This window comes from Somniosus microcephalus, chromosome 7 (genome assembly GCF_052327205.1).
Source record: "Somniosus microcephalus isolate GS21.2 chromosome 7, FLI_Smic_1.0, whole genome shotgun sequence".
In the NCBI taxonomy this organism is placed as follows: Eukaryota; Metazoa; Chordata; class Chondrichthyes; order Squaliformes; family Somniosidae; genus Somniosus; species Somniosus microcephalus.
Window position 1 is genome coordinate 153,676,928 of NC_140993.1, and position 1,153,433 is coordinate 154,830,360.

Consider the following 1,153,433-nt stretch of genomic DNA (forward strand, 5'->3'; position numbering starts at 1 on the left):
TCAAGCAAACACAAACCACATTTATGCAAACTGTCCTCATAATTTAACTCTGATAATCTGGTGAACCTGCATTGCATCCCCTCTAATATCTTTCCCAAATCTGAATATAGTACTGCAGATGGGATCTGACCAAGGCTCTTGGCAACTTCAGCATCAATTCCTCACTTTTGTATTCCAACCCCCTTAAGATGAGGCCAACATCCCATTAGCCTTTTTGATTACTTTCTATACCTGTGCAGTAGATTTTAGTGATTTTTGCACTCAAATCCTTTTGCCCCTCCGCAGCTCCAAGTCTCTCACCATTATGAAAATATTCCGATTTGTCTTTGTGACATGGAGCCTTGACCACTAACAGTGCATATTGAAGGATTATGCTTGCGATTTCCCGATATGCACTCCTGTCAACCAAGGTGCCATGCCAGGAGTGGGCATTTGTAAAATTGGCTGTATAATAACAAATTTTAACAGTCACAAGTAAAACTCAAAATAGGGATTTACAAGGCTTCATAATAATCAATATTCACTGAACTACAGTGGATGCACTGGTATTAATCTTTCACAGTTCCCTAGATTCTAGAACAGTTCCCAAGGATTGGAAGATAGCAAACATAACCCCGCTATTTAAGAAAGGAGGAAGAGAAATAATGGGGAACTATAGGCCGGTTAGCCTGACATCAGTAGTAGGCAAAATGCTAGAATATTATTAGGGATGTGGTAACAGGGCACTTAGAAAATAATAATATGATTAGGCAGAGTCAACATGGTTTTATGAAAGGGAAATTGTGCTTGACAAATTAGAGTTTTTTGAAGATGTAGCTAGTAGGATGGATAAGGCGGAACCAGTGGATGTAGTGTATTTGGATTTTCATAAAGCGTTCAATAAGGTGCCGCACAAGAGGTTATTACACAAAATTAGGACTCATGGGATTGGGGGTAATATATTAGCATGGATTGAGGATTAGTTAATGGACAGAAAACAAAGAATAGGAATAAACGGGACTTTTTCAGGTTGGCAGGCTGTAACTAGCGGGGTACCGCAAGGATCAATGCTTGGGCCTCAGCTATTTACAATCTATATTAATGACTTAGATGAAGGGACTGAGTGTAATGTTCCAAGATTGCTGATGATACAAAGTTAGGTGGGAAAGTAAGCTGTGAGGAGGACGCCAAGAGGCTGCAGAGAGATATAGACAGGTTAACTGAGTGGGCAAGAACATGGCAAATAGAATACAATGTGGGGAAGTATGAAATTATCAACTTTGGTAGGAAAAACAAAAAAGCAGAATATTTTTAGAATGGTGAGAGACTGGGAAATGTTTGCATTCAGAGGGACCTGGGTGTTTTTGTACATGAATCACAGAAAGTTAATATACAGGTACAGCAAGCAATTTGGAAAGCAAATGGTATGTTAGCTTTTGTTACAAAGGGATTGGGGTATAAGAGTAAAGAAGTCTTACTACAATTATAGAGGGCATTGGTGAGGCCACACCTGGAGTACTGTGTACAGTTCTGGTCTCCTTACCTGAGGAAAGACATACTTGCCTTAGAGGGTGTGCAACAAAGGTTTACTAGACTGGTTCCTGGGATGGGGGTATTTTCCTATGAGGAGAGATTGAGTAGACTAGGCCTATATTCCCTAGAGTTTAGAAGAATGAGTGGTGATCTCATTGAAACATATAAAATTCTTAAGGGGCTTGATAGGGTTAATGCTGAGAAAATGTTTCTCCTGGCTGGGGAATCTAGAACACAGTCACAGAATAAGGGGTTGGCCATTTAGGACTGAGATGAGACATTTCTTCACTCAAAGGGTTGTGAATCTTTGGAATTCTCTACCTCAGAGAGCTATGGATGCTCAGTCATTGAGTATATCTAAGACAGAGGTCAATACATTTTTGGGAACTAAGGGAATTAAGGGATTTGGGGATAGTGCGGGAAGGTGGAGTTGAGGTAGAAGATCAGCCATGATCTTGTTGAATGACGGAGCAGGCTCAAATGGCCTACCCCTGCTCCTATTTGTTATGTTCTTATGTACTTATTGTTGCTTTGAATGTCAACTGTAAATAATTTATGGACTAAAATCTTTAGTGTGCCAAAAACTGCCGGTGCTACCGTGGCCCACAGTTAATGGCTGCTCAAATTAATCGTGCAGGCAGCACTGGTATTTTGGTGCTGCCTGCTGTTTAACATTAGCACAGCGCTAAACCTACCATGTAAGGCTGGTTTTCGGGCACTACTCTCAACAGGAGGCCCAATGTAGTGTGGCCGTTGCGTCCCTGGAGCAAGAACAGCGTTCTCTTAAAGCTAGCCTGTCATTTTAGAAAGCACTTTCAGTCCCTAAAAGAGGACCTGCCTTCTAAAATGAAAAAAATAAAATTCATGTTTTTAATTTTTTTATTCGATCATGGGATGTGGGCGTCGCAGGCAAAGCCAGCATTTATTGCCCATCCCTAAGTTTCCTTGAGAAGGTGGTGGTGAGCCGCCTTCTTGAACCGCTGCAGTCTGTGTGGTGAAGGTACTCCCACAGTGCTGTTAGGGAGGGAGTTCCAGGATTTTGACCCAGCAACGATGAAGGAAAGGCGATATACTTCCAAGTCAGGATGGTGTGTGACTTGGAGGTGAACTTGGAGGTGGCGGTGTTCCTATGAGCCTGCTGCCTTGTCCTTCTAGGTGGTAGAGATCGCGGGGGTCGGGAGGTGCTGCCGAAGAAGCCTTGGCGAGTTGCTGCAGTGCATCTTGTAGATGGTACACACTGCAGCCACGGTAGAGTGGAGGGAGTGAATGTTTAAGGTGGTAAATGGGGTGCCAATCAAGCGGGCTGCTTTGTCCTGGATGGTGTTCAGCTTCTTGAGTGTTGTTGGAGCTGCACTCATCCAGGCAAGTGGAGAGTATTCCATCACACTCCTGACTTGTGCCTTGTAGATGATGGAAAGGCTTTGAGGAGTCAAGAGGTGAGACACACGCTGCAGAATATCCAGCCTCTGACCTGCTCTTGTTGCCACAGTATTTATGTAGCTGGTCCAGTTAAGTTTTTGGTCACTGGTGACACCCAGGATATTGATGGTAGGAGATTCGACGATGGTAATGCCGTTGAATGTCAAGGGGCGGTGGTTAGATGCTCGCTTTTTGGAGATAGTCATTGCCTGGCACTTGTAAGGCGCGAATGTTACCTGTCACTTATCAGCCAAAGCCTGAATGTCATCCAGGTCTTGCTGCATGTGGGCAGGGACTGCTTCATTATCTGAGGAGTTGCGAATGGCACTGAACACTATGCAGTCATCAGCGAACATCCCCATTTCTGACCTTATGACGGAGGGAAGGTCAATGATGAAGCAGCTGAAGATGGTTGGGCCCAGGACACTGCCCTGAGGAACTCCTGCAGTGATGTCCTGGGGCTGTGATGATTGACCTCCGACCACCACAACCATCTTCCTTTGTGCTAGGTATGACTCCAGCCAGTGGAGAGTTTACCCCCCGATTCCCATTGACTTCAGTTTTACTAGGGCTCCTTGATGCCACACTCAGCCATATGCTGCCTTGATGTCAAGGGCAGTCACTCTCACCTCACCTCTGGAATTCAGCTCTTTTGTCCATGTTTGAACCAATGCTGTAATGAGGTCTGGAGCCGAGTGGTCCTGGCGGAACCCAAACTGGGCATCAGTGAGCAGGTTATTGGTGAATAAGTACTGCTTGATAGTACTGTCGACGACAGTGATGATGATTGAGGGTTGACTGATGGGGCGGTAATTGGCTGGATTGGATTTGTCCTGCTTTTTGTGGACATGACATACCTGGGCAGTTTTCCACATTGTCGGATAGATGCCAGTGTTATAGCTGTACTGGAACAGCTTGGCTAGAGGCACGGCTAGTTCTGAAGCACAAATCTTCAGCATGACAGCTGGGATGTTGTCAGGGCCCACAGCCTTTGCTGTATCCAGTGCGCTCAGCCGTTTCTTGATATCACATGGAGTGAATCGAATTGGCTGAAGACTGGCTTCTGTGGTGGTGGGCACCTCAGGAAGAGGCTGATATGGATCATCCACTCGGCACTTCTGACTGAAGATGGTTGCAAACGTTTGAGCTTTGTCTTTTGCACTCACGTCTTGGGCTCCACCATCATTGAGGGTGGGGATATTCATGGAGCCTCCTCCTCCCAACAGTTGCTTAATGGTCCACCACCATTCATGACTGGATGTGGCAGGACTGCAGAGCTTTGATCTGATCTGTTGATTGTGGGATTGCTTAGCTCTGTCTATAACATGCTGCTTTCGCTTTTTAGCATGCATGTAGTCCTGTGTTGCAGTTTGCCCAGGTTGGCACTGCATTTTTAGGTACGCCTGGTGCTGCTCCTGGCATGCTCTTCTACACTTGTTGTTGAACCAGGGTTGGTCCCCTGGCTTGATGGTAATGGTAGAGTGAGGGATATGCCGGGCCATGAGGTTACAGATTGTGGTGGAATACAATTCTGCTGCTGCTGATGGCCCACAGCACCTCATGGCTGCCCAGTTTTGAGCGGCTACATCTGTTCTGAATCTATCCCATTTAGCACAGTGGTAGTGCCACACAACATAATGGAGGGTGTCCTCAGTGTGAAGATGGGACTTCGTCTCCACATTGACTGTGCAGTGGTCACTGCTACCAATACTGTCATGGACAGATGCATCTGCGACAGGTAGATTGGTGAGGACGAGATCAAGTAGGATTTTTGCCTTGTGTTGGTTCTCTCAACACCTGTCGCAGGCACAGTCTGGCAGCTGTGTCCTTCAGGGCTCGGCCAGCTCGGTTAGTAGTGGTGTTACCGAGCCACTCTTAGTGATGGACATTGAAGTCCCCCACCCAGAGTACATTCTGTGCCCTTGCTACCCTCAGTACTTCTTCCAAATGGTGTTCAACATGGACGAATACTGATTCATCAGCTGAGGGAGGGCAGTAGGTGGGAATCAGCAGGAGGTTTTCTTGCCCATGCTTGACCTGAAACCATGAGACTTCATGGGGTCTGCAGTCAATTTTGAGGACTCCCAGGGCCACTCCTTCCCAACTGTATACCACTGTGCCGCCACCCCTGGTGGGTCTGTCCTGCCGGTGGGACAGGACATACCCAGGGATGGTGATGGAGGAGTCCGGGACATTTGCTGAAAGGTATGATTCTGTGAGTATGATTATGTCAGGCTGTTGCTTGACTAGTCCGTGGGACAGCTCTCCCAATTTTGGCACAAGTCCCCAGATGTTGGTGAGGAGGACTGGGCTGGGTATGCCTTTGTCGTGTCCATAGCCGGTGCCGAGGTCGATGCCAGGTGGTCTGTCCGGTTTTATGCTTCTTGTTTTTCGTTGCAGTTTTTTACAACTGAGTGGTTTGCTAGGCCATTTCAGAGGGCAGTTAAGATTCAACCACATTGCTGTGGGTCTGGAGTCACATATAGGCCAGACCAGGTAAGGATGGCAGATTTCCTTCCCTAAAGTACATCATTGAACCAGATGGATTTTTACGACAATCTGATAGTTTCATGGTCACCATCACTGATACTAGCTTTTTTTTAAATTATTTTATTTATTTATTTAACTGAATTTAAATTCCCCAGCTGCCGTGGTGGGATTTGAACTCACATCGCCGGATCATTAGTCCAGGCCTCTCGATTACTAGCCCAGTAATATTACCACTATGCTACCAAAAATAGGTAAAAGTGCTTCAGCACTAACACAAATGGCTCAACAAGCCAGGGAAAGGGGCACCCAGGGTCTCGTACGCGACACTCCAGCTTTGTGCAGGGGGTCAACGCTGCAAGAGAAATCATCTACCCACAGAGGCCAGGAGGTCCCCCAGAAAGAATGTGGGACCAGATCACCAACGCAATCACTGCCAGCAGTGCCCAAAGAAAATTTGTGACCTCAGACCACAGGTCAAAGTCAGTGAATGCATTTTCAAAAGCTGTTTCCGACCAGCGTCACTAGCCTCGCACACTGCTCATAGCCCCCCTTCCCACAGCCCCCCCTGCCCTGCCCATCACTCACCTCCCAACAATATATACTAAACACGAGGCACACCTTCCATTCCTAGCAACACCTCACCCCCTTGGAGGAGACGGTGCTGGTCATTCTTGACAGGGGCATGGCTGAGCCCTTGGCCAGCAGCGGGGCTGAAAGGAGAGATGTGCAACCTAGTGGAAACTCAAGGCCATGTCTGCATTTATTTTCAAGGTTTTTCTTGCATTTTCCTGTGTACCGATCTGTCTTTCTTGAATTGACAATGGAACATCAATTTGATTTTTTTGCAGTCTTTATCAATGTTGGCTCTGTCCAGCCTCTACCCAATATTTAAAGAATTAGGGAAAAAAATGAGAGAATAGGACCAAAAAGTAACAGGACAGGATGGATGGGTTTATACAAAAGCAAAATACCGTGGATGCTGGAAATCAGAAATAAAAACAGATAATGCTGGAAATACTCAGCAGGTCAGGCAGCATCTGTGGAGAGAGAAACAGAGTTAATGGGCTCAAATTTCACAGGGCCGTGGAGGTGGGAATGGAGGCGTGTGGGGTGTTAAAATTGCAAAAAGTGGCGGGCGGGCCCAACCCTGCCTCCATCCCACCTCCAAGCAATTTTCTAGAAATCGTGTTTACTGCTCCCGTCTCTGTCCCGCCTCCAAGAGGCAGGATAGGCCCTTAAGGCCCGTAACAAGCACTAAATTGCCTCTATTATCCCATTTTGAAAAGCCTTGATGATTTTAACCCTTTTCTGACGTGAAGCACGCCTGCTCTGAAACACGACGGTGAAACCTGGTGGGAGCACAATTGGATTGGTGACTATTAGCTGCAGCTCCACCATTAAATAGGATATTTGATCAGCCATCATTTGCAGGTGGCAGGACTTTGTTGTCTCAGGTCTGGGGGAACTTTTAGAAGGCATAACCACAGCTGTGGAAGTTTGGAGCCTGACACCCATCTCCAGTGTGACCTCCTGGGAAATCCCTCTCGCCACCTTCACTGAGCGCTTCCTCAACTGAGGCATATACCAAGTAATCCTAAGCCCTCAATGTGGAAGTCCCATTAGCGAAATGACACACGCCACAACTGCAGCAGTCGCCATCAGATTTTTTATTTACAGTAACCATCTGATGGCTTTTTAATATTAAACACCAAATTTCACCCAAGTGACTACCCTTGTGACTATTTGTGCAGTATCTTTCTTTTACGCGTGCTCCTACGTGGTGCTTCCCCTGTGGCTTCAGCAGATGTGGAGGCCCCTTGCTCACTTTCTTGCTGCTCCTGTCTCGACACCTTTGGCGGGCATCCTCTGGGGTTGCGAACCTGTGAGGGCTCGCCAACAGTCTGCTGCTCCTGCGGCTGTGCAGGGGTTGAGACACCCATCTCAGTTGGCTGTGGGGCTCTGACCGAGGGTTCTGCAGTGGCATGGAAGTGTGAGCGCTTGGAGAGGAGCCCCCACTTCCTTGATGTCTGCCACCAACTTCCCTCTCATGGGTCAAGTCCCCCTCAGTGTTTGCAAGTGGCTTGAGGGGGGCCATGGGGACCCGTATCTGCACTGGCAGTCCTACTCAGAAGGACTTCCATGAAGGTCTGGTTTCTCTGTTGAATAGATGACCATCGATCCTCCAGAGATGTCAGTCTATTCTGAACACTCACTGACGTAAGAAAACTACTAGGCACTTGGTCTGAGTATTAAACAAGGCTTTAATCAACTGTTCCACAACATGGAAGTCTAGTTGTCCTTCACTAGTTCCTGTTTACAAAATGTCCTGAGCAAGCTGGGCCCGTGCCCGAGTATTTATACTCTCCCTGGACAGCGCCACCAGCAGGCCACCCAGTATTATTTCATAAGTCATTTCTACATGAATGGCAAGATTCATGTCATTCTTCCCGCCTGAAAGATTGGAAGTCCGGCGGCTTCTTTCTACCGAATTAATTGGACTAAGAATAGACGCAGTAGTTTGGATCTCCGTCGGTGGCCAGAAGGCACATCTCCTCGGACCGTGTTTTGGTCCCTGGGTCGCTTAGTTTGTACTAGCGAGCTGGCAGAGTCCGTGTCATCTTGATTGACCTGAGGGGGACTGGGGAGATCGTGGTTCTGGGTGCGTTTGTATCTCCGTTGGTGGCCGGAAGGCACGTCTCCTCGGACCATGTTTTGGTCCCTGGGTCGCTTGGTTCATACCAGCGGGCCGGCAGAGTCCATGTCACCTTGATCGACCTGAGGGGGACTGGGGAGATCGTGACTCTGGGTGCGGGCCCCCACAGGCGCAGAGCTGGCTTCACCCTGCCCAGTAGTCAGTGACTGACTGGCGTCCTGGCTTTGGGTGGCCTTCCCACGGGGAGCGCTCTGTTCCCCGGGTTGATCCGGCGGAATAGCTGGCAGACCCCTTGACATCCTGGGTAGGGCATCATCCTCCGAGGAGCGCAGGGTATCGGCGTCATTAATACGGATCCCACTATCGATTGGGTCCGTGGGACCGGTTGGGCAGGGAGACAGATGCTGAAGAGACACTGCGGATTCCCGGCCATCAGGGTACCGCATGTATGCGTACGTGGGATTGCCGTCCGTCAGTTCCACTTTGTTGATGAGGGGATCACTCTTAGAGGATCAGACGAATCTTCGGAGCAGCACGGGGCCAGGAGCTGCCAACCATGATGGTAGGGACGTCCCATGAGTGGAGCGACGCTGGAACCCGAAGAATCATTCGTGAGGAGTAACATTGGTGGATGTAGAAAGGAGAGACCTGATGGAATTCAATGCGTCAGGGAGCATAGTTTCCCACTGCTGGTCTGATAGGTTGCGTGACCTCAGTGCAAGAAGAACAGCGTTCCAAATGATAGCGTTGTATCGCTCAACCTATCCGTTTCCAATAGGATGATACGGTGTCGTTCTACTTGTGGCGATTCCCCGTTGGGAAAGATAACTTTTGAGTTCGCTTGGCATGAAGGAGGGACCCCGATCAGAGTGGATAAAATTGGCCGTACCGCAAAGGGAAAAGACCTGATCGAGGCATTTGATCACTGTGGAAGTAAGCATATTGGGACAGGGGAAAGCAGAGGGAAAGCGTGAATATTCGTCCACAATAGTAAGCAAGTAGGTGTTTCGCATTGAGGAAGACAGTGGCCCTTTAAAGTCAATGCTGAGTCGCTGCATAGGCTGTGTAGCATGTATGAGCGAGCCATCCGACGGACGGAAGAATTGCAGTTTTAATTCTCCACAAATTCTACAAGTGGAGTAAGTTCTTTTCACGTCTTCCGTAGAAAATGGGAGATTTTTAGATCGCACAACGTGTAACATACGGGTAACGCCAGGATGGCATAAGTCAGTATGAAGATCCACAAGAGTCGAAGTTGACATGGAAGAGCAGAATGCACGCATGAGGGTATCCGGGGCCACATTCTCTTTGCCGGGTCGATAATGTATGGTGTAGCCAAAGGCAGCCAATTCCATCCTCCAGAGCTGTATTCTTGATCTTAGTGCATTTCCGGTTATCCAGCATAAAGGCCACGGAGCGTTGATCGGTTATAAGCGTGAAATGGCGACGAGCGAGAAAATGACTCCATTTACGTACTGCTTCGATGATAGCCGTAGCCTCCTTCTCGACAGGAGGATAATGGAGCTCGCTACCCTGCAAAGTTCTGGACAGAAATGCAACGGGTCGACCGCCTTGATTCAAGGTAGCCGAGATTGCCACCTCCGATGCATCATGTCATGAATCTTACCATTCATGTTGAAATGACTCATGAGATAACACTGGGCGGCCAGCTGGTGGCGCCGTCCAAGGATAGTATAAATACTCAGGCGTGGGCCCAGCTTGCTCAGGATGCTTTTGTAACCAGGAACTAGTCATGTAACTAGAACTCATGGTTGTGAAACAGTTAATTAAAGCCTTGTTTTATACTCAAACCAAGTGCTTAGTTGTTTTCTTACGTCAATTTAATCAACTGTATCGGCTCCACTCTCTGAGTGATTTCGGGAACAGCCAGCAACGACTTCAACTGTAGAAGGGAGCTCCGACATAGTAATAAATCCATCATGGACAAACTACTTAGCCCCGCCCGTCTTGACCTGGACCCGAATTCACCTACAACTGCGAAGGTATGGAAACATTGGTATCATACCTTCAGTAACTTCCTCAGGGTGTGTGGTGAAAATATTTCTGATAAATTAGAGATACTTGCCAATTATGTATCTCCTCATGTGTTTGACTATATCGAAGACTGTGTAGACTATGTCTCCACTATACTAATATTACAGCAACTATATGTTAAGGCCCCAAATGAAATTTTTGCTCGGCATCTACTGGCCACAACTCGACAACAACCCGGGGAATCACTTGACGAATTCCTTCAAAAGCTTCGCAGGCTCAGCAAGGATTGTAATCTTAAAGCTGTCACAGCTGAGCAGTACCACACACAGAATCACAGAAACCCCACAGTGCAGATAGAGGCCATTTCGGCCCATCGAGCCTGCACCGACACATATCCCACCCGATCCCAGTAACCCCTACACCAACACATATCCCACCCTATCCCCGTAACCCCACGTATTTAATCCCCCTAACACTAAGGGTCAATTTATCATAGCCAATCAACCTAACCCGCACATCTTTGGACTGTGGGAGGAAACCGGAGCACCCGGAGGAAACCCACGCAAACACGGGGAGAATGTGCAAACTCCACACAGACAGTCACCCGAGGCCGGATTCGAACCCGGGTCTCTGGCGCTGTGAGGCAACAGTGCTAACCACTATGCCACCGTGCTGCCCCAGGAGGAGTTAATTCGTGATTCCTTTATTAATGGGATTGCGTCACCCTTCATACGCCAGCATCTGTTGGAGAATGAAACCCTCGAGTTACAGGCTGCCTATGACCAGGCATGTTCTCTGGACTTAGCAAAGAGGAATGCAGATACCTATCTTTTACCACGTGCATGGGCTGCTGCTATCACTTTTAGTGACTCCTTCGATAGGCCTCGGGCGGAAGCCCTCACAGATGATGACTCTAGCTTAGCTGATGACAACCCTACCCTAGAACCCTTCACTGATGATGACCCTGCCCTAGCAACATCTTGGCAATCTGGAAAGAAGTGTTTCTTCTGTGGAGGTGCATTCCACTATAGGAAATTTTGTCCTGCTCGTAACGCAACCTGCAATCACTTTTCTAAGGTATGCCAGTCAAGAGCCTCTGTTAGTAAGAAAGGGTACTTTTCTAAGGTAGACCGGTCGAGAGCCCCTGTTAGTTTTGCAGCTACTATCTATAAAGCTGCTCCTCCCCCAAGAGCCACTACTAAGGTTACAGCTGCTATCTATAAAACTGCTCCTCCCCCAAGAACCACTACTAAGGTTACAGCTGTCAAGGGTAAAACTGCTCCTCCTCCCATCACAGCTGTTTTTCCCCAAAGTCTGTCCCATGCAGCCACGAAGGTTTCGGTAAATGGACACATTCTGAGTGCACTAATCGACTCATGCAGCTCTGACAGCTTCATTAGTGAATGAGCTGTCAGTAAGTTAAAACTGCGTATTTACCCCTCGGACAGGGAAATTGCAATGGCTCTGACGACACTGACCACCAACTCTTCCGGCTTTTGTCTTGTCGACCTTATTTTCAATGGCCGCACTTATTTCTCCACCCGGCTCGGGGTGCTCAAAACCTATGCAGTGATGTGCTCCTGGGACAGGATTTCCAGAAACAACACAAAAGACTCACTTTCGAGTTTGGAGGGGCAAGGCCGGAGCTTAATATTTCCAAAGTACCGTTTTGTGCGCTTTCGGCGGCTTCACTCAACGAGCCCTCCTTGTTTGCCAATCTTTCCCCCCTGATGTAAGCCCATAGTCACTAAATCATGACGTTTCAGCCAAGATGATCTATCCTTTATCGAGGCAGAGATCTCTCGCCTTCTAGCTGATGGTATCATTGAGCCATGTTTATCTTCCTGGCGGGCTCAAGTCGTCGTTGTTAAAAATCCTCTGAAGCAACAGAAGAAACGACTTTGCATCGATTGCTCACAAACTATTAACCAGTATACCGACCTGGAGGCCTACCCACTACCACGCATTGATGACATGTTCAATAACCTTGCCAACTACAAGGTATTTTCAACTTTTGACTTAAAAAGCGCGTACCATCAAGTACCGCTAAAAGACTCTGACAAAAAGTATACGGCCTTTGAGGCCAATGGTCGGCTTTAACAGTTTTGTCGCCTTCCATTTGGGGTCACCAATGGGGTGACCGTCTTTCAACGGGCAATGAATAGCCTAGTCAAACAGGAGTACTTAACGGACACTGTTCCATATCTGGATAATATCACCATTGCTGGTCATGACCAGAAGGAGCATGACGCCAACCTCCAGAAATTTCTTGACGTTCTCCTTCGTCACAACTTAACCTTAAATGAGTCCAAATCTGTGAAATCAGTACCATCAGTCAACACCCTTGGCTACTGGGTGGGCAATGATGTAATCAAACCGGATCCGGAGCGACTTCGTCTGCTTCAGGAGTTCCCTCCCCCTACGAATCTTGGCTCTCTTCATCGGGCTCTCGGCATGTTCGGCTATTATGTGAAGTGGACACCCACTGCTCCGACAAAGTCAAGCCCCTGCTTCACGCGAAGCCATTTCTGTTGGAGGCAACGGCTATTTCAGCTTTCAACCTCCTCAAGCAACAACTGGAAAAAGCCACGCTTCGTTCCATTGATGAAAATCTCCCTTTCGTGGTCGAGTGCGATGCATCGGAGGTGGCGATCTCGGCTACCTTGAATCAGCGTGGTCGACCCGTTGCATTTCTGTCCAGAACTTTGCAGGGTGGCGAGCTCCATTATCCTCCTGTCGAGAAGGAGGCTACGGCTATCATCGAAGCAGTACATAAATGGAGTCATTTTCTCGCTCGTCACCATTTCACGCTTATAACTGATCAGTGCTCCGTGGCCTTTATGCTGGATAACCGGAAATGCACTAAGATCAATAATAACAAAATACAGCTCTGGAGGATGGAATTGGCCACCTTTGGCTACAACATACATTATCGACCCGGCAAAGAGAATGTGGCCCCGGATACCCTCACGCGTGTATTCTGCTCTTCCATATCAACTTCGACTCTTGCGGATCTTCGTACTGACTTATGCCATCCTGGCGTTACCCGTATGCTGCACTTTGTGTGATCTAAAAATCTCCCATTTTCTATGGAAGACGTGAAAAGAACACGTTCCACTTGTAGAATTTGCGCGGAATTAAAACCGCAATTCTTCCATCCGTCGGATGGCTCGCTCATACACGCTATACAGCCTATGCAGCGACTCAGCATTGACTTTAAAGGGCCATTGCCTTCCTCAACGTGAAACACCTACTTGCTTACTATTGTGGACGAATATTCACGCTTTCCCTTTGCTTTCCCCTGTCCCAATATGCTTACTTCGACAGTGATCAAATGCCTCGATCAGGTCTTTTCCCTTTGCGGTACGGCCAATTTCATCCACTCTGATCGGGGTCCCTCCTTCATGTCAAGTGAACTCAAAAGTTATCTTTCCCAACGGGGAATCGCCACAAGTAGAACGACACTGTATCATCCCATCGGTAACGGACAGGTTGTGAGATACAACGCTATCATTTGGAACGCTGTTCATCTTGCACTGAGGTCACGCAACCTACCGGACCAGCAGTGGGAAACTGTGCTCCCTGACGTGTTGCATGCAATCAGGTCTCTTCTTTCTACGTCCACCAATGTTGCTCCTCACGAACGATTCTTTGAGTTCCAGCGTCGCTCCACTCATGGGACGTCCCTACCATCATGGTTGGCAGCTCCCGGCCCCGTGCTGCTCTGAAGATTCGTTTGATCTTCCAAGAATGATCCCCTCATCGACGAGGTGGAACTAACAGACGTTAATCCCACATATGCGCATGTGCGGTACCCTGATGGCTGGGAGTCCACCATTTCACTCCGAGATCTGGCTCCCTGTCCAACCGGTCCCATGGACCCCACCGATAGAGGGATCCATAGTAATGATGCCGATACTCTGCGCTCCTTTGAGGATGACGCCCTACCTGGGACATAAGGGGATCTGCTGGCTACTCCGCCGAATCAACTTGGGGAGCAGAGCACTCCCCACAGGATGGCCACCCGAAGCCAGGATGCCGGACAATCACCAGCTACCAGGCAAGATGAAGCCAGCTCTACGTCTGTGGGGACCCACACCTGGAGTCACGATCTCCCCAGTCCCCCTCAGATCCATCAAGGCAACACTGGCCCAGTCGATCTACCTGTATGAACCAAGTGACCCAGGGACCAAGACACGGTCCGAGGTGATGCGCCTTCCAGCCACAAACAGAAATCGAAACGACTGCGGCTCCTCGTGGTCCGTCTAATCCGCTAGAAGTCGTCGGACTTCCAAATCTTTCGGGCGGGAAGAATGTCATGAATCTTACCATTCATGTAGAAATGACTCATGAGATAACACTGGGCGGTCAGCTGGTGGCGCCGTCGAAGGAAAGTATAAATACTCGGGCGTGGGCCCAGCTTACTCAGGACATTTTTGTAACCAGGAACTAGTGATGTAACTAGAGCTCATGGTTGTGAAACAGTTGATTAAAGCTTTGTTTTATATTCAAACCAAATGCTTAGTAGTTTTCTTACATCACATCGCACTCGACCACGAAATGGAGATTTTCTTCAATGGAACGAAGCGTGGCTTTTTCCAGTTGTTGCTTGAGGAGGTCGAAAGTCGAAATAGCCGTTTCCTCCAATGGAAATGACTTCGCGTGAAGCAGGGGCTGGATCTTGTTGGAAAAGTGGGGTATCCACTTTGCATAATAGGCGAACATGCTGAGGGCCCGACGAAGAGAGCCGAGATTCGTAAGAGGAGGGAGCTACTGAAGCGGATGAAATCACTCTGGATCCGGTTTGATGTCACCATTGCCCACCCAGTAGCCAAGGATGTTGACTGATGGTACTGATTTCACAGATTTGGACTCATTTAAGGTTAAGTTGCGACGACGGAGAACGTCAAGAAATTTCTGGAGGTTGGCACCATGCTCCTTCTGGTCATGACCAGCAATGGTGATATTATCCAGATATGAAAAAGTGTCTGTTAAGTTCTCCTGTTTGACTCGGCTATCCATTGCCCGTTGGAAGTCGGCCACCCTATTGGTGACCCCAAATGGAAGGCGACAAAACTGGTAAAGCCAACCATTGGCCTCAAAGGCCGTATACTTTTTGTCAGAGTCCTTTTACGGTACTTGATGGTACGCGCTCTTTGGCCTAGAAATTGGGTTGGGGCGCCAAAGTGGCGCAAAAGTCGCCTGAGTGCAGAATTTAGCGCAGCATTCGAGGCTTTAGCGATCGTCAGATATTCAGTTTCATTGCCCCTCGAGGGAGACGGGGCGAGGCTCGAGGCGCTCCGTGTCCCTCTTAGGGCGCTGAAACTGAATATCACAGCGCAACGTGCCGCAGCGCCACACGCTGCGGCACGGCACGCTGCGGTACTGCAGGCCTTCCTCCCACTGTTAAGGGGGAGGTGCCTGCAAAAGCGCGATCCCCGCTCGCGAGTGCCGGCAAACGAGCCCGGCACCAAGGAGAAGTGCCGGGCTCTCGGGAAACAGCCTGCAATGCCGTGGGGGGGGGGGGGTGGGGGTTAGGAGGCCGGGGACGGAGGTGCTGGCAGGCGGCTGCCGAAAAAGGCGGCCGCCCCACACCTCCACCTTAACCTGCGCCGCTGCCGGCACAGTAAGGCCCCGTGAACTGGACGCGGGTAGCGAACGGTGCAACTGTGCCGTTCGCTACCAAATATCGCGAACGGGGCGCGAATGGGGCGCTGCGCACACCGATGACATCATCGGTGGCGGCGCAGCGCAAAAGACTAACGCCACCATTATTGCCCCAACTCAATATCGCGGGAGGCGCAGCCAGTGGCGCTACAGCCACTGCCTGCCTCTTTAGGCGCTAACAAGTGGCGCTACTCACCCAATTTCTCCCCCAATTTAAGTCAAAAGTTGAAAATACCTTGTATTTGGCAAGGTTATTGAACATGTCATCGATGCGTGGTAGTGGGTAGGCATGCAAGTCAGTATACTGGTTAATAGTTTGCGAGTAATCGACGCAAAGATGTTTCTTCTGTTGCTTCAGAGGATTTTTAACAATGACGACTTGACCCCACCAGGAAGATGAACATGGCTCAATGATACCATCAGCTAGAAGGCGAGAGATCTCTGCCTTGATAAAGGATAGCTCATCTTGGCTGAAACGTCATGATTTAGTGACTATGGGCTTACATCCGGAGGAAAGATTGGCAAACAAGGAGGGCTTGTCGTGCGAAGCCGCCGAAAGCGCACAAAACAGTACTTTGAAATAGTAAGCTCCGGCTTTGACCCTCCAAACTTGAAAGTGAGTCTTTTGTGTTTCTGGAAATCCTGTCCCAGGAGCACATCACTGCATAGGTTTTTGAGCACCCCGAGCCAGGTGGAGAAATAAGTGCGGCCTTTGAGAATAAGGTCGACAAGACAAAAGCCGGAAGAGTTGGTGGTCAGTGTCGTCAGAGCCATTGCAAATTCCCTGTCCGAGGGGTAAATACGCAGTTTTAACTTACTGACAGCCTGTTCCCTGATGAAGCTGTCAGAGCTGCATGGGTCAATTGGTGCACTCAAAATGCGATATTTACTGAAACCTTCGTGGCTGCATGGGACAGGCTTTGGAGAAAAACAGCTGTGATGGGAGGAGGAGCAGTTTTACCCTTGACAGCTGTAACCTTAGTAGTGGTTCTTGGGGGAGGAGCCATTTTATAGATAGCAGCTGTAACCTTAGTAGTGGCTCTTGGGGGAGGAGCAGTTTTATAGATAGCAGCTGCAAAACTAACAGGGGTTCTTGACCGGTATACCTTAGAAAAGTGACCTTGCTTACTAACAGAGGCTCTTGACTGGCATACCTTAGAAAAGTGACCTTTCTTACTGCAATGATTGCAGATTGCATTACGAGCAGGACAAAATTTCCTGTAGTGGAATGCACCTCCACAGAAGAAACACTTCCTTCCAGATTGCCAAGATGCCGCTAGGGCTGGGTCGTCATCAGTGAGGGCTTCTAGGGTAAGGGCATCATCAGCTAGGATAGAGTCGTCATCAGTGAGGGCTTCCGCCCGAGGCCCATTGGAGGAGTCACCAAAAGTGATAACAGCAGTCCGTGCACGTGGTAAAAGATAGGCATCTGCATTTTTTTTTGCTACGTCCAGAGAACATGCTTGGTCATAGGCTGCTTATAACTTGTGGGTTTTATTTGCCAACAGACGCTGGTGTATGCAGGGAGACGCAATTCCATTAATAAAAGAATCACAAATTAACTCCTCCTTGTACTGCTCAGCTGAGACAGCTTTGAGATTACAATCCTTGCTGAGCCTGCAAAACTTTTGAAGGAATTCATCAAGTGCTACCCCGGCCAGTAGATGCCGAGCAAAAATTTCATTTGGGGCCTTAACATATAGTTGCTGTAGTATTTGGATAGTGGAGTCATAGTCTATACAGTCTTCGATATAGTCAAACACATGTGGGGATACATAATTGGCAAGTATCTCTAACTTATCAGGAACATTCTCACCACACACCCTGAGGAAGTTGCTGAAGGTACGATACCAGTGTTTCCATACCTTAGCAGTTGTAGGTGAATTCGGGTCCAGGTCAAGACGGGCGGGTCTGAGTAGTTTCTCCATGATAGATTGATTACTACCTCTGGTTCTCTTCTGCCATTTGAGTCATAGCCGTCTGTTCCCAAAACCACTCAGAGCGTGGAGCAAGTTCAGTTGATTAAATTGATGTAAGAAAACTACCAGGCACTTGGTCTGAGTATTAAACTAGGCTTTAATCAACTGTTTCACAACATGGAGGTCTGGTTGTCCTTCACTAGTTCCTATTTACAAAATGTCCTGAGGAAGCTGGGTCCATGCCTGAGTATTTATACTCTCCCTGGACAGCGCCACCAGCAGGCCACCCAGTATTATTTCATAAGTCATTTCTACATGAATGGCAAGATTCATGTCACTCACCATGTTTTCTGCACTCTGGCGACTTATCACTTCCATGGAGGTTGCCATCCTTTCCATGGTGATGCATTCATGTGCCAATGACTCCACAAAGGCTCTGCTCATGTTCGCAATGGACTCCTCCGTTCGCTCCAGACTCACAGCGACCCTGGAGACAAAACCTGCCAGAGACTCCTGCATCTTTTCCTGGAGTGCCAGCACCACTGATCTTGTGGATGGACCCAGAGGCAGAGCGTTGACATGCAGCTGAGCAGAGCTGGCCTCCGACGAGGACTCTCCACTGCTGTCCCTGTCTCTACCATCTGCTGATGCTCACTTGTGAGCTGTGATACACCAGGTGACAACACTATTCTATCTCGTGAAGGTCCCACCAAGGTGTGAGTGTCTGTGCTGGTGCTGGATGCACTGAATTCTGCTGATGCTGCGCCCTCAGAGGTTGCAGCATCCTCTTATCACCCAATCTGCGTTTGGTCTCCCCAATGTAGAGGAGACCGCATCATGAGCAGCGAATTCAGTATACTAAATTGCAAGAAGTACAAGTAAATCACTGTTTCACCTGGAAGGACTGTTTGGGGCCCAGGTCGGTGGGAAGGGAGGAGGTAAAAGGGCAGGTGCTGCACATCCTGAACATGTACGGGAAGGTGCCGTGAGAAGGGGAGGGGTGTTGGGGGTGATTGAGGAGTGGACCAGGGTGTCACGGATGGAGCGGTACCTTTGGAATGCTGAAAGCGGAGGGGAGGGGAAGATGTGTTTAGTGGTGGGATCACGCTGGAGGTGGCAAAATGGCAGAGGATGATCTGTTGAATTTGGAGGCTGGTGGGGTGAAAGGTGAGGACAAGGGGAACCCTATCATAGTTCTGGGAGGGAGGGGAACAGGTGAGAGCAGAAGTGCAGGAAATGGAACAGACACGGTCGAGGGCCATGTCAACCACGGTAGATGGGAATCCTCAGTTGAGGGAAAAGGAAGACATACTGGGAGCACTGTAATGGAAGGTGGCATCGTCAGAACAGATGCGATGTAGAGGGAGAAACTGGGAGAATGGAATAGAGTCCTTACAGGAAGCAGGGTGGGAGTAAGTATAGTCAAGGTAGCTGTGGGAGTCAGTGGGCTTATAGTGGATGTTTGTTGCCACGCCAAGAAAACAAAGGAAATAATCGTGGACTTCAGGAAGTCCAAAGGCGGAAGTCACACCCCCATCCACATCAATGGGGCGGAGGTGGAAAGGGTGGCCAGCTTTAAGTTCCTCGGAGTCCACATCACGGAAGACCCCTCCTGGTCCCTCAACACCTCCTCTCTGGTGAAGAAGGCCCAGCAGCGCCTATATTTCTTGAGGAGGCTGAAGGGATGTAATCTGTCACCCCTGATCCTCTCTAACTTCTACCGCTGCACTATAGAGAGCATCCTGACAAACTGTATCACGGTATGGTATGGCAGCTGTAGCTCCCATGACCGGAAAGCCCTGCAGCGGGTAGTCAAAACTGCCCAACGCATTACCGGCACCCGGCTACCGACCATAGAGCATATATATCAGAAACGCTGCCTACGGAGGGCACGGTCCATCATCAAAGACCCTACCCACCCCAGCCACAGTCTGTTCGCCCTCCTACCATCTGGAAGACGCTACAGATGCATTTGCACCCGTACGACCAGATTTAGGAACAGCTTCTTTCCCAGGGCTGTCATCCTACTGAACTCCACAAATAAACACTAAAGCCTGCACATCTGCCAATGCACTTTATTATGGTCATATTTATGCTAATATACTGCAAGCCAAATGTATAAATGTATGTTGAATGTTTAAGTGTCCTAATCCAAATTGTACACTCTCGGGAGCCGCAAGCCTACATTTCGTTGTACTGCACTTGTGCACTAACAATGACAATAAAAGTTGATTTGATTTGATTTGATTTGATTTTGATTTGAAATGGAGACAAAGAAGTTAAGGAAGAGTCGGAGATGGACCATGTGAATGTGAGGGGAGAGTGGAAATTGGAAGCAAAGTGAATGAAATTTTCCAGTTCAGGGTGTGAGCAGGAAATGGCACCGATACAGTCATCAGTGTACTGGAAAAAGAGGTGAGGGAGGGGACCCGAGTAGGATTGGAACAAAGAATGTTCCACATATCCCACGAAAAGGCAGGCATAGCTCGAACCCATCCGGATTCCCATAGCAACACCTTTTATTTGGAGGAAGTGAGTGGACTCAAAGGAGAAGTTGTTCAATATGAGAACAAGTTCAGCCAGCTGGAGGAGGGTGGTGGTGGATGGTGACTGTTTGGGCCTCTGTTCAAGGAAGAAGCGGAGCACCCTCAGGCCGTTCTTGTGGGGGATGGAGGTGTAGAGGGATTGGACGTCCATGGTGAAAAGAAGACGGTTGGAGCCAGGAAACTGGAAACTGTTAAACTGGCCAATGACATCGGAAGAGCCATGGATGTAGCTGGGAAGAGACTGGATAAGTGTTCAAACTGAGTTCCTCTAGGTTGAACTGATAATTAATAAGGAGTTTATAACTATTGTAGCAAGGATTCTTCTTCTTAGGCAGTCCCTCGGAACCGAGGATGACTTGCTTCCACACTAAAAATGAGTTCTCAGGTGACTGATGGGTCCAATGTGGGACCTACATCATCAACATCTGCCCTTGTTGACAGTAGGCTCCCGAGGTATGGAAAGTGGTTCACGTTGTCCAAGGCCTCGTCATGGATTTTGATAATCGGGGAGTAGTACTGTGTGTTGCCGGCAGGTTGGTAGAGGACCTTTGTCTTATGGATGTTTAGTGTAAGGCCCATGCTCTCGTACGCTTCGGTGATGATGTTGACGATGGTTTGGAGTTCGACCTCCGAGTGTACGCAAATGCAAGCGTCATCTGCATACTGTAATTCGATGACAGAGAATGGGATAACTGATCAGTGGATCTCCAAGTACAGATTCAGTCAGAATCATTTATATATTGTGATTGACATCAAAGAAGGTAATTATAGCTAGCTGCCAATCGCCTGTCAGTACCATTAGTAATTAATTGGATTAATTACCATATTGATCTATATGCAGAATGAAATATGAAAACTACTATTCTATATTTTAGTTGTTCAATGGCACAGATGGGTTGAAGAGATGCATTCTTATCTTGCGTATGTGCCTTCAATAAGACTAGTGGTACTGACAGGCAACTGAAGGGGTTAAGAAATCTCTGTGCATAAGAGAGCAGCTAGCTATAATTACTTTCTTTGATTTCAATCACAATATATCAACTATTTTGACCTGAATCTGTACTTGGAGATCCGATCAAACCATATAATTTATAATAATGGCGTCTCACATGTGATGTGGATATTTACTAGTCTTTTTAGCGCTGCCACTTTGAATTTGATTCTTTTGCAGTGAACTGAAGGAGGAAATCTCATCAGAGACTAATAAACTAAAATCGCTATTTATTGTATTAATATTTTAATCAATATATGTGTGAAACATAAAAATATGCTAAATGTCTTTTTTCCCAATGGAAGTATATTTGTGTGTTTTGTAATTTTTTAAATATTTATTCATGGGATGTGAGCATCGCTGGCAAGGCCAGCATTTATTGCCCATCCCTAGTTGCCCTTGAGAAGGTGGTGGTGAGCCGCCTTCTTGAACCGCTGCAGTTCATGTAGTGAAGGTACACCCATAGTGCTGTTAGGTAGGGAGTTCCAGGATTTTGACCCAGCGATAATGAAGGAATGGCGATATACTTCTACGTCAGGATGGTGTGTGACTTGGAGGGGAACTTGGAGGTGGTGGTGTTCCCATGCGCCTACTGCCCTTGTCTTTCTAGGTAGAGGTTGTGGGTTTGGGAGGTGCTGCCGAAGAAGCCTTGCTGAGTTGCTGCAGTGCATCTTGTAGATGGTACACACTGCAGCCACGGTACACCGGCGGTGGAGGGAGTGAATGTTTAAGGTGGTGGATGGGGTGCCAGTCAAGCGGGCTGCTTTGTCTTGGATGGTGTCGAGCTGCTTGAGTGTTGTTGGAGCTGCACTCATCCAGGCAAGTGGAGAGTATATCATCACAATCCTGACTTTGGCCTTGTAGATAGTAGAAAGGCTTTGGGAAGTCAGGAGGTGAGACACTCGCCACAGTATTTATGTGGCTGGTCTAGTTAAGATTCTGGTCAATGGTGATCCCCAGGATATGATGGTGGGGGATTCGCCGATGGTAATGCCATTGAATGTCAAGGGGCAGTGGTTAGACTCTCGCTTGTTGTAGATGGTCATTGCCTGGCACTTGTGTGGCGCGAATGTTACCTGCCACTTATCAGCCCAAGCCTGAATGTCGTCCAGGTCTTGCTGCATGTGGGCATGGACTGCTTCATTATCTGAGGAGTTGCGAGTGGCACTGAACACTATGCAGTCATCATTGGCACAGCGTCAAACCTACCATGTAAGTCTGGTTTTCGGGCGCTACTCTCAACAGAAGGCCCAATGTAGTGTGGCCGTTGCATCCCTGGAGCAAGAACAGTGTTCTCTTAAAGCTAGCCTGTCATTTTAGAAAGCAGTTTCAGTCCCTGAAAGAGGACCTGCCTTCAAAATGAAAAAAATAAAATTCACATTTTTAATTTTTTTATTCGATCATGGGATGTGGGCGTCGCAGGCAAAGCCAGCATTTATTACACATCCCTAAGTTCCCTTGAGAAGGTGATAGTGAGCCGCCTTCTTGAACCACTGCAGTCTGTGTGGTGAAGGTACTCCCACAGTGCTGTTAGGGAGGGAGTTCCAGGATTTTGACCCAGCAACGATGAAGGAAAGGCGATATACTTCCAAGTCAGGATGGTGACAAGCCAAGCTCGGCCCCCATTTCATTTTCTCTTGTAATTGTTCCACTCCTTTCCACCCCCCCCTTTCCTTTTGTTTCTCTCTCACACCTGGCAGCTATCTTTTGCCCTGCCAGTACACTTTACACCTAATCCCAGCCTATTACCATCTCGTCTAGCTTCTAATCTCTTTTACTTCTTTTGTTTCTTTTATTCTTTTGTCCGATCGCAGCCCTGCCTTCGATCTAGTTTCTTTTCTTTCCAGTTTTGAAGAAGGGTTCAACCCAAAACGTCAACTCAAATTTCTCTCCACGGATGTTGCCTGACCTGCTGAGTTTTTCCAGCATTTTCTGTTGTTATTCAGGATGGTGTGTGACTTGGAGGTGAACTTGGAGGTGGCGGTGTTCCTATGAGCCTGCTGCCTTGTCCTTCTAGGTGGTAGAGATCGCGGGGGTCGGGAGGTGCTGCCGAAGAAGCCTTGGCGAGTTGCTGCAGTGCATCTTGTAGATGGTACACACTGCAGCCACGGTACACCAGTGGTGGAGGGAGTGAATGTTTAAGGTGGTGGATGGGGTGCCAATCAAGCGAGCTGCTTTGTCCTGGATGGTGTTGAGCTTCTTGAGTGTTGTTGGCGCTGCACTCATCCAGGCAAGTGGAGAGTATTCCATCACACTCCTGACTTGTGCCTTGTAGATGGTGGAAAGGCTTTGGGTAGTCAGGAGGTGAGACACACGCCACAGAATATCCAGCCTCTGACCTGCTCTTGTTGCCACAGTATTTATGTAGCTGGTCCAGTTAAGTTTCTGGTCACTGGTGACTCCCAGGATATTGACGGTAGGAGATTCGACAATGGTAATGCCGTTGAATGTCAAGGGGCGGTGGTTAGATGCTCGCTTTTTGGAGATAGTCATTGCCTGGCACTTGTAAGGCGCGAATGTTACCTGTCACTTATCAGCCCAAGCCTGAATGTCATCCAGGTCTTGCTGCATGAGGACAAGGACTGCTTCATTATCTGAGGAGTTGCGAATGGCACTGAACACTATGCAGTCATCAGCGAACATCCCCATTTCTGACCTTATGACGGAGGGAAGGTCAATGATGAAGCAGCTGAAGATGGTTGGGCCCGGGACACTGCCCTGAGGAACTCCTGCAGTGATGTCCTGGGGCTGTGATGATTGACCTCCAGCAATCACAACCATCTTCCTTTGTGCTAGGTATGATTCCAGCCAGTGGAGAGTTTCCCCCCTGATTTCCATTGACTTCAGTATTACTAGGGCTCCTTGATGCCACACTCGGTCAAATGCTGCCTTGATGTCAAGGGCAGTCACTCTCACCTCACCTCTGGAATTCAGCTCTTTTGTCGATGTTTGGAGCAAGGCTGTAATGAGGTCTGGAGCTGAAACTGGGCATCAGTGAGCAGGTTATTGGTCAGTAAATGCTGCTTGATAGCACTGTCGATGACACCTTCCATCACTTTGCTGATGATTGAGAGTAGACTGATGGGGCAGTAATTGGCTGGATTGTATTTGTCCTGCTTTTTGTGGACAGGACATACCTGGCCAGTTTTCGAAATTGACGGATAGATGCCAGTGTTGTAGCTGTACTGGAACAGCTTGGCTAGAGGCGCGACTAGTTCTGGAGCACAAGCCTTCAGCATGACAGCCAGGATGTTGTCAGGGCCCACAGCCTTTGCTGTATCCAATGCGCTCAGCCGTTTCTTGATATCACATGGAGTGAATCGAATTGGCTGAAGACTGGCGTCTGTGGTGGTGGGGACCTCAGGAGGAGGCTGATATGGATCATCCACTCGACACTTCTGGCTGAAGATGGTTGCAAACACTTCAGCTTTGTCTTTTGCACTCACGTGCTGGGCTTCACCTTCATTGAGGATGGGGATATTCATGGAGCCTCCTCCTCCTGTTAGTTGTTTAGTGGTCCATCACCATTCACAACAGGATGTGGCAGGACTGCAGAACTTTGATCTGATCCGTTGATTGTGGGATCGCTTAGCCCCGTCTATAGCATGCTGCTTCCGCTTTTTAGCATGCATGTAGTCCTGTGTTGCAGTTTTACCAGGTTGGCACTGCATTTTTAGGTACGCCTGGTGTTGCTCCTGGCATGCTCTTCTACACTCCTTATTGAACCAGGGTTGGTCCCCTGGCTTGATGGTAATGGTAGAGTGAAGGATATGCCAGGCCATGAGTTTACAGATTGTGGTGGAATATGATTCTGCTGCTACTGATGGCCCATCGCGCCTCATGGATGCCCAGTTTTGAGCTGCTAGATCTGTTCTGAATTTCTCCCATTTAGCATGGTGGTAGTGCCACACAAAACAATGGAGGGTGCCCTCAGTGTGAAGACGGGACTTTGTCACTGCTGACAATGCTGTCATGGACAGATGCATCTGCGACAGGTAGATTGGTGAGGATTAGGTCAAGTAGGTGTGTGTGTGTGTGTGTATATATTATATATCTATATATATATATAAATAATTATAAACGCCAACATATCTCCATAGAAATTGCAATCAGCATCCTTCAAGAGGCGTTAGGCCCTGATTTGCGTATTTAAGTTGTTTCTTGCCTGTTTTGGTTGGGGGTGCTGCACGGCCATTTAAAGGCCTACCTGAAATTGAATGAGGCAGGTAAATGGTTGCACAAGTTCCCCAGCAGATTTTTCTCTGCCAGTTTTCCACTTTTCCGTGAGTAATGGGCAGCGGCAAGTGAAAATACAGGAAACTTTCGATTAACCGGCCACTAAATAACCGGAACGCTCTATCCACCGGCAAAATTCAGGAGTCGGTTCAGATAACTTTTTTTACTTTCAGTTACTTTTTTTACTCATTTGTGGCTGTGCAAGCGTGTAGCTAAAGCTGTTGCTAAGCTACAGAGATGCTTGCAAGCTGTGCCGATTGTTTTGAAGCAACAGGGTTTGTTGCTTTAGACGGAGCTCTGAGCTCCGTATGTTTTAACTATAGCGTTCGGTTATCCGGCATTGTTGATGGACCCGCACCAGGTCGGTCCCGTCCGTGCCGGATACCAGAAAGTTTCCTGTACTGAGCCAATCGACAGATGCTGAGGGTGTGAGCTGGGGTTTGAACTCATCCAGCGGAAGGGGTACTTGGAATGCATTGAGCTGAAGCAGCTAACAGTCTTTGTGTTATTTTGCAGTTGACTTTCTTGAATAAATTGTTGGTGACAGTATATTAATCAAAAGTCATTTTTATTCTAATCAATTTCACTTTCTTTTATTCGTAATGAGATAGAGGAGATGATTACAAATCAGCTGGTGTCAAGTAGCAGCTCAAAACATTTATAATCGACATTTGATATATTGATATATTTTTAATCTTTAAAAAATAGAAAAGACAAAGTGACATTTGTATTTGTATTCGACCAACCAGACCATTGCTTCCCCAAAAGCTACCTTAACATGTTACTCTCCTACATCTAACCTCTTCCTGCTCAGTCAGGGGAGGCCTAAACTTTCCCTGCCAGGCCCAGACGAGCACACATGCTCCTCTTGGCCCCATGAGGAAAGTAAATCAAAAAACAATTAAAATTACTATTTTAGGCCCATTCTTGTCCGGAATCATCATTCTGCTAGGTTTACCTAGCAGGAAAGCTACAATGAGCTCCCCACTCAGGCCACCGGTTAAAATAGCATTCGTGTCCTAATGATGTAAATGGAGCCCGATCTGCATATTTGAAGAAGGACACATCATGTTTTTGGCTCCTGTCCTTACCACTTGCTCAGAAGAGCAGGATAAAATTAAAGACTGCGGGAAGAGAGCTGGACCTTGGCAGGTAAGTCTTCTGGTCAATTTTAACTGCCTTCCTGACGGGCAGGTGGGGTTAAAAATGAATCTAAAAATGCAGGCAGTCGAATACAAAAGAACCTAATATGTAAATATTAAAATTCACATATCTTAATTTTGCAGTAGCTAAGCTATTTCAGCATGAAATTTGGCTCTGTACTGGCTGTTTTTTAGGCGCTAATTGGCCTCCTGAAGGTTGAAAATCGGGCCCTAGATACGCACTCACGCACGTACGCACACTTCCAACGGGAAGTTAGCTGCCAACCTAAACGTTCGATACATTTGCGGATTTGTCAGTGGCTGGAAATGTGACTGTGTGCGTCTCGCATTCCACGATTCTCATAAGCAGCATAACACCTGTTAGGTGAGTCACACATGGCATTAGTATTGGAAGCCACAAAGGTATCTCTGACCCATTCTCTCACTATCTGAGCTAAATAAAAATTGTAGAAATTTAAAACTGAGAATACTCATTCAACAAAATAAAGGGAAATTATACATCGAGACATATGTTTAATTCTGATGAGAGATTTTTGGGAAGGTTGGTAGTTTACATGGACTCATATTTGCTTCTCTCAAAGTCACTCATTTATGAGAACTGAGTGATGAATGTTCTCTTCATAGACTACACCTGACAAGTGTCATGAGTGCAAATCAGCAGACAGGATAGATGTTTCTGCTGACAGAAGACCCAGTTGGACTGCTGGGCAGTGAGCCAAAATGGTTAAAGATTGACTAAGACAGCCAATACAATTTACTTAGAGGTGAAGTAAAAGGCATTTCATTTCTAAAAAATGAAACATTTTGTTTGCTACAAAAATTTTACCACTTTTTAAAAATAGACCAAATTAGTTTCCCTACATTACAACAGTGACTACACTTCAAAAGTGCCTCATTTAGCTGTAAAGTGCTGAATGTCCTGAAATAGTGAAAGGTGCTATATAAATGCAAGTCTTTTTCTTTATTTTATTGTTTTTCTTTATTTTATTGTCAGAATTCAATCTTGTCTTACCTCTTAATTGGTGAGACAAGCAGTCTGGACATTTTTTTTTAATTAGTCTGTTTTTCAAGTTGAAAAACTGTTTGAGGATGCACTGGCCATTTTATTTTCATAATGTTATATGTACTAGCAGATCTCCTGTGGTGTTGCTCAAAGTAAGTCAGTAAATACATTGTGTTGTAAGGACAGATGGGTTATACCATGTAATGCACATTGTGTTATTTTGCTGCCAAGGTGGACCTTGACCCTTTAAGATCATAGAGTCTAATTTCTATAAATAGGCACATCCTAATGCTAATTAATGGCCAATTCCTCTTATGAATATTGCAAGTCAATTAAATAGCAATTGTTTCCCTGTAGATTGGCAGTTGGTTGTAAATTATTGCCCCACCCCCGACCAAATCACCAAGTTCAGAAAAACCAGGAGTTACTGATTGGCACATTTTCTCTTTTTGAAGACACTTTCTTTCAAACATTGTTTTTACATCTCCAACCAAATATGGTACTTTGAAGTGTGACATTTGAAATGTGATAGATTCAAAACTTGAATCTATAATATATTAAACTATTATGTGCACAAACACTCCATACTTCACATTTACCCCTTGTATTACAATTTTGTCACGCTTCTTCATCTCTCTAAGTAAGCTGAACTATCCAGATGTACCATTACACTTCGCTTTCAGTCCTCCCTACACTAGGCTTTTCTGTTTTTATTTCAGATTTCTAGCATCCGCAGTATTTTGCTTTTGTACTGGGCGATGCTGTTGTCTCTACACTGCATCACACGACTTTATCTACAACCAACTTTTCTGTTTTGTTATATTTTAAGAATTAATGGAACTTTTAACTGTGGGACGAGTCTCAAATTAGTGAAATAAATGTACCCTCAGCAGATGGAATCGGGCTTCAGGTGAGCTGTGCCAGCTGCAAATCAATTAAATAAATGTGGCCTCAGAACTCAAGTTGGACTTCAGTGGGGCCAACTAACTTCAAATTAATGAAATTAATAAATGTTCCCTGACTAAATGGAGTTGGACTTCAAGGGGAGTAGGCCAGCCATGAAGTAATGAAACAAATGTGCCCTTAATAGATGGGATTGGGCTTTGGGGGAGCCAGCCAGCCGGCCTTGAATTAAATAAATAAATGTGCCTGTTGTCTGTCTTGTTTTGCACACTTTGTACAAAAATAATAAATTGCAGGACAACGGAGTATTACAGTTTAAACTATTTTAATGAAGCATTAGGTCTGATCTTACTCACAACAGTACAGCACCGTGTGGACAAGATGGAGTCTGGACCCTGGGTCTTCCAAAACAATAGCAGTCCTTACAGATGCCTGCAGGCCAATGACAACTCAGCATGTGATCACATGTGAATATAATAGGTACTCCTTACAGATGCCTGTGGGCCAATGATAAATCAATATGCAAATGTTACATCCCCTTTTAAAAGAAAAATGTTATGCATTACTTTTGAACCTTTCTTCTACATAATGTTCTCAGTAGCATCAACTTATAAGTAAACTCAACATTTAACTAGCACTGAAAACATCTCAACGTTTCAATAACGATGTTCAGTTTTTTTTAGGGCAGCGATCCGCCTACACCCTTTGACAGTTTACAAGTCAAGGATAACTCTAGGCTTCACCTCTCGTCAGAATGACGGTGTTGTTCCTTGGTGTTCAGGAGGTGCCTGCGATTGTGGCGGTACACCTGTCCTCTGGGGTGCGGGCGTGATACGATCGCTCAGTGTCAGCTGGCTGGATGATGACTGCTGGCTTCCAGTAGTCATGCTCCTGGATTCTGATGGATTCTCCATTGTGCAGCGGCGGCAGTAGTCTAGCTGACCTGTCACAGTATCTCTTTTGGTGTTGCTGTCTCTGTACATGTTTTGCATGCACTTGCTTGCAGCTGACGACCTGCCAGGGCCTGTCTGGGATACGGTGAGGTATCATGGGCTCTTTGACATTTGATGGGCAGCGTTCTAGACAAATGGAACATTTTCCGACAATGTCCTCCATGTGTTTGCACATTCTGGGCCAAAACATAATGCCACGTGCTCTTTGTTTGCATTTTTCCATGCCCATATGTCCAGCATGAATTTTTGTCAACATCTCTTCTCTGAGACTGGTAGGAATGATGATTTTCTCCCCTTTGAAGATGATTCTGTTGATTTGTGACAGTTCGTCTCTGTGGTTCGAGAATTCAGATATGCTCTGAGGGCATTTCCTCCTTTCTTCAGGCCATCCTTCATGTATGACTTTGCTCAGCAGTGTGAGTTGTGCATCTTTCTCTGTTCCTGCTTGGATCTCCTTCAGTTTTGAGTCACTCACAGGTAAGCTGTTGCACACCATGTGCACCTGCACATCCATGCCTTCACTGAGGCTGCTGTCCTGGTAGCTAAGAGACTTTCTGGAGAGCGTGTCTGCGACAGGAATGTCTTTGCCTGGACGGTGAATGATTGTGAAGTCATACTTCTGTAGCTGAAGGATCATTCTCTGTAGCCTTGGTGGGGCTGCGGCTAGTGGTTTCCTCATGATTGACTCGAGGGGCTTGTGGTCGGATTCCACAATGACTTGTCGGCCATAGACATACTGGTGGAAACACTTACATCCAAACAGAATTGCGTATAGCTCTTTCTCGATTTGAGCATAGTTGATTTCACTGTCTGAGAGAGATCTGGAAGCGTAGCCGATGGGCTTTCCTTCTTGCAGTAATACTGTGCCTAGTCCGTACTTTGATGCGTCCACTTGTAGTCTGAGCTTTTTGTTGGGGTTGAAGTAGGCAAGAACTGGTCCTGGTTCTCTGGTGATTAGGTCTTTCATTTTCTGAAATGCTGTGTCATGTTGTTTGTCCCACAGGAACTCATTGGATTGTTTGAGCAACTGACGCATGGGTGCGTTGATTTCGGAGAGGCTCGGGTCAAACTTGGCTAAGTAGTTAACCATGCCTAGTACTGTCTCTAGCTCTGCGCGGTTCTTCGGCGGCTCCATCTTCTTGATGGCAGAGATTTTCTCTGGATCCGGCTTAATGCCATCAGTTGAGAGGCAATGCCCGAAATAACTGATCTCGGTGGATCCGATTATGCTTTTCTCGGGGTTGAGCCGGATACCTTTCTCCCGTGATCTTTGTAGCATCGCACGGAGGTTCCTGTCATGTTCCTCTCTATTCCTGCCATAGATGAGGATGTCGTCTATGATTGTGACTACTCCGTCGAGGCCTTCATAGGTTTAGTTGATCTTCTGCTGGAATTCCTCCTGAGCTGAGATAAGACCAAATGGTAAACGCAGAAATCGGTAGCGTCCAAATGGTGTGTTGAACGTTGTTAGCTTAGATGACTCTTCTGTGAGCTTGGTGACTCAACCGTGGCTAACAAGGGAAATTAGGGATAGCATAAGATCCAAGGAGAGGACATATAAATTGGCCAGAAAAAGCAGTAAACCTGAAGATTGGGAGCAGTTTAGGATTCAACAAAGGAGGACAAAGGGATTAATTAAAAGGGGGAAAATAGAGTATGAGAGTAAGCTTGCCGGGAACATAAAAACTGACTGTAAAAGCTTTTATAGATATGTGAAGAGAAAAAAATTGGTGAAGTCAAGCGTAGGTCCCTTGCAGTCAGAATCAGGGGAATTTATAATGGGGAACAAAGAAATGGCAGACCAATTAAATACATACTTTGGTTCTGTCTTCACAAAGGAGGACACAAATAACCTCCCAAAGATGTCGGGGAACATAGGGTCTAATGACAGGGAGGAACTGATAGAAATCAGTATTTGTAGGGAAATGGTGTTAGGGAAATTGATGGGATTGAGGGCTGATAAATCCCCAGGGCCTGATAATCTACATCCTAGGGTACTTAAGGAAGTGGCCCTAGAAATAGTAGATGCATTGCAGGTCATCTTCCAAAATGCTGGAACAGTACCCATGGATTGGCGGGTAGCTAATGTCACCCCACTGTTCAAAAAGGGTGGTAGAGAGAAAACGGGGAATTACAGACCGGTAAGCCTGACATCGGTAGTGGGGAAAATGCTAGAGTCCATTATAAAGGATGTAATAGCAGAACACTTGGAAAAAAGTGACCGGATCGGACAAAGTCAACATGGATTTACAAAAGGTAAATCGTGCTTGACTAATCTACTGGAATTTTTTGAGTATGTAACTGGTAGAATAGATAAGGGAGAACCAGTGAATGTGGTGTATTTGGATTTTCAAAAGGCTTTCGATAAGGTCCCGGATAAGAGATTAGCGTGTAAAATTAAGGCACATGGGATTGGGGGCAAGGTATTGACTTGGATAGAGAACTGGTTGGCAGACAGAAAGCAAAGAGTTGGAATAAACGGCTCTTTTTCCAAGTGGCAGGCAGTGACTAGTGGGGTACCGCAGGGATCGGTCCTTGGACCCCAGCTATTCACAATATATATTAATGATCTGGATGAGGGAACTAGATGTAATATCTCCAAGTTTGCAGATGACACAAAGCTGGGTGGGCGTGAGTGCTGTGAGGAGGATACCGAGAAATTCCAGTATGATTTGGACAGGTTGGGTGATTGGGCAGAAGCATAGCAGATGCAATATAACGTGGATAAATGCGAGGTTATCCACTTTGGTGTCAAAAACAGGAAGGCAGATTATTATCTGAATGGCAATAGATTGGGAGAAGGGGAAGTGCAACGAGACCTGGGTGTCCTTGTGCACCAGTTGCTGAAAGTAAGCATGCAGGTGCAGCAGGCGGTTAAGAAGGCAAATGGTATGTTGGCCTTTGTAGCAAGAGGGTTAGAGTACAGGAACAAGGATGTCTTGCTGCAGTTGTACAGGGCCTTGGTGAGACCACATCTGGAGTATTGTGTGCAGTTTTGGTCGCCATATCTGAGGAAGGATGTTCTTGCCATGGAGGGAGTGCAGCGAAGATTCACCAGGCTGATACCTGGGATGGCAGGAATGACGTATGAGGAAAGATTGGGTCGATTGGGCTTGTACTCGCTGGAGTTTAGAAGAATGAGATGGGATCTCATCGAAACTTATAAAATTCTAACAGGACTGGACAGACTAGATGCTGGAAGGATGTTCCTGATGGTCGGGGAGTCCAGAACCAGGGGTCACAGTCTAAGGATAAGGGGTAAGCCATTTAGGACAGAGATGAGGAGGAATTTCTTCACCCAGAGAGTGGTGAACCTGTGGAATTTTCTACCACAGAAGGCAGTAGAGGCCAATTCATTAAATATATTCAAGAAGGAGTTGGATATATTTCTTAAGGCTAAAGGGATCAAGGGATATGGAGAGAAGGCAGGAACAGGCTACTGAATTTGGACGATCAGCCATGATCTCATTGAATGGCGGAGCAGGCTCGAGGGGCCGAATGGCTTACTTCTGCTACTATCTTCTATGTTTCTATGTTTGATAGTCCAGTATCCTGATCGTGCGTCCATTACACTGAAGTAACGTGCTCCCACTAGCTTGGGTGTGATGTCATCTAGCGTTGGTAGAGGGTAGTGAGGGCACTTGATAGCCTTGTTCAAACCTCTGGGGTCGAGACAGACTCTGAGCTTGCCTGTATGTGGTTTCTCAACCACTACTAACACGTTGACCCACTCTGTCGGTTCTGTTTCCCGGACGATGGTTTCTGTATTCTCCATGCTCTGCAGCTCCTCCTTCAGGCAACTACGTAGAGCAAGGGGTATCCTTCTCGGTGGGCAAACCACAGGGGTTGCTGCTGGGTCAAGGTGAATAGTGCCTTCACCTGGGAATAGTCCGATTCCTTTGAAAACATCAGCAAACTCCTCCATGACTGTCTGCTTCTCAACTGGTGATGTCAATGATAGCACTAGCTTGACGAGGTCCATGTGTAAACATGCCTTTAGACCTAGCACTGGAGGTGCTTGAGTGTCAATAATGTAAAAGTCCAACATCATGTCGCTTTCTTTGTACTTGCATTTCATCACGCATGTGCCTTTTACAATGAGCTGCTCACCCCCATAGCTGGTCAGTCTGCGTGAAGTGGGCTGTAGCTCACACTCATCCTTCAAGCTGTGATACTCACTCAGAGGAATTACATTAAACTGAGATCCAGTGCCTAGTTTAAACTTAAGCTCTTTGCCCTGTTTTCCTACCTCAATATCAGCAAAAGCTTGCTCAGTCTCTGAAATCTGTTTTTTGTGTGACACAGAATCAATAAACAGCTCCTCTGCATTTGGCTCTCTATCTGGCATTTGGCTGTCACTCACTGTGTGTACTGTTTTTCCGATAACAGCCCTGCCGACTTTAGCAAAGTGGTTCCGTTTACCACATTTAGTACATTGCCTTCCTTTGGCAGGGCAGTACTCCTTTTCTCCATGCCAGTTGTTTCCACAATATCCACAGTTTTTGAAGCGTTTTATGTCTGTGTTGCCCATTTTTAGAACTCTCGCTGTTCTTTCTGTTCTGAAACATGCTCTCTGGGCGGTGTTCTTTGGTGTGTGTCTATTAACTGCGTGCACTGTCTGTTCACTCGAGCTTCTCGTGGCACCGGTTATGGTTTTCAACTGTGCTTGGGCTATCTCGTGCGTTCTAGCTATGTCTATAGCTTTGTCCAGCGTTAGCCCGGACCCAACATTCAGAAATTTCTCTCTCACTTTAGCTGAATGTATTCCAAACACGATGCGGTCTCTCACCATCTCATCTTTATCTGCATATGCACAGGCCTAGAAATTCGGTTGTTAGCGCCAGCGGTTAGCGCCTAAAGAGACCGAGAATTGGGGCGTTACCCAATGTTGGGGCAGGCGCAATGAAGATAGCGACAACTCCCATATTGACTATAGATTTAACGCCTGCGCTAAGTGTTTGCGCGCGCCCGCGTGCGCAAGCAGATCATGACGTCATTTCAGTGTGCAACGCCTTTTAGGTGCCCCTGACCGGATATTGGGTGGCGCCCGGAACCTTTACGCCTAGCGCTATTAGTGACAGTTCGAAGGAACATTAGCAGGCCCTTCTCGTAGTCGGGGGGCGCTATTTAAAGGGGACAGCTCTAGTATAAAAGCTGCAGCCACTTGGCCTGTTCATTGCGATCGTTGGTGGAGAGAGTTGGTGAGCTACTGTGGAGCAGAGTTTTTGGAATTTAGCATTGGAGTACTTGGGACCTTCAAACCTGTCCGGAGCAGTTGGAGCACTAGACCTAACAGCCTTTTGACCAACTGGCATCGGAATGGGAGCTGCTTTGGAGGGCGATGGCCTCATGGCCGAACACTATGAAGGGGCAGAGAGACGGCAGGAGAGAGGGCTGGGATTGGCCAGAAGGAGGAGGGGCAATGGAGGTCGGCCAATCCGAGGGTATGCTGCGAGGGTCTTTAGGCAGCAGGTGTCATACCTTGACATGTCGGAGGAGCAGTGTGTGCGAAGGCTCCGATTCGGGAGGGATGTTGTTACTGAGCTGTGCCACCTGCTTGCTGAGGATCTGCAGCCGCGTCTACGGTGCAGGACCTCTCTGTCGGTGGCCGTTAAACTGACTGTTGCCCTCAATTTTTATGCCACCGGATCCTTTCAGTCAGCCACTGGGGACATTGCGAATATCTCTCAGTTTGCAGTCCACTGTTGCATCCGGCAAGTTACAGCTGCCCTTTATAGGCGAAGGCGTCAATTCATCACCTTCCCTCTGACCCTGGAGAAGCAGGCGGAGCGCGCGCAGGGCTTCGCTGCTATTGCGGACTTCCCCATGGTGCAGGGGGCGATTGACTGTACACACGTGGCTTTGAGCGCCATTCCAGAATCCTGAGGACTTCCGCAACCGCAAGGGGTTCCACTCCCTCAACGTGCAGCTGGTCTGTGACCACCACCAAATCATCATGGCAGTCAACGCCCAATTCCCAGGGAGCAGCCACGATGCCTTTATCCTGCGGCAGATCTCAGTTTGTGACCTTTTTGAGGGGCCGGCTCGACCACGAGGCTGGCTTATTGGGGACAAGGGCTATCCTCTCTGCCCATGGCTGATGACACCACTCCGTCTGGCCGCCACCCCAGCAGAAGAGCTGTTCAACAGCAGCCATCAGGCGACCAGGAACATTGTAGAGCAGACTATTGGTGTGCTCAAGCAGCGTTTCCGATGTCTGGACCAGTCGGGTGGAGCCCTGAAGTACTCGCCGGAGCAAGTGGGTCACATCGTCGTCGTCTGCTGCATGCTCCACAAGTTGGCGATTCGACGCACCCAGCCAATTCCAGCTGTCCCTCAACGACCAGCAGAGCAGGCGGACGAGGAGGAGGAGGAGGAGGAGGAAGAGCAGGCGGAGGAGGAGGAGGAGCATGCGGATGAGGAGGAGGAAGAGGAGGAGGAGGAAGATGGAGGGGCTCCTGAAAGTGGAAGGGCCATCCGTCAGAGGCTCATCAGGACTCGTTTCGAGGCCCCTCTGGCGGAATGATGGGTGTCTTTACTCCTGCGCACTTTGGATGTTTGAAAGCCTCTGAAGGCCAGCATCACTGTAATTAGTCACGTGTACCATAGCACATTAAAACTTTTCTTTATTGTCACAAAAGCCTTTCATTACAGCAAAACAACGTCATGTCAACAGAAACCATAACTAACAAAATAACAGTTAACTCTTCGGCAAAGCCGCAAAACTCAACAAACCATTTCCAACAATTACAACAGGTGAGGGTGTCCTTGAATTTGGCCAAAGAAACGTATCAGCACCTCCCTCTACTGCTGGCCCCTTGATGGAGAACGACTTCTCTTTCGCGGTCGGCCCCTTCCCTCCCTGCTGCTCCTACGTAATTGAACCCCAGTGGCGGGGTCAAGGCTGGGGGACGCCTGCTGACTGTGTGGAAGCGCAGAAGCCCCTGAGGGACGGCCTGGCCAACCTCTGGGCTTGGAGGGTGTGGACGCAGGATGCTTGATCTGAGCATGGCTGGAAGCAGTGTGCCCTGCAGGTGGTGGCAGCTGCACTGCAGACGTACCAGCGCTGGCATGCGCAATGGTCACCTGCCGAGAGCGGACACCTGCACCATGGTCGGACGACACACTGGCTCTCTGAGGGGACCGGCTCGGCTCATCTGCCACAATTGCATGCTCCACTGATTCCTGGCCTTGTATGGGACTGGAAGGGCCCGGGGTGATCCTAGCTGATGCAGATAGGGTGGCTGCAGTGAGAGTTCGCGTTGCCTCAATCTGGGTGTGGACGAGGCCGGCAAGTGACTGCGTGGCAGCAGTGAGGACCTGTGTGGCAGGTGCCAGTGCTTCGGAGAAGCCCTGGACAGTTCTTTCCATTGCTTCGGACAAGGCCGGAGCAGTCCGTTCCACTGCCTCGGACAAGCCCTGGACAGACCTTTCCAGGGATTGTCCGAAGCCCTGAACAGTCCTTTCCATAGTGGCCTCGAAGCCCTGGACAGTCCTATCCATTGTTGCCCCGAAGCCCTGGAGAGTCCTCTCTATTGCTGCCCCGAAGTCCAACACACTCTTTGCCAGTGTATCTATTGACTGAGGCATCCTCCCCACTGCAGCGATCAGCTCAGTGTGCTTGAGCCGGGCCTGGGTGCTCATTTCAGCCAGGCGACGCACCTCCTCTGCACTCTGTGCAGCAGTCATCACTACCTGCCTTGCCCTCCAGGGAGACGGTGGCTGAACTTGCCTACCCCCCTTGCGTTGCTGCATGCCGCTTGTTCTGGCAACTGGCTCATCCTCAGAGCCCCCCCGTCCCCTCCAGGGAACTACTATCCCCAGTCTGCAGATGTGTATGCTCCCCTGAGATTGGAGCGGATGCTCCGGCTTCCTCCTGATCCTCGCCTCTGGAGGCACTGGCACTGGCAGCTTCAGGGCGTTGAGCCCGAGTTGGTGATGAATCATCTGAAAGCAGGGAGGTGGAAGATTGGCTTTAGCAAAAGGACAGGTTGGCGGAAAGGCATGCCAGATTGCGGCAAGGCTCTGACATGGCTGCACACTGAGGAAGCATGCTGGCGGGGGGACCAAGTGGAAGGAAACAGCTGGAAAAGGTGAGAGCCTTACCCTCACTGTCGGAAATGGGGTCGGCAGCTGCAGTGGTAACAGGACCACACAGACGTCCTCCAAGAATCTGGTGCACTCTCTCCTCGAGATCCGTGAGAGTGACAACTTGTGGAGGCCCGCCACCGGTTCGACGCTGGTCCTTTCGCATCGCCGCCAGCTTGGACTGCAGGGGAAAGAAGGGGAAGCTCTGTAACATGAGGCCTTGAGAGATCATTGCATGCCCCCCATGGTGCAAGAGCCCTTACATGAGGCCTTGAGAGACCATCTCATGCCCCCCATGGTGCAAGAGCCCTTACATGAGGCCTTGAGAGATCATCGCATGCCCCCCATGGTGCAAGAGCCCTTACATGTGGCCTTGAGTGAAATGTCTATGTGTGTGCCCAGAAAGGGCCATGGGTGCTTGCTGACAGATGGCCATTGGGGCATCATGGCAACAGGGTGCTCGAAGTCAGGTGCAGATGGAGGGAATCAGAAGTTTGCATAAACAACACTCACCCTAACGACCCGAGTGAGGTCGTTGAATTTCTTCCTGCACTGAACAGGGCTCCTGGTTGCCATGCTGCTGGAGTTGACCCTCAGAGAAACCTCCCTCCAAGATCGCCGGTAATCCTTTTGATTTGGCCTCCTGCCATTGTCAGGATACAGAACATCTCGACGGCGCTCCACTGCAGACACCAACTGGTCCAGAGCCTCAGTGCTGAAGCGCTCTGCTCTCTGTCTCACCTTCTCCATCCTGACCAAGTTTTTTGCGCGAGTGAAGGGCGAGCGCTGATTCTGAGGCCTACAGGGCGTTGAGTGTGGCAGCTCAGGCTGACTGACCCACCCCTTTAAGAGCCGGCCGGCGCCTGGAAGTCTCGTGGTTTTCGGTAATTGAGATCACCTGCGCTGCGCCCGTCCGCGCCGATATTGGGTAGCGCCTGAACTTTTGCGCCTTAGGAGCCCCGTGCAACGTCTGAATTCGCGCCTCAATCCCCTTTGGGGGCGATGCAACCCAATATCGCGCCAGGCAGCGATAAGTTTCGTCTGGCTATGAACTTTGCGCAGCGCCAGTTCTAACGCCTCAAGCGGGGCTATACCCAATTTCTAGGCCACAGTCTTTTACCAGCAGTTTTAACTCCGTCATGAACTGTTCAAACGACTCACTAGCTCCTTGTACTTTCTCCTGAAACTTGTACCTAGCGAATATCGTATTTGTCTTGGGCATCACGTATGATTCAAAACGGTCAAAATAACTTTTCAGTACCTTTGCTTCATCTGCGGTGAGAGACCATGTGTTAAAAATGTCTCTCCCTTTTTCTCCGATCCGCAAGAGTAGATAGCTGCATCTTTCTTCCTCCCCTTTGCTTTTCAGTGGACCCGAGAACATCAACTACACATGTTGCTTGAACTTGCTCCATTCTCTAGGTAAGTTCAAAGATTCCCAATTCATTCGGGGTAAGGGAGCTCCAATGATGTCCATTTCAAATCCCTGTTCTGACACCATGGCCTAGAAATTCAGTATAGCCACGTTTGGGGCGCTACAGCCGGGCGTTCGCTAAATTTTGCGCCGGGCGCAACTTAGCGCCACCTTCGCCGATATTCAGTTACATCGCTCCAAGGGGTTGCTGCTGCGCTAAAGCAGGCGATGCACGACTATCATAAGGCGCTAAGCCGGCAAGCCGGGGCGCTACCACCGAGGGCGGGCGCAGCGCAGGTGCGGCGAGTTGCTGATTGAAGGCAGACACGCTGGCGCCGGTCAGCTCTTAAAGGGGGAGGGTGGATTTGTTTGGCTGCCACGCCCTGCATACTGCAGCCCTGAATCAAGGCCTGAACATAGCTGCTTCAACAGTTCAACGCCCACGACTATGGAGAAGGCTAGGGAGTGAGCGCAGCGCTTCAGCGAGGGTGCCCTGAAGGTACTGGTTGGCGCAGTGGAGCGCAGGCGACTTGTCCTCTTCCCTGATAGTGGCAGGAGGCCGCTGCCCAGTGAGTATCGAAAAGCCTGGAGGGAGGTGGCAAACAGGGTGACCTCCAACAGCATGGTTGGCAGGACTCCTGTGCAATGCAGAAAAAGTTCAACGACCTCACTCGGGTTGTCAGGGTGAGTACCCTTTCCAGTATCCTCCTCATCCCTGCATGTGCACCTCACTTTATAGCCAAAGGGACCTGAAAGCCCTAATGCCCAGCCCTCATCCAGCTGCTATGGGACTGTCATGAAAATCACTTGCACATTCAGCACTTTACATACTGTCAGGGCTATTCCACCATGGGAGCAGTGCAGGCAAGATCAGCACTTGACACTGTCAGGGCTATTCCACCATGGGAGGCAGTGCAGGCAAGATCAGGGCTTGACACTGTCAGGGCTATTCCACCATGGGAGGCAGTGCAGGCAAGATCAGGGCTTGACACTGTCAGGGCTCTTCCACCATGGGAGGCAGTGCAGGCAAGATCAGGGCTTCACACTGTCAGGGCTATTCCACCATGGGAGGCAGTGCATGCAAGATCAGGGCTTGACACTGTACTTAGAAGCCGTCCTTTCTCTTGCAGGGCAAGCTGGCCCACAACCGCAGGCAGCAGCGACAGACCGGGGGAGGCCGTCCTGACCTCAAACTGCTCAGCAACCTGGAGTAGCGTGTGGAACGCATTATGGCAGGCCGGCTGATTGGCACTGTCACCAGTGGAGATGCCAACCCTGTTCTGGGCCCCAATGGTAAGGTCATCACCTTTTTGACCTCTCTCTTTCCACTTGCGCCTCACACCAGCATCCTTTGCCACTATCGAACCAATGCAGTGCATAGCAGCACTCATGCCTCCCTCGCTGCCGCCCTGTCCTCACTCTAAAGCAACTCTTGTGCCTCCCTGCTTTCAGATGGTGAATCGCCAGGTGAGGAGGCGAGCCCTGAAGCTGGCACTGTGTCTGATTCTGAAATCGAGGAGGAGGAAGAGGAAGCCGGCCCATCAGTGGCACCCTCAGCCGAGGCAGCCCATGGCCATGATGGGGACATGTCTTCCCTGGAGGGAAGCAGGGGGGAAGAGTCTGAGGAGAGTGAAGCTCCAGGGCCCAGCAGGCTGCAGCAACGTGGGAGGGGTGGGGAAGCTCGGCGGCTTTCTCCCCGGAGGGAGAGTCTGGCCTCGAGTCCTGCTACGGTGAGCGCAGAGGACGTGCGGCTCCTTGCTGAAATGGGCGCACAGGCTGAGCGCAGGCACACTGAGCTCATGGCTGCAGTGGCAAGGATGCCTGACTCCATAGAGTCATTGGCAAGGAGTGTACAGGAATTCGGGGCAGCACAGGCCAGGAGTCTGCAGGACTTCGCAGCAGCACAGGCCAGGAGTCTGCAGGACTTCGCAGCAGCACAGGCTAGGAGTCAGCAGGACTTCGCTGCATCACAGGCGGCTTCCAGCCAAGTGCTCAGTCGTGCCGTGCATTCACTGGCTGGTGTGATGCAGACACAGACCAGGGCCACACGGGCACTAACTGCTGCCACCCTCGCTGGATTGGCCAGGCATCGACGGGGCCCTCTCCGCGCCGCAGCAGCCCAGCAGTCTGTGCTTCAGCAGATTGCTGCGCATGCTGCAGTGCTGGCCCGAGCAAGTGCCAGTGTATCAGCCGACCAGGGAGTGCCTGTGCTCTGTCAGGTTGACATCATTCCTGCAGCCAAAACTGTCACTCCTCCACTGCAGCTGCCACCACCTGTAGGACAGACTGCTGCCGCCCATGCAGAGTTGGAGCAGTCAGCAGCCGGCCCCTTTAGGCCCAGAGCTGGTCCACGCCGACCCCCAAGGGCATCTGCCGCCTCACCATCTGACCCTCAGCAGCCTTCCCCCAGCCTTGCTGCAGCCACTGGGGTCCCATTGAGGAGGAGCTGCAGGGCAGGAAGGGGCCACTCGCGGAAGCGAGGCAGATCACCCTCGCAGGGGAAAAAGTAGAAGGTGTGGCCAAATGTTTTTTTTATATATGAGGACGAGAAGGTTTTTTGATATGTGAAGGCTGAGACTGCTGTGTTTTTTTATATATGAAGGCCGAGACTGTTGTGTTTTTTGATATATGAAGGCCGAGACTGTTGTGTTTGTTTTTTATAAAGGCCGAGGATCATGGTCACTTTTGTTTAACTGCTTTTGGCATTTTCTGAAGGTTGTGAGAGCCAGTTATGTCTCTGACTGTTTTTTGGGGGGTTTCTCTGAATTAGTTTGTCATGCGGGAAGGGCACAGAGTTTGCACAGTAAAAAATTTTCTTTAATCGCATTGTCCATGTTTGCTTTTGGAAGTATTTGTTGCCTTGACCGGCTGAGGGCTTGCAGAGTGGCTACATTCATCTTCTTTCATTGGCACAAGCCATTCCCTGAGAGGGGGCCTAGAACCGAGTTGCAATCAGCCGCCGACGGACAGCCCTTGCACTTTGTGCTTCCCTCCCGTGTTGGTGCTCCTCCTCCTCCTCCTCCTCTGCTGGTCCTCCAATGTCTGCTGGCAGTGGCTGAGTCCTGCGGATAGCCAGGTTGTGCAGCATGCAGCACACTTTAACGGAATGGGAAACTCGCTCAGGCGAGTACTGTAGGGCTCCCCCGGAACCATCCAGACAATGGAACCATTGCTTGAGCATGCCGATTGTGTGCTCAATGATGTTCCTGGTTGCTTGATGGCTGTCATTGTATCGCTCTTCAGCAGGGGTGCTGGGCGCACGGAGCGGGGTCATCAGCCAGGTGCACAAAGGATAGCCTTTGTCCCCGAGAAGCCATCCTCGTGGGTGAGCCTGGGCTTCGAACATGTCTGCCACAGAAGTCTGGCGCAGGATGAAGGCATCGTGGCTGCTGCCTGGAAAGCGGACATTGACAGCTAGTATGAGCTGCCTGTGGTCACACACCAACTGCACGTTGAGCGAATGGTAGCCCTTCCGGTTGCGGTAATCCTCGGCATTCTGTAGAGGTGCCCGCAAAGCCACATGCGTGCAGTCAATGGCGCCCTGCACCATGGGGAAGCCCGCTAATACTGCAAATCCCATTGCACGTTTTTGCTGCTTGTCCAGGGTCATGGGGAAGGAGATGAACTGACGTCTCCTTCTGAAAAGGGCATTGGTCACCTGGCGGATGCAGCAATGTACAGCTAACTGGGAGATGTTGGCAATGTCCCCAGTAGCAGATTGGAAGGAGCCGGTGGCACAGAAGTTGAGAGCCACCGTCACCTTCACTGCCACCGACAGAGATGTCCTGCTCCTCAGCTGTGGCTGCAGATCCCTGCGAAGCAAGTGACAGATCTCAGTGACCACCTCCCTTCTGAATCGCAGCCTCCAAACACACTGCTCGTCAGACATGTTCAGATATGAGAACTGCTGGCGGTATACCCTGGGTCTGTAAGGCCTCCTGTGCCGATGCCTGTTGGCCCTTCTCCATCTGGCCATGACTGGCACTCTCTCACGGCGTCTCTGAGCCCTTTGAATGCAATGCAGTAAGCCAACGTTTCCACCCATTGCAGCCCCCATTATATGTGTCGAATCAAGGCTATGGCACTGAAAGTTAAATCCAAGTGCAAAGCTCTGGCCTGAAGCCAGAAGTACCTGTGCGAGCCTTGAGTCAAACCAGAAAGCTCTCTCGCTTTGTCTCTCTCCAAATATCCGTCTCTCACAAAAAAGGAGTGGAACAAAATGGCTGCCACTTATACTGCAGGAGGAGTCCCCTTTAATTAGTGCCCCCCGCGCCCCGCAGCGACTGGGAACCGTTCCCCTCTACCTGTCGCTGGGGGCGCTAGGCGCACAGAAGGGCGGCGCCACTGTAGTTCCGGTTCGGGGCGCACAAGGGTGTTGCACCATGAAATGACGTCAGGATCTGCGCGCGCAGCTGAGCGGGCGCTGCGGTTTTGTGCCGCCACTAAATCTTGAGTGAAGTTCGCGAGAGACGCAGATCACGCTGCGCCCGGGCGCTAGCCGCTTAGCGCCCACTTCCCCTCCTCCTAAGGCGCTAGCAGCTGGCACTAACAACTGAATTTCTAGGCCCATGTCTTGTTTTGCACACTTTGTACAAAAATAATAAATTGCAGGACAACGGAGTATTACAATTTAAACTATTTTAATGAAGCATTGGGTCTGATCTGACTCACAACAGTACAGCACCGTGTGGACAAGATGGAGTCCGGACCCTGGGTCTTCCAAAACAATAGCAGTCCTTATAGATGCCTGCAGGCGAATGACAACTCAGCATGTGATCACATGTGAATATAATAGGTATTCCTTACAGATGCCTGCGGGCCAATGATAAATCAATATGCAAATGTTACACTGTAATCGGGCTCCATGCAGAATGGGCCATCTGCAAATTAATGGGTTAAATAAATGTGGCTTGAATAAATGTGAATAGGCTTCTGGGGGAGCAGGCCAACTGTGAATTAATGAGTTAAATAAATATGCTCTGAATAAATGCAATTGGGCCGGCCAGCTACAAATGAATGAATTATATAAATTGGGGCTGAATACATGAAACTGAGTTTCAGGAGAGCAGGCCAGCTGCAAATTGATTAATTAAATAGACATGCAGAACAAATCGAATTAGGTTTTGGCGAGCATCAGGAAAACCACAACTAATTCGTTAACTAAATGTACCCTGAATAAATGCAGTGTGGCTTTGGGGGTGGAGTCGGCTAGCTAAAAATGAATTAGATAAATAAATGGAGGCTGAATCAATGAAATTGAGCTGTCTGATCCTCTAGTACAATCTCATTTCATCCTTCATTTGTAAAAACAATTGCCTCCACCATACCTTCAACCTCGACAATTTCACTGCATCCTTCATTTATGAGCAGACTTACCTGCTCTTTAAATATTATTTTGATTTTTATATGTTTATAAAAAGTCTCACTAACCTTTTTTCATATTCCCTTTTAGTCTTTCTAATCTCCCTTTTCACTTCGCTACTACACTTTCTATATTCTTCCTAATTATCTTTTGTCTTATGACCTTACCTTTGTTATATGTATCCATTTTAAGTTTCTGTTTACTTTTAATCTCTCTATTTATCCATGGAACTCTCTACTTTGATGCACCCCTATTTGCTTTATAGAAATATATTGATTTTGTCCTCTATCTATCTTGTATTTCAAGATTCCCACTGCTGATCCATTGACCTGTTTGCTAACTTTTCAGCACAGATAATTAGGGCCAGATGCCTTCTTATCTCACTGAACATTGCTTTTTTCAGTCCAGCCCCCTTATCTTTGACTCTTTACCCTTTTATATTCTTGTATTAGACCAAACTATGTTGTGATCACACTTCCCAATTGTTCTCTTACTCTCACATCGATTATTTGTCTCATTTCATTTCCAAGAATTAAATCAAGCAATGCTTCTTATTGGACTAGAAACACACTGATCTAGGAAGCAGTCCTGGATGCATTCTAAAAACTTTCCCCATTTTAATCACATCCATTGGCCCATAATTTACAGTCAGCGGCGAAGCACAGATCTCGCGATCTCTGTGGTGAGAAGTTCGGCTTTTCCAACGTGCAGTTGAAATCAGTGCAAGTTAATGGGGAATCGATAACTCGAGCTGCTGTGACATCAACAAGCTATCTAAGCAGCCAATCACAATGCAGAATTCTCACAGAATGAGAACCAGGAAGTGAGTAATAACAACAGGAAATGTTGGAAAAACTCAGCAGGCCAGGCAACATCCGTGGAGAAATAAATATGGAGAAATAAATAGAGTCAACGTTGCAGGTCGAAACCCTTTGTCAGGACTCAGACCGCGATTTTTCCTATCGATGCGGCTTGGGTGCGGGATAGCTGCCTTCCGGGTTCCAGTCCCGCCCCCAATGACATCAGATGCACAGATGCGATTTTGCGTCAATTGACCTTGTTAAGCCCACCCTGCGGGCTGCCGGCCAATTAAGAGGAAGCCGGTGTCAGATGATGGCAGTTGATGACGCGTAATCTGCCGGTTTTCTTAAAGGGGCCACGCACAATTTTTTTTGACAGCTAATTTTTCAGTGTTTGACAGCATTGAGGTGCTGCAAACACTGACAATCACTGTACAAAGGTGAACCCAGGCTCTGCAGTGACTCCCTCCTTAGGCTAGAATAGATGGCAGCTGCAGGTCAGGTTACAGAAGCGATCTGTCACTGGTGAGAGAGGGTCTCCCAGTGAGGTGGGACTATACACACAATTCAAAACTTGTTACCTACAGAAAAGTGTAAATGCATTAAAAATTATTTTCCCAACATTTTCTTAGCTCTGAAACTCACCAGTGTACCATTGGATCCTTCACACCACTTCTGCAGCTGTCATCAACGCAGAAACATTACAGTAGACCCACAGCATGCCACACTTAACTGGCGTGGTGTCCGGACGTCGGGAAGCCCGCAGTAGACCTGTCTAAATTGCAAAAAGTCTCTTAACTGCCTGTTAACAACCTGTTAACAAGCAGTTAAGTGCATATAATCCTCTTCCCGCCGCTGAGTGTCGGGTCCATGCGCAAATTGGGGACCTGACTCCTGGGAAGATTGTTTGGAGGCTGCTTGACAGCAGTTTCCAACCCGCTGTCAATCTTTGAGATTTTTTCAGATGTCCCGCCTCCAAACCTGCCCCCTGAGCGCCGGCAAAATTCAGGCCAAAGTATTTGTTTAATTTCTCTGCCATTTCCTTATTCCCTGTCTCAGCCTGTAAGGGACCCACATTTACTTTCGCTAATCTTTTCCTCTTTACATACCTATAGAAGCTTTTACAGTCTGTTTTTAAGTTTCTTGCTAATTTACTCTCATATTCTATTTTCCCTTTCTTTATCAATTTTTTGGTCCTCCTTTGCTTAAATTTTTCAGGGCCATAACATTTGTTTTGCAGTCAATACACTGTTAAAACCGCAGTTACACCTAATTCAAAAAGGTCTAACTTTTAATGGGGTATTTAACAGCGATAATACTGTGGAAGACCTGAAGTTTTTTGTCAGTCTCCCTGATTTGCCTGATTACATTGATTACTGGCTGTGGTGGGAAGGGCTACAGCGCAGCCAGTGTCAGAGCAATGAATGACTGGTCACAACTTCAGGATTTCCGTGTTAGGATGCGCTACATCCTGAAGTTGCGGTCAGTTTCAAAAGGGGAATTACAGAATGCTGTTCGTTTGCTGTTATTACCCATCGCAAATTCTGGGCCATTACCTTTATCTCCGTCTATTTAGGGATAGTTAAAATCGCTCAATATTATTTGCCTGTTGTTCTTGTGTATCTCTCTGAACTGGATGGACATCTCCCCCACTTTCTCCTCTCCACTGTTTGATGGCCTGTATGCATCCCAAGAATTGTATCACTTCCCTTCCTATTTCTTAACTCTATACAATGGACTCTGCTTTAATGCCAGCCCAAAAGTCATAATGGACCATAATTTGCTATCAAAATAATGGCGAGGCTAATGCCGTTTGCTGTTATGTATGTACAGATGGTACAGCAACTTTAGGCGAGGGGCAGATGCGTGGTTCAGCTCAAATATCCAAAATTTGCTGTCCGAGTTTCTTTGCTAGTTTCACAAAAACAGCATCTCGCTTTCTGCTTCGCCATTGAAATGCATGAAGTTGCTGTATTTGCCTGGTAGATATGAACTAAACTCGCCACAGAAAGTTATGTCTTGTTCATTTTAGTCTAAGTGCCCTTTTAACGATGTGATAAATGTTAATTACTGCCAGTCAACCACTTTGACATTGAAAATTAACTCTTACAAGTGTGGAGTCTCATTCATTCAGGTTTTAAGTGTTGTTGGAGATTTTACAAATGCAAATTCTTTAATTTTAATTATTTTTTACTTTCCCTTTCTGTCTCTTTTTTTCTGTCTCTTAATCCAATCTTTTTTTCCTCTCTCTAGTTCTCTTTCTGTACCTGATTTGAGATTGAATTCAGCCACTCTAATTTCCTTCTCAGTCCTTGCGCTATTAATTTCACAATCCTTCAATCTGATTGGTTAAGGAGATACATAGTGGCTTGTCCTGCTCAGGTACCAGATGCCTGGTTTCCCTCACTGCAACATTTTCAACAAATTGCCACACAAAAAATGTAAACGCTTAAACGTGCAAGGGCCAGTCTAACTAATGGCAGACTCTGTTAGATGCCCTGCCACAGCAAATTATGGCCCCTTATGCTCTAGTGCTGTGATGGAGCTTTTCATTAATGCAGCCACCCCACTCCCCTTTTTTCCTTTCCTATGTCTCCTGAAAATGTTATAACCAGGAATTTGAGTTTCCAGTCTTGCCCAAACCTAAGCCGCATCTCCATTGTAGGTACTATGTCATATCCCTCCATAGTTATTTATGCTTCAAATAATTTTATTTTGAATGCTTTGTGCATTCACATACAAATCAGTTAATCGTGACTCCAATTATTTTGATAATAATTGACCCTTATTCTTTTTCCAGATTTTCTCGTTTTATTTTTTGAAGACCCTCAGTCCTTCTCCAACAGTGTATTTATCTCTCAGACTCAGAGCCTGTTTATTTCTCTTCTCTAATATTTCTCATATTTATTTCAGCAAAGCCTGCCACCTCTATTCTAAGAGCTTTATTAATCCTGCTCTTCCTCTCTAGATTCAAATCTGCACTTTCCCCACATCTGCCATATTAGTTTAAATTCTGTTCCACTGCACTGCTCTATTTATCCTCTCCACAAAGACATTGATGCCACTTCAGTTCAGGTGAAGGCCGTTCCTTAAATGTTACCTTCCCTTGTTCCAGAACTTGCTCCAGTACTCCAAGGATGTGAACCCCTCCTTCCAGCTCTGCAGCTATGCATTGACCTTCCTAATCTTCCTCTCCTTAACCTGTCCAGTGCCTAGCACAGGAAGCAATCCAGAGGTTACTGTCCTTGCGATCTTGTTTTCATCTAGTGGCTAACTCCTTAAACTCCTTCTGAAAGACCTCAAATGTACCTAATATACCGCTATCTCTGTCATTGTTTCCACATGGACCTGCCCTTCCCAGAAGTTTTTCGAATCATTCTGTGATGCCCTTCACCTTGACACTAGGGAAGCAAGTCTTCTTAGGCAATCCCTCGGAACTGAGGATGACTTGCTTCCAGACTAAAAATGAGTTCTCAGATGACTGATGAGTCCAATGTGGGACCTACAGTCTCTGTCACAGGTGGGACAGATGGTGGTTGAAGGGGCGAGTGGGTGGGGTGCTTGGGTTGACTTGCGCTCCTTGCGCTGCCTGCGCTTGGCTTCCGCTTGCTCCCGGCGAAGAGACTCAAGGTGTTTGGTGCCTTCCCGGATGCTTCTCCTCAACTTTGTGCGGTCTTGGGCCAGGGATTCCCAGGTGTCGGAGGGGATGTTGCACTTTTTCAAGGAGGCTTTGAAGGTGGCCTTGAAGCATTTCCTCTGCCCACCTGGGGCTCTCCTGCTGTGTCGGAGCTCTGAGTAGAGCACTTGTTTTGGGAGTCTCGTATCGGGCATGCAGACGATGTGGCCCGTCCATCAGAGCTCATCGAGCGTGGTCAAAGCTTCGATGCTGGGGATGTTGGCCTGAGCAAGAACACTGACGGTGCGCCTATCCTGCCAATGGATTTGCAGGGTCTTGCGGAGGCAGCATTGGTGGTACCTCTCCAGTGCTTTGAGGTACCTGCTGTACATGGCCCATGTCTCTGAAGCATACAGGAGGGCAGGAATCACTACTGCTCTGTAGACCATGAGCTTGGTGCTGCGTTTGAGGTCCTGGTCTTCAAACACTCTCTTCCTCAGGTGACCGAAGGCTGCACTGGCACACTGAAGGTGGTGTTGGACTTCATCATCGATGTCTGCCCTTGTTGACAGTGGGCTCCTGAGGTATGGAAAGTGGTCCACGTTGTCCAAGGCCTCGTTGTGGATTTTGATAATCGAGGGGCTGTACTGTGTGGCGGGTGCAGATTGGTAGAGGACCTTTGTCTTACGGATGTTTAGTGTGAGTCCTATGCTCTCGTACGCTTCGGTGAAGGTGCTTACGATGGTTTGGAGTTTGACCACCGAGTGTGCGCAGACGCAAGCGTCATCTGCGTACTGTAATTCGATGACAGAGGATGGGACGACCTTGGATCTGGACTGGAGGGAACGGAGGTTGAATAGTTTCCCGTTTGTTCTGTAGATTAGCTCCACTCCAGCGGGGAGCTTACTGAGGGTGAGATGGAGCATTGCAGCAAGGAAGAACGAGTACAACTGCAATAAACACTGTCCCTACCTCTGACTATAGAATCTCCAACTAATAACCAGCCCCTATTCTTGTACTCTACCTTCTTCTTGCCCACTGAATCGTCCCTTGCTCCATGGTGCTGCATTCTTACTCAGATCACCCTCCTCGGAGTCACTGTGACTTCCATCTCATTGTTGTCCAACACTATGGGGGAATTTTAATTCCCACTGCCCAGGTGGCACAGAAGTTAAAATCTAATCTACACTTAATGACACGGAGGTTTTCAGAGGTAAGTGTAAAAAATATTATTGTGAGGCCAGAAGGTGCAGGAGTGCTCCTCTGGACCCCTCAAAGGAGGTCAGGCACGCCGCCCCCGCCAACTCTGCGAAACCTCTTGAACTTAAACTAAGTGCCAGCCGGGCAGCCTGTATATCCGCCGGCCAGAACTCGGCAAACTGGCACATCTGGTGGGCAGCTCGGTGCATCTATCTTAATGAGGTTTGGCTGTTAAAATGGACTGGGCCTCTCGAAGCACCTCCCAGGTGGCAGGTCTGCACGTTCCGTTGGCCGATTACCCCAGAGTTAATATGACCCCTTATGTATTCCTGCACCTCTGAGTCCTATCTCCCTCTGCTGGCCGTTAGGATGGTCCCCCATTACTCCCCCCCTACACTATCCCCATGTCTTGAACCGTCCAGTGCTGTCTCTTAGATGACATCATTCTGGACAATATTACCCAGAAACCCCTCCTCCTCTCTGCTGCTAAAACTTATAATGAATTACTATGAAGTGGAGGGGAGAATTTTGCCAGCCCTGGGGAGGTGGGTATGGAGGTGGGACTGCTGGGAAAATGGCAGAAACTGGGAGCGGGTACCGAACCCGCTCCCAACCCACCTCTGTGCCACCTTCCCGGGAGGTGGGTCCCTGACTCGCGCAGGGACCCGTCTCCTCGAGACGGGAAGGGGATTACAGCCACTTAGCTGCCTGTTAACAGGTAGTTAACAGGCCGTTAAGAGGCTTATCCCCATTTCACCCCTGCAAGTGCGGGTTTCCCGATGGCTGCGAACCTAGCCAAGGTCAGCAAGGCGAACAGTGGGTCTGCGGGGGTGAGAGGGATCGAAAAGTGCGCTGTGGTGGGGACAAGTGTGGAGAGTAAGTAAGAGAGGTGAGTGCAAAATGTTAGAAAAAGTTTACTTACCTTTGCTTCTTCCTGCAGGCTTCAACCCTTGAGGATCCAGAGGTGCCTCATCTCAACGGCAGAGATGACAGAATGGCTGCTGCATTCTCAGATGCAGCAGCCATCTGATTTCTGCTGAGGAAAGAGGTTTAGTGAGTCTTCAGTACAAGGGCTCAGCTTAGAACAGAGATTGTCAGTGTTTGACAGCTTCTTAAAGCTGTCAAATGCTGACAATGCATCTGTCAAAAGATGAAATGTCATACGCTGACGTCCTCTGTCACTGGCTTTCCCCTAATTGGCTGGCTAAGCCCGCAGGGCGGGCTTAACAAGCTCAATCAAGGGAAAATAGCGTGGATTGGCCGGACGTCGTTGAGGGCGGGACTGAAACCTGACAACCAGCAGTCCCGCCCCCAATGCGCCCCCATTGAGAAAATCCAGCCTGCAGTGACTGTTGCTATGTTGGAAAACACAGCAGCTATTTCATGCACAGAAATATTTATAAAGAACAATGAAACAAATGACCAGTTAATCTGTTTCTGTGGCATTGATTAAGGGGGAAATGTTGGTCAGAACACTGGGACCAGTGTGCATTAAATGGTCATTATATTTAGTTTTAGTAAACTAATCTTATTTGTGTGGTGAGTATGATTTGTGAGTATTAAAATAACGATGCAGCATTTTAGCATTGAGATGTGCAGCAACTATTGGAGACTCTTGGAAAGTTTAGAGGTAGGCCGATGAATTAGATTAACACTCTCATAGTCAGTTCCAGGAAAAGCCATTGGAAGCTTTCCTCCAAAATAGAGGCCAAAACCCCCCAGCCATTTGGTGAATTCCTTTATACTAATGCTGCATCAGCCACTGAAAGGTGACCGGTAAAAATAGTAAACTTGAATTTTTTTCAACCAAGTTGGATAGCAGGAGCTGAACCTAATGTTACTCAGGAATTCCTCACGAGAACAAGTCCATTCATTTAGTGCAGATGTTACCAAGCTTTGGAGATTCATGTACCATTCATACCACTGCTTTTCCCTCAGGAGCTGCATATTGTAATCCCTCAAGAGGATGGCAGAGTTCCATCCTATTGATTTTGAAAATTAGGAGAAGAAATTGAGAGAAGTTCAAAATGCTCACCCTGCTTTCAGTCATGTAAGGATTGTTAGCCTCAAATGGCGAACTACTTCAAGGATCTCTATCTTCACGCAACAGTCAGGAGATGTCACAGAAGTGTCTTTCATTTTAACTGATACAGCCTCACAGAGCCAGAGGAGCTGCATTGTGGGGTGATCCTAGCACAGGGAAGTGGACATTGGCCCCATCTGGTACACAGTAACTGATTGCTGTTGTACCTGAACCATCTCTAATAGATCAAATGTCCACTTGTAGAGAAACAGTGGAGATTCAAACATCCTGCGATGTGCTGTGATCACCCTATAATGCATTTCCTCTGGCTATCTCTGTAACCTCCTCCAGCCCTACAACCCTCTGAGAACTCTGCGCTTCTCCAATTCTGGCCTCTTGCTCCACCATTGGTGGCCGTGCCTTCAGCTGCCTAGACCCTAAGCTCTGGAACTCCCTCCCTAAACCTCTCTGCCTCTCTACCTCTCTCTCCTCCTTTAAGATGCTCCTTAAAACCTACCTCTTTGACCAAACTTTTGGTCACCTGTCCTAATATCACCTTATATGACTTGGTGTCAAATTTTGTTAACACTCCTGTGTAGCGCCTTGGGATGTTTTGCTATGTTAAAGGCGCTATATGAATGCAAGTTGTTGTGATGTGAGGCTGTATCAGTGACTCTTGTTCTTGGCCAGCCCGTCCTCCTTATGCCCCCCCCCCTGCCTATAACCTCATCGTGTCTCCCCCAAGGGAGGCATGCTCCCCAGTTTGGGAACCTCTAATTTAGTGCATAGCTGTAGGTATTCTGTCTAACCTAGCATTGTGCAGCCTTGCACGTTTACAGTACCCTTTGCACTGTGTGAAATCATGGTTCTTATGAATTACTTCCAGTGGGAAATGCGTAACCATGTTATCTCCTTTAAAAACAATAAAAAGAATGGGATCAAATTGCCTTGAGAGACTTGAAATCACCTTCTGATTTGCTGCCTTTGCTTCTTATTGGTCAGTGTCAGAAGTTTGACTGAGATAGATTACTGTATGTTTTGTATTGGGTGGTTGCAGGCTGTGAAAGCGCACTGTCTGTTTTCATCAAAATGTCCATAAATCACTATGGCCCAGGGGTTCAGTGCAGAACAAAATGAAGAAATTATTTATCACGACCAATCTTGATTTGAAGATGGTGTCTATTTAAGTCATTCTCTAATAAATTATCAATGAGCCATGAGCCAGTGACAGGTTTTTTTGCTTTAGTAGAATTTAAATATATTTGCTGTTGCACTAATTAAACAGCCATATCTGATTAGTTTTATTTCTAGTTGCATCTTTATGTAACTATTTTCAAATCGATTGAGCCAGTAAGTAATGTTAAATAATCATCCTGGGAAATAAAGCTACATCAGTTTAAGTAGTGTGTAATTGTACATTAGTGGTGGTCTCACTGTGTTGGCACTGAATGCATATGCTTTTCTATCTGTAAAGTACAGTTTATAAGAGACCTTCCATAAAAGAAAAAAAAGATGGAAGTGCTTAGATTGAATCCAAGTACTTCCATCTTTTTTTTCTTTTATGGAAGGTCTCTTATAAACTGTACTTTACAGATAGAAAAGCATATGTGAGGGAGAAGGGAATAGAGGGTTATGCTGATAGACGAGAGGAGGCTCGAGTGGAGCATAAACACTGGCAAGGACTGGTCGGGCCGAATGGCCAGTTTCTGTACTGTATACCCAATGTAATATTTCCTTTAATTCTAATTAATAGGTTTCTATTATCACAAGCCTGAAATATTGTCATATTTGTACTTTTCTGAGCTTATGCTATATGTAATAGTTGGGTGAATTGAATTGAACCTGTATACTTGAATTACAGTGAATAGATTGGTATGACTGGTGGATTATTGATGACTAGTTAGTTAAGCTGATAGATTGTCACTATGCCCAAACACTTTTTACTTGGAAATTTTTTTGTCAGCTCTTTTTTTCTCTTCTTTTCTTGCTGTGGCGGTCATGATGCTCATGTTAACTCCTGAGGTGTGAGGGTAGCAAGTGACCTGCTCCAGAACCTCCAGCAATGCTGCTTTTTGATCACTCACAAGGTAGCAGGCAACAGGGAGTCAAATGGAGCCAAATTAGAGCAGAGCAAAATGAGAGAGGGGGAAAAAATGAACCCAAACATCAGGGGGAGAGAAGCAGCAAATAACAGAAAGACAATATTGGAGCCAAAGAGCAACAAAACAAAAAAAAATCAAATTGGGGAGAGAAACCGACAATGGGGGAGAGAAACCGACAATGGGGGAGAGAAACCGACAATGGGGGAGAGAAACCGACAATGGGGGAGAGATGTGGAGGCACGGGAGAAAGAAACACAGAGCTATGGAATATGAGATTAACAATAGGAGAAAGCAAGGCAGTGGATAAAACAGGACAAGTACGTTAGTCTATAAATAACAATAGAGAAAGTGAGCATGTTGTCTTACACAATAAATATATGTGTTCTGTCACAAGTCAGTACAAATGCCTTTACTTTCCCACTGTTAGTCAGAGATCACTCAGAGAAAGGATGAATGCAATTTAAAAAAATGTTTGCTCAGCTCAGTTGGTAGCCATCTTCCCTCTGGGTTAAGACCCATTATGTACTTCAGTACAGTACTGATGGAGTGCTGCATTGTTGAAGGTGCTGAATTTTGGATGAGGCATTTGAGACCACGGGCTCGATTTTGCTAGTGTGGGCGGGCTGGAGCGTGTCAGGTGGCATTCGTGTCAGGACCCCGACTCCGAAGTGAAGTGGGGAAAAAGTGCGATTTTCCCCTAGTTGGGCAATTGATTTCCAGCATGTGGGAACCCCTGGCCCAATGAGTCTTTTCATACAGAAAGTCACCTCCGATGACTTGGTTATGTTTATGTTAATGTATTACAAGCCAAATGTATGTTGAATGTTTAAATGTCTTAATCTAAATGTACACTCTCGGGAGCCGCAAGCCTACATTTCGTTGTACTGCACTTGTGCACTAACAATGACAATAAAGTTGATTATTATTATTATTATTATTATTATGACGTGATCAATGCTGCTGGATTTAAGGCCTGCAAGCAGCCTTGCTTCTTCTGGAGACTGCAAACTTTATGGTGATTTTAGTAAGGAATTCATTGATCGACTATGTCCAGCAGTAGGCCAAAGTGTGCTCCACGCTTCGATGAGCCCTCCCTCCAAGCTCTGGTGGAGGGAGCAAGATCCAAGATGGAGGTGCTCTTCCTTTCCTCAGGGAGAAAAAAGCCACCTCAGCAGACTAAAGCTGTGTGACTGCAAATGGCCCAGGAGGTCAACTTCATATCGATGAGCCGCAGAACCTGGCTGCAATGCAAGAAGAGGCTTCATGACCTTCTCCGCACAGGAAATGTGAGTATGACTTTCCTATCTCACTCAATCTGATCCCCATCGCCTCTCCTCACCAGCACTCTGCTTTGCAAACCTCTTCCTCCACATCCCACTTGACACTTATATCCCTGCACCCTTACCCATTGCCTCTCTCTCTATGGTCACATTCACTTAACTATTCGATCATGTAGTCCTCACACTCCCTATCACTGTGATGCTGCAACAACAACAACTTACAACACACAGGGAAGGCCCTTTGTCTCCTTCTAAGTATCTGTGCTATGCATTCTCTACACTCACTCCTTCATTCTCACTCAAACTCCACTTGTGTCCCTCATTGCAGGAAAAGAGAGCCCACAATAAGAGGGAAAGAGCCATGACAGGAGGAGGACCACCCTCAGTAGCCCAGCTCACCGCCTGGGAGGAGGCGGCCCTGGAAATCGCCGGGATCAAGGAGGATTCCCAAGTGGGGGATGGACAGATGGTGCCTCACAGCAAGCTGTGACAGAATAGTTTGGCACCTCTCTCATTGACATTGCATGAGTCACTGATAATGAATCTAATGCTGTAACAGATTGACTTATGATCATCTGCACTATTCAATGTGCATGTAACCTTGACCTCACATCTCCAACTCGTTCCTTTACTCCCCCACAGGACCATCGAAAGCCCCCGACCCCACTGTCCAGGAGGAAGAGCCTGAGCTTCCAGACTCCTCAGAGGAAACTGCAACCTCTGAGGGCATAGCATCAGCAGAATTCAGTGCACCGAGCACCAGTGCAGACACTCACACCGCGGTGGGACCTTCACGAGATAGAGTAGTGTTGGCATCTGGTGTATCACAGCTCACAAGTGAGCATCAGCAGATGGTGGAGGCAGGGACAGCAGTGGAGAGTCCTCGTCGAAGGGCGCAGGATTCTGCCAGCCCGGCTCAGCTGCATGTTGACCGTGTGCCTCCGGGTCTATTCAGAAGGAGAGTGGTGCTGGAACACCAGGAACAGGTGCAGGAGTCTCTGGCAGGTTTAGTCTCCAGGTTTGCTGCGAGTATAGAGCGAATGGAGGAGTCCATCGCGAACATGAGCATAGCCTTTGTGGAGGCATTGGCGCATGAACGCATCACCACGGAAAGGATGGCAACCTCCGTGGAAAGGATGGCTAACTCCATGGTAAGGCTGGCTACCGCAGAGGAGAGGGTGGCTACGGTAGAGGAGAGGATGGCTACGGCCATGGAGGAGCTTAGTCACCAGGGCCTTGAAAACATGGTCATTTTTCAGAATAGAATGATATCGCTTGAGGTGCGATGGTCAGCTATTGAGCAAACAAACCAGACCTTCATGGAAGTCCTCTGGAGTAGGACTTCCAGTGCAAAAACAGGTCCTCATGACCCCCCTGAAGTGCAGCAAGGTGCTGTCAAGCCATTTGCTAGCTCTGAAGTGGGGCTGACCCATGAGAGGGATGTTGGTGGCAGACAACAAGGAAGTGGGGGCTCCTCTCCCAAGCGCTCACACGACCATGCCACTTAAAGCCCTCAGTCAGAGCCCCACCAGAGTCCTCACCCAACTGAGATGGGCGTCTCAGCCCCTGCACAGCCGCAGGAACAGCAGACTGTTGCTGAGCCCGCACAGGTTCTCAACCCCAGAGGATGCCCACCAAAGGCGTCAAGACAGGAGCAGCAAGAAAGTGAGCAAGGGGCCGCCACACCTGCTGAAGCCACAGGGGAAGCACCACGTAGGAGCACGCATAAAAGGAAGATAATGCACAAGTAGTCACAAGGGTAGACACTTGGGTGCTGTGATGTATTGTATTTGGACCAGCCATCCTTGTCATGGTATCATAAACAGATTTGATGGCAATCTGTTGAAGTTGTTGCCTGTGTCATTTCGCAAATGGGACTTTCACATTGAGGGCTTAGGGCGACTTGCAATTCTCAGTATGGTGGTCAGAGTGAAAGGAATCCGCAGGTTCTTGTCCATTGTCAATGCTCTGGTAAGAAGGTGCGAGACAAAAGTGTTTGATTGTGCATGCTAAGCAAATCTGGCCAACATGAGTGCGTCCCTTGCATCCTGGGCAACAATGTGGTCGCACTCTGGCGCCTTCTGGCCTGTGCAGTTTCAGGTGGGTGAGCAGCGACTTGGCGCTCCTGTTGTTGCTCCTGCTGTTGGTGCTGCTGTTGTTCAGGGTTCTGCTGGTGCCGCGGCTGATCTTCGTCTGAATCTGATGTTCAGGAGGAAAGGAAATAAATGGTTCCCATGCTTCGGGTATATACCTCAGTTGAGGAAGCACTCAGTCAAGGTGGGGAGAGGGGTTTCCCAGGCGGTCACACTGGAGATAGGTCTCAGGCTCCAAACTTCCACAACAATGAGTAGGCCGCTAAAAGTTCCCCCAGACCTGAGACAACAAAGTTCTGCCACCTGCAAATGATGATTGCTGAAAACTCCTTTTTAATGGTGGAGCTGCAGCTGTTACTAAGCAATCCACTTGTGAGGCCGCCAGGATTACCTGGCATGTTCCAGAGGAGGCATGTAGGATGGGGGAAATGTCTAAATATCAGAAAGGCCTATCAAAATTGCATTATAGAGGCAATTAAGTGGTTGTTAAGGGCCTTAAGGCCCTATTCCGCCTTTTGGAGGCGGGATGGAAACGGGATCTGAAACCCCGATTCTGGGAAAATTGCTCGGAGGCGGGATGGAGGCAGGATCGGGCCCATGTGCCATTTTTTGCGATTTTAACACCTCACACTCCTCCAATTCTGTATCCTTGGGCCTGGCAAAATCGAGCCCCATGTCTACCTGTTCAGATAGATGTATAAGATTCCATGGCACACCTGAGAAGAACAGGGAAGGTGCCCCCGTATCCTGGCACATATTCAGCCCTCAATCGGTGGTGCCAAAACAGATTACGTGGTCATTTATCTCATTTGCCTTTTATAGGACCTTGTTGTATGTAAACTGGGTGCTGTATTTGCCTACTTAACAACAGAGAGCACACTTCAAAAACGTAATTCATTGGCTGTGAAGGACTTTGGGACATCCAAAGTATATAAAAGGTGTTATACATATGCAAGTTCATTTTATTTTCCTAAAGGACGTAAAGGAATCAAAATTTTCACAGTATTTCAAAGTGGATATTTTATTTAATTCCACAGCATTTTAGTAAATTAATAAATACATTTAGTATCTATATAGATAAAAGGATACATCTGTCTGTCTGTCTGTCTATCTGTCTGTCTGTCTGCCTGTCCTTCAGTGTGTCTGTCCGGCTATACACTCTCAAGTTATAGAGCGTACCTACACGTGCGTTACATCAAAAGAAAGCTTACGATTCCAGAACAGTCGTAAGCGTATTTACGTTTCGGTGAGACAAAAATTGCACCCGTGGTATCCAAAAAACGTTCAAAATTCCGCTCATTATCTGCTCATTAGCATTGAGTGACGTCGAGGTCGACCAATCGTATGGTCGAGCGACCCGATGGTCGACCAATCGCTGCGTGGCGGGGGCGGGTTCCTGGTGCGTGCGGGCCCTCCTAGAGTCGAGTGACGGGACAATTGGCCAATCCTACACTTCGGTGACCTGACGGTCGACCAATCGGTGCGTGTGTGGGCGGGCCTTATCATTCTGAACCGAGGTGAGTCGCCGCCATCTTGATTCCAAACTTTTCATTTCTTTTTCCCGCTTTCTGCGTGTTTCTTTTCAAATCTACATTTCCACCAAAAAAAAAGTTGCTTTTAAAACACAAATTGTTTTTAAAAAAAGTTAATTCATTTGTAAATCTTTTTTCTAACCTTTATAATTTTCCTACCTTTCACCGTTTTTCCAGGCAGGCCTCAAAGCCTGGGCGTCTGTTGCCCAGCCACGCCCGAGCTACGCACCGGCCATCCCGCTGGGCCCAATTCCGAACCAGCGGCCAGCCATCTTGGTAAAGGCTGGCTGGGCTCACTGCAAGCTCCTCGCTCGCGCTGCACGGCGCACGCGCACCTCCACACAGATCGTGGCCAGAGGGAAGCGAGCAGGTTAGCGGGGGGGGGCGGGGCTCGGGAGGGGAGGGGGAGCGGAGAGGGTTACCCCGGCAACCGGGCTCACCAGCCGCAATCGGCCGTCTCAAGCCACTCAGGCCTGGTCCCGGAGATCGGGAGGTGGAGAGGGGAGGAGGGTTACCAAGGCAACTGGGCCCGGCCAGCCGTAATCGGCCATCTCAGGCCCGGCCTCGGGAGGGCGGGGCTCGGGCTCACCGGGGCGAAGCGCTCGGCATGTCAGTGCGTGGGGCGGCACTGAGCTCAGCGGAGCCATCGCCGGCAGAGGGGAGAGGGTCTGCTGGCTCCCCCACTCCCTTTCTCCCCCCTCCTTCCCCCACCCCTCCCCTCTCCCCCTCCCCTCCTCTCCCACTCCCCTCTCCCCCTCCCCCCTCCCCCCTTCCCCCTCCCCTTCCCTCCCCCTCCCCCTCCCCTTCCTACCCCCCTCCCCTCCACCTCCCCTCCCCCCTCCCCTTCCTCCCCCCCCTTCCTCCCCCCCTCCCCCTCCCCCCTTTCCCCCCCATGCTCCCCCCCTCCACCCCTTCCCCACCCCTTCCCCCCCCAGTTGCTCTCTCTCTTCCCCCCCAGTCGCTCTCTCTTTTCCCCCCCCAGTCGCTCTCTCTCTTCCCCCCCAGTCGCTCTCTCTCTTCCCCCCCGTCGCTCTCTCTCTTCCCCCCCAGTCGCTCTCTCTCTTCCCCCCAGTCGCTCTCTCTCTTCCCCCCCAGTCGCTCTCTCTCTTCCCCCCCCAGTCGCTCTCTCTCTTCCCCCGCAGTCGCTCTCTCTCTTCCCCCCCCAGTCGCTCTCTCTCTTCCCCCCCAGTCGCTCTCTCCCTTCCCCCCCAGTCGCTCTCTCTCTTCCCCCCCCAGTCGCTCTCTCTCTTCCCCCCCAGTCGCTCTCTCTCTTCCCCCCCCAGTCGCTCTCTCTCTTCCCCCCCAGTCGCTCTCTCCCTTCCCCCCCGTCGCTCTCTCTCTTCCCCCCAGTCGCTCTCTCTCTTCCCCCCCAGTCGCTCTCTCTCTTCCCCCCCCAGTCGCTCTCTCTCTTCCCCCCCAGTCGCTCTCTCTCTTCCCCCCCCAGTCGCTCTCTCTCTTCCCCCCCAGTCGCTCTCTCCCTTCCCCCCCGTCGCTCTCTCTCTTCCCCCCCAGTCGCTCTCTCTCTTCCCCCCAGTCGCTCTCTCTCTTCCCCCCAGTCGCTCTCTCTCTTCCCCCCCAGTCGCTCTCTCTCTTCCCCCCCCAGTCGCTCTCTCTCTTCCCCCGCAGTCGCTCTCTCTCTTCCCCCGCAGTCGCTCTCTCTCTTCCAACAACAACATGCCCTCGAAAAAGCCTCGGCACTGCCAGGCACTCCAGCTAGTTCTTAATAAATAAAACAAACAGAGTGGAGGAATTGAAGAGAGACAATTACAGGGGAGTAAAAATGAGGGATAATTTTGAGAAAAAAAATTATGAAGGGGCTAACAGTGGAAAATAACAACAGAGTTAGAAATAGAAATCATGGCATGAAAAGTTGAATTAAATTTCTTTTGGTGCACAGAGTCACTGATTTTCTCAATTACTCGTGTAAATGGGTTTCCTCTGCACTTACGGTGAAGTTACAGCAGCGGAGTGAGAGCAGCTGGGAGGAAATTCTGGCCCAATATCTAAGGGTAGATTTTTCTGCCTTCACCTTGGTGCCAGACAGGAATAATGAACCTGATGCATGTTGCTCCTGTCCAGGCCCAAGAGTACTGGGATTTCTTGACTGTGTCATTAACCTCCCTGGTGCAGGTTGCCTCCTGGCAGGGACTAGCTGTGGTAGAAGGGGCAGGAATGTAATGGACAGCTGTAGCCCTCTCAGGCCTGCTGCTGCGTGTTGGGCATCATAGGTTGGGTTTTGTGTGACTGATGGAGCTCAGTAAGGAGTCAGAAAGTTGTGATTGCGTGTGTGTGTGTGTATCATGGACGGTTGTTAAAAAAGAATTAAAATTGACCTAGTTTGAAGCCTTTGGCCTCGCCATGGAACCTCTGCAGAAACTCTGACCATCAAGGGTTGGGGCAGGCTACAGCACCGTGCTTTTCTGGGCATGCAGCCAGTGATTCTTAATGGAGGCCAGGAACACCCCTTCCTGCCTCATTAATATGGCTCTGACGAGGTTGAGCTTACTGCAATTCCAAGCCTACATCTTCCCCTCCACTGTTGAGGCCCTTGAAATTCTTGACCTTTGCAGTAGAAAGCTAGCATAACGTTGATGCGCCATCAATTACTCAAAAGACTGAGGTTGAGCGAGTAACAACCAGGCTTTTATTAACTAAAGAATGAAGGTCTTGTCTCGAGTGGTCGACCCGTCCAGAATACTAAGGGACTGGGAGGTAGTCACTTATATACCTGGAATAGTGGGAGGAGTCAGCCGAGGCATGTCCAGACCTGTACCTAGTGGAATACACATACAGACACAGACAGGTATGACAGTGGTTTACCACAAACGTAAGAGGAACATCCTCTCGATCTGCAAAGACCTATTATTTTTCAATTTAAACTACATATATTGGTCCTGCTTTAGCAATGGGTAATGAGTCTAATAAACAGTACAGACATATGTTCAAAAAAATTACAAAATATAAAATTGGTACTTAATGCAATTAGTGGTCTGGGCATATTACAGTATTTCTCCTTTCACTATTTCTGATTTGCGCTCAAGGAAATTAATCATTCCCTGGGGCAAGGTTCAGAAAAATCCACCCTCTAATACGTGATAAGGCATTTTATATACACAGTAGTTTTACATATGCTGTGCAACGTGCCGTGTATTGTGTTATTGGAAAACTGTCAACATTTTACCTATTGCTCATATGTTAAATAAATAAAATTGAAATAGTCAAGCCTGGAGGTAACAAAAGCATGGATAAGGGTTTCGGCAGCAGGCAGGGTTGGCGATGGGCTGTTATGGAAGTGGAAATAGGTAGTCTTTGTGATGGAGAGGATATGGGTTGGAAACTCATCTCAGGGTCAAATCGGACACCGAGGTTGTGAACATTCAGCTTCAACACAAGACGGTGGTTAGAGAGGAGGATGGAATTGGAGACAAGGGTACAAAACTTGTGGCGGGAACCAAAGATGTTGGTTTCGGTCTTCCCAATGTTGAATTGGAGAAAATTGCAGCTCATCCAGGACTGGATGTTGGACAAGCAGTCTGACAACACATGCAATGGAGGGGCCAAGGAAGGTGGTGGAGCAATTAGAGCTAGGTGTTGACAATGTACATGTGGAACCTGACATGTTGTCGGATATCATTGGATGATGTCACTAAGATTTGCAATATTTGCAAGATCCGAAAGGTACCTTTAAATTGTCCGTGACTATAACAGACCACTCCTGCTACAGGTATATTGTGTATAACAGATTTATTAAGCACTTTACAGCCAGTACAAAGAAATAATACTTAACAAGGTGATAGTCGCAATCTGTTCCTTGGAACCCCAACGTGCCCACCAGGTGACTGCCGCATTGTCTCTTTTCTCAGTCTTGCTGTGTTCTGTTGACTGACGTTTCTCTTCCTCTGGTTTCATGCTGCCTTCAGTGTTCAATAGCTGTTCCTTTTTCCCTTTTTTTCCCCTTCAAAATACATAGCAACTTGCAGCTGATTGGGCTATCTCACCATTCTGACCTTTAATAGTACGGTCTATGATTTCCTCCTTTTTCTCCTGTGAGCTTTGAGTATAAGAACTTTTACATAGCCAGACTTCCCACAAATTACGGCAGATGTCTTTTGCCTTTCCCATAGCCCATTTTCTAGCTTTTCTGAAACTTCAGCGATAAGGGATGTTAGGTGATGAAAACCCCTATTCTACTTTAAAATATAAGTAAATATTTGTTCTTCACTGGCTTCTTGTTTTTAATATAACAGAAAAACTACACTACTTCAGCACTATTCTTGCAGTTAACATAATGTTGGCTTAATTTTACCATCATGCTTTGCTTCTCAGCCTTGTGTCTTTTTAACTAAGGTTATACATATTGTAACAAAGATTTTATGCTTCTAACATGCATTATTATATATCATAGTAATTCTCAGAAAAGCATTACATTTAAAACATTATAAAATCATACAAATAAGCTCTATTCTACAATATCCCTTCCTTGAGAGCGAGGCATTTTTGCCGATTTCGGATATCATTGTATGATGTCACTGATGGGCAGCATGTAGATGAGGAAGAGGAGGCGATCAAGGATATATCCTCGGGGAACTCCAGATGTAATGGTGCGGGGGCAGGAAGAGATGCCATTGCTGGTGATGCTCTGGCTACAGTTGGACAGCTAAGAGTGGAACCAGGCAAGGGCAGTCCCATTCAGCTGAACAACGGAGGAGAGACATTGGAGGAGGATGGTGGTGTTGACTGTGTCGAAGGCTGCAAAAGGGGTCCAGAAGGGTGAGAAGAGATCGTGCACCAAGGTCACCATCAGAGAGGATGCAATTCGTGACTTTGATTAGAGCCATTTCAGTGCTGTGGCAGTGGCGGAAACCTGGAAAAGATGGACATGGATTTGGGGGTGACAACATGTTCAAGGACTTTAGAAAGGAAAGGGAAGTTGGAGATGGGGTGGTAGTTTGCAAGGGCATAGGGATCGAGGATGTTTTCTTGGCGGAGGGGTTGATAATGGTAGTTTTAAAAGGGGCTGGGATCATACCTGAGGGGAGGAAACTATTTACAATATCAGTTAGCATGGGAGCCAAGAAAGGAAATATAGTGGTCAGCAGTTTCGCAGGAATAGGGCCGAGAGTAGAAGATGGGTTTCATGGACAGGATAAGCTTGGAGAGGGCATGAGGGGAGATAGGAGAGAAACTAAAGAAAGAGGTGGGTTCAGAGTTAGGGCAGGGGAGGACCTTAGGGGAAGTTTGGCTTGGTGGGAAAGGAGAAGCAGGGAGCAGAGACCGCTGAAACAGATGAGTCTCAATCCTAGCAACAAAGATGTACATGGGCCCCTCGCATGTTGTTGGAGGTGAGGGCAAATGGGGCAGGGGAGAGGGGTTTAAGGTGATGTTTTGTCATGTTAAAAGAAGCCGAGAGTTGTCTTTGCATTCCAAGATGATCCTGGAGTAGTGAATAGTTTTGGCAGAGGGGGGTAGGGCCCAATAATCCTTGATGTGGTCCAGGTAGATCTGGCAATGGATGGTTAAACCAATTGTGTGCCAACTATTTTTCAGACTGAGCCAATTTGATGAGGGAGTGAAGATGGCAGCCATACCAGGGGGAACAACCAGGATGGGAGATGGTAACAGTTTTACTGGGGATAAGGGCATCACAACCACGTAAAGCTGTCATAGATGACAGGGTCCTGCAGCATGAGCTTTCCGTACCCACACTGTACAAACACTAGGATCAGTACCTGATGAGGATATTTATCAAGGGCATCAGACAAATCTTTAACCTCTTCACCTTAACTCCTCATCAAGGAACCGCCCGTCTAGGGTTTACCACTCAGTCTATGACTAGGAGTGAATGATGCCAAAACATGGCTCACTAAACTGTCTTGCATCAACTAATTGGATTACATTACCAATACCATTAGGATCCACAGAGGCTGCTGAGTTAATGAATTAACCCTTTCTTGCCATATCATCAAAGAAAAAGGCAGATAATAAAGTTGTGAACTAACATTATTTATTAACCTCAGAATCGTAATTAGCAGTACTTAATCATTGACTATGCAGACTCTTAGTAGAAAGTATTAAAAGACAAAATGAATAACAGAGGCTACAAACACAATTCAGTAATGTAGCTTTTATTTGACAGTTGGTAGCTGATGTGTGAATGGATAGCCAGTCTAGTGAGCAATGTCTCTAGAACTTGTACAACTTCACTTTAAGAGCTGGTTGCCTGGCCTTCCTCTGGGATGATGGTTTTAACCTTCTGAGACTTCACATTGATGAAACTGCTTTGTATCGGTGTTTACTAAGGAGGTGAATGCTGACAAAATATCGGTAGCAGTGGAAAAAGTAGAAGCAATGGAAGGGGTGAAAATTGATAGACAGGATGTACTAGAAAGGCTGGGTATGCTTAGAGTGGATAAGTCGCCTGTCCAGATGGCTTGCATCCCAGATTGCTAAGGGAATTGGGGGAGGAGATAGCGGATCCAATCTTCCCTAGATGCAGAGGAGGTGCCTGAGGATTGAAAAGTGGCAAATGTGACACCATTGTTCAAGAAAGGATGTAAGGACAGTCCTAGTAACTACAGGCCAGTCAGTTTAACATCAGTGGTGGGTAAAGTTTTAGAAACAATAATCAAGGAAAAAATTAACGGGCACTTGGAGAGGTTGAAGCTAATTAAGGAGAGCCAACACAGATTTGTAAAAGGCAGATCATGTTTGACTAATCTAATTGAATGTTTTGATGAAGTAACAGAGAGGATTGATGAAGGGAATGCAATGGATGTTGTCGACATGGATTTTCGGAAGGCGTTTGACAAAGTACCACATAGAAGGCTGGTTAACAAAATTGAGGCTCATGGAATAGGTGGGTCAGCGGCAGCTTGGATAAGGAATTGGCTTAAGGACAGAAAACAGCGAGTTGTGGTAAATGGCTGTTTATCAGACTGGAGTATGGTAGACAGTGGTGTTCCCTAAGGGTCAGTGCTGGGGCTGTAGTGTATGTACCTTTAAGAGGAACTATGTTTTTGAAGCCCCTGTATACTGTAGTACCAGTAGTGACCACTCGGGTATATAAGCCTGTGTAGCATCTTGTGTTGTTAGTTCACCTCCAGACTTTGTTCAGTAAACACTTGTTAAATCAACTCCTGCATTCCGTGTCTCCATTAACACATGGATCTAACAGTGGCGACGAGTTAGAAACGAAATTACCTGCAATTCGGCAACACCTCAAGGGGATCGATTCCTCAGACGAAGGTCGAAGCCAGAAGCAAGAAAAAAAATAAATAAAAATAACTCGAAGAAACTCGAAAACGAGGGCCAGGCTTGGTCTCCAGTCTGTGGTTTCCCCAGCTAAACGGGCTGGTGGCAGGTAGTGCACTGATCCTTCCTGGGCTGCGGCGGGCTAGAGCTCGATCGGGTGGCTCTGCAACGGGGCCGGGCAGCGAGTCGGGAAGCAGAAGCAAAGAGAGAGAGAGGGTGGAGCACTCAGGGCGCGGCTGGTGCTGCAAAGCAGGTCGGCGTTCGGACCAAGCAGAGGGAGGGGAAAGTCCCAGAGGGTCCGCTCCACGACGGGAACGGTTCTCCAAGTAACGGAGAAACTATTGAAGCGATATATAAAAAAAAATAGAAATACCGCGAAAAGCTGCAGGTCGCAACGGGAACCGCGGAGAACAGCGTTGGCAACAGCGGCAGCGGTGGTAAAGCGCGGGAGGCGCCATCTTAACTCGGCGGGGAAGAAAGAAAAGCGCGGGAAGCGCCATTTTAGATTTTCAAGATGCCGAAGACTGGCAATATTACTGCTTTCGATAGTGATATAGAAGATTGGACCACATATGTGGAAAGAGTGGAGGTATATTGCAAGGCGAATGAAGTAGCGGATGATGAAAAGGCATCGGTACTTCTAAATCTGATGGGCGAAAGGACATACGGGCTGTTACGAAACTTGATCACTCCAGCCAAACCGATGGACAAGAATTTTAATGAGGTTGTTGATACCTTACAGGTGCACTTAAACCCAACACCGCTGCTGATAGCGGAACGATTCAAATTCTTCAGGAGGAATCAGCACAAGAATGAAAGTAACGCTGATTACCTCACCGAATTACGAAAGCTGTCAAAGCACTGCCAATTCGGGGCAGGACTGGCAGATTCTCTACGAGACAAATTCGTCTGCGGTCTCCTAAGCGAAGGAACACAGAAAAGACTACTTTCTGAGAAAGATTTGACACTGGACAAGGCTTTCAGTATGGCTGTATCATACGAAGCAGCAGCAAGAGGAGCTGCAGAGATACAGCAAAAGCCACAGGACTTCGGCACCCATGAAATGACACGGGGTTTCGAGAGATGTTATCGCTGCAGCAGATCCACCCATGACCAGAAGGACTGCTGGTTCAAGGACAAAGCATGCAGGCAATGCGGAAAGATGGGACACATTGCACGTGTATGCAGATCTGGAAAGAAACCCGCTGACAGTAAAAAGGTCAACAAGGAAAAGTACAGAAAGGTACAAATGATGACGGACAGTAGCTCCGAAGACCAGAAGAGCGATAGCGACTCCGGAAACAAGAGACTAAGCTGTCTCAAATTACATAATGTAATTGCCAAAGAAGATTACCAGACCATTTGGGTTACCCTCACGATAGCGGGGTCCCCAGTCAAAATGGAGCTAGATACAGGATCAACTCTGACCGTCATGAGTCGACGGGATTACGAGCGGCTATTTCCGCATATACCTTTGAAAGACACATCCATTGTCTTGAAGACATATACGGGGCAGAAAGTATACCCCAGAGGGAAAATAAGGGTGCCTGTTGTATACAACGGCAAGGAAATACAGAAGTTGTATTTATACGTTCTGCAAGATGGTGGTCCACCGTTGTTGGGACGTGAATGGATCAGAAAGATACGTTTAGACTGGCACTCCATTCAGACACTGACGGTGACCAGTAAGAAAAAAAACGATGATGACGTCATACCTGGACGATTAAAAGAAATCTTGGCTAACGCCAAAGAAGTGTTTCAACAGGAACTAGGAACCCTGAAAGGCGCCACCGCCTCAATAAAAGTGGAAGATGCGGCAATTCCCAAGTTTTTTAAGGCAAGGCCGGTGCCATACGCAATTCGTCCAGCCGTCGAGGCAGAGCTGGAGAATTTGGAAAAAGCAGGCGTGTTATCCAAGGTAGATTGGAGCGAGTGGGCAACACCCATCGTCCCGGTCATGAAGAAAACGTTGAATAATGATAAATCTGAAGAACAGAGAAAAGTTCGCATCTGTGGAGACTTCAAGGTGACTGTAAACCCAGTTCTTCACACGGTACAGTATCCTCTTCCGAGGATAGAAGATATTTTCGCCTCACTATCCGGAGGGAAACGTTTCACCAAAATTGACTTAGCACAGGCATATCTACAGATGGAGGTTGAGGAGGCCTCTAAAAAGTATCTCACGATAAACACACACAAAGGCCTGTACCAGTACAATCGACTGGTTTTCGGAGTGGCATCAGCTCCGGCTATCTGGCAAAGAGCTATGGAGCAAGTCCTGCAAGGGATTCCGGGGACTCAATGCTACCTAGACGACATCCTTGTAACAGGAGAAAACGACAACGAGCACCTTGCCAACTTGGAGCAGGTGCTCACGAGGCTGAGAGAATGGGGCCTACAAGCAAATCGCCCCAAATGCGAATTTTTCCAGAAACAAATATCATATTGTGGCCATGTCATTAATGAAGAAGGGTTGCATAAGTCACCTGAAAAAATTGAAGCGGTCGTAAAGGCCCCAGCGCCAGAAAATGTCTCACAATTAAGGTCGTTCCTGGGATTAGTAAATTACAATCATAAATTTTTACCAAACTTGTCGACGGTTCTGCACCCGCTTAACGCACTGCTCCAAACGGGAGTAGTTTGGAAATGGAGCGAAGACTGTAAACATGCCTTCCATAAATGCAAAGGCTTGATCACGTCCAGGGAAGTGTTGGCTCATTACAACCCATCACTGCCAATCAGACTGGCGTGCGATGCATCCCCTTACGGCGTGGGAGCGGTATTATCGCATAGATTCCCTGATGGCTCGGAGCAGCCGATAGCTTTTGTGTCACGCTCATTGAACTCAGCTGAGCGTAACTATGCCCAGATCGACAGGGAGGCACTCAGCCTGGTGTGGGGGGTGAAGAAATTCAACCATTACCTACACGGACAAAAGTTTACCTTGTTGACTGACCATCAACCCCTCGTCTCCATATTCAACCCTAAAAAGGGCGTTCCCATTATGACAGCGCAAAGGCTACAGAGGTGGTCCCTTTTCCTAGGGGCACACCAATATGACATAGAGTACAAAGGAACAAAACAGCATGGGAATGCTGACGGGTTATCGCGTCTACCGTTGCCAACGGTGGAAGAGGCGCCTACAGTGGACCCAGTGGAGATATTCCACTTGACCATAGTGGAATGCCTACCGGTGACAAATTCTACCATTGAAAAGGAAACGCGAAATGACCCGACTCTCTCATGAGTCTACGATTTAATGGTGAAGGGATGGCCAGCACATGGCGAACCACTGTTGCCAGCATTCTTGCAAAGAAGAGAACAGCTGTCAGTGTGCCGAGGAACCTTGATGTGTGGATCCAGAGTGGTGATTCCACCCAAACGCAAGGATAGAGTGCTAAAGGAGCTTCATGAGGGGCATCTGGGTGGAGTGAAAATGAAGAACTTAGCCAGAGCGTTTGTGTGGTGGCCAGGTATCGATGGAGACATCGAAGAAATGACCAAGAGCTGTCTAGGATGCCAGAAGGTCCAAAACGCCCCACCACAAGCCCCTCTACATCCATGGGAGTGGCCCTCATCTCCATGGCAAAGGGTACATATCAACTTTGCTGGTCCTTTTATGGACTCAATGTTCTTAATTGCGGTGGATGCACACTCCAAGTGGCCGGAGGTAATAAAGATGTCCTCCACCACCACAGAAAAAACCATCACAGTATTAAGGACCATATTCGCCAGGAATGGGCTGCCTGAACAGATCTGTTCTGATAATGGACCACAATTTGTATCCGAAGAATTCAGGAAGTTCTTAAAAAACAATGGGGTTAAGCACTACACGTCTGCCCCATACCATCCCGCCACCAATGGATTGGCTGAAAGGTTTGTCCAGACCTTCAAGAAGGCCATAAAGGCCATGGGTAATGAAGACATAAATCTACAACATAAGGTAGATAACTTCTTGTTTGCGTACAGGAATGCAACACATGTGGTTACAAACCAAACCCCCGCCATGATGTTTTTCAATATAAGACTAAGATGCCGGCTGGATTTGGTCAAGCGAAACGTCAGAAGGGACGTAGAGAACCGGCAATTTCAAAGCATGAATGAAAGGCCAACTAGAACCTTCCAGATAGGTCAACCAGTTTTGGCCCGGGACTACCGTACCGAGAAATGGCAGCCTGGAACTATTTGCACACGACTAGGACCGCTGATGTATACCGTGGACATTGGAGAAAGCATAATAAGGCACCATGCTGACCAGGTCATAGAGTCATCCAAAAAAGGACAACCTACACCACAACTCTATACGCCTAGTGATGAAGCAGAGATACCCATAGTATCTACCTCCGATCCGGTGATACTGGAACCAGATGAACCCGACACTAGCATTGAAGCCGAATCGACCTTGCCAAAAGAACCTACTACACCACCGAGGCGTTATCCAGACCGAGTCAGGAAGCCTCCAGAGAGACTGAATTTGTAATTGATTAACTTCAGCAAATGTGTATATTATTGTTCTTGTAAAAATGTTATTTAATGATTACTTAAAATGTAATGTACTATTTATCTAAAAGGGGAGGAATTGTAGTGTATGTACCTTTTAAGAGGAACTATGTTTTTGAAGCCCCTGTATACTGTAGTACCAGTAGTGACCACTCGGGTATATAAGCCTGTGTAGCGTCTTGTGTTGTTAGTTCACCTCCAGACTTTGTTCAGTAAACACTTGTTAAATCAACTCCTGCATTCCGTGTCTCCATTAACACACAGATCTAACAGGGGCCACTGCTTTTTTTGTAATATATAAATGAACTGGATATTGGAATACAAAGTAGAATTTCTAAATTTGCCGATGACACCAAACTTGGGGGTGTGGCAAACAGTGATGATGATACCAATCAACTGCAACAGGACTCAGAAAGGCTAGCAGAATGGGCAGACAAGTGGCAGATGTAATTTAATACAGAGAAGTGTGAGGTGATGCATTTTGTCAGAAGGAACAGGAAGAGGCAATATACACTTAATGGCACAGTTTTAAAGAGTGTGCAGGGGCAGAGTGACCTGGGAGTAAATGTGCATAAGTCCCTGAAGGTGGCAAGACATATTGAGAGAGTGGTTAGCAAAGCATATGGGATCTTGGGTTTCATAAATAGAGGTATTGAGTAAAAAAGTAGAGAAGTTATGCTGAACCTGTATAAAGTGCTGATTAGGCCACAACTGGAGTATTGCGTCCAATTCTGGTCACCACACTTTAGAAAGAATATGCAGGCCCTTGCAAGGGTGCAGAGGAGATTTACCAGAATGGTTCCGGGGATGGGGGAACTTAGCTACAAGGACAGGTTGGAGAAGCTGGATTTGTTTTCATTAGAGCAAAGGAGATTGAGGGGTGATTTGATAGAGGTGTACAAGAATATGACGGGTTTGGATAGGCTAGACGGGGAAAGGCTGTTCCCATTAGTTAATGGTACAAGGACTAGTGGACACAGATTTAAGGTTTTGGGCAAGAGATACAGGGGGGATGTGAGGAAAAACTTTTTTACGCAGCGAGTGGTGAGGACCTGGAACTCGCTGCCGACGGAAGTGGTAGGAGCGGACACACTCAATGTTTTCAAGGGGAGTCTGGATAGGCACTTGAGGGAAATAAACTTGCAGGGCTACGGGGATAGAGCGGGGGATTGGGACTGACTGAATTGCTTTACAGAGAGCTGGCACGGACTCGATGGGCCGAATGGCCTCCTTCTGTGCTGTTATGACTATGACCCTGCTCCTGGGTAAATTCACCTGGTAGCTGTATCTGGACTAGTTGGTTTAAGTCTCCCTTCCCTTGATCTAAAACCTGAAGACTTCACTTAGAGTATTGTGTGCAGTATTGAGCTGCACACTAAAGGAAGCATATTGAGGCCTAAGAGAGTGTACAACACTGATTCACGAGAATGCTGCCTGGTACGAGGAAATACAAATATGAAGAAAAACTTGAAAATTGTGTCTTTCATTAGAACAATGCAGGTTATGGGGCAATATAATAGAATTGTTTAAAAATATGAAAGGATGGGATTGGGTATCATAGAATCACAGAATAGTGCAGCACAGAAGGAGGCCATTCGGCCCATTGAGTTTGCACTGGCTCTTTCGAAGAGCAATCCAGTTAGTCCCACTCACCCACTCTTTCCTGATATCCCTGCATTTTTTCTCCTTCAAGTATTTATCCAATTCTCTTTTGAAAGCTACTATTGAATCTGTATCCACCACCTTATCAGGCATTGCATTCCAAATCTGAACCACTATTTGTATAAAGAAGTTTTTCCTCATGTCACTTCTGGTTCTTTTGCCAATCACCTTAAACCTGTGCCCTCTTGTTATCGACCCTTCAGGCATTTGGAAACTTCTTGGCTTTTGTACTCTATGCCTCTACTTATAAAGTCCAGGATCCCATATGCTTTATTAACTTGCTTTGTTAACCTGTCCTGCCACCTTCAAAGATTTGTCCACAAATACCCCCAGGTCCCTTTCTTCTTGCACCCCCTTTAAAATTGTACCATTTAGTGTGTATGGTCTCTCCTCATTCTTCCTAGCAAAATGTCTCACCTCACACTTCTCTGCGTTGAAATTCATCTGCCATGTGTCCGCCCATTCCACCAGCCTGTCTATGTCTTCTTGAAGTCTATTACTATCTTCCTCACTGTTTACTACACTTTCAAGTTTCGTGTCATCTGCAAATTTCAAAATTGTGCCCTGTAGTCCCAAGCCCAAGTCATTAATGTACATCAAAAACAGCTGTGGTCCTAGTACTGAGCCGTGGGAACCCCACTGTATACCTCCCTCCAGTTCGAATAACAGCCATTCACCACAACTTTCTGTTTTCTATACCATAACCAATTTTTTATCCATGCTGCTACTGGCTCTTTTATCCCATGGGCTTCAATGTTGCTAACAATCCTAATATATGGTACTTTATCAAATGTCTTTTGAAAATTCATATACACATCAATTCATCAAAAAACTCAATCTTAAGTTAGGCAAACATGATTTGCCCGTAACAAATCCACGCTGGCTCTTCATCATCCAGGGAGCTCTGGCTTTGGTTGCCCTTCCTTTCCCCCTTGTAGGAATATACCTCAATAGTACCTGAACCATCTCCACTTTAAAGGCTGCCCATTACTCCATTACATTTATGCCTACCAGTCTTTGAGTTCAATTTACTCGGGCCAGATCCCTTCTCAATTCGCTGAAATTAGCTCTCCTCCAGTTTTTTTATTCTAGATTGCTCCTTGTCCTTCTCCATAACAAATCTAAACCTTACAATACTATGATCACTATTCCCAAGATGCTGTCTAACTGTAACATTCTCCACTTGACCCACTTCATTCCTCAGGACTAGATCTAGCAATGCCTCCTTCCTTGTTGGGCAGGAAACATACTGATCCAAGAAAATTCTCCTTAACACACTTCAGAAATTCCTCCCCTGCTCTGCCCTTAACACAATCACTGCCCCATTCAATATTGGGGTAGTTAAAGTCTCCCATTACTCTACTTTCTCATCTACTCTATAGTTCTTGCAGCCCTCAGTAATTTCTTCACAAATCTGCTCCTCTATCTCCTTCTCACTATTTGGTGGCCTATAAAATACACCAAGTAGCTAATAATTCCTTTATTGTTCCTCAACTCCAACCAAATAGATTCTGTCTTTGATCCCTCAAGGACATTCTCTCTATCTAGCACTGTAATATTTTTTCCTTAGTCAAAACTGCTACCCCTCCTTTTTTCCCCTTCCCTATCTTTCCTGACTACCTTGTACTCGGGAATATTAAGCATCCAATCCTCCCTTTTTTGTGCCAGGTCTCCATTATTGCCACTACATAGAAACACAGAAACATAGAAGATAGGAGCAGGAGTAGGCCATTCGGCCCCTCGAGCCTGCTCCGCCATTCAACGAGATCATGGTTGATCATCCAAATTCAGTACCCTGTCCCTGCCTTTTCCCCATATCCCTTGATCCCTTTAGCCTTAAGAAATATATCTAACTCCTTCTTGAATATATTTAATGAATTGGCCTCTACTGCCTTCTGTGGTAGAGAATTCCACAGGTTCACCTCTCTCTGGGTGAAGAAATTCCTCCTCATCTCTGTCCTAAATGGCTTACCCCTTACCCTTAGACTGTGACCCCTGGTTCTGGACTCCCCGGCCATCGGGAACATCCTTCCTGCATCTGGTCTGTCTAGTCCTGTTAGAATTTTATAAGTTTCAATGAGATCCCCTCTCATTCTTCTAAACTCCAGCGAGTATAAGCCCAATCGACCCAATCTCTCCTCATACATCATTCCTGCCATCCCGGGTATCAGTCTGGTGAATCTTCGCTGCACTCCCTCCATGGCAAGAACATCCTTAGATAAGGCGACCAAAACTGCACACAATACTCAAGGTGTGGTCTCACCAAGGCCCTGCACAACTGCAGCAAGATATCCTTGTTCCTGTACTCAAACCCTCTCGCTACGAAGGCCAACATACCATTTGCCTTCTTAACCGTCTGCTGCACCTGCATGCTTACCTTCAGCAACTGGTGCACAAGGCCACCCAGGTCTCGTTGCACTTCCCCTTCTCCCAATCTATTGTCGTTCAGATAATAATATGCCTTTCTGTTTTTGCCACCAAAGTGGATAACCTCGCATTTATCCACATTATACTGCATCTTCCATGCTTCTACCCAATCACCCAACCTGTCCAAATCATACTGGAGTTTCTCGGCATCCTCCTCACAGCACACACGCCCACCCAGCTTTGTGTCGTCTGCAAACTTGGAGATATTACATCTAGTTCCCTCGTCTAGATCATTTATATATATTGTGAATAGCTGGGGTCCTCGGACCGATCCCTGCAGTACCCCACTAGTCACTGCCTGCCACTCGGAAAAAGAGCCATTTATTCCAACTCTTTGCTTCCTGTCCTCCAACCAGTTCTCTATCCAAGTCAGTACCTTGCCCCCAATCCTATGTGCCTTAACTTTACACGCTAATCTCTTATGCGGGACCTTATCGAAAGCCTTCTGAAAGTCCAAATACACCACATCCACTGGTTCTCCCTTATCTATTTTACCAGTTACACCCTCAAAAAATTCCAGTAGATTAGTCAAGCACGATTTACCTTTTGTAAATCCATGTTGACTTTGTCTGATCCTGTCACTGTTTTCCAAGTGCTCTGCGATTACATCTTTTATAATGGACTCTAGTATTTTCCCCACTACCGATGTCAGGCTTACCAGACTATAATTCCCCGTTTTCTCTCTACCACCTTTTTTGAATAGTGGGGTAACATTAGCTACATCATATCCCCACATGGCTATTTGCCCCTGCAGCCCACCGACTTTATTAACCACATTTTGTGCATTTACGCCCTTGTACTCCAAACCTAACTTAGACCTCTTTGTATTTTCTATGGTCCCACCTAATTCTGTATTATTTCTAACTCTAACTGTCTCTCCCAGTCCTCTGTGCACTTTGTTTCTACTTTTTAATACTACACCCTGGCGTAGCATGGCTGAATTAGTTTAAACCCACCCCCACAGTACTAGTTAACTGTCCGCAAGGATATTAGTCCCAGCTTTGTTCAGGTGCAACCCATCCATCTTGAACAAGTCCCTTCTGCATCAGATCTGATCCCAATGTCCCAAGAATATGACGCCCTCCCTCCTGCACCATGTCTCTAGCCACACAGTAACCTGCCATATCTTCCTATTTCTACTCTCATTAGCACAGGTAGAGAGAAGCAGACTTTTTCCAGTAGTTGAGGGGTCAAGAACAAGGGGCTGTAGATACAAAATTAAATGCAAGAGATTTCGAACAAGAGATTTAGAACAGAGGACAGGAGCAACATCTTTACACAGAGTTGTGAGGCTGTGGAATTCACTTCCAGGGTTAGTGGTTGCGGCAGAAACTACATCAACATTCAATGATAGGTGGATAAAGGAAAAGGGAATAAAGGGATATGAGAGCAAGGCACGTAAATGTGATTAGAACTATTTACTCATGTGGAGGCTAATTGCCAGCATGAACTGATTGGGCTAAATGACTTGTTTCCATGTTGTAACTTATGTATTTCTATGTTTAAAGGAAATCTGTAAATATAAGTGATATACTTGGCTGTTACATCTGAACAACCTTAATCTCTTTCTCTCCCTTCCCACTCTCTCCTGTCAGAGGATGAGGGCTGACTTGCCCAGAGATGCTCTTTCTGGCCTTTAAAGAAACATTTCTATTTACTCTAAATAAAGAACTTCACTACTATGTAAATATTAAAGCCAACCAAACATTTATGCACTTCTATTACTACTACAAGAACTACTAACATTTTTAGTGTCAAAACACCATCTTGTATATCCTTTATTCTCGATGAAAACTCCTTGATTTTATGAACCAATCTGAATGACACATGTCAGAAGGGTTCACTCCTTTTGGTGTCAATAACCTCAAACAGCCATGTTGTTACCCCTGGGAACCTCCGGTTAATGAAGCATCAGCATTCAAACATGCCAGGCCATGCTTGCACTCCCCTAACTTCTCAATTTTTTTTACCTTCAAAACTCCCCTCTGCATGGACTCTCCAATGCAGACAGAAACCCGACTGAACATATTTAAATGAGATTGAAGCTGGGCAATGTGCCTCAATTGTGCAGGTAGATGTCCTGCTTCACTACACTTACCTCTGTGTGACATAATAAAACTCACTACGCACTTGGTTCGAGTATAAAGCAAGGCTTTAATCAACTTGTTTCAAAACATGGAGGTCTAGTTGTACTTCACTAGTTCCTGTCTTACAAAATGTCCCTGGGCAAGCTGGGCCCACGCCCGAGTATTTATACTCCTTGGACGGCGCCACCAGCTGGCCGTCCAGTGTTATTCCATGAGTCGTTTCTTCATGATGATGAGATTTATAACATTCTTCCTGCCTAAAAGATTTGGAAGTCCGTCGACTTCCTCCTAACGGATTAGGCGGACCATGAATAGCCGCAGTCTTTTAGATCTTTGTTTATGGCTGGAAGGCACGTCTCCCCGAACTGTGTCTTGGTCCCTGGGCCTCTTGATCCGTACTGGTAGATCGACAGGGCCCGTGTCGCCTTGATCGACCTGAGGGAGACTGGGGAGATCGTGACTCCGGGTTCGGGTCCCCACAGGCGCAGAGCTGGCTTCATCTTGTTTGATAGCCGGGGATTAACCGGCATCCTGGCTTCAGGTGGCCATCCCACGGGAAGCGCTCGGCTCCCTGAGTGGATCCGGTGGGGTAGCCGGCAGATCTCTTGCTGTCCCAGGCAGGGCGTCATCTTCAAAGGAGTGCAGAGTGTCGGCATCATTACCATGGGTCCCTCTATCAGTTGGGTCCGTGGGACCGGTTGGACAGGGAGCCAGATCTCAGAGCGAAACGGTGCACTTCCGGCCATCAGGGTACTGCACGTGCGCGTACGTGAGATTAACGTCCGTGAGTTCCACCTCATTGACGAGGGGATCGTTTTTGGAAGATTGGACAAATCTTCGAAGCAGCACAGGGCCGAAAGCTGCCAACCATGACGGTAGGGACATCCCATGAGTGGAGCGACGCTGGAACCTGAAGAATCGCTTGTGAGGCGTGACATTGGTGGACGTAGAAAGAAGAGACCTGATGGAATGCAACACGTCAGGGAGCATAGTTTCCCACTGCTGGTCTGGTAGGTTGCGTGACCTCAGTGCAAGATGAACAGTGTTCCAAATGATAGCGTTGTATCTCTCAACCTGTCCGTTACCGATGGGATGATACGGTGTTGTTTTATTTGTGGTGATTCCCCATTGGGAAAGATAACTTTTGAGTTCGCTTGACATGAAGGAGAGACCCCGATCAGAGTGGATGAAATTGGCCGTACCGCAAAGGGAAAAGACTTGATCAAGGCATTTGATCATTGTGGAAGTAAGCATATTGGGACAGGGGAAAGCAAAGGGAAAGCATGAATATTCGTCCACCATAGTAAGTAAGTAGGTATTTCGTGTTGAGGAAGACAGTGGCCCTTTAAAGTCAATGCTGAGTCGTTGCATAGGCTGCATAGCATGTATGAGCGAGCCATCCGATGGACGGAAGAATTGCAGTTTTAATTCTACAGGAGGAGCATGTTCTTTTCACATCTTCAGTAGAAAATGGGAGATTTTTAGATCGCACAAAGTGCAACATACGGGTAACGCCAGGATGGCATAAGTCAGTATGAAGATCCGCAAGAGTAGAAGTTGACATAGAAGAGCAGAATGCCCACGTGAGGGTATCCGGGGCCACATTCTCTTTGCCAGGTCGATAATGTATGGTGTATCCAAAGGCAGCCAATTCCATCCTCCAGAGTTGTATTTTGTTATTCTTGATCTTAGTGCGTTTCTGGTTATCTAGCATAAAGGCCACGGAGCGCTGATCAGTTATAAGTGTGAAATGGCGACGAGTGAGAAAATGACTCCATTTACGTACAGCTTCGATGATGGCCATAGCCTCCTTCTCGACAGGAGGATAATGGAGCTCGCTACCCTGCAAAGTTCTGGACAGAAATGCAACGGGTCGACCACCTTGATTCAAGGTAGCAGAGATCGCCACCTCCGATGCATCACACTCGACCACGAAAGGGAGATTTTCATCAATGGAACGAAGAGTGGGTTTTTCCAGTTGTCGCTTGAGGAGGTTGAAAGCTGAAGTAGCCGTTGCCTCCAATGGAAATGACTTCACGTGAAGCAGGGGCTGGATCTTGTCGGAGAAGTGGGGTATCCACTTCGCATACTAGGCGAACATGCCGAGTGCCCGACAAAGAGAGCCGAGATTCGTAGGGGGAGGGAGCTCCTGAAGTGGACGAAGTTGCTCCGGATCTGGTTTGATGACACTGTTGCCCACCCAGTAGCCAAGGATGTTGACTGATGGTACTGATTTCACAGATTTGGACTCATTTAAGGTTAAGTGGTGACGACAGAGAACGTCAAAAAATTTCTGGAGGTTGGCATCATGCTCCTTCTGGTCATGACCAGCAATGGTGATATTATCTAGATATGGAAAAGTGTCCGTTAAGTTCTCCTGTTTGACTTGGCTATCCATTGCCCATTGAAAGACGGCCACCCCATTGGTGACCCCAAAAGGAAGGCGACAAAACTGATAAAGCCGACCATTGGCCTCAAAGGCCGTATACCTTTTGTCAGAGTCCTTTAACGGTACTTGATGATATGCGCTCTTTAAATCAAAAGTTGAAAATACCTTGTAGTTGGCAAGATTATTGACCATATCATCAATGCGTGGTAGTGGGTAGTCATCCAGGCTGGTATACTGGTTAATAGTTTGCGAGTAATCGATGTAAAGACGTTTCTTGTGTTGCTTCAGAGGATTTTTAACAATGACGACTTTAGCCCGCCAGGAAGATGAATATGGCTCAATGATACCATCAGCTAGAAGGCGAGAGATCTCTGCCTTGATAAAGGATAGCTCATCTTGGCTGAAACGTTGTGATTTAGTGACTATGGGCTTACATTGGGGGGAATGATTGGCATAAAAGGAGGGCTCGTCAAGCGAAGCCGCCAAAAGCGCACAAAACGGTACTTTGGAAATAGTAAGCTCCGGCTTTGACCCTCCAAACTTGAAAGTGAGTCTTTTGTGTTGTTTCTGGAAATCCTGTCCCAGGAGCACATCGGGGTTTTTGAGCACCCCGAGCCGAGTGGAGAAATAAGTGCGGCCATTGAGAATAAGGTCGACAAGACAAAAGCCGGAAGAGTTGGTGGTCAGTGTCGTCAGAGCCATTGCAATTTCCCTGTCCGAGGGGTAAATATGCAGTTTTAACTTACTGACAGCCCGCTCACTAATGAAGCTGTCAGAGCGGCATGAGTCGATTAGTACACTCAGAATGTGTCCATTTAGCGAAACCTTCATGGCTGCATGTGACAGACTTTGGGGAAAAACAGCTGTGATGGGAGGAGGAGCAGTTTTACCCATAACAGCTGTAACCTTAGTAGTGGCTCTTGGGGGAGGAGCAGTTTTAGAGATAGCTGCAAAAGTAACAGGAGCTCTCGACCGGTATACCTTAGAATAGTGGCCTTTCTTACTAACAGAGGCTTTTGACTGGCATACCTTAGAAAAGTGACCTTTCTTGCTGCAATGATTGCAGGTTGCGTTACGAGCAGGACAAAATTTCTTATAATGGCACGCACCTCCACAGAAGAAACACTTCCTTCCAGATTGCCAAGATGCTGCTAGGGTGGGGTTGTCATCAGTGAAGGCTTCTAGGGTAGGGTTGTCATCCGCTAGGTTAGAGTCATCATCAGTGAGGGCTTCCGCCCGAGACCTATCAAAGGAGTCATTAAAAGTGATAGCAGCAGCCCATGCACGTGGTAAAAGATAGGTATCTGCATTCCTCTTTGCTAAATCCAGGGAACATGCCTGGTCATAGCCAGCCTGTAACTCAAGGATTTCATTCTCCAATAGACGCTGGCTTATGAAGGGAGACGCAATCCCATTAATAAAGGAATCACGAATTAACTCCTCCTGGTACTGCTCAGCTGTGACAGCTTTAAGATTATAATGCTTGCTGAGCCTGCGAAGTTTCTGAAGGAATTCGTCAAGTGATTCCCCGTATTGTTGTCGAGTTGTGGCCAGTAGATGCCGAGCAAAAATGTTGTTTAACATATAGTCGCTGTAATATTAGGATAGCGGAGTCATAGTCTACACAGTCTTCGATATAGTCAAACACATGAGGAGATACATAATTGGCAAGTATCTCTAATTTATCAGGAACATTCTCACCGCACACCCTGAGGAAGTTGCTGAAGGTACGATACCAGTGTTTCCATATCTTAGCAGTTGTAGGTGAATTCGGGTCCAGGTCAAGACGGGCGGGTCTGAGTAGTTTGTCCATGATGGATTGATTACTACGCCGGAGTTCCCTTCTGCAGTTGAAGTCGTAGCTGGCTGTTCCCGAAATCACCCAAAGCGCGGAGTCGATATCAAGTTGATTAAATTGACGTAATAAAACTCACTACACACTTGGTTCGAGTATAAAGCAAGGCTTTAATCAACTTGTTTCAAAACATGGAGGTCTAGTTGTACTTCACTAGTTCCTGTCTTACAAAATGTCCCTGGGCAAGCTGGGCCCACGCCCGAGTATTTATACTCCTTGGACGGCGCCACCAGCTGGCCGTCCAGTGTTATTTCATGAGTCGTTTCTTCATGATGATGAGATTTATAACACTGTGTAACTGTCACAGAGGAACATTTACTCTGATCTTAAATGTCATCTGTAAGGCTTGGGCTTCTTTAAACTGGTTTAAAGTAATTTTCCTGGTCTTGCAGCCTTTGCCTGCACTCAGACCAATTCCAAATAAAGCAATTTTAAAACAGCGGTTTCGAATCGCTACTCCACCTTCCAGTTCTGACTGCAGGGCTTATAATTATTGATATTAAAACAGACACGCAGTTTGGATGAGAGAAAAAATCAAGTTTTATTACCTAAATAAACTACAATCCAAGAATAAACTATACCACACGAACACAGTAATTACAGTAAAACTATATAACAGGGGGTTGCAGACGGCGAAAACGAGGGATACAATGACTACAATGTTATTTAAACAATCTTAGCAATTACCCTCAATTCACCACCCCAAACTCCTGCTAGGTTGCCTTGTTGAGGAGTCAGAACACCCTGCTCACCTGTGGTCCAGCGAAGTAAGAGAGAGAGATAGCTTCTCAGCAGCTATCTTTATACCTGGTCAGGTCCTGCCATTCTGCCCTGCAAGGGCTGTGTGCAAAATTCCCCGCCCAAAGGGTCCAATACACAAAAGAAAGCTGTGATTGGCTAACTCAAAGTGGTTAGACTGGGTTAATGTGTCTTCCGGAGCTCCCTGGGCTGAAACAAAAGAGAATGCAACAGCCCTATTGTCCAGTGCTGGGTGATTTAAAAACCCATTCAATTCCCATTAAAGGTACAAAAGCCTCTTCTGCAGTTTAGATGTATCCACTCGATATACAAACAAATGCTAATAGCATTCAATTGCTTTGTAAACAAAGCATTGTCCTTTGTCTTCGGCCATGTGGTGACAGCCATTTTTTATCCCTGGAAATTTAAAAGCACAATGCCCAGGGATTCTTTAATCCAAAAAATTGATCTTCAGAACTGTAAATTATTGCGAATTCTTACACATCCACCTCTTTTATTTTACATAAGAACATAAGAAATAGGAGCAGGAGTAGGCCAATCGGCCCCTCGAGCCTGCTCCACCATTCAATAAGATCATGGCTGATCTGATCCTAACCTCAAATCTACTATCACTCTCCATCCCACCCGAACCCATGTGATCTCCCGGGAGAGGCGAAAAACCAGATAAAGACCCAATGGCCAATTTGGGAGAAAAAAATCTGGGAAATTTTCTGTGCAATAGAATGTCTTGCACTCATGTGTCATTCTGAAAATTTAAAGTGATTAGCCCAGGTTGAGAATAAGCTACAAGAGATCAATATATCAACAGCTGTTGCTTTACATAATAAGCGTTCCACAGACAAATTAACTACCAGTTATTGGGGAAAAGTTATGTGAGATTCATGTTCAAAAATTGAAGACCATCAAATTGCAAAGCCACTGAATCATACATAGTATTGTTAACATTTCAGAGTGAGGTACATTAGAATAGGTTTAGGGGAAGATTTCCTTTGTGCACTAGGAATAGTGAAATTGTAATCCTGTATATAAAGAACACACTTCACTTAGTGGACAGAGAAAATGTCACACACACCTATGTTTTTAAATTAAAATAAAGAAATCTCAGTCCAAATGAGTGATACATCTGCTGACCACAGCCATGGTTTTTTAACGTTACTCACCTGAGAAACTTCTTGACTGCAGTTTACTTTAAGACACAGAGGGAGACACACTGCATACCATCACAGTTGTCTTCTCATATGGAGATTCGATACTTTTTAACGCTTCCAAGATCTGTTCTATGTGATTAAATGAGAAAAAAAATACCACTAGCAATGGCCCTAATGTCAAATATTACATGCTTGCTTTTTGTAAGCGAGCAGTAGGTCTTGTGCAGAATTAGTGTCTGTATTGTGTGTGAATAATTTGTTTGTTTTTGTTTTGTGTTTTAGGCAGTCCCTCGGAACCGAGGATGACTTGCTTCCACTTTAAAAATGAGTTCGCAGGTGACTGATGAGTCCAATGCAGGACCTACAGTCTCTGTCACAGGTGGGGCAGACGGTGGTTGAATGGGCGGGTGGGAGGGGTGCTTGGGTTGAAGTGCACTCCTTGCGCTGCCTGCGCTTGGTTTCCGCTTGCTCCCGGCGAAGAGACTCGAGGTGTTCGGCGCCTTCCCGGATGCTTCTCCTCCACTTTATGCAGTCTTGGGCCAGGGATTCCCAGGTGTCGGTGGGGATGTTACACTTTTTCAAGGAGGCTTTGAGGGTGTCCTTGAAGCATTTCGTCTGCCCACCTGGGGCTCTCTTGCCGTGCCGGAGCTCTGAATAGAGCGCTTGTTTTGGGAGTCTCGTATCGGGCATGCGGACATGTGACCCATCCATCGGAGCTGATTGAGCGTGGTCAGAGCTTCGATGCTGGGGATGTTGGCCTGAGCAAGAACACTGACGTTGGTGCGCCTATCCTGCCAATGGATTTGCAGGATCTTGCGGAGGCAGCGTTGGTGGTACCTCTCCAGTGCTTTGAGGTGCCTGCTGTACATGGTCCATGTCTCTGAGGCATACAGCAGGGCAGGTATCACTGCTGCCCTGTAGACCATGAGCTTAGTGCCGGGTTTGAGGTCCTGGTCTTAGAAACATAGAAACATAGAAGATAGGAGCAGGAGTAGGCCATTCGGCCCTTCGAGCCTGCTCCGCCATTCAATGAGATCATGGCTGATCATCCAAATTCAGTACCCTGTCCCTGCCTTCTCCCCATATCCCTTGATCCCTTTAGCCTCAAGAAATATATCCAACTATTTCTTGAATATATTTAATGAACTGGCCTCCACCGCCCTCTGTGGCAGAGATTTCCACAGGTTCACCACTCTCTGGGTGAAGAAATTCCTCCTCATTTCAGTCCTAAATGGCTTACCCCTTATCCTTAGACTATGACCCCTGGTTCTGGACTCCCCAGCCATTAGAAACATCCTTTCTGCATCTAGTCTGTCCAGACCTGACAGAATTTTATAGGTTTCGATGAGATCCACTCCCAATCTTCTATACTCCAGTGAGTATAAGCCCAATTGACACAATCTCTCCTCGTACGTCATTCCTGCCATCCCAGGTATCAGCCTAGTGAATCTTCGCTGCACTCCCTCCATGGCAAGAATGTCCTTCCTCAGGTAAGGTGACCAAAATTGCACACAATACTCAAGGTGCGGTCTCACCAAGGCCCTGTACAACTGCAGCAAGACATCCTTGTTCTTGTACTCGAACCCTCTTGCTACGAAGGCCAACATACCATTTGCCTTCTTAACCGCTTGCTGCACCTGCATGCTTACCTTCAGCGACTGGTGCACAAGAACACCCAGGTCTCTTTGCACTTCCCCTTCTCCCAATCTATTGCCATTCAAATAATAACCTGCCTTCCTGTTTTTGCCACCAAAGTGGATAACCTCACATTTATCCACATTATAGTGCATTTGCCATGTTTCTGCCCAATCACCCAACCTGTCCAAATCGTACTGGAGTTTCACGACATCCTCCTCACAGCATACCCTCCCACCCAGCTTTGTGTCGTCTGCAAATTTGGAGATATTACATCCAATTCCCTCGTCCAGATCATTAATATATATTGTGAACAGCTGGGGTCCTAGGACCGATCCTTGCGGTACCCCACTAGTCACTGCCTGCCACTCAGAAAATGACCTGTTTATTCCAACTCTTTGCTTTCTGTCCGCCAACCAGTTCTTTATCCAAGTCAATACCTTGCCCCCAATCCCATGTGCCTTAATTTTGCACGCTAACCTCTTATGCGGGACCTTATCGAAAGCCTTCTGAAAGTCCAAATACACCACATCCACTGGTTCTCCCTTATCTATTTTACCAGTTACATCCCCAAAAAATTCCAGTAGATTAGTCAAGCATGATTTACCTTTTGTAAATCCATGTTGACTTTGTCCGATCCTGTCACTGCTTTCCAAGTGCTCTGCTATTACATCTTTTATAATGGACTCTAGCATTTTCCCCACTACCGATGTCAGGCTTACCGGTCTATAATTCCCCGCTTTTTCTCTGCCACCTTTTTTGAATAGTGGGGTAACATTAGCTACCCTCCAATCCATGGGTACTGTTCCAGAGTCTATCGAGCTCTGGAAGGTGACCAGCAATGCATCTACTATTTCTAGGGCCACTTCCTTAAGTACCCTGGGATGTAGATTATCAGGCCCTGGGGATTTATCGGCCTTCAGTCCCATCAATTTTCCTAACACCATTTCCCTACAAATACTGATTTCTTTCAGTTCCACCCTTTCATCAGACCCTATGTTCCGTGGTATTTCTGGGAGGTTATTTGTGTCCTCCTTTGTGAAGACAGAACCAAAATATGTATTTAGTTGGCCTGCCATTTCTTTGTTCCCCATTATAAATTCCCCCGATTCTGACTGCAAGGGACCTACGCTTGACTTCACCAATCTTTTTCTCTTTACATATCTATAAAAGCTTTTACAGTCAGTTTTTATGTTTCCTGAAAGCTTACTCTCATATTCTATTTTCCCTTTCTTAATTAATCCCTTTGTCCTCCTTTGTTGAGTCCTAAACTGCTCCCAATCCTCAGGATTATTGCTTTTTCTGGCCAATTTGTATGTCCTCTCCTTGGATCTTATGCTATCCCTAATTTCCCTTGTTAGCCATGGTTGAGTCACCTTTTTTGTTTTATTTTTATGCCAAACTGGGATGAACAACTTCTGTAGTTCATCCATTCGGTCTTTGAATGTTTGCCATTGCCTATCCACCATCAACCCTTTGAGTGCCATTCCCCAATCAATCCTACCCAACTCGCTCCTCAGACCATCATAGTTTCCTTTATTTAAATTGAGGACCCTAGTTTCTGAGTCAACTACTTCATTCTCCATCTTAATGAAGAATTCGATCATATTATGATCGCTCCGACCCAAGGGGCCTCGTACAACAAGATTGCTAATTAATCCTTTCTCGTTACACAATACCCAGTCTAAGATGGCCTGATCTCTGGTTGGTTCCTCGACATATTGGTCCAGGAAACCATCCCGTAAACACTCCAGGAATTCCTCCTCCACAGTATTGTTACTAATTTGGTTAGCCCAATCTAGATGTAGATTAAAGTCACCCATGATGACTGCTGTGCCCTTATTGCACGCTTCTTTAATTTCCCTTTTAATGCCATCCCCAACCTCCGCCTTACTGTTTGGAGGTCTATATACCACTCCCACTAATGTTTTTTTCCCCTTAGTATTTCTCAATTCTACCCATACAGATTCCACCTCATCAGAGCTAATATCCTTCATTACAATTGTGTTAATCCCTTCTTTAACCAGTAATGCTACCCCTCCTCCCTTTCCTTTTTGCCTATCTTTCCTGAATATCGAATACCCCTGGATGTTGAGTTCCCAGTCTTGGCCGTCCTTGAGCCATGTTTCCGTAATCCCAACCAAATCATATTCGTTTACCTCTATTTGCGCAGCCAATTCATCCACCTTATTACAAATGCTCCTCGCATTAAGACACAAAGCCTTCAGGCTTGTTTTTTTAACGCTCTTAGACCTATTAGAATTATTATTTACTGTGGCCACGTTTGATTTAAACCGTTGATTTCTCTGACTGCCACTTTTGTTTTTCTCCTTCCTATCTTTTGCTTTTATCCTTGTTTTCCCTTTCCTCTGTCTCCCTGCTCAGGTTCCCAACCCTCTTCCATTTTAGTTTAAACCCTCCCCCACAGCACTAGCAAACACTCCCCCTAGGACATCAGTTCCAGTTCTGCCCAGGTGCAGACCGTCCGGTTTGAACTGGTCCCACCTCCCCCAGAACCGGTTCCAATGTCCCAGGAACTTGAATCCCTCCCCCTGGCACCATTCCTCTAGCCACTTATTCATCTGAAGTATCCTTCTATTTCTACTCTGAGTAGCACGTGGCACTGGTAGCAATCCTGAGATTACTACCTTTGAGGTCCTGTTTTTTAATTTACCTCCTAACTCCCTATATTCTGCTTTTAGGACCTCATCCCGCTTTTTACCTATATCGTTGGTGCCTATATGCACCACGACAACTGGCTGTTCACCCTCCCCTTCCAAGATGTTCTGCAGCTGCTCAGAGACATCCTTGACCCTTGCACCACGGAGGCAACACACCATCCTGGAGTCTCGTTTGTGGCCGCAGAAACGCCTATCTATTCCCCTTACAATTGAATCCCCTATTACTATAGCTCTACCACTCTTTTTCCTCCCATTCTGTGCAGCAGAGCCACCCCAGGTGCCAGGAAGTTGGCTGCTGCTGCCTTCCTCTGATAAGCCATCCCCCCCAACTGTACTCAAAGTGGTATATCTGTTGGAGAGGGGGATGGCCACAGGGGACCCCTGCACTACCTACCTGCGCCTAGTACTCTGCCTGTTGGTCACCCGTTCCCTTTCTTCCTGTCCAACCTCTACCTGCGGTGTGTCCAACTCCGTAAACGTGCTATTCACGATGTCCCGAGCATCGTGAGCGCTCCAGTATGCATCCAATCGCAGCTCCAGTGCCGCAATGCGGTCTGTCAGTAGCTGCAGCTGGGTGCACTTCCTGCACATGTAGTTGTCAGGGACACAGGAAGTGTCCCTGAGTTCCCACATCTCGCAGGAGGAGCAGATCACGGGGCCGGGCTGTCCTGCCATGACTTACCCTTTAATTAATTGAGTTTAAATTAAATCAACAATCCCACTAATTACACTACAGTTAAATAGTTTTCCAACAGTCCCCGCTACACCAGAGAGACTTTAGAAACTATAAAACAGAGTTAAAGTTTAAAAAAGAGAGAAATACTCACCAACCAATCACTTACCTGCTTCCTGCTGACGTTACACTTGGATTACTTTTTACCTCTCTCCCGGAACCTGGATTGGTTGGGCCTCTGGTGATCCCTCGCAGGTCCGCTTCCTCTCCGGTCTCGGGGCTCTGGGCCTCACTGCCTCGGGCTGCTGTTTAAGTACCTCCGCCGCCTCTGGTGACCCCTTGCAGGTCCGCTGCCTCTCCGGTCTCGGGGCTCTGGGCCTCACTGCCTCGGGCTGCTGTTTAAGTAGCTCCGCCACCTCTGGTGATCCCTCGCAGGTCCGCTGCCTCTCCGGTCTTGGGGCTCTGGGCCTCGCTGCCTCGGGCTGCTGTTTAAGTACCTCCGCCGCCTCTGGTGATCCCTTGCAGGTCCGCTGCCTCTCCGGTCTCGGGGCTCTGGGCCTTGCTGCCTCGGGCTGCTGTTTAAGTACCTCCGCCGCCTCTGGTGATCCCTCGCAGGTCCGCTGCCTCTCCGGTCTCGGGGCTCTGGGCCTCGCTGCCTCAGGCTGCTGTTTAAGTACCTCCGCCGCCTCTGGTGCTCCCTCGCAGGTCCACTGCCTCTCCGGTCTCGGGGCTCTGGGCCTCGCTGCCTCGGGCTGCTGTTTAAGTAGCTCCGCCGCCGCTGGTGCTCCCTCGCAGGTCCGCTGCCTCTCCGGTCTCGGGGCTCTGGGCCTCGCTGCCTCGGGCTGCTCTTTAAGTAGCTCCGCCGCCTCTGGTGCTCCCTCGCAGGTCTGCTGCCTCTCCGGTCTCGGGGCTCTGGGCCTCGCTGCCTTGGGCTGCTGTTTAAGTACCTCCACCGCCTCTGGTGATCCCTCGCAGGTCCGCTGCCTCTCCGGTCTCGGGGCTCTGGGCCTCGCTGCCTCGGGCTGCTGTTTAAGTACCTCCGCCGCCTCAGGTGCTCCCTCGCAGGTCCGCTGCCTCTCCGGTCTTGGGGCTCTGGGCCTCGCTGCCTCGGGCTGCTGTTTAAGTAGCTCCGCCACCTCTGGTGCTCCCTCGCAGGTCCGCTGCCTCTCCGGTCTCGGGGCTCTGGGCCTCGCTGCCTCGGGCTGCTCTTTAAGTAGCTCCGCCGCCTCTGGTGCTCCCTCGCAGGTCCGCTGCCTCTCCGGTCTCGGGGCTCTGGGCCTCGCTGCCTTGGGCTGCTGTTTAAGTACCTCCGCCGCCTCTGGTGCTCCCTCGCAGGTCCGCTGCCTCTCCGGTCTCGGGGCTCTGGTCCTCGCTGCCTCGGGCTGCTCCTTTTATCCTCCGCCGCCTCTGGTGATCCCTCGCAGATCCGCTGCCTCTCCGGTCTCGGGGCTCTGGGCCTCGCTGCCTCGGGCTGCTGTTTAAGTACCTCCGCCGCCTCTGGTGATCCCTCGCAGGTCCGCTGCCTCTCCGGTCTCGGGGCTCTGGGCCTCGCTGCCTCGGGCTGCTGTTTAAGTAGCTCCGCCGCCGCTGGTGCTCCCTCGCAGGTCCGCTGCCTCTCCGGTCTCGGGGCTCTGGGCCTCGCTGCCTCGGGCTGCTCTTTAAGTAGCTCCGCCGCCTCTGGTGCTCCCTCGCAGGTCTGCTGCCTCTCCGGTCTCGGGGCTCTGGGCCTCGCTGCCTTGGGCTGCTGTTTAAGTACCTCCACCGCCTCTGGTGATCCCTCGCAGGTCCGCTGCCTCTCCGGTCTCGGGGCTCTGGGCCTCGCTGCCTCGGGCTGCTGTTTAAGTACCTCCGCCGCCTCAGGTGCTCCCTCGCAGGTCCGCTGCCTCTCCGGTCTTGGGGCTCTGGGCCTCGCTGCCTCGGGCTGCTCTTTAAGTAGCTCCGCCGCCTCTGGTGCTCCCTCGCAGGTCTGCTGCCTCTCCGGTCTCGGGGCTCTGGGCCTCGCTGCCTTGGGCTGCTGTTTAAGTACCTCCACCGCCTCTGGTGATCCCTCGCAGGTCCGCTGCCTCTCCGGTCTCGGGGCTCTGGGCCTCGCTGCCTCGGGCTGCTGTTTAAGTACCTCCGCCGCCTCAGGTGCTCCCTCGCAGGTCCGCTGCCTCTCCGGTCTTGGGGCTCTGGGCCTCGCTGCCTCGGGCTGCTGTTTAAGTAGCTCCGCCACCTCTGGTGCTCCCTCGCAGGTCCGCTGCCTCTCCGGTCTCGGGGCTCTGGGCCTCGCTGCCTCGGGCTGCTCTTTAAGTAGCTCCGCCGCCTCTGGTGCTCCCTCGCAGGTCCGCTGCCTCTCCGGTCTCGGGGCTCTGGGCCTCGCTGCCTTGGGCTGCTGTTTAAGTACCTCCGCCGCCTCTGGTGCTCCCTCGCAGGTCCGCTGCCTCTCCGGTCTCGGGGCTCTGGTCCTCGCTGCCTCGGGCTGCTCCTTTTATCCTCCGCCGCCTCTGGTGATCCCTCGCAGATCCGCTGCCTCTCCGGTCTCGGGGCTCTGGGCCTCGCTGCCTCGGGCTGCTGTTTAAGTACCTCCGCCGCCTCTGGTGATCCCTCGCAGGTCCGCTGCCTCTCCGGTCTCGGGGCTCTTCAAACACTCTCTTCCTCAGGCGACCGAAGGCTGCACTGGCACACTGAAGGCGGTGTTGGACTTCGTCGTCGACGTATGCCCTTGTTGACAGTAGGCTCCCGAGGTATGGAAAGTGGTCCATGTTGTCCAAGGCCTTGTCGTGGATTTTGATAATCGGGGGGCAGCACTGTGTTGCGGGGGCAGGTTGGTAGAGGACCTTTGTCTTACGGATGTTTAGTGTAAGGCCCATGCTCTCGTATGCTTTGCTGAAGGTGTTTACAATGGTTTGTGTTAAATCCGTGTATCTTGATGTATGGTGTCCTTCATAAATAGACAGAGACTGCAGATAACAAACAACAGGTGTTTACTGGATGAGGGTTACTCTAAAACTAAAAGTACAGATCCCTACTCAGGGTTTATATACAGGTGTGGTCACTGCCGGTACTACAGTATACAGGAGCTGTAAAAAGTAGTTCTCCCCTTAAAGGTACATACACTACAGTTTGGAGTTTGACCTCCGAGTGAGCGCAGAGTATTGTTAACATTTCAGAGTGAGGTACATTAGAATAGGTTTAGGGGAAGATTTCCTTTGCGCACTAGGAATAGTGAAAATGTAATCCTGTATATAAAGAACACACTTCATGTAGTGAACAGAGAAAATTTCATGCACACCTATGTTTTAAAATTAAAATAAGGAAATCTGAGTCCAAATGAGTGATACGTCTGCTGACCACAGGCATGGTTTTTTAACGTTACTCACCTGAGAAACTTCTTGACTGCAGTTACATAGAAACATAGAAACATAGAAGATAAGAGCAGGAGTAGGCCATTCGGCCCTTCGAGCCTGCTCCGCCATTCAATGAGATCATGGCTGATCATCCAAATTCAGTACCCAGTCCCTGCCTTCTCCCCATATCCCTTGATCCCTTTAGCCTCAAGAAATATATCCAACTCTTTCTTGAATATATTTAATGAACTGGCCTCCACCGCCCTCTGTGGCAGAGAATTCCACAGGTTCACCACTCTCTGGGTGAAGAAATCCCTCCTCATTTCAGTCCTAAATGGCTTACCCCTTATCCTTAGACTATGACCCCTGTTTATAGGTTTCGATGAGATCCCCTCTCAATCTTCTAAACTCCAGTGAGTATAAGCCCAATCGACACAATCTCTCCTTGTACGTCATTCCTGCCATCCCAGGTATCAGCCTGGTGAATCTTCGCTGCACTCCCTCCATGGCAAGAATGTCCTTCCTCAGGTAAGGTGACTGTTCTGGACCGATGGACATTATGTGACATTCTGGACATTTTTGCATGCAATAGCACCCTCTGGTGGCGGTTATTGTGTTAACAGTTTGTATGCTGGAAAGGTCATCTGATCTTTCTTCCTGTGTGAGGTCATTTGACCTTTGTTCCTTTCTTCCTGTGAGAGGTCATTTGACCTTCCTACCTTTCTTCCTGTTGATCCCAGGAAGCAGTTTTGCCAGGAAGAACCTGACTTGAGTAATGAAGAATCTGCCATGAGAGGTTCCATTTACAATCCAATGTAATCTGATTTCATATGTTAGGCCAAGCGCAATATCTGTGAGTATCTTTGGTTCTTAGCATAATAGCAATGTTGTCAGAGTAATATTTTGATAATACTATGTTTATAAAAGGTTAATATTTGATAGTTATAGAAGTTAGTTAAAATGTTAGTTAGTTATACAATTAGTCTATTCTACTGTTGTAAATATGTTTATATCTTATGTAATATCGAATATATAGTACTCAGTTTATGTACAAAACATACTTTGTCTTTGTTTACAGTTTCACAAATTTGTTCAAGTAAAAGCTTCAAAACAGCAACCGCTTCAGAAGAATTATTTTTGAATGAGTGTCTAACTTGCTGGATAGCTAGATAGGAGCACGTCTAGCACGGCCAGTACAGTGACCAAAACTGTACACAATACTCAAGGTGCGGTCTCACCAAGGCCCTGTACAACTGCAGCAAGACATCCTTGTTCTTGTACTCGAACCCTCTTGCTACGAAGGCCAACATACCATTTGCCTTCTTAACCGCCTGCTGCACCTGCATGCTTACCTTCAACGACTGGTGCACAATAACACCCAGGTCTCTTTGCACTTCCCCTTCTCCCAATCTATTGCCATTCAAATAATAATCTGCCATCCTGTTTTTGCCACCAAAGTGGATAACCTCACATTTATCCACATTATAGTGCATTTGCCATGTTTCTGCCCAATCACCCAACCTGTCCAAATCGTACTGGAGTTTCACGACATCCTCCTCACAGCTTACCCTCCCACCCAGCTTTGTGTCGTCTGCAAATTTGGAGATATTACATCCAATTCCCTCGTCCAGATCATTAATATATATTGTGAACAGCTGGGGTCCTAGGACCGATCCTTGCGGTACCCCACTAGTCACTGCCTGCCACTCGGAAAACGACCCGTTTATTCCAACTCTTTGCTTTCTGTCTGCCAACCAGTTCTCTATCCAAGTCAATACCTTGCCCCCAATCCCATGTGCCTTGATTTTGCACGCTAATCTCTTACTTTAAGATGCAGAGGGAGACACACTGCATACCATCACAGTTGTCTTCTCATACCATGGAGACTCAATACTTTTTAACGCTTCCAAGATCTGTTCTATGTGATTAAATGAGAAAAAAAATACCACTAGCAATGGTCCTAATGTCAAATATTGCATGCTTGCTTTTTGTAAGCGAGCAGTAGGACTTGTGCAGAATTAGTGTCTGTATTCACAGAATCACAGAAACCCCACAGTGCAGATAGAGGCCATTTCGGCCCATCGAGCCTGCACCGACACATATCCCACCCGATCCCTGTAACCCCTACACCAACACATATCCCACCCTATCCCTGTAACCCCACGTATTTAATCCCCCTAACACTAAGGGTCAATTTATCATAGCCAATCAACCTAACCTGTGTGAATAATTAATGCTGCGATTTTACTACAAGTACCTCCTCCAGCCCTACAACCCTCAGAGAACTTTGCATATCTCCAATCCTGGCCTCTTGTGCACTCCCTCCATTGGCAGCCATGCCTTCAGCTGTCTGGGCCCTAAGCTCTCAAATTATTTCCCTACACCTCTACATTTCTCTCCATTAAGACATTCCTTAAAACCTACCTCTTTGACCAAGCTTTTTGGTCACCTGTCTTCATGTCTCTTTATGTAGCTCGGTGTGAAATTTTGTCTGATAACGCTCCTGTGAAACGCCTTGGGACATTTTACGACATTAAAGGCGCTATATAAATGCAAGTTGTTATTACTGTTGTACCATTTGAGAGTAGTACCTACTCTTGAGGGAAGTGTTAGCTGGCAGCACTGTGCAATATTACTGGCTCCACACTGTTCTCAAACTGGGGAGTAGCAAAGCACGATGCATGCACATTTAAAAATGTAAAGTTCTGCTTATCACTGACTGAATGCAGGGGGAATTTTAGTGTTGGTAAAGGGTTGATTGCTCTTTACTAACGTTAAATTGGTTTCCTTAAATTTCAATTAAAACTTTAAAGTTCCCATTGGTTGCAGTTACACTGCAGCCGATGTTAAGCTGAGGTGGTGTGAAGCTATCTCCTTGAGCTGCACTTGTATCCAGAGTTAAAGCCTGGACTTGGCTGCAGTGCTTTGTTCAGTATCTGCTATAAAGCAGAAATTGCTTCAAGGCAACCAAAGTATGTAGTATAGCTGGACTAGATGCTAATTTACTCACAGCGCAACATTCAATGGGGGAGAAATTCAGTACCTTAGTGCCTCCGGGGGGCGCTACCGGCTTAGCGACTGTGTAACCACTAGCGCCACGCTCTCCTGCAGCCGGAGATCATGACATCATCCGGCTGCACAGCACCCCAGCTCAGAAATTCACTCTCGCCCCCTGCCTGAACCCGTTAGCAACAACAGGTAGAGGAGGCGGTATGCAGTCGGGTGAGCGCTGGAGGAGCGCTATATAAAGGCGTCAACATCCAATTTATTTTTAGTTGGCAAAAAATGCTGCCATGTCAGTTTGACATAGGCAAAGCGGCGTTTTGAGTGATTTCAGCATTTTTCACTTGAAAGAGTCTTCTACCTCAGAAAAATTACTCACTTTCATTTAGGTGAGATTTTAAAGTGCAACATTTCCATACTTTAATGGGGGCTGTACTGGCACTGGACTTCGCCCTCCAGCATCAACGTCGGAGGCAGCGAAGGCAGAGAGAAAGATTGCAAAATGTGGCCAAATGGGAGGAGGGCCAACAGGGCTCTCAACAGGATGCCTTACCCTCCCAGGGTATTCCAGCAGCATTTCTCCTACATCAATCTCACTGAGGAGCAGTGTCTTAGAAGGCTCTGCTTCACCAAGGATGTGGTCACAGAGCTCCACCACCTCCTGCAGCCAGACCTCGAGCCTCACATCAGGAGCACCACGGCTCTCTCAGTGCCAGTCAAGGTCACAGTCACCCTCAATTTCTACGCCAGTGGATCCTTCCAGTGTGCAACAGGAGATATATCTAACATATCGCAGTTTGCCGTCCATTGCTGCATCGGCAAGGTTACAGATGCTCTCATGATCGTGGCCGGCACCCCTCATGAGGAGGTGAAAGGGGGCAGGTGCTGGCAGGTGGCCCAAAAAAATGGCCACCTGGCACCTTCCCTTTAATTAGCGCCGCCGTGGCCACAAAAACGCCACCCTGACCCTGTCGGACATATCGTCCAGCGGTAGGTCGGGGGCGCGACCAAAGTTTGTGGCCGAGGCGCTGCGCACACCGATGATGTCATCGCTGGAGGTGCAGCACCGCGGGGCACTACCAGCTACCGTCGCCGCTAACCTCCCGCTGAATTTCGTGGGAGGCGTTAGCGGCGCCGCGCCCAGGTGGTAGGTGCTTCACAAAACAAAGCAACCCAATTTTTCCCCCTTAAACTTAAATAAAGCCAATTACATAGGTATGAGGGGTGAGTTGGCAAAGGTAGATTGGAAAAATAGATGAAAAGGTATGGTGGTAGATAAGCAGTGGCTAGCATTTAAAGAAATATTTCATAATTCTCAATAAAAATACATTCCATTGAGAAACAAAAACTCCACGGGAAAAGTGATCCAACTGTGGCTAACTAAAGAAGTTAAGGATAGCATTAGATTAAAAGAAGAAGCTTATAATGTTGCAAAGAATAGTAGTAAGCCTGAGGATTGGGAGAGTTTCAGAAACCAGCAAAGGATGACCAAAAAATTGATAAAAAGGGAAAAAATAGAATGAGAGAGAACTAGCAAGAACTATAAAAGCAGATTGTAAGAGCTTCTACAAGTTTTTTTTAATTTGCTTATGGGAGGTGGGCGTCGCTGGCAAGGCCAGCATATATTGCCCATCCCTAGTTGCTCTTGAAAAGGTGGTGGTGAGCCACCTTCTTGAACTGCTGCAGTCCGTGTGGTGAAGGTACTCCTACAGTGCTGTTAGGTAGGGAGTTCCAGGATTTTGACCCAGCGACGATGAAGGATCGGCGATATACTTCTAAGTCAGGATGGTGTGTGACTTGGAGGAGAACTTGGAGGTGGTGGTGTTCCCATGTGCCTGCTGCCCTTGTCCTTCTAGGTGGAAGAGGTCGCGGGTTTGAGAGGTGCTGCCAAAGAAGCCTTGGCGAGTTGCTGTACTGCATCTTGTAGATGGTACACACTGCAGCCATGGTACGCCAGTGGTGGAGGGAGTGAATGTTTAAGGTGGTGGATGGGGTGCCAATCAAACGGGCTGCTTTGTCCTGGATGGTGTCGAGCTTCTTGAGTGTTGGTAGAGCTGCACTCATCCAGGCAAGTGGAGAGTATTCCATCACACTCCTTACTTGTGCCTTGTAGATGGTGGAAAGGCTTTGGGGAGTCAGGAGGTGAGACACTCGCCACAGAATACCCAGCCTCTGACCTGCTCTTGTTGCCACAGTATTTATGTGGCTGGTCCAGTTAAGTTTTTGGTCAATGGTGACCCCCCAGGATGTTGATGGTGGCGGATTCGGTGATGGTAATGCCGTTGAATGTCAAGGGGAGGTGGTTAGACTCTTGCTTGTTGGAGATAGTGATTGCCTGGCACTTTTGTGGGGTGAATGTTACCTGTCACTTATCAGCCCAAGCCTGAACGTCGTCCAGGTCTTGTTGCATGCAGGCATGGACTGCTTCATTATCTGAGGAGTTGTGAATGGCACTGAACACTGTGCAGTTATCAGCGAACATCCCCAAGTATGTAAAAAGGAAGAGAGTAGCAAAATTAAACGTTGGTCCCTTAGAGGCTGAGACAGGAGAAATTATTATGGGGAATAAGGAAATGGCAGAAACGTTAAACAAATATTTTGTACCTGTCTTCACAGTAGAAGACACAAAAAGCATACCAAAAATGGTGGGGAACCAAGGGTCTAATCAGGGTGAGGAACTTAACATAATTAATATAAGTAGAGAAAAAGTACTAGAGAAACAAATGGGACTAAAAGCCGACAAACCCCCTGAACCTGATGGCCTACATCCTAGGGTTCTAAAAGAGGTGGCTGAAGAGATAGTGGATGCTTTGGTTTTGATCTTCCAAAATTCCCTAGATTCTAGAATGGTCCCAGTGGATTGGAAGGTTGCAAATGTAACACCGCTATTCAAGAAAGGAGGGATAGACAAAACAGGGAACTACAGGCCAGTTAGCCTGACATCAGACATCGGGATAATGCTGGAATCCATTGTTAAGGAAGTGTTATCAGGGCACTTAGAAAATCATAACATGATTAAACAGGGTCAACATGGTTTTATGAAAGGGAAATCATGTTTCACAAATTTATTAGAGTTTTTGAGGATGTAACTAGCAGGGTAGATAAAGGGGAACCAGTGGATGTAGAATATTTGGATTTCCAAAAAGCATTCGATATGGTGCCACATAAAAGGTTATTACACAAGATTAGGGCTCATGGGGTTGGAGGTAATATAATAACATGGATAGAGGATTGGTTAATGGACAGAAAACAGAAAGTAGGCAAAAACGGATCTTTTTCAGGTTGGCAGGCTGTAACTAGTGAGGTTCCACAAGGATCAGTGTTGGGGCCTCAGCTATGAGTGGGCAGTAAGGTGGCAGATGGAGTATAATGTAGGGAAATGTGAGGTTATTCACTTTGTTAGGAAGAAAAGAAAAACAGAATATTATTTAAATGGTGAGAAACTTTCAAATGTTGGTGTTCAGAGCGATTTGGGTGCCCTCATGCAAAAAACACAGAAAGCTAGCGTGCAGGTACAACAAGCAATAAAGAAGGCAATTGGCATGTTGGCCCTTATTGCAAGGGGTTGGAGTATAAGAGTAAGGAGGTCTTGCTACAATTATACAGGGCCTTGGTGTGACCACACCTGGAGTACTGTGCACAGTTTTGGTCTTCTTATCTAAGGAAGGATATACTTGCCTTGGAGGCGGTGCAACAAAGGTTCACTAGATTGATTCCTGGGATGAGAGGGCTGTCCTATGATGAGACATTGTGTAGAATGGGCCTATACTGTCTGGAGTTTAGAAGAATGCGAGGTGATCTTATTGAAACATACAATATTCTGAGGGGATTGACAGGGTAGACGCTGAGAGGTTGTTTCCCCTGGCTGGAGTGTCTAGAACTAGGGGGCATAGTCTCAGGGTAAGTGTCGGCCATTTAAGACTGAGATGAGGAGGAATTTCTTCACTCAGAGGGTTGTAAATTTTGAAATTCTCTGCCCCAGAGGGCTGTGAATGCTGAGTCTTTGAGTATATTCAAGGCTGAAATAGGTAGATTTTTGGACTCTAGGGGAATCAAGAGATATGGAGACCGGGGGGGGGAAAGTAGAGTTGAGGTCGATGATCAGCCATGATCTTGTTGAATGGCAGCGCAGGCTCGAGGGGCCGTATAGCCTACTCCTGCTCCTATTTCTTATGTTCTTATGCTCCACTGACCCACTCCCACTCCCCCGGGGCAGCACTTCAGCATCCCTACCAATCTGCTGGAGCACAGATTGATGGCCTGCTGCAACACCGTGAGATCCCCGGTGGACTGTGGTGGATCCAGCGATGATGGCAGCAGTCAGAGCTTGTGTGGCATCAAGCTGAGACTGCACGAGAGCAGTCAGATTTTGCGTCGCATCCACCTGTGCTGCAATGGAAGCTGCCACACCGCCCACGCCATACGTCATGAGATCTGGATCCGCACGGTCTCTCTGGAAGTCCACCATCCTCTGCACAGTGGAAATGATGGGCTCCATGGTGTGCACAGAGCTCAGTGCAATGTTGGAGGCGGACTCCTCCACGCTCCTTACCATTGCCAAGAGGCTGTTGGGCACCCTTGCCATTGCACCTATCATCTCGGAATGCATGGCCATCACCCTACTTGTGAACGCCTCCCCATCGAGGTCCTCATCTGAGTCCTTTGCAGCAGAACTCGTGCTCGAACTCGCCCTCCGAGGAGCTGGCTCCCGAGCTACCCTTTCCCCCTGGCCTTGCTGTAGCCCGCTCATCCCTGTAATGATATCAGCAAATAGTGATGGTATTTGCCTGTTTGATTATGATGCCTTACCAGCATGTTTGCCTGATTGATTACTTATGTCTGACCAGCAGAGGTCATGTGAGAGACAAGCAGTTGAGTTTAGTTTTGGTTTAGTTTTAGATGGATTTCTAGCATGGTGTCTCCTGTAAGGCTGTTAACCAGAGTTGAACAAACTTTAGATTAAAAGACATTCTCTTTCATAAATGTCTCGTCATTGAACCCACAAAGAAATCAATACAATCCCTAGTGCATCACCCAGTGCAGAGCCCTCTACTAAAGTTGCCTCTATAGGTTGTTTACTGCCAGTATCTGAGGTGGTGCCTGTGGGTGAGAGATGCAGTGACGCGGTGCTTTGCTCCTCCTCCTCTTCTCCTTCCTCACTCTCAGTGATGGGGGGGGCTCAGGAATAGGCTGGTCATCTGGTTGCTGATTCTCTGAAAGCATAAAGGCACAAGACTCATGTTAAGGTGGGTTCAGGGGAGTAGGAAGGGAGCAAGGAATACAGATAGCATCAGGAGCTGGAAAGTGGGAAAGGCTTGTGGTGTGAGGGGGAAGTGGGATGAGAGAAGGAGAGGGGCCGAAGATACCATTGTTGACCCCAAGGGGGTGGACATTGCCGACAGCCATGCCGCCCACCACCTGCTGCCCAATGAGTCGCAGCACTCGCTCCTCCAGGTCTGAGAGCTGCTGGAGCTGCACATCACCCATGCCTGTTCTCTGCTGCTCCCTCCTATTGTGGGCCATCTTGGCCTGCAAGAGAAACAAATGTGAGTGAGTCAGAGTCCAGCTATGTGTTTGGGAGATATGCTTGCTGTAGTTGAATAGCTGTGATTGTAGGCAAGGCGTGTGATGTGGATGTGAGTTTGAATAGGTGCAGAAGCTTGGTGGGTGAGTGGTGGGGATGTGGTGGTTTGTGCAGTGTGTACAGACTGAGGTTCAGATGCTGGTAGGACCTGGTGAAGCATGTACTCACCTTGACCACCCGAGTGAGATCGTTGAATTTCTTCCGGCACTGTGTCAGGCTGCGTACGACCACACTACTGGCTGAGACCTCCTGGGCCACTTTCCTCCACATTGCCCTGAAGACCTGGGGCAATGGACTCCTTCCAGTGTCCAGGAACAGCACTGCCCTCATTCACACCACTCCCACGATCAATGCCTCCAATGCCTTGTCTGTGAAATGATGAGCTCTCTCCCTGGGAGTGGAATCAGCCATCATGATCAGGGGATTGAGTTGTTAGCAGGTCGCCTTCACCGCCAGCAATGCTGATAATGAGGATCTACACAATGATGCAACCTCCCCTTTAAGAGCTGGAAGGGGCCAGTGTGAAGGATCATTCCTAATTGCATATCATCTGAAATTCATATCGCTCTGCTGGTAGCACCCCTTTTAGGTCATTAGCGCTTGATTTAGCGTTCCAGTTCTTTCCAGGAGCACTAACAGCCAATTTAGGGGCAGATCAGAGTCATTAGCGCCTGACGCTAATTTTTCACTATTTCAAAAATTAGTGCCCCAAACGAGGTGATACCAAATTTCTCCCCCAGTGTTTCTAAGTTAATAATGTAACATGTTCCACTTTTGACAAACGTTACATCTCATAACAGTGGATCCAGCATTTGCAGGTTCCAAGCCAAAAGCCAGAGTTCCTGTTCTGTATGGAATCTACAAGCTGCAACTTCCAGACTAGACATTGATACAAGTTTTGTGTGCAAAAATATTGGTATTATTGAACATATTTAATAAGACTATTTCTAATAAAGTATTCTTAGACAATCAATCTCACTGAATCCATACACAAAGATAACTGAAATTGTGTTCCGTGTTAAGCAAAAAAAAAGGTTTGAAGTGACCCGATTATTTCAAGTGAAAAACTGTGTTAAAAAGCTTTAGTATAAATGTGAAATAGTTGTTCATGGTCCTTTACTGTTTGAAGTTATTCTGGGGACAGTCTCCAGGGATCTGTGGCACTCCCAACCAGTTTGGCTTTGGATCAATGTAAATGACACATTGTAATTAAGATTAAGTCACCAGAGAACGATGCAGAGCTGGCAATGATTCTCAAGTCAGCCAGTCCATGTCACTCTAAGAGGATACATGTTTTAAAGGGTGCCCCAAGATGTCAGCTGCAACATAAGTTGGAGTCAGTTGAATAGTCTTAGAATGATCTATTGTACAGCAGTGGAAAGAAGGAGCCATTCCATTGTGACTTCTAATTTATAGTTCAGTCGTTGGCCGTGAAATTCGGCTCCTTTGTGTCTGCCGTTCGCGCCTCCGGGGGCACAAATGGGGCAGAAAGGGCTTATCGCCCGGGCGGGGGTGCTAATAGCGCCCCCCAAGAAATTCAGCGGGGCGCTACTGAGACGCTACCCGATAGAGGCGCGCCTCCACGGGTAGCGCCCAGGCCGCTGTGCCACTGGCAATGATGTCATCGCCGTGCGCCACAACCCCCTAGTGCCCCGTGGCAGAAATTCAGCTGCGCCCCGTGAGGCTGCCGTGGGCGGTGTCAGCGCTAGCCTCGCAGTTCGCGAGCTAGGCCGACCTCTGCTTGCGGGGCGCTAAATAAAGGGAAGTGTGGCCGCGACCTGTGCCGCCATTTATTTTTTGGCCGACCTCCAGGCCGGGCCTCCGTGGTGACCCTCGGCGTGGTCATTGGCCACCAGCACGCAGCCACGGCACCACGCCACCCTGGTGGGCAAGTGTGGGCCATCGGAGGCCCTGCAGATCTCACAGCATCCCTCCCCTTTAACAGAAGGGCAGGGGCATTGAAATGCGACAGTGCTACATGGAGCGGCCGCGTAGCACTCCGACGCTACCGCGCTTTGCACCCCCGACACCGTTCCAAGAGCAAGTGGCGCGCCCGAGATAGTGCTCCGCTTCCTCGCCAGGGCAGTAAGCCGAATTTAGCGGCCGGGGTGGCACTTCCGCGTTGGGCGCTAAATCTCCGGCGATAATTCGGTTACCGCCCCCAAACGGGATGTAACCGAATTTCGCCACCCTTGTCTTTAACTGGTCCCTGACTATCACTGGGGGCAGCAGAGACTCCTGAGGTGACTTTTAACATCAGTAATATTTGTGCCATGCTTTCTTCCTCATAGCTTATTATAAATCAGCAATTTATGTCAAATGTATATAAATATAATCAATGCTATTACTGAAACTTTAAATTGTGATTCCAATTGGTTTTTTTTTACTCCCCCCAACCCCCCGAATCCCAAGTGGATTCTTTAGCTGTTGTGTTCATTGTGATTATATAGCCTCCATTGTATGTTAACCTGAGATATGTTCATGCATCAGTAGCCATAAAGAAAGAAAGACTTGCATTTATATTGCGCCTTTCACGACCACCGGACGTCTCAAAGCGCTTTACAGCCAATGAAGTACTTTTGGAGTGTAGTCACTGTTGTAATGTGGGAAACGCAGCAGCCAATTTGCACACAGCAAGCTCCCACAAACAACCATGTGATAATAACCAGATAATCTGTTTTTTTGTTATGTTGATTGAGGGATAAATATTGGCCAGGACACTGTGGATAACTCCCCTGCTCTTCTTCGAAATAGTGCCGTGGGATCTTTTACGTCAGATGGGGCCTTGGTTTAACGTCTCATCTGAAAGATGGCACCTCTGACAGTGCAGCACTCCCTCAACACTGCACTGGAGTGTTAGCTTAGATTTACGCTGGAGTGGGACTTGAACTCATAACCTTCTGACTCAGAGGCGAGTGTGCTACCAACTGAGCCACAGCGTAAAGTATTGATCAAGTAAAGTTTATTGGTCAGGATCCCTGCTGGGCTTTATAGAACAACAGACACATTTGTATATGTTCAGCAAATAACAATGTGGCAAAAGATGTACAAGTGGTGGTGATAAGTCACATATTTCAAACAGCCATTTTTCCTTTTCTTTTTTTCCACTTAGGAGATGATGACAAAACTGATAACGGAGACACCTGATCAGCCAATTCCATTTTTAATAAGTCACCTGCAAAATAAGCAAGGAAGTCCCAGCCAGCTACAAAGAACACTTTCAGGCTCAGCTGCTCTGTGGGCTGAAACTGGTAATGACAGAAACTGTCTTCAGTACAGTTCTTCAAACATGTAGAGTATTAACTGTTATAGTAATCCTTGAATATCTTTCTTTCCTCAAGAGTAAAGTTTAGTTCACACAGCAACAGGTCACCTTACTATCTTATGGCTTTGTTGTGAAATTAAATTATGTAAAAGAACACTGGACTAGAAATGCCACACTATCATGAGGCTGAAATCCCGTGTACTGGCAGTGGAGAGACAGGAAATTGAGGCAGAACCCATTTCTGCTGGGTTTCTACCATTTTTGGCACCCATGTGAACTTCTGATGGAAAGCAGGGGTGAATGTTTCTTTCCTGCCCCTTTTAGGGGTATCTGGCAGGATCCTGGGCCCTCCCGGAAATCCTACCAGTTACATCTCCTGCACAACCAGTAAGTACAGCTGCATGAAGCAGGCATACCTGATGTATTGGGCTGGCCATTGAGGCTTTTATTGAAGAACTGGAGGCTATATGCAGGGACATAGGGCTGAAGGAGATCAGAGGTAAGGAGAGGCATTTGAAGGTGATTATAAGAATGTTAAAGTTGATTCTCTGAGATGCAGGAAGCCAGTGGAGCTTGATGAAGGTGGGCTGATAGGAACACTGTCCTTACTGTAGCATTTTACATTACTTTTTGAAGCAGGGAGGCCAGCAAGGAAAGTACTAGTGATAAAAACATGGATCCTCATTTCAGCAGCAGAGGTGAGAGATGGGGCAGAGGTAGTGACATTGAGGAGTTGATGGAAAATGGTCTTAGTGACAGATTGGGTATGGGCCAGAATTTTGGCTCAGGGTAGAGCATTGTGCCAATGTAACATCTCACCGGAGGTGACGGCCAGGGAGCGGGATGAAGTCGAAGCTAGATATGCATATGTGTTTGTGGAAGCCAAAGAGAATTGTTTCAATTTTATCAACATTAACCTGGTGGAAGTTTTGTTTCATCCACGTTTTAATGTCAGATAGCCAGTTGGAGAGGATATGAAGGCAACAGGTGTGGGGTCGATGAAGGAGGTGATGAAGTAGAGCATATACATGATGGCTGACTGTACTCCAAGAGATAACATGTAAGCGATGAAGAAGAGGGAGTCAAGGATTACACCAAAGGTGGGCACGGGAGGAGGAACAATTGGAAGTGAAGTAATGTGTACAGTGTGATAGATAGAAATAGATTCAGGAGAGAGCAGCGCCACACAGTGGACTGTGGAAGAGAGACATTCGAGGAGTATGGAATGGTCGACAGTGTTGAAATGCGAGCTTGCAGCCATAATCATCATTCTCATTTTACTAATTTCAAACATGTGATTAGTAAATCTGTTTTAACAAACGATGTATCTTGCTATTCCTAACTCACCAACTGTATGATAGACTAATCTCACTTCTCGCCATGAACACAAAACTACTTTTGCTAATTTACCACAAGAGATCATCATAAAACAATATTTTTGGTTAGTTATGATGGAAATTTCTTTGAATTCTAGTTTCCGCAGCACTGAGTACCTGCCTTTGTCCTATCTCCATATTGTGGCAGAGTATAAAGTGTGGCTTCAATTGGCTTGGTGACTTCAGATGGCTGTCAAATTACTCTGAATCATGCTCAAGTCTAGGAAAGTAAAGCCCAGCCATGTGGAGGAGAAAAGAGGTCACTGGCTATCAATTATGCATGGGAACCCTTGCTTTTTTGCTGCCTAGTCTAACGATGCTGAGGGCAACTTTTATCACTTTTCACTCTGGCTAGCTCAAAGCCGAAGGATTGAAGGACCATCCAGGCCTGTATTCATGGACTATGCAGTGTTTTTACCTACTGAACCATAAAGGGAGTGCCATAAGAAGTGCATCACATATAATTAAGCAAGCGTGGCTGCTGCTCATTCTTTGCTGCACATTGGCTGCTTGCTCCAGTTGCAACATTTGGAATGCTAGAACTTAATATTGAATGATTGTGAGAAGTCACACAACACCAGGTTATAGTCCAACAGCTTTATTTGAAATCACAAGTGTAGTGTATGTACCTTGAAGAAGGAACTATATTCTGCAGCCCCTGTATACTGCGGTACCAGTAGTGACCACCCCTGTATATAAGCCTGTGCAGTAACTTTGTATAGTAGTTCCAATTTTGTCTCCATTCAGTAAACACCTGTTATAACCAACTTCTGCAGTCCGTGTCTCAATTACATACGGACATTACATTGGCGACGAACAGATCCGAACTTACCTACAGTTCTGCACCACCTCACGGGGATCCATCCCTGAAGCGAAGTTATTAGAGGTCGAAGCCAGAAGGAAGAAATCCAAAAAGAAAAAGAAACAAACAGAAGAAACGGGCGTCGACCGTGGGCAACCGCCCTCTGATTCATCGAATTCGAAGATTTGCAGGAGAGGCTGTCGAGAGCTGGGTTTGATTCTCCAGTCTATGGTGTTCCAACTAATCGGGCTGGTGGCAGGTAGTACACTGATCCTTCCTGGGCTGCGGCGGGCCAGAGCTCGATCGGGTGGCTTTTCAACGGGGCCGAGCAGCGTTGTCGGAAAGAGGAGAGAGAGAGAGAGGGTGGAGCACACAGGGCGCGGCCGGTGCTATGAAGCCGGGCAGCGTACAGACCCGAGAAGAGGGAGGAAAGTGTCCCATAGGGTCTGCTCTGACAACGGGAAAAGTAATTAAAATAAAAGAAAAAGAAATTAGAAGCGCAGAAAGCCGCGAGGAGCTGCAGTTTGCCACGGGGACCGCGGAGAGCAGCGTTGGCAGCAGCGCGGGGGGAAGCACGCAAAGACCATAGGGCGTCGCCATCAAGGCATAAAAACGCCAGCAACAGCGTTGGCAGCAGCGGAAAAGACAGAAAGCGCGGGAGGCGCCATCTTAATCCAGCGGGGAAGAAGGAAAAGCGCGGGAGGCGCCATTTTGTTCAATCGGGGAAGAAGGCAAAGCGTGGGAGGCGCCATTTTGTTCAATCGGGGAAGAAGGCAAAGCGCGGGAGGCGCCATCTTAGATCTCCAAGATGCCGAAGACTGGCAATATCACTGCCTTCGATAATGAAATAGAAGACTGGACCACGTATGTGGAAAGAGTCGAAGTATATTGCAAGGCAAATGAAGTAGCCGATGAGAAAAAGGCATCGGTACTACTAAACTTAATGGGCGCAAGAACGTACGGCCTATTGCGGAACCTGATCACTCCAGTCAAACCGATGGAGAAGAGTTTTAACGAAATTGTTGATATCCTACAGGAACACCTAAATCCTACACCGCTGCTGATAGCAGAAAGATTTAAATTCCACAAGAGAAATCAGCATAAAGATGAAAGCAATGCTGATTACCTTACGGAACTATGCAAGCTATCAAAGCACTGCCAGTTCGGAGCAGGACTGGCAGATACCCTACGGGACAAATTTGTCTGTGGACTCCTGAGTGAAGGAACCCAGAAGAGGTTACTCTCAGAGAAAGAGCTGACGCTAGATAAGGCTTTCAGCGTGGCAGTATCGTACGAAGCAGCAGCAAGGGGAGCTGCAGAAATACAGCAAAAGCCACAGGAATACGGCACCCATGAAATGACACGGGGATTTGAAAAATGTTATCGCTGCGGCAGAACAACCCATGACCAGAAGGACTGCTGGTTCAAGGACAAAACATGCAGGCAATGCGGAAAGATGGGACACATTGCACGAGTTTGCAGGTCCGGGAAGAAGACTAACGACAACAAAAAGACTACTAAGGAAAAGTACAGGAAAGTACAAAAGATGACGGACAGTAGTTCCGAAGACCAGAAGAGCGATAGTGAATCCGGGAACAAGAGACTAAGCTGTCTCAAATTACACAACGTAATCGCAAAAGAGGATCACCGAACCATTTGGGTCACCCTCACGATAGCAGAGTCCCAAGTCAAAATGGAATTGGATACAGGATCAGCCCTGACCGTCATGAATCGATGAGACTATGAGCGGCTATTCTCACACATACCCTTGAAAGACACATCCATTGTCTTGAAGACATATACGGGGCAGAAAGTATACCCCAGAGGGAAAATAAGGGTGCCTGTCGAATACAACGGCAAGGAAATACAGAAATTGTATCTGTACATACTGCAAGATAGTGGACCACCGTTATTGGGATGTGAATGGATCAGAAAGATAAGTTTAGACTGGCACTCCATTCAGGCACTGACTGTGGCTGGTAAAAAGGATGACGACGTCACACCTGGACGATTGTCAACAAATCTTAGCTAACGCTAAAGAGGTATTTCAACAAGTACTGGGAACTCTTAAAGGCGTAACCGCCTCGATAAAAATAGAAGAGAATGCAATTCCCAAGTTTTTCAAAGCAAGACCGGTACCGTATGCAATTTGCCCAGCCGTCGAGGCAGAGCTGGAGAATCTGAAGAATGCAGGCGTGTTATCTAAGGTAGACTGGAGTGAGTGGGCGACACCCATCATTCCTGTCATGAAGAAAACGTTAAACAATAAGTCTGAGGAGCCAAGGAAGGTTCGCATCTGTGGGGACTTCAAGGTGACTGTGAACCCAGTCCTTCACACAGTACAGTATCCTCTTCCGAGGATAGAAGATATTTTCGCCTCACTATCTGGAGGGAAACGTTTTACAAAAATTGACCTAGCGCAAGCATATTTGCAGATGGAGGTTGAAGAATCCTCTAGGAAATATCTCACGATAAACACTCACAAAGGTCTTTACCAGTATAATCGACTGGTATTCGGAGTAGCATCAGCTCCGGCTATATGGTAAAGAGCGATGGAACAAGTCCTGCAAGGGATTCCGGGGACTCAGTGTTACTTGGACGACATCCTAGTGACAGGTGAAAATGACAGTGAACACCTTGCCAACCTAGAGCAGGTGCTCACTAGACTAAGAGAACATGGGCTATGAGCCAATTGCCCCAAGTGTGAGTTTTTTAAGAAACAAATATCGTATTGTGGCCATGTGATTGAAGAAGAGGGGTTACATAAGTCCCCTGACAAAATTGAAGCGGTAGTTAAGGCTCCAGCGCCTGAAAATGTGTCGCAACTGAAGTCATTCCTCGGATTGGTGAATTACTACCATAAATTTTTGCCGAATTTGTCCACAATTCTTCACCCACTGAATGCCCTGCTACAAACTGGAGTAGCATGGAAATGGAGCGATGAATGTAAGCGGGCCTTTCAGAAGTGTAAAGGCCTGATCACTTCAAGAGAAGTATTGGCTCACTACAACCCATCACTACCGATAAGACTGGCGTGTGATGCGTCTCCCTACGGCATTGGAGCGGTACTGTCACATAAATTCCTTGATGGTTCAGAGAGGCCGATAGCTTTTGCGTCACGCTCGTTAACTTCAGCTGAGCGTAACTACGCCCAGATTGACAGAGAGGCCCTCAGCCTGGTGTGGGGGGTGAAGAAGTTCAATCACTACCTGCACGGACAGAAATTTACTCTACTAACTGATCATCAACCTCTTGTCTCCATTTTCAACCCTAAGAAGGGTGTCCCGATAATGACAGCACAACGGCTACAGAGGTGGTCCCTTTTCCTAGGGGCACACCAATATGACATAGAGTACAAAGGAACTAAACAGCATGGGAATGCTGATGGATTGTCGCGCCTACCGTTGCCGACGGTGGAAGAAGCACCTGCAGTGGATCCTGTGGAGATATTCCACTCGACCATAGTCGAATGTCTACCTGTGACGAATGCAAACATAGAAAAGGAAACACGAAATGACCCAACACTCTCCAGGGTCTATGATTTAACGGTGAAGGGATGGCCAGCACATGGCGAACCACTGCTGCCAGCATTCTCGCCGAGAAGAGAACAGCTGTCAGTGTGCCGAGGAACCTTGATGTGTGGATCCAGAGTAGTAATTCCACCCAAATTGAAGGATAGAGTGCTCAATGAGTTTCATGAGGGTCATCTGGGAGGGGTAAAAATGAAGAACTTAGCCAGAGCATTTGTGTGGTGGCCAGGAATCGATAGAGAAATCGAAGAGATGACCAAGAGCTGTACAGGATGCAGAAGGTCCAAAATGCCCCACCACAAGCCCCTCTACATCCATGGGAGTGGCCCTCATCTCCATGGCAAAGGGTACACATTGATTTTGCTGGTCTGGACTCGATGTTTTTAATTGCGGTGGATGCACATTCAAAGTGGCCAGAGGTAATAAAAATGTCCTCAACCACCACAGAAAAAACTATCACAGTCTTACGAACCATATTCGCCAGAAATGGGCTGCCTGAACAGATTTGCTCCGACAATGGACCACAGTTTGTGTCTGAAGAGTTCCGGAGGTTCTTAAAGAACAATGGTGTTAAGCATTACACATCCGCCCCATATCATCCAGCCACCAATGGATTGGCTGAGAGGTTCGTTCAAACATTCAAGAAGGCTATCAAGGCAATGTGTAATGAAGACATACCCCTACAACACAAGGTGGATAACATCTTGTTTGCCTACCGGAATGTGACACATGCGGTTACCAACCAAACTCCAGCCATGATGTTCTTCAATCGAAGACTAAGATGCCGCTTGGATTTGGTTAAGCCAAACATCAGAAGAGATGTGGAGAACAGGCAGTTTCAGAATATGAATGAAAGGCCAACCAGGAGTTTCAAGATAGGTCAACCAGTTTTGGCCCGGGACTACCGCACAGAGAAATGGCAGCCAGGAACGATCTGCACACGGCAAGGACCTCTAATGTATACCGTGCACGTTGGAGAGAGTATTGTAAGACGCCATGCTGACCAGATTCTAGAGTCACTGGAAAATGTCAAATCTACACCACGATCCTATACACCTGGTGATGAAACCGAAGTACCAATTGCATCTACCTCAGAATCGGTGATATTGGAAGCAGACGAACCAAACAACGACGTTGATCCCGAATCAACTTTGCCAGAAGAACCTGATACCCCAAAGAGGCGTTATCCGGACAGAATCAGGAAGCCTCCTCAAAGACTGAATTTATAATTGATTAACTTCAGCTAATGTATATAGCAACTGTAATTGTAAATATGTTATTTAATTATTAATCGAATGTTATGTACTGTTTAGCTAAAAGGGGAGGAATTGTAGTGTATGTACCTTGAAGGAGGAACTATATTCTGCAGCCCCTGTATACTGCAGTACCAGTAGTGACCACCCCCGTATATAAGCCTGTGTAGTAACTTTGTATAGTAGTTCCAGTTTTGTCTCCATTCAGTAAACACCTGTTATAACCAACTTCTGCAGTCCGTGTCTCAATTACACACGGACATTACAACAAGCTTTCGGAGCGCTGCTCCTTCGTCAGGTGAAGTGACGAAGGAGCAGCGCTCCGAAAGCTTGTGATTTCAAATAAAGCTGTTGGACTATAACCTGGTGTTGTGTGACTTCTCACAATTGTCCACCCCAGTCCAACACCGGTATCTCCACATCATTAATATTGAATGAACTGCAGTTGGACATTTAGGCTGGCACTCAGGGTTAGATTCTCCTCTGCAGTGGAGAATGAGGGAGAATTTGGGCGCTGAAGCCTACCGCCGCCTCACCGCCCTGACCTGGACTTCCCTCCCCTTGTTGAGACTGCTGCTGGCTGTTCCTTCCCGCCCACCACATTCAAAAGGCAGCAGGGAAACTGATGCAGAGCCCCGGCAGATTATCCTGGCTTCACTTACTGCTGCTTCCCAGGGCAGCCATGTGGAATGTGGCATTGGGTTCTGGGAAGGGGTGGCAACAGTTTGAGATCCCCTAGTGGGGGAACAGGGCCTCCTCCCCATCCAGTCATGCTCCCAATTATCTTCTTTTATAGGCCTTGATCTCTGCTGAGGCCTACAAGGCAGGTGACTTTAGAATCTTTAGGGTTCTTCTGTCCCTTTTAAATGCCAGGCCACCTCTTTTGGTGCTGCAGCAGTAGCTTTTAAAGGGGCAGAAATATTTTTGGCCGGCCACTTGAAGGCTCCGTCATGGTAGTGGGAATCCCAGCGGAAATCCACCATGCATCTTGATTGACCTCCGACCCCAGAAAATGACTTGGGGTTGGGTCAGCTTCAGAGGGACAGGTGGATGTCTACCCTACAGAGGATTAACCAGCCCATAAGTACTGAAAATATCTGATGTAAGGAAGGAATTTTATAATGACATATAGCTGGAATATTGAACAGTTTGGGGATACAGTTGGCCCCATAAATAATTTTGCATCAAAATTTCTGAGTATAATAAGCATGTATAAATATCCACAGATTACTTATTTAATAAATGGTATATTAGTTTAACCAACTTCCAGTTCCTTCTTGCTGATTTATTGTTTGCTTTACTTTCAGAAAACAAAGGGACACGGCGAGATTGTAGAGGTTATGATAAACCGTGGCTAACAAATGCCAAAAAACCGAAAAAGTCAAAAAGTGACCTTGCTGTCTCCAACATATCGCCACCATCACCAGAATCAAAGTCCTGTAAGCATGTTTTCATTTAGTTGCTCTTCCTTTGGATTATTCATTTAGTTTTAGTTGTTAGTGCTGCAGCTCTTGTGACCTATTGTAATCAAACCTGATATATCTATATGTCTGATATTTTGGGATTATTGGAATATTATACAATATTGAAAAATAGAAATTTCTTGCTACTGGTTATTTAGAGAGGTTCTTCTTTGTCTGGCTGGATTCCAGAACAATTCAATGGGTTGAGCTAGCTTGAAATTACCAATGATGCTGTAGATGACACTGATAGTGAGCCAATTAGGTTATGTATAAGCTGTCATTCAGACTCAAAATTGAATTATATTATTGATGTTTGAAAACTAGGGCAAGTGACTTCTAAATAAAGCTTCTGAAAATATTATAACCAGCAGGATGGTGCTTGAGGTAAAAAGAAGACAATTCACATAGATGAAATAATGTACATAACCCTGTAAATCAGAAGTTAGATTATCTTTTAGACAACATTCTCCTCTTAATGCAAATATTTACAAGCTTTATGCAAATACATACAGATAGATAAAACTAATTTGAAATCCCATCTTTCCATTTGGGACTGATGTTGCTGACCGTGCATTGTTCAGTTAAATTAATTATTGCAATAGTGTCAAGCAAAGTTAAACCTATTAATGAGAAAATATGCATAAATGTCAGTGAGAAGCAATGAGGAAAAGCTGTTGACTGTACTTATACTTTCCTTAATGTTTGCAGTACCAAGGTCAATAGAACATGCTGCATGGGACTGGCGAACAAAACCAGAAAGCCACAACTTTGATGAACTGAATCACATCCTTCAGGAAAGCAAGAAGTTAGGCAAGGCCCTGGAGAACCTCTCTCGTAGTGAGTATTATTTGTTATGATTAGCATAGTGACAGGAAGTCACAACCACCCTTTTTAACAGGAAACCACAATCACCCTATTTGTGTCCTACAAGATTGATTGATACAAAATACTTTTACACTGGGCTGGAGCTTTATTTTAGTAAGATACTGTGATGTTTTTGTGCTTGTTTGTATGCCTGTGTATGAGTGAGAAGGGGAAAAAGACTAAGTATAAGATGGTATTAACCCTGAGCTGGCAGAGAACTCCAGCTTCACCTTCCCCATTCCCTTGATATCCTTCTAGGCAGGGATGTTCAGAAGGATTTACTCAAGGGAATCAAGAGCTTGTAACTTTGGGACCCTTCTCTACTTTGGGTGTTCCCCTTTAGGATGTGCCGTTTTGTCCTGCAAGCAGAGATAGTAGTCTTGAATGTTGTAAATTTAAGGAGCACATGCAGTGATTGACCAACATGCAGCCCATCCTGTGTCTGTAACTGAACATACAGCTAGTATATGCTGCATTAAGTACCTTTAAGATTTCATTGCGACAGTTTTAGATGCAAGTTTCAGCCTGTAAATGTGCCATGCTGCTGCTAAGCATTGAACGGGCTGAGAAAGGTGACAAGCAACAACTCAAACTTTTACAAAGAGTGAGAAATGTCTCCTTTACTCCCAGGCTAGTCTTGTGGAACTCTAGGTAATAATCTAACACTACAAACTATTATTCTACCTGTCCCAACTGTATTCCACAATTGTATTGCCATGGTGCCAGGATCATAGAGCACTTGATTGTCTATGTCTCTATTTATGCCTATGTCCTTTTTCCTAAGGGCCTAATTAACAGAACATCAGCTAGTTTTGGTGGGAGTCTATTTTACTGTTGCTTTGGATCTCTCATCTCACTTGAGAGATGATCATTTTCTACTTGTGCCCTCCAGTTCTGCAACCACAGTTTTAATAACCTGCTTACATCTGGGACAAAGCAGATTGGCTGTCCCAGCAAGCGGCTGGTACACTGCTGCAGTAATTTGGGTTTTTATTGAATAAATCAGGATTTAGAGAGCCACTTAAAACTGGGTCCTGCTTCTGCCACATGCTATGGGTTAACATTTTCAGTTATTTATTTAGCTTAAAACTAGTTTTGAGCTTGTTTTTTGATATGTAGGTTCTTTATGTGTCCTGAGTATGGTCTGATGTCTTCAATAATTCCTTCAAGAATACACCAGGCACGCACATCAGCACACATATAAGGGTTCTCACTACATTTATTGTTGTCACGATAATCAATATTATCAACATTTTATACTGAGCCTGGCCACAATATTGAATACTCTGATTATCTTAATGCTGTTTATTTCAATAAAAGTAATGGGGTCTATGTTAATTGAAGCTGTCAGCAGTGAGACCTATCACTCATCCCATCTCAAACAATACGTAATTCCTAGTGCACAAGTCAGCATCAGAAATGTAATAGGAACTTATTAGACAAGCAGCATCCGCCGATCAGACTGATAGATTAATAAAGATGGTTATAATCAGAGAGATTGACTATTTAGCTCCTTTACTAATGATTTTTTTTTAAAGTGTACTGTAATTGGTATTTCTGATGTTTTGCTTGCAGACACTATTATTTTCATTAGCTGAGTTATCTAAAGGATTGGCTAGCAATTGAGTGGAAAAAAGTCCAGAATTTTGGAACAATAATACCCACTGCATTTCAATAACACTGTCACAATTTTAATTTATGTATTTAATAATCATTATAGTAAATGCTAAAGCTTGTTTTATATAGAGGATGCTGGCAATTATGCTTTAATCAGTTTTTAGTCTCCTATTCCAGTGCAAAAATATGGAACTTTCAGTGTTCCCATGTTAGAATCATAGAATCATATAACGGTTACAGCACAGAAGAAGGCCATTCGGCCCGTCGAGCCCGTGCCGGCACTCTGCAAGAGCACTTCAGCTAGTCCCAATCCCCGCCCTTTTCCCATAGCCTTGCAAAATGTTTTCCTTCAGGTACTTATCTTATTCCCTTTTGAAAGCCACGATTGAGTCTGCTTCCACCATCCTTTCAGGCAGTGAATTCCAGATCCTAACCACTCATTGAGTAAAAAAGTTTTTCCTCATGTCGTCGTTGGATCTTCTGCCAATCTCCTTAAATCTGTGTCCTCTATTTCTCGACCCTTCCACTAATGGGAACAGTTTCTCTCTATCTACTCTGTCTACATCCCTCATGATTTTGAACATCTCTATCAAATCTCCTCTCAATCTTCTCTGCTCTAAGGAGAACAACCATAGCTTCTCCAGCCTATCCATGTACCTGAAGTCTCTCATCCCTAGAACAATTCTTGTAAATCTTTTCTGCACCCTCTCTAAAGTCTTCCCATCCTTCCTAAAGTGCGGTGCCCAGAATTGGACACATTATTCCAGTTGTGGCCGAACCAGTGTTTTCTAAGGGTTCATCATAACTTCCTTGTTTTTGTACTCATTGGGGGCGATTTTCTGACGCTGGAGGAGGCGGGTTTGGAGTCGGGAAAGGCGGGAAAATTCGAACTACTGAGGCCGGGTCAGAAACCTGACTCCAACCTGCCTCTGTGGGATTTCACCAGTGCCAGTTTTGGTGGTCGGGAAACGCTCCCACCTCCAGCTGGCCATAGCATTAATTAACTACTGCAAATGCTTGTTAAGGGCCTCTCTAATCCTATTTTGAGAGGCCCTCCTGAATTTACCATCATTTCGGCCTGCTTCACGCAACTTCTGAACCACGCCAGGTAAACCAGGCGGGTTGACTCGTGGGTGGCCTCCTCACTGCTGCAGGTCTAACAAGACCTCGTTCACTGCAGCAAGGCTTACTTGCAGGCGCCAGACCTTGGCTTTAAAAGGTCTCTGAGCACTTTTAGAAGGCCTTCCGAAGTCGGAGGTGCTACAGCTTGACTCCATCAACTGTGGGACCTCCTGGGAAGAACCTCACCCTGCTTACAATGAGCGCTTCCCCAGAGGAGGCATCTGCAAGCAGAATGGGAAACACTCATTTCCTTTCACCTTGGACCTCAGATGAGGATGAGGATGAGGAGAAGAAGAAGGCTGAGGAGGATGATGATCTGGAGGAGGAGCAGGAGGAGGAGCAGCAGGAGGAGGAGGAGGAGCAGGAGGAGGAGCAACAGGAGGAGGAGGAGGAGCAGGAGGAGGTCAGAACGCCGGTGTTTCGACTAGTGGCAGTGGCAGCATGTGAGCACATGGCTGCTAGGGATGCAAGGGATGAACTTATCATGGCCAAATTTGTATAGGTTGGCCAAGTTGACACATGTCCTTGGTTCCATCCTAAGACATCATTGACAATGGACATGACTCTCTGGCCTCCTTTCAGTCAGGCCACCAACCTGACAACGCAAGTGTGGCATTGCCCGCAATGTGGAGCTGCCTAAGGCTAAGTAACAGATGGCATAACGCCAACATTTTGGCATCAAATCATGTTAATGCTTTCCAACAGGATGGCATTTCATCAATACACAGAAGCAGTCTTCCAATCTACACACAGATCTGGAGGTTATATCCCTTGCCAGCTGCACCCACACGCCTTGGTTTCTTTGGCAGGCCTCTTCCTCTGAAATGAGTGGAAGAGGACCTCCATGCTAGTTCTCACCCTCTCTAACAACATTTGCAGTGCCTCATCTGAGAGCTTCGGGTAGGCCCTTGCCTTGGAATTGGATATTCGGATCTCAAAAGATGTTGGAGGTGGTGCAGGAGAAGCAGAAATGCTGTGGAATGAGCCAAGGGAGTAAAAAGCCATAAAATCAGACTGGAAAAGTGCTGTCAACAGAGACAAGTTTCAGTCCCAAAACACTAATTGAGCAAGGGCATCCCACACCTCTGAAATCAAGTGGCCAATCATCGGAAAATTTCAATGTTTTGAAAACTATCAGTGAAGGCGAGTTTCTGACACACCCAAGCCGAAACCCGCCTCCATCTCGCCTCCAGTGAGAAAATCGCCCTCATGCCTCTATTTATAAAGCTCAGGATCCCATAACATTAGTTACATATAGAATGTTCTAAACCACATACTCCCAATAATTATGAAATATTTTAAGCTAGTCTACTTAAGTATCAATACCTGTGCACAGTATACATAAAAACATAAGAAATAGGAGCTGGAGTAGACCATTCGGCCCTTTGAGCCTGCTCCGCCATTCAATATGATCATGGCTGATCTTTTATCTCAACTCCACCTTCCTGCACTATCCCCATATCCCTTGATTCTCTTAATATCCAAAAATCTATCGATTTCTGTCTTGAATATACTCAACGACTGAGCCTTGAATGCTTTTTGAAAATCCAAATAGACGACATCCACTGGTTCCCCCTTATCGACTCTGCTAGTTACAACCGCAAAAAACTCGAGCAGATTTGTCAAATACGATTTCCCTTTCATAAATCGGTGTCGACTCTGCCCAATCCTATTATGATTTTCTAAGTGCCCTGTTACCATGGCCCTAACAATAGATTCTAGCATTTTCCCTGCTACTGATGTCAGGCTAACTGGTCTATAGTTCCCTGTTTTCTCTCTCCTTCCTTTTTTGAACACCAGGGTTACATTTGCTGCCTTCCAATCCGCGGAGACCATTCTAGAATCTAGGGAATGCTTGAAAATCAAAACCAATGCATCCACTATCTCTGTAGCCACCTCTTTTAAAATCCTATGATGTGGGCCATCAGGTCATGGGGAATTTGTCGGCTTTTAGTCCCATTAATTTCTCCGGTACTATTTCTTTATTAATACTAATTTCTTTATGTTCCTTATTCACACTAAACCCTTGGTTCCCCACTATTTCCAGAATGTTTTTTTGCTATTTCTGCACCTGATCCAATTCCGAAGCCTATAAATCTGAAGCTTAAAACTGAATGATCAAGACCTGAGTAAATTTCAAACTTGTCGTCACAGTAAGGGTACTGGAGTCATTCTGTGTATTGCTGCAAATACTGAAAGACCCCAGGGATAGTAAGAGAATCAAGGATTCGAAAAGAATACAGATTAGATGCAAATTAGTGATGATTAACTTTGAAATACATCTTTTGCCGAGACACCTTAATCTTAATAATGTGCAGTTTGAAATTGGGAATGTATCTGAAAGGGAGAGGGTGGCTATCTGGAAGGAAGCTTTAAGAAAGGGGAGAGGAAGGTCTGAAATGCAATAGTGATGAGTATTCAATAGTTAGGCGAACAGACAGGCATTTCTGCAGCCGCAGACGTGATTCCAGGATAGTATGCTAGCTCCCTGGTGCCAGGGTCAAGGATGTCACTGAGCAGCTGCAGGACATTCTGAGGGGGGAGGGTGAACAGCCAGAGGTTGTGGTCCATATTGGTACCAATGACATAGGTAGAAAGAGGGATGAGGTCCTGCAGGCAGTTTTTAGGGAGCTCAGAAAGAGATTAATAAGCAAGACCTCAAAGGTAGTAATCTCCAGATTACTCACGGTGCCACGTACTAGTGAGTACAGAATTAGGCGGATTGAGCAGATGAATGCATGGCTGGAGCGATGGTGCAGGGGGGAAAGCTTTAGATTCCTGAGGCGTTGGGACTGGTTCTGGGGGAGGTGGGACCTGTACAAGCTGGACTGGTTGCACCTTAACAGGGCCGGGATCAATATCTTCCTGGGGAGGTTTACTAGTGCTGTTGGGGAGGGTTTAAGCTAGCTTGGCAGAGGGATTGGAACATGAGCATAGATTCAGAAGGGAGAGAAGCAAAGCTGGAAATGGAAGGCTCAAAATTAGTGAGTGAGTTTGGAAGGCAGAGGAAACAAAGGCTAGAAAATAGACGACAAAGGGTTTGGGAAGTGTTTAATGGTATATACTTCAATGCAAGGAGTCTAATGAATAAGGCAGATGAGCTGAGGGCACAGATAGACATGTGGAAGTATGATAGCATAGCTATTACTGAAACATGGCTGAAAGAAGGGCAGGAATGGCAGCTCAACATTCCTGGCTACTATGTTTCAGACAAGATAGAGAGCGGGATAAAAAGGAGGGGGGTGGGGGGGGTGTCGTAATATTGGTGAAAGAGACAATTACAGCTGTGAGGAGGGATGATATATTAGAAGGATCATCAAATGAGTCCATATGGGTTGAACTGAAGAACAAAAAAGGGGCAATCACACTGCTGGGAGTGTACTATAGACCCCCAGATAGTCAGAGGGAGATATGTAGGCACATTTCTGAGAAGTGCAGAACAATAGGGCAGTAATAGTGGGGGATTTTAACTATCTTAATATTAACTAGGATAGAATCAGTGTAAAAGGTACAGAGGCTACAGCATTTTAAAACACATTCAGGAGAACTTTTTTAGCCAGTACGTAGCAAGCCCAACAAGAGAGGTGGCAGTTCTGGACTTAATTTTAGGGAATGAAGCTGGGCAGGTGGAAGGGGTATCAGTAGGAGAGCATTTTGGTGGTACTGATCATAATTTAGTTCGATTTTGAGTAGTTATGGAAAAGGACAAAGATAGACCAGGAGTAAAAGTTCTCAATTGGGGAAAGGCCAATTTTGCTAAGCTGAGATGTGATTTAGCAAAAGTGGACTGGAAACAGCTACTTGAAGGTAAATCAGTGTCAGAGCAGTGGGAGGCATTCAAGGAGGAGGTAGTGAGGGGTAAGAGCAAATATGTTCCCACAAAGAAAAAGGGTGGGATTCCCAAATCTAGCGCTCCCTGGATGTCAAGGAGCATACAGGGTAGGAAAAGGCAAAAAAGGGAAGCTTAGGTCTGATACTGAGTGCTAAATACTTTAGAAAGCCTAGAGGAGTATAGAAAGTGCAGGGGTGAAATAAAAAAGGAAATTAGGAAAACAAAGAGAGGGCATGAAAAAATATTGGCAGTAAAATCATGGAAAACCCAAAGATGTTGTATCTGTCTGTCTGTCTGTCTGTCTTTCTGTCTGTCTGTCTGTCTGTCTGTCTGTCCATTCTCTATATGTTCGAAAGTTATAGAGCGTACCTACACGCGCGTCACATCAAAAGAAAGCTTACGATTACGGACCGGTCATAGGCGTATTTACTTTTCCGTCAAACAAAAATCGTGCCCACGGTATCCAAAAAACATTCAAAATTCCGCTCATTAAACGGGAAAAGTTCCGCTCATTTGCTCATTAGCATTGAGTGACGTGAAGGTTGACCAATCGTGCGGTCGAGCGACCTGACAGTTGACCGACGGTTGACCAATCGCTGCGTCACGGGGGCGGGTTCATTGCGCGTGCGGGCGGGCCATCCTACAGTTGAGTGTTGAGTGACTTGACGATTGACCAATCCTACAGTTCAGTGACCTGACGGTTGACCAATCGGTGCGTGTGTGGGCGGGCCTTATCATTCTGAACCGAGGTGAGTGGCCGCCATCTTGATTCTTCGCGATTTTTTTTCCACACTTTCTGTGTGTTAGGGAACTAAGGAAAATAACAATTTATTTGAGTTTTAAATTGTATTTAGCAACAGGAGGAAATGAAGTGATCCCCTGCCCTTCGCCCGAGGCTCGCCTACTTTGACGGCCATTTCGAGCGGCTGTGCCGGCGCCGGGCGCGGCCTAGCAGCCCAGGATGCCTGGGCCTTGAGTTGCGAGCTGTGCCGGGAGCCGCCGCACACAATACTTCCCCGCGGCATCAACAGCCCCGCCCCAGAGCCCGACCCAAAGCCACCAGGTCACTGGCCGCGGCGGGCCGTGCCGGGAGCTGCCGCGCACAAAACTTCCCCGCGGCGTCAACAGCCCCGCCCCAGAGCCCAACCCAAAGCCACCAGGTCACCAGCCGCGGTGGGCCGTGCCGGGAGCTGCCGCGCACAAAATCTCCCTGCGGCGTCAACAGCCCCGCCCCAGAGCCCGACCCAAAGCCATCAGGTGAGCGGCCGCGGCGGCCCAGTCTCTCTCTCTCTCGCTCTCACACTCCCAATCTCTCTCTCTCTCACTCCCAATCTCTCTCTCTCTCACACTCCCAATCTCTCGCTCTCACACTTCCAATCTCTCTCTCTCTCACACTCCCAAACTCTCTCTCTCTCACACTCCCAATCTCTCTCTCTCTCTCACACTCCCAATCTCTCTCTCTCTCACACTCCCAATCTCTCTCTCTCACACTCCCAATCTCTCTCTCTCACACTCCCAATCTCTCTCTCTCACATTCCTAATCTCTCTCTCTCTCACACTCCCAATCTCTCTCTCTCACACTCCCAATCTCTCTCTCTCTCTCACACTCCCAATCTCTCTCTCTCACACTCCCAATCTCTCTCTCTCTCTCACACTCCCAATCTCTCTCTCTCTCACACTCCCAATCTCGCTCTCTCGCTCACTCCCAATCTCTCTCTCTCTCACACTCCCAATCTCTCTCTCTCACACTCCCAATCTCTCTCTCTCACACTCCCAATCTCTCTCTCTCTCTCACTCCCAATCTCTCTCTCTCTCACACTCCCAATCTCTCTTTCTCACACTCCCAATCTCTCTCTCTCACACTCCCAATCTCTCTCTCTCACACTCCCAATCTCTCTCTCTCTCACACTCCCAATCTCTCTCTCTCACACTCCCAATCTCTCTCTCTCACACTCCCAATCTCTCTCTCTCACACTCCCAATCTCTCTCTCTCTCACACTCCCAGTCTCTCTCTCTCTCACACTCCCAGTCTCTCTCTCTCACACACTCCCAGTCTCACTCTCTCACACTCCCAGTCTCTCTCCCTCACACTCCCAATCTCTCTCTCTCACACTCCCAATCTCTCTCTCTCTCTCTCCCTCACTCCCAATCTCTCTCTCTCTCACACTCCTAATCTCTCTCTCTCAATTCAATTCAATTCAATTCAAATCGCTTTATTGGCATGATAAGGTACATCTTATGTTGCCAAAGCATCAAAATACATTTATGGTTGAACACATAAACGCAGTTCTATTCATACAGTGTATAAACAGGTATATCCCTGAGTGTATAAATATACATTCGCATTATTTATATATACTCTTTTCTTAGGTTTACTGGTTGTCCCTCTGTTCATGGCAAGCTGTAACATAGTGTGCCGCCAGTGCTACACAGCTTCTCTCCTCCCCCAGTAGGTATGTGAGTTTTTGGTCGTCATTCAGATTTCTGAATTCAGGGCATATTTGTGAGAATTTTTGGTAGAAATTCTCCCTGATGCCCTGATATTTTCCACAGGCTGTGAGGAAGTGCATCTCTGTCTCCACTACTCCCTGACTGCAGTGAGAGCATATCCTGTCCTCTCTTGGCAGCCTGGTCTGCCTGTGTCTGCCTTTTTCGATCGCTAGGCTATGTTCGCTAAGTCTGTACCTTGTCAAGGTTTTTCTCAGTTTGTTATCCTTTACCATGTTCAGGTACTCAGCCATGTTGTATTGTCTGTTTAGGGCCAAGTAGCAATTGAGTTTGCTTTGGGTTTTTGTTGTTTCTGCCCAATATGACAGGTATTTTTCCTTTTGTTTAGTGACAATTGTGTTGGGTCGAATTCTCTCTGCTACGATGTCACTGTCCTGGGGCTGGTTATTGTTAGTAGTGTTAGTGGTTGCTTCACAGAGTCCCAGGACTAGTTGACTGAGGGAGTTATTCTTTATGGTCCTCTCTTGGCATTTCAAGGCTTCGTGATGATAGCAGTGGGGGTTGCTCATTTTTAGGTGTTTCCAAAATTTGGTGGCTCTTTTTTGGATAGTAATTATTAGTGGAAATTGGCCCAGTTCTGCCCTGCATGCATTGTTTACGGTTTTCCTTTGAGTCCGGAGGATACTTTTACAGAATTCTGCATGTAGGATCTCAATTGGGTGTTTGTCCCATTTTGCAAAATCTTGTTGTGTTAGCGGTCCCCACACTTCACTGCCATAGAGTGCAATTGGTTCAATTACTGATTTGAAAATTTTGAGCCAAATGCTAATTGGGATTTCTATTTGGATTGATCTTTTAATGGCGTAGAAAGCCCTTCTTGCTTTCTCTTTCAGTTCATTCACAGCCAGTTTGTAATTTCCCGTAGAGCTGATTTTTATGCCCAAGTATGTGTAGTTAGTGGTTTGTTCGATTTTAGTTGTTCCTAGTGTGAGATTTATTTTGGGTCCCTGATGTCTGGATCTTTGTTGGAACACGAGGACTTTGGTTTTTTGGAGGTTTATTGTCAGGGCCCAGGTCTGACAGACTGATTCCAGCAGATCCAGGTTCTGCTGTAGACCCTCCTTAGTTGGTGACAGCAGAACCAGGTCGTCTGCATAGAGGAGGAATTTAACCTTGGATTCATATAGGGTGAGGCCGGGTGCTGTAGATTGTTCAAGTAGTTTTGCTAATTCATTTATGTAAATATTAAAGAGTGTCGGTGAGATTGGCGAGCCCTGCGTCATCCCCCGCCCCTGTGGGAAGTATTTTGTTTGTTTGTCTCCAATTTTAACTGCACATTTGTTGTTTGTATACATTGATTTAATTACATCATGGCCTAGAAATTCAGTCTGGACACTTTTGGGGCGCTAAAGTCGGGCGTTCGCTAAAGTTAGCGCCCGCCGGAAAGTGTAGGCCACTTCGCCGAAATTCAGTAGATTTGGCCAAGAGTTTGGGCAAGCGCTGAAACTGGCGTTGCAATGCTATCTTCAGGCGCTAAGCCGGAGATGCGGCCTGATAACGCCGAGGCCGGGCGCAGCGCAGGTGCGGGCATGTTTTGATTGACAGCAGACACCCTGACGCCGGCCAGCTCTTAAAGGGGGAAGGGTCGACTTTGACTGCTGCCACGCCCTGCATAGTGGAGCCCTGCAGCTAGGCCTCAACACTGCTGGTGGGCCAAAATAGCACCTGAAGCCATGGAGAGGGCCCGTGAACGAGCGCAGCGCTTCTCAGAGCATGCTCTGAGGGTGCTGGTTGATGGTGTGGAAAACAAAAGAGAGATCTTGTGCCCGGACAGTGGCAAGAAGGCTCCCAGGAGGCAGTACAGGAAAGCCTGGAAGAAAATTGCCCGCGGGGTGTCATCCACCTGCGATGTCCCCAGGAGTGCGGACCAATGCCGGAAGAAGTACAACGACCTCACTCGGTTGGTGAAGGTGAGTACCCTTTCCAGTTTCCTCCTCATCCTTGCATGTGCACCTCACATTATGGGCAAAGGGACCTCAAAGGCCTAATGGGCAGCCCTCCTCCCGCAGCTATGGCACTGGCATGATCATCAATAGCACTTTCTGCACTTAACACACTGGCCAAGCTATTCGACCATGGGAGGCAGTGCACACAGCAACAGGGCACCACACTGGCCAAGCTATTCCACCATGGGAGGCAGTGCACACAGCAACAGGGCACCACACTGTACTTACAGGCCGTCCTTTCTCTTGCAGGCCAAGCTGGCGCGGAATTTGAGGAGCCAGTCTGTCACCGGTGGAGGCCGTCCCGAGTACCAGGCGCTCAGTGAGCTGGAGGAGAGCGTGGCTCGACTCATGCATGGCCGGGTGACTGGCCCTATTGCCATCGGAGATGCGGACCCTGTACTGGGGCCCACTGGTAAGGACATGACCGGTTGGACCTCTCTCGTTGCCCTTGCGCTTCAGATCTACATCCTTTCCCACTGTCCGACAAATGCGCATAATGCCACCACTCAGGCCTCCCTCGCTGACGCCCTGTCCTCACTCTAAAGCTACTCTTGTGCCTTCCTGCTTTCAGCTGGTGAGGAGGAGGTGGTCCCTCAAGCTCAGAGTGCCAGGCCCTTGGAGGAGGAGGACGACGAGGACCAGGAGGAAGGCGGCACATCGGGGGAACCCTCATCCGCGCCAGGGGATGGCAATGGAGGGGAGACGTCTGGCCTGCAGGAGAGCCAGGGGGACGTGTTGCAGGGGAGGGCAGTTCCTGGGCCCAGTGGTGTTGATGCACGCGGGAAGGGTCGGGCAGCACGGCGGCCTTCTCCCCAGAGGGGGGAGGTGTTGCAGGGGAGGGCAGTTCCTGGGCCCAGTGGGGTCGACGCATGCGGGAAGGGTCGGGCAGCTCGGCGGCCTTCTCCCCAGAGGGAGAGTCCGCCCTCCAGTCCGGAGACGGTCCTCGCCCAGGAGGTGCGCCTCCTCGATGAGATGTCGGCGGCGTCGGAGCGGCGCCACCAGGAGTTCATGGGGGTTGTGCAACAGATGCCTCAGGCCATTGAGTCCCTGGCTCATAGTGTGGTCGCTTTCGGCGAATCACAGGCCAGGGGGGTCGAACAACTCGCGGCAGCGCACGACAGGGGTGTCCAGCAACTCGCGGCAGCGCAGGACGCGAGTCGCGAGTACATGAGTGGTGCCGTCCAGACACTGGCAGAGCTGATGCGGGCACATACCAGGGCAGTTCGGGCACTCACTTCTGCCACACTCGCTGTGGCGCGGAAGCATCACCAGGGCACCCGCCGCCCTGCTGCAGCACAGCGGTCTGGCCTCCACCAGCTTGCTGCGCTTGCTGCACTGCCAGCCCGGCCGAGTGCCAGTGTCTCTGGCGAACAGCGCGCGCCTGCCATCAGCCAGCTTGCCCCCATTGGTGCAGCCGACACTGCCACTCCCCCAGCCAAGGTGCGACGAGCTGCTGCTGAGACTGATGCTGGCCAGCCACAGCTGCAGCAGTCACCAGCCGGCCCCTCCCGGGCCGGGCCTCGTCTAGGCCGACCCCCAAGGGCATCTGCCGACACGCATTGTTGCCCTCATGAGCCTTCCCCCAGCCTTGCCACAGCCACAGGGCCCAGGTTGAGGCGGAGCAGCAGGTCGGGCAGGGGCCGGAGAAGCCTGTCTAAGGACTCTCCCTCTCGGCACACCCAGTAGAGTGTGGTGATAGCAGTTTTTTTTATATGGGGGGGCTTGTGTTCTGGGGGGGGATTATTTTGGTAAGGCCGAAGATCAAGGCATTTTTTGTTTTTATGGGGGTGTTTGTGTTGTGGAGGGGGGGGGCTTATTTTTGTAAGGCCGATGATGAAGGCCATTTGGATGGGCAAGTTTTGTTAGCCCTCCCCAGGTTTTGGGAGTGACAGATGTTTTTGACTGTTTTTTGGGGGTCTTGTCTGTTTTTCTGTTTCATGTGGGAAGGGCCCTGAGTTTGTGAAATAAAGCTTTTTATTTATTCAGCATGTCCAGGTGTCATGTTTCAAGTGGTTGTTGCGTTAACCGGCTGAGGGCTTGCGGAGCGGCTGCCTTCAGGTGCGTTAATTGCCACAGGCCATTCCCTGACAGGGGGCCTAGAAGTGTCGTTCAATAAGCCGCCGGCGGACGGCCCTTAGACCTTGTGGCTCCCTCCTGGGCTGGTACTCCTCCTCCTCCTCCTCATGGTCCTCCTGCTCGTCCTCCTGAGGTGGTGGTGCAATGTCAGGTGGCAGTGCCTGAGTCCTGCGGATAGCCAGGTTGTGCAGCATGCAGCACACGACGACGAACTGGGAGACTCTATCCGGCGAATACTGTAGAGATCCGCCGGAACGATCCAGGCAGCGGAACCATTGCTTGAGGATGCCTATCGTTTGCTCTATGATGTTCCTTGTGGCTTGATGGCTTTCGTTGTATGCCTCCTCCGCTGGGGTCCTGGGCGCGCGGAGCGGGGTCATGAGCCATGTACACAAAGGGTAGCCCTTGTCCCCGATAAGCCATCCCCTTGGTGGAGGCTGTGCCTCGAACATGTCAGCCACAGTAGTCTGGCGCAGGATAAATGCATCGTGGCTGCTTCCTGGAAAGCGGGCATTGACAGCTGGGATGCGCTGCCTGTGGTCACACACCAGCTGTACATTGAGGGAATGGTAGCCCTTCCGGTTGCGGTAATCCTCGGCATTGTCGATAGGTGCCCGCATAGCCACATGCGTGCAGTCAATGGCGCCCTGCACCATGGGGATGCCCGCGATCCTGCCAAATCCGACTGCACGCTGCTCCTGCCTCTGTAGGGTCATGGGGAAGGAGATGAATTGGTGTCTCCTCGCGAAAAGTGCATCGGTGACCTGCCGGATGCAGCGATGCGCGGCGAACTGGGAGATGTTCGCTATGTCCCCTGCAGCGGCTTGGAAGGAGCCGCTTGCATAAAAGTTCAGAGCCACCGTGACCTTCACTTCCACCGAGAGAGACGTCCTGCACATCAGCTGTGGACGCAGATCTCTGTGAAGCAGCTGGCAGATCTCTGCAACCACCTCCCTTCTGAAGCGCAGCCTCTTAACACAATGCGCCGCAGTCATGGTGAGATAGGACACCTGCTGCCGGTATTGCCTGAGTGGGTAAGGCCTACGTTGCCGACGCCTGATGGCCCCTCTGCGTCTAGGCATGGCTGGCCCTCTCTCACAGCGTCTGCGAGCCCTTCGCACGTAATGCTGCAACTGAGGGTTGCACCCCCATACAGCCCCCATAATAAAGTTGCAAACAGTGAAATCACAATGATTCAAATGTCAAAGCTCTGGCCAGAAGCCAAAAATACCTCTCCTATGTTGTCCCAAATCAGTAAGCTCTGTCCCTTGGTCTCTGTCCAGAAATCCAAAGCAGTAAAGTCATTGCAGCAAAATGGCTGGGCTTTATAGGTCAGTGTAAGTGCCCTTTAATTAGCGCTCCCCGAGGCCCACAGGGCCTCTGTTGCGTTCCACTTCACATTTCTTAACAGCGCCACGTCCACATTGGGCGGGCGCCACTGAATTTCCGGTTTGGGGCGCACAAACAGCGTTGCACGACGAAATGACGTTATAAGCTGCGCGCGCAGCTGAGCGGGCGCAAACACTTTGCGCCGGCGCTAAATGTCAACTGAATTTGGGCGTAGGCGCAGATCGGTCTGGGCCCGGGCGCTAAGTGCCTAGCGCTGGAAATATACCCCTCTTATGACGTTAACGGCTGGCGAACGCAACTGAATTTCTAGGCCATGATCTGATGTTCTATAGTTTGGCAGGAATCCAATTTGGCTTTTACTCAAGACATTGTGCTCCTCAAGGAAGTTTATAAGTCTTTTGTTTATGATACTACTGAAAACCTTTCTCTCTCTCACACTCCCAATCTCTCTCTCTCTCACACTCCCAATCTCTCTCTCTCTCACACTCCCAATCTCTCTCTCTCTCACACTCCCAATCTCTCTCTCTCTCCCACACTCCCAATCTCTCTCTCTCTCACACTCCCAATCTCTCTCTCTCTCACACTCCCAATCTCTGTCTCTCTCTCACACTCCCAATCTCTCTCTCACACTCCCAATCTCTCTCTCTCTCTCACACACTCCCAGTCTCTCTCTCACACTCCCAATCTCTCTCTCTCTCTCTCACACTCCCAATCTCTCTCTCTCTCACACTCCCAATCTCTCTCTCTCACACTCCCAATCTCTCTCTCTCTCTCTCACACTCCCAATCTCTCTCTCTCTCTCACTCCCAATCTCTCTCTCTCACAATCCCAATCTCTCTCTCTCTCTCACTCCCAATCTCTCTCTCTCACACTCCCAATCTCTCTCTCTCTCACACTCCCAATCTCTCTCTCTCTCACACTCCCAATCTCTCTCTCTCACAATCCCAATCTCTCTCTCTCTCACACTCCCAATCTCTCTCTCTCTCACACTCCCAATCTCTCTCTCTTTCACACTCCCAATCTCTCTCTCTCTCACACTCCCAATCTCTCTCTCTGTCATACTCCCAATCTCTCTCTCTCTCTCACTCCCAATCTCTCTTTCTCTCACACTCCCAATCTCTCTCTCTCTCACACTCCCAATCTCTCAAATTCAAATTCAAATTCAAATGCTTTATTGGCATGAAAGTTTACAGAGAACCATATTGCCAAAGCTTACATAGCAAAAAGGTACATTTTCAAACATTCTGTAGGTGTCAATCGATTTGACATTTGTTGGGTACATACAATATTACTTTTAAACAATATTAATTTTAAACAGTCTTTGTACTTCATTTGGTACGTTCAATATTCATTTTAAACAGTCTTAATTTTAAACAGTCCTCAGGTTGTGACATATTGTTACATATTTGGCCCCAAGGCCTGTCTCCTTCTCCTAGGACTAATCTCAATTTTGACAGGTCATCTAATTCCTTGAAATCTGGGGTTGTTTGGCTTAGCTTGTTGAATAATATGTTTCTTGATGTGTTGAATTTTTCGCATTTTAGGAGGAAATGCATTTCTGTTTCAACCTCGCCAGCCAGACATTGATCGCATATTCTATTCTCTCTAGGCTGCCAGGATTTCTTGTATCTGCCTTTTTCAATTCCAGTTGGTGGTCGCTTAGTCTGTACCTGGTGAGGGTCTGTCTCTGTTTTGTGTCTCTGATGGTCGTGAGGTAGTCTGCCAGTTTATATTCTCTTTTTAGGGCCCGGTAACATTCTAATCTGCTTTGGCGTTCGGTTATTTTGTTCCAATGTTCCAGGTAGGTTTCTTTGCATTGTTTAATGATTTGGTTCACTCGGATTGGTGTTTGGACGGCTGTGTTGGTCTGGGGCTGGTCAGGGTCCGGCTGAGTACTTAGTTTCAGTAGCAGCTGACTCAGGGGACTCTTTTCTGGGTTTAGCTCTTGGGTCTGAAAGGCTTTGAAATGAAGGGTGTCTGGGGAGCTAGATTTGAGGTGATTTAGGAAGTTTAGTGCTCGTTTTTGGATGTTTATTATTAGTGGGTATCTGCCTAGTTCGGCTCTGCATGCATTTTTTGGCGTTTTTCTTTGGATGCGAAGGATGCTTCGGCAGAATTCTGCATGTAGGGCTTCTATTGTGTGTTTTTCCCATTTAGTGTAGCTTTGGTGATTTAGCGGGCCCCATACTTCACTACCGTACAGTGCAATGGGCAGGATTATGCTGTCAAATATTTTGAGCCAGATTTTGATTGGGATTTGGATGTTGTAGAATTTTCTTTTTATTGCATATAGGGCTCTTCGGGCTTTTTCTTTTAGTGCATTCACTGCTATGTTGAAGCTCCCTGATGCTGTAATAGTTAGACCAAGGTAGGTGTAGCTCATAGTGTGTCCTATAGTGGTATCACTGAGGGTAAACTGGTATTTGTTTTCCTGACATCTGGGCCTTTTTTGAAAAATCATGATGTTGGTTTTTTTTAGATTTACTGTTAGAGCCCAATTTTGGCAGTATTTGTCGAGTAGGTCTAGTTGTTGCTGTAATCCCTGTTCTGCGGGAGACAGCAGAACCAGGTCGTCCGCATAGAACAGGGATTTCACTTCTCTATCCAGGAGACGGAGACCTGGTGACTCGCTTTGCTCCAGCATGTCTGCTAATTCATTTATGTATATGTTGAACAGGGTCGGGCTCAAATTGCAGCCCTGCCGGACGCCTCTTCTCTGGGTGAAGAAATCGGTGCGTTTGTCTCCAATTTTGACCCCGCATTTGTTTTTCAGATACATTGATTTAATAAGGTCATAGACTTTGCCCCCTATTCCACACTGAAGAAGTTTATAATAGAGCCCTTCGTGCCATATAGAGTCAAAGGCTTTCTTGAAGTCGATGAAACAGGCGAATATTTTCCCATTTTTGTTTGGTGTATATGTTTTTCAATGAGGGTGTGAAGGGTATAGATACGGTCGGCGGTGCGGTGTTTTGGAAGAAAGCCTATTTGGTTTTTTCTGAGGATATTATGTTTGTTAAGAAAATCAAGTAATCTACTATTTAGAATACTGCAGAATAACTTCCCTAGACAACTGTTGACACAGATGCTGCGGTAGTTATTTGGGTCTGATTTGTTTCCACTTTTATATATGGGGGAGATTAGTCCTTGGCACCAGATATCGGGAAAACAGCCTGAACGTAATATGATGTTGAATAATTTGAGTACCGCACCCTGCATCTCCATATTGCTGAACTTGAGCATTTCATTTTTGATGTTGTCTGGGTCACAGGCTTTCTTTAGGTGGAGAGATTTTGTTTTTGTGGCCAGTTCTTTCCATGTGATTGGGGAGTCTAGAGGGTTTTGGTTGTCTTTAATTGTTGCTTCTAATGTGTGGAGTTTTTCTGTGACCTGATGTTGACTTGGGTTTGTTTCGTTTATTGGGATGTCTTTGTAGAGGTTTTCAAAATGTGTTCTCCAGATGTCGCCATCTTGGATTGGTAATGCTTGCAATTGTGTTGTACTCAGGTTATTCCACATTTCCCAGAATTGTTTTGGATTGGTGGAGTTTTCAATTTCTTCGAGTATTTTGTGGGTATAGTTTTGTGTTTTGTTCCTAATGGTGTGTTTATATCTTTTGAGGGTTTCATTGTATCTAGTACGTAGGTCCGGATTGTTTGGTTGGCGATGCTTTTGGTTTGATATTTTTCTCAGGTCTTTTCTGGCATTTTTGCATTCGTGGTCAAACCATTTCTTATTTTTATTTTGTCTTTTGTGACGCTTCCTCTTCTGTTTCACAAGGTCGGCTTTTACAGCTGCCTCATGGAAGATCATATTTATATCCTCTATGGCCATGTTTACACCATCTCTGGTGATCTCGTATAGATTTTCTTTAAATTTTGATATTTTACTTGTGAGATCTCTCTCACACTCCCAATCTCTCTCTCTCACACTCCCAATCTCTCTCTCTCTCCACTCCCAATCTCTCTCTCTCTCTCACTCCCAATCTCTCTTTCTCTCACACTCCCAATCTCTCTCTCTCTCACACTCCCAATCTCTCTCTCTCACACTCCCAATCTCTCTCTCTCTCTCACTCCCAATCTCTCTTTCTCTCTCACTCCCAATCTCTCTTTCTCTCACACTCCCAATCTCTCTCTCTCTCACACTCCCAATCTCTCTCTCTCTCTCACTCCCAATCTCTCTTTCTCTCACACTCCCAATCTCTCTCTCTCTCTCACTCCCAATCTCTCTTTCTCTCACACTCCCAATCTCTCTCTCTCTCACACTCCCAATCTCTCTCTCTCTCACACTCCCAATCTCTCTCTCTCTCTCACTCCCAATCTCTCTTTCTCTCACACTCCCAATCTCTCTCTCTCTCTCACACTCCCAATCTCTCTCTCTCTCACACTCCCAATCTCTCTCTCTCTCATACTCCCAATCTCTCTCTCTCTCACACTCCCAATCTCTCTCTCTCTCACACTCCCAATCTCTCTCTCTCTCACACACTCCCAGTCTCTCTCTCTCTCATACTCCCAATCTCTCTCTCTCTCACACTCCCAATCTCTCTCTCTCTCACACTCCCAATCTCTCTCTCTCTCAAACTCCCAATCTCTCTCTCTCTCTCACACTCCCAATCTCTCTCTCACACTCCCAATCTCTCTCTCTCTCACACGCCCAGTCTCTCTCTCTCTCACACTCCCAATCTCTCTCTCTCTCACACTCCCAATCTCTCTCTCTCTCACACTCCCAATCTCTCTCTCTCTCACACTCCCAATCTCTCTCTCTCTCACACTTCCAATCTCTCTCTCTCACACTCCCAATCTCTCTCTCTCTCACACTCCCAATCTCTCTCTCTCTCTCACACTCCGAATCTCTCTCTCTCTCACACTCCCAATCTCTCTCTCTCTCACACTCCCAATCTCTCTCTCACTCACACTCCCAATCTCTCTCTCTCACACACTCCCAGTCTCTCTCTCTGTCACACTCCCAATCTCTCTCTATCTCACACTCCCAATCTCTCTCTCTCTCACACTCCCCATCTCTCTCACTCTCTCTCTCTCTCACTCCCAATCCCTCTCTCTCACACTCCCAATCTCTCTCTCTCACACTCCCAATCTCTCTCTCTCTCTCCTTCCCTCTCTCTCTCTATCTCCTTCCCTCTCTCTCTCTGTCTCTCTCTCCTTCCCTCTCTCTCTCTCTCTCTCCTTCCCTCTCTCTCCTTCCCTCTGCCTCCCCTCTCTCCCTCCCCTCTCTCCCCCTCTCCTCCCTCCCCCACCTTCTTCCCCCTCCCTTCCCTACCACCCCTTCCCTCCCCCCTCCCCTCTCCCCCCTCCTGCTACCCCTTTCCCTCCCTCCCCCTCCCTCTTCCCTCCCCCTCCCCCTTCCTCCCCCTTCCCTTCCCCTTCCCCTCCTCCCCTTCCCTTCCTCCCCCTTCCCCTTCCTCCCCCTTCCCCCCAGTCCTCTCTCTCTTCCCCCCCAGTCTCTCACTCTCTCTCTCTTCCCCCCAGTCTCTCGCTCTCTCTCTTCCCCCCAGTCTCTCGCTCTCTCTCTTCCCCCCAGTCTCTCGCTCTCTCTCTTCCCCCGTCTGTCACTCTCTCTCTTCCCCCCAGTCTCTCGCTCTCTTCCCCCATCGCTCTCTCTCTCCCCCCCCCGTCGCGCTCACTCCCCCCGTCTCTCGCTCTCTCTCTTCCCCCCCAGTCGCTCTCTCTCTTCCCCCCAGTCGCTCTTTCTCTTCCCCTCAGTCGCTCTCTCTGTTCCCCCAGTCGCTCTCTCTCTTCCCCCAGTCGCTCTCTCTCTTCCCCCCAGTCGTGCTCTCTCTTTCCCCCAACTTGCCCTCTCTCTTCCCCCCAACTCACTCTCTCTCTCTCTTCCAACAACAACATGCCCTCAAAAAAGCCTCGGCACCGCCGGGCACCCCCAGCTAGTCTATATATATATATATAAAAGACCTCGTCTGTCTGTCTGTCTGTCCGTTCTCTATACGTTCAAAAGTTATAGAGCGTACCTACACACACGTCACATCAAAAGAAAGCTTACGATTACGGACCGGTCATAGGCGTATTTACTTTTCCGTCAGACAAAAATCGTGCCCACGGTATCCAAAAAACGTTCAAAATTCCGCTCATTAAATGGGAAAAGTTCCGCTCATTTGCTCATTAGCATTGAGTGACGTGAAGGTTGACCAATCGTGCGGTCGAGCGACCTGACAGTTGACCGACGGTTGACCAATCGCTGTGTCACGGGGGCGGGATCATTGCGCGTGCGGGCGGGCCATCCTACAGTTTAGTGTTGAGTGACTTAACGATTGACCAATCCTACAGTTCAGTGACCTGATGGTTGACCAATCGGTGCGTGTGTGGGTGGGCCTTATCATTCTGAACCGAGGTGAGTGGCTGCCATCTTGATTCTTCACGATTTTTTCCCCACACTTTCTGTGTGTTAGGGAACTAAGGAAAATAACAATTTATTTGAGTTTTAAATTGTATTTAGCAACACTAGGAAATGAAGTGATCCCCTGCCCTTCGCCCGGAGGCTCGCCTACTTTGACGGCCATTTCGAGCGGCTATGCCGGTGCCGGGCACAGCCTAGCAGCCCGGGAAGCCTGGGCCTTGAGTTGCGGGCCGTGCCGGGAGCCGCCGCGCACAAAACTTCCCCAAGGCGTCAACAGCCCCACCCCAGAGCCTGACCCAAAGCCACCAGGTCACCGGCCGCGGCGGGCCGTGCCGGGAGCCGCCGCGCACAAAACTTCCCCGCGGCATCAACAGCCCCGCCCCAGAGCCCGACCCAATGCCACCAGGTCACCGGCCGAGGCAGGCCGTCCCGGGAGCTGCCGCGCACAAAACATCCCCGTGGCATCAACAGCCCCGCCCCAGAGCCCGACCCAAAGCCAACAGGTTACCGGCCACGGCGGGCAGTGCCGGGAGCTGCCGCGCACAAAACCTCCCCGCGGCGTCAACAGCCCCGCCCCAGAGCCCGACCCAAAGCCATCAGGTGAGCGGCCGCGGCGGCCCAGTCTCTCTCTCTCTCACACTCCCAATCTCTCTCTTTCACACTCCCAATCTCTCTTTCTCTTTCACACTCCCAATCTCTCTCTCACACTCCCAATTTCTCTCTCTCACTCTCCCAATCTCTCTCTCTCTCTCACTCCCAGTCTCTCTCACACTCCCAATCTCTCTCTCTCACTCCCAATCTCTCTCTCTCTCACACTCCCAATCTCTCTCTCACTCCCAGTCTCTCTCGCTCTCACACTCCCAATCTCTCTCTTTCACTCCCAGTCTCTCTCTCTCAAACTCCCAATCTCTCTCTCTCACTCCCAGTCTCTCTCTCTCACACTCCCAATCTCTCTCTCTCACTACCAGTCTCTCTCTCTCTCACACTCCCAATCTCTCTCTCTCACACGCCCAATCTCTCTCTCTCTCACACTCCCAATCTCTCTCTCTCTCACACTCCCAATCTCTCTCTCACACTCCCAATCTCTCTCTCTCTCACACTCCCAGTCTCACTCTCTCTCACACTCCCAATCTCTCTCTCTCTCTCACACTCCCAATCTCTCTCTCTCTCACACTCCCAATCTTTCTCTCTCTCACACTCCCAGCCTCTCTCTCTCACTCCCAGTCTCTCTCTCTCTCACACTCCCAATCTCTCTCTCTCACTCCCAGTCTCTCTCTCACACTCCCAATCTCTCTCTCTCACTCCCAGTCTCTCTCTCACACTCCCAATCTCTCTCTCTCACTCCCAGTCTCTCTCTCTCTCACACTCCCAATCTCTCTCTCTCACTCCCAGTCTCTCTCTCTCTCACACTCCCAATCTCTCTCTCTCACATTCCCAATCTCTTTCCCTCTCACACTCCCAATGTCTCTCTCTCTCACACTCCCAATGTCTCTCTGTCTCACACTCCCAATCTCTCTCTTTCACACTCCCAATCTCTCTCTCTCTCACACTCCCAGTCTCTCTCTCTCTCACACTCCCAGTCTCTCTCTCTCTCACACTCCCAATCTCTCTCTCTCTCACACTCCCAATCTCTCTCTCTCTCTCACACTGCCAATCTCTCTCTCTCTCACTCCTAGTCTCTCTCTCTCTCTCTCACTCCCAGTCTCTCTCTCTCTCACACACCCAGTCACTCTCTCTCTCACACTCCCAATCTCTCTCTCTCTCACTCCCAGTCTCTCTCTCTCTCACACTCCCAATCTCTCTCTCTCACTCCCAGTCTCTCTCTCTCTCACATTCCCAATCTCTCTCTCTCTCACAATCCCAATCTCTCTCTCTCACACTCCCAGTCTCTCTCTCTCTCACACTCCCAATCTCTCTCTCTCTCACACTCCCAATCTCTCTCTCACACACCCAGTCTCTCTCTCTCACACACTCCCAGTCTCTCTCTCTCACACTCCCAATCTCTCTCTCTCTCACACTCCCAATCTCTCTCTCTCTCACACTCCCAATCTCTCTCTCTCACACTCACAATCTCTCCCTCTCTCACACTCCCAATCTCTCTCTCTCACACTCCCAAACTCTCTCTCTCTCACACTCCCAGTCTCTCTCTCCCACACACTCCCAGTCTCTCTCTCTCACACTCCCAGTCTCTTTCTCTCTTTCTCACTCCCACTCTCTCTCTCTCTCACAGTCCCACTCTCTCTCTCACACTCCCTCTCTCTCTCTCACACTCCCAGTCTCTCTCGCTCTCTCTCTCTCACACTTCCAGTCTCTCTCTCTCTCTCACACTCCCAGACTCTCTCTCTCTCTCACACTCCCAGTCTCTCTCTCTCTCTCTCTCTCACTCACTCCCAGTCTCTCTCTCTCCCTCTCTCTCTCTCACTCCCAGTCTCTCTCTCCAATTCCAATTCCAATTCAAATGCTTTATTGGCATGAAAGTTTACAGAGAACCATATTGCCAAAGCTTACATAGCAAAAAGGTACAGTTTTCCAACATTCTGTAGGTGTCAATCGATTTGACATTTGTTGGGTACATACAATATTACTTTTAAACAATATTAATTTTAAACAGTCTTTGTACTTCATTTGGTACGTTCAATATTAATTTTAAACAGTCTTAATTTTAAACAGTCCTCAGGTTGTGACATGTTGTTACATATTTGGCCCCAAGGTATGGTCTGTCTCCTTCTCCTAAGACTAATCTCAATTTTGACAGATCATCCAATTCCTTGAAATCTGGGGTTGTTTGGCTTAGCTTGTTGAATAATATGTTTCTTGATGTGTTGAATTTTTCGCATTTTAGGAGGAAATGCATTTCTGTTTCAACCTCGCCAGCCAGACATTGATCGCATATTCTATTCTCTCTAGGCTGCCAGGATTTCTTGTATCTGCCTTTTTCAATTTCCAGTTGGTGGTCGCTTAGTCTGTACCTGGTGAGGGTCTGCCTCTGTTTTGTGTCTCTGATGGTCGTGAGGTAGTCTGCCAGTTTATATTCTCTCACACTTCCTGTCTCTCTCTCTCTCTCTCTCACACTTCCAGTCTCTCTCTCTCTCACACACTCCCAGTCTCTCTCTCTTCCCCCCAATCTCTCTCTCTTTCTCTTCTCCCCCCATCTATCTCTCTCTCTTCTCCCCCAGTCTCTCTCTCTCTCTCTCTCCCCAGTCTCTCTCTCTCTCTCACCCCGTCTCTCTCTCCTTCCTTCTCTCTCTCTCTCCTTCCCCCTCTCTCTCTCTCTCCTTCCCCCTCTCTCTCTCTCCTTCCCCCCTCTCTCTCCTTCCCTCTCTCTCTTTCCCTCTCTCTCTCCTTCCCTCTCTCTCTCTCTCTCCTTCCCTCTCTCTCTCTCTCTCCTTCCCTCTCTCTCTCTCTCCTTCCCCCTCTCTCTCTCTCCTTCCCTCGCTCTCTCTCTCCTGCCCTCTCTCTCTCTCTCCTTCCCTCTCTCTCTCTCCCCTTCCCTCTCCCTCTCTCCTTCCCTCTCTCTCTCGCTCCTTCCATCTCTCTCTCTCTCTCCTTTCCTCTCTCTCTCTCCTTCCCTCTCTCTCTCTCTCTCCTTCCCTCTCTCTCTCTCTCTCCTTCCCTCTCTCTCTTCCCCCCAGTCGCTCCCTTTCTCTCTTCCAACAACAACATGCCCTCAAAAAAGCCTCGGCACCGCCGGGCACCCCCAAATAGTCTATATGTATAAAAGGATACATCTGTCTGTCTGTCATTCCATCTGTCTGTCTGTCTGTATTGAATAAACTCGAAAGTTATGGAGCGTACCTACACGTGTGTTACATCGAAAGAAAGCTGACGATTCTAGAACTGTCATAAGCGTATTTACGTTTAGGCCAGACAAATATTGCGCCCGCGGTATCCAAAAATCTTTCAACATTCCGCTCATTATCCGCTCATTAGCATCGAGTGACGTCGAGGTCGACCAATCGTACGGTCGAGCGACCCGACAGTCGACCAATCGCTGCGTGGCGGGGGCGGGTTCCTGGCGCTTGCGGGCGAGCCCTCCTAGAGTCGAGTGACGGGACAATTGACCAATCCTCTGCTTCGGTGACCTGACGGTCGACCAATCGGTGCGTGTGTGGGCGGGCCTTATCGTTCTGAACCGAGGTGAGTCGCCGCCATCTTGATTCCAAACTTTTCATTTCTTTTTCCTGCTTTCTGCGTGTTTCTTTTCAAATCTACATTTCCACCAAAAAAAAAGTTGCTTTTAAAAGACAAATTGTTTTTTAAAAAAGTTAATTAATTTGTACATCTTTTGTCTAACCTCTATAATTTTCCTACCTTTCACCATTTTTCCAGGCCTCAAAGCCTGGGCGTCTGTTGAACAGCCACGCCCGAGCTAGGCGCCTCCCGTCGCAATCGCCAAAAGTCCAGCGATCGCCGCCATCTTTGTGAAGGCTGGAGGGGGCGGGCCTGAGCCGAGCGTCGCCACCGCCGCTATCTTAGTAAAGGCGGGTGGGGCGGGAGTCAGCGTCCGCGTCATCTTCCGCCCAGAGAGCGACTTGAGTCTGGCCGGGCCTCACGCGGTAGGTTGCGCGGCGGCGTCTGTCTGGTCTTGAAGCCGGCCCGGGTGGGGGGCGGGGCTCGGGAAGGCGGAGCTCGGGAGGGCACGCGCGCGGGGCTCGGGAGAGCGGCAGCGTGGGCTCGGGAGGGCGGCAGCTTGGGCTCGGGAGGGCGGGGCTCCAGAGAGCAGGAGGGCGGGGCTCCGGAGAGCGGGAGTGCGGGGCTTGGGAGGCTGGTGCTCGGGAGGGCGGGTCTCGGGCTGAGCAATGTCAGTGCGTGGGGCGGCACGGAGCTCCACGGAGCCATCGGGTCTGCTAGCTGCCCCCCTCCCTTTCTCCCACCACAACACCCCCTCCCATCCCCTCTCCCCTTCCTCCCCCACCTCCCCTCCCCCCTCTCCCCCTCTCCCGTCTGCCCCCTCTCCCCCCTTCTCTCCCCCCCTCTCCCCCCCACTCCCCCCCTCTCCCCACCGCCCCTCCCCTCTCCCGCTCCACCTTCCCCTCCCCCACTCACCCCCTCCCCACCCCCCTCCCTTCCCCCTCCCCCTTCCACCCCCCTCCCCTCCACTCCCCCCATTCCCCCCCTCTCCCCCCCTCCCATTTCCCCCTCCCCCTCCCTCCCCTCCCCTCTCCTCCCCCCTCCACCCCTTCCCCCTCCCCCCTCCTCCCCCTCCCCCCCACCCTCCACCCCTTCCCCCTCCCCCCTCCCCTCCCCCCCACCCCATCCCCCTCCCCCTCCCCCCTCCTCCCCCTTCCTCCCCCTCCCCCTTCCTCCCCCCTCCCCCCTTCTCCCTTCCTCCCTTCCCCCTCTCCCCCTCCCCCTCCCCTCCCCCCCACCCCCACCCCCTCCCCCACACCCCCACCCCCTCCCCCACCCCCCCACCCCAACCCCCTCCCCCTCCCCCCTCCCCCTCCCACCCTCCCCCTCCCCCACCAGTCGCTCTCTCTCTTCCCCCCCAGTCGCTCTCTCTCTCCCCCCCAGTCACTCTCTCTCTTCCCCCCAGTCGCTCTCTCTCTTCCCCCCCAGTCGCTCTCTCTCTTGCCCCCCAGTCGCTCTCTCTCTTCCCCCCCAGTCGCTCTCTCTCTCTCTTCCCCCCCCAGTCGCTCTCTCTCTCTCTTCCAACAACAACATGCCCTCAAAAGAGCCTCGGCACCGCCGGGCACTCCAGCTAGTCTATCTATATATATAAAAGGATACACCTGTCTGTCTGTTATTCCGTCTGTCTGTCTCTCTGTATTGAATAAACTCGAAAGTTATAGAGCGTACCTACACGTGTGTTACATCGAAAGAAAGCTGACGATTCCAGAACCGTCCTAAGCATAATTACGTTTCGGCCAGACAAAAATTGCGCCCGCGGTATCCAAAAAACTTTCAACATTCCGCTCATTATCCGCTCATTAGCATCGAGTGACGTCGAGGTCGACCAATCGTACGGTCGAGCGACCCGACAGTCGACCAATCGCTGCGTGGCGGGGGCGGGTTCCTGGCGCTTGCGGGCGAGCCCTCCTAGGTTCGAGTGACGGGACGATTGACCAATCCTACGCTTTGGTGACCTGACGGTCGACCAATCGGTGCGTGTGTGGGCGGGCCTTATCGTTCTGAACCGAGGTGAGTCGCTGCCATCTTGATTCCAAACTTTTCATTTCTTTTTCCCACTTTCTGCGTGTTTCTTTTCAAATCTACATTTCCAGCAAAAAAAAAGTAGCTTTTAAAAAGCAAATTGTTTTTTAAAAAAGTTAATTAATTTGTAAATCTTTTGTCTAACCTCTATAATTTTCCTACCTTTCACCATTTTTCCAGGCCTCAAAGCCTGGGCGTCTATTGACCAGCCACGCCCGAGCTAGGCGCCTCCCGTCGCGATCGACAAAAGGCCAGCGATCGCCGCCATCTCTGTGGAGGCTGGAGGGGGCGGGCCTGAGCCGAGCATCGCCACCGCCGCCATCTTAGTAAAGGCGGGCGGGGCGGGAGTCAGCGTCCATGTCATCTTCCGCCCGGAGCGCGACTTGAGTCCGGCCGGGCCTCACGCGGTAGGTTGCGCAGCGGCGTCTGTCTGGTCTTGAAGCCGGCTCGGGCGGGGGGGCGGGGCTCGGGAAGGCGGAGCTCGGGAGGGCACACGCGCGGGATTCGGGGCTCGGGAGAGCGGCAGCGTGGGCTCGGGAGGGCGGCAGCGTGGGCTCGGGAGCGCGGGGCTCCAGAGAGCGGGAGGGCGGGGCTCCGGAGTGTGGGAGGGCGGGGCTCGGGAGGCCGGTGCTCGGGAGGGCGGGGCTCGGGCTGAGCCATGTCAGTGCGTGGGGCGGCATGGAGCTCCGTGGAGCCATCGGGTCTGCTAGCTCCCCCCCTCCCTTTCTACCCCCACACCCCCCCTCTCCCCTCCACCCCCCTCCCTCCCTCCCTTCCCCCCTCTCCCCCCTCCCCTCCCCCCTCCCCTCCCCCCTCTCCCCCCTTCCTCTCCCCCCTCCCCTCCCCCCAATTCCCCCCTCCCCTCCCCCCTCCCCTCCCCCCATTCCCCCCTCCCCTCCCCCCCATTCCCCCCCTCCCATTCCCCCTCCCCCTCCACCCCCCTCCACCCCCTCCCCTCCCCCCTCCCCTCCCCCTCCCCCCTTCCCCCCTCCCCTCCCCTCCCCCTCCCCCCTCCCCTCCCCCCCACGCCCCCTCCCCCCTCCCCCTCCCACCCCACCCACTTCCTCCCGCCCTCCCTCCCCCCTCCTTCCCCCCTCCCCCCTCCCCTCCCCTCCCCCCCAGCCCCCACCCCCTCCCCCTACCCTCCCCCCTCCCCTCCCCTCCCCCCCACCCCCTCCCCCTCCCCCCCTCTCCCTCCCCCCTCCCCCCCCACCCTCACCCCCCAATCGCTCTCTCTCTTCCCCCCAGTCGCTCTCTCTCTTCCACCCAGTCGCTCTCTCTCTTCCCCCCAGTCGCTCTCTCTCTTCCCCCCCAGTCACTCTCTCTCTTCACCGCCCCCCCCCCAGTCGCTCTCTCTCTCACTTCCAACAACAACATGCCCTCAAAAGAGTCTCGGCACCGCCGGGCACTCCAGCTAGTAAATACATAAAGAGCAAGAGGCTAACTAAGGAATTAGTAGGGCCTATTAGAGACCAGAAAGATAACCTGCGTGTAGAGGTGGAAGATGTGGACATGGTTCTTAATGAATACTAAGGGCTGGATTTTGCCATTGATGTCGGGCTGGGGCGTGTCAGGTGGTTATTGTGTCAGGACCCCAACTCCGATGTGAAGTGGTAAAAAAGTGCGATTTTCCCCTAATTGGGCACTGATTTCCAGCTTGTGGGAACCCCTGGCCCAATTAGTCTTTCCATCCTGAATGTCGCCTCCTATGATGCCATCAGTACTGCTGGATTTAAGGCCTGCAAGCAGCCTTGCTTCTTCTGGAGACTGAAAACGCTTTGGACATTGTGTGAAGGACTTCATTTACCGACCATGTCCACCAGAAAGCAAAAGTGTGCACCTCGCTTTGATGAGCCCTCCCTCCAAGCTTGCTTCTTCTGGAGACTGCAAACTTTATGGTGATTTTAGTAAGGAATTCATTGATCGACTATGTCCAGCAGTAGGCCAAAGTGTGCTCCATGCTTCGATGAGCCCTCCCTCCAAGCTCTGGTGGAGTGAGCAAGATCCAATAAGGAGGTGCTCTTCCCTTCCTCAGGGAGAAACAAACCACCCCAGCAGACTAAAGCTGTGTGGCTGCAAATGGCCCAGGAGGCCAACTCCATCTCTATGTGCCGCAGAACCTGGCTGCTGTGCAGGAAGAGGTTTCATGACCTTCTCCGCACAGGAAAAGTGAGTATGACTTTCCTATCTCACTCAACCTGATCACCATTGCCTCTCCTCACCAGCACTCTGTTTTGCCAACCTCTTCCTCCACATCCCACTTGACACTTACATCCCTGCACCCTTACCCATTTCCTCTCTCTCTCTATGGTCACATTCACTTAACTATTCGACCATGCAGCCCTCACACTCCCTATCACTGTGATGCAATGACAACTTACAACACACAGGGGGGCCCTTTGTCTCCTTCTAAGCATCTATGCTATGGAATCTCTATACTCACTCCTTCATTCTCACTCAAACTCCACTTGTGTCCCTCATTGCAGGAAAAGAGAGCCCACAATAAGAGGGAAAGAGCGAGGACAGGAGGAGGGCCACCCTCAGCAGCCTGTAACATTTGCATATTGAATTATCATTGGCCCGCAGGCATCTGTAAGGAATACCCATTATATTCACGTGATCACATACTGAGTTGTCATTGGCCTGCAGGCATCTGTAAGGACTGCTATTGTTTTGGAAGACCCAGGCTAGGGGTCCTAACTCCATCTATTCCCCACTGTGCTGTATGATTGAGATCACAGACCTGATGCTTCATAAAAGAGTTTAAACTGTAATACTCCGTTGTCCTGCAATTTATTATTTTTGTACAAGGTGTGCAAAACAAGACATAGCCCAGCTCACCACCTCGGAGGAGGCGGCCCTGGAAATTGCTGGGATCGAGGAGGATTCCCAAGTGGGGGACGGACAGGCAGGCGCATCACAGCAAGCTGGTGACAGAATAGTTTGGCATCTCTCTCATTGACATTGCATGAGTCACTGATAATGAATCTGATGCTCTAACAGATTGACTTATGATCATCTGCAATATTCAATATGCATGTAACCTTGACCTCACATCTCTAACTCTTTCCTTTACTCCCCCACAGGACCATCGACAGCCCCCATCCCCACTGTCCAGGAGGAAGAGCCTGAGCTTCCTGACTCCTCAGAGGAAGCTGCAACCTCTGAGGGCGCAGCGTCAGCAGAATTAAGCGCACACATCACCAGCGCAGACACTCACACCTTGGTGGGACCATCGTGAGATAGAGTAGAGTTGTCACCTGGTGTATCACAGCTCACAAGTGAGCATCAGCAGATGGTGGAGACAGGGACAGCAGTGGAGAGTCCTCGTCGGAGGGCGCAGGATGCTCCCAGTTCAGCTCCGCTGCATGTTGACCCTGTGCCTCTGGGTCCATCCAGAAGGAGAGCGGTGCTGGAACTCCAGGAACAGGTGCAGGAGTCTCTGGCAGGTTTTATCTCCAGGATCGCTGCGAGTGTGGAGCGAATGGAGGAGTTCATCGCTAACAAGAGCAGAGCATTTATGGAGGCGTTGGCACATGAACGCATCACCACGGAAAGGCTGGCAACCTCCGTGGAAAGGATGGCTACCTCCATGGTAAGGCTGGCTACCATAGAGGAGAGGATGGCTACGGTAGAGGAGAGGATGGATACGTCCATGGGGGAGCTTCGTCGCCAGGGTATTGAAAACATGGTAATTGTTCAGAATAGACTGACATCTCTTGAGGAGCGATGGTCAGCTATTGAATAAACAAACCAGACCTTCATGCAAGTCCTCTGGAGTAGGACTTCCAGTGCAGAAATGGGTCCTCATGGCCCCTCTGCAGTGCAGCAAGGTGCTGTCCAGCCACTTGCTAGCTCTGAAGTGGGGCTGACCCATGAGAGGGATGTTGGTGGAAGAGAACAAGGAAGTGGGGGCTCCTCTCCAAGCGCTCACACGACCATGCCACTGCAGAGCCCTCGATCAGAGCCCCACCAGATTCCCCACCCAACTGAGATCGGCGTCTCAACCCCTGCACAGCCGCTGGAGCAGCAGACTGTTGCCGAGCCCTCACAGACTCGCAACCCCAGAGGACGTCCGCCAAAGGTGTCAAGACAGGAGCAGCAAGAAAGTGAGCAGGGGGCCTCCACATCTGCTGAAGCCACAGGGGACGCACCATGTAGGAGCACGCGTAAGAGAAAGAGAATGCACAAGTAGTCACAAGGGTAGTCACTTGGGTGTAATGTGTTTATTTTTAAAATGCCATGAGTTGCTTATTGTCACAAAAAATTCTGATGGCAAACTGTTGCAGTTGTGGCATGTGTCATTTCGCAAATGGGACTTCAACATTGAGGGCTTAGGGCGATTTGCAATTGTCAGTATGGTGGTCAGAGTAATAGGAATCCACAGGTTCTTGGCCATTGTCGATGGTCTGATAAGAAGGTGCGAGGCCAAAGTGTTTGATTGTGCAGGCTAAGCAAATCTGGCCAAGATGAGTGTGTCCCTTGCATCCCGGGCAGCAATGTGGTTGTGCGCTGGCGCCTTCTGGCCTGTGCAGCTTCAGGTGGGTGAGCAGCAGCTTGGCGCTCCTGTTGCTGCTGCTGCTGTTGGTGGTGCTGTTGTTCATGGTTCTGCTGCTGCCACGGCTGGTCTTCATCCGAATCTGATGTCCAGGAGGAAAGGAAATAAATGGTTCCCATGCTTCTGGTATATGCCTCAGTTGAGGAAGCGCTCAGTCAAAGTGGCGAGAGGGGTTTCCCAGGAGGTCACACTGGAGATGGATGTCAGGCTCCAAACTTCCACAACAATGAGTAGGCCTGCTAAAAGTTCCCCCAGACCTGAGACAATAAAGTTCTGCCACCTGCAAATGATGATTGCTGAAAACTTCTTTTTAATGGTGGCGCTGCAGCTGTTAATAAGCAGTCCACTTGTGAGGCTGCCAGGATTACCTGGCGTGCCAGAGGAGGCATGTAGCAGGTGGGAAAAGTGGTAAAATCAGAAAGTCCTCCCAAAATGGGATTATAGAGGCAATTAAATGGTTGTTAAGGGCGGGATGGAAACGGGATCAGAAAACACGCATTTGGAAAAATTGCTCGGAGGCGGGATGGAGGCGGGATCGGGTCCGCCCTCCATTTTATGCAATTTTACCACCTTACACGCCTCCAATCCCGCCTCCTCGGGCCTGGCAAAATCGAGCCCTTTGTGTCTTCCTTCACAGAAGAGAGGGACGATGCAGACATTGTACTTGAGGAGGAGTGTGAAATATCAGGGCATAAGGGAGAATTTCTACCCAAAATTCACAAAAATATGCCCGGAATTCAGAAATTTGAATGACGACCAAAAACTCCCATACCTACTAGGGGAAGAGAGAAATTGCATAACACTAGCGGCACACTATGTTACAGCTTGCCATAAACAGAGGGACAACCAGTAAATATAAGAAAAGAGTATATATAAATTATATGAAAGTATATATTTATACACTCAGGGATATATCTGTTTATACACTGTATGGATAGATCTGTATTTTTGTGAACAAACATGAATGTTTTCCGATGCTTTGGCAACATAAGATGTAACTTGTCATGCCAATAAAGCGATTTGAATTGAATTGAATTGAATTGAATTGAGTGAGGAAAAATTAAGGGGTTTAGCATCTTTGAAAGTAGATAAATCGCCAGGCCTGGATGAAATGTATCCCAGGCTGTTAAGAGAAGCAAGGGTGGAAATAGCGGAGGCTCTGACCATCATTTTGCAATCCTCTCTGGCTACAGTTGTGGTGCTGGAGGACTGCTAACGTTGTACCATTGTTTAAAAGGGGAGAAAGGGATCAACCGAGTAATTAGAGGCCAGTCAGCTTAATCTCGGTGGTGGGCAAATTATTGGAAAAAATTCTGAGGGACAGAATTAATCATCATTAATCAAGGACAGTCAGCATGGATTTGTTAAGGGAAGGTCATGTCTGATTAACTGGATTGAATTTTCTGAGCAGGTAATGAGGAGGGTCGATGAGGGTAGTGCATTTGATGTAGTCTACATGGATTTTAGCAAGGCTTTTGACAAGGTCCCACATGACAGACTGGTCAGAAAAGTAAAAGCCCATGGGATCTAAGGGAAAGTGGCAAGTTGGATCCAAATTCGGCTCAGTGGCAGGAAGCAAAGGGTAATGGTCGACGGGTGTTTTTGTGACTGGAAGGCTGTTTCCAGTAGGGTTCTGCAGGGCTCAGTACTAGGTCCCTTGCCTTTTGTGGTATAAGTGATTTAGGCTTCAATGTAGGGAGCATGATTAAGAAGTGTGAGGTAATGCATTTGAGGAGGGCGAACAAGGCAAGGGAATACACAATAAATGGTAGAATACTGAGAAGTGTAGAGGAACAGAGAGACCTTGGAGTGCATGTCTATAGATCCCTGAAGGTGGCAAGACAGGTAGATAAGGTGGTTAAGAAGGCATACGGGATATTTACCTTTATTAGCTGAGGCATAGAATATAAGAGCAGGGACGTTATGCTAAAACTGTATAAAACACTAGTTAGGCCACAGCTAGAGTACTGCGTGCAGTTCTGGTCACCATGTTACAGGAGAGATGTGTTTGCACTAGAGAGGGTACAGAGGAGATTTACGAGGATGTTGCCAGTACTGGAGAATTTTAGCTATGAGGAAAATTGGATAGGCTGGGTTGTTTTCTTTGGAACAGAGGCAGCTAGGGGAGACTTCATTGAGGTGTATAAAATTATGAGGGGCCTAGATAGAGTGGATAGGAAGGACCTGTTTTCCTTAGTGGAGAGGTCAATAACCAATAGGGAGCATAGATTTAAAGTAATTGGTAGGAGGATTAGAGGGGAGTTGAGGAGAACTTTTTTCACCCAGAGGGTGCTGGGGGTCTGGTACTCACTGCCTGAAAGGGTGATAGAGGCAGAAACCCTCATCGTATTTAAAAAGTACTTGGAGATGCACTTGAAGTGCCGTAACATACAGGGCAACGGACCAAGAGCTGGAAAGTGGGAGTAGGCTGGATAGCTCGTTTTCTGCTGGCACAGACACGATGGGTCGAATGGCCTCCTTTTGTGCTGTGAATTTCTATGATACCTTGGGGGGAATTTTCCCAGCCCTGGGGAGGCAGGTATGGAGGCGGGACTGCCGGGAAAATGGCAGAAACTGGGAGCGGCTTCCATGCCATCTTTCCGGGAGGTGGGTCCCTGAGTGTCCTCGAGGCGGGAAGGGGATTAAAACCAATTAACTGCCTGTTAACAGGTAGATAATAGGCAGTTTTGAGGCTTATCCCCATTTTACGCCTGCAATTGCGGGTTTCCCGACAGCTGCGAACCTCACCAGGGTCAACGAGGTGAGCCGTGGGTCTGTGGGGGTGAGAGGGGTCGAAGTGTCAGCTGTAGAGGTGAGTGATGGGTGCAGGTGTGGACAGGTAAGTATGAGAGGTGAGTGTAAAGCGTTGGAAAAGATTTCTTTACCATTGCTTCTTTCTGCAGACTTCAACCTTTGAGGATCCGGAGGTACCTTATCTCAACGGCAGAGATGACAGAATGGCTGCTGCATTCTCAGATGCAGCAGCCATCTGCTTTCTGCTGAGGAGAGAGGTATTAGTGTGCCTGTGTGCAAGGGCTCACCTTTAAACAAGGATTGTCAGTGTTTGACAGCTTCTCAAAGCTGTCAAATGCTGACAATTCATCTGTCAAAAATTTTTGACAGATGAAGCATCATACGCTGACGTTATCTGTCACAGGCTATCCCTTAATTGGCCGGGGCTTAACAAGGCCAATCAAGGGAAAATAGCATGGGTTGGTCAGACGTCGCTGGGGGCGGGACTGAAACCCGGAAACCAGAAGTCCCGTCTCCATTGAGAAAATCCAGCCCTATGATTCTACATGATCGATTCTGACACCAAGGGATTGCTGTACCATTGGAGGTGACATCCTTCAGATGAGATATTAAACTAAGGCCACATCTGCTCTCTCAGGTGGACGTAAAAGATCCCATGGTGCTATTGAAAGAAGTGCAGGGGAGTTCTGCCATTGCCCTGGCTAACATTAATCCCTCAATCAACATCTAAAAAACAGATGACCTTGTGGCGTACCGATCACAGAAAGGACACAATCCGCTTTCCGGTCCGTAGACTATAAATCAGGCGTCATGCCTTTAAGAAGGATCACACCTTTAAGAAACTCGATCTGCAACATAGTTAAGCCCAGAGTGGGGGAGGGGCAGTCGAAGCTGTGCACTGATGAAAGGCAGTCGTACTTTGTGTAGTCTCTGACTCCATTTTGTGTTCAGCATGCAGCCTCAACAATTAAACCTTTTCTGTTGAACCTCTCCGAGTTCAGTATTTTTTGCTAGGAGTACGTAGACTCCTACATTGGTGACCCCGATGCTCAGGACGACTCCTAAGCGTAACCATGGCTGACACAAACGCAGTTTCTGTGAAGCTGCCGGAGTTCTGGGAGCACCTGTCCACCGCCTGGTTCCTTCAAGCCGAATCGCAATTCTGACTCCGCAGCATCACCGCCGACGCAACGATGTACGACTACCTCCTCGCCTCCCTGGGCAGCTCCACAATCACGAAAGTCTGGACAACACTACAAAACCCTCCGGAGGAAGGCAAGTACGCACATCTCAAGGCCGCGCTCATTAAAAAATTCACAGCCTCCCAATTCTTGCGCAACTGCCACCTCCTCGACCTCCCGGGCCTCGGTGACTCCACGCCGTCAGACTTGCTCTCACACATGCTTGCTCTGACCGACGAGAAACCGCCCGGCTCCCTCTTCCGCACGCTCTTTATCCATCAACTACCTCCCAGCATCCGCCCGGCGATCGTGGCATCCAGCCTCACGGACCTCGAGGCCCTGGCCGACGAAGCCGATAAGCTCCTGTCCGCCAGCTCCAACCACGCCATCACCCCCGACCTGGCCTCCGCAGCGTCAGCGCGCGCTCCACCCTCTATTGCGCGGCCACACAGCTCAGCCACGAGGCCCCCCAGGCCCCCACGTCCCCCAAGCCCTCTGACCCAGGGCTACTGCTACTTCCATACCCGGTTCAGTGCACGGGCACGCCGCTGCAGCCATCCCTGCACGTTTCCAACCGCCCCCACACCGGCCTACACGATGGCCGTGGGGCAAGCAGGCGCGCTGCTGTACGTTACAGACAGCGCCTCCGGACGCCGTTTCCTATGCGACACGGGCGCGCAGCGTAGCATCATCCCCTCGTCCGCCCTCGAGATCCAGCAAGGCGGCCGCGGCCCTGCGCTGGCTGCCACCAATGGCACTGACATCGGGACGTACGGCACCCGCACCGTCACCATCGACCTCGCAGGCCGCCGCTACCACTGGGAGTTTATCACCGCCAAGGTGCTCTCCCCGCTCCTCGGTGCGGATTTCCTGTGCACCCACAGCCTGTTGGTCGACATGCCTCGGCGCCGCCTCGTGGACATGAACACCATGTCACCTATCCCGGGCGCCATGGCCCCCCCAACCCGCCGAAATGGCGTGGCAGTGCCGCGCCCGCTCAACGGACGACTACTCAGCACCCCTGGCTGATTTCCCAGCCCTCACCAACCCGACCTTCTCCGCGAAGGTTGCTAAGCACGGAGTAGAACACTTCATCCCCACCACAGGCCCACCGGTGTATGCCCATGCCCGCAGGCTGGACCCAGCCAAGCTGGAGATCGCGCGGGCCGAGTTCGCCACAATGGAACAGCTCGGCATCATCCGCCGCTCCAACAGCCCCTGGGCCTCCCCACTCCACATCGTCACCAAACCCGATGGGGGATGGCGCCCCTGCGGGGACTACCGGCGCCTAAACGACGCCACCACGCCGGATCGGTACCCCATACCGCACATTCAAGACTTTCGGCTAGACTGGCCGGCCGTTCAGTCTTCTCCAAAGTTGACCTGGTGCGCGGTTACCATCAGGTGCCAGTCCACCCCACGGACGTTCCCAAGACGGCCATAATCACCCCTTTTGGGCTATTCGAGTTCCTCCGAATGCCCTTCGGCCTCAAAAATGCGGCCCAGGCCTTCCAGCGGCTCATGGACTCGGTCCTCCGGGACCTGAAGTTCCTCTTTGTCTATCTGGATGACATCCTGGTAGCTAGTTCCTCCAAGCAGGAACACATTGAGCACCTCCGCACGCTGTTCCAGCGGCTCAGTGAGCACGGGCTCATCATCAGCCCAGCCAAGTGCCAATTCGGCCTCAGCAGGATCGAATTCCTCGGCCATCACATCACGCAGGACGGAGCCATTCCTCTGCCCGCCAAGGTGCAAGCCGTCCAGCAGTTCCCCCAGCCTACCGACATCAAAGGCCTCCAGGAGTTCTTGGGGATGATCAACTTTTGCAACCGCTTCATTCCCGGAACGGCCTCCCTCATGCGGCCCCTATATGAAGCCCTGCGGGGTAAGAAAGACAGAATGGCGATCGAGTGGTCGGCGGACATGTTGACCGCTTTCGACTCGACCAAAAAGGCGCTCGCTGACGCCACCATGCTCGCTCACCCAAAGCCCAATGCCAGGGTGGCCCTCACCACGGACGCCTCTGACCACGCGGTCGGCGCCGTGTACGAACAGTGGGTCAACGGGGCCTGGCAACCGCTGGCCTTTTTCAGCCGCCAACTGCGCCCCCTGGAGGCCAAATACAGCGCCTTTGACCGCGAGCTCCTCGCACTGTACCTGGCAGTCCGCCATTTTAGATTTCTTCTGGAGGGCCGCCCCTTCACCGCGTTTGTCGACCACAAACCCCTGACATTCGCGATGGCGAAATCTGCGGACCCGTGGTCAGCCAGGCAACAACGCCAGCTCGCCGCGGTGTCCGAATTCACCATGGACATCTGGCACGTCTCCGGTCGAGACAATGTGGTGGCTGACTGCCTATCCCACCCCGCCGTCCACGGCGCCCACCTGGCAGTGGACTATGCTCAACTGGCAGCGGAGCAATGCACCGACCCCGATCTGCTCTCCGCGCCCACAACCCTCCCAGGGCTGCGACTGACCGACGTCGCCTGCGTCCTGTCCGCCGTCACAGTCAAATGCGACACCTCCTTGGCGCAACCCCGCCCCGTAGTCCCGGCGTCCTGACGAAAATGGGTGTTCGACATCGTCCACGGCCTCTCACACCCCGGCACCCGCGTGTCCATTAGACTGGTGGCCAACCGATTTGTCTGGCGCGGCCTGTGCAAAGATGTGCGCGTCTGATTCAGATCCTGCATAGCTTGCCAGCGTGCCAAAATCCACCAGCACGTCAAAGCCCCACTCGAGGAGTTCACCGTGCCAGAAAGAAGGTTCGACCACGTCCACATCGACCTCGTCGGCCCCCTGCCGCCATCACAAGGTCACACACACCTGCTGACAATTGTGGACCATACCACCCGCTGGCCCGAGGCCATTCCACTGACATCCACCACCACCGCCGACATCGCGAGGGCGTTCATCGGTACCTGGGTCACTCGGTTCGGCGTCCCCTCCGACATGACGTCGGATAGAGGCCCGCAGTTCACCTCTGATCTGTGGGCCGCCATTGCCCAAAACCTCAGGGTGGCTGTTCACCGCACCACGGCTTACCACCCCCAAGCCAACGGACTGTGCGAGCGATTCCACAGGTCCATGAAGGCATCCCTCCGTGCCAGCCTCGCGGACGAGGCTTGGATCGACCGCCTCCCGTGGGTGCTACTCGGCCTACGCTCCGCGGTCAAGGAAGACCTGCAAGCCTCGGCGGCGGAACTCGTGTATGGCTAGCCGCTGCGCGTACCCAGAGAGTTCCTGCCCACCGCCACGACCCTCTGGTCGGCTGACCAGCAACGCCGCGCTTTCGCCAACCGAGCACAACAGATCGCTCCGGTACCCACCGGCCAGCACGGCGAACCAGCAACCCGCGTACCACCTAGCCTGCACATGGCCAAATTTGTTTTCGTGTGCCATGATGCCCACCGAGGACCTCTACGGCCCCCATACGATGGACCCTACAAGGTATTCCAGACGGGGAACAAGTTCTTCCTCCTCGAAGTGGGCGGCAGAACTGACAAGGTGTCGGTCGACCGGCTCAAGCTGGCGCACCTAGAGCCTGACGAACCCGTTCAAGTGGGCCAACCCCCACCGCGGGGCAGACCGCCTAAGAGCCCGACGCGTCCGACCGCCCCACTCCCGACACCAACCGGCAAGAGCCGTTCCGGCCGTGCCATCAAGCCGCCACGCCGGTTCGTACACTCCCTACTAGCGGATTCTGGGGGGCGCTGTGTGGCGTACCGATCACAGAAAGGACACAATCCGCTTTCCGGTCCGTAGACTATAAGTCAGGCGTCATGCTTTTAAGAAGGATCACACCTTTAAGAAACTCGACCTGCAACATAGTTAAGCCCAGAGCGGGGGAGGGGCAGTCAAAGCTGTGCACTGATGAAAGGCAGTCGTACTTTGTGTAGTCTCTGACTCCATTTTGTGTTCAGCATGCAGCCTCAACAATTAAACCTTTTCTGTTGAACCTCTCCGAGTTCAGTATTTTTTGTTAGGAGTACGTAGACTCCTACAATCTGGTAATTTATTTCATTGCTGTTTGTGGGAGCATACTATATGCATATTGGCTGCTGCGTTTCTTACATTACAACAATAATTCCACTTCAAAAGTACTTCATTGTCTGTAAAGTGCTTTTAGCTTAAGCTTCTGACTTCTTTCTTCATAGTTCAACCCTGCTACACTTGGGAGCAGTGTTGTTTCTCTTCATTGCACATTCTGTTTTACCAGTTTCACTTTACAGGAGAAGCTGGAATAACCCTGCCTCCTAATGGTAATGTTCTCTAATATTCAGTGTCAGATTACAAGAACAACAGACAACAGGGGGTCGTAGCAATAGGCGCAGGCCCAATGTATTCTTGCAAATGAAGTGGGAGGGAGAATTCCAGTCCTCCTGCTTCAATTTCCTGTCTGTGTGGATCTTGGGTGCTCTAACGCACTTATATCCTTTAAAACTGGCAATGTTGTCTTTTGCCAGGACCCTCCTCAGGGTGAAGGGTCTAAGGGGGCCTGGTAGCAAGGCCAAGAGTGGCTCAAATATAAGTGGGCCTTGTTTTTGAAGATATAGAAGGTTTCTGGCTGTTCTCAAGCATCATCCAGAGGCCCTATGGATAGCAGGCAGATAGGCCTGCTCCTTTTTCCGGCCTGAATTACCAGTGGAAAGTCCTGATGGGATGGGCCTGTGCCAGGGGATGTGACCAAGTGCAGCCTAGATAAGTGCTGTACACTTTAAGCTGTCCAGCGCTGGGTAGATGGGGCCAGGAAAGTTGGCCCCCAGGTATATATTGAAACAAAACTGGCAAATACAATGAATTGGAAGGGAATATGCAGTTAATCCAAAGGGAGCGGGTTAGATGCAGAATAACTGGAGCTAGGTCTGAGAGGCATTAGATGCATGAGAGCGAACATGGGCGTATTAGGGGCATGGAGTGAAGGAACAGTATTGGAGATAGATATATATGTAATAATCCTAGCTGTGGTGACTCAAGGTAACAGTAAAAGCAAAGGTGTGGAACTGAGTGTGAGAAATGTAGGAAACTACAGAAAAAGTAAAAGAACTAAAAAGAACAATGCAAATTTGCAAAGAGAAACAGTAAGTGAGAAATAAAAGAACCAAACAGCAAAGAACAGCCAGGAAAGTAAAAAAGCAAAAAGCAAGCAGAGGTGCAGAAGGATGGCTATATAACAGGTACTAATAAGGTCTGATTTTTATTTTTTTAACAAGTAAATTAGTGTTACCTTACATGTATGAGTGAGAACATGTAATGAAAAGCATAGAAGCAGCACTCCTTTATATACTGGAAGAATACTAGAAAATACCCAGGAAAAATGGAACAGAAATAGAGAGGAATAGAGTGTGATCAGCTTGCAGAGTCTGATCAGGATATACAGACATTGCTGTTTGCCACTAGGGAGGTCCTTCATTTTGTATCACTCATACGAATGACACTGCTTTAGTCAAGCCGCATGCAGAATTCAATTATTGTCCGATTAATACTGAACAGTAGTGTAATGCATATACCTTTAAGAGGGGAACTATCTTTTACAGCTCATCTATACTGCAGTACCAGCAGTGACCAAACCTGTATATAACACTGAGTAGTAATCTGTACAGATCAGTTGCAGTGTGAGCCACGTTGAGTAAACAGCTGTTGTACCGTTCTCCGCAGTCTGTGTCTTATTATACACAGACGTAACATTGGCGACGAGGCAGGTTCGAACCTACCTGCAACTCTGCATCACCTCCCAGGGATTCGTTCCTGGAGATCAGTGGATTGGAGGTCAAGGCCAGAGACTCAGGCATCGACCATGGGCAACCGCCCAGTCATCCAGCAGAGACTCGAGAATTGCGGGGGAGGATGTCGAGAGCCAGGCTTGGCTTTCCAGTCGAGGTGGTCCAGCGAAACGGGCTGGCAACAGGCAGTGCGCAGACCCTTCCCGGACAGCGGCGGGCTAGAGCCCGACCGAGCGGCACAGCAAAGGGCCGAGCAGCATCGATGGGGGAGAGAGAGAGAGGGCAGAGCGCACAGGGTGCAGCCGGTGTTCAGGGGCCGAGCAGCGTCGGAGAGAGGGAGAGAGAGACGCGCAGAAACCCGCGAGGCGCCGCCATTGCCACGAGGACCGCCGAGAGCGGCATTGGCAGCAGCGCAGGAGAAGCGCGCGAAACCTACAGGGCGCCGCCATTGCCACGAGAACCACCGGGAGCGGCGTTGGCAGCAGCGGGGGAGGAAAGAAAGCATGGGAGACGCCATTTTAAGCCATTGGGAGACGCCATTTTAAACCACACCCAAAATGCCGAAGAGTGGCAGTATCACTGCATTTGACAATGAAGTCGAAGATTGGACTACATATGTCGAACGAATAGAGGTGTGCTACAAGGCAAATGAGGTGTCAGATGACAAAAAAGCGTCGGTATTGTTAAATTTAATGGGTGCAAAGACGTATGGTTTATTATGAAATCTAGTAACCCCAACGAAGCCAATGGAAAAGAGTTTTGAAGACATAGTAACGATTCTAAAGGAACATTTAAACCCCACACCGCTGCTGATAGCAGAAAGATTCAAGTTTCACAAACGGAACCAGCATAAGGATGAAAGCAATGCTGATTATTTAACAGAACTGCGCAAACTATCGAAACACTGCCAGTTTGGAGCGGGACTGGCAGATACCTTAAGAGACAAGTTTGTGTGTGGGCTTCAAAGTGAAGGAACCCAGAAACGGCTTTTATCTGAAAAGGACCTTACGCTGGAAAAGGCTTTCAGCATTGCAGTATCATATGAAGCAGCAGCACGGGGCGCTGCAGAGATACAACAGAGACCGCAAGAATATGGCACAAACGAAATGTCATATGGAACAGAGAAGTGCTATCGCTGCGGCAGAACAACACATGACCAGAATGATTGCTGGTTCAAAGACAAAGTGTGCAGACAGTGTGGAAAAGTAGGACACATAGCACGAGTCTGCAGGTCGGGAAAGAAAACCAGCAATAAGAAACCTACCAAAGGAAAGTACAAGAAGGTACATAAGATGATGGAGAATAGTTCAGACGAACAAAAGAGTGATAACGACTCCAAAAGCAGGGAACTGAGTTGTCTGAAACTACATAATGTGATCACAACGGAGGATCACCGAACCATTTGGGTCACTCTCAAGTTAGCAGGAGTCCAGGTAAAGATGGAATTGGACATAGGATCAGCCCTAACAGTCATAAACCGATGGGACTACGAGCGGCTATTCTCACACATACCCTTGAGAGACACAAAAATTATTTTGAAGACGTACACGGGGCAAAAAGTCTACCCCAAAGGAAAAATAAGGGTGACTGTTATATATAACGGTAAGGAAACACCAAAACTAGACCTGTATGTATTGCAAGATGGAGGACCACCATTACTGGGACGTGAATGGATCCGGAAAATACAACTGGATTGGCATTCCATACAGGCTGACAAAAAGGATGACGACGTCACACCTGGGCGACTGTCAAAGATCCTAACTGACGCGAAAGAAGTGTTCCAGCAAGGACTCGGAACACTAAAAGGCATGACAGCGACGATTAAAATTGAAGAAAATGCAAGCCCAAAATTTTTTTAAGGCCGGACCGGTACCTTATGCGATCCGCCCAGCCGTCGAAGCAGAGCTGGAGAGTCTGGAATGTTCAGGTGTACTGTCCAAGGTAGACTGGAGCGAGTGGGCTGCACCCACCGTCCCTGTGATGAAAAAGTCATTGAGCAGCACTCCTGGGGAACCAAGGAAGGTTCGCATCTGTGGGGTCTTTAAGGTAACAGTGAACCCGGTCCTTCACACCGTACAATATCCACTTCCGCGGATTGAAGATATTTTCGCCTCGCTATCTGGAGGGAAACGCTTCACTAAGATTGATCTGGCCCAGGCGTATCTGCAAATGGAGGTAGAAGAAGCATCAAAAAAATACCTCACAATCAACACCCGTAAAGGTCTCTACCAATACAACCCGGCATTACCAATTCGGTTGGCATGTGATGCGTCACCCTACGGCATTGGAGCGGTGCTGTCGCACAAATTCTCGGACGGCTCAGAGAGGCCAATAGCCTTTGCATCACGATCACTAACCTCAGCCAAGCGTAACTACGCCCAGATTGACAGGGAGGCCCTCAGCCTAGTGTGGGGAGTGAAAAAGTTCAATCACTATCTGCACGGGCAGAAATTCACCTTGCTGACTGATCACCAGCCTCTTGTCTCCATTTTTAATCCGAAGAAGGGCGTTCCGGTGATGACTGCGCAACGACTACAAAGATGGTCACTTTTTCTAGGGGCGCACCACTATGAGATTGAATATAAGGGCACGAAACAGCATGGAAATGCTGATGGGCTATCACGCCTGCCACTGCCTACTGCGGAGGAAGCACCAGCAGTGGATCCTGTCGAAATATTCCATTCGACTATAGTTGAATACCTACCGGTAACTAACGCTTGTATCGAAAAGGAAACCCGAAATGACCCGACACTGTCTCGGGTATATGATTTGACGGTGAAGGGATGGCCAGCACATGGCGACTCACTGTTGCCAGCATTCTCGACAAGGAGAGAACAGCTGTCAGTGTGCCGGGGGACCTTGATGTGTGGATCCCGAGTGTTAATTCCACCCAAGTTAAGGGATAGAGTGCTCAATGAGCTTCATGACGGTCATCTGCGAGGGGTAAAAATGAAAAGCCTAGCCAGGGCTTATGTGTGGTGGCCGGGAATCGATAAACAAATCGAGGACCTGACCAAGAGCTGCTCAGGATGCCAGAAAGTTCAAAATGCACCACCACAGACCCCTCTACACCCATGGGAGTGGCCCTCATCTCCATGGCAACGGGTGCATATAGATTTTGCTGGTCCATTCATGGACTCAATGTTTTTAATCGCCGTGGATGCGCACTCGAAATGGCCTGAGGTCATCAAAATGTCCTTCACCACCACGGAGAAAACTATTGCAGTCCTACGGACCATTTTTGCCAGGAATGGCTTGCCAGAACAGATTTGCTCCGACAACGGACCACAGTTTGTGTCCGAAGAGTTCCGGAGGTTCTTGAAAAAGAATGGGGTAAGGCATTACACATCCGCCCCGTATCATCCAGCCACAAATGGATTGGCTGAGAGGTTCGTACAAACCTTTAAGAAGGCAATAAAGGCTATGTACAATGACAACATTCCGCTGCTGCACAAGGTGGACAATTTCCTGTTCGCCTACCGGAATGCGACACATGCAGTCACCAACCAGGCCCCAGCCATGATGTTCTTTAACCGAAGGTTAAGATCTCGCCTGGATTTGCTCAGACCAAACGTACGAAGAGATGTTGAGAGTAAGCAATTCCAGCACATCCATGAGAAGCCAACAAGGAGCTTCAATGTAGGGCAACCAGTCTTGGCCCGCGACTACCAAACAGAAAAATGGCAGCCAGGAACGATATGCACACGGCAGGGTCCACTAATGCACACAGTGGACATTGGGGAAAGCATCATGAGACGCCATGCTGACCAGATCCTAGAGTCACAGGAACAAGTCAACCCCATGCCTCGCCCATACGTACCTGGTGATGAACCCGACGCACAGGTCACATCTACCCCAGAAACAGTAGCATCGGAAGCTGATGAACCAACCGACGACAGGGTGCCAGAATCGCCTCCGCACCAAGAGCAAGACACTCGGGAAAGGCACTATCCAGAAAGGATCAGGAAGCCTCCCCAAAGACTGAATATATAAATGGACTATTTTCAGCTAATGTTGCATGTTAAAAGTGTTAATTGTAATTAGTTTGATATTTAATTGTTAAATGAGTGTTATGGTACTGTTAATCTAAAAGGGGAGGAATTGTAATGTATGTACCTTTAAGAGGGGAACTATCTTTTACAGCTCATGTATACTGCAGTACCGGCAGTGACCACACCTGTATATAACACTGAGTAGTAATCTGTACAGATCAGTTGCAGTGTGAGCCACGTTGAGTAAACACCTGTTGTACCGTTCTCCGCAGTCTGTGTCTTATTATACACGGACGTAACAAGTAGGTCAAAGTTTTGGTTTCTGTGAATAGGGCAGACAGTGTACATGTTTATGAGCCCTTCACTCAAATTGTGTCTGCAATTTGTCCAGAAAATCATGCCTGTAGGTTTAAGACTTCTCAAATTAAAATTTGCATATTTTAGAATTTTTTTAAATACCTCATGGTTTGGACAGTGTTGTCGACATTTGAGTACAAAATTAGTTGTTTAGAAAATTATGTTGAACATGTTAAAACAATTGAGATAATATAAGAGGCTGGTGAAGGTTAGATTTCTCAATACCTGCTCAGTCTTCATAGTTATCTCTAGCGATACTTGCTTTTTATATTATAAGCCTAGGAGAAATCATTTTCTTGCAGATATTAAGTTTTGTTATAATTGCAGTCCCAGAACAAGTGCTAATATATTACCATATATTTCATAATCAGTTGCTTACTACCTTAAGGATTTTAATAGAAATCAGAATTGTCCTGAATGTTAAAAAAAAATACTAAGGGCCTTTATTTGCAGTCCTTACGGGTGTGTACGAGGTTGGTACTTGACAGATCCAACGCATCCCCGGGAAGAGGGCATCCAAGGGTGGATAGTTGCGTTATTTGCCCAACTTCTGCCCATCGAATGTCCGTGAAACTCTAACATCTGGTAAAAGCAGGCATAAGGTCTGTTTTTACCAGCATAAGAGTTTAAAAAAACATAAAACTAAATTTTTTTCAATCATTTATACATTAAAAAACCTGTACAATAAGGTAAGGTTATTTGTAGCCCCTTTGAAACATTTAATTTATTTTAAAAAACATTTTTTGTTTTAAATATTTAATTATATGGCATAATAATTAATTTTAAATATGTAATGGTTTTTTAAAATTTATTTGACGTGTAGATGTATTTTTTTTGGGTATTCCCATTCATACTTATGGCATTTCCGTACATACGGAATTCCCATAAGCATAAATGGGGATTCCCTTCATTCATTCGTTGGGCCAGCCTACGTGATCCCAGGGGCGCTCGCGAACCGCCTGCGCCCCTGGGGTACGTGGGCCTCTATCCGCAGGTACCCAGAGAGGCCCAGGACAGCGAATCTCCGTACCTCCCGGACCACCAGGTACACGGGCATTTTATTTGCAGATTGGAGGCATTTCCCCGCGGGAAGCCTCCGACCACAAATTCAGGGCATTAATGTCAAATTAATGTCAATATCAACAGGACTGTCATCATCTATTTGCTTTGCAGGGATACCATTATTGTTTTCATCATATAACAACGTACAGTACTTGTAACCCCAAGCATGGAGACCTGGCAGCAGCTTCTGAAAAATTTATCTCATATTTTAGATTCATCCTTTTTACTTCACTCAGGCTTGTTTAAGAGCTGTATTTCTGAACCTTGCCAACTGACATTATAGATAATTCAGTCAGACCCTTTTCATTTGGTTGAGTTTATCTCTGCTCTGCACCTGCCATGTGACTTCTGTTGTTCTATTACTGAGTGTTTCATACTGTGAGATGCAGTTCAGTGTTCACATTTTACGATATTTGTGATATCTCCGGCAGAAATGAGTGAAGATGTTCAGTGCTTAAATACAGAGGAAATCACAATCCTAAGGATTTAAAGCCCTGCCATGGTCATCAATGGTACAATCTGAAGCTGCATTTTTTTTTGTCTGAATCAGACTCTGAACATGAGCTCTTACCGAAAACCAGGTCATGTAATTAGGGACCAATCTTTTGTAGGTTTGTAATGGACCATTCATTTCACCTAGCTTTTATTGATTTGTGTACATGGACACCTAAATTCTTTTGCCCCTCCATAGCTCCTAGTCTCACACCATTAAGAAAATATTCTGATTTATCTTTCTTGCATTCATTACATTTTCCTGCATTGAACTCTATCTGGCATAGTTTTGCCGCTTCACTTAGTCTGCCTATGTCCCTTTGTAACTTTCTGCTCCCATCCACAAAACTTACTGTCCCTTCTAACTGAGTGTCATCTGAAAACTTAGAACTCTCTGGGGGCTAAATTCAGTTGATTTGCGCCTCCCGTTAGCACCCTAAGAGGGCGTTAACGGGGTGCAAATCAACTAGTGCCTGGGTGCGGCGCCGCTAACGCCTCCCGTGAAATTCAGCGGGAGGTAGCGCCGCCGGCGATGAAGTAATCGCCGTGCGCAGTGCCCCGCTTCTGCCCCGGCTGCAATATTAGGTGGCGCCTCCTGACTTACTGCTGGACGCTATGTCCGCCGGGGTCAGGGGGGCCTACCTGCGGCCGGGGTGGCGCTAGTAAAAGGTGAGGTGGTGGGTGGCCATTTCTGTTGCTGGCCGCCTGCCAGCACCTGCCCCCGTTGCTGTCCCCGGCCCCCGTGAAGCCCCCCTGCCCCCGCGGGGTGCCGGCTGCTCTCCGTGAGCCCGGCACTCCTCTTGAGTGCCGGGCTCATTTGCCGGCACTCCCGATCCCTGGTGGCCCAGCTGGGCGCCGAGATGCGCTGCGCCAGGCCACTCCCATTTAATAAGGGGAGGAAGGCCTGGAGTACAGCAGCACGTAGCGCCGCGATATTGGCTCGCAGCGCCCCCAAGAGGGAAGCGGGGCATTTCCAGTAGCGCCCCTCCTACCTCTCGGTGCGCTACCTGGGAAAATCGCCTGCGGGGACGCTAACTTTTTCAGGACGCTAAAATTAGGGGGCGCTACCCAATTTTTACCCCTCTATTCCTTCATCAAAGTCCATAAAATAAATGGTGAAAAGCTGAGGCCACAGTACAGATCTCTGGGGATTAATCATCAAACCTGCTGACAAGGGTGGCACTGTTGTTGTTTGGTGAACCGACCTCTACCTTGCGGAGGCTGAATTCCAACTCTCTGACATCTCCTCCTACCTCCCGCTGGACCATGACCCCACTACCAAACATCAAGCCATCATTTCCAAGACTGTCACTGACCTCATCTCCTCTGGCGATATCCCTCTATGGCCTACAACCTCATAGTCCCCCAACCCCGCACAGCCCGCTTCTACCTCCTTCCCAAGATCCAGAAACAGGACTGCCCTGGTAGACCCATCCTTTCAGTCTGTTCTTGCCCCATGGAACTGATTTCTTCTTATCGCGGCTCTTTTTTCTCCATTTGTCCAGTCTCATCCCACCTACATCTGTGACTCTTCTGATGCCCTCCGCCAAATGGCCTACTCCTGCTCCTATTTCTTATTACTAATGTTTAACAGTTTCCAGTTTCCTGGCCCTAACTGTCTCCTTTTCACCATGGACGTCCAATCCCTCTACACCTCCATCCCCCACCAGGGGCCTGAGGGCGCTCCACTTCTTCCTTGAACAGAGGCCCAACCAATCCCTATTCACCACTACCCACCTCTGCCTGGCTGAATTTGTTCTCATATTGAACAACTTCTCTTTTTACTCCACTCACTTCCTCCAAATAAAAGGTGTTGCTATGGAAACCCGCATGGGTCCTATCTATGCCTGCCTTTTCGTGGGATAGTGGAACATTCTTTGTTCCAATCCTACTCAGGTCCCCTCCCTCAGATCTTTTTCCAGTACATTGATGACTGTATCAGTACCGTTTCCTGCTCTTGCCCTGAACTGGAAAATTTCATTCACTTTGCTTCCAATTTCCACCCTTCCTTCACCTTCACATTGTCTGACTCTTCCCTTCCTCGACTTCTCTGAGTCCATTTCTGGGGATAGGCTATCGACCAATATTCACTATAAGCCCACTAACTCCCATAGCTATCTTGACTACACTTCCTCCCACCCAGCTTCCTGTAAGGACTCTATTCCATTCTCCCAGTTTCTTCCTACCAAAGTGAATAACCTCACATTTCCTCACATTATACTCCATCTGCCACCTTATTGCCCACTCACTTAACCTGTCTATATCCCTTTGCAGGCTCTTTGTGTTCTCTTCACAGCTTACTTTCCCAACTATCTTTTTATCGCCAGCAAAGTTGGATACATCACACTTGGTCCCTTCATCAAAGTCATTAATATAGATTGTAAATAGCTGAAGCCCAAGCACTGATCCTTACGGCACTCCACTAGTCACAGCCCACCAATCTGAAAATGACCAGTTTATTCCTACTCTCTGTTTTCTGTCCGTTAACCAATCCTCTATCCATGCTAATATATTACCCCCAACCCCATGAGCCCTTATCTTGCTTAGCAACCTTTTATGTGGCAGCTGATTGAATGCCTTTTGGAAATCCAAATATACCACATCCATTGGTTCCCCTTTATCTACCCTGCTAGTTACATCCTCAAAAAGCTCTAGCAGATTTGTCAAACAAGTAACATTCGCGCCATACAAGTGCCAGGCAACGACTGTCTCCAACAAGCGAGAGTCTAACCACCGCCCCTTGACCTTCAATGGCATTACCATCGCCAAATCCCCCACCATCAACATCCTGGGGGTCACCATTGACCAGAAACTTAACTGGACCAGCCACATAAATACTGTGACTACAAGAGCAGGTCAGAGGCTGGGTATTCTGTGGCAAGTGTCTCACCTCCTGACTCCCCAAAGCCTTTCCACCATCTACAAGGCACAAGTCAGGAGTGTAATGGAATACTCGCCACTTGCCTGGATGAGTGCAGCTCCAACAACACTGAAGAAGCTCGATACCATCCAGTACAAAGCAGCCCGCTTGATTGGCACCCCATCCACCACCTTAAACATTCACTCCCTCCACCACCAGCGCACCGTGGCTGCAGGGTGTACCATCTACAAGATGCACTGCAACAACTCACCAAGGCTTCTTCGACAGCACTTCCCAAACCCACAAACTCTACTACCTAGAAGGAAAAGGGCAGCAGGCACATGGGAACACCACCACCTCCAAGTTCCCCTCCAAGTCACACACCATCCTGACTTGGAAATAAATCGCTGATCCTTCATAGTCACTTGTTCAAAATCCTGGAACTCCCTCCCTAACAGCACTGTGGGAGTACCTTCAAAACGCAGATTGCAGTGGTTCAAGAAGCCGGCTCACCACCACTTTCTCTAGGGCAATTAGGGATGGGCAATAAATGCTGGCCTTGCTAGTGGCGCCCACATCCCAGGAACAAATAAAATAAAAACTGGAGGGCTCCTTCCGAGTGGTTATGGCAGCGGAACCATTGCTTTAGCACCCCGATGGTCTGCTCAATGACGTTCCTCGTGGCAGCATGGCTGTCATTATATGAGTGCTGGCCACGAGTGGTGGGGAGCCATCAGCCAGGTGTATAGCGGATAGCCCTTATCTCCGAGCAGCCACCCTCAGGTTCAACATGGTGGCTGGAAGATTGCTGGCACACCGGACTGGCGCATCATGACTGCTGCCGGGTTACCAGGTATTCACCATAAGGATGCGCTGGGCTTGGTCGCACAACAACTGCACATTAAGTGAGTGGTAGCCATTGCGATTGCGGTACATCTCAGGATTGGTATGTGGCACCCGCAAAGCTACGTGCATGGTGCCCTGCACCATGGGGAAGCCCGATCTCCTAGCAAAGAGCGAAGACAATGAAGTCCCTTCTCCTGGAGTACAGAGCCTCTGTGACCTCCTGGATGCAGCGATGGATGGCAAACTGGGAGATGTTAGCTATGTCTCCTGCTCCTCACTGGAAGGATCCGGTGGCGATAAAATTGAGGACAACGGTAGCCTTGAGGGCCACTAGGAGATCCGTCTTTGCCCTGCCCTGAGGCTGCAGGTCTGATTGCAGGAGGTGGCAGAGTTCTGTAACCACCTCCTTGGTGAAGTGGAGCCTCCTAATACATGGCTCATGGCTTAGGTGTAGGTGGGAGAGGTGCTCTCGGAAGACCCTAGGTGGGTAAGGCCTCCTGCTGAGAGCCTTCCTGCCCCTCCTCCTCCTCCCTCTGCGAGCATCTTGTCCTCTTCTGCGCTGTCTCCATTCCATCTCCCTGTCATACTCGAGCGCGAGGGACCTGCAGGCAGCGCCACCATGACTGGAAGTAAGTGGTCTGAGCAGAACCCTTTAAATGAGAAACAAGGCATTCTCCACTTGCAGCAACACTCCCTGTCACCCCAGCACTTTTAAAGTACTCTAGAAAGCTGCAACCAGTTGCACAAACTTAGACAGAGCCAGTACAAATCAAAAAGCAAGTCAGCTGCAAGTGGTACTCTTTATGATACTTTAAATAGTGCTGCTGTTGACTTCCTGCTGCTGAAAGCATGGTCAGCTGGTTGTGATTAGAGGGCGTTAAATGGAGCAGCGACGTCGAAAATGGCAGATCATGCGTCAAATCAGCGTTGCATGCTCATTGATGTCATGATCTGCCTCAGCTACATATCTGCAGAAGCAAAGCAGCCGCCATTTTTTCTTTAAAACTGTCCTGAATGTCCAGTACTAAAGGCTCCAATTGCGTGGCCGCAGACTCCAATAGTTAAGCCAAGCTAATGTGAGTGGTGTTACTTGATTAGAGCACAAATAGATGGATCAGGCATGGAGGCAGCCAATTCACAACACTCCTCTAACTTTCAGTTCATTGATTCTAATGGTTGGAAAATTGAGAGCTCTGTGAATCAGACAGGCACACTCTGCTCCCCATTCTCCAATCTTCTTTCCTGTCAAGTGAGACTCTGTATGAGGAGTGGATTTTCATAATTTCAGGGTTATAGGAAATAGATCCAATTGCAACATTTAAATCTTTGTTGCAAATGGTTTGAGTCAAGCCCCATGAATATATTAATGATAGCAGGACTCACGGGATAAAACAGCACCACATGTAACTGAATATTCCAGAAACTGGCAATTGCACCCAGGAGAATGAACAGGCAAAATGCCAAAGGGCTCAAATCTATACATAAAATGAGAATGAAAAATTGATGTTGAAAATATTACTTCAAAATAATTAAGTTTCCTCATGCAGTGTTTGCAAAGCCATAGTAGATCTATTCAATTTTGATAGCTTTAACTGAAACAAAATGAGTAAAATAAAACCAGTTTCACCAGTATTATTTAAGTGTGATGTATATTTTAAAATGTGTAACTTTGTTCTATTCATAGGTTTACAGAGTACTGGTTGATGAGTTTTTGGGATGATTCAACACATAAATGATCCTTTACAATGTGTTACTTGGATCATCTTTGCCATAGAAGTGTGAAATTCAGGCCCCATAGTCTCCCCAGAAAGGTGTTCAGTTGACTTGATGGTGTTCTAAATGGCAGCATATTGGAGCAGTGGAGAGGAAATTTGCTGAACTTATGCGCGTGTGGTGAGTAGATTGATCAGTGAACCAATCAATTCTACCAATTCTGCCCAGCCAAACTGCATACCAAGTTATTGTACACCTGGATATTTCCAGACTGCACAATTGTATGGACATTGTCAGTGGTCTGATGAAAATACTTGTAGTTAAGTGCCAGGATCTATCTTGTATGACTGACATGTACCATGGTCTGTGATTGTATAGCCTCAGGTCTGTATAACATATCCCAGAGAAGACCCTAGGAAGGACAGGGTGACAGAGGAAGGGTCTTCCTGCTACTTGACAACACAGCATGACTTCCAATCTCTGGATGGTGTGCTTTTGATAGCTGTTTTTGGTTCCGCTAACCCTCTTGAGCCTTGTAACTACTCTTCTCAGATGGTAATTGTATCAGGGTTGGATTCGGCAAAGCTGGACAGAGATTTATTTGTCAAGAGAAGAATGGAGTCCAAAACAAAAGTGCAAATATGTCCATTTTTTTCAGAAGCTGAACTCCTTATCCTTGTCAAAAAGTCATCAAACATAATATTGCTTTATTCTGCACAACAAATGCATTATCAACCACAGAAGCCTACACTTCCCCAGCTCCATTAATTACTTTGGACTATCCCTTCAATCACTCTTGAACTACTCCTCAACCCCACTATCCTCCCTCTTCTTTGCTGCACTGTAACTTGCCTCATTCTTAACCCATCATCCTGTCTTATCCACTCACTTTCACTGAGTGGGTGCTGAGTGTTAGATCCGTGGTTCAGTGGATAAATAATTACAAGGATGCTGTACATAAACAAATAACAGGTCTTTACTGGAGGAGGGTAATCTCTAGACTGGGGTACAGAGGCATGCGCACAGCTTATATACCGGTGTGGTCACTGCCGGTACTACAGTATACAGGAGCTGTAAAAAGTAGTTCTGACTTAAAGCACATACACTACAATTCCTCCCTTTTTAGATTAATAATACCCCCTTAATATTCAAATAACAATTACATTTTTACATGTACATTCAATAACAAAAGTCCATTCATAGATTCGGTCTTTGGGGCAGCTTCCTGACCCTTTCGGGATAGCGCCTTTCCGGAGGTTCTTGTTCTTGGTGCAGAGGTGATTCTGACCCCCTTTCATCGAGTAGTTCATCGGGTTCCACTGCTACTGGGTCTGAAGTATGTCGGGTTCATCCCCAGGTACTCGAGACATGGGGTTGACGCATTCCTGTGATGCTAAGATCTGATCGATGTGGCGTCTCACAATGTTCTCCCCGACATCCACTGTGTACATTAATGGCCCCTGCCTTGTACATATCGTTCCGGGTTGCCACTTCTCTGTTCGATAGTCCCGGGCCAAGACTGGTTGCCTGACGTTGAAGCTCCTTGTTGGCTTCTCGTTGATGTGCTGGAATTGTTTGTCCTCAACATTTCTTCGCACATTTGGTCTGAGCAAGTCCAGACGAGATCTCAACCTTCGGTTAAAGAACATCATGGCCGGGGTCTGGTTGGTAACTGCATGTGTCGCGTTTCGGTAGGCTAATAAGAAATTGTCCATCTTATGCTGTAGTGGAATTTCCTCGTCGCACATGGCCTTTATCGCCTTCTTAAAGGTTTGTACGAACCTCTCAGCCAATCCAATGGTGGCTGGATGATATGGGGTGGATGTGTAATGCCTTACCCCATTCCTTTTCATGAATTTTTGGAACTCGTCGGACACAAACTGTGGTCCATTATCAGAGCAGATCTGCTCTGGCAACCCGTTTCTGGCAAATATGGTCCGTAGGACTGCAGTCGTTTTCTCTGTAGTGGTTGAAGACACCTTTATCACCTCAGGCCACTTTTAATGAGCATCCACTGCTATTAAGAACATTGAGTCCATGAATGGACCAGCGAAATCAATGTGCACCCGTTGCCATGGAGAGGAGGGCCACTTCCATGGGTGCAGAGGGGCATGTGGTGGTGCATTTTGGACCTTCTGGCATCCTAAGCAGCTCTTAGTTAGGTCTTCGATTTGTTGATCGATTCCCGGCCACCACACATAAGCCCTAGCAAGGCTTTTCATTTTCACTCCCCCCAGATGACCTTCATGTAGCTCATTTAGCACTCTCTCCCTTAACTTGGGTGGAATCACCACTCTGGATCCACACATCACTGTCCCCTGGCATACTGACAGCTGATCTCTTCTGGATGAGAATGCTGGCAACAGTGAGTCGCCATGTGTTGGCCATCCCCTCACCGTCAATTCATATACCCGTGACAGCGTCGGATCATTGCGGGTCTCCTCTATATCCGCGTTTGTTACTGGCAATCGTTCAATTATCGACGAATAAAATATCTCGATAGGGTCCACTGCTGGTGCTTCCTCCACAGTAGGCAGTGGCAGGCGCGATAGCCCATCAGCGTTCCCATGCTGTCTCGTGCCTTTATATTCTATTTCATATTGATTCGCCCCTAGAAACAGGGACCATCTTTGTAACCGCTGTGCAGTCATTACTGGCACGCCCTTCTTAGGATTAAAGATGGAGACAAGTGGTTGGTGGTCAGTCAGCAAGGTGAACTTCTGTCCATGCAGATAGTGGTTGAATTTTTTTACTCCCCATACTAGGCTGAGGGCCTCCCTGTCAATCTGGGCGTGGTTGCGCTCAGCTGAGGTTAGTGACCGAGACGCAAAGGCTACTGGCCTCTCCAACCCGTCTGGGAATTTGTGCGACAGCACCGCTCCAATGCTGTAGGGTGATGCATCACATGCCAAACGAATTGGTAGTGCTGGGTTGAAATGGGCCAACACCTCTTTTGATGTGATCAATTCTTTACACTTCTGGAAAGCTCATCTACGTTCGTCATCCCACTTCCATGGTACCCCTGTTTGCAGTAGGGTGTTCAGCGGGTGTAATACTGTAGACAAATTTGGTAAGAACTTGTGGTAATAGTTTACCAGCCCGAGGAACGACCTCAGTTGTGACACATTTTCCGGTGCTGGAGCCTTGCCTACTGCCTCTATCTTGTCAGGGGACTTATGTAACCCCTCTTCATCGATGACGTGGCCGCAATACGAGATCTGTTTCTGGAAAAACTTGCACTTGTGGCGATTAGCTCGAAGCCCATATTCCTTTAATCTGGCGAGCACCTTCTCCAAGTTAGCGAGGTGATCACCGTCATTTTCTCCCGTGACCAAGATGTCGTCCAAATAACACTGGGTCCCTGGAATCCCTTGCAGGACCTGATCCATCGCCCTTTGCCAGATAGCCGGAGCCGAGGCTACTCCAAACACCAGCCGGTTGTATTGATAGAGACCTTTATGGGTGTTGATCGTAAGGTAATGTTTCGAAGCTTCTTCTACCTCCATTTGCAAGTACGCCTGGGCTAGATCAATTTTGGTGAAGCGTTTACCACCAGATAGCGAGGCGAAAATATCCTCAATTCGTGGAAGCGGATGTTGCACCGTGTGAAGGACTGGGTTCACTGTCACCTTAAAATCCCCACAGATGCGGACCTTCTTTGGCTCCCCAGGCGTATTACTCAACGACCTCTTCATTACAGGAACGATGGGTGTAGCCCACTCGCTCCAGTCCACGTTGGACAGTACTCCTGAACGTTCCAACCCTTCCAGCTCTGCTTGAACCGCTGGTCTGATCGCATAAGGCACTGGTCTGGCCTTCAGAAACTTTGGGCTTGCATTTTCCTCTATTTTAATTGTTGCTGTTATTCCTTTTAGTGTTCCTAGTCCCTCCTGGAACACTTCTTTTGCATCAGTTAGCATTTTTGACAGTCGTCCAGGTGTGACGTCGTCATCCTTTTTGGCCTCCACCTTCAGTGCCTGTATGGAATGCCAATCTAAATGTATCTTCCGGATCCATTCACGTCCTAGCAGTGGTGTTCCTCCATTTGGCAATACATATATATCCATTTTAGGAATTTCCTGACCTTTATATGTCACTTTCACCCTTATTTTTCTTTTGGGGTAGACTTTTTGCCCCGTATACATCTTCAAGACAATCTCTGTAGCTTTCAAGGGTATGTGTGAAAATAGCCGCTTGTAGTCTCTTTGATTTATGACTGTTAGAGCTGACCCTGTGTCCAATTCCATTTCCACTTGGACTCCGTCTATCTTGAGTGTAACCCAGATAGTCTGGTGATCCTCCATTTCGGTTACATTATGTAGTTTCAGACAACCCAGCTCCTTGCTTCCGGAGTCTGTGTCACTTTTCTGTTCATCTGAACCACTGTCCATCACCTGGTGTACCTTTTTGTACTTCTCCTGTGGAGATTTCTTACTGTTGGTTTTCTTCCCAGACCTGCAGACTCTTGCTATGTGTCCTGCTTTCCCACACTGTCTGCACACTTGGTCCTTGAACCAACAATCTTTCTGGTCATGTGTTGTTCTGCCGCAGCGATAGCACTTCCCTTTTCCATAGGTCATTTCGTTGGTGCCATATTCTTGCGGTCTCCGTTGTATCCCTGCAGCGCCCCTTGCGGCTGCTTCGTGTGATACTGCCATACTGAAAGCTTTGTCCAGCGTAAGGTCCTTTTCTGGTAGAAGCCGTTTCTGGGTTCCTTCACTTTGTAGCCCACACACAAACTTGTCCCTTAACGTGTCTGCTAGTCCCGCTCCAAACTGGCAGTGTTTCGATTGCTTGCGTAGTTCCGTTAGGTACTCAGCATTGCTTTCGTCTTTGTGTTGATTCCTTTTATGGAACCTAAATCGTTCTGCTATCAGCAGCGGTGTGGGGTTTAAGTGGTCCTGTAGGATTTCTACTATGCTTTCAAAATTCTTGTTTACCGGCTTCTCTGGGGTTATTAGATTTCGCAGTAACCCATAAGTTTTTGCACCCATGGAATTTAACAGAACCAGTGCTTTATTAGCATCTGGCACTTCATTCGCCCTGCAGTACACCTCAATACGTTCCACATATGTCGCCCAATCTTCGACTTCATTGTCGAATGTAGAGATACTGCCACTCTTCGGCATCCTTGGTTGTGCGTTAACTATCCCCAATGGCGCCTCCCGCGCTTCCCCTTCTCCGCTGGCACAAAATGGCGTCTCCCGCGCGTTCCTTCCTTCCCGCGCTCGCCCGTCTTCTCCGCTGCGGCTTCGCAAAATGGCGTCTCCCGCGCTCTTCCTTCTTCTCCGCGGCTCAATGGTGCCTCCCACACTCTCCCTGCTTCTCCGCGGCTCAATGGCGCCTCCCGCGCTCTCCCTGCTTCTCCGCAGCTCAATGGCGTCTCCCCTTGCTTCGCCCCGCGGACCCTGATCAGCCCGTGATCCCTGGCTGTGCTCTGCGCGTTCTTCTCTTGATATTTGTTGACGCCGCTCAGTCTAGAACCCGGCTGTTTCTTACCCTCTCTCCGGTTTGCGGTATTTTTCCTCGACGCCGCTCGGTGATCAACCCCCGGCTGCGCCCTGCTCTTTTCACCCTCTTTTTTACCCCATCGACGCTGCCCGGCTCTCTCTCTCTGCCGTCGGTTGACTCCAGCCGCTGCTGCTCGGGAAGGGTCTGCTTTGGACCTGTCGTCGGTCTCTTACTGTTCGTTGTGGCTGGGGAACCAAGCCCGGCTCTCCACAGCCTCCCCAGCGAAGTTGGATCTCTGCCTGACTGCTGGGCGGTTGCTCGCGGTCGATGCCCGTGTTCCTGGACTCGACTATTTTTTTTTATGTTGCAGCTAGATTCGCATCAACACTCGTCGCCACTGTTAGATCCGTGGTTCAGTGGATAAATAATTACACGGATGCTGTACATAAACAAACAACAGGTCTTTACTGGAGGAGGGTCATCTCTAGACTGGGGTACAGAGGCATGCGCACAGCTTATATACCGGTGTGGTTACTGCCGGTACTACAGTATACAGGAGCTGTAAAAAGTAGTTCTGACTTAAAGCACATACACTACAGTGGCCGGGCTTCCCACACCCGTAACACACTCCCCTCTTAATGGACTGGTGCTTGCCCTCCTGATACCATTCCCTTTTTGGATTAGGGTTTGAGTGCACTTCGTGCACTTGCCCCTTTGTGGGTTTATCCAGCTTTTCATCTGAGGTTTCCCCGTTACGCTGGGTAACCGACATCCTTTCCGCCACCGCCTCTTTGGTGAGGTTAGGGTCTCTGGGGTTGAACCAGAGATCTGCCCGGGTCTTAATACAGGGCAGACTGTTTGCGATAATCATCCGGAACCACGCTTCACGCTGGTCCGCTGTAAGAGCCCTTCTATCCAGGATATTGCCACAGGCTGCACGGTACACCGTCCACAGCCTGTCCACGTATACCTGCGGGGCTTCCCCAGGTAACTGGCTGGTCTTGTTGAGCCTGTCAAGGGGGTTCCCATCGTTGCACCCCAGGGCTTCTAAGATGGCCCGTTGTAACCGCTCTGGGGTAACCTGCCCCGTTCTACAGGCTGTTGGGAGGGCCTGGTACACCCTCCCCTCTATTGAGAATAGCAGCATCTTTACTGCTTCTTGGTCGTCACAATTGTTCATTTCCACCGCCTGCGCGATGTTAGAGAAATGTACAGATGGATCTCCCCCCCCTCTGGTGAGCGTGGGGATATGTGCAATCATGGCCTTCAGAGCTGGAGCTGCGTGCGGGACTACAAACTCACTGTCCAGTGGCCCACGGGCCTGTGCACCTTGTGGAGGCCTGTACTTTTTCTGGACCACTGGACACATAGGTCCCGCCGCAGACTCCGTAGCTGGGGTCCCTATTTCCTCTACCTCCTCTTCCTCTGCCTCGGATTCTGATCCTACAGACCCAACTCCTTCTGTGGGTGACCCATACCCCTTGGGCTGGGCCGGACCTCCCTGTCCGGTCCCCCGCCCTGTGGGCTCCCTGGTCTGCACCCTTGTATCCTCCCATGGCTCAACTGGACCTACCGGTGCTTCGGGAAGCGGTTGGCTGTCCTTCGCAGCCGGGTCCTCTACTATTCCCCAATACTCCGATCTGTTGTCAGCCCTCTTTGGCTCTAACAAACAGATCGTGCCCTTCGCCCTGGCAAGAGATTGGAGCAGCGACTGAACCCGTTCTCTGCAAGGCCCGTGATCTGTTTTCTCAAAACCCTCCTTGCAGTTAACTCTATATGCCGCCTGCAAATCTTTCAGCTGGCCTTCCAGCTCTTCGATTTTCTGCGCATAAGTCACGTTCAACTTCTTAACCTTGCGCTCCCCAGCCTTAGCCTCAGTCACCTGCCCCTGCAGGTACTGTTGCTGGCTGCGGGAGGCTTCCTCCTCTTTGGCCCTTATTTCCCTTTCCTCAAACAGCTCTAACATGATCCTCTGCCCTGTAGCCTCCCTAGCTTCTGAGGTGAGCAGCGCCTCTCACAGCTCCTCGCTAAGCCTGGCTATCTCGCAGTCCGATGCCCGGACCTGCCTTGTCAGACATATGAGCCAAATTGCCTTTTCTATCTTCTTATTATGCTTTGATCCTGCCGTCCACTGGGCCACCGCGTCCACGGGACGTGGCGCCCTGCTTAGGTTCTGTACCCATTCCTTTGTGAAGTTTACCTTGGAAATAGCATAGGCGGAGATTCTCTTCTCCATCTTAGATTTGCCAAAAACCACTGTTTCCGAGGTCGTGCATTCATTCACCCACTGGAGTCCTGCCACGGTCGCCATTGTGTAGGGGGTTTTGCTCTGCCCAATTACAGGGGTCTTTAGTGCCTGTTAATGTATTGGGCCTCTGTCTCCTTTATACCCTTGCAGCTTATGTTAGCCTGCAGGTCGGGTGTCACTAAACACCCTCTAAGGAGATAGAGAACAACAGCTTATAGTGGAGGACTAGAATATGGTGACGACCCGCACAGTTTATACCTAATCTGCGGGGTACTCCTGAGCCCAAGGGCCCCTATAGTCCTCTCTCTTTTTCCCTAGCCTGCTGTTCCCTTGTTTGGTGGGTTCGAAGCGCCCTAATGCCCCTATCTGGTTCTAACTCCAGAATTATGATGGAAAACGATGCACTTTAAATAGACACTCGGAGACAAGTAGTCCTTGGAAAAAACAGGTGACAACCAATTTTATTTGGTTCTACCGCAAACGTAATAAACACACACACTCTATAACTATAAATAAAATATGGGAAAGAACGGACATAACAAAAATGTTTTACACTGTTTTAGCTTTACCAAGTCCAATCCCACCAACCCACTTTCCTACCTAGACTAGACTGACAGTTGCAGGCCCTTGGATTATACTCACAGCCTATTTTGAGTGCGGTTGTTGGGTTGTTGCTGTTGTTGGTTGGTTTGTGCTTGATGGAAAAGGCTCCCAAAATAGCGGGAGTGATGCCGTCTTCCACAGCCACTTCGGTCGTTGGTGTCTTCTTGTTGATGTCCCCGGGACGGGAGTCGGTATATGGTGCGGTTTCTTGCGGTGATGTTGCGCCGTCTGGTAGCGGAGTAAACTTTCAGTATGCCGATTGAGTCTGGGGCCTGATGGTGGATCTTCTCATCAGCGTGGTTGGAGTTCTTTAGATGGTAGTTCACCCCAGCTCGTCTCTCCCTCAGCTTCTTAACTCGCTCTCCTGCTCTTTCTTCTGGTCACCTAATAATCTCTTGGTTCTGTATTTTATACCCAATTCCATTTCGGCCTCTTCGCGCCCAATTAAATTGGTGTTTACAAGTGTGAGGGCAGGGGTATTGTTTTGAGTGCACATCGGCTCCTCCAAGTCTGCTGTCCCATTGTGTCAGTCCTGGGACTTGATTATTTTAGGCCACCTCTTAACTGTAGTGATCCCAAAACTATTGTCCCTAGTCCGAGTTGATTAAGGTGATGATGGCCTGTACTCATAGCTCGATTAGGGGTGAGTCACATATTCAAACCTGGGCCGGGTAGTCCCCATTGGCCGGGGATTTCCTTGCTTCAGGCCCGACTCAGTCCCCTGATTGGCCTTTGAGAATGCACTTTGTTTCGATTGGCCGACATCTATGGCTCGCTTCTGAGCCACAGTCCCCTGTATTCAGATATCCCAGCCTGCTTTTCGGGACCACTGCATTGGCCGAAAATGTTGGTTTTAAACTGTATAGGGCAATCCAATTTTGGTCACCTTGCCCTTAGAGGGCTCCAATAAAACGTGGTTGTGGATTTTCAAACCCTACACATGACAACAGTGACTGCACTTTATAGAAACATAGAAGATAGGAGCAGGAGTAGGCCATTTGGCCCCTTGAGCCTGTTCCGCCATTTAATGAGGTCATGGCTGATCATCCAAATCCCTGCTTTCTCCCCATATCCCTTGATCCCTTTAGCCTTAAGGCATATATCTAACTCCTTCTTGAATATATTTAATAAGTTGGCTTCATCTGCCTTCTGTGGTAGAGAATTCCACAGGTTCACCACTCTCTGGGTGAAGAAATTCCTCCTCATCTTAGTCCTAAATGGCTTACCCCTTATCCTTAGACTGTGACCCCTGGTTCTGGACTCCTCCACCATCGGGAACATCCTTCCTGCATCTAGTCTGTCTAGTCCTGTTAGAATTTTATACGTTTCAATGAGATCCCCTCTCATTCTTCTAAACTCTAGCGAATATAAGCCTAATCGACTCAATCTCTCTTCATAAGTCAGTCCTGCCATCCCAGGTATCAGTCTGGTGAATCTTCACTGCACTCCCTCCATGGCAAGAACATCCTTCCTCAGATAAGGTGACCAAAACTGCACACAATACTCAAGGTGTGGTCTCACCAAGGCCTTGTACAACTGCAGCAAGACATCCTTGCTCCTGTACTCAAATCCTCTTGCTATGAAGGCCAACATACCATTTGCATTGTGCACCTACATGCTTACCTTCAGCGACTGGTGCACAAGGACACCCAGGTCTCGTTGCATTTCCCCTTTTCCCAATCTATTGCCATTCAGATAATAATCTGCATTCCTGTTATTGCCACCAAAGTGGATAACCTCGCATTGATCCATATTATACTGCATCTGCCATGCATCTGCCCAATCACCCAACCTGTCCAAATCATCCTGGAGTTTCTCTGCATCCTCCTCACTGCACACATACCCACCCAGCTTTGTGTCATCTGCAAACTTGGAGATATTACACCTAGTTCCCTCGCCTAGATCATTAATATATATTGTGAATAGCTGAATTCCTAGCACCGATCTCTGCGGTACCCACTAGTCGCTGCCTGCCACTCGGAAAAGGACCCGTTTATTCCAACTCTTTGCTTCCTGTCTGCCAACCAGTTCTCTATCCAAGTCAGTACCTTACCCCCAATCCCATGTGCTTTAAATTTGCACGCCAATCTCTCATGCGGGACCTTATCAAAAGCCTTCTGAAAGTCCAAATACACCACATCCACTGGTTCTCCCTTATCTATTCTACCAGTTGCATCCTCAAAATTTTCGAGTAGATTAGTCAAGCATGATTTACCTTTTGTAAATCAATGTTGAATTTGTCCAATCCTGTCACTGTTTTCCAAGTGCTCTGCTATTACATCTTTTATAATGGACTGTAGCATTTTCCCCACTACCAATGTCAGCCTTACCAGCCTATAATTCCCCGTTTTCTCTCTACCACCTTTTTTAAATAGTGGGGTTATATTAGCTACCCTCCAATCCATGGGAACCATTCCAGAGTCTATAGATTTTTGGAAGATGACCAGCAATGCATTTACTATTTCTAGGGCCACTTCCTTAAGTACCCTAGGATGTAGATTATCAGGCCCTGGTGATTTATTGTCCTTCAATCCTGTTAATTTCCCTAACACCATTTCTCTACAAATACTGATTTCTTTCAATTGCTCCCTCTCATTAGACCCTATGTTCCCCGAAATCTCTGGAAGGTTATTTCTGTCCTCCTTTGTGAAGACAGAACCAAAGTATGTATTAAATTGGTCTGCCATTTCTTTGTTCCCCATTATAAATTCCCCTGATTCTGACTGCAAGGGACCTACACTTGACTTCACCAATCTTTTTCTCTTCACATATCTATAGAAGCTTTTACAGTCAGATTTTATGTTCCCTGCAAGCTTACTCTCATATTCTATTTCCCCCCTCTTAATTAATCCCTTTGTCCTCCTTTGCTGAATCCTAAACTGCTCCCAAGCCTCAGTTTTGCTGCTTTCTCTGGCCAATTTATATATCCTCTCCTTGGATCTTATGCTATCCCTAATTTCCCTTGTTAGCCACAGTTGAGTCGCCTTTTTTGTTTTATTTTTATGCCAAACAGGGATGAACAAATTCTGTAGTTCATCCATGCGATCTTTAAATGTTTGCCATTGCTTATCCACCGTCAATCCTTTAAGTAATGTTTCCCAATCTAAGATGACCTGATCTCTAGCTGGCTCCTCGACATATTGGTCCAGGAAGCCATCCCGTATACACTCTAGGGATTCCTCCTCCACAGTATTGTTACTAATTTGGTTAGCCCAATCTATATGTAGATTAAAGTCACCCATGATAACTGCTGTGCCCTTATTTCACGCATCTCTAATTTCCCATTTAATGACATCCCCAACCTCTGCATTACTGTTTGGGGGTCTGTATACAACTCCCACTAACGTTTTCTGCCCCTTGGTATTTCTCAGCTCTACCCATACAGATTCCACATCATCAGAGCTAATATCCTTCCTTACTATTGTGTTAATCTCCTTTTTAACCAGCAATGTTACCCCACCTCCTTTTCTTTTTTGCCTGTCCTTCCTGAATATTGAATACCCCTGGATGTTGAATTCCCAGCCTTGGTCACCCTGGTCAATTATATCATATCCATTTACATCTATTTGCGCAGCTAATTCATCCACCTTATTACGAATGCTCCTCGCATTAAGACATAAAGCCTTCAGGCTTGTTTTTTTAACACTCTTAGTCCTTTTAGAATTATTATTAACTGTAGCCCTGTTTGATTTACACCCTTGATTTCTCTGCCTTCCACTTTTGCTTTTCTCCTTCCTGTCTTTTGTTTCTATCCTTGCTTCCCTTTCCTCTGTCTCCCTGCACAGGTTCCCAAACCCCTGCCATTTTAGTTTAAACACTCCCCAACAGCACTAGCAAACACTGCCCCTAGGACATCGGTCCTGGTCCCGACCAGGTGCAAACCGTCTAGTTTGTACTTGTCCCACCTCCCCCAGAACCGGTTTCAATGTCCCAGGAATTTGAATCCCTCCCCCTTGCACCATTCCTCTAGCCACATATTTATCTGAAATATCCTTCTATTTCTTATAAGTAATCCATTGGTTGTAAAGCACTTTGGGTTATTCTGAAGATGTGAGATAAGGTGCTATTTTAATGCCAATTCTTACCTTTATCATTTTGAGAACTATTATTTTCCAATATTAGTTCTCCAAACTTTGGAACATTTCTTATATTAAAAGCACTATATAAATACAAGTTGCTCTTTTTGTTATATCATATACCTAGGTCTAGAAATTCCTTAACTGAGTGCCAGCTGTTAACGTGGTTCTCTGGAAAAAAATGGCAGCCACCTCCGGCGCGGTGGTGCAGTTGGTAGGAGATGGCTTTTGAAGATGCATTCACTGATGTTGATCACTGGTCTGAAGTCATGAAACTTCTTTGGGCACTGGAGCCAGGTCATGGGTGCAACACTACTGACAGCGATGGCCTCGGCAATTTGGTCCTACATCGTTCTTTCTGGAGGGCCTCCTGGCCCCTGTGGGTAGAGGACCTCTCTTTCAGTGTTGACCCACTGCACAAAGCTGGAGTGCTGCATGGGAGCCCCTGGGTGCTGCTTCCCTGGCTTGTCGAGCCATTTGTGTTAGTGCTGAAGCACTTTTACCATTTTATTATATGAGGAAGGCAGTTCAGCTTTAAGAGCTGAAGACTGCCATTTCGGAATTATTTTTCAAGTTTTTTTCAGAAGGCAGTTGAGCTCTAAGGGCTAAAGACTGCCTATTTTTAAATTATTTTTATTTTTTACATTTTAGAAGATTGTTCCCCTTTAAGGGACCGACACTGCTTTCTAAAATGACAGCTTTGCTTTAAGACAACGCTGCTCTTGCTCCAGGGATGCTACGGCCACACTACATTGGGCCTCCTGCTGAGACTACCACCAGAATAAAAGTGTTGCACTCCAGGTTCTGTGCTGCGCTAATGTTAATCAGCAGGCAGCACCAAAATACCGTGCTGCCTGCGCTATTATTACGGGCAGCCTTTAACTTTGCCTCACGGTGGCACCAGGTTTTCAGCCTACTCGAATTTCTAGGCCCTACTATTTAAAGCAGAAGGCTGTATTTTGCACAAACTCATTATGAATTTTTGCTAAAGTAAGATTGATTGATTTGTTTATTAAAGTCCTAAATGGAGCAATATAACATTTAGGTGGTAAAGGGCTTTATTACTGTTACATTGGCCCGTATTTTCCGATGCCTGTGGGTGTGTACGCACTGTGTACACACCCGTAGGGACATCGGAAAAGCCGGTTTCAGGTATTCGAAGCGCATGTGCTGAAAACCAACATTTCCGATCTGTCAAGAATGCTCTTGACAGATCGGACGCCTGCCCTAAAGAAGAGCCTCTGCGGGCGGATAGTTCCACTTTCTGCAGAACCTCCGCCTGCAGAAAACCCTTAGAAATCTTACGCCTGGTAAATAATTTTTTTTCACTCATTTATAATTTTAAAATACTTAGCCCCGTTAAAAACTTTCATTATTTTTTTCAAAAAATTAAATTTTTGTTTAAAATATTTAATTTAATGTAATTGTAACTCATTTTAAAAATGGGATTTAAAAAAAAATTATTTAAAGTTTTAGTATTTTTGGGGTGATCTCCATTCATATATTTGATGGGTCTATGTCAAAAGTATGAAGGGAGATTCCCTTCTCCTATTGGCTGGCCTGGCCCACGCGATCCCAGGACACTTGCGAACTGCCTGCGCCCCTGGGATATGTGGGCCCTGCGCATTCGACTGTGGAAAGGCCCAGGAGATGAAGTGTCCAGACCTCGGGAGCCCTCAGGTAAGAGCGTAGATTTTTTTCCGATAGGAGGCACCCGCATGCAGGAAGCCTCCTATCGAAAATTACGGGCCATTGTATTTTTCTCTATTTCTATTACCATGTGCTGTTCCCAGGCCAACTTTACTATTTGCTGATGGAACATAGGTTTGGCTTTTATGATTCCTCCCTTCTGCCATTTTTCCACCATTTGCCCTGTATGTCAAAGTTCCTTTTTCTTTATTGCTTCTTCATCATCATTATGTTTAGGCTTGGCTTAATTGGTAGAACATTTACTGTAGGATTAGTAAGTCATGAGTTCAAGCCCCTTTCCAGGGTTTGAGCTCACAATCTGGCTTAACACTTCAGTTATGTACAGAGAGGCTGCAATATTTTCGGACGAGATGTTAAACTGAGGCGCAGTCTGTCTGTTCCTATGATTTGGGTGACTGCCAAAGATCTCATGGCACTATTAGAAGACTAGCTAAATCTTTTGATCAACATTCCTCTTTCAGCTAATGTGATATCTGAGTGGTAAAGTCAGAAACTGAGAGAAGCGAGATATTAGGAACAAAACCCAACTGTTTAATTACACACTGTAGCAGAGAAACATCTCTTACAGGCTGCAAGCAAAGCACACAATTCTTACTGCACGATGGCAAGATGGAGGATTCACCTCGGAGTCATACCCATAATGCAATGCCACATTACCATATAAACTGGTGTACCAGGACATTGAATACATGACCCATTACCTTAAAAACTGGTGAATGTGAACCCTTAATATTTGGCTCCATCTGGTGGATAACTTAAACATTACATCCCAGATTACTATAGCTAATACCACCAAAAAACAGACCAATTGGGCATTCACCTGATTGTTGTTTATGGGATATTGCTGGTGCTGTATGGTTGCCCATTTACCAACATAACGGCCAACAACAACAACTTGCATTCATATAGTGCTTTTAACATAGAAAAACATCCCAAGAGGCTTCAGAAAGTAATCACAGAAAAATGGATGCTGAGCCAAAGAAGGGGATTTTAGAAGGAGTGACTAAAAGCTTTCTCAAAGAAGTGGGTTTTAAGGAGGGCCTTGAAGGAGGTAGAGAGGTTCAGAGAGAGAATCGTAGGGATCAGACAGCTGAAGTTACTGTGCTTCAAAAAATAATTCAGTGTGTAAAGAGCTTTCAGATGTTTGATGTAATGAAGCTCTATATGAATGCATATACTATTTTATTATATTTTGTGCTTTCCAGTTGTTCTTGTTTATGCCTTTAGTTAGCTGTTGGGTGTGTATATATCTGGATTGGTGACCCCCTCTTGTGGACAGGCACATAGTCTGCTTTGAAAACAGTTGAAATGCCGCTTTTACAAGTTATATACCCACTACAACTATTACATAGGAACATAGGAATTGCGAGATTAAAAAAAAACAAGGTCCATCTAGTTCGCCTTCTACTATACTGGTAGTTGCATGATACAATGATAATGGAATTGTTGACTAATCATAGCAAACAATCTCTATCAATTATTATACAACAAACTCAGACATGACGTAGTAGAGAACTTTGGGAACCATAGGCCCAAAGTCACCTGTTCCTCCCAAGCATGCTACACATACCACATGTTATGCCTCAAATTACTCATGTACTGTATCCCAGAATGTTATTTTTTGAAAGAAATCTGTACAAATGCGAGTTTTTCCAGAAGCAGATCTCGTATTGTGGCCATGTTATTGATAAAGAGGGATTACATAAGTCCCCTGAAAAGATTGAGGCAGTAGTCAAGCCTCCAGCACCGGAAAACGTGTCACAACTGAGGTCGTTCCTCGGGCTGGTGAACTACTACCATAAGTTCTTGCCGAATTTGTCTACCGTAGTACACCCACTGAACACCCTACTGCAAACGGGGGTACCATGGAAGTGGAGTGACGAATGTAAACGAGCTTTCCAGAAGAGCAAAGCATTGATCACATCAAAAGAGGTGTTGGCTCATTTCAACCCAGCACTACCTTAAAGTCCCCACAGATGCGAACCTTCTTTGGTTCCCCAGGCGTATTACTCAACGACCTCTTCATTACAGGAACGATGGGTGTAGCCCACTCGCTCCAGTCCACTTTGGACAGTACTCCTGAACGTTCCAAACCTTCCAGCTCTGCTTCGATGGCTGGGCGGATCGCATAAGGTACCGGTCTGGCCTTAACAAACTTTGAGCTTGCATTTTCCTCTATTTTGATCGTTGCTGTTATGCCTTTTAGTGTTCTGAGTCCCTGCTGGAACACTTCTTGTGCGTCAGTTAGCATTTTTGACAGTCGTCCAGGTGTGACATCGTCATCCTTTTTGGCATCTACAGTCAGTGCTTGTATGGAATGCCAATCTAGCTGTATCTTCCGGATCCATTCACGTCCTAGTAGTGGTGGTCCTCCATCTGGCAATACATATAGGTCCATTTTTGGTGTTTCCTTGCCGTTATATATAACGTTCACCCTTATTTTTACCTTTGGGGTAGACTTTTTGCCCCGTGTACGTCTTCAAGACAATCTTTGTATCTCTCAAGGGTATATGTGAGAATAGCCACTTGTAGTCCCTTCGGTTTATGACTGTTAGGGCTGATCCTGTGTCCAATTCCATTTTCACTTGGACTCCTGCTATCTTGAGCGTGACCCAGATAGTTTGGTGATCCTCCGTTTTGATCACATTATGTAGTTTCAGACAACCCAGCTCCTTGCTTCCGGAGTCTGTATCACTTTTCTGTTCGTCTGAACTACTCTCCGTCACCTTATGTACCTTCTTGTACTTCTCCTGTGGAGATTTCTTGCTGCTGGTTTTCTTTCCTGACCTGCAGACTCTTGCTATGTGTCCTACTTTTCCACACTGTCTGCACACTTTGTCCTTGAACCAGCAATCATTATGGTTATGTGTTGTTCTGCCGCAGCGATAGCACTTCACTGTTCCGTATGACATTTCATTTGTGCCATATTCTTGCGGTCTCCATTGTATCTCTGCAGCGCCCCGTGCGGCTGCTTCGTGTGATACTGCAATGCTGAAAGCCTTGTCCAGCGTAAGATCCTTTTCTGATAGAAGCCATTTCTGGGTTCCTTCACTTTGAAGCCCACACACAAACTTGTCCCTTAAAGTATCTGCTAGTCCTGTTCCAAACTGGCGGTGTTTTGATAGCTTGTGCAGTTCCATTAAATACTCAGCATTACTTTCATCTTTATGCTGGTTCCTTTTGTGAAACTTAAATCTTTCTGCTATCAGCAGTGGTGTGGGGTTTAAGTGGTCCTGTAGGATTGACACTATGTTTTCAAAATCCTTTTCTACTGGCTTCTCTGGGGTTACTAGGTTTCGTAGTAAGCCATATGTTTTTGCACCCATTGAATTCAACAATACCAGCGCTTTCTTGTCATCTGGCACTTCATTCGCCTTGCAGTATACTTCTATGCGTTCGACATATGTCGTCCAATCTTCGACTTCATTGTCGAACGCTGTGATACTGCCACTCTTCGGCATTTTTGGGTGTGGTTAGACTGGCTTAAAATGGCGTCTCCCGCGCTTTCCTTTCTTCCCCGCTGCGGCTTAAAATGGCATCTCCCGCGCTTTCCTTTCTTCCCCACTGCGGCTTAAAATGGCGTCTCCCGCGCTGCTGCCAACGCCGCTCTCGGCGGTCCTCGTGGCAAATGGCGATGCCCTGTGGGTTTCGTGCGCTGCTCCTGCGCTGCTGCCAATGCCACTCTCTGCGGTACTCGTGGCAATGGCAGCGCCTCACGTTTTCCTGCGTGCCTCTCTCCCCCGTTGACGCTGCTCGGCCCTTGAACACCGGCTGCGCTCTGCTCTCTCTCGTCTCTCTCCCCGTTGACGCCGCTCAGTCCTGAACACCGGCTGCGCCCTGTGCGCTCTGCCCTCTCTCTCCCCCGTCGACGTTGCTCGGCCTTTTTCTGTGCTGCTCGGTCGGCTCTAGCCGCCGCTGTCCGGGAAGGGTCTGCGCAGTACCTGTTGCCAGCCCGTTTCGCTGGACCACCGTGACTGGAAAGCCAAGCCTGGCTCTCGACAGCCTCCCCTGCGATGCTCAAATCTCCGCTGGATGACTGGGCGGTTGCCCGTGGTCGACGCCCGTGCTTCTGGACTCGACCTCCTTCCACTGTTCTCCAGGAGTGAATCCCTGGGAGGTGATGCAGAGTTGCAGGTAGGTTCGAATCTACGTCGTCGCCAATGTTAGATCCGTGTATCTTAATGTTGTGTCCTTCAATAATCAGACAAAAGACTGCAGGGAACAATCAACAGGTGTTTACTGAATGAGGGTTACTCTAGAACTAACTGTACAGATCACTACTCAGGGTTTATATACAGGTGTGGTCACTGCCGGTACTACAGTATACAGGAGCTGTAAAAAGTAGTTCACCCCTTAAAGGTACATACATTACAAATTTGCATTTAAATGAATCAATACTGTTTCCACCGTCTCACTGGAGAGCCTGTTCGATAGATTGACCACTCGTCCACTGAAATACTGTTTTTGCAGATTAGTTTTGAATTTGAATTCCCCTTCAAGCGCAGGCTGTGTCCTCTGGTTCTACTGTTCTGGACAAGGTGAAATAACTTGTCACGGTCTACATTATCTAGTCCCATCAGAATCCTAAAAACAACAATTATACCAATCATATCCATCAACATTAAAACTAAATTAATATGGCAAAATTATTGGTAAATGTTATTAAACCCAGACACACCTTCTTTGCAAGAATCTGATATTCAGAGCTCCAGTCATCGACAGAATACATAATAACACTACAATTGTTGATTCATTCTTCCTTTAGCTATTGACTAGTCCAAGCTTCAGGCTTGTGTGCAAATACAGAGATTATGATCGGTTCTTTTTTAATCATAAATCTCAATATGACCTGACAGATAATTTGTTATTGTTTCTCAAAAAAGTTTTAATATATGTCAAATATAAATGAAGATGTTGAAGGGTTATCGAGACAGTTATCATGAGTGAATACAACTAACGGGCTTAGCTAAAGCCTTGCTTTTCAGCTGCACTAGCTAATGGCAAGTATTCCAAGTCTGCATAATTAGATTTTGCCTTATTTCTGTCTTTGTTTAATTGTGCTTTTCTTTGTAGTTTGTTAATCTTCATAGGAGCAGGAGCAGGCCATTCAGCTCCTTTAGCCTGTTCCGCCAGTCAATTACTGATCTGCATCTTAACTCCATCTACCAGCCTTGGTTCCATAACCCTTAATACCCTTGCCTAACAAAAACCTATCAATCTCCGTTTTGAAACTTTCAATTGACCTAGTCTCAATAGACTTTTGGGGAAGAGAGTTCCAGATTTCCGCTACCCTCTGTGTGAAGAACTGCTTTCTGACATCACCCCTGAATGGCCTAGATCTAATTTTAAGGTTATGCCCCTTTGTTCCGGACTCTTCCACCGAGGTAATAGTTTATCTCTATCTACCCTATCATCTCCTTTAATTATCTTAAACACTTCAATTAGATCACCCCTTAATCTTTGATATTCAAGGGAATACAAGCCTAGTCTATGCAACCTGCCTTCATAATTAATCCTTTTAGCCCCAGTATCATTCTGGTGAATCTGTACTGCATCCCCTCAAAGGCCAGTATATCCTTCCTGAGGTGCCCAGAACTTAATGCAGTACTTCAGATGCAGTCTAACCAGGGCTTTGTATAGCTGTAGCATAACATCCTCCGCTTTATATTATAGAAACGTAGAAACATAGAAGATAGAAGCAGGAGTAGACCATTCGGCCCCTCGAGCCTGCTCCGCCATTCAATGCGATCATGGCTGATCATCCAAATTCAGTACCCTGTCCCTGCTTTCTTCCCATATCCCTTGATCCCCTTAGCCTTAAGAAATATATCTAACTCCTTCTTGACTATATTTAATGAATTGGCCTCAACTGTCTTCTGTGGTAGAGAATTCCACAGGTTCACCACTCTCTGGGTGAAGACATTCCTCCTCATCTCAGTCCTAAATGGCTTACCCCTTATCCTTAGACTGTGACCCCTGGTTCTGTACTCCCCCGCCATCGGGAACAGCCTTCCTGCATCTAGTCTATCTAGTCCTGTTAGAATTTTATAAGTTTCAATGAGATCCCCTCTCATTCTTCTAAACTCTAGCGAATATAAGTCTAATCGACCCAATCTCTCTTCATACGTCATTCCTGCCATCCCAGGTATCAGTCTGGTGAATCTTCGCTGCACTCCCTCCATGGCAAGAACATCCTTCCTCAGATAAGGCGACCAAAACTGCACACAATACTCAAGGTGTGGTCTCACCAAGGCCCTGTACAACTGCAGCAAGACATCCTTGCTCCTGTACTCGAATCCTCTCGCTATTTTAGCCCTCTTGAGAAATAGCCCAACATTTCATTACCCTTTTTAATCATTCTACCTTTTTTCCAAGTTAATCTGTCTTCCTTCATTTTTCCCTCCTATCCCAAACTGGTATCAGAATGATATTAATAAAGGAATGTTACTGTTATACTCAGCTAATCAGGAAAACACTATCCGCTTACTAGAAAGTCTGTCTCAAGAGCCTGCTTTTAAAAACAAGCGTCAGCTGCCAGATAGAAGAGTTATGGGAGTTGGTTCTTCCCAGCTGACTGCAGCCAATTTTTGGTTCCTTGTCAGTTTTGAGCACTGCCAGGCATGCATTTTGTTAGGTTTGCCATATTTTGCTGTCATTGTACGAGATGTGGCGATTTCACAGGTAACCCATACAATGCAAGTCATCTAATAAGGCTGTGATTAGTGGGGTACTGTTTAAATGCTGAATTATTCAGGATGGGAAGAGTCAACACTTCTTCTCTGATGGAATAACACATATAGGGATGTGCTGAATATGTTTGATCTTCTCAATATGTTTGTTCTGCTAATGAAGAAAATAAAGTGATCAGGATCCAGCTTTTGTGGAGCTGCTCTTTAGGAACACAAACAATGCAATTACGCTTAATGATTTCAGAATACTGGCGATGGTAAATATCACCCTTCTGATATTCATGTACTGTAATTCCATTACAGTACTTATTTCTAGATTCTTTAGACTGACATCAGAATGACAACACCTTGAAATATAATTTTCCAACTACCCAATGATACTTTTTCATTAAGCTTTCATCCAAAATGCACTCTTCTGCTGGCTGTGTGGTTAAATGCACTGCCAGGTTGGTACTGAGCCATACTAGGAAGGTCACCAGTCTGTGCTAAGTTAGCTGATCTCAGCCATTGCAGAAATGGAGATGTTACAATTTGTTTCAATGGCCCTTGGATGGGAGATGAAAAATCAGTCAGGATTTTCATCTTCTGGTGTCACTTCTGCTGGGTGCCAGAAGTGCCCAATCAAATAAGGACAAGTGTATTCTAACAAGGTGGTATTGATGGAGTGATATCATATGCCATTTTCCATCTTTAATAACACTGGATGCTAGTCATGCCTGTATAAAATTGAGCAACAGGAGAAGCAGTGGCAACTTTATAATAACACAGCAGGCAGGCACTTAAAATAAGAGAGGGATGTTCCATTTAAAGTCCCTTACCAGCTGCGGTAAATTTTCAAAATGGAGACAGCTGGATGGGGAACTTCAGGGATTTTGTGTGGCCCTTTAAACAGCTTCTGGCATTTCAATTCTGTAGCCCCAGCTATTGCCCACCCCACCCCTCTTGGTGAGCTCATAAGCTTAGCAACACAGACAAAAAAACAAATATACCACACAAGAGTATTTCAGAAGTATATCTTTTCAGACCTTGTTAATGGGGTCCATGAGTTAACCGCAAGTTATTATTCTAGTTGAAATAGCAAGTAAGGCAATCATCAGCACTAGCAATACATCAGGAAACAGTGATGGTAAAATATGCAAACATACTTTGGCCTAGAAATTCATTGTAGCCACTTTTGGGGCGGTAAAGTCGGGCGGCCGCTAAAGTTTGCGCCCGGCGCAAAATCGAGGCCACTTCTCCGATATTCATTAGCTTCGCCCTAAGAGTTTGCTCGAGCGCTAAAACTGGCGCTCCACGCCTCTCTTTAGGCGCTAAGCCGGAGGTGCTGAGCGAGAGCGCCGAGGCCGGGCGCAGCGCAGGTGCGGCCATCTCGTGATTGACAGCAGACACCCTGGCGCCGGCCAGCTCTTAAGGGGGAAGGGTCGACTTGGTCTGCTGCCACGCCCTGGATAGTGGAGCCCTCCAGCTAGGCCTGAACACTGCTGCTGGACCCAAATAGCGCCTGAAGCCATGCAGAAGGCCCGTGAACGAGCGCAGCGCTTCTCAGAGCTTGATCTGAGTGTGCTGGTTGGTGGTGTGGCGAAGAGGCGCCATATTTTGTACCCGGACAATGGCAGGAAGGCGCCGGTCCGCGTCTACCGGAGAGCCTGGAGGCATGTCGCCAGCAAGGTGTCAGCCAACAGCGAGGTCCCCAGGACCGGTGTCCAATGCCGCAAAAAGTTTAATGACCTCACTCGGATTGTCTGGGTGAGTACCCTTTCCAGTGTCCTCCTCATCCTTGCATGTGCACCTCACATTATGGGCAAAGGGACCTGAAAGCCCTAACGGCCAGCCCTCATCCAGCAGCTATGGGACAGGCATGAACATCAATTGCACATTCTGCACTTAACACACTGGCCAAGCTATTCCACCATGGGAGGCAGTGCACACAAGATCAGGGCGACACACTGGCCAGGCTATTCCACCATGGGAGGCAGTGCACACAAGATCAGAGCGACACACTGGCCAGGCTATTCCACCATGGGAGGCAGTGCACACAAGATCAGGGCTACACACTGTACTTAGAGGCCGTCCTTTCTCTTGCAGGCCAAGCTGGCCAATAATAAGAAGAGCCGGACTGCGACCAGGGGAGGCCGACCCCAGATCCAGCCGCTCACCGAGCTGCAACATCGCGTGGAGTGCATCATGGGTGGCCGGGTGATTGGCCCCGTTGCATGTGGAGATGCCGACCCTGTTCTGGGCACCAATGGTAAGGACATCACCTTTTGGACCTCTCTCGTCCCACTTGCGCATCAGATCTACATCCTTTGCCACTGTCCGACCAATGCGCTGAATGCCACCACTCATGCATCCCTCGCTGACGCCCTCTCCTCACTCTAAAGCTACTCTTGTGCCTTCCTGCTTTCAGATGGTGAGGAGGAGGTCCCTGAACTTGCCAGTGACAGCCCCTCAGAAGAGGAGGAGGAGCAAGAGGAAGGCGGCCCATCAGGGGAACCCTCAGCCGCGGCAACCCATGCGAATGTAGGGGACACGTCTTCCCTGGAGGGGAGCGTGGCGGAAGTGTCGGAGGGGAGGGGAGCTCATGGGACCTGCGGCCTGCAGAAACGTGGGAGGGGGGTGGAAGCTCAGCGGCCTTCTCCCCAGAGGGGGGAAGGGTCGGAGGGGAGTCCAATTGCTGGGCCCAGCGGCGTCCAGCAACGCAGGAAGGGTCGGCCAGCTCGGCGGCCTTCTCCCCAGAGGGGGGAAGGGTCGGAGGGGAGTCCAATTGCTGGGCCCAGCGGCGTCCAGCAACGCAGGAAGGGTCGGCCAGCTCGGCGGCCTTCTCCCCAGAGGGAGAGTCCGGCCTCCAGTCCGGAGATGGTCTTCGCTGAGGAGATGGAAAGCCTCGAGGACTTGTCCGCGGACTCGGAGCGCCGGCACACGGAGCTCATGGGGGCAGTGGCACGGTTGCCTGAGGCCATCGAGTCCCTCTCTCGGAGTGTGACCGACGTCGGGGCCTCACAGGCCATCAGTTTGGCGGAATTCGGGGCAGAGCAGGCAGCGAGTCGGGCAGCATTCGGGGCAGCTCAGGCAGCGAGTGGGCAGCTGATCAGTGGTGCCATGCAGTCACTGGGTGCTCTGATGAGGTCACTGAACAGGTCAACACGGGCACTCACTGCTGCCACACTCGCTGTGTCAGCCAGGCATCGCCAGGGCACCCGGCGCGCTGCAGCAGCACAGCGGTCAGTCCCTCGGCAGATTGGTGCGCATGCTGCAGTGCTGGCCCGGGCGAGTGCCAGTGTCTCAGGTGACCAGCGAGCGCCTGCCATCCGCCAGCTTGCCCCCATTCCTCCAGCCGCCACTGCCACTCCCCCAGTGGAGCTGCCAGGAGCTGCTGCAGCGACTGATGCTGGCCAGCCACAGCTGCAGCATTCAACAGCCGCCCGCTCGACGACCAGACCTCGACTAGGCCGACCCCCAAGGGCATCTGCCGTCACAACACGTGCCCCTCTGCAGCCTGCCCCCAGCCTTGCAGCAGCCAATGGCCTTACTTTGAGGAGGAGCAGCAGGGCGGGCATGGGCCACACAAAGATGGCCAAGGCATCCCCCTAGCGGGCCAAAAAGTCGAATGTGTGGCCAGTTGTGTTTGTTTTTTGAGGCCGAGAATTGGATGTTTGTTTTTTGAGGCCGAGAATTGGATGTTTGTTTTTTGAGGCCGAGAATTGGATGTTTGTTTTTTGAAGGCCGAGGATGTGATGTTTGTTTTTTTACAAAGGCCGAGGATGACGGCCATTTTAGTTGCACTGTTTTGTTAATCCTCTCCAGGTTGTGGGAGTGAGTAATGTGTTTGAGTGTTTTTTGGGGGTTTCGTCTGTTTTTGGTTTTCATGTGGGAAGGGCCCTGAGTTTGTACAATAAAGCATTTTATTTATTAACATTGTCCATGTTTGATCTTTGAAGTGTTTGTTGCCTTAACCGGCTGAGGGCTTGCGGAGCGGCTGCAATCATGTTCTTTCATTGGCACAAGCCATTCCCTGACAGGGGGCCTAGAAGTGACGTTCAATAAGCCGCTGACGGGCGGCCCTTGGACCTTGTGCCTCCCTCCTGGGCTGGTACTCTTCATCCTCCTCCTCCTCATGCTCCTCCTGCTCCTCCTCCTGAGGTGGTGGTCCAACGTGAGGTGGCAGTGCCTGAGTCCTGTGGATAGCCAGGTTGTGCAGCATGCAGCAAACGATGACGAATTGGGAGACTCACTCCTGCAAATACTGGAGGGCTCCCCCGGAGCGATCGAGACAGCGGAACCGTTGCTTGAGGACGCCGATTGTTTGTTCTATGATGTTCCTAGTCGCTTGATGGCTCTCGTTGTATGCCTCTTCAGCAGGGGTCGTGGGCGCGCGGAGCGGGGTCATGAGCCAGGTACACAAAGGATAGCCTTTGTCTCCGATAAGCCATCCTCTTGGGTGAGGCTGTGCCTGGAACATGTCAGCCACAGTTGTCTGTCGCAGGATAAAGGCATCGTGGCTGCTGCCTGGAAAGCGGGCATTGACAGCTAGGATGCGCTGCCTGTGGTCACACACCAGCTGTACGTTGAGGGAATGGTAGCCCTTCCGGTTGCGGTAATCCTCGGCATGCTCCAGAGGTGCCCGCAAAGCCACATGCGTGCAGTCAATGGCGCCCTGCACCATGGGGAAGCTCGCTATTCTTGCAAATCCCACTGCACGCTGCTGCTGCTTGTCCAGGGTCATGGGGAAGGAGATGAATTGATGTCTCCTTCTGAAAAGGGCTTCGGTCACCTGGTGGATGCAGCAATGCACGGCGAACTGGGAGATGTTAGCGATGTCCCCAGCAGCGGATTGGAAGGAGCCGGTGGCATAGAAGTTGAGAGCCACCGTCACCTTCACTGCCACCGACAGAGACGCCCTGCGCATCAGCTGTGGCTGCAGATCTCTGTGAAGCAGCTGGCAGATGTCTGCAACCACCTCCCTTCTGAATCGCAGCCTCCTAACACACATCACGGCAGACATGGTCAGATAGGAGGACTGCTGGCGGTATACCCTGGGTGGGTAAGGCCTCAGTTGGCGACGCCTGTTACCCCCTCTGCGTCTAGCCAGGGCTGCCACTCTCTCACGGCGTCTGTAAGCCCTTCTGGCATAAGGCTGAAAGTCAGCGTTGGCACCCAATGCAGCCCCCATTATATGCTGGCAAACACTGAGCTCTCAATGAAGGCAAAGATAATTGCTAAGCTCTGGCCTGAGCCAAAAATACCTGTCCTAGTGTTGGTCCAAACCAGTAAGCTCTCCTCCTTGGTCTCTCTCCAAAAAACCGTTGCACAAGAGTGAATGCTGCAAAATGGCTGGCCTTTATAGTGCAGGGTAGGTGCCCTTTAATTAGCGCTCCCCGCGGCCCGCCTCGGCTGTGTACCGTTCCACTTCACAGTCGTTAGGGCCGCCTGGCGCACAATGGGCCGGCGCGAGTGAAGTTCCGGTTCAGGGCGCACAAAGGGCGTTGCACGACGAAATGACGTCATGATCTGCGCGCGCAGCAGGGCGCGCGCTAAGACTTTGCGCCAGCGCTAAATGTGTACTGAAGTTGGGGCGAGGCGCAGATCGCGCTGCGCCCGGGCGCTAAGCGCCTAGTGCTTGAGATCTACTCCTCCTAAGGCGCTAACGGCTGGCGCGCCCAACTGAATTTCTAGGCCTTTATATCTTATTGCTTTTGTAATTTAGAACTATAATGTTCTCTCACCTAATAGTGGGGACAGATTAGATGTTAATCCAGCAGGAAATCCAATAGATTATGGCTCCTGTCCTGAACTACAATATTCCCAACTAGTTTGTCACTCTTCATCATCATTAAACTGGTTTAATTTCAGCTTAGTTTAAGAACATAAGATAACATGACTTTTGTTATGAAAGTTTAATGTTGTTCTTTGTAAAGGCAGGCAAATAGTTTGGGAATTGGTGGGATAGAATATAAGAACATAAGAAATAGGAGCAGGAGTAGGCCATTTGGCCCTTCGAGCCTGCTCCGCCATTCAGTAAGATCATGGCTTATCTTCTACTTCAACTCCACTATCCTGAACTATCCCCATATCCTTTGATTTCCTTAATATTCACAAATCTATCAATCTCTGTCTTGAATAACACAGAAATTTTGGGCTGGATTTTATCAGCCTGAGGAGGCATGTCTGGAGGTGGGACAGCTGGGAAAATCCCCCAAAATGGGAGCGGGTCCCAAACCCGCTCCCAACCCGCCTCCAACCAATCTTTCCGGGAGTCGGGTCCCCGATTTGCGCAGGGTCCCGACTCCTAGAGGCGGGAAGAGGATTATAGCCACTAATCTGCTTGTTAACAGGTAGTTAGCAGGCAGTTAAGAGGCTTTTTCCCATTTTTCGACTGCTGCTGCAGGCTTCCCAACGTCAGGGAACCCCACCAGGGTAAGTGAGGTGTGATGTGGGTCTACTGTAATTTTTGTGTATATGACAGCTGCAGAAGTGGTTTAAAGGATTCATTGGGACACTGGTGAGTATCAGAGCTAAGGAAAAGTTATGAAAGTAATTTTTTATGTGTTTAGATGTTTCTGTAGGTGACAAGCTGTGAAGTGTTTGTGTAGGCTCATCTCATCGGGAGAAGTGACAGATGGCTTCTGCAATCTCAGCTGCAGCTGCCATCTGTTTTATCCTAAGGAGCGAGTAATTGGAGAGCCTGGGTGAAAGGGCTCACCTGTGTGCAGTGATTGTCAGTGTTTGACAGCACCTCAATGCTGTCAAACACTGTCAAATCATCTGTCAAACAAGTGTGGTTCATGTGCCTTTAATAAAACCGGCAGGTGAAGCGTCATCAACTGACATCATCTGACACCGGCTTTCCCTTAATTGGCCGACAAGCCCGCAGGGCGGGCTTAACAAGGCCAATCAGGGGAAAATAGCGTCAGCTCGTCAGACGTCACTGGGGGTGGGACTGGGACCCGAAAACCAGCAGTCCTGCCTCGAACTCAGCCTTCCAGGTAAGATTCCGCCCTCCATGTTATTATTAAAGTAGTACTGCTGAAGTTCGCGGCACTACGTAAAGGAGAAGGACCTAGCGCTGCACACAATGGGGTTCTGCTGGGCCAGCAAGGTGCCGTGAAAACAGCCTGGCCCTCAAGAGGAGGGCTGGGCTAAGTGATCGCGGCTGGCACCCCGCATAAAAAAGGGAAAGGGGTCAGGTGCTGGCAGTCGGCCAAAATAAAAATGGCCATCCAGCACCTGCCCTTTAAGTAGTGCCACTGCCACTGCAAAAAATGCCCTCTGACCCTGTTGGACATATCATCCGGCGATAGGTCAGGGGGCGCAAGGGAAGTTTGCGGCCAGGGCGCGAGTGGGGCGCTGTGCACAGCGATGACATCATCGCTGGTGGTACAGCACTGCGGGGAGCTACCGGCTACTGCCGCCGCTAACACCTCGCTGAATTTCGCTGGAGGCTTTAGCGGCGCTGTGCCCGGCCGCTAGGGTATTTGCGTCCCATTTGCACCCCGTTAGCGCCCCCCGGAGCAGGTGTGAGGATATGGAGTGATTTGAACTCCAGGATGAGAATAAGAACATAAGAACATAAGAAATAGGAGCAGGAGTAGGCCAATCGGAGTTTTGGGGCCATTGTAGGTCACCAAGAACAGGGGTGATAGGTAAGCATCACCTAGCATATGAGAGAGATAGGGTATGGGCAGCAGAGTTTTGGATGAGCTTAATAAAGAGAGGGAAAGAAAGGTATAATTAAGAGAGCGAGAGAAAAAAAGAGACATAGTAAAAAAAATCTGACAAGACATCTTTGAAGTATGCTTCCATTGAAATTATCTTGGCAGCTGCTAGATGCAAAAGGACTGGAGTCTGTTTGAAGTTGGTTCTTACAGCAGGTAAAATGCAACAGTTTGGAAGTGGAACAAATCCCAAATTACTTGCAGATCGACATTAATAAATGCATGCTGACCAGTGTGGAACACTAATCTGAGTCAGTATGGCCAAATTAATTCATTTTCCAGGGGAAAATGTTGCCACCAATTAAACTTTGATTAGCTTGTATGTTAGGTTTGGCATTGTGCTCATCTCTGCAATAAAATGCATGAAAGTGGAACAGGTATTAAACTTTATTTGAGCTCTGACGCAGGTTTGAAATCTGACCTATATTTCTCAGTTGCAACACCAGCTCTGCATTGTACCCTAGAATGATAATGTTCCTGCCACTTCTGAATGGCAGGATTTATACAGTTTAATTTAATGTAAACATTGAGTACAGAAAATGTTATACGTTGCTATCCATTGACCCATTTTGAAATTGTTATTGTGGTACAATCACCTTTTGCCTTGTGTTAAACAACTTTTTCAAAGCTCCATGTTATAGTCTGTCAACTAATTTACATTGTTTATGAGCTTCAGTAAACGGCAATAAATCTTTGGATTGTGTATCGGAAGGAGAGCGGAGGTGGACTGTGGGGGTGGGGGGGGGGGGAAGTAATTCTTTGATGGATACAAAGTTATAGTAGTTTTCAAAAACATTTATAGCTACAAGAGTGCTTGAACAGGATGATGAGAAATGAGCAATAGGTTTGCAATTTAATTTTAAGAAAGTAAAACCTATTGCTTTTGATGCTGGTATGAGGTCTCTTCCCAATACTCCAGTAGCTGGGTCTGTGTGACAAAAAGGGTTGAAATATTAATATATTTTTTGCAGCTTCTGGGATCTGTCACTCGTACTTCATCACAGTATTCCTGTTGACAGTAGGAATCACACAAATGCCACTGGCATTGTTAACAATTCATTTCAATTTGTTAAATTTAAAATAAGAATTTTACACATGATTCTAAAACAGTGCAATCTGTTTGTTAAAAGGGCACAACCTTTTAACTTTATTTTAATTTTAATTTTTTCTCTTTTTTTGTTTGGCCAGGTATTGCTACTCCTGATGAATTTGATCAGGTAAGTGCTGGTTTTTGTACTTTAATTTCATAAAACAGGAATAAAATATTGTAAAGGTTCATTATTTTCACTGACGTATTCTAGTTATGTTGCAAACTTTTAAGCATGGATGTTAGTAACTAAATGTTACAAACCAAGAGTAAATCTTCATATTTTGACAACTTGTTCGAACTGAACTAATAATACTTTTAAGTGTTGCCGTGGACTATTTTGTGCAGTCTGGGGTAGGGACTGGAGGATGATACATATGTTTAACAGCTGCCAATAAATATGGTTGGTGCTCCAGATTTTACTTTGGCTGGTTGTATCCAACACAAATTCAAAAACAGGAATAATAGAAAACTGGCTAGTCATTACATATACATTTAGAGCTGGATTTTGCCATTGGTGGCGGGTTGGGGGCGGGTCAGGTGGTCGGCGGGTTCTGCTCCCGCCTCCGATGTCAGGCGGGTTAATTTAGCTATTTTGCCCTAATTGGGCAATTGATTCCCAGCGTGTGCACACCCCTGGCCCAATGAGTCTTTTGGCCCTGAAACTCACATCCGATGACGTCATTTATGCAGCTGCATTTAAGGGCTCCAAGCAGCCTTGGTTCATTTTCTGCCTCAGAACTTTTATTTGCTAATTTCCTAACGGTTTTGTCCTCTTGAAATGTCTAGTTCAAGGTCCAAGGCCGTACCTCGGTTTGATGATGACTCCCTCCATGCTCTGGTGGAGGGAGCCAGAGCTCAGAAGGAGGTGCTGTTTCCTTCCTCTGGGAGAAAAAAACCTCCCCAGCAGACAAAAGCTGTGTGGCTGCAAGTGGCACAGGATGTCAGTTCGAGATCAATCTGCAGCAGAACCTGGCTGCAGTGCCGGAAGAGGTTTAATGACCTTGTCCGCACAGGAAAAGTGAGTATAACATCCCCATGACCTCAATCTGCTCCCCATCGCCTCTCATCACCAGCACTCTGCATTGTCAAACTCTTCCTCCACATCCCACTTTACCCTTACATCCCTTGCACCCTTAACCATCCCTCTCTCTCTATGTACACAATCACTTAACTATTCGACTATGCACCCCTCACGCTCCCTATCAATGTCATGCTATGACAACAACTAACAACACACAGGGAGGGCCCTTGGTCTTGGGACCTCACTCCATCTTTGTGTCCTTCTAAGCATCTATGGTATGGATTCTCTGCATTCACTCCATCATTCTCACTCAAATTCCACCTGTGTCCCTCATTGCAGGAAAAGAGAGCCCACAATAGAAGTGAAAGGGCAAAGACAGGAGGAGGGTCACCCTCAATAGCCCAGCTCACCAGCGCTGAGGAGGTGGCCCTAGCGATTGTGGGAGCCGAAAGGATGTGCAAGTGGGGGACGGATAGACGGGCGCATCAGAGCAAGCTGGTGACAGAATAGTTTTGCATCTCTATCATTGACATTGCATGGGTGACTGATACGGCTTCTGATGCTGAAACAGATTGACTTATGATCATCTTCACAATTCCATGTGCATGCAACATTTATATCACATGTCTAACTCATTCCTTTACTCCCCCACAGAACCACCGACAGACCCCCTCCCCACTGTCCAGGTGGAAGAGCCTGAGCCAGCAGACTCCTCAGAGGAACCTGCAACCTCTGAGGGTGCAGCGTCAGCAGAATCAAGCGCACCCAGCACCAGCGCAGCCACTCACACCTCGGTGAGACCTTCGGGAGATAATGTAGTGTTGTCCCCTGGTGTATCACAGCTCACAAGTGAGCATCAGCAGATGGTGGAGACAGGGACAGCAGTGGAGAGTCCTCGTTGGAGGCCGCAGGATGCTCCCAACTCGGCTCAGCTGCATGTCGACCCTGTGCCTCCGGGTCCATCCAGAAGGAGAGCGGTGCTGGAACTCCAGGAACAGGTGCAGGAGTCTCTGCAGGTTTTGTCTCCAGGGTCACTGCGAGTGTGGAAAAGATGGAGGAGTCCATCGCTAACATGAGCAGAGCCTTTGTGGAGGCATTGGCGCATAAACGCATCACCACGGAAAAGATGGCAACCTCCGTGGAAAGGAAGGCTCCCTCCGTGGAAAGAACGGCTATGGTAGAGGAGAGGATGGCTACAGCCATGGAGGAGCTAAGTTGCCAGGGTCTTGAAAACATGGTGATTGTTCAGAATAGACTGACATCTCTGGAGGAGCAATGGGCAGCTATTGAGCGGAGAAACCAGACCTTCATGGAAGACCTCAGGAGTAGGACTGTCAATGCAGAAACGGGTCCTCATGGCCCCCCTGAAGTGTAGCAAGGTGCTGTCAAGCCACTTGCTAGCTCTGAAGTGGGGCTGACTCATGAGAGGGATGTTGGTGGCAGAAAACAAGGAAGTGGGGACTCCTCTCCAAGCGCTCACACTCCCATGTCACTGCGGAACCCTTGGTCAGAGCCCCACCAGAGTTCTCACCCAACTGAGATGGGCGTCTCATCCCCTGCACAGCCGCAGGAGCAGCAGACTGTTGGCGAGCCCTTATATGCTTGCAACCCCAGAGGACGCCCGCCAAAGGTGTCAAGGCAGGAGCAGCATAAAAGTGAGCAAGGGGCCTCCACACCTGCTGAAGCCACAGGGGAAGCACCATGTAGGAACACATGTAAGAGGAAGATAAAGTACAAATTGTCACAAGGGTAGTTACTTGGGGGTTCTGTTGTGTTTAATTGTTAAATGCCATCCTTTAGTCTATGTAATAAAATGAAGTGATGGCAAACTGTTGAAATTCTGGGCTGTGTCGTTTTGCTAATGGAAGTTCCACATTGAGGGCTCAGGGTGACTTGGATTTGTCATCATGGTGGTCAGAGTGATAGGAAGCCACAGGTTCTTGTCCATTGTCTATGGTGTGGTAAGAAGGTGCGAGCCAAATGTGTTTGATTGGGCAAGCTAAGCAAATCTGGCCAAGATGAGTGCATCCCTTGCATCCCGGGCAACAATGTGCCCATGTACTCCTGCCACTGGTTGTTGCGCCTTCACAAGATCTTTGTTCTTGCTCTCCTCCTCCTCATCCTCATCTGAGGAGGCTATGTGCTGAGCCACTTGTCCCTCAAGCAGCTGCAAGCCACGATGCTGTGTGAGGTTGTGAAGTGCACAGCAGACCACGACGATTCTGGAGACCCTGGCTGCTGAGTACTGCAGGGCTCCACCTGATCTATCAAGGCATCTGAATCGCATCTTCAGCAAGCCGATGGTTTGCTTGATAATGGATCTGATCAAAATGTGGCTGGAGTTGTAGCGCTCCTCAGCTTCGTTGGATGGCCTCCTGAATGGCGTCATTAGCCACGTCTTCAGGGGATAGCCCTTGTCTCCAAGTAGCCATCCACAAAGTTGGTTTGACGGATTGAGGAGCGAAGGCACACTAGACTGCCGCAGGATGAACGAGTCATGGCAATTGACAGGGTACTCAGTGCAAACATGCAAAATTTCCTTCTTGTGGTGACACACCAGCTGCATGTTGAGGGAGTGGAAGCCCTTGTGGTTGACAAAAAGAGCTGGATTGTGATGGGGTGCCTTAAGGGCCACATGTGTGCAGTCTACTACGCCCTGCACCCTTGGCGAGCCTGCCATATTTGCAAATCCAACTGCACGCGCGGTTATATTTGCTTGATCCTTGAGAAGTTGATGTAATTGTGCGCCTTGGCAAAGAGGGCATCAGTAACCTGCGTGATGCAAGTGTGTGCAGCTGACTGGGAGATGCCGCTGATGTCTGCTGTTGATCCTGGAATGAGCCTGAAGCAAAAAAGTTGAGTGCGGTGGTGACTTTTACGGCCACTGGTAAGGGGTGTCCACCCGCTCCTCTGGGCTCCAGGTCTTGCTGCAGCATTGCGCAGATGTCACCCGCTACCTCTTGCGAAAGTCTCAGCCTCTTTTGGCACTGCTGCTCAGTCATGTTGAGGTAGCTCATCCTCTGTCTGTAAACCCTGTTTTGGGCGTATCTCCTGTGGTGATGTGCTTCCCTGCGCTGGCGCCTTCTGGCCTGTGCAGCTTCAGGTGGGTGAGCAGCAGGTTGGCACTTCTGTTGTTGCTCCTGCTGTTGGTGCTGCTGTTGATCCGGGTGCTGCTGCTGCCGCGGCTGGTCTTCGTCTAAATCTGAGGTCCAGGAGGAAAGGAAATAAATGGTTCCCATGCTGCTGGTATATACCTCAGTTGAGGAAGCGCTCAGTGAATGTGGGGAGAGGGTATTCCCAGGAGGTCACAGTGGAGATGGATCTCAGCTTCACCACTTCCAAAATCAGTAGACCTGCAAAAAGTTCTCCAAGACCTGAAAAAACAAAATTCTGCCACCTGCAACTGATCCTCGTTGAAAACTCCGTTTTTATGGTTGAGCTGCAGCTGTTAGGAAGCCAGCCACTTGTGAGCCCGACGGGATTAGCTGGCGTGTTTCAGGAGAAACATGCAGCACACTGGAAATGTGGCAAAATTTGAATTGGCCTCTCAAAATGGGATTACAGAGATTGTTAAGTAGCAGTTAAGTGCCTTAAGGGCCTTCTCTCGCCACTTGGAGGCGGGACTGAAACGGAGTCTGCAAGCTCGCATTTGGGAAAGTTGTGCAGAGGCGGGTCGACGGCGGAATCGGAACCCGCCGCCATTTTTACAAATTTCCCACCTGACCCGCCTTCACATCCGCCTCCTTGGGGCTGGCAAAATCCAGCCCTTAATGTTCATCTCATGCTTCTCAAGCAGCTAAATTGGCGTGTAAATGGCAAAACTGGTGAATATTTTGTTCAATAGCAAAATACTGCGGATGCTGGAAATCTGAAATAACAACAGAAAATGCTGGAAACACGCAGCAGGCTAGGCAGCATCCGTGGAGCGAGAAACAGTGGTAACGTTTCAGGTCGATGACCCAATATTTTGTTCACCCGTTTGCTGATTGTGAAAGCTTAAATGGCTTAAGAAAGAGGCCCATTTTATAAACTAAGGGGGGCAATTTTTGCTGAATACTTTAGCTGCTAAAGAGCCTCCAAGGTGGCCAAGATGGGGTCTTATGCTGCAACGCCGGATTAGCCCACATTTAGTGCAAGACTCCATCTTTGTAAAGGAGTTGAAGTCAGCCCTAGAAACGGCCGCCTGGATGCTCGTTAAACAACTGATTATGACTTAAAATGCCCGCTAGCGCTCATAAAAGAGGCTGCATGGCATTGTGCTGGCTAGTGCTTGAACTTGAGGTTGAATCTATCTGATTTAGCACGGTGGTAGTGCCCCACAACAGGGGGTGTCCTCAGTGTGACGACGGTACTTCGTCTCCACAGGGACTGTGCACTTGAGGTACGGTAGCATAGTGGACTAGTAACCCAGAGGCCTGGACTAATAATCTGGAGACATGAGTTCAAATCCCATCACTGCAGCTGGGGAACTTAAATTAGGTTAATTAAATAAATCTGGAATAAAAAGATATATCAGTAATGGTGACCATGAAACTACTGGATTGTTGTAAAAACCCATCTGGTTCACTAATGCCCTTTAGGGAAGAAAATCTGCCATCCTTACCTGGTCTGGCCTATATGTGACTTCTTTCTTATATGTGACTCCAGACCCACAGCAATGTGGTTGACACTTAACTGCCCTCTGGTACTCAGTTGTACCAATCCGCAATAGAAAACAATAATAAGAATAAAACTGGATGGACAACCGGCAGCGACCTCGGCTTCGGATACGGCAAAGGAACACCCAGCTCAATCGACCTTGCAAAGTCCACCTCACTAACATCTGGGGACTTGTGCCAAAATTGGGAGAGCTGTCCCACAGACTAGTCAAGCAACAGCCTGACATAGTCATACTCACAGAATCATACCTTTCAGCCAATGTCCCAGCCATCACCACCAGCAGGACAGACCCACCAGAGGAGGCGGCACAGTGGTATACAGTCAGGAAGGAGTGGCCCTGGGATTTCTCAACATTGATTCCAGACCCCACGAAGTCTTAAGGCTTCAGGTCAAGCACGGGCAAGGAAACCTCCTCCTGATTACAACCTACTGCCCTCCCTCAGCTGAAGAATCAGTACTCCTCCATGTTGAACATCACTTGGAAGAAACACTGAGAGTAGCAAGGGTACAGAATGTACTCAGGGTGGGGGACTTCAATGTTCATCACCAAGAGTGGCTCAGTAGTATCACTACTGGCCGAGTCCTGAGGACATAGCTGCCAGACTGGGCCTGCAGCAGGTGGTGAGAGAACCAACATGAGGGAAAAACCTACTTGACTTCATCCTCACAAACCTACCTGTCACAGATGCATCTGTCCAAGACAGTATTGGTAGCAGTGACCACCGCACTTGTGGAGGCGAAGTCCCGTCTTCACATTGAAGACACCCTCCATCGTGTTGTGTGGCACTACCACTGTGCTAAATGGGATAGATTCAGAACAGATCTAGCAGCTCAAAACTGGGCATCCATGAGGCGCTGTGGGCCATCAGCAGCAGCAGAATTGTACTGCACCACAATCTGTAACCTCATGGCCCGGCATATCCCTCACTCTACCGTTACCATCAAGCCAGGGGACCAACCAGTGTGGAAGAGCATGCCAGGAGCAGCACCAGGCGTACCTAAAAATGAGGTGCCAAGCTGGGGGTGATGCAACACAGGACTACATGCATGCTAAAAAGCAGAAGCAGCATGCCATAGACAGGGCTAAGCGATTCCACAAACAACGGATCAGATCAAAGCTCTACAGTCCTGACACATCCAGTCATGAATGGTGGTGGACAATTAAACAACTAACTGGAGGAGGAGGCTCCAGGAATATCCCCATTCTCAGTGACGACGGAGCCCAGCACGCGAGTGCAAAAGACAAGGCTGAAGCATTTGCAATCATCTTCAACCAGAAGCGCTGAGTGAATGATCCATATCGGCCTCCTCCTGAGGCCCCCACCATCACAGAAGCCAGTCTTCAACCAATTCAATTCTCTTCATGTGATATCAAGAAATGCTGAGTGCACTGGATACAGCAAAGGCTATAGGCCCGGACAACATCTCGGCTATCGTGCTGAAGACTTGTGCTCCAGAACTAGCCGTGTGTCTAGCCAAACTGTTCCAATACAGCTGCAACACTGGCATCTACCCGACAATGTGGAAAACTGCCCAGATATGTCTTGTCAACAAGAAGCAGGACAAATCCAATCCGGCCAATTACCGCCCCATCAGTCTACTCTCAATCATCAGCAAAGTGATGGAAGGTGTTGTCGACAGTGCTATCAAGCGGCACTTACTCACCAATAACCTGCTCACCGATGCTCAGTTTGGGTTCCACCAGGACCACTAGGCTCCAGACCTCATTACAGCCTTGGTTCAAAAATGGACAAAAGAGCTGAATTCCAGAGGTGAGGAGAGAGTGACTGCCCTTGGCATCAAGGCAGCATTTGACTGAGTGTGGCATCAAGGAGCCCTAGTAAAATTAAAGTCAATGGGAATCAGGGGGGAAACTCTCCATTGGCTGAAGTCATACCGAGCACTAAGGAATTTGGTTGAGGTTGTTGGAGGCCAATCATCACAGGCCCAGGACATCGCTGCAGGAGCTCCTCATGGCAATTTCCTAGGCCTTCCCTCCATCATAAGGTCAGAAGTGGGGATGTTCACTGATGATTGCACAGTGTTCAGTTCCATTCACAACTCCTCAAATAATGAAGCAGTCCATGCCCACATACAGCAAGACCTGGACGACATTCAGGCTTGGGCTGCTAAGTGGCAAGCAACATTCGCGCCACACAAGTGCTAGGTAATGACTATCTCCAATGAGGGAGAGTCTAACCACCGCCCCTTGGCATTCAATGGTATTACCATTGCCGAATCCCCCACCATCAACATCCTGGGGGATCACCATTGACAGAAACTTAACTGGAGAAGCCATATAAATACTGTGGCTACAAGAGCAGGTCAGATGCTGGGTATTCTGCGGCGAGTGTCTCACCTCCTGACTCCCCAAAGCCTTTCCACCGTCTACAAAGCAAAAGTCAGAAGTGTGATGGAATACTCTCCACTTGCCTGGATGAGGGCAGCTCCAACAACACTCAAGAAGCTCAACACCATCCAGGACAAAGCAGCCCGCTTGATTGGCACCCCATCCACCACCTTAACATTCACTCCCTCCACCACTGGCGCACCGTTGCTGCAGTATGTACCATCTACAAGATGCACTGCAGCAACTCACCAGTATTTATTAATGACTTAGATGATGGCATAGAAAGTCATATATCCAAATTTGCCGATGACACAAAGATAGGTGGCATTGTAGTCAGTGTAAATGAAAGTATAAAATTACAAAGGGGTATCGACAGATAAAGTGAATGGGCAAAACTGTGGCAAATGGATTTCAATGTAGGCAAATGCGAAGTCATCCACTTTGGACCTGAAAACGATAGAACAGGGTTGTTCCTAAATGGTGAAACGCTAAAAACAGTGGAGGTCCAAAGATCATTAAAATGTCATGAACAGATACAGAAAGTAATTAAAAAGGCAAATGGAATGCTGGCCTTTATATCTAGAGGACTAGAACACAAGGGGGTAGAAGTTATGCTGCAGCTATACAAAACCCTGGTTAGACCACACCTGGAGTACTGTGAGCAGTTCTGGGCACCACACTTTAGGAAGGATATATTGGCCTTGGAGGGAGTACAGCATAGGTCTACCAGAATGATACCCGGACTTCAAGCGTTAAGTTACGAGGAGCGATTACACAAATTAGGCTTATATTCCCCAGAATTTAGAAGGTTAAGGGGTGATCTCATCGTAGTTTTCAAGATATTAAGGGGAACAAAAGGGTAGATAGAGAGAAACTATTTCTGCTGGTTGGGGATTCTTGGACTAGGGGGCATATTCTAAAAATAAAACAAGCCAGACCTTTCAGGCGTGAAATTAGGAAACATTTCTACACACAAAGGGTGGTAGAAGTTTGGAACTCCCTTCCACAAACGGCAATTGATGCTAGATCAATTGTTAATTTTAAATCGGAGATTGATAGCTTTTTGTTTACTAAACGTATTAAGGGATATGGACCAAAGGCAGGTTGGTGTTAGGTCGCAGATCAGCCATGATCTCATTGAATGGCGGAACAGGCTCGAGTGGCTGAATGGCCTACTCCTGTTCCTATGTTCGCCAAGGCTTCTTCGATAGCACCTCCCAAACCTGCGACCTCTACCACCTAGAAGGACAAGGGCAACAGATGCATGGGAACACCACCACCTCCAAGTTTCCCTCCAAGTCACACACCATCCTGACTTGGAAATATATCACCGTTCCTTGATCCTGGAACTCTGTCCCTTACAGCACTATGGGAGTAACTTCACCTTACGGACTGCAGCAGTTTAAGAAGGCGGCTCACCACCATCTTCTCAAGGGCAATTAGGGATGGGCAATAAATGTTGGCCTTGCCAGCGACGCCCACATCCCAGGAATGAATAAATAAAAAAGAACTAATGCGTTCTCATAACAGTGAGCAGCTGTTTGGGAGTAAATAGGACGTTGATGTCAATTTCAAGCTCTACTTCAAGGGATACTCACCATTCATGTTTATTGCTGCTGGAGCTGTGAAGAGGACCTCTGAAACACCTCGGGAGACTTTCGGCGACACTTTGTCAAGACTTCACTAACACTCGAGCAACATCTTTTATGAAAATTCTCTGAGGACTTCACCTAAAAAGAGTGAATGCTCTACCTTATTGGACACCTGATAGGAGTCACCAGAAGAAAGGGAGCGCTTGGTCATGGGCATCTTGGTAGGGTCCCCCTTGGTCTGGACAATGAATGGGAGGAGGACATGAGGCCAGGCAGAGCAGCACCAGCTGCTGCATAAGAGAGGGACAAGAGGGCGAGGTGGACTCCTTCCCCCTGCGGGTACAGGTCAGCCCTTCTTCTCTGGACCACCTCCACCAAGACCTCCAGTACAGCATCTGAGAACCTGTGCGCCCTCCCTGAGCCATCCTGAAACCTGCTTCTGTGTGCCAGTCAGCACACTTCACACTTTCAATGGAAGTGGGTGGATGGAGCCTACATATACTCCTCCATAAATTGCTTCTAATCTACGCTTGAATGCAGTAATGACTTGTTTACTCCCTATCAGCTGGTTGCTATTAGGAAAGTGCATTAGGTCAAACGCTAGCCACCAAAATGCCATGCAGCCTCCTTAATGAGCGCTAGCAGGCAATTTAAGTGAGAATCAGTCCCTTAGTGATCATCCGGGCAGCCGTTCCTAGCGCAAGATTCAACTCCTTTACCAAGATGGCATCTTGTGCTAAATGTGGGCTAAACTAGCGTTTTAGCGCAAGACCCCATCTTGGCCACCTTGGAGGCTCTTTAGTGCCTGAAGGAGCCGTTGAAAATCGCTCCCTATATGTCATATGGAATTGTTGACTACCCTGTTTATTTTATGAAAAGATAGAACTTGCAAATGACAAAATTTGAAAGTGAGTTATGTGGATCTTATTGAGTGGAATAATTGTATGATATTCTATCAAAATGTGTTGTAGTTTTATATTATTTTATTAAAAAGTTAAAATAAGCTAAGTTTTTAGTAATAGAATTGTGGTCAGATATGGTGGTCTCTGTTGTGCAATGCAGAGCCAGGATTGCTGTTAATTATGTCAATGGCAGTCTCCTTTGCTGGTGTGAGCACATGCATCAAGGAAGGATCTCCTCTTGACATTGTACTCTCCTCCCTATTGCAAGTTGTCTTTCAAGAATTGTGGAGGTAGGTTAGTGTGTGCCCTGTTAAAGGGTTTTTAAGATGTATGAGGCAGCTTAGCATAGTGTATATGATAAGAGGAAGAAGCAGTAGGTGTGGGGAAGAGGGGGAAGTAGTTGTGGGAACAGCAAGTCGTGAGTGTGCACGTGCATACAGAAGTAGATGCAGTGAAGTGTCCTGCTGTGATTGCAGAAGTGGCATGGGAAGCTGGGGAGGGATGTATTGGTAGGGACTGAAATAGGGTGGTGCAGGACTGTACAGAGAGTAAGAGGGGTGTGAAAAGGAGTCTAACCTTAGCAGTCCTGGTAAGGTCATTACATTTCTTCCTGCACTGTTGCCAGATCCTGGGAACAATGCTTCTGGCATTTACATGTTCTGTCACCTCTTCTCATTGCTGCTAGGAAAATTGCCTGCACACGCATCAGCCATCACTGGGGAACACAACCTCTTTTCTGCTGCTCACTTGCTTTATGAGCACCTCCACTACGCCATCTGAAAACCTGAGATCCCTGGCTGCAGTCATCAGCAGAATGTGAAACATGAGTTCTAGTATCCAGCATATGAAAATTACACCTTTCCTTAAAGAGATTCAGGCTGCTTTAAAATGGAAACATCTCCACCAGATTTTCCACCTACCCAATCAGTGAGCTGACTATAGGGAATGCAAATAACGCTGGAAACTCACCCTGAATATAATGAGGAACACACATGAAAATGAAGCACACCTCCCATTGACTTCATCAGGTAGGCAGAATGGACAGCTCGCGCACCCCCTGCCCGTGTACGCAAAAGATAAGAAACAGTGCCATTATATCTACACTGCAGGCACATGTACAGTGCCCAGTTTTGCCCTATAAGGCACTAATGAAATATTTATTGTTCTGAAATTGCAACTATGATTTAAAATACTCACTAGATAGCCACTAGGTTTACAGAACGTTGCCTTAGGCCTACAGCTATTTTGTGTTGCAATAATATCATGCCAGAGTATATTAAGCAGTTTCTTAAGTAAATTCTAATGTTGCTTCTGGCAATAGAAATGCATTTTAAAGAAGAAATTCATGACTAATCATAATACTGGAGGCTGCATTGTGTATACAATGGGCTGGATTTTGATACTGGAGGCGGGCTCAGCAGGCCAATTAAGGGCCACCCGGCAGCAGGTGACGTCACAGATTGCCATTTCATCTGTCAAGAGCTTTTGACAGATGAAATATCAGCGTTTGACAGCTCTTTGAAGCTGTCAAACACTGACAATATGTACACTAAGTTAATTCCTTCCTCTCAGGCTGATTTAGAGATCTCTCCAGAACAGAAAGCTGAATGCTGCAACTTTTGACAGCTCGCGGCAATTCTGCTTTCTGTGCCGGTGAGATGAGGGACTCCCGAGACCTGAAGGAAGGAAGGCTGTAAAGGTAAGTAAAGGTAAGTTAAACTTCTTTAAACACTTTACACACACCAAACACACCTACCTCTGCACTCATGCACACATGACTCACCTGAACACCGGACATCTCGAACCCTCCAAGCCCTTCAGCCCGACGGTCTGCCTCGCTAACTTGGCGTGGTTTGGAGCCGTCAGGAATAAAAATAGGGATTAGGCTAAAAGCTGCCTGTTAACTACCTGTTAACAGGCAGTTAATTGGTACGAATCCCCTTCCCGCCTCGGGGAGGCGGCTCCCAGCACAGGTCGGGTATCCGCCTCCTTTGAAACTGGCATGGAGGCGGGTTGGGGGCGGGATGGGTTCCTGCCCCCCGATTTCGAGATTTTAACCCCCCACACGCCTCCAATCCCGCTTCCACGGCCCAATGAAAATCCTGCCCAATGTGTGCAAGGCATTGGAAAATGTGAAATGAAACCTATATGTCAGGCTGATGAAATGTTTAAGATCAGGGAAAAGGAGCGGATGCCTGAATATTAATCCGGGCCTGCATTTGTGCATTCTGAACTCCTCGATTCTAGATTAAGAAAATTCCCAAACAGAGTTTGAAATCTGAATAGGAGTATAAATTCATATTTTACTTTCAAAATGATAAATGGAAAGTGATCAATTCAAAAACATTTAAATCTTCTGAATATATTAAAGGAAATACTTTATTTCATGCATAATGCTGCAGTAGTTATTGATATTTTATTCAAATTATGTTATGTCATTATTTTGGACAATTGGGTGGTGTGTGAGTAATGAATATTGTTCCATTATATCTTCTGTTAATTGGGTGTCAGTATTTATATGAATATCAACAGCAACAAACTGAATACATTTAATGCTTTTAGTGACAGAATTAATTATCTCCTGATGGCTGCTGTGTTTTGTAGTAGTCTCACTTGGCCCTTATGCATGAATGACTTTAACTGAGAGAGATGTTAGAAAAATACATAGTTATTCTGCTGTGCATGCAAAAGGAAATATTTGTAAGGTTCATAAATGAGCAATCCTGTAAAATATGTAAGAAATATTAAGGCATATTTTTCTGGGTTTAGTGTCTAAATAGTTTCTAAAATATGAGTATTATGCACAGGTAAATTGGGCACTAATCTTTTGCCAGTTCTGCACCTGAATAGCACTGCGCCTGAATTTCCTGTATGGTTTTTAGGTGACTGATGAGCCCTCTTCAGGCAATGTAAATTACATGCAAATGAATGTCAGGTGCCTTTGTGCATACATTTCCTGTAATAGCGCTGGGTGCAGTTCAGGGGTAGACTGCTTCCAGAAAAAAAACTGCTGCTACTGTTTCCAGAGCTTCTGTTTAGGTTTTAAGAAACAGGCTGTTCTTTAGAGTTCTGTTTTGAGACCGCTTCTATTCACTGCGATCATCAATGATTTGGATAATGGGCTAGAGGGAGTGATGTCCACATTTTCAGATGATACTCACATAGAAGCTATAGTAAGTAATTCTTAGGACCAAAAGAGGTTGCAAGGGGATATTGATAAGATGGTGGAATGGACAAAAAAGTGGCAGATAGAATTCAATATCAGTAAATGTGAGGTGGTACATATTGGTTAAAAAATGTTATAATTATACTTAGGGGAAAGCTGGGTGACATAGAAGAGCAGAGAGATTTGGGGGTTCAGGTTTACAAGACATTAAAAGCAACATCTCATGTGGATAAGGCCATAAAAAAGCTAATGGAATATTGGGTTTTATGGTGAATCTGTATAAAACCTCAGTAAAACCACAGTTGGAGTACTGTGTGTAGTTGTGGGCACCACACTATAGGAAGGATGTTGAAGCAATTGGGGCGGGGTACAGTACAGATTCACTAGGATGCTGCCTGATATGAGTAAATAAAAATATGAAGAAAAACTTGAAGAATTGGGGCTGATTTCATTAGAAAAGATGAGATAAAGGCGTAATTTGATAAGAATTGTTTAAAATTATGAAGGGATGCGACAGTAGAAAGAAAGAAACTGTTTCCCAGTAGTTGAGGGGACTGAAATATAAACTATTAAATGTTTTAGGAGATTTAGGACAGTGAGCAGGAGAAACTTTTCACAGAGAGTTGCGAGGCTGTGGAATGCACTGCCAGCGACCGTGTCAACATTTATGCATAAGTTAGATAGGTGGTTGAAGGAAAGAGGGACAAAGAGATATGGGGACTGAGCAGGCACATGAAAACAGGACTACATTCATGTGGAGGATAGGTACTGACATGGATTGAACAGCCAGTTTCTATGTAATTTACTTTTTAAGTTTATTCTTTCAAAGTTCTATCTATTATTTTGCGTAGAATTTCAGTTTAAATCCTGCAATGTATTTTTTATGGACTTGCAAAAGTCTTACCATTCTGTAAACTTACTTGAATTTCACGGTGAGAATAAGGGAGAATGTTGTGTTCATTTGAGTGTTGTTTTGAGTCCACTCTACTTACATGTGCAGAATGGACAGTTACTCCTATGGTAGAAAGATCAGTTTAAGGTATGTTTCCAAATACACCATTCTTAAAGGCATCTTGAATTCCATTACCAAGGCTGGACATGTTAGGTTTGATTTATGTGTAATGATTATATTCAATATTTAGAATCTCTTCTAAAATGATTGGATAAAAAAGATTTTCAAATAACCCATTTCTATTTCACTGGCTCTGCAAATCATAATGACAAAGGGAAGATAATTCTGGATTGTGCAATAGTTCAGCACAAATGGAAGAAGGTTGTGCAGGCAAGAGGATTTTCATGTTCTTTTGGCCTGTTTTCAAACACTAGAACACTTAAGTTGTACGTTGCTGTTCTTCTCTGGCCTTCCATCCACGATCTCCCCCCGACCTTCCCCGACCTTCCATCCACGATCACCCCCTGACCTCCCATCCACGATCTCCCCTGACCTTCCACACACGATCTCCCCTCGACCTTCCATCCACGATCTCCTCTGACCTTCCAGACACCATCTCCCCTCGACCTTCCATCCACGATCTCCCCCCGACCTTCCATCCACGATCTCCTCTGACCTTCCATCCACGACCTCCCCCCGACCTTCCATCCACGATCTCCCCCCGACCTTCCATCCATGATCTCTCCCCTGACCTTCCATCCATGATTTCCTCCGACCTTCCATCCACGATCTCCCCCGACCTTCCATCCACGATCTCCCCCCGACCTTCCATCCACGAGCTCCCCCCGACCTTCCATCCACGATCTCTCCCCTGACCTTCCATTCACGATCTTCCCCAAGCTTCCATCCACGATCTCCCCTCGACCTTCCATCCACGATCTCCCCCTGACCTTCCATCCACAATCTCTCCCCGACCTCCCATCCACGATCTCCCCTCGACCTTCCATCCACGATCTTCCCCGACCTTCAATCCACGATCTCCCCTCGACCTTCCATCCACGATCTCTCCTCCGACCTTCCATCCACGATCTCTCCCCTGACCTTCCATCCATGATTTCCTCCGACCTTCCATCCACGATCTCCCCCGACCTTCCATCCACGATCTCCCCTCGACCTTCCATCCACGATCTCCCCCAGACCTTCCATCCACAATCTCTCCCCGACCTCCCATCCACGATCTCCCCTCGACCTTCCATCCACGATCTTCCCCGACCTTCAATCCACGATCTCCCCTCGACCTTCCATCCACGATCTCTCCTCCGACCTTCCATCCACGATCTCCCCCCGAACTTCCATCCACGATCTTCCCCGACCTTCCATCCACGATCACCCCCGACCTTCCATCCGCGATCTCTACCCCGACCTTCCATCCACGATCTCCCCCCGACCTTCCATCCACGATCTCCCCACTGACATTCCATCCATGATCTCCCTCTGACCTTCCATCCACGATCTCCCCCCAACCTTCCATCCACGATATCCCCTCGACCTTCCATCCACGATCTCTCCTCCGACCTTCCATCCACGATCTCTCCCCGACCTTCCATCCACGAGCTCCCTCTGACCTTCCATCCACGATCTCCCCCGACCTTCCATCCACGATCTCCCCCTGACATTCCATCCACAATCTCTCCTCCGACCTTCCATCCACGATCTCCCCCCAACCTTCCATCCACGATCTCCTCCGACCTTCCATCCACAATCTCTGCTCCGAACTTTCATCCATGATCTCCCCCCGACCTTCCATCCACGAGCTCCCCCCATCTCCCCTGACCTTCGATCCATGATCTCCCCCCGACCTTCCATACACGATATCTCCCCTGACCTTCCATCCACGATCTCCTCTGACCTTGCATCCACGATCTCCCTCGACCTTCCATCCACAATCTTTCCCCGACCTTCCATCCACGATCTCCCCCCGACCTTCCATCCACGATCTCTCCTCTGACCTTCCATCCACGATCTCCCCACCGACCTTCCATCCACGATCTCCCCCCGACCTTCTATCCACGATCTCCCCCCGACCTTCCATCCACGAGCTCCCCCCATCTCCCCTGACCTTCGATCCATGATCTCCCCCCGACCTTCCATCCACGATATCTCCCCTGACCTTCCATCCACGATCTCCTCTGACCTTGCATCCACGATCTCCCTCGACCTTCCATCCACAATCTTTCCCCGACCTTCCATCTACGATCTCCCCTCGACCTTCCACACACGATCTCCCCTCGACCTTCCATCCACGATCTCCCCCTGACCTTCCATCCACAATCTCCCCTGACCTTCCATCCACGATCTCCCCTCGACCTTCCACACACGATCTCCCCCCGACCGTCCAGCCACGATCTCCTCCAACCTTCCATCAACGATCTCCCCTCGACCTTCCATCCAAGATCTCCCCTGACCTTCCACCCACGATCTCTCCTCCGAGCTTCCATCCACGATCTCCCCCCGACCTTCCATCCACGATCTCTCCCCGACCTTCCATCCACGATCTCCCCCTGACCTTCCATCCACAATCTCCCCTGACCTTTCATCGACGATCTCTCCTCCGAGCATCCATCCACGATCTCCCCCCGACCTGCCATCCACGATCTCTCCCCGAACTTCCATCCACGATCTCCCTCTGACCTTCCATGCAAGATCTCCCCTGACCTTCCACCCACAATCTCCCCTGACCTTCCACACACGATCTCCCCCCGACCTTCCATCCACGATCTCCCCCCGACCTTCCATCCACGATCTCCCTCTGACCTTCCATCCACGATCTCTCCTCCGACATTCCATCCACGATTTCTCCACAATCTTCCATCCACGATCTCCTCCGACCTTCCATCCACAATCTCTCCTCCGACCTTCCATCCATGATCTCCCTCTGACCTTCCATCCACGATCTCCCCCCGACCTTACATCCACGATCCCCCCTGACCTTCCATCCACGATCTCCCCCCGACCTTACATCCACGATCCCCCCTGACCTTCCACCCACAATCTCTCCACCGACCTTCCATCCATGATGTCCCCCCGACCTTCCATCCACAAGCTCCCCCCATCTCCTCTGATCTTCCATCCACAATCTCCCCCCGACCTTCCATCCACGATCTCCCCCTGACTTTCCATCCACCATCTCCCCCCGACCTTCTATCCACGATCTCCCCGCCGACCTTCCATCCACGATCTCTCCCCAACCTTCCATCCACAATCTCCCCTCGACCTTCCATCCACGATCTCCTCCGATCTTCCATCCACGATCTCCCCCGACCTTCCATCCACGATCTCCCACGAACCTTCCATCCACGATCTCCTCTGACCTTCCATCCACGATCTCCCCCCGACCTTCCATCCACGATCTCCTCTGACCTTCCATCCACGATATCCCATGACTTTCCATCCACGATCTCCCCCCTGACTTTCCATCCACGATCTCCCCTCGACCTTCCATCCACGATCTCCTCCGATCTTCCATCCATGATCTCCCCCGACCTTCCATCCACGATCTCCCACGAACCTTCCATCCACGATCTCCTCTGACCTTCCATCCACGATCTCCCGCCGACCGTCCATCCACGATCTCCCCCTGACCTTCCATCCACGATCTCCCTCCGACAATCCATCCACAATCTCCACGACCTTCCATCCACGATCTCCCCTCGACCTTCCATCCACGATCTCCTCCAACCTTCCATCCACGATCTCCCCCTGACCTTCCATCCACAATTTCGCCTGACCTTCCATCTAGGATCGCCCCTCGACCTTCCACACACGATCTCCCTTCGACCTTCCATCCACGATCTCACCCTGACCTTCCATCCACAATCTCCCCTGACCTTCCATCCACGATCTCACCCTGACCTTCCATCCACAATCTCCCCTGACCTTCCACACACGATCTCCCCCCGACCGTCCATCCACGATCTCCCCTGACCTTCCACCCACGATCTCTCCTCCAAGCTTCCATCCACGATCTCCCCCCGACCTTCAATCCACGATCTCTCCCCGACCTTCCATCCACGATCTCCCCCTGACCTTCCATCCACAATCTCCCGACCTTCCATCCACGATCTCTCCTCCGAGCTTCCATCCACGATCTCCCCCTGACCTTCATTCCACGATCTCTCCCTGACCTTCCATCCATGATCTCCCTCTGACCTTCCATCCAAAATCTCCCCTGACCTTCCACCCACGATCTCCCCTGACCTTCCACACACGATCTCCCCCTGACCTTCCATCCACGATCACCCCCCGACCTTCCATCCACGATCTCCCCCTGACCTTCTATCCACGATCTCTCCTACGACATTCCATCCACGATTTCTCCCCAAACTTCCATCCACGATCTCCTACCACCTTCCATCAACAATCTCTCCTCCGACCTTCCATCCATGATCACCCTCTGACCTTCCATCCACGATCTCCCCTGACCTTCCACACGCGATCTCCCCTGACCTCCCATCTACGATCTCCCCCCGACCTTCCATCCACGATCTCCCCCTGACCTTCCATCCACAATCTCTCCTCTGACCTTCCATCCATGATCTCCCCCCGACCTTCCATCCACAAGCTCCCCCCATCTCCTCTGATCTTCCATCCACGATCTCCCTCGACCTTCCATCGACGATCTCTCCCCGACCTTCCATCCACGGTCTCCCCCCGACCTTCCATCCACGATCTCCACCTGACCTTCCATCCACGATCTCCCCCCGACCTTCTATCCATGATCTCCCCCCCGACCTTCCATCCACGATCTCTCCCCGACCTTCCATCCACGATCTCCCCACCGACCTTCCATCCACGATCTCCCCCCGACCTTCTATCCACGATCTCCCCCCGACCTTCCATCCACGATCTAACCCCGACCTTCTATCCACGATCTCCCCCCGACCTTCCATCCACGATCTCCCCCCGACCTTCCATCCATGATCTTCCCCCGACCTTCCATCCACGATCTCTCCCCTGACCTTCCATCCACGATCTCCACCCGACCTTCCCTCCACGCTCTCCTCCGACCTTCCATCCATGATCTCCCCCCGACCTTCCATCCACGAGCTCCCCGCTATCTCCCCCGACCTTCCATCCACGATCTCCTCCGACCTTCCATCCACGATCTCCACCCGACCTTCCCTCCACGCTCTCCTCCGATCTTCCATCCACGATCTCCCCCCGACCTTCCATCCACGATATCTCCCCTGACCTTCCATCCACGATCTCCTCTGACCTTCCATACACGATCTCCCTCGACATTCCATCCACGATCTTTCCCCGACCTTCCATCCACGATCTCCCCCCGACATTCCATCCACGATCTCCCCGCCGACATTCCATCCACGATCTCTCCCCGACCTTCCATCCACGATCTCCCCCCTGACATTCCATCAACGATCTCCCTCTGACCTTCCATCCACGATCTCCCCCTAAGCTTCCATCCACGATCTCCCCACCGACCTTCCATCCACGATCTCCCGCCGACCTTCGATCCACGATCTCCCCCCGACCATCCATCCACGATCTCCCCCGACGTTCCATCCACAATCTCGCCCCGATCTTCCATCCATGATCTCCCCCCGACCTTCCATCCACGATCTCTCCCCTGATCTTCCATCCATGATCTCCCCCCGACCTTCCCTCCACACTCTCCTCCGACCTTCCATCCATGATCTCCCCCCGACCTTCCATCCACGAGCTCCCCGCTATCTCCCCCGACCTTCCATCCACGATCTCCTCCGACCTTCCATCCACGATCTCCACCCGACCTTCCCTCCACGCTCTCCTCCGACCTTCCATCCATGATCTCCCCCCGACCTTCCATCCACGAGCTCCCCGCTATCTCCTCTGACCTTCCATCCACGATCTTCCCCCGCCCTTCCATGCACGATATCTCCCCTGACCTTCCATCCACGATCTCCTCTGACCTTCCATCCACGATCTCCCTCGACCTTCCATCCACGATCTTTCCCCGATCTTCCATCCACGATCTCCCCCAGACCTTCCATCCACGATCTCCCCCCCGACCTTCCAACCACGATCTCTCCCCGACCTTCCATCCACAATCTCTACCCGACCTTCCATCCACCATCTCCCCCCTGACATTCCATCCGCGATCTCCCCCTAACGTTCCATCCACGATCTCCCCTCGATATTCCATCCACGATCTCTCCTCCGACCTTCCATCCACGATCTCCCCCCAGACATTCCATCCACGATCTCCCCACCGACCTTCTATCCACGATCTCCCCCCGACCTTTTATCCATGATCTCCCGCCGACCTTCCATCCACGATCTCCCCCCGAACTTCCATCCACGATCTCCCCCGACCATCCATCCACGATCTCCCCCCGACCTTCCATCCACGATCTCCCCCCGACCTTCCATCTACGATCTCTCCCCTGACCTTCCATCCACGATCTCCTCCGACCTTCCATCCACGATCTCCCCCCGACCTTCCATCCATGATCTCCTTCGACCTTCCATCCACGATCTCCCCCCAATCTTCCATCCACGATCTCCCCTCGACCTTCCATCCACAATCTCCACCGACCTTCCACCCACGATCTCCTCTGACCTTCCATCCACGATCTAGCCCCGACCTTCCATCCACGATCTCCCCTCGACCTTCCATCCACAATCTCCCCCGAACTTCCATCCACGATCTCCTCTGACCTTCCATCCACGATCTACCCCCGATCTCCCATCCACGATCTCCGCTCGAACTTCCATTAACGATCTCCCCCGACCTTCCATCCACGATCTCTCGTCCGAATTTCCATCCACGATCTCCCCCTGACCTTCCATCCACGATCTCCCCTCGACCTGCCAACCACGATCTCCTCTGACTTTCCATCTACGATCTCCCCCCGACCTTCCATCCACGATCTAACCCCGACCTTCTATCCACGATCTCCCCCCGACCTTCCATCCACGATCTCCCCCCGACCTTCCATCCATGATCTTCCCCCGACCTTCCATCCACGATCTCTCCCCTGACCTTCCATCCACGATCTCCACCCGACCTTCCCTCCACGCTCTCCTCCGACCTTCCATCCATGATCTCCCCCCGACCTTCCATCCACGAGCTCCCCGCTATCTCCCCCGACCTTCCATCCACGATCTCCTCCGACCTTCCATCCACGATCTCCACCCGACCTTCCCTCCACGCTCTCCTCCGATCTTCCATCCACGATCTCCCCCCGACCTTCCATCCACGATATCTCCCCTGACCTTCCATCCACGATCTCCTCTGACCTTCCATACACGATCTCCCTCGACATTCCATCCACGATCTTTCCCCGACCTTCCATCCACGATCTCCCCCCGACATTCCATCCACGATCTCCCCGCCGACATTCCATCCACGATCTCTCCCCGACCTTCCATCCACGATCTCCCCCCTGACATTCCATCAACGATCTCCCTCTGACCTTCCATCCACGATCTCCCCCTAACCTTCCATCCACGATCGCCCCTCGACATTCCATCCACGATCTCTCCTCCGACCTTCCATCCACGATCTCCCCCCCGACCTTCCATCCACGATCTCCCCACCGACCTTATATCCACGATCTCACCGCGACCTTCCATCCACGATCTACCCCCGACCTTCCATCCACGATCTCCCCACCGACCTTCCATCCACGATCTCCCCACCGACCTTCCATCCACGATCTCCCGCCGACCTTCGATCCACGATCTCCCCCCGACCATCCATCCACGATCTCCCCCGACGTTCCATCCACAATCTCGCCCCGATCTTCCATCCATGATCTCCCCCCGACCTTCCATCCACGATCTCTCCCCTGATCTTCCATCCATGATCTCCCCCCGACCTTCCCTCCACACTCTCCTCCGACCTTCCATCCATGATCTCCCCCCGACCTTCCATCCACGAGCTCCCCGCTATCTCCCCCGACCTTCCATCCACGATCTCCTCCGACCTTCCATCCACGATCTCCACCCGACCTTCCCTCCACGCTCTCCTCCGACCTTCCATCCATGATCTCCCCCCGACCTTCCATCCACGAGCTCCCCGCTATCTCCTCTGACCTTCCATCCACGATCTTCCCCCGCCCTTCCATGCACGATATCTCCCCTGACCTTCCATCCACGATCTCCTCTGACCTTCCATCCACGATCTCCCTCGACCTTCCATCCACGATCTTTCCCCGATCTTCCATCCACGATCTCCCCCAGACCTTCCATCCACGATCTCCCCCCCGACCTTCCAACCACGATCTCTCCCCGACCTTCCATCCACGATCTCTACCCGACCTTCCATCCACCATCTCCCCCCTGACATTCCATCCGCGATCTCCCCCTAACGTTCCATCCACGATCTCCCCACCGACCTTCTATCCACGATCTCCCCCCGACCTTTTATCCATGATCTCCCGCCGACCTTCCATCCACGATCTCCCCCCCGACCTTCCAACCACGATCTCTCCCCGACCTTCCATCCACGATCTCTACCCGACCTTCCATCCACCATCTCCCCCCTGACATTCCATCCGCGATCTCCCCCTAACGTTCCATCCACGATCTCCCCTCGATATTCCATCCACGATCTCTCCTCCGACCTTCCATCCACGATCTCCCCCCAGACATTCCATCCACGATCTCCCCACCGACCTTCTATCCACGATCTCCCCCCGACCTTTTATCCATGATCTCCCGCCGACCTTCCATCCACGATCTCCCCCCGAACTTCCATCCACGATCTCCCCCGACCATCCATCCACGATCTCCCCCCGACCTTCCATCCACGATCTCCCCCCGACCTTCCATCTACGATCTCTCCCCTGACCTTCCATCCACGATCTCCTCCGACCTTCCATCCACGATCTCCCCCCGACCTTCCATCCATGATCTCCTTCGACCTTCCATCCACGATCTCCCCCCAATCTTCCATCCACGATCTCCCCTCGACCTTCCATCCACAATCTCCACCGACCTTCCACCCACGATCTCCTCTGACCTTCCATCCACGATCTAGCCCCGACCTTCCATCCACGATCTCCCCTCGACCTTCCATCCACAATCTCCCCCGAACTTCCATCCACGATCTCCTCTGACCTTCCATCCACGATCTACCCCCGATCTCCCATCCACGATCTCCGCTCGAACTTCCATTAACGATCTCCCCCGACCTTCCATCCACGATCTCTCGTCCGAATTTCCATCCACGATCTCCCCCTGACCTTCCATCCACGATCTCCCCTCGACCTGCCAACCACGATCTCCTCTGACTTTCCATCTACGATCTCCCCCCAGATTTTCCATCCACGATCTCCTCCGACCTTCCATGCATGATCTTCCCCTGACCTTCCATCTACAATCTCCCCGCAACCTTCCATCAACGATCTCCCCCTGACCTTCCATCTACGATCTCCCCCCAACCTTCCATCCATGATCTCCCCCTGACCTTCTATCTACGATATCCCCCAGACCTTCCATCCACGATCTCCTCTAACCTTCCATCAATGATCTCTCCTGACTTTCCATCCACGATCTCCCCCGACCTTCCATCCACGATCTCCCCTGACCTTCCATCCACGATCTCCCCCGACCTTCCATCCACGATCTCCCCCGACCTTCCATCCACGATCTCCCACCGGTCTTCCATCCACGATCTCCTCCGACCTTCCATGCATGAACTCCCCCTGACCTTCCATCTATGATCTCCCCCCAACCTTCCATCCACGATCTCCCCCTCACCTTCCATCTACGATCTCCCCCCAACCTTCCATCCACGATCTCCCGCTGACCTTCCATCTACGATCTCCCCCAGACCTTCCATCCACGATTTCCTCTGACCTTCCACACACGATCTCCCCCCAACCTTACATCCATGATCTCCTCTAACTTTCCATCCACGATCTCCCCCGACCTTCCATTCACGATCTCCCCCGACCTTCCATCCACGATCTCCCCGCAACCTTCCATCCACGATCTCCTCTGACCTTCTATCCACGATCCCCCCCCGACATACCATCCACAATCTCCTCTGACCTTCCATCCACGATCTCCCATGCCTTTCCATCCACGATCTCCCCCCTGACCTTCCATCCACGATCTCCCCTCGACCTTGCATCCACGATCTCCCAGCGACCTTCCATCCACAATCTCCCCCTAACATTCCATCCACGATCTCCCCCCGACCTTCCATCCACGATCTCCCCCCGACCTTCCATCCACGATCTCCCCTCGACCTTCCATCCACGATCTCCCCCCGACCTTCCATCCACGATCTCCCCTCGACCTTCCATCCAGAATCTCCCCCTGACGTTCCATCCACGAGCTCCCCCCGACTTCCATCCACGATCTGCCCCGACCTTCCATCCAAGATCTCCCCTGACCTTCCACCCACGATCTCTCCTCTGAGCCTCCATCCACGATCTCCCGCCGACCTTCCATCCACGATCTCTCCCCGACCTTCCATCCACGATCTCCCCTGACCTTCCATCCACAATCTCCCCCCGACCTTCCATCCATGATCTCTCCCCGACCTTCCATCCACGATCTCCACCCAACCTTCCATCCATGATCTCCCCCTGACCTTCCATCCACGATCTCTGCTCCGACGTTCCATCCACGATTTCTCCCCAACCTTCCATCCACGATCTCCTCCGACCTTCCATCCACAATCTCTCCTCCGACCTTCCACACGCGATCTCCCCTGACCTTCCATCCACGATCTCCCCCCGACCTTCCATCCACGATCTCCCCCTGACCTTCCATCCACAATCTCTCCTCCGACCTTCCAGCCATGATCTCCCCCGACCTTCCATCCACAAGCTCCCCCCAACTCCTCTGATCTTCCATCCACGATCTCCCTCGACCTTCCATCCACGATCTCTCCCCGACCTTTCATCCACGATCTCCCCCTGACCTTCCATCCACGATCTCCCCCCGACCTTCTATCCACGATCTCCCCCCCGACCTTCCATCCACGACCTCTCCCCAACCTTCCATCCACGATCTCCCCTCGACCTTCCATCCACGCTCATCTCCGACATTCCATCCACGATCTCCCCCGACCTTCCATCCACGATCTCCCCCGAACCTTCCACCCACGATCTCCTCTGACTTCCATCCACGATCTCCCCCCGAACTTCCATCCACGAACTCCTCTGACCTTCCATCCACGATATCCCATGACTTTCCATCCACGATCTCCACCCTGACCTTCCATCCACGATCTCCCCCCGACCTTCCATCCACGATCTCCTCGAACCTTCCATCAAGGATCTCTCCTGACTTTCCATCCACGATCTCCCCCGACCTTCCATCCACGATCTCCCCTGACCTTCCATCCATGATCTCCCCCGAACTTCCATCCACGATCTCCCCCGTCCTTCCATCCACGATCTCCCCCAGATCTTCCATCCACGATCTCCTCCGACCTTCTATGCATGAACTCCCCCTGACCTTCCATCTATGATCTCCCCCCAACCTTCCATCCACGATCTCCCCCTCACCTTCCATCTACGATCTCCCCCCAACCTTCCATCCACGATCTCCCCCTGACCTTCCATCTACGATCTCCCCCAGACCTTCCATCCACGATTTCCTCTAACTTTCCATCCACGATCTCCCCCGACCTTCCATCCACGATCTCCCCCGACCTTCCATCCACGATCTCCCCCCAACCTTCCATCCACGATCTCCTCTGACCTTCCATCCACGATCTCCCCCCGACATTCCATCCACAATCTCCTCTGACCTTCCATCCACGATCTCCCATGCCTTTCCATCCACGATCTCCCCGCTGACCTTCCATCCACGATCTCCCCTCGACCTTGCACCCACGATCTGCCCCGACCTTCCATCCACGATCTCCCCCCGACCTTCCACCCACGATCTCCCCTCGACCTTCCATCCACGATCTCCCCCCGACCTTCCATCTACGATCTCCCCTCGACCTTCCATCCACAATCTCCCCGACGTTCCATCCACGAGCTCCCCCGACTTCCATCCACGATCTGCCCCGACCTTCCATCCAAGATCTCCCCTGACCTTCCACCCACGATCTCCCCCCGACATTCCATCCACAATCTCCCCCCGACCTTCCATCCACGATCTGCCCCGACCTTCCATCCACGATCTCCCCCCTGACCTTCCATCCACGATCTCCCCTCGACCTTGCATCCACGATCTCCCCACGACCTTCCATCCACAATCTCCCCCTGACGTTCCATCCACGATCTCCCCCCGACCTTCCATCCACGATCTGCCCCGACCTTCCATCCACGATCTCACCCCGACCTTCCATCCACGATCTCCCCCCGACCTTCCATCCACGATCTGCCCCGACCTTCCATCCACGATCTCCCCCCGACCTTCCATCCACGATCTCCCGTCGACCTTCCATCCACGATCTCCCCCCGACCTTCCATCCACGATCGCCCCTCGACCTTCCATCCACAATCTCCCCCTGACGTTCCATCCACGATCTCCCTCTGACCTTCCATCCACGATCTGCCCCGACCTTCCATCCACGATCTCCCCCCGACCTTCCATCCACGATCTCCCCTCGACCTTCCATCCAAGATTTCCCCTGACCTTCCACCCACGATCTCTCCTCCGAGCATCCATCCACGATCTCTCCCCGACCTTCCATCCACGATCTACCCCTGACCTTCCATCCACAATCTCCCCTGACCTTCCATCCACTATCTCTCCTCCGAGCTTCCATCCACAATCTCCCTCTGACCTTCCATCCAAGATCTCCCCTGACCTTCCACCCACGATCTCCCCTGACCTTCCACACACGATCTCCCCCCGACCTTCCATCCACGATCTCCCCCCGACCTTCCATCCACGATCTCCCCCTGACCTTCCATCCACGATCTCTCCTCCGACCTTCCATCCACGATTTCTCCCCAAACTTCCATCCACGATCTCCTCCGACCTTCCATCCACAATCTCTCCTCCGACCGTCCACACGCGATCTCCTCTGACCTTCCATCCACGATCTCCCCCCGATCTTCCATCCACGATCTCCCCCTGACCTTCCATCCACAATCTCTCCTCCGACCTTCCATCCACGATCTCCCCCGACCTTCCATCCACGATCTCCTCCGACCTTCCATCCACGATCTCCCCCGACCTTCCAGCCACGATCTCCCCCGAACCTTCCATCCACGATCTCCTCTGATCTTCCACCCACGATCTCCTCCGACCTTCCATCCACGATCTCCCCCGACCTTCCAGCCACGATCTCCCCTCGACCTTGCATCCACGATCTCCCCCGACCGTCCATCCACGATCTCCCCCTGACCTTCCATCCACGATCTCCCCCCGACATTCCATCCACAATCTCCCCTCGACCTTCCATCCACATTCTCCCCCTGACCTTCCATCCACGATCTCCCCCCGACCTTCCAGCCACGATCTCCCCTCGACCTTGCATCCACGATCTACCCTGACCGTCCATCCACGATCTCCCCCTGACCTTCCATCCACGATCTCCCACCGACATTCCATCCACGATCTCCACGACCTTCCATCCACGATCTCCCCTCGACCTTCCATCCACGATCTCCTCCGACCTTCCATCCACGATCTCCCCCTGACCTTCCATCCACAATTTCCCCTGACCTTCCATCCACGATCTCCCCTCGACCTTCCATACACGATCTCCCCTCGACCTTCCATCCACGATCTCCCTATGACCTTCCATCCACAATCTCCCCTGACCTTCCATCCACGATCTCCCCTCGACCTTCCACACACGATCTCCCCCCGACCTTCCATCCACGATCTCTTCTGACCTTCCATCCATGATATCCCATGACTTTCCATCCACGATCTCCCCCCTGACCTTCCATCCACGATCTCCCCTCGACCTTCCATCCACGATCTCCTCCGATCTTCCATCCATGATCTCCCCCGACCTTCCATCCACGATCTCCCACGAACCTTCCATCCACGATCTCCTCTGACCTTCCATCCACGATCTCCCGCCGACCGTCCATCCACGATCTCCCCCTGACCTTCCATCCACGATCTCCCCCCGACATTCCATCCACAATCTCCACGACCTTCCATCCACGATCTCCCCTCGACCTTCCATCCACGATCTCCTCCAACCTTCCATCCACGATCTTCCCCTGACCTTCCATCCACAATTTCGCCTGACCTTCCATCTAGGATCTCCCCTCGACCTTCCACACACGATCTCCCTTCGACCTTCCATCCACGATCTCACCCTGACCTTCCATCCACAATCTCCCCTGACCTTCCATCCACGATCTCACCCTGACCTTCCATCCACAATCTCCCCTGACCTTCCACACACGATCTCCCCCCGACCGTCCATCCACGATCTCCCCTGACCTTCCACCCACGATCTCTCCTCCAAGCTTCCATCCACGATCTCCCCCCGACCTTCAATCCACGATCTCTCCCCGACCTTCCATCCACGATCTCCCCCTGACCTTCCATCCACAATCTCCCGACCTTCCATCCACGATCTCTCCTCCGAGCTTCCATCCACGATCTCCCCCTGACCTTCATTCCACGATCTCTCCCTGACCTTCCATCCACGATCTCCCTCTGACCTTCCATCCAAAATCTCCCCTGACCTTCCACCCACGATCTCCCCTGACCTTCCACACACGATCTCCCCCTGACCTTCCATCCACGATCACCCCCCGACCTTCCATCCACGATCTCCCCCTGACCTTCTATCCACGATCTCTCCTACGACCTTCCATCCACGATTTCTCCCCAAACTTCCATCCACGATCTCCTACCACCTTCCATCAACAATCTCTCCTCCGACTTTCCATCCACGATCTCCCCTGACCTTCCACACGCGATCTCCCCTGACCTCCCATCTACGATCTCCCCCCGACCTTCCATCCACGATCTCCCCCTGACCTTCCATCCACAATCTCTCCTCTGACCTTCCATCCATGATCTCCCCCCGACCTTCCATCCACAAGCTCCCCCCATCTCCTCTGATCTTCCATCCACGATCTCCCTCGACCTTCCATCGACGATCTCTCCCCGACCTTCCATCCACGGTCTCCCCCCGACCTTCCATCCATGATCTCCACCTGACCTTCCATCCACGATCTCCCCCCGACCTTCTATCCATGATCTCCCCCCCCGACCTTCCATCCACGATCTCTCCCCGACCTTCCATCCACGATCTCCCCACCGACCTTCCATCCACGATCTCCCCCCGACCTTCTATCCACGATCTCCCCCCGACCTTCCATCCACGATCTAACCCCGACCTTCTATCCACGATCTCCCCCCGACCTTCCATCCACGATCTCCCCCCGACCTTCCATCCATGATCTTCCCCCGACCTTCCATCCACGATCTCTCCCCTGACCTTCCATCCACGATCTCCACCCGACCTTCCCTCCACGCTCTCCTCCGACCTTCCATCCATGATCTCCCCCCGACCTTCCATCCACGAGCTCCCCGCTATCTCCCCCGACCTTCCATCCACGATCTCCTCCGACCTTCCATCCACGATCTCCACCCGACCTTCCCTCCACGCTCTCCTCCGATCTTCCATCCACGATCTCCCCCCGACCTTCCATCCACGATATCTCCCCTGACCTTCCATCCACGATCTCCTCTGACCTTCCATACACGATCTCCCTCGACATTCCATCCACGATCTTTCCCCGACCTTCCATCCACGATCTCCCCCCGACATTCCATCCACGATCTCCCCGCCGACATTCCATCCACGATCTCTCCCCGACCTTCCATCCACGATCTCCCCCCTGACATTCCATCAACGATCTCCCTCTGACCTTCCATCCACGATCTCCCCCTAACCTTCCATCCACGATCGCCCCTCGACATTCCATCCACGATCTCTCCTCCGACCTTCCATCCACGATCTCCCCCCCGACCTTCCATCCACGATCTCCCCACCGACCTTATATCCACGATCTCACCGCGACCTTCCATCCACGATCTACCCCCGACCTTCCATCCACGATCTCCCCACCGACCTTCCATCCACGATCTCCCCACCGACCTTCCATCCACGATCTCCCGCCGACCTTCGATCCACGATCTCCCCCCGACCATCCATCCACGATCTCCCCCGACGTTCCATCCACAATCTCGCCCCGATCTTCCATCCATGATCTCCCCCCGACCTTCCATCCACGATCTCTCCCCTGATCTTCCATCCATGATCTCTCCCCGACCTTCCCTCCACACTCTCCTCCGACCTTCCATCCATGATCTCCCCCCGACCTTCCATCCACGAGCTCCCCGCTATCTCCCCCGACCTTCCATCCACGATCTCCTCCGACCTTCCATCCACGATCTCTACCCGACCTTCCCTCCACGCTCTCCTCCGACCTTCCATCCATGATCTCCCCCCGACCTTCCATCCACGATCTCCCCTCGACCTTCCATCCAAGATTTCCCCTGACCTTCCACCCACGATCTCTCCTCCGAGCATCCATCCACGATCTCTCCCCGACCTTCCATCCACGATCTACCCCTGACCTTCCATCCACAATCTCCCCTGACCTTCCATCCACTATCTCTCCTCCGAGCTTCCATCCACAATCTCCCTCTGACCTTCCATCCAAGTTCTCCCCTGACCTTCCACCCACGATCTCCCCTGACCTTCCACACACGATCTCCCCCCGACCTTCCATCCACGATCTCCCCCCGACCTTCCATCCACGATCTCCCCCTGACCTTCCATCCACGATCTCTCCTCCGACCTTCCATCCACGATTTCTCCCCAAACTTCCATCCACGATCTCCTCCGACCTTCCATCCACAATCTCTCCTCCGACCGTCCACACGCGATCTCCTCTGACCTTCCATCCACGATCTCCCCCCGATCTTCCATCCACGATCTCCCCCTGACCTTCCATCCACAATCTCTCCTCCGACCTTCCATTCACGATCTCCCCCGACCTTCCATCCACGATCTCCTCCGACCTTCCATCCACGATCTCCCCCGACCTTCCAGCCACGATCTCCCCCGAACCTTCCATCCACGATCTCCTCTGATCTTCCACCCACGATCTCCTCCGACCTTCCATCCACGATCTCCCCCGACCTTCCATCCACGATCTCCCCCGACCTTCCAGCCACGATCTCCCCTCGACCTTGCATCCACGATCTCCCCCGACCGTCCATCCACGATCTCCCCCTGACCTTCCATCCACGATCTCCCCCCGACATTCCATCCACAATCTCCCCTCGACCTTCCATCCACATTCTCCCCCTGACCTTCCATCCACGATCTCCCCCCGACCTTCCAGCCACGATCTCCCCTCGACCTTGCATCCACGATCTACCCTGACCGTCCATCCACGATCTCCCCCTGACCTTCCATCCACGATCTCCCACCGACATTCCATCCACGATCTCCACGACCTTCCATCCACGATCTCCCCTCGACCTTCCATCCACGATCTCCTCCGACCTTCCATCCACGATCTCCCCCTGACCTTCCATCCACAATTTCCCCTGACCTTCCATCCACGATCTCCCCTCGACCTTCCATACACGATCTCCCCTCGACCTTCCATCCACGATCTCCCTATGACCTTCCATCCACAATCTCCCCTGACCTTCCATCCACGATCTCCCCTCGACCTTCCACACACGATCTCCCCCCGACCGTCCATCCACGATCTCCTCCAACCTTCCATCAACGATCTCCCCTCGACCTTCCATCCACGACCTCCCCAGACCTTCCATCCACGATCTCCCCCTGACCTTCCATCCACGATCTCTCCCCTGACCTTCCATCCATGATCTCCTCCGACCCTCCATCCACGATCTCCCCCGAACTTCCATCCACGATGTTTGCCGTCCTTCCATCCACGATCTCCCCTCGACCTTCCATCCACGACCCCTCCTCCGACATTCCATCCACGATCTCCCCCCGACCTTCCATCCACGATCTCCCACGAACCTTCCATCCACGATCTCCTCTGACCTTCCATCCACGATCTCCCCCCGACCTTCCATCCACGATCTCTTCTGACCTTCCATCCATGATATCCCATGACTTTCCATCCACGATCTCCCCCCTGACCTTCCATCCACGATCTCCCCTCGACCTTCCATCCACGATCTCCTCCGATCTTCCATCCATGATCTCCCCCGACCTTCCATCCACGATCTCCCACGAACCTTCCATCCACGATCTCCTCTGACCTTCCATCCACGATCTCCCGCCGACCGTCCATCCACGATCTCCCCCTGACCTTCCATCCACGATCTCCCCCCGACATTCCATCCACAATCTCCACGACCTTCCATCCACGATCTCCCCTCGACCTTCCATCCACGATCTCCTCCAACCTTCCATCCACGATCTTCCCCTGACCTTCCATCCACAATTTCGCCTGACCTTCCATCTAGGATCTCCCCTCGACCTTCCACACACGATCTCCCTTCGACCTTCCATCCACGATCTCACCCTGACCTTCCATCCACAATCTCCCCTGACCTTCCATCCACGATCTCACCCTGACCTTCCATCCACAATCTCCCCTGACCTTCCACACACGATCTCCCCCCGACCGTCCATCCACGATCTCCCCTGACCTTCCACCCACGATCTCTCCTCCAAGCTTCCATCCACGATCTCCCCCCGACCTTCAATCCACGATCTCTCCCCGACCTTCCATCCACGATCTCCCCCTGACCTTCCATCCACAATCTCCCGACCTTCCATCCACGATCTCTCCTCCGAGCTTCCATCCACGATCTCCCCCTGACCTTCATTCCACGATCTCTCCCTGACCTTCCATCCATGATCTCCCTCTGACCTTCCATCCAAAATCTCCCCTGACCTTCCACCCACGATCTCCCCTGACCTTCCACACACGATCTCCCCCTGACCTTCCATCCACGATCACCCCCCGACCTTCCATCCACGATCTCCCCCTGACCTTCTATCCACGATCTCTCCTACGACCTTCCATCCACGATTTCTCCCCAAACTTCCATCCACGATCTCCTACCACCTTCCATCAACAATCTCTCCTCCGACCTTCCATCCACGATCTCCCCTGACCTTCCACACGCGATCTCCCCTGACCTCCCATCTACGATCTCCCCCCGACCTTCCATCCACGATCTCCCCCTGACCTTCCATCCACAATCTCTCCTCTGACCTTCCATCCATGATCTCCCCCCGACCTTCCATCCACAAGCTCCCCCCATCTCCTCTGATCTTCCATCCACGATCTCCCTCGACCTTCCATCGACGATCTCTCCCCGACCTTCCATCCACGGTCTCCCCCCGACCTTCCATCCATGATCTCCACCTGACCTTCCATCCACGATCTCCCCCCGACCTTCTATCCATGATCTCCCCCCCGACCTTCCATCCACGATCTCTCCCCGACCTTCCATCCACGAGCTCCCCACCGACCTTCCATCCACGATCTCCCCCCGACCTTCTATCCACGATCTCCCCCCGACCTTCCATCCACGATCTAACCCCGACCTTCTATCCACGATCTCCCCCCGACCTTCCATCCACGATCTCCCCCCGACCTTCCATCCATGATCTTCCCCCGACCTTCCATCCACGATCTCTCCCCTGACCTTCCATCCACGATCTCCACCCGACCTTCCCTCCACGCTCTCCTCCGACCTTCCATCCATGATCTCCCCCCGACCTTCCATCCACGAGCTCCCCGCTATCTCCCCCGACCTTCCATCCACGATCTCCTCCGACCTTCCATCCACGATCTCCACCCGACCTTCCCTCCACGCTCTCCTCCGATCTTCCATCCACGATCTCCCCCCGACCTTCCATCCACGATATCTCCCCTGACCTTCCATCCACGATCTCCTCTGACCTTCCATACACGATCTCCCTCGACATTCCATCCACGATCTTTCCCCGACCTTCCATCCACGATCTCCCCCCGACATTCCATCCACGATCTCCCCGCCGACATTCCATCCACGATCTCTCCCCGACCTTCCATCCACGATCTCCCCCCTGACATTCCATCAACGATCTCCCTCTGACCTTCCATCCACGATCTCCCCCTAACCTTCCATCCACGATCGCCCCTCGACATTCCATCCACGATCTCTCCTCCGACCTTCCATCCACGATCTCCCCCCCGACCTTCCATCCACGATCTCCCCACCGACCTTATATCCACGATCTCACCGCGACCTTCCATCCACGATCTACCCCCGACCTTCCATCCACGATCTCCCCACCGACCTTCCATCCACGATCTCCCCACCGACCTTCCATCCACGATCTCCCGCCGACCTTCGATCCACGATCTCCCCCCGACCATCCATCCACGATCTCCCCCGACGTTCCATCCACAATCTCGCCCCGATCTTCCATCCATGATCTCCCCCCGACCTTCCATCCACGATCTCTCCCCTGATCTTCCATCCATGATCTCTCCCCGACCTTCCCTCCACACTCTCCTCCGACCTTCCATCCATGATCTCCCCCCGACCTTCCATCCACGAGCTCCCCGCTATCTCCCCCGACCTTCCATCCACGATCTCCTCCGACCTTCCATCCACGATCTCTACCCGACCTTCCCTCCACGCTCTCCTCCGACCTTCCATCCATGATCTCCCCCCGACCTTCCATCCACGAGCTCCCCGCTATCTCCTCTGACCTTCCATCCACGATCTTCCCCCGCCCTTCCATGCACGATATCTCCCCTGACCTTCCATCCACGATCTCCTCTGACCTTCCATCCACGATCTCCCTCGACCTTCCATCCACGATCTTTCCCCGATCTTCCATCCACGATCTCCCCCAGACCTTCCATCCACGATCTCCCCCCCGACCTTCCAACCACGATCTCTCCCCGACCTTCCATCCACGATCTCTACCCGACCTTCCATCCATCATCTCCCCCCTGACATTCCATCCCCGATCTCCCTCTGACCTTCCATCCACGATCTCCCCCTAACGTTCCATCCACGATCTCCCCTCGATATTCCATCCACGATCTCTCCTCCGACCTTCCATCCACGATCTCCCCCCAGACATTCCATCCACGATCTCCCCACCGACCTTCTATCCACGATCTCCCCCCGACCTTTTATCCATGATCTCCCGCCGACCTTCCATCCACGATCTCCCCCCGAACTTCAATCCACGATCTCCCCCGACCATCCATCCACGATCTCCCCCCGACCTTCCATCCACGATCTCCCCCCGACCTTCCATCTACGATCTCTCCCCTGACCTTCCATCCACGATCTCCTCCGACCTTCCATCCACGATCTCCCCCCGACCTTCCATCCACGATCTCCTTCGACCTTCCATCCACGATCTCCCCCCAATCTTCCATCCACGATCTCCCCTCAACCTTCCATCCACAATCTCCACCGACCTTCCACCCACGATCTCCTCTGACCTTCCATCCACGATCTAGCCCCGACCTTCCATCCACGATCTCCCCTCGACCTTCCATCCACAATCTCCCCCGAACTTCCATCCACGATCTCCTCTGACCTTCCATCCACGATCTACCCCCGATCTCCCATCCACGATCTCCGCTCGAACTTCCATTAACGATCTCCCCCGACCTTCCATCCACGATCTCTCGTCCGAATTTCCATCCACGATCTCCCCCTGACCTTCCATCCACGATCTCCCCTCGACCTGCCAACCACGATCTCCTCTGACTTTCCATCTACGATCTCCCCCCAGACTTTCCATCCACGATCTCCTCCGACCTTCCATGCATGATCTTCCCCTGACCTTCCATCTACAATCTCCCCGCAACCTTCCATCAACGATCTCCCCCTGACCTTCCATCTACGATCTCCCCCCAACCTTCCATCCATGATCTCCCCCTGACCTTCTATCTACGATCTCCCCCAGACCTTCCATCCACGATCTCCTCTAACCTTCCATCAATGATCTCTCCTGACTTTCCATCCACGATCTCCCCCGACCTTCCATCCACGATCTCCCCTGACCTTCCATCCACGATCTCCCCCGACCTTCCATCCACGATCTCCCCCGACCTTCCATCCACGATCTCCCACCGGTCTTCCATCCACGATCTCCTCCGACCTTCCATGCATGAACTCCCCCTGACCTTCCATCTATGATCTCCCCCCGACCGTCCATCCACGATCTCCTCCAACCTTCCATCAACGATCTCCCCTCGACCTTCCATCCACGACCTCCCCAGACCTTCCATCCACGATCTCCCCCTGACCTTCCATCCACGATCTCTCCCCTGACCTTCCATCCATGATCTCCTCCGACCCTCCATCCACGTTCTCCCCCGAACTTCCATCCACGATGTTTGCCGTCCTTCCATCCACGACCTCCCCTCGACCTTCCATCCACGACCCCTCCTCCGACATTCCATCCACGATCTCCCCCCGACCTTCCATCCACGATTTTCCCCGACCTTCCATCCACAATCTGCCCTCGACCTTCCATCCACGATCTCTCCCCCGACCTTCCATCCACGATCTCCCCCCGACCTTCCATCCACGATCTCCCCCCTGGCATTCCATCCACGATCTCCCTCTGAGCATCCATCCAAGATTTCCCCCGAACCTTCCATCCACGATCTCCCCTGACCTTCCACCCACGATCTCCCCTGACCTTCCACACACAATCTGCCCCCGACCTTTCATCAACGATTTCCCCCCAACCTTCCATCCACGATCTCCCTCTGATCAACCATCCAAGATCTCCCCCTAACCTTCCATCCACAATCTCTCCTGCGACCTTCCATCCATGATCTCCCCCCGACCTTCCATCCACAAGCTCCCCGCTATCTCCCCTGACCTTCCATCCACGATGTCCCCCCGACCTTCCATCCACGATATCTCCCCTGACCCTCCATCCACGATCTCCTCTGATCTTCCATCCACGGTCTCCCCTCAACCTTCCATCCACGATCTCCCCCAGACCTTACATCCACGATCTCTCCCCGACCTTCCATCCACGATCTCCCCCCGACCTTATATCCACGATCTTCCCCGACTTTCCATCCACGATCAACCCGACCTTCCATCCACGATCTCTACCCCGACCTTCTATCCACGATCTCCCCCCGACCTTCCATCCACGATCTCCCCACTGACATTCCATCCACGATCTCCCTCTGACCTTCCATCCACGATCTCCCCTCAACCTTCCATCCACGATCTCCCCCCGACCTTCCATCCACGATCTCCCCCCGACCTTCCATCCACGATCTCTCCCCTGACCTTCCATCCACGATCTCCTCCCACCTTCCATCCACGATCTCCCCCCGACCTTCCATCCACGATCTCCTCCGACCTTCCATCCACGATCTCCCCTGACCTTCCATCCACGATCTTCCCCGACCTTCCATCCACGATCTCCCCTCGACCTTCCATCCACGATCTCCCCCGACATTCCATCCACAATCTCCTCTGACATTCCATCCACGATCTACCCCCGACCTTCCATCCAATATCTCCCCTCGACCTTCCATTAACGATCTCCCCGAACTTCCATCCACGATCTCTCCTCCGAATTTCCATCCACGATCTCCCCCTGACCTTCCATCCACGATCTCCCCTCGACCTGCCAACCACGATCTCCTTTGACCTTCCATCTACGATCTCCCCCCAGATCTTCCATCCACGATCTCCTCCGACCTTCCATCCACAATCTCCCCCTGACCTTCCATCTACGATCTCCCCGCAACCTTCCATCCACGATCTCCCCTGACCTTACATCCAAGATCTCCCCCGACCTTCCATCCACGATCTCCCCCGACATTCCATCCACGATCTCCCCCCAACCTTCCATACACGATCTCCTCTGACCTTCCATCCACGATCTCCCCCCGACATTCCATCCACAATCTCCTCTGACCTTCCATCCACGATTTCCCATGACTTTCCATCCACGATCTCCCCCCTGACCTTCCATCCATGATCTCCCCTCGAGCTTGCATCCACGATCTCCCCCCGACCTTCCATCCACAATCTCCCCCTGACCTTCCATCCACGATCTCCCCCCGACCTTCCCTCCAGGATCTGCCCCGACCTTCCATCCACGACCTCCTCCGACCTTCCATCCACGATCTCCCCCGAACCTTCCATCCATGATGTCCTCTGACCTTCCAGCCACGATCTCCCCCCGACCTTCCGTCCACGATCTCCTCTGACCTTCCATCCACGATCTCCCATGTCTTTCCATCCACAATCTCCCGCCTGACCTTCCATCCACGGTCTCCCCTCGACCTTGCATCCACGATCTCCCCCCCAACCTACCATCCACGATCTCCCCCGACGTTCCATCCACGATCTCCCCTCGACCTTCCATCCACGATCTCTTCCGACCTTCCATCCAGGATCTCCCCCGACCTTCCATCCACGATCTCCCCCGAACCTTCCATCCACGATCTCCTCTGACCTTCCATCCACGATCTCCCCGCGACCTTCCATCCACCATCTCCTCTGACCTTCCATCCACGATATCCCATGACTTTCCATCCACGATCTCCCCCCTGACATTCCATCCACGATCTCCCCCCGACATTCCATCCACAATCTCCACGACCTTCCATGCACGATCTCCCCTCGATCTTCCATCCACGATCTCCTCCGACCTTCCAACCACGATCTCCCCCTGACCTTCCATCCACAATTTCCCTGGAACTTCCATCTACGATCTCCCCTCGACCTTCCACACACGATCTCCCCTCGACCTTCCATCCACGATCTCCCCCTGACCTTCCATCCACAATCTCCCCTGACCTTCCATCCACGATCTCCCCTCGACCTTCCACACACGATCTCCCCCCGACCGTCCAGCCACGATCTCCTCCAACCTTCCATCAACGATCTCCCCTCGACCTTCCATCGAAGATCTCCCCTGACCTTCCACCCACGATCTCTCCTCCGAGCTTCCATCCACGATCTCCCCCCGACCTTCCATCCACGATCTCTCCCCGACCTTCCATCCACGATCTCCCCCTGACCTTCCATCCACAATCTCCCCTGACCTTTCATCCACGATCTCTCCTCCGAGCATCCATCCACGATCTCCCCCCGACCTTCCATCCACGATCTCTCCCCGAACTTCCATCCACGATCTCCCTCTGACCTTCCATGCAAGATCTCCCCTGACCTTCCACCCACAATCTCCCCTGACCTTCCACACACGATCTCCCCCCGACCTTCCATCCACGATCTCCCCCCGACCTTCCATCCACGATCTCCCTCTGACCTTCCATCCACGATCTCTCCTCCGACATTCCATCCACGATTTCTCCACAAGCTTCCATCCACGATCTCCTCCGACCTTCCATCCACAATCTCTCCTCCGACCTTCCATCCATGATCTCCCTCTGACCTTCCATCCACGATCTCCCCCCGACCTTTCATCCACGATCCCCCCTGACCTTCCATCCACGATCTCCCCCCGACCTTACATCCACGATCCCCCCTGACCTTCCATCCACAATCTCTCCACCGACCTTCCATCCATGATGTCCCCCCGACCTTCCATCCACAAGCTCCCCCCATCTCCTCTGATCTTCCATCCACAATCTCCCCCCGACCTTCCATCCACGATCTCCCCCTGACCTTCCATCCACCATCTCCCCCCGACCTTCTATCCACGATCTCCCCGCCGACCTTCCATCCACGATCTCTCCCCAACCTTCCATCCACGATCTCCCCTCGACCTTCCATCCACGATCTCCTCCGATCTTCCATCCACGATCTCCCCCGACCTTCCATCCACGATCTCCCACGAACCTTCCATCCACGATCTCCTCTGACCTTCCATCCACGATCTCCCCCCGACCTTCCATCCACGATCTCCCCCTGACCTTCCATCCACGATCTCCCCCCGACATTCCATCCACAATCTCCACGACCTTCCATCCACGATCTCCCCTCGACCTTCCATCCACGATCTCCTCCAACCTTCCATCCACGATCTCCCCCTGACCTTCCATCCACAGTTTCGCCTGACCTTCCATCTAGGATCTCCCCTCGACCTTCCACACACGATCTCCCTTCGACCTTCCATCCACGATCTCACCCTGACCTTCCATCCACAATCTCCCCTGACCTTCCATCCACGATCTCACCCTGACCTTCCATCCACAATCTCCCCTGACCTTCCACACACGATCTCCCCCCGACCGTCCATCCACGATCTCCCCTGACCTTCCACCCACGATCTCTCCTCCAAGCTTCCATCCACGATCTCCCCCCGACCTTCAATCCACGATCTCTCCCCGACCTTCCATCCACGATCTCCCCCTGACCTTCCATCCACAATCTCCCGACCTTCCATCCACGATCTCTCCTCCGAGCTTCCATCCACGATCTCCCCCTGACCTTCATTCCACGATCTCTCCCTGACCTTCCATCCACGATCTCCCTCTGACCTTCCATCCAAAATCTCCCCTGACCTTCCACCCACGATCTCCCCTGACCTTCCACACACGATCTCCCCCTGACCTTCCATCCACGATCACCCCCCAACCTTCCATCCACGATCTCCCCCTGACCTTCTATCCACGATCTCTCCTACGACCTTCCATCCACGATTTCTCCCCAAACTTCCATCCACGATCTCCTACCACCTTCCATCAACAATCTCTCCTCCGACCTTCCATCCATGATCTCCCTCTGACCTTCCATCCACGATCTCCCCTGACCTTCCACACGCGATCTCCCCTGACCTCCCATCTACGATCTCCCCCCGACCTTCCATCCACGATCTCCCCCTGACCTTCCATCCACAATCTCTCCTCCGACCTTACATCCATGATCTCCCCCCGACCTTCCATCCACAAGCTCCCCCCATCTCCTCTGATCTTCCATCCACGATCTCCCTCGACCTTCCATCGACGATCTCTCCCCGACCTTCCATCCACGATCTCCCCCCGACCTTCCATCCACGATCTCCACCTGACCTTCCATCCACGATCTCCCCCCGACCTTCTATCCATGATCTCCCCCCCGACCTTCCATCCACGATCTCTCCCCGACCTTCCATCCACGATCTCCCCACCGACCTTCCATCCACGATCTCCCCCCGACCTTCTATCCACGATCTCCCCCCGACCTTCGATCCACGATCTACCCCCGACCTTCTATCCACGATCTCCCCCCGACCTTCCATCCACGATCTCCCCCCGACCTTCCATCCATGATCTCCCCCCGACCTTCCATCCACGATCTCTCCCCTGACTTTCCATCCACGATCTCCACCCGACCTTCCCTCCACGCTCTCCTCCGACCTTCCATCCATGATCTCCCCCCGACCTTCCATCCACGAGCTCCCCCCTATCTCCCCCGACCTTCCATCCACGATCTCCTCCGACCTTCCATCCACGATCTCCACCCGACCTTCCCTCCACGCTCTCCTCCGATCTTCCATCCACGATCTCCCCCCGACCTTCCATCCATGATATCTCCCCTGACCTTCCATCCACGATCTCCTCTGACGTTCCATACACGATCTCCCCCCGACATTCCATCCACGATCTCCCCGCCGACATTCCATCCATGATCTCTCCCCGACCTTCCATCCACGATCTCTCCCCAACCTTCCATCCACGATCTCCCCCCTGACATTCCATCAACGATCTCCCTCTGACCTTCCATCCACGATCTCCCCCTAACCTTCCATCCAAGATCGCCCCTCGACATTCCATCCACGATCTCTCCTCCGACCTTCCAAGCACGATCTCCCCCCCGACCTTCCAACCACGATCTCCCCCCCGACCTTCCATCCACGATCTCCCCACCGACCTTATATCCACGATCTCCCCCCGACCTTCCATCCACGGTTTCCCCCGACCTTCCATCCACGATCTCCCCCCGACCTTCTATCCACGATCTCACCGCGACCTTCCATCCACGATCTACCCCCGACCTTCCATCCACGATCTCCCCACCGACCTTCCATCCACGATCTCCCCCCGACCTTCTATCCACGATCTCCCCCCGACCATCCATCCACGATCTCCCCCGACGTTCCATCCACAATCTCGCCCCGACCTTCCATCCATGATCTCCCCCCGACCTTCCATCCACGATCTCTCCCCTGATCTTCCATCCATGATCTCCCCCCGACCTTCCCTCCACACTCTCCTCCGACCTTCCATCCATGATCTCCCCCCGACCTTCCATCCACGAGCTCCCCGCTATCTCCCCCGACCTTCCATCCACGATCTCCTCCGACCTTCCATCCACGATCTCCACCCGACCTTCCCTCCACGCTCTCCTCCGACCTTCCATCCATGATCTCCCCCCGACCTTCCATCCACGAGCTCCCCGCTATCTCCTCTGACCTTCCATCCACGATCTTCCCCCGCCCTTCCATGCACGATATCTCCCCTGACCTTCCATCCACGATCTCCTCTGACCTTCCATCCACGATCTCCCTCGACCTTCCATCCACGATCTTTCCCCGATCTTCCATCCACGATCTCCCCCAGACCTTCCATCCACGATCTCCCCCCCGACCTTCCAACCACGATCTCTCCCCGACCTTCCATCCACGATCTCTACCCGACCTTCCATCCACGATCTCCCCCCTGACATTCCATCCCCGATCTCCCTCTGACCTTCCATCCACGATCTCCCCCTAACATTCCATCCACGATCTCCCCTCGATATTCCATCCACGATCTCTCCTCCGACCTTCCATCCACGATCTCCCCCCAGACATTCCATCCACGATCTCCCCACTGACCTTCTATCCACGATCTCCCCCCGACCTTTTATCCACGATCTCCCGCCGACCTTCCATCCACGATCTCCCCCCGAACTTCCATCCACGATCTCCCCCGACCATCCATCCACGATCTCCCCCCGACCTTCCATCCACGTTCTCCCCCCGACCTTCCATCTACGATCTCTCCCCTGACCTTCCATCCACGATCTCCTCCGACCTTCCATCCACGATCTCCCCCCGACCTTCCATCCACGATCTCCTTCGACCTTCCATCCACGATCTCCCCCCTATCTTCCATCCATGATCTCCCCTCGACCTTCCCTCCACGCTCTCCTCCGACCTTCCATCCACGATCTTCCCCCGCCCTTCCATGCACGATATCTCCCCTGACCTTCCATCCACGATCTCCTCTGACCTTCCATCCACGATCTCCCTCGACCTTCCATCCACGATCTTTCCCCGATCTTCCATCCACGATCTCCCCCTGACCTTCCATCCACAATCTCTCCTCCGACCTTCCATCCATGATCTCCCCCCGACCTTCCATCCACAAGCTCCCCCCATCTCCTCTGATCTTCCATCCACAATCTCCCTCGACCTTCCATCGACGATCTCTCCCCGACCTTCCATCCACGATCTCCCCCCGACCTTCCATCCACGATCTCCACCTGACCTTCCATCCACGATCTCCCCCCGACCTTCTATCCATGATCTCCCCCCCGACCTTCCATCCACGATCTCTCCCCGACCTTCCATCCACGATCTCCCCACCGACCTTCCATCCACGATCTCCCCCCGACCTTCTATCCACGATCTCCCCCCGACCTTCCATCCACGATCTACCCCCGACCTTCTATCCACGATCTCCCCCCGACCTTCCATCCACGATCTCCCCCCGACCTTCCATCCATGATCTCCCCCCGACCTTCCATCCACGATCTCTCCCCTGACTTTCCATCCACGATCTCCACCCGACCTTCCCTCCACGCTCTCCTCCGACCTTCCATCCATGATCTCCCCCCGACCTTCCATCCACGAGCTCCCCCCTATCTCCCCCGACCTTCCATCCACGATCTCCTCCGACCTTCCATCCACGATCTCCACCCGACCTTCCCTCCACGCTCTCCTCCGACCTTCCATCCACGATCTCCCCCCGACCTTCCATCCATGATATCTCCCCTGACCTTCCATCCACGATCTCCTCTGACGTTCCATACACGATCTCCCCCCGACATTCCATCCACGATCTCCCCGCCGACATTCCATCCATGATCTCTCCCCGACCTTCCATCCACGATCTCTCCCCAACCTTCCATCCACGATCTCCCCCCTGACATTCCATCAACGATCTCCCTCTGACCTTCCATCCACGATCTCCCCCTAACCTTCCATCCAAGATCGCCCCTCGACATTCCATCCACGATCTCTCCTCCGACCTTCCAACCACGATCTCCCCCCCGACCTTCCAACCACGATCTCCCCCCCGACCTTCCATCCACGATCTCCCCACCGACCTTATATCCACGATCTCCCCCCGACCTTCCATCCACGGTTTCCCCCGACCTTCCATCCACGATCTCCCCCCGACCTTCTATCCACGATCTCACCGCGACCTTCCATCCACGATCTACCCCCGACCTTCCATCCACGATCTCCCCACCGACCTTCCATCCACGATCTCCCCCCGACCTTCTATCCACGATCTCCCCCCGACCATCCATCCACGATCTCCCCCGACGTTCCATCCACAATCTCGCCCCGACCTTCCATCCATGATCTCCCCCCGACCTTCCATCCACGATCTCTCCCCTGATCTTCCATCCATGATCTCCCCCCGACCTTCCCTCCACACTCTCCTCCGACCTTCCATCCATGATCTCCCCCCGACCTTCCATCCACGAGCTCCCCGCTATCTCCCCCGACCTTCCATCCACGATCTCCTCCGACCTTCCATCCACGATCTCCACCCGACCTTCCCTCCACGCTCTCCTCCGACCTTCCATCCATGATCTCCCCCCGACCTTCCATCCACGAGCTCCCCGCTATCTCCTCTGACCTTCCATCCACGATCTTCCCCCGCCCTTCCATGCACGATATCTCCCCTGACCTTCCATCCACGATCTCCTCTGACCTTCCATCCACGATCTCCCTCGACCTTCCATCCACGATCTTTCCCCGATCTTCCATCCACGATCTCCCCCAGACCTTCCATCCACGATCTCCCCCCCGACCTTCCAACCACGATCTCTCCCCGACCTTCCATCCACGATCTCTACCCGACCTTCCATCCACGATCTCCCCCCTGACATTCCATCCCCGATCTCCCTCTGACCTTCCATCCACGATCTCCCCCTAACGTTCCATCCACGATCTCCCCTCGATATTCCATCCACGATCTCTCCTCCGACCTTCCATCCACGATCTCCCCCCAGACATTCCATCCACGATCTCCCCACTGACCTTCTATCCACGATCTCCCCCCGACCTTTTATCCACGATCTCCCGCCGACCTTCCATCCACGATCTCCCCCCGAACTTCCATCCACGATCTCCCCCGACCATCCATCCACGATCTCCCCCCGACCTTCCATCCACGTTCTCCCCCCGACCTTCCATCTACGATCTCTCCCCTGACCTTCCATCCACGATCTCCTCCGACCTTCCATCCACGATCTCCCCCCGACCTTCCATCCACGATCTCCTTCGACATTCCATCCACGATCTCCCCCCTATCTTCCATCCATGATCTCCCCTCGACCTTCCATCCACAATCTCCACCGACCTTCCACCCACGATCTCCTCTGACCTTCCATCCACGATCTACCCCCGACCTTCCATCCACGATCTCCCCTCGACCTTCCATCCACAATCTCCCCCGAACTTCCATCCACGATCTCCTCTGACCTTCCATCCACGATCTACCCCCGACCTCCCATCCACGATCTCCGCTCGAACTTCAATTAACGATCTCCCCCGACCTTCCATCCACGATCTCTCGTCCGAATTTCCATCCACGATCTCCCCCTGACCTTCCATCCACGATCTTCCCTCGACCTGCCAACCACGATCTCCTCTGACTTTCCATCTACGATCTCCCCCCAGATTTTCCATCCACGATCTCCTCCGACCTTCCATGCATGATCTTCCCCTGACCTTCCATCTACAATCTCCCCGCAACCTTCCATCAACGATCTCCCCCTGACCTTCCATCTCCGATCTCCCCCCAACCTTCCATCCATGATCACCCCCTGACCTTCTATCTACGATCTCCCCCAGACCTTCCATCCACGATTTCCTCTGACCTTCCACACACGATCTCCCCCCGACCTTCCATCCACGATCTCCTCTAACCTTCCATCAATGATCTCTCCTGACTTTCCATCCACGATCTCCCCCGACCTTCCATCCACGATCTCCCCTGACCTTCCATCCACGATCTACCCCGACCTTCCATCCACGATCTCCCCCGACCTTCCATCCACGATCTCCCACCGATCTTCCATCCACGATCTCCTCCGACCTTCCATGCATGTACTCCCCCTGACCTTCCATCTATGATCTCCCCCCAACCTTCCATCCACGATCTCCCCCTCACCTTCCATCTACGATCTCCCCCCAACCTTCCATCCACGATCTCCCGCTGACCTTCCATCTACGATCTCCCCCAGACCTTCCATCCACGATTTCCTCTGACCTTCCACACACGATCTCCCCCCAACCTTACATCCATGATCTCCTCTAACTTTCCATCCACGATCTCCCCCGACCTTCCATTCACGATCTCCCCCGACCTTCCATCCACGATCTCCCCCCAACCTTCCATCCACGATCTCCTCTGACCTTCCATCCACGATCCCCCCCCGACATTCCATCCACAATCTCCTCTGACCTTCCATCCACGATCTCCCATGCCTTTCCATCCACGATCTCCCCCCTGACCTTCCATCCACGATCTCCCCTCGACCTTGCATCCACGATCTCCCAGCGACCTTCCATCCACAATCTCCCCCTAATGTTCCATCCACGATCACCCCCCGACCTTCCATCCACGATCTCCCCCCGACCTTCCATCCACGATCTCCCCTCGACCTTCCATCCACGATCTCCCCTCGACCTTCCATCCAGAATCTCCCCCTGACGTTCCATCCACGAGCTCCCCCCGACTTCCATCCACGATCTGCCCCGACCTTCCATCCAAGATCTCCCCTGACCTTCCACCCACGATCTCTCCTCTGAGCTTCCATCCACAATCTCCCCCCGACCTTCCATCCACGATCTCTCCCCGACCTTCCATCCACGATCTCCCCCTAACCTTCCATCCACAATCTCCCCTGACCTTCCATCCACGATCTCTCCTCCGAGCTTCCATCCACGATCTCCCCCCGACCTTCCATCCACGATCTCTCCCCGACCTTCCATCCACGATCTCCTCCGATCTTCCATCCACAATCTCTCCTCCGACCTTCCACACGCGATCTCCCCTGACCTTCCATCCACGATCTCCCCCCGACCTTCCATCCACGATCTCCCCCTGACCTTCCATCCACAATCTCTCCTCCGACCTTCCAGCCACGATCTCCCCCGACCTTCCATCCACAAGCTCCCCCCAACTCCTCTGATCTTCCATCCACGATCTCCCTCGACCTTCCATCCACGATCTCTCCCCGACCTTTCATCCACGATCTCCCCCTGACCTGCCATCCACGATCTCCCCCCGACCTTCTATCCACGATCTCCCCCCCGACCTTCCATCCACGACCTCTCCCCAACCTTCCATCCACGATCTCCCCTCGACCTTCCATCCACGATCATCTCCGACATTCCATCCACGATCTCCCCCGACCTTCCATCCACGATCTCCCCCGAACCTTCCACCCACGATCTCCTCTGACTTCCATCCACGATCTCCCCCCGACCTTCCATCCACGAACTCCTCTGACCTTCCATCCACGATATCCCATGACTTTCCATCCACGATCTCCCCCCTGACCTTCCATCCACGATCTCCCCCCGACCTTCCATCCACGATCTCCCCCCAACCTTCCATCCACGATCTCCTCTAACCTTCCATCAATGACCTCTCCTGACTTTCCATCCACGATCTCCCCCGACCTTCCATCCACGATCTCCCCTGACCTTCCATCCACGATCTCCCCCGAACTTCCATCCACGATCTCCCCCGTCCTTCCATCCACGATCTCCCCCAGATCTTCCATCCACGATCTCCTCCGACCTTCCATGCATGAACGCCCCCTGACCTTCCATCTATGATCTCCCCCCAACCTTCCATCCACGATCTCCCCCTCACCTTCCATCTACGATCTCCCCCCAACCTTCCATCCACGATCTCCCCCTGACCTTCCATCTACGATCTCCCCCAGACCTTCCATCCACGATTTCCTCTAACTTTCCATCCACGATCTCCCCCGACCTTCCATCCACGATCTCCCCCGACCTTCCATCCACGATCTCCCCCCAACCTTCCATCCACGATCTCCTCTGACCTTCCATCCACGATCTCCCCCCGACATTCCATCCACAATCTCCTCTGACCTTCCATCCACGATCTCCCATGCCTTTCCATCCACGATCTCCTCGCTGACATTCCATCCACGATCTCCCCGCTGACCTTCCATCCACGATCTCCCCTCGACCTTGCATCCACGATCTCCCAGCGACCTTCCATCCACAATCTCCCCCTAACGTTCCATCCACGATCTCCCCCCGACCTTCCATCCACGATCTGCCCCGACCTTCCATCCACGATCTCCCCCCGACCTTCCACCCACGATCTCCCCTCGACCTTCCATCCACGATCTGCCCCCGACCTTCCATCTACGATCTCCCCTCGACCTTCCATCCACAATCTCCCCGACGTTCCATCCACGAGCTCCCCCCGACTTCCATCCACGATCTGCCCCGACCTTCCATCCAAGATCTCCCCTGACCTTCCACCCACGATTTCCCCACGACATTCCATCCACAATCTCCCCCCGACCTTGCATCCACGATCTCCCCACGACCTTCCATCCACGATCTCCCCCCGACCTTCCATCCACGATCTGCCCCGACCTTCCATCCACGATCTCCCCCCGACCTTCCATCCACGATCTCCCGTCGACCTTCCATCCACGATCTCCCCCCGACCTTCCATCCACGATCGCCCTTCGACCTTCCATCCACAATCTCCCCCTGACGTTCCATCCACGATCTCCCCCCGACCTTCCATCCACGATCTGCCCCGACCTTCCATCCACGATCTCCCCCCGACCTTCCATCCACGATCTCCCCTCGACCTTCCATCCAAGATATCCCCTGACCTTCCACCCACGATCTCTCCTCCGAGCATCCATCCACGATCTCTCCCCGACCTTCCATCCACGATCTCCTCCGATCTTCCATCCACAATCTCTCCTCCGACCTTCCACACGCGATCTCCCCTGACCTTCCATCCACGATCTCCCCCCGACCTTCCATCCACGATCTCCCCCTGACCTTCCATCCACAATCTCTCCTCCGACCTTCCAGCCACGATCTCCCCCGACCTTCCATCCACAAGCTCCCCCCAACTCCTCTGATCTTCCATCCACGATCTCCCTCGACCTTCCATCCACGATCTCTCCCCGACCTTTCATCCACGATCTCCCCCTGACCTGCCATCCACGATCTCCCCCCGACCTTCTATCCACGATCTCCCCCCCGACCTTCCATCCACGACCTCTCCCCAACCTTCCATCCACGATCTCCCCTCGACCTTCCATCCACGATCATCTCCGACATTCCATCCACGATCTCCCCCGACCTTCCATCCACGATCTCCCCCGAACCTTCCACCCACGATCTCCTCTGACTTCCATCCACGATCTCCCCCCGACCTTCCATCCACGAACTCCTCTGACCTTCCATCCACGATATCCCATGACTTTCCATCCACGATCTCCCCCCTGACCTTCCATCCACGATCTCCCCCCGACCTTCCATCCACGATCTCCCCCCAACCTTCCATCCACGATCTCCTCTAACCTTCCATCAATGACCTCTCCTGACTTTCCATCCACGATCTCCCCCGACCTTCCATCCACGATCTCCCCTGACCTTCCATCCACGATCTCCCCCGAACTTCCATCCACGATCTCCCCCGTCCTTCCATCCACGATCTCCCCCAGATCTTCCATCCACGATCTCCTCCGACCTTCCATGCATGAACGCCCCCTGACCTTCCATCTATGATCTCCCCCCAACCTTCCATCCACGATCTCCCCCTCACCTTCCATCTACGATCTCCCCCCAACCTTCCATCCACGATCTCCCCCTGACCTTCCATCTACGATCTCCCCCAGACCTTCCATCCACGATTTCCTCTAACTTTCCATCCACGATCTCCCCCGACCTTCCATCCACGATCTCCCCCGACCTTCCATCCACGATCTCCCCCCAACCTTCCATCCACGATCTCCTCTGACCTTCCATCCACGATCTCCCCCCGACATTCCATCCACAATCTCCTCTGACCTTCCATCCACGATCTCCCATGCCTTTCCATCCACGATCTCCTCGCTGACATTCCATCCACGATCTCCCCGCTGACCTTCCATCCACGATCTCCCCTCGACCTTGCATCCACGATCTCCCAGCGACCTTCCATCCACAATCTCCCCCTAACGTTCCATCCACGATCTCCCCCCGACCTTCCATCCACGATCTGCCCCGACCTTCCATCCACGATCTCCCCCCGACCTTCCACCCACGATCTCCCCTCGACCTTCCATCCACGATCTGCCCCCGACCTTCCATCTAAGATCTCCCCTCGACCTTCCATCCACAATCTCCCCGACGTTCCATCCACGAGCTCCCCCCGACTTCCATCCACGATCTGCCCCGACCTTCCATCCAAGATCTCCCCTGACCTTCCACCCACGATTTCCCCACGACATTCCATCCACAATCTCCCCCCGACCTTGCATCCACGATCTCCCCACGACCTTCCATCCACGATCTCCCCCCGACCTTCCATCCACGATCTGCCCCGACCTTCCATCCACGATCTCCCCCCGACCTTCCATCCACGATCTCCCGTCGACCTTCCATCCACGATCTCCCCCCGACCTTCCATCCACGATCGCCCTTCGACCTTCCATCCACAATCTCCCCCTGACGTTCCATCCACGATCTCCCCCCGACCTTCCATCCACGATCTGCCCCGACCTTCCATCCACGATCTCCCCCCGACCTTCCATCCACGATCTCCCCTCGACCTTCCATCCAAGATATCCCCTGACCTTCCACCCACGATCTCTCCTCCGAGCATCCATCCACGATCTCTCCCCGACCTTCCATCCACGATCTACCCCTGACCTTCCATCCACAATCTCCCCTGACCTTCCATCCACTATCTCTCCTCCGAGCTTCCATCCACAATCTCCCTCTGACCTTCCATCCAAGACCTCCCCTGACCTTCCACCCACGATCTCCCCTGACCTTCCACACATGATCTCCCCCCGACCTTCCATCCACGATCTCCCCCCGACCTTCCATCCACGATCTCCCCCTGACCTTCCATCCACGATCTCTCCTCCGACCTTCCATCCACGATTTCTCCCCAAACTTCCATCCACGATCTCCTCCGACCTTCCATCCACAATCTCTCCTCCGACCTTCCATACGCGATCTCCTCTGACCTTCCATCCACGATCTCCCCCCGATCTTCCATCCACGATCTCCCCCTGACCTTCCATCCACAATCTCTCCTCTGACCTTCCATCCACGATCTCCCCCGACCTTCCATCCACGATCTCCTCCGACCTTCCATCCACGATCTCCCCCGACCTTCCAGCCACGATCTCCCCCGAACCTACCATCCACGATCTCCTCTGATCTTCCACCCACGATCTCCTCTGACCTTCCATCCACGATCTCCCCCGACCTTCCATCCACGATCTCCCCCGACCTTCCAGCCACGATCTCCCCTCGACCTTGCATCCACGATCTCCCCCCGACCGTCCATCCACGATCTCCCCCTGACCTTCCATCCACGATCTCCCCCCGACATTCCATCCACAATCTCCCCTCGACCTTCCATCCACATTTTCACCGACCTTCCATGCAAGATCTCTCCTCCGACCTTCCATCATCGATCTCCCCCTGACCTTCCATCCACAATCTCCCCTGACCTTCCATCCACAATTTCCCCAACCTTCCATCTACGATCTCCCCTCGTCCTTCCACACACGATCTCCCCCCGACCTTCCATCCACGATCTCCCCCTGATCTTCCATCCACAATCTCCCCCCGACCTTCCATCAACGATCTCCCCTCGACCTTCCATCCAAGATCTCTCCCCGACCTTCCAGCCACGATCTCCCCTCGACCTTCCATCCACGATCTCTCCTCCGACGTTCCATCCACAATGTCTCCTCCGACCTTCCATCCATGATCTCCCTCTGACCTTCCATCCACGATCTCCCCTGACCTTCCACACGCGATCTCCCCTGACCTTCCATCCACGATCTCCCCCCGACCTTCCATCCACGATCTCCCCCTGACCTTCCATCCACAATCTCCCCTGACCTTCCATCCACGATCTCTCCCTGATCTTCCATCCACGATCTCCCTCTGACCTTCCATCCAAGATCTCCCCCCGACCTTCCATCCACGATCTCCCCTGACCTTCCACACACGATCTCCCCCCGACCTTCCATCCACGATCTCCCCCTAACCTTCCATCCACGATCTCTCCTCCGACCTTCCATCCACGATTTCTCCCCAACCTTCCATCCACGATCTCCTCCGACGTTCCATCCACAATGTCTCCTCCGACCTTCCATCCATGATCTCCCTCTGACCTTCCATCCACGATCTCCCCTGACCTTCCACACGCGATCTCCCCTGACCTTCCATCCACGATCTCCCCCCGACCTTCCATCCACGATCTCCCCCTGACCTTCCATTCACAACCTCTCCTCCGACCTTCCATCCATGATCTCCCCCCGACCTTCCATCCACAAGCTCCCCCCATCTCCTCTGATCTTCCATCCACGATCTCCCTCGACCTTCCATCCACGATCTCTCCCCGACCTTCCATCCACGATCTCCCCCCGACCTTCCATCCACGATCTCCCCCTGACCTTCCATCCAAGATCTCCCCCCGACCTTCTATCCACAATCTGCCCCCCGACCTTCCATCAACGATCTCTCCCCGACCTTCCATCCACGATCTCCCCACCGACCTTCCATCCACGATCTCCCCCCGACCTTCTATCCAAGATCTCCCCCCGACCTTCCATCCACGATCTCCCCCTTACCTTCCATCCACAATCTCCCCTGACCTTCCACCCACGATCTCTCCTCCGAGCTTCCATCCACGATCTCCCCCCGACCTTCCATCCACGATCTCTCCCCGACCTTCCATCCACGATCTCCCTCTGACCTTCCATCCACGATCTCCCCTGAACTTCCACCCACGATCTCCCCTGACCTTCCACACACGATCTCCCCCGGTCCTTCCATCCACGATCTCCCCCCAACCTTCCATCCACGATCTCCCCCTGACCTTCCATCCACAATCTCTGCTACGGCGTTCCATCCACGACTTCTCCCCAACCTTCCACCCACGATCTCCTCCGACCTTCCATCCACAATCTCTCCTCCGACCTTCCACACGCGATCTCCCCTGTCCTTCCATCCATGATCTCCCCCCAACCTTCCATCCACGATTTGCCCCTGACCTTCCATCCACAATCTCTCCTCTGACCTTCCATCCACGATCTCCCCCCGACCTTCCACCCACGATCTCCCCTGACCTTCCATCCACGATCTTCCCCGACCTTCCATCCACGATCTCCCTTCGACCTGCCAACCACGATCTCCTCTGACCTTCCATCTACGATCTCCCCCGACCTTTCATCCACGATCTCCACTGACCCTCCATCCACGATCGACCCCCGACCTTCCATCCACGATCTCCGCTCGACCTTCCATTAACGATCTCCCCCGACCTTCCATCCACGATCTCTCTTCCGAATTTCCATCCACGATCTCCCCCTGACTTTCCATCCACGATCACCCCTCGACCTGCCAACCACGATCTCCTCTGACCTTCCATCTACGATCTCCCCCCAGATCTTCCATCCACGATCTCCTCCGACCTTCCATGCATGATCTTCCCCTGACCTTCCATCTACAATCTCCCCCCATCTTTCCATCCACGATTTCCTCTGACCTTCCACACACGATCTCCCCCCAACCTTCCATCCACGATCTCCTCTAACCTTCCATCAATGATCTCTCCTGACTTTCCATCCACGATCTCCCCCGACCTTCCATCCATGATCTCCCCTGACCCTCCATCCACGATCTCCCCCGACCTTCCATCCACAATCTCCCCTCGACCTTCCATCCACATTTTCACCGACCTTCCATCCATGATCTCTCCTCCGACCTTCCATCCACGATCTCCCTCCGACCTTCCATCCACGATCTCCCCCTGACCTTCCATCCACAATTTCCCCGACCTTCCATCTACGATCTCCCCTCGACCTTCCACACACGATCTCCCCTCGACCTTCCATCATCGATCTCCCCCTGACCTTCCATCCACAATCTCCCCTGACCTTCCATCCACAATTTCCCCAACCTTCCATCTACGATCTCCCCTCGTCCTTCCACACACGATCTCCCCCCGACCTTCCATCCATGATCTCCCCCTGATCTTCCATCCACAATCTCCCCCCGACCTTCCATCAACGATCTCCCCTCGACCTTCCATCCAAGATCTCTCCCCGACCTTCCAGCCACGATCTCCCCTCGACCTTCCATCCACGATCTCTCCTCCGACGTTCCATCCACAATGTCTCCTCCGACCTTCCATCCATGATCTCCCTCTGACCTTCCATCCACGATCTCCCCTGACCTTCCACACGCGATCTCCCCTGACCTTCCATCCACGATCTCCCCCCGACCTTCCATCCACGATCTCCCCCTGACCTTCCATCCACAATCTCCCCTGACCTTCCATCCACGATCTCTCCCTGATCTTCCATCCACGATCTCCCTCTGACCTTCCATCCAAGATCTCCCCCCGACCTTCCATCCACGATCTCCCCTGACCTTCCACACACGATCTCCCCCCGACCTTCCATCCACGATCTCCCCCTAACCTTCCATCCACAATCTCTCCTCCGACCTTCCATCCACGATTTCTCCCCAACCTTCCATCCACGATCTCCTCCGACGTTCCATCCACAATGTCTCCTCCGACCTTCCATCCATGATCTCCCTCTGACCTTCCATCCACGATCTCCCCTGCCCTTCCACACGCGATCTCCCCTGACCTTCCATCCACGATCTCCCCTCGACCTTCCATCCACGATCTCCCCCTGACCTTCCATTCACAACCTCTCCTCCGACCTTCCATCCATGATCTCCCCCCGACCTTCCATCCACAAGCTCCCCCCATCTCCTCTGATCTTCCATCCACGACCTCCCTCGACCTTCCATCCACGATCTCTCCCCGACCTTCTATCCACAATCTGCCCCCCGACCTTCCATCAACGATCTCTCCCCGACCTTCCATCCACGATCTCCCCACCGACCTTCCATCCACGATCTCCCCCCGACCTTCTATCCAAGATCTCCCCCCGACCTTCCATCCAAGATCTCCCCCCGACCTTCCATCCACGATCTCCCCTGACCTTCCACACACGATCTCCCCCCGACCTTCCATCCACGATCTCCCCCTAACCTTCCATCCACGATCTCCCCACCGACCTTCCATCCACGATCTCCCCTGACCTTCCACACACGATCTCCCCCGGTCCTTCCATCCACGATCTCCCCCCAACCTTCCATCCACGATCTCCCCCTGACCTTCCATCCACAATCTCTGCTACGGCGTTCCATTCACGACTTCTCCCCAACCTTCCACCCACGATCTCCTCCGACCTTCCATCCACAATCTCTCCTCCGACCTTCCACACGCGATCTCCCCTGTCCTTCCATCCATGATCTCCCCCCGACCTTCCATCCACGATTTGCCCCTGACCTTCCATCCACAATCTCTCCTCTGACCTTCCATCCACGATCTCCCCCCGACCTTCCACCCACGATCTCCCCTGACCTTCCATCCACGATCTTCCCCGACCTTCCATCCACGATCTCCCCTCGACCTGCCAACCACGATCTCCTCTGACCTTCCATCTACGATCTCCCCCGACCTTTCATCCACGATCTCCTCTGACCCTCCATCCACGATCGACCCCCGACCTTCCATCCACGATCTCCGCTCGACCTTCCATTAACGATCTCCCCCGACCTTCCATCCACGATCTCTCCTCCGAATTTCCATCCACGATCTCCCCCTGACTTTCCATCCACGATCACCCCTCGACCTGCCAACCACGATCTCCTCTGACCTTCCATCTACGATCTCCCCCCAGATCTTCCATCCACGATCTCCTCCGACCTTCCATGCATGATCTTCCCCTGACCTTCCATCTACAATCTCCCCCCATCTTTCCATCCACGATTTCCTCTGACCTTCCACACACGATCTCCCCCCAACCTTCCATCCACGATCTCCTCTAACCTTCCATCAATGATCTCTCCTGACTTTCCATCCACGATCTCCCCCGACCTTCCATCCATGATCTCCCCTGACCCTCCATCCACGATCTCCCCCGACCTTCCATCCACGATCTCCCCCGACCTTCCATCCACGATCTCCCCCCAGATCTTCCATCCACGATCTCCCCCTGACCTTCCATCTATGATCTCCCCGCAACCTTCCATCCACGATCTCCCCCTCACCTTCCATCTACGATCTCCCCCCAACCTTCCATCCACGATCTCCCCCTCACCTTCCATCTACGATCTCCCCCAGACCTTCCATCCACGATTTCCTCTGACCTTCCACACACGATCTCCCCGCAACCTTCCATCATCGATCTCCTCTAACCTTCCATCCACGATCTCCCCCGACCTTCCATCCACGATCTCCCCCAACCTTCCATCCACGATCTCCTCTGACCTTCCATCCACGATCTCCCCCCGACATTCCATCCACAATCTCCCCTGACCTTCATTCCACGATGTCCCATGCCTTTCCATCCACGATCTCTCCCCTGACCTTCCATCCACGATCTCCCCTCGACCTTCCATCCAAGATCTCCCCTGACCTTCCACCCACGATCTCTCCTCCGAGCATCCATCCACGAGCTCTCCCCGACCTTCCATCCACGATCTACCCCTGACCTTCCATCCACAATCTCCCCTGACCTTCCATCGACTATCTCTCCTCCGAGCTTCCATCCACGATCTCCCCACGACCTTCCATCCACGATCTCTCCCCGACCTTCCATCCACAATCTCCCTCTGACCTTCCATCCAAGATCTCCCCTGACCTTCCACCCACGATCTCCCCTGACCTTCCACACACGATCTCCCCCCGACCTTCCATCCACGATCTCCCCCCGACCTTCCATCCACGATCTCCCCCTGATCTTCCATCCACGATCTCTCCTCCGACCTTCCATCCACGATTTCTCCCCAACCTTCCATCCACGATCTCCTCCGACCTTCCATCCACAATCTCTCCTTCGACCTTCCACACGCGATCTCCCCTGACCTTCCATCCACGATCTCCCCCCGACCTTCCATCCATGATCTCCCCCTGACCTTCCATCCACAATCTCTCCTCCGACCTTCCATCCACGATCTCCCCCGACCTTCCATCCACGATCTCCTCCGACCTTCCAGCCACGATCTCCCCCGAACCTTCCATCCACGATCTCCTCTGACCTTCCACCCACGATCTCCTCCGACCTTCCATCCACGATCTCCCCCGACCTTCCATCCACGATCTCCCCCGACCTTCCATTCACGATCTCCCCTCGACCTTGCATCCACGATCTCCCCCCGACCGTCCATCCACGATCTCCCCCTGACCTTCCATCCACGATCTCCCCCCGACATTCCATCCACAATCTCCCCTCGACCTTCCATCCACATTTTCCCCGACCTTCCATCTACGATCTCCCCTCGACCTTCCACACACGATCTCCCCTCGACCTTCCATCATCGATCTCCCCCCGACCTTCCATCCACGATCTCCCCCTGACCTTCCAGCCACGATCTCCCCCCGACCTTCCATCAACGATCTCCCCTCGACCTTCCATCCAAGATCTCCCCCCGACCTTCCATCCACAAGCAACCCGAACTCCTCTAATCTTCCATCCACGATCTCCCTCGACCTTCCATCCACGATCTCTCCCCGACCTTCCATCCACGATCTCCCCCCGACCTTCCATCCACGATCTCTCCCCAACCTTCCATCCACGATCTCCCCTCAACCTTCCATCCACGATCTCCTCCGACATTCCATCCACGAACTCCCCCGACCTTCCATCCACGATCTCCACCGAACCTTCCATCCACGATCTCCTTTGACCTTCCATCCACGATCTCCCCCCAACCTTCCATCCACGAACTCCTCTGACCTTCCTTCCACGATATCCCATGACTTTCCATCCACGATCTCCCCCCTGACCTTCCATCCACGATCTCCCCTCGACCTTGCATCCACGATCTCCCCCCGACCGTCCATCCACGATCTTCCCCTGACCTTCCATCCATGATCTCCCCCCGACATTCCATCCACGATCTCCTCCAACCTTCCATCCACGATCTCCCCCTGACCTTCCATCCACAATTTCCCCGACCTTCCATCTACGATCTCCCCTCGACCTTCCACACACGATCTCCCCTCGACCTTCCATCATCGATCTCCCCCTGACCTTCCATCCACAATCTCCCCTGACCTTCCATCCACAATTTCCCCAACCTTCCATCTACGATCTCCCCTCGTCCTTCCACACACGATCTCCCCCCGACCTTCCATCCACGATCTCCCCCTGATCTTCCATCCACAATCTCCCCCCGACCTTCCATCAACGATCTCCCCTCGACCTTCCATCCAAGATCTCTCCCCGACCTTCCAGCCACGATCTCCCCTCGACCTTCCATCCACGATCTCTCCTCCGACGTTCCATCCACAATGTCTCCTCCGACCTTCCATCCATGATCTCCCTCTGACCTTCCATCCACGATCTCCCCTGACCTTCCACACGCGATCTCCCCTGACCTTCCATCCACGATCTCCCCCCGACCTTCCATCCACGATCTCCCCCTGACCTTCCATCCACAATCTCCCCTGACCTTCCATCCACGATCTCCCCCTGACCTTCCATCCACAATTTCCCCGACCTTCCATCTACGATCTCCCCTCGACCTTCCACACACGATCTCCCCTCGACCTTCCATCATCGATCTCCCCCTGACCTTCCATCCAAAATCTCCCCTGACCTTCCATCCACAATTTCCCCAACCTTCCATCTACGATCTCCCCTCGTCCTTCCACACACGATCTCCCCCCGACCTTCCATCCACGATCTCCCCCTGATCTTCCATCCACAATCTCCCCCCGACCTTCCATCAACGATCTCCCCTCGACCTTCCATCCAAGATCTCTCCCCGACCTTCCAGCCACGATCTCCCCTCGACCTTCCATCCACGATCTCTCCTCCGACGTTCCATCCACAATGTCTCCTCCGACCTTCCATCCATGATCTCCCTCTGACCTTCCATCCACGATCTCCCCTGACCTTCCACACGCGATCTCCCCTGACCTTCCATCCACGATCTCCCCCCGACCTTCCATCCACGATCTCCCCCTGACCTTCCATCCACAATCTCCCCTGACCTTCCATCCACGATCTCTCCCTGATCTTCCATCCACGATCTCCCTCTGACCTTCCATCCAAGATCTGCCCCCGACCTTCCATCCACGATCTCCCCTGACCTTCCACACACGATCTCCCCCCGACCTTCCATCCACGATCTCCCCCTAACCTTCCATCCACGATCTCTCCTCCGACCTTCCATCCACGATTTCTCCCCAACCTTCCATCCACGATCTCCTCCGACATTCCATCCACAATGTCTCCTCCGACCTTCCATCCATGATCTCCCTCTGACCTTCCATCCACGATCTCCCCTGACCTTCCACACGCGATCTCCCCTGACCTTCCATCCACGATCTCCCCCCGACCTTCCATCCACGATCTCCCCCTGACCTTCCATTCACAACCTCTCCTCCGACCTTCCATCCATGATCTCCCCCCGACCTTCCATCCACAAGCTCCCCCCATCTCCTCTGATCTTCCATCCACGATCTCCCTCGACCTTCCATCCACGATCTCTCCCCGACCTTCCATCCACGATCTCCCCCCGACCTTCCATCCACGATCTCCCCCTGACCTTCCATCCAAGATCTCCCCCCGACCTTCTATCCACAATCTGCCCCCCGACCTTCCATCAACGATCTCTCCCCGACCTTCCATCCACGATCTCCCCACCGACCTTCCATCCACGATCTCCCCCCGACCTTCTATCCAAGATCTCCCCCCGACCTTCCATCCACGATCTCCCCCTTACCTTCCATCCACAATCTCCCCTGACCTTCCACCCACGATCTCTCCTCCGAGCTTCCATCCACGATCTCCCCCCGACCTTCCATCCACGATCTCTCCCCTGAACTTCCACCCACGATCTCCCCTGACCTTCCACACACGATCTCCCCCGGTCCTTCCATCCACGATCTCCCCCCAACCTTCCATCCACGATCTCCCCCTGACCTTCCATCCACAATCTCTGCTACGGCGTTCCATCCACGACTTCTCCCCAACCTTCCACCCACGATCTCCTCCGACCTTCCATCCACAATCTCTCCTCCGACCTTCCACACGCGATCTCCCCTGTCCTTCCATCCATGATCTCCCCCCGACCTTCCATCCACGATTTGCCCCTGACCTTCCATCCACAATCTCTCCTCTGACCTTCCATCCACGATCTCCACCCGACCTTCCACCCACGATCTCCCCTGACCTTCCATCCACGATCTTCCCCGACCTTCCATCCACGATCTCCCCTCGACCTGCCAACCACGATCTCCTCTGATCTTCCATCTACGATCTCCCCCGACCTTTCATCCACGATCTCCTCTGACCCTCCATCCACGATCGACCCCCGACCTTCCATCCACGATCTCCGCTCGACCTTCCATTAACGATCTCCCCCGACCTTCCATCCACGATCTCTCCTCCGAATTTCCATCCACGATCTCCCCCTGACTTTCCATCCACGATCACCCCTCGACCTGCCAACCACGATCTCCTCTGACCTTCCATCTACGATCTCCCCCCAGATCTTCCATCCACGATCTCCTCCGACCTTCCATGCATGATCTTCCCCTGACCTTCCATCTACAATCTCCCCCCATCTTTCCATCCACGATTTCCTCTGACCTTCCACACACGATCTCCCCCCAACCTTCCATCCACGATCTCCTCTAACCTTCCATCAATGATCTCTCCTGACTTTCCATCCACGATCTCCCCCGACCTTCCATCCATGATCTCCCCTGACCCTCCATCCACGATCTCCCCCGACCTTCCATCCACGATCTCCCCCGACCTTCCATCCACGATCTCCCCCCAGATCTTCCATCCACGATCTCCCCCTGACCTTCCATCTATGATCTCCCCGCAACCTTCCATCCACGATCTCCCCCTCACCTTCCATCTACGATCTCCCCCCAACCTTCCATCCACGATCTCCCCCTCACCTTCCATCTACGATCTCCCCCAGACCTTCCATCCACGATTTCCTCTGACCTTCCACACACGATCTCCCCGCAACCTTCCATCATCGATCTCCTCTAACCTTCCATCCACGATCTCCTCTAACCTTCCATCCACGATCTCCCCCGACCTTCCATCCACGATCTCCCCCAACCTTCCATCCACGATCTCCTCTGACCTTCCATCCACGATCTCCCCCCGACATTCCATCCACAATCTCCCCTGACCTTCATTCCACGATGTCCCATGCCTTTCCATCCACGATCTCTCCCCTGACCTTCCATCCACGATCTCCCCTCGACCTTCCATCCAAGATCTCCCCTGACCTTCCACCCACGATCTCTCCTCCGAGCATCCATCCACGAGCTCTCCCCGACCTTCCATCCACGATCTACCCCTGACCTTCCATCCACAATCTCCCCTGACCTTCCATCGACTATCTCTCCTCCGAGCTTCCATCCACGATCTCCCCACGACCTTCCATCCACGATCTCTCCCCGACCTTCCATCCACAATCTCCCTCTGACCTTCCATCCAAGATCTCCCCTGACCTTCCACCCACGATCTCCCCTGACCTTCCACACACGATCTCCCCCCGACCTTCCATCCACGATCTCCCCCCGACCTTCCATCCACGATCTCCCCCTGATCTTCCATCCACGATCTCTCCTCCGACCTTCCATCCACGATTTCTCCCCAACCTTCCATCCACGATCTCCTCCGACCTTCCATCCACAATCTCTCCTCCGACCTTCCACACGCGATCTCCCCTGACCTTCCATCCACGATCTCCCCCCGACCTTCCATCCATGATCTCCCCCTGACCTTCCATCCACAATCTCTCCTCCGACCTTCCATCCACGATCTCCCCCGACCTTCCATCCACGATCTCCTCCGACCTTCCAGCCACGATCTCCCCCGAACCTTCCATCCACGATCTCCTCTGACCTTCCACCCACGATCTCCTCCGACCTTCCATCCACGATCTCCCCCGACCTTCCATCCACGATCTCCCCCGACCTTCCATTCACGATCTCCCCTCGACCTTGCATCCACGATCTCCCCCCGACCGTCCATCCACGATCTCCCCCTGACCTTCCATCCACGATCTCCCCCCGACATTCCATCCACAATCTCCCCTCGACCTTCCATCCACATTTTCCCCGACCTTCCATCTACGATCTCCCCTCGACCTTCCACACACGATCTCCCCTCGACCTTCCATCATCGATCTCCCCCCGACCTTCCATCCACGATCTCCCCCTGACCTTCCATCCACGATCTCCCCCCGACCTTCCATCAACGATCTCCCCTCGACCTTCCATCCAAGATCTCCCCCCGACCTTCCATCCACAAGCACCCCGAACTCCTCTAATCTTCCATCCACGATCTCCCTCGACCTTCCATCCACGATCTCTCCCCGACCTTCCATCCACGATCTCCCCCCGACCTTCCATCCACGATCTCTCCCCAACCTTCCATCCACGATCTCCCCTCAACCTTCCATCCACGATCTCCTCCGACATTCCATCCACGATCTCCCCCGACCTTCCATCCACGATCTCCACCGAACCTTCCATCCACGATCTCCTTTGACCTTCCATCCACGATCTCCCCCCAACCTTCCATCCACGAACTCCTCTGACCTTCCTTCCACGATATCCCATGACTTTCCATCCACGATCTCCCCCCTGACCTTCCATCCACGATCTCCCCTCGACCTTGCATCCACGATCTCCCCCCGACCGTCCATCCACGATCTTCCCCTGACCTTCCATCCATGATCTCCCCCCGACATTCCATCCACGATCTCCTCCAACCTTCCATCCACGATCTCCCCCTGACCTTCCATCCACAATTTCCCCTGACCTTCCATCTACGATCTCCCCTCGACCTTCAACACACGATCTCCCCTCAACCTTCCATCCACGATCTCCCCCTGACCTTCCATCCACAATCTCCCCTGACCTTCCATCCACGATCTCCCCTCGACCTTCCATCCACGATCTCCCCCAACCTTCCATCCACGATCTCCCCCTGACCTTCCATCCACAATTTCCCCTGACCTTCCATCTACGATCTCCCCTCGACCTTCCACACACGATCTCCCCTCAACCTTCCATCCACGATCTCCCCTGACCTTCTCTCCACGATCTCCCCCAAACCTTCTATCCACGATCTCTCCCCGACCATCCATCCACGATCTCCCCCTGACGTTCCATCCACAATCTCCCCCCGACCTTCCATCCATGATCGACCCCTGACCTTCCATCCACAATCTCCCCTGACCTTCCATCCACGATCTCTCCTCCGAGCTTCCATCCACGATCTCCCCACGTCCTTCCATCCACGATGTCCCTCTGACCTTCCATCCAAGATCTCCCCTGACCTTCCACCCACGATCTCCCCTGACCTTCCACACATGATCTCCCCCCGACCTTCCATCCACGATCTCCCCCCGACGTTCCATCCACGATCTCCCACTGACCTTCCATCCACGATCTCTCCTCCGACCTTCCATCCACGATTTCTCCCCAACCTTCCATCCACGATCTCCTCCGACCTTCCATCCACAATCTCTCCTCCGACCCTCCACACGCGATCTCCCCTGACCTTCCATCCACGATCTCCCCCCGACCTTCCATCCACGATCTCCCCCTGACCTTCCATCCACAATCTCTCCTCCGACCTTCCATCCACGATCTCCCTCGACCTTCCATCCACGATCTTTCCCCGACCTTCCATCCACGATCTCTCCCCGACCTTCCATCCACGATCTCTCCCCGACCTTCCATCCACGATCTCCCCCCTGACATTCCATCCACGATCTCCCCCTGACCTTCCATCCACGATCTCCCCTCGACATTCCATCCACGATCTCTCCTCCGACCTTCCATCCACGATCTACCCCCCGACCTTCCATCCACGATCGCCCCACCGACTTTCTATCCACGATCTCCCCCCGACCTTTTATCCACGATCTCCCCCCGACCTTCCATCCACGATCTCCCCCCGACTTTCCATCCACGATCTCCCCCGACCTTCCATCCACGATCTCCCCCCGATCTTCCATCCACGATCTCTCCCCTGACCTTCCATCCACGATCTCCTCCGACCTTCCATCCATGATCTCCCCCCGACCTTCCATCCACGATCTCCTCCGACCTTCCATCCACGATCTCCCCCCAATCTTCCATCCACGATCTCCCCTGACCTTCCATCCACGATCTCCCCTGACCTTCCATCCACGATCTTCCCCGACCTTCCATCCACGATCTCCCCTCGACCTGCCAACCACGATCTCCTCTGACCTTCTATCTACGATCTCCCCCCAGATCTTCCATCCACGATCTCCTCCGACCTTCCATGCATGATCCTTCCCTGACCATCCATCTACAATCTCCCCCCATCATTCCTCCATGATCTCCCCCTGACCTTCCATCTACGATCTCCCCCCAACCTTCCATCCACGATCTCCCCCTGACCTTCCATCTACGATCTCCCCCAGACCTTCCATCCACGATTTCCTCTGACCTTTCACACACGATCTCCCCCCAATCTTCCATCCACGATCTCCTGTAACCGTCCATCAATGATCTCTCCTGACTTTCCATCCACGATCTCCCCCGACCTTCCATCCACGATCTCCCCCTCACCTTCCATCCACGATCTCCCCCTCACCTTCCATCTACGATCTCCCCCCAACCTTCCATCCACGATCTGCCCCTGACCTTCCATCTACGATCTCCCCCAGACATTCCATCCACGATTTCCTCTGACCTTCCACACACGATCTCCCCCCAACCTTCCATCGACGATCTCCTCTAACCTTCCATCCACGATCTCCCCTGACCTTCCATCCACGATCTCCCCCGACCTTCCATCCATGATCTCCCCTCGACCTTCCATCCAAGATCTCTCCCCGACGTCCATCCACGATCTCCCCCTGACCTTCCATCCACGATCTCTCCTCCGAGCTTCCATCCACGATCTCCCCCCGACCTTCCATCCACGATCTCTCCCCGACCTTCCATCCACGATCTCCCCCTGACCTTCCATCCACAATCTCCCCTGACCTTCCATCCACGATCTCTCCCTGACCTTCCATCCACGATCTCCCTCTGACCTTCCATCCAAGATCTCCCCCCGACCTTCCATCCACGATCTCCCCTGACCTTCCACACACGATCTCCCCCCGACCTTCCATCCACGATCTCCCCCTGACCTTCCATCCACGATCTCTCCTCCGAACTTCCATCCACGATTTCTCCCCAACCTTTCATCCACGATCTCCTCCGACATTCCATCCACAATCTCTCCTCCGACCTTCCATCCATGATCTCCCTCTGACCTTCCATCCACGATCTCCCCTGACCTTCCACACGCGATCTCCCCTGAGCTTCCATCCACGATCTCCCCCCGAACTTCCATCCATGATCTCCCCCTGACCTTCCATTCACAACCTCTCCTCCGACCTTCCATCCATGATCTCCCCCCGACCTTCCATCCACAAGCTCCCCCCATCTCCTCTGATCTTCCATCCACGATCTCCCTCGACCTTCCATCCACGATCTCCCCCCGACCTTCCATCCACGATCTCCCCCTGACCTTCCATCCACGATCTCCCCCCGACCTTCTATCCACAATCTCCCCCCCGACCTTCCATCCACGATCTCTCCCCGACCTTCCATCCACGATCTCCCCACCGACCTTCCATCCACGATCTCCCCCCGACCTTCTATCCAAGATCTCCCCCCGACCTTCCATCCACGATCTCCCCCTAACCTCCCATCCACAATCTCCCCTGTCCTTCCACCCACGATCTCTCCTCCGTGCTTCCATCCACGATCTCCCCCCGACCTTCCATCCACGATCTCTCCCCGACCTTCCACCCACGATCTCCCTCTGACCTTCCATCCAAGATCACATCTGAACTTCCACCCACGATCTCCCCTGACCTTCCACACACGATCTCCCCCCGACCTTCCATCCACGATCTCCCCCCAACCTTCCATCCACAATCTCCCCTGACCTTCCACCCACGATCTCTCCTCCGAGCTTCCATCCACGATCTCCCCCCGACCTTCCATCCACGATCTCTCCCCGACCTTCCATCCACGATCTCCCTCTGACCTTCCATCCAAGATCTCCCCTGAACTTCCACCCACGATCTCCCCTGACCTTCCACACGCGATCTCCCCTGACCTTCCATCCACGATCTCCCCCCGACCTTCCATCCACGATTTCCCCCTGACCTTCCATCCAAAATCTCTCCTCTGACCTTCCATCCATGATCTCCCCCCGACCTTCCATCCACAAGCACCCCCAACTCCCCTGATCTTCCATCCACGATCTCCCTCGACCTTCCATCCATGATCTCTCCCCGACCTTCCATCCACGATCTCCCCCCGACCTTCCATCCACGATCTCCCCCCGACCTTTCATCCATGATCTCCCCCTGACCTTCCATCCACGATCTCCCCCCGACCTTATATCCACAATCTCCCCGCCGACCTTCCATCCACGATCTCTCCCCAACCTTCCATCCACGATCTCCCCTCAACCTTCCATCCACGATCTCCTCCGACATTCCATCCACGATCTCCACCGAACCTTCCATCCACGATCTCCTTTGATCTTCCATCCACGATCTCCCCCCGACCTTCCATCCACGAACTCCTCTGACCTTCCTTCCACGATATCCCATGACTTTCCATCCACGATCTCCCCCCTGACCTTCCATCCACGATCTCCCCTCGACCTTGCATCCACGATCTCCCCCCGACCGTCCATCCACGATCTCCCCCTGACCTTCCATCCACGATCTCCCCCCGACATTCCATCCACAATCTCCACGACCTTCCATCCACGATCTCCCCTCGACCTTCCATCCACGATCTCCTCCAACCTTCCACCCACGATCTCCCCCTGACCTTCCATCCACAATTTCCCCTGACCTTCCATCTATGATCTCCCCTCGACCTTCGACACACGATCTCCCCTCGACCTTCCATCCACGATCTCCCCCTGACCTTCCATCCACAATCTCCCCTGACCTTCCATCCACGATCTCCCCTCGACCTTCTATCCACGATCTCCCCCCAACCTTCTATCCACGATCTCTCCCCGACCATCCATCCACGATCTCCCCCTGACGTTCCATCCACAATCTCCCCCCGACCTTCCATCCATGATCTACCCCTGACCTTCCATCCACGATCTCCTCTGACCTTCCATCCACGATCTCCACCCGACATTCCATCCACAATCTCCTCCGACCTTCCATCCACGATATCCCATGCCTTTCCATCCACGATCTCCCCGCTGACCTTCCATCCACGATCTCCCCTCGACCTTGCATCCACGATCTCCCCGCGACTTTCCATCGACAATCTCCCCCTGAAGTTCCATCCATGATCTCCCCCCGACCTTCCATCCACGATCTCCCCCCGACCTTCCATCCACGATCTCCCCTGGACCTTACATCCACGATCTCCCACTGACCTTCCATCCACGATCTCCCCTCGACCTTCCATCCACAATCTCCCCCTGACGTTCCATTCACGATCTCCCCCCGACCTTCCATCCACGATCTGCCCCGACCTTCCATCCACGATCTCCCCCCGACCTTCCATCCACGATCTCCCCTCGACCTTCCATCCAAGATCTCCCCTGAACTTCCGTCCACGATCTCTCCTCCGAGCCTCCATCCACGATCTCCCCCCGAACTTCCATCCACGATCTCTCCCCGACCTTCCATCTGCGATCTACCCCTGACCTTCCATCCACAATCTCCCCTGACCTTCCATCCATGATCTCTCCTCCGAGCTTCCATCCAAGATCTCCCCTGACCTTCCACCCATGATCTCCCCTGACCTTCCACACACGATCTACCCCCGACCTTCGATCCACGATCTCCCCCCGACCTTCCATCCACGATCTCCCCCTGACCTTCCATCCACGACCTCTCCTCCGACCTTCCATCCACGATTTCTCCCCAACCTTCCATCCACGATCTCCTCCGACCTTCCATCCACAATCTCTCCTCCGACCTTCCACACGCAATCTCCCCTGACATTCCATCCACGATCTCCCCCCGACCTTCCATCCACGATCTCCCCCTGACCTTCCATCCACAATCTCTCCTCCGACCTTCCATCCACGATCTCCCTCGACCTTCCATCCACGATCTTTCCCCGACCTTCCATCCACGATCTCTCCCCGAGCTTCCATCCACGATCTCTCCCCGACTTTCCATCCACGATCTCCCCCCTGACATTCCATCCACGATCTCCCCCTGACCTTCCATCCACGATCTCCCCTCGACCTTCCATCCACGATCTCCCCACCGACTTTCTATCCACGATCTCCCCCCGACCTTTTATCCACGATCTCCCCCCGACCTTCCATCCACGATCTCCCCCGACCTTCCATCCACGATCTCCCCCCGACCTTCCATCCACGCTCTCTCCCCGACCTTCCATCCACGATCTCCTCCGACCTTCCATCCACGATCTCCCCCCGACCTTCCATCCACGATCTCCTCCGACCTTCCATCCACGATCTCCCCCCAATCTTCCATCCACGATCTCCCCTGACCTTCCATCCACGATCTCCCCTGACCTTCCATCCACGATCTTCCCCGACCTTCCATCCACGATCTCCCCTCGACCTTCCATCCACAATCTCCCCCGACCTTCCATCCACGATCTCCTCTGACCCTCCATCCACGATCTACCCCCGACCTTCCATCCACGATCTCCGCTCGACCTTCCATTAACGATCTCCCCCGACCTTCCATCCACGATCTCTCCACCGAATTTCCATCCACGATCTCCCCCTGACTTTCCATCCACGATCTCCCCTCGACCTGCCAACCACGAGCTCCTCTGACCTTCCATCTACGATCTCCCCCCAGATCTTCCATCCACGATCTCCTCCGACATTCCATGCATGATCTTCCCCTGACCTTCCATCTACAATCTCCCCCCATTTTTCCATCCACGATCTCCCGCTGACCTTCCATCTACGATCTCCCCCAGACCTTCCATCCACGATTTCCTCTGACATTCCACACACGATCTCCCCCCAACCTTCCATCCACGATCTCCTCTAACCTTCCATCCACGATCTCCCCCGACCTTCCATCCACGATCTCCCCCGACCTTCCATCCACGATCTCTCCCCAACCTTCCATCCACGATCTCCTCTGACCTTCCATCCACGATCTCCCCCCGACATTCCATCCACAATCTCCTCTGACCTTCCATCCACGATCTCCCACCGACCTTCCATCCACGATCTCCCCTCGACCTTCCATCCACAATCTCCCCCTGACGTTCCATCCACGATCTCCCCCCGACCTTCCATCCACGATCTGCCCCGACCTTCCATCCACGATCTCCCCCCGACCTTCCATCCACGATCTCCCCCCGACCTTCCATCCACGATCTCCCCCCGACCTTCCATCCACGATCTCCCCCCGACCTTCCATCCACGATCTCCCCTCGACCTTCCATCCACAATCTCCCCCTGACGTTCCATCCACGATCTCCCCCCGATCTTCCATTCAAGATCTCCCCTGACCTTCCACCCACGATCTCTCCTCCGAGCTTCCATCCACGATTTCTCCCCGACCTTCCATCCACGATCTCCCGCTGACCTTCCATCCACGATCTCTCCTCCGACCTTCCATCCACGATTTCTCCCCAACCTTCCATCCACGATCTCCCTCGACCTTCGAACCACGATCTCTCCCCGACCTTCCATCCACGATCTCACCCCGACCTTCCATCCACGATCTCCCCCTGACCTTCCATCCACGATCTCCCCCCGACCTTCTATCCACGATCTCACCCCGACCTTCCATCCACGATCTCCCCCTGACCTTCCATCCACGATCTCCCCCCGACCTTCTATCCACGATCTCCCCCCCGACCTTCCATCCACGATCTCCCCACCAACCTTCCATCCACGATCTCCCCCCGACTATCTATCCACGATCTCCCCCCGACCTTCCATCCACGATCTACCCCCGACCTACCATCCACGATCTCCCCCCGACCATCCATCCACGATGTCCCCCGACGTTCCATCCACAATCTCTCCCCGACCTTCCATCCATGATCTCCCACCGACCTTCCATCCATGATCTCCCCCGACCTTCCATCCACGAGCTCCCCCCTATCTCCCCCGACCTTCCATCCACGATCTCCTCCGACCTTCCATCACGATCTCCACCCGACCTTCCCTCCAAGCTCTCCTCCGACCTTCCATCCATGATCTCCCCCCGACCTTCCATCCACGATATCTTCCCTGACCTTCCATCCACGATCTCCTCTGACCTTCCATCCACGATCTCCCTCGACCTTCCATCCACGATCTTTCCACGACCTTCCATCCACGATCTCCCCCCGACCTTCCATCCACGATCTCTCCTGACCTTCCACCCACGATCTCCTCTGACCTTCCATCCACGATCTCCCTCGACCTTCCATCCACGATCTTTCCACGACCTTCCATCATCGATCTCCCCTCGACCTTCCATCCAAGATCTCCCCTGACCTTCCACACACGATCTCCCCCCGACCTTCCATCCACGATCTCCCCCCGACATTCCATCCACAATCTCCTCTGACCTTCCATCCACGATCTCCCATGCCTTTCCATCCACGATCTCCCCCCTGACCTTCCATCCACGATCTCCCCTCGACCTTGCATGCACGATCTCCCCACGACCTTCCATCCACAATCTCCCCCTGACGTTCCATCCACGATCTCCCCCCGACCTTCCATCCACGATCTGCCCCGACCTTCCATCCACGATCTCCCCCCGACCTTCCATCCACGATCTCCCCCCGACCTTCCATCCACGATCTGCCCCGACCTTCCATCCACGATCTCCCCCCCGACCTTCCATCCCCGATCTCCCCTCGACATTCCATCCACGATCTCCCCCCGACCTTCCATCCACGATCTGCCCTCGACCTTCCATCCACAATCTCCCCCTGAAGTTCCATCCACGATCTCCCCGCAACCTTCCATCCACGATCTGCCCCGACCTTCCATCCACGATCTCCCCCAGACCTTCCATCCACAATCTCCCCTCGACCTTCCATCCAAGATCTCCCCTGACCTTCCACCCACGGTCTCTCCTCCGAGCTTCCATCCACGATCTCTCCCCGACCTTCCATCCACGACCTACCCCTGACCTTCCATCCACAATCTCCCCTGACCTTCCATCCACGATCTCTTCTCCGAGCTTCCATCCACGATCTCCCCACGACCTTCCATCCACGATCTGTCCCCGACCTTCCATCCTCAATCTCCCTCTGACCTTCCATCCAAGATCTCCCCTGACCTTCCATCTACAATCTCCCCCCATCCTTCCATCCACGATCTCCCCCTGACCTTCCATCTACGATCTCCCCCCAACCTTCCATCCACGATCTCCCCCTGACCTTCCATCTACGATCTCCCCCAGACCTTCCATCCACGATTTCCTCTGACCTTCCACACACGATCTCCCCCCAACCTTCCATCCACGATCTCCTCTAACCTTCCATCAATGATCTCTCCTGACTTTCCATCCACGATCTCCCCCGACCTTCCATCCACGATCTCCCCTGACCTTCCATCCACGATCTCCCCCGACCTTCCATCCACGATCTCCCCCGACCTTCCATCCACGATCTCCTCCCAGATCTTCCATCCACGATCTCCTCCGACCTTCCATGCACAATCTCCCCCTGACCTTCGATCTATGATCTCCCCCCAACCTTCCATCCACGATCTCCACCTGACCTTCCATCTACGATCTCCACTCGACCTTCCACACACGATCTCCCCTCGACCTTCCATCCACGATCTCCCCCTGACCTTCCATCCACAATCTCCCCTGACCTTCCATCCACCATCTCCCCTCGACCTTACACACACGATCTCCCCTCGACCTTCCATCCACGATCTCCCCCTGACCGTCCATCCACGATCTCCCCCTGACCTTCCATCCACGATCTCCCCCCGACATTCCATCCACAATCTCCCCTTGACCTTCCATCCACATTTTCCCCGACCTTCCATCCAAGATCTCTCCTCCGACCTTCCATCCACGATCTCCCCTCGACCTTCCATCCACGATCTCCCCCTGACCTTCCATCCACAATCTCCCCTGACCTTCCATCCACGATCTCCCCTCGACCTTTCACACACGATCTCCCCTCGACCTTGCATCCACGATCTCCCCCCGACCGTCCGTCCACGATCTCCTCCTGACATTCCATCCACGATCTCCCCCCGACATTCCATCCACAATCTCCCCTTGACCTTCCATCCACATTTTCCCCGACCTTCCATCCAAGATCTCTCCTCCGACCTTCCATCCAAGATCTCCCCCTGACCTTCCATCCACAATTTCCACGACCTTCCATCTATGATCTCCAATCGACCTTCCACACACGATCTCCCCTCGACTTTCCATCCACGATCTCCCCCTGACTTTCCATCCACAATCTCCACTGACCTTCCATCCACGATCTCCCCTCGACCTTACACACACGATCTCCCCTCGACCTTCCATCCACGATCTCCCCCTGAACATCCATCCACAATCTCCCCTGACGTTCCATCCACAATTTCCCAGACCTTCCATCTACGATCGCCCCTCGACCTTCCACACACGATCTCCCCCCGACCTTCCATCCACGATCTCCCCCTGACCTTCCATCCACGATCTCCCCCCGACCTTCCATCATCGATCTCCCCTCGACTTTCCATCCAAGATCTCTCCCCGACCTTCCATCCACGATCTCTCCCTGAGCTTCCATCCACGATCTCTCCTCCGAGCTTCCATCCACGATCTCCCTCTGACCTTCCATCCAAGATCTCCCCTGACCTTCCACCCACGATCTCCCCTGACCTTCCACACACGATCTCCCCCCGACCTTCCATCCACGATCTCCCCCCGACATTCCATCCACAATCTCCTCTGACCTTCCATCCACAATCTCCCATGCCTTTCCATCCACGATCTCCCCCCTGACCTTCCATCCACGATCTCCCCTCGACCTTGCATCCACGATTTCCCCACGACCTTCCATCCACAATCTCCCCCTGACGTTCCATCCACGATCTCCCCCCGACCTTCCATCCACGATCTGCCCCGACCTTCCATCCACGATCTCCCCCCGACCTTCCATCCACGATCTCCCCCCGACCTTCCATCCACGATCTCCCCTCGACCTTCCATCCACGATCTCCCCCCGACCTTCCATCCACGATCTCCCCTCGACCTTCCATCCACAGTCTCCCCCTGAAGTTCCATCCACGATCTCCCCGCAACCTTCCATCCACGATCTGCCCCAACCTTCCATCCACGATCTCCCCCAGACCTTCCATCCACAATCTCCCCTCGACCTTCCACCCACGGTCTCTCCTCCGAGCTTCCATCCACGATCTCTCCCCGACCTTCCATGCACAATCTACCCCCGACCTTTCATCCACGATCTCCCCTCGACCTTCCATCCACAATCTCCCCCTGACGTTCCATCCACGATCTCCCCCCGATCTTCCATCCAAGATCTCCCCTGACCTTCCACCCACGATCTCTCCTCCGAGCTTCCATCCACGATTTCTCCCCGACCTTCCATCCACGATCTCCCGCTGACCTTCCATCCACGATCTCTCCTCCGACCTTCCATCCACGATTTCTCCCCAACCTTCCATCCACGATCTCCCTCGACCTTCGAACCACGATCTCTCCCCGACCTTCCATCCACGATCTCACCCCGACCTTCCATCCACGATCTCCCCCTGACCTTCCATCCACGATGTCCCCCCGACCATCTATCCACGATCTCCCCCCGACCTTCCATCCACGATCTACCCCAGACCTTCCATCCACGATCTCCCCCCGACCATCCATCCACGATGTCCCCCGACGTTCCATCCACAATCCCTCCCCGACCTTCCATCCATGATCTCCCACCGACCTTCCATCCATGATCTCCCCCGACCTTCCATCCACGAGCTCCCCCATATCTCCCCCGACCTTCCATCCACGATCTCCTCCGACCTTCCATCACGATCTCCACCCGACCTTCCCTCCAAGCTCTCCTCCGACCTTCCATCCATGATCTCCCCCCGACCTTCCATCCACGATATCTTCCCTGACCTTCCATCCACGATCTCCTCTGACCTTCCATCCACGATCTCCCTCGACCTTCCATCCACGATCTTTCCACGACCTTCCATCCACGATCTCCCCCGGACCTTCCATCCACGATCTCCCCTGACCTTCCACCCACGATCTCCTCTGACCTTCCATCCACGATCTCCCTCGACCTTCCATTCACGATCTTTCCACGACCTTCCATCATCGATCTCCCCTCGACCTTCCATCCAAGATCTCCCCTCGACCTTTCACACACGATCTCCCCACGACCTTCCATCCACGATCTCATCCTGACCTTCCATCCACGATCTCCCCCCGACCTTCCATCCACGATCTCCCCTCGACCTTCCATCCACAATCTCTGCTCCGACCTTCTATACCCGATCTCCCCCTGACCTTCCATCCACGATCTCCCCTCAACCTTCCATCCACGATCTCTCCCCCTGACCTTCCATCCACGATCTCTCCCCCTGAACTTCCATCCACGATCTCCCCCCAACCTTCCATCCAGGATCTCCCCTCGACCTTCCACCCACGATCTCCCCCATGACATTCCATCCACGATCTCCGCTCGACCTTCCATCCACGATCTCTCCCCCTGACATTCCACACACGATCTCCCCTCGACCTTCCATCCACGATCTCTCCTCTGACATTCCATCCACGATCTCTCCCCTGACCTTCCATCCACGATCTCCCCCCGACCTTCCATCCACGATCTACCCCGACCTTCCATCCACGATCTCCCCCGAATTTCCATCCACGATCTCCTCCGACCTTCCATCCACGATCTGCCCCTGACCTTCCATCCACAATCTGCCCCCTGACCTTCCATCCATGATCTCCCCTCGACCTTCCATCCATGATTTCCCCTCGACCTTCCATCCACGATCTCCCCTCGAACTTCCATCCACGATCTCCCCTCGAACTTCCATCATCGATCTCATCCTGACCTTCCATCACGATCTCCACCGACCTTCCATCCAAGATCTCCCCTCGACCTTCCATCCACAATCTCTCCTCAGACATTCCATCCACGATCTCCCCCTGACCTTCCATCCAAGATCTCTCCCCGACATTCCATCCACAATCTCCTCTGACCTTCCATCCACGATCTTCCATGCCATTCCATCCACGATCTCCCCTCGACCTTCCATCCAAGATCTCCCCTCGAACTTCCATCCATGATCTCCCCTCGACCTTCCACACACGATCTCCCCCCGACCTTCCATCCACGATCTCATCCTGACCTTCCATCCATGATCTCATCCTGACCTTCCATCCACGATCTCCTCCGACCTTCCATCCAAGATCTCCCCTCGACCTTCCATCCACAATCTCTCCTCTGACATTCCATCCACAATCTCCCCCTGACCTTACATCCAAGATCTCTCCTCGACCTTCCACCCACGATCTCCCCCCACATTACATCCACGATCTCCCCCCTGACCTTACATCTACGACCTCCCCTGACTTTCCATCCACGATCTCTCCCCCGACCTTCCATCCACGACCTCCCCCGACCTTCCATCCACGATCTCCCCCCTGACCTTCCATCCACAATCTCTCCCCTGACCTTCCATCGACGATCTCCACCCGACCTTACATCCACGATCTCCTCCGACCTTCCATCCACGATCTCCCCCCGACCTTCCATCCACAATCTCCCCCTTGACCTTCCATCCATGATCTCCCCTCGACCTTCCATCCATGATCTCCCCTCGACCTTCCATCGACGATCTCCCCTCGAACTTCCATCCACGATCTCCCCTCGACCTTCCACACACGATCTCCCCCTGACCTTCCATCCACGATCTCATCCTTACCTTCCATCCACGATCTCATCCTGACCTTCCATCCACGATCTCCTCCGACCTTCCATCCAAGATCTCCCCTCGACCTTCCATCCACAATCTCTCCTCCGACATTCCATCCACGATCTACCCCTGACCTTCCATCTACGACCTCCCCTGACTTTCCATCCACGATCTCCCCCGACCTTCCTCACACGATCTCCCCTGACCTTCCATCCACGATCTCCCCCTGACCGTCCATCCACGATCTCCCGCCGACCATCCATCCACGATCTCTCTCCGACCTTCCATCCACGATCTCACCCCAACCTTCCATCGACGATCTCATCCTGACCTTCCATCCACAATCTCATCCTGATCTTCTATCCATGATCTCTCCTCCAATCTTCCATCCACGATCTCCCCCTGACCTTCCATCCATGATCTCTCCTCCGACTTTCCATCCACGATCTCTCCTCCGACCTTCCATCCACGATCTCCCCTCGACCTTTCACACACGATCTCCCCACGACCTTCCATCCACGATCTCATCCTGACCTTCCATCCACGATCGCCCCCCGACCTTCCATCCACGATCTCCCCTCGACCTTCCATCCACAATCTCTGCTCCGACCTTCTATCCATGATCTCCCCCTGACCTTCCATCCACGATCTCCCCTCAACCTTCCATCCACGATCTCCCCCTGACCTTCCATCCACGATCTCTCCCCCTGAACTTCCATCCACGATCTCCCCCCGACCTTCCATCCAGGATCTCCCTTCGACCTTCCACCCACGATCTCCCCCCTGACATTCCATCCACGATCTCCGCTCGACCTTCCATCCACGATCTCTCCCCCTGACATTCCACACACGATCTCCCCTCGACCTTCCATCCACGATCTCTCCTCTGACATTCCATCCACGATCTCTCCCCTGACCTTCCATCCACGATCTCCCCCCGACCTTCCACCCACGATCTCTCCTCCGAGCTTCCATCCACGATTTCTCCCCGACCTTCCATCCACGATCTCCCGCTGACCTTCCATCCACGATCTCTCCTCCGACCTTCCATCCACGATTTCTCCCCAACCTTCCATCCACGATCTCCCTCGACCTTCGAACCACGATCTCTCCCCGACCTTCCATCCACGATCTCACCCCGACCTTCCATCCACGATCTCCCCCTGACCTTCCATCCACGATGTCCCCCCGACCATCTATCCACGATCTCCCCCCGACCTTCCATCCACGATCTACCCCAGACCTTCCATCCACGATCTCCCCCCGACCATCCATCCACGATGTCCCCCGACGTTCCATCCACAATCCCTCCCCGACCTTCCATCCATGATCTCCCACCGACCTTCCATCCATGATCTCCCCCGACCTTCCATCCACGAGCTCCCCCATATCTCCCCCGACCTTCCATCCACGATCTCCTCCGACCTTCCATCACGATCTCCACCCGACCTTCCCTCCAAGCTCTCCTCCGACCTTCCATCCATGATCTCCCCCCGACCTTCCATCCACGATATCTTCCCTGACCTTCCATCCACGATCTCCTCTGACCTTCCATCCACGATCTCCCTCGACCTTCCATCCACGATCTTTCCACGACCTTCCATCCACGATCTCCCCCGGACCTTCCATCCACGATCTCCCCTGACCTTCCACCCACGATCTCCTCTGACCTTCCATCCACGATCTCCCTCGACCTTCCATTCACGATCTTTCCACGACCTTCCATCATCGATCTCCCCTCGACCTTCCATCCAAGATCTCCCCTCGACCTTTCACACACGATCTCCCCACGACCTTCCATCCACGATCTCATCCTGACCTTCCATCCACGATCTCCCCCCGACCTTCCATCCACGATCTCCCCTCGACCTTCCATCCACAATCTCTGCTCCGACCTTCTATACCCGATCTCCCCCTGACCTTCCATCCACGATCTCCCCTCAACCTTCCATCCACGATCTCTCCCCCTGACCTTCCATCCACGATCTCTCCCCCTGAACTTCCATCCACGATCTCCCCCCAACCTTCCATCCAGGATCTCCCCTCGACCTTCCACCCACGATCTCCCCCATGACATTCCATCCACGATCTCCGCTCGACCTTCCATCCACGATCTCTCCCCCTGACATTCCACACACGATCTCCCCTCGACCTTCCATCCACGATCTCTCCTCTGACATTCCATCCACGATCTCTCCCCTGACCTTCCATCCACGATCTCCCCCCGACCTTCCATCCACGATCTACCCCGACCTTCCATCCACGATCTCCCCCGAATTTCCATCCACGATCTCCTCCGACCTTCCATCCACGATCTGCCCCTGACCTTCCATCCACAATCTGCCCCCTGACCTTCCATCCATGATCTCCCCTCGACCTTCCATCCATGATTTCCCCTCGACCTTCCATCCACGATCTCCCCTCGAACTTCCATCCACGATCTCCCCTCGAACTTCCATCATCGATCTCATCCTGACCTTCCATCACGATCTCCACCGACCTTCCATCCAAGATCTCCCCTCGACCTTCCATCCACAATCTCTCCTCAGACATTCCATCCACGATCTCCCCCTGACCTTCCATCCAAGATCTCTCCCCGACATTCCATCCACAATCTCCTCTGACCTTCCATCCACGATCTTCCATGCCATTCCATCCACGATCTCCCCTCGACCTTCCATCCAAGATCTCCCCTCGAACTTCCATCCATGATCTCCCCTCGACCTTCCACACACGATCTCCCCCCGACCTTCCATCCACGATCTCATCCTGACCTTCCATCCATGATCTCATCCTGACCTTCCATCCACGATCTCCTCCGACCTTCCATCCAAGATCTCCCCTCGACCTTCCATCCACAATCTCTCCTCTGACATTCCATCCACAATCTCCCCCTGACCTTACATCCAAGATCTCTCCTCGACCTTCCACCCACGATCTCCCCCCACATTACATCCACGATCTCCCCCCTGACCTTACATCTACGACCTCCCCTGACTTTCCATCCACGATCTCTCCCCCGACCTTCCATCCACGACCTCCCCCGACCTTCCATCCACGATCTCCCCCCTGACCTTCCATCCACAATCTCTCCCCTGACCTTCCATCGACGATCTCCACCCGACCTTACATCCACGATCTCCTCCGACCTTCCATCCACGATCTCCCCCCGACCTTCCATCCACAATCTCCCCCTTGACCTTCCATCCATGATCTCCCCTCGACCTTCCATCCATGATCTCCCCTCGACCTTCCATCGACGATCTCCCCTCGAACTTCCATCCACGATCTCCCCTCGACCTTCCACACACGATCTCCCCCTGACCTTCCATCCACGATCTCATCCTTACCTTCCATCCACGATCTCATCCTGACCTTCCATCCACGATCTCCTCCGACCTTCCATCCAAGATCTCCCCTCGACCTTCCATCCACAATCTCTCCTCCGACATTCCATCCACGATCTACCCCTGACCTTCCATCTACGACCTCCCCTGACTTTCCATCCACGATCTCCCCCGACCTTCCTCACACGATCTCCCCTGACCTTCCATCCACGATCTCCCCCTGACCGTCCATCCACGATCTCCCGCCGACCATCCATCCACGATCTCTCTCCGACCTTCCATCCACGATCTCACCCCAACCTTCCATCGACGATCTCATCCTGACCTTCCATCCACAATCTCATCCTGATCTTCTATCCATGATCTCTCCTCCAATCTTCCATCCACGATCTCCCCCTGACCTTCCATCCATGATCTCTCCTCCGACTTTCCATCCACGATCTCTCCTCCGACCTTCCATCCACGATCTCCCCTCGACCTTTCACACACGATCTCCCCACGACCTTCCATCCACGATCTCATCCTGACCTTCCATCCACGATCGCCCCCCGACCTTCCATCCACGATCTCCCCTCGACCTTCCATCCACAATCTCTGCTCCGACCTTCTATCCATGATCTCCCCCTGACCTTCCATCCACGATCTCCCCTCAACCTTCCATCCACGATCTCCCCCTGACCTTCCATCCACGATCTCTCCCCCTGAACTTCCATCCACGATCTCCCCCCGACCTTCCATCCAGGATCTCCCTTCGACCTTCCACCCACGATCTCCCCCCTGACATTCCATCCACGATCTCCGCTCGACCTTCCATCCACGATCTCTCCCCCTGACATTCCACACACGATCTCCCCTCGACCTTCCATCCACGATCTCTCCTCTGACATTCCATCCACGATCTCTCCCCTGACCTTCCATCCACGATCTCCCCCCGACCTTCCATCCACGATCTACCCCGACCTTCCATCCACGATCTCCCCCGAACTTCCATCCACGATCTCCTCCGACCTTCCATCCACGATCTCCCCCCGACCTTCCATCCACAATCTGCCCCCTGACCTTCCATCCATGATCTCCCCTCGACCTTCCATCCATGATCTCCCCTCGACCTTCCATCCACGATCTCCCCTCGAACTTCCATCCACGATCTCCCCTCGAACTTCCATCATCGATCTCATCCTGACCTTCCATCATGATCTCCTCCGACCTTCCATCCAAGATCTCCCCTCAACCTTCCATCCACAATCTCTCCTCCGACATTCCATCCACGATCTCCCCCTGACCTTCCATCCAAGATCTCTCCTCGACCTTCCATCCACGATCTCCCCCCACATTATATCCACGATCTCCCCACTGACCTTCCATCTACGACCTCCCCTGACTTTCCATCAACGATCTCTCCCCGACCTTCCATCCACGACCTCCCCCGACCTTCCATCCACGATCTCCCCCCTGACCTTCCATCCACGATCTCTCCCCTGACCTTCCATCGACGATCTCCACCCGACCTTACATCCACGTTCTCCTCCGACCTTCCATCCACGATCTCCCCCCGACCTTCCATCCACAATCTCCCCACTGACCTTCCATCCATGATCTCCCCTCGACCTTCCATCCATGATCTCCCCTCGACCTTCCATCCACGATCTCCCCTCGAACTTCCATCCACGATCTCCCCTCGACCTTCCACACACGATCTCCCCCTGACCTTCCATCCACGATCTCATCCTTACCTTCCATCCACGATCTCATCCTGACCTTCCATCCACGATCTCCTCCGACCTTCCATCCAAGATCTCCCCTCGACCTTCCATCCACAATCTCTCCTCCGACATTCGCTCCACGATCTCCCCCTGACCTTCCATCTACGACCTCCCCTGACTTTCCATCCACGATCTCTCCCCCGACCTTCCATCCACGACCTCCCCCGACCTTCCATCCACGATCTCCCCCCTGACCTTCCATCCACGATCTCTCCCCTGACCTTCCATCAACGATCTCCGCCCAACCTTCCATCCACGATCTCCCCCCGACTTTCCATCCACGATCTCCCCCGACCTTCCTCACACGATCTCCCCTGACCTTCCATCCACGATCTCCCCCCGACCTTCCATCCACAATCTGCCCCCTGACCTTCCATCCATGATCTCCCCCTGACCTTCCATCCACGATCTCCCCTCAACCTTCCATCCACGATCTCTCCCCCTGACCTTCCATCCACGATCTCTCCCCCTGAACTTCCATCCACGATCTCCCCCCAACCTTCCATCCAGGATCTCCCCTCGACCTTCCACCCACGATCTCCCCCATGACATTCCATCCACGATCTCCGCTCGACCTTCCATCCACGATCTCTCCCCCTGACATTCCACACACGATCTCCCCTCGACCTTCCATCCACGATCTCTCCTCTGACATTCCATCCACGATCTCTCCCCTGACCTTCCATCCACGATCTCCCCCCGACCTTCCATCCACGATCTACCCCGACCTTCCATCCACGATCTCCCCCGAATTTCCATCCACGATCTCCTCCGACCTTCCATCCACGATCTCCCCCCGACCTTCCATCCACAATCTGCCCCCTGACCTTCCATCCATGATCTCCCCTCGACCTTCCATCCATGATTTCCCCTCGACCTTCCATCCACGATCTCCCCTCGAACTTCCATCCACGATCTCCCCTCGAACTTCCATCATCGATCTCATCCTGACCTTCCATCACGATCTCCACCGACCTTCCATCCAAGATCTCCCCTCGACCTTCCATCCACAATCTCTCCTCAGACATTCCATCCACGATCTCCCCCTGACCTTCCATCCAAGATCTCTCCCCGACATTCCATCCACAATCTCCTCTGACCTTCCATCCACGATCTTCCATGCCATTCCATCCACGATCTCCCCTCGACCTTCCATCCAAGATCTCCCCTCGAACTTCCATCCATGATCTCCCCTCGACCTTCCACACACGATCTCCCCCCGACCTTCCATCCACGATCTCATCCTGACCTTCCATCCATGATCTCATCCTGACCTTCCATCCACGATCTCCTCCGACCTTCCATCCAAGATCTCCCCTCGACCTTCCATCCACAATCTCTCCTCCGACATTCCATCCACGATCTCCCCCTGACCTTACATCCAAGATCTCTCCTCGACCTTCCATCCACGATCTCCCCCCACATTACATCCACGATCTCCCCCCTGACCTTACATCTACGACCTCCCCTGACTTTCCATCCACGATCTCTCCACCCGACCTTACATCCACGATCTCCTCCGACCTTCCATCCACGATCTCCCCCCGACCTTCCATCCACAATCTCCCCCTTGACCTTCCATCCATGATCTCCCCTCGACCTTCCATCCATGATCTCCCCTCGACCTTCCATCGACGATCTCCCCTCGAACTTCCATCCACGATCTCCCCTCGACCTTCCACACACGATCTCCCCCTGACCTTCCATCCACGATCTCATCCTTACCTTCCATCCACGATCTCATCCTGACCTTCCATCCACGATCTCCTCCGACCTTCCATCCAAGATCTCCCCTCGACCTTCCATCCACAATCTCTCCTCCGACATTCCATCCACGATCTACCCCTGACCTTCCATCTACGACCTCCCCTGACTTTCCATCCACGATCTCCCCCGACCTTCCTCACACGATCTCCCCTGACCTTCCATCCACGATCTCCCCCTGACCGTCCATCCACGATCTCCCGCCGACCATCCATCCACGATCTCTCTCCGACCTTCCATCCACGATCTCACCCCAACCTTCCATCGACGATCTCATCCTGACCTTCCATCCACAATCTCATCCTGATCTTCTATCCATGATCTCTCCTCCAATCTTCCATCCACGATCTCCCCCTGACCTTCCATCCATGATCTCTCCTCCGACTTTCCATCCACGATCTCTCCTCCGACCTTCCATCCACGATCTCCCCTCGACCTTTCACACACGATCTCCCCACGACCTTCCATCCACGATCTCATCCTGACCTTCCATCCACGATCGCCCCCCGACCTTCCATCCACGATCTCCCCTCGACCTTCCATCCACAATCTCTGCTCCGACCTTCTATCCATGATCTCCCCCTGACCTTCCATCCACGATCTCCCCTCAACCTTCCATCCACGATCTCCCCCTGACCTTCCATCCACGATCTCTCCCCCTGAACTTCCATCCACGATCTCCCCCCGACCTTCCATCCAGGATCTCCCTTCGACCTTCCACCCACGATCTCCCCCCTGACATTCCATCCACGATCTCCGCTCGACCTTCCATCCACGATCTCTCCCCCTGACATTCCACACACGATCTCCCCTCGACCTTCCATCCACGATCTCTCCTCTGACATTCCATCCACGATCTCTCCCCTGACCTTCCATCCACGATCTCCCCCCGACCTTCCATCCACGATCTACCCCGACCTTCCATCCACGATCTCCCCCGAACTTCCATCCACGATCTCCTCCGACCTTCCATCCACGATCTCCCCCCGACCTTCCATCCACAATCTGCCCCCTGACCTTCCATCCATGATCTCCCCTCGACCTTCCATCCATGATCTCCCCTCGACCTTCCATCCACGATCTCCCCTCGAACTTCCATCCACGATCTCCCCTCGAACTTCCATCATCGATCTCATCCTGACCTTCCATCATGATCTCCTCCGACCTTCCATCCAAGATCTCCCCTCGACCTTCCATCCACAATCTCTCCTCCGACATTCCATCCACGATCTCCCCCTGACCTTCCATCCAAGATCTCTCCTCGACCTTCCATCCACGATCTCCCCCCACATTATATCCACGATCTCCCCACTGACCTTCCATCTACGACCTCCCCTGACTTTCCATCAACGATCTCTCCCCGACCTTCCATCCACGACCTCCCCCGACCTTCCATCCACGATCTCCCCCCTGACCTTCCATCCACGATCTCTCCCCTGACCTTCCATCGACGATCTCCACCCGACCTTACATCCACGTTCTCCTCCGACCTTCCATCCACGATCTCCCCCCGACCTTCCATCCACAATCTCCCCACTGACCTTCCATCCATGATCTCCCCTCGACCTTCCATCCATGATCTCCCCTCGACCTTCCATCCACGATCTCCCCTCGAACTTCCATCCACGATCTCCCCTCGACCTTCCACACACGATCTCCCCCTGACCTTCCATCCACGATCTCATCCTTACCTTCCATCCACGATCTCATCCTGACCTTCCATCCAAGATCTCCCCTCGACCTTCCATCCACAATCTCTCCTCCGACATTCGCTCCACGATCTCCCCCTGACCTTCCATCTACGACCTCCCCTGACTTTCCATCCACGATCTCTCCCCCGACCTTCCATCCACGACCTCCCCCGACCTTCCATCCACGATCTCCCCCCTGACCTTCCATCCACGATCTCTCCCCTGACCTTCCATCAACGATCTCCGCCCAACCTTCCATCCACGATCTCCCCCCGACTTTCCATCCACGATCTCCCCCGACCTTCCTCACACGATCTCCCCTGACCTTCCATCCACGATCTCCCCCTGACCGTCCATCCACGATCTCCCGCCGACCATCCATCCACGATCTCTCTCCGACCTTCCATCCATGATCTCACCCCAACTTTCCATCGACGATCTCATCCTGACCTTCCATCCACAATCTCATCCTGATCTTCTATCCACGATCTCTCCTCCAAACTTCCATCCACGATCTCCCCCCTGACCTTCCATCCACGATCTCTCCCCTGACCTTCCATCGACGATCTCCACCCGACCTTACATCCACGATCTCCCCTCGACCTTCCATCCACGATCTCATCCTGACCTTCCATCCACGATCTCCCCCCGACCTTCCATCCACGATCTCCCCTCGACCTTCCATCCACAATCTCTCCTCCGACCTTCCATCCACGATCTCCCCCTGACCTTCCATCCACGATCTCCCCTCAACCTTCCATCCACGATCTCTCCCCCTGAACTTCCATCCACGATCTCCCCCCGACCTTCCATCCAGGATCTCCCCTCGACCTTCCACCCACGATCTCCCCCCTGACATTCCATCCACGATCTCCGCTCGACCTTCCATCCACGAGCTCTCCCCCTCACATTCCACACACGATCTCCCCTCAACCTTCCATCCACGATCTCTCCTCTGACCTTCCATCCACGATCTCTCCCCTGACCTTCCATCCACGATCTCCCCCCGACCTTCCATCCACGATCTCCCCCCCGACCTTCCATCCACGATTTCCCCCCCCGACCTTCCATCCATGATCTCCCCCAACCTTCCTTCCATGATCTGCTCCGACCTTCCATCCACGATCTCCCCCGACCTTCCATCCACGATCTCCCACCTGACCTTCCATCCACGATCTCCCCCCTGACCTTCCATCCACGATCTCCCCCCCGACCTTCCATCCACGATCTCCCCCCGACCTTCCATCCACGATCTCCCCCGACCTTCCATTCACGATCTCCCCCGACCTTCCATCCACAATCTCCCCCCGACCTTCCATCCTCGATCTCACCCTGACCTTCCAACCACAATCTCCCCCGAACTTCCATCCACGATCTCCCCCGACCTTCCATCCACAATCTCCCCCCAACCTTCCATTCTCGATCTCACCCTGACCTTCCTTCCACGATCTCCCTCGAACTTCCATCCACAATCTCCACCCTGACCTTCCATCCATGACCTCCCCTCGACCTTCCATCCATGATCTCCCCTCGACCTTCCATCCACGATCTCCCCTCGAACTTCCATCCACGACCTCCCCCGACCTTCCATCCATGATCTCTCTCCGACCTTCCATCCACGATCTCCCCCCGACCTTCCATCCACGATCTCTCCTCCGACCTTCCATCCACGATCTCATCTTGACCTTCCATCCACGATCTCTCTCCGACTTTCCATCCACGATCTCCCCCGACCTTCCTCACACGATCTCCCCTGACCTTCCATCCACGATCTCCCCCTGACCGTCCATCCACGATCTCCCGCCGACCATCCATCCACGATCTCTCTCCGACCTTCCATCCACGATCTCACCCCAACCTTCCATCGACGATCTCATCCTGACCTTCCATCCACAATCTCATCCTGATCTTCTATCCATGATCTCTCCTCCAATCTTCCATCCACGATCTCCCCCTGACCTTCCATCCATGATCTCTCCTCCGACTTTCCATCCACGATCTCTCCTCCGACCTTCCATCCACGATCTCCCCTCGACCTTTCACACACGATCTCCCCACGACCTTCCATCCACGATCTCATCCTGACCTTCCATCCACGATCGCCCCCCGACCTTCCATCCACGATCTCCCCTCGACCTTCCATCCACAATCTCTGCTCCGACCTTCTATCCATGATCTCCCCCTGACCTTCCATCCACGATCTCCCCTCAACCTTCCATCCACGATCTCCCCCTGACCTTCCATCCACGATCTCTCCCCCTGAACTTCCATCCACGATCTCCCCCCGACCTTCCATCCAGGATCTCCCTTCGACCTTCCACCCACGATCTCCCCCCTGACATTCCATCCACGATCTCCGCTCGACCTTCCATCCACGATCTCTCCCCCTGACATTCCACACACGATCTCCCCTCGACCTTCCATCCACGATCTCTCCTCTGACATTCCATCCACGATCTCTCCCCTGACCTTCCATCCACGATCTCCCCCCGACCTTCCATCCACGATCTACCCCGACCTTCCATCCACGATCTCCCCCGAACTTCCATCCACGATCTCCTCCGACCTTCCATCCACGATCTCCCCCCGACCTTCCATCCACAATCTGCCCCCTGACCTTCCATCCATGATCTCCCCTCGACCTTCCATCCAGGATCTCCCCTCGACCTTCCATCCACGATCTCCCCTCGAACTTCCATCCACGATCTCCCCTCGAACTTCCATCATCGATCTCATCCTGACCTTCCATCATGATCTCCTCCGACCTTCCATCCAAGATCTCCCCTCGACCTTCCATCCACAATCTCTCCTCCGACATTCCATCCACGATCTCCCCCTGACCTTCCATCCAAGATCTCTCCTCGACCTTCCATCCACGATCTCCCCCCACATTATATCCACGATCTCCCCACTGACCTTCCATCTACGACCTCCCCTGACTTTCCATCAACGATCTCTCCCCGACCTTCCATCCACGACCTCCCCCGACCTTCCATCCACGATCTCCCCCCTGACCTTCCATCCACGATCTCTCCCCTGACCTTCCATCGACGATCTCCACCCGACCTTACATCCACGTTCTCCTCCGACCTTCCATCCACGATCTCCCCCCGACCTTCCATCCACAATCTCCCCACTGACCTTCCATCCATGATCTCCCCTCGACCTTCCATCCATGATCTCCCCTCGACCTTCCATCCACGATCTCCCCTCGAACTTCCATCCACGATCTCCCCTCGACCTTCCACACACGATCTCCCCCTGACCTTCCATCCACGATCTCATCCTTACCTTCCATCCACGATCTCATCCTGACCTTCCATCCAAGATCTCCCCTCGACCTTCCATCCACAATCTCTCCTCCGACATTCGCTCCACGATCTCCCCCTGACCTTCCATCTACGACCTCCCCTGACTTTCCATCCACGATCTCTCCCCCGACCTTCCATCCACGACCTCCCCCGACCTTCCATCCACGATCTCCCCCCTGACCTTCCATCCACGATCTCTCCCCTGACCTTCCATCAACGATCTCCGCCCAACCTTCCATCCACGATCTCCCCCCGACTTTCCATCCACGATCTCCCCCGACCTTCCTCACACGATCTCCCCTGACCTTCCATCCACGATCTCCCCCTGACCGTCCATCCACGATCTCCCGCCGACCATCCATCCACGATCTCTCTCCGACCTTCCATCCATGATCTCACCCCAACTTTCCATCGACGATCTCATCCTGACCTTCCATCCACAATCTCATCCTGATCTTCTATCCACGATCTCTCCTCCAAACTTCCATCCACGATCTCCCCCCTGACCTTCCATCCACGATCTCTCCCCTGACCTTCCATCGACGATCTCCACCCGACCTTACATCCACGATCTCCCCTCGACCTTCCATCCACGATCTCATCCTGACCTTCCATCCACGATCTCCCCCCGACCTTCCATCCACGATCTCCCCTCGACCTTCCATCCACAATCTCTCCTCCGACCTTCCATCCACGATCTCCCCCTGACCTTCCATCCACGATCTCCCCTCAACCTTCCATCCACGATCTCTCCCCCTGAACTTCCATCCACGATCTCCCCCCGACCTTCCATCCAGGATCTCCCCTCGACCTTCCACCCACGATCTCCCCCCTGACATTCCATCCACGATCTCCGCTCGACCTTCCATCCACGAGCTCTCCCCCTCACATTCCACACACGATCTCCCCTCAACCTTCCATCCACGATCTCTCCTCTGACCTTCCATCCACGATCTCTCCCCTGACCTTCCATCCACGATCTCCCCCCGACCTTCCATCCACGATCTCCCCCCCGACCTTCCATCCACGATTTCCCCCCCCGACCTTCCATCCATGATCTCCCCCAACCTTCCTTCCATGATCTGCTCCGACCTTCCATCCACGATCTCCCCCGACCTTCCATCCACGATCTCCCACCTGACCTTCCATCCACGATCTCCCCCCTGACCTTCCATCCACGATCTCCCCCCCGACCTTCCATCCACGATCTCCCCCCGACCTTCCATCCACGATCTCCCCCGACCTTCCATCCACGATCTCCCCCGACCTTCCATCCACAATCTCCCCCCGACCTTCCATCCTCGATCTCACCCTGACCTTCCAACCACAATCTCCCCCGAACTTCCATCCACGATCTCCCCCGACCTTCCATCCACAATCTCCCCCCAACCTTCCATTCTCGATCTCACCCTGACCTTCCTTCCACGATCTCCCTCGAACTTCCATCCACAATCTCCACCCTGACCTTCCATCCATGACCTCCCCTCGACCTTCCATCCATGATCTCCCCTCGACCTTCCATCCACGATCTCCCCTCGAACTTCCATCCACGACCTCCCCCGACCTTCCATCCATGATCTCTCTCCGACCTTCCATCCACGATCTCCCCCCGACCTTCCATCCACGATCTCTCCTCCGACCTTCCATCCACGATCTCATCTTGACCTTCCATCCACGACCTCCCCCGACCTTCCATCCATGATCTCTCTCCGACCTTCCATCCACGATCTCCCCCCGACCTTCCATCCACGATCTCTCCTCCGACCTTCCATCCACGATCTCATCTTGACCTTCCATCCACGATCTCTCTCCGACTTTCCATCCACGATCTCCCCCGACCTTCCTCACACGATCTCCCCTGACCTTCCATCCACGATCTCCCCCTGACCGTCCATCCACGATCTCCCGCCGACCATCCATCCACGATCTCTCTCCGACCTTCCATCCACGATCTCACCCCAACCTTCCATCGACGATCTCATCCTGACCTTCCATCCACAATCTCATCCTGATCTTCTATCCATGATCTCTCCTCCAATCTTCCATCCACGATCTCCCCCTGACCTTCCATCCATGATCTCTCCTCCGACTTTCCATCCACGATCTCTCCTCCGACCTTCCATCCACGATCTCCCCTCGACCTTTCACACACGATCTCCCCACGACCTTCCATCCACGATCTCATCCTGACCTTCCATCCACGATCGCCCCCCGACCTTCCATCCACGATCTCCCCTCGACCTTCCATCCACAATCTCTGCTCCGACCTTCTATCCATGATCTCCCCCTGACCTTCCATCCACGATCTCCCCTCAACCTTCCATCCACGATCTCCCCCTGACCTTCCATCCACGATCTCTCCCCCTGAACTTCCATCCACGATCTCCCCCCGACCTTCCATCCAGGATCTCCCTTCGACCTTCCACCCACGATCTCCCCCCTGACATTCCATCCACGATCTCCGCTCGACCTTCCATCCACGATCTCTCCCCCTGACATTCCACACACGATCTCCCCTCGACCTTCCATCCACGATCTCTCCTCTGACATTCCATCCACGATCTCTCCCCTGACCTTCCATCCACGATCTCCCCCCGACCTTCCATCCACGATCTACCCCGACCTTCCATCCACGATCTCCCCCGAACTTCCATCCACGATCTCCTCCGACCTTCCATCCACGATCTCCCCCCGACCTTCCATCCACAATCTGCCCCCTGACCTTCCATCCATGATCTCCCCTCGACCTTCCATCCATGATCTCCCCTCGACCTTCCATCCACGATCTCCCCTCGAACTTCCATCATCGATCTCATCCTGACCTTCCATCACGATCTCCTCCGACCTTCCATCCAAGATCTCCCCTCGACCTTCCATCCACAATCTCTCCTCCGACATTCCATCCACGATCTCCCCCTGACCTTCCATCCAAGATCTCTCCTCGACCTTCCATCCACGATCTCCCCCCACATTATATCCACGATCTCCCCACTGGCCTTCCATCTACGACCTCCCCTGACTTTCCATCAACGATCTCTCCCCCGACCTTCCATCCACGACCTCCCCCGACCTTCCATCCACGATCTCCCCCCTGACCTTCCATCCACGATCTCTCCCCTGATCTTCCATCGACGATCTCCACCCGACCTTACATCCACGTTCTCCTCCGACCTTCCATCCACGATCTCCCCCCGACCTTCCATCCACAATCTCCCCACTGACCTTCCATCCATGATCTCCCCTCGACCTTCCATCCACGATCTCCCCTCGACCTTCCATCCACGATCTCCCCTCGAACTTCCATCCACGATCTCCCCTCGACCTTCCACACACGATCTCCCCCTGACCTTCCATCCACGATCTCATCCTTACCTTCCATCCACGATCTCATCCTGACCTTCCATCCACGATCTCCTCCGACCTTCCATCCAAGATCTCCCCTCGACCTTCCATCCACAATCTCTCCTCCGACATTCGCGCCACGATCTCCCCCTGACCTTCCATCTACGACCTCCCCTGACTTTCCATCCACGATCTCTCCCCCGACCTTCCATCCACGACCTCCCCCGACCTTCCATCCACGATCTCCCCCCTGACCTTCCATCCACGATCTCTCCCCTGACCTTCCATCAACGATCTCCGCCCAACCTTCCATCCACGATCTCCCCCCGACTTTCCATCCACGATCTCCCCCGACCTTCCTCACATGATCTCCCCTGACCTTCCATCCACGATCTCCCCCTGACCGTCCATCCACGATCTCCCGCCGACCATCCATCCACGATCTCTCTCCGACCTTCCATCCATGATCTCACCCCAACCTTCCATCGACGATCTCATCCTGACCTTCCATCCACAATCTCATCCTGATCTTCTATCCACGATCTCTCCTCCAAACTTCCATCCACGATCTCCCCCCTGACCTTCCATCCACGATCTCTCCCCTGACCTTCCATCGACGATCTCCACCCGACCTTACATCCACGATCTCCCCTCGACCTTCCATCCACGATCTCATCCTGACCTTCCATCCACGATCTCCCCCCGACCTTCCATCCACGATCTCCCCTCGACCTTCCATCCACAATCTCTACTCCGACCTTCCATCCACGATCTCCCCCTGACCTTCCATCCACGATCTCCCCTCAACCTTCCATCCACGATCTCTCCCCCTGAACTTCCATCCACGATCTCCCCCCGACCTTCCATCCAGGATCTCCCCTCGACCTTCCACCCACGATCTCCCCCCTGACATTCCATCCACGATCTCCGCTCGACCTTCCATCCACGAGCTCTCCCCCTCACATTCCACACACGATCTCCCCTCGACCTTCCATCCACGATCTCTCCTCTGACCTTCCATCCACGATCTCTCCCCTGACCTTCCATCCACGATCTCCCCCCGACCTTCCATCCACGATCTCCCCCCCGACCTTCCATCCACGATTTCCCCCCCCGACCTTCCATCCATGATCTCCCCCAACCTTCCTTCCATGATCTGCTCCGACCTTCCATCCACGATCTCCCCCGACCTTCCATCCACGATCTCCCCCGACCTTCCATCCACGATCTCCCACCTGACCTTCCATCCACGATCTCCCCCCTGACCTTCCATCCACGATCTCCCCCCCGACCTTCCATCCACGATCTCCCCCCGACCTTCCATCCACGATCTCCCCCGACCTTCCATCCACGATCTCCCCCGACCTTCCATCCACAATCTCCCCCCGACCTTCCATCCTCGATCTCACCCTGACCTTCCAACCACAATCTCCCCCGAACTTCCATCCACGATCTCCCCCGACCTTCCATCCACAATCTCCCCCCAAACTTCCATTCTCGATCTCACCCTGACCTTCCTTCCACGATCTCCCTCGAACTTCCATCCACAATCTCCACCCTGACCTTCCATCCATGATCTCCCCTCGACCTTCCATCCATGATCTCCCCTCGACCTTCCATCCACGATCTCCCCTCGAACTTCCATCCACGACCTCCCCCGACCTTCCATCCATGATCTCTCTCCGACCTTCCATCCACGATCTCCCCCCGACCTTCCATCCACGATCTCTCCTCCGACCTTCCATCCACGATCTCATCTTGACCTTCCATCCACGATCTCTCTCCGACCTTCCATCGACGATCTCCCCCCGACCTTCCATCCACGATCTCTCCTCCGACCTTCCATCCACGATCTCCCCTCGACCTTCCATCCACGATCTCCCCTTGACCTTCCATCCACAATCTCTCCTCCGACCTTCCATCCACGATCTCTCCCCCTGACCTTCCATCCACGATCTCTCCCCCTAAACTTCCATCCACGATCTCCCCCTAAACTTCCATCCACCATCTCCCCCCGACCTTCCATCCACGATCTCTCCTCCGACCTTCCATCCACGATCTCCCCCGACCTTCCATCCACGATCTCCCCCGAACTTCCATCCACGATCTCCTCCGAACTTCCATCCACGATCTCCCCCCGACCTTCCATTCACAATCTGCCCCCTGACCTTCCATCCATGATCTCCCCTCGACCTTCCATCCATGATCTCCCCTCGACCTTCCATCCACGATCTCCCCTCGAACTTCCATCCACGATCTCCCCTCGACCTTCCACACACGATCTCCTCCCGACCTTCCATCCACGATCTCATCCTGACCTTCCATCCACGATCTCCTCCGACCTTCCATCCAAGATCTCCCCTCGACCTTCCATCCACAATCTCTCCTCTGACCTTCCATCTACAATCTCCCCCTGACCTTCCATCCAAGATCTCTCCTCGACCTTCCATCCACGACCTCCCCCGACCTTTCATCCACGATCTCCCCCCGACCTTCCACACACGATCTCCCCCCGACCTTCCATCCACGATCTCCCCCCTGACCGTCCATCCACGATCCCTCCCCTGACCTTCCATCCACGATCTCCACCCGACCTTCCATCCACGATCTCTCCCCAACATTCCATCCACGATCTCCCCCGACCTTCCACACACGATCTCCCCTGACCTTCCATCCATGATCTCCCCCTGACCGTCCATCCACGATCTCCCGCTGACCTTCCATCCACGATCTCTCTCCGACCTTCCATCCACGATCTCCCCCAACCTTCCATCGACGATCTCATCCTGACCTTCCATCCACAATCTCATCCTGACCTTCCATCCACGATCTCCCCCTGACCTTCCATCCATGATCTCCCCTCGACCTTCCATCCACAATCTCTCCTTCGACCTTCCATCCACGATCTCCCCCCGATCTTCCATCCACGATCTCTCCTCGACCTTCCATCCACGATCTCTCCCCCTGACCTTTCATCCACGATCTCTCGCTCTAAACTTCCATCCACGATCTCCCCCCGACCTTCCATCCATGATCTCCCCTCGACCTTCCATCCACGATCTCCCCCCTGACATTCCATCCACGATCTCCGCTCGACCTTCCATCCACGATCTCTCCCCCTGACATTCCACACACGATATCCCCTGACCTTCCACACACGATCTCCCCTCGACCTTCCATCCACGATTTCTCCTCTGACCTTCCATCCACGATCTCCCCCGACCTTCCATCCACAATCTCCCCCCGACCTTCCATCCTCGATCTCACCCTGACCTTCCATCCACAATCTCCCCCGAACTTCCATCCACGATCTCCCCCGACCTTCCATCCACAATCTCCCCCCGACCTTCCATCCCCGATCTCACCCTGACCTTCCTTCCACGATCTCCCTCGAACTTCCATCCACAATCATCACCCTGACCTTCCATCCATGATCTCCCCTCGACCTTCCATCCATGATCTCCCCTCGACCTTCCATCCACGATCTCCCCTCGAACTTCCATCCACGAGCTCCCCCGACCTTCCATCCACGATCTCTCTCCGACCTTCCATCCACGATCTCCCCCCGACCTTCCATCCACGATCTCTCCTCCGACCTTCCATCCACGATCTCATCCTGACCTTCCATCCACGATCTCTCTCCGACCTTCCATCGACGATCTCCCCCGACCTTCCATCCACGATCTCTCCTCCGACCTTCCATCCACGATCTCCCCTCGACCTTCCATCCACGATCTCTCCTCCGACCTTCCATCCACGATCTCTCCCCCTGACCTTCCATCCACGATCTCTCCCCCTAAACTTCCATCCACGATCTCCCCCCGACCTTCCATCCACGATCTCTCCTCCGACCTTCCATCCACGATCTCATCCTGACCTTCCATCCACGATCTCCTCCCGACCTTCCATCCACGATCTCACCTCGACCTTCCATCCACAATCTCTCCTCCGACCTTCCATTCACGATCTCTCCCCCTGACCTTCTGTGGTGATTATTTTTTATGTTTAGTAAGAAGTATTGTGATTGGTTGTTTGTTTCCTGCCTTGGGATATATGCTGTAATCTCATTGGTAGTTGATGTCATGTGATTTGTGGTGGCCATCTTAAATTCAGTTCTTTCCAGCCTTTAGTTGGGACTGGGTGTTGAAAGATGTGCTACAGGATTTTTAAGTTAATAAAGCCTAGATTAGAAAGGCAAATCTATTCTTTATTTCACCTTCCATCCACGATCTCTCCCCCTAAACTTCCATCCACGATCTCCCCCGACCTTCCATCCACGATCTCCCCTCGACCTTCCATCTACGATCTCCCTCCGACCTTCCATCCACAATCTCCCCCCTGACATTCCATCCATGATCTCCACTCGACCTTCCATCCACGATCTCCCCTCGACCTTCCATCCACGATCTCCCCCTGACCTTCCATCCACGATCTCCGCTCGACCTTCCATCCACGATCTCTCCCCCTGACCTTCCACACACGATATCCCCTGACCTTCCATCCATGATCTCCCCTCGACCTTCCATCCATGATCTCCCCTCGACCTTCCATCCACGATCTTCCCTGCCCTTCCATCCACGATCTCGTCCGACCTTCCATCCACGATCACCCCTGACCTTCCATTCACGATCTCCCCTCGACCTTCCATCCACGATCTCTCACCCTGACCTTCCATCCACGATCTCCCCCCGACCTTCCATCCACGATCTCCCCTCGACCTTCCATCCACGATCTCCCCCCGACCTTCCATCCACGATCTCCCCTCGACCTTCCATCCACGATCTCTCCCCCTGACCTTCCATCCACGATCTCCCCTCGACCTTCCATCCACGATCTCTCCCCCTGACCTTCCACACACAATATCCCCTGACCTTCCATCCACGATCTCCCCTGACCTTCCATCCACAATCTCCCCTGACTTTCCATCCACAATCTCCCCTGACCTTCCATCCATGATCTCCCCTCGACCTTCCACACACGATCTCTCCCGACCTTCCATCCACGATCTCCCCTGACCTTCCATCCACGATCTCCCCTGACCTTCTATCCACGATCTCTCCTCCGACCTTCCATCCACGATCTCCCCCCATCCTTCCATCCATGACATGCTCCTCCCTCCTCTCTGCTCCTTGGCTGTTGCACACCAGCACAGGCTAGCCTACCCAACAGCTAGTCAGCCTCTCAATCCGGATGGCTGCTGGGTGGGATATGGAGGAAATTAAGTTAAATGAGGTCCTGCCATTTAATTTGGCAGGATTCCGTTTTACCCGCATTTCCAGTTTTCCCGGCTGCTCCGACCATGCTCCCTCCCCATCATCTGTAAATACTAGGGCCATTGTATCCACACTGAAAGATTCAGGACTGTGACTGTCAGCAAGAAATAATTTGTAGTTGATAACGATATTCAATCATGTAGTCATGTTGTGACAACAACGCTGCCCAACATTGCATTCTTGATGCGGCCATTGCAGAGAAGGCAGATTTGGGCCCCAATATTGCTCAGCGTGGTTTGTGATCAGTTATCAGGATAAACCTTTTCCCAATCAGGAACTGTTGGAATTTCTTGATTCCAACTATAGCGAGTGCTTCCTTTTCAATTTGCGCGTAGTTTCTTTCACTCTTTGTGAGGGTTCACGATGCAAATGCGATTGGTTTCTCTTGGCTGTCATCCATTACGTGGCTTATGACAGCTCCCATACCATAGCTGGAAGCATCACATGCTAACTTAATCTCACGCTCTGTGTCGTAGTGCACAAGTAGAGCATTGCTAGAGAGATTTCTCTTACAAGCGTCGTAAGCTTCCTGTTGTGCCGTCGTCCACTTTCACTGGACATCCTTCTTGAAGATCTCGTGCAATGGAGCTAACATGGTCGCTAACTCAGGTAAGAAATGTGCGTAGTACTGGACCATTGCAAGGAAAGATCTTAACTCAGACACGTTCTATGGCTTTGGAGCATTGATGACAGCATCAACTTTTTCCTTCACTGGTTGCAAGCCATTTGCATCAACTTTCAGACTAAGGTACACAACCTCAGGCTGCACAAAAGCACATTTGACGTTGTGGGCATTCAACCTTTGAAGCACTATATCTAACACTTCTAGATTTTCTTCCTCGCTGCTTGTTGCAATCAGCACATCATCTTGATCGCATAAGCAATTTGGAACTCCTTGCAAAATCTTATCCATCGTAGCCTGGAAGATTTTGGGGGAGGACTTTACACCATACGGCAGCTTGGTGTATGAGTACAGTCTCTTGTGTGTGTTGATGGTGGGATACTGTTGACTCTCTTTGTCAACATTCAGCTGAGCGTAAGTGTGCGACAGGTCAAGCTTGGAGAAAACCTTTGACCCAGAGAGGGCTGCATACAAATCTTGCGATGTAGGTAACGGGTACTGCTCATTGTCAATTGCTTGGTTGATAGTTACTTTGTAGTCACCGCACAAGCGTACAGTTTTGTCTGCTTTGGGCACTATCACAATCGGGGTGGCCCATTCACTTTTGTCAGTTTTTACTAGCACTCCGTTCTCTCTGAGCTTCACTAGCTCTTCCTCCACCTGACTTTTCAATGCTTAGGGGACCAGCCTTGCCTCACAATAGACAGGCTTTGCGTTGGATTTGATGTAGATATGCGTGTCATACCCAGTGATGCCCTCATAACTGTCTGTGAACATGCTTTCATACTTGTTCAGCAGTGTTGAGTTGCTTCTTTGAAGCAGCTAAACTGAAGATGTTTTTCCAGTCTAGTTTTAACTTTTTCAACCAGTCTTTGCCCATGAGAGTTGGCCTGTTTTAGTTTGCTACAATAATAGGCAGTTTTACTGATTGGCCATTGTGTTGAACTGTACATTCCATTTGTCCACATGTCTCTCGGATTTTTCCAGAGTAGGTTTTGAAACTCTACGGTACTTTTTGTAAGTGGTATTTAATTTAACTTACTCTCAAATGTGTCCTTACTCATGATAGAGCAGTCCGCCGATATGTTGTTACACATATCAATATATTGCTCATTTGTCAAAAGTTTTGTATGGAAGTCTTTCTCATGACTGCTAGTGTTGCCACTCATGGCATAGATACTGTAGATGCCTAGTTCTTCAACATCACGTGCATTCACTTCAATATCACTCCTCCCTTTTGTTGTTGCTGCTTTGCTTTGCCAATAGAATGGTTCTTACTTCCTGCTTTAGATCTAGCTCTGCAAGCTGTTGAAATATGACCTTGCTTCTGGCAGTGAAAACACTTCGCATTTCTGTATTGGCAGGACTGTGGTGAGTGATTTCCATTGCAGCGATAACAAATCACTGAACTGCTCTCACCGACATGCTTTTGACTCAGTCTCACATCTTTAGGTTCGGCAGTGGCTTTGTGACTGTAGACCTCAGTTGCACTAGTCACTTGAGTTGGATGGAGCTCCCTAGCATTCTTAGATGTCATCTCCATAGATAGGGCAATTTTGCATGCTATGTCAAACGTTAGGTTCAGAGTGTTCAGTAACTTAGGCTGTGTGCGCTTATCCACCAGTCTACACACAAACTTGTCTCGCAATGCACAATCCAAAAATGTCCCTAAGTTACAATGCAAAGACAGTTTCTTAAGAGCTACAATGTGCTCACTGATGGTTTCACTTTGTTTTTGGTTTTTCGTATCAAACTTATAACTCTCTGCTATTTCTAACGGCTTTGGCTCGAAATGGTCCTCGAGTTTCTCGACAATGTCTTCAAACGACACATCCTTCACTTTCTCTAGCACGAGTAGGTTTGTCAAAGTTCCATAGATATCTGGCCCGATCTCCGTTAGAAAAATTACTTTTTTACATTCACGAATTACTTTATTTTGAGCTTGAACACTCTCATCTGCACCTTCGGTCTCAATAATGTTATTGGCCCTAAAAAAAATCTCCATCCACTCAATGTAAGAACTGAAAGGTTCGTGAGCTTAGTCATACATGCCGAGGCTGCCGATGAATCCCTTAGGCGCAGCTATGATTGTCCCGATCCCGTCGAACAGTGACTCAGCACACTACCTGTGTACATGTGCGAATCAACGCCACTGTTGCTGTGTATACATGCATGCAAAGGTGAAGCACAGATGATTCTGCATGAGCATTAACGGTAAAACATTGCAAAAATTCAGTTTACGTGACACAAATTCACCTTAAACTTGTCCACTCAAAGGGTGAACACTGTGTCCTTCCATGATCCCTAAAAATTTATTTTTTGGGATCCCATCTTCATCGCCAAAATATAATAGCCCTGAAATTAGGATCGGGAGCTTGCCGCGCGTGCAAGCCCCCGATGTGCACTTACCCGACGCGCTGACATTTCAATCCTGGCCCGCATTGCATTTCCTCTCACTGGCCCGCTTGAGGTCCTGCCGCGCTGTGCGTGCGTGACCCAGCGGCGTACTTAGTGCGATGAGCCGGCTGGGATCACGTGAGCACAGGGCAACCAATGGGAGGTTGCAAAAGTTCATTCATGAGTTTGTTAGTGAGAGCTGTCAAACTCATGAAAACTCCTGGCCCCAAAACACTACTTAAACTTGAAAGAAAATTAAAAAAAACATTGCACTACTTAAATGAACCATAAATAACTGTAAAAAACTATTTTAAACAATAATTTTAAAATTTGAAAAAAAGTTATATAAAAAATCGGGGCTAAAACTAAACTTACCTTACTGTAAATTCTTTAAAAATAATAAACCTGTGGAAATTTTTTTTATACATTGTATTAATAGACCACTTACCTGTAAAACTAAGTATTTATGTGTGGTTTTTCAATGCGTAAAAACCGGAGGCCTTTACACATGCGCAACTCTCTAAAAATAAAGGAAATCAAAGTCGCACGCGCTGCCTGTGTAGTCGCACGCGTTCAGCCTCTTAACCCCTTGGGTCAGAGGAGAGGAAATGCCGGTTTTCCCCGCATGCGCTGTGCATGCTGAAAACCAGCAATTCCTCCGGGCACACGCGTGAGTACCCTGTCCGTACTCACGCGTTGGGAGAGGAATTACTGGGCCAATATACTTGGGCAGAACAAATGAAAGACAGAGACACGATGAGTTGCTAGTCCATATGCTTGCTTTATTAGGCCAGAGTGAACTGAGTATGCTCATACCAAACCATGTGATAATACATTATACTTATGCAAAGGAGGGACAGTATAATCATACACTACAATGAGTCAGTATCTTCAGCAGAGGAGGAATGTAAACCACGAAGGGATGGAATTGACCAAATATTGTAGATGTAATCTCTAAGTTAAATACTGAAATACAAAGTCAAAAGGTAATTAGCTTATCCAATGAGTCATTTTGATTTCCTGATGTATCTATTTACAGTGGAGTACGATTTGCCCACTATCTAGGTTATGTCTTTGTGATTGGATATATCCAGATGAAACCTTTATTGGTGTGATAACCTTTGAATACTTCTAACTAAAGAACTTACAGTTGCAGAGTACATATAATGGGTTAACTTTCACAGATTGATTTGGTTTAGTGGCTAGATAGTGAGTGCTAATCTCATTGGCATTTCTGAAGGCTTATCTTAAAACTGCACCTTAAAGTAGATGAATGCAATCTGTCCATACTTTTTCAGTAACCTCACCGCTGGTATACGCAGTATAATTTTTTCATACTTTTATACTAGTACTAGTACTTTATTTTCCTCTGAATATGTCTTTGCTTGCTTTAGCTTTAAAGCAACTCCTCCTCACCAATTTGTCATATTGCTAACTCTGCACTGAGTACGTGAATTTATTGGATCATTTCAAATATGTGGCCTAGGTTAAGGATACAATAAGAACTTTTTTTTGCAAAGGATTGCATGCGTGAATTTATAAGCATATTAGGAATAATGTTTCATATATAAATGACTACTTCAAGAGGACATTCTCTTTGATTATACATTGCTTTTTCATGCTCAATGCACCCATGAGTATCCCACTCATCTCTGGCAGCAGGGTTTTAAACCAAATAAAACAAATGAGTCGGAAATTAAATTGTCTTAATCTGCATCAAACTGCGTTCACTTTATCCCACCATTGGGACCTCTAACTTTAACTCTGGACTCCCTCCTATTGTCTCCTACCTATTCCCTGTTACTACCAGGAAATATGTATTCTAATCATTGCTACATAACCAGTCCTATGTAACTTGAGTTTTCCCTGTGTCCATTCACATGCGCATTTTGGCTGCCGCTCCGGACCCGAGCTGATCACCTCTATTTCCACATTTTTCTCCCCCTTTTTCTTTCTCTCCAGCCCGCCTTGACTGCTCCCTCCTGTCGTCATGCCTCCTTTCATTTCTCCTCTCTTCGGTACTCTGCCCTATCAAATCCCTACCCCAACCCTTCATTACTCTTCCACCTTCCTACTCTCCTGCTCCATCTCAGGTTTGACTCCCTCTTAGATAAGCCTACAGCTTCCCTCTGTGCCTCTCTTGGCATCTTCCGAATGGTCCATCGAGGCACTCGTCGCTGCCTGCTCATGAGCAGCAACCCCAACTGTATCATCTTAATCTCTCACCGATCTTCTTACCCAGTGCGCCCGCTGGGGGCTAATCTTGCCAATCTCCTCCCCATCCAACTCACCCCTCCCAGTGCTGACCCTGTAGATTCGACAGCGGATCAGCTATCACCGCCCCTCTCTGCATCTTCCTCCAGACTGCCCGTTCATTTTTGAACAACACCCTTGTCATCTATTAGCTTATCGAGGCTGATTGCATCCGCATCATGACCTTGACAGAAACCTGGCTGAGTGGTGATGACACCTTACCCCTAACTGAAGCCTCACCACCTAGCTATACCATCCACCACTTGCCCCGCCAGACCATCGCGGTGGCAGTGTGGCCCTTATCAGCAAATCACACCTTGGTCTGTCCCCCTACTCCTCTGGCACTTTCTCCTCCTTTGAGCATCTCACCTTGCTCCACCCCTCTCACCTCTCATTTAAAAACCTCGTTCGTTCCTTTTATATTTGTTCCTGGGATGTGGGCGTAGCTGGCAAGGCCTGCATTTATTGCCCATCCCTAATTGCACTTGAGTTGGTGGTGGTGAGCCGCCTTCTTGAACCGCTGTAGTCCATGTGGTGATGTTATTCCCACAGTGTTGTTAGGGAAGGAGTTCCAGGATTTTGTTCCAGCGACGATGAAGGAATGGTGATATATTTCCAAGTCAGGATGGTGTGTAACTTGGAGGGGAACTTGCAGGTGATGTTCCCATGCGCCTGCTACCCTTGATCTTCTAGGTGGAAGAGGTCGCGGGTTTGGGAGGTGCTGCCGAAGAAGCCTTGGCAAGTTGCTGCAGTGCATCTTGTAGATGGTACACACTGCAGCCATGGTGCGCTGGTGGTGCAAGGAGTGAATGTTTAAGGTGGTGGATGGGGCACCTATCAAGTGGGATGCTTTGTCCTGGATGGTGTCGAGCTTCTTGAGTGTTGTTGGAGCTTCACTCATCCAGGCAAGTGGAGAGTATTCCATCACAGTCCTGACTTGTGCCTTGTAGATGGTGGAAAGGTTTTGGGGAGTCAGGAGGTGAGGCACTCACTGCAGAATAGCCAGCTTCTGACCTGCTCTTGTAGCCGCAGTATTTATGTTGCTGGTCCAATTAAATTTCTGGTCAATGGTGACCCTCAGGATGTTGATGGTGGGGGATTCAGCGATGCTAATGCCGTTGAATGTCAAGGGGCGGTGATTAGACTCTCACTTTTTGGAGATAGTCATTGCCTGGCACTTGTGTGGCACGAATGTTACTTGCCACTTATCAGCCCGAGGCCGAATGTCGTTCAGGTCTTGCTGCATTCGGGCATTGACTGCTTCATTATCTGAGGAGTTGTGAATGGAACTGAACACTGTGCAATCATCAGCGTACCTCCCCATTTCTGACCTTATGATGGAGGGAAGGTCATTGATGAAGCAGCTGCAGATGGTTGGACCTAGGACACTGCCCTGAGGAACTCCTGCAGCAATGTCCTTGGGCTGGGATGATTGACCTCCAACAACCACAACCATCTTCCTTTGTGCGAGGTGTGACTCCAGCCAGTGGAGAGTTTCCCCCCTGATTCCCATTGACTTCAATTTTACTGGAGTTCCTTGATGTCACACCCGGTCAAATGCTGCCTTGATGTCAAGGGCATTCACTCTTACCTCACCTCTGGAATTCAGCTCTTTTGTCCATGTTTGAACCAAGGTTGTAATGAGGTCTGGAGCTGAGTGGTTCTGGCAGCACCTAAACTGAGCATCGGTGAGCAGGTTATTGGTGAGCAAGTACCACTTGATAGCACTGTCAACAACACCTTCCATCACTTTGCTGATGATTGAGAGTAGACTGATGAGGTGGTAATTGGCCGTATTGGATTTGTCCTGCTTTTTGTGGACAGGACATACCTGGGCAGTTTTCCACATTGTCGGATAGATGCCAGTATGGTAGCTGTACTGGAACAGCTTGGCTAGAGGTGTGGCTTGTTCTGGAGCACAAGCCTTCAGCATGACAGCTGGGATGTTGTCAGGGCCCACAGGCTTTGTTGTATCCAGTGCGCTCAACATTTCTTGATATCACGTGGAGTGAATCGAATTGGTTGAAGACTGGCTTCTGTGATGGTGGGGACCTCAGGAGGAGGCCGATATGGATCATTCACTCAGCACTTCTGGTTGAAGATGATTGCAAATGCTTCAGCCTTGTCTTTTGCACTCACGTGCTGGGCTCCGTCATCACTGAGGATGGGGATATTCCTGGAGTAGCCTCCTCCTGTTAGTTGTTTACGTGTCCACCACCATTCATGACTGGATGTGTCAGGACTGCAGAAATTTGATCTGATCCGTTGATTGTGGAATCGCTTAGCTCTGTCTATAGTATGCTGGTTCAGCTGTTTAGCATGCATGTAGTCCTGTGTTGCAACTTCCCCAGGTTGGACCTCTTTTCTTTTAAGTACGCCCGATGCTGCTTCTGGCATGCTCTTCTACACTCCTCATTGACCTGGGGTTGGTCCCCTGGCTTGATGGTAATGGTAGATTGAGGGATATGCCGGGCCATGAGTTTACAGATTGTAGTGGAATATAATTCTGCTGCTGCTGATGGCCCACAGCGCCTCATGGATGCCCAGTTTTGAGCTGCTAGATCTGTTCTGAATCTATCCCATTTAGCAAGGTGGTAGTGCCACACAACACAATGGAGGGTGTCCTCAGTGTGAAGACGAGATTTCATTTCCACACGGACTGTGTAGTGGTCACAGCTACCAATGCTGTCATGGACAGATGCATCTACGACAGGTAGATTGGTGAGGATGAGGTCAGGTAGGTTTTTCTCTTGTGTTGGTTCTCTCACCACCTGCCGCAGTCCTAATCTGGCAGCTATGTCCTTCAGGATTCGGCCAGCTTGGTCAGTAGTGGTGCTACCGAGCCACTCTTAGTGATGGACATTGAAGTCCCCCACCCAGAGTACATTCTGTGCCCTTGTTACCATCAGTGCTTCTTCCAAGTGGTGTTCAACATGGAGAGGACTGATTCATCAGCTGAGTGAGGGCAGTAGGTGGTAATCAGAAGGAGGTTTCTTTGCCCGTACTTGACCTGAAGCCACGAGACTTCATGGGGTCTGGAGTAAATGTTGCAGACTTACAGGGCCACTCCCTCTCGACTGTATACCACTGTGTCACCATCTCTGGTGGGTTTGTCCTGCCCGTGGGACAGGAAATACGCAGGGATGGTGATGGAGGAATCTGGGACATTGGCTGAAAGGTATGATTCTATGAGTATGACTATGTCAGGCTGTTGCTTGACTAGTCTGTGGGACAGCTCTCCCAATTTTGGCACAAGTCCCCAGATGTTAGTGAGGAGGACTTTGCAGAGTCGACTGGGCTGGGTGTGCCGTTGTCATTTCTGAAGCCAGTGCCGAGGTCGATGCCGGGTGGTCCGTACATGTTTTTTTTTATTTTTCTCTTCCACCCATCCAAGTACCATAAAAATGTTCTCACCATGATATCTTCACTGATTTTCTCCCTCTGCACCGAGCGATTTATCATCCTCGGTGATTTCAACCTCCATCTGAATTCATCATGCTCTCTCTCCTCTGAGTTCACTGCCCTCCTATACTCCCTTAATCTCTCCCTCTCTGTAAACTCTCCAACCCATATACACGACCTCCCCCTTGACCTTACCATTTCATGTGGCCTCGCCACTTCCATCATGTCAATCACATATAAGGCCATCTCTGACCACATTCTTGTATCGCTCTACACCCACATCCCCCTTTCCCCCCACCCCCCTGTCACCCCAACCCTACTTCCTTCTGTGTTCACCCCAGGAAAAACTTCTCTCCCAACTCACTTATAACTGCACTTACAAAATCCCAACTGTCTAGCCTTTGGCCCTCCATTCACCATGACATTTCTGCAGTTACCGATCTGCTCAACCACACCCTCACCACCACTTTTGGTGGCCTAGTCCCTATTAAAACCATTACTCTCTCTCACTCTGGCCGTTCCCCTGGTATGGCTCTCATCTCCACTACCTTAAGTTCAAGTGACGGAGGCTTGAACGATATGGTGGACAACTGGTTTAGCCATTCACCGCCAGATCTAGCTGGACCACGTAAAGCACTATCGGGTCCTGCTTTCATCTGCCAAAACTGCTCACTATTCCAGGATCATTCTAGAATGCAAAGATACCCCCCGGCTTCTATTCTCTACTGCTAACCATTTTCCTAAACCCCTCTCCCCTGTCTCCTCCACCCTCACCTCCGACAACAAGTGCAAGGAGCTCATGGACTTCTTTGTCTCTAAGATTGAGACCATCCAATCAGCTGCCTCTGCCACTTCCCTTCCTTCCCCTAGCCCACCGGGCCAAACCTTTTCTAAGATTTCCCCCTGCCCTAGCCCTGAATGCACACCTTCCTCCAGTTTCTCGCCGATCTCTCCTCATGCACTCTCTGAGCTCATCTTGTCCATGAGACCTACTTCCTGCTCCATCGACCCTTTTCCCATTAAACTGCTGACCACCCAACTTCCTTTTCTGACTCCCATGTTAGCTGATATTGTTAATGGCTCTCTCTCCTCAGGTACTGTTCCCCTCTTCCTCAAATCTGCCGTCATCACCCTGCTCTTCAAAAATGAACCCTTAACCCCTCCGTCCTTGCAAACCACTGCCCCCATCTCCATCTCTAAATTCCTTGAATGTGTTGTCACCTCCCAAATCCGTGCCCATTTTCCCCGGAACTCCATGTTTGAATCCCTGCAATCGGGTTTCCGCCTCTGCCACAGTACAGAAATGGCTCTTAACAAAGTCACAAATGTGACTGTGACAAAGGTTAACTATCCCTCCTCTTAATCTCAGACTGTCAGCAGCCTTTGACACAGTTGACCACTTCATCCTCCTCCAAAGCCTCTTCACCGTCATCCAGCCGGGTACGACTGCACTCGCCTGGTTCCATTCTTATCTATCTAATCGTAGCCAGAGAATTGCCTGCAATGGCTTCTCTTCCCACTCCCGCATCGTTACCACTGGTGTCCCCCAAGGATCTATCCTTGGCCCCCTCCTATTTCTCATCTACATGCTTCCCCTCAGTGACATTATCTGAAAACACAACGTCAGTTTTGACGTGTACGCTGATGACACCCAGCTCTAAGTCACCACCACTTCTCTTGACCCCTCCACGTTGTCTAAATTGTCAGACTGCTTGTCCAACATCCAGTACTGGATGAGCAGAAATTTCCTCCAACTAAATATTGGGAAGACCAAAGCCTTTGTCTTCGGTCCCCGCCATGAACTCTGTTCCCTAGCCACTGACTCCATCCCTCTCCCTAACATCTGTCTGAGGCTGAACCACACTGTTTGCAACTTTGGTGTCATATTTGATCCTGAAATGAGCTTCCGACCACATATCCGCGCCATCACTAAGACCGCCTGTTTCCCCCTCCGTAACATCGCCCGGCTCGACCCCGCCTCAGCTCATTTGCTGCTGAAACCCTCACCCGTGCCTTTGTTACCTCGAGACTTGACGATTACAACGCACTCCTGCCGGCCTCCCTAGTTCTACCCTACGTAAACTTGAGGTCATCCAAAACTCTGCTTTCCGTCCTAACTTGCACCAAGTCCTGTTCACCCATCACCCCTGTGCTCGCTGACCTATATTGGCTCCCGGTTAAGCAACGCCTCGATTTAAAAATTCTCATCCTTGTTTTCAAATCACCCCATGGCCTTGACCCTCCCTATCTCTGTAATCTCCTCCAGCCCCACAACACCCCGAGATATCTGCGCTCCTCTAATTCTGGCCTCTTGAGCATCCCTGATTATAATCGCTCAACCATTGGTGGCCGTGCCTTCTGTTGCCTAGGCCCTAAGCTCTGGAATTCCTTGCCTAAACCTCTCTGCCTCTCTTTCCTCCTTTAAGACACTGCTTAAAACCTATCTCTCACCTGCCCTAATTTCTCCTTATGTGGCTTGGTGTCAAATTTTCGTTTATAATACTCCTGTGGAGCACCTTGCGATGTTTTACTACGTTAAAGACGCTATATTAATACAAGTTGTTGTTGTTGCATCAAGATGTGTTGTGTCCCCAGTCTTCCCTAGCTAGTGCTGACAGAGCTTGGAGGGCATTGTTTCAAAGCCAGCAAATTGCAGAATCTAGATCTCTATCAAAATGAAACAGCAATTTGTTCTGCTGGATCTCTTTTTCTTGCATTGTATGTCTGGCTGTCATTGCAGCCTATGACTAAGCAGATTGTCCTGCTTCTGGGAACAGCTACTGTAAGCATTAACCTGTCTAGCAAATATCAGTGTAGCACAGGGGTGTCAAACATCTTGCCCGCGAAACAGTTTCATCCAGCCCACAGTATGCTCTGCTGTGCTGCATCACCTGGAATGGGTCATGAATTTCCCGGGCACCCAAATATTGGTATACGTTGAACCCATTTTACGCCCAAAATTCAGGCAAATCTCATACCAATTTCTACCCAGTGCGTCAAATTAATGTTTGCTGAATGTGGCCCACGCCAAGTACTGAGATGTTGGATCAGCCCCACCACGTAAATTGAGTTCGACGCCCACAGTGTAACATCTTTATCATGGCTCCCTCAGCAACAGCAACAACAACTTGTATTTATATAGCGCCTTTAACATAGTAAAACGTTCCAAGGCGCTTCACATAAGCGTTATCAAACAAAATTTGAAGCCGAGCCACATAAGAAGATATTAGGGCAGATGCCCAAAGGCTTGGTCAAAGAGGTAGGTTTTAAGGAGCATCTTAAAGGAGGAAAGGGAGGTAGTGAGGCGGAGAGGTTTAGGGAGGGAATTCCAGAGCTTCAGGCCTCGGCTACTGAAGGCATGGCTGCCAATGGTGGAGCGATTGTAATTGGGGATGTGCACGAGGCCAGAATTGGAGGAGCGCAGATAATTCAGAGGGTTGTAGGGCCGGAGGAGGTTACAGAGATAGGGAGGAGCAAGGCCATAGAGGGAATACAATCATTTAACTCAGAAGTGTTAATTTGTTTAAAGTTTTTTTATTAATTATATAAGTAAGGACTCCTCTGTGAGCCTTTCAGCTTTGGGCCCTAGGTGAAATTCCAGCCAAGAGAGATAATTTTTTAAAATTTGTTTATGTGATGTGGGCGTTGCTGGCAAGGCCAGTATTTATTGCCCATCCCTAATTGCCCTCGAGAAGGTGGTGGTGAGCCACCTTCTTGAACTGCTGCAGTCCATGTGGTGAAAGTACTCCCACAGTGCTGTTAGTTAGGTATTCCCAGGATTTTGACCCAGCGATGATGAAGGATTGGCGATATACTTCTAAGTCAGGATGGTGTGTGGCTTGGAGGGGAACTTGGAGGTGGTGGTGTTCCCATGTCCCTGCTGCCCTTGTGCTTCTAGGTGGAAGAGGTCATGTGTTTGGGAGGTGCTGCCGAAGCAGCCTTGGCGAGTTGCTGCAGTCATCTTGTAGATGGTACACACTGCAGCCACGGTACGCCGGTGGTGGAGGGAATGAATGTTTAAGGTGGTGGATGGGGTGCCAATCAAGCGAGCTGCTTTGTCTTGGATGGTGTCGAGCTGCTTGAGTGTTGTTGGAGCTGCACTCATCCATCACACTCCTGACTTATGTCTTGTAGATGGTGGAAAGGCTTTGGGGATTCAGGAGGTGAGACACTCGCCGCAGAATACCTAGCCTCTGACCTGCTCTTGTTGCCACAGTATTTATGTGACTGGTCCAGTTAAGTTTCTGATCAATGGTGCCCCCCAGGATGTTGATGGTGGGGGTTTCGGCGATGGTAATGCCGTTGAAAGTCAAGGGGCGGTGGTTAGACTCTCACTTGTTGGAGATAGTCATTGCCTGGCACTTCTGTGGCGCGAATGTTACCTGCCACTTATCAGCCCAAGCTTGAACGTCGTCCAGGTCTTGTTGCATGCGGGTATGGACTGCTTCATTATCTGAGGAGTTGTGAATGGAACTGAACACTGTGCCATCATCAGCGAACATCCCCATTTCTGACATTATGTTGGAGGGAAGGCCATTGATGAAGCAGCTGAAGATGGTTGGGCCTCGGACACTGCCCTGAGGAACTCCTGCAGCGATGTCCTAGGACTGTGATGATTGACCTTCAATCACCACAACCATCTTCCTTTGTGCTAGGTATGATTCCAGCCAGTGGAGCATTTTCCCCCCAATTCCCATTGACTTCAATTTTACTAGGGCTCCTTGATGCCACACTCAGTCAAATGCTGCCTTGATGTCTAGGGCAGTCACTCTCACCTCACCTCTGGAATTCAGCTCGTTTGTCAATGTTTGGACCAAGACTGTAATGAGGTCGGGAGCTGAGTGGTCTTGGCGGAACCCAAACTGGGCATCAGTGAGCAGGTTATTGGTGAGTAAATGCCGCTTGATAGCACTGTCGATGACACCTTCCATCAGTTTGCTGATGATTGAGAGTAGACTGATGGGGTAATAATTGGCCAGATTGGATTTGTCCTGCTTTTTGTGGACAGGACATACCTGGGCAGTTTTCCACATTGTCGGATAGATGCCAGTGTTGTAGCTGTACTGGAACAGCTTGGCTAGAGGCACGGCTAGTATTTGAGCACAAGTCTTCAGTGTAATGATCAGTAACCTGTCATTCTGGAATGGTACACTAGGTGTTGCTGTATGTACATAAGAGTGGGCTACCCATGATGCACCAGGCTACCCACAAGGCAGCAGTCAAGATGGATGCCTCTACAGATATTGTTCCTAGTCCACATGTGCTCAATAAAGTGTCTAGCAAAAGCTAGCTGTTCTTAATAAAAACGACTAGTTATTAATGAACATAACATGGTACCAGGATTGGTAAGATCTGCTGAATATTGTGCAATGTGACATGGAGAATTTGAAGCCACCAGAGCGTTTGAAACTCACAGGAAATATCAACTACAATTAGCAGACTTTTAAACAACAATTTGAACTCTACATTGCTGCCATCGGGTACGGTACGAAGCCAGATGCAAGGAAAATAGCGTTGCTGCTCACAGTTGCAGGCCCACAGGCGATAGAGGTATTTAATACATTTGTATTTAATCCAGAGGAGAACAGAGAAAATTTAGAAGATGTGCTAAAGAAATTTGATACACATTGTTCTCCCAAAAAGAATGAGACCTATGAAAGGTACGTGTTCTGTTCTCGGACACAGCGGCAAAATGAGACTTTTGATAGCTTTTTGACTGATCTGAAACGGAAAGCACAGACATGTAATTTCTCTGAGCTGAAAGCATCCATGATTCGGGACCAAATTGTGTTTGGTATTCATGATAAAAAGGTCAGGGAACGTCTGTTGAGAGAAACCGAACTAACATTGGAAAATGCTGTGAAAATATGCCAAGCCAGCGAGCTAGCTCGAAAGCACGCAAAGACTTTCAGTGAAATCAATAATGATGCGATTGTAATGAGTGATAATGCTGCTATCGGTGCTGTGTCCTACAAGGGGAAGAAACGTGGGCAGAACAGAAATGAAAAGCAATCGGAGGATGAAATTTTTAATTGTAAACGCTGTGGTTACAAACACCAGTTAAGACAATGCCCAGCATTTGGAAAAATGTGCACAAAGTGTCATGGAAAGAATCACTTTGCCAAACAATGCTTTTCAAAAGTAAAAACAAAGAAAGGGTGACGAGTTAATGTGATTGAGGACACTGATTTAAGTGAGGCATGTTTTGTAGGAATGGTGTCATGTGACAATATCAAAAAGGATACAGAAAATGTGCAGCCCTCAGGAATTAACAATGCTGAACATAAAGTTAATGCAGTAAAAGAGGACAAATGGATGATCCCACTGCAGGTAAATGGAGCATTAGTTACATTGAAACTAGACACTGGGGCAAAAGCAAACTTAATCAGTATGAGTGACATTAACAATATGAAAGAAAAGCCCAAAATACAGAAAAAGTCAGTACTACTGAAGGACTATAATGGACAGAAAATAGATAGCTTAGGTGTATGCAGACTTAAAGTGACAGTCAAAGACAAAGTGTATCATCTCATGTTTTCTGTTGTGGCTGAAGGACTTGATTCACTACTGGGTGACAAAGCTTGTGAGGACTTAGAACTGGTCAAGAGAGTATAAACTGTGCCATAAGCAGACCAGATGACTCAGTGGATTCTGTAGTAAATAATTTCCAGGATGTGTTCAAAGGATTTGGAGTTCTACCATTCACTTACAAGATCCAGCTAAAGGAGGATGCTCAGCCAGTGGTACATGCTCCACGAAGAGTTCCAGCACCCCTGCGTGACCGGCTCAAGAATGAACTGGACAGAATGACCACACTAGGAGTCATCAGGAAAGTCGAAGAGCCAACAGACTGGGTTAACTCCATGGTATGTGTAAAGAAAAAGAACAATGATCTAAGAATATGCATGGATCCAAAGGACTTAAATGCAAACATAAAATGTGAACACTACCAGATTCCCAAGCGAGAAGAAATCACCAGTGAAATGTCAGGTGCCAGATACTTTACAAAGCTCGATGCCTCACAAGGATTTTGGCAACTAAAACTGGACGAAGAGAGCACCAAATACTGTACCTTCAACACATCATTTGGCAGGTATTGTTTCCTCAGAATGCCTTTCGGGATAATATCTGCATCTGAAATCTTTCACAGAGCGATGAAACACATAATTGAAGGTTTGGAAGGAGTTCAGGTCTATGTTGATGACATCATCATCTGGGGCTCCACACTGAAAGAACACAATGAGAGACTGACTAAAGTGCTACAGAGCATACGCCGGAATGGACTGAAGCTCAACAAAGCCAAGTGTCAGTTTGGCGTCCAGGAAGTCACTTTCCGAGGAGATAATCTATCTGGTAAAGGAATAGAGCCAGATATGGAAAAGTAAACGCCATACTCAAAATGCCCCGACCCACTGACAAAAAAGGAGTGCTACGCATCATGGGGATGATAAACTTCATTGGAAAGTTCATTCCTAACTTGTCAGCCAAGACAGCCTGTCTGCGAGACCTGCTACATAAAACAAATGAGTTTGCATGGACAGAAAGACATGAACAAGAGTGGATAAACCTCAAAACAGTGCTGACAACCACACCTGTACTCACCTTCTTTGACCCAACAAAAAGAATCAAAGTGTCAACGGATGCATCAAAAGATGGCCTAGGTGCGGTCTTGCTACAAGCAGAGGGTGAAGATTGGAAGCCTGTTGCCTATGCCTCCAGGTCTATGACTGATACTGAGTGTTGTTATGCCCAGATTGAAAAGGAATGTCTAGGCTTGGTAGTTGGACTAGAAAAGTTTCATGGCTACATATATGGACTTCCCACCTTCACAGTTGAGACAGACCACAGCCCACTGGTTGCCATCATAAAAAAGAACCTGAATGAGATGTCTCCAAGGATTCAACGACTCATGATGAAGCTGCAAAGATATGACTTTGAACTGATCTACACACCAGGCAAATACATAGTGTTAGCAGATGCACTATCCCGAGCACCCACAATGAGTCATGTGAGCTCTACTGAAGAAGACGTGGATGTTCATGTGACTATGGTCACTGCTGCGCTGCCCGTGTCAGACACAAAATCAAAGCAAATAGCAGAAGAAACAGTAAAAGATACAGTATTACAAACAGTAATAGAGAACATTCATCATGGTTGGCCAAAAGGTTCCTGTCCAAAATATTTTCACATAAGGTCAGAATTGAGTGTTGCAAATGGACTATTACTAAAACAGAACAGAATAGTCATTCCACAGGCTGTACGTCAAGACATGCTCAAAAGGATTCATGAGGGACACCTCGGAATTGAAAAATGCAAAAGGAGAGCAAGAGACACTGTTTATTGGCCTGGCATAAATAAGGACATTGAGAACATGATAGGCAAATGTGAGACATGTCAGAAACACCAAAACAAACAAGCAAAGGAACCAATGATAATAGCTGACATACCAACAGCAGCATGGCAAAAGGTTGGTATGGACCTTTTTCATTTCAATTGTAAAGACTATCTAATAGTGATTGACTACTATTCTAACTATCCTGAGATGGCGCTGCTCTCAAGCACCACAGCAAGCAGTGTCATGATGCATGTGAAATCCATCTTCGCCAGACATGGAATTCCCAGGATTGCCGTTAGCGACAATGGTCCGTGCTTCAACTGTAAGGAGTGGCAACAGTTTGCAGCACATTATGACTTTCAACACATCACATCCAGTCCTTTGTATGCTCAGTCGAATGGTAAGAACATAAGAACATAAGAACATAAGAACATAAGAAATAGAAGCAGGAGTAGGCCAATCGGCCCCTCGAGCCTGCTCTGCCATTCAATAAGATCATGGCTGATCTGATCCTAACTGCCAATCCACTATCACAGAACCATCTCCTGCATCTAACAGAATTAGACACATGAAATAGGAGCAGGATCAGGCTACACGGCCCCTGGGCCCACTCCGCTACCCATAGGGCCATGACCAATCCGAACCTAGACTCATGTCCAAATTCCTGCCCGCTCCCCGCAACCCTTAATTCCCTTTACTTCTAGGAAACTGTGTATTTCTGTTTTAAATTTATGTAATGATGTAGCTTCTACAGTTTTTTGGGGCAGCATATTCCATGGACCTACCACCCTCTGAGTGAAGTAGTTCCTCCTCATCTCAGTTTTGAAAGAGCAGCCCCTTATTCTAAGACTATGCCCCCTAGTTCTAGTTTCACCCATCATCGGGAACATCTTCCCTGAATCCACCCGATCCAACCCCTTCACAATCTTATATGTTTCAATAAGATCGCCTCTCATTCTTCTGAACTCCAATGAGTAGAGTCCCAATCTACTCAACCTCTCCTCATATGTCCATCCCCTCATCCCCGGGATTAACCGAGTGAACCTTCTTTGTACTGACTCGAGAGCAAGTATGTCCTTTCTTAAGTATGGACACCAAAACTGTACGCAGTATTCCAGGTGCGGTCTCACCAATACCTTGTACAACTGAAGCAATACCTCCCTATTGTTATATTCTATCCCCCTAGCAATGAAAGCCAACATTCCATTGGCCTTCTTAATCACTTGCTGCACCTGCATACTAACCTTTTGAGTTTCGTGCACCAGGACCCCCAGATCCCTTTGTACTTCAGTACTTTCCAGTTTCTTGCCATTAAGATAATAACTTGCTCTACGATTTTTCCTGCCAAAGTGCATAACCTCACACTTTCCAGTATTGTATTCCATCTGCCAAATCTCTGCCCACTTACTTAGCCTGTCTATGTCCCCTTGAAGGTTTTTTATGTCCTCCTCACTCACTACTTTCCCCCTCATCTTAGTATCATCTGCAAACTTTGATATGTTACACTCAGTCCCCTCCCCCAAATCGTTAATATAGATTGTAAAGAGTTGGGGACCCAACACTTACCCCTGCGGAACACCACTAGTTACTGATTGCCAGTCTGAGAATGAACCATTTATCCCAACTCTCTGCCTTCTGTTAGATAGCCAATCCTCTATCCATGCCAGAATATTACCCCCAATCCCGTGATTTTTTATCTTAAGCAATAATCTTTTGTGTGGCACCTTGTCAAATGCCTTTTGGAAGTCTAAATACACTACGTCCACTGGTTCCCCTTTATCCACCCTATATGTTACTTCCTCAAAGAACTCCAGCAAATTTGTCAAACATGACTTCCCCTTCATAAAACCATGTTGACTTTGTCCTATTAAATTATGATTATCCAAATGTCCTGTTACTGTCTCCTTAATAATGGACTCCAAAATTTTACCTACCGCAGATGTTAGGCTAACCGGTCTATAGTTTGCAGCCTTCTGTCTACTGCCCTTTTTAAATAAGGGTGTTACATTAGCAGTTTTCCAGTCTGCCGGGACCATTGCCGAGTCCAGGGAGTTTTGGAAAATTATTACCAATGCATCCACAATCCCTACCGCCACTTCCCTCAAGACCCTAGGATGTAAGCCATCAGGTCCAAGTGATTTATCCGCCTTGAGTCCCATTATTTTACCGAGTACCACTTCCTTAGTGATTTTGATCGTGTTTACCTCCTCCCCCCCTTTAGCCCCCTGTTTGTCCAGTGTTGGGATATTCTTAGTGTCTTCTACTGTAAAGACTGATGTAAAATATTCATTCAGTGTATTTGCCATCTCCATATTTCCCACCATTAATTTCCCGGTCTCATCCTCTAAGGGACCAACATTTACTTTAGCCACCCTTTTTCTTTTTATATAACTATAAAAACTCTTACTATCTGTTTTTATATTTTTTGCTCATTTACTTTCATAATCTATCTTCCCTTTCTTAATCAATTTTTTTGTTATTTTTTGCTGTCTTTTAAAGTTTTCCCAATCATCTATCCTCCCACTAGATTTGGCTACCTTATATGCCCTTGTTTTTAGTCGAATACTATCCTTAATTTCTTTACTTAGCCACGGATGGCTGTCTTTTCCTTTACACCCTTTTCTTCTCAGTGGAATATATATTTTTTGGAAGTTGTAAAATAACTCCTTAAATGTACACCACTGATCATGTATCGTCTTATCCTTTAATCTATTTTCCCAATCCACTCTACCCAATTCCGCTCTCATACCCTCATAGTCTCCTTTATTCAAGCTTAGCACGCTTGTTTGAGATTCAACCTTCTCACCCTCTAACTGAATATGGAATTCAACAATGTTATGGTCACTCATTCCAAGGGGATCCTTTACTAGGACATTTTTAATTAATCTTGTCTCGTTACACAGGACCAGATCTAAGGTTGCCTGCCCCCTGGTCGGTTCAGTTACATACTGCTCAAGAAACCCATCCCTAATACACTCAATGAACTCATCCTCAAGGCAGCCCTGCCCAATTTGATTTGTCCAGTTAAGGCAGAGAAAGGTGTTCAAGTTCTCAAGTAGCTACTGAAGAAAGCAACAGAAAGCAAGTCTGATCCTTATCTTGCCCTGCTGAGCTACTGAGCCTCACCTTTAGACACTGGTTCTTCACCTGCTGAACTCCTAATGGGTCGCAAGTTGCGTACCACGCTACCCTGCTGTGCAAAAGAAAAGAAGAGTAAGGAACTGAGACAGAGACTTCAACTGTTAAAGCTGAAACAGAAATCATACTATGACAAGTCATCCAAAACTCTGAAACCATTGACAAGGGATGATGTTGTCAGGATTGAGGATCCAGATGCATGGAACAGGAAAGCTACATTTCTTGAGGAAGTATAAATTGACCCTTAGTGTTAGGGGGATTAAATACACGGGGATAGGGTGGGATATGTGTTGATGTAGGGGTTACGGGGATCGGGTGGGATATGTGTCGGTGCAGGCTCGATGGGCCGAAATGGCCTCTATCTGCACTGTGGGGTTTCTGTGATTTCTGTGAAGTAGGACCAAGGTCATACACTGTTAGAACTGAGGAAGGACAGATTCTCAGGAGGAACCGCCGTTCCCTCCTAAAAACGCAAGAGACTATCGAAGAGCAAATCGACGACAATGCCGCAACTGAATCTTGTCACTCACCACCAGAACAATCTAACACAAATACACATACAGGCTCTCATGAAAACACATCAGACTTACCTGTGCTGAGAAGATCCACACGTGAAGTAAAAAAGCCTGATAGACTTAATCTTTGAGTGCAAAGAAAACTACATTGAAAATGTATTGACTTGAAGATGTTTATGTTGTTATGATTGATTGATATTGATTGATACTGATTTTGTTTAACCTAAAAAAAGGGGGATGTAATGATCAGTAACCTGTCATTCTGGAATGGTACACTAGGTGGTGCTGTATGTATATAAGAGTGGGCTACCCACAATGCACCAGGCTACCCACAAGGCAGCAGTCAAGATGGATGCCTCTACAGATATTGTTCCTAGTCCACATGTGCTCAATAAAGTGTCTAGCAAAAGCTAGCTGTTCTTAATAAAAACGACTAGTTATTAATGAACATAACATTCAGCACGATAGCCGGGATGTTGTCGGGGCCCATAGCCTTTGCTGTATCCAGTGCGCTCAGCCGTTTCTTGATATCACGTGGAGTGAATCGAATTGGCTGAAGACTGGCTTCTGTGATGGTGGGGACCTCAGGAGTAGGCCAATATGGATCATCCACTTGGCACTTCTGGCTGAAGATGGTTGCAAACACTTCAGCTTTGTCTTTTGCACTCATGTGCTGGGTTCCACCACCATTCACGGATGTGGCAGGACTGCAGAGCTTTGATCTAATCCATTGATTGTGGGATTGCTTAGCTCTGTCTATAGCATACTGCTTCCACCTTTAGGCATGCATGTAATCCTGTTTTGCAGCTTCCCCAGGTTGGCAACTCATTTTTAGGTATGCCTGGTGCTGCTCCTGGCATGCTCTCCTACACTCCTTATTGAAGCAGAGTTGGTCCCCTGGCTTGATGGTAATGGCAGAGTGAGGGATATGCCAGGCCATGAGGTTACAGATTGTGGTAGAATACAAATCTTCTGCTGCTTATGCCCCACAGCGCCTCATGGATGCCCAGTTTTGAGCTGCTAGATCTGTTCTGAATCTATCCCATTTAGCACGGTGGTAGTGCCACACAACACGATGGAGGGAGGGTGGTAGGTGGTAATCAGCAGTATGAAGCCAGGATGTAGTGAGAATGGATGCACAGATCAAAACAAATTACCCTCGTTGGGCACTAGACAGCTGATTCTACAAAATTGTATTTCCAGTGGGGTATCATGCCTATCAGAAAATCACATCAAGAAATCATTACCTTTAATGAATGAAAAGTAATGGAGAGCACACCTACGGTTTCCTCTTATTTAGTCCCTGCGAGTGAGGCTCTGTGCTAGGAGCATTCATTTGGAAAGTAGTTCATTAATTAAGAGGATGCTGCCAATATAGCAGTAAAAGGAGGAGGCAGTAGCGATATTGGATAGGATGAAAATAGATAAAGAGGACGTACTTAAAAGGTTGACAATCCTCAAAGTAGAAAAGTCACTTGGTCCGGATAGGCTGCATCCTTGGATACTGAGGGAAGTAAGGGTGGAAATTGCAGAAGCTCTAGCCACAATTTTCCAATCCTCCTTGGATGTGGGGGTGGTGCCAGACAATTGGAGTATTGTAAATGTTACACCCCTGTTTAAAAAAGGGGAGAGGGATGAACCCGGCAACTACAAGCCAGTCAGCTGAACATCTGTGGTGGAGAAACTTTTCGAGACAATAATCAGGGACAAAATTAATTGGCATCTGAAAACGTATAGGCTAATAAATGAAAGTCAGCACGGATTTTTTAAAGGCAAATCATGTTTGACAAACTTGATTGAGTTATTTGATGAAGTAACAAAGAGGATTGTTGAGGGTAGTGCAGTTGATGCAGTGGTGTAAATGGACTTTCAAAGGGCATTTGACAAAGTACCACATAATAGACATGTTAGCAAGATTAAAGCCCATGGGATTAAAGGGACAGTGCCTGCATGGATACAAAATTGGCTAAGGGACAGAAAGCCAAGAGTCGTGGTGAACGGTTGTTTTTCAGACCGGAAGTGTATTGTGGTGTTCCCCAAGAGTCGGTATTAGGACCAATATTCCCTCTGCCTGCCGGTCCCATGCAGCCAGGGACCGGCTTTTACAATGTAAAATTTTGTTGCTCTGCGAAACTTTGAATAGGCCGCACAGTCCGTTAAAGGGACCATGCACGCAAATTTAAAATTAGGGGGAACATTGATTAGGACCACTGCTCTTTTTGATACGTATTAATGACCCAGACTTGGGTATACAGGGCATAATTTCAAAGTTTTCAGATGACATGAAACTCGGAAATGTAGTAATAAGTGAGGAGGATGGTAACAGACTTCAGGAGGACATAGACAGACTGGTAAAATAGGCAGACATGTGGCAGATGAAATTTAAAGCAGAGAAGTGTGAAGTGATACATTTTGGTAGGAAGAATGAGGAGGGTCAATATGAACTTAATGGTACAGTTTTAAAGTGGGTGCAGGAACAGAGAGACCTGGGGGTGTATGTACACAAATCTTTAACGGTGCCAGGACAAGTTGAGAAGGCTGTTAAAAAGCATATGGGATCCTTGGCTTTAGTAATAGAGGAATAGAGTACAAAAGTAAAGAAGTTATGATAAACATTTATAAAACCTGGTTAGACCTCAGCTGGAGTATTGTGTTCAATTCTGGACACCACACTTTAGAAAGGAGATCAAGGCCTTGGAGAGAGTGCAGAAGAGATTTATTTGAATTGTACCAGGGATGAGGGACTTTCATTACGTGGAGAAATTGGAGAAGCTGGAGTTGTTCTCCTTACAGCAGACAAGGTTAAGAGGAGATTTGATAGGGGTGTTCAAAATCCTAAAGGGTTTTCATAAAGTAAATAAGGAGAAACTGTGTGCAGTGGCAGAAGGGTCCATAACCAGAGGTTACATGAGGAAACATTTTTTTGCACAGCGAGTTTTTGTGATCTGGAATGTACTGCCTGAAAGGGTGGTGGAAGCAGATTTAATAGTAACATTCAAAATGGAATTGGATATCTACTTGAAGGGAAAAAATTTACAGGGCTATGGGGAAAGAGCAGGGGAGTGGGATTTATTGAATAACCAAAGAGCCGGCACAATGGGCCAAATGGCCTCCTTCTTTGCTGTAGCATACTATAGGGGATAAATTCGGTTGATTTGCGCCTCTCGTTAGCGGGTGCTAACGGGGCACAAAGCAACTAGCACCTGGGCGCGGCGCAAATAAGGGGAAGAAGGCCTGCAGTACCGCACGTAGCGTCGCGATATTCACTTGCTGCACCCCAAGAGGGAGGCAGCGCGCTTCCAGTAGTGTCCCACCTCCCTCTTGGGGCGCTACCGGTGAATTTCGGGTGCGGGGGTGTTAACTTTTTCAGGGCGCTAAAAGTAGCGCCCCGGCGAAGATAGCGCCCCAAAGAGGGCGCGACCCAATTTTGTCCCCCTATGATTCTATGAATTAGCAATCTGTGAAGCCTTAGGATGGTTGGTTTTGGTAATGGAAATTAAATTCAACGCTCACTGATGTTTGTGAAATGGGCTTGGGTTATCTCAACTCATCGCTGAGTAGGCTAGGCCCACCTCACAAAGTTGTTACTAAAATTAGCAAACTCATTCAGCAGGAAATAATAATGGCTAATTTGCAAGATTAAGGAAAAGGAAAAGGGCTTTATAAATGTTGTGTATATGGACTGCGCAGTTGATGTTAAGTATATGGACTTTCAAAAGGCATTTGATAAAGTACCACATTCTAGGCTTGTTAGCAAAATTGAAGCCCATGGGATAAAAGGGGCAGTAGCGGCATGGATACAAAATTGGCTGAGGGATAGAAAACAGAGCGATGTGGTGAATGGCTGTTTTTTGGACTGGAGGGAGGTGTACAGTGGCATTCCCACGGTTCAGTACTAGGACCACTGCTGTTTTTGATATACATTAATGACCTGGACATTGGGGTACAGGGCACAATTTCAAAATTTTCTGATGACACGAAACTTGGAAGTGTAGTAAACAGTGAGGAAGATAATAATAGACTTCGAGAAGACAGAGACAGGCTGGTGGAATGGCCGGACACATGGCAGATGAAATTCAACGCAGAGAAGTGAGAGGTAATACATTTTGGTAGGAAGAATGAGGTAAATGGTAAATGGTACAATTTTAAAGGGGGTGCAAGAACAGAGAGACCTGGGGGTATTTGTGAACAAATCTTTGAAGGTGGCAGGACAGGTTAACAAAACAATTAATAAAGCTATGGAATCCTGGGCTTTATAAATAGAGACATAGGGCAGGATTTTCATTGTGCCGTGGGGTTGGGATTGGAGGCGTGCGGGGGGTTAAAATCCCGAAATCAGGGGCCCCGACCCCTTCCCACACCCAAACCCGCCTCCATGCCAATTTCAAAGGAGGCGGATACCCGCCCCACACTGGGACCCGCCTACCCAAGGCGGGAAGGGATTAGTGCCAATTAACTGCCTGTTAACAGGTAGTTAACAGGCAGTTTTTAGCCTAATCCCTATTTTTAAGGTTGAAGTGTGTGATTCCCAATGGCTTCAAACCACGCCAAGTTAGAGAAGGTGGGCCGTCAGGTTGAAGGACTTGGAGGGGTCGAGATGTCGGTGTTCAGGTGAGTGGTGTGTGCATGAGTGCAAAGGTAAGTGTGTTTGGTGTGTCTAAAGTGATTAAATAAGTTTTACATACCTTTTCTTACCTTTTCAGCCTTCCTTTAGGTTCCGGGAGTCCCTTATCTCACCGGCACAGAAAGCAGAATGGCTGTGAACTGTCAAAAGTGACAGCCTTCAGCTTTCTGTGCAGGAGAGATTTCTAACTGAGTCTGTGGAGAAGGACTCAGGTTAGAAGTAAGACTGTCAGTGTTTGACAGCTTCAAACAGCTGTGAAACATTGATATTTCATCTGTCAAAAGCTCTTGACAGATGAAATTTCAGCCTGTGACGTCACCTGTTGCCGGGTGGCCCTTAATTGGCTTGCTGAGCCCGCTGGGCGGGCTCAACAAGGTCAATCAAGTTAAAATCACATGGATTGGCCGCATCTCGATGGAGGCGGGACTACAACCCTGAAAGTTGTAGTCCCGCCTCCAACCCGACTCCTGAGTTTAAGTCCTGCCCATAGAGTACAAAAGTAAGGAAGTTGTGCTAAACCTTTATGAAACACTAGTTCGGCCCCAGCTGGAGTATTGTGTCCAATTCTGGGCACCACACTTTAGGAAAGATGTGAAGGCTTTGGAGAGGGTACAGAAGAGATTTACTAGAATGGTTCCAGGGACGAGGGAATACAGTTACGTGAATAGACTAGAGAAGCTGGGGATGTTCTCCTTGGAGCAGAGAAGGGTAAGAGGAGATTTGATAGAAGTGTTTAAAATCATGAAGGATTTAGATAGAGTAAATAAAGAGAAACTGTTTCCAGTGTCTGAAGGGTCGATAACGAGAGGGCACTGATTTAAGGTAATTGGCAAAAGAACCAGAGGCGACATGAGGGAAAACATTTTTACGCAACGAGCTATTAGGATTTGGAATGCACTACCTGATAGGATGGTGGATACAGATTCAGTAGTAGCCTTCAAAAGGGAATTGGATAAATACTTAAAGGAGAAAAAAATTACAGGGCTATGGGAAGGAGCGGGTGAGTGGGACTAACTGGATTGCTCTTCGAAAGAGTCAGCGCAAACTCGATGGGCCGAATGGCCTTCTGTGCTCTACTATTCTATGATTCTATGATTTTATGCTGCAGGAAGGGTTGCTCTTCTGAGGTTTGGGTTAGGATAGTGTGTTGGGGTAGAGTACAGGAAACTTTACTCTGTATCTAGGTGGGCTATACCTGACCTTGGAGAATTTGATGCTCACATTGAGAGCCTGGAATAGGATGGCGTTGCCTGCACTAAAATCCATCAACTTGATAAGCTTTAAAAAGTCACCCAAAAAGCTTCTTCTGTAGTTAGATTAATAGCAGTTATATGTTTCTGGGTGTTTTGCAGTAGTTATGCAATCTAATTGACAGTACTATCAATACTTTAACAATATAATTTTCAAAAACCAATTAAGCAAATTAAAATTAATTTTAAAATTGTAATTTTCTTGTTTAATTTGAAATGTATTTGCTCCATCACAATGAATACCAAAGGCTGACTGGAAAGAGTTACTGAACCCAGCAGGGAGGGAGATGAATATATGATCATTAACCCAGGATGTTGCCATCATATGTGCATGCGAAATCAACTCCATCAAAGGTGCTAAATTAACTTGTGCATGTGAAATAACTATCACTGACATACCCTGGGTTAATGACTGTACATGCTCAGATATTCAATTTCCTCCCTGCTGAGTTCAGTGACTCCTCCCAGTCAGTCTTTGTTCAAGCATAGTGAATGCCAAATATATTTTAATTTTGATACGAGAATGAAAAGGTTGTTAAAATTAATTATAACTTGTTTTTAGCTTCGTCAGGTTGGGTCATCCCCTTCAAGTCCAGCCCATACTGATAATATAAATGAGTATGGTAAAATGGATTAAATGAGAGGGCGGAACTGTGGCAGATGGAGTTCAGTGTGGGAAAGTGAGAGGTCATCCACTTTGGACCTAAGAAAGACAGATCAGGGTATTTTCTAAATGGCAAGAAGCTAGGAACTGTGAAAAAGCAGAGAGATTTAGGGGTCCATGTACAGAAATCACTAAAATCTAGTGGACAGGTACATAAAAATATTAAAAAGCTAATGGAATGTTAGTCTTTTATCTCAAGGGGTCTGGAATACAAAGGGGTGGAAGCCATGTTACAATTATATAGAGCTCTGGTTAGACCCCATTTAGAGTATGACGTTCAGTCCTAAGCACTGTACCTCAGTAAGGATATATTGGCCTTGGAGAGGGTGCATCACAGATTCACAAAAATGATACCGGATTAAATTATAAGTACAGGTTGCATAGGCTAGTCTTGTATTCCCTTTAGTATAGAAGATTAAGAGGTGATCTAATTGAGGTGTTTAAGATGATTTAAATGATTTGATAGGGTAGATAGAGATAAACCATTTTTCAGCTGGAGAGACCAGAACAAGAGGAATAACCTTAAAATTAGAGCTGGGCCATTCAGGAGTGAAGTCATGAAGCACTTCTTCACACAAAGGGTGGTAGAGATCTGGAACTCTCTTCTCCCAAAAAGCCGTTGAGACTAAGTCAATTCAAATTTTCAAGTCTTAGATTGATAGATTTTTGTCAGGCAGGGGTATTAAGGGATATGGAACTAAGGCGGGTAAATAGAGTTCAGCTACAGATCAGCCATAATCTAATTGAATGGCAGAACAGGCTCGTGGGGCTGAGTGGCCTACTCCTGTTCCTATGTTCCTAATTCCCTTCTGCCTGTTAGGGTCGTGAGTAAAATCCTATTTTTATGCATTGGGCTTGTGTTCAGCAAGAATTGTGTTGAGACTGTCCAAACTGATTTCACTTAAAACCGTTACAACCTGACTAGAATTGTCCTTACACCCTTTCTTGAACAATGGTGTCACATTTGCTACTTTCCAATCCTCGGGCACCTCCCCTGCATCTAGGGAAGATTGGAAAATTATGGCAAGCCCTTCTGCTATCTCCTCCCTCAATTCCCTTGGCAACCTGGGATGCAAACCATCTGGACCAGGTGACTTGTCCACTCTAAGCATACCCAGCTTTTCTAGTACATCCTGTCCATCAATTTTCACCCCTTCCATTGCTTCTGCCTTTTCCACTTCTACCAATATTGTGTCAGCATCGATCTCCTTAGTAAACACCAATATAAAGTACTCATTGAGTATTCTAGCCTTGCCCTGTGCCTCTAAGCATATATCACCTTCTTTGTTCCTAATAGGCCCCACCCCGCCTCTTTCTACCCGCTTACTGTTTACATGCGGGTAGAAGATTTTTCTGTCAACTGCCATTCTACTCTCATATTCTCTCTTTGCCAATCTTATTTTCATCTTCACTTCCCCTCTCAACTTATTGTATTTAGTCTGGTTCTCCCTGGAAGGATTCACCTGACATGCATCATACACCCTCTTTTTTTGTTTCATCATCTTCTCTATCTCCCTCATCATCCAAGGAACCCTTGCTTTGGTTCCTTTACCCTTCCCTCTTGTTGGAATGTACCTAGCCTGTACTTGGAACATCTCCTCCTTAAAGATCACCCATTGTTCCATTACAGTTTTTCCTGTCAGTCTTTGGTTCCATTTTACCCTGGCTAGATCCTTTCGCATCCCATTGAAGTTAGCCCTATTCCAGTTTAGAAGTTCCACTCTAGATTGTTCCTTGTTCCTCTCCATTGCTAATCTAAATCTTATGATACGATGATCACTCGTACCCAAGTGTTCTCCCACAGACACTTGGTCGACCTGGCCCACCTCATGCCCCAGCACCAGATCCAGCAATGCCTCCTTCCTAGTTGGGCCAAGAACATACTGGTCAAGGAAATTTTCCTGAACACATTTCAGAAATTCCTGCCCCTCCTTTCCCTTTACCCTAGCATTATCCCAATCGATATTTGGGTAATTAAAGTCCCCCAATATCACCACTCCATAGCTCTTGCATATCTCTGCAATTTCCCTGCAGATTTGCTCCTCTACCTCCCTCTCACTATTTGGAGTCTTTTAAAATACCCCCAGTAGCGTGATCATACACTTTTTGCTCCTCAACTCTAACCAAATGGATTCTGTCCTTGTCCCATCAAGAACATCCTGCTTTTCCAACACTACAATGTCTTCTTTAATCAGCACTGCCACCCCACCTCCTTTTTTTCCTTCCCTATCTTTTCTGAACACCTTGTACCCTTGAATATTAAGTGCCCAGTCCTCACCATTTTTAAGCCACGTTTCCGTTATTGCCACAACATCATATTGCCACATGGCTAATTGTGCTTGTAGCTCACCAATCTTATTGACCACACTTTGTGCGTTTACGTACATGCATTCTAAACCCATTTTTGAATTTTTCATAGTCTTACTTAGTCTGTCCCTATCTAATATGGTACTACTTCCGCCTCTAGTACTATCTTCTCTAGTACTATCCAACACACTCACTCTTTTATGCACCTTATTCCTCTTTTCTACTCCTATATGCTGGTGCCCATCCCCCTGCTAAGCTAGTTTCAAACCTCCCCACAGCGCTAGCAAACCTCTCCACGAGAATATTGGTCCCGGCTCTGTTGAGGTGTAACCTGTCCGGCTGGTACAGGTCCCACCTTCCCCAGAAATGGTCCCAGTGCCTCAGGAATCTAAAGCCCTCCCTCCTGCACCATCTCTCCAGCCACACATTCATCTGTTCTATCCTCCTATTTCTGTACTCACTAGCATGTGGCACCGGGAGTAATCAGGAGATTACTACTTTTGAGGTCCTGCTTTTTAAACTCTCTCCTAGCTCCCTAAACTCTGCCTGCAGGACCTCATCCCTCTTTCTGCCTATGTCGTTGGTACTGATATGGACAACGACCTCTGGCTGTTCACCCTCCCCCCTCAGAGTGTCCTGCAGCCGCTCAGTGACATCCTTGACCCTGGAACCAGGGAGGCAACATACCATCCTGTAGTCACGTCTGCGGCCGCAGAAATGCCTGTCTGCTCCCCTAACTATCGAATCCCCATACCACTATTGCTCTTCCACTCTTTTTCATCACCCCTCGTGCAGCTGAGTCACCCGTGGTGCCATGGACTTGTCTCTGGCTGCACTCCCCAGAGGAACCCATCGCCCCCAGCAGTACTCAGAACAGAATACTGGTTGGCGAGCGAGATGCACTCCGGGGACTCCTGCACTACCTGCCTGGTCCTCCTCTTCTGTCTGGCGGTCACCCATTCCCTCTCTGCCTGCATACTCTTCAGCTGCGGGGTGACCACCTCCTGAAACGTGCTATCCACGTAACTCTCAGCCCCGCGGATGCACCACAGTGACTCCAGCTGCCGCTCAAGCTCCGAAACACGGATCTCGAATTGCCGTAGCTGGTGACACTTCCCGCACATGTGGTCGTCAAGGCTATGCAAAGTGTCCAGGACTTCCCACATGGCACAGGATGTGCGCTCCACAGGACTGAGCTGCCCTGCCATGCCTCTATTTAATAGACTAAGAACTAACTTACCAGAAATAAACTTAAAACTTAAAAAAAAACACTCACCAGCTACTCACCAATCATCTCCTTCCCTTCACGTTTTCTACTCTGACGTCAGTCTTTCGAATTCTGCCTCTGTTGAGTTGCTGCCTCTCTCGCTCTGCTCCCGCTCTGGTCACGCCGAGGTTCACTGCCTCCTCCAGCTTCGGGCCTGCATTCTGCGCTCCTTTTATTGCCGCTGCCTATCTCGCTCTGCTCCCGCTCTGGTCACGCCGAGGTCCACTGCCTCCTCCAACTTCGGGCCTGCATTCTGCGCTCCTTTTATTGCCGCTGCCTATCTCGCTCTGCTCCCGCTCTGGTCACGCCGAGGTCCACTGCCTCCTCCAGCTTCGGGCCTGCATTCCGCGCTCTTTTTATCGCCGCTGCCTATCTCGCTCTGCTCCCGCTCTGGTCACGCCGAGGTCCACTGCCTCCTCCAGCTTCGGGCCTGCATTCCGCACTCCTTTTATTGCCGCTGCCTATCTCGCTCTGCTCCCGCTCTGGTCACGCCGAGGTCCACTGCCTCCTCCGGTCTCGGGCCCGCATTCCGCGCTCCTTTTATCGCCGCTGCCTATCTCGCTCTGCTCCCACTCTGGTCACGCCGAGGTCCACTGTCTCCTCCTCTTGTACGTGTGCTTGAATTGCTGTTGTTTCTAATGGGCGGGCGAGGAAAATCGGGAGAGCTCCCACTAATCACTACCGCTTCTAGCATTTTCCATCAGAAGTAAAGACAACCTTTGGATAATACTACCCAAATATGGATGAACATGTTCAAAGTGGACTGCAATGATCAGACAACATCATAACTCCTCTTTTTTGTCATTAACGCAATGACAATGCATAGGCACAAAAGAAGTTGCTAGCAGGTGGAGGGGTATTTGAATTTCAAGAGATCCCCCTCAGGAATGCAATTGATAGCTCTCACAGAACCTGCAAGATTTAAACATTTTTTAACGAGTTCACAATCTGATTTAGCTGCGCCACATGTAGCCCCTCTGTTGCTGAAGGTGTCCATGTCTGCAGCAATCATTTTCTCTCCCTCAAGGCAGACTCCTCGGCTCAGGCATGAATCTAGCTAGGCAACATCCAGAAATATTTAACGTGGTTTCACCCCAGAGAAAATTTAACTGGGATCAATGATGGGAAAGTCAGGGGGGCGCAAGTCAGGATCTGCCAAAGTAGAATATCCTAACTTTAGGGTTATTAGAGTGATGGGCTTTGATGATCAGAAAGCCTTTTTGCACATCCATGCAGAAGTAAATGAAGTTGGTAAAGAGACCCACATTGTCTCTTTATTTGAGTAGTAATAAAAATAGTCATTGCTTCAGATCCAATACCTTTATTTCTTCCTTCAGCATGCAAAGCAATTTACAAGCAGAGTAGATTCACAGACAGAGTACAATAGATGTAAGCATGCATTCTAACATTGTATTAAACTTTAAAACAGAAGGGGGGGAAAATTTGGTTGCTTTGCGCCTCCCGTCAGTGCCACGAGTGGGTGCTAATGGGGTACAAAGCACCTAGCACCCAGGCGCAGCGCCACTAACGCCTCCCGCAAAATTCAGCAGGAGGTTAGCGGTGGCAGTAGCTGGTAGCGCTATGTGCCAATGCGCATGGTGCTACTGCATGTAGCGCCGCAATATTCAATGGGAGCTCCCCAAGAGGGAGGAGGAGCGCTTCCAGTAGTGCCCCGCCTCTTGCTTGGGGCACTGCCATTCAATTTTGGGTGCACCCCGGCGAAGTTAGCACCCCAAAGGGGGTGCAACCCAACTTTTCCCCAAAATATCTGTTTTTATATAATTCTGTGCCTGCAGTGAACTCAAATCTGCCTCTTTGATTGGATTCCTTCTGTCACCTGACTTGACATGGCCACTTCCCTCCAGTACATTTCCATTACAGCTAGCCTAACCCAAAGACTAAGGGGGAAAAATTCAGTTGGTTTGCGCCTCCCGTTAGCACCTTAAGAGGGCACTAATGGAGCACAAAGCAACTAGCGCCTGTAATGATCAGTAACCTGTCATTCTGGAATGGTGCACTAGGTGGTGCTGTATGCATATACGAGTGGGCTACCCACGATGCACCAGGCTACCCACAAGGCAGCAGTCAAGATGGATGCCTCTACAGATACTGTACCTAGTCCACATGTGCTCAATAAAGTGTCTAGCAAAAGCTAGCTGTTCTTAATAAAAATGACTAGTTATTAAAGAACATAACATGGTACCAGGATTGGTAAGATCTGCTGAATATTGTGCAACGCGACATGGAGAATTTGAAGCCACCAGAGCATTTGAAACTCACAGGAAATGTCGACTACAATTGGCAGACTTTTAAACAACAATTCGAACTCTACATTGCTGCCATCGGGTACGGTACGAAGCCAGACGCAAGGAAAATAACGTTGCTGCTCACGGTTGCAGGCCCACAGGCAATAGAGGTATTTAATACATTTGTATTTAATCCAGAGGAGAACAGAGGAAGATTAGACGATGTGCTAAAGAAGTTTGATACACATTGTTCTCCCAAAAAGAATGAGACCTATGAGAGGTACATCTTCTGTTCTCGGACACAGCAGCAAAATGAGACTTTTGATAGCTTTATAACTGATCTGAAACGGAAAGCACAGACATGTAATTTCTCTGAGCTGAAAGCATCCACGATTCGTGACCAGTTTGTGTTTGGTATTCATGATAAAAAGTCAGGGAACGTCTGTTGAGAGAAACCGAACTAACATTGGAAATTGCTGTGAAAATATGCCAAGCCAGCGAGCTAGCTCAAAAGCACGCGAAGACTTTCAGTGAAATCAATAATGATGCGATTGTAATGAGTGATAATGCTGCTGTCGGTGCTGTGTCCTACAAGGGGAAGAAACGTGGGCAGAACAGAAATGAAAAGCAATCGGAGGATGACATTTTTAATTGTAAACGCTGTGGTTACAAACACCAGTTAAGACAATGCCCAGCATTTGGAAAAATGTGCACAAAGTGTAATGGAAAGAATCACTTTGCCAAACAATGCTTTTCAAAAGTAAAAACAAAGAAAGGGCAACGAGTAAATGTGATTGAGGACACTGATTTAAGTGAGACATTTTTTGTACGAATGGTGTCATGTGACAATGTCAAAAATGATACAGAAAATGTGCAGCCCTCAGATATGGACAACGCTGAACATAAAATTAATGCAGTAAAAGAGGACAAATGGATGGTCCCACTGCAGATAAATGGAGCATTAGTTACATTGAAACTGGACACTGGGGCAAAAGCAAACTTAATCAGTATGAGTGACATTAACAATATGAAAGAAAAGCCCAAAATACAGAAAAAGTCAGTACTACTGAAGGACTATAATGGACAGAAAATAGATAGCTTAGGTGTATGCAGACTTAAAGTGACAGTCAAAGACAAAGTGTATCATCTCATGTTTTCTGTTGTGGCTGAAGGACTTGATTCACTACTGGGTGACAAAGCTTGTGAGGACTTAGAACTGGTCAAGAGAGTATAAACTGTGCCATAAGCAGACCAGATGACTCAGTGGATTCTGTAGTAAATAATTTCCAGGATGTGTTCAAAGGATTTGGAGTTCTACCATTCACTTACAAGATCCAGCTAAAGGAGGATGCTCAGCCAGTGGTACATGCACCACGAAGAGTTCCAGCACCCCTGCGTGACCGGCTCAAGAATGAACTGGACAGAATGACCACACTAGGAGTCATCAGGAAAGTCAAAGAGCCAACAGACTGGGTTAACTCCATGGTATGTGTAAAGGAAAAGAACAATGATCTAAGAATATGCATGGATCCAAAGGACTTAAATGCAAACATAAAATGTGAACACTACCAGATTCCCAAGCGAGAAGAAATCACCAGTGAAATGTCAGGTGCCAGATACTTTACAAAGCTCGATGCCTCACAAGGATTTTGGCAACTAAAACTGGACGAAGAGAGCACCAAATACTGTACCTTCAACACATCATTTGGCAGGTATTGTTTCCTCAGAATGCCTTTCGGGATAATATCTGCATCTGAAATCTTTCATAGAGCGATGGAACACATAATTGAAGGTTTGGAAGGAGTTCAGGTCTATGTTGATGACATCATCATCTGGGGCTCCACACTGAAAGAACACAATGAGAGACTGACTAAAGTGCTACAGAGCATACGCCGGAATGGACTGAAGCTCAACAAAGCCAAGTGTCAGTTTGGCGTCCAGGAAGTCACTTTCTGAGGAGATAATCTATCTGGTAAAGGAATAGAGCCAGATATGGAAAAGTAAACGCCATACTCAAAATGCCCCGACCCACTGACAAAAAAGGAGTGCTACGCATCATGGGGATGATAAACTTCATTGGAAAGTTCATTCCTAACTTGTCAGCCAAGACAGCCTGTCTGCGAGACCTGCTACATAAAACAAATGAGTTTGCATGGACAGAAAGACATGAACAAGAGTGGATAAACCTCAAAACAGTGCTGACAACCACACCTGTACTCACCTTCTTTGACCCAACAAAAAGAATCAAAGTGTCAGCGGATGCATCAAAAGATGGCCTAGGTGCGGTCTTGCTACAAGCAGAGGGTGAAGATTGGAAGCCTGTTGCCTATGCCTCCAGGCCTATGACTGATACTGAGTGTTGTTATGCCCAGATTGAAAAGGAATGTCTAGGCTTGGTAGTTGGACTAGAAAAGTTTCATGGCTACATATATGGACTTCCTACCTTCACAGTTGAGGCAGACCACAGTCCACTGGTTGCCATCATAAAAAAGAACCTGAATGAGATGTCTCCAAGGATTCAACGACTCATGATGAAGCTGCAAAGATATGACTTTGAACTGATCTACACACCAGGCAAATACATAGTGTTAGCAGATGCACTATCCCGAGCACCCACAATGAGTCATGTGAGCTCTACTGAAGAAGACGTGGATGTTCATGTGAGTATGGTCACTGCTGCGCTGCCCGTGTCAGACACAAAATCAAATCAAATAGCAGAAGAAACAGTAAAAGATACAGTATTACAAACAGTAATAGAGAACATTCATCATGGTTGGCCAAAAGGTTCCTGTCCAAAATATTTTCACATAAGGTCAGAATTGAGTGTTGCAAATGGTCTATTACTAAAACAGAACAGAATAGTCATTCCACAGGCTCTACGTCAAGACATGCTCAAAAGGATTCATGAGGGACACCTCGGAATTGAAAAATGCAAAAGGAGAGCAAGAGACACTGTTTATTGGCCTGGCATAAATAAGGACATTGAGAACATGATAGGCAAATGTGAGACATGTCAGAAACACCAGAACAAACAAGCAAAGGAACCAATGATAATAGCTGACATACCAACAGCACCATGGCAAAAGGTTGGTATGGACCTTTTTCATTTAAATGATAAAGACTATCTAATAGTGATTGACTACTATTCTAACTATCCTGAGATGGCGCTGCTCTCAAGCACCACAGCAAGCAGTGTCATAATGCATGTGAAATCCATCTTCGCCAAACATGGAATTCCCAGGATTGCCGTTAGCGACAATGGTCCGTGCTTTAACTGTAAGGAGTGGCAACAGTTTGCAGCACATTATGACTTTCAAAACATCACATCCAGTCCTTTGTATGCTCAGTCGAATGGTAAGGCAGAGAAAGGTGTTCAAGTTCTCAAGCAGCTACTGAAGAAAGCGACAGAAAGCAAGTCTGATCCTTATCTCGCCCTGCTGAGCTACCGAGCCTCACTTTTAGACTTTGGCTCTTCACCTGCTGAACTCCTAATGGGTCGCAAGTTGCGCACCACGCTACCCTGCTGTGCAAAAGAAAAGCAGAGTAAGGAACTGAGACAGAGACTTCAACTGTTAAAGCTGAAACGAAATCATACTATGACAAGTCATCCAAAACTATGAAACCATTGACAAGGGATGATGTTGTCAGGATTGAAGATCCAGATGCATGGAACAGGAACGCTACAGTTCTTGAGGAAGTAGGACCAAGGTCATACACTGTTAGAACTGAGGAAGGACAGATTCTCAGGAGGAACCGCCGTTCCCTCCTAAAAACACAAGAGACTATCGAAGAGCAAATCGATGACAATGCCGCAACTGAATCTTGTCACTCACCACCAGAACAATCTAACACAAATACAGATACAGGCTCTCATGAAAACAATCAGACTTACCTGTGCTGAGAAGATCCACACGTGAAGTACAAAAGCCTGATAGACTTAATCTTTGAGTACAAAGAAAATTACATTGAAAATGTATTGACTGTTGAAGATGTTTATGTTGTTATGATTGATTGATATTGATTGATACTGATTTTGTTTAACCTCAAAGAAGGGGGGATGTAATGATCAGTAACCTGTCATTCTGGAATGGTACACTAGGTGGTGCTGTATGTATATAAGAGTGGGCTACCCACGATGCACCAGGCTACCCACAAGGCAGCAGTCAAGATGGATGCCTCTACAGATACTGTACCTAGTCCACATGTGCTCAATAAAGTGTCTAGCAAAAGCTAGCTGTTCTTAATAAAAATGACTAGTTATTAAAAAACATAACAGTGCCCGGGCGAGATGATATCTGCGCCTCTCGCGGAATTGACCGGACATTTTGCGGTGGCACTAAACAATACCGCCCCAATCTCCTGCGCACGCAGATCTTGACATCATTCGAGCGTGCAATGCCCTTGTGGCGCCCCGGAACAGTAATTGAGTGGCGCCCCCCTCCTTTCCGCCTGGCGCAACCAATGACAGGTAGACTGCAATGCTTCCCAGTCGCTGTGGGGCTGGGGGGGCGCTATTTAAAGGGGGCCTCTTCCTGGCTTTTTGTGTGGTAGACATTTTTGCACCACTCGTTCTGAGAGAGAGAGAGAGAGATTTTGAGAGAGAGAGAAAGAGAGACTTCTGCATTGAGTCAACGCTGTGTGAAGTCGTTTTGGCTTCTGACCATAACTTTGCAGGTACTTTGGTTTTTGACCTTCATTATTTGATTGCCAAGATACTACGGGGGCTGCACTGATTGGGGGCGTCGTTCTGCGCCAGCAGATTTGGAGGGCACAGAGACGCAAAGAGAGAGTGGCAATCATGGCCAGACAGAGGAGGGCCAACAGGCCTCTGTACAGGAGACCTTACCCTCCCAGGGTATTTTGGCAACAATTCTCCTGCATTAATATGTCTGAGGAGCAGTGTTTGCGAAGGCTGCGCTTCAGCAAGGAGGTGGTCACTGAGCTCTGCCACCTGCTGCAGCCAGATTTGCAGCCTCAACTGGGGAGCAGGATGTCTCTGTCGGTGGCAGTGAAGATCACAGTGGCTCTGAACTTTTATGCTACTGGCTCATTTCAATCAGCTACTGGGGACATTGCCAATATCTCCCAGTTCGCGGTGCATTGCTGCATCCGTCAGGTCACAAATGCCCTCTATAAAAGGAGACGAGAGTACATCTCTTTCCCCATGTCCCCGGACAAGCAGCAAGAACGCACAATGGGCTTTGCTAGGATAGCGGGCTTCCCCATGGAGCAGGGAGTCATTGACTGCATGCATGTGGCTTTGCATGCTCCGCATGAGAATGCCGAGGATTTCCGCAACCGAAAGGGCTTCCATTCCTTAAACGTTCAGTTGGTCTGTGACCACAGACAGCTGATACTCGCTGTCAATGCCAACTATCCTGGCAGCAGCCACAATGCATTCATCCTGTGCCAGACTACTGTGGCAGAACTTTTCCAGGCCCCGCATCACCCCGGTGGTTGGTTTCTCGGGGACTGTGCACCTGGCTGATGACACCGCTCCGTACGCCCAACAGCCCTGTTGAGCTGCGGTACAACGAGAGCCATCAAGGTACCAGGAACATCATTGAGCACACAATTGGCATGCTCAAGCAACGGTTCCGCTGTCTAGACCATTCTGGAGGAGACCTGCAGTACTCGCCTGAGCGTGCCTCCCACTTCGTTGTTGTGTGCTGCATGCTGCATAACCTGGCAATCCTAAGGACCCAGCCAATGCCACCAGGCCTTGGAGCACCACCAGAGGAGGAGGAGGAAGAGGAGGAGGAAGATGAGGAGGATGATCATCAATAGCACCAAGGCGGGAGGGAGGCACACAATGTAGAAACTGGAAGGGCCGTCCGTCAACAGCTGATAACAAGCCACTTCTAGGCCCCTGCTGAGGAAATGGCTTCTGCCATTGAGAACAACATGAATGAAACCAACCCACAAACCCTAAGCCGGCCAAGGCAACAATAATTGCAAAGACCAAACATGTACATTTTGAATACAAAAACTTATTTCTTTCACAAACTCTGTGTGTGTCATTTCCGCATGACAAACTAATAGAAAGAAACACAAAAAAAAGTCATTAACATAACTGGTTCTCACAACCTGGAGATAATGGCCAAAACACTAAAAAAAAATTTGACCACGAACCTCGGCCTTTAATAAAAAAATGAACAACATTTTGTCACACCTCCTACTTTTTGCCCTTTGAGGGTGATCTCCTTCCCTTGCGCACTTCCCCCCTTCCCACCCTACTGCTCCTCCGTAATGGGACCCAGTGGCTGCAGCAAGGCTGGTGGAAGGCTGCTGATTGTCACAACCTGAGACTGCAGATGCCCTTGAAGGACAGCCTCGACCAGCTCTGGGCCTGGAGGGCCCGGCTGCAGACTGCACCAACTCTGCATGGGTGGCAGCAGTCTGTCCTACAGGCGGTGGCAGATGTAGTGGAGAAGTGACAGTGGTGGCAGCAGGAATGCTGTCAGCTCAACCGACACACTGGCACTCCCATGGGGCAGCACTTCAGCATCCGGAGCAATCTGCTGGAGCACAGATTGCTGGCCTGCTACGGCGCGGTGAGAGCCCCGGGGAAATGTGTCCGAACTAGCGAGGATGGCAGCAGTCAGTGCTCGTGTGGCCTCAATCTGCGTCTGCATGAGAACAGTCAGAGATGGGGTCATAGCAGACAGTGACTGAATTGCAGTGCTAAGGGCTAAAAATTCAGTTTGGGGCGCCCAGCTCGCCTGGGCGCCGGAATTACCGCTGTGCGCGGAGCCACTTGCGCCATCGGGATATTCAGTTTCAGCGCCCCAAGTGGAAGCCGGCCGCTAAACAAGGGTTTTGGCGCCCCGCTTGGGGCGCTGAAACTGAATATCGGCGTGCAAAGTGCCGCAGCGCCACCCGCTGCGGCAAGGCAGGCTGCGGTACTGCAGGCCTTCCTCCCACTGTTAAGGGGGAGGTGCCTGCAACAGCATGATCCCCGCTCGCAAGTGCCGGCAAATGAGCCCGGCACCAAGGAGAAGTGCCGGGCTCTCGGGAAACAGCCGGCAATGCCGCGGGGGGGGGGGGGGCTGTAGGAGGCCGGGGACGGAGGTGCGGGCAGGCGGCCGCCGAAAAAGCGGCCGGCCACACCTCCACCTTAACTCGCCCCACTACCGCCACAGGTAGGCCCCTGTGTACCGGTCGCTGTTTGCGGCCGGCGCGGAGTGGGCGGGCGCGACCAAATATGGCCAGCGGGGCGATAGCGGGGCGCTGCGCACACCGATGACATCATCGGTGGCGGCGCAGCGCTACAGGCTAACGCCGCCATTAGCGCCCCACTAAATATCGCGGTGGTTGTGGCCAGAGGCGCTAAAGCCTCTGAGTGGCCTCTTTGGGCGCAAACTGGTGGCGCAAGCTAGTGAATTTCTATGCCTAAGCATTTGCGCGGCATCCGCCTGTGCTACAGCAAAGTGCTCCACACTCCTTGCCAGTGATTCAATGGATTCGGGCACCCTTCCCACTGCACCCATGAGCTCAGTGTGCATGTCCACTGCCTGGGTGTTCATTTCAGTGATGAGCCGCTCCTCCTCTGTGCCCAGTGCAGCAGGACTCGCTGGCATACTCTCCCTCCGGGGAGAAAACCCCCGAGCTTCCCTACCCCCATCGCATTGCTGCAGCCCGCTGGGTCCTGGCACTTCACCCTCATCAGACCCTTTCCCCCTGCTCCTCTCCAGGGAAGGCGTGTTCCCAGTTTGGGCATGGGCTTCCTCGGGAGAGGGTGGCACTGATGCTCCGGCTTCCTCTTCCTCCTTGCCTGCAGCTTCACTCCCACTGACAGCTTGAGGACCCATCTCCTCAGCTGGTGAATCACCATCTGAAAGCAGGGAGGTACAAGAGTGGCTTTAGCGTGAGGACAGGGTGGCAGTAAGGGAGGAATGAGTGCAGCGATTTAGTAAGTTGGATTGAAAGTGTCAAAGGCTGGTATTCTGAGGGACAAGTGGAAGGAGAGAGGACAAAAAGGTGATGACCTTACCATTGCTGTCCAGAACGGGGTCAGCGTCTCCAGTGGTGACGGGACCGATCACCCGGCTTGCCACAATCCTGTGGACGCACACCTCAAGATCGCTGAGGGGTTGCAGCTGAGGCCGCCCTCCACCCGTCCGTTGCTGCTGTCTCCTATTATGAGATAGCTTGGCCTGCAAGAAAAAGGACGGCGTCTGAGTAAATATACAGCCATGGTCTTGCCTGATGTGTCTCCCATAGTTGAATAGCCCTTACTGTATGCAACCATGGTCTTGCCTGATGTGCCTCCCATAGCTGAATAACCCTTACTGTATGTAGCCATGGTCTTGCCTGATGTGCCTCCCATAGTTGAATAGCCCTTACTGTATGCAACCATGGTCTTGCCTGATGTGCCTCCCATAGTTGAATAGCCCTTACTGTATGTAGCCATGGTCTTGCCTGATGTGCCTCCCATAGTTGAATAACCCTTACTGTATGCAGCCATAGTCTTGCCCGATGTGTCTCCCATAGTTGTATGCAAAGTGTGGAATGTGCGTGTGTGTTTGGTGAAAGGGCCATAGGTGTTGGATGAGTGTTGGGCATTGTGGCTTTTAAGACCCTCTGGCCATAGAGTGAGGTTGAGATGGAGGGATGGAGAGGTATTGAAAAAAAGCCACCCACCCTGACGACCCGAGTGAGGTCGTTGAACTTTTTTCTACATTGGATATGGGTCCAGGGCACCATGCTCCTTGAGGAGACGCTCTGAGCCACCTCCCTCCACACTCTTCTGTACTCGTGCGGCAAAGGCCTCCTGCCACTCTCTGGGTACAGTGTACAGTATAGATTTTCTGCGCTCCACCGCGCCAACCAGAGCCTCCAAGGCCCGCTCGCTGAAGCGCTGTGCTTTCTCCCTGGCCCTCTCCATAGTCCTTGGCTGGAAGATTTAGCCACAGGTCTGTCGAGGCCAAGATTCAAGGCTCCAATGAGCAGGGTGTGGCTGGAGAGCAAGATCGACCCTCCCCTTTAAGAACTGGCTGGCACCAGTGTGTCTGTGTTCAATCGCTAACTGACAGCACCTGCGCCCGTGCTCTGAGGTAGCGCCTCGCTCCTTGGCCTTTGCGCCTTAAGAGAGGTGTGTAGCACCTGATTTTGCGCTCCAATCACCTCCAGGGGCGATAAAAGCCAAGTTTGCTGTCGGAGGCGATAATTAGCGCCAGGCGCTAAATTTTGCGCACAGCCGATAACGGCGCCCCAAACGGGGCGATACTGAATTTCTCCCCCTAAGCTTCATGGCATGTAACATGTCTCTTATCTCATCTGCTCCCAACTCTTAATTGGCCTGCATTTCTGTGTGAACAGTGGAGTATTACTTATTATACTGTTTGCAGTTGTATGTCCAATCTGGTTTCCCAAGCAACTATCCACAAAGGGAGGGAGTTGCAGGATTTTGACCCAACGACGATGAAGGAACGGCGATATATTTCCAAGTCAGGATGGTGTGTGACTTGGAGGGGAACTTGGAGGTGGTGGTGTTCCCATGCGTCTGCTGTCCTTCTCCCCTGTCCTTCTAGGTGGTAGAGGTCATGAGTTTGGGAGGTGCTGTCGAAATAGCCTTGGTGAGTTGCTGCAGTGCATCTTGTAGATGGTACACACTGCAGCCATGGTACGCCGGTGGTGGAGGGAGTGAATGTTTAAGGTGGTGCATGGGGTGCCAATCAAGTGGGCTGCTTTGTCCTGGATTGTGTCACGCTTCTTGAGTGTTGTTGGAGCTGCACTCATCCAAGCAAGTGGAGAGTATTCCGTCACGCTCCTTACTTGTGCCTTGTAGATGGTGTAAAGGCTTTGGGGAGTTAGCAGGTGAGACACTTACTGCAGAATAACCAACCTCTGACCTGCTTTGTAGCACAATATTTATGTGGCTGGTCCAGTTACATTTCTGGTCAATGGTGACCCCCCAGGATGTTGATGGTGGGGGATTCGGTGATGGTAATGCCATTAAATGTCAAGGGGCAGTGGTTAGACTTTGCTTGTTGGAGATAGTTATTGCCTGGCACTTGTGTGGTGTGAATGTTACTTGCCACTTATCAGCCCAAGCCTGAATGTTGTCCAGGTCTTGCTACATGCAGGCATGGATTGCTTCATTATCTGAGGAGTTGCAATTTGAACCGAATACTATGCAATCATCAGCGAACATCCCCCCTTCTGACCTTGTGATGGAGGGAAGGTAATTGATGAAGCAGCTGAAGATGGTTGGACCTAGGATACAGCCCTGAGGAACTCCTGCAGCGATGTCCTGGGGCTGAGATGAATGACCTCCAACAACCACAACTATGTTTATGGGGTATGGCAACATAGTGATTATGTTACTGGACCAATAATCCCGAGGCCTGGATAACGATCCGGAGAAATTAGTTCAAATCCTACCATGGCAGCTGGGGGATTTAAATTCAATTAATTAAATAAATCTGGAACAAAAAGATAGTATCTGTGATTGTGGGGACCTCAGGAGAAGGATGAGATTGATCATACACTAGGCACTTCTGGCTGAAGATGGTTACAAACGCTTCAGCCTTGTTTTTTGCACTCAAATGCTGGGATCCGCCATCATTGAGGATGGGGATGTTCATGGAGCCTCCTCTTCCCGTTAGTATTTTAATTGTCCACCATTCACGACTGGATGTGGCAGGCCTGTAGAGCTTTGATCTGATCCTTTGGTTGTGGGATCGCTTAGCTCCGTCAATAGCATGCTGTTTCTGCTGTTTAACATGCATGTAGTCCTGTGTTGCAGCTTCCCCAGGTTGGCACCTCATTTTTAGGTACGCCTGGTGTTGCTCCTGGCATGCTCTTCGACACTCCTCATTGAACCGGGGTTGGTCCCCTGGCTTGATGGTAATGGTAGAGTGAGGGATATGCTGGGCCATGAGGTTAGAGATTGTGGTGGAATACAATTCTGCTGCTGATGGCCCACAGTGCCTCATGGATGCCCAGTTTTGAGCAGCTAGATCTGTTCTGAATCTATCCCATTTAGCAAGGTGGTAGTGCCACACAACATGATGGAGGGTGTGAAGATGGGACTTCGTTTCCACAAGGACTGTGCAGTGGTCACTGCTACCAATACTGTCATGGACAGACGCATCTGCGACAGGTAGATTGGTGAAGATGAGGTCAAGTAGGTTTTTCCCTCGTGTTGGTTCTCTCATCACCTGCTGCAGGCCCAGTCAAAGTAACGTTGCACATGAATAAACATTTTCAAAAGAATACTATTAAATTGCACCAAAAATGTGGATTGCTTTTTATTTTGCTCATATCATTGTAAAATTTGCAAATTATGTGATTCTTCAAGTGCTGTTTAATATCTTGCATACTTGTATACTGTCAGGGCTCAGTTGCAACAACAACAACTTGTATTTATATAGCGCCTTTAACATAGTAAAACGTTCCAAGGCGCTTCACAGGAGTGTTATAAGACAAAAAATTTGACACTGAGCCACATAAGGAGAAATTAGGGCAGATGACCAAATGCTTGGCCAAAGAGGTAGGTTTTAAGGAGGTCTTAAAGGAGGAAAGAGAGGTAGAGAGGCGGAGAGCTTTAGGCAGGAAATTCCAGTGCTTAGGGCCTAGGCAACAGAAGGCAAGGCCACGAATGGCTGAGTGATTAAAATCAGGGATGCTCAAGAGGGCAGAATTTGAGGAGTACAGATATCTCGAGGGGTTGTGGGGCTGGAGGAGATTACAGAGATAGGGAGGGGCAAGGCCATGGAGGGATTTGAAAACAAGGATGAGAATTTTGAAATCGAGGCGTTGCTTAACCGAGAGCCAATGTAGATCAGCAAGCACAGGGGTGATGGGTGAACAGGACTTGGTGCGAGTTAGGACACAGGCAGCCGAGTTTTGGATGACCTCACTGCGGGCCAAGAATGGAGAGGTACTCATCAAGGGCAGAGAGACAGCCAGTGCCCGCTGGAAGGAGCACTTCGAAGATCGCCTAAACCGAGACTCTGTCTTTGACGCGAGTGTCCTCAATTCCATCCCGCAGCATGCTACCCGCCACCATCTCAGCACAACCCTAGCCCGGCATGAAGTTGAAAAGGCCATCTGACAACTGAAGAACAGCAAGGCCTCAGGAGCAGATGGAATCCCGGTCAAGGCACTAAAGCATGGCGAAGAAGCACTACTGGCGCGAATTCATGAACTCATTTCTCTTATCTGGAAGGAGGAGAGCATGCCAGGGGATCTCAGAGACGCCATAATTGTGACCATCTTCAAGAAAGGTGACAAGTCCGATTGCGGTAATTACAGAGGAGTTTCCCTGCTGTCTGCCACAGGAAAAGTCATCGCAAGAATTCTCCTCAATTGCCTTCTCCCAGTGGCCAAAGAGCTCCTCCCAGAGCCGCAATGCTAAGGGGCACAATGGACATGATCTTCACCGCGCGTAAATTACAAGAGAAATGCAGGGAACAGCACCAACCACTGTACATGGCCTTCTTTGATCTCACAAAGGCCTTTGACACTCAACCGTGAGGGATTATAGAGTGTCCTCCTCAAATTCGGCTGCCCTCAAAAGTTTGTCACCATCCTCCACCTGCTTCACAATGACATGCAAGCCATGATCCTGACCAATGGTTCCAACACAGACCCAATTTACGTATGGACCGGGGTCAAGCAAGGCTGAGTCATCACACCAACGCTCTTCTCGATCTTCCTTGCTGCAATGCTCCATCTCACCCTTAGTAAGCTCCCCGCTGGAGTGGAGCTAATTTACAGAACAAACGGGAAACTGTTCAACCTCCGTCGCCTCCAGTCCAGATCCAAGGTCGATCCATCCTCTGTCGTCGAATTACGGTATGCAGACGACGCTTGTGTCTGCGCTCATTCGGAGGTCGAACTCCAAACCATCATCAACACCTTCACCGAAGCGTACGAGAGCATGGGCCTTACACTAAACATCCGTAAGACAAATGTCCTCTACCAACCTGCCCCCGCCACACAGTGCTGCCCCCCTGAAATAAAGAGTAGATTGCCTTTCAAAAGCTAGGCTTTATTAACCTTAAAAAACCAGCAAGTACATGTTGAGCACCCAGTCTCAACCAAACTGTAGAAAACTGAATTTAAGATGGCCACCACAGGTCACATGGAATCAACTAACCAATAAGTTTACAGCATATATCTCAAGGCAGGAAAACAGGCAACCAATTACAATGCTTCTTATAAAACAAGAATAATCACCACATTCACCCCTCCTTTTAAAATATACTTCAACCTAGGTAGCCTTTACAGTTTACAATTAGTTATTTATGACTAGAGCAATACATGTATAATGCCTTCAACAATTTTAAAATTTTACTATTAAATTATTAATTATTTTAAAAGTCCATTTTTAATCGGTCGACCGGATATCTTGTTCGTGTCGACCTTCTTAGCCTTGGTGGAGTTCCTTGCCCTCCCACACCAGGAGACACAGAAATATCTTCTGCAGGGAGGCTATCAATATCCCGATTATCAACGGTTTCCGGATTGGAAGTCCCATTAGAAGGTAAACTGGGAGGGCCATGAACATCCATCGGGGGCAGACTAAGAGAATTGTAAGTGTCTGCAATAGGATTGGAAATGTTCGTAGTATCTGTGACGACATCAACATTATCTGAATTATGGCTATCGTTAATGTCCTCAGGAGAGGGCTGGCCACCACAAGGAGCTAAGGCCTAGAATTTCAGTATAGCCAGTTTTGGGGCGCTAACCTTAGCGCCCGCCCGAAGTTAGCGCCCGCCCGTAAGTTGCGCCCCGTTGCCGGAAATTCAGTGGCTTCGCCCTAAGAGGTTGTTGGAGCGCTAAAAGAGGCGTTCCACTACTATCTTTAGGCGCTAAGCCGGCGGTCCAGAGGGATAGCGCCCAGGCGGGGCGCAGCGCGGGTGCGGTCATTTTTTGATTGACAGCAGACCCCGTGGCGCCGACCAGCTCTTAAAGGGGGAAGGGACGAATTGGTCTGCTGCCACGCCCTGCACACTGCAGCCTTGCAAAGAGGCCTCAACACTGCTGCTCAGCCCCAGGGAGTCATGGCAACGCCAGAGAAGGCCCGTGAGCGTGCCCTGCGCTTCTCAGAGGGTGATCTGGAAATAATGGTCACAGCTCTGGAGCAGAGGCGCAGGATCTTGTTCCCAGAGAGTGGGAGGAATCCGAACCACCACGATTACACCAGAGCCTGGAAGCAGATCGCCCACAGGGTGACGTTCACCGGCGATGCCCCCAGGACCCACAAACAATGTCGTAAAAAATACAACGACCTGACCAGGATTGTCAGGGTGAGTACCCTTTCCAGTCTCCTCCTCATTCTTGCATGTACACCTGACATGATGGGCAAAGGGAGCTCAAAGTCCTAATGGCCAGGCTTCAGCCAGCAGCATTGGGACAGGCATGAGCATCAATTGGCCATTCTGCACTCTACACTCTGGCCAAGCTATTCCACCATGGGAGGCAGTGCACAGGACATCAGGGCTACACTCTGGCCAAGCTATTCCACCATGGGAGGCAGTGCACACTACATCAGGGCTACACTCTGGCCAAGCTATTCCACCATGGGAGGCAGTGCACACTACATCAGGGCTACACTGCGCACTTACAGCCCGTCCTTTCTCTTGCAGGCTAAAGTTGCCTATAATCGCCAGGCCCGTGCCAGGGCCAGGGGAGGACGCGCCAAGCTGCAGAAGCTCACTCGGCTGGAGGAGCGCGTGTGTGTGCTCATGGGAGCCCGGCTGATCGTCCCCACAGCGTGCGGAGTAGCCAAGCCTCCACTGCCCGGCAATGGTAAGGACCTCGCCTTTTGGCCCTCTCGCGTCGCACTTGTGCATCCGAGCTACCTCCTTTGCCACTGTCCCACCAATGCGCTGAATGCCACCAGTCCTAACTCCCTCGCTGACGCCGTCTCCTCACTCTGAAGCTACTCTTGTGCATTCCTGCTTTCAGCTGGTGACGACCAGGACCCTGAAGCTGCCAGTGACAGCCCCTCCGAGCAGGAGGAGGAGGAGGAGGAGGAGGAGCAACAGCAAGCTGGACCATCGGGGGAACACTCAGGTCCCGCAGGAGAGGACGAAATGCTTGACACGTCCTCACTGGACGAGTGCCTGGATGAGCTGTCGCAGGGGAATGCAGCTTCTGGGACCAGTGGCGTCCAGCCACCCAGGAGCCGTGCGCGTGGCCCGCGGCCTTCCCGCCAAAGGGGGGAAGGATCAGAGGGGAGTGCTGTTGATCGGCACACTCGCCGCCACCAACGTGGCAAGGTTCCCCTACTTCGGTCCCCTCCTCCCCAGCGGGAGAGTCGCGAATCCAGTCCGGACACCTTCACCTCGGAGGAGGCGCGGAAGCTGGATAAGATGGCCGAGGATTCGGACCGGCGCCACACGGAGCTCATGAGCGTGGTGGGGCGCATGCCTGAGGCCATCGAGTCGCTGACGACCAGTGTGCGCGAGTTCGGGGCATCAACTTCCGCGAGTGGCCGCATGCTGGCTGATGCCGTCAAGACCCTGGCGGGTGTGATGCGGGCGCACACCAGGACAGCAGGGGCACTCACTGCTGCCACACGCGCTGTCTCAGGCAGGCATCGCCAGGGCAGCCGCCGCGCTGGAGCATCCCAGCGAGCCGCCCCTCAGCTGATTGTTGCGGATCCTGCAGTGCGGGCCCGGCCGAGTGCCAGCGCGCCACAGCACCAGCCAGCGCATCCCAGACGCCAGCTGGCCCACATTGCGCCATCCGTCGCCGCCATTCCCCCACTGGGGCGTCAAGGGCAAGCGGCTGGAGCTGATGTTGGCCAGGCTTAGGTGCACCACTCAGCAGACGGCCCCTCGAGGCCCAAAGGCCGTGTAGGCCGCCCCCCAGCGGCATGTGGCAGAAGGACATCTGAGCCTCCGGCGCCTTCCCCCAGCCTCGCAGCAGCCACTGGGCAGAGCTTGCGAAGGAGCAGCAGGCCGGGCAGGGGAGGCAAAAGGCTGGGCAAGGTCTCGCCCTCACGGGCCACTCAGTAGAGGGTGTGGCCAGCTTTCATTTTATATGGCGGTGGCCATCTTCTTTTGCCCATGGTTGTTTGGTTCGTGGGCTTATTTTTTGCGTTAGGCCGAGGTTGAGGCCCGCGTTGTTCAAATGTGGAGTGACTCCTCCCCAGTTTGTGGGAGTGAGTCGTTTGAAGGCTTTTTGTGGGGCCCGATGATTGTTTTTGGGGATTCATGTGGGAAGGGGTTTTCATTTTTGTGTAATAAATAGTTATCGTTATTCATGCAGTCTCCATGGTTGTTCTTCTTAGTGTTTGTTGGCTTCGCCGGCTGAGGGCTTGTGGAGCAGCTGCATTCATCTTCCCTCATGGCCCCAAGGCATTCCCTGACAGGGGGCTTAGAAGTACCGTGTAATAAGGTGGCGTCGCGCGGCCCTTGGCCCTGGTCGCTCCCTCCTGGGAACGTACTCCTGCACCTCCTCCTCCTCCTCATGCTCCTCCTGCTCCTCCTCCTGAGGTGCTGCTCCAACGTCAGGTGGCAGTGCCTGAGTCCTGCGGATAGCCAGGTTGTGTAGCATGCAGCAAACTACCACAAATTGGGAGACCCGGTCCGGCGAATACTGGAGAGCTCCTCCGGAGCGATCAAGGCAGCGGAACCGCTGCTTGAGGACCCCAATAGTTTGCTCGATGATGTTGCGGGTGGTTTGATGGCTCTCGTTGTAAGCCTCTTCAGCAGCGGTCCTGGGCGCGCGGAGCGGGGTCATGAGCCAGGTACACAAAGGATAGCCTTTGTCCCCGAGTAGCCATCCTCTTGGGGGAGGCTGTGCCTCGAACATGTCATGCACAGTACTCTGCCGCAGGATAAAGGCATCGTGGCTGCTGCCTGGGAAGCTGGCATTGACAGCCATGATGCGCTGCTTGTGGTCACAGACCAGCTGCACATTCAGAGAATGGTAGCTCTTCCTGTTGCGATACTGCTCGCCATGCTCCAGAGGGGCCCGCAAAGCCACATGCGTACAGTCAATGGCGCCCTGCACCAAGGGGAAGTCCCCGAGTCTGGCAAATCCCAATGCGCGCTGATGCTGGCTCTCCAGGGCCATGGGGAAGGAGATGAATTGGCTTCTCCTTCTGAACAGTGCTTCGGTCACCTGGCGGATGCAGCGATGCGCGCCGTACTGGGAGATGTTTGCTATGTCCCCAGCAGCGGATTGGAAGGAGCCGGTGGCATAGAAGTTCAATGCCACCGTCACCTTCACTTCCATCAACAGAGACGTCCTGCACCTGAGCTTTGGCCGCAGGTCTCTGCGAAGCAGGTGGCAGATCTCTGCAACCACCTCCTTTCGGAATTGGAGCCTTCTAACACATCGCAAGGCACTCATGTTTAGGTAGGAGTGCTGCTGGCGGTATAGCCTGACTGGGTAAGGCCTACGTGGCCGACGCCTGTAGCCCCCTCTGCCTCTAGCCAGGGCTGCCCCTCTCACAATGCGCCTGCGAGCCCTACGGACATGGCGCTGCAGCTCCGCGTTGGCACCCCATGCAACCCCCATCAAATCCTGGCAAACACTCAAATTTCCAAAAGGCCACTTGCAGCGCTCTGGCCTGAGTCCAAAAATACCTGAGCTGCTGCTGCTTGAAACCAGTTAGCTATCCTCCTTGTTGTGTGTCCAGAAATGCATTGCATAAGAGTGTTTGCTGAAAAATGGCTGGCCTTTATACTGGAGGGCACGTCCCCTTTAATTTGCGCCCCCCGGGGCCCGCGCTGGTTGTGTTGCGTTCCTTTTTTCAAACGCTCCGGCCGCCAGCCGCACAATGGGGCGGTCCGACTGAAGTTTGGAATCGGGGCGGCCAAAGGGCGTTGCACGAGGATGTGACGTCATTTTCTGCGCGCGCATCCGGGCGGGCGCTAAACTTTGCGCCGGCGCTAACGGCCAACTTAATTTGGGGCGAGGCGCAAACTGCGCTGCGCCCGGGCGCTACACGCATAGCGCCCGGAATTCACTTCTCTTAAGGTGCTAACTGCTGGCGCAAGCAACTGAAAATCTAGCCCAAAGTCTTTAACTGAAACCGTACTTTCTTTCCCATCTTGGAATTGAATGTGAGCATATTGGGAATTTGCCTCCAATAGCTCCACCTCCTCCACTAAAGGATCATACTTCGACAGTCTAACATGGCGTCGGAGCAGCACAGGTCCCTGCATAGTAAGCCATGAAGGTACCGAATATCCCGTAGTGGATCTCCGCGGATAGTTGAAGAGCCTTTCATGGGGGGTCACATTAGTAGCCGTTGAAAGCAATGATCTAATGGAATGCAGGGCATCAGGCAGTACCATTTCCCACTGTGTATTCTTAAGGTTCCGGGATGTCAAAGCCAACATAACTGCCTTCCAGATCACCCCATTGTATCGTTCGCACTGTCCATTACCCTGGGGATTATACGGGGTAGTTCTGCTAGTAGAAATTCCCCGACTCTGGAGGTATTCCTTCAACTGGGAAGACATAAAAGAACTTCCCTGATCCGAATGGATATACACAGGCATCCCAAAGATGACAAAAAGTTGAGTCAGACATTTAATAACTGTAGCAGCTGATACATCTGCACAAGGAAAAGCAAAAGGGAACCTTGAAAACTCATCCACAACAGTAAATATATATCGATTCTGAGTCGTTGAAGGAAGAGGTCCCTTAAAATCAACGCTCAGGCGTTCAAAGGGAGAAGTAGCCTTTATAAGATGAGCTCGTTGAGGCTTAAAGAAATTCGGTTTACACCGAGCGCAGACAGAGCATGACGAAGTCATCCGCTTGACGTCTTCAACTGAAAAGGGCAAATTCTTACTGCGTACGAAGTGTATCATCCTCGTAACACCAGGATGGCACAAAGCATTATGAAGATTAATAGTATCTCCATGAAGCACAGAACAATAAGCCCTCAACAGCGCATCAGCGGCAACATTATCCTTCCCCGGACGATAGACTATATCGAAATGGTAACATGCCAATTCGATCCTCCACCTCATTATTTTATCATTCTTAATCTTTCCGAAATGTTTGACATCAAACATGAAGGACACAGATTTTTGGTCAGTTACTAACGTAAAATGTCGCCCAGATAAATAATGTCTCCATTTACGCAGTGCTTCTACTATTGCGTACGCCTCTTTCTCTATTGATGAATGTCTCTGCTCACTATTGCTCAGAGTACGTGAGAAAAAGGCCACAGGTCTTCCATTTTGGTTCAGGGTAGCCCCAATTGCAAAATCGGAAGCGTCCGTCTCAATCACAAAGGGAACCTGCTCATCAATAGAATGCACAACTGCTCCAAGGATATCCTTTTAAAGATGATCAAAACACATCCTGGCCTCCCATGATAGAGGATATGTCGTAACCCGAATAAGGGGCCGGATCTTCTGCGAGAAGTTTGCAATCCAATTAGAATAATAAGAAAACAGTCCAACAACTCGTTGCAAGGCCTTAGAATTAGTAGGGCAAGGTAAATCAATCAGTGGTCGCAGCCGTTCTGGATCTGGTTTAATCTTGTTTCCCGAGATAATATACCCCAGTAAATTTACCTCGGTGGTCGAAAAGATACACTTCTCTTTATTGAAAGTTAAGCCAACTTTTTCCGCAACTTGAAGGAATCTTTCTAGATTAAAATCGTGCTCCACCCTTGATTTGCCACACACCGTGATGTCATCTAAATATGAGAAGGTGTCAGAGAGAGAGTTATCACTTATAAAAGCATCCATTGCCCGTTGAAAACAGGCGACACCGTTAATAACACCGAATGGTACTCGGCAAAACTGGTACAGCTTTCCGCCAGCTTCAAAGGCCGTATATGGTTTGTCCCTCTTAGCGATAGGAATCTGATGATAAGCACTCTTTAGGTCAATAGTGCTAAAAACCTTATATTGAGATACTTTATTGATAAGCTCATCAATCTTAGGCAGGGGGTACGCATCTAATTGAGTATACCTGTTAATAGTTTGAGAGTAGCCTATCACCATTCGCTTCTTATGTCTCCCATTAGTGGTGACAACTACCTGTGCCCGCCAGGGCGAAAAACTAGGTTCAATGATTCCTTCCGATAAAAGATGTTGAACTTCAGAATTAATAAATCCTTTATCCTGACTGCTATACCTTCTTGACTTGGTAGCAATTGGCTTACAGTCCGGCATCAAATTGGAAAAAAGTGATAATGGAGAAATGAATAAAGAAGTTAATCCACAAATAGACAAAGGTGGCTTGGTTCCTCCGAAAGAAAGACTGAGGGACTCATGTAATTGAAGCACATCATGACCAATCAAAATGTCTGCACAGAGATTAGGCAGAATGGATAGGCGTATATCAGTATACGTATTACCTAGGAGAATTAATTTCACAAGGCAACAACCAGCTACTTGTGAGGTGAGAGTCGTCTGAGCCATACACACCTGATAGGAAACAGGCGAAATTTTCAAACGCTTCTCCCTCACAAACTGAAGACTTATAAAGCTCTCAGTACTGCCCGTATCTATAAGGGCCTTCACTTCTAACCCATTAACTTGGGCCATAACTATAGCTTTGTTTAAGCCATGGGAAAAGGCGGCAGAAACTGATGCAATAAACGCCCTATCTAAAGGCTGAATGGTCGCAGAGGAGGCAACCGATTTGCAAACACGCGCGTAATGACCTCCCTTGCTGCATTTACTACGCACAGCCTCCCGGGCAGGGCACTTCAGACGGGGGTGCTTGGCGCTCCCACAAAAATAACACTTCTGAATCCTAGAGGCAACAGCTGCCAAAGTAGAAACTGTTTCAGAATCTGGTAAACCACTCTTATTAAATCCACGTAACTCCCTTTCATCCAGAACTGCCGAAACCACGGTCGCAGGCCGATCAAAAAGAGCATAAGAATCCGAACTTCTCTGAGCCAAATCCAATGTAGAGGCTTGCTCAAAAGCACTCTTAAGATCCAAGATCTTATTTTCTAATAACCGCTGACGAATTGATCTAGACAGTAATCCATTAATAAATGCATCCCGTACCGACTCTTCCCTATGTTCTTCTGTAGACACGGCCTTATAATTACAGTTAGCACCAAGGTGCCAGAGTGCTTGCCTACGGGCAGATAAAAGGTGACGTGCAAATACCTCATTCTTGGGTTTAACAAAAAATTTTTCCAACGTAGCAATAGCCAATTCATAAGTTTCACAGTCCAAAATATACTTATACACATCTGGAGCAATGTAGTTGATTAGTATATCCAACTTATTTAGAGATTGCTGATCCAACACACCCAAAAAGTTTTTAAATGTACGATACCAATGTTTCCATTGACCATCCACTCCTGCAGAATTAGGGTCAGCATCAAATCGTTCTGGTCGAAGATATCGTTCCATTATAGCAAAAGGTTAATAAATTGAAATAAAGAGTAGATTGCCTTTCAAAAGCTAGGCTTTATTAACCTTAAAAAACCAGCAAGTACATGTTGAGCACCCAGTCTCAACCAAACTGTAGAAAACTGAATTTAAGATCGCCACCACAGGTCACATGGAATCAACTAACCAATAAGTTTACAGCATATATCTCAAGGCAGGAAAACAGGCAACCAATTACAATGCTTCTTATAAAACAAGAATAATCACCACACCCCCCCCCAATTATCAAAACCCACAAGGCCTTGGACAACGTGGACCACTTTCCATACCTCGGGAGCCTACTGTCAACAAGGGCAGGCGTCGATGATGAAGTCCAACACCGCCTTCAGTGTGCCAGTGTCGCCTTCGGTCACCTGAGGAAAAGAGTGTTTGAAGGCCAGGACCTCAAACCTGGCATTAAGCTCATGGTTTACAGAACAGCAGATATACCCGCCCTGCTGTATGCCTCAGAGACATGGACCATGTACAGCAGGCACCTCAAAGCACTGGAGAGGTACCGCCAACGCTGCCTCCGCAAGATCCTGCAAATCCATTGGAAGGATAGGCGTACCAACATCACTGTTCTCGCTCAGGCCAACACCCCCAGCACCGAAGCTTTGACCATGCTCGATCAGCTCCGATGGACAGGCCACATCGTCCGCATGCCCGATACGAGACTCCCAAAACAAGCGCTCTACTCGGAGCTCCGACACGGCACGAGAGCCCCAGGTGGGCAGAGGAAACGCTTCAAGGACACCTTCAAAGCCTCCTTGAAAAAGTGCAACACCCCCACTGACACCTGGGAATCCCTGGCCCAAGACCACACAAAGTGGAGGAGGAGCATCCGGGAAGGTGCCGAACACCTCGAGTCTCTTCGCCGGGAGCAAGCGGAAGCCAAGCGCAGGCAGCGCAAGGAGCGTACGTCAACCCAAGCATCCCACCCACCCGCCCCTTCAATCACCGTCTGCCCCACCTGTGACAGGGACTGTAGGTCCCGCATTGGACTCATCAGTCACCTGAGAACTCATTTTTAATGTGGAAGCAAGTCATCCTCGGTTCCGAGGGACTGCCTAAGAAGGAGAAGAGCCGAGTTTTGGATGACGTCACGTTTCTGAAAATGTCAACTTCTCAGTCTTTCCTCATAGTACAGAGATCAGCTTCATAGCTCTTCTGTGAATTGTCTCTGATATTTAAATGTCTCGCTTGTCCGTAACTGAAGCCTCCTCACCTGGCTATACTTTCCACCACCTGGCCTGCTCAAACTGGTACGGTGGCAGCATGGCCCTTATCACTGAGTCACACCTTGGCCTTTCCCCTATTCCTCTGGCACCTTTTCTTCCTTACCTTTAAAATCTCATTGTGTACCACACTCCAAATCCCACCCCACGTTTCTCACCATGATATCCTCCCTTCTTTTCTGTCCCAGCTTTGTACCAAGCAGTTCCTCGCCTCGTTGATTGAATTCACCATCTCAACTTTTCTTTCCCCCTCCGTCCTCCCTAAACCTGCCCCGCCACATAAATTTTTCTACCCACATTCATGGCCACCCCTTCAACCTCACTATCTCCCATTGCCTCAATCACTGACAAAACCATTTCCAACTATTTTCCTCATATCCCTCACCAGTCACATCCACACTTCCTTCTGCATCTGCTGTTGGAGAAACTCTCCCCCAATTCACTTACATTCATGAACCCAGTATTACTTAGCTTTTCGTTCGCCATTTGCTACAATGCCTCTGCAGCTGTTGATTTGCTCAACCACTCCCTTTTCAAAATACATACAAATACATTGAAGTTACAATACAGAAATAGGCCATTCGACCCTTTTTCAATGGTTACCCTCCATGGAGTAAGTAGTTTAAATCACAATTAGAATCTGTTCCCATATCCTTCCCATTTTTCTTCATCCACCTATCCAATTTAATCTTGAATCTTGATATAATTTCTGCCTCAACCATTAAACCTGGAAGTGAATTCCATAGCCTCACAACGCTCTGCGTGTAGAGGTTTCTCCTGCCTTGTGTTCTAAATCTCGTACAATTAATCATGGCCTAGAAATTCGGTTGGTAGTGCCAGCGATTAGCGCCTAAAGAGCCCGAGAATTGGGGCGTTACCCAATGTTCGGGCAGACGCAGTGAATATAGCGCCACCTCCCATATTTGTATCCTTTTAGCGCTGGCGCTAACTCTTTGCGCGCGCCCGCGGGTGCAGGCAGATCATGACGTCATTTCAGTGTGCAACGCCTTTTTGGCGCCCCGGACCGGATATTCGGTGGCGCCCGGAACCTTTGCGCCTAGCGCTGTTAGTGACAGTTCGATGGAACATTACCAGGCCCTTCTTGTAGTCGGGGGGCGCTATTTAAAGGGGACAGCTCTAGTATAAAAGCTGCAGCCACTTGGCCTGTTCAGTGTGATCGTTGCTGGAGAGAGTTGGTGAGCTACTGTGGAGCAGATTTTTTGGAATTTAGCCTTAGAATACTTGGGACCTTCAAACCTGTCCGGAGTAGTTGGAGCGCTACACCTAACAGCGTTTTGACCGACTGGCATCGGAATGGGAGCTGCTTTGGATGGCAACTTCCTCATGGCCGGACACTGTGAAGGGGCAGAGAGACGGCGGGAGAGAGGGCCGGGATTGGCCAGGAGGAGGAGGGGCAATGGAGGTCGGCCAATCCGAGGGTACGCTGCGAGGGTATTCAGGCAGCAGGTCTCATACCTTGCAATGTCGGAGGAGCAGTGTGTGCGAAAGCTCCGATTCGGGAAGGAGGTTGTAACTGAGCTGTGCCACCTGCTTGCTCAGGATCTGCAGCCGCGTCTACAGTGCAGGACCTCTCTGTCGGTGTCCGTTAAAGTGACTGTTGCCCTCAATTTCTATGCCACCGGATCCTTTCAGTCAGCCACTGAGGACATTGCGAATATCTCTCAGTTTGCAGTCCATTGTTGCATCTGGCAAGTTACAGCTGCCCCTTATAGATGAAGGCGTCAATTCATCACCTTCCCTCTGAGCCTGGAGAAGCAGGCGGAGCGCGCGCAGGGCTTCGCTGCTATTGCGGACTTCCCCATGGTGCAGGGGGCGATTGATTGCACACACGTGGCTTTGCGGGCGCCATTACTCAATCCTGAGGACTTCCGCAACCGCAAGGGGTTCCACTCCCTCAATGTGCAGCTGGTCTGTGACCACCGCCAAATGATCATGGCAGTCAACGCCCAATTCCCAGGGAGCAGCCATGATGCCTTCATCCTGCGGCAGACCTCAGTTTGTGACCTTTTTGAGGGGCCGGCTCGCCCACGAGGCTGGCTTCTTGGGGACAAGGGCTATCCTCTCTGCCCATGGCTCATGGCACCACTCCGTTTGGCCGCCACCCCAGCAGAAGAGCTGTACAACAGCAGCCATCAGGCAACCAGGAACATTGTAGAGCACACTATTGGTGTGCTCAAACAGCGTTTCCGCTGTCTGGAGCCCTGCAGTACTCGCCGGAGCAAGTGGGTCACATCGTCATCGTCTGCTGCATGATCCACAACTTGGCGATTCGACGCACCCAGCCAATGCCAGCTGTCCCTCAAGGTCCAGCAGAGCGGGCGGACGAGGAGGAGGAGGAGGAGGACGAGCAGGCGGACGAGGAGGAGGAGGAGGAGGAGGAAGATGGGAGGGCTCCTGAAAGTGGAAGGGCCATCTGTCAGAGGCTCATCAGGACTCAGTTCCAGGCCCCTCTGGCGGAATGATGGGTGTCATTCGTCCTGCGCACTTCGGATCTTTGAAAGGCTCTGAAGGCCAGCATGACTGTAAATAGTTATGTGTACCATTGCAAATTAAAACTTTTCTTTATTGTCACAAAAGTCCTTCCTTCCAGCATAACAACGTCATGTCAACAGAAACCATAACTAACAAAATAACAGTTAACTCTTCGGCAAAGCCGCAAAACTAAACAAACCATTTCCAACAATCACAACAGGTGAGGGAGTCCTTGAATTTGGCCAAAGAAACGTCTCTGCACCTCTCTCTACTACTGGCCCCTTGATGGAGACCGACTTCTCTTTCACGGTCGGCCCCTTCCCTCCCTGCTGCTCCTACGTAATTGAACCCCAGTGGTGGGGTCAAGGCTGGGGGACGCCTGCTGACTGTGTGGAAGTGCAGAAGGCCCTGAGGGACGGCCTGGCCGACCTCTGGTCTCGAAGGGTGCGGACGCAGGCTGCTTGATCTGAGCATGGCTGGAAGCAGTGTGCCCTGCAGGTGGTGGCAGCTGCACTGCAGACGTACCAGCGGTGGCATGAGCAATGGTCACCTGCCGAGAGAGGACACCTGCACCATGGTCGGACGACACACTGGCTCTCTGAGGGGACCGGTTTGGCTCAACCGCCACAATTGCCTGCTCCACTGATTCCTGGCCTTGTATGGTACTGGAAGGGTCCGGGGTGATCCTAGCTGATGCAGATAGGGTGGCTGCAGTGAGAGTTCGCGTTGCCTCAATCTGGGTGTGGACGAGGCCAGCAAGTGACTGCGTGGCAGCAGTGAGGACCTGTGTGGCAGGTGCCAGTGCTTCGGAGAAGCCCTGGACAGTTCTTTCCATTGCTTCGGACAAGGCCGGAGCAGTCCGTTCCACTGCCTCAGACAAGCCCTGGACAGACCTTTCCAGGGATTGTCCGAAGCTCTGAACAGTCCTTTCCATAGCAGCCTCGAAGCCCTGGACAGTCCTCTCCATAGCAGCCTCGAAGCCCGGGACAGTCCTCTCCATTGCTGCCCCGAAGCCCTGGACAGTCCTCTCCATTGCTGCTCCAAAGTCCAACACACTCTTTGCCAGTGTTTCTATCGACTGAGGCATCCTCCCCACTGCAGCCATCAGCTCAGTGTGCCTGAGCCGGGCCTGGGTGCTCATTTCAGCCAGGCTACGCACCTCCTCTGCACTCTGTGCAGCAGTCATCACTCCCTGCCTTGCCCTCCGGGGAGCCAGTGGCCGAACTTGCCTACCCCCCCTGCGCTGCTGCATGCCGCTTGTTCCGGCAACTGGCTCATCAGCAGAGCCGCCCCCCGTCCCCTCCAGGGAACTACTATCCCCAGTCTGCAGATGTGTACGCTCCCCTGAAGTTGGAACGGATGCTCCGGCTTCCTCCTGATCCTCGCCTCCAGAGGCACTGGCACTGGCAGCTTCAGGGCGCAGATCCCGAGTTGATGATGCAGCATCTGAAAGCAGGGAGGTGGAAGAGTGGCTTTAACAAAAGGTCAGGTTGGCGGCAAGGCATGCCAGATTGCGGCAAGGCTCTGACATGGCTGCACACTGAGAAAGCATGCTGGCGGGGGGACCAAGTGGAAGGAGACAGCTGAAAAAGGTGAGAGCCTTACCCTCGCTGTCGAGAAGGGGGTCGGCAGCTGCACTGGTAACAGGACCACTCAGACGTCCTCCAAGAATCTGGTGCACCCTCTCCTCGAGATCCGTGAGAGTGACCACTTGTGGAGGCCCGCTACCGGTTCGACGCTGGTCCTTTCGGATCATCGCCAGCTTGGACTGCAGGGGAAAGAAGGGGAAGCTCTGTTACATGATGCCTTGAGAGATCATCTCATGCCCCCCATGGTGCAAGAACCCTTACATGATGCCTTGAGAGATCATCTCATGCCCCCCATGGTGCAAGAGCCCTTACATGATGCCTTGAGAGATCATCTCATGCCCCCCATGGTGCAAGAGCCCTTACATGATGCCTTGAGAGATCATCTCATGCCCCCCATGGTGCAAGAGCCCTTACATGATGCCTTGAGAGATCATCTCATGCCCCCCATGGTGCAAGAGCCCTTACATGATGCCTTGAGAGATCATCTCATGCCCCCCATGGTACAAGAGCCCTTACATGATGCCTTGAGTCAAATGTGCATGTGTGTGCCCAGAAAGGGCCATGGGTGCTTGCTGACAGATGGCCATTGGGGCATCATGGCAACAGGGTGCGCGAAGTCAGGTGCAGATGGAGGGAATCAGAAGTTTGCATAAACAACACTCACCCTAGCGACCCGAGTGAGGTCGTTGAATTTCTTCCTGCACTGAACAGGGCTCCTGGTCGTCATGCTGCTGGAGTTGACACTCTGAGAAACATCCCTCCAAGCTCGGTGGTAATCCTTTTGATTCGGCCTCCTGCCATTGTCAGGATACAGAACATCTCGACGGCGCTCCACTGCGGACACCAACTCCTCCAGAGCCTCAGTGCTGAAGCGCTCTGCTCTCTGTCTCACCTTCCCCATCCTGACCAAGTTTTTTGCACCAGAGAAGGAAGAGCGCCGATTCTGAGGCCTACAGGGCGTTGAGTGTGGAAGCTGAGGCTGACTGACCCACCCCTTTAAGAGCCGGCCGGCGCCTGGAAGTCTCGTGGTTATCGGTAATTGAGATCACCTGCGCTGCGCCCGTCCGCGCCGATATTGGGTAGCGCCGGAAGTTTTGCGCCTTAGGAGGCCCGTGCAACGTCTGAATTCACGCCTCAATCCCCTTTGGTGGCGAAGCAACCCGATATCGCGCCAGGCAGCGATAACTTTCGTCTGGCTATAAACTTTGCGCAGCGCCAGTTCTAACGCCTCAAGCGGGGCGATACCCAATTTCTAGGCCCATATGTCTATAGCTCTTTGATCATGCCCCCTCAACTACTGGAAACTGTCTGTTTCTATCTACCCTGTCCACCACCTCCACCTCATCCCCAGAAAATACTTTACAATTCCTTATCCGAGTCATTCCCCAGCTTCCTTCCTTCAAGTCTTAGGGATACGAACTTGAGCGTACCTGGCTTAGCCATCCATCACCAGAACTGACTCATTAAGCACCACTAGGCCTCCCTCTCATCTGCAAAAACTGTCCACAACTCCAGTTTCATCCTGGCGGGCAATGATAACCTTAGGCTTCTTCCAACCCTCAACTCTTAACAATATGTCCAAGGAACTCATGGATTTCTTTGTTACCAAAATAGAGGCCAGCTGACATTACTGCCCACCACTGCACCCCCCCACCCTTTCCCCATTGCCCATCAAGAAAAAGCTCTCCCCAATTATCCCTAATCTTTAGTCCTGAAACCCCATCTCTTTCTAGTAATCCTCATCACTCATATCCACACTTCCTTCTGCATCTGTTCTTGGAGAAACTCTCCATTCCCTGTTCAAGCTTAGCTCATTAATGATATCTATCTCCTGCTCCCTTAACTCCATTACCACTAAATTCCTAACCATCAACTGCATTTCCTTGCCCCTATGCTAACTAACATTGTAAATGTTTCCCCCTCTTCGGGGAGTGTCCACCTCTTTTCATCATCAGCCCCCTCCTCCAAAAATCCACCGTTGACCCCTCTGTTCTTGCTAATGACTGCCCCAACGCTAACCTTCCTTTAATAATAATGATGCAATTCAATATTCTGAATAGTTGATTACTCAGTTGTTCATGTACAAGGTTGCCTCTTCGTCTAGCAGTGCATGTATGAGGATGCTTCATTTATTTACCATTATGAGTAAGTGCAATTTATATATTTGTTGGGAGCTGATAGACAGTTGCCATTTGCATTAATACCAGAATTGTGCAGGTAATTTTGCTCCAGTTGATTAAATTGAGCAACTATTTCAAGTGTTCCATTATAAAATGATGGAAGCACATATTTTGGCCTCAATTTTGAATCCCGCTGCCTGCTGGAAGTCCGGTGGGGTAAGTTAAATGGAGATGGGGACTTACCCTCTCCTTTCCTGTCCCGATCTGGCTGACTGCAATTTTAAATTGCTGGAGGCAAGAACACCCGCCCAAAGCTGGCAGGGTCCTCTTTAAAAATGCAGGTCCGTCTCCATTGGGCTCCAATCTGCAACTTTAACCTGAGGCCTGATTGGGGGAGCAGTGGTGGCTTCTCTGCCAAGCCAAAATGAATTGTATAATTTAGTCAACTATCAAAATAATATGAAAGATGAAAAATAGAAGGCTGAAGAAGTAAAATGTGAGGACTGGATGTTGCATTGAATTTGATACACTGATGTTTCACTTTCGATACCTAGGTTTAAATCCAACTAAGACCAGTGGAAGTCTCTTCTCTCTGTTAGCTGTAAGGGTCCTGTGTGAAATGAGATTTGGCCTTTATCGACTCAGTAAACGCTGTAGTGGTGTTATCAGCATTACTTTTCTCAGATTGGATATAATAGCCCTGTTGTACTGTTAATCTGAGGCAAATTATGTAAAACCAAGGGGGAAAAAATTCGGTATCGCCCATTTTGGGATGCTAATATCGGCCAGGCGCAAAGTTTAGCGCTTGGCGCTAATTATCGCCTCCGACTGCAAAATTCGCCTCTATCACCCCTGGAGGTGATTGGAGCGCTAAATCAGGCGCTACACACCTCTCTTAAGGCGCAAACGTCAGTGAGTGAGGTGCTACCTCAGAACGCTACCAAAGCTCAGGCGATGCCAATTACCATGGAAGCCAGACAGACTGGCGCCATCCCGTTCTTAAAGTGGAAGGGCCATCTTGCTGGCCAGCCACACCCTGCTCATGGCAGCCTTAATTCTCAGCCTGGCGAGACCTCAAAAGCAATTGTGTGGAAGCACTAATGGATAGGCCCAGGGAAAGAGCTCGGCACTTAGGAACCTCAAAAGTGGCGCTGAGGACCAAAACTCCTTAGGACAGCATTAAAACCAAAAATTTTGCCGAGAAGAAAAGTAGGAAGTGCTCGCTTTTAAATAGCGCTCCCCCAGCCCCTTCCCAACTTGAAAACATTCCCCTCTACCTGTCGTTCCGAGCGCCAGGCGCTAAGGCAGGGGGCACGACTCAATATCAGGTCCGGGGTGCTACTGGGGCGTTACACGCTTGACTGACATCACGATTTGCGTGCGCAGGAGATTTTGGTGGTAGTGTCTAGTGCCGCCACAAAACGACTGGTCAATTTTGCAAGCGACGCTAAAATTGCCGTGCTCGGGTGCTAAGTTCATAGAAACATAGAAGATAGGAGCAGGAGTAGGCCATTCGGCCCCTCGAGCCTGCTCCGCCATTCAATGAGATCATGGCTGATCATCCAAATTCAGTACCCTGTCCCTGCCTTCTCTCCATATCCCTTGATCCCTTTAGCCTTAAGAAATATATAGTAATCTGGGATGTTATGATTAAGGTTATCCACCAGGTGGTGCTGTAGCCAATGCTGCTACTAAGGTCAGAGGTTTGCTTCCTGTTAAGGTCAGAGGTTTGTTTCCTGTATAGGTCAGCACAAGGTGGAATGCCAGGATGCTGATGCAGGCTGTCTGTAAACGTGTTTCCCAGTTGTTAATAAAGTACTCATGTTAATTCTAACATCTAGCCTCTTTGAGTTCCTTGTTCCACTTTCTGGATTTATCACATTTGGTGACGAGGCAACTAAAGGACCCTGCATAAAGAAGAAAAGTCTGCCGGGACATTTAAACAACAAAATCACGAGCTAAAGTTAGCTACAAGCTGGAAGAGAGCATGGCTGCCATGGTAGGAACGGTCTCCGCTTTTGATATTCAAGCACAAACCTGGGAAGAATACTGTGAAGTGTTGGGTTATTTTTTCGAAGCAAATGAAATAAATGATGCCGGAAAAAGGAAAGCCATTCTGCTTAGTTCAGTGGGAAGCCAAACCTACAGTTTGATGAAAAATCTGCTCAGTCCTGAAAAGCCTGGAGACAAATCATTTGTTGAATTAGTGGCTTTGCTAAAAGAACATTTCAACCCTAAGCCTAGTGAGATTGTACAGCGGTTCAAATTTAATTCAAGGAACAGGAAAGAGGAAGAGAGCGTAATGGACTATGTAGCGGTGTTGCGTAAATTAGCACAAGATTGCAATTATGGGAACAACCTGAAGGAAATGCTGCGAGATAGACTAGTTTGTGGAATTATGGACAACCAAATGCAGCTTAGATTATTATCCGAGACTGGGCTTACTTATGAAAAAGCATTGGAACTTGCTCAAGCCATAGAGACAGCGAACCGAGATGTAAAAGAAATACAGGGTTCAGACAGGGCTAATGCTACGCAAGTTGCAGGTCAGGTTGTTGTGCACAAGTTGAACATGCGTCAGAAACCACAACGTGAGCATGTGAAGGCATGTTATAGATGCAAGGGCGATTACCTGGTGAGTGAATGCTGGTTTCTGGAGGTAAAGTGCTACAAGTGTGGGAAACAAGGACACATAAAATGAGCTTGCAAGGCGAAATCACCTGTGGAGGAATCCAAACCAAAAGGGGAAGGACAGCAAAACCAAGGGAGAGAAGTGAAAAAACATGGAGCACACCACATCAGCGGGGAAGCTGAGGAAGAAGAGGACATGTTCATAATGTATAGCATGTTAGAGAACATTCCAAAAGTGGCTCCTATCACATTGCAACTGACAGTAAATGATTCTAAGGTGAACTTTGAAGTGGATACAGGGTGCGGCGTGACCATAATGAACAAGGCAGAGTACTCAAAATTGTGGAACCGTGCAAAAGTTCCAGAGTTAAAGCTTTGCTCCCTGCATCTTAAAACATATACAGGTGAACGAGTAGCGACATTAGGTACAGCTAAGGTAACTGTGCAACACAGGGACACAGTGGAACAGCTACCTGTAGCTATAGTATCGGGTACCAGACCAAACCTGTTAGGTCGGGGCTGGATAAAAGAACTTAAATTGGACTGGGGAGCAGTACATCAAATAGATGCGGGCAAACAGTTGACTTTGCAAGAAGTGTTGAGTGAACATGAGAGTGTGTTCAAGGAGGAACTTGGCACATTTAATGGCCTCCCAGCTAAGATTTATGTAGACAAGGAGGCACCGCCAAGGTTTTTTAAACAACGACCTGTGCCTTATGCCATGAAGCCAAAGGTAGAGGCTGAGCTTGACCGTCTATTGAGAGAGAACATACTGGAGCCGGTGAAATGTTCGGAATGGGCAGCTCCCATAGTACCTGTTTTAAAACCAGACAATTCGGTAAGACTCTGTGGAGACTATAAATTGACTGTCAATCGGGTGTCCAAACGAGAGCAGTATCCTATTCCCAAAACAGAGGATCTCTTTGCAAACCTGGCTGGAGGAAAGAAATTCACAAAGTTGGATATGAGTCATGCCTACTTGCAGATTACACTGGATGACGAATCAAAGAAGTATATCACCATAAATACACACAAGGGCTTGTTTACATATAATCACTTACCGTTTGGTGTCTCATCTAGTCCAGCTATCTTCCAGAGGACAATTGAAGGTGTACTGCAAGGGATTCCACATGTTTCCATCTATCTGGATGACATTCTGGTGACGGGAAGAACCGACCAGGAGCATCTGAGCACTCTGAGAGAGGTACTACAGAGATTGGAGAGGGCAGGGTTCCGGCTCAAGAGGAGTAAGTGCACTTTCCTGGGGAATGAGGCAGTGTTCCTGGGACACAGAGTGGACGCCACCGGGCTCCATCCACTCAAGCAGAAGGTACAAGCGCTGCAGGACGCCCTTGCTCCTACAAATGTGGCTGAGTTAAAAGCTTACCTGGGACTGCTGAACTATTATAACAGGTTTTTACCAAACTTGTCAACTGTGTTAGCACCTCTTCACAAACTACTGCACAAGGAGACACAGTAGCAGTGGGGAGAGGAGCAGGGGGTTTCATTTGAACAGTCCAAGAAACTGATGCTGTCGTCGGATGTGCTGGTTCACTACAATGCAGAGAAAGACATCATTCTCTCTTGTGATGCTTCACCTTACGGGGTGGGGGCAGTTCTTTCACACTGCATGGAAGATGGAACTGAAAGACCAATAGGGTTTATGTCCCGAACTCTAACACCAGCGGAAAAAAACTATTCCCAGTTAGACAAAGAGGGGTTAGCAGTAATGTTTGGGTTACAGAGGTTCCACAAGTGCATATATGGCAGGAAGTTCACCATATGCACCGATCATAAACCTCTTCTCTCTCTTTTCAACTAAATGAAAGCAGTTCCACAGATGGTGTCACCCCGGATCCAGAGGTAGGCAGTGACGTTGAGGGCATATGAGTATGTCATCGTCTACAAGGCGGGCAAGTACCATGGGAACGCAAATGCCTTGAGCCGTCTTCCACTGCCAGGCACACCTATCCGTGCAGCTCCAGAGGACAGAGTTTTGATGTTGGAGGACACTGACACGGCACTTGTGACTGCAGAGCAAGTAAGAACATGGACAGGTAAAGATCCAGTACTGTCTAGAGTTCGAGAATATGTGGTGAGGGGATGGCCACAGCATCCAGAAGGGGCTGACTTCACACCCTACAGTGTCAGGAAGACAGAGCTGAGTGTGCAGGATGGTTGCGTGTTGTGGGGAGCACGAGTGATTATTCCACAGCCAGCACGACAGTCTATCCTAGAGCAACTACATCAGTGTCATCCTGGGGTCTCACGTATGAAAGCCTTGGCTAGGAGTTACTTGTGGTGGCCAAAGCTAGATGAGGAGATAAAAATCTAGTCAAGACATGCAGCACTTGTCAGGAACACCGGAAGGCACCAGCAGCGGCTCCTCTCCACCCCTGGGAGTGGCCGGATAAACCATGGAGAAGATTGCACTTAGATTATGCGGGTCCATTCATGGGGAAGATGTTCCTCATAATCATTGATGCACATTCCAAATGGATGGATGTTTATCCTGTAAATTCTGCTTCCGCCACTACTACTATAGACTGCCTGCATCAGAGCTTCAGTAATCAAGGGCTACCGGAGATCGTGGTGAGTGACAATGCCACTTGTTTTGTGAGTACAGAGGCAAAAGAGTTCTTGAGAAAAAATGGCATAGTGCAGGTGACCTCGCCTCCATATCATCCGTCCTCGAATGGACTTGCGGAGAGAGCCGTACAAACATTTAAGGAGATGATGAAAAAAAGTGCAGAAGGGAGTTTAGCAGCCAAAGTGTCACGGGTTCTGTTCAGCTACAGAATAACACCTCAATCCACCACAGGACTCTCTCCTGCTGAGATGTTAATAGGTCGTAGACTATGCGCCACTCTTGACCTTGTCCACCCAGACCTAAAAAGGAAAATGGAAAACAGACAAAACAAACAAAAAGAGAACCATGACAAAAGAACAAAGAGCCGAAGTTTTGGAGAAGGAGATGCGATCCTTACCAGGAATTTCAGTTATGGACCAAAGTGGATTCCTGGCTTCATAGACTCAATGACAGGTCCAGTATCATACAAGGTCATGTTGGGAGATGGTAGGGTAGTACGCAGACATGTAGGTCAGATACTTCGCAGACAAGGGGAAATTGAAATGAATGTTCCAGATGCAATGACTGAAGACAGGGTTGCCCCCAGTTATCCAAGTGCATCTGTGGTGCCACCACCAGGGACAGAGATAATTCCACAGGAACCGATCCATCAAGAGGAAACCATCGTTGCAGAGTCAGTTACTCTGAGCACTGCTCAGGAGCAGCTGGTGGCTTCACCACAAAAAAGCAGGGACTTTACTGTTAGACGTTCACAAAGGCCTCGCAAGCCACCAGAGAGATTGATACTGAACTGTTAGATTCGTCAAGTATAGAACATGATGAATGGAGACTCCTTATGTGACCCTCAGGAATGGTTGTTCGTTAAGAAATTCATACTGAAATCTTAAGGGGGGTGGGATATAGTAATCTGGGATGTTATGATTAAGGTTATCCACCAGGTGGTGCTGTAGCCAATGCTGCTACTAAGGTCAGAGGTTTGCTTCCTGTTAAGGTCAGAGGTTTGTTTCCTGTATAGGTCAGCACAAGGTGGAATGCCAGGATGCTGATGCAGGCTGTCTGTAAACGTGTTTCCCAGTGGTTAATAAAGTACTCGTGTTGATTCTAACATCTAGCATCTTTGAGTTCCTTGTTCCACTTTCTGGATTTATCACAAAATATATCTAACTCCTTCTTGAATATATTTAATGAATTGGCCTCCACTGCCTTCTGTGGTAGAGAATTCCACAGGTTCACCACTCTCTGGGTGAAGAAATTCCTCCTCATTTCTGTCCTAAATGGCTTACCCCTTATCCTTAGACTGTGACCCCTGGTTCTGGACTCCCCGGCCATCGGGAACATACTTCCTGCATCTAGTCTGTCTGGTCCTATTAGAATTTTATAAGTTTCAATGAGATCCCCTCTCATTCTTCTAAACTCCAGCGAGTATAAGCCCAATCGACCCAATCTCTCCTCATACGTCATTCCTGCCATCCCAGGTATCAGCCTGGTGAATCTTTGCTGCACTCCCTCCATGGCAAGAACATTCTTCCTCAGATAAGGCGACCAAAACTGCACACAATACTCAAGATGTGGTCTCACCAAAGCCCTGTACAACTGCAGCAGGACATCCTTGTTCCTGTACTCGAACCCTCTCGCTACGAAGGCCAACATACCATTTTCCTTCTTAGCCGCCTGCTGCACCTGCATGCTTACCTTCAGCGACTGGTGCACAAGGACACCCAGGTCTCATTGCACTTACCCTTCTCCCAATCTATTTCCATTCAGATAATAATCTGCCTTCTTGTTTTTGACACCAAAGTGGAAAACCTCGCATTTATCCACGTTATATTGCATCTGCCATGCTTCTGCCCAATCACCCAACCTGTCCAAATCATACTGGATTTTCTCAGCATCCTCCTCACAGCACACACGCCCACCCAGCTTTGTGTCGTCTGCAAACTTGGAGATATTACATCCAGTTCCCTCTTCTAGATCATTAATATATATTGTGAATAGCTGGGGTCCTAGGACGGATCCCTGCGGTACCCCACTAGTCACAGCCTGCCACTCGGAAAAAGACCCGTTTATTCCAACTCTTTGCTTCCTGCCTGCCAACCAGTTCTCTATCCAAGTCAATGCCTTGCCCCCAATCCCATGTGCCTTAACTTTACATGCTAATCTCTTATGCAGGACCTTATCGAAAGCCTTCTGAAAGTACAAATACACCACATCCACTAGTTCTCCCTTATCTATTTTACCAGTTACATCCTCAAAATATTCCAGTAGATTAGTCAAGCACGATTTACCTTTTGTAAATCCATGTTGACTTTGTCCGATCCTGTCACTGTTTTCCAAGTGCTCTGCTATTACATCTTTTATAATGGACTCTAGTATTTTCCCCACTACCGATGTCAGGCTTACCGGCCTATCATTCCCCGTTTTCTTTCTGCCACCCTTTTTCAATAGGGGGGTAACATTAGCTATCCTCCAATCCATGGGTACTGTTCCAGAGTCTATCGAATTTTGGAAGATGACCAGCAATGCATCTACTATTTCTAGGGCCACTTCCTTAAGTACCCTAGGATGTATATTATCAGGCCCTGGGGATTTATCGGCTTTCAATCCCGTCAATTTCCCCAACACCATTTCCCTACAAATACTGATTTCATTCAGTTCCTCCCGCTCATTAGACCCGATGTTTCCCGACATCTCTGAGTGGTTATTTGTGTCCTCCTTTGTGAAGACAGAACCAAAGTATGCATTTAATTGGCCTGCCATTTCTTTGTTCCCCATTATAAATTCCCCTGATTCTGACTGCAAGGGACCTACGCTTGACTTCACCAATCTTTTTCTCTTCACATACCTATAAAAGCTTTCACAGTCAATTTGTATGTTCCCTGCAAGCCTACTCTCATTACCCTTATTAATTAATCCCTTTGTCCTCCTTTGTTGAATCCTAAACTGCTCCCAATCCTCAGGTTTACTGCTTTTTCAGGCCAATTTATATGTCCTCTCCTTGGATCTTATGCTATCCCTAATTTCCCTTGTTAGCCATGGTTGAGTCAGCTTTTTTGTTTAATTTTTATGCCAAACTGGGATGAACAAATTCTGTAGTTCATCCATGTGATCTTTGAATGTTTGCCTTTGCCTATCCACCGTCAACCCTTTGAGTGACATTCCCCAATCAATCCTACCCAACTCGCGCCTCATACCATCATAGTTTCCTTTATTTAAATTCAGGACCCTAGTCTCTGATTCAACTACTTCACTCGCCATCTTAATGAAGAATTCTATCATATTATGATCGCTCCGACCCAAGGGGCCTCGCACAACAAGATTGCTAATTAATCCTTTCTCATTACATAATACCCAGTCTAAGATGGCCTGATCTCTAGTTGGTTCCTCGACATATTGGTCCAGGAAACCATCCCGTATATACTCCAGGAATTCCTCCTCCACAGTATTGTTACTAATTTGGTTAGCCCAATCTATATGTAGATTAAAGTCACCCATGATAACTGCTGTGCCCTTATTGCATGCTTCTCTAATTTCCCTTTTAATGCCATCCCCAACCTCCGCATTACTGTTTGGAGGTCTATATACCACTCCCACTATCGTTTTCTGCCCCTTGGTATTTCTCAGTTCTGCTCATACAGATTCCACATCATCAGTGCTAATATCCTTCATTACAATTGTGTTAATCCCCTCTTTAACCAGCAATGCTACCCCACCTCCTTTTCCTTTTTGCCTATCTTTCCTGAATATTGAATACCCCTGGATGTTGAGTTCCCAGCCTTGGCCACCCTGGAGCCATGTTTCCGTAATCCCAATCATAGCATATTCATTTACCTCTATTTGCGCAGCTAATTCATCCACCTTATTACGAATGCTCCTTGCATTAAGGCACAAAGCCTTCAGGCTTATTTTTTTAACGCTCTTAGACCTTTTAGAATTATTATTTACTGTGGCCATGTTTGATTTAAACCCTTGATTTCTCTGACTGCCACCTTTGTTTTTCTCCTTCCTGTCTTTTGCTTCTATCCTTGTTTCCCTTTCCTCTGTCTCCCTGCTCAGGTTCCCAACCCCCTGCCATTTTAGTTTAAACCCTGCCCCAGAGCACTAGCAGACACTCCCCCTAGGACATCGGTCCCGGTCCTGTCCAGGTGCAAACAGTCCGGTTTGTACTGGTCCCACCTCCCCCAGAACTGGTTCCAATGTCCCAGGAATTTGAATCCCCCCCCTTGCACCATTCCTCTAGCCATGTATTCATCAGAAATACCCTTCTATTTCTACTCTGACTAGCACGTGGCACTGGTAGCAATCCTGAGATTACTACCTTTGAGGTCCTATTTTTTAATTTACCTCCTAACTCCCTATATTCAGCTTTTAGGACCTCATCCCATTTTTTACCTATATCGTTGGTACCTATATGCACCACGACAACTGGCTGTTCACCCTCCCCTTCCAAAATGTTCTGCAGCCGCTCTGAGACATCCTTGACCCTTGCACCAGGGAGGCAACACACCATTCTGGAGTCTCGTTTGCAGCTGCAGAAATGCCTATCTATTCCCCTTACAATAGAATCCCCTATTACTGTAGCTCTACCCCTCTTTTTCTTCCTGTCCTGTGCAACAGAACCACCCCTGGTGCCAGGAAGTTGGCTGCTGCTGCCTTCCCTTGATAAGCCATCCCCCTCAACAGTATCCAAAGTGGTATATCTGTTTGAGAGGGGGATGACCACAGGGGACTCCTGCACTTCCTGCCTGCACCTACTACTCTGCCTGGTGGTCGCCCATTCCCTTTCTGCCTGTGCAACCTTTACCTGCGGTGTGACCAACTGATTAAACGTGATATCCACGCCATCCTCAGCATCGCGAATGCTCCAGTATGTATCCATTCGCAGCTCCAGCGCCGCAATGCGGTCTGCCAGTATCTGCAGCTGGATACATTTCCTGCACACATGGTCGTCAGGGACACAGGAAGTGTCCCTGATTTCCCACATAGCGCAGGAGGAGCATACCACGGGGCCGAGCTCTCCTGCCATGTCTTACCCTTTAATTAATTCAAATTAACTTTATTCAAATCAATACCACCAATTACACTATAATTAAATGATATATTCAAGGGCCCTTGTTTACCAACAGTCCCCGCTACACAACAGAGACCTTAGAAACCATAAACCACAGAGTTTAAGTTTGGAAAAAAGGAGAAAGAGGGAAATACTCACCAACCAATCACTTACCTGCTTTCTGGTGACGTCACACTTCGATTACTTTTTACTTCTCCATCTCCCGCTCTGAGATTGGTAAGCCTACCTGCTCCTCTGCCTCGGTTTAAATTAGCTCCGCCGCCGCTTCAACCAGGTCCGCCGCCGCTGTGGGGCCTACCTGCTCCTCCGCCTTGGTTTAAATTAGCTCCGCCGCTGCTTTACCCAGGTCCGCCACTGCTGTGGGGCCTACCTGCTGCTGCCGCCTCTTATATTCACTCCGCCGCCACCGCTCCAACCAGGTCCACCGCCGCTGTGGGGCCTACCTGCTGCTGCCGCCTCTTATAGTCACTTCTCCGCCGCCGCCGCTCCAACCAGGCCCGCTGCCGCTGTGGGGCCTACCTGCTGCTGCCGCCTCTTATAGTCGCTTCTCCGCCACCGCCGCTCCAACCAGGTCCACCGCCGCTGTTCCTAACTTTTTTCCCCCCCAAGTGAGGTGCACTAAATAAAACTGGATTGTACTTCCCACTCACATCACTTTCGCTTCCACTGAAACTAACATGACTATTATGCATATTCAGGCATGTATGAACTGTGTCATTTGTTGTATATGTACTCTTGCATACACAGTGCTGCTCTGAGTTTCAGAGGGAGTCAGAGCTCCCAATTGTGCATGGCCATTGTATAAGCGAATGTAACTCCTTTATTCAAAAAGGGAGGGAGACAGAAAGCAGGAACCTACAGGCCAGTTAGTTTAACATCTGTCATAGGGAAGATGTTAGAAGCTATTATTAAAGACGTTATAGCAGGGCACTTAGAAAAGTTCAAAGTAATCAGGCAGAGTCAACATGGTTTTGTGCAAGGGAAATCATGTTTAACCAATTTATTGGAGTTCTTTGAGGAAGTAACATGTGCTGTGGATAAAGGGGAACCGGTGGATGTACTGTACTTAGATTTCCAGAATGCATTTGATAAGGTGTCACATCAAAGGTTATTGCAGAAAATAAAAGCTCATGGTGTAGGGGGTAACATATTGGCATGGATAGAAGATTGGCTAGCTAACAGGAAACAGAGAGTAGGCATAAATGAGTCATTTTCTGATTGGCAAGATGTAACGAGTGGTGTGCCACAGGGATCAGTGCTGCGGCCTCAACTGTTTACAATTTATATAAATGACTTGGATGAAGGGACCGAAGGTATGGTTGCTAAATTTGCTAATGGCACAAAGATAGGTAGGAAAGTAAATTGTGAAGAGGACATAAGGAGGCTACAAAGGGATATAGATAGGTTAAGTGAGTGGGCAAAGAACTGGCAAATGGAGTATAATGTGGGAAAATGTGATGTCCATTTTGGCAGGAAAAATAAAAAAGAAGCATATTATCTAAATGGTGAGAGATTGCAGAGCTCTGAGATGCAGCGGGATCTGGGTGTCCTAGTGCATGAATCGCAAAAGGTTACTATGCAGGTAGAGCAAGTAATTAGGAAAGCTAATAGAATGTTATCGTTTATTGCGAGGGGAATTGAATACAAAAGTAGGGAGGTTATGCTTCAGTTATACAGGGCATTGGTGAGACCACATCTGGAGTACTGTGTACAGTATTGGTCTCCTTATTTAAGGAAGGATGTAAATGCGTTGGAAGCATTCAGAGAAGGTTTACTAGACTAATAACTTGAAAGGGCGGGTTGGCTTATGAGAAAAGGTTGAACAGGCTAGGCTTGTATTCGCTGGAGTTTAGAAAAGTAAGAGGTGACTTGATTGACTTGATTGGAACATATAAGATCCTGAGGGGTCTGGACAGGGTGGATGTGGAGAGGATGTTTCCTCTTGTGGGAGAATCTAGAACTAGGGGGTCACTGTTTAAAAATAAGGAGTCACCCATTTAAGACAGAGATGAGGAGACATTTTTTCTCACAGAGGGTCATGCGTCTTTAGAACTCTCTTCCTCAGAGGGCGGTGGAAGCAGAGTCTTTGAATGTTTTTAAGGCAGAGGTAGATAGATTCTTGGTAAGCAAGAGGGTGAAAAGTTATCAGGGGTAGGCGGAAATGTGGAGTAATTGGATCAGCCATGATCTTATTGAATGGCGGAGCAGACTTGACGGGCCGAGTGGCCTACTCCTGCTCCTAATTTGTATGTTCGTATGTTCGTAAGTGCCAGCATTGTAACATCATGGCCATCATTCTAGACTGTTGTACTAGGACCAGCTGTTGTACCACATGCAACCTTTCAACTTGGATGGTCTTTGTGGAGTCAGTACACCCAAAGTACAGTGGAATATGGCAGCTTTACGCTATCATCGTATTACAAGTCTTTTGGATTGCCTGTTGGAGCAGAGTATATTGCGTGTTCTGTGGTTGTCCAGGCCATTTCTGATACCTGCTGGAATGCAAGAGAACACTATGAAGGTGGCTAACCCAACATTCTACTCTGCCACAGGAAATGCAGTAGGGTGAGACTTCCAGCTATTAGCTGCTCAGGATGTTGGGGCCCATTCAAGTTGCAGGGACAGGATGATTTTAACATTCAGGGCAAACATCCCACAACTGTAGAGGCACCAGCTCCAAAGAGATGCCAGAAAATCAGAGTGGCACCCTGCCAGAAGCCTTTATCAGGCCAAAGATTAATAATAAAAGTAACAGCCAGTGCTATATTTACTGCCCTTCTTATTTTGAGCAGCGCCCTTGGTTGTGCAGGTGCCGCTGTTAGTCAGAGAGGACATTTATAGAGGCAGGGAGGGGGGTGAGAAGGCAAAGAGATCTAGGGAGGGAATTCACTGGCTGAAGATTAAATGAGTTCTGCAGCCATTTGCAGTAGCATTTCTTACTGGGGCCTTCTTTTTGTCCATTGTTAAATTTGAGTCTACGTTTTTGTACAATGATAAAAAAAAACATCACTTAACATTTCCATCATTTTGTTTAAGGATCTACGGGCTTATAATTCATCCCTTGTCAGACCCAGAGTGGTTGGAGAGTGGGTTGGTCGTGAGGAAACGGATGCTGATCCTTTGGCTGCAGAGATGCTGCAACCTCCAGTACCCAGAGTTAAAGATGAAAATGAGGAGGGCCACAGCCCAGGAAGGTAAACACCAGGAAATATGTTAGCAAGGCTGCTAGAGCATTATTGTTTAATCTTTTAACTGCCAGTATTTTATTGTTATAATGCCAATAAACATAATTAATGTAACAAGTTTCTATAGATAATTTACTAAACATAGCGGAGGCAAATGCTTTAAAGTGCATTGAGCACCTTGTGGACTTCTTTAGCATAGTACCAAAATATCCATGTATACACTGCACACTATGTCAAGGAGATGTGTTTACATTAATGACTATTTCATAGTTATATGTTATACTGAAGTTTATCTTATTCCATGGGCTGTATTGTTCAGCCTGTGATATAACATGCCATGAGATATGATTTTATGCTTTTAGACTGTATTTTCTCCTATGATGTCCCTTACTGTTATCAGACCTCCATCTTGATGTCTCTTCTATTAAATTTATAGCTTAAAACACAATTTAGTCAACCATGAGCTTTTGTGTTTTAAATATACTTGCATTTATTCCCGCCTCCCCCCCCCCCCCCCCGCCGCAGTGAACATTTAAAGTGTAGGACATGCCGAATAACCCCTCGCCCCGTCCAACAGGTTATAGAGTTCAGACTTGAGACTTATGAGAAATTACACCAGACACAACGATTCTGTCTTTAACCTTTTATTGTTCCTAAGACAGATTCAAAACCCCAACCACTATTCGAGCAGTCCACCAATAATGTTACAGGAAATCATACATACAACCACTCGCGGATGATCAGCCCAGCATTGATTGTAGGTCACGTCCTTTCGACTGCAGCTTTTCGAGTTGAGACAATCAACTAGGCCCCTCCTTCCGAATGCAGTGATGATATTTTTCGTCACTGGTTTTTATACTGTTTTCCTTGTTTTTTCCAGTAAATCAGTCATTCAGAAATGGTCAAATGTTCCTTTAATGTTCGACCTGAGTTGTGTGAGCTGTCAAACTTTCACACTCACACATTCTGTGTGGCTATCCATTAGTTGCCTTTATCAAAGCCCAAAATTGTTAATTCACCCATAAAGTTTACAAAGGTGTCAGTAAACCACTTGGTTGCAGTTCATGTTTTACGTCGTATCCTGCTTTTCAAAACATCAAAGGTTTGACTCCTCCCCTGTAGCCACCAAAAATCACTCTACAATCTTGTAACCTATTTTGTTGTAGACACAATGGGGGCGATTTTGCTGGCGCTCAGGGGTCGGGTTTGGAAGCGGGACTGCTGGCAAAATCAAAAAGATTGGCAGCGGGTCCCGAACCCGCTTCCAACCCGCCTCCAATCAATCTTCCTGGGAGTTAGATCCCCGATTTGTGCAGGGACCCAACTCCTAGTGGCGGGAAGAGGATTATAGCCACTTAACTGCTTGTTAACAGGTAGTTAACAGGCAGGTAAGAGGCTTTTTCCAATTTTGACACTTCTACTGCGGCTCCCAATGTCGGGAAACTCTGCGAGGGTAAGTGTGGTGTGCTGTGGGTCTGCTCTAATGTTTGTGTATAGGTAACAGCTGCAGAAGTGGTGTGAAGGATCCAGTGGGACAGTGGTGAGTTGCAGAGGTAAGAAAATGTTGGGAAAGTCATTTTTAACATGTTTAGAATTTCCTGTACGTGGCAAGTTTTGAAGTGTTTGTGTAGTCCCACCTCATTGAGAGGACCTCTCTCACCAGTGACAGCTTGCTTCTGTAACCTCACCTGCAGCTGCCATCTGTTTTAGCCTAAGGAGAGAGTCACTGGAGAGCCTGGGTGCAAGGGCTCACCTTGCTACAGTGATTGTCAGTGTTTGCAACACCTCAATGCTGTCAAACACTGAAAAAAATCATCTGTCAAAAAGAAATGGTGGTGGCCAAATCAGCAGATGACACGTCATCAACTGATGTCATCTGACACTGGGTTTCTCTTAATTGGCTGGCAAGCCCGCAGGCCAATTGACGCAAAATAGCATCTGTGTGTGGGACATCGCTGGGGGCGGGATTAGAACCTGAAAGGCAGCAGTCCTGCCTCAAACGTGCCTCTTCAGGTAAGATCCCGGCCGATGTCTGCAAATCTAAGGGGGTTTATTTATCTCTGTTGTCTATGACTACCCCCTGCAGTCACAACCATGTTTGCTGCCTTTTAGTAAAGCACATCAAAGCACATTCCAGGTCCACTTATCAGTGAAAGACCGTCTGTTACAGCTTTATTTCACTTTGAAAAAAACCTTTTGGCCTGGCAAAGCATTTCAATATAGACCAAAATTTAAAATTAAAGGTCTGTGTATGCCTACAAAAGCAATTTATAAAACTGAAATACAATGGCCTAGAAATTCAGTCTGGACACTTTTGGGGCGCTAAAGTCGGGCGCTCGCTAAAGTTAGCGCCCGCCGGAAAGTGTAGGCCACATCGTCGAAATTCAGTAGAGTTGGCCCTAAGTTTGGCCGAGCGCTGAAACTGGCGCTGAAATGCTGTGTTCCGGCGCTAAGCCGGCGATGCGGCCTAATAACGCCGAAGCCGGGCGCAGCGCAGGTGCGGTCATGTTTTGATTGACAGCAGACACCCTGACGCCGGCCAGCTCTTAAAGGGGGAAGGGTCAACTTTGACTGCTGCCACGCCCTGCATACTGGAGCCCTGCAGCTAGGCCTCAGCACTACTGGTGTGCCAAAATAGCGCCTGGAGCAATGGAGAGGGCCCGTGAGCGAGCGCAGCGCTTCTCAGAGCATGCTCTGAGTGTGCTCATTCATGGTGTGGAGAAGAGAAGAGAGATCCTGTGCCCGGACAGTGGCAGGAAGGCTCCCAGGAGCCAGTACAGGAGAGCCTGGGGCAAAATCGCCCGCAGGGTGTCATCCACCTGTGATGTCCCCAGGAGTGCGGACCAATGCCGCAAGAAGTTCAACGACCTCACTCGGATGGTGAAGGTGAGTACCCTTTCCAGTGTCCCCCTCATCCTTGCATGTGCACCTCACATTATGGGCAAAGGGACCCCAAAGGCCTAATGGGCAGCCCTCCTCCCGCAGCAATGGCACTTGCATGTTCATCAATAGCACTTTCTGCACTTAACACACTGGCCAAGCTATTCGACCATGGGAGGCAGTGCACCCAGCAACAGGGCACCACACTGGCCAAGCTATTCCACCATGGGAGGCAGTGCACACAGCGACAGGGCACCACACTGTACTTAGAGGCCGTCCTTTCTCTTGCAGGCCAAGCTGGCGAGCAATGTAAGGAGCCAGGCTGTCACTGGTGGAGGCCGTCCCGAGTACCAGGCGCTCACTGATCTGGAGGAGAGCGTGGCACGACTCATGCGTGGCCGGGTGACTGGCCCTGTCGCGATCGGCGAGGCAGACCCTGTACTGGTACCCACTGGTAAGGACATGACCGGTTGCACCTCTCTCGTTGCCCTCGCGCTTCAGATCTACATCCTTTGCCACTGACCGACAAATGCGCATAATGCACCACTCAGGCCTCCCTCGCTGACGGCCTGTCCTCACTCTAAAGCTACTCTTGTGCCTTCCTGCTTTCAGCTGGTGAGGAGGAGGTGGTCCCTGAAGCGCAGAGAGCCAGGCCCTTGGAGGAGGAGGACGTCGAGGACCAGGAGGAAGGCGGCACATCGGGGGAACCCTCCTCCGCGCCAGGGGATGGCAATGGAGGGGAGACGTCTGGCCTGCAGGAGAGCCAGGGGGAGGTGTTGGAGGGGAGGGCCGAAGCTGGTCCCAGTAGGGTGGACGCACGCGGGAAGGGTCCGGCAGCACGCCAGCCTTCTCCCCAGAGGGGGGAGGTGTTGGAGGGGAGGGCCGAAGCTGGTCCCAGTAGGGTGGACGCACGCGGGAAGGCTCCGGCAGCACGCCGGCCTTCTGCCCAGAGGGAGGAGGTGTTGGAGGGGAGGGCACAACCTGGCCCAAGTGGGGTCGACGCACGCGGAAGGGTCGGCCAGCTCGGCGGCCTTCTCCCCGGAGGGAGAGTCCGCCCTCCAGTCCGGACACGGTCCTCGCCCAGGAGGTGCGCATCCTCGATGAGATGTCGGCGGCGTCTGAGCGGCGCCACCAAGAGTTCATGGGGGTGGTCGAACAGATGCCTCACGCCATTGAGTCCCTGGCTCAGAGTGTGGTGGCTTTCGGGGAATCACAGGCCAGGGGGTTCGAACAACTCACGGCAGCGCACGACAGGGGTGTCCAGCAACTGGCCGCAGCGCACGACAGGGGTGTGCAGCAACTCGCGGCAGCGCAGGACGCGGGTGTGCAGCAACTGGCGGCAGCGCAGGACGTGACTCGCGAGATGAGTGGTGCCGTCCACACACTGGCAGAGCTGATGCGGGCACATACCAGGGCAGTTCGGGCACTCACTTCTGCCACACTCACTGTGGCACGGAGGCATCGCCATGGCACCCGCCGCCCTGCTGCAGCACAGCGGTCTGGCCTCCCCCAGATTGCTGCGCTTGCTACACTGCCAGCCCGGCCGAGTGCCAGTGTCTCTGGCGAGCAGCGCGCACCTGCCATCAGCCAGCTTGCCCCCAATGGTGCTGCCGACACTGCCACTCCCCCAGCCAAGGTGCGACGAGCTGCTGCTAAGACTGATGCTGCCCAGCCACAGCTGCAGCAGTCAGCAGCCGGCCCCTCCCGGGCCAGGCCTCGTCTAGGCCGACCCCCAAGGGCATCTGCCGACACGCTTTGTGGCCCTCATGAGCCTTCCCCCAGCCTCGCCACACCTGCAGGGCCCAGGTTGAGGCGGAGCAGCAGGTCGGCCAGGGGCCGGAGAAGCCTGTCTAAGGACTCGCCCTCTCGGCACACCCATTAGAGTGTGGTGAGAGCGGTTTCTTTTATATTGGGGGGCTTGTGTTGTGGGGGGCATTATTTTGTTAAGGCCGAGGATCAAGGCATTTTTTGTTTTCATGGGGGTGTCTCTGTTGTGGGGGGGGGCTTATTTTTGTAAGGCCGCTGTTGAAGGCCTTTTGGATGGGCAAGTTTTGTTAGTCCTCCCCAGGTTTTGGGAGTGACAGATGTTTTTGACTGTTTTTTGGGGATCTTGTCTGTTTTTCTGTTTCATGTGGGAAGGGCCCTGAGTTTGTGAAATAAAGCTTTTGATTTATTCAGCATGTCCAGGTGTCATGTTTGAAATGGTTGTTGCGTTAACCGGCTGAGGGCTTGCGGAGCGGCTGCTTCAGGTGCGTTCATTGCCACAGGCCATTCCCTGACAGGGGGCCTAGAAGTGTCGATCAATAAGCCCCCGGCGGACGGCCCTTGACCCTTGTCGCTCCCTCCTGGGCTGGTCCTCCTCCTCCTCCTGCTCGTCCTCCTGAGGTGGTGGTGCAATGCCAGGTGGCAGTGCCTGAGTCCTGCGGATAGCCAGGTTGTGCAGCATGCAGCACACGACGACGAACTGGGAGACTCTATCCGGCGAATACTGAAGAGATCCTCCGGAACGATCCAGGCAGCGGAACCGTTGCTTGAGGACGCCTATCGTTTGCTCGATGATGTTCCTTGTGGCTTGATGGCTTTCGTTGTATGCCTCCTCCGCTGGGGTCCTGGGCGCGCGGAGCGGGGTCATGAGCCATGTACACAAAGGGTAGCCCTTGTCCCCAATAAGCCATCCCCTTGGTGGAGGCTGTGCCTCGAACATGTCAGCCACAGTAGTCTGGCGCAGGATAAATGCATCGTGGCTGCTTCCTGGGAAGCGGGCATTGACAGCTAGGATGCGCTGCCTGTGGTCACACACCAGCTGTACATTTAGGGAATGGTAGCCCTTCCGGTTGCGGTAATCCTTGGCATTGTGGATAGGTGCCCGCATAGCCACATGCGTGCAGTCAATGGCACCCTGCACCATGGGGAAGCCCGCGATCCTGCCAAATCCGACTGCACGCTGCTCCTGCCTCTGTCGGGTCATGGGGAAGGAGATGAATTGGTGTCTCCTCGCGTAAAGTGCATCGGTGACCTGCCGGATGCAGCGATGCGCGGCGAACTGGGAGATGTTCGCTATGTCCGCAGCAGCGGCTTGGAAGGAGCCGCTTGCATAAAAGTTCAGAGCCACCGTGACCTTCACTTCCACCGAGAGAGACGTCCTGCACATCAGCTGTGGACGCAGATCTGTGTGAAGCAGCTGGCAGATCTCTGCAACCACCTCCCTTCTGAAGCGCAGCCTCTTCACACAATGCGCCGCAGTCATGGTGAGATAGGACACCTGCTGCCGGTATTGCCTGAGTGGGTAAGGCTTACGTTGCCGACGCCTGATGGCCCCTCTGCATCTAGGCATGGCTGGCCCTCTCTCACAGCGTCTGCGAGCCCTTCGCACATAATGCTGCAACTGAGGGTTGGCCCCCCATACAGCCCCCATAATAAAGTTGAGAACAGATAAATCACAATGAATCAAATGTCAAAGCACTGGCCAGAAGCCAAAAATACCTCCTATGTTGTCCCAAATCTGTAACCTCTGTCCCTTGGTCTCTGTCCAGAAATCCAAAGCAGTAAAGTCATTGCAGCAAAATGGCTGGGCTTTATAGGTCAGTGTAAGTGCCCTTTAATTTGCGCTCCCCGAGGCCCACAGGGCCTCTTTTGCGCTCCACCTCACAGTTCTTAGCAGCGCCACGCCCACATTGGGCGGGCGCCACTGAATTTCCGGTTTGGGGCGCACAAACAGCGTTGCGCGACGATATGACGTCATAAGCTGCGCGCGCACCTGAGCGGGCGCAAACACTTTGCGCCGGCGCTAAATGTCAACTGAATTTGGGCGTCGGCGCAGATCGGACTGCGTTCAGGCGCTAAGTGTCTAGCGCCGGAAATATAGCCCTTTTATGGCGTTAGCGGCTGGCGCAACCCACTGAATTTCTAGGCCAATGCCTTTTTAGGTACCATATTACAATTAGCATTTTTCAAGAATAAAGCTCATATAGATCTTATCAAGATCTGTTGCAGAAACTAAGATGTTAGTAGCATTCTCCCATCACGTTAACAACTATTTTGCGTTACCTGATGAGGAAGTGTAACTATTATTTGTTTAACAGAGTATAGGATCTTATAATAGTCAAAGATACAGATAGTCCAATTTATACAAACGTCAATATTAATACTACTGCAAACTCTTGTTATGCTGCAATACCAGGATTTACATCTTAATGTGGCTGAGGAAGCCCTAACCTGATTGCTCATGTTATTCTGGTAGAGATAACTTTCAGCCTCAAACATAAGAAATAAGAGCAGGAGTAGGCCATTTGGCCCTTCGAGCCTGCTCCCCCATTCAATAAGATCATGGCTGATCTTCTACCTCATCTCCACTTTCCTGCACTATCCCCATATCCCTTGATATTCAAAAATCTATCGATCTCTGTCTTGAATATACTCAATGACTGAGCCTCCACAGCCCTCTGGGGTAGAGAATTCCAAAGATTCATCACCCTCTGAGTGAAGAAATTTGTCCTCATCTCAGTCCTAAATGGCCGGCCCCTTTTTCTGAGACTGTGACCCCTGGTTCTAGACTTGCCAGCCAGGGGAAACATCCTCCCTGCATCTACCCTGTCAAGCCCTGTAAGAATTTTGTATGTTTCAATGAGATCACCTCTCATTCTTCTAAACTCTAGGGAATATAGGCCTAGTCTACTCAACCTGTCCTCATAGGACAATCCCCCATCCCAGGAACCAGTCTGGTAAACCTTCGTTGCACTCCCTCTATGGCAAGGAGACCAAAACTGTACACAATACTCCAGGTGTGGTCTCACCAGGGCCCTATATAATTGCAGTAAGATGTCTTTACTCTTATACTCAAATCCTCTTGTAATAATGGCCAACATACCATTTGCTTTCCTAATTACTTGCTGTACCTGTATATTAACTTTCAGTGATTCATGTACAAGAACACCCAGGTCCCTCTGAACACCAACATTCCCCAATCTCTCACCATTTAAAAAATACTCTGCTTTTCTATTTTTCCTACCAAAGTGGATAACTTCACATTTCTCCACATTATATTCCATTTGCCATGTTCTTGCCCACTCACTTAGCCTGTTGATATCCCCTTGAAGCCTCTATGCATCCTCCTCACAACTTACATTCCCACCCAGCTTTGTATCATCAACAGACTTGGATATGTTACATTTGGTCCCCTCATCAAAATCATTGATGTAGATTGTGAATAGCTGAGGCCCAAGCACTGATCCTTGCAGTACACTAGTTACAGCCTGCCAACCCGAAAATGACCCGTTTATTCCTACTCTTTGTTTTCTGTCCATTAACCAATCCTCAATCCATGCTAGTATATTACCCCCAATCCCATGAGCCCTAATTTTGTTTAATAACCTCTTGTGTGGCACCTTATCGAATGCCTTCTGAACATCCAAATACACCACATCCACTGGTTCCCCCTTATCTATTCTGCTAGTTACAACTTCAAAAAACTCGAACAGATTTGTCAAACACGATTTCCCTTTCATAAATCTGTGTTGACTCTGCCCAATCCTATTATTATTTTCTAAGTTCCCTGTTACCATGTTCTTAATAATGGCCCAGTAATTCGGGTCCAAATGCGTGAGTACGGTCTGGGTACTCACGCATCTGGCCGGATGAAATGCCGGCATTCAGGAAACACCGTGCATGCGGGGAACGCCGGCATTTCCAGTCCTCTGAATGAAGGGGTTCAGAGGCTGAACGCATGCGCGGTATCGGGCAGCGTGTGCGCCTTGGGATTCCTGTATTTTGAGAGAGATGCGCGTGTGTAAAGGCCTCCGATATTTACACACAGAAAAACCACACGTAAGTACTTAGTTTTTCAGGTAAGTGGTCTATTAATACAATTTAGAAATTTTTTTTCCACAGGTTTGTTATTTTTAAAGAATTTACAGTAAGGTAAGTTTGGTTTTAGCCCCGATTTTTTATAAAAATTTTTTTTTCAAATTTTAAAATTATTGTTTAAAATAGTTTTTCATAGTTATTTATGGTTCATTTAAGTAGTGCAATGTTTTTTTAAATTTTCTTTCAGGTTTAAGTAGTGTTTTGGGGCCAGGAGTTTTCATGAGTTTGACAGCTCTCACTGTCAAACTTATGAATGAACTTTTGCAACCTCCCATTGGTTGCCCTGTGCTCACGTGATCCCAGCCGGCTCATCGCACTAAGTACGCCGCTGGGTCACGCACGCACAGCGCGGCAGGACCTCAAGCTGGCCAGTCACAGGAATGTCATTGCGGGCCAGATTTCATATGTCGGCGCGCCGGGTAAGTCCACCTTGGGGCCTTGCACGCGCAGCAATCACCCGAGCCGAATTACTGCCCCATTAGATTCTAGCATTTTCCCTTCTACTGATGTCGGGCTAACTGGTCTGTAGTTCCCCGTTTTCGCTCTCCCTCCTTTCTTAAACCTTTACAAGGCTCTCTCAAACTTGAAAGAGATGTTGCTATATCTGTAAACAGTTACAAGCAATACCACTTGATTTTGAAGGACATAGGAAGTCTTGAACTGAGTTGAGTCATTGTATAGAAATTTAAACTAGATTGAATGTTACAATGTGCCTCCTGGCACTTCCAATATTTTCTGCTCAAACTGACGGGTGTATAATATATCTACCCAAATATAGGGGAGTGTACAATAATGAAAGGTAAATGACGGGAATACGTCTTACAACGTTTTCCCCATCATTTCTGCTGTAGCAACATTGGGCCTATGAGCCACAGAGAAGGGGAGGGGTTAAATTTAAAATACCAGTTTCCTCAATGAGGTTGATTGTAGAGCAGCTTGTAGCTTGTAGATTAAGGAAACTGCCATACTTGAACATGAGCACGTTTTTCAGGCCCCGAATACCTGGGGGTAGCGTGTTTCAGTGTAAATGCCAAGGTGCACCCGCCCTGATCTCTGCTGCTGACCCTGCCAAAGTTTGCAGACTCAGAGGGAGACCCCATTATTGAAATGTCTTCGGTGGACAAAGATTGCATCTTGAGTGCACCGGAGGCCTTAAAGTCTGGCCAAGACATTTCTGCTCCTCCTCCCTCACACCCTCTGGAAAGAAAAATGTAGGTGCCACTTCACAAATTTGAAAATAAATCGTGCCAGATCTTCTGGAGTCCAGGCCTCAATCCCAGCTTGGACTTCCCAGGTGGACCATACATCCCTCCTTAATCATCTGGCACATCTGGGCTCGAGGCATACTAGTTTTGACCATACACCAGATCACAAACCTGAGGCGCAGAAGCTCTGACTTTTGAAGTTCCCGGCCCCACCCCCCTTTACACTAATAACCTTGTAAGGGACCGGTGCAAGCTCTGCCCCCACAAGGCTCTCCTGGAAATGAGGATGCAAGTCTTGGGCCAGGCCTATCTGGGTCCCAGTCTAATTGTGGCAGACTCCCACTGAAGTTACAACAGAAGTCTGCTAGATCGGCCATAGATTTTCTGGGCCTCAATTTAAAAAAAAATCTTCAGCCAAAACCATGGGCCCACTTGCTCCGTGCCAACACAACACAACAATTTCCCTCCCCCTGCCCCCACCTGAGGTACGTGCCCCAGCAGTGTTGTAAATGGCTCCGGCACCCACCAAAAATATTTAAGTGCCCTTAACGCTGACAATTGGGCCAGAGTTAGGTGCACAATCAAGGGGTGGACAGAAGACAATACATAGCAAGTCCTTCAGCATCTGTTGAGTATCTGCTGCCATTGTGGTCTCACAAGAATTTCTAAGCATTGGCCTCACAATATGTCCCCATTTATGATATTTTCTGCTAATTTGGGCTGACTGCAGCCATAACTAGCATGCTCCCACAACTAATTGTCACTCCTGAGTTTTCAGCACCCTTGTCAATCCAATAACCAGTGCACCAATAGCAATTGCCATAAGGCTCATATTTTGCCAAAAAGTTATTCAAGAATTCATGTTTATTTTGTTTTTAATTCAAATGCTGTCTCCATGTTAACATTTTAAAAATTAACGCAGTTTTTCATGCTTTCATCGAAGCAGTTAAGTCAAAAATTATTCATTGTGATTATCGCTTAACAGTTAATTTGGACTACATGTTGCGGGTATACAGCATTATCATTCCAAATTGACAAGTTATTCTACAATGTTCTTGCAGCACAAAATTGGAGCAGAAGAGTAAAGGCTTAAGACAACAGCAGCAGCAGCACAAGAAGCTGTTAGCTGCAATGCTATCCCAGGATTCCTTTGACTCTGTGCACAGTAATGCACCATCTGCGGCAGAAGAAGACATAGAGGATGAGGACGATGCCATGGAATTACTGGGTAAGACACCTGGCACTATCATAACACTCGATATAGGACAACATTCACAAGTGTCAAATTACAAGTTTTATTCAAGGTATTCCACATAACCTTGTGTAGAAAAGTTAAGCTCTGTGATCCACAAGCACTACATTGTTACTGCTCTGTAAGAGGATATCTTTCATCTCAGCATGAGACCGCGCAGTATAGCACAGCACTTCTTACTTATGGTCTTCTCTAAATCATCTGTGGTCTAAGATTATTATGAAGTTTATAAAAAATTTGAACGTGCTGGAATTACATAGCAAGTCCCATCAGCATCTGGAAAGGGAAAATACAGGTTAATATTTTGGACGGAGGTGTTTCATCAGAACTCTTGCAGGAAGGCAGGAGAGGCCCCTTTTAAAGCCCGAGCAAAGCAGAAAGGAGAAAACAGTTCAAATTGACAAGTAGAGCGATGCTAATTGCAATATTGCCAACTCTTGTGATTCACATGCGAGTCTCACAATTAGCAGAATTTTTTTCAATGCCTGCGATTCATGTGAGAAATTTAAATGTAGCTTTCTGCATATTTAATTTCCCACATGAATCACCGAGTTAAAAAAACTTTTACAAATCATAGGAATTCTATGATTCTGGGTTAATAGGAAGTCAGCATTTAAAGGGTGACCCGTTTTATTTTGAGAAGTATCTTCAAATTGGGCATTTTGCTTTAGCTTTCTGTTGGTTATTGCACTGGGTGTTACTTTCAGTGATGATTTTTGTCTGTTTGCTTTTTGAGGTTTTTGGACAAGAGTTTTGGCTGGAAATATTTTTAGTTACTGCAATTATAATTTTAAAAGCTGCATACCCTCCCCTTTTTGTGTGTTATTTGGAGAATGAAGAAGACAATGAAAAAAAGGGATGTGAAACAGGTCATATTGTATATATTTATAAACAAAGCTATTCCTGCTTCTATCTGCCTATATATGATGACAATGACATGAAGTGAATCATAGTAGTCTTTCAAAATAAGCATAGCACATTCAGTACTATTATCTCCAATAACAGAGTATCTACAGTAATGGTTTTTTTTGTTAACTCCTAGTTCTTAAAACAATATTGGGAGAAATTTTAAGCTAACTCGCCCAACAGGAAAATGACTGATCAGCTGATCGTTTTACTTGCCTGATTTTACTTTCCATCGACTTCAAAATGTAAATCTTGTGCAAATGAGGCAGCGATATAGTGATACAGATCTTTTTCCTATCTCCTGTCCATCACACACATGGAACTGGCACTGATGGGTATTAGGGACATGGAAATCAGCCTGCTGTGCTTTAAACTAGGAGGACATGAGTTTGTGCCCATAATGATCAGCAGTGTGATTCTTTAATCAGTCACCAAAGAAAGAAATACAGTATTCTGAAATTTAAAAAAGGGGTGGGGCAGGAATTCAGGTTTGTCAGTTAAGCCAGAAACTTTCGTGCACTTCCTGGTAGCTGATTCAAGTTTGTGCAAGTTTGAGAGTACGTCCTCTGTTTTCTCTCTTGCCCAGTAAACAGTATGCAACCTGGAGAGAAGACAGGGGGAAAATAATTTCAAAATATGGGCAAAATATTTAAAGCAATTTTTTTTTTAAATGTTGGATTGAAATTGGTAACATGTTATGGTGTCGCTTTCTTTCACTCCTTCTTTCATATGGTACATTTGTGAAATAAGCATGCTGTTTTCAATACAGTAGGTTTTTCTGTGTCCAGTAAAAATACTAGATTTATGCATCCATTGGTGCTCAGACTAATACTTACATGTTCCTTTGATATAAATTTACAGCACTGAAACAGGCCATTCTGGTCCATGCCGGTGTTTATGCTGCCCACGAGCCTCCTCCTACCCTACTTCATCTCGCTCGATCAGCATACATTTTTTGCATATTATTGTTTAAAGAAGCCATACACATTATTTATTATTTAAATGAGGGTGCAACAATGATGAATTTTGGTCACATTTCTAACAGTAAGAAAATGTATGGGGTTAATTTTAACCTAAGTCGCTCAACGGGGATCTGCCACAACCGGATCAGCTGCCCGCCCTGTGCCCCACCAATCCTCCCCTGCATTGAAGTCAAAGGGAAATCAAATCAGGCAGGGTGCAAAATGGGTGCCTGATCCAATCCCGTCAGCTTAGATTGCACTGAGCATTGTTACCTTTGGAAATAATATTAAAAATACACGTAACAAACAACTTACAAAATTATCACAACAATTTTTCAAAGCAAGGGGTGATCCTGTGGTTCTGTTGCAGAGGCAGCAGGATCACATGACACTACCGCACTGACCTGGCCCCCACCCAAGTTCATGAGTTCAGGCAGCTAATTGATTAGAATGTGCTCCTTGGAGGGGATGGAATATCTCAATTCTCAATATGTCCTTCCTTCATGCAAAGCTCTCTGCTGGGAGCACTGAATCTTAAAACCTGCTCCAATGAGCTGTCTTCCACACCAACCTATTTCTGTGCAACATTCTTATGCAAATTCTTCTCCCGTACACATTTCAAGGCAAAGCTCCCTGGAAAATTGAATAGAATCTATATAACATAATTAAAAATCTTACATCTGCGTGCACTGCCTGTCAATTTTTCACATTATAATTTCCTATTTCCATACTTACAATGGAAATTACATGCTATAATTACACTCTCTTGCCAGTGGTGGCGCTGCAGGGTGTAATTACAAAGTGTCACGTTTATATAGGCAGTTTTCATTATAGGTCTAGACATAGATATTTTTAATGGAAAAGGTTGATAGAAAGTGCAAGATGTAAGGTCTTTAATATATTGTAGATTATAATATCAAATCAAATATTACATAAAAATAAGGGCAGGCACATGACCTTAAAACAGGGAGTTGAGTTTTTGGTTTTAACTAAGTGATGACAATTGTTGATGTCTGCCCTATTTCTGTTTCTGAGAAGTAATAATATCTAGGACTGTAGTTCCTTGCAGCAATATAAAGATTGAACTCCCTTCTCCTGACACATCTCAAAAGGCTTTTTAACTGAATTGTTTTGAAGTAAGTCCCTTAACTCCTCGGTTATACTATAGTAGAAATTCATACCCCTGTTATGATGGGTGGGGGGGGGAGCTCATTCTGCAAACATGGTAATGCTAGTAATGCCATGAAATCCCCAAATCATGTTTTAAATAGCAAAAGTGAGGGCCACTCACTCAATCCCCTCTGTGTGTAGACCTACACTAGTGTGAGTCAGTGCCTTCAGAGGAGGGGTCTAAGCAGACAATATTGAAGGAAATAAATAATTGCACCCAAGAAAAGAGATTATTTGGTCATGTTCTTTGTATGTATCAGCAAACTTTCCTTCCTTAAGCAATACAGCAGTTTAGCCGCATTTGTAAATCTATTTTAGCAAGGTTGCAAGCTAAGGTAGAAGCTGCTTACAAAACTCAGAGTTTCTCTCTTCCAGATGATTTACCAGATTGAAGTTTCTGAGAGCCTTCGTGTATGTTGAACATCGATACTTTACGCTCACAGTCACCTCTTTGGGGTCACAGTCAGTGTGTCAACATGACTCGGGCCCTTTTATCTATCCAGCTGCAAGTCCTCTCTTTCCTACTGCTTCCCGAGTTCCCACTCACCCATGAGCTTCCCTACGCTTCCATAGTTCACTGTTAATGGGCCGGAGTGGGGCCCCTATCTCATCAACATCACTAATGTAGTGATTCCAGCTGCTGCATACTGTAGCCGAGAGTTCTCATGAAAAGAGGACTTCCTGCCCACAGTATACAGTGGCAGGTATCACTACCATTAGCCAGGCTGAGGAAAGTGGGGCCCTGATTTTACCCATTAGCAATGGACTCAGGTGGAAGCAAGGAAGGGTGGGAATGGATGACAATAAGGAGTTGGAAATGGATGGCAATGAAGGGACAATGGATAACATTAAATAGGGAGTTGATGGCAGTGAAGGAGGAAATGGATGGAACTAGAGGGGAAAAAGAATGGCACTGAATATGGGCAATGGGTGGGAATGAAGAAAATAGATGGTAATGAAAGGAGAAATTAAGGGAAGAGGGAAGCAACACTTTCAGGTGGGGAAGGAAGGAGAATGCTAGATTGAAAGGGGAGTGGATAGTTTGTGTTGGTATTAATGGAAGGGGGAAAGAGTGGCAGCATAATCTCGGGGGTGGGGGGGCGGTTGTAGTAATAGTGTTGACATGAACTGAAGGGCGGAAAGTGGCATCAGCACGAACTGGGGGGAGGTGGAAATGTGTGCCGTCTTGAACAGAGAGTAGTCAGGAAGAGTGCCAGCTTGAATTAGGAGGGCATGGAAGTTGAATACCAGTCTGAAATGGGAGGGTTGAAGAGGAGAGGGAGTGGGGAGTTGGATGAGGTACAGTGCCTCTGTGAACTGGGTTTGAAGAGGGTAGAGCATCTCTTTGAACTGGGTGCGGATGAGACTTTGTGCCAGTATGACTCGATAACTTTAGGGTGCGCAATGGTTTAGTTGGTCTGTTGAAAATCTAAATGCATCTTTGTTTTTCTTTTTTTGATTCAAAATCTATTCATTGTGAAATATAAAACATGCTTATAATGAACAAGAATGCATTTTTTTTAATATAAAAAAATCAAAATTTTCCAGGAAAACGTTTTGCAGACCCACCTAGTAATACATCACAAACTTGTGCCTTCAGCATTTGTTTTCCTACTTTAGGCTTTCATGTTCTTATGCTGTTTTTTCAATACAATTAAAGGAATAATATGCCTATCTACAACTTATTGACAGAGCTTGTGTAACTACTTGTTTTTACACATCTAGACCTTAAAATCAGGGCCATTCTTGTGGTTATAAATACAAGTTGTTGTTGTTGTTTCAGCTTCTTTGAAGTTGTTGGTCATCTGTTAGTTCTCTAGCTTGGCATGTATGAACTTCTTTGATCTCCTGTGTAGTGATGCGAACATAGAACCATCCTGCAGCTGTTTCTTACACTGGTGAAGGGCAGAAATGTTTATTTTCCGGGGCCATGTCTTTTTTTCTGGGGAACAGTTTTTCCTAACGAGCAGAAAAATCTAGACCTAATACCTCCAACAACACACCATCAGCTGTGTACTACAGGTAGACTATCCTTTATCCGAAAACCTCGGGACCAGCCGTGTTTCGGTTTTAGGAAAATTTTGGTTTTCGGAAGGTGCGCGAAAACACTTCGGTTTTCAGAGGTAATTCGGTTTTCGGGAGTGCGGATAAAGGATACACTATCCCTTATCCGAAAATAACGACTATAAATACTGTAGTTACAGGGATAAATACTGTAGTACAGTTTATTTGTAAGGAAAACATTCAGTAAAACTTCAAACATGTACAGGTACAAACTAAGCTAAATACCTGTACATAAACATGCAATAAAGGTACATTACATCTGGCTTGAGGATCTTGGAGAAGATGGTACATCAGTGTTGTCATCATTGTCATCAGGTTGGAGTTGGACATCTGAAGATGGGCCAGGAACAGGATTCTCAAGTGATGAAGCAGCATTACATCTGGCTTGAGGATCTTGGAGAAGAGGATACATCAGTGTTGTCATCATTGTCATCAGGTTGGAGTTGGACATCTGAAGATGGGCCAGGAACAGGATTCTCAAGTGATGAAGCATGACTACGACAGACGGCCTTTTTAAAGACTTCTTCCAGTGTCATCTGTCTCATTAACATTGGTTTCTGTCTAAGCAGTCTCTCTTTAATTGAGTAAACTTGCATAATCTCTTGCTCACTGATAAATGCACGTTTTTCAAGGCCAGCAATTAACTGATCACACATTGTCACCATATCGTCTATGGGGATTTTTTCACCTGTGTTCACAATGTCATCATCATCATCACTACTGTCCTCATGCTTGTCTTTATTTAACACCATTTCAGCAACTTCCCCATCACTCAACGAATTCACAACAGGTGCATCATTGTCAATGTTCAGCACTTCTTCGATGTCAGCTTCCTCTAACGTATTTACACTTTCGGATGATAAACCTTTGGCGTAAGTGAGGAGGTTTGATATCATCATCTTCTCCTGACTGACAGGAAATCCTTCAAACTCATCATCTGCAGGTCCATCTTCATGAAACATCGTTGAAGGCCAAAGTCTGTGCCAAGCATTTTTTAATGTTGGTTTGTCAACATCGTTCCAAGCATTAGCAACTGCATAAATGGCATCCTTAACATTGAATTCTTTCAGGAAGCTTTGGATTCCTTCGCCTCTGTTGATTGCATCAAGCATAGAGTTCAAAAAAACGTCTTTATACTTGCTCTTCATGGAGCGTAAAATTCCTTGGTCACAAGGCTGTATTAAAGATGTCACATTAGGGGGAAAGTTAATGCCGAAAACATAACTTTTCACAAGAAGTTCAGGAGGGGGATGTGCGGAGCAGTTGTCCAGGAACAATAAAATTTTGCAGTTTTCTTCCAGTACAACTTGCCTGCAATGAGCTCGTGTCACTGGTACGAAGTGGTTATTGAACGAGTGAGAAAATATTCCTCTGGTTACCCATGCTTTCCTGCTCGCATAATAATGCACAGGTAAATTGCATACACCTTTCAAACATCTCGGATGTTGGCTTTTTCCAATCACTACCAACTTTAACTTGTGTGTGCCTGCAGCATTGGCACACCCAAGAACAGTCAACCTGTCCTTAGCATCCTTAAAACCTGCTGGTGCACTCTCATCAGCCGTTGCTAATGTTTTTCTAGGAACGTAGCGCCAGAACAGAACTGTTTCATCAGCATTGTAAATTTGTTCAGGACCGAGGTTTTCATCCGATATTATTTTTGCAAACTCATCTATGTAATTTTCAGCTGCTTCATGATCAGCAGAAGCTTTTTCACCACAGATTTTCAGATATCTTATACCATGACGCTTCTTAAATTTATGCAGCCAACCTTCTGAATATTCACACTCAACTTCAATGTTCAGTTCTTCATGGTATATTCTAGCTTGCTTCATGACCATCAAACCAGTCAGTGGCACACGTTCACCTCTGCGTTGTCGAATCCACTCAATCAGCACACGGTCAAGATCTTCATTTTTTGCCCTATGCAATGTTTTCCTAATTTTCATTAGTTTATGGTCATCACTGTCAGTGTAAAATTTCAACAACTTGTCTTTCTGTTTCTTTAAGGCATATACGGTGGTACTTCCCACACCATATTCTTCAGTAAGATGTCGCACAGACACACCACGATCAAGCTTCTGCAATAACTCCACTTTCTGCGATATCGATAATGAGCGACGCTTCCTTCTCTGCTTCTCACTGTTACCCATTGGGGTATCTGCAGCTCTTTTTAGCATTTTCACAAATTGTTAAAAGCCAGCAAATATCTAAGAGAGCAGCAAATATCTAAGAGAGCTGCAAATATCTAAGAGAGCTGCAAATATCTAAGAGAGCAGCAAATATCTAAGAGAGCTGCAAATATCTAAGAGAGCTGCAAATATCTAAGAGAGCAGCAAATATCTAAGAGAGCAGCAAATAGCAGCAAATAGCTAAGAGAGCAGCAAATATCACACAGAGCAGCATAACACCTGCGTGGGTCAAGCATCGGCAGCGTCGGGTCATGCTATGCGCCACTTTCGGCTTTCAGAGGTTTTCTGGTTTCGGATGTGTGGATAAAGGATGGTACACTATCTCTTATCCAAAATTGGGTGGGGTTCGGCGGGGGTGGGGTACGGCGGGGGGGTCGGGGGTCGTGGGGGTCGGGTTCGGCCGGGGGGTCGGGGGTGGGGGTCGGCGGGGGTTGTGGTCGTGCGCATTTTGGTTTTCAGAAGTCATGCTTTGCTCCACTTTCGGCTTTCAGAGGTTTTCTGGTTTCGGATGTGCGGATAAAGATTTCGGTTTTCAGAAGTGCGGAAAAATGCTACACTATCCCTTATCCGGCTAGGCCTGTAAGTCGTGCGCCACTCTGGTCATGTCGTGCGCACGACTTACGCTGACCGAAAAAACCTTCGGTTTTTAGAGGGTTTCGGTTTTCGGAAGTCCGGATAAAGGGTAGTCTACCTGTACTGCACACTCTGCCGGCGGTTATGTGTATCAGTAGCAATGGCTGCAGATTATCTGTCAGGCCCCACTGAAATTAATGGCGCTGCTCTGGGGTGCAAGCTCCATAGGACAGCAGTCACTACAGCAGGCATAGAGATAAGAAATTCCTCGGCAGTGGGCAAAAGCAAAGTTATTGTGATACGGGCAATAGATATATTGTACTGCATTGAAGTAATTTTGTGGGGCTCCACTGACGGTGTTGAGCTTCGCTACTGGCGAGCATAGATAGTAAAATGGGGGCATGGTGTTACATCCTTATCTCAAACCATGCTCCCGGTCACAGGAGAGCCTCGCAAAATTACCCCATATATATTGTTCAGATAGAGATGGTTAAGGACCACTTTAAACAGAAAGTACTTCCCTAGGTTTTAGTTCCCGTTTTTAAAAACAACACCAATTCTGACATTTGCTCCCAGCTATTCTACATACAGGAAACTTTCGATTAACCGGCACCTAAATAACCGGAAATGTCGGTTAATCGGCAAAATTCAGGAGTAGGTTCAGGTAACTTTTATTACTTTTTTTACTCCATTTGTTGCTGTGCAAGGGTGTGGCTGCAGCTGTTGCTAAGCTACAGAGATGCTTGCAACTTGTGGCCATTGTTTTGAAGCTGTTGCTAAGCAACAGGGTTTGTTGCTTTAGCGTTCGGTTATCCGGAATTTTTGATGAACCGGCACCACGTCGGTCCCGTCCGTGCCGGATAAAAGAAAGTTTCCTGTACTAAGACAGCAGAATATAAGATGGTTTTCCAGACTTATCTCCAGTCCACTCTGTTTTCTTTTCTCATTTTTTAAATTCAGGCTTAATATAGACAAATTTAAGAATAACTGTGTTTCAGCTGATTTTATAGGAATGCCAATGACTGGATCTATTGCTATTTAGTTTCCCTTGAAGAATACATCCCCTGCAGCCATACATGAACACCATTCCAAGGTTGTCTGAAAATTTCATATTCTAGTCCAAGGATATAATTTTTTTGTAAATATTTACAAAATGTGTTTCAAATAAAGATAAACAAACAGTTTGGATTTGGGAACCAAATACTCTGATCTGGCTGCTTTGATCTAAAAATAGTATTGCTTCCTATTTTGAAAGCCATAAGATAAACTCAAAGCTTACAGCTCAGAGGACTTGGTCCTTGTAAAGGGCACCTTGTAATACAATTGTTTGGCTTTGCTGCAAAAAATAGAAGAAATCTACAGCAGAAAATTGCACAGTTATATTGGATAATAAGAGCTATAAGCAGCCTGCTTGTCTGAGTATGTAACCAAATTCTCCACAATAATTTTCAATACTTTTCTCAGATGCACATTTTAGTGCACCTTTCATAATTTTTGTTCAGTGTTTGTTACTCCTCCTTCCCCCTTATTGGGATGGTTTGTTAAAGGTGGTATGTAAGTTGCTGTATTTAATAGAATTGAAATGTACCACAAAATGGAGATATAATTTCTTCTGTGCGTAAACTCAAAAGAAAATTTATTTTACTAATCTTAGTGATATAATTTTCCTCTAGCTTCACACACAAAGGAAATTTTTAGGGGGAAAATTGCACTTTTTGCTTCTGATGCAGCACATCGTGCTGGAAGTACATATTAGGCAGCCTGCCAGATTTTCCATCCATTTAAATTAATGGACAGAAAGTTGTGCATGTGTCTAACAGGCACATGTTCCTCTACGCCCAATATTCTGATACGTATTCTTGACATGAGATGCTCTGTGACCGGAGTGCAGAAGCGAAAATCCGCTCTTTGCTGCCATGACTTTATAAGAAATAACATCAAATTTTGCTGTTCACAGTGAGGTCTATCTGTAGTGACCACAACTTCATATGGTCTTTGCAGGGGTGGTTTCCTAATACATGTTCGTCTCTTAGCTCATTAATTAATTATTGAGGCTTAACTTTAGATTTTCAATGTAAGTTTCTGTTAGAAAGAAAATAAATATATATTTCAAATGTAAATGTATATATATGTACATAAAAAATATTTTATAGCAAACCTAATTATTGCAGATCCTCTGAGTTTAAAAAAAATCAGGGCCAACATCTTCTGTTTGAGTTAGGCTGGCTCCCTGTCTCTACCACGTACTACATTTTGCATTGGAAATAATGTCATATTGTAGAAATTAACGAATTCCAACGAATAACGGAGATCGACACAAGAGAACAACTAAACAGGTCTTTACTCAACGGAGATGCCATGAGGACTGCCTGGGCAGCCCCGTGATTTGCAATGTGACGTCATCGCGTTTGCCCGCATTTTCCCGCGCTCTTAAAGGGGCCACGCCCCGTACATGCAAATTCTATATACAAAACACAGTAATGCCTAACACAATGGTACAGGTTTAGGCTGATGTTAGAACATCGTTAAAGAGAATTATATACAGTTAGCCAGAGTCATTTAGTGGTTCTGCCACAATATGATGTATTCCCACCAACTCTTCTGCATGTCTCTGAGCTGTGGAGGATGAAATTTAATTTGAAATCCACCGAAAAGAATTGAATCAATTGGAGGTGACAAATTAAACTCCCCAGCCCCGCAATTTGAAAAAACATAAAAACAAATCTCTGCCTTTTTTCAACTGTTTCTTGGACATATTGTAACCATTCTCCGGCTGCTCCCAGGCAGGTGCAGTACAGAGGGAGTGCTGCACTCTCGGAGGTACTGTCTTTCAGATGAGATGTTAAACCGAGGCCTCATCTGCCCTTTCAGGTGGACATAGAAGATCCCATGGCACTATTTGAAGAAGAGCAGGAGAGTTCTTCGGGTGTCCTGGCCAGAAATAATCTCTCAATCAACATCACTAAAAAACAGATTATCTAGTCATATCTCATCGTTATTTGGAATCTTGCTGTGTGCAATGACTACATTTCTTACATTACAACAGTGACTACACTTCAAAAATACTTAATTGACTGTGGCCTTGGGATGTCCAGGCCAGGTGAAAGATCATATATAAATACAAGTTCTTTCTGTTGCCTTTCTATTGCAGGACTACTTCAAATGAAAGTGGTTTGATAATATTCTGAAGCTGTTGGTTCTGTGAAATGATAAATGGCCTAGAATCCACAGCACTATTGACAACCTACACAATTATTTGAGAGTTGTAAGTTCAACCCACTGGCTGGACAAGGTCTGTAATAGTCAGCAGTTAGGATCTGGTGATCCCTGCCCTGGTGAGCTGAGCTCTTGTCTGGACCACAACTAGAAACATTAACAGCCACATTGCTGGCAGAAACATTTATATTTGTGGATAGCGGCATTGCTACCTCTCGAAGCAGCTCTTGTTGCATCTTGAATCAGCAGTGCCTCCTTATATAGTTTACAATGGTGCTGCTGAAGTCACAATTGCTTTTAGCATGAGTGGAGTAACTTAAAGGGTTGTTACTTCCATTAAGTAATAGAGTTGTAACATGAAAGAGCTTCACTTGAACCAGAATTATTTCATCAAACAGCTGAAGTGATGTGTAAATGACATTGCTAATGAGGCTGATGTAGCAGACCCTCAATATTCAGATAAGAGGCTGATTACTGATAAACGGACAGTTTAAGACATTTTATGACTAGAATGTAATCCTTTTAGGCTTTTCCTAAATTGACATTACTAAAAGAAATTATCTGTCATTATCACATTATTGTTTGTGGGAGCTTGCTGTGTGCAAATTGGCTGCTGCGTTTCCTACATCACAACAGTGACTACACTTCAAAAGTACTTAATTGGCTGTAAAGCACTTTAGGATGTCCGGTGGTCATGAAAGGCTCAATATAAATGTAAGTCTTTCTTTATTTTCTTTCCAACAAATGTTCCTGATAAGAGTCAACAGGCATGCTTGTCAGGGATTTATTCAGTTTTCATTTATTTATAGGTTAATTACTACCTTACACTTCACAATGCTTTTGGGGCTCAGTGCAGATGAAACTAGTCTTTGTGTTCACACTGGATAAATTGCATTGGACAGCTCAGTAATGGCCAACATATGAATTTCATGGGCTGCCTACAGCTCTTCTGTTGCTGAAAAGCAACCCTTTGACCTTTCAATATGATTAATAGTAGTGCAGCTCTCTGATTGGGCAGTTGCAGCAGACAAACAAGATTCACTCAGAAGCAGAATTTTTTATGGTCCAGAGTTTTCAAGGGAGTGGGGCCGGAGCTTAGATAGGATGGGGCCAGCATTTATGAGCAAGACTGCAGCGGAACTGGCATTTTCTAAAGAGGGGAAAGCATCAGTCAATGTGCTAATCAGGCAGCAGTGCCAAGAGAGTAGCGGCATTGAGGGAGGAGCAGCTAGCAAACCAGGTAATTTTGCTATGGATCAAGGTTTATAAATCACTGGTTAGGCCTCAACTGGAGTATTGTGTCCAATTCTGGTCACCACACTATAGGAAGGATGTGAAGGCATTGGCAAGGTTGCAGAGGAGATTTACTGGAATGCTACCAGGGATAAGGGACTTCAGTTATGTGAAGAAATTAAAGAAGTTGGGCATGTTCTCCTTAGAGCAGAGAATGTTAAAGGGGAATTTAATACAGGTGTCCAAAATTATGAAGGGCTTTGATACAGTGCACTGGGAGAAACTGTTTCCACTGACAGGAGGGTCGATAACCAGAGGACACAGATTTAAGGGAATTGGCGAAAGAACCCGGGGGGGCTGGGGGGGGGGGAAAGGAAGATACATTTCTTTTATAAATACAGCGAGTTATGGTGATCTGGAATGCACAGCCTAAAAGGCTGGTGGAAGCAGATTCAATAGTAGCTTTCAAAAGGGAATTGGATCAATACTTGAAAAAGGAAAGTTTGCAGGACTCTGGGGAAAGAGCAGGGGAGTGGGACTACTTGGATAGCTCTTTCAAAGAGCCAGTACAGGCACGATGGCCACATGGCCTCCTTCTGTGCTGTAATATTCTATGAAATCAATAAAGGAATAGGAATGAATACTAGAACTAGGTGCTAGAAATCAACAAAGGGATAGAAATGAATAATAGAATGGCCTGCTTCTGTGCTGTACGATGCTATGATTCTAAGGTCAATATGATTTTAGCTTCAAAAGCATAGCTTGTTGCTGGTAATGATTTGCAAAGTTTTATGCTTAATATAGCCGAAATGCTAAAATGTTGATATGTCAAGTACTGTTTACTTGGAATCTTTATGGGGATTAGGAAACCGAAATGAACCCAGCCATTGAACATCAATATTTTAAACAAATAACATGATCAAAATATGAGCTTCTGTCTCCCATCCCATTATGATATAAAATGGATTCTCCTTGGATAGAAGCAATGGGCTTAAATGACACAATCTATGATGCAAAGTATTTATAAATGCTGGTGCAAATCTGAGGTCTTTCCTTTATGGAGCCTGAGGCCCAGGGTGTGCCACAGATTGTTTTAAAAATATTGGCCTAGAAATTCAGTCGCGTTTGCGCCCACTTATGGGCTATAGAGTGGTTTGCGCCGGAAGTTTTTTCGCGCCCGAAATTCAGTTGGTCCGTAACATCGACGTTAGCCGGTAGTGCTGCGCCGGCACCGATGACGTCATCGGTGTGCGCAGCGCCCTGGTTCCAATGCAATTCCGGTCCGACCGCCAAATTCAGTTGCGGCCGCCTCTCCCGCACCACATCGGGTGCCGCAGCGGCAGCTGGACGCCTGAAACTGACATTCTTCGCCCCAAACGAGGCGGCCAAACCCTCCAATAGCGCCCGCCTCCGTGTTGGGGCGGCGCAACTGAATTTCAGGCGGGCGCTACGGGAATCCGGCCGAGCGCTAAATTTCGGGCGCTAAAGACCTGGCGGGGCTATACCTAATTTCTAGGCCATTGATTTTATGTTGAATTTCAGAGGGTTGTGTCATGTGAGATTCTATTCAACAAAAATAACGTGCCATAGATGATATGGAAAATATCCATACTGTACACCTATTAACTTAAGGCACTTTTACTATAATGGAGTGCCATGAGCTGCAAATGCATAGCTCTCGAACTGTGACTGACATTCCTGAACATAACTGACCCAACCCCTGTAGAGCTGTTGGCAGTGGAGCTTCACTTATGTTGCACTCTCCCAGGACCCAAACTTAACCTAAAAGTGCTTGAACATTTGCAGCTCTTTGATAAATAAAATTGCCTTTCTGCAGCACTTGAGCTTCTTAAGGTTGGTCAACACTTAGCTATGATTGTTATAAAGCTTACAGTGCTAGATTGGAGATTCAAGAAGGAATTAGATATACTTCTTAAGGCTAAAGGGATCAAGGAATATGGGGAGAAAGCAGGGACCAGGTACTGAGTTTGGATGATCAGCCATGATCTCATTGAATGGCGGAGCAGGCTTGAGGGGCCGAATGGCCTACTCCTGCTCCTATCTTCTATGTTTCTATTGGAGACAATAAAGCTGCAGTGCTTCAGAACAAAATTTTCTCCACATAAAGTTTAATTTAAAGAAGCCTGTTTGAATTTTTTTTTAAAAGATGCATGTTTTTGCATTTTTAAATGTATTATGTTAACTAGGGATTGCCATCAGGAAGTGTGTGGTTTCTATACTTGTGGTGCTGACCTGTACCTTTTGCCTGTGTATTTTAGTTGATCTTCTGTGAAAGATTCAGTGGCTTTGTTTCTTAATTTTCTAACTGTGCTTTCCTTTGCCTTTTCTGGGATGTTTAAGAGACTAAGAGCTGGATTTTGCCAATGGGGAGCTTTTGGAGGCGGGGCTGCTGCTTGTCGGGTTTTAGTCCCGCCTCTATCGACTTCTGGCCAACCCACGCTATTTTCCCTTGATTGACCTTGTTAAGCCCGCCCAGCGGGCTTAGCAGGCCAATTAAAGGAAAGCCAGTTACAGAGAACATCAGCGTATGATGTTTCATCTGTCAAAAAATGTTGACAGATGAATTGTCATCGTTTGACAGCTCTGTGAAGCTGTCAAACACTGACATTCTCTGTAGTTTGATGAATTCTTGAATTCAAGACTCATCAAACCTCTTTCTTTCGCAGAAATTAAATGGTTGTTGCATTGGAGAATGCAGCAGCCATCTGTCATCTCTGCCTGCGAGACTCTCTGCATCCCCAACTCTTGAAGCCTGCAGGAAGAAAGAAAGGTAAGTAAACTTTTTCTAACACTTTCCACTTATCTCACATACTCACCTCTCCACACTTGCACCCACCACTTACCTTCACAGCACACCGCTCTGACCCCCGCAGACCCACTGCTCGACTCGGTGACCCTGGCGGGGTTCGCAGCCTTTGGGAAGCCTGCACATGTGTGGGTAAAATGGGAATAATCCTCTTATCTGTCTGTTAACTACCTGTTAACAGGCAGTTAAGTGGCTGTAATCCCCTTCACGCCTCCAAGAAGATGGGACCCGGCGCGGGTCAGCTACCCGCCTCCTGGCAAGATGGCACGGAGGTGGGTTGGGGGCGGGATGGGCGGGATGGGCACCCGCCCACATATTCTGCCATTTTCCTGGCAGTCCCGCCTCCATACGTGCCTCCCCAGGGCTGGCAAGATCATGCCCTAAGGGGGAAACATTTGGTACCTTAGCGCCTCCCATTAGTGCCAGCAGATGGAGCATTATTGCCGGGGCGAGGTGAATCCAATACCACACGCCAAATCCCACCCCCTGCAGCGCCGCTGCTAACAGTTATCACCAGGAGTCTCAATGCCAGGAGCCTCAACGCCAGGTGGATCGTGACGCCAGTGAGTGTGCAATGCTCACTGGCTACACGATCTGCAAAATTGATTGTCGCCACCTACTTTAGCGCCTGGACGAAACAGCGACAGGGCAAGCTGTAATGAAGCCACAGGAAACCAGCTCCAGGGACGTTATTTAAAGGGATCATCAATAATGAGTCACAGCTGTAGGTTAGTGGAGTTTCAGTGTTTTCTTGTAAGTTTCACACAGTGGAACAGTCTCATTCCATAATTTCAAGGTTATTTAGTATCAGGAGTGTTGTGGCAACTAAAATGTAGCTACATTTATTCTTTAAAAAATCAAACTGCTACACTTGGTTACATTAATGGGGGCTGTACTAGCAGTCAACCTCGTCCTCCAGGATCCATGGCGGAGGGAGCGGAGGCAGAAAGAAAGACTGGAACATGTGCCCAGAGGGAGGAGGAGGGCCATCAGGGCTCTCAACAGAAGGCCTTACCTGCCGAGGTATCCTGAGAGCACTTCTCCTACCTTCAATTCAGTGAGGAGCGGTGTATTAGAAGGCTCTGCTTCACCAAGGAGGCGGTCACAGAACATTGCCACGTCCTGCAACCAGACCTCCAGCCTCAGATCAGGATGACCACGACTCTCTCAGTGGCAGTCAAGGTCACCGTCACCCTCAATTTCTTTACCAGTGGATCCTTCCAGTCTGCAGCAGGAGACATAGCTAACTTTTCGTAGTTCGCCGTCCATTACTGCATCCGGGAGGTGACAGAGGCCTTCTACAGTAGGAGAAGGGACTACATTTCCTTCTCCATCACCAGAGAGAAGCAGGACGAGCATGCATGTGGCTTTGCCAGGTTAGCGGAATTCCCCATGGTGTAGGGCGCCATTGACTGCACCCACATGGCTTTGCGGGCACCTCATAACAATCCTGAGATCTTCTGTAACCACAAAGGCTACCACTCATTTAATATGCAGTTGGTGTGTGACCACAGACAGCGAGTTCTCAATGTGAATGCTCATTATCCTGGCAGCAGCCATGATACCTTCATCCTGTGCCAGACCGATGTGCCAGCACTCTTCTAGCCACCATGTCAAGCTCGCGGCTGGCTGGTTGGAGACAAGGGGTATCCGCTCTCCACCTGGCTCATGACTCCTCTCCACAACCCCAACACTCCTGCCCATCATTCATATAATGAGAGCCATGCTGCCAACAGGAACATCATCAAAAAGATCATCAGGGTGCTCAAGCAACGGTTCTGCTGCCTTGACCGCTCGGGAGGAGCCCTCCAGTACTCGGCTGAGCAGGTGTCCCATTTCGTGGTGGTCTGCTGCATGCTCCACAACTTGGCCATCATGAGGGCCCAGCCCTTGCTACCAGGGATTGCGAGACCACCTCAGGAGGAGGAAGAGGGAGAGGAGGAGGAGGACGATGAGGGGGAAGAGGAAGATTATGATGAGGAGGAGGAGGAACAGGAGCGAGGGAGGAGGTAGCAACTCAATCGGCCTTCCGGATGGGCGGTCCGTGATCGCCTCATCAGACTGCGGTTTGAATGAATTAAATCCCAGATCCTCATTGCTCACCATATCCCCATCATTCCATCACAGCGCAAAGCTGAAATGAGACACACTACAAAAGAATTCAAATTGAATTAATAATTTTATCAAAAATCAGTGAATACATATTTACAACAAAAATATTAACTATTCATCCTTGTGCAATCCCTTAGTGCCTTGTGTTACTGTGCCTTTGCCTACTCTAGTGCTCCTATGAAATGTTAGCCCAGTGGCTGCAGCAGAGCTGGTGGAAGGCTGCTGAGCGTCCGTGTGGGAGACTTCAGATGGTCTTACAGGACGCCCTCGACCAGCTCTGGGCCTGGAAGGCCTGGCTGTAGATTGCAGCACCTCAGCATGGATGGCAGCAGTCTGGGCTGGCTGGATGACAGGCAGCAACAAGGGCAATGGTGGAATGGCAGTGGTGAGAGCAGGAATAATGTCATCCTGAGAGAGGACAGCAGGTTCCTGCTCCACTGACCCACTGCCACTCCCCCGGGGCAGCACCTCAGCATCCCTAGCAATCTGTTGCAGCACAGATTGCTGGCCTGCAGTGACACCCTGAAAGCCCCGGTCGATGGTGGTAGACCCAGCCATGATGACAACAGTCAGAGCTTGCGTGGCATCAAGCTGAGACTGCGTGACAGCAGTCTTTGAGATTGGATGCCACCAAGCATAGACTGCATTACAGCGCTAAGACGTTGCATCGCTTCCGCCTGTGCTGCAATGGAAGCTGCCAGATCACCAATCACATGCAGCATCGGGTCTGGGTCGCCACGGTCTCTCTGGGAGTCTACCATCCTTTGCAGACTATAAATGATGGGCTTCATGGTGTACACAGAGCTTTGTGCAATGTTGGAGGCGGACTCCTCCATGCTCCTTATCATTGCTGAGAGGCTCTCGGGCACCCTTACCATTGCGCCTATCATCTCCGTGTGCATGCCCATCACCCTTCTTCTAAATGCCTCCCCATCGAGGTTCTCATCTGAGTCCTGTGCAGCAGAACTCACGTGCAAACTTGCCCACCGGGGAGCTGGCCCCCAAGCTACCCTTTCCCCCTGGCCTTGCTGCAGCCCACTCGTCCCCAGTGCCTCACCCTGTGCAGATCCCGCTGCTATAGCAGCCTCTAAAGAACGCGTAGTGCCAGTATCTGAGCTGGTGCCTGCGGGTGAGACGCGGCGTGTTCTTCCTCCTCTTCTCCCGCCTCGCTCTCTATAGTGCCCTCAGGGACAGGCTGCTCAGGTGCTTGCTGATTATCTGAAAACATAAAGGCACAAGAGTCCGGTTAAGGTGAGGGGAGGAGGGCAGGAAGGGAGAAATGCATGTGTACAGCATGATTAGCTGGAAAATGCGAAACGCTTGTGGGGTGAGGGGGAAGTGGAATTTGAGAAGAAGGAGTAGGGATGAACATACTGTTGTTGTCCCCAAGGGGGTCAACGTCGCTGGTGGCCACGGTGCCCACCACCTGGTGCCCAATAATCTCCAGCACTCTATTTTCCAGCTCAGACAGTGGTTGGGTGTCAGCTTGTCCCCCGCCTGTGAGCTCCTGTTCTTTCCTGTTAATAATTAATCTTTATTGTCATTGTACAATGAAATGTGATCTTGCAAGCTCCCATGAGTCCAGTACAAATAACATTAACAGTAAATAGCACCATCCTGGGAGAAGCAAAGCCGCTGCGTCTGTGCGCGCGCGCCGCCATTCCATTTCCACCATTCCTCCTGTCCGACAATCTTCAGCCCAACGCCTGGGCCTGCTCACCAGCCGCCCCTCCCAGGGCTCCTTCCGTGACCTTCTCACCAACCGCCCCTTCTCGGGGCTCCTTTCGTGATCTTCTGCACCTGGTCTTCCCTGCTGGTCACCCCTCTAGGTACTAACCAGGCCTGGCTCTGCTTAGCTTCCAGCCTTGCCAGTGACCCTGTCCCTAGTCCCAGGAACAGGGTTGTGAGCCACCTTGGCCTGCAAGAGAAAGGAAAGTGTGTAAGTGTGGAGCAATGTGTTTGGATGATGTGCCTGCCATAGTTGAATAGCTGTTATTGTGTGAAAGGTGTGGGATGTGGGTGTGAGTGTTGGTAGGTAGAAATTATTGGTGGGTGAGTGCTGGGGGTGTGGTGTTTTGGGCAGTGTATGAAGACTATGGTTCAGATGGCAGTATGTAGCATTTGTTGAAGTATTGACTCACCCTGACCACCTGAGTGAGATTGTTAAATTTCTTCCTGCACTTTGTGTGGGTCCTGGGGACCACATTGCTGCCAGAGATGTGCTGTGCTACCTCCCTCCACATGGTGTGGAAGACTTGCGTGAGGGCCTCCTGCCACTTGCTGGGTAGAGCATCTCCCTCCATCTCGTCACTGCGAACATCAATGCCTCCAATGCTTGACCACTGAATCTGCGGGCTCTCTCCTTGGGGCGTGGATCTGCCATGAGTACAGCTGCTTCAGTTATCCAGGTCCTTCTCCTTGACCTGCTGCTGCTTGCTGGCAAATGCACAGCCATCAATGTTGAGAATGAGGTTCTGCAGCATCAATGAACCTCCCCTTTAAGAACTGAAAAAAGCCTGTGGCAATCATGACTTGTGATTAGACTGCACCTGATATTGGTCCACCCTTTGAGTGTAACGACAATGAGCTTGGGCTTAAAGACTTGAATTAGCACCCCAATCATTTCTTTCAGGAGTGAGGAAATAGTTCAGGTATAGTTGAGGTACATTCGCACCAGGGGAAAAGGCAGGGCAACTAAAGTCAGGGCTCCCTGGATGATGAAAGAGATAGAGAATATGATGAAGCAGGAAAAGAGAGCGTATGACAGATGTCAGGTTGCAAATACATCTGAGAATCAGGCTATATATAGAAAGGTCAGAGGAGAAGTGAAAAAGAAAATAAGAGGGGGCAAAGAGAGGGTATGAGAATAGAATGGCAGCCAACATAAAAGGTAATCCAAAAGTCTTCTACAGGTATATAAATAGTAAAGGGGTAGTAAGAGGAGGGCCGATTAGGAACCAAAAAGGAGACCTATACATGGAGGCAGAAGGTATGGCTGAGGTACTAAATGAGTATTTGCATCTGTCTTCACCAAGGAAGAGGATACTGCCATAGACATAGTGAAGGAGGAGATAGTAGAGACACTTGATAGGATAAAAATTGATAAAGAAGAGGTATTAAAAAGACTGGGTGTACTTAAAATAGATAAATTACCAGAAGCGGATGGGATGCATCCTATGATGCTGAGGGAATTGAGGGCGGAAATCGCAGAGGTACTAGCCATACTATTCCAATCCTCCATAGAAACATAGAAGATAGGAGCAGGAGTAGGCCATTCGGCCCCTCGAGCCTGCTCCGCCATTTAATGAGATCATGGCTGATCATCCAAATTCAGTACCCTGTCCCTGCTTTCTCCCCATATCCCTTGATTCCTTCAGCCTTAAGAAATATATCTAAATCCTTCTTGAATATATTTAATGAATTGGCCTCAACTATCTTCTGTGGTAGAGAATTCCACAGGTTCACCACTCTCTGGGTGAAGAAATTCCTCCTCATCTCAGTCCTAAATGGCTTACCCCTTGACATGAATCTTGTCATTCATGTGGAAATGACTTATGAAATAATACTGGGCCGTCTTCTGGTGGCGCTGTCCAGGGAGAGTATAAATACTTGGACATGGGCCCAGCTTGCTCAGGACATTCTTTTACAGGAACTAGTGAAGGACACAACTAGATCTCCATGTTGTAAAACAGTTGATTAAAGCTTTGTTTAACGCTTAGACCAAGTGCCTAGTAGTTTTCGTACATCACCCCTTATCCTTAGCCTGTGACCACTGGATCTGGACTCTCCCGCTATCGGGAACATCCTTCCTGCATCTAGTCTGTCTAGTCCTGTTAGAATTTTATAAATTTCAATGAGATCCCCTCTCATTCTTCTAAACTCTAGCGAATATAAGCCTAATCGACCCAATCTCTCTTCACACATCATCCCTGCCATCCCAGGTATTAGTCTGGTGAATCTTCACTGCACTCCCTCCATGGCAAGAACATCCTTCCTCAGATAAGGCGACCAAAACTGCACACAATACTCAAGGTGTGGTCTCACCAAGGCCCTGTACAACTGCAGCAAGACATCCTTGCTCCTGTACGTGAATCCTCTCGTTATGAAGGCCTTCTTAACCGCCTGTTGCACCTGCATGCTTACCTTCAGCGACTGATGCACAAGGACACCCAGGTCTCATTGCACTTCCCCTTTTCCCAATCTATTGCCGTTCAAATGATAATCTGCCTTCCTGTTTTTGCCACCAAAGTGGATAACCTCGCATTTAGCCACATTATACTGCATCTGCCATGCATCTGCCCAATCACCCAACCTGTCCAAATCATACTGGAGTGTCTCTGCATCCTCCTCACAGCACACACGCCCACCCAGCTTTGTGTCGTCTGCAAACTTGGAGATATTACATTTGGTTCCCTCGTCTAGATCATTAATATATATTGGCCTAGAAATTGAGTTTTGGCTTAGCCAGGGCTTTAGCGCCGGAAGTTAGTGCCGGCGCTAAGTCCCCCTGCGCGCGCCAAAAATTCAGCAGTGCCGCGCCCAAACGGCTGCCGGCGCTACTGAAGGGTCTTTGCGGCGGTACATCGGCGCTAACTGCCGTTTCGCGCCGCAATTCCGGCGCTGCGGCACCCGATGCGGTGCGGCAGGCTCGGGAAGTGCAGGCCTCCTCCTTCCCTTAAGGAGGAGCTGCCTGCACCCGATCGCGGCCCACGAAAATCTTTTAAAAAATGAGCCCGGCACCTCGGACAAGTGCCGGGCTTGCTTCTGTTCCGGGGGGGGCGGGGGGAAGTCCGGGGAGGGAGCTGCGGCCAGGCGGCCGGCGGGAAAGCGGCCGGCCGCCGCGGGGCCTTTAATGCGCCGGCGCAAAGACTCGTAAGACTCTGTTGCCAGAGTCTTAGTTGCGGCTGTCACGGGCGAGGCGGCCGCAACTGAATTTCGGCGCTGGGGCCCGTCGGCATGGCAACCGGGACGCTGCGCACACCGATGACGTCATCGGTGCCGACGCAGCGCTACCGGTCTACCGCGGCGTAAGGGCCCCAGGCAATTTCGGCGCCGGCGCCAAATGCAGCGCTAGGCCCTCTAGCGCCGCAAAATCGGCGCTAAGGGCACTCAATTTCTAGGCCGGTGTGAATAACTGGGGTCGTAGCACCGATCCCTGCGGTACCCCACTAGTCACTGCCTGCCACTCGGAAAAAGACCCGTTTATTCCAACTCTTTGCTTCCTGTCTGCCAACCAGTTCTCTATCCAAGTCAGTACCTTACCCCCAATCCCATGTGCTTTAACTTTGCATGCTAATCTCTTATGCGGGACTTTATCGAAAGCCTTCTGAAAGTCCAAATACACCACATCCACTGGATCTCCCTTATCTATTCTACCAGTCACATCCTCAAAAAATTCTAGATTAGTCAAGCATGGTTTATCTTTTGTAAATCCATGAAGACTTTGTCCGATCTTGTCGCTGTTTTCCAAGTGCTCTGGTATTACATCTTTTATAATGGACTCTAGCATTTTCCCCACTACCGATGTCAGGCTTACCGGTCTATAATTCCTCATTTTCTCTCTACCATCTTTATTAAATAGTGGGGTTACATTAGCTACCCTCCAATCCATGGGAACTGTTCCAGAATCTATAGAATTTTGGAAGATGACCAGCAATGCATCTTGTAATAAAAAGTCTCACACATCAAGGAACTTTAAAGTAAGCTTTAAGCAACTTATAATTAAACTATATACAAGAGCGGTCTTCACCATGCCTCTAGGAGAAGCCCTTCTATCATACTGAGCAGTTCAGTATTTATACTAGTCCAAACACAGGAAGTGACGTATGCGCAGGAAGTGATGTATGCACAGAGTTCACAGTTCACAGTTCACAGGAAGTGATGTGCACATAACTTCCTCCGGAAGTTATTTATTATTATTACATTCTTCCCTCCTGCGAGCTTAGAAGGCTGTGGTCTTCCTTTTATTCCACAGCCGCCGAACGAGGAAGAGTCGCACCCGTTTGGGTTCCCGTCGTAGAGGGTCACTGGTCCGCTTACATGCTGTTGGCCATTGGTCAGAGTCTGTGTGGCCTGGATTACCCTGTGAAGGGTCGGGGAGATCATGGCTTCGTGTACGAGTCCCAATAGGTGCAGAGTCGGTCTGTCTCTGTTCAGAGGGAGATGCAGAGCTGGTCTGTGGCGGATCAGTACTTTGGTGTGCGGTACTGGGAGGGTCGCAACTTTGAATACGGGGTTCTACCGGCACCAAGCTAGTTGGTGTCAGATCAGGATCCTGGAGAGGGGTACCCGGTAGGTTCCAAGAGGCTCCTGGTAAAATACCATCATTCGATGTCCCACTAGGTCCTGGTGGGCAGGGAGCCAGATCCCGTAATGATACGGTAGATTCTTGGCCGTCGGGATATCGTATGTATGCATAGGTGGGGTTGACATCGGTTAGTTCGACCTCGTCTACGAGAGGGTCATTTTTAGATGTCCGAACGTATCTTCGGAGTAGTACAGGTCCAGGAGTAGTTAGCCATGACGGGAGGGATGTCCCATAAGATGAGCGACGCTGGAATCCAAAGAACCGCTCATGAGGTGTAGTATTTGTGGCTGTAGAAAGAAGGGACCGTATAGAGTGCAATGCATCCGGAAGCACTGCTTCCCATTGCTGGTTTGGTAGGCCCCGAGATCTTAAAGCAAGATGTACGGAATTCCAGATGATGCCGTTATACCTCTCTACCTGCCCATTTCCGATGGGATGATATGGCGTCGTTTTGCTTGTAGCAATTCCCTGTTCTGAGAGGTAGTCCTTGAGTTCCCTTGACATAAAGGATGGACCCCGATCCGAGTGAATGTAAGCCGCCATGCCACAGAGAGAAAATACCTGCTCAGGGCAGCAGATTACTGTGGACGCCAGCATATTGGAGCAGGGGAAGGCAAACGGAAAACGTGAATATTCATCAATCATGGTGAGCAAATATGTGTTCCGAGTTGAAGAGGGCACTGGGCCCTTAAAATCGATGCTAAGTCGTTGCATCGGTTGGGTTGCGTGCATGAGCATACCATCTGAGGGGCGGAAGAACTGAGGTTTTAATTCTGCACAAAGCCGGCATTCTGAGCACATTTTCTTTACATCTCCAGTAGAAAAAGGGAGATTCCGTGATCGTACGAAATGTAGCATGCGCGTAACGCCAGGATGACACAATCCATTATGGACATCTATGAGAGTAGAGGACGACATAGTGGAGCAGAATGCTCGTGTGGAGGTATCCGGGGCCACATTCTCCTTGCCAGGTCGATAGTGAATGGTGTAACCAAAAGAGGCCAGTTCCATCCTCCAAAGCTGTATTTTATTATTCTTAATTTTGGTTCGTTTTCGATTATCGAGCATGAAGGCGACTGATCGCTGGTCCGTGATTAATGTAAAGTGCTGGCGAGCTAGGAAATGGTTCCACTTCCGTACCGCCTCTATGATGGCTGTGGCTTCCTTCTCAACCGGAGGATAATGTAGCTCGGCACCTTGTAAGGTCCTGGACATAAATGCTACAGGACGACCTTCCTGATTTAGAGTAGCCGAGATCGCCACCTCCGAGGCATCACATTCGACTATGAAAGGGAGATTCTCATCGATGGAGTGAAGAGCCGCTTTCTCCAACTGTTTTTTGAGAAGGTTAAAGGCTGCAACAGCCGCTGTTTCCAATGGAAATTATCTAGCATGCAGCAAGGGTTGGATTTTGTCTGAAAAATGAGGAATCCATTTAGCGTAGTATGCAAACAGACCGAGAGCCTGACGTAAAGAAGCCGGAGTCTTAGGTGACGGAAGCTCTTGGAGCGGGCGAAGTCTTTCTGGGTCTGGCTTAATGATACCGTTGCCTACGCAATAGCCAAGGATGTTGATGGTCGGTTGCAACTCAACAGATTTAGATTCATTCAAAGTTAAGTTACGGTGATGGAGAGCATCCCGAAATTTTTGGAGGTTGGCGTCGTGTTCCTGTTGATCGTGACCTGCAATAGTAATGTTATCAAGATAGGGAAAAGTGTCCCTTAAGTTTTCCTGCTTAACCAGGCCATCCATCGCCCGTTGGAAGACAGCCACTCCATTAGTAACCCCGAATGGGAGGCAACGAAATTGGTACAGCCGTCCATTAGCCTCAAAGGCCGTGTACTGCTTATCTGAGACCTTCAAGGGTACCTGATGATAGGCACTTTTCAAATCGTAAGTTGAGAACACTTTGTATTCGGCCAGTTTATTAACCATATCATCAATGCGTGGCAATGGGTAGGCATCCAAGTCAGTATATTGATTGATGGTTTGCGAATAATCAATGCATAGTCGTTGTTTGTGAGGTTTTAGAGGGTTCTTGATGATGACGATTTGAGCCTGCCAGGGCGACGAACATGGTTCGGTGATATCCTCTGCTAAAAATCGAGAGATTTCAGCCTCAATAAAAGATTGGTCTTCCTGACTAAAGCGCCGCGATTTCGTTATTATTGGTTTGCATCGAGGAGGAATACTGGCAAATAATGAGGGTTCATCAAGTGAAGCTGCTGATAATGCACAAAACGGTAATTGAGACAGTATATTAGAAATAGTAAGTCCAGGTTTGGATCCGCCGAACTCAATGGTGAGTTTCTTATGCTGTTTTTGAAAATCCAGCCCTAAGATGAGATCACTACATAAGTCCTTGAGCACCAAAAGTCGGGTGGAGGGATACATGCGACCATTAAGTGTCATATCAATAATACAAAAGCCGGAGATTCTGGTATTAAGTGATGACTGAGCCATCGCAATTGCCTGGTCCGATGGGAAGATATGTAGTTTCAATTTCACAACAATCTGTTCTCTAATGAAACTATCAGTACTTCCTGAGTCAATTAAGGCATCTAAGGTATGCCCATTAATTGAAACTTTTGTAGCTGCATGAAACAGGTTCTGTGGGCAAGCAGCTGTAATTGGTGTGGTTGCACAGAGAGTGGCTGAAACTCTAGGTGTGCTTCTTCGGGAGAGAGCTCGAGAGGAAGCTTGATAGGTCCTAGCCGGAGCATCTTGATAGGCCCTAATTGGGGCAGTTCGGTAGGTCTTAGCTGGATAGGCCCTCGTAGAGGCTCTTGATTGGCAAACTTTTGCAAAGTGTCCCTTTTTATCGCAATGACTGCAGATCGCATTGCGAGCAGGGCAGAATTTCCTAGGGTGAAAAGAATCTCCACAAAAGAAGCATTCCTTCCTAGATTGCCAAGAGGCTGCTAAAGTGGGGTCATCCTCCTCTTCTTCATCAGAATTATCATCAGGATTAGATTCCTCCATGATAGGGTTCACCTGAGGCCACTTGAATCGTCTGGTTGCAGTTACAGCAGCAGATCGAGATCTGGGCAGCTGGTAGAGGTCTGCATTTTTCTTTGCCAAATCCAGAGAACAAGCCAGGTCAAAAGCCTTTTGTAGCTCAAGTGTTTTACTTTCTAGCAGACGCTGGCGTATAAATGGAGAGGCAATCCCGCAGATGAAAGCATCACGAATCATTTCTTCGCGGTACAGCTCAGCTGAGGCTGCCTGAAAGTTACAATCTACGCTGAGCCTGTGAAGTTCTTGAAGGAATTCGTTAATCGATTCCCCTGGCCCTTGTCGGGCTGTGGCCAGTAGATGTCTAGCATAAACCTAATTTGCGGTCTTGGCATATAGTTTTTTAAGTGCCCGGATCACCTCATCGTAATTATCCCATTCATCAACATATTCAAACACTGTTGGGGTCACATATTGATAAGTATCCTCAGTTTAGTAGAAGCATTCGCTTTACATTCATCAAGAAAATTCTCAAAAGTACGGTACCAATGCTTCCATACCCTGCCAACTGCTGGTGCGTTTGGGTCCAAGTCCAGACGAGTAGGTTTAAGGATCTTTTCCATGATGGGTGGTTCCCTGGATCCTTAACTCCGAGTTTGTCTGAAGGTTTAGTATTTGTGAGTGTAAATACTAAGTTGCTTAAATTGATGTAATAAAAAGTCTCACACATCAAGGAACTTTAAAGTAAGCTTTAAGCAACTTATAATTAAACTATTTACAAGAGCGGTCTTCACCATGCCTCTAGGAGAAGCCCTTCTATCATACTGAGTGATGCGCCATCAATTACTCAAAAGACTGAAGTTGAGCGAGTAACAATCAGGCTTTTATTAACTAAAGAATGAAGGTCTTGTCTCGAGTGGTCGACCCGTCCAGAATACTAAGGGACTGGGAGGTAGTCACTTATATACCTGGAATAGTGGGAGGAGTCAGCCGAGGCATGTCCAGACCTGTACCTAGTGGAATACACATACAGACACAGACAGGTATGACAGTGGTTTACCACACTGAGCAGTTCAGTATTTATACTAGTCCAAACACAGGAAGTGACGTATGCACAGGAAGTGATGTATGCACAGAGTTCACAGTTCACAGGAAGTGATGTGCACATAACTTCCTCCAGAAGTTATTTATTATTATTACACATCTACTATTTCTAGGGCCACTTCCTTAAGTACCCTAGGATGTAGATTATCAGGCCCTGGGGATTTATTGGCCTTCAATCCCGTCAATTTCTCTAACACCATTTCCTTAAAAATACTGATTTATTTCAGTTCCTCCCTCTCATTAGACCCTATGTTCCCCGACATCTCTGGGAGGTTATTTGTGTCCTCCTTTGTGAAGACAGAACCAAAGTAATTGGTCAGCCATTTCTTTGTTCCCCATTATAAATTCCCCTGATTCTGACTGCAAGGGACCTACGCTTGACTTCACCAATCTTTTTCTCTTTACATATCTATAGAAGCTTTTACAGTCAGTTTTTATGTTCCCGGCAAGCTTACTCTCATACTCTATTTTCCCCCTCTTAATTAATCCCTTTGTCCTCCTTTGCTGAACCCTAAACTGCTCCCAATCCTCAGGTTTGCTGCTTTTTCTGGCCAATTTATATGTCCTCTCCTTGGATCTTATGCTATCCCTAATTTCCCTTGTTAGCCACAGTTGAGTCACCTTTTTTGTTTTATTTTTATGCCAGACAGGGATGAATAAATTCTATAGTTCATCCATGCGATCTTTAAATGTTTGCCATTGCCTATCTACCATCAACCCTTTAAGTAACGTTCCCCATTCCATCCTAGCCAACTCGCGCCTCATACCATCGTAGTTTCCTTTATTTAAATTCAGGGCCCTAGTCTCTGAGTCAACTACTTCACTCTCCATCTTAATGAAGAATTCTATCATAGTATGATCACTCCTCCCCAAGGGGCCTCGCACAACAAGATTGCTAATTAATCCTTTCTCATTACATAATACCCAGTCTAAGATGGCCTGATCTCTCGTTGGTTCCTCGACATATTGGTCCAGGAAACCATCCCGTATACACTCTAGGAATTCCTCCTCCACGGTATTGTTACAACTGTAATTTGGTTAGCCCAATCTATATGTAGATTAAAATCACCCATGATAACTGCTGTGCCCTTATTGCACGTGTCTCTAATTTCCCGTTTAATGCCATCCCCAAACTCAGCATTACTGCTTGGGGGTCTGTATACAACTCCCACTAATGTTTTCTGCCCCTTGGTATTTCTCAGCTCTACCCATACAGATTCCACATCATCAGAGCTAATATCCTTCCTTACTATTGTGTTAATCTAATTTGTCTAATAATAATCTAATAGATATGGGGATGGTGCCAGAGGACTGGAGAACTGCAAATGTTACACCATTGTTCAAAAAAGGGTGTAAAGATAAACCCAGCAACTACAGGCCAGTTTAACCTCAGTAGTGGGGAAGCTTTTAGAAACAGTAATCAGGGACAAAACTAACAGTCACTTGGATAGGTGTGGATTAATTAAGGAAAGCCAGCACGGATTTGTTAAAGGCAAATTGTGTTTAACCAACTTGTTCGAGTTTTTTGATGAGGTAACATAGAGGGTTGATGAGGGTAATGCGGTTGACGTAGTGCACATGGATTTCCAAAAGGCGTTCGTCAAAGTGCCACATAATAGGCTTGCCAGCAAAGTTGAAGCCCATGGAATAAAAAGGACAATAGCAGAATGGATATGAAATTGGCTAAGTGACAGGAAACAGAGAGTAGTGGTGAACTGTTGTTTTTCGGACTGGAGGAAGGTATACAGTGGTGTTCCCCAGGAGTCAGTTCCAGGACCACTGCTTTTCTTGATATACAGTATATTAATGACTTGGATGTGGCTGTACAGAGCACAATTTCAAAATTTGCAGATGACACAAAACTTGGAAGTATAGTGAACAGTGAGGAGGAGAGTGATAGACTTCAGGAAGACATAGATAGGCTGGTGAAATGGGCGGACACATGGCAGATGAAATTTAACACAGAAAAGTGCGAAGTGATACATTTTGGTAGAAAGAATGAGGAGAGGACATATAAACTAAATGGTACAATTCTAAAGGGCTTGCATGAACAGAGAGACCTAGAGGTATGTGTGCACAAATCGTTGAAGGTGGCAAGTCAGGTTGAGAAAGCAGTTAAAAAGGCTTACAGGATCCTGGGCTTCATAAATAGAGGTGTAGAATACAAAAGTGTGGAAATTATGATGAACCTGTATGAAACACTGGTTCAGCCCCAACTGGAGTACTGTGTCCAATTCTGGGCACCATACTTTAGGAAGGATGTGAAGGCCTTAGAGAAGGTGCAGAAAAAATTCACGAGAATGATTCCAGGAATCAGGGACTTCAGTTACGTTGATAGACTGGAGAAGCTGGGGTTGTTCTTGTTGGAGCAGGGAAGATTGAGAGGAGATTTGATAGAGGTGTTCAAAATCATGAGGGGTCTGGACATTGTAGATAGAGGGAAACTGTTCCCATTGGCAGATGGGTCGTGGACCAGAGGACACAGATTTAAGGTGATTGGCAAAAGAACCAAAGGCGACGTAAGAAAAAACTTTTTTACGCAGCGAGTAGTTAAGACCTGGAATGCACTGCCTGAAAGGGTGGTGGAGGCAGACTCAATCTTATCTTTCAAAAGGGAGTTGGATAAATATCTGAAGGAAAAAAATTTGCAGGGCTACGGGGAAAGGGCAGGGGAGTGGGAATAGCTGAGAGTTGGCATGGGATCAATGGGCCGAATGGCCTTCTTCCGTGCTGTAACCATTCTATGATTCTATGAGCATGAATTTTGCGTGCAGTCTAAAGCATTAGCGCCAGGTGCTAATTCTTCAACTTTTCTAATTATACCGCCCATTCCTGGGCTATAATGAATTTCTAGCCCATGAGATGATTGAAGTCAAAACTGTTAATCTCAGCAGACAAAGAGGTTAAAAAGTGTAGGATCATTTGCACGTTCAGCAGTAGAGAATTTGTATTTACATAATTTGAATACTTTAGCAAAACTTTCAATGCCTAAAATGTTAATAAACATATAAACACCAAGCAAAAATGTGTGTTTGACACCCACACGTTAATCACTTATGATAATGTGTTATGTTTAAATGAATACAATTATGCCATTCTGAGTTAATTATATTTAATGGTCTTCCTCCCATTCCCTAGCATGATATCACTGTCATTATCATCTCATTTAAATATGCCCACCCATATTATGAATGCCAAAAACTCTGACACAAAACTGGGGTTGGATCCAGCATAACAGATTCCTGACCCATTTTCCCCCACCGCCTGCCCCCCTCCTCCTCCCCCCTGCATCACTGGGAAACTGGCATAAAAGTAGTAGAACTTTTCAGCCATTATGTTTTATGTGATCTGTATTTTTCTATATTTGTCATGACTACAGTATCCTGAGATTAGTGCTTATTTTGTTGAATCTTATATAATGAACATAACCTACTGCAGACCGTTAAATGCACTTCACTCAAGCACATAAGAGCACTAAGAGCAATGCATTTGTGTGCCAATTTCAGATTCAGAGAATAATTGAAGGTGCAAGTAATGTTGATTAGAAGTGGGTTTTCTTCAATTATACTTTATATATATTTCATGCTGCAAAAATGACTGAAGTGACAGCAGAAGTAATGTTTGGAAGAACAAATACTAAAATAATTCAAAGCCACAAATTTTAGTCCTTACATTTATGCTGTGTGAATATAAGTGCAACAACCTTTTAAATATTTGTATCAACTTCCTTTTTCCACTATTTAACGGAGGTTTTAGTCCATTTATTTCATTCATGCAATACAATATCAAGCCCTTATTAGGTTAGATTTCCTGATTTTTCTTACCAGTGGTGCCAGAGCGGAACAATGGGGGCCTGGAATCTGGGGCAGATATTCATCTTGCCTCATCTATGTCATTCTTGAACTGCATGTCACCTTGCAGCTGGCCTTTAAGGTCAGCCTACAGTGCTCTTACCTAAATTGCATGAAAGCTTAATCTAAATGTAATAATGCAGTGTAAAGAGATTGAATTGAGTACAGGCATGATTCCCTGATGCTCTCGCCAGCAATGTGCTCTGTATTCACTTTACCCATATTTAAAGGGAAGGCAGTTTCTGGATTGACAAGATGTCAATGTTTAAAAGGGAACCAACAGGACTTTTCTTTGGAGCACAAACGAAAGTGGACTTAACTTTGTCTTTTTAGACCTGAAATTTTCTGTGTGTTTCTTTAGAGCAGCTTGTTTATTTGTGGAGATTTTTGACAGCAAGGTTTATAATTGCCGCGATTACCAGTCTATACTTGCATCTACTTGTCCAGCAGTTATGGTTTAATTTTAAATAGTGCTAAGGATTAACCTTTCTATTCCACTTAGCATCTTGTATACCTCTGTAAGGTTCCTTCTAAATCGTCTGCTACATCATCTACTTTAAAGGCTGATGAGTCTAAATTTTTCTAACCTTTTCTCATAATTCAGTTTCCTAGGACACTAGGGATCATTCTTGGCTTTTCTTTGTACTGATTCAAGCACTTGGATGTTCCCATTATACCTCAGTAACCAGGACGTGAAATATGTGAAGGTACAGCTTGATCAGATAACGATACAGCTTCAGCATGCCGCCCTTGAACTTAAATATTGCTGATTCGGCAATGTAGCTCAGCATTATTTATTTTGTTAATTGTTCCTTTGCAATGACTGGACATAGTTGGTATTGAGTCTACAATCACTGCCAGATCTCTTTCAGACTCTCCCCGAATTTATTCAGTATCATTCATTAAGTAAGTAGATCCCTCAATTGTTTTCAAATTTATAATACTTACCTATTAAATTTCATCTCTCATAGTTCTGTCCACTTACAACTATTATCTAGTTCCTTCATCAGATTCTGCTGTTTAGTATTATCTACAAATTAAATCAACTTGCATTGTATTTCTGAAGCTAGGTCATTTTTGTATATTAGAAACAGTAGGATCCCCAACATTGATCCTTGAGGCACTCCACCCAGTACATATCCCCAGCCTGACTTTAATCCCCTAAATAGTACCCACTACCACCTCTCTTCCAGGCAATTCTTTATACACCTTCAAATTTCATCTACCATACCAACTCCATTAAGCTTGTGTAGCAGCCTTTTATGTAGAACCTCATCAAATGCTTTGTGGTAGGCACACAATATCATAGGACATTCCAACGTCAACTGGAAGTCACTTTCTGAACATAGTTAAGGAGATTGGTCAGGCAGGATCTGCACCTTCAAAAATGATGTTAAATACCACTTAAAAAGAAAGAAAGCCACTGCCCTGAATATTTATTTCTCTGGCTCATTCAAGTTACTGCAGGGCACAGCAGCAACATCAATTAATTCACTGCATGCAAATGCATCCACTAGGCTAGTGATGCACTCCAAGGAAAACACATTCATCATTTCTCACAAGAAAATCAATCATGGAATGAGATAGTTTTTCAATGTTTCCATTTCTAAGATTCTCCAGAATATAAGGGTTGATTGATGTCATCCATATGCCATCTTGACGTCTACACAGAATTCCACGATGTTCATGAACTGCAAAGGCTTCCACACGATCAATGTCCAACTGGTCAGTGACCAACAAATAAAACCTGCATCTAAGTCAGCTGTCATGACTATTTTAAGACAACCTTGTATGTGGGGACTATTTGAAGGAGAAGGAAGATTGCACGGCTGTCTTCCACCTACTATCTTCAACCCTGGCTCAGGAAATTGTCATGAACTTCAGTGCAACAAACTTTTAACCCACTAAAGGCATCTTGGACCAGCACTTCTAGTCCCTGGACATTTCATGATGTCTTGCTAGATAGGTCTGTCATTGTCTCCAAGGTTATCTAGTCTGCCACACACACAGATAAATTATTTGGGATGGATAGGGGTGGTAGTGTCAGCTGTGGCTCATGTGGTAGCACTCTGAGTCAGAAGATTGTGGGGATTCCCACTCCAGAGACTTGAGTATGAAATCTAGGCTGACACTTTAGTGCAGTGCTGAAGGAGTGCTGTACTGTTGGAGGTGCCGTCGTTCGGATGAGGTGTTAAACGGAGGCCCCGTCAGCCCTCATGGGTGGGCGTAAATAATCCCAAGGCACTATTTGAAGAAGAGCGGGGGAGTTTTCCCCAGTATTCTGGCCAATATTTGCTACTCAACCATCACTAAAACAGATTACCTGGTCAATATCATATTGCTGTTTGTGGGAGCTTGTTGTGCACAAATTGGCTGCCACGTTTCCAACATTACAACCCTTCAAAAGTACTTCATTGGCTGTGAAATGCTTTGGGATGTCCTGATGATGTGAAAGGTCCTATATCAAGGCAAGTTCTTTCTTCTAGCCCCAGAGGACATGCATACAACATATTTAAGCAAAGAGTTAGAATGGATGCCAGGAAACATTTATTTTCACAGAGGTCCATTGGCCTAGAAATTCAGTATAGCCACGTTTGGGGCGCTACAGCATGGCGTTCGCTAACTTTTGCACCCGGCCCAACTTAGCGCCACCTTCGCCGATATTCAGCTGCATCGCCCCAAGAGGTTGCTGCTGCGCTAAAGCAGGCAATGCACGACTATCATTAGGCGCTAAGCCGGCGATCCGGGGCGCAAACACCGAAGGCGGGCGCAGCGCAGGTGCGGCGAGGTGCTCATTGAGGGCAGACAGTCAGGCGCCGGTCAGCACTTAAAGGGGGAGGGTGGAATTGCTTGGCTGCCACGCCCTGCACACTGCAGCCCCAAGGCAAGGCCTGAACACTGCTTCTGGAACAGCTCCACGCCCAGGAGAATGGAGAAGGCCAGGGAGAGAGCGCAGCGCTTCGGCGAGGGTGACCTGAGGCTGCTGGTTGGCGCAGTGGACCGCAGGCGCCATATCCTCTTCCCTGAGGGTGGCAGGAGGCCGCTGCCCGCCGAATATCGGAAAGCATGGAGGGATGTGGCAAACAGGGTCACATCCAACAGCGTGGTTGGCAGGACACCAACGCAGTGCCGGAAAAAATTCAACCACCTCACTCGGGTTGTCAGGGTGAGTACCCTTTCCAGTATCCTCCTCATCCCTGCATGTGCACCTCACTTTATGGCCAAACAGGTCTGAAAGCCCTAATGGCCAGCCTTCATCCAGCAGCTATGGGACTGTCATGAAAAGCACTTGCGCAATCAGGACTTTAGACACTGTCAGGGCTATTCGACCATGGGAGGCAGTGCGGGCAAGATCAGGGCTTGACACTGTCAGGGCTAATCGAACATGGGAGGCAGTGCGGGCAAGATCAGGGCTTGACACTGTACTTAGAGGCGGTCCTTTCTCTTGCAGGCCAAGCTGGCGCATAACAGAAGACAGCAGCGACAGACCGTGGGAGGCCGTCCTGACCTGAAACAGCTGAGCGACCTCGAGCAGCGAGTGGAGCGGATCATGGCAGGCCGGCTGAGTGGCCCCATCGCCACTGGAGATGCTGACCCTGTTCTGGGCACCAATGGTAAGGTCATCACCTTTTTGACCTCTCCCTTTCCACTTGCACCTCACACCAGCATCCTTTGCCACTATCGAACCAATGCAGTGCACAGCAGCACTCATGCCTCCCTTGCTGCCACCCTGTCCTCACTCTAAAGCAACTCTTGCACCTCCCTGCTTTCAGATGGTGACTCGCCAGGTGAGGAGGCGGCCCCTCAAGCTGGCACTGTGTCCGAGTCAGACATAGAGGAGGAGGAAGAGGAAGCCAGCCCATCAGGGACACCCTCAGCCGAGGCAGCCCATGGCCACGATGGTGACACGTCTTCCCTGGAGGGGAGCAGGGGGGAAGGGTCGGAGGATAGTGAAGCTCCGGGGACCAGCGGGCTGCAGCAACGCGGATGGGGTGGGGAAGCTCGGCGGCCTTCTCCCCGGAGGGTGAGTGCGGCCTCCAGTCCTGCTACGGTGAGCGCAGAGGAGGTGCGGCTCCTAGCGGAAATGGGCGCCCAGGCTGAGCGCAGGCACACTGAGCTCATGGCTGCAGTGGCAAGGATGCCTGACTCCATAGAGTCATTGGCAAGGAGTGTGCAGGAATTCGGGGCAGCACAGGCCAGGAGTCTGCAACAATTCAGTGCAGCACAGGCCAGGAGTCTGCAACAATTCAGTGCAGCACAGGCCAGGAGTCTGCAGGACATCGCGGCAGCACAGGCTAGGAGTCAGCAGGACTTCCCTGCTTCACAGGCGGCTTCTAGCCAAGTGCTCAGTCGTGCCGTGCATTCACTGGCTGCTGTCATGCAGACACAGACCAGGGCCACATGGGCACTAACTGCTGCCACACTCGCTGGATTGGCCAGGCATCGCCGGGGCACTCGCTGTGCCGCAGCAGCCCAGCAGTCTGTGCCTCAGCAGATTGCTGGGCATGCTGCAGTGCTGGCCCGTGCGCATGCCAATGTATCAGCCGACCAGGGAGTGCCTGTGATCTGTCAGGTTGGCAGCATTCCTGCAGCCAACACTGTCACTCCTCCATTGCAGCTGCCACCAGCTGTTGGACAGACTGCCGCCGCCCAAGCAGAGTTGGAGCAGTCAGCAGCCGGCCCCTCCAGTCCCAGAGCTGGTCCAGGCCGACCCCCAAGGGCATCTGCCGTCTCATCACCTGACCCTCAGCAGCCTTCCCCCAGCCTTGCTGCAGCCACTGGGGTCCCATTGAGGAGGAGCTGCAGGGCGGGTAGGGGCCAGTCACGGAAGCGAAACGGATCACCCTCGCAGGGGAAAAAGTAGAAGGTGTGGCCAAATGTTTTGTTTTACTTATAAAAGCCGAGACTGGTGTATTTGTTTCATATATAAAGGCCGAGACTGCTGTATTTGTTTCATATTTAAAGGCCGAGACTGGTATATTTGTTTTACTTGTAAAGGCCGAGATTGGTATATTTGTTTTACTTGTAAAGGCCGAGACTGGTGTATTTGTGTTTTTGGGGGGATTTCTCTCCATTAGTTTGTCATGTGGGAAGGGCACAGAGGTATCACAGTAAAAAAAATTCTTAAATCGCACTGTCCATGCTTTCTTTTGGAAGTCCTGGTTGCCCTGCTCGGCTGAGGGCTTGTGGAGCGGCTACATTCATCTTCTGCCATTGGCACAAGCCATTCCCTGAGAGGGGGCCTAGAACCGACTTGCAATAAGCCGCCGACGGGCGGCCCTTGCACTTTCTGCCTCCCTCCTGTGCTGGTCCTCCTCCTCCTCCTCCTCTGGTGGTCCTCCAATGTCTGCTGGCAATGGCTGAGTCCTGCGGATAGCCAGGTTGTGCAGCATGCAGCACACGACAACGAAATGGGAGACTCGCTCAGGCGAGTACTGTAGGGCTCCCCTGGAACGATCCAGAGAGCGGAACCGTTGCTTCAGCACGCCGATTGTTTGCTCAATGATGTTCCTGGTTGCTTGATGGCTGTCATTGTATCCCTCTTCAGCAGGGGTGCTGGGCGCACGGTGCGGGGTCATCAGCCAGGTGCACAAAGGATAGCCTTTGTCCCCGAGAAGCCATCCTCGTGGGTGAGGCTGGGCCTCGAACATGTCTGCCACAGAAGTCTGGCGCAGGATGAAGGCATCGTGGCTGCTGCCTGGAAAGCGGGCATTGACAGCTAGGATGAGCTGCCTGTGGTCACACACCAACTGCACGTTGAGCGAATGGTAGCCCTTCCGGTTGCGGTAATCCTCGGCATTCTCTAGAGGTGCCCACAAAGCCACATGCGTGCAGTCAATGGCGCCCTGCACCATGGGGAAGCCCGCTAATGCTGCAAAGCCCATTGCACGCTCTTGCTGCTTGTCAATGGTCATGGGGAAGGAGATGAACTGACGTCTCCTTCTGAAAAGGGCATTGGTCACCTGGCAGATGCAGAAATGTACCGCAAACTGGGAGATGTTGGAAATGTCCCCAGTAGCGGATTGGAAGGAGCTGGTGGCATAGAAGTTGAGAGCCATCGTCACCTTCACTGCCACCGACAGAGACATCCTGCTCCTCAGCTGTGGCTGCAGATCTCCGCGAAGCAGGTGGCAGATCTCAGTGACCACCGCCCTTCTGAATCGCAGCCTCCGAACACACTGCTCCTCAGACATGTTCAGATATGAGAACTGCTGGAGGTATACCCTGGGTGGGTAAGGCCTCCTTTGCCGACGCCTGTTGCCCCTTCTCCGTCTGGTCATGACTGGCACTCTCTGACGGCGTCTCTGAGCCCTTTGAATGCAATGGAGAAGCCCAACGTTTCCACCCATTGCAGCCCCCATTATATGTTTCCAATCAATGCTATGACACTGAAGTTAAAGACAAGTGCAAAGCTGTGGCCTGAAGCCACAAGTACCTGTGCGAGTGTTGAGCCAAACCAGAAAGCTCTCTACCTTTGTCTCTCTCCAAAGATCCGTCTCTCAAAAGAAGGAGTGGTGCAAAATGGCTGCCATTTATACTGCAGGAGGAGTCCCCTTTAATTAGCGCCCCCCGCGCCCTGCAGCGACTGGGAACCGTTCCCCTCTACCAGTCGCTAGGGGCGCCAGGCGCACAATAGGCCGGCGCCACTGAATTTCCGGTTCGGGGCGCACAAAGGGCGTTGCACCATGAAATGATGTCAGGATCTGCGCGCGCAGCTGAGCGCGCGCAAAGGTTTTGCGCCGCCGCTAAATCTTAACTGAAGTTCGCGAGAGGCGCAGATCGCGCTGCGCCTGGGCGCTAGCCGCTTAGCACCCCACTTCTCCTCCTCCTAAAGTGCTAGCGGCTGGCGCAAACAACTGAATTGTCTTCTGGAACATAGAAACATAGAAAAATAGGGAGCAGGAGTAGGCCATTCAGCCCTTCGAGCCTGTTCCGCCATTCAATATGATCATGGCTGATCCTCTATCTCAATACCATATTCCCGCTCTCTCCCCATACCCACTTGATGTCTTTTGTGTCTAGAAATCTATCTATCTCCTTCTTAAATATATTCAGTGACTTGGCCTCCACAGCCTTCTGTGGTAGAGAATTCCACAGGTTCACCACCCTCTGAGTGAAGAAGTTTCTCATCTCAGTCCTAAATGTCCTACCCCGTATCCTGAGACTGTGGCCCCTTGTTGTAGACCCCCCAGCTAGGGGAAACATCCTCCCTGCATCCAGTCTGTCTAGCCCTGTCAGAATTTTATATGTTTCAATGAGATCCCCTCTCATTCTTCTAAACTCTAGTGAGTACAGGACTAGTCAACCCAATCTGTCCTCATACGACAGCCCTGCCATCCCAGGAATCAGTCTGGTGAACCTTCGCTGTGCTCCCTCTATGGCAAGTATATCCTCTCTTAGGTAAGGAGACCAAAACTGCACACAGTACTCCAGGTGTGGTCTCACCAAGGCCCTGTATAACTGTAGTAAGACATCTTTGCTCCTGTACTCAAATCCTCTTGCAATGAAGGCCAACATACTATTTGCCTTCCTAACTGCTTGCTGTACCTGCGTGTTTGCTTTCAGTGACTGGTGTACAAGGGCACCCAGGTCCCTCTGTACATCAACATTTCCCAATCTATCACCATTTAAATAATACTCTGCCTTTCTGTTTATCCTACCGAAGTGGATAACTTCACATTTATCCACATTATACTGCATCTGCCATGTATTTGCCCACTCACTCAACTTGTCTAAATCGCCTTGAAGCCTCTTTGCATCCTCCTCACAACTCACAATCCCACCTAGTTTCGTGTCATCAGCAACATGTAGATGTTCAGAGTCACAGCAGCCCTTTGAAAGGAAGTTTGACAAGCTCCTGAATGAAAAATAAATTTACAATTATGGGTAATTAGCTGGGATGATGATCAGTAATGGATTATCAACACAAATGCAAAATACTGTGGATGTTGGAAATCTGAAATAAAAACAGAAAATGCTGGAAATAGTCAGCAGGTGAGGCAGCATCTGTGGAGAGAGAAACCGAGTTAATGTTTCAAGTCAATGGCCTTTCATCAGAACTGGAAAAAGTTAGAGATGTAACAGGTTATAAGCAAGTACAAAGATAGGGAAAGAGGGAAGGGAAGGAAAGAATAAAAGGAAGGGCTGTGATAAGGTGGAAGGCAGGAGAGATTAAATGACAGAAGGAATGATGGTGCAAGGCAAAAGACGATGGTACTGGGACAAGTAAAGAAACAAAAGATGAGTCTAGAGGAGGTAATAGCAGGATCATTACCAACAGCTCTTGTCCAAATAAATGGGAGCAGGTGGTTATGATCTGAAATTGTTGAACTCAATGTTGAGTCCAGAAGGTTATAAAGTGCCTAATCGAAAGATGAGGTGCCATTCCTCGAGCTTCTGTTGAGCTTCATTGGAACAATGTAAGAGACCAAGGACAGAGAGGTCATAGTGGTTTGGAAAATTAAAATGACAGGCAACCGGAAGCTCAGGGTCACGCTTGTGGACTGAACAGAGGTGTTCTGCAAAGTGAGCACCTAATCTGCGTTTGGACTTCCCAATGTAGAGGAGACTACATCGTGAGCAACGAATACAGTATTAGGATTAGGTAAATTATGTCTGTGATTGTATGATTTCTAAATGGGGCGGAATTGATGGACATGATGGTCTTTTCTCATTCTTATTTTCGTACTCCTGCACCATTGCCTCTGGAGTCTCCCAATGATCTACCCTTTGGCGATATCAACCAAATTCACATTATCAGGTTCCACATGTACGCTGACAACACTCAGTTATATTTCACTACCACCTCTCTTGACCTTGTCACTCTCTCTGATTTGTCACTGCTTGTCTGACATCCAATATTGGATAAGCAGAAATTTCCTCCAATTGAATATTGGGAAGACTGAAGCCATTGTCCTTGGTCCCTGCCGTAAACTGTGTTCCTTGACCACTGTTCCCTGGCAACTGTCTGAAGTTGAGGGAGACCTTTCACAAACTTGGTGTTGTGTTTCACCCCGAGTTGAGCTTCCAACCATTTATCCTCTCCATCACCAACACTGCCTACTTCCACCTCTGTTACATTGCCCAACTCTGACCTTACCTCAGCTCATCTGCTGCTGAAACCCTCATCCATGGCTTTGTTAACCTCTAGACTTTCTATTCCAATGCACTCCTGGCCGGCCTCCCACTTCCACCCTACAAACTGGTGCTCATCCAAAATTGTGCTGCCCTTATTTTAACTCGCACCAAGTCTCGTTCACCCATCACCCCTGTGCTTGCTGACCTACACTGGCTCCCGGTCTGACAACGCCTCTATTCTAAAATCCTCATCCTTGTTTTCAAATCCCATGGCCTCAGCCCTCCCTATCTTTGTAACCTCCTCCAGCCCTACAAACCTTCGAGATTTCTGCGCTCCTCCAATTCTGGCCTCCTGCGCAACCCCGATATTAATTGCTGCACCATTGACGGCCGTGTTTCAGCTGCCTTGGCCCTAAGCTCTGGAATTCCCTCCGTAAACCTTTCTGCCTCTCTACCTCGCTCTCCTCCTGTAAGATGTTCCTTAAAACCTACCTCTCTGACCAAGCTTTTGGTCATCAGTCCTGAGATCTCCTGTGGCTCGGTGTCAGAAATGTTTTTATTGATAATGCTCTTGTTAAGCGCCTGGGGACGTTTTGCTACGTTAAAGGCGCTAAATTTAAATACAGGTTGTTGTTGTTTTATGTTTGCATGCTTCAGTTTACCATTTAGCGAGGCATGACCATGGAGCATGTTGAGGAGGAGCAACATCATATGAAGCCAAGAGCAGAGCAAGACCTAGGCATGAACCAAAAACATATATTCCTGCTAACAGTCTTCTGCAGACAGCAACAGTCATACAGCAGGTCATCATAGATTACATCTTTAGTCAAATGCCATGCTGATCCAATGCACTATACCAGTGGACAGTGCAATATCCCAATGCACCTTTTGCAACATTGGCCACTGCTCTAACCCCACGATCATGGATATTAGTCCTTTGATCTTTAGTACTTTGTTCTACACCACCAGAAGAAAACTCTGGACTCAGTTGAAATAAAGTGCAACCACATTTAATCACCCTCATGTGAATTGTGCGCATGTCTAATATGATTTTGCCCTGATGCTTCTCTTTGGTGAAAATGTATGTTTTATGTATCCTTTTGCTATACTTATAGGCACTGTCCTACTGGAAGGAGTGGGCTAGGTGGCTAGCTGCTGGATGTCAATTAGAGCTTCTTGGGACTAAGGTGGCCCTCTGCCTCCTTGTGCTGGTTCATGAAATGGTCATGCAACTGCTTCTGCCATGTCCACTTCTGCAGTGGCTGCCTTGGCTGCCAACTTTCTGGCACATCTTCAGTCTTTTGAGCGGACTAGCTGGAATGGTGTCAATGTGCCTTTGCCCTAAGAGGCAGCAATCTCATCTGTGCATGTTGCAGCAAAGCCCTGTTCATGGGCACTACTGCAGTATATCCAGTGATCTGTGTGAAAGAACTCCTCTGGCCACCAACAAGAGCAGAGAGGCCCTGCAAATTAACTTTGTCTGTCTGATCCCTAAGGAAGTTAAAATCTTCTGACTACTGAGTTCAAGGTTATTGGATAGCAGCCAGAAAGTCCTGATTGCAGCGGCCATTACCATCACTACAGGCCTGCAGCATTTCCATACCCTTTCTCAAGTCTCTGCAAGGGTGGACCTGCTCCTAGTGTGCACTGGGCCTATGCTAATAACCTGGGTTCAGGTCAGGGCAGGCAGAACACACTTTGGGTGTAGGGGCCAGAGGAAAATCAGCCTCCCTGTGTGAAGGACCTCTCTGGCTGGAACTCCAGTGCAGATGCCAGTGGAGTTACCATGCCCTTCAAGTGAACAGCTTCTCAGGTAAGTGGTCAATCCTGACTGCACAGATGCAGGTAGTAGATTCCTTCACACTCACTAATCATGACTGGGAACTAAACATACAAGGGTATTTGACAATTAGGAAGGACAGACAGGAAGGAAAGGGAGGTGGGGTTGCTATGTTAATCAAGGATGGAATCACTGCAATAGTCAGAAATGATATTGGGTCAAAGGATCAGGATAGTGAAACAGTTTGGGTGGAGATAAGGGCCTAGAAATTCGGTAGGCTTAGCGCCGCATTTGAGGCGCTAGAGGGCCTAGCGCCGGAGTTATGGCCAGTTGAGAAATTCCCTGGGGCCCTAAATCGGCGTTGCACCGGTAGCGCTGTGCCGGCACCGATGACGTCATCGGTGTGCGCAGCGTCCCGGTTGCCGTGGTAACCCGGCCCCAAGCCAAAATTCAGTTGCGCCCGCCTCGCCCGTGGCAGGCGCAACTAAGACTCTGGCAACAGAGTCTTCCCCCAGTGTGCGCCGGCGCATAAAGGTGGAGCGGTGGCCGGCCGCGTTCCCGGCGGCCGCCTGCCCGCACCTCCCTTCCCGGACTCCTGCATTCCCCCCCCGCGGCCCTGATCAGTGTCTGATGCGAGCCCGGCACTTCCCCGAGGTGCCGGGCTCAGATGTCAGGTCAATCCGCCGGACAGTTGTCGGCTGCAGGCAGCTCCTCCTTAACAGGAGGAGGAGGCCTGCAGTTCCCCCGCCTGCCGCACCGCATCGGGTGCCGCAGCGGGGGATTAGCGCCGGGAAACCCAAGTTCACGCCCGTTTTGAGGCGCTAAAGGAGGGTTTTAGCGCCCGCCGCCGTCTGGGCCCGGCGCACCCGAATTTTCGTCGCGCGCTGCTGCATTACCGCTGGCGCAAACTTTCTGGCGCTACAGCCCTGGCAAGACCAAAACCCAATTTCTAGGCCAAGGAATAATAAGGGGAAAAAGTCACTAGTGGGCGTAGTCTATAGGCCTCCTAACAGTTGCAACTCTGTTGGTCGGAGTATAAATCAGGAAATAATTGGGGCTTGTAATAAGGGAACAGCTATAATCATGGGGGATTTTAACTTTCATATTGACTGGACTAATCAAATTGGGTATGGCAGCATTGAGGAAGAGTTCATAGAGTGTATTAGGGATGGGTTCCTTGAGCAGTATGTAACTGAACCAACCAGGGGGCAGGCAATCTTAGATCTGGTCCTGTGTAATGAGACAGGATTAATAAAAAATGTCCTAGTAAAGGATCCCCTTGGAATGAGTGACCATAATATGGTTGAATTCCAAATTCAGTTTGAGGGTGAGAGAGTTGGATCTCAAACCAGCGTACTAAGCTTAAATAAAGGAGACTATGAAGGTATGAGAGTAGAATTGACTAAAGTGGACTGGGAAAACAGATTAAAGTGTAAGATGGTACAAGAGCAGTGGTCTACATTCAAGGAGATATTTCACATCTTTCAAGATAAATATATTCCACTGAGGAAAAAGGGGAGTAAAAGAAAAGACAGCCATCCGTGGCTTAGTAAAGTAATAAAGGATAGTATTCGACTGAAAACAAGGGCATATAAAGTAGCCAAATCTAGTGGGAGAATAGAAGATTGGGAAGCATTTAAAAGCCAGCAAACAATAACTAAAAGATTAATTAAGAAAGGGAAGATAGATTATGAAAGTAAACTAGCAAAAAATATAAAAACAGATAGCAAGAGTTTCTACAGCTATATAAAAAGAAAAAGGGTGGCTAAAGTGAACGTTGGTCCCTTAGAGGATGGGACCAGGAAACTAGTGGTGGGGAACATGGAGATGGCAAAGACGCTGAACAAATATTTTGTATCAGTCTTTACAGTAGAGGACACTAAAAATATCCCAACACTGGACAAACAGGGGGCAGTGGGGGGGGGGGGGAGGAGCTAAACACGATTAAAATCACTAAGGAGATGGTACTCAGTAAAATAATGGGACTTAAGGCAGATAAATCTCCCGGACCTGATGGCCTACATCCTAGGGTCTTGAGAGAAGTGGCGGTAGGGATTGTGGATGCATTGGTGATCATTTTCCAGAACTCCCTGGACTCAGGAAAGGTCCCGGCAGATTGGAAAACTGCTAATGTAACACCCTTATTTAAGAAGGGAAGTAGACAAAAAGCTGGAAACTATAGACCAGTTAGCCTAACATCTGTGGTTGGCAAAATGTTGGAGTCCATTATTAAGGAAACAGTAACAGAGCATTTGGATAAACATAATTTAATAGGACAGAGTCAGCATGGTTTTACGAAGGGGAAGTCATGTTTGACAAATTTGCTCGAATTCTTTGAGGATGTAACATACAGGGTGGATAAAGGGGAACCAGTGGATGTAATGTATTTGGACTTCCAAAAGGCATTTGACAAGGTTCCACACAAAAGATTACTGATCAAGATAAAAAATCACGGGATTGGGGGTAATATACTGGCATGGGTGGAAGATTGGCTATCTAACAGAAAACAAAGAGTTGGGATAAATGGTTCGTTCTCGGGCTGGCAATCAGTAACTAGTGGTGTTCCGCAGGGGTCAGTGCTGGGACCCCAACTCTTTACAATCTATATTAACGATTTGGAGGAAGGGACCGAGTGCAACATATCCAAGTTTGCCGACGATACAAAGCTGGGAGGGAAAGCAGTGAGTGAGGAGGACATAAATAACCTGCAAAAGGACATAGACAGGCTAAGTGAGTGGGCAGAGATTTGGCAGATGCAATATAATGTTGGAAAGTGTGAGGTTATGCACTTTGGCAGAAAAAATCAAAGAGCAAGTTATTATCTAAATGGAGAGAAATTGCAAAGTGCTATAGTACAAAGGGATCTGGGCGTCCTGGTGCATGAAACACAAAAAGTTAGTATGCAGGTGCAGCAGGTGATCAGGAAGGCCAATGGAATCTTAGCTTTTATTGCAAGGGGGATGGAGTATAAAAACAGGGAAGTCTTGCTGCAGTTATACAGGGTATTGGTGAGGCCACACCTGGAATACTGCGTGCAGTTTTGGTTTCCATATTTAAGAAAAGATATACTTGCTCTCGAGGCAGTTCAGAGAAGGTTCACTCGGTTGATTCCAGAGATGAGGGGGTTGACCTATGAGGAAAGGTTGAGTAGGTTGGGACTCTACTCATTGGAGTTCAGAAGAATGAGGGGCGATCTTATCGAAACATATAAGATTGTGAGGGGGCTTGATCGGGTGGATGCGGTGAGGATGTTTTCACTGATGGGTGAGACTAGAACTAGGGGGCATAATCTTAGAATAAGGGGCTGCCCTTTCAAAACTGAGATGAGGAGAAACTTCTTCACTCAGAGGGTAGTACATCTATGGAATTTGCTACCCCAGAGAGCTGTGGAAGTTGCAACATTAAATAAATTTAAAATGGAGATAGACATTTTCCTAGCAGATAAGGGAATTAGGGTTTACGGGGAGAGGGCAGGGAAGTGGACGTGAGTCTAGATTCAGATCAGCCATGATCCTATTGAATGGGAGCAGGCCCGAGGGGCCATATGGCCTACTTCTGCTCCTATTTCTTATGTTCTTATGTTTTCAGGGTGCTTGGCACACTCATTAATGATTGCAGCAAATATTGACACTCTGATTCTTTTAAATGAAGGCCCCATGAGATCCAAATTTCATGGCCGCGAATTTGCCAGTGCTCAGAGGGCAGGTTAGGAAACCCGCTGTCAACCCGCCTCCACACGAGTATCCCAGGTGTCGGGTCTGTCAGTGGAGAACTGACCCCACACCAAGCAGCGGGGGATACAATTGAGCTAATTAAATGGCTTGTTAAGAGCCAATTTAATACTATTTTGAGGCTTCCTTCCAATTTTACGTGCTCCCCCATGGGTTACTCGCTGCTTGGGGAACACGCCAGCTCAACCTGGTGTGATTTGAGTCTGCTCTGATGTTTCTGATATGCTGACAGCTGCAGAAGTGGTATAAAGGATGTCATGTTGCAGATGGTCAGTTTCAGAGCGCAGAAACTTTTGGTTACTTCATTTGTAATATATACAGAGATTTCATTAGCTTGCAAGTGTTTAGAGGCAACTGTATGTCCAGTGCCACCTCATTGGAACAACCTCTCTCACCATTGACAGATCGCTTCTGTCATCTCACTTGCAGCTGCCATCTATTGCAGCAATATCGGTTGAAAAAAATCAGACCTTGGTCCTCTGAATCCTTCCACGATCAGCCCCAACACCAACATCAGCAACCTTCTCCGCCATCACCTGATGCTGCACAGGACACAGGGCATCAGCCCCTGACAACATTGATGCCCAGGAGGCCAGCGATAGCATTGCCATGGCCAGATTTTCTTCACTTGATGCTGTTCACCCTGGCTGCCACATGATGCACTAAGTTGACACCATCCCACACCAGCACCATGAAGCATCCTTTTAATGTCTAAACCATTCCATGCACACTCATCACTATAGCGCGGGGGCGGGGGCGGGGACCCCTGACAACATCCCTGCTTTTGCCCTCTTGTGCAATGTGCAACCAGGCTGCGTTGGTGTTCTGGGGAGATCTCTTCCACCCTTGGAAGGGAAGGGAACCTCCCTGCGTATGGAGGGAGTCATTTGAGAGCCTGGGTGCAAGCGTCCACCTTTGTACAGTGCTTGTCAGTGTTAGCAGCGTCTCAATGCTGTCAAACACTGACAGAACAATTGTCAAACTCAATGTGGCTGTGGTCCCTTTCAGGAAACCAGCTGATGTTGCATCATCAAATTACGTCATCAGACCCGCTTCCTGCTAATTGGCTGGGAAGCCCGCAGGCCGGGCTTAACAAGGCCAATCAAGGGAAAATCCCTTTGACAGAGCGACTGCAGCCAGGATCGTGACAGGAACCCGGAAACCAGCTCCCCCACCACCATCGCGACACAGATGATAAAATCGCGGTCCATGACTCTGCAGCTAAGGAAGAATGCAAGCTGGTTCCTGCTGCTGCACTGCCACCAGCTGCGCCTGTTCATTTATGCACTGTGTTTCACCTGGTGCACTATCTTCAAACTGCTTATCTAAATCCCCAGGGTTGATGTAGCTTTGCTGACACCTGTTAGGGCAAACACTCCTTTGCTGCAGGTCCTGCAGCAGCACCTCCAAAGCTTCATCAGGAAATCAAAGTATTCTAAGCCACACCTCTGCCATTATAAGGTTTCTGCACTGCTATTATTCAGTACAATCCATATACTTGTAGTGATTACAAACATTATTATTGTCCTTGAAATCTCAAAGCAACAAAGACTGTTCTGCTGTGCCAACCCTGAACATATAACTGATCTCTGAGACAGTCACTCAGTTCTTATTTCACAAAATGCTACCATGGAGCCTCCGCATAGCCCAGTATCCCTGCTGACTACAGGCTGATTGCTGAGCTGAGCACAGGCAGCCAAATATAAGCCCATAGTCTGAAGCCCCTGGCCACAGAGCAATCCATTAAAAGGACTACAAAAAAAATCAATGTCCTTGCCACTCTCACTGACCCCAACCACACCTTTACCCCAGACACCACTGTCAATCAAACCCACTACCCCAAAAAAGACTCCCAGGATGTTAACTGCACAGGATGTTTGTCCAAACCACTTTGCTTGACCTATGATTGCTGGAAGTTAATGTGTTACCCAGCTAAATATCAAGGACAATACTCAACTTGACACCAGTGACTTTGGGCAGGATTTTCATTGCACCGTGGAGGCGCGTGGGGGGTTAAAATCCCGAAATCAGAGGGCACGAACCCATCCCTCCCCAACCCGCCTCCATGCCAGTTTCAAAGGAGGCGGATACCCGACCTGTGCTGGGAGCCGCCTCCCCGAGGCAGGAAGGGGATTCGTGCCAATTAACTGCCTGTTAACAGGTAGTTAACAGGCAGTTTTTAGCCTAATCCCTATTTTTATTCCTGAAGTGTGGGCTTCCCGATGGCTCCAAACCACGCCAAGTTAGCGAGGTGGACCGTCGGGCTGAAGGGCTTGGAGGGTTCGAGATGTCCAGTGTTCAGGTGAGTGATGGGTGCATGAGTGCAGAGGTAGGTGTGTTTGGTGTGTGTAAAGTGTTTAAAGAAGTTTAATTACCTTTACTTACCTTTACAGCCTTCCTTCCTTCAGGTCTCGGGAGTCCCTCATCTCACCGGCACAGAAAGCAGAATGGCCGCGAGCTGTCTAAATCAGCCTGAGAGGAAGGAATTAACAGAGTACAGATTGTCAGTGTTTGACAGCTTCAAAGAGCTGTCAAACGCTGATATTTCATCTGTCAAAAGCTCTTGACAGATGAAATGTCAATCTGTGACATCACCTGTTGTCGGGTGGCCCTTAATTGGCCTGCTGAGCCCGCTGGGCGGGCTCAACAAGGTCAATCAAGTGAAAATCGAGTGGGTTGGCCACAACTCGATGGAGGCGGGACTACAACCCCAAAAGTTGTAGTCCCGCCTCCTACATGCCTCCAGTATCAAAATCCAGCCCTTTGTGTTAAACCCCCTTTAGTTTGACAAGAACCAGGCAAAGATGCACATGAATGCTTTTGAAATACCAGACTGGAATACAGCTTGAAAAAACAGCTTGCAGTAATGAGTGTAACCCTGCCGTAACCAGCAAGGACAGTTACTTAATGAATTCTAACAAAGACAAAATAATGCTTTATTTTTGATCTAGCCAATTGCCAGGTCTCAGACAGATTGAAGCAGGTCTAGTTCTGAAGAGCTGCCCCTGTCTTATATTTCCTGTACCTGCTGACAGTGAACTCCCAGTGGTAGACCCAGCCCAGGGCAGGAGCTCACTGTGTATACTTGATGATGCTGACCATGCACAAAGTCCAGCACAACCTCCATGTGCGCAAAGTTCGCTTTTTTAAGCTCCAGGACTGGAAAATCTGCGCGTATTTTACTGTATCAACTTTATATTGAATCTGCATACAGTATATAAGTATGGTCAGAATATGTAGATATTCTGGCCAAGCTGCATAAAGCTAACAACAAATGACAGCAGTATTATTTTTTCAGTCTCTTCTCAGCCATAAAAGTTAATTTCTGCAGGGGCCTCATCAAGGAAGATGTGCCCTTGGGAGAGGAGATGCAGCTAGGAACAACATCAGCATTGAGCTGCCAGCAGCAACAACAGTAACGATGACATTTAACATTTTTGTCACAGGGCCCTTCCAGACAGTGGCAACAGACTTGTCAAGGATCAGCTCACTTTGCTGATTTTGCCTTTCACTGCAGTATTACTAATGTAACATCGGCCTGTTCTGTCATTGGCCTGTTCTGACATACAAAAGAAAATGAGGAAGAAAGACTGACTGACTTGCACTTACATAGCACCTTTCACAACTTCACAGCCAATGAAGTACTTTTTTGATGTGCAATCGCTGTAGGGTAATGTAGGAAACGTAGCAGCCAATTTGCGCACGGCAAGGTCCCACAAACAGCAGTGAAATACATAACCAGATAATCTGTTTTAGTAATGTTGGTTGAGGGATAAATATTGGCCAGGACATTAAATTCAGCACTGGGATGCAGCAGCAGCTGGCTCACTGGGTTTTATGAAAAATATGACATTACAGGGCTCAGTGTGCCATTGACCACACTGAGTTGGCCATTCAAGCAACTGTGCAACATTCAATGATGTTCTTTGATAGAAAAGGATGTCTATGAATATCCTAATAGTCTGCATTACTACCAAAGAATTCTCCATGTCATTTTAAAAACGATTTTTCCCCTCCCTTTTCTGAGTATTTATTTCCTCTCTTTGTGCTCGCCTACATAGGAACAGGAGTAGGCCATTCATCCCCTCGAGCCTGTTTGACCATTCAATTAGACCATGGCTGATCTGTATCTTAACTCCACCTACCCACCTTGGTTCCATAACCCTTAATATCCTTGCCTAACAAAAATCTATCAATCTCAGTTTTTAAATTTTCAATTGACCTAGCCTCAACAGCTTTTTGGGGTGAGAGTTCCAGATTTCCACTACCCTATCAATCGAACTGGTCAGATGGGCAGAAAAGTGTCAAATGAAATTCAATCCGGAGAAGTGTGAGGTAATGCATTTCGGGAGGGAAGACAAGGGAATACACAATAAATGGTAGGATACTCAGAAGTGTAGAGGAACAGAGGAACCTTGAAGTGCATGTCAACAGATCCCTGAAGGTAGCTGGTCAAGTAGATAAGGTGGTTAAGAAGGCATACGGGATACTTTCCTTTATTAGCCGAGGCACAGAATACAAGAGAAGGGAGGTTATGCTTGAACTGTATAAAACACTAGTTAGGCCACAGCTAGAGTACTGCGTATAGCTCTGGTCACCACATTACAGGAACGATGTGATTGCACGAGAGAGGGTACAGAGGAGATTTACGAGGATGTTGCCAAGACTGCAGAATTTTAGCTATGAGGAAAGATTGGATAGGCTGGGGTTGTTTTCTTTGGGACAGAGGAGGCTGAGGGGAGACTTAATTGAGGTGTATAAAATTATGAGGGGCCTAGATAGAGTGGATAGGAAAGACCTATTTCCCTTAGCAGAGAGGTCAATAACCAGGGGGAATAGATTTAAAGTAATTGGTAGAAAGATTAGAGGGGAGTTGAGGAGAACCTTTTTCACCCAGAGGGTGATGGGGGTCTGGAAGGATGGTAGAGGCTGAAACCCTCATCACATTTAAAAAGTACTTGGATGTGCACTTGAAGTGCTGTAACCTACAAGGATACGGATCAAGTGCTGGAAAGTGGGATTAGGCTGGATAGCTCTTCCTAGGCCGACAGAGGCATGATGGGCCAAATGGCCTCCTTTTGTACTGTAAATTTCTATGATTCTTTGTGTGAAGAAGTGCTTTCTGACATCACCCTGAATGGCCTAGCTCTAATTTTAAGGTATTTCCCTTTGTTCTGGACTCTTTTCTACCAGAGGAAATAGTTTCTCTCTATCTACCTTATCAAATCCTTTAATAATCTTAAACATGTCAATTAGATCACCCCTTAATCTTCTATATTCAAAGGGAATACAAACCTAGTCTATGCAACCTGTCCTCATAATTTAACCCTTTTAGCCCCTGTATCATTCTGGTGAATCTGCGTTGCCAAGGCCAATATATCCTTCCTGAGATGCGATGCCCAGAAATGAACCCACTACTCTAAATGGAGTCTAACCAGAGCTCTATATAACTGTAACATGACTTCCCCTTTATTCCAGACCCCTTGAGATAAAGGCCAACATTCCATTAGCCTTTTAAATTATTTTTTGTACCTGTCCACTAGCTTTTAGTGATTTCTGAACTTGGACTCCTAAATCTCTCTGCCCATCCACATTTCCTAAGTTCTTGCCTTTTAGAAAATACTCTGATGTATCTTTCTTATTCCAAAATGGATGACCTCACAGTTTCCCACATTGAACACCATCTGCCATAGTTCTGCCCACTCACTAAATCTATCAATGTCCCTTTGCAACTTTCTGCTCCCATCTGCACAATTTGCTGTGCCACTTAACTTAGTGTTGTCACCAAACTTAGATTTACAGCCCTCTCTTCTTTCATCCAAGTCAAATATAAATATAGTGAAAAGCTGTTGCCCCAGTAGAGATCCTTGGGGGACACCACTAGTCACATCCTGCCAATTTGAGTACATACCCATTAACAATATTTACTCTCTGTCTCCTACCTCCTAACAAATTCCCTATCCAAGCCTATAAGTTGCCCCCAATTCCATGAGCTCTTATTTTTGTTAACAATCTCTTATATGGAACCTTGTTGAATGACTCCTGGAAGCCCATATAAATAATGTCCATAGACACTCCTTTATCTACGGCGTTAGTGACCTCAAATAATTCACCTATGTTCATTAGACTTGACTTACCCTTTACAAATCCATGCTGGCCCCACTCTGATATGCTCACATTAGTCCAAATGCTCATTCACTCTGTCCCTAATAACAGATTCTAGTAATTTTCCCACAACTGACTTTAGACTTTTAGGCCTATAATTTCCTAGTTTATCTCTCTTATCGTTCTTAAATAGTGGAGTGACATTGGCAATTTTACAATCCAAGGGGACAATTCCTTTCTTATCCTTTGCCCTATTTCCTTATTTCTTGGCCTTTTTAAAAATTAATTTCCTTCATGCTTTTATTAACAATATTTACTTTCATTGACATGTTTATTTTCATTAGAATTTACATTTCTTAAGTTAAAACCAATTAAATATGTATTTACTGGCTAGAGGTTTGCTGAAGTATGCATTAATCTTAGCTAACCATTGATTCTTTATTTATCTCGTCTTCTGTCCTGTTTTCAACTTTGGTGTCTTGCACTATAACACTTAACCCTTCACCAAGCTATGTTAATTAAAAAAACTCTCATCAGTTGTAGATAATGCTAAGTATTATAATTAGACATTATGGCCTAGAAATTCAGTGGCCTGCGCCACCAGTGTGCGCCCAAAGAGGGCTTTTGCGCCTCTGGCCACAACCACCGCGATATTTAGCGGGGCACTAATGGCGACATTAGCCTGTAGCGCTGCGCCGCCACTGATGACGTCATCGGTGTGCGCAGCGCCCCGCTATCGCCCCGCTGGCCATATTTGGTCGCTGCCGCCTCCTCCGCGCCGGCCGCAAACAGCGACCGGTACACAGGGGCCTACCTGTGGCGGTAGTGGGGCGAGTTAAGGTGGAGGTGCGGCCGGCCGCTTTTTCGGCGGCCGCCTGCCCGCACCTCCGTCCCCGGCCTCCTACACCCCCCCCCCCGCAGCATTGCCAGCTGTTTCCCGAGAGGCCAGCACTTCTCCTTGGTGCCGGGCTCATTTGCCGGCACTCGCGAGCGGGGATCGCGCTGTTGCAGGCACCTCCCCCTTAAGAGTGGGAGGAAGGCCTGCAGTACCGCAGGCTGCCGTGCCGCAGCGGGTGGCGCTGCGGCACTTTGCGCGCCGATATTCAGTTTCAGCGCCCCAAGCGGGACGCCGAAACCCTTGTTTAGCGGCCGGCTTCCACTTGGGGCGCTGAAACTGAATATCCCGCTGGCGCAAGTGGCTCTGCGCGCAGCGGTAATTCCGGCGCCCAGGTGAGCTGGGCGCCCCAAACTGAATTTCTAGGCCTATGGCCTAGAAATTCAGTGGCCTGCGCCACCAGTTTGTACCCAAAGAGGGCTTTTGCGCCACTGGCCACAACCAACGCGATATTTAGCGGGGCGCTAATGGCGGCGTTAGCCTGTAGCACTGCGCCGCCACCGATGACGTCATCGGTGTGCGCAGCGCCCCGCTACCGCCCCGAGCACCATATTAGGTCGCAGCCGCCTCCTCCGCGCCAGCCGCAAACAGCGACCGGTACACAGGGGCCTACCTGTGGCGGTAGTGGGGCGAGTTAAGGTGGAGGTGCGGCCGGGCGGTTTTTCGGCGGCCGCCTGCCCGCACCTCCGTCCCCGGCCTCCTACACACCCCCCCCCGCGGCATTGCCGGCTGTTTCCCGAGAGCCCGGCACTTCTCCTTGGTGCCGGGCTCATTTGCCGGCACTCGCGAGCGGGGATCGCGCTGTTGCAGGCACCTCCCCCTTAACAGTGGGAGGAAGGCCTGCAGTACCGCAGCGTGCCGTGCCGCAGCAGGTGGCGCTGCGGCACTTTGCGCGCCGATATTCAGTTTCAGCGCCCCAAGCGGGGCGCCGAAACCCTTGTTTAGCGGCCGGCTTCCACTTGGGGCGCTGAAACTGAATATCCCGATGGCGCAAGTGGCTCCGCGCGCAGCGGTAATTCCGGCGCCCAGGCGAGCTGGGCACCCCAAACTGAATTTTTAGGCCCAAGCTTTGAGTGTGGAACAATTAAAAGGCATATGCTATTTAGTTCCCTCCTGATGGAGTAAAATGCATGGTTGCTTTATGCTTATCAGCTGAAGGTGCTTCGAAATGTAATTCATCCATTATACATCTGGTGTCAGGACAAATTGAGGTCAAGTAGGCACCATGCCAACGGCATTGCTTTGCAAATGTGGTATTACTCTCACAGTATAGTCTTGGTCTACCCCATAACCTTAGAAAAACATTCACCTTCTCTGGTATTAGTTGCCTTTTCATTCTGCGCACAATAAAATAACAGTCTGTGAAACTGAAGATTATTTCTGTGTTAATCACCCGAGGATAGAGTAAAACTGCAAATTTATTTCCCTCATGTTTCTTAATGACTCCCGGAGAAGGGAGATTGTTTAGTCTTTGTTCCTGAATTTATTTTATTTTTATAGAGGAGATGTTTACTTAAAAACATACTGGATGTGTCATTTGACAGATACTTTACAAGTACATTTTGGCCACATTATAAGTCAATAACATTATTATACTTATATATTAGTAGTTGTTCCATGGTGTTGCTAATAGTAAATCATTTTCTACGTTGAGATTTGTGTCCCACTGCTTGTTGTTTTGACATTTTTGTTTGTTATTTTTGGTCTTGATTTCTGTGTTTGTGTTTATATTGTTCTCTTGGTGTAATGTTTTGTGTTAGAAAGAAAGACTTACATTGTTATACCGCCCTTCACGACCTCAGGATGCCCCAAAGCGCTTTACAGCCAATGAAGTATAGTCACTGTATTTTAAAGCAGGAAACACGGCAGCCAAGCTGCACACAGCAAACTCCCACAAATGACCAGATAACCTGTTTTAGTGATGTTGATTGAGGGATAAATGTTGGGCAGGACACTGGGGAGAACTCCCCTGCTCTTCTTTGAAATAGTGCTATGGTATCTTTTACATCCACCTGAGAAAGCAAAAGGCAACACTTCCGACCGTGCAGCAACTCCCTCAACACTGGAGTGTCAGCCTAGATTTTTGTGTTCAAGTCTCTGGAGCTTAACCAACAATCTTCTGAGACAAGAGTGCTACCAACTGAGCCACAGCTGACACTGTGCTATGTGGTATTGGTGTCTTTCTGTGTGTGGTCTGTATTTTTATTTGTTTTGATCAGTTTGTTGCCTTTTAATTGTTCCACACTCAAGCATAATGTCTAATTATAACGCTTAGCATTATCTACAATTGATGAGGTTTTTTTAAATTAATTCTTTCTATGAATTTATGCCTTTGATCTCTCTGCAGCATCTGTGATTTGCTTATGTGTTAAAGTGGTGTGCTATGCTATCAGAATGTGATTGATATATATATTGGTGGTTGGCCGTGATATGTATTTTTTTGGTGTGATTTCTCTAACAGGGTCATTGTGTAATGTGTTTTGCTGGTGTCTTTATAGTTATTTTTATATCTTGATTTGCTGATGTTTCCTGCTATCTCTATGTTGGCCATCTGTAAATGTATCTTTTTGAAGGTATTGTGTGGCTGTTATTCTGTATGTCAATGTATTGATTTATGTCTGTGTCTATTTCTGCTCCATTTGTCTGTGCTCCTATCTGTCCGCTCTGTTTTACCCCTTCTGCTTATCTATCTGATGTGGTTGTTGGCCCCTCTTGTGTGTCAGGATATTTTTTGCATTCATTGGGTTGAACTGTAGGGTAGAGCAGTATGATATCTTCATGAATGCGATCTCTCTTTAGAAAGGTGCCCAATGTCTGCAGTGTGGGTAATGATATGTTTGGTGCTGGGAGGTAGAAAGGAGTTAGAATGGTAACATTTTAAATGGAGGCATTGGAGTTCAGGGGAAACTGAAATTGGGTGAATAGTGATGCAGGTGGTGGTAATGGGGGAAGGGGAAGCCTGTGAGCAGGTGAAGAGGAACGTAGGTAGCAGCAATGTGGGTAGAAAAGGACTGCAATCAAGTGAAAAATGGGGTAGGCGATGGCGATAGATTGAAGGAGATGCCTCGAGTGGGTGAAGTGGAGTTGGAGCAGGGAGACACTGGGCTCTGTTTTGACTTTTGGGCACCCAACCGGCAGAGCGTGCTGGTGACTGACTACCTTGTAGACCTATTCCTTGTTGAGCATTATATTTCATTCAGTAAGTGGGCTTATCCCCAGAAGTATTTAGGTTGGATTGATTACAGCACAGAGGAGGCTATTCAGCCCATGTGAAAGAGCTGGTCACATCCCCTTTAAAAGATATTATGGACTCGTACTGCCAGACAATCCATGTCTTAAAAACTCACTACATAAAAAAATTCCTAACCTCTCCCTTCATTTTTTTGGTGATGATCTTAAATTTATGCGATCTATCTACCGACCAGTGGAGATAGTTTTTCCCAATTTACTTCATCAAAACCTTTCAAAATGTTGAAGGCCTCTACCAAATCTCCTCCTAACCTTCTTTGCTCTAATTAAATGAGCCCCAGTTTCTCTTGTCATCCCTGGTATCATCTTAGTGAATTTCTTCTGAATCCTCGCCATTGCTTTTGACATAGTTCCTAAAGTAAGAAGCTGCACAGTGTCCAGAAGCTTTAATGGAGAGCTAGGGAATTATGTAGTTTCTACTTCCACCATCAGAGGCAGTGACAATGCCATGTGACATGCTGCAGTAAAATGTCAGGGCAGGTACAGCACTGCTAGTGGAATGGGAGATGATAGCTTCCTTAATTTTTTTTTTGTCACGATGTCTGATCACGTGACATGTAGGAATTAACACTAGCGGGGTTGGGGTTATTGTCTCTGGCCAGTCAGAAGCCTCTGAGCTGCTCTCGGGACCCCCGTGCGGTTTTGAAGCGCTCCCCTATTCCTGGTTCTGACTGCCGGACTTATTCGGTAGCGATGTGGACAGAAAATGTGACTCGTGGTTTGGGTGCAAAACAGACTAGTATTTATTGAAACAAAAAGAAAGAAACAACTTAAAAATAAACAATACAACACTCCTATGCTCGATACAGCACTATTGCTTAATGCAGTACACTTAGTGTCCACTAGAGCGCTCTTTGCTCAGTGCAATACTCCTTTACATACAGTACACTTTAAAAAAAAACAGCTACACAGTGTTCACTATAACACTTCTCTGCTAGTGCAACACCCCTTTTTAAATACAGTTTCAATATAGAACTCAGTGTTCACTATAGCACTTCTCTGCTAGTGCAACACCCTTTTTAAATACAGTTTCAATACAGAACTCAGTGTTCACTATAGCACTTCTCTGCTAGTGCAACACTGTCTTACTTAAAATAGGGGAGGAGAAACAGACACAACGAGGGAAAATCGACTAAAATCACAGTTCTAACAAAATTCCCACTTAATTCCCACCCTTATACCTATTCTAAGTTGCCTTGTAAAAGGCCAGAAAAATATATGCTCACCAATGAAAATGCCTGCTCCGTGCCCTGCGATCTTTGATCTTCACTGCCCCGAAGTAAAAACATCCCAGTATTTTAAAAGTAAACTGCTGGTGTTCCACTCCTTTAGGCAGGCTCCCACATTGTAGAGGCATGGAGGCGAGGCCACAGAGAGAGAGAGAGAGAGAGAGAGAGAGAGAGAGAGGAAGATGGCTTCTGAGAAGCTATCTTTTATACCCCATTTGGGGCCTGCCCAAATCCGGATGTATCTGGGCTAAACAAAAAGGGATCCAAACTGCCCCATTGTCTATAATGGGTTTGGATGAATTACCCATTCATTTAAACTGGGTTTTTTTCCAGTTTAAATGTGTCCTCATTGTCTGTGATGGTTTTGAATAAAGTTGCAGTTTAAATGTGTCCTTTGAATAAAGCTGCCGTGGTTTGAACTATTTCCTTGATTGCTTGAGTAAACAGAGTCATTGTCCTTGTGGTCAGACTGAAACCGCAGTAAATCCTTTGTGTACAAAAAGTAGCAGTTTCTGTAAACACATCGATTGTCTGCTGCAGGGAGGGGAACTCCCCTTTGATTGGCAGATTGACTGCCCCATTGAACCTTTTCACAGACACATCCAAGCTGCCTTTTCAAGTCCTTTATCTTCTGCCATGCGGTCCGACGGCCATTTTGGTCCCTGGATTTTTAACGGTATATCACCCAGGTATTCTTTAATCAAAATTAATCTTTGGAACTGTAGGAAATTTTGAAATTATTGCGAACTCCCTACAGACATCTGCAAATGTTATTGCATTTACCTTCAAGAGGTTGGAATCCCTGTAGTTGAGTATCTTTGCTCATAGTTTAACATCAGCATCTGTTGTGCGATAAGGTCCGCGAATCAGGAGACTACCTGTGAGCAGGTTAAAAAGAGAGATCAAACTTGGGGAAAAGGGGAAACCAAGGGTAGGGGCACGATTCGCAGGGAAAACCAGAGATGGGGGAAATTTGATTCTACCAATAACTAATAGTAACTCACTGAAAGTGTACCGATAACTAATTGTAATACTGGTAAAATTCAGATTTACCTCATAACCAATAGTAATATAATAACTCACTGATAATCTATATGTAACTGGTAGTAATAGATGTAACGCCCCAGTAACCAACCTGTAACTAGTAGTAATCTTAAACCCACTGATAGTAACCCTGAAACTACAGCCAGAGTCCCTCTGCACTGCACAAGGTTGGGTCAGTCTTTGGTTTCACTCAGCCTTTCACGAGCTGCTGCTCTCATGGTACTGCTCCTAGTCACCATATTGCTGCTGCTCTTGGCTCTGCAGAAAATATTGATCACCACGTCCAACCCATTCTCCTGTGTGTCTCTCCCTCTGCCCCTCCACCCCCCCAGCTTAAGCCTCAATCCCATAGTCCACAGTCTCACTCTCTTCCCACTCCTCATCACCAATCCCATTCTCTTCCCCTGAGCCCCATTTCCCAACACCCAGGGGGTGATTTTGTGAATGGGGGTGCATTGGAGGTGGGACTGCTGCTTGTCGGGTTGACAGATGAATGGTCTTCGTTTGACAGCTCTGTGAAGCTGTCAAACAGTGACAATCTCTGCAGTTTGATGAGGTCTTGCATACAAGACCTCATCAACCTTCTTTTACAGAAATGAGATGGTAGTTGCATGTGAGAATGCAACGGCCATCTCTCATCTGCAACACGGAGGTCCAAGAGTTCAGCAAAAAAGGACCAAGAGATTGATTAAGAGGGGAAAAATAGAGTATGAGAGTCAACGTACAAGGAACATAAAAGCGGATTGTAAAAGCTTCTACAAGTATGTAAAAAGAAAAGATTAGTGAAGACAAATGTAGGTCCCTTACAGTCAGAAACGGGAGAATTTATAATGGGGGAACAAGGAAATGGCAGAGCAATTAAACAAATACTTTGGTTCTGTCCTCACGGAAGAGGACACAAATAACTTCCCAGAAATGCTAGGGAACCAAGGGAGAAAAATTCAGTATCGCCCCATTTGGAGCGCCATTGTCGGCCGTGCGCAAAGTTTAGCACCTGGCGCTAATTTTCGCCTCCGATGGCAAACTTGGCTTTTATCGCCCCTGGAGGTGATTGAAGTGCTAAATCAGGTGCTTCACACCTCTCTTAAGGCGCAAAGGCCGAGCAGCGAGGCGCTACCACAGAGTGCTGGCGAAGCAAGGAAGGGCAAATCAAAATGAACCTGCAAAGTGCTGCTCAGTACCCAAAATCCTGTCACACAGCATTGAATCTCTCCAGAATTCTCTCTCTCTCTCAGAATGCGTGGTGCAAAAATGTCCCCAACAAAAAAAGACAGGAAGCGGTCACCTTTAAATAGCGCTCCCCCAGTCCCTTTCTGACTGCAAAACGCTCCCCTCAACCTGTCGTTGCTAGCGGCAGGCAGTAAGGCAGGGGGCGCCACTCAATATCCGGTCCCAGGCATTACCGGGGTGTTGCGCACTCGATTGACGTCACGATCTGCCGGCGCAGGAGATCGTGGCAGTAGTGTTTAGTGCCATTGCAAAATGTCTAGTTAATTTCGCGAGTGACGCAAATATCGCCGCACCTGGGTGCCAGTTGCTTTGCGCCCCATTAGCGCCCTCTTAAGGCGCTAACAGGAGGCACAAACAAATGAATTTTTCCCCCTTGGGTCTAGTGAGAAGGAGGAATTCAAGGAAATTAGTATTAGTAAAAAAATAGTGCTGGAGAAATTAATGGGAGCTGATAAATCCCCAGGGCTTTATAATCTGCATCCCAGAGTACTAAAAGAGGTAGCCATGGAAATAGTGGATGCATTGGTTGTCATCTTCCAAAATTCTATAGGTTATGGAACAGTTCCTGCAGAGTGCAGGGTGGCAAATGTAACCCCACTATTTAAAAAAGGAGGGAGAGAGAAAACAGGGAACTGCAGACCAGTTAGCCTAACATCAGTAGTAAGGAAAATGCTAGAGTTTATTATATAGGATGTGATAACAGGACACTTAGAAATTATCAACGGGATTAGACAAAGTCAACATGGATTTATGAAAGGGAAATCGTGTTTGACAAACCTACTGGAGTTTTTTGAGGATGTAACTGGTAGAATAGATAAGGGAGAACCCGTGGATGTGGTGTATTTGGATTTTCAGAAGGCCTTTGATAAAGTCCCACATAAGAGGTTAGTGTGCAAAATTAAAGCACACGGGATTGGGGGTAATATACTGGCATGGATTGAAAATTGGTTAACAGACAGGAAACAGAGGGTAGGAATAAATGGGTCTTTTTCGGGGTGGCAGGCAGTGACTAGTGGGGTACCGCAGGGATCAGTGCTTGGGCCCCAGCTATTCACAATATATATCAATGATTTGGATGAGGAAACCAAATGTAATATTTCCAAGTTTGCTGACGACATGAAACTAGGTGGGATTGTGAGTTGTGAGAAGGATGCAAAGAGGCTTCAAGCGATTTAGACAAGTTGGGTGAGTGGGCAAATATATGGCAGATGCAGTATAATGTAGATAAATGTGAAGTTATCCACTTCGGTAGGAAAAACAGAAAGGTAGAGTATTATTTAAATGGTGCTAGATTGGGAAATGCTGATGTACAAAGGGACCTGGGTGCCATTTTCCCAGCAGTCCCGCTGGTAAAATCATCCCCTCCAGTCTCCCTCTCTCCCCGATTCCCGACTCCAGACTCCCAAAGCCCCCGGATCCTCAAATCAATGTAATCCAATTCAGTGCAATGCTTGTAGTGGGGGAAAAAATCATAGGCTGGATTTTACCAACCTCAGCGGGTCCGTGGCGGGTGACGTCGGTGGCCCGCTGTGTTGAATGAATTTACTGTGACTGGCTTGTTAAGTCCGCCCAGCACGTTTACCGGCTAGTTGAAGGAAGTGGGTCTGTTAACATCATTTGTTGACATGTCATCAGCCAGTTTCCTTAAAGCGACCATGGCCAACGTTAATTTGACAGTTGTGCTGTCAGAGTTCTACAGCATTGAGGTGCTGCAAACACTGACAATCACTGCACAGAGGTGCACGGCTGCACCCAGGCTCTCCCATGACTCTCTCCATACGCTTATGGAGGGAGTCACAGTACGCTGGGAGGTTCTTTTCCCTTCCCATGGGCGGAGAAGACCTTCCTGTAAGATCAACGCAGATGTTGCACGTTGCAGAAGAGGGCACAAGCAGGGGGAGGAGGACCTGGGTGCAGTGCCACAAACCTTTCAATGATCTCAGTAGATCACAAAATGTTAGTACAAAGCCGCAGTCAACCTCATCCTGCTGTGCCACTCATCACATCCCCATCACTCTGCCTTCCCTACCCTACTCCTGCACATCCTTACTCACACCAACTTACCTTACAACTCCACCCATCTCTCTCTATCTACATTATCACATCCCCATCTCAATAGCCTCCCCCTCACACTCACCCTCATCCTAGTGCCATCATACCAACTAACAACACACAAGGGTAAGTACTTGGAGGTGTTTTGTACAATGTTCATGTAAAGTTTCTGTTAATGTGCTGTCAAACATTGAAACCTTTATTTTCAACACTTCTTGGACAGATTTGCGTTTGCCTTTGGAAGTGACTTAGGGGGAAAAATTTGGTTGGTTGCGCCTCCCGTTAGTGCCTTAGGAGGGCGCCAAGTGGGGTGAAAAGCAACTAGCACCCGGGCGCGGCGAAATCTGTGCCTCTCGCGAAATTGACCGGACATTTGGCGGCGGCACTAAACAATACCGCCCAATCTCCTGCGCTCGCAGATCTTGACGTCATTCGAGTGCGCAACGCCCCGTTAGCACCCCAGACCGGAAATTGAGTGGTGCCCCCTGCCTTATCGCCTGCCGCTAGCAACGACAGGTTGAGGGGAGCGTTACACTGTCAGAAAAGGACTAGGGGAGCGCTATTTAAAGGCGACCGCTTCCTGCCTGATCCTGTTCCTATTTCGTGTGTCTAATTCTGTTAGATTCAGGAGATGGTTCTGTGATAGTGGATTGTCAGTTAGGATCAGATCAGCCATGATCTTATTGAATGGCGGAGCAGGCTCGAGGGGCCGATTGGCCTACTCCTGCTCCTATTTCTTATGTTCTTATGCCTTTTTTTGTTGGTGACATTTTTGCACCACGCATTCTGAGAGAGAGAGAGAGAGAGAGAGAGACTTCTGGAGAGATTCAACGCTGTGTGAAGGAGTTTTGGGTACTGAGCAGCACTTTGCAGGTTGATTTTGATTTGATCTTCCTTGCATCGATTTAGAAGAGACTATGGGGGTTGCACCGAGCTCTTTCCCTGGGCCTCTCCATTGTTCTTTCCAGCAGATTTGATGTACAGGTCTCTCCAGACCGAGATTCAAGGCTGCAATGAGCAGGGTGTATATGGAGTGCAAGATCAACCCTCCCCTTTAAGAACTGGCCAGCACCAATGAGTCTATGTTCCATTGCTGGCTGACATCACATGGGCTTCACCAGCGATCTGAGGTAGCGCCTCGCTCCTCGGCGTTAGCGCCTTAAGAGAGGTGTGTAGCTCCTGATTTAGCGCTCCAATCACCTCCAGGGGCAATAGAAGCCAAGTTTGCAGTCAGAGGCGATAAGTAGCACCAAGCGCTAAACTTTGCGCCTGGCCGATAATTGCACCCCAAATGGGGTGATACCGAATTTCTCCCCCTTAGTGAGTTGCAGTGAATGGTGAGACATAACAGTACCCCCCGCAATGGTCATGAATGTGAAAGGAATGGCTTGGGCATTGTAAGGATGCTCTATGGTGTTGATGTGGGGTGGTGCCAACCTGCCGCATCATGTGGCAGCCAGAGTGTACAGCGTCAAGTGAAGTAAATCCCTGGCCTCCCGGGCAACAATGTGGTCGGGTGCTGTTGCCCTGTGGCCTGTGCAGCATCAATTGATTGCGGAGAAGGTTGGTGTTGTTGTTGGTGCTGCTGGTGTGCCTGATGATGCTGGTGTTGGGGCTGATTGTGGTGGGATTCTGAGGACCAAGGTAAGAAAGTATAAAGGGCACCCATGTTGATGGAATAGATGGCAGGTGAAGTAGAGATGACAGAAACGATCTGTCAATGGTGGGAGAGGTAATGAAGTCAGACTGGATGGAGACTTATGTAAATACTTGCAACATCCTGAATCTGTAGTGGAAATGCAGTTTAGAGAAGCTCGTGGCTAACAGAACATTTCTCAATCAGCTGGGAGCTTTGACTTGACATTTGAAGCTGTCAACTCATCAGGTGAAACAATGGCCACTGATCTCCTGCCTCAGCTTCACAGACAAGGCCTAGGCACAGCAGGAAACCAGTGGGCGACCTGTCAAATTCAAAGAGCTGGGAAAAAAAACATTGTTAAGTGGCTGTAAACAAGCCAATAATTATTTTAATTGCCTCCCCCGCCGCTGCATGTCGGGTCTGCTCAGCGCTGACAGACCTGACATTTGGTAAAGGCGCGTGCTGGCAGGTTGACAGCGGGTCCCAATCCATTGTTAAAAAAACCATTTTCCTACCTGACCCACCACCGATCGCGCCCGCTGACCCCCCCGCCACAAAATTCCCCCCAAGCTGTGCCTTTTGGGGGTTATTTTGGTGAAAGAGTGAAAACAGGTGCTAAATGGGTGCTGTGCTAATAAGACACAGCTGTCTGAAAGTCTGGTTTTAGCACGCAATTTTGGTCCTAATTGCTGGTTGCCATAATTTGAACATGCCTGGAGTTGCTAAAACAGAGACACCAGCAGGTTTTGCATTCAAGCACTGATTAGACCCCATGGGGGACCCCTAGCAAGATGCCGATGACCAAGATAGAACAGGTGGACATGACATCGGATCATGAGATTAGTAATGAGAAAAGTGCATTTAAAATTTTAAAAAGGGGATATATTAAATAAATTAATCAAACTCAAAGAGGATAAAACCCTTTGCATCCATGCATTTTAAAGGAATCTAGGAAAGAGATAGCAGAGACATTACTATACATATTTAATAATTCGTCAGAAAAAGGTGCAGTGCCAGAGGACTGGCGGATAGCTAACATAATACCGATATTTAAGAAGGGGGATAGAACATGTCGAGGGAATTATAGACCAGTCAGCTTAACATCAGTGGTAGGAAAAATAATGGATTGCCTACTAAAGGAGAAAATAGATCATCTAGAAACCAAAAATATAATAATGAATAGTCAACATGGATTTCAAAAGGGAAAGTCTTGCTTGACCAACCTCATTGAATTTTTTGAAGAGGTAACAGAGAGAGTAGATAATGGTAATGCAGTAGATATAATTTATCTGGATTTTCAAAAGGCATTCGATAAGGTACCCCATAATAGACTGATGAACAAGGACAGAGAATGCAGAGTCAGGGGACAAGTAGCAGAATGGATTGCTGGCTGGCTTCAGAACAGAAAGCAGAGAGTGGGAGTAAAGGGTAGCTATTCACAGTGGCGGAAGGTGGGTAGTGGTGTTCCACAAGGATCAGTGCTGGGACTACTGCTGTTCACAATTTACATCAACGATTTTGACTTAGGAATCAAACACACAATTTCTAAATTTATGAATGACACCAAATTGGGGGGGGATAATCAATACTGAGGAGGACTGCAACAAATTACAGGAGGACATTAATAAACTTGCAGAATGGGCATATAATTGGCAAATGAAGTTCAACACAGATAAATGTGAATTATTACATTTTGGTAGGAAGAATAGGGAGGTCACTTATCACTTGGAGGGTGCAAGTCTAGGTGGGGTAGAGGAACAAAGGGATCTAAAAGTACAAATACACAAATCACTAAAAAGCAAACCAAGCACTCGGGTTTATTTCTAGAGGTATAGAATTGAAAAGTAGGGAAGTTATGCTAAACCTGTATCGAACCTTGGTTAGACCACACTTAGAGTACTGCGTACAGTTCTGGTCGCCATATTATAAAAAGGATATAGAGGCACTGGAGAAGGTGCAGAGAAGATTTACAAGGATGATGCCAGAAATGCGAGAGTATACATATCAGGAAAGGATGAATTGGATGCAGCCTTCGGTCACCTGAGGAAGAGAGTGTTTGAAGACCAGGACCTCAAACCCGGCACTAAGCTCATGGTCTACAGAGCAGCAGTGATACCCGCCCTGCTGTATGCCTCAGAGACATGGATCATGTACAGCACTGGAGAGGTACCATCAACGCTGCCTCCACAAGATCCTGCAAATCCATTGGCAGGATAGGCGCACCAACGTCAGTGTTCTCGCTCAGGTCAACATCCGCAGCATCAAAGCTTTGACCACGCTCGATCAGCTCTGATGGACAGGTCACATTGTCCTCATGCCCGATACGAGACTCCCAAAACAAGCGCTCTATTCGGAGCTCCGACACAGCAAGAGAGCCCCAGGTGGGCAGAGAAAACGCTTCAAGGACACCCTCAAAGCCTCCTTGAAGAAGTGCAACATCCCCACTGACACCTGGGAATCCCTGGCCCAAGACTGCACAAAGTGAAGGAGAAGCATCTGGGAAGGCGCCGAACACCTCGAGTCTCTTCGCCAGGAGCAAGCAGAAACCAAGCGCAAGGAGCGCAAGGAGCACACGTCAACCCATGCACCCCACCCACCCGCCCCATCAACCACCGTCTGCCTCACCTGTGACAGAAACTGTAGGTCTTGCATTGGACTCATCAGTCACCTGAGAACTCATTTTTAATGTGGAAGCAAGTCATCCTCAGTTCCGAGGGACTGCCTAAGAAGAAGAGAAAGGATGAACAGGCTGGGCCTCTCTTCTCTTGAAAAAAGAAGGCTGAGGGGTGACCTAATAGAGATCTTTAAAATTATGGAAAATGTTGATAGAGTGGATAGAGAGAGAATGTTTCCACTTGTGAGGAAGGGCATAACTAGAGGCCATCAATATAAGATAGTCACCAAGAAATCCAATAGGGAATTCAGAAAAAACTTCTTTACCCAAACAGTGGTGAGAATGTGGAACTCGCTACCACAGGGAGCGGTTGAAGCAAATAGTATAGATGCATTTAAGGAGAGGCTAGATAAGCATATGAGGAAGTAGGGAATAGATGGTTATGCTGACAGATTTAGGTGAGGAAAGACGGGAGGAGGCTCGTGTGGAGCATAAACGCTGGCATGGACTGTTTGGGCCGAATGGCCTGTTTCTGTGCCATATATCCTATGTAATCATATGTAGACGCAATTTTCATGGAGCAGTGTATGTGGGCTCCATGCACCCACTTCCCATGACACTAGAGTATGCTGGCTAACACCTAGCGACAGGTTTCAGGATGGCTCAGGGACCAAATGAGGCGGCATACAGATTCTTGGATGCGGCACTGGATGTCCTGGTAGAGGAGGTCCAGAGGAGAATGGATGTCCTGTACCTACAGGGGAGAAGGAGTCCACCTATCACTCCTGTCCCTCTCTCCTGCAGCAGCTGGCACTGCTCTGCCTGGCCTCATGTCCTCCTCCCATTCCTCCTCCAGACCAAGGGGAACCCTTAGCAAGATGCCGATGACCAAGCGCTCCCTTTCTCCTGGTGGCTCCTATAAGGTAGAGTAACACAGCAATCACTCTCTTTAGGTGAAGTCCTGAGAGAATTTTCAGAATAAATGTTGATAGAATGTTGGTGAATTCTCGACAAAGTGTCCCAGAAAGTATCCTGATGTGTTTCAAAAGTCCTCTTGAAACCTCCAGCAGCAAGTGAACAGTAAAAGGTGATATACCTTTAAGTCGCGCTCAATATCCTCTGCAGCGACTAGTTTACTCCCCATCAGCTGGTCGCTGTTAGGAGAGGATGTTAGGTCAAGCGCTAGCCACTAAAATGTCGTGCAGCCTCGATAATGAGTGCTAGCAGGCAATTTAAGTGGCAATCAGCCCCTTAACAGTCCTCCGGGCGGCCATTCCAAGCGCATGCTTGAACTCCTTTACCAAGATGGCATCTTGCACTAAACGTGGGCTAAAGAATTAAGACCCCATCTTGACCACCTCGGGGGCTCTTTAGCGCCTAAAGTATCCAGGGGAAATTGCACCCTTTATCTTTGTACCTGTACCGTTACATTCAGAAAATGTAAATTAAATTTGAAATGCTGGCAAGTAATACTCCAAAAAGGAACTACAGGAAACTTTGGTTTAACCGGAGGTTGTATGTCCGGAAAACTCGCTCTACCGGCAGAATTCACCCCCCGAAAACAGCGCCTGAGTAACTGGCAATGTTGCCGGTTCCGAGTCCGAGTCTCCAACGGTTGCCGAGTTCGTCAGTGGGGGTAGTTCTACAAACTGCCACTACTCGGCCTCTTGGCGCCAGCGGAACTCGGAACACCTCAGAAACCCTGCATCAGGAGTCTCACTCTCCCACGCTGCCGGTAGCCTCTTCTGATCCGCCATTTTTTGGGGTTCCCGTACAGTACTGTGTGTCTCCAACGCTGTTGCAACTCATTGGACTGCATTATGGAAATCCCAAAAGTTGATCCAACCAAAAGGAAGAGAGTGGTGTTAACTTTAAAGCAGAAAATTGATATATGCAAACGACTAGAAATGGGAGCGAAGCGTATGCACATTATGAAAGAATTCAAAATCGGTTCGTCAACAATGTACGACATCAAAGCACAGAAGGATAAGCTGCTCAAGTTTTATGCAAGCTCGGAGACATCTAAGAGTGTAGAGAAATGGCACACACTTCGTAAGCCTAACCTTGAAGAGCTGGATACTGTGCTTTATGAGTGGTTTGCTCTGAAGCGTTCAGCGGGTGTTCCGATTTCCGGACCCATGCTAATATCAAAAGCGAAGGATTTTTATGCAAAGATGGAGCTCACTGACAAGTGTGCTTTCTCTGATGGATGGCTATTGTGCTTCAAGGCACGGCATGGGATACGACGACTCGATGTTTGCGGGGAGAAGAAATCAGCTGGTCACGACGCCGCAGAAGAATACTGCGATCATTTCAATCGGATTGTGCAGCAACATGATTTGTCGCCAGCACAGCTATACAATGCCGATGAAACAGGCTTAGTTTGGAGGTTTTTGCCAGAATCAACACTTGCTGGGGCTAGTGAGGCTAATGCTTCAGGTTACAAGAAAAATAAAGATCGTGTAACCGTGCTAACATGTGCGAACGCTGCTGGATCACACCGGGTTAAACTTCTCGCCATTGGGAAGTATAAAAATCCCCGTGCATTTAAAAATGTGAGGCACTTACCTGTTGAGTACAAAGCTCAAGCAAATGCTTGGATGGATAAGGAAATCTTTTCAAATTGGTTCCATCATACTTTTGCTCCATCTGTGAGGGAACATTTCCATAGAATAAGGAAACCTGAAGATAGCAAATGCATTTTATTGCTGGATAATTGTAGAGCCCATCCGCATGAATCCGAGTTGGTTTCTGGAAATATTTTCACCATTTATTTGCCACCAAATGTAACTTTTCTCATACAACCCATGGACCAGGGCGTTATCCAAAATCTCAAGTGTCATTACAAGAAAGACTTCCTACGTAGACTGATAAGCCAAGATGACAATACAGGTATTCAGGCATTTCAGAAGGAATACAATCTTAAAGATGCCATCTTTAATGTTGCATGTTCCTGGAAATTGGTGAAAGGTCACACTTTGAGACAAGCCTGGTGCAAATTGTGGCCTTCTGTAATGTTTGCTGAAGGTTCTTCTTCAGAGGAGGAATTTCGTGGGTTCAATGTTCATCCCAAGAGGAGTACAGTAATGGAAATGGCTGGCATGGTGAAAGATGTAGGCCCAGCAAACCCTCTACATCACCTCAGTGAAAGTGATATTGAGCAGTGGGTTGATGCCGATAGAGAAGTTGCTGTTGTGCATTTGCTAAGTGATGATGAAATAATGGAGAATGTTTTGAATCCAAGGAAAGAAAAGGAAAGTGTGATGGAAAATGAAGACGATGAGATTTCTGAAGTGAACAAGATTTCTTGGGCTAAAGCTGCAGCAGATCTTGCTTCATTCATCAAATTTGCTGAAAGCCGTTCTTGCTATTCTGCCCAAGAAGTTATGCAGCTCCATATTCTGCAGTCTACCTTTCTGCAAAGAAGGCAAGAGTCCACTAAGCACGCAGACATCCGGGACATGTTTAAGAAAGCTTCCAAAAGAGTTGGAGCACTGGAAGTGCCTGAAGAATCTGTTGAAGTGCATGATCCTGATGAACCAGTTGGCTTGGAATAAGTGTACAGTCAACCACCGTACAGTGCTTTATACTGTGCTGTACAGTCGTTTAAGTTTTGGTGCACTGCACAGTTGTTTATAAGTTTTGTTTTACTGTTAAGTCGTTTATAAGTTTTGTTTTACTGTTAAGTTGTTTATAAGTTTTGTTTTACTATTAAGTCGTTTATAAGTTTTGTTTTACTGTTAAGTCGTTTATAAGTTTTGTTTTACTGTTAAGTCGTTTATAAGTTTTGTTTTACTGTTAAGTTATTAAAGAGTTATGGATTACCATCAACTGGCAGTACTGTACTTAATCAAGCATCTTTCACCATCCATTTAACACAACATTCTGTAGGTGAGTACCCAATTACTGTATATTGCACATTTCTTGATTTTTAAATTTTTCTTAGTTAAAAACAGCCTGGGTAGATAATCCGCTCACCACTCTGGAACTTTTGATAGATCGGCATCACGCCGGTCCCGTCGGTGCCGGATATCAGAACTTTTCCTGTACTATGATTTTAGAAGGCACAGTGTACCTGTGCGAAACATATTAAATGGTGAGTAAGGCAGCAATTCATTTGAAACAATTGCTTGTGTTTGAACACAAACTCGAATTGCTAACAATCTGTCCTCATCCAATCCACAGCAACTCCACCGCGTACTTTAACTGCTCCTGGCTTGCGTACTCAGCACACCCAGGCAGCACCTTCCTCCAATACAGACTTCCAGAGTTCTGGAAGTGCGGAAAGCAGGCACAGCGGTGGTGGGGGGGCGGGGGGAGGGAGACGAACAGCTGATTGGCTGTTACACCATTTAAAAGCTTCAGCTCGGCGACCTTTGAGCCTCTCTAGCTAAATAAAATAACCTGCAACAAAGGGTAGGTCAGCACCGAACAAACTTTTCTCCCATGTTACCAGCAGCAGTGCTCGGCAGACAAAGCACCGATTTGGGGAGACTCCAGCGGGAGGGTTGGGAACTCTATATTAGATTGACATCATCTTGGCAAGTGGATGAATCCTTTTGTGAAGGAGAAAATCCAGCCACATGAACACAGAGGTAGGGATGAATGCCCCCCATGCTCCCATGCAGAAAGGGTCCGCGGAGAACAATACAATCCACACTTACAAATTCAATCAACATTAAAAAAAAACTTGATGCTTGAAGGTGCAAGTTAAATCCTGCAATTTGATTAATCTTTTAATGCTGCAATCCTGTTATTATATGTGATTGTTCGACATTTTTCATAGCATAATAGCAGTCAATATACAATGATTCAAGGGATCTGTGTACACAGTTGAAGTCTTTCAGGTATATGAAGTCTGGATTAATGAAACAGCAGCATTACATATACAGTGGGTGTTGTTTAGTGAAAATAACCTTGTGAGTTACTATTTTGATCACACTAAAGTAATAATTTTGTATTACTATCAGTGTTGATGTACCATTTCGAATGTATGATTTTGATGATTATTTTAAAATTTTCCGTTGGTTAAATATAAATTACAAATACAAAAAAATTATTTTGTGCTTTTAGTTGCATGGAGAAGTGATAACATTGAACAAGGGAATTATGCAGAGTTCACAGCCTAGGAATTTTATTGCACCATGCCTGTTTTACAGGTGTAAAATGGGGACTTAAGGGTCCAATATGGTGGGTGGCATGTGTGCGCTCATTCCGTGCCGGACATGCGCTGCCCACCATATTGGATTAAGATAATCCATAGGTGTCCAGAGCGTGTGCCAAAATAATTTAAAAGCCTCATTATCATATTTAAATGCAGCCACCAAATATCAGAAAATCACCTGGCAGCGCACCATCATTTTCCGATAAGCACTGGTTATATGCAAGGTCGTCTGCTAGCACAGGGCCTCGCAAAATGCACCCTCATATGTAAAAATGTCTGAATTTGCACAATTCATTTTATCTTCTCTAAAAAGTTACAATGTAGACACACAAATATTTTTTAATTTAAAAAGTAATAATGAATATTGGATTTGTAAGCTTCAACTGATGTAATACATAAATCCCACTTCCTACATAAACATTTCTTCAATGTTAATGGCCTTGGTTTTGGCACATTGACACCTCAGATACCTGATACACAAGTAAAATCTCACAGTTGTATGGTGATTTTTAATTTAACAGTATTCAGTAATAAAAGATGATCACTTTACGGTAGATCTTATCATTATTGACTTCTCGGGAAGCACTGATTTGATCCAGAAACCAGCACCGGGAACAGTGAAATAAACAGCAGTTTACAACCTATCAGATAGAAGTTGCCATGCTGACTGACCAGACTGAAGTGTTTAGTTATATTAGCAGTGAACTAGCTTCCTCTGGTGGTAGTGTGTGGAATGACAGCAGTGTTTAACTTCTTCAAAGTCTTCTTGGGCTTGAATTTTAGTATTTTTCTAATCACAAGATAGTTACAGATGAGGAGGGCTAAGTTACACAGGTGCCCTTTAGCAGCATTACATGGAATACTTTACAGTTTGATCATTAGTTCCTCTGACCTGTATTCTACTGTTTTAGTGATGTTCTTCAACATCGTATTAGCTGTGTTGATAGTTGTTCTGCATTGGTTGGACATGTTTAGCATCAAGTCTACAAAGACTCCTTGGTCTTTTTCAGCTTTATTCTTATCTATTTCAACCCAATCATGAAGTACGGGTGTCATCTATTTTCCCTTTCTGTGTGTAACATTTTACATTTTTCTCCATTTAATTTCACTTGCCATCGTTCTTGTGTATTTTGTCCAGCTCATTCTGTCATTTCTGAGCTGCTTCTTCCAATTTCACTGTCTCTCCTCATTTGGTAACATTTGCACATTTGACTACTTTGCATTGAGTTTCTGAATCAAGTTCATTTACGGAAATTAGAAATGGTAGTGATCCCAACAGTAAGTCTTGAGTACTCCACTGAGTAAGTCCTGAGTACTCCATAGTGCACAGCACTGGAAATGGATGATGTACTTGAGGATTCAAAGACAGAAATCTATTTAGTTAGCATGAAGGAACAATAGAGGGGCTGTTACGTTGCTGGGGGTATACTATAGGCTACCAAATAGTGGGAAGGAGTTAATGGAGCAAATTTGCAGGTAAATTGCAGAAAGATGCAAGAACTATAGAGTACTGATAATGGGAGACTTCAATTATCCTAATATAGACTGGGAAAATAACAGTGTAAAGGGGGAGGAATTCCTGAAATGTGTACAGGAGAACTTTATTGATCATTATTGTTCCAGTCCAATGAGGCAGGAAGCAGTGCTGGATCTAGTTCTGGGGAATGAAGTGGGGCAAGTGGAGCATGTTTCAGTGGGGGGGCATTTGGGGAACAGAGATCACAATATCATGAGGTTTATAGTACTTATGGAAAAGGACAAGGAAATGTGAAAATACTCAAGTGTAGGCGATCTAATTTCAATGAGTTGAAAAGGGATCTGGCCCAGGGAGATTGGAATCAAAGATTGGAAGGTAAAACAGTAAATGAGCAATGGGAGGCCTTCAAAGAGGAGATAGTTCGGGTACAGATTAGAGATATTTCCACGAGGGGGAAAGGAAGGGCATCCAAAGGTAGAGCCACCTGGATGACTAAAGATATTGCACTAAAAATTTGGGGATTTAGCGCCACCCGTTACTGCTAGATTCGGGGGGAAAATGGCGGCTGCTGCACCTACGCCCACTACCAGCCGCCATTTTCGGCTGAACGGCAGCACTGCCGATGTCCGCGCTCATGTAAGTTATGTAGATTATGCAGATCGTGACATCAGTGAGTGTGCCATTTTCAACTTCGCCACTTCACTTACCGGCATGCCTTAACTGCGACCAGCTGAGCAAGCGTTGACAAGCAGGAAGGAGGCTCCAGCAACGTTATTTAAAGAGATCATCAGCAACCACTTACAGCTGACATGTTTCTGCAGATTGAATGGCTCTGTGGAACTTTATGCAATTCCAGCAGCTTTCTAAAATTCTTCAAGGTCCTAAGGTGACAGGGAGTGTTGGGGCAAGTGGAGAATGCCTTCATTCTTATTTAAAGGCTTCTGCTCACAACACTTGCTCACAGTCATGGGGGCTCTAGTTGCAGTCCCCTTCGCGCTTGAGTATCTTCGGGAGAGGGAGCGGAGACAGCGAAGAAGAGAAGATGCATGCAGAGGGAGGAGGAGGAGGGCCAGGAGGGATCTCAACAGGAAGCCTTCCCCACCTAGGGTCTACAGAGAGCACTTCTCCTATATCCACTTAAATGAGGAGCAGTGTATTAGGAGGCTCCGCTTCACCAAGGAGGTGGTCACAGAACTCTGCCACTTCCTGAAACCAGACTAGGGCGACCTTGGCTCTCCCAGTGGCAGTCAAGGTCACCGTTGCCCTCAATTGCAACACCAGTGGATCCTTCCAGTCTGCAGCAGGAGATATAGCTAACATCTCCCAGTTCACCGTCCATTGCTGCATCCGAGAGGTCACTGAGGCTCCCTACACCAGAAGAAGGGACTACGTTTTCTTCCCTCTGAACAGAGAGAGGCAAGAGGAGCACGCATGTGGCTTTGCCAGGATAGTGGGCTTCCCTATGGTGCAGGGCGCCATCGATTAACACACGTGACTTTCCAGGCGCCTCATAACAATCCTAAGATCTTCCGTAACCGCAAAGGCTACCACTCAATATGTAGTTGTTGTGTGCTCACACCCAATGCTTCCTGATGGTCCCGCTACCCGGCAGCAGTCATGATGCCTTCATCCTGCGTCAGTCTTTCAGCCACTACATCAACCCTGAGATTGGCTGCTCGGAGAAATGGACTATTAGCTCGACACCTGCCTGATGACTCCCCTCTGCAACCGTGCCCAGCACTCATACAATGAGAGCCCTGCTGCCACCAGGAACATCATTGAGCAGACCATCGGGCTGCTGAAGTAACGGTTCCACTGCCTTGACTGCTCGGAAGGAGCCCTCCAGTACTCGGCGGAGCGGGTGTCCCATTTCGTGGTGGTCTGTTGCATGCTTCACAGCTTGGCCATCATGAGGGCACAACCCTTGCCACCAGGGATTGCAGCACCACCTCAGGAAGGGGACGAGGAAAAGGAGGAGGAGGACGAGGAGGAAGGGAGGAGGCAGGCAACAAATTAGCCTTCGGCATGAGCTGTCCGTGAACGCCTCATAAGACTCCGATTCCAGTGAGTGAAACCCCAGATCTCCATTGATCACCACATCTTCATCAACCACATCCCCATCATATCATCCCTCTGTCACAGAACATCACAGGATCCTCCTGGGCACAAAGCTAAACTGAGACCCACCACAAGATTCCTAACAAAATTATTAAAATTCATCAACAATCAATTTACACATACTATATCAACTAATCACCTTTGTGAATTCCCTTCGTGCCTATCATTTGGGTCCCCTTTCCTGATCTAGTGCTCCTACAAAGTGCTCCCCCAGTGGCTACAGCATGGCTGGTGGAAAGCTGCTGAGTTTCCGTGGCGGAGACTTCAGATGGTCTTGCAAGATGACCTTGAGCAGCTCTGGCCCTAGATGGCCCGGCTGTAGATTGCACCACCTTGGCATGGGTGGTAGCAGTCTGGGCTGGCTGGCTGACAGACAGTGGCAGGGGCAATGGTGGAGTGGCAGTGGTGGGAACAGGAATGCTGTCATCCTGAGAGAGGGCAGCAGGGTCCTGCTCCAGTGAGCCACTGCCACTCCCCCAGGGCGGTCAGCAGTGGTAAATGCAGCCACAATGGCAGCAGTCTAAGCTTGGGTGGCAACAAACGAGACTGCATGAGAACAGTCTGATCTTGCATGGCAGCAAACTGAGACTGCAGGACAGCGGTCTGCGCGTCCACTGTAGCACTAATACATTGGGTCACTTCCGCCTGTGCTGCAATGGCAGCCGCGACATCGCCATCACACACAGCATCATGTCTGGGTCAACACGGTTTCTCATTTCCAGCCTGGAAATCATGTGCTCCAAGCTCTGCGCAAAGTCCCATGCAATGTTAGAGGTGGACTTCTCCGTGCTCCTTAACATTGCCAAGAGGCTCTCTGGCAGGCTTACCATTGCACCTCGCAATTTGGTGTACATGCCCATCACCCTTCTTCTGAAGGCCACCCCATTGAGGTCCTCATCTGAGTTGTGTGCAGCAGAACTCGCTCACATATTCGCCTTCTGCGGAGCTGGCCCCCGAGCTACCATATCCCCCTGGCCTTGCTGCAGCCCACTTGTGCCCGGTGCCTCAACCTGTGTAGCTCCCACAAATACACTACCCTCTAAATTATGCGCAGTGCCAGTTTCTGAGCTGGTGTCTGTGAGTGACAGATGCAGTGATGCTGTGCCTTCTTCTCCCCCTCGCTCTCCTCCATCTCCTTGGGGACAGGCTGGGCTGGTGCTTGGTCTTGATTAGCTGAAAGCAGAAAGACACAGGAGTCGGGTTATGGTGAGGGGCTGGGGGAAAGCAAGATATGCAACACTGACACTGACCCACCTATTCCATGAGCCTCAATTTTGTTAACCAGCCTTTTATGTGGTACTTTGTCAAACGCTTTCTTAAAATCCATATAGACAACATCCACTGCATTCCCTTCATCAACCTTCTCTGTTACTTCATCAAAAATTTCAATTCGATTAGTCAAACACGATCTGCCTTTTACAAATCCATGCTGGCTCTCCTTAGTTAACTTAAACCTCAATAGTGCCTGTTAATTTTTCCCCTGATTATTATTTCTAAAACCTTACCCACCACTGATGTTAAACTGACCAGCCTGTAGTTACTAGGATTGTCCTTACACCCTTTCTTGAACAAGGGTGTCACATTTGCCACTTTCTAATCCTCTGGCACCTCCCCTTATCTAGGGAAGATTGGAAGATTATGGCAAGCCCTTCGCTATCACCACCCCCACTTCGCTTAGCAACCTGGGATGCAAGCCAGGCGACTTATCCACTCTAAGCATATCCAGCCTTTCCAGTACATCCTGCCTATGAATTTTCACCCCCTCCATTACCTCTACCATCTCCGCTTCTACCGATATTTTGTCAGCATCCTCTTACTTAGTAAATACCGATACAAAGTACTTATTAAGTATTCTAGCCTTGCCCTGCATCTCCAAGCATATATCACCTTCTTTGTCCCTAATAGGCCCCACCTCGCCTCTTACTACTTGCTTACTATTTACATGCTGGTAGAAGATTTTTGGGTTCCGCTTTATATTAACTGCCATTCTATTCTCATATTCTCTCTTTGCCAGTCTTATTTTCCTCTTCACTTCCCTTAGCAACCTGGGATGCAAGCCATCTGGACCAGGCGACTTATCCTGGTTCTCACTTCAAGAATTCACCTGACATGCATCATACACCCTCTTTTTTTGTTTCATCATATTCTCTATCTCCCTCGTCATCCAAGGAGCCCTGGCTTTGGTTCCCCTACCTTTCCCTCTTGTTGGAATGTACCTTGCCTGTACCTGAAACATCTCCTCCTTAAAGATCACCCATTGTTCTGTTACAGTTTTCCCTGTCAATCTTTGGTTCCATTTTACCCTGGCTAGATCCCCTCTCATCCCATTGAAGTTAGCCCTCTTCCAATTTAGAAGTTCTACTTTAGATTGTTCCTTGCTCCTCTCCATTACTAATCTAAATCTTATGATACGATGATCACTCGTACCCAAGTCTTCTCTCCCAGACACTTGGTCCACTTGGCCCACCTCATTCCCCAGCACCAGATCCAGCAATGCCTCCTTCCTAGTTGGGCCGAGAACATATTGGTCAAGGAAGTTCTCCTGAACACATTTCAGAAATTCCTCCCCCTCCTTTCCCTTTACCCTAGCATTATCCCAATCGATATTTGGGTAATTAAAGTCCCCCAATATCACCACTCTATAGTTCTTGCACATCTCTGTGATTTCCCTGCAGATTTGTTCCTCTCTCTCTCTCTCACTATTTGGAGGCCTATAGAATACCCCCACAATAGCGTGATCATACCCTTTTTGCTTCTCAACTCTAATCAAATGGATTCTGTCCTTGCCCCCCCAGGACATCTTCACTTTCCAAAACTACAATGTCTTCCCTAATCAGTACTGCCACCCCACCTCCCTTTTTTCCTTCCCTATCTTTTCTGAACACCTTGTACCCATGAATATTAAGCACCCAGTCCTCACCATTTTTAAGCCATGTTTCCGTTATTGCCACTACATCATATTCCCACATGGCTAATTGTGCTTGTAGCTCAACAACCTTATTCACCACACTTTGTGCATTTACATACATACATTCCAAACCTGTCTTTATATTCCTCATAGTCTTTCTTAGTCTGCTCCTATCTAATATGGTACTATTTCCTTCTCTAGTGCTATCCAACACTCTCCCTCCTTTATGCACCTTGTTCCTCTTTTCTACTTCTATATGCTGGTGCCCACCCCCCTGCCAATTTAGTTTAAACCCTCCACAACCACACTAGTGAACCTCCCCGTGAGGACATTGGTCCCAGTCCTGTTGAGGTGCAACCTATCCCTTTTGAATAGGTGCCTCTTGCCCCAGAACTGGTCCCAATGCCCCAAGAATCTGAAGCCCTCCCTCCTGCACCATGCCTTAAGCCACGCATTGACCCTCCCCATCTTCCTATTTCTACTCTCACTGGTGCATGGCACTGGGAGTAATCCAGAGATTACTACCTTTGAGATCCTACTATTTAACTTCCTCCCTAGCTCCTGAGAGTCTGACTGTAGGACCTCAATACCTGCCCTCTCTATGTCGTTGGTACTGACATGAACCACAACTTCTGGCTCATTCCCTTCCCCTGCAGAATATTCTGCACCCTCTCCCGCGATGTCCTTTACCCTGGCACCAGGGAGGCAACACGCCATGCGGGACTCATGGTGATGGCTACAGAAACGCCTGTCTGGCCCCCTAACTATGGAATCTCCTATAACGATTGCATTTCTATGCTTTGCTGTTCCTCCCTGTGCCATCCCTTGCCCATTGGTGGCATGGTCTGGACTGCACTCCTTCAAGGTGTCGTCACTCCCAGCCGTCTCTAATGCTGCTTGAGAGTGAGACTCACCTCGAAGACTCCTGCACTTCCTGCCTCTTCCTACTTGTACGGATAACCGTAGCTGTCGTAAAGACAGCAGGGTTTGATTGACAGCTGGTTGACGGCTGACGTCATATCCGGGGGTTGGATCCGACACCATTTTGGCCATGCTTGAAGTACTGTACTACGTGACACAAAGTCAGGACTGAATAAATGGCACTCCACTACAACTGCTTGGGAGACTCGTAATTACATTATTAAGGATTTATAGAACTCACGATAAGGACATACTACAACAATGGAAGGAATAAAACCTCCAGCTAGCCTGCAACTAGAAGGAAATGTGGATGAAAATTGGCGTGTTTTCAAGCAACGCTTTCTTCTCTACCTCACAGCGATTGACGCTTCGACTAGCTCTGGAACACGTAAAGTAGCTTTGTTGCTAACAGTGGCTGGCTCGCAGGCAATCGAGCTGTTTAACACATTTACGTTTGCAGCCGAAGATGATAAAAATGATCTGGACAAGGTGATAGAACGGTTCGACGAATACTGCACTCCAAAAAAGAATGAAACGTATGAGAGGTTTGTGTTTCGCTCCCGCGTGCAAAAGCAAGGAAAATCCTTTGATTTTTTTTGATGGACTTGAAAATAAAAGCACAAACATGCAACTTTAGGGACCTGAAGGAATCGATGATACGCGATCAAGTCATTTTTGGAATACTCGACAAGAAGATGAGGGAGAGAATGCTTAGAGACAATGACCTAAATTTGGATGCAGCAGTGAAAATATGTCATGCTAGTGAACTCTCAGCCATGCACACAAAAACTTTCGAAGGGAGCAGCACAGCAGCGGGCAGGAGCGCCCTGGGGCTGAAAAACCTGCCGGTGGATGTGGTACACAAAAGGGACACAAGAAGGCCCACGGAGTTCAAAACGATGATGCCTTACGAATGCAGACGGTGCGGTAATAAACACGTAGCCAGACAGTGTCCTGCTTATGAGAAGAACTGTGCAAAATGTAAAGGCAGGAATCACTTTGCCAAGATGTGTTTTTGGGAAGAGAAAACTGAAGGTAAAAAGACAGTACATGCTATTGAGACTGAAGAGACAGGAGCAGAGACTTTGTTTGTTGGAATGGTGCAAAATGAGTCAAAACAGGGCAAAAATGCTAATGAAGTGCACTCTGTAGGACCAAAGACTGAAGTTTGGATAGCTCCCTTGCTGGCAAATGGCACCATTGTTCCCTTTAAGCTAGATACAGGTGCTAAGGCAAACCTCATAAGTTGGAGTGATGCACGGAATCTCAAAGTGCGACCTAAAATACTGAACAAGACAGTGTCTTTGAAGGCATACAATGGACAAAGCATTGAAACAAAAGGAACGTGTAGGCTGAATGTTAAGGTAAAAAATCACATTCACCCTTTGACCTTTGTTATAGTGCCTGAAGGACATGAGTCACTGTTGGGGATAAGGCCTGTGTGGATTTGGGCTTGGTAAAACGAGTCTATACTATCAATGAACTGAACTGTGTGCAGAGTGCCCCCCAAGATAGTACAAATCTGACTCATGAGACTATAGCACACAAATATGCAGATGTATTTCAGGGTTTCGGAGCACTGCCCTTTACATACTCCATCAAACTGAGAGAGGATGCACAACCTGTGATTCACGCACCCAGGAGAGTTCCAGTGGCTCTCCGTGAAAAACTGAGGAAAGAGCTAGACCGCATGGAGGGACTAGCTGTCATAAAGAAGATTGAGGAACCGACTGACTGGGTAAATTCCATGGTCTGCGTCAATTCAAAGAAAACTGATAAATTGCGTGTCTGCATGGATCCCAAGGACCTTAACGCCAATATCAAAAGAGAGCACTACCAAATTCCAAAGAGAGGAAATAGTCAGCGAAATGACAGAAGCGAAAGTCTTCTCCAAGATGGATGCCTCGCATGGTTTCTGGCAGTTGAAACTTGATGAAGAAAGTGCTAAGCTGTGCACTTTTAACACCCCGTTTGGTCGATACTCCTACCAGCGTCTGCCCTTTGGTATTAGCTCCGCCCCAGAAATCTTTCACAGAGCAATGGAGCAAATCATCGAGGGCCTGGAGGGAGTGAGGGTGTACGTGGATGATCTGGTAGTATGGGGCTCCACTCAGGGGGAGCACGACACCAGACTGGAGAAAACACTTCAGAGAATACAGCAGTATGGACTCAAACTAAATAAAGACAAATGTCAGTTCAGTGTCAATGAAATCCCATTCCTCGGAGACAAGATCTCTACAGAGGGGATTCAGCCAGACAAGTCAAAGGTAAAGGCTATACATGACATGGAGAAACCAAAGGACAAGAAAGGGGTTCAGCGGGCCCTTGGCATGGTTAACTACCTAGGAAAATTCATTCCAAATCTAGCAGTGAAAACTGTTAATCTGAGAAAACTGCTGCACCAAGAGACAGAGTTCCAATGGGGACATGAACATGAGAGAGAATGGAAGGGGCTGCTACACATTCTAGCAAGTGAACCCCGACTGAAGTTCTTCTGCCCTAAAAAGAGGACAAAAGTGTCCACAGATGCCTCTAAGAATGGATTAGGGGCTGTCCTTCTACAGGAAGATGAAGGAGAATGGCGACCAGTGGCGTATGCGTCACGCTCCATGACGGCTACAGAGTGCCGGTACGCGCAAATCGAGAAGGAATGCCTTGGCTTGGCATTTGGGTGTGAAAAATGTCATACCTACATCTATGGTCTTCCCAAGGTTATCCTAGAAACGGACCATAAGCCACTGCTAGGGATCGCAAAGAAGAATCTGTGTGACATGTCACCACGGATACAACGCCTAATGATGAGACTTCAACATTACGATTTTGAGCTAACATATGTGCCAGGGACACAAATGTTCATTGCAGACACACTATCCAGGGCTGCGCCTTACGCCACACAAAACAGCGAATCAGAAGAGGATGTGGCTCTTCATATGGATATGGTCTACGCAGCATTGCCCGCCACACAGGAACAACTATCAGTGATAGTCACAGAGACATCAATGGACCCAGCCCTGAGTAAAGTAATGAGAAATCTTCAAGAGGGCTGGAAGAAAGGGTCATGTAAACAATATTATCACATTCAGTCTGAGCTCTCTGTGGTCAATGGACTACTGCTTAAGTGTGACAGGATAGTAGTGCCCACCTCTATGCGACGAGAAATGCTCAACAGGATACATGAAGGGCGCCTGGGTGCAGAAAAGTCAAAAAGGAGAGCACGTGAGGCACTCTACTGGCCAAACATGAACTCTGATATTGACCAGTTGATCAGCAAGTGTGCTACATGTCAGGAGTATCACTACAAGCAAACAAAAGAGCCTCTCATTACCACAGAGCTCTCATCACAACCTTGGGAATAGGTCAGAACTGATATATTTCACTATGAAGGAAAAGACTATTTGTTAGTTATTGATTATTATTCCAATTATCTGGAGATGGCCCTCTTGTCCAGTACCACATCAAGAGCTGTGATAACTCACCTGAAGTCAATCTTTGCCAGGCAGGGCATCCCTCTAACCCTGGTCTCTGATAATGACCCTCCCTATGCCAGTCATGAGTTTCAGTCATTTGCTTCAGAGTATGAGTTTAATCATGTAACCTCCAGTCTGCACTGTTAGATCCGTGGTTCAGTGGATAAATAATCACACGGATGCTGTACGTTAACAAATAACAGGTCTTTACTGGAGGAGGGTAATCTCTAGACTGGGGTACAGAGGCATGCGCACAGCTTATATACCGGTGTGGTCACTGCCGGTACTACAGTATACAGGAGCTGTAAAAAGTAGTTCTGACTTAAAGGCACATACACTACAATTCCTACCCTTTTAGATTAATAATACCCCCTTAATATTCAAATAACAATTACATTTTTACACGTACATTAAATAACAAAAGTCCATTTATAGATTCAGTCTTTGGGGCGGCTTCATTGACCCTTTCGGGATAGCACCTTTCCAGAGGTTCTTGCTCTTGGTGCAGAGGTGATTCTGACCCCTTTTCATCGGTAGTTCATCGGGTTCCACTGCTACTGGGTCTGACGTAGATGCTACCGTTATGTCGGGTTCATCCCCAGGTACTCGAGACATGGGGTTGACGCGTTCCTGTGACGCTAAGATCTGATCGACGTGGCGTCACACAATGTTCTCCCCGACATCCACTGTGTACATTAATGGCCCCTGCCTTGTACATATCGTTCCGGGTTGCCACTTCTCTGTTCAATAGTCACGGGCCAAGACTGGTTGCCCTACATTGAAGCTCCTTGTCGGCTTCTCATTGATGTGCTGGAATGGTTTGTCCTCAACATTTCTTCGCACATTTGGTCTGAGCAAGTCCAGACGAGATCTCAACCTTCGGTTAAAGAACATCATGGCTGGGGTCTGGTTGGTAACTGCATGTGTCACGTTTCGGTAGGCTAATAAGAAATTGTCCATCTTATGCTGTAGTGGAATTTCCTCGTCGCACATGGCCTTTATCGCCTTCTTAAATGTTTGTACGAACCTCTCAGCCAATCCATTGGTGGCTGGATGATACGGGGTGGATGTGTAATGCCTTACCCCATTCCTTTTCATGAATTTTTGGAACTCGTCGGACACAAACTGTGGTCCATTATCAGAGCAGATCTGCTCTGGCAAGCCGTTTCTGGCAAATATGGTCCGTAGGACTGCAATCGTTTTCTCTGTAGTGGTTGAAGACATCTTTATCACCTCAGGCCACTTTGAATGAGCATCCACTACTATTAAGAACATTGAGTCCATGAATGGACCAGCGAAATCAATATGCACCTGTTGCCATGGAGAGGAGGGCCACTCCCATGGGTGTAGAGGGGCATGTGGTGGTGCATTTTGGACCTTCTGGCATCCTAAGCAGCTCTTAGTTAGGTCTTCGATTTGTTGATCGACTCCCGGCCACCACACATAAGCCCTAGCAAGGCTTTTCATTTTCACTCCCCACAGATGACCTTCATGTAGCTCATTTAGCACTCTCTCCCTTAACTTGGGTGGAATCACCAATCTGGATCCACACATCACTGTCCCCTGGCATACTGACAGCTGTTCTCTTCTGGATGAGAATGCTGGCAACAGTGAGTTGCCATGTGTTGGCCATCCCCTCACCGTCAATTCATATACCTGTGACAGCGTCGGATCATTGCGGGTCTCCTTCTCTATATCCGCGTTTGTTACTGGCAATCGTTCAATTATCGACGAATAAAATATCTCGATAGGGTCCACTGCTGGTGCTTCCTCCACAGTAGGCAGTGGCAGGCGCGATAGCCCATCAGCGTTCCCATGCTGTTTCGTGCCTTTATATTCTATTTCATATTGATTCGCCCCTAGAAACAGGGGCCATCTTTGTAACCGCTGTGCAGTCATTACTGGCACGCCCTTCTTAGGATTAAAGATGGAGACAAGTGGTTGGTGGTCAGTCAGCAAGGTGAACTTCTGCCCATGCAGATAGTGGTTGAATTTTTTTACTCCCCATACTAGGCTGAGGGCCTCCCTGTCAATCTGGGCGTGGTTGCGCTCGGCTGAGGTTAGTGACCGAGACGCAAAGGCTACTGGCCTCTCCAACCCGTCTGGGAATTTGTGCGACAGCACCGCTCCAATGCCGTAGGGTGATGCATCACATGCCAAACGAATTGGTAGTGCTGGGTTGAAATGGGCCAACACCTCTTTTGATGTGATCAATTCTTTACACTTCTGGAAAGCTCGTCTACGTTCGTCATCCCACTTCCATGGTACCCCTGTTTGCAGTAGGGTGTTCAGCGGGTGTAATACCGTAGACAAATTTGGTAAGAACTTGTGGTAATAGTTTACCAGCCCGAGGAACGACCTCAGTTGTGACACATTTTCCGGTGCTGGAGCCTTGACTACCGCCTCAATCTTGTCAGGGGACTTATGTAACCCCTCTTCATCGATGACATGGCCGCAATATGAGATCTGTTTCTGGAAAAACTCGCACTTGTGGCGATTAGCTCGTAGCCCATACTCCTTTAATCTGGTGAGCACCTTCTCCAAGTTAGCGAGGTGATCACCGTCATTTTCGCCCGTGACCAAGATGTTATCCAAATAACACTGGATCCCTGGAATCCCTTGCAGGACCTGATCCATTGCCCTTTGCCAGATAGCCGGAGCCGAGGCTACTCCAAACATCAGCCGGTTGTATTGATAGAGACCTTTATGAGTGTTGATCGTAAGGTAATGTTTCGAAACTTCTTCTACCTCCATTTTCAAGTACGCCTGGGCTAGATCAATTTTGGTGAAGCGTTTACCACCAGATAGCGAGGCGAAAATATCCTCAATTCGTGGAAGCGGATATTGCACCATGTGAAGGACTGGGTTCACTGTCACCTTAAAATCCCCACAGATGCGGACCTTCTTTGGTTCCCCAGGCGTATTACTCAACGACCTCTTCATTACAGGAATGATGGGTGTAGCCCACTTGCTCAGTCCACTTTGGACAGTACTCCTGAACGTTCCAACCCTTCCAGCTCTGCTTCAACAGCTGGTCTGATCGCATAAGGCACTTGTAACGGCTTCAGCGGCACTTCTTTCTGCTCGCCGCCTGAGGGCGGTTTTTGAGGCCTCGGTGCACTGCTGCCGTGCCTTCTGGGCCCCTCTCCTCACCTGTTTCTCGAGTAATTGATCTCATCAGAATAATTAGGCTAGTTAATAAAGTTGTTTGGTCTTGTCTTGTCCCTCTTTTGGTAGGACCAATCAAAAATAAACAAATAAACTGTAACTAATAGAACTTTACATAAACGTTAATAAATCAAATTAGAATTTGGTTATCCAAATTAATTATGCACTCCAGTCCCCACGGCGCCCACCGGTCACGGAAGTCCTCGAGCGTGCCGGCGGACACCGCGTGCTCCATCTCCAGGGCCACCCGGGCGTGAACATGGCCGCGGAGGAGGCAATCTTGCTGGACGACCCCCTCGACCGCCCGCTGCCTGGACCAATTGATGGCTTTCTTAGCCAGGCCCAGGAGCAGACCTACGAGGAGGTCCTCCAACCTGCCCGCTCCCCTCCGCACCGGGTGACCGTAGATCAGGAACGTGGGACTGAAGTGCAACCAAAAATCAAGGAACAGCCCCTTCAAATAATGGAAGAGGGGCTGCAACCTCTCACACTCCGTGTAAATATGAAAAACAGACTCCTCCAGGCCGCAGAACAAACAGGCGGCCTGGGTGTCCGTGAACCTACTTAAAAATATATTGCACGGGACTGCTCCGTGCAACACCCTCCAGGCCAAGTCCCCAATAGAACAAGGGAGGACTCCCGCATAGAGAGTCCGCCATTGGGGACCTCCGCCTCCGCCAGAAGGCAAGACGGCACGCCACGGCGTGCCCGGACGGTAGGCGAAGATGACAAAGTGGAAAGTGTGCAGGAGCAGCCCGTACAGGAAACACCTCCGTGCGGAATGAAAAGGCACAGAGGGTATTTCCTCGAGACGGCTCAAGTTGTGAGGCGCCGGTTCCCGAGAGGGGTTTCGGGGCTGGGCGCCGATAAGGAATTCCGTCAGAACGGGGGAAAGCTCAGACGGGATCGCCCCACGCGCTTGAGCCGCCTCGATACACCTCGTGGTGCCGGGGCGCAGTGTCATTTTCATCGACTCGATGGCATTGACCGTGAGCTGGACGTTGGCCCAAGACATGCGCCGCGCCAACTCCTCCGGCGCCATCCAGCCCGCTCCTCCGCCATCGAGCAGGTCCCCGACTCTAGTCACCTTGCCAGGCACAGCCCTGCCCTCCACCAGCCACCCGAACCCGTAGACATGGAGGTGCTGATTCCTGAACAGCGGCTCCCGAAGGACAGCCGCCATTCCTGACGGGGGAGAGCTCCACCTGGAAGCGACGTAGTTCCAAACCCATAGCAGTTCCTGATAGAAGACAGGCAGCTCCCGCAGGCTGGCACGCGTGCCGCCCACTTCCAAAAACAGGAGCTACATGTCGTAATTGAGGCCGTGCAGCTGGCGGAAAAAATACGTCGCCAGCGCACACCATCTCGGAGGATTCTCGACGTACAGGTATCTCTGCAGCGTCTGAAGACGGAAAGTCGCAGCCTGGGTGTGGAGGCACACCAGCGCCTGACCGCCCTCCCTAAGCGGGAGACTCAGAACCACGGCAGAGACCCAGTGCTTCCTTTTGTCCCAGAAGAAGTCGACGAGCTTCTTCTGTGTCTTGGTGACAAATGCAGGGGGAGGGATCAAAGTGACGAACCGGTACCACAACATGGCGGCCACCAGTTGGTTTATGACCATCGCTCGACCCCTGTAGGACAACACTCGGAGCAATCCTGTCCAGCGTCCTAAGCGAGTGGTGACTTTGGCCTCCAACTCTTGCCAGTTCGCCGGCCAGGCATCCTCGGCAGGGCTAAGGTAGACTCCCAAGTAGAGGAGGTGTGTGGTGCTCCAGGTGAAGGGCCTGAGCTCCTTCGGCAGGGAGTCCACCCGCCACTGACCCACCAGGAGTCCGGAACATTTCTCCCAGTTGATCTTGGCGGAGGATGCGCCCGAGTAAATCTGCTGGCATTCCCGCATCCTCCGCAAGTCAGCGGGATCCGTGACTGTGAGGAGCACGTCATCGGCGTAAGCCGAGAGGACCACCTCCACGTCCGGCCCTTGCAGAGCCAGTCCCGTCAACCTCTTCTGCAAGAGGCGCAGGAAAGGCTCTACGCAAACGGCGTATAACTGGCCGGACATGGGGCATCCCTGATGCACCCCCCTCCCGAAGCGAAGGGGCGCCGTCAAGGACCCGTTAACTTTAATCAGACACTCTGCGGCAGCGTACAGAAGTCGGATCCGGGTGACAAAATGCGTCCCGAACCTGAATGCGTGCAGAGTCCCGAAGAGATACTCGTGATCTACCCTGTCGAACGCCTTCTGATCCAGGGAAAGAAAGGCGACCGACAGACCAGCCCTCTGGGAATGGTGGACCAGGTCCCGGACCAGATGGATGTTATCGTGGATGGTCCGGCCCGGGACCATGTAGGACTGGTCGGGGTGGATCATGTGGGCCAGCACGGCGCCTCGGCTAGCAGACATGGCCCTGGCAAAAATTTTGTAGTCCGTGCTGAGGAGGGAGACCGGGCGCCAGTTCTTAAGGAGGCGGAGATCGCCCTTCTTAGGCAGCAGGACAATAACCGCCCTGCGCCAAGAGAGGGGCATCTCCCCGGTCGCCAAACTTTCCCCTAGGACCTGCGCGTAGTCGCCCCCCAAGACATCCCAGAACGCCCTGTGGAACTCCACGGTCAGCCCGTCCAGCCCCGGGGACTTTCCCCTGGAGAGCTGGCGGAGGGCGCCGATCAACTCCTCCAGACTCAGAGGAGCGTCCAATTTTTCGGCGCCCTCCAGGCCAACCTTCGGCAGGTCCTCCCACAAAACTCTGCGCGCATCCTCGCTGGACGGATCCGGAGAGAACAGAGCTCCGTAATAGGCGTGGGCCTCCGCGCTGATTCCCTCCGGATCCGAGACCAGAGATCCGTCGTCGGCCAGCAGCCCCAAGAGCTGCTTACGGACCCCCCGTCTTTTTTCCAGCGAGTAGAAGAAGGGGGAGCCGCGGTCCAGGTCCCGCAGGAACTGGATACGCGACCTCACGTACGCGCCTCAGGACCCGACGAGCTGTAGGTCCTTCAGCGCGCCCTTCTTCTCTTCGTACACCTTCCGCAGGGCCGGGTCCTCGACGACTTGACCGAGACGGGACTCCAGGTCGAGCACCTCCTTCTCCAACCGCCCGACCCGGGCCTCCCGCCTCTTGGTCGACCCCTTCGCGTACTCCTGACAGAAGAGATGGACGTGAGCCTTGCCCACGTCGCACCATAGCCTCAAGGAGGGGAAGCCCCCCCCGCTTCCTTCTCCAGTTGGCCCAGAACTGACGAAACGAATCCTGGAACCGCGCGTCCTCCAGCAGCAGGTTGTTAAAATGCCAGTAAGCGGACCCCACCGCGCGCGCAGCGGAATGAGCTCCACCCACACGAGGTGGTGGTCCGTGCACGGCACCGGCCGCATGGAAGCCGCCGGAACGCAGGAGACGTACGCCCGGGAAATATAAAGGCGGTCGATTCTGGACCATCCTCCTCCAGACCTCACGCTAGTGAAGGCGCTGGAGTCGGGGTGGAGATGTCGCCAGACGTCCACCAAGTCGAAGGACCCGACCAGGTCCCTCAATTTCTCCATCGCCGCCGGGCATCGCTGGGGGGCCGAACGGCCCCTCGCCTCGTGAGTGAAGTTAAAATCCCCCCCGAGGATGACGCACTCGCCCGCGTCGATGGAGCCCAGAAGAGCGGACACTTCTTCAAAGAAACACACTTGCTGCGCACCAGCCTGAGGGGCGTACACGTTCACTAGATGGAGCGGCACGCCCCCCCAGGCGAACAGTGACCTGGAGCAAGCGGCCCGGCACATGCTCCTTGACCCCCAAGATCTCTGGCTGAAAATGCGGGGCCAGCAAGATAGCCACCCCGCTGGAAACGCTGGAGAAGTGACTCATGCTGACCCCTCCTTGCCACTCCAGGAGCCACGTGGCCTCATCTCCCGGAACAGTGTGGGTTTCTTGCAGGAAGCACACCGCATACTTCCCGTCCCGAAGGACCGAAAGGTTATTAAATCTGCGGCGAGCCTCCCTGCTGCCGTTGATGTTGAGGCTGGCTATGGTTATCTTCATATCAGAAGCATAGTGCAACCTCTACCTACACCTAACGGGGGGAGGGAGCGCAGCCGCTAGTCGACCGCCACTCCCTCAGCAGCCCAGTGAGGAACGACCTGAGCCGACGCAGCTCGAGCGGGCTCACGTCCGCGTCCGCGCCCATGGTCTTGACGGCGGCGCGGACCGACTCGATGAGCAGCGCCAGCTCCGACCACCTGGCGAGGGCCAGCCGGGTCTTGTTTTGACGACCCTGGCACACGGCCACAAAATCCCGGAGTTCCCTGACGGGAATGAGGGGAGACTCGGCAAGGGGCACGAGGTCATCCATCGCCTCGTCAGCGATGGAATCCAACTCGTCCTCCGCGCCCATCACCGAGTCCCCGTCCTCCTCCAGGGGGTCGCCACCAGCAGCCGACCCGTCCGTCGCGCAGTGCGCAGCGAATGGCTCGGCCGCATCGGCCGGCCCCGCCTCCGCCCGGATCCCACCCCCAGGATCGGTGGCAGAGGATTCCTCCCTGGGCTCCTCCGGGGGCGCCGGGCCAGAAGACGGCGGCAGTTCGGAGTCCCCCTCCGCCCCAGACGCCAGAACGCCCGGAGAAATCGGGGAGAAAACAAATTGCAATTCCTCCAGGACGTCCGGCGCCAGAGCCACAGTCAGGGGGCCTTCCTCCTCCTCGCCACCAGTTTCCGACCCAGCGGATGGGGTGTCCTGGACTAAAATTTCAGCCAGGTCGAGCAGCCCCTGGGAAATGTCCGGGTCGCATTGGGCGAGCTCAGTTTCTTCCAGCTCGCCCGACCCAGACCCCAGGCCGCCCGACCCGACGAGGGGTAACGGCACCGAAAGAATATCAATTTCTGCCGCAGGTTGTTCCGCGACCCCCCCCATGGGCAGGGTCTCGTCCCCATCCCCGGGAGGCATGTGCTGGACAGACACATCTGCCTCAGCCTCCCGAGGGACAGGCGACCCCTGCAAATCGCTGGTGATGGTGACAGCGGTGGGGGGGGGGGCGCAGTACCCGCGGCGGGCGGTGACTCCCCCTGCTCGGAGGGACCTTCCTCCTCCCAGTCCTCCTCCTCTTCCAGGGGGTCGCGCCTTCTTTTTAACGCGGAGGGAGCGAGGGAGACCTCCATGTCTGCAGGGGCCCCCTCCTCTGCTCCCTCCGGCGGAGCAGGTTTGTCGGGTCCCTTGGGCCCGAGCCCGGCCGCAGGTATTAACGTTTCTGCCTCGGCGGTCGCGACCACAGGCTCGGGCACGAGGTCCCTCCCACCCTCGTCTGCCCCGACCAACTCCGCGATGAGCGCGGGTGTCAGGGGCTCCAGGTTCAAGGGCTCGCCCTCCCCGGGGGGACCCACCCTAAGGTGTTTGGCTTTCCCCCGCGCCTTCCTTCCGCCCGGACGCACTCCCTCCCCCCCGCTGGAGGCCTTGATGGCATCGGCCTCCTCCGACGACCGCGTGTTGGTTGTTTGGGGGGCGCAGCCAGACCCGGGGAGAGGAGCAGCGGCGGCGCCCGCCTTGGCCGCACCAGACGATCCGGCGGCCTTGGAGGTGGGGCAGTTTTTCCGGATGTGCCCCACCTCCTTGCAGGCATGGCACCGCACACCGTCTGCCGTCCAAAAGGCGCGATAGGCGGTCCCCTCATGGAGCACGACAAATGCTCCGTCGGTGTCCTCCTCCCGCGCCAGCTGAATAAAGACCTGGCGCCGGAAGGAGAAGACGTGCTGAAGGCTGGCTTCCCGGCAGCCAAGCGGGATAGGTGCAATCCCCGACCTCACCTCCCCAAGTTGGCGCAAGTGGGGGAGGAGGAGCTCACCAGGAATATAGGGCGGGACATTGGAAATAACAATCCTCCGCGCGGTGGCCTCAAGAGGATCCACCGGCAGGAAGGTCCCGCCCATGGTGAGGCCCTTGGTGACGGCCAGGGACACCGCCCGCTCTGACCCCAGGAAGAACACAGCCTTCCCGTACATTTTTGAGGCGGCGAGGATGGCTGAAGGGCCGACAACCCTAGCCATGACCTTTACGCACGCCTCAATTGTCATTGTGGGGTGGGTGTAGCTCTTCACCCCAAGCTTTTTAGTTATCAAAGAGAAAGGTGACGGGGCGGCAGAAGCAGCGGGAGCAGCCGTGGCTGTGGCTGCCACTGCCGCATATGACCTAGCTGGCCCCGCCACCGGCGAAGAAGTAGACGCCATTATGGGGTGGCTTTTATAAAGGGCTACACCCACCCCAAGTCACAGGCCTTAAGGTGGTAATGGCCTCCGGTTTTTATTTAAGGCCTTCCCTTGAGCAGAGGGAGCTGTTAAATTAAAGGCACACCTCTCCCCTTGTTGAATGGAATTGGGAGAGGGGCCTTCTCCCCTCTGCTCAAGTGGCAGTTAAGAAAAAGATTAACGGAGGTGCCTCTTGAGAGAGAGAGCAGAGAGAGACAAAGAGAGAGAGAGGGGGGGGGTGGGAAGGAGGGAGGCCGCAAGCGCAGGGTTGCCACTCAGGATGGTGGGTGGGCGGGTGTCGGCAGGGGTGCACTCCCCGATGGAAAAATAAAGTCTCTGAAAGGTGTTCTTCTGGCAGGGGGAGAAGATGTCTTCGCCTGGGAAAGCTGGAGAATGCCCAGGCCCAGCCCTACACCAGGTCTTAACGATGTATTAATGATGTAAAGGCTTCACCTAGGCAGCTCCAGCTGTCCCAGGCCAGGCAATAGAAGGGGTGCTTATTAGTGGTGTGTGTGGCCTAGTATTCTACAAGAGCCACACACACACACACAGACACCCCTTGGTGTTCCGGCCGGTCTTCTTTCCTCCCCCCACCTACAATACAAAGTCTTTTGGGGAATGCACCAAATGACACCCACCTGCAGATGTTTCAGTGGAAGATGTTAGCCTTCCCTCCTTCCAGGCAGTTGATGGTTGGTGTTGATGCTGCTCCTCTCCCCTCTCTCCTTCTCCTGGAATGGAGGCCAATTTGGGGAGGCAGTGGTGGAAAGGCCTCTCCTCTTGTAGGTGTTGGCCTCCTCTTTCCCTCTGTCCTCTCTCTCTCCAGGCACCTCAGTTGTTGTTGTTGCTGGTAGATGGTAGTGGTGGTCTGTAGTCTCTCCTTCTCCTCCACTCCCTGGTCAAGGAGACCACCACTTTCCACTCACCTTCAGGATAACCAGCAGCACAGAGAGCAAGGCAGAGAATGAATAAAGTTGTTCGGTCTTGTCTTGTCTTTGTGCCTCTGGCCTCACATGTGTGTTGTTAAAGTATTTGTCTCCTGTCTCATTTGAATAATTATGTCACGTGACCACTCTGGCCTGTATTTAAGCTTCCTGTTTCCTGTCCTCTTTGGTTAGTCCAGGGTTCGCCTGCCTGCAGGTAGCAGCTCTCTCGAGTCTCTCTGTGTTTTTGAGTTTCAAGGAATCTCCTTTCGAGTGTTACCATGTCTCTGTGTTTTCGAGTCGCAAGTGAATCTCCTTTCGAGTGTTACCCTGTTTCTATGTTCTCGAGTCTCAAGGAAGCATCTTTGGAGTTCTACCCGGTCTCGAGTCCTTGGATAGGTTTCCTGCACTTGGGTCCACTACCGAAACCCAAGCAAAACAGCCCCGCGAATGCACGGCCCCGTGACAGCAGTGGTCTGGCCTTCAGAAACTTTGGGCTTGCATTTTCCTCTATTTTAATTGTTGCTGTTATTCCTTTTAGTGTTCCTAGTCCCTCCTGGAACACTTCTTTTGCGTCAGTTAGCATTTTTGACAGTCGTCCAGGTGTGACGTCGTCATCCTTTTTGGCCTCAACCTTCAGTGCCTGTATGGAATGCCAATCTAATTGTATCTTCCGGATCCATTCACGCCCTAGCAGTGGTGGTCCTCCATTTGGCAATACATATATATCCATTTTAGGTATTTCCTGGCCTTTATATGTCACTTTCACCCTTATTTTTCCTTTGGGGTAGAGTTTTTTTGCCCCGTATACGTCTTCAAGACAATCTCTGTAGCTTTCAAGGGTATGTGTGAAAATAGCCGCTTGTAGTCTCTTTGATTTATGACTGTTAGAGCTGACCCTGTTTCCGATTCCATTTCCACTTGGACTCCGTCTATCTTGAGTGTAACCCAGATAGTCTGGTGATCCTCCATTTCGGTTACATTATGTAGTTTCAGACAACCCAGCTCCTTGCTTCCGGAGTCTGTGTCACTTTTCTGTTCGTCTGAACCACTGTCCATCACCTGGTGTACCTTTTTGTACTTCTCCTGTGGAGATTTCTTACTGTTGGTTTTCTTCCCAGACCTGCAGACTCTTGCTATGTGTCCTGCTTTCCCACACTGTCTGCACACTTGGTCCTTGAACCAACAATCTTTCTGGTCATGTGTTGTTCTGCCGCAGCGATAGCACTTCCCTGTTCCATAGGTCATTTAGTTGGTGCCATATTCTTGCGGTCTCCGTTGTATCTCTGCAGCGCCCCTTGCGGCTGCTTCGTGTGATACTGCCATACTGAAAGCTTTGTCCAGCGTAAGGTCCTTTTCTGATAGAAGCCGTTTCTGGGTTCCTTCACTTTGTAGCCCACACACAAACTTGTCTCTTAACGTGTCTGCTAGTCCCACTCCAAACTGGCAGTACAGGTAGATTATCCTTTATTCGAAAACCTCGGGACCAGCCGTGTTTCGGTTTTTGGAAAATTTCGGATTTCGGAAGGTGGGTCGGCGGGGGTCCGCGGGGGGGGTCGGCGGGGGTCCGCGGGGGGGTCGGCGGGGGTCGGGGTCCGCGGGGGTCCGCGGGGGGGTCGGCGGGGGTCGGGGTCGGCGAGGGTCCACGGGGGGGTCGGCGTCGGCGGGGGTCCGCGGGGGGGTCGGCGGGGGTCGGGGTCGGCGGGGGTCCGCGGGGGGGTTGGCGGGGGTCTGCGGGGGGGTCTGCAGTCGTGGCTTGTCCGTCGCTGCTAGCCTGGAATGCAATGAAGTTCCGCATTTCCACCAACAGGTCGTCGTGCTCGGTCGGAACAGGGGCCGGCATCGCCGCGGGCTCAGAGCTCTCGTTGCTTTCGAGCCTTTGGAAGAGAGTCAGGTGGTTCCGCAGGGGGGTCGGCGGGGGGTTGTGCGCACGACTTACGCTGACCCTCTGCTCAGCGTAAGTCGGCGGGGGTCGGGGTCGGCGGGGGTCCGCGGGGGTCGGGGTCGGCGGGGGTCCGCGGGGGGGGCCGCGGGGGTCGGGGTGGTCCGCGGGGGGGTCCGCGGGGGTTCATGCGCACGACTTACGCTGACCCTCTGCTCAGCGTAAGTCGTGCGCCACTCTGGTCATGTCGTGCGCTCGACTCACGCTGAACGAAAAAACCTTCAGTTTTTAGAGGGTTTCGGTTTTCGGAAGTTCGGATAAAAGGTAGTCTACTTGTATTTCGATAGCTTGCGCAGTTCTGTTAGGTACTCAGCATTGCTTTCGTCTTTGTGTTGGTTCCTTTTATGGAACTTAAATTGTTCTGCTATCAGCAGCGGTGTGGGGTTTAAGTGGTCCTGTAGGATTTCTACTATGCTTTCAAAATTCTTGTTTACCGGCTTCTCTGGGGTTATTAGATTTCGCAGTAACCCAAAAGTTTTTGCACCCATGGAATTTAACAGAACCAGTGCTTTATTAGCATCTGGCACTTCATTCGCCCTGCAGTACACCTCAATACGTTCCACATATGTCGCCCAATCTTCGACTTCATTGTCGAACGTAGAGATACTGCCACTCTTCGGCATCCTTGGTTGTGCGTTAACTATCACCAATGGCGCCTCCCCTTGCTTCACCCCACAGACCCTGATCAGCCCGTGATCCCTGGCTGTGCTCTGCGCGTTCTTTTGATATTTGTCGACGCCGCTCAGTCTAGAACCCGGCTGTTTCTTACCCTCTCTCTCTCCAGTTTGCAGTATTTTTTCTCGACGCCGCTCGGTGTTCAATCCCCAGCTGCGCCCTGCGCTCTTCACCCTCTTTCTTACCCCGTCGACGCTGCTCGGCTCTCTGCTGTCGGTCGGCTCCAGCCGCCGCTGCTCGAGAAGGGTCTGCTCTGGACCTGTCGTCGGTCTCTTACTGCTCGTTGTGGCTGGGGAACCAAGCCCGGCTCTCCACAGCCTCCCCAGCGAAGTTGGATCTCTGCCTGACTGCTGGGCGGTTGCTCGTGGTCGATGCCCGTGTTCCTGGCCTCGACTATTTTTTTATTTTTTTTTATGTTGCAGGTAGATTCAAATCGACACTCGTCGCCACTGTTAGATCCGTGGTTCAGTGGATAAATAATCACACGGATGCTGTACGTTAACAAATAACAGGTCTTTACTGGAGGAGGGTAATCTCTAGACTGGGGTACAGAGGCATGTGCACAGCTTATATACCGGTGTGGTCACTGCCGGTACTACAGTATACAGGAGCTGTAAAAAGTAGTTCTGACTTAAAGGCACATACACTACACGCTCTATCCTCAGGCTAATGGAAAAACGGAGAAGGGGGTACAGATTGTGAAAAGACTATTAAAGAAAGCAGCACACAGCAACACTGACCCATATCTGGCCCTGATGTCGTACAGGGCGGGCCTGCTAGCAAGTGGCAAGTCTCCAGCTGAGCTCTTACTGGGTCGGAAAATTCGTACACGACTTCCCAGTTATGTCACACCTGACCACAGAGATGAGGTGTGGGCAGACAAGGCTCAGAAATTACAACAGAAACAAAAAACACTTCATGACCGCAGAGCCACTACACTAGTGCCTCTACAGGAGAAAGATATAGTTCGCATTGCAGGGCCTGAGTCATGGCCTAAACGAGCCACCATTCTACAACAGGTCGCCCCCAGGTCATACAGTGTCATGACAGAGAACGGCAATGTGTTTCGCAGACACAGGAGGCACCTACTGAAAACCACAGAGACCTTTCAGCCTCAGGAGGACAGAGAGGGTGACGAGATGAGGGAAATGCCACAAAGAGACAAGATGAGGGAAATGCCATAAAGTGATGAAGGACACAGTAGTGATAATGTGACAAGGGACCTGCGTGGTACAGACATGAACTTAAGGGATACAACTGGGGTGGTTCAGCAAACACCCGTTCAGCCACGCAGGTCACAGCGCACCAGAAAGCCTGTAGTTAAACTTGACCTGTAGACAGGGATTGATAAGACTGTAAACAGTTAATGGACTCCTGGGTGTGGGTAAGGTTTATACCTACCTGCAATTAGTTCAACGGTGTAGTTACACTGACTGTTTCTATATGATGTTAACAAGTGTTCTATGTGGTATGTTATGTTGTTACTGTGTTATGTCTTCATTGAAGGGGGAAGATGTACGGATAACCGTAGCTGTCGTAAAGACAGTGGGGTTTGATTGACAGCTGGTTGACGGCTGACATCATATCCGGGGGCGGGATCTGACGCCATTTTGGCCATGCTTGAAGTACTGTACTACGAGACACAGAGTCAGGACTGAATAAATGGCACTCCACTACAACTGCTTGGGAGACTCGTAATTACATTATTAAGATAACATTACACTACTCTTCCGGATGGCCACCCATTTACTATCCTGAACTCTCTCTGCCTGTGGGATGGCCACCTCCTGGAACGTACAGTCCAGGAAACTCTCAGTCTCCCTTATGCCCCTCAAGCTCGGAAACCCTGAGCTCGAGTTCAAGCAGCTGGAAACACTTCCTACACCCATGGTCCCGAAGTTCCTTCATGGCACAGGAATTGCAAGCAACAGGTTTCATGATCTATAAAATGTCTATTCCCTCATTCAGAAGTTAATTAGTATCTTGTTTAAACTATTAATTATAATTAATGTCTATGGATCTGAGCGCTCAGGTATCGCTGTCTCACAGTCGCTCTCTCAGACCGCTCCTTGTTTTTTAAAATACCAGAACAGCACCACTTCCCTCAATGCACCAAATTGCCTTACTCACCAAATTCTGAGTTTAATACGCTGTAGAAGCAGTACTCCATTCAACTGGACTCCATGCTACTTACTTGCAGTCTGAGCTTGCATGGCAGAGATCTGAGCTTCCACTGCTGCACCCAAACATTGGGTGGCTTCTGTTTCTACTGCAGTGGAAGCTGAGACATCGGCCATCAGACCATGGTTGGGTCCACAAGTGCGCTTAAGGAGCTGCCCATCACTTTCATGTTGGAAAGATGGGCTCCAAGCTCTGCGCAAGCCCTGTGCAAGGTTGGTGCCGGACTCCTCCATGCTTCTTGACATTGCACTTAGGCTTTCTGACAGGCCTGCCAATGCACCAAGCATTTCATTGTGTATACCCATCAGCCTTCTTCTGTAGGCTGCCCCATCGAAGTCCTCATCTGAGTCCTGAGCAGCAGAACCCATGTGCTGCCTTGCCCTCCGGGAAGCTGGCACCTGCAGTACCATTTCCCCCTGCCCTGGCTGCAGTCCACTCATGCCCGGTGTCTCATCACGTGCAGATCCCACATCTAACCTATCCTCTAAAGTACGCGGAGTGTCAGTATCTGAGCTGGTAACTGGTGGTGTGAAATCGAGTAAATGTGCATCTTCAGCATCACTGCCTTCTTCCTCTTGCAGTTCCTGCTCCTCCACCACTGCCTGGCCAGGTTGCAGTTCTTGGCTATCCGAAAGGAGAATGGTGCAAGGGTAGGGTTGCAGTGAGGCGGGGTGGTGGGGGTGCGTGGAAGCAAGAGGTGCATGCTTACACCATCTGTAACTTGTAAATCAGAAGAGATTGTGGAATATGGGGTAAGTAGGATGTGAGAAGGAGGATTAGGTATGAGGATACCGTCATCTTGCATTATTTGAGCCCCACTGCTTACCACGGGTTCAGCGATGGCCGCTCCAGTAATCTCCAGCACTGTCTCCTCCATTGGGGTTAGGTCATGCAGGCATGCCTGTCACCCTATGGGTACACCTTGCTGCCTCTGGTTATGAGCCACCTTGTCCTGCAAGAGAGAGGGAAGTGTGTCAGTGAGTGTGGTGCAATGTGTTTGGGTGATGTGCCTGTCATGGATGAATAGCTAGAAGTGTGTGCAATCTGTGAGATGTGGGTGTGAGGCTTGATGCAGTGCTAAGTGTGTGAGGGTGAGGTGAAGCTATGAATGTGATGTATGAGTTGTGATTGATAGAGATTGCTGGTAGGTGAGTGAAGCGGGGTGCTGAATTGAGCAGTGGCTGAGGCTAGTGATTCATTTGTAAGGATATGGCATTTGAGGATGAATTCACTGACCTTAGCCACTCGTTTGAGGTTATTAAACTTCTTGCGGCACTGCATCCAGGTCCTCGGGGCTACACTGCTGGCATTGACCGCGATGGCGATCTGCTCCAATTGCCTTCTCAGAGTTTGTCTGGAGGGTATCCTGGCCCCCTGTGGATACAGCACCTCTTTCCTCCTTTCCACCTCCTGCACGAAGGCCTCCAGTGCTGCATCAGCGAATCTTGGAGCCCGCTCTCTGCCCTGTTGCATCATCAGTACGTCTTCTTCTTGCTCATGCTCTCTTCCACAGCCATTTCCAGCACCTGCTACAGCCAGAAGGGACCTCCCCTTTAAGAGGTGCAGGCTGCCTTTAAGTAGTGCAGGCTAGCTTTAAGTGGTGCTAGCCACACATGAACTTGGGCCTCCTGCTGAGGTGTATAGCCACTTAGCAGCGCGTTCAATGCTGGACTGCACGCTACTATTATTTAAATTAGCAAGCAGCACAAAGGTTGCATGCTGCCTGCATCAGAAGGAACGGGTGCGGGTTGATTGTGCATCGCAATCACCGTGCTCATTTTCAGGTCTTGTCCAATTTCTAGGCCTCCATATCCCTTAATATTATATTCATTATATTCATTTCCATCCTCAGGACGTAGCCATGTTTCTGATATTCCCTGATATTACTGCCACAAAAGCCTTCAGTTCTGGCATCTTATTTCTAATGCTCCCAGAGTTCATGTATTTGCATCTTATTACAGATTTGCCTCCTCTCACATTCCCCCATGTCAGCTTATTTGTGGTCTCTGGTTTATATAAGTCTTTCTGACACCTTTGAGGAGGTCCAGTGCTCCCAAATACACAGCAGGATAATGAGTTGTTTCTTTGGTTGTATAGATACTGAACATCAAGATAATGTGCACATTATTTGTGACTGCTAGTAGAGAAGGTATTTTGTTTCTGTCAGTAGTGAATGTATGGAGAATTAAGGTTGATTATTAAAGGTTGATTACCAGATAAGAGAGATTGTACATATAGGGCCGTATTTTGTGACCCCTACAGGTGTGTACGAGGTGTGTACGCGCCCGAAGGGGCCGCGCAAGTTCCAGGTTTAGGCATGCAAAGTGCATGGACTAAAACCCGGAACTTGCAATCTGTCAAGAATCTTCTTGACAAATCCTCCGTATCCCCGGGAAAAGGGCCTCTGTGGGTGGAGAGTTGCGCTATTTGCCCAACTTCCACCCGCTGAATGCCCGTGAAATTCTTACACCTGGTAAAAAAAAATTAAAATAGAAAAATAAAATGTTATCACTCATTTGTACTTTAAAAACCCTGTCCAATAAGGTAAGTTTATTTTTAGCCCCATTAAAACATATTTAAAAAAATGTTAAAACTTACATTTTTGTTTAAAATATTAAATGGCATTTTAATTAATTTTAAATATGTAATTTTTAAAATTTATTTCAAGTGTTCGTGTATTTTTTAAGTGATCCTCATTCATACTTATGGGGATTCTGTATGTATGGAACTCCCATAAGTATAAATAGGGATTCCCTTTTATTGGTTGGGCTGACCCATATGATCCCAGGGGCGCTTGCAAACCGCATGCTCCCCTGAGATACATGGGTCTCTGCCTGCCCGGAGAAGCCCAGTATCGCAAGTCTCCATACCTCCCGGGCCACCAGGTAAATGTGTAGATTTTTTACGGGTTGGAGGCATGCGCCCGCGGTAAGCCTCCGATCGCGAATTTTGGGCCATTAAGTGAGGACAGTGCATGATTTAGCTCTAATTTCAGTGTAGTAGATAAGTATTAGCATGAATTGTATAGAAATTACAACATGGAAACAAGCCTTTTGGACCAACCAGTCCATGTTGGTCCTCCACATGAGCAGTAGTCCTAATCCTATAGAAAGAAAGAAAGACTTGCATTTATAGAGCACCTTTCATGATCACCTGGACATCTCAAAGCGCTTTACAGCCAATTAAGTACTTTTTTTTGAAGTGGAGTCACTGTTGTAATGTGGGAAACGCAGCAGCCAATTTGCACACAGCAAGGTCCCACAAACAGCAATGTGATAATGACCAGATAATCTGTTTTTGTTATGTTGGTTGAGGGATAAGTATTGGCCAGGACACCAGGAATAACTCCCCTGCTCTTCTTCGAAATAGTGTCATGGGATCTTTCACTTCCACCTGAGAAAGCAGACAGAGCCTTGGTTTAATGCCTCATCTGAAAGCCAGCACCTCCAACAGTGCAGCGCTCCCTCAGCATTGCACTGGAGTGTTAGCCTAGCTTTATGTGCTCAAGTCCCTGGTGGGACTTGAACCCACAACCTTCTGACTCAGAGGCAAGTGTGCTACCAACTGAGCCACAGAGCCTATGTGCTCATTCAGTTTCTATATCCCTTTATTTCTTTCCTTTGACCACCTATCTAACCTATTTTTAAATGTTGACATGGGTCCGGCATTTCCTCAAAACTACTCCTGCCAAGCCACTGTAACTTCACCAGATATGCATGGGGAAGCCCCATTTACATACATAGATAGGGTTTCTGCTGCACTTACAGTGAAATTCCGGGCCATGGTCTCTACTTGAATCCACAACTTCACAAAATAGATTCCCCTCCTCTCTGTCCTAAATCTCTTACATTTAATCTTATGTCCCCTTGTTCTAGACCCTCAACCACTGGAAACAGTCTCTTTCCATCTACTCTGTATTACCCTTCATAATTTCAAACACCTCTATCAAATCAACCCTTAATCTCAGAAAACGCTGGAAAAACTCAGCAGGCCAGGCAGCATCCATGGAGAGAGAAACAAAGTTAACGTTTCAGGTCTGGGACCCTTCATCAGAACTGGAAAAAGCTGGAGATGTAACAAATATCAAGCAGGTGCAGAGACGGGGGGGGGGGGGGGGCAGGTGGAGGAAGGAATTGAAGGAACATACTGTACATTTGTGGGAGGCAGATAAGATATAGGCCCAGAAATTCAGGTCTCCATGGGTGAGTACGCACGGGGTACTCACCCGTAGGCCCAATGGAAGTGCCGGTTTCCTGCATGCACTGCGCATGCGCGGGAAACCGGCACTTCCGTTCCCCTGAAAGAAGGGGTTCAGAGTTTGAACGCATGCGCCGGAGAGGCAGCATGTGCTCATTGAGGCGTAAGGCCTGCTTTTTGCAAGGTAAGTGGTGAATTAATTAAAATTAAAACATTTTTTCCACAGGTTTATTATTTTTAAATACTTTAAAGCAAGGTAAGTTTATTTTTAGCCCCGTTAGAAAATAAAATTATTTTTTCAAAAATTTAAATTATGGTTTAAAATAGTTATTTCATGTAATTTATAGTTTATTTTAAAAATGTGATGTTTTTTAAAATTTATTTGAAGATTTAGTGATGCTTTGGGGCCCGTAGTGTTTATAATGGGCATTATGAATGGGCATTCCCTGCTCCAATTGGCTCTCCATGGCCCACGTGATCCCAGGGGACGCTTTGAACTAACTGCGCCCCTGGGATACGCAAGCACTGCGCGCCGGCAGTTGGAGGAGGCCCAGGGTCGGAATTCCCTGAAGATTTAGTGATGTTTTGGGGCCCGTAGTGTTTATAATGGGCATTATGAATGGGCATTCCCTGCTCCGATTGGCTCTCCATGGCCCACGTGATCCCAGGGGATGCTTTGAACTAACTGCGCCCCTGTGATACGCAAGCACTGCGCGCCGGCAGTTGGAGGAGGCCCAGGGTCAGAATTCCACGGGGGCCCACAGCTCAACGGCCGGCGCGCAAGGTAAGTGCAGGTTGGGGCTTACACCCGCGGGAAGCCCCCGACCCGAATTTCTGGGCCATAAAATATGCCTCTGCACCTGCTTAATATCTGTTACGTCTCCAGCTTTTTCCAGTTCTGATGAAGGGTCCCAGACCTGAAACGTTAACTCTGTTTCTCACTCCACGGATGCTGCCTGGCCTGTTGAGTTTTTCCAGCATTTTCTGTTGTTATTTCAGATTTCCAGCATCCGCAGTATTTTGCTATTGCAACCCTTAATCTCCTCCGTTCCAATGAATAAGTCCCAATTTTTCAAGCCTTTCTTTGTATTTGTATTTCCTCATACTAGACAGCATCCTAGTGAATCTGCACAGAACCCTCTGTATATTCTCAGCATCCTTCCTATAATGTGGAGCCCAAAGGTGCACACACAAATCTAACTGTAGTCTTCCTAAGGTTTTATTTAGATTCACCATTACATCTTGACTTTTATATTCTATACCTCTTTCCATAAAACCCAGTATTCCATTATCTTTTTATGTCCTTATCCACTTGAGGCGCTGCCAGCTTTCACCCAGTCAAAGTATAATTATTACTTTTTTAAAACCAAAATTACATTTACTGACATTGAATCCCATCTGCCACTTTTTCGTCCAATCCCCCATCTTCTCAATATCCTCTTGCAGCTTCCTTTGTTCTTCAGAATTAATTACTATGTCTCCTATTTTAGTACTGCCTGAAAATTTGGACTTTGTTCCCTCTTTATATCCAAATGATTGCTGTACACGTGAACTGAAACAGTACCAGAACAGAATCATGTGGGACACCCCTATCTGCTTCCAAACACTCTGAGAAACTGTCCTCTCTGTCTCCTCCCTTCTAACCAGTTTTAAACATAGAAACATAGAAGATAGGAGCAGGAGTAGGCCATTCGGCCCCTCGAGCCCACTCTGCCATTTAATGAGATCATGGCTGATCGTCCAAATTCATTACCTGCTTTCTCCCCATAGCCCTTGATCCCTTTAGCCTAAAGAAATATATCCAACTCCTTCTTGAATATATTTAATGAATTGGCCTCAACTGCCCTGTGTGACAGAGAATTCCACAGGTTCACCACTCTCTGGGTGAAGAAATTCCTCCTCATCTCAGTCCTAAATGGCTTACCCCTTATCCTTAGACTGTGACACCTGTTTCTGGACTCTCCCGCCATCGGGAATATCCTTCCTGCATCTAGTCTCTAGTCCTGTTAGAATTTTATAAGTTTCAATGAGATCCCCTCTCACTTTTCTAAACTATAGCGAATATAAGCCTAATCGACCCAATCTCTCCTCATACGTCATTCCTGCCATCCCAGGTATCAGCCTGGTGAATCTTCGCTGCACTCTCTCCATGGCAAGAACATCCTTCCTCAGATATGGCGACCAAAACTGCACACAATACTCAAGGTGTGGTCTCACCAAGGCCCTGTACAACTGCAGCAAGACATCCTTGCTCCTGTACTCAAATCCTCTCGCTATGAAGGCCAACATACCATTTGCCTTCTTAATCGCCTGCTGCACCTGCATGCTTACCTTCAGTGACAGGTGCACAAGGACACCCAGGTCTTGTTGCACTTCCCGTTTTCCCACTCTATTGCCGTTCAGATAATAATCTGCCTTCCTGTTTTTACCACCTAAGTGGATAACCTCGCATTTATCCACATTATACTGCATTTGCCATGCATCTGCCCAATCACCCAACCTGTCCAAATCGTACTGGAGTTTCTCTGCATCCTCCTCACAGCATACACACCAACCCAGCTTTGTGTCGTCTGCAAACTTGGAAATATTACATCTAGTTCCCTCGTCTAGATCATTTATATATATTGTGAATAGCTGGGGTCCTAGCACCGATCCCTGTGGTACCCCACTAGTCACTGCCTGCCACTCGGAAAAAGACCCGTTTATTCCAACTCTTTGCTTCCTGTCTGCCAACCAGTTCTCTATCCAAGACAGTACCTTACCCCCAATCCCATGTGCTTTAACTTTACACGCTAATTTCTTATGCGGGACCTTATCGAAAGCCTTCTGAAAGTCCAAATACACCACATCCACTGGTTCTCCCTTATCTATTCTACCAGTTACATCCTCAAAAAATTCCAGTAGATTAGTCAATCATGATTTACCTTTTGTAAATCCATGTTTGTTATGTCTGTGTGTTCTAGTTATTGTTAATAAGAATCACTGCACACAGACCACAAGAATAAATTCAACAGGTCTTTACTAGTCGAAGGTCAGGCTGAACTGCCCAATAAATCATTACACAGCACTTATATACCGGTGTGGTCACCACCGGTATTACAGTATACAGCAGCCAAGATAAAGTAGTGCATCTCTTAAAATAGTTCTCTTAAAGGTGGAACGGTTACATACACCACAATCCTCCCTTTTTAGCTTAACAGTATATATTCCCCATTTAGCATAACATAATAACATATACACACAACTTCATGTAAAAACAGTTCACAGATTCAGTCTCTGAGGAGGCCTCCTGACCCGAGATGGATAACGCCTTTCAGGGGTCTCTGGTTCTCGTTGCTGGGGTGACTCATCTAGTTGATCCCCTATGGATAGGACATCATCATCAGGTATATTCACTTCTGAGGTAGATGCTTCAGGTTCACTAACTTCCTCCACGGTTGTCTCTGTCGTAACCATGGGCTCGACCCTTGTTCTCGATCCCACCAGTTGGTCAGCATGACGTCGCATTACGTTTTCACCAACATCTACCGTGTACATCAGGGGTCCTTGTCTGGCCCGAATTGTTCCAGATTGCCATTTCTCGTTTTTATAGTCCCTGGCTAACACCGGTTGTCCTATTTCAAAACTCCGAGTGGGCTTGTTATTGATATGCTGGAACTGTTTGTTTTTGACTTCCCTCCGCACATTTGGTTTTAACAAGTCCAACCTGGACCGCAACCTCCTGTTATAGAACATCATGGCAGGACTTTGGTTTGTTGTTGCATGGGTGGCGTTTCGATATGCCAGTAGGAAATTGTCCACCTTGTGTTGCAGTGGAATCTGATCTTCGCTCATGGCCTTTATTGCCTTTTTGAACGTCTGTACAAACCTCTCGGCCAGCCCATTCGTAGCTGGATGATATGGGGCAGAGGTATAATGTTTCACCCCATTCTTCTTCAGGAATTTCTGGAATTCCTCTGACACGAACTGTGGTCCGTTGTCTGGACATATTTGCTCTGGCAATCCATTTCTTGCAAATATCGTTCTTAGCACTGCGATCGTCTTCTCCGAGGTAGTGGTAGTCATTTTAATCACTTCTGGCCATTTAGAATGTGCGTCCACCGCAATTAAAAACATGGAGTCCATGAATGGACCAGCAAAGTCAATATGTACACGTTGCCATGGGGTTGAAGGCCATTCCCATGGATGCAGCGGTGCAATTGGAGGTGCATTTTGGACTTTTTGGCACCCTGAGCAGCTTTTCGTCAGATCCTCTATCTGTTGGTCGATACCCGGCCACCACACATAAGCCCTAGCAAGGCTTTTCATCTTGACTCCCCCAAGATGACCTTCATGTAGTTCTTTTAGAGCTCTCTCTCTTAACTTAGGAGGGATAATCACCCTTGTTCCATACATCAATGTTCCCTGACAGATGGACAGCTGTTCTCGTCTTGCTGAGAATGCCGGTAACAGTGGATCACCATGGGCTGGCCATCCCTTTACTGTCAATTCGTAGACCCGGGACAGTGTCGGGTCATTCCTAGTCTCCCTTTCAATATTTGCATTGGTGACAGGTAAACATTCGATGATGGTCGAGTGAAATAACTCCACCGGGTCAACCGTCGGTGCCTCCTCCTCAGTAGGTAGTGGCAGGCGCGACAGCCCATCAGCATTACCATGCTGCTTTGTACCTTTGAATTCTATCTGATATTGATGTGCCCCTAGGAAAAGGGACCATCTCTGGAGCCTCTGTGCTGTCATCACCGAAACACCCTTCTTAGGGTTAAAAATGGATACCAACGGCTGGTGGTCTGCCAGCAGTGTAAACTTCCGGCCCTGCAGGTAATGATTAAACTTCTTTACTCCCCACACAAGGCTGAGAGCCTCCCTATCTATCTGAGCATAGTTGCGCTCAGCGGAGGTCAATGATCTGGATGCAAATGCGACTGGCCTTTCCAAGCCATTTGGCAACTTGTGTGAGAGTACTGCTCCAATACCATAAGGAGAAGCATCACAAGCTAAACGAATAGGTAGCATTGGGTTGAAGTGAGCCAACACTTCCTCTGAGGTGATCAATGCCTTGCTTTTGCGAAAGGCCTTCTTACAGTCCTCGCTCCACTTCCATGGTACTTCTTTCTGCAAAAGAGCATTCAGCGGGTGCAGCACCGTGGATAGATTTGGCAGAAACTTATGGTAATAGTTAATCAACCCTAGGAACGACCTCAACTGGGATACATTTTCCGGAGCGGGAGCCTTCACAACAGCTTCGATCTTGTCAGGTGACTTGTGCAGCCCCTCCTGGTCAATGACATGACCACAGTACGAGATCCGTTTCTGAAAGAACTCACATTTCTGGCGATTAACTCGAAGTCCATATTCCTTCAATCTGGTGAGCACCAGTTTCAAATTTGCAAGGTGTTCCTCATCGTCATCTCCTGTAATCAGGATATCGTCCAAGTAACATTGAGTGCTTGGAATTCCCTGTAATACCTGCTCCATGGCCCTCTGCCAAATTGCTGGAGCCGAAGCCACTCCAAAAACCAGTCTATTATATCGATACAAGCCTCTGTGCGTGTTGATTGTGAGATACTGGCGCGACTCTTCCTCAACTTCCATCTGTAAGTACGCTTGCGCCAGGTCTATCTTGGTGAAGTGTTTCCCACCAGACAATGAAGCAAAGATATCCTCAATCCGCGGAAGCGGATATTGCACCGTGTGAAGCACCGGATTAACCGTGATCTTGAAGTCTCCACAGATGCGGACCTTCCCCAGTTCCCCTGGCTTGTTACTCGATGAACGCTTCATGACGGGAACAATGGGCGTGGCCCACTCACTCCAGTCCACCTTAGACAGTACTCCTGAATGTTCTAGCCCTTCCAGCTCAGCTTCCACAGCAGGTCGTATCGCATAAGGTACCGGTCTGGCTTTGAAAAATTTTGGGTTTGCATGTTCTGCAATCTTGATTTTTGCCGTAATTCCTCTCAGTGTTCCCAGTCCCTGTTGGAACACCTCTTTAGCCTCATCCAATATTCTGGACAATCGTTCAGGTTTGACATCTACCGTTATTGCTTTTAGGGAGTGCCAGTCCATATTTATTTTCCTGATCCACTCCCGTCCCAGAAGTGGTGGACCTCCCTCAGGTAGTACATATAAGTCCATTCCTTGGTGTTCTTTGCCCTTGTGTACCACCTTGACTTTTATCTTTCCGATGGGGTATACTCTTTGCCCCGTGTATGTCTGCAATACTATCTCTGTATCCCGTAGGGGAATATGTGTGAATAACCTTTTGTAATCTTGCTTATTCATGACCGTCAACGCCGATCCGGTGTCCAATTCCATCTTCACTTGGACTCCTGCTATCTGAAGTGTGACCCCGATAGTTTGTAGGTCAGCTTCCTTACTCACATTGTGAATTCTCAGACTACCCAGTTCCTTGCTGTTGGAGTCTGAATCCGAATTCTGTTCATCCGAACTCTTCTCAGCCACCTTATGTACCTTTCTGCACTTTTCCTGCGGTGACTTTTTGTTGCTGGTCTTCTTTCCTGACCGGCATACTTTAGCTATGTGACCAAGCTTGCCACATTTTCTACATTCCTGATTTTTAAACCAGCATTGGTTCTGATCGTGTGTTGTCTTTCCACAACGATAACATTTCGCTGTACCCAAAGCCATTTGATCTACGCTGAGTACCGCTGCCTTCAGCTGCATTTCCGCAGTGCCTCTCGCTGCGGCTTCGTGCGATGCTGCAATAGTGACAGCCTTATCAAGTGTAAGATCATTCTCTTCAAGCAACCGCTTTTGTGTTCCTTCTTTCGACAATCCACACACGAATTTGTCTCTCAGTGCCTCTGTCAGTCTTTCCCCAAACTGACAGTATTTCGCTAGCTTACGCAGTTCAATTAAATACTCCGCGTTGCTTTCCTCTTTCAGCTGCGTTCTCGCATAAAATTTAAATCGTTCTGCTAACATCAGCGGTGTGGGGTTCAAATGATTTCTCAGGACAGCAACAATATTAGCGAAAGCCTGATCCGCCGGTTTAGCTGGTGATAGAAGATGCTTCAATAGCCCGTATGTCTTCGCACCCATTGAGTTTAGTAAGGTTAGTGCTTTATCTTCATCTGATATTTTATTTGCCTTACAATAAATCTCTATGCGTTCTACATACGTGGCCCAATCTTCAACATCGGCATCGAAATCGTTGATGTTACCATGCTTAGGCACCCTCGCAATCTTCTTGAGAAACAAAAAGAAGTTTTTCTTTTCTTTTTTTTTTCAAAATGCCGGTTTCCCGCGCTTGTCTTCTTCCCCCGCCTACGAAAATGGCGGCTTCCCGCGTTTGCCTTTCTCCCCCGCTGGCTGTAATGGCGATTGCCGTATTGCTGCGTTCGCCCTCCCCAGCGGTTCTCAAATCGTGCCTCCCAGCCCCTCTTGCAGTCCGGTCCTTTCCCCCGGCTGCGGCTGAGTTCTCCGCGTTTTAAAAAAAAAAATTTATCCCGCGCCTCGCGGCCTCGGTAGCTGCCCGGCCTTTTTCCCCAGTCGCGGTCGAGCTCTCTCTCGACGCTGTTGCGTCCCCCAGCCCGCTTGCAGCCCGGTCTTTTACACCGGCTGTGTTTGCATTCACCGCGGCTCCCGTGCCTTACGCTGCCCCAGTCTCAGCGCCTCTGGCCCCGACTTCTGTCCGGCTCTTTTCCCCGGCCGTGGTCGAGTTCTCCGCCCTTATATCCTCCGTTTTTCCCTCCCCTACTTCACAGCCAACGTGGCCGACTTGCTGCTCGTCGCTGATTGGCTTACCCACCACCGTGGAGAAGGGATGATCACTGCCTGTTGCTGATAGAAGGCTTCGTGTCAGGATTCTTCCTTGCTCTTCAGACCCGAGTCTTTTCTCAGCAGGATGATGAGGGCGGATGCCTCTTCTCGACGCCCGTTAAACTGCCTTGGATATATCTCTGCCGCAGGGTAAGATCGCCATCGTCGCCACTGTTAAGTCTGTGTGTTCTAGTTATTGTTAATAAGAATCACTGCACACAGACCACAAGAATAAATTCAACAGGTCTTTACTAGTCGAAGGTCAGGCTGAACTGCCCAATAAATCATTACACAGCACTTATATACCGGTGTGGTCACCACCGGTATTACAGTATACAGCAGCCAAGATAAAGTAGTGCATCTCTTAAAATAGTTCTCTTAAAGGTGGAACGGTTACATACACCACAATGTTGACTTTGTCCGATCCTGTCACTGTTTTCCAAGTGCTCTGCTATTACATCTTTTATAATGGACTCTAGCATTTTCCCCACTACCGATGTCAGGCTTACTGGTCTATAATACCCCGTTTTCTCTCCACCACCCTTTTTAAATAGTTAGATTACATTAGCTATCCTCCAATCCATGGGAACTGTTCCAGAGTCTATAGAATTTTGGAAGATGACCAGCAATGCATCTACTATTTCTAATTTCTAATTTTCTACCCTCCCCCTAATTTCTTACCCCTTAATCTTCTCCAGTAGGCTCCTGTGTTGTATTTTGCCAGTCACTTTCTAAAAGTGTACACCACATCCACTGTATTTAACCCATGTACCATATCTGCCATCTTCTCAAAGTTTTTCAAGTTTAATGTTCCTTTCTGGAAGCAATGTTGGCTGCTTCTACTTATTTTCTTTTCATCTAGATATTTAGTAGTTACATCTTTAAGCAAAGACTCCAAAAAGTTCTATACTACAGATATCTCCCTTTTTGAAAATGGGTATTACATTGGCCATTCTCCAGTCCTCCAGCACACATCCACTCTTAATAGAACGCTAACATATAATTTCTAGGGCCACTGCTATTTTTTTCCAGATCCTTGGCTGTGTCCTGTCAGGTCCTGGGACTTTGTCCTCCTTTAGCTTAACTAACTTTTCCAATACTTATATTTTTTGTCTAATCTTTTAACCAATTCAGGATTTATCTCCTTCCAATATCCTCCTCTTTTGTAAACACTGAAGTGATGCACTTGTTAAGTATCCCTGCCAATTTCCATTTCTCCTTTACTAACTTACTATCCTTCCTCTCAGGGATTACATCTCTCATTTAACAATTCTCTTTTTACTGGTATATTTGATTTCCTTATACCTTTCTTAATCTTTTTCCTATTTTTGTATTCTTTCTTATTTTTATCATTGGCTTTCTTCAAATGTATTTATCCATGGCATTCTGAAACTTGAAGTAGTCGCGTTTTTAGTGGTATATATTAATTCTGAAACTTTGCCATTTCCTTTTTTTAAATATCCCATTGATCTACAGCCCTGTGTGCCAATTTCTCTTTTCCACCTCACCTCAGCTAGCTCACTCCTCCATGGAGAGAAAAATCGGGGAGGGTATATAATGTGTCGCTGATTCATTACCACCAGTTTTGTGCCCCTACCAAAGCTAAATTTTGCCCAAGTGAGTAGGTAATTAAAATTTCCTAGAACAATAATTTTGTTATTCCTACTCATCTCCCTGATGTGTCTATAGATTTACTCATCTATTTCCCTCCCACGATTAGGGGGTCTGTATTACAACCGACTAATGTAACAATCTCTTTTTTATTTTTGATCTCTAACTATATTGACTCAGTCTGAACCTGTTTGTGTACATCGGTCCTCTCTACAGCATCTATTCCCTCCTTCACCATTTTGCCATTCCTTCTCCTTATCTATTCTGTTCCTCCTAAAAATATAATAACCCAATATGTTTATTTTCCACGCCTGCCCAGTTTGCAGTCAACTTTCTGTTAGTGTTATTTAATCTGTATCTTCCTGTGACATAATTGCTTCCAATTCTCCCAGTTCATTTTCCACACTCTGAGCATTGCAATAGATGCACTTTATCTTTTTTTGTTGGCATTTAAAGCTACTCATTTTCCCTTGTTTCTTCTTGTTGAAGCTAACTCCCTAGAAATGGTGCCAATCCCCATAAAACAGAAACACTCTTCCAGACACCGCCCCTTTAGCCACACATTCAGCTCCCTAATCCTCCTATCCTTCCCTATTCTAGCACGTAGCTAAGGGAGTAAACCAGAGATTACCACCTTTGAGGTCCTGCTCCTAAACTTGTTTCCTAACCTCCTAATTCCTTTTGCAGGAATTCAGACTTTTCTTATATTATTGGCTCGTACATGGACCATGATGATTGGCTGCTATCCCTCTCCTTTCATAATTTTTTCCTGTTTTTCCAAAATGTCCATTACCCTAGCACCTGGGAGGCAACAATTATCCAAGACTCCAGGTCTGGACTGCAAAAGATAGCATCCACTCCTCTAACTATCACTATCTTATTACAGGTTGCGCATCCAAAATCCGGAGTTCCGGAGTGATGCGCTATCAGTAACTCAAAAGACTGAGATTAAGCGAGTAATTAACAGGCTTTTATTAACAAGAGAATGAAGATGTGCCTCGAGTGGTCGACCGGTCCAGAATACAAAGGGGTTGTGGAGCAGTCACCTTTATACCTGGATTCGTGGGTGGAGTCAGCTGAGGCATGTACAGGCATGTACACAGTGGAATACAAACAGTGGTTTACCACATTCACCCCTTGTTTAAAATTGAGTCCAGCGGGGTGAAGTGTATTAAAAGTTAGTGTATTGGAGTCTCTCCGGAGGTCTTGTCTGCCGCTGTGATCGACGTGGCGATGGCAGGGGTAGTGAAGCTTCCGGCGTTGAGTCCCGCGTAGGCTGGGGCACTGGTGTGTAGTCCTCGTAGATGTCGAGTGGGTCGCGGAGCCCAGGCCTGCCGTCTGCTGGGGCTGGATATCGGATCGTGGGGGGGGGTGGTAGTGGGTAGTGGGTTACTGCGGCCCCCAAGGGTGCGAGGTCTCTTATGGAGACTGTGTCCTCCCGCCCGTCCGGGTACGCAATGTAAGCATACTGGGGGTTGGCGTGGAGGAGGTCAACCCTCTCGACCAGGGGGTCCATTTTATAGGTCCTCACGTGTCTTCTCAGTACGACCGGCCCTGGGTACATCAGCCATGGCGGTAGCGATGTCCCCGATGTGGACTTCCTTGGGAAGACAAACATTTTCTCATGAGGGGTGGCGTTAGTGGCAGTGCAGAGCAGTGACCGAATAGAGTGGAGCGCATCGGGGAGCACATCCTGCCAGCGGGAGGTCGGAAGGCCCCTAGACTTTAAGGCTAGCAGGGCGGCCTTCCAAACTGTCGCATTCTCTCTTTCCACCTGTCCGTTCCCCCGGGGGTTGTAACTGGTGGTCCTGCTTGTGGCAATACCCCTAGCTAGCAGGTACTGATGGAGTTCGTCGCTCATAAACGATGAGCCCCGGTCGCTATGGATATAGCTGGGGAAACCAAACAGGGTGAAGAGGTCGTTCAGACATTTAATGACCGTGGCACTGGTCATGTCCGGGCAGGGGATGGCGAACGGGAAACGGGAGTACTCATCAATAATATTGAGGAAGTACACATTGCGGTCGGAGGAGGGGAGAGGCCCTTTAAAATCAACGCTCAGGCGCTCGAAGGGGCGAGTGGCTTTTATCAGGTGAGCCCTGTCTGGTCTATAAAAGTGCGGTTTGCACTCAGCGCAGACTTGGCTGTTCCTGGTCATGGTCCTTGTTAAGTCTGTGGGTTGTATTATAAATAATCACAGACTCCACTGTTAACAAAATAAAACACGTCTTTACTATTCAGAGGCTCGGGCGATTCTGCCCTAGTTAACGTATCACAACCCTTATATACTGGTGTGGTCACTATCGGTATTACAGTATACATGAGCCAATAGATAGTGCCACCCTAAAGTAGTGCTCTTAAAGGCGAACGGTTACATTCTATAGTTCCCTTAAAGGTAAACGGTTACATACACAACACTCCTCCCTTCCTAGCTTATTACTTACAGAATCCCGTTAAACATACAATCTTCAACTTTATATAAACAGTTTGCAGATATACTCTCGATGGAGTCAACGTCATATAACAATTTACAGATATACTCTCAATGGAGTCAACGTCATATAACAGTTTACAAACATACTCTCAGTGGAATCAGTTTACAGGTTCAGTCTCTGTGGGAACAGTTCATAAATTCAGTCTCTGGTATTAATTCGTTCCAGACAGCATCCTCCATAGCCTTTTTTTTTTAATTTTTTTTTTTAACAGCTTGTACTTTCGTCCTGTTGAACCAGCAGTGCGGACTTATACAACCCACTGGCTGTCTTGATAATGTCCCTGGATTTTTTTTTACAAATTTAGCACCTTTCGTAGTGTTCGGACTGAGGTAGTAGAAGTAATAATATTTTAAACAGTTATTATTTTCTGCTTCTTCTTTTTCTTTTCTGCCTTTTTGAAACTCTCCGAGCTCTTTTCCCGGCTGCCATCTGTAGCGCCACCAACTCTCTATGTTCCTTAGACCTTAAGTGCTTCCTCAGGATTTCAGCACTTTGGGAGTTCCCATCACAATTTGGGCAGACCACATCCTCATAACATTCGGTGTCACTCAACAGGTCAAAACCCTTCTTCAAGCAATCATATTCATCCTGCTCTTCCTCGGATGTCTGCCCTTCCTTCCCTCCTGGCCTCATTTGTGCGTTCAATCCTTTCCCTTCCTTCAGGGATTTCGTTATCAGGCTATTTAATCCTTCTACTGAAGTAGCTGTTTCCCCATTCTCCTGTTCCCCTGGACGTAATTCAGCGTACTCCTCCATTTCATCCATCATTTTCTCCAATGCTTTCATCTTCTCTTCCTCTTGTACTTTGGCTTCCAGTGCTTGGAGAAGTTGCCTCTCGATGCTCTCTAGCTCATGTTCAGGGCCCATTCCCAGTTGAAACTGTTCTTCAAGTCGGTCAACCTCGGTAATTGCCGCCTCATATTTGTCTTGGGCTTCCTTCCATATTTTTATGAGTTCTGCCATGTCTTTCACCTCTACATCCTCATCTATGTATGGAACTTCTACCGATGAGTCTGTCTTGGCCCTGAGCTCCTCAAGAATTTCCTGCAGCCTTTGGACTTCTTGCTCATGTTCAACCTTTAGTTGCTCATATACTTCCAACGAAACTAGCTTTTCGGAGGTTGCTGAGTTAACCCCCTCCAGAATTGTAGTCTGGGCCTGTTCATACTGTTTTTACAACTTCTCGCACTCTGCTTGTAAGGAGTCGTAGAGAAGAACTGGAATAAAATCCTGGCTTCCTGAAGATTCCTCTTCATTTGTTTCTTTCGCAATTTCCTGTTGGAGTTCAGCCAAGGCTGCTATGCTATCTGCCTCTCGAAGTCTCACTGCCATCAACTCTTCTTTATTCTTGCAGTCCATCTCAGCCATTTCCCGTTTACTTTCATTTAACTGAGTGAGTAGTCCCTTATTTTGGGCTGAGAGATATTGCACCTTCTCATGTAGACCCTTGCACTCCTTCTCTGCTTGACATAGCTGATTACCGCTGATTTGGTTCTGCGTTTCAAGTTCCAACATCCTTTGCTTAGCTTCTTTCAGTTTCGCCCCTATAAGCTCCTCTTGCAACATGGCCACATTATTCTCATCAGGTAAAGAAGCGTTTCTCTTTTCCATGTCCAAGATTTGTTTCTGCATCTCCTTAAGAGCACCCTGTGATTCAACTTCTCTTAACTTTGCCTGCACTAGCTCCGTCTCTAATTGCAGAACAAAATCCTCAGTGCAGCGTGATTTGCCCTTCTGCTGTATCTCTAGATCATGCAAATATTCTAACCCCTGAACATCATCAGGGAGATGTGATCGGTAATTGGTCACGATGGCTCTATGGTCGCTCTCTGCTTGAGCCAGTAGGTTCTGTTGTCTTTCCAGACTCTCCCATTCGGTGTCATAGAACTTTTTCATTGTTTTCATCTCTTGTACGAGGCGGTAACTTAATTGTTCTAATTGTTGTTGTACTTTGAAATAGCGTTGAGTTCGAGCCCGGTGTTCCTCCGTAATGCATATGTCTGTAGCTTGAACAGACTCAGAATTCTCTGTCTTTATGCACGCCATCGATTTTCCAACCTTAGTCTGTGAGTTAATGTTAACCTTGTTTTTCATACATAAGCTGGACTTATCGTCTTCCGGCTCAGAGTCTGAGCTGCTTGTCTGCACCGAGTCCTCACTCGTCATTGCTTGTCGGTAGTGCCATTCCATGTCTATTTTCTTGATCCACTCCCGTCCTAGAAGTGGTGGTCCTCCCTCAGGTAGTACGTACAAATTCATTCTTGGGTGTACTTTACCCCTATCTCTCACCTTGACTCTTATTTTCCCCATGGGGTATACGCGATGCCCCGTGTATGTCTGTAATACGAACTTGGTATTTCTTAAGGGTATGTGAGAGAATAGTCGGTGGTAGTCCTTTTGGTTGATGACTGATACAGCTGATCCCGTGTCCAGCTCCATTCGTACTTGGACTCCAGCTATTTTTAGTGTGACCCAGATCGTCTGTAGATCAGTTACTTTACCCACATTGTGGATTCTCAGACTATCCAACTCCTGGCTGTTTGGGTCTGAGCCTGAATTTTGTTCGTCTGAACTCTTTTCAGCCACCTGATGCACCTTGTTGTACTTTTCTTGTGGTGGTGGCTTCCTTTGTTTGTTGGTCTTCTTTCTGGACCTGCATACCTTCGCGATGTGACCCAGTTTGCCACATTTCCTGCACTCTTGATTCTTAAACCAGCACTGATTCTGGTCGTGCGTTGTCTTTCCACAACGGTAGCATTTGGAAATGCTTGCAGTAATTTGATCCTTCAGCACTGCTACGATCTCTTCGAAGGTCTGGTCCACTGGTTTAACTGGTGCTATTAGATGTTTCAAGAGCCCGTATGTTTTTGCTCCCATCGAATTTAACAAAGTTATTGCCTTGGCGTATATGGCTACGCAATATATTCCTATGCGTTCCCCATACGTGGCCCTGTCTTCTATTTCAGCATTAAAATCATTAATATTTCCTCGCTTAGGCATCTTCTTCTCTTTCCGAGAACAGCACAAGTATTTCTTTACTTATTATTAATTTTCTTCTCTTCTTGAGAACACCACAAGTATTGCTTTACTTATTTCTTGTTTCTGAAAATTCTAATTAATTTTCTTCTCTCTTCTTGAGAACACCACAAGTATTGCTTTACTTATTTCTTGTTTCTGAAAATTCTAATTAATTTTCTTCTCTCTTCTTGAGAATACCACAAGTATTGCTTTACTTATTTCTTGTTTCTGAAAATTCTAATTAATTTTCTTCTCTCTTCTTGAGAACACCACAAGTATTGCTTTACTTATTTCTTGTTTCTGAAAATTCTAATTAATTTTCTTCTCTCTTCTTGAGAACACCACAAGTATTGCTGTACTTATACTTATTTTCCCTCTCTTCTTGAGAACACACCAGCCTTTCTGAAAAATCTTATTACTTTCCTGAAATTCTTAATAATTTCCAAGATGGCGGTTTCCCGCTTCTTCCTTCTTCTTCAGCGGTTTCCCCGCGAAAAATGGCGGCTTTCCCGCGCTTCTCGCTCTCCCCGCCCACTTCGATGGCGGTTTTCCCGCGCTTCTCGGCGCTCTCCGCCCACTTCAATGGCGGTTATCACCCGTTCCCCGACGCTGACTTTCAGCCCGAGTGCGGCTCTTATCAGCGGATGCGATCGATGGCCCGGCTGCGCCTCGCACTTGAAAGCGGGCCCCGGCCTCTGGCTCACCCGCTCGCGCGGATCTTGCTCGCTCCCTCCCGGGCTCTGGCTTACCCGCTCGCGCGTTTCACCGCGGCTCTTATCAGGGATTGCGATCGCCCTTATCTCCCGATCGGTGGCACTGTCTTTGCAGCCAACGCTGCGGCTTACCCACGAGGTTATGGAGGCTTCAGGGTCCTAATGCCTGTCGCTTCCAGCCTGTCGGTTCCAGACTGGTGAGGATTGAAACCTCTCTTCAACGTCCTGTCTTCGGACGAAGCCGCCGTGGAACAACTGCCGCAGGGTTCGAATCCCATCCTCGTCGCCAATGTTAAGTCTGTGGGTTGTATTATAAATAATCACAGACTCCACTGTTAACAAAATAAAACACGTCTTTACTATTCAGAGGCTCGGGCGATTCTGCCCTAGTTAACGTATCACAACCCTTATATACTGGTGTGGTCACTATCGGTATTACAGTATACATGAGCCAATAGATAGTGCCACCCTAAAGTAGTGCTCTTAAAGGCGAACGGTTACATTCTATAGTTCCCTTAAAGGTAAACGGTTACATACTCCATTGAGGAGGTCAGGACTGTTGTGTAAGGCAGGTTGCGGGCCTTGATGAGGTGGAAGAGCCTGGTGACCCCCGGGTGGCAGAGGTCATTGTGGAGGGCCCGCAGTCTATCGATCTGCGCGCTGGCGCAGGTGCCACGCGATAGAGCATCCGGGGGTTCATTGAGCTTCCCGGGCCGGTACAAGATCTCGTAATTGTAGGTGGAAAGTTCGATTCTCCACCTCAAGATCTTGTCGTTTTTGATTTTGCCCCTCTGCTTGTTGTTAAACATGAAAGCAACTGAACGCTGGTCAGTGAGCAGGGTAAATCGTTTTCCGGCCAGGTAGTGCCTCCAATGACGCACAGCCTCCACAATAGCCTGGGCCTCCTTCTCAACAGCGGAGTGTCTGGTCTCCGGGCCCTGGAGGGTTCGTGAAAAGAAGGCCACGGGTCTCCCCGCCTGATTGAGGGTAGCGGCCAGGGCAAAGTCGGACGCGTCGCTTTCCAACTGGAAGGGGATGGATTCGTCCACTGCGTGCATGGTGGCTTTGGCAATGTCTTCCTTGATGCGGTGGAAGGCTAAGCGGGCCTCTGCCGTCACGGGAAAAGAGGTGGACTTGATCAGCGGACGGGCCTTGTCCGCATAGTAGGGGACCCACTGGGCATAATAAGAGAAAAACCCTAGGCACCTCTTCAGGGCCTTGAGGCAGTGGGGCAGTGGGAGTTCCATAAGGGGACGCATCCGGTCGGGGTCGGGGCCGATGACTCCGTGTTCCACAACACAGCCAAGGATGGCGAGGCGGGTTGTGCGGAATATGCACTTCTCCTTGTTATACGTCAGGTTGAGGAGTTTGGCGGTGCAGAGGAATTTTTCGAGGTTTGCGTCATGGTCCTGCAAGTCATGGCCGCAGATGGTCACATTGTCCAGATATGGGAAAGTGGCCTGCAACGCATTTTGATCGACCATCCGGTCCATCTCCCTTTGGAAGACGGAGACCCCGTTGGTGACGCCAAAGGGAACCCTAAGGAAGTGGTAGAGGCGGCCGTTTGCCTCAAAGGCAGTATACTGGCGGTCCTCAGGGCGGATAGGGAGCTGGTGGTACGCTAATTTCAGCTCAATGGTCGAGAAGACGCGGTACTGCGCGATCTGGTTGACCATATCAGCTATGCGGGGGAGTGGGTAAGCGTCCAGCAGGGTGTAGCGATTTATTGTCTGGCTGTAGTCGATGACCAGGTGCTGCTTCTCGCCGGTCTTAACGACCACAACCTGGGCTCGCCAGGGGCTGGTGCTGCCCTCAATAATCCCTTCTTTCAGGAGCCGCTCCACTTCGGTTTTAATGAAAACCCTGTCCCCGGCACTGTATCGCCTGCTCTTTGTGGCGATGGGCTTACAGTCGGGGGTGAGGTTAGCAAACAGTGGCGGGGGGGGGGGTGACTCTGAGTGTGGAGAGGTTGCACCTGGTGCGCGGCGGGCAATTTGGAAGCTGCTGGCTGCAGACTGTGAGTGGGGGGAGGGGTCCACCATACGCCATCGTAACACTTTTAAGGTGGCACTGAAAATCTAACCCCAGTAGAACAGCAGCGCAGAGGTCGGGCAGGACCAGAAGTTTAAAATTATCGTACACAGTCCCGTCTACTACGAGTGTCACCACGCAGTAGCCGCCAATGTCCGCCGACTGGGACTCGGAGGCCATAGAAATCCGCTGGTGCGCAGGCAGGACTGGGAGAGAGCAACGCCGCACCATGTCGGGGTGGATGAAGCTCTCCGTGCTCCCAGAGTCAAAAAGGCAGATTGTTTCGTGACCATTTACCTTAATGTCCATTGTGGAACTGGCCAGCTGGTGCGGTCTCGCTTGGTCCAGTGTAACGGAGGCCAGTGTAGGGGTCGGTGTGTCGCTGCGGGTATCAGATGAGGCGGTGTTGGGGGCCTGCTGCGTCCCGGCTGTCGTCCAAGATGGCGGCGTCCATGATCCCCATGTGGCTGGAGGCGTCCAAAATGGCTGCTGTTCCGGTGGTTTGCACATGGCTGGGGAGGCCCAAGATGGCGGCCCGCACGGCCCACACGCGGTGCTGCTGGGGTTCGGGGTGGCTTTGGCCCTGCAGACGCTGGCGTAGTGTCCCTTCTTCCCGCAGCCCGAGCAGATCGCATTTTTCGCCGGGCAGCGCGCTCTGGGGTGTTTGGCCTGGCCACAGAAGTAGCATTTCTGGCCTTGGGGCACTGCTGTCTGGCCTTGGGACACTGCTGCGGTAGTTGGGCCATTGCTGGGATGTGGCTGGGGTGGCACGGCGCTATGAGACGGTCCTACCGTGTCCCAGGCTGTCGTTCCCCGCGGCGTCCACGGTGCAGAGGAGTCGGCATCCATGCCCCGGTCGGCTGCGTCCAATGATAGTGCGAGTTCAGAGGCCTTGTTGAGGTCGAGGTCACTCTGCTCCAACAGTCGCTGTCGGGTGTAATTGGACCTGTGGCCCGCTACAAAAGCGTCCCGGATAAGTTCCTCTGTGTACACGGTGGCCTTTACATCCTTACAACCACAGGCCCGGCCAAGCACAGACAGTGCCTGAAGGTATTCCTCGGTCGATTCCCCAGGTTGTTGTTTACGACTCCCCAGAAGGTGCCTGGCGTACACTTCGTTCACTGGGCGCGTGTACTGGTCCTTGAGGAGCTTGATAGCATCCGCGTACGAGGTCGCGTCTTGGATGACCGAGTACACTCGGTGGTTCACTTTGGAGGTCAGGACATCCAGTTTGTCCTCGTCCGATTTGATTGCAGCGGAGGCGGTCAGGAATTTTTCGAAACACCTAAGCCAGTGAGTAAACTTGGTGGATGAGTCCGCCTCCCGATGATCTAAGTCCAGGCATGCTGGTGTGAGGATCTTCTCCATTATAAAAATCTTGTTAATAAAATTGATGCGCTATCAATAACTCAAAAGATTGAGATTAAGCGAGTAATTAACAGGCTTTTATTAACAAGAGATTGAAGGTGTGCCTCGAGTGGTCGACCGGTCCAGAATACAAAGGGGCTGTGGAACAGTCACCTTTATACCTGGATTCATGGGAGGAGTCAGCCGAGGCATGTACAGGCATGTACACAGTGGAATACAAACAGTGGTTTACCACACGGAGTCCGGAATGGTCCAGAATCCAGACTCTGGGACAATTGGTGGCAGGGTCGTCCAGAATCCGTAAAATGTTCCGGAATCCGGACACCCTGTCAAACCGCAACCTGGGCCCAGGCATTTCTGGACTCGGAACGTGTTTCTGATGTCCGAAGTCCAGAAATGCCCGAGCCCAGGTTGTGATATTTCCGGGCTTCGGAAACCAGAAACACGTTCCAAAGTCCGGAAAAACATGAAAACCGGCTCGGCCTCGGTCCCGAGGTTGCCGGATTCAGGATGCTCAACCTGTACTACTACATTCCCAACTGAATTGCTAATCTCCCTCATCCTCTTGAGCCATCTCTTGTTTTTCGTGCCACTGTAATCCATTTGATGGTCCTGCACAGAGTCCTCATCCTCCCCACAGTAAGCGAGGGCTTCAAACTTGTTGGAGAGGCTAATTTGGTCTGTGTGTCCCTGTGCCTATATCCATTCAACCCCTTTTACTTCATTCACCGATCCAATCTACTCTTGAATTTTGACATCGTTTCTACCTCAACCACTAAGCTTAGAAATGAATACCACAGCATCGCAACTCTCTGTATAAGTAAGTTTTTCTTTCTCTCTGTTCTAAATCTCTTACATTTAATCCTGTATCTATGGCACCTTGTTCTTGGCTTTACAACTACTGGAAACAGTCTGCTTCTATCGACCCTGTTCCATCCTTTCATAATTTTAAACCCTTTATCATATTGCCCCATAATCTATATTGTTCTATCAAAAATAGTAGGATAAGTATCATTTGTGTTGACAGCCCTTTGTAACATATTGAAGCAGTTGCAAGTAGTATGAAAATAACTGCAGAATATTGCAGTCCTCCATCTGATCCTTTGAAAATATGTGTGCAATGGACAAATGTCACAAGGCTTATTGCTAACTAATTTGTGAGTCTCGTATATCCTTGTAATTTTGCAAATCTTTTCATTGTCAGTTGCTGTAGTTCTAACCTCTTCCCAAAAAAATACAAATTGAGGAGAGCGATTTAAGTTCTGGCTTGTGCATCTGTAATTTTTCAAAGAAATAAAACTCCTCACTAACTTTCATCCCATTTCTTTGATGAATTACCTCTGCTTATCAGAATCTCGGTTCCTCTTGAAATACAAACTCAATCGTGGGAATGACAGAAAACCAGTTAATCACACCTGTAATAATATTGCTTTCACAATTCTCAAGCATCTAAATTGCCACTTACTTGTTATAAATATGGTTAATATTTTACTCTTCCAGCTGTGGCAAGAGAAAACAAAATGTTGTAGTGATGACTAAGTTGGCACCCAATTTATTTGAGCCAGATGCAATGATTGGGACACGGAAGCATTATGAAATGGTGCATTGCAGAATATAGGCCTGGATTTTAGCCTGGAGGCGAGTTCTGTGCGGGGGCGCTGTTGTGAGGTTCAGAAACCCGAAAGAACAGGTTTCTCGAATGTCCTGCAGAATTTAACTGCATGGCTCCTTTAAGTGGGGCTCCCACTCAGAGGCACCCTGATTGACAGGCTGGAGGCCTATCGGATGGGACGTCTGCTTCACAAGGCTGAAATCTACAAGAGCAAGTAGGTGTATTGGGGGAGTGAAAGAGATTGTGAGGGGATCCGGATCGTGGGGGTTTCCGATTGCAGGGGAGGGGTCCAATGGCGGCCTGGGGGGTCCTGATTTCAGGAGGGGTGCCCCAATGGTGGTCTGGGGGATCCCGATTGGGAGGGGTTCCGATGGTGGTCCGGGGGGTCTGATGATGGTCGGAGGTGTAGTGTCCGTGTGTAGATAAAGACACTGAAGACAGGAGTTGGTTCATAGGTATTTACTAAGCAAGTCTGGGGGGGGGTTTCTAAAGGATATACACAATACACAGGCTTATATAGCCCAAGTGGCAATTACCGGCATTACGCACACCTGGGGCTCTTAAAGGCACATACACCATAATTGCTCTTAAAGGCACATACACCACAGGAGGGTGCAGGCACATTGCGGGGAGGGGATTTTACTGGGTAGCTTCTTGGGCATGGAGGAAGCACTCCTGCTCCTTCTGGCCCAGAAACAATGCTGTAAAGGCACTTACCTCATGGATTCAGCGCTTCTTGCCTTCGTGCCAGCTGCCGAGTTTCCCCAGGCCTGGGAAATCCGGCCACCTGTAATTAAAATTCGAATCACTGTTAAAATGAAGGCAGGCAGCCTCATTATAATATTTAAATGCCCAACCCACTTCCTGCGAGCAGATTGGTCGCCTGCCCATTGTGTCCGGCTTTTCTGTATCCTTTCCCAATGTTCGACATGACTCCAATATGGTACTGTAGCGGTACCACCGAGTGTCCCTTACTTATAGGACATAATTCCCTTTACCTACGTTGTATTGAGTTTGTATGTTCGGGCCGTTGCCCCTTTAAGAACGCGAGCCGGGCCAGCTCGGCCTCCCGCTCCCGCGGCAATCGCCGGCCCAGCTCGGTCTCCTGCTCCCACGGCAATCGCCAGCCCAGCTCGGCCTCCCGCTCCCGCGACTTCAGCTGCAACGGCCAGCTCCAATGCCGGGTGCCGGGTAAATGTGATAACGCCATCACGCGAGTCACGTGACTGCCCCAAGCGTGGGCAAACGCGATAACGTCACGTCGCAAGTCACGTGACGCCCCAAGCGCGGGAAACACGAGCAACGCGATGACGTCACGACGCAAACGCGATGACGTCATCGCACAAACCTCCGGACTCCCCAGTCAGTCCTCGTGGCGTCCCCACTGGGGAAAGACCTGTTCCACGACTCTCCTGCATCGATCTACGTTGTTTGTTGTACTTCATCTAATTCAACATTAAAATCCTGTTTGTTGTTCTTCCGAGTCAAGCTTCGTTATTTGTTAGGAATACGTCTATTCCTACAGTACAGTGATATTTTATTAAGTATTACACAAGGGTCAGCACCTATATGTGCCTTAGCAGTAGTTTACAGTACAGAATGAGAATTATATCACCCATGCCATCCTGGATAGAGTTCATGCCCACTTGCTAGCAGTCTTTAAGGAAGCTTCCACCCCGCCTGGGGTCTCTTCCGCCCAACCCTGCCTGGGGTATCCTCTGTTCATTGGCCCTTGCCTTGACCTTACCTCGTCTAGGGTTTCGTCTGTTCAGATCTGGATCCTCTTCATGTGGGCCACTGTTGTCTGGTTCCTTTACAGGGCCAGCCCTTGCTCCTGGTGCTCTGCAGCCTAACTCTCATAATTGGTCTCCCTTTTATGCCACTTTTGAGGGTGGTTACAGGGGCCAATATTGACACAGGTAGCTACCCTATTGCTGTCTTTCCAAAGTGTGTGGTGACCATTAGGGCATCGAGTATCTTTCAGACAAATGGAAGAAAAGTCAGCCCACACCTTGGCCTAGAAATTCAGTTGGCTGCGCCAGCCGTTAGCGCCTTAGGAGGAGTAGATCTCGAGCGCTAGGCGCTTAGCGCCTGGGCGCAGCGCGATCTGCGCCTCGCCCCAACTTCAGTAGACATTTAGCGCCGGCGCAAAGTCATTGCGCGCGCTCATCTGCGCGCGCAGATCATGACGTCATTTCGTCGTGCAACGCCCTTTGTGCGCCCGGAACCGGAACTTCACTCGCGCCGCCCCATTGTGCGCCTGGCGGCCCTAGCGACTGTTGAGTCGAACGGTGCTCAGCCGATGCGGGCCGCGGGGAGCGCAAATTAAAGGGCACTCCTGCAGTAGAAAAGGCAGCCGTTTTGCAACACTCCTTCTTTGGGAGGAGGAGGAGGAGGAGGATGAGGATGATGATCCCCAAAACCACAAATACACTAGTCGCGGCCTTTCAAAAAAACAAATCCACCCTCCCCCATTAAGAGCTCACCGGAGCCAGAGTGTCTGCTCGCCGCACCTGCCCTGCGCCCAACTTCCGGTGTTAGCGCCCCGGGCTGCCGGCTTAGCGCCTAATGATAGTCGTGCATCGCCTGTTTTAGCGCAGCAGCAACCTCTTAGGGCGATGCAACTGAATATCGGCGAAGGGGGCTCGACTTTGCGCCGGGTGCAAACTTTAGCGGCCGCCCGACTTTACCGCCCCAAAAGTGGCTCTACTGAATTTCTAGGCCCTTATCTCTACCTTTGATAGACAAGGGGTAATTGAGTGGTCCTCAATATGCCATACCTCTTTGGCTGACCAATCATTGGCCTACAACACTGAAAAAGGCTGTTTCCCCATCTTATCTGGTCATGCTTTAGTCAGCAACTTTGGGCCCGTTATCTCACATCCCTTGGTCTCAGGCTAATAATTGTGAGGCCCTATTGTCATTAGAGACAGTTCCTTATCGTGTGGCCACAACTGAATAACTTTGATTACAGTTATGTTAGCAATGTCACGTTTTGTTAATTGCATTAAGGCGGAATGTTTCTTGCTACCTTTCATGCCTACCTAATGGTTTTGTAAAATTTGACAGATTCTAGGTTATATGGTGCCAAACACCCTTGTAGGTTAGTTACTTGTTTGATTAATACAAAAAGGTGATCATATAAAGATAGTAAAGATTACATATCAAAAACACATGTGGTACAATGAGTCAAGGTACATGTGAGGTTATAGCAGTACCTACAATCTTTAATAGTGATCAGGTACATATTTGATTAATACAAAGGTGATTTCACAAAATACATATTCGATACAGATTTAACATATGGCAGACTAGTCTTTCTATCGTCCTGCCTCCATTAAAACTGGAAGTGGGTGGGTTCGGTTCCTGTTCCAGATTCTTTGCATTTTAACCTCTGACATGACCCCAACCCACCCATTTTTGGGAGTTAAGATTCATTCCATTGTTCCCCCCCCCCCAATACACATGCAAACAAATAAACACAGCGTTCTCAAGACTTACACAGACAGTTCTCAAGCCTCAAAGATTAGTACAGGTTTACTTGCGGTTTAGTCAAGAAATTGTTTTTTTAAAATATTTTCTGGTACCTCTTGCAAGCTATTGAAATACAAAAAACAGTGTCCGTTCTAATGTTAATAACAAATATGTCCTCTCTGTGCATTCAGGATGTGGAAGTGTTGGTATAACGGGACCTATAGTCAGTCACCTTGATTTTGATTTGCTATATCACCCCAAATCAGGTGGTATAATGAACCAGCCATTTTAAAATCAAGAGGATGAACCCACATTGTACCAACCTGTGGCACAAATAGTTGGCATATCACTAAACCACCAGGCTTCCTTAGAAAGACCAGTTTGGCTGCTATGATAATAATATTGTGCTATAACAAAAGTCATCTCTGATGTGCTAATGCATGTTCTTTGAAAAAAAGTTAAGTTCCATCTTATTTTCATTTTAATCATTCTTGTAGTTCTAACTTTTCCCCAAATCTCTGAGAACATTTAAATGCAGATTTTTGCTGCCATAGCTTACATATAAATGGTAAAACCGTGCAGGGTGAATTATTCATCATAACAATTCTTCTCCCAGTTCTCATAAACTGTAATTGCTTGTGTAATGTATCAAATTTGCTCTCAGTTGCCCCAATGGTCTTCCCATCAATTTACCTACACTATTGCTGAGAACAATTATTATTTTTAATAAACTTGCCTAAGAATGTAAAAAGAAATCTGGAGTGGTTGGACAATTGGTATTTGTAGATTCCTTAGTGAGAACAATTGATTTCAAGAGGCACATAAAGATCTAGAAGAACTGATACTACCTCACTGAAGTGTATGTTAAATGCTCCAAAACCAATCAAAGTGCTCATATCTAATCAGCACTTTTCATTCCCTTTCTGCAGAAGCAACATAATTACTGCAATTCTAAACTGAAGTTTCTCTTTTTTTTGGTCTTGAAAGTATTTACAGGTTTATTTTGGATTCCCGCTTCATATAATGGAAGACATTGAGAAGACATTGCAGCTCTGCTAAAATGAAAGTTCTAATTTGTAATTTGTTAAAGAAACAGAATCAAAAACTGCTTCTACAAAATTTCAACTTCTTTACTTCTGGGTTTTGTTGAGTGAAGAGAAAAAGCAAGGCATGGAAGGTCATGGAGGATAGTTTAGTGCCAGAGGTCTTCCCTCCATATGACTGATATCCCCAAGTCCAACGGAAACCATGGAGTTGCAATAATTAAGGAAGTGCTCCATATTTCTCAGACACAGAGAGCTCGATTTTCATCGGGTCGTTGAGGTGGGATTGGAGGTGTGTGGGGGGATAAAATTGCAAAAACTGGCGGGCGGGTCCAACCCCGCCTCCAAGCAATTTTAATTAAATTGTGTCTACTGGTCCCGTCTCCGTCCCACCTCCAAGAGGCGGGATAGGCCATTAAGGCCCTTAACAAGCACTAAATTGCCTCTATAATGCCATTTTGATAGGCCTTGGTGATTTTAACCCTTTTCCGACGTGAAGCACGCCTGCTCTGAAACACAATGGTGAAACCTGGCGGGAGCACAATTGGATTTAAAAAAAAATTTATTCATTGATGGGATGTGGGCGTCGCTGGCTGGCTAGGCCTGCATTTAGTGCCCATCCCTAATTTCCCTTGAGAAGATGGTGGTGAGCCACCTTCTTGAACCGCTGCAGTCCATATGGTGTAGGTACACCCACAATGCTGTTAGGAAGGGAGTTCCAGGATTTTGGCCCAGCGACAGTGAAGGAACGGCGATACAGGTCCAAGTCAGGATGGTGTGTGGCTTGGAGGGGAACTTGTAGGTGGTGATGTTCTCATGCGTCTGCTGCCCTTGTCCTTCTAAGTGGTAGAGGTCATGGGTTTGGAAGGTGCTGTTGAAGGAGCTTTGGCGAGTTGCTGCAGTGCATCTTGTAGATGGTACACACTGCAGCCACAGTGTGCCGGTGGTGGAGGGAGTGAATGTTGAAGGTGGATGGAGTGCCAATCAAGTGGGCTGCTTTATCCTGAATGGTGTCGAGCTTCTTGAGTGTTGTTGGAGCTGCACTCATCCAGGCAAGTGGAGAGTATTCCATCACACTCCTGACTTGTGCCTTGTAGATGGTGGAAAGGCTTTGGGGAGTCAGGAGGTGAGACACTCACCGCAGAATTCCCAGCCTCTGGCCTGCTCTTGTAGCCACAGTATTTATATGGCTGGTCCAGTTCAGTTTCTGATCAATGGTAACCCCCAGGATGTTGATAGTGGGGGATTCAGTGATGGTAATGCCATTGAATGTCAAGGGGAGATGGTTAGAGTCTCGCTTGTTGGAGATGGTCATTGCCTGGCACTTGTGTGGTGCGAATGTTACTTGCCACTTGTCAGCCCAAGTCTGAATGTTGTCCAGGTCTTGCTGCATATGGACACGTACTGCGTCAGTATCTGACGAGCCTCGAATGGTGCTGAACAGTGTGCAATCATCAGCGAACATCCCCACTTCTGACCTTATGATGGAGGGAAGGTCATTGATGAAACAGCTGAAGATGGTTGGGCCTAGGACACTGCGCTGAGGAACTCCTGCAGTGATGTCATGTGATTGGATTGCTGACTATTAGCTGCAGCTCCACCATTAAATAGGATATTTGATCAGCCATCATTTGCAGGTGGCAGGACTTTGCTGTCTCAGGTCTGGCGGAACTTTTAGAAGGCATAACCACAGCTGTGGATGTTTGGAGCCTGACACCCATCTCCAGTGTGACCTCCTGGGAAACCCCTCTCGCCACCTTCACTGAGCACTTCCTCAACTGAGGCATATATCAAGTAATCCTAAGCCCTCAATGTGGAAGGCCCATTAGCAAAATGACACACACCACAACTGCAGCAGTAGCCATCAGATTTTTTATTTACAGTAACCATCTGATGGCTTTTTAACATAAAACATCAAATTTCACCCAAGTGACTACCATTGTGACTATTTGTGCAGTATCTTTCTCTTAAGCGTGCCCCTACGTGGTGTTTCCCCTGTGGCTTCAGCAGATGTGGAGGCCCCTTGCTCACTTTCTTGCTGCTCCTGTCTCGACACCTTTGGCGGGCGTCCTTTGGGGTTGCGAACCTGTGAAGCCTCGCCAACAGTTTGCTGCTCCTGCAGCTGTGCAGGGGTTGAGACACCGATCTCAGTTGGGTGTGGACTCTGGTGGGGCTCTGACCGAGGGCTCTGCAGTGGCATGGAAGTGTGAGTGCTTGGAGAGGAGCCCCCACTTAAGATCATAAGAACATAAGAAGTAGGAGCAGGAGTAGGCCATACGGCCCCTCGGTCCTGCTCCGCCATTCAATAGGATCATGGCTGATCCGAACTTAGACTCACGTCTACTTCCCTGCCCTCTCCCCGTAACCCCTTATTCCCTTATCAGCTAGGAAACTGCAGATGTGATCACCGTGAACATCAGTGGTGTCCACCAGCTCCCACATATTGCAGCAGTAACACATCACCTGCTCTGCCATTCTATGTAATTAATTAAATTTATTATTATTATTTTTAAATACCCTCTGCCCTGATTCTAGATGATGAATATCACACCTCTATTTAATTGAACTTACCAACTTATAACTTACCAACTCCTGCTCCTATCTTCTATGTTTCTATGTTTCTAAAAGGGAAGGAAAAGTACTCACCAACCAGCCAATTGCCTACCAGCTTGGCTGTGATGTCACTTTTGAATTCTGACCTCCCTTTGGAATGTTGTCTGTGGAGCCTGTTTAGGCTGCCTCGCCTCGCTGCTCCGACTCGACACCCGCTGCTGCTCCCGGCTGCCTCGACTGGGCCTCGCCTCGCTACTCCACCTCCGCGATGTCTGCTAATCCTGAGACCAAACTGTCAAAAGGCACTCTCTGCTGCTAGCACTTCCTTGATGTCTGCCACCAACTTCCCTCTCATGGGTCAGGTCCCCCTCAGCGCTTGCAAGTGGCTTGAAAGCACCTTGCTGCACATCAGGGGGGCCATGGGGACCCATACCTGCACTGGCAGTCCTACTCAGAAGGACTTCCATGAAGGTCTGGTTTCTCTGTTCAATAGATGACCATCGTTCCTCCAGAGATGTCATTCTATTCAGAACACTCACCATGTTTTGTGCACTCTGGCGACTTATCACCTCCATGGAAGTTGCCAACCTTGCCATGGTGATGCGTTCATGCGCCAATGACTCCACAAAGGCTATGCTCATGTTCGCAATGGACTCCTCCATTCACTCCACACTCACAGCGACTCTGGAGACAAAACCTGCCAGAGACTCCTGCATCTGTTCCTGAAGTTCCAGCACCGCTGATCTTATGGATGGACTCAGAGGCAGAGGGTCGACATGCAGCTGAGCCGAGCTGGCAGAGTCCTGCACCCTCGGACGAGGACTCTCCACTGCTGTCCCTGTCTCCACCATCTGCTGATACTCACTTGTGAGCTGTGATAAACCAGGTGACAACACTACTCAATCTCGCGAAGGTCCCACTGAGGTGTGAGTGTCTGCGCTGGTGCTGCATGCGCTGAATTGTGCTGACGCTGTGCCCTCAGAGGTTGCAGCTTCCTCTGAGGAGTCTGGATGCTCAGGCTCTTCCTCCTGGCTAGTGGGGACGGGTGCTTGCGATGGTCCTGTGGGGGAGGACATGCACATTGCATATTGCAGATGATCATAAGTCCATCTGTTAGAGCTTCAGAATCATTATCAGTGACTCATGCAATGTCATTGAGAGAGATGGAAAACTATTCTGTCACCAGCTTGCTGTGATGCGCCCGTCTGTCTGTCCCCCACTTGGGAATCTTTCTCCATTCCCACGATCTCCAGGACCGCCTTCTCCCAGATGATGAGCTGGGCTACTGAGGGTGGGCCTCCTCCTGTCCTCGCTCTTTCCCTTTTATTGTGAGCTCTCTTTTCCTGCAATGAGGGAGACAAGTGGAGTTTGAGTGAGAATGAAGGAGTGAGTGTAGAGATTCCATAGCATAGATGCTTAGAAGGAGACAAAGATGGAGTGCGGTGGCAAGACCAAGGGCCCTCCCTGTGTGTTGTAAGTTGTAATTGCATCACAGTGATAGGGAGTGTGAGGGCTGCATAGTCGAATAGTTAGGTGAATGTGACCATAGAGAGAGAGAGAATGGATAAGGGTGCCTGGATGTCAGTGTCAAGTGGGATGTGGAGGAAGAGATTGCTAAAGCTGAGTGCTGGTGAGGAAAGGCAATGGGGATCAGATTGAGGGTGATGGGAAATTCATACTCACTTTTCCAGTGCGCAGAAGGTCATTAAACCTCTTCCTGCACTGAAGCCAGGTTCTGCGGGTTATTGACAAAGAGTTGACCTCCTCTGCCACCTGGATCCACACAGCCTTGGTTTGCTGGGGAGGCTTCTTCCTCCCTGAAGAAGGGAAGAGCACCTCTTTGTTTGCTCTTGCTCCCTCTACTAAAGCCTGCAGGGCAATGTCATCAAAACGGGGTGCAGACCTAGGTCTCTGGCTGGCCATTCTTCCTGCAGGTGCCTCTAACAAGCAAGGGCAAAAGGTTGGCAGTCTGCAGAAGAAGCAAGGCTTGTTGCAGACCTTAAATGCTGCAGCAATGATGATGTAATCGGAGGTGACTTTCAGACTGGAAAAACTCATTGGCCATGGGTTCCCACGCATTGGAACTCAATTGGCCAATTAAGTTAAAATGGCATCATTTTCCCACATCGATTTAGAATCGGGTGGCTAACACGAAATGCGGATTACACGACCCCAGCCCGCCCCAGTATCAAAATCGAGCCCAGAGTTTTGAAAGTGCCAAGTGGCATTTTATGAAGGAAAAGACCAGAAAATGGGACAAGATGCTTTCCAAGTGCCTTATATTCATTTATTAGAATAGACAAGAGATACAGGATGCATTCCAGCAGTTTGTGACATTTTTTTCTCTCTTCGTCCATGGTTCCATTCCAGGTAGAAATGCAAAGTGGAAAATATTCACAGGCACAAAATCTAATTCTCCAACCCCATCTCCCAAGAGAAAGACTCTTGCCATCTTGAACTTGGACTCTTGCACTTTCAGAATTCAGACCAGGGCTGCTTTGCATCACTATCTACCAAGTGGGTGAATTCAGTGCACACACCTTACAATATAATGGGGAAACTACATGCACATAAAGAAGAGGTAGACTGCCAACATTTACAGACTTTCTTGGATGCTATGATGTAGTGTACCACTAGGCTGTCAGTTTTCATATCTGTGATTAGCTCAGAATATTGTAGATGCCACACAAATTACAGCCAACTGTGGGGGGAGGTCTTTCTGTCGTCCTTTTGATGAGGTACAAACTTATTGAAGAACCTATTGAACTGGCCGAAATAGCCAATGCATTTAATATATTGTAAGCGGCGCCTTTGTAATTGACTCCTATGTTGATGGTAAAGGGTTAGCACCATTTGTCCAATATAGGCGGCTGCTTATGATGAGCATGGGTGGCATAAGTGGTAGGGACTGTTTTTTTCTTGGTTACAGGCTCTTATTCTTGCTAGGGATTAATATGAACTTGAGCAGTCCTGTGCTCAGTTCTGTACTGGTTCCTAGTCAGACATGTCCCCCTCTGAAGTGCTTATGGAAGTTGCCCATGTTACCCTTAGCAATGGATGAAGGTGTAGTGGCCATTATTCTTTGAATAAAAGTAAACTCTACACAGCAGTTTACATTCTGCTTCTGATGGAATGATCTGTTGGTTTTTTGGCTGTACATATTTCCTCTATTGTGTAAATTTCAGGTTTTAACTGTATCCCTAGCTTGTGTGGAATGTTAATTCAATATCATTAGTTTGAAGGGTCATTGGGAAAGCATTCCTGTGCTGAAATGGAAGATTTGTATTTATATATAGCACCTTACCATGTCCCATGGAAATGCCTCAAAACATTGTGCAGATAATTATGTTGACATTCAATAACTGTTGTTATGTAGGCAAATTGTGACAGCCATTTTACACACCACTGAATCTCATAAATAGCAATGAGATGAATAATCAATTAATCAAGCTGGTTGAGGAAGGAACATTGACCAGGACAACTCCCTGCTGTTCTTCAAATAGTGCAATGGGATCTTGAATGTCCACCTGAACCAGCAAAGGATGACACCTCCAAGAATCCAGCACTCCCTCATTACTGCACTGAAGTAACAGTTTAAATTATGTGCTCAATCCTTGGAGTGAAGTTTGAACCTGTAACCTTCTGACTTCGAAGTAACAAGCTGACTGACAATCAAAAGGCTGCAGATGGATATGCCCTATAGATATTCAGAGAAATGGATACACAGCTTCTCTCATACCCGAGCACCAAAGAATAGACATCAATGGATCCAGATGCAGTGATTGACACTAGACAAGATGAATTTAGAGAGAATGGAGGAGCACATCTTCACAAAACAAATATAAAACAAGATCACTGCTTTCCAGCTATTGCACCATCACTGGATATGATACTGCCAATATGGTAGTACAACGCACAGAGAAAACACTATGGGCCAGTAATTCCTGTCCAAACGCATGAGTACGGACAGAGTACTCACGTGTGGGCCCGGAGGAATTGCCGGTTTTCAGCATGCACAGCGCATGCGGGGAAAACCGGCATTTCCTCTCCTCTGACCCAAGGGGTTAAGAGGCGGGACGCGTGCGAGGTTTCAGGTAGCGCGTGCGCGCTGAACTTCCTTTTTTTTTGAAGAGTTGCCTGTGGGGAAAAGACTCCGGTTTTTACGCGTGAAAAAAGCAGCCGTAAATACTTACTTTTAACAGGTAAGTGGTCTATTAAGTAAAATTAGAAAATTTTTCCACAGGTTCATTATTTTTGAAGACTTTACAGTAAGGTAAGTGTATTTTTACCCCGATTTTTTATATAATAATTTTTTCAAAATTTAAAATTATTGTTTAAAATAGTTTTTTACAGTTATTTATAGTTCATTTAAGTAGTGCGATGTTTTTTTTAATATTCTTTCAAGTTTAAGTAGTGTTTTGGGGCCAGGAGTTTTCATGAGTTTGACAGTTCTTACTATTAAACTCATGAATGAACTTTTGCAACCTCCCATTGGTTGCCCAGTGCTCACGTGATCCCAGCTGGCTCATCGCACTAAGTACACCGCTGGGTCACGCACGCACAGCGCGGCAGGGCCTGAAGCGGGCCAGTGACAGGAAATGCAATGCGGGCCAGGATTGAAATGTCAGCGCGCCGGGTAATTGCACATCGGGGGCTTGCACGCGCGGCAAGCCCCCGAACCTAATTTCTGGGCCAATAAGACATGAAAATCTACATAAATCTGGTGACAATGGTGTAACGTGATTAACAGAAATGTGATGGTAGAATTTAATGGTTATCTTGGATCATTATGGTATAAGCTTATAAAGAACTGCACGAGCCACTTAATAGTGAATTAAATTTAGTGCTTCATTGCATCGAAGTTCAGGAAAATAGTTTCTGTCAATAAATAGGTTTTGTGGTTTTAAAATTCAATGGTCTAGAAATTCGATATCCCTCGAAAACGGGCGCGGGGATCGTGATGAGATAGCAACCCCCGCCTGTTCGGAGAACTACCGGCAACACACAAAATTCGTGCTGCCTGTTAATTTACATGATTATAATGTTCATCCCAGTGCTGAACACACTGCTGAGTGGCTGAACGCGCTGCTGAGTGGCTGAATGCTCAGCCTGGGGCCCAAGTTCGTGCGAGGCTAGCACCAATTAAAGCTAGCCTGCACTACTTAAAGGCAGTCTACACCGCTTAAAGGGAAGGTGTCTTCTGCCTGCAACAGGTGATTGAAGTGACTGGGAAGACAGTGGACAAAGTTGTAATGATGGCACAACAGGGGAGAGTGTGTACACCTAGGTTCTCCGATGCAGCACTGGAGGTCTTGATCCAGGAGGTCAATTCCAGGAAAGAGGTCCTCTTTCCACAGGGGGCCATGAGGCCCTCCAGGCAACAGACCAGAATGCAGTGGAAGCAGGTAGCCACTGTGTAAATGCCAGCAGTATAGCCCTGAGGACCTGGAATTAGTGCAGGAAGAAATTTAATTACCTCAAACAAGTGATCAAGGTCAGTGAATTCATCTTCAAATGCCATATCTTATCATCTGCACCACTAGCCTCACACACTGCTCAATGCACCACACCCCCATCACTCACCTACCAACAATCTCTATCAAACACAACTCACACCTCACATTCATAGCTTCACCTCACCCTCACACACTTACCACTGCTGCAAGCCTCACACCCTCATCTCACAGCTTGAACACACTGTCAGCTATTCAACCATGACAGCCTCATCACCCAAATACATTACACCACACTCACTGACACACTTCCCTTTCTCCTGCAGGAAAAGGTGGCGCATAACTGGCGCCAGCAGAACTTAACCAGCAGGGGGCAGGCTCACCTGCCTGACCACACCCCCATGGAGGAGATGGTGCTGGCCATTCTTGGCAGGGGCATGGCTGAGCCTGTGGCCAGTGGCGTGGCTGTAAGAATACAAGATGCTGGTATCCTCATACGTTAACCTCCTTCTCACATCTCACTTACCCCTCATCCCACAATCTCTTCTGATTTACAATCTGCACATGGTGTAAGCAAGCTTCCCCCCTCCTCCCCTCACACAACCCTACCCTTGTGCCTTTCTCATTTCAGACACCCAATAAATTCAGCCTGCCCAGCCAGTGGTTGAACAAGAAGAGGGAGAGGAGAGTGAAGAAGAAGAAGAAACGCCGTCACTCAATTTCACAGTCCCAGCCACCACCTCAGATACTGACACTCTGTGTACTTTAGAGAGTAGGTTAGACACGGGATCTGCATGCGTTGAGACATGGCATGAGTGTGCTCCAGCCAGGTCAGGGGGAAAGGGGAGCGCAGGTCCCAGCTCCACAGGGGACGAAGTCGCACACGAGTTCTGCTGCACAGGACTCAGATGAAGACTTTGATGGGGCGGCCTACAGAAGAACACCGATGGGTGTCCCCAATGAAATGCTTTGGTGTATTGGCAGGCCTGCCAGAAAGTCTGAATGCAATGTCAAGGAGCATGGAGGAGTCCAGCTCCAGCCTTGCACAGGGCTTTGGGCAGAGCTTGGAGTCCATCCTTTCCAGCGTGGAAGGGCTGGGCAGATCCATTAACGCACTTGTAGACCCAACCATGGGTAGACCAAACGCAATATGGGTGACCGCTTTGCGGAACACCTCCGTTCAGTCCGTAAGTGTGACCCCGAGCTTCCGGTCGCTTGTCACTTTAATTCTCCGCTCCACTCCCACGCTGATCGCTCCGTCCTCGGCCTCTTACACTGTTCCAATGAAGCTCAACGTAAGCTCGAGGAACAGCACCTCATCTTTCGATTAGGCACTTTACAGCCTTCTGGGCTCAACATCGAGTTCAACAATTTCAGACTATAACCCCATCCCCCATTTTTTCAGGCGGCAGCTGTTGATGATTCTGCCGTCCCCATTTGCAACATTTAATCTCTCCTGCCTACCATCCTAACATAGAAACATAGAAGATAGGAGCAGGAGTAGGCCATTCGGCCCTTCGAGCCTGCTCCGCCATTCAACGAGATCATGGCTGATCATCCAAACCCTAGCACCCGGTCCCTACACCGACAGCCATCCCACCCAAGCCCTATCCCCGTAACCCTGTAACCCCACGTATTTAATCCCCCCTAACACTAAGGGCCAATTTTTATCATGGCCAATCAACCTAACCCGCACATCTTTGGGAGGAAACCGGAGCACCCGGAGGAAACCCACGCAAACACGGGGAGAATGTGCAAACTCCACACAGACAGTCACCTGAGGCCGGATTTGAACCCGGGTCCCTGGCGCTGTGAGGCAACAGTGCTAACCACTATGCCACCGTGCTGCCTAGCACAGACTGTCCCTATAGTTCCTTCCTCCCCACCGCCTCCCCCACCCCTTTCCCTGCCTCTGCACCTGCTTAAAACCTGTTACATCCCTAACTTTTTCCAGTTCTGACGAAGGGTGACAGACCTGAAACATTAACTCTGTTTCTCTCTCCATAGCTGCTGCCTGGCCTGCTGAGTGTTTCCAGCATTTTCTGTTGTTATTTCAGATTTCCTGTGTAATATCCGTGTGTAATTGAGACACAGACTGCAGAAGTTGGTTATAACAGGTGTTTACTGAATGGAGACAAAACTGGAACTACTATACAAAGTTACTACACAGGCTTATATACAGGGGTGGTCACTACTGGTACTGCAGTATACAGGGGCTGCAGAATATAGTTCCTTCTTCAAGGTACATACGCTACATCCTGCATCCGCAGTATTTTGCTATTGTATCATGCAGCATCTGATGGCCAATGTCTCAGCTTTGCAGCACAAGCAGAAACCACTCAATGTCTGAGCGCTGAAATGGAAGCTCAGACTGAAGTCACGCAAGCACAGACTGCTGCCACCATGGCTGGGTTTACCACTGTTGAAAGGGGCTTGCAGGGTGGCACAGCAGTCCAGCAGTCTGTCCGTCAGCAGATTACTAGGATTGCTGAGGCGCTGCCCAGGGGGAGTGGCAGTGGATCCTGTCGTCCTCTCTCAGGATGGCAGCATTCATACTCCCACCACTGCCACTCCGCCAGTGCCCTTGCTGTTGCCTGTCAGCCAGTTAGCCCAGACTGCAGCCGACCATGTCGAGGTGGTGCAGTCCGAAGCCGGGCCTACTAGGTGCAGAGCTGCTTGAGGTCATCCTGCCATCTGTAGTCTCGCCCACTGAAAGTCAGCAGCCTTCCACCAGCCATGCTATAGCCACTGGGGTAGCACTGCATAGGAGCACTAGGATAAGCAAAGGAACATGCAAGACAGTCACTAAGGGAATGCACAAGGGTGATTAATTGATTTTTTGATATAATATTGGATGGATAGATGTATACATTTTGATTGGAATGTTTGCTTTGTGGTGGCTTTTATTTCAGCATTGTGGCCAAGAGGATGCTGTGATGATCAGTAACAGACGGAAGGTAAGGTGTGGAACAAATGTTGAATGGGGAATTGGGGTTGCGTTCACTGGTACTGCAGGTGGATGATCCGATCCCGGATATCCCGGCCAGAAAGGGGGTGTCTGGGTTGCTTCGTTCCTTCCGCTTCTGCCTCCTCCTCTTCCTCCTCCTGCTCCTGAGCTGGTGGCCATATCCTGAGTGGCAAGGGCTGTGCCCTCATGGTGGCCAGTTTGTAGAGGATATAACAGACCACCACGAATCGGGACATGCTCTGGTGAGTACTGTAGGACTCCTCCACAGCAGTCCAGGTAGCGGAACCATTGCTTTAGCACCCCAATAGTCTGCTCTATGCTGTTTCATGTGGCAGCATGGCTCTCGTTGTATGCATGCTGGCCACGTGTGTTTGGGTTGCAGAGCGGAGTCATGAGCCAGGTGGTCAAGGGATAGCCCTTGTCACCCTGTAGCCACCCTCTGGTTTGTCTTGGTGGCTTAAAGACTGAGGGAACTGTGAGCTGGCACAGAATAAAAGCATCATGACTGCTGCCAGGATACTGGGCATTCACTATCATGATGGGGATGGTCGCACACCAACTGCACATTCAGTGAATGGAAACCTTTGCGGTTGCAGTACATCTCAGCATTTAGAAGCGGCGCCCGTGCGAGCAGTTGATGGCGCCCTGCACCATGGGGAAGTCTGCTATCCTGGCAAAGCCACGTTCTCGCTGTGTCTGCTTCTCTCTGGTCAGAGAGAAGACAATGACATCCCCTCTCCTGGCATAAAGAGCGTCTGTCACCTCTCTTATGCAGCAGTGGACGGCAAACTGGGAGACGTCACAGTTGTCGCCTGCTCCAGCCTGGAAGGATCCCAACCTGGAGAAATTCAGGGCCACGGTCACCTTCACAGCCACTGGCAGCACTGGTCTTGTCCTGGTGTGAGGCTGCAGGTCTGGTTGCAAGAGGTGGCAGAGTTCTGTGAGCACCTCCTTCGTTAAGCACAGATGCCTCATACATAGCTCCTGGCTCAGGTTGAGGGAAGGGAATTGCTCTTGGAAGACCCCAGGTGGGTAAAGCCTCCCATGATAGCCCTTCTGCCCCTCCTCCTCCTCCCTCTGCGAACAGCTTGTCTTCTTTTTTGCCGCCTCTGCTTCATTTCCCTGTCATACTGCAGGCCAAGGGGGATGACAACTAGAGCACCCATGGTTGGGAGCAAGTGGTCTGAGCAGAACCATTTAAAGGAGAAGCAAGGCCCTCTCCACTTGCAGCACCACTTCCTGTCACCTCACCAACTTTAAACAACTCGAGAAAGCTCCAATCACTTCCACAAATTTGCACAGAGCCATTTGAAATCATAAAGCAAGTTACCTGAAAGTTGGTGACGATCCCTTTAAGTAGCTCTGGTGGGGGGGCCAGCCTGTTGCCGAATGCATGTTCAGCTGTGAGAAGTTAAGAGAGGGCATAGGCTCCAGTGATGACAATGAAAATGGCAGCACTAGTGACAAATCAGCGTTGCGCGTTGATTGATGTCATGATCTGCCTACTTACCATACTTCCTGTGCACGCCCCTAACGGCCACCCTACTGCCCTCACCAAGATGGTGTCTGGCACAGCCCACACCAGAAGTGTGTGCGTACTGCTTGGATGCCATTTTGGCTCCAATTCAGCACCTGTAGCTCCTAATCAACGGGCGCTATGATACCAACTTTTAATATTCATGACAAATTTATTTAGCGTAATAAGGACAATTACAAAGTGGAAGTGCTGTAATATTCCTAATATGTCACATGAGCTGATTCCTGTCTCTCCAGGATAACTGCCTGGCATCTTAAAAATCATAATGGTGTCTCAGTTTTATTTTACCATGAATCTCAAAACTAACGAAGTTTTAGCTTAAGAATCAATGGGGAGAATTTTTACTTCCCAACACGCTGGGAGCGGGCGGGGGGTGGGGGCGGGTTCGGTAGCAGTCGGGAAACCCGGAGGTCTGGGCTTCCCCGCATGCTGTGGAGATTTAACTCACAGCGACAACTCTTGGCCCCGACAGGTTCCCTGCCCGGAAGTCAGCCTCATTGACAGGCTTGGCTTCCAGTCGGGCGGGGAGGACTCCGGAGGCCGCAGGACCAGGTAGGTCCGATCCACGACCCCGGGGTGGGAACCCGATCCTAAGGGGCTCTGATCCCCAACCCCGGAGTGGGGGGGGAGGTCCAATGACTGGCCTCTGGGGTGTCCAATCCCGGGGGGTGTCCAGTCCCTGACCCCGGGAGGGTGTTTGTATGGGGGAGAGCGGGGGGACTGATTGTGAGGGAGCTTGGGGGGCCAGGAGGAAGAATGTCTGCACCTCCTCGCCAACAAGGAGTGCTGTGAAGGCACTTACCTTCTCCTCGAGGCTGTCTGGTTTGCTGAGGCCCGGGACACCTGGCCGACCACAATAAAACCTGCAAAGCAGGTTAAGTCCAAGGCTTCCAGCCTCATTAACATATTTAAAATGCCAACCCGCTTCCTGGGAGTGGGTTGGCTGCCCGCTCCTTGTCCCACCTCAGTAAAACCAGTAAGTCAGTGAGTTGGAGCTGGCTTCAATTCAATTTCAATTTCAATTTTATTGGTCACATAACTAAATACAAGAAGTGTAATCTAGTCAGTGAAATGTTTTTTTCTTGATGAGCCGAGAGCACCAAGCAGCAAGAACACTTAGCTGCCTGGTACGCACGGAGCTCGCAAGGACGGCAGCCATCTTCATCGGCGCCATCGCAAAAAAACACATACCGACATATACACGCATACATACTTTAAATATAAATAAAGCAGACATAAAATAAATAAAAGACATAAAAAGACAGCACATAAAATGAACAAGCAATCATGTAAAAAAAGTAATTTCTACAGTAATTACATTGATATTTCTACCCAGGCTTCTAGAATAATCTCTGGTTACAGGGTGGCCGCACTGGGAGAGCATCGTGAGGAACTCACAACTTATAATTAAATACATTTAATTAATTAATTAATTAATAATTCCTGACACACTTGGAATTTTTGCTCATTTAATCCCTCCCCTGCATCCACTCCCTCCCGCTCACCCATGTTAAAATTCCCCAATATGTCACATTTGCCATCACTCTCAACTATATATATATATATATATATACAGCAGGCTAAAAGTGTAATTACCCAATGCTAGGAATAGTGGTGTTACTATATGCAGCCCCGTAACTCTGGTGCCAGACCCACGGAAACCCCGGAAACCATTTTTTAAGTCTTTCTGTGGTCCTTCCGCCAAAGTAGTGGCAACTGAGTGAGAGAACCCCTGTGGAAACTCACCTCCCGACACCTCTAACAACCAGGACATCCAACTCTATGGGGATTGCTCCTTCCTTCTATTGGACCACGACCCTTCTATCATCAAGAGGCTGTGTCAGACAGTATGTTCCTGGGTCACAGTTACAAGACATGCATCCAGTCTTCTCTCTCCCTCCCCCCTTTCGTCAGGGAGGATGTTAGAAGCAGCAAACTTCAAATATATGATAACTTTGAATCAAAATCTTTTAGCGATGTTATCCAGGAAAAATGTTGAAAAAAATCTAACTGTTAAGAGTATATTTCTCTGTCTGTTTATATTTTCAAATATGAAGAGAAATCTATAGAAAAGCCAACAAGTAAACAAAGAGAACAAGTGTCATGTCCGGGAAAATTAAGCAACTTCCATGGACAAAATGTAGTTTTTCTTGGGAAGTCCCTTGATGCATGAGTAATCACACTGCAAGACGTGGTACTGATCCATAGAGAGTAGAAAGATCCCTGGTATAATCATCGGCATACTCCAAGTTAAATTATCTCAGTTATGGTGTGATGAGGGCAGCTCATTTACTGACATCATCTCTAAGCCAGGAAAAAAATCAGCCAGAGTTCCCATTCCTGATTACTCTCCAGTAATCCTGCTGAAACAGACATATGCGTGGACGTAAGGTGATTGGCTTCTGCACTGATGCCCTCCACAGATGATTCTCCTCCAACTTCTCCTTGGTCAGGTTCACACATTGTTTAGGTTTAAACGCCCTAAGGTAAGAGCCCAGATTACCACTTCTGATCACTATTCAGTGACCCTAACTGAAAAGCATACGTGTGTGGACGTCAAATGATGACAGATTGGGTTTGATTATGATGCCCTGCCACACAAACCCACAGTTTAATAGCTTGTTAATGCTCAGTAGGCTCACGCATACGGAATAGCCGCTTGCATGAGGTACCAGAAGATGGTCAGCATCCTCTGTACCATAGTCCAGTCTGTGTCTACTGGAGAGGAAGGGTGAAAATCGGCAAATATATTTGAAAAAAAATGGCCTCTTGAATGAGGTAATAAGTTATCATCATCTGTGGATCCATTTTCAAAAGCAGAGGGGCAAGGAAAGAAACTTCAGAGGAAAGTAACATCCTGATCATGTTAACTTTCTTTTTAATTGTCAGTAAAGTGTAGTCATTCCTTCTCAGGCATCTGGCATAAAGTTGCCAGTGGAAGTGCTGTAATCCCATCAGAATGAGGCGTCTTACATTTTTATCGCAGTGGTATAATTTTTCTGCTGCTAAATCAGGTGCTGCTGATTACACAATTATCCCCTGAAGCAATAGCTATTAATACTGCAGGATCTTATGCAACTTTTTTGAGGTAATGCTTAAAGGAATTCATTAATCTACAACACAGGGCCAGAAGAATGACACACTGAAAATGATGGGGGGGGTTTCATTTCAGTTTGTAAATCCTAGTTTCTCAGTCACCTGGGAGTAGATACAGGATTTACAGTAGCCTGGTTGTCTTCGTTTCTGCCTGAGCTAAGCATATTTAATAAAGGTGAACAACCACCTTACTCTCTGGAGAGTTGTACCAGCACAATCTTCACAGAGTGGAACTGTGATTTAGTAGCGCAACTGTCCAGAATCAGATACGCGGTGTGTGTGATTGCAGTTCTGCAACAGTCCATCTAACTGGAGCCCTAACAGCACTGACTGAAAAGTATTACACATTCAGATTGTGCATGTTACATAATACGTACTGATAATTTTCTCAGTATGTTAAAAACAATCTATGATGGTAACTGATGAGAACATAAGAACTGACTGTGTGAGTGCTCTAGTTTTAGTACAGGCCCATACCTAGCATGAGTGCTGTTATGCACATCATGAGAATGAAACAAAATTTCCGATTGTAATCTCATTATATGTAGCTGCATTTCTTTTGATCAAATTCCCTTTTGCCAGTATCTGTATATTAGTAGCACTGTGATTGGTTAACTGCAACACTGTATTTACAATTAATGATTAGGTTATTGCACCTAAACAGTACTGTACTTGAGCTAGGAATGCTGAGCCTTGCCAACAGAACTCAAATGGAATCATATGATTGTAGATAATGAGCTGTGCAACTAATATTGTGGTATATATTACAAAGGTTTGGCTGAAAATCTATAGAATTGAAACTCCCAATGAATAAAAATTCAACATAGATTGTTGAAGAAAATGATCTCCTGTAGCAGCAGTCCACCAGTGGTAACAAATACATACATGCAGTGGTGCTGCAAGCTTTAGAGTAAATGGGACAATCCAGTGTATGTGGCCTGTATAACCTAACCATAAGAATCACCTATCTATCCACCAGCATACTGTCTACTGATCCTAAAGAAATAGGTCTTGTGTTGATAGATAGCTAGAGATTGTGTAATGTGCATTGTGTTCACAAGGATGAGAGAGAGTGAGAAAAAGAAACACAAGAAAGGGAATCATAGAATCATAGAAATTTACAGCACAGAAGGAGGCCATTCGTCCCACCTTGTCCGTGCCGGCCAACAAGGAGCTATCCACCCTAATCCCACTTTCCAGCACTTGGTCCGTAGCCTTGTAGGTTATGGCATTTCAAGTGCATATCCAAGTACTTTTTAAATGTGATGAGGGTTTCTGCCTCTACCACCCTTTCAGGCAGTGAGTTCCAGAATCCCACCACCCTCTGGGTGAAAAAAGTTCTCCTCAAATCCCCTCTAAACCTTCGACCAATTACTTTAAATCTATGCCCCCTGGTTATTGACCCTTCTGCTAAGGGAATTGTTCCTTCCTATCCACTCTATCTAGCCCCCTCATAACTTTATACACCTCCATTAGGTCCCACCTCAGCCTCCTCCATTCCAAAGAAAACGACCCCAGCCTATCCAATCATTCCTCATAACTAAAATTCTCCAGCCCAGGCAACATCCTCATAAATCTCCTCTGCACCCCCTCTAGTACAATCGCATCCTTCCTGTAATGTGGTAACCAGAACTGTACGCAATATTCTAGCTGTGGCCTAACTAGTGTTTTATATAGTTCAAGCATAACCTCCCTGCTCTTATATTCTATGCCTCGGCTAATAAAGGTAAGTATCCCATATGCCTTCCTTATCTACCTGTCCTGCTACCTTCAGGGATCTGTGGACATGCACTCCAAGGTCCCTCTGATCCTCTGCACTTTTCAGTGTCTTACCATGTACAGTGTATTCCCTTGCCTTGTTAGCCCTCCCCAAATGCATTTCCTCACACTTCTCCAGATTTAATTCCATTTGCCACTGTTCTGCCCACCTGACCAGTCCACTAATATCTTCCTGCAGTCTGCAGCTTTCTTCTTCATTATCAACCAATTTTTGTATCATCTGCAAACATCTTAATCATACTTCCTACATTCAAGCCCAAATCATTGATATATACCATAAAAAGCAAAGGACCCAGTACTGAGCCCTGCAGAACCCCACTGGAAACAGCCTTCCAGTCACAAAAACACCCTTCGACCATTACCCTTTGTTTCCTGCCTCTGAGCCAATTTTGGATCCAACTTGCCACTTTGCCTTTCATGACCATCTGCCATGCGGGACCTTATCAAAAGCCTTGCTAAAATCCATATAGACTACATCAAACACACTACCTTCATTGACCCTCCTTGTTACCTCCTCAAAAAATTCATGCAAGTTAGTCAGACATGACCTTCTCTTAATAAATCCATGCTGACTGTCCCTGATTAATCCGTGTCTTTCTAAATGTAGATTTACCCTGTCCCTCAGAATTTTTTCCAATAATTTTCCCACCACCGAGGTTAGCCTGTAATTACTCGGTCTATCCCTTTCTCCCTTTTTAAACAAAGGTACCACGTTACCAGTCCTCCAGTCCTCTGGCACCACACCTGTAGCCAGAGAGGATTGGAAAATGATGGTCAGAGCCTCTGCTATTTCCTCCCTTACTTCTCTTAACAGTCTGGGATACATTTCATCCGGGCCTGGGGATTTATCCACTTTCAAAGATGCTAAACCCCTTAATACTTCCTCTTTCACTATGTTTATTTCATCTAATATTTCACACTCCTCCTCCCTGATTGCAATGTCTCCATCGTCCCTCTCTTTTGTGAAAACAGACACAAAGTATTCATTAAGAACCATACCCATGTCTTCTGCTTCCACACACAGGTTACCTTTATGGTCCCTAATAGGCCCTACTCTTACTTTAGCTAAACTCTTGCTCTTAATGTATTTATAAAACATCTTTGGGTTTTCCTTGATGTTACTTGCCAATATTTTTTCATGCCCTCTCTTTGCTTTCCTAATTTCCTTTTTAATTTCACCCCTGCACTTTCTATACTCCTCTCGGCTTTCTGCAGTATTCAGTCCTTGGTATCTGTCATAAGCTTCCCTTTTTTCCTTATCCTACCCTGTATGCCCCTTGACATCCAGGGAGCTCTAGATTTGTTAGTCCCACCCTTTTACTTTAAGGGAACATACTTGCACTGAACATAAGAACATAAGAAATAGGAGCAGGAGTAGGCCAATCGGCCCCTCGAGCCTGCTCCGCCATTCAATAAGATCATGGCTGATCTGATCCTAACCGCCAATCTACTATCACAGGACCATCTCCTGAATCTAACAGAATTAGACACACGAAATAGGAGCAGGATCAGGCTACACGGCCCCTGGGCCCGCTCCGCTACCCACAGGGCCATGACCGATCCGAACCTAGACTCATGTCCAAATTCCTGCCCGCTCCCCGTAACCCTTAATTCCCTTTACTTCTAGGAAACTGTCTATTTCTGTTTTAAATTTATGTAATGATGTAGCTTCTACAGCTTTTTGGGGCAGCATATTCCATGGACCTACCACCCTCTGAGTGAAGTAGTTCCTCCTCATCTCAGTTTTGACTATTTCCTCCTTGAATGCCTCCCACTGCTCTGACACTGATTTACCTTCATGTTTCTGTCTCCAGTCCACTTTGGCTAAATCACCTCTCAGCTTAGTAAAATTTGCTTTTCCCCAATTGAGAACTTTTATTCCTGGCCTGTCTTTGTCCTTTTCCATAACTATCCTAAATCTAACTGAATTATGATCACTACCACCAATATGCTCTCCCACTGATACCCTTTCCACCTGCCCAGCTTCATTCCCTAAAACTAGGTGCAGAACTGCCCCCTTTCTTGTTGGACTTGCTACATACTGGGCTAAAAAAGTTCTCCTGAATGCATTTGAAGAATTCTGATCCCTCTATGCCTTTCACATTAATTTTATCCCAGTTAATATTAGGGAAGTTGAAATCCCCCTACTATTACTGCCCTATTTTTGCACGTTTCAGAAATTTGCCTACATATTTGCTCTTCTATCTCCTTCTGACTATTCGGAGGTCTACAGTACACTCCCAGCAGTGTGATTGCCCCTTTTTTTGTTTTTCAGTTCAACCCATATGGCCTCATTTGATGATCCTTCTAAGATATCCTCTCTCCTCACAGCTGTAATTGATTCTTTAATCAATATTCGACCCCCGCTTTTTTTATCTCCTTCCCTATCTCGTCTGAAAATCCTGTAACCAGGATTGTTGAGCTGCCAGTCCTGCCCTTCTTTCAGCCATGTCTCAGTAATAGCTATAATATCATACTCTCACATGTCTATCTGTGCCCTCAGCTCATCTGCTTTATTCCCTAGACTCCTTGTGTTGAAGTACAGGAAGCTTTGGTTTATCCGGAGGTTGTATGTCCAGAATACTCGATCTAACGGCAAAAATCAGGAGCCGTTCTCTATAAGTTTTTTTAGTTCTCGTTCTTTTTTTTTCCCAGTCAGGCACTGCAAGGTCTGTAGCTATAGCAACAGCTTCAGCTAGAGATGCTTGCAGCTGCAGCCGACTCTTTAGAAGCTGTTGCTAAGCAACAGTGTTTGTTGTCAGATACGGAGATGAAAACCTCCGTATGCTTCAACGTTAACTTTGTATGTCCGGCAGTTTTGATAGATCGGCAACACGCCGGTCCCGTCGGTGCCGGATATCACAAAGTTTCCTGTATATACCATTTAGCACTGCCAAACTTCCTTGTTGTCTATTTTCTAGCCTTTGTTTCCTCTGCCTTCCAAAATCGCTTACTAATTTTCTGCCTTCCATTTCCAGCTTTGCTTCTCTCCCTTCTGAATCCACTCTGAGGTTCCCATCCCCCTGCCAAGCTAGTTTAAACCCTCCCCAGCAGCACTAGCAAAACCACCGCGAGGATATTGGTTCCGGTCCTGTTGAGGTGCAACCCATCCGGGTCCCACCTCCCCCAGAACTGGTCCCAATGCCTCAGGAATCTAAAGCCCTCCCTCCTGCACCATCTCTCCAGCCATGCATTCATCTGCTCTATCCTCCTATTTCTGTACTCACTAGCACGTGGCACCGGGAGTAATCCAGAGATTACTATCTTTGAGGTCCTACTTTTTAATCTCTTTCCTAGCTCCCTAAAATCTGCCTGCAGGACCTCATCCCTCTGAGATTGTGTCGATTGGGCTTATACTCACTGGAGTTTAGAAGATTGAGAGGGGATCTCATCGAAACCTATAAAATTCTGTCAGGTCTGGACAGACTAGATGCAGGAAGGATGTTTCTGATGGCCGGGGAGTCCAGAACCAGGGATCATAGTCTAAGGATAAGGGGTAAGCCATTTAGGACTGAAATGAGGAGGAATTTCTTCACCCAGAGAGTGGTGAACCTGTGGAATTCTCTGCCACAGAGGGCGGTGGAGGCCAGTTCATTAAATATATTCAAGAAAGAGTTGGATATATTTCTTGAGGCTAAAGGGATCAAGGGATATGGGGAGAAGGCAGGGACAGGGTACTGAAATTGGATCTCATTGAATGGCGGAGCAGGCTCGAAGGGCCGAATGGCCTACTCCTGCTCCTATCTTCTATGTTTCCTATCTTCTATGTTTCTACCTATGTCATTGGTATCGATATGGACCACGATCTCTGGCTGTTCACCCTCCCCCCTCAGAATGTTCTGCAGCCATTCAGTGACATCCTTGACCCTGGCACCAGGGAGGCAACATACCATCCTGGAGTCACGTCACAGCCGCAGAAACGCCTGTTTATTCCCCTAACTATCGAATCCACTACCACTATTACTCTTCCACTCTTCTTCCTCCCCGTCTGTGCAGCTGAGCCACCCATGGTGCTGTGGACTTGGCTCTGGCTGCACTCCCCAGAGGAACCATCGACCTCACCAGTATCCAGAATTGAATACTGGCTAGTGAGCGAGATGCACTCAGGGGACTCCTGCACTACTTGCCTGGTCCTCCTCTTCTGTCTGGCGGTCACCCATTGTCTCTCTGCCTGCACACTCTTAAGCTGTGGGGTGACTACCTCCAGAAACGTGCTATCCACGTAACTCTCAGCCACACAGATGCACTGCAATGACTCCTGCCGCTGCTCAAGCTCCGAAACCCGGAGCTCGAGCTGCTGTAGCTAGCGACACTTCCTACACACGTGGTCATCCAGGATACGCGAAGCATCCAGGACTTCCCACATGGCACAGGATGTGCATTCCACGGGACAGAGCTGCCCTGCCATGCCTTTACTTTGAAGCCTATTAACTAAAAACTAGAAACACTTACCAGCTACTCACCAATCAACTCCTTCCCTTGTACCGACCTCACTTTTTAATTCTGACATCACTTTCAAATTCTGCCTTTGTTGAGTTGCTCCCGCTCAGGTCCGCTGCCTCTGCTCTCGGGTCTTCCTCTGCCGCGCTCTTTATTTTCTCCGCCTCCGCTCTCGCTCCCGCTCAGGTTCGCTGCCTCCGCTCTTGGGCCATCCTCTGGCATGCTCTTTATTTTCTCCACCTCCACTCTTGCTCCTGCTCAGGTCCGTTGCCTCCGCTCTCGGGCCATCCTCTGCCATGCTCTTTATTTTCTCCGCCTCCACTCTCGCTCCCGCTCAGGTCCGCTGCCTCCACTCTTGGGCCATCCTCTGCCACGCTCTTTATTTTCTCCGCCTCCACTCTCGCTCCTGCTCAGGTCCACTGCCTCCACTGAATACATTTAATGTGGCAAAAAAAAATCACAGTGCTACTATTATACAGTTATTGATGACCAGAGCAGATTGCAACTGCTTGCTCCTACCCAGCCTCAACTGATATTTTTCCATAGGTGGATGCAATATTTTTCTCTCAATCCACCTGATCAACTCTTGCTGGATATATAATAACCTAGAAAACTAGCAAAAGCTGGACGAAAAGTTTCAAAAGAGCTGAAACAGGCCCCAAAAAACTGACAAGTGAAGAACAACCCTAATTATAAGCCTATAGCCTTTGAAAACTGGTAATTACATGGCCTTTGCTTTCATAAGCTGTACATATACTCTATATTTCTTTGTTCGAATTAGAAGGAAGAAACTAAGTACATGAAAGTGTAAATGGGAACATCCAAATGTTAAAGGCACAAAATTGGCAGTGCATTTCTGTAGTCCCCATAAAATTTTGGTGCATTCCAGTTAATTTTGTTGGGGTAACAGTCGACAATAGACTGAACAGTCTTAATTAAGTCCTAAAAATGAAATGATCCTTTTAAGGGTTTCCCAGAAGGCATCTAGTAAAGCAGTTGTAGCTGCAATTCCAGAAGCCACTACTGTCCCTAGAACCTTGTTCTCCTATATCATTGTTTTTTGAAGACTGGAACCCTGAGATCTGAGTCCCAAGGTTCTTGAGCCAAGGGTAGGCATTTCTCCACCCTCCATGGTGCAATGCCTTGCACCCCCTCCCAGCTCCTGCTCACTAGTGCTTCACCCAGTAATATTCCTTCTGACTCAATAATTAAAACCTCCCAAGTGGGTTTATCTGAGCTAGCACTTGAACTTAAGGTGCATGCGGAACTGGTAAGGCTGGGGCTGGAGTTGTTGTGCTCGATGTGCCAGGCTGCTCTTCCCAGCATGCATCATCTTGTTCATGAGATTCTTTTAGCAGGGTAAAGAAAGGAAATTATTTTTCAGATTGATACTTGCATATCACTTTGAAGATGTTGCAGCTCAGTACTAGATCAGCTATAGACTTTGAACATCTGAAGATAGCAAGGCCTAGAAATTCAGTTGCGTTTGCGCCCAATTAGGGGCGAAAGAGTGGGTTGCGCCGGAAGTTGCGTCGCGCCCGAAATTAGGTGGGCCCTAACATCGGCGTTAGCCGGTAGCGCTGCGCCGGCACCGATGACGTCATCGGTGTGCGCAGTGCCCCGGTACCGCCCGAAACCACGCCGATCCCCATCTTCAGTAGCGGCCGCCTCTTCCGTGGCGGGCGCTAACAACATCGGGAGACCGGGTCCTTACTGCAGCCTTAGCGGCGCAAGTTAAGGTGGAGGTGCGGGGCGGCCGCTTTTTCGGCGGCCGCCTGCCCGCACCTCCTTCCCCGGCCTCCTCCACCCGCCCCCCCCCCCCCGCGGCATTGCCGGCTGGTTTCCGTGGAGCCCGGCACTTCTCCGTTGTGCCGGGCTCTTTTGCCGGCACTTGCAATCGGGGCTCCGGCCGTTGCAGGCACCTCCCCCTTAAGAGAAGGGGGAGGCCTGCAGTACAGCAGCCTGCCGCACCGCATCGGGTGGCGCAGCGGGACCGGGAGCGCTGAAATTCACTTTCAGCGCCCCAAGCAGGGCGGACACACCCTGTACCAGCGCCCGGTTCCGCTTTGGGGCGCTGAAAGTGAATATGGGGCGGGCACAACTGGCTCCGCGGCGGGCGCAAAATTTTCGGCGCAAACATGCTGGCGGGGCTATACCCAATTTCTAGGCCCAACAGTCTACTGTACTGTTCTGTGTCCCAGCCTTTACCAAACCATTCTTTGCAGCTTGCCTCCCACTTCCCATCTCCCACTGATTCCCCTGTGTGTCTCCTGAGGAGATGCAAAGTTTCCTCCTCATGCACTTAATGTTGGGGTAGACTTTACGCCAGTAATATCAGTGCAATCCAGGCGGAATCGGCCAAACCAGCGCGAAAGATCAGGGAAGTTTAAAAGTAAAAGAGTTACGGCCAAAACCATTCACACTCAAGTTTTCACAATCTTTTGTACTGGTTCAAGATCAGTTCAGCCAAATCAGACCCTGCCCACAAAACTGGCCACGCCCCCAGGTCAAAATTGCGGGTTTCCACTGATTGCGCTGGTTCAGGAAGGCTTTTCAAATTGCATTAATTTTTTCCATATCAAAATATATTTAATTTACTAAGAAACCGACTAGTATACACCAATGAAGATAGTACAGTAAATGCTTTAGTAAAGCTTTTTTAAGTCATTTTCAGTGATTTTAAATCACGCTACTCACAGGTGGAGGACTGGACACTCTTATTAAAAATGCTGTATTAATAAAAGGTTACCACTCTTAAATAGACCAGTGAATACTTTTTAATGGAAAGAAAAAAATGAACAATTATGTTATATTATGCTGTTCGATTGCGCTGGTTCATGGAAGATTTTACGATTGTGATTATGCAAATGATTTTTACCAGCAACTTGAACTGGAACCTAACCACCACAATTTTGAGCGCGTTTTGGCCGCAATTTCCCGATTGTTGTGATGGTGGCTGTTCCTTCCCCCTCCCCTGTGGCAGTTCTTTGGCATTGACTGTCAGCAACTTTTTCCTTTGCAAGGAGAATACGCAGTGAGAAAGAAATCTGATTGACAAATACACTTGCTTACGTTCAGGTGTCTGCATGGTGACATTACTTTCAGGTGCAGGCTGGCTTTAATCACCTCACTTTTGACACTCTCACTACCATCCTTGTGTCACTGAGAACACACTGTGGTATGGTATGAAAGAGGCGCATAAGCAACATAGCTCCTGAGATGTCCTGTGACTATTAAAGTTTTCCATTCACCCAGTTAGTTACTCTGTGAGAACACGGGACTTCCTTCCCTCATGTCCCAGGAGAGGGTCCATCCTTGACCCCATACCTGTCGGCAGTAAGTTCACTGTTGCATCAAAAAACCTGGCAACTCTTCCTGCTGTTGAACCCTGCATGGTTGTCCTTCCTTCAGTCATTCTTGCTCTCTTTCATTTCCTGTGGTGTGGTTCCAGAATTCCAAAAGGCATTTGCCCTTTAATCAGTTGTGCCATTTTAAATTCAGCCATACCACAGTATTTCCCTCCCTCCTAGCAGTGGTAAGCCTCTTAGCAGCAGTGCTATCACTCTAAACCGGCCCCATGTACGCCATCAGGCCTCCACCCCACCCCTTCCCCCCGCCCCCACCTTAGGAAAACATGGCAGGTTTCCAGCAGGGTCAGGTCACAGATGCAGGCGAAGTCTCATCCTGCCACTTTTTTTTACATTTTGATGTCACTTAGTGTTCTGAAAATAGAATTGTACAGTACCCTACAGAAGGATAATGGTGCAGTTTTTGTTATGATCACATTTGTAGCCTAATTTTTCTTATTTGGAAACAGAACAGACACAGAAAGATGTGCTGTATCAGACTGGCAAGATGCAAAAATCCTAAAAAAACTAAAAAAAAAACGAATTGGACAGATTGAAACTTTAGCAAGGCTGGATGGCAGGGATGCCTCTGCATTCCTGGCGTTCAGCATGCTATGGACAGTGGACGGGGTATTTAAATTTTAAATTCTTTAAAAGCTGTATAATTGATGGCAGGGTTATTGAATGAACTCTCTAACCCTGTGATTTTGAAAAGGTCTCCAGCTGCTCCCAGGTTGGCCCTTAGGTAGAGGCCAAGGGGGAAAAATTTGGTTGCTTTGCGCCTCCCGTTAGCGCTAAGGGGGCACAAAGCAACTAGCGCCCGGGCACATCGCCACCAACGCCTCCCACGAAATTCAGCGGGAGGTTAGCGGCGGCGGTAACCGTTAGCGTTCCGTGGTACTGCGCCACCGGCAATGACGTCATCGTCATGCGCAGCACCCCGCTCGCGCCCCGGCCGCGATCTTCGGTAGCGCCCCCTGACTTCTGACGGGGTCAGGGGGCCCACCTACGGCTGGGGCAGCGCTATTTAAAGGTGAGGTGCCGGGCGGCCATTTTTGTTGCTGGCCGCTTGCCAGCACCTGCCTCCGCTGCTGACCACGGCCTCCTGACCTGCCCCCCACCCCCCGCGGAGTGCCAGCTGCGCTCCATGAGCCCGGCACTTCTCTTGACTGCTGGGCTCTTTTGCCGGCACTCCCGATCCCCAGTGGTCCAGTTGGGCCCCGGGTCGTGCTGCACAAGGCCCCTCCCCTTTAAGAAGGGGGGAAAGGCCTTCAATACCGCGACACGTAGTGCCGCCATATTCCCTCCCAGCGACCCAAGAGGGAGGCAGGGCGCTTCCAGTAGCGTCCCGCTTCCCTCTTGGGGCGCTACCACTCAATTTCAGCCATGGGGGTGCTAATCTTTCCGGGAGTAGCGCCCCCGCGAAGTTAGTGCCCCAAAGGGGGCGCGACTCAATTGTTCCCCCCACGAGTCTCCCAAAATTATTTAAAATAACTTGACCTTGGTGTTACGACTAAGCAGAATATTTAGGCTGCCTTCTGGTAAAACTATAATAACTGGTAAAAGGAAAGAAGTCAATGGAATTGTATAACATAGCACAGATTATGCTTTTCTATAGCACGATGTAGCTATATTATGTTATGCCTATATCTATTAATAAGTAGAAGAGATAGCCTACCGATTTCAAATTGGATGAGTTAAATGAAATTGTTGCTGTTAGGTGTTGTGTATGTAACCGTTTACCTTTAAGGGAACTATAGAATGTAACCGTTCGCCTTTAAGAGCACTACTTTAGGGTGGCACTATCTATTGGCTCATGTATACTGTAATACCGATAGTGACCACACCAGTATATAAGGGTTGTGATACGTTAACTAGGGCAGAATCGCCCGAGCCTCTGAATAGTAAAGACGTGTTTTATTTTGTTAACAGTGGAGTCTGTGATTATTTATAATACAACCCACAGACTTAACATTGGCGACGAGTCAGGATTCGAACCCTGCGGCAGTTGTTCCACGGCGGCTTCGTCCGAAGACAGGACGTTGAAGAGAGGTTTCAATCCTCACCAGTCTGGAACCGACAGGCTGGAAGCGACAGGCATTAGGACCCTGAAGCCTCCATAACCTCGTGGGTAAGCCGCAGCGTTGGCTGCAAAGACAGTGCCACCGATCGGGAGATAAGGGCGATCGCAATCCCTGATAAGAGCCGCGGTGAAACGCGCGAGCGGGTAAGCCAGAGCCCGGGAGGGAGCGAGCAAGATCCGCGCGAGCGGGTGAGCCAGAGGCCGGGGCCCGCTTTCAAGTGCGAGACGCAGCCGGGCCATCGATCGCATCCGCTGATAAGAGCCGCACTCGGGCTGAAAGTCAGCGTCGGGGAACGGGTGATAACCGCCATTGAAGTGGGCGGAGAGCGCCGAGAAGCGCGGGAAAACCGCCATCGAAGTGGGCGGGGAGAGCGAGAAGCGCGGGAAAGCCGCCATTTTTCGCGGGGAAACCGCTGAAGAAGAAGGAAGAAGCGGGAAACCGCCATCTTGGAAATTATTAAGAATTTCAGGAAAGTAATAAGATTTTTCAGAAAGGCTGGTGTGTTCTCAAGAAGAGAGGGAAAATAAGTATAAGTACAGCAATACTTGTGGTGTTCTCAAGAAGAGAGAAGAAAATTAATAATAAGTAAAGTAATACTTGTACTGTACTCGAAAAGAGAAGAAGATGCCTAAGCGAGGAAATATTAATGACTTTAATGCTGAAATAGAAGACTGGGCCACGTATGTGGAACGCATAGAAATATATTGCGTAGCCAACGACATTGAGGATGACGACAAGGCAATAACTTTGTTAAATTCGATGGGAGCAAAAACATACGGGCTTTTGAAACATCTAATAGCACCAGTTAAACCAGTGGACCAGACCTTCGAAGAGATCGTAGCAGTGCTGAAGGATCACTTGAACCCCACACCGTTGATACTGGCTGAACGATTTAAATTTTACGCCAGAACCCAGAGGCAAGATGAAAGCAATGCGGAATACTTAGTCGAACTGCGTAAGCTAGCGAAATACTGCCAGCTTGGAAGGAATTTGACAGAGGCGCTGCGGGACAAGTTCGTATGCGGCTTGGCCAAAGAAGGAACGCAGAAGCGACTCCTGGAGGAAAACGACCTCACACTGGACAGGGCTGTCCTCATAGCTTCATCGCACGAAGCCGCAGTGAAAGGAACGGCGGAAATGCAGCTAAAGGCGGCGGCACTCGGGGTGGACCAAATGACTGCAAGCATTTCCAAATGCTACCGTTGTGGAAAGACAACGCACGACCAGAATCAGTGCTGGTTTAAGAATCAAGAGTGCAGGAAATGTGGCAAACTGGGTCACATCGCGAAGGTATGCAGGTCCAGAAAGAAGACCAACAAACAAAGGAAGCCACCACCACAAGAAAAGTACAACAAGGTGCATCAGGTGGCTGAAAAGAGTTCAGACGAACAAAATTCAGACTCAGACCCAAACAACCAGGAGTTGGATAGTCTGAGAATCCACAATGTGGGTAAAGTAACTGATCTACAGACGATCTGGGTCACACTAAAAATAGCTGGAGTCCAAGTACGAATGGAGCTGGACACGGGATCAGCTGTATCAGTCATCAACCAAAAGGACTACCACCGACTATTCTCTCACATACCCTTAAGAAATACCAAGTTCGTATTACAGACATACACGGGGCATCGCGTATACCCCATGGGGAAAATAAGAGTCAAGGTGAGAGATAGGGGTAAAGTACACCCAAGAATGAATTTGTACGTACTACCTGAGGGAGGACCACCACTTCTAGGACGGGAGTGGATCAAGAAAATAGACATGGAATGACACTACCGACAAGCAATGACGAGTGAGGACTCGGTGCAGACAAGCAGCTCAGACTCTGAGCCGGAAGACGATAAGTCCAGCTTATGTATGAAAAACAAGGTTAACATTAACTCACAGACTAAGGTTGGAAAATCGATGGCGTGCATAAAGACAGAGAATTCTGAGTCTGTTCAAGCTACAGACATATGCATTACGGAGGAACACCGGGCTCGAACTCAACACTATTTCAAAGTACAACAACAATTAGAACAATTAAGTTACCGCCTCGTACAAGAGATGAAAACAATGAAAAAGTTCTATGACACCGAATGGGAGAGTCTGGAAAGACAACAGAACCTACTGGCTCAAGCAGAGAGCGACCATAGAGCCATCGTGACCAATTACCGATCACATCTCCCTGATGATGTTCAGGGGTTAGAATATTTGCATGATCTAGAGATACAGCAGAAGGGCAAATCACGCTGCACTGAGGATTTTGTTCTGCAGTTAGAGACGGAGCTAGTGCAGGCAAAGTTAAGAGAAGTTGAATCACAGGGTGCTCTTAAGGAGATGCAGAAACAAATCTTGGACATGGAAAAGAGAAACGCTTCTTTACCTGATGAGAATAATGTGGCCATGTTGCAAGAGGAGCTTATAGGGGCGAAACTGAAAGAAGCTAAGCAAAGGATGTTGGAACTTGAAACGCAGAACCAAATCAGCGGTAATCAGCTATGTCAAGCAGAGAAGGAGTGCAAGGGTCTACATGAGAAGGTGCAATATCTCTCAGCCCAAAATAAGGGACTACTCACTCAGTTAAATGAAAGTAAACGGGAAATGGCTGAGATGGACTGCAAGAATAAAGAAGAGTTGATGGCAGTGAGACTTCGAGAGGCAGATAGCATAGCAGCCTTGGCTGAACTCCAACAGGAAATTGCGAAAGAAACAAATGAAGAGGAATCTTCAGGAAGCCAGGATTTTATTCCAGTTCTTCTCTACGACTCCTTACAAGCAGAGTGCGAGAAGTTGAAAAAACAGTATGAACAGGCCCAGACTACAATTCTGGAGGGGGTTAACTCAGCAACCTCCGAAAAGCTAGTTTCGTTGGAAGTATATGAGCAACTAAAGGTTGAACATGAGCAAGAAGTCCAAAGGCTGCAGGAAATTCTTGAGGAGCTCAGGGCCAAGACAGACTCATCGGTAGAAGTTCCATACATAGATGAGGATGTAGAGGTGAAAGACATGGCAGAACTCATAAAAATATGGAAGGAAGCCCAAGACAAATATGAGGCTGCAATTACCGAGGTTGACCGACTTGAAGAACAGTTTCAACTGGGAATGGGCCCTGAACATGAGCTAGAGAGCATCGAGGCGCAACTTCTCCAAGCACTGGAAGCCAAAGTACAAGAGGAAGAGAAGATGAAAGCATTGGAGAAAATGATGGATGAAATGGAGGAGTACGCTGAATTACGTCCAGGGGAACAGGAGAATGGGGAAACAGCTACTTCAGTAGAAGGATTAAATAGCCTGATAACGAAATCCCTGAAGGAAGGGAAAGGATTGAACGCACAAATGAGGCCAGGAGGGAAGGAAGGGCAGACATCCGAGGAAGAGCAGGATGAATATGATTGCTTGAAGAAGGGTTTTGACCTGTTGAGTGACACCGAATGTTATGAGGATGTGGTCTGCCCAAATTGTGATGGGAACTCCCAAAGTGCTGAAATCCTGAGGAAGCACTTAAGGTCTAAGGAACATAGAGAGTTGGTGGCGCTACAGATGGCAGCCGGGAAAAGAGCTCGGAGAGTTTCAAAAAGGCAGAAAAGAAAAAGAAGAAGCAGAAAATAATAACTGTTTAAAATATTATTACTTCTACTACCTCAGTCCGAACACTACGAAAGGTGCTAAATTTGTAAAAAAAATCCAGGGACATTATCAAGACAGCCAGTGGGTTGTATAAGTCCGCACTGCTGGTTCAACAGGACGAAAGTACAAGCTGTTAAAAAAAAAAAAAGGCTATGGAGGATGCTGTCTGGAACGAATTAATACCAGAGACTGAATTTATGAACTGTTCCCACAGAGACTGAACCTGTAAACTGATTCCACTGAGAGTATGTTTGTAAACTGTTATATGACGTTGACTCCATTGAGAGTATATCTGTAAATTGTTATATGACGTTGACTCCATCGAGAGTATATCTGCAAACTGTTTATATAAAGTTGAAGATTGTATGTTTAACGGGATTCTGTAAGTAATAAGCTAGGAAGGGAGGAGTGTTGTGTATGTAACCGTTTACCTTTAAGGGAACTATAGAATGTAACCGTTCGCCTTTAAGAGCACTACTTTAGGGTGGCACTATCTATTGGCTCATGTATACTGTAATACCGATAGTGACCACACCAGTATATAAGGGTTGTGATACGTTAACTAGGGCAGAATCGCCCGAGCCTCTGAATAGTAAAGACGTGTTTTATTTTGTTAACAGTGGAGTCTGTGATTATTTATAATACAACCCACAGACTTAACATTAGGGAACTTTTTTTAATGTAACATATGTTTCCCTCTCTTTAAAAGTAATTTAAAAACTCAACTACATGGTAGAAAAATAACTTCCTATTCATTGCCTCACCATAGCTACACGGAGGCTAGACATTAGGTTGGGTGGGGATCATGGTCAGGGAGCCACTCGACTAGCATCAGTAAATTGATTACACTACTGTATTTTTTTTTAAAAATTGAATGTTTTATTTAGAATGTTCTGTTTTAGGGAATGACGTGCTAGATTTGGGTTGCTTTTGAGGAAAAAATTTAAATTTCTGTGTATGCATTTTATTCACATTTTTCAAAAAGATAAGACTCAAGCCTCTGTAAAGTAAGTCATACTGATGCTGATACTTGCCAAATTTCTCAACAGTTTCCTTAATAGAGATGTCTACTTGCGCTTAAAAATTATTTATACTTTCATTGTTTATGATAACTCAAGTAATTTTGCACTCTTAAAATGCAATTTTGTTGTTGTTGATTTGATTTACTAGTTGGATGATTTATGCAGACAGTTAAATTGTTGTGCCCACCTCTATTAATAGACCTGCTGAGTGCCTTGCAAACTCTCTTCAACACTTGTCCTTTAAACCTAGAAATTCCGTTCCCTACGGGTGTGTACGCACTGTGTACTCACCCGTAGGGCCAATGGAAGTGCTGGTTTTACGCATGCACTGCGCATGCGCTGGAAACCGGAACTTCCGTTCTTCAAAGAAAGGGCTTCACAGGTCAAACGCCTGCGCCGGACAGGCAGCGCGTACGGCTGCAACTTCCGTTTTTTTCAACAGTTGCTTCAGTCTAGGTAAGTCTGAAACAGCTGCGCCCAGAAAAGCAGACGCAAGGCCTGCTTTTACCAGGCTAAGAGGTGAAGAAAGTAAAAGAAAACAATTTTTTCCACTGATTTATCATTTTAAAATACTTTAAAGAAAGGTAAGTTTATTTTTAGGCCCGTTAAAAACTTTAATTATTTTTTTCAAAAGTTTAAATTTTTGTTTAAAATAGTTAATTTATGTAATTTATAGTCATTTTAAAAATGTGATGTTTTTTAAAAAATGTATTTGAAGTTTTACTTATGTTTTGGGGCTGATCTCTATTCATAGATTTGACAGGTCTTCCTGTCAAATCTATGAATGGAGATTCCCTGCTCTGATTGGCTCCCCATGGCCCACATGATCCCAGGGATGCTGCGAACTAGCTGCGCCTCTGGGATACGCGTGCCCTGCACACCGGCAGTTTGAGGAGGCACATCAATGGAATTCTGCACCTCCCGGGAGCCCTCTGGTCCAGGCGCAGATTTTTCAGGATCGCAGCCCTCCACCCGTGGGAGGGCTGCGAACGGAATTTCTGGGCCATTAATTCATGAAAACATATTGGGGTAGTTAATGGTATGCGTTCCACCTATTTTACTGGGGTAAAATGGGTGCAACAATGACAAATTTAGTAGAATAGCTCACACTCAAACTGTGTGTGCAATTGAGCCATTGCTAGGTTCGACGGGCTTATTCTTTAGGCGTCCAAGGCAGCCACCTGAAACAGGCGTAAGGCGGTTAAGTAGGGGCTTAACGCCTGTTGAAGGACTCCTCTGGAAAATTTGTTTACGATGAGTTGAGCAGGAACCATGCCTGCCCCGCTCAGAATTCTTCAGTGGCAATTGCGGCCGCCAATGAAAGGTAAGTTTTTTTAAAGAGTGCTTCCCCGACTCCACAGTTGTCGCAATCACCTCCTGCCCCTTCGTTGGCCACTGCAACTCTCCTCCTGGGGCTTGCCTTTAGGCCGCTGCCAGTGAGGCAAGTGGCTGGACATTCATTCTCTTCTAGGGTTAAGAACATATACTTCTCACATTGCCACCAAAGGGAAGCACTGTAGTAGGCAACAATAGACACGCACCCAATATAATTTGTAATTAAAATTATAGTTGCACTAAAGTTGTTGTGCATGCAGGCATCGTTGTTGCAAAGGTTTGGAAGTAACTTTCATCAGCTGGTATAAATGAAAGCTTGGTGAATTGCTATACACTAATGTAAATTATGTCCTATTTGTGATGGGAAGGGGTAAGTTGTAGCTAGAACTGTTAATGCAGTGACCAACATAGAAGCCAATAGAAGATCTCTTGTATGAGAGTGTATGAGGCCAGGCTGATGAGCAGCAGTGCAAGCACATGGCACCACCCGGAGTATAGAGCCAGAGGTGCTCCTCCCAGCATTTAACTGAGAAGCAGTGTCTGGGTAGACTTTGCCATACAATGGAAGCGATCACAGAATTATGCTACATGCTGCCAGCAGACCTGCAACCCACCTCCATCATATGTGCCACTCTGCCAGTTGCTATTGTTAACACCACCTTTAACTTCTATGCATTACAAAGTCATTCTATGTTGTCATGGGAAACGTCTGTAACTTAAGCCCAACAGCTGTCCACAGATGCATCAAGCAAGTCTGAGGGCTCTGTGTCCTGCAGCAGACCTTTCAGATATTTGGTGCAACAGATTTTCATGCTCGCTAGTAACAGATCTTCTGAGGATCTCTTCCTATTTAAACTGCTGCAGACATATACAGCCTGCAGCAGCGTGCTATTTCCTCCCATTAAATGTGAGAAGCAAGGCTGAGCTTTCGTGAGAATTTCTGCTTACCTCCTTGCTTTCTCGCCACCTTTTCCTCATTTCTCCCATCATAGATTGAAACTGAAGAGGCCCAAAAATAGATTTCTACACTCACATAGTAGAGCTGTGTGGGCAATATGATAGTAAAGCTTTCTGAACAGCATGATTACTTGGTCTTAATGCTGATCAGGTCCCGTTAGACAGCCCTCTGTCCAGTTCTATTGATATCTAGCCACCTGCAGTGATTTGGTTGATATTAGTGCCTACCCTATGGAGTTATATTTCTAGCATCCCCACATCTGTATTTATTGCAAAGTCAGGTTCACATGGAAGGAAAACAAAACACACACATAAGTAGCTGCTGTTTTTGGTGCTCTGAAAAAAGCCACTGATAACTTGAAAAAAGATCAGAATCTCTAAAGTGGTGATGAGATTCTTAGAGAGGAAAGTTCATGCTGTATGAGGCATTACATCTGTTGCTCTGTAAACTTTCATAATGCAGTTTCAAGAATGTTATCTTGTTTTTAATAAAATTAAGATAAAAATAATACAATTGTAACACCAGAAATGATAGTGATGTGCTAATATCACTGCACCATAATACATACTGATTCACAGACCATAAATAGAATGGATGCAATGGATAGTAGCGTTCCTCACTAGAATCCTACAAACAGGAAGGGATGTGTAGTGATTAGGCAACTGTGGCAATTGTATTCTGGGCTGTTGCACTATTTGTGGATGAGTGACGCACATAATGTTATGTAGTGCCTTTTGATAGCTGGTACTATTTTTTAGAGGCTAAAATGCATAGTCAAACACAGATTGAAGAAGTATCTCTTTTTTTCTTGGATTTACTGGAGATTTAATACAGTTTAAAATAGCATTAGAAATTAAAAAACACTTCTTAGAAGTTAAGATGAAGGCTTATAGTTAAAGAATGTTTAATGGAAGTCTTCAAATATGAATTCTTAATTAACAATAGAAAAGATTGTTCAGTTTCAGTGAATCAGAGAATCAGCATAAACATCTCACACACAAAGGGAATTGAGGTAACATCTATTTAATTAGGATTTATATAATAGAAAAAGAGTATGTGCTGAGCTTATTTTAACTGTCAAAGTAAATAATCCTCAATTTTTAAGCTGCCTAATATTGCCACTAGAGGGAGTAATAGAATTAGTTTGGAGGGACTTTGTCTGCTTTTCTGTAGCAAATGGAATGCTCATTAAAATAGTGGATGGAGCATTTCACATTTATTACTAATATCTCACAGTATGATTTTAAAGCCTAAGAGGGTGGTAGTAATATTCTGAGCAAGTGCTGGTAGCAGAACCTCCGCTGACAGCAGATTTCGCAATGTCGGTATACACTGGGTGGGTGAAATTCCATACCACTAATGCATTCTCAGAAAATTAACCCCTATATTTACAATTTTTCTTTAAACAGAATTGTATTTTTTTCAGTTTGTTCAACTTAAGCATTTCATTCAAATGATTTGTGTTTTTTATTTAGTTGCCAATGGGACTTTCGTCCCATTGTCAAATCTATTTTATACCTTGCTCATATTTCCCTTTGAATCAGCCGTGATTACACTTCAAAAATAATTAATTGGCTGTAAAACGCTTTGGGATGTCCTCAGGTTATGAAAGGCATTATATAAATGCAAGTTCTTTCTTACATGTTGAGGACATGTGTGGCAACAAGCTTGCATCTAATCCTGGTCTCAGGCTAATCAGTTAGATATTGATCTAGCAGTACTGCTGACCTTACTATACCATTTCTATAGTTTATCATACTCACCAATTTACCCAGTGTTGTCTGTAGTTTTAGTATTGCTAGATCATGTATTGTAGATTAAGTTGTGAAGCTATTGTAAATTTTGTGATTTCACATTTGGCATTTTTATTCAATTTTGGACACTTTGGGCTGGATTTTCATTGGGCCATGGAGGCAGGATTGGAAGCATGTGGGTGGTTAAACTTGCATAAACTGGCGGGCGGGCCCAAACCCGCCTCCATCCCGCCTCCAAGCAATTTTAAATAATTTGTGTCTGATGGTCCCGTCTCCGTCCCGCCTCCAAGAGGCGGGATAGGCCGCTAAGGCCCTTAACAAGCACTAAATTGGCTCTATAATGCCATTTTGATATGCCTTTGCGATTTTAACCCTTTTCCCACGTGAAACATGCCTGTTCTTAAACACAACGGTGAAACCTGGCGGGAGCACAATTGGATTGCTGACTCTCAGCTGCAGGTCAACCATTAAATAGTAAATTTGATCAGCCATCATTTGCAGGTGGCAGGACTTTGTTGTCTCAGGTCTGGGGGAACTTTTAGAAGGCATAACCACAGCTGTGGAAGTTTGGAGCCTGACACCCATCTCCAGTGTGACCTCCTGGGAAACCCTTCTCACCACCTTCACTGAGCGCTTCCTCAACTGAGGCATATACCAGAAGCATGGGAGCCATTTATTTCCTTCCATTCTGGGCATTAGATGAGGCGGAAGACCAGTTGCGGCACCAGCAGAACCAGGAACAAAAGCAGCACCAACAGCAGCAGCACCAGCAGGAGCGCCAAGCTGCAGCTCACCCACCTGAAGATGCACAGGCCAGCAGGGGCCAGCGCATGGAAGCCCATTGGCGCAGGAGATACCCCCCAATCAGGGTCTACAGACACAGGGTCAGCTACCTCAACATATCTGAGCAGCAGTGCCAAAGGCGGCTCCGACTTTCGCGAGAGGTAGTGGGTGACATCTGCGCAATGCTGCAACAATACCTGCAACCCAGAGGACCAGGTGGACAACCCTTACCAGTGGCCGTCAAAGTCACCGCCGCACTCAACTTTTTTGCCTCAGGCTCCTTCCAGGGACCAGCAGCAGACATCAGCGGCATCTCCCATGCGGCCGCACACAAATGCATTACGCAGGTAGCCGATGCCCTCTTTGCCATCGCGCACAATCACATCCATTTCACCAAGGATCAAGCAAGTGTCACGGCGCGTGCGGTTGGATTTGCTAATCTGGCAGGCTTTCCAAGGGTGCAGGGCGTCGTTGACTGCACGCATGTGGCCCTTAAGGCACCCCATCGCAATCCAGGTATTTTTGTCAACCGCAAGGGCTTCCACTCCCTCAACGTTCAGCTGGTGTGTGACCACAAGAAGGAAATTTTGCATGTTTGTGCCAAGTACCCTGGCAGTTGCCAAGACTCCTTCATACTGCGCCAGTCTAGTGTGCCTCTGCTATTCAGTCCACCAGACCAACTTAACAGATGGTTACTTGGAGACAAAGGCTATCCCCTGAGGATGTGGCTAATGACGCCGTTGAGGAGCCCATCCAACGAAGCTGAGGAGAGCTACAACTCCAGCCACATGTCCACCAGAGCCATAATCAAGCAAACCATCGGTTTGCTGAAGATGCGCTTCAGATGCCTGGATAGATCAGGTGGAGCCCTGCAGTACTCAGCAGCCAGGGTCTCCAGAATCGTCATGGTTTGCTGTGCACTTCACAACATGGCACAGCATCGTGGCTTGCAGATTCCTGAAGACCAAGTGGCTCCTCGCATATCCTCCTCAGATGAGGAGGAGGAGGAGGAAAGCATAAACAAACATCTTGCAGAGGCCCATCAACCAGCGACAGCAGTACGCGAGAACATAGCTGCCCGGGATGCAAGGAACGCACTCATCTTGGCCAGATTTGCTTAGCCTAGCCAGTCAAGCACTTGTGCCTCTCAGCTTCTTACCTGAGCATCGACAATGGCCAAGAACCTGCTGATTCCTAGCAATTTGACCACCATACTGACAATTGCAAGTAATCCTAAGCCCTCAATGTGGAAGTCCCATTCGTGAAATGACACACGTCACAACTACAGCAGTAGCCATCAGATTTTTTATTTACATTATTCATCTGATGGCTTTTCCACATAAAACATCAAATTTCACCCAAATGACTACCCTTGTGACTATTTGAGCAGTATCATTCTCTTATGCGTGCTCCTACGTTGTGCTTCTCCTGTGGCTTCAGCAGATGTGGAGGCCCCTTGCTCACTTTCCTGCTGCTCCTGTCTCGACACCTTTGGCGGGCGTCTTCTGAGGTTGCGAACCTGCGAGGGCTCGCCAACAGCCTGCTGCTCCTGCGGCTGTACAGGGGTTGAGACGCCGATCTTAGTTGGGTGTGGACTCAGGTGGGGCTCTGACCGAGGGCTGTGCAGTGGCATGGAAGTGTGAGCGCTTGGAGAGGAGCCCCCACTTTCTTGATGTCTGCCACCAACTTCCCTCTCATGGGTCAGGTCCCCCTCAGCGCTTGCAAGTGGCTTGAGAGCACCTTGCTGCTCATCAGGGGGGCCATGGGGACCCGTATCTGCACTGGCAGTCCTACTCAGAAGGACTTCCATGAAGGTCTGGTTTCTCTGTTCAATAGATGACCATCGCTCCTTCAGAGATGTCATTCTATTCTGAACACTCACCATGTTTTCTGCACTCTGGCGACTTAGCACCTCCATGGAAGTTGCCATCCTTTCCATGGTGATGCGTTCATGCGCCAATGACTCCACAAAGGCTCTGCTCATGTTCGCTATGGACTCCTCCATTCGCAGTGACCCTGGAGACAAAATCTGCCAGAGACTCCTGCATCTGTTCCTGGAGTTCCAGCACTGCTGATCTTATGGATGGACCCAGAGGCAGAGGGTTGACATGCAGCTGAGCCGAGCTGACAGAGTCCTGCGCCCTCCGACTAGGACTCTCCACTGCTGTCCCTGTCTCCACAATCTGCTGATGCTCACTTGTGAGCTGCGATACACCAGGTGACAACACTACTCTATGTCCCGAAGATCTCACCGAGGTGTGAGTGTCTGCGCTGGTGCTGGGTGCGCTTAATTCTGCTGACGCTGCGCCCTCAGAGGTTGCAGCTTCCTCTGAGGAGTTTTGATGTTCAGGCTCTTCCTCCTGGCTAGTGGGGACAGGTGCTTGCGATGGTCCTATGGGGGAGTAAAGGAAAGAGTCAGAGAAGTGATGCCAAGGTTACATGCACATTGCATATTGCAGATAATCATTAGTCCATCTGTTAGAGCTTCAGAATCATTATCAGTGACTCATGCAATGTCAATGAGAGGGATGGAAAACTATTCTGTCACCAGCTTGCTGTGATGCACCCCTCTGTCCATCCCCCACTTGCGCATCTTCCTCCACTCCTACGATCTCCAGTACCGCCTCCTCCCATGGGGTGAGGTGGGCTACTGAGGGTGGCCCTCCTCCTGTCCTCGCTCTTTCTCGCTTATTGTGAGCTCTCTTTTCCTGCAATGAGGGAGACAAGTGGAGGTTGAGTGAGAATGAAGGAGTGAGTGTAGAGATTCCACAGCATAAATACTTAGAAGGAGACAAAGATGGAGTGAGCTGGCAAGGCCAAGGGCCCTCCCTGTGTGTTGTCAGTTGTTTTCATAGCATCACAGTGATAGAGAGTGTGAGGGCTGCATAGTCGAATAGTTAGGTGAATGTGACCATAGAGAGAAAGGGAATGGGTAAGGGTGCATGGATGTCAGTGTCAATTGGGATATGAAGGAAGAGATTGCTAAAGCTGAGTGCTGGTGAGGAATGGCAATGGGGATCAGATTGAGGGTGATGGGAAATTCATACTCACTTTTCCAGTGCACAGAGGTCATGAAATCTCTTCCTGCACTGTATCCAGGTTCTGCGGGTTACCGATAAGATAACACAAAATGCGGATTACACGACCCCAGCCCGCCCCTAAATTAAAATCCAGCCCTTTACCTTCAAAAGGGCTCTGATGTATTGGGAATGGATTTACTGTGGGGGACAATGATCATTTTGGGACTTAGAATTCTAAGTTATGAAGAAAAACCTCAAAAAGCTGAACTTGTTTTCTTGGGAGAAAAGAAGATTGAGAGAGTACATGATTAAGGTCTTTAAAATGTTGAAATATATAAGTAAGTTATTTGACTTGATGGTGAGCACAGAGCAAGCAGACACAGGTTTAAAAGAATTGAAAGAAACATTTTCCCCCCACGGAGTACCAGATATGTGGCATGGACTCCTAGTGAAATCAGTTGAGGGGCAAGGTCATAAAGGGACATTCACATGAGGATGAGAATTTTAAATATGAGACCTTGGGAACCAGGAGCCAATGTAGGTCAGCGAGAACAGGGTTGATGGGTGAGCTGGACTTGGTGCAGGGTAAGATATGGGTATCAGAGTTTTTGATGAGCTGACATTGACAGAGGATTGAAGATGAGAGAGAGGCCAGGCAGGAGAACATTGGCATTGGATAAGGGCTTCGATGCTGGCGTTCTTCTTCACACGAGCTACTTAGTCTATTCCCCTTACCTGCTTGTTCCCCATAGCCTTTAATATTCCTCTTTCTCATGTAACTATATAATTCTATTTTAAAATAATTTATTGACTGCTTCAACAATGGTTTTTGGCAAAGAATTTCACATTCTGACTGCCCTCCATGTAAAGATTTTTTTTCTGGATATTCAGTGAAACATCTAGCACAATTTACTTTATCAATAATCCTTCATAATCTTGAAAACCTCTATCATGTCACCCCTTAGTTTTCTGGCACAAGGCAGCAGTGACACAATAAGCAATACCATTGAGGTATAGGATTGAGACCTCCCATGCTCTGTGACCAATCGAGTACATTAGGCTAATGGTTGCACTGCTCCTGCCTTCAGCAGTTTAACTGGCTCCCTGTCAACTCCTGCAGCTTTGTTGTTCTTTGGCTCATTTGATGTTCTGATGTTTCTGGTAAAGGTGATGAAATCAACTGTAGTTCTCTCATAATACTTGCCAATAATGTGTTATTTATAAATTGGTTCTTATGTATTTGATTGTCAGCAATAAGAGGAATTTGTAACTCACAAGGTTTTGTATTCACTACAAATAGAAGCATCCAAATTACCCAGAAAATAATGGCTACCTGTCACAAAGTGCAAGAGCTATTGTGATTTATTACTGTCATTGAAACACTAAGGTGGGATTACAACCTGAAATCATTCCAGAAAGCAGGTTTTTCTAGAGTATACACTGATGTTTATGGGGGGGAGGTGTCTATTTGAGTCTTTTTATTTCATACCAGTGATTGTCAGTAACTTATATTACTGTGAAATAACATTGATGACAAAGAATTCAAGGGGAATTCTGAAAAAAATGTAGCAATTAAATTCCAGTTCTAGGCTTATGAAAATTCACAATTTTGGGTTCAGTTTCCTCTTCAACAGTTTAAATAAAGTGAAGCCTGTACCAAGGACAGGACGATTCATTTCAATAAGGTCCATAGACAGGCCTGGGAAAAGATCTAAAATCAGTAGACTCTTCAGAAATCACTCCATTGTCTGAATACAGGCTCCTCCCTGTAACAGATTTCACTGGCACTGCTCTGGAGAGAATCGGCCTGAAATGGTGGGTCTCCATGAGTTGAGTAAATTGACACTTGTACTTTTCTAACTTTTTTGGAAAAGGTTGTGAAAGTACTTTGAGTAAAAATGTTTAATTAGACTTTTCTTCGCCTTTAAAATTGTAATATTATTACTATAAATTAAACCTTCCTTACCAACATCTGGGACTAGAGCCCAAGTTGGGAGAGCTGTCTCACAGCCTATTCAAACAACAGCCTAACATTATCATATTCACAGGCCTGGGCCTGATTTTCATCTTATGGGGGGAGGGGGCAGGGCTGGAGCACCCACACCACACCTAGGACTCTTTGCTGCAGTTTGCGCACCCCTAGGTGCGTGGGTGTCCGCCCACTTTATTCAAATTAAGTGACAATTTTGAACTTCACAAAATTTGTCAGGTTTTTGGACCCTATGGCCCAGAGATTGGGCTACTTACTGCCATGAGTTACCACCACAATCCTGGAAAAAAATGGCAACCACCACTCTAATGCCCTTCTCTGGCACGGGACTCGTGGCCACCATTTGGTGAGGGCATTAGTTGCCCTGGAGATGCAAATATGGAGAACGTGACTTAAGTTGGGAACGTCACACTCTGCGAACTTGGACCTTAGCGCTGAGTTTAGTGCTGGGTCCTAAGCTCGCTCTGAAAAGCGAACATGCAGCAGACTGACAGAGACACTGTCAGCACTTCTTAAAGGGACACACACATCTTTCAGGTAAGTTTGCATTTCAGCTTTTGGACTGGATTTTTTATATTTTACTGAAGTACTGGCTTGGTGCAATACATGTTTAAAAAAATTAAGCGTGCAGGGAGTGCTGCTGGATGCTTGCAAGGCTTCAAATGGTAAAGGAAGGCCTCTGAGAAGACAGAAAATGCTGGAAATACACAGGCAGTGTCTGTGAAGAGAGAAACAGAGTTCACGTCTCAGATCGAGATGCTGTCTGACCTGCTGAGTATTTCCAGCATTTTATGCTTTTATTTCAGTTTTACAGTATCGGCTCGCAGAGGGAAGAGGAATATGCAGAAGAGGAGGAAGCAGAAAAAGAGGAAGCAGAAGGAAGGATGCAACCCAGAAAGCCCATTTCTGGCCGGGATATCCGGGATGGAATAATCTGCCTCCGGTACCAGTGACCACAACCCAAATTCCCCTTTCAAGATTTGTCCCATACCTTACCTTCCCTCTGTTACTGACCATCACAGCGACCTCTTGGCCACAATGCTGAAATAAAAGCCACCACAAAGCAAACATTCCAATCCAACTTTATACATCTATCCAATGTGACATCAAGAAATTAACTCATCACCCTTATACATTCCCTTAATGACTGTCTTGTGTGTGCCTTTGCCTATCCTACTGATGTCATGCAGTGCTACCCCAGTAGCTGCAGCATGGCTGGTGGAAGGCTGCTGACTTTCAGTGGGGGACACTACAAATGGCCTTGTTGGTCGACCTTGAGGAGTTGGTGGCTGGGAGTGTGAAATCGAGTGACAGTGTTTCTTCTTCTTCTTCTTCTTCTTCTTCATGCTCCTCTCCCTCTTCTTGGTCAACCATTGGCTGAGAAGGCTGCATTTCTTGAGTGTGTGAAATGACAAAGGCACAAGGGTGGAGTTGTGGTGAGGGGAGGGTGGGAAAGCAAGAGGTACATACTAGCATCTTGTATCCTTTCAGCCCCGCCACTGACCAAGAATGGCCAGCACCGTCTCTTCCAAAGGGGTGAAGTGAAGCTAGGAATGGGAGGTGTGCCCTGTGATTGGTACAGATTGTTGGTAGGTGAGTGTTTGGGGGGTGGGGGGAGTCATGCATTGTGAAGTGTGTGACGCTAGTGGTGCAGTTGGTAGGAGATGACTTTTGAAGATGCATTCACTGACCTTGACAACTGGTCTGAGGTCATGAAGCTCCTTTGGACACTGGAACCAGGTGGTGGGGGCGATACTGCTGGCAATGATGGCGTCGGTGATCTGGTCCCACATCCTTCTTTCTGAAGGCCCTCCTGGCCCCTGTGGGTAGAGGGCCTCTTTTGCAGTGTTGCCCCCCTGCACAACGCTGTGTGCGAGACCCTGGGTGCCCCTTTCCTGGCTTGCTGAGCCATTTGTGTTAGTGCTGAAGCACTGTTCCCATTTTTTTTAGGTACGGAAGCTTTAAAAGCTGAAGATTTCCATTTGGGAATTCTTTTTAATGTTAATTTCTTCCAAAATTTGATAGACTCTGGAACAGTACCCATGGATTGGCGGGTAGCTAATATTACCCCACTGTTCAAAAAAGGTGGTAGAGAGAAAACGGGGAATTACAGACCGGTAAGCCTGACATCGGTAGTGGGGAAAATACTAGAGTCCATTATAAAAGATGTAATAGCAGAGCACTTGGAAAACCAGATCGGACAAAGTCAACATGGATTTACAAAAGGTAAATCGTGCTTGACTAATCTGCTGGAATTTTTTGAGGATGTAACTGGTAAAATAGATAAGGGAGAACCAGTGGATGTGGTGTATTTGGACTTTCAAAAGGCTTTCGATAAGGTCCCGCATAAGAGATTAGCATGTAAAGTTAAAGCACATGGGATTGGGGGCAAGGTATTGACTTGGATAGAGAACTGGTTGGCAGACAGAAAGCCAAGAGTTGGAATAAACGGCTCTTTTTCCGAGTGGCAGGCAGTGACTAGTGGGGTACCGCAGGGATTGGTCCTTGGACCCCAGCTATTCACAATATATATTAATGATCTGGACGAGGGAACTAGATGTAATATCTCCAAGTTTGCAGACGACACAAAGCTGGGTGGGCGTGTGTGCTGTGAGGAGGATGCAGAGAAACTCCAGTATGATTTGGACAGGTTGGGTGATTGGGCAGAAGCATGGCAGATGCAATATAATGTGGATGAATGCGAGGTTATCCACTTTGGTGTCAAAAACAAGAAGGCAGATTATTATCTGAATGGCAATAGATTGGGAGAAGGGGAAGTGCAACAAGACCTGGGCGTCCTTGTGCACCAGTCGCTGAAGGTAAGCATGCAGGTGCAGCAGGCAGTTAAGAAGGCAAATGGTATATTGGCCTTCGTAGCGAGAGGGTTTGAGTACAGGAACAAGGCTGTCTTGCTATAGTTGTACAGGGCCTTGGTGAGACTACACCTTGAGTATTGGATGCAGTTTTGGTCGCCTTATCTGAGGAAGGATGTTCTTGCCATGGAAGGAGTGCAGTGAAGATTCACCAGGCTGATACCTGGGATGGCAGGAATGACGTATGAGGAGAGATTGGGTCGATTGGGCTTGTACTCGCTGGAGTTTAGAAGAATGAGAGGGGATCTCATTGAAACTTATAAAATTCTAACAGGACTAGACAGAATGCAGGAAGGATGTTCCCGATGGTCGGGGAGTCCAGAACCAGGGGTCACAGTCTAAGGATAAGGATAAGGATAAGCCATTTAGGACAGAGATGAGGAGGAATTTCTTCACCCAGAGAGTGGTGAACCTGTGGAATTCTCTACCACAGAAGGCAGTAGAGGCCAGTTCATTAAATATATTCAAGAAGGAGTTGGATATATTTCTTAAGGCTAAAGGGATCAAGGGATATGGGGAGAAAGCAAGGACAGGGTACTGAATTTGGATGATCAGCCATGATCACATTGAATGGCAGAGCAGGCTCGAGGGGCCGAATGGCCTACTCCTGCTCCTATCTTCTATGTTTCAATGTTAATTTTTTTTTCAGACGGCAGTTAAGGTGTAAGAGTTAGAAACCTTCATTTTACAAGGCAGTTCCCCTTTAAGGGACCGAACTACTCTCTAAAATGATGCCACGGCCACGTTACATTGGGCCTCCTGCTGAGACTAATGCCACCTTGCATGGTAAGTATAGTGCTGGGCTAATGTTAATTAGCAACCAGCGCCAATTTACAGGTCCTGCCCGCGCCATCAATTTCGATGGTCGTTAACTCCAGCCCGTGGTGGCACCGGTCGAGTTTTAGCGATCTCGAATTTCTGTGCCAAAGACCTTACTAGTTAGTTTCCCGTGGCATTGCTCACTGGTGTGTAATCTACATTAGTGTGCATATTTCCATCGGTGGTTCACCTTAGAATATAATTAGTAAGTGATCAATTGGAGTCATTTTCAACTATGCCACCTGGACACTAACATGGCGGAACAGGTTTCATTAATTTCAGTGGAATGAAAATTGAGCAAGTTCTATAATGAGCAGGTGATCCACTGCACCAGGTTACCACCCAAGGGGTGAAGTTTTAAATTAACCCATACTGAATCAATCAATCTGACAATTAGATGTTTTACCCCAACTTAGGCACTGAATTTCCATGGGGTTCAACCGGTCTCACGCGAGAACACTGGTGGGAGACCAACGAAACCCCCAGGGGAAATGGCGAAAATGGCCATTTTCAGCTGTTGATGCCATTTCCCTGCAAGACCTGTAGAACCCGTATAGTTTCTTCCAATTATATGGCCTTTAGTGCTACCGACAAAATGCTACCTAATTTCATCATTTATTATGGCCCAACTAGTCCGCTTTTGTGGTTGATCTCTATCAGTCCCATCTTCTTATTTCTCAGCAGAATTGTAGAAATGGTAGATCAGGCTTATTGTGCACCTAATTTCATGCTGTAACTAAGGTGTCAATGGGTACTGCTGACACTGAGTAACTAGTATTATCTCCAACATGACCTTTCCCACTAAATACAAAAGTCTAAAATACTCAATACTTTGGAATTAAAATGAGCAGATTTACATGTTATGTGTATATACAACATTATGCAGGCTTTACCAGATCTGTTTCAATTCAGAGTGTTCATTGAAGTATCTAGCCCATATGAAATCTAATTGCCAAATTTGTGTGCCGATTATCAGATTGGTATCAGTGCTTCACTAGAATGGGGTGCCAATAATGTGCCTTAGCTTGAATCTCAAAACATCCCACTCCACTGGTGGAAAATTTTAGTTCCAACACCAGCCATTTTTACAGCTTAACTAAGCGTTGTGCCTTTCTACTATTAAGTTGCCATTGGAGGGGTTACATCTGGTACCTCTGACCTACAGTAACAAATATACACAGTATGCACCAGTGGCAATTAGCACCAGTTCACCATTTTGGGTCTGGACTGCTAACTTCTCAGCTGTCTGACAAACCAACAATGTGTTTTTAACGCGACTAATCTGTATGGACCTTCTGCAGCATCTTCCACTTGAATGTTTGTGTAGAAAGATAGGGTGAGTTGGGCTAGTCTGGGTGTTCTCAGTCATACTTTGGGCCTTCTCCAGGCTCAGACTTGGTGGAGTTTTCTCCCACTTTCTCAATCCCAATGTACGGGGAGAGGGGGAATCATCCCCAGGCAATACCTCCGGTGCATCTGTCTGCCCCTCTCCATATTATTGTTTGCCCAACTTCCACTAATTTTTATCTTCCTACAGGTCTTCCCCGAATACCCATTCCCTCTTGTTGGGCTGATCCATCAGTGCTCTGAAAATCGCCATTTTGCCTAAAGATTTTCCAAGTATAAATTCCATGACTTGGTACCTGGTCCCAACTGCCCCTGTGAATATTGTGCCTGAATTGGCCTCTTGCTGGTCTCTTTGGCTTAGTCCTTGTTAACATTCTCAATTTTATTGTCTTACACTTGCCTCAGTCATTTGAGTGGTTACAGATTTGTAAGATTATTGTTACAATATTGTAATTCTGATGCACAGTGTGTGACAGTTGACCTCATTTTTTTCTTTATTTGTACTTTTGCTCATCTCTCTTCACATGTTGCAGCTGTTCCTATCTAATTTAAAATTCTAAAAATGATAAGTTAAAAAAAAGATTGCTATCGACTAAGAACTGAGTGGAGACTACTTAAATTAATTTCACTTAGGATCCTTATGTCCATCAGTGAGAGTGGAAGCTTTCATCTCATTAGTCTGGCTGAAGTCAAACCTAGATATAAGAATTGAATGGACAGTGTGTAAATCCAGTCTGCCACTCAGGGCTTGGATATCAAAAACGTTGGTGTGTGCAGTCACTTCAGGGTGAAAGCATTTCAGGCATTGGGCTCAGGGATGGTTTCTAGTTTCACTGCATCTTCACCCTGGATAACACTTTATTAGTGTGATGGAATGCAAAGTAAAGCCAAATAAGCTCCTTTGTGGCTTTCCAGACAGCTGACTCCCAGTAATTACTTCCTTCTGGAAATCTGACAGCTCTGGTATATTCTGAAGAAGCCTCCTACAAATGGTTACTGAATGGTTTCTGTAGTTACCAGATCACTGGCTTTCCACAATGGTTCTATTTATATCAAGTCAATAATGTTGCATTCTTTACTGACTTGTTTTAATATAGTCAGCAAGCTAGAATTCTTTTTATCAAATTATAGAAAAGATGACTTAAGACTGATCTGTAGTGTTTGCACAGATAGATATGCTGCAATCTGAGAGAACTTCATGGGACTGTTAGGAACTTTAAATCTGCAGGTACAGGAATCAAATCTGAAAGCACAGTAATCCCTTGGAGGATGATTATGTGAAGTCATTGCATAGAAATTGGTATGCACTGTGCAATTTGCGCAGGCGTTGGGCCCACTGGTAAATTTATAGCACCCGTTTTTTAGGTGTCCTGGGCCGATTTTAGTTGGCAGCAGGCCCCCACAGGAGACCTGAAGGAATGGTCCCTGGTACTTAGGTAAATGATTGGGAGGGGGCTTAGGAGGGCATTGTGGTTGGGGGAATGGGGAGGGAAGCCCAGGGTAGTGAAAGCCTAAGGTTCCTTTGTGGGTCCCAGAGGAGCACTACTGATTCTTCCCGCCCACAAGGGGGAAAAAAATTAACTTATTTATCTGGGCCACTTCTGGCCCCGGCTCCTCGTTATTTACGATAGACTTCCTTTTATCTCAATGGAAGACAATCAGTAAAAAACAACTTTAAGTATGTTCTGGGAGGATTTTTCAAGAAAATCCAAGCACTATAATTTTCCTTAGTTTGACCAAAAAAGAATATTATTTATATTAATTAAAAATGAGATGGTGCAGATTATTAAAGCAATGGCTAGTATTTTACTCCACAATTCCACCAGATCAAGTAGAATTGCAGCAAAGAATGAAGGACAGTGATACCGACCGCTGCTTCATCATCTGACCTTTAGTTCTTTGCCCACATCCCCGCCGGTACTGTTGCTGGTTGCTTTCCCCAACTGCCACAAGTAAATGGCAGTGGGGCTTGGGTCCCGCCCGCCTGTGCTATCACTGCTTCTAGGGGTTGCCATGTCCCTGCTGCAGCACTATCAGATTCTCCTCTTTGCACTGGTAGGTAGCGGTTGGTCAAACTATGGAAAATTATATTGCTTGGATTTTCTTTGATGACCCCAGCCTCGGGGAATGGGACAGATTCAGAGGACAAGTGAAAGCTCTGCCCTTCTGGAACTCCTTCCCAAAGAGGAGGATATTGGCCAATGTCCTTGTACCCCAAGCTTTTGGCAACTGTCTGAGGCTAAACCAGACTGTTCGCAACCTTGGTGTCATATTTAACCTTGAGATGAGCTTCCGACCACATATCCGCGCCATCACTAAGACCGCCTATCTCCACCTCCGTAACATCGCCTGACTCCGCCCCTGCCTCAGCTCATCTGCTGCTGAAACCCTCATCCATGCCTTTGTTACCTCTAGACTTGGCTATTCTAATGCATTCCTGGTTGGCCTCCCACGTTCTACCCTCCGTAAGCATGAGGTCATCAAAAACTCTGCTGCCCTTGTCCTAACTCGCCCCAAGTCACGTTCACCCATCACCCCTGTACTTGCTTACCTCCATTGGCTCCCGGTTAAACAACGCCTCGATTTTAAAATTCTCATCCTTGTTTTTAAATCCCTCCATAGACTCACCACTCCCTATCTCTGTAATCTTCTTCAGCTCCACTATCCTCTGAGATCTCTGCGCTCCTCCAGTTCTGGCCTCTTGAGCATCCCGATTTTAATCGCTCCACCATTGGCGGTCGTCCCTTCAGCTGCCAAGGCCCTAAGCTCTGGAATTCCCTCCCTAAATGTCTCCGCCTCTCTACCTCTCTTTCCTCCTTTAAGGCACTCCTTAAAATCTACCTCTGACCAAGCTTTTGGTCATCTGCCCTAATATCTCCTTATATGGCTTAGTATCAAATTTTGTTTGGTAACGCTCCTGTAAAGCACCTTGGGACATTTGACTACGTTAAAGGCGCTATATAAATACAAGTTGTTGTTGTTTTTGTTGTTGTTCAAACTCATCCTAAAGAGAAAAAGTTTCTTTTGTGGCTTCAATAAGACTTTCCAATGCCTGGTAGATAAATATCTGAACCTGAAGTTACCTTCACAGTTGGCACAATTTGCATTTATTTGTTAATCTCATTTAGAGCAGCCAAAAGATCTTGGGCTAGTCCTTTATAGTTAATAGGCCTATTACCGCCACATCAGCCTACTCCTAATCATCAGTAAAGTGATGGAAGCAGACATCAACAGTGCTATCAAGTGGCACATAGGCACCAATAATCTGTTCACCGATGCTCAGTTTGGGTTCCGCCAGGAGCACTCGCCTCCAGATCTCATTACAGCCTTGGTCTAAACATGAACACAGGACCTGAATTCCAGAGGTGAGGTAAGAGTGACTGCCCGTGTCATCAAGGCAGCATTTGACTGAGTGTGGCACCAAGGAGCCCTAGTAAAACTGGTCAACAGGGATCATGGGGAAAACTCTCCAGTGGCTGGAGCCATACATAGCACAAAAGAAGATCATTGCGATTGTTGGAGGCCAATCATCTCAGCCCTAGGACACCGCTGCAGTGTCCTAGACCCAACTATCTTAAGCTGCTTCATCACTAATCTTCCCTCCATCATAAGACCAGAAGTGAGGCTGTTTACTGATGATTGCACAGTGTTCAGTTCCATTCGCATTTCCTCAGATAATGAAGCAGTCCATGCCCGCATGCAGCAAGACCTGGACAACATCCAGTGGCAAGTAACATTCGCGCCACACAAGTATCAGGCAATGACCATCTCCAACAAGTGAGAGCCTAACCACCTTCATTTGACCTTTAATGGCATTACCATCACCGAATCCCCCACCATCAATATCCTGAGGGTCACCATTGACCAGAAACCCAACTAGACCAGTCACATAAATGTTTTGGCTACTAGAGTAGGTCAAAAGCTGGGTGTTCAATGGCAAGTGGCTCATCTTCTGACTCCCCAAAGCCTCTTCACCACCTACAATGCATAAGTCAGGAATTTGATATAATACTCTCCACTTGCCTTGCAGCTGCAACAGCACACTGTGCAGGAAAAAGGAATCCACTTGATTGGCGCTTCTTCCACTAACCTAAACATTCATTCTCCTTCACCACTGGTGTATAGTGCTTGTAGTGTATTCTAGCTACAGGACTCACTGCAGAAATTCACCAAGGCTTCTTTGGCAGCAATTCCCAAAACTGCAACTTCCACCACCTTGAAAGACAAGGGCAACAGGTGCAGGGGAACACCATCACCTCCAAGTTGTCCTCCAAATCACACACCATCCCAATTTGGAAATATATTGCTGTTTCTTCATTGTCCCTGGGTCAAATTCCTGGAACTCCCTACCTAACAGCATTGTGGTAGCACCTTCACCACACAGACTGCAGCAGTTCAAGAAGAAGCCCCACCATCACCTTCTCAAAGGTGACTAGGGATGGGCAATAAATACCAGCCTTGCCAGCAATGCCCACATTGCAGGAATGAATAAAGAAAATCATGGTTAATGGGCTCGTAAATGTAGCACTCTTTAGGGAACATGAGGAATGGGAAATTGCACACTGTGCTGTCTAAGATGTCACTTTTACATTCTGGTTTATGGTAGTTGTGTTTCCCCTTTCTTTCCAGTGGCCCATTGCCTCTTCTATTCTCCACAATTTCACTTATTGTGGTTTTGGCATCCTGCCACTTTCTAATTGATGAAGCCTCAGGCCCAGACGCCTAGTTGTTTGGTGATGTGGATATATGGCTATCTGTCTGATAGAACCAGATTGTAATAACTGTCTGAAAGTTAACTGTTTATTGCCTTGACAATTCTAAGATGGCCTCAAACACAAAAAGTTCTGGAGGTGTTTAACAGTTCACAAGCAGTAGACTGGGATGGTGTTCCACAGAGCTAACTGCTATGCTTGCTCCATCTAGGTACAGTACCTGGTTGCTCAACTCTGTCAATCAGGCTGAATGGTGTGCAATATCTAGTCTGGACTGATTGGCACCTTACAACTGGCTATTTCTAGCTGGATTGGCTTCTTATAACTGAACAAAATCAGTGTTTTAAGAAGGGAAGTAGACAAAAAGCTGGAAACTATAGACCAGTTAGCCTAACATCTGTGGTTGGCAAAATGTTGGAGTCCATTATTAAGGAAACAGTAACAGAGCATTTGGATAAACATAATTTAATAGGACAGAGTCAGCATGGTTTTACGAAGGGGAAGTCGTGTTTGACAAATTTGCTCGAATTCTTTGAGGATGTAACTTACAGGGTGGATAAAGGGGAACCAGTGGATGTAGTGTATTTGGACTTCCAAAAGGCATTTGACAAGGTTCCACACAAAAGATTACTGATCAAGATAAAAAATCACAGGATTGGGGGTAATATACTGGCATGGGTGGAAGATTGGCTATCTAACAGAAAACAAAGAGTTGGGATAAATGATTCATTCTCGGGCTGGCAATCAGTAACTAGTGGTGTTCCGCAGGGGTCAGTGCTGGGACCCCAACTCTTTACAGTCTATATTAACGATTTGGAGGAAGGGACCGAGTGCAACATATCCAAGTTTGCCGACGATACAAAGATGGGAGGGAAAGCAGTGAGTGAGGAGGACATAAAAAACCTGCAAAAGGACATAGACAGGCTAAGTAAGTGGGCAGAGATTTGGCAGATGCAATATAATGTTGGAAAGTGTGAGGTTATGCACTTTGGCAGAAAAAATCAAAGAGCAAGTTATTATCTAAATGGAGAGAAACTGCAAAGTGCTACAGTACAAAGGGATCTGGGGGTCCTGGTGCATGAAACACAAAAAGTTAGTATGCAGGTGCAGCAGGTGATCAGGAAGGCCAATGGAATCTTGGCTTTTATTGCAAGGGGGATGGAGTATAAAAACAGGGAAGTCTTGCTGCAGTTATACAGGGTATTGGTGAGGCCACACCTGGAATACTGCATGCAGTTTTGGTTTCCATATTTAAGAAAAGATATACTTGCTCTCGAGGCGGTTCAGAGAAGGTTCGCTCGGTTGATTCCAGAGATGAGGGGGTTGACGTATAAGGAAAGGTTGAGTAGGTTGGGACTCTACTCATTGGAGTTCAGAAGAATGAGAGGCGATCTTATCGAAACATATAAGATTGTGAGGGGGCTTGATCGGGTGGATGCGGTGAGGATGTTTCCACTGATGGGTGAGACTAGAACTAGGGGGCATAATCTTAGAATAAGGGGCTGCCCTTTCAAAACTGAGATGAGGAGAAACTTCTTCACTCAGAGGGTAGTAAATCTATGGAATTTGCTACCTCAGAGAGCTGTGGAAGCTGCAACATTAAATACATTTAAAATGGAGATAGACATTTTCCTAGCAGATAAGGGAATTAGGGGTTACGGGGAGAGGGCAGGGAAGTGGACGTGAGTCTAGATTCAGATCAGCCATGATCCTATTGAATGGTGGAGCAGGCCCGAGGGGCCGTATGGCCTACTCCTGCTCCTATTTCTTATGTTCTTATTAACTATCAAATTTCTGAGGCACCTTTTATTAAACCCATACACCAACACCTTTCGGAAACTTCTGGGAAATCTATTGAAATTAATTCAGACTTAGTTGACCTCGTCTGAGTTTGTTCCTCCTGGCCCTGAACCACTGGAGAGCCACAGGCATGGCAAACTAGAAAATTAGCAAAAGCTGACCAAAGAACTCACATAGCCCTAGAAAATTGACAACTCAAAAACAGCTTATAATCAGAGTCACTCATTTAAGTGACTGAAGAAGTCAAATTCCATTTTTATTACATGAGATTTCAGGATTTTTATGGATATTTTTGGAATCACATCCCATGATCCCCTCCATCTTTCTGTGAAAATTAAAACCCAGTGGTGTTACCTACGATTTGAAAGTGAATAGATATACAGGAAGTGCAGTAGAATATGGGCTGCAGAAAAGTCTAACATTCCTAATAGGATAGGCAAAAAAATAAACTGGGTGAAAGCGCATTTTGCGTACATTTCCTCTGTGTCTCAGCTCCTTTTTAACTCTCTCCCTCTCCACCATTAACCACTGGTCTATCCTAAGGGCAGGAAACATTCATTTTAATGATTGGAAAATTGTGGGCAACCTTCTCGCCTAACACCACAGACCCATAAAATTACCCCTATGGGGAGAGTTTGGAGGAGTGTGAGAATTTTGAATATAGATTGATTTTAGCAACAAATATGGCAGTGGACGCTGGTTCCAAAAAAAATGGTTGGCATGTATGCAGAATGCTGGTTGCCTACTGCCTTGGAACTGCCCCTGTCATTCTAGGACATTTTGCTCTGTGGCACAGCCTGGTATTTTGCCTTCATCTGTGAAAAAAAGAGGCAAAATTCTATGTTTTATTTGTTTGTGATTCATATTTTATTAAACAGCTAATGTGCTTCTGTATTGAAATGATGCTCAGTGATCGTTGATTTGTACATACTGTGCATCTTCTTTACTACATCATGCCACTATGTATGGTATAGCAGAAACTAGCTGTTAATGTAAAGTCTACTCAATTTTAAAATGTTACGGAAATGAGTGGGCTCACTTGAAACTTGTTAAAAATTGTTTAATAATTAATTCTTGCTCCACGTCTGTTACTGATACTTCAGTTTGTCATTTACTATCATGTTGATTGGCACTTTGTCCATTGAGTCTAATTTACACTCCTGAACAAAAAACCATGTTATGTGAGAACAGTGATGAGGTCCTCATTAGTGGATGATCCATCAACATGCCTTACGTGGCCCTGTTTTTTGCCAGCAAGCTTCTTGATTGGTCTACAGAAGTTATTGAATCTTTTACAACAATCATCCCTTTGACCTGGGAGGTCACAGTAATTTGGGCTGCAATTACCTCCAAGGTCCTTTTTCTTTTTATTAGATTAGGGCCTCAGTCAGAAGTACAAAATACTCTGTTGTGAACTGAATTACAGACAACCTCAAGGACTGGAACTGTTCCTCCTACACCTGAGAAGATCTCAATGGTACTAAGTTTATATGCAACAGGATTCTTCCAGGCCACTAATGGGGACATATGCCAGGTAAGATAGTCTGCATCATCACCAAAATCATCACAATCCTCTGTGTGCTCTACAGTTTTGCCATGCAAGAGGAGCAAACATGCACCAGAGCAACATGGGGCTGCAGATCCACAGGAAGAGGAAGATGACCTGGAGGGAATCTGTGTATGGGCAGGGAGACTGGTGCAGAACTCTGATCAACAATTATTTCCTGTAAAGGAAACATCTTGCCACTGGCCAACTTTGTTTTTCCTATGAAAACCCACACATTAGTGTCCTTTTTAAGTCCTGATGGGAGGCCGGTGGGAGTGGACGGCAATACAGTACAAGAGTCTTCTTGGCCTGGCAGATTTGAACTATTGGGTCTCATTTGAATGCTGCTGGTCAGCTTCTCGGCCATTTTGCGTAGCGGCCTCCAATCGGCTTGCATATTTTCAATGTGTAGGGAACATATGTAAATGATGGGGAGGGCTTGTGTGCTGATATTTGCAAGGCAAATGCTCCCACAACTGTTACGGATGTGCCTGTTCCACAGGCAACTGCAGCCTGGAATTTGATGGTCTCACAAAATTTGGGGCTCTGGGGTCCAGTGATCCCAGTTGGAAAACTTACGCCATATAGCACAACGATCTGTGCCACGGTGCTCCCCAAAAGATATATGGATTTAAGGAATACTACATTATACCATTTACCCAACACGGAAGGTTTCATTGGATGAAACAACTGTGTTTATCTTTATTTATTTCCTTGTGGGTTTGAAATAAGGACATTAAAAAAAGATTGGAAATAAAGCAAACTTTGTATCAGGAAAATTGGGGAGGAAAGATCCAATGACATGGCTACTATATAGAAAAAGGTCTGAACTTCATTTGTCTCCAGCCATAACTGATCTAGGGCACTTGATGGTGTCACTTGGTGCAAAATGAGGAAACCTTCCATTCCTCAGCACTGCCATGTTACCTCAAGGAGTGCATACTCCTCGCAGATTTATTTAATCTGATCTTTCCAAGAGAACAGAATTTTTTGTTAACGCTGAGTAATTTATTACCTTTTTAAAAAGTAAGTACACTGTAAGTTTTACTAGTAGTGCAGAGCCCTGAAATCTGTGCAGAGTATAGTTTGAAACACATTTCAGTTTAAAAAAAAAATTTGTTTATGGGATGTGGGCGTCACTGACAAGGCCAGCTATTATTGTCCATCCCTAATTGCCCTTGAGAAGGTGGTGGTGAGCTGCCTTCTTGAACCGCTGCAGTCCGTGTGGTGAAGGTACTCCCACAGTACTGTTAGGTAGGGAGTTCCAGGATTTTGATCCAGTGACGATGAAGGATCGGTGATGTGCTTCTAAGTCAGGATGGTGTGTGGCTTGGAGGGAACTTGGAGGTGGTGGTGTTCCCATGCGCTTGCTGCCCTTGTCCTTCTAGGTGGAAGAGTTTGCGGGTTTGGGAGGTGCTGCCGAAGAAGCCTTGACAAGAAACTGCAGTGCATCTTGTAGATGGTACACACTGCAACCATGATGGAGGTAGTGAATGTATAAGGTAGTGGATGGGGTGCCAATCAAGCGGGCTGATTTGGCTTGGATGGTGTCGAGCTTCTTGAGTGTTGTTGGAGCTGCACTCATCCAGGTAAGTGGAGAGTATTCCATCAAACTCCTTACTTGTGCCTTGTAGATGGTGGAAAGGCTTTGGGGAATCAGGAGGTGAGACACTCGCCACAGAATACCTAGCCTCTGACCTGCTCTTGTTGCCACAGTATTTATGTGGCTGGTCCAGTTAAGTTTCTAGTCAATGGTGACCCCCAGGATGTTGATGGTGGGGGATTCGGCGATGGTAATTTCATTGAATGTCAAGGGGAGGTGGTTAGACTCTCGCTTGTTGGAGATAGTCATTGCCTTGCACCTCTGTGGCGCGAATATTACCTGCCACTTATCAGCCCAAACTTGAACGTTGTCCAGGTCTTGTTGCATGCGGGCATGGACTGCTTCATTATCTGAGGAGTTGTGAATGGCACTGAACACTGTGCAGTCATTAGCGAACATCCCCATTTCTGACCTTATGTTGGAGGGAAGGTCATTGATGAAGCAGCTGAAGATGGTTGGGCCTAGGACACTGCCCTAAGGAACTCCTGCAGCGATGTCCTGGGGCTGTGATGATTGATCTTCAACCACCACAACCATCATCCTTTGTGCTAGGTATGACTCCAGCCAGTGGAGCATTTCCCCCCCCCGATTCCCAATGACTTCAGTTTTACTAGGGCTCCTTATTGCCACACTTGGTCAAATGCTGCCTTGATGTCAAGGGCAGTCACTCTCACCTCACCTCTGGAATTCAGCAAATTTGTCCATGTTTGGACCAAGGCTGTAATGAGGTTGGGAGCCGAGTGGTCTTGGCGGAACCCAAACTGGGCATCAGTGAGCAGGTTATTGGTGAGTAAGTGCCGCTTGATAGCACTGTTGATGACACCTTCCATCACTTTGCTGATGATTGAGAGTAGACTGATTGGGCAGTAATTGGCCGGGTTGGATTTGTCCTGCTTTTTGTGGACAGGACAACCCTGGGCAGTTTTCCACATTGTCGGATAGATGTCAGTGTTGTAGCTGTACTGGAACAGCTTGGCTAGAGGCGCGGCTAGTTCTGGAGCACAAGTTACTCTCAGTGCTTCTTCCAAGTGGTGTTCAACATGGAGGAGTACTGATTTATCAGCTGAGGGAGGGCGGTAGGTGGTAAACAGCAGGAGGTTTCCTTGCCCATGCTGGACCTTAAGCCATAAGACTTCATGGGGTCCAGAGTCAATGTTGAGGACTCCCAGGGCCACTCCTTCCCAACTGTGTGCCGCCACCCCTGGTGGGTCTCTCCTGCCGGTGGGACAGGACATACCCATGGATGGTGATGGAGGAGTTTGGGACATTGGCTGAAAGATATGATGATTCTGTGAGTATGACTATGTCAGACTGTTGCTTGACTTGGTTGTTGGACCGCTCTCCCAATTTTGGCACAAGTCCCCAGATGTTGGTGAGGAGGACTTTGCAGGGTTGACTGGGCTGGGTGTGCCGTTGCCATGTCCGTAGCCGGTGCTGAGGTCAATGCCAAGTGGACCGTCCGGTTTCATTCTTATTATTGTGTTTTGTAGCGGTTTGTTACAACTGAGTGACTTGCTGGGCCATTTCAGAGAGCAGTTAAGAGTCAACCACATTGCTGTGGGTCTGGAGTCACATATAGGCCAGACCAGGTAAGGACGGCAGATTTCCTTCCCTACAGGACATTAGTGAACCAGATGGGTTTTTATGACAATCTGATAGTTTCATGGTTTAAGTGTGCCTATTATACTTTATAAGTGACATTAAAAGTACAGAGATAACAACAGAAAATGCTGGAAAAACTCAGCAGGCCAGGCAACATCCGTGGAGAGAGAAAGAGAGTTAACATCTCAGGTCGAAGACCATTCGTCAGAACTGGAAAAAAACAGGAAAGGGGATAGATTTTAAAGCAAGTAGGGGCTGGGAAAAGGGGGAGGGGATGAAAGAACAAAAGGGAAGGTCAGCGACAGGATAGAGAGCAGGAGAGATTAAGAGACATTAAGAGACACTGAGAGACATTAAGAGATATTCAAGGAACAAAGGATGGCTCTGGATGAAGTGTGAATGGCCCTGGCAGAATGAAGGACAGCGGATTTCCAGCATCCGCAGTATTTTGCTATTGTTAAAAGTACAGAGAATTGTGCTCACTCAGAAGTTTTTTGTGATAAAAATTATTTTTTTAAGTCTCAGCTCTTGTGTGTTGTGTGATTTATAATTCTTGCTTTGACTATTTCTCCTGAACAAGTTACATTAGAAGTGATTATCCTGTTTAAATATAATTTAGCAGACTGGCCTTATTGGAAATGGCTATTGTTTAGTTATGAAGAATAGCACTGTTGGCCTTTATGAAAACTATTTCTGTTCCCTCATAAGAAATAGTAAAGTTGGCAAACACCAAGTCGGATGGTTTGACGCCAGCCCTTATCGTGGGATCCAGAAAACATCTCCGTTTCCATGAGGATTGTCCAAATAAAGTTTATCTTTTTCATCTGGCCTCCAGGTTTTAGACAAGGCAAATCTAAATAATCCTCAAAAATTGACGTCTTAAAGAACATTGTTGAAGTAAGAGGAATCAATCACCAGAGTATATATTAAATGAAGAAAAATTCCTTTTTTGAGCAGGATGAGTCATTTTGTGTTCTTTCCTGTTTATCTAACTTGCTGAAGGAATGCTGGTAACTGCAGAGATTGGTTTATGGCACCTAGCTGGTTGAAATAGGGCCTGCTAGTGATGAATTTGGACAGCTGGAATGGAAAGAGCATTGTACAGTATCATGCCAAAGCATTAATAAGAAGCAGGTGGAAGCAGTGTCCTGTAGTCCCACACCTGCTTGCTTTTATTGTTATATGATGCCTATCACTATTTGAGAAAATGAGTGCAGCAAAAGATTTTGGGATTCTACCAAAAGTAAAATATATTAGCAGGAAAACACAGTGTGTGACCTCAGCACAGGTTCAGTACAACCGATAAGCTTTTCACTCCAGAATGTATTGTTTTAATTGCTCCTGTGGGGCAGGTTGGAGCAGTGCTTTCGTATGCACTTTTACAAAAAAAGATTTTGCCTTGAGCTCTGCTTCATTTAACTTCTCATTTGAACTCTGCAGTGTTAAGCTGCAGCAGACCACTGATAGCACTGACCGTGCACAGTATCTATAGAGCAAGTGAGCTAATGTGGCTGGTGTTGCCTAATTACACTGGAAACTTCATTCCCTGGAGACTTGTGGGCTGAATCAGAGGGGACTCTAGGTATAACTATAACCTTCAGAGTTTAGATTTTACTCTGAAGCAAATCTGCAATCATTCATTTTTTGAGTATTTTCACAGACGGGTCTTTTTCCTATAGAGTTCAATCCTTTCAGTATTTACTCACAATACTTCTCAAGTATATATATGATTTAAACAAGGGGAATTATGATGCCATGAGACGGGAACTGAGTAGGTCTGATTGGACAACGTTCCTGAGAGGACTGGAGGTAGATAAACAATGGCAAACATTTAAAGATAGAATGACAAAATTGCAAAAATTGTTTATACCAATCTGGCATAAAAGGAAATCTAAAAAGGTGACTCAACCGTGGATAACAGGGGAAATTAGAGACAGCATAAAATCCAAAGATAGGGCGTATAAAATAGCCAAAAAAAGCGCCAGAGCGGAAGATTGGGAACAGTTTAAGATAGAGCAAAGGAGGGCAAAGGGCATGATCAAGAGGGGCAAAATAGCTTACGAAAACAAGCTGGCGGAAAATATAAAAACTAACTCCAAAAGCTTTTATAAATATATCAAAAGGAAAAGACTGGTGAAAACCAAAGTTGGTCCATTGCAGTCAGATACGGGGGAATATATAATGGGAAATAAGGAAATGGCAGATCAACTAAATGCATACTTTGGGTCAGTCTTTACGAAGGAAGACACAAAAAACCTCCCTGGGATATCGGGAAAAATAGGGACATTGGCAAAGGAGGAACTGACGCAAATCAATATCTCTAAGGATATGGTGTTAAGGAAGCTAAAGGGATTGAAGGTGGACAAATCCCCAGGGCCTGATAACATGCATCCTAGGGTACTGAAGGAGGTGGCCCTAGAGATAGCGGATGCACTAAGGATGATTTTTCAGAATTCATTAGACTCGGGAACAGTGCCGATGGATTGGAGGGTAGCTAACGTTACCCCACTATTCAAAAAGGGGGGTAGGGAAAAAGCAGGTAAGTACAGACCTGTAAGCCTTACATCAGTTGTGGGCAAAATGCTGGAGTCCATCATTAAGGATGAAATAGCGGAGCACTTAGCAAATGGGGACAGGATAGGACAGAGTCAACATGGATTTACAAAGGGTAAATCGTGCTTGACTAATCTATTGGAATTTTTTGAGGGAGTAACTGGTAGAATAGATGGGGGAGAGCCAGTAGATGTGGTGTACCTGGACTTCCAAAAGGCCTTCGATAAGGTCCCACATAAAAGATTAGCATGGAAAATTGAGGCTCATGGGATAAAGGGGAAAGTTTTGGCGTGGATAGGGAACTGGCTGTCAGATAGAAAACAGAGAGTTGGAATAAACGGCTCATTTTCTGAATGGCAGGCAGTAACAAGTGGGGTACCACAGGGATCTGTCCTGGGCCCCCAGCTGTTCACAATTTACATTAATGACCTGGATCAGGGAGTCGGATGCAGCATTTCCAAATTTGCAGACGACACTAAACTAGGAGGTGGGGTGGGCTCAGAGGAAGAGACCAGGAAGCTCCAGAGCGATTTGGACAGACTGGGCGATTGGGCGGATAAATGGCAGATGCACTATAATGTGGACAAGTGCGAAGTTATCCACCTTGGGTGCAGGAACGGGAGGCCAAATTATTATTTAAATGGCAATAGATTGGGAGAGGGGGAAGTACAGAGAGACCTGGGTGTTCTTGTACACCAGTCACTGAAGGCGAGCATGCAGGTGCAACAGGCGGTCAAGAAGGCAAACGGTATGCTGGCCTTCATAGCAAAAGGGTTAGAATACAGGAACAGGGATACCTTGCTGCAGCTGTACAGGGCACTGGTGAGACCACACCTCGAGTACTGTGTACAGTTTTGGTCGCCTCATCTGAGGAAGGATGTTCTTGCCATGGAGGGGGTGCAGCGGCGATTCACCAGGCTGATACCAGGAATGGCGGGAATGACCTATGAGGAGAGACTATGTAGTTTAGGGATGTACACACTGGAGTTTAGAAGATTGAGAGGGGACCTCATAGAAGTGTATAAAATTCTGACAGGTCTAGACAGACTGGATGCAGAAGGAATGTTTCCCTTGGCGGGTGAAAACAGAACTAGAGGACATAATTTAAGGATAAGGGCTAAACCATTTAGGACAGAGATGAGGGGGAATTTCTTCACTCAGAGAGTGGTGAACCTGTGGAACTCATTGCCACAGAGGGCAGTGTACGCCAGCTCATTAAATATATTTAAGAGGGAATTAGATATATTTCTACGGGCAAAAGGGGTTAAGGGTTACGGAGAGAAGGCGGGGACGGGATACTGAATTAAAGGATCAGCCATGATCTCATTAAATGGCGGAGCAGGCACGAAGGGCCGAATGGCCTACTCCTGCTCCTATCTTCTATGTATCTATGTATCTATGAAGACCTAGAACTGAAGAACCTGTGTGAGGCATGGAGCTTTTTGGTGAATTGAAGTATACAGAGGAGTTTGTCCACATTCCAGTGCCATTAACCATTTCAGTACATTCAAAACACTCGGGTCATAGAGTCATAGAGTTTTACAGCACAGAAAGAGGCCCTTCGGCCCATCGTGTCTGCGCCGCCCATCCATCCCTGTCCAGTCTAATCCCATTTTCCAGCATTTGGTCCATAGCCTTGTATGCAATGGCATTTCAAATGCTCATCCAAATGCTTCTTGAATGTTGTGAGGGTTCCTGCCTCTACCACCCTTTCAGGCATTGAGTTCCACATTCCAACCACCCTCTGGGTGAAAAAGTTCCTCCTCAAATCCCCTCTAAATCTCCTGCCCCTTACCCTGAATCTATGCCCCCTTGTTATTGACCCCCCTACTAAGGGGAAAAGTTCCTCTTTATCTACCCTATCTATGCCCCTCATCATTTTGTACACCTCAATCAGGTCCCCCCTCAGCCTTCTTTGCTCCAAGGAAAACAACCCCAGCCTGTCCAGCCTCTCTTCATAGCTGAGGCGCTCCATCCCAGGTAACATCCTGGTGAATCTTCTCTGCACCCTCTCCAAAGCAATCACATCCTTCCTATAGTGAGGCGACCAGAACTGCACACAGTACTCCAGCTGTGGCCTCACCAGCGTTTTGTACTGCTCCATCATAACCTCCCTGCTCTTATATTCTATGCCTCGGCTAATGAAGGCAAGTATCCCATATGCCTTTTTAACCACCTTATCTACCTGTTCTGCTGCCTTCAGGGATCTATGTACATGTACACCAAGGTCCCTCTGACCCTCTGTACTTCCTAGGGTCCTACCACTCATTGTGTATTCCCTTGCCTTATTTGTCCGTCCAAAATGCATCACCTCGCACTTTTCAGGGTTAAATTCCATTTGCCACTTTTCCGCCCATCTGACCAACCCGTTTATATCGTCCTGTAGCCTGAGGCTTTCCTCCTCACAATTTACCACCCCACCAATTTTCGTGTCATCTGCGAACTTACTGATCATACCTTTTACATTCTCATCCAAATCATTTATGTAGATCACAAACAACAAGGGACCCAGCACCGATCCCTGAGGTACCCCACTGGACACAGGCTTCCAGTCACAAAAGCAACCTTCGACCATCACCCTCTGCCTCCTGCCACTCAGCCAGTTTAGGATCCAACGCGCCAAGGCACCCTGGATCCCATGGGCTCTTACCTTCTTGACCAGTCTCCTATGCGGGACTTTGTCAAAAGCTTTACTGAAGTCCATGTAAACCACATCCACAGCATTTCCCTCATCCACCCCCCTAGTCACCCCCTCGAAAAATTCAATCAGATTTGTCAGACATGATTTACCCTTGACAAAGCCATGCTGACTATCCCCGATTAATCCTTGCCTCTCCAAGTGGAGACTAATTTTGTCCCTCAGAATTTTTTCCAATAATTTCCCTACCACAGATGTTAGGCTCACTGGCCTGTAATTCCCTGGTTTATCCCTGCTACCCTTCTTGAATAATGGTACTACGTTAGCTGTTCTCCAGTCCTCTGGTACATCCCCTGTGGCCAGAGAGGTTCTGAAAATTTGTGTCTTTTCTTTCTTGCAACATCTGCAAATGCAATTCTGTAAATTTCTACTGCTGCAGATCATTATATAAACCAATGGAAATGGCAGAATATTCTTCAAGGATCAGACAAGAATATCATTGTGGAATGCAGAAAAAACTAATATTGAAGTTTGTGTAACAAATTCTGCCCATTTGATAATGACAACGGTAATGGAAATTCATTTAATTTTAAAATAAATTAGTTGGATAATGAATTAAAAATGGTCCAGAATGATCATTCCAAAGTTGAAAAGGGAATTCAAAACTTTGATATACTCCATGGGTTGAACTGCTTGAGTTCACGCTATTTGTGATTCACAACAAGCAGGGATGAAGAGAGTTTTAGTAAGCATGGACACATCTTTTTGGAACATCGCTCCTTCCCTGAAGTGGGAGAATTGTCAAAAGATGGTAGAAAAGATAAAGAAACAAAACAATTGTGATCTTAAATTCAACATAGAATCATAAAGAAAGACTTGCATTTATATAGCGCCTTTCACAACCACCGGATGTCTCAAAGTGCTTTACAGCCAATGAAGTACTTTTGAAGTGGAGTCACTGTTGTAATGTGGGAAACGCGGCAGCCAATTTGCGCTCAGCAAGCTCCCGCAAACAGCAATGTGATAATGACCAGATAATCTGTTTTAGTTATGTTGGTTGAGGAAGAAGTATTGGCCAGGATACCCGGGATAACTCCCCTGCTCTTCTTCGAAATAGTGCCGCGGGATCTTTTACTTCCACCCGAGAGCAGACGGTGCCTCAGTTTAACGTCTCATCCGAAAGACGGCACCTCCAACAGTGATGTCAGTTAGCAATGGACTGGAGTGTCAGCCTAGCTTTATGTGCTCAAGTCCTTGGAGTGGGACTTGAACCCACAACCTTCTGATTCAGAGGCGAGTGTGCTACCCATTGAGCCACGGCTGACACTATTAGAATCATAGAATGGTTACTGCACAGAAGGAGGCCATTCGGCCCGTCGAGCCCGTGCCATCTCTCTGCAAGAGCACTTCAGCTAGTCCCACTCCCCGCCCTTTACGCATAACACTGCAAATTTTTCCTTCAGGTACTTATCCAATTCCCTTTTGAAAGCCACGATTGAGTCTGCCACCACCACCCTTTCAGACAGTGAATTCCAGATCTTAACCACTCGCTGCGTAAAAAAGTTTTCCCTCATGTCGCCTTTGTTTTTTTTCGCCAATCGCCTTAAATCTGTGTCCTCTGGTTCTCGACCCTTCCACCAATGGGAACAGTTTCTCTCTATCTACTCTGTCTAGATCCCTCATGATTTTGAACACCTCCATCAAATCTCCTCTCAACCTTCTCTGCTCTAAGGAGATCAACCTCAGCTTCTCTTGTCTATCCACGTAACTGAAATCCCTCATCCCTGGAATCATTCTCGTAAATCTTTTCTGCACCCTCTCTAAGGCCTTTACATCCTTCCTAAAGTGCAGTGTCCAGAATTGGACACAATACTCCAGTTAAGGCTGAACATAAAACATAATTTCATGTTTTTTATATTCACATAACAAAACAAATGAGCTATCCTTAAAGTCAGTTAATTTTGCATTTGAAAGAAAAAGTTCCATTTATGTAACACTATGGGGTCGATTTTCAGTGTGCCGTGGAGTTGGGATTGGAGGCGTGCGGGGGGGGGTTAAAATCCCAAATTCGGGGGTCCCAACACCATCCCGCCTCCATGTAAGTTTCAAAGGAGGCGGGTACCCGCCCCGCACTGGGACCCGCCGACCCGAGGCGGGAAGGGATTAGTGCCAATTAACTGCCTGTTAACAGGCAGTTTTTAGCCTAATCCCTATTTTGAGGGTTGACGTGTGGGATTCCCGACGGCTCCAAGCCACGCCAAGTTAGAGGAGTCGGGCCGTCGGGTTGAAGGACTTGGAGGAGTCGAGATGTCAGTGTTCAGGTGAGTGATGGGTGCATGAGTGCAAAGGTAAGTGTGTTTGGTGTGTCTAAAGTGTGTAAAATGTTTAAATTACCTGTACTTTCCTTTTCAGCCTTCGTTCCTCTAGGTGTCGGGAGTCCATCATTCAGCTGGCACAGAAAGCAGAATGGCTGCGATCTGTCAAAAGTGACAGCCTGCAGCTTTCAGTGCCGGTGAGGTTTCTAACTGAGTCTGCGTAGAAGGACTCAAGTTTGAAGTAAGACTGTCAGTGTTTGACAGCTTCAAACAGCTGTGAAACACTGATATTTCATCTGTCAACACCTCTTGACAGATGAAATTTCAGTCTGTGACGTCACCTGTTGCCGGGTGGCCCTTAATTGGCCTGCTGAGCCCGCTGGCCGGGCTCAACAAGGTCAATCAAGTTAAAATCGTGTGGATTGGCCGCATCTCGATGGAGGCAGGACTACAACCCTAAAGTGGTAGCCCCGCCTCCTTCCTGACTTCTGAATGAAAATCCAGCCCTATGTCTCAGAAGCATCTCAGAGCACTTGATATACAATGATGTCCAGTGATTACAGCAGTGATTAGAGCAGCAATTTGCAGACAGGAAGATCCCACAAACAGAAATGAGTGGTACTGGTTGAGGAAGAAATATAAGCCTTTTCATCTTCAAATATTGCCACACTTTCTGCGAAGCAACACCAATGGAGCAGGAGCAGCTCTAAGGAATTTCCTGACCGTTATAATTTATAGTCATTTTATTCAGGAAATTATTTTTTACCTTTTTATATATGCAGGAAGAATGGGAGGAATTATCAGGCAGATGATTTAATATCTGTGACTTTGGTTTTCTGAGAAAATGTTTATTTTCTAACAGTATAGTTATTTGATGATTGTAGTGTGGCCAACTTAATAAAAATCACATTGTTGGGAAATAAAAATTATTCATAACTATGCTCAGCTGATTCCTGTGGCAAATTGAGGCAGAGAACGAGACCATAGGGGTAGCTAACAAATGCAGTAACACAAACCCATTAGAACTGACCAGCTGTGTACTGGAAAGTCAAAGGCCTAGAAATTTGGTTGGTTGCGCCAGCGATTAGCGCCTAAAGAGGCCAAGAATTGGGGCATTACCCAATGTTCGGGCGGGCGCAATGAAGATAGCGACACCTCCAATATTGCGTATCATTTAGCGCCAGCGCGAACTCTTAGAGCGCGCCCGCGTGCGCAGGCAGTTAATGATGTCATTTCAGTGTGCAACGCCTTTTTGGCGCCCCTGACCGGATATTCGGTGGTGCCCGGAACCTTTCCGCCTGGCGCTATTAGTGACAGTTGGATGGAACGTTCCCAGGCCCTTCTCGGAGTCGGGGGGCGCTATTTAAAGGGGACAGCTCTAGTATAAAAGCTGCAGGCACTTGGCCTGTTCATTCTGTTCATTGCTGGAGAGAGTTGGTGAACTACTGTTGCGCACTATTTTTCGGATTTAGCTGTCGAAGACTTGGGACCTGCAGGCCTGTCCAGAGCAGTTGGAGCACTAGACATTACTGCGTGTTGCCCGTCTGGCATAGCAATGGGAGCTGCTTTGGAGGGGAACGTCCTCATGGCCGGACACTTGGAAGGGGCACAGAGACGGTGGGAGAGAGGGCCGGGATTGGCCAGAAGGAGGAGGGGCAATGGAGGTCGGCCAATCCGATGATACGCTGCGAGGGTTTTCAGGCAGCAGGTGTCATACCTTACCATGTCCGAGGAGCAGTGTCTGCGAAGGCTCAGATTCGGTAAGGAGGTAGTGACTGAGCTGTGCCACCTGCTTGCTGAGGATCTGCAGCCGCGTCTACGGTGCAGGACCTCTCTGTCGGTTGCCGTCAAAGTGACTGTTGCCCTGAACTTTTACGCAAGCGGATCCTTTCAGTCAGCCACTGGGGACATTGCAAATATAACACAATTTGCAGTGCATTGTTGCATCCGGCAAGTGACAGCTGCCCTCTATAGAAGGAGGCGTCAATTAATCACCTTCCCTGTGACCCTGGAGAAGCAGGCGGAGCGCGCGCAGGGCTTCGCTGCTATTGCGGACTTCCCCATGGTGCAGGGGGCCATAGATTGCACACACGTGGCTTTGCGGGCGCCATTGCAGAATCCAGAGGAGTTCCGCAACTGAAAGGGGTTCCACTCCCTCAATGTCCAGCTGGTCTGTGACCACCGCCAGATGATAATGGCAGTCAACGCACAATTCCCTGGGAGCAGCCACGATGCGTTCACCCTGCGGCAGACCTCAGTTTCTGACCTTTTTAAGGGCCCGGCTCACCCACGAGGCTGGCTTCTGGGCGACAAGGGCTATCCTCTCTGCCCATGGCTCATGACCCCACTCCGTTTGCCCGCCACCCCGGCAGAAGAGCTTTACAACAGCAGCCATCAGGCGACCAGGAACATTGTCGAGCACACTATTGGTGTGCTCAAACAGTGTTTCCGCTGTCTGGACCATTCGGGGGGAGCCCTGCAGTACTCGCCGGAGCAAGTGGGTCGCATCGTCGTCGTCTGCTGCATGCTCCACAACTTGGCCATTCAACGAACCCAGCCAATGCCAGCCGACCCTCAAGGTCCAGCAGAGCAGGCAGATGAGGAGGAGGAGGAGGAGGAAGAGCAGGTGGACGAGGAGGAGGAGGAGCATGCGGACGAGGAGGAGGAGGAGGAAGATGGGAGGACTCCTGAAAGTGGAAGGGCCGTCTGTCAGAGGCTCATAAGGACTCGGTTCTAGGCCCCTCTGACGGAATGATGGCTGTCATTCGTCCTGCGCACTTTGGATCGTTCAAAGCCTAGGAAGTCCAGCATGAGTGTAAATAGTTACGAGTACCATTGTAAATAAAAAAATTTCTTTATTGTCAAAAAAGTGCTTCCTTCCAGCAGAACAATGTCATGTCAACAGAGACCATAACTAACAAAATAACAGTCAACTCTTTGGCAAAGCCGCAAAACTAAACAAACCATCACAAACAATCACAACAGGTGAGGGCGTCCTTGAATTTGGAGGAAGAAACGTCTCAGCAACTCCCTCTACTGCTGGCTCCTTGATGGAGACCGACTTCTCTTTCACGGTCGGCCCCTTCCCTCCCTGCTGCTCCTACGTAATTGAACCCCAGTGGCGGGGTCAAGGCTGGGGGACGCCTGGTGACTGTCTGGAATCGCAGAAGCCCCTGATGGACGGCCTGGATGACCTCTGGGCTTGGAGGGTGCGGAGGCTGGCTGCTTGATCTCGCCATGGCTGGAAGCAGTGTGCACTGCAGGTGGTGGCAGCTGCACTGCAGACGTTCCAGCGGTGGCATGAGCAATGGTCACCTGCCGAGAGAGGACTCCTGCACCATGGTCGAATGACACACTAGCTCTCGGAGGGGACCGGCTCGGCTCCAGCGCCACAAGCGACTGCTCCACTGATTCCTGGCCTCGTGTGGTACTGGAAGGGCCCGGGGTGATCCTATCTGATGCAGATAGGGTGGCAGCAGTGAGAGTTCGCATTGCCTCAATCTGGGTCTGGACGAGGCCAGCAAGTGACTGCGTGGCAGCAGTGAGGACCTGTGTGACAGGTGCCAGTGCTTCGGAGAAGCCCTGGACAGTTCTCTCCATTGCTTCAGACAAGGCCGGAGCAGTCCGTTCCACTGCCTCGGACAAGCCCTGGACAGACCTTGCCAAGGATTGTCCGAAGCTCTGAACAGTCCTTTCCATAGCGGCCTCGAAGCCCTGGACAGTCCTCTCCATTGCTGCCCCGAAGCCCTGGACAGTCCTCTCCATTGCAGCACCAAAGTCCAGCACACTCTTTGCCAGTGTTTCTATCGACTGAGGCATCCTCCCCACTGCAGCCATAAGCTCAGTGTGCCTGAACTGGGCCTGGGTGCTCATTTCAGCCAGGCTACGCACCTCCTCTGCACTCTGTGCAGCAGTCATCGCTCCCTGCCTCACCCTCCGGGGAGCCGGTGCCCGAACTTGCCTACCCGCCTTGCGTTGATGCAGGCCGCTTGTTCCGGCAACTGGCTCCTCATCAGAGCCCCCCCCCCTCCCCTCCAGGGAGCTACTATCCCCAGTCTGCAGATGTGTTGGCTCCACTGCGGCTGAGTAATCATCTCATGCCCCCCATGGTGCAAGAGCCCTTACATGACGCCTTGAGTCAAATGTGCATGTGTGTGCCCAGAAAGGGCCATGGGTGCTTGCTGACACATCGCCATTGGGGCATCGCGCACCCTGTAGCCATGAAGTCAGGTGCAGATGGAGGGAATCAGAAGTTTGCATAAACACCACTCACCCTAACGACCCGAGTGAGGTCGTTGAATTTCTTCCTGCGCTGAACAGGGCTCCTGGTCGCCATGCTGCTGGAGTTGACCCTCTGACAAACATCCCTCCAAGCTCGGCGGTAGTCCTTTTGATTCAGCCTCCTGCCATTGTCAGGATAGAGAACATCTCAACGGCGCTCCACTGCGGCCACCAACTGCTCCAGAGCCTCAGTGCTGAAGCGCTCTGCTCTCTGTCTCACCTTCTCCATCTTGACCAAGTTTTTTGTGCCAGAGAAGGGCGTGCGCCGATTCTGAGGCCTACAGGGCGATGAGTGTGGAAGCTGAGGCTGACTGACCCACCCCTTTAAGAGCCGGCCGGCGCCTGGATGCCTACCCTGCATCCAAATGTATGTGTGAGCCATTGAACATACAACATGCACCTATCTTTTGTTGGAAGCTCATTTTATGGACACAACTTCAAAGATTTCCCTGCAACCATATTTGCATATCTCAGTGCCTCCTACAAAGTCTGTCCTGCAGTAATATGATCATGTATGTGTGTGATAAATCCATGTAGTGAAACAAGGAACTCGAAGAGGCGAGCTATTAGAATTAGTCCATGTACTTTATTAAACAACTGCGTAGCAAACATACAGGCCTGCATCCTTCCATTCCACCTTTGCTGACCTCAACTAGCAGCAGCACTCACTACAGCACCACCTGGTGGATAACCTTAATCATAACATCCCAGATTACTATATTCCTCCCCCCTTAAGATTTCAGTATGAATTTCTTAACAAACAACAATTCCTAAGTGTCACATAAGAAGTCTCCATTCACTATATTCAATACTTGACGAATCTAACAGGTCAGTACCAATCTCTCTGGTGGCTTGCAAGTCCTTTGTGAACGTCTAACAGTAAAGTCCCTGCTTGTTTGTGGTGAAGCCACCAGCTGCTCCTGAGCAGTGCTCAGAGTATCTGACTCTGCAACGACGGTTTCCTCTTGACGAATGGGTTCCTGTGGAATTGTCTCTGTCCATGGTGGTGGCACCACAGATGCACTTGGATAACTGGGGGCAAACCTGTCCTCAGCCATTGCATCTGGAACCTCAATTTCAATTTCCCCTTGTCTGGCAAGTATCTGATCTACATATCTGCGTGCTACCCTACCATCTCCCAACATGACCTTGTATGATACTGGACCTGTCATTGAGTCTATGAAGCCAGGAAATCCACTTTGGTCCATAACTGAAATTCCTGGTAAGGACCGCATCTCCTTCTCCAAAACTTCGGCTCTTTGTTCTTTTGTCATGGTTCTCTTTTTGTTTGTTTTGTCTGTTTTTTCCATTTTCCTTTTTAGGTCTGGGTGGACAAGGTCAAGAGTGGAGCGTAGTCTACGACCTAATAACATCTCAGCAGGAGAGAGTCCTGTGGTGGATTGAGGTGTTATTCTGTAGCTGAACAGAACCCGTGACACTTTGGCTGCTAAACTCCCTTCTGCACTTTTTTTATCATCTCTTTAAATGTTTGTTCGGCTCTCTCCACAAGTCCATTTGAGGACGGATGATATGGAGCCGAGGTCACCTGCACTATGCCATTGTTTCTCATGAACTCTTTTGTCTCTGTACTCACATAACAAGTGGCATTGTCACTCACCACGATCTCCGGTAGCCCTTGATTACTGAAGCTCTGATGCAGGCAGTCTATAGTAGTAGTGGAGGAAGCAGAATTAACAGGATAAACATCCATCCATTTGGAATGTGCATCAATGATTATGAGGAACATCTTCCCCATGAATGGACCCGCATAATCTAAGTGCAATCTTCTCCATGGTTTATCCGGCCACTCCCAGGGGTGGAGAGGAGCCGCTGCTGGTGCCTTCCTGTGTACCTGACAAGTGCTGCATGTCTTGACTAGATTTTCTACCTCCTCATCTAGCTTTGGCCACCACAAGTAACTCCTAGCCAAGGCTTTCATACGTGAGACCCCAGGATGACACTGATGTAGTTGCTCTAGGATAGACTGTCGTGCTGGCTGTGGAATAATCACTCGTGCTCCCCACAACACGCAACCATCCTGCACACTCAGCTCTGTTTTCCAGACACTGTAGGGTGTGAAGTCAGTCCCTTCCGAATGCTGTGGCCATCCCCTCACCACATATTCTCAAACTCTAGACAGTACTGGATCTTTACCTGTCCATGTTCTTACTTGCTCTGCAGTCACAAGTGCCATGTCAGTGTCCCCCAACATCAGAACTCTGTCCTCTGGAGCTGCAAGGATAGGTGTGCCTGGCAGTGGAAGACGGCTCAAGGCATCTGAGTTCCCATGGTACTTGCCCGCCTTGTAGACGATGACATACTCATATGCCCTCAACGTCACTGCCCACCTCTGGATCCGGGGTGACACCATCTGTGGAACTGCTTTCATTTCATTGAAAAGAGAGAGAAGAGGTTTATGATCGGTGCATATGGTGAACTTCCTGCCATATATGTACTTGTGGAACCTCTGTAACCCAAACATTACTGCTAACCCCTCTTTGTCTAACTGGGAATAGTTTTTTTCCGCTGGTGTTAGAGTTTGGGACATAAACCCTATTGGTCTTTCAGTTCCATCTTCCATGCGGTGTGAAAGTACTGCCCCCACCCCATAAGGTGAAGTATCACTAGAGAGAATGATGTCTTTCTCTTCATTGTAGTGAACCAGCACATCCGACGACAGCATCAGTTTCTTGGACTGTTCAAATGAAACCCCCTGCTCCTCTCTCCACTGCCACTGTGTCTCCTTGCGCAGTAGTTTGTGAAGAGGTGCTAACACGGTTGACAAGTTTGGTAAAAACCTGTTATAATAGTTCAGCAGTCCCAGGTAAGTTATTAACTCAGCCACATTGGTAGGAGCAAGGGCATCCTGCAGCGCTTGTACCTTCTCCTTGATTGGATGGAGCCCGGTGGTGTCCACTCTGTGTCCCAGGAACACTGCCTCCTTCCCCAGGAAAGTGCACTTACTCCTCTTGAGACGTAACCCTGCCCTCTCCAATCTCTGTAGTACCTCTCTCAGAGTGCTCAGATGCTCCTGGTCGGTTCTTCCCGTCACCAGAATGTCATCCAGATAGATGGAAACATGTGGAATCCCTTGCAGTACACCTTCGATTGTCCTCTGGAAGATAGCTGGACTAGATGAGACACCAAACGGTAAGCGATTATATGTAAACAAGCCCTTGTGTGTATTTTTGGTAACATACTTCTTTGATTCATCATCCAGTGTAATCTGCAAATAGGCATGACTCATATCCAACTTTGTGAATTTCTTTCTTCCAGCCAGGTTTGCAAAGAGATCCTCTGTTTTGGGAATAGGATACTGCTCTAGTTTGGACACCCGATTGACTGTCAATTTATAATCTCCACAGAGCCTTACCGAATTGTCCGGTTTTAGAACAGGTACCATGGGAGCTGCCCATTCTGAACATTTCACCGGCTCCAGTATGTTCTCTCTCAATTGACAGTCAAGCTCACCCTCTACCTTTGGTTTCATGGCATAAGGCACAGGTCGTTGTTTAAAAAACCTTGGCGGTGCCTCCTTGTCTACATAAATCTTAGCTGGGGGGCCATTAAATGTGCCAAGTTCCTCCTTGAACACATCCTCATGTTGACTCAACACTTCTTGCAAAGTCAACTGTTTGCCCGCATCTATTTGATGTACTGCTCCCCAGTCTAATTTAAGTTCTTTTATCCAGCCCCGACCTAACAGGTTTGGTCTGGTACCCGATACTATACTTACAGATAGCTTTTCCACTGTGTCCCTGTGTTGCACAGCTACATTAGCTACACCTGATGTCGCTACTCATCCACCTGTATATGTTTTAAGATGCAGAGAGCAAGACTTTAACTCTGGAACTTTTGCATGGTTCCACAATTTTGAGTACTCTGCCCTGTTCATTATGGTTACACCGCACCCTGTACCAACTTCAAAGTTCATCTTAGAGTCATTTACTGTCAGTTGCAATGTGATAGGAGCCACTTTGGGAATGTTCTCTAACATGCTATACATTATGAACATGTCCTCTTCTTCCTCAGCTTCCCCGCTGATGTGGTGTGCTCCATGTTTTTTCACTTCTCTTCCTTGGTTTTGCTTTCCTCCCCCTTTTTTGGTTTGGATTCCTCCACAGGTGATTTTGCCCTACATGCTCATTTTATGTGTCCTTGTTTCCCACACTTGTGGCACTTTTCCTCCAGAAACCGGCATTCACTCGCCAGGTGATCGACCTTGCATCTATAACATGCCTTCACATGCTCACATTGTGGTTTCTGATGCATGTTTAACTTGTGCACAATAACCTGACCTATGACTTGCTTAGCATTAGCCCTGTCTGAACCCTGTATTTCTTTTACGTCTCGGTTCGCTGTCTCTATGGCTTGAGCAAGTTCCAATGCTTTTTCATAAGTAAGCCCAGTCTCGGATAATAATCTACACTGCATTCGGGTGTCCATAATTCCGCAAACTAGCCTATCTCGCAGCATTTCCTTCAGGTTGTTCCCATAATTGCAATCTTGTGCTAATTTACGCAACACCGCTACATAGTCCATTACGCTCTCTTCCTCTTTCCTGTTCCTTGAATTAAATTTGAACCGCTGTACAATCTCACTAGGCTTAGGGTTGAAATGTTCTTTTAGCAAGGCCACTAATTCAACAATTGATTTGTCTCCAGGCTTTTCAGGACTGAGCAGATTCTTCATCAAACTGTAGGTTTGGCTTCCCACTGAACTAAGCAGAATGGCTTTCCTTTTTCCGGCATCATTTATTTCATTTGCTTCGAAGAAATAACCCAACACTTCACAGTATTCCTCCCAGGTTTGTGCCTGAATATCAAAAGCGGAGACCATTCCTACCATGGCAGCCATGTTCTCGTCCAATTGGTAGCTAACTTTAACTCGTGAGTTTGTTTTTTAAAAGTCCCGGCAGACTTCGCTTCTTTATTCAGTGTCCTTTTACCTCGTCGCCAAATGTGATAAATCCATGTAGTGAAATAAGGAACTCGAAGAGGCGAGATATTAGAATTAGTCCGTGTACTTTATTAAACAACTGTGTAGCAAACATACAGGCCTACATCCTTCCATTCCACCTTTGCTGACCTCGACTAGCAGCAGCACTCGCTACAGCACCACCTGGTGGATAACCTTAATCATAACATCCCAGATTACTATAATGTGAATATGTAAAAGAGCTGAAAGGTTGTTTGATTGCTTTTCATGCCAACCAGGTTGAGAGTAAATTCTTTGTGGTATGCATACCATCACAAATACTTTTGGAGGGCAAATGCTGGGTACTCTTATCTTTACAATCTTCATAAGGCTGCCTAACTTCTAACCCATTTACTCCCAGTCTTTTCCACCAGCTCCTCCCACATACTGCAAAGAAGCTGTTTGGTGAGGACTGTGCCATTCTGCCCCAAAGAGGGCAACTGTCACTTCCTGCACTCACTGCAGATGTGGAGTGTCTGAAAACGGGGCCATGCGATTTCTTCTTCTGATGCTTATTTATTCCATGTTCCGCAAGCAACTAAAAAATTTATTTGACAAAAAATGCTGCCCTGCAAAACCTATTGGGGGAAAAATTCAGTTGATTAGCGCATCATGTTAGCGCCCTAAGAGGGCGCTAATGGGGCGCAAAGCAACTAGCGCCCGGGCACGGCGATGTTTGCGCCGCTCGCAAAATTGACCAGACATTTTGCAGCGGCGCTAAACACTACCGCCATGATCTCCTGCGCCCGCAGATTGTGACGTCAGTCGAGCGTGCAATGCCCTGGTAGTGCCCCGGACCGGATATTGTGTGGCGCCCCCTGCCTTTCCGCCTGCCGCTAGCAACGACAGGCGGAGGGGAACGTTTTGCAGTCGGGAAGGGACTGGGGGAGCGCTATTTAAAGGCGGCCGCTTCCTGTCCTTTTTTGTCGGCGACATTTTTGCACCACGCATTCTGAGAAAGAGAGAAGGGCTTCTGGAGAGATTCAACGCTGTGTGAAGGAGTTTTGGGTATTGAACAACAATTTGCAGGTTCATTTTGATTTGACCTTCTTTACACCGAATTAGAAAAGAATATGGGGGCTGCACTGTGAGCTCTTTCCCTGGACCTCGCCATTGTTATTTCCAGCAGAATTAATGTACAGATCTCTCCAGGCCGAGATTCAAGACTGCAATGAGCAGGGTGTGGCTGGAGAGCGACATCGACCCTCCCCTTTAAGAACTGGCCGCCACCAGTGTGTCTGTGTTCCATTGCTAACTGACATCACATGTGCTTCGCCAGTGCTCTGAGGTAGCGCCTTGCTCCTCGGCGTTAGCGCCTTAAGAGAGGTGTGTAGTACCTGATTTAGCGCTCAAATCACCTCCAGGGGCGATAGAAGCCAAGTTTGTAGTCGGAGGCGATAATTAGCGGCAGGCGCTAAACATTGCGCCCGGCCGATAATTGCGCCCCAAACGGGGTGATACCAAATTTCTCCCCCATTGTGTTTTTAATCAGTAGTGCAGGAAAATTCCATCCCTGCAATCTGTGACTCCCTGTGCCATGCCCAGTCTAGTGAGTAGGTTCACAGGTCATACTTAAATGCAAAATGCACGTGTTCAGCTTATGAAAAGTCAGTAAGCCTATCGCTCATTGTGAGGCAGTTGTGTTGACTCTATGCCGGGATTGAAAATGATCCTTTCACAGTGAATCACTTTGACACTGGGCATATTTGCAAAAGGAAGAGCTTTAGTGGTAGTCAACATATCATTCCCCTTTGGACACGCACACCCACAAGTCCTGCTAAAATATTTTTCAGTCAGATGCACTTTGTTTAAATGGCCTGTCTCCTTGAGTGTTTAAAATAGGTTTATATAGTCATCTTCCTTTAAGTTTGTGCATCTGGGAAACCCACGACTGCTGCTGGTGTGGTGACGAGCACAATCAACACCAAGCAACAGTCAGTAATTCATCGCATACATTACATGGCCTGTTTACTGCCCCATACAACGAACATATCTTTCTGTGGCAGGGAGAGGTGGAGTGATTGAAAATTGTATGACAGTAATCATCTAGATTTATTCATTGGTCTAAAAGGAAAATATTATTTTTATTCTACCTGATCTCTCAAAGTTTTTGTGATGTCTTAGCATGTTTTTAGTGTTTTAGTTGCACAAAGGGTACACAGTGTAATCTTGCAAGAATGTGTTTTAACTTACGATTTTATGACACCAACTATTGCAGTATTTTTTCCTAAACATTACCTATTATCTTAAATATTTAAAGCTTTTACCTCCCAGATTGTTCTTTGTTGAATTGCTTGCTAAAAAAACTGTTACCCAGACAGCTGCAGTTAGCACAATTGTTACAGCCGCACATTTCACGGTCACGATTATTCATAAATGACTACGTTTTAGCAAATGGGCTTTTGCTTCCCGGCTCCTTGCAGCCAGTAGTAGCTTCCTATAGAGAGGTTAGAGATACAGCTCTTGTTCTGGGCCCTGATAAAATGTGTAATTATCATACCAAGATATTATTTCGTGAATTAAAAATCAGACTTTGCATATTAATATGAAGAAAAATGTCAAACATTATGGGGGGTGAAATTGACCTTTACCAGTAGCGTGAAACAGGCTCAGAGAATCGGCAGCCCGTTTTACACTGCACTCGATTTTCTTTTCCATACTCTGTCTGAAACCTTCAAGGAGAGAAAACAGACCAGATAGCTTCTGTTGAAAGTCAGAAAATCAAAGGATCACTAGATAAGAAAATCGGTTGCATCATTGTTCAGCACAAAAGTCACATAATATATTTTCTACTATTCAAAGAATGAGCTAATCTCAGTACCTACTGTAGAAGCACATCTTGATTTCAGCTACTACTCATTTGTTCTTTTGCTGTTAAATTTGTGTGGCAACAATAGCAATATACTATAGTGCCTTTAAAGCCGAAAGCCCTGAAATTCCTGGGTTACATAAGTTGCCAATAATGCCTTTACAGAGCAAGGAATTTCTGATTGGGCTGGGATTCTGGTGGAAAAGTGCCCCGGCAAAAATTCTGTTCAGTTTTAGGGTGCACCGAGGAAGCGTCGTCCACACTCCCAGTGGCAGCCATATATAGATGGCAGATTATGACAGGATGACATCACCAGTCCTAAATGCTAAGTTCTCGTTTCCCATCTGCCCTTGAGAATGTGAACCCCTGTTTAAAAGGCACAGTTTGTCATGACCCATTCAGCAAGGCAGAGTACTTGCTTGAGGAACACTGCTCACTGAGATTGATTGAGGAGACCTGTGGCCATATCTTGGGACTCACTGCGAGTATTGCAAAAAATGTTCACTCTTATATTTAGGAAGCCTTTCCCTATGTCCTGCATTACCCTTAGAAAGCATTCTATTTTGAGACAATTACTGAGCTCGGATCTGAGAGCTACCCATTGGGCCTCCCAATGGCAATCCCACTTTACATGACCTAAATGCGAGAGGAAGAGAACAGCAGGAGGCTGTAAGGGAAGCCAGATTAATCAGGCAGCACTAGAGGAGAGTCAGACCATCCCAGCACTACCCATCCAGCAGGATGTATAGACCCAGAGGCACTTTCCAAAAACTTTCCCAGGAGCCCTGTCTCAGGGGACTGCGCTTTAGTCCTGAAGCTTTGGGGGAGTCCTGTGCATTGTTGCAGCCAGATCTGCAACCAAAATCCACAGCACATGCAGCTTTGACTCTGCCAGAAAAAATTACTACAGCTCTCAGTTTTTATGCCGCAGGCTTATTCCAGGGAGCCCCATGGGATAAGTGCATGTTATTGTTGCCGCACAGATTTAACAGCAAAAGAACAAATGAATAGTAGCAGTAACGCAAGATGTATTTTTATAGTAAGTATTAAGCTTAGTTTGTTCTTTGAGTAGTAGAAAATATAAATAGTTTGTGACTTTTGTGCTATGCAGTGCCTTCTCTGCCAGGGCAGCCTAATTTATACAATTTGATGGTGGTCCCAGACAGATTTAGGGAAGGAAATCTGCCGTCCTTACCTGGTCTGGCCTTTTTGTGACTCCAGACCCACAGCAATGTGGTTGACTCTTACCTGCCCTCTGAAATGGCCTAGCAAGTCACTCAGTTGTAACTAACCGCTAACAAACATAAGAATGAAACCAGACGAACCACCCAGCATCGACCTCGGCACTGGCTACAGACACGGCAATGGTACACCCAGCCCAGTCGAACCTGCAAAGTCCTCCTCACCAACATCTGGGGACTTATGCCAAAATTGGGAAAGCTGTCCACAGACTAGTCAAGCAACAGTCTGACATAGAATCATAGAATCATAGAATCATAGAAAGTTACAGCATGGAAGGAGGCCATTTCGGCCCATTGTGTCCGCACCGGCCAACAAAGAGCTATCCAGCCTAATCCCACTTCCCAGCTCTTGGTCCATAGCCCTGCAGGTTAGAGCATCCCAAGTGTACATCCAAGTACTTTTTAAATGTGGTTAGGTTTCCTGCCTCTACCACCCTTTCAGGCAGTGAGTTCCAGACCCCCACAACCCTCTGGGTGAATACATTTCCCCTCAAATCCCCTCTAAACCTTCCACCAATTACTTTAAATCTGTGGCCCCTGGTTTTTGACCCCTCTGCAAAGGGAAACAAGTCCTTTCTATCCACTTTATCTATGCCCCTCATAATTTTATACACCTCAATAAGATCTCCCCTCAGCCTCCTCTGTTCCAAGGAAAACAGACCCAGCCTATCCAGTCTTTCCTCATAGCTAAGATTCTCTACTCCCGGCAACATCCTTGTAAATCTCCTCTGTACCCTCTCTAGTGCAATCACATCTTTCCTGTAATGTGGTGACCAGAACTGCACGCAGTACTCTAGCTGAGGCCTAACTAGTGTTTTATACAGTTGAAGCATAACCCCCCTGCTCTTGTATTCTATGCCATGGCTAATAAAGGCAAGCATTCCGTATGCCTTCTTAACCACCTTATCTACCTGGCCTGCTACCTTCAGGGATCTGTGGACATGCACTCCAAGGTTCCTTTGTTCCTCTACACTAGTCAGTGTCCTACCGTTTAATGGGGGAGAAATTGGGTTGAGCCGCAAACGGGGCGCCAAGCTCGCCTGGGCGCCAGATTTTGCGCAGCGATCGGAGCAGCAGCGATCGCCGGAAATTCAGTTGAGCGCCCCAAGAGGGACACGGGGTGAGGCTCGAGGCGCTCCGCGTCCCTCTTAGGGCGCTGAAACTGAATATCGCAGCGCCACACGCTGTGGCACGGCGCGCTGCGGTACTGCAGGCCTTCCTCCCATTCTTAAGGGGGAGTGGCCTGCACCAGCACGATGAGCGATCGCGAGTGCCGGCAAAAGAGCCTGGCACCGAGGAGAAGTGCTGGGCTCTCAGAAAACAGCCGGCAATGCCGCGGGGGGAGAACAGGAGGCCGGGGACGGAGGTGCTGGCAGGCGGCTGCCGAAAAAAACGGCTGCCCCGCACCTCCACCTTAATTTGCGCCACTGCCGCCACAGGTAGGCCCCGTGAACCGGGCGCGATTAGTGAGCGGTGCTACAGAGGCGGTTGCTGCCAAATATCGTGATCAGGGCAGTAGCGGGGTGCTGCGCACACCGATGACGTCATCTGTGGCAGCGCAGCGCAACAGGCTAACGCCGCCATTAGCGCCCCAGCTAAATATCGTGAGAGTCTAACCACCTCCCCTTGACATTCAATAATAATAATAATAATAATCAACTTTATTGTCATTGTTAGTGCACAAGTGCAGTACAACGAAATGTAAGCTTGCGGCTCCCGAGAGTGTACATTTTGATTAAGACATTTAACATTCATTTGACTTGTAACATAAACATAAACATAATAAAGTGCATTGGCAGATGTGCAGGCTTTAGAGTTTATTTGCAGAGTTCAATAGGATGACAGCCCTGGGAAAGAAGCTGTTCCTAAATCTGGTCGTTCGGGTGCGAATGCATCTGTAGCGTCTCCCAGATGGCAGGGGGGCAAACAAACTGTGGCTGGGGTGGGTAGGGTCTTTGATGATGGTCAGTGACCTCCGTAAGCAGCGTTTCTGGTAGATGTTCTGGCATTACCATCACTGAATCCCCCATCATCAACATCCTGGGGGTCACCATTGACCAGAAACTTAACTGGACCAGCCTCATAAATACTGTGGCAACAAGAGCAGGTCAGAGGGTAGGTATTCTGCGGCGAGTGTCTCACCTCCCGACTCCCCAAAGCCTTTGCACCATCTAAAAGGCACAAGTAAGGAGTGTGTTAGAATACTCTCCACTTGCCTGGATGAGTGCAGCTCCAACAACACTCAAAAAGCTCAATACCATCCAGGATAAAGCAGCCCGCTTGATTGGCACCCCATCCACCAGCTTAAACATTCACTCCCTCCACCACTGGCGTACCGTGACTGCAGTGTGTACCATCTACAAGATGCACTGCAGCAACTTGCCAAGGCTTCTTTGGCAGCACCTTCCAAACCCGTGATCTCTACCACCTAGAGGGACAAGGGCAGCAGGCGCATGGGAACACCACCACCTCCAAGTTCCCCTCCAAGTCACACACCATCCTGACTTAGAAATATATTGCTGATACTTCATCGTCGCTGGGTCAAAATCCTGGAACTCCCTACCTAATAGCAGTGTGGGAGTACCTTCACCACACGGACTGCAGCAGTTCAAGAAGGTGGCTCACCGCCAACTTCTCAAGGGCAATTAGGGATTGGCAATAAATGCTGACCTTGCCAGCGATGCCCACATCCCATAAACAAATATTTTTTTTAAATGACTGAGAGGGCCATCAAATTCGGCAGAATTTCCGGATTTTTCAGCATTGTGGGAGCTATTAGGTGGCATTGCATGGTACAAATGTAAACCTTCATATTTATATGAAGAACAAAAGATTCCATTCTCTAAATGTCCAGCTAGTTTGCGATGACGGGCATAAATAATTGTACAGGAATTCACAACATGCTGGGAGCGGTCATGATGCTTTTATACTACGTCAGTTTTGTATCTGAGCTCTATTTCAACAGCAGGGGCAAGGGCCAGGATGATTGCTGGGTGGTAAGATGTACCCAGTACTTTTATGGCTCATGACTCCTCTTCATACGACCACCAGTGCTGCAGCGAAGTGTTACAATGGAGAACTTGTGAAGGCAAGAATAAGTATTTAGCAGCAATTGGGATGCTCAAAGTAAGGTTCTGGGCTCTGGATAGGTCTGGGGATGCCTTGCAGTATTCATTCAGCACCAACTCGCAAATTGTGGGAGCAAGTTGTGTGCTTCACAGCTTTGTAGTCAGGAAGGGGCTGATGTTCGATGTCCTAGAGGGTGCCAAAGAACCTGATGATGATACTGCTGATGCTGTAGACCAGCGTATGAAGAACAGGAATCAGATGTTGTGCCAACGGCTGCAAGACAGCTAATTCCCCATTGTCATACAAGTGAACCGAACCCCAAGTCGTCCTTACATCAAATATCGCAGTGATTTATTACAACTATTTACAAACGTAGGGGGAAAAATTCGGTATCGCCCCATTTGGGGCGCAATTATCGGCCGGGCGCAAAGTTTAGCGCCTGGCGCTAATTATCGCCTCCGACTGCAAACTTGGCTTTTATCGCCCCTGGAGGTGATTGGAGCGCTAAATCAGGTGCTTCACACCTGTCTTAAGGCGCAAAGACCGAGGAGCGAGGCGCTACCTCAGAGCGCTGGCGAAGCTCATGTGATGTCAGTCAGCAATGGAACACAAACACAATGACGCCGGCCAGTTTTTAAAGGGGAGGGTCGATCTTGCTCTCCATCCACATCCTGCTCATTGCAGCCTTGAATCTCGGCCTGGAGAGACCTGTACATCAAATCTGCTGGAAAGAACAATGGAGAGAACCAGGGAAAGAGCTCAGAGTGCAGACCCCACAGTCTCTTCTAAATCGATACAAGGAAGGGAAAATCAAAATGAACCTGCAAAGTGCTGCTCAGTACCCAAAACTCCTTCACACAGCATTGAATCTCTCCAGAAGTCTCTCTCTCTCTCTCTCTCTCTCTCTCTCTCTCAGAATGCGTGGTGCAAAAATGTCACCAACAAAAAAAGGCAGGAAGCGGTCACCTTTAAATAGCGCTCCCCAGTCCCTTCCTGACAGCAAAATGCTCCCCTCAACCTGTCGTTGCTATCGGCAGGCGGTAAGGCAGGGGGCGCCACTCAATATCCGGTCCGGGGTGCTACCGGGGCGTTGCACACTCGACTGACGTCATGATCTGCCGGCGCAGGAGATCGTGGCGGTAGTGTTTAGCGCCGCCGCAAAATGTCTAGTTAATTTCGTGAGCGGCGCAAACATCGCTGTGCATGGGCGCTAGTTGCTTTGCGCCCCATTAGCGCCCTCTTAAGGCGCTAACGGGAGGCGCAAACCAACTGAATTTTTCCCCCATATTGTTTGGTTCTGTCACATGCACACCCCTTGTGACCAAATGTTATTCTGCTGCCTTACAAAGTCAAGGAGAATCCTTTAAGTATATCCAGAGGTAAAGTGCACAATGGTCTGTGAAATTAGCAACCTTGGCATTAAATAGATTAAAATAAAACATCAACATTAAAACAAAAGCAAAATACTGCGGATGCTGGAAATCTGAAATAAAAACAGAAAATGCTGGAAATACTCTGCTGTACGTAAGCTCAGGGAACAGCACCTCATCTTTCGATTAGGTACTTTACAGCCTTCCGGACTCAACATTGAGTTCAACAATTTCAGATCATAACCTCTGACCCCATTTTTTGGGATGGCAGCTGTTGATGATTCTGCTATTCCCATTTACACCTCTTTGTTCCTTTACTTGTCCTATTACCATCTCCTTTTGCCTTGCACCATCATCCCTTTTGTCTTTGAATCTCTCCTGCCTTCCATCCTATCACAGACCTTCCCTGTTGTTCTATCCTCCCCTCCCCCCTTTCCCTGCCTCTGCACTTGCTTAAAATCTGTTACATCTCTAACTTTTTTCAGTTCTGATGAAAGGTCATCGACCTGAAACGTTAACTCTGTTTCTCTCTCCACAGATGCTGCCTGACCTGCTGAGTACTTCCAGCATTTTCTGTTTTTGCATCAACATTAAATATCTTTTCTGACGAATTGTTACAAGAGTCTGCAATTATAATGACAGGGTTTGTGGCATTAAAGTTATTTAAGCCTGAAAGAAAATACGGTTAGTTAACAGTTTGCTTTTTCATAGTGCTTGTTCACATAGTGCATTACAAATCTATTTGGACAGATTCATATTTTATGTACCCAAGAAGAATTTTGGCTGGCAGTTTCAGCAAGTATAAAAAAATTAGAACATCTATACCTAGCACAGCATTTATTGTGTTATGTGTTCAAATGGAAATGACTGGATGAGGGAGAGCTACAGCAAAAGAGACTTTACTTATTCCAACCCTGGACTTATTGCATCCCTGGACTAGCTGCCATCTCATTCTCGCCAGTGGAAAATACAATGGACGGTGAGTATCAGCCATCAAAAGTAAAATTCACCTCTTTAACATTTTCTAATGCAGCCTTATTGTAATAATTCCAGATCAAACAGTTACTGTAGTATAAAAAACTGATAATTCCACATTTCATCTAAACATGCTATGATTATTTTTGCAAATTGTATATAATAGGTATAGAAACCACCAATAAATGTATACAACACTCAAAACTTGTGTTTATTTAGGGAAAAAGACAGGGGGGAGAAATTCATTATAGTCCCGTTTGGGGCATCAACTATTAAAAGTTGAGAAAATTAACGGCAGGCGCTATTGTTTCTAAACTTTAAAAAAATTTGGTTTTGAGTTCCAGGAAGGAAGTGAAGCACTAAATCAAGTGCACTACTTCCTTCTTGGAGCGCAATTGGCAGCAGGCGGGGCGGAGACTTCAGTAGCACTGCACACTGGGCCGTGCAGCGCTTCCGTGTTCAAAGGCTCCTTCCCTCCCTTAAAGGGAAGGGCCATCGCTGCAGGCTCTGCAATAGAAAAAGTATCTACCTGGACCGGGCAGGAACCTGCAAAAAAAACGGAACAAGAAAGGTAAGTATTTTTTTACTTACCTCGGCCACCTCACCTTTAATCATCGCCCCCGAAGCGGCCGGTTGCCTGATGCATGCCTCCTGCAGCTGTCGGTGTTTTCGACCGGTGCTGCTGCAGGGGGCGGAAGTCAATTTCGGGTCCAGGACACCATGATCTCCGGGCGCAATGCAGTAGCACTGCCGCAAAACTCCCGCCGAATATGGCGAGAGTTGATGTCAGTGCCACACCCGGCCGCAAAACCATTTACGCCTCATTAGCGTCCTCCAGGGGCACTAACGGGAGGCGCAAAGACACCCAATTTCACTCCCATCGGACCCGTACCCAGGGACAGGGAAGGGGAGGAGGAGGTGGAGAAACAATATATTTTGACAAATCTTCAGGTGCCCAGGCCAAGTCTGAGGCCTGAACCCATGGTGGAGTGGCACTTCCAAAGGCCAGTATGCTCCCTCCCATTCAATGTACCACCAATCACCAGATCCCAGACGAGGAATGAGGAAACTCATGGCCTGGGAGTCCCCACTCCCCAGCCACACCCTTTCGATGGGTGGAGGGGACCTTATGATGAACAGTTAGAGGTTCAACACTAAAGAAGTTCCTGTGGAAACTGGCCGTGAAGACTGGGACCTGGTGTACTCTATTTCCTCAGCCTTCCATTGCACTCCCACCTGAGTTATGGTGCGAGTCCATCGGAAGGCCCGTGGAAACTCGGGGCCGTAAGAACATAAGAAATAGGAGCAGGCGTAGGCCATTTGACCCCTTGAGCCTGCTCCTCATGGCTGATCTTCTACCTCAACTCCACCTTCCTGTACTATCCCCATATCCCTTGATTCCCTTAATATCCAAAAATCTATCGATCTCTGTCTTGAATATACTCAATGACTGAGCCTCCACAGCCCTCTGGGGTAGAGAATTCCAAAGATTCACCACTCTCTAAGTGAAGAAATTTCTCCTCATCTCAGACTTAAATGGCTGACCCCTTATTCTGAGACTGTGACCCCTGGTTCTAGACTCCCCAGCCAGGGGAAACATCGGCCTTGATTTTGCCAGCGCTCAGAGGGCAGGTTTGGAGGCGGGTCAGTAGTGAAAATCTAAATGATTGACGTTGGGTTGCGAACCCACCGCCATCCCACCTCCACGCAACTTTACAAATTGTCGGGTCTGCGAGTCCCGATCAGACCTGACACCAAGGGGTGGGAGAACCTCTGAAGACAATTAACTGCCTACATAATCTGATTTTAAGAGGCTCTTCCCATTTTACTACATTTTCAGTGTGTTGCATGTCATGCGACAAACACACCAGCTGATTGTGCCGGGATCAGCAACTTGCTGAATACTTGACAGCTGCTCCTGCAGCATAAAAGCGGACCTGTAACATGGCTGACTTTCAGTTGCCCGAACTTTGTGTTTTGAGGTTTTGGAACACATTTTGCAGGTCTATTGAGCTTGTAAGTGTTTAAGCTGAGAGCCATATGCACTGTGACCTCCTTGGAAAACCCTCGCCCCACATCTATTCCTCAACTGAGATATATACCAGTGGAATGGGAATCATCTATACTCTCTCATCCTGGTCCTCAGAATCAGAGGAAAAGCAGCCACGGCAGCAGCAGAACCAAGCACAACAGCAGCAGCAACAACAGGAGCGCCAACCTTCTCCTCAGCCACCTGATGCTGCACAGGGCAGAAGGCGTCAGCGCAGGGCTGCACCTCGCCGCAGGAGATACCCCCAACACAGGGTTTACAGGCCAAGGATGAGCTTCCTCAACATGAGTGAGCAGCAGTGCCAAAGGAGGCTGAGACTTTCACGAGAGGTAGTCGCTGACATCTGCACTGCTGCACCAACACCTGGAGCCCAGAGGAGCGGGTGGACACTTCATACTAGTGGCTGTCAAAGTCACCACTGCACTCAACTTCTTTGCTTCAGCATCCTTCCAGGGATCAGCAGCAGACATCAGCGGCATCTCCCAGTCAGCCGCACACACGTGCATCACGCAGGTTACCGATGCCCTCTTTGCAAATCGTACAATTACATCCACTTCTCCACGGATGAAGCAAGTGTAACCATGCGTGCAGTTGGTTTTGCAAATATGGCAGGCTTTCCAAGGGTGCAGGGCGTCGTAGACTGCACACATGTGGCCGTTAGGGCACCCCATCATAACCCAGCTGTATTTATCAACTGCAAGGGCTTCCACTCCCTTAATGTTCAGCTGGTGTGTAACCACAGTGTTGTGTTTGTACCGCTATACACAACTACATAAAATAATAAAGTAGCAGAGACTGAGAGTAACTTCAATTGATCTTTACTGGGTAACTGGAACTTCGGCACTGACTGTACAAATCGATACGCGTCTGTTATATACGCTCGCAACTAAGGATGTACATCCGCAAAACAAAGTAGTCCCTTCAATGTTGTATACATTACACTTCCTCCCCCTTTAGTTTAATAGTATATTAACGCAAAATTTCTATAATTAACATACAGAGCCTGTCTTTACAGTAACAAAATTCAAATTCCAACATAACATTTTATTTTGTGAACAGCCCTTTTACAAGTCAAGTCTCTGGGGAGGCCTCCTCTGCCTCTCTGGGTAACGTCTCTCCAGACTCTTTTGCTTTGGGGAATGAGACTGTACAGGTACAGTTGCATCAGATGAGCTATCAGCACAGGTAGAGCTCTCAGCTGAGGATGAGGCTGGTGCTGATGCTAATGAATCAGGAGTGTCTGTTTCCATGTCAGGTGAGTCTGGGTGAGGTATAGGGGTGTTTTCCACCTGAACGTCCAGAATTTGGTCCACATGACGTCTCAAAACGTTCTCTTCCCACATCCACAGTATACATCAGTGGTCCCTCTCTTGTGGATATTGTACCTGGTTGCCACTTTTCCATCTGGAAATCACGAGCAAGAACTGACTGTCCCACACTGAAGCTTCTTGTTGGCTTAGCATTCAAATGTTTGAACTGTTTGTTCTCTACATCACGACGTACATTCGGTTTAAGAAGGTCCATGCGAGATCTCAGGTTCCTGTTCAGAAACATCATCGCTGGAGTCTGATTAGTGGCTGCGTGTACTGGGTTCCGATAAGCAAAGAGGAAATTGTCTATCTTGTGTTGCAGTGGTAGATTCTCGCTGTACATTGCTTTGATGGCCTTCTTGAAAGTCTGTACGAATCTTTCTGCCAAGCCATTTGTAGCTGGATGGTACGGGGCAGATGTGTAGTGCTTGATTCCATTTTTCCTCGTGAACCTTTGGAATTCGTCAGAGACAAATTGTCGTCCATTGTCTGTGCAGATTTGTTCTGGTAGTCCATTTCTAGCGGACATGGTCCTCAGAACTGAAATGGTCTTTTCAGATGTGGTTAATTTCATTTCAATGACCTCGGGCCATTTGGAATGTGCATCAACTGCAATCAAGAACATGGAGTCCATGAATGGTCCAGCAAAGTCGATGTGCACACGTTGCCATGGTGATGAGGGCCATTCCCATGGATGGAGAGGGGCTTGTGGTGGTGCGTTCTGGACCTTTTGACATCCTGAGCAGCTCTTTGTCAGGTCCTCGATCTGTTTGTCAATTCCCGGCCACCACACGTAACCACGGGCAAGACTTTTCATCTTTACCGTACCTAAGTGGCCTTCATGCAGTTACGAAGCTTGGGAGGAATCACAACTCATGAGCTGCACATCAGTGTTCCCCGACACACTGATAACTGCTCCCTCCTAGCTGAGAATGCTGGAAACAGTGAGTCACCATGCGCTGGCCATCCCTTCACAGTGATGTCATAAACTTTTGACAATGTAGGGTCATTGCGTGTTTCTCTTTCAATGAGGGAGTTTGTCACTGGTAGCTGCTCAACTATTGTTGTGTGAAATACCTCTGCTGAGTCAACTGTTGTAGTTCTCTCTGAGGTCGGCAGTGGTAAACGTGACAAACCATCGGCGTTGCCATGTTGCTTGGTCCCCTTGTATTCAATGTCATACAGGTGAGCCCCTAGGAAGAGTGACCATCGCTGCAACCGTTGTGCCGTCATCACTGGAACGCTCTTCCTTGGGTTGAAGATTGAAACGAGAGGCTGGTGGTCAGTTAACAGTGTAAACTGTTGACCATACAAGTAGTGGTTGAATTTCTTGACTCCCCACACAAGGCTGAGGGCCTCTCGGTCAACCTGTGCATAATTGCGTTCAACTGTCGTCAATGATCTTGAAGCAAAGGCTATTGGTCTCTCTGAGCCATCTGGGAACTTATGTGACAACACGGCACCAATGCCATAGGGTGAAGCATCACATGCCAGTCGAATAGGTAAGGATGGGTCAAAGTGAGCTAGCACCTCTTCTGAAGTAATGAGTCTTTTACTCTTGAAAAGCTTGTTCACAGCTGTCACTCCACTTCCATTGTGACCCTGTCTGTAGCAGTGCATTTAGTGGATGTAACACTGTGGATAGGTTGGGCAAGAACTTGTGATAGTAGTTCACCAGTCCAAGATATGATCTCAACTGAGACACATTTTCAGGTGTTGGTGCATTAATCACAGCTTCAATCTTGTCTGGAGACTTGTGTAAACCGTCCTTGTCAATCACATGCCCACAGTATGAGATTTCCTTTTTGAAAAACTCACACTTGTCTCGGTTCGCTCGGAGCCCATACTCCCGTAACCTGATGAGCATCTGTTCGAGGTTGGAAAGGTGGTCGTTGTCATTCTTGCCAGTAATGATGATGTCATCAAGATAACACTGAGTACCTGGAATCCCCCGCAGGACTTGGTCCATTGCCCTTTGCCAGGTTGCAGGAGCTGATGCTATTCCGAATACCAGCTGATTGTACTGGTAAAGGCCTTTGTGCGTATTTATTGTCAGATACTTCTTTGATGCATCATCAGTTTCCATTTGGAGATAGGCCTGGGCCAAGTCAATCTTTGTGAAGCGTTCCCCTCTTGACAGGGAAGCAAAGATGTCCTCAATGCGAGGCAATAGGTACTGTACTGTGTGGAGGACTGAGTTAACAGTTACCTTAAAGTCTCCACAGATGTGCACTTTTCTTGGCTTTCCTGGTTTTGTGCTGGAGGTTTTCTTCATCACTGGAACTATAGGTGTGGCCCATTCACTCAAATCCACCTTGGACAGGACCTCTAACTGCTCCAAGTTCTCCAGCTCTGCTTCTACTGAAGGGCAAATTGCATAAGGCACTGGTCTGGCCTTATGGAACTTTGGATTTGTGTTCTCCTCAATCTTAATTTTTGCTTTCATGCCCTTAAGTGTTCCTATTCCCTTCTTGAACACTTCCTGAGAGTCAGAGAGTATTTGTGACAGTCTCTCAGGAGTGGCGTTGCTGTCCTCCTTTGCTGACACAAACAGTGCTTGGATGGTGTGCCAATCCAACTGTATTTTCCTGAGCCATTCACGTCCCAGCAATGGTAGTCCTCCATTTTCCACTACATAGAGGTTCAATTGCGGTATTTTTTTTTCTTTGTATGTCACTGTCACTTTTATTTTACCTTTGGGGCACACTCTTTGTCCTGTGTATGTCTTTAACAGTACTTTAGTTGGCCTTAGCGGTATGTGTGAAAACAGTCGTTTGTAGTCATGTACAGAGATCACTGTTAAAGCTGAGCCTGTGTCCAACTCCATTTTCAGCCTAACTCCTGCCACTTCTGGAGTAACCCATATTATTCTGTGATCCTCTGTTTCTTTCACACTGTGTAGTTTTAGACAAGCCAGATCCTCTTCCTCTGAGACTGTGTCACTTTTTTCTTTATCTGAACTGTCTCCAGTCACATAGTGTACCTTCTTGTATCTATCTTTGAAAGGTTTCTTGTTTTCAGTCACTTGGTGTGCCTTTGTATCAGTTTTCTGCTTCTTTGCTTTGCAGACCCTTTCAATGTGCCCTCGTTTGCCACATTGTCTGCAATCTTTGTCTTTAAACCAACAATCATTGTGGTCATGACATTTTACCACAGCGATAGCACATCTTTTCTTGTTTCAGTGCAGCTATGAGCAGTGGTTTGGGGCTTAAATGGTCTTGGAGTGTGTCCACTATTTGTCTGAATGTTTTGTTTGCTGGCTTTTCAGGGGTTAATAAACTACGTAGCAGCCCGTATGTCTTTGCGCCCATAACACACAGCAAAACAGTGGCTTTCTTTTCTACCTCCACTCCGTTAGCCTCAGTACAACTCCACTCTTTCAATGTAAGTTGCCAGTCTTCAATGCTGCTATCAAATGCTGCAATTGTGCCAATCATCGCCATTTTTTTTTCCAAACCCGTTTTTCTTTCTTTACTAGTTAGCTAGCGTCATGCAAGTCCTGTGCACTTTTCACTTGACTTACGTATCCCCTGCCTAGCTTAGCAAGCGTGCTCCGTTTTCTCTGCCTTCTCGCTCCTTTCTTCCAATTTCGGTGTCCTCTGGATGCGATGCCAGAATAGGAAGACGTAGGTTCATAATTCTCGTTGCCAATTTGTTGTGTTTGTACCGCTATACACAACTACATAAAATAATAAAGTAGCAGAGACTGAGAGTAACTTCAAGTGATCTTTACTGGGTAACTGGAACTTCGGCACTGACTATACAAATCGATACGCGTCTGTTATATACGCTCGCAACTAAGGATGTACATCCGCAAAACAAAGTAGTCCCTTCAATGTTGTATACATTACACACAGGAAGAACATTATGCATGTTTATGCCAAGTTCCCTGGCAGTTGCCATGACTCGTTCATCCTGCGGCAGTCTACTGTGCCTCAGCTCTTCAATCCGCCAACCCAACTTTCCGGATGGCTACTTGGAGACAAGGGCTGTCCCCTGAAGACGTGGCTGATGACACTGATGAGGAGGCCATCAAACGAAGCTGAGGAGCGGTACAATGTGAGCCACATTTCCACCAGAAGCATCATAGAGCAAACCATCGGCTTGCTCAAAATGCGATTCAGGTGCCTCGACAGATCTGGTGGAACTCTACAGTATGCACCAGCCAGGGTCTCCAGAATCATCATGATCTGCTGTGCACAGCACAACATCGCACAGCAGCGTGGCTTACCGCTGCCTGAGGAACAAGTGGTTCAGCGCACAACCTCCTCAGAAGAGGCGGCAGGTGAGGTAGACCTTGCGGAGGCAGATATGCCAACTCCACCAGCATGTGACCACATTGCTGGCCGTGAGGCAAGGAATACACTAATCCATGCCAGATTCGCATAAGTTTACGCATCAACCACATGTGGCTGGCACATTGAAATGAGTGTCTAACCAACCTTCTTAACACACCATACAGCATCTGTACAATAAACTCTGGTTTCCTATCACTCTCACCACCATCATTACAGATGAAAGGCGCCCTGACCCCTCACTGTGCAACTTCCATTTCTGAGCACACATAGGCCAACTCTTTGAAGCTTTGCCATTGCCTTTCTTTAATACAATTGAAATAATGATGAGAAACGTAACCTTGTAGGAGATCAAAACACCCAAGTGACTATCCTTGTGACTATTTGTGTGTTAACTTTCTCTTACACGTGCTTTTACATGGTGCTTCCCCTGTGGCTTCAGCAGATGTAGAGGCACCTTGTTCACTTCTATGCTGCACTTTTGGCAGGCGTCCTGTGGGCTTGGAAGCCTGGGAGGGCTCTGTAACAGTCTGCACCTCCTATGGCTGTGCAGGGGCTGAGACGGCCATCTCAGTTGGGTGGGGAATCTGGGGCTCTGACTGAGGGCTCCACAGTGGCATGGGTGTGTGAGCGCTTGGAGAGGAGCCCACACTTCCTTGTTGTCAACCATCAACATCCCTCTCATGGGTCACCCGCACTTCACTGCTAGCAAGTAGCTGGAGAGCACCTTGCTGCACATCAGTGGGGCCATGCGGACCCGTCTCTGTACTGACAGTCCTCATAACGGGGACGTCCATGTACCTCTGGTTCCTTTCCTCAATAGATGCCCATCTATCCTCCATAGCAGACCATCTATTTAGAAGAGTCACCATGCTCATTTGAGTCTGGTGATTTATGTCCTCCATGGAGGTTGCCATCCTTTCCATGGCGTCACCTACATTCGCCATTGAGTGCACCACTACATTGCTCATGTTTGAGATGGACTCGTCCATTTGCTGCACACTCGCTTTTACAGTGGTTGCAAACCTGGTCAGAGCCTTCTACACTTGTTCCTGGAGTTCCAGCACTGCTCTCTTTCTGGATGGCCCCAGAGGCACATGCAGCTGAGCAGAGCTAGGAGTGTCCTGCAACCTCCGACGAGGACTCTCCACTGTTGTGCCTGTCTTCACCATCTGCTGATGCTCACTTGTAAGCTGTGATACACCAGGTGACAACACTAATCTATCTCGCGAATGACCCACCGAGGTGTACGTCTCTGCGCTGGTGCTGGGTGCGTTGAATTCTGCTGACGCTGCTCCATCAGAGGCTGCAGCTTTTTCTGAGGAGTCTTCCAGTTTTTCCTCCTGGACAGTGGGGAGGGAGGCTCTCGATGGTCCTGTGGGGGAGTAAAGGCATGAGTTAGACATGTGATATTAACATAGCAGACATCCCATTGTGCAGATGATCAGAACTCAATCTGATAATGCACCTGAACATCAGATGCATTATCAGTCACGCATGAAATCTAAATGAGAGGGTTGCAAATCTATTCTGTCGCCAGCTTGCTCTACTGCGCCCGTCTCTCCGTCTCCCACTTCCAGCTGCTCTGCACCTCCGACGATGTCGAAAGCAGCCTCTTCAGTGGTGGTTAAGTGCACCAAGGAAGGTGGCTCTACTCCTGTCCTCCCTCTCTCCCTCTTATTATGTGCTCTCTTTTCCTGCAATGAGGGACACAAGTGGAGGTTGAGCATGAATGTTGGAGTGAGTGTAGAGAATCCATTGCATAGATGCTTAGAGGGAGACAAAGATGGAGTGAGGTGCCAATACCAAGGGCCCTCCCTGTGTGTTGTTAGTTGTTGCCATTGCATAACAGTGAGAGCGAGTGTGAGGGGTGCATAGTAGAATGGTGGAGTGATTCTGTACATAGAGAGAGAGGGATGGTTAAGGGTGCAAAGGATGTAAGGATAAAGTGGGATGTGCAGGAGTTGTTTGACAATGCAGAGTGCTGGTGATGAGAAGAGATGGGGAGCAGATTGAAGGTAAGTGTGATGTTATACTCACTTTTGCTGAGCGTAGCAGATCATTGAACCTTTTCCTGCACTGAACCCAGGTGTGTGAACACAAAGACCTGGCGTTCACCTCCTCAGCAATTTGCAGCCAGGCTGCCTTGGTTTGCTGAGGAGGCTTCCTACATCCATTTGAGGGGAACAGAACCTCTTTGCGCCCTCTCACTCTCTCCACAGGAGCATGGAGGGAGTCATCATCGAATCTTGGAGAAGTCTTGGCACTTGAAGCAGTCATTTCGCTATCAGTAACACTAAGAAGCAGCAGAATGTGAATGAAACACCACAAGGCTGCATGGGCTCCTTAAATGCAGCTGAATTAAAGAAGTCAGCAGAGGCAAGCAGCAGACCCGAACCCACTGATTGGGCCGGGTAATGCGTAAGGTGGGCTTAATAAGCCCAGTTAAGGCAAAATAGTTCTTTCAGTGCGGCTGAAATGGTCAGTGGGACCGGAACCCGCCGACCAGCCGACCCGCCTCCTATGGCAAAATCGCGGCCTACCTCCCTGCATCTACCCTGACAAGCCCTGTAAGAATTTTGTAAGTTTCAATGAGATCACCTCTCATTCTCCTAAACTCTAGAGAATATAGGCCCAATCTACTCAATCTCTCCTCATAGCACAATCCCCCCATCCCAGGAATCAGTCTGGCGAACCTTCATTGCACTCCCTCTATGGCAAGTATATCCTTCCTTAGCTAAAGAGACCAAAACTGTACATAATACTCCAGGTGTGGCCTCACCAGGGCACTATATAATTGCAATAAGATGTCTTTACTCTTATACACAAATCCTCTTGTAATAAAGGCCAACATACCATTTGCTTTCCTAATTGCTTGCCGTACCTGCATGTTAACTTTCAGTGATTCGTGTACAAGGACACCCAGGTCCCTCTGAACACCAACATTTCCCAATCTCTCACCATTTAAAAAATATTCTGCTTTTCTATTTTTCCTATCAAAGTGGATAACTTCACATTTCTCCACATTATATTCCATTTGCCATGTTCTTGCCCACTCACTTAGCTTGTCTATATCCCATTGAAGCCTCTTTGCATCCTCCTCATAACATACATTCCCACCCAGCTTTATATCATCAGCAAACTTGGATATATTACATTTGGTCCCCTCATCCAAATCATTGATATAGATTGTGAATAGCTGAGGCCCAAGCACTGATCCTTGCGGTACCCCACTAGTTATAGCCTGCCAACCCGAAAATGACCCGTTTATTCCTACTCTCTATTTCTGTCCGTTAACCAATCCTCAATCCATGCTAATATATTACCCCCAATCCCATGAGCCCTAATTTTGTTTAATAACCTCGTGTGGCAGCTTATCGAATGCCTTCTGAAAATCCAAATACGCCACATCCACTGGTTCCCCCTTATCTATTCTGCTATTAAGCACTAACATGGTTGCACATTTACACAAGGAATTGACAAAAACACATTTACATTCAGTTATTTTTGTTCATTTTTACTCTATGTTTTTGCCCCCTTTTTTAATCACTGATAAAATGTCTTGAAAGTTTGATAGCATAATGATGCAATTGAATCACTGTTAAACTGAACAACTAGATGATATTAATTACATTTGTCACACTTTGAATGCAAACTGCTGTCCAAACAACTAAGCACAAGATTCCACTGGAAAAGATATTGCACAATTGTCTCCTGCACCCAACTAAATGCATCTGAACAGTCTTTCCAAAACTGAGTCTTCTACTGAAACTTCACAGTGTGATAATATGTCATTAATAATCTCCTGGGATAAATAACCGCATAAGCTTTTTTATTTGTACCTTCTCTGATTGGGGAAAGAAGCCACACTCACTCCTTTATTTTTTTTAATAAAAAGGAAGAAACTAAATTTCATAAAAATGTGAGACCTGCAGTTTGTTGTAAGATGTTTTGATATTGATTTTATGGACTGGTCCATTCATAAGGACAATACAACTAAATAGGTCGAATTTAGTTCTCAAAAATAAACAGGCATGTCGGTAGATTTTAATCATTTTCAGATCCTTTCAAGTAATACTTATTAATTTAACTTTTGCTGTTGCTTTCTGTTTGATCCATGACCCATCTTTGTTTAAATATTTTACTGCTTTATTTTGTCAGCAGGAGTTTGCTTTAGAGTAATTACATGTAACACAAACGGAAGAGCTGATGTGATAGCAGCTAAGAATCATAATCCCCCTCAAACCTGGCTAGGGGTCAGAAACGAATGAATTGTGTGGGAAAACGCATTTGGAGTAATAACAGCTGCAAGAGATAAAAGTTCTAGCTGTTCAGAAACTTTAACCTTAATCTGCCTGATCGTTTACAGCTGTTGAAACTTAAAATGAGTTTTCCACACCTGTTCTTTGCTAATTTATTGGTGGATTTATTCAAATACTCCTCCACATTTCTATAATGTCGAGTAGATACATCTTCTGCACCCAATGGGTGGTCTCACAATATTATTCTAATTTTGTTTTATATTCTGTCTGAATTTCTGAAAATGTATTTGGTGTGAAAATGTTTAGGTTGATTTTATATCACGCTGGATGTCACATTTAAACTTCTGGGGGGAAAAATTCGGTTGATTTGCACCTCCCGTTAGTGCCCTCTTAGGCCGCTAACGGGGCGCAAAGCAACTAGCGCCTGGGCGCGGTGCCGCTAGCGCCTCCCGCGAAATTCAGCGGGAGGTTAGCAGCGGCGGTAACCGTTAGTGCCCCGTGGCGCTATGCCACTGGCGATGACGTCATCGCCGTGCGCAGTGCCCCACTCGCGCCCCGGCCGCGATCTTCAATAGGGCCCCCTGACTTACTGCCGGAGTGTATGTCCGACGGGGTCATGGGAGCCTATCTACAGCTGGGGCGGCGCAAATTAAAGGGCGTTAAGTGGCTGTAATCCCTTTCCCACCTCCTGACAAGATGGCACGGAGGCGGGTTGGGGGCGGGATGGGCACCCACTCCCAGATTCTGTCATTTTCCCGGCAGTCCCACCTCCATACCCGCCTCCCCAGGGCTGGCAAGATCGCACCCGCTGTGTCAGCTAAATGCACAGAAGCACCAGCAGGTAAAACCATATACAATTCTGGAAAATAAACAAAAAGACTCCTGAATAGATAGATGTAACCAAGTTGGTTATTTTACAGCATTTTATATTTTTAGTTTGTTCCTGTAAAGGAGGGGGGCAAACATCAGTGATTGATAATGTAGGATACAAGGGCATCTTGTAGGTGGGGAAAATATGGTAAGCTCTCTGGAAGAGTGCTGAAATGAATAATATGACTGACTTTTGTGTTGCTTGTGCAGGGAAAATACCACTCCATGTACTGCTTGCAGCTTTGCAACCAGCTACCAGTTGGTTTGTAGTCCGTCTCCTTCATTGATAGAGCAGTGGAATATATCAGACTATCCAAAATGCTTTAGAATCAACAAATTAAGTGCTGATAATTGGGAGTTCAGCAGAATGCCTCTTTTGACATTTCTAATTAGCCAGGGTTACAGCTTGCAAAACCATTCATTTATCTGTGTTTACTTTTAAGAGTGATATATATCAAAGTGAGTTGTGCTATAAAACAAAATACGCGATTGTCTTTACAAATAAGTTAGAGTGACCTTTGTTGGTTCCATGATTCCTTTGCTGTGTAAAATTGAATATTAAAATGCACCAGATGCAGTAGTTCCACACTGGCCATGAATGGGGGGAATTGAGGAATTCACCCTTAGTTCTCCCTTAACACACTAGTGCAAAATTGTATGAAAACTCATTGATTTTAAAAGGAAACTCCGGCACTTGTATCAAGATTTAACTTCTGATTGATTGTAACTCACTAATTCAAGATGGCCATCTTGGGAACTGTATGCAGGTATTCTGTGGTTGAAGTACTAGCTGCCCAATACACTCAATCAATCCCAATGTAAAAGTTGCAGAACAGCAAAGGAGAGGATCATCCACAGCAAAACACAGCATTCCTTCCATTTTGACCCTCTAAACCAATATATTTTTAATGAATTATATTAAATATTTGGCACTATATGTAGTATAAACTAGTGCTTATGTTGCAATTAAGTTATGGGTCTGGAATTTCCTTAGAGCTACTCTTACTCCACTGCAATAACTTTGCTGGAAGTGCGGCAGAAATAACGCTCACGCGGTTTCCCTGGAGTTTCCACCAGACTCTTGCCAAAGTTATGGCAGCAGATCAAGAGAACCGCTGTGGAATTTCAGGGGCCTTTACATGCTTCATATTTAACCACCCCTCCAGTGTTAATGATGATGGATTAAATAGATTTTATTTGAAAAATGTAATGTATTAATTACAATATTTTTTTATCTCAAATATGGGGCTCATCTTCTTGATATCAGCAATGTCGTATAAACTGCGTGTAGGTTGGAGCAAAGTAAACTCTTTGCAAAATGGTTTCCTTCTATGTTGCTGAAGGGACAAAGCTAACAGTCACTTGGACAAGTGTGGATTAATTAAGGAAAGCCAGCATGGATTTGTTAAAGGCAAATCGTGTTTAACCAACTTGATTGAGTTTTTTGATGAGGTAACAGAGAGGGATGATGAGGGCAATGTGGGTGACGTGTATATGGACTTCCAAAAGGTGTTTGATAAAGTGCCACATAATAGGCTTGCCAGCAAAGTTGAAGCCCATGGAATAAAAGGGACAGTGGCAGCATGGATACGAAATTGGCTAAGTGACAGGAAACAGAGAGTAGTGGTGAACGGTTGTCTTTCAGACTGGAGTAAGGTATACAGTGGTGTTCCCCAGAGGTTGGTTCTAGGACCACTGCTTTTCTTGATATATATTAATGACTTGGACTTGGGTGTACAGAGCACAATTTCAAAATTTGCAGATGACACAAAACTTGGAAGTATAGTGAACAGTGAGGAGGATAGTGATAGACTTCAAGAAGACATAGACAGGCTGGTGAAATGGGCGGACATGTGGTAAATGAAATTTAACACAGAAAAGTGCAAAGTGATACATTTTGGTAGGAATAACGAGGAGAGGCAGTATAAACTAAAGGATACAATTCTAAAGGGGGTGCACGAACAGAGAGACCTGGGGGTATATGTGCACAAATCATTGAAGGTGGCAGGGCAGGTTGAGAAAGCAGTTAAAAAAGCATACGGGATACTGGGCTTCATAAATAGAGGCATAGTGTACAAAAGCAAGGAAGTTATGATGAACCTGTATAAAACACTGGTTCGGACTCAACTGGAGTATTGTGTCCAATTCTGGGCACCGCACTTTAGGAAGGATGTGAAGGCCTTAGAGAGGGTGCAGAAAAGATTTACGCGAATGATTCCAAGGATGAGGGACTTCAGTTACGTGGATAGACTGGAGAAGCTGGGGTTGTTCTTCTTAGAGCAGAGAAGATTGAGAGGAGATCTGATAGAGGTATTAAAAATCATGGGTGGTCTAGACAGAGCAGATAGAGAGAAACTGTTCCCATTGGTGGAATAGTCGAGAACTAGAGGACACAGATTTAAGGTGATTGGCAGAAGAACCAAAGGCAACATGAGGAAAAACGTTTTTACGCAGCAAGTGGTTAGGATCTGGAATGCACTGCCTGAAATTGTGGTGGAGGCAGATTCAATGGTGGCTTTCAAAAGGGAATTGAATAAGAACCTGAAGGAACAAATTTGCAGGGCTGTGGGGAAAGTGCGGGGGAGTGGGACTAGCTGAAATGCTCTTGCAGAGAGCCGGAATGGGCTCGATGGGCCGAATGGCCTCCTTCTGTGCTGTAACCATTCTATGAGGCTTTTTTTTACAATATCCTATTTATTTAATTTTAATCTTCAGTAATGAGTTTGACTTTAGGTTTCGTTATCTGGGTTGTGATCCAGAAGACAAGGTTCGCCAATCGGCTGTGGTTGTGTTTTTCCTCCCAAATTTCTTCTGCTGCATTCCGGTTTATCCTCTTTTTCTCTCTCTCTCTACCTCTTTCTCATTTATGGCACTGCTCTGAAAATGTAACTTTCTGTGTAACATAAGTTGAAAACATAATTTATCTCAACTCAACATCGTAAACTGAGAAAGTTTCTAAAAAAAAAGAAAAAGAAAGACTTGCATTTATGTAGCATGTTTCATGACCTCTGATGTTCCAAAGTGCTTTACAGCCATTGAGAACTAGTTGAAGTGTAGTCACTGTTGTAATGTTGGAAACGCAGCAGCCAATTTGCACACAAGCTCCCACAAACAGCAATGTGATAATGACAATATAATCTGTTTTAGTGATGTTGATTGAACAATTTATATTGGCCAGGACATCAGGGATAACTCCCCTGCTCTTCAAAATAGTGCCATGGGATCTTTTACGTCCACCTGAGAGAGCAGACCGGGCCTCGGTTTAATGTCTCATCCAAAAGAAGGCACCTCCAACAGTGCAGTGCTCCCTCAGCACTGCACTAGAGTGTCAACCTAGATTTTTGTGTTCAAGTCTCTGGAGTGGGACTATGAACCCACAACCTTCTGACTCAGAGGCGAGAGTGCTACCAACTGAGCCATGGCTGACACGGCTAAACAATTACATGGATTGAAAGGCTCTTGTTAGAAGTTAAGCAATTTCATGGTTTCAGATACCTGAAGAGCACCTGTCAATTGAAAAGTGTTCTTTTTTTGGAGGGTGGAGAGGAAATAGAATAGTTCAGAACTATAGCGAATGTAGCTATAAAAATCTAGAATAGTAGGATTTGTCATGAGCAGGAGGCATCTTTGCCAAGAAACATCTTAAAGCTATCTTCCCCTTTGTAAATATTTTATTTAAAAAAAAATTATTGTTTTACTTGGGTTTCCAGGCCAAGATCCTTCTACTGCTGTTGGTTGGCTTGTGCACCTGATCTCACCAGGCATACCTCCACCGACCCTATGTCAAGTCCCTCAGAGGGTTGGGAATGTGGGAACATTTGATGTAGGGAGTCCCTGCATTTACATCACCTCTTCTGCTGATAGCTTTGTTTGGGAAAAGCAGAACCTCTGCCTCCAACAGACCATCACAAAACCTCCCGAGCAAGTCTGCGACCTTGTGTATCAAGCCCTGGCCTAATTTCCAGCCCTTCTGGTGCACTCCTTCCAAAGTCATGGTAACAGTACGCCAGATGGGCCATGGAATATTGGCCCCTAAGACTACTAAAAGACTTCATTGCTGCAAGTAGGTGCCCTAGGGAGTGAATTATCTTGAAATTCGTTACTGTTGCTGGCGATACAGCTGCCAGACTCTCCGATAGTAACTGCCCCAGGCAATACCAGTCTATGTGTGAGTCCTACCAGTGATAGTTGCCGCTTTTTATTGGCATCCCTTTGCAGGAGCTCATACATGCCAACCTCAAAAACTGATGAGCAGCTTCAAAAAGCATTCAAAAAGCTGACATCTCAAAGAGCCCTGAATATAGGCCTCTGACCAAGGCTACTGCTTTATTGTAACTAAATTAGATTCTGTTTAATTACATGCTATTCTAGAATTTTAAACAGTATTTTGAGATCACATTTCACAAGTTGGTCCCTTTTTCTGTGAAAACTGAAATATAAGAGCCTTATCCCTGATGTGAAAACAAGCAGTTATGCCGCAAGTGCAGTGGGACATATCCAAAAATTTGTTAAGTTGTATATGGCACTGATGCAAGGCTTATTTCCTAGGAGAGTCTGGAAGCAATTCCACTCCTCCCCGCCCTACCCCCAGAAACTTTTGGTCTTTGACACTCTCGAACATTTCAGCCTTAGGAGCCAAAAGTAATTCATTCTGTACAGGTTACATATATTTTAAGTATCAAAATAAAGTATTTGTTATAATTTACAATTATCTCTTGATTTTTGTAATAAAAGAAGGTAACACATAATGCGCGTAAGCAGTCCAGTTGCATTAGCACATGGGCTTCCATGAATTACAAGAGGACATGAGAGTCAGCAATGCAGAAGTTCTCTAGTCACTATCTTATCTGACGTGGACACTCATCAACAGCTTTCATTTTCGTTTACTTTTCCAGTGCATCCAAGTATTTTCATTTCGAGTATTCTTTGCAATTTTTTCATCCACTATGGTTTCATTTATTTTGGACAGAAGTTTTAATTTTTTTTTGATTACTATGCCAGGAATGGCTGGGTCACTTCCTATTTGTATTACTTTCTTCTCAAGTTGTTTTGTTTGGTGAGTGTGCAGAGGAATAGGATGCTGGATCTGTTCACCATGTTTAGTTTGCATTTCTCATTTTTAAAACATTTCCTGTCCTCAAGCTTACCACGGTTCAATTTACTGTCAGGCACTCTTCCAGGTATAGTAAACTATTCAATTGTGGCAATCTCTTTAAAATTATTTTTCTGCAGTTACCAAGTACATCAGTGCTCACAAACTCAAAAGGCAAAATGCTGACTGTCAACTTGAACTACAATAAATGCACCCATGCCAGTATAATCCACATCTTGAGAACAAATGGTAGGGGGTTTGTTATATCCATGTATCTTAATGTTGTGTCCTTCAATAATCAGACAACAGACTGCAGGGAACGATCAACAGGTGTTTACTGAATGAGGGTTCAAACTGCAACTGACTGTACAGATCACTACTCAGGGTTTATATACAGGTGTGGTCACTGCCGGTACTACAGGATACAGGAGCTGTAAAAAGTAGTTCTCCCCCTTAAAGGTACATACATTACAATTCCTCCCCTTTTAGATTAACAGTACCATAACACTCATTTAACAATTAAATATCAAACTAATTACAATTAACACTTTTAACATGCAACATTAACTGAAAATAGTCTATTTATAAATTCAGTCTTTGGGGAGGCTTCCTGATTCTTTCTGGATAACGCCTTTCCCGAGTGTCTCGCTCTTGGTGCGGAGGCGATTCTAACACCCTGTCGTCAGTTGATTCATCAGCTTCCAATGCTATTGTTTCTGAGGTAGATGCGACCTGTACGTCGGGTTCCTCACCAGGTACGTATGGCCGAGACATGGGGTTGACTCGTTCCTGTGACTCTAGGATCTGGTCAGCATGGCGTCTCACAATGTTCTCCCCAACATCCACTGTGTACATTAGTGGCCCCTGCCGTGTGCATATCGTTCCTGGTTGCCATTTCTCTGTTCGGTAGTCACGGGCCAAGACTGGTTGCCCTACATTGAAGCTCCTTGTCGGCTTCTCATTGATGTGCTGGAATTGCATACTCTCAACATCTCTTCGTACATTTGGTCTGAGCAAATCCAGACGAGATCTCAACCTTCGGTTAAAGAACATCATGGCCGGGGCCTGGTTGGTGGCTGCATGTGTCGCATTTCTGTAGGCTAACAGGAAATTGTCCACCTTATGCTGCAGTGGAATGTCGTCATCGCACATGGCCTTTACTGGTTTTTTAAAGGTTTGTACGAACCTCTCAGCCAATCCATTTGTGGCTGGATGATACGGGGCGGATGTGTAATGCCTTACCCCATTCCTTTTCATAAATCTTCGAAACTCTTCGGACACAAACTGTGGCCCGTTATCAGTGCAAATCTGCTCTGGCAAGCCGTTCCTGGCAAAAATGGTCCGTAGGACTGCAATAGTTTTCTCCGTGGTGGTGGAGGACATTTTGATCACCTCAGGCCATTTCGAGTGCGCATCCACGGCTATTAAAAACATTGAGTCCATGAATGGACCAGCAAAATCAATATGCACCCGTTGCCATGGAGATGAGGGCCACTCACATGGGTGTAGAGGGGCATGCGGTGGTGCATTTTGGACCTTCTGGCATCCTGAGCAGCTCTTGGTCAGGTCCTCGAGTTGCTGATCGATCCTCGGCCACCACACATAAGCCCTAGCAAGGCTTTTCATTTTCACCCCTCCCAGATGACCTTCGTGAAGCTCATTGAGCACTCTCTCCCTTAACTTGGGTGGAATTACCGCTCGGGATCCACACATCACTGTCCCCTGGCATACTGACAGCTGTTCTCTTCTGGATGAGAATGCTGGCAACAGTGAGTCGCCATGTGCTGGCCATCCCTTCACCGTCAAATCATATACCCGAGATAGTGTCGGGTCATTTCGGGTCTCCTTCTCTATACCAGCGTTAGTTACTGGCAAGCATTCAATTATAGCCGAATTAAATATTTTGACAGGATCCACTGCTGGTGCTTCCTCCGCAGTAGGTAGTGGCAGGCGTGATAGCCCATCAGCGTTTCCATGCTGTTTCGTGCCCTTATACTCGATTTCATATTGGTGCGCCCCTAGAAAAAGGGACCATCTTTGTAGCCGTTGCGCAGTCATCACCTGAACGCCCTTCTTTGGATTAAAGATGGAGACAAGTGGTTGGTGGTCAGTCAGCAAGGTGAACTTCTGCCCGTGCAGATAGTGATTGAACTTTTTCACTCCCCACTCTAGGCTGAGGGCCTCCCTGTCAATCTGGGTGTAGTTACGCTCGGCTGAGGTTAGTGACCGAGACGCAAAGGCTACTGGCCTCTCCGAGCCGTCCGGGAATTTGTGCGACAGCGCTGCTCCAATGCCATAGGGTGATGCATCACACGCCAACCGAATTGGTAGTGCTGGGTTGAAATGAGCCAACACCTCTTTTGATGTGATCAATGCTTTGCTCTTCTGCAAAGCTCGTTTACATTCGTCACTCCACTTCCATGGTACCCCCGTTTGCAGTAGGGTGTTCAGTGAGTGTAGTACGGTAGACAAATTTGGCAAGAACTTATGGTAGCAGTTCACCAGCCCGAGGAACGACCTCAGTTGTGACACATTTTCCGGTGCTGGAGCCTTGACTACTGCCTCAATCTTTTCCGGGGACTTATGTAACCCCTCTTTATCAATAACGTGGCCACAATACGAGATCTGCTTCTGGAAAAACTCGCATTTGTGGCGATTAGCTCGGAGCCCATATTCCTTCAATCTCGTGAGCACCTGCTCCAGCTTGGCGAGGTGATCACTGTCATTTTCACCCGTGACCAGGATGTCGTCCAAATAACACTGGGTCCCTGGAATCCCTTGCAGGACTTGTTCCATTGCCCTTTGCCAAATAGTCGGAGCTGATGCTACCCCGAACACCAGCCGGTTGTATTGGTAGAGACCTTTATGAGTGTTGATCGTGAGGTACTGTTTCGAGGCTTCTTCTACCTTCATTTGCAGGTACGCCTGAGCCAGATCAATCTTAGTGAAGCGTTTCCCTCCAGATAGCGAGGCGAAAATATCTTTAATCCGCGGAAGCGGATATTGTACAGTGTGAAGGACTGGGTTCACTGTCACCTTAAAGTTCCCACAGATGCGAACCTACTTTGGTTCCCCAGGCGTATTACTCAACGACCTCTTCATTACAGGAACGATGGGTGTAGCCCACTCGCTCCAGTCCACTTTGGACAGTACTCCTGAATGTTCCAAACCTTCCAGCTCTGCTTCGACGGCTGGGCGGATCGCATAAGGTACCGGTCTGGCCTTAAAAAACTTTGGGCTTGCATTTTCCTCTATTTTGATCGTTGCTGTTATGCCTTTTAGTGTTCCAAGTCCCTGCTGGAATACTTCTTGTGCGTCAGTTAGCATTTTTGACAGTCATCCAGGTGGGACATCGTCATCCTTTTTGGCATCTACAGTCAGTGCTTGCATGGAATGCCAATCTAGCTGTATCTTCCGGATCCATTCACATCCTAGTAGTGGTGGTCCTCCATCTGGCAATACATATAGGTCCATTTTTGGTGTTTCCTTGCCGTTATATATAACGTTCACCCTTATTTTTCCTTTGGGGTAGACTTTTTGCCCCGTGTACGTCTTCAAGACAATCTTTGTATCTCTCAAGGGTATATGTGAGAATAGCCGCTTGTAGTCCCTTCGGTTTATGACTGTTAGGGCTGATCCTGTGTCCAATTCCATTTTCACTTGGACTCCTGCTATCTTGAGCGTGACCCAGATAGTTTGGTGATCCTCCGTTTTGATCACATTATGTAGTTTCAGACAACCCAGCTCCTTGCTTCCGGAGTCTGTATCACTCTTCTGTTCGTCTGAACTACTCTCCGTCACCTTATGTACCTTCTTGTACTTCTCCTGTGGAGATTTCTTGCTGCTGGTTTTCTTTCTCGACCTGCAGACTCTTGTTATGTGTCCTACTTTTCCACACTGTCTGCACACTTTGTCCTTGAACCAGCAATCATTATGGTCATGTGTTGTTCTGCCGCAGCGATAGCACTTCACTGTTCCGTATGACATTTCATTTGTGCCATATTCTTGCGGTCTCCGTTGTATCTCTGCAACGCCCCATGCTGCTGCTTCGTGTGATACTGCAATGCTGAAAGCCTTGTCCAGCGTAAGATCCTTTTCTGATAGAAGCCGTTTCTGGGTTCCTTCAATTTGAAGCCCACACACAAACTTGTCCCTTAAAGTATCTGCTAGTCCCGTTCCAAACTGGCAGTGTTTCGATAGCTTGCGCAGTTCCGTTGAATACTCAGCATTACTTTCATCTTTATGCTGGTTCCTTTTGTGAAACTTAAATCTTTCTGCTATCAGCAGCGGTGTGGGGTTTAAGTGGTCCTGTAGGATTGACACTATGTTTTCAAAATCCTTTTCTACTGGCTTCTCTGGGGTTACTAGGTTTCGTAGTAAGCCATACGTTTTTGCACCCATTGAATTCAACAATACCGGCGCTTTCTTGTCATCTGGCGCTTCATTCGCCTTGCAGTATACTTCTATGCATTCGACATATGTCGTCCAATCTTCGACTTCATTGTCGAACGCTGTGATACTGCCACTCTTCGGCATTTTTGGGTGTGGTTATACTGGCTTAAAATGGCGTCTCCCGCGCTTTCCTTTCTTCCCCGCTGCGGCTTAAAATGGCGTCTCCCGCGCTTTCCTTTCTGCCCCGCTGCGGCTTAAAATGGCGTCTCCCGCGCTGCTGCCAATGCCGCTCTCGGCGGTCCTCGTGGCAAATGGCGACGCCCTGTGGGTTTCATGCGCTGCTCCTGCGCTACTGCCAATGCCGCTCTCTGCGGTCCTCATGGCAATGGCAGCACCTCGTGTTTTCCTGCGCGCCTCTCTTCCCCGTTTACGCTGCTCGGCCCTTGAACACCGGCTGCGCTCTGCTCTCTCTCGTCTCTCTCTCCGTTGACGCCACTCGGTCCTGAACACCGGCTGCGCCCTTTGCGCTCTGCCCTCTCTCTCTCCCCCGTCGACGCTGCTCGGCCTTTTTCTGTGCTGCTTGGTCGGCACTAGCTGCCGCTGTCTGGGAAGGGTCTGCGCAGTACCTGTTGCCAGCCCGTTTCGCTGGCACCGTGACTGGAAAGCCAAGCCTGGCTCTCGACAGCCTCCCCTGCGATGCTCAAATCGCCGCTGGATGACTGGGCGGTTGCCCGTGGTCGACGCCCGTGCTTCTGGACTTGACCTCCTTCCACTGTTCTCCAGGAGCGAATCCCTGGGAGGTGATGCAGAGTTGCAGGTAGTTTCGAATCTGCGTCGTCGCCAATGTTATATCCGTGTATCTTAATGTTGTGTCCTTCAATAATCAGACAACAGACTGCAGGGAACGATCAACAGGTGTTTACTGAATGAGGGTTCAAACTGCAACTGACTGTACAGATCACTGCTCAGGGTTTATATACAGGTGTGGTCACTGCCAGTACTACAGGATACAGGAGCTGTAAAAAGTAGTTCTCCCCCTTAAAAGTACATACATTACAGGGTTGGGGAAAGGGAGCTACACAGGAAGGGAAAGTGGGAGGCTGCTATCTAAGACACTGGGGATTGCCACTCACTGACTAGTATTTACTGTGACAAAATCTCTTGGTGCTGTTACCTTCATCAAGAATTGACATATATACCAACTGTCAGCCTTTTAAGGTAATAGTCAGCATTTCATCCCAAGTGGCAAGTTATCAGTTTTCCGAGTGGCAGGCAGTGACTAGTGGGGTACCGCAAGGATCGGTCCTAGGACCCCAGCTGTTCACAATATATATTAATGATCTGGACGAGAGAATTGGATGTAATATCTCCAAATTTGCAGATGACACAAAGCTGGGTGGGAGGGTAAGCTGCGAGGAGGATGTCGGGAAACTCCAGTATGATTTGGACAGGTTGGGTGATTGGGCAGAAACATGGCAAATGCACTATAATGTGGATAAATGTGAGGTTATCCACTTTGGTGGCAAAAACAGGAAGGCAGATTATTATTTGAATGGCAATAGATTGGGAGAAGGGGAAGTGCAAAGAGACCTGGGTGTCCTTGTGCACCAGTCGCTGAAGGTAAGCATGCAGGTGCAGCAGGCGGTTAAGAAGGCAAATGGTATGTTGGCCTTCGTAGCAAGAGGGTTCGAGTACAGGAACAAGGATGTCTTGCTACAGTTGTACAGGGCCTTGGTGAGACCGCACCTTGAGTATTGTGTGCAGTTTTGGTCACCTTACCTGAGGAAGGACGTTCTTGCCATGGAGGGAGTGCAGCGAAGATTCACCAGGCTGATACCTGGGATGGCAGGAATGACGTATGAGGAAAGATTGTGTCGATTGGGCTTATACTCACTGGAGTTTAGAAGATTGAGAGGGGATCTCATCGAAACCTATAAAATTCTGTCAGGTCTGGACAGACTAGATGCAGGAAGGATGTTTCTGATGGCCGGGGAGTCCAGAACCAGGGGTCATAGTCTAAGGATAAGGGGTAAGCCATTTAGGACTGAAATGAGGAGGAATTTCTTCACCCAGAGAGTGGTGAACCTGTGGAATTCTCTGCCACAGAGGGCGGTGGAGGCCAGTTCATTAAATATATTCAAGAAAGAGTTGGATATATTTCTTGAGGCTAAAGTGATCAAGGGATATGGGGAAAAGGCTGGGACAGGGTACTGAATTTGGATGATCAGCCATGATCACATTGAATGGCGGAGCAGGCTCGAAGGGCCGAATGGCCTACTCCTGCTCCTATCCTATCTTCTATGTTATTTCACAGGAAAAATTACCTTTGTTTACTGGGATTGGAACTTGTCCATTTCAACCAATCAGATCATTTGGAAGGCAATACTGGCACCTAGCAGAAACAATCAGATCCGTTAGATGGCAGGAGTAAAGGCAGAGAATTTTAAAAGGCTGATGGTTTCTAAGAGTCGCTGTTATAGGTGTATTTGTTTAGTCTTTGCCCCCAAAGAAGTTATACTTGACCAATAAGTTACTAAAATGCTGATTTTTTTTCATTTTCCTTAAAAGGACTCTGTGGAATATGCTTAATTGTTGTTTTATTTGAAGTATTTTCATCTTTTTTTGAGATGAGGAGGATGTTCCTTGTTGTAAATGAATTAATGGGCTTTATTTGAGCATTCCTGTCACTGCACTTGTGGAATCGGCAATGTCTAGAAATAAAATAGAGGGTGGATTGGAGTTGCAATATATTTTACTTAATTCGTGTTACACTCAGAATTACAGCAGACTCCAAAATACCCCAAATTGCACCAAATCAAGTGTCAAAAATCAAAACTTTATGCACATGGGACCAGGCCTCATTAGAAAATAAAATCTCATTCCTTCAGCACATTGCCTTTGGTAATTTCTAAGTCCATCGCTGCTGCAAGCCCTGCTTTTATGTATTTTTTGCATAAATTGAGAGAAAACCAAGGAATCAGTTTTCAAAAAATGTTAAGGTTATTGCAGTTACAAAGCTACATATTTTCAGAAGATTGTACTAATCTGGAATTGATTAGTAAGGACGCATAAAATTCATGACTTTAATGTAAGATCACATCAGATCCATGTACATAAGGCCTGAAAAGATGAGATGTTATAAGCTGAGAAGTTCCACCTTTCTAATTGCAGACTATTTCAACACACACAGGACAAACGGGTGGGAAGTCAGTCAGCAGGATTTAAATGGAGCCCAGGAGTTATCCTTTGAAAATTGTCCCTAAAGAACTGAGCATCATTTTTTCTTTTAATATTTTATTCATTGAGCTTCAGCGAAAGATCTCGCTTCTTCTTCTCCACCATCAACCGCCCCCCCCCCCCCCTCCCTTGGAGCACACCTTGGAGCTTGGCCTTATAGATCTTTTTCCCAGGGTATTACCATGACACTTTCATTTCTCACAGAGATTGATCTTTGTTTCTCAGAGATTTCCATGATGTTTCGTTTAGGGAGTTGTGATAACAATCTCATTTATCACAGGCACTGGAGAAGGTGCAAAAAGGATTTACAAGGATGATACCCCAGAACTGAGAAGTTATACCTGTCAGGAAAGGCTGAACAGACTGGGGCTCTTTTCTTTAGAAAAGAGAAGGCTGAAGGGTGACCTGATAGAGGTCTTTAAAATCATGAATTGATTTGATACGGTAGACGTAAAGAAGATGTTTCCACTTGTGGGGCAGTCCAAAACTAGGGCCCATAAATATAAGATAGTTTCTAATAAATCCAATAGTATTCAGGAGAAACTTCTTTACCCAAAGAGTGGTAGGAATGTGGATCTCACTATCAGAGGATTAGTTGAGGTGAATAGCATAGCTGCATTTAAGGGGAAGCTAGATAAAAAAAGCATGAGGGAGAAAGGAATAGAAAGATATGCTGATAGGGTTAGATGAAGAGGGGTGGGAGGAGGCTCGTGTGGAGCATGAACGCCGCATAGACCAGTTGGGCCGAAAGGCCTGTTTCTGTGCTGTAAATACTATGTAATTCTGTTTGTGAAAAGTAATTGAATTCTGTGAAGGAGAACATAGTTGAAGAGTGTGGAATTATTAGCATATTTCGATTCTGTGGAAGTGTCCAGGGAAAAATCTTGTTCAATTAGCTCTAGGTTGTCTTTGGGTTTTAAGAATGTGACTAACTTGCTTGACTAGAGCAGCAGTAACAAGACTACTAATTATACATGTAATAGATTGAATGATGCCAGAGAAATCTTCAGAAGTACAGAAGATGACAGCTACTCAACTATATTACTGTAGGCAAGCCTGTACTGTTGACCATAATTCTAAATCTATCAGTCAGCAGGTAGCTCAACCAGCATTTGTTTGCTTAGTTCAAACCTGTGTCCGATTTCTGATTCATGAAGTAAATAAACTTAGGCCGCACCTATAAACCTGCTATGAAGGTGTTTCCTATTATTTTTCGCTGGCAACTGCAACCATAGACATCTTTCCATTATCAGCATGTGTCTGGCAATGGAAAGAATTTGTGCTCTTTTATGTGATTGTGGCCCTGTTTAGACTTGTTCGCCTGGAATTTCCATAATAGTTCTCCTGATCGTCCACCATAACTTTGGTGGAAAATTGGTGGAAACCTCAGAGAAATGACCGAAACAGCTGTAGTGTGCCTCTGTTACCAAAAACGTATGCCTGGAATTTCTGCAGTGGCGTTTCCAATCTCTACCTTAACTTCAGTGAAGCTCAGCAGAAACCCTGAGAAATGGCGTAAACCTCGATATCAAACCCACACAACCCCCCTACTCCCCACCACCATGATGGGCAGGAGAGGGTTAATAATTTAAAAAGCGGGGAACACGTCCCCAATCCGCCACATTTTTACAGAGACAGTTAACGTGCCATGTGAGTGTCCCGCCCTCGAGTGGCCGGACACTTCATTAACCCATTTAAATCAGGCTCCCACAGTGTAATTACATAGATACATAGAAGATAGGAGCAGGAGTAGGCCATTCGGCCCTTCGTGCCTGCTCCGCCATTCGATGAGATCATGGCTGATCCTTTAATTCAGTATCCCGTCCCCGCCTTCTCTCCGTAACCCTTAACCCCTTTTGCCCGTAGAAATATATCTAATTCCCTCTTAAATATATTTAATGAGCTGGCGTACACTGCCCTCTGTGGCAATGAGTTCCACAGGTTCACCACTCTCTGAGTGAAGAAATTCCCCCTCATCTCTGTCCTAAATGGTTTAGCCCTTATCCTTAAATTATGTCCTCTAGTTCTGTTCTCACCCGCCAAGGGAAACATTCCTTCTGCATCCAGTCTGTCTAGACCTGTCAGAATTTTATACACTTCTATGAGGTCCCCTCTCAATCTTCTAAACTCCAGTGTGTACATCCCTAAACTACATAGTCTCTCCTCATAGGTCATTCCCGCCATTCCTGGTATCAGCCTGGTGAATCGCCGCTGCACCCCCTCCATGGCAAGAACATCCTTCCTCAGATGAGGCGACCAAAACTGTACACAGTACTCGAGGTGTGGTTTCACCAGTGCCCTGTACAGCTGCAGCAAGGTATCCCTGTTCCTGTATTCTAACCCTTTTGCTATGAAGGCCAGCATACCGTTTGCCTTCTTGACCGCCTGTTGCACCTGCATGCTCGCCTTCAGTGACTGGTGTACAAGAACACCCAGGTCTCTCTGTACTTCCCCCTCTCCCAATCTATTGCCATTTAAATAATAATTTGCCCTCCCGTTCCTGCACCCAAGGTGGATAACTTCGCACTTGTCCACATTATAGTGCATCTGCCATTTATCCGCCCAATCGCCCAGTCTGTCCAAATCGCTCTGGAGCTTCCTGGTCTCTTCCTCTGAGCCCACCCCCCCTCCTAGTTTAGTGTCGTCTGCAAATTTGGAAATGCTGCATCCGACTCCCTGATCCAGGTCATTAATGTAAATTGTGAACAGCTGGGGGCCCAGGACAGATCCCTGTGGTACCCCACTTGTTACTGCCTGCCATTCAGAAAATGAGCCGTTTATTCCAACTCTCTGTTTTCTATCTGACAGCCAGTTCCCTATCCACGCCAAAACTTTCCCCTTTATCCCATGAGCCTCAATTTTCCATGCTAATCTTTTATGTGGGACCTTATCGAAGGCCTTTTGGAAGTCCAGGTACACCACATCTACTGGCTCTCCCCCATCTATTCTACCAGTTACTCCCTCAAAAAATTCCAATAGATTAGTCAAGCACGATTTACCCTTTGTAAATCCATGTTGACTCTGTCCTATCCTGTCCCCATTTGCTAAGTGCTCCGCTATTTCATCCTTAATGATGGACTCCAGCATTTTGCCCACAACTGATGTAAGGCTTACAGGTCTGTAATTACCTGCTTTTTCCCTACCCCCCTTTTTGAATAGTGGGGTAACGTTAGCTACCCTCCAATCCATCGGCACTGTTCCCGAGTCTAATGAATTCTGAAAAATCATCCTTAGTGCATCCGCTATCTCTAGGGCCACCTCCTTCAGTACCCTAGGATGCATGTTATCAGGCCCTGGGGATTTGTCCACCTTCAATCCCTTTAGCTTCCTTAACACCATATCCTTAGAGATATTGATTTGCGTCAGTTCCTCCTTTGCCAATGTCCCTATTTTTCCCGATATCCCAGGGAGGTTTTTTGTGTCTTCCTTCGTAAAGACTGACCCAAAGTATGTATTTAGTTGATCTGCCATTTCCTTATTTCCCATTATATATTCCCCCGTATCTGACTGCAATGGACCAACTTTGGTTTTCACCAGTCTTTTCCTTTTGATATATTTATAAAAGCTTTTGGAGTTAGTTTTTATATTTTCCGCCAGCTTGTTTTCGTAAGCTATTTTGCCCCTCTTGATCATGCCCTTTGCCCTCCTTTGCTCTATCTTAAACTGTTCCCAATCTTCCGCTCTGGCGCTTTTTTTGGCTATTTTATACGCCCTATCTTTGGATTTTATGCTGTCTCTAATTTCCCCTGTTATCCACGGTTGAGTCACCTTTTTAGATTTCCTTTTATGCCAGATTGGTATAAACAATTTTTGCAATTTTGTCATTCTATCTTTAAATGTTTGCCATTGTTTATCTACCTCCAGTCCTCCCAGGAACGTTGTCCAATCAGACCTACTCAGTTCCCGTCTCATGGCATCATAATTCCCCTTGTTTAAATTCAGGACCTTAGTCTCTGAGTCAATTTCTTCGCTCTCCATTTCGAGTGAGAAATCGATCATGTTATGATCGCTCTGACCCAAGGGTCCCCGTACAACAAGATTACTGATTAGTCCCTTCTCATTGCACAGTACCCAGTCCAATATAGCCTGTTCCCGAGTTGGTTCCTCGACATATTGATCCAGATAACCATCCCTTAAACACTCAAGGAATTCCTCCTCCTCATTATTTTTACTGATTAGGCTAGTCCAATCTATATGTAAGTTAAAGTCACCTATGATGACAGCTGTGCTCTTATTGCACGCTTCTCTAATTTCCCTCGTGATGCCCTCCCTAACCTCTATTTTACTATTTGGAGGCCTATATACCACTCCTATTAATGTTTTTCGCCCCTCGCTATTTCTTAGCTCCACCCATATAGATTCTGTATTAACTGAGTTAATATCCTTCTTTTCAATTGCATTTATCCCCTCTTTTACTAGCAATGCTACCCCTCCTCCCTTTCTTTTTTGTCGATCCTTCCTAAATACTGAATACCCCTGTATGTTAAGCTCCCAGCCCTGCTCACCCTGCAACCATGTTTCCGTAATCCCAATTAGATCATAATTATTAACCTCTATTTCCACAGCTAATTCATCTACCTTGTTCCTGATGCTTCTCGCATTAAGGTATAAAACCCTCAGGCTTTTTTTATGCTCACATTTTTTATGAATTAGTTTGGCCCTTTGTTTTTTGTTCCTCACCCTTTTACCATTTATTTCTGTCTGCCTTTCACTTTCCTCTATTTCACTACATAGGTTTCTAGCCCCCTGCCATACTAGTTTAAATGCTCCCGAACTGCTTTATCAAAAATTACCCCGAGAACATCAGTTCCATCTCTGCACAGGTGTAGACCGTCCCTTTTGTATAGGTCACACCTACCACAAAACTGGTTCCAATGCCTCAAAAATTTAAAACCCTCCCTCTTACACCACTGCTCAAGCCACGTATTTAGCCTAACTATCCTGTTCTCTGTACTCTTACTAGCACGTGGCACTGGTAGTAATCCAGAGATTACTACCTTCGAGGTCCTACTTTTTAGCTTGGCTCCTAACTCCCTAAATTCTACTTGTAGGACCTCTTCCCTAATTGGGAGCCAGATTTAAATGTAACTGCCGCACGGGTTTCCCAGGGGACAGGAAATCCGGCAGTGAAATGGAGACAGGAGCCGCCAGCTCCAGAAGGCAAGTGCTTTTTAGAGCACCGCTTGTGGGCCAGGAAGAGCAAGAGCACTTTCCCGGCCTCTCAAAGAAGCCTTCGGCCTCCCCTCTACTGATCGTGGCCTTTCTCTTCCCGCTACTGCGATTGGCAACCTCCCCCCACCAAGCACCAATCTATAGCTCACACCCTCTCTATTGCCGCTCTCTTCGTTCCAAACCCCCCCATGCCCCGATCTGTAGCTCCCTCCTCCTCCCCCCCCACCAATTGCTGGTGACCATCCCCAAGGATCCTCAGCTGCGGCCTCCTGCCACTAGTTTTCCCATCCGGCAGCCTGTCAATCTGGCCGGCTGCCGGGCAGGAAACAGAAGAAGAAAATGGTAATGATATTAACTGAAGGACCTCCTTGTCCCTGGGCTTTCCGGGTTTTAGACGGTGTGGTGAAATAAGTCTTATAAGTATATACCTTATTCTACCTGTGTATAGTTTCCTATTGTAATCTATTGTAACCCTGCTGTTTTCTTGGTTGACCAGGAATGCTGATGTACTGTATACCACTCTGCTGTGCCATTGATTGTCCTGATCTGTTACTTCGCCCCTGGCTCCGCCTCCTAGTTCACTTCTGAGAAGCTGATCAGAAGGCTAACATGTGTGTTCTGTTCTGTCCAGTTCTAAGCCATTAAAAACCAACTGTTTGAGTTATAACTACCAGTCTCTGTAGCTATTTAAGGTATATCAATTTTAATAGCTTAGAACTGGACAGAACAGAACACACATGTTAGCCTTCTGATCAGCTTCTCAGAAGTGAACTAGGAGGCGGAGCCAGGGGCGAAGTAACAGATCAGGACAATCAATGGCACAGCAGAGTGGTATACAGTACATCAGCATTCCTGGCCAACCAAGAAAACAGCAGGGTTACAATAGATTACAATAGGAAACTATACACAGGTAGAATAAGGTATAATAGCAAAATACTGCAGATGTAGGAAATCCGAAATAACAACAGAAAATGCTGGAAAAACTCAGCAGGTCAGGCAACATCCGTGGAGAGAAATTTGAGTTGACGTTTCGGGTTGGACCCTTCTTCAAAACTGGAAAGAAAAGAAACTAGATCGGAGGCAGGGCTGCGATCGGACAAAAGAATAAAAGAAACAAAAGAAGTAAAAGAGATTAGAAGCTAGACGAGATGGTAATAGGCTGGGATTAGGTGTAAAGTGTACTGGCAGGGCAAAAGATAGCTGCCAGGTGTGAGAGAGAAACAAAAGGAAAGGGGGGGGGGGGGGAAAGGAGTGGAACAATTACAAGAGAAAATGATATGGGGGCTGAGCTTATGATCTGAAATTGTTGAACTCGATATTGAGTCCGGAAGGCTGCAGACTGCCTAATCGGAAGATGAGGTGCTGTTCCTCGAGTTTACGTTGAGCTTCCGTGGAACAATACAAGAGGCCAAGGACGGTGAGGTCCGAGTGGGAATGGAGCGGTGAATTAAAATGACAGGCGACCGGAAGCTCGGGGTCACCCTTACGGACTGAACGGAGGTGTTCCGCAAAGCGGTCACCCAATCTGCGTTTGGTCTCCCCAATGTAGAGGAGACCGCATCGTGAGCAGCGAATACCGTATACTAGATTGCGAGAAGTACAAGTAAATCGCTGTTTCACCTGGAAGGGGTGTTTGGGGCCCTGGACAGTGGGAAGGGGGGAGGTATAGGGGCAGGTGTTACATCTCCTCCGCTTGCACGGGAAGGTGCCAGGCGAAGAGGAAGGGCTGTTTGGGGTGATAGAGGAGTGGACTAGGGTGTCTCGGAGGGAGCGGTCCCTGCGGAATGCTGAAAGGGGAGGGGAGGGGAAGATACGTTTGGTGGTGGGATCACTTTGGAGGTAGCGGAAATGCCGGAGGATGATCCGTTGAATGTGGAGGCTGGTGGGGTGAAAGGTGAGGACAAGGGGAACCCTATCGTGGTTCTGGGAGGGAGGGGCAGGGGTGAGGGCAGAAGTGCGGGAGATAGAACTGACACGGTCGAGGGCAGTGTCAACCACAGTAGAGGGGAATCCTCGGTTGCGGAAAAAGGAAGACATGTCTGAAGCACTGGTGTGGAAGGTGGCGTCGTCGGAGCAGATACGGCGGAGGTGGAGAAACTGGGAGAATGGAATAGAGTCCTTACAGGAAGCGGGGTGGGAGGAAGTGTAGTCCAGGTAGCTGTGGGAGTCAGTGGGCTTGTAGTAAATATTGGTCGATAACCTATCCCCAGAGATGGAGACGGAGAAGTCGAGGAAGGGAAGGGAAGAGTCCGAGATGGACCATGTGAAGGTGAGGGAAGGGTGGAAATTGGAGGCAAAGTGAATGAAATTGTCAAGTTCGGGGCGAGAGCAGGAAACGGCACCGATACAGTCATCAATGTATCGGAAAAAGAGGTGAGGGAGGGGACCCGAGTAGGACTGGAACAAAGATTGTTCCACATAGCCCACGAAAAGGCAGGCATAGCTAGGACCCATGCGGGTACCCATAGCAACACCTTTGATTTGGAGGAAATGAGTGGAGTTAAAGGAGAAGTTGTTCAATGTGAGAACAAGTTCAGCCAGGCGGAGGAGGGTCGTGGTGGATGGAGACTGGTCTGGCCTCTGTTCAAGGAAGAAGCGGAGCGCCCTCAGGCCATCCGGGTGGGGGATGGAGGTGTAGAGGGATTGTACGTCCATGGTGAAAAGGAAGCGGTTGGGGCCAGGAAACTGGAAACTGTTAAAGTGGCGGAGGGCGTCCGAAGAGTCGCGGATGTAGGTGGGAAGAGACTGGACAAGGGGAGAAAAGATAGAGTCAAGATAGGAAGAGATAAGTTCTGTAGGGCAAGAACAGGCTGAAATGATGGGTCTACCAGGGCAGTCCTGTTTGTAGATCTTGGGAAGGAGGTAGAAGCGGGCTGTGCGGGGTTGGGGAACTATGAGGTTGGTGGCAGCAGGGGGAAGATCTCCAGAGGAGATGAGGTCAGTGACAGTCTTGGAAATGGTGGTTTGATGTTCGGCAGTGGGGTCATGGTCCAGGTGGAGGTAGGAGGAGGTGTCGGAGAGTTGGCGTTCAGCTTCCGCTAGGTAGAGGTCAGTACGCCAAACAACAACAGCACCACCCTTGTCAGCGGGTTTAATGACAATGTCAGGGTTGGATCTAAGAGAATGGAGTGCTGCAAGTTCAGAGGGAGGTAGGTTGGAGTGAGTGAGGGGAGCAGAGAAATGCACCTTCCCGTGCAAGCGGAGGAGATGTAACACCTGCCCCTATACCTCCCCCCTTCCCACTGTCCAGGGCCCCAAACACCCCTTCCAGGTGAAACAGCGATTTACTTGTACTTCTCGCAATCTAGTATGCTGTATTCGCTGCTCACGATGCGGTCTCCTCTACATTGGGGAGACCAAACGCAGATTGGGTGACCGCTTTGCGGAACACCTCCGTTCAGTCCGTAAGGGTGACCCCGAGCTTCCGGTCGCCTGTCATTTTAATTCACCGCTCCATTCCCACTCGGACCTCACCGTCCTTGGCCTCTTGTACTGTTCCACGGAAGCTCAACGTAAACTCGAGGAACAGCACCTCATCTTCCGATTAGGCAGTCTGCAGCCTTCCAGACTCAATATCGAGTTCAACAATTTCAGATCATAAGCTCGGCCCCCATTTCATTTTCTCTTGTAATTGTTCCACTCCTTTCCCCCCCCCCTTTCCTTTTGTTTCTCTCTCACACCTGGCAGCTATCTTTTGCCCTGCCAGTACACTTTACACCTAATCCCAGCCTATTACCATCTCGTCTAGCTTCTAATCTCTTTTACTTCTTTTGTTTCTTTTATTCTTTTGTCCGATCGCAGCCCTGCCTCCGATCTAGTTTCTTTTCTTTCCAGTTTTGAAGAAGGGTCCAACCCGAAACGTCAACTCAAATTTCTCTCCACGGATGTTGCCTGACCTGCTGAGTTTTTCCAGCATTTTCTGTTGTTATTTAGAATAAGGTATATACTTATAAGACTTATTTCACCACATTCACCCCTCCTATAAGTTAAGTCTGACCGGGGGTTTTACAGTTCGTAGTGAGCAGCGTAGCGTCGGCCGAGGAACCTCTTGGGGGACTTGCTCAGGTTCCTCCGCCGTCCCGGCGTCTGCTGGGTTTTCCAAAACGACGTTTTGTACGTCTTGTACCTCCGGGCATCCAGTCTGACTGGGGGTTTTACGTTCTTTTGCAGCTATTTTAATAGCTTATTACTTCCAGGGATGGACAGACTCCTGAAGCTGGAGCGTCTAGACAGTGATCCACATTCGGTGGACGCATCGAAGAAATTCGCACATTGGCTCCGGTGTTTCGAATATTTCATTGCATCGCTCGATGATGGGGCCAACAAACTGGGCCTACTGACTAACCTAGTAAGTCATCGGACTTACTCGCTAATCGAGGACGCTTCTACATACGAGGATGCACTCGCGACTCTCAAGGCCCAATACCTGAAGCCTGTTAGTGAGGTGTATGCCAGGCATCTCTTGGCTACCCGCAAGCAACTACCGGAGGAATTGCTGGATAATTTTCTACAGAATCTAAAGGCCCTGGCAAAGGACTGCAACTACAAGGCCATGGCAGCCATTTTGTACCAGGAAGAAGCGGTTCGCGATTCGTTTATATCGGACCTTCGATCGAATTACATTAGGCAGAGGTTGCTTGAAAGGGACACTCTGGATCTAAAGACGGCCGTGGCTACAGCTCGATCGCTGGATGTGGCTCAGAAGAACTCCGAGACCTATGCGTCAGGCCATGCGGCCCTCTCAGCCTCGTGCGCGCCGAGCGAGGAGGCGCCATCCTCTCCGCCTGGGCCTCGGACCAGCCCTACACCACGGGAGTCTCCACCCAGCCCCACCACTGCAGCGATGACCCGCGGACCAAGATGCTACTTCTGTGGCCAGCTCAAGCACCCCAGACACCGATGTCCTGCGAGAGACGCCACATGTTTCAAGTGCAAGAAACGGGGACATTTCAGCAAGGTATTTAAGGGGAATCCCGTACCTGATACAGTCTCCGCGGCCCTACACATGGTCCCAGAATTTGATACCGTCTCAGCGGCCGCCTACGGATCTACGATAGCCTCAGTCACGGTTGACCAGTCCAGACCGCATCCACTATCAAAGTCTATGATGGACGTTAAGGTAAACGGACACCCGACGAAGTGTTTAATCGATTGCGGGAGTACTGAGAGTTTTATTCACCCTAGCCTCATCAAACCGTACTCACTAAAGGTGTACCCTACCCGGAGCAAAATCGCGATGGCATCTAAGTCCCTCACTTCGGAGGTAATCGGTTTCTGTAAAGTAACACTGACTGTTAAGGGCACAGAGTATAAAGATTTTAAACTCCTTGTGTTGCCGCAGCTCTGCGTGAAACTAATTCTAGGCCTAGATTTCCAGTGCCACCACGAGAGCGTCACACTTGCATACGGCGGATCCCAACCCCCGCTCACAGTTTGCGGCCTCTCCACTTTAAAGATAAGCCCGCCATCCCTGTTTGCGAACCTCGCCCCAAACTGTAGACCTATCGCGACCAAAAGTCGACGGTACAGTTCGGAAGATAAAAAATTTATAAAAGAAGAAGTAGGAAGGCTACAGCGGAAGGGTGTCATCGAAAATAGTAATAGCCCGTGGCGTGCTCAGGTAGTGGTGGTTAAAACTAACGAAAAGAAACGGCTCGTGGTCGACTACAGCCAGACCATCAACATATATACGCAACTAGACGCTTATCCCTTGCCTCGCATCTCCGAGATGGTGAACCAGATTGCCCAGTATCGTGTGTTTTCCACTGTTGACTTAAAGTCTGCCTATCACCAGCTCCCCATAAAAGTAGATGACCGTCCTTATACGGCTTTTGAAGCAAATGGGCGCCTGTACCAATTCCTTAGGGTACCCTTCGGGGTCACGAATGGAGTTTCCGTTTTCCAACGGGAAATGGACCGTATGGTAGATGAGAATGCGTTGGAGGCAACATTTCCGTACCTGGACAATGTTACTATCTGTGGACGCGACCAACAGGAGCATGACCGGAATCTCGCTAAATTTCTAGAGACTGCCCAAAAGCTAAACCTGACCTATAACGAGCACAAATGTACTTTCAACACTATTCGTCTGTGTATTCTCGGCTGTGTGGTAGAGAATGGGGTAATCGGGCCAGACCCTGAACGATTACGCCCGCTTAAAGAACTACCACTGCCACATAACCCTAAGGCCTTAAGGTGGTGTCTGGGATTCTTCTCTTATTATGCTCAGTGGGTGGCCAACTATTCGGACAAAGCCCGAGCCCTTATCAAGTCGACGTCCTTCCCTCTATCAGTAGAAGCGCAGGAGGCATTCACCAACATCAAACGGGACATTGAAAATGTTAAGTATGTGTATTGTATTGAACAATTAACACAAAGACTTAAACGTATAACTCAAACAGGTCTTTACTGGTTGGAGGTAGGGACTATACGTAGGTCTTTACTTCATGCCCACAGGCGGGAACTGAGGGGAGATCAGTACCCACAGTACTATTTATACCCCTATGGCCAGGAGTGGTACTGCGTATCACTACGCCCTACAAGTAGTGCAGTCCTGTCCATAGGTTCAAAGTAGCACACATATTACATACACAACATTCCTCCCTTCCTAGCTTTACAGTCATCTCCCCATTTAACATAACGTAATAACATATATACATATATAACTTCAGGTTTACATAACAGAATAACATAGATACATAGATAACTTCATGTCAAAACAGATCACAGATTCAGTCTCTGCGGAAAACAGTTCACAGATTCAATCTCTGTGGTGTAGTCGGTTCACGTTGCTGGAGTGACTCATTCAATAGTCCTTCCATGGATTTAACAGTTTGAACTTCCGAACTGAATTGGCTCCGTTCGGAGGGACCACGTGTGTGATCTGGTAGAGGTAATAATGGTTCAGATGGGTCATCTTCTGTTTCGACTTTTCCTTTTCTGCTTCTTGGAGACTCTCTGGGCTCCACTGTCAGCTGCCAGCTGCATGCGCAGTTCCTCCTTCTCTTCCTCCTTTTTCCGTAGTAGAGCCACCTTCTCCCGATGTTCCGTAGACTTTCGGTGCTCCTCCATGATTTCTGTATGGTGGGAGTCGAAGTTACAAGTTGGGCAGGACAGGACATAGTAATATTCGGTGTCGTCCTGATCTAGGCCAGCGAGAGGGTCTTCTATTTCCTCCATACCCAGCTGGGCGTTAGCCAGCTTTTGTTCCAAGTCCAGACATCTTTCCTGAAGAGACTTCTTCATGCGTACCTCTTCATCCAGCTTTTTCTGGGCTTTCAGCAAGTCGTTTACTAATGACCTCATTTGAGATTTTACTACTTCAACTTCTTTTGGAGATTGATTGATCGGACTATTCAATCCCTCTACCGGAGCAGCTGTTTCAGCGGTCTGTTGTTCTACGTTGACGTGAGTCAGCGTACTTTTGGCATCCAAGGGCTGCTCTGTTGCAGTCATCTCAGTCTGTGTTGCCACCTCAGCTCTTCCAATAACCTTTGAGAGCTCCGAACCCCTTTCGTTTGAATATTGAAGTTCGTGTTCAAGTTTTTCCCATTTCAGAGTCCTGTCCTTCAGCATATGCAGGAGTTGGCTGACCGTTAACTCCTCTGACATCAGACGTTTTGTGTGCTCCTGCTCCATTTTCTCCATCAGCTGCTTCTGTTGTCTTTCCAGATTCTCCAACTCTATATCAAAGAACTCTTTCGTTGCATTCAACTCTTGCTCAAAACGGCGAAGCATTTGTTCTAATTGCTGTTGTAGTTTGAAATGGAGTTGAGTTCGAGCCCGGTGTCCCTCAGAAATGGGCACATCAGTAGACTTGCCAGACTCAGAATCCACAGTTAAACTATGTTGTTGTTGCTCAGTGGAATTCTGTGCTGAAACTTTGTCTTTTGCACCTGAGTTGGGCTTACCATCATCCGTTCCAGAGTCTGGGCCGACTATCTTCACCGAGTTCTCACTCGTTATTGTTTGTAGGAAATGCCAGTCCATATTCATTTTCCTAATCCACTCCCATCCTAGTAGTGGAGAACCTCCTTCAGATATCACATATAAGTCCATTATTTGACTGTCTTCGCCCTTGTGGACCACTGCAACCTCTATTTTCCCGATGGGGTACACTCTTTGCCCCGTGTATGTTTTCAATATAATCCCCGTATCCTGTAGGGGAATATGTTGGAATAACTTTCCATAATCTTTCTTATTTATGACCGTCAATGCCGATCCAGTGTCCAATTCCAGTTTTACTTGGACTCCTTCTATCTGAAGAGTGACCCAAATTGTCTGGAGGTCTGCACCCTTACCAGCGTTGAGTACTCTTAAGCTAGCCAGTTCATTACAGCTTAAGCTAGCCAGTTCATTACTGCTAGCGTCTGAATCGGACTCCTGTTCGGTCACCTTGTGTACCTTTGCGTATTTTCCTTGCGGTGACTTCTTGTTGCTGGTCTTCTTCCCTGACCTGCATACTCTAGCTATATGTCCAAGCCTACCACAAGTTCTACATTCTTGGTTTTTAAACCAACACTGGTTCTGATCATGCGTTGTCTTTCCACAACGATAACATTTGCCAGAACTCACACCCAATTTGTGTGCACTGAGCTCCGGTGATCGTAGCTGCATTACTGCCGTGCCTCTCGCTGTGGCTTCGTGTGCTGCTGCCATAGTGACCGCCTTCTCAAGCGTCAGCTCATTCTCCTCGAGCAGTCGCTTTTGTGTACCCTGTTTAAATAAACCACACACAAATTTGTCTCGTAGTGCATCTGTCAGTCCCGTTCCAAACTGGCAATATTTCGCTAATTTACGCAATTCCAGCAAATATTCAGCATTGCTTTCATGCTGTAGCTGCCTTCTGTCATAAAATTTAAATCGTTCCGCTAGCATCAGCGGCGTGGGGTTTAGATGATCTTTCAGGACAGTAACAATCTCATCGAACGTCTTATCCGTCGGTTCATCTGGTGATAACAGGTGTTTCAATTGCCCGTATGTCTTCGCACCCATTAAATTTAATAATGTTAGAGCTTTATCTTGGTCACGAATTTTATTGGCCTTACAATAATTTTTTACTCTTTCAACATATATGGCCCAATCTTCGAGGTCACTATCAAAGGTGCTAATATTCCCGTGTTTAGGCATTGTAGATTTGCAATTTCTCAGATTTTATTTTGTTTACTTGTTATCAAAGATGGCGGCTTCCCGCTCTTGCCGTCGTCCTCCGCCCACAAAATGGTGGTTTTCCCGCGCTTGGCGGTCTTCACCCGTCCCCCGACGCCGTCTCCCTTCAGCCCCCGAGTGCGGCCCTTATCTTCGCCGCGATCGCCCGAGTGCGGCCCTTATCAGCGGATGCGATCGCTGGATCGCGACGTGGCTCCCGACCGAAGCGGCTCTTGCTCGCTCCCTCCCGGGCTCTGGCTTACCCGCTCGCGCGTTTCACCGCGGCTCTTATCAGGGATTGCGATCGCCCTTATCTTCTCCAACTTCCCCAGCCCTGTCTTTGCAGCCAACGCTGCACGGCTTACCCCACCACCTAGGTTGAACAAGGAAACTGCAGAAAGACTTCTGTCAGTCGCTGGAAGCTGTCAGGATGGCTGCTGCACTCCAGTGCTCAGTCGCTGATGGAGGCTTCAGAGTCCTAAAGCCTGTCGCTTCTAGTGGGGTGGTGATGTTTGAAACCTCTCTTCAACTGCCGCAGGGTAAGAACCTGACTCGTCGCCAGTGTTAAGTATGTGTATTGTATTGAACAATTAACACAAAGACTTAAACGTATAACTCAAACAGGTCTTTACTGGTTGGAGGTAGGGACTATACGTAGGTCTTTACTTCATGCCCACAGGCGGGAACTGAGGGGAGATCAGTACCCACAGTACTATTTATACCCCTATGGCCAGGAGTGGTACTGCGTATCACTACGCCCTACAAGTAGTGCAGTCCTGTCCATAGGTTCAAAGTAGCACACATATTACATACACAACAGAAAAGGCCGTGGTATGTGCTGTAGATGAGAGGATACCCTTCCAGGTAGAGAGCGATGCTTCTGATTTCGCGTTGGCTGCAACCCTCAACCAGGCCGGGAGACCGGTAGCCTTCTTTTCCCGTACACTACAGGGTCCTGAAGTCAGGCATTCTTCCGTTGAGAAGGAAGCACAAGCAATTATCGAGGCGGTCAGACATTGGAGACATTATCTCGCCGGCAAACGTTTCACACTCCTCACTGACCAGCGGTCTGTGGCCTTCATGTTTAACACGAAGCAGAGAGGCAAGATAAAAAATGACAAGATCCTAAGATGGCGGATAGAACTGTCCACTTACGACTACGATATTATGTACAGGCCAGGAGCACTCAACGAGCCACCTGATGCCCTATCTCGAGGGGTATGTGCCAGCCTTAGTACTGACAAGCTCCAAAGTCTCCACGATGCACTCTGCCACCCAGGAATCACCCGATTGAATCACTTCATCAAGTCTCGCAACTTACCCTACTCCATTGAGGAGGTCCGAACGATGACCAGAGCCTGCCGCGTTTGTGCGGAATGCAAACCCCGCTGCTACAGACCCGAACAAGCTCACCTCATCAAGGTAACTCGGCCATTCGAGCGCCTAAGCCTTGATTTCAAAGGTCCTCTCCCATCGGTTGATCGTAATGTTTATTTCCTCAACGTTATAGACGAATACTCTCGTTTCCCCTTTGCCATTCCCTACCCGGACATGACCAGTGCTACGGTAATCAAAAGCCTCTGCAACTTATTCTGTCTGTTCGGTATGCCCAACTATATCCATAGCGACAGAGGGACGTCGTTTATGAGTGATGAGTTACGCCGGTTCTTACTATCAAAAGGGATTGCTACTAGTAGAACCACTAGCTACAACCCCCGGGGCAATGGGCAGGTTGAGAGGGAGAATGCGACAGTGTGGAAGGCAGTCGTTCCGTCTTTAAAATTGAAGGCCTACCGACCTCTCGCTGGCAGGAAGTTCTTCCCGATGTACTGCATTCCATAAGGTCTCTGCTGTGCACCGCAACAAATGCTACTCCTCATGAGAGGATGTTCGGTTTCCCCAGGAAATCTTCCTCAGGTATTTCACTACCCGGGTGGTTGATGTCCCCGGGCACTGTACTGCTACGAAAACATGTGAGAGGTCATAAGACTGATCCCCTAGTGGAGGAAGTACAGCTCCTCCACGCCAATCCTCAGTACGCATATATTCAATACCCTGATGGACGTGAGGATACTGTTTCAATAAAGGACCTGGCTCCGGCAGGAGAAGAGAGAGAGAGCGATGCTGCTAGCGAAGATGCGGGTGTGGAGCACCGTGATGCGCCACCTGTGGGGTTGGGATGCCCAGAGGTACAAGACGTACAAAACATCATTTTGGAAAACCCAGCAGACGCCGGGACGGTGGAGGAACCTGAGCAAGTCCCCCAAGAGGTTCCTCGGCCGACGCTACGCCGCTCACTACGAACTGTAAAACCCCCGGTCAGACTTAACTTATAGGAGGGGTGAATGTGGTGAAATAAGTCTTATAAGTATATACCTTATTCTACCTGTGTATAGTTTCCTATTGTAATCTATTGTAACCCTGCTGTTTTCTTGGTTGGCCAGGAATGCTGATGTACTGTATACCACTCTGCTGTGCCATTGATTGTCCTGATCTGTTACTTCACCCCTGGCTCCGCCTCCTAGTTCACTTCTGAGAAGCTGATCAGAAGGCTAACATGTGTGTTCTGTTCTGTCCAGTTCTAAGCTATTAAAAGCCAACTGTTTGAGTTATAACTACCAGTCTCTGTAGCTATTTAAGGTATATCAGACGGGTTACCCCACACCCTCCCCATAAATATCGGGACTGGTGTCTTTGGGTTTCTACTAATTTTCTGCCGAAGTTACGGCAAGAGATCGGGGAACCCTCCCCTCCCTGGAAATTCTATCCGTCTAATTAATATAATCATTGGCTGAAACAATAATTTTGCAGTGAAATTGTCAGCATTCACCATCATTACCCCTCTGAAACTGACCGTAACTTCAGGATTTAGCGTATGTGCAGATAAACGTAGGAATCCTGAAGTTGCGCTCAGGCATTCCTTGCTCCGCCACAGGCTGCACTGATGAATTTCCCACATCCGGCAATGAGTGTAATACTTGAACTGACAAAAACTTGAGCTTTTCCACTCTAATATCGCTATTAAACACCCCATAAAAAGTTAAGCCTTGTTGGAATAGGTGTAACTGGGGTTTTAGTGTCATAATGACTGCTGAACAATCGTTCTGGCACTGAAAAATTAATTTTATATTTGTGGAATGTCAAATTTCTCCATTATGATAAAAATTACTAGATATTTAAAATATAAAAAATATTTTAACTTTTTTTTAAGAAGTGGTTTATGATATTTCAGCTTCTACCTTAACCCCATGTGTATGTCCTAACTATTTCGCTCTCTGTAAAATTTTTAGATAATCAGTGCTTCACATTTCCTGGTTTGCTGCCTGTGAGAATTCTTCAGTGTGATTGGTAGCTTAGACAGCTTGATCACATCACTACTAATGCACACTAAGGATACCCTATTCACAGCGCTACAATCAAATTAAGGTTTAGAAAGCTAAAGTTCTCGCCACAGAAATCACAAGATCTTTGTGGGCAGCTTTCCTTGAAGTCAGCCGCGATCGCCATCGCTGACTGCAAATTCTGGGCCATTGTCTCTATTTATAAAGCCCAGGATCCCATATGCTTTATTAACTGCTTTATTAACCTGTCCTGCCACCTTCAAAGATTTGTCCACAAACACCCTTAGGTCTCCTTGTTCTTGTACTCCCTTTAAAATTGTAGTATTTACAGTAGCTTGTATTGTCCCTCCTCATTCTTCCTACCAAAATGTATCACCTCATATGCCATGTGTTTGTCCATTCCACCAGCCTGTCTCTGTCTTCTTGAAGTCTATTATTATCTTCCTCACTGTTTACTCCACTTCCAAGTTTCGTGTCATCTGCAAATTTCAAAATTATGCCCTGTACCCCCAAGGCCAAGTCATTACTGTATCTATCTATATATATATATATAAAAGGATACTTCTGTCTGTCATTCCATCTGTCTTTCTGTCTGTCTGTCTGTCTTGATTTAACTCGAAAGTTATAGAGCGTACCTACACGTGCATTACGTCGAAAGAAAGCTGACGATTCCAGAACCGTCCTAAGCGTATTTACGTTTCGGCCGGACAAATATTGCGCCCGCGGTATCCAAACAACGTTCAACATTCCGCTCATTAGCATCTCATTATCCGCTCATGAGCGACAGAGTGACCTCGAGGTTGACCAATCGTACGCCGGGTTCCTGGCGCGTACGGGTGGGCCCTCCTACAGTCGAGTGATGGGACGATTGACCAATCCTACGCTTTGGTGACCTGACGGTCGACCAATCGGTGCATGTGTGGGCGGGTCTTATCGTTCTGAACCGAGGTGAGTCGCCACCATCTTGATTCTAAACTTTTCATTTCTTTTTCCCACTTTCTGCGTGTTTCTTTTCAAATCTACATTTCCAGCAAAAAAAAAGTTGCTTTTAAAACACAAATTGTTTTAAAAAAAAGTTAATTAATTTGTAAATCTTTTCTCTAACCTCTATAATTCTCCTACCTTTCACCGTTTTTCCAGGCCCGGGGCCTAGGCTTCTCCAACTGCCAGCAGTGCAACTCTAGACCCAGGCTCCCGGCCTAGGCAGAGACAAACACTGGCAGAGGAGAGAGGGTGTGCTGCCTCAGCTCCATTCCCAGGGTCAGTAGGTGGGGAGGCTTCATAAGCAACTGGGGTAGGTCGCAAGCCCCGAATAATAATCTGAAGATCCTGTGTTTGCAGCTGAGGAAATTTCTTCTGCTGACAGCCCCAGATTAACGGCAGCCATCTTTGTCAAGGAGGGCGAAAAGTTTCAGTGCGACACCATTTTGATTCAGTGTGTAACAGAGTGCCTGCGTGGCCATCTTAGTACAGGAACATAGAGTGGGTGGGGCTTCTGTGCTCCAAATCGGGTCCTGGTGACCGAGACAGACAATCGACTGTGTGGGCGGGGCCTAATCTTTCCAACTGAAAAGCAAGCGGCGGCCATTGTTTGTGGTACAACACTGAGAGGTGAGGACCCCTTTTTTAATAAAAAGATTGGTGAGGTTGTAAAGTGTATGTTATAGAAAGATTTACCAAAAATGTTTTATAAGTACAGGAAACTTTGTGCTATCCGGAGGTGAGCTATCCGGCAACCTGGAGCCACCACAAAAATTAGCAGCCATTTTTTATTCTTTGTTTGTTTATTTTCCTTTGTTTGTACAGTCAAGCTGTGCAAGGTCTGTAGCTATAGCAACAGCTTCAGCTGCAGAGCTTTAGGGTCACACCCGAAGCTGTTGCTAAGCAACAGTGTTTGTTGTCAAATACGGAGATAAGAATCTCCGTATCTCTCAACATTAACTCTGGAGAGTAGGGCAGCAGCTCGGTCCCGTGGGTGCCGGATAGCACAAAGTTTCCTGTACTTTAAGTATATCTCCCCCCCTCCCTTTCCACACCCCACACCCCCCACCCCCCCACAGCCCCCACCCCCCCACCCCCACTTCCCCCCCCACACCCCTTCCCCCCACACCCCATCCCCCCCACACAGACCCCCACCCCCCCTTCCCCCACACCCCCTTCCCCCGCCACCCCCCTCACACCCCCTCCCCCCACACCCCCCCAACCCCCCCCCACCCCTTCCCCTCCCCCCCCCAACCCCCCTTCCCCCCCACCCCTTCCCCTCCCCCCCACACCCCCACACCCCCCCAACCCCCCTTCCCCCCCACCCCTTCCCCTCCCCCCCACCCCCCTTCCCCCCCACCCCTTCCCCTCCCCCCCACACCCCCACACACCCACTTCCCCCCCCACACCCCCCCCCACCCCTTCCCCTCCTCCCCCCTCCCCTCCTCCCCCGCTCCCCTTCCCATCCGCTCTCTCTCTCTCTTCCCCCCAGTCGCTCTCTCTCTTCCCCCCAGTCGCTCTCTCTCTTCCCCCCAGTCGCTCTCTCTCTTCCCCCCCAGTCGCTCTCTCTCTTCCCCCCCAGTCGCTCTCTCTTCCCCCCCGTCGCTCTCACTCTTCCCCCCAGTCGCTCTCACTCTTCCCCCCAGTCGCTCTCACTCTTCCCCCCGTCGCTCTCCCTCTTCCCCCCTGTCGCTCTCTCTCTTCCCCCCTGTCGCTCTCTCTCTTCCCCCGTCGCTCTCTCTCTTCCCCCCCGTCGCTCTCCCTCTTCCCCCCATCGCTCTCTCTCTTCCCCCCGTCGCTCTCTCTCTGTTCCCCCCCAGTCGCTCTCTCTCTTCCCCCCCAGTCGCTCTCTCTCTTCCCCCCCAGTCGCTCTCTCTTCCCCCCCAGTCGCTCTCTCTCTTCCCCCCCAGTCGCTCTCTCTCTTCCCCCCCAGTCGCTCTCTCTTCCCTCCGTCGCTCTCACTCTTCCCCCCCAGTCGCTCTCACTCTTCCCCCCATCGCTCTCCCTCTTCCCCCCGTCGCTCTCTCTCTTCCCCCCCGTCGCTCTCTCTCTTCCCCCCGTCGCTCTCTCTCTTCCCCCCCAGTCGCTCTCTCTCTCTTCCCCCCCAGTCGCTCTCTCTCTTCCCCCCAGTCGCTCTCTCTCTTCCCCCCCAGTCGCTCTCTCTCTTCCCCCCCAGTCGCTCCCTCTCTTCCCCCCCAGTCGCTCCCTCTCTTCCCCCCCAGTCGCTCTCTCTCTTCCCCCCCCAGTCGCTCTCTCTCTTCCCCCCCAGTCGCTCTCTCTCTTCCCCCCCAGTCGCTCTCTCTCTTCCCCCCCAGTCGCTCTCTCTCTTCCCCCCCAGTCGCTCTCTCTCTTCCCCCCCAGTCGCGCTCTCTTCCCCCCAGTCGCTCTCTCTCTTTCCCCCCAGTCGCTCTCTCTCTCTCTTCCCCCCCAGTCGCTCTCTCTCTCTCTTCCCCCCCAGTCACTCTCTCTCTTCCCCCCCCAGTCGCTCTCTCTCTCTTCCCCCCCCCCCAGTCGCTCTCTCTCTTTCCCCCCCCCCAGTCGCTCTCTCTCTCTCTTCCAACAACAATATGCCCTCAAAAGACCCTCAGCACCGCCGGGCACTTCAGCTAGTACCAAATATAGCAGTGGCCCTAGTACTGAACCCTGGGGAACACCACTGTACACCACCCTCCAGTCCAAAAAAAACCAAACATTCACATCTGTCTGTTTGCTATCCCTCAGCCAATTTTATATTCTTGCTGCTGCTGCCCCTTTTATCTCATGGGCTTCAATTTTGCTAACAAACCTATTATGTGGTACTTTATCAAAAGCCTTTTGAAAATCCATATACACATCACCTGCACTGCCCTCATCCACCCTCTCTGTTACCTCATCAAAAAACTCAATCACGTTAGTCAAACATGATTTGCCCTCATCATATCCGTGCTGGCTCTCCTTTATTAATCCATGCTTGCCTAAGTGGCCGTTAATTTTCTCCCGGATTATTGTTTCTAAAAGCTTCCCCACCACCGACGTTAAACTGACTGACCAGTAATTACCAGGTTTATCCTTTTCCCCTTTTTTGAACAAGGGTGTTACATTTGCAATCCGCCAGTCCACTGGCAGCACCCCTGTATCTAAGGAAGATTGGAAGATAGTGGCCAGCACCTCTGCAATTTCTACCCTTCCTTTCCTCAGCCACCTAGGCTGCATCCCATCTGGACTGGGTGATTTAGCCACTTTAAGTACTGCCAGCCTTTCTAGCACCTCCTCTTTAACTATTTTTATCTCATCCAGTATCCCAACAAACTCTTCGTTTACCATAGCTTTGACAAAGTCCTCATTGTTGGTAGAGGCAGTATCAATTTCAAATGACAGTCAATCCTAGAGGTTTTAAGTGATGTTTGAATCAGGGCCTGCCAGCCTTGGCTCTGAGATTCTGCCTGCTGTACTGGGTGGGCACCCATTTCTATTAAGTTAATAATCCTGTCCTCAGGATTTTGACATGGGAAGCCAAAGAGATGGGCAGAAGTTCTGTAATTCTACATTTCCAGAGATGCAGTGGTGCCTCTGGAATCTCTATGCTAGGTAACTAGCTGTCCCAATTTTGGCTGCTCGTGTCTTCTCTAAGGCCCACCAATGGTTTTCTAGCTTTAAAAAGGTAGCACAATATTCTAACCTGTTTACAAATCCAGTCTGAGTTTTTCCCCAGTGTGAGGAGGAAATTATGTCCACAGAATATTGCCCTGTAGAATGACCAGTGACAGGTCTCTAAAAAACTAAATAAGGCAAGTTTAGCAAATTTTAGCAAAAAATAGCTTTAAATATTGTCCTCTATAATATCGGATATCAATCATAAAATTGTCAAAAATGCATTGTGTATTAACAACAACAACTTGCATTTATTTAGCACCTTTAATGCAGTAAAATGTCCCAAAGGGCTTTGCAGGAGTGTTATCAAACAAAATTTGACATTAAGCCACATAAGTAGATATTAGGACAGGTGACCAAAAGCATGGTCAAAGAAGTAGTTTTAAAGGAGGAGAAAGAGGTAGAGATACGGAGAGTTTTAGGGAGGGAATTACAGAGCCTAGAGCCCAGGCAGCTGAAGGTATTTTTTTTTTTAAATTTGTTTATGGGATGTGGGCGTCGCTGGCAAGGCCAGCATTTATTGCCCATCCCTAGTTGCCCTTGAGAAGGTGGTGGTGAGCCGCCTTCTTGAAACCGCTGCAGTCTATGCGGTGAAGGTACTCCCACAGTGCTGTTAGGTAGGGAGTTCCAGGATTTTGACCCAGAGACGATGAAGGATCATTGAGCTTCTTGAGTGTTGGAGCTGCATTCATCCAGGCAAGTGGAGAGTATTCCATCACACTCCTTACTTGTGCCTTGTAGATGGTGGAAAGACTTTGGGGAGTCAGGTGGTGAGACACTCATCGCAGAATACCTAGCCTCTGACCTACTCTTGTTGCCACAGTATTTATGTGGCTGGTCCAGTTAAGTTTCTGGTCAATGGTGACCCCCAGGATGTTGATGGTGGGGGATTCTGCGATGGTAATGCCATTGAATGTCAAGGGGCAGTGGTTAGACTCTTGCTTGTTGGAGATCGTCATGGCCACCAATGGTGGAGGGAAGAAAATTGGGGATGCTTAAGAGGCCTGAATTGGAGGAGCAGAGAGATCTCGGAGGCTTGTAGGGCTGGAGGAGGTTACTGAGATAGGGAGAGGCAAGGCCATGGCCATGGAGGGATTTGAAAACAAGGATGAGAATTTTAAAATAGAGGCATTGCCAGACAGGGAGCCAATGTAACATAACTTCCTTCTTGTTTTTAGCTTGATACTTAGAAAAAGAATCTTCCACTTATTTCTTTACTTAAGTAACGGAAGTAACCTCATGAACGGTCGCACTGCAGTTAAAAAGAACCTGCACTCATATAGAGTCTTATCACATCCTCAGAATGCCCCAAAGTGCTTCAAATCCAGTAAATTACTTTTGAAGTGTCATCACTGTTGTAATGTAGGCAAATATGGCAGCAAGTTTGCACACAGCAAGACTCCACAAAAGGATTAAATGAATGATCAGTTAATCTGGTTTTAAGTCGTGTTGGCTGAGAGAGAAATATTGGTCAGTACACTGGGAGAACACCTTGGTCTTTTTTAAAAAATAACGCCATGTAATCTTTTAGGTTCACCGGAACAAGACAGACAATCCTCAGTTTAATGTTTCATTGAAAGACAGCACTCTCAACAATGCATCATTATATGCTCAGTCCTGGAGTGGGATTTGAACCACAACCTACTGTTCTGAACAGTTGTCAACAATGACCCTATGAACTATTTCAGTGAACAAGATAAACTATTTTAATCACACACTAGGGTGTTCTTAGCATATTTATTTTATTCCACTTAGTTGATTTTAGACCCGTTCTAAGCAGAATGTGACTGAAACACTAATTGTGATACATTCTACCAGTAGAGGGAAGCGCAGTGACATTCTGAATTGTTCACTTAACACACTCACTTTGACTTCTTAAGCAAAACTCTTCTTAATTTAATTTACTTTAACATATTTAACGAATGATCCTCCTGTCTGACAGCAGTCCAAATAGTTAATTTTTCTGGCTTCTGAATTTGGCAACACTTAGCTGTTGCCAAATTCTGTTAAGTTTTCAGATATCTTTAGGGTTCTGACTGCAGATTTTCCAGATTAACATTGGGGCTGCTTAAACTGGTTACCTGAACTAACAACTGAATTTGCTAACATTCTCCATGAGCAGTATTTTAATTATATAAATCCCTTAACCTGAAAACTTACGTTATTTTTTTCTGAAAATTTAAATCTAAGTCTAAATGCTTGAGAGAGCCTTTCATCTCAGTTACACTGCACTGCCCTTCTCTCAAGAGGTACCAAAAAGGTTTCCTTGTGCTGCCGGTCTCTGTTATATGATAATTCATTTCAATTTATCTACAAATAAAATTAATACTTTTCCAAGCATATAAAAGGTATGGTTTTCACTCCTGCTCCAGATTTAACTCTGCATCAACACTTCTTTTAAAGAGTATGCAAACTTTAAAAAATACTGAAAATTGTGACTGGCCTGTTACAGAATATGTTTTGAATGACTTTTTATTATGGTGATGTTATCTGTTATAGACTGAGTTCCACAAGGGTCTGTACTGTGGTCTATTCATAATAAATTAGAAGGAGGTTACTTTAAGTCATATTATAAACTTTGACAGTGTTAATTAAGCCATGTTGTCAGGTGACCAGTGTACAGGACAGTGATAGCATTCAGAGAGATCTGGTCAAATTAAGTTATGGAATTTAATACGAAAAAATATAGTCAGATAGAAATTGGTTATGGTGAACAGCGCGCACCCCAACCAGGAAGCCCAAGGCCAGCTCAAAATTGGTCCTTGGGCCTCACTATCATTATTTTGCCGAGCTGCTGTTATGTCTCCACATGCAGCTCACCCCTTTTCTAAAGATGAATGCAAGTCATGGGGGATGGGATGGAGCGCAATCAGGAGTGCTGTGGGGTCGGGGAGCATGCCTGCTCCTCCTAGCTCCACAGCAACAATTTCTGAATTAAAAAAATAATCAAACTTGCCTTTCGTTGGTGGCTGCAGTGGCTGCTGAAGACATCCGAGCGGAGCAGTCCCGACTTCTGCTTCGCTCATCACCAACCAATTTCTGCTAGGGGAGCTGAAATAGTCATTAGCCCCTCATTTACACTTGTAGGGACCTAATATCCATTTTAGGCAGCTGCCAGAGACGCCTGAAAAATGAGCCCAACAAATTTAGCAGTGGCTCAAACCCATGTGCAGATTGGGCGCCAGCTGTCCCACTGCTAAATTGGTCATCGTGCCCGTAAAACGGGTGCAATATCGTTGAATTTAACCTCGAATGTTCTCTTAAGTTCTTCTAGGAATTAAAGGGGGCGAAATTCGGTTACGCCCCGTTTGGGGGTGGTAACCTAATTAGCGCGCCACATTTAGCGCCCGGGGCAGGAATTCTGCCTCGGCTGCTAAATTGGGCTTACTGCCCCGGCGAGGAAGCAGAGCGCTCTCTCGGGTGCTCCACTTCCTCTCTGGGCGCAAAGCGTGGTACCAGGGCGGCATGGTGCCTGGAGTGTTTAAGGGATGGTTTCCTGGACCAATATGTCGAGGAACCAACCAGAGATCAGGCCATCTTAGACTGGGTATTATGTAACGAGAAAGGATTAATTAGCAATCTTGTTGTACGAGGCCCCTTGGGTCGGAGCGATCATAATATGATCGAATTCTTCATTAAGATGGAGAATGAAGTAGTCGACTCAGAGACAAGGGTCCTAAGTTTAAATAAAGGAAACTACGATGGTCTGAGGCGCGAGTTGGGTAGGATTGATTGGGGAATGTCACTCAAAGGGTTGACGGTGGATAGGCAATGGCAAACATTCAAAGACCGCATGGATGAACTACAGAATTTGTTCATCCCAGTTTGGCATAAAAATAAAACAAAAAAGGTGACTCAACCGTGGCTAACCAGGGAAATTAGGGATAGCATAAGATCCAAGGAGAGGACATATAAATTGGCCAGAAAAAGCAGCAAACCTGAGGATTGGGAACAGTTTAGGATTCAACAAAGGAGGACAAAGGGATTAATTAAGAAAGGGAAAATAGAATATGAGAGTAAGCTTTCAGGGAACATAAAAACTGACTGTAAAAGCTTTTATAGATATGTGAAGAGAAAAAGATTGGTCTTCACAAAGTAGGACACAAATAACCTCCCAGAGATGTCGGGGAACATAGGGTCTGATGAAAGGGAGGAACTGAAAGAAATCAGTATTTGTCAGGAAATGGCGTTAGGGAAATTGATGGGATTGAAGGCCATTAAATCCCCAGGGCCTGATAATCTACATCCTAGGGTACTTATGGAAGTGGCCCCAGAAATAGTTGATGCTTTGCTGATCATCTTCCAACATTCGATGGAATCTGGAACAGTACCCATGGATTGGAGGGTAGCTAATGTTACCCCACTATTCAAAAAAGGTGGTAGAGAGAAAACAGGGAATTACAGACCATATGCTAGAGTCCATTATAAAAGATGTAATAGCAGAGCACTTGGAAAACAGTGACAGGATCGGACAAAGTCAACATGGATTTACAAAAGGTAAATCGTGCTTGACTAATCTACTGGAATTTTTTGAGGATGTAACTGGTAAAATAGATAAAGGAGAACCAGTGGATGTGGTGTATTTGGACTTTCAGAAGGCTTTTGATAAGGTCCCGCATAAGAGATTAGCGTATAAAGTTGAGGCACATGGGATTGGGGGCAAGGTATTGACTTGGATAGAGAACTGGTTGGCAGATAGAAAGCAAAGAGTTGGAATAAACGGGTCTTTTTCCGAGTGGCAAGCAGTGACTAGTGGGGTACCACAGGGATCGGTCCTTGGGCCCCAGCTATTCACAATATATATTAATGATCTAGACAAGGGAACTAGATGTAATATCTCCAAATTTGCAAACGACACAAAGCTGGGTGGGCGTGTGTGCTGTGAGGAGGATGCCGAGAAACTCCAGTATGATTTGGACAGGTTGGGTGATTGGGCAAAAGCATGGCAGATGCAATATAACGTGGATAAATGCGAGGTTATCCACTTTGGTGACAAAAACAGGAAGGCAGATTATTATCTAAATGGCAATAGATTGGGAAAAGGGGAAGTGCAACGAGACCTGGGTGTCCTTGTGCACCAGTCGCTGAAGGTAAGCATGCAGGTGCAGCAGGCAGTTAAGAAGGCAAATGGCATGTTGGCCTTCGTAGCGAGAGGGTTTGAGTACAGGAACGAGGATGTCTTGCTGCAGTTGTACAGGGCCTTGGTGAGACCACATCTTGAGTATTGTGTGCAGTTTTGTTCACCTTATCTGAGGAAGGATGTACTTGCCATGGAAGGAGTGCAGCGAAGATTCACCAGGCTGATACCTGGGATGGCAGGAATGACGTATGAGGAGAGATTGGGTCGATTGGGCTTGTACTCGCTGGAGTTTAGAAGAATGAGAGGGGATCGCATTGAAACTTATAAAATTCTGACAGGACTGGACAGACTAGATGCAGGAAGGATGTTCCCGATGGTCGGGGAGTCCAGAACCAGGGGTCACAGTCTAAGGATAAGGGGTAGGCCATTTAGGAGAGAAATGAGAAGGAATTTCTTCACCCAGAGAGTGGTGAACCTGTGGAATTCGCTACCACAGAAGGCAGTAGAGGCCAATACATTAAATGTATTCAAGAAACAGTTGGATATATTTCTTAAGGCTAAAGGGATCAAGGGGTATGGGGAGAAAGCAGGGACCGGGTACTGAATTTGGATGATCAGCCATGATCGCATTGAATGGCGGAGCAGGCTCGAGGGGCCGAATGGCCTACTCCTGCTCCTATCTTCTACGTTTCTATGACTGCAGCCCAGCACTGAAACGCAGTGCTGGAGGGCAGGATGGCGGTCATGGACCACGCCAAGGGCCGCCAAGAGGGGCCGACCTGGAGGTCAGCCAAAATTTTAAAAGGCTGACCTCCTGCAGGGTGCAGCTGGACCGCCCCTTTAATTAGCGCCCCACCAGCGGTGTGCGGCTCGGATCGCGACCCACAAGGCTGTCACTGATATTGTCCACGGCAGCTTCTTGGGGCACAGCTGAATTTCTGCCGCAGCACGCTAAGGAGCCGTGGCGCAAAGGGATTGCGTCGCTCGGTGATGACATCATTGCCGGCGGCGCAGCAGTCCAGCGCGCTGCCAGTGGGGGCATGCCGCTATCGGCTAGCACCTCAGCAGCACCCCACCGAATTTCTTGGCAGGTGTTATTAACGCTCCCACCCGGGTGATAAACCCTTTGCACCCCATTAGCGCCCCCCGGAGGTGCTAATGGCGGGCGCAATGAGGCAAATTTCACCCCCACAATCGCTGAAGTAAAATGTAGCTTTCACTGATGACCATGAAGTATCTTCAGAAGTGAATTTTATATTAGTGATATAAATCTGATGCAGAATGGTTTCTCTGTATAGTTATCATTAAAAAGTTGTGTTATTGACAAGGCAAGTCAACTCATAGAAATTGCATGAATAAGTAGTCACCGAATCTTCACTTGTTCTCTATTGTTGCAGTTTTATTTTATTTCATCTTAAACATATCCGTCATTAAATTCTCTTTGAATTACAGAGGACCTGGATGATTTGAGGATGGAGGGCATCACTGACCATGTGCCTTCTGGTAGCAAGTTTAGTCAAGGTCGAAGTCTGTACTCTGCAGAACCTCAAGCCAAAGTTACTCTCAACATCTGCTCGAGGTGTGCCAGGTATAGTAGGCACCAATACAGTATCATCACTGCCAAAATTTTAATCAGTTGTAAAGCCACTCTCTCTGCATTCCAAATATGAAAGTCATTATGCTTTCTGTACTTTGAGCAGCACAACTTAAGCTGCATCTGAATTTTCAGGTTATATTTTTAAACAAGAAACCTTCACCTCCACACAGTTAGTTTGCTGCTGTAAAGTGCTGAGCCCTCTAGTTGCTGCCACTATTGAGTGTCAGCTGTGGCTCAGTTGCAGTGCTGAGGGAGTGCTACACTGTCGGAGGTGCCGTCTTTCGGATGAGACGTTTAACCGAGGTCCCGTCTTCCCTCTCAGGTGGATGTAAAAGATCCCATGGCACTATTTTGAAGAAGAGCAGGGGAGTTATCCCTGGTGTCCTGGCCAATATTTATCCCACAACCAACGTAACAAAAACAGATATTCTGGTCATTATCACATTGCTTTTTGTGGGAGCTTGCTGTGCGCAAATTGGCTGCTGCGTTTCCCACATTACAACAGTGACTACACTCCAAAAGCACTTCATTGGCTGTAAAGCATTTTAAGACGTCTGGTGGTCGTGAAAGGCCCTAAATAAATGCAAGTCCTTCTTTTCACAAAGCCCAATTGCTGAGCACCCTGTTAAGGTATTATTTTTACAGTGTAGGACCTTCAGGTATCCTAGCAGTAGTAATTTCTAATATCACAGTGAAAAAAAAAAGCACATAAGCTTTTAAGCCTAAACAGTTCCAAACACTGAAGTATGTTCAACCTTTAGATCTTGGCCGTATGAAATCCCCATTTTGGTTTAACTTAAATTCCAAATTCAGTTAGTAGTTCATCCTAGCCCTCCATTTCAATTTGATCCCTTTAGTTATTGAGTATTATCAGCAATCTAGCTCCTAAGTCTTATCTAGAGCTAGTTCTCCCCAAAACTTGTCTAGGAGCATCATCAGGCTCCTCCTGAGCCACCACAGATGGCTGGTCATTTCCGTGCACACTTACCCATATTTACACTGCCAGTTTAAGACTACCATGACATCATTGATGTAATCTTATGCAAAGAAGCCACTGAGTTTTATTCCATTCTAAGAAACAACAGTGAAACTGTGTCTTTTTGAAGCAGGCACAGGCAGGCATGAATAACTCAAGGTTAATCCTTACATTCTAATAATGTTGTAGTCAAGTATTGTTTACTTCACTATTTCCATTGAAGTATACCTGTGGAAACCATGAATATAGGGTTACAAAAAGAAAAATACTGCAGATGCTGGAAATCTGAAATAAGAACAGAAAATGCTGGAGAAACTCAGCAGGTCAGGCAGCATCTGTGAAGAGAGAAACAGTTATTGTTTCAGGTCGATGGCCTTTCATCAGAACGGGAAAAAAAGCAGGAAATGGAACAGATTTTTAAGCAAGTGTAGTGGCTGGGAAATGGGGGAGGGGATGAAAGAACAAAAGGGAAGGCTTGTGATAGGATAGAAGGCTGGAGAGATTAAGAGACATTGGGAGATATTTAAGGCAAAAGGAGATGGTAACGGGACAGGTTAAGAAACAAAGGATGGCTCTAGATGAAGTGTAAGTTGTGCTGGCAGAATGGAAGACAGCTGCCATGTGGGATAGAAGAACAGAACAAAAGTGTGGATAAAAAATATATATATGATGACAGGGCCCGGGGTTATGATCTGAAATTGTTGAATTCTATGTTGAGTCCAGAAGGCTGTAAAGTGCCTAATCGAAAGATGAGGTGCTGTTCCTCGAGCTTACGCTGAGCTTCCGTGGAACAATGCAAGAGGCCGAGGACGGTGAGGTCTGAGTGGGAATGGAGCGGTGAATTAAAGTGACAGGCGACCGGAAGCTCAGGGTCCCCCTTACGGACTGAACGGAGGTGTTCTGCAAAGTGGTCACCCAATCTGCGTTTGGTCTCCCCAATGTAGAGGAGACCACATCGTGAGCAGCGAATACAGTATACTAAATTGTAAGAAGTACAAGTAAATCACTGTTTCACCTGAAAGGGGTGTTTGGGGCCCTGGACAGTGGGAAGTGGGGTGGTATAAGGGCAGGTGTTGCATCTCCTGCGCTTGCACGGGAAGGTGCCGGGCGAAGGGGAAGGGGTGTTGGGGGTGATAGAGGAGTGGACTAGGGTGTCGCGGAGGGAGCGGTCCCTACGGAATGCTGAAAGGGGAGGTGAGGGGAAGATGCATTTGGTGGTGGGATCACGCTGGAGGTGGTGGAAATGGCGGAGGATGATCCGTTTAATGTGGAGGCTGGTGGGGTGAAAGGTGAGGACAAGGGGAACTCTATTGTGGTTCCGGGAGGGAGGGGCAGGGGTGAGGGCAGAAGTGCGGGAGATAGAACAGACACGGTTAAGGGCCGTGTCAACCACTGTAGAGGGGAATCCTCAGTTGAGGAAAAAGGAAGACATGTCGTAAGCACTGGTATGGAAGGTGGCATCGTCAGAGCAGATGCGGCGGAGACAGAGAAACTGGGAGAATGGAATAGAGTCCTTACAGGAGGCGAGGTGGGAGGAAATGTAGTCCAGGTAGTTATGGGAGTCAGGGGCTTGTAGTGAATGTTTGTCAATAACCTATCCCCAGAGATGGAGATGGAGAAGTCGAGGAAGGGAAGGGAAGAGTCGGAGATGGACCATGTGAAGGTGAGTGAAGGGTGGAAATTGGAAGCAAAGTGAATGAAATTATCTAGTTCAGGGCGAGAGCAGGAAATGGCACCGATACAGTCATCAATGTACCGGAAAAAGAGGTGAGGGAGGGGACCCGAGTAGGACTGGAACAAAGAGTGTTCCACATATCCCACGAAAAGGCAGGCATAGCTAGGACCCATGCGGGTTCCCATAGCAACACCTTTGATTTGGAGGAAGTGAGTGGAGTCAAAGGAGAAGTTGTTCAATGTGAGAACAAGTTCAGCCAGGCGGAGGAGGGTGGTGGTGGATGGGGACTGGTTGGGCCTCTGTTCAAGGAAGAAGCGGAGCGCCCTCAGGCCATCCTGGTGGGGGATGGAAGTGTAGAGGGATTTTACGTCCATATTGAAAAAGAGGCGGTTGGGGCCAGGAAACTGGAAACTGTTAAAGTGGCGGAGGGCGTTGGAAGAGTCGCGGATGTATGTGGGAAGAGATTGGACAAGGGGAGAAAAAATAGAGTCGAGATAGAAAGAGATAAGTTCCATGGGACAAGAACAGGCTGAAACGATGGGTCTACCAGGGCAGTCCTGTTTGTGGATCTTGGGAAGGAGGTAGAAGCAGGCTGTGTGGGGTTGGGGAACTATGAGGTTGGCGTCCGTGGGGGGAAGATCTCCAGAAGAGATGAGGTCAGTGACAGTCTTGGAAATGGTGGTTTGATGTTCGGTAGCGGAGGTTACATATAGGGTTACATGGAGAATATTGAATGATTTTGCACTCCCAGCTTTATTGCAATTGGATTGGATATGATTAACTTGAACTTGGAGGTCAGTGCATGATTGTCTATCTGTTAAAATTTAATCTATCTAAACCCTTCATGATTTTAAATACCTCTATCAACAACAACAACTTGTATTTATATAGCACCTTTAATGCTGTAAAACGTCCCAAGGCGCTTGACAGAAGCGTTATAAAACAAATTTTGACACCGAGCCACATAAGGAGATATTAGGGCAGATGGCCAAAAGCTTGGTCAAAGACGTAGGTTTTAAGGAGTGTCTTAAAGGAGGAAAGAGGTAGAGAGGCAGAGAGGTTTAGGGAGGGAATTCCAGAGCTTAGGGCCTTGGCAGCTGAAGGCAAGGCCGCCAATGGTGGAGCGATTAAAATCAGGGATGCTCAAGAAGCCAGAATTAGAGGAGCACAGATATCTCGGAGTTGTGGGGCTGGAGAAGATTACAGAGATAGGGAGGGGCGAGGCCATGGAGGGATTTGAAAACAAGGATGAGCATTTTAAAATTGAGGTGTTCATTAACCAGGAGCCAATGTAGGTCAGTGAGTACAGGGGTGATGGGTAAAAAGGACTTGGTGCGAGTTAGGACACGGGCAGCAGTTTTGGATGACCTCAGATTTACATAGGGTAGAACATGGGAAGCCAGCCAGGAGTGCATTGGAATAGTTAAGTCTAGATGTAACAAAGGCATGGATGAGGGTTTCAGCAGCAGATGAGCTGAGGCAGGGGTGGAGTCAGGCAACGTACTGGAGGTGGAAATAGGCAGTCTTAGTGATGGTGCAGATATGTGATTGGAAGCTCATCTCAGGGTCAAATACAACACCAAGTTTGAGAACAGTCTGGTTCAGCCTCAGACAATTACCAGAGAGAGAGAGGTTGAGTCAGTGGCTAGGGAATGGAATTTGTGGCAGGGACTGAAGACAATGGCTTCGATCTTGCTAATATTTAGTTGAAGGAAATTTCTGCTCATCCAGTACTGGATGTTGGACAAGTAGTCTGACAATTTAGATACAGTGGAGGGGTTGAGAGAGGTGGTGGTGAGGTAGTTGGATGTCGTTAGCGTACATGTGGAAACTGACGCTGTGTTTTCAGATGATGTCGCTGAGGGGCAGCATGTAGATGAGAAATAGGAGGGGGCCAAAGATAGGTTCTTGGGGGACACCAGAGGTAACAGTGTGGGAATGGGAAGAGAAGCCATTGCAGGTGATTCTCTGGCTATGATTATATAGGTAAAAATGGAACCAGGTGAGTGCAGTCCCACCCAGCTGGACGATGGTGGAGAGGCATTGGAGGAGGATGGTGTGGTCAATCGTGTCAAAGGCTGCAGGCAGGTCAAGAAGGAAGGATAGTTTACCTCAAATCTCCTCTTAGCCTTCTCTTCTGTAAGGAGAACAACCTCAGCTTCTCCAGTCTATCCATGTAACTGCAATCCCTCATCCCTGGAAACATTGTAGTAAATCTCTTCTGTACCCTCGCCAAAGCCTTCACATCCTTCCTAAGGTGTGGTGACCAGAACTGGACACAATATTCCAGCTGAGGCTGAACTAGTGTTTTATATAGGTTTAGCATAACTTCCTGGCTTTTGTACTCTATGCCTTTATTTATAAAGCCCAGGATCCCATATGCTTTATTAACTGCTTTGTTAACCTGTCCTGCCACCTTCAAAGATTTGTCCACAAATACCCCCAGGTCTCTCTCTTCTTGCACCCCCTTTAAGATTGTACCATTTAGTGTGTATGGTCTCTCCCCATTCTTCCGAGCAAAATGTCTCACCTCACACTTCTCTGTGTTGAAATTCATCTGCCCATTCCACCAGCCTGTCTAGGTCTTCTTGAAGTCTATTATTATCTTCCTCACTGTTTATTACACTTCCAAGTTTTGTGTCATCTGCAAATTTCAAAATTGTGCCCTGTACCCCCAAGTCCAAGTCATTAATGTATACCAAATATAGCAGTGGCCCTAGTACTGAACCTTGGAGAACACCACTGTACACCTCCCTCCAGTCCAAAAAACAGCCATTCATCACAACTCTCTGATTTCTATCCCTTAACCAATTTTGTATCCATGCTGCTACTGCCCCTTTTATCCCATTGGCTTCAATTTTGCTAACAAGCCTATTATGTGGTACTTTATCAAACGTCTTTTGAAATCCATATACACAACATCAACCGCACTGCCCTCATCCACCTTCTCTGTTACCTCATCAAAAAACTCAATCTTATGTTAGTCAAACATGATTTGCTCTTAAAAAATCCGTGCTGGCTCCCTTTATTAGTTCATGCTTGTCCAAGTGGCTGTTAATTTTCTCCCGGATTATTGTTTCTAAAAGCTTCCTCACCATCAGTGTTAAACTAATTGGCCTATAATTACCAGGTTTATCCTGCTCCCCTTTTTTGAATAAGAAGGATGCATTTGTAATCCTCGGGTCCTCTGTAGATACCCCTGTATCTAAGGAGGATTAGAAGATTGTGGCCAGCACATCTGCAATTTCTACCCTTCCCTCAGCAACCTAGGATGCATCCCATGTGATTTATTCCGTTTACGTACTGCCAGCCTTTCTAGTCCTCTATCTTTTTTTTCTCATCCAGTATCCCTCCTTGTTTACCATAGGTTTGACAAAGTCCTCTTCCTTGGTAAACACAGATGCAAAGTACTCATTTCGTACATCTGTCATGCCTCTGCCTCCACCAATAGATCTCCATTTTGATCCCTCTGACAACCTTTTTATTGTTAATATGCCTACAGATGACCGATGGATTCCCTTTTATATTAGCCAGCAATCTATTCTTGTACTGTCTCTTTGCCCCTCTTATTTCCTTTTTCACTTCTCCCCTGTACTTTTTATATTCAGCCTGATTCTCAAGCTGACATCTGTCATAGGCCTCCTTTTTCTGCTTCATCCTTCTCTCTAACTCTTTTGTCATCCAGGGAGCACTGGCTTTGGTTGCCCTCTCTTTCCCCCTTGTGGGAATGTACTTAAACTATAGCCAAACCATCTCCTCTTTAAAGGCTGTCCATTGCTCCATAAAATTTTTGCCTGCCAGTCTTTGACTCGAATCTATCCCTCCTCAATTGGCCGAAATTAACCCTCCTCCAGTTCAACTATTTTTATTCTAGATTGCTCCTTGTCCTTCTCCATAACTAATCTAATCCTATGATACTATGATCACTCTTCCCGAGATGCTCCCCGCTGTGACAATCTCCACTTGACCCACTTCATTCCCCAAGACTAGATCCAGCAATGTTTCCTTCCTCGTTGAGCAGCAAACATATTGATGAAGAAAATTCTCTGGAACACGCTCCAGAAATTCCTCTCCTTCTCTGCCCTTAACACAATCATTGTCCCATTCAATATTGGGGTAGTTAAAGTCTCCCATTATCACTACTCGATAGTTCTTGTACCTCTCAGTAATTTCTTTGTAAATCTGCACCTCAGTCTCCTTCTCACTATTTGGTTTCCTATAAAATACACCAAGTAGCGCAACAACTCCTTTAATGTTTCTTAACTCCAACCAAATAGATTCGGTCTTTGACCCCTCGAGGACATTCTCTCGTTCTGGCACATTACAACAACATCTTGCATTTAGATAGGACTTTTAAAGTAGTAAAACGTCTGAAGGCACTTGACGGGAGCGTTATAAAACAAAATTTGAAACCGAGCCATACAAGGAGATATTAGGACAGGAAGCTTGGTCAAAGTGGGAGGTTTTAAGGAGCTCCTTAAAGGAGGAAAGAGAGGTAGAGAGGTTTAGGGAGGGAATTCCAGATCTTAGAGCCTAGACAACAGAGGGCACGACCACCAATGGCGGAGCTATTAACAGAATAGGCGGAGGGCCGAGATCTCGGGGTGGGGGGGAGGAGGGGGGATTTGCAGGGCTGGGGGAGATTACAGAGATAGGGAGGGGTGAGGCCATGGAGGGATCTGAGAACAAGGATGAGAATTTTAAAATCGAGGCATTGCTTAATTGAGAACCAATGTAGGTCAGCGAGCTCAGGGGAGTTGGGTGAACGGGACTTGGTACGAGTTAGGACAATTACTGGAACAGGTAACCTGCTACAACTAGAACAGGCCATAGTCTGATGTAATAATAGTTTTAAATTATTTTATTGAATATTTAATATGACAAACTAGAGACTACCTTTGGTGTGAAAATTAGGAGTGTACTCCTTTATTGTCTCTAACATTAGTTGTGGGGAAAATGCTTCAAGCAAGACGAGGAACCTATCAATGTTCATCTAAAGAATTACTGGAATTCTTTGAGGAGGTTGCTAAATTAGTAAATAAACTTAGATAGATCCTTTCCACATGTTTTCTTAAAATTCTAAGTGAATTTTTAAAAATATGTAACCAAGTCTCATTGAGTGCACCTCCGGGCCTCACTAGGGAACGCTGGCCCTCCCTTGCCCCAGGCTTCCACCTTCCCAATTGCGTCCAGAGCCCCCCTCACCACTTACCCAAGGGCCCGGTGGTATCCTCCTGCCACCGAATTCCTGCTCCACCTGCTAGCAGTAGTGGATCTGCATCTGGCCAGGTTCAGGCTGGTCAGTGAGTATATATTTATAGTAATGAGGCCTGGCTGTTAAGATCGGCCGGACCTCCACATCCACGGACTCCCTGGGTACGCCGCCCGCTTTGGGGATCGCGCTGCATACCGGTCGCCTCTTTAAAATCGGGGCTAAAGTATTACCTGAGTTCCATGTAAAATAATGAAATCAGCTTTCAGGAGTAAACTTGAGGAATACCTACACAACAGATAGTAAGAGTTTTTATAGTTATATAAAAAGAAAAAGGGTGGCTAAAGTAAATGTTGGTCCCTTAGAGGATGAGACCGGGAAATTAATGGTGGGAAATATGGAGATGGCAAAAAAAACTGAATAAATATTTTGTATCAGTCTTTACAGTAGAGGACACTAAGAATATCCCAACACTGGACAAACAGGGGGCTATAGGGGGGGAGGAGCTAAACACGATCAAAATCACTAAGGAAGTGGTACTCGGTAAAATAATGGGACTCAAGGCGGATAAATCACCTGGACCTGATGGCTTACATCCAAGGGTCTTGAGGGAAGTGGCGGTAGGGATTGTGGATGCATTGGTAATAATTTTCCAAAACTCCCTGGACTCAGCAAAGGTCCCGGCAGACTGGAAAACTGCTAATGTAACACCCTTATTTAAAAAGGGCAGTAGACAGAAGGCTGGAAACTATAGACCGGTTAGCCTAACATCTGTGGTAGGTAAAATTTTGGAGTCCATTATTAAGGAGACAGTGACAGGACATTTGGATAATCATAATGTAATAGGACAAAGTCAGCATGGTTTTATGAAGGGGAAGTCATGTTTGACAAATTTGCTGGAGTTCTTTGAGGAAGTAACATATAGGGTGGATAAAGGGGAATCAGTGGACGTAGTGTATTTAGACTTTCAAAAGGCATTTGACAAGGTGCCACACAAAAGATTTTTGCTTAAGATAAAAAATCACGGGATTGGGGGTAATATTCTGGCATGGATAGAGGATTGGCTATCTAACAGAAGGCAGAGAGTTGGGATAAATGGTTCATTCTCAGACTGGCAATCAGTAACTAGTGGTGTTCTGCAGGGGTCAGTGCTGGGTCCCCAACTCTTTACAATCTATATTAACGATTTGGAGGAGGGGACCGAGTGTAACATATCAAAGTTTGCAGATGATACTTGTAATGAAATCTATTTGTCTTGGTCCTGTATTCGTTTTGCAGTCATGTATATTACCCTCCCCCACTGTGTATAGTTTCACTTCCTCTTTCCCGACTAACCTGGGAGGTTCCAGGTCTTGGCTCTTGGCTCCGCCCCTGACTTCTCTTACATAAAGATCCCGGGATCTGTATGACTCATTCCTGTGAACCAGTCGGCGTGTTGAGATGTTAGCTCTGATCTTAGTGATTAAAAGCCAACTTGTTTAAGTCTATAACTTCTAGTTTTGTGGTTATTGAAGGCCCATCAATTTTAATCACTAAAGAATACTAGGATGGATCGACTCCTAAAACCAGAGCGTCTGGACTTGGATCCACATTCTGCTGAAGCATCAAATCAATTTGGACACTGGCTCAAATGCTTTGAACTCTTCGCAGGGGCCTCATCCGCTAGCGAGGTAGATAAACTGAGTCTACTGACTACTCGCGTAAGTCATCGGATTTATTCGTTCATCCGGGACGCCACCTCTTACACGGAGGCCATCACTACCCTGAAGGCCCAATACCAGAAGCCGGTAAACGAACTGTACGCCAGACATCTGCTGGCTACACGCAGGCAGCGACCAGAGGAATCAATGGACGATTTCTTACAGGGCCTAAAGGACCTGGTCCAGGACTGTAACTGCAAGGCCGTGACGGCCAACGCGTACTCTGACGAATTGGTCTGCGATTCCTTCATCACGGGCCTCAAATCGAATTATATCCGGCAGAGACTGCTGGAGAAGGAGGTCCTGGACTTAAAAAAGGCAGTGGCCACTGCGCGATCGCTGGACGTGGCCCAGAAAAACTCTGACTCTTATTCTTCCGGCCATGCGGCCCTCACCGCCTCGTGCGCGCCGAGGGGGCCGCCATCTTGGAATCAGCCATCTTCCCCATTCAGGTCTCAGACCAGCTCTACGCCGCCGGAGTCCCCACACAGAAGTTCACCCAGGAGTCCTACTACAGCAGCAATGTCTCGAGGCCTGAAATGCTACTTCTGCGGCCAGGCCAAGCACCCCAGACAACGATGCCCAGCGAAGGACGCTACATGCTTCAAATGTAAGAAAAAGGGGCATTTTAGCAAAGTCTGCAGGGGGAATCCGATTTCCAACTCCGTCACCGCCTCGTGCGTGCCATGCGGGCCGCCATCTTGGGATCCGCCATCTTTTCCTGACTCAACGGCCGCCCAGGGCCCAACAGTGGCTTCGATCACCCGTTGACAAAATCCATGATGGACATACAGGTAAACGGGAATTTAACGAAATGTTTAATTGACTGTGGGAGTACCGAGAGTTTTATCCACCCTAGCCTGGTACGGTGGCACGCATTAACGGTAACCCCTACACGGAGCAGAATTGCTATGGCTGCTAAGCCCCACACTTCGGACATTTTGGGCTACTGTGTGGTAACACTGACTGTAAAAGGCACGGACTACTAGGATTTTAAACTCCTCGTGATGCCAGAACTCTGTGTTAATGTAATCTTGGGCCTGGACTTCCAGTGCCACCACGAAAGTGTCATGCTAGCATATGGCGGGTCCCAGCCGCCACTCACAGTCTGTGGCCTATCAACCTTAAAAATCAGCCCGCCCTCGTTATTCGCTAATCTCGCTCCGAACTGTAGGCCCATAGCGACCAAAAGTAGACGGTACAGTCTGGAAGACAGACACTTTATCAAGGCGGAAGTGGACAGACTCCTGCGGGAAGGCATTATTGAATGCAGTACCAGCCCGTGGCGTGCCCAAGTAGTCATAGTTAAAAATAGCGAAAAGAAACGGATGGTAATTGACTACAGCCAGACTGTTAATATTTATACCCAGCTGGATGCCTACCCTTTACCCCGCATATCAGAAATGGTCAACCAGATTGCGCAATACCGAGTCTTCTCGACTATCGACCTCAAATCCGCATATCACCAGCTCCCCATTAGAACGGAGGACCGCCCATACACCGCCTTCGAGGTGAACGGGCGCCTCTACCATTTTCTCAGAGTGCCCTTCGGGGTAACAAATGGGGTCTGTCTTCCAACGTGAGGTGGACCGCATGGTTGACGAGAATAAACTACAAGCTACCTACCCCTATCTGGACAATGTCACTATCTGCGGGCACAACCAGCAAGACCACGATCTAAATCTTGCGAGATTTTTTAAAACTGCCCTAAAGCTGAATCTAACCTACAACGAAGACAAATGTGTCTTCTACACAACCCGTCTCTGTATCCTCGGCTGTGTGGTGGAAGATGGGATAATTGGACCGGACCCTGACCGATTACGCCCCCTAAAGGAACTGCCCCTGCCACACAATCCCAAAGCTTTAAAAAGGTGCCTGGGATTTTTTTCGTATTATGCCCAATGGGTGCCCAATTACTCTGATAAGGCCCGACCCCTCATTAAATCGACGTCCTTCCCACTATCAGCTGAAGCTCGGGAGGCTTTCACCAGTATTAAACAGGACATTGAAAGGGCTGCAGTGTGTGCAGTGGACGAATGCATTCCCTTTCAAGTCGAAAGCGATGCGTCAGACTTTGCCTTAGCTGCGACCCTCAATCAGGCTGGGAGACCTGTGGCCTTCTTATCCCGAACGCTTCAGGGACCTGAAATCAGGCACTCTTCTGTCGAGAAGGAGGCACAGGCTATAGTGGAGGCAGTGCGGCACTGGAGACACTACCTAGCCGGCAAACGTTTCACCCTGCTCACCGACCAGCGGTCGGTGGCTTTCATGTTTAATAACAAACAAAGGGGGAAAATCAAGAATGGCAAAATACTCAGGTGGAGGATCGAACTATCCACGTTCGACTATGATATTATGTACAGGCCGGGAGCCCTTAATGAACCCCCAGACGCCCTATCGCAGGGAATGTGTGCCAGCATTCATACGGACAAATTACAGGGTCTCCACAACGACCTCTGTCACCCAGGGGTCACCCGACTATACCATTTTATAAAGTCCCGCAATCTGCCCCACTCCATCGAGGAGGTCAGGGCAATGACCAGAGCCTGCCGCATCTGTGCGGAATGCAAGCCTCGTTTCTACAGGCCTGACCGTGCACACCTTATCAAAGCCACACGCCCATTCGAGCGCCTAAGTCTGGACTTCAAGGGACCCCTTCCCTCTGCCGACCGTAACGTATACTTCCTCAATATCATTGATGAATATTCCCGCTTCCCCTTCGCCATTCCCTGCCCAGACATGACCAGTGCCACGGTCATCAAGTGTCTCTGTAATCTATTCTGCATGTTTGGCATGCCGAACTACATACACAGCGATAGGGGGACATCATTCATGAGTGACGAGCTGCGCCAGTTCTTGCTCTCGAAGGGGATAGCCACTAGCAGAACCACTAGCTACAATCCCCGGGGTAATGGGCAAGTGGAAAGGGAGAATGCTACTGTTTGGAAGGCTGTCACGTTAGCCTTAAAGTCAAAAGGCCTTCCGACCTCCCGCTGGCAGGAAGTCCTCCCAGACGTGCTCCACTCCATAAGGTCTCTGTTATGTACTGCCACTAACGCTACCACTCACGAAAAGATGTTCGTTTTCCCTCGGAAATCCACTTCGGGCATACCTCTACCCGCGTGGCTGACGTCTCCGGGGACAGTACTATTGCGGAAGCACGTGAGAGGCCATAAAACGGACCCCCTTGTGGAAAAGGTACAGCTCCTCCATGCAAACCCTCAGTACGCCTATATCGAATACTCTGACGGGCGAGAGGACACTGTTTCCATAAAAGACCTCGCTCCCTCGGGGAGCGGAGAGAACGATGGGAGACTACCCGATGAAGACCTATACTACAAAGAGACAGGACGCCCAGAGGTATCAGTACCCAACTTTAACCTGGAAGACACTGCGGAGGCCCGGGCAGCGGAGGAACCAGAATCCACTCCCCCAGAGGCACCCCAACCGGCTTTGCGCCGATCACTGAGAACTGCAAAACCTCCTGACAGACTCACTTATACCAACTTTTAAGAAACATCACCCCGATGGACTAAATCTATAGAAGGGGTGAATGTAATGAAATCTGTTTGTCTTGGTCCTGTATTCATTTTGCACTCATGTATATTACCCTCCCCCACTGTGTATAGTTTCACTTCCTCTTTCCCGACTAACCTGGGAGGTTCCAGGTCTTGGCTCTTGGCTCCGCCCCTGACTTCTCTTACATAAAGATCCCAGGATCTGTATGACTCATTCCTGTGAACCAGTCGGCGTGTTGAGATGTTAGCTCTGATCTTAGTGATTAAAAGCCAACTTGTTTAAGTCTATAACTTCTAGTTTTGTGGTTATTGAAGGCCCATCAATACTAAGATGGGAGGGAAAGTAGTGAGTGAGGAGGACATAAAAAACCTGCAAGGGGACATAGACAGGCTAAGTAAGTGGGCAGAGATTTGGCAGATGGAATACAATACTGGAAAGTGTGAGGTTATGCACTTTGGCAGGAAAAATCGTAGAGCAAGTTATTATCTTAATGGCAAGAAACTGGAAAGTACTGAAGGACAAAGGGATCTGGGGGTCCTGGTGCACGAAACTCAAAAGGTTAGTATGCAGGTGCAGCAAGTGATTAAGAAGGCCAATGGAATGTTGGCTTTCATTGCTAGGGGGATAGAATATAAAAACAGGGAGGTATTGCTTCAGTTGTACAAGGTATTGGTGAGACCGCACCTGGAATACTGCATACAGTTTTGGTGTCCATACTTAAGAAAAGACATACTTGCTCTCGAGTCAGTACAAAGAAGGTTCACTCGGTTAATCCCGGGGATGAGGGGATGGACATATGAGGAGAGGTTGAGTAGATTGGGACTCTACTCATTGGAGTTCAGAAGAATGAGAGGCGATCTTATTGAAACATATAAGATTGTGAAGGGGTTGGATCGGGTGGATGCGGGGAGGATGTTCCAGATGATGGGTGAAACTAGAACTAGGGGGCATAGTCTTAGAATAAGGGGCTGCTCTTTCAAAACTGAGATGAGGAGGAACTACTTCACTCAGAGGGTGGTAGGTCCATGGAATATGCTGCCCCAAAAAGCTGTAGAAGCTACATCATTACATAAATTTAAAACAGAAATAGACAGTTTCCTAGAAGTAAAGGGAATTAAGGGTTAGAGGGAGCGGGCAGAAATTTGGACATGAGTCTAGGTTCAGATCGGACATGGCCCTGTGGGTAGCGGAGCGGGCCCAGGGGCCGTGTAGCTTGATCCTGCTCCTATTTCATGTCTAATTCTGTTAGATTCAGGAGATGGTTCTGTGATAGTAGATTGGCGGTTAGGATCAGATCAGCCATGACCTTATTGAATGGCGGAGCCGGCTCGAGGGGCCGATTGGCCTACTCCTGCTCCTATTTCTTATGTTCTTATGTTCTTATATAACCTAATAAATAGTAATCAACATGGATTTCGAAGGGGAGGATCATGCTGACAAATCTCTGAAATGTCTTTGAAGAAGTGTCTGCCCAAGTGGACTGGTGTATCTAGGCTTTCAATATGCATTTGGTAAAGTTGCACATGAAAGGCTACTAGTTAGTTAAAAGCTGTAAGGATTCAGGGTAAATCTGGGGAATGGAAAAGAAATTGGCTGCAGGGTAGAAAACAATGGATACTTGCTAGAGAAGTTATGCTGGGCTGGGGATGTTCCGAGTGTGATACCCCAGGGCTCAGTGTTGGGACCACTACTGATTTTAATTTTCATTGATAACTTGAATTCATAAACTCGATGCAAATTAGTTAAATTTGCACATGATACCAAGGAGAAGAACCAGAAGACTGATCACTAGTGTCAGAGGACTGTGTAGCGAGGAAGCACTGAAGAAACTTAGACCAAGAAATGGGGCCACGGGTTTTCACTACGATCTGGTCAAAAAATGGCAGCTGCCACTCTAGTGTCCTTCTCTGGCACGGGACTCGGCAGCTGCCATTTTGGAGAGGGCCTTAGTGCTGCCGATAACAGTGCTGCCCCGGAGGTGTAAATTAAGAGAGGGTGATGTCAGTCAGCATGCAACGCTGACTTAACTTCACCTCAGCAAATTTCAACCTTAGCACTGAGTTCAGCGCAGGGTCCTAAGCTCGCCATGAAAACCCAGCGTGCAGCAGACTGACTGAGACACTGTCAGCACTTCTTTAAAAGGGACACACACATCTTTCAGATAAGTTTGCATTTAAGCTTTTGGACTTTGTTTTTTTAAATTGAAGTAGTGACTTGGGGCAATTGATGTTAAAAGTTTTTTAAGTGTGCAGGGAGTGCTGCTGGATGCTTGCAAGGCCTCGGATGGTAAAGGAAAGCCTCTGAGAAGACAGAAAATGCTGGAAGTACTCAGCAGGTCAGGCAGCATCCATGGAGAGTGAGAAAGAGTTCACGTCTCAGGTCGAGATACTGCCTGACCTGCTGAGTATTTCCAGCATTTTATGCTTTTATTTCAGATTTACAGCATCTGCTCGCAGAGGGAAGAAGAAGACCCAGAAGAGGAAGATGCAGAAGAGGAAGACGCAGAAGGAAGGAAGCAACCGAGACAGCCCCTTTCTGGTGGGGATATCCGGGTTGGAATCATCCGCCTGCGGTACCCAGTGATTACAACCCCAAATCCCCTTTCAAGATTTGTCCTACACCTTACCTTTCCTCTGTTACTAACCATCACAGCCTCCTCTTGGCCACAATGCTGAAATAAGAGCCACCACAAAGCAAACTTTCCAATCCAACTTTATACATCTATCCATCCAAAATGACATCAAGATATCAACTCATTACCCTTATGCATTTCCTTAGTGACTGTCTTATGTGTGCCTTTGCCTATCTTAGTGATGTCATGCAGTGCTACCCCAGTGGCTGCAGCATGGCTGGTGGAAGGCAGCTGGCTTTCAGCGGGGTACACTGCAAATGGCCTTGCTGGTCGAACTTGAGGAGCTGGTGGCTGCGAGTGTGAAATCGAGAGACAGTGTTTCATCTTCACTCTTCTCTCCCTCTCCTTGGTCACCCACTGGTTGGGCAGGCTGCATTTCTTGGGTGTGTGAAATGAGGAAGGCACAACGGTAGGGTTGTGGTGAGGGGAGGGCGGGAAAGCAAGAGGTGCATGTGAGAAGGGGGATAACGCATGAGGATACCAGCATCTTGTACCCTTTTTGCCCCGCTGCTGGCCAAGGGCTCAGCCTTACCCCTGCCAAGAATGGCCAGCACCGTCTCCTCCAAGGAGGTGAGGTGAGGCTAGAAATGGGAGATGTGCCTTGTGATTGGTACAGATTATTGGTAGCTAGGTAGGTGAGTGATTGCGGGGGGTCGGGGGGAGTCGTGCATTGAGCAGAGTGTGAAGCTAGTGATGCAGTTGGTAGGAGACGGCTTTTGAAGATGCATTCACTGACCTTGGTCAGTGGTCGGAGGTCATGAAGCTTCTTTGGGCACTGGAGCCATGTGGTGGGGGCGACACTGCTGGCAGTGACGGCCTTGGTAATCTGGTTCCAAATTGTTCCTTCTGGAGGACTCCTGGCCCTTGTGGGTAGAGGATCTCTCTTGCAGTGTTGAACCCCCTGCACGAAGCTGGAGTGCTGCGTGCGAGACCCTGGGTACCCCTTCCCTGGCTTGCTAAGCCATTTGTGTTAGTGCTGAAGCACTTTTCCCATTTTTTGAGGTTCAGAAGGGAATTCAGCTTTAAGTGCTGAAGAATCCCACTTGGGACTTCTTGTTAATGTTAATTTTTTTTTTTAAGGCAGTAAGGGCTGAAAACTGCATTTTTTCACTTCATTTTAATTTTTATTAATTCATTAGTTTTAATGCATTACCTGTTTAATTTCCCACAATGCCTAGCAAACTCTATAGCCTCGTTTCCAAAGGCTGTTAGAAGCTGGAACGCTGCTCCTGGATGGGAACTTTGACTCCCATGTTGCACTAATGCCACCAGGAGGATGTTACATGATAAGTTAGCGTGGGGCTAAAAATCTTTAGCCCCCAGCGCGAATCTTTCTCTGGTAGCGCTTTGGCCATTTCCAGTGGGCGTTAACCCGAGTTGCTGGTGACACCAGTAACTATCATGGCGGCCACGAATTCCCCCCACCCCCCCCACCCCACAATCTCTCATTTCAGCATCTATTTTCTTCTTAAATGATTCCAAGGTTTTTGCCTCCACTTAAATACTCCTCTGACCCACCGCTGAACCTACTAAATAAAATCCAGTAGGATTGGTTTCAGAAGGCCATTGGATGCAGTATTTAAAGAGGTACTCACGTACAAACACTCAGAGATCAAGGGATATCTGAACTTGGTAATTGCTTGTTTCTAAAAAATAAATTGCCTTACCTGGAACAAACACTTACAGCTCATCATGGATCGCACTTTACTTCATGATTTTGGATGGAGGAAGGGAAGTAGGAGGAGGAGCAGCAGCAGCAGGCTGAACAACCAGGAGGAGCAGCAGATGGGCTTGTTAGAAGACAGCAAGTGAGGGGAGCAGTTCCTATAAGGCCATAAATGTAATGTATATACCTTTAAGGGGGGGACTACTTTTTACAGCTCATGTATACTGTAGTACCGGCAGTGACCACACCTGTATATAGCACTGAGTAGTAATCTGTGCAGTTCAGTTCCAGAGTGAGCCACGTTGAGTAAACACCTGTTGTACCGTTCTCCTGCAGTCTGTGTCTTACTACTGACGTACACAACATTGGCGACGAGGCAAATTCGATCCTACCTGCAACTCTGCATCACCTCCCAAGGATTCGTTCCTGGAGACCAGTAGATTGGAGGTCAAGGCCAGAGACACGGGCGTCGACCACGGGCAACCGCCCAGTCATCCAGCAGAGACTCGAGAATTGCGGGGGAGGCTGTTGAGAGCCAGGCTTGGCTTTCCAGTCGCGGTGGTCCAGCAAAACGGGCTGGCAACAGGTAGTGCGCAGACCCTTCCCGGACAGCGGCGGGCTAGAGCCCGACCGAGCGGCATAGCAAAGGGCCGAGCAGCGTCGACGGGAGAGAGAGAGAGAGAGGGCAGAGCGCACAGGGTGCAGCCGGTGTTCAGGGGCTGAGCAGCGTCGAGGAGAGGGAGAGAGACGCGCAGAAACCCACGAGGCGTTGCCATTGCCATGAGGACCGCCGAGAGTGGCGTTGGCAGCAGCGCAGGAGAAGCGCGCAAAACCTACAGGGCGCCGCCATTGCCACGAGGACCGCCGAGAGCGGTGTTGGCAGCAGCGGGGGAGGAAGGAAAGCGCGGGAGATGCCATTTTAAGCCATTTTAAACCACACCCAAAATGCCGAAGAGTGGCAGTATCACCGCATTTGACAATGACGTCGAAGATTGGACTACATATGTCGAACGAATAGAGGTATACTGCAAGGCAAATGAGGTGTCAGATGACAAGAAAGTGTCGGTATTGTTAAATTTAATGGGTGCAAAGACGTATGGCTTATTACGAAATCTAGTAACCCCAGCGAAGCCAGTGGAAGAGAGTTTTGGAGACATAGTGACGATACTACAGGAATATTTAAACCCCACACCGCTGCTGATAGCAGAAAGATTCAAGTTTCACAAACGGAACCAGCATAAGGATGAAAGCAATGCTGAATATTTAACAGAACTGCGCAAACTATCGAAACACTGCCAGTTTGGAACAGGACTGGCAGATACCTTAAGGGACAAGTTTGTGTGTGGGCTTCAAAGTGAAGGAACCCAGAAACGGCTTTTATCTGAAAAGGACCTTACGCTGGACAAGGCTTTCAGCATTGCGGTATCATATGAAGCAGCAGCACGGGGCGCTGCAGAGATACAACTGAGACCGCAAGAATATGGCACAAACGAAATGTCATACAGAACAGAGAAGTGCTATTGCTGCGGCAGAACAACACACGACCACAGTGATTGCTGGTTCAAAGACAAAGTGTGCAGAAAGTGTGGAAAAGTAGGACACATAGCACGAGTCTGCAGGTCGGGAAAGAAAATCAGCAATATGAAATCTCCAAAAGAAAAGTACAAGAAGGTACATAAGGTGACGGAGAATAGTTCAGACGAACAAAAGAGTGATAGCGACTCCGAAAGCAGGGAGCTGAGTTGTCTGAAACTATATAATGTGATCAAAATGGAGGATCACCAAATCATTTGGGTCACTCTCAAGATAGCAGGAGTCCAGGTAAAAATGGAATTGGACACAGGATCAGCCCTAACAGTCATAAACCGACGGGACTACGAGCGGCTATTCTCACACATACCCTTGAGAGACACAAAAATTATTTTGAAGACGTACATGGGGCAAAAAGTCTACCCCAAAGGAAAAATAAGGGTGACCGTTATATATAACAGTAAGGAAACACCAAAACTAGACCTGTATGTATTGCAAGATGGAGGACCACCATTACTGGGACGTGAATGGATCCGGAAAATACAGCTGGATTGGCATTCCATACAAGCACTGACTGTGGCTGCCAAAAAGGATGACGACGTCACACCTGGGCGACTGTCAAAGATCCTAACCGACGCGCAAGAAGTGTTCCAGCAAGGACTCAGAACACTAAAAGGCATGACAGCAACAATTAAAATCGAAGAAAACGCAAGCCCAACATTTTTTAAGGCCAGACCGGTACCTTATGCGATCCGCCCAGCTGTCGAAGCAGAGCTGGAGAGTTTGGAACGTTCAGGAGTACTGTCCAAGGTAGACTGGAGCGAGTGGGCTACACCCATCGTCCCCGTGATGAAAAAGTCGTTGAGCAGCACGCCTGGTGAACCAAGGAAGGTTCGCATCTGTGGGGACTTTAAGGTAACAGTGAACCCAGTCCTTCATACCGTGCAATATCCACTTCCGCGGATTAAAGATATTTTCGCCTCGTTATCTGGAGGGAAACGCTTCACTAAGATTGATCTGGCCCAGGCGTATCTGCAAATGGAGGTAGAAGAAGCATCAAAAAAATACCTCACAATCAACACCCATAAAGGTCTCTACCAATACAACCGGCTGGTATTCGGGGTAGCATCAGCTCTGGCTATTTGGCAAAGGGCAATGGAACAAGTCCTGCAAGGGATCCCAGGGAACCAGTGTTATTTGGACGACATCCTGGTCACGGGCGAAAATGACAGTGATCACCTCGCCAACCTGGAGCAGGTGCTCACTAGATTGAAGGAATATGGGCTCCGAGCTAACCGCCCCAAATGCGAGTTTTTTTAAAAACAGATCTCGTATTGTGGCCACGTTATCGATAAAGAGGGGTTACATAAGTCCCCAGAAAAGATTGAGGCAGTAGTCAAGGCACCAGCACCGGAAAACGTGTCACAACTGAGGTCGTTCCTCGGGCTGGTAAACTACTACCATAAGTTCTTGCCAAATTTGTCGACAATACCACACCCACTGAACAACCAACTGCAAACTGGAGTGCCATGGAAGTGGAGTGATGAATGTAAGCGAGCTTTCCAGAAGAGCAAAACACTAATCACATCGAAAGAGGTATTGGCCCATTTCAACCCAGCACTACCAATTCGGTTGGCGTGTGATGCGTCACCCTACGGCATTGGAGCGGTGCTGTCGCACAAATTCTCGGACGGCTCAGAGAGGCCAATAGCCTTTGCGTCATGATCACTAACCTCAGCCGAGCGTAACTACGCCTAGATTGACAGGGAGGCCCTCAGCCTAGTGTGGGGAGTGAAAAAGTTCAATCACTATCTGCACGGGAAGAAATTCACCTTGCTGACTGACCACCAGCCTCTTGTCTCCATTTTTAATCCGAAGAAGGGCGTTCCGGTGATGACTGCGCAACGACTACAAAGATGGTCACTCTTTCTAGGGGCACACCACTATAAGATTGAATATAAGGGCATGAAACAGCATGGAAATGCTGATGGGCTATCACGCCTGCCACTGCCTACTGCGGAGGAAGCACCAGCAGTGGATCCTGTCGAAATATTTCATTCGACTATAGTTGAATACCTACCGGTAACTAACGCTTGTATAGAAAAGGAGACCCGAAATGACCCGACACTGTCTCGGGTATATGATTTGACGGTGAAGGGATGGCCAGCACATGGCGACTCACTGTTGGTAGCATTCTCGACAAGAAGAGAACAGCTGTCAGTGTGCCAGGGGACCTTGATGTGTGGATCCCGAGTGGTAATTCCACCCAAGTTAAGGGATAGAGTGCTAAATGAACTTCATGAGGGTCATCTGGGAGGAGTAAAAATGAAAAGCCTTGCCAGGGCTTGTGTGGTGGCCGGGAATCGATAAACAAATCGAGGACCTGACCAAGAGCTGCTCAGGATGCCAGAAAGTCCAAAATGCACCACCACATGCCCCTCTACACCCATGGGAGTGGCCCTCATCTCCATGGCAACGGGTGCATATTGATTTTGCTGGTCCATTCATGGCCTCAATGTTTTTAATAGCCGTGGATGCGCACTCGAAATGGCCTGAGGTCATCAAAATGTCCTCCACCACCACGGAGAAAACTATTGCGGTCCTACGGACCATTTTTGCCAGGAACGGCTTGCCGGAACAGATTTGCTCCGATGACGGACCACAGTTTGTGTCCGAAGAGTTCCGGAGGTTTATGAAGAAGAATGGGGTAAGGCATTACACATCCGCCCCATGTTATCCAGCCACAAATGGATTGGCTGAGAGGTTCGTACAAACCTTTAAGAAGGCAATAAAGGCTATGTACAATGACAGCATTCCGCTGCAGCATAAGGTGGAGAATTTCCTGTTCGCCTACCGGAATGCGACACATGCAGTCACCAACCAGGCCCCGGCCATGATGTTCTTTAACTGAAGGTTAAGATCTCGCCTGGATTTGCTCAGACCAAACGTACGAAGAGATGTTGAGAGTAAGCAATTCCAGCACATCCATGAGAAGCCAACAAGGAGCTTCAATGTAGGGCAACCAGTCTTGGCCCGCGACTACCGAACAGAAAAATGGCAGCCAGGAACGATATGCACACGGCAGGGCCCACTAATGTACACAGTGGACGTTGGGGAGAACATCGTGAGACGCCATGCTGACCAGATCCTAGAGTCACAGGAACAAGTCAACCCCATGCCTCGCCCATATGTACCTGGTGAGGAACCCGATGTACAGGTCGCATCTACCCCAGAAACAGTAGCATCGGAAGCTGATGACCCAACCGACGACAGGGTTCCAGAATCGCCTCCGCACCAAGAGCGAGATACTCGGGAAAGGCGCTATCCAGAAAGGATCAGAAAGCCTCCCCAAAGACTGAATATATAAATGGACTATTTTCAGCTAATGTTGTATGTTAAAAGTGTTAATTGTAATTAGTTTGATATTTAATTGTTAAATGAGTGTTATGGTACTGTTAATCTAAAAGGGGAGGAATCTATAAGGGGAGGAATTGTAACTTATATACCTTTAAGTGGGGAACTACTTTTTACAGCTCATGTATACTGTGGTACCGGCAGTGACCACACCTTTATCTAGCACTGAGTAGTAATCTGTACAGTTCAGTTCCAGAGTGAGCCACGTTGAGTAAACACCTGTTGTACCGTTCTCCTGCAGTCTGTGTCTTACTACTGACGGACACAACAATAACCAGCCCACAGGGTCTATAGGCTGAGTGAGTTTCCTGGATATCGCTGAGGAGCAGTGCATGAGGAGGCTGCACTTCTCCAGTCATGCTGTCTTTCATCTCTACAGCCTCCTTCAACAAGACCTACTGCCTGCTGGGCCAGGTGGCCATGCATTTCCAGTGGCTGTGAAAATTACCACTGATCTTTTTTTGTCTTGGACTCATTCCAGAATGCTTCACAGGACATCTCCCAGTCTGCAGTGCACAGCTGCATCAGGCAAGTCACCAATGCCCTATTTGGCACTACCAACCAATAGATTACCTTTCTTATGGATGCCAACAGACAAAAATTAGAGATGTAGGATTTGCAGCAATGGCTGTCTTTCCTCGTGTGCAGGGAGTTGTAGGCTGCATTCATCTAGCCATCAAGGCACCAGAAGACCAGTCAGCAGCTTTTATCAATAGGAAGGGCTTCACTTCACTAATGTCTAGCTGGTCTGTGAACACTGCAAAAGGATCATGTAAATCTGTGCCAGTTTCACAGGAAACTGTTACAATATTTTACCCTGCGATAGTCAACCATCACCTCACTATTCCACCCTCCAGGAAGATTAGAGGATGGCTGCTTGGGGACAAGGGCTAGCCCCTCCACACAGTGCTAATGACACCCCTTTGCAATCCCACCACACCAAAACAGCTCTGGTACAACCCAAGACAGAGGACCACCAGGGACGGACCATCTCTGCCACTTCCCTTCAACAACAACAACTTGTATTTATATAGCGCCTTTAACGTAGTAAAACGCCCCAAGGCACTGCACAGGAGTATTTTAAGATAAAAAAGATTGACACCGATCCACACAAGGATAAAGTAGGGCAGGTGACCAAAAGCTTGGTCAAAGAGGTAGGTTTTAAGGAGTGTCTTAAAGGAGGAAGAGAGGTAGTGAGGCGGAGAGGTTTAGTCAGGGAATTCCAGAGCTTAGGGCCTAGGCAACAGAAGGCACAGCCACCAATGGTTGAGCGATTATAATCAGGGATGCTCAAGAGGGCAGAATTAGAGGAGTGCAGATATCTCAGGGGGGTTGTGAGGCTGGAGGAGATTACAGAGATAGGAAAGGGCGAGGCCATGGAGGGATTTGAAAACAAGGATAAGAATTTTGAAATGGAGGCGGTGCTTAACCAGGAGCCAATGTAGATCAGCGAGCACAGGGGTAATGGGTGAACGGGACTTGGTGTGAGTTAGGACACGGGCAGCCGAGTTTTGGATGACCTCAAGTTTACGTAGGATGGAATGTGGGAGGCCAGCCAGGAGTGCATTGGAATAGTCAAGTCTAGAGGTAACAAAGGCATGGATGAATGTTTCAGCAGCGGATGAGCTGAGGCAAGGGCGGAGACGGGCGATGTTACGGAGGTGGAAGTAGGCAGTCTTTGTTATGCTGCGGATATGTGGGCAGAAGCTCATTTCATGTTCAAATATGACACCAAGGTTGTGAACAGTGTGGTTCAGCCTCAGACAGATGTTAGGGAGAGGGATGGAGTCAGTGGCTAGGGAACAGAGTTTGTGGCGGGGACCGAAAACAATGGCTTCGGTCTTCCCAATATTTAATTGGAGAACATTTTTGCTCATCCAGAACTGTATGTTAGACAAGCAGTCTGACAATTTAGACAACGTGGAGGGGTCGAGAGAAGAGGTGGTGAAGTAGAGCTGGGTGTCGTCAGTGTACATGTGGAAACTGATGCTGTGTTTTTCAGATGATGTCACCAAGGGCCAACATGTAGATGAGAAATAGGAGGGGGCCAAGGATAAATCCTTGGGGGACACCAGAGGTAATGATGCGGGAGCGGGAAGAGAAGCTATTGCAGGTGATTCTCTGGCTACGATTATATAGATAAGAATGGAACCAGGTGAGTGCAGTCCCATCCAGCTGGATGACAATGGAGAGGCATTGGAGAAGGATGGAGTGGTCAACCGTGTCCAAGCCTGGTGTATGTATGACTTGGGAATCTTCTTCCCACTCGTTGGAAACAGAACTCCCCTCCTTGTCCTTATCTCTTCTACTAAGATGTCCAGGGAGGCGTCAGAGAATTTGACGGCAGCCTTGCAACTCAAATCTGCCAGAAATGAATGCAACCTCCCTTTAAAAGGTGCATTCATGCTTTAAATAAGCCTCTGGAGAAGCCAGAAATCCTGCCTGGAAAGTGGAAGGCCTGTTCCCGACACAATCAGGTGGGCAGCCTTCTGATCAGATGCAAATGAGGCCCAGGAGTTAAAATAGTCCGGGCCTCAAAACAGATATTAGGCAGGTTTGATGTTAGCCCCAAGCCCTGCCCAAAACCTTCCCAAAGTCCTTCAATGTGTTGTTGCCTCTCAAATCCATGCCCATCTTTCCCACAACTCCCTGTTTCTGCCCTTGCCACACCATGGAAATCTCCCTCCACTTGTCCCACCGTTGGCGGCTATGCCTTCAGCCGCTGAGATCCCAAGCTCTGGACTTCCCTCTCTAAACACCTTCATTTGTTTCTGATTATGCCTCTGATGTTTTCTATGTTAAAGGCACTATATAAATGTAATGCACTGTGGAAGTACCTTCACCACACGGACTGCAGCGGTTCAAGAAGGCAACTCACCATCACCTGCTCACGGGCAATTAGGGATGGGCAATAAATGCTGGCCTTGCCAGCGATGCCCACATCCCATAAATGAATTTAAAAAAATGAAAGTTTCATTCACCAACAGTGTAAAAAGCAAGAGACCCAGAAATCACAATAGGAACTTTACCACAACCTCCTGTTTATTGCAAGTTAATTTTCAATCCAGAGTGCCAGTTTATCATTAATTCATGTCCTTTTATCTTTCTTAAAGTGCTCTAGTGCAGACTTTTTTAAATTGCTTTTGAAAATATAAATAAATTATATCAGCTAGATGGTCTTCATCCATCAATTTAGTTACCTCCCCAAAGAATTCTCGTAGATTCATGAGGCATGACATATTGCTTGTAAATCCATGCTGGCTATATCTATTTAGAGAAACATTAATACAGGAAACTCTTTTTTATCCGGCACTGACTGGACCGGCGTGGTGCTGGTTGATCAAAAGTCTGGATTACAGAGAGGTATACTTACTAAGGTACGAGAGCCCCGTACACGGCCACAGATCCAGGCGTCTCTGTTGCATGGCAACAGGTGCAGGAACCCCGGTTACACGGCCACAGATCCAGGCGTCCCTGTTGCATGGCAACAGGTGCTGGAACCCCGGTTACATGGCCACAGATCCAGGAACCCAGGTTACATGGCCACTAACATGAAGTAAAACTTACCTGAACCTACTCCTGAATTTTGCCGGTTAAGAGAGATTTCCGGTTATTTGGGTGCCGGTAAAAAGAGAGTTTCCTGTAGTATATCCCTTAAAATTCCATTGAGCATTTTCCAATATTACAACAACAACAATTTGCATTTATATAGTGCCTTTATGGTAGAAAAATAACATCCCAAGGTGTTTCGCAGACCCATAAGGAAACAATTGACACTGAGTCAAAGAAGGAGATATTAAGAGGGGTGACCAAAAGCTTGGTCAAAAAGGAGGGCTTAAAGGAGGAGAGTTCAGGGATGGGTTGTATGGCTGGAAAAGGTGGGCAGAAGAAACGCTTCAAAGACACCCTCAAAGCCTCCTTGAAAAAGTGCAACATCCTCACCGACACCTGGGAATCCCTGGCCCAAGACCACACAAAGTGGAGGAGAAGCATCCAGGAAGGCGGCGAATACCTCGAGTCTCTTCGCTGGGAGCAAGCGGAAGCCAAGCGCGAGCAGCGCAAGGAGCGCAAGGAGCGCACGTCAACCCAAGCACCCCACCCACCCGCCCCTTCAACCACCGTCTGCCCCACCTGTGACAGAGACTGTAGGTCCCGCATTGGACTCATCAGTCACCTGAGAACTCATTTTTAATGTGGAAGCAAGTCATCCTCGGTTCCGAGGGACTGCCTAAGAGAAGACAGAGATAGGGAGGAGCAAGGCCTTGAAGGGACTTCAACATGAGGATACTAAGGGATATGGCTAGGTCATGGCATTCAAAATAATTTGGGGAAAATGAATGAATGTTTAAGGAATATCTGGTGGATTACTGTGCATAAATAAGAACATAAGAAAACACAGAAATAGAATTATAAGAAAATAAATAGCTAGTCATTGGTAAAGGTGTAAGAAGAAAAAGACGGTGTGCTTATTGATTATTCACGGATTAAGGCTAATAAAGTACTGGGCTGCATTTGATTAAGGTAAGCAGAATTTAATTTTTAACTTTGCATACTTAATTAGGGAAGCCATATTTGGAATATAGTGTGTCATTTTGGCCACCCTTAAAAAAAAATACATTGGAGAGGAATTAGAGGATGATCTTAAAATTATGAAGAGCAACTCACAGAATTGAACTTGCTTTCATTGGAGAAAAGAGAGGTAATGTGATTTAGAGCTTTAAATTTAGTAAATCCTTGTATAATGAGAAAATAATTTATCTTAATTTGAGATTGGAGAACTGGAGTGCATGTAGTACAAACTTGTTAAATACTAGGCAAGACCATCAATGGTCTCTGGATAGGAGCGCCTTTCTGGTGGCTCTGAGAATCTGGTAGGTTGATCAAGATTTTCTGCTTGGCAGTCTATCTTGACATCACTGAATCTTTGTATCCCAGGTTTTTTATTGCGAGAAAGTAGATCAGCTGCTCAGTGACTACTTCTTATGCGATTGTATGATCTTTGGGGCTCGTATGTGCCTTAATGCTTTTAAGGACAACTGCCTCCTGTATACCTCCAATTTTTTCAATACAACTTCTTGCACTGTAAATCTGGGCTTCTGGATCTCTTGGGCAAAGGTGCCATGTTACACAATGTTATTTTCCTGCTAGTTTTACTCTGCGGTGACTTACAGGTTTCAAGGACATAACCGTCAACTAGTTAAGCCAATTTAACCAGTTATTACCAGCTAGTTAACTTACCAAAGGCACGATATCAGAATGTAGAAAGTGAGTTAAGAGTCTAATCATAACTAATCAGAGCAATCTGATATCTCCAACCACTTTTGAGGAACACAAAGCTAGGCGTAGTCTTCAATACTTAATTTACAATTGTTATTTGGGTGAATATTTTTAAAATATTATTTGGGAGAATGCTTCATGAATAAAATCTTTTATGCATCAGGAGAGCAACTTAGTATAACATTAGCAAGTGCAAAATAGTGGTGCATTGACTTTATTGGAAAGACCCATGTTGACCTATTAACCACATTTTAAGGTTAACTATGGTTTTGCATCATTGATCTTCTCAGTCTAATGTCAGCCAATTAAAACTGTATCATATTACTGCATTATATTATGACATGTCTGAATGACAGCATCATATTTACCCAAACACACTGAAACAACTGTATCATATGACTGTATGAATGTTCCAGATACAGATTTGTTCATCTCTCCAATTTAGACTCAAATACTATAAAATAATGCTAAATTGCAACTTCATATTAAGCTTTTAATTCCAATTTATAGTCACAAACCAATGTCCTACAATGTGTGACAATAAATTGTAATATCACTGTATTTCAAATTATGTGGTATAGTAGTACTTTAGTCTAAATCTGTGATTTCATCACAGGAGTCAACTGCTTGACACTGTTGTTTGACACTGTCATTTCTGATGCCTCCTACCAAAACTTGTTGAAAATGGATAAAACTGCCCAAGAATTCCATTTGTAAAAATTTAACAGTAGATGGATTGGAGTGTGTTTTAAGAATATGCTCAATGTGCATTTCATTTGACACTCTCAAAAAAAATTAAAAAACAGAATGAAAGCCACAACCAATTGCAATATATGGAGAAACTTCCCCCAAAGCAGAAAATAAAATTATCGGCGCAGGAGTCATCGGGCTGGATTTTAACTGTCGTGTTATCCGCATTTTGTGTTATCCACCCGAATCTAAATGGATGTGGGAGATTGATGCAATTTTAAACTTAATTGTCCAATTGATTTCCAACGTGTGGGAACCCTTGGCAAATGGGTTTTTCCTGATAGAACGTCTCCTCCGATGACGTCATCATTGCTGCCGCATTTAAGGTCTACAGCAAGCCTTGCTTCTTCTGCAGACTGCCAAGCTTTTTGCCTGTGGAGTGTGAGAGACCTGCAGGAAAGATGACTAGTGGGAGACCCAAATCAGCTCCTCATTTTGACGAGGTGGCCCTGCAGGCATTAGTAAATGGGGCTACAGCCAATGGGGAGGTGCTCTTCCCTTCTACAGGGAGGAAGAGGCCTCCCAAGCAGACCAAGGCAGTGCGGAAGCAGGTGGCTGAGGAGGTCAACTCCTTGGGAGTCACCCGCAGAACCTGGATACAATGCCGCAAAAGATTTCATGACCATCTCCGCACTGGAAAAGTGAGTATGATTTTCCCATCAACCTCAATCTGATCCCTATTGCCTTTCCTCAGCAGCACTCAGCTTCAGCAATCTCTTCCTCCACATCCCACTTGACACTGACATCCATGCACCCTTACTGATTCCCTTTCTCTCTATGGTCACATTCACATAACTATTCGACTATGCAGCCCTCATACTCCATCACTGTGATGCTATGCAAACAACTGACAACACACAGGGAGGGCCCTTGGTCTTGCCACCTCACTCCATCTTTGTTTCCTTCTAAGTATCGATGCTATGGAATCTCTACACTCACACCTTCATTCTCACTCAACCTCCACTTGTCTCCCTCATTGCAGGAAAAGAGAGCCCACAATAAAAGAGAGCGAGCCAGGACAGGAGGAGGGACAGCCTCATTAGCCCACCTGACCCCCTGGGAGGAGGCCGTCCTGGAAATCGTGGGAGTAGAGGAGGATGCGCAAGTGGGGGACGGACAGACGGGTACAACACAGCAAGCTGGTGACAGAAAAGTTTCCCATCTCTCTCATTGGCATTGCATGAGTCGCTGATAATGATTTTGAAGCTCTAACAGATGGACTTATGAGCATCTGCAATATGCAATGTGCATGTAACCTTGGCATCACATCTCTAACTCTTTCCTTTACTCCCCCACAGGACCATCGCAAGCATCTGTCCCCACTAGCCAGGAAGAACAGGCTGAGCAGCCAGACTCCTCAGAGGAAGCTGCAACCTCTGAGGGCGCAGCGTCACCAGAATTCAGCGCACCCAGCACCAGCGCAGACACTCACACCTCGGTGGGACCTTCGGTACATAGAGTAGCGTTGTCACCTGGTGTATCACTGCTCATAAGTGAGCATCAGTAGATTGTGAAGACAGGGACAGCAGTGGAGAGTCCTAGTCGGAGAGCGCAGGACTTTGCCAGCTCGACTCAGCTGCATGTGGACCCTCTGCCTCTGGGTCCATCCACAAGATCAGCGGTGCTGGAACTCCAGACACAGATGCAGGAGTCTCTGGCAGGTTTTGTCTCTAGGGTCGCTGCGAGTGTGGAGCGAATGGAGGAGTCCATAGCGACCATGAGCAGAGCCTTTGTGGAGTCATTGGCACATGAACGCATCACGACGGAAAGGATGGCAACCTCCCTCGAACAGATGGCAACAGTAGACGAGAGGATGGCTTCGGCCATGGAGGAGATAAGTCGCCAGAGTGCTGAAAACATGGTGAGTGTTCATAATAGAATAACATCTCTGGAGGAGTGATGGTCCATCTATTGAGCTGAGAAACCAGACCTTCATGGAAGTCCTTCTGAGTAGGACTGCCATTGCAGATATGGGTCCCCATGGCCCCCCTGAGGTGCAGCAAGGTGCTCTCCAGTCACTTGCAGGCGCTGAGGGGGACCTGACCCATGAGAGGGAAGTTGGTGGCAGACATCAAGGAAGTGGGCACTCCTCTCCAAGTGCTCACACTTCCATGCCACTGCAGAGCCCTCGGTCAGAGCCCCACCGGAGTCCACACCCAAGTGATATAGGCGTCTCAACCCCTGCACAGCTGCAGGAGCAGCAAACTGTTGACGAGCCCTCACAGGCTCGCAACCCCAGAGGATGCCAGCCGAAGGTGTCGAGACAGGAGCAGCAGCAAAGTGAGCAAGGGGCCTCCACATCTGCTGAAGCCACAGGGGAGGCACCACGTAGGAGCACGCGTAAGAGAAAAATTCTGCACAAATAGTCATAAGGGTAGTCACTTGGGTGAAATGTTGTGTTTATTGTAAAAATGCCATCAGTTGGTTCTTGTACATAAAAGTTCTGATGGCAACTGTTGCAGTTGTGGCGTGTGTCATTTCGCGAATGGGACTTTCACATTGAGGGCTTAGGATTACTTGCAACTGTAAGTATGCTGGTCAAATAGCTAGGAATCAGCAGGATCTTGCCCACTGTCGATGCTCAGGCAAGAAGCTGCGAGGCAAAAGTGCTTAATCGGCTAGGCTAGGCAAATCTGGCCAAGATGAGTGCGTTCCTTGCATCCTGGGCAGCAATGTTCTCGCATAATGCTGCCGCTGGTTGATGGGCCTCTGCAGGATATGCGTTTCACACTCCTCCTCCTCCTCGGAGGGTATGTGACGAGCCACTTGGTCCTCAGGAATCTGCAAGCCACAACGCTGTGCCATGTTGTGAAGTGCACAGCAAACCACAACGATTCTGGAGACCCTGGCTGCTGAGTACTGCAGGGCTCCACCTGATCTATCCAGGCATCTGAAGCGCACCTTCAGCAAACCAATGGTTTCCTCGATTATGGCTTTGGTGGACATGTGGCTGGAGTTGTAGCTCTCCTCAGCTTCGTTGGATGGGCTCCTCAACGGCGTCATTAGCCACGTCCTCAGGGGATAGCCCTTGTCTCCAAGTAGCCATCCATTAAGTTGGTCTGGCAGACTGAATAGCGGAGGCACGCTAGACTGGTGCAGTATGAAGGAGTCATGGCAACTGCCAGGGTACTTGGCACAAACATGCAAAATTTCCTTCTTGTGGTCACACACCAGCTGAACGTTAAGGGAGTGGAAGCCCTTGCGGTTGACAAAAATACCTGGATTGCGATGGGGTGCCTTAAGGGCCACATGCGTGCAGTCAACGATGCCCTGCACCCTTGGAAAGCCTGCCAGATTAGCTAATCCAACCGCTCACGCCATGACACTTGCTCGATCCTTGGTGAAATGGATGTGATTGTCCGCGAGGGCAAAGAGGGCATCAGTTATCTGCGTGATGCAAGTGTGTGCGGCCGCCTGGGAGATGCTGCTGATGTCTGCTGCTGATCCCTGGAATGAGCCTGAGGCAAAAAATGTTAGTGCGGTGGTGACTTTGACGGCCACTGGTAAGGCTTGTCCACCTGGTCCTCTGGGCTGCAGGTATTGTTGCAGCATTGCGCAGATGTCACTCACTACCTCTTGCGAAAGTTGGAGCCGCCTTTGGCACTGCTGCTCAGACATGTTGAGGTAGCTGACCCTGTGTCTGTAGACCCTGTTTGGGGGGTATATCCTGCCCGACGGCCTTCCAAGCGCTGGCCCCTTCTGGCCTGTGCAGCTTCAGGTGGGTGAGCAGCAGCCTGGTGCTCCTGTTGCTGCTGCTGCTGTTGGTGCTGCTCTTGTTCCTGGTTCTGCTGGTGCCACAGCTGGTGCTCAAGCTCATCTAATGCCCAGAAGGGAAGGAAATATATGGCTCCCATGCTTCTGGTATATGCCTCAGTTGAGGCGAGAGGGGTTTCCTGGGAGGTCACACTGGAGATGGGTGTCAGGCTCCAAACTTCCTCAGCTGTGGTTATGCCTTCTAAAAGTTCCCCCAGACCTGAGACAAGAAAGTCCTGCCACCAGCAAATGATGGCTGATCAAATCTCTTCTTTAATGGTTGACCTGCTGCTGATAGTCAACAATCCAATAGTGCTCCCGCCAGGTTTCACCAGACATGTTTCACGTGGGAAAAGGGTTAAATTCACAAGGGCCTTTCAAAATAGGATTATAGAGGCTATTTAGTGCTTGTTAAGGGCCTTAACGACCTATCCCGCCTGTTGGAGGCGGGACGGAGTCGGACCATTAGACACAACTGAGTTAAAGTTGCTTGGAGTCAGGAACCAGGCGGGGTGGGGGGGGGCCCGCCCACCAGCCAGTTTTTGCGATTTTAACCCCCCACATACCTCCAAGGCCCATTGAGAATCCAGCCCATCATATCTGTGGCTTCTGACTGACCTTAGCAATCACACATAAAACAGGAAGAAACCCAGACATTTCATTCTTGGTTCTGAGCTGCAGTTTGATGCTTGCAAGAAGTGACCAATCTACAAAATTCCCTCACTAGATTGCAATTAAATTTTGGTGGAGCTCACCTGTCTCTATTTAACAACAACTGGACTTTATGGTCTTAAAGGGACAGAATAATAAATTAGCCCGGATATTCCAATCCCTACGGGTGTGCACAGCGCATGCGCTGAAAGCGGCATTTCCGATCGGTCAAGAATGGTCTTGACAGATTGGACACCTGCCCTAGAGAAGGGCCTCTGCGGGCGGATAATTCCGCTTTCTGGAGACCCTCTGCCCGCAGAAAACCCTTAGAATTCTTGCGCCTGGTAAAAGCAGGTGTAAGGCCTGCTTTTACCAGGATAAGAGTTGAAAAAAAGTTTTTTTTAAAATGTCAGTCATTTATCATTTAAAAATACTTTAAAAAAGGTAAGTTTATTTTTAGCCCTGTAAAAACTTTAATTATTTTTTTTCAAAAAATTAAATTTGTTTAAAATTTTTAATTTATTGTAATTTCAACTAATTTTAAAAAGGTGATGGTTTTTGAAATTTATTTAAAGTTTTACTATGTTTTTTCATTGATCACCATTCATATATTTGACAGGCCTATCTATCAAGTGTATGAAGGGAGATTCCCTTCTTCTGTTGGCTGGCCTGGCCCACGTGATCCCAGGGACGCTTGCGAACTGCCTGTGCCTCTGGGATACGTGGGCCCTGCACAATTGGAGTTTGGATTGGATAGGTGCCCTGGGAACCCTCAGGTAAGTTTGTAGATTTTTCCAGATCGGAGGCCTCCGCACGCAGGAGGCCTCCAATCGGAAAATATGGCCCACGATGTAAATTCCAACCATTATGTTAGCACGATTTAATGCCCCTGTTGATATAAAACAGTGTATTGTTGACCATGAGCAACATCATAAGAAATCTACTAGTATATTACATGGTACATATTTGTGCATTATGTCAATCACAATTCAGACATCACATTTGGCATCACATTTTTCTTTCTGCAAATTTTGCATTACATTTCCATCTAATTGGCTCAAATTTCATATTCATAGAACAGCAACAAATCATAACTGAACAGATACACAACCAACAAATCAGCTAGTAGCAAGTTGGAATGAAAACCAATCAAGAATTTAAAAAATGTACAAATCGAAAATGAATAATCAGCAACAGCTACCAATAAATAAAACAAGCCAGCTGTCCTCAACATCAAGGCAGCATTTGACTGAAGATTGATAGGAACATTATCAAACCTGAGCTCATTGAGGCACAAAGGGAAACCCTGTCAATGGCTACAATCATACCTCACACAAAAGAAAGTAGTTGTTGGAGGCCAATAATCGGAGCCCAGGGCACCACTGCAGGAGTTCCTTGGAAGTATCCTTAGCCCAACCATTTTCAGCTACTTCACCAATGACTATCCCTCCATCGTAAGGTTAGGAGTGGGGCTGTTTCCTGATGATTCTACAGTGTGCATCTCCATTCACCACTCCTCCAATAATGAAGCAGCCTACAAAAGGACCTGGATAACATTCTGGCTTGTGCTGACAAGTGGCAGATAGCATTCACATCACATAAGTGGCAGGTAATGACTATTCAATAAATAGAAAGCCCAGCTATCTCTCTGTAAGCATCAACAACACTATCAATGCTGAGTCCCCATAGTGGCTCACCCCCTGACCCCTAATCACCATCTACATGGCTCAAGTCTAAAGTGTAATGGAATACTCACCACACCCCTAAATGGGTGAAGGACAAGAGATGCAGTAGCGTCATTGCAGCAAGAACAGCCTTCTCTTAGAGCAAGGCTGTCATTTTAGAAAGTAGTGCGGTCCCTTAAAGGGGAACTGCCTTCTAAAATGAAAAATTTTTTAATCATTTAAAAATAGGCAGTTTTTAGCCCTTAGAGCTCAACTGCCTTCCAGAAAAAAATTATTAAAAAGAATTATAAAATGGCAGTCTTTAGCTCTTAAAGCTGAATTGCCTTCTGCACCTAAACAAAATGGGAAAAGTACATCAGCACTAACACAAATGGCTCAGCAAGCGAGGGAAAGACACCCAGGGTCTCACACACAGCACTCCGGCTTTGTGCAGGGGGTCAACACTGCAAAGGAGGTCCACTACCAACAGCAGCCAGGAGGTCATCCAGAAAAAAATAATGTGGGACCAGATCACTGAGGCCGTCACTGCCAGCAGTGTTGCCCCCACCACCTGGCTCCAGTGCCCAAAGAAGCTTCATGACCATCTACTATCAACTGCACCACTAGTCTCACACAGTGCTCAATGCACAACCCCACCCCCGCCCTCCAATCACTCACCTACCAACAATCTGTACCAAACATGTGGCACACCCTCAATTTATAGCTTCACCTCACCCCGTTGGAGGAGACAGTGCTGGCCATTCTTGGCAGGGGCATGGTTGAGCCCTTGGCCAGTGGCGCAGCTGAAAGGATACAAGATGCTGATATCCTCATACATTATCCTCCTTCTCGCATGCACCTCTTGCTTTCCCGTCTACCCCTCACCACAACTCCACCGTTGTGCCTTCCTCATTTCACACACCCAAGAAATGCAGCCTGCCCAGCCAGTGGTTGACCAAGGAGAGGGAGAGGAGAGTGAAAAAGAAGAAACACCGTCACTCGATTTCACACTCCCAGCCACCAGCTCCTCAAGGTCGACCTGCAAAGCCATTTGCAGTGTCCCCCCCACTGAAAGACAGCAGCCTTCCACCAGCCATGCTGCAGCCACTGGGGTAGCACTGTGTGACATCAGTAGGATAAGCAAAGGCACACACAAGACAGTCACTAAGGGAATGCAGAAGGGTGATGAGTTCATTTCTTGATGACATATTGGATGGATAGATGTATAAAGTTGGATTGGAAAATTTGCTTTGTGATGGCTTTTATTTCAGCATTGAGGCCAAGAGGACACTGTGATGGTCAGTAACAGAGGGATGGTAAGGTGTGGGACAAATGTTGAAAGGGGAATTGGGGTTGTGGTCACTGGTACCACAGGCGGATGATTCCATCCTGGATATCCTGACCAGAAAGGGGCTGTCCTTCTGCCTCCACTTCTGTTTCTTTCTCTTCTGCGTCTTCCTCTTCTGTGAGCAGATGCTAGACATTGAGAAACAAAAACTCCATGGGAAAAGTAATCCAACCATGGCTAACTAAAGAAGTTAAGGATAGCGTTAGACTGAAAGAAGAAGTTTATAATGTTGCAAAGAATAATAGTAAGTCTGAGGATTGGGAGAGTTTCAGAAACCAGCAAAGGTTGACCAAAAAATTGATAAAAAGGGAAAAAATAGAATATGAGAGAAAACTAGCAAGAAATATAAAAGCAAATTGTAAGAGCTCCTACAAATATGTAAAAAGGAAGAGAGTAGCAAAAGTAAACATTGGTCCCTTAGGCTGAGACAGGAGAAATTATGGGGAATAAGGAAATGGCTGAAACGTTAAACAAATATACTGTATCTGCCTTCACAGTAGAAGACACAAAAAGCATACCAAAAATGGTGGGGAACCAAGGGTCTAATGAAGGTGAGGAACTTAACATAATTAATATACAGTAAGTAGAGAAAAATACTAGAGAAACTAATGGAACTAAAAGCCGACAAACCCCCTGGACCTGACGGCCTACATCCTGGGGTTCTAAAAGAGGTAGCTGAAGAGTTAGTGGATGCATTGGTTTTGATCTTCCAAAATTCCCTAGATTCTAGAATGGTCCCACCGGATTGGAAGGTCGCAAATGTAACACCGCTATTCAAGAAAGGAGGGAGAGAAAAAAAAACAGGGAACTACAGGCCAGTTAGCCTGACATCAGTCGTCGGGAAAATGCTGGAAACCATTGTTAAGGAAGCGGTATCAGGGCACTAAGAAAATCATAACATAATTAGGCAGAGTTTGACAAATTTATTAGAGTTTTTTGAGGATGTAACTAGCAGGGTAGATAAAGGGGAACCAGTGGATGTAGTATATTTGGATTTCCAAAAGGCATTCGATAAGGTGCCACATAAAAGGTTATTACACAAGATTAGGGCTCACAGGATTGGGGTAATATAGTAGCATGGATAGAGGATTGGTTAACGGACAGAAAACAGAGAGTGGGGATAAACAGATCTTTTTCAGGTTGGCAGGCTGTAACTAGTGGGGTGCCGCAAGGATCAGAATTGGGGTCTCAACTATTTACAATCTATATTAATGACCTAGATGAAGGGACCGAGTGTAATGTATCCAAGTTTGCTGATGATACAAAGCTAGGTGGGACAGTAAGCTGTGAGGAGAACACAGTGCTGGATTTTACCAACCCTGAGGAGGTGGGTTTGGAGGCGGGACTGTTGGGAAAATGGGAAGTGGGTCCTAAACCCACTCCAAACCCGCCTCCGGACCATCTTCCCGGGAGGTGGGTCCCCAAGTCGCACAGGGACCCGTCTCCTAGCGGCGGGGAGGGGATTAGAACCAATTAACTGCCTGTTAACAGGTAGTAGTTAACAAGCAGTTAAAGAGGCTTCTCCCCCCATTTTCAGCCTGCTGATACGGCCTTCCCGATGGCAGGAAACCCCGCCAGGGTCAGCGAGGTGAGCTGTGGGTCTGCCGCAGTGTAAGTGTGCAAATGACAGCTGCAGAGGTAGTGTGATGGGTGCAATGGTGCACACGTAAGTATGACAGGTGAGAGAATGTAGTGAAAAATATTTATATTCTGTTTATATGTATCTGCAGGTGACAAGATTTGATGTTTCTGTGACACCTCATCTGATTGGGAGAATTGCCAGATGGCTTCTGCAAACTCACATGCAGCTGCCATCTGTTTTCTCCCAAGGAGCCTGGGTGCAAGGGCTCACCTTTGGACAGTGATTGTCAGTGTTTGACAGCACCTCAATGTGTCAGTGTTTGACAGCACCTCAATGTTATCAAACACTGTCAAAAAATTATGGGGCCTGTCGCTTTAACAAAACTGGCAGATGAAGTGTCATGCACTGATGTCATCTGACACCAGCTTTCCCTTAATTGGCCGGCAAGCCCGCTGGGCAGGCTTAACAAGACCAATCAGGGGAAAATAGCGTCAGGTCGTCAGACGTTGCTGGGGGCGGGACTAGAACCCGGAAACCAGCAGATCCAGCCCAAAGAGTCTGCAAAGGGATATAGATAGACTAAGTGAGTGGGCAGTAAGGTGGCAGATGGAGTATAATGTAGGGAAATGAGGTTATTCACTTTGGTAGGAAGAATAGAAAAACAGAATATTTTTAAAACGGTGAGAAACTTTCAAATGTTCAGAGAAATTTTTGTGTCCTCGTGCAAGAAACACAGAAAGCTAGCATGCAGGTACAGCAAGCAATAAGGAAGGCAAATGGCATGTTGCCCTTTATTGCAAGGGGTTTGGAGTGTAAGAGTAAGGAAGTCTTGCTACAATTATACAGGGCCTTGGTGAGACCACACCTGGAGTACTGTGCACAGTTTTGGTCTCCTTATCTAAGGAAGGATATACTTGCCTTGGAGGTGGTGCAACAAAGGTTCACTAGATTGATTCCTGGGATGAGGGCTGTCCTATGATGAGAGATTGTGTAGAATGGGCCTATTATACTCTCTGGAGTTTAGAAGAACGAGAGGTGATCTCATTGAAACATACAAGATTCTGAAGGGGATTGACAGGGTAGATGCTGAGAGGTTGTTTCCCCTGGCTGGAGTGTCTAGAACTAGGGGGCATAGTCTCAGGATAAGGGGTAGGCCATTTAAGACTGAGATGAGGAAGAATTTCTTCACTCAGAGTTGTGGATCTTTGGAATTCTCTGCCCCAGAGGGCTGTGCATGCTGAGTCTTTGAGTATATTCAAGGCTGAGAGAGATAGATTTTTGGACTCTAGGCAAATCAGGGAATATGGAGATCAGGCAGGAAAGTGGAGTTGAGGTCGATGATCAGCCATGATCTTATTGAATGGCGGAGCAGGCTCAAGGAGCCATATGGCCTACTCTTTTTTCTTATGTTCTTATTTGAAATAAAATCACAATATGCTGGAAATACTCAGCAGGTCAGACAGCATCATGAACAGACGTAAACTCGGTTTCTCTCTCCACGGATGCTGCCTGATGTGCTGAGTATTTCCAGCATTTTCTGTCTTCTCAGAGGCCTTCCTTTACCATCCGAGGCCTTGCAAGCATACAGCAGCACTCCCTGCACAATTTAAAAACTTTTATCATCTATTGCACCAAGCCACTACTTCAATAAAATATAAAAATCCAGTCCAAAAGCTTAAATACAAATTTACCTGAAACATATGTGTGTGTCTTTAAGAAGTGCTAACAGCATCTCGGTCAGTCAGCTGCATGCTTGCTTTTCAGAGTGAGCTTAGGACCCAGCGCTAAACTCAGCACAAAGGTCCAAGTTCGCAGAGTGTGGCGTTAAGTCAGCGTTGCACGCCGACTATCATCACGCTCTCCTGATTTGCATGTCCAGGTCCAGCACTGCTATCGGCCCTCACCAAAATGGCAGCAGCAGAGTCCCGCGTTAGAGGCAGGCGTTAGAGCGTCAGCTGCCTTTTTTTCCTCAGGATTCCAGCACTAACAGGTAGCCCAATTTCTGGGCCAAAAAGTTTACAAGAAGATTAAAATTACACTTACAATATCATTTTCTAGACAATTCCAGCTATCAACCTTTTCTGAGGCAACATTGAAAATAAAATGATGCGTATATGCTACCTGACCTCCCTTAAATATAGTCAAGAGCTGAATACAGATACAACTAAAGAGAAAGCTGGGAAATGGAAAAGTAATTGAGTAGGAATTTATCTATAATATATTAAAAATCCTGTGTATGCACACTTTTCCAATGCTCAAACTTCCGCTTCCTGTGGTGTTGATTTTTAGCCTCACTTTTTGTTTCAACATTTAACATTGCAGTTGCCTAGTTGTAATGGCAATTCCCTATGTGAACAGCATCTAGTTGCAGGTTACAGCCAAATGATAGTGTTGTGAAGGGATCTTTGACATCTCTCTCCCTACTCCATCAGCATCTTGTATGAATACATAAAACTTATTTGTATCAACTGACTGTGGTCAACATCATAGTCAGTTTGCGAAGATGTATGAGCAGGCATGTATTCTAAATGGGTACAGCTGTCTTGGTTTTATTTGTTTATACTCAGATCTCAAAAACAACCAATGCTGAACCAGTTCTGAAAGGACTGTACCATTATTTAGGTCTGGAGGGAAGTTCTGAATAAAAGTCCTGATTTAAACTGATGTAGGTCTCGACATTATTCCCTCCACCACCCTGCTCTTCAATGGGAATGGGGCACTAATGAGACCAAAATTGCAAGAATTGACTTCCCACTCAAGACTCACCCGCTGCAATCTTTGATGAGGTCTCAATTTAGACAGTCAGTGCCCTTACCTGAAACAACCTCATTATGCCATGTAAAACATCATCTTATGATGTAGATAGGACCCAATGTTATTTTAGTAACGGACAGCATGGAACCCACTGAGTGCTGGACCCTACCCCCATTTTACAATCCTGGAAAAGGCCAGAAGCAGCTTCCCTAGTTTGCCAAGAAGAAAAAAAGCACTTTTACGGGCTTCAGGATGAGTATAATTGCTCTCCATGCTCTTCGCTGACAGCGCTCCCCACCTTAAATCATTCTCTCGATTGTCCCCACCCCCAATCGGCCCAGCCCTACCCTTCAATACGATAAATAAATAAATACATTTTCCACAATAAATGTGGGCGCAGCTCTTTTACTGTTTAAGGCTTGGGTTTTTATAGTGAATGCCAAGAAATACATAAGAAGAAAAGATTAAATTAATTAGCAACTTCTCTTCCTCACCAAATATCTCTAACAGGACTTAGTATAACCAAAATGTCCATGGCTGGCTTGCTGGTTTTCCCAGCCCCCAACATGACTAGCTGCCTATCAACACTCAAATCACACAGGCAGCTTGCCAGTTAAATTGAAATGGCTGAAAACATTGGGCGGCCTTTGCAGTCAATGCCAACTGCTCACCTCATACACTAAAATCTAAAATCGGGGCCATACATTTAAATAGGATATTTTGGTTTTACCAAGTCCTGTTAGAGATATTTGGGAAGGAAGAAAATGCGCTAATTAATTTAATCTCTTCCAGTGTTTTGTTTTCAGTTTCAACTGCAGTTTCCAATTCACAAGCGAGTCAGATCTATACAATCCATTCACCATTTGTGCTCACAAGTCATTCAAACAACATAAACTGCCCAATCCCACTTGTATAACAAATCAAATTTAATATTTGCTGATTATACTTCAGTATCTATGCAGTTTATTAAAATATAATTAAATTCCATGACATTGTTTAATGTAAGACATTAGAATGATCTTCAGCAATAAGGCTAGAAATGCACATCATATTAATCAACATCTGAAAAAAATATATATGTTAATGTTTTGGGTGGTATCCTTTATCAGTACCCAAAGAACTACCTTCATGTTTTAGGAGCGATTATCCAACTTTGCAATTCCAGCAAGGAGCCTTGCACATCAGAAATGCAGGGAGAAACTGTGCACTAATTTCTTGCCATTATATTAAATAGTGTGCAGTGTGCACCCAAATGTCTGATATGTGTTGCCAGAGGGTGAGGCTTCTGGTGAGGGCACAGTTAAAAAATTCTCGCACGTTTCTGCTCTCATCATTTTTAATGTTAGTTTTTTTTTTACTCGTTCCTGGGATGTGGGTGTCACTGGCAAGGCCAGCAATTATTGCCCATCCCTAATTGCCCTCGAGAAGGTGGTGGTGAGCCGCCTGATTTAAATGTTGGAGGGTTTCAATGGAATTCTGATTTTTGCAGTGAGGTGAAAGGATTGTTTATAAAATGCCACATTCCCAAAAAAACTTTAAAGAAATTAAATACATGATTTTTTAAACAGTCGGACAGTGGGTTGGTAAGAAAATGCATCAGTAGTGGTGATTTCTGTTGAATATCACAAAGCCATCTCACTTCAGCCATAGTTTGAAACGTGATACTCACTATTTATTCCATTAACTGAATTTAAATTCCCCAGCTGTCATGGTGGGATTTGAATTCACATCTTTAATTTCTTACTGGTCTGTTACAAAGCCTCCCTATCCAACTCACTCCTTTCCCACCCTTTCAACCGATGTACCTAAACTTGCTGCTTGTTATCCCTGTCTTCAGTCTTTGTCTATTAGAAGAGCTGGAGATGACAGTGTCCCCAGTATCACTGCTTAAAAATAAAACTAAATAAGTTACAGTAATTCAATTAGACAGGATTAGTTTAAAGTCGCTTCATTTGATGGTTAATAGAAACATATGGAATGGCGGTGTCGATAAAATAAAGTCAGAGGTTGCTGACTACTAAATGAGAGAGAGATCTTTCTATTCAACTGTCACCTAATGTCTGCCAAGATTAAATTTTGAGCTCATTTTTAAATCATAAATACCTCTCTCCTCCCATCACTAATGGCCATGTAAAACTCACTTGTTCTACAAATTTCAAAAACATTCTCAACATTGTATTCAGGACTTCCTCTGATACACCCATCAGAATCTATTGTGAACGATTTTTTGTTCCTCAGTTTCTGTGCAAGATTTTCTACTCTTATCTCTGTCAGTGATCCTTGGTTGACTGGTTATTATTCTTCCTGCTTCATACAGTAGCAAGCAGATTTGAATTTTGATTTAATATGCTGTTTAGTTCTCAGTTCATGCTCTGTTGAATACTGATGCCAGAGCCTGATAATCAGTGCTGGGGATACAGGTCACTTGTAAGCAGGCAGCCACATTCCCAGCACTTCATTAATCAGACAGTTGAAAAACATTTGCACTATCTTCAATGTAAAACTTTCGATTTTATATATAGGCACTATCTTATTTTCAAAGAACAGAAATTAAAGACTAACCCATTTCATATTTGGTTTTACAGTTTGATTTTAGTCAGGAAACTCCTTGTTTTGTGCACTTAGACTTGAGCTTATGTCTTTCAAAGCTGTGATTAATAAAATAGCTCTGTAATTAAAATGTGTTTTGGTACAAAATGCTTCCTTCCTCTATAGACTGGTAGGTTTCTAAGTAAAATGGATGAGCAATATTACACAGCGATTTGAATACTGAACTCAGCACATCAAAAGGGTTTATGGCAAAATGTTTGCCCATAATAGGCAGGAGGCATCTGTTTTGACACCACAAGTATTTGAGTAATACATTGCCAATCTCACTGAACTCTACAGTTTATTTCTATTGGGATTATTCTTTACATATAAGAAAGACAAACTGTCTAACCAGATAAATAGAAAACAGGGAAAAGAGTTTATAATCTGCAGCGTGAATTATTCTTTAACATCTGCCAACACAGCTTCTCTGTTACTTCTTTTGCAAGTTTTTTTGTGGGTTTTTAAAAAAAATTTCAGCAGAAGTAAATTAAAGCTATAGTTAAAACATTTTTTTACCAATGTACATGGAAAAACTGTCAGATATAAAGCAAACATTGATATTCACATGACATACTTAATTGAAAGCTCAACATTTCTGTTCAAGAGTAGTATGCTTTAATTAAACCATGATTTACTGTATGGTTAATGCATTTATAGTTTTCAAAAATATGCAGGCTATTTTGATGAGAAAGCTCTGTGAGAGTCCGGATGATATTAATGGCCGGACGTCATTTACATCCTGCTAGCCAACTGCCTGCCTGAAAAGAGGGCACTATCGGGTTGTCCAGAGGCTGCGCGCTGGCACTTGGGTGCCGCTCATGGGTGGAGGGCAGGATTTCAAAGGTGGAAGGTGGGGAAGCCCTGGGCAGCAGAGGACCATCCAGACTTTCCTTGTGGAGCCTGGAGGAGCATTCCTGCTCCTACTAGCCCCACAAAGATAAATTTAAAACTTTTAGGGCTTCCACGATAGGTTTTACTGATGCCATTGCCATTTCAGCACTGTAAAAATTCCATCAAGGTCCTATGGACATCATAGGACCCCAATTATCTTCTAATAATGAGACTCCTGCCTGTGTCAATTGGATGCTGCAGCTGCTGCCAAAAACTACCGGGTTCAATCTGCCGAGGGGTGGGAATGGAGCGGCAAATGATGCCACTTGATTTCAACTCCTGTTCCGAGTGGTTTATGCCAGGCAGAGAGTTAAAATCTCCCCTATCCATCTGAACCCCATTTGCCTCAGCACAATTTGTTATGAAGATGTCACGGGGTCGATTTTCATAAAGCTGCCGGGAAGGAGGCGGGACTACAACTTTCGGGTTTTAGTCCCGCCTACATCGACGTTCGGCCAATCCACGTGATTTTCCCTTGATTGGCCTTGTTAAACCCGCCCAGCGGGCTCAGCAGGCCAATTAAGGGCCACCCGGCAACAGATGACGTCATAGACTGAAATTTCATCTGTCAAGAGGTGTTGACAGATGAAATATCAGTGTTTCACAGCTGTTTGAAGCTGTCAAACACTGACAGTCTGACTTCTAACCTGAGTCCTTCTACACAGACTCACCGGCAATGAAAGCTGAAGGCTGTCACTTTTGACAGATCGCAGCCATTTTGCTTTCAGTGCCGGCTGAGTGATGGACTCCCGAAACCTAGAGGAAGAAAGGCTGTTAAGGTAAGTACAGGTAATTTAAACATCTTTACACACTTTAGACACACCAAACACACTTACCTTTGCACTCATGCACCCATCACTCACCTGAACACCGACATCGCGACCCCTCCAAGTCCTTCAACCCGACGGCCCGCCTGCTCTAACCTGGCGTGGTTTGGAGCCGTCGGGAATCCCACACGACACCCCTCAAAATAGGGATTAGGCTAAAAACTGCCTGTTAACTACCTGTTAACAGGCAGTTAACTGGCACTAATCCCTTCCCGCCTCGGGTCGGCGGGTCCCAGTGTGGGGGGGGCGGGTACCCGCCTCCCCAGAAACTTACGTGGAGGCGGGTTTTGGGCGGGATGGTGTCGGGACCCCCGAAATCAGGATTTCCCCCCCCCCCCACATGGCTGAATCCCCGCCTAACGGCGCCAGGAAAATCGACCCCCACGTTTTTGCAGCTGAGGACAATTTGAGAGCATGCGGTTAGCAATTTGAATTTCTATATGGCATATGGCACCAGGAAGAAATAATTTTTCATTTTTAAACAGACTATTTTTAACTCCTACTTAAACTTTGAGGGAAAAAAAACGTTTATGGAACTGTGGTGCACTGAAGCTTTAATTGTTAGTTCAAATCTCAGTCCACGTCTACAGTGCAAATTGCCTTAATGCTCTGCTGAACTGTTGCAGAATTTTGATTTCCAATAAAGTAACACACAGTACACATCATTATTGTAACACATTTTATATATCATTAGTTTGCAGTTACATTTTTCAAAAGAATATTTATTCCATTTTGGCACTGGCCACATAAAGAGATCTAAAAGAAAACATTGTAGAAAGTGGTGCTTTAACTTATTACTGCCTGGGGGGCTTCAAAGCTAGTCAATAAAGTGGCCTTTACCCAAACTGCTTGACTGCCTTTTCACTAAAAGGAGATCCCTGTGACCTCCTTCCTATGGAGCTCAACTCTCTTGCTTCATGGAAATCTATGTTCTTCCTGGGAAGCTTAAATGAATTGTCTTCAATTATATAAATTGAAAATGGGCAAAGAAATGTATGTGACATTATTAGCAGGCATCCCTAGGCTGATTTACCTCTTCACCTGTGATCCCAGTGCCCAACTTATCCTGAACTTGGCTGATTTTTCTTGCATTTGTTGAGCGAGCACTGGGCAGAATTATTACCCCAGAATCGGCACTCACTCAAATTAGGGAACAGATGTCGTGTGCTGCTGAAGTTCTCAAAGGCAAGGAGGAGAGTAAAGTCCTAATTTTAGTTTGGCAGCTGTCAGAAACAACATGGAAAGTCGATGGGGGTAAATGTTGGTCTTCATTGTTTGGGTGGTGATTGAGTGGATCCCCTGCCTGTTATGGAACACGAGTGATTTTCATTCAATTTTCTGCTACCAAGTACCTGTAAACTTTATAATTCACTGGCAGATATCCTATGGCTTTGCTCAGTGAGTCAGAGGATATGTTGTTTTCTAACATTAAGGGGGGAATTTTAACATTGAGGAGTGCGCAAGTTAGAAACATAGAAAAATAGGAGCAGGAGTAGGCCATTCGGCCCTTCGAGCCTGCTCCGCCATTCAATATGTTCATGGCTGGTTGCTATCTCAATACCATATTCCTGCTCTCTCCCCATACCCCTTGATGTCTTTTGTGTCTAGAAATCTATCTATCTCCTTCTTAAATATATTCAGTGACTTGGCCTCCACAGCCTTCTGTGGTAGAGAATTCCACAGGTTCACCACCCTCTGAGTGAAGAAATGTCTCCTTATCTCAGTCCTAAATGTCCTACCCCATATCCTGAGACTGTGACCCCTCGTTCTAGGCCCCCCAGCCAGGGGAAACATTCTCCCTGCATCCAGTCTGTCTAGCCCTGTCAGAATTTTATACGTTTCAATGAGATCCCCTCTCATTCTTCTAAACTCTAGTGAATACAGGCCTAGTCAACCCAACCTCTCCTCATACGACAGCCCTGCCATCCCAGGAATCAGTCTGGTGAACCTTCGCTGTACTCCCTCTCTGGCAAGTATATCCTTTCTTAGGTAAGGAGATCAAAACTGCACACAGTACTTCAGGTGTGGTCTCACCAAGGCCCTGTATAACTGTAGAAAGACATCGTTGCTCCTGTACTCAAATCCTCTTGCAATGAAGGCCAACATAACATTTGCCTTCCTAACTGCTTGCTGCACCTGCATGTTTGCCTTCAGTGACTGGTGTACAAGGACACCCAGGTCCCTCTGTACATCAACATTTCCCAATCTATCACCATTTAAATAATACTCTACCTTTCTGTTTTTCCTACCGAAGTGGATAACTTCACATTTATCCACGTTATACTGCATCTGCCATGTATTTGCCCACTCACTCAACTTGTCTAAATTGCCTTGAAGCCTCTTTGCATCCTCTTCACAATCCCACCTAGTTTTGTGTCATCAGCAAACTTGGAAATATTACATTTGGTTCCCTCATTGACATATATTGTGAATAGCTGGGGCCCAAACACTGATCCCTGCGGTACCCCACTAGTCACCGCCTGCCATCCCAAAAAAGACCCATTTATTCCTACTCTCTGTTTCCTGTATGTTAACCAATTTTCAACCCATGCCAGTATATTACCCCCAATCCCATGTGCTTTAATTTTGCACACTAACTTCTTATGTGAGACTTTATCAAAGGCCTTCTGAAAATCCAAATACACCACATCCACTGGTTCTCCCTTATTTATTCTACCAGTTACATCCTCAAAAAACCCCAGTAGGTTTGACAACCAATGCATCCACTATTTCCATGGCTACCTCTTTTAGTACTCTGGGATGCAGATTATCAGGCCCTGGGGATTTATCAGCTTTCAGTCCCATTAATTTATCCACCACTTTTTTTACTAACACTAATTTCCTTTAATTCCTCCTTCTCACTAGACCCTTGGTTCCCTAGCATTTCTGGAAGTTATTTGTGTCCTCTTCCGTGAAGACAGAACCAAAGTATTTGTTTAATTACCCTGCCATTTCCTTGTTCCCCATTATAAATTCTCCCATTTCTGACTGTAAGGGACCTACATTTGTCTTCACTAATCTTTTTCTTTTTACATACGTGTAGAAGCTTTTACAATCCGCTTTTATGTTCCTTACAAATTTACTCTCATACTCTATTTTTCCCCCTCTCTTGGTCCTTTTTTGCTGAACTCTAAACTGTTCCCAATCCTCAGGCTTGCTACTTTTTCTGGCAACTTTATATGACTCCTCTTTGGATCTAATACTACCCTTAATTTATTTTGTTAGCTATGGTAGGGCCGCTTTTCCTTTTGTGTTTTTGCACCAGAAAGGAATGTATAACTGTTACAATTCATGCATTCATTCCTTAAATGTTAGCCATTGCCTATCCACCGTCATGCCTTTTAATGAAGCTCCCCAATCTATCATAGCCAACTGACTCCTCATACCATTGTAGTTTCCTTTGTTTAGATTTAGGACCCTAGTTTCAGATTGGACTTCTTCACTTTCCATTTTAATGAAGAATTCTATCATGTTATGGTCACTCTTCCCTAAAGGACCCCGCACAACAAGATTATTAATTAACCCCTTCTCATTGCACAATACCCAATCTAGGATAGCCTATTCCCTAGTTGGCTCCTCAACGTACTGGTCTAAAAAACACCATCTCGTACACACTCCAGGAATTCATCCTCCACAGTATTATTGCTAATTTGGTTTGACCAGCCTATATGTAGATTAAAGTCACCCATGATTACTGTAGTACCCTTGTTACATGCATCGCTAATTTCCTGTTTGATGCCATCCCCTACATTATCACTATTGTTTGGAGGCCTATAGACAACTCCCACCAATGTTTTCTGCCCCTTGGTGCTTCTTAGCTCCACCCAGACTGATTCTACATCTTGATTTTCTGAGCCAATATCCTTTCTCACTATTGCTCTGATTTCATCCTTTACTAACAAGGCCACCCAACTCCTTTTCCTTTTCTCCTGTCCTTCCTAAATATCGAATATCCTTGGATATTCAGCTCCCAGCCTTGGTCACCCTGCAGCCATGTCTCCATAACCGCAATTATATCGTATCCGTTTATATCTATTTGTGCTGTTAATTCGTCTACCTTATTACAAATGCTTCGTGCATTCAGATTTGTCTTTAACATTTTTAGGCATCTTAACATTTTTTTGTACTATGGCCCTATTTGTCTTATTACCACTTTTTCTTACCCAGACCCTATTTGTTAGTGCACTCCTTTGTTTGTACGCTCTGTCCCTTCCTGACACAATCTGGTTATCCGTACCCTAATCACTTTCCTGCACTGCTTCCTTGTCTTTTCTCTTTAGCATTCTAGATTTCTCTCCAACAGGACCCGCCCCCCCACCCAGCATGGTTCAGGTGTAGTCTGTCCCAACAGAACAGCTCTCTCTTTCCCCAGTACTGGTGCCAGTGCCCACGAATCGAAGCCCACTTCTCCCACACCAATCTTTGAGCCATGCATTCATCTCCCTGATCGTATTGACCCTATGCCAATTTGCTCATGGCTCCAGTAATAATCCAGAGATTATGACCTTTGTGGTTCTGCTTTTTAATTTAGTCCCTAGCTGCTCAAACTCTCAGCAGAACCTCTTTCTTTGTCCTACCCATGTCGTTGGTACCTACGTGGATCACAACAACTGGATCCTCCCCCTCCAAGTTCTTCTCCAGCCTGGGTAGGCAACATAGCCTTCGGGACTCACGCTCCTGGCTGCAGAGAACAGTGTCTATCCCCCTCACTATACTGTCACCTACTACAACCACCTTCCTATTTACTCCCCCCACTTGAACGGCTTCCTGTACCACGGTGCCGTGGTCAGTTTGCTCGTCCTCCCCGCAGTCCCCGCACTGGTCCACAAGGATGGCAAGAACCTCGAATCTATTGGACAAGTGCAGGGACTGAGGCTCCTGCAATACTACCTTCTGGATCCCTGTACCTGCCTCACTCGCAGTCACACCCTCCTGTCCCTGACCACGTGTCAATTCTAAAGTATTTAATCTAAGGGATGTGGCTGCCTCCTGGAGCAAAAGGTCCAGATAACTTTCTCCCTCCCTGATGTCTCGCAATGTCTGCAGTTTGGACTCCAGCTCCTCAACTTAGAGCTGAAGTTCCTCGAGCCGCAGACACTTACGGCAGATGTAGTCACCCTGGACAAAAATGTCCACAAGCTCCCACATATTGCAGCAGCAATGCATCTCCTGTTCTCCTATTATTTTATTTGTTTAATTAATTAGTTTAGTATTAATCAAATTATTTACCTCATTTAGTTTATTAAATTAATTACATTAAGTTTAGTTTTTAAAATGTAGTTATATGTTATATGCTAACTTAAAACTTAGCCCACAGTTACTATCTTAAAACGTAGCCCACAGTCACTACCAATCACTTACCTGCCTTACCTGTAACGTCACACTGCCGTTTTCTCTTGTTGATGCAGGTCTGTTACTGCTTTTAACCCCGCTCTCGGGCCTCAGACTGCTCCCACTCAGGTCCGCCGCCGCTCTGCGGGAGAAGTTAAGAAAAGCAAGCACCTCCTTCCCCCAACTCACACACTTACCAAACTCGCAGTTGTTCACTCTGTGCGGCTGTACTCAGTGCTAGCTACATTCACAGGCCCCTGTATTTATACTGTGTGTCTCAGATGAGTCACCCCTGCTCTGTTACTGTTTCAGGAGCCAGTTTAATACAGTTAGCTAATTAACTACAGCTGCTCTCCAGTAGGAGAGCTTGCTTGTTTGTCTCTGCTTAAGCCTGAAAGAAACTTAAAAATTTAGGGGGAAAAATTCAGTTGTTTGCGCCTCCCGTTAGTGCCTTAAGAGGGCACTAATGGGGCGCAAAGCAACTAGCGCCCGGGCGTGGCAATTTTTGCGCCGCTCGCGAAATTAACTGGACATTTTGCGGCGGCGCAAAACAATACCGCTAGATCTCCTGCGCACACAGATCTTGACGTCATTCAAGCGTGCAATGCCCTTGACACGCCTCGGAATGGAAATTGAGTGGCGCCCCCCTCCTTTCCGCCTGGCGCAACCAAGGACAGGTAGACTTGAACACATCCCAGTCGCTGTGGGGCTGGGTGGGCGCTATTTAAAGGGGCCTCTTCCTGGCTTTTGTGTGGTAGCCATTTTTGCACCACTCGTTCTGAGAGAGAGAGACAGATTTTGAGAGAGACAAAGAGAGAAAGAGAGACTTCTGCATTGAGTCAAAGCTGCCTGAGGTAGTTTTGGCTTCTGACCATAACTTTGCAAGTTCTTTGGTTTTTGACCTTCATAACTTTGATTGCCTAGATACTATGGGGGCGTCGTCCTGCTCCATCACATTCGGAGGGCACAGAGACGCAGAGAGAGAGTGGCAATCATGGCCAGATGGAGGAGGGCCAACAGGCCTCTGTACAGGAGACCTTACCCTCCTAGGGTATTTCGCCAACAGTTCTCCTACATTAATATGTCTGAGGAGCAGTGTTTGCGAAGGCTGCGCTTCAGCAAGGAGGTGGTCACTGAGCTCTGCCACCTGCTTCAGCCAGATCTGCAGCCTCAACTGAGGAGCAGGACGTCTCTGTCGGTGGCAGTGAAGATAACAATGGCTCTCAACTTTTATGCCACCAGCTCATTTCAATCAGCTACTGGGGACATCGCCAATATCTCCCAGTTCGCGGTGCATTGCTGCATCCGTCAGGTCACAAATGCCCTCTTTAAATGACCCCGGACAAGCAGCAAGAATGCGCAATGGGCTTTGCTAGGATAGCGGGCTTCCCCATGGTGCAGGGCGCCATTGACTGCACGCATGTGGCTTTGCGTGCGCCGCATGAGAATGCCGAGGATTTCCGCAACCGAAAGGGCTTCCATTCCTTAAACGTTCAGTTGGTCTGTGACCACAGACAGCTGATACTCGCTGTCAATGCCCACTTTCCTGGCAGCAGCCACGATGCCTTCATCCTGCGCCAGACTTCTGTAGCAGACCTTTTCCAGGCACCGTATCACCCAGGTGGTTGGCTTCTCAGGAACAAGGGATATCCACTGTGCACCTGGCTGATGACACCGCTCTGTACGCCCAACACCCCTGCTGAGCTGTGATACAACGAGAGCCATCAAGCTACCAGGAACATCGTTGAGCACACAATCGGCGTGCTCAAGCAACAGTTCCGCTGTCTGGACCATTCTGGAGGAGCCCTTTAGTACTCGCCTGAGCGAGTCTCCCACTTCATTGTTGTGTGCTGTATGCTGCATAACCTTGCAATCCTTAGGACCCAGCCAATGCCACCAGGCATTGGAGCACCACCAGAGGAGGAGGAGGAAGAGGAGGAGGAAGATGAGGAGGATGATTATCAGCAGCACCAAGGCGGGAGGGAGGCACACAATGTACAAAGTGGAAGGGCCGTCCGCCAAAGGCTCATAGCAAGTCGCTTCTACGCCCCTTCTGAGGAAATGGCTTCTGCCATTGAGAACAACATGAATGAAACCAACCCGCAACCCCTAAGCCGGTCAAGGCAACAATGATTGCAAAGACCAAACATGTACATTTTGAATACAAAAGCTTATTTATTTTACAAACTCTGTGTGTCTCATTTCCGCATGACAAACTAATAGAAAGAAACACCCAAAAAAACAGTCATTAACATAACTGACTCTCACAACCTGGAGACAATGTCCAAAACAGTAAAAAAAAATTTGACCACAAACCTCGGCCTTTAATAAAACAATGAACAACATTTTGTCACACCTCCTACTTTTTGCCCTTCGTGGGTGATCTTCCCTTGCGCACTTCCCCCCTTCCCACCCTGCAGCTCCTCCGTAATGGGACCCCAGTGGCTGCAGCAAGGCTGGTGGAAGGCTGCTGATTGTCACAACCTGAGACTGCAGATGCCCTTCAAGGACGGCCTTGACCAGCTCTGGGCCTGGAGGGCCCGGCTGCAGACTGCACCAACTCTGCATGGGCAGCAGCAGTCTGTCCGACAGGCGGTGGCAAGTGCAGTGGAGAAGTGACAGTGGTGGCAGCAGGAATGTTGTCATCTTGAGAGAGGACAGCAACACCCTGCTCAACCGACACACTGGCACTCCCACGGGGCAGCACTTCAGCATCCGGAGCAATCTGCTGCAGCACAGATTGCTGGCCTGCTGTGGCGTGGTGAGAGCCCTGGGGAAATGTGTCCGAACCAGCGAGGATGGCAGCAGTCAGCGCTCGCGTGGCCTCAATCTGAGTCTGCATGAGAGCAGTCTGAGATGGGCTCATAGCAGCCAGTGACTGCACTGCAGCACTAAGCATTTGCGTGGCATCCGCCTGTGCTACAGCGAAGTGCTCCACACTCCTTGCCAGTGATTCAATGCATTCGGGCACCCTTTCCACTGCACCCATGAGCTAAGTGTGCCTGTGCACTGCCTGGGCGCTCATTTCAGTGAGGACCGGCTCCTCCTCTGCGTCCAGTGCAGTAGGACTCGATGGCATACTCTCCCTTCGGGGAGAAGGCCCCCGAGCTTCCCTACCCCCATCGCGTTGCTGCAGCCTGCTGGGTCCTGGAGTTTCACTCTCATCAGACCATTCCCCCCTGCTCCCCTCCAGGGAAGGCATGTTCCCAGTGTGGGCATGGGCTTCCTCGGTAGTGGGTGGCGCTGATGCTCCGGCTTCCTCTTCCTCCTCACCTTCAGCTTCACTCCCACTGGCAGCTTGAGGGCCCGTCTGCTCAACTGGTGAATCACCATCTGAAAGCAGGGAGGTACAAGAGTGGCTTTAGCGTGAGGACAGGGTGGCAGCAAGGGAGGCATGAGTGCAGCGATTTAGTAATTTGGATTGAAAGTGTCAAAGACTGGTGTTGTGAGGAACAAGTGGAAGGAGAGAGGACAAGAAGGTGATGACCTTACCATTGCTGTCCAGAACGGGGTCGGCGTCTCCAGTGGCGACGGGACCAATCACCCGGCTTGCCACAATCCTCTGGATGCGCACCTCAAGATCGCTGAGGGGTTGCAGCTGAGGCCGCCCTCCACCCGTCCATTGCTGCTGTCTCCTATTATGAGATAGCTTGGCCTGCAAGAAAAAGGACGGTGTCTGAGTAAATACACAGCCATGGTATTGCCTGATGTGCCTCCCATAGTTGAATAGCCCTTACTGTATGCAGCCATGGTCTTGCCTGATGTGCCTCCCATAGTTGAATAGCCCTTACTGTATGCAAAGTGTGGAATGTGCATGTGTGTTTGATGACAGGGCCATAGGTGTTGGATGAGTGTTGGACATTGGGGCTTTTAAGACTCTCTGGCCATAGAGTGAGGTTGAGATAGAGGGATGGAGAGGTTTTGAAAAAAAGCCACTCACCCTGATGACCTGAGTGAGGTCGTTGAACTTTTTCCTACATTGGAGATGGGTCCTAGGTACCATGCTGCTTGAGGAGACGCTCTGAGCTACCTCCCTCCACACTCTTCTGTACTCACGTGGCAAAGGCCTCCTGCCACTCTCTGGGTGCAGTATAGATCTTCTGCGCGCCACCGCGCCAACCAGAGCCTCCAAGGCCCGCTCGCTGAAGCACTGTGCTCGCTCCCTGGCCCTCTCCATAGTCCTTGGCTGGAAGATTTAGGCACAGGTCTATCCAGGCCGAGATTCAAGGCTCCAATAAGCAGGGTGTGGCTGGAGAGCAAGATCGACCCTCCCCTTTAAGAACTGACCGGCACCAGTGTGTCTGTGTTCAATCGGTAACTGACAGCACCTGCGCTGCACCAGCGCTCTGAGGTATCGCCTCGCTCCTCGGCCTTAGCGCCTTAAGACAGGTGTGTAGCACCTGATTTAGCACTCCAATCACCTCCAGGGGCGATAAAAGCCAAGTTTGCAGTCGGAGGCGATAATTAGCGTCAGGCGCTAAATTTTGCGCACGGCCGATAACGGCGCCCCAAACAGGGCGATACTGAATTTCTCCCCTTTAAAGTTTAAATGTTAACTTAAACAGTTGATCTTACTTAAGAGCTACTAGCAATTAATACTAGATTTTAAAAGAGATTAACTCTTAAAATTCCCACACTTACCAAACTCGCAGTTGTTCACCCTGTGCTGCGTTTATGTGCGGGTGGGGAATTAAAGTTGCCGAAAATGTCAGCGCGTCCATCTCGCTGACTACCGGGTTTAGCTCGGGGGCGTTCAGCTGCGATACCATACCCCCCCCACTGGAGAGGCGTGTTAGCAATTTGAATATTTAAATCACTGAATTGTAGCGCTATTTTAACCAGTATTTAAATTTAACAGCGCATTTACAAGTTTCCTGGGCTTCCTGAAACTTGCCATTGAAACCAAGACTAGAAGAGAATGGCAATTCATGGGGCTCATTAAAAGTCAGGCAAATACAGCAATAAATATTCACATCTCACAGTTGCATTCTTACCTCCCACTGGGAAAGGGTTTGTTGAGAGTACTTGTGGTGAGAGGCTAGTTTCTGCACTTTGGAGGTACTGAGACTCGAGATCAGATGGGTGGTGCCTTGGCTGCCTTAGATTGACCTCAGATGAGGGATTCCCTTATAGCTGTAAGCTTCAGTTAGTTACTACCACTGGAGCGATATAACAATCACATCCGTGGCCACTCTTCCACCCCACCTCCCCGTGAATCCTACTGACATAAAGCAGTCCTATAACAACCGCCCATTGGTCCCTGTCAATTCTTGTCTTCCCATTCATTAACGAGCAACTAAAAAGGTGAGTTGTGAACCAGCAGCCAAGAATGGGCAACACTGGAAAATGTTGCAAAGTAATGGGCCAGAAATTCGCGGCCAAAGGCGTGAGTGCGCTCGGGGTACTCACGCATCTGGCCGTTGGAAATGCCGGCGTTCAGCATGAACAGCGCATGCGGGGAACGCCGGCATTTCCAGACCTCGAGCGCGTGCGACTGCACAGGCAGCGCTTGCGCAGTGAACTTCGTAGATTTCATTCATGAAATCCGTGAGGGTAAGTCCTCAGAATTTACACTTGAAAAAAGCAAGTGTAAAGTGGTTCATTGGCTGCGGAGGAAGAAACATTTTATCGTGGAGCTTCTGAAATGCAATATTTTTGTTTGGGAAAGGGAGGGAAGTTATTTTAAGAAATTTTAAGTAAGTTTTAAAGTTAAAATTTTTTTTTTTTTAGAAGGGTTTTCAGAACGGTAGGTAGAAGGAGCAATTGTGGCTGTGTGAATGGAATGTGAGAATGAGTTATGTATGTATGTCCACATATATTCCTTTACGTATATGTATGTATGTTTTATATTCCTTTACTAATGTGTATGAATGTATGTTTTTAATTATGATTTTCCAATAAGTTACTTTCTCTGAAAGTCATAATTAAATAATACATTCATACACATAAGTAAAGGAATATATACATAACACGCAAAGGAATATATACAGACATACATACTTTCAGAAGCTCCACGATAATAAATATCTTCCTCCGCAGCCTCTGGAGCAACTGTACCCATGCTTTTTTCATGTGTAAGTTGTAATGACTTGACCTCACTGAAAGCATTAATGAAAGCGGCGAATTATACTGCGCACGCGCTGCCTGTGCAGTCGCACGCGTTCTGCCTCTGAACCCCTTCGTTCAGAGGACAGGAAATGCCGGTTTTCCCCACATGCACTGTGCATGCTGAAAACCGGCATTTCATCCAGCCAGATGCGTAAGTACCCCGACCGTACTCGTGCATTTGGAAGGGAATTACTGGGCCAACATTTTACATGTCAATAAAATGAAAAATTTAACAATTGCACGACTTGCCCCCTCGCATCTGCGACTGAGGGTCCAAGGAGGTGCATTGCGCAAGAGGTCATCATCGTACGTATCCTCACACTGTTCCCTTTGGGGAACTGTATGAAATGGTGGAAGGATTTATGGCCATGATTAACGCTCATTCCGTGACCGTAACCATCTTTGAACCAGCCATTAGGGTGGTTAGTCCTATGGCGGGAGGGTTTTACGGGCTCCCACAACCCATCTAAGGGGGGTGGGGGCCACCAACACCCACGGACGCAAGTATCCCGCTGGATGTCCACCCAGAATTTAAAGTTGGAGCTCGGACTCCACTTGCCGGGACTGTCTGGAGTGGGGTTCAAAACCCTACTCCTTCTGGCCCAGCGGCGGGGATGCTTACTGCTACGCAAAAGGCCCACTCCGCACAAAAGGTGACACCCATACGTTTCCTGCGCCTTTTCCCTCCCCGTGACTGGAGCCCTATGCTGCCATTTCACGTTGCTAATCGGATTGGGCCTTTGTCATAGCGGTAGGATGCCCGCCGCTGGGCCAGATCAGGGTAGGGTTTCGAACCCCGTTCCAGACAGTCCCGGCAAGTGGAGTCGGAGCTCCGGCTCTAAATTCTGGGTTGACATCCAGTGGGATATTTGCGTCCGTGGGTGTGGGTGGCCCCCCCTCCTTGTATAGCTTGTGGGAGCCCGTAAAACCCTCCCGCCATAGGACTAACCGCCCTAATGCCTGGTTCAAAGATGGTTATGGTCACGGAATGAGCGTTAATCATGGCCATAAATCCCTCCACCACTTCATACAGTTCCCCAAAGGGAACAGTGTGAAGACACGTATGACGACGACATTGCTAAATAAATAAATGGAATTAAAAAAATTCTTTTAGGGCTTTTAAAAGTCTTTAAATTGCTTTAATTCTGTTTAAAACTACTTCAGATTACTCAAAATAATGTAAACATTTTAAAAAGTTTATAAAAGTTACCAAAATCTTCAAAAAACTTCCAAAAACCTATTTAAACTGCTGCTTTGCATGTAAAAATGGTTAGCAGCTTGACAGAAACATTGGGGGCATGTCCAGTGAAACTGAGACCTCAAGGGGCGTGTCTCACTTGCACTGCACGCTCCTGGCTTCACGCTGGCTGCACTCCTGGGCAGCGTGACGTCATACGCTGCCCGGGATTCTTCTTCTGGAAACACCAATTCCAGGCGTCCCTGGAGCTGATCGGCAGTAGCGCGGGGTAAGTGTAAATACGGGGCTTGCACACGCTGCAAGCCCCGTTCTGGAATTTCTGGGCCAATACATTTTATGCGTTTCTACTAAACAATGGAAACTTAATAACATAACTGATGTGCCTCAATAAATCCGAGACTCGATGTTAGCGAAACAAAACAAGGCTTTTATTGACTTAGAAGGTAACACACAGAGGAGAGGTATCTTCCATCCAGAGGTCTGCCGTACTGGATGTGATGCAGGCTGGGCCAGCTTACATAGGGGCCAGGTATGGGCGGAGCCCTACACACAGTACAATACAATGGTGAGGAAACAGAACTGAGGTAAGGGAAATGAAACTGAAACCAACCACAGTCACAGGCAGAGAATACCAATGAGTGATGAATGGAATATTTCATCACATTCACCCCTTCTATAGATTTAGTCTGTTCGGGGGTTTGATAGTCCTCTGCGACCGACGTGGCTGTTGTGGTGCCGCGGGTGGTGGCTGGGTGTCCCCAGTGGCCTCCTGGGTCTCTGCCGGGGGTGCCGCCAGGGTTGTTGAAGGGGTAGTTGGTGGGGGTGCCGTTGGTCGATGTTCTTCCGGGGGTGATGAAAGAGTAGTGGGTGGGTAAGAGTTGCTGTGATCGTTGTTGCTGCTGTTGTTGTGGTTGTTGTCGTTACCGGCTGGGGCGACGTCTTTTATGGACACGGTGTCCTCCCTTCTGTCGGCGTGCCGGACATATGCGTATTGGGGGTTGGCGTGGAGTAGGTGCACTGACTCCACGAGAGGGTCCGTCTTGTGGCCCCTCACATGCCTTCGCACGAATACCGGACCCGGGGTGGAGAGCCATGACGGCATGGATACGCCTGAGGTGGATTTCCGGGGAAAGACAAACATTCGCTCATGAGGCGTGGCATTAGCGGCAGTACACAATAGCGACCGTATCGAGTGGCGCACATCTGGGAGGACTTCCTGCCAGCGGGAGATAGGGAGGCCCTTGGTCCTTAGAGCTAGAGTGACTGCTTTCCATACTGTCCCGTTCTCTCGCTCCACTTGACCGTTACCCCGGGGGTTGTAGCTGGTGGTACGGCTTGTGGCGATCCCCCTGGACAGCATGTACTGGCGTAGCTCTTCACTCATGAAGGACGCCCCCCTATCCGTATGGATGTAGCTCGGCATACCGAACAGGCAGAACAGGCTGTTGAGGCATTTAATGACCGTGGCGCTGGTCATGTCTGGGCAGGGGAGGGCGAATGGGAAACGGGAGTATTCGTCCACAATGTTCAGGAAGTAAACATTGCGGTCGACGGACGGGAGGGGGCCCTTGAAATCTAAGCTGAGCCGCTCAAAGGGCCGTGTAGCTTTGATTAAGTGGGCTCTATCTGGGCGGTAGAACCAAGGCTTGCACTCAGCGCAAGTGCGGCAGTTCCTGGTCAGAGACCGAACTTCCTCAATCGAGTAGGGTAAGTTGCGGGACTTTATGAAGTGGAACAGCCGCGTGACCCCTGGGTGGCAGAGGTCGTTGTGGAGGGTCTGTAGCCGATCCCCGGTGGCGCTGGCACACATCCCTCGTGAGAGGGCGTCGGGGGATTCGTTAAGGGCCCCTGGCCGGTAAATGATGTCATAATCGAAGGTGGAGAGCTCGCTCCGCCACCTAAGAATCTTATCATTTTTAATCTTCCCCCTCTGTTTATTATTGAACATAAACGCTACCGACCGCTGGTCGGTAAGTAGGGTGAAGCGTTTTCCGGCTAGGTAGTGGCGCCAGTGGCGCACTACCTCCACGATGGCTTGGGCCTCCTTTTCCACGGAGGAGTGTCTGATCTCGGGCCCTTGGAGGGTCCTCGAGAAGAAAGCTACGGGCCGCCCCGCCTGGTTGAGGGTGGCCGCCAAGGCAAAGTCAGACGCATCACTTTCCACTTGAAAGGGAGTGTTCTCGTCCACTGCCTGTAGCGTGGCCCGCTCAATATCCCGCTTAATGCTTTTGAAGGCGGCGTGGGCCTCAGCAGAGAGCGGAAAAGAGGATGCTTTCAAGAGGGGGCGGGCTTTGTCGGAGTAGTTGGGGACCCATTGGGAATAATAAGAAAATAACCCCAGGCACCTTTTCAGGGCTTTGGGAGTGTTGGGCAGGGGCAGCTCCCGTAGGGGGCGCAATCGGTCGGGGTCTGGTCCGATTTCCCCATTCTCCACCACGCTGCCTAGTATGCAGAGGCGCGTGGTGTTGTAAACGCACTTGTCCTCATTGTAGGTGAGGTTGAGTTTTTGTGCGGTTTTCAGGAACCTCTCGAGGTTCGAGTCGTGATCCTGCTGGTTGTGACCGCAGATGGTGACGTTGTCGAGGTAGGGGAAGGTTGCCTGCAAGTGGTGGTCATCAACATGATGGGCCGAATGGCCTCTTTCTGTGCTGTAAAACTCTATGACCATGTGGTCCATCTCCCTCTGGAAGACCGAGACCCCATTCGTCACCCCAAAGGGGACTATGAGGAATTGGTAGAGGCGGCCGTTCGCCTCGAAGGCGGTGTACGGGCGGTCCTCTGGTCTGATAGGGAGCTGGTGGTACGCTGACTTGAGGTCGATGGTGGAGAACACCCGGTATTGGGCGATTTGGTTCACCATTTCTGATATGCGGGGTAGCGGGTAGGCGTCTAGTTGGGTGTACCTGTTGATCGTTTGGCTATAGTCGATCACCATCTGTTTCTTCTCGCTACCCCTTACCACTACCACTTGGGCGCGCCACGGGCTGTTGCTGCGTTCAATAATGCGCTCTTTCAGGAGCCTGTCTACCTCGGTCGCGATAAACCGCCTGTCCTCCCAGCTGTACCTCCTGCTTTTGGTCGCTATTGGCCGGCAGTTAGGGGTAAGGTTCGCGAATAGCGAAGGCGGCTTTACCTTCAGGGTAGCCAGACCGCACACTGTGAGGGGCGGCTGGGACCCACCGTAATTGAGCGTGATGCTTTGGTGGTAGCACTGGAAATCCAGGCCCAAGATCACGCTTGCACATAGATTCTTCATGATTAGTACTTTAAAATTATCGTATACAGTTCCGTTAACAGACAATTGTACCGTGCAGTAACCCATAATGGTCGATGTCCGGGTTTTATCAGCCATAGAGATGGTACCCCGAGTAGGGACCACCTTTAGGGAGAGTTGTTGTGCCAGTTCAGGGTGGATAAAACTCTCCGTGCTTCCACTGTCAATTAAACATTTAACCCCGCACCCGTTTACCTCGATGTCCACCATTGATTTGGATAGCGGGTGCGGCCTGGTCTGGTCCACTGTGACCGATGCCACTGTAGGGCCCTGACCGAGACAAGATGGCGTCCACGCTGTCTGCTCACAAGATGGCGGACCCCACGAGGTCGGGCAAGATGGCGTCCAAGATGGCCGCTCCCACGGCGCACACGCAGCGGTGGTGGGTTTTCCGGCGGGGTTCCCTCTGCACACCTTCCCGAAGTGCCCCTTCTTACCGCACTTAAAGCAGGTGGTGCCTTTCGCCGGGCACAGGTTTCTGGTGTGCTTCGGCTGCCCGCAGAAGTAGCAGTTGGGTCCCCGACGCGTTGCGGCTGTCGTAGGGCTTCTGGGGGGAGAGCGGGGCCCCGACGGTGTCTTGCTGCCGGGCGGGGAAGATGCCTTCCAAGATGGCGGCGCCCTTGGTGCACACGTGGCGGCGTGGATGGCGCGGGCTGAAGAGTAGGCTTCCGAGTTTCTCTGGGCCACATCCAGGGATCGCGCTCTGTCCGCAGCCTGTTTCAGGTCCAATCCCATTTTTTCCAGCAGTCTCTGCCGGATGTAAGTGGAGCTGAGGCCTGTGATAAAGGCATCGCAAACAAGCTCGTCAGTGTACACTGCGGCTTTTACATCTTGGCACTTGCAGTCTTTGCCAAGCGTTTTCAGGGTGCCTAGGAACTCCTCCACCGATTCCCCAGGTCGCTGTGCGCGAGTAGCGAGCAGATGCCTAGCATACACCTCATTCGTAGGCTGCTGGTAATGCGCCTTTAAGATGTCGCAGGCGGCCGGGTACGTGTCGGCGTCTTGGATGAGGGGGTAAACCCGGTGGCTTACCCAATTCCGCAGAATTCCGAGTTTCATACTCGCAGCGTCCGTAGCGTCTTTGACGGCTGCGGAATTGTCCAGGAAGAATTCCATACACATAAACCAGTGTCCGAAGCGTGCCGATGCGTCCGAAGCATGCTGGTCCAAATCCAAACGTTCGGGTTTCAAGAGTTGATCCATTGTGTTGAAAATTAAGTCAATAAAATTGATGTGCCTCAATAAATCCGAGACTCGATGTTAGCGAAACAAAACAAGGCTTTTATTGACTTAGAAGGTAACACGCAGAGGAGAGGTATCTTCCATCCAGAGGTCTGCCGTACTGGATGTGATGCAGGCTGGGCCAGCTTACATAGGGGCCAGGTATGGGCGGAGCCCTACACACAGTACAATACAATGGTGAGGAAACGGAACTGAGGTAAGGGAAATGAAACTGAAACCAACCACAGTCACAGGCAGAGAATACCAATGAGTGATGAATGGAATATTTCATCACAATAACATTTTCTCATACACCCATGTGCATACCCTTGTACAACTACAAAGCTTTACTCTCCCTTTTCCGACTGCTCCTATGTGGTGCAACCCCTGTGGCTTGAGCAGAGGTAGGTGCAGGCTGCTCTGATCCCTGTTCTGACTGCTGAGACCCTTTTGGCTGACGACCTCTGGGTGTTGGAGCCCATGTGGGCCTCTCCAAAGATAGCTCCACCTGCACCTGTGCAGGGTCAGACTCGGCCATTGAAAGATGGGGCAGCATGTTGGAAACTGATTGAGGGGGGCAACAGGTGACAACTGGGAGCACTTTGAGTGGAGTTCCCACTTCCATGTCCCCTTTCACCATCATCCCTCACTTGGGCCAGCCGCACTCCACTTCTACCACTGTGCTGGAGAGCAGCTTGGTGCAGATCAGTAATGCGCTGTAAGGCCAAAGCTAAGGTATCTGTCAACCGTTTTAGGGCACCAGACATATTGGCATCCAGAGTATGCACAGCCGTGGTCAAGACCTGCATGGACTCATTTGATTGCCGCCATTGATGTTCCACAGAGTTGACCACTCTATTCATCGAAGAAGCCTCTTCACAATGCCCCACGACACCAACCCACTAATGCGTTAGAGGAACTCCTTCATTCTCTCTGCAATTGTGGACTGTATGTGTGGAAAGTCTGTCAGTATATTGCAGACTTTCTGCTGCCCCTCAATGATTCTCCTTTTCAACGATGGCCCCTGGGGTACAGCATCTGTGTCCAGTTGAGCAGAGCTTGGAGTGTGCTGTGCCCTCCAACATGGACTCTCCACTGTTGTTGCTGTCACCACCATCTGCTCTTGCTCAGTTGTGAAGTGTGAATCACGAGGTGTAAATCCAATTATCTGTCTAACTGGACCCACCGAAGTCTGAGTATCTGAGCTGGTGCATGGTAAGATTGAGTCCTGTGACAGCGCACCCTCAGAAGGAATCACCTCCTCTGATTTATCGTCTGAGAGGTCCACTGACTGCTGCTGCACGCGTGAAGGCCCTCGCAAAAAGAAAAGATATGAATTGGTACTGACAAGGTAAGAATGTTGCAAATTAGCATTATGAAGATGATCATATTTCACTCGCTGCTGAAATCAAGTCAGCATGACTGAGTGTCATATTACATGTGGGTCGCTGATATTGAATTCTGTCACCAGATAGCTGGGAGGTCCCCATCTCTCCATCTCTTATTGACCAGGGACGCCGAGATGCCACTGATCTCCAGCGCTTCCTCCTCTGCAGTTGTCTGTGAGATCTGTGGAGGACCACCTCTGGTTCTCTCCCTTTCCCTAGTGTTCTGTGCTCTCCTCCTGCAATGGGGGAAAGAACAGACCTATGAGTGAGTGTAATTGCATGTGTTCACCTGATGGATGCAGTGCATCTGGTGAGTGTGACTATCAGGGTGAGGCATCAAATTGCATAACGATGAGGGTGTGTGGCAGTGGTGGATGATAGATGGGGATGTGAGGAAGTGCATAGAAATAGAAAGATAGGTGCGCTTGCAAGGTAAGTTGGTGTGATGAGTGATGTGATGGAATAGGCTTGACAAGGCAGAGTGAGAGGGTGATCATGTGCACAACAGAATGTAGGTGAATGTTGTGCAACTGTACTCACCTTTCCTGACCTGGTTAGGTCATTAAAATGCTCCTGCACTGAAGCCAGGGTCGTGGCACAATGCTCCTGCTGGTGACCTCCTTGGTCACCTCCAGCCTCGCTTTATACCTGCTGACAGCATCAATACTGTGTCAGTTCCCCTTTTATATTGCCCAGGAATTCCTGGGGGAATTTTGCTGAGGGGTAGAGTTGGACTTGCACCTGCACCTGCATCAAGGGAGAGAGCGGGAATATGGTATTCAGATAGAGGATCAGCCATGATCATATTGAATGGCGGAGCAGGCTCGAAGGGCCGAATGGCCTACTCCTGCTCCTATTTTGTTATGTGCTATGGGGGAGAAATTCAGCATCGCCCCATTTGGGGCGCAAGTATCGGCCGGGCGCAAAGATTAGCACCTGGCGCTAATTATTGCCTCCGACTGCAAACTTGGCTTTTATCGCCCCTGGAGGTGATTGGAGTGCTAAATCAGGCGCTGCACACCTGTCTTAAAGCGCAAAGGCCGAGGAGCGAGGCGCTATCTCAGAGCGCTGGCGAATTTCATGTGATGTCAGTCAGCAATGGAACACAGATACAATGGCGTGGCCATTTCTTAAAGGGGAGCGTTGATCTTGCTCTCCATCCACATCCTGCTCATTGCAGCCTTCAATCTCGGCCTGGAGAGACCTGTACATCAAATCTGCTGGAAAGAACAATGGAGGGAACCAGGGAAAGAGCTCAGAGTGCAGCCTCCACAGTCTCTTCTAAATTGATACAAGGAAGGGCAAATCAAAATGAACCTGCAAAGTGCTGCTCAGTACCCAAAACTCCAGAAGTCTCTCTCTCTCAGAATGCGTGGTGCAAAAATGTCACCAACAAAAATAAGGCAGAAAGCGGCCGCCTTTAAATAGCACTCCCCCAGTCCCTTCCTGACGCAAAACGCTCCCCTCAACCTGTCGTTGCTAGCGGCAGGCGGTAAGGCAAGGGGCGCCACTCAATATCCAGTCCGGGGCGCTACCGGGGTGTTGCACACTCGACTGACGTCACGATCTGCCGGCGCAGGAGATCGTGGCAGTAGTGTTTAGCGCCGCCGCAAAATGTTTAGTTAATTTCGTGAGCAGCGCAAACATCGCCGTGCATGGGCGCTAGTTGCTTTGCGCCCCATTAACGCCCTCTTAAAACGCTAACGGGAGGCGCAAATCAACTGAATTTTTCTCCCTATGTTTCTATCTTTTGTGGTTTTTGCATTGATTACCATGCAAAAAGCAAAATAAATCCATTTTTACATGCAATTTGCAACATCCAATTGTTCCCATTGTTATACTTAGATTCAGACCAAAGGAATATTCTTCATGTCATTGAGAAATGGGCCATTTATTCATCAAAAATTAACTACTTTTTGTTTCAGTTCATTAGGACTGGAGGCTGGCTCTGTAAGGAATTTGCAATTGGTGTTTTATCAACAAAGGGCCTTGTGTTGTATTTTTAAATGATTTGTTGTTGCTCTGCCCATCTCTGCTGCTGTTACCAAGAAGAGAAGCTCTGATACAAATTCTGGATGTTATGTTCTTTTCAATAATATGTCGGAGATTCACAGCCCATTGTCATACACCTTTACCTCATAACTATTTGTAACATTTGAAATAAGTCACACATGCCTCAATAAAGCAGACCACCCCTACTTTATATTCTCGCCTCACATTTGCAAAAAAAGAAAAACAATGCCCTGTAGTTATGTATAACGGGCGGCTGAATGAATATCGCCCATTTTACACTATCGCCCAAAGTCAAAATTAGCAGCAGTAGGCTTTACGTCTCTGTCCTCGATTAGTCAGTGCTGATTCAGAAACAATATACAGTATACAAAAAATAATTTTTGATTTGTTAAAAGGTTTGGATTTCACGTCTTGCATATCAGCTCCAAATACAAACATAGAAACATAGAAGATAGGAGCAGGAGTAGGCCATTCGGCCCCTCGAGCCTGCTCCGCCATATAATGAGATCATGGCTTTCTCCCCATATCCCTTGATCCCTTTAGCCTTAACAAATATATCTAACTCCTTCTTGAATATATTTAATGAATTGGCCTCAACTGCCTTCTGTGGCAGAGAATTCCACAGGTTCATCACTCTCTGGGTGGAGAAATTCCTCCTCATCTCAGTCCTAAATGGCTTACCCCTTATCTTTAGACTGTGACCCCTGGTTCTGGACTCCCCTGCCATCGGGAACATCCTTCCTGCATCTAGTCTGTCTAGTCCTGTTAGAATTTTATAAGTTTCAATGAGATCACCTTTCATTCTTCTAAACTCTAGTGAATATAAGCCCAATCGACCCAATCTCTCCTCATACGTCATTCCTGCCATCCCAGGTATCAGTCTGGTGAATCTTCGCTGCACTCCCTCCATGGCAAGAACATTCTTCCTCAGATAAGGTGACCAAAACTGCACACAATACTCAAGGTGTGGTCTCACCAAGGCCCTGTACAACTGCAGCAAGACATCCTTGCTCCTGTACTCATGGATTTTCATCTCAATGGCACCATTGGCAGGAAGTACAGTAGACGCTTCTCCATAGAGAGGGAAGGAAAATAAGGAGATAAACCAAGCTGGAATATTCTTATGTTCCTCCTAGTGAATGGCTTTTGAATGTCATTGCCTACCATTCTTGCCTGAAGTACGGTGTCTGCACTCAAAATAATGGCCCAGAAATTCAGGTCTCCACGGGTAGTACACACGGGGTACTCACCCGTAGGCCCAATGGAAGTGCCGGTTTCCTGCATGCATTGCGCATGCGCGGGAAACCGGCACTTCCGTTCCTCTGAAAGCAGGGGTTCAGAGGTCGAACGCGTGCGCGGGGGAGGCTGCGCGTGCGCATCGAACTTTTTTTTTTACAGGTTTTCCCGGGAAGGTAAGCCTGCAGAATTTAGAAATGTAAAAAGCAGGCGTAAGGTCTGCTTTTTACAAGGTAAGTGCTGAATTAATTAAAATTATAACATTTTTTCCAAAGGTTTATTATTTTTAAATACTTTAAAGCAAGGTAAGTTTATTTTTTGCCCCGTTAAAAAAAATTTTTTAAATTCAAAAATTTAAATTATTGTTGAAAATAGTTATTTCATTTAATTTATAGTTTATTTAAAAAATGTGATGTTTTTTTCAAATTTATTTGAAGATTTAGTGAAGTTTTGTAAGAAGAAAGGGCCCGTAGTATTTCTAAGTTTGACAGCACTTCCTGTCAGACTTATGAATGGAGCATTCCCTGCTCCGATTGGCTCCCCATGGCCCACGTGATCCCAGGGGATGCTTCGAACTAACTGCGCCCCTGGGATAGGCAAGCACTGCGCGCCGGCAGCTGGACCAGGCCCCGGATCGGAATTCCATCGGGGCCCACAGCTCAACGGCCAGCGCGCTAGGTAAGTGCAGATCGGGGGCTTGTACCCACGGGAAGCCCCCGACCCGAATTTCTGGGCCATTCCCTGGACATCGCTGTAGGAGTTCCTCAGGGCAGTGTCCTAGGCCCAACCATCTTCAGCTGCTTCATCAATTACCTTCCCTCCAACATAAGGTCAGAAATAGGGATGTTCGCTGATGACTGCACAATTCCTCAGATAATGAAGCAGACCATGCCCACATGCAACAAGACCTGGACGACGTTCAGGCTTGGGCTGATAAGTGGCAGGTAACATTTGCGCCACAGTAGTGCCAGGCAATAACTATCTCCAACAAGTGAGAGTCTAACCACCGCCCCATGACATTCAATGGCATTACCATCGCCGAAACCCCTGCCATCAACATCCTGGGGGTCACCATTGACCAGAAACTTAACTGGACCAGCCACATAAATACTGTGGCAACAAGAGCAGGTCAGAGGCTAGGTATTCTGTGGCGGGTGCCTCACACCGCCTTTCCACCATCTACAAGGCACAAGTCAGGAGTGTGATGGAATACTCTCCACTTGCCTGGATGAGTGCAGTTCTAACAACACTCAAGATGCTCGACATCATCCAGGACAAAGCAGCTTGCTTATTTGGCACCCCATCCACCACCTAAATCATTCCCCCCCTCCACCACCGGCGTATCTTGGCTGCAGTGTGTACCATCTACAAGATCCACTGCAGCAACTCACCAAGGCTTCTTCGGCAGCACCTCCCAAATCTGCAACCTCTTCCACCTAGAAGGACAAGGGCAGCAGGCGCATGGGAACGCCATCACCTCCAAGTTCCCCTCCAAGTCACACACCATTCTGACTTAGAAGTATATCGCCGATCCTTCATCATCGCTGGGTCAAAATCCTGGAACTCCTTCCCTAACAGCACTGTGGGAGTACCTTCACCACACGGACTGCAGCGGTTCAAGAAGGCGGCTCACCACCATCTTCTCGAGGGCAACTAGGAATGGGCAATAAATGCTGGCCTTGCCAGCGACCCCCACATCCCATGAACGAATAAAAAAAAATAATGCCTGCAGATAACATGTACGGCCGGAATGTTCCCGTTGCCGTGTGTATAGGTTTAGAGTTGGGTTGGCTCTAAAAATAGCAAAAGCAGGCAGCGTGTTGGGAATCCGCCGTCATCCCACCTCCTCATGCCTTTAACTCGGGCACGTTTGCCAGCACACCATGGACCCGATCGGGAGAAGCGGGCGACATAATTCAAGTAATTAAATCCTTGTTAACAGACCCTTAACAGGCTTTTTAACTGATGCTTCTGAATTTAACAGTATGAGCATGGGAAGCACGCAGCTCTGGAATCGCACCTGTGAAGGGGAGGCAGAAGTTCAGTGGCCATTGTTCGCGGGCAATAATTGACAGCTGGGAATACCAGATAAATACACACACTTTACACCTCATTAGTTGCCTAAGGGAAAGGCTGTTGATGACTCCATTTTGTGCACAGATTTAGTTTCTGGAGTTTGCAGGTCATTTCTGCAACCTCGGAAACCACTATCACCACATTGCTACTCATTATTAGAACGTTGAGGGATTGTCCCTCTGATCACTACTTCACCTACCATCTACTACATCAGCATGGGTGCCACTTATACTGCCTCACCTTGGTCCTCAGAATCAGCCCAAGATGAGCACCACCACTAACAACATCAGCCACACTAACAGCAACAGTAGCAACCACAACAGCAGCCTTCTCCTCAATGACCTGATGCTCCACAAGAGAGAGGGTGGCACCACAGCGCTGCAGCGTGCTGGAGGCAATACCCCCAGCACAGGATATACAGGCAGAGGATGAGCTTCCTCAACATGACTGAGCAGCAATGCTTCAGGAGACTCAGGCTATCGCGCCAGGTCGTCGCAGACATTTGTAGCTTGGTGGAACAAGACCTGCTGCCCAGAGAATCTGGTGGACACGCCTTACCAGTGGCTGTCAAAGTCACCACCACCCTCAACTTCTTCGCCTCAGGCTCCTTCCAGGATCTGCAGCAGACATTTGTGGGATCTCGCAGTCAGACGTCCACAGATGCATCACCCAGGTGACTGATGCCATGTTTCACAAGTCAGCCAATTAGGTGAATTTTGCCACTGATGAAACCAGTGTTACTGAGCGGGCGCTCGGCTTTGCGGCTCTGGCTAAATTCCCACAGGTGCAGGGCGTCATCGACTGCATACATGTGGCCATGAAGCCATCCCATCATCACCCAGGAGTGTTTGTGAAGTGCAAAGGCTTCCACTCCCTCAATGTGCAGCTCATCTGCAACCATAAAAAGATGATCACGCATGTGTGCCAGATTCCCTGGCAGCTGTCATGACTCTTTTGTGCTGCACCAGTCCACCCTCCCTCAACTCTTCGCACCTCCGAACAGACTTACCGGCTGGCTGCTTGGAGACAAGGGCTATCCACTGAAGACGTGGCTCGTGACACCCCTGAGGAGGCCAAGTACTGAGGCCGAGGAGCATTATAATGAGAGCCACCTGTCCACTAGATGTGTCATATAGCAAGCAATAGGCATGCTGAAGATGCGCTTCAGATGCCTTGACAGACCTGGAGGAGCCCTTCAGTATGCACCAGCCAGGGCCTCCAGAATCATCGTCGTCTGCTGCGCGATTACACAACACAGTGCAGCAGCGAGGATTGGCGCACAGCACATAGTTTCTTCTTATTCTTCGGAGGAGGAGCAAGTGGAAGATGAGGAGGAGGAGGGGGAAGCTGAGATGCAGATGCCACCACCTCCCGGATGGCCTCATCATTTACTTAGCTTGCTCGAATGCAGCCACATGCCTGCCACATGCTGCTCCATGCAGGTTGCCATCCTTTCCTTGAAAGAGCACATTGTCGCCATCCCCTGTGACATGGTGGTGCTCATGTTGGAGATAAACTCCTTCATTCTCTGAACATTTGCAGACATAGTGGCTGCAAAAGCTGCCAGAGCCTCATGCAGTTGTTGCTGCCCTTCCAAGATCAAGGGCAGCACGGTGGCATAGTGGTTAGCACTGTTGCCTCACAGCGCCAGGGACCCGGGTTCGAATCCGGCCTCGGGTGACTGTCTGTGTGGAGTTTGCACATTCTCCCCGTGTTTGCGTGGGTTTCCTCCGGGTGCTCCGGTTTCCTCCCACAGTCCAAAGATGTGCGGGTTAGGTTGATTGGCTATGATAAATTGACCCTTAGTGTTAGGGGGATTAAATACGTGGGGTTACGGGGATAGGGTGGGATATGTGTTGGTGTAGGGGTTACGGAGATCGGGTGGGATATGTGTCGGTGCAGGCTCGATGGGCCGAAATGGCCTCTATCTGCACTGTGGGGTTTCTGTGATTTCTGTGATTTCTGTGATCACCCTCTTTCTCGGTGGTCCCCGAGGCTCAGTGTCTGCATGCAGCTCAGCAGAGCTTGGAGTGTCCTGCGCCCTCCAGTGAGGAGTCTCCACTGCTGACCCTGCCAACACCATCTGCTCTTGCTCACTTGTGAATTGTGAGACACCAGGTGACAACTCTACACTATGGTGCACAGGACTCACCGAGGTGTGTGTATCTGTGCTGGTGCTGGCTGCGCTTGGGTTTGGTGACGCTGCACCCTCAGAGGCTGGAGCTTCCTCTGAGGAGTCATCTTCCACCTCCAGCTGGACAGTTGAGGGGGCAATTGATGGACCTGTGGTAGAGTAAAGAGAGGAATTAGAAGTGTTATATTAACAATGGTAATGTTACCATTATGCACATGATGACATTTCACTGGCTGTTGACATGAGTCAGCATATGGATGACTGTTGTATGCCATGTGGCTTTATGAGATGTGATTCTGTCACCAGATTCCTGGGTTGTGCCCCTCTCGCTGTCTCCCACTGCCAGCGAGTTTCGAGTTCCTGAAATTTCCAGAGCTGCCTCCTCTGCTGCTGTGAGGTGTGCAATGACCGGAGGGCCACCTCTCCCTCTCCCTGTTCTCTCCCTCTCCCTGTTGTTCTGGGCTCTCTTCTCCTGCAAAGAGGGAAAGAAGAGAAGTTTGAGTGAGAGTGATGGAATGAGTGTAAGGAATAGATGGGTTACATTTGCAGAGGGTGACTATGAGGGAGTGTGGTGCCAATGCCAAATGGCCTCCTTCTGTGGTGTTACTTGCTATGATTGCATTAGGATGAGGGTGAGTGTGAGGGATGGTTAGTCAGATGGGGATGTAAGTATGCACATACAGAGAGAGGGATAGTGGACGAACAACGTATGTTGGTGTAAGGAATGATATGCAGGAGTAGGCTTGGGAAGGCAGAGTAATGGAGCTGTGTTGACAGGCACTTCAGGATGAGGGTGAGTTTGGTATTGCACTCATCTTTCCTGACCTCATGAGATCATTGAAGCGCTTCCTGCACTGTATCCAGGTCCTCGTGACCACATCGCTGCCGCTGACCTCCTCAGCAATATCCAGCCAGGCTTTCTTTGTTGCTTGTGGAGGTCTCCTTTGCTTGTCAGCGGGGAAGAGGACCTCCCTGCGTGCTCTGATAGCCTCCACAAGAGTATGCAAGGAAGAATCTGAGAACCGGGGTGCAGCCCTCTGCCTTTGGCTATCCATGTTTCAAAAGTTTTATCTGTCCTGTGGCCTTTCTTTCACACCATCCACCCTCCTCTGGAAACCTTCAAGTGAGTTTAGTGCAAGGCTACTTTAAATATTGGCGCTGGAAATGTGTCATCGATGACGTCATCAGACCCGCACCATTTAATAGGGTTGGGAAACGCGGATGACTCTTTCAGTTGGGGCTATTAAGTGAAAGTCGCTCCGCGTTGGTGAAAACATCGCGTTTCGGACCCGCTACGCCACCCGCCCACACGCACCCAACCCGATGCAAAGGTGAAAATTCTGGCTGTCCAAAGTGTTGACAAGTACATAATTACAACCCAATGCAAGCCATAATTTCTAAGACTATGTTGCCTGCATAGTTTATGTCAGAAATGTTACCCATGAATGGGAGTATAGTGCCACAATTTATTCTTATTGTTGCCTTCATGACATTCCAACTGATTGCAGCAAAATCTTCTATTATGTAGTTCTGATGTATGTAAATCACTATTTTCCCAAGTTTAGATTACCATACAGTAATGATTAGCTAGCCCACTTGTATATGAATTTGTTTTCATAGAACATTTTTGCCTGATTTGTCAATTTATTGTGAAAATAATTTGGTAAGTTTAATATTTTTTCACTTATTCAAAATCTATTTTTATTCACTCTGCACGATCTGTTCTGGTAAGTCAACTGGTTTAAGGTACAATGTCACTTTCAAATTCTAACTCCTATGATTTACTATAAGATGGTGAAACGCAGCATTAAATTAATAATACATTATTATATTGTTTTGCCTAGATTCCAGGGAGATAGTTTAATGGAAGAATCTGATGATGGAACACAGATGTCGCACTCCCCTGAACAAGCAGTCCCTGAGCCCCAAGCAGTGTGTGAGTAAGAACGTTTCTATGTAAAAGAATAGATTTGGAATAAACTATAAAGTGTGGTACAGGTCACAGAACCAAGGGGGTGATTTTAACTCTACCTGCTTGACAGAAACCATCAGAACCCGATTGCAATTTTAACTCGGCGACCTGAGTGGGAAGTCGCGGTGAGCTTCCTGCCAGGTCAACTTAGTTGGGAAGGGGCCAGAAGAGACCCAGAGAGGTATTTAAAAAAAATTGTAGGACCAGGAGGAGTAGGTGCCCCACAAAGGAGATCTTAGGCCTCCCCTGCCGTGGACTCATTCCCCCCCCCCAGCCACCCCTTCCCATTCACAAGACTCCCATGGGACAGCCCTGGCAGTCGATCATTCCACATATCTGGCCTCGGTGGGTGGCCTCTGGGCTGTGCGATTTTCTGACGTTTGCCGCCAACTTCCCGGCCCGAACAGGTGAGGAGTCGGCCGGTGGTATTTAAATCAGCCCTGAGTGTTAAAACACGCCAAGCCTAATTTCTTGAGCAGCGGGTGAGTTACTAACTCACACGGCCATTCACCCAGCAGAAATTGTCCCGGAATTAAAGTCGGGCCTTGACGATTATTTTATATGAGTAAATAGAATGATGGATGCCACAAATCCTAAGGGTGGGGACAGTGGGGATGAATGTATGCTAGAAATCTGTATCCCTAAAATCAACTCAACACCAGCGGATGAATTACTTCCTCACTGTCTGTTCATCTACTATAGAGATGTCAACTTTTAAATATTAAGAATAAGTGAGATAGCCCTTGCAAAAGTTACGGGGAGTTTGGGGATTTTCTCAAGAGCCCCAGTGGTGTCCAGAACAAAAGCCCCTCCCCCCACCACTCATCGATTTTAAGCATTTTTGGAGGCAAAAAAATGGCTTTCCTTGCAAAGTAATGCTGTTTATTTGGATGTACAGCCCTGACAAAAAAAATAAAGATCGGATGCAATTAAGGTGGTGTTCCACAAGGAGGCAAAGTATAAATCGAGCGGGAGGCCCAGAGAGAGCGTAGATCGGAGCAGCGAGGAGGCAGAGTACCTCCAATGAAAACAACAACAAACAAAAGCAACAACTGCAAAACAGCTAAAGTGACGTCACAACCAGGGAAGGAGCTGATTGGTGAGTATAAGGTAAGTGTTTCTAGTTAATAGTCTATTAAGTAAAGGCATGGCAGGGCAGCTCAGTCCCGTGGAATGCACCTCCTATGCCATGTGGGGACTCCAGAATGCTTCCCATGTCCTGAACAACCACGTGTGCAGGAGTTGTTGTCAGCTGGAGGAGCTCATGCTCTGGGTTTTGAAGCTTGAGTAGCAGCTGGCGTCACTGCAGTGCATCCGTGAGGCTGAGAGCTTCGTGGATAGCACATTTCAGGAGATGGTCACCCCGCAGATAAAGAGTGTGCAGGCAGAGAGGGAATGGGTGACCACCAGCCAGAAGAGGAGGACCAAGCAGGTAGTGCAGGAGTCCCCTGAGTGCATCTCACTCTCCAACCAGTATTCCGTTCTAAATACTGGTGAGGGCGATGGTTCCTCTGGGGAGTATAGCCAGAGCCAAGTCTGCAGCACCACAGATGTCTCAACTGTACAGGGGGGAGAGGAAGAACAGTGGAAAAGCAATAGTGGTAGGGGATTCGATAGTTAGGGGAGCAGATAGGCGTTTCTGTGGCCACAGGTGTCACTCCAGGATGGTATGTTGCCTCCCTGGTGCCAGGGTCAAGGATGTCACCGAGCAGCTGCAGAACATTCTGAGGCGGGAGGGTGAACAGCCAGAGGTCGTGGTCCATATCAGGACTAACGACATAGGTAGAAAAAGGGATGAAGTCCAACAGGCAGATTTCAGGGAGCTAGGAAAGAGATTAAAAAGCAGGACCTCAAAGGTAGTAATCTCCGGATTACCTCCAGTGCCACGCGCTAGTGAGTATAGAAATAGGAAGATAGCACAGGTGAATGCATGGCTGGAAAGATGGTGCAGGAGGGAGAGCTTTAAATTTCTGGGGCATTGGGACCAGTTCTGGGGGAGGTGGGACCTGTACAGGCCAGACAGGTTGCACCTCAACTGAGCTGGGACCAATATCCTCACGGGGAGGTTTACTAGTGCTGTTGGGGAATGTTTAAACTAATTTGGCAGGGGGATGAGCACCAGGATGTAACATTAGAAAGGGAAAATAAAGTGCTCAAAGGATTGGGAGAGGCAGAGAGCACTAAAGTAAGAAATAGTAAGTTATTGTTGGGGGATCAATCTAAGAGTGAATACAGGATGGTCTAAGATGGGTTTACTGTGTATGTATGTGAACGCTCGAAGCGTAGCAAACAAGGTAAGTGAGCTACAGGCACAAATAGTCAGATGGGAATATGATGTGGCAATAACTGAGACCTGGCTCAAAAAAGGGCAAGATTGGGTATTAAATATTCCTGGTTATAGAGTGTTCAAGAAAGAAAAGGAAGGAAAGATAGGAGGTGGTGTGGCATTATTGGTCAAGGAGAATTGTTACAGTGCTGGAGAGGGTAGATGTCCTGGAGGGGTCAAGGACAGAATCTATATGGCTAGAGTTAAGAAATAATAGAGGTACCATTACACTACTAGGTGTATTCTATAGACCACCAAATACTGGGAAAGATATGGAGGAGCAAATTTGCAGAGAAATTACAGAGAGGTGCAAGAACTATAGAGTAGTAATAATGGGGGACTTCAACTATCGTAATATAGACTGGGATCGTAATAGTGTTAAGGGCAGAGAAGGGGAAGAATTTCTGAAGTGTGTTCAGGAGAACTTTCTTGATCAGTATGTTTCTGGCCCAGCGAGGGAGGAGGCATTGTTGGATCTGATTCTAGGGAATGAGGTAGGTCAAATGTGTTGTGTATGTACCTTTAAGAGAATAACTGGTCTCAGACTGCAATACCGGCAGTGACCACCCCTGCATAAAAGGCGCTAGAGAGCCTCTGTGTTTTTAGTTTCACTATTGACTTCCACCAGCAAAGACTTATTTTGTTCCACTCCTGCTGTCCGTGTCTCAATCATTCACGGACGTAATACTGGCGACGAGTAAGAAACGAACTTACCTGCAACTCGGCAGCACCTCAGACGACTATATTGAAGGTCGAAGCCAGAAGAAAGAAAAAAAAAAAAATTAAATCCAAAGAAACTCGAGAAACGGGCGTCGACCGTGGGCAACCGCCCTCCAAATTGTCGGATTGAAAACTTGCAGGAGAGACTGTCAAGAGCCAGGCTTGGTTCCCCGGTCTGTGGTTTCCCAGCTAATCGGGCTGGTGGCAGGTAGTGCACTGATCCTTCCTGGGCTGCGGCGGGCTAGAGCTCGATCGGGTGGCTTTTCAACGGGGCCGGGCAGCGAGTCGGGAAGCAAAGAGAGAGAGAGAGGGTGGAGCACACAGGGCGCGGCCGGTGCTTCGAAGCCGGGCAGCATTCGGACCTAAGAAGAGGGAGGGAAGTGTCCCAGAGGGTCCGCTCCACGACGGGAAAATAATTTTAAAAAAAATATTAAATGCGCAAGAAACCGTGGAAAGCAGCGCTAACAACAGCGGGGAAGAAGGCAAAGCGCGGGGAGGCGCCATTTTGTTAAATCGGGGAAGAAGGCAAAGCGCGGGAGGCGCCATTTTAGATTTGCAAGATGCCGAAGACTGGCTGTATCACTGCTTTTGAAAATACAATAGAGGACTGGACCACGTATGTGGAAAGAGTCGAGGTATATTTCGAGGCAAACGAAATAGCGGAGGAGAAAAAGGCATCGATATTGCTAAACTTAATGGGCGCTAGAACGTACGGCCTATTGCGGGACCTGATTACTCCAGCCAAACCGAAGGCGAAGAGTTTTAACGAAATTGTTGCTGTCCTACAGGAACACCTAAACCCTGCACCGCTGTTGATAGCAGAAAGATTTAAATTGCACAGGAGAACTCAGCACAAAGATGAGAGCAATGCTGAGTATCTTACAGAACTACGCAAGCTATCAAAGCACTGCCAGTTCGGAGCAGGACTGGCAGATACCCTATGGGACAAATTTGTCTGTGGACTCCTGAGTGAAGGAACACGGAAGAAGTTACTCTCAGAGAAAGAGCTGACGCTAGATAAGGCTTTCAGCGTGGCAGTATCGTATGAAGCAGCAGCCAGGGGAGCTGCAGAAATTCAACAAAAACCACAGGAATACGGCACCCACGAAATGACACGGGGATTTGCAAAATGTTATCGCTGCGGCAGAACTAACCATGACCAGAAGGACTGCTGGTCCAAAGACAAAATATGCAGGCAATGCGGGAAGATGGGACACATTGCACGAGTTTGCAGGTCTGGGAAGAAGACCAGCGACAACAAAAAGGCTACTAAGGAACCGTACAAGAAAGTACAAAAGATGACGGACAGTAGTTCTGAAGACCAGATGAGCGATAGTGAATCTGGGCACAGGAGACTAAGCTGTCTCAAACTTCACAATGTAATCGCAAAAGAGGATCACCGAACCATTTGGGTCACCCTCACGATAGCAGGGTCCCAAGTTAAAATGGAATTGGATACAGGATCAGCGCTAACCTTCATGAATCGACGAGACTACGAGCGGCTATTTTCACACATACCCTTGAGAGAGACATCCATCATCTTGACGACGTATACGGGGCAAAAAGTATACCCCAGAGGAAAAATAAGGGTGCCTGTCGAATACAACGGCAAGAAAATATGGAAATTGTATCTCTACATACTGCCAAATGGTGGACCACTGTTATTGGGACGGGAATGGATCAGGAAGATAAACTTAGATTGGCACTCCATTCACGCAATGATGGTGGACGGTAAAAAAGATGAAGACGTCACTCCTGGACGATTGTCAACAATCTTAGCTAACGCCAAAGAGGTATTTCAACAAGAACTGGGCACGCTTAAAGGCGTAACCGCCTCGATAAAAATAGAAGAGAATGCAGTTCCCAAGTTTTTCAAAGCAAGACCGGTACCATATGCAATTTGCCCAGCCGTCGAGGCAGAGCTGGAGAATCTGGAGAAGGCAGGCGTGTTGTCTAAGGTCGACTGGAGCGAGTGGGCGACACCAGTCGTTCCTGTCATGAAGAAAACATTAAGCAATAAGTCCGGGGAGCCAAGGAAGATTCGCATCTGTGGGGATTTCAAGGTGATGGTGAACCCAGTCCTTCACACAGTACAATATCCTCTTCCAAGGATAGAAGACATCTTCGCCTCACTGTCTGGAGGGATGCGTTTTACAAAAGTTGACCTAGCACAAGCATATTTACAGATGGAGGTTGAAGAGTCCTCTAGGAAGTATCTCACGATAAACACTCACAAAGGTCTTTACCAGTATCATCGATTGGTATTCGGAGTAGCATCGGCTCCGGCGATATGGCAAAGAGCGATGGAACAAGTCCTGCAAGGGATTCCGGGGACTCAGTGTTACTTGGACGACATCCTTGTGACAGGTGAAGATGACAGTGAACACCTTAACAACCTAGAACAGGTGCTCACTAGACTACGGGAACATGGGCTGCGAGCCAACCGCCCCAAGTGCGAATTTTTTAAGAAACAGATACGTATTGTGGCCACGTGATTGATGAAGAGGGGTTACATAAGTCCCCTGACAAAATTGAAGCGGTTGTTAAGGCCCCAGCGCCTGAAAACGTGTCGCAACTGAGGTCATTCCTCGGGTTGGTGAATTACTATCATAAGTTTTTGCCGAATTTGTCGACAATTCTGCACCCACTGAACGCCCTGCTACGAACGGGGGTAGCATGGAAATGGAGCGATGATTGTAAACGTGCTTTTCGGAAGAGTAAGGATTTAATCACTTCGAAGGAAGTATTGGCTCACTAGAACCCAGCACTGCCAATCAGGCTGGCATGTGATGCGTCTCCCTACGGCATTGGGGCGGTACTGTCACGTAAATTCCTTGATGGTTTAGAGAGGCCGATAGCTTTTGCGTCACGCTCGTTAACTTCTGCCGAGCGTCACTACGCTCAGATTGACAGAGAGGCCCTCAGCCTAGTGTGGGGGGTGAAGAAGTTCAATCACTACCTGCATGGTCAAAAATTTACTCTACTAACCGATCATCAACCTCTTGTCTCCATTTTCAACCCTCAGAAGGGCCTACCGATAATGACAGCGCAACGGCTGCAGAGATGGTCCCTTTTCCATGGGGCGCACCAATATGACATCGAGTACAAAGGAACTAAACAGCATGGAAATGCTGATGGATTGTCACGCCTACCGTTGCCGACGGTGGAAGAAGAAGACCTTGCAGTGGATCCAATGGAGTTATTCCACTCGACCATAGTCGAATGTCTCCCTGTGACGAATGCAACCATAGAAAAGGAAACATGGAATGACCCGACACTATCATGGGTCTATGATTTAACGGTGAAGGGATGGCCAGCACATGGCGAACCACTGCTGCCAGCATTCTCGCCGAGAAGAGAACAGTTGTCAGTGTGAAGAGGAACCTTGATGTGTGGATCCAGAGTAGTAATTCCACCTAAGTTGACGGATAGAGTGCTCAATGAGCTTCATGAGGGTCATCTGGGTGGGGTAAAAATGAAGAACTTAGCCAGAGCGTTTGTGTGGTGGCCGGGAATCGATAGAGAAATCGAAGAGATGACCAAGAGCTGTGCAGGATGCCAGAAGGTCCAAAACGCCCCACCACAAGCTCCTCTGCATCCATGGGAGTGGCCCTCATCTCCATGGCAAAGGGTGCACATTGATTTTGCTGGTCCCTTCATGGACTCGATGTTTTTAATTGCGGTGGATGCACATTCAAAGTGGCCAGAGGTAATAAAAATGTCCTCAACCACCACGGAAAAAACTATCACAGTTTTACAAACCATATTCACCAGGAATGGGCTGCCTGAACAGATTTGCTCTGACAATGGACCACAGTTTGTGTCTGAAGAGTTCCGGAGGTTCTTAAAGAACAATGGTGTTAAGCATTACACATCTGCCCCATATCATCCAGCCACTAATGGATTGGCCGAGAGGTTTGTCCAAACATTCAAGAAGGCTATCAAGGCAATGTGTAATGAAGATATACCCCTACAACACAAGGTGGACAACTTCTTGTTTGCCTACCGGAATGCGACACATGCAGTTACCAACCAAACTCCAGCCATGATGTTCTTCAATCGAAGACTACGATGCCGCTTGGGTTTGGTTAAGCCAAACGTCCGAAGAGATGTGGAGAACAGGCAGTTTCAGAATATGAATGAAAGGCCGACCAGGAGTTTTAAGATAGGTCAACCAGTTTTGGCCCGGGACTACCGCACTGAGAAATGGCAGCCAGGAACGATTTGTACACGACAAGGACCTCTCATGTATACCGTGGACGTTGGGGAGAGCATTGTAAGACGCCATGTTGACCAAATTCTAGAGTCACTGGAAAACGTCAACTCCACACCACGATCTGATACACCTGGTAATGAAATCGACGTTCCAATTGCAGCTACCACAGAACCGGTAATATTGGAAGCAGATGAACCAAACAACGACATTGATCCCGACTCAACATTGCCAGAAGAACCTGATACCCCAAAGAGGCGTTATCCAGACAGAATCAGGAAGCCTCCTCAAAGACTGAACTTATAATTGCTTAAACTTAACCAATGTATCTAGCAACAGTAATTGTGATTGTAATTAGTTATCATTTAGTTGTTAAATGAATGTTATGTACTGTTAATCTAAAAGGGGAGGAATTGTTGTGTATGTACCTTTAAGAGAATAACTGGTCTCAGACTGCAATACCGGCAGTGACCACCCCTGTATAAAAGGCGCTAGTGAGCCTCTGTGTTTTTAGTTTCACTATTGACTTCCACCAGTAAAGACTTATTTTGTTCCACTCCTGCTGTCCGTGTCTCAATCATTCACGGACGTAATAAAATGGAGCAAGTTTCAATAGGGGAACATTTAGGGAACAGTGGTCATAGTATCATAAGGTTTAGAGTAACTATGGAAAAGGACAGGGAGCAATCTCGAGTAAAAATGTTTAACTGGGGAAGGCCAATTTCAGAGGGATAAGAACGGATCTAGCCTCGGTAAACTGGAATCAAAGATTGGCAGGCAAAACTGTAATGGAACAATGGGCTGCCTTTAAAGAGGAAATAGTTCAGGTACAGTTGAGGTACATTCCCACTAGGGGGAAAGGCAGGGCAACTAAAGCCAGGGCTCACTGGATGACGAAAGAGATAGAGGGCTGGATTTTGCCAATGATGAGCTTCTGGAGGCGGGACTCGCACTTTTACGGTTTTAGTTCCGCCTCCATCGACTTCTGGCCAAGCCACGCTATTTTCCCTTGATTGACCTTGTTAAGCCCGCCCAGCGGGCTTAGCAGGCTAATTAAGGGAAAGCCGGTGACAGAGAACGTCAGCGTATGACATTTCATCTGTCAAAAATTTTGCTCTGTGAAGCTGTCAAACTCTGACATTCTCTGTTGTTTGATGAGTCCTTGTATTCAAGACTCATCGAACCTACCTGCTGAGCAGAAATCAGATGGCTATTGCTCAGAGAATGCAGCAGCCACCTGTCATCACTGCCGGTGAGATGCGGGAGTCTCTGGTTCCCCAACTTTTGAAACCTGCAGAAAGAAACAAAGGTAAGTAAATATTTTCTATCACTTTACACTCACCTCACACACTTACCTCTCCACACCTGCAACCATCACTCACCTCCACAGCACACTTTTCAACCCTGCAGACCCCCGCAGGCCCACTGCTCACCTCAGTGACCCTGCCGACATCGGGAACCCCGCACTTGCAGGGGTAAAATGGGGTAATCCTCTTAACTGCTGGGTACCCGCCTCCTGGGAAGATGGCACGGAGGCGGGTTGGGGGCGGGATGGGCACCCGCCCCCAGATTCTGCCATTTTCCCAGCAGTCCTGCCTCCCCAGGGCTGGCAAAATTCCCCCCAGAGAATATGATGAAGCAGAAAAAGAGTGCATATGGCAGATGTCAGGTTGCAAATACATCTGAGAATCAGGCTATATTTAGAAAGGTCAGAGGAGAAGTGAAAAAGAAAATAAAAGGGGCAAAGAGAGCGTATGCGAATAGAATGGCAGCCAACATAAAAGGTAATCCAAAAGTCTTCTATAGGCATATAAATAGTAAAAGGGTAGTAAGAGGAGGGGTGGGGCCAATTAGGAACCAAAAATGAGTCCTATGCATGGAGGCAGAGGGTATGGCTGAGGTACTAAATGAGTACTTTGCATCTGTCTTCACCAAGGAAGAGGATGCTGCTATAGACATATTAAAGGAGGAGGTAGTTGAGATACTTGATAGGATAAAAATTCAAAAAGAGGAGGTATTAGAAAGGCTGGCTGTACTTAAAGTAGATTAGTCACCAGGAACGGATGGGATGCATCCTAGGATACTGAGGGAATTGAGGGCGGAAATCGCGGAGGTACTGGCTATAATCTTCCAATTCTCCTTAGATACGGGGGTGGTAGCAGAGGACTGGAGAATTGCAAATGTTAAACCATTGTTCAAAAAAGGGTATAAAGATAAACCCAGCAATTACAGGCCAGTCAGTTTGACCTCAGTAGTGGGGAAGCTTTTAGAAACAGTAATCAGGGACAAAATTAACAGTCACTTGGACAAGTGTGGATTAATTAAGGAAAGCCAGCATGGATTTGTTAAAGGCAAATCGTGTTCATCTAACTTGATTGGGTTCTTTGATGAGGTAACATAGAGGGTTGATGAGGGTAAAGCAGTTGACGTAGTGTACATGGATTCCCAAAAGGCATTAAAAAGTGCAGATAATAGGCTTGCCAGCAAAGTTGAAGCCATGGAATAAAAGGGACAGTGGCAGCATGGATACGGAATTGGCTCAGTGATAGGAAACAGAGAGTAGTGGTGAATGGTTGTTTTTTCGACTGGAGGAAGGTATACAGTGGTGTTCCCCAGGGATTAGTACTAGGACCACTGCTTTTCTTGATATATATTAATGACTTGGACATGGGTGTGCAGGGCACAATTTCAAACTTTGCAGATGACAGAAAACTTGGAAGTATAGTGAACAGTGAGGAGGAGAGTGATAGACGTCAGGAAGACGTAGACAGGTTGGTGAAATTGGCGGACACGTGGCAGATGAAATTTAACGTAGAAAAGTGTGAAGTGAAACATTTTGGTAGAAAGCATGAGGGGACGCAATATAAACTAAATGGTAAAATGCTGAAGGGGGTGCACGAACAGAGAGACCTGGGAGTATATGTACACAAATTGTTGAAGGTGGCGGGGCAGGCTGAGGAAGCAGTTAAAAATGCTTACGGGATCCTGGGCTTCATGAATAGAAGTATAGGGTTGGATTTTCATTGAGTCGTCGGATAGGAGGTGGGACTACAACATTCGGGATTGTAGTCCCGCCTCCATCGAGTTCTAGCCAACCCACGCGATTTTGACTTGATTGACCTTGTTGAGCCCACCCAGCGGGCTCAGCAGGCCAGTTAAGGGCCACCCGGCAACAGGTGACGTCACAGATTGATATTTCATCTGTCAAGACCTTTTGACAGATGAAATATCAGCATTCGACAGCTGTTTGAAGCTGTCAAACACTGACAATCTGTACTCTAAGTTAATTCCTTCCTGTCAGGATGATTTAGAGATCTCCCCGGAACAGAAAGCTGAATGCTGGAACTTTTGACAGATTGCGGCCATTCTGCTTTCTGTGCCGGTGAGACGCGGGACTCCCGAGACCTGAGGGAAGGAAGGCTGTAAAGGTATGTAAATGTAAGTAAAACTTCATTAAACACTTTAAACACACTAAGCACACTTACCTCTGCACTCATGCACCCATCACTCACCTGAATACCGGACATCCCGACCCCTCCAAGCCCTTCATCCCGACGTCCTGCCTCGCTAACTTGGCGTGGTTTGGAGCCATCGGGAATCCCACATTTCAACAATGAAAATAGGGATTAGGCTAAAAACTGCCTGTTAACTACCTGTTAACAGGCAGTTAATTGGTACTAATCCCCTTCCCGTCTCGGGGAGGCGGGTCCCAGTGCGGGTCGGGTACCCGCCTCCTTTGAAACTGGCATGGAGGCGGGTTGGGGGTGGGATGGGTTCGTGTCCCCCCGATTTGGGGATTTTAACCCCCCACATGCCTCCAATCCTGCCTCCACGGCCCAATGAAAATCCTGCCCATAGAGTACAAAAGTGTGGAAATTATGATGAACCTGTATAAAACATTGGTTCGGCCCCGACTGGAATACTGTCTCCAGTTCTGGGCACCACACTTTAGGAAGAATGTGAAAGCCATAGAGAGGGTGCAGAAAAGATTTACGAGAATGATTCCAGGAATGAGGGACTTTAGTTACAATGATAGACTAGAGAAGCTGGGGTTGTTACCCTTGGAGCAGAGAAGATTGAGAGGAGATTTGATAGAAGTGTTCAAAATCATGAGGGTTCTGGACAGAGTAGATAATGGGAAACTGTTCCCATTGGCAGAAGGGTCAAGAACCAAAGGACACAGATTTAAGGTGATTGACAAAAGTACCAAAGGCGACGTAAGAAAAACCTTTTTTACGCTGTGAGTGGTTAAGATCTGGAATGCACTGCCTGAAAGGGTGGAGGAGGCAGATTCAATCAAGGCTTTCAAAAGGGAATTGGATAAGTATCTGAAGGAAAGAAATTTGCAGGGCTACGAGGAAAGGGCGAGGGTGTGGGACTAGTTGAAGTGCTCTTGCAGAGAGCCGTCACGGGCTCGATGGGCTGATTGGCCTCCTTCTGTGCTGTAACCATTCTATGATTCTAATGGTGCTGGTGCTGGTGTTGTTCACTATTTACAGAAACGATTTCAACTCGTGAATCAGAAGTACAATCCAAAATTTGCAGGCGACACCAAATTGGTAGGTATAGTCAAGACTGAAGAAGACTGCGACAAATTACAAGAAGACTTTAATAAACTTGTAGAATGGGCATGTAATTGTGAGGTGGTGCATTTTGGTAGGAAGAATAAGGAGGCCACATACTCCTTAGAAAATAAGGGCTGGATTTTACCAACCTCGGCGGGTCCAAGACGGACGACGTCAGTGACGGGTCCCGGCCTCGCTGCCGGCTTCAGCCTGCTGTCTAAAATGATTTTCCCCTGATTGGGATTGTTAAGCTCACCCAGCGCGTTTGCCGGCCAATTGATGGAAGTGGGTGTGATGACATCATTTGATGACACGTCATCAGCTGGTTTCCTTAAAGGGAATTGATTTTGACAGTTGTGCTGTCAGTGTTCTTCAGCATTGAGCTGCTGTAAACATTGACAAGCACTGCACAAAGCCACATTGAGTTTGACAGTTGTTCTGTCAGTGTTTGACAGCATTGAGGTGCTGCAAACACTGACAAGCACTGAACAAAGGTGGACGCTTGCACCTAGGCTCTCCAGTGACTCCCTCCATATGCTTATGGAGGGAATCACAGCATGCTGGGAGGTTCTCTTCCCTTCCAATGGGCGGAAGAGACCTCCCCAGGAGACCAACACAGCCTGGTTGCACATTGCAGAGGAGGGAACAAGCAGGGATGTCGTCAGGAGGACCAGGCTGCAGTGATGCAAGACTTTTAATGACCTTAGTAGATCACGAAACTTTACTGCAAAGCCACACTCAACCTCATCCTGCTGTGCCACTCATCACATCCCCATCACTCTGCCTTCCCTACCCTACTCCTGCACATCCTTACTCACACCAACTTACCTTGCACCTCCACCCATCCCTCTCTATCTACATTATCACTTCTCCATCTCACTAGCCACCCTTCACACTCACCCTCATCCTAGTGCAATTATACCAACTCACAACACACAAGGGTAGGCAGTTGGTTGTTGTATGCAATGTCCATGTAAGGTTTCTGTTAATGTGCTGTCAAACATTGAAACCTTTATTTTCAAAACTTTGTCTTCTTGGACAAATTTGTGTGCACCTTTGGAAGTGGCTTAGTGAGTTGCAGTGAATGGTGAGACATAATGGTACCCCCCACCCCCCACTCCCCATAATGGTGATGAGTGTGAAAGGAATTGGATATTGTAGGGATGCTTTATGGTGTTGGTGTGGGATGGTGCCAACCTGGCGATCATGTGGCAGCCAGGGTATACGGCATTTAGTGAAGTAAATCTGGCCATGGTGAGGCCATCCCTGGCCTTCCGGGCAGCAATGTGGTCGGGTGCTATTGCCCTGTGTCCTGTGCAGCATCAGCTAATTGCGAGAAGGTTGCTGTTGTTGTTGGTGCTGCTGGTGTGCCTGGTGCTAGTGGTATTGAGGCTGATTGTGGTGGGATTCTGAGGACCAAGGTGAGATAGTTTCAAGGACACTGATGCTAATGGAATAGATGGCAGGTGAACTTGAGATGACAGAAGCAATCTGTCAATGGTGAGAGAGGTTGTTCCAATGAGGTGACACTGGATAGAGCTTTTGCTACAAACACTTGCAACCTGCATAAAGCTCAATCTGCCTTCCAAATGCAGTAAGCAACAGCTTCTGAGCTTGGAAAGTGAACAGCTGTGAGATGGGAGCTTTTATAGTACATTTGCAACTGTAAAGTAATGAGATGATTCCATGGCCATTCAACTCCCGACCTGCTTACCTGGCATGATCACCGAGCAACGTGGACCCCGTGGGTGACCTGGTGAGCTGAAAATAGTTCTTAATGCTCTATTAACAAGGTCATAATGACCTTAATTGCCTGCCCCGCCACTGCGTGTCGGGTCTGCTCAGCGCCAACAGACCTGACATTTGGGAAAGGCGCGTGGCAGCGGGTTGACAGTGGGGTCTCGACCTGCTGTCAAAAAAATGTTTTCCCACCCGACCCGCCACAGATCGCGCCCGCTATTCTCCCCTAAGTGTCCAAATGGGGTGAAGAGCTGCGGGATCTGGGGGTGCAAATACACAAATTACTAAAAGTAGTGACACAGGTTAATAAAGCAATAAATAAAGCAAACTTAGCACTGGGGTTCATTTCTAGAGGAATAGAATTAAAAAGCAGAGAGATTATGTTAAACTTGTATAGAACCTTGGTTAGACCACACTCGGAGTACTGTGTACAGTTCTCATCTACATATTATATAAATGCAATAGAGTCACTGGAGAAGATGCAAAAAAGATTCACAAGGATGATACTAGAACTGAGAGGTTAAACCTAAAGATTGAACAGGCAGGGGCATTGTTCTCTAGAAAAGAGAAGGCTGAGGGGTGACCTGATAGATGTCTTCAAGGTTATGAAAGGGATTGATAGGGTAGATGTAGAGAAGATGTTTCCACTTATGGGAGAGACCAAAACTAAGGGCCATAAATATAAAGTAGTCACTAATAAATCCAATAGGTTATTCAGAAGAAACTTCTTTATCCAGAGAGTGGTTAGAATATGGCGAATAGCATAGATGCATTAATGAGGAAACTAGTTAAACACATGAGGGAGAAAGGAATAGAAGGATATGTTGATCGGGTTAGATGGAAAGGGGTAGGAGGAGGCTCATGTGGAGGATGAACACCGGCATGGACCAGTTGGGCTGAATGGCCTGTTTCTGTGCTAAAAATTCTATGCAAGGAATTTCTCTAGATCTAGGAGCATAAAGATAAATCAGTTTACTGATTGAACATACAAAATATGAATCCAAGAATATGCTCAATGCAGAGTCTTTCCCCTTCAAGATACAATGGCCTTGGTATTTACAGGGAGGCGGGGAAGGTGCAGGGGAGCTAGGATAAAACCCGACAAGGCCAGGAACATGGAAGTTCTGCCCAATTTAACAGCAGGATCCCATTCTAATTTTCCTCTTCCATTTCCCAAACAGCAGCCGGACAAATTGACAGACTGGCCGGTTGCCGGGTGGGAAAACCAACGGCAGGAGGCCACATCCGGGAAACCTTGGCAACGGGCCCCGGTAATCAGAAGCGGGGAGGGAGTGAGAGATCTGGGCTTGGGGCAGGGGTGGGGAAATTGCGGGAGGGAGGAAGTGAGATTGGGGCTAGGGTTGGTGGGCGGGGCCATTGCGGGAGGGAGGGTGGCCAAAGGCCTCCTTGAGGGGCCGCGGGGCGCACTCATGCTCTTCCTGGCCCACAAGGAGTGCAGTAAAAAGCACTTACCTTCTTAAACCGGTAGCTCCCACCTTCCTTTTACTGTCAGGTTTCCCGACCCCTGGGAAACGCACGCAGTAACTGTTAAATTTAAATCAGGCTCCCAATTATACTCTGGAAGTCTGATTTAAATACATTACTGAAGTGCCCCGCCTCTCCACAGCAGGACACGTGCATGGCACGAAACCTGCCAAAACCTCCAAAATGAGTCGTAAGCCTGAGGATTGGGAGGATTTTAGAATTCAGCAAAGGAGGACCAAGAAATTGATAAAGAAACGGAAAATAGAATGAGAGTAAACTAGCAAGAGACATAAAAACAGACTGTAAAAGCTTCTATAGGTATGTAAAAAGGAAAAGATTAGCGAAAGTAAATGTGGGCCCCTTACAGGCTGAGACAGGAGAAATTATAATGGGGAATAAGGAAATGGAAGAGAAATTAAACAAATACTTTGGCCGCAAATTTGTCGATGCTCAGTGGGTGGGTTTGGAGGCGGTTCAGAGGTTAAAGCCCTTATGATTGACAATGTGTAGGAAACCCGTGGTCAACCCACCTCCACACAAGTCTCCCAGGTGTCGGGTCTGTCAGCGGAGAACTGACCAGACACCAAGCAGCAGGGGATACAATTGAGCTAATTAAATGGCTTGTTAAGAGCCAATTTAATACTATTTGAGGCTTCCTTCCAATTTTATGTTCACCCTCACGGGTTACCCACTGCTCGGGGAACATGGCAACTCAACCTGGCGTGATTTGAGTCTGCTCTGAGGTTTCTGATAAGCTGACAGTTGCAGAAGTGGTGTAAAGGATGCCATGTTGCAGATGGTCAGTTTCAGAGTGCAGAAACTTTTGGTTACTTCATTTGAAATCTCTATATGTATTACATTAAGTTGCAAGTGTTTAGAGGCAACTGTATGTCCAGTGCCACCTCATTGGAACAACCTCTCTCATCATTGACATCGCTTGTCATCTCACCTGCAGCTGCCATCTATTGCAGCAACATCGGTGCCCTTGAAAAAATCAGACCTTGGTCCTCTGAATCCTTCCACGATCAGCCCTAACACCAGGCACACCAACATCACTGACAACGTCACCAACCTTCTCTGCCATCACCTGATACTGCACAGGACACAGGGCATCAGCCCCTGACAACATTGCTGCCTGGGTGGCCAGCGATGGCTTCACCATGGCCAGATTTACTTCACTTGATGCTGTTAACCCTGGCTGCTACATGCTGCGCCAGGTTGACACCATCCCACACCAGCACCATGAAGCATCCCTTTAATGTCCAAACCATTCCATGCACACCCATCACTATAGCGGATCGGCGGGGGGCGGGGGGCAGGGGGAGTGGTGGGAAGTTATGTCTGAACATTCTCTGGAACTCAGTAAGACACTTCTCAAGGTGCGCTCAGATTTGTCCAATAAGGGGCCATTTTGGAAAAATAGATTTCACTGTATGACAACACGTTACCAGAAACTTCACATAGTCATTGGCTAAACTTCTCAAGTGCCTACCCTTGTGTGTTGTTAGTTGGTATGCTTGCAGGAGGATGAAGGTGAGTGTGAGGGGTGGCTAGTGAGTTGGGGAAGTGATAAAGTAGATAGAGAGGGTTGGCTGGAGGTGCAAGGTAGGTTGGTGTGAGTAAGGATGTGCAGGAGAAGGGTAGGGAAGGCAGAGTGATGGGGATGTGTTGAGTGGCACAGCAGGGTGAGTTTGAGTGTGGCTTTGCAGTAATGTTTTGTGATCCACTGAGATCATTGACAGGTTGGTGCCACTGCAGCCATGGACCCCTGACGACATCCCTGCTTTTGCCCTCCTGTGCAATGTGCAACCAGGCTGCGTTGGTGTCCTGGGGAGGTCTCTTCCGGCCTTGGAAGGGAAGAGAAACTCCCTGCATGCTGTGACTTCCTCCATAAGCATTCTGGAATGGTTCCCGTGGATTGGAAGGTAGCAAATGTAACCCCACTATTTAAGAAAGGAGGGAGAGGGAAAATGAGGAACTACAGACCAGTTACCCTGACATCAGTCGTAGGGAAAATGGAAGTATCTATTATTAAGGTAACAGGGCATTTAGAAAATAATAATAGGATTGGGCAGAGTCAACACGGATTTATGAAAGGGAAATTGTGGTTGAATAATCTGTTAGCATTTTTTGAGGTTGTAACTAGCAGAATAGATAAGGGGGAAACCAGTGGATGTGGTGTATTTGGATTTTCAGGATGCATTTGATAAGGTGCCACACAAGAGGTTATTAAACAAAATTAGGGCTCATGGGATTGGGGGTAACATACTAGCATGGATTGAGGATTGGTTAACGGACAGAAAACAGAGCGTAGGAATAATTGGGTCATTTTCGGGTTGGCAGGCTGGGGTACTGAAAGGATCAGTGCTTGGGACTCAGCTATTCACAATCTATATTAATGATTTGGATGAGGGGACCAAATGTAATATATCCAAGTTTGCTGATGATACAAAGCTGGGTGGGAATGTAAGTTGTGAGGAGGATGCAAGGAGGCTTCAAGGGGATATAGACAGGCTAAGTGAGTGGGCAAGAACATGGCAAATGGAATATAATGTGGAAAAATGTGAAGTTATCCACTTTGGTAGGAAAAATAGAAAAGCAGAGTATTTTTTAAATGGTGAGAGATTGGGAAATGTTGGTGTTCAGAGGGACCTTGGGTGTCCTTGTACACAAATCACTGAAAGTTAACATGCAGGTACAGCAAGCAAATGGTATGTTGGTCTTTGTTACAAGAGGATTTGAGTATAAGAATAAAGATGTCCTACTGCAATTATATAGGGCCCTGGTGAGACCACATCTGGAGTATTGTGTACAGTTTTGGTCTCCTTACCCAAGGAAGGATATACTTGCCATAGAGGGAGTGCAACGAACGTTCACCAGACTGATTCCTGGGATGGGGGGATTGTCCTATGAGGAGAGATTGAGTAGACTAGGCCTATATTCTCTAAAGTTTAGAAAAATGAGAGGTGATCTCATTAAAACATGCAACATTTTTACAGTGCTTGACAGGGTAGATGCAGGGAGGATTTCCCCCCGACTGGGGAGTCTAGAACCAGAGGTCACAGTCTCAGAATAAGGGGTCGGTCATTTAGGACTGAGATGAAGAGAAATTTCTTCACTCAGAGGGTGGTGAATCTTTGGAATTCTCTACTCCAGAGGGCTGTGGAGGCTCAGTCGTTGAGTATATTCAAGACAGAGATCGATAGATTTTTGGATATTAAGGGAATCAAGAGATATGGGGATAGTGCAGGAAAGTGGAGATGAGGTAGAAGATCAGCCATGATCTTATTGAATGGCGAAGCAGGCTCAAAGGGCCAAATGGCCTACTCCTGCTCCTATTTCTTATGTTCTTATGTTATGTCCTCCCAGCGTATAAACGGCAATGGGCGCATCCACAGGGGGTTGGGGACGCGTACCCCATATTTTTATTTTGAAACCCTCCCCTCCGACACACTCTCGTGTCGTGGGGGGATTTAATATTGAGGTCAATACAACTTGAAAAATCAATCTTTAGCTATTATTTTTAAGGAGGAAAATTCAAAGTTAGAAAGGGGGCTGTATTTTTCAAAAGTTTTACACTTCATTTCAAAATTTAATCCATATATAACGTTATTGTTAGTGATTCAAAATCTTTGTATTTAAATTCAGCTGAGACAAATTGGAGTCTAAAATTATACCATTTACCTAAATTCATTCATCAGGCAAAAAATCCTACACAAAATCGATTTCTACTGGATAGAAAGAAAGACTTGCATTTATGTAGCGTCTTTCACGACCACTGGACATCTCAAAGCACTTTACAGCCAATGAAGTACTTTTGAAGTGGAGTCACTGTTGTAATGTGGGAAACGCAGCAGCCAATTTGCACACAGCAAGGTCCCAGAAACAGCAATGTGCTAATGACCAGATATTCTGCTGGTTGAGGGATAAATATTGTTCAGGACACCAGGGATAACTCCCCTGCTCTTTTTTGAAATAGTGCCATGAGATTTTTTATGTCCACCTAAGAGAGCAGACGGGGCCTTGGTTTAACATCTCATCCGAAAGACGACACCTCTGACAGTGCAACACTCCCTCAGCACTGCACTAGAGTGTCAACCTAGCTTTATGTGCTTAAGTCCCTGGCGTGGGACTTGAACCCGCAACCTTCTGACTTAGAGGCGAGTGTCCTACCAACTTTTTTTTTACTTTATTGAACATTAAGAACATTTACAACATCATGATCATTTCATTGTATGATACAAATCAATTCCGCCACTCCGCACAACCATTCCGCCACCACATTTTAACATCAAAACCTGAAGTTTAATTTGTCTCCTGTAACATATATTAATCAATTGTACTTTAAAAATTGGTTGTAAAATACTGTCCTTAAATTCCTTTCTGAATAAAACATCCACAGAGCCTTATAATGATCTTTTAGCTTATATTTAAAATACTCTTTTAGATTGATTCTCCTCCCCTTAAAAAACAGAGCATTCCTTCTTTGCACAATCACGAATCTAGCCAAACTGAACATTAAATTAATTGCCGCTCCGCTAGACTTGGGCAGACTCTCCTGCAATCCCCATCTCAAAATTGAGTCCCACGGGATTCCCATTCTCACTCTTCGGTCCCCACCCAGCAAAAAAGCTTCACACAACTGTCGAACATAGTAATTAAAGTCATTTAACTGCGGACATAACACCAGTAAATGGGACAGAGTCTCATCCCATGTCCCACACATTGGGCAAGTTGCCGCCTCCACTCGTCCAATCTTGCACAAGACAGTCATGGTAAAAATCCAGTTATGAGCCAATTTGAAATCCAGTTCAATCCATTCTGGACATTTAAAATTCACCCGCACTCCCTTCCAAATCCTGTTGAAGTCCAGCTGTGGGTATATACCCTGCCAAAACTCCTGACCAGCAGGTGTCTTGAATCTCCATTCTCTGAATACCTCATAGAAATCTCGAGTATTACAGTTGTCAAATTGGACCAACTCTCCCCCTTTCTCCAGTACAAAGCTTGGAAAAGCAGGATGCATTTTACTTCCTTTGGAGATTTCCGCATTTATTTCTTCCATCCAATCCTGTGGCATTGCCCTCACAATCTTCTCATACATGATTCCTATTGCTTTTCCTTCTACCTCCTGATCCTCCTCCCACACCATGTCCCTCACTATCGCTTCCGGCAACCAACCTGGAATTACCTCGTATAATACTTCTTTCACAGATATAATCCCAGCATTTATAAAAGCTTGATTAAATAAAACCTCTCCTTCGATGTTGACCCACCTGTTCAAAAATAAGGGCTGTTCTAAAAATTCCTCAGCCCCCTTGGGCATAAACTGCACACTCTTTAAAAATTGGGTCCAAGTCTCTACAACCCCCTTATAAAACCTAGGGAGAAGTTTAATCGATTTCAAAAACATATTATTGTATTCCATATACTGTACAATATCCCCTGCCCTCCTATCCCAGTTTGTTTTAAAAAATGCTCAAAACAACTCTTCCAAAAACTTGTATTTGACTTCTGAAGAAATATCTTCACCCATTTGATTCTAAAGGATTTCTTTTTCAAATCAATATCTGGAAAATTGAGTCCTCCCTGATTTCTCCATCCAATAATGGTATTGTATGCCACCAAGGCTGGTTTCCCTTCCCATAAAAACTTCACACAAGCCTCTCGGATGGACTTTTCTGCCCACTCAGGAATATCCTCCACCGTCAATAAGTACCATAGCTTAGATAGCAGGAGAGCAGACACCACTGTCGCTCTTCCTTGCACTTTCAACCACCTTCTTTCCCATCTTCCCAAAATCTTTTCAATTTTCATAACCTTCGGTTCCCAATTTAATCGATCCACTTCATCCCTGTCTTTCTTGCACCCCATATGCACCCCCAGAACTTCCAAAACCTCCACCACCTTAAAGGGACATTCCCCCAACCATTCCCCCCTACCCCTCCCTGCAACCAGGCATTGGGACTTACTAGAATTCACTCTGGCTCCTGAAGCTCTACAATATTCCTCCACTACCTCCATAGCTTTCCTCACTGACTCCCCATTTCTCAATGTTAAATTTGTGTCATCTGCATATTGGTGGATCACCGACACCAGCCCAGAACTGGGTACCACAATCCCAACTACACCTTGTTTCTTTCGCATCATGTAACCTAATGTTTCTGCTACCAATGTGTACAATAATGGGGACAGGGGACAACCCTGTCTCACTGATCTCTGTATCGGAAAATACTTGGATAAAAAACCATTACATTTAACACAGCTAAATATGTTTGAATAAAAAATCCTTATCCACTGAATGAAATTTTCCTTGAAACCAAATGCTTCCAAAACCTTCAATAAAAACTCATGAGAGATCCTATCAAAGGCTTTCTCTTGATCTATCTTTAATACATAAGCCTCCCTCCCACTCTCTTCCATGAGCTCTATTGCATCTCGGATTGAGACCACAGAGTCTGCGATGTCCCGGCCTATGACTCCATAGGACTAAGAGGGCCAAACTATCTCCGGTAACACCTCCTTCAAATGATTTGCCATAACCCTCGCCAAGATCTTATAATCCACATTTGATAATGTGATGGGCCTCCAATTCTTCAGATCCCGTCTATCCCCTTTATATTTTTATATAAGCTAAGCTTATGATAACTCTCCTCATAGATGTGGGCCAGGCTTCCCTCAATTTTAATATCCTTAAAAACTTCTAAGAGCAATGGACTTAAAATCTCAAAAAATTCCTTATAAAATTCTGCACTTAGTCAATCGGACCCTGGGCTTTTCCCCCTCTTCATTCCACTTATTGCTACTTTTATTTCCGCAAATCCTACTTCTTTGTCACACATGCTTCTCTCATCCTCCTTTAAACCCTCTTCAATAAAAGCAGTAACGTTCTCTGTTATGTATTGTGTGTTCTAATGTGTGTTCTCCTCCCACCTGTGGTGGCGCTGTCACAGGAGATAAATGGTTGGGTGTTCTCTGTTAAGTTTAGCTCTCTTTGTTTGGAACTTTCCAGAACTTCCTTTCCTTCCAATAAAGCACTTCATGTTTGAATCTCTGAGTTCTGAGTCCTAAATTGTGTCTAGGCAGAAAGGTACCGACACAACAAGTGGCAACGAGGAGCGGATGAATCTGCGTACGTTACGGGTGCAGTGAGTAAACAGAAAATTTAATTTGAAACGTGAGATGGCTACTATATTAGGAAACATCGGTGATTTTGATGAAAATGTGGAGCAATGGTGCGCATATACGGAACGTTTTGACTATTTTGTATTGGCGAATGCGGTGGCAAATGAAAAGGTCGTGCCTACCTTTTTGAGTGTAATCGGGCCGAAGACATTCAATTTACTTCGCAGCCTCGTGCAGCCGGATAAGCCAGGAACTAAAACATATAAGCAACTAGTGGAAATTCTTGGAGCACATTTTTCACCAAAACCTCTGGTTATTGCTGCGAGATTTCGATTTCACAAATGGAATCAAGAGGAGGGGGAATCAGTGACGATGTTTATTGCTGCTTTAAAAAGGTTGTCGGAACACTGCCAGTTCAAGGAAGTACTGAATGATACCATCAGAGACAGACTTGTGTGTGGTCTGCAAAATGCAGCCACACAGAAGCGCCTTCTTACTGAGGACAACCTTACTTTTGAAAAGGCCATTGAAGTTAGTGTCTCCATGGAGATGGCGGAAAAGGAGGCTCACCAGTTGAGTTCAACAGGGAGAGTTCACAAGGTGTCGTCTGAGCCTAAAGGTGCGTGGAACGGCACATGTTACCGTTGTGGGAAAACGGGCCATCACGCTAATGACTGCTGGTGTACGGAGCTGGAATGCCGAAATTGTGGCAAAAAGGGTCACATTGAACGCGCCTGTAGAGGTAAAAAAAGAACAGACAGAGCTGGGAAGCATGGAAGCAAAATGTCTGTATTTGGACAAGAGAGGAAAAAGAGTGTTCATTCAGTGCAGTATGATGGAACAAGCAAAACAGAGGGGAGCGACACCTCTGAGGAGGAAGAGGTGCACATACTGACGGTTGCAGGTGATTCAAATGGCTACTGGGTGTCACCACTGGTGGAGGGACAATCAGTGCGGATGGAGGTGGACACAGGCGCGGCTGTGTCCCTTGTTTCAGACACTGTCTACAACAAAATGCAAAAGCATCTTACCCTTCAGCCAACAAACATTGTGCTAAAGATGTATACCGGCGAACCTGTGGCCATGAGAGGCGTCATTGAGGTGACAGTTAACTTGAACGGACAGACTGCAAAACTGCCACTATATGTGGTAAAGGGAAATTACCCATCGCTACTGGGACGTGCGTGACTAGAGAAAATCACACTGGACTGGCCTGCAGTCCGCATGATGTCAAAAGGGGAGTCAGGTCTGACTGCAGTGTTAAACAAACATGCAGAACTCTTCAATGGGGAACTTGTGAGCATGAAAAAGATCAGCGTGAGACTGGACATTAAACCTGACAGCAAGCCGAAATTTCACAAAGCCCGACCTGTACCCTATGTAATTAGGCCAAAAGTTGAGGCTAACTTGGAGGCCTTAGTCGAGAATGGAGTCCTGGAGCCTGTGAACGTGAGCAAATGGGCCACACCCATTGTTCCTGACCTGAAAAAGGATGGATCTGTTCGAATCTGCGGGGATTTTAAAGTGACTATTAACCCGGTGCTGTCTGCGGAACAGTACCCTCTTCCCCTCATTGATGATCTTTTTACAGGCCTGGCCGGAGGGCAAAAGTTCAGCAAAATAGACTTATGCCAGGCTTATCTACAAATGCATGTCGATGACAAATCAAAGGAGCTGCTGACAATTGTGACACACAAGGGGCTATACAGGTACTGCCGCCTTCCGTTTGGAATTATGTCGGCCCCTGCTCTATTCCAAAGGGCAATGGATCAGATTTTCAGTGGACTGCCAGGAGTCCAGTGCTACCTGGACGACATCCTTGTCACTGGGACAAATGAGGAGGATCATCTTCTGAACTTGGATGCGACACTACAATGACTGAAAGAGTGCGGACTCAGAGTTCGTAAAGACAAATGTGAATTTTTTCAGTCTTCAGTTGAGTACCTGGGGCATGTGATTGACGCTACTGGCCTGCATAAGGCGCCGTCAAAGGTCAAGGCGATCGTGGAGGCCCCAGCACCCCAGAATGTGAGCCAGTTACGTTCATTTCTGGGGCTACTTAACTACTATGGGGAGTTTATTCCAGACTTAGCAACATTGCTGAAGCCGTTACATCAGTTGCTATGTCAAGGCAAAACATGGAAATGGACTGAACTGTGCAACGAAGCTTTCGCCCAAGCAAAAAAAGCATTGCTGAAATCGGAGGTCCTGACACACTTCGACCCAAAGCTACCCGTGCAGCTAGCATGTGATGCATCACCATATGGTGTGGGAGCAGTCATATCCCACATCATGCCTTCGGGTGAAGAGAAACCTATCGCCTTCGCATCACGCACCTTGAACAAGGCCGAGAGTAACTATGCGCAGATCGAGCGCGAGGCCTTGGGAATCGTTTTTGGAATTCGAAAATTTCATCAGTACCTGTTTGGGAGAAGGTTCACACTCCTGACGGACCACCGTCCATTGACTTCAATCTTTGGGCCCCACACCGGAATTCCGTCTCTCGCTGCAAGCAGGATGCAAAGGTGGGCTTTACTGTTGTCAGGACACACATACGACATCAAATATCGCAAATCAGACTTGCACGGCAACGCAGACAGTCTCTCGAGGCTACCCTTGCCTGTTACTCCCCCAGAGCCTCGTCAGATAGACATCTTCTACTTTAGACAAATGGAGGGAGCACCTGTCACTGCAGTTCAGGTGCAAAGGTACACCCGCAGCGATCCAGTCCTGTCTGAGGTAATGGACGATGTCATTCAAGGGAGAGCTATAGGAGATTCTCCTAGTTTGAAACCTTACGTTTCAAAAAGAAATGAGCTCTCCGTCCAGGCAGGTTGTCTTCTTTGTGGACGCCGTGTCATCATTCCGCCACCTCTGAGGGAACCTATACTGCAACAACTTCATACAGGCCACAGTGGGATGGTTCGGATGAAGGAAATGGCAAGAAGCTACTTCTGGTGGCCAGGTCTCGATGGGAATATTGAGGAGAAAGCCGAAACATGTTCCCCATGTCAAAGGGTCTGGAATGTTCCACAGCTGGCAACCCTTCACCCCTGGGATTGGCCTGCAGAAGTGTGGCAGTGAGTACATGTGGACTTCACCGGTCCTTTCGAAGAGAAGATGATTATGGTGGTTGTGGACGCTCGTAGCAAGTGGCCGGAGGTCGCTGTGATGAGGTCTACCACGGCAGAGAAAACAATTAATAAACTTGGTGAGATGTTCAGCCATTATGGCTCACCGGAACAATTCGTAAGTGACAACGGTCCACAATTTGTATCACAGAAGTTTGCAACCTTCCTGCATGTGAATGGTGTCCAACACATCAGGTCTGCGCCCTATCATCCCTCTACTAACGGCCAGGCAGAAAGGTTTGTGCAAACTTTGAAGCATGCCTTGAAGGCATCGCAAGGTCAGGGCTCAATCCACCAACGTCTGAACAGCTTCCTGTTGTCCTACAGGAACGAGCCGCATGCCACAACCAAAACTTCCCCCGCTTCGCTCATGATGAAGAGGCAGTTGCGGACAAGTTTTGACTTACTCAAACCTCCAAGGGCAGAACAGGTTGTCCATTGTCAACAACAAGCTCAAGTTGAAAAGAGAGAGAAAAGAGCCAAGGAGAGACGGTTTCATCCGGGAGAGCACGTCCTAGCTCGAAACTACAACACTGGACCGAAATGGGTTCCTGCTACGGTGATCGCGCAGACGGGCCCTGTGTCTTACACGGTTGAGACTGCTGAGGACGTCGTCTGGAGAAGACACACAGATCAACTGTTGCTAGGAGCAGAGACAGCCACAGAGGCTCCAATGGCTGGTTGGCCTGAACTGTTTCCGGATGATACCGCAAACCAGCATCCTTTGCCACAGTGCTCTTCTCCAACACAGGAAGTCAAAGAGACTGTTCCACCTGTGCAAACTCCTGACTTTCGACTGACACAGGCACCTTCTCCATCCAGGCCTGTGTCAATGCCTACTGCTGTGGAAGCCAGCAATGACCGCCGGTATCCTGTCAGAGAGCGGCGGCCTCCAAGACGCTTGGATCTGTAGGCTTAGTGACTTACCCACAAGACTGGGGCAGAATTAACCCCAGGGTAAAGTCAGGGTTTGAGGCAGTCTACCTCTACCCTAGGTTCGTTGAGTGCATTGAAAGTAACTTACCTGTTGAGGAATACTGTGGACCTTCCATTTAAGAGGGGAGGAAATGTTATGTATTGTGTGTTCTATTGTGTGTTCTCCTCCCACCTGTGGTGGCGCTGTCACAGGAGATAAATGGTTGGGTGTTCTCTGTTAAGTTTAGCTCTCTTTGTTCGGAACTTTCCAGAACTTCCTTTCCTTCCAATAAAGCACTTCATGTTTGAATCTCTGAGTTCTGAGTCCTAAATTGTGTCTAGGCAGAAAGGTACCGACACAACATTCTCCATCGCCAAATTGGAAATGTCTTCTTTTGTATATAACTCTTGATAAAAGCTGCTAGCCGCCTCTAAAATCTCCCCACTTTCATGAATGATCTTCTCCCCAACCTTCAACTCCTCAATTAATGATAATCTCTGTCGCAGCTTCTCTTGCTCTAGAAAATATCTAGTGCACCTTTCGCCCTCCAATGCATTTCTAGCCTTTGCACGGAGAATGGCCCCCTTGCATTTTTCAGCTTGCAATAATTCCCACTCTTCCTTTAGCACCCAGAACTTAGTCTCAGCTCCCTTATCCCCTCCGTCAACTGCTTTACAGACATCCGTAAACCTTTTGTTTATATTCTCTTCTCGATGCCGGTTAGCTGCTGCCCTCTTTTTCCCATAACGTACCGAAAAAACTTTTACCTCATATTTGAAATTGTCCCACCAAACTCTTCTTTCTTTCAAGAACAAAGGCTCCTTCTGAGCATTCTTTATTATATTTATAATCCCTTCTTTATAAGCAATTTCTTTCAGGTATTGATTGTTTAAAATCCACACCCCTGAACTGATCTTAACTCTGCTGTTCCTAATTCTAAGAACCAAAGCCGAGTGATCACTAAAAAATACTTTTTTATAATAAATCTCCATCACCTCCGAACTTAACCCTTCCCGCATTAACAGAAAATCTATTCGGCTCTGTTTTAAAACATCACCCACCCAACCTGCTCTGGAGAACTCCCTTTTTATGGGGTTCCAGTCCCGCCATAAGTCTCTCAAATTTAAATTTGCCATCATTTTTACAATCATCCCTCTGGAGTTATCATCTTTAAAGGTCATCTGGGCTGAAATGTCCATCTGAGATAAAAATACATTAAAATCCCCCACTATACAAGGATTTTCCACCTCTGCCGCTTCAGTGAATAACCCCTGAAAAAACTCGCGACGCTTGCAATGGTCGTTCGGTGCATAGATATTAAAGAGATCGCAATTAAATCCCTCCATTTTTACCCTTAGCCGTAAAAATCTCCCCTCAGTGTCCTTGTCCACCAAGGTAACGTTCTCTTCTATGGACGGACTCACCAAAACAGCCACCCCTCTACGGTTATTGTTTGCACAACTTGCAAACACCTCTCCATTCCAAACCTTCTGAACTCTTTCTGGAATATCCTCATCCCAAAAGGTTTCTTGCAGACACAACAAGTCCGAACCTTTAAAACCCTGCAACAACTGCTGCAATTTCTTCTCACCCCTCAGTCCGTTCACTTTAAATCGAGACCAATGTAATCATGGCTCCAAAGAAGGGAAGTATGCCTGATAATCTCCCCATCATTTAATCTCTGGCTCTTCCCTCCTCTCATGCTCCTTCTCAACTTTTCGGGCAGCTGTTGCTTTTTCCTGCAGCCTCCGGCTCTTTTTCACCTCCTGTTTGACCCCTCCCTGCTGTTTCAGCCTCTTCCTTCCATTAAGTTTGGGCCCAGGAGCTGCCCTTTCTCCCTCCTTCTGCCCCTCACTAACTTTTCCCTTTCCACATGATGCCACCCCACCCCCGACTTCCATGTCTCTGTCCCCCTCTAATTCCTCACACTCAAGCTCTTCTGCAACCCTCTGTGCCTGGTCCCCGTCAGATACATAATCCTGCTCCCCGTCAGATACTTCATCTCCCATAGAGAGTCTTCCTGCTATCGCAGTTTCTCCCACCCTTGCACCTTGTTCCCTCACTCCATGGGACAATGGCGCACCTAAATTGTTCCCTTCTGACGTCTCTATCTCGCCGATCCCATCCTGCTGTCCCTTTAAGGCTCCTGCCTCTTGCACCCTCTCCCCGTCCTGCCCCCTCCCGCTCACCAAGATATCCGACTCCCTGCCTCTCCCCGGAGCACCCACATCCACCACACACCCCGCTCCCACCTCCTCTCCCCCCGCAGACACCAGACTCCCCAGGGGGAGCCGAACTGCACTAAGGCTTGAGTCTGCACTCGACCATCGCTGCCTGCTGCTGTCTTTGTTCCCCTCCACAGCACTCGGCGTGTTTTCCGCCATCTCCATCTCGTTCTCCGCTCCACCATCCTCTGCCTCTTCCTGTGCTCCTTTTTCCTTCATTTTACCGGCTGTGTCCTCCGACTGCACCGCTCCTCCAGCTGTTCCACACTCATCTCCTGCTCCTTCTCCCATCTCCTCATCACTCATATCGTTCCCTTCTGCCACACACTCACAGTGGGTGGGGCCTTTATGACACACCCCACAGCTCTCCGCCTTGCAGCTCCGAGCAATGTGTCCCGACTCACCGCAATTGTAACAATACAGGTCTGGACAGTTTCTTACGAGATGGTCATGTCCAAGATAATAATAGCACACCTTTACTTGGTTATCATGCAGCACACGAAAGTACTGCACTCCTTCCAGTGTCTCGCACTTCATACTGTACAGCAATGACCTCACCCCCTCTGGGAACCCCACCTTTACATACCGGGTTCCGTCTGCTACCCGTGTTCCCAGATAATACCTCCTCTTTATTGCAGAACAGATTTTTATGTCCCACGACTCCAACTTCTTGCTTAGCACTTTATCCTCAATGTAAACTGGCAGGTTTAAAAATGAAACCACCACCTCCTCTGAATATAGCAGAGTCATCTCCAAGAATTTCTCACCAACTTTCAGACTGAGTAACAGTCTTTCCACCTCCTCACGGCCACTGACTGTCACCTCGAATCCCACATTTGGCTTAGGTCGGCAGGCAAAGCAACTTCCCTCGCCACAGTCCTCATGAACCGCCTGGATAATATCCCAAGCTCGAATCTTCTTATCTTCACACTGCACCACTACCGTGTTTGCTTTACCAACCTCCTGAGGTCCCGGCCCAAATCTTTGGGCCTTTTTTTTTCCTTTCCCACCACAGTTTCTTCCCTAATTAAATTTCTCTGTGGAACATTGTCCTCTGAGGGGCCCGGCACTCCGGACCCCTCAGCAGCCATATGGCTGTTTTTGTGGGCCAAAAAAGGCCCTAAAACCTGAAAACAAAACACCAAAACCTACCACCAACTTTTTACAAAACTCCCTCCAACTCCCAGCTGCAATCAGGCAACCAGTAACACCTGGCTCACTCCTAGCCCCTCCCACTTAGAGAGTGCTACCCACTGAGCCACAGCTGACAATTATAGCTAATATACCCAAGTTCAAACATCTACAGAATATTAGTTTAGAAAAAACAAATGGTACACACTCGATTCCTTAGGAACCACCTGTGCAATCCTTGTAAAGAAAAATATTTTCCCTATTGTGCGGATTCAACCCAATTTGCTAATAGAAACACCACCCTTCTTTAAATGTGATTGGTGGAAAGTTTGGCGATCGTTGTTTTAGGATCATAGTTGGTTCGGCTTTGCTGCCAATCATTTGGTGTACATAATTGCTCAGAAAGAGTTTAATTGACTTGAGCTGAGGCAAAGAGGTAGAGAAGGATGTGGTGCTCAGGAACTCAGTGTAGCAAAGTTTATTTTTCATGAGTGTAAAGCACATTTAAGTGAGGCCGTGAAATAGACATAAAATCTGTGAGAGTCATGGAACATCCGTGGGAGTTGACATTACTGCTACTAATGGTCATCATGAACTTCCAGTGGTGTTTTACACAACGATAGAGGAAAGAAAGAAAGAACTTGCATTTATATTGCGTTTTTCACAACCTCAGGATGTTCCAAAGTGCTTTACAGTCAAAGAGGAACTCTTTAACGTGTATTCACTGTTGTAATGGAGAAAACGTGGCAGCCAATTTGCGCACAACAAGGTCCCACAAACAGCAATGTGGTAATCGTGATGTTGGTTGAGGGATAAATATTGGCCAAGACACTGGGGAGAACTTCCATGCTCTTCTTTGTGTCCATCTGAGAGAGCAGACAGGGCCTTAGTTTAACGTCTCAGCCAAAAGACAGTGCAGCACTCCCTTAGTACTAGATGACTAGATTATGTGCTCAGGTCTCTTGGAGTGGGGCTTAAACCCACGACCTTCTGACTCAGAGGCGAGAGTGCTACCAACTGAACCACAGCTGACGCAACAGGAACTCAAACTAATTAAAGAACTTAGCTGCCACTCGTACTCTAATGAGTTCTCTGTTCCATACTTCGGCATAAAACATGCTGAAACATTCACTACAACCATATAATTGCTATCCCGCATGCCCAAAGAAAAACATACTGGTACAATTGCTAGAAAAACACTGTTGATCTTGATATACAGTCACGCTAAACTGAAAATCCAACTGGATAGTCTGCAGAGTAAATCAGAGACTTGTGTTAATTACCTAGGGGGCAAAATTCCTGCATTCAGTAATTGTAGCAAAAAAGTAGACCCGAGTAAAAAGTGACAGAATGAACATAGAAAGTGCAAATGGACTGCTTTGACCATTCTTGCCCCACTTAAAATAAATGAATGAAACACCAGAGAAAAATGACAAAATGTTTTCTTGTTGAGATCATGCAGCATTCTGCAACTGTACAGTTCAATCAAAAAAGAAAGATTATTTTACTACAGTTCAGACTTATTGCTGATCAACTGAAGGAATGGTCAGTTTTAATGACCACTGGTTAGGCCACATGTAGACCTGGTCTTTTTCTGAATGCAGACAGCTCAGCACCGGCTGCATCAATCAGGTGTTAGGCTCCTTATTTGCATATGCAAAGAGGCAAACGCCTGTTTCAGCTGCGGGCCCTGGACGCCTCTTTTGATGTCTATATCAATATAGCAGGTGGTGCACTTTCAGCTCAGAATGAGCATGCGTGCCGTTGCTCGCAATATTGGGTGCTTTAGTGGTCATTTTACGTCTATATTTTGGAGGCAGTGTCATCGAATTGCGATGCTGTGTTCTTTTTGACAATACAAAATGATAGAAAGGTATGAGGCCGGATTTTACTCTCAGCAGCGAATGAACAGTGCCGTTCATTACACTTGCACCTGCCCACAGACTTTCTATGAGATTTTGCACCGGAGCTTACTGTAACTTAGAGAGCCAAACGAGCGTGATGCCCTCTACAGGGGATTTGGGAGCTGTATGAACAAGGCAAGCAACTGCGTGAATCCTTAACTAATCAGATTGAAGGATCGTTAATGAGCAGCACAGAGTCTAAACCAAGAAGTGTAAGTTAGAATATTTAATTCAATGTCAAATCAGGTACAGAAAAAATTCTGAAGGACAGGATAAATCTTCATTAGAAAGACACGGACTAATCAGGAACAGTCAGCATGGATTTGTTAAGGGAAGGTCGTGTCTGACTAACTTGATTGAATTTTTTGAGGAGGTAACAAGGAGGGTCGATGAGGGTAGTGCGTTTGATGTAATCTATATGGATTTTAGCAAGGCTTTTAATAACATCCCGCATGGCAGACTGGTCACAAAATTAAAAGCCCATGGGATCTAAGGCAAAGTGGCAAGTTGGATCCGAAATTGGCTCAGAGGCAGGAAACAAAGGGTAATGGTCGAAGAGTGTTTTTGTGACTGGAAGGCTGTTTCCAATGGGGTTCCACAGGGCTCAGTGCTGGGTCCTTTGTTTTTTGTGGTATATATCAATGATTTGCCCAATTCACGTACGAACTGGGATCAAGCAAGGCTGTGTCATCGCACCAACGCTCTTCTCGATCTTCCTTGCTGCAATGCTCCATCTCACCCTCAGTAAGCTCCCCACTGGAGTGGAGCTAATTTACAGAACAGACGGGAAACTGTTCAACCTCCGTCACCTCCAGTCCAGATCCAAGGTCGTCCCATCCTCTGTCATCGAATTACATTATGCAGACGACGCTAGCATTTGCGCTCACTCGGAGGTCGAACTCCAAACCATCGTCAACACCTTCACCGAAGCGTACGAGAGCATGGGCCTTACACTAAACATCCGTAAGACAAAAATCCTCCACCAACCTGCCCCCGCCACACAGTACTGCCCCCCGATTATCAAAATCTACGACAAGCCCTTGGACAACGTGGACCACTTTCCATACCTCGGGAGCCCACTGTCAACAAGGGCAGACATCGACGACCAAGTCCAACATTGCCTTCAGTGTGCCAGTGCAGCCTTCGGTCGCCTGAGGAAGAGAGTGTTTGAAGACCAGGACCTCAAACCCGGCACTAAGCTCATAGTCTACAGAGCAGCAGTGATACCCGCCCTGCTGTATGCCTCAGAGACATGGACTATGTACAGCAGGCATCTCAAAGCACTGGAGAGGTACCACCAACGCTGCCTCCGCAAGATCCTGCAAATTCATTAGCAGGATAGGCGCACCAACGTCAGTGTTCTTGCTCAGGCCAACATCCCCAGCATCGAAGCTTTGACCACGCTCAATCAGCTCCGATGGACGGGTCACATTGTCCGCATGCCTGATATGAGACTCCCAAAACAAGCGCTCTACTCGGAGCTCCAGCACGGCAAGAGAGCCCCAGGTGGGCAGAGGAAACGTTTCAAGGACACCCTCAAAGCCTCCTTGAAAAAGTGTAACATCCCCACTGACACCTGGGAATCCTTGGCCCAAGACCGCACAAAGTGGAGGAGAAGCATCTGGGAAGGCGCTGAACACCTTGAGTCTCTTTGCCGGGAGCAAGCGGAAGGCAAGCGCAGGCAGCCTAAGCATCCCACCCACCCGCCCCTTCAACCACCGTCTGCCCCACCTGTGACAGAGACTGTAGGTCCCGCATTGGACTCATCAGTCACCTGCAAACTCATTTTTAATGTGGAAGCAAGTCATCCTCGGTTCCAAGGGACTGCCTAAGAAGAAGGAGGACTTGAATGTAGGAAATATAATTATGAAGTTTGCAGATGATACAAAAATTGGTTGATAATGAAGAAGAAAGCTGTATACTGCAGGAAGATATCAATGGACTGGTTAGGTGGGCAGAACAGTGGCAAATGGAATCAATCTGGAAAAGTATGAGGTAATGCATTTGGTGAGGGCTAACAAGGCAAGGGAATACACAATAAATGGTAGGACACTGAGAAGTGCAGAGGATCAGAGGGACCTTGAAGTACATGTCCACAGATCCCTGAAGGTAGCAGCACAGGTAGATAAGGTGGTTAAGAAGGCATACAGGATACTTGCCTTTATTAGCCGAGGCATAGAATATAAGAGCAGGGAGGTTATGCTTGAACTGTATAAAACACTAGTTAGGGCACAGCTAGAATAATGCATGCAGTTCTGGTCACCACATTACAGGAAGGATGTGATTGCACTAGAGAGGGTGCCAAGGAGATTTACGATGATGTTGCCTGAGCTGGGGAATTTTAGCTATGAGGAAAGATTGGATAGGTTGGGTTTGTTTTCTTTGGAGTAGAGAAGGCTGAGGGGAGACCTAATTGAGGTGTATAAAATTATGAGGGGCCTAGATAGAGTGGATTGGAAGGACTTATTTCCCTTTGCAGAGGGGTCAATAACCAGGAGGCATAGATTTAAAGTAATTGGTAGGAGGTTTAAAGGGAATTTGAGGAGAATTTTTTTCACCCAGTGGGTGGTGGGGGTCTGGAACTCACTGCCTGAAAGGGTGGTAGAGGCAGAAACCCTCATCACATTTAAAAAGTACTTGGCTATGCACTTGAAGTGCTGTAACCTACAAAGATACGGACTAAGCACTGGAAAGTGGGATTAGGCTGGATAGTTCTTTGTCGGCCAGCACAGTCAAGATGGGCCGAATGGCCTCCTTCTGTGCTGTAAATTTCTATGGTTCTTTGATTCTATAATACAGAAAGCAAAATAAAGAAAGGGAAGGAAAGATGGGATTCAGAAAGTGAGATAAAGGAGACAAAAATAAATAGTAAAAAAATGTTTTCTTTAATTTTCTTTTGTATTTTTAAATCTTCAACAATAATTAAAATCTAAAGGAATGAGACTCCACAATTGTAAAAGTTAATTTTCAGTGCTAGAGAGGTTGTTTGGCAGTAGTTAAGACTTATCACTCCACTAAAAATTTACTTAAACTGGAATGGACAAGCCCTAACTTTTTCTTGTGAGTTTAGTGGGTACCTATCACATAAGTACAGCAACTTCATGCCGTTCGATGTATTTCAATGCTGAGTCTCTCAGCAAGATACCGGTTTAACGCAGCTTCTTGAACAGGTCAACTCGGACAACAATTTCCTGCTTTCCATGTTTAACTGCGCATGTGCGGTCACTGGAAGTCGTTGTCCAATTAACACTTTAATGATGGTGAGCGCTGTTAGCTTCACCGTTATTTCTACAGCAAAATGCAGCCCATACTGAGAGTGTAGGAATTTTATTAAATTTTGTTGTGATAGTGGTGTATATGGCTGACATTTCTTTCTGGTGTATTTGTCTTGCAAATTTCTTCACGCTCATTGTCTATGATGTCTCAGTACCCCTCCACCATGGCTGCCTGTAACTGAGTAACTGAGGTCAACCTGTAAGAAAGCTGGGTTTCGGTAGCCTGACATATGCCAAGGAACCAGATGAATCCTTAATTCTCTCCTTTAACTCCTTTCTAATGAACCGCCTGAGGTTTTAGCTCCCAGTGTAGGTCTAGGGATGAATGATGTCTATGTCAACTCCTGGACCATCTTACACTAACCAGTTTGGATCAAAATAAATTTAATTTACTAACCCTTGATTAGGTTATCCCCCAAGGTGCTGAGTGAGTGAATTAACTCTTTCTTGCCAAATCATCAAAAAAGAAACCAGACCACAAGTCATTCACTAAGCACTATTTATTGGTTACAAATCACAACTAAAAATAAAAGCTGGGTACACAAATCCTTAATAGACATGCCTAAATGTAATCAGAGTCACCAAGCAATTGAGAAGCAAATCATTAATGGGCAGAGTTACTTAACAAAACGAGTAGCAGAACTTATACAGGCAGTTCAGTGGTTCACTGTAAATCAGCACTAGTGGATGCGGAATATTAACTATAGCAAGGTCTGAGGCTATAACTTGGTGAGATTACTTTAAGAGTAATTCCTTAGATAGCTGACAAGTTAACAGCTGTGAATAGCAAGTCTATGAAATAGCTCAAGCCTACGTGTGTGATTCAGAAGGTTCAGAGCTTGCACGATGATCCTCACATGTGACGTGGTTGAGTCAATCTCCAACAGGTATGAGGTTCTTGTTGCCTGTGTGGATGAGGGCAAAGTCTGCAGGGTGGATGAGCAAACTGATCACAGCACCGTGGCCATTCAAGCGGGAGGAGTGAAAAGGAATGTTGTTGTGGTAGGGGATAGTATAGGCAGGGGGATAGATACTGTTCTCTGCAACTGTGAGTTCCAAAGATTGCATTGCCTGTCAGGGTTAAGGACATCTCCTCGCGGCTGGAGAAGAACTTGGGGTGGGATGGGGAGGATCCAGTTGCCATAGTCCACATAGGAACCAATGACATAGGTAGAACTAGGAATGAGATTCTGCTGAGAGAGTTTGAGGAGCTAGGGTCCAAATTAAAACCTCAAAAGTAATAATCTTGGATTGTTACCTGAGTCACACGTAAATTGGAATAGGGACAGCAGATTTTTGTTTTTATTCGTTCCTGGGTGTTGCTGGCAAGACCAGCATTTATTGTACATCCCTAATTGCCTTTGAGAAGGTGGTGGTGAACCGCCATCTTGAACTGCTGCAGTCCGTGTGGTGAAGGTACTCCCACAGTGCTGTTCGGAAGGGAGTTCCAGGATTTTGACCCAGTGATGATGAAAGAACAGTGATATATTTCCGAGTCAGGATGGTGTGTAACTTGGAGAGGAACTTGGAGGTGGTGGTGTTCCCATGCGCCTGTTGTCCTTGTCCTTCTAGGTGGTAGAAGTCGTGGGTTTGGGAGGTGCTGTCAAAGAAGCCTTGGCGAGTTGCTGCAGTGCATCTTGTAGATAGTACACACTGCAGCTATGGTATGCCGGTGGTGGAGGGAGTGAATGTTTAAGGTGGTAGATGGGGTGCCAATCAAGCAGGCTGCTTTGTCTTGGATGGTGTCGAGCTTCTTGAGTGTTGTTGGAGTTGTACTCATCCAGGCAAGTGGAGAGTATTCCATCACAATCCTTACTTGTGCCTTGTAGATGATGGAAAGGCTTTGGGGAGCCAGGAGGTGAGACACTCACCGCAGAATACCCAGCCTCTGACCTGCTCTTGTAGCCAACGTATTTATGTGGCTGGTCCAGTTAAGTTTCTGGTCAGTGGTGACCCCAGGATGTTGATGTTGGTGGATTCAGTGCTGGTAATGTCGTTGAATGTCAAGGGGCGGTGGTTAGACTCTCTCTTGTTGGAGATAGTCATTGCCTGGCACTTGTGTGGCGCGAATTTTACTTGTCACTTATCAGCCCAAGCCTAAATGTTGCCCAGGTCCTGCTGCATGCAGTCATGGACTGCTTCATTAACTGGGGAGTTGCGAATGGAACTGAACACTGCAATCGTCAGGGTACATCTCCATTTCTGACCTTATGATGGAGGGAAGATCATTGATGAAGCAACTGAAGATGGTTGAGCCTAGGACACTGCCCTGAGGAAATCCTGCAGTGATGTCCTGGGGCTGAGATGATTGGCCTCCAACCACCACAACCATCTTCCTTTGTGCTAGGTATGACTCCAGCCAGTGGAGATTTTCCCCCGATTCCCACTGACTTCAATTTTACTGGGGCTCCTTGATGCCACGTTTGGTCAAATGCTGCCTTGATGTCAAGGGCAGTCACTCTCACCTCACTGCTGGAATTCAGCTCTTTTGCCCATGTTTGGACCAAGGCTGTAATGCGTTCTGGAGCTGAGTGATCCTGGCAGAACCCAAACTGAGCATCAGTGAGCAAGTTATTGGTGAGTAAGTGCCTTATAGCACTGTTGACGACACCTTCCATCACTTTGCTGATGATGGAGCATAGACTGATAGGGCAGTAATTGGCTGGATTGGATTTTTCCTGCTTTTTGTGGACAGGACATACCTGGGCAGTTTTCCACATTATCGGGTAGATTCCAGTGTTGTAGCTGTACTGGAACAGCTTGGCTAGAGGTGCAGCTAGTTTCTGGAGTGCAAGTCTTCAGCACGACAGCTGGGATGTTGTCGGGGCCAATAGCCTTTGCTGTATCCAGTGCGCTCAGCGATTTCTTGATATCACGTGAAGTAAATCGAATTGGCTGAAGACTGGCTTCTGTGATGTTGGGGATGTCAGGGGTAGGCTGATATGGATCATCCACTTGGCACTTCTGGCTGAAGATGGTTGCAAACTCTTCAGCCTTGTCTTTTGCATTCACATGCTGGGCTCCGCCATCATTGAATGGGGATATTCATGGAGCCTCCTCTTTCCGTTAGTTGTTTAATTGTCCACCACCATTCACGACTGGATGTGGCAGGAATGCAGATCTTTGATCTGATCCATTGATTGTGGTATCGTTTAGCTCTGTTTATACCATGCTGCTTTCACTGTTTAGCATGCATGTAGTCCTGTGTTGCAGCTTCCCCAGGTTGGCACCTCATGTTTTAGGTATGCCTATTGCTGCTCCTGGCATGCTCTTCTCCACTCCTCCTTGAACCAGGGTTGGTCCCTTGGCTTGATGGTATGGTAGAGTGAGGGATATGCCGGGCCATGAGGTTACAGATTGTAGTGGAGTACAAGTCTGCTTGCTACTGATAGCCCACAGCGCCTCGTGGATGCCCCATTTTGAGCTGCTAGATGTGTTCTGAATCTATCCTATTTAGCACGGTGGTAGTGCCACACAACACGATGGAGGGTGTCCTCAGTGTGAAGACAGGTCTTCGTCACCACAAGGACTGTGCGGTGGTCTCTGCTACTAGTGCTGTCATGGTCAGATGCATCTGTGACAGGTAGTTTGGTGAGGATGAGTTCAAGTAGGTTTTTCCCTTGTGTTGGTTCTCTCACCAGCTCCCGCAGGTCCAGTTTGGCAGCTATGTCTTTCAGGACTCTGCCAGCTCGGTTAGTAGTGATGCTACCGAGTCACTCTTGGTGATGGACATCGATGTCCCCCACCCAGAGTACATTCTGTGCCCTTGCTACTCTCTGTGCTTCTTCCAAGTAGTGTTCAACATGGCGGAGTACTGATTCATCAGCTGAGGGAGGGCGGTAGGTGGAAGTCAGCAGGAGGTTTCCTTGCCCATGAGACTTCATTGGGTCTGGAATCAAAGTTGAGGACTCCCAGCACCACTCCCTCCTGACTGTATACCACTGTACCACCACCTCTGGTGGGTCTATCCTGCCGGTAGGACATTACATCCCCAGGGATGGTGATGGAGAAGTCTAGGACATTGGCTGAAAGATATGATTCTGTGAGTATGACTATGCCAGGCTGTTGCTTGACTAGTCTGTGGGACAGCTCTCCCAATTTTGACACAAGTCCCCAGATGTTAGTGAGGAGGACTTTGCAGGGTTGACTGGTCTGGATGTGCCGTTGTCCTGTCTGAAGTCAGTGTCGAGGTCGATGCCAGGTGATCCGTTGTGTTTTATTATTATTGTTTTCTGTAACAGTTTGTTACAACTGAGTGGCTTGTTAGGCCATTTCAGAGGGCAGTTTAGAATCAACCACATTGCTCTGGGTCTGGAGTCACATATAGGTCAGACCAGGTAAGGACAACAGATTTCCTTCAATAAAGGACATTAATGAACCAGATGGGTTTTACCAACAATCCGATAGTTTCATGGTCACCATTACTGATACTAGCTTTTTATTCCAGATTTATTTAATTAACTGAATTTAAGTTACCCAGCTGCCGTGGTGGGATTTAAACTCACGTCTCTGGATTATGAGTCCAGGCCTCTGGATTACTAGTCCAGTAATGTAACCATTATGCTACCGTTTCCATATCAGAGTGTTAAATGCGTGGCTCAGAGAGTAGGGTGGGGTTTTCATTCACCAGGCACTGCCACCAGTACTGGGGAAAGTAGGAGCTGTTCCGTTGGGATGGGCTCCACTTAAACCGGGCTGGGACCAATGTCCTGGCAAAATCGAATAACTAGGGCTGTAGATCAGGCTTTAAACTAAAAAGGTGGGTGGGGTGCAGGGGGGAGGGGAATAGGGGAGGGGACATTTAGAAAGCTAAAGAGAAAAGTCAAGGCAATGGAGAAGTGTAGCGATTTAGGTCAAGATAAGCAGAGTGTGACAGGAAGGGACGGCGAGTTTAATGGTAATATTGCATCAATGTCCAAGTTAACAAGTTAAAAATAAAGGCTCTATCTGAATGCATGAAGCATTCTTAACAAGATAGATGAACTAGTGGCACAAATAGAGATAAATGAGTTTGATCTAATAGCAATTACAGAGACGTGATTGCAAGCTGACTAAGGTTGGGAACTAAATATTCCAGGGTACTTGATGTTACGAAAAGAAAGGCAGCTTGGAAAAGGAGGTGGCGGGGCAGGGGGTGGGGGGTGGGCGGCATTGGTGGGGGGGGGGTGCAGCTAGCCCTGATAATAAAGGATGACATAAGGACATTAGTGAGAAAGGATCTTGTCTAGGAAGATCAGGAAGTACAATCAGTATGGGTGGAGATAAGAAATAACAAGGGGCAGAAACCACTGTTGGGAGTAGTTTATAGGCCCCCAAGCAATAGCTATACCATTGGACAGAGTATTAATCAACAAATAATAGGAGATTGTAACAAAGGTAATACAATAATCATGGGGGACTTTAATCTTCATATAGAATGGACAAATCAAATTGGCAAAGATAGTCTGGAGGACAAGTTCATGGAATGCATTCGAGACAGTTTCCTGGAACAATACATCATGGAAACAACCAGGGAAGGGGCTATTTTAGATCTTGTTGACGTAATAAAGACTCACTACGCACTTGGTTGTACATAAAGCAAGGCTTTAATCGACTTGTAACAAAACATAGAGGTCTAGTTAGTAGTCACTAGCTTCCTGTTTCCAGACTGTCTCTGGCCAAGGTGGGCCCACGCCCGAGTATTTATACTCCTCGGGCGGCGCCCTCAGCTGGCCATTCAGTAGTGCTTCTTGTAGAAGTTGCGATTTATGACACTTGTATTGTGTAATGAGACAGGGTTAATTAGCAAATGATCCTCTGGGGAAGAGTGGTCATAATATTATAGAATTTCACATTGAGTTTGAGAGTGAAATAATTCAGTCCTAAATTAGAGGCTTAAACTTAAATAAAGCCAATTACATAGGTATGAGGGGCATGTTGGCTAAGGTAGATTGGGAAATTAGATTAAAAGGTATGATGGTAGATAAGCAGTGGCAAATATTTAAACCAATATGCCAAAATTCTCAACGAATATACATTCCATTGAGAAATAAAAATTCCATAGGAAAAGTGATCTATCCGTGGCTAACTAAAGAAGTTAAGGAATGTATTAGATTAAAACAAGAGGCTTATAATATTGCAAAGATTGTAAGCCTAATAATTGGGAGAGCTTTAGAAATCAGCAAAGGATGACCAGAAATTTGATAAAAAGGGAGAAAAAAGAATACAAGAGTAAACTAGCAAGAAATATAAAAACAGCTTCTACAAGTATGTAAAAAGGAAGAGAATAGCAAAAGTTAGCATTGGTCCCTTAGAGGCTGAGACAAGTGAAATTATAATGGGAAATAAGGAAATGGCAGAAACTTTAAACAAGTATTTTATATCTGTCTTCACAGTAGAAGATACAAAAAGCTTATCAAAAATAGTGGGGAACCAAGGGGCAAATAAGAGTGAGTAACTTAAATTAATTGTTATCAGTAAAAAAAAAGTACTTGGAAAAACTAAAGGGACTAAACGCTGACAAATCCCCTGGACCTGATGGCCTACATCCTAGAGTTCTAAAAGAAGTGGCTGCAGAGATAGTGGAAGCATTGGTTGTGATCTTCCAAAATTCCCTAGATATAGGCAGGTTAATGAGTGGGTACTAAGGTGACAGATGGCGTATAATATGGGGAAATGTGAGCTTACCACTTTGGTAGGAAGAATAGAAAAACAGAATATTTTTTAAATGGTGAGACACTATTAATTGTTGGTGTTCAGAGAGATTTAGGTGTCCTTTTACAGGAAACACAAAAAGTTAGCATGCAGGTACAGCAAGCAATTAGGAAGACAAATGGCATGTTGGCCTTTATTGCAAGGGTGTTGGAGTATAAGAGTAAGGAAGTCTTACTACAACTGTACAGGGCTTTGGTGAGACCACACCTGGAGTACTGTGCACAGTTTTGGTCTCCTTATCTGAGGAAGGACATACTTGCCTTAGAGGCGGTGCAATGAAGGTTCACTCGATTGATCCCTAGGATAAGAGGGTTGTCCTATGAGAAGAGATTGAGTAGATTGGGCCTATACTATTTGGAGTTTAGAAGAATGAGAGGTGATCTCATTGAAACATATAAGAATCTGAGGGGGATTGACAGGGTAGACGCTGAGAGGTTGTTTCCCCTGGCTGGAGAGTCTAGAACTAGGGGGCATAGTCTCAGGATAAGTGATCGGCAATTTAAGACCGAGATGAGGAGGAATTTCTTCATTCAGAGGATTGTGAATCTTTGGAATACTCTACCCCAAAGGGCTGTGGATGCTGAGTCCTTGAGTATATTCAAGGCTGAGATAGATAGATTTTTGGACTCTAGGGGAATCAAGGGATATGGAGATCGGGCGGGAAAGTGGAGTTGAGGTTGAAGATCAGCCATGATCTTATTGAATGGTGGAGCAGGCTCGAGGGGCTGTATGGCCTACTCCTGCTCCTAATTGTTATGCTCTTAGGTTCTTTTTTTCTTGGGTCACAAGCGCTGTCTTCTAGAGAACAGAACTGTGCACAGTACTCCAAGTGTGGTCTAACCAAGGTTCTATGTAAGTTTAACACAATTTCTCTGTTTTTGAATTCTGTTCCTCTAGGAATGAACCCCAGTGCCTTGCTTGCACTTTTTATGGCTTTGTTAACCCGATTTCGACCATACCCTCACCACCACCTTTGATGCCCTAGTCCCTATTAAAAGTCCCACTCACCCTGGCCATTCCCCCTGGTACGTTCCTCATCTTCGCTCCCTTAAGTCCAAGGGACGCAGACTTGAACGGATATGGCGGACAACTGGTTTAGCCATTCACCACCAGATCTGGCTGCACCACATAAAACATTATCGGGTCCAGCTCTCGTCTGCCAAAACTGCTCACTATTCCAGAATCATTCTGGAATGCAAAGATAGACCCCGGCTCCTATTCTCTACTGCTAACTGTCTTCTTAAGCCCCTCTCCCCTGTCTCCACCACCCTCACCTCCAACAACAAGTGTGAAGAGTTCATGGACTTCTTTGTCTCTAAGATTGAGATCATCCATTCAGCTGCCTCTACCACTTCCCTTCCTTCCCCTAGCCCACTGGGCCAAACTTCCTCTAAGGATCCCCCCTGCCCTAGCCCTGAACTCACATTTTTCTCCAGTTTAGTTCCGATTTCCTCTCATGACCTCTCCGTGCTGTTCTTGTCCATGAGACCCACTTCCTGCTCCCTCGACCCTATTCCCACCAAACTGCTCGCCACCCAACCTTCTTTTCTGGCTCCCATGTTAACTAACATTGTTAATGGTTCTCTCTCCTCAGGTACTGTCTCCCTCTCTCTCAAATGTGCCATCCTTGCCTTAAAAAAACAACCCTTGACCCCCTCCATCCTTGCAAACTACCACCCCATCTCCAACTTCCCTTTCATCTCCAAAGTCCTTCAACATGTTGTCACCTCCCAAATCCGTGCCCATCTTTCCCGCAATTCCATGTTTGAATCTCTCCAGTCAGGTTTCCGCCCTTGCCACAGTACCGAAACGGCTCTCATCAAAGTCACAAATGATATCCTTTGTGACGGTGACAAAGGCAAACTATCCCTCCTCGTCCTTCTTGACTTATCTGCAGCCTTTGACATGGTTGACCACTCTGTCTTTCTCCAACACCTCTCCACCATCATCCAACTGGGTGGGACTGCACTCGCCTGGTTCCATTCTTATCTATTTAATCGTAACCAGAAAATCACCTGCAACGGCTTCTCTTCCCGCTCCCACATCAATACCTCTGGTGTCCCCCAAGGATCTATCCTTGGCCCCCTCTTATTTCTCATCGCCCTTACCTGTAATCTCTGTAATCTCCTTCAGCCCCACAATTCCCCGAGATATCTGCGCTCCTCTGATTCTGCCCTCTTGAGCATCCCTGATTATAATCACTCAACCATTGGTGGCCATGCCTTATGTTGCCTAGGCCCTAAGCTCTGGAATTCCCTGCCTAAACCTCTCCGCCTCATTACCTCTCTTTCCTCCTTTAAGACACTCCTTAAAACCTACCTCTTTGACCAAGCTTTTGGTCACCTGCCCTAATTTCTCCTTATGTGGCTCGGTGTCAAATGTTTTGTCTTTTAATACTCCTGTGCAGCGCCTTGGGATGTTTTACTATGTTAAAGGTGCTATATAAATACAAGTTGTTGTTGTTGTGTCGCTACTTTTAATGATTTGTGAATCTGTACCCCTAGATCCCTTTGCGCCATTACCTAATTTAGACGCTTAGAGGGAAAAATTGGGTTGCTTTGCGCCTCCCGTTAGCGCCCGGGGAGCAAAGCCCCTAGCGCCCAGGCACGGCACCGCTAACGCCTCCAGGGAGGCTGCGCCGTCGGCGATGACGTCATTGCCGTGCGCAGCACCCCGGCCGCAAACTTCTGTTGCGCTCCCTGACCTAGCGCCAGATAATATGTCCAACAGGGTCAAAGTGGCGATTTTGCAGTCATGGCGGCGCAAGTTAACGGGCAGGTGTCGGACGGCCATTTTCTTGGGGCTGACTGCCAGCACCTGCCCCCTTCCCCTTTTTTCTTCAGGGTGCCGGCCGCGATTGCTCAGCCCGGCACTCCTCTTGAGATCTGGGTTGTTTTCCCAGCACCCCGCTCCCCGGTGGTCCAGCAGGCTCCCAGTGCGTGCAGCGCTAGGCCCCTCCCCTTTAATCAGGGGAGGGAGGACTGCAATGGCGCGGCGCTATGTGCCGATGTGCATGGTGCTGTTGCACGTAATGCCGCAAATTCACTGGTAGCGCCCCAAGAAGGAGGGGAGCGCTTTCAGTAGCACCCCGCCTCCTGCTTGGGGTGCTACCGCTGAATTTACGGCTCAAGGGCACTAACTTTTATGGGGCACTAAAGTAGCGTCCCGGCGAAGTTAGCGCCCCAAAAGGGTGCTACCAAATTTCTGCCCCTTTTCAAGGAGTAGGTTGCCTCCTTATTCTTCCTACCAAATTGGACCACCTCACACTTGTCTATATTGAAATTAATTTGCTCATTCTGCAAGTTTTTAATATCTTCTTGTAATTTGCCACTGTCTTCCTCAGTATATACTAAGGCCTAGAAATTCAGTTGCGTTCGCCAGCCGTTAGCGCCATAAGAGGAGTAGATCTCGAGCGCTAGGCACTTAGCGGCCGGGCGCAGAATGATCTGCGCCTATGCCCAACTTCAGTAGACATTTAGCGCCGGCGCAAAGTGTTTGCGCGCGCTCAGCTGCGCGCGCAACTTATGACGTCATTTCGTCGTGCAACGCCGTTTGTGCGCCCCAAACCGGAACTTCAGTGGCGCCCGCCCAATGTGGGCGTGGAGCTGTTAAGAACTGTGAAGTGGAACGCAGCAGAGGCCCTGCGGGCCTCGGGGAGCGCTAATTAAAGGGCACTTAGACTGAACTATAAAGGCCAGCCATTTTGCTGCAATGACTTTAGTGCAACGGATTTCTGGACAGAGACCAAGGAAGAGACCTTACTGATTTGGGCCAACATAGGAGAGGTATTTTTGGCTTCTGGCCAGAGCTTGGAAATTTGACTCATTGTGATTTGACTGCAAGTATATTATGGGGGCTGCATGGGGTTCCAACCCTCAGTTCCAGCATTATGTGCGAAGGGCTCGCAGACGCTGTGTGAGAGGGGCAGCCATGCCTAGACGCAGAGGGGCCATCAGGCGTCGGCAACGTAGGCCTTACCCACTCAGGGAATACCGCCAGCAGGTGTCCTATCTCACCATGACTGCCGCGCAGTGTGTTAAGAGGCTGCGCTTCAGAAGGGAGGTGGTTGCAGAGATCTGCCAGCTGCTTCACAGAGATCTGCGTCCACAGCTGATGTGCAGGACGTCTCTGTCGGTGGAAGTGAAGGTCACGGTGGCTCTGAACTTTTATGCAAGCGGCTCCTTCCAAGCCGCTGCTGGGGACATAGCTAACATCTCCCAGTTCGCCGTGCATCGCTGCATCCAGCAGGTCACCGATGCCCTTTTCACAAGGAGACACCAATTCATCTCCTTCCCCATGACCCTAGAGAGGCAGGAGCAGCGTGCAGTCGGATTTGCGAGGATCGCCGACTTCCCCATGGTGCAGGGCGCCATTGACTGCACGCATGTGGCTTTGCGGGCACCTATCGACAATGCCAAGGATTACCGCAACCGGAAGGGTTACCATTCCCTCAATGTACAGCTGGTGTGTGACCACAGGCAGCGCATCCTAGCTGTCAATGCCCGCTTTCCAGGCAGCAGCCACGATGCATTTATCCTGCACCAGACTACTGTGGCTGACATGTTCCAGGCACAGCCTCCCCCAAGAGGATGGCTTATCGGGGACAAAGGCTATCCTTTGTGTACATGGCTCATGACCCCGCTCCGCGCGCCCAGGACCCCTGCTGAGGAGGCATACAACGAAAGCCATCAAGCCACAAGGAACATCATAGAGCAAACGATTGGCGTCCTCAAGCAACGGTTCCGCTGCCTGGATCGCTCCGGCGGATCTCTGCAGTATTCGCCGGATAGAGTCTCCCAGTTCGTCGTCGTTTGCTGCATGCTGCACAACCTGGCTATCCGCAGGACTCAGGCACTGCCACCTCACGTTGGACCACCACCTCAGGAGGACGAGCAGGAGGACCATGAGGAGGAGGAGGAGGAGGAGGAGGAGCACCAGCCCAGGAGGGAGCCACAAGGCCCAAGGGCCATCCGTCGGCGGCTTATTGAACGACACTTCTAGGCCCCCTGTCAGGGAATGGCTTGTGGCAATGAAGGCACATGAATGCAGCCGCTCCGCAAGCCCTCAGCCGGTTAACGCAACAACCACTTGAAACATCACACATGGACAAGCTGAATAAAGAAAAAGCTTTATTGAACAAACTCAGGGCCCTTCCCACATGAAACCCAAAAACACACAACACCCCCAAAAAACAGTCAAAAACATATCTCACTCCCACAACCTGGGGAGGAATAACAAAACTTGTCCATCCAAATGGCCTTCATCCTCGGCCTTACCAAAAGAACCCCCCCCATAGACAGCACAAGCACCCCCATATAAAAAAACATTTGCCAACACACTCTACTTTGTGTGCCGAGAGGGCGAGTCCTTGTCCAGCCTTTTCCGGCCCCTGGCTGACCTGCTGCTCCGCCTCAACCTGGGCCCTGTGGGTGTTCCAAGGCTGGGGGAAGGCTCCTGAGGGGCACATTGCGTGACGGCAGATGCCCTTGGGGGTCGGCCTAGACGAGCTCTGGCCCTCGAGGGGCCGGCTGCTGACTGCTGCAGCTGTGGCTGGGCAGCATCAGTCTCTCCAGCAGCTCGTCGCAGCTTTGCTGGGGGAGTGGCAGTGGCGGCTGCAGCAATGGGGGCAAGCTGGCTGATGCCAGGCGCTCGCTGGTCGCCAGAGACACTGGCACTCGGCTGGCCTGGCACTGCAGCAAGCGCAGCAATCTGGTGAAGGCCAGACTGCTGTGCTGCAGCAGCGCGGCGGGTGCCCTGGCGATGCATGCGTGACACAGCGAGTGTGGCAGCAGTGAGTGCCCGTACTGCCCTGGTCTGTGCCCGCATCAGACCAGCCAGTGACTGCACGGCACCACTGATCAACTGTCCACTCGCTGCCTGTGCTGCCCTGAAGTCGTCCCGACTCGCGTCCTGTGCTGCCCTTAATTCGGCCCGACTCGCGTCCTGTGATGCCCCGAATTCGGCCCGACTCGCGTCCTGTGATGCCCCGAATTGTGCCCGACTCGCGTCCTGTGATGCCCCGAATTGTTCGAGACCCCTGGCCTGTGCTGCCGCGAGTTGTTCGAAACCCCTGGCCTGTGAGGCCCCGAAATCGGACACACTATGAGCCAGGGACTCAATGGCCTCAGGCAACCGTGCCACAACCCCCATGAACTCGGTGTGCCGACGATCCGAGTCCGCGGACATTTGATCAAGGAGGCGCACCTCCTGGGCGAGGACCGTCTCCGGACTGGAGGCCGGACTCTCCCTCTGGGGAGAAGGCCGCTGAGCTGCCCGACCCTTCCCGCGTGGCTGGACGCCACTGGGCCCAGCAACTACACTCCCCTGCAACACTTCCCCCCTCTGGGGAGAAGGCCGCCGAGCTGCCCGACCCTTCCCGCGTGGCTGGACGCCACTGGGCCCAGCAACTACACTCCCCTGCAACACTTCCCCCCTCTGGGGAGAAGGCCGCCGAGCTGCCCGACCCTTCCCACGTGGCTGGACGCCACTGGGCACAGGAGCTACACCCCCCTGCAACACTTGCCCCCTCTGGGAAGAAGGCAGCCGAGCTGCCCGACCCTTCCCGCATGGCTGGACGCCACTGGGCACAGGAGCTACACCCCCCTGCAACACTTCCCCCTGGCTCTCCTCCAGGGAAGACGTGTCCCCTCCATTACCATCCCCTGGCGTGGATGAGGGTTCCCCCGATGTGCCGCCTTCGTCTTGCTCCTCCTCGTCCTCCTCTTCCGAGGGACTGACACTCGCAGCTTCAGGGACCTCCTCCTCACCAGCTGAAAGCAGGAAGGCACAAGAGTAGCTTTAGAGTGAGGACAGGGCATCAGCGAGGGAGGCATGAGTGGTGGCATTCTGCGCATTGGTCGGACAGTGGCAAAGGATGTAGATCTGAAGCGCAAGGGGAACGAGAGAGGTCCAAACGGTCATGTCCTTACCATTGGGGCCCAGCACAGGGTCGGCATCTCCAATTGCAACGGGGCCAATCACCCGGGCACCCATGACTCGACCCAAGCGCTCCTCCAGGTCACTGAGCTTCTGGAACTGGGCACAGCCTCCCCCGGTGACAGTCCGGCTCTTCAGATTCTGGGCCAGCTTGGCCTGCAAGAGAAAGGACGGCCTCTAAGTACAGTGTGGTGCCCTGTTGTTGTGTGCACTGCCTCCCATGGTCGAATAGCTTGGCCAGTGTGGTGCCCTGTTGTTGTGTGCACTGCCTCCCATGGTCGAATAGCTTGGCCAATGTGTAAAGTGCAGAAAGTGCAATTGATGTTCATGCCAGTGCCATAGCTGCTGGATGAGGGCTGGCCATTAGGCCTTTGAGGTCCCTTTGCCCATAATGTGAGGTGCACATGCAAGGATGAGGAGGACACTGGAAAGGGTACTCACCCTGACAATCCGAGTGAGGTCGTTAAACTTTTTCCGGCATTGGACACCAGTCCTGGGGACATCGCTGTTGGCTGTGACCCTCTGGGCGATTTCCCTCCAGGCTCTCCTATACACCCTCTTGGGAGGCTTCTTGCCACTGTCCGGAAACAAGATATGGCTTCTCTTCTCCAAAGCCCTAACCAGCACCTTTAAATCATGGGCAGAGAAGCGCTGCGCTCGCTCACGGGCCCTCTGCATCCTTCCTGGCGCTATTTCTCTCCAGCAGCAGTGTTTAGGCCTAGCTGGAGGGCTGCAGTATCCAGGGCGTGGCAGCAGACCAAGTCGAACCTTCCCCCTTTAAGAGCTGGCCGGCGCCAGGGTGTCTGCTGTCAATCAAAACATGACCGCACCTGCGCTGCGCCCGGCCTCGGCGGTATCAGTCTGCACCGCCGGCTTAGCGCCTAAAGATAGCCGTGCAACGCCAGTTTTAGCGCTCGAGCAAACTCCTTGGCCAAAGCTACTGAATATCGGCGAAGTGGCCTCCACTTTCCGGCAGGCGCAAACTTTAGCGGCCGCCCGACTTTACCGCCCCAAAAGTGGCTATACTGAATTTCTCGGCCTATACCTCTCAATTTGGTGTCATCTGCAAATTTTGAATTTGTACTTCCGATTCCCAGTTCCAAGTTGTTTATATAAATGGTGAACAATAGTGGTCCCAGTACGGATCCCTGGGCAACACCGCTTCCCACCTTTCACCAGTCTGAATAACTACCTTTAACCACTGGCACCAGTACTGGGGCAGGAGGGAGCTGTTCCGTTGGGACGGGCTTCACTTGGCCAGTGCTGGGACTAGAGTCCTGGCGGATCATATAACTAGGGCTGTAGAGAGGGCTTTAAACTAACTAGTGGGGGGGAGGTTCCTAGAGAGCAAATAATAAAAATGACAACAGAGAAGGTCATAGACTTAGGTAGTAGTGGGGAAATTAAAAACCAGAGCGTGTCAGGAAGGGGCAGAAGGTATGGAGTAAAAGGTAAAGTAATAAAAAGGGCAAAAGCAGGAACTAAGTGTCACAAAACATATTTGAAAGTTCTCTATCTGAATGCACGTAGCATTCGTAACAAAATAGACGAGTTAATGGCACAAATAACTACATATGGGTATGATCTTGTGGCCATTACAGAAACATGGCTGCAGGGTGACAATGCCTGGGAATTAAACATACCAGGTTATTTAACGATCAGGAAGGACAGGCAGGAAGGAAATGGGGGTGGGGTGGCTATGTTAATAAAGGAAGGAATCACTGTAATACAGAGAAATGATATTGGGTCAAAAGATCAGGATAATGAAACAGTTTGGGTGGAGGTAAGGAATAATAAGGGAAAAAAGACACTAGTGGGCGTAGTCTATAGGCCTCCGAACAGTGGCAACTCTGTTGGATGGAGTATCAATCAGGAAATAGTTGAGGCTTGTAATAAGGGAACATCTATAATTATGGGGGATTTTAACTATCATATTAATTGGACAAATCAAATTGGGCAGGGCTGCCTTGAGGATGAGTTCATTGAGTGTATTAGGGATGGGTTTCTTGAGCAGTATGTAACTGAACCGACCAGGGGGCAAGCAACCTTAGATCTGGTCCTGTGTAACGAGACAGGATTAATTAAAAATGTCCTAGTAAAGGATCCCCTTGGAATGAGTGACCATAACATGGTTGAATTCCATATTCAATTAGAGGGTGAGAAGGTTGGATCTCAAACAAGCGTGCTAAGCTTGAATAAAGGAGACTATGAAGGTATGAGAGCGGAATTGAGTAGAGTGGATTGGGAAAATAAATTAAAGGGTAAGACGATACATGATCAGTGGTGTACATTTAAGGAGTTATTTTACAACTTCCAAAAAAAAAATATTCCACTGAGAAGAAAAGGGTGTAAAAGAAAAGACAGCCATCCGTGGCTAAGTAAAGAAATTAAGGATAGTATTCGACTAAAAACAAGGGCATATAAGGTAGCCAAATCTAGTGGGAGGATAGAGGATTGGGAAAACTTTAAAAGACAGCAAAAAATAACAAAAAGATTGATTAAGAAAGGGAAGATAGATGATGAAAGTAAATTAGCAAAAAATATAAAAGCAGATAGTAAGAGTTTTTATAGTTATATAAAAAGAAAAAGGGTGGCTAAAGTAAATGTTGGTCCCTTAGAGGATGAGACCAGGAAATTAATGGTGGGAAATATGGAGATGGCAAAAACACTGATTGAATATTTTGTATCAGTCTTTACAGTAGAGGACACTAAGAATATCTCAACACTGGACAAACAGGGGGCTATAGGGGGGGAGGAGCTAAACATGATCAAAATCACTAAGGAAGTGGTACTCGGTAAAATAATGGGACTCAAGGCGGATAAATCACCTGGACCTGATGGCTTACATCCTAGGGTCTTGAGGGAAGTGTCGGTAGGGATTGTGGATGCATTGGTAATAATTTTCCAAAACTCCCTGGACTCAGCAAAGGTCCCGGCAGACTGGAAAACTGCTAATGTAACACCCTTATTTAAAAAGGGCAGTAGACAGAAGGCTGGAAACTATAGACCAGTTAGCCTAACATCTGTGGTAGGTAAAATTTTGGAGTCCATTATTAAGGAGACAGTAACAGGACATTTGGATAATCATAATTTAATAGGACAAAGTCAGCATGGTTTTATGAAGGGGACGTCATGTTTGACAAATTTGCTGGAGTTCTTTGAGGAAGTAACATATAGGGTGGATAAAGGGGAACCAGTGGACATAGTGTATTTAGACTTCCAAAAGGCATTTGACAAGGTGCCACACAAAAGATTATTGCTTAAGATAAAAAATCACGGGATTGGGGGTAATATTCTGGCATGGATAGAGGATTGGCTATCTAACAGAAGGCAGAGAGTTGGGATAAATGGTTCATTCTCAGACTGGCAATCAGTAACTAGTGGTGTTCCGCAGGGGTCAGTGCTGGGTCCCCAACTCTTTACAATCTATATTAACGATTTGGAGGAGGGGACCGAGTGTAACATATCAAAGTTTGCAGATGATACTAAGATGGGAGGGAAAGTAGTGAGTGAGGAGGACATAAAAAACCTGCAAGGGGACATAGACAGGCTAAGTAAGTGGGCAGAGATTTGGCAGATGGAATACAATACTGGAAAGTGTGAGGTTATGCACTTTGGCAGGAAAAATCGTAGAGCAAGTTATTATCTTAATGGCAAGAAACTGGAAAGTACTGAAGTACAAAGGGATCTGCGGGTCCTGGTGCACAAAACTCAAAAGGTTAGTATGCAGGTGCAGCAAGTGATTAAGAAGGCCAATGGAATGTTGGCTTTCATTGCAAGGGGGATAGAATATAAAAATAGGGAGGTATTGCTTCAGTTGTACAAGGTATGTGAGACCGCACCTGGAATACTGCATACAGTTTTGGTGTCCATACTTAAGAAAAGACATACTTGCTCTCGAGTCAGTACAAAGAAGGTTCACTCGGTTAATCCCGGGGATGAGGGGATGGACATATGAGGAGAGGTTGAGTAGATTGGGACTCTACTCATTGGAGTTCAGAAGAATGAGAGGCGATCTTATTGAAACATAAAGGATTGTGAAGGGGTTGGATCGGGTGGATGCGGGGAGGATGTTCCCGATGATGGGTGAAACTAGAACTAGGGGTCATAGTCTTAGAATAAGGGGCTGCCCTTTCAAAACTGAGATGAGGAGGAACTACTTCACTCAGAGGGTGGTAGGTCCATGGAATATGCTGCCCCAAAAAGCTGTAGAAGCTACATCATTACATAAATTTAAAACAGAAATAGACAGTTTCCTAGAAGTAAAGGGAATTAAGGGTTACGGGAAGCGGGCAGGAATTTGGACATGAGTCTAGGTTCGGATCGGACATGGCCCTGTGGGTAGCGGAGCGGGCCCAGTGGCCGTGTAGCCTGATCCTACTCCTATTTCGTGTGTCTAATTCTGTTAGATTCAGGAGATGGTTCTGTGATAGTAGATTGGCGGTTAGGATCAGATCAGCCATGATCTTATTGAATGGCGGAGCAGGCTCGAGGGGCCGATTGGCCTACTCGTGCTCCTATTTCTTATGTTCTTATGTAACCCCTACTCTCAGTTTTCTGTTTTGTAGCCAGGTTGCTATCCATTCTATTATGAGTCTACTATGCGGTACCTTATCAAAGGCCTTTTGAAAGTCCATTTATATTACATCCACTTCGTTACCCTTGTCTACTGTTTCCATTACTTCTTCAAAGAGTTCCATAAGGTTGGTCAAGCATGACCTTCCCTTTTGAAATCCGTGCTTACTATTATTTATTATATTTTCGATATCTAGGTGTTTTTCTGTTATATCTTTGCGTAAAAATTCCAATTCGACTTAATTTCTAATACGACTTTATGACTTAGTTCCTTAAAAGCCTGTATTAACTATTGATTTCCTATAACTCAGTTCAACAGCTGAACTCCGTATTGTATGGGCATACTCGGGCAGTTTACAGAATATTGCTTTTATGAATCTCAAAGGCAACCCTTTGGCCAATTTTATGGGGCACTGTTCCTACAAACTATAACTGTATCTTGGAGTTTGGACCTTTAAGACAATATTGCAGCAGTGGAAGTGTGTCCATGGCTTGCCTGAGGTCTACACTACAGATGCCACTGGTGTTGCCCTGTACTCGATAACAGACTGCAGTGCAGACAACTTTTTCTTCACGGCATTATTTGTGGCAGACGCAGTGCATATTGGGTGTTGATCTGCCCTCCTCCACTCACACTATGCAAGCAAGCAGTGCCTCCACACTCTAGCTTGGATTTCCTTGGAATAACTGCCTGTATTTGGGTGATTTCACAGTGATTTAAAAAAAAATTGTTTATGGGATCTGGGCGTCGCTGGCAATGCCAGCATTTATTGCCCATCCCTTTGCCCTTGATGAGGCGTTCTGCCATAACTTCAGCCCGCCCAAAAACAGATTGTCAGTATTTTACTGTTGTAAACCTGCCAGTGACTTAAGCTGCCTGCTCTGAGACTACCCCACCACATATAAGTGGCTGCAGAGTTTCCTGCCTCTATAGACCACTGCTGTACAGAAGCAGCCTACTAGGGATTTCCTGTCCAAGGACAATAATATGGTCCATGGGCAGCCCCGGTGCAGTCATGCCCCTAGAAGGGCCTAGCATCAACAGAAGGGGCAGGATATTTCAACACAGTTTCAGACCTCTCAGGTCAGGTTCAGGTTCTTCTGGCTGTTGATGCAGATGAGCCTCAATTGCCTCTAAAAATCCTGGAACGGATCTATCTACCTTACCTTCCCGTCTTCAGCCATTGGACAGTCTGGTTGTAAGTGTCCAGGAACAGGCCATTTTTCAATGAGCATCCTTGCTCTGGGGCGCCCAGCTAGTGATGTTCCAGGACAATGAGGTGGGAAACCAGGAACTCCCTTCCCACCTCATTCACAAATCTGCGGCGAGCCAACTCTGTGCCCCCGCCTCAACCCCCCCCCCAAACCCCCCCCCCCACGCCCCCCCCCCCCCCGCCCCAACCTCTGTCAAGACCTTGAAATCCTGGGGCAACATAAAACCTTACAAATTAGGGCTCCATATTTTTTTTCTTATCCTTTGCACCTGGGGAAATGGCCGTTCCCTGGGGCAAGGAACAAGAAAATCTACCCTGCTATTTCTAACCCTATTCCTTATAATTACATCTGATGAGCTCATTCTTTCCATGTTATTCACCCCAAGTCTCCTCCCAGCTGCCGATTTGTATTTCAGAACTGCACGTGGTGTCACCTATCAGAAGCTTTAAATTTTGGGCCTCTTGCCCAACAGAAATTCCCACTGCTTTTCCCTGCTACAGACCTACCATTGACACCACAAATGCCATTTCATCCTCCTCACTTGCTGCCCTGTTTACTCCTGTTAACTGTTACTTCTCCAGTGATGCTATGTACAGTATTGCTACCAATGTGTCTAGTAGCAGCTAAGAAACTTGTGACTGATTGATTTGAATGTCAGGTAAGCATAGGATGGCAGGTAATATAATATGATATAAATCTATGACCAGAGGACTATGAAATGTGTATCTTATCTAGTATCCGATCAGACTACAATTACACCAGGTTATTACAGCAGCAGGATGTGTGTAAAGTAGGAGTCTGTATGAATGTATAACTGATCCAAGCTTAATCCTGATCCAGGAGTAAAATTACAATGGTCTGTACCCATTCATCTCATTTATAAACATTGATTGAAGTCCTGATCCAGGCCCACATTCATCCAAGCAAGTTATAGATTTCTCAATGTTCAAATATATATATAATGTAAACTTTATATATATTACAGTACTTAAAATATATTTTATATTTCCCTTTTATACTGGACTCCATAAAATGCTGTTCCAATATTCTGCAACTGTGGTTTCAGGGTTTATTTTTGCTAGAAAAACCGATTAATATTAGAGTAAGAGGAGGGGTGGGTCGATTAGGGACCAAAATGGAGACCTATGCATGGAGGCAGAGGGTAAGGCTGAGCTACTAAATGAGTACTTTACACCTGTCTTCACCAAGGAAGAAGATGCTGCCAAAGTCACAGTGAAAGAGGAGGTAGTTGAGATACTAGATGAGATAAAAATGGAAAAACGAGGTACTAGAAAGGCTGTCTGTACTTAAAGGAGATAAGTCACCAGGACCAGATGGGATGCATCGTAGGATGCTGAGGGAAGTAACAGTGGAAATTGCGGAGGTACTGGCCATAATATTCCAATCCTCCTTAGATATGGGGGTGGTGCCAGATGACTGGAGAATTGCAAATGTTACACCCTTGTTCAAAAAAGGGTGTAAGGATAAACCCAGAAACTACAGGCCAGTCAGTTTAACCTCGGTGGTAGGGAAACTTTTAGAAACTGTAATCAGGGACAAAATTAACAGTCACTTAGACAAGTGTGGATTAATTAAGGAAAGCCAGCGCAGATTTGTTAAAGGCAAATCATGTTTAACTAACTTGATTGAGTTTTTTGATGAGGTAACTGAGAGGGTTGATGAGGGCAATACAGTTGATGTGGTGTACATGGACTTCCAAAATGCGTTTGATAAAGTGCCACATAATAGGCTTGCCAGCAAAGTTGAAGCCCATGGAATAAAAGGGTCAGTGGCAGCATGGATACGAAATTGGCTAAGTGACAGGAAACAGAGAGTAGTGGTGAACGCTTGTTTTTCAGACTGGAGGAAGGTATACAGTGGTGTTCCCAAGGGGTCGGTATTAGAACCATTACTTTTCTTGATATATATTAATGGCTTGGAATTGGGTATACAGAGCACAATTTCAAAATTTGCAGATGACACAAAGCTTGGAAGGATAGTGAACAGTGAGGAGGATAGTGATAGACTTCAAGAAGATATAGACAGGCTGGTAAAATGGGCTGACACATGGCAGATGAAATTTAACACAGAAAAGTGTGAAGTGATACATTTTGGTAGGAAGAGCGAGGAGAGGCAATATAAACTAAAGGGTACAATTCTAAAGGGGGTGCATGAACAGAGAGACCTGGGGGCATATGTGCACAAATCGTTGAAGGTGGCAGGGCAGGTTGAGAAAGTGGTTAAAAAAGCATATAGGATCCTGGGCTTCATAAATAGAGCCATAGCATACAAAAGCAAGGAATTTATGATGAACCTTTATAAAACACTGGTCCGACCTCAGCTGGAGTATTGTGTCCAATTCTGGGCACCGCACTTTAGGAAGGATGTGAAGGTCTTAGAGAGGGTGCAGAAAAGATTTACAAGAATGATTCGAGGGATGAGGGACTTCAGTTACTTGAATAGGCTAGAGAAGCTGGGATTGTTCTCCTTGGAGCAGAGAAGGTTGAGAGGAGATTTGTTGGGTGTTCAAAATCATGAGGGGTCTAGACAGATTAGATAGAGAGAAACTGTTCCCATTGGCGGAAGGGTCGAGAACCAGAGGACACAGATTTAAGGTGATTGACAGAAGAACCAAAGGCGACATGAGGGAAAACTTTTTTACGCAGCGAGTGGTTAGGATCTGGAATGCACTGCCTGAAAGGGTGCTGGTGGCAGATTTAATTGTGGCTTTCAAAAGGGAATTAGATAAGTACCTTCGGGAAGAAGATTTGCAGGGCTACAGGGAAAGGACTGGGGAGTGGGACTAGCTGAAGTGCTCTTGCTCGACAGGCCGAATAGCTTCCTTCTGTGCTGTAACCATTCTATGATTCTATGATTATATAGCTTACCATAGTAATGTGTAAATATAACTTATATACTGTTGCTGATGTTATTTAAAATAAGCAGGTTAGCAGAGAGAGGAATTTGGTACAAGTATGTTACATATGAGGTAACATAAACTTGAGCTCGTCCGAAACTCTGCTATCCATATCATAACTCGCACCAGATTCCGTTCACCCATCCGCCAATGCTCGTTGACCTACGTTGGCTCCCGGTCAGGCAACGCCTCAATTTTAAAATTCTTATCCTTGTTTTCAAATCCCTCTATGGCCATGCACCTCCCTATCTCTGTAACCTCCTCCAGCCCTAAACCCCTCCAAGATCTCTGCACTCCTCCAGTTCTGGTCTCTTGTGCATCCCCGATGTTAATCGCTCCACCATTGGTAGCCATGCCTTCAGCTGCCTATGCCCTAAGCTCTGAAATTCCCCTCTAAACCTCTCTGCCTTTTTGACGCTGCTTAAAATCTATCTCTTTGGCCAAGCTTTTGGTCATCCATCCTAATATCTCCTTATGTGGCTCAATATCAAATTTTGTTTGATAACGCACCTGTGAAGCGCCTTGGGACGTTTTACTACATTAAAGACGCTATATAAATGCAAGTTGTTGTTGTTGTATACTAACTTCACCAATAGTAATTTCTACCCTATCATTCTGTAAAAATATCAAGCTTTGTGAAAGGAAAAGGTAACCCTATTACTTGTAGATCACTTTCATATATTTTAATTTTTAATCTGTTTTGTTTAGTACATATAGATCTGGGGCTCCTCTGTGATGCCCTGTTTATCCTTAATGCTGCACTGTAATTGGCCGTCAAGGAGTATCTCTCTCATTTTCATCTCTGTCTTGCTCTATCTAATGCACCAGAACAGCACAGCTCGTATCACCATGAGGGAGAGTTTCTTCTGTTCATTATTATTGTTAAAATTGTTAATACTTTCTTTGTATTTACATTTACAATTTCCTTATAAGTAGGGAACGGAGAAAATCTTCCTCCAATATGAGGAATTGAAGGCAGGAGCTTGTATATTACTATTCTTTGTTACATTATATTACAGCCCCTCCCCGGGTACTGTTCTAAACAGTATTACAAAAGGCAAAATACTACGGATGCTGGAAATCTGAAATATAAATAAAAAATAGAAAATGCTGGAAATACTCAGCAGGAGGCATGACCTGCTTAGTATTTCCAGCATTTTCTGTTTATATATGTTATAAACAGTTGCCGGGAAATTCAATAAAGCCCGAAAACAGGCGCAGGCACCGTGAGGCGAAATTTGCTCGCGCCCGTTTAGTAAGCGCAGGCAGCACATCAATTTGGTCCTCAGCAGATGGCCCAAGGTCACATGGTTTGGAGAGGGCGGTGTGCAGAGCGGCAATGTCCAAAATCACAGTCGTGCATCAATTCAGGCATTGCACGCTGAATGACGTCAAGATTTGCATATTGAGAGGCGAGTGCAGGCAATGGCAGCGCCAGCGACCTCCCCAAAATGGCGGCCGCCATGTTTCAGCAAAACCAACCTTAACGGCCGGTGCTACACCCCTGAATTTCACGGCCAGTATGTTCTACACTAAAGTAGAAAAGTTCTTTGCTTTATGGTACTGTTTAGTTATCTATAGTTGGGGATGAAAATGGTCAACACTAGTAGCTCAAAACGGGCTGATAGCAAATCGGCAGCTGGTTTTACGCCGTGATTTTTTGTTTTTATTCCACTGGAAGTCAATGTAAAAACAGAATCAGGTGTGGTGTAAAGCTGGCTGTCAATGCGCTATCAACGCACTTTGTGTTACTGGCGTTGACCAGTATATGCCCAGTTATTCTTAAGTCCTAAAATGGAAGCAGCAAGTACACTAATGGAGATAGTACTGAGACTATTCCACACTAGGGTAATTCCTTTTTAATTGAAGGCACAAAGTTCATTTTTTTAATTGAAAATTAAAATGTGTTGATGTTGTAGATAAAACAAATTAAAAGCATTAGATGATGTTGATGCATGGAAGCTTACCTCAGATAAGTTAGATTTGATGGAGCTGATTTTCAGGTTCTGGAATAAGTCAGTTCTAAATAGTTAATGCAAATCTCACCAGAATAACAATGCACTAATGGAACTCAGTTCTCCCAGGTCAGCCCATTAGGTTAATTATTTACAGGTGCAGATATGGATATGCTTGCAAATATGGTTGTTGGCATCTTGATGGGCTTTGCTGGCTGCTGATTCTTTCTTTTACCCTGGTATACCGTGATTGGGCTAGTTCCAAAGATCCATCCATCACATTAATCAGGCCTTCACATATCACATCTGTGCCATCAGGTCTGCTTTCACAAACTTCCTTGGGAATAGGAAGCTATGAGGCACTTAACATTGCTAGAGAAAAAGTGAGGAGCCTCCATCGGATAGTTGATAGGTGGCATGAGTGGAACTCGAAAAGAAGCAGTCGAGTGGTCTGCACAGAGTGATCTTAAATGGAGTGCTTCTGACCAGAGTGTTAAACTTGGGAATTTGGAGAGAGTGGGAGTCTCTGGTAAGTACTGGGTGAGTCTGGGTGACTATTAGCTGTAAAAAGTGAAATTTAATTTAACATTTTGAATTTAGCTTAGAACTTTAATAACTGTAGTTAACAGAAACAGTCTGTCAGTGACAGGTAACTGTCAGTCAGTTGTAATTGTTTGTCTTGAATAGGTGCTAATTACTGTGAGCAGGGAGCTGAGTCAGCACTTGTAACTTGGGTGTGGCTCCACGGGTATAAAAGTAAACAGTATCTGCACAGAGTGATCTTAAACACAGTGGCCTAGAAATTCAGTAAGGCGCTGCCAGCTTTGCGGCCAGTTACCGCCCAAAGAGGGCTTCTGCGCCAATAGAGGAGTTTGCGCTGATATTCAGCGCAGCGGTAATGGCGGCGGTAGCCGTTAGCGCTGCGCCGGCACAGATGACGTCATCGGTGTGCGCAGTGCCCCGCTACCGCCCCGCTACCGGCCCGACCCCCATATTGAGTTGCGGCCGCCTCTTCCGCAGCGGCCGCAAACAGCGATCAGAAAACGGGGCCGTACTGTAGCCTTAGTGGGGCGCTTTAAGGTGGAGGTGCGGCCGGCCGCTTTTTCGGCGGCCGCCTGCCCGCACCTCCTTCCCCGGCCTCCTCCACCCCCCCCCCCCGCGGCATTGCCAGCTGCTTTCCGCGAACCCGGCACTTCTCCGTGGTGCCGGGCTCATTTGCCGGCACTATCCAGCGGCGATCTCCCCGTTGCAGGCACCTCCCCCTTAAGAGAAGGAGGAGGCCTGCAGTACCGCAGCCTGCCGCTCCGCAGCGGGTGGCGCAGCGGCGCCTAGAGCGCTGAAATTCAGTTTCAGCGCCCCAAGCGGGGGCGGGCACACCTTGGAATAGCGCCCGGTTCCGACTTGGGGCGCAAAAACTGAATATCTGACGGTGGCAACTGGCTCCGCGCTCAGCGCTAACTTTTGGGCGCACGCCAGCTGGCGGGCCCAAAGTGAATTTCTAGGCCAGTGCTTCTAATCAGAGTGTTAAACTTGGGAATTTGGAGTGGGATTACGGACCAGAGGGGGAAGGTGCTGCTGCATTTTGCCTTCATTACATGTAATGCTTTGTGTTACAGGTAAATATTTAATTTCATCTACCTAGAACGTAAACTAGATTGAGCAATTTGTTTACAACTAAACTATAAGCTAAGTTAATTAACTGCATACATTTTAATTAATTAAATAAATAAAACAAGGTTATAAAGGGATGGCAGTGTAGGTGGTTTGCTGCAACTGCAGCACGTGGGAGTTTGTGGAAAGCATTGCAATCCTGGATGACCATGTCTGCAGTGAGTGTTTGCATCTCGAGGAACTTCAGCTCAGAGTTGGTGAGCTGGAGTCTGAGGTGTAAACATTGTGGGGCATCAAGGAGGGGGAGAATTATCTGGACACTTTGATCCAGGAGGCAGTCACACCCTTTAGGTTAGGTAGTGGTACAGATCTGGTTAGTGGTCAGGGACAGGAAATGTGACTGCAACTCAGGCTGGTAAGTGCTGGAGGAGTCACGGCCTTTGCCCTTATCCAACAGGTATGAGGATTTTGCTGCCTGTGTGGATGAGGAAAAAGTCTGCAGGGTGGCTGAGCAAACTGACCATGGCACCGTGGTCAGGAGACCATTGAAGTGGGGGGAGTGAAAAGGAATGTTGTAGAGGTAGGGGACAGTATAGTCAGAGGGATAGACACTGTTCGCTGCAGCTGCAACGGGGAGTTCCGAAGGCTGTGTTGCCTGACCAGTGCCAGAGTTAAGGATATCTCCTCACAGCTGGAGAAGAATTTGGAATGGGAGGGGGAGGATTCAGTTGTCGTGGTCCACGTAGGAACCAATGACGTAGGTAGAACTATGCTGAGAGAGTTTGAGGAGCAAGGGACCAAATTAAAAAGCAGAACCTCAAAGGTAATAATCTCTCGATTGTTACCTGAGCCACACGTAAATTGGCATAGGGATAAGCAGATCAGAGAGTTAAATGTGTGGCTCAAAGAGTGGTGTGGGAGGAAGGGGTTTCAATTCATGGAGCACTGGCACCAGTGCTGGGGAAAGAGGGAGCTGTTCTGTTGGGATGGGCTCCACTTAAACCGGGCTGGGACCAGTGTTCTGGTGAATTGAATAACTAGGGCTGTAGATAGGGCTTTTAACTAAAAAGTGGGGGGGAGGGGTCAGGTAAGGGGAAATTTAGAAAACTAAAGAGAAAAGTCATGGCAAAGAGGCAGTGTAACGATTTGGGTAATGTTGTGTATGTACCTTTAAGAGAATAACTGGTCTCAGACTGCAGTACCGGCAGTGACCACCCCTGTATAAAAGGTGCTAGAGAGCCTCTGTTGTTTAGATTTGTTATGGACTTCCACCAGTAAACATCTGTTTGTTTTCACTCCTGCTAGTCCGTGTCTAAATCATTCACGGACTTAACACTGGCGACGAGTAAAGAAACGAACTTACCTGCAACTCAGCAGCAGCTCCGACGACGTTGTTGAAGGTCGGAGCCAGAAGAAAAAAAAAAAATAGAGGCCATTGAAACTCGAGAAACGGGTGTCGACCGTCAATCATCGGGTTCAAGGCTTTGCAGGAGCGATTTTCCAGAGCCAGGCTGGGTTCCTCGGTCCGTGGTTTCCCAGCTAATCGGGCTGGTGGCAGGTAGTGCTCTGATCCTTCCTGGGCTGCGGCGGGCTGAAGCTCGATCGGGTGGCCTTTCAACGGGGCCGGGCAGCGAGTCGGGAAGCAAGAGAGAGAGAGAGGGTGGAGCACACAGGGCGCGGCCGGTGTTTTGAAGCTGGGCAGCGTTCGGACCTCAGAAGAGGGAGGGAAGTGTCCCAGAGGGTCCGCTCCACGACGGGAAAATAATAAAAGAAAAAGAATACGCGCAAGAAACCGTGGAAAGCAGCGCTAACAACAGCAGGGAAGAAGACAAAGCGCGGGAGGCACCATTTTGTTAAATTGGAGAAGAAGGCAAAGCGCGGGAGGCACCATTTTAGATTTGCAAGATGCCGAAGACTGGCTGTATCACTGCTTTTGATAATACATTAGAGGACTGGACCACGTATGTGGAAAGAGTAGAGGTATATTTCGAGGCAAACGATATAGCGGAGGGGAAAAAGGCATCGATATTGTTAAACTTAATGGGCGCTAGAACGTACGGCCTATTGCGGGATCTGATTACTCCAGCCAAACCAAAGGCAAAGAGTTTTAACAAAATTGTTGCTGTTCTACAGGAGCACTTAAACCCTGCACCGCTGTTGATAGCAGAAAGATTTAAATTCCACAGGAGAACTCAGCACAAAGATGAGAGCAATGCTGAGTATCTTACGGAACTGCGCAAGCTATCAAAGCACTGCCAGTTCGGAGCAGGACTGGCAGATACCCTACGGGGCAAATTTGTCTGTGGACTCCTGAGTGAAGGAACACAGAAGAAGTTACTCGCAGAAAAAGAGCTGACGCTAGATCAGGCTTTCAGCGTGGCAGTATCGTATGAAGCAGCAGCCAGGGAAGCTGCAGAAATTCAACAAAAACCACAGGAATACGGCACCCACGAAATGACACGGGGATTTGCAAAATGTTATCGCTGCGGCAGAACTAACCATGACCAGAAGGACTGCTGGTCCAAAGACAAAATATGCAGACAATGCGGGAAGATTGGACACATTGCACGAGTTTGTAGGTCTGGGAAGAAGACCAGCGACAACAAAAAGGCTACGAAGGAACCGTACAAGAAAGTACAAAAGATGACAGACAGTAGTTCCAAAGACCAGATGAGCGATAGTGAATCCGGAAACAGGAGACTAAGCTGTCTCAAACTTCACAATGTAATCGCAAAAGAGGATCACCGAACCATTTGGGTCACTCTCACGATAGCAGGGTCCCAAGTTAAAATGGAATTGGATACAGGATCAGCGCTAACCGTCATGAATCGACGAGACTACTAGCGGCTATTTTCACACATACCCTTGAGAGAGACATCCATCGTCTTGACGACGTATACCGGGCAAAAAGTATACCCCAGCGGAAAAATAAGGGTGCCTGTCGAATACAATGGCAAGAAAATACGGAAATTGTATCTCTACATACTGCTAAATGGTGGACCACCGTTATTGGGACGGGAATGGATCAGAAAGATAAACTTGGATTGGCATTCCATTCATGCAATGACGGTGGACGGTAAAAAAGATGACGACGTCACTCCTGGACGATTGTCAACAATCTTAGCTAACGCCAAAGAGGTATTTCAACAAGAACTGGGCACGGTTAAAGGCGTAACCGCCTCGTTAAAAATAGAAGAGAATGCAGTTCCCAAGTTTTTCAAAGCGAGGCCGGTACCATATGCAATTCGCCCAGCCGTCGAGGTAGAGCTGGAGGCCTAGAAATTGAGTTGGCGCCACGCCAGGGCTTTAGCGCCGGAAATTTAGCGCCGGCGCTAAGTCCCCCTGCGCGCGCCAAAAATTCAGTAGCGCCGCGCCCAGACGGCTGCCGGCGCTACTGGAGGGTGTCAGCGCCTCGCAATGGCCGCTGACTGCCGCATTGCGGCGCTAATCCGCCGCTGCGGCACCCGATGCGGTGCGGCAGGCTGGGGAAGTGCAGGCCTCCTCCTTCCGTTAAGGAGGAGCTGCCTGCACCCGACCGCTGGCCGTTGATCTGTGGAGAAAAATGAGCCCGGCACCTCGGAGAAGTGCCGGGCTCGCGGCCCACACGCATCTGTGCCGCGGGGGGGTGTTGGAGGAGTCCGGGGAGGGAGGTGCGGGCAGGCGGCCGCCGGGAAAGCGGCCAGCCGCCGCGCGACCTTAATGCGCCGGCGCTAAGACCCGTAGCGAACTTTTGAAAAATCGTTGGTTGCGGCTGCCACGGGCGAGGCGGCCGCAACTCAATTTCGGCATTCGGGCGCATTGCCACGGCAACCGGGACGCTGCGCACACCGATGACGTCATCGGTGCCGGCGCAGCGCAACCGGCTAACGCCGATGGCAGCGCCCAAGTGAATTTCTCAATTGGCTGTACTTGCGGCGCTAGGCCCTCTAGCGCCTCAAAATGGGCGCTAACCCCACTCAATTTCTAGGCCGGAGAATCTGGAGAAGGCGGGTGTGTTGTCTAAGGTCGACTGGAGCGAGTGGGCGACACCCATCGTTCCTGTCATGAAGAAAACGTTAAGCAATAAGTCCGGAGAGCCAAGGAAGATTCGCATCTGTGGGGATTTCAAGGTGACGGTGAACCCTGTCCTTCACACAGTACAATATCCTCTTCCAAGGATAGAAGACATCTTCGCCTCACTGTCTGGAGGGATGCGTTTTACAAAAATTGACCTAGCACAAGCATATTTGCAGATGGAGGTTGAAGAGTCCTCTAGGAAGTATCTCACGATAAACACTCACAAAGGTCTTTACCAGTATCATCGATTGGTATTCGGAGTAGCATCGGCTCCGGCGATATGGCAAAGAGCGATGGAACAAGTCCTGCAAGGGATTCCGGGGACTCAGTGTTACTTGGACGACATCCTTGTAACAGGTGAAGATGACAGTGAACACCTTAACAACCTAGAACAGGTGCTCACTAGACTACGGGAACATGGGTTGCGAGCCAACCGCCCCAAGTGCGAATTTTTTAAGAAACAGATATCGTATTGTGGCCACGTGATTGATGAAGAGGGATTACATAAGTCCCCTGACAAAATTGAAGCGGTTGTTAAGGCCCCAGCGCCTGAAAATGTGTCGCAACTGAGGTCATTCCTCGGGTTGGTGAATTACTATCATAAGTTTTTGCCGAATTTGTCGACAATTCTGCACCCACTGAACGCCCTGCTACGAACGGGGGTAGCATGGAAATGGAGCGATGATTGTAAATGTGCTTTTCAGAAGAGTAAGGACTTAATCACTTCGAAGGAAGTATTGGCTCACTAGAACCCAGCACTGCCAATCAGGCTGGCATGTGATGTGTCTCCCTACGGCATTGGGGTGGTACTGCCACATAAATTCCTTGATGGTTTGGAGAGGCCGATAGCTTTTGCGTCACGCTCGTTAACTTCTGCCGAGCGTAACTACGCCCAGATTGACAGAGAGGCCCTCAGCCTAGTGTGGGGGGTGAAGAAGTTCAATCACTATCTGCACGGTCAATAATTTACTCTACTAACCGATCATCAACCTCTTGTCTCCATTTTCAACCCTCAGAAGGGCGTACCGATAATGACAGCACAACGGCTGAAGAGATGGTCCCTTTTCCTAGGGGCACACCAATATGACATCGAGTACAAAGGAACTAAACAGCATGGAAATGCTGATGGATTGTCACGTCTACCGTTGCCGATGATGGAAGAAGAAGACCTTGCAGTGGATCCAATGGAGTTATTCCACTCGACCATAGTCGAATGTCTCCCTGTGACGAATGCAAACATAGAAAAGGAAACACGGAATGACCCGACACTATCACGGGTCTATGATTTAATGGTGAAGGGATGGCCAGCACATGGCGAACCACTGCTGCCAGCATTTTCGCCAAGAAGAGAACAGCTGTCAGTGTGCAGAGGAACCTTGATGTGTGGATCCAGAGTAGTAATTCCACCTAAGTTGACGGATAGAGTGCTCAATGAGCTTCATGAGGGTCATCTGGGTGGGGTAAAAATGAAAAGCTTAGCCAGAGCGTTTGTGTGGTGGCCGGGAATCGATAGAGAAATTGAAGAGATGACCAAGAGCTGTGCAGGATGCCAGAAGGTCCAAAACGCCCCACCACAAGCTCCTCTGCATCCATGGGAGTGGCCCTCATCTCCATGGCAAAGGGTGCACATTGATTTTGCTGGTCCCTTCATGGACTCGATGTTTTTAATTGCGGTGGATGCACATTCAAAGTGGCCAGAGGTAATAAAAATGTCCTCAACCACCACGGAAAAAACTATCACAGTTTTACGAACAATATTCGCCAGGAATGGGCTGCCTGAACAGATTTGCTCTGACAATGGACCACAGTTTGTGTCTGAAGCGTTCCGGAGGTTCTTAAAGAACAATGGTGTTAAGCATTACATAAATGCCCCATATCATCCAGCCACTAATGGATTGGCCGAGAGGTTTGTCCAAACATTCAAGAAGGCTATCAAGGCAATGTGTAATGAAGATATACCCCTACAACACAAGGTGGACAACTTCTTGTTTGCCTACCGGAATGCGACACATGCGGTTACCAACCAAACTCCAGCCATGATGTTCTTCAATCGAAGACTACGATGCCGCTTGGATTTGGTTAAGCCAAACGTCCGAAGAGATGTGGAGAACAGGCAGTTTCAGAATATGAATGAAAGGCCGACCAGGAGTTTTAAGATAGGTCAACCAGTTTTGGCCCGGGACTACCGCACTGAGAAATGGCAGCCAGGAACAATTTGTACACGACAAGGACCTCTCATGTATACCGTGGACGTTGGGGAGAGCATTGTAAGACGCCATGCTGACCAGATTCTAGAGTCACTGGAAAACGTCAACTCCACACCACGATCTGATACACCTGGTAATGAAATCGACGTTCCAATTGCAGCTACCGCAGAACCGGTAATATTGGAAGCAGATGAACCAAACAACGACATTGATTCCGACTCAACATTGCCAGAAGAACCTGTTACCCCAAAGAGGCGTTATCCAGACAGAATCAGGAAGCCTCCTCAAAGACTGAACTTATAATTGCTTAAACTTAACCACTGTATCTAGTAACCGTAATTGTGATTGTAATTCGTTATCATTTAGTTGTTAAATGAATGTTATGTACTGTTTATCTAAAAGGGGAGGAATTGTTGTGTATGTACCTTTAAGAGAATAACTGGTCTCAGACTGCAGTACCGGCAGTGACCACCCCTGTATAAAAGGCACTAGAGAGCCTCTGTTGTTTAGATTCGTTATGGACTTCCACCAGTAAACATCTGTTTGTTTTCACTCCTGCTAGTCCGTGTCTAAATCATTCACGGACTTAACAGGTAAAGATAAGCAAAGTGTGACAGGAACGGACAGAGGCCTAGAAATTCACTATGGCCCCGCCAACTGGCTAGCGCCCAAAAGTTAGCGCTGGGCGCGGAGCCATTTGCGACCGTCAGATATTCACTTATTGCGCCCCAAGTCGGAACCGCGCGCTATTCCAGGGTGTGCCCGCCCCCGCTTGGGGCGCTGAAACTGAATTTCAGCGCTCTAGTTGCCGCTGCGCCACCCGATGCGGTGCGGCAGGCTGCGGTACTGCAGGCCTCCTCCTTCTCTTAAGGTGGAGGTGCCTGCAACGGGGAGATCGCCGCTGGATTGTGCCGGCAAATGAGCCCGGCACCATGGAGAAGTACCGGGCTCGCGGAAAGCAGCCGGCAATGCTGCGGGGGGGGGGTGGTGGAGGAGGCCGGGGAAGCAGGTGCGGACAGGCGGCCGCCGAAAAAGCGGCCGGCCGCACCTCCACCTTTATGCGCCCCACTAAGGCTGCAGTAAGGCCCTGGTCTCCGGATGTTAGTAACGGCCGCCACGGAGGAGGCGGCGGCAACTGAATATGGGGGTCGGGCCGGCATCGGGGCGGAAACGGAGCACTGCGCACACCGATGACGTCATCGGTGCCGGCGCAGCGCTACCGGCTACCGCCGCCATTACCGCCGAGCTCAATATCAGCGCAACCTCCTCTACTGGCGCAGAAGCCCTCTTTAGGCGGTAACTGGGCACAAAGCTTGCAGCGCCTTACTGAATTTCTAGGCCAGAGAGTTTAAAGGTAATAATGCATACGCGAATAAGGTGAAAGCAGGGAATAATGATAAAAAGTTAAAATTAAAGGCTCTTTATCTGAATGCATGAAGCGTTCATAACAAGATAGATAAGTTAATACCACAAATAGAGATAAATGGCTTTGATCTAATAGCCATTAGAGACGTGGTTGTAAGCTGACCAATGTTGCGAACTAATTATTCCAGGGTACTTGATGTTTTGAAAAGACAGGCAGCTTGGAAAAGGGGGGAGTAGCCCTGATAATAAGAGGACATAAGGACAGCAGTGAGAAAGGATGTAGGCTCGGAAGATCAGGAAGTAGAGTCAATATGGGTGGAGATAAGAAATAACAAGGGGCAGAAATCACTGGTGGGAGTAGTTTATAGGCCCCCAAACAGTAGCTATACTATTGGACAGAGTATTAATCAACAAATAAAAGGAGCTTGTTGTAATGTATGTAATGTGTATATATACCTTAAGGGAGAGAACTACTTTTTACAGCTCCTGTATACTGTAGTACCGGCAGTGACCACACCTGTATATAAACCCTGAGTAGTGATCTGCATAGTTAGTTCTAGAGTAACCCTCATTTCAGTAAACACCTGTTGAATCGTTCCCTGCAGTCTGTTGTCTGATTATTGAAGGACACAACATTAAGATACACAGATCTAACACTTGTAACAAAGGTAATACAATAATCACGGGGGACTTTAATCTTCATATAGAATGGGCAAACCAAATTCGCAAAAGTAGTCTGGAGGACGAGTTCATGGCATGCAATCAAGACAATTTCCTAACCCAATATGTCATGGAACCAACCAGGAACAGGCTATTTTAGATCATGTATTGTGTTTTGAGACAGGGTTAATTAGTAATCGCATAGTAATCGATCCTCTGGGGAAGAGTGATCATAATATGATAGAATTTCACATTGAGTTTGAGAGTGAAACAAGAGTCTTAAATTTAAACAAAGCCAATTACATAGGTATGAGGGGTGAGTTGACTAAGGTAGATTGGGAAATTAGATTAAAAGGTATGATGGTAGATAAACAGTGGCAAACATTTAAAGAAATATTCCAAAATTCTCATAAGTACATTCCATTGAGAAATAAAAACTCCACAGGAAAAGTAATCCATCTGTGGCTAACTAAAGAAGAGGCTTATAATGTTGCAAAGAATAGTAGTAAGCCTGAAGATTGGGAGAGCTTCAGAAACCAGCAATGGATGACCAAAAAAATGATAAAATAGAGAAATTAGATTACGAGAGTGAACTAGCAAGAAACATAAAAACAGATTGTAAGAGCTTCTACAAGTATGTAAAAAGGAAGAGAGTAGCAAAAGTAAATGTTGGTCCCTTAGAGGCTGAGACAGGTGAAATTATAATGGGGAATAAGGAAATGGCAGAGACTTTAAACAACTATTTTGTATCTGTCTTCACAGTAGAAGACACAAAAAGCATACCAAAAATAGTGGGGAACCAAGGGGCTAATGAGAGTGAGGAACTTAAAGTAATTAATATCAATAGAGAAAAAGTACTTGAGAAACTAATGGGACTAAAAGCTGACAAATCCCCTGGACTGGATGGCCTACTTCCTAGGGTTCTAAAAGAGGTGGCTACAGAGATTGTGGCATTGGTTGTGATATTCCAGAATTCCCTAGATTCTACACCGGTCCCAGTGGATTGGAAGGTAGCAAATGTAACCCCACTATTCAAGAAAGGAGGGAGAGAGCAAATGGGGAACTACAGGCCAGTTAGCCTGACATCGGTTGTTGGGAAAATTCTGGAATGCATTGTTAAGGAAGTAGTAACAGCGTACTTAGAAAATCATAATATGATTAGACATAGTCAACATGGATTTATGAAAGGGAACTCATGTTTAACAAATTTATTAGAGTTGTTTGAGAATGTAACTAGCAGGGTAGATAAAGGGGAACCAGTGGATGTCGTATATTTGGATTTCCAAAAGGCATTCGATAAGGTGTCACATAAAAAGTTGCTATGCAAGATAAGTGCTCATGGGGTTGAGGCTAATATATTAGCATGGATAAAGGATTGGTTAATGGACTGAAAACAGAGAGAAGGGATAAATGCGTAATTTTCCCGTTTGCAGGCTGTAACTAGTGGGGTGCCGCAAGGATCAGTGCTGGGGCCTCCGATATTTACAATCTATATTAATAACTTAGATAAACGAACTGAGTGCAATGTATCCACGTTTGCTGATGATACAAAGCTAGGTGGGAAAGTAAGCTTTGAGAAGATCACAAAGAGTCTGCAAAGGGATATAGATAGACTAAGTGAGTGGGCAATAAGGCGGCAGATGGAGTATAATGTAGGGAACTGTGAGGTTATTCACTTTGGTAGGAAGAATAGAAAAACAGAATATTTTTTAAATGGTGAGAAACTATTAAATGTTGGTGTTCAGAGAGATTTAGGCGTCCTTGTACAGGAAACACAGGAAGTTCACGTGCAGGTACAGCAAGCAATTAGGAAGGCAACTGGCATGTTGGCATTTATTGCAAGGGAGTTGGAGTATAAGAGTAAGGAAGTCTTACTACAATTGTACAGGGCCTTGGTGAGACCACACCTGGAGTACTGTGCACAGTTTTCATCTCCTTATCTAAGGAAAGATATACTTGTATGAGAGGCGGTGCAACAAAGGTTCACTAGATTGATTCCTGGGATGAGAGGGTTGTCCTATGAGAAGAGATTGAGTAGATTGGGCCTATGCTCTGGAGTTTAGAAGAATGAGAGGTGATCTCATTGAAACATATCAGAATCTGAGGGGGATTGACAGGGTGGATGCTGTGAGGTTGTCTCCGCTGGCTGAAGAGTCTAAAACTAGGGGGCATAGACTCAGGATAAGGGATCGGCTATTTAAGACTGATGAGGAGGAAGTTCTTCACTCAGCGGGTTGTGAATCTTTGGAATTCTCTACTACAAAGCGCTGTGGATGCTGAGATAGATAGATTTTTGGACTCTATAAGGAACGAGCGGGAAAATGGAGTTGAGGTCGAAGATCAGCCATGATCTTATTGAATGGCGGAGCAGGCTCGAAGGGCGTATGGCCTACTCCTGCTCCTAATTCTTATGTTCTTGCGTTCTTATGTAGCAATTACGACAAAGACTAATGAAAGCCCAGGTGGAAGCAGGGACATGAACACAAAAATTCAGAATATCAGTGCACAAATTACCTTAAATAGCAGAATAAATCTTTTTGCTAGGCCCTTTTCATTTACCTCCCTATAGATCCCAGCCACCCTGGATCCCCATATATATGGTATCTTCTGCTGTAAGGGCCAGAAATTATGTGGAAGTCCTTAAGACACTACTTTAACATCATATAAATATTACGATGCTCCTGTGAATTTCTGGTGGGAGCTTCTACCACCTGCCCCAAGTCCCTCTGGATACTTGTGGCATGCAAAATGGGCATATATCCATCAAGATGGATCTCGGCCCATTTGTACACTCACTTGCAGCCTTTCTGTGCCCATTTCTGAGACACCAGAGTCTAAAGTTGGCCCTGAAATATCCTCTAATACACACACTTGTGTCTTATTTATTTAACACACATGTTTATGACTATGCTGTTTGAGTTTAATTATTGCTTAAAGATGATGTGAGTGTCTAGAACTGAGTTATGTGTTCTTTTGTAACAGCTCCATTGCTTGGGGTGGAAAGAGTGATGCAAGATGAAGAAGAATTTGAGAGCGCTTCTCAAGTATCAGGACCTGTAAGTAGATTGAATTACAGATGACGTATCTATCGCGATGGATGATCTGTCATGATAAACCTGCTTGCAAAATCCATTACCAGTCTGGAGTTTTGTTTGAATTGAATATTTGGTTAAATTTTATTGCACGTATTATGCAAGCCTAAGGGGGAAAATCTGTATAGATTTTTGCTTGATAAAATCAGTAATATCTGCAGACTACTTGCTCAGAACGGCTTGCTTACAGGAAATTGATAAACAAGCTCCAGAATCTTTGAAGGCTAATTATCATTGTCAAACTTCTTTTCACAGTCTAAGCAGTTTCTTTGTCTATATGTTTATTTTGTCAACAGAAATGTGTAGCAATTTTCCGGAACACATAATGGGTCAGAACTTCGGGTCCCCGTGGGTGAGTATGCGCTGGGTACTCACGCATATGCCCAACGAAAGTGTCGGTTTCGTGCATGCGTGGGAAACCGGAACTTCCGTTCCCTTAAAGGAAGGGGTTCACAGGTCGAACGCATGCGCTGGAGAGGCAGCGCGTATGCCTGGAACTTCCATTTTTTTTACAGGTTTCTCCGGGAGGGTAAGTCTCCAGGAGCTACACTTTTAAAAAGCAGTCGCAAGGCCTGCTTTTAACAAGGTAAGTGGTGAATTAAGTAAAATTAAAACATTTTTTCCACAGGTTTATTATTTTTAAATACCTAAAAGAAAGGTAAGTTTATTTTTAGCCCTGTTAGAAACTGTAATTTTTTTCAAAAATTTAAATTATTGTTTAAAGTAGTTATTTTATGTAATTTATAGTTATTTTAAAAATATGATTTTTTTAAAAAAAATTATTTGACGTTTTAGTTATGTTTTGGGGCTGAACTCTATTCATAAATTTGACAGGTCTTCCTGTCAAATCTATGAATAGAGATTCCCTGCTACGATTGGCTCTCCATGGCCCAAGTGATCCCAGGGGACGCTTCAAACTAACTGCGCCCCTGGGACATGCAAGCACTGCGCGCCGGCAGTTGGAGCAGGCCCAGGATCGGAATCCCACACGGGCCCACAGCACAACGGCCGGCGCACTAGCTAAGTGCAGGTCGGAGGCTTGCACCCGCGGGAAGCCTCCGACCCGAATTTCTGGGCCATTATACCCTTAGTTATTACATTTCTGTTCAGATATTTTGTGCCAGCATTTTGTGACTTAATTTTGATTTGGGGCATTTTTTTTAAAAAAGGAACATTAATGAAAGAACTTCCATTTGTATAGCACCTTTCATATCCTCAGGACATTCTAAAACCCTTCACAGCCAATGAAGTACTTTTGAAGTGTAGTCACTGTTGTAATGTAGGCAAACATGGCAATCAATTTGTGTACAGCAAGGTCCTGCAAATTGCAATGATATAATTGACAAGCTAATCTGATTTAATGTTGTCGGCCGAGGGATAAATGTTGGCCAGAACAACAGGTGAACTCTTCTTCAAATAGATCTTTTACATCCAACTGAGAGAGCAGATGGGACTTCAGCTTAACGTCTCATCTAAAAGACAGCACCTCCAACAGTGCAGCACTCCCTCAGTATTGTACCAAAATATCAGACTAGATTATGTGCTCAAGTCTTTGGAGTGGGGTTTGAACCCATGATCTTCTGACTCAGAGCGCTAAGCCAAGCCTGACACTTTAAGGTGGGATGCAACTTGTAACACAGCTATGTAAAAGTATAAAGTACAGACTTTCATTAAAAAATAAGATGATAACTTTGATGAAACCAGATTACTAATGTTTATGTTTCAGAGATCACACATACAGAAGTCCTTACATATAATGATTGGAGAGAGCTTAAATCACTCTGAATTAGGTCTAACTGTACACATGCTTCTCTCATGGTCAACTCGCTCAACAGATTCTCACTACTTTTTTTCTGGCAAACTACAGTTTTCAGGTGTAACATTTGGCTGCAGTCTGTGGAGTTCCACAGGGATTTGGTCAGGGTTTCCTGCTATTCACATTATTCATAAACAATTTGGAGAATTACACATTGCGTTATAAAAATTGCTGATGGTATCACATTTGTAAGGAAAATAAACAGCATTCAGAAGAGATTTATATAAATTAAGTAAATGGGTTAAGGAATGGGAAATAGATTTTAATTTTCAAACAGGAACTATGTAAATGTGTAACCAATGAAGGGGTTCTATTTTGCATGGGTCAATGGCACAGCCCAATTCCAGGGCACCACAGAGAATTGGTGTCCTTTAGTAAAAGTAAGGAAGGAAAATGATTCTTCAGTGATTGGTCAATACTCATAGAAGGCTTCCACTCAAACCAAAGTTATCAACAAAGCTAATCAAGTATGAGGATTAACCTGCATGGAACTTGTTTACAATTCAAAACAAGCGATTCTAACCCTGTAAAGACTACTGATGAGGCCACATTTGGAATATTAGGACAAATTCTGCAATCCTGCACTGGCAGGCAGCATATGTCAGAAAATTGTAGCTCTGCTGCTTTTGAGCTTTGTCACTAGGCATGTTCGAAAGCAGAGTTAGCCCTATCTTCTGCAGTTTTGGGCATTCCACCTTCACTAAGCTACTGACATTTTGGAGAGGGTTCAAAGATGAGAAATAGGAATGGTTCCAGGATTTAGTATGCCATATTAGAGTCATAGGGCAGGATTTTCATTGGGCCGTGGAGGCGGGATTGGAGGCGTGTGGGGGGCTAAAATCCCGAAATCGGGGGGCATGAACCCAACCCGCCTACATGCCAGTTTCACAGGAGGCGGATACCCGACCTGCACTGGGACCCGCCTCCCCGAGGCGGGAAGGGGATTAGTGCCAATTAACTGCCTGTTAACAGGTAGTTAACAGGCAGTTTTTAGCCTAATCCCTATTTTCATTCTTGAAGTGTGGGATTCCCGACGACTCCAAACCACGCCAAGTTAGCGAGGCGGGCCGTCAGGCTGAAGGGCTTGGAGGGGTCAAGATGTCCGGTGTTCAGGTGAGTGATGGGTGCATGAGTGCAGAGGTAAGTGTGTTTGGTGTGTTTAAAGAAATTTTACTTACCTTTACAGCCTTCCTTCCTTCAGGTCTCGGGAGTCCCTCATCTCACCAGCACAGAAAGCAGAATGGCCGCGATCTGTCAAAAAATGCTGCATTCAGCCTTCTGTTCCGGAGAGATCTCTAAATCATCCTGAGAGGAAGGAATTAACTTAAACTACAGATTGTCAGTGTTTGACAGCTTCAAACAGCTGTCAAATGCTGATATTTCATTTATCAGAAGGTCTTGACAGATGAATTATCAATCTGTGACGTCACCTGTTGCCGGGTGGCCCTTAATTGGCCTGCTGAGCCCGCTGGGCGGGCTCAACAAGGTCAATCAAGTCAAAATCGCGTGGGTTGGCTAGAACTCGATGGAGGTGGGACTACAACCCCAAAAGTTGTAGTCCCACCTCCTCAATAAAAATCCAGCCCATAGAGTCATAGAGGTATACAGCACAGAAAGGGGCCCTTCAGCCCATCGTGTCCGCGCCGGCCATCAAGCCCTGTCTATTCTAATCCCATTTTCCAGCACTTGGTCCGTAGCCTTGTATGCTATGGCGTTTCAAGTGCTCATCTAAATGCTTCTTGAATGTTGTGAGGGTTTCTGCCTCTACCATCCTTTCAGGCAGTGAGTTCCAGATTCCAACCACCCTCTGGGTGAAAAAGTTTTTCCTCAAATCCCCTCTAAACCTTCTGCCCTTTACCTTGAAACTATGCCCCCTGGTTATTGACCCCTCTACTAAGGGGAAAAATTCCTTTCCATCTACCCTATCTATGCCCCTCATAATTTTGTACACCTCAATCAGGTCCCCCTCAGCCTTCTCTGCTCTAAGGAAAACAACCCCAGCCTGTCCAGTCTCTCTTCATAGCTGAAGCGCTCCAGCCCAGGTAACATCCTGGTGAATCTCCTCTGCACCCTCTCCAATGCAATCACATCCTTCCTATAGTGTGGCAACCAGAACTGCACACAGTATTCCAGCTGTGGCCTAACTAGCGTTTTGTACAGTGTTGTGTCGGTACCTTTCTACCTAGACACAATTTAGGACTCAGAACTCAGAGATTCAAACATGAAGTGCTTTATTCAGGAAGGAAAAGAAGTTCTGGAAAGTTCCGAACAAAGAGAGCTAAACTTAACCAAGAGAACACGTGTATCTGCTGTGACAGCGCCACCACAGGTGGGAGGAGAACACACAATACATAACATACAGCTCCAACATAACCTCCCTGCTCTTATATTCCAAGCCTCGGCTAATGAAGGCAAGTATCCCATATGCCTTTTTAACCACCTTATCTACCTGTCCTGCTGCCTTCAGGGATCTATGTACCTGCACACCAAGGTCCCTCTGATCCTCTGTCCTTCCTAGGTTCCTACCATTCATTGTGTATTCCTTGCCTTGTTAGTTCTCCCAAAATGCATCACCTCACACTTTTCAGGGTTAAATTCCATTTGCCAGTGTTCTGCCCATCTGACCAACCCGTCTATCATCCTGTAGCCTGAGGCTTCCCTCCTCGCTATTTACCACTCCACCAATTTTCGTGTCATCTGCGAACTTACTGATCATACCTCCTACATTCATATCTAAATCATTAATGTACACTACAAACAGCAAAGGATCTAGCACCGATCCCTGCGGTACACCACTGGACACAAGCTGCCAGTCACAAACAACCTTCGACCATCACCCTCTGCCTCCTGCCACTAAGTCAATTTTGGATCCAATGTGCCAAATTGCCCTGGATCCCATGGGCTTTTACCTTCTTGACCAGTCTCCGATGTGGGACTTTGTCAAAAGCCTTACTGAAGCCCATGTAGACTATATCAACTGCACTACCCTCATCCACACACCTAGTCACCCCCTCTCAAAATTCATTCAAATTGGTTAGACATGATCTCCCCCTGACAAAGCCATGCTGACTATCCTTGATTAATTCTTGCCTCTCCAAGTGGAGACTAATTCTGTCCCTCAGAATTTTTTCCAATAATTTCCCTACCACTGATGTTAGGCTCACTGGCCTGTAATTCCCTGGTTTATCCCTACTACCCTTCTTGAACAATGGTACTATGTTAGCTGTCCTCCAGTCCTCTGGCACCTCCCCTGTGGCCAGAGAGGTTCTGAAAATTTGTGTCAGAGCCCCTGCAATCTCCTCCCTTGCCTCACAGCAACCTGGAATACATCTCGTCTGGGCCTGGGGATTTATCCACTTTTAATCCTGCTAAAACCGTTAGTAGCTCCTCCCTCTCGATACTAATTTGTCCAAGTATATCACAATCCCCCTGCCTGATTTCTATGCTTACATCGTCCTTCTCCATAGTGAACACAGATGCAAAATATTCATTTAAAATCTCACCCACATCTTCCGGCTCTACACACAAATTGCCACTTTGGTCCCTAATGGGCCCTACTCTTTCCCTGGTTATCCTCTTGCCCTTAGTACACTTATAAAACACCTTGGGATTTTCCTTTATTTTGCCCGCCAGTGTTTTTTCATGTCCCCTCTTCGTTCTCCTAATTTATTTTTTAATTACCCCCCTGCACTTCCTATACTCCTCTAGGGCTTCCACTGTTTTTAGTCCTTTGTATCTACCAAAAGCCTCCCTTTTTTTCCTAACCCATTCTTGTATATCCCTTGAGATCCAGTGTTCCATCAGCTTGTTGGTCCCACCCTTGGCCTTTACGGGAACATGTTGGCATTGTACTCTATTTCCTTTCTGAAAGACTCCCCCTGCTCTGATGTGGATTTTCCTTTAAGTAGCTGATCCCAGTCCACTTTGGCCAGATCCTGTCTTTTCATATTAAAATCGACCTTCCCCTAATTTAGAACCTTTATTTCTGGTCCATCTTTGTCCTTTTCCTTAAATATTATGCGGGGAGACCCACAGAACTGTTCTTATTTTCACTGAAGAAGATTGGGAGAGGAGGGTGACATGCTGAGAAGCTTGGATGATGTGGATGAATGCAGGCTATTTAGAGAGCAATTTCAGAAGTAGGACGCACGTAGAATCACCGAATGATACAGCACCGAAGGAGGCCATTCGGCCCATTGTGAGCTATCCAATTAGTTCCATTCTTCTGCTCCTTCCCATAGCCTTGCAAATTTTTCCACTTCAACTATTTATCCAATTCCCTTTTGAAAATTATTATTGAAGCCACATAGGACAGGGTTGGACTTAGGCGGTGCATTCCAGATCATAACAAATTGTTGCATAAAAATGTTTTCCTCATCTCGTTTCTGGTTCTTTTGCCAATTACCTTAAATCTGTGTCCTCTGATTACCGACCCTTCTGTCACTGGAAACACTTTCTCCTTATTTACTCTATCAAAACCCTTCATGATTTTGAACACTTCTATCAAATCTCCCTTTAACCTTCTCTGCTCTAAGGAGAAAACCCCAGTTTCTCTAGTCTTTCCATGTAATTGAAGTCCATAATCCTTGATGCCATTCTAGTAACTTTCCTCTGCACCCTATCTAAAGCCTTGACATCCTTAAAGTGTGGTGCCCATAATTGGTTACAATACTCCAGCTGGGGCCTAACCAGTGTTTTATAAAGGTTTAGCATAACTTTCTTGATTTTGTAGTCAATGCCTCTATTTATAAAAGAAAAAAGAAAGACTTGCATTTATATAGCGCCTTTCACGACCACCGGACATCTCGAAGCGTTTTACAACCAATGAAGTACTTTTGAAGTGGAGTCGCTGTTGTAATGTGGGAAATGCAGCAGCCAATTTGCGCACAGCAAGGTCCCACAAACAACAATATGATAATGACCAGGTTATCTGTTATAAAGCCAAAGATCCCACATGCCTTTTTAACAGCCTTCTCAACTTGCCCTGCCATGTTCAAAGACTTGTGTATGTACACCCTCATGTCGCTCTGTTCCTGCACCCTGCTAAAATTATACCATTTAGTTTATAATGCCTCTCATTCTTCCTACCAAAATGAATCACATTTCTTTGTGTTAAATTTCATCTGCCATGTGTCTGCCCATTTCACCAGTCTGTCTATATACTCCTGAAGTCTGTTACTATCCTCCTCACTGTTTACTACATTTCCAAGTTTCGTTTCATCTGCAAACTTTGAAATTATGCCTTGCATACCCAAATCCAGGTCATTAATATATATCAAAAAGAGCCATGATCCCAACATTGACCTCTGGGGGACACCACTGCACACTTCCTTCCAGTCTGAAAAACAGCCGTTCACCACTACTCTCTGCTTTCTGTTCTTTAGCCAATTTCGTATCCACACAGCCACTGCCCCTTTAATCCCATGGGCTTCAATTTTGCTAACCAATCTATTATGTGGCACATTATCAAACGCCTTTTGAAATCCATATACGCAACATCAACCGCATTACCCTCATCCACCCTCTCTGTTACTTCATCAATCAAGTTAGTCAAACATGACTTGCCTTTAACAAATCCATCCTGGCTTTCATTTATTAACTCATACTTTTCCAAGTGCCAATTAATTTTGTCCCGAGTTAATGTCTCTGAAACTTTCCCCACCACCAACGTTAGGCTGACTGGCCTGTAGTTGCCGGGTTTAGCAACCTAGGATGCATCCGATCGGACCGGGTGACTTTTCTACTTTGGCCACTGCCAACCTTTTAAGTACCTCCTCTTTATCTATTTTTATCCTATCCAATTTCTCTACTACATCCTCCTTTACTGTGACATTAGTAGCATCCTCTTTAGTGAAGACAGATGCAAAGTTCTCATTTAGTACCTCAGCCATACCCTCTTCCTCCACAAGAAGAGCTCCTTTTTGTCCCTAATTGGCCCCACCCTCCCTTTTACTATTTATGTCTTTCTAAAAGACTTTGGATTCCCTTTTATGTTACCCACTAATCTACTCTCGTACACTCTCTTTGCCCCTCTTATTTCATTTTTCCGTTCTTCCTTGTACTTTTTGTATTCAGCTTGGTTCTCTACAGAATTATGAGCCCAACATTTACCATAAGCCTCCTTTTTCTGTTTCATTTTAATCTCTATTTTTAGTCATCCAGGGAGCTCTAGCTTTGGGTGTCCATCTTTTCCCCCTGGTGGGAATGTGTCTAGTCTGTACCCGAACTATCTCCTCTTTGAAGGCCTTCCATTGCTCATTTACTGTTTTACCTTTGATTCCAATCCACCTGGGCCAAATCCCCTTTCAACTCACTAGGTGACAGCTGCGGCTCAGTGGGTAGCACGCTCTCCTCTGAGTCAGAAGGTTGTGGGTTCAAGTGCCACTCCATGAGACTTGAGCACAAAAATCTAGACTGACATTCCAGTGCAGTACTGAGGGAGTGCTGCACTGTCAGAGGTGCCATCTTTCAGATGAGACATTAAACCGAGGCCTCGCCTGCTCTCTTAGGTGAATATAAAAGACCCCATGATGCTATTATCCCTGGTGTCCTGGCCAATATTTATCCCTCAATCAACAACACTAAAACAGATTATCTGGTCATTATCACATTGCTGTTTGTGGGAGCTTGCTGTGTGCAAATTGGCTGTGTGTTTCCTACATTACAACAATGACTGTACTTCATTGGCTGTAAAGCGCTTTGGGACATCCGGTGGTCATGAAAGAAGCTATATAAATCCAAGTGTTTCTTTTTCTTTCTTTTCACTGACATTAGCCCTCCTCCAGTATAAAATTAACAATTGACAGAATAGACACAAATGATCAACACAACAGTTTCTGTAGTGCTCAGAGCATGGAAATGTCATATATGAAAATGAACTAGCCAGGTCTGAATAAAGGAGGTGTAGGAACAGTTAAATATTCTGGAATTTCACTCAATTACCTCAGGGGAATCAAGAAAACAATTAGCAGAATTTTCCTTCAGGAGATTAAATAAATTGAGTAGGGCCTATGGTAAATATAGGGCCGGGTATTCTGATCCCACTCGTAGGGACATCGGAAATGTCGGTTTCAGGCATGCACTGCGCATCTGCTGGAAACCGGCATTTCCAATCTGTCAAGAATCCTCTTGACAGATCCTCCGGCTGCCCGGGAGAAGGGCCTCTGCGGGCGGAGAGTTCCGCTTTTTGGAGACCCTCCGCCCGCAGAAAACACTTACAATTCTTGTACCTGCTAAAAGCAGGTATAAGACCTGCTTTTACCAGGATAAGAGTTGAAAAAAGTTTTTTTTTTAAATTCCCACTGATTTATCATTTAAAAATACTTTAAAGAAAGGTAAGTTTATTTTTAGCCCCGTTAAAAACTTTAATAATTTTTTTCAAAAATTTTAATTTTTGTTTAAAATAGTTAATTTTTGTAATTTCAAGTTATTTTAAAAATGTGATTTTTAAAAAAAAATTTATTTGAAGTTTTACTATGTTTTTGGGGGTGGTCTCCATTCATATATTTGACAGGTCTTCCTGTCAAATGTATGAAGGGAGATTCTCTTCTCTGATTGGCTCCCCATGGCCCATGTGATCCCAGGGACGCTGCAAACTACCTGCGCCTCAGAGATACGTGGGCCCTGCGCACCGGCAGTTTGGAGAGGCCCAGCAGCAGAACTCTGCGCCTCCTGGAAGCCCTCCGGTAAGGGCGCAGGTTTTTCCAGATCGCAGCCCTCCACCCGCGGGAGGCTTGCGATCGGAAAATCTGGGCCAATATACCCTGAATACCCACAGTTTTGAATTTAATTAATAGCCGCTCATGTGATACTTTATCAGAAGCCTTTTGGAAGTGAGGTACACCACATCATAGAGTTTACCACCCTACACTTGGGTTGTCATATCCTCAAAGAAGTCAAGGAGGTTGGTCAGGCAGGATCTTCCCCTTCTGAATCCAGGCTGACTGCTATTAACTAGATTATTGTTGTATATTTGATCCTCAGTTTCCCACACTAACCATTATTAGCTGCTGTCTGAGTGGAAATGACCAACTAGTAAGCAACTTAATATGCTGAATAGAAAACTCCCACCAATCCAAATCTCACTCAATTCAAACTGTGATAGGCCTGTTCCTTTTGAAAATGCGCTTTTGTGACTGCACAATGCATCATCAGGACATCAATGATAGGAACCACAGCAATACAGGTGGACTTAATCATTTTATTTCAATAAAATTTTAAAAATCCACTAACTAATGGAAAGCTGCTTTCTAGTTTTAAGGCCATAATTCCCTAGATGCATCAACTTTGAAAATGTGGTATGGGTTTAAACAGGGTTGCAGCACTAGTAGAAAATGGTGAATGACTATTTGTTTGTTTCTGTCACCACTCTGTATCTTGCTCCCATCCTATTTTTTTCCACCAAATTTTTTTTCTCCACCTCCTCACCTGCAGATGTTAACTTTGTAATGGGTCCAGTTCCATGGGCACTGACAACTTCAGGCAACTCACCCAAATGGCTGTCCTCCGTAGACAGTGAATAGTGTCTGGCTGTTCTACTATCTGAGGCATCACAACTGAGTCCAATCCTGTCCTGTGTGGACATCACATATGAGCTCAATCCTGTGCTTGCTCAATGTTTACATATACACTTCCAGCAGGGGTTACTGAATAGCAAGTAAAAGCAGGAGCCCTGGACACTTTTGCCATTCGCTACTGCTGATTTGTATTACTCAGACATTCACTAACTCCTAGCTGAGCTATCCGAGGCTAACAGAGAAGACTTAAGTTAAAGAAATGAAAATGTGCTCACCATTCAGGGAGACCTGGACTTCATGGTAAGATTTAACTTTGAAGGTGAGATTCAATATGAAGATTGCACAGTGAGGAAAGGAATTTGATACTATTTCATCAAGGATGGATGATAAATCTGGAAGCTGAAATCTTTTTTCAAATTCATTTTTGGAATGTGGGTGGTGCTGGCAAGACTGCCTATGACCTCTACACCACAACTTGGACATGGGGAAGAAGCCATTTATGACACTGATTGATTCGCTGCACTTTGCTACTTGGACAGCCTGGCTCTCTATTCTCTCAGAATCAATTTAGCAGCAGAGGAAAGTTGAAAAGTGAATCTGAGCTGTGATACTTTGAGGAATGGCTGAACATGCGAGAGAGCGAGCACCAAGATGTTCAGACAATGCACTGGAGGTCTTGGTGCAAGACGTGGAGAGAAGGAGAGACATCCTGTATCTGTAGCGAGGCAGGAGACCTTCCAAACATATGCTCAGGAGGAAGTGGGAAGAAGTTGCAGCGGAGTTCAGTGCCAGGAGTGTTGCTCCAAAAGCATGGATGCAGTGCAGGAAGAAGTTTAACAATCTGACATGAGTTGTCAAGGTGAGTGAATTCATCTTCAAATACTACCAACAGCAGCACTAGCTTCATGAAGGGAAGATATCTCATGCATTGGTTGTTGCTGAAGTTGAGGCAGAGGAATTGCTTCCTAAAGGCCCTCAGTGTATATGGCCTTCTGCTGAGAGCACCTCCTGCTCTTCCCTCTTCCAGTAGCTTGTTCTTCTCTGCATGGCCTCTCTTCATTCTCCCAGTCATGCTCAATTCCCAGAGGAAGCCCTACCAGGCCATCCATGTCTGGAAACAACTTGCTTCAGCACAAGCTTTTAAATGAACAGGAAAGTACTTAACACCAGCCAGACCACTCCCTGTAGCCTATTCAAACTTTAACCAAGTACAGGAAAACTGCAAAAACACGTAGAATTGCACCAGCAGCCAGAAGAAATAATCCAGCAACTATCCTGTAAGTAGTTCATGATCCCTTTAAATAGCGCTGCTGGTGGTCCATTCTGTTTAAAGTCGTGTTCAGCTGTGCGAGGTTAAAACAGGACATTGGCTGGAGTGTGGAGTTTGAAAATGGCAGCGCTGGCGTCAAGTCGGCGTTGCACATTGACGTCATAATCTGCCTGCTCTGCATGCTGCCGGCAACCAATAGTTGCGCTTGCGGAAACCCCTTTACCAAGATGGCATCCTGCGCACTTCCCATCAGAAGTTTGCGCACACATCTAGGACTCCATTTTTGAGTGTTAAGTTGCCGCGTAGTGCCTGAAAATCTGGTGCTACAGAGCCCAATTTAGTCCCCGTCGCTTTGGAGAGGGGGTAGTCAAAAGGACTAATCCCAAGTGAAAAGTGGATGAGCTATGAAGAAAAATTAGAGAAGCACAAGGTTTACATTTCAGAAAGGAGGAGATTATGGGAAGGAACCATTTTGAGGAATATTAAATGGTATAGATAATGTTATTACACAATATGACTTCAAATTAAGCCAGAAAAATTATTAGAGTATATGGGGGAAAAATTCAGTATCGCCCCGTTTGGGGCGTGATTATCGGCTGGGCGCAAAGTTTAGCACCTGCCGCTAATTATCGCCTCCAACTGCAAACTTGGCTTTTATCGCCCCTGGAGGTGATTGGAGCGCTAAATCAGGTGCTGCACACCTGTCTTAAGGCACAAAGGCCGAGGAGCGAGGCGCTAACTCAGAGCGCTGGCGAAGCTCATGTGATGTCAGTCAGTGATGGAACACAGACATACTGGCGCCGGCCAGTTCTTAAAGGGGAGGGTGATCTTGCTCTCCATCCACATCCTGCTCATTGCAGCCTTTAATCTCGGCCTGGAGAGACCTGTACATCAAATCTGTTGGAAAGAACAATGGAGAGGCCCAGGGAAAGATCTCAGAGTGCAGCCCCCACAGTCTCTTCTAAATCGGTACAAGGAAGATCAAATCAGAAAGAACCTGCAAAGTGCTGCTCAGCACCCAAAACTCCTCAACACAGCTTTGAATATCTGCTGCAGTCTCTCTCTCTCTCACTCAATGCGTAGTGCAAAAATTTTGCCGACAAAAAGAGGCAGGAAGCGAGCGCCTTTAAATAGCGCTCCCCTAGTCCCTTCCCGACTGCAAAACGCTCCCCTCAACCTGTCGTTGCTAGCGGCAGGCGGTAAGACAGGGGGCGTTGCACACTCGACTGATGTCACTATCTGCCGCGCAGGAGATCGTGGCGGTAGTGTTTAGCGCCGCCGCAAAATGTCTAGTTAATTTCGTGAATGGCGCAAACATCACTGCACACGGGCGCTAGTTCCTTTGCGCCCCATTAGCGCCCTCTTAAGGCGCTAACGGGAGGTGCAAACCAACCGAATTTTCCCCCTATAAGTTTAAATTGGTGTAAAGTAAATTTAAAATAGGTAGTAGGAAGAACTTGTTCACTCAAAGTTATAGATGTTTGGAACAACCTGCTGGACACGGCAATAGAGCAAAAACTTTAGGGACACTCAATATTCAGCTGGATGCTTAAAAGGGAGAATTTGCATTCTAGAGGGATGAGTCAGTGGGGGAAAAATTCAGTTGGTTTGCGCCTCCCGTTAGCGCCTTAAGAGAGTGCTAATGGGGCGCAAAGCAACTAGCGCCCGGGCGTGGCGATATCTGCACCTCTCGCGGAATTGACCGGACATTTTGTGGCGGCGCTAAACAATACCGCCCCGATCTTCTGCGCATGCAGATCTTGACATCATTCGAGCGTGCAACGTTCTTGTGGCGCCCTGGAATGGCAATTGAGTGGCGCCCCCCTCCTTTCCACCTGGCGCAACCAATGACAGGTAGACTGGAACGCTTCCCAGTTGCTGTGGGGCTGGGGGGGCACTATTTAAAGGGGGCCTCTTCCTGGCTTTTTGTGTGGTAGACATTTTTGCACCACTCGTTCAGAGAGAGGGAGAGATTTTGAGAGAGAGAAAGAGACTTCTGCATTGAGTCAACGCTGTGTGAAGTAGTTTTGGCTTCTGGCCATAACTTTGCTGGTACTTTGGTTTTTGACCTTCCTACTTTGATTGCCAAGAGACTATGGGGGCTGCACTAATTGGGGGCGTCATCCTGCGCCAGCAGATTCGGAGGCCACAGAGACGCAGAGAGAGAGTGGCAATCATGGCCAGACGGAGGAGGGCCAACAGGCCTCTGTACAGGAGACCTTACCCTCCCAGGGTATTTCACCAACAATTCTCATACATTAATATGCCTGAAGAGCAGTGTTTGCGAAGGCTCCGCTTCAGCAAGGAGGTGGCCAATGAGCTCTGCCACCTGCTGCAGCCAGATCTGCAGCCTCAACTGAGGAGCAGGATGTCTCTGTCGGTGGCAGTGAAGATAACAGTGGCTCTCAACTTTTATGCCACCGGTTCATTTCAATCAGCTACTGGGGACATCGCCAATATCTCCCAGTTCGCGGTCCATTGCTGCATCCGTCCGGTCACAAATGCCCTCTATAAAAGGAGATGAGAGTACATCTCTTTCTCCATGACCCCGGACAAGCAGCATGAACGTGCTATGGGCTTTGCGAGGATAGCGGGCTTCCCCTTCGTGCAGGGTGCCATTGACTGCACACATGTGGCTTTGCGTGCTCCGCATGAGAATGCAGAGGATTTCCGCAACCGAAAGGGGTTCCATTCCTTAAACGTGCAGTTGGTCTGTGACCACAGACAGCTAATACTCACTGTCAATGCCTGTTATCCTGGCAGCAGTCACAATGCATACATCCTGCGCCAGACTACTGTGGCAGAACTTTTCCAGGCAGCGCATCACCCAAGTGGTTGGCTTCTCGGGGACAAGGGATATCCACTGTGCACCTGGCTGATGACACCGCTCCATACACCCAACACCCCTGCTGAGCTGCGGTACAACGAGAGCCATCAAGCTACCAGGAACATCGTTGAGCACACAATCGGCGTGCTCAAGCAACGGTTCCGCTGTCTGGACCATTCTGGAGGAGCCCTGCAGTACTCGCCTGAGCGAGTCTCCCACTTCGTTGTGTGCTGCATAACCTGGCAATCCTCAGGACCCAGCCAATGCCACCAGGCCTTGGAGCACCACCGGAGGAGGAGGAGGAAGAAGAGGAGGAGGATGATCATCAGCAGCACCAAGGCGGGAGGGAGGCCCACAATATAGAAACTGGAAGAGCCATCCATCAACGGCTGATAGCAAGCTGCTTCTAGGCCCCTGCTGAGGAAATGGCTTCTGCCATTGAGAACAACATGAATGAAACCAACCCGCAACCCCTAAGCCGGCCAAACATGTACATTTTGAATACAAAAACTTTTATTTATTTTACAAACTCTGTGTGTGTCATTTCCTCATGACAAACTAATAGAAAGAAACACAAAAAAACAGTCATTAACATAACTGTTTCTCACAACCTGGAGATAATGTCCAAAACACTAAACAAAAGTTTGACCACAAACCTCAGCCTTTAATAAAAAAATGAACAACATTTTGTCACACCTCCTACTTTTTTCCCTTCGAGGGTGATCTCCTTCCCTTGTGCACTTCCCCCCTTCCCACCCTACTGCTCCTCCCGTAATGGGGCCCCAGTGGCTGCAGCAAGGCTGGTGGAAGGCTGCTGATTGTCAGAACCTGAGACTGCAGATGCCCTTGAAGGACGGCCTCGACCAGCTCTCGGCCTGCAGAGCCCAGCTGCAGACAGCACCAACTCTGCATGGGCGGCAGCAGTCTGTCCTACAGGCGGTGGCAAGTGCAGTGGAGAAGTGACAGTGGTGGCAGCAGGAATGCTGTCATCTTGAGAGAGGACAGCAACACCCTGCTCAACCGACACACTGGCACTCCCACGGGGCAGCACTTCAGCATCCGGAGCAATCTGCTGGAGCACAGATTGCTGGCCTGCTGCGGCGCGGTGAGCGCCCCTGGGAAATGTGTCTGAACCAGCGAGGATGGCAGCAGTCAGTGCTCGCGTGGCCTCAATCTGGATCTGCATGAGAGCAGTCAGAGATGGGGTCATGGCAGCCAGTGACTGAATTGCAGCACTAAACATTTGCACGGCATCCGCCTGTGCTGCAGCGAAGTGCTCCACACTCCTTGCCAGTGATTCAATGCATTCTGGCACCCTTCCCACTGCACCCATGAGCTCAGTGTGCATGTCCACCGCCTGGGTGTTCATTTCAGTGATCAGCCGCTCCTCCTCTGCGTCCAGTGCAGTAGGACTCGCTGGCATACTCTCCCTCCGGGCAGAAGGCCCCCGAGCTTCCCTACCACCATCACGTTGCTGCAGCCCACTGGGTCCTGGAGCTTCACCCTCATCAGACCCTTCTCCCCTGCTCCCCTCCAGGGAAAGCGTATTCCCAGTCTGGGCATAGGCTTCCTCGGGAGAGGGTGGCGCTGATGCTCTGGCTTCAGCTTCCTCCTCTCCTGCAGCTTCACTCCCACTGGCAGCTTGAGGGCCCGTCTCCTCAGCTGGTGAATCACCATCTGAAAGCAGGGAGGTACAAGAGTGGCTTTAGCGTGAGGACAGGGTGGCAGTAAGGGAGGAATGAGCGCAGCGATTTAGTAAGTTGGCTTGCCACAATCCTGTGGACGCGCTCCTCAAGATCGCTGAGGGTTTGCAGCTGAGGCCGCCCTCCACCCGTCTGTTGCTGCTGTCTCCTATTATGAGCTAGCTTGGCCTGCAAGAAAAAGAATGGCGTCTGAGTAAATATACAGCCATGGTCTTGCCTGATGTGCCTCCCATAATTGAATAGCCCTTACTGTATGCATCCATGGTCTTGCCTGATGTGCCTCCCATAGCTGAATAGCCCTTACTGTATGCAAAGTGTGGAATGTGCATGTGTGTTTCGTGAGAGGGCCATAGGTGTTGGATGAGTTTTGGGCATTGGGGTTTTAAGACCTTCTGGCCATAGAGTGAGGTTGAGATAGAGGGATGGAGAGGTATTGAAAAAAAGCCACTCACCCTGACGATCCGAGTGAGGTCGTTGAACTTTTTTCTACATTGTATATGGGTCCTGGGCACCATGCTCCTTGAGGAGACGTTCTGTGTCACCTCCCTCCACACTCTTCTGTACTCGTGTGGCAAAGGCCTCCTGCCACTCGCTGGGTACAGTATTGATCTTCTGTGCTCCACTGCGCCAACCAGAGCCTCCAAGGCCCGCTCGCTGAAGCGCTGTGCTCGCTCCCTGGCCCTCTCCATAGTCCTTGGCTGCAAGATTTAGGCACAGGTCTCTCCAGGCCGAGATTCAAGGCTGCAATGAGCAGGGTGTGCTGAAGAGCAAGATTGACCCTCCCCTTTAAGAACTGTCAGGCGCCAGTGTGTCTGTGTTCCATGGCTAGCTGACAGCACCTGCGCTGCGCCCGTGCTCTGAGTTAGCGCCTTGCTCCTTGGCCTTTGCGCCTTAAGAGAGTTGTGTAGCATCTGATTTAGCGCTCCAATCACCTCCAGGGGCGATAAAAGCCAAGTTTGCCGTCGGAGGTGATAATTAGCGCCAGGCACTAAACTTTACGCACGGCCGATAATCGCGCCCCAAATGGGGCGATACTGAATTTCTCCCCCAGTTAGTCCAAATGGACTTTTCTTGTCCTAGACTTTTTGTATGGTTTGATATTCATTGTTTAGCCTAAAAGAAGGATATGTTGATAGGGTGAGATGAAGTAAATAGAGTGGGTGGAGGCTCGTGTGGTGCATAATCACCGGTTGGGTCGAATGGCCTTTTATCGTGCTATAAATTCTATGTAAAAGGAGCAGTGGAATACACCTCATAGATCAGTGGAATTTAGTATCTCTTGGCCAATGTGCTTAATCTCTGTCTACAGACCGACAGATCAATGGAAAGTGGTGCCTCCAGGCAGAACACGCCTCTGTCTCTTTACCAACTGATTCTTCTGATTACATTTTTAAAAATGTGTTTATTTCAGATCAGTTACAGGAAACAGCCGGTCTCAGGATTGCAATCTTTTTAAGAAGCACACAAGCAGTTTCAGCAAGGACTCTGAACTGAAACTGATTGTTTACTGGGTTAAAAGTTTGCAGTTGCTATACTGTGTGTTTATGACTTCAGAATAACTCTACATGCACAATCCTTGCACATGTTCAGTTCCCCACTATTGCCAAATCCTCCTCACAGAAATGGAAGTAGTTTAGTAATGCAGAATCAGTACTAGAAGTAGTCGCAATAAAATTCTTTAAACTGCCACTTAAATTGATTTTACCATCCCCCCCCCCCCCCCGCCCCCAATATTCATCCTTCCTCTGCTGAAAGCAATGTTACAGTTCAGGCTACAATTGCATGGGTGCCAGCAGTTCTTACCCAAGTGACCATTCTTCATGTGTGAGCCTAAGCAGTATCAGAAAGCTATTTGACAGTGGGAGACATCACAATAGGCCTAATCCTTATTGTCAACACTTGCACTCTCCAGCAGAGGTCACAGAATAACAACCAGGAACTTTGGCTGAATTTTTTCCCCACCCAGGTCAAGGAACACCAATGCCAATTAGTGTCCACATCATCGCCAGGTCTCAGATCAGATTAGCTCATCAAGTGGTTGATTAAGGTAGAATGCTGCGCAAGCACACCAAAGTTGTTTTTCCTCCAGAGGCTGTAAGCCAGGGTACTGGTGAAGATCAAGACCTTGAAGTCACCTCTACTTCTGGCAACACTGGTGATCACTCACTCACTCTCGCCCTTGTATACAGCAGCCAGGACATCCACTCAAGGGATTAAAGAGAGTTTAAATGAAAATTTGACACATAGCACAGAAGAAAGAACGCCAGAGAGTGCAGATGTGGAAGTGAAGCCTGATGTAATTAAGCAGAGGCATAAGCCATGTCAGCCCTTGGATGTCCTGTCCACAAAGAGCAGGACAAGCCAATCTGGCCAATTACCGTCCCATCAGTCTACTCTCAATCAGCAGCAAAGTGATGGAAGGTGTCGTCGACATTGCTATCAAGCAGCATTTACTCACCAATAACCTGCTCACTGATGGCCAGTTTGGATTCTGCCAGGACCACTCGGCTCCAGATCTCATTACAGCCTTGGTCCAAACGTGGACAAAGGAGCTGAATTCCAGAGGTGAGGTGAGAGTGACTGCCCTTGACATCAAGACAGCATTTGACCGAGTGTGGCATCAAGGAGCCCTAGTAAAACTGAAGTCAATGGGAATTGGGGGGAAAACTCTCCACTGGCTGGAGTCATACCTAGCACAAAGGAAGATGGTGGTGGTGGTGGTTGGAGGTCCATCATCTCAGCCCCAGGACATCGCTGCAGGAGTTCCTCAGAGCACTGTCCTAGGCCCAACCATCTTCAGCTGCTTCATCAATAACCTTCCCTCCAACATAAGGTCAGAAATGGGGATGTTCGCCGATGACTGCACAGTGTTCAGTGCCATTCACAACCCCTCAGATAATGAAGCAGTCTATGCCCGCATGCAACAAGCCCTGGACAACATTCAGGCTTGGGCTGATATGTGGCAGGTAACATTCGCACCACAGAAGTGCCAGGCAATGACTATCTCCAACAAGAGAGAGTCTAACTACCATCCCTTGACATTCAACGGCATTACCATCGCAGAATCCCCCACCATTAACATCCTGGGGGTCTCCATTGACTAGAAACTTAACTGGACCAGCCACATCAATACTGTGGCAACAAGAGCAGGTCAGAGGCTAGGTATTCTGCGGCGAGTGTCTCACCTCCTGACTCCTCAGAGCCTTTCCACCATCTACAAGGCACAAGTAAGGTGTGTGATAGAATACTCTCCACTTGCCTGCATGAGTACAGCTCCAACAACACTCAAGAAGCTCGACACCATCCAGGACAAAGCAGCCCGCTTGATTGGCTCCCCATTCACCACCTTAAACATTCACACCCTCCACCACCGGCATTCCGTGGCTGCAGTATGTACCATCTACAAGATGCACTGCAGCAACTCGCCAAGGCTTCTTCGGCAGCACCTCCCAAACCTCTATCACCTAGAAGGACAAGGGCAGCAGGTGCCTGGGAACACCACCACCTCCAAGTTCCCCTCCAAGTCACACACCATCCTCACTTGGAAGTATATCGCTGTTCCTTCATCGTCGCTGGTTGAAAATCCTGAAACTCCGTTCCTAACAGCACTGTGGGAGTACCTTCACCACATGGACTACAGCGGTTCAAGAAGGTGGCTCACCGCCACCTTCTCAAGGGGAACTGGGGGTGAGCAATAAATGCTGGCCTTGCCAGCGATGCCCACATCCCATGAATGAATAAAAGAAAAATTCTTATTTTCCAAGTAATATGTGATCTCCTTATTTTTCTTACCAAAATGTAATACCTCACACTAATCTATGTTGAAATTCATTTGCCAATTATATACCTATTCTGCAAGTTTATTAATGTCTTGTAATTTGTCGTAGTCCTCCTCAGTGTTGACTATCCCTTCCAATTTGGTGTTGTCTGCAAATTTAGAAATTGTTTTTGATTCCAAAGTCTAAATCATTAATATAAATTGTGAACAACAGTGGTCCCAGCACTGATCCTTGTGGGACTCCACTTCTTACCTTCTGCCGCTCTGAATAGCTACCCTTTATCTCTACTTTCTGCCTTCTGGCTTGCAGCCAGCTAAGCTATCCATTCTGCTACTTGTCCCCTGACTCCACATGCTCTGACCTTATTCATTAGTCTATTATGTGGTACCTTATCGAAGGTGTTGGAAATCTAGATATATTACATCTGCTACATTACCCCGTCTCCTTTCTCTGTTACCTCTTCAAAGAATTCAATGAGGTTGGTCAAGCAAGATGTTCCCTTGCTTGAAGGGTATGAAGCAGATATAGTGAATTTTTTTAATTACCGAACCATTTGGAGCTTATTATACTGGAAAGTAAAAATGGATTGACCACATAGACTTCAGAATTAATTTTTCTGGGTTTATGCAATTTAGTTAACTGAGTTGATGAAATGTGAGATATGCATTATTGAGGTATGGTGCAGATGTCTTTGATAATGCCGATTTTAATGAGGTAATTGAGGGTGAGGAGGAAACTAGCCATGTGGGAAGGATATTTTATTTGTCTTCTCAATGTTTTAATATTGAAAGCAATTAGCAATAAATTGCTGCCTCCTTTCTCCAGCTGCATACTGATTGATCTGTTGCTCTTTCTCCTCTCCCTCCTGTGCTTTGTTTGCATTTTTATGGCATTATTAACCTGTGTTGCTACTTTTAATGATTTGTGAATCTGTGCACCTAGATCCTTAGCTCGTCTAGCCCATTTAGACTCCCAGGGCATAAAATTAGATAAAGCTGGAAAACTGGCGCGGGCACCGTGATGCGAGATATGCCCACGCCCGTTCAAAAAGTGCAGGCAGCACGTCAATTTCGTGCTGCCTGCTAATTACCATGATAGTAGCGCACAGCCTGGTGCGGAATGCATTGCTGGCAGGCTGTGCGCTCAGCAGGGGCCAGAATTTCGCGTTGCTGGCGTGAGGCTAGCTTTACTTAAAGCTAGCATGCCTTCTGCAGATAATGGCCTAGAAATTCGGTGGCGCCCCGTTTGGGGAGCCAAGCTCGCCTGGGCGCCGGAATTACCACTCCAGACAGAGCCGCATGCGCCAGCCCGATATTCAGTTTCAGTGCCCCAAACAGAAGCAGGGCGCTGCTCGAGGCGCCCCACATCCCTCTTGGGCGCTGCAGCTGAATATCGCAGCGCAACGTGCCGCAGCGGTACTGCAGGCCTTCCTCCCCTTCTTAAAGGGGAGGGGCCTGCACCAGCGCGATCGGAGATCGCAAGTGCCGGCAAAAGAGCCCGGCACCGAGGAGAAGTGCCGGGCTCTTGGGACACAGCCGGCACTGCCCGGGGGGGGGGGGGGCGCTCAGGAGGCCGGGGACGGCGGCGCGAGGAGGTGCTGGCAGGCGGCCAGCAAAAAAAATGGCTGCCCCGCACCTCCCCTTTAATTAGCGCCACTACCGCCGCAGGTAGGCCCCCCTGAACTGGTCGCAAATTGCGACCAGCGTTACAGCGGGGAGCGCGACCAAATATCGCGATCGGGGCAGTAGCGGGACACTGCGCACACCGATGACGTCATCGGTGACGGCGCAGCGCTACAGGCTAATGCCGCCATTAGCGCCCCGCTAAATTTCGCGGGAGGCGTGGCCAGTGTCGCTAAACCCACTAAGTGCACTCTTTGGGCGCTAACTGGTGGCGCAGCCCACCGAATTTCTAGGCCAATGTTTTTTAAATTCCTTCAGCACTAGTCAGTCTGCACCTCTTAAAGGTGAGCTACCTTCTGCTGCTTAAAAATGCTAAAGGTGCTTCAGCACTAACACAAATGGCACCCAGTGTCTCACATGCAGCACTCCAGCTTTGTGCAGGGGGTCAACACTGCAAGAGAGGTCCTTTACCCACAGGGGCCAGGAGGCCCCCCAGAAAGAACGATGTGGGACCAGATCACCAAAGCCATCACAGCTAGCAGTGTCACTCCCCCCTCCCCCCCCCCCCCCCCCACAGGACCTGGCTCCAGTGCCCAAAGAAGTTTCATGACCTCAGACCAGTGGTCAAGGTCAGTGAATGCATCATCAAAAACTGTCTCCTACCAAATGCACCACTAGCCTCACACACTGCGCAACGCATGACTCCCCCCGCACCCCCCCACATCACTCACCTACCAACAATCTCTACCAAACACGAGACACACCTCACATTCCTAGATTCATCTCACCTACTTGGAGGAGACGGTGCTGGCCATTCTTGGCAGGGGCATGGTTGAGTCCTTGGCCAGCGGCGGAGCTGGAACAATACAAAATGCCGGTATCCTCATACATGATCCTCCTTCTCACATCCCACTTCCCCTTCATCCCACAATCTCTTCTGATTTACAAGCTGCATATGGTGTAAGCATGCACCTCTTACTTTGCCCCCCTCTGCTCACCTTGTGCCCTCCTCATTTCAGACACTTAAGAAATCCAGCCTGCTCAGCCAGTGGTCGACCAAGAAGAGGGAGAGGACAGTGAAGAAGAAGAAACACCGTCACTCGATCTCACACTCCCAGCCACCAGCTCCTTGAGGTCGTCCTGCAAGGCCACCTGCAGTGTCCCCCACTGAAAGTCAGCAGTCTTCCACCATCCATGCTACAGCCACTGGGGTAGCACTGTGTAACAGCACTAGGATGGGCAAAGCCACACGCCAGACAGGCACTAAGGGAATGCACAAGGGTGACCAGTTGATTTTTTGATGTAATACTGGATGCATATATGGATAAAGTTGGATTGGAAAGTTTGGTTTATGGTGGCTTTTATTTCAGCATTGTGGCCAAGACAACACTGTGATGGTCAGTAACAGAGGGAAGGTAAGGTGTGGGACAAATGTTGAAAGGGGAATTGGGGTTGCGTTCACTGGTACTGCAGGCGGATGATTTAATCCTGGATATCGTGGCCAGAAAGGGGCTGTCTGGGTTGCCTCCTTCCTTCTGCTTCCTCCTCTTCTGCTTTTTCCTCTTCTGCTTCCTCCTCTTCTGCTTCTTTTCTCCCTCTGTGAGCAGCTTGTCCCCTTTGCTGCCTCTGCTTCATCTCGATGTCATGCTGCAGCCCAAGGGGGACTGCAACTAGAGCCCCCAGGACTGGGAGCAAGTGATGTTCTCAGAGGCCTTCCTTTAAGAGCAAAATGAATTTCAATATAGATAAGTGTGATGTGGTGCATTTGGTAGAAAGAATAAGGAGGCAACCTACTCCTTCGAAAATAATGCCGTGATATTGGAGCCTTTAGCGCTGGCCGTTAAGGCAGGTTTGGAAGAAAATATGGCAGCCGTCTCATTATCGCCCACTTCTGGTGCAGAACACGGCGGCCACCATTTTGGGCAGGTCGGCAGCGCTGCCGTTGTCTGCGCTCGCTTCCCATATTTAAATGATCTAGATCATGACGTCAATCGACGTGCAATGCCTGAAATGACGCACAATCTGTGATTTTGGACATCACCGCTCTTAATAATGCCCACGCCAAACCACGCATGGAAGAATGTGCAAACATCCAGCAGCACTCCCTGCACACATTAACAATTTTTTTAATGTATTGCACCAAGCCACTAAAATGTAAAGAAACCAGTCCTAAAGCAAAAATCTAAACTTACCTGAAAGTTGTGTGTATCCCTTTAAGAAGCGCTGGCAGCGTCTCCGCTGTATTGCTGCATGCACGTTCTTCCATCCACCTTCCACCTCTTTGAGTAAATACCTTTAACAATATTCTGCTATTCTTACCACTATTTATATAGTGGTGGTGTTTCCTGTAATCGGTTTAGGGGTGCTAATTGCTGGAAATTGCAAGGACAGCTTGGCCATGGCCATTCACATCCATTTACATGTAGCAGGGTGGACTCGGGATGGATGACAATAGTGACTGGTGGGTTATATGGTCAAAATATAGTGATCATTTGTTTGAGGCAGGATTGTGGCAATAAGTCCCACCACCCCATTGTACTCTCCCTGCCAACTCAAAATTGGCTCAGGAAGATGCAGCCCTTGCATTCTACTGATCTGGCAATATACCCCAGCATTCTATTTAATGTTTTAATTGCTTCACCATTCCAGAACCCATAAATTCGGGGATTTAGGGCCCGTTTTGAAGGAAAAATGGTGGCCACCTCACTGGCCGGTCTTGCGGTGACCGACATTTTGGGAAGGTCGGTAGTGTGCCGATGTATGCGCTCGCTGAAGATATTTAGATTAGGCAGATCATGACATCAGTGAGTGTGCAACGCTCACTTGACGCCCGATCTGCCATTTTCGCAGTCGCTGCTCCACTTACCAGCCTGTGTCAATCATGACCAGGTGACCAAGCATTTAGTAGCAGGAAAGAGCCTCCAGCAGCACTGTTTAAAGGCATCATCAACAACAACATGCAGCTGACATGATTTTTCAGTTTTACTGGCTCTGTGTAACTTTCCACAACTCTTGCAGCTTTCTAATATGTTTCAAGTTCCTAAGGTTACAGGGAGTGTTGGTGCAAGTTGAGAATGCCTTCATTCTCATTTAAAGGCTTCTGCTCATAACACTTGCTCACAGTCGTGGGAGCTCTAGTTGCAGTCCCCCTCACACTCGAGTATCTTCGGGAGAGGGAGCGGAGGCAGCAAAGAAGAGAAGATGTGTGCAGAGGGAGGAGGGGGAGGGCCAGGAGGGATCTCAACAGGAAGCCTTTCTCACCTAGGATCTTCCGAGAGCACTTCTCCTACCTGCACTTAAGCCAGGAGCAGTGTATTAGGAAGCTCCGCTTCACAAAGGAGGTGGTCACAGAACTCTGCCACCTCCTGCAACCAGACCTTCAACCTCATAGCATTGCATACACAGCCCTCCCAGTAGACCTCAAGGTCACCATAGCCCTAAATTTCTTTGCCAGCGGATCCTTCCAGTCTGCAGAAAGAGACATAGCTAACATCTCCCAGTTCACCGTCCATCACTGCACCTGGAAGGCCACAGAGGCTCTCCACTCCAGGAGAAAGGACTTCATTGTCTTCTCTCTGAACAGAGAGAAGTGGGAGGAGCACGCATGTGGCTTTGTCAGGATAGCGGGCTTCACCATGGTGCAGGGCGCCAGAGACTGTATCCACGTGGCTTTGCGGGCACCGCATACCAATCCTGAGATGTTCCGTAACCACAAAGGCTACCGCTCAATTAATGTGCAGTTGTTGTGTGACCACGCCCACCATGATGGTGAATGCCCGCTATCCAGGCAGCAATCATGATGCATTCATCCTGCACCAGTCTGGTGTGCCAGCAATCTTCCAGCCACCACGTCAAACCCGAGAGTGGCTGCTCGGAGACCAGGGCTATCCGCTTGACACCTGGCTGATGACTCCCCTCCGCAACACTACCACTCCTGCCCAGTACTCCTGTAATGACAGCCATGCTGCCACCAGGAACATCATCGAGCAGCCCATCAGGATGCTGAAGCAATGGTTCCGTTGCCTTGACTGCTCGGGAGGACCCCTCCAGTACTCGCTGGAATTGGTGTCCCATTTCGTGGTGGTCTGCTGCATGCTTCACAACTTGGCCATCATGAGGGCGGAGCCCTTGCCACCAGGGATTACCTCAGGAGGAGGAGGAAGAGGACGAGGAGAAGGACGAAGAGGAAGGGAGGAGGCAGGCAGCAGTTCCCTGTTCTGGACAGGCTGTCCGTAGTGCTTCATCAGACTCCGATTCCAGTGAATGAAACCCCAGATCCCCATTGCTCACCACATCCCCATCTTACCATCCCTCTGTCACGGAACATCACAGCGACCTCCTGGGCATAAAGCTGAAATAAGAGACACCACAAAACAAACATTCCAAACATAATTAATAAATGTTATCACAATTCAATCAACATTACAATATGAACTAATCACCCTTGTGCATTCCCTTAGCGCCTGTTGTTCGTGTGCCTTTTCCTACTCTAGTGCTCCTATGCAGTGCTCCCCCAGTGGCTGCAGCATGGCTGGTGGAAGGCTGCTGAGTTTCCATGGGGGAAACTACAGATGGCCTTACAGGATGACCTCGACCAGCTGTGGGCATAGAAGGGCCGGCTGCAAAATGTACCAACTTGGCATGGGCGGCAGCAGTCTGGGCTGACTGGCTGATAGGCAGTGGCAAGGGCAATAGCGGAATGGCAGTGGTGGGAATACTGTCATCTTGAGAGAGGACAGCAGGTTCTTGCTCCATAGATACACTGCCACTCACCCGGAGTGGTGCCTCAGCAATCCGAGCAATTTTTTGGAGGACAGATTGCTGGACTGCTGCAACACCCTGAAAGCCCCACGAGACACTTGTAAACCCAGCCACGATGGCAACAGTCTGAGCTTGCATAGCAGCAAGCTGAGACTGCATGAGAGCAGTCTGCGCTTCCACTGCAGCACTGAGACGTTGGGTCGCTTCCGCTTGTGCTGCAATGGAAGCCGCGACATCGTCCATCACACCCAGCATCATGGCTGGGTCAACAAGGTTTCTCCTGGAGTTGTCCATCATTTCCATCCTGGAAATCGTGGGCTCCATGCTCTGCACAAAGCCCCGTCCAATGTTGGAGCTGGACTCCTCCATGCTCCTTGACAATAACAAGAGGCTCTCTGGCAGGCTTGCCATTGCAACTAGCATTTTGGTGTTCATGGCCATTACCCTTCTTCTGAAGGCCTCCCCATCGAGCTCATCACCTGGGTGCTGTGTAGCAGAACTCATGCGTGAACTCGCCCTCCGGGGAGCTGGCCCCTGAGCTACCCATTTCCCCCTGGCCTTGCTGCAGCCCACTCATGCCCGGTGCCTCACGATGTGCAGATCCTGCCTCTATACTACCAGTTTCTGAGCTGGTGTCTGCGAGTGTCAGATGCAGTGACGGTGTATGGTCATCTTCACCTTCAGTCTCCGTCACAGCATGAGGGACAGGCTGGCCTGCTGGCAGTTCTTGGGTATCTGAAAGCAGAAAGGCACAAGGGTCGAGTTGTGGTGAGGGGAAGGGGGGAAAGCAAGATATCCATGCATACACCATCAGCAGCTTGTAAGTGAGAAGAGATTGTGGGATGTGAGAAGGATTAGGTATGACCATAACGTCATTGTCAGCAAGGGCTTCAACTTCTCCCGTTGCCATGGCCTCATCACTGCCCCTCTAATGAGGTCGAGCACAAACCCCACCAGTTGGCTGTGGGCCTGTACAGTGGCTTGGCTGCCTCCCCTCTGCTGTTGGTCCCGGTGGTTCTAAGGCACCTTTGCCTGCAAGAGAAAGGGAAGTGTGTCAGTGAGTGTGATGCAATGTGTTTGGATGATGTGCCTGCCATAGTTGTATAGCTGTCAGTGTGTGCAAGGTGTGAGATGTGGTGTGAGTGCTGCAGCAGTGGTAAGGTTGTGAGGGTGAAGTGAAGCCATGATTGTGAGGTATGAGTGGTGATAGCTAGAGATTGTTGGTAGGTGAGTGATGGGGGTGTGGTGCATTGAGCAGTATGTGAAGCTTGTGGTGCAGATGGTGGGATATGGCATTTGCTGAAGCCTTCACTCACCTTGATCTGCCATGTGAGGTCATTAAACTTCTTTCAGCATCGGATCTATTTATTTGTCATGACACTGGTGGCCGTGACATAGGTAGTTATCTTCTGCCAGAGCCTTCTACTAGTAGCCTTGGATGGCTTCATGCCACCCTGCAGGAACAGTACATCCCGCCTTCTTTGAACTGTCACTAACAAGGCCTCGAGTGCAGCACCCGAAAACTTTCTTACTCTCCCTCTGGGTTGTTCTGCCATGGCTTCCTCTCAACTGACAATGAGGTGCTGCTGCAACAAAGCACTTCCCTTTTATGTAGTGCAGAGAGCCGAGGCCAAACGTTACTCAAACATAAAATAACAAAGTGCAAACAACCTTTCCTATCTGCAGAAAAATGCCAGGTCCCTGAAATTATGCGGGTGTTCTCCAGGTCTCCCGCTCTAACTTTGGCAGGAGACTGGTGAAACCTCCAGGTGAATGGTGCAAACGGTTGAAATAGACCCCTGCTGGAAAATTTTCATGTGTGAATGTCAAGTGAGGACAGAACTGAGCTCAGCTGTGATACCTTCCATGGTCAAATTGCCTGCTGGCATTCCAGCCCTAACATTCCGTGATAATTTTCACTGTTTTATTCCATTTCTTTGGGGGTTCCACCAGTCCCCCATCTGAGTCACAGTTGAACACCCATGGAATTTCAGAGCCTCACTGTTTAGGTTCATATATGGGTGAGGTACCAAAGAGTGGCTGGCATGCAAGGACTTGTACTCCAACAAAAATCAGTTCCCTTCTGCAGAGAAGGAGAAGAAAAAGTATTAAAATATTCAAACAAAGCTCAGAAAATTGAATTGTAAAATGTATTGCCTATTTTCTGTATATACAGCGCCAACCATTCTGGGAATCCTGTGTGTTGTCCAGCCAAACTGGAGGGTCTTTGAATCAGAAACAGCCAAAAGATTTCTTGGCCTCAATGGAACTGCTAGCAGTGGAGAAGCATCTCATTGGTACGTATGAATCCCTCCTCTATTTAGTTCTTTCAATAGGATATGCTGGTGAGATTCTATTAATCTTCACCTGTGTACTTTAATCATTCTGAAAAATTTACATGATAAATTCTGGATAATTATGCAAAAACAGAAGCAGGATTATTACCATTTGTAAAAATATTGGCCGTGAGAATCGTTGGGCCCACTCCAGCGTCAGTGAGGTGGCAGGTGCTGCTGACCCTGCCAGGATCCGGTTGGGGTCAGTACATTACCATGTATTGGGATGGCACGCACCCCAGGGTGTTGGGCTCCCACTACAGAGGAGGTGGGAAACGTGGCACCAGCTGGCCACTTTGGGAGCTGCTGGTGGCCCCCCCATAGAGCATAGACCATATCACTGATTGTTCCCCTTTCTAAGAGGGCTGACTAAAACTTTCCAATGTTTCATTTCAACCCCGTCAAGCCCTACTACCCACTAACCCCCCCCCACCTAAGCCCCCCGCCCAACCCCCCCCCACCTTGGCTGACATGCACGTTGGATTCATCCCAAGTCACTGGGCGATAGGGAAGCAACGGCTAAGGAAATTCATGGCATGTAAAATCCTTTCCCTCAGCCCCACTTCCTCTGCCATCAGGGGCCATGTTCAGGGTGGGTGGAGGTTCCATTTACCCCAGGCCCTGCGCAAATTGGAAGGCAACAGTCTTCTGGGTGGAAAATGTTGTACATTTCCACGGCCTGCTGAAATTTAGGATGGAAAATCAAATGTGCACTGTTACGTGCATGCAATTCTACCTGCCCAAATTTCCTCTATGTGCGAAACATAGGTAATCCTTTACATCCAATTGAAGTAAGAAGAAAATCTGTTCCACTGTGTTTTGTACTGTTTTAGTTTGATAAACAGTAAATTCTTCCATTGAAGTTTCTTTCCATTGTGTACTAACCCTACTGGTATAATGGAAGGTTGAAATAAAAATACAGGATTATTGATGTAAGTAATATGTTGCACTGCCAAAAGCACTGAATACCATTACACAATATTAAAACTTAATCAAAATTTCAATTACTGATAGCACCAATTTAATCATGGTATTTTATTTGTATGCAGAAGTAATTTCTTATACTTGTCTAAAGCTTTTAGTGATCCTGACTTTCTAATAACTTTGTTTATTTTTTTCATCTTTTTCTCATAAATTTCCTCCCCTTCCTTCTTGAAGACATTGACTGCATGCTGGAAGTACTGTCTACAAGTGTTGAACAGCCTCTAATCCCTCACCCAAGTGGTCATTGCATATTTATATCTTAGAATTGGCACCTTGTTCTCCAAGGGGGCATGGACGTATAGCAGGGGGTTACTGTGTAACGATCAATAGTAGGAATGACGTAGGCATGACTCATCTCCTTATGTCTCATGCCCTCTGTGTCATTCCCTAGATGACAGGAAAATTGACTTATTCACCTGGAACTTCTGGAAACAGTAATGCAGATGTTAACTGCAGACCACTGTGAGAACTCATATTGCCTGCCACAATGGGATCTTCTAGTCTTGAAGAAGAGGTGTTTAAATGGAAAAAGGTAGCGCATAACAATAGAACTGCTACTGGAGGAGGATCACCAATCTTGAAAACTTTATGCCTGCATGAGGAGGAAGCTTTGCTGCTTGTAGGAACACAAACAGGAGAGGCTGTAAGAGGCGGTGAAGTAGATGACAAGGTGCCAAGATCAGGTTATTCCAAGTAGGGCAAGGGGGAGCACAAGTCATTTCAGCTTTATGTGGATTGTCAAAGTATATTAGTGGCCAAGCACTAAGCCACTATTTGTTCCAGGCGTCATGTAAATGTTTACACAGATATACAAACTTGTGTGTTTTTGAAATCCTAGGGGATGACATAGAGAAAGAGGCCAGTGCTCAGATGAACATCCAGGCTCATGAAGATCCATAAATTTTCCCCTATCCTCCCCAATTCTATCATGGCATCTTGCCTGTTTCAGCACAAGCCCAGCTACACCCACTCAGAGGGAAATAGTTAGTGAGTCAGAAGGGTTATCACCATATGAAACACCAAGCAGTAGCGAGCATGAGGATCTTGGAGCTTAAGAGGGGAGAGATTGTTGTTTCTGAGAGCTGGGGAGAAATTACCACCCTCAACTGCAGAGCCTTTTCACCTAAATCTCTGGCCAAGTCTTCAAAAGAACAATGATTCAGGAGCATACATCTCACATAGAGTCACTGGAGACAAATTCCTTGCGTGTGGTTGAGATGATTAGGAAGAGTCCACTGAAATACACTGCAGGAAGTTTCTCGTGACAAGCAAAACACCCTGGAGAGTGACAAGAGATTTCTGCAGAAACAAGACACAATCCGAGTTTCTAATGACATTGGTGGTTTCTGGAGTGGCAGCTACCACTGATCCAGTAGATTCTGTGAAGGTCAGCCTGAAAGCAACACTTTCACAGGGCTTGACTGGCACTATTCGGTCTGTAATGACACCAACCAGTTGTGCATCTGAGCCTGTGCCAGCCACCAGTGGGTTGCAAAGAGTGGCAACATATATATTGCTCTCTCCAATGATAGTGACAATGCACCAACTTCTCTAAGGCCCCTTCAATGTCAGAACCTGAGAGAGCTTCAGACCTGGGCCTGGCTCCCCTTGACAGTGCAAGAGAATGCTAATCAGAAGCTGGTCCCTGAGGGACAGCAGCTTCACTGAGATGAGAGTCACTTCCGTAAAGATTGTTTGACCGCATAGGCGTCCGAGATCAATTTTGTAGATGTTCATTATTTTTATTCGTTCTCAGAATATGGGCGTTGCTGGCAAAGCGCACCAAGTGCACTGGATTCCACATGCGGCATGTAACGGACTATACCCATGGTCTTTCACAGAGTGAAAACCTTAAGGATTCATTGTGGCGACACGCCACCACTGGACATAATCCGCTCACGGTGGCACAGACAGTCTAAGCAGAAGCCCCCAGCCGGGGGCCCTTTCCTCCAGCAACTTGTTTCCCGCAGGGACAGGCTGCCGGGAGCACTTCCTGTCTGGGAAGTATTTAAGTGGATGTGCGGGCTTTTCTAGTTCCTGTTTGCCATGTGGTCAGAATAAAGCAGTTGTGTTTTCAATAGCTCTGTCTCGACTCCCACGTTTGCCGCGGTATCTCAACACTGGTGACCCCGACGCTCAGGACGAATCCTAAGCTAGCATGGCGGATACAAACGTAGTCACGGTTAAATTACCTGACTTTTGGGAGAACCTCGCCGAAGCCTGGTTCGTTCAAGCTGAGTCCAGATTCCGGCTGAAAGGCATTACAGTCGACGCCACGAAGTACGACTACCTCGTCGCCGCGCTCACCTACGCTACAGTCCCCAAGGTTTGGGCAGCGCTGCAGAATCCACCAACGGAGGGCAAGTACGAGCATCTGAAGGCTGCGCTACTTAAAAAATTTCAAACGTCCTCTTACCAGCGCCACTGCCAACTCCTGGACCTCCCCGGCCTTGGTGACGCTTCACCATCAGACCTGCTTTCCCACATGCTGTCCCTCTCCGACGACAAAAATCCCGGCGCCCTTTTTCGCACGCTTTTCATTCGGCAGCTCCCCGCCAGCATCCGCCCGCTCCTTGTGGAGTCTGACTCCACGGACCTGAATGAGATAGCCGAAAAGGCCGACCGGCTGCTCTCTGCACAGGCCGCTCGTGACGTCGCGCCCGACCTCACGGCAACGACCACGCGGTCTTCCCGGGCCGCTAGGCCCGACCGCCCTACCACTCCGGGTCACTGCTACTACCACACCCGTTTTGGCGCTAGGGCTCAACGCTGCACGCCACCGTGTTCCTTCAAACCCCCCCCCGCACCGGCCCCCGCGATGGCCGCGGGGCAGAAGGAGCCCCTACTGTACGTCACTGACGACAGAACCAACCGCCGATTTCTGTGCGACACAGGGGCCCAGCACAGCATCACCCCCGCCTCCGCCCTCGAGATCCAACGCGGCACACGGGGTATCACACTGGCTGCAGCCAACGGCTCTGAAATCCGCACATATGGCACCCGCATGGTCACGCTCGACCTCGCGGGCCGCCGCTACCGCTGGGAGTTCCTGACAGCCAAGGTCCTCTGCCCACTCATTGGCGCCGACTTCCTACGCGCCCACGGCCTCCTTGTCGACATTCCGAGGCACCGCCTCGTCGACATCAACACGATGGCCCCCATCCCCGGCGCCTTTACCCCGGCCCGTTCGGCCGGCCCGACGACCTACTGCCTCGCCAGAGCCACGGACGACTACTCGGCACTCCTAGCTGAGTTTCCCGCCCTCACTAACCCGACCTTTTCGGCCAAAGCCGCCAAGCACGGTATGGAACACTATATCCCCACCACCGGCCCCCCAGTTTCTGCCCACGCCCGCAGACTCAACCCGGCCAAGCTGGAAATCGCGCGGGCCGAGTTTACCAACATGGAACAACTCGGCATCATCCGCCGCTCCAGCAGCCCTTGGGCCTCGCCCCTCCACATCGCCCCCAAGCCCGGCGGAGGCTGGCGCCCTTGCGGGGGCTACCGCCGCCTCAACGACGCCACCACCCCCGATCGGTACCCAGTGCCACACATCCAGGACTTCTCGGCCCGACTGGCCGGACGAACCGTCTTTTCCAAAGTCGACCTGGTGCGCGGTTACCACCAAGTCCCCGTACACCCCGCGGACATCCCCAAAACGGCCGTCATCACCCCATTCGGCCTGTTCGAGTTCCTGAGGATGCCCTTCGGCCTCAAGAATGCAGCACAGGCTTTCCAGCGCCTTATGGACTCAGTCCTCCGGGACCTGAACTTCCTATTCGTCTATCTAGACGACATTCTCGTGGCCAGCTCCTCCAAACAGGAACACCTCGAACACCTTCGCATCCTGTTCGGGCGCCTAGCCCAACACGGGCTCATCCTCAGCCCGGCGAAGTGCCAATTCGGCCTAACCGAGGTCGATTTTCTCGGTCACCACATCACCCCTGCTGGGGCCGTCCCCCTGCCCAACAAGGTGCAGGCCGTCCAGCAATTCCCCCGCCCCACAACCATCAAGGGCCTCCAGGAGTTCCTCGGGATGGTGAACTTCTACAACAGGTTCATCCCCAGAGCCGCAGCCCTTATGAAGCCCCTATACGACTCCCTCCGAGGAAAATCCGGCAAGATGGACGTAGCCTGGACCACTGACACGGCAGCTGCCTTCGACGCCACCAAAAACGCGCTCGCCGACGCCACTCTGCTTGCGCACCCGAGGGCCGATGCCCGGGTCGCGCTCACCACCGATGCCTCCGACCACGCGGTCGGGGCCGTGTTCGAGCAGTGGGTCAATGGCGCGTGGCAGCCACTTGCCTTCTACAGCCGCCAACTGCGCCCCCCGGAGGTCAAATACTCCACTTTCGACCGCGAGCTTCTCGCACTCCACCTGTCGGTCCGCCATTTCAGGTTCCTCCTGGAAGGCCGCCCCTTCACCGCGTATGTGGACCACAAGCCACTCACATACGCGATGGCCAAGCACACCGAACCCTGGTCCGCTAGGCAGCAACGCCAGCTCGCGGCCGTCTCCGAGTTTACTACGGACATTCAGCACGTCTCCGGTAGAGACAACGTGGTCGCCGACTGCCTTTCCCATCCCGCCGTCTGTGCGAATCACCTCGCGGTCGACTACGCACAACTAGCAGCGGCCCAGCTCACGGACCCAGACCTCCTCTCGGCGGCTACCAGCCTGCCAGGGCTATGCCTAGCCAAGGTCGCACACGGGCCCGAAGCCACGGCAGTCACGTGCGACGTCTCACTCGGCCAACCCAGGCCGGTCGTCCCTGAGACCTGGCGCCGCCGCGTCTTCGACGCGCTCCACGGGCTCTCTCACCCGGGTTCCCGCGCATCCGTCAAACTCCTCTCCAAGCGCTTCGTCTGGCGCGGCCTTAGCAGAGATGTTCGGACTTGGGCCACCTCCTGCCTCGCCTGCCAACGGGCTAAGGTACAGCTGCACACCAAAGCACCCCTGGGCGACTTCGAGGTACCCAGCCGCCGCTTCGACCACGTACACGTCGACATCGTCGGTCCCCTGCCGCCATCGCAAGGCCAAACTTATCTCTTCACGATGGTCGACCGCTACACACGCTGGCCTGAGGCAGTGCCGCTGACCTCCACCACCACAGCCGACATCGCCAGGGCGTTCGTTAACACCTGGGTTGCGAGGTTCGGTGTACCGGCCGACATAACCTCCGACAGAGGCGCCCAGTTCACCTCCAAACTCTGGACGGCCACAGCACGCAACCTCGGGGTGACGCTCCACCGCACCACGGCGTACCACCCGCAGGCCAACGGACTTTGTGAACGCTTCCACAGGTCACTCAAGGCCTCACTCCGCGCCGGCCTGCAGGACAGTACCTGGACTGACTGCCTACCGTGGGTGCTACTCGGCCTACGCACCGCGGTCAAGGAAGACCTCCAGTCCTCGGCAGCGGAGTTAGTCTACGGACAACCGCTGCGTGTCCCAGGCGAATTCCTTCCGGAGCCTACCAAGTCTTGGTCGGCCGAACAGCAGCGGCTCGACTCTTTCTCTTCCGCTCAGCAGTTCGCCCCACTCCCGGTCAACCGACACGGCGAACTCGCACCTCACGTCCCGCCAAATTTACAGCAGGCGCGCTTCGTCTTCGTGCGACACGACGCGCACCGCGGGCCCCTGCGACCCCCGTACGACGGTCCGTACGAGGTACTACAAACCGGGGACAAGGTATTCAAGCTGCGACTCGGCGACAGGGTCGAGACAGTCTCCATCGACCAGCTCAAACCAGCACACACAGAACCAGGGGAACAGGTCCCCGTGGCCCAGCCTCCAGCCAGAGGCCATCCCCCCGGCAAGCCAGCACAGCCGGCGGCGAACCGCCCGACCCAACCAACCAGACCGGCGACCACTCAGAGCCGCTGCGGCAGAACCATTAGACCACTGTCACGACTCGTCCACTCCTCCTAAGCGGATTCTGGGGGGAGCTCTGTGGCGACACGCCACCACTGGACATAATCCGCTCACGGCGGCACAGACAGTCTAAGCAGAAGCCTCCAGCCGGGGGCCCTTTCCTCCAGCAACTTGTTTCCCGCAGGGACAGGCTGCCGGGAGCACTTCCTGTCTGGGAAGTATTTAAGTGGATGTGCGGGCTTTTCTAGTTCCTGTTTGCCATGTGGTCAGAATAAAGCAGTTGTGTTTTCAATAGCTCTGTCTCGACTCCCACGTTTGCCGCGGTATCTCAACATCATCAAGATTAATTCAGCATAATATAGTATACTATGTGGGTTAGTGCCGCCTGAGTTCACTAACACTGCAATTATAAAATGAAAGTACTTAATCAGACAATCAATTGTAGCACTATGAGACCACATGAAGCACAGCACCATCTCAGGTAACTACTAGGAACCCACTAACGACTGACATTAATATCACTACTGAGATTAACTACGCATAGAGTCATAGGGGGAGAAATTGGGTGGAGCCGCTAACGGGGCGCCAAGCTCGCCTGGGCGCCGGATTTAGCGCAGCGTTTGGAGCAGTTGCGACCGCCTGAAATTCAGCTTGAGTGCCCCAAGAGGGACACTGGGCGAGGCTCGAGGCACTCCGCGTCCCTCTTAGGGCGCTGAAACTGAATATCACAGCGCAACGTGCCGCAGCGCCGCACGCTGCGGCATGGCACGCTTTGGTACTGCAGGCCTTCCTCCCATTCTTAAGGGGGAGGGGCCTGCACCAGCGCGATCAGAGATCGCGAGTGCCGGCAAAAGAGCCCGGCACTGAGGAGAAGTGCCGGGCTCCCAGAAAACAGCCGGCAATGCCGCGGGGGGCGATCAGGAGGCCGGGGACGGAGGTGCTGGCAAGCGACCGCCGGAAAAAACGGCCGCCCCGCACCTCCACCTTAATTTGCGCTACTGCCACCACAGGAAGGCCCCGTGAACAGGGCGCCATTTGCGAACGGCGCTACAGAGGCGGTCGCTGCCAAATATCGAGATCACGGTTGTAGCGGGGCGCTGTGCACACCGATTACGTCATCGGAGGCGGTGCAGCGCAACAGGTTAACGCCGCCATTAGCGCCCCAGCTAAATATCGCGGGAGGCGCGGCCAGTGGCACTAAAGCCACTGAGTGCCCTCTTTAGGTGCTAACTGGTGGCGCAGCCCACCAAATTTCTAGGCCATAGAGTTATACAGCACAGAAAGAGGCCCTTCGGCCCATCGTGCCCGCACCGGCCATCAAGCCCTATCTATTCTAATCCCATTTTCCAGCACTTGGTCTGTAGCCTTGTATGCTATGGCGTTTCAAGTGCTCATCTAAATGCTTCTTGAATGTTGTGAGGGTTCCTGCCTCTACCACCCTTTCAGGCAGTGAGTTCCAGATTCCAACCACCCTCTGGGTGAAAAAGTTTTTCCTCAAATCCCCTCTAAACCTCCTGCCCCTTACCTTGAAACTATGCCCCCTGGTTATTGACCCCTCTACTGAAGGGAAAAGTTCCTTTCTCTCTACCCTATCTATGCCCCTCATAATTTTGTACGCCTCAATCAGGTCCCCCCTCAGCCTTCTCTGCTCTAAGGAAAACAACCCCAGCCTGTCTAGTCTCTCTTCATAGCTGAAGCGCTCCAGCCCAGGTAACATCCTGGTGAATCTCCTCTGCACCCTATCCAATCACATCCTCCCTATAGTGTGGTGACCAGAACTGCACACAGTATTCCAGCTGTGGCCTAACTAGCTTTTTGTACAGCTCCATCATAACCTCCCTGCTCTTATATTCTATGCCTCGGCTAATGAAGGTAAGTATCCCATATGCCTTTTTAACCACCTTATCTACCTGTTCTGCTGCCTTCAGGGATCTATGTACATGCACACCAAGGTCCCTCTGATCCTCTGTCCTTCCTAGGGTCCTACCATTAATTGTGTATTCCCTTGCCTGGTTAGTCCTCCCAAAATGCATCACCTCACACTTTTCAGGGTTAAATTCCATTTGCCACTGTTCTGCTCATCTGACCAACCCGTCTATATCGTCGTGTAGCCTGAGGCTTCCCTCCTCGCTATTTACCACTCCACCAATTTTCATTTCATCTGCGAACTTACTGATCATACCTCCTACATTCATATCTAAATCATTAATGTACACTACAAATAGCAAAGGACCCAGCACCGATTCCAGGACACCACTGGACACAGGCTTCCAGTCACAAAAACAACCTTCAACCATCACCCTCTGCCTCCTGCCACTAAGTCAATTTTGAATCCAAATTGCCAAATTGCCTTGGATCCCATGGGCTCTTACCTTCTTGACCAGTCTCCCATGCGGGACTTTGTCAAAAACCTTACTGAAGTCCATGTAGACTACATCAACTGCACTATCCTCATCCACGCACCTAGTCACCCCCTTGAAAAATTCAATCAAATTGGTTAGACATGATCTCCCCCTGACAAAGCTATGCTGACTATCCTTGATTAATCCTTGCCTCTCCAAGTGGAGACTAATTCTGTCCCTCAGAATTTTTTCCAATAATTTCCCTACCACTGATGTTAGGCTCACTGGCCTATAATTCCCTGTTTATCCCTACTACCCTTCTTGAATAATGGTACTACGTTAGCTGTCCTCCAGTCCTCTGGCACCTCCCCTGTGGCCATAGAGGATCTGAAAATTTGTGTCAGAGCCCCTGCAATCTCCTCCCTTGCCTCACACAGCAGCCTGGGATACATCTCATCTGGGCCTGGGGATTTATCCACTTATAAGACCGCTAAAACCACTAGTACCTCCTCCCTCTCAATACTAATTTGTGGAAGTATATCACAAGCCCCCTGCCTGATTTCTATGCCTACATCGTCTGTCTCCATAGTGAACACAGATGCAAAATATTCATTTAAAACCTCACCCACATCTTGCGGCGCTACACACAGATTGCCACTTTGGTCCCTAATGGGCCCTACTCTTTCCCTGGTTATCCTCTTGCCCTTAACGTACTTATAAAACACCTTGGGATTTTCCTTTATTTTGCCCCCTCTTCGCTCTCATTTCTTTTTTAAGTACTCCCCTGCACTTTCTATGCTCCTCTAAGGCTTCCACTGTTTTTAGTCCTTTGTATCTGCCAAAAGCCTCCCTTTTTTTCCTAATCCATTTTTGTATATCCCTTGACATCCAGGGTTCCCTGGGCTTGTTGGTCTCACCCTTGACCTTTACGGGAACATGTTGGTGTTGTACTCTCTCTATTTCCTTTCTGAAAGACTCCCCCTGCTCTGATGTGGATTTTCCTACAAGTAGCTGATCCCAGTCCACTTTGGCTAGATCCTACCTTATCATATTAAAATCGGCCTTCCCCCAATTTAGAACCTTTATTTCCAGTCCATCTTTGTCCTTTTCCATGACTACCTTAAATCTCACCGAATTATGGTCACTGTCACCAAAATGCTCTCCTACTGACACTTCTACCACTTGCCTGGCTACATTCCCTAGAATTAGGTCCAGTACCGCCTCCTCTCTTGTAGGACTTTCTGCACGCTGGCTCAAAAAGCTCTCCTGGGTGCACTTTAAGAATTCCGCACCATCTAAGCCTTTCACACTCTGACTATCCCAGTTAATATTGGGGAAGTTGAAATCCCATACTATTATTACCCTATTATTTCTACACTTCACTGAGATTTGCCTACATATCTGTTCCCCTATCTCCCCCCTGACTGTTTAGGGGCCTATAGTACACTCCCAGCAAAGTGCTTGCCCCTTTTTGTTTTTAAGTTCTACTCATATGGCCTCATTAGAGGAACCTGCTAAGATATCATCCCTCCTTACAGCAGTAATTGACTCCTTGATTAATATTGCGACACCCCCTCCTCTTTTACACCCCCTCTGTCTCGCCTGAAGATTCTATATCCCGGAATATTGAGCTGCCAGTCCTGCCCCTCCCTCAACCATGTCTCTGTGATAGCAACAATATCATACTCCCATGTGTTCATCAACACCTTCAATTCATCTGCCTTACTCGCAAGACTTCTTGCATTAAAATAAATGCCATCCAGCCTTGCCATACTCCCTTGTGCCATTACATATTTGCTCTGCCTTCCAGGCTGACTTGTTTTTTCCTCTATATTTGGCTGTGCATCACCCCCTACTATAGCACCACTCCGTATCCTATCCCCCTGCCAAGTTAGTTTAAACCCCCCTCCCAACAGCACTAGCAAACCTCCCCGCAAGGATGTTGGTCCTGTTCCAGTTCACTGAGAATAATGGAATAGTAGAGGGAAATGTTTTAGTGGGGCGAGGGTATCAAAGGCGAAGGTGTTGCTCTGATGGCTGCTGCTGATGCCCGCTTTCTTAATGCCCTTTGATGAAGCATATTGTTTTCTATCGCTGGATGCCTTGTCTAACCTCGGAGGTTTCGTGTACTCAATTCATCTTGGCTGATGGACCACACCATAGGTCTTGGAGCATTGGAATAACTTCTATGTTTTGCGGGACTAGTTAGTTTGCAGTGGTGCTGGAAGAGCAAGTTGTGAATCCTTGGTTTGGCAATGAGTGCCATTCTGGAGTACTCTGTCATCCTGTAGCGCTTTGCCTCCTCGGGGTGTGGGGTCAGCTTCAGTTGGCATGTCACCTTCGGATAGCTTGATGGAGTTTGGGAGTTTGCAGCTCTGGTTGAACTTTGGGTGTCAGTTTGAGGAGCTGGGTCACTCATTCCTGGACAAGGGGCAGCAAAGACAACTGACCAGATCTTAGAGTTTGCACAGCCTTTGATGGATTGTCAATTTGGGTGCCATGCCTGCTGGAGGTGTTGGTTTGGGGTTCTGGGCCAGTCAGTGCAGCATCACTGATGTCAGTTGGGGCAAAATATCAACTCCGGTCAGAATTGGGGAATTGTGTCTCTGCCAAATGCTAAAATTGGGGGATTTCGCTGATGGTGTTGGTAAAGCGGCAGGGTTCATACAGGGCCACGCAATCCCGTCAGCAGCTGGCTGTATCCTCTGGGGCAGGGGGTAATTCACTGAAAATTCCAGTGAGAAACCTGTCCCTAACTGTGTCTGTTGAAATGCTCTTTACCTAATAAATTGGAGAATTTCAAGGGTTCCACACAGGAATTCAAGGATTCTTAAGTAATGTTTATTTTATTTCTTTGGGCAAGCATGGACAAGTGATGTGCGGGAAAGTATTTACTGTACATCGTGCTCACCTCTTCTTCCAGAAGAAGAAACTGAGCAGCTTGGGGCATTTCTTAAAATGATTTAACCCGGCGCACAATTTCCCAATTTCTTAAATTTTATACTTCAAAATTGTACTGATTTTGAAGAGAATCAAATCTACCCTGAGGTAAAATGTCCGAGTTCATAGATGTGTATTAATTCTTTTTTTATTAACTGTGGCTTTAGGCCCTTTCTTCAGCTGTTGTAATCTAGAGGCGACGCTGCCAACTAATAAATCAGCGAAAGGAAATGCGGTGCACATGAAATGATTAATGTACCTCAGGCATGTGCTATTCAATCAAATGACTTATTCCAGAGTTTGAGAAGCACAGATGCACATGGCACTCTGACTATTAATATGGATGTCCTATCTCACACTAGCACTGCACTCCATCCGGCATCAAGTTCTCTGTTAAACAGGGAATTCCAGTATTGGTAGCCCTTTTCAAATGGGACAAATCATAATTAACTTTAATGTTCTTTTGATTTTTTTTCCTTTTGCGTATTTTGGTGTAAACAGTAAATACTGACAAACATTATCAGGGCAGATACATTTATTAATCCAGTTATTTCAGTGATATGTTTTTAATTTGATTGAATTGTACATGCCAAGAAGTTTTGCTAGGGCTCCATACTCACTTGATAGAAAAAAAAGGAAGTCACAGTTCTTTTCAGTGATTTGGAAATGGAGCTTGAAGTGACCGGCATTGTTGCCACCTTATATGGCCAGATAACCCTATTTTTCAATCAACATACATTGATAACTATTCCTTGTCCATGCAGGCAGAATAGGTTAGTTAAGAGATTGATGGAGGGAACACCTCTTATTCACCTCTCAATTTCACATATTTTAAAAAGTAACAATAATAGGCAAGAAAAACAGTGGTCTATTAAGAAAATATCTTATGATGCCAGCAGCTCCAAGGGCTTCTGTACTTCCAGGACCAGCCATTTTTTTTAAAGAAGCACTAGTTAATCTCCCATGGCATTCCTCAGGGACAATTTTTTTCTAAATGTCTTTTTCTTCCTGTGTCATTCTTTCTGTCTGTCTCTTTTCTCTGTTCTTCTCCCATTGCAGCCAGTTTTAATTAGAAAGGTTTTTATCACATTGTGTTACTCTTGAAATGTTCATTTTACTGTACTGGTGTCTGGTGCTATGATTAAAGTAAACAAAACTTCTTATTGCAGAACTTGACAAGGATCTTGCTGCAAAAGTATTAACAATTGAACCTGAAATGCAAAGGAGTTCCAATATCCAAAGTAGATTAAACATGTCAAGTTACCATGGCAGTCTGTCGCAGACATTGCTGGGCCAAAATTCTAGACCTCAAACACCACCAAGTCTTATTGGGAAAGAAATTCCACTTCAGATCCAAGGAAGTAAATTACCACAGAGCTCCAGTAACCAAGAAAGTAGGCCAGAGACTCCCAACAGCCAGTACAACAGGCCTCGAACATCATCAGCTCAAGGAAGTAGGCCTGCAACACTCAACAGTCAATTATTTCGAAGTGCAATTTCTAACAGCCCTGGGAGTAAAGAAGACAACTTCAGCAATCCAAAGAATAGATTGGTAACGCCTACCAGTCAAGTTGGGAGACCTCTTAGTTCTCCAGTTAACCAGGCTGAGAATCTTTCACAAAGGAGCCATTTGTCTGAGGTGAGAATAAATAGATTCGTACAATAGTTGGTAATAAATGATTAAAAGACTGAAGAAGGAAGCAAAACATATTTGGAAATTACATTTTCTGTCTATGCAAATTAACTCATGAAAATAATTTAAGTGTGAGGAAAATTTGGATAAAGGGTTTAGTGTGTAGTTTTGATGTGAGCATTGCAACTAAAAGCATCCTAAATTGATAGTAATGAGGAGAAACATTGCCTTCCTGCAATGTTGCCAAGGAACGCAAGTGGCTCAAGCATATTCTAAAAATACAATCTGAATATTTACTTTCACATGGGATATGAAAAATAACAGTATAATTCTTAGAAAATAAAGTGCCATTAAGTTTGATTGGCTCCAACCTTAGTCCTCATTCATCTATTCACCTTCTTGGTATTGTTAGCTCTTACCTCAAATGCAGTGCTCACATCATCACCATAACTCCACTGTCTCTGGGAAGCTTTTTTCATGCCAAAAGTTTGGATGATTACAAGATCACAAGGTTATCATGAATGAAGAAAGCCATTCAGCCCACCTTGTCAACCGCGACTCAGTAGGTAGCACTCTCAAGCCCCACTCCAGAGACTTGAGCACATAATCTAGGTTGACACTTCAGTGCAGTACTGAGAGAGTGCTGTACTGTTGGAGGTACCGTCTTTCGGTTGAGGCATTAAAACAATGCACCAGTTGCCTTTTTGAGTGGACATAAACGATCCCATGGCACTTTTCGAAGAAGAGTAGGGGAGTTCTCCCAGTGTCCTAGCCAGCATATGTCCCTCAACCAACATCAATAAAAGATTATCTGGTTATTATCACATTGCTGTTTGTGGGTCCTTGCTGTGCATGAATTAGCTGTCGTGTTTCCTACAAGTACTACAAGTCCAAAAAGTACTTAATTGGCTGTAAAGTACTTTGGCATATCCAGATGTCATGAAAGACGCTATATAAATGCAAGTCTTTCTTTCTTTAGTTCATCCAACCAGAAGTCCCTACAACACCCCCACTGCAGTATCCAATTGTTTCTTACATGTTTCCAAGGTATTCACCTCTGTTTCTGTATTTGGGAGTAGATTCCATATGTTGATCATTTGCTTTGTGAAAACAAGCTTCTTAATGTCAATCCTAAATTTGCCTTTTCACAGGTTGAACCCGTGTCTCCTTGTCCCACTTTAGTTTAAAGTAATTTTCCAGATATACTTTTTCTGTACTGTTATCAATCTTATATACCTCTATAAGATGACCTCCTTTCAAGGCTGAAAAGGCCATGGGGGAAAAGTTCAGTTGCTTTGCGCCTCCCGTTAGCAGGTGCAAAGCACCTAGCGCAGGGCACAGCGCCATTAACACCTCCAGCGAAATTCAGGGTCAGGGTGCCGTGTTTGCGGCCGGGGTGGCGCAAATTAAAGGGCTGGTGCCGGGCGGCTGGTTTTTTTTTGGGCTGTCTACCAGCACCTGCCCCCCTCACCTCCTCCTGCGGGGTGCCGGCCGCGATCGGTCAGCCCAGCACTCCTCTTGAGTGCCGGGCTCTTTTGCCAGCACCCTGCACCCCGGTGATCCAGCAGGGCCCCGGTGGGTGCTGCGCTAGGCCCCTCCCCTTTAACCAGGAGAGGGAGGCCTGTAGTACTGCGGTGCTACATGCCGACTCGCGTGGTGCTGCTGCACGTAGTGCCGCGATATTCAATGGGAGTGCCCCAAGAGGGAGGGGGGTGCTTCCAGTAGCACCCCGCCTCCTGCTTGGGGTGCTACCATTCAATTTCGGGGCGCTAAATTTTTGGGGTGCTCAAAGTAAGACCCTGGCAAAGTTAGTGCACCAAAGGGGGCGCGACCCAATTTTTTCCCCATAGTGTCTCCAATCTTTCCTCACAGCTCAGACCATTGAAACTTGAAATCAACCTCATGACCCTTCTCTACAGGGTCTCCAGCACTTGAATATCTCCCTGTTATCTCAGTGACCAAAACTGAATATTTCAACCTTCTATTGGTGTTGTGGATTGCTGCTTTCTATTACTTGGACATGCTGAACATCAAGTCTACCAAGACTCCTAGGTTGCTTTCAATGTCATCCTCAGCTATTTCAAAACCATTCACAGAGTATGTGTGTCATCCATTTTGTTTTACCTATATGTGACACTTTACACTTATATGCACAAAATTTCAACTGCCCACTTACATATTTTGATCAGCCTGTTTTGAAATTTTTGAGCTGCCTCCTCCTGTTCCACTGCCTCTCCTAGATTGGTATCATCTGCAAATTTGCCAATTTGCATTGGGTTTCTGAATCCAAGTCACTGCTATAAATTAGATACAGCAGAAGTTCCAACACTGAACCCTGGAGCACCTCACTTCGTATCTACCCCACTCAACAACAAACAAACAAAAGCTTGCATTTATGTAGTGTCTTAAATGTAGTAAAATGTCCTAAGGTGCTACACAGGAACAGTTATCAATCAAAATTTGACACCGACACGTAAGGAGATATTAAGGCAGATGACCAAAACCTTAGCCAAAGAGGCGAGTTGTAAGGAGTGTCTTAAAGGAGGAGAGAGAGGTAGAGAGCCAGAGACATTGAGAGAGGGAATTCCAAAGCTTAGAGTCTAGGCAGCTGAAAGCACAGCCGCCAATGGTGGAGTGATTAGAATTGGGGATGTGCACGAGGCCAGAATTGAAGGTGCGCAGAGATCTCAGAGCGTTGTAGGACTAGAGGAGGTTACAGAGATAGGGAAGGGAGAGGATTTGAAAACAAGGATGAAAATTTTAAAATTGAAGCATTGCTAGACCAGAAGCCACTATAGGTCAACGAGCACAGCATTAATAAAAATAATAAAGAGCAATTGTCCCAACACCGATCCCTGTGGGACACCACTCGTGACCGGTCTCCAAAAAGATCCAAATCCATCTGTAACTACTTTTTGCTTACTTCCTGCCAGCCAGTTCTCAATCCAGCTCAATATTTTACCACTAATAGTAGAGACTTTGGGGGAGAAATTTGGTTGGTTAGCACCTCCGTTAGCGCTAATGGGACGCTAACAACTTACCGCCCGGGTGGGGTGATGTTAGCGCCGCCGGTGAAATTCACCTGGAGGTTTGTGATGGTGCAAACCACTACCGCCATGATCTCCTGCGCCCAGAGATCATGACATCATCCAAGCGTGCATCGCTCCGGTAGCGCCCTAGACCGGAAATTCATTTTCACCCCCTGCCTCCGCGCCGGCAGTTAGAAACGACAGGTAGAGGAGGCAGTTTGCAGTCGGGTGGGAGCTGCAGGAGCGCTATTTAGAAACATAGACGAAACATAGAAAAATAGGAGCAGGAGTAGGCCATTTGGCCCTTTGAGCCTGCTCCACCATTCAATATGATCATGGCTGATCCTCTATCTCAATACCATATTCCCGCTCTCTCCCCATACCCCTTGATGTCTTTTGTGACTAGAAATCTATCTATCTCCTTCTTAAATATATTCAGTGACTTGGCCTCCACAGCCTTCTGTGGTTGAGAATTCCACAGGTTCACCACCCTCTGAGTGAAGAAATTTCTCCTCATCTCAGTCCTAAATGTCCTACCCCATATCCTGAGACTGTGACCCCTCATTCTAGACCCCCCCAGCCAGGGGAAGCATCCTCCCTGCATCAGTCTGTCTAGCCATGTCAGAATTTTATACGTTTCAATGAGATCCCCTCTCATTCTTCTAAACTCGAGTGAATACAGGCCTAGTCGACCCAATCTCTCCTCATACGACAGTCCTGCCATTCCAGGAATCAGTCTGGTGAACCTTTGCTGCACTCCCTCTATGGCAAGTATATCCTCTCTTAGGTAAGGAGATCAAAACTGCACACAGTACTCCAGGTGTGGTCTCACCAAGGCCCTGTATGACTGTAGTAAGACATCCTTGCTCCGGTACTCAAATCCTCTTGCAATGAAGGCCAACATACCATTTGCCTTCCTAACTGCTTGCTGCACCTGCATGTTTGCTTTCAGTGACTGGTGTACAAGGACACCCAGGTTCCTTTGTACATCAACATGTCCCAATCTATCACCATTTAAATAATACTCTGCCTTTCTGTTTTTCCTACCGAAGTGGATAACTTCACATTTATCCACATTATGCTGCATCTGCCATGTATTTGCCCACTCACTCAACTTGTCTAAATTGCCTTGAAGCCTCTTTGCATCCTCCTCACAACTCACAATCCCACCTAGTTTTGTGTCGTCAGCAAACTTGGAAATATTACATTTGGTTCCCTCATCCAAATCATTGATATATATTGTGAATAGCTGGGGCCCAAGCTCTGATCCCTGCGGTACCCCACTAGTCACCACCTGCCACCCCAAAAAAGACCCATTTATTCCTACTCTCTGTTTCCTGTCTGTTAGCCAATTTTCAATCCATGCCAGTATATTACCCCCAATCCCATATGCTTTAATTTTGCACACTAACCTCTTATGTGGGACTTTATCAAAGGCCTTCTGAAAATCCAAATACACCACAGCCACTGGTTCTCCCTTATCTATTCTACCAGTTACATCCTCAAAAAACTCCAGTAGGTTTCCCCTTCATAAATCCATGTTGACTTTGTCTAATCCTGTTGATGTTTTCCAAGTGTCCTGTTATCACATCCTTTATAATAGACTCTAGCATTTTCCCTACCACTGATGTAAGGCTAACCGGTCTGCATAGTGGGGTTACATTTGCCACCCTCCAATCTGCAGGAACTGTTCCATAATCTATAGAATTTTGGAAGATGACAACCAATGCATCCACTATTTCCATGGCTACCTCTTTTAGTACTCTGGGATGCAGATTATCAGGCCCTGGGGATTTATCGGCTTTCAAAGGCGTGAACTTCCTGTTTTTTTTGTCAGCAAGCGATGTTGCCTTGTCACTTTGACAGAAGCAGACAGGCGCTTTGACCCATTTGAGGTTTTCTACTTGAAGGAGTTTTGCTCCTGACAAAAATTTATCAGGTTAATTTGTCTTACTTTTGGTACTGCAACATTTTCAACACTTAATGGGGGCTCTACTGGCACGGGATCTCGGCCTCCAGCTTCACCGTCAGAGGCAGTGGAGGCAGAGAGAAAGATTGGAAAACGTGGCCAGAGGGAGAAGGGCCAACAGGGCTCTCAATAGGAGACCGCGGTATTCCGGGAGCAGTTCTCCTAAATTCATCTCTCAGAGGAGCAGTGCCTTAGAAGGCTCCGCTTGAGCAAGGAGGTCGTCACAGAGCTCTGCCACCTCCTGCAGCCAGAGCTCCAGCCTCAGCTCAAGACCAGGACGTCTCTGTCGGTGGCAGTGAAGGTCACAGTCGCTCTCAATTTCTACGCCATCGGCTCCTTCCAGACTTCAACAGGCGATATTGCAAACATTTCACAGTTCGCCGTCCATTGCTGCATCCAGGAGGTGACACATGCTCCGCTCAGAAGGAGAAGGGAGTACATCTGGTTCCGCATATGATTCCCCATGACCAGAGACAAACAGCATGAATGCACATGTGGCCTCGCAAGGATAGCGGGCTTCCCCATGGTTCAAGGTGCCATTGACTGCACCCATGTGGCATTGCGGGCACCTCATCACAACGCAGAGGTGTTCCACAACCGCAAAGGCTACCACTCTCTGAACGTGCAGTTGGTGTGCGACCACAGACAGCGCACCCTCGCCGTCAATGCTTGCTATCCTGGCAGCAGCCACCGTGCATTCATTCTGTAACAGACTGGCGTCCCAGACCTGTTCCACCCACCACATGACGCTCGCAGCTGGCTGCTCAGAGACAAGGGTTATCCACTCGCCACCTGGCTGATGACACGCCTCCGCAACACTTCTGCTCAGCACGCATACAATGAGAGCCATAGCAATGGTTCCGCTGCCTTGACCACTCTGGAGGAGCCCTGCAGTAAACCCTTGATCGAGTCTTCTTTCTCATTGTTGTGTGCTGCATGTTGCACAACCTCGCAATTCTGAGGGCTCAGCCATTGCCACCAGGGATTGGTGGACCATCTCAGGAGGAGGAAGAGGGAGAGGAGGAGGAGGAGGCGGAGGAGGAGGATGAAGAGGAGGAGGAGCAGCACCAACTTAGGAGGGAACCACTCAATGTTGCTTCTGCAAGGGCTGTTCGTGAACGCCTCATTACACAGCGCTTCTAATAAATGAGATAGCACAAGGCATTTGTACAGAACAACCACATCATTACAGCCAGCTCGCAGCCCCTATGACCAGGCAAAGCTCAAATGAGAAACATCACAAAATTTGCCACGTTGAAATAAACATTTATTATTCTGCACAACTCTCTCATCAAACACAACCAATAATAAACAAACACAACAATTTATGAACAAACACTACTGGTTCTTAGCAAGCGGAACTATTTCTTACCAAACTGAACAATATATTTACAAACACATCAACTTTTGTACACAACTCCCCCCATTTGCTATTAGCATTTTATTTACTGGGCCTTCCTCAATGATTTCCCTCCCCTTTGCAATTCCCCCTCCCAACCCTACTGCTCCTCCGTAATGTGGCCCCAGTGGATGCAGCAAGGTTGGTGGAAGACTGCTGAGTCTGGGAGCCAGATGGCCTTGCAGGACTCCCTCGACCAGCTCTGGGCCTGGAATGCCCGGCTGCAGACTGCACCAAATCTGCATGGACGGCAGCAGTCTGGGATGGCTGGGTTACAGGCTGTGGCAAGTGCAATGGCGGAGTGGCAGTGGTGGGAGCAGGAATGCTATCATCCTGAGAGAGGACAACAGCTGCCTGCTCGACCGACGCACTGCCACTCCCCCGGGGCAGAACCTCAGCATCCGGAGCAATCTGCTTCAGCACAGATTGCTGGCCTGCTGCGGCATCATGAGATCCCCGGTGGACAATGAGCGACCCAGCCATGATGACAGCAGTCAACACTTGCGTGGCATCAATCAGAGACTGCATCAGAGCAGTCTGAGATTGGATGCCACCAACCACTGACTCCATTGCAACACTAAGCCGTTGCGTTGCCTCAGCCTGTGCTGCAATAGCTGCTGCCACCTCACCCATGACACGCGGCATGAGGTCTGGGTCCCCACGGTTTCTCCACGAGTCAACCATTTTCTGCAAAGTGCCAAGGATGGGCTCGATGGTTTGCGCAGAGATGAGAGCAATGCTGGAGGCGGTCTTCTCCACACTCCTAGCCAGTGTATCCATGCTCTCGGGCACCATTGCCATTGCACCCATGAGCTCAGTATGCATGCTCATCGCCTGTGTGGTCATCACCTCGACAGTGAGGTCCTCATCTGAGTCCTGTGCAGCAGAACTCATGCGCACACTCACCCTCCAGGGAGATGGCCCTTGAGCTTCCCTTTCCCCATGGCATTGCTGCAGCCCGCTGGGTCCCGGAACTTCACCCACATCAGAGCCATTTCCTCTGCTCCCTCCAGTGACTGGGTAGCCCCATTATCGGATGTCTCACCCTCAGGAGACACAGGCAGTGAGGCTCCGGCTTGGTGTTCCTCCTCCTCTCCCGTGTCGCTGCCACTGGGAGGCTGAGGGACAGACTGGTCAGATGGTGGATGATTATCTGAAAGCATTAAGGCACAAGAGTGGGTTTAATGTCAGAGGAGGGGGCAGGAAGGAAGCAAGGAATGGAGACGGTATACTTAGATGGAAAGTGGGAAGCGCTTGTGTTGTGAGGGGGAAGTGGTATGAGAGAAGAGGGAGCGGTGATGAACATACCGTTGTTGTCCACAAGTGGGTCGACCTCTCCGACTGCCACAGCACCCACGACCTGGGCCGTGATGATGCTGCGCACTCACTCCTCCAGCTGTGTGAGAGGGTGCAGCTCTGCCTGACCTCCTCCCGTGCATTGCTGCTCCCTCCTGTTATGAGCAAGCTTGGCCTACAAGAAAAAGGACAGCGTGTGAGTGAGAGTGCAGTCATGTGTTTGGCAGATGTGTCTACCATAGTTGAATAGCTGTTATTATATGCAAGGCGTGAGATGTGGATGTGACTTTTAGTAGTTGGGCATAGTTGGTGGGTGAGTGTTGGGGATTTGGCGGTTTATACCATCTGTGCACAGAGTGAGGTTGAGATGGTGGCATCCTCCTACTCTTTACAATCCTTTAAAACCCCAAATTGGAATTATGTAACCATTAGTTGTTAGTTTACTTTATTTTCTCTTCCCCTCTTTCCGGTTTTGGTGGTGCTCTGCACTATTGCCTTTTGGCCTTCACCTCAGTTTCTCAATAGGAAAAAATAAAACTCTAATTCAATTGAAGCCAAAAATCCATTGCCCTTCCAGCAAACACCCGGCATAATGCAGGCAGGAGTGTGGCAGAAGTGTCACAAATTAGGCCACATCCAGTTACATCAGGTGCCATGGGCCCCTTTAATGAGCAGAGCCTCCACCCACCCAAAGTCAGAGGCATATGAAAGGATTGGCGTGGGGACTCCCAAAACCAGGAGTTCCAGGCATACAATGTTGCCAAGATTAGTGGGAGACCAGAGGATTGGGAAATTTTTAAAAACCAGCAAAGGATGACTAAAAAAAAATAAAGAGAGAGAAGGTGAATTATGAGAGTAAACTGGCAAGAAATATTAAAACAGATGGTAAAAGCTTCTACAGGTATATAAAAAGGAAGAGAGTAGCTGAAGTAAATGTTGGTTCCTTAGAGGATGAGAGTGGGGAATTAATAATGGAGAACGGGGAAATGGCAGAGACTCTGAACAAATATTTTGTATCTTTCTTCACGGTAGAAGACACTAACAACATCCCAATAATGGATAATCAAGGGGCCACAGGGAGGGGGGAACTAAAGACAATCACTATCACTAAGGAAAAGGTACTTAGTAAAATAATGGAACTAAAGGATGACAAGTCCCCTGGACCAGATGGCCTGCATCCCAGGGTCTTAAAAGAAGTGGCTGCAGAGATAGTGGATGCTTTGGTTGCAATATACCAAAATTCCCTGGACTCTGGAGGGGTCCCAGCAGATTGGAAAACCGCTAATGTAACACCCCTATTTAAGAAAGGAGGGAGACAGAAAGCAAGAAACTATAGACCAGTCAGCCTAACATCTGTCGTTGGGAAAATGCTGGAGTCCTTCATTAAGGAAGCAGTAGCAGGGCATTTGGAAAATCATAATGCAGTCAAGCAGAGTCAGCATGGTTTTATGAAAGGGAAATCATGTTTAACAAATTTGCTGGAGTTCTTTGAGGATGTAACGAGCAGGGTGGATAAGGGTGAGCCAGTAGATGTGGTGTATTTGGATTTCCAGAAAGGTGCCACATAAAAAGTTACTGTATAATGTAAGAGCTCACGGAGTCGAGGGTAATATATTAGCATGGATAGAGAATTGGCTAACTAACAGAAAGCAGATTCGGGATAAATGAGTCATCTTCCAGATGGCAGACGGTAACTAGTGGGGTGCCACAGGGATCGGTGCTGGGGCCTCAACCATTTACAATCTACATTAATGACTTGGATGAAGGGACCAAGTGTAATGTAGCCAAGTTTGCAGATGATACAAAGATGGGTGGGAAAGCAAGTTGTGCAGAGGACTCAAAGAATTTGCAAAGCGATATAGACAGGTTAAGTGAGTGGGCAAACATTTGGCAAATGGAGTATAATGTGGGAAAGTGCAAGGTTATCCACTTTGTCAGGAAAAATAAAAAAGCAAATTATTATTTAAATGGAGAGAGATTACAAAATGCTACAGTTCAGAGGGACCTGGGGGTCCTTGTGCATGAAACACAAAAAGTTAGCATGCAGGTACAGCAAGTAATCAAAAAGGCAAATGGAATGTTGGCCTTTATTGCAAGGGGGTTGGAGTATAAAAGCAGGGAAGTCCTGCTACAACTGTACAAGGTATTGGTGAGACCACACCTTGAGTACTGCGTACAGTTTTGGTCTCCTTATTTAAGAAAGGATATACTTGCATTGGAGGCAGTTCAGAGACGATTCACTAGGTTAATTCCAGAGATGAGGGGGTTGACTTATGAAGAAAGGTTGAGCAGGTTGGGCCTATACTCATTGGAATTTAGAAGAATGAGAGGTGATCTTATTGAAACATATAAGGTAGATGCAGAGAGGATGTTTCCCCTTATGGAAAAATCTAGAACTCGGGGGCATATTTTCAGAATAAAGGGTCGCCCTTTTAGAACTGAGATGAGGAGGAATTTCTTCTCTCAGAGGGTCATAAACCTGTGGAATTCTCTGCCTCAGAGAGCTGTGGAGGCTGGGTCATTAAATACATTTAAGGTGGAGATAGACAGATTTTTGCAAGATAAGGGAGTGATGGGTTATGGGGTGCGGGCAGGGAAGTGGCTTTGAGCCCAAGATCAGCCATGATCTTACTGAATGGCGGAGCAGGCTCGAGGGGCCAAGTGGCCTATTCCTGCTCCTATTTCTTATGTTCTTATGTTACCACACCTGCCACAGCACTGAAACAGCCCTAATCAAAGTCACAAAAATCATCATCTGGGACTTTGACCATGGTGCACTATCCTTTCCCCATCCTTCTCAAGCTTTCTGCATCCTTTGAGATGGTCAACCACACCATCATCCTCCAACACTTCTCAGCTCTTGATTAGTTCCACTTTCATATATCCAATTGTAGTCAGAGCATCTCCAGCAATGGCTTCACATCCTGCCCCTGCAAGTTACCTTTAGAGTCCTCCAAGCACGTATCCATGCCTCCGTTCTCTTCCTCATCTGCATGCTACTCCTTGGCAACATCATCCGAAGATCATCAGTGGATGCATTGGTTGTAATCTACCAAAATTCCCTGGATTTTGGAAAGGTCCCAGCGGATTAGAAAACTGCAAATGTAATGCCCCTGTTCAAGAAAGGAGGGAGATAGAAAGCAGGAAACTATAGGCCAATTGGCCTAACATCTGTCATTGGGAAAATGCTGGAATCCATTATTAAGGAAGTAGTAGCAGGACATTTAGAAAATCATAATATAATCAAGCAGAGTCAACCTGGTTTTATGAAAGGGAAATCGTGTTTGACAAATTTACTAGAGTTCTTTGAGGATGTAACGAGCAGGGTGGATAAAGGGGAACCAGAAGATGTAGTGTATTTGGATTTCCAGAAGGCATTTGATAAGGTGCCACATAAAAGGTCACTGCACAAGATAAGAGCTCACGGTGTTGGGGGTAATATATTAGCATGGATAGAGGATTGGCTAACTAACAGAAAGCAGAGAGTCGGCATAATGGGTCTTTTTCAGGTTGGCAAACTGTAACTAGTGGGGTGCCACAAGGACCAGTGCTGGGGCCTCAACTATTTAAAATCTATATTAATGACTTGGATGAAGGGACCGAGTGTATTGTTGCCAAATTTACTGATGATACAAAGATAGATGGGAAAGCAAGTTGTGAGGAGGACACAATGGGCAGGATTTTCATTGAGCCATGGAGGCGGGATTGGAGGCGTGTGGGGGGTTAAAATCCCGAAATCGGGGGGGCACGAACCCATCCCACCCCCAACCCGCCTCCATGCCAGTTTCAAAGGAGGCGGGTACCCGACCCGCACTGGGACCCGCCTCCCCGAGGCGGGAAGGGGATTAGTGCCAATTAACTGCCTGTTAACAGGTAGTTAACAGGCAGTTTTTAGCCTAATCCCTATTTTCATTGGTGAAATGTGGGATTCCCGACGGCTCCAAACCACGCCAAGTTAGCGAGGCGGGCCGTCAGGATGAAGGGCTTCGAGGATTCGAGATGTCCAGTGTTCAGGTGAGTGTCATAGTCATAGAGTTATACAGCACAGAAAGAGGCCCTTCGGCCCATCATGTCCGCGCCGGCCATCAAGCCCTGCCTAATCTAATCCCATTTTCCAGCATTTGGTCCATAGCCTTGTATGCTATGGCATTTCAAGTGCTCATCCAAATGCTTCTTGAATGTTGTGAGGGTTCCTGCCTCTACCACCCTTTCAGGCAGTGAGTTCCAGATTCCAACCACCCTCTGGGTGAAAAAGTTTTTCCTCAAATCCCCTCTAAACCTCCTGCCCCTTACCTTGAATCTATGCCCCCTTGTTATTGACCCCTCTACTAAGGGGAAAAGTTCCTTTCTATCTACCCTATCTATGCCCCTCATAATTTTGTACACCTCAATCAGGTCCCCCCTCAGCCTTCTCTGCTACAAGGAAAACAACCCCAGCCTGTCCAGTCTTTCTTCATAGCTGAAGCGCTCCAGCCCAGGTAACATCCTGGTAAATCTCCTCTGCACCCTCTCCAAAGCAATCACATCCTTCCTATAGTGTGGTGACCAGAACTGCACACAATACTCCAGCTGTGGCCTTACCAGCATTTTGTACAGCTCCATCATAACCTCCCTGCTCTTATATTCTATGCCTCGGCTAATGAAGGTAAGTATCCCATATGCCTTTTTAACCACCTTATCCACCTGTTCTGCTGCCTTCGAGGATCTATGTACATGCACACCAAGGTCCCTCTGATCCTCTGTCTTTCCTAGGGTCTTACCATTCATTGTGTATTCCCTTGCCTTGTTAGTCCATCCAAAATGCATCACCTCACACTTTTCAGGGTTAAATTCCATTTGCCACTGTTCTGCCATTCTGACCAACCCATCTATATCGTCCTGTAGCCTGAGGCTTCCCTCCTTGCTATTTACCACCCCACCAATTTTCGTGTCATCTGCGAACTTACTGATCATACCTTTTACATTCACATCCAAATCATTAATGTAGACCACAAACAGCAAGGGACCCAGCACCGATCCCTGCGTTACCCCACTGGACACAGGCTTCCAGTCACAGAAACAACCTTCCACCATCACCCTCTGCCTTCTGCCACTAAGCCAGTTTTGGATCCAATGTGCCAAGGCACCCTGGGTCCCATGGGCTCTTACCTTCCTGACCAGTCTCCTATGCGGGACTTTATCAAAAGCCTTACTGAAATCCATGTAAACCACATCCACTGCACTACCCTCATCCACACACCAAGTCACCCCCTCGAAAAATTCAATCAAATTGGTCAGACATGATCTTCCCTTGACAAAGCCATGCTTGCTATCCCTAATTAATCCTTGCCTCTCCAAGTGGAGACTAATTCTGTCCCTCAGAATTTTTTCCAATAATTTCCCTACCACTGATGTTAGGCTCACTGGCCTGTAATTCCCTGGTTTATCCCTACTACCCTTCTTGAATAATGGTACTACGTTAGCTGTTCTCCAGTCCTCTGGCACATCACCTGTGGCCAGAGAGGTTCTGAAAATTTGTGTCAGCGCCCCTGCAATCTCCTCCTTTGCCTCACATAGTAGCCTGGGATACATCTCGTCCGGGCCTGGGGACTTATCCACTTTTAAGCCTGCTAAAACCGCTAGTACCTCCTCCCTCTCGATGCTAATATGTTCAAGTATATCACAGTCCCCCTGCCCGATTTCTATGTCCACATCGTCCTTCTCCATAATGAACACAGATGCAAACAATTCATTTAAAACCCCACCTACATCTTCTGGCTCTACACAGAGCTTGCCACTTTGGTCCCTAATGGGCCCTACTCTTTCCCTAGTTATCCTCTTGCCCTTAATCTATATCTATAAAAAGAGCTCTCTGTCTGTCTGTCTGTATGTCCTCTATACACTCAAAGTTATAGAGCATACCTACACATGTGTTGTATCAAAAGAAAGCTTATGATTCCGGAATGGTCATAAGTGTATTTACTTTTTGGTCAGACAAAAATTGTTCAGACGGTATCCAAAAAAGCATTCAAAATTCCGCTCATTAGCATTGAGTGACGTGAAGGTTGACCAATCGTACAGTTGAGCGACCTGACGGTTGACCAATCGCTGCATCACGGGGGCGGGTTCATTGCGTGTGCGGCGGGCCATCCTAGAGTTGAGTGACGTGATGATTGACCAATCCTACAGTTCAGTGACCAATCGGTGCGTGTGTGGGCGGGCCTAATGCTTCTGAGCTGAGGTGAGTAGCCGCCATCTTGATTCCTAACTCTTCATTTCTTTTCCAACTTTCTGCGTGTTTATTTTCAAATCTACATTTCCAGCAAAAAAAAGTTGCTTTTGAAACACAATTAAATTGTTTTTAAATAAAGTTAATTAATTTGCAAATGTTTTCTCTAACCTCATTAATTTTCCTACCTTTCACTGTTTTTGCAGGCCTCGAAGCCTCGGCCTCTGTTCCCCAGCCATGCCGAGCTAGGCACCTCCCGTCCCACTCAACAAGCGGCCCGTGATCGCCGCCATCTTTCTAAAGGCTGGCCGGGCGGGTCTGAGCCGAGCGTCGCCACCGCCGCCATCTTTCTAAAGGCTGGGTGGGGCGGCACGGAGCTACGCGGAGCCATCGCCGGCACTGGACTCGGGTGCTTTGTGGGCCGGGCGGGTCTGAGCCAAGAGTAGCCACCGCCGCCATCTTTCTAAAGGCTGGTGGGGCGGCACGGAGCTCCGCGGAGCCATCGCCGGCGCTGGGCTCAGGTGCTTTGTGGCGTGTGGCTGAACGGCGGCTGCGGAGCTTGGGCTGACCGGGCGCTGCGCTCGGCTGGGCCATGTCAGTGCGGGTGCCCGAGGCCCCGGGGCCTAGCCTTTTCCAACCGCCGCCGGCAGCGCAACTCTCAACACTGGCAGAGGGGAGAGGGTCTGCTGGCTCCCCGCTCCCTTTCTCCCCCACCTTCCCCCTGCCCCCCTTTCTCACCCCCCTCCCCCCTTTCTCCCCTCCCCCCTCCTTCCCCCCCTTCCCCCCTCCCCCCTCCTTCCCCCTCCCCCCTCCTTCCCCCCTCCCCCCTCCTTCCCCACCTTCCCCCCTCCCCCCTACTTCCCCCTCCCCCTCCTTCCCCCCTCCCCCCTCCTTCCACCACCTTCCCCCCTCCCCCCTCCTTCCCTCACACTTCCCCCCCACACCCCTTTCCCCCCTCCCACCCCCTTCCCTCCCCCTCCCCCCGCTCCCCCTCCCCCATTTCCCCCTCTTCCCCCCTCCCCCCTCCCCCCTTTCCCCCCACCCCCTCCCCCTTTCCCCCTCCCCCTCCCCCTTCTTCCCCCCCTTTCACCGCCACCCCTTTCCCCCCACCCCTTTCCCCCCCACCCCTTTCTCTCCTTCCCTCTCTCTCCTTCCCTCTGTCTCTGTCTCTCTCTCCCTCTCTCTGTCTGTCTCTCTCTCTCTCCCTCTTTCTCTCTTCCCCCAGTCTCTCTCTCTCTCTCTCCCCCCAGTCTCTCTCTCCCCCCAGTCTCTCTCTCTCTCTCCCCCCCAGTCTCTCTCTCTCTCTCTTCCCCCAGTCTCTATTCTCTCTCTCTTCCCCCCAGTCACTCTCTCTCTACCCCCCAGTCGCTCTCTCTCTTCCCCCCAGTCACTGTCTCTCTTCCCTCCAGTCGCTCTCTCTCTTCCCCCCAGTCGCTCTCTCTTCCCCCCAAGTCGCTCTCTCTCTTCCCCCAGTCGCTCTCTCTTTTCCCCCAGTCGCTCTCTCTCTTCCCCCCAGTCGCTCTCTCTTCCCCCAGTCGCTCTCTCTCTTCCCCCCAGTCGCTCTCTCTCTTCCCCTCAGTCGCTCTCTCTCTTCCCCCAGTTGCTCTCTCTCTTCCCCCCAGTCGCTCTCTCTCTTCCCCAGTCGCTCTCTCTTCCCCCAGTCGCTCTCTCTCTTCCACCCAGTCGCTCACTCTCTTCCCCCAGTCGCTCTCTCTCTTCCCCCCGTCGCTCTCTCTCTTCCCCCAGTCGCTCTCTCTCTTCCCCCCAGTCGCTCTCTCTCTCTTCCCCCCAGTCGCTCTCTCTTCCCCCCAGTCGCTCTCTCTTCCCCCAGTCGCTCTCTCTCTCTCTTCCCCAGCCGCTCTCTCTCTTCCCCCCAGTCGCTCTCTCTTCCCCCCAGTCACTCTCTCTCTTTCCCCCAGTCGCTCTCTCTCTTCCCCCCAGTCGCTCTCTCTCTTCCCCCCAGTCGCTCTCTCTCTTCCCCCCAGTCGCTCTCTCTCTCTCAGTCTCTCTCTCTCTCTCCCCCCAGTCTCTCTCTCTCTCCCCCCAGTCTCTCTGTCTCCCAGTCTCTCTCTCTCTCTCCCCCCAGTCTCTCTCACTCTCTCACTCCCGTCTCTCTCTCTCTCTCTCCCCCAGTCTCTCTCTCTCTCTCTCTCCCCCAGTCACTCGCTCTCTCTCTCTCTCCCCCCAGTCTCTCGCTCTCTCTCCCCCAGTCTCTCGGTCTCTCTCCCCCAGTCTCTCTCTCTCTCTCTCCCCCAGTCTCTCTCTCTCTCTCTCCCAGTCTCTCTCTCTCTCTCCCCCCAGTCTCTCTCTCTCTCTCTCTCTCTCTCTCTCTCCCCCAGTCTCTCTCTCTCTCTCTCCCCCAGTCTCTCTCTCTCGCTCTCTCCCCCAGTCTCTCGCTCTCTCTCCCCCCAGTCTCTCGCTCTCTCTCCCCAGTCTATCGCTCTCTCTCACCCAGTCTCTCGCTCGCTCTCCCCCAGTCTCTCACTCTCTCTCCCCCAGTCTCTCGCTCTCTCTCCCCCAGTCTCTCGCTCTCTCTCCCCCAGTCTCTCGCTCTCTCTCCCCCAGTCTCTCGCTCTCTCTCCCCCAGTTTCTCGCTCTCTCTCCCCCAGTCTCTCGCTCTCTCTCCCCAGTCTCTCACTCTCTTTTCCCCCCAGTCGCTCTCTCTCTTCCCCCCAGTCGCTCTCTCTCTTCCCCCCAGTCGCTCTCTCTCTTCCCCCCAGTCGCTCTCTCTCTTCCCCCAGTCGCTCTCTCTTCCCCCCAGTCGCTCTCTCTCTTCCCCCCAGTCGCTCTCTCTCTTCCCCCCAGTCGCTCTCTCTTCACCCCATCGCTCTCTCTTCCCCCAGTCGCTCTCTCTCTTCCCCCCAGTCGCTCTCTCTCTTCCCCCAGTTGCTCTCTCTCTTCCCCCCAGTCGCTCTCTCTCTCCCCCCAGTCTCTCTCTCTCTCTCTTCCCCCCAGTCACTCTCTCTCTTCCCCCCAGTCGCTCTCTCTCTTCCCCCCATCGCTCTCTCTCTTCCCCCCAGTCGCTCTCTCTCTTCCCCCCAATCTCACCGAATTATGGTCACTGTCACCAAAGTGCTCACCTACTAACACATCTACCACTTGCCCGGCCACATTCCCTAGAATTAGATCTAGTACCGCCCCCTCTCTTGTAGGACTTTCTACATGCTGGCTCAAAAAGCTCTCCTGGATGCACTTTAAGAATTCTGCACCCTCTAAGCCTTTCACACTCTGACTATCCCAGTTAATGTTGGGGAAGTTGAAATCCCCCACTATTATTACCCTATTATTTGCACACTTCTCTGAGATTTGCCTACATATCTGTTCCTCTATCTCCCCCTGACTGTTTGGGGGCCTATAGTACACTCCCAGCAAAGTGCTTGCCCCCTTTTTGTTTTTAAGTTCAACCCATATGGCCTCATTAGAGGAACCTGTTAATATATCATCCCTCCTTACAGCAGTAATTGACTCCTTAATTAATATTGCGACACCCCCTCCTCTTTTACCCCCCCCCCTCTGTCTCACCTGAAGATTCTATACCCCGGAATATTGAGCTGCAGTCTTGCCCCTCCCTCAACCATGTCTCCGTGATAGCAACAATATCATACTCCCATGTGTTCATCAACAACTTCAGTTCATCCACCTTATTCGCAAGACTCCTTGCATTAAAATAAATGCCATTCAGCCTTGCCCTACTCCCTTGTGCCGCTACATATTTGCTCTGCCTTCCAGTCGGACTTGTTTTTTCCTCTATATTTGGCTGTACATCACCCCCTATTATAGCTCCACTCTGTATCCCATCCCCCTGCCAAGCTAGTTTAAACCCCCCCGAACAGTGCTAGCAAACCTCCACGCAAGGATATTTGTCCCGTTCTGGTTCAGGTGCAACCCGTCTGACTTGTACAAGTCCCACCTTCCCCAGAAGCAGACCCAGTGATCCAGGAAACTAAAGCCCTCCCTCCTGCACCAACTCTTTAGCCATGCATTCATCTGCTCTATCCTCCTATTCCTATACTCACTAGCACGTGGCACCGGGAGTAATCCAGAGATTACAACCTTTGAGGTCCTGCTCTTTAATCTGCTACCTAGCTCCCTAAATTCTTGCTGTAGGACCTCATCCCTCTTCCTACCCATGTCGTTGGTCCCAATGTGAACCACGACCTCTGACTGTTCACTCTCCCCCTTCAGAATGCCCTGCAGCCGTTCAGTGACATCCTTGACCCTGGCACCAGGGAGGCAACAAACCATCCTGGAGTCATGTCTACGGCCACAGAAACGCCTATCTGTTCCCCTTACGATAGAATCCCCTACCACTATTGCTCTCCCACTCTTTTTCCTCCCTTCCTGAGCAGCAGAAGCACCCCTGGTGCCAGGAAGTTGGCTGCTGCTGCCTTCCTCTGGTAAGTCATCCCCCTCAACAGTATCCAAATCGGTATACCTGTTTGAGAGGGGGTGGCCACAGGGGTCCCCTGCACTACCTGCCTGCCTCTGCTGCTCTGCCTGATGGTCACCCATTTCCCTTCTGCCTGTGCAGCCCTTACCTGCGGTGTGACCAACTCACTAAACATGTTATCCACGACCCTCTCAGCATCGCGAATGCTCCAAAACTCATCCATCCGCAGCTCCAGCGCCGCAATGCGGTCTACTAGTAGCTGCAGCTGGATACATTTCTGGCACAAATGGTCGTCAGGGACACAGGCAGCGTCCCTGAATTCCCACATAGAGCAAGAGGAGCATAACACAGGGCTGGGCTGTCCTGACATGACTTACCCTTTAATTAATTTAAATTAAATCAATACCACCAATTAAATGATATACTCAAGGGTGCTTGCCTGCCAGCAGTTCCCACTACACCACAGAGACCCTAGAAACTATAAACCACAGAATTTAAGTTTTGTAAAGAAGGAGAAAGAGTAAATACTTACCAACCAATCACTTACCCGCTTTCTGGTGATGTCACACTTGGATTACTTTTTACCTCTCTCCTTCCCTCTGAGTTCCGAGATTGGAGATTGGTACGCCTTACCTGGTCTCTTGGAGCCTTTTATACTTACTCCACCGCTCCGAGATTCCCGCCGACTCTCGCGCTCCGGACTGAGGCCTTACCTGGTCTCTTGGAGCCTTTTATACTTACTCCTCCGGTCCGAGATTCCCGCCGACTCTCGCGCTCCGGACTGAGTGATGGGTGCATGAGTGAAGAGGTAAGTGTGTTTGGTGTGTTTAAAGTGTTTAAAGAAGTTTTACTTACCTTTACAGCCTTCCTTCTTTCAGGTCTCGGGAGTCCCTCATCTCACCGGCACAGAAAGCAGAATGGCCGCGAGCTGTCAAAAGTTGCAGCATTCAGCTTTCTGTTCTGGAGAGATCTCTAAATCATCCTGAGAGGAAGGAATTAACTTAGAGTACAGATTGTCAATGTTTGACAGCTTCAAACAGCTGTCAAACACTGATATTTCATCAGTCAAAAGGTCTTGACAGATGAAATATCAATCTGTGATGTCACCTGTTGCTGGGTGGCCCTTAATTGGCCTGCTGAGCCCGCTGGGCGGGCTCAACAAGGTTAATCAAGTCAAAATCGCGTGGGTTGACTAGAACTCGATGGAGGCGAGACTACAACCCCAAAAGTTGTAGTCCCGCCTCCTACCCACCTCCTCAATGAAAATTCAGTCCAATGAGTCTGCAAAGGGATATAGATAGGTTAAGTGAGAGGGCAAAAAGTTGGCAGATGGAGTATAATGTGGGAAAATGTGAGGTTATCTACTTTGGTAGGAAGAATAAAAAAGCAAAATATTATTTAAATGGAGCAAGACTACAGGACGTGGCGGTACAGAGGAATTTGGGTGTCCTTGTACATGAAACACAAAAAGTTAGCATGCAAATACAGTGAGTAATTAGGAAGGCAAATGGAATATTGGCCTTTATTGCAAGGGGGATGGATTATAAAAGTAGGGAAGTCTTGCTACAACTGTATAGGGCATTGGTGAGACCACACCTGGAGTACTGCGTACAGTTTTGGTCTCCTTATTTAAGGAAGGATATACTTGCATTGGAAGCAGTTCAGAGAAGGTTCACGAGGTTGATTCCTGAATTGAAGGGGTTGTCTTATGAGGAAAGGGTGAGCAGGTTGGGCCTATACTCAATGGAGTTTAGAAGCATGAGATGTAATCTTATTGAAACATATAAGATTCTGAAGGGGAATCTAGAACTAGGGGCCACAGTTTCAGAATAAGGGGTCACCCATTTAAAACAGAGATGAGGAGGAATTTCTTCTCTCAGAGGGTCGTGAATCTTTGGAATTCTCTACCCCAGAGAGCTCTGGAGGCTAAGTCATTGAATATATTCAAGGCGGAGATAGACAGATTTTTGAAAAACAGGGGTGTCAAGAGTTATGGGGGACAGGCAGGAAAGTGGAGTTGAGGCCAAGATCAGATCAGCCATGATCTTATTGAATGGCGGAGCAGGCTCGAGGGGCCGAATGGCCAGCTCCTGCTCCAATTTCTTATGTTCTTACATTATTATGACATGGCATCAGCATCCACAAGTACGCTGATGACACCTCGCTCTATCTCCCCACCACCTCTCTCGATCCCTCCACTGCCTTTTTGTTGTCAGACTGCTTTTATGACATCCAGTCTTGAATAAGCTGCAATTTCCTTCAGTTAAACATTGGGAAGACCGAAGCCATTGTTTTTGGTTCCCACCACAAGTGCTATACCTTTGCCACAATTGCATTCTCCTCCCTTGCCATTATCATAGTTCAGCCAGATTGTTTGCAACTTTGGCATCCTATTTGACTCCAAGCTGAGATTCTGACCCCATATTTCCTCCAGCACAAAGACTACTTACTTCCACCTCTATAACATTGCTGATCCCCGCCATTGTCTAAACCCATCTGCTGCTGAGCCTTCATTCATGCCTTTGTTAACTTCAGACTCAACTATTCCAATGTTCTCCTGGCCAGCCTCCCATCCTCCACCCTCCTTAAACTTCAGCCCAGCCAAAATTCTGCTGCTCGTATCGTATCTCACCTCATGTTCTGCTCACCTATCACCCTGAGCTACATTGGCACCCGGTCCGCCAATGCTTCAGATTTAAATTCCTTCTTGGTCTTGCCCTTCCCTAACTCTGTAACCTCCCCAACCCAAAAACTGCATTCTTCTGGCCTCTTGTGCACCCTCCATCTCCTTTGCTTCACCATTGGCGACTGTCCCTTCAACCATCTAGGCCCCTCACTCTGGAATTCCCTCCCTAAACCTCTCAATCTTCCCCTCATCCTTTAAGACTGTCCTTAAAACCCACCTCTTTGACCAAGCTTTTAAGTAGCCATCCTAATATCTCCTCCTTTGGCTCAGCATCCATTTTTGTCTGAATGCACTTCTGGAAGCACCTTGAGATGTTTTTCTACATTAAAGGCACTATGGCCTAGAAATTGGGTATAGCCCCACTTGAGGCGTTAGAACTGGCGCTGCACAAAGTTTATAGCCAGACGCAACTTATCACCGCCTGGTGCGATATTGGGTTGCATCGCCCCCAAAGGTGATTGAGGCGCGACTTCAGATGTTGCACGGGACTCCTAAGGTGCAAAACTTCCGGCGCAACCCAATATCGGCGCGGACGGGCGCAGCGCAGGTGCTCTCAATTACCGAAAAGCACGAGACTTCCAGGCGCCGGCTGGCTCTTAAAGGGGTGGGTCAGTCAGCCTCAGCTTCCACACTCAGCGCCTTGTAGGCCTCAGAATCGGCGCAGGCCCTTCTCTAGTGCAAAAACCTTGGACCAGATGGAGAAGGTGAGACAGAGAGCAGAGCGCTTCAGCAATGAGGCTCTGGAGCAATTGGTGGCCGCAGTGCAGCGCCGTCGAGATGTTCTGTACCCAGACAATGGCAGGAGGCCGAATCAAAAGGAATACCGCCGAGCTTGGAGGGATGTTTCTCAGAGGGTCAACTCCAGCAGCATGGTGACCAGGAACCCTGTACAGTGCAGGAAGAAATTCAACGACCTCACTCGGGTCGTGAGGGTGAGTAGTGTTTATTCAAACTTCTGAATCCCTCCATCTGCACCTGACTTTATGGCTACAGGGTGTGCGATGCCCCAATGGCCATGTGTCAGCAAGCACCCATGGCCCTTTCTGAGCACACACATGCACATTTGACTCAGGGTATCATGTAAGGGCTCTTCCACCATGGGGGGCATGAGATGATCACTCAGGGCATCATGTAACATAACTTCCCCTTCTTTCCCCTGCCGTCCAAGCTGGCGAAGAATCGCAAAGACCAGCTTCGAACCGGTGGAGGACCTCCACAAGTCGTCACTCTCACGGATCTCGAGGAGAGAGTGCACCAGATTCTTGGAGGACGTCTGAGTGGTCCTGTTACCACTGCAGCTGCCGACCCCATTGTCGACAGCGATGGTAAGGTTCTCACCTTTTACAGCTGTCTCCTTCCGCTTGGTCCCCCCGCCAGCATGCTTTCTCAGTGTGCAGCCATGTCAGAGCCTTGCCGCAATCTGGCATGCCTTGCTGCCAACCTGTCCTTTTGCTAAAGCCACTCTTCCACCTCCCTGCTTTCAGATACTGCATCACCAGCTCGGGATCCGGGCCCTGAAGCTGCCAGTGCCAGTGCCTCCGGAGGCGAGGATCAGGAGGAAGCCGGACCATCCGTTCCAGCCTCAGGGGAGCCTTCACATCTGCAGACTGGGGAAAGTAGTTCCCTGGAGGGGAGGGGGGGGGTGCTCTGATGAGGAGCCAGTTGCCGGAACAAGCGGCCTGCAGCAACGCGAGGGGGGTAGGCAAGTTCGGCCACTGGCTCCCCGGAGGGCAAGGCAGGGAACGATGACTGCTGCACAGAGTGCAGAGGAGGTGCGGAGTCTGGCTGAAATGAGCACCCAGGCCCGGCTCAGGCACACTGAGCTTATGGCTGCAGTGGGGAGGATGCCTCAGTTGATAGAAACACTGGCAAAGAGTGTGCTGGACTTTGGGGCAGCAATGGAGAGGACTGTCCAGGGCTTCGGGGCAGCAATGGAGAGGACTGTCCAGGGCTTCGAGGCCACTATGGAAAGGAGTGTTCAGAGCTTCGGACAATCCCTGGAAAGGTCTGTCCAGGGCTTGTCCGAGGCAGTGGAATGGACTGCTCCGGCCTTGTCCGAAGCAATGGAAAGAACTGTCCAGGGCTTCTCCAAAGCACTGGCTCCTGCCACACAGGTCCTCACTGCTGCCACGCAGTCACTTGCTGGCCTCGTCCACACCCAGATTGAGGCAACACGAACTCTCACTGCTGTCACCCTATCTGCATCAGTTAGGATCACCCCGGGCCCTTCCAGTACCACACGAGGCCAGGAATCAGTGGAGCAGTCGATTGTGGTGGCTGAGCCGAACCGGTCCCCTCAGAGAGCCAGTGTGTCGTCCGACCATGGTGCAGGTGTCCTCTCTGGGCAGGTGACCATTGCTCATGCCACCGCTGGAACGTCTGCAGTGCAGCTGCCACCACCTGCAGTGCACACTGCTTCCAGCCATGCCCAGATCTAGCAGCCAGCCTCCGCACCCTCCAAGCCCAGAGGTCGTCCAGGCCGTCCCTCAGGGGCTTCTGCGATTCTAGACAGTCAGCAGGTGTCCCCCAGCCTTGACGCTGCCACTGGGGTTCAATTACGTAGGAGCAGCAGGGAGGGAAGGGGCCGACCGCGAAAGAGAAGTCGGTCTCCATCAAGGGGCCAGCAGTAGAGTGAGTTGCTGAGACGTTTCTTCCTCCAAATTCAAGGTCGCCCTGACCTGTTGTGGTAGCTTGTGATGGTTTGTTTAGTTTTGCGGCTTTGCCAGAGAGTTCACTGTTATTTTGTTAGTTATGGTTTCTGTTGACATGACGTTGTTATGCTGGAAGGAAGCACTTTTTTGACAATAAAGAATTTTTTTTATTTACAATGGTACTCGTAACTATTTACACTCATGGTGGCCTTCATAGGCTTTGTACGATCCGAAGTGCGCAGGACGAATGACACCCATCATTCCGTCAGAGGGGCCTAGAACCGAGTCCTTATGAGCCTCTGACGGACGGCCCTTCCAATTTCAGGAGCCCTCCCATCTTCCTCCTCCTCCTCCTCCTCCTCCTCGTCCACCTGCTCTTCCTCCTCCTCCTCCTCCTCCTCGTCCGCCTGCTCTGCTGGACCTTGAGGGTCGGCTGGCATTGGCTGGGTTCGTCGAATGGCCAAGTTGTGGAGCATGCAGCAGACGACGACGATGCGACCCACTTGCTCCGGCGAGTACTGCAGGGCTCCCCCCGAATGGTCTAGACAGCGGAAACGCTGTTTGAGCACACCAATAGTGTGCTCCACAATGTTCCTGGTCGCCTGATGGCTGCTGTTGTAAAGCTCGTCTGCCAGGGTGGCGGGCAAACGGAGTGGGGTCATGAGCCATGGGCAGAGAGGATAGCCCTTGTCGCCCAGAAGCCAGCCTCGTGGGTGAGCCGGGCCCTCAAAAAGTCAGAAACTGAGGTCTGCCGCAGGATGAACGCATCGTGGCTGCTCCCAGGGAATTGTGCATTGACTGCCATGATCATCTGGCGATGGCCACAGACCAGCTGGACATTGAGGGAGTGGAACCCCTTGCGGTTGCAGAACTCCTCCGGATTCTGTAATGGCGCCCGCAAAGCCACGTGTGTGCAATCAATGGCCCCCTGCACCATGGGGAAGTCCGCAATAGCAGCGAAGCCCTGCGCGCACTCCGCCTGCTTCTCCAGGGTCACAGAGAAGGTGATTAATTGACGCCTCCTTCTATAGAGGGCAGCTGTTACTTGCCGGATGCAACAATGCACTGCAAATCGTGTTATATTCGTGATGTCCCCAGTGGCTGACTGAAAGGATCCGCTTGCGTAAAAGTTCAGGGCAACAGTCACTTTGACGGCAACCGACAGAGAGGTCCTGCACCGTAGACGCGGCTGCAGATCCTCAGCAAGCAGGTGGCACAGCTCAGTCACAACCTCCTTACCGAATCTGAGCTTCGCAGACACTGCTCCTCGGACATGGTAAGGTATGACACCTGCTGCCTGAAAACCCTCGCAGCGTATCGTCGGATTGGGCGACCTCCATTGCCCCTCCTCCTTCTGGCCAATCCCGGCCCTCTCTCCCGCCGTCTCTGTGCCCCTTCCAAGTGTCCGGCCATGAGGACGTTCCCCTCCAAAGCAGCTCCCATTGCTATGCCAGATGGGCAACACGCAGTAATGTCTAGCACTCCAACTACTCCGGACAGGCCTGCAGGTCCCAAGTCTTCGAAGGCTAAATCTGAAAAATAGTGTGCAACAGTAGTTCACCAACTCTCTCCAGCAACGAACAGAATGAACAGGCCAAGTGGCTGCAGCTTTTATACTAGAGCTGTCCCCTTTAAATAGCGCCCCCCGACTCCGAGAAGGGCCTGGGAACGTTCCATCTAACTGTCACGAATAGCGCCAGGCGGAAAGGTTCCGGGCGCCACCGAATATCCGGTCAGGGGCGCCAAAAAGGCGTTGCACACTGAAATGACGTCATGAACTGCCTGCGCACGCGGGCGCGTGCTAAGAGTTAGCGCAGGCGCTAAATGGATACTCAATATGGGAGGTGTCGCTATCTTCATTGCGCCCGGCCGAACATTGGGTAACGCCCCAATTCTTGGGCTCTTTAGGCGCTAATCGCTGGCGCAAACAACCGAATTTCTAGGCCGATATAAATGCAAGTTATTGTTGCTGTTCACCTGTACACCCAGCCTCTATGTCACTGGGTGGATCATTGGCAGCCAGTATGTTGTGTACTGGCCACATAAGTCTTTGTGGGGTACAGGCTTGGGTCACTGCCTGCCTCCCCCAAAGACTTGAGTAAATAAAACCATTGTTATCGCCCCTTTGAAAAGATGCCGGGGACACTGGTGGCTGCTTTCAGGGTGGCCTCCAAATCCTACTGGTACACGTCTACCACAGTGTGTGGGCAGGAATCTGCTCCATATGCTCTGTGTGGCCTGGGTGCTTGCCAGGCTATTCAAATGAAGGGAGGTCCCCTTGGCCCCACAGACTTTGACAGGGTCAGTGCTAGAGGTCCCAGGTAAGCACATCCTGCTACCTATGCCAGGATATAGCCCCTGTGGATTTTTAGCCCCATTAGCAAATTAACCTTCATTTGTTTCAAATGGAACTTTCTGTTGACTTTATTTGAAATCCTCAATTCTATTGATCAAGTAAGTCAGTTTGAATCAAGTACCATGTCCATGAAGCAAAAACACCTTAACAGTTCCCATAAACCAGTAAATTTTTCCCATTAGAATACACAGGCAATGAATCTGTTTCTGTGCAGCACTTTCAAAAAGAATACAAAGACATGCAAAATCCTTCCAACATGCCAGTCAGATAATCAATAATTATCCTCAGTCAGCAGTTTGCCACAAATTGGATTTAATAAGAAACATGCGTGTAACTTCAGGTCTTAAGAATTTACATTTATCTTAAATCAAACAGATAAATATTTGTGGTAGTGTATACAGAAAAGGTCTATTTTATATTTGTGAATATACATTTCACAAAAACAAACAATTTATTAGATAGAAGATCACAGAAGAAAATCCATTGCAATGACAGCTTTCTGTGGAAAATAATTGTCTATTCCTAGAGCAGTGAATAGTAGAAATGTAATTCCTTTTTGTACAGGTAAAATTGCACGTACTGATCCTGTTTCAACTCATACATTATTTAGGCTGGTCACCTGATTTGTATTTTAGCTGTGGGCAGTTCTTTATTTTTAATTTTAAAGAGTTCAGAGCAGTCTTGGCCCTCGATTCTTGGTGTTATTAACTCCAGCAGAGAACTCCAGATTACATTCACAAGCGACCTTCTCATACAGTATTTGATGTGGGCAGAACTTTGTGATTTTGTTTAAAACAGAAACATGTGTGTTGATTTGTATGGAGAAAAGCATTCAGATGTGATATCCCTCAGTAAAGTTTGAGCCGTGTCAGTGTATGTTTTTAATTACACATGGAGACTTATTGGTACTTTAACCCTTTGAGAACTACACTGAAGTTTTTGCACCTTGACCTAAAAATAGCAGGTAGGAGCAGTCAGTTTGGTTAGATAATGCAATATGAGTCCTTTATCCCAGTTGGCCAGTGTAAAAAATAGAATTTTCATCAAGTTAAATAGCCCCTTATCATGTCTCAAAGTATTTCACATCCAGCAGAAACCTTCATTCGTATAGCACCCCTCATCTAGAGAATATAAACATCTTGAGGTGAGTAACAATGAGGAAAAACAGTGTGAATGAGTGAGATTAAGAAGTAACAATCAAAGAGGTTTTTAAGAGATTTTCAAAAGAAATGTCTCCTCACCAAAACCGCGTACTTCCACCTCTGTAATATCACCCGTCTCCATCCTTGCCTCAGACCATCTGCTGCTAAAACACTCATCCATACTTTTGTTACCTCCAGACTCTATTTCAATGCACTCCTGGCTGGCCTCCCATCTTTCACCCTCCATAAACTTAAGCTCATCCAAAACTCTGCGGCCCATATCCTAACCACATCCAATTCACCCATCACCCTTGTGGTCGCTGACCAACATTGGCTCTCGGTTTACCAATGGCTCGATTTTAAAATTCTCATTCTCATGTTCAGATCCCTACATGGCCCTGCCCCTCCCTAGCTCTGTAACCACTTCCAATCCTACAACCCTCCGAGAACTCTGCGTTCCTCCAAATCTGGCCTCTTGTGCATCCCCCACTTCCTTCACCCCCACCATCGGCAGCTGTGCCTTCAGTTGTCTAGGCCCTAAGCTCTGGAATTCCCTCCCTAAAACTCTCCACCTATTTTAAGATGCTCCTTAAAACCTATCTCTTTGATCAAGCTTTTGGTCACCTGTCCTAATGTCCCCTTCTTTGGCTTGGTATCAATTTTTGTCTGATTACGCTTCTGTGATGCACCTTTGGATCTTTTACTACATAAAGGTGCTATATAAATGCAAGTTATTGTTGTTGGTTGCAGGTACATGAGTGGGTGGACAGATTAAAAACAACCATTAAGAAAGTAAATGAGATTTTGGGATTTATATTGATTCAGAATATAAACAAAAGCAAAGAGGTCATGGTGACTCATTCTAAAATGATGGTTGGGTCACATCTAGAATACCGTGTGCAGTCTAGGCTTATCATTGTCAAAGAAATATATCTTGCAAAAAGTGTAATGCAGATTTACCAGGATGATGCCAGGAATGAGGAATCTGAGTTACAAGAAAAGGCTGTTGTCTCTTGAATTGAGAATATTGAGGGGAATTTGATAGAGGTTTTGAAAGTTATAAAAAGGAATATACAGGGTAAGTGTAGATAATTTTCATTGGTAGGCATATCAAAGACAAAAGGGCATCACCTTAAGATAAGCACAAGGTACATAAAGGGGGTGAGGTGTTGTAATGAGGGAAAAAAGCATGGGCTCATCCTTGACTTCTAGACTGACCCTGGAATAATAGGGGATTTGACCATAGAGCGGAGGCAGCAGTAACACATGATGTGGTTGAACCAGATCAGGCAGCAGTAACACATGATGTGGTTGAACCAGATCGGGCAGCAGTAACACATGATGTGGTTGAACCAGATCGGGCAGCAGTAACACATGATGTGGTTGAACCAGATCGGGCAGTCAGTAACACATGATGAGGTTGAACCAGATCAGGCAGCAGTAACACATGATGTGGTTGAACCAGATCAGGCAGCAGTAACACATGATGTGGTTGAACCAGATCGGGCAGCAGTAACACATGATGTGGTTGAACCAGATCGGGCAGTCAGTAACACATGATGTGGTTGAACCAGATCGGGCAGTCAGTAACACATGATGTGGTTGAACCAGATCGGGCAGTCAGTAACACATGATGTGGTTGAACCAGATCGGGCAGCAGTAACACATGATGTGGTTGAACCAGATCAGGCAGTCAGTAACACATGATGTGGTTGAACCAGATCAGGCAGTCAGTAACACATGATGTGGTTGAACCAGGTCGGGCAGTCAGTAACACATGATGTGGTTGAACCAGATCAGGCAGCAGTAACACATGATGTGGTTGAACCAGATCAGGCAGTCAGTAACACATGATGTGATTGAACCAGATCGGGCAGTCAGTAACACATGATGTGGTTGAACCAGATCGGGCAGTCAGTAACACATGATGTGATTGAACCAGGTCGGGCAGTCAGTAACACATGATGTGGTTGAACCAGATCGGGCAGTCAGTAACACATGATGTGGTTGAACCAGATCAGGCAGTCAGTAACACATGATGTGGTTGAACCAGATCAGGCAGTCAGTAACACATGATGTGGTTGAACCAGATCAGGCAGCAGTAACACATGATGTGGTTGAACCAGATCGGGCAGCAGTAACACATGATGTGGTTGAACCAGATCAGGCAGTCAGTAACACATGATGTGGTTGAACCAGATCAGGCAGTCAGTAACACATGATGTGGTTGAACCAGATCAGGCAGTCAGTAACACATGATGTGGTTGAACCAGATCGGGCAGTCAGTAACACATGATGTGATTGAACCAGATCGGGCAGTCAGTAACACATGATGTGGTTGAACCAGATCGGGCAGTCAGTAACACATGATGTGGTTGAACCAGATCAGGCAGTCAGTAACACATGATGTGGTTGAACCAGATCGGGCAGCAGTAACACATGATGTGGTTGAACCAGGTCGGGCAGTCAGTAACACATGATGTGGTTGAACCAGGTCGGGCAGCAGTAACACATGATGTGGTTGAACCAGATCGGGCAGTCAGAAGTCAGACTGATTGCCACCATGTACACCAAAGTCTGCAGCCACTATATTTGAGGTTGCAGAGGTGGCAACTGCACCGGTTGGGGGAGGGGGGTCAGAGGGGGCACAGTGAGAGACTACACAGCATCTAGTTGAAATAAGTGTGTTGAAGATGGAAGCAAGGCAATTGTGAGCTGAAACAGGTAGTTGATGCGATTGGCTTTTTTACAGGGGGAATGATAAGATGATGATGGAAGTATGAGTCAGGAAGGAGATGAGGAATTTGGAGTTGAAAATGTCTTGTTATACACTAGAGGCAAAAAAAACTGCCTGAAAAACTGGAAATCTGAATCAAAAACAGAAAATGCTGGAAACACTTAACAGAATCATCAGCATCTGTGGACAGAACAGATACTAATTGACCCACTTAGTCAACCAGTATTTTCTGTTTTTTGATTCATGTTATATCTTGTTGGTTATGAATATCTGTATATGAAACCATGTATAATGTCATGGTTGAGGAGATATCCATGTGTGTGGGTGGTTGAGTTTATGTGGAGGGTGAATGTCTTAAAGCAGAGAATATAAAAGAGACAAACCAGTATGAGTTCATGATGAAATAAAAGTTTCTGCACTCAGTTAGGAGAGTGAGTGAGGCAATGAGAGATATGTTGGTAAGGAAAGAACACAAAGGAGACAATGGCCTGAATTTTAATAGTTTGGCAAGTTGGGAGCAGGGGGGGGAGCTCAGAAGCAGTCGGGAAACCCGGGAGAATGGGTTTCCCGCAGGCTCTGCCGAATTTAACAGCAGAGCCTGATTTGTATTGGAAACCTCTGTTTCCCACCCACAGCCAGCCAGATTGAGAGGCTGGCTGGCTGCGGGCAGGTAGGCCTTTGGCAATAGAGAGGAGGGAGGGAGGGGGGGAATCGCATAGAGGCAAGGGGGTGGTCAAGGGAGGCTGGAGGAGCACGGAAAGGGCCAGAGGAGCAGGGGTGGGGGCTCAGGACCGATCGTAGGCCCGGAGGATCAAGAGGAGGGGGGGCTCTCGGGACCGATCAGAAGACCAGAGGAGCAGATTGGGGGCCAGAGCGGCAGATAGGGCGGCCAGAGGAGCAGGAATGGAAGGTTTGGAGCATCATCAGAGGGTCAGGAGGAGCATGGGGGGCCAGGTGGGGTGGGGGGGGGGGTGAGGGCTGGGCGGAGGAGCAGGACGGGGGTGGGGGTGAATCAGTGGCCTGGGGGGATTGGAGGCCTCGTGGGGGTGTCTCTGATCGCGGGGTGTGGGTTAGGCAGGGACACTGAATCCAGGAGGTAAGTGTAAAAGCATTTACCTCCTGGATCCAGCAGTCTTCACCTTCCATTACCTGCCGGGTTTCACGAGGCCTGCAAAATCTGGCCAGTTACAGTTAAATTTAAATGGAGGTTAAACCTGAGACACAGCAGTCTCATTATAATATTTAAATGGACGACCTGCCTCCTGGGGGCAGGTTTGCTGCCCGCCTCTATTAAACCCAGAAGTGGGCGGGTTTGAGGTGGTTTCTGGTCGGGATTGAGATTTTTATCAATTTAACTTCCCACATGACCCCAACCCACCCGTTTTTTTGAGTTATAATTTGTGCCAATGAGTATCTTGAGGGAAACATGAGAGTGTGGAAAAGGACAAGGCACTCGAATGAGCATAAACTGCTGGTGAATTGAGGGAATAGGTCAAGATAGGACTTGTCAGATCACCCCACAGCTGCTTGCTTGGGAGGTATTGTGATGGGATTAATAATCAAGTGGTGTAACTATCAGGACTCAGGCAAGGCCAGAATATCAATGTGTTCCTCCAGGATGTGGTTGTAGATGGGGAGGGTCTTGTTCGTGAGGGAACAGATTATGTTTCCTTTAACTATTTTTTGTGCTTTATGTAACTAAAAGGTTATGTTTAAATAAAGCTGTTTAAATTCAGGACTTTTATTCAACATTGCCTTGTGTATACACAGGATGGATTTTCCTTTCATAAACTGCTTGTTTTTGGGTGGTTTTACCAGCACAATCCTGCCCCATAAAATGCTCAATAGAATATCACCAGTCCAGATAACCACCTGCCTGGAATCTGCCCTGCTGTGTGTAAATGAGGGTGGGTGGGCAGGGTCTATAGAGGTAGTGGTATAAGCAGCACAGCAGTATCCCTGAGTCGGATACTGCATTGAAGAGGCCACCTTTCTGGTGATATCTGAAGCTTTGTGAACCTTTGCCTGGACATATATTTTTACTATAATAAAAACAGAAAATGCTGCAGATACTCAGCAGGTCAGGCAGCATCTGTGAAGAGAGAAACAGAGTTAACGTTTCAGGTCGATGACCTTTCGTCAGAACTGGAAAAAACCAAGAAATGGAACAGATTTTTAAGCAAGTGTAGGAGCTGGGAAAGCGGGGAGGGGATGAAAGAACAAAAGGGAAGGCCTGTGATAGGATAGAAGGCAGGAGAGGTTAAGGGACATTAAGAGATATTCAAGGCAAAAAGAGATGGTAATGGGACAGGTTAAGAAACAAAAGATGGCTCTAGATAAAGTGTAAATTGCACTGGCAGAATGGAAGACAGCTGCCATGTGGGAGAGAAGAAAAGAAAACACCACCAAAAAAAAGTGTGGAAAAAAATATATATATAATAGGGGCCGAGGTTATGATCTGAAATTGTTGAACTCTATGTTGAGTTCAGAAGGCTGTAAAGTGCCTAATCGAAAGATGAGGTGCTGTTCCTCGAGCTTACGTTGAGCTTCAGTGGAACAATGTAAGAGGCCCAGGACGGTGAGGTCTGACTGGGAGTGGAGCGGAGAATTAAAGTGACAGGTGATCGGAAGCTCAGGGTCCCCCTTACGGACTGATTTTTACTGTTTGGTGCTCTGTGGTGAAAGCCTTTTTTGGGGGGCTGGAGAAGGGAATTTCCCAATGGGAATCCCTCTTTTCCTGTCTTATGAAGAGGAGGATGAGAAAATAGAAGAGGCCCAGTTGGAGCCACACACATAACCGAAGATGTGTGTTTCTTACACATAGATCCCACTCCACAGTGTTTACAGAGCTAGAAGGTTTTATTTAGATTTACTGCCTCGGAGGGCTGTGCTTCCCCCCGGAGGCTATTGGTTGGTTCTGCTAACTGTTGGATGGTGACCTGCAGTCCACTTGCACCAGAATAACAGTATGTTCAGTAGCAGTGAAAGTGACCACTGCGTCAGTATTTTTACCACTGGGTCCTTCCAAGCACATGCAGTGTGCACAATTTTCCGAACAGCTGGAATATTTTCTTCATATTCTAGCAGTTTCCACTCAATTGTTTTTCAACATTACTTGAACAAAACTGAGAGCACATTTTTCAAAACCTTTATAAGTTTATATTGAGTATACTTTTTAATAACACAGGGTACGAGGACGTGTGTATATGTGTGAAAGACATGATAGATGGTATTGATTATACACCTGTTTTAGCTTTTGTTTGTGTTTGAGTTATTAATATTCTATACATCTTTGAAAGTGCATTAAGCTGAGAGAGAGAGATACAGTGCGGGTAATTTTAACCCCCAAAAACAGGTGGGTTAGGGTCAGGTGAGATGTAAAACTTTTCAAAATCTCAAACCCATCTCCAACCCGCTCACTTCCAAGTTTAAAGGAGGCGGAACATGGGGTGGGCAACCAGCCCGCTCCCAGGAGGCAGGTTGGCTATTTAAATATTATAATGAGGCTGGGAGCCTCACATTTAACCTGTCTTATAGGCCTTGGGAAACCCGGCAGCTCAAGGGAGGCGAGAACAGGTTCGGAGCAAAGCTAAGTGCCTTTACAGCACTGCTTGTGGGCCAGGAGGAGCAGAAGTGCTTCTCCCAAGTCCACCAAGCTACCTTCTTCCCTGCCATTGAATATGTGAGGCCTGGGAGATTTTAACTCGGTCAGAGAAGGGGGGAGGGAACTGCGTAACAGGGGAAGCCCAAGATTTCCTTGTGGAACCCACAGATGCACTCCTGCTCCTCCTGGCCCACCAGGAAACAAAATAAATTAAAATTAACTAAGCTATCTAGGCCTCCTCTGGGCCTGGATCCGATTGTCACCAGGTTGGCACGATAGCTTCTCTGTGCAGGCCTTAGGTTAAAATTGCAGTCAGGCCCTGATGACATCAAAGAAAGGCCCCACTGCCTTCTGGTGGGTGTCCTGCTTGTCTGCTTAGAAAAGCAGGTTAAAATTGCAACTGACAGGAAAGCATTGGGATCAGAGGGAGTAAATTGCTGCGGCCATTTTAACTGCCCAAATGTCTGGTTTCCACCAGGTGGGCAGGGTTAAAATCGGTCCTCAGGATATTCATTCCAGTTTTGTCAAACCCCAAGAACATATCCCAGTGCTTCCAAAGCCCAAGACTGCCTCCTCCCAGTGCAGCTAGACCCAACTCCACTCCCCAATACTGCTAAATAACAAAGGGTAGGTTTTACTTTTCATCATCAGGTAGTAAACTGGTGGTTGCAGATCGGCTGCCTGTTATACATAACTATTAGTCATGCCTTCAATGGAAAGGAATATCGGGCAGTTTACTGTCATGGTGAAAATTAAAATCTACCCCCAGGTATCTACTTCTAACTGGATACAGCAAAGGCAATGGGCCCCGACAACATCCCGGCTGTCGTGCTGAAGACAAGTGCTTCAGAACTAGCCGCGCCTCTAGCCAAGCTGTTCCAATACAGCTACAACACTGGCATCTATCCGACAATGTGGAAAACTGCCCAGGTATGTCCTGTCCACAAAAAGCAGGACAAATCCGATCTGGCCAATTACCGCCCCATCAGTCTACTCTCAATAATCGGCAAAGTGATGGAAGGTGTCGACAGTGCTATCAAGTGGCACTTACTCACCAATAACCTGCTCACTGATGCCCAGTTATTGTTCTGCCAGGACCACTTGGCTCCAGACCTCATTACAGCCTTGGTCCAAACAAGGACAAAAGAGCAGAATTCCAGAGGTGAGGTGAGAGTGACTGCCCTTGACATCAAGGCAGCATGTGACCGACTGTGGCATCAAGGAGCCCCAGTAAAACTGAAGTCAATGGGAATCGGGGGGGAAACTCTCCACTGGCTGGAGTTATACCTAGCACAAAGGAAGATGGTTGTGGTGGTTGGAGGTCAACCATCACAGCTCCAGGACATCGCTGCAGGAGTTCCTCAGGGCAGTGTCCTAGGCCCAACCATCTTCAGCTGCTTCATCAATGACCTGCCCTCCATCATAAAGTCAGAAATGGGGATGTTCACTGATGACTGCACAGTGGTCAGTGCCATTTGCAACTCCTCAGATAATGAAGCAGTCCATGCCCGCATGCAGCAAGACCTGGATGACATGCAGGCTTGGGCTGATAAGTGGCAGGTAACATTCGCGCCACACAAGTGCCAGGCAATGACTATCTCCAACAAGCGAGAGTCTAACCACCGCCTCTTGACATTCAACGGCATTACCATCGTTGACAGGTTGTGTGATTGGGCAGATGCATGGCAAATGCAGTACAATGTGGATAAATGCGCGGTTATCCACTTCGGTGGCAAAAACAGGAAGACAGATTATTATCTGAACGGCAATAGATTGGGAAAAGGGGAAGTGCAACGAGACCTGGGAGTCCTTGTGCACCAGTCGCTGAAGGTAAGCATGCAGGTGCAGCAGGCGGTTAAGAAGGCAAATGGTATGTTGGCCTTCAATACGAGAGGATTCGAGTACAGGAGCAAGGATGTCTTGCTGCAGTTGTACAGGGCCTTGGTGAGACCACACCTTGAGTATTGTGTGCAGTTTTGGTCACCTTATCTGAGGAAGGATGTTCTTGCCATGGAGAGAGTGCAGCGAAGATTTACCAGACTGATACCTGGGATGGCAGGAATGACGTATGAGGAGAGATTGGGTTGATTAGGCTTATATTCGCTAGAGTTTAGAAGAATGAGAGGGGATCTCATTGAAACTCATAAAATTCTAACAGGACTAGACAGACTAGATGCAGGAAGGATGTTCCCGATGGCAGGGGAGTCCAGAACCAGGGGTCACAGTCTAAAGATAAGGGGTAAGCCATTTAGGACTGAGATGAGGAGGAATTTCTTCACCCAGAGAGTGGTGAACCTGTGGAATTCTCTACCACACAAGGCAGTTGAGGCCAATTCAGTAAATATATTCAAGAAGGAGTTAGATATATTTCTTAAGGCTAAAGGGATCAAGGGATATGGGGAGAAAGCAGGGACAGGGTACTGAATTTGGATGATCAGCCATGATCTCATTAAATAGCGGAGCAGGCTCGAGGGGCCGAATGGCCTACTCCTGCTCCTATCTTCTATGTTTCTGTTTCTATGAATCCCCCACCATCAAAATCCTGGGGGTCACCATTGACCAGAAACTTAACTGGACCAGCCACATAAATACTGTGACAACAAGAGCAGATCAGAGGCTGGATATTCTGTGGCGAGTGTCTCACCTCCTGACTCCCCAAAGTCTTTCCGCCATCTATAAGGCATAAGTCAGGAGTGTGATGGAATACTCTCCATTTGCCTGGATGAGTACAGCTCCAACAACACTCAAGAAGCTCGGCACCATTCAGGACAAAGCAGCCCGCTTGATTGGCACCCCATCTACCACCTTAAACTTTCACCCCCTCCACCACCGGCATAACATGCTGCAGTGTGTACCATCTACAAGATGCACTGCAGCAACTCGCCAAGGCTTCTTCGGCAGCACTTCCAAAATCCGCTACCTCTTCCACCTAGAAGGACAAGGGCAGCAGGAGCATGGGAACACCACCACCTCCAAGTTCCCCTCCAAGTCACACACCATCCTGACTTAGAAGTGTATTGCCGATCCTTCATCGTCACTGTGTCAAAATCCTGGAACTCCCTCCCTAACAGCACTGTGGGAGTACCTTCACCACACGGACTGCAGCGGTTCAAGAAGGCGGCTCACCACCACCTTCTCAAGGGCAATTAGGGATGGGCAATAAATGCTGGCCTTGCCAGCGATGCCCACATCCTATAAACGAATAAAAAAAAAACCTACATCTTGCACACCATGGCCTTGATGTTTGCGGGGTGGGGGGAGGTGCGGGTGAGGACAAAAATGGCTGAAGAACCCGACAAGGCCATGGCACGGAGGTCCTGCTGATCTTAATAGCAAGACCTCATTAACATTTTGCAGGTCCGTCTCCCACGCAGCTGCCACCCAAATGGACAGCCTGGCAGGTGGGTGTACGGGAACGGGAGTGGCAGGAGGCTGCAGCTGAGGACCCTTGTCCCTGGCAACTGGGAAGGGGAGAAGCCCGCAATTGGGAGGGCTGGGGGATGGTCTGTGATCGGGGCTGGGGGGGGTCTGCGATCGGGGCTGGGGGGGTCTGTGATCGGGGCTGGGGGGGTCTGTGATCGGGGCTGGGGGGGTCTGTGATCGGGGCTGGGGGGGTCTGTGATCGGGGCTGCGGGGTGGAGACTGGTGTTCATGGCTGGAGTGGCCGAAGGCCTCCTTAAGGGGCCTGAGGGAGCACTCCTGCTCCTTCTGGCCCATAAGGATTGCTGAAAAAGGCACTTACCTTGGGGAGCCGACAGCTCCCACCTCCCTTTCACTGCCAAGTTTCCCAAACCCGGAGAAACCCATGTAACAGCAGTAAATTTCAAATCGGGATCCCAATTGCAGAGCTCGATTTAAATATGTTAACTAAGTGTCCCAACCCTCTTCCACCCATTGTCGGGGGGGGGGGGCGGTGGTTAATATCAAAGCCCAAGTTGCTGTGATTTCTCAGCTTTAAAAATGGCATGAGATAAAAACTAAACACACAGATGAAGAACTATCTATATATTATTAGAAAATCATGCAAGGGCCATGCAGTTAACCTTACTTTCTGTTGACATAATTTTTTTGGTACACTTTTCAGTTAACTTAATCATTGTAAATAACATTTCTCATCCAATTTTGCTATGTCAACTTTCACAATTTAGTTGCAGGCTCCGCCCACTTGGCACTAACTCTTGCTCCCCTGTTCCGCTGGTATTGCCCACAGTAAGTCAGTGGTTAGACTTATCTCTTTCCTGTGCATATTGTATTTGTGTTCATGTACTAACACATCAAACATTGATCAGCAAAGACATACACAGAGGAACACATGAACACAGGAAAGAGAAAGAGGCACTGCAACATCCTGCAGCAGACCAAAAAGCACTTGATGTCACACCTGAAAATGCAAAGGTAACCATCAGATACTCCATCTCACAGTTTAAACAAATCTACCACTAAAATTTAATGCCTCCAAATTCAACATTTGCTTTCCCCACCATGCTACTCCACCAACCACCTGCCACCTTAAACAAAAGCAGCATAAAAAGGAACTGAAGAACAAAAAAAGACACTTACAGGAAGCACAACATGAACACAAATACAATATACACAGGTAAGGGATAAATCTAACTCAGACTTACCATGGGCAATGCCATGGGAGACCCACTAATGTATAAAGTAAAGGTTTCTCATTTACAGATTTCATAGAATAATTGTAAATTGTACCTTCCACCACTGACTGATGGTGTCCTTGATCTCGTTGGAAATCTGGGTTAAGGCGATGTTAAATATTTGAATATTTGAGCAAGTGAAAGTGGGGCTCACTGGGGGGTTTAAGCCTACGGCTTGACTTGGATCCCCAAAGATTTAGCAGCAATTGAGTTTTTCAGCCCCTATATAGGGAGCTGATGTAGGCTACTAATTTTCATCTTCTGTGCTCTGGCCATTGGCACTCCTGGGGTGGCTTTCCACTGCCATTTTAAGTGGTCCCTCTGCAGAGATGAAATAGTAGTGCAAGTGTCCACCACAAAAGTGTAAAACATGGAACCTTCCCCATACCTCACAAACTCTGGCAAGTCCCGGTTCCCAGTAGGTGCACCTCGACATGCCAGGATTACAGGCATTCATGAATTGGGGGAGAATCTCTCTCAGAAAAGCCACAAGGATGTGCAGGAGTGGGGAAGATCACATTGATGCAGGTGGGGGGTGTTTTTCTGAGGCTGGGGTTAAGTCACATTGTTTTGATGTGAATACAGCCACACTTTATACAAGACTAATATACCTATTCTATGAGTGCTTCAGGCTAACAGTGGGGCTGCGATTTTAAGAACCTCGGCGGGTCCATGGCGGGCGATGTCAGTGTCGGGTCCTGATCCTGCTGCTGGCTCCAACCCGCTGTCTGAAATGAATTTACCGTGATTGGGCTTGTTAAGCCCGCCCAGTGCATTTCCCAGCCAATTAGAGGAAGCGGGTCTGGTGACGTCATTTGATGACACGTCATCAGCCGGTTTCCTTAAAGGGACGATAGCAAAATAACAACAGAGAATGCTGGAAAAACTCAGCAGGTCAGGCAACATCCGTGGAGAGAAATTTGAGTTGACGTTTCGGGTTGAAACCCTTCCTCAAAACTGGAAAGAAAATAAAAAGATCAAAGGCAAAGCTGCGATCGAACAAAAGAAGAAAAAGAGACAATAAAAGGTATGCGAAGCCAGATGAGATGGTAATGGGCCCGTGGAGACAAAAGGCAGCTGAGATTAGGTGTGAAGTGTGCTGGCAGGATAAGGACAGCTGCCAGGTGAGAGAGAGAAATAAAAGGAAAGGAGGGGGGGGGAGAAAAAAAGGACCCGAAACAAAGGGGTGGAAAAAATTTAAAGGAATAAAGTGATAGGGGCCGAGGTTATGATCTGAAATTATTGAACTCGATATTGAGTCCAGAAGGCTGCAAAGTGCCTAATCGGAAGATGATTTGCTGTTCCTCGAGTTTACGTTGAGCTTCCGTGGAACAATACAAGAGGCCAAGGACGGTGAGGTCCGAGTGGGAATGGAGCGGTGAATTAAAATGACAGGCGAGCGGAAGCTCGGGGTCACCCTTACGGACTGAATGGAGGTGTCCCGCAAAGCGGTCACCCAATCTGCGTTTGGTCTCCCCAATGTAGAGACCGCATCGTGAGCAGCGAATACAGTATACTAGATTGCAAGAAGTACAAGTGACCTTAAAGGGACCATGGCCAACATAATTTTGACATTTGTGCTGTCAGTGTTCTACAGCATTGAGGTACAGCAAACACTGACAAGCACTGTACAGAGGTGTAGGGTTGCACCCAGGCTCTCCCATGACTCCCTCCATATGCTTAGGAGGGAGTCACAGCACGCAGTGAGGTTCTCTTCGCTTCCAATGGGTGGAAGAGACCTCCCCAGGAGACCAACACAGCCTGGTTGCACATCAGATCCCCATCACTCTGCCTTCCCTACCCTACTCCTGCACATCCTTACTCACACCAACTTACCTTGCACCTCCACTCATCCCTCTCTATCTACATTATGGGGTCAATTTTCAGTGTGCCATGAGGCGGGCTTTTAGGCGTGCGGGGGGCTAAAATCCCGAATTCAGGAGTCCCGACACCATCCCGCCCATACACTACAATTCCTCCCCTTTTAGATAATTAGTACATAACATTTTAAGTAATCATTAATTAACATGTTTACAAGAACAATAATCTACACATTTGCTGCAGTTAATCAATTATAAGTCAGTCTCTCTGGAGGCTTCCTGACTCGGTCCGGATAACGCCTCGGTGGTGTAGTAGTTTTCGGTGGTGTAGTAGGTTCTTTTGGCAAGGTCGATTCGGCTTGAATGCCAGTGTCGGGTTCATCTGGTTCCAGTATCACTGGATCGGAGGTAGATACTATGGGTATCTCTGCTTCATCATTAGGCGTATAGAGTTGTGGTGTAGGTTGTCCCTTTTCGGATGACTCTATGATCTGGTCAGCATGGCGCCTTATTATGCTTTCACCAATGTCCACGGTATACATCAGCGGTCCTAGTCGTGTGCAAATAGTTCCAGGCTGCCATTTCTCGGTACGGTAGTCCCGGGCCAAAGCTTGTTGACCTATCTGGAAGGTTCTAGTTGGCCTTTCATTCATGCCTTGAAATTGCCGGTTCTCTACATCCCTTCTGATGTTTGGCTTGATCAAATCCAGCCGGCATCTTAGTCTTCTACTGAAAAACATCATGGCGGGAGTTTGGTTTGTAACCACATGTGTTGCATTCCTGTACGCAAACAAGAAGTTATCTACCTTATGTTGTAGATTTATGTCTTCATTACCCATGGCCTTTATGGCCTTCTTGAAGGTCTGGACAAACCTTTCAGCTAATCCATTGATGGCGGGATGGTATGGGGCGGACGTGTAGTGCTTAACCCCATTGTTTTTTAAGAACTTCCTGAATTCTTCGGACACAAATTGCAGTCCATTATCAGAACAGATCTGTTCAGGCAGCCCATTCCTGGCAAATATGGTCCTTAATACTGTGATGGTTTTTTCCGTGGTGGTGGAGGACATCTTTATTACCTCCAGCCACTTGGAGTGTGCATCAACCGCAATTAAGAACATTGAGTCCATAAATGGACCAGCAAAGTCGATATGTACCCTTTGCCATGGAGATGAAGGCCACTCCCATGGATGTAGAGGGGCTTGTGGTGGGGCGTTTTGGACCTTCTGGCATCCTAGACAGCTCTTGGTCATTTCTTCGATGTCTCCATCGATACCTGGCCACCACACAAACGCTCTGGCTAGGTTCTTCATTTTCACTCCACCCAGATGCCCCTCGTGAAGCTCCTTTAGCACTTTATCCTGGAGTTTGGGTGGAATCACCACTCTGGATCCACACATCAAGGTTCCTCGGCACACTGACAGCTGTTCTCTTCTTTGCGAGAATGCTGGCAACAGTGGTTCGCCATGTGCTGGCCATCCCTTCACCGTTAAATCGTAGACTCGTGAGAGAGTCAGGTCATTTCTCGTTTCCTTTTCAATGGTAGAATTTGTTACTGGTAGACATTCCACTATGGTTGAGTGGAACATCTCCACTGGGTCCACTGTAGGCGCCTCTTCTACCGTTGGCAACGGTAGGCGCGATAAACCGTCAGCATTCCCATGCTGTTTTGATCCTTTGAATTCTATGTCATATTGGTGTGCCCCTAGGAAAAGGGACCACCTCTGTAGCCTTTGCGCTGTCATAATGGGAACGCCCTTTTTAGGGTTGAATATGGAGGCGAGGGGTTGATGGTCAGTCAACAAGGTAAATTTTTGTCCGTGTAGGTAATGGTTGAATTTCTTCACTCCCCACACCAGGCTGAGTGCTTCCCTGTCGATCTGGGCATAGTTACGCTCAGCTGAGTTCAATGAGCGTGACACAAAAGCTATCGGCCGCTCCGAGCCATCAGGGAATCTATGCGATAATACCGCTCCTACGCCGTAAGGGGATGCATCGCACGCCAGTCTGATTGGCAGTGATGGGTTGTAATGAGCCAACACTTCCTTGGACGTGATCAAGCCTTTGCATTTATGGAAGGCACGTTTACAGTCTTCGCTCCATTTCCAAACTACTCCCGTTTGTAGCAGTGCGTTAAGAGGGTGCAGAACAGTTGACAAGTTCGGTAAAAATTTATGATAGTAATTTATCAATCCTAGGAACGACTTTAATTGTGAGGCATTTTCAGGTGCTGGGGCTTTTATGACCGCTTCAATATTTTCAGGTGACTTATGCAACCCTTCTTCGTTAATTATATGGCCACAATATGATATTTGTTTCTGGAAAAATTCGCACGTGGGGCAATTTGCTCGTAGGCCCTGTTCTCTCAGCCTAGTGAGCACCTGCTCCAAATTGGCAAGGTGCTCGTTGTCGTTTTCTCCTGTTACAAGGATGTCGTCTAGGTAGCATTGAGTCCCCGGAATCCCTTGCAGGACTTGCTCCATAGCTCTTTGCCAGATAGCTGGAGCTGATGCTACTCGATTGTACTGGTACAGGCCTTTGTGTGTGTTTATCGTGAGATACTTTTTAGAGGCCTCCTCAACCTCCATCTGTAGATATGCCTGTGCCAAGTCAATTTTGGTGAAACGTTTCCCTCCGGATAGTGAGGCGAAAATATCTTCTATCCTCGGAAGAGGATACTGTATTGTGTGAAGGATCGGTTTACAGTCACCTTGAAGTCCCCACAGATGCGAATTTTTCTCTGTTCTTCAGATTTATCATTATTCAACGTTTTCTTCATGACCGGGACGATGGGTGTTGCCCACTTGCTCCAATCTACCTTGGATAACACGCCTGCTTTTTCCAAATTCTCCAGCTCTGCCTCGACTGCTGGACGAATTGCGTATGGCACCGGCCTTGCCTTAAAAAGCTTGGGAATTGCCGCATCTTCCACTTTTATTGAGGCGGTGACGCCTTTCAAGGTTCCTAGTTCCTGTTGAAACACTGCTTTGGCGTTAGCCAAGATGTCTTTTAATCGTTCAGGTATGACGTCATCATCATTTTCTTTCTTACTGGTCACCGTCAGTGCCTGAATGGAGTGCCAGTCTAAACGTATCTTCCTGATCCATTCACGTCCCAACAACGGTGGACCACCATCTTGCAGAACGTATAAATACAACTTCTGTATTTCCTTGCCGTTGTATACAACAGGCACCCTTATTTTCCCTCTGGGGTATACTTTCTGCCCCGTATATGTCTTCAAGATAATGGATGTGTCTTTCAAAGGTATTTGCGGAAATAGCCGCTCGTAATCCCGTCGACTTATGATGGTCAGAGCTGATCCTGCATCTAGCTCCATTTTAACTGGGGACCCCGCTATCGTGAGGGTAACCCAAATGGTCTGGTAATCTTCTTTGGCAATTACATTATGTAATTTGAAACAGCTTAGTCTCGTGTTTCCGGAGTCGCTATCACTCTTCTGGTCTTCGGAGCTACTGTCCGTCATCATTTGTACCTTTCTGTACTTTTCCTTATTGATTTTCTTTCTGTCAGTGGATTTTTTGTTTCCAGATCGGCATACACGTGCAATGTGTCCAATCTTTCCGCATTGCCTGCATGCTTTGTCCTTGAACCAGCAGTCCCTCTGGTCATGGGTGGATCTGCCGCAGCGATAACATCTCTCGAAACCCCGTGTCATTTCATGGGTGCCGAAATCCTGTGGCTTTTGCTGTATCTCTGCAGCTCCTCTTGCTGCTGCTTCGTATGATACAGCCACACTGAAAGCCTTGTCCAGTGTCAAATCTTTCTCAGAAAGTAGCCTTTTCTGTGTTCCTTCACTTAGGAGACCGCAGACGAATTTGTCTCATAGAGAATCTGCCAGTCCTTCCCCGAATTGGCAGTGCTTTGACAGCTTTCTTAATTCGGTGAGATAAGCAGCGTTACTTTCATTCTTGTGCTGATTCCTCCTGAAGAATTTGAATCGTTCCGCTATCAGCAGCGGTGTTGGGTTTAAGTGCTCCTGTAGGGTATCAACAATCTCCTTAAAATTCTTGTCCATCGGCTTGGCTGGAGCGATTAAGTTTCGTAACAGCCCGTATGTCCTTGCGCCCATCAGATTTAGAAGTACCGATGCCTTTTTATCATCCTCTACTTCATTCGCTGTGCAATATACCTCCACTCTTTCCACATATGTGGTCCAATCCTCTTTATCACTATCGAAAGCAGTAATATTGCCAGTCTTAGGCATCCTGAAAATCAAAAATGGCGCCTCCTGCGCTTTCCTTTCTTCCCTGCCGAGAAAAAATGGCGTCTCCTGCGCTTTCCCACCGCTGCCGCTGCTGACAACGCTGTTCTCCGCGGTTTTTATTTACACAGATATTTTTAATAGTTGGAGACTTGTTCCCGCCGGACTCTCTGGGACTTTTCCCTCCCTCTGCTTGGTCCGAACGCCGACCTGCTTTGCAGCGCCGACCGTCTCCCGAGTGCTCCACCCTCCATCTCTGTTTGCCTCCGCCTTCCGACTCGCTGCTCGGCCCTGCTGCAGAGCCACCCGATTGAGCCCCAGCCCGCCGCCCAGGAAGGATTAGTGCAGTACCTGCCACCAGCCCGGCTAGCTGGTGATACCACAGTTTTTTTTTCTTCGACCTTCATCTGAGGAATCGATCTCCTTGAGGTGCTGCCGAATTGCAGGTAAGTCCATTTCCAATTCGTCGCCACTGTTGTATCTGTGTGTTAATGGAGACACGGAATGCAGGAGTTGGTTTAACAGGTGTTTACTGGACAAAGTCTGGAGGGGAACTAAAAGATACAAGACGCTATACAAGCTTATATACCCGAGTGGTCACTACCGGTATTACAGTACACAGGGGCTCTTAAAGATACATACACTACATCACCGACCCGAGGCGGGAAGGGATTAGTGCCAATAACTGCCTGTTAACAGGTAGTTAACAGGTAGTTAACAGGCAGTTTTTAGCCTAATCCCTATTTTGAAGGTTGTCGTGTGGGATTCCTGACAGCTCCAAACCACGCCAGGTTAGAGGAGCCGGGCCGTCAGGTTGAAGGACTTGGAGGGGTCGAGATGTCAGTGTTCAGGTGAGTAATGGGTGTATGAGTGCAAAGGGAAGTGTGTTTGGTGTGTCTAAAGTGTGTAAAGAAGTTTAAATTACCTGTACTTACCTTTACAGCCTTCCTTCCTCTAGGCTTCAGCCAGCACAGAAAGCAGAATGGCCGCGAGCTGTCAAAAGTGACAGCCTGCAGCTTTCAGTGCCGGTGAGATTTCTAACTGAGTCTGTGTAGAAGGACTCAGGTTAGAAGTAAGACTGTCAGTGTTTGACAGCTTCAAACAGCTGTGAAACACTGATATTTCATCTGTCAACACGTCTTGACAGATGAAATTTCAGTCAACAAGGTCAATCAAGTGAAAATTGCGTGGATTGGCCGCATCTCAATGGAGGCGGGACTATAACCCGAAAGTTGTAGTCCCGCCTCCTTCCCGACTTCTGAATGAAAATCCAGCCCTATATCTCACTAGCAAGCCCTCACACTCACTCTCATCCTAGTCCAATCATACCAACAGCAACACACAAGGGTAGGTACTTGGGTGTTTTATGCAATGTCTGACATGAATCTTGTCATTCATGTGGAAATGACTTATGAAATAATACTGGGCGGCCTGCTGGTGGTGCCCCTATGAATCTCGGCTCTCTTCGTCAGACCCTCGGCATGTTCGCCTATTATGCGAAGTGGATACCTCACTTTTCCGACAAGATCCAGCCCCTGCTTCACGCGGTCATTTCCGTTGGAACCAATGGCTATTTCAGCTTTCGACCTCCTCAAGCAACAACTGGAAAAAGCCACGCTTCGTTCCTTCGATGAAAATCTTCCTTTCGTGGTCGAGTGCGATGCATCGGAGGTGGCGATCTCGGCTACCTTGAATCAAGGTGGTCGACCCGTTGCATTTCTGTCCAGAACGTTGCAGGGTAGCGAGCTCCATTATCCTCCTGTCGAGAAGGAGGCTACGGCTATCATCGAAGCAGTACGTAAATGGAGTCATTTTCTCGCTCGTCGCCATTTCACGCTTATAACTGATCAGCGCTCCATGGCCTTTGTGCTGGATAACCGGAAACGCACTAAGATCAAGAATAACAAGATACTGCTCTGGAGAATGGAATTGGCCGCCTTTGGCTACACCATACATTATCGACCCAACAAAGATAATGTGGCCCCGGATACCCTCACACGTGCATTCTGCTCTTCCATGTCAACTTCGACTCTTGCGGCTCTTCATACTGACTTATGCCATCCTGGCATTACCCGTATGTTACACTTTGTGTGATCCAAAAATCTCCCATTTTCTACGGAAGATGTGATAAGAACATGCTCCACTTGTAGAATTTGCACGGAATTAAAACCGCAATTCTTCCGTCCGTCGGTTGGCTCGCTCATACACGCTACACAGCCTATGCAGTGACTCAGCATTGACTTTAAAGGGCCAGTGCCTTCCTCAACGCGAAACACCTACTTGCTTACTATGGTGGACGAGTATTCATGCTTTCCCTTTGCTTTCCCCTGTCTCAATATGCTTACTTCCACAGTGATCAAATGCCTCGATCAGGTCTTTTCCCTTTGCGGTATGGCCAATTTCATCCACTCTGATCGGGGTCCCTCCTTCATGTCAAGCGAACCCAAAAGTTATCTTTCCCAACGGGGAATCGCCACAAGTAAAATGACACAGTATCATCCTATTGGAAACGGACAGGTTGAGAGATACAACGCTATCATTTGGAACACTGTTCTTCTTGCACTGAGGTCACACAACCTATCAGACCAGCAGTGGGAAACTATGCTCCCTGACGTGTTGCATTCCATCAGGTCTCTCCTTTCTACATCCACCAATGTTACTCCTCACGAATGATTCTTCGGGTTCCAGCGTCGCTCTACTCATGGGACGTCCCTACCATCATGGTTGGCAGCTCCTGGCCTTGTGCTGCTCCGAAGATTCATCCGATCCTCCAAGAGTGATCCCCTCATCGCCGAAGTGGAACTAACGGATGTCAATCCTACATACGCGTATGTGCGGTACCCTGATGGCCGGGAGTCCACAGTTTCACTTCGGGATCTGGCTCCCTGCCCAACCGGTCCCACGGACCCAATCGATAGTGGGATCCATATTAACGACGCCGATACTCTGCGCTCCTCCGAGGATGACGCCCTACCCGGGACGTCAAGGGATCTGCCAGCTACTCCGCCGGATCGACCCAGGGAACAGAGCGCTCCCCGGATGACCACCTGAAGCCAGGACGCCGGTCAATCACCGACTACTGAGCAGGATGAAGCCAGCTCTGCACCTGTGGGGGCCCGCACCCAGAGTCACGATCTCCCCAGCCCGCTGGTATGAACCAAGCGACCCAGGGACCAAGACACGGTCCGACGAGACGTGTCTTCCGGGCACAAATGGGGATCCAAACGACTGCGGCTATTCGTAGTCCGTTTAATCCGATAGAAGGAAGTCGCCGGACTACCAATCCTTCAGGCGTGAAGAATGACATGAATCTTGTCATTCATGTGGAAATGACTTATGAAACAATACTGGGTGGCCTACTGGTGGCGCTGTCCAGGGAGAGTATAAATACTCGGGCATGGGCCCAGCTTGCTCAGGACATTCTTTAACAGGAACTAGTGAAGGACACAACTAGATCTCCATGTTGTAAAACAGTTGATTAAAGCTTTGTTTAATGCTTAGACCAAGTGCCTAGTAGTTTTCTTACGTCAATGTCCATGTGAAGTTTCTGTTAATGTGGTGTCAAACATTGAAACCTTTATTTTCAACACTTTGAGATCTTGGACAGATTTGTGTGCGCCTTTGGAAGTGACTTAGTGAGTTGCAGTGAATGGTGAGACATAACGGTACCCCCCGCAATGGAGATGAGTGTAAAAGGAATGGCTTGGGCATTGTAGGGATGCTTTATGGTGTTGGTGTGGGGTGGTGCCAACCTGGCGCATCATGTGACAGCTAGGGTGTACAGCATCAAGTGAAGTAAATCTGGCCACTGTGAGGCCATTCCTGGCCCCCCAGGCAGCAATATGGTAGGGTGCTGATGCCCTCTGTCCTGTGCAACATCAGTTGATTGAGGAGAAGGTTGGTGGGGTTGTTGTTGGTGCGCCTGGTGATGTTGGTGTTGGGGCTGATTGTGGTGGGATTCTGAGGACCAAGGTGAGAGAGTATAACTGGCACCCATGCTGATGGACTAGATGGCAGGTGAAGTAGAGATGACAGAAATGATCGGCCAATGCTGAAAGAGGTAATGAGATCAGACTGGATGGAGACTTATGTAAAGACTTGCAGCATCCTGAATCTGTTGTAGAAATGCAGTGAGGAAGAGCTTGTGGCTGAGGGAAGATATCTCTATAATGTGGGAGCTTTTACTTGACATTTGAAGCTGTCAACTCATCAGCTGATTCACTGCCCACTGACCTCCTGCCTCAGTTTCATAGTCGTGGTCTAGCAACAGCGTAAAACCCATGTGCGAGCTGTCAAATTCAAAAGGTCAGTTTAAACCATTGTTAAGTGGCTGTAAACAAGCCACTAATGATTTAAAGTGGCTCCCCCGCTGCTGCGTGTCGGGTCTGCTCAGCGCTTACATTTGGTAAAGGCAGTGGCGGCGGGTTCAGAGTGGGGTCCCGACCCGCTGGGGAAAAAAAACACTTTCCCACCCGACCCGCCACCGATCGTGCCTGCTGAGCCCCCAGAAAATCTCAGCCTGGGTACCTGAAATAGGAATTTACATTTCTAAGCACTAATATCCTTCACTTTAATTAGAACAATTTTTTAAAATGTTTCATTGCACCACAGCCAAGACCTATCAGTTTCCATTAATAGAGTTCTAACATAAGGTTGCTAACGTATTATTCTCAAATGCTCTTACCATCAGCATCTTAAGTGAAATCTCATTCTTTGGACTTTATTCTACTGTGGTGTCAGTGATAATCTTCCAGTCTGTATACTTGCTCAGAGCTCGATGGTTTTTGATGTGAATTTTTGTGCAACTAAGACTGTAGTATTAATGCCGTGCTGCAGACTGACTGATATTAAGAGACAGTAATGTCAATGTCAATGTTTGTGTAATGAAAGTGTCTGCTATGGCTCAGTGGTAGCATTCTCGCCTCCATGGGTTCAAAAGTTCAAGCTCCACTCCAGAGACTTGTGCACATAATTTAGGCTGACATTTCAGTGCAGTACTGAGGGAAGTGCAACTTTTCGGATAAGATGTGAAACTGAGGCCCCATCTGCCCTCTCAGGTGAACGTAAAAGATTCCATGGCACTATTCAAAGAGCTGGGAAGTTCTCGGAGGCCCAGAAATTCGGGTTGGAGGCTTCCCGCGGGTGCAAGCCCCCGACCTGCACTTACCTACCGCGCCGGCTGTTGTGCTGTGGGCCCGCGTGGGATTCCGATCCTGGGCCTGCTCCAACTGCCGGCACGCAGTGCTTGTGTATCCCAGGGGCGCAGTTAGTTCGATGCGTCCCCTGGGATCACATGGGCCATGGAGAGCCAATCGGAGCAGGGAATGCTTCATTCATAAGTTTGACAGGAAGGGCCCCAAAACATCACTAAATCTTCAAATAATTTTTTTTTTATCACATTTTTTAAATAAACTATAAATTACATGAAATAACTATTTTAAACGATAATTTAAATTTTTGAAAAAAATAATTTTATTTTCTAACGGGGCTAAAAATAAACTTACCTTTCTTTAAATTATTTAAAAATAATAAACCTGCAGAAAAAATGTTTTGATTTTAATTAATTCACCACTTACCTTGTAAAAAGCAGGCCTTAAGACTGCTTTTTAAAAGTCTAACTCCTGGAGACTTATCCTCCCGGGAAAACCTGCAAAACAAACGTAAGTTCGATGCGCACGCGCAGCCTCTCCTGCGCACGCATTCCACCTCTTAACCCCTGCTTTCAGGGGAACGGAAGTGCCGGTTTCCCACGCATGCGCAGTGCATGCAGGAAACCGGCACTTCCATTGGGCCTACGGGTGAGTACCCCGTACGTACTCACCCATGGAGACCCGAAGTACTGGGCCCAATTGGTGTCCTAGCTAATATTTGGCCCTCAACAAACATCACTAAAACAGTTTATCTTGGCATTTATCTCAATGGGCCAGAAATTTGGGTCGGAGTCTTCCCGCGGGTGCAAGCCCCCGACCTGCACTTACCTAGTGCGTCGGCCGTTGTGCTGTGGGCCCGCGTGAGATTCCGATCCTGGGCCTGCTCCAACTGCCGGCGCGCAGTGCTTGCGTATCCCGGGGGCGCAGTTAGTTCGAAGTGTCCCCTGGGATCACGTGGGCCATGGAGAGCCAATCGTAGCAGGGAATCTCTATTCATAGATTTGACAGGAAGACCTGTCAAATCTATGAATAGAGATCGGCCCCAAAACCTAACTAAAACTTCAAATAAATTTTTTTAAAACATCACATTTTTAAAATAACTATAAATTACATAAAATAACTATTTTAAACAATAATTTAAATTTTTGAAAAAATTAATTACAGTTTTTAATGGGGCTAAAAATAAACTTAACTTTCTTTAAAGTATTTAAAAATAATAAACCTGTGGAAAAAATGTTTTAATTTTACTTAATTCACTATTTACCTTGTTAAAAGCAGGCCTTGCGACTGCTTTTTAAAAGTGTAACTCCTGGAGACTTACCCTCCCGGAGAAACCTGTAAAAAAACCGGATGTTCCAGGCGTACGCGCTGCCTCTCTGGCGCACGCGTTCGACCTGTGAACCCCTCCCTTCAACGGAACGGAAGTTCTGGTTTCCCGCGCATGCGCAGTGCATGCACAAAACCGGCACTTTCGTTGGCCCTACGCGTGAGTACCCAGCGCGTACTCACCCGTGGGGACCCGAATTTCTGGCCCATGGCTGTTCGTGGGACCATGCTGTGTGCAAATTAGTTGCTGCATTTCCCTGCATTATACCAGTGACTAAAGCTCGGATTTTAACTCGGGGCAAGAGCCAGATGCTCGCTCGAAATGGGTGTCCAAAGTCAGCTTGCTGGCTTTGAGCCTGCGAAGACTAGACAGTCCGAAGGCCCCCAGGCTGGCAGTCAGGTGCGTCGCAGGAGGGGAAGAAGTTGTTTGCAAGGGTTTTGCTGGTCGGAAAGGAGGGGGAGCCCAGGATAAAAGCAACCCAAACTTTTCTTGTGGTGCCCAGAGCATTCCTGCTCCTCCACTGGGTGTCTGCCAGGTTTTATTGAGCAGCACATCCGCAGCAGACGCTCCGCTCAGCTAACATTGCATTGGGGTCCTAATGGCATCACAGACCTCGGTTAACATGTATTCATGAGGCTCCTGCCTGAGTCAGACGGCAGCTCAGCGCTGCACCACCGCCCCCGCCTGCCCCGCCACCCCACCCATCCCCAGTGTTAAAATGGCTGTGGGGCAGAAAAGTCCCAAGACCACCGCTTGGATGTTAACTTCTGTTCTGCCCAGTTTCTGCCAGGCAGAGGAAGTTAAAATTTCCTCTTTCTGTGTCAAATAGACGCAGCTGGCATGAATAAGAGTGCAATATTGAGAATTGACATATGAAAATAATTTTGATGCCCCAATCATTTAATTTTAATTTTAATACACTTGACTAATTTAGGTTTTCATTTTTTCCCCCAAAGTCAATATTATCCAGCTACATCCCTGTTACAGCCTGTGTATCACACATTGTACTCTGAGCAGTAAATCATGTCATCTCAAAGAATTCACAGTCCACTCCCACTTTTCCACCACCATTTAGAACACTGCATAAACTATTTACTTGTCAACCTGGGGCCATCTTTGCAGCCATCAATCATGTCTGCAGTACAATCTGAGTCAAAACAATAGTTATAGATTTATTGTTTCTTAGTGGGTCTGCAACTATGCTGATATATTGTGTCCTTTAGTGACTCAGAACTGTCGATGTCAGGGAAATATTAGGAATGAAATTTATGATCAAGAAGGGAGTGGCAAATTCAAATCCATATCATACAGTGTTTACTTTTTAGAATGAGATACATTGAAAGATCTCTCATTTTTCAATTAAAATGAGTGAACTTCGGCAGATCTGTAAAAAAAAGCTTGGGGGATGAATTAGTTGATTTTATTAGGTGGCACCAAACTGAGTAATAAATATCCATGTTATAAAGTTAATCTGCCATCCTTTCAGGTGGAGATGGCTACCTAAGACGCAGAACAAGTGAGTAATTTTATTTTGTTAACTACACCAAGGGCTTTTCAGACATGTGATCCATTTGATCATGTCACTAAGGCCTTGAAATTATGCAGTGGGATGCTAGCAGAATAACACTTTTTATCTGCTATGTTGGCAGAGACTTTAACCTGTTTATTTTAAATCAGTCAATACCTCCACTAAAATAGCAAATAGGAATTTCAGATGACCACATAAAGCATACATACATTAGCATCATACAGTATACTGAGTATTGGGTAGAATTTAACCCAGAAGGCTCATTACTACATCATCAGTTGTAAGTCATTGCAACCTTACACACTTAGGCCTAGAAATTGGGTATAGCCTCGCTTGAGGCGTTAGAACTGGCGGAGCGCTGAGTTTATAGCCAGACGAAAGTTATCGCTGCCTGGCGAGATATTGGGTTGCATCGCCCCCAAAGGGGATTGAGGTGCTAATTCAGCCGTTGCACGGTGCTCTTAAGGCACAAAAGTTCAGGCGCTACTCAATATCGACGCGGACGGGCACAGCGCAGGTGATCTCAATTACGGGAAACCATGAGACCTCCAGGCGCCGGCCGGCTCTTAAAGGGGTGGGTCAGTCAGCCTGAGCTTCAACACCCAACGCCCTGTAGGCCTCAGATTCGGTGCTCACCCTTGTCTGGCGTTACAAACTTGTTCAGCATGGAGAAGGTTAGACAGAGAGCAGAGCGCTTCAGCACTGAGGCTCTGGACCACTTGGTGGCTGCAGTTGAACGCCATCGAGAGGTCCTGTATCCGGATAATGGCAAGAGGCCGAATCAGAAGGCTTACCGACGATCTTGGAGGGAGGTTGCTGTGAGGGTCAACTCCAGCAGCATGGCGACCAGGACCCCTGTTCAGTGCAGGAAGAAATTCAACGACCTCACACGGATCGTTAGGGTGAGTGATGGTTTAGCAATCTTCTGATTCCCTCCATCTGCAGCGGACTTCGGGCACCCTGCTGCAATGATGCCCCAATGGCCATCTGTCAGCATGCACCCATGGCCCTTTCTGGGCACACACATGGACAGATGTCTCAAGGCCTCATGTAAGGGCTCTTGCACCATGGGGGGCATGCGATGATGTCTCAAGGCCTCATGTAAGGGCTCTTGCACCATGGGGGGCATGCGATGATGTCTCAAGGCCTCATGTTACAGAACTTCCCCTTCTTTCCCCTGCAGTCCAAGCTGGCGATGATCCGAAAGGAGCAGCGGCGAACCGGTGGCGGACCTCCACAAGTGGTCACTCTCACAGATCTGGAGGAGAGAGTGCACCAGATACTTGGAGGACGTCTGTCTGGTCCTGTGACCACTGCATCTGCCGACCCCATTACCGACAGCGAGGGTAAGACTCTCACCTGTTGCCTTTCACTTGGTCCCCCCGCCAGCATGCATCCTCAGTGTGCAGCCATGTCAGAGCCTTGCCACAATCTGGCATGCCTTTCAGCAAAGCTGTCCTTTTGCTAAAGCCACTCTTCCACCTCCCACTTTCAGATGAAGCAGCACCAACTCGGGCTCAACGCGCTGAAGCTGCCAGTGCCAGTGCCACCGGAGGCGAGGGCCAGGAGGAATCCGGACCAGCCGTTACAGAATCCGGGGAGCTGACACATCTACAGACTGGGGATAGTAGTCCCCTGGAGGGGAGGGGGGGGGGCTCTGAGGATGAACCAGTTGCCGGACCAAGCGGCATGCAGCAACGCACGGGGGATAGGCAAGTTCGGCCACCGTCTCCCCGGAGGGCAAGGCAGGTCGTGATGACTGCTGCACAGAGTGCAGATGAGGTGCGTCGCCTGGCTGAGATGAGCAAACAGGCCCGGGTCAGACACATGGAGCTGATGGCTGCAGTCGAGAAGATGCCTGAGTCAATAGATTCATTGGCTAAGAGTATGTTGGACTTCGGGGCAACAATGGCGAGGACTCTCCAGGGCTTTGGGGCAACAATGGACAGGACTCTCCAGGTGTTCGAGGCAACAATGGACAGGTCTATCCAGGGCTTCGGGGCAACAATGGACAGGACTATCCAGGGCTTCGGCCCAACAATGGAGAGGACTGTCCACGGCTTTGAGTCGGCTATGGAAAGGACTGTTCAGGGCTTCGGACAATCCCTGGAAAGGTCTGTGCAGGGCTTGTCCGAGGCAGTGGAGCGGTCGGCACCTGCCTTGTCCGAAGCAATGGGAAGAACTGTCCAGGCCTTCTCCGAAGCACTGGCACCTGGCACACAGGTCCTCACTGTTGCCACGCAGTCACTTGCTGGGCTCCTCCACAGCCAGATTGACGCAACGCGACCTCTCACTGTAGCCACCCTCTCTGCATCAGTTAGGATCACCCCGGGCCCTTCCAGTCCCATACAAGGCCAGGAATCAGTGGAGCATGCGATTGTGGCGGATGAGCCGAGCCGCTCCCCTCAGATAGCCAGTGTGTCGTCCGACCATGGTGCAGGTGTCCTCTCTCGGCAGGAGACCATTGCACATGCCAGCGCTGGGACGCCTGCATTGCAGCTGCCACCACCTGCAGGCCACACTGCTTCCAGCCATGGTCACATCAAGCATCCTGCGTCCGCACCCTCCTAGCTCAGAGGTTGGCCAGGCCGTCCCTCAGGGGCTTCTGTGCTTCCAGGCAGTCAGCAGGCGTCCCCCAGCCTTGAGGCCGCCACTGGGGTCCAATTACGTAGGAGCAGCAGGGAGGGAAGTGGCCGGGCGCGAAAGAGAAGTCGTTCTCCCTCAAGGGGCCAGTTGTAGAGGGAGGTGCTGAGACGTTTGTTTGTCCAAATTCAAGGACACCCTCACCTGTTGTTATATTTGCAGAAGGTTTGTTGAGTTTTGCGGCTTGGCCGAACAGTTCACAGTTATTTTGAAAGTTATGGTTTCTGTTGACATTACGTTGTTTAGCTGTAATGAAAGACTTTTGTGCCAATAAACAGAAGTTTCAATGTGGCATGGTGCATGTGACTAGTTTCAGTGATGCTGGCATTCAGAGGCCCTCAAACATCCAAAGTGCGCATGAGTTAAGACTCTCATCATTCCGCCACAGGGGTCTCGACACGAGTCCAGATGAGCCTCTGACGTATGGCCCTTCCACTTTCAGCAGCCCTTCCATCTTCCTCCTCCTCCTCCTCCTCCTCCGCCTGCTCTTCCTCCTCCTCCTCCTCCTCCTCCTCCTCCTCCTCCTCCTCTTCCGCCTGCTCTTCCTCCTCCTCCTCCTCCTCCGCCTGCTCTTCCTCCTCCTCCTCCTCCTCATACTCCTCCTCCTCCGCCTGCTCTGCTGGTCGTTGAGGGACAGCTGGAATTGGCTGGGTGCGTCAATTCGCCAAGTTGTGGAGCATGCAGCAGACGACGACGATGTGTCCCACTTGCTGCGGCGAGTACTGCAGGGATCCCCCCGAATCTCCCAGACATTGGAAACGCTTTTTGACAACACCAATAGTGTGCTGTTTACTGTGCCTGGTCGCCTGATGGCCGCTGCTGATCAGCTCTTCTGCTGGGGTGTCGGCCACACGGAGTGTTGTCATCAGCCATGGCCAGAAAGGATAGCCCTTGTCCCCAGTAAGCCAGCCTCGTCTTCGAGGCAGCCCCTCAAAACGGTCACAAACTGAGGTCAACCGCAGGATAAAGGCATCGTGGCTGCACCCTGGGAAATGCGCGGTGACTGCCATGATGATTTGGCGGTGGTCACAGACCAGCTGCATGTTGAGGGAGTGGAACCGCTTGCGGTTGCGGAAGTCCTAAGGATGATGGCATGGGGCCCTCAAAGCCACGTATGTGCTGTCACTCGCCCCCTGCACCATGGGGAAGTCCGCAATAGAAGCGACACCCTGCGCGCCCTCCGCCTGCTTGTGCAGGGTCCGAGGGAAGGTAATGAATTGACGCCTTCGCCTATAAAGGGCATCTGTAACTTGCCGGATGCAACAGTGGACTGCAACCTGAGCGACAGTCGCAATGTCCCCAATGGCTGACTGAAAGGATCTGTTGGCATAAAAATGGAGGCCATCAGTCAGTTTAGCCATCACGGACAGAGAGGTTCTGCAGCATTCACGCGGCTGCAGATCCTGACCAAGCAGGTGGCACAGATCAGTAACAATGTCCCTCCAGAATCGGAGCCTTCCCAAACACTGCTCCTCCGACATGTCAAGGCTTGTCACCTGCTGCCTAAAGACCCTCGCAGCTTCCCGTCGGATTGGCCGACCTCCATTGCCCCTCCTCCTTCTGGCCAATCCCGGCCCTCTCTCCCGCCGTCTCTCTGCCCCTTCACAGTGTTGGGCGATGAGGCCGTCGCCCTCCAAACAAGCTCTCATTCCGATGCCAGTTGGTCAAAAGGCTTTTAGGTGTAGTGCTGCAAGTGCTTCGGACAGGTTTGAAGGTCCCAAGTACTGTAAAGCTAAATTCCCAGAACTCAGCTCCACATTAGCTCGCCAATTCTCTCTAGCAACGATCGCAATGAGCAGGCCAAGCGGCAGAAGATTCTGCACTAAAGCTGTCCCCTTTAAATAGTGCCCCCCTACTCCGAGAAGGGCCTGTTAGCCCTCCCTCGAACTGTCACTAATAGCGCTGGGCGCTAAGGCTCTGGGCGCCACCCAATATGCGCTCAGGCGCCCCTAGAAGGCGTTGCACACTGAAATGACGTCATGAACAGCTTGCGCTCGCGGGCGCGCGCAAACACTTAGCGCAGGCGCTAAATGTATAGTCAATACCTGAGTTGTCGCTATCTTCATAGCGTCCACCCCAACATAGGGCATCGCCCCAATTCTAGGTCTCTTTAGGCGCTCAGCGCCGGCGCTACCAACCCAATTTCTAGGCCTTAGTATTTAAGCAACAGCATGTCCTCCTCATAATTTTTATCTGGACAACTGTTTTATTTTGATGGACTGGAAAAGGATTTTTGTGGAACAGTTGCTTGTTGCTCTCCTGTTAGCTTTGCCATTTTCCAGCAGCCGGTTGACCTTTTCATCCAAATTCACATTTGTACCTACAATTAGTTCAACAAATTTTTAATATTCCACAGAGTGCTTATGTTTGTCAAACACAGAATTCCTGAAGTTCAGTGCCCCATTGGAGTAAATATTAGTCTTGTCAGCCTAGTCACATAAACATGTCAAACCATTCACCCTGTTTCTGTATGATCAGTGTTCAGTTTATATCAGTATCCATTTGCAGGGTCACCGTTTTACAAATTTAGCTTTTCTTACATGGGATCCTGAGATTTTATACCAGTGTTTTAGGGATCATGTTCCGAATTTCCTCCCATTTATAATTAGGCTCATTGATATAGAATCATAAGAAACCCACGGTCAACTCGCCTCCACAAGAATCTCCCAGGTGTCAGGTCTGTCAGTGGAGAACTGACCCCACACCAAGCAGCGGGGGATACAATTGAGCTAATTAACTGGCTTGTTAAGAGCCTATTTAATGCTATTTTGAGGCTTCCTTCCAATTTTTCATGCTCCCCCACGGGTTACTCGCTGCTTGGGGAACACGCCAGCTCACCCTGGCGTGAGTTGAGTCTGCACTGATGTTTCTGATAAGCTGACAGCTACAGAAGTGGTGTAAAGGATGTCATGTTGCAGCTGGTCAGTTTCAGAGCACAGAAACTTTTGGTTACTTAATTTGTCATACATATAGAGATTTCTTTAGCTTGCAAGTGTTTAGAGGCAACTGTATGTCCAGTGCCACCTCATTGGAACAACCTCTCTCACCACTAACAGATCGCTTCTGTCACCTCACCTGCAGCTGACATCTATTGCAGCAACAAAGTAATGCCCTTGAAAAAAATCAGACCTCGGTCCTCTGAATCCTTCCATGATTAGCCCCAACACCAACATCACCAGGCACACCAACATCACCAACAACATCACCAACATTCTCTGCTATCACCAGATGCTGCACAGGACACAGAGCATCAGCCCCTGACAACATTGTTGCCCGGGAGGCCAGCGATGGCATCACCATGACCAGATTTACTTCACATGACATTGTTAACCCTGGCTGCCACAAGATACGCCAGATTGACACCATCCCACACCAGCACCGTGAAGCATCCCTTTAATGTCCAAACCATTCCTTGCACACTCATCACTACAGCGCGGGGGGTGGGGGGGGACGGTGGCAGAAGTTGTATCTCAACATTTACTGGAACTCAGTAAGACACTTCTCAAGGTGTGCACAGATCTGTCCAATAAGGGGCAGCGTTGGAAAAATAGATTTCACTGTATGACAACACATTACCAGAAACTTCACATGGACATTGTCTAAACCTCTCAATTGCCTAACCTTGTGTGTTGTTAGTTGGTATGCTTGCAGTGGGATGAGGATGAGTGTGAAGAGTGGCTAGTGAGATGGGGAAGTGATAAAGTAGATAGAGAGGGTCGGGTGGATGTGCAAAGTAAGTTGGTGTGATTAAGGATGTGCAGGAAAAGGGTATGGAAATCAGAGTGATGGGGATGTGTTGACTGGCACAGCAGGGTGAGTTTGAGTGTGGCTTTGCTGTAATGTTTTGTGATCCACTGAGATCATTGAAAGGTTGGCGCCACTGCAGCCAGGGACCTCTGATGACATCCCTGCTTTTGCCCTCCTGTGCAATGTGCAACCAGCCTATGTTGGTGTTCTGGGGAGGTCTCTTCCGCCCTTGGAAGGGAAGAGAACCTCCCTGTGTGCTGTGACTTCCTCCATAAACAAATGGAGGGAGTCATTTGAGAGCCTGGGTGCAAGCGTCCACCTTTGTACAGTGCTTGTCAGTGTTTGCAGCACCTCAATGCTGTCAAACACTGACAGAACAATTGTCAAACTCAATGTGGCTGTGGTCCCTTTCAGGAAACCGACTGATGACGCATCATCAAATGACGTCACCAGACCCGCTTCCTGTTAATTGGCCGGGAAACCTGCATGGCGGGCTTAACAAGGCCAATCAAGGAAAATCCCTTTGACAGTGTGGCTGCAGCCAGGATCGTGATTGGAACCCGGAAATCAGCTCTCCCGCCACCATCTCGACACCGCTGATAAAATCGCGAGCATAGAAACTTACAGCACAGAAGAAGGCCATTCGGTCTGTCGTGCCTGTGCTGACCCTTTGAAAGAGCAGTCGTGCTTAGACCCACATCCCCGCTTTTTATCCGAAACCCTGTAAGCTCTTCATCCTCAAGTACCTGTCCAACTCCCTTTTAAAATTACTTATGGAATCAGCTTCCACCACTTTTACAGGTAGAACATTCCAGATCGCAACAAAAAATTTCTCCTCATCTCCCCTCTAGATCCTTTTCCAATGATTTTGAATCTATGACCTCTAGTTATTGACCCACTCACCAGAGGGAATAATTTTTCCCTATTTACTCTATCAAAACCTCTCATCACCTTGAAAACCTCTATTAGGTCACCTTCTCTGTTCCAAGGAGAACAGTCCTAACTTTTCCAACTTATTCATAGCTCTAGGTACAGCTTTATAGGTGTGTAGGGAGCTAATTTAGTGATGGTAGCATAAAATTGCAATTCAGGTGAAATTTAAAGGGATGCAGACACTTAAAGAATAGTGGCAGAATGTTACTGCACAGAAACAGGCCTTTTATCCCATTAAATCTGTGCCAGTGTTTTCTCCACACGAGCCTTCTAGTCTAACTCCACTCTGCTGTTTACCACACCTTACCCTTCAGTATTCCTCTTTCTCAAGCAAATAACTAATGCTCTTCTGAAATTATTTATGGACTGTGCTTTGTGGCAGAGAATTCCACATTCTAATCACCCTCTAATAGGGTGAGGGGGGAACAAATTCTAACCTCCTTTAATTTTTTAATGATAATTTGAAATTTAGGTCCTCTTATTACTGTCTTGTTGACCAGTGGAAGCAGTCTATTAATATTTACCTTATAACACTTCATAATTGTGAAGAACACCCTCTCCTTTCAGCACAGTGGCATAGTGGTTAGCACTGTTGCCTCACAGCGCCAGGGACCCGGGTTCAAATCCGGCCTCGGGTGACTGTCTGTGTGGAGTTTGCACATTCTCCCCGTGTTTGCGTGGGTTTTCTCCGGGTGCTCCGGTTTCCTCCCACAGTCCAAAGATGTGCGGGTTAGGTTGATTGGCCATGATAAAAATTGACCCTTAGTGTTAGGGGGGATTAAATACATGGGGTTACGGGGATAGGGCTTGGGTGGGATGGCTGTCGGTGTAGGGACCGGGTGCTAGGGTTTGGAGGATCAGCCATGATCTCGTTGAATGGCGGAGCAGGCTCGAAGGGCCGAATGGCCTACTCCTGCTCCTATCTTCTATGTTTCTATTCTTGTTGTGACATATTAAAATTGGATCCTATTGTTATTGTCTTGCTGATCAGTGAAAAAAGATCACTATTTGCCTTATCATAAGCCTTCATAATCTTGAAGATAACTATCAGGTTACCCATTAACCTTTACAGCTCTAGTGATAAAAGCCCAAACTTTGAAAGCCTCTTTTCATAATTGTAAACCTTCTTCTCTGCTAGTACCCTAGTGAACTTTTCCACAACTTTTATATCCTTCCTATAATGGGGTGCTAAAAAATAGTGCACAATACTCCAGCTATGGCCTAACTAAAGTTTTATACAAGTTCAACCTAACCACCTTGTTTTTGTATACTATGACTATACACAAAAGCAAGGATTTTGTTTGCCCTTTTTATGACGTATCTATCTGCGCTTCCATTAAGGTACATCTGCTCTTCCACGCCATTTAAAATCTTACCATTTTATTCCCTGTTCATCTCCAAAATATATTGCTTCATATTTATATACACTGTATATTGAACTGCATTTACCACCTATCTGCCCATCCTACAACCTGTGTATATCCTACTGCAGTCTTTTACAATCCTTGTCACAGTTTGCCAAACCCCATTTGGTGCAAATGTTGATATCGTTCCCTGAATTCTCAAGTCCAGGGGTTGAATTTCCACAGGGGTTCTCTTGATCATCCACTGTGACTTTGGTTGAAGTTTGCATTTGCCATGTTTCCGGGGTTTCTGTGGATCTTCCAATGTAGTTCTGGCAGACGATCAGAAGAACTCCTGTGGAAATTCAATCCCCAGGCCTTTTATGAATATAGTAAATAAGATCGACCATAACACAAACACCTGTGGAACACCACAAACCAAACCATTAGTTTTAGAGTAGAGAGAAACTGTTCCCATTGGCAGAAGGGTTGAGAACCAGAGGACACAGATTTAAGGTGATTGGCAGAAGGACCAAAGGCGACATGAGGAAAACCTTTTTTACGCAGCGAGTGGTTAGGATCTGGAATGCACTGCCTGAAAGGGTGGTGGAGGCAGATTCAATCATGGCATTCAAAAGGGAATTGGATAAGTACCTAAAGGAAAAAAAAACTGCAGAGCTACAGGGAAAGGGTGGGGGAGTGGGACTAGCTGAAGTGCTCTTGCAGAGAGCCGGCACGGGCTCCATGGGCCGAATGGCCTCCTCCTGTGCTGTAACCATTCTATGATTATTCTGAGAAACTTCCTTTTATCTCTACTGTCTGCTTTCTGCCTCCATCCATCACTCTATCTATGCGGCTACACAACCCTTAATTCCATATGTTGTTACATTTACAATAAATCTTTCATCAAATGCTTATAACCAACTTCCACTGCATTTCATTTATCTATCTTCTGTTATTTCTTCAAAGAATTCTATAAATTTGGTCAAGCAATCTCACTGGTCCGGATTGGCTCATGTGTTTTCAAGTGCTTAGTAATTTCATCTTGTATTATAGATGCTACAGCCTGGATTTTCTGCTCCTGGCTGTCCATTGTAGCAAAGTAAAACAGGCAGTGCTGCTACTGGAACTCCACCCACTGTTGCGCATGTGCTGTTTTCCAATATCATTTCCATCATTTGTGGGAAGCATCTGACATTTTTGGGAAGTTCTATGGAAATGAGGTAATGGCATAGTGATGGCATGTTTTTCATCATTTCCAGTTCATTAACATCACCCATATAAAGCAAGGGTCCAGGGTTGCTGTGTGCTGCTAAAATGATGGATGTGAATTTAAAAAGCCTAGCAAATATATTTTGAAACTTTGATGAACTCTTATTTCACAATTGATTTTGGACTTTTTTTTTGCACTTTTGCTGTTGCCAACTACTTTATAATCTCCCTTGCAGGGGTGGTGTTTGCCTTGTGGTAGCCAAGTGCAAAAGTTCAGTTTGGGGCCCTACATTTTATCAGACAATGATACTCAATACTACCTACTTAATCTGGTGTCAAATCTGTATCAGCATCTGAGCAGCGAAAAGGATTTCCTGAAAAGGTCTCCACCCAAACATTAATCTGTCTCTTCAAATACTGAACGAGCCACTGCAGAAATTCCAGCATTTGATGGTTTAATTGTTGAGTTCTAACTAGTCTGTATTTTTTTTAGTCTGATTCATTTTTAGAGACATGCCATCATACTTTTGCTTTTTGGATGAAGAAGAGGATCAACCGAGGAATGGCTGGCTGGTCAGGGAGTGCCAGAGGGACACTGACCAACCCACCCTAGAACCTATAAGCAGAGGTGCTCCTACCTCCACTTGTCCAAAGACTAGTGCCACATTGAGCCTTTGCTTTACAAAAGAAGCTTTCAATGAATTATGGCACATACTGCAACCCAATTTACAGCCCACCTCCACCACAGTATCTGTAAAGATCATAAATACCCTGAACGTTATGCTGTGGAATCAAGTGCAAGCAGCAAGCAATTTCATACCATGCAAGACTTTTTGTGGTGTTAAAGGACCTAAGGCTCTGAGTGAAGGAACATTTTCAGGTGTAAAGATTACCATGCTACCTTCTAGATAGTGAAGATAATCTATTTAAGCACTTTAATACTGTATGACAGGGCAATCATTGTTAGTGGCATCAATGGAAAAGAAAATTGGGCACAGTGTAAAACAGGCTGCCAATTCACTATGAGCTCGTTTTGTGCTACTGGCAAAGATCAGTTTCACCCTCAAGGCTTTCCTCCTTGTTTAGCTGTTACAGCTAACACTAACCAGATATTGCAACACCAGCAGCTGACCTAAGTTTTGAGCAATATCATTTTTAATAAGCTCATGAGAAATTTCAGTAGGTATAAGCATATCATTCTATAATTATTTAGAAACCCTCCCTGGAGATGTTACATGAATTCTGAAATAGATTTTTTTATACCTTGAAATCTCTCCTATTTACTAATTTCTGTATTTTTTTTAATATATAGCTTTTTGGTGAATTTAGGTGCTTATTGAGCCGACGGGTCTTAGTGCTGGGCAATGGAATATTTCTCACTTCTGTTCCTCAAAGTCAACATGAAGTAGTCTCAGGTCAGGTACAGCATGGACTGATGTAGAGCAAAGCTCCCTTTTGTCCACTTCAACCTTAACCCTAAACTGAAGAACAACCAGTACTGTTCCAATGTGATGTTGTCAACTTCCCACATCAGCCAGCCTTTTAGCTAATGTGAGCAATGTTTACAATTTATTTTTGAATTGTGCCAAATTCTGGAAGATTTGTACGCACTTAGAACTGTCTGCGGGTGCTGAACTTCTTTTCACGCAGGGCCCTTACAGCCAGCAGAGATATAGAAGACTTTTAGCCAACTGTCTGGGCCGGTTTTAAATCCAAGTACCAGAGCTGACAGTCCAAATGCTAATCCACCTAGTCTCTCCATTAATTACAATTTAGGCTTATTTATGGATGTTTAAAAATGTTAGATCCTGATGAATTAATAAGAAAGTATGCAACAGGAAAAACTTTTCACCCTATTATGACCCCATTGCCTCCGACATACAGTGTATAATTTGCATTATCACAGCCATTTCTTCATTTATTTAAATTCACTGAGGGAGATAATTAAATAGATACAACTTCCAAGAAACCAAAGCTACAAACATCCTCCAGATAATAATGCCGTCTCTTAAATAATAATGAGCCAATGTTACACCCTGTCACAAGAAAGTGCAAGATAGCAATCATAAGATTTTTAAAAGTAATTGTGAAATCGAATTTTAAATGAGATGCAAGGTTATTTATTGCTCTTATGTATGATGTAGAGTTGATGACTACAGTGTTTATTCAAAAATGTTGTAATTCTAATACAATCGTGTTAACTGAGCTGCTGCAGGAGTGTGGGGCAGAAAGGGGGCTCAGTGGTAGCACTCTTTTCGCTGTTTCAGAAGATTTTAGTTTCAAGTCCCACTTCAGGACTTGAGCACATGATCTAGGCTGGTACTTCATTGCAGTACTGATGAAGCTGCATTGTCTGAGGTGCAGTCTTTCAGATGAGCTGTTAAACCGAGGCCCTGTCTGTCCTCTCAGGTATACGTAACCGATTCCATGACACTATTTAAAGATGAGTAGGAGAATTGTCCTAAAACAGCAGCAGCATGAAAACATTATCTAGTTACTATTACTATTGTGGAATCTTTGCACTTCATAAATAGTTAATTAGTTGTAAATACTTTGGGATGTCCTGAGGTGCTATTTAAATGTAAGTTTTTCCTTTCAATAATTTTTTTTTTAATGTCAATGCTGCTCCTTATCACAGTATATAAAATAAATTAAGCCAAATACTTGTAGCATAGAGGATGCAGATAAGTCTATTATTGTAGGAACGGCTAGATTCCTAACTAAAGGACTGAGATCGAGTCAGTCTATTAAACAAACGATGTTTAATACTAATAAACAGAGTTTAACACTAAAACAATGGAAAGCTGGATAACAGGTCTGTACTGGTTGCTAGCTCCATGAGGACTGACTAGAGCCCCTCCCTGGTCGGACGTCATGACATCATCACATTTTCCCGCCGCTGGAGGATCACGTGATCAACGTGATGACGTCATCGCGTTGGGTCTCAGTCTTAAAGGGACCGCGCTATGTACATGCGATAATATGAACAGAGATACAGATTCATTCTGTAGCTAACAAATAGTTAAAGATAATTATGTACATAAGATCAGAGTCCCCTTGGTGCTCTGCCACATGCACCCCCCCAGAATTGTCTTTAACAGTAAAAGTCAATCGACTAGGAGGTCTGACAAGCCTGTCAGAGTGACTCCTGTATTCTCGGAGTGAACGTTGTTGAACAGCGGGTGGGCTGGCGGATGGGAGCCTTCGGACTGGTGCGGGTGCAGCTGGAGGGTGGCCACGGCGTGGCGGCTGTGCAGTCTCTACTGGCTGGTCGATGTCCAGATGCGCCAGTTTGAGACGATCAATGGAGATGTGGTCTGGTTTACCACCGATGTCAACCGAGAAACTCTTGTCGCCGGGCTCTATTACGCGGAAAGGTCCTGTGCAGGGAGCCTTGAGTGGAGCCCTATGGGCATCATGCCGAATGAATACGAATTCAGCATTTTTTAGCTCCGCTGGAACGTGCGAAGATGGCAGGCCGTGATGCGAAGTCGGAATGTGCACGAAAGCCTTGGCCATTTCCCGGTGGTTGCTGAGTTGGTCGGCCGCAGACCATGGCGCGGTGGGAAGCAGCAGGAAATCTCCCGGTACGCGGAGCGGCTGACCGTACACGAGCTCTGCGGCAGACGATTGCAGGTCCTCTTTGGGTGCCGTGCACAGCCCCAACATGACCCATGGAAGCTTATCCACCCAGCCAGCGCCTTGGAGGCTGGCCCTCAGCGATGCCTTTAACGATCGGTGGAAACGTTCGCACAAACCGTTTGCCTGTGGGTGATAGGCCGTAGTGCGGTGGAGTTTGGTGCTAAGACCCTGGGCCACAGCGTTCCAGAGCTCGGACGAGAATTGTGGACCGCGGTCTGAAGAAATATCCGCCGGAACGCCGAAATGTGCGACCCACGAGGAGAGGAACGCTCTGGCTACATCGGCAGACATAGTAGATGCCAAAGGTACTGCCTCGGGCCATCTGGTAGTACGATCGACCATGGTTAGAATGTGTGTGAAACCCTGGGACGGTGGCAGCGGTCCGACGAGATCCACGTTGATGTGGTCAAATCACCGTTCTGGTACAGCGAACGTGGCCAATGGGGCCCTGACGTGGCGCTGCACCTTAGACTTTTGACAGACGACACAGGTGTTAGCCCAGTCGCAGATATCCTTATGCATTCCTCTCCAGACGAACTTAGCCGACAGTAATTTTTGGGATGCTTTCACACCCGGGTGTGAAAGCCCATGGATGGCATCGAAGACTTGGTGGCGCCAGGCAGCTGGAACAATCGGGCGAGGGTCCCCCATGGAGACATCGCAGAGCAACGAGGTGCCTGCTGCGTGGAATTGCACATCGGCCAGTTGGAGGCTAGAGGTGTCGGCGCGATACGACTGCGTTTCAGGGTCCGATGCTTGGTCGGTGGCCATGAGGGCATAATCGCTGTCCAACTGGACTGCCCGTACGGCACGCGAGAAAGGCAATCGGCTACCAAATTGTCCTTGCCAGCTACGTGCTGGATGTCTGTCGTGAATTCCAAAATGTAAGTTAGCTGTCTCTGCTGTCGGGCCGACCACGGTTCGGCGGTCTTGGCCATTGCAAAAGTCAGTGGTTTGTGATCTACAAACGCGGTGAAGGGACGTCCCTCCAACAGGAAACGAAAATGGCGAATGGCCAGGAACAGTGCCAGCAACTCACGGTCGAAAGTACTATATTTGCGTTCGTTGCGCCGGAGTTGGCGGCTGAAGAACGCCAGTGGCTGCCACGACCCATTGACCCACTGTGCTTGCACGGCGCCTATGGCATAGTCGGAAGCGTCCATGGTGAGGGCGATGGTGGCTCCTGGCAGAGGGTGCGCCAACATAATTGCATTGGCTAGAGCGGTTTTTGTGTTGTCGAAGGCGTTGTCCATTGCTGCCGTCCAGGTTATTGCATCCTTTCCCATCTTGCCTTTGAGGGCCTCATAGAGGGGCTGCATGAGTTGTGCTGCCTTCGGCACAAAGTGGTGATAGAAGTTCACCATGCCCAGGAATTCTTGGAGGGCTTTGGTGGACTGTGGCTTCGGGAATGCCGAAATTGCTTCGACCTTTGACTGCAGCGGGATTGCACCCTCCTGGGTAATGCGGTGGCCCAAGAAGTCAATCTGATGTAGGCCGAACTGGCATTTGGCCGGGTTGATTATGAGGCCATGCTGGCTGAGGCGCTGAAAAAGGGTGCGGAGATGGTCGACGTGCCCCGCTTTGGTGGAGCTGGCTATCATGATATCGTCCAGATAGACAAATAAAAACTGAAGATCCCGCAGGACCGAGTCCATGAGTCGTTGAAAGGTCTGCGCGGCGTTCTTGAGCCCAAAAGGCATTCTGAGGAACTCGAACAGTCCAAAGGGAGTAATAACCGCAGTTTTTTGGATGTCCTGCTGGTGTACGGGGACCTGATGGTAGCCCCGGACGAGGTCGACCTTGGAGAAGATTGAGTTTCCTGCCAAATGGGCGGAAAAGTCTTGAATGTGCGGGACCGGGTACCGATCGGGCGTCGTTGCATCATTCAGTCGACGGTCGTCCCCACATGGCCGCCATCCGCCGCTGGGCTTTGGAACGATATGTAGGGGTGAGGACCAGGGACTATTCGACCGGCGAATAATCCCCAGCCGCTCCATCGTGGCAAACTCGGCCTTTGCTGCCACGAGCTTACCGGGTTCCAGTCGCCGAGCTCGTGCGTACACTGGGGAGCCGGTCGTAGTACTGTGGTGTTGGACACCATGCTTAGCTGCCGAGGCAGAGAAAGTGGGCTTAGTCAGCTCCGGGAATTCACTTAGTAGCTGGGTGAATTCGTCTGGCGAGGGTAACGCGCAGGAGACAGTATGGGCCGGTGCGGAACTGCGGAAGCACGGAATGGAATGGAAGGTAGCCGCGTTGACCAGTCGACGGTTTCGGACATCTACCAAGAGGCTGTTGGTGCATAAGAAATCCGCGCCGACGATGGCTTGTGAAACTTTGGCTGTGATAAATTCCCACAGAAACCGTTGTCCGCCGAAGCACACCCGGACCTGCCGTTTGCCAAAGGTACGAATGACCCCGCCATTAGTTGCCTCGAGGGCGGGACCGTGCCTCCCAGACTGGATGTTAAGTGCTGAGGCGGGAAGGATGCTGCACTGCGCCCCGGTGTCGCATAAAAAGCGCCGGCCCGAAAGGGAATCGGTAATGTAGAGGAGCTTCCCGGAATTCCCAATCGCCATCGCGGCCGCGGCCCGTACCTTAAACTCGATCCTCCTTTTCTGGGGCTGCTGCCGGGGTTGCTGTTTTTTTTTAGGCGCGAAACTGCAAGGAGGGCGGCAGCTTCTGGCTTTCGCGCCGAAACGGGCGTGGTAAAAACACAAGCCGGGGGATGGAGGCATCAGAGCGGCGTCCGCGGAGGAGGGTTGTCTCGTGGCGGAGCAGTATTGCTGCGTGACCGCATAAACCATGTCTGCCTCTGCAGCCAGTGCTGCGCAATCCGCGGTGTCCGATCTAGCGAGAGCGGCTTGAACCTGTTCGGGGAGTTGACTCAGGAATAACTCCCGAAAAAGGAAGCATTGGGGTTCGGAGCCCAGGAGCATGAGCATCTGGCTCATTAACTCAGATGGCTTGGAATCGCCCAGGCTGGGCATAGCGAGCAGCCGGCGGGCCCGCTCTGCCTCCGTGAGTCCGAAGACCTGTATTAACCGCGCTTTAAGAGCATCATACTTGCTGGCCTCTGGGGGTTTTTCGAGCAGGCTGATGATCCGTGCGGCCGTGGAGCTGTCGAGTGCGGAGACCACGTGGAGGTAGCGGGTCTGATCCGCGGCGATGTTACGGAGTTCGAATTGTGCTTCTGCTTGGACGAACCAGGAGGCAGCATGTTGTTCCCAAAACTGTGGGAGCTTCAAAGCCACGGCGTGTGCTTCCATGTTTCGTTACGCTTCTTTCGCGAAAATTGTCCACGAAAATTCGGGGTCACCACTGTAGGAACGGCTAGATTCCTAACTAAAGGACTGAGATCGAGTCAGTCTATTAAACAAACGATGTTTAATACTAATAAACAGAGTTTAACACTAAAACAATGGAAAGCTGGATAACAGGTCTGTACTGGTTGCTAGCTCCATGAGGACTGACTAGAGCCCCTCCCTGGTCGAACGTCATGACGTCATCACGTTTTCCTGCCGCTGGAGGACCACGTGATCAACGTGATGACGTCATCGCGTTGGGTCTCAGTCTTAAAGGGACCGCGCTATGTACATGCGATAATATGAACAGAGATATAAATTCATTCTGTAGCTAACAATTAGTTAAAGATAATTATGTACATAAGATCAGAGTCCCCTTGGTGGCTCTGCCACATTATGTTTGTTTTGCAGTTTTGTGCAAATCTCCAATAGTTAACAGTTGTAAAAATAATTTTCCCATGGCTACAGCTGTTTAATACAATCGAAATGAAAAGCCAGTCTTATCATTTTAATAGTGTTTAGTATTAATATGTGCATAGGTTCTAAAATATATTTTAACTTTTTTTTAGGATGCATCTTTTCAACAGCTGTTAGTTACTCGCCAGCCATGGACATTACCAAGTGACACAGACAGTGAAGGTGTGGATCTAGGTCAAGACAAATGTGAGTATAGATCACGATGACCTGGGACACAAGTGAATGTTTATGCCCTTTTATATTGCTGTCAATGGTCGTCCCAACTTTGATGACAGCACTATAATAGAAAGGAGGCAGCACTCATGCCTCTGGTCGCATGGAGCACCACTTCAAAAGGTGACAATTTCTCCACTACCAGAGCTACAGTACTACCAATGACGACAACAACAACATGTATTTATATAGCGCCTTTAATGTAGTAAAACGTCCCAAGGCGCTTCACAGGAGTGTTATAAAAGAAAATTTGACACCGAGCCACATAAGGAGAAATGAAGGCAGATGACCAAAAGCTTGGTCAAAGAGGTAGGTTTTAATAAGCATCTTAAAGAAGGAAAGAGAGATAGAGAGGCGGAGAGTTTTAGGGAGGGAATTCCAGAGCTTAGGACCTTGGCAGCTGAAGGCATGGCCATCAATGGTTGAGCGATTAAAATCAGGGATGCTCAAGAGGCCAGAATTAGAGGAGCGCAGATATCTCGGGGGTCGTGGGGCTGAAGGAGATTACAGAGATAGGGAGGGGCGAGGCCATGGAGGGATTTGAAAATAAGAATGAGAATTTTAAAATCGAGGCGTTGCTTAACCGGGAGCCAATGTAGGTCAGCGAGCACAGGGGTGATGGGTGAACGGGACTTGGTGCGAGTTAGGACACGGGCAGCAGAGTTTTGGATGACCTCGAGTTTACGTAGGGTAGAACGTGGGAGGCCAGCCAGGAGTGCATTGGAATAGTCAATTCTAGAGGTAACAAAGGCATGGATGAGGGTTTCAGCAGCAGATGAGCTGACGCAGGGACGGAGTCGGCCGATGTCACTGAGGTGGAAATAAGCGGTCTTAGTTATGGCCCGGATATGTGGTCAGAAACTAATTTCAGGGTCAAATATAACACCAAGATTGTGAACAGTCTGGTTCAGCCTCAGACAGACGCTTGGGAGAGGGATGGAGCCGGTGGCTAGGGAACGGATTATGTGGCGGGGACCGAAGACCGGTAAAAATCATAATTGTTCAGCTCAGTCCCCTTTTTGCCTCACACCCCTGCAGGTTGATGGCTCAGTGCAATGCATGTTTCTCATTGCTGGTCTTCTTTAGGCAGTTGGGAGAGTCTGCAGCCAGATGAGGAAAGTTGCAGTTATTACTGTTAAGCAACTGCATTTGTGCAAGCTCATATGTGCGCTTCATTGCTGCTGGTGCAGTGCAGTCCACCTCACAATGTAAATAGGCAGATTTCAGAGCAGTAGGAGCCCCTGCAGATTACAGAACCACTTCACATGGGAGCCATTTCGAAATAAGAAGGCGCTAGGAAAATCAATAAAACTTACATCACTGTTTTGAGATATTCATGCTTTAACATCTCCTGTATAGTATACTGCGGGAGCTATAACTGTTTAGTGAGGCTGATATTGTTCATGTGGTATCTAAAAGGAAATTAACTAACCAGTAAATTATTTTTTATCATTGTGATTTATCTACATTTACTGCCCAAGGGACATACAGGATTATCTTACCCGGTGAATGATGGTATTGAAAATAAGTCACTATAGTAGCTATAGTAGACATACCTACATATGCCAAGACACCCTGAGGTGTTCAGAAAAGCAGTCAGTAATTGGAGATAAATCTTACTACCTCCAGCAAGTTAATAGATAGTCTGTCACCTCCAGACTCGATTATTCCAATGCTTTCCTGACTGTCCTTCTGTCTCCACGCTTTGTATGTTTCAGCTCATCCAAAACTCTGCTGCACATTTCCTATCCCTACAAGTGCCGTTCACATCCCTATACATGCCGACCTACATTAGCTCAGTCCCCCAACGCCTCATTTTTAAAATTCTCATCCTTGTATTTGAATCCCTTCATGGCCTCGCCCTTTCCTATCTCTGTAACTTTCTTCAGTCCTACAACCCCTACCCACACTCTCCATTCCTCTGACTCTGGCCTTTTGTGCATCCTCCACTCCCTGCGCCCACCAGTGGCGGACATACCTTCAGCCACCTAGGCCTCACATTCTGGAATTCCCTCACTCATCCCCTCCACTTCTTCACCTCCCTATTCTCCTTTAAGTCCCTCCTTAAAACCCATCTCTTTGGCCAAGGTTTTGATCAACCAGTCCGAATATCTCCTTCTTTGGCTCGGCATTCATTGTTGCCGTTTTGCTGTGTGAAGTGCCTTGGGACATTTTTTTCTACTTTATGTAAATGCAAGTTGTTGTTGTTGTCATCCCTTTTTGTGAAGGGGGAAGGGAGAGAATTTAAATCTTAGTTATTTTTTTCATCGTCCTTAGTCTTGCTGTGTCACTTAACAAATGTGGAACCAGCTGCTACGATGTGGCATGAGTGAGGTGGGATGATTTATCCTCTGTTTTCTTTCCTTCCCTATGGAAAACTATCTGGCCTTCACTTGAAGCCTTCCCATAGTAGCACTGGTGATATCAGGGACTGCCCAGTGCAGAGAAAATTGGGCATAAAGCAATGATCCCAATTTTCTTCCTCCCTTTTGCCCAAGTACTAGACAGGTGCAGTGATAATCAGGGTCACCCACCTCATACCATTTCCCACTCCAACAGCTCTCAAGAACGGGGTCAAATGTTGATTACTCCATCACTTGCCTGTTAGGTTTTGGCTACAGACAATTTTCTGCCACCACCAGTAATATGCTTCCCACAAACAGCCAAATCTGCCACTGGAGCTGTGAATAATTATGCAAATTGTGTGACTCACATTACTATTCTGGCGAGATTTGCTGCCGTTCTTAACCATTTAGAACTGACTTACATCAGGACAAGAAAATCAGCCCTGCTTTTATACCATGAAACAAGAACAAAATAAAGCAGCAGAATTGTCACTAAATGTAAGCCTGATACCTATTAGAGCCAAATATCACGGTGTCACTCAAATGCAATGGCATTGTGCATTAATGTTCTAATGCACTGTGCAACAGAATGGTAAGAGCTGAGGTTCTTTATTTTAGCTGGGTCATTTGGGGGATGCATTGAATGATGGCAGCAACTGCTGCCAATGTAGTTGAAGTAGTTGCACATGCGCAGTCTACGGGCAGGATTTTCATTGGGCCGTGGAAGTGGGATTGGAGGCGTGGGGGGGTTAAAATCCTGAAATCGAGGGTCCTGACACCATCCCGCATCCAACCCGTCTCCATGCCAGTTTCAAAGGAGGCGGGTACCCGCCCCGCACTGGGAACCGCCTCCCCGAGGCGGGAAGGGGATTAGTGCCAGTTAACTGCCTGTTAACAGGTAGTTAACAGGCAGTTTTTAGCCTAATCCCTATTTTTAAGGTTGAAATGTGGGATTCCCGGCGGCTCCAAACCACGCCAAGTTAGAGGAGGCGGGCCGTCGGGTTGAAGGACTTGGAAGGGTCGAGATGTCAGTGTTCAGGTAAGTGATGTGTGCATGAGTGCAAAGGTAAGTGTGTTTAGTGTGTCTAAAGTGTTTAAAGAAGTTTAAATTACCTTTTCTTACCTTTACAGCCTTCCTTCCTTTAGGTCTCGGGAGTCCCTCATCTCACCGGCATAGAAAGCAGAATGGCTGCGAACTGTCAAAAGTGACAGCCTTCAGCTTTCTGTGCAGGAGAGATTTCTAATTGAGTCTGTGGAGAAGGACTCATGTTAGAAGTAAGACTGTCAGTGTTTGACAGCTTCAAAGAGCTTTCAAACACTGATATTTCATCTGTCAAAACCTCTTGACAGATGAAATTTCAGTCTGTGACGTCACCTGTTGCCGGGTGGCCCTTAATTGGCCTGCTGAGCCCACTGGTCAATCAAGTAAAAATCATGTGGATTGGCCACATCTCGATGGAGGTGGGACAACAACCCCGAAAGTTGTAGTCCCGCCTCCATCACGTCCCCTGAATGAAAATCCAGCTCTATGTGTTTTGTTGATTGTTTCGCGAATCACGGGCTCTGGGGATAAAAATCCGGGAACGGAGAGGGTCTTTGGAACTGTAGGAAAAAAAATCCGGGATCAAAGCGGGTCTTCAAGACTGTAGGGAAAAAAGTCGGGAACAGAGCGGGTCTTCTAGGCTGTAGAAAAAAAAGCCATGAACAGAGCGGGTCTGCGGGACCGTAGGAAAAAAGCCAGGAACAGAGCGGATCTTCAAGACCGTAGGAAAAAAAGCCAGGAACAGAGCGGGTCTGCAGGACCGTAGGAAAAATAGCCGGGAATGGAGCGGACTCTGTGGGAAAAAAGCCAGGAACAGAGCGGGCTCTGTGAAAATAAAGCCAGGAGCGGAACGGGCTCTGTGAAAAAATGCAGAAACATCAGCGATATCAGCTTCGAGATTAATGCGCAGAACACTTCTGCGCAGCTTCCGGTCGTTGACAGCAGTCACTCCGTTGAATGAAGCAGCAAGGTTCCCCAGTCTGTGAGAGGAAATCAGAGGGAGAGTCATCTTGACCCATGCTCACACGCTGGCCCCAAGAATCCATGGGGCCATTTATGGTGAATAATGCTGGATAATGAACTTCTGCCCACCAGTAAATTGGTCCATTGACCCCGTTGTAATTCCTAGAGTCAGCTCATTAGCATATTTAATAATGGGCCAGCAGCGCAACATCTGTGTAACAAGGAAATAAAAAGCTTGGGGGGTGTGGGTGAGTTGGGGTGGGGTGGTGGTGGTGCGAAGGAAACTTGTTGCTGCAGCGACTTTCACCCAGGGAATGTAGATAGAGTAGATGAAGATATTGGAGCAAGTGGCTTTTGGAGTACAAGGGAACTGGAGGAGCAGAGAATGGCTGAGCACTCTCCCGTTTCCTGTCAAGGGTGTGGAGGTGGTTTCCTTCGGCTGAGGAACACATGGGGCTGGATTTTCATTGAGGAGGTGGGTAGGAGGTGGGACTACAACTTTTGGTGTTGTAGTCCCGCCTCCATCGAGTTCTAGCCAACCCACGCGATTTTGACTTGATTGACCTTGTTGAGCCCGCCCAGCGGGCTCAGCAGGTCAATTAAGGGCCACCCAGCAACAGGTGACATCACAGATTGAAATTTAATCTGTCAAGACCTTTTGATAGATGAAATATCAGCGTTTCACAGCTGTTTGAAGCTGTCAAACACTGACAATCTGTGCTCCAAGTTAATTCCTTCCTCTCAGGATGATTTAGAGATCTCCCCGGAACAGAAAGCAGAGGCTGCAGATTTTGACAGCTGGCGGCCATTCTGCTTTCTGTGACGGTGAAATGAGGGACTCCCAAGACCTGAAGGAAGGAAGGCTGTAAAGGTAAGTAAAGGTTAGTAGAACTTCTTAAAAAACTTTACAAAGACCAAACACACTTACCTCTGCACTCATGCACCCATTACTCACCTGAACACCGGACATCTCGACCCCTCCAAGCCCTTCATCCCGACGGCCCGCCTCGCTAACTTGGTGTGGTTGGAGCCGTCAGGAATCCCACATTTCAACAATAAAAATAGGGATTAGGCTAAAAACTGCCTGTTAACTACCTGTTAACAGGCAGTTAATTGGCACTAATCCCCTTCCCGCCTCGGGGAGGTGGGTCCCAGTGCGGGACGGGTACCCGCCTCCTTTGATACTGGCATGGAGACGGGTTGGGGGCGGGATGGGGTCGGGACCCCCGATTTCAGGATTTTAACCCCTCACACGCCTCCAATCCCGACTCCACGGCCCAATGAAAATCCAGCCCATGGACTCCAATCTCATGGTTCTTTCTATGAAAAGAAGGATGTTCAACAAACAACACACCTATGTGCAGGCACTGATTGTTTTCCCAAGAAGTGCAGCAGATGACAAGGGTCACAGATGAAGCCACTTCCCTCATATTCAGCAACATCAGGGAACTTTGTCCTGTTGAAGGACAGCAACCAGAAGGCCCCAAGGCTGATGGCCAGACTCACAACTGCAGCCGCGCTCCATTTTGTTCTGCTGTTTTGAGGCAGCACATCCTTCCAGGGGACAGCCCTGTGCCGGAGGTGCCCCGGGCTATGTTTATGATCCCAGGCATGATAATCAGCCACAGCTCGGCCTAAACATGTGCAATACATTCGAGTGCACTGCGCCTGTCCAGCACCATGCAGAGGGGAACCAAAAAAATCGGCGCCATAATGTCATAAGGATTGTGAAAACATGGTTCAACTCACAAGATTGGAACGAATTCAACATGTATTCATGTTGTTCAGGAAATACAGAATAGATAGTAGGGGAAGAAATGTCCAGAATAATTAGGATTTCAAAGAAGTTGAAAGGAAAGGGAAAAAAAGAAGCATTCTAGCTAGAGCTAAAGCACGTACAGAGGACTGGGTTAACAAGAGGAATCTGCTACAGACCCCCAGTGCATATGAGATGAGATAAGAAAGGTTAATACTGTGAATAATGTTGCAATAATGGGTGACCCCATGACCCCAGGGTCATAGGGCTCGATTTTGCCAGGCCCGAGGAGGCGGGATTGGAGGCGTGTGAGGTGTTAAAATCGCAAAAAGTGGCGGGCGGGCCCGATCCCGCCTCCATCCCGCCTCCGAGCAATTTTCCCACATGCTTGTTTTCTGACCCTGTTTCCATCCCACCTCCAAGAGGCGGGATAGGCCCTTAAGGCCCTTAAAAACCACTTAATTGCCTCTATAATCCCATTTTGAGAGGCCTTTCTGATTTTACCACTTTTCCCACCTGCTGCACGTCTCCTCTGGAACACGCCAGTGAATCCTGGCGGCCTCACAAGTGGACTGCTTATTAACAGCTGCAGCTCCACCATTAAAAAGAAGTTTTCAGCAATCATCATTTGCAGGTGGCAGAACTTTGTTGTCTCAGGTCTGGGGGAACTTTTAGCAGGCATACCCATTGTTGTGGAAGTTTGGAGCCTGACACCCATCTCCAGTGTGACCTCCTGGGAAACCCCTCTCGCCACCTTGACTGAGCGCTTCCTCAACTGAGGCATATACCAGAAGCATGGGAACCATTTATTTCCTTTCCTCCTAGACATCTGATTCGGACAAAGACCAGCCGTGGCAGCAGCAGAACCATGAACAACAGCAGCAACAGCAGCAGCAGCAACAACAGGAACGCCAAGCTGCTTCTCACCCACCTGAAGCTGCACAGGCCAGAAGGCACCAGCACGCGACCACATTGCTGCCTAGGTTGCAAGGGACGCACTCATGTTGGCCGGATTTGCTTAGCCTGCACAATCAAACACTTTGGCCTCGCACCTTCTTATCAGACCATCGACAATGGCCAAGAACCTGCGGATTCCTATCACTCTGACCACCATACTGACAATTGCAAGTCGCCCTAAACCTTCAATGTGGAAGTCCCATTAGCAAAATGACACATGCCACAACTTCAACAGTTTGCCATCTGTGATATCCGAGTGGTAAGGTCAGAAACTGAGAGAAGCGAGATATTAGGAACAAAACCCAACTGTTTATTTACCCGGTGTAGCAGAGAAACATAGCTCTTACAGGCTGCAAGCAAAGCACACAATTCTTACTGCACGATGGCAAGATGGAGGATTCACCTCTGAGTCATACCCATAATGCAGTGCCACATTACCGTATAAACTGGTGTACCAGGACAATGAATGCATGACCCATTACCTTAAAAACTGGTGAATGTGAACCCTTAATATTTGGCTCCATCTGGTGGATAACTTAAACATTACATCCCAGATTACTATATCCCTCCCCTCTTAAGTTGAACATTAATTTCTTAACAACATCCTTAAAAAGTCCCATAAGGAAACTCCTTTAACGATAGTCCATACTGAACGACTCTAGCAGGTCGTTATCAATCTCTCTGGTGGCTTGTGAGGCCTTGGTGAACGTCTTACAGTCAGACAGTCCCTGTTTGGTTGTGGTAGAGCCACCTGCTGCTCCTGAGCAGTACTCAGAGTATCTGACTCTGCTACGATGGTTTCCTCTTGACTAAGAGGTCCAGGTGGAACTGGCTCTGTTCGTGGTGGTGGTACCACTGATGCATTTGGATAACTGGGGGCCAACTTGTTCTCCGACATCTCCTCTGGAACCTCCATTTCGATTTCCTCTTGTCTGGTCAGTATCTGATCTACATGTCTGCGTACTACCTGACCAGTTCCCACCATGACCATATATGATACTGGACCGGTCATTGAGTCTATGACGCCAGGAATCCATTTTGGACCATAACTGAAATTCCTGGTAAGGACCACATCTCCTTCTCCAAAACTGCGGCTCTTTGTCCTTCTGTCATGGTTCTCCTTTTGTTTGATTTGTCGGTTTTCCACCTTCCTTTTTAGATCTGGGTGAACCAGGTCAAGAGTGGAGCGTAGTCAACGTCCTAACAACAGCTCAGCAGGAGAGAGTCCTGTGGTAGATTGAGGTGTTATTCTGTAGCTGAACAGAACTCGTGACACCTTGGCTGCCAAACTCCCTTCCGCACTTTTTTTCATCATCTCCTTAAATGTTTGTACGGCTCTCTCCGCAAGTCCATTTGAAGACGGATGATATGGAGGTGAGGTCACGTGCACTATGCCATTGTTTCTCATGAACTCTTTTGTTTCTGTACTCACAAAACACGTGGCATTGTCACTTACTACGATCTCTGGTAGCCCTTGATTACTAAAACTCCTATGCAGGCAGTCTATAGTAACAGTAGATGAAGCAGAATTTACAGAATAAACATCCATCCATTTGGAATGGGCATCAATGATTATGAGGAACATCTTTCCCATGAATGGACCCGCATAATCTACACGTAATCTTCTCCATGGTTTATCTGGCCGCTCCCAGTGGTGGAGAGGAGCCGCTGCTGGTGCCTTCCTGTGTACTTGACAAGTGCTGCATGTCTTGACTAGATTTTCTATCTCCTCATCTAGCTTTGGCCACTACAAGTAACTCCTTGCCAAGGCTTTCATACGCGAAACTCCAGGATGACACTGATGTAGTTGCCCTAGGATAGACTGTCGTGCTGGCTGTGGAATAATCACTCGTGCTCCCCACAACACGCAATCATCCTGCACACCCAGCTCTGTCTTCCTGACACTGTAAGGTGTGAAATCAGTCCCTTCCGGATGCTGTGGCCAACCCCTCATCACATATTCTCGGACTCTAGACAGTACTGGATCTTTAACGGTCCATGTCCTTACTTGGTCTGCGGTCACAATTGCCAAATCCGTGTCCTCCAACATCAAAACTCTGTCCTCTGGAGCTGCACGGATAGGTGTACCTGGCAGTGGAAGATGGCTCAAGGCATCTGCGTTCCCATGGTACTTGCCCACCTTGTAAATGATGACATACTCATATGCCCTCAACGTCACTGCCCACCTCTGGATCCGGGGTGACACCATCTGTGGTACTGCTTTCATTTCATTAAAAAGAGATAGAAGAGGTTTATGATTGGTGCATATGGTGAATTTCCTGCCATATATGTACTTGTGAAACCTCTGTAACCCAAACATTACTGCTAACCCCTCTTTATCTAACTGGGAATAGTTTTTTTCCGCTGGTGTCAGAGTTCGAGACATAAACCCTATTGGTCTTTCTGTTCCATCTTCCAAGCTGTGTGAAAGAACCACCCCCACCCCGTAAGGTGAAGCATCACAAGAGAGAATGATGTCTTTCTCTGCATTGTAGTGAACCAGCACATCCGAGGACAGCATTAGTTTCTTGGACTGTTCGAATGAAACATTCTGTTCCTCTTCCCACTGCCACTGTGTCTCCTTGCGCAGAAGTTTGTGAAGAGGTGCTAACACTGTTGCCAAGTTTGGTAAAAATCTGTTATAATAGTTTAGCAGTCCCAGGTAAGCTTTTAACTCAGTCACATTGGTAGGAGCTGTGGCCTCCTGCAGTGCTTGTACCTTCTCCTTGATTGGATGGAGCCCGGTGGCGTCCACTCTGTGTCCCAGGAACACGGCCTCATTCCCCAGGAAAGTGCACTTACTCCTCTTGAGCCGTAACCCAGCCTTATCCAATCTTTGTAGTACCTCTCTCAGAGTGCTCAGATGCTCCTGGTCGGTTCTTCCCATCACCAGAATGTCATCCAGATAGATTGAAACATGTGGGATTCCTTGCAGTACACCCTCGATAGTCCTCTGGAAAATAGCTGGACTAGATGAGACACCGAATGGTAAGCGGTTATAGGTAAACAAACCCTTGTGTGTATTTTTGGTTACATACTTCTTGGATTCCTCATCTAGTGTAATCTGCAAGTATGCATGACTCATATCCAGCTTCGTGAATTTCTTCCCTCCAGTCAGGCTTGCAAAGAGATCCTCTGTTTTGGGAATAGGATATTGTTCTAGTTTAGACACCCTATTTACTGTCAATTTATAATCTCCACAGAGTCTTACCGAATTGTTCGGTTTTAAAACAGGTACAATGGGAGCTGCCCATTCTGAACATTTCACGGGTTCCAGTATGTTCTCTCTCAAAAGACGCTCAAGCTCAACCTCTACCTTCGGTTTCATGGCATACAGCACAGGCCGTTGTTTAAAAAACCTTGGCAGTGCCTCCTTGTCTACATAAATCTTAGCTGGGGGGCCATTAAATGTGCCAAGTTCTTCCTTGAACACGTTCTCATGTTCAATCAACACTTCTTGCAAAGACAACTGTTTGCCTCCCTCTATTTGATTTATTGCTCCCCAATCTAATTTAAGTTCTTGTATCCAGCCCCGACCTAACAGGTTTGGTCCGGAACCCGATACTACAACTACAGGTAGCTGTTCCACGGTGTCCCTGTGTTGCACAGTTACAGTAGCTGTACCCAATGTCGCCACTCATTCACCGGTATATGTTTTAAGCTGCATAGAGCAAGACTTTAACTCTGGAACTTTTGCATGGTTCCACAATTTTGAGTACTCCTCCCTGTTCATTATGGTTACGCCGCATCCTGTATCCACTTCAAAGTTGACCTTAGAGTCATTTACTGTCAGTTGCAAAGTGATAGGATCCACTTTTGGAATGTTCTCTACCATACTATGCATTATGAACATATCGTCTTCTTTCTCAGCTTCTCCGCTGATGTGATGTGCTCCCTGTTTTTTCACTTCTCTTCCTAGGTTTTGCTTTCCTCTCCCTTTTGGTTTGTATTCCTCCACGGTTGCTTTTGCCCTGCATGCACATTTTATATGTCCTTTTTTCCCACACTTGTGGCACTTTTCCTCCAGAAACCTGCATTCCCTCACCAGGTGATCGCCATTGCATCTATAACATGCCTTTACATGCTCACATTGTGGCTTCTGATGCATATTTAACTTGTGCACAACAACCTGACCTGCAACTTGCTTTGCAGTAGCCCAGTCGGAACCTTGTATTTCTTTTACATCTCGGTTCGCTGTCTCTATGGCTTGAGCAAGTTCCAACGCTTTTTCATATGTAAGCCCAGTCTCAGACAATAATCTCCGCTGCATTCGATCATACATTATCCCACAAATTAGCCTATCTCTCAGCATGTCTTTCAGGTTGTTGCCGTAATTGCAATTGTGTGCCAATTTCCTCAACACCGCTACATAATCCAATACAGTCTCTCCTGGTTTTCTGTTCCGTGAATTAAATTTGAAACGCTGTACAATCTCATTCGGTCTGGGATTGAAATGGTCCTTTAGCAAGTCCACTAAGTCAGCAAATGATCTGTCTCCAGGCTTTGCAGGTCTGCATAAGTTTCTCATTAAACTATACGTCTGACTTCCCACAGAAGTGAGCAAAATAGCTCTCCTTTTTCCAACATCATTTATACCATTTGCTTCAAAGAAATGCATCAGCACCTCGCAGTACTCATCCCAGGTCTGCGTCTGAACATCAAAAGCAGAGATCTTTCCTACCATAGCAGCCATGATCCTCTATTCAGTGCTCTTTTACTTTTTTTTCCTTCGTCAAGATGTGATCTGTTGATCCTCATCGCCAATATCTGATATCTGAGTGGTAAGGTCAGAAACTGAGAGAAGCGAGATATTAGGAACAAAACCCAACTGTTTATTTACCCGGTGTAGCAGAGAAACATAGCTCTTACAGGCTGCAAGCAAAGCACACAATTCTTAGTGCACGATGGCAAGATGGAGGATTCACCTCTGAGTCATACCCATAATGCAATGCCACATTACCGTATAAACTAGTGTACCAGGACATTGAATACATGACCCATTACCTTAAAAACTGGTGAATGTGAACCCTTAATATTTGGCTCCATCTGGTGGATAACTTAAACATTACATCCCAGATTACTATACCATCAGAATTTTTTATGACAACAAGCAACTGATGGCATTTCAAAAATAAACACATTACACCCAAGTGACTACCCTTGTGACTACTTGTGCATTATCTTCCTCTTATGCGTGCTCCTACATGGTGCTTCCCCTGTGGCTTCAGCAGATGTGGAGGCCCCTTGCTCACTTTCTTGCTGCTCCTGTCTCGACACCTTTGGCGGGCGTCCTCTGGGGTTGCAAACCTGTGAGGGCTCGGCAACACTCTGCTGCTCCTGCGGCTGTGCAGGGGTTGAGACGCCGATCTCAGTTGGGTGGGGACTCTGGTGTGGCTCTGACTGAGGGCTCTGCAGTGGCATGGTCGTGTGAGCGCTTGGAGGGAAGCCCCCACATCCTTGTTGTATGCCACCAACATCCTTCTCATGGGTCAGCCCCACTTCAGAGCTAGCAAGTGGCTGGACAGCACCTTGCTGCACTGTAGGGGGGCCATGAGGACCCGATTCTGCACTGGAAGTCCTACTCCAGAGGACTTGCATGAAGGTCTGGTTTGTTTGCTCAATAGCTGACCATCGCTCCTCGAGAGATGTCAGTCTATTCTGAACAATTACCATGTTTTCATTACCCTGACGTGGCCATCCTCTCCTCTACCTTAGCCATCCTCTTCTCTACGGTAGCCAACCTTACCCTGGAGGTAGCCATCCATTCCACCGAGGTTGCCATCCTTTCCGTGTGATGCGTTCATGCGCCAACGCCTCCACAAAGGCTCTGCTCATGTTAGCGATGGACTCCTCCATTCGCTCCACACTCGCAGCAACCCTGGAGACAAAACCTGCCAGAGACTCCTGCACCTGTTCCTGGAGTTCCAGCACCGCTCTCCTTCTGGATGGACCCAGAGGCACAGGGTCGACATGCAGCGGAGCGGAGCTGGGAGAGTCTTGCGCCCTCCGACGAGGATTCTCCACTGCTGTCCCTGTCTCCAGCATCTGCTGATGCTCACTTGTGAGCTGTGATACACCAGGTGACAACTCTACTCTATGTCCCGAAGGTTACACCGAGGTGTGAGTGCCTGCGCTGGTGATGTGTGCGCTTAATTCTGCTGACGCAGTGCCCTCAGAGGTTGCAGCTTCCTCTGAGGAGTCTGGCTCAGGCTCTTCCTCCTGGACAGTGGGAACGGGGGCTGTCGATGGTCCTGTGGGCGAGTAAAGGAAAGAGTTAGAGATGTGAGGTCAAGGTTACATGCACATTGAATAGTGCAGATGATCATAAGTCAATCTGTTAGAGCATCAGATTCATTATCAGTGACTCATGCAATGTCAATGAGAGAGATGCCAAACTATTCTGTCACCAGCTTGTTGTGATGCGCCCGCCTCTCTGTCTGCTGGGGTGGCTTTTTTCTCCCTGATGAAGGGAACAGCACCTCCTTATTGGGAATCCTCCTCGATCCCGGCAATTTCCAGCGCCGCCTCCTCCGAGTTGGTGTGCTGGGCTACTGAGTGTGGCCCTCCTCCTGTCCTCGCTCTTTCCCTCTTATTGTGGGCTCTCTTTTCCTGCAATGAGGGACACAAGTGGAGTTTGAGTGAGAATGAAGAAGTGAGTGTAGAGATTCCATAGCATAGATGCTTAGAAGGAGACAAAGGGCCCTCCCTGTGTGTTGTAAGTTGTCATTGCATCACAGTGATAGAGAGTGTGAGGGCTGCATGGTCGAATAGTTAAGTAAATGTGACCATAGAGAGAGAGGGAATGGGTAAGGGTGCAGGGGTGTAAGTGACAAGTGGGGTGTGGAGGAAGAGGTTGGCAAAGCAGAGTGCTGGTGAGGAGAGGCGATGGGGATCAGATTGAGGGTGATAGGAAAGTCATACTCACTTTTCCTGTGCGGAGAAGGTCATGAAACCTCTTCCTGTATTGCAGCCAGGTTCTGCGGCTTATTGATATGGAGTTGACCTCCTGGGCCACTTGCAGCCACACAGTTTTAGTCTGCTGGGGTGGCTTTTTTCTCCCTGATGAAGGGAACAGCACCTCCTTATTAGATCTTGCTCCCTGCACCAGAGCTTGGAGGGAGGGCTCATCAAAGTGAGGTGCACACTTTTGCTTGCTGGTGGACATGGTCAGTAAATGAAGTCCTTCATACAATGTCCAAAGCATTTCCAGTCTCCAGAAGAAGCAAGACTGCTTGCAGGCCTTAAATCCAGCAGCACTGATCACGTCATCGGAGGCGACTTTCTGGATGGAAAGACTAATTGGGCCAGGGGTTCCCACACGCTGGAAATCAAGTGCCCAATTAGGGGAAAATTGCACATTTTTCCCACTTCACATCAGAGTCGGGGTCCTGACATGAAAACCACCTGACACGCCCCAGCCCGCCCACACTGGCAAAATCGAGCCCATAGAGTCAAAGGGGGTGATTTTGCCAATGGGGGCGCATTGGAGACGATACTGCTGCTTGGCGGGTCGATGTCCCACCTCCATTGATTTGTGGCCACCCCATGCTATTTTCCCTTGATTGACCTTGATAAGCCCGCCCAGCAGTGAAAGACGGTTACAGAGAACGTCAACGTGTGACGTTTCATCTGTCAAAAAAGCCCTGTGAAGCTGTCAAAGACTGGCATTCTCTGCAGTTTGATGAGTTCTTGAATTCAAGACCACATCAAACCTCTTTCTTTTGCAGAAATTAGATGGTTGTTGCATTGGAGAATGCAATGGCCATCTGTCATCTCTGCCGCGGAGGTGCGAGACTCTCCGTATAGCCAATGATTGAAGCCTGCAGGAAGAAACAAAGGTAAGCATACTTTTTCTAACACTTTCCACTTACCTCACATACTCACCTATCTACACTTGCACCCATCACTCACCTCCACAGCACACCTTTGGACCCCTCCAACCCCCGCAGACCCACTACTCTCCTCGGTGACCCTGGCGGGGTTTGGTGCCTTCGGGAAGCCCGCACTTTTGTGCATAAATTGGGAATAATCCTCTTATCTGCCTGTTAACAGGCAGTTAAGTGGCACTAATCCCCTTCCCACCTCCAAGGAGACGGGACCCGGCACAGGATGGTTACCCACCTCCTGGCAAGATGACACGGAGGCGGGTTGGACACTCGCCCCCAAATTCTGTCATTTTCCCGGCAGTCCCGCCTCCCCAGGGCTGGCAAGATCACGCCCATAGAGTCATAACGGCACAGAAGGAGGCCTTTCGGCCCATCGAGTCCGTGCCAGCTCTCTGCAGAGTAATCCAGTCCGTCCCATTCCCCCGCTCTATCTCCATAGCCCTGCAAGTTTATTTCCCTCAAGTGCCTATCCAGTCTCCCCTTGAAAACATTGATGTCTCCGCTTCCACCACTTCCGTCGGCAGCGAGTTCCAGGTCCTCACCACTCGCTGCGTAAAAAAGATTTTCCTCACATCCCCCCGTATCTCTTGCCCAAAACCTTAAATCTGTGTCCCCTAGTCCTTGTACCATCAACTAGTGGAAACAGCCTTTCCCCATCTAGCCTATCCAAACCCGTCATAATCTTGTACACCTCTATCAAATCACCCCTCAACCTCCTTTGCTCTAATGAAAACAAATCCAGCTTCTCCAACCTGTCCTTGTAGCTAAGATCCTCCATCCCCAGAACCATTCTGATAAATCTCCTCTGCACCCTCTCAAGGACCTCACATCCTTCCTAAAGTGTGGGGACCAGAACTGGATGCAATACTCAAGTTGTGGCCTAACCAACGCTTTATAAAGATTCAGCACACCTTCCCTACTTTTGTACTCAATGGACCAGTAATTCCGGTCCCAACGCGTGAGTACGGACGGGGTACTCACGCGTGGGCCCGTTGGAAGTGCCGGATTTCAGCATGCACAGCGCATGCGCGGGAAACTGGCATTTCCTGTCTTCTGAACCAAGGGGTTCAGAGGACGAACGCATGCACACAGGAGTCTGCGCGTGCGCGCTGAAATTCCTTTTTTTTCACAGGTTTGCGCGCGTGTAAGGGCCTCTCCTTTTTACGAATGTAAAAAGGAGACGTAAGGACTTCATTCTTTAAGGTAAGTGGTCTATTACTTAAAATTATAACATTTTTTCCACAGCTTTATTGTTTTTAAGGATTTTACAGTAAGGTAAGTGTAGTTTTAGACCCGATTTTAAAAAAATATATTTTTTTCAAAAATTTGATTAATTGTTTAAAATAGTTTTTTAAAGTTATTTATAGTTTATTTAATTATTGGGATGTTTTTTAAAATTTTATTTAAAGTTAAACTAGTCTTTTGGGCGCCCGTACTTTTCATGAGTTTGGCAGTTCTTACTATCAAACTCATGAATGAAGTTTCCCCTCCCCTGATTGGCTGCACAGTGCTCACCTGATCCCAGCCGGCACATCGAACTAACTACGCCGCTGGATCAGGCAAGCACAGCGCGCCGACAGCTGAACCGGGCCAGTGACAGGAATTCCAAGCAGGCCCAGGCTTCAGATGTCGGCGCGCCGGGTGAGTGCACATCGGGGGCTTGCACGCGCGGCAAGCCCCCGAACCTAATTTCTGGGCCAATACCTCTATTTATGAAGCCCAAGATCCCATATGCTTTGCTAACCATGCTCTCAATATGTCCTACCACCTTCAGGGACCTATGCACATTAACTCCCAGGTTCCTCTATCCCTGCACACTCTTTAAAACTGTGCCATTAAGTGCATATTGCCTCTCCCTGTTCCTTCTGCCAAAATGCATCACCTCACACTTCTCTGTATTAAATTCCATCTGCCACTTGTCTGCCCATTCTGCTAGCCTTTCTATGTCTTGTTGCAGTCAATTGGTATCATCCTCACTGTTTGCCACACCTCCAAGTTTGGTGTAATCGGTAAATTTAGAAATTCTACTCTGTATCCCAATATCCAGGTCATTTATATATATATATATATATCAAAAAAAGCAGTGGCCCCAGCACTGACCATTGGGGAACACCACTGTCTACCATCGTCCAGTCTGAAAAACAGCCATTTACCACAACTCGCTGTTTTCTGTCCTTAAGCCAATTCCTGATCCAAGCTGCCACTGACCAACCTATTCCATGAGTCTCAACTTTGTTAACCAGCCTCCTATGTGGTACCTTGTGAAACACCTTCCTAAAATCCACGTGGACAACATCCATTGCATTCCCTTCATCCAACCTCCCAGTTACTTCATCAAAAAATTCAATTCGTTTAGTCAAACATGATCTGCCTTTTACAAATCCGTGTTGGCTCTCCTTAATTCACTTAAACCTCCCCAAGTGCCCATTAATTTTTTCCTTGATTATTGTTTCTAAAACTTTACCCACCACTGATGTTAACATAAGAACATAAGAAATAGGAGTAGGAGTAGGCCAATCGGCCCCTCGAGCCTGCTCCGCCATTCAATAAGATCATGGCTGATCTGATCCTAACCGCCAATCTACTATCACAGAACCATCTCCTGAATCTAACAGAATTAGGCACACGAAATAGGAGCAGGATCAGGCTACACGGCCCCTGGGCCCGCTCCGCTACCCACAGGGCCATGACCGATCCGAACCTAGACTCATGTCCAAATTCCTGGCCGCTCCCCGTAACCCTTAATTCCCTTTACTTCTAGGAAACTGTCTATTTCTGTTTTAATTTATGTAATGATGTAGCTTCTACAGCTTTTTGGGGCAGCATATTCCATGGACCTACCACCCTCTGAGTGAAGTAGTTCCTCCTCATCTCAGTTTTGAAAGAGCAGCCCCTTATTCTAAGACTATGCCCCCTAGTTCTAGTTTCACCCATCATCGGGAACATCCTCCCCGTATCCACCCGATCCAACCCCTTCACAATCTTATATGTTTCAATAAGATCGCCTCTCATTCTTCTGAACTCCAATGAGTAGAGTCCCAATCTACTCAACCTCTCCTCATATGTCCACCCCCTCATCCCCGGGATTAACTGAGTGAACCTTCTTTGTACTGACTCGAGAGCAAGCATGTCCTTTCTTAAGTATGGACACCAAAACTGTACGCAGTATTCCAGGTGCGGTCTCACCAATACCTTGTACAACTGAAGCAATACCTCCCTATTTTTATATTCTATCCCCCTAGCAATGAAAGCCAACATTCCATTGGCCTTCTTAATCACTTGCTGCACCTGCATACTAACCTTTTGAGTTTCGTGCACCAGGACCCCCAGATCCCTTTGTACTTCAGTACTTTCCAGTTTCTTGCCATTAAGATAATAACTTGCTCTACGATTTTTCCTGCCAAAGTACATAACCTCACACTTTCCAGTATTGTATTCCATCTGCCAAATCTCTGCCCACTTTCTTAGCCTGTCTATGTCCCCTTGCAGGTTTTTTATGTCCTCCTCACTCACTACTTTGCCTCCCATCTTAGTATCATCTGCAAACTTTGATATGTTACACTCGGTCCCCTCCTCCAAATCGTTAATATAGATTGGAAAGAGTTGGGGACCCAGCACTGACCCCTGCGGAACACCACTAGTTACTGATTGCCAGTCTGAGAATGAACCATTTATCCCAACTCTCTGCCTTCTGTTAGATAGCCAATCCTCTATCCATGCCAGAATATTACCCCCAATCCCGTGATTTTTTATCTTAAGCAATAATCTTTTGTGTGGCACCTTGTCAAATGCCACTTGGAAGTCTAAATACACTACGTCCACTGGTTCCCCTTTATCCACCCTATATGTTACTTCCTCAAAGAACTCCAGCAAATTTGTCAAACATGACTTCCCCTTCATCAAACCATGCTGACTTTGTCCTATTAAATTATGATTATCCAAATGTCCTGTTACTGCCTCCTTAATAATGGACTCCAAAATTTTACCTACCACAGATGTTAGGCTAACCGGTCTGTAGTTTCCAGCCTTCTGTCTACTGCCCTTTTTAAATAAGGGTGTTACATTTGCAGTTTTCCAGTCTGCCGGGACCTTTGCCGAGTCCAGGGAGTTTTGGAAAATTATTACCAATGCATCCACAATCCCTACCGTCACTTCCCTCAAGACCCTAGGATGTAAGCCATCAGGTCCAGGTGATTTATCCACCTTGAGTCCCATTATTTTACCGAGTACCACTTCCTTAGTGATTTTGATCGTGTTTAGCTCCTCCCCCCCTTTAGCCCCCTGTTTGTCCAGTGTTGGGATATTCTTAGTGTCTTCTACTGTGAAGACTAATACAAAATATTCATTCAGTGTTTTTGCCATCTCCATATTTCCCACCATTAATTTCCCGGTCTCATCCTCTAAGGGACCAACATTTACTTTAGCCACCCTTTTTCTTTTTATATAACTATAAAAACTCTTACTATCTGTTTTTATATTTTTTGCTAATTTACTTTCATAATCTATCTTCCCTTTCTTAATCAATCTTTTTGTTATTTTTTGCTGCCTTTTAAAGTTTTCCCAATCCTCTATCCTCCCACTAGATTTGGCTACCTTATATGCCCTTGTTTTTAGTCGAATACTATCCTTAATTTCTTTGCTTAGCCACGGATGGCTGTTTTTTCTTTTACACCCTTTTCTTCTCAGTGGAATATATATTTTTTGGAAGTTGTAAAATAACTCCTTAAATGTACACCACTGATCATGTATCGTCTTACCCTTTAATCTATTTTCCCAATCCACTCTACTCAATTCCGCTCTCATACCTTCATAGTCTCCTTTATTCAAGCTTAGCACGCTTGTTTGAGATCCAACCTTCTCACCCTCTAATTGAATATGGAATTCAACCATGTTATGGTCACTCATTCCAAGGGGATCCTTTACTAGGACGTTTTTAATTAATCCTGTCTCGTTACACAGGACCAGATCTAAGGTTGCTTGCCCCCTGGTCAGTTCAGTTACATACTGCTCAAGAAACCCATCCCTAATACACTCAATGAACTCATCCTCAAGGCAGCCCTGCCCAATTTGATTTGTCCAATTAATATGAGAGTTAAAATCCCCCATAATTATAGATGCTCCCTTATTACAAGCCTCAACTATTTCCTGATTGATACTCCGTCCAACAGAGTTGCAACTGTTCGGACTACGCCCTACTACGGACTACTCGTAGACTACGCCCACTAGTGTTTTTTTCCCCTTATTATTCCTTACCTCCACCCAAACTGTTTCATTATCCTGATCTTTTGACCCAATATCATTTCTCTGTATTACAGTGATTCCTTCCTTTATTAACATAGCCACCCCACCTCCCCTTCCTTCCTGCCTGTCCTTCCTGATCGTTAAATAACCTGGTATGTTTAATTCCCAGGCATTGTCACCCTGCAGCCATGTTTCTGTAATGGCCACAAGATCATACCCATATGTAGTTATTTGTGCCATTAACTCGTCTATTTTGTTACGAATGCTACATGCATTCAGATAGAGAACTTTCAAAGATGTTTTGTGTCACTTAGTTCCTGCTTTTGCCCTTTTTATTACTTTACCTTTTACTCCATACCTTCTGCCCCTTCCTGACACGCTCTGGTTTTTAATTTCCCCACTGCTACCAAGTCTATGACCTTCTCTGTTGTCATTTTTATTATTTGCTCTCTAGGAACCTCCCCCCCACTAGTTAGTTTAAAGCCCTCTCTACAGCCCTAGTTATATGATCTGCCAGGACTCTAGTCCCAGCACTGGCCAAGTGAAGCCCGTCCTAACGGAACAGCTCCCTCCTGCCCCAGTACTGGTGCCAGTGTCCCAGGAAGCAAAACCCATTTCTCCCACACCAGTCTTTGAGCCACGCATTTAACTCTCTAATTTTATTTGTCCTAGCCAAATTCGCTCGTGGCTCAGGTAATATAATTACCCTTGTGGTTCTGCTTTTTAATTTGACCCCTAGCTGCTCAAACTCCCTCAGCAGAACCTCCTTCCTTGTCCTATCTATGTCGTTGGTACCAACAGGGACCACGACAACTGGATCCTCCCCCTCCCACTCCAAGTTTCTCTCCAGTCCAGAGGAGATGTCCTTAACCCTGGCACTGGGCAGGCAACACAGCCTTCGGGACTCTCGCTCTCGGCTGCAAAGAACTCTATCTATCCCCCTAACGATACTATCCCCTACCACTACAACATTTCTTTTAATTCCCCCCACTTGAATGGACCCCCGCTCCACGGTGCTGTGGCCAGGTTGCTCATCCTCCCCGCAGTCCCTGTTCCCATCCTCACAGGGAGTAAGAGCCTCGAACCTGTTGGACAAGTGCAAGGGCTGCGGCTCCTCCAACACTACCTCCTGGATCCCCGTACCTGCTTCACTTCTAGTCACACCATCCTGACCCTGGCCACGGACTACATCTAAATTAATTAATCTAATTGGTGTGAATACCTCGTGATACACAGAGTCCAGGTAACTCTCCCCCTCCCTGATGTGTCTCAGTGTTTGAAGCTCGGACTCCAGCTCTTCAACACGGTGCCGGAATTCCTCGAGCAGCCAACGCTTACTGCAAATGTGATCACCGTGAGCATCAATGGTGTCCACCAGCTCCCACATATTGCAGCAGCAACACATCACCTGATCTCCCATTCTATGTAATTAATTAAATTTATTAATATTATTCTTAAATACCCTCTGCCCCGATTCTAGATGGTGAATATCACACCTTAGAAACTATAAACCAAAGAGATTTAAGCTTAAAAAGGGAGAAATACTTACCAACCAATCACTTATCCGCTTTCTGGTGATGTCACACTTGGATTACTTTTTACCTCTCTCCTTCCCTCCGAGTTCCCAGACTGGAGACTGGTGAACCTTACCTGGTCTCTGGGACTTTTATAGCCCCGCTGCTGCCGCTGAATTCCCGCCGACGCTGTGAGGCCTTACCTGGTCTCTGGGACTTTTATAGCCCCGCTCTGCCGCTGAATTCCCGCCGACGCTGTGAGGCCTTACCTGGTCTCTGGGACTTTTATAGCCCCGCTGCTGCCGCTGAATTCCCGCCGACGCTGTGAGGCCTTACCTGGTCTCTGGGACTTTTATAGCCCCGCTCTGCCGCTGAATTCCCGCCGACGCTGTGAGGCCTTACCTGGTCTCTGGGACTTTTATAGCCCCGCTCTGCCGCTGAATTCCCGCCGACGCTGTGAGGCCTTACCTGGTCTCTGGGACTTTTATAGCCCCGCTCTGCCGCTGAATTCCCGCCGACGCTGTGAGGCCTTACCTGGGTCTCTGGGACTTTTATAGCCCCGCTGCTGCCGCTGAATTCCCGCCGACGCTGTGAGGCCTTACCTGGGTCTCTGGGACTTTTATAGCCCCGCTGCTGCCGCTGAATTCCCGCCGACGCACTGAGGCCTTACCTGGGTCTCTGGGACTTTTATAGCCCCGCTGCTGCCGCTGAATTCCCGCCGACGCTGTGAGGCCTTACCTGGGTCTCTGGGACTTTTATAGCCCCGCTGCTGCCGCTGAATTCCCGCCGACGCTGTGAGGCCTTACCTGGTCTCTGGGACTTTTATAGCCCCGCTCTGCCGCTGAATTCCCGCCGACGCTGTGAGGCCTTACCTGGGTCTCTGGGACTTTTATAGCCCCGCTGCTGCCGCTGAATTCCCGCCGACGCTGTGAGGCCTTACCTGGGTCTCTGGGACTTTTATAGCCCCGCTGCTGCCGCTGAATTCCCGCCGACGCACTGAGGCCTTACCTGGTCTCTGGGACTTTTATAGCCCCGCTGCTGCCGCTGAATTCCCGCCGACGCTGTGAGGCCTTACCTGGTCTCTGGGACTTTTATAGCCCCGCTGCTGCCGCTGAATTCCCGCCGACGCACTGAGGCCTTACCTGGTCTCTGGGACTTTTATAGCCCCGCTGCTGCCGCTGAATTCCCGCCGACGCACTGAGGCCTTACCTGGTCTCTGGGACTTTTATAGCCCCGCTGCTGCCGCTGAATTCCCGCCGACGCACTGAGGCCTTACCTGGTCTCTGGGACTTTTATAGCCCCGCTGCTGCCGCTGAATTCCCGCCGACGCACTGAGGCCTTACCTGGTCTCTGGGACTTTTATAGCCCCGCTGCTGCCGCTGAATTCCCGCCGACGCACTGAGGCCTTACCTGGTCTCTGGGACTTTTATAGCCCCGCTGCTGCCGCTGAATTCCCGCCGACGCACTGAGGCCTTACCTGGGTCTCTGGGACTTTTATAGCCCCGCTGCTGCCGCTGAATTCCCGCCGACGCACTGAGGCCTTACCTGGGTCTCTGGGACTTTTATAGCCCCGCTGCTGCCGCTGAATTCCCGCCGACGCTGTGAGGCCTTACCTGGTCTCTGGGACTTTTATAGCCCCGCTGCTGCCGCTGAATTCCCGCCGACGCTGTGAGGCCTTACCTGGTCTCTGGGACTTTTATAGCCCCGCTGCTGCCGCTGAATTCCCGCCGACGCTGTGAGGCCTTACCTGGTCTCTGGGACTTTTATAGCCTCGCTGCTGCCGCTGAATTCCCGCCGACGCTGTGAGGCCTTACCTGGTCTCTGGGACTTTTATAGCCCCGCTGCTGCCGCTGAATTCCCGCCGACGCTGTGAGGCCTTACCTGGTCTCTGGGACTTTTATAGCCCCGCTGCTGCCGCTGAATTCCCGCCGACGCACTGAGGCCTTACCTGGTCTCTGGGACTTTTATAGCCCCGCTGCTGCCGCTGAATTCCCGCAGACGCTGTGAGGCCTTACCTGGGTCTCTGGGACTTTTATAGCCCCGCTACTGCCGCTGAATTCCCGCCGACGCTGTGAGGCCTTACCTGGGTCTCTGGGACTTTTATAGCCCCGCTGCTGCCGCTGAATTCCCGCCGACGCTGTGAGGCCTTACCTGGTCTCTGGGACTTTTATAGCCCCGCTGCTGCCGCTGAATTCCCGCCGACGCACTGAGGCCTTACCTGGGTCTCTGGGACTTTTATAGCCTCGCTGCTGCCGCTGAATTCCCGCCGACGCTGTGAGGCCTTACCTGGTCTCTGGGACTTTTATAGCCCCGCTGCTGCCGCTGAATTCCCGCCGACGCACTGAGGCCTTACCTGGTCTCTGGGACTTTTATAGCCCCGCTGCTGCCGCTGAATTCCCGCCGACGCTGTGAGGCCTTACCTGGTCTCTGGGACTTTTATAGCCCCGCTACTGCCGCTGAATTCCCGCCGACGCTGTGAGGCCTTACCTGGTCTCTGGGACTTTTATAGCCCCGCTGCTGCCGCTGAATTCCCGCCGACGCTGTGAGGCCTTACCTGGTCTCTGGGACTTTTATAGCCCCGCTGCTGCCGCTGAATTCCCGCCGACACACTGAGGCCTTACCTGGTCTCTGGGACTTTTATAGCCTCGCTGCTGCCGCTGAGTTCCCGCCGACGCTGTGAGGCCTTACCTGGTCTCTGGGACTTTTATAGCCCCGCTGCTGCCGCTGAATTCCCGCCAACGCACTGAGGCCTTACCTGGTCTCTGGGACTTTTATAGCCCCGCTGCTGCCGCTGAATTCCCGCCGACGCTGTGAGGCCTTACCTGGTCTCAGGGACTTTTATAGCCCCGCTGCTGCCGCTGAATTCCCGCCAACGCACTGAGGCCTTACCTGGTCTCTGGGACTTTTATAGCCTCGCTGCTGCCGCTGAATTCCCGCCAACGCACTGAGGCCTTACCTGGTCTCTGGGACTTTTATAGCCCCGCTGCTGCCGCTGAATTCCCGCCAACGCACTGAGGCCTTACCTGGGTCTCTGGGACTTTTATAGCCCCGCTGCTGCCGCTGAATTCCCGCCGACGCTGTGAGGCCTTACCTGGTCTCTGGGACTTTTATAGCCCCGCTGCTGCCGCTGAATTCCCGCCGACGCTGTGAGGCCTTACCTGGTCTCTGGGACTTTTATAGCCCCGCTGCTGCCGCTGAATTCCCGCCGACACACTGAGGCCTTACCTGGTCTCTGGGACTTTTATAGCCTCGCTGCTGCCGCTGAGTTCCCGCCGACGCTGTGAGGCCTTACCTGGTCTCTGGGACTTTTATAGCCCCGCTGCTGCCGCTGAATTCCCGCCGACGCTGTGAGGCCTTACCTGGTCTCAGGGACTTTTATAGCCCCGCTGCTGCCGCTGAATTCCCGCCAACGCACTGAGGCCTTACCTGGTCTCTGGGACTTTTATAGCCCCGCTGCTGCCGCTGAATTCCCGCCGACGCTGTGAGGCCTTACCTGGTCTCAGGGACTTTTATAGCCCCGCTGCTGCCGCTGAATTCCCGCCAACGCACTGAGGCCTTACCTGGTCTCTGGGACTTTTATAGCCCCGCTGCTGCCGCTGAATTCCCGCCAACGCACTGAGGCCTTACCTGGTCTCTGGGACTTTTATAGCCCCGCTGCTGCCGCTGAATTCCCGCCGACGCTGTGAGGCCTTACCTGGTCTCTGGGACTTTTATAGCCCCGCTGCTGCCGCTGAATTCCCGCCGACACACTGAGGCCTTACCTGGTCTCTGTGACTTTTATAGCCCCGCTGCTGCCGCTGAATTCCCGCCGACGCACTGAGGCCTTACCTGGTCTCTGGGACTTTTATAGCCCCGCTGCTGCCGCTGAATTCCCGCCGACGCACTGAGGCCTTACCTGGTCTCTGGGACTTTTATAGCCCCGCTGCTGCCGCTGAATTCCCGCCGACGCACTGAGGCCTTACCTGGGTCTCTGGGACTTTTATAGCCCCGCTGCTGCCGCTGAATTCCCGCCGACGCTGTGAGGCCTTACCTGGTCTCTGGGACTTTTATAGCCCCGCTGCTGCCGCTGAATTCCCGCCGACGCACTGAGGCCTTACCTGGTCTCTGGGACTTTTATAGCCCCGCTGCTGCCGCTGAATTCCCGCCGACGCTGTGAGGCCTTACCTGGTCTCTGGGACTTTTATAGCCCCGCTGCTGCCGCTGAATTCCCGCCGACGCACCGAGGCCTTACCTGGTCTCTGTGACTTTTATAGCCCCGCTGCTGCCGCTGAGTTCCCGCCGACGCTGTGAGGCCTTACCTGGTCTCTGGGACTTTTATAGCCCCGCTGCTGCCGCTGAATTCCTGCCGACGCTGTGAGGCCTTACCTGGGTCTCTGGGACTTTTATAGCCCCGCTGCTGCCGCTGAATTCCCGCCGACGCTGTGAGGCCTTACCTGGTCTCTGGGACTTTTATAGCCCCGCTGCTGCCGCTGAATTCCCGCCGACGCTGTGAGGCCTTACCTGGTCTCTGGGACTTTTATAGCCCCGCTGCTGCCGCTGAATTCCCGCCGACGCTGTGAGGCCTTACCTGGTCTCTGGGACTTTTATAGCCCCGCTGCTGCCGCTGAATTCCCGCCGACGCTGTGAGGCCTTACCTGGTCTCTGGGACTTTTATAGCCTCGCTGCTGCCGCTGAATTCCCGCCGACGCACTGAGGCCTTACCTGGTCTCTGGGACTTTTATAGCCCCGCTGCTGCCGCTGAATTCCCGCCGACGCACTGAGGCCTTACCTGGTCTCTGGGACTTTTATAGCCCCGCTGCTGCCGCTGAATTCCCGCCGACGCTGTGAGGCCTTACCTGGTCTCTGGGACTTTTATAGCCCCGCTGCTGCCGCTGAATTCCCGCCGACGCACTGAGGCCTTACCTGGGTCTCTGGGACTTTTATAGCCCCGCTGCTGCCGCTGAGTTCCCGCCGACGCTGTGAGGCCTTACCTGGTCTCTGGGACTTTTATAGCCCCGCTGCTGCCGCTCAGGATTCCCGCCGACGCTGTGAGGCCTTACCTGGTCTCTGGGACTTTTATAGCCCCGCTGCTGCCGCTCAGGATTCCCGCCGACGCACTGAGGCCTTACCTGGTCTCTGGGACTTTTATAGCCCCGCTGCTGCCGCTGAATTCCCGCCGACGCACTGAGGCCTTACCTGGTCTCTGGGACTTTTATAGCCCCGCTGCTGCCGCTGAATTCCCGCCGACGCTGTGAGGCCTTACCTGGGTCTCTGGGACTTTTATAGCCCCGCTGCTGCCGCTGAATTCCCGCCGACGCTGTGAGGCCTTACCTGGGTCTCTGGGACTTTTATAGCCCCGCTGCTGCCGCTGAATTCCCGCCGACGCTGTGAGGCCTTACCTGGTCTCTGGGACTTTTATAGCCCCGCTGCTGCCGCTGAATTCCCGCCGACGCTGTGAGGCCTTACCTGGTCTCTGGGACTTTTATAGCCCCGCTGCTGCCGCTGAATTCCCGCCGACGCTGTGAGGCCTTACCTGGTCTCTGGGACTTTTATAGCCCCGCTGCTGCCGCTGAATTCCCGCCGACGCTGTGAGGCCTTACCTGGTCTCTGGGGCTTTTATAGCCCCGCTGCTGCCGCTGAATTCCCGCCGACGCTGTGAGGCCTTACCTGGTCTCTGGGGCTTTTATAGCCCCGCTGCTGCCGCTGAGTTCCCGCCGACGCTGTGAGGCCTTACCTGGTCTCTGGGACTTTTATAGCCCCGCTGCTGCCGCTGAATTCCCGCCGACGCTGTGAGGCCTTACCTGGTCTCTGGGACTTTTATAGCCCCGCTGCTGCTGCTGAATTCCCGCCGACGCTGTGAGGCCTTACCTGGGTCTCTGGGACTTTTATAGCCCCGCTGCTGCCGCTGAGTTCCCGCCGACGCTGTGAGGCCTTACCTGGTCTCTGGGACTTTTATAGCCTCGCTGCTGCCGCTGAATTCCCGCCGACGCTGTGAGGCCTTACCTGGTCTCTGGGACTTTTATAGCCCCGCTGCTGCCGCTGAATTCCCGCCGACGCTGTGAGGCCTTACCTGGTCTCTGGGACTTTTATAGCCTCGCTGCTGCCGCTGAATTCCCGCCGACACACTGAGGCCTTACCTGGTCTCTGGGACTTTTATAGCCTCGCTGCTGCCGCTGAATTCCCGCCGACGCACTGAGGCCTTACCTGGTCTCTGGGACTTTTATAGCCTCGCTGCTGCCGCTGAATTCCCGCCGACGCTGTGAGGCCTTACCTGGTCTCTGGGACTTTTATAGCCTCGCTGCTGCCGCTGAATTCCCGCCGACACACTGAGGCCTTACCTGGTCTCTGGGACTTTTATAGCCCCGCTGCTGCCGCTGAGTTCCCGCCGACGCTGTGAGGCCTTACCTGGTCTCTGGGACTTTTATAGCCCCGCTGCTGCTGCTGAATTCCCGCCGACGCTGTGAGGCCTTACCTGGTCTCTGGGACTTTTATAGCCCCGCTGCTGCCGCTGAATTCCCGCCGACGCTGTGAGGCCTTACCTGGTCTCTGGGACTTTTATAGCCCCGCTGCTGCCGCTGAATTCCCGCCGACACACTGAGGCCTTACCTGGGTCTCTGGGACTTTTATAGCCCCGCTGCTGCCGCTGAATTCCCGCCGACGCTGTGAGGCCTTACCTGGTCTCTGGGACTTTTATAGCCCCGCTGCTGCCGCTGAATTCCCGCCGACGCTGTGAGGCCTTACCTGGTCTCTGGGACTTTTATAGCCCCGCTGCTGCCGCTGAATTCCCGCCGACGCTGTGAGGCCTTACCTGGTCTCTGGGACTTTTATAGCCCCGCTGCTGCCGCTGAGTTCCCGCCGACGCACTGAGGCCTTACCTGGTCTCTGGGGCTTTTATAGCCCCGCTGCTGCCGCTCAGGATTCCCGCCGACGCACTGAGGCCTTACCTGGTCTCTGGGACTTTTATAGCCCCGCTGCTGCCGCTGAATTCCCGCCGACGCTGTGAGGCCTTCCCTGGTCTCTGGGACTTTTATAGCCCCGCTGCTGCCGCTGAATTCCCGCCGACGCTGTGAGGCCTTCCCTGGTCTCTGGGACTTTTATAGCCCCGCTGCTGCCGCTGAATTCCCGCCGACGCTGTGAGGCCTTCCCTGGTCTCTGGGACTTTTATAGCCCCGCTGCTGCCGCTGAATTCCCGCCGACACACTGAGGCCTTACCTGGTCTCTGGGACTTTTATAGCCTCGCTGCTGCCGCTGAATTCCCGCCGACACACTGAGGCCTTACCTGGTCTCTGGGACTTTTATAGCCTCGCTGCTGCCGCTGAATTCCCGCCGACGCTGTGAGGCCTTACCTGGTCTCTGGGACTTTTATAGCCCCGCTGCTGCCGCTGAATTCCCGCCGACGCACTGAGGCCTTACCTGGTCTCTGGGACTTTTATAGCCCCGCTGCTGCCGCTGAATTCCCGCCGACGCACTGAGGCCTTACCTGGTCTCTGTGACTTTTATAGCCCCGCTGCTGCCGCTGAATTCCCGCCGACGCACTGAGGCCTTACCTGGTCTCTGTGACTTTTATAGCCCCGCTGCTGCCGCTGAATTCCCGCCGACACACTGAGGCCTTACCTGGTCTCTGGGACTTTTATAGCCCCGCTGCTGCCGCTGAATTCCCGCCGACGCACTGAGGCCTTACCTGGTCTCTGGGACTTTTATAGCCCCGCTGCTGCCGCTGAATTCCCGCCGACGCTGTGAGGCCTTACCTGGTCTCTGGGACTTTTATAGCCCCGCTGCTGCCGCTGAATTCCCGCCGATGCACTGACCGGCCCTGTAGGATTGTCCTTACTCCCTTTCTTGAACAATGGTGTCACATTTGCCACTTTCCAATCCTCAGGCACCTCCCCCACATCTAGGGAAGATTGGAAAATTATGGCAAGCCCTTCCGCCATCTCCTCCCCCAATTCCCTTAACAATCTGGAATGCAAGCCATCTGGACCAGGTGACTTATCCACTCTAAGCATACCCAGCCTTTCTAGTACATCCTGTCTATAAATTTTCACCCAATCAATTGCCTCTATCTTTTCCACCGCTACTAATATTTTGTCAGCATTCACCTCCTTATAAACACCGATACAAAGTACACATTGCGTATTCTAGCCTTGCCCTGCGCCTCTAAGCATATAAGACCTTCTTTGTCGCTAATAGGCCCCACCCCACCTCTTACTACCCGCTTACTGTTTACATGCTGGTAGAATATTTTTGGGTTCCCTTTTATGTTAACCGCCATTCTACTCTCATATTCTCTTTTTGCCAATCTTATTTTCACCTTTACTTCCCCTCTCAACTTATTTTATTTGGAAGAATTCATCTGACATGCATCATACACCCTCTTTTTTTGTTTCATCATCTTCTCTATCTCCCTCGTCATCCAAGGCTTTGGTTTCCTTACCCTTCCCTCTTGTTGGAATGTACCTAGCCTGTACTTGGAACATCTCCTCCTTAAAGATCACCCATTGTTCCATTACAGTTTTTCCTGTCAGTCTTTGGTTCCATTTTACCCTGGCTAGATCCTTTTGCATCCCATTGAAGTTAGCCCTATTCCAGTTTATAAGTTCCACTCAAGATTGTTCCTTGCTCCTCTCCATTGCTAATCTAAATCTTATGATACGATGATCATTTGTACCCAAGTGTTCTCCCACAGACACTTGGTCGACCTGGCCCATCTCATTCCCCAGAACCAGATCCAGCAATGCCTCCTTCCTAGTTGGGCCAAGAACATACTGGTCAAGGAAATTCTCCTGAACACATTTCAAAAGTTCCTCCCTCTCCTTTCCCTTTACCCTAGCATTATCCCAAGCGATATTTGGGTAATTAAAGTCCCCCAATATCACCACTCTATAGCTCTTGCATATCTCTGCGATTTCCCTGCAGATTTGCTCCTCTCCCTCCCTCTCACTATTTGGAGGTCAATATTTGGGGCAGTTCTGGACTTAGTTTTAGGGAATGAAGCTGGGCAGGTGGAAGGGGTGTCAGCGGCAGAGCATTTTGGTGGTAGTGATCATAATTCAGTTAGATTTAGTGTAGTTATGGAAAAGGACAAAGATAGATCAGGAGTAAAATTTCTCAATTGGGGAAAGGCTAATTTTACTAAGCTGAGATGTGATTTAGCAAAAGTGGACTGGAAACAGCTACTTGAAGATAAATCAGTGTCAGAGCAGTGGGAGACATTCAAGGAGGAGATAGTGAGGGTTCTGAGCAAATATGTTCCCACAAAGAAAAAGGGTGGGATTCCCAAATCTAGAGCCCCCTGGATGTCAAGGGGCATGCAGGGTAGGATAAGGCAAAAAAGGGAAGCTTATGACAAATACCGAGAGCTAAATACTGCAGAAAGCCAAGAGGAGTATAGAAAGTGCAGGGGTGAAATTAAAAAGGAAATTAGGAAAGCAAGGAGAGGGCATGAAAATATATTGGCAAGTAAAATCAAGGAAAAGCCAAAGATGTTTTATAAATACATAAAGAGCAAGAGGGTAACTAAGGAATGAGTAGGGCCTATTACAGGTCAAAAAGGTAACCTATGTGTGGAGGCAGAAGACGTGGGTATGGTTCTCAATGAATACTTTGCGTCTGTCTTCACAAAAGCGAAGAACAATGCAGACATTGTAGTTGAGGAGGAGTGTGAAATATTAGATGAGATAAACATAGTGAGAGAGGAATTATTAAGGGGTTTAGCATCATTGAAAGTAGATAAATCACCAAGCGCGGGTGAAATATAGCCCAGGCTGTCAAGAGAAGCAAGGGAGGAAATAGCGGTGGCCCTGACCATCATTTTAAAAATGGCGAAAGGGATAGACTGAATAATTAGAGGCCAGTCAGCCTAATCTCAGTGATGGACAAATTATTGGAATAAATTCTGAGGGACAGTATTAATCGTCATTCAGAAAGGCACGGATTAATCAAGAACAGTCAGCATGGATTTGTTAAGGGAAGATCGTATCTGACTAACTTGATTGAACTTTTTGAGGAGGTAACAAGGAGGGTCGATGAGGGTAGTGATGTAATAAAACTCACTACGCACTTGGTTTGAGTATAAAGCAAGGCTTTAATCAACTTGTTTCACAACATGGAGGACTAGTTGTACTTCACTAGTTCCTTGTCTTACAAAATGTCCCTGGGAAGCTGGGCCCACGCCCGAGAATTTATACTCCTTGGACGGCGCCACCAGCTGGCCGTCCAGCGTCATTTCATGAGTAGTTTCTTGATGATGATGAGATTTATAACAGGTAGTGTGTTTGATGTAGTCTACAGGCTTTTGACAAGGTCCTACAGGGCAGACTGGTTAGAAAAGTAAAAGCTCATGGGATCCAAGGAAAAGTGGCAAGTTGGATCCAAAATTGGCCCAGTGGCAGGAAACAAAGGGTTATGGTCGACGGGTGCTTTTGTGACTGGAAGGCTGTTTCCAGTCGGGTTCCGCAGGGCTCAGTACTATGCACGCCGACAACATCCCGAGCGTAGTGCTGAAGACTTGTGCTCCAGAACTAGCCGCGCCTCAATCCAAGTTGTTCCAGTACAGCTACAACACTGGCATCTACCCAACAAAGTGGAAAATTACCCAGGTATATCCTGTCCACAAAAATCCAATCTGGCCAATTACTGCCCCATCAGCCTGCTCTCTATCATCAGCAAAATGATTGAAGGTGTCGTCGACAGTGCTATGAAGCGGCACTTACACACTAATAACCTGCAAACTGATGCCCAGTTTGGGTTCCGCTAGGATGACTCGGCTCCAGACCTCATCACAGCCTTGGTCTAAGCATGGATAAAAGAGCTGAATTCCTGAGGTGAGGTGAGAGTGACTGCCCTTGACACCAAGGCAGCATTTGACCGAGTGTGACACCAAGAAGCTCTAATAAAATTGATGTCAATGGGAATCAGGGGGAACATTCTCCACTGGCTGGAGTCATACCTAGCATAAAGGAAGATGGTTGTGGTTGTTGGAGGCCAATCATCTCAGCCCCAGGATAATGCTGCAGGAGTTCCTCAGAGCAGTGTCCTAGGCCTAACCATCTTCCGCTGCTTCATCAATGACCTTCCCTCCATCATAAGGTCAGAAGTAGGGATGTCTGCTGATGATTGCACGGTGTTCAGTTCCATTTTGCAATTCCACAGATAATGAAGCAATCTGTACCCACATGCAGCAAGACTTGGACAACATCTAGGCTTGGGCTGATAAGTGGCAAGTAACATTCATGCCACACAAGTGCCAGGCAATGACTATCTCCAACAAGAGAGAGTTTAACCACCTCCCCTTGACATTTAACGGCATTACCATCGTTGAATCCCCCACCATCAACATCCTGGGGGTCACCATTGACCAGAAACATAACTGGACCAGCCACATAAATACTGTGGCTGCAAGAGCAGGTCAGAGGCTGGGTATTCTGCAGTGATTGACTCACCTTCTGACTCTCCAAAGCCTTTCCACCATCTACAAAGCACAACTCAGGAGTGTGATGAAATACTCTCCACTTGCCTGGATAAGTGCAGCTCCAACAACACTCAAGAAGCTCGACACCATCCAAGACAAAGCAGCTCGCTTGATTGGCACCCCATCCACCACCTTAAACATTCACTCCCTCCACCACCAGCACACCGTGGCTGCAGTGTGCACCATCTACAAGATGCACTGCAGCAACTCGCCAAGGCTTCTTCAACAGCACTTCCCAAACCCGCGACCTCTACCACATAGAAGGACAAGGGCAGCAGGTGCATGGGAACACCACCACCTCCAAGCTCCCCTCCAAGTCACACACCATCCTTACTTGGAAATATACCCCCATTCCTTCATCGTCGCTGGGTCAAAATCCTGGCACTCCCTACCTAACAGCATTGTGGGTGTACTTCACCACATAGACTGCAGCAGTTCAAGAAGGCAGCTCACCACCACCTTCTCAAGTACAATTGGGGATGGGCAATAAATGCTGGTCTTGTCAGCGACACCCACATCCCGTGAATGAATCTTTTTTTAATTTATTAATTTATTTTAAAATGTATTAATTAAACTAAAATCCATGGGTATCCAGGGTGGAATGTGATACTAACCATTCAAGCTTTCTCTCAAACATTTTAAAGCATAAATCTACAGGTTTCAAACATTTATTTGGCCAATCTTAGCTCAGCCCCCACTGGATCCTGCTCGAAGGACCTGGATGCCAGTGTCCACATCACCAGGCATTAGGGAGGCCATGTTCAAGGGATCGGAATACCCTCTCTCCAACCCGTCCCCTCCAATGTCATGGGCATTGTTTGGGATGAACTTCTTCCGTCACTTTACATTGGGAGGAGTCTGGTAGGGTGGTAATTGGTTAGCTTAGATTTATCCTGTTTTTTGTGGATAGGACATAACTGAGCAATCTTGCACATTGTCGGGTAGATGCCAATGCCATAGTTGCACTGCAAAGCTTGCCTAGGAGGGTGGCCAGCTCTTGCGCACAGATCTTTAAAACTACATATGTCACTGGATAATTACCAAGAGAGAAAGTACTAGCTTTTTTACTTCTTCTTCCTAGTCCAGGGACACTGTGCCCAGTTTTAGTGATGCACTGTTACCTTGGCTAGATCAGCTAAATCAACATAGGTAGGGAAACATATCTGAGAGCTTACTTGTTGGTGTGCCTCAGTATCTCACCATGAAGGGCATTTGCTCAAGGAGCCATCAGGGACTCCATTAAAATTATTTTTGAAAGATTACTAAATTTTAGCACTGATGGCTCAACCAACGTTTAAAGTTTTAGTGATTTTAATTAATACATTTTATCACATTACTGTATTTGATGCTATGGTTGGAAACAGGTTTGTGATACTGTAACTGAGATCTTGATCAAATATACTCCAGCATTTCTGGTGTGGTTATTGTCAGTAAAGATAAAAAGTGAAGAGTTCCAACACTCTCTGTGTACATGGCCTGATAAAATAGAAGCTGTATTGCATTTCCACATGAATGAAGTAGTCAGGTAAAATAGATTATAGATACATAGATACATAGAAGATAGGAGCAGGAGTAGGCCATTCGGCCCTTCGTGCCTGCTCCGCCATTTAATGAGATCATGGCTGATCCTTTAATTCAGTATCCCGTCCCCGCCTTCTCTCCGTAACCCTTAACCCCTTTTGCCCGTAGAAATATATCTAATTCCCTCTTAAATATATTTAATGAGCTGGCATACACTGCCCTCTGTGGCAATGAGTTCCACAGGTTCACCACTCTCTGAGTGAAGAAATTCCCCCTCATCTCTGTCCTAAATGGTTTAGCCCTTATCCTTAAATTATGTCCTCTAGTTCTGTTCTCACCCGCCAAGGGAAACATTCCTTCTGCATCCAGTCTGTCTAGACCTGTCAGAATTTTATACACTTCTATGAGGTCCCCTCTCAATCTTCTAAACTCCAGTGTGTACATCCCTAAACTACATAGTCTCTCCTCATAGGTCATTCCCGCCATTCCTGGTATCAGCCTGGTGAATCGCCGCTGCACCCCCTCCATGGCAAGAACATCCTTCCTCAGATGAGGCGACCAAAACTGTACACAGTACTCGAGGTGTGGTCTCACCAGTGCCCTGTACAGCTGCAGCAAGGTATCCCTGTTCCTGTATTCTAACCCTTTTGCTATGAAGGCCAGCATACCGTTTGCCTTCTTGACCGCCTGTTGCACCTGCATGCTCGCCTTCAGTGACTGGTGTACAAGAACACCCTGGTCTCTCTGTACTTCCCCCTCTCCCAATCTATTGCCATTTAAATAATAATTTGCCCTCCCGTTCCTGCACCCAAGGTGGATAACTTCGCACTTGTCCACATTATAGTGCATCTGCCATTTATCCGCCCAATCGCCCAGTCTGTCCAAATCGCTCTGGAGCTTCCTGGTCTCTTCCTCTGAGCCCACCCCCCCTCCTAGTTTAGTGTCGTCTGCAAATTTGGAAATGCTGCATCCGACTCCCTGATCCAGGTCATTAATGTAAATTGTGAACAGCTGGGGGCCCAGGACAGATCCCTGTGGTACCCCACTTGTTACTGCCTGCCATTCAGAAAATGAGCCGTTTATTCCAACTCTCTGTTTTCTATCTGACAGCCAGTTCCCTATCCACGCCAAAACTTTCCCCTTTATCCCATGAGCCTCAATTTTCCATGCTAATCTTTTATGTGGGACCTTATCGAAGGCCTTTTGGAAGTCCAGGTACACCACATCTACTGGCTCTCCCCCATCTATTCTACCAGTTACTCCCTCAAAAAATTCCAATAGATTAGTCAAGCACGATTTACCCTTTGTAAATCCATGTTGACTCTGTCCTATCCTGTCCCCATTTGCTAAGTGCTCCGCTATTTCATCCTTAATGATGGACTCCAGCATTTTGCCCACAACTGATGTAAGGCTTACAGGTCTGTAATTACCTGCTTTTTCCCTACCCCCCTTTTTGAATAGTGGGGTAACGTTAGCTACCCTCCAATCCATCGGCACTGTTCCCGAGTCTAATGAATTCTGAAAAATCATCCTTAGTGCATCTGCTATCTCTAGGGCCACCTCCTTCAGTACCCTAGGATGCATGTTATCAGGCCCTGGGGATTTGTCCACCTTCAATCCCTTTAGCTTCCTTAACACCATATTATCATATCTGACTATTTCCTGATCCTTATAGAGTACTGGATTTCACACCTAATGATTCCATCTTTCGTCAGGTACCACTAATGCAGTATTTGTAGACTGTGTTTGCCAGGGCTCAGGTCTCGTATTGAATGCTTCCGACTTGGAGGCAAAACCATAATATGATCTAATGCCTTTAAGGCCTCAGAAGCTGTCATTATCACAAATGGAATCCACTAATTTTCTATTATGCTGTAAAGAGGTCAGAAAGTTATGTAGTGTACTAAATACAAATATTTTGTGCTCAGATATCACAGAAGATAGATTAAGTTTGACTTATGTTATGGTTAAGAGAGGTAAACTTATCTTTAATTTATAGCCAATAATCTATTGTGAGTACTTCAGGTTCACTGCAGATGTTTGGTATGATGTTTGGTAAAAGTTATACATATTTAAAGGAATTAAGTAAAGTCTGCCTATGTCCGCTAGAACTACCTGCTACTTTATAACTAACTGTCTTGCATCACCAGTTATGTCTGCCACTGCAATTTATACATTTTCTGATCAGGGCCCACCATAAGTGACGTGGCTAGAGTCTGTCCTCTCTGATTCTTGAGCCAGCAAGGAGAACACCGTCCTCCACTGAGATGTCGTCTCTGCTGAAGATCCAGCAGGTCCAAAACCAAATCCGACAGTACTGGACAATCAGAGACGACATCTCAGTGGAGGACGGTGTTCTCCTTGCTGGCTCAAGAATCATAATACCAAAAACGATGCAAACAGAACTTCTCCGCTTAATACACCAAGGCCATATGGGGATGGAGAAATATAAACTAAGAGCCAGATCAGCTGTGTACTGCTCTGAGCTCCTGTGTCCAACTTTACTTTTAGATTGACGGTTGTGAGCTGTCCTTCGATCCTCTTTTTAATCTGGATGATAGTGTGCCATTCTTTCTTTGGGGTGCTTTCCGCTCTGGACATTTCGTGTAAGAGAACCTTTATAGTTTCAATGTTCAGAGCTTTGTCGTACCCGCAGTCTTCGTCATCTTGCTCACCCATGGTATGGATTTTGTTTTTCTTTTGTTGGTTCTGCTGTCCACCTCTGCTTTTGGTGTGTAGCCCCTCTCTTTTAGCTCTGCACATCTTTTGCCAGTGGTTTGCTTTACCACACGTGTTGCAGCTTGTTCCATACGCTGGGCATTTTCTTCTGTCTGTGTAGTCGTGTTGTCTTCCGCATTTTCTACACGTATTCTTTCCGCTGTCATATACTTGTTTTTGTGTGCTGTGCTTTTTGCGCACTGCATCTACTCTGTGATCCGGTTCGGGAGTGTCCGCACGTCAGCCGTATGAGTATTCAGCGTTTTCATCTGTTGTTTTGTGGCTTCGTGAGCCCTCGCTGTATCTATGGCTTCTGATAATCCAAGCTTTTCTTTTCCTATTAGTTCTTTTTGCACTTCTGTATGTGCTGATCCCCATATTAGTTGGTCTACCAGCCTTTCTTCTAGTTCCGTAAACTTGCATTTGCTGGCTTCGTTTTTTAATCTCGTCAGGAAATTGTCAGCCGTTTCACCAGGTTCCTGTCTTAAGCTTTGGAATTGATACCTGTGTATGCGGTGGTTTGATTTAGGTTCGAGATGGTTACTGAACTTTTCATAAATCTCCGTAGGGTTCGTTTTATCCTCTTCGGATAAACTCCAGCTGTCATAGAGATCTAAGCCTTTTTCTCCCGCCCACAGTAGAATGTAGCTGACTTTTTCCTCATCGGAGGAGCCTTTCCGGAAACTTTTAAATGTAAGCTCGCATTTTTGCTTAAATTTCTGGAAAGCTACCACGATATTGTTGGCTTCCCAGTTCATGATGGGGAGCATATTTGCGGTCAGTGCATTGGACGCCGCCATTTTAGCTGCCCATATGATTCGCGGTTAAAACGCTGCAGAGTTTACTTTTAAATTTCTTTCTTCAATCTGATATCATTTTTATTTGCGTAAGTTTTACTCACTTATACCGCTGCCACCATGTTATGTCTTCTAGCGCTCGTAGTGCTTTGTAAAGACGCCTCTGGACTAGGTAATTTGTAATTATAAACTACTGTTTTATTTGAGTTGTAATGGCTGCCTGCCGCATGGTGCGGGGTGATATTTCCAAGTGCCCTGTGCAGCGCCTGCGCACTACTTTCCCAGCATCGTAGTGCTGCTACACTTGATTTGAGTGTTAGTACACTTGTACAATGTAGTCCCAACATAACTATGTAACAGTGAGAGTTATAAGATACAGAGAGGGAGAGAAAGACAGACAGATAGAAATATACATCCAACATCCAGGAACCAATCACAAAAAATTTAGACCCTGAGATTGCACAGAACCAGTTGCCTTGAGGAAATGCGACTGACCCAGTACTCACATCTACCAATCCAGTCTAGCGTTGGTCCTACCATTGCTCATAGAGTGAGCTTATTTGCATACTCGATGGTCTTGGTATAGTGCTTTTCCTGAATAACACAGTCGGAGTGTGCAAGTGAGGGGAGGAAACTTGAAGTGCAGCCTTTAAAAATTAGCACTCACTATTTGTGCATAAGGAAAGAGGCATACACTAAGGGCTCGATTTTGTCAATGGGGAGCTTTCGGAGGCGGGACTCCCACTTTTTGGGTTGTAGTCCCGCCTCCATCGACTTGTGGCCAACCCACGCTATTTTCCCTTGATTGACCTTGTTAAGCCCGCCCAGCAGGCTCAGCAGGCCAATTAAGGGACACCTGGTTACTGGTGACGTCAGCGATTGACATTTCATCTGTCAAGAGCTTTTGACAGATGAAAAATCAGCGTTTGACAGCTCTGTGAAGCTGTCAACCACTGACAATCTGTCTTCTAACTTGAGTCCTTCTACTCAGATTCAGTTAGAGAGCTCTCCAGACCAGAAAGCAGAGGTTGCAGCTTTTGACAGTTCAGCAGCCATTCTGCTTTCTGTGCCGGTGAGCTGAGGGACTCCCGAGAACTGAAGGAAGGAAGACTGCAGGAGAAAGTAAAGGTAAATAAAACTTATTAAAATACTTTACACTTACCTCACACACTTACCTCTGTACACATGCACCCATTACTCACCTGCACAATGGACATCTCGACCCCTCCAACCCCTGCAGACCAACGGTCCCCCTCGCTAACTTGGCGTGGTTCAGAGCCGTCAGACAGCCCACACTTCAGGGCTAAAAATAGGGATTAGGCAAAAAACTGCCTGTTAACAGGCAGTTAATTGGCACCAATCCCCTTCCCGCCTCGAGGAGGCGGCTCCCAGCACAGGTTGGGTGCCCGCCTCCTGGGACATTGGCACGGAGGCGGGTTGGGGGCGGGATGGGTTCCTGCCCCCTGATTCTGCAATTTTCCCACCACTCCAACCTCCAAACCCACCTCCTCGGGGCTTGGAAAATCGAGCCCTAAGTATATGGACAACAGGGAAGAGCATGACAAGACAGAATACAAAGAGGTTAGGAAGGAAGTCAAAAAGCAATTAGAAAGGCAAAAAGGAACTATGAAATTAAATTATCAAGGAACATTAAACAAAATAATAAAATATTTTACAGGCACATAAATAAAAAAAAGGGAAGTCGGGATGGAAATAAGGCCACTAAGGGATGGAAAGGATAATATCACAGGCAGCAATAGAGAGATGGCAGAAATATTAAATAATTACTTTGTTTTAGTAGTTACCAGGGAGATAGAACAGGTGGGTATGACATCAGATTATGAGATTAGAAATACGATAACTGCATTTAAAATAAAAAGAGAAATATTAAACAAACTAATCAAACTCAAAGAGGATAAAACTCCTGGTCAGGACGGATTACATCCGTGCATTTTAAAAGAATCTAGGGAAGAGATAGCAGAGGCATTACTACACATATTTAGTAATTCGTTAGAACAAGGTGTAGTGCCAGAGGACTGGTGGATAGCTAACGTAGTACCTATATTTAAGAAGGAAGATAGAACATGTCCAGGGAACTATAGCCCAGTCAGCTTAACATCGGTGGTAGGAAAAATAATGGAATCCCTACTAAAGGAGAAAATAGAAGAACCTCTACAAACCAAAAATATTATAATGAATAGCCAGCATGGATTTCAAAAGGGAACGTCTTGCTTGACCAACCTCATTGAATTTTTTGACGAGGTAACAGAGAGAGTAGACAAGGGTAATGCAGTAGATGTAATTTATCTAGATTTTTAAAAGGCCTTCGATAAGGTACCACATAATAGACTAATGAATAAGGTCAGAGCATGTGGAGTCAGGGGACAAGTAGCAGAATGGATAGCTAGCTGGCTTCAAGACAGAAAGCAGAGTAGGGGTAAAGGATAGCTATTCAGAGTGGCAGAAGGTGGGAAGAGATGTTTCACAAGGATCAGTGCTGGAACCACTGTTGTTCACAACTTGTATTAACAATTTAGATTTGGAATCAAAAACACAATTTCAAAATTTGCAGCTGACACCAAATTGGGGAGGATAGTCAATACTGAGGAGGACTACAACAAATTACAAGACATTAATAAACTTGAAGAATGGGCATCTATTTGGCAAATGAAATTCAACACAGATAAATATGAGGTATTACATTTTGGTAAGAAAAATGAGGTCACATATTACTTCAAAAATACAAATCTAAGTGGGGTAGAAGAGCAAAGGAGTACAAATACACAAATCACTGAAAGTAGCAATACAGGTTAACAAGGCCATAAAAAAGGCAAACCAAGCACTAGGGTTTATTTCTAGAGGGATTTAATTGAAAAGTAGAGGAGATATGCTAAACTTGTATCGAACCTTGGTTAGACCACACTTGGAGTACTGCATACAATTCTGGTCGCCATATTATAAAAAAGATATAGAGGCACTGGAGAGGGTGCAAAAAGGATTTACAAGGATGATACCAGAAATGCGAGAATATACCTATCAGGAAATGATGAACAGGCTGGGTCTCTTTTCTCTTGACCTAACAGAGGTCTTTAAAATTATGAAAGGTTTTGATACAATAGATACAGAGAGAGTGTTTCTAATTGTGGGGAAGAGCAAAACTAGAGGCCATCAATATAAGTTAGTCACTGTACTGTCCGAGTATAAATAATACACGGACTGCAGGAGAACAATAATAACAGGTATTTACTGAACAGAGGGTACTCTTTTTGTTTGGACCCAAAAAAAACCCCAATTGGACTGCAAATAAACAAAAGTTCAACTAAAATTTAACAAAATCAAATTAAAATTTGGTTTTCCGGGTTGATAATGCACTCCAGTCCCCGCGGCGCCCACCGGTCGCGGAAATACTCAAGCGCGCTGGCGAACACCGCGTGCTCCATCTCCAGGGCCACCCGGGCACGAACATGGACGCGGAAGAGAGGCAGGCAATCCAACTGGACGACCCCCTCGACCACCCGCTGCCTGGACCAATTGATGGCTCTTTTAGCCAGGCCCAGGAGCAGGCCCACAAGGAGGTCCTGCAACCTGTCCGCTCCCCTCCGCACCGGGTGACCGTAGATCAAGAGCGTGGGACTGAAGTGTAACCAAAAATCGAGGAGCAGCACCTTCAAGTAGTGAAAGAGGGGCTGCAACCTCTCACACTCCATATAAACGTGAAACACGGACTCCTCCAGGCCGCAAAAAATGCAGGCGGCCTGGGAGTCCGTGAACCTACTTAAAACCTTATTGCACGGACCGCTCCATGCAACACCCTCCAGGCCAAGTCCCCGATGGAACAAGGGAGGACTCCCGTGTAGAGAGCCCTCCATTGGGGACCTCCGCCACCGCCAGTTGGCAAGATGCCACGCCAAGGCGTGTCCGGACGGTAGACGAAGATGGCAAAGTGGAGAGTGTGCAGGAGCAGCCCGTAAAGGAAACCCCTCCGCGCGGAATGAAAAGGCACGGAGGGTATTCCCTCGAGACGGCTCAAGTTGTGAGGCGCCGGTTCCCGAGGGGAGTTTCGGGGCCGGGCGCCGATGAGGAATTCCGTCCGAACTGGGGTAAGCTCGGACGGGATCGCCCCACGTGCTTGAGCCGCCTCGATACACCTAGTGGAGTCGGGGCCCAGTGCCGCTTTCACCGATTCGATGGCTTCGACCGCGAGCCGGACGTTGGCCCAGGACAGGCGCCGCGCCAGCTCCTCCGGCGCCATCCAGCCCGCTCCTCCGCCATCGAGCAGGTCCCCGACTCTGGTCACCTTGCCAGGCACAGCCCTGCCCTCTGCCAGCCGCCCGAACCCGCATTCGTGGAGGTGCGGATTCCTGAGCAGCGGCTCCCGAAGGAGAGCCGCCGCTCCTGACGGGGGAGAGTTCCGCCTGGAAGCGACATAGTTCCAAACCCATAGCAGTTCCTGGTAGAAGACAGGCAGCTCCTGCAGGCCGGCACGCCTGCCGCCCACTTTCGCGAACAGGAGCTGCGTGTCGTAATTGAAGACGTGCAGCTGGCGGAAGAAAAACGTCGCCAGCGCACACCATCTCGGAGGATTCTCGACGTACAGGTATCTCTGCAGCGTCTGAAGATGGAAAGTCGCAGCCTGGGTGCGAAGGCACACCAACGCCTGACCACCCTCCCTAAGTGGGAGGCACAGAACCGCGGCAGAGACCCAGTGCTTCCTTTTGTCCCAGAAGAAGTCGATGAGCTTCTTCTGCATCTTGGCGACAAACGCAGGGGGAGGGATCAAAGTGACCAACCGGTACCACTACATGGCAGCCACCAGCTGGTTTATGACCAGCGCTCGACCCCTGTAGGACAACACTCAGAGTAGTCCTGTCCAGCATCCTAGGCAAGCGGTGACTTTGGCCTCCAGCTCTTGCCAGTTCGCCGGCCAGGCATCCTCGGCAGGGCTAAGGTAGACTCCCAAATAGAGGAGGTGCGTGGTGCTCCAGGCGAAAGGCGTGAACTCCTCCAGCAGGGAATCCACCCGCCACTGACCCACCAGGAGTCCGGAACATTTCTCCCAGTTGATCTTGGTGGAGGATGCGTCCGAGTAAATCTGCTGGCATTCCCGCATCCTCCGCAAGTCAGCGGGATCCGTGACCGTGAGGAGCACGTCATCGGCGTAAGCGGAGACGACCACCTCCATGCCCGGCCCTTGCAGAGCCAGTCCCGTCAACGTCTTCCGCAAGAGGCGCAGGAATGGCTCCACGCAAACGGCGCCGTCAAGGACCCGGTAACCTTAATCAGACACTCCGCAGCAGCATACAGAAGTCAGATCCGGGCGACGAGATGCGTCCCGAACCCGAATGCGCGCAGAGTCCCGAAGAGATACTCGTGATCCACCCTGTCGAACGCCTTCTCCTGATCCAGGGAAAGGAAGGCGACTGACAGACCAGCCCTCTGGGAGTGGTGGACCAGGTCCCGGACGAGATGGATGTTATCATGGATGGTCCGGCCCGGGACCGTGTAGGACTGGTCGGGGTGGATCATGTGGGCCAGCACGGTGCCAAGGAGAGCAGACATGGCCCTGGCAAAGATTTTATAATCCGTGCTGAGGAGGGAGACCGGGCGCCAGTTCTTAAGGAGGCGGAGATCGCCCTTCTTAGGCAGCAGGACAATGACCGCCCTGCGCCAAGAGAGGGGCATCTCCCCGGTTGCCAAACTTTCCCCCAGGACCCGCACGTAGTCGCCCCCCCAAGACGTCCCAGAACGCCCTGTGGAACTCCACGGTCAGCCCGTCCAGCCCCGGGAACTTTCCCCTAGAGAGCTGGTGGAGGGTGCCGGTCAGCTCCGCCAGGCTTAGCGGAGCGTCCAATTTTTCGGCGCCCTCCGGGCTGACCTTCGGCAGGTCCTCCCAGAAAACTTTGCGCGCATCCTCGCTGGACGGATCCGGAGAGAACAGAGCCCCGTAGTAGGCGTGGGTCTCCGCGCTGATTCCCTCTGGATCCGAGACCAGAGATCCGTCGTCGGCCAGCAGCCCCAAGAGCTGCTTACGGACCCCCCGTCTTTTTTCCAGCGAGTAGAAGAAGGGGGAGCCGCGGTCCAGGTCCCGCAGGAGCTGGATCCGCGACCTCACGTACGCGCCTCGGGACCTGACGAGCTGCAGGTCCTTCAGCGCGCCCTTCTTCTCTTCGTACACCTTCCGCAGGGCCGGGTCCTCGACGACCTGACCGAGACGGGACTCCAGGTCGAGCACCTCCTTCTCCAACCGCCCGACCCGGGCCTCCCGCCTCTTGGTCGACCCCTTCGCGTACTCCTGACAAAAGAGATGGATGTGAGCCTTGCCCATGTCCCACCATAGCCTCAAGGAGGGGAAGCCCCCCCGCTTCCTTCTCCAGTCGGCCCAGAACCAACAAACCGAATCCCGGAACCGCGCGTCCTCCAGCAGCAGGTTGTTAAAATGCCAGTACGCGGACCCTCCCCGCGCGCACAGCGGAGTGAGCTCCACCCACACCAGGTGGTGGTCCGTGCACGGCACCGGCCGCATGGAAGCCACCGGAACGCAGGAGACGTACGCCCGGGAAATGTAGAGGCGGTCGATTCTGGACCTTCCTCCCCCAGACCTCACGCTAGTGAAGGCGCTGGAGTCGGGGTGGAGATTTCGCCAGACGTCCACCAAGTCGAAGGACCCGACCAGGTCCCTCAACTTCTCCATCGCCGCCGGGCTTCGCGGGCGACCCGAACGGTCCCTCACCTCGAGGGTGCAGTTAAAATCCCCCCCGAGGATGACGCACTCGCCCACGTCGACGGAGCCCAAAAGAGCGGAGACTTCTTCGAAGAAGCGCACTTGCTGCGCACCGGTCTGAGGGGCGTACACGTTCACTAGATGGAGCGGCACGCCCCCCAGGTGAACAGTGACCTGGAGCAAGCGGCCCGACACGTGCTCCTTGACCCCCAAAATCTCCGGCTGAAAATGCGGGGCCAGCAAGATAGCCACCCCGCTGGAATTGTTGGAGAGGTGACTCATGCTGACCCCTCCTTGCCACTCCAGGAGCCACGTGGCTTTGTCTCCCAGAACGGTGTGGGTTTCTTGCAGGAAGCACACCAAATACTTCCCGTCCAGAAGGACCGAGAAGTTATTGAATCTGCGGCGCGCCTCCCTGCTGCCATTGATGTTGAGGCTGGCTATGGTTATCTTCATGTCAGAAGCATAGTGCAACCTCTACCTACACCTAACGGGGGGAGGAAGCGCAGCCGCTGGTCAGCCGCCACCTCCTCAGCAGCCCAGTGAGGAACGTTCTGAGCCGACGCAGCTCGAGCGGGTTCACGCCCTCGTCCATGCCCATGATCTTAACGGCGGCGCGACGGACACGATGAGCAGCGCCAGCTCCGACCACCTGTCGAGGGCCAGCCGGACCTTATTGCGCCGACCCAGGCATGTGGCCATAAAATCCCGGAGTTCCCTTACGGGAATGAGGGGAGACTCGGCAAGGGGCACGAGGTCATCCATCGCCTCGTCGGCGCTGGAGTCTGAATCGTCCGCCGTGACCATCACCGAGTCCCCATCCTCCTACAGGGGGTCGTCACCAGCGGCCGACCCGTCCGCCGCGCAGTGCACAGCGAATGGCTCGGCCGCACCAGCCAGCCCCGCCTCCGCCCGGATCCCACCCCCAGGATCGACGGCAGAGGATTCCTCCCTGGGCTCCTCTAGGGGTGCTGGGCCTGAAGACAGCGGCGGTTCAGAGCTCCCCTCCGCCCCAGATGCCGGAACGACAGGAAAAACTGGGGAGAGAACAATTCCCAGTTCCTCCAGTACGTCCGGCACCAGAGACGCAGCCAGGGGGCCATCCTCCTCCCCGCCACCAAACTCCGACCCAGCGGATGGGGTGTTTTGAATTAAAACCTCTACCAGGTCGAGCAGCCCCTGGGAGATGTCCGGGTCGCATTGGGCGAGCTCATTTTCCTCGAGCTCGCCCGACCCAGACCCCAGGCCGCCCGACCTGGCGAGGGGTAACGGTACAGATAAAATATCAATTTCTGCCGCGGGTTGTCCCGCGCCCACCCCCACGGGCAGGGTCTCGTCCCCATCCCCGGGAGGCACGTGCTGGACGGACACATCTGCCTCAGCCTCCCGAGGGACAGGCGACCCCCGCCAATCGCCGGTGGTGATCTCAGCGGGGGGGGGGTGGTGCGCAGTACCCGTGGCGGGCGACGACTCCCCCTGCTCGGAGGGACCTTCCTCCTCCCGGTCCCCCTCCTCTTCCAGGAGGTCGCGCCTTCTTTTTAGCATGGAGGGAGCGAGGGAGACCTCCATGTCTGCAGAGGCCTCTTCCTCAGCTCCCTCCGGCGGAGCAGGTTTGTCGGGTTCCTCGTGCCCGAGCCCGGCCGCAGGTATTGGCGTTTCCGCTACGGCGGTTGCGGCCACAGGCTCGGGCACGAGGCCCCTCCCACTCACATCTGCCCCGATTAACTCTGCGAGGAGCGCGGGTGTAAGGGGCTTAAGGGGCAAGGGCTGGCCCTCCACGGGGGGACCCGCCCCAAGGTGTTTTGATTTTTCCCGCGCCTTCTTTCCGGCTGGACGCGCTCCTTCCCCCCTGCCGGAGGCCTTGGTGGCATCGGCCCCCGACGTCGACCGCTCATCAGCGGTTCCCGACACGCGGGCAGATCCGGGGGGAGAAGCGGCGGCGGCGCCAGCCTCGGCTGCACTAGATGATCTGGCGGCCTTGGCGGCAGGGCAGTTTTTCCGAATGTGCCCCACCTCCTTGCAGGCATGGCACCGCACACCGTCCGACGTCCAGAAGACGCGATAGGTGGTCCCCTCATGGAGGACGACGAATGCCCCGTCGGTGTCCTCCTCCCGCGCCAGCTGGATAAACAGCTGGCGCCGGAAGGAGAAGACGTGGCGAAGGCTGGCCTCCCGGAAGCCGAGCGGGATGGGTGTGATCCCTGACCTCACCTCCCCAAGTTGGCGTAAATGGGGAAGGAGGAGCTCACCAGTAACATAGGGCGGGACGATAGAAATGACGATCCTCTGCGCGGTGGCCTCGCGAGGATCCACCAGCAGGAAGGTCCCGCCCACGGTGAGCCCCTTGACGACGGCCAGGGACACCGCCCGCTCCGACCCCAGGAAGAACACAGCCTTCTCATACATTTTTGAGGCCGCGACGATGGCTGAGGGGCCGACAACCCCAGCCATGGCTTTAATGCAGGCCTCAATGGTCATAGTGGGGTGAGTGTAGCTCTTCACCCCAAGCTTTTTTGTTATCAATCTGAAAGGTGACGGGGCAGCAGAAGCAGCGGGAGCAGCTGTGGCTGTGGCTGCCACTCCCGCATAAGTCCTGGCTGGCCCCGCCACCGGCGAAGATGCAGTCGCCATTCTGGGGTGTTTTCTAAAAAGGGCTACACTCACCCCAAGTCACAGGCCTGAAGGTGTTAATTGTGGCCTCAGGTATTTTTTGGTCCTCAATTGAGCAGAGGGAGCTGTTTAAGTTGAAGGCACACCTGTCCCCTTATTGATTGAAATTGGGAGAGGGGCCTTCTCCCCTCTGCTCAATAGGCAATTAATAAATAAAGATGAAATGAGGTGCCTCAGAGAGAGAGGCAGAGAAAGACAAAGAGAGAGAGAGAGGGGGTGTGGGAAGGAGGGAGGCCGCAAAGGCAGGGTCGCCACTCAGGATGGTGGGTGGGTGGGTGTCGGCAGGGGTGCACTCTCCGATGAAAAATTAAAGTCTTTGAAGGTGGTCTTCTAGCAGGGGGAGAAGATGTCTTCACCTGGGAAAGCTGGAGATGCCCCAGGCTCAGTCCCACACCAGGTCTTAACGATATATTAATTGGGCTGTTCACCTAGGCAGCTCCAGCTATCCCAGGTCAGGCAATAGGAAGGGGTGCTTAATTAGTGGTGTGTGTGGCCTAGTGTTTTACAAGAGCCACACACACACACACACACCCCTTGATGATCCGGCCCTTTTTTCTTCTTTTCTCCCCCCACCTAAAATACAAAGTCTTTGGGAGAGTGCACCAAATAACACCCACCTGAAAGATGATGTTGTTCTTCCCTCCTTCCAAACAGTTGGTGGTTGTTGGTTGTTTCTCTCCCCTCTCTCCTGGAATGGAGGCCAATTTGGGGAGGCAGTAATGGGAAAGGCCTCTCCCCTGGTTGGTGTTGTTGCTGGCCTCCTTTCTCCTTCTCCTCCTCTGTCCTCTCTCTCCAGGCACCTCAGTTGATGTTATGATGAAGGTGGAGTTAGTGGTGGTGGTGGTCCAGCATTCTCCTCCTCTTCCTGGTCAGGGGACCACCACTTTAGTCCACTCTCCACTCTCCTAATCTGGCTGCTGCTTCTCCATCTGCTTGCTGCTGCACAGCCAGCAATGCTGTGAATGAGGTACTGAACAGAGGGGAACTTAAGACTGACATACAGAAGCCTGCTATGGCTTTATATACAGGGGTGGTCACTGCCGGTACTGCAGTATAGAATCAGTTCTTCTCTTAAAGGTACATACACAACAATTCCTCCCCTTTTAGATAAACAGTACATAACATTCATTTAACAACTAAATAATAACTAATTACAATTACAATTTTCTCTGTACTATATACATCAACTGAAATAATCATTTATAAGTTCAGTCTTTGAGGAGGCTTCCTGATCCTGACTGGATAGCGCCTTTCTTGAGTATCCTGTTCTTGCGGCGGAGTTGATTCTGGCTCATTGTCATTGGTTGGTTCGTCAGCTTCCAATACCACTGCTTCTGAGGTAGACGCAATCTGTACTTTGGGTTGATTACCAGGTGCACCTGCTCGTGGTATGGGTTTGGCTTGTTCCTGTGACTCTAGAATCTGGTCAGCATGGCGTCTCACGATGCTCTCTCCAACGTCCACTGTGTAGATTAGTGGTCCCTGCTGTGTGCATATCGTTCCTGGCTGCCATTTTTCTGGTCGGTAGTAGCGGGCCAAGACTGGTTGCCCTATCTTGAAGCTCCTAGTTGGCTTCTCATTTATGTGCTGGAATTGCTTATCCTCAACATCTCGTCTTATGTTTGGTTTGAGCAAATCCAGGCGACATCTTAGCCTTCGGTTGAAGAACATTATGGCTGGAGCTTGGTTGGTGACTGCATGTGTCGCATTCCGGTAAGCAAACAAGAAATTATCCACCTTGTGTTGTAGTGGTATGTCGTCATTATACATTGCCTTTATGGCCTTTTTAAAGGTCTGAACAAACTTCTCAGCCAATCCATTTGTGGCTGGATGATATGGGGCAGATGTGTAATGTTTCACCCCATTATTCCTCAGAAACCTCCGGAAATCCTCGGACACAAACTGTGGCCCATTGTCGGAGCAAATCTGTTCTGGCAAGCCATTCCTGGCGAAGATGGTCCGTAGGACTGCAATAGTTTTCTCCGTGGTGGTGGAGGACATTTTGATGACCTCTGGCCATTTTGAATGGGCGTCCACAGCGATTAGGAACATTGAGTCCATAAATGGACCAGCAAAATCAATGTATACCCGTTGCCATGGAGATGAGGGCCACTCCCATGGATGTAGCGGGGCCTGTGGTGGAGCGTTTTGGACCTTCTGGCATCCTGTGCATCTCTTGGTCATATCCTCGATTTCTTGATCGATTCCCGGCCACCACACAAACGCCCTGGCTAGGCTCTTCATTTTTACCCCTCCCAGATGACCCTCATGAAGCTCATTGAGCACTCTATCTCTCAACTTGGGTGGAATTACCACTCGGGATCCACACATCAAGGTCCCCCGGCACACTGACAGCTGTTCTCTCCTTGGTGAGAATGCTGGCAACAGTGAGTCGCCATGTGCTGGCCATCCCTTCACCGTCAAATCATAGACCCGCGAGAGTGTCGGGTCATTTCGGGTTTCCTTCTCTATACAGGTAGACTACCCTTTATCCGGACTTCCGAAAACCGAAACCCTCTAAAAACCGAAGGTTTTATCGTTCAGCGTAAGTCGTGCGTACGAACGAAAAAACCTTCGGTTTTTAGAGGGTTCCGGTTTCGGAAGTTCGGATAAAGGGTAAGTCGTGCGCACGACCCCCCGCTGACCCCCCCCCGTGGACCCCGCCGGCCCCGACAACCGCGGACCCCCCCGCGGACCCCGCCGGCCCCGACAACCGCCGACCCCGCCAGCCCCGACAACCGCTGACCCCCCCGCGGACCCCGCCGGCCCCGACAACCGCCGACCCCGCCAGCCCCGACAACCGCCGATCCCCCCCGCCGACCCCCCCGCGGACCCCGCCGGCCCCGACAACCGCGGACACCCCCGCGGACCCCGCCGGCCCCGACCCCCACCGACCCCGACTGACTTACGCTGAGCGTCAGCGTAAGTCGTGCGCACGACCCCCCGCCGACCCCCCCGCGGACCCCCGCCGACCCCCCCGCGGACCCCTGCCGACCCACCTTCCGAAATCCGAAATTCTCCTTTATCCGAAACTCGGCTGGTCCCGAGGTTTTCGGATAAAGGATAGTCTACCTGTACTTGAGTTTGTAGCAGGTAGACATTCGACTATGGTCGCATGGAATATCTCAACAGGGTCCACTGCAGGTGCTTCCTCTACCGTAGGCAACAGTAGGCGCGACAGCCCATCACCGTTTCCATGCTGTTTCGTACGCTGTTTCGTACCCTTGTACTCTATGTTGTACTGATGTGCCCCTAGAGAAAGTGACCATCTTTGCAGCCGTTGTGCCGTCATCACCGGAATGCCCTTCTTTGGGTTAAAAATGGAGACCAGGGGCTGATGATCAGTCAGTAGGGTGAATTTCTGCCCGTGCAGATAGTGATTGAACTTCTTCACCCCCCACACCAGGCTGAGGGCCTCCCTGTCAATCTGGGCGTAGTTACGCTCGGCTGAGGTTAACGAGCGCGACGCAAAGGCTATTGGCCTCTCTGAACCGTCAAGGAATTTGTGTGACAGCACCGCTCCAATGCCATAGGGAGATGCATCACATGCTAACCGAATTGGTAGTGTTGGATTGTAGTGGGCCAATACTTCTTTTGAAGTGATTAGGCATTTACATTTCTGAAAGGCACACTTGCACTCATCACTCCATTTCCATGTTACTCCAGTTTGCAGTAGGGCGTTCAGTGGGTGCAGAATTGTAGATGAATTCGGCAAGAACTTATGGTAGTAGTTCACCAACCTGAGGAACGACCTCAGTTGCGACAGATTTTCTGGTGCTGGAGCCTTGACTACAGCCTCAATCTTGTCCGGCGACTTATGCAACCCTTCCTCAACAATCATGTGGCCACAATACGAGATTTGTCTCCTGAAGAACTCACATTTGGGGCGGTTGGCTCGTAGCCCATATTCCTGTAATCTCGTGAGCACCTGCTCCAGGTTGGCAAGGTGTTCACTGTCATTTCGCCCGTAACCAGGATGTTGTCCAAATAACACTGGGTCCCCGGGATCCCTTGCAGGACTTGTTCCATCACCCTCTGCCAAATAGCCGAGGCTGATGCTACCCCGAATACCAGTCGATTGTACTGGTAAAGGCCTTTGTGAGTGTTTATCGTGAGGTATTTCCTAGATGCTTCTTCCACCTCCATTTGTAGATACACTTGGGCCAGATCAATCTTTGTAAAGCGTTTCCCTCCAGATAGTGAGGCAAAAATATCTTCTATCCGTGGAAGTGGATATTGTACTGTGTGCAGGACTGGGTTCACAGTTACCTTGAAGTCCCCACAGATGCGAACCTTCTTCGGTTCCCCAGGCGTGCTGCTCAATGATTTCTTCATTACAGGAATGATGGGTGTGGCCCACTCGCTCCAGTCCACCTTGGACAGCACACCCGAACGCTCCAGACTCTCCAGCTCTGCTTCAACGGCTGGGCGGACCGCATAAGGTACAGGTCTGGCCTTAAAAAATTTTGGGTTTGCTTTATCTTCGATTTTTATCATTGCCGTTACTCCTTTTAGAGTCCCAAGTCCTTGTTGGAACACCTCTTTCGCGTCAGTTAGAATCTTTGACAGTCGTCCAGGTGTGACGTCATCATCCTTTTCATCAGTCACAGTTAGCGCCTGAATGGAATGCCAATCCAATTGTATTTTTCGGACCCATTCACGTCCCAATAATGGTGGTCCTCCATCTGGTAGTATATATAGATACAGTTTCTGTGTTTCCTTGCCGTTGTATTCAACTGGCACCCTTATTTTTCCTCTGGGGTAGACATTTTGCCCCGTGTATGTCTTCAATACAATGGACATGTCCTTCAAGGGTATGTGTGAGAATAGCCGTTCATAGTCTTGTCGATTCATGACAGTTAGGGCTGATCCTGTGTCCAATTCCACCTTTACTGGGGACCCTGCTATCATGAGGGTGACCCAAATGGTTCGGTGATCCTCCTTTGCGATCACGTTGTGTAACTTTAGACAACTTAGTCTCCTGCTCCCGGAGTCCTTATCACTCTCCTGATCTTCCACACTACTGTCTGTCAATTTTTTTACTTTCTTGTACTTTTCCTTAGTAGTTCTTGTTGTGTTGGTTTTCTTTCCCGACCTGCAGACTCTTGCTATGTGTCCCATTTTCCCACATTGCCTGCATACTTTGTCCTTAAACCAGCAGTCCTTCTGATCATGGGTTGTTCTGCCGCAGCGATAGCACTTTTCTGCTCCATACGCCATTTCGTTGGTGCTGTATTCCTGTGGTTTCTGTTGTATTTCCGCAGCTCCCCGTGCTGCTGCTTCGTAGGATACTGCCACGCTGAAAGCCTGTTCTAGCATCAGGTCCTTTTCCGAAAGTAGTCGTTTCTGGGTTCCTTCACTCTGGAGCCCGCAGACAAACTTATCCCATAAGGTGTCTGCCAGTCCTGCTCCGAACTGGCAGTGCTTCGATAACTTGCGTAGTTCCGTAAGATAGTCAGCATTGCTCTCATCTTTGTGCTGGTTTCTTTTATGGAACTTGAATCTTTCTGCTATCAGCAGCGGTGTAGGGTTTAGGTGTTCCTGTAAGATATTAACAATCTCCTCAAAACTTTTCTCCATTAGTTTAGCTGGGGTAATTAAATTCCGCAATAGGCCGTATGTTCTCGTGCCCATCAAATTTAATAATACCGACGCCTTCTTTCCATCGGCCACCTCATTTGCCTTGCAGTACACGTCAATTCTTTCCACATACGTGGTCCAGTCTTCTACCTCGTTGTCGAAAGCAGTGATACTGCCACTTTTCGGCATCTTGGGTGATTTAAAATGGCGCCTCCCGCGCTTTTTCTTCTTCACCAATGGATTAAAATGGCGCCTCCCGCGCGTTTCCTTCTTCCCCAATGGAATAAAATGGTGCCTCCCACGCTTTTCCTTGTTCCCCTTGCTGCCACGCTGCTCCTAGCGTTCTGCAGGGTAATGGCGGCGACCCACGGCTTCGGCGCGTCTCACTTTTCCTTCCTCTTGTTTTATTTTCACTAAGCTGCCCGGTTCTTGAGCACCGACCGCGCCCTGTGCGCTCCACCCTCTCTCTCTCTCTTTTCCTCCCGACGACGCTGCATGGCCCCATTGCAGAGCCGCTCGATCGAGCTCGAGCCCGCTGCAGTCCGGAAGGGTCAGCGCACTACCTGCTACCAGCACGATTTGCTGGAACACCTTGACTGGGGAGCCAAGCCCAGCTCTCCACAGCCTCTCCTGCAACTCTCCAAACGCGGATGGATCCTTGGGCGGTTGCCCGCGGTCGACGCCTGTTGTTCTGACTTCGACCTCCAAAAGCTTCTTCTCAGGGAAAGATCCCCGTGAGGTGATGCAGTACTGCAGGTGAGTTCGAACCTGTTCGTCGCCAGTGTAGTGTCCGAATATAAATAATACACGGACTGCAGGAGAACAATAAAGCAGGTATTTACTGAACAGAGTGTACTCTTTTTGTTTGGACCCAAAAAAAACCCAATTGGACTGCAAATAAACAAAAGTTCAACTAAAACTTAACAAATCAAATTAAAATTTGTTTTTCCGGGTAGATAATGCACTCCAGTCCCCACGGCGCCCACCGGTCGCGGAAATACTCAAGCGCGCCAGCGGACACCGCGTGCTCCATCTCCAGGGCCACCCGGGCGCGAACATGGCCGTGGAAGAGAGGCAGGCAATCCGGCTGGATGACCCCCTCAACCGCCCGCTGCCTGGACCAATTGATGGCTCTTTTAGCCAGGCCCAGGAGCAGGCCCACAAGGAGGTCCTCCAACCTGTCCGCTCCCCTCTGCACCGGGTGACCATAGATCAAGAACGTGGGACTGAAGTGCAACCAAAAATCGTGGAGCAGCCCCTTCAAGTAGTGAAAGAGGGGCTGCAACCTCTCACACTCCATATAAATGTGAAACACGGACTCCTCCAGGCCGCAAAAAATGCAGGCGGCCTGGGAGTCTGTGAACCTACTTACAACCTTATTGCACGGGACCGCTCCGTGCAACACCCTCCAGGCCAAGTCCCCGATGGAACAAGGGAGGACTCCCGCATAGAGAGCCCTCCACTGGGGACCTCCGCCACCGCCAGTCGGCAAGACGCCATGCCAAGGCGTGTCCGGACGGTAGACGAAGATGGCAAAGTGGAGAGTGTGCAGGAGCAGCCCGTACAGGAAACCCCTCCGCGTGGAATGAAAAGGCACGGAGGGTATTTCCTCGAGATGACCCAAGTTGTGAGGCGCCGGTTCCCGAGGGGAGTTTTGGGGCCGGGCGCCGATGAGGAATTCCGTCCAAACGGGGGTAAGCTCGGACGGGATCGCCCCACATACTTGAGCCGCCTCGATACACCGAGTGGAGTCGGGGCCCAGTGCCGCTTTCACCGATTCGATGGCTTCGACCGCGAGCCGGACGTTGGCCCAGGACAGGCGCCGCGCCAGCTCCTCCGGCGCCATCCAGCCCACTCCTCTGCCATCGAGCAGGTCCCCGACTCTGGTCACCTTGCCAGGCACAGCCCTGCCCTCCGCCAGCCGCCCGAACCCGCATTCATGGAGGTGCAGATTCCTGAGCAGCGGCTCCCGAAGGAGAGCCGCCGCTCCTGGCGGGGGAGAGCTCCGCCTGGAAGCGACGTAGTTCCAAACCCATAGCAGTTCCTGGTAGAAGACAGGCAGCTCCTGCAGGCCGGCACGCCTGCCACCCACTTTCGCGAACAGGAGCTGCGTGTCGTAATTGAGGCCGTGCAGCTGGCGGAAGAAAAACGTCGCCAGCGCACACCATCTCGGAGGATTCTCGACATACAGGTATCTCTGCAGCGTCTGAAGACGGAAAGTCGCAGCCTGGGTGCAAAGGAACACCAGCGCCTGACTGCCCTCCCTAAGCGGGAGACACAGAACCGCGGCAGAGACCCAGTGCTTCCTTTTGTCGCAGAAGAAGTCGATGAGCTTCTTCTGCATCTTGGCAACAAATGCAGGGGGAGGGATCAAAGTGACCAACCGGTACCACAACATGGCGGCCACCAGCTGGTTTATGACCAGCGCTCGACCCCTATAGGACAACACTCGGAGCAGTCCTGTCCAGCGTCCTAGGCGAGCGGTGACTTTGGCCACCAGCTCTTGCCAGTTCGCCGGCCAGGCGTCCTCGGCAGGGCTAAGGTAGACTCCAAATAGAGGAGGTGCGTGGTGCTCCAGGCGAAAGGCCTGAACTCCTCCGGCAGGGAGTCCACCCGCCACTGACCCACCAGGAGTCCGGAACATTTCTCCCAGTTGATCTTGGCGGAGGATGCGTCCGAGTAAATCAGCTGGCATTCCCGCATCCTCCGCAAGTCAGCGGGATCCGTGACCGTGAGGAGCACGTCATCGGCATAAGCCGAGAGGACCACCTCCACGCCCGGCCCTTGCAGAGCCAGTCCCATCAACCTCTTCCGCAAGAGGCACAGGAAAGGCTCCATGCAAATGGCGTATAACTGACCGGACATGGGGCATCCCTGACGCACCCCCCTCCCGAAGCGAAGGGGCGCCGTCAAGGACCCGTTAACTTTAATCAGACACTCCGCGGTGGCGTACAGAAGTCGGATCCGGGCGACGAAATGCGTCCCGAACCCGAATGCGCGCAGAGTCCCGAAGAGATACTCGTGATCCACCCTGTCGAACGCCTTCTCCTGATCCAGGGAAAGGAAGGCGACCGACAGACCAGCCCTCTGGGAGTGGTGGACCAGGTCCCGGACCAGATGGATGTTATTGTGGATGGTCCGGCCCGGGACCATGTAGGACTGGTCGGGGTGGATCATGTGGGCCAGCACGGTGCCAAGGCGAGCAGACATGGCCCTTGCAAAGATTTTATAGTCCGTGCTGAGGAGGGAGACCGGGTGCCAGTTCTTAAGGAGGCGGAGATCGCCCTTCTTAGGCAGCAGGACAATGACGAGGGCATCTCCCCGGTCGCCAAACTTTCCCCCAGGACCCGCGCGTTGTCGCCCCCCAAGACGTCCCAGAATGCCCTGTGGAACTCCACGGTCAGCCTGTCCAGCCCTGGGGACTTTCCCCTAGAGAGCTGGCGGAGGGCACCGGTCAGCTCCGCCAGGCTTAGCGGAGCGTCCAATTTTTCGGCGCCCTCCGGGCTGACCTTCGGCAGGTCCTCCCACAAAACTCTGCCCGCATCCTCGCTGGACAGATCAGGAGAGAACAGAGCCCCGTAATAGGCGTGGGTCTCCGCGCTGATTCCCTCCGGATCCAAGACCAGTGATACGTCTTCGGCCAGCAGCCCCAAGAGCTGCTTACGGACCCCCCGTCTTTTTTATAGCGAGTAGAAGAAGGGGGAGCCGTGGTCCAGGTCCCGCAGGAGCTGGATCCGCGACCTCACGTACGCGCCTCGGGACCCGATGAGCTGCAGGTCCTTCAGTGCGCCCTTCTTCTCTTCGTACACCTTCTGCAGGGCCGGGTCCTCGACGACCTGACCGAGACGGGACTCCAGGTCGAGCACCTCCTTCTCCAACCGCCCGACCCGGGCCTCCCGCCTCTTGGTCGACCCCTTCACGTACTCCTGACAGAAGAGATGGATGTGAGCCCTGCCCACGTCCCACCATAGCCTCAAGGAGGGGAAGCCCCCCCGCTTCCTTCTCCAGTCGGCCCAGAACCAACTAAACGAATCCCGGAACCGCGCGTCCTCCAGCAGCAGGTTGTTAAAATGCCAGTACGCGGACCCCCCCCCCCGCGCGCACAGCGGAGCGAGCTCCACCCACACCAGGTGGTGGTCCATGCACGGCACCGGCCGCATGGAAGCCGCCGGAATGCAGGAGATGTATGCCCGGGAAATGTAGAGGCGGTCGATTCTGGACCTTCCTCCCCCAGACCTCACGCTAGTGAAGGCGCTGGAGTCGGGGTGGAGCTTTCACCAGACGTCCACCAAGTCAAAGGACCCGACCAGGTCCCTCAACTTCTCCATCACCGCCGGGCTTTGCGGGGGACCCGAACGGTCCCCCGCCTCGAGGGTGCAGTTAAAATCCCCCCCGAGGATGACGCACTCGCCCGCGTCGACGGAGCCCAAAAGAGCGGACACTTCTTCGAAGAAGCGCACTTGCTGCGCACCGGTCTGAGGGGCGTACACGTTCACTAGATGGAGCGGCACGCCCCCCAGGCGAACAGTGACCTGGAGCAAGCGGCCCGGCACGTGCTCCTTGATCCCAAGATCTCTGGCTGAAAATGCGGGGCCAGCAAGATAGCCACCCCGCTGGAATTGTTGGAGAGGTGACTCATGCTGACCCCTCCTTGCCACTCCAGGAGCCATGTGGCTTCGTCTCCCGGAACGGTGTGGGTTTCTTGCAGGAAACACACCGCATACTTCCCGTCCCGAAGGACCGAGAAGTTGTTGAATCTGCGGCGCGCCTCCCTGCTGCCGTTGATGTTGAGGCTGGCTATGGTTATCTTCATGTCAGAAGCATAGTGCAACCTCTACCTACACCTAACGGGGGGAGGGAGCGCAGCCGCTGGTCAGCCGCCACTTCCTTAGCAGCCCAGTGAGAAACGTTCTGAGCCGCCGCAGCTCGATCGAGTCCACGCCCTCGTCCGCGCCCTTGATTTTAACAGCGGCGCGGATGGACACGATGAGCAGCGCCAGCTCCGACCACCTGTCGAGGGCCAGCCGGATCTTATTTTGCTGACCCTGGCACATGGCCATAAAGTCCCGGAGTTCCTTTACGGGAATGAGGGGAGACTCGGCGAGGGGCAGGAGGTCATCCAGCGCCTCGTGGATGGTGGAGTCCAAATTGTCCTCCGTGCCCATCACCGAGTCCCCATCCTCCTCCAGGGGGTCGTCACCAGCGGCCGACCCGTCCGTCGCGCAGTGCGCAGCGAACGGCTCAGCCGCACCTGCCGGCTCCGCTTCCGCCCGGATCCCACCCCCACGATCGGCGGCAGAGGATTCCTCCCTGGGCTCCTCTAGGGGCGCTGGGCCAGAAGACGGCGGCGGTTCGGAGTCCCCCCCCGCCTCAGACGCCAGAACGACCGGAGAAACCGGGGAGAGAACAATTCCCAGCTCCTCCAGTACGTCCAGCACCAGAGACGCAACCAGGGGGCCATCCTCCTCCCCGCCACCAGCCTCCGACCCAGCGGATGGGGTGTTTTCAATTTAAACCTCCACTGGGACGAGCAGCCCCTGGGAGGTGTCCGGGTCGCATTGGGCGAGCTCATTTTCCTCGAGCTAGCCCGACCCAGACCCCAGGCCGCCCGACCCGGCGAGGGGTAACGGTACAGATAAAATATCAATGTCTGCCGCGGGTTGTCCCGCACCCACCCCCACGGGCAGGGTCTCCTCCCCATCCCCGGGAGGCAGACCCATCTGCCTCAGCCTCCCGAGGGACAGGCGACCCCTGCCAATCGCCGGTGGTAATGACAGCGGGGGGGGGGGCGCAGTACCCGCGGCGGGCGACGACTCCCCCTGCTCGGAGGGACCTTCCTCCTCCCGGTCCTCCTCCTCTTCCAGGGTGTCGCGCCTTCTTTTTAACGCGGAGGGAGTGAGGGAGACCTCCATGTCTGCAGGGGCCTCCTCGTCCGCTCCCTCCGACGGAGCAGGTTTGTCGGGTTCCTCGGGCCCGAGCCCGGCCGCAGGTATTGGCGTTTCCGCTACGGCGGTTGCGGCCACAGGCTCGGGCACTAGGCCCCTCCCACTCGCATCTGCCCCGATTAACTCCACGAGGAGCGCGGGTGTAAGGGGCGCAAGGGGCAAGGGCTGGCCATCCACGGGGGGACCCGCCGTAGGGTGTTTATTTTTTCGCCGCGCCTTCTTTCCGGCCGGACGCGCTCCCTCGCCCCCGCCGTAGGCCTTGGTGGCATCGTCCCCCGACGTTGATCGCGCATCAGACGTTCCCGACGTGCGGGCAGATCCGGGGGGAGGAGTGGCAGCGGCGCCAGCCTCAGCCACACGAGATGATCCGGCGGCCTTGGAGGCGGGGCAGTTTTTCCAGATGTGCTCCACTTCCTTGCAGGCGTGGCACCGCACACCGTCCGACGTCCAGAAGACACGATAGGCGGTCCCCTCGTGTTGGACGGCGAACGCCCCGTCGGTGTCCTCCTCCCGCGCCAGCTGGATAAACAGCTGGCGCCGGAAGGAGAAGACGTGGCGAAGGCAGGCTTCCCGGAAGCCGAGCGGGATGGGCTTGATCCCCGACCTCACCTCCCCAAGTTGCCATAAATGGGGGAGGAGGAGCTCACCAGGAACATAGGGCGGGATGTTCGAGATGACGATCCTCTGCGCGGTGGCCTCGAGAGGATCCACCGGCAGGAAGGTCCCGCCCGCTCCGACCCCAGGAAGAACACAGCCTTCCCGTACATTTTTGAGGCCGCGACGATGGCTGAGGGGCCGACACCAGCCATGGCTTTAACGCAGGCCTCAATGGTCATAGTGGGGTGAGTGTAGCTCTTCACCCCAAGCTTTTTTGTCATTAGTTTAAAAGGTGACGGGGCAGCAGAAGCAGTGGGAGCAGCTGTGGCCATGGCTGCCACTCCCACATAAGTCCTGGCTGGCCCCGCCACTGGCGAAGATACAGTCACCATTATGGGGTGTTTTTATAAGGGCTACACTCACCCCAAGTCACAGGCCTGAAGGTGTTAATGGCCTCGGGTATTTTTTGGTCCTCTATTGAGCAGAGGGAGCTGGTTAAAATGGAGACACACCTCTCCCCTTATTGATTGAAATTGGGAGAGGGGCCTTCTCCCCTCTGCTCAATAGGCAATTAATAAAAAGAGATGAAATTGTGGTGCCTCAGAGAAATAGGCAGAGAGAGACAAAGAGAGAGAGAGAGGGGGGGTGGGAAGGAGGGAGGCCGCAAGGGCAGGGTTGCCACTCAGGATGGTGGGTGGGTGGGTGTTGGCAGGGGTGCACTCTCCGATGGGAATTTAAAATCTTTGATGGTGGTGGTCTTCTGGCAGGGAGAGAGGATGTCTTCACCTGGGAAAGCTGGAGATGCCCCAGGCTCAGTCCCACACCAGGTCTTAATGATGTAATTGGACTTCACCTAGGCAGCTCCAGCTGTCCCAGGTCAGGCAATAGAAGGGGTGCTTATTAGTGGTGTGTGTGGCCTAGCTTTTAACAAGAGCCACACACAGACACCCCTTGATGATCCGGCCTTGTTTCTTCTTTTCTCCCCCCACCTAAAATACAAAGTCTTTGGGAGAGTGCCCCAAATAACACCCACCTGTAGATGTTCAGAAAAGATGATGTTGTTCTTCCCTCCTTCCAAACAGTTGGTTGTTGATGGTGGTTTCTCACCCCTCTCTCCCTCTCCTGAATTGGAGGCCAATTTGGGGAAGCAGTGATAGGAAAGGCCTCTCCCCTGGTTGTTGTTGTTGCTGGCCTCCCTTCTCCTTCTCTTCCTCTGTCCTCTCTCTCCAGGCACCTCTGTTGATGTGATGATGATGGTGGAGGTGGTGGTGGTGGCCTATCGTTGTCCTGCTCTTCCTGGTCAGGAGACCACCACTTTCCACTCTCCTGGTTTGGCTGCTCCTTCTCCTCCCGCTGACTAAGGCAGCTGCACAGCCAGAAAAGACTGATGTACAGAAGCCTGCTATGGCTTTATATACAGGGATGGTCACTGCCGGTACTGCAGTATAGAATCAGTTCTTCTCTTAAAGGTACATACACAACAGTCACCAAGAAATCAAATAGGGAATTCAGAAGGAACTTCTTTACCCAGAGAGTGGTGAGAATGTGGAACTCGCTACCACAGGGAGTGGTTGAAGTGAATAGTTTCGATGCATTTAAGGGGAGACTAGATAAGCACGAGGGAGAAGGGAATAGAGGGTTATGCTGATATAGTTCAATGAGGAAAGACGGGAGGAGGCTTGAGTGGAACATAAACGCTGGCATGGACTGGTTGGGCTGAATGGCCTGTTTCTGTGCCGTATATCCTATGTTAACCTACGTAAATGGTTAATAACAGGCTGGGGGAGCAGCAGGTAAGTGTACCTTCTGCGAGACTAAATGTAATGCCAGATAGTGCCTTCAAGTGTCTCATCTGAGATTTCATGATTATTTTCACAGACTCATCGAATATAATTGTTTTAAACAATGTTTTCTTCTGAGGGAGCAGGCAGTTCAAAGGGGACAGACAAGAGCCCAAAACTTTAATGAATCTGACCTTCAGGCACTCTTGGATGAATGGCAGCAGAGAGCAAAGACTGTTAGGTGCCCATCAGAAGAAATGTCAGAAAACTGTTGCGAGCCATGTGGAGAGAGGTGACAGTTCAACTGACTGCCACCTTTCTCACCCACCCGCCCGCCTCCCCCTGCCTCAGGTCTCTAGACCAAGATCGTAAAAGTCAGTGACTTGATAATGGCAGACAAGGTAACAGACAGGCCACTCTCCCTATATTTCTAGGGCACCATGAACACCAACGCAATGTCAAGTTTAATATAACTTCCTGCACAAGTCCTTCTTCCCACTGCACTGTAGGCTCAGGGGTTCACAGGCTTTGACGCTTACATTATGTTTTGGTCCTTACCCTTGAAAGAATGACTTGCATGCAAAGCATTCACTTCAACAGGGTTCTACCAGCAGACTTGTTACATCAGCTGTCTGATGCCGCCCAGGAGACATCCCTCACATGCTAGCCCTCACTTAAAGCTATGTGAGTGCCATCATTTGCAAATAGAAGTTTGTGAAACTTAGAAAGTTGATAAAACTGTGTGCGACTATCATGCAGCTGTCTGACATTTATGCCAAACTAAATGAAATACCCTGCTCTCCTATAAATGGTGTCAGTGATCTGATGAATGCATGGCACCCTGGGTAATATTACACAGGTCTTCATGGCTGCTTGAAATGAACCGGTGGCAAAAATGTCAAGTGCTATGGTTACTATTACTGCCACAGTCAGAGTTGTCTAGGCAGATGATCTTGGCTGCAGACCTTCATGCAGAAGATGGCACAGCTCTCCTATAGTCTCTTTGGTCAAGTGCACCCTGCTCCCACAGAGTTCAACGCTGAGGGGTAATACGATCTGCTGACCTATTGGGGCAAAATTTGCGGTCGGTATGACGTCGTACTCTCAGGGATTTGCAGCGTTAAATCCCGAACTTGCGATCTGTCAAGTTCCGACTAGACAGATCATCCGTGGCGATTGTCAAGTGCTCATTTGAAATGATGTGCTGGCGCAGAGTTGGGCTAATTGCCCACCAACTGCGCTTCAATTATGCTGGAAAATTTTATGACTGGTGCAAACAGGCGTAGGAGCCTGTTTGCACAGCGTAACGGGAAGGGGGATGAGAAAATTGTATAAATAATTAAACACAAACACATAAAAACGCCATGTATCAATCTACTAGGCAGCTGTAAAGGCTCGGTTTGATGGATGAGATCATTTTAATCCTTTTTTAAAATCTTGCAGTCTTCCAGTAAATAACTGTACTTACTCCAAAGTATTCCCTGTACTTTTTTAAAGCCAAGTACTGTACTTGTCAAATAAATATTCACACCGTTTAATTTAAAATTTGATTGATGTCGGGCATCAGAGATTTTGTTTCCTGATTGGCTGGTGAAACAACGGTGTGCCCCTGGGATCCGTGGGCCACTACACTGCGCACAACTCTGCAGCATTTCAAAGTAAGTTTTCGTTTGGGGCCTCACACCAGGTAAGTGCGGATTTCTTTCGGAGGTCGGAGGAGTACTCCTTAGCTACACCGCTGACTGAAATTTCAGAGCCATTAATTCTTTTAGGGGGTAATATCTTGTGGGATACATCCTCCTCAACTGATGCCTCACTGTCCTTTCCTCCATCCTGTATTACTGCTTCTGCTCCTCCATTAAAGTAGCAAACAAGGGAATGTCGATTGGGAATTCCATAACATTACCACAGAATCTCTTTTTTGGGGTGGAAGATATTTCCCATGGTCTCACAGGTCCTCAGGTTGTCAGAGGCATGGTCAGCCATCTCAATTTGATAAGTATTCAATGCAAATTTTTGTTTAATTCAATTAGAATATAATTTCTTCTGGTGTTTTGCAGTTTACTGGCTAATAAGCACAGAGTCTAATTGCAGATTATCATGGAGTTATTTGCAAAGTAGCTCGACAGCAGGCAATTGTTGATGTAAACAGTGACTGATGAAGGTTGAATAAATGTATTTATTCTGATTAAACGTTGCTCACTTACACATTATCTGTGATCATTTCTGGCTCATATTGATTACAGAGGGATCCCACTGACAGATCTCCAGTGTTTAATTGACAGCAAGATCTGGCTATTAATATGGCTTCACTGGGTTGTTTTGCAATACCAGAGAGAGAGATTGTTTGATTAACTGCATAAACTAACAAAACCATGGATTGAAATTTGAATCATTCAGTGTTAATAGCATTTATAAAAGTCCAAATTAATTAGGAAATGTTGAAGTAAAATCTAAGATAATTCATTCTGGCAGGGATAATGTTGTTTCAGAAACGTGAGAGACCAGTAGCTCACACATGATATACTGGGGCTAATTTTGTTTTCACAGCCTGGGCAGTAAAGGCAGGACACATCGCCTGCCTATTATAGAAACCACGTCGTTTCATTTGCATTGTGAGCACCTGAGTCCCCTGCAGCAGAACTAGTATGTGATATTGTCCGCCAGCGAGCTGGTACCTGTGACGTCCTTCTCACCCTGCCCTACCTCCTGTGCACTTGTGGGTCACCGTGTGAAGACCTCTCTTATAGCCTAACTTCTAAACTACGCGTGCTGCCTGTCTCTGAGCTGGTGCTTGCTATGGTCAGATCAAGTGATGGTGTATCTTTAGGAAGGTTGGCCTCCTCTTCCCGAAGAGGTATCTCCACATTTTTAGCACCTGAAATAGAGAGACGAGTGTTCATTTTTATTGTGAAGGGACAGGAAAGAGAGCTGCAGCTTGTCGTGCAGCGTGTCTTGGGTGAAATAGAAGTAAGAAGGGAAAAAGAGGATAAGGGTGTGCAGAAACACTGTGCGTCATCTCCTCCAGCATTGCCACTCACCACGGCTATGACCCTGCCCGTATTAAATAGCACCTTTTTTCCATGGGGGACAGGGTGTGCAGACGGTCTCAGACTCCTCTGGTGGCAGCCTCCTGGCGCAAGTTATGTGCAACCTTCTGATGCAAAAATGAAAGGAGTGCGTTAGTGGTATCCTTATGAGGGGGTAAAATTTCCGCTTTGGGCGCAATCGGCGATCCGGGCGCAAATTGCACCCAAAATTGCATCTGTTTTCAGAAGTGTTTTTTTCCCTCATTTTCCTCTCAAACTCATTTGCATACTGTCGAACGCAAATTCTGCCAGCAACCAGTGCAATCGGGCAGCGTTTTTAAATGTAATTTTTTTTTAAATTGCTTTAAAATATATTCTTTGATATATTTAAGAGTGGTAACTTGCTGCAGTTTGATTAATACAGCTGAAAGTGGGTTTATCACAAAAAATAAGCATTTTTAATCAGTGTTAAACCACCACCTGTGAGCAACCTGATTTTAAATGACTGAAAATGACTTCTAAAAAATATACAGAACCATTTGGTAGATATATAGGGGTACAGTAGTCAGTTTCGTAGTAGATTTTTAAAAAAGCCACATTCAAAAAACTTTAAACAGGTGCCTATTTGTGTCCTTGCTCCAACAACAGTCAAGAAGCTCGAAACTATCCAGGACAAAGCAGCCTGTTTGATTGGCACCCCATCCACCACCTTAAACATTCACTCCCTCCACCACTGGTGTTCCGTGGCTGCAGTGTGTACCATCTACAAGATGCACTGCAGCAACTCGCCAAGGCTTCTTCGGCAGCACCTCCCAAACCCGCGACATCTTCCACCTAGAAGGACAAGGGCAGCAGGCGCATGGGAACACCATCACCTCCAAGTACCCCTCCAACTCACACACCATGCAGACTTAGAAGGATATCGCCATTCCTTCATCGTCGCTGGGTCAGAATCCTGGAACTCTCTACCTAACAGCAATGTGGGAGTACCTTCACCACACGGACTGCAGCACTTCAAGAAGGTGGCTCACTGCCACCTTCTCAAGGGCAATTAGGGATGGGCAATAAATGCTGACCTTGGCAGTGACGCCCACATCCCATAAACGAATAAAAAAAAAGAACCAGCTTAATTTTAAGAGCCTCCTCAAACGGGCGCAATTAGTGGAAACTCGCAATGGTGATTAATTCATCTTGGGGGCATGGCCAGTTGTGGGCGGGGCTGGCCTCTAGTGTGATGTATTTTTAAACTAGCGCAATAGATTGCGGAAACTTGATTTCTGCCGAACATAGTTTGCGCTTAAAATACCGTGATGTGCCTCAATGAATCCGAGACTCAACGTTAACGGAGCAAAGCAAGGCTTTTATTAACTCAGAAAGTAATACACAGTGGAGAAGTGTCTCTCATCCAGAGATCTGCTGTACTGCCTGTGAGACACGCTGGGGCCTGCTTAAGTAGGGGCCAGGTATGGGCGGAGCCCTACACACAATACAATACAGGTAAGGAAATGAAACTGAAACTAAACTCCCCTGCTTGTCACAGTCACAGGCACAATCAAACACAGAGAATACAGAGTGCCTGATGAATGGCATATTTCACCACATTCACCCCTTCTACAGATTTAGTCTGTTTGGGGGTTTGATAGTCCTCTGTGACCGACGTAGCTGTTGTGGTGCCGCGGGTGTCGGCTGGGTGCCCCCGGTGGCCTCCTGGGTCTCTGCCGGTGGCGCCGCCAGGGTTGTTGAAGGGGTAGTTGGTGGGGGCACCGTTGGTCGATGTTCTTCCGGGGGTGATGAAAGGATAGTGGGTGGGTAAGAGTTGCTGTGATCGTTGTTGCTGTTGTTGTTGTGGTTGTTGTCGTTACCGGCTGGGGCGACGTCTTTTATGGACACGGTGTCCTCCCTTCCGTCGGCGTGCCGGACATACGCGTATTGGGGGTTGGCGTGGAGTAGGAGCACTGACTCCATGAGAGGGTCCGTCTTGTGGCCCCTCACATGCCTTCGTACAAATACCGGACCTGGGGTGGAGAGCCATGACGGCATGGATACGCCTGAGGTGGATTTCTGGGGAAAGACAAACATTCGTTCATGAGGCGTGGCATTAGTGGCAGTACACAATAGCGACCGTATCGAATGGAGCACATCTGGGAGGACTTCCTGCCAGCGGGAGATAGGGAGGCCCTTGGTCCTTAGAGCTAGAGTGACTGCTTTCCATACTGTCCCGTTCTCTCACTCCACTTGGCCGTTACCCCGGGGGTTGGAGCTGGTGGTACGGCTCGTGGCGATCCCCCTGGACAGCATGTACTGGTGTAGCTCTTCACTCATGAAGGACGCCCCCCTATCCGTATGGATGTAGCTCGGCATACCGAACAGGCAGAACAGGCTGTTGAGGCATTTAATGACCGTGGCGCTGGTCATGTCTGGGCAGGGGAAGGCGAATGGGAAACGGGAGTATTCGTCCACAATGTTCAGGAAGTAAACATTGCGGTCGACTGACGGGAGGGGGCCCTTGAAATCTAAGCTGAGCCGCTCAAAGGGCCGTGTAGCTTTGATTAAGTGGGCTCTATCTGGGCGGTAGAACCGAGGCTTGCACTCAGCGCAAGTGCGGCAGTTCCTGGTCAGAGACCGAACTTCCTCAATCGAGTAGGGTAAGTTGCGGGACTTTATGAAGTGGAACAGCCGTGTGACCCCTGGGTGGCAGAGGTCGTTGTGGAGGGTCTGTAGCCGACCCCGGTGGCGCTGGCACACATCCCTCGTGAGAGGGCGTCGGGGGATTCGTTAAGGGCCCCTGGCCGGTAAATGATGTCATACTCGAAGGTGGAGAGCTCGATCTGCCACCTGAGAATCTTATCATTTTTAATCTTCCCCTTCTGTTTATTATTAAACATAAACGTTACCGACCGCTGGTCGGTAAGTAGGGTGAAGCGTTTGCCGGCTAGGTAGTGGCGCCAGTGGCGCACTGCCTCCACGATGGCTTGGGCCTCCTTTTCCACGGAGGAGTGTCTGATCTTGGGCTCTTGGAGGGTCCTCGAGAAGAAAGCTACGGGCCGCCCCGCCTGGTTGAGGGTGGCCGCCAAGGCAAAGTCAGGCGCATCACTTTCCACTTGAAAGGGAGTGTTCTCGTCCACTGCCTGTAGCGTGGCCCGCTCAATATCCCGCTTAATGCTTTTGAAGGCTGCGTGGGCCTCAGCAGAGAGCGGAAAAGAGGATGCTTTCAAGAGGGGGCGGGCTTTGTCGGCGTAGTTGGGGACCCATTGGACATAATAAGAAAATAACCCCAGGCACCTTTTCAGGGCTTTGGGAGTGTTGGGCAGGGGCAGCTCCCGTAGGGGGCGCAGTCGGTCGGGGTCTGGTCCGATTTCCCCATTCTCCACCACGCTGCCTAGTATGCAGAGGCGCGTGGTGTTGAAAACGCACTTGTCCTCGTTGTAAGTGAGGTTGAGTTTTTGTGCGGTTTTCAGGAACCTCTCGAGGTTTGAGTCGTGATCCTGCTGGTTGTGACCGCAGATGGTGACGTTGTCGAGGTAGGGGAAGGTTGCCTGCAAGTGGTGGTCATCGACCATGCGGTCCATCTCCCTCTGGAAGACCGAGACCCCATTCGTCACCCCAAAGGGGACTCTGAGGAATTGGTAGAGGCGTCCGTTTGCCTCGAAGGCGGTGTACGGGCGGTCCTCTGGTCTGATAGGGAGCTGGTGGTACGCTGACTTGAGGTCGATGGTGGAGAACACCCGGTATTGGGCAATTTGATTCACCATTTCTGATATGCGGGGTAGCGGGTAGGCGTCTAGTTGGGTGTACATGTTGATCGTTTGGCTATAGTCGATCACCATCCGTTTCTTCTCGCTACCCCTCACCACCACCACTTGGGCGCGCCACGGGCTGTTGCTGCATTCAATAACGCGCTCCCTCAGCAGCCTGTCCACCTCGGTCGCGATAAACCGCCTGTCCTCCCAGCTGTACCTCCTGCTTTTGGTCGCTATTGGCCGGCAGTTGGGAGTAAGGTTCGCGAATAGCGAAGGTGGCTTTACCTTCAGGGTAGCCAGACCGCACACTGTGAGGGGCGGCTGGGACCCACCGTAATTGAGCGTGATGCTTTGGTGGTGGCACTGGAAATCCAGGCCCAAGATCACGCTCGCACATAGACTCTTCATGATTAGTAATTTAAAATTATCGTATACAGTTCCATTAACGGACAATTGTACCATGCAGTAACCCATAATGGTTGATGTCTGGGTTTTATCAGCCATAGAGATGGTGCCCCGAGCAGGGACCACCGTTAGAGAGCGTTGTTGTGCTAGTTCAGGGTGGATAAAACTCTCCGTGCTTCCACTGTCAATTAAACATTTAACCCCGCACCCGTTTACCTCGATGTCCACCATTGATTTGGATAGCGGGTGCGGTCTGGTCTGGTCCACTGTGACCGATGCCACTGTAGGGCCCTGATCGAGACAAGATGGCATCCACGCTGTCTGCTCACAAGATGGCGGACCCCACGAGGTCGGGCAAGATGGCGTCCAAGATGGCCGCTCCCACGGCGCACACGCGGCGGTGGCGGGTTTTCCAGCGGGGTTCCCTCTGCACACCTTCCCGAAGTGCCCCTTCTTGCCGCACTTAAAGCAGGTGGTGCCTTTCGCCGGGCACAGGTTTCTGGTGTGCTTCGGCTGCCCGCAGAAGTAGCAGTTGGGGCCCCGACGCGTCATGGCTGTCATAGGGCTTCTGGGGGGAGAGCAGGGCCCCGACAGTGTCGGGCTGCCGGGCGGGGAAGATGCCTTCCAAGATGGCGGCGCCCTTGGTGCACACGTGGCGGCGTGGGCGGCGCGGGCTGAAGAGTAGGCGTCCGAGTTTCTCTGGGCCACATGCAGGGATCGCGCTGTGTCCACAGCCTGTTTCAGGTCCAATCCCGTTTTTTCCAGTAGTCTCTGCCGGATGTAAGTGGAGCTGAGGCCTGTGATAAAGGCATCACGAACAAGCTCGTCAGTGTACACTGCGGCTTTTACATCTTGGCACTTGCAGTCTTTGCCAAGCATTTTCAGGGTGACTAGGAACTCATCCAGCGATTCCCCAGGTCGTTGTGTGCGAGTAGCGAACAGATGCCTAGCGTACACCTCGTTCGTAGGCTGCTGGTAATGCGCCTTTAGGATGTCACAGGCGGCCGGGTACGTGTCGGCGTCTTGGATGAGGGGGTAAACCCGGTGGCTTACCCAATTCCGCAGGATTCCGAGTTTCATACTTTCAGCGTCCGTAGCGTCTGTGATGGCTGCGGAATTGTCCAGGAAGAATTCCATACACTTAAACCAGTGTCCGAATCGTGCCGATGCGTCCGAAGCATACGGGTCCAAATCCAAACGTTCGGGTTTCAAGAGTTGATCCATTGCGTTGAAAATTGAGTTAATAAAATTGATGTGCCTCAATGAATCCGAGACTCAACGTTAACGGAGCAAAGCAAGGCTTTTATTAACTCAGAAAGTAATACACAGTGGAGAAGTGTCTCTCATCCAGAGATCTGCTGTACTGCCTGTGAGACACGCTGGGGCCTGCTTAAGTAGGGGCCAGGTATGGGCGGAGCCCTACACACAATACAATACAGGTAAGGAAATGAAACTGAAACTAAACTCCCCTGCTTGTCACAGTCACAGGCACAATCAAACACAGAGAATACAGAGTGCCTGATGAATGGCATATTTCATCACAATCTTTTGCGCGGATTATGTTTATTTTTGGCGAATTGCACCAAAAAAACCAGCGCAACCAAGTGGAAACTCTACCCTGAGTTGTTTAGAGAGTGTGCCTGTCATGTTTGAATAGTTGGCATGCAGTGTGGGGAAGTGAGGCTGGTAGTGGTGAGAAGGTGGAGTGTGAAGTGTGATTCAGTGATTGCAGGAGAGTAAAGGGAAGTGGGGGAGGGGAGCATTGTGAGTAGCGAGGCTAAAGGTGATGGAGGTGTGAGCAGAGCGTAAGAGAACAGTATTCTTACCTTGACAACTCTGGTAAGGTAATTGAACTTCTTTCGGCATTGCAACCATGTCCTGGGAGCTAGGCTCCTGGCATTGACCTCCTCAGTGACCTCTCCCCACTGGTGGTGGAGGTGTTGCCTGGTGTATTTTCTGCCCCCTGGGGGGGAGCGGGATCTCCCTCCTCCTGTCCACCACCTGGACCAGGGTCTCCAACATGGCATCAGAGAACCTGGGTGTCCTATTTGGACCTCTTTCATCCATTTTTCAAGTTTCCCTGTTGTCTGCAACCAGAGTGCGCCTCCCCTTTAAGAGATGCTAGCTGCCTTTAAATGGAGTCAGTGAAATCCGACTTCCCACCCTCCTAAACAAACATACAGCCAACGAATAGCACGGATAGTACTGGCTGCACGCCTGAGTCATTATAATGAGGTCGCAGAACCAATTTCACATGGTCCCTGAGACTACATAAACAGGCATGTGCAGTGCCTGTGCAGCGCCCTGCCCTGCAAACCGGTTTTCGGTGCAATCAAATTTCTAGGCCTTTGTTTCTACTTATAGTATATCAGAAAAAAAATTATTTGTAAATACATGGCATAGCAATACAGCTGTGGCTCTTAAATTACTGAATGAATCGACTATTAAAACAAAGCACATGCAGCGACCTCTAACACCAAGAAGGACAAAAGCAGCAACAGCATAGTTGTACCATCATCTCCAAGTACCCCACCAAGTCACACATCATCCTAACTTGGGCTTATACCATTGTTCCTTCATTGTCACTGGGTCAATATTGTGGAATTCCCTATCTAACACCATCGCGGGAGTAAGCCTTACCACAAGAGCTGTAGTGGTTCAAGGAGCAGGCAGCCCATCGTCACCATTTCAGGGCAATAATTGCAGCCTTGCCAGTGCTGTTCAAATCCTGAGAACAAATAAGAAAAGGGTTCAGTCACACTGCAGCTGGATATTAACTTAGTTTACTTAATATTTCTCTTCATTTATGCTGTATAGGTTTAATAGTGTTGCAATATTTCCAAGTATCATTTATTATGGGGCTGAATTCCCTCAGCCATTCTGCCAGATTCCCAACATAGCTATGACTGGCGTCCAGCAGAATGGCTCGGAATAAAGCTATAAGCTGAGGGTGCCGGGTCCCAACCTTGGCTGGGAAATCCCAATTAGTCTTGTAAGGAGTGCAACTTCCATCCACCCCTTATAAGGCCAGCCATATCAAAGAGGATAGGGCCAGAGGTGGGGACTACTTTGCCAACTTATAAGGGACCCGGGTGTGACACTGGAGACTGATATACCCAGTGAGAGGAAGGGCAAAAGTGGGCATTACTGGCAGGGGGGCTAAAGAGGCCAGGTAGGTTTCCTGGACTCCCGAAGATGGGAATTTAAAAAAAAGTTCCACTGGAATTTTCAGCAACACAGTACAGATACCCGAGATGTACCCAGGTGCCCGCCAGCCCCATGTATACTCCAGCTGGGTCAGTGCTAGAGGGCATCAGATGGTGTGATTCTAGTGTAACTGCCGTGATTGGGGCCCATGCATTTTCTGGGTCAAGATTATTTGCCAGAGTTCTATGTTTAGTACAGTACCAATAATCTGTGCTTTCTGTTTCTTCAAGGTTTATGACCTGAAGCAAAGACCTTCAAGAAAGACTTAACACTGATTATGCAACTGAAGACAAAGGAAAAGTTTGAATACCTTCTGTATATTGAATTAAAGCTACACAATTTTTATATTTTTCTAAATACAACCACTGTTAATTATTATGAATTATATAAGGAATATAATAATAGAAAATTGCTTTGCACCATCAATTACTTTAGCCTGTTTGCAATAAATCATTTTAATCAAGTATGACGAGGACTAAAATTGTGTTACAAAGGCCATGTATCCTACGTTGTGGGAATTTTAATATTTAATTTCAATACATTTTTGCCATAAATGTTCGTTGTAAAATCTAGTGAGTAAATCACACTTTTATCTCTACAGATGTTGTGCAAATCATCGGTGTCAAATAGATACCTATTTGTTAAACATAGTAGAAGGTCCTTTGCTTTGGAGGGCTTACAGAAGACCTCAAACAACAGATCTATACACTAGATTTTACTGCAGTTTAATGGTTGTTGCGATGGGTTCTCCTTTGGCTAGGATTACATATAAATAATGGCAAGAGTTTTTGCTTGATTAAAAGAATTGTATGTTCGGCAAAATATCACTGTATTTTTATTTTGTAATTGAAGAAAAATTTAAACTTTGGAACAAAAGGAAAATTGATTTAAATATGCAGGCATTTAATGCAGTTTCCCTGGTTGTCGAGAATTACATGATGAAAATTGAAGTAAATTACTGAGATCAATGATGTAAATTTCTCCACTGTTGTATTTTCCCATCTGGACTTGGAAAAAATCTGATCATCTTTCTGCTCACGAAACCTGTAGACACTAAATACAGTAATTTCTTACCTTATTTTCTCATTTGCTGTAACATAGTTTCAAATACATGTTGTCAGGCTCTTTAATATTGTACATTTAATATTTTTAAGTGCATTAGTACACCCTCTGGGGATTGTATGCAATTGCATTGTGTTATTTATTCTAAATATTTGCATCCTGTTTGAAATAATTCATTGCACTATCATAAAAAGACATTGGCCGGAATTTTCGGTACCTGGGCGGGTTGGGTGCGGACGGTCACCGTGGCGGGTCACGACCCCATTCTTCATACCATGCCGCTCCTGAGATCGACTTTATGTTAATGAGGTCTATTAAGGCCGCCCTGCGTGTTACCCGGCCCAATTAAATGGTGCGGGTCTGAAGACGTCAGCGATGATGCGTTTTCAGCCGGGATATTTAAAGGAGCCATGGCCAAATTGCATTTAAAGATTCATCTAGGATAGTGCAGGCAGCACTCTGCAAAATCGGACTGTTACAAAGAGTGCCAAACATGACTGCACTGAGGCAGAGGGCTGCACTCAGGTTCTCCGATGACTCCCTCCATATGCTTGTGGAGGGAGTGAGAGCATGCAGGGAGGTCCTCTTCCCTTCTAATGGGCAGAAGACAGCTCCCCAGGAGACAAAAGGAGCCTGGCTCCAAATAGCAGAGGAGGTCAACAGCAGGGATATGGTCAGGAGGACCTGGGTGCAGTGCCACAAATGTTTCAATGATCTCATTAGATCAGGAAAGGTGAGTGCAAAGCCACACTTAACTTCATCCTGCTGCGCCACTCATCACATCCCCATCACTCTGCCTTCCCAACCCTGCTCCTGCACATCCTTACTCACACCAACTTACCTTGCACGTCCACCCATCCCTCTCTATCTACGTTATCACATCCCCATCTGACTAACCACCCCTCACACTCACCCTCATGCTAATGCAATCATACCAACTAACAACACGCAAGGAGGCCACCCCTCACCATCATAGTCACCCTCTACAGATGTAACCCATTCATTCCTTACACTCAGTCCATCAGTCTCACTCAACCTTCTCTTCTCTCCCGCCTTGCAGTAAAAGTGAGCCCACAATCAGAGGGTGAGGGAGAGAACTGGAGGTGGCCCTCCATCATTGGCCACACTAACATCAGCAGAGGAGGCTGCCTTGGAAGTCTCTGGAGGTGGGAGACGGAGAGAGGGGGACATCTCAGCATCCTTGCGACTGAATTACATATCATACAGCTACATGGCATACAGCAGTCACTCATATGGAGACTAATGTCAGCAGCCAGTTATCATCCTCAAATTCGGCTGCCCTCAAAAGTTTGTCACTATCCTCTGCCTGCTTCATGACAACATGCAAGCCGTGATCCTGACCAACGGTTCCACCACAGACCCAATTCACGTACGAACTGGGGTCAAGCAAGGCTGTGTCATCGCACCAACGCTCTTTTCGATCTTCCTTGCTGCAATGCCCCATCTCACCCTCAGTAAGCTCCCCACTGGAGTGGAGCTAATTTACAGAACAAACGGGAGACTGTTCAACCTCCGTCGACTCCAGTCCAGATCCAACGTCATCCCATCCTCTGTCGTCAAATTACAGTATGCAGACGATGCTTGCGTCTGCGCTCACTCGGAGGTCGAACTCCAAACCATCGTCAACACCTTCACCGAAGCGTACGAGAGCAGGGCCTTACACTAAACATCCGTAAGACAAAGGTCCTCTACCAACCTGCCCCCGCAACACAGTGCTGCCCCCCGATTATCAAAATCCACGACAAGGCCTTGGACAACGTGGACCACTTTCCATACCTCGGGAGCCTACTGTCAACAAGTGCAGACGTCGACGACGAAGTCCAACACCGCCTTCAGTGTGCCAGTGCAGCCTTCAGTCGCCTGAGGAAGAGAGTGTTTGAAGACCAGGACCTCAAACCCAGTACTAAGCTCATGGTCTACAGGGCAGCAGTGATGCCCGCCCTGCTGTATGCCTCAGAGACATGGACCATGTACAGCAGGCACCTCAAAGCACTGGAGAGGTACCACCAATGCTGCATCCGCAAGACCCTGCAAATCCATTGGCAGGATAGGCACACCAACGTCAGTGTTCTTGCTCAGGCCAACATCCCCATCATCGAAGCTTTGACCATGCTCAATCAGCTCCGATGGACGGGTCACATTGTCCGCATGCCCGATACGAGACTCCCAAAAGAAGCGCTCTACTCGGAGCTCCAGCATGGCAAGAGAGCCCCAGGTGGGCAGAGGAAACATTTCAAGGACACCCTCAAAGCCTCCTTGAAAAAGTGTAACATCCCCACTGACACCTGGGAATCCCTGGCCCAAGACCGCACAAAGTGGAGGAGACGCATCCGGGAAGGCGCCGAACATCTCGAGTCTCTTCACCAGGAGCAAGTGGAAGCCAAGCGCAGGCAGCGCAAGGAGCACACGTCAACCCAAGTACCCCACCCACCTGCCCCTTCAACCACCGTCTGCCCCACCTGTGACAGAGACTGTGGGTCCCGCATTGGACTCATCAGTCACCTGCGAACTCATTTTTAATGTGGAAGCAAGTCATCCTCGGTTCTGAGGGACTGCCTAAGCTGAAGCTGCCTATATGGGGACTAATGTCAGCAGCCAGTGAATGTTCATCATGTGCATAATGGTATTTGGACCCCTTCAAATTATTTATCTAACTCATCTCTTTACTCTCCCACAGGTGCATCAGGTGACCCCCCCACTGTCCAGGAGGAAGAGGAAGATGACTTCTCAGAGCAGCCTCCAGCCTCTGAGGGCGCACTGTCACCAGACATAAGCGCACCCAGCACCAGCGCAGATACTTACACATCAGTGGATCCCACGCGAGATGGTTTCTCATAAGTCACAAGTGAGCAAGAGCAGTTGGTGGAGACAAGGACAGCAGTGGAGACGCCTTGCCAGAGAGCGCAGGATGCTCCCAGCTCTGCTCAGCTCCATGCAGACGCTGAGCCTCGGGGGCCATCCAGAAAGAGGGCAATCCTGGAGGTGGAGCAAGAAGTGCAGGAGGCTGTGACAGGTTTTGCGACTGCGATGTCTGCAAATGTCCAGAGAATGGAGGAGTCCATCTCCAACATGAGCACCACTGTGTCGCAGGTGATGGCGACTCTAGGCTCTTCCATGGATAGGATGGCCACCTGCATGGAGCAGCTAATGCAGCACTCACAGGAGCACATGGTCTCTATGGAGAATAGATGGTTAGGAGGGATGTCAATGTAGAAGTAGGTCCTCATGGCCCCACTGCTGTGCAGCAAGGTGCTCTCCAGCTCCTTGCTAGCAGGAAAGTGCAGGTGGACCATGAGAGGGATGATGGTGAGAGCGGACATGCAAGTGGGGGCTACTTTCAAAGCACTCACACTTCTCCCCGGTTGCCCCCACTCAGTCAGAGCCCCAGATGCCTCCTCGGATCACAAAGGCCAAGTTTGCCCTGCACATTCACAGGAGAAGCAGACATTGGCGGAGCCATAACAGGCTCCAAAACCCAGAGAACATCCGCCAAAAATGTCTGTGCAATTGCAGCAGGGAAGTGAGCAGGCTGCCTCTACCTCTGCTGAAGCCACGGGTAGCACCTCATAAAAGCACGCATAAGAGAAAGATTCACAAGGGTAACCACTTGGGTGTTTTATTAAATGTTACTGTAAAGTTTCCGTTACTGTGATGTCAGAGATAAAAAAAACTTTATTTTCACCACTTTCCGATCATGGACAAATTTGTGTGCACCTTTGGAAGTGGCTTAGTCAGTTGGAGTGAATGGTGAGACATAATGTTACCTCCAGCAATGGTGGTCAGTGTGAAATGAATGGCTTGGTCATTGTAGGGATGCTTTATGATGTTGCTGTGGGGTGGTGCCAACCTGGCGCATCATGTGGCAGCCATATGGGTGTAATGCATAAAGTTAAGTAAACCTGGCCATGATGAGCCCATCCCTGGCCTCCTGGGCAGCAATGTGCTCGGGTACTGGTGAGATCTGGACTGCAGGTTCCTCCTGCTCCTCCTCCTCGTCTTCCAGCTGATGCTCCTCCTCCTCCTCCTCTGAAGAGGCTGTGCGCTCACTGCCTTGCTCCTCATGCAGCGCTAATCCTCACTACTGCGCTATGTTTTCCAGGGTGCAGCAGATCACGATGATTCTGGAGACCCTGGCTGGTGCGTACTGAAGGGCTCCTCCAGATCTGTCAAGGCATCTGAAGCACATTTTCAGCATGCCTATTGTCTGCTCTGTGACACATCTGGTGGACATATGGCTTTCATTATATCTCTCCAGGGCCTCAGTACTTGGCCTCCTCAAGGGTGTCATGAGCCATGTCTTCAGTGGACAGCCCTTGTCTCCAAGCAGCCAGCCGGAAATTCTGTTTGGAGGAGCAAAGAGCCAAAGGAGGGTGGACTGGCACAGGATGAAAGAGTCATGACAGCTGCCAGGGAATTCTGTGCACACATGCATGATGATCTTCCTATGGTTGCAGACGAGCAGCACATTGAGGGAGTGGAAGCTCTTGCGGGTAACACAAACTACTGAGTAATGATGGGGTGCCCTGATGGCCACATGTGTGCAGTCGATGACGCCCTGCCCCTATAGGAAGCCAGCGAGAGTGGCAAAGCCGAGCGCCCGCTCAGTAACACTGGCAAAGTTGATATAATTGGCTGACTTGTCAAACATTGGTGACCTGTGTGATGCATCTGTGGGCAGCCGACTGCAAGATGCTGCAAATGTATACTGCAGATTTCTGGAAGGAGCCTGAGGTGAAGAAGTTGAGGGTGCTGATGACTTTGACAGCCACTGGTAAGGCATGGCCACCCACTCCTCTGGGCTGCAGGTCTTCCTCCAGCAATGTGCAAATGTCTGCGATGACCTGGCATGATAGCCTGAGCCTCCTTTGGCACTGCTGCTCCATCATGTTGAGGAAGCTCTTCCTCTGCCTGTATACCCTGTGTTGAGGGTATCGCCTCCGGCGTGGTGCAGCCCTGCACTGATGCCCTCTGTCCTGTGCAGCATCAGGTGGTTGAGAAGAAGGTTGGTGGTATTGTTGTTGGTGCTGCTGGTGAGCCAGGTGCTGCTGGTGTTGGGGCTCATTGTGGTCCGATTCTGAGGACTAGGTGAGACAGTATAAACGGCACCCATACTGATGAAATAGATGGCAGGTTAATGACAGAAGCAATCTGTCAATGGTGTGATAAGTTCTACCAATGAGGCGACAGTGGATGCCGACGTTGCTGGAAACACTTGCAACCTCTAGAAAGCTAAATCTGTGCTGACAATGCAGTTAGCAACAGCATCTACCTTAGGAAAGTGATCAGCTGTGAGGTTGGAGTTTTTATTGTACTTCTCATGCTGTGCACTAATGAGCTGGATCAATGGCCACTCAACCTCCGCCTCAGGTTCACAGATGTGGTTTCCGAGCTGCGTGATTCCCATGCTCATCCAGGGAAATTTGAAAGGTCGGGTGGAAAAAGGTGCTTAAGAGTCTGACAAGTACCTCATAATGATTTAAATTAGCTCGCCCGCCTCTGTCATTCCGGTCACTGCCGCGCCGGCAAACGTGCCCAAGGGAAAGGCGCGTGGGGCCAAGATTATGGCGGGTTCCTGACCCGCTGCAGGATATTTCAAATTTCCCATCTGACCCGCCTCCAATCGTTCCCGCACAGACCCCAGAAAATTCAGGCCATTGTTCCAGAGATTGCTCTAGGACGCAATCCTGATAGTTACACCTTATATACATGCAAGTTCATTCCTTCTTATGCCAGGATCTGACTGCCAGTTACCTCTGCCAATGAACCACTAGAATATATGGGATTAGTGGGATGTCACCCTAGTTAAATATTGCCAGCTGGCACCCACACCACTAGAGGGGCATCTTCGATTCCCGCCAGCCCCCACAGGCTAGAAAGTCCAGTGGCAGTCTCTCTCCTGCCCACCCTCCCCAAAGATGTTTGTATGACCCCTTTGGCCTCTGTTGTAAGAGGGCTGATATTATCATTAATTAAAAAGATTTAGAATTACCTTGTCTTTATGGCCCAGACCACTTATCTGACCTGACCTGGACTTCCAGGTGGGTCCCACTTAGAAACATAGAAACATAGAAGATAGGAGCAGGAGTAGGCCATTCGGCCCCTCGAGCCTGCTCCGCCATTCAATGCGATCATGGCTGATCATCCAATTTCAGTACCCGGTCCCTGCTTTCTCCCCATACCCCTGGATCCCTTTAGCCTTAAGAAATATATCCAACTCCTTCTTGAATATATTTAATGAATTGGCTTCTACTGCCTTCTGTGGTAGAGAATTCCACAGGTTCACCACTCTCTGGGTGAAGAAATTCCTCTTCATTTCTGTCCTAAATGGCTTACCCCTTATCCTTATCCTTATCCTTCAAGTGGCTGGTATGCTTCATCTCACTTGGTGTATTAGCCTCTAACTTATGCCAGGCCACTTTGAGGCCCAGGAAGTAGAAATTTCCAGCAGCAGAAGTCCCGGCCTCAGCCCCACCCCCCTCTGCATCAGTGGCCTTGTTTGGGGCAAGGGGATGCTCTGTTCCCAATACAAGGTCACCAGAATCTCCATCATAAGGCCAGAAGCTGACATATCCAGGCCCTGGCAGAGTTTGTAACTGTTCTACTCGACTCCTACCTGAGCTACGGTCAGAATCCACTGACCAGCTGAGCAATATGGGGGACATAACATTTTAGAAAAATATATTTCAGAAAAACATGATTTTGGAAGTGTTTTGGTCCAATAGATCCATACGTTAAGACATAGGAGTCCCAAAAATTCACACGGTTCCAGTGCACTCCGACTGCAAGTTGGCGGGAGTGCAGTGGAAGACCTGCAAATTAGTCCAGATACACTGGGCTCCCGGCCTGGGCTGCTACTTTCTGCAGGACCTTGTTTGATGTGGATACTCCATCCAGTCCAAACACGGTCTCCTGTATCAGAGAGGGGCATGTCTGGGGGGCTCCCCGATTGAGAATTTCCTTGGCCCTGCCTAGTTTTCCATTGACAGCCAATGAGGGGGAGGGCTTTCAACCATTCTTAGAAGCGGTAATTTTATGAATCATGCTCCAGACCTGGAGCCTCACAGCCCAGGAGTGCTTTTCAGGAATTCAGGTGTGCCCCACAATTGTCTTTACATACATGCCAGGCTACAAAATTCGGAAAAGCTGACATATCAAGAAAACAACGTACAACTTAAAAACAGCCCTGAAAAAAGGCCAATGACCAAAGGCAGTGCTTGAAAGCAACTTAATAAATTAATTCCTATTTATTACATAGGATTTCAGGATTTTTATCAATGTCTTGGAGTTTCATTCTGCAATTCAGTTTGTTTTTTCTGTGGATTAAACTGTGCCCATCTCCATGGCTCTGTGCTAGAGAACTAATGCTGAACTACCATGATGCTATGAAGCTAAGGAAAGAAGCCCTGGAAAGACAGCAGTGCAATGAGAAAATGTCAGAGGAAATGTAATTTCTCCATCAGTTTGGCGACATTGTGTGTCCCTCTGCACACAAGGCAATGTCAATGGCTTTATCAGCACTCTGCGTAAGTATAATTTTTTTACATTTGTCTCAGTACTGTATTAAACATTTTAAAAACAAAATTACCTCAAGAGGGATTGTTTATAGTTTTTAAAAGGGGAAGCTCCTTCCTAATCGTAATTTAAATGCCTTGGGATGTTTTACTACATTAAAGGCGCTATATAAATACAACCTGTTGTTGTAATCTTCACTAGTCTGAATTATTCCAAATTGAGATCTTTTGTATAGAAAGGTGAAGTGGCCCAATTATGGTCTCTTGGCTGCTCGGTTTAATTTGATATTCATCCGTAATGGTGATTTTGATGACTGTGTTCAGATAATGAAGGGGAGCCTGAATGAGTGGCCTGCCCAATATTTAACCCACAACCAACATCACTAAAACAGATTATCTGGTCATTATCTCATTACGTAATTGGCTGTAAAGCGCTTTGGGTCTTTCTGAGGTTGTGAAAGGTGCTATATAATTGCAATTCTTTCTTTTACCCAGTACCAAGAGGAGGTTATATTTTGCATTCCATGGTTTGTCATTATTTATGTTTATACCTAACTAATTAAACTAAATTCAATGTAGAAATAATTTTTCATTTTACATGATGAAGAGGAATGCGGAGAGACGATTTAAAACCCACAGGCATGTACCCACCGTTAGTTCATTAATTGCAGTTCCTGGTCCTGCAAAGGTTCTGAATGCCATGACTATTGCAGCAGTACAATATGGGCTGCAGTAAGTGGCAAACAGCATGAACGGGGCTAGAAACAGATGGCAGGGATACAGCAGTAGTGATTGAGCCCAGGCCTCCTTAGTTGAACAGTTGCAAGTTCAAATCACACAGGAGGGTACAGATGTAGCAGTGATGAAACCCATCCAGCCAAACCAGACCAATGTGAAAGTCAAGTAACCCTGGGACTTGACCTGAAAGAAGTTCAGACATGAGCGACAGGTAGCCATAGGACTCCTCAATGAAAATGTAGATTCAACTGTTTTAAATATTGGGTCAATGCATAAATATTTTATAGAAGACATATTTTGGAATTGGAGGGTATATTTTGAAATGGAAATCTATTGAACAGTCATACAAAAAGCATACCAGCTTTGATTTGATCAGTTAGCTGAAAAGCATAGGAGCTGTGGGAAGCCAGCTTTTGTGACATTAAACATTCTCTATTCCTCTACTATATCTCCTTTTAGAATATCTGGTAGATTCAGAGTAAGCTATCTTCCAGTTCTGACACCATGAGCATTTGCTATTGGCCCAAAATTGGCTGCCAAAATAACGGCGAGTTTAATGGCGCTCGCCGTTATTAATGTGTAAATTGTCCAGCAACTTGAGGTGAGGAAGAGATAGCCCATGAATTGCAAATTGCCACAAGTTGCTGGACTATTTACACCACTCTGCCATTAGCCTCACGAAAATGGCAGCTCGCCCTCAACCTCCTTGTGAGTTTCATGAAGTTGATGCATTTACACATTAATTGCCAATGTGCCACAGGAAGTTAGGGCTGGAACTTAACAGCATAAGGACCTCTTTAATGATGAGATTTATGGGCTGGAAATTGTGGTCAGAGGCTTCCCGCGGGCGAATGCCTCTGAACCGCAAGAAAACTCCGCACCTACCTGGTGCTTCCGTATCTTCGAAGACTCGTGCTCCTGGGCCTGCAGGCACACGGCTGCATAAAGGCCCACATATCCCAGGGGCGCATGTGGTTCACAAGTGTTTCTGGGACCACGTGGGCCGGCCCAACCAATCACAAAGGGGGATTCCCATTATGCTTATGGGGATTCCATTTACAGACAGAATTCCCACAAGCAGAATTAGGAATCCCCTAAAAAATACATTTCACAGCACTGAAATAAAAATAAATCATCACATTGTTGAGATACCGCGGCAAACGTGGGAGTCGAGACCAGAGCTAGTAAACAGAACAACTTTTTATTTCAGCCTCATGGCAAAACAGGAACTGGAAGAGCCCGCGCCTGACTTAAATACTCCCCAGACAGGAAGTGCTCCCGGCAGCCTGTCCCTGTGGGAAACAAGTTGCTGGAGGAAAGAGCCCCCGGTTGGGGGCGTCTGCTTAAACTGTCCGTACCGCCGTGAGCGGATTGTGTCCAGTGGTGGCGTGTCGCCACAGAGCTCCCCCCAGAATCCGCTTAGGAGGAGTGGACGAGTCGTGACGGTGGTCTGATGGTTCTGCCGCAGCGGCGCTGCGTGATCGCCGGTCTAGTTGGCGGGGCCTGGCGGTTCGCCGCCGGCTGTGCTGGCTTGCTGGCGGGACGGCCTCTAGTTGGAGGCCGGGCCACGGGGACCTGTTGCCCTGGTTCTGTGTGTGCTGGTTTGAGCCGGTCGATGGAGACTGTCTCGACCCTGTCGCCGAGTCGCAGCTTGAAGACCTTGTCCCTGGTTTGTAGTACTTCATACGGTCCGTCGTACGGGGGTCGCAGGGGTCCGCGGTGCGCATCGCGTCGCACGAAGACGAAGTGCGCCTGCTGTAAATTCGGCGGAACGTGAGGTGCGAGTTCGCCGTGTCGGTTGACCGGAAGTGGGGCGAACTGCTGAGCGGAAGAGAAAAAGTTGAGCCGCTGCTGGTCGGCCGACCAAGGCGTGGTAGCCTCCGGAAGGAATTCGCCTGGGACGCGCAGCGGTTGTCCGTAGACTAACTCCGCTGCCGAGGACTGGAGGTCTTCTTTGACCGCGGTGCATAGGCCTAGTAGTACCCACGGTAGGCGGTCAGTCCAGGTACTGTCCTGCAGGCCGGCGCGGAGTGAGGCCTTGAGTGACCGGTGGAAGCGTTCACAAAGCCCGTTGGCCTGCGGGTGGTACGCCGTGGTTCGGTGGAGCGTCACACCGAGGTTGCGTGCTGTGGCCGTCCAGAGTTCGGAGGTGAACTGGGCGCCTCTGTCGGAGGTTATGTCGGCCAGTACGCCGAACCTCGCTACCCAGGTGTTAATGAATGCCCTGGCGATGTCAGCTGTGGTGGTGGAGGTCAGCGGCACTGCCTCAGGCCAGCGTGTGTAGCGGTCGACCATCGTGAGGAGATAAGTCTGGCCTTGCGATGGCGGCAGGGGCCCGACGATGTCGACGTGTACGTGGTCGAAGCGGCGGCTGGGTACCTCGAAGTCTCCCAGGGGTGCTTTTGTATGCCGTTGTGCCTTAGCCCGTTGGCAGGCAAGGCAGGAGGTGGCCCAAGTCCGAACATCTCTGCTGAGGCCGCGCCAGACGAAACGCTGGGAGAGGAGTTTGACGGATGCGCGGGAACCCGGGTGGGAGAGCCCATGGAGCGCGTCGAAGACGTGGCGGCGCCAGGTTTCAGGGACGACTGGCCTGGGTCGGCTGAGTGTGATGTCGCAAGTGACTGCCGTGGCTTCGGGCCCGTGCGCGACCTTGGTTAGGTGTAGCCCTGGCAGGCTGGTAGCCGCTGAGAGGAGGTCTGGGTCCGTGAGCTGGGCCGCTGCTAGTTGCGCGTAGTCGACCGAGAGGTGATTCGCGCAGATGGCGGGACGGGAAAGGCAGTCGGCGACAACGTTGTCTCTACCGGAGACGTGCTGGATGTCCGTGGTAAACTCGGACACGGCCGCGAGCTGGCGTTGCTGCCGAGCGGACCAGGGTTCGGTGTGCTTGGACATCGCGTATGTGAGTGGCTTGTGGTCCACGTACGCGGTGAAGGGGCGGCCTTCCAGGAGGAACCTGAAATGGCGGACCGACAGGTGGAGCGCGAGAAGCTTGCGGTCGAAAGTGGAGTATTTGACCTCCGGGGGGCGCAGTTGGCGGCTGTAGAAGGCAAGTAGCTGCCACGCGCCATTAACCCACTGCTCGAACACGGCCCCGACCGCGTGGTCGGAGGCGTCGGTGGTGAGCGCGACCCGGGCATCGGCCCTCGGGTGCGCGAGCAGAGTGGCGTCGGCGAGCGCGTTTTTGGTGGCATCGAAGGCGGCTGACGTGTCAGTGGTCCAGGCTATGGCCATCTTGCCGGATTTACCTCGGAGGGAGTCGTATAGGGGCTTCATGAGGGCTGCAGCTCTGGGGATGAACCTGTTGTAGAAGTTCACCATCCCGAGGAACTCCTGGAGGCCCTTGATGGTTGTGGGGCGGGGGAACTGCTGGACGGCCTGCACCTTGTTGGGCAGGGGGACGGCCCCAGCAGGGGTGATGTGGTGACCGAGAAAATCGATCTCGGTTAGGCCGAATTGGCACTTCGCCGGGCTGAGGATGAGCCCGTGTTGGGCTAGGCGCCCGAACAGGACGCGAAGGTGTTCGAGGTGTTCCTGTTTGGAGGAGCTGGCCACGAGAATGTCGTCTAGATAGACGAATAGGAAGTTCAGGTCCTGCAGGACCAAGTCCATAAGGCGCTGGAAAGCCTGGGCTGCATTCTTGAGGCCGAAGGGCATCCTCAGGAACTCGAACAGGCCGAATGGGGTGATGACGGCCGTTTTGGGGATGTCCGCGGGGTGTACGGGGACTTGGTGGTAACCGCGCACCAGGTCGACTTTGGAAAAGACGGTTCGTCCGGCCAGTCGGGCCGAGAAGTCCTGGATGTGGGGCACCGGGTATCGGTCGGGGGTGGTGGCGTCGTTAAGGCGGCGGTAGTCCCCACAAGGGCGCCAGCCTCCGCCGGGCTTAGGGGCGATGTGGAGGGGCGAGGCCCAGGGGCTGCTGGAGCGGCGGATGATGCCGAGTTGTTCCATGGTGGTGACCTCGGCCCGCGCGATTTCCAGCTTGGCCGGGTTGAGCCTGCGGGCGTGGGCAGAAACTGGAGGGCCGGTGGTGGGGATATAGTGCTCCACCCCGTGTTTGGCGGCTTTGGCCGAAAAGGTCGGGTTGGTGAGGGCGGGGAACTCGGCTAGGAGTGCCGAGTAGTCGTCCACGGCCCTGGCGAGGCAGTAAGTCGTCAGGCCGGCCGAACGGTCCGGGGTAAAGGCGCCGGGGATGGTGGCCATAGTGTTGGCGTCGACGAGGCGGTGCCTCGGAATGTCGACAAGGAGGCCGTGGGCGCGTAGGAAGTCGGCGCTGATGAGTGGGCAGAGGACCTCGGCGGTGAGGAACTCCCAGCGGCAGCGGCGGCCCGCGAGGTCGAGCGTGACCATGCGGGTGCCATATGTGCGGATGTCCGAGCCATTGGCGGCGGCCAGCGTGATACCTCGTGTGCCGCGTTGGATTTCGAGGGCGGAGGCGGGGGTGATGCTGTGCTGGGCCCCTGTGTCGCACAGAAATCGGCGGTTGGTTCTGTCGTCAGTGACGTACAGTAGGGGCCCCTTTTGCCCCACGGCCATCGCGGGGGCCGGTGCGGGGGGGGAATTGAAGGTACACGGTGGCGTGCAGCGTTGGGCCTTAGTGCCAAAACGGGTGTGGTAGTAACAGTGGCCCAGAGTGGTAGGGCGGGCGGGCCTGGTGGGCCGGGGAGACCGCGTGGTCGTTGCCGCGAGGTCGGGCGTGACGTCGCGCGCGGACTGTGCAGAGAGCAGCCGGTCGGCCTTTTCTGCTATGTCATTCAGGTCCGTGGAGCCGGACTCCACAATGAGCGGGCGGATGCTGGCGGGAAGCTGCCGAATGAAAAGCGTGCGAAAGAGGGCGCCGGGGGGCTTGTCATCCACGAGGGACAGCATGTGGGAAAGCAGGTCTGATGGTGAAGCGTCACCGAGACCGGGGAGGTCAAGGAGTTGGAATGGCGCTGGTAAGAGGACGTTTGAAATTTTTTAAGGAGCGCAGCCTTCAGATGTTCGTACTTGCCAGTCTGTGGTGGGTCCTGCAGCACTGCCCAAACCTTGGGGACGGTAGCGTACGTGAGCGAGGAGACGAGGTAGTCGTACTTCGTGGTGTCGATGTGATGCCTTTCAGCCGGAATCTGGACTCGGCTTGAACGAACCAGGCTTCGGCCAAGTTTTCCCAAAAGTCTGGTAATTTAACCGTGACTGCGTTTGTATCCGCCATGCTAGCTTAGGATTCGTCCTGAGCGTCGGGGTCACCAGTGTTGAGATACCGCGGCAAACGTGGGAGTCGAGACCAGAGCTAGTAAACAGAACAACTTTTTATTTCAGCCTCATGGCAAAACAGGAACTGGAAGAGCCCGCGCCTGACTTAAATACTCCCCAGACAGGAAGTGCTCCCGGCAGCCTGTCCCTGTGGGAAACAAGTTGCTGGAGGAAAGGGCCCCCGGTTGGGGGAGTCTGCTTAAACTGTCCGTACCGCCGTGAGCGGATTGTGTCCAGTGGTGGCGTGTCGCCACAACATGTTCAAAATTAATTAAAATACAATTTCATTAAACATTTAAAACAAAAAATTAATTTTTTGAAAAATAAATGTAAACATTTTTCATGGGGCCAAAAATAACCTAAACTAATTTTAAAGGTTTTTGTATGGTTAAATTATTTTTTTAATTTATTTTAATATTTATTTAAACCCTTATGTTGGTAAAAGAAGACCTTACGCCTGCTTTTACCAGGCATAAGAGTTTTGTGAGCATTCGCTTACCAGCAAATGTTCATTTCCTGCGGATTCGTATGATCTGTCAAGCTGAAACTTGACAGATTACAAGTTCCAGGTTTTCGCACATGCGGAACTTGCGGGGCACTTACAACCATGTACGCTGTGCGATTGCGGTCATAGGCCCCGGAAAATCCAGGCCCAAGTTTCTGCAATGCCACTCAACCTCTCTGGACCAGAAAGGGAACAATTTAAACTGGGAAGTTTCCTTCCCAAATGTATTGAATTATTGCTAAAGATTTTTTAAATTTTAAGGCCTAGAAATTGGGTATAGCCCCGCTTGAGGCGTTAGAACTGGCGTTGCGCAAAGTTTATAGTCAGACGAAACTTATCACTGCCTGGCGCGATATTGGGTTGCATCGCCCCCAAAGGGGATTGAGGCACGAACTCAGACGTTGCACGGGGCTCCCAAGGCGCAAAAGTTCAGGCGCTACCCAATATCGGCGCGGACGGGCGCAGTGCAGGTGATCTCAATTACCAGAAACCACGAGACTTCCAGGCGCCGGCCGGCTCTTAAAGGGGTGGGTCAGTCAGCCTGAGCTGCCACACTCAATGCCCTGTAGGCCTCAGAATCGGCGCTCGCCCTTGTCTGGCGTTAGAAACTTGGCGAGGATGGAGAAGATGAGACAGAGAGCAGAGCGCTTCAGCACTGAGGCTCTGGACCAGTTGGTGTCTGCAGTTGAGCGCCGTCGAAATGTTCTGTATCCTGACAATGGCAAGAGGCCGAATCAAAAGGCTTACCGGCGATCTTGGAGGGAGGTTTCTCAGAGGGTCAACTCCAACAGCATGGCGACCAGGACCCCTGTTCAGTGCAGGAAGAAATTCAACGACCTCACTCGGGTCGTTAGGGTGAGTGCTGGTTATGCAAACTTCTGATTCCCTCCATCTGCACCTGACTTTGAGCACCCTGTTGCCATGATGCCCCAATGGCCATCTGTCAGCATGCACCCATGGCCCTTTCTGGGCACACACATGGACATTTCACTCAAGGCCACATATAAGGGCTCTTGCACCATGGGGGGCATGAGATGATCTCTCAAGGCCACATGTAAGGGCTCTTGCACCATGGGGGGCATGAGATGATCTCTCAAGGCCACATGTAAGGGCTCTTGCACCATGGGGGGCATGAGATGATCTCTCAAGGCATCATGTAAGGGCTCTTGCACCATGGGGGGCATGCGATGATCTCTCAAGGCCTCATGTAAGGGCTCTTGCACCATGGGGGGCATGCGATGATCTCTCAAGGCCTCATGTAAGGGCTCTTGCACCATGGGGGGCATGCGATGATCTCTCAAGGCCTCATGTAAGGGCTCTTGCACCATGGGGGGCATGCGATGATCTCTCAAGGCCTCATGTAAGGGCTCTTGCACCATGGGGGGCATGCGATGATCTCTCAAGGCCTCATGTAAGGGCTCTTGCACCATGGGGGGCATGCGATGATCTCTCAAGGCCTCATGTAAGGGCTCTTGCACCATGGGGGGCATGCGATGATCTCTCAAGGCCTCATGTAAGGGCTCTTGCACCATGGGGGGCATGCAATGATCTCTCAAGGCCTCATGTAAGGGCTCTTGCACCATGGGGGGCATGAGATGATCTCTCAAGGCATCATGTTACAGAACTTCCCCTTCTTTCCCCTGCAGTCCAAGTTGGCGGCGAGGCGAAAGGAGCAGCGTCGAACCGGTGGCGGGCCTCCACAAGTCATCACTCTGACGGATCTCGAGGAGAGAGTGCACCAGATTCTTGGAGGACGTCTGTCTGGTCCTGTTACCACTGCAGCTGCTGACCCCATTTCCGACAGCGAGGGTAAGGCTCTCTCCTTTTTCAGCTGTTTCCTTCCACTTGGTCCCCCCGCCAGCATGCCTCCTCAGTGTGCAGCCATGTCAGAGCCTTGCCGCAATCTGGCATGCCTTTCCGCCAACCTGTCCTTTTGCTAAAGCCACTCTTCCACCTCCCTGCTTTCAGATGATGCATCACCAACTCGGGCTCAACGCCCTGAAGCTGCCAGTGCCAGTGCCTCCGGAGGAAGCCGGACCATCCGTTCCAATCTCAGGGGAGCATACACATCTACAGACTGGGGATAGTAGTTCCCTGGAGGGGAGGTGGGGTGGCTCTGAGGATCAGCCAGTTGCTGGAACAAGCGGCATGCAGCAACGCAAGGTGGGTAGGCAAGTTCAGCCACCGTCTCCCCGGAGGGCAAGGCAGGTAGTGTTGACTGCTGCACAGAGTGCAGGGGAGGTGCGTCGCCTGGCTGAAATGAGCACCCAGGCCCGGCTCAGGGACACTGAGCTGCAGTGGGGAGGATGCCTCAGTCAATAGATACACTGGCAAAGAGTGTGTTGGACTTCGGGGCAACAATGGAGAGGACTCTCCAGGGCTTCGGGGCAACAATGGACAGGACTATCCAGGGCTTCGGGCCATCAATGGAGAGGACTCTCGAGGGCTTTGGGGCAACAATGGAGAGGACTATCCAGGGCTTCGGGCCATCAATGGAGAGGACTCTCGAGGGCTTCAGGGCAACAATGGAGAGGACTGTCCAGGGCTTCGGGCCAACAATGGAGAGGACTGTGCAGGGCTTCGAGGTCGTTATGGAAAGGACTGTTCAGGGCTTCGGACAATCCCTGGAAAGGTCTGTCCAGGGCTTGTCCGAGGCAGTGGAGCGGTCGGCACCGGCCTTGACCGAAGCAATGGAAAGAACTGTCCAGGGCTTCTCCAAAGCACTGGCACCTGGCTCACAGGTCCTCACTGCTGCCACGCAGTCACTTGCCGGCCTCGTCCACACCCAGATTGAGGCTACGCAAACTCTCACTGCAGCCACCCTATCTGCATCAGCTAGGATCACCCCGGGCCCTTCCAGTCCCATACAAGGCCAGGAATCAGTGGAGCATGCGATTGTGGTGGATGAGCCGAGCCGGTCCCCTCAGAGAGCCAGTGTGCCGTCCGACAATGGTGCAGGTGTCCTCTCTCGGCAGGTGAACTTTCCACATGCCAGCGCTGGTACGTCTGCAGTGCAGCTGCCACCACCTGCAGGGCACACTGCTTCCAGCCATGCTCAGATCAAGCATCCTGCGTCCGCACCCTCCAAGCCCAGAGGTCGGCCAGGCCGTCCCTCAGGGGCTTCTGCGCTTCCAGACAGTCAGCAGGCGTCCCCCAGCCTTCACCCCGCCACTGGGGTTCAATTACGTAGGAGCAGCAGGGAGGGAAGGGGCCGACCGCGAAAGAGAAGTCGTTCTCCATCAAGGGGCCAGCAGTAGAGGGAGGTGCTGAGACGTTTCTTTGGCCAAATTCAAGGACACCCTCACCTGTTGTAATTGTTGGAAATGGTTTGTTTAGTTTTGCGGCTTTGCCGAAGAGTTAACTGTTATTTTGTTAGTTATGGTTTCTGTTGACATGACGTTGTTTTGCTGTAATGAAAGACTTTTGTGACAATAAAGAGAAGTTTTAATGTGCTATGGTGCACGTAACTAATTACAGTGATGCTGGCCTTCAGAGGCTTTCAAACATCCAAAGTGCGCAGGAGTAAAGACACCCATCATTCCGCCAGAGGGGCCTCGATACGAGTCCTGATGAGCCTCTGACGGATGGCCCTTCCACTTTCAGGAGCCCTTCCATCTTCCTCCTCCTCCTCCTCCTCCTCCTCCTCATCCGCATGCTCCTCCTCCTCCTCCTCCTCCGCCTGCTTCTCCAGGGTCAGAGGGTAGGCGATGAATTGACGCCTTCGCCTGTAAAGGGCAGCTGTAACTTGCCGGATGCAACAGTGCACTGCAACCTGAGAGATATTCGCAATGTCCCCAATGGCTGACTGAAAGGATCCATTGCCATAAACATTGAGGGCAACAGTCAGTTTAACAGCCACCGACAGAGAGGTCCTGCACCGTAGACGCGGCTGCAGATCCTCAGCAAGCAGGTGGCACAGCTCAGTAACAACGTCCCTCCCGATTCGAAGCCTTCGCACACACTGCTCCTCCGACATGTCAAGGTATGACACCTGCTGCCTAAAGACCCTCGCAGCATACCCTCGGATTGGCCGACCTCCATTGCCCCTCCTCCTTCTGGCCAATCCCGGCCCTCTCTCCCGCCGTCTCTCTGCCCCTTCATAGTGTTCGGCCATGAGGCCGTCGCCCTCCAAAGCATCTCCCATTCCGATGCCAGTTGGTCAAAAGGCTGTTAGGTCTGGTGCTCAAACTGCTCCGGACAGGTTTGAGGGTCCCAAGTACTCTAATGCTAAATTCCAAAAACTCTGCTCCACAGTAGCTCACCAACTCTCTCCACCAACGATCGCAATGAACAGGCCAAGTGGCTGAAGCTTCTATACTAGAGCTGTCCCCTTTAAATAGCGCCCCCCGACTCCGAGAAGGGCCTGCTAACGCTCCTTCGAACTGTCACTAATAGCGCTAGGCGTAAAGGCTCCGGGCGCCACCCAATATCCGCTCAGGCGCCCCTAAAAGGTGTTGCACAATGAAATGATGTCATGATCTGCTTGCGCGCGCGGGCACGCGCAAACACTTAGCGCAGGCGGTAAATGTATAGTCAATATGGGAGTTGTCGCTATCTTCATCGCGCCCGCCCCAACATAGGTTACGCCCCAATTCTCGGTCTCTTTAGGCGCTAACCGCTGGCGCAAACAACCGAATTCCTAGGGGGGTGAAATTGGGTATAGCCCCGCTTGGGGCGCTAGAATTGGCGGTGCGCAAATTCTATCGCCAGGCGCAACTTATCGCCACCTCGAGCGATATTGGGTTGCATCGCCCCTAAAGGTGATTGTGGCGTAAAATCAGGCGCTGCATGGGACTCCTAAGGCGCTAACCTGGCGGCGCTACTCAATATCTGGGCGGCCAGGCGCAGCGCAGGTGCTGTCAATAATCGATGACCACGAGACATGCTGAGGCCAGCTCTTAAAGGGGAGGGTCATTTAGGATCAGCAGCCACACTCACCGCCCTGTAGGCCTCAAAATCGGAGCTGTGCAATCTGAGGCGTTACAAACTTTGACCAGATGGAGAGGGTGAGGCAGAGAGCGGAGCGCTTTACCGATGGGGCATTGGATGCTTTGGTTGGCGCAGTGGAGCGACGGCGAGCAGTGCTGTACCCTGACAATGGCAGGAGGCCTCATCAGAACGAGTACCGCAGAGCTTGAAGGGAAGTTTCGCAAATAGTCAAATCCAGCAGCGTGGCGCCCAGGACTCCTGTGCAATGCAGGAAGAAGTTCAACGATCTCACTCAGGTTGTTAGGGTGAGTGGCTTTTTGGCAATCTTCTTCATCCCTCCATCTGCACCTGACTTTATGGCCAGAGGGTGCGCGATGCCCCAATGGCCATCTGTCAGCCAGCACCCATGGCCCTTTCTGGGAACGCACACGCACATTCAACTCAGGGCATAATGTAAGGGCTGTTCCACCAGGGGGGGCATGAGATGACAACTCAGGGCATAATGTAAGGGCTGATCCACCATGGGGGGGGCATGAGATGACAACTCAGGGCATACTGTAAGGGCTGTTCCACCATGGGGGGGCATGAGATGACAACTCAGGGCATACTGTAAGGGCTGTTCCACTATGGGGGGCATGAGATGACAACTCAGGGCAGCATGTTTCATCACTTCCCGTCCTTTCCCCTGCAGGCCAAGCTGGCCAGGAACCGGAGGGAACAGATTCGTACCGGAGGAGGCCCTCCTCAGCTGCAGACACTGACGGACCTGGAGGAAAGAGTCCACCAGATTGTTGGAGGCCGGATGAGTGGTCCTGTCACCACTGGAGCTGCCGATCCCATTGTGCACAGCGATGGTAAGGTCATCACCTTTTTGAACTCTCTCCTTCCACTTGTTCCCCCCACCAGCATGCTTTTCCACTCTGGACCCATGTCAGAGCATTGCAGCACTCTTGCATCCCTTGCTGCCACCCTGTCCTTTTGCTAAAGCCACTCTTCAACCTCCCTGCTTTCAGATGCTGCATCACCAGCTCGGGAGCCGGGCCATCAAGCTGCCAGGGACATTGAGTCCGGAGGCGACGAGCAGGAGGAAGCCGGACCATCCGTACCACCCTCAGGCGAGCCAGCCCATCTGCAGACTGGGGATAGTGCTTCCCTGGAGGGGAGCGGGGGGGATGGCTCTGAGGAGGAACCAGTTGCAGGAACCAGCGGGCTCCAGCAACGCAAGGAGGGTAGGGAAGCTCGGGAGCCGTCTCCCCAGAGGGCGAGTCAGGCCACGATGACTGCTGCACAGAGCGCAGAAGAGGTGCGTTCCCTCGCAGAAATGAGCGCCCAGGCTCGGCTCAGGCACACTGAGCTGATGGCTGCAGTGGTAAGGATGCCTGAATCCATCGAGACACTGACAAGGAGTGTGCAAGACTTCGGGGCATCACAGGCGAGGAGTGTACAAGACTTCGGGGCAGCACAGGAAAGGAGTGCCCAGGGCTTCAGGGCAGCACAGGAAAGGAGTGCCCAGGGCTTCGGTACATCACTGGAAAGGACTGTCCAGGGCTTCGGTACATCACTGGAAAGGACTGTCCAGGGCTTGACCGAAGCACTGGAAAGGACTGTCCAGGGCTTGACCGAAGCACTGGTACCTGCCACGCAAGTGCTGAGTGCTGCCACGCAGTCACTCGCTGGCCTCATGCAGAGGCAGATTGAGGCCACACAAGCACTAACTGCTGCCACCCTCGATGGATCAGGCAGGATTACCCGGGGCCCTTGCAGCACCACAGCAGGCCAGCAATCTGTGGACCAGCCGATTGGTTCACATGCTGCGGTGCTGCCCTGTCAGAGTGCCAGTGTGTCGGCCGACCACGGAGCAGGTGTCCGCTCTCAGGATGTCAGCATTCCTGATGCCACCACTGGCATGTCTCCACTGCAGCTGCCATCACCTGCAGGACAGACTGCTTCCACCCATGCCCAGTTGGAGCAGTCAGCATCCGGGCTCTCCAAGCCCAGAGTCCGTCCAGGCCATCCCTCAGGGGCATCTGCGCTTTCGGACAGTCAGCAGGCGTCCCCCAGCCTTCATGCAGCCACTGGGGTCCCATTACGGAGGAGCTGCAGGGAGGGAAGGGGCCGTTCTTGCAAGAGAAGTAGATCACCATCAAAGGGGAAAGAGTAGAAGGTGCTGCTGAGACGTCTTATTTCTAGAAATCAAGGCCGTGGATGCTGGTCTGAATGTTAGTAATGTTTTGGATAGTCTCCCGGGTGTGCGAGCCACTTATGTGTTAGTTTGTTAGTTAAGCTTTTTGGTGCCATTGCTTTGTCATGTTGGAAGGAAGCACAGTTTTCAAAATAAACAAATTATTTTATTGACATTGGCCATGTCTGCTATTTACATTCATACTGGCCTTCATAGGCTTTGGGTTATCTGAATGGTTCCATTCCTGGTCTTCGATTGGCACCAAGCATTCCATGAGAGGGGCCTAGAACCGACTCCTGATCAGCCTCTGACGGATGGCCCTGCCAGTTTCTGGGACCCTCCCATCTTGGTCCTCCTCCTCCTCCTGCTCCTCCTCCTGCTCCTCCTCCTCCTCCTCCTCTGCTGGTCCTTCAATGTCTGCTGGCATTGGCTGGGTGCGCAGGGTGGCGAGGTTATGGAGCATGCAGCAGACAATGACGAAGTGGGAGACTCGCTCTGGTGAGTACTGCAAGGCGCCTCCCGAATGGTCCAAACAGCGGAACCGCTGCTTCAGCACGCCGATTGTGTGCTCCACAATGTTCCTCGTCGCCTGATGGCTGACGTTGTAGTGCTCTTCTGCAGGGGTGCTGGGCGAACGGAGCGGGGTCATCAGCCATGGGCACAGAGGATAGCCCTTGTCACCGAGAAGCCAGCCTTCTGGGTGAGCCGGGGCCTCGAAAAGGTCTGCTACTGAAGTCTGGCGCAGAATGAATGCGTTGTGGCTGCTGCCTGGGAACTGAGCATTGACCGCGAGGATCAGCTGCCGGTGGTCACAGACCAGCTGCACATTCAAGGAGTGGAACCCCTTGCGGCTGCGGAAGTCCTCCGGATTCAAAACAGGCACCCGCAAAGCCACGTGCGTGCAGTCAATGGCGCCCTGCACCATGGGGAAGTCCGCTATTGCCGCGAAGCCTTCTGCGCGCTCCCGTTGCTTCTCTGGTGTCGCAGTGAAGGAGATGTACTGCCGCCGCCTTTTAAACAGGGCATCTGTTACTTGCTGGATGCAGCTATGCACCGCAAACTGGGAGATGTTGGCAATGTCCCCAGTTGCTGCCTGAAAGGAGCCGGTCGCATAGAAATTCAGTGCTACTGTAATCTTGACAGCCACCGACAGAGAGGTCCTGCACCTTATCTGCGGCTGAAGATCTGCCTGAAGCAGGTGGCACAGCTCAGTCACCACCTCCTTTCTGAATCGCAGCCTCCTAAGACACTGCTCCTCTGACATGTTGAGGTAAGAGAACTGCTGCCTGAATACCCTGGCAGCGTAAGGTCTGGTGTGGCGATGTCTGTTGGCCCTCCTCCGTCTGGCTATTCCTGGCCCTCTCTCCCTCCGTCTCTGTGCCCTTTCCAGATGGTCGAGCAGCAGGACGTTCCCCTCCAAAGCAGCCCCCATAATAATAGGTAAAAAGAAATTATACAGGGTGTAAACGCTCACCAGCAGCAGGGTGATGGTCTGAAGGCTGAATGTCCTCTGGCAGCGCTGGGTCACTAGTGATATGGCTCTCAGAGTGCAACTCTGCAACTCTGTGAAAATCTCAAAGAAGTTGTGCTCCCAAAATGGCTGCCACTTTTATACCAGTGCAGTCCCCTTTAAAGAGCGCCCCCCTAAGCCCGAGAGCGACTGGGGAACGTTCCAGTAAGCTGTCCTTATTAGCGCCAGGCGGAACGAAGGGGCGCACCACTGAATTTCCGGTCCGGGGCGCCAAAAAGGCGTTGCACACTGAAATGACGTCATGATTTGCCTGCGCCCACGAGCGGGCGCTAAGATTTAGCGCTGGCACTAAAACCCACTCAATATGGCAGGAGGCGCTGGGTTCACTGCGCCTGGCCGAAAATTGGCTAACGCCCCACTTCTCGGCCTCTTTAGGCGCTAATCGCTGGCGCTACCAACCAAATTTCTCCCCCATAGACTGTTGGTCCCATTGTTCACCAAGGTCACAGATGCCCCATTTCCCTCACAATTCCAGCAACTTACTGGGCAAAATATTTTTGAGCTGAAGGGTGAGGGAAAAGTAACAAACTAGGCAGGCTGCACGATGCAGGCCTGCTCCAGCAAAATCTGGGCCATTAACTTCACTTGTTAAACTATAAAAGACTCCTGGGCTTCAAAACAAGGGCTGTTTATTGACTCGCTATTTCAGTTTACTACTTGGAACTGTTAATCATACAAACACTTTATGGTGAGAGAGAACAGCCAGGGAACATCCTGTACTTGACTATGGAGACAAAGTTACACCAACTTTAATTCAACCATAAAAAGTTGCAGGCTCCTACCTACACTGATATTTCACTCAGCACTCTGAAGGGGAGTCAGCTTCATGATGGGCACATCTCTTAGCTAATGTACCTCACATGAGGATCTGGATTAAGCAATTGGTGCTGCGCAAGCCTGGCGTGCAGCATTGGGCTTGCATGCCTGGATGATTGCACACCCTAAATGTCTGTCATACAGCAGATGACGAAACTCTAATGCTAGGCACAAAGCTGCTGGGAGGCATGAGCGGGAAGCTGGGTACGAGACTATGCACTCATATGTGTGCAGTTTGGCACCTAATAGGGAAATGAGTAGTTGCTCCTGAAAATCCACATTCCCAACTGTTGAAACCAACATTCAATGATGTATAAACAGAAAATGCTGGAGAAAATCAGCAGATCAGGCAGCATCTGTGAAGAGAGAAACGTTAACTCTGTTTCTCTCTTCACAGATGCTGCCTGACCTGCTGAGTTTCTCCAGCATTTTCTGTTTTTATTTCAGATTTCCAGCATCTGCAGTATTTTCTTTTTGATTCAATGATGTATGGTGTGTGCCTGTGCTATGCTCAGAAAGGTGGTAACAATATCGGTAACATTGGACTGTTTGATGAGAATGTCGAACAATGGAGCTCATACACAGAACGATTTGAATACTTCACACAAGCAAATGACATTGGAGGGAACAGAGTAGTACCTACATTGTTAAGTGTGATGGGACCAAAGACTTTCAATCTTTTGCGTACTTTAGTGCATCCAGATAAACCAGGGACTAAACAATATAGCGAAATTGTGGAGATACTAAAAGGGCATTTTTCACCCAAACCCCTAGTCATAGCTGAGAGGTTTAGGTTCCACAGGCGTAACCAGGAAGAAGGAGAAACAGTGACCATGTTTGTAGCTGCATTAAAAAGACTATCAGAGCACTGTGAGTTTAATGATGTGCTAAATTATACTATAAGAGATAGGCTAGTGTGTGGTATGAGAACAGAAGCCATACAGAAGAGACTATTAACGGAGAGTAATCTGACTCTACAAAAGGCCATTGAAATCAGTATTTCCATGGAATTGGCAGCTAAGGAAGCTCAACAGTTGGGTGCAACAGAAAAAGTGCACAAAGTAAGGCCAAGGGCCATGCTTCCGTTGTGGCAAAATGGGGCATCTTGCATCTGCATGCTGGTGTGTGGACATGGATTGCCACAGCTGTGGTAAAAAGGGACATATTCAGCACGCATGCAGAAATAAAAAGGACACGCTCCTGAAGTCAGAGGCTTTGACGCATTTTAACCCTTCATTACCAATACAGTTAGCTTGCGATGCATCGTCATATGGTGTGGGAGCGGTCGTTTCTCATATCATGCCAAACGGAGAAGAGAAGCCGATAGCATTCGCATCTAGGACTTTGAACAGAGCTGAAACTAACTACGCCCAAATAGAACGAGAAGCACTGAGCATCGTTCTTGGCGTTCGCAAGTTTCACCAATATTTGTACGGGAGACAGTTCACCCTACTAACAGATCACCGCCCTCTCACGACCATCTTCGGGCCACATACAGGGATTCCGTCACTTGCTGCGAGCAGAATGCAAAGGTGGGCGCTGCTGTTGTCTGCACACACATTAGACATTAGATATCGCAAGTCTGACCTGCACGGCAATGCCGACGGTCTTTCCAGGTTGCCACTGCCTGTCACCAAGCCTATGACGCGTAGCATGGACATCTGCTATTTTAGGCAGGTGGAGAACACGTCTGTTACTTCGACACAGGTCTGACGAAACACCAGAAATGACCCAGTGTTGTCTGCAGTGCTGGACATTATCGTCAGGGGCAAGCTTGACAGTGATGACCCAAACCTGAAACCATACCTCTTAAGGAGAAACGAACTGTCGGTGCAGTCTGGATATTTGCTGTGGGGGAGGAGAGTGGTTATTCCACCATCGCTACGGAAACCAGTGTTACAGCAACTACACTCCGGACACTGCGGAATGGTTCGTATGAAAGAAATAGCGAGGAGCTACTTCTGGTGGCCAGGTATGGATGGACAGATTGAGGACAAAGCTAAAACCTGTTCCTCATGTCAGAGAGTTCGTAATGTGCCACAGCTTGCACCTCTTCACCCCTGGGACTTTCCGGAGGAAGCATGGCACCGCATTCATGTAGACTTTGCAGGTCCATTCGAGGAGAGAATGTTCCTGATGGCTGTTGACGCGCACAGTAAGTGGCCAGAGGTTGTTATAATGAGGTCCACCATTGCTGAGAAGGCCATTGAGAAGTTAGGTGAGGTGTTCAGCCGATTTGGCTCTCCGATGCAACTTGTCTCAGACAATGGTCCACAGTGGGTGTCACAAGAAATGGCTACATTCCTGCAGGTGAATGGCATACAACATATCAGGGCTGCACCATACCACCCTGTGACCAATGGTCTAGCTGAGAGGTTTGTTCAGACCACGAAACACTCTCTAAAGGCATCACAAGGCCAGGGAACGCTTCATCAGCACCTGAATAGTTTCCTGTTGAGTTACAGGAACACACCACATGCGACCACAAAAGCATCACCTGCCACTCTACTGCTCAAAAGAGAGCTACGAACCAACTTCGACCTGCTGAAACCACCAAAGGTGAAAGACGTGGTACAGTATCAGCAGGACAAGCAGATCAAGCAACGTGAACAACGCTCCAAAGACAGAGTCTTCAGTCCAGGTGAACATGTGTTGGCACAGAACTACAGTGGTGGACCTAAGTGGGTTCCTGCTACTGTCATTGCACAGACTGGTCCAGTATCCTACACTGTACAGACACCCGAGGACATTGTCTGGAAGAGACACACTGATCAGCTTCTACGAAGTGCAGCAACACCCACTGAACCACCAACAGCAGTTTATCTGCCATTGGGTGACGCTGTGGGTCATCCGCCTTCTACACCGAGAGGCTCACCTTCTGAGGAAGCAGCCACTTCAGCCCCTATCTCATCAGCAAGGGAGACCTGTATACAGGCACCTCAGCCGCCTACACCTGTGGTGACGTCACCTGTGAGAGACAATGAACTGGAGAGCCAGGTTGACCGCCGGTATCCTACCAGAGAGCGGCGGGCCCCTATACGATTGAACTTATAATTCAGAGGCTTACCCTTTATCTGGGGCAGAATAATCCCCATGGGTATAGCCATGGTTGGAGGAAGTCTACCCTCACTCCCAAGTTATTGTGTTTTAAAAATGTTGTGGTTCTATTGGGACATCTAATGTAAGAGGGCAGGAGATGTTGTGTGTTTTGAATGTTGTATTTGAATTGCCCCACATAGCTTACCATAGTTGTGATGTGCAATGCACTATGGGAAATAGAGTGCATTGAGTTGAGAAGATTCTCTGGGAAGTGATGGCTGTTAACTGAACTCTGTCTCCTGCGTACTCTTTTAATTGTTATACAAGCAAGGTTATTAAACTCTTGAGATTTAACACCTCCCTCAACCAATACCACCAAAAATAGATTATCCGATTAGTCATTCATTTGCTGTTTGTGGGACTTTGGCTGCAGTGTTTTCTTAAATAGCAATGGTGCCTGCACTTCAAATTAAATCATTGTTTGTAAAGTGCTTGTGACATCTGAGGATACAGTAAGATGCTACATGAACCCAAATTCTTTCTTTGGGGCAGTAGGTAAGTGGGGTCTCTTTGATTCCGAGATGACATGCCTGGAGATGGAAGAATGGAACTGAGTCAACCTTCCATTACAATTATAGTGACCTGGAACTTGAACCGTAAGGTTCACAGTACTTCACAACACTGTTGATGAGTGACCAGTGACAGGAGGAGTAGACCTGTCAATGGGGGCTTGGATTATTCCCACTTGGCTCCAGATATTCTTGCAAGCCAATGCCCTAATTGGTGGGGTGGTCCTAGCTGGAAGGAAGCTTACCAGCTGGTAAACTGCCTGGATTTACCTAGTAAAATTGTAGCAATACCCCTGCACACATTTGTCAACCTGCACCTAAACTCTGGAATTGGGTAAGTGTGGTTTGTCTCTCCAGAAGGAACATGAGTAATTTTCTAACTTAAATGGTTGGAAAATCACACGCAACATGCATGCAAATATTTGATATCTGCTCCTGGCTGGCAAGGTTCCCTGTCTGAAGCCTAAAATGTGCACTCCATATTGGGTAAACAGAAAATCTGTGTGGATTTCTCAGTAGCTTCGTTTGGAAACTTTACCGCACAGTGATGGGATTCTGTGTGTTTAAGACATCTGCCTGACCAAAAACAAAACTTAAATTAGAACAATTTAATAGATCTATTAGGCCTATCATTGTTTTAAATGTTTCTATGGGAAAGTACATGGACTCCATTTGGTAGCTGCCCACAGTGCTATAATTGAAAACTGGAGCTCGCTGTATATTAATTGCATGTGCAGACATGCATACCATTACTCCATGGTCTAGTGTGCTGCAGAATTCCTGAGAGCAAGATTGTGTGACCCTTGATAAAAAGTTAAGTGAGCAGCATTGATCTGAGTGTTGGATATGTCATGCTGCCAAATAGTTCCAACAATAGATTTAAATGCATGTATAAAGAGTGTGTTGTGAATTTTTTTTACACCAGACAAGAAATCGATTGAATATCAGTAGTCAAGTGGTTAAACAATTCTTTACTGAATAACTACAAAGTTACCACAACAAATGCTGCGACTAATACTTTTAAGAGTTATTGGTCGCTCTGGAAGAAATTACAGTTCTAAACTTGTTTTGTGTTAATGATTGAACTCAAAATAGTGCTTCAAAGGAGACACATACTTCATATACATAAATTCCACATGTAAAGAATAAGTATCTGTTTTTAATGACCTCCTTACGCTATAATTTCAAACTGTCAGAAATCAAAGGTGCTGGATATGCATTTTAAGCACTCTAGCTATTTTGAAATGTAGTATTAAATTTCCTTTAAAAAAATCTGGAATGTCACCAAGTACCTACAATAACATTTCATGTGTCGGCCATGTACATTGAGTCTGTCAAACCTGCTGTCTGTGGAGCAGTCAGTTGGTTTTCTTCTTCCTCATTAAATGTTTAAATCTCTCTTGGCTGGGTTTGGCTGAAACCATATGCGCAATACTAGCTTACAAATGCTTAACACATTCATGAGAAATTCCTTTATCAGCTATTTTAAACACAGGTGTTAATCCATTGAAAATAAATGCCTACATTAAAAATAGAGAACAAAGAAATTTCATCCAAATGTGTTACACCTCACATGATTTTAAACCCCGTTTAGTTTTTCTTCTAATTAGTTACTTTCTACTTTTGTTATGTACCGATCATATTGCCCAAAACATTTCTACCCAATTTCAATTCTGTCCCCAGTCATTTTCCACCAAAAACTTTTACCCAATCACAGTAAAGCAAAACAAATTCTTTGCGACACACGTACCTGGCCTCATGAATATTCCTGACCCTTTCTCATTAATTCTTCTCATAAAAGCTCAAATTCTATAATAAACTTTGGTATGATAAAGTCACTATAGAGTTCACTTGGCCCATCTAATTGAGGCCCGACTGGAGCAACTTGTCTGTCAAAAATGGCTCCACCGCCTACTGTCTTTTCTTACAATGTGCCCATCAAAAAATGTCTGTCTCCCCCAGCCATTTAAAATGATTCCGCGTGAAAATGACTGAACAAAATAATTAAATAATGTCAGGGCATGTTACTGTTTCAGCTGAATTCTCAACTTTATTTCATTATTTTGTGAACCTTGTGGCTGCGAGAAAGAAGAAGGTAGACAAAGCAGGATACCAACCAGGCCAGAAGCAGTGCAGATGTACAGCAAATCAGGTCATAACACAGCTGTGTAGTGGAGAGAAGTAATTAGAAACTAAAATAATAACCCCTGACAGAGAGGGGGAGACAGGGAATGAGCTCACAGACTGAAAGGAAAGCCTCAGAGAGGGAATAAGTAAGACGGGAAAATAAGGATTCTGCTTCTGATCACATAAATATGAATACTGCTGACCAGCAGCTAAAGAGAGAAGTGAAACCCCAGTCCAAAGCCATATAAATCTGCGGGCATTATCACAGGCAGTCAGCTAGTTTAGCTATAAACATGGCAGCAGATTTCTCCAAAATCTGCTACATAGAAACATGCGGGGAATTTTAACCCAAAAAAAACGGGTGGGTTGGCGCCGGGTGGGAAGTGAAAGTGTTATAAATCTGAATCTCGACCAGTACCCGCCCACTTCCAGTTTTAACAGAGGCGGGACAGGAGGCGGGAAGCAAACCCGCTCCCAGGAGGATGATCTTCCAATTAAATATTATAATGAGGCTGCTGTGCCTCAGATTTATCCTCCATTTTAAATTTAACTGTAGCTGGTCGGGTTTTGCAGACCTTGTTGAAACCCACCAGCTAAAGTAAGGCGAGGACTGTGGGATCCAGGAGGTAAATGCCTTTACACTTACCTCCTGAATCCAGCATCCCCGCCTAACCCATCCTGCGTAATTGGAGACCCACATGAGGCCTCTGGTCTCCCCCCGAGACCTCCAATCACACCGCCCCCCCCATCTCCCAATGAGGCCTCTCCCCACCATGCCCCTCTGGCCTCCCCTTTGCTGCTCCTGGCCCCCAATCATGTGCTGCTTCTGGCCACCTCGTGCTGCCCCCCCCCCGATCATCAGCTGCTCCTGGACCTTCGAAGATTACCCCTCGGCCCCCGCCCTGCTCCTCCGGACCGCCGATGAGCACCCCTGACCCCCCACACGATCCTCCGGCCCTCTGATAATCACCACTGACCCCCACACGATCCTCCGGCCCTCCGATAATCAACCCTGACCCCCACACAAATCTCCGGCCCTCCGATAATCACCCCTGACCCCCACACGAACCTCCGGCCCTCCGATAATCACCTCTGGCCCCCACATGATCCTCCGGCCCTCCAATGAGCACCCCTGACCCCCACACAACCCTCCGGCCCTCCAATGATCACCTGTGGCCCCCACACAATCCTCCGGCCCTCCGATAATCACCCTGACCCCCACACAATCCTCCGGCCCTCCGATGATCACCCCTGACCCCCACACGATCCTCCGGCCCTCCGATAATCACCCCGCCACTCTCCTCCTGCCCCCGATCAGCCGCTCCCAGCCCTCCGATCATTCCCGAACTCCCCACTCCACACTTCTGACCCTCTGATTGTTCCAGACTCACCCCTCCCTCCTCCAATCGGTCTCAAACCCCCACCCGCCCCACTGCTCCTCTGGCCTTCCGATCATTCACGAACCCCGCCTCCCTCCTGTTAGATCCGTGTATCTTGATGTTGTGTGTCCTTCAATAACTAGACACGAGACTGCAGGGAACAATCAACAGGTGTTTACTGGATGAGGGTTACTCTAAAACTAAATGTACAGATCCCTACTCAGGGTTTATATACAGGTGTGGTCACTGCCGGTACTACAGTATACAGGAGCTGTAAAAAGTAGTTCTCCCCTTAAAGGTACATACACTACAATTCCTCCCCTTTTAGATTAACAGTACCATAACATTCATTTAACAATTAACACTTTTAACATGCACATTAACTGAAAATAGTCCATTTATAAATTCAGTCTTTCGGGCGGCTTCCTGATCCTTTCTGGATAGCGCTTTTCCTGAGTGTCTTGCTCTTGGTGCGGAGGCCCCCTGTCGTCAGTTGGTTCATCAGCTTCCGATGCTACTGTTTCTGGGGTAGATGCTACCTGTATGTCGGGTTCATCACCAGGTACGCGAGACATGGGTTGACTCGTTCCTGTGACTCTAGGATCTGGTCGACATGGCGTCTCACAATGTTCTCCCCAATATCCACTGTGTACATTAGTGGCCCCTGCCATGTGCATATTGTTCCTGGTTGCCATTTCTCTGTTCGGTAGTCATGGGCCAAGACTGGTTGCCCTACATTGAAGCTCCTTGTCGGCTTCTCATTGATGTGCTGGAATTGCTTATTCTCAACATCTCTTCGTACATTTGGTCTGAGCAAATCCAGATGAGATCTCAACCTTCGGTTAAAGAACATCATGGCCGGGGTTTGGTTGGTGACTGCATGTGTCGCATTTCTGTAGGCTAACAGGAAATTGTCCACCTTATGCTGCAGTGGAATGTCGCCATCGCACATGGCCCTTACTGCTTTTTTAAAGGTTTGTACGAACCTCTCAGCCAATCCATTTGTGGCCGGATGATACGGGGCGGGTGTGTTATGCCTTACCCCATTCCTTTTCATGAATCTTCGAAACTCTTCGGACACAAACTGTGGTCCGTTATCAGAGCAAATCTGCTCTGGCAAGCCGTTCCTGGCAAATATGGTCCGTAGGACTGCAATAGTTTTCTCCGTGGTGGTGGACGACATTTTGATCACCTCAGCCCATTTCGAGTGCGCATCCACGGCTATTAAAAACATTGAGTCCATGAATGGACCAGCAAAATCAATATGCACCCGTTGCCATGGAGATGATGCCACTCCCATGGGTGTAGAGGGGCATGTGGTGGTGCATTTTGGACCTTCTGGCATCCTGAGCAGCTCTTTGTCAGGTCCTCGATTTGCTGATCGATCCCCAGCCACCACACATAAGCCCTAGCAAGGCTTTTCATTTTCACCCCTCCCAGATGGCCTTCGTGAAGCTCATTTAGCACTCTCTCCCTTAACTTGGGTGGAATTACCACTCGGGATCCACACATCAAGGTCCCCTGGCATACTGACAGCTGTTCTCTTCTGGATGAGAATGCTGGCAACAGTGAGTCGCCATGTGTTGGCCATCCCTTCACCGTCAAGTCATATACCCGAGACAGTGTTGGGTCATTTCGGGTCTCCTTCTCTATATCAGCGTTAGCTACTGGCAAGCGTTCAATTATAGTCAAATAAAATATTTCGACAGGGTCCACTGCTGGTGCCTCCTCTGCAGTAGGCAGTGGCAGGCGTGATAGCCCATCAGCGTTTCCATGCTGTTTCGTGCCCTTATACTCTATTTCATATTGGTTCGCCCCTAGAAAAAGGGACCATCTTTGTAGCCGTTGCGCAGTCATCACCGGAACGCCCTTCTTTGGATTAAAGATGGAGACAAGTGGTTGGTGGTCAGTCAGCAAGGTGAACTTCTGCCCATGCAGATAGTGGTTGAACTTTTTCACTCCCCACACTAGGCTGAGGGCCTCCCTGTCAATCTGGGCGTAGTTACGCTCGGCTGAGGTTAGTGACCGAGACGCAAAGGCTACCGGCCTCTCCAAGCCGTCCAGGAATTTGTGCGACAGCACTGCTCCAATGCCATAGGGTCTGCGCCGTACCTGTTGCCAGCCCGTTTCGCTGGACCACCTTGACTGGAGAACCAAGCCCAGCTCTCAACAACCTCCCCTGCGATGCTCAAGTCTCCGCTGGACGGTCGACGCCCGTGCTTCTAGACTCGGCCTTCTTCTTTCACTTTTCTCCAGGAGCGAATCCCTGGGAGGTGATGCAGAGTTGCAGGTAGGTTTGAATCTTCTCGTCGCCAATGTTAGATCCGTGTATCTTGATGTTGTGTGTCCTTCAATAACTAGACATGAGACTGCAGGGAACAATCAACAGGTGTTTACTGGATGAGGGTTACTCTAAAACTAAACGTACAGATCCCTACTCAGGGTTTATATACAGGTGTGGTCACTGCCGGTACTACAGTATACAGGAGCTGTAAAAAGTAGTTCTCCCCTTAAAGGTACATACACTACACCTCCCTGCTCCTTCGGCCCTCCGATCAGTCCCGACCCAATCTCTCCTTCGGCCACCACACCCACCCCGGCCTCCATGCGATCCCTCCCACCCTCCTCTCTGCGGCCTGATGCTGCAGGCATACCCACCCACAGCAAGCTGGCTGGTTGTGGGTGGGAAACAAAGGTTTCCCATGCAAATGAAGCCCTGCCATTAAATGGTGGACATCCATGCCCAGAATGCACTGCATACTCGAATATTCCCTATCCGTTGTAGAGTCAAGTCATGGCTGCTAATCCCCATGACTCTTACCGAAGAAAGAAACCGGCGCTGCATCTTTCCTTTCCTGGTACCCAGACTACGATGGCAGGGGGACTCTCATCACCATCTTAGCCACGGGATGGATCCCGGAGCACAAGTACTCCAAGTAATAGCACGCAATTTTTCTTTTTTATTCATTCCTGGGAAGTGGGCATAGCTGGCAAGGCCAGCATTTATTGCCCATCCTTAATTGCCCTTGAGAAGGTGGTGGTTGTTGTGTATGTACCTTTAAGGGAATAACTGGTCTCAGACTGCAGTACCGGCAGTGACCACCCCTGTATAAAAGGCCCTAGCAGGCTTCTGTAGTTTCAGTTTCCAGGTTGTCTCCATTCAGTAAAGACTTGTTATAATCAACTCCTGCAGTCCGTGTCTCAATTATTCACAGACATAATACTGGCGACGAGTAAGAAACGAACTTACCTGCAACTCGGCAGCACCTCAGACGACGTTATTGAAGGTCGAAACCAGAAGAAAAAAAAATAATAATAATCCAAATCATCGAATTGAAAAGTGCAGGAGAGACTGTCGAGAGCCAGGCTTGGTCTCCAGTCTGTGGTTTCCCAGCTAATCGGGCTGGTGGCAGGTAGTGCACTGATCTTTCCTGGGCTGCGGCGGGCTAGAGCTCGATCTGGTGGCTCTGCAACGGGGCTGGGCAGCGAGTCGGGAAGCAAAGAGAGAGAGAGAGAGGGTGGAGCACACAGGGCGCGGCCGGTGCTTCGCAGCCGGGCAGCGTTCGGACCTAAGAAGAGGGAGGGAAGTGTCCCAGAGGGTCCGCTCCATGACGGGAATGGTTCTTCAATTAACGGAGCAAATATTGAAGCGCGATAGAAAAATAAAAATACCGCAGAGAGCGGCGTTGGCAGCAGCGATCGGGGAGGTGTGAAGACCATAGGGCGTCACCATTACAGGATAGTAAAATAAACATAATCACCAGCAACAGCGTTGGCAGCAGCGGCAGCGGCGGGAAAGCGCGGGAGGCGCCATCTTAACTCGGCGGGGAAGAAGGAAAAGCGCGGGAGGCGCCATTTTGATCCATCGGGGATGAAGGCAAAGCGCGGGAGGCGCCATCTTAGATTTTCAAGATTCCAAAGACTGGCGATGTCACTGCCTTCGATAATGCAATAGAAGACTGGACCACGTATGTGGAAAGAGTCGAGGTATATTGCGAGGCAAACGAAATAGCCGATGAGAAAAAGGCATCGGTGTTGCTAAATTTAATGGGCGCAAGAACGTACGGCTTATTGCGGGACCTGATTACTCCAGCCAAACCGAAGGCGAAGAGTTTTAACGAAATTGTTGCTATCCTACAGGAACACCTAAATCCTGCACCGCTGCTGATAGCAGAAAGGTTTAAATTCCACAGGAGAAATCAGCATAAAAATGAGAGCAATGCTGATTACCTTACGGAACTACGCAAGCTATCAAAGCACTGCCAGTTCGGAGCAGGACTGGCAGATACCTTACGGGACAAATTTGTCTGTGGACTCCTGAGTGAAGGGACCCAGAAGAGGTTACTCTCAGAGAAAGAGCTGACGCTAGATAAGGCTTTCAGCGTGGCAGTATCGTACGAAGCAGCAGCAAGGGGAACTGCGGAAATGCAACAAAAGCCACAGGAATACGGCACCCACGAAATGACACGGGGATTTGCAAAATGTTATCGCTGCGGCAGAACAAACCATGACCAGAGGGACTGCTGGTCCAAGGACAAAATATGCAGGCAATGCGGAAAGATGGGACATATTGCACGAGTTTGCAGGTCTGGGAAGAAGACCAATGACAACAAAAAGGCTACTAAGGAACCGTACAGGAAAGTACAAAAGATGACGGACAGTAGTTCCGAAGACCAGATGAGCGATAGTGAATCCGGGAACAAGAGACTAAGCTGTCTCAAACTTCACAACGTAATCGCAAAAGAGGATCACCGAACCATTTGGGTCACCCTCACGATAGCAGGGTCCCAAGTCAAAATGGAATTGGATACAGGATCAGCTCTAACCGTCATGAATCGACGAGACTACGAGCGGCTATTCTCACACATGCCCTTGAGAGAGACATCCATTGTTTTGAGGATGTATACGGGGCAAAAAGTATACCCCAGAGGAAAAATAAGGGTGCCTGTCGAATACAACGGCAAGAAAATACGGAAATTGTATCTCTACATTCTGCAAGATGGTGGACCACCGTTATTGGGACGTGAATGGATCAGGAAGATAAGTTTAGACTGGCACTCCATTCAGGCACTGACGGTGGCTGGTAAAAAGGATGACGACATCACTCCTGGACGATTGTCAACAATCTTAGCTGACGCCAAAGAGGTATTTCAACAAGAACTGGGCACTCTTAAAGGCGTAACCGCCTCGATAAAAATAGAGGAGAATGCAATTCCCAAGTTTTTCAAAGCAAGACCGGTACCATATGCAATTTGCCCAGCCGTCGAGGCAGAGCTGGAGAATCTGGAGAAGGCAGGCGTGTTATCTAAGGTAGACTGGAGCGATGGGTAACACCCATCGTTCCTGTCATGAAGAAAACGGTAAACAATAAGTCTGAGGTGCCAAGGAAGGTTCGCATCTGTGGGGACTTCAAGGTGACGGTGAACCCAGTCCTTCACACAGTACAATATCCTCTTCTAAGGATAGAAGATATCTTCACCTCACTTTCTGGAGGGAAGCGTTTTACAAAAATTGACCTAGCACAAGCATATTTGCAGATGGAGGTTGAAGAATCCTCTAGGAAATATCTCACGATAAACACTCACAAAGGTCTTTACCAGTATAATCGACTGGTATTCGGAGTAGCATCAGCTCCAGCGATATGGCAAAGAGCGATGGAACAAGTCCTGCAAGGGATTCCGGGGACTCAGTGTTACTTGGACGACATCCTAGTGACAGGTGAAGATGACAGTGAACACCTTGCCAACCTAGAGCAGGTGCTCACTAGACTACGTGAACATGGGCTACGAGCCAATCGCCCTAAGTGCGAGTTTTTTAAGAAACAGATATCGTATTGTGGCCACGTGATTGATGAAGAGGGGTTGCATAAGTCCCCTGACAAAATTGAAGTGGTAGTTAAGGCTCCAGCGCCTGAAAATGTGTCGCAACTGAGGTCATTCCTCGGATTGGTGAATTACTACCATAAGTTTTTGCCGAATTTGTCCACAATTCTGCATCCACTGAACGCCCTACTACGAACGGGAGTAGCATGGAAATGGAGCGATGAATGTAAGCGGGCCTTTCAGAAGAGTAAGGACCTAATCACTTCAAGAGAAGTATTGGCTCACTGCAACCCATCACTACCGATAAGACTGGTGTGTGATGCGTCTCCCTACGGTGTTGGGGCGGTACTGTCACATAAATTCCTTGATGGTTCAGAGAGGCCGATAGCTTTTGCGTCACGCTCGTTAACTTCAGCCGAGCGTAACTACGCCCAGATTGACAGAGAGGCCCTCAGCCTGGTGTGGGGGGTGAAGAAGTTCAATCACTACCTGCACGGTCAGAAATTTACTCTACTAACTGATCATCAACCTCTCGTCTCCATTTTCAACCCTCAGAAGGGCGTACTGATAATGACGGCACAATGGCTACAGAGGTGGTCCCTTTTCCTAGGGGCACACCAATATGACATCGAGTACAAAGGAACTAAACAGCATGGGAATGCTGATGGATTGTCGCGCCTACCGTTGCCGACGGTGGAAGAAGAACTGGCAGTGGATCCAGTGGAGTTATTCCACTCAACTATAGTCGAATGTCTCCCTGTGACGAATGCAAACATAGAAAAGGAAACACGAAATGAACCGACACTCTCCTGCGTCTATGATTTAACGGTGAAGGGATGGCCAGCACATGGTGAACCACTGCTGCCAGCATTCTTGCCGAGAAGAGAACAGCTGTCAGTGTGCAGAGGAACCTTGATGTGTGGATCCAGAGTAGTAATTCCACCCAAATTGAAGGATAGAGTGCTCACTGAGCTTCATGAGGGTCATCTGGGAGGGGTAAAAATGAAGAACTTAGCCAGAGCGTTTGTGTGGTGGTCGGGAATCGATAGAGAAATCGAAGAGATGACCAAGAGCTGTACAGGATGCCAGAAGGTCCAAAACGCCCCACCACAAGCCCCTCTACATCCATGGGAGTGGCCCTCATCTCCATGGCAAAGGGTGCACATTGATTTTGCTGGTCCCTTTATGGACTCGATGTTTTTAATTGCGGTGGATGCACATTCAAAGTGGCCAGAGGTAATAAAAATGTCCTCAACCACCACAGGAAAAACTATCACAGTCTTACGAACCATATTCGCCAGGAATGGGCTGCCTGAACAGATTTGCTCTGACAATGGACCACAGTTTGTGTCTGAAGAGTTCCGGAGGTTCTTACAGAACAATGGTGTTAAGCATTACACATCCGCCCCATATCATCCAGCCACTAATGGATTGGCCGAGAGGTTTGTTCAAACATTCAAGAAGGCTATCAAGGCAATGTGTAATGAAGATATACCCCGACAACACAAGGTGGATAACTTCTTGTTTGCCTACCGGAATGCGACACATGCGGTTACCAACCAAACTCCAGCCATGATGTTCTTCAATCGAAGGCTACGATGCCGCTTGGATTTGGTTAAGCCAAACGTCAGAAGAGATGTGGAGAACAGGCAGTTTCAGAATATGAATGAAAGGCCGACCAGGAGTTTTAAGATAGGTCAACCAGTTTTGGCCCGGGACTACCGCACAGAGAAATGGTAGCCAGGAACGATCTGTACACGGCAAGGACCTCTAATGTATACCGTGGACGTTGGAGAGAGCATTGTAAGACGCCATGCTGACCAGATTCTAGAGTCACTGGAAAACGTCAACTCCACACCATGATCTGATACACCTGGCGATGAAACCGAAGTATCAATTGCATCTACCGCAGAATCGGTGATATTGGAAGCAGACGAACCAAACAACGACATTGATCCCGACTCAACCTTGCCAGAAGAACCTGATATCCCAAAGAGGCATTATCCAGACAGAATCAGGAAGCCTCCTCAAAGACTGAACTTATAATTGCTTAACTTCAGCCAATGTATCTAGCAACCGTAATTGTAATTAGTTATTATTTAGTTGTTAAATGAATGTTATGTACTGTTTATCTAAAAGGGGAGGAATTGTTGTGTATGTACCTTTAAGGGAATAACTGGTCTCAGTCTGCAGTACCGGCAGTGACCACCCCTGTATAAAAGGCCCTAGCAGACTTCTGTAGTTTCAGTTTCCAGGTTGTCTCCATTCAGTAAAGACTTGTTATAAGCAACTCCTGCAGTCCGTGTCTCAATTATACACGGACATAATAGTGGTGAGCTGCCTTCTTGAACCGCTGCCCTTTTCCTTCTATAAGAACATAAGAAATAGGAGCTAGAGTAGGCCATTTGGCCCTTCGAGCCTGTTTCGTCATTCAACAAGATCATGGCTGATCTTCTACCTCAACTCCACCTTCCCGCACTATCCCCATATCCCTTAACTCTCTTCGTTCCCAAAAATGTCTCGATCTTTGTCTTAGATATACTCAATGACTGAGCCTCCACAGCCCTCTGGGGCAGTGAATTCCAAAGATTCACAACCCTTGGAGTGAAGAAATTTCTACTCATCTCAATCCTAAATGGCTGACCCCTTATTCTGAGACTGTGACCCCGTGTTCTAGATTCCCCAGCCAGGGGAAACATTTCCCCAGCATTAACCCTGTCAAGCCCCTTAAGAATTTTATATGTTTCAATTAGATCGCCTCTCATTCTTCTAAACTCTCGGGAATATAGGCCTAGTCTACTCAATCTCTCCTCACAGGGCAGTCCCCTCATCCCAGGAACCAGTCTAGTGAACCTTCGCTGCACTCCCTCTAAGGCAAGTATGTCTTTCCTTAGGTAAGGAGACCAGAACTTTACACAGAACTCCAGGTGCGGCCTCACCAATGCCCTGTATAATTGTAGTAAGACTTCTTTACTCTTATACTCTAATCCCTTTGTAACAAAAGGTAATATACCATTTTCTTTCCTAATTGCTTGCTGTACCTGCATGTTAACTTTCTGTGATTAATGTACAAGAACACCCAGATCCTTCTGAATGCAAACATTTCCCAGTCTCTCACCATTCAAAAAATATTCTGCTTTTTTGTTTATCCTACCAAAGTGGATAACTTCACACTTCCCAACATTGTATTCCATTTGCCATGTTGTTGCTCACTCAGTCAGCCTGTCTATGTCTCTCTGCAGCCTCTTTGCATCCTCCTCACAGCTTACTTTCCCACCTCACTTTGTATCATCAGCAAACTTGGAGATGTTACATTCAGTTCCTTCGTCTAAGTCATAGAATCATAGAATGGTTACAGCACAGAAGACCATTCAGCCTGTCGAGCCCGTGCCGGCTCTCAGTTAGTCCCACTCCCCTGCCCTTTTCCCGTAGCCCTGCAAATTTTTATCTTTCCGATACTTATCCAACTCCCTTTTGAAAGATAAGATTGAGTCTGCCTCCACCACCCTTTCGGGCAGTGCATTCCAGATCTTAACCACTCGCATAAAAAAGTTTTTTCTTACATCACCTTTCGTTCTTTTGCCAATCACCTGAAATCTGTGTCCTCTGGTTCTCAACCCTTCTGCCAATGGGAACAGTTTCTCTCTATCTACTCTGTCTAGATGCTTCATGATTTTGAACACCTCTATCAAATCTCCTCTCAATCTTCTTTGCTCCAGTGCGAACAACCCTAGATTCTCCAGTCTATCAACGTAACTGAAGTCCCTCATTCCTGGAATAATTCTCATAAATCTTTTCTGCACCTTCTCTAAGGCCTTCACATCCTCCCTAAAGTGTAGTGCCCAGAATTGGGCACAGTACTCTAGTTGGGGCCGAAACAGTGTTTTATACAGGTTCATCATAATTTCCACACCTTTGTACTCTATACCTCTATTTATGAAGCCCAGGATCCTGTAAGCCTTTTTAACTGCTTTCTCAACCTGCCCTGCCACCTTCAACGATTTGTGCACACATACCCCCAGGTCTCTCTGTTCGTGCACCCCCTTTAGGATTGTACCATTTAGTATATATGTCCTCTCCTCATTCTTTCTACCAAAATGTATCACTTCACACTTGTGTCCTGTACATCCACATTCAAGTCATTAATATATATCAAGAAAAGCAGTGGTCCTAGAACTGACCCCTAGGGAACACCACTGTATACCTTCCTCCAGTCCGACAAACAACCGTTCACCACTACTCTCTGTTTCCTATCACTTAGCCAATTCCGTATCCATGCTGCCACTGTCCTTTTTATTCCAAGGGCTTCAACTTTGCTGGCATCATTCAGGTCTTGCTGCATGTGGGCATGGACTGCTTCATCATCTGAGGAGTTGCGAATGGCACTGAACACTGCAGTCATCAGCGAACATCCCCACTTCTGACCTTATGATGGAGGGAAGGTCATTGACGAAGCAACTGAAGATGGTTGGGCCTAGGACACTGCCGTGAGGAATTCATGCAGCAATGTCCTGGGGCTGAGATGATTGGCCTCCAACAACCACAACCATCTTCCTTTGTGCTAGGAATGACTCCAGCAAGTGGAGATTTTCCCCCTCGATTCCCATTGACTTCAGTTTTACTAGGGCTCCTTGATGCCACATTTGGTCAAATGCTGCCTTGATGTCAAGGGCAGTCACTCTCACCTCACCTCTGGAATTCAGCTCCTTTGTCCATGTTTGGACCAAGGCTGTAATGCGGTCTGGAGCCGAGTGGTCCTGGTGGAACCCAAACTGGGCATCAGTGAGCAGGTTAATGATGAGTAAGTGCCGCTTGATAGCACTGTCGACGACACCTTCCATCACTTTGCTGATGATTGAGAGTAGACTGATGGGACGGTTCCTCTGTCAGAATCTCCTCTATCTCACCCTCAAGTCACTTGCTTTCTCAGTCCCACACACCAGCTCAGATATTTTCACACAAAGTGAATTAGATTGTGTTAGTGAGGATGTGGTACTGGATAATTCACAGAGCATGATTATAGCAAAGAAATGCATGCCCATAGGAAGTGCCGTAGCTACTCCTAAGAAGCTTCCACTTTGGTGATGGAAATTAAAGTCCTTTGGTGGTCTCACACTCCTACAGGCAGTCCAAGGATGTCTAGGCTCATTGCCAAAAAATCACTCCAAAAAGTTGTTTCCAGCTTCAATAATCTCTGCTCGAACTTTCAGTAATCTTCAATCTCAAAAACTCCTAATTTCCACCAATCTCAGTTGATCGTGGCAACAGCTGCGCCTAATTTTTCTCTTTCCAACTTACCCCTGATGCATTAGAGTGTGATTCCAGGAAATTTGTGGCTGAAGTGCCATTGGCCCTCATTTAAACATATGGGGGATGCAATTAGATTCAGCCTGAAAATGGGCGCAGGGATTGCAATCAGCCCGCGCCCGTTGAGAGGAGTGTAGGCAGCATGTAAAATTCATGCTGCCTACTAATTATAATGATGGCAGCGCACAGCCCAGCACTGAGCACACTGCTGACTGGCTGTACGCTCAGCAGAGGGTCGCAGTTTGTGATGTTTGCGCAAGGCTAGCTTTACTTAAACCTTTATTTAAGGCTAGCCTGCGCCTCTTAAAGGCAGTCTGCACCTCTGAAAGGTGAGCTACCTTCTGGAGATCAAAAAGATGAGAAATACTAAGGGGAAAAAAACATTAGTGGGAGTGGTATATAGATCTCCAAACAGTAAGGCGGAGGTTGGGGATGGCATTAAAAGGGAAATTAAAGAAGCGTGCAATAAGGGCACAGCAGTCATCATGGGTGACTTTAATCTACATATAGATTGGACTAACCAAATTAGTAACAATACTGTGGAGGAGGAATTCCTGGAGTGTTTACGGGATGGTTTCCTGGACCAATATGTCGAGGAACCAACCAGAGATCAGGCCATCTTAGACTGGGTATTATGTAATGAGAAAGGATTAATTAACAATCTTGTTGTACGAGGCCCCTTGGGTCAGAGCGATCATAATATGATCGAATTCTTCATTAAGATGGAGAATGAAGTAGTTGACTCAGAAACTAGGGTCCTCAATTTAAATAAAGGAAACTACGATGGTCTGAGGAGCGAGTTGGGTAGGATTGATTGGGGAATGGCACTCAAAGGGTTGACGGTGGATAGGCAATGGCAAACATTCAAAGACCGAATGGATGAACTACAGAAGTTGTTCATCCCAGTTTGGCATAAAAATAAAACAAAAAAGGTGACTCAACCGTGGCTAACAAGAGAAATTAGGGATAGCATAAGATCCAAGGAGAGGACATACAAATTGGCCAGAAAAAGCAATAATCCTGAGGATTGGGAGCAGTTTAGGATTCAACAAAGGAGGACAAAGGGATTAATTAAGAAAGGGAAAATAGAATATGAGAGTAAGCTTTCAGGGAACATAAAAACTGACTGTAAAAGCTTTTATAGATATGTAAAGAGGAAAAGATTGGTGAAGTCAAGCATAGGTCCCTCGCAGTCAGAATCGGGGGAATTTATAATGGGGAGCAAAGAAATGGCAGACCAACTAAATACATATTTTGGTTCTGTCTTCACAAAGGAGGACATAAATAACCTCCCAGAAATACCGTGGAACATAGGGTCTGATGAAAGGGTGGAACTGAAAGAAATCAGTATTTGTAGGGAAATGGTGTTAGGAAAATTGATGGGACTGAAGGCAGATAAATCCTCAGGGCACGATAATCTACATCCCAGGGTACTTAAGGAAGTGGCCCCAGAAATAGTAGATGCATTGCTGGTCATCTTCCAGAACTTGATAGACTCTGGAACAGTACCCATGGATTGGAGGGTAGCTAATGTTGCCCCACTATTCAAAAAAGGTGGCAGAGAAAAAGCGGGGAATTATAGACTGGTAAGCCTGACATCGGTAGTGGGGAAAATGCTAGAGTCCATTATAAAAGATGTAATAGCAGAGCACTTGGAAAGCAGTGACAGGATCGGACAAAGTCAACATGGATTTACAAAAGGTAAATCATGCTTGACTAATCCACTGGAATTTTTTGAGGATGTAACTGGTAAAATAGATAAGGGAGAACCAGTGGATGTGGTGTATTTGGACTTTCAGAAGGCTTTCGATAAGGTCCCGCATAAGAGGTTAGCGTGCAAAATTAAGGCACATGGGATTGGCGGCAAGGTATTGACTTGGATAGAGAACTGGTTTGCGGACAGAAAGCAAAGAGTTGGAATAAACGGGTCATTTTCCGAGTGACAGGCAGTGACTAGTGGGGTACCACAAGGATCGGTCCTAGGACCCCAGCTGTTCACAATATATATTAATGATCTGGACAAGGGAATTGGATGTAATATCTCCAAATTTGCAGATGACACAAAGCTGGGTGGGAGGGTATGCTGTGAGGAGGATGTCGTGAAACTCCAGTACGATTTGGACAGGTTGGGTGATTGGGCAGAAACATGGCAAATGCACTATAATGTGGATAAATGTGAGGTTATCCACTTTGGTGGCAAAAACAGGAAGGCAGATTATTATTTGAATCGCAATAGATTGGGAGAAGGGGAAGTGCAAAGAGACCTGGGTGTCCTTGTGCACCAGTCGCTGAAGGTAAGCATGCAGGTGCAGCAGGCGGTAAGAAGGCAAATGGTATGTTGGCCTTCGTAGCAAGAGGGTTCGAGTACAAGAACAAGGATGTCTTGCTGCAGTTGTACAGGGCCTTGGTGAGACCGCACCTTGAGTATTGTGTGCAGTTTTGGTCACCTTACCTGAGGAAGGACGTACTTGCCATGGAGGGAGTGCAGCGAAGATTCACCAGGCTGATACCTGGGATGGCAGGAATGACGTACGAGGAGAGATTGTGTCAATTGGGCTTATACTCACTGGAGTTTAGAAGATTGAGAGGGGATCTCATCGAAACCTATAAAATTCTGTCAGGTCTGGACAGACTAGATGCAGAAAGGATGTTTCTGATGGCCAGGGAGTCCAGAACCAGGGGTCATAGTCTAAGGATAAGGGGTAAGCCATTTAGGACTGAAATGAGGAGGAATTTCTTCACCCAGAGAGTGGTGAACCTGTGGAATTCTCTGCCACAGAGGGCAGTGGAGGCCAGTTCATTAAATATATTCAAGAAAGAGTTGGATATATTTCTTGAGGCTAAAGGGATCAAGGGATATGGGGAGAAGGCAGGGACAGGGTACTGAATTTGGATGATCAGCCATGATCTCATTGAATGGCGGAGCAGGCTCGAAGGGCTGAATGGCCTACTCCTGCTCCTATCTTCTATGTTTCTATGTTTCTATGTTTAAAACTGCTTCAGCACAAACCAAAATGACTCAACGGGCCAGGGAAGCAGCACCCAGGGTCTCGGGGCGCAGACCTTGAAACTTTGTGCAGGGGGCAAATACTCGAAGAGAGGTCCTCTGCCCACAGGGGGCCAGGAAGCTATCCCGAAACACTGTAAGCAGGATGTGAGACCAGATCGCCGAGGCGGTGACTGCCAGCTGTGTCGCCCCCCAGGACGTGGCCCCAGTGCCGAAAGAAGTTTAATGACCTCAGACGAGTGGTTAAGGTCAGTGAATGCATCTTTAAAAGACATCTCCTACCACTGCACCACTAGTCTCACACACTGCTCAATGCACGACACCCCCATCGCTCACCTACCAACAATCTCTACCAAACATGACTCATACCTCACGCTCATAGCTTCACCTCACTCGCATACACATACTACTGCTGCCCATCTCACAGCTTGAACACACTGTCAGCTATTCAACCAAACCAGCCATATCACCCAAACACATTACACCACACTCACTTGCCTTTCTCCTGCAAGAAAAGGTGGCGCATAACTGGCGCCAGCAGAACTTAACCGGCGGGGGGGCTGCAGGCTCACCTGTATCACCTCATCCCCCCATGGAAGAGATGGTGTTGGTCATTCTTGGCAGGAGCATAGCTGAGCCCATGGCCAATGGCGGGGTTGAAAAAATCCAAGATGCTGGTATCCTCATACATTATCCTTCTTCTCGCATCCCACTTCCCCCTCATCCCACAATCTCTTCTGATTTACAAGCTGCACATGGTGTAAGCATGCATCTCTTGCTTTACATGATCTGCTTCATTTACATTCTTCTGCCACACACAGGCAACAGCTGTGCTACAGACCTGCCCTAAATGGTGATTGCCACAGCCCACACCAGAAGTGGACGGAAGTGAGGCGGCCTCTATTTTTCTGCTGAAACCAGCCTTAAATGCCAGTGCTAATAGGGGGGTATTTCATGGCCATAGGAACTAGGTACATGTGGATTCAGTAGATGGATCGTGGGAAGGACCAAGTTACAATTGGAAATTTGGGTGGTTCGTTTTTTGGATACAAAATTGGTAGAAGTTGCTTTAATTTATTGGTCAGTAATGAATTGTCCCAATTTTAGGCCCTAGAAGCACCCAAAACAGTGGAATTTGGGGATCATGTCATTGGAATGCAGTAATAAAAAGGAGGAACTGTGGCAGCCATGTTTTTAGTGGACAGGGTAACTGTAATTGTCTCAAAATAAATTTGGCACTGGATACAAACCTAGCATACAGGGATGTTAGGACAGGACAAAACTGCTCTATTGTGATGGCCCCCATGATTAAATTACCTGCTCACACCCACTTCCAAGGCTCATGGAAGGCACCCATAGAACAGCAAGACAACAAAAGGTGTGCCTCCAAAATAGAAGAGGAGAAAAGTGTAGAAGTTTTTCCTCTTAAAAAAAACCTGCTAGTGATATTTCATTTTTATATATGCATGCCTAAGGCATGAAGCATCTGTATGTGAATTGTGGCTTCCATCCACTAAGATCTTGTGGCTTGCAGCAAATTTGCGGTAAATTCAATCTATGCAAGAAGTTTGATGAATATCACTGCACAACTATTCAAGTTAACTTCTACTGAAAAATCTGCAGAGTTGCAAATGTACTGAAGGAAACTATCAAAGAGCAGGATAATGCCACATAAGTGATGGATATGCAAGGAATTGTAGCCATGTAGTCCATTCTGTTTGCTGAAATCGAAAAATTTGCTGCTAGGTTCAGAAAAAGAAACATTCAACTTAACAAAGTCGATGGCCTCATTTGCTACAAAAGATTTGTAATACCTTTCTTTAAATACAGTCATAAATTGGGGAATGCAACCTTTGTAGAGTTTGAGCCTCTGGGGTCAGTTTTTTGACTATGTCCACCTCAGAGACTTCAGCAAGAGGTAGCAGTAGATCGATGTGAAGTAATTGCCTATTTTGTGTTTTCTTCTTGAATTAGTCTAGACATTTCAAATAAAATAAAAGATTTTTTACAAATGAAAGTGCTATGCATTCTAAATGAGGTCTCTTTTGTGTTTAGGATGAGGCAGTTTTGACAAAGATGAATCATTTTGTTGATCAGACTAAGTGGGTATCCTTTCACTGTGGGCCCTCCTTGACATGCTGAAGCTGCTTTTTCATCAAGTCAGGGTTGTCTCCACAGATAGAAGGGGCTCTGTCTTCTAGTGACCAGTCTTTACTGTCTGGTGGTGACTGGATAACAAATGCAAATAAGGGTCAGTATGTGCAGATCTTCCATAGACTCCAAATTCTAGGAAATTGTTTTCCTTTCTAGTAACCATGGCGCCTGGCAGTGTTGCCTCTTCTCCTTTAACACTGTGATGCTTTTTACAGAGGGATGAATACTGTTTAGAAAATTCTTGAAATGTTCTAGACTTGGCTTCAGGCAGGTGTAGACAGCACACAAGGACCACAGGTAAAACTTGCTCATTTTTTCTTCTTATGCGAAAATAATGGATTCTTTGTTTTTAACAAAAGATCTCTCATCTGAGTTGGTGATGCACAACTTTCCTTTTTTTTAAATAGGGTTCGCCAGTCCTCGAGGATTTTTATTATTTATTGTTACCATGTCACAAGATTTGTGATTCATGCCTAGGAGATCTTTTCTGAGTCAAGACAGAAAGCTGTACTATTTCTATTTCAATTGTCTTTCGAACCAAGCCTATTCTGAAAAGGTTGCTTCCCATTGGGAGTTCATGCTGCTGGTATTCACAGGTGCAATAAAATAAGCCTTTCCTGGTTTGATTTTTTTCAAAGGAGCAGTTCTGACAGGTTTGCATTGTGACGGGAACCATCACTAATACAGCAAATCTTACAGGAAAATTATGCAATAATACCTTCCAGGACACCAATCTAACATGATTCGATGCTGGCCTGTGATGAGATTCCTATGCTCAGAGCAGTATTCCATGCAGTATTCAATCTTAATGCATGTACTTATCGATAGAAATGTTAATCCTTCTCATAACTAGTTAAAACCTCAAATGTGTTTTCTAAACATTCTTCACTATGCCCCTTCTCGAACTTTCCCTTTATCTGAAGTATTTATTGCTCCCTGTGGAACCTAATTCCCTGTCTTCACTAATATTTACAATAATCTATTTCCATATTACTGTGAAAAGTATGCAATAACAGGATAAGTAATCTGTGCTTTGCTAAAGGCATAATGAGGGAAATCTTGGTCTCCTTAATGCCCTATTTGTGCTCAAAAATAGAGCAGTAGCAGATGGAGTTGGAGTCCAAGTTCTTCACACTCAGCTGGTTGCAGAACTTGCCTGAATTTCAAGATGGAGAGTAAATCCTGGTGGACAGAGCTCCCATCTGAAACAGGCAGGAACCTCATGAATATGTGCAAATCTGGGTTACATGATGTCATTATAACACTGACACAATTTCCCAACCTAACCACCTGACTTACACCACTTCCTGCTCTCTTCCATAAACCATAAATTGTAGAAGTTCTGAGGTGATCATTTCAAATGTGATTTAAAGGGATGCTGAACTGCTCTCAGGTAAAGTTAAGTCCCCTGATGGTACTTTGTGAGAACGTTACTGTAATATATGTAGGTAGAACAAATGAAGGACAGAGACACGATGAGTTGCTAGTTCATGTGCTTCCTTTATTAGGCCAGAGCAAACTGAGCATGCTCTTACCAAACCATGTGACAAACCATGTGATAATACATTACACTGCTTTCCCCCTTAAAAAAATATATGTATTCCCCTCTCAAATAGAACAAAACTACCATCCCACCTTTCCCAGCATTACATGTACTACATAACAAAAGCTCTTGGCTTTTTGTCTTTTAAATGAACTACAAATCCTAAAAATGAACTACAAATCCAGTTTAATAACAGGTTTGCGGAGCCTTCCTGATCTCCTTACAGAAGGTTTTATTGTTGAACCAATTTTTGGGTTGTTTTGTTTTGGTTCTGAACTCAAAGATGATTCTGTTTCTATCTCAGTATTGTTTGAATCTGGTGCTTCAGTTACTGAAGTCTGAACTGAGTCAAACTCATGTATCTGTTCATGTTCAAGTCAAGATCACTGTCCAATCCAGCCCAGTAAACAAAGCTTCTTGCAATTGATTTCATACTGACAATCCCTGGATGTTCAGTATGAAGTTCGGCCAGAATTTTAGCTCTCCAAGAAGTAGGTACCACCACTCTGTTTCCCCACTTGATACAACCTTGCTCACAAGACAATTCAGTATGACGGTTATGGAATGGTTTCAATTCTGTGTCCATACATTGATCGGTCCATCCATTCAAGGTGTTTTCATAGACTCTTTTCAGTATTGAGTCCTTTTGAGTCCCATCTGCAATCTCAGTTGCATTCACGGGAAAGTCTTTGTCAACTGCACTGAGCGTGAAAATTTCACCTTCACTCCCAACACATGAGTCCTCACGTGACAACCTGGACAAGGCATCTGTGATTGCATTTTGCTTTGAAGTGCGATATTCAATCGTGTAGTCATATTGTAACAACAACACTGCCCAACATTGCATTCTTGATGCAGCCATTTCCTGAATGGTAGATTTGGGCCCCAACATTGCTAGGAGCAGTTTGTGATCGGTTATCAGGGTAAACATTCTACCGATCAGGAACTGTTGGAATTTCTTGATTCCAAACGCTATATAGCGAGTATCTTCTTTTCAATTTGCACGTAGTTTCTTTCGCTTTTTGTGAGGGTTCGCGATGCAAATGCGATTGGTTTCTCTTGGCCGTCATCCATATGACATATGGCTTATGACAGCTCCCACGCTGTAGCTGGAAGCATCACATGCTAACTTAAGCTCACACTTTGTGTCGTAGTGCACCAGTAGAGCAGCGCTAGAGAGACTTCTCTTACAAGCGTCGTAAGCTTCCTGTTGCACTTTTGTCCACTTCCACTGGACATCCTTCTTGAGGAGCTTGTGCAATGGAGCTAACATGGTCGTTAACTCAGGTAAGAAATGTGCGTAGTACTGGACCATTCCAAGGTACAATCTTAACTCAGACAAGTTCTGTGGCTTTGGAGCATTGATGACAACATCAACCTTTTCATTCACTGGTTGCAAACCATTTGCATCAACTTTCAGACCAAGGTACACAACCTTGGGCTGCACAAAAGCAGATTTGCTCCTTTTCAATTTGACGTTGTGGGCATTCAACCTTCGAGGTACTATATCTAACACGTCTAGATTTTATTCCTCGCTGCTTGTTGCAACCAGCATATCATCTTGATTGCATAAGCAATTTGGAACTCCTTGCAAATCTTATCCATCGTAGCCTGGAAGATTTTGGGGGAGGACTTTACACCGTACGGCAGCTTGGTGTATGAGTAGAGTCCCGTGTGTGTATTGATGGTGAGATACTGTTGACTCTCTTTGTCAACATTCAGCTGAGCATGAGCTTGGAGAAAATCTTGTAACGGGTACTACTTACCGTCAAAAAAAGTCTCCATACAAGCGTACAGTTTTGTCTGCTTTGGGCACTACCACAATCGGGGTAGCCCATTCACTTTTGTCAGTTTTTACTAGCACTCCGTTCTCTCTGAGCTTCGTTAACTCTTCCTCCACCTGACTTTTCAATGCATAGGGGCCCAGCCTTGCCTTACAATAGACAGGCTTCATGTTGGACTTGATGTGGATATGCACGTCATACCCAGTGATGCCCTCATAACTGTCTTTGAATATGCTTTCATACTTGTTCAGCATTTTGTCGAATCGCTTCTTTGAAGCATCTACACTGAAGACATTTTTCCAGTCTAGTTTTAACTTTCTCAACCAGTCGTTACCCATGAGGGTTGGCCTGTTGTTGTAGGTCGCTACAATAATAGGCAGCTTTACTGACTGGTCATTATGTTGAATTGTATATTCCATTTGTCCCCATGTCTCTAGGATTTCACCAGAGTAGGTTTTTAACTCTACGATACTCTTAGTAAGTGGTATTTGATTAAACTTACTCTCATATGTGTCCTTACTCATGATAGAGCAGTCCGCCGCCGTGTCGATACACATATCAATATATTGCTTGTTGATCAAAAGTTTCTCATGACTGCTATCGTTGCCACTAGTGGCACAGGTACTGTAGATGCCTAGTTCTTCAACATCAGGTGTGTTCACTTCAATATTGTGAACTCCTCCCTTTTGTTGTCACTGCTTTGCATTGCCACTAGAATGGTTCTTACTTCCTGCTTTAGATCTAACTCTGCAAGCTGTTGAAATATGGCCTTGCTTCTGGCAGTGAAAACACTTCGCATTTCTATATTGGCAGGACTGTGGTGAGTGATTTCCATTGCAGCGATAACAATTCACTGACTCAGTCTCATAGCTTTAGGTTCGGCGGTGGCTTTGTGACTGTAGACCCCAGCTGCACTAGTCACTTGAGTTGGACGGAGCTCCCTAGCATTCTTAGATGCCATCTCCATAGATAGGCCAATTTTGCATGCTATGTCAAACGTTAAGTTCGGAATGTTCAGTCACTTGGACTGTGCGCTCATCCACCAGGCCACACACAAACTTATCTCGCAACACATGATCCAAAGATGTGCCGAAGTTACAATGCAAAAACAGGTTCTTAAGGGCTGCAATGTACTCACTGATGGTTTCACTTTGTTTTTGCATTCTGGTACCAAACTTATAGCTCACTGCTATTTCTAATGGCTTTGGGTCCAAATGGATCTCGAGTTTCTTGACAATGTCTTCAAACGACGCATCCTTCGCTTTCCCTGATGCGAGTAGGTTTGTCAACATTCCATAGACATCTGTCCCGATCTTTGTTAGAAATATTGCTTTTTTACATTCACAAATTACTTTATTTTGAGATTGAACATTCTCATCTGCTCCTTCGGTCTCAATAATATTATTGGCCCTAAAAAACATCTCCATCCTCTCAATGTAAAAACTGAATGGTTTGCGAGATTGGTCATAAATACCAATGCAACCAATGAATCCCGTAGGTGCGGCCATGATTGTCCCGATCCCGTCGATCATTGACTCAGCATGCTACCTGTGTACCTGTGAGAATCAATGCCGCTGACATGAAGGTGAAGCACAGATGATTCTGCATGAGCATTAACAGTAAAACATCACAACAATTCAGTTTAGGTGTCACAAATTCACCTTAAGCTTTTCAACTCGAAGGTTGAACACTGTGTCCTTCTATTATCCCTAATAATGGCTTTGGGATCCCATCCTCATTGCCAAAATGTAATATATGTGGGTAAGAACAAATGAAGGACAGAGACACGATGAGTTGCTATTATTAGGCCAGAGCGAACTGAACATGCTCATACCAAACCATGTAACAAACCATGCATAATACATTACAGTTACAGACAAAATTATCCGAGACAAATGCTGGCAGCAAGGTAACTTACCCACCACCAGTGTGTAACGGTAGCGTAGTGGTAATGTCACTGGGCTTGTAATCCAGAGGTCTGGATTAATGATCCAGTGACATGAGATCAAATCCCACCACGGCAGCTAGAATAAAAAACTAGTATCAGTTAATGGTAACCATGAAACTATCAGATTGTTGTAAAAACCCATCTGGTTCACTAATGTCCTATAGGGAATCTGCCATCTTTACATGGTCTGGCCTATATGTGACTCCAGACCCACAGCAATGTGGTTGACTCTTAACTGCCCTCACAGTTGTAACAAACTGCTATAAAACACAATAATAAGAATGAAACCGGATAGACCACCCAGCATCGACTGTCATGGACACAGCAAGGGCACACCCAGCCAAGTCCTCCTCACCAAAGTCCCACGGACTAGTCAAACAACAGCCTGACAGAATCATACCTTTCAGCCAATGGCCCAAACACCTCCGTCACCATCCCTGGGTATGTCCAGTGATGGAGGAGTTTGGGACCAGGGTGGCACAGTGGTATACAGTCAGGAAGGAGTGGTCCTGGGAGTCCTCAAGATTGACTCCGGACCCCATGTAGCTTCCAGTCAAGCATGGACAAGGAAACCTCCTGCTGATTACCACCTACTGCCCTCCCTCAGCTGATGAATCAGTACTCCTCCAACAACAATTGGAAGAAACACTTAAGAGTGCTAAATGGGATAGATTCAGAACAGATCTTTTGCAGCTCAAAACTGGGCATCCATGAGGCACTGTGGGCCATCAGCAGCAGCAGAATTGTATTCCATCACAATCTGTAACCTCATGGCCTGGCATATCCCTCACTCTACCATTACATCAAGCCAGGGGACCAACCCTGGTTCAATAAGGAGTGTAGAGGAGCATGCCAGGAGCAGCACCAGGCGTACCTAAAAATGAGGTGCCAACCTGGGAAAGCTGCAACACAGGACCACATGCATGTTAAAAAGCGTCAGCAGCATGCTATAGACAGGGCTAAGCGATCCCACAATCGGCAATGTGGAAAACTGCCCAAGTATGTCCTGCCCACAAAAAGCAGGACAAATCCAACCCGGCCAATTATCACCCCATCAGTCTACTCCCAATCATCAGCAAAGTGATGGAAGATGTCATCGACAGTGCTATCAAGCAGCACTTACTCACCAATAACCTGCTCACTGATGCCCAGTTTGGGTTCCACCAAGACCACTCAGCTGCCGACCTCATTCCAGCCTTGGTCCAAACATGGACAATGGAGCTGAATTCCAGAGGTGAGGTGAGAGTGACTGCCCTTGACATCAAGGCAGCATTTGACTGAGTGTGGCATCAAGGAGCCCTAGTAAAACTGAAGTCAATGAGAATCGGGGGGAAAACACTCCACTGGCTGGAGTCATACCTAGCACAAAGAAAGATGGTTGTGGTGGTTGAAGGCCAATCATCATAACCCCAGGACATCGGTGCAGGAGTTCCTCAGGGCAGTGTCGTAGGCCCAAATATCTTCAGCTGCTTCATCAATGACCTTCCCTCCAACATAAGGTCAGGAATGGGGATGTTCGCTGATGACTGCACAGTGTTCAGCGCCATTCACAACTCCTCAGATAATGAAACTGTTCATGCCCGCATGCAACAAGACCTGGACATGCAACAAGACCTGGACAACATTCAGGCTTGGGCTGATAAGTGACAGGTAACATTCATGCCACAGAAGTGCCAGGCAATGACTATCTCCAACAAGCAAGAGTCTAACCACCTCACCTTGACATTCAATGGCATTACCATCGCCGAATCCCCCACCATCAACACCCTGGGGGGGGTTACCATTGACCAGAAACTTAACTGGACCAGCCACATAAAAACTGTGGTAACAAGAGCAGGTCAGAAGCTGGGTATTCTGTGATGAGTGTCTCACCTCCTGACTCCCCAAAGCTTTTCCACCATCTACAAGGCACAAGTAAGGAGTGTGATAGAATACTCTCCATTTGCCTGGATGAGTACAGCTCCAACAACACTCCAGAAGCTCGACACCATCCAGGACAAAGCAACCCACTTGATTGGCACCCCATTAAACATTCACTCCCTCCACCACCGGTGTACCGTGGCTGCAGTGTGTACCATTTACAAGATGCACTGCAGCAACTCGCCAAGGCTTCTTCGGCAGCACCTCCCAAACACGCGACCACTGCCACCTAGAAGGACAAGGGCAGCAGGTGCCTGGGAACACCACCACCTCCAAGTTCCCCTCCAAGTTACACACCATCCTGACTTGGAAGTATATTGCTGATCCTTCATCGTCGCTGGATCAAAATCCTGGAACTCCCTCCCTAACAGCACTGTGGGAGTACCTTCACCACATGAACTGCAGCGGTTCAAGAAGGCGGCTCACCACCTTCTCAAGGGCAATTAGGGATGGGGAATAAATGCTGGCCTTGTCAGCGATGTCCACATCCCATGAACGAATATTTAAAAAAAGAGATTGTCTGATTTGCACTGGCAGTAGGTATGACTCACCACCACGCTTCAGATCGATATAGAATTCAGAACTACTGCTTTGGTGTTCATGGCATAAACATGTGGGAGACTCAAAGACTGGTCGTATCTCTCTAATACTGTCGAGGGTGGATTTCAGCATGTAGTAGACTTGGGTGTCCAAGCTTTTTCCTGTATGTGCTGCTTAGATACATATCACAGAGCCTTGGGGTACTCATACAAAATTGAAATGCATGCTCTCATTAATTTGCATATAACTAAAGTTGCTGACACTAACAGTTCTTGATATTCTGTTTTAGGATTTATCCACCAAGAAGGCAACAGCTCTGTAAACCAAACCTCCAGGCCTATAAAATTCAAACAAGCAAACCAGCAAAAAAGAAATATAAGCACAGATGGGACTGAGCTGACAAGGCTTGGGGTTGTTTATGGCCTTCTGGCTGCAGCTTGGACACCTCTGCAGTAGACCATCCTCATCGAGTCTGAATTAATTTGGACGGTACAAATTCCAGGAAAAAAGTTGGATACTGAATGTTCCTTCCAACCCCAATGAGAGTAGGCCATATATAAACAGCCCCCATCCCAGAAAAATGGGTTAAGGTCATGACAGGGTTGACGAGGTGGGTGGAAGTCCTGCCCCAACTTTCCTCCATCTACCAAGGCATTTCCACATTTTAGCAAATGCTATAGCACATCTTTCATCAATCCAGGGCGATGAGCCAATGCCATTATTTGAATAGGATATGCTGTTTTTCAGCACTGAATATGATGGCCTAGAAATTCATTGACGCCACTTTTGGGGCGCTAAAGTGGGGCGTCCGCTAAAGTTTGCGGCCGCCGCCAAATCGATGCCACTTCTCCGATATTCATTAGCTTCGCCCTAGGAGTTCGGGCGAGCGCTAAAACTGCTGCTGGACGCCTCTCTTTGGGCGCTAAGCCGGAGGTGGTGATCGATAGCGCCGAGGCCGGGCGCAGCGCAGGTGCGGCCATCTCATGATTGACAGCAGACACCCTGGCGCCGGCCAGCTCTTAAGGGGGAAGGGTCGACTGTGTCTGCTGCCACGCCCTGGATAGTGGAGCCCTCCAGCTAGGCCTGAACACTGCTGCTGGACCCAAATAGCGCCTGAAGACATGGAGAAGGCCCGTGAACGTGCGCAGCGCTTCTCAGAGCGTGATCTGAGTGTGCTGATTGCTGCTGTGGAGAAGAGGCGCCATGTTTTGTACCCGGACAATGGCAAGAAGGCGACGGTCCGCGTCTACAGGAGAGCCTGGAGGCATGTCGCCACCAAGCTGTCAGCCAACAGCGATGTCCCCAGGAGCGGTGCCCAATGCCGCAAAAAGTTAAGTGACCTCACACGCATTGTCAGGGTGAGTACCCTTTCCAGTGACCTCCTCATCCTTGCATGTGCACCTCACATTATGGGCAAAGGGACCTGAAAGCTCTAATGGCCAGCCTTCATCCAGCAGCTATGGGACAGGCATGAGCATCAATTGCACATTCTGCACTTAACACACTGGCCAAGCTATTCCACCATGGGAGGCATTGCACACCAGATCATGGTGACACACTGGCCAGGCTATTCCACCATGGGAGGCAGCGCACACAAGGTCACGGCAACACACTGTACTTAGAGGCCGTCCTTTCTCTTGCAGGCCAAGCTGGCGAATAATCGCAAGAGCCGGACTGCGACCGGGGGAGGCCGACCCCATATCCAGCCACTCACTGACCTGCAACATCGCGTGGAGCACCTCATGGGTGGCCGGGTGATTGGGCCCGTTGCATGTGGAGATGCCGACCCTGTTCTGGGCAGCAATGGTAAGGACATCACCTTTTGCACCTCTCTCGTCCCACTTGCGCATCAGATCTACATCCTTTGCCACTGTCCGACCAATGCGCTGAATGCCACCACTCATGCATCCCGCACTGATGCCCTCTCCTCACTCTAAAGCTACTCTTGTGCCTTCCTGCTTTCAGATGGTGAAGAGGAGGTCCCTGAACTTGCCAGTGACAGACCCTCCGAAGAGGAGCAGGAGGAGGAGCACGAGGAAGGCGGCCCATCAGGGGAACCCTCAGCCGCGGCCACCCAGGCCAACGTAGGGGACACGTCTTCCCTGGACGGCAGCGTGGCGGAAGTGTCGAAGGGGAGGGGAGCTCCTGGGACCTGCGTGCTGCAGAAAGGCGGGAGGGGGGTGGAAGCTCGGCGGCCTTCTCCCCAGAGGGGGGAAGCGTCGGAGGGGAGTCCAATTGCTGGGCCCAGCGGCCTCCAGCAACGCAGGAAGGGTCAGCCAGCTCGGCGGCCTTCTCCCCAGAGGGAGAGTCCGGCCTCCAGTCAGGAGATGCTCTTCGCCGAGGAGATGGAACGCCTCGAAGACTTGTCCGCGGACTCGGAGCGCCGGCACACGGAGCTCATGGCGGCAGTGGCACAGTTGCCTGAGTCCATCGATTCCCTCTCTCGGAGTGTGGCCGAGTTCGGGCCCTCAGAGGCCACCAGTCGGGCGGAACACCGGGCAGATCAGGCAGCGAGTCGGGCGGAATTCGGGGCAGCTCTGTCAGCGACTGGCCAGGTGATCAGTGGTGCCGCCCAGTCACTGGCTGCTCTGATGCGGTCAGTGAACAGGTCAACACGGGCACTCACTGCTGCCACACTCGCTGTGTCAGCCAGGCATCGCCAGGGCACCCGGCGCGCTGCAGCAGCACAGCGGTCTGTCCCTCGGCAGATTGGTGCGCATGCTGCAGTGCTGGCCCGGGCGAGTGCCAGTGTCTCAGGCGACCAGCGAGCACCTGCCATCCGCCAGCTTGCCGCCATTCCTCCAGCCGCCACTGCCAGTCCCCCAGTGGAGCTGCCAGGAGCTGCTGCAGCGACTGATGCTGGCCAGCCACAGCTGCAGCAATCAACAGCCGCCCGCTCAACGGCCAGACCTCGACTAGGCCGACCCCCAAGGGCATCTGCCGTCACGACATGTGCCCCTCAGGAGCCTGCCCCCAGCCTTGCAGCAGCCAATGGCCTTACTTTGAGGCAGAGCAGCAGGGCGGGCAGGGGCCACCCAAAGATGGCCAAGGCATCGCCCTAGCGGGCCAAATAGTCGAATGTGTGGCCATTTGTGTTTGTTTCTTGAGGCCGAGAATTGGATGTTTGTTTTTTGAAGGTCGATGATGTGATGTTTGTTTTTGACGAAGGCCGAGAATGATGGCCATTTTAGTTGCCCTATTTTGTTAATCCTCTCCAGGTTGTGGGAGCGAGTAATGTGTTTGAGTGTTTTTTGGGGGTTTCGTCTGTTTTTGGTTTTCATGTGGGAAGGGCCCAGAGTTTGTACAATAAACCATTTTATTTATTCACATTGTCCATGTTTGATCTTTGAAGTGTTTGTTGCCTTAACCGGCTGAGGGCTTGCGGAGTGGCTGCAATCATGTTCTATCATTGGCACAAGCCATTCCCTGACAGGGGGCCTAGAAGTGACGTTCAATAAGCCGCCGACGGGCGGCCCTTGGACCTTGTGCCTCCCTCCTGGGCTGGTACTCCTCGTCCTCGTCGTCCTCATGCTCCTCCTGCTCCTCCTCCTGAGGTGGTGGTCCAACGTGAGGTGGCAGTGCCTGAGTCCTGCGGATAGCCAGGTTGTGCAGCATGCAGCAAACAACGACGAATTGGGAGACTCGATCCTGCGAATACTGGAGGGCTCCCCCGGAGCGATCGAGATAGCGGAACCGTTGCTTGAGCACGCCGATTGTTTGTTCTATGAGGTTCCTCGTCGCTTGATGGCTCTCGTTGTATGCCTCTTCAGCAGGGGTCGTGGGCGCGCGGAGCGGGGTCATGAGCCAGGTACACAAAGGATAGCCTTTGTCCCCGATAAGCCATCCTCTTGGGGGAGGCTGTGCCTGGAACATGTCAGCCACAGTTGTCTGTCGCAGGATAAAGGCATCGTGGCTGCTGCCTGGAAAGCGGGCATTGACAGCTAGGATGCGCTGCCTGTGGTCACACACCAGCTGTACATTGAGGGAATGGTAGCCCTTCCGGTTGCGGTAATCCTCGGCATGCTCCAGAGGTGCCCGCAAAGCCACATGCGTGCAGTCAATGGCGCCCTGCACCATGGGGAAGCCCGCTATTCTTGCAAACCCCACTGCACGCTGCTGCTGCTTGTCCAGGGTCATGGGGAAGGAGATGAATTGATGTCTCCTTCTGAAAAGGGCTTCGGTCATCTGGCGGATGCAGCAATGCACGGCGAACTGGGAGATGTTAGCGATGTCCCCAGTAGCGGATTGGAAGGAGCCGGTGGCATAGAAGTTGAGAGCCACCGTCACCTTCACTGCCACCGACAGAGACGTCCTGCGCATCAGCTGTGGCTGCAGATGTCTCTGAAGCAGCCGGCAGATGTCTGCAACCACCTCCCTTCGGAATCGCAGCCTCCTAACACACATCGCGGCAGACATGGTCAGATAGGAGGTCTGCTGGCGGTACACCCTGCGTGGGTAAGGCCTCAGTTGGCGACGCCTGTTGCCCCCTCTGCGTCTAGCCAGGGCTGCCACTCTCTCACGGCGTCTGTAAGCCCTTCTGGCATAAGACTGAAATTCAGCGTTGCCACCCAATGCAGCCCCCATTATATGCTGGCAAACACTGAGCTCTGAATGAAGGCAAAGATAATTGGTAAGCTCTGGCCTGAGCCAAAAATACCTGTCCAAGTGTTGGTCCAAACCAGTAGACTCTCCTCCTTGGTCTCTGTCCAAAAAACCGTTGCACAAGGGTGAATGCTGCGAAATGGCTGGCCTTTATACTGCTGGGTAAGTGCCCTTTAATTTGCGCTCCCCGCGGCCCGGCTGGGCTGTGTACCGTTCCACTTCACAGTCGCTCGGGCCGCCCGGCGCACAATGGGCCGGCGCGAGTGAAGTTCCGGTTCGGGGCGCACAAAAGGCGTTGCACTAGCAAATGACGTCATGATGTGCGCGCGCAGCAGGGCGCGCGCTAAGACTTTGCGCCGGCGCTAAATGTGTACTAAATTTGGGGCGAGGCGCAGATCGCGCTGCGCCCGGCCGCTAAGCGCCTAGCGCTCGAAATCTACTCCTCCTAAGGCGCTAACGGCTGCCGCGTCCAACTGAATTTCTAGGCCGATGTGTTTGGTCTGAGTTCAGATGAAATCTGGATGTTTTTGAAGGGTAGGTGGGATACCCATCCAAGGGAGCAACTTCCTGCTTGAAATTATTCCATTTGGCCCTAACGACCCTTGCGGTTGGTGTTCCTTTCAACATACCACGAAAGCCTGCTTGGTACCAAACCAAGTTATGGTCAATCTGATCATCAAATACTAACATTTCTTTTCCACAAACTTGTCATTGAACAATCTTGCATGCACATGCAGTGCTGTACATAAATCAGATTCAGCTATTTAGTATTGTACAAAACTGAGCCCATTAGCTCTCTGCCTATAGCATGGATATCACCTTTAGGTGCCTGAATTCTGCCCAGAATTCGCCAGCTTGGACAAGTGGATTCAGATTGTCACCTTTCTCTGCCATTACAAAATAGGTCCTTTGATACAGGTGGGCGGGCTTTACGGGGGGGGGGGCGGGTAGAATTTCTGCTTTGGGCCCAATAGCCAATTCCGGCGCAAATTGAGCCCAAACTGCGCTAGTTTTGAAAAGTTTTTTTCCCCCTGAGTTTCCACTCAAACTCATTTGCATATGACCAAATGCAAAATCTGCCATGAACCAATGCAATCAGGCAGCGTTTTAAAACGTCATTTTTAAAAAAAAAATTGCTTTAAAAAATATTCCTTAATATATTTAAGAGTGGTAACTTGATAAAGTGTGATTAATACAGCTGAAAATGGGTTTATAAAAAAAAGTAGGTATTTTTAATCAGTGTCAATGCACCACCTCTGAGTAACCTGATTTTAAATTACTGAAAATTACTTTAAAAAAATATACAAAACTATTTTCTAGTTAGATTGGTGTACAGTAGTCAGTTCCTTAGTAAATTTTTAAAAATACTTTCAAACCCTTTTAAAATGTGCCTATTAGTGTCCTTGCGCCCAAAAGATCTGGCCTAATTTTTAGAGCCTCCTCAAAGGCCTGCAAACTAGTGCAATTAGCGGAATCTCCCTATGGTGATTAATTCACCATGGGGGCAGGGCCAGTTTGCGTTGGACACAATTTGCACTTAAAATTACGTGATCTTTTGCACCAGTTACGCCGGTTTTAGACAAACTGAAAGTGCCTAATTGAGAGATGAAATTCTGGGAAGACATGGGACAGGCTAACTTTTTGTCATGGGTTCCTTGGCAGCCTGGTCCTGCAGACTTAAGTCCTGGAATCTCTGTGAAATTGTCTTGTAAAGACTGACCTGCAAAGCATCCACTGAAGCAGCCATACTTGCCACTGTTGTCCTTAGAGCCTCCTCCTGATGACGTGTTGCAACAGATATATCAGGATATATCTGAACTGCTACATTCTCCAGTGTGTTCTGCATGGCCTGGCTCACTTCCTGCATGGAAGGAAGTGGACTCCTGCAACTTATCCAGCAACTCCACCACACGCATGAGGACCATCTCTACTGCCTGCACGTAAGATTGATGCTCCTGTACCAGTCTTTTTCTCTTGAAAAGTGAACTCCTGAGTCCCTAAACTCCTCAGTAAAGGGCAGTCATTTCTCCACCCTGTGGCAAGGCTCCTACTCTTCCCCTTCACAGCTCCTCCTGCTCACTTGTGCTCAGAGCATCACCTAGTCTGACTCACTATTTAAATACTCCGAAGTAGGTGTATCTGGGCTGCTGCTTAAATAAGTAAGCTGCCAGAACAGAGTGAATGATGCTGGTGCAGGAGTGCTCAAACTGGAAGTGCCAAACTATTCTTGAGACCCCTCATCTTCTGGCTGAACACCACCGAGGAGGGTTACAAAGGGAATAGATTTAGGAGAATGGACTCTCACACCTGACTTTGAAGAACTAACTGAGCAGTGATAGAGCTTACAATTAAGGTGAATGCCTGGAGACTGGAACAACACATTGCACTCCATTTGTTACCAACCTGTTCTTGGCGGCTTACTTCCAACTTCTCCATGTACCTGGTTGTGATAAATCCATGTAGTGGAACAAGAACTCGAAGAGGCGATATCTTAGAATTAGCATGAGTACTTTATTAACAATTGTGTAGCAAACAAAACAGGCCTGCATCCTGCATCCTGGCATTCCACCTTTGCTGACCTTGACAGGAAGCAACCCCCTGACCTTAACTAGTGGCAGCACTGGCTACAGCACCACCTGGTGGTTAACCTTAATCATAACATCCCAGATTACTATATTCCTCCCCCTTAAGATTTCAGTATGAATTTCTTAACAACCAACCATTCCTAAGGGTCACATAAGAAGTCTCCATTCATTATGTTCCATACGTGATGAATCTAACAGGTCAGTATCAATTTCTCTGGTGGCTTGCGAGTCCTTTGTGAACGTCTAACAGTAAAGTCCCTGCTTGTTTGTGGTGAAGTCACCAGCTGCTCCTGAGCAGTGCTCAGAGTATCTGACTCTGCAACGATGGTTTCCTCTTGAAGAATAGGTTCCTGTGGAATTGTCTCTGTCCATGGTGGTGGCACCACAGATGCACTTGGATAACTGGGGGCAAACCTGTCCTCAGCCATTGCATCTGGAACCTTCATTTCAATTTCCCCGTGTCTGTGAAGTATCTGATCTACATGTCTGCGTACTACCCTACCATCTCCCAACATGACCTTGTATGATACTGGCCCTGTCATTGAGTCTATGAAGCCAGGAATCCACTCTGGTCCATAACTGAAATTCCTGGTAAGGACCGCATCTCCTTCTCCAAAACTTCGGCTCTTTGTTCTTTTGTCATGGTTCTCTTTTTGTTTGTTTTGTCTGTTTTCCATTTTCCTTTTTAGGTCTGGGTGGACATGGTCAAGAGTGGAGCATAGTCTACGACCTAATAACATCTCAGAAGGAGAGAGTCCTGTGGTGGATTGAGGTGTTATTCTGTAGCTGAACAGAACCCGTGACACTTTGGCTGCTAAACTCCCTTCTGCACCTTTTTTCATCATCTCTTTAAATGTTTGTACGGCTCTCTCCACAAGTCCATTTGAGGGCGGATGATATGGAGCCGAAGTCACCTGCACTATGCCATTTTTTCTCATGAACTCTTTTGTCTCTGTACTCACAAAACGAGTGGCATTGTCACTTACCACGATCTCCGGTAGACCTTGATTACTGAAGCTCCAACGCAGGCAGTCCATAGTGGTAGTGGAAGAAGCAGAATTAACAGGATAAACATCCATCCATTTGGAATGTGCATCAATGATTATGAGGAACATCTTCCCCATGAATGGACCCGCATAATCTAAGTGCAATCTTCTCCATGGTTTATCCGGCCACTCCCAGGGGTGGAGAGTGTTGTGTATGTACCTTTAAGAGAATAACTGGTCTCAGACTGCAGTACCGGCAGTGACCACCCCTGTATAAAAGGCGCTAGTGAGCCTCTGTTGTTTTCAGTTTCACTATTGACTTCCATCAGTAAAGACGTGTTTTGTTCAACTCCTGCTGTCCGTGTCTCAATCATTCACGGACGTAATACTGGCGACAAGCAGATACGAACCTACCTACAGTCTGCACCACCTCCTGGGATCCATTCTTACAGCGGAGTGAGCAGAGGTCGAGGCCAGAAAGAAAAGAAAGTAAGAGGCAGTAAAAACGGGCGTCGACCGTGGGCATCCGCCCTGTGTTGCGGAGCTGAAGATTGCTTTCGGAAGCGGGGCCGGGTTCCTGTCGATGGTGCTTCAGCTAATCGGGCTGGTGGCAGGTAGTGCACTGATTCTTCCTGGGCTGCGGCGGTCGCGAACTCGAGCGGGTGGTTTGCAACGGGGCTGAGCAGCGTTGTCGGGAAGAAGAGAGAGAGAGGGTGGAGCACACAGGGCGCGGCCGGTGCTACGAAGCCGGGCTGCGTATAGACCCGCGAAGAGGGAGGTAAGAGTCCCACATGGTTGTTCCACGACGGGAAAATATTTTTTCTTTAAATAAATATTAAATGCGCAAGAAACCATGAGGAGCTGCAGGTTGCAATGGGAACCACGGAAAGCAGCGCTAGCAACAGCGGGGAAGAAGGCAAAGCGCGGGAGGCACCATCTTAATCAGCGGGGAAGAAGGCAAAGTGCGGGAGGCGCCATTTTGTTAAATCGGGGAAGAAGGCAAAGCGCGGGAGGCGCCATTTTAGATTTGCAAGATGCCGAAGATTGGCTGTATCACTGCTTTTGATAATACAATAGAGGACTGGACCACGCATGTGGAAAGAGTCGAGGTATATTTCGAGGCAAACGAAATAGCGGAGGAGAAAAAGGCATCGATATTGCTAAACTTAATGGGCGCTAGAACGTATAGCCTATTGCGGGACCTGATTACTCCAGCCAAACCGAAGGCGAAGAGTTTTAACGAAATTGTTGCTGTCCTACAGGAACACCTAAACCCTGCACCGCTGTTGATAGCAGAAAGATTTAAATTACACAGGAGAACTCAGCATAAAGATGAGAGCAATGTTGTGTACCTTACGGAACTACGCAAGCTATCAAAGCACTGCCAGTTCGGAGCAGGACTGGCAGATACCCTACGGGACAAATTTGTCTGTGGACTCCTGAGTGAAGGAACACAGAAGAAGTTACTCTCAGAGAAAGAGCTGACGCTAGATAAGGCTTTCAGCGTGGCAGTATCGTATGAAGCAGCAGCCAGGGGAGCTGCAGAAATTCAACAAAAACCACAGGAATACAGCACCCACGAAATGACACGGGGATTTGCAAAATGTTATCGCTGCGGCAGAACTAACCATGACCAGAAGGACTGCTGGTCCAAAGACAAAATATGCAGGCAATGCGGGAAGATGGGACACATTGCACGAGTTTGCAGGTCTGGGAAGAAGACCAGCGACAACAAAAAGGCTATGAAGGAACCATACAAGAAAGTACAAAAGATGACGGACAGTAGTTCCGAAGACCAGATGAGCGATAGTGAATCCGGGAACAGGAGACTAAGCTGTCTCAAACTTCACAATGTAATCGCAAAAGAGGATCACCGAACCATTTGGGTCACCCTCACGATAGCAGGGTCCCAAGTTAAAATGGAATTGGATACAGGATCAGCGCTAACCGTCATGAATCGACGAGACTACGAGCGGCTATTTTCACACATACCCTTGAAAGAGACATCCATCGTCTTGACGACATATACGGGGCAAAAAGTATACCCCAGAGGAAAAATAAGGGTGCCTGCCGAATACAACGGCAAGAAAATACGGAAATTGTATCTCTACATACTGCCAAATGGTGGACCACCGTTATTGGGACGGGAATGGATCAGGAAGATAAACTTAGATTGGCACTCCATTCATGCAATGACGGTGGACGGTAAAAAAGATGAAGACGTCACTCCTGGGCGATTGTCAACAATCTTAGCTAACGCCAAGGAGGTATTTCAACAAGAACTGGGCACGCTTAAAGGCGTAACCGCCTCGATAAAAATAGAAGAGAATGCAGTTCCCAAGTTTTTCAAAGCAAGACCGGTACCATATGCAATTTGCCCAGCCGTCGAGGCAGAGCTGGAGAATCTGGAGAAGGCGGGCGTGTTGTCTAAGGTCGAGTGGGCGACACCCATCGTTCCTGTCATGAAGAAAACGTTAAGCAATAAGTCCGGGGAGCTAAGGAAGATTCGCATCTGTGGGGATTTCAAGGTGACGGTGAACCCAGTCCTTCACACAGTACAATATCCTCTTCCAAGGATAGAAGACATCTTCGCCTCACTGTCTGGAGGGAAGCGTTTTACAAAAATTGACCTAGCACAAGCATATTTGCAGATGGAGGTTGAAGAGTCCTCTAGGAAGTATCTCATGATAAACACTCACAAAGGTCTTTACCAGTATCATCGATTGGTATTCGGAGTAGCATCGGCTCCGGCGATATGGCAAAGAGCGATGGAACAAGTCCTGCAAGGGATTCCGGGGACTCAGTGTTACTTGGACGACATCCTTGTGACAGGTGAAGATGACAGTGAACACCTTAACAACCTAGAACAGGTGCTCACTAGACTACGGGAACATGGGCTGCGAGCCAACCGCCCCAAGTGCGAATTTTTTAAGAAACAGATATCGTATTATGGCCACGTGATTGATGAAGAGGGGTTACATAAGTCCCCTGACAAAATTGAAGCGGTTGTTAAGGCCCCAGCACCTGAAAATGTGTCGCAACTGAGGTCATTCCTCGGATTGGTGAATTACTACCATAAGTTTTTGCCGAATTTGTCGACAATTCTGCACCCACTGAACGCCCTGCTCCGAACAGGGGTAGCATGGAAATGGAGTGATGATTGTAAGCGGGCCTTTCAGAAGAGTAAGGACTTAATCACGTCAAGGGAAGTATTGGCTGACTACAATCCAGCACTGCCGATCAGACTGGCGTGTGGTGCATCTCCCTACGGCATTGGGGCGGTGCTGTCACGTAAATTCCTTGATGGTTTAGAGAGGCCGATAGCTTTTGCGTCATGCTCGTTAACTTCTGCCGAGCGTAACTACGCCCAGATTGACAGAGAGGCCCTCAGCCTAGTGTGGGGGGTGAAGAAGTTCAATCACTACCTGCACGGTCAAAAATTTACTCTACTAACCGATCATCAACCTCTTGTCTCCATTTTCAACCCTTAGAAGGGCGTACCGATAATGACAGCACAAAGGCTGCAGAGGTGGTCCCTTTTCCTAGGGGCACACCAATATGACATCGAGTACAAAGGAACTAAACAGCATGGAAATGCTGATGGATTGTCACGCCTACCGTTGCCGACGGTGGAAGAAGAAGACCTTGCAGTGGATCCAATGGAGTTATTCCACTCGACCATAGTCGAATGTCTCCCTGTGACGAATGCAAACATAGAAAAGGAAACACGGAATGACCCGACACTATCACGGGTCTATGATTTAACGGTGAAGGGATGGCCGGCACATGGCGAACCACTGCTGCCCGCATTCTCGCCGAGAAGAGAACAGCTGTCAGTGTGCAGAGGAACCTTGATGTGTGGATCCAGAGTAGTAATTCCACCTAAGTTGACAGATAGAGTGCTCAATGAGCTTCATGAAGGTCATCTGGGTGGGGTAAAAATGAAGAATTTAGCCAGAGCGTTTGTGTGGTGGCCAGGAATCGATAGAGAAATCGAAGAGATGACCAAGAGCTGTGCAGGATGCCAGAAGGTCCAAAACGCCCCACCACAAGCTCCTCTGCATCCATGGGAGTGGCCCTCATCTCCATGGCAAAGGGTGCACATTGATTTTGCTGGTCCCTTCATGGACTCGATGTTTTTAATTGCGGTGGATGCACATTCAAAGTGGCCAGAGGTAATAAAAATGTCCTCAACCAACACGGAAAAAACTATCACAATTTTACGAACCATATTCGCCAGGAATGGGCTGCCTGAACAGATTTGCTCTGACAATGGACCACAGTTTATGTCTGAAGAGTTCCGGAGGTTCTTAAAGAACAATGGTGTTAAGCATTACACATCTGCCCCATATCATCCAGCCACTAATGGATTGGCCGAGAGGTTTGTCCAAACATTCAAGAAAGCTATCAAGGCAATGTGTAATGAAGATATACCCCTACAACACAAGGTGGACAACTTCTTGTTTGCCTACCGGAATGCGACACATGCGGTTACCAACCAAACTCCAGCCATGATGTTCTTCAATCGAAGACTACGATGCCGCTTGGATTTGGTTAAGCCAAACGTCTGAAGAGATGTGGAGAACAGGCAGTTTCAGAATATGAATGAAAGGCCGACCAGGAGTTTTAAGATAGGTCAACCAGTTTTGGCCCGGGACTACCGCACTGAGAAATTGCAGCCAGGAACGATTTGTACACGACAAGGACCTCTCATGTATACCGTGGACGTTGGGGAGAGCATTGTAAGACGCCATGCTGACCAGATTCTAGAGTCACTGGAAAACGTCAACTCCACACCACGATCTGATACACCTGGTAATGAAATCGACGTTCCAATTGCAGCTACCGCAGAACCGGTAATATTGGAAGCAGATGAACCAAACAACAACATTGATCCCGACTCAACATTGCCAGAAGAACCTGATACCCCAAAGAGGCATTATCCAGGCAGAATCAGGAAGCCTCCTCAAAGACTGAACTTATAATTGCTTAAACTTAACCAATGTATTTGGCAACCATAATTGTGATTGTAATTAGTTATCATTTAGTTGTTAAATGAATGTTATGTACTGTTCATCTAAAAGGGGAGGAATTGTTGTGTATGTACCTTTAAGAGAATAACTGGTCTCAGACTGCAGTACCGGCAGTGACCACCCCTGTATAAAAGGCGCTAGTGAGCCTCTGTTGTTTTCAGTTTCACTATTGACTTCCATCAGTAAAGACGTGTTGTGTTCAACTCCTGCTGTCCGTGTCTCAATCATTCACGGACGTAATAGAGAGGAACCGCTGCTGGTGCCTTCCTGTGTGCCTGACAAGTGCTGCATGTCTTGACTAGATTTTCTATCTCCTCATCTAGCTTTGGCCACCACAAGTAACTCCTAGCCAAGGCTTTCATACGTGAGACCCCAGGATGACACTGATGTAGTTGGCCTAGGATAGACTGTCGTGCTGGCTGTGGAATAATCACTCGTGCTCCCCACAACATGCAACCATCCTGCACACGCAGCTCTGTTTTCCTGACACTGTAGGGTGTGAAGTCAGCCCCTTCCGGATGCTGTGGCCATCCCCTCACCACATATTCTCGAACTCTAGATAGTACTGGATCTTTACCTGTCCATGTTCTTACTTGCTCTGCAGTCACAAGTGCCATGTCAGTGTCCTCCAACATCAAAGCTCTGTCCTCTGGAGCTGCACGGATAGGTGTGCCTGGCAGTGGAAGATGGCTCAAGGCATCTGCGTTCCCATGGTACTTGCCCGCCTTGTAGACGATGACATACTCATATGCCCTCAACGTCACAGCCCACCTCTGGATCCGGGGTGACACCATCTGTGGAACTGCTTTCATTTCATTGAAAAGAGAGATAAGAGGTTTATGATCGGTGCATATGGTGAACTTCCTGCCATATATGTACTTTTGGAACCTCTGTAACCCAAACATTACTGCTAACCCCTTTTTGTCTAACTGGGAATAGATTTTTCCGCTGGTGTTAGAGTTCGGGACATAAACCCTATTGGTCTTTCAGTTCTATCTTCCATGCGGTGTGAAAGAACTGCCCCCACCCCGTAAGGTGAAGCGTCACAAGAGAGAATGATGTCTTTCTCTTCATTGTAGTGAACCAGCACATCCGACGACAGCATCAATTTCTTGGACTGTTCAAACGAAACCCCCTGCTCCTCTCCCCACTGCCACTGTGTCTCCTTGCACAGTAGTTTGTGAAGCAGTGCTAACACTGTTGACAAGTTTGGTAAAAACCTGTTATAATAGTTCAGCAGTCCCAGGTAAGCTTTCAACTCAGCCACATTGGTAGGAGCAGGGGCGTCCAGCAGTGCTTGTACCTTCTCCTTGAGTGGATGGAGCCCGGTGGTATCCACTCTGTGTCCCAGGAACACTGCCTCATTTCCCAGGAAAGTGCACTTACTCCTCTTGAGTCGTAACCCTGCCCTCTCCAATCTCTGTAGTACCTCTCTCAGAGTGCTCAGATGCTCCTGGTCGGTTCTTCCCGTCACCAGAATATCATCCAGATAGATGGAAACATGTGGAATCCCTTGCAGTACACCTTCGATTGTCCTCTGGGAGATAGCTGGACTAGATGAGACACCAAACGGTAAGCAGTTATATGTAAACAAGCCCTTGTGTGTATTTATGGTGACATACTTCTTTGATTCGTCATCCAGTGTAATCTGCAAGTATGCATGACTCATATCCAACTTTGCGAATTTCTTTCCTCCAGCCAGGTTTGCAAAGAGATCCTTTGTTTTGGGAATAGGATACTGCTCTAGTTTGGACACCCGATTGACTGTCAATTTATAATCTCCACAGAGTCTTACCAAATTGTCTGGTTTCAAAACAGGTACTATGGGAGCTGCCCATTCCGAACATTTCACTGGCTCCAGTATGTTCTCTCTCAATAGATGGTCAAGCTCAGCCTCTACCTTTGGCTTCATGGCATAAGGCACAGGTCATTGTTTAAAAAACCTTGGCGGTGCCTCCTTGTCTACATAAATCTTAGCTGGGGGGCCATTAAATGTGCCAAGTTCCTCCTTGAACACATTCTCATGTTCACTCAACGCTTCTTGCAAAGTCAACTGTTTGCCCTCATCTGTTTGATTTACTGCTCCCCAGTCTAATTTAAGTTCTTTTATCCAGCCCCGACCTAACAGGTTTGGTCTGGTACCCGATACTATAACTACAGGTAGCTGTTCCACTGTGTCCGTGCTGCACAGTCACATTAGCTGCACCTAATGTCGCTACTCGTTCACCTGTATATGTTTTAAGATGCAAAGAGCAAGACTTTAACTCTGGAACTTTTGCACGGTTCCACAATTTTGAGTACTCTGCCTTGTTCATTATGGTTACACTGCACCCTGTATCGACTTCAAAGTTCACCTTAGAGTCATTTACTGTCAGTTGCAATGTGATAGGAGCCACTTTTGGAATGTTCTCTAACATGCTATACATTATGAACATGTTCTCTTCTTCCTCAGCTTCCCTGCTGATGTGGTGTGCTCCCTGTTTTTTCACTTCTCTTCCTTGGTTTTGCTTTCCTCCCCCTTTTTGTTTGGATTCCTCCACAGGTGATTTTGCCCTGCATGCTCATTTTATGTGTCCTTGTTTCCCACACTTGTGGCACTTTTCCTCCAGAAACCGGCATTCACTCAGCAGGTGATCACCCTTGCCTTCCCATGCTCACGTTGTGGTTTCTGATGCATGTTTAACTTGTGAACAACAACCTGACCTGCAACTTGCTTAGCATTAGCCCTGTCTGAACCCTGTATTTCTTTTACATCTCGGTTCGCTGTCTCTATGGCTTGAGCAAGTTCCAATGCTTTTTCATAAGTAAGCCCAGTCTTGGATAATAATCTACACTGCATTCGGTCATCTATTATTCCGCAAACTAGCCTATCTCTCAGCATTTCCTTCAGGTTGTTCCCATAATTGCAATCTTGTGCTAATTTACGCAACACCGCGACATAGTCCATTACACTCTCTTCCTCTTTTCTGTTCCTTGAATTAAACTTGAACCACTGTACAATCTCACTAGGCTTGGGGTTGAAATGTTCTTTGAGCAAGGCCACTAATTCAACAAATGATTTGTCTCCAGGCTTTTCAGGACCAAGCAGATTCCTCATCAAACTGTAGGTCTGGCTTCCGACTGAACTAAGCAGAATGGCTTTACTTTTTCCGGCACCATTTATTTCATTTGCTTCAAAGAAATAACCCAAAACTTCACAGTATTCCTCCCAGGTTTGTGCTCGAATATCAAAAGCGGAGACCGTTCCTACCATGGCAGCCATGCTCTCTTCCAACTGGTAGCTAACTTTAGCTCGTGATTTTGTTGTTTAAATGTCCCGGCAGACTTCTCTTCTTTATTCCGGGGTCCTTTTTACCTTGTCGCCAAATGTGATAAATCCATGTAGTAGAACAAGAACTCGAAGAGGCGATATCTTAGAATTAGCACGAGTACTTTATTAACAACTGTGTAGCAAACAAAACAGGCCTGCATCCTGGCATTCCACCTTTGCTGACCTTGACAGGAAGCAACCCCCTGACCTTAACTAGTGGCAGCACTGGCTACAGCACCACCTGGTGGATAACATTAATCATAACATCCCAGATTACTATACTGGTATATCAGCCAAGGAATCTGCCTCATGGTAGGATGGCAGCTGTGGCTGTTCTTTGCTACTGATAGTGAAGAAAGTCAACTGAACATTTAATTTCGCCCAGGCATCTGCAGCCCTTCCCACAGTGAGATTGATTCAGGTACAAGCTGTGCACCACTCTTTCCTTTTATCAGTTTAACACTACCACCACTGGTCTCAGACACTGGGACAATTAGTGCGGAATGGGGTGTGGGTCGTGAGCAATATTCGCTGTAATTTTTTTTCCCTTTAAATTTCCTAGAGCGGCCGCGCATGCGAGGTATCACTTCCAGCAATATCAGCTGGTGAGTGGCCTGCACGGGACCTCACCAGTGATGCATGGCCGCGCACCTTAGGGAGAACACTGGTTGTGAGGTGCCTTGGGAATATTAACTGACACATTGGGCTCGATTTTGCCATTGGGGCGGGCTGGGGGCGTGTCAGCCGCTTTTCGTGTTAGCCACCCAAATCCAATTTGATGTGGGAAAAATATGCGATTTTCACCTAATTGGGCAATTGATTTCCAGCGTGTGGGAACCCCTGGCCCACTGAGTCTTTCCATCCTGAAAGTCGCCTCCAATGATGTCATCAGTGCTGGTGGATTTAAGGCCTGCAAGCAGAACATAAGAACATAAGAACATAAGAAGTAGGAGCACAAGTAGGCCATACGGCCCCTCAGACCTGCTCCGCCATTCAATAGGATCATGGCTGATCCGAACCTAGACTCATGTCCACTTCCCTGCCCGCTCCCCGTAACCCCTAATTCCCTTATCAGCTAGGAAACTGTCTATCTCCTTTTTAAATTTATTTAATGTCGCAGCTTCCACAGCTCTCTGAGGTAGCAAATTCCATAGATTTACTACCCTCCGAGTGAAGAAGTTTCTCCTCATCTCAGTTTTGAAAGGGCAGCCCCTTATTCTAAGATTATGCCCCCTAGTTCTAGTCTCACCCATCAGTGGAAACATCCTCCCCGCATCCTCCCGATCAAGCCCCCTCACAATCTTATATGTTTCGATAAAATCGCCTCTCATTCTTCTGAATTCCAATGAGTAGAGGCCCAACCTACTCAACCTTTCCTCATAAGTCAACTCCCTCATCTCCGGAATCAACCGAGTGAACCTTCTCTGAACTGCCTCGAGAGCAAGTATATCTTTTCTTAAATATGGAAACCAAAACTGTATGCCTTGCTTCTTCTGCAGACTGCAAACCTTATGCCCTTTGGTGTGATAGATTCCTCCAACCAATATGTCCAGCAGTAGGCCAAAGTCTGCACCAAGGTTCGATGATGCCGCCCTGCAAGCTCTGGTGGAGGGAGCAAAAGGAAATAAGGAGGTGCTCTTCCCTTCCTCAGGGAGGAAGAAGCCTCCCTAGCAGACGAAAGCTGTGTGAATGCAAGTGGCCCAGGAGGTCAACTCATTGTCTATGTGCCACAGAACCTGGCTGCAGTGCAGGAAGAGGTTTCAGAGCGGCGGCGGCGGGAATCCGAGCGGCAGCAACCTATAAAAGGTAAGCCCGAGGCGTGGGTAGGCCTCAGAGCGGCGGCGGCGGGAATCCGAGCGGCAGCAACCTATAAAAGGTAAGCCCGAGGCATGGGTAGGCCTCAGAGCGGCGGCGGCGGGAATCCGAGCGGCACCGACCTATAAAAGGTAAGCCCGAGGCATGGGTAGGCCTCAGAGCGGCGGCGGCGGGAATCCGAGCGGCACCGACGTATAAAAGGTAAGCCCGAGGCGTGGGTAGGCCTCAGAGCGGCGGCGGGGGGAATCCGAGCGGCAGCAACCTATAAAAGGTAAGCCCGAGGCGTGGGTAGGCCTCAGAGCAGCGGCGGCGGGAATCCGAACGGCAGCAACCTATAAAAGGTAAGCCCGAGGCGTGGGTAGGCCTCAGAGCGGCGGCGGCGGGAATCCGAGCGGCAGCAACCTATAAAAGGTAAGCCCGAGGCGTGGGTAGGCCTCAGAGCGGCGGCGGCAGGAATCCGAGCGGCACCGACCTATAAAAGGTAAGCCCGAGGCATGGGTAGGCCTCAGAGCGGCGGCGGCGGGAATCCGAGCGGCACCGACCTATAAAAGGTAAGCCCGAGGCGTGGGTAGGCCTCAGAGCGGCGGCGGCGGGAATCCGAGCGGCAGCAACCTATAAAAGGTAAGCCCGAGGCGTGGGTAGGCCTCAGAGCAGCGGCGGTGGGAATCCGAGCGGCAGCGACCTAGAAAAGGTAAGCCCGAGGCGTGGGTAGGCCTCAGAGCAGCGGCGGTGGGAATCCGAGCGGCTGCGACCTATAAAAGGTAAGCCCGAGGCGTGGGTAGGCCTCAGAGTGGCGGCGGCGGGAATCCGAGCGGCAGCGACATATAAAAGGTAAGCCCGAGGCATGGGTAGGTGTACCAATCTCCAATCTCAGAGGGAGAGAAGTAAAAAGTAATTGAGGTGTGACGTCACCACAAAGCAGGTAAGTGATTGGTTGGGAGTATTTCTCTCTTTTTAAAACTTTAACTCTGTGGTTTATAGTTTTTAAGGTCTCTGTGGTGTAGCGAGACAGTTTGTAAACCAGGGCCCTTAAATATATCATTTAAAAATAATATTAATAAATTTAATTAATTACATAGAATAGGAGATCAGTTGATGTGTTGCTGCTGCAATATGTGGGAGCTGGTGGACACCATTGATGTTCACAGTGATCACATTTGCAGTAAGTGTTGGCTGCTCGAGGAACTCCGGCTCTGTCTTGATGAGCTGGAGTCCGAGCTACAAACACTGCGACACATCAAGGAGCGGGAGAGTTACCTGGACTCTGTGTTCCAGGAAGTAGTCACACCAATTAGATTAACTAATTCAGATGTAGTCCGTGGTCAGGGACAGGAGGATGGGACTATGAGTGAGGCAGGTACGGGGATCCAGGAGGTAGTGTTGGAGGAGCCGCAGCCCTTGCTCTTGCCCAACAGGTTCGAGGCTCTTACTCCCTGTGGGGACGGGAGCGGGGACTGCATGGAGGATGAGCAACCTGGCCACAGCACCGTGGAACGAGGGGCCATTCAAGTGGGGGGAGTATAAAGAAATGTTGTAGTGGTAGGGGATAGTATCATTAGGGGGATAGATAGGGTTCTTTGCAGCCAAGAGTGAGAGTCCCGAAGGCTGTGTTGCCTGCCCGGTGCCAGGGTTAAGGACATCTTCTCTGGGCTGGAGAGAAACTTGGAGTGGGAGGGGGAGGATCCAGTTGTCGTGGTCCATGTTGGTACCAATGACATAGATAGGACAAGGAAAGAGGTTTTGCTGAGGGAGTATGAGCAGCTAGGGGCCAAATTAAAAAACAGAACCACTAGGGTAATAATCTCTGGATTACTACCTGAGCCACGAGCAAATTTGGCTAGGGTAAATAAAATCAGAGCGTTAAATGCATGGCTCAAAGACTGGTGTGGGAGAAATGGGTTTTGCTTCTTGGGACACTGGCACCAGCACTGGGACAGGAGAGAGCTGTTCCGTTGGGACGGACTTCACTTGGCCAGTGCTGGGACTAGAATCCTGGCGAATCGAATAGCTAGGGCTGTAGAGAGGGCTTTAAACTAATTAGTGGGGGGGAGGTTTCAAGAGAGCAAAAAATAAAAATGTCAGCGGAGAAGGCAATAGAGCAAGGTAGCAGTGGGGGAATTAAAAACCAGAGCGTGTCAGGAAGGGACAGAATGTATAAAGATAAAGGTAGAGTAGTAAAGGGGGTAAAAGCAGGAATAAATTGTCACAAAACATATTTAAAAGTTCTTTATCTGAATGCACGCAGCATTCGTAACAAAATAGACGAGTTGACGGTAGAAATAACTACACATGGGTATGATCTGGTGGCCATTACAGAAATATGGCTGCAAGGTGACCATGACTGGGAACTAAACATCCAGGGGTATTTGACAATTAGGAAGGACAGACAGGAAGAAAAGGGAGGTGGGGTGGCTATGTTAATAAAGGATGGAATCAGTGCAATAGTGAGAAATTATATTGGGTCAAAGGATCAGGATAGTGAAACTGTTTGGGTGGAGATAAGGAATAATAAGGGGAAAAAGTCACTAGTGGGTGTAGTCTATAGGCCTCCTAACAGTTGCAACTCTGTTGGTTGGAGTATAAATCAGGAAATAGTTGGGGCTTGTCATAAGAGAACAGCTATAATCATGGGAGATTTTAACTTTCATATTGACTGGACAAATCAAATTGGGCAGGGTAGCCTTGAGGAAGAGTTCATAGAGTGCATTAGGGACGGGTTCCTTGAGCAGTATGTTACTGAACCAACCAGGGGGAAGGCAATCTTAGATCTGGTCCTGTGTAATGAGACAGGATTAATAAAAAATGTCCCAGTAAAGGATCCCCTTGGAATGAGTGACCATAACATGGTTGAATTCCAAACTCAGTTGGAGGGTGAGAGAGTTGGATCTCAAACCAGCCTACTAAGCTTAAATAAAGGAGACTATGAAGGTATGAGAGCAGAGTTGACTAAAGTGGACTGGGGAAATAGATTAAAGTGTAAGATGGTACATGAGCAGTGGTGTACATTCAAGGAGATATTTCACAACCTTCATGAAAAATATATTCCACTGAGGAAAAAGGGGCGTAAAAGAAAAGACAGCCATCCATGGCTAAGTAAAGTAATAAAGGATAGTATCCGACTGAAAACAAGGGCATATAAAGTAGCCAAATCTAGTGGGAGGATAGAAGGTTGGGAAGCATTTAAAAGCCAGCAAAGAATAACTAAATGATTAATTAAGAAAGGGAAGATAGATTATGAAAGTAAACTAGCAAAAAATATAAAAACAGATAGCAAGAGTTTCTACAGCTATATAAAAAGAAAAAGGGTGGCTAAAGTGAATGTTGGTCCCTTAGAGGATGAGACTGGGAAATTAGTGGTGGGGAACATGGAGATGGTGTGAGGGTGCCAGTCAGTTCCTTCTGTAACCTCTAGATGGCACCTTCACTTGTTTGTTTTCCAGCCCTTTGTTAATTGTTCTTAGCTTCCTGTGTTAATGCTTAACGGCCTGTTAGCTGTTCATGGGTTGCACCTGGTTTTCTTGGTATATAAGTTCTATGGTTGTTTCACTCCTTGCTCAGTCCTAACTAGGGACTAGCCTTTGCTCTGTGGCTCCTGGCTTTAATTAGCTGGGAGCCATGGTTCTCTCGAGTTCTGTATTTAAGAGGTATTCTCGAGCTTTGTATTTAAGATGTATTCTCGAGCTCTGTTTTTGAGATGTAACTAACTCTGTGTTCTTGTTGTTCTTAGTCTTGATAAGGTGCTGTCTGGACTGGCGTGTTGCCATGCTGGCGCTTGTCTTGAGCTCTTGAGAAGCCTGTTACCCCTGCGGCAGCCCCTCGTATAGCTTGTCTCGAGTCATGTCTCGGCAAGCTGGTTGCGCTTGTGGTAAGCTTATCCCAGCTCAGAATGGACAAGTATGATGCCTCATGGAAGCTGTCCTGAGTTCCTATTCTTGACTAGTCGTTTTGTAACTTGTCTCGAGTTCTATGTATATTGTTCTTGTCTCGAGTTCTATGTATGATCTGGTGTTTCTGTCTCGAGTTCTTACGTATGCTGTTGTGTTTTCTTGTATGAATCTAGTTATGTGTGAATCTAGTTAAGTAATGAATAAAGTACTGTTCCTTAAGATTGTATACCTGCCTCTAGCCTGGTTTCTGCACTTGGGTCCAGAACCTACCATACCCGGCGAGCACGGCCCTGTACTTACACGGCCCCGTGGCACCCCAACCCTGACAGATGGTAAAAACGCTGAACAAATATTTTGTATCAGTCTTTACAGTAGAGGACACTAAAAATATCCCAACACTGGACAAACAGGGGGCTATAGGTGGGGAGGAGCTAAACATGATTAAAATCACTAAGGAGGTGGTACTCGGTAAGATAATGGGACTAAAGGCGGATAAATCCCCTGGACCTGATGGCTTACATCCTAGGGTCTTGAGAGAAAGCGGTAGGGGTTGTGGATGCATTAGTGGTAATTTTCCAAAACTCCCTGGATTCAGGAAAGGTCCCAGCAGATTGGAAAACTGCTAATATAATGCCCTTATTTAAAAAGGGAAGTGGACAAAAGGCTGGAAACTATAGACCAGTTAGCCTAACATCTGTGGTTGGTAAAATGTTGGAGTCCATTATTAAGGAAGCATTAACAGGACATTTGGATTAGCATAATTTAATCGGACAGAATCAGCATGGTTTTATGAAGGGGAAGTCATGTTTGACAAATTTGCTCGAATTCTTTGAAGACGTAACAAACAGGGTGGATAAAGGGGAACCAGTGGATGTGGTGTATTTGGACTTCCAAAAGGCATTTGACAAGGTGCCACACAAAAGATTACTGCACAAGATAAAAAATCACAGGATGGGGGTAATATACTGGCATGGGTGGAAGATTGGCTATCTAACAGAAAACAGAGAGTTGGGATAAATGGTTCATTCTCGGGTTGGCAATCAGTGACTAGTGGTGTTCCGCAGGGGTCAGTGCTGGGACCCCAACTCTTTACAATCTATATTAATGATTTGGAGGAAGGGACCAAGTGCAATATATCCAAGTTTGCCGATGATACAAAGATGGGAGGGAAAGCTGTGAGTGAGGAGGACATAAAAAACCTGCAAAAGGACATAGACAGGCTAAGTGAGTGGGCAGAAATTTGGCAGATGGAATATAATGTTGGAAAGTGTGAGGTTATGCACTTTGGCAGAAAAAATCAAAGAGCAAGTTATTATCTAAATGGAGAGAAACTGCAAAGTGCTACAGTACAAAGGGATCTGGGGGTCCTGGTGCATGAAACACAGAAGGTTAGTATGCAGATGCAGCAGGTGATCAGGAAGGCCAATGGAATCTTGGCTTTTATTGCAAGGGGGATGGAGTATAAAAGCAGGGAAGTCTTGCTTCAGTTATACAGGGTACTGGTGAGGCCACACCTGGAATACTGCGTACAGTTTTGGTTTCCATATTTAAGAAAAGATATACTTGCTCTCGAGGCAGAATTCAGCGCACCCAGCACCAGTGCAGACACTCACACCTCGGTAGGACCTTCGGGACATAGAGTAGAGTTGTCACCTGGTGTATCACAGCTCACAAGTGAGCATCAGCAGATGGTGGAGACAGGGACAGCAGTGGAGAGTCCTGACCAAGATGAGTGCTTCCCTTGCATCCCGGACCTTCTGGCCTGTGCAACTTCAGTTGGGTGAGCAGCAGCTTGGAGCTCCTGCTGTTGGTGGTGTTGTTGTTGTTCAGGGTTCTGCTGCTGCCGCGGCTGGTCTTCATCCGAATCTGATGTCTAGGATTGCTTACTAAAAGCTGCAGCTCCACCATTTGCAAATGGCAGAACTTTGTTGTCTCAGGTCTGGGGGAACTATTAACAGGCCCACTCATTGTTATGGAAGTTTGGAGCCTTACACCCATCTCCTGGGAAACCCCTCTCCCCACCTTGAATGAGCGCTTCCTCAACTGAGGCATATCCCACAAGAATGGGAACCATTTATTTCCTTTTTAATGGTGGAGCTGCAGCTTTTAGTAAGCAATCCACTTGTGCTGCCGCCAAGTTTCACTGGCGTGTTTCAGAGGAGGCGTACAGCACGTGGGAAAACTGTTAAAATCAGAAAGGCCTCTCAAAATGGTGTTATAGAGGCAGGATCGGGCCCGCCCGCCAGTTTTTGCGATTTTAACACCTCACACGCCTCCAATCCTGCCTCCTCGGGCCTGGCAAAAATCGAGCCCATTCACTTTGTCGTTTTCACTGCAGGGGCATGGTAGGTATAGGTGTGAGTCATGATTCCAACATTCTTTAAGGTTGTGCATGGGTATTCGTGCCTTTACTTACCTTCAACAACCTCAAGAGATCATGAAAATATTTCCGGCACTATGTTGTCATACGTTGGTGACAAGGTACCACTGACTGCCTGATCCACCTCCCTCCATAATGCCTGTACCATCCTATTCTGGGGTCTCCTTTCTAGAGTGCCAAAGAATCAGTCTTTCCTTGATCTTACCTCAGTCAACAAAACATCCATGAAAGTGTCTGAGAACTTGGGGGTCTTGTCACAGCCATTGATGCTGCTCCTCCTTCTGTCAATTCAGGCATCTGTTGGCTCTCTCTTAGTATTCCTCAATTTCAAGTTCTTTGGCTCTTTAAGCAGCTACAGCCTTTTCACCACTGCAGCAACATTGCATTTCCCTCTCTCTCAGAGTCAGTGAGCCAGACAGGAGCAGGAATACTGCTGAAATGCCACCCTATATATCAAATGAGGCCTCATCCAGGAAAATGCAATGGGTTCCTGCCCAGTGTTTCATGGGCGACGGAAGTCCTGCCCTGCCCTGTTTCTGGGAAATCGAGTCCTGGCTGAGTAGTTAATCTTTACCTACTGTTCTGCTACTCTACTGATGCAGTTTTCTGAAATGTTTGCAGAAATATTAACATCAACTTACACTTACATAACATCTTTAATTTGGAAGATACTTTACATAACTGGAGAGGTGGGATACAGCAGGAGTTAGAAGAGTCAATGAGGTAATGAAGACATGTCGAAGAGATAGCTTCCAAGGAAGATATTGGAAGTGGGGAAGAGTGAGCTAGCTAAGAGCTTTGTCACCAGAGGTGGTGTGCAGCTATCGGGCATCATTATATTTGGCTATAAATAATACAATAGCTGATGCCTTTAAACTATTTAAAGATTTTTTGTGGTTATTATCATTTTGTTTGACATAATTGTACTGGTCTCGCTAGACGTACTCCTATCTAGTTATCCAGCCAGCTAAACACTCATTCAAATAATTCCTCGAGAAGTGGGTTGCTGTTTTGAAGCTTTACTTGAACAAATTTGTGAAACTGTAAACAAAGACAAAGTATGTTTTGTACATAGAACTGAGTACTATATATTAGATGTTACATAAGATATAAACATGTTTATGACAACAGAATAGACTAATTGTATAACTAAATAGCACTGGAGCTAAACCTCAGTAGCTAACAGCTAATGGCCTAGAAATTGGGTATAGCCTCGCTTGAGGCGTTAGAATGGGCACTGCGCAAAGTTTATAGCCAGACGAAACTTATCACCGCCTGGCGCGATATTGGGTTGCATCGCCCCCAAAGGGGATTGAGGCGCGAATTCAGATGTTGCACGGGTCTCCTAAGGCGCAAAACTTCCGGCGCTACCCAATATCGGCGCGGACGGGCGCAGCGCAGGTGATCTCAATTACCGATAACCACGAGACTTCCAGGCGCCGGCCGGCTCTTAAAGGGGTGGGTCAGTCAGCCTCAGCTTCCACACTCATCGCCCTGTAGGCCTCAGAATCGGCACTCGCCCTTCTCTGGCGCAAAAAACTTGGTCAAGATGGAGAAGGTGAGACAGAGAGCAGAGCGCTTCAGCACTGAGGTTCTGGACCAGTTGGTGTCTGCAGTGGAGCGCCGTCGAGATGTTCTCTATCCTGACAATGGCAGGAGGCCAAATCAAAAGGAGTACCGCCAAGCTTGGAGGGATGTTTGTCAGAGGGTCAACTCCAGCAGCATGGCGACCAGGAGCCCTGTTCAGTGCAGGAAGAAATTCAACGAGCTCACTCGGGTCGTTAGGGTGAGTGTTGTTTATGCAAACTTCTGATTCCCTCCATCTGCACCTGACTTCGCGCACCCTGTAGCCATGATGCCCCAATGGCCATCTGTCAGCAAGCACCCATGGCCCTTTCTGGGCACACACATGTACATTTGACTCAAGGCATCATGTAAGGGCTCTTGCACCATGGGGGGCATGAGATGATCACTCAGGGCATCATGTAAGGGCTCTTGCACCATGGGGGCCATGAGATGATCACTCAGGGCATCATGTAAGGGCTCTTGCACCATGGGGGGCATGAGATGATCACTCAGGGCATCATGTAAGGGCTCTTGCACCATGGGGGGCATGAGATGATCACTCAGGGCATCATGTAACAGAACTTTCCCTTCTTTCCCCTGCAGTCCAAGCTGGCGGCGATCCGCAAGGACCAGCTTTGAACCGGTGGCGGACCTCCACAAGTGGTCACTCTCGCGGATCTCGAGGAGAGAGTGCACCAGATTCTTGGAGGACGTCTGAGTGGTCCTGTTACCACTGCAGCTGCCGACCCCATTGTCGACAGCGATGGTAAGGTTCTCACCTTTTACAGCTGTCTCCTTCCACTTGGTCCCCCCGCCAGCATGCTTTCTCATTGTGGAGCCATGTCAGAGCCTTGCCGCAATCTGGCATGCCTTGCCGCCAACCTGTCCTTTTGCTAAAGCCACTCTTCGACCTCCCTGCTTTCAGATGCTGCATCACCAACTCGGGATCCGCGCCCTGAAGCTGCCAGTGCCAGTGCCTCCGGAGGCGAGGATCAGGAGGAAGCCGGACCATCCGTTCCAGCCTCAGGGGAGCCTACACATCTGCAGACTGGGGATAGTAGCTCCCTGGAGGGGAGGGGGGGTGCTGCTCTGATGAGGAGCCAGTTGCCGGAACAAGCGGCCTGTAGCTACGCGAGGGGGGTAGGCAAGTTCGGGCGCCGGCTCCCCGGAGGGCAAGGCAGGGAGCGATGACTGCTGCACAGAGTGCAGAGGAGGTACGTAGTCTGGCTGAAATGAGCACCCAGGCCCGGCTCAGGCACACTGAGCTTATGGCTGCAGTGGGGAGGAAGCCTCAGTCGATAGAAACACTGGCAAAGAGTGTGCTGGACTTTGGGGCAGCAATGGAGAGGACTGTCCAGGGATTCGGGGCAGCAATGGAGAGGACTGTCCAGGGCTTCGAGGCCGCTATGGAAAGGACTGTTCAGAGCTTCGGACAATCCCTGGAAAGGTCTGTCCAGGGCTTGTCCGAGGCAGTGGAACGGACTGCTCCGGCCTTGTCCGAAGCAATGGAAAGAACTGTCCAGGGCTTCTCCGAAGCACTGGCACCTGCCACACAGGTCCTTACTGCTGCCACGCAGTCACTTGCTGGCCTCGTCAATACCCAGATTGAGGCAATGCGAACTCTCACTGCTGCCACCCTATCTGCATCAGCTAGGATCACCCCGGGCCCTTCCAGTACCACACGAGGCCAGGAATCAGTGAAGCAGTCGATTGTGATGGATGAGCCGAGCCGATCCCCTCAGAGAGCCCGTGTGTCACCCGACCATGGTGCAGGTGTCCTCTCTCGGCAGGTGACCATTGCTCATGTCACCGCTGCAACGTCTGCAGTGCAGCTGCCACCACCTGCAGTGCAGACGGTTTCCAGCCATAGCCAGATCAAGCAGCCAGCCTCCGCACCCTCCAAGCCCAGAGCTCGTCCAGGCCATCCCTCAGGGGCTTCTGCGCTTCCAGACAATCAGCAGGCGTCCCCCAGCCTTGATGCCGCCACTGGGGTTCAATTACGTAGGAGCAGCAGGGAGGGAAGGGGCCGACCGTGAAAGAGAAGTCGGTCTCCATCAAGGGGCCAGCAGTAGAGAGAGGTGCTGAGACGTTTCTTTGGCCAAATTCAAGGACTCCCTCACCTGTTGTGATTGTTGGAAATGGTTTGTTTAGTTTTGCGGCTTTGCCAAAGAGTTAACTGTTATTTTGTTAGTTATGGTTTCTGTTGACATGACGTTGTTATGCTGGAAGGAAGGACTTTTTTGACAACAAAGAAAAGTTTTAATTTACAATGGTACTCGTAACTATTTACAGTCATGGTGGCCTTCAGAGGCTTTGTACGATCCAAAGTGCGCAGGACGATTGACGCCCATCATTCCGTCAGAGGGGCCTCGAACTGAGTCCTGATGAGCCTCTGACGGATGGCCCTTCCAGTTTCAGGAGCCTTCCCATCTTCCTCCTCCTCCTCCTCGTCCGCATGCTCCTCCTCCTCCTCCTCGTCCGCCTGCTCTTCCTCCTCCTCCTCCTCGTCCGCCTGCTCTTCCTCCTCCTCCTCCTCGTCCGCCTGCTCTGCTGGACCTTGTGGGACAGCTGGCATTGGCTGGGTTCATCGAATGGCCAAGTTGTGGAGCATGCAGCAGACGACGACGATGCGACCCACTTGCTCCGGCAAGTACTGCAGGGCTCCCCCCGAATGGTCTAGACAGCGGAAACGCTGTTTGAGCACACCAATAGTGTGCTCCACAATGTTCCTGGTCACCTGATGGCTGCTGTTGTACAGCTCTTCTGCCGGGGTGGCGGACAAACGGAGTGGGGTCATGAGCCATGGGCAGAGAGGATAGCCCTTGTCACCAAGAAGCCAGCCTCGTGGGTGAGCCGGCCCCTCAAAAAGGTCAGAAACTGAGGTCTGCCACAGGATGAACGCATCGTGGCTGCTCCCAGGGAATTGCGCGTTGACTGCCATGATCATTTGGCAGTGGTCACAGACCAGCTGGACATTGAGGGAATGGAACCCCTTGCGGTTGCGGAAGTCCTCAGGATTCAGTAATGGCGCCCGCAAAGCCATGTGTGTGCAATCAATTGCCCCCTGCACCATGGGGAAGTCCGCAATAGCAGCGAAGCCCTGTGCGCGCTCCGCCTGCTTCTCCAGGGTCAGAGGGAAGGTGATGAATTGATGCCTTCTTCTATAAAGGGCAGCTGTCACTTGCCGGATGCAACAATGCACTGCAAACTGAGATATATTCGCAATGTCCCCAGTGGCTGACTGAAAGGATCCGCTGGCATAAAAATTGAGGGCAACAGTCACTTTGACGGCCACCGACAGAGAGGTCCTGCACTGTAGACGCGGCTGCAGATCCTCAGCAAGCAGGTGGCACAGCTCAGTCACAACCTCCTTACCGAATCGGAGCCTTCGCACACACTGCTCCTCCAACATGGCAAGGTATGACACCTGCTGCCTGAATACCGTCGCAGCGTATCTTCGGATTGGCCGACCTCCATTGCCCCTCCTCCTTCTGGCCAATCCCGGCCCTCTCTCCCGCCGTCTCTGTGCCCCTTCAAAGTGTCCGGCCATGAGGACGTTCCCCTCCAAAGCTGCTCCCATTCCGATGCCAGTCGGGCAACACGCTGTAATGTGTAGCGCTCCAACTGCTCCGGACAGGTCTGAAGGTCCCAAGTATTCGAAGGCTAAATCCAAAAAGAACTCTCTGCAGCAACGATCACAATGAACAGGCCAAGTGGCTGCAGCTTTTATACTAGAGCTGTCCCCTTTAAATAGCGCCCCCCGACTCCGAGAAGGGCCTGGGAACGTTCCATCGAACTGTCACTAATAGCGCTAGGCAGAAAGGTTCCGGGCGCCACCGAATATCCGGTCAGGGGCACCAAAAAGGCGTTGCACACTGAAATGACGTCATGATCTGCCTGCGCATGCGGGTGCGCGCTAACAGTTAGCGCAGGCACTAAATGTATAGTCAATATGGGAGGTGTCGCTATCTTCATTGCGCCCACCCGAACATTGGGTAACGCCCCACATTTCGGACTCATTAGGCGCTAATCGCTGGCGCTACCAACTGAATTTCTAGGCCAATAACTTCTTATAGACAAAGTATTGTCAAAATACTACACTGACAAGGTTGTTATCATGTTATTAAACAAGGATACTCACAGACATTGCGTCTTGCCTAGCGTATAAGAAGGGATGCGACAGGATTGAGAATCCCTCATGTGAGCTTCTTCATAACTCAGCAGGTTTTCCTGGAATACTACTTCCGGGTCAAACAGGAAGGTCAAATAACATACTGCTATATACTAACACTGCTATACACTAACTACCATTAGAGGGTGCTATCTGCATGTAATAAGTCCAGAACACTCCCCGTCTGGGGTCGTTAACGACTCCACATAATCCTAACTCTACTTGTCACTGGAGTCCTCTGGCGACAATAGAAGGACCACCTCAGAGAAGTCCATCAGTGTCGACGATAGGGTGCAGCTTCCGTAGACTGCCGTGAGGGGGTAGGTTGCATTCTGCTGCTATGCACTTCAACTCTTCTGAGTAACACTCGTGTTGGACGCTCTTCATCACAAGAATTTTGGCTCTCTTGAGCTCCTCTTCAGAGGGACTCTTATGACAGATGTGCCACCCATGGCAGCTACTCTCTCGTGTAGGCTGGGAGAAGGTATGAGCTATGTAGGTTAGGCGTGCTACTGTCTTTATGAGAGTGTTCCATTTGGAGAAACGCTCGAAGCGTTTGGTGCTCATCAGGTCCTTAGAGATTTGAGTAACGTTCGCTGTGACTTGTGGGCGTATCTCGGAGTCAAAAACAGGGTTGAGGAGGTCGAATGACTCATTGAGTTCCGAGGAGTGCAGGGACGGATCCTGAAGAAAGGCAGGTCCTGACAGCCATGTCGTGTTGCTGAGAAGGGACGCTGTTACAGATCTAGACCCATGGGCAGCTGGGTTCAGGTCTGTGGGGACGTACCTCCACTGGTCAGGGGATGTGGACTGTCGAATACGTTGGACCCTGTTCTTCACGTATACGTAGAACTGTCTACTTTGGTTATGGATGTATCCTAGCACCACTTTGCTGTCTGTATAATACGTGATGCTGTCGAACTTCAGATCAATCTCCTCTACTATGAACCCTGCAATCTCAACTGCTAATACTGCTGCGCACAGTTCCAATCTGGGTATGGTGAGGTCTGGCTGGGGTGCCAACTTGGCCTTACCAAAGACGAAGCCGACTTTGCTTTGTCCAACTTGAGTGGTGACCTTCAGATAAGCCACACCTGCAATGGCCTTAGCGGATGCATCTGCAAAGAGACAAAGCTCTTTGAATTGGGCATTTGAGGGAGAGAAGGACGTATCGGAGCGAGGTATTCAGATCTCCTGTAAGTCTTGAAGTGAGTCTCTCCATTTGTCCCACTCTGCTTCCATCTCTTCAGCGAGGGGTGAATCCCACACTTCAGCACGTGTGGAGAGTTCCCTGAGGAGCAGCCTGCCTTGTATGGTGACAGGGGCTAAGAAGCCGAGAGGGTCGTATAGGCTGTTGATTGTAGAGAGCACTCCTCTACGTGTGAAGGGTTTCTTGTCATCTAAGGCTTGGAACGTGAATGTGTCTGTTGCTATGTTTCAAGATACTCCTAGGCTACGCTGTAGGGGGAGGTCATCAGTGAAGAGGTCTAGATCCTTGACGTCCTTAGCACGATCTTCAGGGGGGAATGCCTCCATCACTGCTGGTCTGTTAGAGGCTATCTTGTGCAGCCTGAGGTTGGATAGTGCAAACAGTTCCTGAGTTCGTCTAAGGGTACTGATGGCCTCTGCTTCGGTCGGGAATGACTTCAGTGCATCGTCGACGTAGAACTCTCATTCGATGAACCCTCTCACATCACTGCCAAAGTCATCTTCTTCCTTGGCAGCCCTCCTTAGTCCGTATATGGCGACGGCAGGGGACGGGCTATTCCCAAAGACATGGACACGCATTCTGTAGTCCACAATGTCTCTGCTGGGGTCGTTGTTGCGATACCACGGGAAGCGGAGGAAGTCTCTGTGGTCTTCTCTCACCACAAAGCAGTGAAACATGTGCTGGATATCGGCAGTGATGGCGACGGGCTCTTTCCTGAATCTCATGAGTACCCCCAAGAGGCTGTTGTTGAGATCAGGCCCTGTGAGGAGTACATAGTTGAGAGAGACTCCCTGACATGGTGCACTGGAGTCAAACACCACGCGGATTTGTTCCGTCTTTTTGGAGTGATAGACTCCGAAGGAAGGGAGGTACCAACACTCTTGGCCTTCCTGGAGTGGAGGAGCTAGCTCTGCATGATCATTGACAAGCATTTTCTTGACAAACTCTAGGAAGTGTGCTTTCATCTTTGGCTTCTTCTCTAGTGTGCGACGGAGTGAGTTAAGACGATTATAGGCATATACTCCCTGTTGTTCGGCAGCCGCCGTCTGGGGTCCTGGAAGGGTAAGGGTGCAACCCAGCTGTTAGAGCTGTCACGAGAGACCTCATTGTCCATAATCTGGAGGAATCTCATGTCGTCGATCGCTGGAGCAAGTTTGTGGTCATTGGCGGTGCGACAGAAGACTGACTGACCCGGGTTCTCTCCAGTGAGCATCATCTGTGTGCTGTTTGTGGAGATCAGCGCTGGGAGGTTCTGAGACTGGGCCGTATGACTGAACTTCTCTGTCACTCGGATCTGACTACTGCATGGGGTAAGGTAGCTTGGACGACCATTCTCCAAGATGGAAATCTTGAGTGTGCTCACCTGAGATGGCTTGTGAGCACCCCTGAGGCACACGTCTCCAACAACGACCCAGCCAAGGTCTAGCCTTTGGGCGAAAGGGGCATCATGTGGACCATTGATCTGTTTCCTTATCTTATGTACCCTCAGGATGTCCCTTCCCAACAACAGGAGTATGTCCGCGTCTGGATCAAGAGGTGGGATCTCGTCTGCAATGCGTCTCAGATGACGGTGGTGATGAGCTGCATTCGGAGTGGGAATCTCAGAATGGTTGTCGGGGACTTGATTACATTCGATGAGTGTAGGAAGGGGGAGACTAATCTTCCCGTCGGCTGACTCAACAACATAACCGCAGGCCCTCCCGCCGGCTGTCTCTGAAAGTCCAGCACACGTCTTCAGCGTGTAAGGCGACGGACTTCCTTTGACCTTGAAGATGCCGAAGAACTCGGATCTTGCTAGAGAACGATTGCTTTGTTCGTTTAGTATGGCATACATCTTTTCAGATTCCTGGCGACGTCCTACAGGGTACACATTAACGAGGCATATCTTGGAGCATGCTCTTGCGCTCACTCCTTCTCCACACACCTCGGTGCACTTGGACAGAATCTCCGGATAGGCGGCTCCCTCTCCCTCCCCGCTGTGCTCTGAGGCGGGAGGAGATGACTCTGACTTCCAAGGAGCTGGGCCTGGGTGGAGTGCTGAAATGTGCCGATCACTTTCACATTCTGAGCATTTTGCACCTACCTTGCAGTTCTTGGCGAGATGGTTCGTAAAAGAGCAGCACTTGAAACATATAGAGTTCTCTTTGAGATACTGTTTGCGGTCTTCCAGGGACATCTCTCTGAAGCCTCTGCACTTCTTTAATGGATGGGGCTTGTTGTGGATAGGGCATTGTTTGCTCATATCCTCAGATTTCTTCTGATCCCTTGTGTTCTCGGTTGAAGACACTTGCGTTTTGTGGACAGATATTGGTGTCTACCCATGTCTGTCAAACTTGTCTCTTCTGGCAAGTGCTGTGTGGGAGGAGAAGAGGTTGAAGCTGGGGTCTGTCCTGGCTTTGGCTTCTCTACGAATGAAGTTGACAAACACAGAGAATGGAGGGAAGGTAACGTTGTGCTTTAGCTTGAACTCTGACCCGAATGATGTCCACTTCTCCTGCAGATTGAATGGAAGCTTCTCAATGATGGGACCTACCCCTCTGGCAGTGTCTAAGTACGATAGGCTGGGTAGGTAGCTGTCCTGCTTTGCGGCTTCGAGTTCCGACAGTAGATCTCCAAGGTCGCGGAGCTTCTGGGGTTCCTTATTTGTCAACTTCGGAAAGTTCTCCAACCTGGCAAAGAGCGCCCTTTCAATAGCTTCCTTCCAGCCGCGCCCAAGCCATCTTCAACCCAGCTGGCGGATGTCCCACATTGACTGCTTTTATCCTGCGTGCCTGTCCGGCGGACTCTGGGCCGAGCCATTTGATAAGGAGGTCAAGCTCTTCTCCTGCCGACAGGTCTAAGCCCAATATGGCACCGTGGAAGGAGGACTTCCTTGCCTGATAATTCTCTGGTCTATCATCAAACGTGGTTAACCGTGTAGTCACCAGCTGGCTGCGTGCAAGGTATTTGGCAAGGTCGTAGGTAGTGGGACCTGTGCCAGGGTTGCCTTGAGTAGGGACTCTGTTGGGGGTCTCAAGGAAACGAGAGGGGGTTTGCTGCTGACTTTCTCTCTTCAGCGCTCCATTCCTCTGCACCGTGTCCTCTGTTTTGCAGGGGAGGATCCTGTGACTTGAGGCACGCTGTCCATTTTGACCTTGGTTGGTGACATGGGGCATGTTATATGAAGTGCTTGAGTCTGTAGAGATGTGCGGGTCTTCATCCCTCTCTCTCGTAAACTGTGTGTCGGCTTGGTCGCTCATGTAATCTCTGGTGCGCTGTAGTCGACTCTGCCGCGGAACGGGAATTAAAGGTTTGTTAGCTGTCTCAGGATCAGCTTCCACTAAAACTGCCTCGAATACCTGTGCCTCAGCTAATGCAGCATCTATCTCTTTTTCTTCCTGCAGAGCATCTAATGTGGCTTGGAGACGGGTCTGTTCAACTTGGTGTCCAACTTGGAGACGGGCCTGGTCAACTTGGAGTTCAGCTTGGAGACGGGCCTGGTCAGCTTGGAGTTCAGCTTGGAGACGGGCCTGGTCAGCTTGGAGCTCAGCTTGGAGACGGGCCTGGTCAGCTTGGAGTTCAGCTTGGAGACGGGCCTGGTCAGCTTGGAGTTCAGCTTGGAGACGGGCCTGGTCAGCTTGGAGTTCAGCTTGGAGACGGGCCTGGTCAGCTTGGAGTTCAGCTTGGAGACGGGCCTGGTCAGCTTGGAGTTCAGCTTGGAGACGGGCCTGGTCAGCTTGGAGTTCAGCTTGGAGATGGGCCTGGTCAGCTTGGAGTTCAGCTTGGAGACGGGCCTGGTCAGCTTGGAGTTCAGCTTGGAGACGGGCCTGGTCAGCTTGGAGTTCAGCTTGGAGACGGGCCTGGTCAGCTTGGAGTTCAGCTTGGAGACGGGCCTGGTCAGCTTGGAGTTCAGCTTGGAGACGGGCCTGGTCAGCTTGGAGTTCAGCTTGGAGACGGGCCTGTTCAACTTTTATTTCTATTTCTTTGTTGGCATAAGCAGCTCTGGCTTGGGCTGCTTCTAGCCTAGCCCGTGCTTTGGCGATGGCCATGCTTACCCTAGAACCACCTGACGACCGTGAACCAGCTGATGACCTAGAACCAGCTGACGATCTGTAGTAACGAGAGCTTATAGACAGATTGTCACATTCTTCAGTTTCATCTAACTGTTTAAGGTCTTCTACTCGCTGAGTAGCGTTTTCGGTATTACCTTCTGTCATGTTGATGTGAGGTAAGTGTGGTGTACAAGGTGAAGACTTAAGCTGGCTCTGTCGTGATGGCTTACTCCGCGCCTAGATGACGGCCACTTAACTTTGAGTCCTTGCTGCTCCACGTGGAGGATCTCCTCTCTTCACAGCTAGCCGTAATGCTGTCTTTTCACTGTACTGGTCTCGCTAGACGTACTCCTATCTAGTTATCCAGCCAGCTAAACACTCATTCAAAAAATTCCTCGAGAAGCGGGTTGCTGTTTTGAAGCTCTACTTGAACAAATTTTCAGAATGCTGAGCGGGGAGGGCATTTGAAGGAAGGGGAAGAAGTGTTTGGTGGTGACATCACGCTGGAGGTGGCGAAGGATGATCCACTGAATGTGGAGGCTAGTGGCATGGAAGGTGAGGACAAGGGGGACCCTATTGTTGTTCTGAGAGGGAGGGGAAGGTGTGAGAGCAGTGGTGTGGGAAATGGGATGGACATGGTCAAGGGCCATGTCAACCACAGTGGAGGGGAATCCATTGTGCACTTCTGCAGAACTTCTCTGCACAAGTTACTAAAGAAGGGGCTCAGGTTATAAAGGAATGCTAATGTATATGGGAACTAGGAACCTCAGACCATTACTTCTAGCTGCCTTTTTTATTCTTGACCCCTCTCGGGCCCTTCACTCCTGTCTTCTCTGCATCCTGTCAGCCAGTTTTATTTCTCCCAAATTATGAGGACAGGTTGCACAAACGTCAGCTTGTATTCCCTTGAGTTTAGAAGGTTGAAGGATAATGTAATCAGGGTATTTTAAATTATTAAGGGATTCGGTAGGGTAGATGCAGAGAAACTGTTTCCTCTGGTGGAGGAATCCAGAATAAGAGAACATAATCTTAAAATTAGAGTTAAGTCATTTAGGAGTGAAATCAGGAAGCACATTTTTACACAAAGGTATTGAAAATCTGTAACTCGCTCTCCCAAAAGGCTGTGGGTGCTGGGTTAATTGAAATTTTCAAGAATGAGAATGAAAGACTTTTGTTAGGTAAGGGTATCAAAGCATATGGAGCAATGGCGGGTAAATGGAGCTGAGGTGCAGATGGCAACATCTTGCCCCTTTCCGAAAACTTTTTGCCTGGCTATACTTGCCAGCACCTGCACCGCCCAAACCACCATGAAAGTGGTATGGGCCTTATCACCAAATCACACCTTGGTCTCTACCCTTACTCCTCTGGTGGCTTCTCCTCATTTGAGCACCTTGCCATGTTCCACTCTTCTTGCCTCTCCTTTAAAATCTTCATTCTCTACCACCCACCCATCCACCCCCCACCAACCCCAGCCCGAGCTTTTTCCTGAGGTATCCTCCCTGAGCCTTTGCACTAAGCGACTCCTCATCTTCAGTGATTTCATTCTATATCTCAACTTACCTCTCCTCTCTTTGATTCCATGGGCCTCCTGTCCCACCTAAAACTCTCCCTTCCATATAAACTTTCCTACCTATATTCAGCCATCCCCTTGATCTCACCACCTCACTTGGCCTCTCCGCTCCCATGGTTTCAATCATAGACAGAGCCATCTCTATTTCCTGTATCCCTCATCACCCACATCCTAATTTCTTCAAGCTGCTAACTGCATAGCCTCTGCCCCTCCATTCACCAAGGTACTTCTGCTCAACCACTCATCCACCGTTGATACCCTTGTCTCCAGTAAAACCATTATTCCTGGTTGTGCCCCCTGGTATGACCCCCATATTCACTCTCTCAAGTCCAAGGGACACAGACTTGAGCGTATGTGGTGCATATCTGGTTTAGTCATCCATCACCAGATTTGCCTGGACCACATCAATCGGTATTGGGTCTCACCTGCCAAAACCTCTCAGAACTCCAAGATCCTCCTGGAGAGCAACAATAACCCCTGACTTCTTTTCTCCATTATCAACCATCTCCTTAAACCTCACCTCCTGCCTTCTACCTTCACTTCCAACAACAAATATGAGGAGCTCATGGAATTGTTTGTCACTTAGATTGAGACCACCTGTTCAGCTGCCTCTGCTGCTTCACATCTTCCCGTTGCCCACTAAGCCAAACCTTCCCCCAGGTTCTCCCTGCTCTAGCTCTGATCCTGCATTCTTCTCTAGCTTTTCTTCTCTCTCTCCTCATGCCTGCTCTGAACTCATGTTGTCCATGAGACCCACCTTCTGCTCCCTTGATCTCATTCCCACTAAAGTGCTGACCACTCAAACTCACTACCTGGCTCATGTTAGCTGACATTGTTAATGATTCCTTCCCCTCAGGTACTGTTCCCCCTCCCTTTCATAACCACCATCATCACCCCTCCCCGATCAAAAAACCCACTCTCGACATCTCTGCTCTTGCAAACTACCGCACCATTTCCAATCTTCATTTCATCTCCAAAGTCCTTTAATGTGTAATCACCTCTCCAATCTGAGCCTATCGTTCCTGCAACTCCATGTTTCAATTTCTCCACTCAGGCTTCTGCTCTTGCCACAGCACTGAAATGGCCCTAAACAAAGTCACAAATGAGATCTCTGACGTGCCCATCATGCACTATCTTTCACCATTTTCTTTGACCTCAATGCAACCTTTGACCTGGTTGACCACACCATCCTCCTCCAAGGCCTCTCTTCAGTTGTCTGGTTCAGTGAGACTGCCCTTGCTTGGTTCCACTCTTGCCTATCCAATCATATTCAGCAATGGCTTATCTTCCCAGTCCCCACACTGTTACCTCAGGAGCCCTCCAAGGATCTCTCCTTGGTTCCCTCCTCTTCATGCTGCCCCTTGATGACATCATCCAAAGACATGGGGTCAGCTTCACGTAAATACTTACAACACCCAGTTCTATCTCTCCACTACCTGTCTTGACCCCTTCACTGCCTCTGTGCTGTCAGAATGCTTGTCCGACATCCAGTCTTGTATGAGCCGTAATCTCTTCCGGTTAAACATTGGGAAGGCTGAAGCCATTCGGCCCCTGTCAAAAACTCTGAACCTAACCATCAATTCTATCCCACTCCTTGGGCATGGTCTCAGGATAAACCACAATTTGTCTAACCTTGTGATGCGCTATCAATTACTCAAAAGACTGAGGTTAAGCGAGTAACTAACAGGCTTTTATTAACAAGAGAATGAAGGTGTGCCTCGAGTGGTTGACCAGTCCAGAATACTCGTGGGAGGAGTCAGCCGAGGCATGTACAGACATGTACACAGTGGAATACAAACACCCACACAGGCAGGTATAACAGTGGTTTACCACATTCACCCCTTGTTTAAAAATGAGTCCGGCGGGGTGAAGTGTATTAAAAGTTTGTGTATTGGAGTCTCTCCAGAGGTCTTGTCTGTCGCTGTGATCGACGTGGCGATGGCAGGGGTAGTGAAGCTTCCGGAGTCGAGTCCCGCGTAGGCTGGGGCACTGGTGTGTAGTCCTCATGGGTGTCGAGCAGGTCGCGGGGCCCAGGCGTGCCGTCTGCTGGGGTTGGATATTGGATCGTGGGGGGGGGTGGTAGTGGGTAGTGGGTTACTGGGGCCCCCGAGGGTGCGAGGTCTCGTATGGAGACTGTGTCCTCCCGCCCATCCGGGTATGCAATGTAAACATACTGGGGGTTGGCGTGGAGGAGGTCGACCCTCTCGACCAGGGGGTCCATTTTATGGGTCCTCACGTGTCTTCTCAGTAGGACCGGCCCTGGGGACGTCAGCCATGGCGGTAGCGATGTCCCCGATGTGGACTTCCTTGGGAAGACAAACATTTTCTCATGAGGGGTGGCGTTAGTGGCAGTGCAGAGCAGTGACCGAATAGAGTGGAGCGCATCGGGGAGCACATCCTGCCAGCGGGAGGTCGGAAGGCCCCTAGGGCTAGATTTTCAGTAGCTTGCGCCAGCAGTTAGCGCCTTAAGAGAAGTGATTTCCGGGCGCTATGCGTGTAGCGCCCGGGCGCAGCGCAGTTTGCGCTCCGCCCCAAATTAAGTTGCCCATTAGCGCCGGCGCAAAGTTTAGCGCCCGCCCGGATGCGCACGCAGAAAATGACGTCACATCCTCGTGCAACGCCCTTTGGCCGCCCCGATTGCAAACTTCAGTCGGACCGCCCCATTGTGCGGCGGGCGGCCGGAGCGTTTGGAAAAAGGAACGCAACACAACCAGCGCGGGCCCCGGGGGGCGCTAATTAAAGGGAACGTCCTCTCCAGTATAAAGGCCATCCTTTTTTCAGAAAACAGTCTTGTGCAACGCATTTCTGGAGACACAACAAGGAGGATAGCTAACTGGTTTCAAGCAGCAAGAGCCAGGTATTTTTGGACTCAGGCAACAGCGCTGCAAGTGGTCATTTGGAAATTAGAGTGTTTGCCAGGATTTGATGGGGGTTGCATGGGGTGCCAACGCGGAGCTGCAGCTCCATGTCCGTAGGGCTCGCAGACGCATTGTGAGAGGGGCAGCCCTGGCTAGAGGCAGAGGGGGCTACAGGCGTCGGCCACGTAGGCCTTACCCAGTCAGGCTATACCGCCAGCAGCGCTCCTACCTAAACATGAGTGCCGCGCGATGTGTTAAAAGGCTCCGATTCCGAAAGGGGGTGATTGCAGAGATCTGCCACCTGCTTCGCCGAGATCTGCGGCCAAAGCTCAGGTGCAGGACGTCTCTGTCGGTGGAAGTGAAGGTGACAGTGGCATTGAACTTCTATGCCACCGGCTCCTTCCAATACGCTGCTGGGGACATAGCAAACATCTCCCAGTACGGCGCACATCGCTGCATCCGCCAGGTGACCGAAGCACTGTTCAGAAGGAGAAGCCAATTCATCTCCTTCCCCATGGCCCTGGAGAGCCAGCATCAGCGCGCATTGGGATTTTCCAGACTCGGGGAATTCCCCTTGGTGCAGGGCGCCATTGACTGTACGCATGTGGCTTTGCGGGCCCCTCTGGAGCATGGCGAGCAGTATCGCAACAGGAAGGGCTACCATTCTCTGAATGTGCAGCTGGTCTGTGACCACAAGCAGCGCATCATGGCAGTCAATGCCAGCTTCCCAGGCAGCAGCCACGATGCCTTTATCCTGCGGCAGAGTACTGTGCATGACATGTTCCAGGCACAGCCTCCCCCAAGAGGATGGCTACTCGGGGACAAAGGCTATCCTTTGTGCACCTGGCTCATGACCCCGCTCCGCGCGCCCAGGACCGCTGCTGAAGAGGCCTACAACGAGAGCCATCAAACCACCCGCAACATCATCGAGCTAACTATTGGGGTCCTCAAGCAGCGGTTCCGCTGCCTTGATCGCTCCGGAGGAGCTCTCCAGTATTCGCCGGACCGGGTCTCCCAATTTGTGGTGGTTTGCTGCATGCTACACAACCTGGCTATCCGCAGGACTCAGGCACTGCCACCTGACGTTGGACCAGCACCTCAGGAGGAGGAGCAGGAGGAGCATGAGGAGGAGGAGGAGGAGGAGGAGGAGGAGCAGGAGTACGTTCCCAGGAGGGAGCGACCAGGGCCAAGGGCCGCACGACGCCACCTTATTACACGGTACTTCTAAGCCCCCTGTCAGGGAATGGCCAGGGGCCATGAGGGAAGATGAATGCAGCCGCTCCGCAAGCCCTCAGCCGGCGAAGCCAACAAACACTAAGAAGAACAACCATGGAGACTGCATGAATAAAGATAATTTTTTATTACACAAAAATGAAAAGCCCTTCCCACATGAATCCCCAAAAACAATAAACGGGCCCCACAAAAAACCCAACAAACGACTCACTCCCACAAACTGGGGAGGAGCCACTCCACCTTTATTGAAACCGGGCCTCAACGTCGGCCTAACGCAAAAAAAAAGCCCTCCAAAAGCACAACCATGGGCAAAATAAAGATGGCCACCGCCATATTAAAGGAAAGCTGGCCACACCCTCTACTGAGTGGCCCGCGAGGGCGAGACCTTGGCCAGCATTTTGCCTCCCCTGCCCTGCCTGCTGCTCCTTCGCAAGCTCTGCCCAGTGGCTGCTGCGAGGCTGGGGGAAGGCGCCTGAGGCTCAGATGCCCTTCCGCCAGATGCCGCTGGGGGGCGGCCTACACGGCGTTTGGGCCTCGAGGGGCCGTCTGCTGAGTGGCGCACCTGAGCCTGGCCACCATCAGCTGCAGCCGCTTGCCGTCGACGCCCCAGAGGGGGAATGGCGGCGACGGATGGCGCAATGTGGGCCAGCTGGCGTCTGGGATGCGCTGGCTGGTGCTGTGGCGCGGTGGCACTCGGCCGGGCCCGCACTGCAGGATCCGCAGCAATCAGCCGACGGCCGGCTTGCTGGGATGGTCCAGCGCGGCGCCTGCCCTGGCGATGCCTGCCTGAGACAGCGCGTGTGGCAGCAGTGAGTGGCCCTGTGGTCCTGGTGTGCGCGCGCATCACATCCGCCAGGGTCTTGACGGCATCAGTTAGCATGCGGCCAGTCGCGGCAGTTGCTGCCCCGAACTCGCGCACACTGGTCGCCAGCGACTCGATGGCCTCAGGCATGCGCCCCACCACGCTCATGAGCTCCGTGTGGCGCCGGTCCGAGTCGTCGGCCATCTGATCGAGCTTCCGCACCTCCTCCGAAGTGAAGGTGTCCGGACTGGAGTCGCGACTCTCCCGCTGGGGAGGAGGGGGCCGAACTAGGGGACCCTTGCCGCGTTGGTGACGGCGAGTGTGCCGAGCAGCAGCACTCCCCTCTGATCCTTCCCCCCTTTGGGGGGAAGGCCGCGGGCCACGCGCACGGCTGCTGGGTGGCTGGACGCCACTGGTCCCAGAAGCTGCATTGCCCTGCGACAGTTCCTCCAGGCACTCGTCCAGTGAGGAGGTGTCAAGCATTTCCTCCTCTCCTGCGGGACGTGACTGTTCCCCCGAAGGTCCGGCTTGCTCCTCCTCCTCCTCCTGGTTGGAGGTGCTGTCACTGGCAGCCTCAGGGTCCTGGTCGTCACCAGCTGAAAGCAGGAATGCACAAGAGTAGCTTCAGAGTGAGGAGACGGCGTCAGCGAGGGAGTTAGGACTGGTGGGATTCAGCGCATTGGTGGGACAGTGGCAAAGGAGGTAGCTCGGATGGGCCAGTGCGACGCGAGAGGGCCAAAAGGCGAGGTCCTTACCATTGCCGGGCAGTGGAGGGTCGGATACACCGCACGCTGTGGGGACAATCACACGGGCTCCCATGAGCACACACACGCGCTCCTCCAGCCGAGTGAGCTTCTGCAGCTTGGCGCGGCCACCCCTGGCACGGGCCTGGCGATTAAACGCTACTTTAGCCTGCAAGAGAAAGGACGGGCTGTAAGTGCGCAGTGAAGCCCTGATGTAGTGTGCACTGCCTCCCATGGTGGAATAGCTTGGACAGAGTGAAGCCCTGATGTAGTGTGCACTGCCTCCCATGGTGGAATAGCTTGGACAGAGTGAAGCCCTGATGTAGTGTGCACTGCCTCCCATGGTGGAATAGCTTGGACAGAGTGAAGCCCTGATGTACTGTCCACTGCCTCCCATGGTGGAATAGCTTGGCCAAAGTGTAGAGTGCCGAATGGCCATTTGATGCTCATGACTGTCCCAATGCTGCTGGCTGAGGGCTGGCCAAAAGGACTTTCAGGTCCCTTTGCCCATCATGTCAGGTGTACATGCAAGAATGAGGAGGAGACTGGAAAGGCTACTCACCCTCACAATCCTGGTCAGATCGTTGTATTTCTTACGGCATTGTTTGTGGGTCCTGGGGGCCTTGCCGGTAAACGTCACCCTCTGGGCGATCTGCTTCCAGGCTTTGGTGTAGTCGTGGTGGGTTGGATTCCTCCCACTCTCTGGAAACAAGATCTTGCGCCTCACCTCCAGAGCTGTGACCATTATGTCCAGATCACCCTCTGAGTAGCGCAGGGCACGCTGACGGGCCTTCTCTGGCGTTGCCATGACTCCCTGGGGCTGAGCAGTAGTGTTGAGGCCTCTTTGCAAGGCTGCAGTGTGCAGGGCGTGGCAGCAGACCAATTCGTCCCTTCCCCCTTTAAGAGCTGGTCGGCACCACGGGGTCTGCTGTCAGTGCAAAAATGACCGCACCCGTGCTGCGCCCCGCCTGGGCGCTATCCCTCTGGACCGCCGGCTTAGCGCCTAAAGAGAGTAGTGGAACGCCTCTTTTAGCGCTCCACCAACCTCTTAGGGCGAAGCCACTGAATTCCCGGCAACGGGGCGCTACTTTGGGGCGGGCGCTAACTTCGGGCGGGCGCTAAAGCTAGCGCCCCAAAACTGCCTATACTGAAAATCTAGCCCCTAGACTTTAAGGCTAGCAGGGCGGCCTTCCAAACTGTCGCATTCTCTCTTTCCACCTGTCCGTTCCCCCGGGGGTTGTAACTGGTGGTCCTGCTTGTGGCAATACCCCTAGCGAGCAGGTACTGGCGGAGTTCATCGCTCATAAACGATGAGGCCCGGTCACTATGGGTATAGCTGGGGAAACCGAACAGGGTGAAGAGGTTGTTCAGACATTTAATGACCGTGGCACTGGTCATGTCCGGGCAGGGGATGGCGAATGGGAAACGGGAGTACTCATCAATAATGTTGAGGAAGTACACATTGCGGTCGGAGGAGGGGAGAGGCCCTTTAAAATCAACGCTCAGGCGCTCGAAGGGGTGAGTGGCTTTTATCAGGTGAGCCCTGTCTGGTCTATAAAAGTGCAGTTTGCACTCAGCGCAGACTTGGCAGTTCCTGGTCATGGTCCTGACCTCCTCAATGGAGTAGGGTAGGTTGCGGGCCTTGATGAAGTGGAAGAACCTGGTGACCCCCGAGTGGCAGAGGTCATTGTGGAGGGCCCGCAGTCTATCGATCTGCGCGCTGGCGCAGGTGCCACGTGATAGAGCATCCGGGGGTTCATTGAGCTTCCCGGGCCGGTACAAGATCTCGTAATTGTAGGTGGAAAGTTCGATTCTCCACCTCAAGATCTTGTCGTTTTTGATTTTGCCCCTCTGCTTGTTGTTAAACATAAAAGCAACTGAACGCTGGTCAGTGAGCAGGGTAAATCGTTTTCCGGCCAGGTAGTGCCTCCAATGACGCACAGCCTCCACAATAGCCTGGGCCTCCTTCTCAACCGCGGAGTGTCTGGTCTCCGGGCCCTGGAGGGTTCGTGAAAAGAAGGCCACGGGTCTCCCCGCCTGATTAAGGGTAGCGGCCAGGACAAATTCGGATGCGTCGCTTTCCACCTGGAAGGGGATGGATTCGTCCACTGCGTGCATGGTGGCTTTGGCAATGTCTTCCTTGATACGGTGGAAGGCTAAGCGGGCCTCTGCCGTCAAGGGAAAAGAGGTGGACTTGATCAGCGGACGGGCCTTGTCCGCATAGTAGGGGACCCACTGGGCGTAATAGGAGAAATACCCTAGGCACCTCTTCAGGGCCTTGAGGCAGTGGGGCAGTGGGAGTTCCATAAGGGGACGCATCCGGTCGGGGTCGGGACCGATGACTCCGTGTTCCACAACACAGCCAAGGATGGCAAGGCGGGTTGTGCGGAATATGCACTTCTCCTTGTTATACGTCAGGTTCAGGAGTTGGGCGGTGCAGAGGAATTTTTCGAGGTTTGCGTCATGGTCCTGCAAGTCATGGCCGCAGATGGTCACATTGTCCAGATATGGGAAAGTGGCATGCAACGCATTTTGATCGACCATCCGGTCCATCTCCCTTTGGAAGACGGAGACCCCGTTGGTGACGCCAAAGGGAACCCTAAGGAAGTGATAGAGGCGGCCGTTTGCCTCAAAGGCAGTATACTGGCGGTCCTCAGGGCGGATAGGGAGCTGGTGGTACGCTGATTTCAGCTCAATGGTCGAGAAGACGCGGTACTGCGCGATCTGGTTGACCATGTCAGCTATGCGGGGGAGTGGGTAAGCGTCCAGCAGGGTGTAGCAATTTATTGTCTGGCTGTCGTCGATGACCAGGCGCTGCTTCTCGCCGGTCTTAACGACCACAACCTGGGCTCGCCAGGGGCTGGAGCTGCCCTCAATAATCCCCTCCTTCAGGAGCCGCTCCACTTCGGTTTTAATGAACACCCTGTCCCCGGCACTGTATCGCCTGCTCTTTGTGGCGATGGGCTTACAGTCGGGGGTGAGGTTAGCAAACAGTGGGGTGGGGGGGTGACTCTGAGTGTGGAGAGGTTGCACCTGGTGCGTGGCGGGCAATTTGGAGGCTGCTGGCTGCGGACTGTGAGTGGGGGGAGGGGTCCACCATACGCCATCGTAACACTTTTAAGGTGGCACTGAAAATCTAACCCTGGTAGTACGGCAGCGCAGAGGTGGGGCAGGACCAGAAGTTTAAAATTATCATACACAGTCCCGTCTACTAAGAGTGTCACCACGCAGTAGCCGCCAATGTCCGCCGACTGGGACTCGGAGGCCATAGAAATCAGCTGGTGCGCAGGCAGGACTGGGAGAGAGCAACGCCGCACCGTGTCGGGGTGGATGAAGCTCTCCGTGCTCCCAGAGTCAAAAAGGCAGGTTGTTTCGTGACCATTTACCTTAATGTCCATTGTGGACCGGGCCAGTTGGTGCGGTCTCGCTTGGTCCAGCGTAACGGAGGCCAGCGTAGGGGTCGGTGTGTCGCTGTGGGTATCAGATGAGGCGGTGTTGGGGGCCTGCTGCGTCCCGGCTGGCGTCCAAGATGGCGGCGTCCATGATCCCCATGTGGCTGGAGGCGTCCAAAATGGCTGCTGTTCCGGTGGTTCGCACATGGCTGGGGAGGCCCAAGATGGCGGCCCGCACGGCCCACATGCGGCGCTGCTGGGGTTCGGGGTGGCTTTGGCCCTGCAGACGCTGGCGTAGTGTCCCTTCATCCCGCAGCCCGAGCAGATCGCATTTTTCGCCGGGCAGCGCGCTCTGGGGTGTTTGGCCTGGCCACAGAAGTAGCATTTCTGGCCTTGGGACACTGCTGCGGTAGTTGGGCCGTTGCTGGGATGTGGCTGGGGTGGCGCGGCGCTATGAGACGGTCCTACCGTGTCCCAGGCTGTCGTTCCCCGCGGCGTCCACGGTGCAGAGGAGTAGGCACCCATGCCCCGGTAGGCTGCGTCCAATGATAGTGCGAGTTCAGAGGCCTTGTTGAGGTCGAGGTCACTCTGTTCCAACAGTCGCTGTCGGGTGCAATTGGACCTGTGGCCCGCTACAAAAGCGTCCTGGATAAGTTCCTCTGTGTACACGGCGGCCTTTACATCCTTACAACCACAGGCCCGGCCAAGCACAGACAGTGCCTGAAGGTATTCCTCGGTCGATTCCCCAGGTTGTTGTTTACGACTCCCCAGGAGGTGCCTGGCGTACACCTCGTTCACTGGGCGCGTGTACTGGTCCTTGAGGAGCTTGAGAGCAGCCGTGTACGAGGTCGCGTCCTGGATGACCGAGTACGCTCGGTGGTTCACTTTGGAGGTCAGGACATCCAGTTTGTCCTCATCCGATTTGACCGTTGCAGCGGAGGCGATCAGGAATCTTTCAAAGCACCTAAGCCAGTGAGCAAACTTGGTGGATGCGTCCGCCTCCCGATGGTCTAAGTCCAGGCATGCTGGTGTGAGGATCTTCTCCATTATAAAAAATCTTGTTAATAAAATTGATGCGCTATCAATTACTCAAAAGACTGAGGTTAAGCGAGTAACTAACAGGCTTTTATTAACAAGAGAATGAAGGTGTGCCTCGAGTGGTCGACCAGTCCAGAATACAGAGGGACTGTGGAGCAGTCACCTTTATACCTGGACTCGTGGGAGGAGTCAGCCAAGGCATGTACACAGTGGAATACAAACACCCACACAGGCAGGTATAACAGTGGTTTACCACACCTTGGCATCCTATTCGACCCGAGCTGAGCTTCCGAACCCATATCCTTTGTGTCAGAAAGATTGCCTACTTCCACTTCCATTAAACCTATTTCCACTACCTCAGTGCACCTGCTGCTGCAACCCTTATGATGTAATAAAACTCACTACGCACTTGGTTTGAGCATAAAGCAAGGCTTTAATCAACTTGTTTCAGAACATGGAAGTCTAGTTGTATCCACTAGCTCCTTGTCTTACAAAATGTCCCTGGCAAGCTGGGGCCAACGCCCGAGTATTTATATTCCTTGGACGGCGCCACCAGCTGGCCGTCCAGTGTTATTTCATAGGTACTTTCTCGATGATGAGATTTATGACATTCTTCCTGCCTAAAAGATTTGGAAGTCCGACGACTTCCTCTTAATGGATTAGGCGGACCACGAATAGCCGCAGTCTTTTAGATTTTTGTTTATGGCCAGAAGGCACGTCTCCCCGGATCGTGTCTTGGTCCCTGGGCCACTTGATCCGTGCCGGTGGATCGACAGGGCCCGCGTTGCTCTGATCGATCCGAGGGAGGCTGGGGAGATCGTGACTCCGGGTGCGGGCCCCCACAGGCACAGAACTGGCATCGTCCCATTGGTTAGCCAGAGATTGACCGGCGTCCTGGCCCGGGGTGGCCATCCCACGGGGAGCGCTCGGCTCCCCGAGCAGATCCAACGGGGCAGCCGGCAGATCCCTCGATGTCCCAGTTAGGGCGTCATCCTCGGGGGAGCACAGAGTGTCGGCCTCATCCCCGCGGGTCCCTCCATCAGTCAGGTCCGCGGAACCGGCCGGACAGGGAGCCAGGTCCCGGAGCGAAATGGTGGACTCCCGGCCATCCGGGTACCGCATGTGGGCGTACGTGGGGTTGACGTCTGTAAGTTCTACCTCATCGACTAGAGGATCGGTTTTCGACAATCGGACGAATCTTCGGAGCAGCACGGGGCCAGGAGCTGCCAAACATGACGGCAGAGACGTCCCATGGGTGGAGCGACGCCGGAAGCTGAAGAATCGATCGAGAAGTGTGACATTGGTAGAAGTAGAAAGGAGAGACCTGATGGAATGCAATGCGTCAGGGAGCATAGTTTCCCACTGCTGGTCTGGTAGATTGCGTGACCTCAGCGCAAGACGAACAGCATTCCAAATGATAGCGCTGTATCTCTCAACCTATCCATTACCGATGGGATGGTACGGTGTCGTTTTACTTGTGGCGATTCCCCGTTGGGAGAGATAACTTTTGAGTTCACTTGACATGAAGGAGGGACCCCAATCAGAGTGGATGAAATTGGCTGTACCACAAAGGGAAAAGACTTGATCAAGGCATTTGATCACTGTGGAAGTAAGTATATTGGGAGAGGGGAAAGCAAAGGGAAAACGTGAATATTCGTCCACCATAGTCAGTAAGTAGGTGTTCCGCGTTGAGGAAGGCAATGGCCATTTAAAGTCAATGCTGAGTCGCTGCATAGGCTGCATGGCGTGTATGAGCGAGCCATCTGATGGACGGAAGAATTGCGGTTTTAACTCCGCACAAATTTTACAGGAGGAGCACGTTCTTTTCACATCTTCCGTAGAAAATGGGAGATTTTTAGATTGCACAAACATACGGGTAATGCCAGGATGGCATAAGTCAGTATGAAGATCCGCCAGTGTCGAAGTTGACATAGAAGAGCAGAATGCCCGCGTGAGGGTATCCGGGGCCACATTCTCTTTGCCTGGTCGATAATGTATGGTGTATCCAAAGCCAGCCAATTCCATCCTCCAGAGTTGTATTTTGTTGTTCTTGATCTTAGTGCGTTTCCGGTTATCCAGCATAAAGGCCACGGAGCGCTGATCGGTTTTAAGTGTGAAATGGCGACGAGCAAGAAAATGATTCCATTTACGTACCGCTTCGATGATGGCCGTAGCCTCCTTCTCGACAGGAGGATAATGGAGCTCGCTACCCTGCAAAGTTCTGGACAGAAATGCAACGGGTCGACCACCTTGATTCAAGGTAGCAGAGATCGCCACATCCAATGCATCGCACTCAACCATGAAAGGAAGGTTTTCATCAATGGAACGAAGCGTGGCTTTTTCCAGTTGTCGCTTGAGGAGGTTGAAAGCTGAAATAGCCGTTGCCTCCAATGGAAATGACTTTGCGTAAAGCAGGGGCTGGATCTTGTCGGAGAAGTGGGGTATCCATTTCACATAATAGGCAAACATGCCGAGTGCCCGACGAAGAGAACCGAGATTCGTAGGGGGAGGGAGCTCCTGAAGCGGATGACGTTGCTCCGGATCCGGTTTGATGTCACCGTTGCCCACCCAGTAGCCAAGGATGTTGACTGATGGTACTGATTTCACAGATTTGGACTCATTTAAGGTTAAGTTGCGACGACGGAGAATGTCAAAAAATTTCTGGAGGTTGGCATCATGCTCCTTCTGGTCATGACCAGCAATGGTGATATTATCCAGATATGGAAAAGTGTCCGTTAAGTTCTCCTGTTTGACTAAGCTATCCATTGCCCGTTGAAAGACGGCCACCCTATTGGTGACCCCAAAAGGAGGGTGACAAAACTGGTAAAGTCGACCATTGGCCTCAAAGGCTGTATACTTTTTATCAGAGTCCTTTAACGGTACTTGATGATATGCGCTCTGTTGTGTATGTACCTTTAAGAGAAGAACTGATTTTATACTGCAGTACCGGCAGCGACCACACCTGTATAAAAAGCCCTAGCAGGCTTCTGTACTTCAGTCTGACGTTCACTCTCTGTTCAGTAAATACCTGTTTTATTGTTCCCCCGCAGTCCGTGTATTATTAAGGCGCGGACGCTACAGTGGCGACGAGCAGGTTCGAACTCACCTGCACTCCTGCATCACCTCACGGGGATCTTTCCCTGAGAAGAAGTTTCTTGGAGGTCGAAGTCAGAGCAACGGGCGTCAACTGCGGGCAACTGCCCAAGGATCCATCGGTGTTTGGAGAATTGCGGGAGAGGCTGTGGAGAGCTGGGCTTGGCTCCCCAGTCAAGGTGTTCCAGCAAATCGTGCTGGTAGCAGGTAGTGCGCTGACCCTTCCGGACTGTGGCGGGCTCGAGCTCGATTGAGCGGCTCTGCAAAGGGGCCGCGCAGCGTCGCCAGGAGGAAAGAGAGAGAGAGAGGGTGGAGCGCACAGGGCGCGGTCGGTGCTCAAGAACTGGGCAGCAGAGAGAAAATAAACGAGGGGAAGGAAAAGTGAGACGCGCCGAAGCCGCGGGTCGCCGCCATTACCCTGTAGAACGCTAGGAGCAGCGTGGCAACAAGGGGAAGAAGGAAAAGCGCGGGAGGCGCCATTTTATTCCATTGGGGAAGAAGGAAAAGCGCGGGAGGTGCCATTTTATTCCATTGGGGAAGAAGAAAAAGCGCGGGAGGCGCCATTTTAAATCACCCAAGATGCCGAAGAGTGGCAGTATCACTGCTTTCGACAACGAGGTAGAAGACTGGACCACGTATGTGGAAAGAATTGAAGTGTACTGCAATGCCAATGAGGTGGCCAATGGAAAGAAGGCGTCGGTATTATTAAATTTAATGGGCGCGAGAACGTACGGCCTATTGCAGAATTTAATTATCCCAGCTAAACCAATGGAGAAAAGTTTTGAAGAGATTGTTAATATCTTACAGGAACACCTAAACCCTACACCGCTGCTGATAGCAGAAAGATTCAAGTTCCATAAAAGAAACCAGCACAGAGATGAGAACAATGCTGACTATCTTATGGAACTACGCAAGTTATCGAAGCACTGCCAGTTCGGAGCAGGACTGGCAGACACCTTACGGGATAAGTTTGTCTGCGGGCTCCAGAGTGAAGGAACCCAGAAACGACTACTTTCGGAAAAGGACCTGATGCTAGAACAGGCTTTCAGCGTGGCAGTATCCTACGAAGCAGCAGCATGGGGAGCTGTGGAAATACAACAGAAACCACAAGAATACAGCGCTAACGAAATAGCGTATGGAGCAGAAAAGTGCTATCGCTGCAGCAGAACAACCCACGATCAAAAGGACTGCTGGTTTAAGGACAAAGTATGCAGGCAATGCAGGAAAATGGGACATATAGCAAGAGTCTGCAGGTCAGGAAAGAAAACCAACACTACAAGAACTACTAGGGAAAAGTACAAGAAAGTAAAAAAAATGACAAACAGTAGTTCGGAAGATCAGAAGAGTGATAAGGACTCCGGGAGCAGGAGACGAAGTTGTCTAAAGTTACACAACGTGATCTAAAGGAGGATCACCGAACCATTTGGGTCACCCTCATGATAGCAGGGTCCCAAGTAAAGATGGAATTGGATACAGGATCAGCCCTAACTGTCATGAATCGACGAGACTATGAGCGGCTATTCTCACACATACACTTAAAGGACACGTCCATTGTATTGAAGACATACACGGGGCAAAAAGTCTACCCCAGAGGAAAAATAAGGGTGCCATTTAAATACAACGGCAAGGAAACACAGAAACTGTATCTATATATACTACAAGATGGAGGACCACCATTATTGGGACGTGAATGGATCCGAAAAATACAATTGGATTGGCATTCCATTCAGGCGCTAACTGTGACTGACAAAAAGGATGATGATGTCACACCTGGACGACTGTCACAAATTCTAACTGACGCGAAAGAGGTGTTCCAACAAGGACTTGGGACTCTAAAAGGAGTAAAGGCAACGATAAAAATCGAAGATAAAGCAAACCCAAAATTTTTTAAGGCCAGACCGGTGCTGTACGCGATCCGCCCAGCCGTTGAAGCAGAACTGGAGAGTCTGGAGCGTTCGGGTGTGCTGTTCAAGGTGGACTGGAGCGAGTGGGCCACACCCATCGTTCCTGTAATGAAGAAATCATTGAGCAGCACGCCTGGGGAGCCGAAGAAGGTTCGCATCTGTGGGGACTTCAAGGTAACTGTGAACCCAGTCCTGCACACAGTACAATATCCACTTCCACGGATAGAAGATATTTTCGCCTCACTATCTGGAGGGAAACGCTTTACAAAGATTGATCTGGCCCAAGCGTATCTACAAATGGAGGTGGAAGAAGCATCTAGGAAATACCTCACGATAAACACTCACAAAGGCCTTTACCAGTACAATCGACTGGTATTCGGGGTAGCATCAGCCCTGGCTATTTGGCAGAGGGCGATGGAACAAGTCCTGCAAGGGATCCCGGGGACCCAATGTTATTTGGACGACATCCTGGTTACGGGCGAAAATGACAGTGAACACCTTGCCAACCTGGAGCAGGTGCTCACTAGATTGCAGGAATATGGGCTACGAGCCAACCGCCCCAAATGCGAGTTCTTCAGGAGACAAATCTCGTATTGTGGTCACATGATTGATGAGGAAGGGTTGCATAAGTCGCCAGACAAGATTGAGGCTGTAGTCAAGGCTCCAGCACCGGAAAATGTGTCGCAACTGAGGTCGTTTCTCGGGCTGGTGAACTACTACCATAAGTTCTTGCCGAATTTATCTACAATTCTGCACCAACTGAATGCCCTGCTGCAAACTGGAGTAACATGGAAATGGAGTGATGAATGTAAGCGTGCCTTTCAGAAATGTAAATGCCTAACCACTTCAAAAGAAGTATTGGCCCACTACAACCCAACACTACCGATTCGGTTGGCATGTGATGCGTCTCCCTACAGCATTGGAGCGGTGCTGTCACACAAATTCCTTGACGGTTCAGCGAGGCCAATAGCCTTTGCGTCGCGCTCGTTAACCTCAGCCGAGCGTAACTATGCCCAGATTGACAGGGAGGCCCTCAGCCTGGTGTGGGGGGTGGAGAAGTTCAATCACTATCTGCACGGGCAGAAATTCACCCTACTGACTGATCATCAGCCCCTGGTCTCCATTTTTAACCCAAAGAAGGGCGTTCCGGTGATGACGGCACAACGGCTGCAAAGATGGTCACTTTTTCTAGGGGCATATCAGTACGACATAGAGTACAAGGGTACGAAGCAGCATGGAAACGCTGATGGGCTGTCGCGCCTACCTTTGCCTACGGTAGAGGAAGCACCTGCAGTGGACCCTGTTGAGATATTCCATGCGACCATAGTCGAATGTCTGCCTGTTACAAACTCAAGTATAGAGAAGGAATCCCGAAATGACCCGACACTCTCTCGGGTCTATGATTTGACGGTGAAGGGATGGCCAGCACATGGCGACTCACTGTTGCCAGCATTCTCGACAAGGAGAGAACAGCTGTCAGTGTGCCGGGGGACCTTGATGTGTGGATCCCGAGTGGTAATTCCACCCAAGTTGAGAGACAGAGTGCTCAATGAGCTTCATGAGGGTCATCTGGGAGGGGTAAAAATGAAAAGCCTAGCCAGGGCTTATGTGTGGTGGCCGGGAATCGATAAACAAATCGAGGACCTGACCAAGAGCTGCTCAGGATGCCAGAAAGTCCAAAATGCACCACCACAGGCCCCTCTACACCCATGGGAGTGGCCCTCATCTCCATGGCAACGGGTACACATTGATTTTGCTGGTGCATTTATGGACTCAATGGCCTAGAAATTGAGTTTTGGCGCAGCGACGGCTTTAGCGCCGGAAGTTAGTGCCGGAGCTAAGTCGCGCTGGGCGGGCCAAAAATTCACTAGTTCTGCGCCCAAACGGCTGCCGGCGCTGCTGAAAGCTGTTTGCGCCTGAAAACTGGCGCTACGCGCTGAATTGCGGCGCTATTCCGGCGCTGCAGCGCCCGCTGCGGTGCGGCAGGTTCGGGAAGTGCAGGCCTCCTCCTTCCCTTAAGGAGGAGCTGCCTGCACCCGGCCGCGGCCCGCGAAAATCATTGTAAAAATGAGCCCGGCACCTCGGACAAGTGCCGGGCTTGCATCTGTCCCGGGGGGGGGGGGGGGGTGGGGGGAGAAGTCCGGGGAGGGAGCTGCGGCCAGGCGGCTGGCGGGAAAGCGGCCGGCCGCCGCGGGGCCTTTAATGCGCCGGCGCAAAGTCCAGTAAGGCACCCCTGCCAGAACGTTGCTTGCGGCTGCCACGGGCGAGGCGGCCGCAAGTCAATTTCGGAGTTCGGGCGGGTTACCATGGCAACCGGGACGCTGCGCACACCGATGACGTCATCGGTGCCGGCGCAGCGCTAATGGCCTAACGCCGATTTAGGGACCCACTCAATTTCCAAACTGGCCATAACTCCGGCGCTAGGCCCTCTAGTGCCTCAAAAGCGGCGCTAAGCCTACCGAATTTCTAGGCCAATGTTTCTAATCATCGTGGATGCCCATTCGAAATGGCCAGAGGTCATCAAAATGTCCTCCACCACCACGGAGAAAACTATTGCAGTCCTACGGACCATCTTCACCAGGAATGGCTTGCCAGAACAGATTCGCTCCGACAATGGGCCCTAGTTTGTGTCCGAGGATTTCCGGAGGTTTCTGAGGAATAATGGGGTGAAACATTACACATCTGCCCCATATCATCCAGCCACAAATGGATTGGCTGAGAGGTTTGTTCAGACCTTTAAAAAGGCAATAAAGGCGATGTATAACGACGACATACCACTACAACACAAGGTAGATAATTTCTTGTTTGCTTACCGGAATGCGACACATGCAGTCACCAACCAAGCTCCAGCCATAATGTTCTTCAACCGAAGGCTAAGATGTCGCCTGGATTTGTTCAAACCAAACATAAGACAAAATGTTGAGGATAAGCAATTCCAGCACATCAACGAGATGCCAACCAGGAGCTTCAAGATAGGACAACCAGTCTTGGCCCGTGACTACCGAACAGAAAAATGGCAGCCAGGAACGATATGCACACAGCAGGGACCACTAATGTACACAGTGGACGTTGGAGAGAGCATCGTGAGACGCCATGCTGACCAGATTCTAGAGTCACAGGAACAAGCCAAACCTATACCACGAGCATGTGCACCTGGTAATGAACCCGAAGTACAGATTGCGTCTACCTCAGAAGCAGTGGTATTGGAAGCTGACGAACCAACCAATGACAATGAGCCAGAATCGACTCCACCGCAAGAACAGGATACTCGAGAAAGGCGTTATCCAGTCAGGATCAGGAAGCCTCCTCAAAGACTGAACTTATAAATAATTTTTTCAGTTGATGTATATAGTACCGAGAAAATTGTAATTGTAATTAGTTATTATTTAGTTGTTAAATGAATGTTATGTACTGTTTATCTAAAAGGGGAGGAATTGTTGTGTATGTACCTTTAAGAGAAGAACTGATTTTATACTGCAGTACCGGCAGTGACCACACCTGTATCAAAAGCCCTAGCAGGCTTCTGTACTTCAGTCTGACGTTCACTCTCTGTTCAGTAAATACCTGTTTTATTGTTCTCCCGCAGTCCGTGTATTATTAAGGCGCGGACTCTACACGCTCTTTAAATCATAAGTTGAAAATACCTTGCAGTTGGCAAGGTTATTGACCATGTCATCGATGTATGGTAGTGGGTATGCATCCAGGTCGGTATACTGGTTAATAATTTGCGAGTAATCGATGCAAAGATGTTTCTTGTGTTGCTTCAGAGGATTTTTAACAACGACGACTTGAGCCCGCCAGGAAGATGAACATGGCTCAATGATACCGTCAGCTAGAAGGCGAGAGATTTCTGTCTCGATCATCTTGGCTGAAACGTCGTGATTTAGTGACTCTGGGCTTACATCGGGGGAAAGATTGGCAAACAAGGAGGGCTTGTCGAGCGAAGCCGCCAAAAGCGCACAAAACAGTACTTTGGAAATAGTAAGCTCCGGCTTTGACCCTCCAAACTCGAAAGTGAGTCTTTTGTGTTGTTTCTGGAAATCCTGTCCCAGGAGCACATCACTGAATAGGTTCTTGAGCACCCTGAGCCAGGTGGAGAAATAAGTGCAGCCATTGAGAATAAGGTCGACAAGACAAAAGCCGGAAGAATTGGTGGTCAGTGTCATCAGGGCCATTGCAATTTCTCTGTCTGAGGGGTAAATATGCAGTTTTAACTTACTGAGAGCCTGCTCACTAATGAAGCTGTCAGAGCTGCATGCGTCGATTAGTGCACTCAAAATGTGTCCATTTACCGAAACCTTCGTGGCTGCATGGGACAAACTTTGGGCAAAAACAGCTGTGATGGGAGGAGGGGCAGTTTTACCCTTGACAGCTGTAACCTTAGTAGTGGTTCTTGGGGGAGGAGCAGTTTTATAGATTGCAGCTGTAATCTTAGTAGTGGCTCTTGCGGGAGGAGCAGTTTTATAGATAGTAGCTGCAAAACTAACAGGAGCTCTCGGCCGGTATACCTTAGAAAAGTGGCCTTTCTTACTAACAGCGGCTCTTGACTGGCATACCTTAGAAAAGTGGCCTTTCTTGCTGCAATGATTGCAGGTCGCGTTACGAGCAGGACAAAATTTCCTATAATGGAATGCACCTCCACAGAAGAAACACTTCCTTCCAGACTGCCAAGAGGTCGTCATCAGTGTAGGTTTCTAGGGTAGGGTTGTCATCAGCCGGGTTGGAGTGGTCATCCATGAGGGCTTCCGCCTGAGGCCTATCGAAGGAATCACTAAAAGATATGGCAGCAGCCCGTGCACGTGGTGAAAGATAGGTGTTTGCATTCCTCTTTGCTAAGTCCAGAGAACATGCCTGGTCATAGGCAGCCTGTAACTTGAGGGTTTTATTCTCCAACAGACGCTGACGTATGAAGGGAGACGCAATCCCATTAATAAAGGAATCACGAATTAACTCCTCCTGGTACTGCTCAGCTGTAACAGCTTTAAGGTTACAATCCTTGCTGAGCCTGTGAAGTTTCTGAAGGAATTCGTCAAGTGATTCCCCGGGTTGTTGTCGAGTTGTGGCCAGTAGATGCCAAGAAAAAATTTCATTTGGGGACTTGACATATAGCTGCTGTAGTATTTGGATAGCGGCGTCATAGTCTACACAGTCTTCAATATAATCAAACACATGAGGGGATACGTAATTAGCAAGTATTTCTAATTTATCAGGAACATTTTCACAACACACCCTGAGGAAGTTGCTGAAAGTACGATACCAGTGTTTCCATACCTTCGCAGCTGTAAGTGAATTCGGGTCCAGGTCGAGATGGGCGGGTCTGAGTAGCTTCTCCGTGATGGATCGATTACTTGTCTGAGTTCCCTTCTACGGTTCGAGTCGTAGCTGGCTGTTCCCGAAATCACCCAAAGCGTGGAGTCGATATCAAGTTGATTAAATTGATGTAATAAAACTCACTGCGCACTTGGTTTGAGCATAAAGCAAGGCTTTAATCAACTTGTTTCAGAACATGGAGGTCTAGTTGTATCCACTAGCACCTTGTCTTACAAAATGTCCCTGGAAAGCTGGGGCCAACGCCCGAGTATTTATACTCCTTGGACGGCGCCACCAGCTGGCCGTCCAGTGTTATTTCATAGGTAGTTTCTCGATGATGAGATTTATGACACCTTATCCATGCTTTTGTTACCTCCAGACTAGACTACTCAAACGTTTTCCTGACCAGGCACCCATCCTCCATAAACTTCAGCTCATTCAAAACTCTGCTGCCTGTATCCTATCCCGTAACAAGTTCTGCTCAAACATTGGCTCCCAGTTCCCCAATGCGTCCAATTTAAAAATTCTCATCCTTGTCTTTAAATCACTTCATGGCCTCACCCCTCCCTAACTCTGTAACCTCCTCCAGACCTACAACCACACCCGCAATGTCCCCCCCCCCACCCCCTGCCTCTTCACCCCCAACCCCCGCAGAATGCAGTATTTCTCTGACTCTGGTCTCTTGTCCATCCACTGTACTGTCAGCCATGGCTCAGTTGGTAGCATTCTCACCTCTGAGTCAGAAAGTTGTGGGTTCAAGTCCAACTCCAGAGAATTGAGCACAAAAATTTAGGCTGACATTCCAGTACAGTGCTGAGGGAGTGCTGCCCTGTCGGAGGTGCAGCAGCAGGCAACTGCCGGCGGCAGCAGTTAAATAACGGAGAGAGAGAGCAGCCCAGACTCACCGGCAGCAGCAGCAAGAGCAGCCCTGGGTGGAGACTGAGCATGGAGGCTGAGGAGTTAAAGAACGGGGAGAGAGAGAGCAGCCCAGACTCACCGGCGGCAGCAGCGAGAGCAGCCCTGGGTTGAGACTGAGCGTGAAGACCGAAGAATTAAAGAACGGGAGAGAGAGAGCGGCCCAGACTCACCGGCGGCATCAGCGAGAGTGGCCCTGGGTGGAGACTGAGCGTGGAGACAGCGGAGTTAAAGAGCGGGGAGGGAGAGAGTGGCCCAGACTCACTGGCGGCAGCAACGAGAGCAGCCCTGGGTTGAGACTGAGCGTGGAGACCGAGGAATTAAAGAATGGGGAGAGAGAGAGAGCGGCCCAGACTCACCGGTGGCAGCAGCAAGAGCGGCCCTGGGTGGAGACTGAGGAGTTAAAGAACGGGGAGAGAGAGAGCAGCCCAGACTCACCGGCAGCAGCAGAGAGGAGTAAAAAGTAATCAAAGTGTGACATCACCAGAAAGCAGGTAAGTCATTGGTTGGTGAGTATTTTTCTCTTTCCCACTTTTTTCCAAACTTCATTTTTGCAGTTTATAGTTTCTAGGGTTTCTGTTGTGTAGCGGGGAGTGCTAGTAAACAAGGGCCCTTGATTATATCATTTAATTGTAGTGTAATTAGTGGTATTGATTTGATTTAATTTAATTTGAATTAATTAAAGGGTAAGTCATGGCAGCACAGCTCGGCCCCGTGGCATGCTCCTCCTGCACTATGTGGGAAATCAGGGACACTTCCTATGTCCCTGACGAACATGTGTGCAGGAAGTGTATACAGCTGCAGCTACTGACAGACCGCATTGCGGCGCTGGAGGTGCAAATGGATACATACTGGAGCATTTGCGATGCTGAGGACATTGTGAATAGCACATTTAGGGAGTTGGTCACACCGCAGGTAAAGGCTGCACAGGCAGAAAGGGAATGGGTGACCACCAGGCAGAGTAGTAGGTGCAGTCAGGTAGTGCAGGGGTCCCCTGTGGCCATCCCCCTGTCAAACAGATATACCACTTTGGATATTGTTGAGGGAGATGGCTTATTGGGGGAAGGCAGCAGCAGCCAACTTCCTGGCACCATGGGTGGTTCTGCTGCACAGGAAGGGAGGAAAAAGAATGGGAGAGCTATAGTGATAGGGGATTCTATTGTAAGGGGAATAGATAGGCGTTTCTGTGGCTGCAAATGAGACTCCAGGATGGTGCGTTGCCTCCCTGGTGCAAGGGTCAAGGATGTCTCAGGCGGCTGCAGGGCATTCTGGAGGGCAAGGGTGAACAGCCAGTTGTCGTGGTGCATATAGGTACCAACGATATAGGTAAAAAAATGGGATGAGGTCCTAAAAGCTGAATATAGGGAGTTAGGAGGTATATTAAAAAATAGGACCTCAAAGGTAGTAATCTCAGGATTGCTACCAGTGCCACATGCTAGTCAGGATAGAAATAGAAGAATATTTCAGATGAATACATCGCTAGAGGAATGGTGCAAGGGGGAAGGATTCAAATTCCTGGGACATTGGAACCGGTTCTGGGGGAGGTGGGACGAGTACAAACTGGACGGTTTGCACCTGAGCAGGACCGGAACTGATGTCCTAGGGGGTGTATTTGCTAGTGCTGTTGGGGAGGGTTTAAACTAAAATGGCAGGGTGTTGGGAACCTGTGCAGGGAGACAGAGGAAAGGGAAGCAAGGATAGAAACAAAAGACAGGAAGGAGAAAAGCAAAAGTGAAAGGCAGAGAAATCAAGGGTGTAAATCAAACAGGGCCACAGTAAATAATAATTCTAAAAGGACTAAGAGTGTTAAAAAATCAAGCCTGAATGCTTTGTGTCTTAATGCGAGGCGCATTCGTAATAAGGTGGATGAATTAGCTGCGCAAACAGATGTAAACGAATATGATATAATTGGGATTACGGAGACATGGCTCCAGGGTGACCTAGACTGGGAATTCAACATCCAGGGATATTCAATATTCAGGAAGGACAGGAAAAAAGGAAAAGGAGGTGGGGTAGCATTGCTTGTTAAAGAGGAGATTAACATAATAGTAAGGAAGGATATTAGCTCTGATGATGTGGAATCTGTATGGGCAGAGCTGAGAAATACCAACGGGCAGAAAACGTTAGTGGGAGTTGTATACAGACCCCCAAACAGTAATGCTGAGGTTGGGGTGGCATTAAACGGGAAATTAGAGACGCGTGCAATAAGGGCACAGCAGTTATCATGGGTGACTTTAATCTACATATAGATTGGGCTAACCAAATTAATAACAATACTGTGGAGGAGGAATTCCTAGAGTGTATACGGGATGGTTTCCTGGACCAATATGTCGAGGAACCAACGAGAGATCAGGCCATCTTAGACTGGGTATTATGTAATGAGAAAGAATTAATTAGTAATCTTGTTGTGCGAGGCCCCTTGGGGAGGAGCGATCATAATGTGATAGAGTTCTTCATTAAGATGGAGAGTGAATTAGTTAACTCAGAGACTAGGGTCCTAAATTTAAATAAAGGAAACTATGATGGTATGAGGCATGAGTTGGCTAGGATGGATTGGGAAACGTTACTTAAAGGGTTGACGGTGAATAGGCAATGGCAAATATTTAAAGATTGCATGGATGAACTACAGAATTTTTTCATCCCAGTTTGGCATAAAAATAAAACAAAAAAGGTGACTCAATCGTGGCTAACAAGGGAAATTAGGGATAGCATAAGATCCAAGGAGAGGACATATAATTTGGCCAGAAAAAGCAGCAAACCTGAGGATTGGGAGCAATTTAGGATTCAGCAAAGGAGGACAAAGGTATCAATTAAGAAGGGGAAAATAGATTATGAGAGTAAGCGTACAGGGAACATAAACACTGACTGTAAAAGCTTCTGTAGATATGTGAAGAGAAAAAGATTGGTGATGTCAAGCGTCGTCCCTTGCAGTCAGAATCAGGGGAAATTATAATGGGGAACAAAGAAATGGCCGACCAATTAAATACATACTTTGGTTCTGTCTTCACAAAGGAGGACACAAATAACCTCCCAGAGATGTCAGGGAACATAGGGTCTAATGAAAGGGAGGAATTGAATGAAATCAGTATTTGTAGCGAAATGGTGTTAGGGAAATTGACGGGATTGAAGGCCAATAAATCCCCAGGGCCTGATGATCTATATCCTAGGTTACTTAAGGAAGTGGCCCCAGAAATAGTAGATGCATTGCTGGTTATCTTCCAAAATTCTATAGACTCTGGAACAGTTCCCATGGATTGGAGGATAGCTAATGTAACCCCACTATTTAAAAAAGGTGGTAGAGAGAAAACGGGGAATTATAGACTGGTAAGCCTGACATCGGTAGTGGGGAAAATGCTAGAGTCCATTATAAAAGATGAAATAGCAGAGCACTTGGAAAACAGTGACAGGATCGGACAAAGTCAACATGGATTTACAAAAGGTAAATCATGCTTGACTAATCTACTGGAATTTTTTGAGGATGTAATTGGTAGAATAGATAAGGGAGAACCAGTGGATGTGATGTATTTGGACTATCAGAAGGCTTTCGATAAGGTCCCGTATAAGAAATTAGCGTGCAAAGTTAAAGCACATGGGATTGGGGGTAAGGTACTGTCTTGGATAGAGAACTGGTTGGCAGACAGGAAGTAAAGAGTTGGAAAAAACGGGTCTTTTTCTGAGTGGCAGGCAGTGACTGGTGGGGTACCGCAGGGATAGGTGCTAGGACCCCAGCTATTCACAATATATATAAATGATCTAGACGAGGGAACTAGATGTAATATCTCCAAGTTTGCAGACGACACAAAGCTGGGTGTGTGTGTGTGCTGTGAGGAGGAGGCAGAGAAACTCCAGTACGATTTGGGCAGGTTGGGTGATTGGGCAGATGCATGGCAAATGCAGTATAATGTGGATAAATGCGAGGTTATCCACTTCGGTGGCAAAAACAGGAAGACAGATTATTATCTGAATGGCAATAGATTGGGAAAAGGGGAAGTGCAACGAGACCTGGGTGTCCTTATGCACCAGTCAGTGAAGGTAAGCATGCAGGTGCAGCAGGCGGTTAAGAAGGCAAATGGTATGTTGGCCTTCATAGTGAGAGGATTCGAGTACAGGAACAAGGATGTCTTGCTGCAGTTGTACAGGGCCTTGGTGAGACCACACCTTGAGTATTGTGTGCAGTTTTGGTTGCCTTATCTGAGGAAGGATGTTCTTGCCATGGAGAGAGCACAGCGAAGATTCACCAGACTGATACCTGGGATGGCAGGAATGATGTATGAGGAGAGATTGGGTCGATTAGGCTTATATTCGCTAGAGTTTAGAAGAATGAGAGGGGATCTCATTGAAACTTATAAAATTCTAACAGTACTTGACAGACTAGATGCAGGAAGGATGTTCCCGATGGCGGGGGAGCCCAGAACCAGGGGTCACAGTCTAAAGGTAAGGGGTAAGCCATTTAGGACAGAGATGAGGAGGAATTTCTTCACCCAGAGAGTGGTGAACCTGTGGAATTCTGCCACACAAGGCAATTGAGGCCAGTTCATTAAATATATTCAAGGAGTGAGATATATTTCTTAAGGCTAAAGGGATCAAGGGATATGGGGAGAAAGCAGGGACAGGGTACTGAATTTGGATGTTCAGCCATGATCTCATTAAATGGTGAAACAGGCTCGAGGGGCCGAATGGCCTACTCCTGCTCCTATCTTCTATGTTTCTAGGTGCCGTCTTTCAGATGAGACATTAAAACCGAGGCCCTGTCTGCTCTCTCACGTGGACGTAAAAGATCCTATGGCACTATTTCGAAGAAGAGCAGGGGAGTTATCCCTGGTGTCCTGGCCAATATTTATCCCTCAATCAACATAGCAAAAACAGATTATCTGGTCAGTATCACATTGCTGTTTGTGGGAGCTTGCTGTGCGCAACTGGCTGCCGCGTTTCCTATTTCTTAGGCAGTCCTTCGGAACCGAGGATGACTTGCTTCCACACTAAAAACGAGTTCTCAGGTGACTGATGAGTCCAATGCGGGACCTACTGTCTCTGTCACAGGTGGGGCAGATGGTGGTTGAAGGGGCGGGTGGGTGGGGTGCTTGGGTTGACGTGCGCCCCTTCCACTGTTTGCACTTGGCTTCCACTGGCTCCCGGTGAAGAGACTCGAAGTGTTTGGCGCCTTCCCAGATGCTTCTCCTCTACTTTGTGCGGTCTTGGGCCAGGGATTCCCAGGTGTCGGTGGGGATGTTACACTTTTTCAAGGAGGCTTTGAGGGTGTCCTTGAAATGTTTCCTCTGCCCACCTGGGGCTCTCTTGCCTTGTCGGAGCTCGGAGTAGAGCGCTTGCTTTGGAAGTCTCGTATTGGGCATGCGGACGATGTGGCCCGTCCATCGGAGCTGATCGAGCGTGGTCAAAGCTTCAATGCTGGGGATGTTGGCCTGAGCGAGAACACTGACATTGATGTGCCTATCCTGCCAATGGATTTGCAGGATCTTGCAGAGGCAGCATTGGTGGTACCTCTCCAGTGCTTTGAGGTGCCTGCTGTACCTGGTCCATGTCTCTGAAGCATACAGGAGGGTGGGTATTACTACTGCTCTGTAGACCTCATCATGGATGTTGATAATCGGGGTGCAGTACTGTGTGGCGGGGGCAGGTTGGTGGAGGCAGGTTGGTGGAGGACCTTTGTCTTACGGATGATCATTGTAAGGCCCATGCTCTCATGTGCTTCGGTGAAGGTGTTGACGATGGTTTTGAGTTCGGCCTCCGAGTGAGTGCAGATGCAAGCTTTGTCTGCATACTGTAATTCGATGACAGAGGATGGGACGATCTTGGATCTGGACTGGAGGCGACGGAGGTTGAACAGTTTCCCGTTTGTTCTGTAGATTAGCTCCACTCCTGCGGGGAGTTTACTGAGGATGAGATGGAGCATTGCAGCCAGGAAGATCGAGAAGAGCGTTGGTGCGATGACACAGCCTTGCTTGACCCTGGTCCGTACGTGAATTGGGTCTGTGGTGGATCCGTTGGTCAGTATCATGGCTTGCATGTCGTCGTGAAGCAGGCGGAGGATGGTGACAAACTTTTGAGGGTAGCCGAATTTGAGGAGGACACTCCATAATCCCTCACGGTTGACGGTGTCGAAGGCCTTTGTGAGGTCAAAGAAGGCCATGTACAGCAGTTGGTGCTGTTCCTTGCATTTCTCTTGTAGTTGATGTGCGGTGAAGATTATGTCCATTGTGCCCCTTAGTGGGCGGAATCCACATTGCGACTCCGGGAGGAGCTCTTCAGCCACTGGGAGAAGGCGACTGAGGAGGGTTCTTGCGATGACTTTCCCTGTGGCAGACAGCAGGGAGACGCCTCTGTAATTACCACAATCGGACTTGTAACCTTTCTTGAAGATGGTCATGATTATGGCATCTGAGATCCTCAGGCACGCTCTCCTCCTTCCAAATAAGAGAAATGCGTTCATGTATTCATGCCAATATTGCTTCTCTGCCATGTTTTAGCACCTCGGCGGGGATTCCATCTGCTCCTGAGGCCTTGTTGTCCTTCAGTTGTCGGATGGCCTTTTCAACCTCATGCCGGGCTGGGGTTGTGCTGAGGTGGTGGTGGGTAGCATGCTGCGGGATGGAGTTGTGGTCACTCGCGTCAAAGACAGAGTCTCGGTTAAGGAGATCTTTGAAGTGCTCCTTCCAGCGGGCACTGACTGCCTCTCTGTCCTGGATGAGTACCTCTCCGTTCTTGGCCCGCAGTGGGGTAGGACCTTGGGTGCTTGGGCCGTAGGTGGTCTTGACTGCGCTAAAGAATCCACGCATGTCGTGGTTGTCGGCTAGCTGCTGGATCGCCTGCGCTTTCTCCACCCACCATCTGTTCTTTAGGTCGCGAGTTTTTTGTTGGACCTCGGCCTTCAGGCGTCTGTAGAGCTGTTTTCTTGCTCTCGAGTCTGTTGCTGTTTCTAGATCAGGAATGCCTTGCGCTTGTGGCTCATTAGCTCCTGGATCTCCCGGTCGTTCTCGTCGAACCAGTCTTGGTGTTTCCTGGTCGAGTGACCGAGCGTCTCTTCACAGGTGCTGATTATGGAGACCTTGAGTGCAGACCAGGCGCGGTGGGCACTCTGTGTCTCTGCATCACTGGGAGTCGTCAGGTTGTTTGTGAGGCACAGGCCGAATAGGGCTTTCTTAGCAGGGTCTTTGAGTGCCCCAGCGTTGATTTTCCTGCGGCATTGCTTCTGTTGCCGCTGCTGTTTTGGGGCTACGTTGATGGAGATGACAGAACGGATTAGGCGGTGGTCTGTCCAGCAGTCATCAGCTCCTGTCATGGTGCAAGTGATGCAGACGTCCTTGCGGTCCCTCGTTCAGACGATGACGTAGTCCAGCAGATGCCAGTGCTTGGAGCAAGGGTGTTGCCATGAAGCCTTGTACTTGTCTCTCTGGCGGAACAAGGTGTTGGTTATGACAAGGCCATGTTCTAAGCATTTCGTCAGGAGGAGGGTAACGTTGGAGTTGGCTTTCCCTACCCCCTCTCTGCTGATCACACCTCCCCAGATGTCTGTGTCCTTTCCAACTCTGGCATTGAAGTCGCCAAGGAGGATCAGCTTGTCGCCCGTTGGGACTCGGGACAGGGATTGTTCAAGGCTGGAGTAGAATTCCTCTTTGGTCTCATCTGTGGCTTCCAGTGTTGGGGCGTACGCACTGATGACCGTAGCGCACTGGTTCTGAGCTAGAGTGAGCCGTAGAGTCCTGAGGCGTTTGTTTATTCCACAAGAGGAGTCTCTGAGATGTTCAACAAGCTCATTCTTTATGACGAAGCCTACCCCATGGAGGCGGCATTCTTCTTCAGGTTTGCCTTTCCAGAAGAAGGTGTAACCACCGCCTTGCTCCTTGAGCTGGCCTTCCCCTGCCCACCGGATCTCGCTTAGGGAGGCGATGTCTATGTTGAAACGTCTGAGCTCCTGGGCAACGATAGCAGTACGGCGTTCCGGTCTGTCGCTGTTGGGGTTGTCCATGAGGGTCCTGACGTTCCAGGTCCCAAACTTCATTTTAAAGGGTGGAAGGTGCCTGTGCGTGAATTCTTTTAACGTGGGGTGGCCGTTGCACACCAGCTACCACACGGGCTTGACAGAGCAAGGTCTTGGTCCAATGGCAAGGGGATCCAAGACGATTGGAGACCAGGCTCTGCTACATTAGTCGAGCACACACACACAAACATACTCCTACTGTCCTCCTCCCTCCTTCCCGCAGGTCCTCTCTGCCTGGGATTCATAGGCTGCAGTGTGGTCCTCCCGACCCCGCTACTAGTCCACGCTGCACCACTCCTGGGCTTCGACCTTGCTGCTGGGCTCGTCCTCACTCCTAGGCCTCCTCCTTGCCCCTGGACCGCGTCCTCGCTCCTGGGTTCCAACCTCGCTCCTGGGCCTCGACCTCACTCTTGGGCCCCGTCCTCGCTCCTGGGCCTCGACCTCGCTCCTGGGCCCCGTCCTCGCTCCTGGGTCCCGACCTCGCTCCTGGGCCCCGTCCTCGCTCCTGGGCCTCGAACTCGCTCCTGGGCCCCGTCCACGCTCCTGGGCCCCGTCCACGCTCCTGGGCCCCGTCCTCGCTCCTGGGTCCCGACCTCGCTCCTGGGCCCCGCCCTCGCTCCTGGGCCTTGACCTCGCTCCTGGGCCCCGTCCTCGCTCCTGGGTCCCGACCTCGCTCCTGGGCCCCGTCCTCGCTCCTGGGCCTCGACCTCGCTCCTGGGCCCCGCCCTCGCTCCTGGGCCTCGACCTCGCTCCTGGGCCCCGTCCTCGCTCCTGGGTCCCGACCTCGCTCCTGGGCCCCGTCCTCGCTCCTGGGCCCCGACCTCGCTCCTGGGCCCCGTCCTCGTTCCTGGGCCCCGACCTCGCTCCTGGGCCCCGACCTCGCTCCTGGGCCCCGACCTCGCTCCTGGGCCCCGTCCTCGCTCCTGGGTCCCGACCTCGCTCCTGGGCCCCGTCCTCGCTCCTGGGCCCCGTCCTCGCTCCTGGGCCTCGACCTCGCTCCTGGGCCCCGACCTCGCTCCTGGGCCCCGTCCTCGCTCCTGGGCCTCGACCTCGCTCCTGGGCCCCGACCTCGCTCCTGGGTCCCGTCCTCGCTCCTGGGCCCCGTCCTCGCTCCTGGGCCTCGACCTCGCTCCTGGGCCTCGACCTCGCTCCTGGGCCTCGACCTCGCTCCTGGGCCTCGTCCTCGCTTCTGGGACCCGTCCTCGCTCCTGGGCCCCTTCCTCGCTCCTGGGCCTCGACCTCGCTCCTGGGCCTCGACCTCGCTCCTGGGCCGCGTCCTCGCTCCTGGGTCCCGACCTCGCTAATGGGCCTCGACCTCGCTCCTGGGCCTCGTCCTCGCTTCTGGGACCCGTCCTCGCTCCTGGGCCCCTTCCTCGCTCCTGGGCCTCGACCTCGCTCCTGGGCCCCGTCCTCGCTCCTGGGCCCCGTCCTCGCTCCTGGGCCTCGACCTCGCTCCTGGGCCCCGTCCTCGCTCCTGGGCCCCGTCCTCGCTCCTGGGCCCCGTCCTCGCTCCTGGGCCTCGACCTCGCTCCTGGGTCCCGACCTCGCTCCTGGGCCTCGACCTCGCTCCTGGGCCTCGACCTCGCTCCTGGGCCCCGTCCTCGCTCCTGGGCCTCGACCTCGCTCCTGGGCCGCGTCCTCGCTCCTGGGTCCCGACCTCGCTAATGGGCCTCGACCTCGCTCCTGGGCCTCGTCCTCGCTTCTGGGACCCGTCCTCGCTCCTGGGCCTCGACCTCGCTCCTGGGCCCCGTCCTCGCTCCTGGGCCCCGTCCTCGCTCCTGGGCCTCGACCTCGCTCCTGGGCCCCGTCCTCGCTCCTGGGCCCCGTCCTCGCTCCTGGGCCCCGTCCTCGCTCCTGGGCCTCGACCTCGCTCCTGGGCCCCGACCTCGCTCCTGGGCCCCGTCCTCGCTCCTGGGCCTCGACCTCGCTCCTGGGTCCCGACCTCGCTCCTGGGCCCCGTCCTCGCTCCTGGGTCCCGACCTCGCTCCTGGGCCCCGTCCTCGCTCCTGGGCCTCGACCTCGCTCCTGGGTCCCGACCTCGCTCCTGGGCCTCGACCTCGCTCCTGGGTCCCGACCTCGCTCCTGGGCCCCGTCCTCGCTCCTGGGCCCCGTCCTCGCTCCTGGGTCCCGACCTCGCTCCAGGGCCCCGTCCTCGCTCCTGGGCCCCTTCCTCGCTCCTGGGCCTCGACCTCGCTCCTGGGCTCCGTCCTCGCTCCTGGGCCTCGACCTCGCTCCTGGGCCCCGACCTCGCTCCTGGGCCGCGACCTCGCTCCTGGGCCTCGACCTCGCTCCTGGGCCTCGACCTCGCTCCTGGGCCCTGTCCTCGCTCCTGGGCCTCGACCTCGCTCCTGGGCCCCGTCCTCGCTCCTGGGTCCCGTCCTCGCTCCTGGGCCTCGACCTCGCTCCTGGGCCCCGTCCTCGCTCCTGGGCCCCGTCCTCGCTCCTGGGCCCCGTCCTCGCTCCTGGGTCCCGTCCTCGCTCCTGGGCCTCGACCTCGCTCCTGGGCGCCGTCCTCGCTCCTGGGCCCCGTCCTCGCTCCTGGGCCCCGACCTCGTTCCTGGGCCCCGTCCTCGCTCCTGGGCCCCCACCTCGCTCCTGGGCCCCGTCCTCGCTCCTGGGCCTCGGCCTCGCTCCTGGGCCCCGTCCTCGCTCCTGGGTCCCGACCTCGCTCCTGGGCCCCGTCCTCGCTCCTGGGCCTCGACCTCGCTCCTGGGCCTCGACCTCGCTCCTGGGCCTCGACCTCGCTCCTGGGCCCCGTCCTCGCTCCTGGGCCCCGTCCTCGCTCCTGGGCCCCGTCCTCGCTCCTGGGCCTCGACCTCGCTCCTGGGCCCTGACCTCGCTCCTGGGTCCCGTCCTCGCTCCTGGGCCCCGACCTCGCTCCTGGGCCCCGTCCTCGCTCCTGGGTCCCGTCCTCGCTCCTGGGCCCCGTCCTCGCTCCTGGGTCCCGACCTCGCTCCTGGGCCTCGACCTCGCTCCTGGGCTTCGTCCTCGCTCCTGGGCCCCGTCCTCGCTCCTGGGCCCCGTCCTCGCTCCTGGGCCCCGTCCTCGCTCCTGGGTCCCGACCTCGCTCCTGGGCCTCGACCTCGCTCCTGGGCCTCGACCTCGCTCCTGGGCCCCGTCCTCGCTCCTGGGCCCCGTCCTCGCTCCTGGGCCCCGTCCTCGCTCCTGGGTCCCCTCCTCGCTCCTGGGCCTCGACCTCGCTCCTGGGCCTCGACCTCGCTCCTGGGCCTCGACCTCGCTCCTGGGCCCCGTCCTCGCTCCTGGGCCCCGTCCTCGCTCCTGGGCCTCGACCTCGCTCCTGGGTCCCGTCCTCGCTCCTGGGCCCCGTCCTCGCTCCTGGGCCTCGACCTCGCTCCTGGGCCCCGTCCTCGCTCCTGGGCCCCGTCCTCGCTCCTGGGTCCCGACCTCGCTCCTGGGCCTCGACCTCGCTCCTGGGCCCCGTCCTCGCTCCTGGTCCCCGTCCTCGCTCCTGGGCCCCGTCCTCGCTCCTGGGTCCCCTCCTCGCTCCTGGGCCTCGACCTCGCTCCTGGGCCTCGACCTCGCTCCTGGGCCTCGACCTCGCTCCAGGGCCCCGTCCTCGCTCCTGGGTCCCGACCTCGCTCCTGGGCCTCGACCTCGCTCCTGGGCTTCGTCCTCGCTCCTGGGCCCCGTCCTCGCTCCTGGGCCCCGACCTCGTTCCTGGGCCCCGTCCTCGCTCCTGGGCCCCGTCCTCGCTCCTGGGCCCCGTCCTCGCTCCTGGGCCCCGTCCTCGCTCCTGGGCCCCGTCCTCGCTCCTGGGCCTCGACCTCGCTCCTGGGCCCCGTCCTCGCTCCTGGGCCTCGACCTCGCTCCTGGGCCCCGTCCTCGCTCCTGGGCCCCGTCCTCGCTCCTGGTCCCCGTCCTCGCTCTTGGGCCTCGTCCTCGCTCCTGGGCCTTGACCTCGCTCCTGGGCCCCGACCTCGCTCCTGGGCCTCGTCCTCGCTCCTGGGCCTCGACCTCGCTCCTGGGCCCCGTCCTCGCTCCTGGGCCTCGACCTCGCTCCTGGGCCCCGTCCTCGCTCCTGGGCCCCGTCCTCGCTCCTGGTCCCTGTCCTCGCTCTTGGGCCTCGTCCTCGCTCCTGGGCCTCGACCTCGCTCCTGGGTCCCGTCCTCGCTCCTGGGCCTCGACCTCGCTCCTGGGCCCCGACCTCGCTCCTGGGCCCCGACCTCGCTCCTGGGCCCCGTCCTCGCTCCTGGCCCCTGTCCTTGCTCCTGGGCCTCGACCTCGCTCCTGGGCCCTGTCCTTGCTCCTGGGCCTCGACCTCGCTCCTGGGGCCCGTCCTCGCTCCTGGGCCTCGACCTCGCTCCTGGGCCTCGACCTCGCTCCTGGGTCCCGTTCTCGCTCCTGGGCCTCGACCTCGCTCCTGGGCCCCGACCTCGCTCCTGGGCCTCGACCTCGCTCCTGGGCCCTGTCCTTGCTCCTGGACCTCGACCTCGCTCCTGGGCCCCGTCCTCGCTCCTGGGCCCCGTCCTCGCTCCTGGGTCCCGTCCTCGCTCCTGGGCCTCGACCTCGCTCCTGGGCCTCGACCTCGCTCCTGGGTCCCGTTCTCGCTCCTGGGTCCCGTTCTCGCTCCTGGGCCTCGACCTCGCTCCTGGGCCCCGACCTCGCTCCTGGGCCTCGACCTCGCTCCTGGGCCCTGTCCTTGCTCCTGGGCCTCGACCTCGCTCCTGGGCCCTGCCCTCGCTCCTGGGCCTCGTCCTCGCTCCTGGGCCCCGTCCTCGCTCCTGGGCCTCGACCTCGCTCCTGGGCCTCGTCCTCGCTCCTGGGCCCCGTCCTCGCTCCTGGGCCTCGACATCGCTCCTGGGCCTCGTCCTCGCTCCTGGGCCCTGTCCTCGCTCCTGGGCCTCGACCTCACTCCTGGGCCTCGTCCTCGATCCTGGGCCTCGTCCTCGCTCCTGGGTCCCCACATTACATGTAATGTTTCCTACATTACAACAGTGGCTACACTTCAAAGGTACTTCATTGGCTGTAAAGCGCTTGGGAATGTCCTGAGGTTGTGAAAGGTGCAAAATAATTGCAAGCCTTTCTTTCTTTTCACTGCTTCCTTCTATGTTAAAGTCACTATATAAAAACAATGATGTTGCTGAACCAGCTTTTCCTATCCTCATTTAGCATTGAGTGCTCAATCCATGATGTATTCAGATACTGAGGAGCACTAGAAATAAGAGTCTACAGTCAGGTAAGTGACACAGATACAAGTTCTTTTGAAATCCACAAATTCTATAGGAACTGACAACTCAGAATGAGTGCCTATAAACCATGCACCATTGGTTTTCTGAGTTTGCTCATGCAGTAATATTGAGTCACAGACTTCATGCTGAATCCACACACTTTGATGCACCTTTTTGCTGATTTTTTTCCATGACCTGTACATGATGCAATGGGTAAGGAAACCTCACAACCTTGTTAAGATCTTTTTATTCTCTGGTAGAAACCGCTGTTCCACTGGGGGAATCTGGGAGGCTTGGTAAATATTCTCAGTTCACATCAAAGATGCAAGATAAACATACTATAGTTCATTGAATTATTTCCAAATATAAGTTGATTTCATTGATGTGGCCAGCACTAGCAGTGAGCAATGGAGCCAACCATGGGACAGAGTTAACCCTTTGAGTACTGATAGATCTTTAAAAGATTTCTCACAGGTTCTTATTCCTACCAGAGAGGTACAGAATTTGGTTTGAATGACGAGAGTTTTCATATCTTTTCATTTATGTTTGCCCATGGAGCACTACTTTATGCAACTTGTTTGTTAAATGAGAAAATTGGGGAAAAGAATAAAGGTCAACATTCCAAAGAAATTGGAGTCAGGATTGAGTGGTATATACTGAATTAGAAGCAACAACAACCAAAGAGGAATATCATCTAGTGGCTCTAAGAGAGGCAATGCTTAAGTATGGACAGGATTTGCAACTTAATGTGTATTACCAAACAGTTGAGATCAGATAGAGGTAGAGATCTGCAGATATTTGAAAGAGATATTTAAGAACAACAGGACAATATCATAGGACAATATTAGCCATCGCAGGATAAACTGGAATAGAGGTAGTGCATGTAGTCACATGGGGAATGCTTTTTAGAATGTACCCAGTACTGCTTCCTACATTAGTACATTTCAAGTCCAACATGGAAGGAGTCAGTGAGAATATAAAGCAAAGTAATGCAGATGCTGGAAATCATGAAACAAAATCAGAAAATGTTAAAAACACTCAGCAGGTCAGACAGCACCTGTGCAGAGAACAGACAAGACTTTTTGGGTATAAACCCTTCCTTAGAACTCTGTAGCCATTTAAGTTTTGTTGTTAATTCACAAAATTCTTGGCATTATCTTGAAAACTGTAAACGTTATGCTTCTGCATTAGTTCAGAGGTACTACTGCAGGCCACAAAGGGTTAAGTGAGGCAGTGCAATGCAGTTAATAATAACAGTTCAACATGAAAACATGCTTTGTTTTGCACACTGGAAAATAAATTATAAAAGAGATATTTTTTTTAAATCAAACTTTCTTGTATAATACCAGATATTATTATTCCTGATTTGCTTCTTTGACTCAAGCAATTATATTTCCTATAAAACTCATCTAATATGTTGCTTTCCTGACCTTAAAGGTAATGGGTACTGAAGAGCTGTGATGGCAGTTACCCTTTTCTGCTGATTTTATTGTATGTTTTACTTTAAGTCTTTTACAAGGGCAGAATATATCAGCTGAAAATGAGGTTTGCTTACACTAATCTGCTGACTTGCCATTGTGCTGCAGCACTTGGTTATTCATCTGAAACACTGGCTGCATTGTGCTATAGAATACCTAACTTGCACCAGCTTATATAGTTCATAAAATGACGCTGACCTGTTTATTATTCAACATACACGGAGGTAACATCAAAGGGGAGAGGCAGAAGGGGCCCTCTGCCCCCATTGCAGTTGACACTTGTCTCCCTTTTAGACCCCAATGTTGAGATGTGTTAGCCTAGTAGGCCGCTGCAAGTACATTTAAATAGCAAGGGCTGAGATTGTCTCCTTCAAATTTTAGCTCGAGTCCACAATTTACACATATATATATATATGTAATCTCCCTCGTCACACTGAAACCTTTGGGTCAGAGGGGGTTACCATTTTACACAGCAGTCAGGCTCTGGAGAGGACCATGGGCATGCAGATCTTGGTTAGTTAAGTTGAAGACACTCAGTATCTTTGTGTTTTGTTATAAAGCTGAATAAGAGCTGACTCAAGAGTTTAAAATGGAAGCAGCGTCTGAAAATATTCTCATTCTTTTTGCAGCTTACTTGAGACACAAAGCTGCACACAGCACAGATGCCGGCCAGTCCTCGCTGCACGAGTTCTCCCAAGGCATTTTGTCACCAATTATCAAGTCTGTGCCAAGAAACAATATTAAAGTGTACAAAGAGGCCTGTGTTAATCAGGATACTTCAGCTGCCTTTGAGAAGCTTGTTTTTAGCCTTTTAATAGAACTGGAAATTAATTTTGAAGCTTGATCCATTTTAATTAATTCTGATTAAATAATGTGCCTATTTACACTGTCTGGTATGTAAATTAAAATACTCCGGCTGGTAGTAAAGCACAGCTATGGTAATGTTGAACAAGTAGTGACAGTAACAGTACACTCATTGCCTTGTACAACTTTATTCCTGCAAGTATAAACTTTAGTTGCTTTTGGGTCCTATTATTTGACAGATACTGGGGTAAAGAAATTTAACACCCCTGTGCCCATTTTTTGGGTGTAGAATCAGAATTAGGGGGGACAAATCTTGGGTTGCAATCTCCCATGCCCGATCTCCCCCGGAAGTGCACTGGCCACCATTTTGGATCTGGCGACTTTTAGTTGTCCCAGCCAGCTGCCTGTAAGGATCAAAGGCGTCATTAATATAGTATCATAAAGATCTTTCACCTGTTGAAGGACCCTTTTGCCAAATTGAACTGTGGGAGTGACAGATTCACCAATTCTTTACCCGGTCCAGTAATTCAGCACCAACAGTCGGTAACCAGGCTGCATCAATGATATTTGAAGGGATCCTCAGCTGCACTCGGGTAAGTCTCTAGTTAGTCATTTTCGGCTGCTAGTGTACTTGTAGGCCTTTTTTTGGGCTATTGTGGTGTTTTCAAAACTTGTGGAAAGTGAGTTTTAGGAGCTAAAGCAGTGCAGGGTCTTGAGCTCTTTATTGTGTGCTTGAGTGTGAGGAGGAGGAAGAGCAAGGAAGAGAGCAGAGATCTGCAGCTGCTGCCACAAGAGGGGGAACGAGGGAGAGCGCAGGAGGCCTTACACCATATGGGTGTACTGCAGTAGAACTTTTTACCTCAACTTCAGTGAAGAGCAATGTGTTCAGTGGCTCCGCTTTACCAGAGAGGTTGGTACTGAGCTATGTCACCTGTTGCAGCAAGAACTGCAGCTTAGCACCAGGTCATGTGGCTGTAAAGGACTTAGGGAAATCCAGGTTGCAACAGGTAAGCGACATATGTCAATTTTTATTCCATCGCTGCATAAGGCAGGTCATAGATGCCCTCTTCAATAAACAGAACCATTTTGTCACCTTTCCTAAGGAGGCAGCTAAACAAGAGGAGAGAGAATCCTGGGCTTCATCCAAATTGCTGGCTTCCCAAGGGTCCTGAGCATCATTGATTGCACCCACATTGCCCTGCGTGATCCAGATGAAGATTATTCATCAACAGGAAGGGCTTCCACTCCCTGAATTTGCAGCTGGTGTGTGACCACAGGCAGTGGATCATTGCACATCGGTGCCCGGTTTCCTGGCAGTAGTTGCGATGACATTGTCCCACGCCAGTCCTCAATCCTATTTCTCTTAAACCCAGACCATTGGGTGTCAGGCTGGCTGCTTAAGAACAAGGAATATTCCCTGACCACCTGACTCATGAACCCGAGCACAGAGGCAGAGGAATGATATATAGAAAGCTACACCTCCATCGGAGCACTGATAGAGCAAACCATTGGCCTTCTAAAACAGAGCTTCTGTTGCCTTGACAGATCTGGGGGGTTCCTTTAATACAGTCTGAGTTGGGTCTCAAGAGTTGATGTGATCTGATGCTTTCACAACATCACCCTACTAAGTGAGCAACTCTTGGAGCCACCTCAGAAGGAAGACATGGAGGAGCAAGATGAAAAGGATGACCAGGATGTCGAGGACGAGCAGGAAGAGCAAGAGCCAGCAATGCTGCCAGAGCTCTATGGCAGCAAATCATAAATGAACAGTTCCATTGAATCATCCCCCCGCCCCAACCCAATACACCAGTCCCTCCTACCATCACCTCCACTCCTCATACCCAACTGATGAATGCCCTCATCTTGATCTCCAAATCAGTGCAAAGAAACATCATAACAGCAGCAAACTAGTTCATAACTGTTCATTTCATGATTCATTACAGTGAAGTTTGAAATATAAACATTACCCTTGTGCAGATCCCTAGTACCTCAGCACTCCCGCTGCTCTGCGCAACAACAGAGTGCAGGAGTGTAGTAACACTTTGGAATTCCCTATCATACTTTCCTTCCTGCTTTGAAAGCCAGAAGAGATGCTGGAACCCAGAGCCAAGATGGCAGCAGACTGAACTTCCATCAAAGCTGTCAGCACTGTGTGCATAGAGTTCAGCACATGCTCCATGGTTGATTGCAACGTTTCTTTGCCCTGCCCGAATATCCCACACAAGTTGGATCTGGACTTCTCCAGACTCCTCTTCTACAGATGGAGGCTCATCACTCTGACATCTCAGAAGACTAATACCATCCTACCAGAACTCCTGCACTCTGTTGTTGTGCAGAGCAGTGGGAGTGCTGAGGCACTAGGGATCTGTACAAGGGTAATGTTTAGATTTCAAACTTCACTGTAATGAATCATGGTGAGGCAACCAATTCATCCACATTATCTCATAAGGACAAGTTTGTATAAGTTGTCGACGCGTTACTAACTGCGGCCATATAGAATTTAATCTATTCAATAGACTGGCTATCTAACTTGTTAGCTTTCTAAAGAGTCTAATTATGAATTAATTTCATCAATTTATATCAATCTCAGACACTAATTTTAACTATAATTAGCAAGCAGTTAATGCTGAATTACTGTGACATAACTAAACTATCTTTGCAACCTCTGTTATGTATTTCATAAATTAACCTTATCTACTAATTATTTGCATACTCAATGTTTAAGCTTAAGTGCTGCTATCTATGATTCTAAGGTTAATAAATAATTGTTAGTTCATGGCTTTGTTTTCTGACTTCTTTGCTAATTGACAAGAAAGAGTTAATTAATTCACTCAGTAACTTGTGCAGATCCTGATGGGAGGTTGGTAGAGTAAATGTGAATATAATCTGAACTGCTTTACATCAACCAATTTAATGAGCCAAATTTATGCATCATTAACTCCTAGACATAAATTAGGTGATAAACCCCAGACAGTTCCTTGACGAGTAGTTAAGGTGAAGGGTTAAGGGTTTGTCTTGTGCCCTTGTTGAATATTCTTGTCAGGGTATCGATTGCATTCTTACAATTGTCAGTGCACTGTGTTATCAATGTACTACATCACCATTACACAGCATTACCAATGTCCTGCTTCACCAATGTAATAGATCATCAATGCACTACATTACCAATATACAGCTTCACCAATACATTGTAATACCAATACGTACCACACTGTGAATATATTGCAACACCAATATACTACCCAACTAATATACTGCGGTATCATTGTGCACCACCAATATACTGCACTATATGCTGCACACCCATTACATTGCACTACTAATATATTGCATTATCAATGTATTACACTATCAATTTACCGCATTACCAATATACTGCACAATCATAATATTGTAGGAATGGTTAGATTCCTAACTAAAGGACTGAGGTCGAGTCAGTCTATCAAACAAACGATGTTTAAAACTAATCAACAGAGTTTAAAACGAAAACACAACAGAACTACATTACAGGTCTGTACTCTTTGCTGGCTCCACGAGGACTGGCTAGGGTGGCTCCCCAGCCTGACGTCATGACGGCATCACGTTTTCCCGCTGCTGGAGGATCACGTGATCAACATGATGACGTCATCGCGTTTGGTCTCATTCTTAAAGGGACCGCGCTATGTACATGCAATGATATGAACAAAGATACAGATTCATTCTGTAGCTAATAATTTGTTAAAGATAATTATGTACATTAGATCAGAGTCCCCCTGGTGGCTCTGCCACATGCGCCCCCCCCAGAATTGTCTTTAACAGTAAAAGTCAATCGACTAGGAGGTCTGACAAGCCTGTCAGAGCGACTCCTGTATTCTTGGAGTGGACGTTATTGAACAGCGGGCGGGCTGGCGGATGGAAGCCTTCGATCTGGCGTGGATGCAGCGGGAGGTCGACCACGTCATGGTGGCTGTGCAGTCTCTACTGGCCGGTCAATGTCCAGGTGTGCCAGTTTGAGACGGTCAATGGATATGTGGTCGGGTTTACCACCGATGTCTACAGAGAAACTCTTGTCGCCTGTCTCCAGTACGCGAAAAGGGCCTGTGTAAGGGGCCTTGAGCGGATCCCTATGGGCATCATGATGAATGAATACAAATTCAGCATTCTTTAGCTCCGCTGGTACATATGAAGATGGAAGGCCGTGATGCGAAGTTGGGATAGGCGCAAAAGCCCTGGCTGTTTCCCGGTGGCTGCTGAGTTGTTCGGCTGTGGACCACGGCTCAGTAGGAAGTGGCAGGAAATCTCCCAGTACGCGGAGTGGCTGGCCGTACACGAGCTCCGCGGCGGACGATTGCAGGTCCTCTTTGGGTGCCGTGCGGAGACCCAACATGACCCACGGAAGCTTATCCACCCATCCGGCGCCTTGGAGGCTGGCCCTCAGCGATGCCTTTAACGACCTGTGGAAATGTTCACACAAACCGTTTGCTTGCGGGTGATAGGCCGTGGTGCGGTGAAGCTTGGTGCCGAGACCCTGGGCCACAGCGTTCCAGAGCTCGGAAGAGAACTGTGGACCGCGGTCTGAAGAAATGTCCGCCGGAACACCGAAACGTGCGACCCACGAGGAGAGGAATGCTCTGGCGACATCAACGGACGTAGTAGACACCAGAGGAACTGCCTCTGGCCATCTAGTAGTATGATCGACCATGGTGAGGATGTGTGTGAACCCCTGCGACGGTGGAAGCGGCCCGATGAGGTCCACGTTGACATGGTCGAATCGACGTTCTAGTACTGCGAACGTGGCCAATGGGGCCTTAACGTGACGTTGCACCTTAGACGTTTGACAGACGACGCAGGTGTTAGCCCAGTCGCGGCTATCCTTACGCATTCCTCTCCAGACGAACTTAGCTGACATTAATTTTTGAGATGCTTTCACGCCAGGATGCGAAAGCCCATGTATGGCGTCGAAAACTTTGCGGCACCAGGCGACTGGAACAATCGGGCGGGGATCTCCCATGGAGACATCGCAGAGTAACGAGGTGCCTACAGCGTGGAATTGCACATCGGTCGGTTGGAGGCTAGAGGTGTCAGTGCGATACGCCTGTGTTTCAGGGTCGGATGCCTGATCGGTAGCCATGAGGGCATAATCGATGCCCAGCTGGACCGCCCGTGCGGTCGCGCGAGAAAGGCAATCAGCTACCAAGTTGTCCTTGCCAGCTATGTGTTGGACGTCTGTCGTGAATTCTGAAATGAAAGTTAGCTGTCGCTGCTGTTGAGCCGACCATGGTTCGGCGGTCTTGGCCATGGCGAAGGTCAGTGGTTTGTGATCTACAAATGCAGTGGGGGGACGTCCTTCTAACAAAAAACGGAAATAGCGGATAGCCAGGAACAGCGCCAGCAACTCCCGGTCGAAAGTGCTGTATTTGCGTTCGTTGCGCCAGAGTTGGCGGCTGAAAAATGCCAGTGGTTGCCACGTCCTGTTGACCCACTGTTCCTGCACAGCGCCTATGGCATAGTCGGAAGCGTCGGTGGTAAGGGCGATGGTGGCACCTGGCAGAGGGCGCGCCAACATAGTTGCATTGGCTAGAGCGGTTTTTGTGTTGTTGAAAGCGTTGTCCATTTTGACCGTCCAGGCTATTGTATCCTTTCCGGCCTTGCCTTTGAGGGCCTCGTAGAGGGGCTGCATGAGTCGTGCTGCCTTGGGCACAAAGCGGTGGTAGAAATTCACCATGCCCAGGAATTCTTGAAGAGCCTTGGTGGACTGCGGCCTTGGAAATGCCGTAATTGCTTCGACCTTTGACTGCAGCGGAATTGCACCCTCCAAAGTAATGCGGTGGCCCAAGAAGTCAATCTGTTGTAGGCCGAACTGACACTTGGCCGGGTTGATTATGAGGCCATGTTGGCTGAGGCGCCGAAAGAGGGTGCGGAGATGGCAGACGCGTTCCTCTTTGGTAGAGCTGGCTATCAGGATGTCGTCAAGGTAGACAAATAAAAAGGGAAGATCCCACAGGACTGAGTCCATTAGTCGTTGAAAAGCCTGTGCGGCGTTCTTGAGCCCAAATGGCATCCGTAGAAACTCAAACAGTCCAAAGGGAGTGATGACAGCCGTTTTCTGGACGTCCTGCCGGTGTATGGGAACTTGGTGGTAGCCACAGACGAGATCGACCTTGGAGAAGATTGAGTTTCCCGCCAAATGGGCGGAAAAATCCTGTATATGCGGGATCGGGTACCGATCGGGAGTAGTGGCGTCATTAAGGCGTCGGTAGTCCCCGCATGGCCGCCATCCACCGCCGGGCTTCGGGACGATGTGGAGAGGCAAGGGCCAGGGACTATTCGACTGGCGAATAATCCCCAGCCATTCCATCGTGGCAAACTCTGCCTTCGCAGCCACGAGCTTGCTGGGTTCCAGGCGCCGAGCTCGCGCGTAAACCGGAGAGCCAGTCGTAGTAATGTGGTGTTCGACACCATGCTTAGTGGCCGAGGAGGAGAAGGTGGGCTTGGTCAGCTCCGGGAATTCACCTAATAGGCGAGTGAACTCGTCCGGCGAGGACAACGCGCAGGAGACAGTGTGCGACGTTGCGGAACTGCGGAAGCAAGGGATGGAGTGGAAGGTAGCCGCGTTGACCAATCAATGATTTCTTACATCCACCAAGAAGCTGTTGGCGCATAAGAAATCCATGTCGAGGATGGCTTGCGAAACCTTGGCTGTAATAAATTCCCACTGACTGTCTGCTTGGCAGGCAGAAAAGCAGAGAAGCGGACGCCAGGTAACTATTGCTGTTGCCAGGGCTGGAGAATTTTAGCTATGAGGAAAGATTGGATAGGCTGGGGTTGTTTTCTTTGGAACAGAGGGGGCTGAGGGGAGACTTAATTGAGATGTATAAAATTATGAGGGGCCTAGATAGAGTAGGTAGGAAGGATCTATTTCCCTTAGCAGCGAGGTCAATAACCAGGGGGAATAGATTTAAAGTAATTGGTCGAAGATTTAGAGGGGAGTTGAGGAGAATCTTTTTCACCCAGAGGGTCTGGAACTCACTGCCTGAAAGGGTGGTAGAGGCAGAAACCCTCATCACATTTAAAAAGTTCTTGGATATGCACTTGAAATGCCATAACCAGCAAGGGTACGGACCAAGAGCTGGAAAGTGGGATTAGGCTGAATAGCTCTTTTTTGACTGGCGCAGACACGATGGGCCGAATGGCCTCCTTCTGTGCTGTAAAATTCTATGATTCTATGATGAACTAGCAGATCGGCGGGGGGGGGGTTGCGAGGGGGTGAGGGGAGTTGGAGATCAGGGGTGGGGGAGCTGGAGATTGTGGGGTCTGTAAAGAGGTAAGTTTGTTAGGCCTGGAGGAAACACACCAGCTCCTCCTGGTCCACAAGCATTGCTGTAAATGTACTTACCTCATGGATCCAGCCCTTCTCACCTACTTTTACCTGCTGGGTTTACCGATCCCCGGGGATCCAGGCCTCCAGGAGTTAAAAATAAAAATCCTGTTAAAATGGAGGCACGCAGCCTCTTTAAAAGCTTTTACTGACCAGCCTGCCTCCTGTAAGCGAGTTGTTCGCCCACCTCCATTAAAACCAGAAGTGGGCGGATTGGGGTTGGGTTTGAGATTTAACATTTTTTTTACTTCCCACCCACCCCCAACCCACCCATCCTTGGGGGTTAAAACTCCCCCGAGGGAATCTCACCTTAAATTTAAAAAAAGGAATGTAGTCTCAATACTGGTATTGAGGACCGAGCCCATGAAGTGATTTATTACATTTCATTGCAAAGACAGGCGGGCGACCTGGCCACCCAGCAGTAGGTCCTTCTGAAAACAGTGTCAGCTGGATCAGGAACAGGAATGGGATAGTAAGCTTTCCTCCGCCATTTTTGAGGCCCTAGTGCCCTGATTCCACCTGGCAGTGCCAGTGATAATCTCCTCCCTAGAGTCCTGCCCCACTGAGGACGCAACACCAATTGCGTTGATAAAAATAATAAAAATAAAGTGGCAAGCTGATAAGGCTGTGAGGCTCCCCGTATTACTTCATTCAGTGTTAAGGAGCAAGATTGGATGTGGATTGTAATGTTGTCTACCAACCTCCAATACATTTGCGGTACCCTCCCCTGGCGATAGGGCATTAATCTCTGTTTGAATACTCAAGGCAGAATGAGTTCAGCTCACAAATTTTGCTCTCTAAATTTGTATGGCTGTCCAAAAGATGATTAAATGATGTGTTCTTAGGGTCTGTTGAGGACATACAGATTGCTGCTTTTTTTTAAGTACACTGATGTGAAGATTAAAAAAGAATCTACACAGAAGATAAGGCCCCCGAGAAAGAGTGTGCACATCATAAAGCATATCTGTAGCAATACTGATCAAAGCATACTTTAAAAATTAGGATTAATGACATTTCTAGATGCCAGCTATGGAACAATGAGCTTGTTTTCTGTAGACAGTTACACCAAAGGCACATTGAAGAAAAATCAATGACTGATTATTTCTTTTCAATGAATTCATTGTGAATGCCCATGTTTTTTTTCTCTAAGACTCTTTCTGAAGCATTATACTGTCAGTTCCAAAATTAAAAATCAAAACCAGACAGTCAGCACATTCAAGACTAGACTGATCATTTTTACTTGACTTAGTAATTTTTTATAAACTTTTGATGATCCAGTGCAAGGGATTACTTGTGTATGGTGTCTCTTGATAGAAGTGGTTTAATCTTTTCATAACTGCTTTCAGTTACCTGTAAAGAGGCCAAGATATTAAACTAAATTATATTCCCTCAGAAGTGTATGAACACTGTTGTCTGTCAAACTTATTACAGAAAGAAAGAAAGACATGCATTTATACAACACCTTTCATGACCTCAGGAGGTCCCAAAGCACTTTATAACCAATGAAGTACTTTTTGAAGTGTAGTCACTGTTGTAATGTAGGAAACACAGCAGCCAAGCTGTGCACAGCAAGCTCCCACAAACAGCAATGTGAAAATGACCAGATAATCTGTTTTAGTGATGTTGATTGAGGGATAAATATTGGCCAGGACACCGGGGATAACTCCCCTGCTCTTCTTTGAAATAGTGCCATGGGATCTGAGAGAGCAGACAGGGCCTCAGTTTAACACCTCATCCAAAAGACAGCACCTCCAACAGTGCAGCACTCCCTCAGCACTGCAAACAGTGGAAGGAGCGCACGTCAACCCAAGCACCCCACCCACCTGCCCCTTCAACCACCGTCTGCCCCACCTGTGACAGAGACTGTAGGTCCCGCATTGGACTCATCAGTTACCTGAGAACTCATTTTTAGTGTGGAAGCAAGTCATCCTCGATTCTGAGAAGAAGAAGAAGAAGAAGAGTAGTGCACTGGAGTGTCAGCCTAGATTTTTGTGCTCAGGTCTCTGGAGTGGGACTATGAACCCACAACCTTCTGACTCAGAGGCACGAGTGCTATCAACTGAGCTACGGCTCACACCCAAAGTTTTGGTACCATTTGGCAAACAGCAGCTAGGTCTAGTGTAGCATCCCTTCTCATCTGCAGTGTAAGAGTTGTTGACAAGAACTCAAATATTTGTGAAATTAGAAATTAAAGCTTTTAGAAACAATTATCCAGGAAAAAATTAACAGCCACTTGGACAAGCATGGGCTAATAAAGGACAGCCAGGATGGATTAGCTAAGGGCAAATCATGTTTGACTAACTTGATTGAGTTTTTTGATGAGGTAACAGAGAAGGTGGATGAGGGCAGTGTAGTTGATGTTTGTTAAATCCGTGAATCTTGAGGTATGATGTTCTTCAATAAATAGACGGAGACTGCAGATGAACAATCAACAGGTGTTTACTGGATGAGGGTATTCTAAAAACTAACAGTACAGATCCCTACTCAGGGTTTATATACTGGTGTGGTCACTGCCGGTACTACAGTATACAGGAGCTGTAAAAGTAGCTCTCCTCTTAAAGGTACATACACTACAATTCCTCCCCTTTTAGATTAACAGTACCATAACATTCATTTAACAATTAACACTTTTAACATGCACATTAACTGAAATAGTCCATTTATAAATTCAGTCTTTGGGGCGGCTTCCTGATCCTTTCTGGATAGCGCCTTTCCTGAGTGTCTTGCTCTTGGTGCGGAGGCGATTCTCGCCCCCTGTCGTTGGTTAGTTCATCAGCTTCCGATGCTACTGTTTCTGGGGTAGATGCTACCGGTATGTCGGGTTCATCACCAGGTACGCGAGACATGGGGTTGACTCGTTCCTCTGACGCTAGGATCTTGTTGACATGGCATCTCACAATGTTCTCCCCAACATCCACTGTGTACATTAGTGGCCCCTGCCGTGTGCATATCATTCCTGGTTGCCATTTCTCTGTTCGGTAGTCGCGGGCCAAGACTGGTTGTCCTACATTGAAGCTTCTTGTCGGCTTCTCATTGATGTGCTGGAATTGCTTATTCTCAACATTTCTTCGTACATTTGGTCTGAGCAAATCCAGACGAGATCTCAACCTTCGGTTAAAGAACATCATGGCCGGGGTCTGGTTGGTAACTGCATGTGTCGCATTTCTGTAGGCTAACAGGAAATTGTCCACCTTATGCTGCAGTGGAATGTCGTCATCGCACATGGCCCTTACTGCCTTTTTAAAGGTTTGTACGAACCTCTCAGCCAATCCATTTGTGGCTGGATGATACGGGGCGGATGTGTAATGCCTTACCCCATTCCTTCTCATAAATTTCCGAAACTCTTCGGGCACAAACTGTGGTCCGTTATCAGAGCAAATCTGCTCTGGCAAGCCGTTCCTGGCAAACATGGTCCGTAGGACTGCAATAAATTTCTCCATAGTGGTGGAGGACATTTTGATCACCTCAGGCCATTTCGAGTGCGCATCCACTGCTATTAAGAACATTGAGTCCATGAATGGACCAGCAAAATCAATATGCACCCGTTGCCATGGAGAGGAGGGCCACTCCCATGGGTGTAGAGGGGCATGTGGTGGTGCATTTTGGACCTGCTGGCATCCTGAGCAGCTCTTTGTTAGGTCCTCGATTTGTTGGTCGATTCCCGGCCACCACACATAAGCCCTAGCAAGGCTTTTCATTTTCACCCCTCCCAGATGGCCTTCGTGAAGCTCATTGAGCACTCTCTCCCTTAACTTGGGTGGAATTACCACTCGGGATCCACACATCAATGTCCCCTGGCATACTGACAGCTGTTCTCTTCTGGATGAGAATGCTGGCAACAGTGAGTCGCCATGTGTTGGCCATCCCTTCACCGTCAAATCATATACCCGAGACAGTGTCGGATCATTTCAGGTCTCCTTCTCTATATCCGCGTTAGTTACTGGCAAGAGTTCAATTATAGTTGAATAAAATATTTCGACAGGGTCCACTGCTGGTACTTCCTCCGCAGTAGGCAGTGGCAGGCATGATAGCCCATCAGCGTTTCCATGCTGTTTCGTGCCCTTATACTCTATTTCATATTGGTTCGCCCCTAGAAAAAGGGACCATCTTTGTAGCCGTTGCGCAGTCATCACCGGAACGCCCTTCTTTGGATTAAAGATGGAGACAAGTGGTTGGTGGTCAGTCAGCAAGGTGAACTTCTGCCCGTGCAGATAGTGGTTGAACTTTTTCACTCCCCACACTAGGCTGAGGGCCTCCCTGTCATTTTCGCCCGTGACCAGGATGTCGTCCAAATAACACTGGGTCCCTGGAATCCCTTGCAGGACTTGATCCATTGCCCTTTGCCAAATAGCCGGAGCTGATGCTACCCGAACACCAGCCGGTTGTGTTGGTAGAGACCTTTATGAGTGTTGATCGTGTGGTACTTTTTCGAGGCTTCTTCTACCTCCATTTGCAGGTACGCCTGGGCCAGATCAATCTTAGTGAAGCGTTTTCCTCCAGATAGCGAGGCGAAAATATCTTCAATCCGCGGAAGCGGATATTGTACCGTGTGAAGGACTGGGTTCACTGTCACCTTAAAGTCCCCACAGATGCGAACCTTCTTTGGTTCCCCAGGCGTATTACTCAACGACCTCTTCATTACAGGAACGATGGGTGTAGCCCACTCGCTCCAGTCCACTTTGGACAGTACTCCTGAATGTTCCAAACCTTCCAGCTCTGCTTCGACGGCTGGGCGGATCGCATAAGGCACCGGTCTGGCCTTAAAAAACATTGGGCTTGCATTTTCCTCTGTTTTGATCGTCGCTGTTATGCCTTTTAGTGTTCCGAGTCCCTCCTGGAACACTTCTTGTGCGTCAGTTAGCATTTTTGACAGTCGTCCAGGTGTGACGTCGTCATCCTTTTTGGCCTCTACCATCAGTGCTTGTATGGAATGCCAATCTAATTGTATCTTCCGGATCCATTCACGTCCTAGTAGTGGTGGTCCTCCATCTGGCAATACATATAGGTCCATTTTTGGTGTTTCCTTGCCGTTGTATATAATGTTCACCCTTATTTTTCCTTTGGGGTAGACTTTATTGCCCCATGTACGTCTTCAAGATAATCTCTGTATCTCTCAAGGGTATATTTGAGAATAGCCGCTTGTAGTCCCTTCGGTTTATGACTGTTAGGGCTGATCCTGTGTCCAATTCCATTTTCACTTGGACTCCGTCTATCTTGAGCGTGACCCAGATAGTTTGGTGATCCTCCATTTTGATTACATTATGTAGTTTCAGACAACCCAGCTCCTTGCTTCCGGAGTCTGTATCACTTTTCTGTTCATCTGAACTACTCTCCGTCACCTTATGTACCTTTTTGTACTTCTCCTGTGGAGATTTCTTGCTGCTGGTTTTCTTTCCCAACCTGCAGACTCTTGCTGTGTGTCCTGCTATTCCACACTGTCTGCACACTTGGTCCTTGAACCAACAATCCCTCTGGTCATGTGTTGTTCTGCCGCAGCGATAACACTTCACTGCTCCATATGACATTTCATTGGTGCCATATTCTTGCGGTCTCCGTTGTATCTCTGCACCGCCCCGTGCGGCTGCTTCATGTGATACTGCCATGCTGAAAGCCTTGTCCAGCGTAAGATCCTTTTCTGATAGAAGCCGTTTCTGGGTCCCTTCACTTTGAAGCCCACACACAAACTTGTCCCTTAACGTATCTGCTAGTCCCATTCCAAACTGGCAGTGTTTCGATAGCTTGCGCAGTTCCGTTAAATACTCAGCATTACTTTCATCTTTATGCTGGTTCCTTTTGTGAAACTTAAATCTTTCTGCTATCAGCATCGGTGTGGGGTTTAAGTGGTCCTGTAGGATTGCCACTATGCTTTCAAAATCCTTATCCACTGGCTTCTCTGGGGTTACTAGGTTTCGCAATAAGCTATACGTTTTTGCACCCATGGAATTCAACAATACCAGTGCTTTCCTGGCATCTGGCACTTCATTCGCCTTGCAGTACACTTCAATGCGTTCTACATATGTCGCCCAATCTTCGACTTCATTGTCGAACGCTGTGACACTGCCACTCTTCGGCATCCCTGGGTGTGGTTAAACTGTCTAAAATAGCATCTCCCGCGCTCTCCCTTCTTCTCTGCTGGCTCAAAATGGCATCTCCCACGCTTCCCTTTCTTTCCGCGCTCGCCCTTCTTCTCTGCTGCGGCTTCAAAAATGGCGTCTCCCGCGCTTCCTTTCTTCCCCCGCGGACGCTGCTCAGCCCTTGAGCACTGGCTGCGCTCTGCGCGTTTTCCTGCATGCCTCTCTCGTTGACGCCGCTTGGTCCTGAACCCCAGCTGTGCTTTACCCTCTCTCTCTTTTTGTTTTCCATCGACGCCGCTCGGCCTACAACCCCCGGCTGCGCCCTGTGCGCTTTACCCTCTCTCTTACCCCATCGACGCTGCTCGGCCTTTTCTGTGCTGTCGGTCGGCTCCAGCCGCCGCTGTCCGGGAAGGGTCTGCGCCGTACCTGTTGCCAGCCTGTTGCGCTGGATCGTCGTGACTGGAGAACCAAGCCCAGCTCTCAACAGCCTCCCCTGCGATGCTCAATCTCTGCTGGATGACGGGGCGGTTACTCGTGGTCGACGCCCGTGCTTCTGGCCTCGACTTTCTTCCACTGTCCTCCAGGAGCGAATCCCTGGGAGGAAATGCAGAGTTGCAGGTAGGTTCGAATCTGCCTTGTCGCCACTGTTAAATCCGTGAATCTTGAGGTATGGTGTTCTTCAATAAATAGACGAAGACTGCAGATGAACAATCAACAGGTGTTTACTGGATGAGGGTATTCTGAAAACTAACAGTACAGATCCCTACTCAGGGTTTATATACAGGTGCGGTCACTGCCGGTACTACAGTATAGAGGAGCTGTAAAAGTAGTTCTCCTCTTAAAGGTACATACACTACAATATTGTGTACAGTATAAGGACTTTCAAAAGATGTTTGATAAAGTACCACATACTAGGCTTGTTAACAAAATTGAAGCTCATGGGATAGAAGGATCAGTAGCAGCATGGGTACAAAATTGGCTAAGCGATAGAAAACAGAGCGATGTGGTGAATGGCTGTTTTTTGGACTGGAGGGAGGTGTACAGTGGCGTTCCCACGGTTCAGTACTAGGACCACTGCTGTTTTTGATATACATTAATGACCTGGACGTTGGGAGTGCAGGGCACAATTTCAAAATTTGCAGATGACACAAAACTTAAAAGTGTTGTAAACAGTGTGGAAGATAGTAATAGACTTCAAGAAGACATAGACAGGTTGGTGGAATGGGCGGACACATGGCAGATGAAATTCAATGCAGGGAAGTGTGAAGTGATACATTTTGGTCAGAAGAATGAGGAGAGACCATACACACTAAATGGTACAATTTAAAGGGGGTGCAAGAACAGAGAGACCTGGGGGTGTTTGTTCACAAATCTTTGAAGGTGGCAGGACAGGTTAACAAAGCAGTTAATAAAGCAGATGGGATCCTGGGCTTTTTAAATAGAGGCATAGAGTACAAAAACCAGGAAGTTATGGTAAACCTATATAAAACACTAGTTTGGCACCAGCTGGAGTATTGAGTCCAATTCTGGGCACCACACTTTAGAAAGGACGTGAAGGCTTTGGAGAGGGTACAGAAGAGATTTACTGGAATGGTTCCAGGGACGAGGGAATATAGTTACGTGGATAGACTTGAGAAGTTGGGGTTTGTTGTCCTTGGAGCAGAGAAGGCTAAGAGGAGATTTGATAGAGGTGTTTAAAATCATGAAGGATTTAGATAAAGTAAATAAAGAGAAACCATTTCCAATGGCTGAAGGGTCGATAATGAGAGGGCACAGGTTTAAGGTGATTGGCAAAAGAGCCAGAGGCGACATGAGGGGAAACTTTTTTACACAACGTGTAGTTAGGATTTGGAATGCACTGCCTGATAGCATGGTGGATACAGATTCAATAGTAGCCTTCAAAAGGATATTGGATAAATAATTGAAGGAGAAAAAATTGCAGGGATATGGGGAAAGAGTGGGGGATGGGAATAACTGGATTGCTCTTTGAAAGAGCCGGCGCAGACTCAATGGGCCGAATGGCCTCCTTCTGTGTTGTACTATTCTATGATCCTATAGAAGATACCACAAAGTTTTGGTGCACTATCCCACTGATGGATCTGGCTGACTTTACACATAATCTTATTATTTTCAATGTTATCCAGTCAGATTAACTCCCCTAAATGTTGAATCATAACAAATGGAGACATATACAATCACAGCAAAGACACTAATTGATTTTATCCAATCAGAGTATAAAGAACATAAGAAAATATGAATGAAGATGATCATTCCTTCCACGACAATGCACAATCCAATCCATGGTGGACTACTAAAACCATTTAACTTACAAGGAAAGATTCTGCAATTTTTTTCCCTATCCTTCAAAGCTAATTTTAATCCTACATTATTTTTCTATGTCTCATCGACGTCCTCTGCATGACATTCTCAAGGCCTGGGCAGATCAGAAACCCTCACATTCAAGCAGTATTCAATAACTTTAGCATTACATTTAGATTCATGTGGTATGTGTTTTCTACAATGAATGTGCTGAGAAATATCAGGGCCTAGAAATTCATTGTAGCCACTTTTGGGGCGGTAAAGTCGGGCGGCCGCTAAAGTTTGCGTCCGCCGCCAAATCGAGGCCACTTCTCCGATATTCATTAGCTTCGCCCTAAGAGTTTGCTCGAGCGCTAAAACTGGCGCTGGACGCCTCTCTTTAGGCGCTAAGCCGGAGGTGCTGAGCGAGAGCGCCAAGGCCGGGCGCAGCGCAGGTGCGGCCATCTCGTGATTGACAGCAGACACCCTGGTGCCGGCCAGCTCTTAAGGGGGAAGGGTCGACTTGGTCTGCTGCCACGCCCTGGATAGTGGAGCCCTCCAGCTAGGCCTGAACACTGCTGCTGGACCCAAATAGCGCCTGAAGCCATGCAGAAGGCCCGTGAACAAGCGCAGCGCTTCTCAGAGCGTGATCTGAGTGTGCTGGTTGGTGGTGTGGAGAAGAGGTGCCATATTTTGTACCCGGACAATGGCAGGAAGGCGCCAGTCCGCGTCTGCCGGAGAGCCTGGAGGCGTGTCGCCAGCAAGCTGTCAGCCAACAGCGAGGTCCCCAGGACCGGTGTCCAATGCCGCAAAAAGTTTAATGACCTCACTCGGATTGTCAGGGTGAGTACCCTTTCCAGTGACCTCCTCATCCTTGCATGTGCACCTCACATTATGGGCAAAGGGACCTGAAAGCCCTAATGGCCAGCCCTCATCCAGCAGCTATGGGACAGGCATGAACATCAATTGCACATTCTGCACTTAACACACTGGCCAAGCTATTCCACCATGGGAGGCAGTGCACACAAGATCAGGGCGACACACTGGCCAGGCTATTCCACCATGGGAGGCAGTGCACACAAGATCAGGTCGACACACTGGCCAGGCTATTCCACCATGGGAGGCAGTGCACACAAGATCAGGGCGACACACTGGCCAGGCTATTCCACCATGGGAGGCAGTGCACACAAGATCAGGGCGACACACTGGCCAGGCTATTCCACCATGGGAGGCAGTGCACACAAGATCAGGGCGACACACTGGCCAGGCTATTCCACCATGGGAGGCAGTGCACACAAGATCAGGGCGACACACTGGCCAGGCTATTCCACCATGGGTGGCAGTGCACACAAGAGCAGGGCTACACACTGTACTTAGAGGCCGTCCTTTCTCTTGCAGGCCAAGCTGGCCAATAAGCTACTCTTGTGCCTTCCTGCTTTCAGATGGTGAGGAGGAGGTCCCTGAACTTGCCAGTGACAGCCCCTCAGAAGAGGAGGAGGAGGAGGAGCAAGAGGAAGGCGGCCCATCAGGGGAACCCTCAGCCGCGGCAACCCATGCGAATGTAGGGGACACGTCTTCCCTGGAGGGGAGCGTGGCGGAAGTGTCGGAGGGGAGGGGAGCTCATGGGACCTGCGGCCTGCAGAAACGCGGGAGGGGGGTGGAAGCTCGGCGGCCTTCTCCCCAGAGGGGGGAAGGGTCGGAGGGGAGTCCAATTGCTGGGCCCAGCGGCGTCCAGCAACGCAGGAAGGGTCGGCCAGCTCGGCAGCCTTCTCCCCAGAGGGAGAGTCCGGCCTCCAGTCTGGAGATGGTCTTCGCCGAGGAGATGGAACGCCTCGAGGACTTGTCCGCGGACTCGGAGCGCCGGCACACGGAGCTCATGGGGGTAGTGGCACGGTTGCCTGAGGCCATCGAGTCCCTCTCTCGGAGTGTGACCGACGTCGGGGCCTCACAGGCCATCAGTTTGGCGGAATTCGGGGCAGAGCAGGCAGCGAGTCGGGCGGCATTCGGGGCAGCTCAGGCAGCGAGTGGGCAGCTGATCAGTGGTGCCGTGCAGTCACTGGGTGCTCTGATGAGGTCACTGAACAGGTCAACACGGGCACTCACTGCTGCCACACTCGCTGTGTCAGCCAGGCATCGCCAGGGCACCCGGCGCGCTGCAGCAGCACAGCGGTCTGTCCCTCGGCAGATTGGTGCGCATGCTGCAGTGCTGGCCCGGGCGAGTGCCAGTGTCTCAGGCGACCAGCGAGCGCCTGCCATCCGCCAGCTTGCCCCCATTCCTCCAGCCGCCACTGCCACTCCCCCAGTGGAGCTGCCAGGAGCTGCGGCAGCGACTGATGCTGGCCAGCCACAGCTGCAGCATTCAACAGCCGCCCGCTCGACGGCCAGACCTCGACTAGGCTGACCCCCAAGGGCATCTGCCATCACGACATGTGCCCCTCTGGAGCCTGCCCCCAGCCTTGCAGCAGCCAATGGCCTTACTTTGAGGAGGAGCAGCAGGGCGGGCAGGGGCCACACAAAGATGGCCAAGGCATCGCCCTAGCGGCCCAAAAAGTCGAATGTGTGGCCAGTTGTGTTTGTTTTTGAGGCCGAGAATTGGATGTTTGTTTTTTGAAGGCCGAGAATTGGATGTTTGTTTTTTGAAGGCCGAGGATGTGATGTTTGTTTTTTACGAAGGCCGAGGATGACGGCCATTTTAGTTGCACTGTTTTGTTAATCCTCTCCAGGTTGTGAGAGCGAGTAATGTGTTTGAGTGCTTTTTGGGGGTTTCGTCTGTTTTTGGTTTTCATGTGGGAAGGGCCCTGAGTTTGTACAATAAAGCATTTTATTTATTAACATTGTCCATGTTTGATCTTTGAAGTGTTTGTTGCCTTAACCGGCTGAGGGCTTGCAGAGCGGCTGCAATCATGTTCTTTCATTGGCACAAGCCATTCCCTGACAGGGGGCCTAGAAGTGGCGTTCAATAAGCCGACGACGGGCGGCCCTTGGACCTTGTGCCTCCCTCCTGGGCTGGTACTCCTCGTCCTCCTCCTCCTCATGCTCCTCCTGCTCCTCCTCCTGAGGTGGTGGTCCAACGTGAGGTGGCAGTGCCTGAGTCCTGTGGATAGCCAGGTTGTGCAGCATGCAGCAAACGACGACGAATTGGGAGACTCGCTCCTGCGAATACTGGAGGGCTCCCCCGGAGCGATCGAGACAGCGGAACCGTTGCGTGAGGGCGCCGATTGTTTGTTCTATGATGTTCCTAGTCGCTTGATGGCTCTCGTTGTATGTCTCTTCAGCAGGGGTCGTGGGCGCGCGGAGCGGGGTCATGAGCCAGGTACACAAAGGATAGCCTTTGTCCCCGATAAGCCATCCTCTTGGGGGAGGCTGTGCCTGGAACATGTCAGCCACAGTTGTCTGTCGCAGGATAAAGGCATCGTGGCTGCTGCCTGGAAAGCGGGCATTGACAGCTAGGATGCGCTGCCTGTGGTCACACACCAGCTGTACGTTGAGGGAATGGTAGCCCTTCCGGTTGCGGTAATCCTCGGCATGCTCCAGAGGTACCTGCAAAGCCACATGCGTGCAGTCAATGGCGCCCTGCACCATGGGGAAGCCCGCTATTCTTGCAAATCCCACTGCATGCTGCTGCTGCTTGTCCAGGGTCATGGGGAAGGAGATGAATTGATGTCTCCTTCTGAAAAGGGCTTCGGTCACCTGGCGGATGCAGCAATGCACGGCGAATTGGGAGATGTTAGCGATGTCCCCAGCAGCGGATTGGAAGGAGCCGGTGGCATAGAAGTTGAGAGCCACCGTCACCTTCACTGCCACTGACAGAGACGTCCTGCGCATCAGCTGTGGCTGCAGATCTCTGTGAAGCAGCTGGCAGATGTCTGCAACCACCTCCCTTCTGAATCGCAGCCTCCTAACACACATCGCGGCAGACATGGTCAGATAGGAGGACTGCTGGCGGTATACCCTGGGTGGGTAAGGCCTCAGTTGGCGACGCCTGTTGCCCCCTCTGCGTCTAGCCAGGGCTGCCAATCTCTCACGGCGTCTGTAAGCCCTTCTGGCATAAGGCTGAAAGTCAGCGTTGGCACCCAATGCAGCCCCCATTATATGCTGGCAAACACTGAGCTCTCAATGAAGGCAAAGATAATTGCTAAGCTCTGGCCTGAGCCAAAAATACCTGTCCTAGTGTTGGTCCAAACCAGTAAGCTCTCCTCCTTGGTCTCTCTCCAAAAAACCGTTGCACAAGAGTGAATGCTGCAAAATGGCTGGCCTTTATAGTGCAGGGTAAGTGCCCTTTAATTAGCGCTCCCCGCGGCCCGCCTCGGCTGTGTACCGTTCCACTTCACAGTCGTTAGGGTCGCCCGGTGCACAATGGGCCGGCGCGAGTGAAGTTCCGGTTCGGGGCGCACAAAGGGCGTTGCACTAGTAAATGACGTCATGATCTGCGCGCGCAGCAGGGCGCGCGCTAAGACTTTGCGCCGGCGCGAAATGTGTACTGAAGTTGGGGCGAGGCGCAGATCGCGCTGTGCCCGGGCGCTAAGCGCCTAGCGCTCGAGATCTACTCCTCCTAAGGCGCTAACGGCTGGCGCGCCCAACTGAATTTCTAGGCCATGGACTTGAATTCCTTAAAAGTTATTTTTGATAACTTTTAATTTTAAAGTAGTACTTGCCTTTGCAGAGATAAAGGTCCCGACTTTAAGGGGTGCAATGGAGCCCCCGAAGTGAGCAAGGCACTGGCCTCATTTTCATGAATGTTCCTGGAGTCCTGCCAGAAGCCGGCCAGATACCCCCGCAGTCAAGGGTGGAGGTCCGGAGGCGTTCGGGGTCAGGAGGGCGGGTTTCTAGCCACGATTGCGGGGGGTGGGGAGTCTGTGTCAAGAGAGGCCCATGGCTTCCTTGTGAGGCACTCCTGCTCCTCCTGGTTCATAAGGAAACCTAACATAAAATTTTAAGGCCTAGAAATTCCAGAACGCTGGAAACCTGCAGGAGGCACCGCGGGCTGCAGTTAAAGGTCGCCAAAATGAATAGCGCAGCACTAAACGTATTGTGCAAGGCCAGTTTTCAGGTGGAGTCTCAACAGGTGGCCCAATGTAGCGTGGCCGTAGAGTCATTTCAGCAAGAACAGCCTTCTCTTAAAGCAAGGCTGTCATTTTAGAAAGCAGTGCAGTCCCTTAAAGGGGAACTGCCTTCTAAAATAATAAAAGTAAAAATCATTCAAAAACAGGCAGTTTTTAGCACTTACAGCTCAACTGCCTTCCAAAAAAATAATTAACATTAAAAAGGATTCCCGAATGGCAGTTTTCAACTCTTAAAGCTGAATTGCCTTCTGCACCTAAAATTTTTTTTTTAAGTACTTCAGCACTAACACAAATGGCTCAGCAAACCAGGAAGGGGCACCCAGGGTCTCGCATACAGCACTCCAGCTTTGTGCAGGGGGGCAACACTGCAAGACAGGCCCTCTACCCACACTGGCCAGGAGGCACTCCAGAAAGAATGATGTGGGACCAGATATCCGAGGCCGTCACTGCCAGCAGTGTCGCCCCCACCACCTGGCTCCAGTGCCCAAAGAAGCCTCATGACCTGAGACCAGTGGTCAAGGTCAGTGAATGCATCTTCAAAAGCCGTCTCCTGCCAACTGCACCACTAGCCTCACACACTGCTCAATGCACGACCACCCCCCACCCAATCACTCACCAACCAGCAATCTGTACCAAACATGAGGCATACTTCCCATTCTTAGCTTCACCTCACCCCCTTGGAGGAGACGGTGCAGGCCATTCTTGGCAGGGGCATGGCTGAGCGCTTGGCCAGCGGCGGGGCTCAAAGGATATAAGATGTTGGTATCCTCATAAGTTATCCTCCTTCTCACATGCACTCCTTGCTTTCTCGCCCTCCCCTCACGACAACTCTACCCTTGAGCCTTCCTTATTTCACACACCCAGGAAATCCAGCCTGTCCAGCCAGTGGTTGACCAAGAAGAGGGAGAGGAGGGAGAAGACGAAGAAGAAGAAGAAGAAGAAGAGAAAACGACAAACACCACCATCATTTGATTTCACCCTCCCAGCCATCAGCTCTTCAAGGTCGTCCAGCAAGGCCATCTGTCGTGTCCCCCACTGAAAGTCAGCAGCCTTCCACCAGCCATACTGCAGCACTGGGATAGCACTGCATGACATCACTAGGATAGGCAAAGGCACACATAAGACAATCACTAAGGGAATGCACAAGGGTGATTAGTTAACCACCTTCCCTTGACATTCAATGGCATTACCATCGCAGAATCCCCCACCATCAACATCCTGGGGGTCACCATTGACCAGAAACTTAACTGGAACAGCCACATAAATACTGTGGCAACAAGAGCAGGTCAGAGGCTGGGTATTCTGTGGTGAGTGTCTCACCTCCTGACTCCCCAAAGTCTTTCCACCATTTACAAGGCACAAGTAAGGAGTGTGATGGAATACTCTCCACTTTCCTGGATGAGTGCAGCTCCAATAACACTCAAGAAGCTCAACACCATCCAGGACAACGCAGCCCTCTTGATTGGCACCCCATCCACCACCTTAAACTTTCACTCCCTCCACCATTGGCGCACCGTGGCTGCAGTGTGTACCATCTACAAGATGCACTGCAGCAACTCACCAAGGCTTCTTCGGCAGCACCTCCCAAACCCGCGACCTCTTCCACCTAGAAGGACAAGGGCAGCAGGCACCACCACCTCCAAGTTCCCCTCCAAGTCACATACCATCCTGACTTAGAAGTATATCGCCGATCCTTCATCATCACTGGGTCAAAATCCTGGAAACCCGACCTAACAGCACTGTGGAAGTACTTTCACCATGTGGACTGCAGTGTCATAGAGTCATAGAGTCATAGAGTTATACAGCACAGAAAGAGGCCCTTCGGCCCATCGCGTCCACGCTGGCCATCAAGCCCTGTCTCATCTAATCCCATTTTCCAGCATTTGGTCCATAGCCTTGTATGCTATGGCATTTCAAGTGCTCATCCAAATGCTTCTTGAATGTTGTGAGGGTTCCTGCCTCTACCACCCTTTCAGGCAGTGAGTTCCAGATTCCAACCACCCTCTGGGTGAAAAAGTTCTTCCTCAAATCCCCTCTAAACCTCCTGTCCCTTACCTTGAATCTATGCCCCCTTGTTATTGACCCCTCTACTAAGGGAAAAAGTTCCTTTCTCTCTACCCTATCTATGCCCCTCATAATTTTGTACACCTCAATCAGGTCCCCCCTCAGCCTTCTCTGCTCCAAGGAAAACAACCCCAGCCTGTCCAGTCTTTCTTCATAGCTGAAGCGTTCCAGCCCAGGTAACATCCTGGTGAATCTCCTCTGCACCCTCTCCAAAGCAATCACATCCTTCCTATAGTGTGGCGACCAGAACTGCACACAGTATTCCAGCTGTGGCCTAACCAGCGTTTTGTACAGCTCCATCATAACCTCCCTGCTCTTATATTCTATGCCTCGGCTAATGAAGGCAAGTATCCCATATGCCTTTTTAACCACCTTATCCACCTGTTCTGCTGTCTTCAGGGATCTATGTACATGCACACCAAGGTCTCTCTGATCCTCTGTCCTTCCTAGGGTCTTACCATTCATTGGCCTAGAAATTCAGTTGCTTGCGCCACCAGTTTGCGCCCAAAGAGGCCACTCAGAGGCTTTAGCGCCACTGGCCACAACCACCGCGATATTTAGCGGGGCGCTAATGGCGGCGTTAGCCTGTAGCGCTGCGCCGCCACCGATGACGTCATCGGTGTGCGCAGCGCCCCGCTACCGCCCCGAGCGCCATATTAGGTCGCGGCCGCCTCTTCCGCGCCGGCCGCAAATAGCGACCGGTACACAGGGGCCTACCTGTGGCGGTAGTGGGGCGAGTTAAGGTGGAGGTGCGGCCGGCCGCTTTTTCGGCGGCCGCCTGCCCGCACCTCCATCCCCGGCCTCCTACACCCCCCCCCCAGCGGCATTGCCGGCTGTTTCCCGAGAGCCCATTTGCCGGCACTCGCGAGCGGGGATCGCGCTGCGGCACTTTGTGCGCCGATATTCAGTTTCAGCGCCCCAAGCGGTGCGCCGAAAGCCTTGTTTAGCGGCCGGCTTCCATTTGGGGCGCTGAAACTGAATATCCTGATGGCGCAAGTGGCTCCGCGCGCAGCGGTAATTCCGGCGCCCAGGCGAGCTTGGCGCCCCAAACTGAATTTTTAGCCCATTGTGTATTCCCTTGCCTTGTTAGTCCCTCCAGAATGCATCACCTCACACTTTTCAGGGTTAAATTCCATTAGCCACTGCTCGGCCCATCTGACCAACCCATCTATATCGTCCTGCAGACTGAGGCTACCCTCCTCGCTATTTACCACCCCACCAATTTTCATGTCATCTGCGAACTTACTGATCATACCTTTTACATTCACATCCAAATCATTAATGTAGACCACAAACAGCAAGGGACCCAGCACCGATCCCTGCGGTACCCCACTGGACACAGGCTTCCAGGCACAAAAACAACCTTCGACCATCACCCTCTGCCTTCTGCCACTAAGCCAGTTTTGGATCCAATGTGCCAAGGCACCCTGGATCCCATGGGCTCTTCCCTTCTTGACCAGTCTCCTGTGCGGGACTTTATTGAAAGCCTTACTGAAATCCATGTATACCACATCCACTGCACTACCCTCATCCACACACCTAGTCACCCCCTTGAAAAATTCAATCAAATTGGTTCAAGAAGACGTCTCACCACCACCTTCTCAAGGGCAATTAGGGATGGGCAATAAATGCTGGCCTTGCCCACATCCCATAAACGAATAAAAAAAAGTTGATTTCTTGATGTCATATTGGATGGATAGATGCATAAAGTTGGATTGGAAAGTTTGGTTTGTGGCGGCTTTTATTTCAGTATTGTGGCCAAGAGGATGCTGTGATGGTCAATAACAGAGGGAAGGTAAGGTGTAGGACAAATGTTGAAAGGGAATTTGGGTTGTGTTTACTGGTACCGCAGGTGGATGATTCCATCTCAGATATCCCGACCTGAAAGGTTCTGTCTGGGTTGCATTGTTCCTTCTGCTTCCTCCTCTTCTGCTTCCTCTTCTTCTGTGTCTTCTTCTTCCCTCTGCGAGCAGATGCTGGAAATCTGAAATAAAAGCAGAAAATGCTGGAAATACGCAGCAGGTCAAGTAGCATCTCCATCTGAGACGTGAACGCAGTTTCACTCTCCACAGATGCCACCTGGCCTGCTGAGTATTTCCAGCATTTTCTGTCTCCTCAGAGGCCTTACTTTACCATCCGAGGCCTTGCAAGTGTCCAGCAGAATTCCCTGCACTCCCTGCACACTTTAAAAACTTTTAACATCTATTGCACCAAGCCACTACAATAAAATATTTTAAAACCCGTCCAAAAGCTTAAATGCAAACTTACCTGAAAGATGTGTGTGTCTCTTTAAGAAGTGCTGAAAGCATCTCTGTCAGTCTGCTGCACCCTCACTTTTCAGAGTGAGCTTAGGACACAGCGCTAAACTCAGCGCAAAGGTTTAAATTCGCAGAGCGCGGCGTTAAGTTGGCATTGCACGCCGACTGACATCACGCTCTCCAGATTTGCATGTCCAGGGCCAGTGCTGCTTACGGCAGCGCTATGGCCCTCGCCAAAATGGTGGCCGCCGAGTCCCATGCCAGAGGCCAGCGGAAGAGAGGCAGCTGCCATTTTTTTTCCTGGAATCTACCGCTAATGGGTGGCGGTAAGTAGCCCAATTTCTAGGCCTAAAACTTACCTGCTCAGCCTCTTCAGGCCCATGATCCCCCCTTTTGGCAGGTTTGGCCTGAAGGGGAAGCTGTAACTGCTCCCCACTCGGACCTTCAACTAAAATTTCAGATTGTCTCCTGATAACATCATTGGACCCGATTTGCATATTTAAAGCAGGACCCCGCTTCCTTCCTGCAGGTGTCCCGCTCGCCTGCTCAGAAGAGCAGGTATTGGTTGGGACATGGCGGGAAAACCGAGGATCAGAGGAGGTAAGTGACTGGCCTCATTTTAATTGCCCTTCAGCCTGGTTTCTGCCAGGTGGGGAGAGTTAAAATCCGGACCTAAGTTTTGGATTTTCCTTTGTGATGCCACAGTAAATGGGGCGAGATAGCAGTGGAGAAGGAGGAAAAATATAGTGGTGATACCTACTGCTGCTTCGCTGCCCTGACCTGGATTTCCCACCCCGCTACCTCTGGGTTCCATTGGCCACCCCTTCTCTGCCACATGCAAATGCCAGCAGAGAGGTATGTGGCATGTGAGGTGATCAGTCCATTTCTCTCCCATCCGCTCCAGTTTCTGCCACTTCCCAGGGCCACCAATGTGGATGGTGGTGGTAGGATCAGGGAGCACTGATAAAGGTCCCAATGTCAGGTAAGGGATTGTGGATGCATTGGTAATAATTTTCCAAAACTCACTGGACTCAGCAAAGGTCCCGGCAGATTGGAAAACTGCTAATGTAACACCCTTATTTAAAAAGGGTAGTAGGCAGAAGGCTGGAAACTATAGACCTGTTAGCCTAACATCTGTGGTTGGTAAAATGTTAGAGTCCATTATTAAGGAGACAGTAACGGGACATTTGGATAAACATAATTTAATAGGACAAACTCAGCATGGTTTCATGAAGGGGAAGTCATGTTTGACAAATTTGCTGGAGTTTTTTGAGGAAGTAACATACAGGGTGGATAAAGGGGAACCAGTGGACGTAGTGTATTTAGACTTCCAAAAGGCATTTGACAAGGTGCCACACAAAAGATTATTGCTCAAGATAAAAAATCACGGGATTGGGGGTAATATTCTGGCGTGGGTGGAGGATTGGCTCTCTAACAGAAAGCAGAGAGTTGGGATAAATGGCTCGTTCTCAGATTGGCAACCAGTAACTAGTGGTGTTCCGCAGGGGTCAGTGCTGGGTCCCCAACTCTTTACAATCTATATTAACGATTTGGAGGAGGGGACCGAGTGTAACATATCAAAGTTTGCAGATGATACAAAGATGGGACGGGAAGTAGTGAGTGAGGAGGACATAAAAAACCTGCAAAGGGACATAGACAGGCTAAGTAAGTGGGCAGAGATTTGGCAGATGGAATACAATACTGGAAAGTGTGAGGTTATGCACTTTGGCAGGAAAAATCATAGAGCAAGTTATTATCTTAATGGCAAGAAACTGGAAAGTACTGTAGTACAAAGGGATCTGGGGGTCCTGGTGCACGAAACTCAAAAAGTTAGTATGCAGGTGCAGCAAGTGATCAAGAAGGCCAATGGAATGTTGGCTTTTATTGCTAGGGGGATGGAATATAAAAACAGGGAGGTATTGCTGCAGTTGTACAAGGTATTGGTGAGACCGCACCTGGAATACTGCATACAGTTTTGGTGTCCATACTTAAGAAAAGACATACTTGCTCTCGAGTCAGTACAAAGAAGGTTCACTCGGTTAATCCCGGGGATGAGGGGGTGGTCATATGAGGAGAGGTTGAGTAGATTGGGACTCTACTCATTGGAGTTCAGAAGAATGAGAGGCGATCTTATTGAAACATATAAGATTGTGAAGGGGCTTGATCGGGTGGATGCGGTGAGGATGTTCCCAATGATGGGTGAAACTAGAACTAGGGGGCATAATCTTAAAATAAGGGGCTGCTCTTTCAAAACTGAGATGAGGAGAAGCTTCTTCACTCAGAGGGTGGTAAGTTTGTGGAATTTGCTGCCCCAGAAAGCTGTGGAAGCTACATCATTAAATAAATTTAAAACAGAAATAGATAGTTTCCTAGAAGTAAAGGGAATTAAGGGTTACGGGGAGCGGGCAGGAAATTGGACATGAGTCTAGGTTCGGAATGGTCATGGTCCTGTGGGTAGTGGAGTGGGCCCAGGGGCCGTGTAGCCTGGTTCTGCTCCTACTGTGTTCTAATTCTGTGTTAGATTTCAGGAGATGGTTTTATTCCTGTTCCTGGCTGGGGTGGAGATCGCCTTTACAGAAGGTAAGTAATGTAGAAAATATAGGGACAGAGTGATCTCCTGGAAGAATTTCGATCGCCTAGATGGGTCGGAGAGGAATTTCCCAGATTTTTTTCTCCCAAATTGGCCATTGGGTCTTTATCTGGTTTTTCGCCTCTCCTGGGAGATCACATGGGTTCGGGTGGATGCACAGTGATAGAAGATTTGAGGTTAGGATCAGATCAGCCATGATCTTATTGAATGGTGGAGCAGGCTCGAGGGGCCGATTGGCCTACTCCTGCTCCTATTTCTTATGTTCTTATGTTCTTATGTAATGGAGGTAGAATGTCTAGTACAGGCCTCCCGTCCCACCGATCTTGCTCTCACATAGTTACCTGTATAGGCCTTCAAAGCTGCAGCTTCATTGATCTGTGAGTCACTTCTGTCCCTTTAAATGCCTGGCACCTCTTCTGGTTCTGCAGTGGCAGTGGCACTGCAGCACCACCAAGATTCTGCAGCTGGGCACTGGCAGGTGTCCGCTTGACAATGGGACTCCAACCAAGAGCTTGCTACGAATCTTCAATGACCCTGATCCAGGAAAATGGGTTGCGTTTGGGGCAGAGTTGGAGGAGCAGGTGGAAGTCCTGCCCCATCACTACTCCACCCCAAAGAGGAGAGCACCACCCAATGGTACCTGACAGGAGCCAGTGATGGGAGTCAGGGTGCATTTTTGGGCTGGTGCATTGATAAAATTTGCTCTGGGCTTTGGAGAGTGTGGTATCAATTCATCATATTATCAGGTTAAGTTGCAGGACCGTCTTCATTGTTAAAAATGTTTCCTCCCGGTGTCTTCACGTTATTTAAAAGGCTCTATAAAGTGTAGTGCATGCACAGTAGATATCAAATTATATATGTAATTCATGAGAAACAGATACAAAGTGGGTGCAGGAAGGACAATTGAACTGATAGCTGGGATTAGGCAATTGAGTTATGAGCATAGGCTGCATTGGCTACGTGTGGTTACACTGGAGGAGGGAAGGCCCAGGAGTGATCGTATGCAAGATTCAGAAATGCATAGACAAGATAAATGTCGATATGTTTAACATAGTCACAGATTCTACTACAAGAGAGTATGGCCTTAAACTTAGAAGAGGAAGGGGAAAAAGACAGTTTAGATTGACCTACTTTATAGATAGCTCAGTGAATGTGTGGAATGAATGGCTATGGGAGGCATTGGGGATTGATTGGATCATCAAATTCAACATAGCGCTGGATAAGTACCTGCAAAAATATTTGTTAAAGGGGTCTGAGCTCCCATGCCATCCAATATTGTACCAGCCCAGAGCCAGCAAGCTGCAGCGCAATGCTTGTTAGGAGCATGCAGTTCGCCGGCAAGATTGAAATGAGGCCAGAGCTCAAAATGGCTCAGGCCTCCTCACTCACTCTGCTGGTTGGCTGCAGAAAAGTGAAAACCAAAACAAGCGTGGAACGGCACTCTCTGGGATTTTGGGGTTTCATTTCCCATGATTTTCCATCTATTCATTTTAATGGATGGAAGGTTGTGGGTGGAGCATGCTTGAATTCCCGTTATGCATTTCCAATTGACAAAGCTCCACACTGGGAGCACAAATTCATAAAATTGCCCCTTTTAAATATGTGCTTCTCTAGAGTACAGATGTTTGATTTGGCCAGTCACACTGTTGTACAGAAGGCTAGTGGAATTGTTGTATTAACAAAATGTCAACTAAGTAAATTCCTATTTTTACTTTCTAAGCCAGGCAATTGATGTTGTATATATTTTTCTAAAATAAAATGCTATTTGAACCAGTTGTGTTACATTTAATGTGACAATAACATATTTCTGTGCAAGATCTGTAAACACTGCTATTGCCATTGTTAACACCACTTTAAAAATATTGGGCAGAGGATAATAATCAGCTAAATAAAGCAGCACAACATTTTCAAAATTAGGTTTCACTTTGCTGTTTAAGAAAGTAATGTACCATAAGTGCAGTTTGCTACAAAATTAACAAAAATATTTTTTATATTTTGGCATTACTAAGTAATTCTAAGGTTATATTTCACAACTAGAGATTATAGTCTAGGTAATGTGATGTCATCTACCATAATATGTTGGTAATGAGCTACAGTGAGATTATGTAAGAAACTGGAAGTATTGTTGTGCAGCCCACCGGGGCACCAGCACACAATGCCATATTGCGAGCAGGTTAGATCCTCCACTCCACTGAGTTAAACATCTCATCTGTGTTAATGTGGGCAAGAGCTAGAAATGTCATTATAGTAGACTTTAATATCAGGGGGAGAGTTGTCTTGAGACCAATGCCGTCAGAGGTCCGGGAGCAAATTGCCTGTTTGCCCTTTTTGGGCATTAGGGACACATAACCCAGGAACATTAGAAAAGGAGAAAAATAACAAGGGAAAAGCAGAAAGTAAACACCTAAAATAAGAAAGTAGGTCAAAGTATGATCTTTGGCTGAAATTATACCATTGTCTAACCACAGAGCAGTCTGCATGTGCTCTTACACTGGACCCTATCCCTTCTTTTAATACTAGCAGATCTCCTGTAGCTTTGCTCACGGTTATATTTCTAAAAGCAAACAAACATTATTTTATAAAGTATGTAGATATATTTCATCCTTTCTCATCTCTCTGTGTCACCTCCTGCAGCTCCCACACCTCTGCTAATGCCTTGAGACCACTCTACCTCTGATTCTGCTCTTCTTTGCTTGGTGTATCCCCACAGTTACATTGCTGCGATCAGGAACTCAGTGGAGTGGGGGTTGCATCCCAACCCTCAGTGGAGCCATACTTTGGTGTTCAAAACAGTATACAAGCAGATAAAGAGCAAATCTTAAGGTAAGATATTTTTTATTTGGTCTTGGGATTTGGGTGACACTGGCAAGGCACTATTTTTTGTCCATCCCTAGTTACCCTGAGGGCATTAAGAGTAAACCACATAGTGTGGGGCTGGAGGCACATGTAGACAAGACCAGGTAGGGGTTCAAGGCCCCTTTCCCCGAAGGACATTAATGAATCAGTTGGGAACTGAAGAGCTAAGTGCAATGAAGAGGAAAATCTTTTGCTTTAACTTCAGGATGGTCACAAACTGACAAACATGAGGGGAGCAAAATTACACGGGAATACTGCCAGTCTCCTAAGAACATAAGAACATAAGAACATAAGAAATAGGAGCAGGAGTAGGCCAATCGGCCCCTCGAGCCTGCTCCGCCATTCAATAAGATCATGGCTGATCTGATCCTAACCGCCAATCCAATATCACAGAACCATCTCCTGAATCTAACAGAATTAGACACGCGAAATAGGAGCAGGATCAGGCTACACGGCCCCTGGGCCTGCTCCGCTACCCACAGGGCCATGACCGATCCGAACCTAGACTCATGTCCAAATTCCTGCCCGCTCCCCGTAACCCTTAATTCCCTTTACTTCTAGGAAACTGTCTATTTCTGTTTTAAATTTATGTAATGATGTAGCTTCTACAGCTTTTTGGGGCAGCATGTTCCATGGACCTACCACTCTCTGAGTGAAGTAGTTCCTCCTCATCTCAGTTTTGAAAGAGCAGCCCCTTATTCTAAGACTATGCCCCCTAGTTCTAGTTTCACCCATCATCGGGAACATCTTCCCCGCATCCACCCGATCCAACCCCTTCACAATCTTATATGTTTCAATAAGATCGCCTCTCATTCTTCTGAACTCCAATGAGTAGAGTCCCAATCTACTCAGCCTCTCCTCATATGTCCATCCCCTCATCCCCGGGATTAACCGAGTGAACCTTCTTTGTACTGACTCGGGAGCAAGTATGTCCTTTGTTAAGTATGGACACCAAAACTGTACGCAGTATTCCAGGTGCGGTCTCACCAATACCTTGTACAACTGAAGCAATACCTCCCTATTTTTATATTCTATCCCCCTAGCAATGAAAGCCAACATTCCATTGGCCTTCTTAATCACTTGCTGCACCTGCATACTAACCTTTTGAGTTTCGTGCACCAGGACCCCCAGATCCCTTTGTATTTCAGTACTTTCCAGTTTCTTGCCATTAAGATAATAACTTGCTCTACGATTTTTCCTGCCAAAGTGCATAACCTCACACTTTCCAGTATTGTATTCCATCTGCCAAATCTCTGCCCACTTACTTAGCCTGTCTATGTCCCATTGCAGGTTTTTTATGTCCTCCGCACTCACTACTTTGCCTCCCATCTTAGTATCATCTGCCAGCTTTGATATGTTACACTCGGTCCCCTCCTCCAAATCATTAATATAGATTGTAAAGAGTTGGGGACCCAGCACTGACCCCTGCGAAACACCACTAGTTACTGATTGCCAGTCTGAGAATGAACCATTTATCCCAACTCTCTGCCTTCTGTTAGATAGCCAATCCTCTATCCATGCCAGAATATTACCCCCAATCCCGTGATTTTTTATCTTAAGCAATAATCTTTTGTGTGGCACCTTGTCAAATGCCTTTTGGAAGTCTAAATACACTACGTCCACTGGTTCCCCTTTATCCACCCTATATGTTACTTCCTCAAAGAACTCCAGCAAATTTGTCAAACATGACTTCCCCTTCATAAAACCATGCTTACTTTGTCCTATTAAATTATGATTATCCAAATGTCCTGTTACTGTCTCCTTAATAATGGACTCCAAAATTTTACCTACCACAGATGTTAGGCTATAGTTTCCAGCCTTCTGTCTACTGCCCTTTTTAAATAAGGGTGTTACATTAGCAGTTTTCCAGTCTGCCGGGACCTTTGCCGAGTCCAGGGAGTTTTGGAAAACTATTACCAATGCATCCACAATCCCTACCGCCACTTCCCTCAAGACCCTAGGATGTAAGCCATCAGGTCCAGGTGATTTATCCGCCTTGAGTCCCATTATTTTGCCGAGTACCACTTCCTTAGTGATTTTGATCGTGTTTAGCTCCTCCCCCCCTTTAGCCCCCTGTTTGTCCAGTGTTGGGATATTCTGGGTCTTCTACTGTGAAGACTGATACAAAATATTCATTCAGTGTGTTTGCCATCTCCATATTTCCCACCATTAATTTCCCAGTCTCATCCTTTAAGGGACCAACATTTACTTTAGCCACCCTTTTTCTTTTTATATAACTAAAAACTCTTACTATCTGTTTTTATATTTTTTGTTAATTTACTTTCATAATCTATCTTCCCTTTCTTAATCAATCTTTTTGTTATTTTTTGCTGCCTTTTAAAGTTTTCCCAATCCTCTATCCTCCCACTAGATTTGGCTACCTTATATGCCCTTGTTTTTAGTTGAATACTATCCTTAATTTCTTTACTTAGCCACGGATGGCTGTCTTTTCTTTTACACCCTTTTCTTCTCAGTGGAATATATTTTTTTTGGAAGTTGTAAAATAACTCCTTAAATGTACACCACTGATCATGTATCGTCTTACCCTTTAATCTATTTTCCCAATCCACTCTACTCAATTCCGCTCTCATACCTTCATAGTCTCCTTTATTCAAGCTTAGCATGCTTGTTTGAGATCCAACCTTCTCACCCTCTAATTGAATATGGAATTCAACCATGCTATGGTCACTCATTCCAAGGGGATCCTTTACTAGGACATTTTTAATTAATCCTGTCTCATTACACAGGACCAGATCTAACTCCCCTGGCAAACAGTAGAGACCCTGGATTGCATCCCAAAGAATTTTGGCCTCAAGATCAGCAAGTACACTGGCACGTGGTAATATGGCATTATTGACAGCGAGTTGCTGCAGAATAGCTCTGCCTAATATCTTCTTACAGGATCTCTCCAGTGTCACTTGTTCCTATTATACGGCCTATCATTATATGGTATATCTTGTTCCCATTATATGGCTTATTATTTTACCCTGTTATCTCTATTCTATCCAGTATATTGGATTATTTTCTCATTTTTTTCATTTCTTTCTTTTTCATTTTTTGGCATTGCTCTGCTTTTCATTTGCTTTTATAATGTCATGTAATGTATTTAAAAAATTGGCTAGCAAGCTGGGCATAATAACAAGAGGGCTCCATTGTATTGCCACTTCAGTCCTCACAGTTAATCATTCGTCCTAGGAGGATTTGGCTCCTAGAAACAACATTTTAGGAGCCAAGTTTGAAAAAAATCTTTTGGACGTACGCCATATGGAATGTCACAGGTTACTGTGAGTGAAGTAACCTGTGGAAATTTTTAGGTATGTTAACAACAAAATAATGTCTTTCCATCAACTTCAAGTCAGCATTATAAATTCAGTAAACCTACTAGTGCTTTTATCAACTGTGGCCAAGGCTCAAAGCCATCAAGTTATTTTAAACAAAAGAACAAAAATAGAAGAATTGTATATTTTTGCTTCTCTCTACGACTTTCCAAAATTGCTTAAAAAATACCACGGTTGAGTTGTAACTTCACAAATTAACATTTACGTAACAACTGTAGACATTTTGGGCCCAAATATTCCTCGGCCCCTACACCCAGACTGCAGGTGGACTGCACCCGAAGTGTGCCGCGCCTGACCAGACCTGAACACCAACCCAACTGCATTTCTGGATTCCTTTCCTCTCCAAAGGCCTTGAACGTGTTGTTGCCTCCCAAATCCATGCTCACCTTTCCCGCAACACCATGTTTGAACTTCTCCAATTACGTTTCCGCCCCGCCACAGCACTGAAATGGCCCTTATCAAAGTCACAAATGACATCCTATGTGACTGTCACCATGATAGACTATCCCTCCTCAACCTGTCTGCAGCTTTTGACACGGTTGACCACTCCATCTTCCTCTAACGCCATTCCTCCATTGTCCAGCTGGGTGGGACTGCCCTCGCTTGGTTCCATTCTTATCTATCCAGTCGTAGCCAGAGAATCACCTGCAATGGCTTCTCTTCCCACTTCCGCACAGTTACCTCTGGAGTCCCCTAAGGAGCTACCCTTGGCACCTTCTTTTTCTCATCTACGTGCTGCCCCTTGGCGACACTGTCCGAAATCTCAACGTCAGGTTCCACATGTACGCTGACGACACCCAGCTCTACCTCACCACCACCTCTCTCAACCCCTCTCTGATTTATCACACTGCTAGTCTGATATCCAGTAATGGATGAGCAGAAATTTCCTCCAACTTACTACTGGGAATACCGAAGCCATTGTTATCGGCCCCTGCCACAAATTCCGTTCCCTTGCCACTGACTCAATCGTCTCTGTGGTCATTGTCTGAGGCTGAACCAGACCATTTGCAACCTTGGCGTCCTATTTGGTCCTAAGATGAGTGTCCGACCACAGATCTGTTCCGTCACCAAGACCGCCTACTTGCACCTCCATAACATTGCCCGTCTCCGCCCCTGCCTTAGCTCATCTGTTGCTGAAACCCTCATCCATGCCTTTGTTACCTCTAGACTTGACTATTCACATGCTCCCCTGGCTGGCTTCCCATCTTCCACCATCCATAAGCTTGAATGCATCCAAACCTTTGCTGCCAGTATCCTAATTGGCACCAAATCAGCCCTGTGCTCGCTGACTTACATTGAGTCCTGGTCGGCAATGCCTCAATTTTAAAATTCCGTACCTGTTTTCAAATCCCTCCATGGCCTTGCCCCATCCTATCTCTGTAACATCCTCCAGCCCTCCAAACCTCTGAGATCTCTGCACTCCTCCAATTCTGGCCTGTTGCACATCCCCGATTTTCTTTGCTCCACCATTGGCGGCCGTGCTTTCAGCTGCCTGGGCCCTAGGGTCTGGAATTCACTCCCTAAGCCTCTCCACCTCTCTCCTCCTTTAAGACGCTCCTTAAAACCTACATCTTCGACCAAGTTTTTTGTCATCTGTCCTAATATCTCCTTATGTGGCTAAGTGTCAAATTTTGTTTGATAAAGTTCCTGTAAAGTGCCTTGGGATGTTTTACTATGTTAAAGGCACCATATAAATACAAGTTGTTGTTGTTGTTTAGGTCATAAGCATGACCTTGAGAGGTCTGCAGAAGCCAGACATCCTCCAGCTGTGCAGGTTTTGCTCCTGGTGATATAAAGTGAAAGTACCAACTGTAATGTATGTAATGTATATATACCTTAAGGGAGAGAACTACTTTTTGAATTGTTCCCTGCAGTCTGTTGTCCTATTATTGAAGGACACAACATTAAGATACACGGACATAACATTGGCGACGAGGCAGATTCGAACCTACCTGCAACTCTGCATCACCTCCCAGATATTCGCTCCTCGAGAACAGTGGAAGAAGGTCGAGTCCAGAAGCACGGGCGTCGACCACGGGCAACCGCCCAGTCATCCAGCGGAGATTTGAGCATCACAGGGGAGGCTGTCGAGAGCCAGGCTTGGCTTTCCAGTCACGGTGGTCCAGCAAAACGGGCTGGCAACAGGTACTGCGCAGACCCTTCCCAGACAGCGGCGGGCTAGAGCCCGACCGAGCGGCACAGAAAAAGGCTGAGCAGCGTCGACGGGGGTGAGAGAGAGGGCAGAGCGCACAGGGTGCAGCCAGTGTTCAGGACCAAGCGGCGTCAACGGGGGAGAGACGAGAGAGAGCAGAGCTCAGCCGGTGTTCAAGGGCCGAGCAGCGTCAACGGGGGAGAGAGGCACGCAGGAAAACACGAGGCGCTGCCATTGCCACGAGGAACGCAGGGAGCGGCATTGGCAGCAGCGCAGGAGAAGCGCGCGAAACCCACAGGGCGTCGCCATTTGCCACAAGGACCGCCGAGAGTGGCGTTGGCAGCAGCGCAGGAGAAGCGCGTGAAAACTGGGGCGTCACCAGTCGCCACGACGACTGCCGAGAGCGGCGTTGGCAGCAGCGCGGGAGACGCCATTTTAAGCCGCAGTGGGGAAGAAAGGAAAGCGCGGGAGACGTCATTTTAAGCCAGTCTAACCACACCCAAAAATGCCGAAGAGTGGCAGTATCACAGCGTTCGACAATGAAGCCGAAGATTGGACGACATATGTCAAATGCATAGAAGTATACTGCAAGGCGAATGAAGTGCCAGATGACAAGAAAGTGCTGGTATTGTTGAATTCAATGGGTGCAAAAACGTATGGCTTACTACGAAACCTAGTAACTCCAGAGAAGCCAGTAGAAAAGGATTTTGAAAACATAGTGTCAATCCTACAGGACCACTTAAACCCCACACCGCTGCTGATAGCAGAAAGATTTAAGTTTCACAAAAGGAACCAGCATAAAGATGAAAGTAATGCTGAGTATTTAACGGAACTGCGCAAGCTATCGAAACACTGCCAGTTTGGAACGGGACTAGCAGATACTTTAAGGGACAAGTTTGTGTGTGGGCTTCAAAGTGAAGGAACCCAGAAACGGCTTCTATCAGAAAAGGATCTTACGCTGGACAAGGCTTTCAGCATTGTAGTATCACATGAAGCAGCAGCACGGGGCGCTGCAGAGATACAACGGAGACCGCAAGAATATGGCACAAATGAAATGTCATACGGAACAGTGAAGTGCTATCGCTGCGGCAGAACAACACACGACCATAATGATTGCTGGTTCAAGGACAAAGTGTGCAGACAGTGTGGAAAAGTAGAACACATAGCATGAGTCTGCAGGTCGGGAAAGAAAACCAGCAGCAAGAAATCTCCACAGGAGAAGTACAAGAAGCTACATAAGGTGACGGAGAGTAGTTCAGACGAACAGAAGAGTGATACAGACTCCAGAAGCAAGGAGCTGGGTTGTCTGAAACTACATAATGTGATCAAAACGGAGTATCACCAAACTATCTGGGTCACGCTCAAGATAGCAGGAGTCCAAGTGAAAATGGAATTGGACACAGGATCAGCCCTAACAGTCATAAACCGAAGGGACTACAAGCGGCTATTCTCACATATACCCTTGAGAGATACAAAGATTGTCTTGAAGACGTACATGTAGTGTATGTACCTTTAAGAGAGATCTACTTTTACAGCTCCTGTATACTGTAGTACCGGCAGTGACCACACCTGTATATAAGCCTTGCGCATGCCTCTGTACCCCAGTCTTGAGACTACCCTACTCCAGTAAATACCTGTTGATTGTTAAGTTACAGCATCCATGTGGTTATTGAAAAACATCATACGCTCAGAATCACGGATCTAACAGTGGCGACGAGTGTCGATTCGAATCTACCTGCAACTCTGCATTTCCCTTCGAGGATTCGCTCCGGGAGGGCAGTGGAAGAAAGTCGAGGCCAGAAACACGGGCGTCGACCACGAGCAACCGCCCAGTCGTCCGGCAGAGAGTGAACATCACAGGGGAGGCTGTGGAGAGCCGGGCTTGGTTCCCCAGCCACGACGATCAGCAATAGACTGAAGACAGGTACAGCGCAGACCCTTCCCGGACAGCGGCGGCTGGAGCCGACCGACGGCGGAGAGAAAGCCGAGCAGCGTCGACGGGGTAAGACAGAGAGTGAAGCGCACAGGGCACAGCCAGGGGTTGAAAACCGAGCGGCGCCGAGGAAAAACAAAACGGAGAGAGAGAGGGTAGAGCAACAGTCGGGTTCAGGACCAAGCGGCGGAAACGGGAAAGGCGCACAAAAAAAAAAATGCGCAGAGCACAGCCAGGGCTCAAGGGCTGAACAGTGTCCGCGGGGAAGAAGGGAGAGCGTGGGAGATGCCATTGAGCCGCGGAGAAGAAGGAAGAGCGCGGGAGACGCCATTTTTAGAAGCCGCAGCGGAGAAGAAGGGCGAGCGCGGGAAGGAAGGAAAGCACGGGAGACACCGTTTTGTGCCAGCCGAGAAGAATGGGAAGTGCGGGAGACGCCATTTTTGACAGTTAAATTACACCCAGGGATGCAGAAGAGTGGCAGTATCTCTACGTTCGACAATGAAGTCGAAGATTGGGCGACATATGTGGAACGTATTGAGGTGTACTGCAGGGCGAATGAAGTGCCAGATGCTAGGAAAGCACTGGTTTTGTTAAATTCCATGGGTGCAAAAACTTATGGGTTACTGCGAAACCTAATAACCCCAGAGAAGCCTGTGAACAAGAATTTCGAAAGCATAGTAGAAATCCTACAGGACCACTTAAACCCCACACCGCTGCTGATAGCAGAACGATTTAAGTTCCATAAAAGGAACCAACACAAAGACGAAAGCAATGCTGAGTACCTAACGGAACTGCGCAAGCTATCGAAACACTGCCAGTTTGGAGCGGGATTAGCAGATACGTTAAGGGACAAGTTTGTGTGTGGGCTGCAAAGTGAAGGAACCCAGAAACGGCTTCTATCAGAAAAGGATCTTACGCTGGACAAGGCTTTCAGTATGGCAGTATCACACGAAGCAGCCACAAGGGGTGCTGCAGAGATACAACGGAGACCGCAAGAATATGGCACCAATGAAATGTCATATGGAACAGGAAAGTGCTATCGCTGCGGCAGAACAACACGTGACCAGAAGGATTGTTGGTTCAAAGACCAAGTGTGCAGACAGTGTGGAAAAACAGGACACATAGCAAAAGTCTGCAGGTCTGGGAAGAAAACCAACAGTAAGAAATCTCCACAGGAGAAGTACAAAAAGGTACACAAGGTGATGGACAGTGGTTCAGATGAACAGAAAAGTGACACAGACTCCGGAAGCAAGGAGCTGGGTTGTCTGAAACTACATAAGGTAACCAAAATGGAGGATCACCAGACTATCTGGGTTACACTCAAGATGGACGGAGTCCAAGTGAAAATGGAATTGGACACAGGATCAGCCCTAACAGTCATAAACCAAAGGGACTACAAGCGGCTATTTTCACATATACCCTTGAAAGCTACAGAGATTGTCTTGAAGACGTACACGGGGCAAAAAGTCACCCCAAAGGAAAAATAAGGGTGAAAGTGATATATAAAGGCCAGGAAATCCCTAAAATGGACATATATGTATTGCCAGATGGAGGACCACCACTGCTAGGACGTGAATGGATCCGGAAGATACAATTAGATTGGCATTCCATACAGGCACTGAAGGTTGAGGCCAAAAAGGATGATGACGTCACACCTGGACGACTGTCAAAAATGCTAACTGACGCAAAAGAAGTGTTCCAGGAGGGACTCGGAACACTAAAAGGCATAACAGCAACGATTAAAATAGAGGAAAATGCAAGCCCAAAGTTTCTTAAGGCCAGACCAGTGCCTTATGCGATCAGACCAGTTGTCGAAGCAGAGCTAGAAGGGTTGGAACGTTCAGGAGTACTGTCCAAAGTCGACTGGAGCGAATGGGCTACACCCATCATTCCTGTAATGAAGAGGTCGTTGAGTAATACGCCTGGGGAACCAAAGAAGGTCCGCATCTGTGGGGATTTTAAGGTGACAGTGAACCCAGTCCTTCACACGGTACAATATCCGCTTCCACGAATTGAGGATATTTTCGCCTCGCTATCTGGAGGTAAACGATTCACCAAAATTGATCTAGCCCAGGCGTACTTGCAAATGGAGGTAGAAGAAGCCTCAAAACAATACCTTACGATTAACACTCATAAAGGTCTTTATCAATACAACCGGCTGGTGTTCGGGGTAGCATCGGCTCCAGCTATTTGGCAAAGGGCGATGGATCAAGTCCTGGAAGGGATTCCAGGGACCCAGTGTTATTTGGACGACATCCTGGTCACGGGCGAAAATGACAGTGATCACCTCGCCAACTTGGAGAAGGTGCTCACCAGATTAAAGGAATATGGGCTGCAAGCTAATCGCCACAAGTGCGAGTTTTTCCACAAGCAGATCTCGTATTGTGGCCACGTTATTGATAAAGAGGGGTTACATAAGTCCCCTGAAAAGATTGAGGCAGTAGTCAAGGCTCCAGCACCGGAAAATGTGTCACAACTGAGGTCGTTCCTCGGGCTGGTAAACTATTACCACAAGTTCTTACCAAATTTGTCCACAGCTTTACACCCACTGAACACCCTACTGCAAACAGGGGTACCATGGAAGTGGAGTGATGAATGTAAACGAGCTTTCCAGAAGAGCAAAGCATTGATCACATCAAAAGAGGTGTTGGCTCATTACAACCCAGCACTACCAATTCGGTTGGCGTGTGATGCATCACCCTATGGCATTGGAGCGGTGCTGTCGCACAAATTCCCGGACGGCTCGGAGAGGCCAGTAGCCTTTGCGTCTCGGTCACTAACCTCAGCCGAGCGTAACTACGCCCAGATTGACAGGGAGGCCCTCCGCCTAGTGTGGGCAGTGAAAAAGTTCAATCACTATCTGCACGGGCAGAAGTTCACCTTGCTGACTGACCACCAACCACTTGTCTCCATCTTTAATCCAAAGAAGGGCGTTCCGGTGATGACCGCGCAACGGCTACAAAGATGGTCCCTTTTTCTAGGGGCGCACAAATATCAAATCGAGTATAAGGGCACGAAACAGCTGATGGGCTATCACGCCTGCCACTGCCTACTGCGGAGGAAGCACCAGCAGTGGATCCTGTCGAAATATTTCATTTGACTATAATTCAATGCTTGCCAGTAACTAACGCTGGTATAGAGAAGGAGACCCGAAATGACCCGACACTGTCTCGGGTATATGATTTGATGGTGAAGGGCTGGCCAGCACATGGCGACTCACTGTTGCCAGCATTCTCATCCAGAAGAGAACAGCTGTCAGTATGCCAGGGGACCTTGATGTGTGGATCCCGAATGGTAATTCCACCCAAGTTAAGGGAGAGAGTGCTCAATGAGCTTCACGAAGGCCATCTGGGAGGGGTGAAAATGAAAAGCCTTGCTAGGGCTTATGTGTGGTGGCCGGGGATCGATCAGCAAATCGAGGACCTGACAAAGAGCTGCTCAGGATGCCAGAAGTTCCAAAATGCACCACCGCATGCCCCTCTACACCCATGGGAGTGGCCCTCATCTCCATGGCAACGGGTGCATATTGATTTTGCTGGTCCATTCATGGACTCAATGTTTTTAATAGCCGTGGATGCACACTCGAAATGGCCTGAGGTGATCAAAATGTCCTCCACCAGCACGGAGAAAACTATTGCAGTCCTACGGACCATTTTTGCCAGGAACGGCTTGCCAGAGCAGATTTGCTCTGATAACAGACCACAGTTTGTGTCCGAAGAGTTTCGAAGATTTATGAAAAGGAATGGGGTAAGGCATTACACATCCGCCCCGTATCATCCAGCCACAAATGGATTGGCTGAGAGGTTCGTACAAACCTTTAAAAAAGCAGTAAAGGCCATGTGCGATGACGACATTCCACTGCAGCATAAGGTGGACAATTTCCTGTTAGCCTACAGAAATGCGACACATGCAGTCACCAACCAGGCCCCAGCCATGATGTTCTTTAACCGAAGGTTGAGCTCTCGTCTGGATTTGCTCAGACCAAATGTACGAAGAGATGTTGAGAGTAAGCAATTCCAGCACATCAATGAGAAGCCGACAAGGAGCTTCAATGTAGGACAACCAGTCTTGGCCCACGACTACCGAACAGAGAAATGGCAACCAGGAACGATATGCACACGGCAGGGGCCAGTAATGTACACAGTGGATGTTGGGGAGAACATTGTGAGACGCCATGCTGACCAGATCCTAGAGTCACAGGAACAAGTCAACCCCATGTCTCGGCCATACGTACCGGGTGAGGAACCCGACGTACAGGTCGCATCTACCTCAGAAACAATAGCATTGGAAGCTGATGAATCAACTGACGACAGGGTGCTAGAATCACCTCCGCACCAAGAGCGAGACACTCGGGAAAGGCGTTATCCAGAAAGAATCAGGAAGCCTCCCCAGAGACTGAATATATGAATGGACTATTTTCATATAACATTGTGTATTAAAAATGTTAATTGTTAAATGAGTATTATGGTACTGTTAATCTAAAAGGGGAGGAATTGTAATGTATGTAATGTATATACCTTAAGGGAGAGAACTACTTTTTACAGCTCCTGTATACTGTAGTAACGGCAGTGACCACACCTGTATATAAACCCTGAGTAGTGATCTGTAAAGTTAGTTCTAGAGTAACCCTCATTCAGTAAACACCTGTTGAATCGTTCCCTGCAGTCTGTTGTCTGATTATTGAAGGACACAACATTAAGATACACGGACATAACACCAACCTTCTGGTGGCCTCCAACAGGTGGGTACTGGGCTCTGTTTAGGTCCTCCGATCTGATTGGATCTGGGCACAAGGACTACCAACTTATGTTCTTGCAAGAGCTCCCACCGACAGTATACATAGGCTGCAATTCTTGGCATTAGTGTCAGAGCAATGAATAGTGGAGATACAGACCCTATCCATGCAATAGCGGTTGGATTTGGGTAGGAGCGGGACGAGGAGGAAAATCGCCCTGTCAGTGCAGACGCTGACACACTGAGCAGGTCCCCAAAGTCCAGGCTTGTCAGTGGGATAGGCTGACAGTCAGCAAGTCATACTAAACCCAAGATTGCAGGCAAAAATACTTTAAGCAATTTGAATTGTTTGCCTTCTTTTTTTAATCGGGAGCTATGCTAACTGTTCATTTTTGATTCCTAGTTTTTGGATCTATTTGGATGATGGATAGTTTCATTTTTGCAAACTGAACCTGCGTGCAGAAGGCTTGCAGCAAAGGTGCCTGGGACGTGCCTTCAACGCCATGTTGGCCAACCTCAAAATGATTGAAGGGGTCATGACTCCTTGATCCCGCACTTGTACAATGTTTATATTAAGGTGGATTTTTGTTAAAAGCAATTTCAGCTAAAAGCACATGTTATATTGGAATTTTCTATATCCTCTTAAAAGAGATTGACTGTAGTCTATTTTCATGCTGTGAAAGGTAGCTTGCTCGCCTGACCTAAGTGTTGAAAACTAGCTGCATTCCACTTGACTAGCACAGACTGCAGGGATTCATTAAAGCGTGTCAGAATGTTCTGGATCAATGTAAAATGTATGTGTGTGCAGATGCATACACCTGTCAGCATTTTACATTTTATTTGTGATTTCTTACATATTTATTTGTTAGGTATGTAGTGCGCACACAAGGTAATGTGGTAAGTTACTTACGGGGCTTACTAAATTGCATATTGCATGTCATGTCTGTGTTCAAATAAAACCAGACAGAATGTGCAAATGTTTTAGCATTAGTTTCAAATTGAGTGGTACCACATGTAATGATGTTACATTAATGACTTTAAACAAACACATATGTAAATTATTTTAATAGCAAAATACTGCGGATGCTGGAGATCTGAAATAACAACAGAAAATGCTGGAAACACTCAGCAGGCCAGGCAGCATCCGTGGAGAGAGAAACAGAGTTAACGGGTTTGATTTTGCCAACGGGGAGCTTTTGGAGGCGGGACTCCCACTTGTTGGGTTTCAGTCCCGCCTCCATCGAATTCTGGCCAACCCACGCTATTTTCCCTTGATTGACCTTGTTAAGCCCGCCCAGCGGGCTCAGCAGGCCAATTAAGGCAAAGCCGGTGACAGAGAACGTCAGCGTATGATCTTTCATCTGTCAAAAATTGAATTGTCATCATTTGACAGCTCTGTGAAGCTGTCAAACGCTGACATTCTCTGTAGTTTGATGAGTCCTTGTATTCAAGACTCACCAAACCTATGTGCTGAGCAGAAATCAGATGGCTGTTGCATCGGAGAATGCAGCAGCCACCTGTCATCTCTGCCGGTGAGATGCCGGTTCCCCAACTGTTGAAGCCTGCAGGAAGAAACAAAGGTAAGTAAACATTTTCTATCACTTTTCACTCACCTCACATACTTACCACTCCACACTTGCACCCATCACTCACCTCTACAGCGCACTTTTGGACCCCTCTCACCCCCGCAGACCACTGCTCGCCTCACTGACCCTGGCGGGGTTTCCCGACATCGGGAAGCCTGCATTTGCAGGGGTAAAATGAGGATACTCCTCTTAACTGCCTGTTAACTACCTGTTATTTTCCCGACAGTCTCACCTCCAAACCCGCCTCCCCAGGGCTGGCAAAATTCCCCCCAACATTTCAGATCATGAAACGTTAACTCTGTTTCTCTCTCCACGGATGCTGCCTGGCCTGCTGAGTGTTTCCAGCATTTATTATTGTAAATTATTTTGGTTTTTTCACTGTTTACATTTTTGTTATATCCTTTTGATCGACATCAAAGGAAATGCAGAGGTTTTAATTTGAATTTGGTACATGTAAAACAACATTTTAATATTGATAAGTTTTGCCTTTTTAATTTAATTGATGGAAAGTTTCATTTTACACAGTATTTTCAGTTTAAATGCCCAGATGCTGAAATTCATGGCCCTTTTCTGTTATTGAAGCTTTATTGATTGAGGCTATTAATTGTCATACTATATTAAGATTTCAGTTAGCCCACTTTATTGTGTTTTTCTGGCAATGGATCTGACAACACTGCAGTGCAACCTAGCCATAGCTTCAAGAAAAATATCATCCATCATTCAAATATCATGAGACAACTCCCTTTTTTTTAAACAAAAAGTAGTATTAGAAGATGGCTCTTTTTATTCTGTAATGGTTGCGTTCTCTAATATCACCAGTGAATGAAGCTTATGAACAGTTCTGTCTCATAGAATCAATGGTTACAGCACAGAAGGAGGCCATTCGGCCTGTCGAGCCTGTGCTGGCTCTCTGCAAAAGCACTTCAGCTAGTCCACTCCCCTGTCCTTTCCCCGTAGCTCTGCAAATAGTTCCCTTTCAAGTATTTATCCATTTCCCTTTTGAAGTTACCATTGAATCTGTTTCCACCACCCCCTTTCAGGCAGTGCATTCCAGATCATAACAACTTGCTTCGTAAAAAAAATTCTCCTCATCTCCCCTCTGGTTCTTTTCCCAATTACATTAAATCTGTGTCCTCTGGTTAGTGATTCTCCTGCCAGTCTAAACAATTTCTCCCTATTTACTCTATCAAAACCACTCATTTTCTAAAGAAAGAGAAAATGCACCTATTTTCTCAGGACATGCTTTTTCTAGAATGATGAAAGGGTAAAATATTTGGTCAAAAATGGGAAAAGATGGCTATACAAACAGCTATAGGTTTCTGCTACACAATCTTTAGAGAGACAACAGGGAAGCTCAGAACCAGAGTAAATTACAGAATGTTGGCTAATTTCATGTAAGACAAATATGACAATGGGACATTAAGTGAATTAGTCAGTAATGAACTGTGATATCAGTCTTTTATTTATTTTTATGGCTGCATTTCAACCTGGTGTGGAGTAGCTTTTGTAGCATTCTCGTAAATTGAATATTTTTTCATAAAATAATCTTAAACCCTACAGCCTTAACTGCCCAGATTTTCCAAAAACTGGTGGAAGCGACTGGAAAATCTAAGCCCCTATGTTGGTGTGACATCTTTTCAGGATAAAATGGTCAAATGCACACAGTGTGCTGTTGGAATATACTGAAAATATTCCTACCTAATTGCTGAACTAGAACAGGAAAGCAGAATCAGTGTATGAGAGAAGTTAAAGCAGTAAACAACATATTGAATAAGAATAACCAAGGAAGATACTGGCTCACTATCAAATATCATAGCGACTGCACACAGAGACCCTGAAATTCTGTGGAGTTCCCGTGAACTCTTGCCATAACTTCAGTGTGAGATTGATGGAACCCCCAGAGAAAGTGCATATACTGCTGTTGTTAGAACCCCACAGAAATTCTAAGCAAGAGTTTGTTTGTCTATTTCTGCTTACCACAGGTATGCAGGAATTGGAAAGGATTCAGGTTTAAGATGATCAAGCGATGAAAAAGATAAGGGGGGAAAAATTTGGTTGCTTTGCGCCTCCCGTTAGTGCCCTAAGAAGGCGTTAATGGGGTGCAAAGCAACTAGAGCCCAGGCACGTGAAATTCAGCGGGAGGTTAATGGCGGCGGTAACTGTTAGTGCCCCACTCGCGTTGCGGCCACGATCTTTGGTAGCGCCCCCTGACTTACCGCCGGACGCTATGTCTGACGGGGTCAGGGGGGCCTACCTGCGGCCGGGGTGGCGCGAGTTAAAGGGGAGGTGGTGGGTGGCTTTTTTTTTGCTTGCCGCCTGCCAGCACCTGCCCCTGTTGCTGTCCCCGGCCCCCGTGAAGCCCCCCCCGTGGGGTGCCGGCTGCTCTCCATGAGCCCGGCACTCAAGAGGAGTGCTGGGCTCATTTGTCGATACTCCCGATCCCTGGTGGCCCAGCTGGGCACCGGGATGCGCTGCGCCAAGCCCCTCTTCTTTAATAAGGGGAGGAAGGCCTGCAGTACCACAGCACGTAGCGCCGCGATATTGCCTTGCAGCGCCCCAAGAGGGACGTGGATCGCTTCCAGTAGCGCCCCTCCTCCATCTCGGGGTGCTACCTGGGAAAATTGGCCGCGGGGGTGCTAATTTTTTCGGGGTGCTAAAAGTAGCACCCCGGCGAAGTTAGCGCCCCAAAGGGGGCACAACTCAATTTTTCCCCCCTTGGTGCATTTTAATTTTTTAAGATTTAAGAAGGCATAATCCAAGTCTTTAAAATAATCTTCCCGGGCATTCTTCATGACAAGACGGATGACCCACTGTTTAATAAGAAAAGCGGCTTGTACTGTGTAACAAAAACAGAAAATGGTAGAAACACTCAGCAGGTCAGTCAGCATCTGAGTTAATATTTCAGGTGTGAATCCTTCATAAGATCATGAAGGGGGAGAAATTCAATTCACATCCATCCGTTAGGCACCTGAAAAATAGGTGGCCAGAAGTTGAAAATTAGAGAGGGGGCACTTTGGCTTCCCCATTGATGCTCAAGACCTGCCTGATGCCATAATCAGCTGGGCCTACAAATGGACGAGCAGCCTGCCTGCCTGAAACTGGTGAAACAGGTCCTTTGCTGGTTATAGGATCCTGTTGCAAAGCTCAGGTACAAATGGTTGGAGCTTGCGCTGCACAAACTCCACCCATTTGTTCTAGATCTTGAGCAGTCTAACCAGTGGTCCTTAAAGGGACCTACCTGTGGGAGCTGGCCAGAATTTGTCAGGTCCCAACCAGCAAGCTTCATCAGGACGCCCGATTGGCGTCCACAGCCCACCGCTTACATTTAAAAGAGGACCAATGCCAAATCATCTGTTGGCTTACCTCTCGTTTGGGCACACGTCTAATTTCTCCCCCGAAGGGTCTATAATTGAAACGTTAACTCACCTGTTCTGTCCAGAGGCCAGTGTCGGGAGGATCAGAGAGCGGCGGTACAGTGAGTACTTAAACTCACTTTCGCGGGCTTTCTTTCAGAGGCCAGTGTCGGGAGGAGCAGAGAGCGGCGGTACAGTGAGTACTTAAACTCACTTTCACGGGCTTTCTTTCAAAGGCCAGTGTCGGGAGGAGCAGAGAGCGGCGGTACAGTGAGTATTTAAACTCACTTTCGCGGGCTTTTTCACAGAGGCCAGTGTTGGGAGGAGCAGAGAGCAGCAGTACAGTAAGTATTTAAACTCACTTTCGCGGGCTTTTTTACAGAGGCTTACCAATCTCACAGACCGGCGGTGGCACTCCGGAGCCACGTCACGATTCAAAAAGTGATGCGGGCAAGATGAAGCAGCTGATTGGGTGAGTACGGCCAGGTGAGTATTTATACTACTCTATAGTTTACAGTTAAGATTAATAGTTTATAACATTTAGAAGGTCTTAATTTTTGTGTTTATAGTTTCTAAGGTCTCGGTTGTGTATTGGGGAATGCTAGTAACCAAGGGCCCTTGAGTATATCATTTAATTGTAGTCTAATTAGTGGTATTGATTTGATTTAATTTAATTTAAATTAATTAAAGGGCAAGTCACGGCAGGACAGCTCGGCCCCGTGGCTTGCTCCTCCTGCCCTATGTGGGAAATCAGAGACACTTCCTGTGTCCCTGACGACCATGTGTGCGGGAAGTGTATCCAGCTGCAGCTACTGACAGGCCACATTGCGGTGCTGGAGCTGCGAATGGAGACATACTGGAGCATTCGCGATGCTGAGGGAGTTGGTCACACCGCAGGTAAAGGCTGCACAGGCAGGAAGGGAATGGGTGACCACCAGGCAGAGTAGTAGGCGCAGACAGGTAGTACAGGGGTCTCCTGTGGCCATTCCCCTCTCAAACAGATATACCACTTTGGATATTGTTGAGGGAGATGGCTTATCGGGGGAAGGCAGCAGCAGCCAACTTCCTGGCAACATGGGTGGTTCTGCTGCACAGGACGGGAGGAAAAAGAATGGGAGAGCTATAGTGATAGGGGATTCTATTGTAAGGGGAATAGATAGGCATTTCTGCGGCCGCAAACGAGGTATGTTGCCTCCCTGGTGCAAGGGTCAAGGATGTCTCGGGGCGGCTGCAGAGCATTCTGGAGGGGGAGGGTGAACAACCAGTTGTCGTGGTGTGACATGAATCAACTGAGCGGCCTGCGGGTGGCACTGTCCAGGGAGAGTATAAATACTCGGGCATGGGCCCAGCTTATGCAGGACATTCTTAACAGGAACTAGTGAAGGACACAACTAGACCTCCATGTTGTAAAACAGTTGATTAAAGCTTTGTTTAATGCTTAGACCAAGTGCCTAGTAGTTTTTTTACATCATGGTGCGTATAGGTACCAACGATATACGTAAAAAACAGGATGAGGTCCTAAAAGCTGAATATAGGGAGTTAGGAGGTAAATTAAAAAATCGGACCTCAAAGGTAGTAATCTCAGGATTGCTACCAGTGCCACGTGCTAGTCAGATAGAAATAGAAGGATATTTCAGATGAATACGTGGCTAGAGAAATGGTGCAAGGGGAAGGGATTCAAATTCCTGGGACATTGGAACAGGTTCTGGGGGAGGTGGGACCAGTACAAACTGGACGGTTTGCACCTGGGCAGGACCAGGACTGATGTCCTAGGGGCAGTGTTTGCTAGTGCTGTTGGGGAGGGTTTAAACTAAAATGGCAGGGGGTTGGGAAACTGTGCAGGGAGACAGAGGAAAGGGGGGGAAGCAAGGATAGAAACAAAAGACAGGAAGGAGAAAAGCAAAAGTGGAAGCCAGAGAAATCAAGGCTGTAAATCAAACAGGGCTACAGTAAATAATAATTCTAAAAGGACTAAGAATGTTAAAAAAAGCCTGAAGGCTTTGTGTCTTAATGCGAGGAGCATTCGTAATCAGGTGGATGAATTAACTGCACAAATAGTTGTAAACGGGTATGATGTAGTTGGAATTCCGGAGACATGGCTCCAGGGTGACCAAAGCTGGGAATTCAACATCCAGGGGTATTCAATATTCAGGAAGGACAGGCAAAAAGGAAAAGGAGGTGGGGTAGCATTGCTGGCTACAGAGGAGATTAACACAATAGTAAGGAAGGATATTAGCTCTGATGATGTGGAATCTGTATGGGTAGAGCTGAGAAATACCATGGGGCAGAAAACATTAGTGGGAGTTGTATACAGACCCCCAAACAGTAATGCTGAGGTTGGGGATGGCATTAAATGGGAAATTAGAGATGCATGCAATAAGGGCACAGCAGTTATCATGGGTGACTTTAATCTACATATAGATTGGGCTAACCAAATTAGTAACAATACTATGGAGGAGAAATTCTTAGAGTGTATAGGGGGATGGTTTACTGGACCAATATGTCGAGGAACTAATTAGAGATCAGGCCATCTTCGACTGGATATTAGGTAATGAGAAAGGATTAATTAGCAATGTTGTTGTGCGAGGCCCCTTGGGGAAGAGCAATCATAATATGATAGAATTCTTCATTAAGATGGAGAGTGAAGTAGTTGATTCAGAGACTAGGGTCCAGAATTTAAATAAAGGAAGCTACGATGGTATGAGGCATGAGTTGGCTAGGATGGATTGGGGAATGTTTCTTATAGGGTTGATGGTGGATAGGCAATGGCAAACATTTAAAGATCGCATGGATGAACTACAGAATTTGTTCATCCCTGTTTGGCATAAAAATAAAACAAAAAAGGTGACTCAACCGCGGCTAACAAGGGAAATTAGGGATAGCATAAGATCCAAGGACGAGGACATATAAATTGGCCAGAAAAAGCAGCAAACCTGAGGATTGGGAGCAGTTTAGGATTCAGCAAAGGAGGACAAAGGGATTAATTAAGAGGGGGGAAATAGAATATGAGAGTAAGCATGCTGGGAACATAAAAACTGACTGTAAAAGCTTCTGTAGATATGTGAAGAGAAAACGATTGGTGAAGTCAAGCGTAGGTCCCTTGCAGTCAGAATCAGGGGAATTTATAATGGGGAACAAAGAAATGGCAGACCAATACATACTTTGGTTCTGTCTTCACAAAGGAAGACACAAATAACCTTCCAGAGATGTCAGGGAACATAGGGTCGAATGTGAGGGAGGAATTGAATGAAATCAGTATTTGTAGGGAAATGGTGTTAGGGAAATTGACAGCATTGAAGGCCGATAAATCCACAGGGCCTGATAATCTACATCCTAGGGTACTTAAGGAAGTGGCCCTAGAAATAGTAGATGCATTGCTGGTCATCTTCCAAAATTCTATAGACTCTGGAATAGTTCTCATGGATTACAACAGGGTTAATTACTTATTGTGACTGTATAAGTACACAGTATTCTGAGTTTTTTTAACCAATTCTTTGGGGATCAAGATCTGTGATAATGTCCATTATTCTGTTAAATGAGTGGCCTTTATTTTATATACATTCCTTTTTCTGTGCATTTAATTTTTATCCCTTACCATTTTAAAGCTGAGAACTCACAGCAAGATGACATGCAAGATGTACCAGTGTGAGGTAAGTATTAGGGAATTCTTTAAAACCAATGGTAAATGAGCTGTGACCACTAATGTTGTGGACAATTTACATGAGAATTTCCTGAGTTTGCTCATTTGCATATCCATTGGAGTAGCAATTGGCGTAAAATGGGAGTAACCTGCAAAGATGCATGGAAATGTGGTTGCTCCATCTATGCACCTGTGCTTTTACTGGGGGGTGGCTGTCAGCCCCAAAGCCTTTGTTTGATGCAAATGTTGCACCAGGGCCTCCAACTCTTCTGCATCTAACAGAGTACTGTTGCCCAAATGGCTCTGCTGTGCCATTATGAGCACTTAGTCCAATTTTCTTTTATCAGCAGAATT

The 1,153,433-nt window shown here is 48.7% G+C and overlaps 1 protein-coding gene across 1 annotated transcript; it reads left to right on the top strand.

Moving 5' to 3' along the window:
• Positions 1–92,035: 92,035 nt before the first annotated feature.
• c7h8orf34 (chromosome 7 C8orf34 homolog) lies at positions 92,036–972,677 on the top strand. Its single transcript, XM_085993120.1, has 14 exons — positions 92,036–92,209; positions 103,056–103,194; positions 111,477–111,608; positions 112,341–112,469; positions 194,685–194,713; positions 367,174–367,331; positions 378,331–378,497; positions 643,715–643,850; positions 716,096–716,187; positions 788,152–788,225; positions 816,732–816,852; positions 830,205–830,674; positions 900,229–900,322; positions 972,444–972,677. Exons 2-14 carry the CDS (start codon positions 103,059–103,061, stop codon positions 972,449–972,451), a joined length of 1,746 nt encoding a protein of 581 aa, XP_085849246.1. The 5' UTR covers positions 92,036–92,209; positions 103,056–103,058; the 3' UTR covers positions 972,452–972,677.
• Positions 972,678–1,153,433: the final 180,756 nt, after the last annotated feature.

Coding starts and splice junctions, on each gene's coding strand:
- c7h8orf34 (XM_085993120.1), top strand. CDS start 103,059: ATGATGACAAAACTGATAACGGAGACACCTGATCAGCCAATTCCATTT. Junction 111,609..112,340: donor ATCACCAGAATCAAAGTCCT/GTAAGCATGTTT, acceptor TAATGTTTGCAG/TACCAAGGTCAATAGAACAT. Junction 816,853..830,204: donor AGTGGAGAAGCATCTCATTG/GTACGTATGAAT, acceptor TTCTTATTGCAG/AACTTGACAAGGATCTTGCT.